This window comes from Castor canadensis, chromosome 6 (genome assembly GCF_047511655.1).
Source record: "Castor canadensis chromosome 6, mCasCan1.hap1v2, whole genome shotgun sequence".
Classification (NCBI taxonomy): domain Eukaryota; kingdom Metazoa; phylum Chordata; class Mammalia; order Rodentia; family Castoridae; genus Castor; species Castor canadensis.
This window is the reverse complement of record NC_133391.1, coordinates 59,425,890-60,579,322: the sequence shown is the minus strand read 5'-3', so window position 1 is coordinate 60,579,322 and position 1,153,433 is coordinate 59,425,890. Positions and strand designations below refer to the sequence as shown.

At 37.9% G+C, this 1,153,433-nt stretch overlaps 9 protein-coding genes, 3 long non-coding RNA genes and 3 pseudogenes across 19 annotated transcripts; 5 read left to right on the top strand and 10 right to left on the bottom strand.

Annotated features, from left to right (window-relative positions):
* Positions 1–30,388: 30,388 nt before the first annotated feature.
* Positions 30,389–175,820, bottom strand: Sncaip (synuclein alpha interacting protein). 4 transcript variants are annotated; one of them, XM_074076562.1, is made up of 12 exons: positions 175,335–175,820; positions 104,084–104,186; positions 90,916–90,988; positions 74,332–75,200; positions 72,537–72,716; positions 68,744–68,857; positions 52,563–52,688; positions 48,517–48,686; positions 43,787–43,879; positions 42,087–43,155; positions 40,716–40,786; positions 30,391–32,217 (listed from the first exon to the last, which is right to left on the bottom strand). In XM_074076562.1, exons 2-12 carry the CDS (start codon positions 104,138–104,140, stop codon positions 32,133–32,135), a joined length of 2,907 nt encoding a protein of 968 aa, XP_073932663.1. In that variant the 5' UTR covers positions 104,141–104,186; positions 175,335–175,820; the 3' UTR covers positions 30,391–32,132. The 4 variants fall into 4 exon arrangements, with proteins under 4 accessions (XP_020019507.2, XP_073932663.1, XP_073932662.1 ...); XM_074076561.1 differs by lacking the exon at positions 175,335–175,820 and adding an exon at positions 174,730–174,849; XM_020163909.2 differs by lacking the exon at positions 175,335–175,820 and adding an exon at positions 122,670–122,939 and having other exon boundaries at positions 30,392–32,217.
* On the bottom strand, positions 113,664–120,579 carry LOC141424115 (uncharacterized). Its single transcript, XM_074076560.1, has one exon. It carries the CDS (start codon positions 115,198–115,200, stop codon positions 114,229–114,231), a length of 972 nt encoding a protein of 323 aa, XP_073932661.1. The 5' UTR covers positions 115,201–120,579; the 3' UTR covers positions 113,664–114,228.
* Positions 175,821–232,667: 56,847 nt separating the features above from the next.
* LOC141423886 (glycerol kinase-like) lies at positions 232,668–234,329 on the bottom strand. The gene has a single exon (XM_074075327.1). The coding sequence runs from the start codon at positions 234,327–234,329 to the stop codon at positions 232,668–232,670; it is 1,662 nt and encodes a 553-aa protein (XP_073931428.1).
* A 21,943-nt stretch (positions 234,330–256,272) lies between these two features.
* On the bottom strand, positions 256,273–259,263 carry Znf475 (zinc finger protein 475). The gene is made up of 2 exons (XM_020163961.2): positions 258,984–259,263; positions 256,273–256,424 (listed from the first exon to the last, which is right to left on the bottom strand). Exons 1-2 carry the CDS (start codon positions 259,156–259,158, stop codon positions 256,273–256,275), a joined length of 327 nt encoding a protein of 108 aa, XP_020019550.2. The 5' UTR covers positions 259,159–259,263.
* LOC141423885 (uncharacterized) lies at positions 257,665–304,960 on the top strand. The gene is made up of 3 exons (XR_012448646.1): positions 257,665–257,952; positions 284,605–284,686; positions 304,185–304,960. It is a non-coding gene; the product is annotated as an uncharacterized lncRNA (long non-coding RNA).
* Znf474 (zinc finger protein 474) lies at positions 281,369–283,021 on the bottom strand. Its single transcript, XM_020163949.2, has one exon. It carries the CDS (start codon positions 282,867–282,869, stop codon positions 281,844–281,846), a length of 1,026 nt encoding a protein of 341 aa, XP_020019538.1. The 5' UTR covers positions 282,870–283,021; the 3' UTR covers positions 281,369–281,843.
* Positions 304,961–373,928: 68,968 nt separating the features above from the next.
* Positions 373,929–388,928, top strand: Lox (lysyl oxidase). Of its 2 annotated transcripts, XM_020163929.2 has the most exons (7): positions 373,931–374,883; positions 375,300–375,408; positions 376,707–376,844; positions 378,192–378,348; positions 381,896–381,991; positions 382,354–382,469; positions 385,424–388,928. In XM_020163929.2, the coding sequence occupies exons 1-7, from the start codon at positions 374,256–374,258 to the stop codon at positions 385,428–385,430; spliced, it is 1,251 nt and encodes a 416-aa protein (XP_020019518.1). In that variant the 5' UTR covers positions 373,931–374,255; the 3' UTR covers positions 385,431–388,928. The 2 variants fall into 2 exon arrangements, with proteins under 2 accessions (XP_020019526.1, XP_020019518.1); XM_020163937.2 differs by lacking the exon at positions 385,424–388,928 and having other exon boundaries at positions 373,929–374,883; positions 382,354–382,473.
* Positions 388,929–409,083: 20,155 nt separating this feature from the next.
* Positions 409,084–464,440, bottom strand: Srfbp1 (serum response factor binding protein 1). Its single transcript, XM_074076558.1, has 8 exons — positions 464,261–464,440; positions 456,062–456,150; positions 455,024–455,096; positions 437,509–437,580; positions 431,495–431,576; positions 429,799–430,489; positions 428,439–428,476; positions 409,084–427,993 (listed from the first exon to the last, which is right to left on the bottom strand). Exons 1-8 carry the CDS (start codon positions 464,294–464,296, stop codon positions 427,818–427,820), a joined length of 1,257 nt encoding a protein of 418 aa, XP_073932659.1. The 5' UTR covers positions 464,297–464,440; the 3' UTR covers positions 409,084–427,817.
* A 62-nt stretch (positions 464,441–464,502) lies between these two features.
* Positions 464,503–830,480, top strand: LOC141424113 (uncharacterized). 4 transcript variants are annotated; one of them, XR_012448978.1, is made up of 7 exons: positions 464,503–464,644; positions 465,555–465,632; positions 788,414–788,549; positions 793,199–793,340; positions 815,517–816,475; positions 824,021–824,054; positions 828,610–830,480. It is a non-coding gene; the product is annotated as an uncharacterized lncRNA (long non-coding RNA). The 4 variants fall into 4 exon arrangements; XR_012448980.1 differs by lacking the exons at positions 824,021–824,054; positions 828,610–830,480 and adding an exon at positions 793,917–794,094 and having other exon boundaries at positions 815,517–817,351; XR_012448977.1 differs by lacking the exons at positions 824,021–824,054; positions 828,610–830,480 and having other exon boundaries at positions 815,517–817,351.
* Positions 510,883–512,087, bottom strand: LOC109702401 (ras-related protein Rab-23 pseudogene; annotated as a pseudogene).
* LOC109702399 (heat shock protein HSP 90-beta-like) lies at positions 545,737–547,730 on the bottom strand (annotated as a pseudogene).
* On the bottom strand, positions 579,863–580,955 carry Ftmt (ferritin mitochondrial). Its single transcript, XM_020187751.2, has one exon. The coding sequence runs from the start codon at positions 580,953–580,955 to the stop codon at positions 580,230–580,232; it is 726 nt and encodes a 241-aa protein (XP_020043340.1). The 3' UTR covers positions 579,863–580,229.
* Positions 705,541–708,619, bottom strand: LOC109703428 (RNA-binding protein EWS pseudogene; annotated as a pseudogene).
* A 13,484-nt stretch (positions 830,481–843,964) lies between the features above and the next one.
* On the top strand, positions 843,965–889,693 carry LOC141424289 (NADH-ubiquinone oxidoreductase chain 5-like). Its single transcript, XM_074077858.1, has 2 exons — positions 843,965–844,268; positions 889,179–889,693. The coding sequence occupies exons 1-2, from the start codon at positions 843,965–843,967 to the stop codon at positions 889,691–889,693; spliced, it is 819 nt and encodes a 272-aa protein (XP_073933959.1).
* Positions 889,694–956,009: 66,316 nt separating this feature from the next.
* On the top strand, positions 956,010–1,152,971 carry LOC141424114 (uncharacterized). Its single transcript, XR_012448981.1, has 4 exons — positions 956,010–956,480; positions 961,811–962,009; positions 1,034,300–1,034,430; positions 1,152,307–1,152,971. It is a non-coding gene; the product is annotated as an uncharacterized lncRNA (long non-coding RNA).
* The last annotated feature ends 462 nt before the right edge of the window (positions 1,152,972–1,153,433 follow it).

The window sequence follows — 1,153,433 nt, the reverse complement described above, 5'->3', positions numbered from 1 at the left end:
GAGACTTCTCAACAGAAACATTAAAAGCAAGAAGAGCTTGGGGTGAGATCTGGGCACTGAATGAAAATAACTTCAACCCTAGGCTACTCTAATAAAAGTCTTCCATGATAAGCAGAAACTAAAACAATTATGTGACCACAAAGCCACCACTACAAAAGATTCTTCAAGGGATTCTGCACACAGAAAATGAAACCCAACATAACCATGAAAGGGCAGGCAGCAAAAAGCTACAGGAAAAGAAAAAGCAAGAAAGTAGAGAGTAACCTCAACTTAGGTACACACAATCAAACCTTCAAACAACTAAGACAACTAAATGACAGGAATTACCACACACCTATCAGTACTAACACTTAATGTTAATGGACTTAATTCCCCCATCAAAAGGCATTGTTTGATGAACTGGATTAAAAAGGAAGATCCAACAATTTGTTGTTTACAAGAGACCCATCTCACTGACAGAAATAAGCATAGGCTTAGGATGAAAGGTTGGAAGAAGATTTACCAAGCCAGTGGCCCCCGAAAACAGGCAGGAGTAACAATACTTATCTCTGACAAAGTAGACTTCAAACCTACATTGATCAAATGAGATAAAGAAGGACATTCCATACCAATAAAAGGGGAAATAGACCAAAAGGAAATAATAATTATCAACCTATATGCACCCAATGTCAATGCACCCAATTTCATCAAACATACCCTGAAGGACCTAAAAGCATATATTAACTCCAACACAATGGTTGTGGGAGACTTTAACACCCCATTACCATCAATAGATAGGTCATCCAAACAAAAAATAAAGAAATCCTAGATCTAAAATATATAATAGATCAAATTGACCTATTTGATGTCTACAGAACATTTCATCCAACTTCTACACAATATACATTCTTCTCAGCAGCCCATGAAACCTTCTACAAAATAGATCATATCCTAGGGCACAAAGCAAGCCTCAGCAAATATAAAAAAAAAAGAAATTATATCATGCATTCTATCTGATCACAATGCAATAAAACTAGAAGTCAACAACAAAAGTAAAGACAAAAAACATGCAAACAGCTGGAAACTGAATAACTCATTGCTTAATGAACAATGGGTCATTGGTGAAATAAAAGAGGAAATTAAAAAGTTCCTGGAACATAATGAAAATGAAAACACAACCTACCAGAACATATGGGACACAGTAAAGGCAGTCCTGAGAGGAAAGTTTATAGCCATGAGTACATATATTAAAAAGACTGAAAGATCCCAAATCAATGACCTAATGATACATCTCAAACTCCTAGAAAAAACAAGAACAAGCAAATCCCAAAACAAATAGAGGAGAGAAATAATAAAAATTAGAGCTGAAATAGAAATAGAAACCAAAAAAACCATACAAACAATTAATGAAACAAAAAGTTTGTTCTTTGAAAAAATAAACAAGATTGACAGACCCCTGGCAATCCTGACTAAAATGAGGAGAGAAAAAAAAAACCAAATTAGTAGAATCAGGAATGCAAAAGGGGAGATAACAACAAACACCATGGAAGTCCAGGAAATCATCAGAGACTATTTTGAGAACCTATATTCAAATAAATTTGAAAATCATAAAGAAATGGACAGATTTCTAGATACATAGGATCATCCAAAACTGAACCTAGAGGAAATTAATCACCTGAATAGATCTATAACACAAAATGAAATTGAAGCAGCAATCAAGAATCTCCCCAAAAAGAAAAGTCCAGGACTTGATGGATCTTCTGCTGAATTCTATCAGACCTTTAAAGAAGAACTGAAACCAACCCTCCTTAAATTGTTCCATGAAATAGAAAGGGAAGGAAAACTGCCAAACACATTTTATGAAGCCAGTATTACACTTATCCCAAAACCAGGCAAAGACACCTTCAAAAAGGAGAACAATAGGCCAATCTCATTAATGAACATTGATGCAAAAATCCTCAATAAAATAATGGCAAACCGAATTCAACAACACATAAGAAAGATCATTCACCATGACCAAGTAGGCTTCATCCCAGAAATGCAGGGATGGTTCAACATACGAAAATCAATAAATGTAATAAACCACATTAACAGAAGAAAAGACAAAAACCACTTGATCATCTCAATAGATGCAGAAAAAGCCTTTGATAAGATCCAACACCATTTCATGACAAAAGCTCTAAGAAACTAGGAATAGAAGGAAAGTGCCTCAACATTATAAAAGCTATATATGACAAACATACAGTCAGCATTATACTTAATGGTGAAAAACTGAAACCATTCCCTCTAAAATCAGGAACCAGACAAGGATGCCCACTATCTCCACTCCTATTCAACATAGTACTGAAAATCCTAGCCAGAGCAATTAGGCAAGAATAAGGAATAAAAGGAATACAAATAGGTAAAGAAACTGTCAAAATATCCCTATTTGCAGATGACATGATCCTATACCTTAAAGACCCAAAAAATTCTTCTCAAAAACTCCTAGATACCATCAACAGCTATAGCAAGGTAGCAGGATATAAAATCAACATAGAAAAATCATTAGCATTTCTATACACTAATAATGAACAAACTGAGAAACAATATATGAAAACAATTCCATTTACAATAGCCTCAAAAAAAATCAAATACCTAGGTGTAAACCTAACAAAGGATGTGAAAGTCCTCTACAAGGAAAACTATAAACTTCTGAAGAAAGAGATTGAGAAAGACTATAGAAAGTGGAGAGATCTCCCATTCTCATGGATTGGTAGAATCAACATAGTAAAAATGTCTATACTCCCAAAAGTAATCTGCATGTTTAATGCAATTCCCATCAAAATCCCAATGACATTCATTAAAGAGATTGAAAAATCTACCATTAAATTTATATGGAAACACAAGAGGCCACGAATAGCCAAGGCAATACTCAGTCAAAAGAACAATGCTGGAGGTATCACGATACCTGACTTCAAATTATATTACAAAGCAATAATGATAAAAACACCATGGTACTGGCACAAAAACAGACATGAAGACCAGTGGAACAGAATAGAGGATCCATATATGAAGCCACACAACTATAACCAACTTGTCTTTGACAAAGGTGCTAAAAATATACGATGGAGAAAAGACAGCCTCTTCAACAAAAACTACTGGGAAAACTGGTTAGCAGTCTGCAAAAAACTGAAACTAGATCCATGTTTATCACGCTATACCAATATTAACTCAAAATGGATCAAGGATCTTAATCTCAGACCCCAAACTCTAAAGTTGGTACTGGAAAGAGTAGGAAATATTCTGGAATTAATAGATATAGGCAAGAACTTTCTCTCTCTCTTTTTTCTTTTTTTGCATTAAAATATATTTTTAAAAATTTTATTATTCATATGTGCATACAAGGCTTGGTTCATTTCTCCCCCCTGCCCCCACCCTCTCCCTTACCACCCACTCCACCCCCCTCTCTCTCTCCCCAACCCCCTCAATACCCAGCAGAAACTATTTTGTCCTTATTTCTAATTTTGTTGAAGAGAGAGTATAAGCAATAATAGGAAGGAACAAGAGTTTTTGCTGGTTGAGATAAGGATAGCTATACAGGGCATTGACTCACATTGATTTCCTGTGGGTGGGTGTTACCTTCTAGGTTAATTCTTTTTGATCTAACCTTTTCTCTAGTGCCTGGTCCCCTTTTCCTATTGGCCTCAGTTGCTTTTAAGGTATCTGCTTTAGTTTCTCTGCGTTAAGGGCAACAAATTCTAGCTAGTTTTTTAGGTGTCTTACCTATCCTCACCCCTCCCTTGTGTGCTCTCGCTTTTATCATGTGCTCATAGTCCAATCCCATTGTTGTGTTTGCCCTTGATCTAATGTCCACATATGAGGGAGAACATACGATTTTTGGTCTTTTGGGCCAGGCTAACCTCACTCAGCATGATGTTCCCCAATTCCATCCATTTACCAGCGAATGATAACATTTTGTTCTTCTTCATGGCTGCATAAAATTCCATTGTATATAGATACCACATTTTCTTAATCCAGTCGTCAGTGGTGGGGAATCTTGGCTGTTTCCATAACTTGGCTATTGTGAATAGTGCCGCAATAAACATGGGTGTGCAGGTGCCTCTGGATTAACCTGTGTCACAGTCTTTTGGGTATATCCCCAAGAGTGGTATTGCTGGATCAAATGGTAGATCAATGTTTAGATTTTTAAGTAGCCTCCAAATTTTTTTCCAGAGTGGTTGTACTAGTTTACATTCCCACCAGCAGTGTAAGAGGGTTCCTTTTTCCCCGAATCCTCACCAACACCTGTTGTTAATGGTGTTGCTAATGATGGCTGTTCTAACGGGGGTGAGGTGGAATCTCAGCGTGGTTTTAATTTGCATTTCCTTTATTGCTAGAGATGGTGAGCATTTTTTCTTGTGTTTTTTGGCCATTTGAATTTCTTCTTTTGAGAAAGTTCTGTTTAGTTCACTTGCCCATTTCTTTATTGGTTCATTAATTTTGGGAGAATTTAGTTTTTTAAGTTCCCTATATATTCTGGTTATCAGTCCTTTGTCTGATGTATAGTTGGCCAATATTTTCTCTCACTCTGTGGGTGTTCTCTTCAGTTTAGAGACCATTTCTTTTGAGGAACAGAAGCTTTTTAGTTTTATGAGGTCCCATTTATCTATGCTATCTCTTAGTTGCTGTGCTGCTGGGGTTTTGTTAAGAAAGTTCTTACCTATACCTACTAATTCCAGAGTATTTCCTACTCTTTCCTGTATCAACTTTAGAGTTTATGGTCCTTTGTAGTTGTGGCTTTGTGGTCATATATTGTTTTAGTTTCTGCTTATCATGGAAGACTTTTATTGCTCCATCTATTTTGAATAATAGTTTTGCTGGGTAGAGTATCCTGGGGTTGAAGTTATTTTCATTCAGTGCCTGGAAGATCTCACTCCATGCTCTTCTTGCTTTTAATGTTTCTGTTGAGAAGTCTCCTGTGATTCTGATGGGTTTACCTTTGTATGTTACTTGTTTTTTCTCTCTTACAGCCTTCAATATTCTTTCCTCAGTTTCTGAACTTGTTGTTTTAATGATGATATGTCATGGGGTAGTTCTATTTTGATCTGGTCTTTTTGGTGTCCTGGAGGCCTCTTGCATCTGTATGGGAATATCTTTCTCTAGATTTGGGAAATTTTCTGTTATTATTTTGTTGAATATATTACGCATTCCCTTTGCTTGCACCTCTTCTCCTTCTTCAATGCCCATGATTCTCAAGTTTGGTCTTTTGATGGAGTTGGTGAGTTCTTGCATTTTCTTTTCACAGGTCTTGAGTTGTTTAATTAATAGTTCTTCGGTTTTTCCTTTAATCACCATTTCATTTTCAAGTTCTGAGATTCTGTCTTCTGTTTGTTTTATTCTGCTGGATTGGCCTTCCGTTTTGTTTTGCAGTTCTGTTTCATTCTTTTTTCTGAGGTTTTCCATACTCTGGCTGTTTTCCTCTTTTATGTTGTCTATTTTTGTCCTGAGTTCATTTATCTGTTTATTCATCATGCTCTCTCTTTCACTTTGGTGTTTATACAGTGCTTCTATGGTTTCTTTTATTCTTCTTTTGTTTTTTCAAATTCTCTATTTTTGTTGTCTTGGAATTTCTTGAGTGTCTCCTGTACATTTTGTTTGACCTTATCCAGTATCATCTCTATAAAATTCTCATTGAGTACCTGTAGTATGTTTTCTTTTAAAAGCCTTGTATGCACATATGAATAATAAAATTTAAAAAAATAAAATAAAAAATCACTAATCAAAAAAAATAAGTAAATGAAAGAAAAATCTATTTATAAAAATGTATTAAAATAAAATGAAAAAATAGAAAATTAAAAAAACCCAAAAAACCAAAAAACCTCCAAGTTCAAATGCAGTGAAGTCACAGTCTCCATTCCTGGAGATGGTGCCTCAGATGTTGTTCTGTAGTTGTCTCATCAAAGGGGACACATAAAGAAGAACAAAACTACATACACACACACAAAAATAACCTCACCAAGTGTCCCAAGTTCAAATGCAATACAGTTTCAGTAAGTTTTTCAGCTTGCAGGTGTAATTCGGTTGTTCTCTCATCAAAGGTAGGGAGACAAAGAAAAAAAAAAAAGAGTCTGGAGACAGTTCTAAGAATGGTTTCTGCAACTGTGGCTTGCTTGCCCACTGCTGTCAGTCTGCTGTTGCTGGAGGCGTTATTTATTCTGATCTCTGGGGTCAGCTTAGCACTCACCTGGACCCGCAGGCTTTGTTGCTCAGATTTCTCCTGTGTGTGAGCCTCTGCTACAAGCTTTCCCCTTTCCAAGCACTGGGAAAGGTGACACTGCATCTGTGTTCTCAGGCCTGTGTGTTTATTTACAGTTCATTTGGGAGGTGGGTCCTCCCCCCTCTCCTGTGCAGTTCACCTCCCATCGCCACTTTCACAAGCTTTCCCGCTCCTGGTTACTGGGCAGTGCTGCTGCTCCTGCCAGCCGCCATGTTTGTTTATAGTTCATGTGGGAAGTGGGTCTTCCCTCCTCTCCTGTAGAGTTTTCCTCCCTCCGCCACTCTCACCAGCTTTCCCCCTCCTGTTTGCTGGGCACACGCCCCTGCTCCCACCAGAGGCTCTCCTGCCCGCCCAGCTTGTTTATTTACAGTCCCGGGAAGGACTCCCTTTCCCCAATCTATGGTGCTCAGGGCACCCCACCCTCTTTCCTGCATGTCTTATTTGTTTTTATTGCTTATTACTCAGTTTCTCTTTTTTTCCTGGGGTAGAGGTCAGTCTGTTCAGGGGGCTGTGCTTCTCTGGCCCAGGCTTGTCTGTGGGAGTACCACAGTACTGCGAAGCTCACCTGGTCCATGTCTTCCCAAGCCGTCTGGGCATCGGCGACTGGTGGCCCGGGGGCTCTCCTCGTTTCTCCATTTAATGTGAAGTGGAGATTCTCTGCACTGGCAGGAGGTGTGGAGGGGTCAAAGTTATGCCTTTTCTCAGTGACTATGCCTGCAAAGTGTGTCTCCGGCATCTCTCCAAGATTTCACTATAGGAGGCTCGCTTTCTGCTTCCTCCCTCTAGCTGCCATCTTGGAATTCTCTCACATGAACTTTCTCAATGGAACCCCAGCAACGTGGCAACTAAGAGACAGCATAGATAAATGGGACTTCATAAAACTAAAATGCTTCTGCTCAACAAAAGAAATGGTCTCTAAACTGAAGAGACTACCCATAGAGTGAGAGAAAATATTTGCCAGATACACATCAGACAAAGGACTGATAGCCAGAATATATAGGGAATTTAAAAAACTAAATTCTCCCAAAATTAATGAACCAATAAAGAAATGGGCAAGTGAACTAAACAGAACTTTCTCAAAAGAAGAAATTCAAATGGCCAAAAAACACAAGAAAAAATGCTCACCATCTCTAGCAATAAAGGAAATGCAAATTAAAACCACGCTGAGATTCCACCTCACCCCCGTTAGAACAGCCATCATTAGCAACACCATTAACAACAGGTGTTGGCGAGGATTCGGGGGAAAAAGGAACTCTCTTACACTGCTGGTGGGAATATAAACTAGTACAACCACTCTGGAAAAAAATTTGGAGGGTACTTAGCAATCTAAACATAGATCTACCATATGATCCAGCAATACCACTCTTGGGATTATACCCAAAAGAATGACTCAGGTTACTGCAGAGGCACCTACACAACCATGTTTATTGCAGCACTATTCACAATAGCCAAGTTATGGAAACAGCCAAGATGCCCCACCACTCACAAATGGATGAAGAAAATGTGATATTTGTACACAATGGAAATTTATGCAGCCATGAAGAAGAACGAAATGTTATCATTCGCTGGTAAATGGATGGAATTGGAGAACATCATTCTGAGTGAGGTTAGTTTTGCCCAAAAGACCAAAAATCGTATGTTCTTCCTCATATGTGGACATTAGTCAAGGGCAAACACAACAAGGGGATTGGACTTTGATCACATGATAAAGCGAGAGCACACAAGGGAGGTGTAAAGATAGGTAAGACACCCAAAAAACTAGATAGCATTTGTTGCCCTCAACACAGAGAAACTAAAGCAGATACTTTAAAGCAACTGAGGCCAATAGGAAAAGGGGATCAGGAACTAGAGAAAAGATTAGATCAAGAAGAATTAACCTAGAAGGTAACACACATGCACAGGAAATCAATGCGAGTCAACTCCCTGTATAGCTATCTTTATCTCAACTAGCAAAATCCCTTGGTCCTTCCTATTACTGCTAATACTCTCTCTTCAACAAAATTAGAGATAAGGGCAAAATAGTTTCTGCTGGATAGCAAGGGGGTAAGGGGGTAAGAGGAAGGGGTGGGGGGGGTAAGGGACGGGGTGGGGAAAGGGGGAAGAAGTGACCCAAACATTGTATGTACATATGAATAAATAAAAATTAAAAAAAAAAGACCCTATCTCGAAACACCCTTCACAAAAATAGGGCTGGTGGAGTGGCTCAAGGTATAGGACCTGAGTTCAAGCCCCAGTAGTGCCAAAAATAATCTCTGGGGTTTGAACTCAGGGCCTCATGCTTGCTAGGCAGGTGCTCTACCACTTGAGTCATTCCATCAGCTAAAAGGAAGCTTATTTGAGAAACAGCAACATGACAGAATACTTCATAGGTCACCACACAGTGGAAGAGGTGGTAACTATATTTTGGCAAGTATGAAAGCTGCACTGTGACAGTCACGTGGGTTTAGGTTGTGAGCAGGCAGACCATCGTGACAAAGAAGTAAAAAGACAATGTCTAGACCCTTGTCTCTATGGATCTTTGTGGTTTGTATTCTGTGCATGCAGATTTATACCTGTGGTCATCTGAAATACCGTGACAGAGAGCCTAAGATTTCTGAGTAGATGGATCAAATCTGAGACGCATCTCAGCTGAAAGTGCTGTTGCCCAGGGAGCTGAGATTACCATGCATGGCTCAGTCCAAGTCCAGGACCAAGAAGACTAGGGTGGAACTCAGTCTGCCAACAAAAGCCCAAGGACTAGGGGGCCACTGGTGTAAGCTGTAGAGCTCAAAGGCATTGAGCTGATGCTCAATGCAGCAGAAGAAAACTTCTCAGCACACAGAGATCAATGCATCTTGCACATTCAGTTGGGTGGTGCCTGCCCACGTGGCGGACGTCTTTGCCCCTGGTCCACTCTGACTCACACACCGATATCCTCTGGATACACTACGCTCACAGCCAGAACAACACTGTGCCAGCTTCCCAGCCACTCATTCCACCAACAGATGCTCCTATCCTGAGTCGCCCCAAATGTGCTAATTCCATACCAGAATTTGGCTTTCTAGCCCTCTTCCATATCCCCCCCGCCAACTTTTTCCTAATGAGTATTGCAGTTTTGGGGATTTTGGCTTTTAGGTTTCCAGCATTTGGGGTATTGGTCTTCATGATGGTGATTTGGGGAATTTTAGACTTCAGGGATTTGTAGGTTATGATCGGCACTGAACTTACATACAGCAAAGTTCACCTTGTTTAGGTGAACTTTGTGACTTTTTTTTTTTGACAGTGTGACTTTTTTTGTTTTTGGCAGTGTGCTAGGGTTTGAACTAAAAGACTTATGCTTGCTAGGCAAGTGCTTTCTATCACTTATGCCGTGCCTCCAGCCCTTTTTTCCTTTAGTTATTTTTCAGTGAGACAGGGTCTCACTATTTTTTGCCCAGCCTGGACTGAAAACACTATCCTCTTGATCTCCACCTCTTGAATAGCTGGGATTTACAGGTATGTATTACCATACCCAGCACCCTGTGACTTTTGATAAACACATCTAGTGACACAAATCTGGTGCTGTGTTGACATTGGAAGTGAACTACAGTGATCATCTCAAATCTAGGTTCACTGATGGCCTCAAATTATTCTTCCCACTTCTTCAGTCATTTCAGCCCGTATTAATGTGACAGGAATTGGGAGTACAAAGCGCAGGCTCGGCCCCTGCCTTCAAAGAGATTGCTGTTTTGTAGAAGAGACGGGCACCTAAGAATGGAACTGCAGTAAGGTACCTCTGCACGTGTCCCTCCCACTTGCTCACCTAACTAATATGATGGGATCCAGCCCCCAGTACGAGGCTCCTCTCCGTATTCAGAGTGAGCTGTGCACAGGGTGTTCCCAGCAAGCCCACAGGCACAGGTCTCACACAAGCCCCCAGCCTGTGGGGGAACAGGGAGCTGGTAAAGCAGTGAGATGTGGGTGAGGGGCTCCTGCAAGGGAAGGACAGATCGTTGGAGCCCCATGGGAGGAGCACACAGTGTCCACTGGGGGCTGGACAAACTCCATCTTAAACTGAAGCCGAGGCAAGGCATGCCCAGGAAGGCACCAAGGCTCTTGTGAATTCCCTATTCTCTTCTGGCTGAGCCCATCTCTGGAAGGGATTGAAGCAAACTTCCCAGAGGGTAATGAGGTGGCTTAGTGAATTGATTGATGACTGGTGGTGATGGAGAAAAATGTGAGAAAGCATTTACTATGATCCAAGAAGCTTCTGTTTTTCCTGCTTCAAGCAGGCAGAGAAAAATGGGTGTTCTTCCGACAGGGCGTCTGTGCTGCCACTGATCCATGGGGCGGCAGCGCCAAGAAGGCCATTTATTAGCAAGGAGGACAGAGAACAGGCCTGGGTGTCTGGTACCAGCCTCCCCGCCTGGCCCCACTGGCCCAGCTCCAGGTGCTGACAGCCAGAGGCTGGCGGGGGATGAAGGAGATGTCGGCAGGCCTAACCCCTGGCCAGTCATGGTGCTGAGATAAGAGGCCCGATGGCTGCCTAGGCTCCCCATCAATGTCAAGGCAGGCAGTCGATAGTCAGAGATGGCCAGAGCAAGACGATCCCTGGACTGGACGCCTGGTTTTGTCCAGATCCAGCAGGCTGGTCCTCTGTGTCCTTGGGCCATCGGGGCGTTGGGTTGAGCTCATGAAGGGGATGGCTAATTGAAAGGATTGGAGATGTGTTGGCTCACACCCCTTCCCTGTTTCCTCCCTCTCCCTCCATGACAAATGGATGGACGTCCCCATCTCAGGCCAGGGTGCTTTGCAGTCCACTTTCACCCCAGTCACCCCCCACCACCTCATCTGTCTCCACACGTCATAGACATGAAGTTGGCCTTGGGATCAGGGACGGGATTCTTAGCCCTGGCACCAGTGAGATTTTAGCCAGGATAAGCTGACTTGTGGGGCTTCGTGTGCATTGTAGGGTAGTTAGCAGCACCTCTAACCTTGACCCGCTAGGACTCCATCTGGTTATAGTCCCCAAATGCTGCAGACTTTACTAAATGTCCCCGAGGGGGCAAAAGTGGCCCTTGTTGAGAGTTGCTGAGAAGATCTGGGTTCTAATTCTGACGGCTATCTGTGGCTGATCTCCTGTGTCCAGAAGTACCTTCTGTGGGTGCCATAAAAATTAGAAAAAAGTAAAGGTGGTTAATGCCTAGCAGCTGGCAGACCAAACGCAGCTATTATCATTTCAGCATGCTGTGAATTTTTCCAGATCACGTTTGTTTTCTGTAATTCCAGGTTTCTGGTGACAAAATAGTTGCAGGGGCTGCAGAATGACGGGAACTTGCTTGGCTTGGTAGCCTGCCTTGGAAGGGAGTTTGGCTTGGAATACATGACTTACAAGTATAGTTGGGGTCTCTGCCCAGGCAGCTGGGCTCTCAACGTTCTTGCAGAATGAGCATCCATCCCAGCGTGGAGAGACCTCTGCCCCTCTGCCCGCTACTGCGGCAATGGGGCTCGAACTGTCTGACTTCCGTCACGAGCAGAAGGTCATTTGGAACTTGGAACAGAGCCAGACTGATGGAGCAGGAGGGCTTTAAAGAGGGAGTCCTTTCTTGAGGAGCTGTAATTTTGAGAGACAAAGAGAAAGGCGGTTTGGGGTTGCTGATTGGGGTTTGAAGAATGTCTTCTCCTTCCAATGTGCATGCATCCTCTTTCTCATTTGGAAAACAGACACACTGTCACACACCGAAAAGCTGTCATCGAGCAATCAGTGTCATCTTTGGGTTGGTTTGTAAGAATGAGAAGAGGAAGGCCTCAGAAAGGCAAGCACATGGCACAGGCATCGGAGGTATGAGTGGCACGCCCTGCTGCTCCTCCCTGCTGTCCTCCTCCTCCCTCCCTCGGGACTCCCGCCCTCTTTCTCCTGTTTGCACTAGGACCTGCCATTCACACAATAACCAGAAATGAATAAGCATGGGAAAATTAACTTTTCCATTTTACTAAAGTGAACCACATGGTAAATATACATACACACTTTTTATTTAGTTAGTTATTTAGAGACAGGGTCTCCATATGTAGCTCAGGCTGACTTTGAACTTGCAATCCTCCTGCCTCAACCTTCCAAGTATTGGGATTACAGGCACGCGTCACCACACCCAGCAAAATTACTTTTCTTTGTTTCTTTTCTTCAGGTGCTGGGGATTGAACCCAGGGCCTTGCACATACAAGGCAAGCACTCTACTACTGAGCTACATCCTCTGGCTCTTTGTACGCCTTAGTTGAACAAAACATTTGGTTAAAGTTGTACTTGTTTGATAGAATAAGAGTGTTAAGTGCCTAGGATCCGAAGGGGAGTAAAGCAGTCTCTATGCCCAGATCTAAAGAGAGAGAACAAAGAACAGAGTTGTCATGAAGATTGAATTAGAAAATTGACTGAAATTAGATTGAGCTAGGAACTGGTTAGAGCAGTGCTCACACAGAGTATGGGGTCAATGCACTTCAAGAAAAGAAGTGGAAGAAAGGAATAAGGAAGAAAGGACTCCATAGGATAGTATATACTAAATTAAAACTCAGAAGAAAAGGCCTGGAGTGGTGGATCAGGCCTGTAATTCCAGCTACTGGGGAGGCCAGCTTGGGCAAAAAGTGAAAGCCTGTCTCAACAAAGAAGTTGGGTGTGGTGATGCATGCCTGTGATCTCAGCTATGTGGGGGTGCATAGGTAGGAGGATTGCAGTTAGGCCAGCTCCCCCTCCCCCCAGCAAAAATGTAAGATCCTATCTGAAAAATAACTAGAGGAAAAAGGGTTGGGGATGTGACTCAAGTGGAACACACCTGCAAGCATGAGGCCCTGAGTACTTCAAGCCTCCAGCAGAGAGAGAGAGAGAGAGAGAGAGAGAGAAAGAAGGGAAATGAGAGGGAGAGAGAGAGAAGACAGTTCTTTAGGGCATGGTTAAGTCAGAGAAAACTCGAGGTAAACAGAGAGAGACATGTGACACGTCTACTTGAGGAGAACAGGCCCAGGTTTAGCCAATAATTTAAATTCTTCTAAGAGACAGACATCAGACAACAGTCCACCAAACACAAACTCTTGAATTGCTAGAACTTTTTTTCTGAGTTCCTGAAACTATCAAAATAACACAGGCAAAGAAAACTCATTGCTCCTTACGTGGCATGCAAGATGAAAATGTAATATTGAAACCATGGTTTTGTGCCATTAATAAAAAGGCTCTGCTTGCTTCCTAGTGTTCTATACCAAGCATATTTGGGTGTGGAAGCATAGACTCGCACAGGTAGTGGGCATTCTGCATGTCTACCACATCTAGGAAAGATAGAGCTGTCTTCCCTAAAGGCAGCCAGAGCGAGCCCAGGACACTCCCTTATTGGCCCACTAAGCCTGTGACCGTGGCTCTCAAAGGGGGGCTGAGTAGTGAGGACATGAGAATTTTTACACTGCCTCTACAAGGTGCCTCTTGTGGACTCTCAGCGTCAAGGGTTCCATTTCCCACATAAGGAAAAGAATATCCAGCTCCATGTCTTTCATTTATCTCTTGGCCAGCACGATCAGTTTTTGTACAAATGTGGACTTAGGATTGTCTGGGATTGGGTCTTTGCTTCCACCAAGGGCAGGAGACTTCTGGGTCCCGGTTCATATGAAAAGTGAGCTCACTGAAGGTCTGGACCCAGAAATGGGAGGCCCGTGCAAGATGGATAACTTGGTATTCCTTCAAGCTGATACATTTTTTGTATATTTGTTTAACAATTCTTTTGTACAGGTGAGGGATGTTGATTTTTTTTTGTTAGTAAAGGCTGTATACCTTTTAACTAATGCTCAAAACTAAGTATTACATGTAAAATATGAAATTCCTTTGTCTTTCTTTGTACTTCTTTGTAGTTGTCTAGAAATTTTCCTTCTCCGGACTAATTTCTTGGCACCCTAGTAAAATGTCTACAGATAACAAAACAATCACGAATTCTCAGTACATATTTCTCTGCCAGGTTTTTTGCACAAAAACTAAGTGGCCTTGGAGGGACACCTTTCACAGTTCCCCTGGAATTGTGCACTTGGTTACACTTCAGCAGTGCAGTCTGTGATCTGTGGTCTGGATAGAACCCAGGGCAGCAGGTGCTATGTTTCTAAGTTATTTGGCCCAAATGTCCAGCCACCAGATTAACTCTGGGTGGCTAACCTGGCCTCTCGATCTGCAGGGCCCAGTGCCATTCACCTGGGAATTCCTTGAGGACTCACAGTATGGGAATTATTCATGAGTGACTAGACTTCCAGAAGCTCCTCATTACAGATCTATAAAACTAACATTGACTAGAAAGACATTTAGCAGGACAAAGATCATTCTATTTGGGCTCCATCACATCTTCCATGGCTCAAAAACATTCCAGTTAAGTCTCCCAACATGTAGCTTTCATTTCAAAGTTTTATTAGTCATCCAATTCCTTTTCAGAATTACCATCCCTCTCTCATCTGCTCTTATTTTGTGGTCTACTTCATAATGCATGACAACTGAGCCTACGCGACACCACAGGGGTAGACTTCAACTATAGGAGCTTGAGGTTGCTTGAAGTTTCTCCTTCTGTGGAGTGTGTGGAGGGTGGGGCGCATCACGTCTCCATCCTTGGACTATTACTCAAGTGTCTTCTACGTTCCCTTCCAGCTCTCTTCTCTCCACCATTTGTCCTGCTTGTCTCTGACTTCACCTCCTGTCACTCTGCCTCATTTATTCCACATTGGTACATTGGGTTTGTTGTTCTTCCTTAAACATGACAAATTCATAACTACTTCTGGGTTTTTGCATTTGTTCTTTATTTGGGCGGGGGTGTCTAGAAAACAATCTGCAGATATCCACCTGGTTTATACTCTCCCTTCATTTGGAAGTGTTTTCTAACCACTCTATCTGCATAAGTCACCAATCCGCCATCTTTCTCTAGTACCTCATTTAACTTATTAAAATTTCTTATCACTCTTTGATGTTATAGTACTTATTTATATATTTATTAATCACTTTCTCACTTAGAATATAAGCTTACCTGGGGTAGGATTTTAACCTGTTTTATATACTACTATATTTCTAGTATTGTATTTCTAGAGTCCAAAAGAAGTAAATTTAGAAAAAAAATGAGGAATTACTATTTATATACAAGTAGTAGCTTAGCGAACTGACGGCCCCCCACTGAGGAAAATTCATGGAAACCAGCTTCAAGTAGGAAAACAGGAAGACAGGCATTTAAGGTCATGTCTCTAGTTCTTTCTGATTCCTCACACATAGTAAGGGCCTTAGCAGTATGTAATTTTGCATACTACTGATAAAATACTTCAAATGAGAAGTTGGGACTAGACAATTTCTAATGTCAAGTTCAAAAATTTGGAATCTTTAAGAGCCCTAGAGATGTCCTCCATCCAGTAAAGCAGGAAGGCATCCCATTAGAAGCTCTGAAACCCAAGACTGGAAGTCTATAACTATCATATCGACAAGAGGGAATGTTTGGGGAAGTAATGAGCTTGTCATCGTTTTTTCTTTTTTGCTGAAGAGAATCCAGAAGACAGAAAAAGAATCACTAGTGGCAACTGGCCTGAATCGTGGCAGACGTGCTCTCTTCTTTCCAAAGTAGCCTTGTTGGCAAAACTGAGAGATGTCTGAGAGTTAACAGCTGTCACCAGGGCCCAGCGAGGCTGCGGAGAAGGTCAAGCTTGCATGCTGCATTCCAAACCACCCGTTCCTTCAGTCGACTTTTCAGCCCACTCACTGCACGGGTGTTTTGCATTTCCTCACTGCCATCCACCTTCCAACCCCTCTCCTCTCCTGACGGCTTTACTGATCCTCACTGAGCTGGCGCTCCAGCCCATGAGTTCTCACCAACTGCTCTGGACCCGACTGATCAAAACACTTATATTAAAGGGTGAATGAGGCCTAAAGAAAATCTGCAGTTAGAAAACGCAGTGCAATGTCTTCCCTGGTCTTCTAGGACCTGCAGTTGATAGCATCAGGATGGCCGCCTCACACACATGCAAGTCCACCCAGTAAGCCAGAGGGCGCTAGACCAAGTCTCGCTTTGGAGGAGCTCATGGTGAACAGCACAGGCTGCTCATGCCGAATGCATCCTGAGTTCATGAATCTTTGACATTTTCCTAATCATTCCAAACTAGTAAATAATAGTTTTCAGACAAAGGGATTTCCTAACCACCACAGTTTTGATGGTCTTGTGACACAGACTACAGAAAAATGTACTGTGAGATTTAACAAAACAGTAAAGCAGTAAGAATTCCTTAGTAATCTGGACACAGAACCAAAGCAGGAGCCCTCTTTCTCCCTTTTCCATGAAAGGATTCGTCCTTAATCCTGGGCCTCAGAAGAAGGTCTGAGCTCCCACTCCCTGATGTGCAGTGGCAATGATTGGGACTAATTCTTGCACAGACACATCTTCCCTAGAGATTCCTCGGGTTACTAAGGGGAGAGAACCCTAGAAAAAAAGATGATTTGCTGTTTGCTTAGAGCCCTCATAATTTGGTGTATAAATGAAAATAGTGACATCATTTGTCTCCTGAGCTGCTTGAATTTGAAAAAAGTAGTTATTAAAAAAAAAGCACAGCCAATGGTTCTCCAGACAAGGGAGAACTGAGTTTTGGGAAAAAGCCTTGCAGCACGGATTCCAAATCTAGCACAGCTGGGTGAGCAATGAACACAGGACTGTGCCCTTTGCTTTGGATTTCAAGTAGAACTAAGGTCAGAATTCCAGGGTGGGGGCTTAGGGATCTGTATTTTCAGTGTGTACTCTGGTGACTGTGGTGTGCAGGCAAGATCTGAGCTCTCTGCCTGTAAGCACTTCTTTCGGTGGAGCAGACAGGGCTGGGGGATGTGGGTGCTGATCTCTAGGAGCAGGAACGCCTATACAGGTGAGGATTTTAGAAGCAAGAGGCCTTGCACAGCCTTGGGGCAGAAGTAGGGCAGGCTTCAGAGAATGTTTTAAGAAATAAACTTTATGGATGAATAATTTACATGTAATACCTTGCCTCCTAAGATAGACAGTTTGATGAATTAACTATATGTACATATACACATCTGAATAATAGTCACTCCAGTTCATGATATAGAACACTTCCACACACAGAAAAGGATCCTATCTCCTACCTGGTGATTAGTCCCCCTATCAATCTGGTCCATACACTGCACGAGCACTGACTAGTTCTTGTTTCTATCAGTATAGATAAGCCTTGTCTGTTCTTGACTTTGCAGAAAGGACTCACACAGTATATATCCTTTTGTGTCGGACTACTTTTACTCAAAGTAATCCTTCTGAGATTAATCTATGTTGCATATATCACTAATTTGTTTCTTTTTCTTGCTGAAAAGTATCCATTGAATGAATGCACAAAGACTTGTCTAACGATTCACCTATTAGTGGCTATTTGGACATTTCCTACTTTTGTGATCCTATTAGCAGTGAGAATTCCTTAGTCATCTGGACATATGAACACTTTGCATATGCTTTTTGTGGGTATGTCTCCCCTTCTCTTGAGTAAGTACTTAAAAGTAGAAGAGCTGGAGCACGTGGTAGATATATGTTTAATGTTGTAAGAAACTGACAAATGATTTTCTAAGAAGCTGTTCCATTTCACATTCTCCTAAGCAATGTGCGTGAGTTCCACATGACAGAAGTCCTGGGCAGCCTTTCTAATTTTAAGCCTTCTAGTGACTACATAGTGGTGTCTCATTTTGCTTTAATTTGCACGAATGATAGTGTTTTTCAAGTGCATATTTGCAAGTGAAGTGTTGGTTCAAAGATTTTGCTCATATTTTGGAGGGAGGTTGTTTGTCTTCTTATATTGATGGGTTCTCTATATGTCCAGACTATAAAACCCCTTACCCCAAGTATGTATCGCAGACCCCTTATGCTCTCTGTGTTTTGCTTATCAGTTTCTTACTAGTTTCTTATGAAGAAAGAGCAAATGTTTTTTGCTTTGCTTAAATTCAACTTACCATTTTTCTTTTTTATTATTGGGCCTTTTTGCATCCTGTCTACAAAAATCTCTGCTTTCAATCCAAACCCACAAGTATTTTTTCTCATGTTTCATTCTAGAAGCTTCATATGTTTGGCTTGCACGTGTCAGCCTATGCTCCACTTTGAGTTGATTTTTAGTGTGATCTGACAGTCAAGGTCCACTTGAGCTACACCTCCAGCCACACTCAAGCTTTCGGGCTTTCCAGAGAAACAGGTTGTGTGCATAAATTTGTTTGTGAAAAGAGTGGGGTGGGGAGGGAGAGTTTGAGACTTATTTCAAGGACTGCTTCATGCAATGTGATGGTCCAAGATCTGATAGGGTAAGCTGGCAAGCTGTAGATGCGGGGAGAGTGGTGATTTCAGTCCATGGGCCATCTACTGACATAACTCCTTTGTGCTCAGGGGAGAGCACTCTGACTTATACTAAGGCCTTCAACTGATGAGATGAGGACCACTCACATTATGGAGGGCTGTTTGCTTTACTCAAAGTTCAACAACTGAGTGTTAATCTCATTCCCCAAAACATACTCACAGAAGCATCTAGAAAAACGTTTGACCAAGTATCTGTGCATGGAGGTTTAGCCGAGTTGTCATATCGGACTAATCATCACCTATCAAACCAATAACAAGTCCAAGATTTCTGTGGTTTTATAGCAAATCTCAAACTCAAAGGGTGTCAATCCTTCAAATTTGTTTTTCTCTTCCAAAGTTATTTTGGCCTTTCTGTGTTCTTTGTATTTCTACGCACATTTTAGAAGCAGTACACATTTCTTAAAACATAAAATCCTATCAAGAATTTGATTGGGATTGTATTAAAGCTATAGATCAATTTGGGGTCAACTGACTTTTTGTTGTTGTTGTTGATAATGGGGTTTGAACTTGTGCTTGCTAGACAAGAGCTTGCCACTCGAGCCATGTCTGCAACCCTCATTTTTAACAATCAAATTTTTCAATTCATAAACACAGTTCATTTCTCTGTTGTTTAAGCCTTCTTCAATTTCAGAAATGTTTTGAGTTTCCAATGTATAAATCTTACTTTTTTTGGTTAAATTTGCTTCTAAGTTGTTTTTAGATGAAATTGTAAAACGTTTTTAAATTTTCACTTTCCAGTTATTTTTGCTAACATACAGAGTAATTTTTTTTTTATTCATTTTGTGTACTGAGAACTTGCAAAACTCACGATTATTTCTAGTAGCTTTTTTTTCGTGTGTGTGGTACTGGGGTTTGAACTCAGGGCCTCATGCTTGCTAGTCAGGCACTCTGCCACTTGAACTACTCTGCCAGCTCTTTTTTCTTGGGTATTTTTGAGATAGAGTCTTGGAAACTTTTTGCTCGGGCAGTACTCGAACCCAAGATCCTCTTGATACCTACCTCCTGAATAGCTAGGATTATAGGCATGAGCCACTGATGGCCGGCTATCTACTAGCTTATTTTGTAGATTCCTAAGGATTATCTGTGTACACAATCATGCCATCTGTGAGAAAGACAGTCTTGCTGCTTTTCTAATTTGGAGGCCTTTTATTGCCTTTCCTTGCTTTACTCTACTGACCAGGACTTTCATTACGATTTGAATTGCAGTGGTGAGTGTGAACGTCTTTGCCTTGTTCCAAATCTTATCTTAGGGAGCACACCATGTCTTTCACTATCATAAAGGATATTGTCATGCTAAGAATAGCTCCTCTTCTCTTAGTTGACTGAAAATTTTTATTCATGAATGGGTATGAGTTTTGTTTAGAGTTTGTTTAGATTTAATATAATCATATGATTTTCTCTTTTATGTTCATTGATTGTTTTACCAGTGGTAAAATCAGCCTTGCATTCCTGGAATGAACCCCACATGGTCACAATGAGTTATTCTTTATATACATTGCTAGCCGTTCTTTGCTAGTTTTGTTAAAGGTTTTTGGCTTCTATTTTCACAAGAAGTACTTACAGTTTTCCTTCCTTTTAATGTATATGTCTGGTTTTGATATCAGGATAATAAAATAAGTTAGAAAATATTCCCTACGCTCTATTTTCTGAGTCTGTGTGGGACTGGTATTTTTCTACTTAATGTTTGGTAGAGTTCATGAGAGAAGTCACCATGACCTGAGATTTTCTTGGAGGGAAATTTTTCATTCTTAAAAATATCATACTTTTGATCTGTTTATTAGATGCAACAAGTCTCTGTGTTTGACCAAATATTTTCAGGGCTATCTAGATTTTCTGTTTGTGTCAGTTTTGTAAATCACCTTCTTTTCAGTTATCATTTCTGTCACGGAATTGTTCATTATGTCTTCATCATCTTTATAGTGACTGTACGTTTTGCAGTGATGATGATCACCTCGTTCTTCATATTGAAGTTGTGTGCCTTTCCTGTTTTTTTCTTGATCATTCCAAGTTTACTACTCTGATAGATTGTTTCAAATAAGTAGCCTTTATTTCCATTGATTTTTCCTTATTGTTTGCTTTAGTTTTCATTGATTTCAGCTCTTATGTCATTATATCTTTTACTCTACTTTGGGTTTAATTTGTCTTTTTAAAAGATTTTCTTAATGTGGAAATTTATGTAATTTAAAGCTTTTCTCTTATAAGCAGTAAAATGGAAAAGTTTACTACTTAGCAATATTTCAGCTTCATCTTATAAGTCATATGTATATATATACAGTTTCCATCATTGTGCACTTCTTATTTCTTTTGTAGCTTCTTCTTCACCTAAAGATGCAAAGATATAACATGTAAGAAAATAGAAGCATGTTTTTTACATTTGTAACCTATATTTTACTTAATAATATCAAGAACATCTACTAATTTTCTGCATCATTTTTAATGAATGTATGTTTTTGTACATTATATATATATATCATACAAAAATTTATTTAAATCAAGCTTCTATTGTTACATAACTTGGTTACTTCTAGTTTTTAATTACATATTGCTGTAATATATATCATACATATTGGTTTTGTGTAATTAAGTGCTTCTATGTAATTTTCTGCAAGTGCAATGGTTGGATAAAGGTATATTCTTTCAAGGTAGTTTTCCTTTTCATACAATTTTTTCTTGGCCTGAGCCTACATTTTTTTTCCATGTGGTTAATTGAATTCACTTATTTGGCAAAATTACCACTTGTTTGAGTCCCTCTAAGTCTTTTAATTTGTTGGTGATGGTTTTTGTAGAAAATTCTACTGAATAGTCATATGGAATACCATAAAGGAACCAAGTATTAGTATATTCTACCAATTGTTTCTTGAAGGCTTAACTTTTTCCAGAGGTGATGTGGCCTGTGAGCGGATAAACCCATAGGCATGGCTATGTGGCTTTTGCAAGTGACAAAGATATTAAGCTGTCAATGTGTGAAACTGAGGGGGGCGGTTAATCAGACGTGGTGCTTTGACTTTTACGTGATCTGGGAAAGTTAACCATCTGGCTGCATGGCCAGCATTCCTTTGTGATAAGAGGAGTGGGAAAGACCGCTCTTCCTAGTCGATTTTGCCTCTGTGCTCACTCATCCCGTGTCACATCCTGGCTCTTCTAGGCATTTTTATTCACAACCCCTGCTTTTTTTAGGACAGAACTTATTAAAGACTGATGCTAGTCAGGTGTAGGCAATCTTGAACTCACCATGCCAAACCATGTGGTAATGGTCTCTACATACAGGCAGGAGAAATTTCCAGTTTCATGACTGCATTCCATCACAGCTCCTTTCCTTTCCATCTCCGGGGAATTCTAGACCTTCGTTCGGTAACCTACCACATTTTATCCTTCCAAAAGGAAACTTGACTCTTGAGATACACAACAGAGATCTTCTCTGTGCTTTGTTAGCATAAGTTTTTATAATCAAACATTATGCCTAGAACTACGCAAACAGCATCTATCCACGTCTCAGATTGTTTGTGCCTCCATTTGAATGGTACATTGAATTTAGCTCTTACCAACTAATAGTTTTTATTGGTTGTTTTTCACCGAACCATTAACTCTATATATCTATCTATTTATCTCTATCATCTATCTATCATCAATTTGTCTATCATCTCTCTGTCTCTCTTGCTCATCTATCTAATCAAACCATGAATGTGGGGTGTCTGCATCTATTCCCCTACTCTACCCAGCCAAAGAGAGTTCTCTAATTACCAGATCAATTTCCTGATTCTTTTTCTTCCTATAAATAGGGGTTCTTTTCTAATAGGAGAGAGGTCAAATCGACATAAAAAATGATACAGAAAAGAGAGGGTGAGGAAGGGCCTAGAATGGGAAATTGTGAATTCTGGGGTTCTGTACTGGTAGCTAGTGTGAGAGCAAAGTGCAGACAGTGAAACAGTTTTAATAAATACCGTTATTGTTTTTGGGATATTATAGTTCTTAAGACTTCCAGCTACTTTGAAGGCACCTTTGGCTATGGGGAGCTGGCTCTTGACTGCAAACTGCTGAGACTGTACAGTGCTGCCCCAGGTTGTGAAGGTCATGGGTGCTTAGGAATAGTTTTTCCTGTTCAGGTCCTGCTTGGGTTGTGCTGTGATTATACTCACTTGCTGTTCATGAGATAGCAAGTTCAGGACACCTGTTTAAACAGATTCAAGGTTGTTCCTCTGACCTAGGCTTTTGGTTTGTATTCTCTTTAAAAAAAAATGCAAGACAGGCATTTCTGTTCTGCTTTTCTGTTTATATTTCTCATTTTATGGTTTCTGAGGTGGGGAGTCCATGGTAAAGGTCATGCTGCTTCTGGCTCCAGGATTTGATTTCTTAAACACATCTCAGGTCACCCAGCGTGCTAGAGTTTATTACTTTTCAAAAACCAAACCCCTGCCAAGTGAAAGGAGAGAAGGACATGTTTAGATGAAAGTGCTTGATGTTCAAATCCTGTCTTTTGTTGACATTTTATTGCTCAGTGCAGTTTCTCCTGCCCTTCAGGGCATTTTGTTTCATGGTTTCCCAAGAACATTACGATGAGGCTTCAAAGCAAGCCCAGGTTTTAGCGACAATGCTCTTATTTCAGTTTACATGAGTCACACGTTCCAAAGCCTGTATAAGTCTGAAGTTTTCCCCATAAACATTTATGCCCAGAAAATATGGTAAGCTATGTTAACAAGTCATATTAGATATCATATATTCATATGGACGTATACCGGGTAGCCCCATGTCATAGGTCTTCGTGGGCTGGAGGGGGGAGGGGTGAACCTGAATCAGATTTTAGACGTGCAACACTGCATTCACTCAAAGACATCTGTCCCTAGCTGCTGATGTTGCTGCTGTTGGGTATGAATTTGTCACTAAGCACTGGCTGTGTTGGTGTGATACTTTAAAATATTGCATGAGTCCACAGTTACCAAAAGGATGATATATAACCTCAAGAAGTTTGTTTTTTATGATTACTTATCCTATGGGTCAAGGGAAATATGAGCTATTTATTACCTTATAGTGGTTTTCACCTTATTGAACCAATACATACCAATAAAACATGGTTTTATGAAGGAATATATATTAGTTATTTTTATGGTTAAAAAAATGAAATTCCAGCCCTTACATTTGAAGAGTTATTCAATCCTTCTCTTATTGTTCTCTGCATCTAGATTTGACACCCCTCCCCTGCCTCTATAGTTGTCCTGGATTGGGTACTTGTCATGACCAAGTGAGTCAGTCCAAATAGGAACATTTCTGGGAATGCAGGCCCACAAAAATGATCAAGCCTGGAGGAAGAACTGCCTGGAATTAATGGTTATAACATCCCAAAGGAGTTATGGAGAAGTATAGTAGAACCTCATTATCTGAAGTTTAATAAACAAAGTGCATTTTCCTCTGTCTGGAGTCATGTGTCTGAACTACTTTCAGAAGGTATTGTTTGATGACCTCTCAATGCTCTGCCCACTACACATGCTTTCTTTTTCCATGTGTTTATTACCAAAGAGCAGAAGAGGGGCTCTCTGGATCTTACAATCAAATCAGAAGGTATAAAGCAAGCAAAGTTGGTAGAATAACTTCTTGCTAATGGTTTCTCACAGGGTAATCTTTTAGAAACTAACATCAACCAAACCTTCAAAGTTTAGGGAATTGTAAGATACAAACTTATGTTTGAGAAATTGTTAATACTTATTGAAACTTCATCTGATGGCCATGCTGCTATGCTCATTGCACAACTGAGGAAATTTTCAAGTCTGATTTTTAATTTTCTTTTCTCTTGTGGGCTTGGGGACAGACCTCAATGTTATTTTAATTTGGTTTCCTCCAGGCAAGGAGGTTTACTTAATTGGGTATCCAATCAAGAAACTCTGTTACTGAACATTTTGCAGTGTACAGGCCACGTGTTCCTTATGACTTGTGGTGCATCTGGAAAACAAAAGAAGTATGGGAGAGGAAACCCAGCCTTTTAAGGTGTCTGGAAGGAGGCTGAATGGGAGTCAAATAAAACAGCAATTTTTGTGTCCATTGGGCCAAAGTAAATTCCATCAAAATGGTCCTAAAGTCAGAGGTGTGATTTTTCCTGCTTCTCAGAGTTTAAGTCAGGAAAGGCAGCACAGCTAGGCATGCACCTGAAATGCTGTGATTCTACATACAGGGAGATAGATGCACTTCCCATCCACCTCTTACACCGTTAAGGCTCAATGACAGATTATTTTCTGTTGGGGGCTTCGCAATCTGGCAATATGGGGGAATGTGACATCACAGGATTTTCCTCTCACAGATGTGTGTGCAGATCCAGCTAGACATGGCAGTTTGCAACCAAGATTCCAGGAATTTAGCCTACAAATAGAAGGCTCCCTTCTTGAAGTATTTACAGATTTTGGAAATTGCTACAACAGAAATTCTTGCAAAAAAGGCAACCACCATCAATAACATAATAACTAGAAACTTCTCAGTCTGACTTTATATTTACTCCTTGTTTCTGCTATTTACTGCTGGTAACAAGTATGTATTTAGGTGAGGCTGGGGTTTGAACTCATGACTTTGTGCTTGCAAATCAGGTACTCTACTGCTTGAGCCATACCTGCATTTTGCTCTGGTTGTTTTGGAGATGGGGGTCTCCTGAACTATTTGCCAGGGCTGGCCTTGAACTGTGATCCTCCTGAACTCAGTCTTCCAAGTAGCTAGGATTACAGGTGTGAGCCACGGACTCCCAGCTAAATACAATTATTTTAAAAAGTATGTCTACCTCAACATAGATTAATGTAAGGGAAATAAATACGACAAACAACAAAGATAATAATTTTAGTAATTTGCTTAGGTATTCTCTATACTAAATTAATGTGATATGGAGACTGATGATATAAAGGAGAAACAATGTAACAAAAGGGAAGAAGTATGAGTTATTCATTTATGATTAGAAAAAATTTTTGAGTTAAGGGACAATGGCTATGAGAGGCAGTGAGAGGAAGGAAGAGAGAAAGAGAGACAGAGAGACTACTTTAAAGGGAATATTATCTTCTCCCTTGTATTGAACTTTTTATTCTCTGAACTCAGAAAAACATACTTGCCTTGTTGGGGGTGAGTTTTCTCAGTCATATTCCATGTCTCCCACCCCTATCCTCTTTTTCTCCCATTAAGTTCACATCTGGTCCCTTCAGCCTGGAATTTTTGGGGATGAGGGAACATAATATGGCTTTTTGTAATGTAACTCAAGTTGAGGAAGGAAATAAAACTGTTTTAACCAAAGTTGCAGGGGCTATACATGGTATATCCCCTTTGCTATGAGGAGAGAAGGCTGTGCCCCTACCCTTTTCTACAAGCAGAATCCTAAGCACCATCTCCCACCTACCACCACACCTAGCAGGGGAAGGAGAGAAAAGAAGAGAGAAGAACCCAGCCTGAATTCTTAACCCAAAGGGAGGCTGACATGGAGAAGAGGGTGGGAGAGAACAAAAAAGTGCACACGGAAGATCCATGCAGTGTGTCAGTGTGGGTCATTGGCTAAACAGTCATAAAATGGGATTCTATGTGCAAGAGGTTTATTGGGATCCATGCTTGAGAAGGGTAAAGGGAAGGGAGCAGAGTAGGTAAAGACAGCCCCCAGAAGCAAGGCATATCTGGCCTGTGAGAGGAGTTGGGAGGACAATGGGTAAGAAGACCCTAAGACTGCATCATAATTTGGAGAAAGTTTTGGCCAGGTCATAGGGAGTCCCAGGCCACAGTTGTCCCACAGAAAAGTAACTGGGCAGGGGGTGGCCTTGTGTGTTCTCCATGGCAGGGTCTTTGAAGAGAGCCCGAGTGGGGTAATTCACAGCCACCACAAGGATGAATGCATTGTGTCAACCAAGAGTTACAATGATGACCTTCAAGGTTAGGACTTGCTGAGTCACATCAAGGAGACAAACCAAATAACACAGAGACCTCATTTCTGAATCTCTGCCACCTGTCTGTGGGTTGGAAAATACTGTTGATTAAAGAAAGGGCTGACTGAACATTTTGCCAGGATCTCTGATTTTGACAAGCTACCGGTGCTGCTGTTTGGCTATAGACATACAGTATACTGTGTTTGTGTCTGTGACCATCATTTTGATGCTTAATCATAGTACATGAGGCTATGGGTAGCCAACCACTGTATCTGAGTTTGCCTCTATTAAATGTCAACCTTACGAGGCATCTGCCCGATCTCAGCCAAATCTAAAGTGATTTCTCCATGTTCCTAACAAAATTGCCCCCGTGGTCCCCTCACCCACTTACTTTACATATGTGTGCATGAGATTTCACCCATCCTTGGCAAACAACAAGCAATTCGAAGGCAACGTTTGTCTTATATTTTGAATCAGCATTGCCTTGCACACAGTTAGTGTGGGTTTCAACGTGAGTTAAATAAAATGAATAAGCAGGATTTGGCAGGTAGGGGGTAGGCTAGGAAAAAACAAAAAGAAAACATGGAAACATTTACATTTATTTCAGCCAACATATTTTCAGTTCTAGAGATGGCTTATAACAGAAAACACAGGTATATTTCAACCATTAAAAAAGGATCAAAAAGTAAGAACAAAGGAAAGAGGTAGGGTGGAGAGGTAGGGATTCTAAGAAAAACCTAGACTAAGGATTGCTACTGTGATTGAATGCAAACTTTACTTTTGACCTTTTCTTGGCAGGCAAGACAAAAAGGAAAACACAAGTTGTATAAGGTTCTTATTAGCTAATAAAAAGAAGCATGCCAGTTTTCTACAGAGGCAGTTTTCCTCCCAGCACTAACTCTAAGAGGAATTTATTTTATAATCCCTTATAGAGTCATTAGCCTTTTAAACATGGGATGGCTTTAATGCATTTTATAAAAATATATGGAAACTTTTTTCTACTTAGCTATTTCTTATATTGATCTTTGATAAATGCCAAAGTGCAGAGATGATGTTTCTATGGAGACCTGGAGTATAGTTCAACATCAGCAATGAAGAGCTTGATGGATTGCATCTGGACCCATAGCCTACGGAAAGACCCTGGTAATGGTACGTTTCAATAACAATGACCACAGGCTACTATATTAAGTATCAACTTGATATCATTAGCAAACAAATGAAATTCCATTCAAATAGAATATAAAGTTGCCTGCATTCCTTTAAAGTTTGCCTAAATAGCTTCTACTCAAGCATACATACTGGACCTTCATGATGGTAGAATGGTTTAAATTCCATACATGTATTAAAAGTGATTCCAACATGCCTCAATAATATTAAGAGGAAACCACTGTGGGGAATGTGAAAAGTGTTCTTAAAGAAAAGTCCTCTGATGTACAAGTAAATTAAGCACCAAACACAACCAAGCAAGTTTCTTTTCTGGGACTTCAAGACTTGAACATGCTAATATGCTGTCAAAGATAGGATTCACTGTTTAAATAGACTCTGACTTTGAGATTGGTGTATAGAGTGCAGCTGGCTCTTGGGATCAACACATATGGTAGGGAAGGAAGCAGAATAGCAAAGGAAGAAGTTGGGCTGAATCTATTATTTGCTTTGGAGTTGAAATGGCTTTTTGGAGTTGTCCAGAGTTGGGTGAGGGGCTTAGACTGTGTATCTCCACATTGTTTAGTCACTGGATACAGGATGCCCAGGGAAGGGGTATGCCCTTGGGCAAGGCAGCTCTCTTCAGCCAAGGGCAATTCCTGGAGAAGCCAAGTGGCTGGGGAATATGTCCTTTGTTTCTGAAGGTGGTGCTTTTCAGAGTTTTATAGGATTTTGTATGTACTGTGACTAAACTAACTAGCAAAACACACTTCAATCCTAAATCCCAGTCAATGTCCCCAAAACCTGGTGAAAATAAAATTTAATGAAATGTTGCTCTTTACTCCATTGACCTGAATGCGTACTCTATTCTGTCAACTGAGTACATCACTTAGTCTCTATATTTGACTGGTCCTACAGGAATTTGGTCAATTACCAGTGATTTGGTCAATTAAGAGAGCTCATTTTACTCAACAAATCATGTAGGGTATAGTTCAGAACTTGAGCAGCTGCTCGAGGAATCAGATTCCTTTCTCTGTCTTGCTTTCCATTTTTTGGCATGATACTTTTTGATGTAACAGCTAAAGAGATTGTGCTGTACCCCAGAGAGGAAGAAGAATTATGTTCAAGGGGAAAAGTTGAGGGCCAAGTTTTCCTCTATCAGATTTCCTAAAGCCCTGATCTACCTCTCATTGGCCAGACTGAGTCACATGATCATCCTTAATTTCAAGGGCATCTGGCAAGGTTGATCTAACTTCTGGGATCTGAAATGTTGACAGTACCTTCTGGGCACCAGCACAGGGCCTCATTCTTAGGAGGTACTCAGTTTGTGATTTCATCAGTGTATGGAAAGATGTTTCTACTTACATAGACAGCAGGAAGATACAGCTGACTTACTTTTCATGGTAAACTTGGTCCAGCACATTTTTACTTCTTGTAATTTCTTTGCCAGGCACCTTTCAAAGAAGATCCTACCTATAGGGTTTTGAGATCTTTTGATTAGAGGGCAGAGAAAAATTAAAAAAAAAAGGAGGGAAGATGATAGCAAAAAAGGGGGAAGAGAGAATAAAGGAGGGAAGGAAAGTAGGAGAAAGAAACAGAAAGGAGGGTGAAGAAGGAATGGAAGAAAAAGATTGAGGAAGAGATAAGAAGAAGAAAAGCAAGATGGATATAGGGGGTTGAAAAAATGTTAGTAGATATTTACTAACCACCATCTATGAGAGGTGACACAGAGATTATGTTGAGATCAACAAATTTGTAGTCTCTTTAGGAAATAGGAATCAAGTGCTTATCTTGCATATGAAACAAAGCAATAAAGAAGGAAGGGAATAATACAGTGATAACACAGGATATAAAGGGAGGCCCATCAGCAAAGAGTTATGAGCAATAGATAGAGTGAACTTTATTTTTATGGGAGGAAATGGTACCCACTGTTGCAATGAATTCCTTTTTCTTATTTAGCTTTATCAACTCAACATCAGTCTTACAGATAAGACTAAAAGACTGTATCAGTCTTTTAGAAAATTAGGTATTTGTTTTACAGTTGTTTTCTTTACCCTGTATCATGTTGTTTGTTACTATTCACCTTGAGAAAAAAATTCTCCTGTCTTATTTGATATTGTTTGAGTCTCATACCCACTCCACACGCCGTGATGCACATCCAGAATTTTCTTGCTAGTGTTGGAATCTTGGTACTAATTTTTAATAGGAATAAACAATGGGAAGTCAATCCATTCACAGTGGTGATGGTCTGGTATTTTGTTATTTTTTCTAGGAAACATTCTTAATTTGATGTGTTCAACTTTGGCAATACAAGTCCCTTTAGAGGCATAAAAGAAGCCAATCTTTACAAGATGCTGACAGATGTTGTGATTGTTTTTTTTTACAATGGAGCCTAGTTTCATAGTCTGCTGCATGTAATTAGGCACACAGAGCTTTACCCATTTTACTAGCCCAATGGGAAGCAGACTTTAGAAAGTTCTGCTTTCTAAAAGGAAACACTCTTTCTTTACCATGTAAACGTGTCTGAATTCCTACAGAAAAATAAAAGCGCTGTTATTTTCATGAGAAAAATGCTGCACAAAAACCAAGTTTGTAAGGAAAACATCATCTCTACTAATTTCAAGCAACCCCAATTTATTGATCTCATGAAGAACTTGGACACTAAAGACATGCAATGTTAGTTAGTTATGTTAAACATGCAAGGCACAGTCCATAGCCTGCCTGTCCTAAACTGCTCAGCTTTTCTCTTTAGTCTATTTCATTCTTTGCTCTTCTGTACTTAGTACTGCAGGATTTCAGATGCCACCGGCACTGAACAGTGAACAGACAGAGTTTGGGGAAGGTAATAGCCTTCTTTCGAATGCTTGAAATTTTCTTCATGATGTTTAATTGGTTTCCCTGTCTTGCTTAAAAGATTTCTTTGGAATACCCAGACCCTGCATCTTTCACATTTAAAAACATAGTTTCAGAACAAAATTGGGACTTCTGAGGAACAGAGGACTCTTTGGGCTTGCTTTCTTTTATAAGCCAAATTTTGGGTCAAGTCACAAAGGTTACCTCAATGTGTGACTTATGTCACCTCCTTTGCACCAGGCAGAAAACACAGGAATGTTTACTTCATATGTGCCTGCCATATGTTCTTTATTAGACTCTCATGAAATTGGGCAGGACAGTACAATGTGAGGAAGCAATCAAAGATGATAGAGGAGGCCAACATGCCCAGATCAGACCCAGGGCACCTCATGTAAGGACACGGCATTTGAGACATGGAACTGCACATGGTGCCAGGCTCAACAGCACCAATTCACGAGACCCAGACAAGGACAGAGGAAACTAGCTGCAATTCACAGATATGTTACTTTATAAGAGCTGGAAGGAATCTACTTCCCAGATGTGTACACAGACCAATCTCGCACTGTTCCAGATTCTCAAGGAGGCATTGTCCCCTACCTGCACAAGGCCAAAGGGCTAGCCAGAAGTAGAGTCAACCAGGACATAGGATGGTTCATGGGAAAGTGCAGGAACCTTGCTAGTAATGCTAACAGCGTACAGAGCTCCCTCCTACTGCTAAGAATACATGCTACTTTCAAACTAAAACTCGACAGGCCTCTTGTAGGCCATGCCAACACGTTGAAAACAAAACTCTTAAGCGTTTCAACATGATAAGATAAAACCTTCTGGAACTTACTGCGTACATGGATAGAAAGAGTTGCACAAACAATAGGCTGTTATGAACTTGGGCTCCACACTGTCTCCTAAACGGATTAGACAGCCTCATAATGTGTTAGAGGCAGAAAAAGTGTCCCGAGAAGGGACTAAATCCTTAGTTGTCATTGGTATTTTCCCATGTCAACACTGAGATTTGAGAAGGCAGAGGATTGGCTTACTTACTTTATACACTTGTCTGACCCATTAGTACTTAATGAAATACAGAATGTTTTATATGACCCCATGGGAAAATAGCTAAACAGGGCAGTTTATCCTTGAAATCAAATATCAACAACCAAAATACTTTCAAAGCTCTTTAGAAATCAGAACATCACAGATTTATTAGAAAGTAGGTGCTGCAAAGCTTATGGGTGGCTGTTAACATTGTTTTATTTCCTTTATAAAAAAGTAGAAATGACAGAAAAAAACACTCCTGACAGAAAACAATAGCATTGACCTGGCTTCATCCAGGAGCTGAGCCAAAGCTGCCTGTGTTGTGGGGCAAGGGAAGTTCAACCAACATTAGCAAATACTCATGCAACTGATGACGTACAAATGGTGTCATGGCTAGATGAGTGGCCTGGGAGGAGGGTGAACCAATCCAATGTTAACAAACGTAATTTGCCTGATCGTGCTCTTAACAGCATCTTTTTAAAAAACAAGTGATATATACAGATATCACCTCCAAAAATGTATCTTACATAGTCTTATATATAAAGTTAAGGCATCCTAACACAGTTCTTCTGCTGGTGAGGCTTTGTTCTTATGGTTCTGTTTCCACAGTGGGTAGTCCAGTAATTTCCAATAGTGTCCAGCGGGCACTGTGAGAGTGACAAGAGTAATTTACAGGAAGAGTTCCTTTGACTCTGGCTCAGCGATGTGCTTTCTGCTGTAGGATTTCTTCATTTTTCTATTGATGTCATTATGCCTAAGGAGGAGAGGAACCACAGGTCAAAGTTAGGTACATCTATGGTCAGGTTACAAGCAATGTCACCAAAGAGCTCACCAAAAATGGAAATGACCCACCCCCAAACCACACTGAGTACTTTGTCCCAAAGGCAAATTGTTCTCTTTTCATATAAACCACTCTTTAAATGGGAAAAGCAATAGTCGTGTAATAACACACGCTTAACTGAACACATTTGAATTTGGCTTCAGAAGCAATTTCTCAACCACACTGATTGAAGTCCAGACATTCATAGTCAGAGGAACTTATCACAGTCAAATAAGATGGATGCATCCTAGTGCTGGCTGAATGGGAGCAAGAGGTTTTTATTTACACAGGATGACTGGTGACACTTTTTGTTCTCCAGTAAGCTTGAATCTTAAACGTTTGACGAGACTGCTTTTTGTCTGGTGTGTGATCATTGAGCAGAGTGTTAAAATACCACAAGTAGGTGAAGCTGTGGGAAAAAACGAGGGAACAGCAATGCTTCTCACCTCAGCCTCTCGCAATGCTGGATTACAGGTGTGTGCCACCACACCGAGTTAGCTTTTTTTTGCGTGGGGGGGGGGGCACTCTGCCAGCCCTGTCTTGTGTTCATTTTATTTTCAAGCTAGGGCCTCATGAACTATTTGCCTGAGCAGGCTTTGAACCATGATCCTCCTGATCTCTGCCTCCCAAGTAGCTACGGTTATAGGTGTGAGCCTCCTTGCCTGGAACAGCTTTGCTCTTGTAAGAAAATTTTCCTTTGGGTAATATGTGCTCCTTTTCAAGATGTTAGTTTCATGCTAGGTTTAAAAGCTTCCAGAGAGAAGCCTCCACCCAAGGGTGTGCAAATATAGCTAAGTTCCTTCTTCATACACAGAACAAAATCTAACTGCCTCTGGTTCTAACATGAGACCACACTTGGATGCAGCTCCCAATATCTTCACCTTAAATTTATGCCTGCTTACTGCAATAGACTGAATATGATTTGAGTGCACCACCCAAGGATTCACGTGTGACATGTAATCTCTATTGAGTTATTAAGAGGGTGGAAACTTAGTGCAACTAGGGTACTTAGAGGGGCTTTTGGAGGTGATTAGGACTTGATTGTTAATACAGAGCCCCTGTGAGTGAGTCCTGGTGGCTCTGTAAGAAGAGAGGACACAATACACGAGAACTCCCTGTTTCTCAGCATATGATGACTGCACTGCCCTGGGACTCTACCAGCAAGAAGGTCCCCATCTATTGCCAAAGGTGAGCTCTAGACCTTGGCCATCTGGATAGTTGTGAGCCAAAGTAAACTTTATTCTTCAGTACCGAGGACTGAACTCAGGGCCTCAAACATGCCAGACAAGTGCTCTACCACTTGGGCCACACCCTCAGCCTTTTTGTATTTAGTTTTTGAGGTAGGGTCTCCCCACCTCTTCCTGCACTGTTCTCACACTCATGACCCTCTTTCCTCTGCCTTCCAAATACCTGGGATTAAGGACGTGTACCACCATGCCCAATCTAAACCTCTTTTCTTTATAAAGCTACCCAACTTCAAGTATTTTGTTATAGTAATGCAAAACATTAATATACTCAAAAACCATGCAGTGTTCTAATAAACATTTGATCATCTTCCTTGAAAATTAGAATTCTTTTTTTTAACTAGTGTACAGTAATAGTAAAAGGGAGTTTTGCTGTGATAATGTAATAGATGTATACAGTGTGCTTTGAACAAGGTCATCCCCCAGTTATATTCCCATAATCCCCCACCCTATAATCTTATTTCTGTTCATTCCTCCAGATAAAATTTTAGAGAGGTGTCAAAGGAAGGGAAAGGGAAGAAGTCCTAAGGAAAACCAAGTTGGCTACAGATGTTCTACGGACTTCCAGTTACATGTGAGTACTGGATACACACACATCTTCTGGCTTATAAAATAACACAAATGAAAGTAATAAAATTTAGAAGGACTATGTCAATATCAAGAAGACAAATTGGTAAGGAGATTACAGACAGAACACCATTAACATTTCAGAAATGGGAAGGTAGATGGACATCTGGAGTTGATTTAACAGAGCAGACACTGGGCTATCGTCAGGTGACCCAGCACTCTGATGTGCACTGCTGGATGTAGGAAATAGGTGTGCCATGCTTCCCAGAAGATGACAGCACCATGAGAGAGTGAAGAAACTCTCTTTAGACTAACACATAGAGACCTCAGCATGTTAGGACTGTGTAGTATGTGAGCTTTAGTGTAAAAAAGAGGGTCAGGGTGTGGCTCAAGTGGTAGAGCCCCTGCCTAGGAAGCATGAGGCCCTGAGTCTCCCCCAAAAAAAATTTAAAAAGAAAAAGAAAATTTAAAAATGCTTGTGTTTGATTACTAAAGTTTAAATAAGATTTCTATATATAGTGCTATAAAAGAAAGAACCAAGAAAAAACCAATAAAGTGCTACTATGATTTCAAAATAAAAGTTAATATAAAATTGGAAGGTATGTTTCAGAAATATCCTAGAAAGCAGAGCTAGAAAAATCAAAAATATACATAAAGAGGGAGTATTAAGAAAATCTGAGGATCAGTCTGGTGTTCCCAACATTAGAACAACAGGGTTTCCAGAAAGAATGAAAAGAGAAATTGGAGGAGAAAAAGTTTTCAAAGAAATTATATAAGGCTCTTCCCACAATTGAGACTCACAGGGTTCCAGAATGGAAAAGCTGTGGTGCCCACAGCCCAGCAAGAAAACAGACCCACATCATAGCAAAGCATCAAGAAATCACAAGAGTGGGATAAAGAGATCATCAGAGAAGTTTCCAAGGGATCAGTGATCAGTGAGACATGGAGCTTCACAACAGAGACAGTGGAGGGGAAGGAAAATGAAGCAATGTGTTCAAGGATCCACAGAAAAAATTTCTCAATATACACCAAATCCAGTAAATTGAACACATTTTCAGATATGTGAGAGCTCAAAAAATTTAGCACTTACTTTTGTTGGGTAGGAAGGTGTGTTGACTAAGCCACAAAAGTCAATCATGAAAAAAAAAAAAGGGAAAAGGCAAATCTACAAAGAAAAGAAGCCAACGAATTTCTGAGATGATACAGGTGGGAGACTGCAGGGCAAAGCCATGCTGCAGGGCCCGAGGACAGCACAGGTAAAGGACAGAGGTAAAGGAGGTCTCTCCAGACAGAGAGAATGGGAGACACTGAAGCTGTCTCAGTGCAATGAAAGGTGGATTTTGTCTTAAGCAGAGTGAATAGAAATAAGTTGCAAACTAAGAAATCAAAATAATTATTTCCAGGGAAAACATAAAGTTGTATGAGAAAGAACATGACATGGATTTGTTGTGATTAATATTTAAAAGCCCATAATAATAAACACTGAATCCTGATTTAACTTCCAAGAGTGATTTAACCCGAGAGTTGGATGCTAAACTAGAACTAGACATGTGGTTCACTATTAAGAATATGGTGTTTGGAGCCACACTGGAAAAATTCAAACCCTGGCTCCACAATTTATAACCACCATTACTGTGTAATCTCTGGCAAGATACATCATCATCTATGCTTGTTGCCAGTGCAAAATTTGGATGATAACAGTATCTACTACATGTGTCATTGTGAAGATTAAAACAGTAAATCTGTACAAAGCAGCTGGAGTATTCTCTGCTTTTTGTAAATGCTTTTATTATTTTTATCTTCTATAGCAGGATGCCAACGGATGAGGGGGATCATACCTGGAACTGAAAATCTGTGAGCCTGTTATCTTGATATAAAGAACACAGAGAAAATATGTGAAGGAAAAGCAAGTGGTTAATTTAGAGACAGGTAATGGAGCACAGGAGAGTGCCAGTTTTTGTTATAATGTTAGTATTGCTCTTATATGTATTGTATTATCTTGATGAAATTCTATTAAAAATAGAAAGGCATAAAGAAAGCTTAAATTGTAGTCTAAAGATAATATTGTTCAGACTTTGATGGGCTATTTCTGCTTTAATACAGAGGGCTCTGTGTTCAAAACCCCCGAAAGAATACTCAAATCCCAGCTTAAAGAGCTAAGTCTAAACAAAGTCAAATGTTAACTTGCGACATTTATCTGAATAGTAATAGAATTCAATCCTCCCAGAACCCTTCAATTACCTAGTTCCCAATTACCAGTATTCAAAAGAACGAAGATAATTTGCTGTTCCTGGATTTCATTTTTGGATATGAAATGACATTTTGAGTGACCAAAATTGAAAAGAAGAAAAAATGTTTAAGTTTAAATAACAGTTTTTCAAGTAATCTTGTAAGATTTCTTCTTAGATTGCCGAGTTGCCTAGGCACAGAGTGTGCATCTCCGCAGCGCGTGACAACCGGGCTCCGTGCGCACGGCCCTCAGCATGCGGCACGTTCCCTCGTTAGCCCGAGACGGGGGTTCTTGCCCTGTCCCTTAGGTCTCATTCAAAGTGCAGCTACGCATCTCATCTTCTACAAAGGGGATCTGCTTCACAGTACGGAAGCTTGCACTGCGCTGCCCCAGTGGAGCTCACTGTAGGAAGGTGGCCTCCTGACCCAAAAGGATTGATGCAGAGCACAGCACGTTTTCTGTGGGAAGATTGGCTCAGGGTTTCTTCCTGTTATTTTTTTCTTCTCTTTTCTTTCACCCTTTCCTCTCTATTTCTCTTTGAGTATTTCTGAAGTTCTTCCCCTGTGCCAGGTACCTAGCTGGACACTGGGAGTACAAATGGGGGAACAGAGGTGCTAGAGGGTCACTGCTCTCATGAGGCTCTCAGACCCTTCATGGAACTTTCCATGTTTTAATTTTGTCCTTTCTCTCTTGATTATGACCTCCTTGAGCTCAGGGACAATTCCTTATGTTGGCACAGCCAAATGTGTGACTTAGTGATAAAGATGCTGAAAGGAATGTCCTGGCCATGCAGGGACATGGTTCTGGAAGGTCACATGCCTGAGCTGACCTCAGTGTAGCAGGGAAAAGGTCAATTGACTGGACTTGAGGCTTGGTGAAGGCACTGGAAGGTATTCGGGTAATGTCTCTATTTCGTGTTTTCAAACTACCATTAATCTATTGCTTTTAAAAAACATTTTTTTTGAGGTGCTGGAGATTGAGCTCAGGGCCTCACACATGCTAGGCAAGGGCGCTACCACTTGAGCCACACCCTCAGCCTTTTGTTTTTGAGATGGGTTCTCCCTAACTTTTCCCAGGCTAGCCTTGAACTCATGATCCTTAGGCTCTTCTCTTTTAATGAAAATAAAGTCCCTAGTGGTAGCAGATATACGATGTGACTATGACAATTTGGAGCATGTCTCCCCTTTGGGGTTACACAATTGGCAAGTAGACTTTTGGGTAGTGAGGAAAGAAGGATGGAGATGGAGAAATGGGCTGTTCATTCTTAGGTTTTCTCACTCTGCAAAACCAGGATCAGCATGCTGAAAGAATGTGTTCTGGCAGGATAATTTTGGTTTTCAAGGGCATTCTCTCTCTCCCACTTCTATGGGGCATATAGATGACCACAGCCATAGCAGACATCGGTCACACCACCGTGGGATAACCAGACCACTCTCTTTGAAGTAGCTTTTGAACATCTTTGAAATCTATGAAAACTATTTGATTTTGGCTCTGGGTATATAATTCCAGTGTGGCTAAGTCATTCACAGTAAAGTCCATATTAATGATGTTTATTGCTTAATTTTTTTTAAGGAGTCTCTTCTAATGCTTGTGCTGGGATCAGGGCTGTACCTGATACTAACCCCTCCGGCAATAGTGCCATTTAGTCAGAGAGGGTGTTACTGGTGGTAACTTTTGGAATCTGGAATCAACGCTGTCTTCCTGTGTTGATAAGATCTGTGTTACAGATCTCAGATGCACTTAAATTCTGGATCATGAATGTTTAATTGACATTTTAAGACTGGTAATTGAAAACATTTCCTTGGCATTGTAATAACTCAAAACCAACTTATCCTTTGTAAGAAAAAGTTATAAAGCAAGTCATCCTCTGCAGCCGAAAGACACTGGGAAAGCTGTTCAAAGTAATAAGGCTGAATCTAATTTTAAGAGCATTGAAAAGAAATTTAGATTCTTCACTATTGAGATGTGACCAATTTAGAAACATAAATAGCAAAGAGAACCCCTCACAGAGCTGACATTCTTTAAAATGTTTTTTTTTATTGTCCTTATTTTTCCTTTACCAGGAAAAATAAAACTTTCTTAGAAACTAAAATGTGATTATAGTGTATCTCCAGAACTGAGACCTGCTGAGGCACTCATTTTCCCAGGACCCTTCTTACAGGGCCGTTCAGTAGCAGTGACTTTTGCCACCACCACCCACCCACAGATGGGGTAATTCCTGCTACCTGAGAGGAGCCACCTGGTGAAAATTGAATGTTTGGGTTTCTTTCTTTTCTCCTGTGGGGCCTCATAGGCAAAATGAGGCAGGCACCAGAGCCAACTAGATATTTTCATGCCAACATTTCATTCCAGTCTTAATTTGTCCATGAACTCTTCATTTCATGTACAGAGATTCATCTTTGATTTATCTGAGGAGTGGACCAGGCTGGTTCTCCCTGCCTGTGTGTGAGTCTGAGTGACAGACACTTTTCTTCAATATGAAAAAAATGAAAAATCTAGAGTTCCTACTTTTTATGGAATATACATGCCAAACCACAACTGTGATAAAATATAGGTTAATGTATAGGGTAGTTAGGGGAAAAGTGTATTATCTAATACACTGATTTTTTTTTTTAAATTTGGGAGTTTCTAAGTGTTTTGTGCTGAAATCAAATTCTATTAATACATAAAGCCAGTGCATCTGGTAGGTTTGGAACTGAGTCTTTGGAGGGACTATTCCGTAAGCTGAGAGGGAAAGGGCTAACATTGTGTCAGATAGCCTAGGAGCCTACAGCCTCCTTCTGTGGTCTGATTTTTATAATTCTAGTAAATTGTTTAGCTTTGAGCCCTTGCTGGTAAACAGGATATATTTCTTGTAGGAGATGCTATGATGACACTGTCTTGCTCCCAGTTGCTGAAACAGCCTGGAAGAAGTGAGAGGTAATTCTTCCCACTCCCAAGATTTTGCAAGTCTTTGTGATTCCTTGCCTTAGGGCGTTGCTGTGACTGATGTTTAAGGACAAAAGCAGAGTTTTTCCATGTACCAGAGGACACATCCAACCAAAGATGGGGATAGAAAAGGGTACAGAAGTGGGAAGCCTAGGTTGAAGTGGGGAAGTACCAGTGTCTGGGGGACATAGCATTTATTCCTATTCCTTTCCTACCTCAGGATTGGGCTCTCCACACTGGCCAAGACTTTCTGCCCCATGATGGCTAGAGCTGTCCAGATGCCTGCCTTCAGGCCAGGTAAGCTATATACCCAAGCAGAACACTGGTGCTCAGTGGTAACCAATAAATGTTGAAACTTCAAGGTTCTTCCTTCAGTGTACTAATGAGACCCCTTAGATATTCCCTAACATGGCTACGGTGGTTTAATTTCCCTTCAGCTTGAGTACAGCCCTAAAGCATATTAAATTTGATTCTGAGGGGGGGAAAAAGGACAGCCACTTTCTTGTACCTCAGTATTGTGAACTAAAATTCAAATGTGTAAAACACACACACACACACACACACACACACACACACACACACACACACACTCTTCAGAGGATTTTGAGAGTCCTGAATAGCATGTCATGATTTTTCAATTGTTTAAAAGATTTAAAAGCAATAGTTTTCTTTTAAAATGAGTTGAGGTTTAACTCTTCTCAAATAAACCTGTCAAGACACACTGACCACATTAACTCTTGTTGGACTATTCTCTTGCTACTCCTCCCACTTCCTGCCTGGTCAGGAAACTGCATATTCCCAGTGAGGGGTGAACCCTAGTCTGCAGGACTCTGCTCATGGAGGTGCTCCAGGCCCTGGGGACATCCTCTCCTGTGCATACACAGTCCATGCATTTTTGAGTTGTAAACATTTTGTGTGAGAAAGACCCTTGTTTTGTTGGTGGGCATTCATAAGATTGGCTTCTAGACTGGAATTGTGTTCATAATTTTAAGCTATGCAGGTTTCAGCAGGGTGAGGCCTCGCTTCTCCTGAGATCAGAAGAATGGCAATGAAAGGAACTTTCAGTCTGAAATGAGCACTGAAATAAAGCTCCAGCTCTGCTTCAAAGTTCAGATTCTGATTGGAGGCTGACTCCTTCCACCCATGACAAGAAATTTAATTTCAATACTTATTTGGTACTTCATTCCATTAAAACAAAGAGTAAAAGCCAAAGTCAACTAAGAAACACAGCAGGTCTGTGAACTGAGCAGATTCCTCTGACGGATGCTGGAATACAACCCCTCCAATGGATGCTAGCTACCTTCCTAAGACATAGTTACTGGCTGCACATGCTTCAATTTGGGGAAGACTGCACTTTTCTTCTTCTTTGTTGAGAGGTGCTACAGGCCCATAATTGAAAAGCTCATGCAATTCAAAGCAAAGGCACGACAGTGCTGCGTAATGCATCCCCAGGTACCACGTACCGTGCAGAGTTATGCAGATGCTCTTCAATCAGCATGTTAGAGGACAGATTGATGCAGCTGCTGAACATCTCCTAGAGAGGTGTAATTAAAAACCATCTGAAAACATGCAACAAGCTTGGCACATGCACAAGCCCCAGAAACATGAGGCATGCTAGAGACAGGTTAGAGGATGGAGACCTAGGATGTGCTCGAAGGAGCATGGGAAACTGAGATGATTCTTTTTACTACTGATCCACAGAATTATAAGTTACTAGGAAAAGTTTTATGTTGAGCAATTTTAAGTTTTGGTATATTTAACCCAAAGGTCTGGTGTCTCAGCCACAAGGAGGGCTTTTCTAGATGAAATAAATACGTGCTGGAATCCTTTAAACAAGGGCAATTTTCAGGGGAAATTCATATATTATTTAAAATTGATATTTGTTCAATTAAGGAGATACTAATTAAAATTTGATTTGATACCAAAGAAAGAACCAGTCACTTCTTACATTTCACTGTAATAAGATTTTTAACATTGTAGAGAATAGTAGGCTGTGCAGATTCTGATACTCCAGTGAATAGTTTATCTAGGTGGAATGGTGGATGATCTGTGTCATTCCTTTCCACAGAGTTTTGTATTTTGACTGCTATACTGTTTTTGATAGTATGGCAAGCACAGAACATGTAGAAAATACCACCTAAAAAGACATATATATCTCTTATTCAGTGGGTGCAGATCACAGATTATAGCAAATGGGTTTCCGATAAATGCAACCATAAAATGTAGGCAATGGCACCTCTGCCGTCACCTGGGTACCGACAAGCCCTTCACTTTCCTTTAGGCTCCAATCAACACTTAATGGCTTGGATTGTAAAATGCCAATGTAGAAAGCCCTGTGGTATGTTTATTTCAAAGGTCACTCCAAAGTTGAGTAATGAAAACTCTTTAGAAATGGAGTTTCTATTTATGTGCTTTTAAATTGAGTTTGAGCACAAAATATCGGTCACAGGAAGAGAACAAATTCTTCCTCAGGCAGAAATCAGTGCCAGTGAAGGGCCTGATTTTGTATTGGCTGGTGGTTTCAGCTTTAGAAATGCCTTCCAGCCTAGGACCTTTAACACCCACAGACCAATCCATTTGGGTAAATTGAAGGACCAGAATGTAACCTCCTGTGATTTTCTTTTTCTGTCTCTTTTAGGGTATTTTCCAAAGGAAGAGCTAGGAGTATGTACTCTAACGTGACATGTTTTAGTAGAAACATATGAATTTGGCTTTCCAGGCACCCTTTCAGAATTATTTTGGGGATTCCTGAAGATAGCACAGGCCAACACTCTGTGGTGCTGGCAATGACACAATCGAGGGTTGTGAAAGGATATTCCCCAAACAGCACTCACGGCCTTATTCTTTCCCTTGCTAGCAGAGCTTGAAGGGTTTCCCTTGGCATCTGTTGTCTTTCTTCCAAGAGAGGTTAAGGGCAGTGTAGAGGTCTTCAGCTGGCTGGCAGCCTGATAGTTATTATTATTGTTCTGGTTGCCACTTAATGTCTCCATGATGGATCGGAAGGTTCCAAAAGGCCTTTTCAACTGTTCCCCTGACTCGCTGCCCACGGAGGCCCGCTGGAGGGTCCTGCTCCTATCCTTTTCTTTTTCTCCATTTAGTTCAAGGCTACTTTGCTCCATCTGCACCACAGGCTCCTCAAAAGTGACTCTGAGTTTCAAGTTCTGAGATGTGCGGCGTTTGGATGAAGGAGACTTGAGGGCACTCTTGGGACTTGTGGCGATTTTCTGAGCAGTTGTGCTGTCGGGGCTGTACTGAGTGGGTTCTCTGGAGAGCTGGCCTGGAGGAGTGTTCCCTAAGCCTGGATACTGGGATTCCAAGTCAGGTTCACTGCCCTCTGAGGTGGGAGACGGGCTGTGGCCATCCCCGGATTTAGAAGCCTTGATACTGAAAGGAAACCTGCGTGCCGATGCCAAGGAATGTTTCTTTATCATTAAGTGTAAGCTTTCTGCGCTGTCTACGCTCTCCATGCTTTCCACAATGGGCTGCGGCCTGGGCCTGTCAGCCTTTCTCCCAGGTGTGTTCTTGGGGTCCTCAGAGTTGCTGGAGTCTGCATCTGACTCACTCAGTGACCTCTGCATCATCTGCCTCAGCCTGGCTAACTTCAGTTCCCTCTTCTCTAGAGGGATCTTTCTCGAATTTCTAGAGGATGCCTGAGCATCCTGGAATTCCAAAGACAGCTTCTCCTGGGTGCAGACATTGTCTGAGATTTCCTTCCCCAGTAACTGGCGCAGGATTTTATCAGAATCCTCGTCTTTTGCTTTGGACCTCGCCCGGCTGGATGCTGACAGGCTTCCAAGAACCTGAATCCCCTCTTGGACTCCTGGTTTGCTTTTGATTGTAGACTCATTGTCTGCTTCTGGAGCTTTCCATTGGGACTTTCTGGAAGCTGGTGAGGAGGGTGAACTGAAAGGATGAAAGAAATATGAGCTGATTTCCCACTGCACTAACATGACTTAGCCACAACCCTGCACGGACTTTAATATTACTACTGGCTCACAAATAAGTAAGAATTGAATTGAGAATAATCACATAATGACTTCAAAGCAATTTGCAAACACTCTACTGTAGTCAAAGTATAGCCTCGTACCTCGTAACTACTAAATTTTTCTGTTTTAAGACAGCATCTCACTGTGCAGCTCAGGCTGGACTCCAACTTTTAGTCCTCCTGCCTCAGCTTCCCAAGTGCTGGGATTGCAGGCATGCCCCACATCAATTTTACATCAGTTTTCTCAATCAGTTCCTTTTCTACAATCTTATCAACACTTACATCTCTACTCCATTTCATAGGTCAAGAAATGAAGAAGAAAGAGCACGTGACTAGGTTATAGTTCTGCAACAAAAAATAGTTGAGTCAGAGATTGAGCCAGGTCTTCTGACCCTATGTCTTTTGATGTTTTTACTGTGTTATTTTACTTTTATTCCTCAAGAGAATAAAATCATTGTCATTTTCTTAAAAGATATTAAAAGGATATCTAGAAGAAGGTTCAAAGATGTAAGACTTAAGAACTCTGCACACCAATGTGCCTGGTGTTACCTGGGTGAAGAAGGGAGTGACCTGCCCTCCGATTTCTGGGCTTCTAGAAGCTGTTGGAGTTGGCTCTGCAGTGTGACACGCTCCACTGTTTGTCTGCAGAAAACAACCAAAACGTATGTTCTCTGATACATGCAGTAAGTTGCAATAAATTCAAAAGCCTTAAAGTGTGCATATTCTTTATCCTCATAGTTCAGGAATTTTTCTAAGGCAAAAAATAACCAAAAGGATGCTTGCTGTTCATGTTGGTGAACAATAATTTGCACCTCAATAAGACCAAGTAAACAGGTTATAGTTATTTTAATAATGGCAGTAATTAAAATAATATATTTGAATACCTGTGAACATACAAAATATTTGTCTTATATATATATTAGATAATATATATATATATATATACCAGATTTTATATATATATATAATATATATTGTATTTATTGCCTTAAATAAAAAAGGACAAAATACTGTGTATAGTATAATTTTAAAGAAAACTTTCTTACTCCTTATCTTTCTATTTATTTCTCACCCCATATCAGTAGAAAAAAATGGAAGGATGTACTTTAAAATGTTGCTTACTCTTTCTAAATTGCTTGAATTTTGAAAGTAATTATATCAATTTATGGATTTAAAAAAACCTACACAAAACAAGCAAACTGTTTCCACTTGAGGTAATTAACTTGGTATTTTCTTATATAAGGGGAAAGCAATATATGCTGACATTCCATTTTCTCTGGACACCAGAGTATCATAAATCAGAATATGCTTTAAAGTTAAGAAAATGCTACAGGTTACAGGAAGTAAAATATATGTTAAAGACAAATACTAATTATTTCAGAAGTTTAAATAAGTAAATCAGACTGAGTCTTCTTTTACAGGAATGAGCAGTATTTACTGAACTCTGTAGTATTAGTGTGGTACCCATAAAGATGTCCATCCATATCCTAATTCCCAGAAAATGTGGCTATCATACCTCACATGAAAAAAGGGAGGTAAGGCTGAATATCAACTGATGCTGAAATAGAAAGTCTTAATCTGGATTACTGGGGTGGTTCCAATCTAATCTTTATAGTGGAAGAGGAGGTTGAAGAGTAGGTAAGAGAGATTAGCAGTATGGGAAGAACTCACTCTCCCTGTTGCTTGTATTGTAGATGGAGAAAGGGGGCCATGAGCCATGGAATGCAGCTGGGAACGACCCCATCTGATAGGTAGTAGGAAAGTAGGAACCTTGGTCCCCAACTGCAAGGAACTGATTCTGCCAGCAACCTGAATGAGCAGAACACACTTATTCCAGAGCCTCCAGAGGAACACAGCCTTCCAACACTGATTTTAGTCTGGCAAGAACCCCACTGGCCTTTTGACCTACAAAAGTGCATAAAATAATCTGTGCTATTTTAAGTCACTAATGGCTTAAAATGGTAGATAGAAAATTGTTACAAAAATAGGAAACTAATACAATCAGCATAAAAAATGGTAGCAGCTCTCAAGAGCCAGGGCTTAAAACTAAATGAATGAGTTTTAAGTGTTCTGAAAACACTTAAGATACTGGCTAGAGGAAGCCCTGCATTCTCCTTGCAGAATATTCCCATGTCTGCCTGAGTGTAATTCTGTGAAGTCATTCTGATAGTATCTTCCATAAACCCCAAGTACTCTCTTTTTCTCAGAAGCGGTTTTATTCCTAACATTTCATCCCTAAGTCTACAATCTCATTTCATCTTATTTATTCTTCCAAACCCTACTGAAAACTTTGTTGTCTAAAGCAGGATACAGCAAACATTTTAGGAGAGTAAACATTTTAGGTTGTGAATCACATAGCTTCTATCACAACTTTTTTACCCTACCTTTGTAGCCTACTCCTGGCTTACATAGTACATAAATGAATGTGTGTGGATGTATGCCAATGAAACTTCCCTTACAAAAACAGGTGGTGGGCTGGGTTTGGCCCAGTGAATAGCAATGCATGCACATGTGAATAAATGAATAATAAAAAAAAGTCACAATATACCCCCAGTACAATAATATAAAAAAATTAAAAATTAAAAAAAAATAATAGTAATTTAAAAAAAGAATAAGCCCCCTCCAAAAAAACTGAGCATTCTATTATCCTTGGTAATCCACGTCAAGTTTTTGAGAAAAAAGAGTGTGGGGGGATAAAATAGTTGAAGAAAGATTGTATTCTACTTTTAAAAGATTTATTAGGTGTTTTAAATGAATTATGGTGCAGTAAAAAAGCTTTTGAGGACAGTTGGGTTGACTGTGGGCTGGGATCTCAGGTATGAAGGAAGGCAACTCTATAACCCAGATTCAAAAGAAGCCCTCAGAAAGGACTCATCAACTTTATTATAGGAAGAAAATATATGAGCATATGCCTATTATATAAGTGTTTTGGGGCTGTTGTAATAGAGTACCATGAACAGGGTAGCTTAAACAACAGAAATACATTGTCTAACAGTTTTGGAGGCCTGAGAAGTCAGAGGTGAAGGGATTGGCCAGGCTGGTTCCTTCTGAGGGCTGACAAGAGTCTGTTTCATGCTTCTCTCACTCCTAGCTTCTGGTAGGTTGCTGGCAATTTCTGGTGTTCCTTGTTTTGTAGATGCAATCACTGTGATTTCTGCCTCCATGTTCACACTAGCTCTCCTTGTGTGTATGTTTGTCTCAGGGTCTAAATTTCCCATCAATCATTGGTCTAGGGCCCACTGACATGACCTCATTTCAATTTGATTACTTATGTGAAGGTCCTACCTCCAAATGAGGCCACATTCTAGGGTCTAGGACTCTCACATATCTTTTTTGGTGGGGGCAGAATTCAATCCAAAATACCTAGGTTGTGAATTGGGACTTCAATAGAGCTGGAGGTTGCCATTTCTAAATAGCAGCTATATTTATTAATTATGGAGTTGGTAAAAAGTATTATAGTAGGAATAAGCACATTTGCCCTCACAACGACTGGATTGAAACGACTAATCTCTTCCATTCTTGGAAAACATTTCCATTCCTACACCTTTGTGTGCTGTGGCTGTTGCCATAGGGCAAAGGACACATTATATGTACTGTGGTTATACTAAGTGGATTTCTCTGTTTATTTCTGTTTTTGCCAACTTCTCTGATGTACGCAGTACATGAAAGACTAGGGTCTATAAGATAGCCTCTCATTTTTTATCTTGTCATTCATCCATCTACATCTGTCTAGAACATTTAGTTCTGGAGACAACAGGACTGTTGTCTGATGCATACATGTACAGTTTATCCCAGGACCATCAACAGAGAGCAGCAAGACCCTGAATTGACACAATTCACCAACAAAACAGATAGGTAGCTCAGGAGGGTTCTCAGACTCCATAGTATAAAGGCTGAGGAGAATGTTTTACTGATCTTTGGTTTTGAATATGAACTTTTGGAAAAAAAAATAGTGGATCATTTTTAAGTTCCTTTTCATGGTTACCTCCATACACCACTAGACACCACTAGAGGGAGAGGACATTGGTATAGCATTTTTGGAACGACATTAGCAACATCTACTCACATTTTAAATATGTGTGCCTTCTGTTCTAGCAATTCCCTCAGCAAGGACTTACTTTTAGGAATACCAATACAGGTAAATAGAGACATATGTAAAAGTATATTCACGGTGGAAAATATTAATTTATGTACATTTTCCCTTCAGTTACATTGAGATCTTTAAGCCCACCTCACTTACTTGTCCTGAGTTTAGCTAGATAAAGGATGCTTGGAGATAACTCTTTACTTTTTAAGTTTCAAATTTTATTTTATTTTCTAGGAAAAGTCTATACTCATTAAAGAGATTAAGTAATGGCAGGGGAGGTGCACAGTGGGGCAGCTCTAAAACTTATCACAAATTAAGGTATCACACCCACCCTGGCATATCACTATACTATATCTTACTACTGTATATGTGTATGCATATACAGCTTAAAAGTAAGGCTTTATATTTTCCCTCTAGAATTTAATTTTTAAAGTTTTTCCTCTTAATCTGATAATCTTTCTTTGAATACTGATTCCAAGTTCTGGTAAACTTTCTCCCAATATGACACTGTAATTTGACCCAGGGCTGTCAGGTGGGCATTAATTCCTTAATCCTTCTACTTGCTAGAAACCTACTTGATGGGATCCCCCCCAGCCACCCATTTCTTCAAACATTTCATGGCAATCTCTCAGAAACACTTCTCTGACACCCAGATGTGTAATGTGTGCCAGTGAACACTTTTATATTCTGAGGGTTCATTAATCATCTGCTTATTTTGTACATAATTTGCTGGTGATGTGTACAAAATTACTTATATGTAATTTACAAAACATACAGGAAAGAAAAACTTTTTGAGAAACCTGAGAAACTGGACCATCTCCAGCCTTTCTCTTTCTTATACCCTTAATGATGTCCTAGACTATTAAGGACAGAAGGTCAGAGACAATGCCTGTGTGTGCTACCAACGTCCTGCTATGCAATCTGGCCCCGAGAAGTGAACACAGACAGAGGCTCTCTCTCCTTATCCACTCTGGCTTGCTCTGCACTGTGTGGTTTAAATACCATTTTGCCTCTGCAGAGATGGTATGTGCAGCATGAATACTGCTGTGAGCACTTAGGACAGAGGAGGAAAAGAAGACAAAGAGCATGCTAGGCATTCCCCTGCAACTGAAACCAAGGGAGCTCAGCCGGCTGAAATCTAAGCACAACAATGGCAAGTCGGACGTTCACATGGAACCAATGGGCCACTTACTCCTTCAGCTGCTTGGTTAACTTTACCACCTGCGAGGCCAGGGACATGCATGTTTCCACCACCACCAGGTACCGGGAGCACAGTGTGTGCCCATGCCGCTCAGCACTCTGGGACGGCTTTTCCCCTGCATGGTTCTGCATGGTGACATTTGCTCCATATTCAACCAGCGTCTGTCAGAAAATGCACACACGTGATTTATCAGGGCCCTCCTCTAAACATTATTTTTAAATGACTATAACAGAACATTGAATAGGACTCCTTGTTATTCCAAAACCAGTGCCCTACCCCCATGGCATTGGGGGGAAGGGAGTGCCAGTATACACAAAAGAGAGCTGCTAGCCACCATCCAGTGGCTGATGTCAGACGCCTTCCTTCAGAGTCTACAAAGATGGAGCTGACCAATCCTACCATTACCAATCCCACCTACAGCCTCAGTTGAATTGAGGGTGGGGGGGGTGGGTGTTAGAAAGGGGAGGAGGTTGCTGTTATCCAAAACATCCTTTCCATTCTGAGATGTACAGTGCACGTTAGTGCAGTGTTTGTGGTGAGGCATTTTGTTCATTTTGATGGTTGGGCTCCAAAAGAATCACACATAAAGTCAGAGATGCCTGTAGATGGCATCTCTGTAGATGCTTCTGCTGTGCTCACTGGTTTTGGAATAACACTTGTTGATCTCTTGTTAAGTCAACCTGATCAGGAATAAAAACGAACTGGAGAGAAACGGTATGGAAGACAGTGGGAAGGCTGGGAAGCAGCCCTAACTTCCACAATGTGCTATGGCAAGGATATGTTTGCAAATCGAGCAGACTCTGTGGAGGGGAGCTTCATGTTTCCACCCTGCCTTGCCTCAAAAAAGAGAGGGCTTTCTAGAAGCAGTCAGCAGTGAGGTGCACCATAGGTTGAAGGCATTGTATGGGGGCAGGGGGACCAAAGTTGTAGCCAAATTTCCCCTGTGAGGTACCAGTGGGAAGCCCCAGAGGTTCCTCTGAAGACCCTGGCCATACAATTCACCACAGAGTGTACATCTGAATGTTGCCACAGAGTGTGTCACTGATCACAGTCGGTCGAAGAAGCAGTTTGACGTACAGGCAGACCGTGGCCTTTCCCAGTTAAGCAGAGACATTTGACCTTTTCTTTCCATACCTTCCCTTTGTCTCTTTTTGTGCAGCCCAGAGGAGAGAGGGAAGTAGGAGCTAATGTGGAGTGTTAAAGACCAATTAGGGCTCATTCTTCATTCCAAGGCTCTTATCTGGGCTTGGGGTGAGTGGGGACAATGCAGTGAATTCGAAATTAAGAGTGAAGTTTTAAGCTGGCTTGAAGTAAGTTTTAATAGTTAAAGGCAAGTGGAAAGTCATGGAATCTGGCCAAGGTATCAGTAGGGGAGAGGCAGACTTGATAGAGCATGGCAGAAATCATCAATTTTAAAACACCTAAACTGTTTTCATTTATCCTGCAGTGTCATTAGATTCACAAAAAAGCTCTTACATCAGTATTAATTAACTAACACGATCTGATATATTCTCTGGCAATATTATAATGAGATTGCAAAGCTCTAGATTTGTTTTGGTAGTAATGATTTTTTCCTACAAACAATACTTGTGTTTAAATTCTTAGACTACTTTCACTCAGAAGTAATAAAGGAGTTTCATTTTCCTTTGGGTTGATGATCACTCACTGTGAAAGGCCAATTTGCCATAAAGCCATTGCCATCTACACAGGGGTATCTCAGGGACCACATCAGCAGAGCTCCTGAGGAGACTCAACATAAACACACACTGTTATTGCTCCCCTTGACTCTGACCTCTGTGGTTTTCTTTCCACTGTTCTCCTTACCTAGTCCCCTCTCACCTCACAAGTCCTTTGCTCCTCAGTCTCTTTAATTTTTTTTTAAAAATCTCACACCAAATGGATAGACCCTCTCCCAAGACTATCGAAATTTCCACACCTATGTTATCTAGTGCCAAAAACATCATTTGTGTTAAGAGGAGTGATGGATGCTTTGGAAGGACAGACAGCCTCTCTTCATATATTAAAAGGAAAAATAGTTAAGATCTTAAATAGAATTAGTGACACCACCTGGTTTTCTTTAGCTTTCAGTCAGTTATTAGCTGATAAAAAGTTTATTTCAGGACTATTAAATGTTTTGTTAAATGGAAAAGTATAATGTTCAGTCTTCATTGAATTATCTTTTTGCCACAAAAAAATGCTATGCCTTTAATCTTTCTATAGATTCTGGTCTGAATTTAAATCTCTCTTTTCTGTACTTTCCAATTCTTATCCCTCCTTTTAAAAACTGGTGCATTAAATTAGAAGATGCCTGCTTTGCCAACAGTAATGGGAAACCATTCAGATCTTGAGCTAGCACTCCAAACAGCAGTTTCATGTGAGTAGATTCTCTAGAGTGCTTTCTGCTGTTATCTCTGCTTTTAGTTTTTATTACTCTCATCTTTTATATTTATGGTTTTGCTATGTATTTTCCTGAGTCCTCTCTTCCTTCCTGAGCAACTGGTTCTCACTGCCCAGTTTTTGGCTCAGATAGTTTGCCATGCACACAGTAGGACCTCCAGAGTTACCAGCTGAATAAATGAGCACCTGTGTTTACAAAAAGAAAAAAAATCCATGCATACATACATCAAAAACAGTGCTGCTTTTTAGAGGTGGGAAATGTGTCACATGCTATACATGCTATACACATAACATTTGAACTGTATGATATTGTTGAGGTAGAAGTATTTTCTCTAATCTTAGCCTTCAGCCATATGCTGTCAGCTTCCTTTTTCCTGAAATGTGGGAACACATACATAAAGGTTGGGGTATTTTTCAATGATAAGAATGGTTTGATTGTTCTGGCTCTGGTAATTACAATTTGTGGTCAAAACCCGAAATCCCAGGGCCTGGGATGTAGCTTGATGGTAAAGTGCTTGCCTGGCATGTGCAAGGAAGGCCTGGGTTTGATCCCCAGCACTGCAAAAACTAAAAATAAATCATTAAATAAATCAATAAATAATTCCAGGCCGAACCTAAACTTCAACTCTGTTCACATTTCCCATTTAGTCTCTTCTTTTGCTGCCTGCTCTGCCTCCTTCTTCTTCGGCCATTCTCGCTCTTCACTCTGTCCCTGATGGCTTCAGCATTTTCACCGTGAAAGGGTCTATCTGGCTTTTATGTTCACATACACTCCAAACTTCTGGCAGCCCTCTTAGGCTTTCCTGCCGTGTCCCGTTCTGACACAGTGCCTGGTTTGGCTGGGGTTTCTGCAGTTCTGTATTTGGCAGGGGGATGAGCTACCACCTCCTTTTCCTGCAGAAACCCCTGCTCTTAGGGTGCCTCCTGTGGCTCTCTGATCCCCAATCTTTTGACAACATTGCAGCAGAAGATGTGAATATTTTGGAATCAACAAAGATGGGAATTTTTGTTGAGCTTGAAGCGTAAGGCTCCTTGAGGCTGTGGGTGGAATGACTGGCCAACCATAGTCCTGCCTTGTCTGCCCAAAGCCTGAAAGGATCAATATCTAACTTCTCTAATTCTGGGCCTTTTTAAGTGCATGTGAGAAACTCAGCTCTACTACAGAGAAAGGAAGAAACCGTAGCACTCTCTAGCCTACTATGAAGACACTTTTTAACCCATTCTTGGAAAGTCTGTCCTTTTTTTCATATACCTAAGAGGACACATATGCTAATAAGGATGAGGATGATCTACCATTTGACAGATCAAGAGATGTGTCTGGGAACAGTTTTTTCCCTGTCTTGAGACTATGGGTACACTTAATACCTACTGTCCTCAAAACTGGGGTTTTGGAGTAATGTCAAGAGAGCAGGGAAAGTCCCTTTCAACACCTCTGACACTTAGGGAGAAACTCTTAGGGTTATTTATGGCTATATTTGTGTGGATTTTTGGAAACAAATATAACCTTATAATTTCTTAGCATCTATCACAACATGAAAGCTGATTTTATCCACACATTCTTCCAGTGAATAAAGATTTTCACTTTTTGTTTTATCACTTTACACTCTCATTTCTATCTGCAAAGCAGCAGGGATGTGTACCTGTATGCACCCGAGGTAGCCATGCTGTGAGGCAACGTGAACAGCGCTGTTGCCATCCTGGTCCACTTCATCCAGTGAGATGCCTTGTTCCTGCATGAACTGAAGAAGCCACAGGAGAATCTTTTCCTATAAACACAAGAACTCTTGGAATTAATGGAAGTCAAATAGGAAGACAGAGGAAAGAAATACTTTTAACTCCTGAAGAGTACATAAAACCTAGCTTACTGCATTAAAGGAAAATTCCCACTCAGCATGAGCTAAAAATCCATGAATGCAGGAAAGATGACCACATGGAGGATTTAAGAGCAGGAACTGACCTTGGAAAGGTTCCTGTTTTACTTACATATTTTCCATATGGGACAACAGATTCAAAGAAAGCTTCAGTCGTTACTTCCTCAAAGTCAAAGACCAACCAGATCTTTGGATTACAATGCTCCCAAAATAGTGCTTTTATTATTGTGATAAAAGTCTATGGGTTTCAAGTATATTATCCAAAACCTTGGACTGTTGAGCTAACTAGCTTCTCCTTTGAAATGTGTAAGTCTTGATTCATGCCTCTCATAACCATACCTACCCCATAATCCCTGCAAACAACAGACTTAACACAAAAAGAACACTTTAAATTGTCCAAGCACAAAATAATCTCAGTAAAATAAAACCAGGAACCTCTTTTTTTCTGAGCAAATTTTGGTGGGGTTTAAGGTAACTTATTTTTCTTCTTTCCTGTTAAAGGGCGAGGGCCAAAAGTCCTGAATGCAAACTTTCAAAAGCCAAGTCACAGAGCAGTCAGTATGTTCCATCGTAATCTGCTTGCATTTTGCCCACTGAGTGTTTTGTGGTATTTTCATATTATGTTTGGCCTTTGGAGAGAGCAGGGGGATGGGATTTCACCATTTTAAAATAGAAGAATTAAATACAAAGTTAAAAAAATATGAGAGTGGTAAAAACAACAGCATGGAGTTTAGTGGGTGGAATGTGGCATTTAAAAAGATGGCTGCGTGTTTGAAATGGCCTTGAACACCTTTCTTCTTCGCCTTTTAAAGGATTTTTTTCTCCCAGTTATTTGCTCAGACTGGTCATGAACTTTTATACTTTTCTGGATTAAATTTGCCTTCATTTTCTGAACCTGCCAACTAATCTGCTAAAGGAATGTTAGATAAAAACAGCCAACTCCCCTTCTGCTGGGGAGCAGGGCACTGTTTATAAGGTATCTGAGACATGAGGGGCAGACGGAACATTTGCACCACACTTTTTCCACAAGAGCACGCAAGCAGTAAGACCTTAAAGAGCAAGAGGGGAAAAAATGTACTCAATGCCTACAACCTCCCAAGAATGCACTCTGGGAGAACAAAATCAGACAGACATTGTAGAGAATAAAACCCTCCAGGTCCCCAGAGAATGAGCTACAGCAGTGTTTGGAGCTGGATAAGGATATTCTAACATGCTCTGTTATCTTCTTGATAGGCCAATCTGGAGAAAATTGGAGCTGATATTTGGACCAGAGCAGGTAATGTTTTCACATGCTTGAGGTAAAACCACTTCCTTTACTTTTCCTAGTCGAGTAGAGGGAAAATACCAGACTTTACTTTCATATGGAAGCATGATTGTACCATGTACTCTTAACTCCTTAAAATCATAATGAGTGAAAGCATCTCAGCACAAAGACCAACTGGTTTGTAGTCAATGGCTGAGACATGGAAACTGCAAGGGGGTAGGCTGCCATGTCTCTACTTGTGAGAAAGATGCCCACACCATATGCAAAACAAGTCTTCTTCAATGACTCATTTTCAAGCTTGGGTTGACTTGGTTTGCTTCATGATATTAAACCATGGACTCTTAAAACTGCAGACTGAAAAAGATTTTAGGGAATCATCCAATTTGAACAGCTTTATTTTATAAACCAGAAAACAGAAAGGACAACTGTCTGCTCTCTGATTTCTACTAGCTTCTTTCTTTAGCAAGTAAAGCTCAGAGGACTTCAAGATATTTTGAAATATTTTATCTGTACCTTCTAGTCATATAAATTTTCATATTTTTCAGACTGAATTAAATTTCATTTTTTTATTTTCTTGGTAGTACTGGGGTTTGAACCTTGTGTTTGCTAGGCAAGGTGCTCTACTACTTGAGCCAGCCTCTGATTAAATATCACAGTGGATATGTCTATTCTATCCGCACCAAAAGTGCCATTTACCAAAAATCATAGTGTTTTGGATCTTAGTAATGAGGTAGTGAAATGTTGCTTTTCATAAAATTAGGAATTTTCCTATTGTAGAGATATGGGAAGAATCTAGGGCCCTTCACGAGGGCCTGGTGATCTGGGAGAATAAGATACCCAAGGTCTATGTGAGTCAAGAAAGAGTCACCTTGGCTCCCAAGGGCTCTCAAGTCAGCAGTGATTTTATTAGAGAACTTACCCAATATGCAAGAATTACATAAAGGAGGAACCATTTTTAATTGTTCAGAATGAGGTAGATGCCTACCCAGAACCTCAATTTTCGTTTTGTATTTTTTGTAGAATAATTTACTTTCATAAGATGATGTCCACTGAGATATTATATGGAAATAAAAAAAATCTTCTCTGTCATATGTGAGAGGAGTACTTCCAAAAGGAATTGTCTGACTATATGATTGGTCCTCTAATAACCCACATGGAGGATTTCTGGGATGGATGTGAATATGGCTAATAAAAACATACTTAGCATCTACTCTCAGAGAAAATGTCCACATAGCTACAGTCCTACAATGAAAACAGTGACTTATCTGATAAACACCTCACAAGGAGGATGGAATATGCATGGCTACTTTCTCCAACTAGGAAGGCCTGTACTAATGCATATGTGTTATGTATGATGGTATTCCCTCCCTCCTAGACCTTTAGTGCATTCAGATCTCTCTCTCTCAAGGGAGTGAATGTTAAAGGAAGAAAGTAATATGTAACTTCAGATTTTCATTTCATTTCTCCATAAGTATTGCTTTTAGAGAACATCCGAGTCACATGGATGGAGTTCATGTATTATTATTCTGTATTATTTAATTTCACAGAAATTAAATAATTCAATTCCAACTTAAATCTCACCCATCCACCCACACTCCCATCTACCCATTCACCTTGCATGTACTAGTGAGAATTTCCTTCATGTACTAATTGCCTTTGCTGGGGATTTTCTGATCTTTTGGTAACCTATTTTAATGCTGTATTTTATTTGTTCCCAAAGGCAATGAGGGCTATTTAAAGAGGCAATTAATATATGTAATTTATGAGATTTGCTGGACAAAGTGTAATAAAAATGTAATTGGAGAGCATGTTACCATTTATTGCTAACATCAATAAAATAGTGTTTGTGGTGCAATCCTAAATTCTGAAGGAGTCAGCTTTGTTTGCAATCATAAATCATCTAACCTATTACTACACCCTCAATTTTAAGATTCATTCCAGTTTTTGCGATATTAAAAGGTAAAAAAAAAAAAAAAACACCAGCAATAAATTCATAACGCCATCTTTTGGAAGATAAGTGTAGAATCCAGCGGTAGCAGGATGTGAAGGAAAAGTGCATGTAAGAACTGATTAAACAGTTGAGGCCTACATAATTCTTTGGTGACTTTCTCTTATACTTTACTTATGGTGAAATAAGTAAATAAATAATACTGGTAACAATAAAAACAACAAATTGGAAGACATCCAATAGTAAAAATAGCTGATATTTATCCAGTGCCTACTAGGTGCCAGGGCAACGTATTTTTTCTTGTGTAGTTCTCAGAACAGTCCTGAGGAAGGTTTTGTTATCCTCATCAGGCAGATAAGGAAACTAAGTCCAGATGTGACTGAAGTGGTACTTGGCAGGCTAGGATGAAACCCCAAACACCCTGAGCTCTTCATGACTCTGTTTTCTGTCTTCTGAGGATGGACATCCACAACTCCTCATTCCCTCATGGCCCGACTCTACAGGACACAGTCCCTTTGTGCCCCCAAGTCAAAGAAATCACAGTGCACTGTCTGTCCATTTGTGGAGTTGTGGTGCTCTGGATCAGCTGTGCCTTTTTAACAGTGGAGACTAAGCAGTGTAGGAAAGGTGCCTTTAGTTAGTAGATACCCAGTGTGATGAGGTAAGTTGCATTTGTAGAAGACTGTTTTGACCAAACATCTAGTGGATGGTTCAGAAACAAGAGGAATCATAGGTTCACTACTGAACCTCACACATGGCTCACTGGACCAAGGACCAATGGTAGCAGGCCAAAGCCCCATGCAGCTTGAGGAGCGAGCTCTGCTGGGAGAGCCTGGCCCAAGAAGCTGAATGAAACAGCTCCAGCCCTCAGGCAGTGGCTCAGAGTCAACATGGCTGTGTTCCAATTGTTTTTCCAGCAGCATCCCTCTCCAGTGATGGCAAATCAGCTCTATACAAGACACCCTAGCTTGTTCGGCCCCCCACAAAGTCCCTGAGGCTTTCGCCTTCTCACTCCCCGTGGTGAGTTCTGCGAGGCACAATCCAGCAATGAAGTAATTGCACCCTCTGAGATTTCAAGTGTCAAGATGAGGAAAATCAATTCCTATCACTTAAGGAGACTACCAAAAACTGCCTGCTACCCTGTGGTACTTGAGTCTTTAAAGGTAATTTTTACATGAAAAAAGACACAAATTGGGAGCCAAATGAAGCCCATTCTTCAGGAATCCATAGGAGGGGCAGAGGGCAACTAAAATAAATGTAGAGGAATTTTCCTCTTAGTATCCTTTCTGGAGATATTTACTGAAGAAACAGAACCAGAGCACACTCAAGTACCTGCTTGATGTAGGAAAACTTGTGTGTGCTAAATCCATTAGAAAACTGTTCAATAACAGTTTTCCTTGTGAAAATATTAGCCTTGTAATGGCTCCAAGTCCAGCATCTCTGCAGGTTATCTGTTACAGAAGTGGTGGTGGTGGATGTAGGGTGGCTGGACAGAATTCACAGATCTAACGGGCTCTGACATTTTCCACTTGGGCAGGAATGCTCTCCTAAGGTGCTGCTGAACTGGACTCTTCAGAACTGAATTTTAGGTCACAAAAACGCTTATCAGGTTGAAATAACAACCTTAAGATTGATACTAGCATAAAGCAAATGTTTGACACCCCTCTTCAAATAAGTCTCCAATTTCCCTCTAGCTCAGCCAAGTTAGCTACCCCATCTCCCAGCCAGTCCCACAAAAGGCACTTTCTTTTGTTCTATCCCAGCAGCTTAGAAACTGCTGTGAGAGCTGAATAAACAGACTGACATATACAAGTGACATCTCCCCAGACAAAGAACGCTGAATCTCAGAACAGGACCTCAAATTCTTCCCTTCTTGCTCTGGCCAGCACGGCTACAGGTGCAGGTAGCTTTTCCACTCATATCCAAGAATCCTTATTAGGCTTTAAACAAGCAAATGAAATCAGGGCAATGAAATCATTATTCACACAATTTAATAAAATTGTTTTATGCTGAAAATGATTTGTGAAGATTAGTGCTGATTCTTGTGATCATTTGAGATTTCTATTCTCCCCTTTGCCAGCATAAGCCAAAAAGAGCATTCTGAGCAAATGCTTATGAATTATTACTGGTTGCTTTAGGACACTGTGGATAGGGACTAGTACATACATTGCATTAAAAAAAGTATAGTATTTCAAGGATAGTGGCTTTCACAGATTTTAAATATTTTTCCTGTTCCTTTCCTCATTTCAAAAATGTGTGTTATTGTTCACGTCAACAAATCACAATGTATTGCTGGATAAAATTATTAAAAAGTTTTCTTCAACTGTATCAATGTCACTGCAGCAATATGTACACATTATCTATACAGATAGGAATAGAACAGAGCCTGACCCTGATGTGAGAGGACCTGAGGTGAAATCTTGTCTTCACTCTTATTAGTCATTAGACCTTGTGTAAGTCATGTGACTTTCTTTCCTCAGTCTTCTCAGCTATAAACTAGGGATAAAAACAAGCTCTAGTCAAGTTGTTTTGAAGATTGGATGGTGCATATAAAACCCAATGTCATGGAGCATGGTACACACAGGAAACATTATAAATGTGTGCATATATGTAATCTATTAGATAGTTTATTTATGTTCTTTAAATATATTTATATATTATATTCACATAAATATATTTACATACTACATATTTATATATATATGTATAGAGAAAGAGAGAGAGAGAGAAGTTACTTTGGCACAAAATAGTCAACCAGTATGAGTCCCACTAAAGAAACACTGTGGTAATATTCTTTAGTCTATTTTTTGAATGTGAGATTGAGAAAGCATAATCTCATGTTGACAAATCACAATTTACTGTTAGTGGCAGAGTTTATGAAGCCAAAGGGGATATGGTTATATGCATAAGAAGCAATTTTCTTTGCCACAACAAGTATGATTAAATCTATTTTAATACTCTGCTGACTTTAGTATTTTTTTAAAACTGAGACTGGCATTTTGTGGTTCCAATGTTTCTAAAAGATAATTTATTATCACTCCTCTCAAAGAGAAGTAGGGACCTAATGCACTGGACTGTGATCTGTGTATATCAATTAATAGTGTTGGGATTTTATGATGCAGAGATTGGTTGTAGAGCCATAGAGTCAGTATGCTTGCTCTGCTTTACCCCAGTGAGACTTCCTTGATTGACACCTCATCTCTTTTTTTCCAGGGGTGAATACCAGTGGGAGAGGGGAGGGCATAAGGAAAGGGTGAATGAGGGTGTACATGGTAGATATATTCTGTATTCTGTATGAAAATAGAAGAATGAAACCTGATGAAATTGTTCTAAGAAATCAGACTGCGGGGGCAGTGAGAGGGAGGAGGGAGAACAATGAAGGGTGTAAATCTAACTAAGATATATTGTACACACATATGTAAATATCACAATGTATCCTCTGTATGACTATTATGTGCTAATAAAAAATAAATAAAGAAGAATAAAAGAAACTTGCTTAACTTGAAAACAAAGAAAAAGATTTTCTTTTTACCTTTGAGTTCCATAAAATGTCATTTTTCTTTTTCATAAATGTTAAAAATATTTAGTATAAGAAATTTAAAAAGTACAAAAAGCCACTTGTAATCCCATAAATGGAAACAACTATACACATGCTGTGTCATAGTTTTTGTAGTCTCATTTTCTGTTTCTCTATCTCTTCAAAATTCAAAGTTGACACCAAATTACAGAAATTATTCTGTATCATATATTTTAATTAATATTACATAATGAACATTTCCTCATAAAATTTCATTGCATGTATATGGCTTCATTATTTATTCAATATCTCATTGGGATATTTAGATTTAAAACTTCATTTAAAAATGGGACAGTACCAAAGGAATGTAAGTCAGGATGCAATAGAGACACCTGTACACTGATGTTCATTGCAGCACTATTCACAGTAGCCAAGCTATGGAAACAACCCAAGTGCCATGAAACTGATGAATGGATCAAGAAAATGTGGTATATATACACAATGGAGTTGTGTTACTCAGTCATAAGGAATAATAACATACGGTTTGAAGATAAATGGAAGCAATTGGAGGACATCATGTTAAGTGAAATAACCCAGGCTCAGAAAGACAAAGGCGAAATGTTTTCTCTCATACATGGAAGATAGATCCAAAGATAAATGCATACACAAAAACAAGCAAGATCATATACAAACTCATATGTAGAACTCATATGGATCTCAGGGAAAGAGAGAAAGGAAAAGAAAATGATAGAGCAGGGAGGATCCAAGATGGTGACTAGGGTGCAGAAGCAACCAGCGTGAGCGCCATAAATCAAAAACCTTGCTGAGACACTGGAGCCACAGTTGGCAGAAATAAAGCACCAAAAAGAACCAAAACTTCAACACCCTGAACCCCTAGCCTGTGGAAACTTCTCCACACCACGTTACACTGAGAGAACAGGAGGGCTCCCACCACTGCCGGCTCCAAACCTGCTTGGGAGACATTCAGCAAACCAACAGGTGAGCGCCAAGCATCACATGGTATTCCTCCAGCCACCCCCAGGATAAACCGGCCTTGCCCTCTGGGCAGACTGACCCCCTGGCAAAAAACAAAACAAAACAAAACAAAAAGCTGAATAAACAAGGAACTGAAAACTAACACACAGCAGAGGGGCCGGGGTGCTGAAAGCGCACTGGAGAAGAGGGGAAGAGCAAGGAGCTGATCTCTGTGTAGATGTTCAGTAAACAAATGGCTGGAAAGGCAGAAGGGCCAAGAATGGGTGGGTGATAAGCTGCTGCCTGAAATAGAGCAGGTAGCAGTCCACAAAGCTCATCTCCTGAGCCAGAGGGCAACATCCAAAGTCAAATGACACTGCAAAATTGAAAAACAATCAGCAAACCAGAATAACATGCTGACAGCAGGGGGCCAGGTGATGGATCACTGACCTTGCCCCAGAGAAAGACAGTGAGGCAAAGAAACAAGCCACAAATAAACCAACACAGCAAAAACCCAACTCCAAAGCAGGATGGGTACTGGGCCACAAAGCTGATCTCTGGAACCTGAGAACAAGCCACACCTCACTGAGGGAGGAGCTGACTAAGCACCTGCAGCTGAAAGTAGAAAAACTGGTGAGACTCTCCAAACACCTGGCGAGACTAAGACAGAGCTTCTGCTTAAATACCAACACCAGGACTGGAGGCTGAAGGACTAACACCAGAACTACTAAGACCAAAATTCTATTGTTCCTGAACCTGGAAGTTTTTTTTGTGTTTGCTTGTTTGTTTTGTTTCTTGTTTGTTTGCTCATCCCTCCCTGTTGATTCTTTGGTTTTTTTCTTTGTTTGTTTTGTTAGTTTTAGTATTGTGAGTTAGTTAATACTAGTTAAATTACACCTAGACCAGGGACAGAAATAGCATACATACACCAAGCTAAAAATCCAATACTCCCACAAAACAAAATTTAACCAAGGGAAAGAAAACAGGGGACTGAAACCACCAATAGCCTATCAAGAACACAGTTGCACAGTACCAACTGGAGTGATGGGAAGAGGAAAAGGGGATGGAAATGATTTCCCCCCCAAAATAATTTAATACAGGATTCAGAGGGAAATGAAGAAAATGGATACCCTGCTCCAGACTCCAACAAAACAAAGATAAACAACATCAAGGAACCCAATGATGCCCACAAGAACATCCTCAAAGAAGAAATCCTGCAAGTAATCACTGAGAATTTCATGGAGATGTTACTAGACATGGTCAACCAAAATGTACAAGAGACACTCAAGAAATTTCAAGACATCAAAAATAAAGAATATGAGAAGACACAGAAACAAATAAATGAACTCATAGGAGCCCTAGATAAACACCAAAGTAAAACAGAGAACACTATAAATAGATAAATGAATTAAAGATGAAAATTGACCATATTAAAGAGGAAGTGACCCATGATATGGAAAACCTTAGAAAAAAGAATAAAACAGAAATACAAAACACAGTAGAAGCTCACTCCAGCAGACCAGAACAAGCAGAAGACAGAATCTCAGAACTTGAAGATAAAATGGAAATTAAAGGAAAAACTGAAGAGCTATTAGTCAAACAACTCAAGACCTGTGAAAGGAATATGCAAGAACTCACAGATTCCATCAAAAGACAAACCTGAGAATCATGGGCATTGAAAAAGGAAAATAGGTGCAAGCAAAAGGGATTTGAAATATAGTCAACAAAATAATAACAGAAAATTTCCCAAATCTAGAGAAAGCTATGCCCATTCAGGTACAGGAAGCCTCCAGGACACCAAACAGACTTGACCAAAAAGAACTACCCCACAACAAGCACAGAGAATAGAGACAGAATATTGAAGGCTGTAATAGAGAAAAAACAAATAACATACAAAGGTAAACCCATCAAAATCACAGCAGATTGCTCAACGGAAACCTTAAAAGCAAGAAGGGCATGGAGTGAGGTATTCTGGGCACTGAATGAAAATAACTTCAGCCCTAGAATACTCTACCCAGCAAAACTATCATTCAAAATAGATGGAGCAATAAAAGTCTTCCACGATGAGCAGAAACTAAAACAATATATGACCACCAAGACACCACTACAAAAGATTCTTCAAGGAATTCTGCACACAGAAAATGAAAGCAAACAAAACCATGGGAGGACAGGAATCACCAAACCACAGGAGAAGAAAAGACAAGGAATTATAGAGTAAATGACAGGAATCACCACATACGTATCAATACTAACACTGAATATTAATGGACTTAACTCCCCCATCGAAAGACACCATTTGGCAAACTGGATTAAAAAGGAAGATCCAATAATCTGTTGTTTATAGGAGACCCATCTCATTGACAGAAACAAGCACTGGCTTAGGGTGAAAGGCTGGAAGAAGATTTACCAAGCCAATGGCCTCCGAAAACAGGTAGGAGTAGCAATACTTATCTCAGACAAAGTAGACTTCAAATTTACATTGATCAAATGAGATAAAGAAGGACACTCCATACTAATAAAAGGTGAAATACACCAAAAGGAAATAACAATTTTCAACCTATGTACACCCAACGTCAGTGCACCCAATTTCATCAAACATACTCTGAAGGACCTAAAAGCATATATAGACTCCAACACAGTGGTAGTGGGAGACTTTAATCCTCCCTATCACCAATAGATAGGTCATCCAAACAAAAAAATCAATAAAGAAATTCTAGAACTAAATCACACCATAGATCAAATGGACCTCACTGATGTCTACAGAATATGTCACCCAACTGCTGCACAGTATACATTCTTTTCAGCAGCCCATGGAACTTTCTCCAAAACTGATCATATCTTAGGGCACAAAGGAAGCCTCAGCAAAGAAATAATCCCATGCATTCTAACTGATCACAATGCATTAAAACTAGAACTCAACAACAAAAACAACAGTGGAAAACATGCAAACAACTGGAAGCTGAACAACACATTGCTCAATGATCAATGGGTCATTGATGAAGTAAAAGAGGAAATTTAAAGGTTCCTGGAAGTTAATGAAAATGAAAACACCACCTACTGGAACCTATGGGACACAGCAAAGGCAGTTCTAAAGGAAAGTTTATATGTGCATATTTTAAAAGACAGAAAGATCTCAAATAAATGACCTTATGCTACATCTCAAACTCTTAGAAAAACAAGAACAAGCAAATCCCAAAACAAACAGAAGGAGAGAAATAATAAAAATAAGGGCCAAAATCATGAAATAGAAAAAAAAAATACAAAGAATCAACAACACAAAAACCTGGTTCTTTGAAAAAATGAACAATATTGACAGACCCCTGGCGAACCTGACTGAAGTGAGGAGAGAAAAAACCCAAATCAGTAAAATCAGAAATGCAAAAGGGAAGATAACAACAAACACCATGGAAATCCAGGAAATCATCAGAGACTACTTTGAGAACCTATATTCAAATAAATTTGAAAATCTTGAAGAAATGGACAAATTTCTAGATACTTATGACCATCCAAAATTGAACCAAGAGGATATCAATCACTAGAAAGATCTATAACACAAAATGAAATTGAAGCAGCTTTAAAGACTCTCCCGATAAAGAAAAGTCCGGGACCTGATGGATTCTCTGCTGAACTCTATCAGACCTTTAAAGAAGAATGGATACCAACTCTCCTGAAACTTTTCCACAAAATAGAAAGGGAAGGAACACTGCCTAACTAACTTTATGAAGCCAGTATTACTCTCATCCCCAAACCAGAAAAAGACACCTCCAAAAAGGAGAACTATAGGCCAATCTCCTTAATGACCATCGATGCAAAAATCCTCAATAAAATAATGGCAAACCGAATCCAACAACACATCAGAAAGATCATCCACCAAGACCAAGTTGACTTCATCCCAGGGATGCAAGGGTGGTTCAACATACGCAAATCTATAAATGTAATAGAGCACATTAATAGAAGCAAAGACAAAAGCCACTTGATCATCTCAATAGATGCAGAAAAAGCCTTTGACAAGATCCAACACCACTTCATGATAAAAGCTCTAAGAATACTAGAAATAGAAGGAATGTACCTCAACACTGTAAAGGCTATATATGACAAACCTACAGCCAACATCATACTTAATGGAGAAAAACTGAAACCGTTTCCTCTAAAATCAGGAACAAGACAAGGGTGCCCATTCTCCCCACTCCTTTTCAACATAGTACTGGAATTCCTAGGCAGAGCCATTAGGCAAGAAGAAAAAAAAAAGGAATACAAATAGGTAAAGAAACTGTCAAAATATCCCTATTTGCAGACAACATGATCCTATAATTTAAAGACCCAAAAAATTCTACCCAAAAACTCCTAGACACCACAAACAGCTACAGCAAGGTGGCAGGATACAAAACCAACTTACAAAAATCATTAGCTTTTCTACACACCAACAATGAACAAACTGAGAAGGAATATATGGAAACAATTCCATTTACAATAGCCTCAAAAAAAAATCAAATACCTAGGAGTAAACTTAACAAAAGATGGAAATGACCTCTATCAGGAGAACTACAAACCCCTGAAGAAAGAGATCAAGGAAGACTACAGAAGATGGAAAGCTCTTCCGTGCTCATGGTAGAATCAATATAGGAAAAATGGCTATGCTTCCAAAAGCAATCTACATGTTCAACACAATTCCCATCAAAATCCCAATGACTTTCATCACAGAGATTGAAAAATCTACACTAAAGTTCATTTGGAAACACAAGAGACCATGAATAACCAAGGCAATACTCAGGAAAAATAGCAATGCTGGAAGTATCACAATACCTGACTTCAAACTATATTACAAAGCAATAGCAATAAAAATAGCATGGTACTGGCACAAAAACAGACATGAAGACCAGTGGAACAGAATAGAGGACCCGGATATGAATCCACACAGCTATGCCCACCTTATTTTTGACAAAATATACAATGGAGAAAAGACAGCCTCTTCAACAAATGTTGCTGGAAAAGTGGTTATTTGTCTGCAAAAACTGAAAGTAGATCCATGTTTATCACCCTGTACTAGTATCAACTCAAAATGGATCAAGGACCTTAATATCAGACCTGAAACTCTAAAGTTGGTACAGAAAAGAGTAGAAAACACTTTGGAAGAAACAGGTATAGGCAAAAACTTCCTCAATAGAACCCCAGAAGCTCAGCAACTAAGAGAAAGGATGGACAAATGGGACTACATAAAATTAAAAAGCTTCTGCACAACAAAAGAAATGGTCTCTAAACTGAAGAGACAACCCACAGAGTGGGAGAAAACATTTGCCAGCTATACATCAGACAAAGGACTGATAACCAGAATATACAGGGAACTCAAAAAACTAAACTCTCCCAAAAATCTATGAGCCAAAAAAGAAATGGGCAACTGAACTAAACAGAACTTTCTCAAAAGAAGAAATTCAAATGGCCAAAAAACACATGAAAAAATGCTCACCATCTCTAACAATAAAGGAAATGCAAATTAAAACCACGCTAAGATTCCACCTCACCCCTATTATAACAGCTACCATCAAGAACACAAATGACAACAAATGTTGGTGAGGATGTGGTGGGAATGCAAGCTAGTGCAACCACTCTGGAAAACAATATGTAGACTTCTTAAAAATCTAAACATAGATCTGACATATGATCCAGCAATACCACTCTTGGGTATATACCCAAAGGAATGCAACACAGGTTACTCCAGAGGTACCCGTACACCCATGTTTATTGCGGCACTATTCACAATAGCCAAGTTATGGAAACAACCAAGATGCCCCACGACTGACAAATGGATTAGTAAAATGTGGTATTTATACACAATGGAATTTTACTCAGCCATGAAGAAGAATGAAATCTTATCATTCGCAAGTAAATGGATGGAACTGGAAAACAACACCCTGAGCGAGGTTAGCCAGGCTCAGAAGACCAAAAATCATATGTTCTCCCTCATATGTGGACTTTAGATCTAGGGAAAATGCAGCAATGCTGTTGGATTTGGGTCACACGCTAAGGGGAGAGCACATATGGGAGGTATGGGGATAGGTAGGAAACCCAAAACTTGAAAGTGTCTGATGTCCCCACTGCAAAGGAGCTAATACAGTAATCTTAAAATGACAGAAGTCACTATGGGAAGGTGACCGGGAAGTAGTGAAGAGGTCTGGTAGAGATGAATCAATTCAGGTTGTAATACACTTGTGCATGGAAGCAATTTTAAGAATCTCTCATATAGCTATCCTTATCTCAACTAGCAAAAACGCTACACCTTTCTTATTATTGCTTATGTCTACTCCTCAAGAAAATTGGAGAAGAGGGAAGAACAGGTTCTGCCTGGAAGCGAGGGGATAGAGAGGGAGAGGGAGGGGGCAGGGGGAGAGGAAGGGTGTGGCAGGCAGGGGGGAGAAATGGCCCAAACAATGTATGTACATATGCATAAATGAACAATAAAAAAAAGAAAATGTAGGGTGTCAGAAATATTGTAAAACATTACATCTGTGAAGGTAGAGGATATAAGGAAGTATATTGAAAGCTGCTGAAAAAGGGGGAGTGGGAGGTGAAGGGGTAAGGGAGAATAATGAAAGGGGTTATGGGCCAAAATAAAGTATACTCCCAATGTCCCTTTGAACATCAACTTAAATATTAATAATGAAAGACAGGACTGTAAAATAGGTACAGTGTGTGTGGGGGGTACTAGTGGGAGGGGGCAGGGTGAGTGAAGAATATTAAGGTGAGGACATACGGTTGATAAACTTCATATACTTCTATGAAACACAACAAAGGAACCTCTTGCAATTGCTTTAAGTGGGACGGGGAGGGGGTTGAGAGGGAGAGACAATGGGGGCAATGTAACTAATGTACAAAATAAGCCTAATCGGAACTGTCACTATGAATCCCCCACATAACAAATATATCCTAATAAAACTTTTTATAGTAACAAAAAAATGGTATGGTGAATATCGCTGCTTATAAATCTTTGGTTATCTTAAAAAACTAAATTCTCCCAAAACTAATGAACCAATAAAGAAATGGGCAAGTGAACTAAACAGAACTTTCTCAAAAGAAGAAATTCAAATGACCAGAAAACACATGAAAAAATGCTCACCATCTCTAGCAATAAAGGAAATACAAATTAAAACCACACTAAGATTCCACCTCACCCCTGTTAGAACAGCCATCATCAGCAACACCACCAACAACAGGTGTTGGCGAGGATGCGGGAAAAAGGAACCCTCTTACACTGTTGGTGGGAATGTAAACTAGTACAACCACTCTGGAAAAAAATTTGGAGGCTACTTAAAAAGCTGGACATCGATCTACCATTTGATCCAGCAATACCACTCTTGGGGATATACCCAAAAGACTGTGACACAGGTTACTCCAGAGGCACCTGCACACCCATGTTTATCGTGGCACTATTCACAATAGCCAAGTTATGGAAACAGCCAAGATGCCCCACTACTGACGCATGGATCAAGAAAATGTGGTATTTATACACAATGGAATTTTATGCAGCCATGAAGAAGAACGAAATGCTATCATTCGCTGGTAAATGGATGGAATTGGAGAGCATCATTCTGAGTGAGGTTAGCCTGGCCCAAAAGACCAAAAATCGTATGTTCTCCCTCATATGTGGACATTAGAGCAAGGGCAAACACAACAAGGGGATTGGACTATGAGCACATGATAAAAGCTAGAGCACACAAGGAAGGGGTGAGGATAGGTAAGACACCTAAAAAACTAGCTAGCATTTGTTGCCTTTAACGCAGAGAAACTAAAGCAGATACCTTAAAAGCAACTGAGGCCAATAGGAAAAGGGGAACAGGTACTAGAGAAAAGGTTAGATCAAAAAGAATTAACCTAGAAGGTAACACCCACACACAGGAAATCAATGTGAGTCAACTCCCTGTATAGCTATCCTTATCTCAACCAGCAAAAACCCTTGTTCCTTCCTATTATGGCTTATACGCTCTCTAAAACAAAATTAGAAATAAGGGCAAAATAGTTTCTGCTGGGTATTGGGGGGGGAGAGGGAGGGGGTGGAGTGGGTGGTAAGGGAGGGGGTGGGGGCAGGGGGGAGAAATGAACCAAGCCTTGTATGCACATATGAATAATAAAAGAAAAAGGAAAAAAAATAAATCTTTGGTTATCTATTTGATGGTTTCTTATGTTAAGACTAATAATAAAAAAATAAGTAGATTATACAGCACACAAAGGGAAGATACTTAAAAACTGCATACCTGGCCATAGCAACCTGCATAATGAATAAGGCTTGGAAAATCCTTCGAACAACTCAATTCTGCAATGGCTTCTGTTTCACTCACCATCCAACGTACACATTCCAAATGACCATTCTAGAATGAGAGAGAGACGGGAAGAGACAGAGAAATTCAAGGTGATTCAGGTTTAAAAATATCTTAAAGATGGTAATTTTATCAAGGGAAGACATGTATGAATTTTAGCTGATCTAATTCTTTTTTTACAATATAAATGTTGCTCATAATATGTGGTTTTGGCTTTAAATCAGTTGCAGAATCTTTTACTCCAATACATTTTTATGATATTAATCAGTTATTTAAAAATCACTGTATTGTGCTGGGGGTGTAGCTTAGTGGTAGAGTGCTAGCCCAGCATAGGGTCCTGTGTTCAATTCCTAGCACTATAAAAATAAATTAAATAAATAACTCTCTCAATTGAGGTTTAATTTGCATTCTATAAAATGCAGCATTTGTTAAGTGTGCACTTTGATGAGCTCTGACAAACATGTGTATGTACATACGTATGTATATACACATGAATATATGTACACACACATATATATGTATAACACTCTTGTAACTATAAATCAAATTAAGACAGAGAACATTTTTCATCACCCTTGGCTCTAATCCCTCTCACCTTTGCCTCAATCAACCAGTGATAGGATTTCTGTCAGAGTAGATTACTGTATGACTCAAAAGTGTCCTGAACTCCCAAAGCATCCACTCTGGGATCCCCCAGAAAGCACTTAAGAAATTTTGCATGCAACTGGCACAACTTGTTGTGTTCCACTTAAGGAGTTCCACTTGAGTGGGGGAGAGCTGTCATAAGCATTGGGACTTTCAGGTTCCTTTCTTAGGTAATTTTTTAATTTGATACCTTATCTTTAACTCTGCTTATTGTCAGTCAAGTCATACTATCCAAAAAACTTCTGCCTGTTTGTACCAAGTGTGTATGTCTTTAATAATAGCAGGGCTCTCAGAACTGTTTCATAAGGTGAAACACCATTAATTAGTGTTCGAAACAAGGTCCTAAGACAGAAGAATGATGGCTTCTTAGGACCCCCTCCCAACTTTATCAATGTCCATCAAAGTACACAGAGCACAGTAAGGCAGGACACGGATCAGGACACATTTCTAAAGGGGGTGGCACCTGTTATAAAATATTTGTACTTCTTGCTCTTACAAATTCTAGATTAAATAATGGAACAGAAGAACACTTTCATTTTTCAAATCATTGTCCAGAGGCAAAGTCTGAGAAGCCTGAGACTCTGAATCAGTAAGAACTTTTGAGTCTTATGGGTTTCATGTGTTTCATTCAAAGAAATGAAAAGCACCCAAATACTGTTATTTAAGTTTGCAGACTGCTTGTACGATGGCGATCTGTGCTGACTGAGAGAGCCTAGGAGCAAATTGACACCCCATATGTGCGTATTGTAGGAGTTTATGCTGAGGGTTGACTTAACAGCCGCCAAGTTTCTCATGTACATTCCTGTTCAGACATTTGTAATCTATTAAAGCAAGCACTAGGGTGTATAAATTAACAAAAATGTTTGTATCCAACTATATAGTTAGGGAATATTCAATAGTCTACTGTTAGTCAGGAAAACTAACGAGAACTCTATTTTATAAACACCAAACCAGTAAGGCAAATGTAAATGCTCACTGGCCTTGTAAGCATATTTGTAGGAATGCCCGTCTATGACTATGCCCAATCCTGTGGTCACATGAGACTTTGTCACAGGACTAGATCCTGAATCTACCATCCTGCCTGGTATTGCTGATAACTAATGTGCCTTACCCACCAGGCTAGCGGTTCCATACAGCAGGTGCTACTTCTTCTCTTACGCAAATTTGCATTGTCCAGCACTCACACAGCATCTGGTGGACTCAGTACACACATTGTGGAACTAACTACTGGACCTGACTTTTCCTTCACGATGACTGCTGTAGCTCAGCTGTTTTTGTTTGGGTTTTTTTGGTGACACTGGCGTTTGAACTCAGGGCCTCATGCTTGCTAGGCAGGTGCTCTACCACTTGAGCCACTCCTCCAGCTGTAGCTCAGCTCTTGATCTGACATGGCACCATTTACCACAAAAGGAGTATGGTATCTGCTGAAGTCATGTATTTCTTAGTATAAAATTATTTTCTTTGTTAATTTTTGTAGTCACATTTAGGATTGAGCAAAAAATTTTAATATATAAAATGTTACAGACTGGTAAGTAAAATAAAGTTACAAAAACTCAGCTTTGTATAGACAATATATTAGTGGCAGGGCAGCAATTAATTGGGTTTTTTGGGGATGTAATGTGTTTTCTTTCTTTCTTTTTTGGTGGTACTGAGGTTTGAATGTAGGGTTTCATGCTTGTTAGGCAGACGTTCCCTTGACTTGAGTCATGCCTTCAGCCCTTTTTGCTCTGTTTATTTTGAAGATAATGTCTTGCTTTTTGCCCATACTGGCCTGGACTATAATCCTATTTTATGCTTTCTGCTGTCACAGGGATCACAGGCATGTGCCACCTCCCCTGGCTTGTTTCTGTTGAGATGAGGTTGCAACTTTTTTGCCCAGGTTGGCCTGGAATTTACATCCTCCTGATCTCAGCCTTGTGCATGACTGGTATGACAGAAATGTACTATCATGCCCAGCCACTGGCTGAGATGGGGTCTCATTTACATTTTGCCCAGATTGGCCTCAAACTTGATCCTCTCAATCTTAGCCTCCCATGTAACTAGGATTTCAGGTGTGAGTCTCAGGTGCCTGATAGGTTTTTTTTTTTTTTAATGAGGGTTTTATATGTACTAGCTTAGGTTGATCTGGAACTTGCTATGTAGTCCAGGCTGGCCCCCCAAGAGCTGGGATTGCAGACATACCTCACCATGCCTGGCTAATATGTCCTTTAGTGAATTCAAAAGTAGGTTTCTTTAGCTAGCAAGTTCTTCTAGTCAATATCAATATAATTCCATTTATATAAAAATTATGACTTTTCAGCTCTTAGAAGACACAGCTATTATATAAAGCAAAGTACATATACAGAAGTGCAAGTTGTATTTCTCTGAACTTCACTCCTGGTTTTTTAATAAATATGACTTAATTCCACATTTATTTGCCAAAGGTCTTATTAGTGTAGTAACGATGTGTTTGATCCCACAGAGGCTTCACTACCATGCATGTTTTCTTCTATTATGGTTTCTAAGTTTTAACTCAATCCCAGTTGGCATTAATTTGTATAGTTTTGACAGACAGCATATCGTTCTCTGCAAGAGCTAAATGCAAAATCCACACTGATATTCTAAACAACTCTTGATACTAAGGACATTTAAACTTCAGGTCTGATCCACTGAAGCCCACTTTATGATCTGAAATACTCCCAAGTACTGTCATCCCTTAAAACACGCTTTTCCTCATTGGTCTTGCTCATTACTCTCACATTACAGGAAAAAACAACACAGCCAGGTGTGGTTCTGAAACTGAACTGCAGTCACCATGAGTAACAAAAGTTCTCAGGACTGCACAAGATCATTCTCCTTCCTCTTTCTGGCTGATTCGAAGTTTACCCTCATTGGGCAGAAAGTTGCAACACAGTCTCAAAAGGCTCAACGTGGTTAGTGATGGAAATGACTACTACCTTACATCTCAACATGTTCATTTGCTCTTTGCTTGATAATCCCTCTCTTCTCTCTCCCTTCCAACACTTTAGCTCACAAGGAATCTTAAAATACCAGAAATCCCACTTGGAGCTGTGGGGGCCCCCCCCGCACCAACACGGTCAGTCACCTTGATGGCCAGGCCTGCGGGAGTCAACCTGTGAGTGTTGCGCTCGCTGAGGCAGTCCTCGCCCATCAGAGAGGTGAGGTGCTGCAAGCACTCCACGTGCCCCTGAGATGCAGCGATGTGCAGCAGGTTGTTTCCATTCTCATCGTGAATTTTGTCCAGATTGTCTGCCGCTAGGTGTGGCTGTACAAATAGGAAGAGTAGAAAACTGAAGTCAGTACATCAGAACAAGACACCATGGGGATTTTGCTCTGGGCTCTGGGAAGAAGAGATGAGTTTACAGAAGCTTTGGTGGCAGCAAGGGGATCTAGAAAGTCAGTGTCCCTTGCTATTTATTACTCTTTGTTGTGACAACTTCTGAACATGAGTTCTCAAGAGACAGATCTTTGTGTGAGGCAGGGCAACAGTGCCAGGGCTGATGAACTGTGGCGGCTTCAAGCTGGCTTTCTTAAAACTGCAGTGACATTTATGGAAACTAGCAGGTTCCCTGTCTGTTGCCTCACTTGACTACTAAGTCCTTGAGGGCTGGAGCTATGTTTTATTCCCTGATGTAGGTTTGTCAAGTAGCAAACTCCTTGTTTCAACCACTTGCTTTCCTTTGGATTGTCCAGAACTGGCTGTGACTGCAAACTACATGGACATTGCTGCTACTAGGGCTCACATGGTTGCCTCTAGATGTTGTCACCCTGGTGACCCCTAGGGGCACTTGGAGGTGACTTGGCCTTTGGGTTTTTTGCCTCTAGTGAAATTGAGCCCCAAGTATGAAGTGGTTGACAGAGACTGTTGGCTGACTGAGTGGTGTTGAGCATTTGGGAAATATGCAAACACGGGATGCAAAAAAAAAGAAAGGACTAAACCAAAGAGAGTTAGAGGGAAGAGCCAGGAATTGTTCTATTTTGGAAAAGATATTTTTAGGAGAAGAAAAATGACTATATTGTTTGGTAAAATTGTTCAATCATATTGTCATGTTATAACAACATTTGTGTAATAGACCAAACACATTGTATTTTATCTATGTATGACTTCACACTAAGTAAAATCACATTGACAAGATGCAGCAATGTTCTTGAATGAGACTTTAATGAGTATCATGGTATAAGCCCTGGCTTGCTACTGTGTGATCCATGTCTGGAAGCCAGAAAAGAACAATGCCGGCAGATGGAGTGCTATGTCAGTTGTGCTCTCTCTCTGAGCCTGAACAGAACAGACATTAGTCTGTGTCTGTAGTCTTTGGAAATGCTTCTTCAAGCTCCCTAGACATGCAGAGCTGGACCTAAGTAAAAAGTCCATGTGGGTCACAGGGCAAGCAAGCTCTAGGGTAAACTTCTATCTGCAAATGCTTTTCAAAATTCCTGGTCCAACTCTTCTGAGTAATGACCAGGATAAAACAGAAGACTCTCTGTTCACAGATCTGGCAGGTCTGCCATCAGCAGACCTGCCCAAATAAGTGAGAGCATCGGGAACCATTTGAAAAGCAGAAAGAAAGACGTTAAGATTCAAGTTTTTTAAAAGTGCTGGGCTCTCTTTGTTTTGTTTTTGTTTTAGATTAAATATCTTTGCTCCAGTTGAATTTGTACAAAGTTAAAATGAAATAACACTCCTTCTATAGATATTTTTTCTTTGTATTAACCTCTCAAACTTTTATTTTAAAGCTCAAAAGGTCATATCTCCAAAGTAAAGCTGTAAGATTAAGCAAAAAGTGAAACAAATGTGTTCTTGTTTTGTTATAAATGGAGCTGGTAAGAGAGTGGCCTCTAGATTATTCAGACAGATAGATTTTGAACTAGAGTACACTCACCAGGAGAGATATCTGTCCTTCCTTAACGATGTTCAAGATGCTTTTTACTTTCTGTAGATACTCACTCCTTTCTTCTGGGCCTTGGGAGTTGGGCCAGTTCATGCCATTGACCTGCTCTTCTAGTTTGGGTTCTGTCACTGAGGATGGCAGGTGGAAGGCTCTGAGCTGGCAGTCTGGCATTGTCTTCTCAAGTTTTCGACTCTGTGGGTCACTAAAGGCCTTATTTAAGAAGTCTTTACTCTGGCTTTCTGGCTCATATGTAGAGCCACATTTAATCAGAGGAGGTGAGCTCTCTGAGCCTTCAGTGGAGAGCTTGTTCTGGTCCAAGAGGACAGCTGATGCTTTTCTCAAGTGAGGGCTTTTCACAGGAGAAAGAACACAAAATGGTGTCATAGTGGATGGTGAGTTCTCAGTGCTTCCTGTAGAGCAGGTTTTGCCAGAAAGGCCATTGATGGTTGTGCATAAACCTAAAATTCTCTTTTCTGCAGTCACCTGGGTAAAGGTGGCCAGCTGCTGACTGGATTTAATATAAGGCACGTCCAGAATCTCATCCATGTCAAGGTCATAATGTTCCAGCTCGCCCAGTGCGCTGGTGGGCTCGAAGCTCTTACCTGGCACGCCTCCGACTCCATCTTCAGGGCCAAGCTCCTCAGGCTGGGTTCCCTGGCCAGAATCATCCCCTTTCGGGTACTCCACTTTATGATTCTTTTGGTCATCACTTTCATTGTTCTCCAGAGTCTCTGGCTGATGTTTCAGTGGGGAAACCCGCTTCACTGGGCGGAACTTGCTGTAGACATCAGCAATTCCTGTGGGCTTTTGTGTGTTTGTAATGAGAGTTGAGACGCCACAATTCCAGTTAGAGCTAGAAACTATTTTTTAAAAAATTAAAAGAGGAGACTATTAAATTGGAATGCTGAACACATCTTGGCCATGCAGTGAGACATGGTCCATTCAAATTATGCTCAAATTAAGGCCCTATGTAAGGACTAAAATCAAGAGGACAAACGATTCATACTTACTACTGGAAAAGAGTGGGTGATAAAAGAAAATTATGACATGCTAACTCAAAATTAATTGAAGTAGTAATAATGGTAAGAACAGAAAGTTAAAGGAAAACAAATGTAGGCAGATATTTAGGGTTCTTCATTGGACAGACCTATGTACCTGACTGAATTTAAACATTTGCTACCACCTTGAAAAACAGGGTTAGAGGATTATCTCTGTTAAATAAATTTCCAAAATAAGGGGGAAAGGATATATATGCACACATGTACACACATACACACCTCTAATGCTTCAGATGCCCAAGTAAAGAAAGGGCAAGCTATCCAATACTGCACAACACATGTGACCTACAAGGTGACTAACTGGTTTCCATTAGGTGGTTAGGGAAAGAACAAAAACAATGAGGTGGTCAGGAATTGGCTGAACCACGGGAGCCAAGCCATGGCAGAATTACCCCCACTCTAGACTAAGTATCCTATTCAGTCTTCAGGCAGCAGCATCTTAAGATATTTTCCAGCAGACACCACACAGCGTAATGTACTTACACTTCACCACAGAGCATGCTCTTTAAAACTTAATGCTACCCTCCACTGTTGGAAAGACTGGAAACAAGTGGGGGAAGAGAAAGTTGTAAATGGGGTGGACAGTCTAGTTCTTTTCTCATTTCTGTGCAAGGTTTGAATGAAGTTTGTCTGCTGCTGTGCATTTGACTGTCTGGAGGAGATGGAGGGGAAAACAATACAGCCAGACACATTTGGAGGTAGAAGGTAAGAACCACTCCCTCTCCCAGTTAGCCTCAACACAAAGCCACCTGCTCTGTCTTCTTGGAGCAGGCAGATGACGCAGCAAGTGTCCTCATCTGTGATGGTGCTGTCTCCTCTCTGAGACATTCCTCTGATAAATGACAGATGAGCCAGCACCTTTGAAAGCTTCCCAGCCACTGATATCCAGGCTCCTACTCTTCTCATCCTTAGCTTCTACTGTCCTTTACCAAAGAGACAAGGTTTCATGGCATCTCCTGCAACTAGGGCCCTCCCATCTACCTCTCTTCTTGGGAAAACTGCAGGTGGGAAGGATGAAGCAGTGACACACATGGTCTGTACTGCTGGGCACAGCCGAAGAGTGCAAGAATCTGAGACTGCAGCTTCTGCAACGGGCCCTGGCTAGGACTGATTCCTGGGGTGAAAGGGCTTGTTATTAAAGTTCCCTAAATTTAGGCTACAAATCATTCTTCTTCCTGTTGGAATGTGTTCTAAAATGATTCAGAGACGTTCTGGAACCACGCTAAGGGGATGAGAGTGAATGCTATGTAACTGCGAGTTCTGTCCCCAAAGTGGACAGCAATTTGGCAGTTTCAGGAGGGTCTGCACTATGCAGACCACTGGAGGCCTTTCTGGCCCTGGCACCTTAGAACCTAAGGAGAGAGTACTATGATCTGTGGGGAAAGGGCTGGTTTCACTCCAACATGTAACATGTAACAGAGAATCCAGAAGGGAAGGAAGGTATCTAGATGGCTTCAAACTGCTGCTTCTCTTCCCTTTTCTTGGCTGGAGCTCTTAGTTGTACACAGTGCTTGGCTCAGAACAGACAATTAACAAATACAAGAATGTGAATTTGAATCTCACTTTGTACAACTCATTAAATCTTTTAAAACACACAAAGTGAATCCTTCTGAGGGATTTATAGTTTAATTTCACAGGGGAAAAAAGTCCTGTTAATAAACTCAGAGGAGTGATAATCACCAGGAAAAAAACTAGATTTCCTAAAGTTATTTATGAAATGTAAATCTGCAAAGGCAAAGACTAATTCCAGTTGGTCCCTTCTAAATTTAAGTTTTAAAAAATCTTTTATATGTCCTTTTCTCTCTAAAAATGTGAAGTTATGAAAAATTAAAGTCTGTCAGAAGTTTCTGCCAAGGCATTTTCTCTTCCTTAAGAACACATGGTTATTTACTTACATAAACAGCACAGTGGACATAGATTTATAAGGTGTAAACATGCCTTTAATTTTATTCAACTTTCTAAAAAGCTTTAAATATGGTGGGAAAATACATATTCATAGACATTTCTGAGACACATACTTGTTATAATATTTTATTTATTTGGAATTCTAAACAATGTACATCTTAGAATGTATTAGGAATTCTAAAGCCACATGACATGGGTCAATACAACGAGTGTATTGTACTGATATATTTATGTATTGTAGAAAGTCATGGGTTCAAAAGGGCTACTCTTTTATGTTGGCTTTATTTACATATGAAATTTTTTCCAAGTGATACAGGGAAATGGATACCATATGTTTCCCAGCTGTTTTGTTCTGACAAGAGCCATTAAGAATGCTCTATGGAAATGAATTCTGTCTGAGTCTTATGAAAACACTTCTTTCTACAGAAGGGTCTCGAAACTGAAGGAGGAGTGTCAACATTTAGGCTTGTTGTCCTTCCCCTACTTCAAACCTATAACTCTTTTAGGCTCAGGGTGAGATCCATGCCTTCTAGTCTGAGTCTTGACTGCCAAGAAAAAAAAAACAGTCATGAATTATTTAGTGGGTTTTCGTGAGAATGCTGCAATTTATTGCATTAAATACTTGGATGAGAGGAAGTTTTGTACTATAGACAAAGGAAAAAAATTAATTAATTTCTCCTAAGTTAGACAAACACACAAGAAAAAATGGCTATTAATGACTGGCAAGATTTTCATTTCCAATTCTTTAATATACCAAAAAATTTACTTATACTGCTCTTCTGTTCTCATACTATGATGTTTCTTAGCATCCATGGAAACAAAGTTCAGACTAACCATGGCTATTTGGTAGGTTTTTGAGGCTAGATTTTCTTTCTAGAAATCATGAATAAATTTTATAGCAACAAAATTTAAATTCCTCAAAATTTTTATCTATCTGAGATCTTCACAAGCACCATGAGAAAAGGATCTGTGACTAATTCATCTCTCTGTCCCTCACAGCATCCAGAAAATCGCCTTATCTAAGTAGATTCTTAATGACTTTTTGGTTTTAAATGGGTTCATTTTTAACATCTTATGAAAGTAAGCTTGACTAAAATGCCTTAAACCTATCTGCATGATTGTGTCACAAATTTTGTAAGATGGTCACTAGATAAATGGACATAGCTGATACTGATTTACAGGACACACCAATGTCTTCTAATCTAGCTTTCATATGGAATGCCTCCAAGTGTCAACAAGGAGTCTTCAGTTGCCTGCTAGTCATACACATCCAGCCAAGCTTCCAGCAAGCATTAATGCAGACACAGAATGTGCAAGGATTTGTGATGGGCAGCGTGTTCCAACCAGGGGTCTATCTCTCCTCCTCTCTGCCTGCTTCCTTCCCTTCCCTTCCTTACCCAACACACACTACCCTTTCCCCAGGATGCCTCTGATGCCCTCTGTCAGGTGATTCATCTCCAAGGCATTGCTGATCTTCTGTTTCCTTGGTCCCTGCTGCACACCCCTCAGGCACCATCTTATGGCTTCATCCTAAAGCTCTCTTAAGGCCAGACCCTTGTCTGCATCATCAATGCCCCTACGGGACCACACTGGGACCCTCTCCCACAACCTCTGCAAGGGTTTCCCTGCTTCCGTTGGTCTCCCTTTCCAGCCCTGAGTTATCCCTCATCAACTAAGAGATCTTGCCACTCAAAACCAGTACGAAAACCTCAGGTGGTCCTGTACTTCCTAAACAGTATTTCCCACATGTGGGATGCATGTCCCTGCTGTGTTTAACGATGGCACACAGGAACCATGCTGGATACCCTGACTTATAGAGTAAGAGTGCTATCTACCTTGCAATCCTCTTCCTTCCTCCTAATTATTTTAAGGAGTCTTAAAATTCCTCCCCAAAACTTATAGTCTCCCTTTATTTATTTGTTTTTAAATTTTTTATTGTTGTGGTATTGAGGGTACATTGTGACATTTACCAAAGTTTCTTACAATATATCATAGTTAAATTTATCTCCTCCATCCTCTTTTCTTTATCCCCTCCTCCCATTTCTGGAATAGTTCCAACAGGTCTCATTTTTCCATTTCATACATGAATATTTCCACCACATTCACCCTTTTACATCCTTTCCTTGTATCCTCCCCACTTCTACTGGTGCCAACCCCCAGACAGGACCTGTTTTACCTTCCTGTTCTCCATTCTTGAAAAAAAATCAAAAAACAAAACAAACCCAGTCTTCCTTTAGAAAATGAGGCTGCAGTCCTCAGGCTCAAAGGCCTTCATAAACAAATAATTAACAATGATGTTTTATGTTCATTTTGTTTTTATTTTTGGTGGTCCTGGGATTTTAACTCATAGCCTCCTGCTTGCTGTGCACATACCCCACCACTTGAACCACACCGCCAGCCCTTTTTTCTAGTTATTTTTTAGCTATTATCTCATGTTTTTGCTGGGAGCTGGCCTCAGATAGTGATCCTCCTTCCTATACTTCCCATGTAGCTGAGATTATAGGTGCATATCATACATACCACCACGCCCAGATTATTGGTTGAGATGGAGTCTCACTAACTTGTTTTGGGGGGCTGGGGGCTGGTCTGGCCTTAAGCCTTGATCTTCCCCACTTCTGCCTTCTGGTAGCTGAGATTACAGGCATGAGCCACTGCCCCTGGCCCTTATCACATTTTAATGATGACCCTGAATTTATTGGAAGTAGCACTGGTTTTCTACCTAAAACAGTGAAATGCGTTTTAAAAAATGTGTTTAAAAATAAAGTGCCTTAGAAAAAGATGTTAAATGAACAAAAGGTAGTGTAGAGATGAAACTTAAGGTATAAGGTTTCAAGTTAATACCTAAGTTCTGTAGCAGTTCTTTCATTCTTACTCCAATTTACTTTCTTATCTCAGTGCTCATGATTCCGAAATTGCTACTTTTCCCTGCCCCTCTGTGGCTAAGTTCATATTCCTGGATATGCCTTGCTCTTCCTTTGGTGCTCCTGCCTTTGGACTTGTTCTCCTGCACAAGATTCCATCCAGAGCTCCCCATGGGTGCACTTCCGCTGACTCGACCCAGAACAGCTGCTGCTTGCTTCTCAGAGCCCTGGAAGCAACCTGCCTTACCTGAGCAGGGCAGCTCTGAAGGTGATGTGGCACTCTTGCCTCTCTCCTACAGCTCCTCATGGGCAAAGGTCACTCAAGAACTGAATAACCAGCCCTTTGTCTAGCACAGTACCATAAAGATCTTGGGTCTCAGTGGCCAAATCTTTCAATGAATGAATGAAGGGAGAGAGAAAGAAGGAAAGGAATATGACAGACCAAAGATGCTAAATACAGTGGCTAAAGATGAGTTTTATCACAATGAGTCAGTGTGTCACCCGTGGACATGCTGCTGACTGTTTTGACATGGTGCTAGTAAGCTCTTGAATATGTTCAGACATTCAGAAGATATGTGCATAATGAAGTGCACAAGAAGTTCTAAGGCTCAGTTTCCTCATCTGTAAAATGAAGAGGGTAGACTGTGATTGCTAAGATTTGATCTACCCTTAAATTTCATGTATGGAATGTCTACAAATAACAGGGCTCTTTATTCTGACTGACTCACTATGAAACACTATAATTCTTCTGGATCCATGTCTTTTACCAGATCCTCACAAATTTATAATTATAAGGCTAAGCTGATTGCTGACACAGAACAACTCTTTGGCTCTTGGTTCTGATAAATTAGTATTTTCTTAAGAAGATAATGTACAGTTTGCTGTTGCAATGGTAGATCCAACTTTTAAGACTAAACATCCATGCTGGCTCCTAAAATGCCTATTTATTTTACTTCCAAACATGGAGTTATGTGTTCATATTAGAAAATGTGCTTAAGACATCAAGAAAAGAAAGAAAAGGGCAAGTAAAATGAATTCTATTTTTCATGAGAAACAAAACGGTCACCTTTAGCTGGAATTGCTTTACAGTGCAGATATATACTACACATCCACAGTCACTGGACGTGGCTGCTTGAAGGGCACATCTTCCATGTTTCACTGCATTTCCTTTCACTTGTGCACAGAGCCAGTGTGGTGACAGACAGGTGTATCCATGCTTAGAGCCACAAGTTTCCTTTGTCCCTGAAAACTGAACCCTGAAGTGGACCCGCCTGCTGCAAACACTTCAGCCTCTGTAAGAAGTGATAACAGGTGGCTTCTACCACCTCGTGGTGACAACAGGAAGATGGGATGGTCTGAGTGAGGGCTGCTTGCTGGTTGTTCTTCTGCACTTCCCTTAGAGAACAGAGATGGCTGAGTGAACTCTGGACTTGAGAATTCATCAGGGCATTGTGCTAGGCAGGGTGAACGTGCATGAGAGGAATGCATGCTTCTGGAATGTTCCCAGGTGGTTGTTGCTCATTCATTTCATTGACATCACAGACCCTTACTGAGAGTATCTTGAAGTTGAAGGGGAAGTACAGAGGACTATTTATTCTTATAGAAATGCTAGTTACTGATCTATTCACATTAGGATGTTCGAATGTTGTGGAAAAAGTTTCAATGATTTGGCTTCTAAACTTCTTATCTCTAAGGGGCTATCGATATGAAGCAGCTGTTGTCACTGTGTCAGATTCATGCTTTGTTACTCTCAGTTCTGCCCAGAACCATGCAGACCTACTCAGATAACTCTGTAACCCTTCTATGAAAACTCATTGGAACAGTGAAGTCCTCTAACCCTGGATAGAAAAAAGATACTTCTTTATCAAAAAGTATATTCTATCATGGAATGAGACTCAATATTTTGACAATTTAAATCTTTAGGCTTCAAAAGTACAGTTCCCAGAGAATGTCAATTGGTGGTTCTGAAGAAAGTATATGCTAGCATTATGCTGTCATCTAGAAAGTATGCTGACCTTCACTTCGACATCAGCAGAATTTAGTGAGTAGATTAGGTTTTGTATTCATTCCAGGCCTGTTTACCAGGCTTCCTTTCTTTCTTTCACTCCCTGTCTGTGTGGAATTGTAGATAGTGAAAAAAGACTCATCAAGCAGAGAAGACTGGAGCAAGACAGTTTGTGAGTGGGTTGTGGTTTTGGGCCAGCAGACACACTTACCAGTTTTAACTGAAGGTGGCGATGTTTTACAGAGCTGATCTCTACCCACAAGGACAAAGCACCAAGTCACTGCTGCTCCTTGGTAAGAAGCAGCCGAGGCAGCTGGAACAGACAGGTGTAGGGCTGGAAAATCCCTACTTTTTGCTTCCTATCTTCCTACTGATGGCACTTTATTTCACTTCTCAATATGGAAGGTGTGTCCATGTTAAAAAAAATCAGCTTTGGACACCAAAAAAACAAAGAAAAGCAGGCATGTCTTCATGGAACAAGAGTTGTCTGCTTTTTTCCTTTATTACTTTTTCTATTTTCCATGAGAAACAAGGTGGTAAGGCTATGAAACCTGGACTTATTATGACAGAGATGCACTTTAAGGTCTCAAGAGGAGGAGAGATGGAAGAGCTAGTGCTGGCCTGCAGTCTGCTGGTCTCCTGGCAGGCCCTGGTGTCCACCCACGCAAGCTCCTGTTTCAGCTGTAGAGAGAACAGGCAGGTGGAGTGGAACAAAGCAAAGTTGGAGGAAGAGCAGACAGTGGCTCTTCCTGGACGAATGAGGAAGAGGGCTCAGGTTGCATGTGTCTAACATGCAGGTCACCGGCCTTTTTATCAACAATGAAATGAAAATGCAAATGCAAACATGTTTTCAGAATTCCACAAAATGGCATGTCTTGATTGTAATTTTCCTGAAATGGCCTCTATTTAACACTTTAAAATACCAATATGGTACATTCATATATGGCTTTCTATATTTCTGAGTATAAAGCAAGTGTGACTTGTGGGATTTTCACAAGTCAAGAGCCTGGATGGGTAATTCTTATGTATTCTAGCTTGAAAATAAATGAGAACCTGGGGAATTTTAAGCATTATGTAGAAAATTCCACAGCCTGTTGACTTCTTAACCAGGACTAAGATTCCCTGACTCCAACTTTCCATAACACCAGAGGACCACTTTATCAAAATTAAAACTATTCCCTAAACATGCAATTCATAATTTCTCTATGTGGGTCACATGCAGGTCACAGAATCCCAGCAACCAGTGGTGAACCTGGTCATGCTCCTTTCAGATTCACTTTAACCTAAATCCCAAACTGTGCTCTCGGCCTAATTTTGGCAACCATTTACTATCAAGCTTAGTGGGGAGCAAAGTTGGGTAAGTAGCTTTTAATAACAACTTCCCTTAAAAACAGTTGAGCAACTTTCAACAGTTCAGTGGACTTTCTTGACTGCTTGTCTTTAGTAGCATTCGCCTCACTTTAGATTTATCTTATCACAGAGAATTTATTCTCCCAGCTGGCTAAGGCTGGTGATCTCTTTTTAAAGTAATGGAGATTCAGGATTACAATAAAACATGTTCATATGTGTTAAAGTACTGGTATTTGGCAGAATTTACAGGGCTCGTTCACTCAACAAGCATTTGTTGAACGTCTTCTGTGTACATGGTTCTAGGAGTGCAGAGTTGAATGAGATAGATATAACCCTGTCCAGGTGATAATGCTAGTATACAGACGGATAAAAAAAATTGCAAAATGTGAAGTGATATCCAGGTTAAGTAAAATATATTATGAAATTAACCTATCTGTTTAATGATGATTATTTAATGTGACTACTAGAGAATTTTAAGTTATATATGTGGCTCATATTATATTTCTATTGGATGGTATTTGTCTGGGGAGTCAGGTAAGTCTCCCAAGGAGGAGAACTGGAAGTGAAATGAGAAAGGAAGGACCTTGCCTGTAAAGGAGCAGCACATTGAATGACTGAAGGAGGCTCCTATGTGACAGCAAGGGAAAGGTAAATGGAAATGACAGGCAAGCACACTTGCTCATCCCTCCTGGGGAAGGTCACTCTGGGCCTTGATAGCCACATAAATCATCACCTGGTTTTGAGCAGGGAGAGTCATACTCAGATTTGCATTTTTGAGAAGACAGCTTTGCCTTATCAAGGACAATGGGTTAGAGTTTAGGTGGCTTAGGTCAGTGTTTCACAAACTTGCATGTGAATAAACCATAATCAATGGGGCTGGAGCTAAAGGGACAGGAGAGCCTGCACAGGCTCCTAGTGGGGCTGATTGTGTTGTGCTTGTCCTGGAGCACACTGCAGGTGCAAGTGCTTAGGTGAGCAAGTGCCTCAGAATGACCTGGACTCCTGTAGATGACTCCTGTCTCTGAGAGGACCCTTAAAGTATGAGAGTCTAGAGTTCTATTTTTATTACCTGAGTTTTTCTAGGGCTTTTTTATTTTATTTTGAGGGAAGAATCAGAGCAAAGAAGATATATAGGCAAAGAGATGTCATTTGAAATTAAAAGAAGGAACCCATTTCATATTGAAAGACAAAAGAAGGACATGCCTTCAGTAAGAAGTGGGGTGCTGTCAGATGCTTGGAAGCTCCCAAATTAGAACACCTCTCATTACACACCTATACTTTTGCTTTGGATTGGAAAGGTGGGACAGGGAAAATGTCTTCTCAATACGACAGCAGTCAGACTCCTGAAAAGGAAGACACTGCAAGGCCACACAGGTTAGAGGCACATTGCTTCTATATCGGGATATCCTGTATCTGAGCTCCAGTTCTCCCCTTCCCTTCCTGAACCAGGCTTCCCTCTACACTTCCAGTTTGTCCTCCTGCCTTGCTGTAGGTTTCCCTGCACTCGGTTTTACCAGGAAGAGGTTTCTCTGGTTTCAAGGGTAGGAGATATGTTTCTTAGGGTCTAATAAAAATAAAACAAGGCATGGAACAGAGACTGAATCTCTTCCTCTAAGTTTTCTTTTCCTCACAATCTTTCTTAATTGTGACTTCCTTAACTCCACTGCCTATAAAAAAAACCAGGTTGCTGTGTTGATTACATCTATGGTTAAGCAAAGAGAAGAAATGTCCAAATAAAGACACAATGCACTTGAGCTCTGCCACCACCAGTCCTTTACTTTATCCTTATTTTGATACCATCAGAGTTTTAATTTTTCCTTCTTCCTCCTCCCCTTCTTTTTTCAGACATAGTCTCCCTATGTATCCTAAACTGGACTTGAACTCTCAATCTTCCTGCCTTAGCCTCCTGAGTGCTGGGATTAGAGGTGTGTGCCACCACACCCAGCTTTACTGTAACTTTTCTATCACCTCCCAGCCCCATTTTTACTCAAACTGATTTATATCCTTTCTCTCAGAAATGTAAACAAAGTATTGATGGGCTAAAGGTAGAGATGGTTTTTCTCCCTTGAGACAGTGGAGGCAGCTCTACTTTCAAAGTTCTATGGTCCTTTCATAAATGGCGGCCGTGTGCACTCTGAAGCAACAGAAAAAAAGCAGTTGATGAAATTTCCCTTATGTCATGATTACCACTAAATAAAAAAATATGACTCAAAAAAGAAAACTAAAAAAAATAGTAATTTAGTTTCAGTGGCAATGTTAATTGTAGTTTAACTTTCTATTTTAAAATAATGGATTACATCACCTTTATAATTATAATTTTGTTAAAGAAAATAAAAATAATTGCTTCACGTAATGGATATCCTCATCTAGATGTTTTACCACTTGTAAACTTTCACTGCTGTTGAAGAAACTGAGGTCGTTGTCATAAATGTGAAATTCTTTGCTGCATCGTATTGAAGTATTCATTTTCTTGAATGAGATCTTACAAAATGCATTTCCCTATTCTTTTGCCAGTTTATATTACATAATGTGAAATGGATTAATCAGCAGACTTTTCAATTTAAATTGCCAAGTCAACTTTCACTTTCATGCTTTTAGCATTAAACCTTAATACAAATTGAAAACAGGTTTATATACTTAACATCAGCCAGTACAGCAATGTCTACAGGATAAATTTCATGCCAATTTACTACTTTAAGTGATGGCTAAAATCCTTGAAAATCTTAAAATACCATGTAAGTGTTTGTTGTCATGGGTTCAGGGTTTGTCACAAAATCAGCATGTATGTCTTGCATGTCTAAAAGTATAACAAATTTGCAAAGCTTTAAAATATACATCCAAAATAACTTTTATAAGATACCAAATTTTAAAAACATGTCATTTTTACTCATTATCATACAAGTGATATATGGTTCAAGTATTAAAATTCTTTTAGAATATATTTTCAAAGGTATCACAGGATCATTTATTACAGTTACATAACTGGATTTTCTAACCTCAGCACATCTAAGTTCTTAGATGCAAAACTGCATTAATATTTATTTGCCCTGTTTCATAAGAAGATTGTACAATGAGTTTAGCAGGTACATATTTTGAAAGAATCACAAGACATTTAAAGCATCATGAACTGAAACAAATGTGTTTGAATATCTAATTAACTTTGAAAACTCTAAGTCAATGAAATTGGATGTGTTTTGGTTTGAATATCATATGTTGCCATCAAGCATTTACATCCTCCTTTGGAGAAAACCTTCAGGCAGAGTTAACGACCAATCCTTGTGCTGTCCTCTTACATGAGTACAAGATATTAGGCAGAGAATTTGTGCAAACATTTCACAAATAATTTCCTTCATTAGATGCAAATTTTTCACACGACTCCCTTTTCTGCCAATCTTTGCCTCATTCTACTTCCTACACTTGGTTCACTGGACTCAAGTATTCCCCAGTTGACTCAAATTCATAGTCTCTGGAGACAGCAGAACTGATGTCAGATTCGCTTGCTAGTGCCAATGAAATTATTCACCGTGAGCCTCAGTTTCATCAGTAAAGTGGGCAGTCTAATGGTACTCAGAGAACTAGTTACCGAGAACAGCATTAAGCTTAAGAGGTCACTAAGAAACCTCGGTAGCACTGTGTTCTCAGGCTTCCCACTCCTTTGTCCTTCTTTTCTACAGTTACAAGGAAAAACTAGGGTTGATGGGAGGAAATTTAAGGGACACTGATTTTGCCTGAATAGCAAAATGAATCTTTATGGATGGCTGAGCCATGAGGCTGTGCACCCTTGTCACTGAAGTGATGAAGTCTAGGCTGGACGGCCCAGGGGTGCAATGGCAAGATTCACCTTCACGTGATCTTGCTCAAAAGGCTGAGAAGCCACTTAGAATCACTTTCAAAGATATGGTTGGCTTTGCACTACTTGTTTTTGGTTGTTGTTATTGTTGTTGTTTATCATCTAGAAAATGTTTTATTTGTAAATAATTTAAAAATTTTCATTACAAATAAATTAACATGGTCATTGCAAAACTAAAAATAGCACCCAAACCAGCTGTAGACCCTTCACCCACATTCATCAGCTGCCTACATTTTACTCATTTACCTTAGTTTCTCACTTGGTCTTCCAGACTAGATGATTTTTAAAGTCCCTTATCTTACTGGAATTATGATTCTACATGCCGAGGCTTCTTTCTATGTATAGGTTAAGCATCCTTAATCCCCAAACCCAAAATCTGAGATACTTTGGGCCCTGACAGCATTTATGCTCATGAAGCTTCTGATTTCAGAGCATTTCATGTTTTGGATATTTGTATTTAGGATGTTAAACCAGTTGAGTCTATGCAAAAATTCCCTAATCCAAAAAACTCCCAAATGTGAAGTACATCTGGTTCCAGGCATTTTGGATAAGGCTTGCAAACCCTGTGTTAGGATTTTAGAAAAAGTGGATCCCTGCTGTAGCACTCACTATTCTTTCCTGTACCTGGCAGAGTCTGCTACCTATCTGCCTGGCTTTACCTCTGGCCCTGCTCATTTTGATCTCCAAGCAGAAGCTATGCTGTTTGATTTTCTTATACTTTCTAAGCTCATTCCTGGCTCAGGGACTTTGCACTTGCTTGTTCAGTCCTCTTCACTGCCCTTCACCTGGGTGGGTGGTCAAACATTCCCTTGCCCTCATAAGCCCTTCCTCACTCCTGCCCCAACTCCTACAAGTTATGCTACCACATTTGCTCAGGTGGCCTCTTATCACTCTCTTCTATGCTGTTTGCTTGCCTTTGACTGTCATCCCCACTCAAACATAAGCTCCATTAGCACCAGGCCTTGCCTGTCTTCTTTGCTGTCACTGCTTGGTTAGAGAACACTCAGCAAATATGTGTTGTGTGAATAAATAAAGAACAAATGAGAACTTCTTGTCAAAGACTTGTTAACAGAAGGACATTAGGATTTGACAACTTGCCCTAAAAGAAAGTGCTTAAAGTACTTTAGGAAGGTAAAGACATATTCTAAGGCTTAGTGAACCCTAGTAAAGAACCGTCAGTAAATGGAGGATTCTCCATCCTAAAGGTGATGTGGACTTTTCTCAGAGACCAAAATGTCTTCTGCTGCCATCAATTTGAAAACACAGAAATTTGCTAGACCTCCAGAAGCAGTACTTTTTTAGGTGGTTGATACAAGAAAGTCAGGGAGTGGAGAGAAATGACTGAGAATGTCTCAGTTCTTTTAGAAATGGGCTCTGAAAACTTTATCACACTGAGATTTCTCTCGATGTCACAGACAATTCTTTCACAGGTGAATTTCCCATGTGTTCCTTTTCCTAGGATTACCCTTCATCTATTAGAATATGGTTGGCTTCCCAGCCTCCAAATGGTCTTTCAAATTGGAGTTGTATATATATCATTCCTTGATCAAGAGCTCTGAGTCTTACATCAATTTCCTGCCAAATTTAATGACTGTTCACTATCTTAAACATTGGGTCTCTACAATGGATGAAGTTTAAAAGTTTCTGAACTTGAAATTGACCTCCTCCACCACCACAGAAGAAAAGGCTAACATGACTTATTGTAGAAGTGGAAAGACCTGAAGAGAATGGAATAAACCAGATGCAGGAAAAATGATTGTTAAGTTTCTGTTTGTTCCCTTTACTTGGTAGGAGTAGTGACTTAACAGTACTAAGTCCAGCTGTCTGAGATGCAGTATGTACAATGCAGAGGAGAAGAGACCCTAGGAACAGACTTGCGGGAGTCTGAGTTCCAGCTCTGGAACTTAATCACTGCACGACTCTGGAAAGATAGTTAACTGCTGTTTCTCAGCCTGCTCATCTATAATACAAACATGCTGGTATTACTTAACTCACAGGGATGTTAGGATTCACTGAGTTAATGTAAGGCTCTCACATTTGCAATACGTACTTTAGTACTAATGAAATATTTGGTGCTGTTTTGTCTCTCTTACTCCCCATCCCCAATTAAAGAAGAAAGAAAATCTTGTATGTGGAAGTGCCTTTACATACAGTACCTAACAATAGCTGGATGTCATTGGTAGAAGAAGTTTCTTCTTTACTTTACAGACAATTAGTCACAGGCTCAAAGTCACGTTGCTGATGAATAGCTGAATTCTAACTTGAACCCAGGTGAGGCACTGAGGCTGCTGGCCTCTCTGCTGCAGGCTGCAGCCTGTGCTACTGAGCACAGCCACTACTTCATCATTGAAAAAATGCTGCCCTAAGGAGACACATCCTGAAAAGGCTTACAGCCCAAAGCCTCAGTTAAACTACAGAAACTTCAGTGTTTTTGAAATATAAAGTGAGTAAAAAACTAAGGGTAAAGGAAAAGTTTTGAGCTTAAAACTATCTTCTGTGATATTTCTGACCCAAACATTGATGCAGTACTTCCACTTACACACATGCACACAAAAACAGGGAGATAAACAAACCTAGAAAGACTAATTATTTTCCCTGTCTCATCTAAGCAAAATGTCAAAAGAAAACAAACAGTCCAGGGAAAAGTAAGTTAGCTGTGCAAAATCCTTTCAGTTAGAAACCTAGAATTCTAGTAGCTATATAGGTAAAATACATCTATTTATTTTTAAACATGATACACATAATTTGAGGATTATCACCAGCTATGGTGCTTAGAACTCTCATTATTATCATAAGAGCTCCAGTTTTGGCAAGGTTAATGGTGATGCCTTAGTGTAATTACTTGGAAAAACTAATATTTCATAGTTTAATACCATGCTACAATTCCCATCAATATCCTTTTTTATTTTCATTTTTGCCCATCATAGAGAGAAAAGCAGAGGTTTAATTTGATTTACAGAGGGGAAAACAACCCTAAATGTACTTTTTTTTTTTGGTCAGGGGAGAGGGTGCAAGGAGAAAGGTCGACCAGCTGGTTTCCATCTATATGCCAAGATTCTGTTTAGTTTACACTATTAAACTCCAGAGCTGGGCTTTAGTCTTAACGGTTACAGTATGCCTTACTGCAGATTCTCTCACATCCCATCCCCAACAGGGCTTCTAGACTTTGGGGAAGCACCATCCCCAGGCTGGTTGTTGCTATGTGGGTAGTAAATGCATCCAACATTTTTTCATTGGCGCCTGCATCATTATGTTTTGTCACCAATGGTTTCTTGGGTTTTCAGTAAATTGCTGCATATGCTGTGGTTCGGAGATGCCAAGACAATCTACATTCATCCATAATCAGCCAGATCTTCATTAGGACCTCTCTGTCCTGTTACCCTTTTGTGGATGACCTAACATCTGTTGAGAGTAGTGGGGAGGGCTTGTGAGTGAAGAAACCAAAAAAGGAAAAGAAAACACTGGGCAACCAGTGCAAGGGAAAAACACTTTCCAGGAGGCTTCACACTAAGTCAGGAAGGTGGAGAGGTGAAGAGTGAAACCTACCTGATCTGTCTTCGTTTTGTGAGTCACATCTTCGGCACAGCTCTGGGATGGTCTTGAGTGATGTAACTGAATACTGAATGGGAAGCCAGAAAAGAAAAGGTGTAAAACAGCAATTGAAACTGAGAGCATTCAATCAAATTATCCAGAAAAAGAAAGAATATAAGAGGTGATATTTGAGTACAGCACGCATTTTCAGGAAGTCTAACTCACTGTACCCCAGATGGGTGCCTGGTGGTCTGGCATCCTATACTCTTCCTAGAAGCATCTAAGCAGATAAAGACTTAAAAGAGGCTGGCAGACCTTCTTCAACTAACAAGATAGGGAGTATCCAGCAAATATTCTCTCTCCCATCACTTCTACTTGTAGAACATGGAAGAAAAATCTGACCTTGAGAGTTTCTAGGAAATGGTCATTATATGTGCACTCTGAATCCTAAGAGCCAGTTAAAAGCCAGGTGGAGCAGCACCGAGCTTCCTGCAACATCCAGGACAGGCAGGAGGCCTTGTCTGTGCTGATGCTGACTGGACTATGCTAGAGAGCCTACTGTTGCAACCAGCTGCCAGTTTTACTGCTGAGCATCTGTAATCTCCATGGAAATACCAGGGTAACATCATAAGGAGCAAGAAGAGCATGGTTCTCTGTTTGAAAGCTCATCTGTTTCACGTATAGATTAGTCTGAATGGAAAGAAACCATATTTCAGTCTCTGTCCCAGTACCAACTCAGGGGCTGACTATCAAGATAACAAATTATGACACCAGGTGGCACAAAATCAGAGGAGCTAAAACAAATGTAAAATCAATAGCTATGATTTATGGGAACATTTGATACCAATCAATCTTTCTTTAGAGAAGGGTGTTTTAAAACAAAATAAATAGGATGAACTCTTTCTGTAATAAAAGATAAATCAGGGATTGTCTTCAATTGTACTCATACTTTAATTTGTAAAACGCAGCTTGCTAAAAATATTTTGCTCTATATCTCTAACAGCAATGCTTACATAAATGAGCATGTATCAGGGATTACTGCTCCATTACAAAATTTGGAGGAATTGAGAAAAAGCATTTAATCTAAAAGAAAAATGATCAGGGAAAACTCATTAGGATTATTCTGTGCTCAGGAGTGAGGAATGTGTAATTAGAACACATTTTTCAATACAAATGTACTCTAGTTTGTGTGATGTGGATAGATAAAGCAAAGCCTCTGACATGGAGACCCCCCAGTGCTTTCCACAGGATGTCAGCACAGCAAGACAGAGGGAGGAGGCACTAGTAGCTATTGTCAGTTTGCCAACTGCACTTCACAAACAAATTTCCAGTATTTTTCAAGTGAAAAATGAACTCTCCAATGGCTAATTAGAGAAATTACTCTTACCTGTCTGATGCAATAACATCCTGTTTATGTGGGCATTCCTCAGAGGCTGCAGGTGCTTTAGGAAATTCACTACAGATGCAGAGGGAGGAATGACTGCCTCTTAATTCAAAAATGAATCCCAAGCTACTTTTTCCTTCTACATTATGTTCTTTGGGGGTCAGGAATAATGCAGGTAGAGAAGATGATTTTCCTGGAACTAAGAGGGTACCTTATGTTTCTGGCCAAATACAAACTCTCTAAGGAATCTGGTAGGTCCTGAGACCAGCTGGTACAGGTTAAATAATTACACAGCCCATAATTCAGTTAAAATTGGGCCTTTTCATTTGGTTGCTGCACACCCCATGAAACACCCTTTGGCAAAGTCTAACCCCTTCTCCTTTTTTTTTTCTTTCACTTTTCTTCTGAGACAGAATTTTAGAAAAGGTGAAAGTTAAGACAGATTATGTTTAAATAGAGTTAATGATAAATTCAATACAGTTTGCTCACTGGGCCTAATGACATACATCTGATTAAAATGGGTAACCTGCTACCTGCACCTGCAGGCACATGCATCCTAATTCCCATCCCTAAGTCAGACATACTAGAATATCTGATTTATTAGATGTAGTTTCAGCAATTACCATTTGACCACAAAGGTCTGCAGTGGACAGTAAATTTTAATTTGATGAGGTTTAAATTTGAACAGCACTCCCTGGCAGGTGTGGGGACCCACTCACAGCAACGCCCGCTGCCTCAGTCTTCCTCATATGCTGCAGTTTTGCCCCTCCACCCACAGTTGCGGTGAAGGCAAACATTTGAACTCTTCACATCACAACTTAACCACTTGAGGAATGATGACCTTGAAGAAAAGTTATGTGCTGCTCCTGGGAATGGAAATAATGTATGCTGAAAATTTAAGTTTTGGATAAATTTAAAGTGTATGGAATAATTCAGCAGTGGCCCAATCTATGCTGTGAGCAAATCTATCATTCTTTATAAAGGCACAAGAGAAAAGAAACTTGTGGATTTGTTTCAGTAAGTACAAACACTGCAGTTGGATAGAAGTCAAAGCTTATGAAAATGCTATAAAGACATTTGTGATGTGAGTACCTGCAAAAAACCAACCTGCAGACACATTTTCTTATTTGCAAATGTGGGAGCACATGATCAGGAAGCCTCCCTTGCAAGGGTTGTGCTACCATCTGGGGGCTGAAATGGAAGGTTTCGCAGACCTTCATCCCAATTCACAGGACAGATGGCCTTTTATAAGGAGCTGTCAGATCCCAACCTACCTCATTCTGAGGACAATGGCCAGCAGTAACAACTATCACTTTGCCCCTCTCAGAACCAAAGCCCCAGGCATCTGTCCTGCCTCATGTCCTGCAGGCCCAAGTTTTGTAGCCAGTCCCCTTGATTCCTTTTATCCTCGGGGTGATAAGGAGAGAAGACTTGCAGTAACTTGAAAAGCCTTCTATTTCCTTTCACTATGTTACCCTACTTAATCCTTCTCTAGAATGCTTCCAGAGGTTACTGCCAGTGGAAATGGTCTTTTTGACCCAATCCTCTTTTCCACTTCCCCACCATGTCTCAACAACTGTTCCAGCTTCTCCAATGTCTCTGTACATCCCAAGTCTCACTCTCCTTTTATTCCTTTTCTCCTGGTCCCCCTGGTCTGCAATGTGTTCCTCTATCTGCACAAATACCACTGTTCCATAAGTCAGCTTATGTTCTGCCTCCTCCGTGAGTCCTGGCTGATTGTGTCAGTCCTTCCTGACCTTTCTCTTTGGCTTTGGTTGTGCTTGCTTGCTTTCTCTGTGTAAGTGTGGGCTCCCATGAGCAATTAAGGGAAAGGATATCTTTGACTCCTATATAAGCAATGCACATAGGGACTGATTAATGGTTTGACTGAAATACCAAGAGGTACATACATCTTACTAAACCATGGGCATAATATTATAGATGTTCAAAGGAGCTTTCCCATGCTTATGTGTTAAGAGGGAATTTCCTCCAAGCCTTCGTCGTATTGGTATTAGAAATTAATTAGGTTTCCAGAATGCAAATTTGACATAAGTATATCTCTGTTTCAAATCCTTTAGTGGCTCTGCACAGTCCATAAAACAGAGACCATGTGTCATCTGGAAGGAGTTCAGCCTCACCCCTCACTTTTGTGCACCTCTCTTTGATTGTGGCAATTACACTGTTTTAGTTGCCTCTGCCTTTAATGTATGCTAATCTATCTACATAGAATGCCATTCTACCCACTTCACTAGACAAACTTAATTCTTCAAACTTTGCCTGGGCATCATTTCTGCATTTTCCCTGACTCTCCCAGATGGAAGTAACACCAGCTTTCAAGCTGTGGTCTCTGGACCAGTGGTATCAACATCATCCAAGAATTTGTTAGGAATTCAAATTCTTGGGAGCCAACCCAGAGCTAATAAGTCAGGAACTCTGAGTGTGGGGCCCAGCAATCCATTTTTTTTACACAAGCCATCCAGGGGATTCTGACGCTCATATGTCCACTACAAAATCTATCACATTCCATTTCATCTATATATTTATATAAATACTTCTCTGATTCCTGTGGGAGTGGACAGTATTTTATCAAGGAAACTAGGCACTTATTAAACTGAATAAAATGAATTCACTAAAGCGCATGACTTTAGTGGCAGCAGTAATAACAGTACTAATCTTAGAAAATCTTAGAAAAACCATAATTATAAATCTAGTAATGAATAATGGAATATTTAAAAGAAAGAAGCCACTCCTAATATATTAATAATATCAGGTCTAGGGATGCACAGTCTTTTGTGTTTTGGGTAGTACTCAAGTTTGACCTCAGGGCTTCACATCTGCTAGGCAGGCCCTGTACCACTTGAACCACTCTGCCAGTGGCTCCAGCCTTTTGTCTAAAGGAAACGGATATGGAGCCACAAGATCTGAATTCAAGTTATAGCTCTGACACTAACTGTGATCCTGGACAAGTAAATCATTTCGTATCTCTGGGGCTCAGTTTCCTTATCTGTAAAACACAGATAATTATACGAGATAATGAAGGTGAAGTCACTGTGCAAATGTTAAGTGCTGTGGGCATTTTTGTCTCTTTTCTCTACCCTGTTTTCTGTGTATCTTACAGCCTGCACCTCCCATCTTCATTCCTGACAGGATTCTAAGCCAGTAGAACAAAACTTTAGGGGCTGAGCTGGGACTGGAAATGAACAACAAAGGTGGCTTGGCCTATCCCAGCACATTATTTGGCTTAATCTTTGTTCTTTCTTCACCCAGGAGAGTTTGTGGCTGATAGCCACTGAAAATTCAGCTTCACGAGATACATAGTTGATGGGACACAAGAAAACCCTACACATCCCAGTCCGCACCAGTTTTGTCATTCAGCCATGCAAAACAGTGAACACGCAAAGGATTCCCAATGACAGGGCGATTTTTACATTTGTCTGTGGGGATCTCTGACCCCTAGATATTGTTCAGGACTGAAAAACTTTGGTGCTCACTTCTGAAAACTGGAGCCAGTTGGGTGAACTTAAGCAGACATGACTTAAATGGTAATGAGCCACAGAAAATGAAAGAACAACATCCCAAGTACCTTTTCAAGCTAGAGACTTTTAAGTAACAAAGGTCCCATTAAGATTCTGAAAGAAACAAGTGAACCATCCACTCAACAACTACCATTAAATTCATGATTTTTCATACAGCTTTCTAAATTTCAGGTTGGTATCTTAACAATCACCCAATAAAACAATGAAAATAAAGAGTGTAAGAAAAGCAGGCAGTGAAAGCAGATGCATAGCTAAAGTGAGATTTTCAGAGCACAATTTTTTCTAAAACTTTTTCCTTCTCTTCAGAAGACTGCACATCCAAGTCAGAAAGGATGTCCTGACTTGAGGTACCTCTGAAGATGTGGCACCAACAGTCCACTCCTGCATCAACAGCTGTTGGTGTGTGCTGTTTCTCTTCTCCTGTCACCTCAGAACTCTCCACTACACCATCCCCTTCCCTCCTTCTTCTCAGCCTCTCTCTCAATACTGGTTCTCTCCAGGGATCCTGTAAAAATAAACAAGCACCCCTGCCACCTAGGGATGCTCTGCCTTCCTGACTGACCATGGGCTTTCCTGCTAATGTTCATCAGCCATCTCTTTAAAAAGATCTGCCTTTGTTCTTCTCTGTTCCCTGTCTCTGCATTGCCTCCTCAACATCCAGGGTTCTACCCATAGACACTGTGTTTAGTATGGCCACTGGAAAACCCAGTGGACTTTTCAACCCTGACTTTCATAATGACCTATTTGCCATTATTGACCAGTCCCTTCTTAAATTCCTTAAATTCTGCTCCCTTTTTTGACTCCTTTAGGTTTTATCTTTTATCTCTGAAAACCTCTTTCCAGTATCTTTGGTTGAAGCCTCTTTTTGCCTCCCACCACATGGATTATACTTCTGTACAGTCTCTTTCCACATTTCTCTTTTTCATAGGTGACTTAACTGTTCTCATTGTCTCCACTACCATAGAACCGAAGCAGATGATCCACACTGTAATGTATTTATCCCATGATGCTTTGATTATACTTCTTTTCACTAATTAGGATCCACTAATGAAAACTATTGTAATAAATCCTATTATCAAATGCATTTGATTTTTGTCCTGGTTTCTTATTTTTGTCATATCTTCCAAGATGATTTAAAAAAATAATAACAAAACTCTTTTATGCTAGATATTATTGTGGTTAGTATTTGAGAAAACTCAGTAACTCTTTGTTTGATTATTTTTAGAGTACACCAGAACTACTATATATGATACTGATGTAATTAACATAATGTGTACTCAGGCAATAGGAGAGGGTCCACATTGGCAAAGGAGGTGAGAGCACAGTACTGAGTGACTTCCTTCTACTGTGATAATTAGACATGGTTCATCTAAACCAGATCTAGTGAACTGGGAGGAAAAGGGCAACCAAGTGGTCCAGCAGAAGCTATTTTTACCGCAATGATTATACACACGTCTTCTGGAGCCAGAATGCCTACATTATATCCTGGATTAAGCATTTTACATCTAATCTTAATTGTGTAATTTGATTGATTAAGACAAGATAATAACTGCACTTACATCAGAGTGCAGCTGTGAAGATTATGAGCTAGTAATGTAAAACATGAGGATTTATGTCTGATACATAGTAAGTGTTTAACGGATGTTTGCCATTACTACTATTTACATTTATTTTTTATTTTATGATATTAGGGGTTAAACCCATGTGCTTTTGCATATGCTAGGCAAGTGCTCTACTGATGAACTGAGTCCCGGTTCTATCATATACATTTTAAAGTATCAAAATAAGCACTAAAAAGTGAAGCCAAAGTAAATGAAATTTTATTTATAAGTTATGAAAGAATTAAAAGAAAAATTCATCCATAAATTATGTTCAATACCACTGGTGGTCTAGTTTTAATTGTGAGCCAATAAACAATCACTACCAAAATATAAAGACTGGCAAGAAAAGAGCTTGCTACTGAAGAAAATTTTAAGGAACCAGGAGAAAGTACACATTTAAGGGGTGAGTGGGAATTTCTCAGGAGAGAGGTGCATCCTTGGTATTGAAGTTAAATGTGACCTACCATGAGGGATATACTCAGTTGTTATCACAGCATTATCTAAATGCTAGGAGATTATAAACCAAGTCTGAGTTATTGCTCCAAACCTAGAACTCTGCTTGGTACACTGTTAATATTTAATAAATGTTTGATGAGTAGACTGGCGTAAAAGCCTATAGTGGAAAAAAGGCAAATCAATTATGTAAATAACCTATACAGTCTATTTAATAAATCCAACAAGTGTCAGGCAAGGTAAGAACTTCTAGGGTTGCCTCAGGGTGAGGGAGGCAAATTAAAAAAATCTAGCTGTTACTCATTCTTTTTGGAAATCACTCATCAGTGAGCTTACACTCTACCTTCTCTAGCAGAGTTGGCTGGTACAAGATTTGCAGTCCAGGGAACTTGGTTCCAGTCCTAGGGTCTAACATTGGCTATGGGACATCAACAATAAAATTCATATTTTCTGGATTAAATGACTTCTAATTCATTTCCTGGGAGCTACTTAGAAAAGAGGGTGTGTGTTAGAACAAGGTGCGAGGGTTCTGATAATGTAGGGTAGAGAAGAGTAATGAAAGGCAACTTGGACTCAAGTCACTGCAGAAAAACACTATAAAAAGGTAGGATATTCTGAATAGTTGCAGAAGCTCGATCATATTGAGAGCAATGTTTTAACATAGACAAAAGCAGGGTGACTGTTAGGAAGGGCAGAGCTGATAGGTACAGTGAAGAAGGAACTGGGACAGTCAGAGACCTCATTGAAGTCTTGGTCATCTTCTAGGAACAGTAGAAGAATGTTCAGTAGGATCCATTTTTCTGAGTGGAAGAGCAAGCCAGGTGTGTGTGTGTGTGTGTGTGTGTGTGTGTGTGTGTGTGTGTTAACAATTAACAATACTGGGGGTTGAACTTGGGGCCTCATGCATGCTAGGTAAGTGTTCTACTAAGCTACATCCCCAACCCTTTTTATTTATTTATTATTATTATTTTTTTGGTGGTACTGGGGTTTGAACTCAGGACCTCACCCTTGCTAGGCAGGTGCTTTACCACTTGAGCCACGGCCAACACCCAGCCCTTTGTAAAATTTTTATTTTGAGATAGGGTCTCATTATAGAGCAAACTTGCAATCCTCCTGCTTCAGCTTCCCAATAGCTGGGATTACAGATGTACACCACCATGCCCAGCTAAGCCAGGTTCTTTGTACAGTGGATATCTTCATACTTTTTTCCAAACCTAAGTTCAGGGAAAGGCTGTCCCTGGTAAACTCTTCATTCCTTTTCGCATGGTCTCCCACTGCTGTGAAATGGGTCTTTGTTGAAATGGGACACAATCTGGGGAAGTGTTAGAGACCAAATTGAGTAAAAAATGGCACACACAAAACAGAGAGAGGGGGCAAGGTATTTTAGTGAAAATGATGTCTACTTGCAAGGAATCATGTTTCATATAGGATATGAAAACTCACTAAAGGTGAGGTTAGATCAGCATAAGAATTTATTTTTTCTACCAGAGAGTTCAAGCACCTCAGAAAAATGAAGCCACATCATTTTTTTTTTAATCCAGGTTGCAAGGATTTGGATCAAAGGGACAGCAAATAGGAAGGGTACTTACTCATCTTGATCTCACTTGTCCTGCATAAAACCAACTTGCAGCTGACAAAGAACATCAACTTTTATCAAGTTGTAGTCAGAGTGATACATAAAGGCAACTAAAATTTCCATGCAGGGACACAGAATGTACCACTCACTTCTATTTGTGTATGTGTGTGCATACTCATGTGCACATGCATATATGTATATGAGTTGTGTTTACATAATACAAATATACAAAGTTTCATGTTTTCCATATAAAATCCAAGGCAGTAAATAAAGATGATTACAGTTGACCCTTGGTGTCCATGAGTAGGTGGTTCCAAGAAGACTGCCATTGAGAAGAACCCACGCCTGCTCAGGATGCAGACCTCAGCACTGTGCTGTGGACGCTGGATTCATTTTTCTTATAATACTGCACGACTTCCGCTACACACATGCCACATCTCCTTTTCAACAATTACACATTTTCACTTTGTCACTTAAATTAAGCACATCAACTTTTTACCTTGCATTTGGGACACCATCTGCTTTGGGGAAGGCAGATTTTCACAAATTAAGGTCAGGGAAACAGCAAAAGACATAATTTAAACACAACTGACAACACAGGAATGACAACGCTTCTCTGCACCAACTAAGCTACATAATATGTGTGGGAACTTAAAACTTTCGTTTTTGAAATTTTATTTATTTATTTATTTTTACTGTGCCTGGTTAAAACCCCATGTAATAAATCTGGGAATAAGGCAGGTTTACTATATTAACATTTTGCAGAAGGTGAACTTGAGGTATAGTAAAATTGAGAGATTTACTTAAGTTCTCTTTAGCTGGTTTTATTTATTTATCATGAATACCAAGTCTGTTGCTGCCACAAAACAATTTGTAGTCACTTCAGTGCCAAATGGGGCTGGTGGCGGTCTGGAGATACTCTACTGCACCATGCTGCTCCAAAGGGAAGAAGAATATGGTGAAAGAGTTCTGTATTTAAGTCCTAACCCTGCCGCTTCCCTTTTGCAGGGTTTACCACTCTGCAAACCTCAATCTTCTTATCTGTAGAACAGGATGAGAACAGAATCTGTCTCCCAGAGTTGATGGGAAGCTTGAACAAGATAATGGTTAAACAGCTCAGTCCAGCATGTGGCATGATCAACTTACAATGATGGATGGTGGCTGTGAGTGAAGCTTTTCGGTAAATCTATAGTTCAGCCTCTGCTTTATTTATTCAGTCCTGCGTATGATGCTATTTTTGAGAACAGAAATTGGCCTTTCTTAATAAAACAAATGCACTAACATCTTAAGAATTCCAGAGGGTTTTTGGTTTTGTCTTAATGGGAGAGGGATCTGGCTCCCACAGGAACAAAGGGAGAAATGTGTAAACCCACTTGCAATGATAGAAAAGCCCTGTTTTGAGCCTTTGTGCTGTGTGTCGTCATCTCCCTACACCCTGCCCCCTGCACAGGCTTGCAGATATCACACAATGCTCTCTCTTTTAAATGGCAGGGTTACAAGAATGTACAGTTTAAAATCTGCATTTTGCAAAGGATGCACATTACTTTCAAGTCTGGGAACCTTCAAAATAATTTGGTTGCCTTCTGTGTTTTGTCTCATTAGGTAAAGACAAAAAAGTTCTAGTTGCTTTTTTAAACCAATATACAGCTTGTGTTTTAATTAAAACAAGAACCAGGCTCATGACCAGAGGGGAAAAAACCATGAAATACAAAGTCTAAACTACATAATAGGGCTAAGGTTGGAGAGTAAGAAGAGGACTTTTGAACTCCAGCATGGTTTTTGTAAACATCTTTTTCAAATGCAATGTGTGCTTTCCTACCCATTCCTGCCACTCAACCAGGAAAGAGGCAAAAGGGCTGTCCAAGAAAGAGGTTTACAGAATCCTAAAAATGAAAGCATGTTCATGGGAGACTACTTTTCTTTTTATACCCGCGAGTTAACACACTAAAAACATGCTCAAGTTCAGTTCCAGCATTTAAACAATCCCCATTTAGTCCTTAAGGCAGCTGTAACATTCACTGCTCCTACTTTGCCTAAATCGCTGAGAACAATCAGTTCACTCTTTATGAGGTTATTTTCACTTCTTCTCCATGAAATCATTAAACAAGAACAGTATGTTTAAGGTATTAAACTTGAATCATGCTGAACTATGATAAAGTCATCTATTAATAATGCTGGAGAGGATGCCAAAGTACAGCTTCCTCAGTTTCTAGGGGATTTCTCATCCTCAGTACCACCAACATTTGGGGCTGAATATTTCTTGGTTGTAGGGGACTGTCCTGTGCATTGTAGGGTCTTAGCAGCATCTCTGGGCTCTACTCACTACAGACTACTAGCACCTCCCAGGACAACAAGGAAAAATGTCTCAAGGTATTGCCAAATGTTCGGTGAGGGTGGGGGGACAAGTAACATCACTGCAATGTGAACTGCAGCAATAAACTACTTTCATCTGGAAGAGGCAGCCAACTTGACACTTTATATAGGAAATTTGTATCTTCAGCTTCAGTTTCATCATCTGTGAAATGAAGATGATAACAGTGCCTTCTTCAGAAGATTTTTATGAGTATTAAACAGATAATGCCCATGCCACAGTAAATGCTCAGTAAGTGTTAAGCCATTGTTATTGTTTTAATCCCGATTAATGTTTAAATGCAGGTTAAAGATCCAAATAATAGTGTGGTGACACTATTACAGATGGACATCTTTATTTATGTTTCAGAATGGTCAAGTTATAGAAGCTCAGCTATTGCATAATTCTGTAGCCTAATTTGCTAAACAGCTTTAGTTATTGTTTAACATATTTTATCTTTCAAGTAGAGCTTCCTAATTCATCAAAATTATGGGCTGCTGCCAGCTGATTCTTCTGTAAATACAACTGCTCTGTTGTACTTAAAAAAAAAAAATCTTGACATCATGCCTGGTCTTTTCCCTGGAGTTCTTTCTTCATCATTGGTCATATAAATATTATTATATTATTCATTGAAATAATAACAAAAGCTACCATTTTACGGAGTAACTTACTATGTGCCAAGCTAAGTGTTTCACATGTATTATTTCACTCAACCCTCAAAACAATCTTAAAAAGCTAGTTATCTCAGAAAGGTAAAGTGAATATGCTACAAATCATCCAGCCAGCAAAAGTCAGAGCAAGGAAAGAGCCCAGGCCAGCTGCCTTCAAAGCCTGTGTTCTTAAAATCCAACCTTATTATGAAACCTCAGAGATACCACCCAACTCCGAATCATAACACAAAGCTCCTTTTCTACAGCACCTTCCATCCTTTCCACACACCCCACACTATCATTCACTCTCTTGGCTTCTCCCCACTCAATTCAAAACACTTTGAGGGGAGTGATCATAAAAGAATCACACTCTGAACAATTTCTCAAGTCAAACATAGTGATTGAGAGACAGACAGATGGACTGACAGATAGACATCATGGGAAGGAGGAAACTCACTTCACCTTAGTCTGAATGAGGACTAATAAAAATTGTCTGGAAAATGCAATAAGGGAAGGTTGAATTCACATTTCTCCAAGCACAAAAAAAAGGAGTCATACAAGATTATACAAAATAGGAAATTCGTCAAACTCATCCCAGTAACCTCATTCTCATGTACAGTATACATATTTTACTGAAGGAACAAAGCAGAGAAATAAAGCTTCTGCCAGATGCATATTATAGTAAGCTCTTTTCTGTGAGAAATTTCCAGTGGTGGCCCAAACTCCAGGCCCTGAGAGATCAACAGAAGATGAGCTCCCAATAGGAAAGTTATGTGGCTACTTCAGAAACGGCATCTCATTCCATGCTGAGATGCCAAGGTGGCTGGAGCTCTACAGGCCAACTATGTGGCTCTGGATAAACTGCACTCGGCTCTAAGCAGGATGCAGGTAGAGATTCACCTAGAGCAGCCTTGAGTGAACCTGGAAGAAACAGGACATGTGCGCACTATGGGAGCAAAGAGACTCATCAGCCCACAGCATTTCAAAGTCAAGGAGGGGTCTCAGAGGTCAGTCCCCTATTGAATTTCTCAGTATTCCCAACAAGTGTCCAATCTGTGCATTGATACTTCCAATGGTTGGAAAATTCCCTTTATTTTTCGTTAATAAATAAGTATCAACTTGGCTTCAGTTTGTGTTCCTGCAAACTCTGGAGACTACTGGCTGTGAAAAGGCAGCTATGTAAGGAAACTGGAAATTAAAATTCTTAGGGTTAATATGTGCATATAACGGAATTTTAAAATCTACTCAGTCAATAATTTTGATGACATTGGAACAGATTAGGAATGGGGAGCTGGCAGAGTGGCAGAGCTCCTTCCTAGCAAGCGCAAGGACCCAAAGACCTGAGTTTAAATCCCAGTGACACCAAATAAATAAATAAATAAATAAAAATAAAAATGGAGTGAGAGGCTCAGGGAGATCAAGAGTGCCCTCCCCAGATCACACATAGTTAGGCGGCATTCACAACTTGGCCCAAAGGCCTCCAAACCACACTGTGTCTGTCACACTAGGTTTCTGTTTTCAATTCATAAATGTACTTGGAAGAACTGCGGATATATGAACTATCACAGAGAGTGGCCCGTGAGGTTGATAGCAGAATATCCTGAAAGTGTTGGCTGTGAGCAGTAATACTTACAGATATATCATCACTAAAGTCAATTTCATCCAAATCAAGGTATTCAGGGGCTTCCATTATTCTTCTTTGCACATTTTGAGTATGTTTAAATACTTATAATTTCCTGGACAAGATAGAAGCAGAAAAGAAAGGCAAAAAAGTTAGTTACTTAGCATTAAAAATGTAAACAAACAAAATAAGAAAGAAAGTTTAACCGGGGACTGGTGTTGCCTTGGAGCATTTTCTCTCTCCAAAGTTCCCAGCTTTCTTTCTGGAGCAGGAGGCACAGACTTGTCATGACAGTTTCCCCACTGAGCACCCACAATCCTTTGTTTTACTTAATTTGTGCCTGCTTGTCTTTGCCAGAGTAGTAACTGGGGTCAGAATTTTCCCTTGTGATAAATATTAGGATTCACTGCAGTCCACACTTGGTTCTCACCACACCCTGGGTGAAAGGGAACCAACCTGAAAATTTTAGGGAGATCATATTCAAATATTTCCTATGAGCATATCCTTGAACATTGTGCATGGAACAATGATCTCTCCTCAGTAATCATACAAATATAAGATAGATACTAACTAATCAAGGTAATGGATATGTAAGAATTTGTAGTATAACCTCCAATGCAACAAGAAACACACACACACACACAGACTCACAGTCCAATTTCAGATTTGAATTGCAGTTATTACATTGTCCTCTGCCTTAAACAGTTCTCACTGTGGCAGTGACCTGACACAGGATCCAGAAGGTCCTCTGTCAGCACTTGCCTCAGGGCTGCCTGTGATGATCTTTTAAACCTGTTGAGGTAAGATAGATCACCTCCTACTTCATTTCCTCATCACTCATCATCATCACCATCAGCGGTGACAGTGGCACCTACAGATGTCAAGAACAGAAATATAGATTTCTAGCCAGTGTCGTGGTGTGCAATTATCTTCTGCCACCTCTCAGATATTGAAAGAAGATTTCATTTCCCACAACTTGTTTTTCTTATTATAAAAACTGTCTTATGTACCCAGACTTGAGTATTTGAAATGATTCATTTTGTCCTCCTGGTTCTCTAGTCAAGGTGTGCCTTGCTGATCTGCAAAGAGACATTACTAGAAGACAAAGGTTCATCTAGGCTGATGAAAATGGGTTTCCCTATTTAAGATCAAGAGTGTAAAAAGCCCTATTTAAAAAAAAATGAAACATTTTAAATGCATTGCTTTCTTATTTTGAGCTGTTCTTTTTTAAGGTACAAAATATCATAATTATGATAAACAGAAAAATCATATTACCAAATTTAATTTTCCATGTTTCCTGTCCTTCCCATCCCATGGCATGTATCACTTTTACATAGTTTTAATTACAGTAGATACAGCCCATCCAAGAAAGGCTTAGGGTGCTCCTCCATGCTTAAATGAGATTAGCCATTTAGGATATATGGATAAAGTTCTGAAATCACTGTAAGTTTTAAAAGGAAAAGAAATCAACTTGTACTTATAAAAAAATTTAAACCAGAAATTTTATTATTCATAAAAATCTAAAAATAGGTTTTCAAGCAAATTCCTTTTTATAAAAATGCATTGCTTTTTTCCCTCTAATCCTCACAGAGCTTCCAGAGGGAAACACACACATTCATACTTGCAAATTACTCAAAACAACTTTCTCCCATTCAGATGGACTCTGAGATAATCCAGACTGCTTGGATTCTAGCTCATCAACTAACAGCCTTTCTTCCAGTCCAATTTCTTTACATTAAGTCGGTCCTCCACAATGGATCATTTGGATGGTTGATCCACAGACTATCTCATGGTCTTGGTGAACAACACAAAGATGATGCTGGGAGTTAGGATATGGTACAAACACAGTGTGGAAGCAGCACCCTAGTCCTTTCTTGGATAGACTGTCTACTATAAGTATAACTATACAAAAATGATACATGGCAGTGGAAAGGGAAGGACAGGAAACATGGAAAATTAAAAATAAATTAGGTGATGCATTTCAGGTATGATTGTTTTCTGTTTATTATAATTATATCATGTTTGTAACATGATAAATGTCTGTAAAATGATAAATAAGGAACAGCTCAAAATGAGAAAGCAATGTATTCAGAATCTCAACATGGAAATATGAGGCAACAAAGCATAAAAACAAGTATCAGGGCTGGGGACCAAGTGGACCTTTTAACACAGAGAGATACAAAGACAAATTCAAAATGCAGATGAAGATTCCTTAACTAACCAAATTAACAATTAATCATCAAATTAATTAATTTGAGGTGCTCTGACAAAAGAGAAGATGATGTCTTCTTAAGTGTAGTCATTCCAACAGAATGTAACTGTAGGTAATATAAATCATGACATCAAAACAGAAAATCTTTGTATTTGCCCTTGGAGGATGGCAGTGACATTCTTTATAAGTCAGAAGACAAAAGACATAGCCCACAGCTTATGTCTGTCTGGGTGGATGACCCAGCAAGCTCTGTGGCATCTGGAGCCTTCCTTTACTTCTTAAGCAGGCCTCCACAAACAGCCACCTTCTTTAAGATGTCTTACTCTGTCTTTTTTCCAAGGTGCCACTTTGAGAGTATTTATATAGTCGCAATGAGCAGAAACCCCCATGGTTCACCAATCCTGGCCACATTTCCAGCTTCTTTGTAATCAAAGATGAGTCCACAGTTGTCCTATAGGTCATTACTGTGTCTTCCCCTTTCTCATATGCCCTTCCACTAAGCATGTGCCACCTTCAGGCACTCTCTTCTGAGGGAGTAGGGTTGAAAGGGGAGGGAACGAGGTCAGGCTAGGGCAGCTGCTACAAATGATGCAATAGGATGAGGAAGCTGAGTGGACTTAGGTCAATTTTCTTTTCTTGCTCCTCTGCCACCTCCCACTAATCTGTAATATAAGTCAACGATCCCCTTTTCCAACTGATAACACATGTGCACTAACAGAAAGTCCAGCTACATGGGACACACATCAGAGACCCATGAGCAGAGTCTGGCCCACAGATGTGATTTGTTTGGCCTCAGGAGTGCTTTAAAAATCAAATCAGTTGCCAACTTGTAGACCTTGGGTGATTTCTTACAAAATTCTGGGTTTTTGGCTTTGGTTTAAAAAAATACATGAAGCTCTGACGACACAAGTCTGCATTCTCCATGACAACAACTGGCAAGGACTGAGCGGCAGCTGCTCCTACCTGCCTAGGAGGCTCCCCAGCCCACCAGAGCCCCTCCTGGACTGCTCTACTCCTGGGCTGCCTGGCCTGGGGGTGCATTTGAGTGTTTGACAAGTACCACTGCCACTACTCTCCTGTTTAATTGATGTCTCCTGCCAAAATGTTGACTTCATTTGTAGCTTAAGAGTGAATTTGTATTAAGGTCATTTTTAATTTTCATACCACAACGGCAAAAAAATTAATTTTTTTACAAATAAGCTACTGACATGTCACAGTTTGTGCTTTCACAGAGTCTCCATTTTAAATTAGTACTAGAAAAGAAAACCTTCACAAACATAATAAAATGTTACGAGGTAAGGATTATGTTTCCTTCACTTTCCTACCGGTGGATGAGGAAGGAGGGACCTTGCTTTGTTGTGACTGGTGTGGGTTTACATGGTGTCACTTCACTGCTGTGAGTAGAAGGGGAGTGAAGAAGTCAGCCAAGTGCAAGCCGAGAAGACCCAAGGCCATCCAGCACCAAGGCAAGGGGGCTCCCCTTTCTCAGGCTGACAAGCATGGGTTTATGCCTGAGTAAACAATATTTTTCAGGCTCTCCAGAAAGGGTACTTCAGCTTGAATCCTTTGAGTGACACTTCTATTGCCATGCATCAGAGTTGGCCATAGGCCCCTTTGGGATCTCAGGACCTCATCATTTGTAAGTTCGTACTGTACCCTGTACCTGCACACCATCAGCACAGATCCTACAAGCTTTGGCCACCATCTTAGGTTCTCTGAGGTCTCCTAAGGGCTTTTGTTTGTATTGAAGACTATGTTGACTGATTGAAATCATCCTATTTCGATCTCAACTGGGCTTTTAGTTTCTCTTGATGACATTGACAATTTTTAATTTATTACTCACTTAGGTTAGGCAGGGGATGGAAGAGAAGAGAAAGGTAAAGGAAATGTTTTTCAATAGCTTAGCTGTCCTAATTTGGGTAGAAAAGTTGACAGATAGGGAAAGAAGAAAATATTAGAATGTGGGGCACAGAGCCAGATGGCTGGGACCTGTGTGCTGTGCAGAAGTTGCGGTAACATCTTGGTCTCTTCCTATGGATGAGCCAAGTCACCCGAGGAAACCTTACCCAAACTCCAGGCTGATGGTTGGCTTGAGGAGATAAAGAATGAAGTAAAAAGCATCAACCATGTACAACGCTCGTCCAACTCATGAGGAAAACTTTCATAAACTGTCAAGAGCAGAAGTCCCTCTGGTGCCTGTTAAAGTGTGTGTGTGTGTGTGTGTGTGTGTGTGTGTGTGTGTGTGTGTGTGTGTGATGGTGGCAGGGGGAACATGTCCCTAATGGGTCTGTCAACACCATGTCACCTTCTCATGAATGACCTCAAACATGGCCCAACTATGTCCTTCAAATGAAGATTCAGTTAGGAAACAGCTCAGAGCAATGAAGACTCAAGCATGATAATAAAAAGCAGCCAAGTTTTTAAAAATAACCTTCCTCTACCTCTGTATTACTATTTTCAGGTGATTTAAAATTTCTTTGTTGTTGTGACTTGAAAAAACTGACTCTGAAAAATCATCCCAAATGAAAACTTCCAAAAATCTGGTGGGTAATGGCAACATCACTGGAAAAAGCTTACAATGGCCAACAGAATTCTCTGAGAAACTCAGAGAGAACCCTCATCTCAATGTACACACTCTGGTGTGCTTGGCTCAAAGAGACTCACTGACTTGTTACTACAGTCACATATCACATGAACTGCCCCACTGAAATTCTTTTGAAAATGTATTGCCTCACTCCATTTATAAGGAGTCAGTATGGACTCATTCTGAAGGCTCCGGTTACACACATTTCTCCTTTCCTGCCAAAGTCACTATTCCTAGTTACCAGTATACTATGCGGCCTGGTAATTAAAAATAAGCTGGGCTTGTCAAAATAAATGAGCAGAGTATATTTAGTGATGAGGTAACTTCAAATTGATTTGCCTTACAACTTATTTCTTTACTCTTTAATCCATCAACACTTGGGAAAATTCAGTCACTCCCCCTCACCCCCACACACCCGTGCCAAATTTATACTGGAATAAATTTTCAATCTGAAAGCCTGCGTATAGATGCTGGGTTTAATTTCTTCAATATAAGAGCTCAAAAGAAATTACAAAGTAAGAACTGGAAGGCCTGGGTGGAAATGTTGTCCCCAGTTGGCTCAGTAGCTTGGCTGGCAAGGAAGCAACTCATTCCAAATGTTGGATTCAGTTTCTTTCGCTCTTTGATTCAACAGTGGCCAGAAGCATGGCAGTTGCTAAATGCCTAGTCTTGAAGCAGAAAAATGAGAGAGGCAAAAAATTTCTACTGAGAGAGGCAACTGCAGGAGAGCCAAGAAGCATGCATAAGGGAAGGAGGAAAAGCATAGCCCTGCAGAGCTCATCTGCTGCCTCACTTACAGAATAGTCTGGGTGTACATACTGCATAAAAACCACATATGCTCCATGCCAGCAGAGACACCCAGAACAAGGGGCAAGCAATAAGAGAACAGTTCATTACAGTACAATGAGATACTTGATAAGGCAAATACATATGAGCCCGAGACACCCAGTCTAGACCTTGGAGATGAGGGAAGTCAGCCCAGTGTAGGTGAAAGGTGTAGGATGAGGACAGGAAGAAGTGCTCTAGGAGTGGTTACTGCATGGGCAAAGACCTGAGGTGAGAATCTGAAGGACATTTTCCAGAGAGATGACTGACTTAGCACCTATTGCTGTATTTTTGCTTCTAAAAAGGGATTTTGAATGGTGAGGACCGGTGTGGGGGGGAGGGTGACCGATAAGGGCAGTCAGGGGAGTATTTCCAAAGCCAGCATGTAAACAGAGCACATCTTGGAGTATGAAGTTTTCCAGCATGTTTGGAAAAACATAAGTGATATCTGACATGAATGTACTGTAGTAACCCTGCTACAGCTCCTGGGGAAGGGATACTACATTTCCTCCTGGCTATCCTAGGGAGAACACTCAGAAAAATCTGTGAAGGATCTACGACTGGGTACTTTTCCATATACTTTCCCACTCACTGTCTCACAAAGACCCTGGGAGACAAACCTCTTTATAATCTCCATGATGGAGGGAAGGAAGCCAAGGCTCAAGGAGGTTATATAATGCCGCACAGACACACACATCCAGCGCTTGTGATTTTAAGCCTGGCACTTTTCTCTGTTACTTCAAGTTGCCAAGCTGCAAGGGTCAAGTGACCCTGCATCTGTGTTAAATGTTTTCTTTTTTTTCAAATCACCTTCAATATATTTAATCTGACTTTATGTATCACAGCTTCGTAAGGGAGGCAGAAGGTTTACACATGAATTTATAAATTCACAATTTGCATTTATATCCTTACTATGATAAAGATGGCAAAACTCAGCAACACTGTGGTCCCGGTTATGTACTATTAACTGGAGGCAAGGCCAGCGAACACAAATCACCTCCTGCTAACAGGTCTAGGGCTCTTCTGATCTGCCTCGAACTGCTCTGAAGATGGATGTCCTTCAACCATGCAGGTCAGAATCCCAAGGATACTCATCCCTAAGTTATATTGCACTGAGTATTCACAAACTATAACCCCAAACAAATTCTCTTCTTTCTATCAGAATCTAAGCAGAAATTGTAAACATGATCATCATTAAGGAAAAATGCATAGACATTTGTGTTCCCAACTGCCTTACCCTTATGAATCCCTGCACCAACACATAAAATACTTTATATTCCATAGCTAGTTGGTTTACTGTTTCATCTTTAATATTAAGTTAGATTATGACCATCCTTCCTTATGTCTTGTTAAAAAGGCAATTAAGAAAGTACTCTACTAGAAAACTTCATGTCAGAGATCAGGATTTCTCTGACAAACCCCTATAAGGGTTGGTCTTTATAGTTACGAGTTCTGCAAATGGTCTGGGGGTCATTTCTTACTTTCTGATGCCAGAATGAACTTAAACTATAGCTTTAGAGCTTTAAAACTCTTAGGTTTTAATTCTGTGGTAGATATACGTATTTATATGCTTTCAAACCTGTACTTGTGTCTGTGTGTGAATAAAAACTAGTTTAACATTTAAATTCTTTTTGGAAGAAGGAAAGAATCCATACTCACAGCAGCTGTGCAAGAGAAAATAAAAGAATGTACAGCAGAAAAAATAGACACAAACACACACAACAACAAAAGAAAAAAATATATTGTGTTCATTTCTGGGTGCTACTTCAAGGCTACAACTCCAGGCCAACTGGAATGTACCAAGACAGAGCAAGGAGCCAAGACAGCCAGCAACTGGGAAACTCTTGTCTCATGTACCACAGCTAAGAAAATACCAAACTAGGAGAAAGGGGAAAAAAACCAACAACTCTGATTTTTCTCCTAAGAATCGAAATACCCAGCATGTCAGGATTGAACTTCAACTTCAAGGGTAGATCTTTCAACTTCAGAGATGCCAGTCTCAGGAAAAGACTTCCTCATAATGACATTATGAACAGGATGCTTTGCAAGATCAAAACAACCCCAGGAGATACTGCTCAGATAGAAGTTTGGAGGTGTCCTCTGAGTACGGTCAGAATCCTGCATTGGACTTCAAACTCAATGATTCTGTGTAGTTATCAGAACAGTCCTGACCCACTTTGCCCACTTCAGGGTGTTATCATGACAATCTCTGTTGAAGCTCCCTTATCCTCACTCATCTGCTGTTCTGATTCTGCCAGAAAAGGGAATGAAATATAGAGGTTAAGGGAGAAGAAAAGGGAGCCAGCAAGAGTTAAACTGGAAATAATTGAGTTAAACTGGAAATAATTTTAAAAAGAGAACTGGAATGTTGTTCATTCAGTGAGAGTATGATTCTCTGTCATAGGTGAAATTTACCGATTCTGCAAGGACAAAACTATGATCTAATGAGGCCCAACAAAAAAGAGAATATCTGGGAAGAAAAAGAAAACTTTTCTAGCATTAGGAAGTTGAGCAGGGGTGTAAGCCAACCGTGTCTTGAACTGGCTTCTGGAAAGAAACTATGGAACAATCTAGGAACTGATCCTTAGTTATGTACGGGATACTGTCCAAATTCAAGTTCCAAATTTTTGATGCACCTGAAGTGGTCATGCTTTATTCTTGATTTTGCAAAAATTACCTAATTTCTACAGTGGATTTCTTTGTTTGGCAATTACTGTTGAGAACGTCTGGAACACAGATGGTAATTCTGAATGCCATCTTAAAGAGAATTAGACACAGCAGAAATACGCATGGCGAGCACTGGAGGCGACATCTTGAGTCACTTATCTTGGCTTTATTCTGATCACTTGTGGGGATTAAACTTTGGAGCAACCCTAGAATAGTGGTTCTCAAACTTCAACATGCATGAGAATCACCCAGGAGACTCATTAAAACAGATTGCTGGGTTCAACTCAGAGCTTCTGAATCAATAGGTCTCCAGTAGGGTACAAGAACCAGCATCTCTAACAAGTTCTGGTCTCAGAACCACATTTAACAACCACTACCTAAGATCAATGGCTGTCCCAGCTCTGGCTACACATGCATTTAATTAAAAGATGGTGACCTCTTCCCCACATCCTCCATCTCCCCAGATGTTCGCGTCATTATACAGGATCCATGCCTAGTGCCCTTCTGATTAAGCTGCCTCAATGGATGTGGCTAGGCTTTTCCCATGAAGACCACCCAGAAATTTCTGAAGGTCTTAAGTCTGTTTTATTTTTTTTAATTCCCTGTGCTATACAGGGGCAGTTATTGGCCCATACAACCATACACAATTTCAGCTTTGGTTATTTTAAAATTTCCTCTCTCTGCAGCACTTTGTGGCAACAAAGATATTCTAAATCTCTTCTGTAAACAGGATCCAGATTTATAATTTTTGACACAGTTTTTTCAGAGCAGAGGGATGTTAATTTCAAGATACCCATTCACTGGAACCGTAGTACAGGAAACCCAGGGTCTATTACTACAGAAGGAAAATGGAAAAATATAAGGATATACTAAGAATTAGCTTAAAATGCAATGTTTATAATTTATGTAACATTAAGTGTAGTATATTTAGTATACATACATATTTAAAATAATTACTTACTATATCCAAAGCAGTCTGAATGGTTACACTGGCTACCTGTGAAAAATAAAAATCTGGCCATGTATTTTTAATTAGAATTACAATGTGCTTTTAAAAAATTAAATCCAAATCCAGAAACAAAGTTAGTATGAGAATTTCTTATAGTTTGTGAATGTACCAATTTAAGGATCAAAAGAGTAAATAAATTATCTATAAAATAAATGCCCTTTTCCTGAAGAGAAGATGTAGTTTGCTATTTTAGGTGTTTAAGCAAGGATAGTGAGCTCCATGTTTGTAGTAACCAAATATCTATATATATATTATATATATATATATATATATATGCAGAGTATGACTTAGCAAGTACAAATTCTTTATTCCAACGCTTTTATCTAGTCCTAATTTACTGAAGACACTTACAGTGAATAAAGTGAGAAAATTTCATGTCAGCTCACTTGAGGCACTATTACTAAAATAGAAAAACTGAACACTGTACACCTGTCAAATGCACTTTCAGTAACTGTGGAGGCATTTCAAGAGAAACAGCAGATGAACACATAGGGTAACTCTGGGGGAGCTTTAGGTATTCAGCTAGGAAGTGCAGTCCTTGGTTTCAAGAATATGTTGTTTTTCATGCAAACATCGCACAGAGAAAATACTTAATACAGCATTTATGTTGAGTTCATTTCCATACCTACTGTGCTAATTACTGAGTTACTTTAGGATTTCTACATTGAAAACCTTGGTATTATTCTAAAGAACAAATGTGTGATAACTATTTTTCTTCAATTTACAATAACTTAAGCGTTCTTATGTCTTCTTCCACATCTACTTCCAAAGTCAATTTTCTAACTGTTGAACGAAAACCTCTGCCACACCCTCCTGCAACAGCGCCTGTTTTCCAGGGATTAAAATCCAGCTCTTTGCCATTATGCATATGGAGAAAGAATAACATTTGCAGGCTGTGGTGTGGATTTTTCCTCTTTAGCACCACAAAGGGACACCAGCTTCATCTTGTAATTAACCAACATGAGCAGGAAAGGACTGAGAGCAGAGAAGCCTGAAGAAAGGGCTGTGAGAACAGCTGGGATGAAGACCTGTGCTGCCAAGTCTTTGAAGAAATAGACTAAGATAAAGTGAGAAATCCAAAGTGGGGTGATCAGGAACATTAACAAAACACTGAACTTGGCCCCTCTAAGGATTTCAGTTTCTGAATCATCATCTCCAATCCAGATGTCGCCATATGTCATCTTCTTTTTCTCTGTGAGGAGGAAAGACATCCAGAAACAGACAAAGACTAAGATGGCTAAAGGGAGACTATCAATCAGAACTAAAAATATTTTCCCATAGTAAAATTCTACCTGCTTGTCTCCAAAGTCAATTAAGCAATCCACGTAAATCCTGTTAGTAGGCAAGGAGTCTGTATCATTTCCTGCATTCAGGTATTCTGGCTTTCTAGTATAAATTAAAACTGGGATGTACACAGCCACACCAGCACCCCAAAGTGCAGAAATCCCCATCAAGGGATGTTTTTGTTGGTCCAGGTTTGCAGCCTCACTCAAGGTGTAGACAATTCGGTAAAGCTTCCGATGGTAAAGCAATGCAAAGTGTAACATGAACCAGATGGCCAGTGAAGTTGTCAGGGCTGCTGTGAAGCGCAAAACTTTGCAGCCAGCTGTATCCAACATGATACCAGAAGAATAAACAATTTTCATGACGTTCACTACCAAGTTTTTAATAAGGTGGACAAGTATAAGACTGAAAATTAGAAGAAATGATGTTTGTAAACGCCCAGTGATACACTTCCTCGTAGAATAAAATAAACACATGTTTCCCACAAAGCTCACAAGGATTAGAATGACACAAGCGGTGATCTCAAGCACGTCTGCAGAGTACTTCATGGTAAACACCAAATCACTAGCTCCAGTATCTTCTTCTCTTCAGTTTAAGTCATCAGGCTTTCAGAAAATTTTTAAGAGGCCTTTGTTTTTGTTAATCCACTACACTGACAAAAGTATCCACTGGAAGCAAACGAACAGTTCAAGAGGGTCTGTAACAGAATTCTGCTCGTTCTAGGGATGAGCTGCTGAAAACAGAACTGCTTCTCAAAGGAATTCTATTCGATCATCTCTAGGGACTGTTATGATGACAGAGTTCTAGGTATCATCACCTAATTAAAAGTTCTCAGAAATGTATTTATAGTACTGTAATGCAATTTCTTCAGTACAATCTGATACAGTTTTCAACACCCACAAGGGGGAAAATAAAATTAAATTTATGCCAGCAAAGGAAAGGTGGCCAGAGGTTGAAATCATCTCACTCTATTCATGGAAAAAAAAAATTCAGAAGTGCGGTGTCTGAATAGCAATCAAGATTTCAAAATAGTAAAATGAGAAAATAAGGATGAGGGTAATAAAATGAGAGATTTATGCATAAGAAATGTTTTTCTAGTTTCTCCACCAGTTTTGCAAAGCAGGAACACTACTAACGGTTCTGATTACCTCACAGGATTGTTAGGAAAACAAAAAGAAGATGATAGAAAATAGCTGTGAAGAAAGTAGGGAAGGGAATGAAGAAGGGAGAGAGAAGAGAGAAGGGAAGAAGGGAAAAAGGAAAAAATAACACCCTTTTATAGATATGGGCATTTCGTTCATGACCAAATCCCTAAACTTTTAGTTAAAGAGATACTTAACAACTGGGAAGTGGTTAGGGAGACTTTTTCTCCTGGAGCACAAGATGCTAGAAAGAGGCTTCTAAGTGTGACTGGAGAGTGCAGAACAAGAGCAAAGAGGACACTGAAATCCAGGCTCACGTGTCTGGCATTAACTCACTGTTTGGATGAATCCTACTTGCCAAGTATATCATAATGACCCGTTTTGGGGATAAACTACAGTCATGCACTGGTTAACAGGATATATTATGATAAGAAAAGCTTCATGAGGTGATTTTGTCATTGTGTGAACATAGAGTGTATCTGCACAAAAAAAGACAGCTATGACACCACTTGGTTGTACAATCTTTGGGACCACCAACACATATGTGATCAATCATTGACCAAAAATGTCATTATGGGTCTGTTACTGGACTTTCCCTCTATACATTTCCTTGAAAGTTTTGTTGTCAGTCATTATATCTTATACTGTCAAAACGTGTTTTAGTCTGAGCCAGCAGTATAATAGAGCTAGCTTGCACCAATTTGAGAAGTGGTGCTCATTTTTCCCAAAATCTATATTCAATGACTTCATGTTGACAGCTTGCAATTGACCATACTAGGAATAGTTACACTATGGAAAATGGCAAATACTACAAATCAGGGCTTTGGGGGGAAGAAAACTTTTCTAAGCACAACATTGGTTTAACCAAAAAGTACAGATTATAGTGATACAAAACTAGCTGAAATTTTATCTACATGAGAAGATCAATACCCATTCAGTAGAGTGCAGAAAGCTAGAGTGCACATGATAAGAAGCTTGTGACAGTATAAGCAGATAGAAATCTGGACCCCACAGTCCTAGTGGGGGAGGGAGATGAGGATTGAGAGAAGACACTTGCTATCAATTCCCTTTTCCCTAATTGGATACTAAGATAGCTATCCAGCTTAAGAGTCCAAACACATCAGAGTTTTCTTTCCCTTAGAAATACCCAGTCAGTGTTACTCACAATTAGTCAAGTAAGCACTCCACATCTAGATTGATAATAATAACAGATAGTAAAAACACAATAATAATGCTCATATTGGTTATAACTCATTTAGCACCAACTTGACCCAGACATTGGGTTGGTGTATTTATTACAAGTTTAATAACAACTTAATCTATAGGGAGTAAAGTGCTCAAAAACAACAACTAATGAGAGAGGGATCACAGCCAGGTATGAATGATTCTCAAACAGTGGGTCACTGCCTCTTTGCACATGTAGTCAGACTACAGATTTTCTGTTGACTATTCTCAGTCTCTTCCTGATGATCAGTAATTGTTCATCTAACAGATAGAGCCTGACTATAAATACTTTGTTTTGAGAAGAGTTTTCTTGAGTTTATAATATACAAGTAATGCAGATTTTTGAATGAGTAATGCAATTAGTCATTTCCCTTCTCTTTCAATAATAATAAATAATGGGTGTTTACACTTCTGTACTACATAAAGATCTTCAAAAGCACTCTATAGAATTCTACCAATTTTTGATTCCTTACTGAAATGAAGAAAGGATGTATCCAGCAGTAGTGAGCTTCCCCATAGTGGTAATGTCTTAACAGAGGCATAATGGCTATCTGAGGTAAATTTGTAGAGCAGTGAAGAACAACCTTAAATGAAAGGCAACATATAACCACTGTATTAGTCCATTTTATGTTGCTATAACAAAATACTGGGCACTGGTTAATGTATAAAGAAAAGAGATTTATTTACCTCACAGCTTAGGGAGCTAAAAGTCAAGATCAGGCATACTTATTGTTTGGCCTTTCCTAAGGGTTCCCCTGGCCATGTTACATGGGGGATTGCATTAAGGCAGAAGTGTATGTGAGAGGGAGACACCACATGGTAAAACAGCAAGCTAGAGAGAGTGGGGAAGGGTCAGTTCTGCTCTTTTATAACGACTCCCTCTTAAGAACTAACCAAGGTCCTCATAATTCTTTCTAAGGTCAGCACCCAATGACCCAATCTTCCTCTTGCCTCTTCCTATTAAAGGTTCTACCACTTTCCAACATCATCATACTGAGGACCAAGCTTCCAATACCTCAACTCTTGGAGGCCACACTTAGACACATCCAAACCATAGCATCTGTCCCAGGCCCTCAAGGTCTGTGTGTGTCTTACAATGCAAAATTTATTCATTCCATCATGAGTAGTCCCAAAGTCTTAATGCATTCCAGCATCACTCAAAATCCAAGTTCAAAGTCTCATTTGAGACTCAAGACAATCTGATACCAGGTGTGAGCCTATAAAATAAAAAGCAAGCTACAAAGTTTCAAGGTGAAATGGCCAAACAGGCAAAAAGCACACATAGGCCTAAAGAAAGGGGTCACAGGTCTCCAGCAAGAGCAAAATCCACAGGATGGACATCAAATCTTAAAGCTACCAGTTTGGCATCTTGTGCACACTGCAGGGAGTAGGCATCAGAGGCCTTGGGGGGTGTTACACACTGCTGGTTGCTCTACCTTTCTGAGGTCCCCATTCCCACAGTTCCACTAGGCATTTTCCTAGTGAAGAGTCTCTGCACTGGTTCCACCTCTGTAGTAGACCTCTGCCTAGCCGCTCATTGAAATCTCAGTGGAAGCTGCCATGATCCTACAATGCCTGCATTCTGTGCACCTGTAGACCAGTAACACACACACACACACACAAACACACACATACCACCAGGGGCACTGCCAGCACGAGCTACACTCAACCTACAGCTACAGCCATGAAGTGCTCCAGCAGGGTCTCATGGACCTGGGCAGCAAGCCCCAGAATCCCCCAAAATCTGTGTACATAGGTCTCTGGGCCTATAATGGGAAGATTTCTGAGATACTCTTAAAGCCTTTCTCAATTACCCTGCCAACTAGCACATGACTCCCTTCTGTCCATGCAAATCTCTTTATTAAGCTTGGCTATGCTCTGATTTTTGTTTTCCCAAACATGCTTTTCCGTTCTCCCTCTGGCCAGGCTGTGAATTTTCCTTTTGCTCTCAGTCTCACTGTAAATCTGACTAAAGGGTGCCAACAGGGCTCATGTCGTAGCATGAATGCTTTGCTGTTCAGCAAGTCTTCCATCAGATATGACAGATCACCACTCTTAAGTCTGACTTTCCAAAAGGCTCCAGGAGCTGGGCAGAATGTAGCCAAGTTCTTTCCATAGCATCCTGTAGGGTCCTTATGCCCATTTGAGACAAGTTCTCTAGTCTCCTTGTCTTCTGAGCCCTCATCAGAAATCCCCCTAACATTTTGCACACAACACTCCATGCTTTTACTCCGGGCTCCTCCAAACTCTTCCAACCTCTGTTAGTTCCAAAATCACTTCTAATTTTCAGGCACAGTTATAGCAATGACCCCACTCTTTGGTACCAATTTTATGCCTTAGTACATTTTCCATTGTTATAACAAAATACCTGAGGATAGGTACTGCTTAAAGAAAAGGTATATTTAGCTCACAGTTTGGAGGTTCGGGGCATAGGCATGGTTCCAGCCTCTGCTCCAACCTCTGGTGAGGTCCTCACGGCACATGGTATCACAATGGCAGGAGCATATGTGGAATGGAGAGACTACATACTCTCACTAGGCTCAAGCTCTTAAAGATTCCATCACCTCCCTACATCACTGCACTAAGGTATAAGCTTCCAACATATGATCCCTCAGGGGACACACTCAAACCATGTCAAACCACAGCATCCATCTTAATTTGAGATTTAATTTTCAGATCATGAATTAAGAAATTGTTTTCGTGATGCTGTTTCTCAAATATGACCAAATAGTAACAACTATGGCAAAAAAATTGGACCTTCACATGTATGGTATGAGGCTAATTATAAAACCAATGTTTTGCAAGACCATTAAAAAAATTACATAAGCCATTTATTTTTCAAAAGATTTGCATTGCATTATGGCAAACATACAAAAATCTGTGCCATGGTTTTCCTTCAGAGTTATCTCTATACTAAATGAACAGCACACATTAAAATATATTGGAAATAAAATTAAAGTTTTAAGTTTTGCGAATATGTACTCAACCAATGAATACTTTGCTAACTAGAGACACTAGAATGAAGAGTTTTTATTGAGAGTTTATTTTGTCTGAGCATGGCCTGGACTCAAGTATGATACACAAGAATGTATGCCACTGTCCCTACCTTCTAGAGACATATGGTCTTGTCAAAGGTATATGTTATATGAATTTATTCCATGTATGTAAACAATACAATGCAATATAAGATATGTTTACATTTAATATTTATTAATCAAAAAAGTGAACAATTCAATGCAATAAGCCATATGATTATGAGTACAAGAACAAAATATTTAAAGAGCAGAGAGCTCTGTGGGCAGCACTGTTTTTTTGCAAGAAGTTTAATTTTATATCATATTATTTTATTTTATGCCATGATATTATTTATAAAAAGGGGTTCCACAGTGACATTTCCACACAAGCATATGTTCATTGGTCATATTCACCCTTCTATTCATCTTATCTCTATCTCCACCTTTTTTTTACAGTTTTTGTGAATTTCAATATGCTGTTTTCATACATGTATATGATATATGCACTTTGATCACATTCATCGTCCTATCACCCTCTCTTTTCTCCTTCATTCCCCCCCCCGTACTTGTTTCCCCCAAAACAGCCTCCCTTTACTTTCATGACATATATAAATATGCATAAATATCCACATATGAGGGAAAACATGCAACATATGTCTTTCTGGGTCTGGCTTATTTTGCTTAACAAAATGATCTCCAGTTCTATCCATTTTCATGCAAATGACATAATTTCATTCTTCTTAGTGGCTGAATAATATTCTATTGTACATAAGGACCACGTTTTCTTTATCCATCCATCTGCTGATGGACACCTAGGCTGATTCCACAGCTTGGCCATTGTGAACTGTGCTGCAGTAAACATGGGCGTGCAGGTATCCCTATTGCAGGCTGACTTACATCCCTTTGGATATAGGGCAGTAAGAGTTTTAATTTCCAGTTCAGAGATAAGGAAACTGAAGTCTGGAACAGTTAAGCCACTTACCCTAACCAGCAGGAGGAGGAGGCACTGAACTCTAGACCTCTTAATTTCAAGGGGTCTTTTTGAGAGGAAAAAAGAATCAGGAAAGCAAAGCTGAGCTGTGATGTACAGTGCAGAAACCCTGAATGCCAACCCCAAGCTCAAGGTGAGCTCCTTGAACAGAAAGCCCACTGCTCAGAGGCACCAACATGCCCTGATCCACAGGGGCCCAGAAAGCAAAACTGCATCTTCCTGAGGGGAAACAACTGATGTGGACACTTGTAAGGGGAATGAAAAAAAATCTCTCTTTGAAAACCAAACATTGGTGCTGCCAATCCATCTTCACTGAGGTCACTTGAGAACTGAGGAGTTCAGAGGTTCTCTACAGCTTCCATTTACTTTGGCAAAAGATTTAACGGAAAGAGAACTAAAGGAGAATTTATATGGCTCAGGCTGTTTTCCAAATCTCAAACTGCTAACAGCTATCTAGAATTTACTTTAACTCACAATCACATGGAAAGTGGTTCAGATATAAATGCTTTCCGTGTGCCTTCATGCCATCTAGGTTTCCTCAAATGTACATATGAATTTAGAATATTAAAGACTCCAATTGGAAATCTCAGAACCCTGGCTCCTGCTGATAGAGACTGCTGTTCCTTCATGTGACGTCGGGTCGGGAGGAGGTGAAGTAACTGCCTTCACGTGGGCATATGATCATCTCACAATAGTGCTAAGAAAAACTTCACGTGCTGAGGGAAGGGCATTTACGCCTTTAGATTGAGTATGTAATATAAGTGTCTTCTAAGAAGAGAAATCTGAAACTTGATTCTAAGTGTAATTCATGTGAGGGTACTGATTTACTTTCATGAAGATCACAGGGAGAGCTCAATTCTCCAGAGCAGAGCTGGTATAACCAAGCAGGATAATTCACTAACTCCCAGAGGGATGGTGCTCAAAACGTCTGATTTCCGCTGGCCAGCAAATTAATATTTACACTTTTATATAGGGCTAAATGGAAGAGATTACCAAATCTTTCACCATTTAATCAATGGCTGCCTGCAGTTATTTTTAGTTCTCTCTGAGGCAGTCATTTTGTGACTAGCCAGGGTAAGACTAAAACCCTTAGCCCCAAATTAGAAGTGAGCAGCAAACTTCAGGCTGGCTGGGGCCAGAGCAATTAAATGGCAATTGCCTTTTGGATATACTAATGTTGCTAATTCTATGCTGTGCTAAGCACTGGGAAATGTGGATAAGAGCTCCAGGCCACTCTGGTGGGAGAAGGAAGGGAAGATTTATTAAGCCTGGCACTGAGCTAGATCTTTCACATACGTTATCTCCTGAAATCCCTATAGTAACCCTATGAGGTATTATTACATGCAATAAGGCTGAGAAACTTGATCAGTTCCAGTTGGTTCGGGACTGAGTCAGGAGTCCCATTAGATTTGTATGGCTCCAAAAAGCAGTGAGTTGGCAAGGCCTTAAAAATAGAAAGAAACTTCTGGATACACTAGATTCAATAACTACAAGAAACTGGTAGCAGAGAAAGATGGGAGAATTTGAAATGCCGCCATAATGAAAACCCTTGCAGGTATGAGGACCCCAGAAGCACCTTTCCTTGTGTGTGGAAAGGAGGAGTCCCACAGGAAAGTTTTGGGGAAGAATCTAGGGCAGCCTCTTACCAGCATATAGGAGCTGCGAGCAGAGCTTTGCCATAAGCAGACTCATCCTCTGGTGCTCAGGGAAACCACCTCCTGCCTTGGACCCTGCAGGGCCCCCAGACTGAACGAGGTGGGAAGGAGGGGAGGGGAGCAGGCAGTGTCTGGTCACCTGGCACTTTCTAGCCCAATCAACCGAACAACAGTCTGTTAAAAATAACCCTAGGGATATGAACTCAGAAGACCCTGGGTAAATCATGAATGGATTGTGGAAGATTTAACCAGTCCTGTCTGCTTCGTCTCTCAGTTTCTCAGAGACACTGAAACTTAAATATACACACACAGAGATACAAGTTGATCATGGAGTTCACACAAAACTTGGAACCCAGTCTGAGTGATGCAGAGCACTACACAAACACTGGTTTTTGCTAATTTATCTGCTACATCATACAGTGATGGATGCTTTCTGATCGCAGGGGGAAGGAGCTCCATGGACAAAAATCTTGGTACATGTTTCAGTCAACCACTGACCCCTGTGTGTACAGATGCCATCTGCTCCTGGACATCACCACCTGACCTCCCACAGGCTTTCCAACTCAAATTTAACCTGACTTGCTTACCATGGTCTGCTCAGCTCAGGTGAGAGACTCGGGTTTTACCACTGAGCGCTTTCTTCCTTGCCTGCACATCTAGTCATTTTGTCACTTAAAATTTTATTCTTTTCATCCTGATTATTTTACTGCTGCTTTTCATTGCTGCTTGAATGAATTTGAGAACAAGACAAAAGGCAAGAAACTAGTAGATTTTAACTTCTTCAAAATCTTCTCTGAGTTTACACAACTGCTAAAATGACCTGAAGTACAAATGTGGCCCAGCCACTGTCTCACTGAAAGCACTTCAGTGTCTCCCACTGCCTACAGGGCAGGTGGGCAGCTCCTCCGTAATTGCCATGGAACTCCCACACCAGGGGGTCTGCCTCCTTTTTAGCTCCTACCCATCTCTAGAACTTCAACCACACTGACTGAGATTCTCTGCCTATTCCATGCTTTGTCTGCTGTTATCTTTAGGTGGATACCTCCTCTTATGACTACAACAAGTCCTCCAACCCCCAGCCTTTGTCTTTTCACTTGCCAATGGGTGCAATCATTTGCCTTTATACTTTCAAATCCATTCTGTTGGGAAACTATATTTTCTAAGCTCCTTTGCCAACTGAATGACTTTCAGGTAGGTCTGGCTAACAGAAGGCTTGGGCAGATCAGAAGGACTGGAGGGCATAGTGTTAAGGAACTTAGTCTCTCCCCCTATGTCTCTGCCTGTCTCTTTCACTCACTTGTCCCATCATAGGCTGTGTCTTCCACATGCCCTCTGCTCTGCTCAGACAGCTGTAACACCATGCTAGCTTTGCTGGAAGGCCCTGACTTGTGGGTAATAACAAGTCCTTTCGGTCCTGCGTGTGGCAGTGGCTTCCCTGCTTTTGCTAATCTCAAGATCACCTTGTCTCGCTTTGTTTTGTGTCTGCTCTTTCAGCTTTGGAGTAACTATTTCTCCATTTGAATTTCCTTCTGTTGAAATATTTAGAGTAGTTTCTGTTTATTATGACTTTAACCTGACTAACTCACTTGTTTATTCTTTAAACTCATTCTTCAAAGACTCAGCTTAGGTGTCTGCTTAGGAAGTAACAACTAAGAAAGGTTTTAAGTTCACATTTAATATCAATTGGTATAATACTGGGTATTGGTTTGTTGTATATAGGCTTTTTTTTTTATATACATTTTTTAATAGGAAACATTCACTACACGGGGGTGGGGATTTGCAGTGACAGTTCCAATAAGACTTACACTGTACACTATCCACCTTTCCCCCATCGTCTCTCCCCCCCAGCCCCCTTCCCCACCCCGCCCAAAGCAATTGCAAGAGATTATTCAGCTCTGCCTCATATAGATATTTGAAGTCCATCAACCATATACAGTCTCCTTAATCTCCTTCCTTCACCCTCCCCCCCCCGCAACCCCCCTCCCCCGCTGCACACACAGTGCCTACTTTTCAGTCCTGATTTTCGTTATTAACATTTAAGTTGACATTCAAATGGGTGTCTCAATGCATGCCCCTGTAGGTGAGCCCCACTTTGGTTTGTTCAATCCCTTTGAATACTCTCCCATACCCCTTTACATCCCTCTCCTCATTTTTCAAGTTTTCAATACACATCCTTATATCCTCTTCCTTCACGTCGTATGGTATGCAATATTACTGATGTTCTATCATTCCCTTTTCCTTTCCCTCTCTCTCTGAGTTCTGTCCAGTAGTTCCACTGTTACAAACATGTTCTACATTTGGGTTTGAATATGATCATGCTTGTTTTTGTGTATATGTTTATCTTTGGATCTATCTTCCCCGTATGAAGGAAAACACGCATCTTTTGTATTTCTGATCCTGGCTAACTTCAATTAGCATGATGTCCTCCAACTGCAACCATTTACCTTCAAACCCTTGTCATTATTCCTTATGCCTGAGTAATACCCCATTACGTATATGATATACAGACTTCATTATGTTGAAGTAGGATCCTTCTCTTCCTAGTTTCTTCAGGATTTTTACCAAGACTGGATTTTGAATTTTGTAAAATGCTTTTTCTACATCTATTAAAATGATCATGTTATTTCTGGTTGGTTGGTTCTATTTGTGTGCTGTAATGGATGGATGCATAAAGAAAATGTGGCATATATACCCAATGGAGTTTTAGTCAGTCATAAAGAAGAATGAAATTAAGTTGTTTGCAGGAACACAGATGGAACTGGAGATCATCATCTTAAGCAAAATAAGCCAAACTCAGAAAGACAAGCATCCCATATTTTCTTATATGTAGAATTTAATGGGAGAGAAGGGAGATGAAAGTAAAGGGGGTTATTAGAGATGGGGTAGGAGATAAGGGGAAAGGAGGGAGAGAACACAGAGTAACTGAGAAAGTAAATATGAACAAAATATCTTATGTGCATGTACTAAAATGTCACAATGAAACCTATTACTTAGTACAGTTAATATACACTGAAAAAGGCATGGCGGTACAAATAATATAAAATGCTTTGAATATAAAGAATATAATTTTTTGAATATTATCTACAATCCTGCTATCTATGTCAAATATATCTGAACAATGAGTTGAATATAAATGCTTATTTTTTCAGATACATTATATGTGGTATGTTTGTGATATTTCCAAGTTTCAAACCACTCTTGAATCAATTGAGACTTTTTTTTTTAACTCCTTAATAGTTTCTAACACTGTTCCAGATGCTGTGGAAAGCAGGGATTCAACCTTCTTTCTTTCTCCTTGATAGCTAGTCTTTTTTTCTTTTTTTATTATTGTTGTACTGGGTATACACTGTGACATTTACAAAAGTACTTACAATATATCATAGTTGCATTCATTGCCTCCATCACTCTCCTTTATCCCCCTTTCTTATTCCTGGAATAGTTTCAGTAGGTCTCATTTCTCCATGTACATACATAATATTTCCACCATATGATATTTCCACAATACTCTTTCCTTATATTCTCCCCCTTCCCACTGGTATCAACCTGCAGAGAGGACCTGTTTTTATCTTCTTATTCTCCATTTTTAGAAAAATAGACATTTTTGTTTGTTTAAGATAGCTATACAGGAAGTTTCATTGTGACATTTCCATGTATATATGTATTATAATACAAATTGGTTTATCCTTTCAATAGTTCCTCTTTTCTACCTTAGTCCTCCTTTCTTATGGTGCTTTCAACAGGTTTAGATCCACAGATTATACATGCATGTTTACTTCTAGTTATGCCCTTTTGGGTATAACTTCCAGGTGAGATGTGGTAAAGATAGCCAGCCTCAATCACCAGAGCCCTTGTCAATTCCAGCTACCATACACAGGGCCTCAAGAGAGGGTGCTCTGCCACTTCTAAATCAAGTCTGTTACTTGCAGAGAGCAATGCCAACTGGTAGAACAGGCAAGACAATATGCAGATGTAACTACTTGAGTTGTTTTTATTGAGTACAACCAAGTAACTCAACAAGAGCAACAACAGAAGCCATGGTACCTGAAACCTCGATTTCATGTTTTAAGCATTGATTTTTCCCTCCTGACCACATGTTTTGTATGGAGCTTGAACCCTTATCAAACTTTTCAAACAAGATTAGATGCATTCAGAGTGGTATGGCCACAGACACTCATAGAACTTTTCAAAACTCCATTCCCCAAGGGGAAGCATGCCCAGCACATGTTGCTGCATGATTTAATTCATTTGCATGTGTTTGTTATCATCATACTGTTATGAAGGAGAAGACTGCCAAGGCCATTGAGTGTGGTTCATGCTTAGTTCAGACTGGCCACTCTACTTCATTTCATCAAACTCTACCTGAGTTCTTACTTCATACATTTCTTATCTAGTGAAATGCACACATTCTCCAACTCCCTCCTCTCCTGATGGATCTGACTCTGAACTTGGTAACTAGTATACATTCCTTTGAATTCTTGGACTTCAAACATTCCATTTCTACCAATAAGCCTTAAATTTCCCCTTCTAATCCACTACAATTCTCTTCAATATTGTAGTTCCCCTGAATATCTCTGACAGAGGAACAATATGGCCCTTCATTAATATTCTTTCCATGTGCTCCATTCTTGGGATCAAAAACCAATCAGGTTGCTAAATCACCTATGTACTCCATGTGGTGAGCCATAGTGATAATCTCTGATTTCTAATTCTTTGTGCCTCAAATCGACAATATCCGTATTTACTTTGCTCTCCTGCAAGATTTCCACTCCATCACCCATTGTCCACAGGGGTGTCCACCATTCAAGTGATGAGACTCAAAGTCCTTATGTATGAAATAAGCATTTTGAGGGTACTGTGAAGGTACTTTGAGGGTATCATAAAGATTAAATGAAATAATGTAGACAAAGTCCTTAGATAGTGACTGGAACAAGTGCTTAATTAATGTTATTGTTACATTATTATTCTCATTTGATTCCACTGATTAGATAAGCAGAATCACTATGTGTCAGGTCAGTGATGATGAGGAAATTAGGACTCTGCAGCTGGAATTTACAGCACTCACACATTCTTTTGTCCCTTTCTTATTGCCCTCTAAAGAAATCTATTCTCCAGAAGAAGAAAATTACCAGCATCAAATTTGGTCAAAGTACATTATATGCATGTATGGAAATGCCACAGTGAAAACCCTTTGTACAATTAATACACACTAATAAAAAAGAAAATTTTACCAGGATCATTTCTCATAGGTTTTTTCAATTTATTTTTTTAATTAAATTCATTTGGCCAATTTTATAGATGGTTTAAAATTGATCACGCTGCTACAGGGCCTGAGCCACCCTTCTGCCTTTTTCTGGTTCTATCTGTGAACTAGGAACTGATGATGCAGAAGCAGGGGATCAAACAATGCTGATAAAAAAGCTATTCTGGGATGCCCAGGGGATAGGCTGAACAAACACACTGAAACCTTCTCTCACGCTGGGGACCTTCATGACGTGGTGTAGCTCTTCATCAAGGGATGAAGATAATTCTGAACTGGGAGCCCTGGCTATCCAACTTCCCACAGTCTGAAGTCATCATAATATGAAAATATTCATGAATTGGCTCCTCCCATCCCTGCTTAGAAATAGCTTATCTCTGCATCCATTAAATCAACATCTTTGGAATCTCACAGATAGGGCAGATTTCAAACCCTTCTTTGATGCAATGCAAGTAAAATGTAAGGAGGTTGGAAGTGAAATTGCAAAGCTTGAAAAAGATGCACAATTCACAAAGTCAGGGAACGTGATGCTGAATAACTGAAATACACACTAGGCCAAAAGGAAAGCTGAAACAGTTCATTTTGGAAAGACATCAACAGGATAATGGTGTGATAAATGCTTCACAAGAGATGATTTGACTATTAAAGGAAAAAGAGAGAACACTTTTTTGCAAAATTGACTCTCTCACATACTGTGAAGTCAAACAAAATGAAGGATATCATGCAATATCACTACATAATTCTGTTAAAAGAACTGTTTACCAATTCATTACAAAGATCTAACATAAATTTTATTAAATATAGGCATTAATAGACTTATTTTCATAATTTCAGTTTGGTTTCTCAAGACAAATTACAATCAGGTGATTTACTTATCTTTACTTGTGTTTTACTTTTTATGATGAAAACATGGTTCCAAGTTTTATTGGCTTCATTGTTGAAGTGGTCTTCTTTTTCCTATCCTGATTACTCATAGATAATGAGAACCTTCGGTACATATAATCATACTTTTTCTCATGGAGTATACTTAGAGACACTACAAAATAACACTTAAGTGCTAAGTGAATGCAGGCCAAAAAAACAGAGTTGTTCTCTTTTCCAACTAGAGCTCCAGCTAGTGATTTTCATGAAGCTAAAGAGTCATTCCTGCTTTTGATAGCTACCACACGCCAAGCAACTTATGTGCCTGACCTCTAAAACTCACAACAACTCTGCAAATTTGGTATGCCCCATTTTAGACATAGGAAAAAGGTGACACAGGTAAAGTAACATTCATTAAATCTGAGAGTAAATGACTGGTGGAGAAAGGATTGCAATCCACATCAGAGAAGAGCCTAATAAGACAGTGCATGTGGTCCTGGACATTGGTGTTGGTGGGAACTGGTAGTTTTGGCTCAGTTGCTAATACAACCCTATTCATTGTCAGCCTCCCCCAGAAAGCCACTGAGAGGCAGGCTGTGGAGCTTGTCAGAAAGACAGAAGGTCCCCAGCAGCAACATGGCTGTAGGCATTCTGTTCAGCTGGTGCAGCCTCTGAATCGCGGGTGAGCATTCTTGGCATTTGCTTGTTGTGGGTTAGTCTCTCAGTGGAAGGGCTGGCCTCGTTATTAAACGTTTAGGTCTCAATGAGCCAGAAGCAATTCTGACATCAAAATGTGCGCAAAATCCAAAAAAGAATGGTGAAAAGTGTTTTCAGGTGCTCTCTGGAACAAGGTTTTCTCACTTCTGCATGAAAAAGCCCGTCGCCAACTGGACTCTGCTGTAGTGTGCTCTGTGCACATGAATTCTCGCAGCATGAGATCCTTCTTTGGAGAGCTGAGGAATTATTACTTGTGGTTAGCAATGCATGTTAGAAAACAAAATCTTTATCTCTAAGTACAGATTTATGGACTGGCTATCACTCAGTTTTTAAGGACAAGTTACAACTCACCTTTCCTGATTAAAAATAAACTAATTCATTTGTCCACTATTAGTTATTATATTTCTCTCATAATGTCTTATAAAATAAAAGTGCTCACCAATTCACTAAACTTTCTGGAGAAAGGCATAGTTGATGCAAATTACTCCTATTTTATTCAAGTTCTAAAAATCTCATGTTTCTTAGGCCAATATGCACCTACTCAAAAATTTAAATGCTTTGACATTATTTTGTTAGTTCAAATCTAACAAATTTCTAGAATCTATACTTCAGGACACAATTCAATGAATTACTTGGGGCTTAAATTATTTATCTGTCTTAAAAGTGATAAGTTATTGTTTTTGAAACTATTATTTGAAAATAATTTTCATATCTACCTTATGGAATGATTTTTTTATCTTGACAGTCAGACATGAAGAATTGTTCTTTAAAAACCTCATACAAAGTAGATTTAAAGCTCCCAGATAATTTTGTTTTTGTTCTTTGGTGTTTTTTTAAACATAAATGAAACATGAACTAGATAATTTTTAAAACATTAAATTATAAGAAACCATTAAAAAGACAAGAATCAAATTTACTTTTTTAATCTACGTGACTTGTTTCTGGGAAGACAGAAATTCTGAGCCTTAGATTGCTTACATATTATTACATAGGTCCAGAAGTTTCTCTGAGTTCAAAAGTTCACAGTAACAATTTATAAGGGTATTAGCTCCAAAGCAAGCCAGGGGGAGAGTGGTGCTTTTAATCAACACTCCAGGAGATCCTCAGGCAGCCGCAGATCTCACCAACCCCACGTGATATAGGGTGCTTCAAGTTCATATACCGTCAAGACACTTTTACAAAGGGCTTTTCACCAAACAAATTCAGAAAAATAGCACAAATAACTCACAGGCGAAGGCAATCCATATTTCTAATTTTGGGGAACTGAAGCCTTAGTGTGTGTTAGCAAAAAAGGGTGTGAGTACTCTGTAGAGATAAAGGGAGGACTGTGGCTTATCATGCTAAATAGAGATTGGAGAAAATCGGCCTTTCTGCTGGAAGTGACATCAAGACTATTTGAAGTCCCCAAAGGGAGTCTCTAAGGAGACAAGGTGACAGATCACATTAGACAGGATTCCCTTAATAATGTCCTCCCTTACATAGTTATAAGCAGATTTTTAGTTCCTTTAATCCTGAGATTTAAGTCTACTTAAGGATATGGAAGGATTGAAGACAAATATTAAAGCAATTAAGGCAATTCTTCCTGAATTCAAGGCTCTTTTCCTTTCTCTCACTCTTTCCCATATTTATTGAGCAGCCCATGTCACACAGGGCCACTGGACTTCCAGCACTGAACAAGCTAAACAGGCCTCTGCCCTCAGGGAACTCTTCTTAGTTAATGCAGCCCTGCTCAGCAGAGCTTTCTGGCTTATGGGAATGTTTTACACCTATGCTGTCCAATAGGAGCAATTAGCCACATGTAACTACTGAGAATTTGGAAGGTGGGTCAGTGCAATCAAAGCACTGAACTTTAAGTTTTAGTTTACTTTAATTCCTTAAATTTAAGTAGCCACATGTGGCTAGTGACTGCCATACTGGACACACAGTTATTCTGGATTAATCAAGCAATAAAAAGGTAAATAGTAAATAAAATCTTTTTAGGCTTGGATTAAGTACAACAAGAAACAAAAGGCTTGGAGAGAGAAAGGGGAAGGTGAGGTTCTTTTAAACATGAAAGGTCAAGAAAAGCATTTTTAAGGAAGTGGATTAGAGCAGAGACCCAATTAACAAAAGTGAGGTCAAGCCATGTAAAAGTATGGGGAAGAAGAGTCAAGGCGAGAGCACTTCAAAGGCTAAGCTTGTGAGCTTGGCAGAGTGAGGAGGTCCCAGTGTAGGAGAATGGGAGAGTTTCAGGGAAAAAGCCAGAAGGATACTGCATGAGTCCAGGCTTGATGCTCCAATGGCTTGTGCAGAGCACTACCAGTGGTCAGAAGCAGAATGAATTACGAGGGTAGAGTCAACAGGCCTTGGTGACGACGAGCATGCGGTGGTGAGTATACATGTGTATGTGAGAAACAAAAGAGAACAGTTGAGGATGAGTCCAAGGTTATCGCCAACTCCACCACCATCAATCAGACATTGGGGAGAGACTGACTTGAGCCAAGAGAAAGAAGGTACTCAAATTCCCAGAAGCAGTCAAACCAGAAGGGGCCTTATAAATATATTAGGAAGCAAGTCAGAATGTGTGTGGGTGGGTGTATGTGGGCGTATGTGTCTGTATAAACAAAATTTTAAGTAAAATGTGCCAAATTATTTCAATCTTATCAAAAAGAATTTAACTTTAGGCTTACTAACTATGTAATGGCCCTTTAAAAAGGGAGTCAACTCTTGCAGTCCTAACTGTTGCCAAGCTATACTTCAGCATCATATTAAACACGATCTACATGCATTTTAATGGTATCTACCTTCAAAAACAATTACTCTAAGCCATAATCAAACATATCTAATAGGAGAGTCGGGGTAAAGACCACATGATGCTCTCATTACAAGTGTTGTTTCAAGTTCTGAACCCTAGTGTTCACAGCGTATTTCCTGACATGTTCACTGGCAGAAAAGCTCTTTAGAAGCTTCACAGGTGTAATAGTGTCGTTTAACTTAAATTCAACTGTATGGCAAGAATGAGGTTGAAGGGAAAATAAGTGACATAGTGTTAGAAATTCTACTTGCCATTCCCTCAGTGAATCTAAGCCTGATAAAGAACACAGGAAATGAGACAGAAAATTAGCTGACTCCTTTGTTGATTTGTTGATTTGATTTGGTTCCCATTTATTTCATGGTATGGGGATCTTACCATGCTGAGGTCTTTTCCAGTGTTTAAATAAATGTATTTGCTCCTACAGTGTGGCTCTGCCTCCTCTGATGCTTGAAGACACAGTGATGTTTCCAACATTACAGGAAAACCTGGCAGTGCTGAGTTTATGGGAAGGTGGATTTTATGGACAATTTAATAGGCTTTCAAAGGTCATGTTGACTAGACATAATTTTTGCCTTACATACTTAGCTTATAACCTAATTGTCTTTTAAGATGAAGATTCACTATGTACCATTATTGGCACAGCTACTTCAGCTTTATTCAGAAGAAAAATCACAAAAGATCTTATATTACTATATTTCAGCTTGAAGAAACTTGAAAATCAAGCTACTTCTTAAGACTTTGTGGGTAAAGTGAGACACACATGAAAGATATTAACACAAGAAAAAGTATATTCGAGTTTCCAGGAGTCTTACCTATTTTATTCATGTCCTCTGAAACACAGCTTTTTTATCTAAGTTGAGTTTGTTAGGTCTTTGTTTATATAACCTGTGGACAAGACGTAGGAAAGTCTTTGCATGGAATTTGCTAGAAATGTTTATTGTATGAAGCTAAGCTCTTCAAGGAACACATGCAGCCTCTCACACATGAACTTTTCTACTAAAGATTATATGATCTCAAAGCCTAAACATTCTTTTGGAACTTAAAACCAGAATTTATATCCTGGCACTTGAAGATTTGGGAGTGATGCCTAGAGAAACAAACATGTTTTCTTTAATTAGTCCTAAAGGACAAGAAATACAACTGGAAGTTAATAATGTTGGTTTACAGATGCAATAGAAAGCCTGGTCCATACATGCTAAAGAAAATCTGAATTTGGACTATGCTTTAATCTGAATAAAACATATAAAAATATTTAAAGGCCAGTTGAGCTACTTTAAAAAGGATGTTTCACTTACTGTTTTTGATTAGTTTATGCTTTTTGCTCATGTTTAAACTCTTGCTAGGCTGATCATTGAAAATATCTTGTAACTCGAGTCACATAATATTAACTTGATTACTTCACTATATATCTGCTCCAAGACAATCAGCTCAGTCAGGGCAACTTTCCTTTCAATTGCCTTTGTTGAAAAGTTGCATAAACATCTCAGGCCAGTTAATTCTTTCTGTGGGCTTCAAGCCTCATTGACATGCAGATGAGGGCCTGATCAAATGACAAGCCTGGGAGCCAAGTGGTGTGAATGAATCTGCCTGCCCCAAAACTCTGGGCACTCCAGCCAGCAGGCTCTGAGGAGTACTCCAAGAATAATCTCTGCCCACACCACAGCCTCCCTCAAAGACCAGGTCTCTTATAATGCATATCATACTATACTCAATCCTCAAAACATTCTTCCTTGAACACAATGAAACATGCAACAAGTAGAAGAAAGGAAACTTCAGTCTGCACCTTAATAAAATGAAATATTTGGTTGTCTGAAATAGGAAGACTAATGCAAATCCAGGAAGTGCAACCTCAAATGTCTACTGGGGACAGATAGCTCATATAAATCCGTCAGTTGAAAGCCCTGATCTCTAAACTGTGAACTCAAGGTCTGTCACCCAATATATTCTGGTGTACTGAACCAAGTCTGGAACAAGGTATGTGCTCAATACACATGCATTACACAAGTTATTAAACGGAGTCACCGAGTAGCTGAGCTGGAGGAGCTCTGCATTCCTCAGCTCTGGTTATGGTAGGTCTGTGGTTTTTATAGTATCAGCCCTACCCCAGACCCATTTTGGGCCCTTCTTACAAGCCTTGCTTTAACTACAGCAGCTGTTTTATTCCCCCCTCCCCCGCCAAGTATATCATAACTGTTACTATTTTAAGCATTTTGTTGAAAAGTATAGAAATCCTAATTGTACAGCTTAATGATCTTTTACAAACTGAAGCCATCTCCTTCCTGTTCCACTGTATGGATGCAGTCTATCATCCCTCTCTGAATGGTGCACAGGTAACTGCCACCACAATCCCAACAGAACAGACTGGTCTGCTCTGTTAAGCAGATGTAAGTGGAGCTGCAAAGGATGTACTCTTCCGCTTTCTTATTTTTTCTTCTCTTCAGCGTAATGCTTGGAAGACTCATCCATGGTGCTGTGTATAATTGTTTATTCCTTCCTGCTCTAACATTCTACTGATGCTAATTACTAACTCAATAAATAAGAAAAAATACTTTTGAAAACATCCAAGGTTGTATGATTTGTCATAGTAATAAGGAGAACCAAAGGCAGGTAGACCTGGGCAAGATCCTCTCTGTGTATCTCAGTAATAAAGGATGTTCTGTGCAGACAGAGCTCCATACCCACCGATGATGAGTTAACTAGAAGCTGGTAGTGATTCCAGACTGTTCTAGCTAAGGTTCCCAAGAATTCATGGTTCCAAGGAAGTGTTTGGTTAGAACCATGGTATTTGAGAACAAGTGAAAACTTTTCTGTGAAAAAAGGGGATTTCAAATAGCCTATAACTCATTTTCATGAAGGTAACCAATATATATATATAATGAATGGACTAATACAAGGACCCCAAAGTTATCTTCTGATATTGTCATTTGCCCACACAATTAATGATTTTTTTTTCTTGCCTAATAATGGTGAGGATTAAAAAGCCTAATTCTTTTTACAAGGTTCATAACAGGTAGGAAAAAAATCTAAAATTTTAAATAGGTTAAAAACAAACAGCTGGGCACCATGGCTCACACCTGTATTCTTAGCTACTTGGGAGGCTGAGATCAAGAGGATCACTGCTCAAGGCCAACCCCAGGAAACTGTTCCAGAGACCCCCATTTCCAAAACAACCATAGCAAAGCAGACTAGAAGCATGGCTCAAGCAGTAGAGTACCTACTTTGCAAGCATGAAGCCCTCAACCACCAAAACCAACAAACAACAGAACTTTTTTTTAAAGAACCTTATTTGTTATGGGAAAGTATTTTTCTATTCCTAAATAAAACCATGAAAAAATGATTCTCATGAAGAATTCTGATATCAGAATCAGAATCATACAAATAAAAAAAAAATCACTGGAATTCCACATATGCAATTTATTCTTCAGCAAGAGAAGTAGAAAACTCAGCAACCAGAGAAGATAACTTAGCCAAAGAAGTGAGTTTTAACCCTATTAATAAGAATCCAATCGAAACTCCAATAATATGCTTGAAGCTGTTAAATTTACAGACATTTTTTAAAAGAAGGCTTAATTAAAGACAGTTTTTAAAAATCACTGGAAACGTTGTAAAAGTGTTATGCAAACAGTGTCTCCTTTGATGACAATGTAGAATTGATAACAAAAGGAACTCATTTTCTGGAAAGGTGGCTGAAATCTGATAAAAGGATCAGAGACAAAAAAGATAAGTGACTTTCACTGAAAATATCACATTTACCAATTCAATTCATTTATGAAAACATCATTTACAAACACTGAGTATCAAAGACTTTGAAAATTGCACTTGGCTGATCCTCTGCAGGCCTTGGTGCTTTCAATACAGCCATGAGATGAATCAGACAAGTCCTGCCTCCTAGAGGCTGTCTGTGGGTGAGCTCAGAGCACCCTGCTTTTGGAAGACAAGTGGTCATCACCATTAATGAACCTCTCCTTCTGAGCAAGGCCATCATCTGCTCTTCTGGTATACAGCTGACACACTGTAAACAAATTCATTTGGTTTAGGTTAGAGTTGGCTGAACTTGCTGCATAGCCAGCCATCCCCAATGAGGTCAGCACAAACATCCCCAGTTACAGCTGGAAGCAGACACAGACAGAAGATGTTGCATGCTGTTGATTAGTGTCCTTTGTTGAGGCCTGTCTAGGTTTTCATGAGATTAGATGCAAAACACAAAGAAGCTGCTCACTGGCTATGCTAAGTATACAACCACTACAGAAGAAAAATCATGTCTTTAATCAGTTCATATTCTTAATTTTCTTCTGCAATCAAATAAGCACATCTTTTAATGAAGGAAAGAAGACATGAAATGAGGAGAGAAGACGCTATAAAACAGAATTTAGACAGGGCAGAAAGAGCCTAAAAAGGGATAACAGGTTTATTTGCAAGTGAACATAAACTAAATGTGCTGAATCAGTAGAAAAATGTTGCCAGTATAGTAGAGAAAGAATAAAGTGTGACCTGGGCTACAGTGACTGATATGCTAGATACATTTAATGTTTGTAACAATGGCCTTCGTGATTAAGAAAGTCAGCAGCACTCTAGACTATTAACAAGAATAAATCCTGATGTCTTCTTAGCTAGTACATGGTCTCTGGTATTCCAACTTCTGTTAAGCCTCCTTCTGGACTGGTGGAATGGTTCAAACGGTAGAGCACCTGCTTAGCGAGCATGAAGCCCTGAGTTCAAGCCCCAGTACCACCAGAAACAAACAAACAAAAAACAAGAACCAAAAAAAGAGCCTCCTTCTAATGAAAGCCATAGTGCCACCCCTGTCAATTCTCCTCACTTCATCATGAAAAAGCACCCTAGTTTCATTCCTTCTCTTCTTTCAGATTTAGAGACCTGTCTTAGGATCTGACCATACATTCTGTGACCTTCAGGTTTTGCTACATATTTAAGCACAAAAAAAAAGCTAAAATATGGTTATCTCCAAAACCTTGCCAGTAATATTGCCAGCAATGAGCTCTGAACCAGAGTCTGACCTAAATATCAGAGAAGCAATTTATAAGACCTTCCTAGTAATCAGCATTGATTTTTGAAAAACTCTCTGTTCTAAACCCTTTATGAGGCATTATTTGTGCATAAAAATATTATGCACTATGCACAAATATTGTCTCCTTAGTATGTATTGTAATAAAATAATAAAATTATGTCATCCCAATCAAAACTGTTTAATACTTAAAACATTTTGGGAGACTGAATTAAGAAAGAAGCAATTATCTTCTATATTTGGATGGAACTTAAACAGTTATCTCTGATGCCTCTTTCCTCTGAACACAAAGATCAGCAATCTTGTTTACATATCTATAAATCATTTCAGCTTGGACTGGATAGACTCTTAAATTTAGATGTTAACATGCTTAACTTATTCCAAACATAGAAATGTGACATGACCAGGAAAATGCAATTCTTGAAATAAATCTGCATAGAATGAACTTTTATTGTATTTAAATAAAACTTGCAGCCTCTTTCCACCATTACCCTCCTTTCCACTATTTCCTAACTTATTAACAATGTACTAAGTATTTACCTAATCTGAGCAAGTTACAACATGTATAAAATACACAATGTATGTAACACAGCTGCTCATCCCAAAGACCAGTAAGCTGGTATGAGAGCCAAGCTGGTGGGTGTACAAGTCCAGAGAGAGCCTTGTGACTGGCCATGGGGACTGTGTGTTAGGTACATGAGTAGGGCAGCAAAGGGCAAAGAAGAGCTCTGTCCGAAGCATTTTGTCCTAATGCAGCATCATTTACTTAGGAAGCAAAGGGTATGTTTGTGTGACTAGGGTAAGATGTGTAATGGATGGAGCAACAGACTAGATGAGAAGTGTGAGATGTCACAAGTGTGAAGAAGTCCTTCCCAGCAGGTCCTCAACCTTGCAGAAATATAAACAGCACTATGATGCTTTCACTAAAGTTAACAAATAATTTTAAAAAATTTTATGTTAAGAAATACTTAGTTCAAAATACAGAAATGAGTGATCTTGGTTAAGAATTTTTTCCTTTCTTGTCAATAAAGATAATGTGCTGTTGTTATTCTTTAAGTTGATTCATATAACAGAAAACTTGAGAAGTTTCCAACTTACTAAAACAGTATAGGTACAGTGCAAAGCAAATCCCCCCTCATTTCTTTGATGGAAAAGCTAAATGCTGGAGTAGAATATCATGGAAAGCATTAGAAGGCAGCTTATTTCTGGCTGCACTTCCCCAGAGATTCTGACTTAATTGTGCTAGTGCACCAGTATTTTTAAAGACTCCTCAGGTAATTTTAATGTGACCAAAATTGAGGATCTCTATGCTAAATAAATATTCTGAAAAGACACAAATAATTTACAGTTAAAATGGAGGGAACAAGTGAGGCACATTATATTCATCATCAATGGTGACGGACATTCCGAGTGGTGGCTCTGTTCCAAAGAGCTTTACTATTAGAGGATAACTGGTAACAAAAAGGGTCAATATGATTTTTCTTGAAATAGTGAGAAAGATCACACTGGGGTATTAACTTAATAAATATATTAAACATTATGGTATGAAAAACAGAGTTTAAACTATAATTGCAGTTATAAATGGATGTAAAGACTGAATCAAGCGTTGAATTTTTCAGAACATGATTATTTTGTACAAAATTGTATAACAAGTCAATTGAGACCAGAGCTATAATTGCAAAAATACTTAAAAGGTCATCAGTTTTCCCGAGAGCTTTTTCAATCCTGTGATTCTGATAATTTTCATATGAAACATCTACTTAGGAGCTCATCCATTTTTGTCCTCTCATTTTCAATTGTTCATTGGTCTAATTCTGCTGATTCCTCATTTATCAATGGACTTACATGTGATTCAGGCAGATTTTCAGCATCAATTTCTTTGAATTGAATTTTTTCAATCAATTTGCTTTGTTACATGAATTATATGTGCATTATCTATTTAACATTGCATTTTTCACATTGTTATTGTAAACGTCTTATAAGCATGCCAAACTGATGAACAGAAACAGCAACTTGATGGCGTTTTAGAATATAACTATTTTTATGACTAGTTGTTTCATCAGTGAATATTTATATTCCCTGAATCCTTGTAACTGAACTGTGGTGTGGGCAGGGTGCCTGATACCACACCACCTATTCAAGAACAGCAACAACAGTAACAATAATGACTGCGAGACCATAATGTCCCACTGGTTTATCTACCTTCTTTTCTTTTAATGAGCAAAGATATCAAATATGAAGAAATAAATTTTATAAAGTTGTTTCTGCAGTTCTTATTTCTTGAAGCAATATATAAAATACTTGGGCGTTAACAATTTTCAAGTTGTATCTTAACTGTCAAAATATTGTTAATGAAAGATAAACAACCTTTAAAATCTGAACTAATGAAGGAGGAAATGCCAGTAACTTGAACAAACTTTAAGTATAATCAATACTTGTAGCTCTTTTTAGACACTGAAAGCCACTACAGAGTAAAAAGATAAAATACCTATAGCACAGTTTGCTCATAAAATTCTTGGTAATGATTAATATACAAAGGCTGAGAGAAATGGGAAATAGAAAAAGAAACACTTTTACTTCTGATTTATTTTAGCCAAAAATGTTACCAGAAGGAAAAATCAGGATGCTTCCCAAATTCAAATTCAACTCTGCCCTCCCTTGAGAAACTTCAAAGACACTTCTTTGTTTCACAACATTCTATAAAGACACAAGATAGAACTGTTTGAATAAGGTGCTCATTATTTGAATGTACCATGTTGATTGCATTATTTCAGTTAAAACTGTAAAGAATTTCTAGAAATTGAAAACCTAATTAGGAGTGCTACAAAGGAAGTGCCAATGATTTTCAAATCACCTGGAAAAACAGAACATATTCTTGCATGGCTACACTTAGGGTTTTAGCATGCCTTACACACATGAACACAAACATACATACAAACACAAATACACACACACACACACACACACACTTTTGTTATCTTCGCAGGCTGGCCTCATGCACAGAAGCCTGTCAAGAGGAAAAAAATCGCTTCTTAAAGCACTCCCACACCAGTCAAAGAAAGCAGAGCTGGTAAGCAGATGTTCTTTGTGGTAACGATGTTATGTTGGCCACTTTATCCCAGCAAGCTTTGAAAAGTACTTCTCACACAGTCTTCCAGAAAGCTGTAACATATTATGGATGACAAAGAATTCATAGGCTATCATTTCAAATAGTGTGTGGATAAAATGAAGAAAGGCAAGTAACATTGGTTTCTTGATGATTCTACTGAAGTATGTGCTTTTTACTCTAGCTGCATTAAAACACAGTTATCGCTAATGTAATGATAAAAAAATTAGCTCACATCTGGGAATCATTCCTGCAAAACTTGCCTCAAACTCTGTTTTAATTATTTGGTAATATAGTTAATGTGATTGAAAAAAGCCCTACAGAATCTAGTAACAACTGCTTTCATTATATCCATAATTATATCCATATAGTTACTGTCTCATAACCTCACAGTTCAAATATCTCAGTAGTCTAAATTATTACTTTTATGTGGCTACTAAAAGGCTTTAAAATTGACTTCTTTGCTTTATACTACTGTGAACTAGAAATGTCAAAAGACTTGCAAATAGATCATTTGAACCCAATGTTCATTTACCCAAATTCCAATAAGTTGTTAGAATGAATGTGACAGTCCTATTATTTAGTGATTAGAAGAGAGATGTGTATTAAGTGTCCACTGATTTAGGTTCTACTGATTCAGCTGTCTGGATCATCTCTAATTTTATAGATCTGAAACTCTATTAGCCCATGAATCTACGCTTTGCATTAGATATGATCTAATTGCTTTTATTGGTCAAACTGCCTTCCATGTGAAGGGGCTGTTCCCTCCCCTCTTTTAACCTCATTTAGTGATGTCAATGTACTTAGAAAATAGAAAGCCATGAAGAGCAAATCATGGAATAAGTGAAATACATTCTTGAGTTAAAAAAAAAATCCCTAAGAGGATGAATTCTAAAGAGCAATAAAAATAAAAATACTATTAACTAAACCATTCAATGCAAGGATTCTATTGGGTGTCAAAAAGCCAGAGAAGCATGATTTCATTGAATTTCTAACACTTCCAGGAAGATCTGTGGCTCTGGGCTGCACTGACCACCTGGAGGAATGAAACCATCAGGGGGCACGCTTTCCTGGATTGCAGGCCAAGACATATTCATCTTCATATGCTTCATATCACCTACTGGACTGTTTTGCGCTTAATGGAAACTTAACATGTCTATTGATTAGACAAAGAATTTCAGGAAATAAGGAAAGCCCTCTTCTCTTTTCCCTCTTTGTTCTCTACCATCTGTACTCACCAGTCATCATTATAAAAACCCCTCACTATAGGTGTGGAGCTATGTTAGGATGTAGGAGGGAGAAGATACTGTCATATGTACCATAAATGGAGCTACGACAACAGAGATCATGGGGACAGAATTTCAGCAGATATCTGTCACTAATGCCTTCTTAGGATGGGGGAGCTGATTCCTTTCCAAGAGACAGCCAATAAGAATGAGTTAGAATATATTTATATATATATGTATATATATGTATTTATATATATACATATATATATATTTATTTATATATATACATATATGTATATTTATTTATATATATACATATATATGTATATATATTTAGCCCAGGAACCAGTTAGGGGAAAGGGAAACAAACAAATCCAGTATTATTTCTCATTTTGACCCTATGCTTGAAAATTGGAGACATTAAGTTCTTTGTCCCCTCTTTTTTTGTTAAATACAGAGTTCACTATATAAACATTAGGTGCTTTTTGAAAAGAGGTAGATGGACATTACAATTAAGAAACATATGAGGACCTCTATTCAACCAAGAAGAACAGATTTGATATTAGCATTTTTTGAAACATAAATCACCACAGCCCTTTTGCTGACGATAAATTCTAGCATCTGTCTGTGGTTAGACTGGTTATTCTTTTCATTTTTTAATTTTTTTTATTTTATTTTTGAGACTGGGTCTTGCTGCTTAAGGACCTGGAACTCACTATGTAGCACAGGCTACCTATGTGGCCTTGAACTCATGATCCTCCTGCTGCAGCCTCCCACGTCCTGGCATTAACACTAAACCTGGCCTGGTCATTTTTGTCATATAAAATTTCAACAGTGTTCAGTACCTAGCTGAGGACACTGCCTTCTCTACCAGCACATATGTCAAAAATTCTTTTTATTTTTTGGGGGGAGGTACTGGGGTTTGAACCCAGGGCCTCACACTTAATAGGTAGGAACTTGAGCCACTCTGCCCACCCAAATTCTTCAAGGCAAAAACACCTTTGGTGGAACATAAATCTTTACTATTTACTAAACTTACAGCATTTTAGCTCAGCCATTTCCAGGCCTTAGAACTAAGCCAAAGACTTTTTATGTTCCATTTTTATGATGAAGTGTAGATTTCCTAGGAAAGGCATCTATTTCAATGCAAAAGGTAAGTGTGAAGATATGTTCAAATATTTGTAATTGGTTAAATTTGGGGAGCTAAAAAATAAGTACAAAAGTGGAAAAGTTTTTAAAATATAGAATAAATTCTTTAAACTCTAAATGCGTACACTGTTTAAGATTCACAATTCTCAGTTTTCTGGTTCTAAAGCTCAAAAAAGCTTTCTAAGGAGTAAGTGCTTGCTCTTCCATAGCTTCCGGTGAGCCTGGCTAGCCTCTTCTGCTTGCCAATACATTTGCAGTGACTAACCGTGTAAGAATGCTGATGTCTTCCTACCGCTTTCTCATTCATGCATCATCTGGGCTTCCATGCCTCATCCTTACAGCTCAAAGCTCTCTCTTCTCTGAAGACAGTTTGCTTGACATGAAAAATAGACTCCGGAAAAACTAATTACATAAAATGAAGGGAAAACCTGAATCTCAATTATTGAATAATTAATTATAAAACCATTAGTAGAAGGCCACACTTGAAACTATGCTTCTTCAGGAAAAATTCTCTCCACCATTTGTTTTCAGCTACATTTGAAATCTTTAATATCCTTGCTCTCTGTCTTTTTATAGCAAATACCAGTAAATAATTGACTCGTTTAGTCAACAATTACTTCTGGATTGCAAATTAGGTGTGGGCATTGATTGATCTATGCTCTGAGGTTATAGCAGTGAAAAAAATAAAAATGTCTTGCTTTCATGAAGCTTGCCTTTTATTGGAGGGCAAAGACATTAAACAATTAAATATGTAATTTCTGGAGGAGATGGAGGCTGGGTGGACATGGTACAGGAGGAATGAGGGCCGTAGTCACAGGGTTGCACTTATCTTGAATAGATTGGTCATGGAAAGTCTGAGACGATGGTAGGTGGGCAGAAGTATCTAAAAAGAAAAGGAAAAGAAACCATCTTGGCCTTAGATCATAGCCACATTAGCTACGTCACCAACAGAGGTGATATTCTGATGTCTATTTGTGGTTTCTCATCTGGCTGAGACCCACAGAACAATGGTTCTCAACCTGGAGTGACTTTGCCTTCAAAGGACATTGGGCAAGATTTGAAGACATTTTTAATTGTCATTTCTGTAGGGAGGTTGCTATTCTCAATGGGTAGAAGCCAGAGATACTATTATATACTCTACAAGGCACAGGGACAGACCCTCCCCTCTACATCAATAAATGATCCAATCCAAAGGCTCAGTATGAGTAAGGCTGAGAAATCCTGCCACAGAGATAGATTAACGCATGACTGGCTATTCCTAAACCCTCTATACCTAAGAGAAAACACAGACAGCAGAATGTCATCTGTTTAGCATCTGGAAGAGTAGTAATGGCTTATTTACAAAACATTCTTAGTGATCCATTACAGCAAGATATGATTACTAATATTTCATTAATTCAGTTTAAAAATCTGTTTACATCTAAAAGCCATAAATGCTATTGTTTCAAATATTCAGTAACTAAAGTTTGCTCCAATTTCTACAGTCTCCAAATTAATGAATTTTAAAACATGTGTCCCAACTTGGATGATATGTTCCTGTTTGAATAAAAGACTTCAGACAGTAAGGATTATTAGGAAAATGTGAGGAGGAGCATGGGGAAACTACTTGCCAGGCAAGGGCTCAGTTCCATAAGCAAACATTTAACTATCCACAACTAAGAAGAGGTGAGAGGTAAGAAAAACAGCTGGTTGACTTCGTTTGCGAGCTAAGCATCTAAGTTTCAACATTAAGATGTTGTTTTTATTGTGTCATTGAAAAATCTGCTGGGTATGAGAACTCCTACAATTTTAACTCATGAACATATTTGCTAGAACTATTTTAAGATACCATCTGCCCTGGCATCTCTTCCAATACAAGTGTAATCACATGTTGAAAAGAAAAGACATTCTATTTTGTTTCTTACTTAAAGTAAATGTGGAGAGTGGCTCATATGCAATTGCAGAGATCCCTCACAAGCCATCTCTAAGATAAATGATGTATCTTAAACATTCAGCCACCAGAAAAAGAGCAATGCCTGCCTATCACAGTCACCATGAAAACAAGCACCAGGTAAAGGAAGCTAACACTGTGCAATGCACCATACCTTCTGTGAGTGAGGCACGGGACTTACCTCTGTGTTAAGGACATGGGCTATGAAGCTAGTGTTGAGTCCTTTCCTCAGAGTTCACCTGAAGTATAACCAAGGACAATTTCTTAACCTCTCTATAAAGCCATGTCTTCATTTGTAAGTTAGGGATGATGGTATCCAAGTCCAGCCCCAGGGATGTCATGAGGATTAAATGAGGCAATGTCTGAAAGTACTCCCTCTTCACAGGGTACCTCATGAGGATTCAGGCATGACTGACAGCTATCAGAAACTGTGTTGTGTATGGACTGAAATGATCCTGTGGGTAAGAGTTGCTGATGGGCAAACAGCTAAAATCCAAAACAGCCTATACATCACCACCTTTAAAGCATTAGTTTCACTCTTCTAGAGAGGAAGGCACTTGAAGAAAGGCGTATTTTACTTAAGTTTGCCATGGAAACTACATTTACAAGTTCTGTTTTCACCTTCCAGCATGGGTACTGTCATTCTAGATAACTGCCTCCACCACCTCCATACACCACAAGCCATGCTCACCTAAGACGTCAGGGTGCTTAAGGAGGAGCTGAGCAAGAGCACATAGTGCAGGGTGATGCTGGAAGTCTCAGTGCCAGCCAAGAATAGCAAGAGGACCGCACCATGTAAAGGAAACTCTTATGGTGAAACTCACTCAGAAGTGAAGCGCTCCTGTGGGTCACAACGCACAATCTGAAAAAGCTCTCCTTGCCAAGATTTCTAGTTTCTGGGTTTACTTGACTCCCCACCCACATCCATGTTACTCTGTACCAGTTGTTCCTTTTCCTTATTTCCTCCTTCTTCTATTCAAAGTCAACAGAGAACCAATAGAGTGGACTCTGGAGACCCACTTTCTGGGTTCTACAGCAGTCCCTACTGTTTCCTACCTGTGAACCTTCAGGCAAGGAACTTAACCACTCTGTGCCTTAGTTCATCATCTGGGGTTTTCCAATGTTATTAAATAACATTTCCAAGTATTAAATAAACACAGTGGTTAATTTTTTTTTTATTTAGAGAATACTTTATTAGTTTCTGTAATCAAACCCACGTAGATAAGACCTTACATATTTAATACAGTGCGTTACCCCTGTACAAATGGAAAAAAAAAATTAAGTTTAACGTTTCTAGACCAATATGGCTATTAATTTCTGTACAATGCCAACTCAACACAGTAAACCGGGATACTTTTTTCCAAAGTTGACAGCACAGCTAAAGTTTCCAAAAATTCAAATTATATATATATGTATATATATATATATATATATATATATATTTATATTTATATAAAAAGACCAATAATAGCAGTATGTTATGCATCAATAGCAGCAACAGCTTTTCCAGGTTCTGCAGTCATCTGAACAAAATTATAGAGACATCTAGCACACTCCATTAAAACAACAAAAAAACCAAACCAAACCAAACCAAAACAACAACAAAAAAAGTGAAAAAGTAAAAAAAACAAAACCCCAGAAAACAGCAATTTTCTGTTACTGTTGTGGTACCTGGCACCATTTTTTTTATTAGCTTCTCAATCATCATTTAGAAAGAAAACATTCTAGAGTAACATCATTAAAAACAGCTCTGATAAAGCACAGTCACTACTATGTATCATAAAGCAGGTGCAAGATACTTTACATTCACAGAGGTATGATACAGTACTGTCCTACATCTATAATACTAGAGGATACAATTAAAAAGGCATTATTTGAGACTTGATTCTACTTTTCCAGCAGAGGGCCCAAAGGATGGTATGACACAGCTCTTTAAAGAAATGCACTTTCTTAGACAGTATTTCCTTTCATTGGTGGCAGTTCTAAGTACTCTCTTAATGAACATCAGCTAAAAAACCGTTTAAAAAAAAAAAAAAGCCAGGGGAGAGAGGGTAACCCCAACCCCCCAACCACTGGAGTCATACAAAGATGACCAAATGAAGGCAAGCAAGACTCAACCTAACTAGGACTTTACCAAATCTGTCCTGTTTGAATAGCAAGAACTCCACGGAAGGATGCTAAGCAGCACTTCAAAGCTTTAATTTTTTTAAAAAACAGAAACTGTATTTACATTGCTTTAACTTACGATTCTATGGCATAATCAAGAGCACATTTATAAGAGACAAAGGATTTTGGAAGAAACTAAATTCAAGATGGGGTGTTGTTTATTTAATTTCTAGCTATTCCCAGCACACCCTCAGTACCTTCTCCTATCCAATCAGTATTTCCAAGACATTACGGTGGATTTCACATGGTTGGCGAATGCCCAAAGACAATACAGTTCCTACGGAACCTGGGAGATGAAAGCCCTGGTGCTCTTCCGAGGAAACACTGGGGGGGTCGCCATTATATATATCCGTCTGTCTGTCTGTCTATCTATCTATGGTGCTGGGGGTTGAACTCAGGGCCTTGTTCTTTATGGGCAAGTGCTTTACCACTTGAGCCACACCCCCAATCCTTCTGCTTTTACTTTGTCCCACTTTTGCCTAGGTCAGCCGTGAACCTTGATCCTCTTATTTCCATCTCCTGAGTAGCTGAGATTATAGCATGTGCCACCACACCTGGCTCAAGGGCCACAGTTTTGAACAATGACTTAGAGGCATGGAGGACTGTATCAATTTCTAAGTAAGAGCAAAATAAGCAGGAAGCTTACTGCTTATTTAGTCTGCATGTAAGCACAGTTCATTTAAAACCGAGGATTGGGTTAATTTCCAAAGGATTAAACCTAAGTCTTTAAATGGGTTTGTCTTCTAAAATTTAAAAATGGTTGATAGACTTACCAAATAGGGAAACAAACTGTTTCCTTTAGTAAAAAGTAACATAAACCCTAAAAAATGAACATTGCTATGAGTGATGTTGGTTTTTTATATTTCAAAGTATGCACTTCTGATTTTTACGTATTCGCTTAAAAATACTAATGACTAAAGTAAGCAATTCATTCAATTGACCACAGTGCTTTACCCTGACAACTGAAAACAACCAAGGCCAGGGAATTGAGATTGCTCAAACTGTGAGTTTTGTATACTTCTCTTTCAACACTCTGAAAATGTTCCCTGTCAGTTTTAAGAGAGACAAGGTGCTGAGTATCCTCATTGGTTAGCCAAGACATAAAGTAGAAATTTCTGGCATAGAGAGTCTAACTTTAAATACGTCTTTCCTTATGGTAAAGCAGGCTCTTGAGGTTGAAAGCAAGAGAGGGGTGGAGCTCCAGAAATGCATTAAGAAACATTTTTCTTCCTTCTTGGTCTGTGACCACTTCGTTCAATTTTTTTATTATAAATTTTTTATTAGGATATATTCGTTATACAGGGGTGGATTCATAGTGACAATTCCGATTAGGCTTATATTGTACATTAATTACATTGCACTTGCTGAAATTTATAGATGCCTAGTCCCTGTTTCAGCTTAAATTCTAGGGCACTAAAGCTAATTTATGAAAGTTTTCATATAAGCAGCCTGAAAATCAGCTTAATAAACAGGTATTACTCACCATCAGCTAGTGCCTAATAAATTTGTCTAGACACAGGTGATGAAGAAGTAAAATTTTCCTTAAATTTTCCACAGAGTTGTTGTAGAACTATGTTCTTCTTCTGAATAACTAAATATAAATGCTCACATATTTTAACAAAAGGGTCAGTGAAATAACTTTTCACTGTTATTGACTCCACTTGTGTGGAGGTCAAAGCAATAGGAAATACTAGAGATACTGACTAAGCCGATTGCTTTAAGGTCAGATTGACTTTCTAAGTTCTTTTCATGGCTGCTGTAAATATTTTGAAAACATTTGCTTGCTTTGAGGTGTTGACAGTTTCTAAGGACTTCTACCTGGAGATTCCTAGTATTGTTGGTGAAAGGGAAATTAAAGCTTTCCTGGTGAGGGAACAGAGGTTTATGTTGGAAGAAACTGGAATATAAAATTCCCATCTACCACTCAATAATTCTTACCAAGTAACTTAGTATAAATAGAAAACATGATGGCTCTCTGTGTTCACATATACAGGAGGGGCTAGTACTACAGAGGGTTATTTACATTTGGATCCTTGGTATTTAAAATAATTCAATTCCACCTTGACCCCTCCTCATCCACATGTTCAAGAAGTAGAGCAACGTCTCCATGTTCTCTGTTGAACAACCAAAATGAAAATCAACACATGGAAAAAATACCTCAGGAGCAACAGGGAGAAAGAAACTTTTTACACTTTCCAACTTAGGTAGGTTTCCTACAGTGCCTTTTTCTAAACTGCTTGTAAGAGCAATTTATGAGCTCTTGATTACTATAACACATTGTGCTCTTAGAAAGAAAAAAGTAATGATAGTTTGGCTTCTTACTGGTATTCCATTTTTTATAGATTATTATATTGTCTTCAAGCTGAGTTGAATCTGAAATTAATAAAATTAACTCCTTGCTCAGCTATTCTCATCTATTTTCCATTCTCATTCATCTTTTCACTCTGTCCCTGAAGACAGACTTGGAAAGGAAGGAAATCTGTGTTCAGTGGTCTCACATTCACTGTAGTTCCCAGACTTCTGTTCTAGAAGCCAGTATCAGTTGAATGTGAAAACAACTTGAGAAACCACAAGAGACCCTTCACGGCTGAACAGCTTGTGTTCTACAAACAGCACTTACATTTTCTGTTAAAAATGTTATAAAAACATATCAAGGATATCAGACAAACAAATGATCAGATAACAACTGACCACAAAGGTCTGAACCAAGGCAGGAAATATCATACTAAGATATAACCGGGAAAGAGGAAATTCAGTATCCAGTTTAGGACCAATCAATCATAAAAGACAGCAATATCCCAACCACTCTCCCTCTTTTTTCGATAAATAATGTATGTGTACAGCTTAAATTAGAAAACTAGAGTCACTGTATTTTTCACATTTAAAGATGAAAACGTAAATCTATTCAAAATTGGGTTTGATTCTATTTTGAAGATTCTGTATAGATAATTAGTTTCCCACTCAAAACATATAGACATCCCATGTATGTAAAATGGAAGATGATTCAGGACTCTGTAAGCTCGCTGACTTAGGTAGGAATGTGAACACTGGAGGTAGTGGGCAACATGTAGCCACAAAAAGGACTGATTTGGCCCACTCCAGTTTCTAGAAATTTGGGATTTTCACCAAAACAGCCATATTTTTTGTCTTCTATTGAAAACCAGGAGATGCAGAGAAACTAAGTTCCAAGTGACCCAAGCCCAGGTGTCTCCGTCCTACAGCAATCATTTGCCAGTCTCCACCATTCCTCACCATGTGATACTCAAGTCTTCCTCCAGGTACCCAACTACCTCCCCAGCCTCTGTATGCATCACTGCCTGAGAAGCAAAGGTAGGGGGTGTGAGTGTGTAGGAGTGTGTGTGTATGTGTGAGAGAGACCACACTCGAGTCCTGGCATAAACTGTAGCATTTAGATCATTTGGAAGTTTTAGGAAATGAGCACTCATTCAAGACTTCGGTCAATGGACTCGAATGACAGACAAAACTTCCTTCAAATACTATGGGGGATTTAAAACTAAATGAAACCTGTAAGTCTTTATTAAATCCCTATGAATTCTCAAGATATTATATTAGTACTTGATTTCTGATTTTACAGAGAGAACTCAAAGGCAGTTTTAACTTGGTTTTTGCTCATAAACCTTTATAAATTGTCAGTATGAGCATATGTGTGTAAATATGCAGAGATATTATCATAGTTCTGTGACCATTTTCATACTCAGACCAATAAAAAAATTCTTAGTCTTTACAGAACTAGTAGTGAGAACTGAGTTTATACTTTTTAGAGTAACACTGATAAATTGTGAATGTGTATTTTAAAGTTGACTACCATGGTAGTTAAGGAACATGCATGGAAGCACATGTGTTCGTGATGCATTAAAATTCTTATATCTGTACAGAAATAAACCCCTTTTTCTGTATTACAAAAGGCAAACATATTATCATCTGTTTTTAATACTAAAGTCCCAAATAATTTATAATGCAAAGTTATACAATATATATGGGACACTGCATCAATCATGCAGAAATATCTGGTCTTTCCAAATGTACTCCAAATCCTCCATTAAGTTAAGAGTTGAGCTGAAACAAAGAGGTCTGAAGAAAGCAATAGTTGCTTGAGAAAGGACAAAATACATCTCAGATTAAGATTACTTGTCATTTGCTTTTTTATGCCAAAGGCTTTATGATGGAAACTCTTACAACTTTCTTCATTCCATTTTTAATTATAGAAGGTGAAAAAGCTGACAAATGTCTTAGTCCTCTTGAAGTATCTGACACAAGCAGTACCCTATTAAAAAATAAAATTTGTTTAAATGAACAAAAGAACCTTGTCTACTTTAATGGTACCATCAACAACAAGCCAACAAGCCAGAAGAACCCGGGTACCACACAGCAATGGAAGTGTTGTGTCATATGTAACAAGATTCATCTGTGGGGATCACAGTCCAGAAAAACACACATATCCCAGGCATTCTGGTGAAATGGGATGCCTTAGGGAGTTAAGTCAAATTTAAATGAGTTTAAATTCATTTAAGTCACATATTTAAAGTTATGTATGCTTACATTTTTCTTAATGGCCAAATGATTGCTTTCTACTGGTTCCAAGATATCCTCATCATAAATTAAAGAATTATAATATAGGCACATTGAAAGGTTGATTTGCTCCAGTACTTATAATACTTGTATGTATGTATGTTTTTCCTTTCCCCATGTTAATCCCCTTGGAGAGGGAATCAAGCATGGGATTTAGAATCAGTAGGCCATGCTCACCTTTCACTTCTTCCATATATGTGTCACAGATTTCCTTTAGAGGGTCATTCATCCATAAACACCCCTGCAGAAGTACAGGGCAGAAGCCATATCAGAATGACCCAGACAGCTTCTCCCTACATAACCCAGGACCACCTCAAGTTCATGATCCTCCTGCCTCAGCCTCCTGAGTGTTGGGATCACAGATGCATAACACCACACCCAGCATCCAGAATGGCCTACTTTTATAAAATTATAGGGACATTGTCATCAGCACTATAGTCCTGCTAAAGCAAGATAAAAATAATAAAATACTTCCTTTTTTCCAACAGAGGTTATGGCAATGGTCAAAAAAAAAAACAAAACGAATAAATGAAGCATAAATACTTAAATAAAAAAAAAAGAAAAGAAAGCATTGGTATAACTGAGCCAAAAGTTACCTTTGAAGCAGAAAATTTTTTTTTTTTGGCAATGAAAATCTCATGAATTTTATTTCATTTTTTTTTCATTTTTCTTTTATTATTCATATGTGCATACAAGGCTTGGTTCATTTCTCCCCCCTGCCCCCACCCCCTCCCTTACCACCCACTCTGCCCCCTCCCTCTCCCCCCCTCAATACACAGCAGAAACTATTTTGCCCTTATCTCTAATTTTGTTGTAGAGAGAGTATAAGCAATAATAGGAAGGAACAAGGGTTTTTGCTGGTTGAGATAAGGATAGCTATACAGGGCATTGACTCACATTGATTTCCTGTGCGTGGGTGTTACCTTCTAGGTTAATTCTTTTTGATCTAACCTTTTCTCTAGTTCCTGTTCCCCTTTTCCTATTGGCCTCAGTTGCTTTAAGGTATCTGCTTTAGTTTCTCTGCGTTAAGGGCAACAAATGCTAGCTAGTTTTTTAGGTGTCTTACCTATCCTCACCCCTCCCTTGTGTGCTCTCGCTTTTATCATGTGCTCATAGTCCAATCCCCTTGTTGTGTTTGCCCTTGATCTAATGTCCACATATGAGGGAGAACATACGATTTTTGGTCTTTTGGGCCAGGCTAACCTCACTCAGAATGATGTTCTCCAATTCCATCCATTTACCAGCGAATGATAACATTTCGTTCTTCTTCATGGCTGCATAAAATTCCATTGTGTATAGATACCACATTTTCTTAATCCATTCGTCAGTGCTGGGGCATCTTGGCTGTTTCCATAACTTGGCTATTGTGAATAGTGCCGCAATAAACATGGATGTGCAGGTGCCTCTGGAGTAACAGTCTTTTGGGTATATCCCCAAGAGTGGTATTGCTGGATCAAATGGTAGATCGATGTCCAGCTTTTTAAGTAGCCTCCAAATTCTTTTCCAGAGTGGTTGTACTAGTCTACATTCCCACCAACAGTGTAAGAGGGTTCCTTTTTCCCTGCATCCTCGCCAACACCTGTTGTTGGTGGTGTTGCTGATGATGGCTATTCTAACAGGGGTGAGGTGGAATCTTAGCGTGGTTTTAATTTGCATTTCCTTTATTGTGAAGCAGAAAATTTCTGGCTAACATTCAAGGTCCAGAACAATAGAGGATATGACCAAGAAAAAAGGCTTTGATTTCGGCAGATAGAGCCCAGAGTCATGATTATACCCTAACTGACTGATCTCAGACAGGTCTCTTAACCACTCTGATTGCTTACTTAGCACCTTTCTTGCAAGAAAGTTATAAACATTAAATGTACAACATGTTAAGTGATTAAGACCAAAACTAGTTCACCCAATTTATCTGTCACTCACACATGTGCGTACACACACAAACACACACACATTCTCTTGATAACTAGTATGTAGCTAAATATATTACTTCTCAGCCAGGCACCAGTGGGCTCATGCTTAATTCTAGCTACTTGGGAGGCTGAGATCTGAAGGGCTGAGGTTCGAGGACAGCCCAGGAAAATAATTTGTGAGACCCACCCCCATATCTCCAAACTAACCAGAGCAAAATGGACTAGAGGTATGGCTCAAGTGGTAAAGCACCTGCATTGTGAGTATCTGCTTTGCAAGTGTGAAGCCCTGAGCTCCAACCCCCATTACACACACACACACACACACACACACACACACATATATGTACATATGTATACATACATATATGTCTATGTATTATTGCTTCTCTTTTTCTATGCAAAAAACATCCTTATTTGAATAGTAAAATTTCCCTTAAGATTTATTTCTTCATCTATAAAATGCTTCTGTGACAACACTACACATAACTTAAATGTTAACAATAAAATATAGATACTATTTTTATTATTTCCAATCTGTCTTAAAATTGAAAAAAATATTTTGCTCAGTTACTATAGAGGACACTGTTGTGTGATGTTCCAATTTCCTGTTTAAAAATGAAGGATTTATTTCCCCAGCTGCTGGGCAGGGTGTTGCCTGCCCTTGGTTGCCAGCTTTCTGTAGGACTGCCCCTAGACCAGAGGGAGCCCCCTTCCAGGGCAGCCTTGTCCATTGACTGGACGGCACACAGTGGCACAGGCCAGGCCTCTCAGTATGATACTAAAGGCCCCCTAGCCTCAAGGATGTCCATGAGTTGGCTGAGACCTCAGTGAGACTACATCAGAGCTCATCTTCTTCCTGCCTGTCTCCTACAGGTGTTCCATAATGCACTTCCCACACAGGTTCTGCTTCCTGGAGAACTTGACATGCTATAGTGACAAGTCAGAGAAACTGCCTGTTAAAACCTGTGCTTTCAAAGTTATGACCATCAGCCTCCTACACCATGGAGACACCTTTTACTTTTCGTAAGAGTAGGTGTCTCTGCTTGCTACACTACTACAGATGGATAATCTTAGTGAAGGAAGATGAGAGAAAAAAGTAAAAACAGTTTAACTTAATCAAATGATTACTATGACTTATCTTGATCACTGAATTGGGTGGTTATTTCAACTGTGCAGCTATTTTGACACTGTGGTGAGAAAAGCTCAGATGTGGCCCATAAAGAAACCTAATCTCTCAGGACCATGGCAATTATTCTTTTCAGACTTCTCTTAAGAAACTGTTCCTCCTAACAGCTATATTCTACTGAAGATGAATGCTAAAATGTTAAGTTGTGTCTTTCTTTAAAATAAGATTCTATAAACCAGGCTCTCGTGGCTCATGCCTGTAATCCCAGATACTTGCAAGGCTAAATCAGGAAGATCATGGATGGAGGCCAGCGTGGGCAAACAGACTGCAAGACCCCATCTCCAAAATAACCACAGCAAAATGGACTGGAGGTGTGGCTCAAGACTGAGCCACTCTGTCAGCCCTTTTGTGTTGACTATTTTTGATAGGGTCTCGTTTAATGCCCAGGTTGACCAGGATGGCCATCTATCCATTTGTACTTCTCCATGTAAGCTGGGGTAACAGGCATGCACCACCACATTCAGCTACTGATTGAGATGGAGCATTGCAAACCATCCTCCCGCTCTGTTTCCCAAGTGGCTAGGATTACAGGCTTGAGCCACTGCCCGACTTCAATTTATTCTTTTATGTTATAAACAGCTAAACTCTTAAAAATCCACATCTGGAAAAAGCAATTCAGTACAATCATCAAAAGAATGGACCTGCATCTCAAGTTCCCAGGGTTCGAATCTCAGCTGGGTCTCTTGTTAGGCGTGTAACTTGGGCAAGTCAACTTAACACTTCCCATACTTCATATTCCCATACAGTGGGAACCAGGCTGTTGCAAAGAGTAAGTAAGGGGCAGTATGGAACAGTGCCTGCACATGGTAATATTGCTATAGAAGCTTGCTGTTGTTGCTTTGTCACTCCATTTTTATTTTGAGCATCTGTGGCTTAATTACGTTAGCATCTAAAATGTAATTTACTAACTTTGATAGTAGATTGAAATTTATAGCCTTCAAGCACACAAAATATAGGATGGCTCTGCTGTGCAACCCATGCTGCTTCTTTAGTAGGTTATATAGTAAGCCGTACCTTGGCTCAATCTAACAAAATAGCCACAGGGTCCATGTCTCTACCAAATAGAAAGTTTTCACCACTTTAGTTCACCAAATTCATCATGATAGCTTCAGTGCTCAAGGAAAAAGGCAGAACAATTAGAATATAAGATGTAGTTTCAATTCCATATGAACTTGAATTTTAAAGAGCCCCTGGCTTTTCTGTAAATGAGGTATGATCTCTGTCAACAGAGTGCCTTTATTTCTACTTCTAACGCCATCAGCAACAATAACAGCTCTGGTTTGAGGTTCTGTGATTCTTCAGGTTCTGTAAAGCCCCACTTTCACAACAGCTGGTGCGCATTGGGTATGCAAAGCTGGCAGTAAAAACCTAGTGAGAGTCAATGAACGGAGTGCACAGAACTCGGAAAACACCTCACCAACAAATAGGCTCTGTGATAATGTGACATTTTTATAGTCCCATTTTTTAACCATAACAGCACTTGAATGGTATGCATTATAGTATTTCAATTTAGTCATTTATCTAAAAATGAGTTTTATCTTGGCTCATAAATAAACAGTGACATTTCAGCAATTTGAAAAGCTCAGCTTCACCTTTGCTGTGAAGCTCATTTTACAATTACAGAAACACATGCCCTTTCATGCCATGTTGCTTAGTCTTTGATTTATGGTTCCTACCTTTGTGCTAACCTCGTTCTGTAAACTACACAAAGTTTATACAAGCTCAGCTATTTCATTCTTATTTCTAATCTTAATGGGTTATTTTTTCTATAGTGGCCATGTCTATTTTTTCTGTAGTGCCCAAATAAAATTAGGGAGAAAGTATTCACCCTTTCAGCTCAGTGAGTACTATTAGTGTCTTAGTGTGCTGAGTCTGAAATAAGTACCACCTAGCTAGCTCTTCCAGAAAGCCCTGGCTTTTCTGCCCTGTTTCCCATTGCTAAATCTAATGTGTCTCAAAGCCAAGCCCTTAAAGGAAATTGCTGCCTGCTGTCCTCCTTTCCCCACTTCACTTTCAGCAGGCTTGCTCAGTCAGACATTAGGGAATGAAGATGAAAATGGTGCATCAGAGTGGCTTCTCTTCCAGTTTCACCTCACCTGCTCCAGTTTCTCCCACAGTCTTGACACATCAATCAGGGACACAGGTGATGTCTTTTATGGCAGTGCACTTAATTTGGGGGAAGTCTGTGTCTTGCTCAAGGTACAAGAAGATAAGTGTAGGTTCTTATATCCTCCCTCACCTGTATCCAGACATTACAGACTTGGCAGGTGTGCTGCAAGGTTTGTGCTCTGGGGTTGTTGGCAATGACTTATTTCACTACAAATGTGGATTTTCCTTTCTGTGTTTCATTATTTCTGCTATTTTGGAAAGTGGGGAGAAATGTACATTTAATCCACTATTTAAAAATAGAAGTCATTACAAAAAATTTTGTAAAAATAAAAAACCATAATGAAAATTGAATACTGAGTAAAAAATGCAGTATATAAAAATATATCTAGGATTATGCATAATTATGATATCAAATATATGAAAGAAAAAAACATACCAAAATGTTAAACCATTCTCTTAAGTGTTGGAGAAAATTCCCAAAACTTCTCAGAGAAAATTCTTAAAATTTCAGTTGATACATCTTTATATTTTCTAAAGTTTTATTTCGTGTTTTCAGTGAACAAGTATTACAACAGTCAGCAAAAATGTTTACAAAAGCACACTCAGCACAACCTGTTTAAGATGCTTTACTAAGCACTGGCTTCTATCTGTACACTTATTCATTCAACAAATGGTTGCTGAATTTCTGCTGTGGTCCATGTACTGTGCTAAGTTTCATGAGTACAGCACTGAATAAAGGAACATCTTGCACTTGTTAGCTCATGTTGTGGTGGGGGAAATGTATAACAAACAAAGAAACATAGGCTTTATCATGCTTGGAGTTAGAGCTGTGACAGGAAAGCAATGCAAGATACAGGTGAAGACAATGGCAGGAGTTGAGTCTGGATCTATCACAGAAACTAAGGAAGGCAAGCTAAAAAAAAAAGTAGAAGAGTATCAGTAGGTCACTACGAGAATGCTTGTCATTCATTATTTGTCAGGCAGTAGTGTGTGGCCTGAAGGTTGGCCCCTTAAAATTCGTATGTTGAAGCCTAATCACCAGTGTGATGGGGTTTAGAGATGGGGGCCCTTGGGAAGTGATTCAGTGATGAGGGATTAGTGTCTTTAGAGGCTCCAGCTCTCTTGTCCCTTTCTATCATATGAGGACACAGAGAGACTGTGCCATCTGTAAACCAGAAAGTGGGTCCTCACTAGACACAATCTGCTGTGCTTGACTATGGACTCTCCAGCCTCTGGATGCATAAGAAATAAATTTGTTTTTTATAAACTATGAGTTTGTGGTATTTGGTTGTAGCAGCCTGGACAAACTAAGTCAAGCACTCTGGTTCCACGCTCACACATTTAGTCACTACCTCTACTAACAACTGACTGACAAATCACTAAGCCAGTGAGTATTCCATGGGAACCTTCATTTTTAATTAAAAGAATTCTAAGTGTATGACATACTGTCATACTTATTTCAATACTTATTTTTTGAATCTAATTTAGCAATTTTACATGTACCTTTATAAATTTAATTATCTGTGTTTATAAGCGGTCATTTTATTCTCTCATGATGTATTTGCTTTTTCCCTTTCAGACGGCAGTAGCCACACAGCTGCCTCTGTTCTTGCACTGTTGGATGTTCCCCTGATCCTAATAAGCCTATTGCACCCAAATCACTAAGATTCATAAGTTAAATTAAGTAGACTCCTCCTCAGTGAGTTCTAAGAAATTCATGCATACATCCATCCATCTATCCACTCACTCATCCATCACTAGGAATCACTTTAAAAAATTCTCCCCATGAATCACTTTAAAAAATTCTCCCCATTTCATTTCTATTTCCTGTGCCCTGGTATATATCTCTTTCAAATTCTTACTTGTTTTGCTAAAATATTGACTAGACTCCCTACAACAAATTTCATGTTCAATCTTCAATCTTTTCCCCACATCACCTTACAAAAGCATACTGTGCTTGTGCTTTTCCCCTTTAAAGGAGATAATATATGTAAATAAATTAGCACTTCATCCGGATTATAATGAGTGATTAGTAAACACTACTATTTTTAATAGCTATGTGCCAGACATGAAGCTAAGTGTGAGGGATATAGCAGATATTAATGAAACATGATATCTGGCACTAAGAAGCCTAGGGCCTAGTGGAGATAAAGAAAAAGTAAATAATCCATCAGCACACAGACTGACTGGGGGGAGGCAGGGGTCAGAGGAAATGAGAGGCCGGAGCAAGAAAACTGGGAACAAGAAGAGGAAAATAAGAAGTCTGTTAGGAGACGAACAGACTGAAAATTTCAGGGAACTTCAAGTCATTCAGTAAGTGTGGTGAAGGTTAAGACACTGACTGTGGGTCCTATGAAGCTTGACAGGTGGAAAGAGCCAAAATAATAAAGGCTTATGACATGCTAAGAATTTTGGATTTTATCCTAAAGCCATTGTGATTAAATCAATTTTAGAAGTGGTGAAGGAAAAAACCAGAAGGGAGTGGACCTGAGTTAAGTGGCTGCCGCAGTAATCAAGGGGAAATGATGATGATCTTAATAAAGACATCAGGAATGGAAATGGAAAGGAGACAATAATGTTGAGAAAAACTTAACTTGAGTCTCCTGATGCTGGGAGACAGAGGAGGGAGGGTAGATATGACAAGGGGATATTTTGGATAATTTTCTTGAAAGCTGGGGCCTTTCGCTAAAGTAGGAAACTGGGACAGAGCCAAGATTTTGAAGGAAAGGTGATGAATTTACTTTGAGGTTGCAGAGCATGTGAGAGCTGATGAACCAGTAAAATGCAGAAGGCCAGAAGACAAAGAGAATCTCTAGCCCAGTACTAGAAATAAAAATTTGGAAATCACCAACAGAGGTGATAGGATAAGCCTTAAGAATGGATGACACACTCTATGTAGGATTATTTATTAATACCATTCATTGAAAAAGATATATGAACTCCTTTCTTCCACAGTGGGAAAAAGATCAAGATTTGGCTCCAATCATCCTTTTAACTTTATCTCCTGCCACTCCACACCATATGTCTTACTGTGAAATCACATCAAAATATGATTTCCAAGTTCTGTCAGACCCTAATGTTCTCCCCCTAAATTTCCTGCCTGGTGAACACTCACTTGGTCCTTAACTCTAAAGCAAATGTCACTTTTTCTGGAAAGCCTTTGATAATCTGACCATCCTGCTCTTCAGTCTAGGGAGAGTGCATTGCTCCCTCCCTCCTTCATACTATAGCACTTGGTTCATGCTCCTACTGTGATAGACATTTTTCTTCCCCTCTAGACAGAGAGTTCTTAGAAGAAGGCTGCATCCATACCAGGAAAGGTACCAAAGCATGTTTACAGAATGAGTGCATAAAGAATGTGTCCTCATCTGCAAATATCAATTTCTCTACTTGTTAGAGCCCATGACTACTGTTTGGTAGGCATCCATTGAAGGTTCTTGGGTACAATGAAATGTTTTCAGTATGAGCCACTACGAACTTTATTTTATTCCCATACACTGGTACTGTATCAACACAACTGATGTGAAAGCAATGTAAGCACTCAAAATAACAACTGCTGTGAATACACCAGGTTCTGCTCAGTGAAGACATGACTGTATTTCATTCCGGCAAACATTAAGAAGAGGTGAAATTTAAACAAAAGTAGAGGATCAAAGGAAGCACTACTAAGTTTCAGCAGGGTGGACTGGGAGATCATTATGGCTTTGAAGTAAGGTCTCCTCAAGAAAGGATAATCTGGGATGAGTGTGTGGCTCAGTGGTACAGCACTTACTGAGCATGTGCAAGACCCCAGGTTTGAGCCCCACCACTGAAAAACAAAAAGGATTAATTCAAAGACAACAAATAAATAACCAGCTGAGAAAGTTTATTTGTTCAATTCTCAGTACATGAAAGTATATTCTTTATAAAGACAGAAAGAAGGACCCCTACCTTGGGGTTGATCTTAAAGAAAATGCTAGCTTAAAAAAAAAGAGAAACAAGAAATCCAAATGTTTAAATGATAATAATTCCTTTTAGAAGTATCAGGTCATCTGGCAGTAGGATACTTGTTTTTGCCTACTCAGCTCCTTTCTCAGAAGGGGCAATCCATATATCTTTATTTGAGCTGACATCAAAAGACCTTTCCAATTGCTATTTCTCCCCTGACTCTACTTAATTGTACAAAAAAGACATTTATGAAATTTCTATTTTTTCTATATTGTGAGAAAATACATGGAAAGTTTTTCCAAGATGCTAAAAGACACATTCATATGGTCTGAAATTTGAATGACTATGGCACATTTATTATTAAATGGAAAGAAATTGTGCTATGTTTTGCTTTTCAAACTGGCTACTACTTTAGAAATTTTTTATTTCATTTTTGACTATTTAATGAGTATACTACAAGGTAGGGTGAGATAACACTAAATATCACAGACTAACCTATTTTATGTGGCTCCAGAATGAGAACTATTAAGATAGAAGTCAGCAAAATGTCTATGAGTAAAAAATGTACTACATGAGCATACGAATGCTGGTCTACCGTTCAGTGCTGATTATAAATAAACAGATCCACCCCCAGGAGCTTGTAAGAAATTCAGCCCTGTGGATCATGTATCTTGAAACTACCAAGAGGATGAAAATGCGAAATTAATTAATTAATTACTCCCATTCCTTAGGGTAATTAAGTTGAAGATGGGAAGATGTTTATAACTCAGCCCCATGATTATTTAGTGGTCACAAACAGGGTTTGTTACTTTTGGCAAAATCAATTATCCCAAGTAGGTTAAGTAGGTTATGTTTTAATTTACTAAATACTTTGAAGTTGCAACTTTCTTTTCCAGACATGTTGACTGCACCCTGTGCTATGAAACAAGATTGATTATCCTTATTTCACATTTTAGTTCTGCCACTGTATGACCTTAGTCCTTGACGTCTCTTATTTTACTTTTCCAATTTTTAACATTTTCAAGATAATAGTTGTGTTCCTCTATCCTTGAAAATTTTTAAACAATACAACAACAGTATTGCAAACACAATACTCTGCCAAAGAAAAATAAAAGCTGGGCTGGGAAGTGTAGCTCAGTGGTAGAGAGGATGCTTGGGTGAATGAGGCCCTGGGTTCCATCCCCAGCCACACACACATACAAACACTAGCTACTGAAGATAATAACATAGTCATAGGCACATGACCATGATCCAATAAGTGATGGCACAACAGTGGTCCTGTAAGACTAGACTGCCTAACTGGCCATCTTAATTCAAGTACACTCTGTGATGCTCACACAAGGACAAAATTCCTGAACAGTGCATTCTGCAGTATGAGTCCCATCATTAAATGATGTAGACAACTCAGCTTTGTTTAGAGCCAATCATTTTACTAAATTTTATCCAAATAATGTCTTTCATACAGTGACTTGTGAGACAGGTAATCACTTGTGTCAGTCAGGTTCTCGACAGGAAACAGGTGGCACATTCGTGCAATTTGAGGATAGTTTAACGAAAAGACCAGTTGCAAAGGTATGTGCAGCAGGGTTTGGAGAAACAAGAGATAGTGCAGTTATCAGCCTAAAGTCACAGGTACCCAAACCTGGAGGAAGAGCAGCCTTAGAGAGTTCATTGACATTAGCAACTGCAGCCTACAATAGGAGGAGGTGGTTTGGTAGGGGGCATCCAAGGAATAAAGAGCTGTAACTCTCACTCCTGCTGATGCTTCCATTGGCCAAAACCCAACCATAAAGTAGGGAACAAAGGAGCCTGTCAACTCATCCTGTGAGCCCAGCACAGGATGTTAATTCCAAGAGAGGCCATGGGCACACAAGTTTGAGAGCAGTCATGCCTCTGCCCTCACAACCCTTTCCCTGATTCTATCCAGCTTTACTGTAGGCTAAAATCCTGTAATAAGCACAAGTCATGCCAGCTCTGTTCCTTGAGTCAATCAAGTATTCTGCTAGTTTTTCATCTCTTAGGGAGTTCTCCTGCTTTGAAATACCACTCTCTTTGTACAGGGGCTTGCCTCAAATAGATCAAATAGGAATTTGTCCCTGTGGGTTTTTTCCTCAGTTTTGCTTTCGAGCTTGGGGAGAGCACTTTTTCATGCCTGATCTTGACTGAAATAGCACATAGCAATCTCGTATTTCTCTGGGACAAGGCAATGAGCTGGCAGAGCTCCTCCTTCTCATGCTGTGCAAGCATCAGCTTTGCATTTAAAAAAAAATCTATTGTACAATGTATTGTGCAAGGAGGTTTGCCAAAGTGGGGAGAAAAGAAAGAAAGGCAGAGTTGGTTTCCTACATGCAAGTTTTAACGACTTTGGAAAATTGTCAAACTGGATTAAATTTCTGTACTAATTTGACATTTTCCTGCCAATGGCAAGAATGAAAATCCATTAATTACCTCATGATAACTAGATTTCAAAGAGTAATCTACTTTCTTATTAATTCTAACAAATACTTCATGATACTCATTTCACGCAGGAGCTGTGGGTAAAATCACTCTTTCAAATATCCTCTGTGCGCTTAGGCATGCATACCTGTGCGTCCATTTTAAATGAAAACTTTGATTGAACAGGACTTCTGCTGCATGAAATACATTTACAAACATTACGAAAGAGAAAAGCAATGGTCGAGTCCCTTACTGGGAGAAGCTTAAGTCCCCCTTCTTACCAAATCAATCTGTAACTTTGGAAGAGCTCTGCTATATTTCCTAGCAACATGAGTAAACATTGTACTACATCCAATGCCCAAGATTTGTAACCATGTTAATCTGTGAATACTCAACTTAATTAAAGATTAGGCTTTTCAATTGCATTTTTAGCGCACAAAGTACTCCTAAATTATGATTATCAGTGGCTAAGAGTGCTTACGTCTGCAGAACTTGGGAAATGAAAATGAATCATTTATTTCTTCTCGAAATGACTGCTCTTCTCAGAGGCGCTGTTCTGAGTTCATGTGCCTTGGAGTTCATTGGAATTCTATGGTTAAAACACAGCTTGGAGACCTCATTTATGAAAATTCCTTTAAACCTTTCACCACTTTGACAAATCCAGTCCAAGTTCACTGAGCCAATTCAAAAGTAGCTCTCAGCCTTTTTATAGGTTTTCAATTACACCAACACAGCACACCAGAGCTGTCATGTTTGAAGAAGTATATTTTAGTTGCAGAGAAACATGAGTTCTTTTTTAAGAGACCAAAATGAAAGCAGTATTCCCAAAACTGGAGCCAACAGATGCAAGTTGCCTAAACATGGTTAATGTTGTTATTTACTATATGATATTTGGTATTTTTCTGGCTTTTAAGAATTTACTTTGCAAAAATATTGGCAAATGCCTCACCCTCAAATTGTTCCAGATAATTTTTTGAGGACTTGTTCAAAACATTTTCTAACTTCACTCACCCTCCTAATATGTACATAGCATGTGACAGCAGATGTAATTTTCCTATATGCAGTCAGGAACAAAAGCCCAAGCAGATCAATGAGCGCTCCAGGTTGAAAGTGGTAATCAATGGTAAAACTGAGGTTAGCCTAATTCTATGTTCCATTTCAATGCCCTCTTTAAGTGGGCCTGAGGTAATCATACTCTTTTCCCTTTTTAAAATGTTTATATGACTTAACAGATCAAACACTAATATTTTCTTCCATTTTCAAACTTTGTATTCATTTCAATGTGGTTAGTATGGTTTTATGGGAGTACCAATCTTTTAGACTTGGTTATTTGAATTATTTTAAGTGACATTTATCATTGGGATAGAATAGAAAAGCAAAACGTGCACACTAGTTGTTTAGAAGCATTTGTAAAAGTTTAAATACTGTACAGTATGTGCAAAAGCAAATTTAGTCAGGATATATATAAATCTGTTTTCTCAGGGGGGCAGAGTTTACTCTGAAACGCCTGGAAACTGGGAGCTCATCATGATGACTCTAACAGCTCCCTGCAGTGCCTATTCCTTCTCGCTCAGCTAATGTTCTGCAGGTCAGCCAGCCTTTTGGTAATCTCAGTAGGAGGCTTGCTCAGCAGATGACTTCTTGTGTTTGGTCTGTCCTGTTGTTTGGTTTTTTACATCCTGTTAAATAAAACTATCATGATTTAACATACTAGACTGCTTATAAGTTTCTGAGTATTTGATATTAAAGAGGTGAAACCAAAAGTTACACAAGATATGTATAGGTTCAGTATAATCCCAGGGTAGAAGCCAGGTTTGTGACTGCAGAGACCTTCGGTCCACTCAGTCTGACCCAAGTGTGGTTCTGTGGCTCTGGACAGAGCCATGAGGTGGAAATGGGAGGCTCTGAGACCAAGGGGTGGGGGTTAGGGTGCCAAGGCTGGAGAGGTGAGCCTGTGCATACCAACACTTTGGCTCCTGGGGTTACAAATAACTCTCCATTCTTTAATGCATTTGCCACAGATCTACCAATTGTGGACCTATCAAACACTGAACTTTACACAGGGGATGACAGAAAGATGACAAAGATGCATTTCCTACCCTCGGTCCCAGGTTGGAAAACAAAGAGAGTCGTGAGTGTGTCCTGGAGGGCCAACAGAGGTCTGATCTATGTGCTGAGGGAGACAGAAGAGAGGGTCACTGAGTTTGATTGAGGACTCAGAGTCCACGCATGTACTCCACGATGGGCCACTAGCCACATGTGGCTGCTAAGTATTGGAATGTGGCCAGTCTGAGTTAAGTAAAAACACACATCAAATTTCAGAGACTTAGTATGAAAAGAAAAGAATGTAGGTATCTGGCTGGCTAATGATTTCTTTATACACACTGGTAAGATTTTGGCTATTTGGAGTTAAGTAAAACATATTATTAAAATTAATGTCACCTATTTTCTTTTACGTATATATAATATGCCTACTAGAAAATGTGAAATTATAATGTTATATGGCTAACATATAATGTAAGAGTTCATGGACTCTTACATTTCTATCGGTCAGTGCTGTGTTTGACATCACAAGATAACACTTAAGGAAAAAAATCTAGTGATGCTCCCACAGAGGCTACCTCAGGGGCAGGTGGGCCAACAGGGAGAAGTGACTATGGAATAAGGAAGGGAACACAGGGGAACACATCGGGGGCTACAGAAGGGGAGCAGAGACTGGTCATGTCTTTACTTTCTGAGTAGGGTTTGTCTGCTGAATTCATTTGCAGCCATGGGAGCTCAGAACATAAAGACTAGGATAATAACATCTCAAGCAAATCAGAAACAGCTTGTGGCTTATAGTGAGCAGTACTCTACTAGGGACCAAATCAACTAGCCCTTGTCTGGGTCCCACCCGTGGCTGTCCTTTAGTCACTCTTGCCTTTTCATCCGCAAAGGGGAGACTGAGATTAAATGCTCTGCTGTGTGTTCCCTGATTCTTTCAACTAAGTCTCTGGAAAGGAAATCTGAAGCACCCTAAATATCCTGGAGAGGAAACAGGCTAGAGAAGTAGAAAATGGCTTGTAACTAGAGTTATGAAGCTGCAAAGAACAGAGAAACTTGAATGGAATCATTTTGTTTTTCTTTTTTTTCCAAAGTTCCCTGGTTCAGGTCTTATCCTCACTTGGTGGGGAGAGTGACTAGAAGTAGCAGTGATATACATCTGCTTCTGCATTTAATTCCATTTCCCCATTTGCCAGTTGGAGACTCTGAGTATCCTCTCTTAATCTTGTTCTCCATAGATTAAACAGGGTGCATGGTAAATGTCTTAAAGGGTTGGCTATAACATTATTTTCCGAAAGGGCTGGCAATTAGCAAATACTCAATGTTTATGTGGAGCACCTAGTATCACACTCAGCAATGACTCTTATGTTTCTTGTGGATCATGGCTTTTACATTTACTTTTTGGGGAAGAGGAGGCAGTACTGGGGTTTGAACTCAGGGTTTCACACTTGCTATGCAGGTGCTCTACCACTTGAGCCACTCTGTCAGCCCAGGGTCATGGCTTTAAAACAGATTTTTTTTTAACTTGGGAGTGCAGAGAGTTCCAGGAAATATAAAAATGGGATCAAATAGGTTCTGGAAACCCATGACATTAAATCTAAAGTGGTAGATGTTTGTGTGTCTGTGCACATCTTTCTTCTCCAAGGAAAGAATCCATAGGTTTCATCAGAACCTCAAAAGGCTCTCAGCCTGAAAGGAGGTTAAGAACCTCCAAGCTTCTGAGGTTCCCAAAGTGTTTGGCTCCTTGTATGAATCTACACAATTCCTTTGAATGACTCTCAGAGCCAAGCCTTTCCCATGTCTGCTCAAGAGGCTTGTGTTTTACACACAGCAGGACAACCTCCTTGCGTGGGCACCTCTTATTTGGAAACAGCAGGATCAGAAGAATGTGACTAGAATTTCTAAGGTAGAAATGCATCTTAATATCAAGTAGAGGGATAAAAAGTATATACATACCCTCTTCTTATATATATATGTATATATATATATATAAAATATATGTACCTACATACATATATGTGTGTGTATATATATATGTATATATATATTCATACATACACACACATATAAAGACAGCCCAATGAATCCCATCAAACACTGCTTGAAAAGGGGAGCAGGAGGAGGGGAAATTGGAATATAATGGAGGCGATAAACTTGTGTAAGGTACACTGTACACATGCATGGAATTATCACAGTGAAACTTCCTTGCATTATTCATGTATGCTAATTCAAAAATAAAATAAAAGTTAAAACTATATCAGATAGAGTCCTGTCTTCCTTATCTCTTTATAGCTTTTCCATCATTTTTTGACATAATTTTGATGACCAAGAGAGGCTACAAGAATGTTTTTAAGAGTAGTCACTTCATCTTAGAACAACAACAAAAATCATCCTAGGGCTGGGGACATGGCTTAAATGATAAGAGTACTTGCCTAGCATGCGTGAGGCCCTGGATTCCATCTGTAGTATCACTGAAAAAAAATCATCCTAGGTGAACTAGGTGAGCCCATTAGAAGCTTGCTTCTACTCCTCAGCAACCCAGACCAGTGTCTGAGTGTCCAAGCAGCTTGTCAGTCTCCAGGGAGAGGGAGTTTCTTGTCAAGCAAATAGCCTCCACTCTCCAAATCTTTGTTTCCTTATGAAAAAAAAAAAGATGATAGATAACAACACCTCCTTCCTAGGCCTGCTGTGAGAATTAAATGAGAGAGTAATTGTAAGGTGTCTGCTAAGCACCCAGAACAGATGACCTCATAAATATTAACCATCAAATATCCTCTTTCATAGAAGGAAGAAAAACAATTCCTCATCTGGTCTCCAAACCATACATTTTACCCCAGAGATTTACTTTGGGTCACTGGTATTTTTCAGTCTCTTTCTCAAGGTAGTTATTAGTGACCACGTAAAAAACAAAATGATAAAACAGGTGGGAAAACCATTGAAAAAGTGTCTGAGCAGCAACTTCAAAGAGAACCTGTCTTTAGGTCCAATATTATGGTATGCAAATATGAGAATCATGATAAAGGAAACAGTCAACCTGAAAGAAAATCACTTGGAAAAACTAAAAATGAGTAATTCAGCCCGTACTTTTCATTCATTCAAACATTACTGAGCACGTATGGTGTGAGAAGTCCCATTGGCAGCAGAGGGAGATACAAAGACTAGAAAGTACAGCTCTGATCTTTGGCCATTTACCCAATAGGGGAGGCCACTATGTAGACCCAAGGCAGACCCTCAGGTAAAGTGTGATGCAAGAGGTGGGCAGGAGAGGTTGTTTAGCAAAAGCTTCTTGAAAGAACAAACACTGGGGTTGAATCTGGAAGAGAGGTGCAGTGGGTCAAGAAAGCAGCAAGGACATCCCAGCAAGCCAACAGCACGTGCAGAAGTATACAGAAAAGAGAAAGAGTCACTGGGAGCTCCAAAGTTATACAGTCAGCCAGCATGGGGATAAGGTGGGCAGGTAGCAGAGGCCTTTGCTGAATACACCCATTTCTCACACCCTCAGAACAGGGCAAAGCTCACATCATGGAGAACCTTGGGGTTCAGGCTCAGCAACTTGGAGCTTTTCCCAGGGCTATGGCAAGGTTTTGAAAGGTCCTTAGCAGGGAGCTGCAGGATGTAATTGTATCTACTTGTCCTTTAGAAAGAGCTCCTGGCAGTGGTGAAGATGGACTGACAGGAAGGTGAGACTGGAGGCAGTATTTTTAGAGATGGCTTGTGAGAACTGAAACATGGATGTTCTCAACTAGAGGAAGAGAAGATTAAAAGGTGTAGCAGGAGGCCTTCGTGCATGACTGATGAGGCGGAGGAGGAAAGGGAGGTCAGATCAAGATAAATGCCAGGTTCTGGTTTGGGGAAGACAGAACAGTAGGTAGATACCTGCTTGGACAGCACACTCTCTCTCCTTTTCAGTATTTGTTTTTTGTTTGTTTGGCAGTACTGGAGTTTGAACTCAGGGCCTAATGCTTGCTAGGCAGGTGCTCTACCAATTGAGACACACATCCGGCCCTTTTTGCTTTGTTTATTTTTCAGATAGGGTCTTGTGCTTTTTGCCCATGGCGGGCCTGAGACCACGACCACCCCACTTATGACTCCCAATGTAGCTGGAATCACAGCCACATGCCACCACATACTTGGCCTGTTTGTGGAGATGGGGGTCTCATCAACTTGTTGCCTGGGCTGGCCTTGAACCACAGTCCTTCTGATCTCTGCTTCCCAAGAAGCTAGGACTACAGGCATGAGTCTCTGCACCTAGCCTCAATAGTTCCTTTTTAAAAAACATCCCTTCCCTGTTCTTAGGTCATCCAGTTACTGAGAGTTTGTCAACCATCCTCCTATACACCTCTTCTATCTCCAGTCTTCCCCCTTCTCCAGGCACAACACCCTCCCCTTCCACAAGGCCCCAGGACTGGGCACATAACCACAGCCAAGCCAACTGGCATGGCCCAAATCCTTGGCTATAGGGACTGGGTTAGGCATGCATGTAAGAGCACAGCAGTCTAACTGGAATTAATGCTGAAGTCTTGTCTTACAGGGCATAAGCCTGAAGCTACCGAGGACCTCTTTGCTACCATGAACAGGACGGATCAGAACTGGACCTTCCTGAACTTTTCCTTTACATTAACCAGGATCTACCCCTTCCCCCTTAAGTACAGACAGTTTCTGTCATTTTCAACCAAGAGTGAGTCCTGACAAACTGTGTTTCAAACAAGAAAAATAAGTTTATCTTTATTAGTGAATTAAAAAAAAAAGCCTACAGTACTGTGACAAGAGTGCTTAAAACATTTAAATCTACAAAAGGCACTTAGGGATTTTATTGCAAACTCTACCCTGAATAATGAAAAGCCAGACCAGACTGTTTCAGAAAATGTTTCTGCACCAGATAATGGCATGTTCACTCATTCAATTAACGTTTGCAAGGTTCTTAGGCTTGTGCAATAAAAACTATCAAAGTGTATGCTCAGGTTGGAGCCAGTCCATCCCAGGCTCCATAAAGAGCAGCTGTGTGTGCCGTGCAGACTAATTGTGTGCAGAGAGGCCAGGTGTTTCTGTCTGGCCCAAGAGCTGCACCGGGTGGTAAGGACACCACCTGAATTTCAGTCTCCCGTCTATAAAGTGATGCTGGTGAAGCAGTAACTCCAACGAGCCCTTAAGTGAAACAGAACAGAATGTGTTTAGAATTCCTCTCCCTCTACTAAAATGTCCACTAACATTTATGGAGGAATCTGGAGAAAGCACTGTGCAAAGTCATCTCTTTATTTTCCTTGAGAAAGCACAACCACTACATGGGTTTTGTTGTTGTTTTTGGTTATTGTTGGGGCTTTTTGTTTTTGTTTGTTCCTGAGGCAGGGTCTCACTATGTAATCCAGGCTGGCCTCAAACTTGCCATTCTCCTGTTTCAGCCTCCCAAATGCTAGGATTATAGGCACCTGTATCACCATGTTCGGCTCTGCATGGCTTTAACTTTTATTAATGCACCTACATCACAGCATAAATATGCATAGCTTGTTGCCGCCTGCACTCTTTACTTCTCTGTGGCTAGGCCTAAATAGATCTTCCAGTGTGCATATGCTTGGTTCTGCCACTATGTGACCATCCCCACTTCTGAACACAGTGCTCCAATGTCCTTTGAGGAAGCACCAACCACCTTCCTGCGGGGTGCCGCATTGGTGGGGCTGTCAAGCAAGGCTTCTGGCTCAGGAGTGTGCATGCCACTCAAAGCAGGCCAAAGGGGTCCTCTCACCTGGCAGATATGCTGAGTCCAAGGGCAGAGTAGTCCAAGGCAGGCCTCAGAGCATGCTTCAGGAGGAAGAGAAGAGAACTGGCTCTCCTTCCCAGACCCCAGACAGTTTCCAGGCTAAGGATGGTTCTTCTGATGTCCCTGTGATATCTTACAGTAGCCCCGAGTGCCACATTTTGTCTTCTGCTGCTTTGCAACTAAAGAAACTTAACTACACACAAAAATCCACTGAATTTAAACACTGAACAACAGCTAACACTCATACCATACTCTGCAGCCTTCAATTTATCTCTTTTAATCAACCTTTCTGGAGTCTTCTCCTCCTCCAAATAAAACATTTACTGATTTTTCTATTTCTCAGAATAGCACAACCATTCTGTCAGTCACTTAGGCTTTTTGAAATCGCAGAATGATTCTGACCCTGTACTTTCACTAGCCGGTATCATAAGTCACCAAATACTATGCCTGGGTTCTCTGGATCAGTCCCTACCTCCACCTTGGTCAGAGCCTCTCCTCCTTCCAACCACGCTCCACTAACCCTGCCACCAGTCTACTTTCTGCATCGCGATGCTGCTGTCACAAAGATATGGCTATACTTCTATTATCACTGTACCTCTCCTGTTCTACCTGTGGTTACAGGACAAAGATTACAGCTAACAGTACACTGGGCAACTCCTGAACCTAAATTCTGGGCTCTCCATGAGCAACTCTACTCCTCTGCATTCCACCACTCCTCAGCAGAATGCACCTGCAGAAGTTTCCTCAAAGGTGTAACAGATTTAAAAAATGCTATTATTTTTTGCAGCTCCCTCTCATCTTAGGTGGAGTCTCCCCGCATTCCTTGAATCTGGGGTGACCTCCACTTTGATGCTAATTGAAGAACAGGTAATGTAATACAAGCAGAGGCTTGAAGTCAGTGGTGGTGTTCTTCTGCTGCTCTTTGAGTACTCTGCTCTTTGAACTTGCTGCACTTTGGCTGCTGTGTGAAGGCCAGGCTAATCTGCTAAGAAGGGAGGTACATGCCCCATTCACCCATGTACTTACTTGGCCATCGGCCTGACAACTGCCAAGTAGGAGAGCACACCATCCAGGATCATCCTACCTGCATGCTGAGGATGCACGTGTGAGGATCCTCAGCTAGGATTAGCAGAAGAATCACCTTGTTGAATCCAGACCAAATTGTTGACCAACCAAATCATGAGCTAATGGAACTAAGTTTTGGGGTGACTTAATAACTGATCCATGCATAACTGCTGAAACATCTAGGCAGATATGGTTTCTTTCTTCTCCAAATTCCTTTTCAATTGCTATTGAGTTGAGTTTCCTGAGCACTCAACTATAAAATGTCTTCTTTCAGGTTTTATAGCATTATTTGATTTTTCACATTTCCTATTTCTCCCCCTCTGTATTCCTTGTGAAGAGATTATGCATTTAACATTTTTATACCTCACATATGCACAAAGTGAACACACAATAATACAGCTAATACTTTTCTAGGGCCCAGTCATCAATCATATCAATTAACAATCACCATTTTGGTCATTAATTTTAAAAGCTTAAAAAAAGAGCTATGATGCAAACCATAAAATATAAAATCTAGTTATCTGACTGAAAAAAGTGCATAGTATATATTTAAGCAATCGAATTATGAATTCATATTCAGTAAATTTTGCCCTCCAAGTGAATTTGCATACCAAAGGGCAAAAGGAAACAAGTATGTCAAGATATTTGTTTCACAGAAGCAACTATTTAATTTTCACCAAACATTATTTTTCTCCCAAGACACATATTTCTCCTATGTGGTTTGCAACATAACCTGAAAGATTGCCAAACTAGGCTTTTATCCTAAGAGTGTCCTGGATTCTCTTGTTGCTCTTCAATTAGAGTTTGCATTTAAAATAGAAAGCCCCTTGTGTCTCTTATAATGGTGCACCTGCTCCTTGGGAAAGAGATTTCCTCTTTTGACAAGAAATGCCTTAAATCTGGCAAGAAACATGGCTTCAGGCTTTCTCTGATAATATCAAAGATCATTTGTCTGTATTAGATGATTGTGTAAGTTTCCCTCCTCTTAAGAACAGTGAAGTCCTGCTGCAATTCCTTCAAAAATAACAGCACACATAAAGTTCCGTGGCCTCTGTTCTGCATTTTCACTGTGCACCTGCACCGGAACAACTGCCTGGACTCAGCAATGCTGTGACGTGGGAGACAGACACTCATTTGCTTCAGTGACTTCCTTTCTAACATCAACAAACATAAATGTCACATTAATGAAGGCAGCATCATTTCAAATCCACTATCTTGCAAACTTCCTTCATGTGTGCCATAGAACAATGAAGTTTATATCCAAAACTATAGCCAGCCCTTCTTTTAAAACCCCCCTTTGACTTTTATTTCTAACTGAAATGTTCAAAGACCCCTCAGGAAAGCATCATCTTTTTCTTTCTGATTTTAGACCTGGGTAGTCAAGCATAATCCTGTAATACTCTCCTTCTAGTGAGACTTCTGTGTTCAGCACCAAAGTGTCAAGCCTTTTCCTAATAGTTCAAAGGACACAGTAAATCAGACTGGAAAAGTCAATAGACATTCTCTCTCAGTTGTGTACACATTAGCATACTGCTTTCCTACACCTCGTTCTCTTTTTAAAATTTCAATACATACAAATGAAATATAGATTTGAACCTATTCCCAACTGAGATGTCAGCTCCATAATAAGAGAAATAGGTTTTTGCCTTCCTGCAGAATCAGCAATGAGAGTGGTGCCTGAAAATTACGTGTTTAGAGTGACACCTTGCAGTACGCACCGTCTGCACCCAGGCAATTCCCTAAACCTCCCAGACAGTCCTTCGTTCATTTCCCAAGTGCACCCTGGCGGGGTTCCACCGCACGTGCTGTGTCCAGACTGTCCTCTGTGGTTCTCTCCTCCTGGGGCTCTTGCACGGGCACTTGTCATCAAAGAAGATGGAGTCCAGCCTCCAGCAAGTGAAAAAGGGGTCCCGACAGCAACACTTCCTTAATGAACTTTCCCAAAGAAAGCAACGTTCCCACAGGAGAAAAAAAAGCCGTTTCCACCCTCCCAGCGGTCCATTGAAAATGAGCAACAATGCTGTTGCCTTTTTGTTTCCTAAAGACTTTCTTCGCTACGAGCAGTAGCGTGTTCCTCAAAGAATGCTAGTATTTCCTGTGGAAACTGTATGGCTGCCAGGAATGGCTCATAATTTTCCCTTTTCTTTTCGTAAAAATGAAATAAACAAAACGTGGCATTTGACAAAAGCCAAAATTGGGTTCAGTCCACTTACCACCTGCAGATGAAAGTCATCAGCACCGAGGAGGCCAAGAAACCTTCCTGGCGAGATGGACTAGGACGAGCCGGGACACCGGACAGCGCCGGAAGGCGACAGAACCGGGCCGGACGGGGCAGCCGGGGAGCCGGGGCGAGGGGCGAGGGCTCCCCTTGGGCGGAGCAAGCCCTGCGCCCCTCTTCTTCCTTAAGTGTTATTGTTATTCCTGTGGCTACTACTGTCACTTCCCTCCCTGGCTCAGCCCCGAGGAGCCCCCGCGCTGCCCATCCTCGCCTCCAATACCACCCGAGGTGGCAGCACGAATAATAAGCGCACGGCGGGCGCGGGCGAATTCACAGAACAATCCTCCGGCCCGGTTCCCGGAGCGGCTCGGCCGCCGCCGCCTCGGTTACTATAGAGACCCCCGCCCCCTGCCTCCCGCGGCGGCTCCCGGAGCTGCGGGACTCGCGGCACAAAGGGGGCCCAGGCTGGGGGGAGCGGAGGCGACACCCAGGGGTCGCCCGGTGCAAACTTGCAAAGGCTCTGCCCCCCGCGCCACTGCCCTTCGCCTCCCCGCGGCGCCCGCTGGGGACCTGGACTCACCGGGAGCGCTGGGCGCGCGGGAGGCTCGGGAGCGCGGAGAGGCTGACGGACAGACGGACGGACGGCAGCAGGCGCAGGAACAGGCACGGCGGGAGCGGGCGGGCGGCGGGGGCGCTGCCGCGGCCCGCTACGTCACAATGCGGCCGGGCCGCGGGCGCCGCTCCCCAGCCCCCTAACGGGCGCGCGGGCGGGGGTAGCCCCGGGGCGGCCGAGGGACGCGGCGCGGGTGCGGCGCACGGTTCGGGCCCGGGGTCCCCGCGCGGCCACTGCCGTGCCGACGCTGTGGAGCCGCCGCGCCCTCCGGCTGCCGTGCGCCCCGCGCGCTCCCCGGCCGGCGAGCCCGGCTCGGCTGAGCGACAGCGACCTCCCGGCCGCCCTGCAGCGCGCCCCTCCCCGCCGCGCCCCTGGCCGCCTCCCCACCCGACCCCGCGGGCCCCGAGCGCCGACCTGCGGCTCCGGCCTCACCTTTCGCTCTCGCGCCTCCTGCGTCTCGGCCTCCCCGGCTGGCCTCGCCTCCTCCCGCCCACTTTGGCCCCCGCTTCCCGCGTTCTCCCCCTCCCCATTTGCTTCGCGGCCTCTCCCCCTGAAATGAAATCGCCCCTCACCGCCATCCACGCGTCAACCGCCGCCACCTCACTGGTCTCCAAACCATTCCGGGGTTCCAGCATAAACCGGGGAGAGAGCCTGGGGAGAAGCAGAAGGTGGGCACCGTCCCGAGAAACTGGTGTCCGGGGGGCGCTGGGCAGAGTGTTCTGCTGTGGCACCGAGGCTTCGCGCGCTGTCCTCCCCAGGCGCGCCGCCCTCCAGGACTTCGCAGGGCGAGGGGAGGGGGCTTTGCCGAATGTTCTGCGCCCAAGTGCGGGGGGAGGGGGCTGCCGCCGAGATGTCGGTCTGAAGTAAAGGCTTGTTAATTCGACTGCGTTTTAATGTACCCGCGGCCCTGCAGTCACAGTCACTTTACTTTCAGCGTCTCAGGGGGCGAGGAGGCTGCTGGACCAGGCGTGAGCAACGCCTGCAGTGGTGACTGCGTCTTTCCTTCCTGATTTCCGAGATGAAGTCGGGGGAGTGAAAGCATTTATGGCAACTCTGGCTCACCACCGTCTCGCTGTTGCCCTTTGGAAAGCTTTAAATGGTTTGTAAGAAATCCCTTTCCCAGGCGAGATGACTTGGACACCTCCACCCAGCACAGCCATTGAGGACCACACTCTTGCTCCAGGGTATGGCTGCTTGCCTGAGGCTGTCCCAGAGAAAGGTGTGATGAATTAAGTCCTGCTCAGTTAGGGGCATCCAGTTAGTTCCCTTGCCAGTTGCCGAGGACACACGAGTGGTGCCAAGAGTCAGGGAAAGCCAGCACTACTACCTGAGGAGTGCCAATTGGGATGTGGTGTGAAAATATATTGCCAATAAAAAGGAAGGCCTGGTTGTTTAAAATCTGGGGCTCCCTGGGTGTTTAGCATACTTACTGTATGTAGTTCCCATGAACTCCACAGGAAAGAGGCAATTGTTGGTACACTAAGAATGACCAAAGCGCCACTGTTGCCCTGGACTAATTGGACTAGTGCTGTGGTCACTCTGTGACCGCTATCTTGAGTCCCAGCTGAAGACACTCACATTTTTTATTCCACTTCCTACCAAAAAACTGAATTTTCCCCCCAGCTTTTGTCTAAACAGCCAACAGCATGTCCTGCAGTGTTGTCATTTGTTTATTGTAACTTATCATGTATAAGATTTTAAGTACATACATGGAAAGTGGCTTCATAATTTTTAAAATACACATTATCCCTCGGTAGAAAATATAAAATCAGATGACATCATATGGCACTAAAAATACTTGAAAATATTGGGTTTAATTTGCTCACATCTGGTTAAAATAAAACTTTTTTTCCTAGTGTAAACTCTGAAAAGAGCACATCTTGCTTCTATCCAGTAGATACAAATGGAATTGGTGTTTCCTTTGACATGATATATAGAGAACATACTTCCATTACCATCCTCTTAAATGTTTTGACAGTGCCTTTTTTGAAAATCAGATTGTAATTTATTGAAGGATTCATTTATTGAATTATAAATGGGCACTCCCTTCCAACTGTCCTAAACTTCCTAAAACTCTCACAATGAGCCAGGTATTCATTCAGTACTCAACAACTGGACAAGAAGGGAGCCTGATAGTCTTGTATGTCCAGAAATTGGATTGGTCCAGAGTTTTCTGTCTTAGCATGGCCAAAGGAATAGCTTGCCATGGTGTAAAACAGCCATCTTTGTGAGGTTCTTTCAAATAATTTCCCTATTTTTATAGTTCTTTTGTTACTTTCTGTTCCTAACATGTTTTTGATTACATACTTGCCATTGTTTCCATGTGATTATTTTTACACTGTGATTTAAATCTATGCTTGTATACACTTTCCCACATAGGCTGTGAGTTTGCTTTTGTTTGCTTCTCCTGTGCAAACTCTTGCCAAATGAAACCACAAATTGATAGAGCAGTGTGGAAGTAGTGAAGTCGTTGGCTTCAAACAGAGTTGCTAGATTTAAGATTAGATGGCAAGAACGCTAGCTTCCTCTGCATAATGTTGACTTTTTTTTTTTTAAACTAAACTAACAACTGCTTCTGCCCAGGCTTTCAGGCGTTTCTTGCTGACAACCAGTCTCTGATACTCAAGTTTTCTAGTCAAGTAGCTAGCTGCCTCTACTGGCTATGTAGCACCGATGGAATGGCTTGGAACCACAGCCACGTATCAATTTTTCTCCCCTTCAAACCCTCCACCCGGGTATACCACAGCATGGGTGTGCTCTTCTTAGAGCACTTAACGTCCTCCTGCCTCTTGTCCCTTTCTTATCCCCTGCCACTCAATCATCAGTTCCCATGACGATGACAGGGAGCTCATATTACTCATGTTTGGATCCTCAGCACTGAGCACATTTTTATACTCAGAGCTAGCTACTGAAAATAATTAGTGCAGAAGAGCGTATTTCACTGCATATCATCTGCCAAAGAGCTGCCATGTAATTGTTCATTCAATTATTACAATTAAACATCTGCCTTCTCTATCCTTTTGCCCAATTTCCATAATATATCTTTATTATGCTATAAATATTGAACGAAACTACCATAATACTGCTAGCGATCAAACAGAAAAGTATCTTCTATTTTCTTCCTATTTTTAAGTGCAGATTTTTTACTTGATAAAACATACAACTTTGTAGTGACGTCTCAGATTTTTGTTGAGTGAGTTGGAGTTATTAAAGAGAGCCCTGTTTAAGATCTTCTCAGGTTTCTGCTTGGAAGCTATAATTTGTTTGGGTTAGGCTACCTTTTTAAATTCTAGAGCCAAGTTTGCTTGGCTTTCACCATATATAAGTGATAATAAGATTTCTGCATCAAGAAGCAGACCTTACATACTATGCAAATATGATTGTATCAATCAGTATAGGTTAGACTGTGCTATGGCAACAATCATGCCAGTCTTTACCCAAAACTTCCATACGTTAAGAAACAGCTGTTTCCCTGCTCTCACTATACCACAATTTCTGATCAGCTGTATCTTTGCTTTATGTCCTCCTTACTTTAAGCCTCCCGCCTACTGGAGCAATATTGCTGGCCACTCTAGTGAGAGAAAGAAATGTCTAGAGTGACCTACACCAGGAACTAAGTACTTCAACTCAGACACTCTGCTCACAGCTCATTGGCCAGAACTAGTGGTGTGGCTCTACTCAATCACAAGAAGATAAGGACGTGCAATCCTACAATATATCCAGAATAGTTGGTAAATAACAATGCAAGGACGTAGCTTAAAGACATGAGAAAATTCTCTCTGTATTTTACATAAAAGCCATAAAGTTTATACTTAAGTATGAAAATTGATGCTTTAACAAAGGGGGGGACGTCTACAGCCATGTCAATTTCTGAAATAGCCAGAGAAACAAGAGTAAGGAAATGTGATTTTGGCAAAGGATAGTTAGACGCTCAGTGTTTGAGCATTTTTGAGGTTTTTCAGAGACAGGATGGTAGACAAATGGCATTATCCAGTTTTCCAGCAGGTTGTAGGACAGTCTCACATTTTCTCCCAACCTCCCTTTCCACATACATAACCTCCCTTATCCTTTTCTTCTTTAGCCTAGTGTTTCTGTGTGCCTGAGGCTAGCAAGAATAGCAGTTTAGCATTTCTTACCTGACTTGTTTTCTATCGGTCATTTCTTCACTAAAGCTTTTTTTTCCCTTCCCTTCAGTATTTCTTCTTTTCAAATTTTAGCTTTTTGATTAATCTTGGTGCCTCTAATAAGGTTGTAATTGGGAAAGGAGGTGGAATCCAAATCTGGCGACTTGGCTACTAATAAAAGCTGTGATAGAAGATTTGGTATAGAAGATTTAGGGATTATTAACATGATTCGGCAGGATTATCTTGGGATTCCAATTAATCCTATTGCTATGCTTTATCCAGTCTTACATATCATTAAAGTCTTGTTGGTAATTTTATTCTTTATTGCTGGTACAGAGGCTTGAACTCAGGGCCTTGTGCTTGCTAGGCAGATGCTTTGCCACTTTTGCCACACCTCTAGTACTGTTCATATTCTTAAATGGAAACAATTAGTCAATATGCAAAAACAAAATCAGATGAACCCATGTCTTCCCATTCGTTATGAGGTGACCTGGGGCAAAAAATACAGAGACTATCCATCCATATGAGAGAAAGTTTATCTTTGTAAGTCAGCTGATTTGGGAGTTGTAATCTTTTCCCTGTGCTCATCTTCCTTAGTGAGTTATCAGTAGAGAACACAGTGAATCTCAAGGAATACAGAGAGTAACAATGGATTCTAAACTCTATAGAGCCATTGTGTAGGCTCATGACTACATTTAACTGTTCTTGCTTTAATCCAATAGCTGGATTTTTGCAAGTTAGCACTAAGTGCACTTGGGTTCACTCTTCACCTTGGACTTGAGAGACTCGTTGGCCTTTCTGATTAAGCTCCATCCTTAAACCTCCAGTTTTGGTTTAAAAGTAGTAGTTTTGCATCTCCCTGAGATCCCTGAGGCCCAGTTGATGTGTGTCTTTTTCCAGGGAGTCTACCAATATCGTCTTTAACAGGTTGTTTTTTCCTGGATACTTTTCCCGGAAAGCCCTTTGCCTCTCAGGCAGTTTGTTGTCTTTAGGTCTAATTGAATGACTGTCCTTGGGACATATCACTATGCTTTATCTACTCACTGATGGGTAGTCTGAATCAGTTGCAATTGACGATGGTAAAATCTACCTGAGCCTTGTGTGCCCAGAAAAGAGGAGCACCTCCTTACATTACAGGGAATGGTTCACAACAATGGCCACCTTGACTTATATAGAACGGGCCTATATGACTTAGAACTCTCAGCCCATTCTTTTCTCATGACTTCATGAGATTCACAGATAGCTCCCTGTTGACCTAAGACAAGGCTAAATCTTTCCCTTTTTGCCAGAATGTGTTGATGAGACAAGACACAGACCTTCCAACTTCCCATTCTTTGTCTCATGAATGATTAGCTGAGATTAGAAATGTTTGTTCCACTGAAACTTGTAAGACATAGAGATAAGCTTTTCCTTTTCAGCTAATTGACCTAGACTTCCCCTGAATACAAAAATTATACCAATTTCAAATTGTCCCACTGTAGCTTGTCTGTTCCTGTTTATAACAGTTTAAGGGAAAATCAACACAGACACACTCCAACAATCAGATGAACCTGAATAAGATCAGTTCTAATAGTTTTTGCCTTTGATATCACCCTTTTTCTCTTTGGGTTCTGCTGACTCTTTTCCTAGATTAGTCACTGTTGTGTTTTGATAACACAGATCTCATATTTAACCATCAAATTTTTATTTCTAAGGAAACTTTTACAACTAACATTTTTATCTGGAAGGGAAGTCCCTAACATTCTACAATAACTGAGGCATGTTTAAACCCTTCAATTTGTGCAACTTTTTTTTTTCAATTTTTTCTTCCTCTTTTTCTACTGGTGAAATAAATAGCCCTCCTACATTAGAGTATTCAACTTAAGGATAAATGGAAATGCTGTACACTTGAAATGGTCACTGCATTTGCTTTCACAGCATGATGTGTACTTAACAATGTATTAGTTATTAAATTCTCAGGTAGATCCTCTTGCTACACTATGGGATTAAGAACATTTTCCAAAACTTCCGAAGTGGTAACTTGTCTGCTGGGACACACTACTTTCCAACTTGGGCCAATAGAACAAATATTTTCTGGGATGATTTCATAATCTGTGAGCTATACATTGATGGCATATTCATATTCATTTTATCAATGCATATGTCACAAATTAAGAGGAAGAAGGAGAGAGGGACAGGAGAAGAAAGAGACAGAGACAGAGATTCACAGAGATCCTTAGGCAAGGGCATCTGTCACTTCCTAATCAGAACAATCCCCTGATTAAACCCGAATGTGCACAAAATCTCACATTCTCCAGGACAGCCTCACCCTGACTGGGGATTTCCATTTGCAGGGCGAAGAAAGTGGGAAAGTTCATTGAATACTTGAAAATGTGGGGTTGGAAAGTCTTACGAAATTCACATTCTGTAAATGTGGAACACTCTTAGGGAAGGACATGGTTAGACACTAGAGATTTCACATGTCTGCATAAACACAGATTAAATTTTGAACTGGAGGCTTTGGAATTTCAAACTAAGTTTTGATTAGTTTTTCTCTCTTTTTTTCTTTTTTAAAGAATGCAGGTCATCTGAATGTGGTTAAAAGATTTGAAGAGGAATGGAGGTCAACCATGCCACGTTCACGTGGCTCTGCCATGGTTGCAGAGTATGAGACTCGTGAGAATGCATTTCATTGGTTACTTCTCAGTTGAAACCAAATATACTTAATTGCGTCTAGTTTTGTAGGCACCTGTGAAGTCTTTCTTCATTTTTTGTAATAATTTTATTATAGTTTATAATTTGTACCTTGTATATTATATGTCCTCCTAGTTGGAGTCAGAGTATCTGCTGTCTTTACATACAGCTCACCTTTTTTTTTCTCTCACCTATTGTACCTTGAGGCTAAGTAGGCTCATCTGGAAATAATGAGATAGGCTATGAAATGACAAGGAGGATTTAGATCCTGAGGGGATTAAAGCTATAACTGACTTTGCTCTCTGGCTTTATCTTTAAGCAGCTTTTAGTAGGTTAACAAAAAAGAAACTTTTTCTCCTTGAATAAGCCACACAGAGTTGGTACCTCTAAGCAGTGGCAGAAATATGCCAGCAATTGGAATACTAAAGTAATTATAATCTCCACTGTTCCAAATCCAGAATAAATATTACTTCCAAATAGTTTTAGGGAAGAAAGACTAGTTCTGAAAATGAAGTAAAATTTCAATCTTCTTACATATCACTATCTTGTGAGTTTTACTTCCTTCCTAGGGTTTATAACTTCTAGAATCCAATTCCCCAAAAGAGGATATGTGATCCTCTTTAAAGGAAAACAAGGAGAGAAACACTAAATACATTCTGAACTGAATGAAACCCATAATGGCGGACGTAAAAAAGTTGTATGTAAATCATGGGAATGTTTTACAAAGGTGGCTGTGGAAATAGAGGAAGATGTAGTTGTCGGAGTAAATATTTTTAAATTCGGAGTCCAAGGCAGTCCTGTGGTTTAAAGGTTTAAGTACACTAACCTGAGTCAAACTGCCTGGGTTCAAACCTCAGCTTTGCTTTTCACTCTCTTCAAAATTGTTAAATGTGACCAGGCCTTACTTCTCTTAACTTAAAACAGGATGCTAATAGTCCTGAATTTAAAAGATTGTTGTAAGAGTTAAATAAGGTAATATTTTGAAATAATTGAAAAATTGAACACATAAAGAGAATTACTAAGTATTTGCTAAGTGGATAAGGTTTTTGGTTCCTGGTTGAATCCACTGCAACGTGGACTGGAGCTGAGGGCTGGCTGCAAAGGTCTATTTCTCTGCATGTATCTCAGCATTCATTGGAGTCAGGATTCTTTGTTCCGTGTATCACAATAACAGCACATCTTGCATTCTTATGTGGTATGCATATAGTGTCCAAAACTCTCCTTTTATTATAACCACTTACATCATGTGAAATGTTATCTGGAAAATCTTTGAGTTTATGTTCAAATGTTGCTATTAACTCTCTGGCAGTTTAGGATTTTAAAAGTTTAGATCCTCTCATTTGATACTTCACTTTGGTTTGTAAACAGCATTTAACATTCTGCCCAGATCTGTGGTAGTGATTTGACCAGCAATTCAGGAACAAAGGGAAAGGAAGAATTTCAAAAGCAAAATATCTCTAACGAGAGTATTGTCATTAGCGTGTTTAACTTAGGGCTGGGTACAGTATGATCCTGATATGTTTGTCATTAACGTGAGATGAGAAATACAAAGCACTTTGTTATGCATTTATTCAACGAAGATTTCTGAGACCTTGCTATGAACTGAGTGCTGTGCTCATCATTTGGATATACCAAGGTGAACAGAGCAGGCACAACAGACTGCCCTAGCACAGTGAATAAACAACCACATGCCAGTGTTGCTGGGAGTGATGAAGAGAAGCAGATAGCTGGTAGAAAACAAAGGGGGGATTTAATACAACATTGGGTGGGCGGGGAAGGCCTCTGATGTTTGAAGAATTAAAAGAGGCCAACAAACGTGAATAGTGAGAGCATTCGAGGTAGAGGAACAGCTTGCAGTGTTGAGTGTCCAGCCACCAACCACTCAAAAGACAAAAACATGTTCAGAGCAGCTCTCAAATGGCTCAGTGATATAAGGAAGTGAAACCTTCCTCTTGGACGGGTACACACACATAACAAAAACAAAACAATAATTCACCCCACCACCATTAACCATCGATGCAGGAAGCTTGAGTGCTTGCACAGCTCCTGGGCAGCCCGTGTCATGTCAGTGGCTTTGGAGAAAGTAGGAACTCCCACAGTATCCTCCCAGGTGTAAGGACCAAGAAGTGATACTTCAAATGTGTAGCCAAAGGTAGAGAGAAGAGTAATTGTCCCAAAACCTTGGAGACTTGAGACTAGAACACAAAATAAATTTCGGAGCAAGTCAGGTAGGAGAAAATTATGAAGATGATGAAAAAGTCTATGAGAATCATAAATAATCAGGTAGATACTTGAAAAAATGTGTGTTCTAATATAGAATTGAACTTAGGAAATACGACCTAATTTGGAGTGCTTCTCTTTGCCTTTAATTCTCTACATTTTCTGAGAACTGTCTTGCCTTGGATGTGGCTTTTAATAGCTATCTTGACTGGAGGGAAAGAACTTGGACTATTAGTACAGATTTGAGGAAACAGGAGTTTTTAATAAGTCAAGTGCTGGTGGCTCAGTCTGTAACCTGAGCTACTTGGGAGGATTAGCTCTAGAGGATGGTGACTTGAGGCCAACCTGGGCAAAAAAGTTTGTAAGACCCCATTTCAACCAATATCTGGGATCAGTGGCACACACCTGTCCTCCAAGCTACACTGGAGTCTGAGATTTGGAGGATAACGGTTTCAGCTCAACCCCAGGCAAAAGAGTTTGGGACACCCCATCTCAATGGGGAAAAAAAAATGGGCATGGTGGAGTGCACCTGTCACACCAAGAAGGATCACCATCCAGGCTGATCTGGGCAAAAAGTGAGGCCATGTCTCTAAAATAACCAGAGTAAAAAGGAATCGAGGTGTGGCTCAAGTGGTAGAGCCCTAGCCTTATAAGTGTGAAGTCCTGAGTTCAAACCCCAGTATTGCCAGAACCAAATTGTTTTAAAAAATAAAACCAATTCTATATCCATAGCATCTTAAACTACTTAGAAGTGTGCAGTAATATATAAAAGCATCCAAGTCCACAGCAATACTTTCAGTACACCTCCAGGGTCTTTCTAAGGCTGCACTGTTCAATATGGTAGCCCCTGGTCATGTCATGTAGTTCTTGAGCAGATGAAAGTCCAAATTGAGATGGTCTACAAATGTACGATGTACACCAGATTTCAAAGTCTCCATGTGGAAAATGAATGCAGACTATCTCACCAATAATTGCATATGTTTGGATATATTGGATTCAGTAAAATATTTAAAACTAATTTTAACTGTTATTTTATTTTTAAGTCCAGCTACTGAAAACCTTAAAATCACATATTTCAGTTGAATTGCATTTCTACTGGGCAGCTCTGTTCTAAAGGAATGTGAAAAATTGTCCCTATCATCCCTGCTCCCTAGTCATTCATCCAGAGCCGTTCTGTTGAAATGGATAATGTGGTTGGTTGTCCAAGTGGGGGAACAGGTGGCTAACCAACTACAGGTTTGTAGGGAGGGTAACAGATGGACATGACCCTTACGCAGTACTGAAAAAAATGGATGTTTGATAGAAAACTCATTGATTAATGTCAAAAGGAAATTCCTGATGTGTTCTATAGATTTCCAAAGAAGGAAAGTGGGAGTATTGAAAGCAAAGCAACACAAAGCAAAGCTCAAGTTCACCTTCTAGAAGCTCAGTGACCGAGGTGCTACATAAGAGGCCTGTTGTGCATTTTCAAACGGAAGGAGGACATGCACGTTCTCCAAACCTGTACCCATCTTCCTCTCCCTCTCCTCCACCTCGTCCCTCCACAACAAATAATTAGAAAATAAGTGTCGATAGTCTCTGGGTTCAGCACTCAGTGTGCATTGCTCAATTTCATCAAAATAGCCTCACCCCAAGTAGACTATGAAACAGATGTTGTTAATACCTTTTTTTTTGTTGTTTTTGGTGGCACTGGAGTTTGAATTCAAGGACTCATGCTTGCTAGGCAGGTTCTCTACAGTTTTAGCCACCCCTTAGCCCACAGATGTTCATAAGACAGAAAAACTATCATGTCTTCTAAATTGGCTGAAGGAGAATTTTTTTCCCTTTAAAGAGATGTGTAAATGCATGCCTTTCTCAAGCTGATATGTCAGACTTCAAAGTGACTAGACTGTACACTTACTGTTTGACTAATCCCCTGGCTTCCCCTGCTTTGAGATGGTTATAGAAAAGTTCATTTTGGAATATTTTCCCTTTGGCTTTAACACTTGGCAGAGGAGTTCAGTGTCCTCTCCTCTTCCTTGAGTTAGTTGTAAAGCTGTTTGTCATCTCTAGTATCCGGAACACCTGCTTTTTAAAGGACTGCTGGCTCAGGAAAAAGAACATAAGTTATTTTTATGCAATAACTCACCAGCTCAAGGCTTTTTAAAACCCTATCTAAAACAGTGTATTTTTTTCCCTCAATCAAAAAAAGATATTTTAAAAATCAGAAATTTTCATTGTACCAGAATTTCCTTTGGAGATAAATCAGTAAAAGGCAAATGACAGGACAATTGGACAAACCAGAGTAAAAAGAAGGCTTTAGCTCAAACAGGAAATTCTGGGAAACACAAGCAACTTTGTCTTACGATCCAATGAGAAATTTTTATTAAAGAAATTACAGAAACCTAAGGCAGGGAAACCTTCAAAACTTTGGGAAGACCAAGAAGATGACAGGGGTTCTGTTCAATCTTCATATGGAATTTAACACATTTAAAATTCCACATTCAGTGTGTGGCTGCTTTTTCTTTCTTGCAGCAGTTGTCTTTTTCTTCTGGGTACTTCTCTTTCCCTCCCACTGATAGATTGTTGACTAATTTGCTTGCCTCCCTCATGATATGAGATGAGCACATGACCACGAATGGCCAGTCTTCCTGGCCACTGAAATTGCACAGGGACCGGAGATTGGTTGGAGCTATGGAAGAAGAGGTATTGTTTCATATTCTCTTAGATTTGTGAGCTCATGGGGTGAAGAGAGTCTAAGGCAGCTGTAGGTTCCATCGCTACCCAGAGGGGACACTGGTTTAGAATGAAACCAATATAGAGAAAAGTAGCAGTGAGAAGTGGAAAAAGAAAGACAATCTTGACGAAAGAGTTTTAAGCTCCTGGATTTCTTACTTATACAATCACAAAATTTCCACTCAGCTTCCCTTTTGGACATAAGCTAGTTTGTGTTGGGTTTCTTCCTCTTTTAATCAAAAGATTCATGATTAATACATGATCTTTGATTGCAAAGAAAAAACTGTGTAAAAGGAGAAAGGAAGGAGGAGGGAAAGAAGAAAAGTGGAAATAATTTGACTTCTCTTCCTTTCTATCGATGTGTTAGCAGAAACTACAGTGTTACCCAGATTTCCTCTCTCTCTCTCTCTCAGAATTTCTAAAGCAAAAACATCAATTTTAACTTAGCCACTAGAATGGAACATAAACCAAGCAACTGTAATGAAATTAGCCACTCCAAACAATGCAAGTGATCTGTACATAAAAGCACAAACGTTTGAGGAATACCTCTCAGCTCTTTATACTTGCGTTTTCTATTTTGTTTCTTTGCTTTTATATTAATAATCTATTTAAAAAACAATAGATATGTGTTCATTAAAAATTTAAGTAGCAGTCTATTCAGTAAAAATTAAAAATCTCAGTTCTCCTTTAGTTGATTCCTCAAGTGCATTGTTGATATACTCTTTCAGAGCCTTTTCCTTATATACATAAAAGACATTTTTTTTGGTGGCACTGGGATTTGAACTCAGGGCTTCACATTTGTTAGGCAAGCGCACTGACACTTGAGTGATGTCTCCAGCCTGAAAAATTATTCCTTTTTCTTTTTTTAACAAAAAATGAAATCAAAGTATACATTTTCTTTCTGATTTAATTCTTTTAAAAATTAATTTAATGCATTTTATGTACATTTTTCATGTGAAAACTTACAGATTCACCTCTTTCATTTAGTAGCTGGCAAATATTTCAATGTATTATTAGACACTCAGTTTGTCTCTAGTTTCTCACTTTCTTTTGTGCTTGCTGTTAGAACCAATGCTTTAACTATCAATCTTCACTATATGCTGCCTTTAATGGCAGTGCTAGGGGATGAACCCATTGTGCATCCTAGGCAAGTCTTCTACTGCTGAGCAATGTCCCCAGCCCTAATATACTCATACACTCTTCCTTTTTTAAGAGGATTAATTAAGAATCATGATTATTGTAGGAGAGTGAATATGGTGGAAATAATTATGTATGAAAATGGAAAAATGGGACATGTTGAAAATATTCCAGGAATGGGGGGAGGAGAGATAAAGCAGAATGATGGAGGGGGTGAATTAAATTATATATTATATGAACTTTGGTAAATGTTACAATGTACCTCAGTACAATAATAATATGATAATTTTTTAAAAGGACAGAAGAAGACAGAATCATGATTACTTGTATTACTATAACAGCAGTTTCCTAATTGTGAACTATGCCGTAATGATTAGTACAAGAGCCAATGAAAACCCTCATTTTGCTCATGTCCTTTTGTAAACTGGGTCTGATGAAACAGGAAGCAGCCACTGAGGCCCAATTTGAACTGTGACACAAGAGAAGTATCTGCATAAATGATCTGACCCAGGATTGGTGAGGTCACACCCAGCTCCACACATGCACCGTCACCTTCCCTTATGGTCGTATACAACATTCAAATCACGCTCAGGGCTTACACATCTTGCGGAGAACTGACCTATTCCTCTACATCTCTGCCATTTTCATTGTCAATTGCTGTCCATCACCCCACGAGACAGTTTGTAAAAACAGTTCTTCACCTTCAGGCAGATGTCTGCCATCCATTTGTCTAGATCATGAGGCTTACAAGCATTTCTGATTCTGAATTCTGTTGGGGCATTGGAGTCCTGGCAGGACTGACAATTCAATTGCTGCTTTTTAATCTGTCCAGCAGACAGGAATCATTTATTTTACCTTCTTCTTTGAATTCCTTTCCAAGGGAGTTTCTAGAATTCTACACCTGTGCAGTTCTTTCTTATTTGCTTTTGTATCATTGTTATGCCAGTAGACCGTAAAGAAGAGTCACCTCTTCTTTATGTAGAGGCATATGACACTTAAGGTTACTGAAGCCTGACCTTTAATATTTTCCTCAACCTTCCTCAGGCAAGGAAACTTGAGAAAACACTCCCTTCTTGTGGTGGTTTGTTACCAGAATTAATTCTCTTTATACTGGCATTTTTATGCCTGATAGCAGTAAGATGTGCTGAATGATACATGGCTCTTGTTCCCTTTCCTAGTCTCTACAGGGTGTGCAGGTGACTTGTCCATGACCCCAGAGAGACAGCAGAGCCTATATTCATTTTTGTTTTGTTTTCTTTCGTTCTACTGAAAATAAGAAGATAACATGAAATAGTGTTGCAATGGAATCTCCAATAGGTTTTTTGGCCAACACCTATTAACCAATGACATCAGCAAGCCCCACCCTGGTGACAAGGAAGATACACTAACAGCAGATCCCTGCTCATGATGAAATTCAGGAGAGTCTGAAGCCCAAGTCAGCCAGATTTCTGTGACGTGTATTTTTCTCTGTTTGACAGTCATAAATGAACCATTGACCAGCTGCCACCAAAGCAGAGTCATTTCTCGACTTAAGACCAGGAATTATCTGCAAAATTGTGAGGTAGGCAAAGTTTATGTTGGGTGCCACCCACCTTTCTTTCCTTGTCAACTGCCCTCCACTCCCCAAAATAGTCCCTAATTTCCTTCATATCTAGAAACCCATTATTCTCACCCTGAGCTGGCGTGCCTGGGGCACCACTTTATTGGCTTTATTCTTAGATCTGGGCTGAGTACCATATCTCAGGCTTTCTGTCTCTACCCAACACTTGCCACCAAAATATACTTGGCTTTTCTCCCAGTCCCTCTGGATCCTAATAGGATGTGGAATCAAGCTGATAAATCTATGCAGGTTAAGGTCACCAATGGGCGTGTCCCTTGGGTAATTGTAGCTAAGAGGCTCCTCTTGACACTGGGTAGGATTTTCCTTATACTAAAGAAATGAATACTGTGATGAAAATTTCAAGAACTTTCTAAGGGAAGTCTTTGGTGACAGAGGTACTTTTAGAAACCCCTCAAAGCACATTAGAGGCCCTACCTCACCGACTTAGTCCTGGCTTTCTGCCATTCTGACAGGAAACTTCATGGGATATCATAAGAGCTGCAACCATAGCCCAGCAGCCCTCTTGGCCTCCTCCCCACAGCAGGGGAGATGTTGGTCTCCAACATCTCTAACATGAGGCAGCCTCTTGATGCTCAAGAGAGAGGCAGTGAACGATCTTGTTTGAAATGTTCAGATTTCAGTGGTTACTTTTTTCACACTACTTATATCCCACTTCCTCCATGGCTAACCTGCCCTTGTCTGTCCCAGAGCACACGAGTGTTGAGTTATGATCATTGCTTCATAATGGGTATCCCTTAAATGCATACCACATGGCCCTCAACAAGGGAGCCCAAAAGAGACGCATGTTGGGTCAAACTAGGATAAAGAAGACAGTATTGCTTCAACTGATTCCATGATCACTTTTGTCTCTTGTCTTTTTCACCGCAGCTTCATACTTTCTGATGCCTCTTGAACAATTTTTTAAGCAGTATACATTCTATGTAGCATTTCAATCATATATTCCAAGCAGCTAATGAAACTGTAGTATGCATGTAATTTTTAATTAAGATAATAGGAAGAAAAGTTAGCTCACGATTCCAATAAAGGAGGTTGTCTATTTCTGTATATTTCTTAAATACAAATAAAATTTCATTTCACAGAGCGCAATAAATAAAATCCTCTAAGTATCTCCCTAAATTCAATCAACAATTAGGTCATTGGTCAATCTCTCTAGTTGTGTTTGTGTTCCTTTATAAGGCAGGTTGGAATATCTGACCTGTATCCTATTGCTAGAACTAGATTTTCCTAGCTACTTAACTATTTTGGATGCAGGTGTCTAAGCTTAGTGCTTTCTGATTTTTCCATCAGTTAAGATTGTTGTTCAATTTGCTCAGCTTTAGTGTTACATAAACAGAATTTATAGGTACATTTGTTAATCTTGTATTCAGCAAATGATTCGAAGGATTAATGAATAATTGAAGACTGTGATTTTGATTGCATTCCTCTCATAAATTGTTATACAAGGAAATTTTACTTACTTTTCACTCAATTAAATGTGTATTTACCAATTATGTTCGAGAAAGAGGAATGACACTATGCAGGAAAACTTCACATTTTAGGAAAAATAGTAAAAATGAAATTGCAGTTATAAATCCCTAATCAGGGGATCTTAATGTTGGTGACAGTACATTAGGAACAAGCTAATTGGCAATGCAAGAAAGACTGGGAATAGGGAGATTCTCAAATCAATAGAGAAAATAACTGGCTGACATTGAACAGATAACAGAGACTTGTTTCTGTACATCTGTAAAAGCTGTATTTCCCCCGGCTCTCGGTCTGGGAGAGGCTGGACATACAATGTGAGATGGCAAATGGGCATGAGCCCAGGATTTTACGATAGTTTGAAATCATCCATAAGGTCCCATCTCAATCTTCCCTCATTTCTCCTCAAATGCTATGAGAATACAGTAAAAACTCTGGCATTTTAGCATTTTGAGATTTTGAGGCAAAGGTTTATGAAGCAGGTGGAATTCTTTTTGGGATTTTTTTGAAGAGAATACCTAATGGTTTGGGACTATTGGGCCTTGAAAGTTGGCCTCTTCCCTTCCCCCACCAGGTGTAAAAAAGTATCCCCACCTGTCATGTAATTATCCTTATTAGCCACAGTGCCTTCTATGGACTTCTATCAAGAGCATCAGCCTTGAGTTAATAGTACTTTTTTGCAAGTAAAAAAGAAAAAAATGAGTCTGTTTTGGTTTTCTCTCAGTATTGGGGATTGAACTCAGGGTCTCATGCAAGTGCTCTACCACTTGTAAAAGGGACCCTCAGTCCCTTTTTGTTTTTCATTTTTTCTAAAGGAATTTTTATTAGCATATATTAGTTGTACAGGGAGATTTATGTTTACAATGTTCCTTAATTACATTCATCCCTTCCATCATTCTCCCTCCCCCGCTCTCCCCAACTTAAAATAATCTCAGTAAGTTACATTTTTCTATTTTCATACAAGTATTTAAAGTACTTATTCCCCCTCCTTCATCCTCTCCATTTACCTTCCCTCCTCCTACTAATATCCACTCCCCCACCCCCAACAGGACCTGTTTTTCATTCCAGCCTTTCATTTTTCAAGTGTATATTCCTTGTCAAAGGGGTTTTCTGTGGTATTTCACCCATGAATATATTGTACTTGAATCAGATTAACCCCTATACTATTCTCCCTTACCCTTCCTCCCAACCCCTTTAAATCAATCAACAGCTTTCAGTGTGTTTCCTTGTGCCATCTTCCTACATGGATGAAATGTATGCCAGTATTATTCATTTTCAGTGATTCTCTTTTTCTCTCCTTTCTCTCCCTAGTCCCCTCAAAGAGTCCTCCCCCACCACACACGCGCACACACACACACACACACACACACACACACACACTAGTTTGTTTTCTAGGTAGGGTCTCTAACTAACTTTTGCCTCAGCTCAACTGGAACCATGATCCTCCTGTCTCTACCTAGGGAGTAGCTGGGATTACAGACGTGAACCACTATAGCTGGCCCTAGAAAAAGATTTTTTGAAGCTGCCACATTACTCAGCTTCCAGACATCATTTTCTCCTAGCTATGCCCCAAAAGATTTTGCACATGTAGACTATAGATTCAAGGCTTGCTCCCTAGCATTGTGCAATGAAATTCTTTTCCATGCTGTCTAGCAGAACAGGGTAGTGTGGAAGGAGGGAAGCTGGGTAGCCATAGGAATTCAGGCAAAGAGGCAAGTGAGAAAACAAAGCCCTCTGGGAAATCTGAAAATATGAGCAAGGACATTGGGACTGAAGTAGTGATCATTTTATTTAGATCTTAAAGAAAACAGCCCCAGAAGGCTCCAGGGCCACATATCAAATATGTCTTCACAAAGACACAAACTTTCTGGATTTCTGTAAAACGGGTGGGACTTGTGATTAGCCCAGCAAGAGGGGATCCAGCCTTCCTGGGCAGAGAGAGGGAAATTGGGAAGCTGTGGGAAAGTGGTTAACAATGAATCCCTCTTCCATTACTCCTTCCTGCCTCTCATGAATGTTAGCACGGAAAGCTGGACTTGGTTTTGCTACCCAAGAGCACAAGCCAGAAGTGAACACTGCACGGAATTAATTCAGATATGTATGCAATGAATTTTAGTTAAATGTCTCCATTCTTAGAAACTTACCGAGGAATTAAGGGAAGAATCAGTTTCAGATATTTAGATTTTAGTTTTATAAAAGCATTGTTTTTTTTTTTCTTTCTAGCACAATTTTTCAGGAACACTTTTTTTTCCTTTGTTTTCCACATATAAAACTGCCTAGACTCTGGAAGCATAAAATAATCAGAAAGAAAAATCATCAAACAATGAACTGAGATTAAAAGTTTTGATCCTTTTTGCCCTACCCCTCCCTAGTTCAAAAAAAGAAAACAAGTCTTTTTTATTTTAACTTAAAAGATTGGAATTAGGGTACTCTAAGCTTGTGTGTATCTGGTTTTTAAATATTTTGCATGTAAAAGAGCTAAGTTAGCTGCAAGAATCATGTGACACCTAAAAAGCAGGCACTTCAGAGGGGGGAGGTTTTGCTATTGAGGCAAATGAGAAGCAGCTGGGGCTCCACATCCTCCTCACCCCAGACCCCAGAACAGAACTGAAATGCCAGCTTGATTGTATGCCGCAAGAGCTTATCTTTAAATAGTCTTCTTCTTAAATTCATCTTTCATCTATTAATAGGAACCCTTCCCCAAGTCCCTAAGCACAAAAAGGGGGCCTAAGACTCAGTGACAAAAGGAATGGGGGAGAGTCTTTAATCTTTTGTGTTTTAACATTCCAGGATATATATAAATCACCATGAAATATAGATCCATAAACTAAAATTACAAATCTGCCATAATATTGGATAAGAAACTCTACAGTTCAAAATCAACTATCTTTGAAACAGGCAATGCACCTGGAGAAGGGATTGTACTACAAGCCAAGCAATCTAGAAAATTCCATCAGGAGTTTGTCTCCAAAGTACCAGCATATAATTGAAAGCCTAAGTGTGTTTTCAGAATAAGGAGAGCTTGGGGATCCAAGAAAATAGGAAGGTGCTTTTAGGTGCGGTCACCTTTGATCCTGCTGCCATTGGCACAGCATAGGTGTATCCTCTGGTTGTCGATGCTCTGTACATTCTGTCCAGGGCTTAAATGGAAGTAGTAGGGAGACACAAGACTTGGGGTTAGGTGCTCAAACTCAAGCAAGGACTGTATTTTCATCCACTCTTGGTTTTTGCACAGCAGCAGCAACACAGCAGTATCAATCACGTGACAGCCAATTGTTTTTGGGATTCCTAAAATGTTCCATCTGGCCTGGCTACCCTCTGCAACAGGAGGATAGTTTGCATATGTGTGTAAACAAAGTCTGAATCTGTGTGAGTTATGCTAGGCAGACTTAAAGGACCTGGGGACTTGTCTATTTACATTGACTGAGTGCTCCTGCCTGTCAGGAGTAGAAGTGTCATCTACTTCCCCTCCCTCATCTTGCTCCCAGTGGCTACATGGCTAGACCAATTGCATTGAACCATCCTGCATAACAGAATAGATGGCCACCAGGGAATCCTACAGTGAGGAAGTAAGCATGGTCAGCCTGACTCTCAACGGGCCTCTTCCCACTTTTCAAGGCAACCATGATCCTGTAGACTGTTCTGCCAGCGCTGGAGAACATCTGAGTTACACTGCATTCACAGACCCATGCAGGGTCAAGTGCAGAAGGACAGGGTCTACAGATGCCATCTGCACTTGGCTACGGGGAACCACCCCAGATGCCTGCTCGTTTGGGGACTGCTCTGCTGCTGGGAACTCCTGACATTACCCCAGTGATGTACGGTCTGGGTCATGAGTGTACCTGACCAAAACACATTTTGCTAAGCCAAATATTTTTGTAAGTACAAAACAAACCTGCTTGCCAAAAGCTACAAACCCACAATTGCAATCTGTTAACACTTGGAAAAGATAGAGATACTTTCAGAACAGTTTCCTTGAATTCTTTCATCTCTTGTGTTACCTTTACTATTGTTTTTAAATATATTTTAAGTCCCATGTGGACATTGTCACAAGTATAGATTTTAGGAGTAAACATAAACACCTGCGTAAAGAGTTACCAGTCTGATCTCAGACAGCAAATGTCAGGCTTCTTGTTGTGAGGTGGAGTGATTTGTCCAATGTAAGCAAGTCATAAGTTGGAACTGATGCTTTAAAATATCGTACTTAACAATATTCAAATAGCTCTGTGTGGTTTAAAATATGTGTGACTACAGCTATTCAAAGAAACATAGGCCTCACCTGTTTCTACATTATGTGTTTTTTAAGGAGAAAAATTCTGATCTCATAGTGTAATGTAAATCAGAGGCCAGTTTATTCAGGTGAGTGAACTACACCTTCACATGAGGGAGAAATCTCTTATTAGATAGTTTTGAATGGTATCTGGTATTTGGCATTACCACATCAGCCTATAAACTTATTTTCTTTGGGGATTATATGTCTTGGGGCTGACTACAGCCATTTTTTGAGCTGAAGAGTTTACACAGTTTGTTTATAAGGCTGATGTGAAATTCACATGTCAGAGAAATGTAGTAATAAACTTCCCTGTGAAGATGTGGATTCTTAGATGGAGTATCTCTCAAGTTCAGTTCAAACCTGCAATCTTGTGATTAGAAGAGTTTGCTTTGTGATCAAGAAATGAGTAGGGGTGTGTATGTGTAAGCAAATGACTGTTAGGTCTCCTATCTGCGTGGATGTTAGAAATACAGTTCATCAGCTAAATTAAAAACATGGTTGATCTGAATGTTTCTTTTTTTGAAATGTGCTAAGGCAAACAGTCTGGATATAAAGTTACAATGCCTCTTAGGAATTAGAGAAGAGGAGAGGCAGGGATGGATATGAAGGTCCTTTCTGTTCCTATTTCAAGACCTTACATATGCGTTATTGTTTGTATTAGGTCAAAGTAGAGATGGGCACGACAAAGAGAAAATAGTTTAACACAAAAAGTTTTCAAGATCAAACCTGAGGTTTCAAGAATTAATTGAAACTGAAATTATGCTTGAGACTTTGGCAGCACTCACAAACCAAACAGCATTTCAGAATTGCACACTCACTACATGTGACATTCTTACTGCTTTACCAAGCTGAAAATCACTTTCCAGCTAATAAAAGTGGTCTTAGAGTCTCAAGGAAATTTAAGATTAGTTTTTCAATGGTTCATATGTGATGCAAATACTTTTCTTTATTTACTCCTTCTTCCCCCTCATCTCCAAAACACACAGGCACACACGCATGCACACACATGCAAACATACCACAGTGTCTAGTTTCTGGGAGACAGGGAAATAGAAAGATCAGATTGGTGAGCAGACACTTTGCCTGATACTTACACTCTACTGAGTGTCTAATATGAAATGTGGATGAATACACAAAAAAGGATGTCCCAAATTGATTAATCCTGGTACTTTTCTTAAGCTCTTTAGAGGAATAGAGGTAAGTGAACATAAGAACTTAAGTTATTTACCAGCCTGAGCTTCCCCAGGCATAATGACCACAAATGGGGAGAAATCCACATCTGGCACGTCCTCACAATGATGTTGGAAAAGACCAGCTCTTTCTTGCATTGCCCCATGATGATCAGTATCAGTTTTTCTTTGAACGCCATTACTGAGTCCCGAGCTTTCCTTGTACTTCAGTGCTGCAATCTTTACACCAAAATGCCAGAAAATTCATCCTTGTGATTTCCTATTTGACTGCTGTGTCAACTTTCTTTTATTCTATCTTCATTGTCAATGAAAATCATAATATTCATTTAGATAGTTTAGATATTTGTAGCTGTTTGATTTCCATAAAGTGTACTTTATTATAAAAAAGAAAAAAGGCAGAGGAAAGCGGGGGAAAAGAGGACTTGAAACTTGAATGCACTGGCTCTGCCTGCAATCCTAGCTACTCAGGGCAAAGATCAGGAGGACAGCAGTTCAAGGCCAGCCCAGGCAAAATACTTATAAGACCCCATCTCAGCTAAGAAATTTACTGAGGGCTAAAGATCTCCTTTAAAAGTAATCAGTTGCTTGTCACTGCAAATCCCAGCCAGTTTGACCAATCAAGGTGAACAACAGAGTAAAGGACAGTCTTTATCAGCCTGAGTGACCTCAGACTTCCCCTGATACTCCACAGGGCCTTTCCCCAGTTTCTAAAGGTCAGAAAGGCACTTCCTCTGAATGCTGACTGCGCTTGGCTTGTATGGACTGTATTGTAGGGCACTGAAAGGTTTCTCTTGTATATTATTGATGTTTCTGGTTGTATGCTACTTTGAAGCCTATTTAAAGATAGAGCCTTACTTACTTTTCTGCTGTACTTCATATAATTTTATGAAATTATCATGTCCTTAATAAATGTTAGTTAAATAAATTAACGAAAAAATAAGTGAATTGATGGGTAACAGAATACAAAATGGTATGTTATCTATGGTATCAAGGTTCATAATGGTGAAAGGATAAGAAAGGTTCTGTGGCCTCAGCATCTAACCTTAGACTTTAGTTACTAGCTTGCACTTTCACAATTATTTTCTCTGCACAGAAATAATGAGGTTTTTCACTTTACATTTTGGAATTAACCTAATCACCAATAGTCCACATAAACTGTTTTAATAAATGTGCTATCATTAGAGAATAAAACTCATTTAGAAGCTTGAGCAGCGATGACAGAAGAAACACGGCTTAAATTCATAATTTGAATGAGACTATCATAGATATGACACTTTGTTAATATTTTGGCTGGAGAAATTGAGATAGTATTCTCATTCAATATATTTTTGGTTTTTCATACATTACATTGTTCAATACAAGATCTGAGGAAGCAATGCCACATTCTATTTGGCTTCCAATATTCCACAAAGGTTTTCATGTTTATAATATACATCATTAATATGAGAAGTATTAGTCAGTAATTTATAAAATGGATCAATAATTCCTTATTGCATTTCCATGGGATTACATGTAATTTGACTTCTTTGTCTATTTTTGGTATTGACAAAATTTTATCAAGTAAGTAGAAAAAAGAATACAACTGATGATTTTTAGTTAAACTTCTAATTTCGGATAATTAGAGGTTCACACAGTTTTAAGAAGTAGTAGAGATCCTATAGACCCTTACGTTGGTATTTCATTGATGTGACAAAATATCTGAGCAAAACAGCTTAAAGAGGGGATCGATTTATTTTGACTCACACGTTCAAAGTTTTAGTCCATCATGACAAGGAGGGTGTGGTGGAGGCAGAGCCGCTTACCTCATGATAGCCAAGAAACAGATTGAGAGAGAGAGAGCGAGCGAGCGAGAGAGAGAGAGAGAGAGAGAGAGAGAGAATATGCCTGCACTAGCTTTCTCCTTTGCTTCTTTCATTCCATCTGTGTCCCCAGCTTATGGCATGGTGTGACCCATTCAGGTTGGGTCTTCTCCCCTTCCTTAGTCCTTTCTGGAAACACGTCAAAGACATACTCAGGGGAGTGCTTTACTAATCTTCTAGTCACTTCTTAATCCAATCAGGTTGACAATCAAGATTATCCACCACACCTTTTACCTAGTCTCCCTCAGTAATGTGACAACCAGGATATCACCATTTTTAAAAGCAAGATACAACAATTTCACATCACGAAGATCCTTCTGTGTCCCTTTTATAGCTATCCCCACTTGTCCAGATCCTGTCACAATGACAACCAGTAATCTGTTCTATAATTTTGTCATTTTAAGATTTCTATGTAAATCAAACAATATAGTCTTCTATGATTGGCTTTTTTCACTCATCATAATACCCCAGAGATTCATCCAAGTCGTCATAACTGTCCTTTGCACCACTGAGCCATGTTTTAGGATATGGGTGTACCAGTTTGTTTAACCATTCCTCTGAGGAAGGGCATGTAAATTGTTTTCAGTTTGAGGCTACTATAATTAAAATATCTCTTATAATTTTTGTGTGCACATTAAGTTTTCATTTTTCTAGAATTTCTCAAGTGCGCCATTACTATATCATATGGTAGTTGCATGATTAATTTTATAAGATAACACCAAACTGTTTTCTGTAGTGTCAATACCACTTTTGTTCCCACCAATAATGCATGAGTGATTTAGTTTCTTGGTTTTCCTGCCAGCATTTGGTGGAGGTGTTATTTTTTATGCTAGTCATTCTAATAGGCTGTAGTGATAGCTTATTATGGTTATAATTTGTATTTCCTAATGGCTGATATCTTTTCATGTATTTATTTATCAACTATATGTCTGTTTTTGGTTAAAGATCTATTCACAGAGCTGAGGGTGGCATGTGGCTCAGTGGTAGAGTGCTTGCCTAGCCTGTGTGAGCCCCTAGGTTTGATCTCCTGCTCTGCAAAACAAAATCAAACAGATAAAAACCAAAAAGTCTGGTGGAGTGACTTAAGTGGTAGAGCATCTACCTAGCAAGCAGGAGGCCCTGAGTTCAATCCCCAGTACCACCAAAACAAAACAAAAACTCAAACAAAAACTCAAACAACAACAACAAAACCCTGTTTATATCTTTTTCTTATTTGGATTATTTGTTTATTCTTGGGTGTGAATGTTCTTAATATTTTGTATATACTGATCCTTTGTTAGACCATTTGAATATATTTTTTCCTAAGCTACTACTTGTTTTTTCATCATTTTTAAGGATCTTTCACTGAGCAAAAATTTTAAATGTGATAAGGTCAATTTATTAATTTAAACATTTTATAAATTGTGACTTTGATGTCAAGTCTAAGAACTTTAACTGACACTAAATCTCAGGGACTTTCTCTTTTTTTCTTAAAAGTTTCATGTTGTACATTTAAGTCTGTGACTCATTTTGAGTTGATTTTTGTATAAAGTTTAAGAGATCGGTTAAGGTTCATTTTTCTCCCCATGTTCTCCCTCTCCAGAATTGAAAGGGCCAGATTTCCTTCATTGAATTAATTTTGCATCTCTGTCAAGTATCAGTTGTTCATATTTTATATGAGTCACTTATAGGTTCTCTCTACTATCCCATTGACCCTTAGGCCTGTCTTTGCTTCAATTTCACTCTGTCCTCATTTCACTGTTATCTATATAGTAAGCCTGGATTTGGGTAGAGTGATTCCTTTTACCTTATAACTTTTTCAAAATTGCTTCATCTATGTTAGGGCTTATGCCTTTCCATATATGTGTTAGAATATGTTTGTCTTCTTTCTTCTTGCAAAAAGACTCACTGGAACTTTGATAGAAACCCACTGATTAAACTAGGGAGAATTGACATCTTTTTTATGTTGTATTTCTCATTTGCAAATGTGCTTGTTCAGGTCTTTGACCTCTTTCATCATCATTTTGTAACTCTCAACAGATGATGTACATGTTTTATTAAATTTAGACCTAATATTTCATTTTCCTTGGAAAAACTATTAATGGTATTGTAATTTTAATTTTGGTTTCCTTCTCTGAATATGGAAATACGTTGGATTTTTTTGTGTTGATCTTGTATTCTTCAGCTTTGCTGAACTTTCTGATTGTTTATAAGCATTTTCTGTAGATTCCTTAGGGCTTTCAACAGATAATCATGTCATCTACAAGTAGGAATAGCTTTACTTATTCCAGTTTAATATGAATGTATTTAACATCTTCCTTTTCTGTCTACTGACACAGCTAAAACTTCAAATACTATGTTGAATAAGAATGGTAAGAATGGACATCCTTGTCTTTAGAGTTTACCATTGAACATGACATTAGCTGTAGGTATTTTGTAGATAAATTTTTATTAAATTGAAAGATTCCCCTTTATTCCTAACTGGCTAAGGGTTTTCATTATGATTGACTGTTGGATTTCATAATTGCTTTTTTGGCATCAATTGATATGATCATTTTTTTCTTTGGCTCGAGGATATGGTAGATTACATTATTGATTATTCATATGTTGACCCAGCCTTCCATATGTGGAATAAATATCACTTTGTTGTGGTATATGTGTTAGTCAGATGCCCATCACTATGGCAAAATGCCTGGGATAAATCAACTTAAAAGAGAAAAGGTTTATTATGGCTCATGATTTCAGAGGGTTCAAACCGTATTTGGTTGGCTCGATTGCTTTTGGGCCAGGGGTGAGACAGAACATCACGTTAGGAATGTGTGGTAGAGCAAAGCTGTTTACCTCATGGCAGCTGAGGAGCAAAAAGAGAGAGGAGGAGCCAGGGTCCTAATATGTCCTGCAAAGGTGCACCCCCCCATGACCTATACTTCCTTACACAAGGCTTTATCTCCTAATGGTTCCACCTCCCAAGAACACCACAGGATGAGGACCAAATCTTTAACACAGGGTGTTTGAGGGACAATCAAGATTAAAACTATAGCAGTATATAATTATTTTTATACACTGCTGGCTTCAATTTATTAATATTTTGTGGATATTTTCATCCAAGTTCATGAGAGATGTCAATCTATAGTCTTTTTTTTCCTATATTGTCTGATTTTAACATCAGGTTAGTATTACCTAAATGAGAGTGGAAGTCTTTTCTAGTTTCTGGAAGATGTTGTACAAAATTTAATTCTTTAAATGTTTGGTAGAATTCACTAATGAATCTGTGCTTAGAAATTTTTTTCTCAGGAGCTTTACAATTTTTAATTCAACTTGTATTTGTGGGACTGTTTAGTTTGCCTGTTGCATCTTGGTTGATTTTGAGCAGCTCATTAGCTCAAGTCCATGTCTTCTGAGTTGTCAAATTTATGAATACAACAGTTTTATTTCCTTATTATCTTTTTGATGTCTTCAGGCTCTGGGGTGATAGCCTCTGTTTCAGCTGATATTAGGGAGTTGTGCTTTTTTCCCTTTCTCTTGTCAGTCTTGCTAGAAATTTATTAATTTTATTGAGTTTTCAAAGAACCAACTTTCTGTTCCATTGATCTTCACCTGTTGTTTTCCTGTTTCCAATTTTACTGATTAAAGCTCTTATTTTCACTCTTTCTTTTTTTGGGCTATCTAGTGTTAACAGATTGTTTTCTTAATACATTTTCATTTTAAAAGCTGATGGTTTCTGAATTGAATGATAGTCAATCCAAAAATATAATTTCAGTTTGTGTTAAAAACTGAATAGTACTTGAATACATAGTAATGTTTAGTTTTTAACTGTATGTGGTAACAAGAAAGTTTAGATAGAAAATGAGAATTGGTTAATTGACTCATAATAAATTAAAAGTCCTACTTAAGTTTTCATGTAAAGAAATTCTATTTATTTATTATTCATTCTCAATCAAAAAAAGCCTTATCTGAGAAAAATTTCCAACACATCTCTAAATCACTATGCTCAGATATGCTGAGAGCTGAGAACGTTTTATAAGAAGTCTTTCTTCCAAGGAGAGACAGGGAAACTGCAGAGCAGAAAATAAACTGGAGAGAAATGAATTACCCACACAGGAAAGAAGGGATATTTTAACTGAAATATAGTTGGAAAATTTAGGTAGAGGTCATACACGAGAGAGGGCGAAAGGCAGAAATGTCTGAGTTAGAGAAAGATCATTCCCTGAAGACAAGTAAGCTGCCAAAAAGAGCCGGGGTTTGCAACTGAGCTACATAGAGAATAAATGTAAAGAGAAAAGGTCTTTTTTAAAAAAATATACATAAGGTTTTAAAGAAGTAAAGAGCAAGATTAGAAGTAAAAATATGAATTAATTCATCTTTAGTTTATTAATTCAATTTACAGTCCCTGACCTCTTAAGGCTTCCAGTCTAGCCAACTGGTTTTATTTCGTTGATTTTCTTTAAAGTGTATTACACTTAAAAGTTGATGTTCTTATTAATTTACATTTAATTTGCTAAAATGTGATAGTGATTTTTTATAATTATGTTAGCCAGTAATATCTGTCTTAACAATTAGTTCCATTGAGCTACAGTGAGTTGGGATTTCGAAAGACTAAAAATTGAATAAGAAGCTAGTGGCTCATTGTTTATGTCTGCTGGACTCTGAAAACAACCAATAGTAATTCTATCCCATTTTTAAAGTTAGCTCTGGATATTATTTTCTTCCAAGTCTCTGATGATACACTGTCTACTTTTATTATGATTTTTCTTCTTTCCTCAGTTCCCTAAACTTAAGCCTTCCTCAATGTTTTGTCTTCAGGCTGTTCCTCTTCTAGTCTTAAATTCCGCTACAGCTCAGCCTAGATTGTCTGAATTTCTCCCAAAACCTCCTTAACTCCTATGGGTACTTTCAAGCCCAGCTCCAAAGTCACCTCCTCTGAGTGGTCATCCTTCCCTCCAAAAGTCTTACATCCCTGTGTAAACCGTCTGCTAACATGGATCAAGCCACACTGTGCTTTCTTCATGGCCTTCCTAACTAGACTTGATGGCAGAAGTTGGGTTTTATGACTGTAGTGTTCCAAGTCTCTAGCATAGAGGAAGTGCTCAATAACAAATGGTGTTAGATGAATGTGAGGCAGGCTAAAGTAGGGAAAGTTCAGGACTCATAGAAAAAAAATAGTACATCTTAGATTAACCATGCTTTGTTTCAGGAACCACCCTCACCTGGCCTGGAACGGCCCATGCTCCTCCCCACTCACGAATTATTGGATGGGAATCTCCTGGTTCTCCCCTTCCCATGGGTTATTGTAGGTTTTAAAAGCACCTGAAGAGCAGACACACACGCTCTTGGCTTCTGGCTTCCACCTGGGCCTCACCATGCTTCCCTTTGTATTTCTCTTTCCTAACTTTTAATAAACTCCCATGTGTCCTGCCATGGTTTCTTCTCCGTGGGACAAAGAATTTGGAAGACTTCTGATCAGACTCCACCAGCACCGTTAAAGAATGGATCGTCATATACACAAGCAAAACATGGCTCTTGCATAACTTTTCATTCAAATAGTTTCAGTAGTCACAGAATTACTCAACATTTTCAGATACTTTCCTCTTCTTAAGTAATAAAAAGGAAGTTTCAAAGATTTAAGAATAATCTATATATTTCCGTGACATAGGTTCACTGCTAGCAGAAAGAATAAAACACAAGAAAGAAATGATGCCTTTTGCTTTAAAAAGTTATCAACAAGAGATTGAGAAGACTAGTTGCAATCTGGGAGAGATATTTTCATAAAAAATGACTGATAAAGGACTGTCACACAATCTCTGAAAACTCCATAGTAAGATGAACGATTAAAGATATGATTGAAGAGTGGGCAAAAGAGCTGATCGTGAGGGCCGTAGCTCAGCTAATCTGTTGATGACTCTGTAGCTAAATGGACTATTAGGAGGAAGTAGATCACTGGGGGGTAGTGGGGGAAGGCTGTTTTTGAAGGTGTATCTTGTCCCTGTTCTTTCTCTTCTATTAGATGAGCAGCCTCCACCACATGTGCTCTCACTGCCATGATATTCTGCCTCAGTTTAGGTCCCAAAACAATGGATCCAGTTGAACTTGAACTAAAACTGTGAGCCAAAGTAAACTTAATCCTTTAAGTTGTTTTCCTCCAAATTTTGTCACAGTAAGGAAAAGCACTGGGCAACAATTGAAGCTGTGGGTTTCTAGTTATACAACAAATGTGTTGGCTAGGTCAGAGGTCTTCACAGGTGGCCCCTGGCACTGAAAATGTGAGCATCACATCACGGGGACCTGTTGGAAACCATGAGCTTGGTTTTAACAAGCCCTGCAGGGGCTTCTAACTCAAGCTAAATTCGAGAACCACCAGATGATCTCTGAAGTCTTCTTCAATGTGAGTATTCTTTGTTTAGAAAAATTCAAATGTTACATGTCTTGAAAATAGTATTTTCTTGAAGTTGAATATTTACTTTAAATAGTTAACTGTCATCCTTTCCATTCTCAGATTTTGTCTCTAAAAAATATTTCCTATATTTTTCAAAATATAAATTTCAATTTATACACAAATATGTAAATATTTACATGAATATATAAACTTCTATTGAATTCTTCAAGTAACAAAAGCAGATTCCTTGGACACAAAGGGAACGAATGATTTGAAAAACATCTCTCAAAGAACCTCTGAGCTTGTACCCATTAAGAGATGAAGACTTTAATCTGACATAATAGCTTTCATCCTCTCTTTTGTAATTAGCAAACCACACACATTTAAGTACTAGGGTGACTGGCCTGGGTCATTTTCATTGTCATATTTCCCACTGAGAGCTAAGGATGAGTCTTTCATTCAATGAGAAAATATGGAGAAAGCAGACAATGTAAACTTTAATTTGGGTTAATCACAGGCAGGAATGCCAAGGGACATCCATGAAATTGTGGATCGTGAGGCAGCTGATAGGAGTCAGAAAGAAAAAAATGAAGGGGATAATTTCTTGTCTGGCTCAAGGAGTATGAGAGAATTTGCTTTCATTTGAAATTCTGTCAAGAACAATAGAGATAAGCAATATTTTTAACCCCTACTTTTGTTGTTAGAGAATTCACATGGTTGGAATTAAACAGAAGTTTGAATGGTATGGTGTGTGTGGGGGCGGGGGCAGCTGGTACAAAATCCAATAACTCAATCTGCATTATCAGATTGTTATTGTTATTATTGTGGGTGAAAGTGTCTACAAACCACCATCAAGAAGGCATGAGGCCATGTCTGCATTCCATGTAGAAAGCATCCACCAACATAGCTCCCCACGGCTTCCCCCCCTTTATTCCTACTGTTAACTATTTCTAAATATAATATAACAGTAGTGGGAGATGTGGTATTTATATGGCTTAAATATAATTTACTTTAACTATTTTATTTCTGTTACATAGCCCTGGTAACCCATTAGTGCTATCAGTTGCTGGCAGTGACTTTTTTTTTTTTTTTGCTTGTTTGTTTTGCGCCTAAAGATGTCCATTTTCTTGGTCTTTTGAATTTTGATAAATTCCACCAATATTCCTGGCTAGAGTTTCAAAGGAACAGTGTCTGTGTTTTGGTTTGGTTTTGTTTTTTTTTTAGAGCAAATTGGCTTTGTATATCTTATTTTGCAGAAAACAATTTACTGGCTTTAAGCATAAATCAAAGAAGCACCCTAAAAATAGGAGGTTCTGAAAAAAGAAACTAAATTCTGGCCTAATGCTACATCAGCAGGATTTGATTTCCTGTAAAGTATCTGTCTCTCTAACATTCTGCCTACTAAAAGGCAATGATGTGTTTGCGTTCCAAAGGATCAGTTTGGGCCAAGAATGAGGTGCATGGTGTGGAAAAGGTGACACCAAGGTGAGCTGCTGACATGGGCTCTGCAGAGAATCCATCCCAAAGAATCCCAAAAGACTACCCCAGGCAGATAAGAGAGGAGAATTAGACAGAATGAGCATTAAGATAAAAGAAGGGGAGGAGGGACTGGAGAAAATGGATGAAGAAATAGAGAAAAAGAGGAAGGGAACAAGAGAAAAAATAAAAGGGAGTGAGAGGAAGGAAACTAAGATAGATAGAGGAAGTATAAAAGGGAAAGGGCAGGTTTGGGGAAGGTTCTGAGGGGCGGGGCCCTAAAAACCTCATCTAATCAGGGTGTGGTGGCTGCCTGTTTGACAGCCCGAAAACTTTCTGCCTCCAGCATTTATCATGAACACATCACTGCCACAGATGAAATTAGCTGAAAACCAGGGTGAGTCTCCAGAGATACATTGTTTTCCTGAACTAGAAAAAGTCACAAGGTGTAGTCATTGGAAAGGATTAAGTGCCTTCAGAAGGAGGGTCCAGCACAGGCTGTCACACCCCGATTCACCTAGAAGAAAGCCTGCTGCTGTGTAACTTTTCCTCATTAGTCTTCTTATAATGGATTTCCAGTGACTGCTGGATGTGCATTAAGCTGTCCCTTGGTCAGGATTTACAGGAGTCCCGGTGTTGCAATGTGAAGCTATCTATCTGTCTCAGCCTTGTTTATACCTTTAAGACTTAAAAAATTGTTAAACTTTAAAAAGTGTTAAACATGTAATTGATGAATGAAGGTGTGACATGAATATACGGTGTTTAATGGCATCACAACCAGCTTTATGTTTTCTGTAAGATATAAATGAATTGTATTTTTCTTTTTAAAAAATTTTTTATTACGATATATTCATTATACAGAGGGGGAATTCATAGTGACAATTCTGATTAGACTTATATTATACATTATTTACATTGCCCCCATCGTCTCTCCCCCTCAGTCCCCTCCCCACCCCACTTACAGCAATTGCAAGAGGTTTCTTTGTTCTATTTCATATAAGTATATGAAGTACATCTGTCCTATAACCTCGCCTTAATTGCCCTCACTCCCCCTCCCCCTCCCCTTCCCACTAGTACCCCCCAAAATTGTATTTTTCTAATATTTATTTGTAGAACATGGCTTAGTAGGGAATTTTGAGAAAGAAGTCCAAATGTTGTCTTTTTCCTATAGTGTAATAAATTGAATTTACTTCTGTTCAACCTGTAAAATTTGTCATATTTATTAATTTCCTTGTTATGTTTGAGCTACATTTAAGTTTACTGAAAACAATGGGGCTTGTAACTCATAACTTCATGATATTACCAAATTTCTTACCCAAGTTATTTCATGCTATTTACTCTAAGAGAAAGTCTGTTATTATAGTGTGGTAAGTATTGCCTCATGTAGTTAGGGTTAAATATTCTACCAATAAAAATATACTTTATTACTTTCTGTTTTTAACTGCCTTACAAACTCTAACTTAGTATTATTTATTACTTTTTAATAATTTAATATTCCATTATGTTAAACTTTGTTTTCAGAATATGAAATGCTAGGAAAGAAATTGCTTACAATAAAACATTAGTTAAATTAGTCCTCAAAAGTCTTTGTTTGATTTTTGTTAAATAAAACTGCTTAGACAATTTGGAATGTGTTTAACTCAAGTGTGAATCATCAGTATGAAATTCTTCAGAATATGTTGAAAGAATGCTTTGCAGAGGAAAAGTACCTTTAAACAATTTTGTAGTATCTGGCTCACACCTGGAAAAGTAAACTTTCCAGTTTAGCATTGTGATCATTTTGGAAACCTAATGTGAACTGTCCCTGGAATTTATATTTTCTTATTTCAGACTATTTTTATGTACCAAATCAATCTGAGTATTTTGTGTACAACTAAATGCATCAAGTGCGAAGTTGCAGAGAGGAGGGTAATCACATTTTACTGTGGCATTCTCTCAGATACTAGCCAGAGCTGGTGGCCGTGAATGTGCCCACGTGTGCTATTGTGATGTTCAAAAGTGTGTAATCTTCAGCCTCTTTAGCCTTAAAGTCTGTAGAGTGAAAGCACGACCACATCCATGGCCAAAGTTCCTAAGTAGAGTCTACATGTGCAGAGAGGAAGTGTGTGGGGTGCTTTCTAACTAATGCAAAAATGCTACTGAAAGGCCTGTGTAACATGGCTTTTTCTCTTTACTTCTTCCTTCTTTCCTTTTTTTTTTTTTTTGTGTCTTCATGGTGTCTGCATGTGATTCTAATTCATTTCTTCCTAAGTATCAATCAAGGTATACAGAAAGGCATCCATAGTCTTATTTTTTTAATTTGCATTTCCCTTTTGGCTCACCAGTTCTTATGTTTTATGCATATAGTACTTTTTGTGAGAAAGGGTCTCATATTGTAGCTTAGGCTAGCCTCGAACTCAGGATCCTCTGCCTCAACCTCCTGAGTGCTTGGATTTCATGTGTGCCCCACCTGCGGTCCCTAGCTTGTGCACATATATACTTTTAAAGTAAAAATGTCTATAAAGCAGCTAATTTCCCCCAAATGTTGTTGTACAAACTTGTATGTCTAATTTTTATATTATTGTAACAAGGGCTTCTTTAAAATTGGGGATTTACAGAAACACATAGTCATTGTCCTGACTGACTCAATCTTGTTTCCTTCCCAGGCCCACCAACTGCCTCCTGAGCCCTGATACTAGTGAGCCCACAGAACTGGACCCACAATATATACACGTGTACCTCCTGCTTGCAGGACCCAATTCCGCACTGTCTGCCTGATCTGGCTGTTAGCCATCAGCTGGGTGGGCCCTTTTTTGGGTGGGGCTCAGATGGAAATCCCCAATCAGCAAGGAGTAGCCCTTCTAGTGTGGAAAGATCTGGTCCCCAGAGTGCCAAAGGCTATGGGCTGGGCTGGCACCCTCCGAGGCTCATTGCTCTGGGCCTTGATTGGCAGCCTTGTGTAATCCTTGGTCTTAGCAGCAGCTGACAGTAGCAGCAGTAAGCCCCAACTAGTGTTGAAGCCCTCAAGCCTTCAGTGTTGGGACCCTGGAATCCCGACAGTGGCTAGTGTTACAGCTCTCAGAACTGAGGTGCTGGAATCCTTGGCCTTTCAGGCTTGACAGCTTTCTGGAACTCTTCCAGCTACTGGGGCTGCACTCTCTGGTTCTCTGGCTCTTCCTAGTCCTTCCACCTCCTACAGTCTTGGCTCTCCACCTTGTCCATACTTCCACCATCCATCATCTCAGCTGCCTCTGCTCCCTGCAGTTTCTGTCCCCAGTTGCTTTCTGGAACTCTTTAGTTGACCTGTTGCTGCTACTGCTGTTAAGGCTGCTGCTACTACCACACCACTGTCACTGTGGCTGCCACCATTACCACTGCTGCTACTGTGGCTGTCACCACCTCTCTGTGACCAGCATGAGTACTCATGATAAAAACAAACAAAAACAGAAACTTAGTAGGCAAGACAAAACCATCCTAGAGAAGCATTTTATTAGGCTTAATGTTGTAACATCAGGGAGAAGCATTGGCTGACTCACAAAGTGTGGAGAGTAACTTGGTTATACTCCAAACCAGAAGAGGTAGTGGCACAGGTGGCCACGCAAATATGGAGTTGTAATTTGCACCAATCACAGCACAGCTTTCAGTTCCACCAATCACAAGCCTCCCACAAGCTTCCACCAATCATAAGCTTTTTGTGGGGTCATTTAAGGAAATATTCTCCCCTGGCCTGAGTGAAAATAGCTGTAGGGTGAGCAAGGTCGTCTAGAGTTCACGGAGCAGAGAGAGATCTTGGGAAGCTGTGCAGGCTGTCTGGAGCAGCTGTGACTGGAGCAAGGCCTCCTGGAGCAGTTTTGGCCCCAGCAGCAGAGGAGGCAGTACTTCTTACAGCTGAGTGTAGTTTCCTCCAGTCCTCAGGAAGTGTTCCAAGTAGCAACTGCCATAATGACGGTCTGGCTGGTTGCCAAAAGCAGGGCTGCTCAGTAGACTACTCCCTACTCTAAGCAGACAGGCATCAGGGAAGAATCTAACAACTGTCAATCAAAGAGTCAAATGGTCCTGGCCCTTAACAGCATAGCTTATTTGAAAGGAAAATAAACATAAAGACGTATAATTAACAATAACATTCTTAACGGTATTTTTTAATGTTGGTGGATCTATGATTGCTTTTTATTTTTTATTTTACTGTCTGTACACTTACTCACATGTGTACACATTGTTTGGGTCACCTCCCCCCCTACCCCCATTCCTAACAATATTGAACAGTGCTTAACTCCTGGCAGAATACCCTTCAGAAGATTGGGTCATTCTGTCTGTCTCATGGCCAAACTGAAAATGTGTAACATTCTTGCTCCACCACCACGTGTTTCTGTCTGACTGGATTCCTGAGGTAGGGGGAGCCAAATGTGGTCGACTGAGACCCTCCAGAGTGAGGCCTCTGGGGTTGAGCCCTGGTAGTTATCTTGTCAGTATGTCTCTCCTTTCTAAACCCCCAACTTTTGTTTGTCCTGTCTGCTCAGAACTTCTCTGGTGCTTGCTCATGTGATCTTACAAACAGGTTCACATGGGTACGTTGCTTGAACACACCCGCTCAGGTATTTTGGCCCAGCTTCAGACATGTCTTCCTTTTCAGTCGTTTTTTTTCTTGATAGTTTTGGCCCCTGTTCTACCACTTAATGGCTGCAGTCAAGCTAGGTGATAAAGTGAAGTTTGGATCAAATATTTCCCTGTCTTTCTTTGTCTCCTATTTCTCCTCCACCTTGCTTAATCTGTGCTCTCCTGTTGTACTTCAGGCTGTCTCTTCCCAGCTTTGTCTACCTATGCACGGACAGATTAGAGACAGCAGCTCCTATTTCTTTTACAAGTTATTTTTATAGGATTTATTAATTTTAGAGAAATGTCATGTCTTTACAATGGACACTCTATTTTCAAGTGATGTAATTGTAATTTATTTTAAATTAGAACATTATTTTGTTGTCACTGAGTTATGGATATTAGTTCTGGAATGCCCTATTTTTTCTACTTAAAATTTTGCTTTTATGTGGAAATCAGTTTATATAAATAGTGTTTTAGTAGTATTAATTAATTATATTTTGCCACCTGGACAACTTGCAAGACTTTGGTACTATTCTAATTCTCACTTCATTTTCTTAGCTGTAAAGCTAAAATATAGTCAATTATAGTTTTAGTCGTTTCAAAATTTTTAGCTAATCTATTTTATAGCCTATTTGTAACTCTGTATGAAAACAAATAAATCTGCCAGTGGAACAGAACAGAGAGCCCAGAAACATTAAAGGTTAAGTAATTTTTAGCAAGGACACCAAGAAAACACAATGGGGAAAAGATAATCTCTTCAATAAATGCAGTTGGAGCCAACCATGGTGGTGCTCTCCTATAATCCCAGCACTTGGCACTTGGGTGACTAAGGCAGGAAGATCTTGAGTTCAAGGCCAGCCTGAGCAACATAGAGAGATCCTGTCTCAAAAAAAAAAAAATGCTTTTAGGAAAACTGGATAGCCACAAAGTAAAGAATGAAATTGGATCCCTATTACACTCAAAAATCAACTCAAAAATGATTAAATATCTAAACATGAGACCTGAAAGCACAAAAGTAAAAGATAACCTAGAGGAAAAGGTCTTTGACAATAATTCTTTGTATGCCACACCAAAAACACAGGAAGGAAAAGCAAAAAAAAAAAAAAAAAATGCACGTCACACCAAAGAACTTTTGAGCAGCAAACTTCAACAAAATGGAAAGGCCTTCTACAAACTGGGAGAAAATTCTTCGCAATAAAGGCTTAATTTCTAAAATATGTAAGGAACTCATACATTTATGGTGGAAGGATGTTTCAAAACAATTAAAATTGGGCAAAGGATCTGAGTAGACACTTCTCAGAAGAAGATGTACAATGGCTAACGGAAGTCTGAAAAGATGCTGAACAACACGGGTCATCAGGAAATGAGATCAGAACCACCCTGAGGTTCCACCTCATGCCTGTCGGGAGGGCCAGGATCATCAAAAAGACAAGATATGGCAAATATTGGTGACACTGTAGGGAAAGAGAATCTTTGTATAATACTGGTGCAAATACAAACTGGTATGGCCATTATGGAAAATAGTATAATATTCCTCAAAAAATTCAAAATAGAACTACCATTTTACTCGGCCACACCTATTCTGGTTCTATAATTAGCACCTGGTTGGAGATGTCTACACTCATGCTTATTTATTGCAGTATTATTCACAATAGCCAAGATACAGAAACAACGTGAGTGTCCATCAGCAGATGTATGGGTGAAGAAATTGTGGTTTGGATACATACAATGGAATAGTATTCAGCCTTAAGAAAGAAATACCATGGATGAACCTGGAGGACACTATGCTAAGAGAAATAAGCCAAATGCAGAAAGAAAACGACTGCATAATCTCCCTTACATGTGGGATCTAAAAAATAGATGCGTGGAAACAAAGCAGGGCAGCTGCCAGAGGCATCTCCCACGTGCCCATCTTCCTTGGTCCTCCAGTCCTCAAGGTTTGCACCCCAGGGCCTCCAGTGACAGATGACAAGGGCAGTAATGAATTAATTATAGAACTATGCCCTGTCAATGTGAGTGAGATTTCCCCAGCTCTGTGCCTCGTGTTCTCTAAGGTTCATTTCATGTGTTACTTCACTTAAAATTTGGAATAAATTATTTAATGTTCATGAAAGTCATTTAATGGTCACAAAAGTAAGTCATAACTGTAGCTCTCAGTGGATTTCTACACAGCAGCACGCCTGTTAATGCTGGGTTGTTCCGGAAGCAGAGCATGGCCTGGGCCCCCAGAATTCCAGCTCGTGTCCCCTGTGGCCACTCCTCCTCTTCTACCCCACAGGTGGCCACAGTCCTGACACTGGTACATATGCTGGCTCACGCACATTGGAACTTTCTGGAGCAGAATGTGCGTTTTGTGTTTGACTTTCTTCACATCATATCTCATTTTATTTATCACTTGTGTGGTTCATTCATGGCACTGCTGAGCAATGGCATTACATTTTGTTGTGTAAATAGATCATAATGTATCTATGCATTTTACCATTGATGAACCACTTGACTGTTTCTCATTGGGGATGATTACAAATAACGCTGCTATGAACATGTTTGTCTCTGTGTTTACATGCACAAGTGGATGCATTTCTGTAGGCTATATATTTAGGAATAAAATATTTAGCTCATATTATAAGAATTTTTCTGGTTTAAAATATATGGTTTGTAAGTGCTCCAAAGTAATTCCAATTTACATTTGCTCCATTAACGTGTGAGAGTTCTGCATCCTTGCACCCACTGAATATTGATAATCGATGTTAAATGAAAGCCACTGTGGCGAATGTGCCCTTGTATCTTGTGGTTTGACTTGCATTTTTCTTGTGACCAATAAAGGCTAGCAGGCCTTCATGCCCAGGCTGTCTGTTTGGACATGCTCTTTATGAACTTTTTGCTCAAATTTCTTGCCCATTTTTCTGCCATGCTATCTTTTTTCTTGCTGTTTGTAGGAGTTCTTTGTATATTCTGAATATAAATCCTCCCAAGATATACATAACGCAGTTACCTTCTGCCTTCTTCACTTCTTACCCTTTCACTCTGCTATGACCTCATTTGATAAGCAACTTATTTTTGACGCAGTCTAATTTATCAATCCTATAAGGCCAGTGCTTTTTTATTCTTTTTAAAAAATATCTTTTGAATCCTCAGAGTTAGAAAGGTATGTTTCCTCACTATTTTCTAGAAACACTGGCACCTTGCCTTTCATATTTGATCTGGAATTGATGCTGGGGTATGAGGCAAGGAGGACAAGAGGAGTTTACTGGCTTCCACTGCAGCCATCCCGCCAGCTCACCCCATTTACTGAAGACTGCTTTTTCCACTTCTGAGCAATGTCATTTCTGCCATAAATCAAAAGTCCATTTGGGTGTGGGCCTGTTCTTTGAATTCTCTTACAAGGCCCTCTTGATTTGTTTCTCCTTTTTTCAAATGCCATATTGGTGCAATGTTGTGGATTTATGGTGTGTCTTGATGTCTACAAGTATAAATCTTTCAACTTCGTTTTTCTGCAATCTTGTCAGGACTATTCTCGGCTTTTGGCATTTTCATATACATTTTACACTTAGCTTCTTCATTTATAAACACACACACACAGTTGAATTTTTCATTGAGATTCAAAATATTCTGATAAAAATATTACAATAGTGATGTTTTGGGAACATCGATTCAAAATTGTAAAATACAATTTGACAAACCACTATACAAATCCAGCAGATTTTTGTTTAAAAATGTGGTCTCTGACTGACCCTCACATTCCCGGGCAAGTTCTTTAATGTTTTTCTGTCTGTAGTCTGCGTTTTGTAATCTTCCCTTGCTATTGTTTGTGAGGTTCAGATGAGACAGTGACGTAAGTGCTTGTGAGAGTGTCATGTCAGAGGCCAGTAACACTGGATGTTGTCGCTGGGCCTCTATCACAACATGCTCTCATTTAGCCTCCTGCTAGAATTCATGATTTATATGTCTATTTCCTTTGCCATTCTCTGCCTGGCCAGGTCACCAGGGGTCCTTGACCCTTACAGGATCCCTGCTTAGTGATGGAGCACATATGTCACAGATACCACGGTGCTACATTTGTTAAAGAGTACATGGGTGCTGGCACACGGGAGCCTCAGCCTGACAGCCATTCAGATCCTTTGTTCACATCTCTGCTCCTGTGTCCTCTAAGCAAGATGATTGCACCTGAGTGTCATGCTGGGCACTCGCCAATCCCGTGAGAAGCAAATGCTCCTCTGAAGGGAAGGGAGATCCGTCAGGTGAGGCACATGGGGAAGAGAAGAAACAAAATTTTTAACTGTCAGATTCTTCTTCTATATGGCACATGAGCAATAATGAAGGCAGTAAACAGAGCTCTGCACAGCACAGAACAATTTCTCCACCATGGCGCCAAAAGCCTTGTTTTGGGCTGCACTAAGATTTGAATTAAGGACCTCCTGCTTGCTAGGCAGGAGCTCTGCCACTTGAGTCACTCCCCTACTCTTTTGCCTGGGGCCTGCCTCAGTCTGCCATCCTCCTGCCTATGCCTCCTGTGTAGCTGGGATTGCAGTTAGACACCACCACACTGAGCTTATTGTTTGAGATGAAGTCTTGCTAACTTTTTCCTTGGGCTGGCAGTGCTCCTGATCTCTCTCCTGAGTGGCTGGGATTACAGGCATGAGCCGCCATACCTGGGTTTTCTTGTTCTTTCTTTTCTTTGTGTTACTAATTTGTGGTTCTAGAGTTTGGATATTCACAATTGCCCACAATCGTTGAAGCATACCTTGAAATATTAAACAATTCATACACTGTACGTAGGTCTACACATAATGTACAGAGAGCGGGTTTTAGTCATTACATTGGCAATGAAAAAGATAATGCTAGAAATGCAAAATACTCTATAAAAATACTTAGTGACATGTCATTGTTTTCAAAACTTAAATATTTTCAGCTTCACTTAAGTAATTTTGCCTTTAAAAGTCAAATTTAGAGTTGTAAAATATTTAGAATGCAGTATGTGGTCTTACCATCACACTCTTGGCAGGCCCTAAAGTCACGGAGGTCCCAGTCACCCTGCTAGCCACACATAAATGCCAAGAAAAAGTGACCTTCTAAATGCTCATGTAAGTAATCACCCTTGCTGAGGGAACTGGTGGTGGCCATGGGGCACTTCGGAGTTGGTAAGGCCGTTGTCACCCTGACCTGTTCGCTCAAATGTAGTGTCATCCAGTCTCCTAGCCCAGCCCAGCCTTGAGAGGGCCTGCCAAGAAGCGCCATTCTTCCTCCTCCTGCTTCCTGCCCCAGGTCCCCTGAGACTATCACATTCAACCCAGCAGGACAACTGGCAGAAAGGTTAAAATGACTGAATCCAAGTCTTGGAATGGCTTAAATTCAAGGGTTTCGTTGCTAATTTTAGTCCTGGGCTAGGCTATTCAAAAAGTAGACTATGCCTCTGTTTAAATAATCTTCCCTAATGATGATGTAAAGGAAAATGAATTAGTTAAAAAACTGTCCTGGAGACAGATGAGATTTTTCTTTAGCTTTTTGGTTTGTGCTTATGCCCACTCAGACTGGGTATAGATGAACACAGACATATAACATTGCCAGTTTAGGAAAAAAGACCAACAGAATTTTGGATTTATTACAAAATGTAAAAAACATGATATAGGCCTCCCACTGAGTTGCTCTGAATCAATTTAACCAATTTTGGCTTAACCATTGTGGTGCCACTCCTCCTGTGACTGTTTCTGCCTCATCCTACCCCTCAGTCCTCCACCCCCCAAAATTTAAAAGTGTGATGTAGTAATTTGATGCTAAGTATCTTAGTGTTTTGCTCTGTGTTACCCCATGTTCCTTGTTCAGGTTCATTGCATGACACTGCATTCAATTTAGGATTGTTTTCCTTATTTAGTGAAATGCTTTCATGCACAGGACTCTAAATGTGACACTTTCTTTTCTGAAGGAATTGCAAATGCTCTCTGCAGGGCTCTGACTCTCAGAACAGCTGTAATGGCCTTTCTGGGTTTCAGAATGTACCTTGTACCAAGAAGATGTGTTTTAGAGGCCAAAAAGTAAGTAAGAGAAGTGACTGCTCCGTGTTTATCAGCCGGACTCCCTCAATCTTGTTTTCATCATGCATTTTGCCACTTAAGGCAAAGTCAAGGCCTTGCAGCTTGCTTGTATTTATCTGTCGCCTGCCAAATGGTCATAGGCTCCACTCCTCCACAAACCAGCACCACTTCTTATTTGATGACTTTATTTGGTTCTCTTGTAGTTCCAAAGCTTACTTTTCATCCATAGATTACACATAGAAGTGAGAGTCATCTTTGTTTTTAGAATTGAGCCCTCGTTTAATTAAATTGATTTCACTGGCAGGACGTACAGGCACACCTCCTGCCTGTTCTCACCATCCTCTGTGGTTCCCAGGGTCATTATTGTGATGGCAGTTTGTGCTCTCCTGATGTTTTTAAAGTACATGTCCCTTACTGTCCCTTGGAAAGTGGCCATAGTTAAAATGGAGGCTCTTCCATACTTCCAAGTTCATGTTTCCCAGATGCTCTGGAGTAAATGATTATTCAAAACACATTTGGGTTCTCTTTCTTTTCTCCCATAGCTTAAGTTTTTTATTCCTAAATCAGTGAGTTTAAAACACAATTTTCTTCTTATACATGTGAAAAATAATCCCATGTATATGTAGACTCTTTTTTTTCTGTACATAGATAAGGCAACAGCATTAACTACAGAACCAGTAGGGCCTGGTGCTGATGAGGAGCTGCTGTGTCCCCGAGGTGTCTGAGGCCACCAGATAAGAGTGAGGAGAGTAACAGGGTTCTCTTTTCCTGTCACTAATGTGGCAAAGTTAGCAGCTATACTTACAACTTCAGGATTTTTTATTATCTTCACCAATGATCAAGTCAACATTCAACATTAAACAAATGCCATTATTTTACAGTAAAAAGGAGATGTTTTGGTTACCAAAACATCCATGTCTCTGGCAAAATGCACTGCAGGCTATCCTGATACTTTCCTTCATCAACCGTTTTGTTTTCATAAATGTTTCTGTTATGGTAAAATGCTCTGTGTTCCTTAAAAGTGCCAGTAATTTTCAAAGAGGTCTAGTCAAAGAAGTAAGGGCATGAAAAATACCAGCCACTGGGCCCCAAGAGGAGCCAGAGAGGTAGTAGGTGGTTGTAGGTCCAGTTAAGTAAGCTCCCAAGAGAAGGTGACTGAGCTGTAGTAAGTAGCCTAGCAAGGAGGTTAGAGGGAGTTAACAGCACGGCTCCCAGCAGGTATGCAGAATTCAAAACATAGAAAGGGTGGTAGAGCACTTGCTCAGCAGCACAAGGCCTTGAGTTCAAGTCCCAGTATGTTGGTTCCTAATGCAAATTGAAAGAAAAGCACCCAAACCCATGGGGGCAAGGAGGAATGTGCTTCAAGCACACATGCCTGTGTGCGCACACACACACACACACGCACATGCACACACACACACGCGCACACGCACACATGCACACACATACACACACAATCCCTTTCTCTCTCTCTCTCTCCCTCCTCTTGAACAAAGCAAATGCTCACTTATAACCTTGCTTTCAAAATTCCATTCTTCTGAGCAGAGCCAAGTGGGACTGGCAGAGGGCCTGGAGATGGAGAGGGCATTGATACGCTTAGAAACAACAACAAAAAAATCATTAAAAACGTTTGTAACCCAAAGTGAATTCATATGCAGCCACACATACACAAATGGCCTTTGACAGGTTAATTGGCCAGGACCTTCAGACGTGGTGGACAGGGCCATGCTGTGTCTGCTGCCTGAGCTCGCACAGCCCACAAGGGCGAGGAAGAGTTACCATGTTGACAGGTGGGATCTGAACTCTGACACATTTTCTCTAAGAAAGGGTCTTAGCACCTTGCTCTTTCTGCTCTACAGTCCTACTGGTTGACAACAACAAAGCAAAATCCTATGGCTCTTGAGTTTGCCCTTAACAGGCACATGATCAAAATCTCAAACAGTAAAGGATTATCCCAGAATCCCAGTGTAATTCAAAGTTGAACTAAGCAATCTTTGGCTCCAGAACAAGAAAAATAGCATTTAAGACAGGAAAGAAGTATTTTTCCTTATGGAATAATGAACAAGCAGATTTGGAATTTTATATTAGATTGTAGGGAAGAGAAAACTGAAATTTCTTTTTGTGAAGAGATGCTATAGAATCAAATTTTATTGGTTTTGCTTATTTAATACTAAGTAGAAATATATTAGCATTTAAAAACAAATGTGGAGTATTTGAAAATATATTTTAATATGTTTCTAATTTAATTTAAAAATCAATAGCATATGGCTGGTTTAATAGATAGGAATATGCTATCTGAATCTTCGCTTTTCAAAGTGTGGTTCATGGATTCAAAACGTTGACATCACCTAGGAGCTTGTGAGAAATGAACCTTGGGCCCAATATGGACAGAGTGGATCAGAATCTGCATTTTAACAAATCCTTAGGAACTCACGTGCAGGCGAAGGTTTTCTAGGCGCACATCTAAATGAACCATTCACCAAAGGCGACATCAAGTAGGCTTTGGAAACCACCCTTCTCTCCAGAGACCGCATAAAAAATTCGCATCTAAGCACAAATTATGTGTGCAATGTAAATAGAACTTCAAGCCCAGTCTCCCAAAAGTCTTTCAAGCACTATGTTTGAAATTCTCCCTCCACCTCCTCCTGGTCCTTCTCTCTCTCTCTCTCTTCCTCCCTCTTACTCCCTCCCTCTCTCTGTCTCTCTCTCTCCCTCTCCCTATTCCCTTCACAAAGTTCTAAATGACAAGTTAGCAAAGATAATTTAACAATACTTTAAAGGAATCACACAGCATACAACATAGCCAACTGGAATTAGCACTAAGAATGTATCTAATTCAATATTGGAAATCCATCAGATTTTGTTCAAAATTAGTCAAATCACAGAGATGGTAAAAGGTATTTGGTTAAATTCAGAACCTATTCTTAATTTTGAAAATCCAACCTAAAGAGCATCAAATTAAATTATGCATTGAATTAATGAAAATACAAATCAAGTTTGTAGTTACAAAAATCTCAATATTGTGAAACTTTTCATCCATTCATTTCCCTCAGAACAAGGTTTGTCTAGGAAATGATAAATCGTTCTGAAATTAGTTTTAAGCATAAATCAATGAAAAAGCCAAAAATACTTGTAAGAATTCTTTAAAAAGGAACCATAAGCGTACTTGTCCTACTAGATAGTAAAACATACAAACTACAGTTTCTAAAATAAAACTGCCATGGGAATAGGAACAGCTTGAATGAAGGAGTGAAGTGGTTACAAGTGGACCCAAAAATATGCAGTAGTTAAGTCTCTGACAGAGGTGGCATTTTATATTGCTGAGAAGACAAGTTGAATTTCCAATAAGTAACATTGGGACTACTGACTAAACATTTGGGGGAAAGGAAACTTGAATCCTTTACAGGAAAATAACTTCCAGATGAATCAGCAATTTAAATGTGTAGGAAGGGAAAAAAAAAAAGGAAGGAACTACAGAAGAAGTTATAAAATACCAGAAGGATGAATAACTTTGTAATCTTTGCTCCCCCATGAGGTATTGGGGTTTGAACTCAGGGCCTTGAGTTTGCTAGGCAGACACCACCATTTGAGCCATGCCTCCAGGCCTCTTTAACACCTTATATGCTTTAGTTATTTTTCAGGGTCTCACATGCTTGCCAGTGGCTGACCTTGCACTGAGATCTTTCCATGTAGTTCGGATTACAGTCCTGATATGCCACATCTAGCTGGTTGGTGAAGATGTGGTCTCACTAGCTTTTTGTCCCAGCTGCCTTCAAACTGTGAACTTCCTGATCTCTGCTTCCTGAGTAGCTGGGATTACAGGCCTGAGTCACCACACCAATGCACTTTATAATCTTAAAATATGAAAGTCTTTCTAAGGCAGTGTAAGAACTCAGGATCCACAACAAAATATTGACTAGCTTTGTTACATAATAATATGAAATTACTAATTATGAAGTTATTTTTTTAATCTAAATCCAAAACAAAATATGAAGTGGGATATGTACAAAAAGTTAATGCACTTAATATATAAAAGTTCTAGCACATCAAAAAGACAAGTCAACTACTCCAGTAGAAAAATGAGTAAAGAAAATAACAGGTAAATCAAAAAAAAAGGAAAAATAAAATGGTCTGCATGCCGTATAAAAGATGGTTACCTTCACTAATACAGCAATGGGTCATTTTTCACTCGTGAGATTACCAAATGTGTATGTGACTCTAGGAATCACAAGACTTGCATGTATTTGTAATTCTATCGAAGTTTCTGGAGGGCAGTGTGGAGTGTGTATAAAATCCTAATTAGCAACTAAGCACCAGTGGCTCATGCCTGTAATCCTAGATACTTGGGAAGCTGAAAGCGGGAGAATCACAGTTCAAGGCCAGCCTGGGCAAATAGCGGTTGAGATGCCATCTCCCAAATAATCAGATTAAATGGACTGGAGGTATAGCTCAAGTGGTAGAGCACTTGCGTTGTGAGCCCAAGGACCTGAGTTCAAAAACTCAGTGCTACCCCCCCAAAAAAACTTAATTAGCTACCTTTTGAGCTAACATTTCCACTTCTAAAAATTTGACCAGAGGAGGTAATGATAGAAATGAATATATGTGTGAGAACTTCCTTCAGGGTAGTTAAATAATCTACAGGTATTCCTCAGTATGGAGGTGTTTGAGAAATTACAGCACAAATTACAGAACGTCATGTTCCAGCAAAATAACCATCCAGATTTGAATATACTTACTCAAAAAGATATTCTTGAGATACTGTGTGTGTATGTGTGTGTGTCTGGTACTGGGGTTTGAACTCAGGGCTTCCCACTTGCAAAGCAGGTGCTCTACCTCTCGAGCCACACTTGCCCATACTTTTTGCAATCAATTTTATTGTGGATGTTTAAGGTATAATGTTGTAAGACACATGTATTAATACAAAAGTTACTATAATGAAGTGAATTAGTACATCCACCATCTCACATAGCTCCCCTGGTTTTTTTTCTTAGTTTTTATGCTGAGATCAGCTAAAGTCTCCTCATTTACCACAAATCTGCAATGTCATTGCCTGAGGCACTCCTCTTAGGTTTTGCATTTCTGGATTTGTTCACTCTGTGTACCTGCTGCTTAGTGCTTCTTATCACACCTTTCCATTCCCTCTGCCCTTGTAACTATCTCTGTATGTGCTGGGTTTTTTTAGATTCCACAGGTAGGTGAGATATGCAATATTTTTCTTTCTGCATGGTTTATTTTACTCAGGATAATGTGCTCCAGTCTCACCCATGTCACAGTAAGTGGCAAGGTCTTGCTCTTCTTAAGGATTGAATAATAGTGTGTTGTATATGTAAGTCTCACACAGTTCCTTTATCCATTGTTCACTGTCAGACACTTCATTTCTTTTCAGATCTTGGCTACTGGGAAGAATGCTGCAATGAACACAGGACTGTACATATCTTAAGAAAGTGTTTTGTTTTGCTTTTTCCATTTTCTTTGGGCATATGCCCAGAGGAGGGCATATAGTTTTAATTTCTTTGGAAACCCCAATACTGTTTACCATAATGGTTGTACCAATTTACATTTCTATAAACAGTGCAACAGTGCACAAGAATTCACTTTTCTCTATGCCCTGGCTAAGAGTTTTATCTTTTGATGTTTTGGTAATAGCAATCTTCACCATCGTGATGTGATCATCTCATCTGCATATACTGGGTTTCAACTCGAGACTACTCCAGCCCCGTTTGCATTTTTCAGATAGGGCCTTGGACGGTGATCATCTTACTCATGCCTATACAGCAGTTAGAATTATAGGCTTGCACTGCTATGCCCACCCAGGAATTATTTCATTAAATAAGCTTTCTGAGGGTTTTTTTTTTTTCTCTCTTCTACTTTTAAAGCTCTCAGAATGCAAATATTTGCATGGATACCAATGAGTGACAGCCCTGAGCATGTAGACTGTCCTCACAATTTTTCTTTTTCTTTTTTTATCTGACTAAATAAATTCAAAAGTTCTGTCTCAAGTTCACAGGTAATTTCTTCTGCCTGGTCTAGTCTGCTATTGGAACTCTATCGTATTTTTTATTTCATTGACTGAATACCTCAGTCCTCATATTTCTGTTTGGTCCTCTTCTTAATATCTATCTCTGTTGAATTTCTATTTTAGGTCATGAATTATTTTCTGGATTTCATTGCATTGTCTATTTTATTCTCTTGAGTCTCACCAAGCTTCCTTCAGACCACATTTTGAATTCCTTTTCCGGCAGTTTGTAAGTTTCTGTATGTCTGGGGTCTTCTGTAGAGCCCTGCAGCCTCTGTGCTGCCATGCCCAGGCTTCCTCCTGTTTCGCGCGTTCCTCTGGTGATGTCTGTAGCAGCTCTGCTCAGGGATGGCGGGGCAGCACAAGTCATGGAGGGAGGGTGACAGGGCACAGTGTGGTCACATAGCACATGGACTACGGAGAGCTCCCTCAGCTGAGCCAGAGCCTGTGGTCCTGTCACTTCCCTTTCCCCGGGTCTTTCCTGCTCTGAGCTGATGAGCGAGGAGGGCGGCAAGGTTTCCACGCCTCCCCACTGTGGCCCTCCTGGTTTGCACTGCTGTCCTCAGGATTCTCCTTTAGTTGTTTTGATTGAAATGTAGTTGTTTGTTGCTTTTCACAACTTTTTCTTTTTTCTTTTCTGGTGGGAGGAGCGCTAGGAGCTTCTAACTGGCTATTTTGCTGATGCCCACTATGGTGGTTCTTCTTTTTTTTTATTTTTTATTTTTGCAAACCTGGGGTTTGAACTCAGGGCCTCACCCTTGCTAGGCAGGCACTCTACCACTTGAGCCACTCTGTTTTGTGTTGAGTATTTTTGAGATAAGGTCTTGAGAACTATTTTCCCTGGCTGGCTTCAAACTGCAAGCCTAATCTCTGCCTCCCGAGTAGCTAGGCTTGCAGGTGTGAGCCAGCCAGTGTCCAGTGTCCCCTTGTGGTTCTTATGTAGCAATTTTGATTTAAGATCTAGTTCTTTCTATTCAGTATGAAAAGGTAAGAAGTAAATGTTAATTTTATTTTCTTAACCAAGACTTAATACTTGATTTTAGTTTCTTACTTTGGTGTCCCTTGTTTTAATCCTAGGAAGATTAAGGCACTTGTTGTTTTGCTATTTGGGGGGACTGTACTCCTAAGTTGGTGGTCCAGGGAAGCATGTATTACAGTGCCAAAGATGTAGGACCAGCAACTCATAAGTTTTCAGCTTTTTGTTCAAGGCCAAAAAGCTGAAAACTTAAAATTCTATTTCCTTATCCTGACTGACTACAGAGAGACTTTAAAACTGAAAAGTGTTCAAATGAAAGGGTCATTTTGCCTCATACTTTTCACTATTATATTGTATTATACTTATATTCTATTTTATTATGTATTAGCTTTTAATCCCCTTTCTCATTAAGATGTGAAAGAGGAACTTAGTGTGGTGAGGCTAGCTCCTGTACAAACAACAGGAGGATGAAGCACCACACCACTTTAACGTAGAAACCTAGCTGATATTAAGCAGTTATCTCACTTGATTCTTTCCTTAATTCTTGAATGATCATGTTCCTTATGATGTTGTATTAAAAATTAGCCCTTGACAAGGGAATAAGGGAGGAGAATGAGCATTTCCCACCCACCCAAATTGTGGCGGACAAACAGACAATACCAAATGAGCCAGCATGTCACACTGGCTTCCACTCCTGACTAGTCTCCAAGCACCAGAATGAATTAGGAGAATCTGACCACTTTCTCTACAGGTTTGCCTTTGTGATCTTGCGTGTGTGCACACATTCATGTGTGATGTGTTTACACCCATGTATGTACTCTAATATCCACTGTGCACAGAAATTGCTGGCAATGGGTTCTTTACATCCCTCCTCCAACATATAATCATCATTCCCACTGTCTTACCCTGAAGTTTGCAAGATGAGTCTCTGTTGTCCCAGGCCTGTCTTCATTAGCCAAAGCCTCAGGATCAGGAGAGTAGAGCTCTGTCAAGGGAGCTCTAAGGGTGGTGTGGCAGAGGTTTGCCTGGCAACAGAGTGAATTGGGAACAATGCACTGGTTTTTCTCTCTGCCTTGGAAACTGAAAGGGTTGTTTTTCTTTATTTTTTTTTCTGTTCCTGTTAAATTTTATTAACAATATATAAAGTATTAGAACTCTTTTGGCTCTGATTATGATTTTGGACCAGAAAATGTGTAATCCCCAATGAAGAATGTATTAGAGGAGCCAACCTCTTTCCAAAACTGCATTAATCAGATGCTAGTCTATGCATAGCTTTAGGCTTGGCTAAGAATCTTACTCTTTACCCCATCTTTTTTTACATAAGCTATACACTTTAAGAGTCATTTGTCTGCTTTTCAGTCAGGGTCCTTGCACAAAACAGATGGCACACTCAAACTGAATAATTTGAGATTTTCTTTTTTAAAGAGAACATTTGCAAAAGTGTGGACAGCATAGAGAGAAACACAACGGATGGTGGGGCACTCGGGGCAAGTAAGAGCGTGGAACCACCCCACCCCAGGCCTGAGAGGTCAGGGGAGGAAACTGTTCCTGAAACTGGGAAAGAGGGTGCTCCGTGAAGGCACCAGGCCATCCTGTAGGAAACAGTGCAGAGGAAATGAAAGGAAGAAATGCTTAGACCGCACTCTCTTCCTTCTCCCACTTTCTTCCTGGTGCTCAGCAGTACCAAATCTCACAGGCAGGAGAGCCCAATGCTTCTGTGTTAAGTCAGCCTGCTGATGTGCTGAGCATGGTGGAAAGAGTGAATAGGGTGGCCAGAAAGATCTAGCGCAGTCCTAGAAAATCAATCAACTACCTTTGAGGAAGTCCTTGTCTCCAAAATTTCATTATATATGTGAATTAGAACCCAGGAAAAATTTCTCCATAGACCTTGAGTCTCTGGATTGGAAGAAACTACAACGAAGACTTGTGAATAACTTGAAAGTTGCTGCATAGGCTGTGTACTATAAGATGAATGAGTCACTTCTGATCCCTGGTACTCAGTGGTGTCTATCAGAACAGTGGTGATAAGTCATACTATTTTTTAGTTTGGTCATAGATTATTCTCTTATAAAATTATCCAGTGTATATGAAAATACTATGTGAACTGTAATAAACTTTCATTTTAATTTGTCATGTCTCTGAAGCCGTGACATTTTCAATTTCTTTACAAGTCAAACTTTCTCCCTTGAAAAGGAAACACTATTGTCAAAATCCTTTGGTCATTTAAGAGTTTACAAATCTGTATCTTATGGAAGATACAGATACAGATCTTATGGAAACAAACACTCAGAGTGTGTGCTAAAACTCTCCTCACAGAATTTCCAATTTCCTCCATCATCTTGCAAATAATGTTATGTATAGCAACTGCTTTGGTCCTTAATTACATGCATTACCTCCAGAGAGAGGGCTTGGCAAGCATAAGGCCCTGAGTTCAATCCCTAGTACTGCCCCTACCCCAGCAAATGCAAGCAGTCAAAAACCAAGTATGATCATACATGGGTGATGAAAACAGTGAAATGCTTGAAAAAACAGGTGTACACTTACAAAAAGAACATTCTCTCAAAATACATTCATTCACAATAGTAGATCACATTTCAGCTAAAAAAAAACAAAATCCCCAGAAACGATAATGTGATGTTTTTGAACCAAAATGTAATAAAAAAAGAATTTAAAAACTCCTAAAGGAAAGATAAAAAGAAATCAAGAAAATCAACTAACTCAAAAATTTAAAAGCACACAAAATTATAATAATAAACACTAGACCTAAAAGTGTTTAATAAAAATAAAAATTGAAATAAATGAGCTATGACAAATCCACAACCAAAGTCATACTAAATGAGCAAAACCTGAAATCATTTCCTTTAAACTCAGGAATGAGGCAAGGGTGCCCACTCTCCCCACTCTTACTCAATATAGTACTGGAATTCCTAGCCAGAGCAAAAAGGTGAGAGAAGGAAATAAAAGGGATTCAAATAGGAAAGCAAGAATTTGAATTATCCCTAATTCAGATGATATGATTCTATACTTAAAGAGCACTAAAAATTCTACCAAAAAACTGTTAGATCTTATATATATCTTTGGCACTGTAGCAAGATGTAAAATAAACATACAAAAATCAGTAACTTTTTTTATATACCAACAATGAACAGAAAAAACAATTCTATTCACATAACCTCAAAAAAAAAAAAACCCAAAAAACAACACACACACACCAAGGTATAAACTTAACTAAGGAGATCAAAGATTTCTATAATGAAAACTACAAAATGTTGGAGAAATTGAAGAAAGCACCAAGATACAGCCCATGTTCATGAATTAGAAGAATTAATGTTGTGAAAATGGCAATCTACAGATTCAATACAATGCCCATCAAAATTCCAATGTCATTCTTCATAGAAATATCAATCCTCAAATTTACATGGAAGCATAAAAGACCCCAAATAACAATATAATTCTGAGGACAAAAAAGGTTGGAGGTATCACAATACTGGACTACAAAGTATACTACAGAGTTACAGTAACAAAAACAGCATGGTACTGAAACAAAAAGAAACATGAAGACTAATGGAACAGAAGACTTGGAAACAAGACCACACAGCTACAGCTGTCTGATCTTTGATAAAGGAACCAAAAACATACGTTGGAGAAAAGACAGCCTCTTCAATAAATGGTGCTGGGAAAACTGGGTATCTACATGCAAAAGACTGAAACTAGACCCCCACCTCTCACCCTGTACAAAAGTCCACTCCAAATGAATCAAAAGATCTTAATAAAAGACCTGAATCTTTGAAACCAGTACAGGGAAAACTCTGGAAGATTTAGGAATAAGCAATTATTTTCTGAATAGGACTCCAATCAAGAATTGACACTAAAAGTGAAATCAAAATATTTTACAACCTAAAAATTATATGACATTTAAATTTCAGTGTTCATAAGCAAATTTTATTAGAATAGAATCCCACTCATTTGTTTACATATTATCTCAATGGCAGAACTGAAGAATTCCTATAGAGACCTTATAGCTTGCAAAGACAAAAATATTTAGTGTCCCTTTACAGAGAAAGTTTACCAGCCTTGGCCCTATAAGGAGTCATGATCTGGCTCCTGCCTGCTTCTTCATACCCCTCTTCTTCTATTTTACCCATTTTGCTCCCTCTGAATTTTCTGTTTTGCAAACTTACCAAGCTATTTCTACCAAGTTCATTCCTACTCTCACTCTAGCATATTACCTTACTCAATGTTATTTCTAGTGTTTTTCACTATCTACAATTGTATTATTTATTTGGTAGTTTATTAGCTTACCAAAGAATATATGTGTTCTGTGGCTTGTCTGGTTTTTTTTTTCACCAATGACTCCAAAGCATATTGTAGGCATTCAAAAAATTTGTGTGAAGTGAGCATTTCATCTTCCCTGTAAGTTCTTCATGGAGGATACTGTGACCGCCTCACTTTTGCATCCCTCACAGTGGCCAAAACATAGTGCCTTGTATAGAATAAGAGTTCTAAAAAATAACTATTGAATGAATGAAATATCATTGTCTTCCCCCTCCTTTTGAGACAAAATGAAAAAACACCTGCTTCCAGCTGGACCTCAATAAACAAAAATGTGTACCAAAAAAAAAAAAAAAAAGAATTGACAAATGGGACTGCATCAAATGAAAAATTTCTTCACATCAAAAGAAACAGTTACTAGAATCAAGAAAATGAACAGAATGGGAGAAAATCTTCGACAGCTATTCTGAGAAACGGGATTAATATCGAGAATACACAAAGAGCTCAAAAAGTTAAACTTCAAAAGAACAAACAATCCAATTAATAAATGGGTAAATGAATTGAACATACAGTTCTCAGAAGTTCATGTGATTATTAAATACATTAAGAAATGCTCAGCATCCTGAGCTCTAAAGGAAGTGCAAATCAAAAACCACACTGAGATTCCATCTTATCCCAGTCAGAATGGCTATTATCAAGAAAACAACAAATTCTGGCGAACATGCAGGGAAAAGGAACCTCCATACACTGTTGGAGCAATGTAAACCAGTGCAACTGGTATGGAAATCAATGTGGAGGCTCCTCAAAAAATGAAAAACTGACTTACCTTATGATCCTGCCGTACCACTCTTGGGCATCCGAAGGAGGATAAATCAACTTACAAGAGATCTAGATAACCTGCAGACTTGTGTTTATTGCAGCTCTTTTCACAACAGCCAAACTGTGGAATCAGATGAAGTGTTCAGCAGTTGACACATATGGTACATGTACACCACAGATATTATTCCACCATAAAGAAGAATGAAATCATGTCAGTTACAGGAAAATGAATGAATAGAGATCATTGTGCTGAGTGAGAAAAGCTCAAAGAGCCAGATATCACCATGTTCTTTCTCATTTGTGGAACCTAGACCTAAAATGATGGTGATGAAGATGACTGATGATGATAATAATGGTACGTGAATGTATATGGGGACTGTCTTAGGGGGACCAGTGGAAGATGAGAGGGGACACTGAGGGGTGAAGAGGATCGAAATATGCTACATATAAGTGTATAAAGACATCATAATGAAACCCCCCAATTACTGTTTAAAAGAGGGAGGAGCAGAGATGAGAAGATGGGAATATAATTCAGGGGTGGATTTGTTTAAGGAACACTGTATGGACTCATCACAATGAAATCCCTTGTATGGTAAATTAAAAACAAAAAGTAAAATTAAAAAAAAAAACATTTAAAATCAGTAAAGAAATTATAAGTCTGGGAAAATGGTGTAAGAGCAATTGACTAACCATTAAAAAGTTAAATTTATTCTTCATACAATATTTTTAAAAATCTCATTGTATCATAACAGGAACAGTTGAGGTCTACAATCTTAATTTTTATTTGGTTTTGGCAGTACTTGGGTTTGAACCCAGGACCTCATGTTTGCTGGGAAGGAGCTCTATCACTTGAACCACACCTCCAGCCCTTTTTGCTGTTGTTATTTTTTTAGGAAGGGTCTTATGCTTTTTGCCTAGGACCAGCCTTAGACAGTGATCCTCATACCAACACCTCCTGAGTAGCTGGGATAACAGACGTGTGCTACCACTCTAGGCCTGGTTTTTTTAGATGGATTATTGCTAAATTTTTGCCTAGGCTGATCTTGGATTGTAACCCTCATGATCACTGCCTACTAAGTAACTGGGATTACAGGCTCCGTTAGAATTTTTAAGCATACAGTGCTGTATAGTCACTATGGTGCAATGTTATTTGAAGATCTCTAGAACTTACTCATCTTATTAAAACTTGCTGCACAATATAGTTACTCCCCACCTCGTGCTCTCCACCAAGTCCCTGCACACTTTTAATTTGACTTTTTTGGTAACCTCGTAAGTGGAATCACACAGTAGTTGTTTTTCCTGTGACTGTCATTTTACATAGCATAATGTCCTCAAGGTTCATCCTTGTTATTGCATATTGCAGAACTTCCATCCTTTTAAAGACCAACTAATCTTCTATTGTATGCATCCACCATGTTTCTTCATCCACTCATCTGTCCAAAGGCACTTAGATTGTTTATATAACTTGTTTGTTGTGAATAATGTTAAGGTAGCATGGGAATGCTGATATCTCTTTGAGAAACTTATTTCAATCTTTTGGATAATGCTCAAAAATACAAATCTTGAATTGTAGTTTTGGAGTAATCGCTATAATGTTTGCTATGACATCTATACCGTTTGGCTGTTCCACCCAGCAGTGTGCAAGGGTTATGATTCCACCACATCCTCATTAACACTTGTCTTTTGTTACATAATAGTCATCCTGACAGGTGCGAGGTTTTATATGGAGTTTTAATTTACATTTCCCTGATGATTAGTGGCGCTGAGAGGCATTTTTAAGTGCCTCTTAGCTGTTCTTACATCTTCTTTGAAGCAATGACTACATGGATCCTTTGGCTGATTTTCCCCAGTCCTTTTTGCTTTAGTTATTTTCTGAATAGGGTCTTGCATTTTTGCCCATGGCAGGCCTCCAACCATGATTCTCCTACCTATTCCTCCTGGGCAGCTGGGATTACAGCTATTACTGTAACTTTGAAATGTACTTTGAAATTACGAAGCATGACGCTTCCAGGGTTCTTTTGTTTTGTGATTCCATATAGACTATAGAATGTGTTTTCTATTTCTATTAAAAAATCATTGCAATTTGATGGGAAATAGCATTGAATATTTAGATCACTTCATGTAGTACAAATATTTTAACAACATTAATTATTCTAATTCATGAACAGGGGGTGTCTTTCCATTTGTTTGTGTCTTCTTTCTTTTGTCAATGTTTACCACAATCAAAAAATATTAAATTAAATCCAAGGGGGCGGGGGGAAAGGAAGGGGGTGGGGGGAAGGGGGGAGAAATGACCCAAACATTGTATGCACATATGAATAAAAGAAATTTTTAAAAAATCCAGGCACTAGTGGCTTACACCTATAATCCTATCTACTTGGGAGGCTGAGATTTGAAGGCTCACAGTCCACTTTGGCTTGGCTTAAAAGTGAGACCCTATTCCCAAAATAACCAGAGCAAAAAGGACTGAGGACATGGCTCAAGGAATAGAGCATCTGAGTTCAAACCCCAGTACCACCAAAACAAAAAAAATTTTTTTAATAAATTTTATTTGAAAAAAATAAGTAAAACAAACAAAACAAAGAGCTTCGAAGTGCTAAATGAAACAAAATAGAATACATAGACAGTAATCCTCCCTCATCCACCCAAGGATGTCTGAAGCCACAAGCAGCATTGAACTCTATATATACTGTGTTTTCCTTCACAAACATACCTATACAAAACATGCCTATACAAAAATTCAACTTATTTCAATTTATAAGTTAGGCAAAATATGAGCTTAATGATAAGTAATAATAAATAGAACAATTGTATCAATATACAGCATTGCTGCTCTTGCCTGCGGGGTCATTAGTAAGTAAAGTGAGGGTCTAAGAAGATTGCAACATCTGCTAGCAGAGGTGGTGCTAGGTGACTAATGGATGTGTAGTGAACATAGGGCTAATACACTGCTCAAAGGCATGACCCACTGGGCTCCAGCCTAGATCTTTTCTCTATTGTTTCTCCACTTATTTCCTGAGTGATCTCATTCAGCTCTTGGCTTCCTAATTTCTTCTCTTTTTGAAGTCAGAATAAAGTGCACTTTCTTTTACTGACATAGAACGTACTTAAACTTCAAATACTGGTTCTCTAAGAAAAATTTCTTCTGATAAATAATATGCATAACCATGAACCAAAAATGTATACAGCTGCCTTTACCAAAATATTTATACACATAATATCCATTTAAGACCAGCTGTTATAACCTACTGAATGCGGTGTGCTCTTACAAATGGTCGACCCTCAGCATATAAAATATATGGACATGTATGTTATCCATAAAGTAAAAAATACAAAAAGAAGAGATGGCAAACAATAAAAAGAAAGTATCCTTCCCTAAAAGATCCAGACAGAGTCAGGGTGCTGGTGGCTCACACCTGTAATCATAGCTACTTGGGATCATGGTTTGAGGCCAGCCTGGGCAAATAGATGCCATCTCTAAAAATAATCAGAGCAAAATGGACTAGAGGCATGTCTCAAGTGGCAGAGCACCTGCCAAAACTGATAATTACTAAGACCATATAAAATGTTTGAAGAATTTCAGTTTTGGCATATACTTTTTAGAAAACTATGCAAGTTATGAGATTACTAAATTGCCATCTTAATTAATAGACGTAAACATTAGGTGAATATGTTATCTTCTGATATGTAGAAAAGAAGACTTTTTTGGGGTCTGTTAACAAATAAAAATGTCACTCATTTTTAGCATGTTAGTAACAACTCCTTATTCGGGCATGTGTTGTACAGAGAACCAAACCCTGGTCCACTGGCATCTAAATATGCTGGTGGAAGACTCCAGTGGACAGGATATGAATTGTCCCTACAGCTTACAGGGAATGAGGCGGGACGTAATGACAATGGAAGGGTTTACACCCAAAGGCAGCGGACCCTGTTAAAAAAGCACACTGAATGTGTCTGTAGCATTCTTTCTGCTGCACTTTATTTCAAGTCACAGGTCTACTTGGAGGATCATGCAGCAAGGGGCATATAAATAGTATCAGAATCTATGAACAGTGTCATCACATTAGGAGACAGAGCCGCGGGATTCTCTCTTAGGCTAAAGGAGTGTCAGATGGCACCACTCAGGGGATGCCAGAGATATACCTTGCTCCAATCAACATCACCATGCTGCTCACTATAAAAAAGCCCAAGGGCAGACTACAGAAGACACTCGGATCACCTCTTTCTGGAGAATGAGTTGTAACCCAGCCCATTGACCTCATCACAGCTTTCTTCCATGTAGAATAGCGAATTTCACTTTCCTCAGCCTTGATCTGAGGTTCGAACCGCTCCATGAGGACGGCTGACAAATCCTTGGGTTCCAAACTCCACACACCAACTCCTTCTGCGGCCCCAGCTGCCATGGCAGCTCCCAGGGCAGTTGTCTCAGGCATGGAAGGCTTCACCACGGGAATGCACAGAATGTCTGCCTGCAGCTGCATAAGAAGCCTGTTGCCAGTCATTCCTCCATCCACCTGCAAATGACTGAGTGGAATCCCACAGTCACGATTCATGGCATCCAGAATCTCTCGAGTTTGGAAACAAACAGCTTCTAAGGCAGCAAAGGCGATGTGGCTCTTATTGGTGAACTGAGTGAGACCACAGATTATCCCTCTGGCACTGGAATCCCAATAAGGTGCATATAACCCTGAAAATGCTGGGACGAAGTAGCAGTCATAGGAAGTACCTGCTTCTTTAGCAAGCTTTTCAATTTCCTCTGACCTCTTAATAATTCCAAGATTGTCTCTGAGCCAACGAACAACCTCACCAGCTATAGCTACAGAACCTTCCAGTGCATAACACACCGGTTTGTCCCTGCCAAGTTTGTAGGCCACTGTGGTCAGAAGACCATGTTCAGAGAAGACACACTTATGGCCCGTGTTACACAATAAGAAACATCCTGTTCCATATGTATTTTTAGCTTGTCCATCCTGGAAGCACATTTGTCCCACTAAAGCTGCAGACTGGTCCCCCAAACATCCGGATAGTGGCACACCTTCCAAGGCCCCAGTTTTCATTAGGCCATATATCTCCGAAGAACTCCGGATATTGGGAAGAATTTCCACTGGGATTCCAAAAAATTCGCAGAGCTCTTTATCCCATTTCAAGGAATGAATGTTGAAAAGCATCGTCCGACTGGCGTTTGTCACATCCGTGCAGTGGACGCCTCCCTCCACCCCTCCTGTCAAACTCCAGAGAAGCCACGAGTCAATCGTCCCAAAAAGAGCCCTCTTCTCTTCAACGGCCTTTTGAACTTTTTGCACATTAGCAAGGAGCCAACGAAGCTTGACTGCGCTGAAGTAGGTGCTGATTGGAAGGCCAGTCTTGGCCTTGACGAAGTTGTTTCTTACTGGGATGCATTTACGGAGGTCCTCCACGGTGGACTGGGTTCTGAGGTCAAGCCACACCACCGCATTGTAGAGAGGCTCTCCGGTCAGCTTGTCCCACACCACTGTGGTCTCCCTCTGGTTGCTGACACCAATGGCCTTTATGTTGGAGATGTCCACGTTGAGTTGTCTCAGCTTCTCACACGTTTTCTCTATACACTCGTGGACAGACTGCAGAATCTCCATCGGGTCTTGTTCCACCCATCCTTCTTTGGGGAACTGCTGTGTTATTTCCACTTGATGATGACTAAGTAGTTCCGCTGTTTTGGAATTGAAAACCAAAAAACGCGTCGAGCTCGTACCCTGGTCCACTGCCCCTACCAACGGCCCTACAACTGCTTTCTTGGTGGCTGCCATGAACCCACCGTCAGGTTGGCAGTGACCGCGTCAGGTTTCCCAGGTGACCACGCATGCGCGTGCGTCGTGCGCGTGCGTGCGTGCGTGCGTGCCTGCGTGCAGGAGAGGGGCGCGCGGGAGAGGCAGAGGGGCGGGCGCGGAGGCCTGAGTGCGCGGCAGTGCGCATCGTGGACCCTCCTGGCCTCCTCACGTGCAAGCGCAACCAGGCCCTCCACTGAGCTGCAGGTTCATACACCCAGCCTTGGATGTAAGTCAGGCATCTTAAACTTAATTTATCCAAAGCTCACTTTTGACCTTCTCCCAGCTCACCTCTGTGCTCTTAACTCAGTAAAGAACCCGGGCGCCCAAGCTAACATCGTAGGTAGGTTTTTTTTGTTTCTTCTCTCAAAACTCACATCCCACCCGTCAGTAAGTCCAGCCAGCCCTGTAGCTGCAATATCTGTTCAAAATGACCACTGCTTGCCACTTTCACTACCATCAACTTGGTCCAAGCCATGGGCAACTTTCTGTGTAACCACCTGCTCTTGTACTCTTCTTTCTTTAAAGTCTACATTCAAACAGAAGGGAGAAAGATTCCTTTAAATGAACGATCACATGCCTTCCTTCTTCAAAATCCTCCGATTGCTTCCTGCTCTTTCCATGAAAATTCAAAGTGTTTACCATAGTTTGCAAGGTACTAATAATCAGGGTTCCTGGTCACATCTTCCGTTTCATTTCTTCCTTCTAGAAGCTTACTCCTTTTTAGACCTGGTCATCTCGTGGTTCCTCAGTCAGGCCACACCTGTTCCAGTCTTAGGCATTGGCAGCTGCTGCTCTGTGGTTCAAACTCTCCTCTCCCCAGGGCTAGGAATGGCCCTACTCTCTTCTTTAAATTGAACTCTCAACATTCCCATTGCTTTTATTCCCGAATCTTGTTTTGTTTGTGTTCATAAATATTTATTTTTATTCTGTGGTTTCATCCCTACAACGAGACCCCCAAAAGTTAGGAATTTTGTGTTTTCCATTTACTGCTGTATTCCCAGTGTCTAGACAGTGTCTGGAACATGGTAGGTACTCAACAAATACTTGTTTTTTGTACGTTTAAGACCAGCACTATTTATTTTCGAAAGAGAATTATGTGGTGTGATCTCTCATTCTTCAATATTTGATATCCTTTCCTGTGGGCGAATTACACGTTTGCTCATGGAGTTCAGGCACGGCTGTGTGACTCTCTCTATGCAAAGGCTTTAAGAACCTGTGTGTGGTTTACCATGCCTTCTCTGCGCCTCTGCCACAGTAACCAGCAGTGTTCTAGACAGAAGCTGCTCTGTCAGCCTGGACCCCAGAGAAAATGCTGTGGGGCAAAGCCACAGTGCATCATAGCATGTGTAATAAATAAACATTGTGTATCAAGCCATTGAGATCTGGGAACTGTTTCCACACTTATAACCTAATTTATCCTGACTGGTATAGACAGCTAGGCAACCATGGGCCAAGGCCAGTCCTGAGAACACCTATGACATTTTGAAATATTACATAGGATTGCCTGAGCTAGTTCTTCCTAACAATCTAGTTCTTTACTGCCTCAACATTTTATTTGAAAAAGCTGAAATTTTAAAAAAAAGGACACTAGAATATTTATTTTATTATTAACTTATTTCCTCATGTTTTCATGCAAAAGCATTGTGGGAAAAAGTAACTCAAGTATCTTATGGATTTAAAAACTGTTTACTAAACATGACATACCTGAAAATCAAATGGTAAACTTGCAAATAACACTGATTCCAAAGCTGTGCCTCAGACTGTGCCTGACTGGATCTCTGGGACTCATGTTTTCAAGTTTGTATTATGTTTGAAGTTCCCCAGCTGACTGATATAGCTGGTCCAAAGCCAGAGCTCCAGGTAAATGTTCCTTTTTTAAGACTCTAGGAAACAGAGTGCTGCTTGGACCCTCAAGAACTGCTACTCTACCCCACTTCAAATACATCCAAAAATAGAGCTTCTTGCATTGGTTCATAACATTTCAAATTTGTCAGTGGAAAATTTTGCCTATGCAAGATAATTCTCCAAAAATAAGATATTTGCTTTACTTTCACCTGCCATTAAATGCAAATAGCTTACTCTGTACAAAATTCTCAAGGCAGTATGACTTAGATCCACTCCTGTAGAAATAGAGGAGACTAAGAATGTCATAATGCTACACAGTTGCTCTCTGTTTAGACAATGGTGAAGCTGACCTGGACCCAGCAGGAGAATTTCCTTCATTAATACAATATGAGGCAGTTGCTTACATTATTTCACAAGAAGTAATTCAGATAAGCAGTCATCGAGAATCCCACAGGAGACATCAGGATTTTATTGTTAGGTGCCAGAAACAACCTGTGTTGGATGTGAGGAAAAAAATTGAACATGATGTATTTCCAAATGCAGGTAATATAATTAATAAAATCTTGCTTCTTGCCCCCCAAATCCTTTTAACCCCATCTATACTGTGCTCAAGGCTGTCTCTCTTATGGGATAGAGAAATGGAAGAAAAGATTGTAGCCCTTTGGGTATTTCATTTGACCTTGATGCTAGCATTGAAGGTCTCATAAGGTTAAAATGTCAAAGGAGAGAAGAGTTAGTTAGAGAAACACACTCATCTAACAGTGCTCTGAGAGGAAACCAGAAATCTTATACTTATTTATAATGTATTTACTTTTAAGAGGAAGAAACAACCATATTGAAGAATCTTTGTCCAGAATGCACAATGAACTAAGTAAGGGTCACCAAGCCAGAAGCAATAGCTGGGAGCAGTGTGGTTTGCTGGATAGCAAGGATCAGCTCTGTGTGCCTTGGCAGAAAGCCTCAGCCTCATCCAGACAGGCATGCAGCATTTAAGGAGAAGCAGAGATAAACATCTACCATTGCTGACAGATGAAGAGAACTGGTCTACCACATCTTGGCTTCTTTGCCTTCATTTTTAGTAATGCAAACACAAATAAGATTTTTCTTTCCCATGAAGTAACTAATTACTAGGTAAGTTATTTTAAGTCCTAGCATTACTACAAAGAAAAATAAATTTCTTTCTGGCACCATCTTAAAAGAATTTCAATTGGATTAGGTTCCTTTAATCTAGATGAATTTAATAATACCTTTAAAAAAATCTTTGTCACATCCCTCCCTATTTCATTCTTTCTTCACTCCCACTTAAAGATACTGTTTATTGAGTTGGCCATGGTGGTTCACAACTGTAATCCTAGCTACTTAGGAGGTGGAGGTAGGAGGATCATGGTCTGAGGCCAGCCCCTGAGTCAAAGTGTGAGACCCTATCTGAAAAATAAAGCAAAAGAAGGGCTGAGGATGTGCCTCAAGTAAGTGGTAGAGTGCTTGCCCAGCAAGTGTGAGGCCTTGAGTTCAAACCCCAGTACTGCCAAAAAAAACCCACCAGCCTTTATTGCTCAAATTTTATGATGAATTCCTGCTAAAAATAGGCAAAAGTATAGATTTTGGTTAATTATGTGCATAGTTTGGAAAAATCCAAACATGAACAACTGAATTATTTAGAAAACTGGGGATAAACACACACCAGTTCTCATGCATACAGAAGAGAGGGAGAGAGAGAGAGAGAGAGAGAGAGAGAGAGAGAGAGAGAGAAATTCAAGACTCTTCCCTATGCTCCAGGACATTGACTGATTGTCTTTTGTAATTTTTCTGCTCAAATTGCACCTGTGAATTCAATGAAGCTTAAAGTGTCTAGAAAATTTCATGAGTTTCTGCATTTCTGAAATTTTTGTTTAGCATGTTTTAACCAAATGCTATTTCACATGTTCTTTCTTTCACTGTTCCCATAGCTTGTTTTAATACTTAGCAGGTTAAGTGCAGCAGTGTGACTGCTGCAGCACAGTCACAGAGAGAGGTGAGAACATTCTTTCAGGTCATAAATTTCCTTTGCTGTTTGGAGAAATGGAGTATGCATCTTCTTTTTCCCAGAATTCCCCAGGTAACTAACTTCTCATGGATTGTCAGCAGAGCAATGTTTTCCTTCTCTAGAGACAGCTTCATGAAACCTTCCACAAATCCACTCTCCTTGGAGGAAATGCTACTTTAGTTAGGTAAATTTATGAAGAACAAAATTTTACTTCTGATTTCTTGTTTACCTGTTACATCCAACCCCCTCCCCCCCCATGCAAAAGAAAGGAAAAAGCTTTGTAATGCTGACATGACTTGTAATTTTCTTTCTTTCTTTCTTTTTTTTTTTTTTTTTTTTGTGGTACTGGGTTTGAACTCAGTGCCTCAAGCTTGCTAGGCAGGCACTATTACCGCTTGAGCCACTCTACCAGTGATGGGTATTTTTGAGATAGGGTCTCATGAACTATTTCCCCGGGCTGGCTTCAAACTTTGATCCTCCTGATCTCTGCCTCCTGAGTAGCTAGGATTACACGTGTGAGCCACCAGCACATGGCTGTTAAGTAATTTTTATGTAATAGTTTTTAATATTTCCTTCCCATTAGTGGGCCAGTTCCCTAAAAGCAGGAGCTATGCCTGGCTTATTCACACCCATAAAAATATTTTTTAAATTAATACATAAATTGTTTTGAATAAATGAATGAGTCAGAATGGCTGTCCAGTCTTTACAGTGGGGAAAACAAACACCTTTCCTGTTCTTGCTAAACAAAAATTGTCCTAGCCATTTATAGGGGTTTAGTTCTTAGTGCAAGGTTACATTTAGAAAATGTTTTAAAGGTTGAAAGTTTTTTTGCCAGCTTTAAAGAAGGTTCCAAAAATAAGGGTTCAAGAGGAATGCAAGTTGAGTTTTAGACACTCATACCAGGATGCATTTCTGAGAATTTAAGACAGCAGTGTGACATGCTGAGCATTTTGGTAGACATCACACTGGACAACACATTAAGACTGCTTATCAGAACTTTTGTCCCTTAGCAGATATTTGGGGGTTTTAAATTTGGAACTATGTATCAAGAACTGGGAAAAGATTTTAATTTATATACAAATAAGTTAGAGTGTTACAGTTTCCTGGCAACTGGAAGAAGTCAAAATTCCTAATCAGAGAGGTAAACAATTTATTCCACACAGCATTGACGACATTTCTGTTTTGGTCCCTGTGCTCCAGGTCCTCCAGGTCAACTTAAGGAGAGCCGTCATACACCTGCACTCACAGTGAGTGATTAAAGGGCAGGAATTCCAAGCTCAGGGAGTTTCCGAGCATTTATAAAAGAGTGAGCATGCCTGCCTTTGCTCCAGAAGTAGACACCATATCTTCTAAGGCTCTTCCCTGTGTGAACATCCTTAAAAATATGACCTGAATAATGGACAGTCTGGATCTTTGCAAGTTGTGCAGAAACAGGAGACACATGAAGAATTGTCCCTCAACTCCTTGTCTCTGGGAAATTTATCCTCTAGGGACTTTATTGAGTTAGTTGATTCACAAAAATGTACAGAAAGATACACTCAAAATATTCCATTTGGTCACACTTTGTCAGGAGGGTGGAATAAGGTAAGTGAAGAGGTCCGAAGCCAAGTAACCAGCTGAGAAAGAGGGCAGGACTGAATACCTCTTCCATCAACTGGAGTTACTGTGTTTGATGGGAGGTTAGGATTGATGCAGAAAATAGGATGAGTACAACCCTAACTATGCTGTTCTTCTCTTCTGCCAGACTATATTTGGAGCAAGCTAAATCACTTCTCTTTATTTTCATTTATTCTTTTTTTTTTTCTTAGTGGCACTGGGGTTTGAACTCAGGGCCTCATGCTTGCTAGGCAGGTACTCTTACTGCTTGAGCCACTCCACCAGCCCTTATTTTCATTTATTCTTATTTGAAACTTATGGAAGCCAAAATAACCCTTCCAAAAGCTGCTTAGTCTCTGCTACTTTGTTATCCTGAAAGGCCAGAGAAGAGTCAAGAGCAAGGATTCAGATATGTCAGGGGTTGCCAGGGCAAAGGAAAAAGAAAAAAAGCCATTTGTCATTTGTTGTGCAAGGACTCAGCAGGGCTGACACAATGTCCTGTGAACCTGGCTCTCTGCTGCTCTTGCTAATGCATTTATGCTAAAAGCAAACAGCAGTGTTAAGGCTTGGGATAGAGAGCCTTGGTCATGCAGGACAATTAGGCCTGTTTTTTAAAAGAAATCATCACCTGCCTTTGTTATTTACAGTGAAGACCCTTCACATACAATAGGCCCTGGAGTACACAGATAGGAAGCATAAAGGATTTTCTTTTAAGGAATGATAAAAAACTCTTGAGGATTTATAAACTGTTTTGCCTGTCAGAAACTATTGCAGGCTTGGCAAGTAGTCTGAATTATTCTTATTAAGCAAAAATGAGAATATTGCTTAAGTCTCACCAGAAGGTACCTGCAGTCTATCAAACACTAAGATAGTCTATGAGCTATAAACTTAAGAGGAATGAAATTGCATGTCAGTGAGGATGTCTGCAGAGAGATGGACCCCTCCAGAGAAAAGGTGTCCCAGCGTAGATCCTCATGCTGTTTGTGCTGAGTCATTTTCCATTCTATCCCCTGAGAAACTTAGAGGGGTGTATTTTCAAGGACTACATCCCCAGGACAGGTGCCCCTTTACTTTGTCCAGTGAAATCCCTCTCTGTGGTCACATAGCACTTGGAAATATATTCTAGGACTTGTGTAGACAGTCAGGCTTTATGTACTGACTGTACATATACATATGTATATGTATAGCACTGCACATGAATTACTTCATTGGTTTCTAACATCAGTTCCACAAGGTACTATTGCTAACCTCATTGTGTAGATGTAGAAATGGAGGAGTGGAGAGATGATAGAACAGGCAAAGTTGCATAGGTGTAGTGATAGATGTGGGATGTGAACTCAGGGATGGAGGATTTTTAGCTATTCGGTATAGGCTTATTGTGCTTCTGCTCCCGGAAGTCATGGGACCACCTCATCTACCTGATGGCTCCTGGGACTTCCAAGGAAGTTTCTCTGAGCAGCCATTTCTCATAGTGGTCACTTAGTCCAGACTCATTGTGCCAGTTTGTCCAATTTCAAGTTTTAGTCCTTTCTCCTATTTGGCTCTTCTCCCTTTTCTCTCATCTGGATTCAGAAAGCCTTATGAGTTCTAATTCCTCATATGTTTGCCACAGGGACTTCCTTGCAGTTCTTGACACAAGGCTGAGGTTTAAGAGATATTTGTTGACTGAGTGTAGAAGGCAGATAATTCCCATCTCCCTGGGCTTGCTATTGTCAAAAGCATTCATTGCACAATCCTGCCCTAGGATGTTCCACCTCTGTTCTTTCCTTGGAATAAATAAATCTCCTCACTTACACATTGTAATGTCTCTTCCCCCAGCCTGGCATCACCAGTGTAGCAGACTAAGCTTTCCTGAACTAACAGACCATTCTAAAAACATTAGGAAGATTCAACTTTCCAAATTTTTATTTCAGTTTTTACTTAATACTTGTAGAACTGTTCCAGTTAGCAATCATTTTTTCAAGACCCTGTTATCAGTATTTATTCGATTTGCATTTTGTTTTTCTCACATGAACATCATTATATACCAATTGGCAAGTAAGACGTGATGTCCTGGTACTCCTAAGGTCATCAGAGCCATCTCTAAGACAATAGATAAGACATCAGAAGAAAGTTGGGAAGAGTAAATGTCTTCTTAGTATTAATCCTAAGTGTTATGTAAATTGTATCTGGAAAAGCTACTGCAGTATTCTCCACAGTTCCTCATGTCTACATAGCATCTCTCTCTCTCTCTCTCTCTCTCTCTCTCTCTCTCTCTCTGTCTAGTCTTGTGGCTGGTTTTAAATTGTTCTATCATTGAATGCCAAGACCTGACTAGTAAGAATGAGACAGACATGGCCTGCTCTTCCTATAGGTTGAGGTCTTCCTTTCAGTTGCTTGTTCCTTCACAGTTCCAATGCTGTATTGTAATAGGTCACAAAATGCTGAGAAATAGTCTTCACAAAACCTAGAGTTCACCCTTAACCCTGTCTACTCAAAATCATCTCCAGTCAAATGATCCTATTTGTAATGGCGCAGAGGAAGGAATTCCACTTCCTTTTATTCATTACACTTGTAGCTCAGTCATAAGTGGACTTTTGAGTTGATGCGTTCCAGGCAAACATTCTGGGGTCTAGACGGTGGAACTGCACTGACGTGCTCCAGACATCTGATGGAATTTTTGAAAGAAATTCTGCTTCTCCAAATGTAAGACTGTTGCTTCCACCTCCTCTCCATTCCTAGGTCCAATTCTTCCTAGACTGTCACTCCCCGCTTCACTAGTGATTTCCCAGAGACTCTATACTGTTTCCGACTCTAAGTCTAAGGTTTTCCTGGCTCTGGTGACCCTCCATAGTTTGTGTGAGCAGATTGAGGTGGAGAATTGCATGCAGAAGGTACTGAGCCTACTTTGGGAATCATCACCTGTGGGTTGGCCAAAGAGATGTTAAGAGTGTGGCAGACACAATAGTGTCTCCTAATGTTCCCACAAAGAGCCCTGGAGCCAAGATTGCCCTGCAGGACAGTCTCTTCATTTATGCAAGGGGGCTCAGCCTTCCTATATTTGTATCAGTCCATCATTGGACATGGTTGCCCATAGAACAGGGATGAGACCTTGGCCCAGGAGTCTCGCTTAAGCTCTCTTCATTCCAGAAATGGCTGTCAGCCAAGAGACTCCAGCAGTAAGAGTCCCAGCAGCTGAGGTGATGAGTGTTTTAGTCCTGAAAGAGGGCTTTTGGTGACATACCATGGCATCCACCACCCAGTTATTTTTTCTCCTCCCCAACATGTCTTTCCTTAAGCTGGACTCTGAACACTCCTATTCTCATGTTCAGAGCATTGAGTGTTTATTGCAGCGATTTCATTAGCCTCACCACCCAGCCTACTAACCTGGTCTCTTCCTAGCTCAGACCTAGTGAGGTGATGTCCTTTCTCCGTCTCCCACTTGTTTTGCAGCCCTTTCTGAACACTCTTGTCATCTTAATGTGCTTTTGATCTGTGGCATATAGTATTTCTCAGTTGAAGCAGAAATGCCATGGCTTTGTATGTTTGAAGTAAGAGTGAGTAGAAGAGAGAGGAGCACTTCTCCTTTTTGGATTATATACTCCTTGAGGGCAAAGACCATGGGTTTTAATTTCTTACTTATTTTAAATGTGTGCAGGTGCTGTGTGAATTGAAAATGCACAGTACCTTCACAAAAAATGTGTTGAAACATTTACTTTGTGCCAACAACTATTCTTGGTAGATTTCAAAGTAAATAAAGGTCCTAATCCCAAAAGAGATTTCATTGTCACTGTTAAGAACTAGGAGTGGGCTGGGGGTGTGGCTCAAGTGGTACAGTACTTGCCCATCAAGTTTGAGGCTCTGAGTTCAATCCTCAGTATCACAAAAACAAAAAATAACAAAAGAACTAGAAGTTAGTCTGTTATTTATTTCACATTAGTATTTTATTATTCATCACCTAGAAATAATACTTCCCAGGAACTCAAATAGTTAAATCTCACACAGTGAAACTATGTTGTGGTTAAAAAAAGTAGCCCTGAAATCTCAGTGATATAACACAACAAAACCCTGTCACTCATCATACCCGGAAGAGCTCTGCTCCATCTCGGAGACATACCATTTGAAACAGGTGGTGTCCGGGTTCTCTTCATCAAGGAGAGAGCTTAGGATACACTGGCTCTTAACTCAGTCCTTGGCTTTCTTCATCTGCTGTAATTGGGCATACGGCCTTAAACTAACTTAAGGGAGCCTGGGGAATGTAAAGAAGAAAAAAAAATAAGCAGTGATCACTATCTTTGCCATAATACCCATGTTTGTTGAGTACTTATTTTTATGTGACAATGCTATTATAAGTGCTTTACACTTATTACAACTGTGAGGGGTTCCATTTTATAAGCCAAGAGACTGAGGCACAAAAAGAACAAGTCATTTGCTCAAGATAGCATGGTTATAATTGGTGAGGGAGGGATTTAGTCTCAAACTCTAGGCTGCAGTCTATTCTGTTTCCATTAGATATACTTTCAAAATTCAACAAAATGAAACCCCTAAGAGAAATATCTATCTCCTTTTAGGATAAATCACTGAGAAATATCCTATAGGATAATCTTTTACTTTGGTTTGAACTGGAAACACTAATCTGACCTATAATAGAAGTTTCCCTCTTACAAATCTTCTTTGTAACATCTCAGTTCTCTCAGCTCTCCAAGAAAATACTTGAGATTTACATTTTTTTCCACTTTTTATAACAGTGATTAATAGTTGGAAGGATTTCAGTGAGCTCCTTTTGAACAATAAGCCACACCAAACAGTCTATCCAGAGCCTTACCATTAATCTGAAAGCTATTTTTGATTAAAATTGTAATGTATTCCCCTCCCCAACTAAAAAAATCCTTCTAATTGCTGACATGTACAGAGGCCACTAAAAGATACCAGTTCCTTATGGATAGAAATCTTCAGTGCCCTGGGAGAGCAAGGTCCTCAAGGGCTCAGATTTTATGTGTAAACTTTCATCCTTCTGACTCCACCTGGGTCACTCCTATCATTCTTTTGATGAGAACAAGGGGACCATAGAAAATTTAAATTATCTGTGCCTTAATGATGGATTAGGAAGCTGGTAACCTAAAAGCCTGGGTGTGGAGGGAAGAGGAGATCCTCTATTGCCACCTGCTGGGCTCCATGTTTCCATCAGACTATCTAGTCTATCATCTCTGATTCCAGATTTCTGCCTCTTGCTTCTTTGGCAGTTAACTTGAATCCTCTGATATTTGTCAATGGTTTGGTTTCACTTTGGATGGAAAAATACTGATGAAAAAGAAATTTAAAAGCTTAGCCTTCAGCATCAACTACTCTTTAAACTCATGCTAATTTATAAACAAGGATAATAACTAACCACTTCTCCCCAGCACTCAGTTGCCTCCAAGTGTTTTTCATTAAAAGCTAAGTGAAAACACTTTCCAGGATGCAATTTTCAGGGAACACTGTACTATTAATCATATGCCTTGATTAGCCTAAGACAGTGAATAAGTGAACTGACTTAAAAAATGTCTTATATTTTTAGAGTATCCTTATTTTACAAAACGGGTATTGCTGAAGATTTTAGCAAAAAAAAAAAAATTATCTCTGTGGAGTGCTTTTCTAACTGTAAATCATTTAAAATGATATCTGGTGTTTAATTTCACATGGCTTTATATTTTAATTAATGTTATAGAGAAGATATATTTTATATCTTCTTTATATATTATATATATTATAGAGAAGATATATATTATAGAGAAGATATATTTTAATTATGTTATAGAGAAGAAAGTAAATAATTCAATTTAACAACATAAATTTAAGAAATAAACATAAGCTTCTAGTATTCCAGGTTTTACTATCCTCAAACCCTCAATTCCTTGTGTACATAGCTGTGAATAGGGAGATACCTGCCAACAGTTCCACAAAAAGCAGAAACTGCAAAAATATTGAGTTATTGATAAAATCAAACAAATTAGCATGGATGGGTAAACAAACTCACAATTGAAGATTATTTAAAACATAACTGCATATGGAAGGGTCCATACTGTAAGATTGCCAATTATTCCTAAAATAATTTATCAATTTGATTCAATACCAATCAATATCCTAGCAGAATTATTTATTTTATTTGACAGAATTTGTCTAGAACATGAAATGAGTCAGAATAGCCAAGAAAAAAGTTTTAAAAAGAGCTTGGACTTTGCCACTCAATATCAAAATATACTCTAAAGATAAAGATCATGCTTTGTGACAATTTTGCAGACATACAAAATAGATCAATAGTATAGAATGCAGCATCCAAAATGGACACATTATATATAGGATAAAGTAATTAACAAGTGGTACTGGAAAACTTCATTGGGAAAAGAGTTAGATCCCTACTGTGTACCATAAATGAAAATTCCAGGTGGATTAATATCTAAATAATAAAGCAAAAATAGAGGAAACTTAAGAGATTACAGTTGGGGAGTGGGGAGAAAGGGAGGGAGGGAGGGAGGCTGAAAAGGCTCTTTAAGGCAGACATCATGCTCTGGGAACAGAAGACAAAAATCCAACATGTTACTTCATTGAAATGTTTAACTGGCTATATGACTTCTGATAAGACTACCTCTCTCCACATAAAGTGTGTTCACAGTGGGATTTAGAGGGGCTCAGAAAGCTCCCTTTCACTTTGCACCCCCACTTTACACTGTAGTGCACGAAGGAAGTGAGTGAACACCAAGTGCCCTTGAGCCCAAGTGAGACTCACATGCTCCAGGCTGGGCTTCCTCACACGGCATGAAGTGCTCCCTGAACATGGCCTCTCTCCCACATCCCTCTCCTCACACCTCCACCTATCCTAGAAGGAAATTATCATTAGGACTGATGAATCATTATGCTCTATAAGGCCGCCAGTACAAATCTCACTGGGAATCACACCTTGTATATTTTAAACGCACTCAGAAATTCTTGAAGCATCACAGTCACTCAAACACAAATCTGTACATTTTCTAGTTTTACATTTCCTACACTTCTACATATTCCTCACCTATGGCCACATAATTGCAGAGCCTACTGTAAAAGGAAGATATGGAGATCCTCGTTCAAAAGTTATTAAGAATTTCATGATGGTGTCACAGCAAAACTTTAAACCATGCATGGGTTCTGTGATTACTGAGCTTATATACTAACAAAGCAGCTTCCTACCCCTGACCCTTTTGTGCATTGTGTAATGTTTTGTGCTCTGCTATCTGCAAAGTCCCCTGTATTCGCAGTTTCTTCTCTAGCTGTTCAAAAGGCTTTTTTGGTTTTTTTTTTTGTTTTTTTGAGGCAAAGTTTCACTACATAGCCTAGGCTGGCCTGGAATTCATGCTCTTCCTGCCTCTGCCTGTGAAGTGCTGGGATTATAGATGTGTACCACCATGCCTGGTTTAAAAGAGTTGTTCTTAAGTAAAACCTAGCTGTCCCCTGAGGATCCCTAGTGCCTAAGGAATGGAGCAGGTGTTCTCTTTATTCCTTATTGCTTTCCCATTTTAGAGCATTCTCTTCCTTCTTCAAATATAGTTTCTTTCAAGCCTACAGCATTCACCTATACCACCCAGAATCTGTCTTCGTTGCAGTCATCTACATATCTCCCAATTGTTTAGCCTGTACATAGCACTTAGTAGGTGCTCAATAAACATCTGTTAGGAGTAAGAAATGACTTGTGCAATTTTTTGGCTGGGAGGAGTACTGAGGTTTGAACTTGGGGCCTCTTACTTGCTAGGCAAGCGCTTTACCACTTGAGCCACTCTGCCAGCCCTTTTGTGTGTGGGTGTTGAGTATTTTTGAGATAGGATCTCACAAATTATTTACCTGGGCTGGCTTCAAACTATGATCCTCTTGATCTCTGCCTCCTGAGTAACTAGGATTATTGGCTTGTGCAATTTTTGTAATTGGGTAGAATACTCATTCTACCTGCACAACTTCAAGAAAACAGGTGAACTTCAAGAAAAGGTTTTTGCCAGGATCACTATATACTTTCTCCTCACAGTATCCAGATATTTGCATTCTAAATTTTGTATACATTTGGTTAGAAAACTGGCCAAAACATGGCCTGTTATGAAGCCAAGTTGAAATCTATATCCTAAATATTTATGCATATTCCTTCAAAAAGTTGGCACAGAGGGGAGAGCTGGATATGACTTTAGGAGTAAATATGTGTTCCTTTTATGGTTTGCTAGTATAGTAAACAGAAAAAAGAGAATCTAGTTTCAGCCTGGTAATGCTTGTTCATTTCTGTTCATTGCTTCCAAATATTGCCCTCTTCTGGCTGGAAAGTGTTAGAGTGCTTATTAATAGAGCTGTGTGAGAGCGTGCTTATGAAAAGAGAAATGGAATAGAGCAACAATGATGTTGTGGGAGAATGGACTGGATATGCAGATTTATATCCCTCCGACCTTTATGCTCACTCACCCACATTTTTCCTGCACATGTCCTCTTGTCCAATGTCCTCTTTAGCAGAAGCAGGCAAGCCATACAGCCTGTCTGAATGTATTAGTACCTACAGAAAGCCAGGGGCTTGGAAGCAAGGAAGCTCCAACTGATTTTTTCATTGGCAACAAACCTCTCCTTCTTTGCGCACAAATCCTGCCCTACCCTTCATCCTTGCCCCAGCCTCGCCTCTGATTTGCTGTCCCTTGTTACTCTTCTGGATCGCCTCTACAGACATGTCTACTCTTAGCTATTCCAGAGCCTTCCTTGATTACCCAGCTATGTATGGGATTTCTTTGCTTATTACTAGAAGGGACTATAGAATTGCTTTTCTGTCTTCTGGATTCAGATACTTTAACTTTCTGGAAAAGACCACAATGGTGATAGAAGTTGGAAAGGAATGGTGTAAAGAGCACAGGAAGAGCCATAGTAACTTGAACCAAAGCAAATAATGGAAACATGAACTTTGATGACTTCTTTTAAGTTGATCCTACAGTCTAGCCATGTCTTACCCTTCCCCCCATTGTCCCTGACCCACATATAGGCTACGGAGCTTCCCAACGTGTTCCCTTTACAGTACATCTAGAAAGTGCTGACATTGGGCCTGCACACAAGTGTTAACCAAGGAGCTGCTTCTAACAGAGGTGACTGCCCCAGGCCTTGGAAGACAGCCGGAGGGCTGAAGGGATTAATGTATGAGCACACCATTACACAGAAACTGTGGTCTAGAGAATACAACAGAGTAAGGTAATGCAACATGCCTTATCAAATTATCAGGAAATCCTGTGGACAAGTCCCAGGGAGTAACACAGAAAAACAGGCCAATCAGTGTGGAAACAAAACACACCCAACTCTACAACCCTTGGAGTGGGCCTTCTAAGGATTTCAGTACTCCTGTGTGGCTTACAGGATTTAGAGCTTGTGCGACACTACTTGGCACAATTACACTCAGTCTTGCGTTGCTCCCTGATGTTTTATTTTACATTTTTTTTGGCGGGACTGGGGTTTGAACTCAGGGCCTCATGCTTGCTAGGCAGGCATTCTTACCACTTGAGCCACTCCACCAGCCCCTCTTGATGTTTTATTTGAGCAAGTTTAACTATATGCCTATGTTCTCTGGCCTTCTAGTTGCATGCCCCTTTGCTAGCCAAAAAAAAAAAAAAATCAAGTTCTAAATTCCCATTAGATGCTGTCTGAAAGCCCAGGCTGCTTCTCCAATGATTCTGAGAATTACTGTATATAGAGTATTGCACCTGCTGAGGCTGTTGCTTACTACCTTTTTCTTTTTCTTCTTTTTTTTTTTTTTTTCCTTTTGGTGGGACTGGGGTTTGAATTCAGGGCTTTATACTTGCAAAGCAGACACTTTACTGCTTGAGCCACACCTCCAGTCCATTTTGCTCTGTTTATTTTGGAGATGGGGGTCTCCAGAACTATTTGCCCTGGCTTTCCTCAAACCTCAGTCCTCCAGATCTTGGCCTCCCATGTAGCTAAGATTACAGGCATGAGTCACCAACACCCAGCTGCTTGCTCTATCTTGTTGCTACTTTGCATGTTCTTGAAGTTTTAGCTGCTTTCTTGTCTATTTGTTCTTGTGTAGATCTTAGCTCCTCTCTTACTTCACAAGTCCTTTCCATACCCTACCATGAATAGTAGACCAAAGTGAATAATAAATTTTACTGAAAGCTTGAAGATAATATGTAAAATTAGAAGCAGGAAGCAGGAAATGAACATTTAGAACTTGGTGGCAATACCAGTGCTCTCAAGTCCCCCAGTTTTATCCCAACGTAAGGAACCCTTCCTGCTGTCCCTCTCCTCAGACTGTCTTGCTAACATGTTGCTGTGGCTCCATTCCCTTATTGTATAGGTGGGGGCTCCTCTGGATCTAGAACTGACACCAAAATTCTAATTTTTTTGGTCAGCTGCTTGCCAAAGTATAAAAAATCAGTTTAGCCCATAACAATTGCCAAAAATTGGGGCTCTGCCCATTATAAAAGTGGCCATATACATTCTTCTACAGAAAGGTTTCTCAACTTTTTGCCTCAACCATCCTTAGGAGACTAACTCAGGGCTAAACTTTGTATATCAAAAACATCCTAAAAGGAATCATTAGGGAACAGGAAGGGAGTCAGGGAGAGGGGATGAGAGAGGGCAAAGGAGGGTGAAGATGACCAAAGTATGTTATACCACAAGGCGCTCCATTGTTCTATACAATTAATGTACGCTAATAAAAATAGAAAACCCTTAAATGTGTTTCTTTAAACAAAGTTTCTTTCATCTAAAAACTGAATAACTCCGATACTGCAGTCCTAATATGTGAAAATGGTTACAAATTTTAAAATTCCAACTTTCTACCTCCTAATTTACCAAATTTATCTGCCTTTATGGCAAGACAATTAATCTTGTCTTCATGGATTTGTGCCCAAATGTTGTTGATTTTCCACAAGGGAGAATGATTCTCTAAGATGAACCAGGTAGATGTTTGTTTGAGCTGCATGACAGAGACTATGAATCCACGTTCACCTCCTCTTCCTGCTACTACAGTAGGAGCATAATACCAGGCTCCCTTGCTCTTAGCTATAGCCATGTGACGGAGGTTTTGCTAATGAATGTGAGTGAGATGATGAGCATATCTTCTGGTTGTGGACTGTACAAACCTGCCACATGTTCTTTTCTCCTTCGGGCTGAACTGAAAGAAGATTGTTCTTCTCCAGGGTACTTAGGAGAGCAATGTGTTCAATGTTGAAAATGACAGGACTTCCTCATCCCAGAGCTCTGAAGATGCCATGAAGGAGACACATTTCTGGTCTCAGCTAACTGCTGACTTGCTGAGAGTTCTTTTTAGGACAAGAAATAAACTTCTGTCTTATTTAAGCCATTATTCTGTTTTAGGTCTAGGTGTTGCAGCAGCTAGCTTACCTCAACCCAAGCTGTCAGAAGGCCCCCTACTCAGATGTGGTTAATAGAGAAAGGGGCACTAATGGTTAAGGAGAGCCCCACTTCCCATGTTTTCATGACATCCATTTCAATACTTGTCTAAAATTTGGCTACATGGATCTCATTGTTTTGGATAAAGACATACTTGTTGGAATCTTCTTTTTGAGTAACTCTGTTACCTGAAAGTGTGTCATTCATGCATTCAACCATGATCGTCAGTGAACTCCTTAGCAAAGATGAAAGTCTCAGAGTTGTTTCCATTGAAGTATCTTGTGAAAAGTTAAGAGGGGGACATGGGCAGTAAAATGTGGAAGGGCAGATTAGGGGAGATGGTGGGACATTGAGAGATGGTGGAAGATTTTGCTCCAACAGGAAAAAAGTCTGGGCAGTGGTGGGTACAAGTGGAAGTGGGGATAGAAGGAGACACTTTGAAGGGGGTGCAGAGGGCATGGTTTCAAAGGGGAGATGGAAGCACTGAGGTAAACCAGGGACCACGCTTTTCCTATACTTGAACTGCTCAGGAAAGCCCTGGCAAAAATCATAAGATAACTTTTGGGGTTTTTAAAACAAATCTGCACTTTCAGAGTGTGGATGTTTTGGTCATTTTTTTTGTCCCGTATTGAGAAGTATAATAACCGTCTACCATTTCAGATTACATTCTTTTCCTTCTGCAGCTCATGGAAAGGAATATGACTTCCAGCATAGGCAGATGAGCAGAGCAAGACCATTGGGCTACTGATGCCAAAAGTCAATTACCAAATGTATTCATCCTTTTAATATTTATAAAATAAGTACATACATATGACAAAATCAATTTTATGGTTAAGAGCATCAAGGACAGTACTTTTCTTAATAAAACATGAAAAATAATCTGCACCTAGAATTCATATATATATATATATATATATGTATGTATACATATATATATGAATGTATATGTATATATATTGCAAAAGAGATGTGTGTTCACCGGGAGAAGAGATTGGATAGTTTTAAGATCTCTACCCCAATAAGGATGTGTCTAGTTGCCTTTCACTAAAGCAAGCAGGGGAGGGAGCCAGTGTCCTTTACGTATGTGAAAGCTCCTCCTCTCTGATCAACAGATGCCTTTTGTTCTACCCATGTCATGTGGATGTTTTGTGCTAAGTTGTCTGTTTTAACATCACAAATTACCACAAACATAGTGACTTAGGGACACAGATATTCTTGTAGTTCTGTAGTATTAGCAGCTCAAGCTCAGACTCACCTGGTAAGAGAGTGTAGCTAGGGCTGCATTCCAGTTGGAGGCTTGGGCAGAGGATCCATTTCCTTGCACATTCGTATTGTTGGAAGGATTCAGGTCCATGTGGAAGTAGGACTGAGGCTTCAGTGTCTTTGCTAGTTATCAGCTGGGGGCCACCCTGAGAACCCACAGGCGTCTCTTGACTCTTGCACCTGGCTCCCCTCATTTCAGAGCTAGTAATGTGGTATTAAACTCTTTCTTATGCTGTTGTCTCTGTCACCCATCCCCTTAATTCTTTCTTTCTTTTCTATTTTTAGGGACTCATGTAATTAAATTGGTCCCATCAGTATAGTATTTCCTTCTTATGGTCCATAGACTTAATCACACCTGCAAAGTCTCTGTCACCATCTAAGCAAACATATTGGTAGGTTTTGGAGAGTAGGGTATCAGTATTATTGGGGACCATTATTTTGAGTAACCATTTTCAGCTAACTAAGAGACATCTGAAATAGGACATCTTGTCCTATAGGGTGATCAGTGTGAATCAGTGATAGAACCTGGCTCTATGAAGCCTTGGCCTGTTCTCTATCACTTGCAGTTTAACTTATATTCATGCTAGCTTAATCTCCTGATTCCATAAAAGGGTTTGTCAGAGACACAGTAGGATCTTGGGCTTTCAGTACCTCTCCCTGACAAATCCATTTTCCTTTCAATCCAAAAGAATAAAAACTGGAATTTAAGTCATTCAAATGTAACCTTAGTGCAGTGTCAAGAACTAAGTCTACCTGAATGTGGAGGACAAGACGCTTCATTTTTCATTTCTCTTTAAGTGTATCTATTTGAATATTTTTGTAGCACAATTTTAAAAGAACTAATAAAGGTTTACCATCCTGATAATTTAGCAGTGTTTTTCCTGGTGTATGTTCGCTATACACCACCCAATTTGGCCTCTGCTGGAAACTTTACTGCTTTTCATTTGTGCTGTTTCTTCCAAGTGCAGGAAAACCTCATTTTTACCTCGTGCCATAAAGAGTGGGCAGGGCCAGTAGAAATGAGTACAGCCATTTGTGTGGGCCAGCCAGAGAATCAGTATAAGTCAGCAGTGATAAGGGAAGGTGGAGCATTGCCAGAAAAGCGAAGGGACCTCTCAGGAGTGGGGAAGGAAAGGGCTGAGCTTCCTGCCCCGACATGATAAGGGATTCAAGCTGTACACGTTGGTTTTAGACAGGAGTTTACAGAAGAAATGCAGATAATGTCAATGCAGGCAAATACAGAAAGACCAGGGGCTGTTTTCAGATTTTCAGAGGGTGAGGACTTGGGATATCTGTTCTCTGTCTCTTGTTTACAAATAACTCGGATTGTCAACAGCACCTTTTTCAATAAAGGGATTCAGAGCAGTTTTATCTCAACCAAAGCAATTGTAACAGGATGTTATCCTTAAGACGTCCCTTGTTATACTTGGGATAAAAATGCTATGATGAAACTGTCCAAAGAGCCTCCTAACGGATCGGAAAGATTTAATGCATATTAAATATGTCCTCCACTACATATCCTCATTAGAATGTGCTTAATCAGTGCCCTTTGGGTAGGATATATCCTGAAACTTTGATTGAATTCAATGTGCAAATGAGCATGAAGAAACCCTGGAAGTCTTCCCATAACCTCAGCTAGAGGAGAATTCAACTGAGGTTTGTATGGCACTAGGTAACAGAGTAGAGAGGGAGTTGCATCGTTGTTGTGTTTATAACATTACATCCCAAATATAATGTTATAATGAAATTATACAAATCAGCACAGATGTGAACTCATTGAGGGGAGGGCAGTGGGCAGATCACAGGTAGCTCATTCCTATTAATGGTGAGACTTTGATGACTTGCTTTTGATAGTGGACCAGAACTCTTGGGTCGATGTCATTACAACAGACTTTGTCCAACATTTAATTACATGAAACTGAGGGACAGTTGAGGTGGAGCTGTTGATGGATTTCAAACCATTCACATGTGATGATTCCTGGGAAAGCCTGTCTTTTTCGACCACTTTATGAACTCACAGACTCAATACATACAAAGTCTCTGTTGCTGTTGTTTTGTCACACCCATGAATCTCTTCATGGCTTCCAGTGTCAACTCATTTCAAAGTCAAGGCCAGAACTTTTGCTATATCTCCCTGGTAGCTTATTTTGGAACATTAAAAACTGGAGAAGTATCTTTTGAAACCCCAAATACATGCAGTTCAAATTTTTGTTTTTCACCTCAGTCTAAGATAAATCCAACGCAGCAGCAGAATCATAAGCATGCTAGACATTGTGTAAGAATTTTCATAGTTGTTTGATCATTTATTTTAGTATGACAAATTTTATTAATGATGTTATCTATCATAAACAGCAACAGATATGATTGTGGGCTTGAAAGCCCAACAGTTCTGAGTTGGCTTCCCTACTCTGTCCCTCAAATCAAGCTTAGGGTCATCTTTAGCTGTATGTTTAATTTGAGTGTCAATTTCCTGATCTGTAACATAAGGATAGTTATATCTACTTATAGGGTAAGTGTGAGATGTATATAGACTGATGCATAAAGCACTTCGCACAGAGTCTGCCCCACATACATACACTCAATATCTGTAGATGCTGCCATCATTTTGGTTAACAAGATAAAAGAACTAAGCCATCTACTATGATTCATTAAATGCCTTGTCTTTCATAAGATTCTTTTTGAGGGTATCTGCAGACTTTTAAAAAAGTTCATCTCTTCCTGTGGAGCAGGCAGGAAAAACAGAATGACTAGCACAATTATCCTAACCCAACCCTGGATAATAAGTAGATGTATGACCAAAATATTAGGTTGAATGAATTTGCCTGTATAATTTTGAGCTGACTCTGCTGTTAAGGTCATGGGTATAAGGCTTGCAGTAATCCAGTGGATCTAGCATGGCCCTGAAATTCAGCCAAAAAATGAACAAAGATCTCAAGCAAGCCATGCTGCCTGGGGGAGCAGAATTTCCTGGGCAGGGCACCTCCCTGGCCCTGGCCTCCTCCCAGGAGAGCCCCACCTAGATGAATACACATTCAGAGAACTTTCACAAGCCACTTACTGTGCCTGGGCCTTGGGTGGGGAAGCACAGAACTTGCTGGCAGGCTTTTAGACCTCAACGATCACCTATAAACCAATATGAGGGCAAGAACTCCCCATGTAGGTGTCTCCTGTAGGAGACACCTGATAAGTGAAGCAGTCTCTTGACACATGGGGCTGGCACTGGCTAGGAACAGAAAGGGAGTATGAGTTAGATATGGTTCCAGTACTTTAAGTCCTCAGCTTTTTAAAAAAATGTCTTTTTTGATCTTACAGAAGATAGAAACTTCTCAATCAATCAGTAAGTCAGAAAGCACCCTAGCTAGGAAGAACTCCAGTTCTCCCTAGGACTGAAGAGTGCCTCATGTTGCTCCCAAGGCTTCTGTTCACTGAAAAATAGTCCTAATTGTGAGGTGGAAAGTCTTGTTTAAGAAAGGAGAATGGAAGAAAATTGGCAACAATTGGCTCAGAAATTTCCTTTAGACAAAAATTCCAGCTCTGATAAGAAGCAGCCACTTGTAATCCTGCCTGACAAATGTGTGAAAAAGTCCCAGGTATGCCTATGAACATGCAGCTGCTTATTAACACCTGGGCATGTGCCCTCCATAATGGTGGCAAACATTCCCACCACCAAAGCACTGAACTGGCCTTCCAAGCCAGGCCAGCTCTCAGTCAATTCCAGTTTTCCTCATTCTGCCCCCCACCTCCTTTTGCTCCTTCCCACTGCATCCCAATCTCTTTCAAAGAGATTCATTCCTGTAACACTGCAGTGGAGAGAAAAGGGCTTTACTTGGCGGCCTTAGGTTTACAAGATCGCTGGTGAACAATCAGTCTGTCTGGCAGGAAGGTACGCCCACAAATACTGCAGGGAACCAGCTGGCTCTGGGCACTTGTCCAAGCAGCTTCATTTAAGGCATCCAGATCATAGAACCCTTTGGCTGGAGAGTTAAAAAAAAAAAAAGGAGAGAGAGAGAGAGACAGAGGGGAAAAAAGAAGGAAAATAAGAATAGATTAGTTTTCATTCTGGAGAGCCATAATCTACTTTTCTTGGAAAATATTTTCAGGAAATACCTGTTGACTGAAGTTTTTAAATAAATCATGACTTTTGCCAAAAGTAAATAAATAAATGAATAAAAAGAGCTCCTGACTCTTAAGAGTGGAGTCAACTATGGAATCAGAGGCTTTTTACTTTTTGAACTTTAAAAAGGAAAGACATTGTTTTATGTGTTATGATATGCACTCTTCACCAATTATTAATACCTTTGCTTACACATTATTATCTTTCAAATATAACTTTTGGCTTTCTTTCAGTTGACTCTAAATATAAGCTTACAATAGGGAATGAATGTATTTGTATTTTCCTCTTCTGCAATCCTTCAGTGAAATGTGTGTAGAGGCCAGAACTGACAGTTGAGAGCAAATTTAAGATGAATTATCTCCTAAAAATTTATCATCTCTTCATGGCTACAGACATGGAGATTCTTTAAGTAATTAAAGTGAAGAATGCAAACAAAATAGTTAATCTGATGAAAAGAAGAGTCCTTAAGAAAACAAAACAGACAGCTGAGAAGTGTGTAATCTTCATTGGCCGAGCATAGGGAAAAAAGCCATATGGCTTTATTTTAGAGAAACAATGTGGAATTTAGCTTTAATAAGCCTCATTTAAAAGAATGACTTTAGTACATTAAATTGACTATGTCTTAGAATGGTCCAAAATAGGCCCCTGAAAATGTCAGGAGGCACTCAAAACTGTATTGCTTAGTTTTTATCATTGGCACAGTGTATATCACTTCATTGAAGCCTAAACGATCCTCATATGATTTCTATCTAATGCTTCACAAAACCATAACAAACCTCAGATTCTTAACATGCCTGCTTTTAAAGTTCTTTTCTTTTCTCTTCATGGGAATTTAAAGCCCTGCACAACCTAGTATTTCTCCTTTGGATACAGCAAATATCACTTTTTACAGGTTATGAACATGTGTTTTAAGTGCTTTGAAAGCGTGGTTGGAAAAAGAATGGCACTGACTTTATCATTACTCAGATGAGTTCTAATACAGATTCAAAAGTTCTCTGGGAGTCACTAATTCTCACATGAAGGTGATTCATTACACTTCTAAATGTTTTTGCATAAGGCTTTGCTTTGAGCTCAATGACTATACCGACTCCAAAGAAAGGGAGTGGTGATGTGGATTCTGTCTACCCAGAGAAGGAAGGTACCTTCAGAGAGAAGCATAGCGTGAGACCAAGAAAGAAACTGTAGGGCAGTGCAGTTACAGGATCCACCTTTTGTGCTTGAGCCCACCAGGCCTTTGAAATCAGTCATTTCTCTCACTTCTAGCCTTGGGATAATTATGGCCAAAGAGAAAAAGTGGCAAAAGGTCAGGAGGAAAGAAGACAGATTTGGAGCGCCAACTGAGAATGCAATGAGGCAAGCACTCTCTCTGTGTACCCTAACCTCAATAGGTGAGTTCTTTTCCCACCTGCATGCAAAGTCCTCCTGTAAATATTTAGGTTCTAACAGCATCTAGAATATTATTATGACAATCTGAATTCTGCATCTGTTGTAAGCTCACCTTGTTCCCATCTTTAGGAAGAATGCTTTGGACTAATTTATATTAAATGACCTGCATGGTAACTATGGTTACATAAGGAGAATGGATGAGCTGAAAGATACTCCTCTTAAAATAAAAAATCACCTTGGAAATGGGGAGGAAATCAACTGAGAAATGTCAATGATAGAAGTTTAAGTGAATCTGAGCTTGCCTGGCAAAAATATTCTCTTAACTATTTTTGCACTCTAAATGAGTAAGCATAAGACACTGTGACAAAGTCCTATGTGACAAACCTAGTTCCTTCCAGTTCCATTTGATTTGCACAGTGTTTTATTGATTGAAAATTTTCTTAAATATGTACATTTCATACAGATGTCTAGATTTCCACTTTCATTTTCTATTATTGAAAGATGTACTTGCTAAATTTCTTAATAATAACACCTGCTAGTACTAACATGCAGCCATCTCCTTTATGGGAGCTGGTGCTTTCCAGCTCACCAGTCCCTATCTTCCTTTTTCTTTCATACATGGACCAATTTATTCAATTTTGTAGCCTGGCTAGTGGACCCTGTAAGCATTTGAGTTTGATACTCCTGCCCTGGGAACATCAAGACACATTCATAGTTGAAAACAAGACTCTGGATGTCCTCAAAGGTTTTTTTTTAAGTTTCACATTTCTTAAAGCATTATGCTTGATAATATATGAAAGTAATTTTGGAAAATGCAGCCAATTCCAGTCGGTCCTTCTCAGGCACACTGTTGCCAGTACATAATGTCTTACGTCTCAGCTTCTGAAGGCAACACTGAACAGGCATTCATTCCAGAATAGTTTTTCCTATTTGGCTGTAGTCAAGGCAGTAAATGTTGCTGATTTCAGTTGTTTGAACAACTCACAAGTTATTAGAAAAGTCTTCTCTCGTGTACTCAAGTCTAGTAACTTACCAGTAATGGTCCTGACTTCTGGCTTTTTGGGTTCTGGTCTCCTTAGCTCTTTAGGCAACAAGTTGTTTTCATTGTGCCATTTTTTCAGACACTGTGGTTCATGGATGCTAATAGATTTTGTTCCATATTCACGGCCACAGATGTAACAAACCACCATTGGTGGACGCCTTATCATTGTTGGCTGCGAACAATATAAAATATCTGTTAAGGTTTAAATCTGGGTATTTATTTTTAAATTATAGTAATTCAAATCAACTGGAAAACCAATATGATTTTTAAAAATTCCAACCAATTTAGCCTTTTTGGCAATTAAGAGACCAAATTATGTTATCTGAGTGGATATTGATTTGGAAGGAAGTACAGAAGACCCAAACAGAATTCTTACTGAATAAAATGTACCTGCCCATTTAATGAATATTGATTAATTGCCTTCTAATAGTCTTGCCCACAGGCAAGACTGATAGTCACACACAGATGAGAGTTGGGTGACAGCCAGCTTCTTCACCAAGGCTGACTCAGTTTCCAGAAGTCCCAAGAGAGACAGCTGTTCATCACACACACTGTATAGACTTCCTTCTCTTCCATTCCCTCCTATTCCTTTCCTGAGGTATCCTGGGTCACTGCTCAAATAAACTACTTAAACTGTTAGTTTTCTTGTTTTCTGAGAGGGGGTCAAATCTAAGAGACAATTAAGTACAATATGCAAGAAACAATTTTTTACTTCTGTCTTGCAGATAAAGGGACACAAAAACAATGACCCTACCTAAACAATGAGAAGCAGTCAGCCTACAGAATCATAATTTTAAAGCCCATTTGGCCTCAAAGTTGTGAGGTAAACTAGTGAACTAAAGGCTTGCCTAGGTTTGAAGAGAATTAGCATAACCAAATAAACTTCCTCAACTCCAAACTTTATGTGAGTGTGACATGACAGCTGTCTGTCTCAGGGACACGTGTGTGCAGCTAGGTATGGACCCTTCCAAAGAGTAAGCATGCAGGGGCTGCCTATGTACAGTTCTCCACTCACCAGGTCTTGCACCTAGTTACAGGAGGTGACAGTGGAACCCTGAGGAAAGGTAGGAGTAGTGAAAAACCTCCACCAACTCATGAAGACTGGCCTACCTAAGTCTGAGGGTAGAACTGGAGAACTAGGCTGGGTACTGTGTACCAGATAATAGCAGTGTAATGATAGAGCATTGGGAGAAGCATTAAGGAAGACTCCCTCGGTGTTTTGGGTATGCAGTGTCTACAGAAGTCTAAGAATGCAACAGGAGAATGGAGAGGATCCCTTAGATCCAGCTCCTACACTAAGTATGAGGCAGGCAGTTTACCACTAGAACAATTTAAAGCCTTTCTGTAGTGTGTCAAACAAAACTAAAGCAAAGATGAGGTCCCAAACCTGCTAAATTAGAGACAAAATTGAAGTAGCCATTTATAGTGACAGCCTGGCAGAAGAGGCAAATGTCCATTTTTGAGCATATTACCTCAGCATCTACTGTTCTCTTACACTCATCAAGCATTCAGTCAAAATTACAAAGCAGGGCTGGCAGAGTAGCTCAAGTGGTAGAGCACCTGCCTAGCAAATGTGAGACTCTGAGCTCAAGCCCCGGTTCTACAAAAAAAAAAAAAAAAAATTACAAGATGTACCCATAAATACAGAAAATAGGACCTGCAGATACAATTAAAATATTACCAGAGTCAGAGAGTGCCTAGATTTTGATATTATCATGGTTTTACAATATTTACTTTAATTAAAACCTAAAATAATTATTTAAAAATAATTATACTAAATATGTTAAAAGATCTAGAAGGAAAGTTAGATAGCATGTGTGAATATACAGGAAGTTCCAGCTTCCTGAGAAGAGAGAAAAGAGTTCTCTCTTCTCTCTCTAGTGAAGAGAGAAGCCAGGAGTGGTGGCTCATGCTTGCAATCCTAGCTGTTCTGAAGGTAGAGATTTAAAGAATCGCAGTAACCCAGCCCAGGCAAAAGTTCACAAGACCCCATCTCAACCAATAAAAAGACAAGTGTGTTGACATGCACCTGTCATCCTAGCTACATGGGGAGCGTAAGAGGGGATCACGGTTGAGGCTGGCTCATGCACAAATGCAAGTTCTATTTAAAGAAAAACGACTAAAGCAGATAGGGCTGGGAATGTGGCTCAAGTGGTAAAGCACCTGCCTAGGAAGTGCATACCTCTGAGTTTAACCTCCAGTATAGCAAAAGTAAATAAATACATAAATAAGTAAATAAACATATTCTTAATTTTTATATATGTAAATATGACTGTATATTTTATACTTTGGGACTTGTAAAGAAAAATAATAACAAATGACATAGTTATGATACATATGTATAAAGCAAATAGTGGTCAACAAAAGCACAAAGATTGGGAAGTAAAAATTGAAAATAGATATTCATAGATTTTTTTTTTACATTTTTCTCGAGATAGTTTTTTGAATTTGAATATGATGGGTGAAAGATGCACAGATATGCAAAGAGACAACTGAAAATCAATAGGGGAAAGAAAGTACTAGAAAAACTATAATGAATTAACCAACTCCCAAAGTAGGAAAGGAGAAACAAAGGATTGCCCCCCCAAAAGTAAGGTGGGAGTGGTGAATAGAATTAAGACTCCAAGGTGGTATACTTAAGTTCAAACATATAGACAATTGCAGTAACTATAATTGGGCTAAATAACACAATTAAAGTATATAGATTACCAACCTAGATTTTAAAAAAAATCTAAGACTTAACTATGTGCTATTTACAAGAAACACATTTTGTGAACATGAAGAGGCAGATAGGTTTCAAGTGAAAGTATAGCAAAAAAGCATTCCATACAAATATGAAGTGAAATAAAGCTGATGTGCTGAGGCAAGCAAATTATTACAGAAATTTAGATGTTAGAAAGGTTTTCATCAGTTGTGAAGATCAGGGAGAGGCTTAAGAAGGTAACATTTGAAGAATGCAGAATTTAAAGGACTGAAAGGGGTGAAGGAACAGAAAATGAAGAAACATCAGAACAGAATCAGACAGATAGGGTGCAGTCATATCATGAACAATCACAAATGCCATGTTAAGTTCTGTATTTTATTTTGTAAATGATAGGAAACTATTAATCGGGAGAAAAAATAACTGCTTTAAGAAAGTTAGTCTGGCAATATGGGACCAACTGTGCAGCACTTATGAAAGCCTGAGAACCCATGACTTTGGTGGTAAAAAAATCATGGACCCAAGAAAATGCCACCAATTTTCTTCTAGTGATGAGGAAGATCATGATGTCATTAATAGACAAGGAGACATCAGGAAAGACAAGTTGGAGAAGGAGAAAAACACTGTTTCTGTTCTGGATCTGTGTGGTTTGACATAATAATAGAATTTTTTGTTGTTGTTTTGAGGTACTAGGGTTTGAACACAGGGCCTTCACCTTGAGCCACTCCACCAGCCCTTTTTTTTTGTGTTGGCTTTTTCAAGATAAGGTCTCATGAACTATTTGCCTGACTGGCTTCAAACTACGATCCTTCTGATCTCTGCCCCTGAGTACTTAGGATTACAGGTGTGAGCCACCCATGCCCAGCTGTTTTTTTATAGTAGTAGAATTTAATGTGAGTACCTATATCCAGCAAAAACAGCAAATTCAAGGGTCAATTTAGGATTAATGATTTCTGGAACTATTCACACAGGAAAAGATGTTTAAAACAGGAAAATCTAAAAGAAGGTAGTATCGAGAGAGGGCATTAGGGAAAAATTCTTTGTAGAATATCCATAATAAGGCTATTGGATAAGAAAGATTGCAGATAGAAAACACATAGAAAGTTTCAGTTAAAGAAACAGGACATGAAAAAAAGAGATTTTATTCAGAATTCTAGAAAGACTTCATTCTGGTTCCCAGAAAGATGGTGTGATACACTCTGTCAAGTGCTACAAGAAGTATTGGGTGATAGAGGGAAGATTTAGTTACCAGTAGATTACACACCAGTGACTTTTGAGAGTTATTTCCAGTGAAGTGGTAAGGGCAAAGATGAAATTGTTAGGAGTTAAAAATTAGGTAAAGGAAAAGAGCAAGGCTTTCAAACAGCTTGCAGAAAGGAAATTTGAGGTGTAAGCAGAGTCAAAGAAAGATTTGTTGTTTAAAGGATAGGGTGTCTTAGTAAGAGGGTGGGAGAATGTAGGCCTAAGGTAAAACAGAATAGTCTTCAGAGGAAGGTCTCAGATGAGGAAGTGGGAGAGCGTCAAGGAGTTAGCCTCTGAGGAAAAGGAAGAAAGAGGAAACAGATGAACTTAGAGAAACATGGTTTTTCTCTAAAGTGAAGTGAGTAGTAATCTCTTCTTGGCCTTTTGGCTAAGATCAAGTATAAAAAAGTGAGGAATTGATGAGGTTCACATAGGTGACTTTAGTTTTCTCATGTGAGTGATATTCAAAGGATGTAGATATTTGGATTCTGAGAAAAGAACAGTGAAAAATGATGGATTGCAAATGTGGGAATGTTATACAGATTCAATTAAAGAAAAATACTAATTAATGCAGAAGACATAGTTACAGAGTGTGGCAAGAAATTTCAGTAGAGTTAAGTGACCTTGCCATTGTGCTCTTTAGTAGTACCAGGAGGCCGGAAAACAGAAACAAATTGTTGATGGATTGTGTGGTCACCTTTCGGAGAATAAAATATGATAAAATGTGTATGTTTTAGAATCAACCTACTCTTAACTATGACTATTGAAAATTATTCTGGAACTGGACAAAGCAGAGAGCAAGATCATGATCAGAAGAATACACATTTGTGATTTCTCCCTACCAGAAATAAAAGCAGATTCCAGGTGAATAAATCCACACACTTTATTTTGCCATGTAGTAGAATCTAGCAACCAGAAAAGTGACCTTAGAACTATTTCCAGAATTCAAAACCTGTGAGGACATACATGGCATAAGCAATAATTTTTAAGACTCCCAAACAGCTACCTACTATTTTTGTGTGTTTATTTACTTGAATGGTTAATTAAATACAGACTTGAAGTTGAAAAATAAAAAGTTATTGTTTTACTCTGAGAATAGTGGATTTATTAAAATTCCATATGGAAAGTAAGAGCTAAATCCAGTATTTAACTGAAAGCATATAAGCAAAATGAATGGCCTGGGCCATAAATGAAGACATTTACATCAAATTGTCAGAAGATTTCCTCTGCAAGGGATCTAGAAGCATGCAGCAGGCACAGAGGCTAGGATGCACACATAGAATGACTGAAAGCGATGTGAGGGAAAATCAGTACCATAAAAACGCTAAGATGGTCTATATTATATTTTCCACAGCTTCCCATATGCTCTGTATTTGTGGTTGAACTTCAGCTGAACCTGAAACATACTCCATGTTCTAAGGTTTTGAGCATCTTCTAAAGCCTGACTCTAGGGAAGTATAAGCAGCCCAGCTGTACTGGCTTCAGCTGCAGCTGAAGAGAAAACCGCACCCCCTTGGGTCTGAACAGAGATAACATAACCAATTTTATTTGTCATTAACTTCACAATGTTAGGTTGAAACTCAAGGGAAAGCTGAGCGATCTCCAGCTGGTGGTTATCACCACAACCCCATCTGCCAAGGGTTCACTATTCAGGTTCTTTAATGTTTTCAGACAGAGTGGGGATGGGGGAGTTGGAGAGGGTAGGGAACCAGCAGGGAGCCCCCTCGTACCTCCTGTGCAGTCAGATAGCTTTCACTGACATGGCAGAAGAAGGTTGGCTTCCGGGTTATGTGAAGACAGGGAGATCTGTCCTCATGGAGCCCATCAGGAAAGTGTAATCAAAGGAGTGCAAGGAGGAAGTCGACAGTTCTGCAGAGCAAAGGATTACATCTACACTTTTCATGTCCACAGTTTTAGATAATATTGTAGCATTACTTTTTAATACCAAGGTAAAATACTCTTTTTTAAAGAGTAAACTAAACTACATAAGCACTATTTTAGATGTCAACCATTCTATGGGAGGCAGGGAGATATGCTATACTCACACATCTGTAGGGCTTATCACAGTTTTGTTTATGTCCTTTTAGCTTCTTGGGAAAGTCAACTTAGCACTTGAACACTTTAAGGAAAGCTTTCACATGTGTGTAGCTCTTTTAACTTGAGTCTGCTAACTTTCATGTGTTTTCAGTCGTCTTGCTGGGCACTATTGGAATTATCATTTTTTTTTATAAAGCATCTTTTTCTTTTTGTTGATGTCTTTTCTCTGTGAAAAACACTTCACATTTAGTGCCACGTCTGGTTAACACAAAGTGAAAGGAACAGTTAACAAGTTTTTTTCCTATTCAGTGTATGTATGACCTGCCTGCCATCCATCTATTCATTTTTATAGTTTAAAATTAGTGTAACAGCATCATAAAAACAAGAGGGAAAGAATAAGAACCAAGAAAAGAGGTTGGTTTTTTAAAGAACCTTAAGAGAGATATTGATAGAAGGGGAATGGACAGTGTTTCAGAAAACCTGGACTTCAAATATCTTCAAACATTTCTTGATGAGCTCCGTAATAGCTCAACCTAAAAGGAACCATGGTGAAATACACAACTTAATACCTAAGAGAGCGTCTAGAAGTAAGAGTGACTATTGACCAGAAGGAAACACTAACACAAATATTATTGTATAATAGCATGAATCTTAATGAAAGAGATATTGCAAACTAAAATGGAAGTCATTTCTAGTAGTTTTACAAAAGATCAGAACACTCCATCATTTGTTAATTTCTTATATTCGCTCAACAATAAATGCAAAGTGAATTTATAGTGTGAAAGTATAGTTGTGTGGTATTATAGGAGATTTAAGAAAACATGATCCAAGTACATGGTTTGGGGGAGATTTTTTATGAAGAGAAATTAGTAAGCAATATTTGTGGGATAACAGGCCTTCTGAAAACTGATAAATATTATTGACCATTTCTGCAGAAAATGAACATGAATACAGAATCATGACAGTGATTTCAGTTGCCTAATGGACTGCCTAAAATCCCTGGAAGTAAACTACTGAACCCTTTAGATAGTGCCAAATATTTCCTTCAAATAGATGCTTCTTTGTTTAAGGAGCTATTTGGCACTCTTCAAATGCCTCAGAAAGTGCTGAATTGAAGCACACAAGAAGCTAGGAATATGTACTTCTTGCTGCAGGGTGATCCCAAGCACTGGTTTGTCTAGCATAGTCCTTATTATACTTTTCTTAACTAAATATTTATAGCTTCTTCTTTTGCTCTCTAAAGTGTCGCTGTGTAGTCAATAAATTATAGTCACCCTAGCCCTGATTCTAAAATTTTTTTTTCACCCTTTCCATTTACTTTCCTCCCTCCCACTGATACCTGCCCCCGATAGGACCTGTTTTACCTTCCTGTCCTTCATTTCTTTAAGTGCATATTACTGCTGGGGGCCTTGGTATTTCACACATGTATATATTGTACTTTAATCAGATCAACCCACCCTATTACTTACTCTTTCTCTGTCTCCCTGACCCTCTATTATTCAATAGTTTGCTGTGCATTTCATTATAAAATATAAGGAAAGGATAAACCAACAACAATAAAAAAAGCTCAAAGAATAGAAGATGTGACTAAGAGACTAGTAATTAATCCATTTAAACACAAAAGTAAACAAAATAAGTATAGTAATTGAAGTTACAAAAAGGAATATAAAAGGAGGATACCTTGACAAAAATACTTCAAGTATCAAAATTAGTAGGGGGAGAGGCACAAAGAAGTTAGCAATACCAAATTCTTCTCTTTTTGTATCAATTAAAGCAATGTAAACATGGAGATAAGTTTTTGAATTTAATAGTGTTCATGTGTCATTTTTATAATAATGAGGTAATAAAGAATATCAGTTCCAGACACAAAACTTACACAGGGAATTAGGTGATAAAATCAGTCATAAAGATAAAATCGAGTACAGCCTAGATTATTTTCTGAAACTTAAGTAACTCGGAAGACATAGAGATATTGAAAGATTGCATGTGTCATAAAATCAAGTGTTAGAATGAATTCATTGTTGGAATTAGAATCAATAAGAAGAATTAATATGGCGTTGTATGGAATAAAAGTAGCTCAGTGGGGATGGGGATGGGCTGGGGAAGTAGCTCAGTGGTAGAGCAATCACCCAGCATGCATGAGGCCCTGGGTTTGATCCCCAGGACAGCAAAAGAAAAAAAAAGTACAATACTGTGATACAGTAACATATCTCATCTCTGCTCCTAGTTCCCGAAACAGAGCTCCCCAAACCTTTGTAATTTCTTGAGTGACAGAGGTGATAGATTTTTGTTGTTGTTGTTCTATTCAGTCTTAGTTCTAGGCTCCCAACATAAGAGCTTCTAAGATCCTTGGAATTACAAATCTTTTTGTATGCCTATGAGATGACTGGTGGCTGAGCTTGTTGCAAGACAGACCAAGACTTGGTTCATGAAAACTAAGAGAGTTGAAACTTTTAGCCTTACTTCCTGACCTATGAGGAGAGGACAGGGGCTAGGGATTGAGTTAATCACAAATGGCCAATGACTAAATCAGTCATTCCATAAAAACCCTAATGAAAGTGCTCAGATTGCTTCCAAGTTGGCAAACATGCTGCAGTCCTGAGAAGGTGGTACACACAGCAGAACATGGAAGTGCCATATTTCTATGCACTTCTCCCTCTGGCTGTTCACCTGTTATCTTGATCATCCATCAGTAGAGGAGTAGAGATTTGACAGATGACACAAGACCTGCAGCACCCAAATTAAAGCATTGCATTGTTGTGCAAGGCAGAGAGAAGAAAATGATGGTGTGTAATGAGAAGTATTGTGTTAAGACTCAAATGCAATGTTGAAGACTTTGATACAGAATCAAATTAAGCAATGGGCTAGTTGGAGCAATTTATATTTGTTACCTTGTATTGGACAATGCAAAGTGATTCTGCCTTCATTAAAATAGACAGAAGTCTCAAGTCATAATAGAAACACTAAAGCAACTGGAAATATCCATGAATGGATCAACATAGTGGAATCCAGCTGTCTAATGGATTACTGGTCAGCAGTAGAGAAAAGAACTATCACTACCTGCACCAGCAAAGGGGCATCTCAGAAACACCGTGCTGAAAAACACACGCAAAAGGGTTCCCAGTGTATCATCTTCTTCATTTCTATAAGATTTGAGCTAATCTGTAGTGGTTGAAAGTCAAATTAGTGGTTTCCTGGAGGATGGAGGGAGAGATTGGGACAAAGGACAATAAGGGACTTTGAGATATGGTGAAAATATTCTGTTTGATTATGTTGGTGATATCACAGGTGTATAAAATCATCAAAGCTCATTGATTTGCATGTTTATGGATGCAGTTTATTGTAGTAAGTTATTTCTCAAAAAAGGTGATTAAAAGCATTCATGCAGGCAGAGTTTATGGGAATTTTCCATTGTTATGCTCATGTCAGGTGGTAGACTCAAGGGCAGCCTCGGACAAGGTTGATGTGTTAATGTGTTTTGGAGTTATTTTGCCAGGAATTAAGAGTATTTATAATGATGGAGGGTCTCAACTCTAATTTGTCTTCCAGAAAGTTCTCTAGTTCAACATACTCAAACAAAACTCACATAACACACCTGGAAAAAAAAAAAAGGACCTAAAGAAAATTAGAAACTGTTTCATTGAGTTTTTTAGGACATTAAGAGCTTTTTTTTTTTGACAGAGAAAGAAGTCTAGTAACAAACTCCATTCAAACATAATTTCACCACGTCCAATTCAGTGTCAGAACCTGAGCCTTGCAGTCAGACATGAATTACATGAACTGCAAACTAACTGACTAGTTTCTCATCTCTCGTCATGAGGAACTTCAAGGTCCATTAGTATACAAGTGTGTGTGTGTGTGTGTGTGTGTGTGTGTGTGTGTGCACCAACAAAAGCATAAGGTCAGTTACTATGTTCAGTTGACTTTAGGGATACTGAAAAGGCCCCCTTACCTCACACTACTCACCCTTTACCTTTCCCTTGATTTTGTCTGTGTCCTCCTTTTATCTACAGTACATTCTTCAGGGCCAATTGGGAAGAAAGATAATGTTGAGAACTCTGGCTCTAGGAAGTCACAGCAATAACTAGCCATCTGCTACCGAGGAATAGAGGAAGCCTCCCACATTCACATATTGGAAGACAGGAGTTTGCTGGATTTATTTCTTGTCATTAAAGGCACTGACTTGTCCTTTCTGTTAAGACTATTGTAGTGGGACTGTGCCAAAGAAACCATATCAAAATATAAATGATATTCTTTATTACTAAATATATATGCAAATTAAATGAAATACCTGGTTCCTTGCTTTAAATAACATACTTGGCATGTTACTTGAAAATATTTTCTAAAACGTACAAGTTTAATGTTTTGTTTTTTCTTTTGAGATTGCATCATAAAATCCCTGCATCAAAACAATCACATTCCATGTGTTTATTTGAGGTCATGCATTAACTCAAGAGTTAAAGACAAAACTCGGGAACCCAGAGGTGAAAGAGCATCCTAAATGGGAAACAGCCTGTTAGCCTGACCACAACTTTCATCAAGTTAGAAAAAGGCACACCTACTTTCAGATATCTTCCAACCATATGGATGTAATCATTAATCTGTAATGATACAAGTCACAACATGTTAAAAAAAAAAAAGTGACTATGGGAAAGGTAGACATGACAACTCTTACCCTGTCTCATAAGCAGGCCTAGCACTGACCCCCATAAGTCAATGCATATTTTTCTCTCAGATGGAGCATAACTGGGAACCAGAATGGCTAGTCTATGACTGTCTGGGTTTAATTTAAAATTTTTCAATTTCACAAAGGCCCATACAACAATGGGATTCTAAATATTGATGGTGCTGCTACATTGTAAGGAGAAGTAAAGTAGAGAGTAGAGTTGAGACTGATTCAGATGAGCCCTGCACAGAGTGGACGCATCGGGAGCAAAGACTGAGCCAACTGGTGACTCCACGGCAGTCCAGATGCTGTGCTCTGGAAGTACATTCTGCTTCCAGGCCGTGTGCCAGGCATGGTGCTAAGTACAGACCTGAGAACTGGCCTAACACTGGGAATGACCATACTCAACTCACCTCCTTATCTGGGAAATACTTTTTAAGCTCTGTCTTTGGGGAAATATCAGAGTTCTGACAGATCTCTATATTTGGATTTCGTTTTTTGTTTTTTGGTAGCACTGGGGTTTTGAACGCAGAGCCTCATGCTTACTGCTTGTGCCACTCCTCCAGCCCTTAGAGCTCTATATTTAGGATGCACAGAGCCTGTTCTGCATGAAATCAGTGAAGAACTGGGGGTGGGGGATAGGGAGGAGGATGAGAAGGGGCCTGCTGAGTGGAGGATGCTTTTCCTTGACGTCTCTGCCCATGACGTGTTTGAACTCAGGCTGGTAAATTTTGATAAAAATTCTCCAGACCAGGAACCTTCCCAGGATGCTGAACTTTTTGTGATCCTTTCAACCTCTTAGAAGATTTGGTGCCCAGATGTCTGACCACGAGACTCTCACAGGTGATCCAGATGGTGGCTGGCAGCAGAGTGCACCTCCTATACCTGGGCATGAAGTGTACGCCCCTGCTCTCTCATACAATCATGCAACACTGTGACAGCTGTGCATCCACAGCATCCACAGCTGGCTTCTTAGGACCCAGGCCTCCCATCTCACCTCAAACTCCCCTGCAGTACAGCCTCCCTCAGCTTCATGCTCTGAATCTCAGATGGCAAGTTGATGGAGCAACAGCCATTTCAGCTTGCAGCATGCTTTATTTTGCCAGCCAATGTTCCCAAAATATTTCCATGGGGATGCCCGTAGGTGGGACTTACTCTCCAGGATACCACTGGCTCTATTTCTCCCATTGTTCTTTGTGCAGCCTGCTCTGCCCCCGGTGCATTTCAGCCTGTGACTCTGAACAGCCTATTTTCTCAATCTCTCCAGTGCAAGGTATTTGCCCTACTTCTCAGTTCTAAGAAATGGGCTATTGTTTTTGTGTGCCAATGGCTATAATGGGTTTGTTACCTGCACTTTTTCTGGAATCTTCTATAAAGTCAGTGCTTTAATTCAAAGGACTAAATCTCTGACTATGGAATTAAAACAACAACAACAACAACAAAATTTGCCAGGTAGGAGGGAAGGTGCCTTAGAGCAAAAGTAGCTCAGGATTGATTAGAGGTCATCACACTGGAGAGCCTTCTCTGAATTTAAGTGTAGTTTCAGTTACAGCAGAACAGGGCAAGAGGTCTGAAGTCTACCCTTAGGCAAAAGGAGCTGCTACAGGAGGGGATATGACATGGATTTCCAAGACCATATGCACACAGTAACCGTGGGTGATTCTCACATCATTTATTTGCTGGGGAACTCCCCCCACAAACCCCGGGCTGGATGTTAAAAATGGCACATCTTGCCAGGGACTGAGGGAATGGTGTGATAGTGCAGCAGTTTGAATGGGTGTCATTCTATCAATGAGAGTTTCTCTTTTTGCAGGATCTTAGCTACTATCTTAGATTTTCCACACTCCTGATCCCTTCCGTTAGGTCAAATAATTGGGACGTCCATGGTGAGTGCACGGGCATACCATAGCATGCAGAAAGTTAAGATGAGCAAAATGAGAGGGAGAGTTCTTCCCTGCTCTGTGAGGGAGAAAAAGAATAAAATCTCTTGTATAAATGCTTGTATTCATTGCAATATTGAAAATGTCTGGCCAAGAAACATAAAATAGTTAACAATTACCCAGCATTTACTCTATAACTGGCCCTGCACTCTGCATGTTATCTCATTTATTCTCATAACAATCCTCTGAACAAAACTCACATTTTACAAGCCAGGAAACGGAGGCACCTGCTTGTTGGTTTTACCCCAGTCCTCTGACTCTCTTTGTCACCCCACTACCACTGTGGAGGGGAGCGAGGGAACTGATGCCTTGCCAGGCACTATCCCTGTCCTTCTCACATGTGGACCTGTCATTTAGGGAGACAGAGGCTTGGGAAGTTCAGTAATGTGCTCAAAGAGGTGTGATTTTGTTGTGTACCTAGGATCTAAATCCAATTTTGTCTGATTCCAGCTGCTTCTAGACACATAGGAATATGATCACCAGAGGTCAGTAGAGTAACAAATTCTGCCTCACATGTCTGCTGAGTGAGTCTTGGATTCAAGAGAATCCAGCAAAGCTCCCAGCTCTGCTCCTAGTTCCTCTCCCAGTGACCTAAACAGTTTCATCCTGTGTGTTAAAGGGGATCTCCTGGATCCCTTTCCAGGATGCAGATAGTCTTATGAGAGACATTTTCCTATGAAGCAGTTTACTAGGTTCTTCTCTCAACCCCCTCCTAACAATATCAAGGGGTGGAGTTGGCCAGTGCTGAAAGGAAAAGGAGGTTAGAGTATAAGGCCAAGTCACCAAGATGTCTTCCGGTGTCAGCATTTTGCCTGCAGCCATTTAAAACACTTTCCACCAACTTGACTGAGGCTCATGTGTGCAGTGAGGTTGCCATTCCCTCAGGCATGGTCTATCCATGAAGACAAAATATTAACAGCATTTTAAAATATAGCAGTTACTGCATAATTCAGTCTCAAACCTCAACAAGTATAGAATTTGATTGTCTAGAAACCACTGGTATTTGACATTCGCTTCTGGTGTGTTCAAACAAATCTACCAAATGTCACATCTGGAAGGATCGTTGTTTGAAATTAATTGCTTTTGGAAATCACTAGATGCCACGTAAAGGAATTTTCCAGTCCAGTCTGTCTATTAGCCAACTATAAGAGAGTCTGTGACTTCTGATTTAGAGTTTTATTTTACTCCTTTTAACATTGCTTATTCATTTGAAATACTGTTAACATTAAAGTACCTTCACCTACCTGATTTTTAAAGAAGAATCCTTGGTATTTTATGTATATATTTCACATTTTAGTTATTTGTTTATCCTGAGATACAAAGTCGAAAAATATAGGTCAAAGAATTAATTCCAAATTTGAGCCTATATTCCTGAAAGGAATAGAATTTCTTAGTTGAAGATTTTCTTTTCCATTTGAGGTAAAACTGTTTTTTTTTTTCCTTATACCTTAACAGACATTAATTAAATTTCTTGCCAAATCCTTGCCAGAAATGACTTTCCTTGAAGAAGAAAATGGGTAGAGGATGCCCTTGTGTGGGGGCATCAGGTCTGACCCTCATGGTCAGATGACTTCTAAGTCACAGAATGAAATGAAGCAACAAAGGAGCCATCTGGGAAAGACAGGAAAACCCATAAACTCACACAGTTACTAATTTGTCCAGCGTCCATAATTAGATAAAAGGGAAGCCTAGACTGTCAGAGCTGAAGTTAGAACTTAGGTTATTTTCAGCACCTGACTTGTTTACAAGCTTACATTTGAAAGTGCCTCCAGCTGAGGGGCGATGGACAACACAACAGAGGAAGTTTCCCATGAAAAGAAGAAGGCTACCACCTCAGAGGGCCAGAAGGAAGTCTAATTCTGAGACAGTTTTTTTCTTTTCCAATCATGGCGGCTGATCATGACCCCTTAACCCTTGCTCTCTACCCTGTGCCTCTGTTCTGAAGTTTAAGATGGGACCATGGAGACCTTTATGTTTTCACCTTCTCTGCGTGAGGCAGCCTGGAAGGTATCTGATGCTAGGATCATGGCATCAAGACACATTTTGGAGCAGGAAAGTTGGAAACTTACTGAGTTCCTGGGTTTATTAGGCTCTTCTACAATTTGTAGGACTTTTTTTTATATATAAGACAACCTGAGAAAAGTAAAAGCTAGAAAGAGATAAATGATTTGAGGAGAAGCAATATACAACAACGAGTAAGGCAAGAGAAGTCCTAAAATTTTCTGTGTACTATTCATAAACTGGCACTCATGCAGGTTAGCAGTGACCCTTCTGTTCACTGGTCAGTAGCCTCCGTTTCAATAAGGAGTCCATCCAGGTTGTGTCGAACTGCCTTCAAAGGATTTCTAAGAACTTGGGGAGAGATTTTAGTGTTGACATTGGAATTTGGATTGCTAAAATCCATGCATATATCCATTCAGTCATCACCTCTCACTAGGAAATGTGGACACGTGTATTTGGTCCTGGAAGCAGGCAGATGAGGGTGATGGGGAGAACCAGGCTTATGAAGACATAAAATCATCCAAGCTAGATTAATTTTCTAAGACCACACTGTAGTTTTGTTGATTGTAGGCCTGGATGATAGTATTTGGTTTATAAAGTATGATCCTGTTTGTTCACAGAAGTTACAATTAACATTTTTCTTTCTAGAGAAGCAGAAATCCACCTATGGGAGCCCAGTATAGACACCCCACAGTTTTTCCGAGCTCTGGGAGAGGCAGCAGCATCTATCATAGCCTCTCTACTCACTGATACATAATATATAAACATAAATTGAGACAGAATTTAAGAATAATTGTTAGATTATCATTTGTGTGGATGTTACCTTCAAATTCACATGAGAGAGTTGTACACTTTCTCATTTCACTGTTCACGCTGCTGCTCTAAAACTTATAACTCTTTCCCATCACCCACCTGCTCCGCCCATTCTGTTCTATGCCCGGATTCCCCCAAATCAGTCCTTAGAAACAATATTGTGGAAGAGAACTCCCCCTATTACCTTATTGTTGAGCTTAGTACACCTGAGAGCCACGGGATCTTAGAATGCTGGCCTGATATGCAGGCATGGTTGGCCCCAAGGAAAGATGAAGAAATGGCACGTGTAGTTGGACATTAGCCCAGCTAACAGCATCATCAAAGGGCACTTTGTGAGGTCAATGCTGGTTTTCGTGACATCAGAACAGCTGAGCAGGTAAAGTAGGACCACTGAAAGGGTCAGAACCTCAGGCAGGATCCCACCAGATGTTTTATCTACTACCTCCAAAGACTTCCAAGTCATTCCTGGGCTTAGAGTTGTAGAAGCAAATCATATGAGGAAACTTGATCTTGTTTTCAGTAACTCACTTTAACAGAAGACTTGAAACAAAGGACTAAAAAGGTCTCTTAAAATTAACCTTTTCCGTTTGCTTTCTTATCTAAGTTTGGTAAGCTTGCCTGATATTCCACTGAGAAAATATACAAACTTACAGATTGCAGCTCTTCCATCATCCCTCTGCTAGCCTACAACTTGCCTTCATCTGCATTCAGCATCCTCCTGAAATGCAGAAGCACCCCTCACAGCAAGGTCCTCCCTGTACACACTGGGATCCATTCCATACCCCTGGTGCCTATTTTCCCTGCAGAGTTATTTTTTCTGACACCTCTCCTGTTTCTTCAACCTTTTTTTCTCTACTAGATTATTATCCTTCTCATTCAAATATAGTCGGAAAGCTTCCATCATTCAAAGAAACCTCTCTTAACCCAATCTGTCCATTGCTAAGGTCACTACTTCTCTCCTAGGTCTTTGGTAAACTTCTCACCACATTCTCTGTCTTTATCACCCAGCCGTCTGCAGCTCCTACCACCACCCTGAATGTGTTCTTTCACAAATAGGCTTTTTTTTTTTTTGGTCCCCATTCTACTCCACCTCTCAGTATGCTGCACTGTTTCTCACATCCTTATTCCTGTCATTTCCTCTGATTTCAGCTTCTACAGCTGCATACACTCTCCAGGCATTTCTTCTGTGTTTCCAGACATTTATTCTCCAGCTCCTTCTGGGCTCAGTCCTGGGTCTATTTTTCTAACCTAGTACTAAATCTGATTTATTTAAATATATGTTAATGATTCACGAATGGACATCCCAATCCAGTCCTCTCTGCTGAGTTCCAGACTCATGTATCAAGTCTAACAAATATCTCACAAGCATTTTAAGTTTGGTATGTCTAGAATGAAACTTTTGATCCTAATCCCCCAAAGCCTACTCTGTTCCTTAAGTCTTCAACATCTTAGCACAACTAGTGCTGTTGCTCAAGCTGGAAATCTGAGACTCATCCTTGGCCTCTTTCCTTACTCTTTCACATCCTGACAGTCACTTCATCTTCATCTCTGCTACCGACAACTTAGGCCAAGCCATCATCAGTTTTCATTTGGGCTCCTGAAATACCAAACAACTGGTGTCCTGCTCTGTGGAGAGCAGCCTGAGTAAATAATGTGACACTTACATCTTCTCGCGTGCTTGTCCCTCATGAAATATCATAAGATCTCTCATCTGAGGCCTTCACACATGTGGCCTTGGCCTGAATGTTTCCTAATTTCCTTCCCCTATGCCTTTGATCAAAGTAACATTTTTTACACCTTTCATGATTCAATTGAAGTGTCCCCCTTCTGGTAGTTTTCTCTAGCCAAGATCCTGAATGTCTACCTCCCACCAAAACACACAGTTAAATCACAATTTGAAAGTGAATGGATAGATTTCATATTTCCTCCAGGGACTAAAAACTCCATGATGCCAAGAGCTATATCTATTATGGCTGGAAGCATGGCTCAAGCCCTAGAGCACCTGCCTAGCAAGCACAAAGCTCTGAGTTCAAACCAAAAAAAAACAAAAAAGAACTGTCTTTACTTTCTATGACTATATATTTAGAACTTAGGTCAATGCCTAATGATAAATACTGGTGAGTAAACAAACTTCTCTTGTCCTATCCAATCCTCAAGAGTAACAGGGTAGCCATGTCCCCCACTTTTTTGGGGGTGCAGGAATTGTACTCAAAGTCTTACACCTACAGGTGCTCTACCACTAAACTATATCCTCATCCCTCTACAACCTTTTTTGTATACCTCTCTCACAGTACCAAAAGCAGATGTAAGTCTTTAGAATTAGACAGACCTGGCTCTGATACCCACTTGTGAAAACACTGTGTCACTGAACAAGTTGCTTAACCTCAGTCTTCCTACCTGGAAGTTAGGGAAAATAGTATGTATCTTACAGTAATATTATGAAGATTAAAATTTGATTATACATATGTGTGCTGATCACAAAGGGCTATAGTTTGAATGATGGCAGTCCTGGCAAAAGTCACACTGACTCTTAAACCCCAATGCAACAAGTGTGACCTTTGGGAGATGTTTAAGTCATGAGCACTCTTTAGTGGTAAATGACATTAGCACCCTGCAAAAGAGCTCAAGATTGAAGAGAGCACTCCCTTGTCATTCCATCCATTCTACCATGTGAGAACACAGACAGTTCCTTCCCTCTAGAGGACGCAGCAGCAAAGTACCATCTTGGAAACAGTGAGCAGCCCTCCCCAGGTACTAGTCCTGTTGGCACCTTGATCCGGGACTTTCTACCCTCCAGAATCATGAGAAATAAATCTCTGTTCTTCATAAATTACCCTGTCTCAGGATTTTGGTTATAGCAGCACAAAAAGACTAAGACATAAAATAAAAATTAGTTCCCTTTCGAATGCGACTTAGGTTACTCCAGAGGCACCTGCACACCCATGTTTATTGCAGTGCTATTCACAATTGCCAAGTTGTGGAAACAACCAAGATGCTCCACTACTGAAGAATAGATTAAGAAAATGTGGTATTTATATACAATGGAATTTTATGCAGCCATGAAAAAGAATGAAATCTTATCATTTGCAAGTAAATGGATGGAACTTGCATCCATTGAATGGAGAACATCATCTTAAGCGAAGTTAGCCAGGCTCAGAAAGCCAAAACTCATATATTCTCCCTTATATTCAGACTTTAGATCTAAAACAAATGCAGTAATAGTGTTAGACTTGGGTCACACACTAAGGGGATGACACATACAAGAGGAATAGGGAAAGGTAGGAAACTCAAAACTTGAAAGTCTATGATGTCCCCACTGCAGAGGAGCTAATACAGTAATATTAAAACAACAGAGGTCAATATGGGAAGGTGACCAGGAAGTAGCGAAGAGGTCTGGCAGAGATGAATCAGTTTGGGTTGTAATACACTTGTGCACAGAAGCAATGTTAGGAATCTCTCTGTATAGTTATCCTTATCTCAACTAGCAAAACGCTATGCCTTTCTTATTATTGCTTATGTCTACTCTTCAACAAAATTGGATAAAGGGCAGAACAGGTTCTGCCTGGAAGTGAGGAGAGTGGGAGGGAGAAGAAGGAGGTGGGGGGCTGAAGGGAGAAATGGTCCAAATGATCTATGCACATATGAATAAATGAATAAAGAAAAAAATTAGTTCCCTTTCTTCTATTCCTCTCTTAAACTCTAAATATTTTTGGTTAACAGACATGTGAAGTGTGAAAATATCCACCCTGCCCTCTGAATCTTTCTGGTTGTGACAATTCCACTGAGAACTTTGCTTTTAGAGAATGAGATACTTCACTAGGAAATGGCATTTCTAACTTTAAATTGAATCTATAACTACCCCTAAGTAACTGGTGTTTGAATTGCAAGGATACCTTCTCAAATGTATTTGGAGGTGAAATGAAGAGGAAGACAGTAATGTATAGTGTAGGAGACACTGCGCTAAAAGGAAACACCAGATGGCAGCACCACATGCTAGAGAGGTGGGTGAGGAACTCCTCGTTCACCCTGCACATGGGTGATGCTGAAAGTAGCTTGAAGCTACTTACAGAGAGGCGTCATCTGTAGAAAAGACAGTGCCCCCCAAGAACAACAATGTCTACTTTTCAATGTCTATGTAGGACAGGATTTTTATGCACAGAGCTTCATAATTCACTAGCAAAATCCTCAGCAAATAACCACAAGCATTACTTAAATGATAAAAGGTTGTTAGGCAAAGGATCTGTTTTGGTTTATAGTTATATTTCTTTCACAGTCAACAAGAACCACAATTAGCCAGACAGATATAAAGCTAGAATGAATTACTACCAGCTTCTAGAAAGGATCAAATATGAAAGCAAACAGTAAAGTGTATATATTCACCTTAAAATAAGAAACAATACTGAACTCTATTATATTCCTCTGCATAGAATAGAAAATTACTAAATGAGCATAAAATAATCTCATCAAGTAGATGCTGTATTAAAATTTTAAATAATGGTCTGTCCTATGGTATGTATCATGCATCAGAATTTCATTTGGAATTAATAACACTTTGTAAATCTTGCTAAATTGCATAGTTCTCATCCAGGCTTTTCTTCTTTTGAGGAACAGTCCTAGGACAGCCACAGCCTTTAAGCAAAATTCCACATTAGGGTTCACTCCTCTTAAATTCCGCTAGCATCCTTCCCAACTTTCCTGTGAGGCCAGAAGAATAAATCTGGCCCTGTATTTTAGGTGATAAGCAATGGGACAATAGAATAGAGTAGTTAGAGGACTAAGCAAAACACCCCTGAGGTCTTGGAGGAAAGCTTGTCTTACTGGGGTTTGTTTTTAGGTTTGATTGAGAGATAACAGGGGCATCTGGGTCATAAGGGATGGGAGCCAGTCTTTGTTGGAGGAACATTCTGGCAAAGGGCAATGTGCTTTGCCAGCAAAACAGTCCTTGTCACCCAACTGGAGCAAATTGCTTTCAAGTACTGCAACCCTGACTCTAAACATACTTCCCTCACCTGAATTCAGGTCGAGCCCCTTGGGAACATCAGGCAAGAGAGCTCACTCTCATTTGAAGTCAGATTGAGGATTCTAGAGGAAAACTGCTGTCACCAACAAGAGAAGAAATGAAGCAGACATCTTAGTTGTAAAAAGGAATGCATGTGTGCCACAGTCAGCCAAAAGTCAGCTGTCACGGGCAGATGCAATTCTGAAATCTCATCGTGTATAGGGCAGAGATCTTTATGGAGAACGAGGGATTCAGTGCACTGCATTTTATGGTATGAAGAGGTGAAACTTGGACAGACAAGATCAAATCTCAGCTAAAAGGAATACTGTACTAGGAAGGAAAGATTTCTTCTAACAGCACTGTGGCAACATCTGAAGCCCACTGCTTCAAAACATCTTTTGTTTTTCTGAAGCTGAGCCATTTCTCCATTTAATTAACCTGGGCTTGTTTGAAATCTGACATCTAAAGGGATTCTCTGTTGGATGACCTTTCCATGCCCTCACTGACGCCTGGATGGTCCCCAGCGGGGCCGGCACGCATCTGAGAGTGGTAGGTGCCAATTCCCCACTGATCCGTGGGCGTTAAGGCCTGGGAGCAGGGTTGGGTGCACTCTGACACAGCTGTGTCCTCTGGACGGCCTCCCCCGACTCTCTCTAAGTGCAGAAGTCATTGAGGGGCTATCATTGGCCTCCTCTGAGATTGTCCCCTCCAGACAACCCCGGGTGAGTCAGGAAGGTGTCTTTGTGTGATGCTGTGGGCCGGGCCAGCCTTTTAGCTGTGCCTGAGAACATGCTGTGCTGAGCCTGTTGGCTCCGGTCTTGGAGCACACAGTATGTTACAGCAACAGGCACAGGAACCCCGACCACACTCCTCCTGTCTCTAGATCTGTAATGAGAACCTGTGAGATAAATGCATACAATCAAGAACAGGCTGCACACTGGAATGCAAAGGGAGTTTCTGATTCGTGGCCCTGAAACACAGGTCCTTTTACTCTGATTCCAGACCCCACACATTTTGGGAGAAGAGCAACAGCAAGAAGATGGGAAAAACAGATCACAGTTATGATGCCAGCTTGAAGCCTATGCCACACTTAAGAGTTTGGGTTTTCATTAGGCAAAGAAATGAGCTGGGGTTTTTTTGTTTTGTTTTTTTTTTCCCCAGTGTTCATTGGAAAACTCTCCCAGCATCTGTTAATCTGACTCTCTCAGCTTTGAAACCATTGTCTTGGAATCTTCTAAACCCTGTGTCCATAATTTTCTCATTCTAAGCAGGGGACTCAGGAATGAGGCCTAGACAACCCCTACCCCAAAATAGTAAACTAAAATAAGAAAACTGGATTAAAAGTAAAGAGTGTTATAATCTTTCACAATAGCTTGAGTAAACTTTGTTTCCCTAGAACAGTCAATTTAAGGATTCTTTACTGGTCTGAAGACTGCCGGCTCCACTGCTGCAAAGATGCTGTGGTTTGGAGGTTTCCAGCATGCTAGAAGTTCAAGCAGCCTGCTATGGAGAAAAGGCCTCCTTGCCTCCTTGTTCTCATGAGCTGTCATTCTGTAAGGTGTGACACAGGTCAGTCATCTGCTCCCTGGCTTCAGGGCAGGCTGACCAGCATGGACCTTACCCTGTCTTGCAGGTTGCCACCCTCATAAGCATCCCTCCCCAGTCCGGGCTGATGGCGAGACCTCAGGTAGAAGTGCAACAACTCTCCATCATACTGGTGGGACACTAAGGTCGTGCTTATTTAGAATGACCCAAATCGGGGGTCTGGACTTTGTGAAGAACCCCAAAACAAGGTATAGAGCAACATGATGCACCTCCCAGGACCATGAATGTGCTCCTGGTTGCTTCAGTGTCTATGCAGGAGCCAATCTCCACTTACTGAAATCACATTAAAAGAAAGCATGCTGTATTTGCAAAGTGCATACATTTCTGCACACGCTCAGTGTTTAATTATTGTTAAAGTCATTTGGGGTTTTTGACACAGGTTCTATTTTAGTAAGATAAACTCAGTATAACTCAACGTTGCCAAAAGTGAATTCCTAAGGTGGATGACTAAAATAAACCAGCAATAAATATTGCCTGTTGGAATGGGAATTGTATCCCTGTAATGCAGACAGCATTAATGAGTCATTTCCAAATCACAGTCTCTCCCAGGGATCATTGGTATGCGGAGTCAAGAAAGAAAGCAGTCCATCTCTCTTTCAGGCAGCAGAAGTGAAGAGGAATAAGAGGCAAGGTTGTTCTTATATCTGCTTTGCCCAGACAGACACAGCCCCTGGACTCCAATAAGGGGTCATCTTGGACAAGCCGCATTGAGGCAGAAGGGAGGCACGAAAGAAACCATGCTAGGGGCGAAGGATGATTCTGGGCACAGTTCTCTCATTTCCCTGGAGACACAATGCACTCCCAGGCGCACCTCCTGCATCTCCCATGGTATGAATTACCTTATCAGTTAGAGCGGGTGCTGCATGTTCCTCCGCTGCTTGGAAGTAGTGGGTGCATTTAGGCCACCTTTACTTCCTGAGGTCAAGTTTGGGACTTTTGGTCCACTAGGTTGAGCTTTACAGCTTCTCTGGTGCACCAGAAGGCGAGCTGGGGCAAAGGTCCGGTTACAATTTGGGCAGGGCACAAACTGAGCTGGACTTGTCCCCTCTTGGCTGGGCTGCCCAGTTGGAAGGGGCTGAGGCTTCTGTGGCAGTGGCCGGCGGAGATCCTTAGGGAGCCGGTCATTTTCTATTTTCCACTTTTCTAGGCATTTGGGCTCATGAAGAGGGAGGGACAGGGTGCCAAATTCCCTATCACAAATGTAGCACATGAGAGCCCTCGGTCGGGCTGGGATGCCGCTCGTGGCTTTCTTGAGGCCAGGAAGATCACGAGAAGAGTTGAGGCGTGGCGCTTGGGGGACCTGACCCTTTGACCTGCAGCTTCTCTGGTGCACAAGGAGCCGATCTGGCAGGAACGTGCGGCCGCAGTACTCACAGGGAAGCAGCTGAGCCTGGGCACGCTGAAGGGCCGCCTGGTTAGCAGCCTGCACACCAAAGGACCCCCTGGCCTCCGGAGGCTGTGGTTTGGAGGGCTCTGGCCTCTGCAGGTGCTTGGGCAACTTGCTGTTTTCAATCCGCCACTTCTCTAGGCACTGGGGCTCATGGATGGCGATAGACTGGGATCCAAATTCTCGGCCACAGATGTAGCATACACGGGATCCTGGCCTTCGGGACACGATCACAGGGGGGCTGGGCTGGCTTCCCGACATCATTTTCCTACTGGGCCGTTTTGATAGAATCACTGTTCCAGGTCTATACCTCTGAGCACTTGTCTTTATTCTTTCACTGAAATTGACACACGCTGTTTCTGGCAAAAGGGTGGAATGGCAGTCACTAGGTAGGATGGCTTGGTGGATAAGAAAGGTAGGTTCTTTAGAGTGATGGAAAGTTTGCTGCAAGTTGTTGGAGAGCCTTCTTGCCTTTTCTCTTTCCATGAACAGAGAAGGCTTTCTCTACTGCTCACTCTGATTTCAAGCCAAACTCATTCTGGGCTTCTGCTTACAGCGAAGGTTAGTGAGGTTGGCTGTCCAGGGGCCCATATTGTTGCCAGTACCTTAGTCTCACAGTCCATGACTCAGAGCTTCACTTCAGGGCCATGGTCTGGAATGTTGGAAAGTTTCCATGAAACCTCAGCTGTCTCCAAGATCTGTGGGAGGATGGAGACATAAATCAAGAAGTTATTACACACACACACACACACACACACACACACACTCCTTAGATAATAAGCTGAAAAGGGCAAATTATCTAACTGGCCCCTTTGGCTAGTGTAGTAACCAGCACAAACAATGTGTTCAATAAACATTAAATATTTAAAAGATCCATTTATGAATTTCACTGTTACTCTATTGAAAGTAGTGCTCTGCCCAAAGAAAGACTAATGATTACAGCAAATCATAAACACAGGTGGTGCAAACCAAGAGACAGAGTCCGGGTGTTGAGACCACAGATGAGAAAACAGAGAACTGTGAAAATTAATGAAATCAGCAGCTAGCTCATGTGAAAAGACCTCCTGAAGCCCACAGAAACCTCCTGCCTCAGCAACTATTGAACCTTTAGTGCCGTGGAGCACCTTGACAGCTCTGTGAAGCCTACAGACCTTTGTTGAAATGTGTCAAATATTGGTAGCTGTGCTCGGTGTTTTAACTGAGATATAGTGGACCACAGAGTTCTTGTGCACAAACCTTACATGAAGAACTCTGATGAGAAATCTACACATGTCCTAAGGGATGAAAATGCTCTGGTTCTGCTTGATGTGCTCTCTTTTAGGTATCATATTTACTTTCTTGTTTTACATATGTATGTCTTCCAAATACTTTCTATAAATTATGTGGCCACTGCTTTGCCCAAACAATCTAGAAGACAGGGCTGACAGTATGATAAAATCTCGTTATGGGCAGAAGCCCCAAGATTTTATCTTGGGGAAAGTCACAAGTAATTTTAACCACAGGCCAACATCCACCTCCAGGAAAGATTGCATTCACAAGTTTTGGGACTGTGTTTATTTCCTGGGTGATCCAGATCAAGGATGGAGATGCTAAAGCATCTGTTTGGGTGGCAGTGGGAGTGGCCCCCATCTGAGTCTGTGAACTCAGGCAGGGCAGGCCGCAGTGCTGGGAATATGGAAACGCCCAGCACTGGGTTTATGAGGGACAAAAAGAGCTGTGAGTCTGAGCCCAGCTCCTGTGTGCTTGTGCCAAAAAAGGTCTGAATCTTTGCAGTTACAAGTATCAAATCAGGTCTGGCACAGAGAAGGAAGTTATTCTTCATTTTGACAGATCTTAAGATTGTGACATTAACATGTGGTAAAAGAATGTGTTGGCCCAAAACAGAGAGGCCAGCACAGAAAATGAGTGTCAGAGAAATTTATCACTCGATCAGCATTGTCCAGGAGAAAAAGTGGATTGAGGGAACGTAAGGAATAGGGGAAAAATAGTTTGATAGGTTTTTATCAGCACACAGGTAAAATTATCCCTAAACCACTTTGCTTCTTTGGCTCTGGTTTCTTATTCACAGTGACTTGCTGTCCTGTTTTTTCTGCAGGAAATTATAGACACTAAAAGTAGAAGAAGACAGATCCAAAATATCAATATGATAAAGTAACTCTCCTTCCCCTAAAGTCCCTATCCATCTCATTCCCTCACTCTCTCTCTCTCTTCTCACACACAGAGTGATTCTGTTTCCCAAAGAAGACAGTACCGAGAAAGCCACATGACTTTCCCAGCAACTCCTCTATTTCCTTTCTAGCAAGGTAAGAGAGTAATATTCATTAACTGTCAGATATTGCACTGATTTTTTAATATTTATAATTTTAGTTAATTCTCAATGATGATGAGGCAGGTGTGATTATTTCAATTTTATAAACAAACTGACTCAGAAAAGACCAGTAACTTGCCCAAGACAGCTTCTAAAAGACAGAACTGGGATCTGTCCCAGGTCTCTTTGGCTCTGGCCTAAGTCTCTTTCCGTTATTCATGCTGCTTAAATTCCACCCACAGAGCTTCTTTTCTTTAGTTCTCAGCCCTGTTTTAATGCACTGGTGATATGCTGCATGGGAAGGAAGCTAGTTCTTAACTGACTAGAAGAATGAGGCAGAGGGGAAGAGGGAAGCGAGGGCCCAGATGGGAAAAGCAGAAGAGGGACACTGAGGCTCCTGAGGACAAGGTCTTTCCTGAGGCAGCAGGGATCATTTTGTTTTGTTATGTATATGGTTTTCTAGAAGGCTCTTTTCTGAGTGAAGTGCAATTCAGATCCTTTCCCTGACCTTACCAACCTCTTAAGAAAACAACTACACAACAGCCTGGCAGGGGATCGAGGAGGGGGAATGGGTGTTTCAGAAATGACATGTTGATGTGATGCACAGTGACAACCCAAGGCTGGCCAAAGAGGCCAGGTACTGTTCAGTTTATGGCCACCTCACCATTTTGATTAGGGCAGATGGTTACATAAGCGTTGGTTCTCTGCAGGACACTTTTCCCATTTGAATCTTCAACTTGTCTTTTTCTACTATTCCTTCCCTCCTGAAATGTCTCAAATTATCAAATACAATAGATGAGGTAGCTAGAAGCAAGTGAAATTTTGGGGAGCTGAAGTGCCTAACAAAGAACTATGTTATGTTCCTGCCAGTGACTCTGCTAAAGCCATGTGCCATAGTTTGGGCAGTTCCTCTTTCCTATAAATTCGTTCTCAAAGCAAAAGTGCTGGAAAATACTAAATACATAGACTGAAATCACTTAAGAAATTGGCCTATCACCCTGACACGTCATAAAGCAATGCTATTAGTTTATGAAGAGAACCACTTCGCAAAGCCAGCCAGGTTCACCCCAAGCATCTGTGGAGCAATGTTCACTCCATTGACCTGATTTGTCCATTTGACTATATTTGCACATTGGCCATTTAAAGAATGTCTTGGAAGGCTCACATTTTACCAATATGATGCCATTTTTCCATTTGCTTTAGGGCTCATGGGAAGGGAGAAACAAACTCACAAAGTAAAATGTAGTAACTGTGGAAATCCAAAACCCATTTTGACATTAGGAAGTGTTTCTCTAGGAGAGGTGAAAGAATACAACCAACGTGTGACCAAACCTTTAATAAAAATAATTCAGTCCTTTGAAATAAAATAAATATAATTAGTACATGACATGGTCCCTCTTCTGATGGTATAGAATCCAAATTCTTTAAATGGACAAAACTGTAAGAGTGAGCTGAGGTTTACACTGACTCTGAGTAAACTTCTAAAATAGAAAATGTTCAATATCCTTTGTTTGTTCCATTCATCAGCTTCCACTTCCCCAGCCCTGTGTCCTCACATACGCTCTGGTCTTTCTTACCTCTCAAGTCTTCCTTTCAAAAGTTGCTGATAGACTCACTGACACCCAGGCTTATGACTGGTGAGGTAACACCCTTCCCAGAGTCTGGCAGAGACTTACCAATGGCCATGCTACCTAATTCTCTGAAATTAATACGGCCCTGATTCTAGCTGGGCACATTTCCCAGCTAGAAGCTTATGAGTGCCTTTAGAGCTAGTGGGAATGTTGGTGGGACTTGTAAGATAGTCTTGAAAAGTCTTGAAAAGTCGGGGCACAACATACTTAATTCCCTTCTTTTCCTTTGTACTGATGCTTAGAGGATAGATGTGATATCTGGATCTCTAGCAGTCATCTTAGACCATATTAAATCCAAGTAATACTTGACATGACAGAGCCAAGGGCTGGATGGACTTGGATCTTGGATAAATGTTGAAGTCACCATATGACCTCTAGTGTATTTTGTCAGACTTCATCAACAGAAGAATTTTAGCTATTTTTAGAGGTTGCTTACTCATACGAAAACCTGCTGGTAACTGAGATTAATCTATATTTTAAAATGGTCTTTGCCCTAACATAGATTAATTCTAATAGAGATATTTCAAATTTCAAGATCTTTTTTATGAGAATTATTTTTTGAGGGGGGCATATGTTTGAGGATAAAATTGACCTATTAAAATATATACTTTTTCCCTGAAAATCAGAAATTAACTATTCAAAAACATAAATATACTAAATCAATGTTTTTTTAAAAAAAATAATTGACTCACAACACTTCCTTTCCTAGAGATATTTTAAGAAAAAATTTAATGGTATATCTTTCTTTAAGAAACTAAAAACATTTTTGATGAGCTTTTTAAGGAGCTCGAAAGTGCCAGTTGTTAACTCATTGCATCCATGCCCCAGTCTATTCTCCTGCCTGTGGCCTTCCGAGGTGACACTAGTCTATACAGCCCTCTCTGCTTTGCCAGCCAGGTCCATGCTGGCTGTCCCCAGAGGGGCACTGGCAGGAGAATGTCAGACTGCAGGAGGAAGTGGGGCCTCACTCCTTTTTGCAGGCTTCCTGTCTGCCTGTGGCTGCTGTGAGCATCACCCCAGCAGCCCTTCCCATCCCCCAAGCCGCCTTCTGTCCTGCAGCAGCAGCCAGTCCAGTTTCTAGCCTTCCCACCACTTGTAAAACCAGACTCACTGACCTCCCTGCCACACACCATCACCAGTCAGTCTGCGCTTCCTCTTGGAAGATCTGACTGTCAACTCCATGAGGCACCTTTTAGATGTTTCTAAGATTATTTCATGATTTGAGCCTCTTCCCTTTGATGTCAGCCCTAGGAGAGGTAGCTCTTCCCTCCGTTATCATGTTCTTTTTCTACTTTTAGTTACTTAGGAAATGATTCATCGCTAGTTAACAGCACTGTATATTAAAGTCTCTCTGCTTAAATAACTGATATGGTATCTGTCTCCTGACAGATACAACCACAATCAGAATATAAAAGTGATAAAAATCGGTGCAATTCAAGCTGCATATTGCTTTCCTATTACAATAAATGTAAACACAAAGAAATACTTTCAAAGAATCCTAGAAAATATGATGCTTGCCTTTGAATGTTAAAATTCATTCAGAACACAGAAAACCTCTTTTTATAATTTCTACATCATCGCCATGTGTTAAGAACTTGAGCATGCCATTCTTCCATTGCCAATAATCAAACTAAATCATAAAGGGAAACTGGCCATTCTAAGCATTGTTACATTTTCCTTAATTTTATATGACATCTTTCCTTGCCGATCAACCACTGCTGCCACAGAAGAGGTCAAAGCAAAAAGTCCTCCTCATAGACCAGACCTTCCCAGGAGGGCTGAAGGCACTGGTTGGGTTCCCTCTGGCTGCTTCTCCACACTCCCTCCTGGGCAGCACCAGTGCCACTTTTGCCCGTAGTCCTCAGTAATCTGACATGAGTGGACATAAGCCACATGAGATCAACTGGGAGCTGGGAAGAGTATGCATTGAGAAATAGACGAACAGTGTTTGAAAGGTAAGAAACAGAAACATTTTCAAGGACCTAATTTAGCTTGAGGCATGGCTTTAGGGAATATCGGCATTTCCAGGCTGAGTTTAAATCACTATGAAAAAGTTTTTCTTTTCCTTGTCTTTCCCTCACTGTGATGCAATCGAACCAACAAAAGCTCTTTCACTTTCATTTAATTGTCAGGTGTGGACATCATCTGTGGTGTTAGAAAACGGTATGCAAGCAAAAAAAAAAAAGGGAGAAATACACTCTTTATACTTCTAAATAGAGTCTTCTGCAGGACATTTTGCATCATTCAGGCTCCTAATAGCACCCTACGAAAGCTACTGTTAGAGCAAGGCTATACTTTTCACTCTATATCGAGTATCCAAATCACAGAGTAATGTCACAAATGCCACACAGGTATGACCACGTCATTGTAATGCTGACATTTGGATTGATGGAGATCTGGTTCTGGAAGCATCAGTTAGAGGTCTGGAATGTATAGAAATCCAAAGGACAGCTCCCCCCAAAATAGCTGGGGGTCAGGCATGGCAGGAATCAGGTTGTCCAATAATTAGTAAGTCTTCAAAGGAACTTCTCACATTTAGGATAATTCTATACAAGCACTGGCTCATAGGACAAATGTGACCCATAGATAAATGCTTTTAAGTTTGCAGAGTTAAAAGTGTGTGCTGTCATTGTTTTAAAATCCATAAAATAAAGAGTTTTGTTTTTTTCCCCAAAAAAGTAGATCTGTTCAAAAAGAGCCCACCTTCCTATGGGACAACATCCAATAAAAGCTATCCTTGTAGGCCCGGGACTCTCCCAAAGTCTTTCGCCAGCCCGCCTCATTAATCCATAGTCCTCAGAGGCATCTGAATTTGTGACTCTTGCATGAAACTGTCCTTCTCCCACATTTTTCTTCTTAATTAAATATTCGAAAATCATTTCAAGTTGCTGGGAATCCCAGTCCTTCAGAAACTGAGGATACAATTGAAGAGATCCTATTTTTTCTGGAAGCTATTATTACTAAAAACACAATACACTTATTAGCAAAAATTTAGAAGGAACTCTTCCTGATGAAAATAGATTAAGGCTGAAATGCACAGTTTAAGGAGGTAAAGTCTGAGGAGAAAAGAAGCTGTGGCCTGGGAAAGAATGTTGGTAAGTTACTGGAGTTATAAGAGAGGCTGCAGAGAATTCCAGACGGAAAACAAACAAAAATACAAGCAGCCAATGTTTAGGATATCCATAGAAGAGACGAAAGAGGTAAAATAAAACACTAGCAGACAAAAATGTGTTTTGTGGATCATCTGAACATTTTGAAGTCATTGCCATAATTATTTAAATATCAATTGATATAATAAAATTTACTCTTCTAGGTAAGCCAGTGGGCCTTGCTTTATTACTCAGTGGCTCTCCAGATGAATATGTCATCTATTATTAGTCTAAAGAATCACTCAATGAAAAAGAACCATGCTTGTCATGGTGGCACACATCTGTAATTCCAAGCAGAGACAGGAAGATTGCCAGTTAAAGGCTATACCAGGTAGAATTAGTGAGATCTTGTCTCAGAAACAAAAGGGCTGGAGGTATAGCTCAAGTGGTAGAGCACTTTTCCAGAAAACACAAGGGCCTGGGTTCAATCCCCAGTACTGAAAAATAAGAATAGAAGGAGAAAGAGGAGAAAAAAATTAAAAATTAAAAAGAACAAGCAAGCTGTTAACAATATCAGCTATTGTTGGATTTTTGCAATTTGGTTTGAAAACTCTTCATTAGCGAATAATGCCTCCTTGTGGGGATTACAGAATTTTGTGCACTATTCATTTTGGTCAAGCTGACCATTTTGTCAAAAAAAAAAAAAAAAAGAAAGAAAAGAAAACCTATAAACTAGTTTGAACAGCACAACAATTCTTTTTCAACCTAGAATGAGATTGTAAGTCTGTCAAGAATCTAAAATTGCTGTATTATAATTTTAAAAATTAGGGGAAAAATATTCATGTTTTAGTATTCAAATTCAAAAAGAATTGCAAATAGATAAACTGTGCGTGAGCCCTAGTGTGAGATATGCTGGCACAGTACCCCTGTCTTCACTCTCTGGATTTACCATCACCCAGTGCAACACTTTTAGCACAGACAGCATCTCAAGTGCAGTCACTGGACTTGTGTCCAGGTGCAGATAAACACACTGAAGAATACAGCTTCCCTTGAAGGTTGCTGCTTGGCTAGGACAAAGTGATGAAAGAAAGATGGATGTCACTTTGTCCTAGAGGAACCTTACCCACATTCCCCAATGACCCTACAATGGGCTCAAAGTTGTGCCTTTGCTCTATCCACCTCCAGGAGGTCAGTGCCTCCTGGAGCCTGGCTAACTCTTAAATTGATCGTGACTAGCACTTATTACAAGCATCAACACCCTTTGTTAATAATGCTCTCTTTACCCAAGGCTGTATCTGAGGAAAGTCCCTGGGCAGGAAGTCAACAGCAGAGGAGGGACCACAAGGCAGCCTGCGTTCCTGCAGTGCACATCCATGAAAGAGCCTCTCTCTTCTCATGTGCTCACCAGACTCTAGACACTTGGTAGTTTACATATGCCCACAAGCTGAGCATTGCTTCTCAACATGGGCCTTTTGTTACTGTTGTCCCTCTCATCCTCCTGTGTAAATAAGCCATCGAAATGCTATTGTCATTCCATTTGACCTCACCAATTCTTGTAAACAAGGCACTGTCTCATGGGCCATATGGTTAGAGCTCATTGATGACTCAGAATCCTCCACACCACATCTTTTCCTGTCTTAGGAATGCTTACACAGGATATCCCCTGGTGGAGAGAACCATGAGAATGATTCTCCCTGTGTCTAGCAGGAAATGGTTCATTCTATATCCCAGGAGCCCAAGCGAGGCATGAATGTGGTGACAGCTCTTCATATGAAAACTCCTGTAGCTTATAGTTTAAATTTTTTGTGGTTTAAAATTTACTGAAAGCCTCCTTCTGTTCCATGTCCAATTACTATCAAATAGCAGGGGAGTCAGTGAGAATATCAACTGCCTTGTTCTGTTTTCCCATAGTAAACAAAAGGAAGACCTATGTGTACATTAAGTTACACAGAAGATTGGAAAGACTAGATATTTGATTGGAAGAATTCAATTACAACTCAGTTGCATGAGTGTGGACTTTTCTGTCTTTTTCATGTTTTCGCCTTGTGTGTTCTATGTCACTGTTTCATAATTTCACTACCTTCTCCACTGTAAGTCTAGGACAGTCCAACACAATAAGGACAAAAGAATGAAGACTGAAGCATCCCAAGGTTGACTCTATTGTTAATTTGCTCTAGATATTCCAGTTGGCTGACAAGATAAAGGCAATGATAACCATCTCAAAACTGAAATGTGAGGCTTCTATTTTACATCCATTCTATTCTGGAGAAAGCATTCATAATATATTGCAGGCAGAAAGGAGCAGCAGCATAAGAAACGTAAAGCATATAGGCAGCCTCAGGAACCGCTGCTGACCTTAACGGGGAGGGAAGGTGCTGCAAACCATGACATGTGGGTTCCAGAAGCTGGGAGAAGCCAGAAAGCAGGTTCTCCCCAGGGCCTTCACAAGGGATACAGCCTTGCTTTCACCTTGATTTGTGCCCAAAAAGACCTTTACTGCACTTCTAACTTACAGAATTTAAGACAATGAATTTGCGCTGCTCTAAGAAACCAATTCTATGGAAGTTTGCTATACTGGTAATAAAAAACTGAATCCTCTGAAGAGAAAGAAATCAGCTTTGTTAATGTAGCCTTCTGTAAAATGATTGCACTTACGACCTTAACAGTCAGAGAACCCAGCCTGTCTCTGTAGAAAACACCACAGTGAGGACTCCGTCTCCTGAACTGTGCTGAGGTGCTCCACTGAGTACTCCAGAATGAGGGTTACAGCACAACACACTCTGTAGTAACAGGAACGCAGAGACTCCTAGGACAGGCTCCACTGGGCCAGTGTCACTCACTAGCTGGTCTTTCAGATTTTGCTTTCTCCCCAGTGTGGTCAGCATGCCTTTCCTCTTCGCACTTAGAGCTTGTTCTCCCTTTCCGCCTTTGACTACATTCTTTGTTTTGTATCTTCATATTTACCTCAGAGAGCTTTATTAACTGTTTTCTTCAGAAACTTAAATGCGTACTGTGTCTGTCCCACTGATTACTGTTCTTGTTAATGAGAATACTGTATGTAAAAAAAAGTTCCATTCTTCCTTCCACTGTCCTCTCAGGATGGCAATCAGCCTTCTCTAACAATCGACCACTTGTTTTAAACCTTTTGGGTAGAAGTGTCCCTTTCAGTTTGATTTGAAGTTGAAAACACCTTCCCTTTTGTAGAATCGTGTCCTATATGGAAGGCAGCCATCCCTGCCACTATACCACCAGCACCTCCATCATTTCCTATGTGAAGTTCTGCATAAAGTGTGTCCTCCAACCTGCTGGGCCACCACACATCCAGCTCATACTCAACACAGATGAGCAAAGCAAAGATAACATTTCTAATGTATTGCACAGAGTATAGAGATGTTGCCTGTGGTGCTCAGAAAAAAAGAAGTGTATTTACTTTTAATCCAGGGAGAGGTTATTGTTCCTACATCATATTTGGTACAAGAGGGTCGCAGAGGGGAGAATTACTGGCATAACATGATGTAGCCACTCTCTTGCTGTTTTCCTGCTTATGCACTCCTTCATGAAGAAAAACATACACAGTGGTTCAGCCTCCAAGTTTGTTGGTCTCTGTTCTTCACTGTGTCCCAGAGCTCTTTTGTGGTCGTGTGGTTTGCTGCTGAGCCAAGTCTCTCTCTGTGTGCACTAACAGACTCCACTATTTGGACCTGCTTGCATGAGTTTACACTTTCCTAGGTGCATTTCATCCTACTTCATTTTTATCACATCATGGTCCTTTAAAGCCTATTTTTCTATCCAGATATTAAGAATTAATGCTAATGTTTAGGTCCGATGGTGATATTTTAATTGTAGTTTTTATTGAGAAAATTATAGATTCAAAGGCAAGTGAAATCAGTAAGTGTTCAAGATCTCATACACACTTGCCCAGATTCCCAATAGTAACATTTTGCAAAATTGTAGTGTAATATTTCAACCAGGAAACTGGCATTGATGTGTGTGTGTGTGTGTGTGTGTGTGTGTGTGTGTGTGTGTATGAGAGGTGCGGATGAAGTGAGAGGAGGAAAATGGTGACTGATTTAAGTAACTGGGAAGGTATATTGGATTTAAATAATGAAAAGCCTTATGGTTAACCTCAGGAATCATGATTTTCCCCCGGGAAACGAAAGTGTTCAGATCTTCTTATAACATATCACATAAGACTGAAAACAGACCATGGCTTACGAAAGCTGGAGAACTCCAGCATTTAAGTCTAATGCTCAGCTAAAGCAAGTTTGTGTTTCCTAGAAGGACGTATTTCAGTTTCCTTTAAAAGCAGACTATCAGTAGGAAATACATTGTTTTGATTTAAAAAACTGCAGCTTATACCATCTAACTTGTAAGACTAGATGTACCCCATGAAGCTAGACTTGCATGTTCCTTTCAACGCTGAAATTTTGTTAACATTCATTCACATGCTTCTCTCCATGTGTCACCTGTAGTACTAGTAGGTGACCTAAGTCTAAATATTTTTGTTAAAACCTTGACAAATACCTTTAGATTATTCTACGTAATTTTTCTGCATTTACACAGAGATTAAATAATGAAAGAATTTATTTTCAACAGTATCTTCCCTTTGGATAACAAGCCAATTCTCTACTTACCTTTCTGTGATATGGGCTCAGTTCTAGAAATAACAAAGTACTCAGCATACAAGCCAGTGTTAAGTATGGTATCATAATTGCTATTATAGTTTTAGAAACCCATATTCTTCTACATACACATTTTCATACATAATGCAGTAGAGTGAACATGGAATTAGTAATTAACTCTAGATTTTTAAATTATTTTCTTTTATTAAAGTATTCTGAGTTCTAAAGTTTTCACTCTCTAACTCAAACCACATTTTATTTAGATTTAATTAATAGACATTTGAGCCATATTCCTAAAAAAAAAGAAGAAATACTGAAAAGTTGTGAGAAATATGAGTGGATTTGCTAAACTTACCAGATCAGTATGAAATATTTTAATCTTGCTGCTTGCCATAATCATTTTCCTTGCTAAGGACACGTTCTAGTGGGATGGCTTTAAGTGATCACATTCTACAGCAGAGAGTTACCTAGCACACAGTCACCTGCCCAGCTCCAGTTGGAGCTGACTGAAGAGAGCTGGGCATGGGACAAAGGCTGGTTCCCAGAGCCTGACTATGAACAGTCCTTTTCCAAGCCCCTCCTACCACAGGGCCCAGGGTGAGTCTCTAGTTCTGTTTAGATTTTTTTCTTTTTCTTTTTCTTTTTTGGTGGGACTGGAGTTTGAACTCAGGGGCATTGCATTTGCAAAGTAGGTGCCCTACCTCTCTGTTCACTTTTAAAGTAGTTCAAGCAAGAGACCTTACAAGGATAGGGCTGAAAAACCAATGGGAATAATGCCTGGGTACTGACATTCTATTCAGCATAAATAAAAAACTTGGCTGAGAAGCTCCTTTGACTTTCCCTGTAATGTTCTAAAACTTTTACGAGAAATGCCTTATTCATTGTTTTGGTGTCTGGACTATAGCTTAGAGTCTGTCTACTCAACTAAGCTAGGAAGTCCCCTAGAGTAGGTAGTGTGTGTGCTTCTTAAAGCCCGGTTGTTAGGTTATCCTGTGTTTCCCTGCGTTTATGTCCTTATAATAAGTGCCCAAGGACACTTGAGGACACTTGAGACAGGTAAGAAGGGCCTTTCTGGAACTGGGTTTATGCAAGAGCTAATTTCATTCAGGATACTGCCTCTAGTAGTGGAGCCCAGTGCAGATATTTGGTACAAAACTTTTGTGTTCCTATCTAGCAACGTGAGTTAGCAGGCTAATTATTACAATAAGCTCACCTTGAGTTTGCGCCTGTGAGGATTGTGTGTCACTACAAATAAAATCCTACTCCAGTCACTTAGAAAAATAGGAGTGGATCTTTTTCATCAAAGTAAAAGGACTGGAGGAAATCGGGGCCCAAAAATATGACTGCCAAGGCCAAGGCCTTTCCACTGGGCTGCAAATATTGCAATACGACCATGACATTTAAATTATGTCATTCTATGCTCTTTATACAGAGCAGATAGGCCAGGCTTAGGATCTTCAATCCTAGTGTTTTGTGCAGCTCTTTACCTGAGAGTTCTCTAGGATAATTTGTGTTCATCTTAGTTTCAGGTGAATTTTCAGAGAACTGTATCTGTGTAAATTCAGGGGACATCGACAATACACCACATGAATTCCTTTCTTCTATTCTCCTTTTTTTACCTTTCCTGACCACTCGTGCCCAGAAATCATATTAACAAGGCTACCCCACGAAAAGACAAAGGGGCAAATAACTCCTAAGCTGCTTTGATCTTGAAAAATAATTCCAAGAGCTGCCATCCCAAAATGTAGATGAGTTGCACTTAGGCAAACTCTTATTTGCTTTCCATAGGCTTTGACATTTCTCAATATTTTACTTTTTTCCCATCACTATTCTTTCCTCCAGTTGTTTACTTTAACTTTCTTTTAAATGAGATGAGCTGGTTTTCATTTACTTGCTCACATCCTCACGTTCCTAGTGTTGAATTTTCTAAATATAGGGAGTTTATAATTGCATAACAATATGGCAAAAATACATAGGATAGGGCAACCTAGTTCAAGACATTCTGGAATCAATATTTTGAAAATGCACACATTTGGAATCTGTCATATGAAAGAATGACACAATTTTAGACCACACATCTTGATACTCCTTAGTTGTAAAGCTCTAGTTGCAAAATTAATAATAAAATTAATTCAGTCACATTAAATATTACTAAATTGTAAGTGAATCACAATGAAACCTATTATATTTAGTCAAGGAGTACATAGTATTCATTTAAGCAATTACAATTAAAACAGAACTTGTTACATATTTCTATGCTCTCCTGGGAATCTCTGTGGAAAGCTTTATTTGGGAATTTCTTATCACCCATAAATGCTACCACAGTTAGGATAATTAAATTTTACTTGATATCATTTTTTCATAGGAAATAGGCTAACTGAGGAGGAAAATGTGGTTTTAATTCTTGTTTATTGAATGTCATGTGTTTCATATATAAGATGGTTCAGTTGGAAATAAACAGATGAAGCAATCCAAGATTTATCTGATTTTAATATTGCACAATTACCTCATAGTTTTTGAGAGAAAAATGCCATGAAATTATTCAAGTAATGTAAACATTAACTTTTATTATTTATAATAGTTTTAACTATATATATATATACATATGTATTTATACCCTTTAATGAATATATGCATATTTTTGACTAGTAATAAACTGAAATTTTATTAGTTATATTTATTATCATCTTACTGAGTACTGTCTTCAATTGCTCACAGACACAAGTACACATTACATGCATGAATACACATGCACACACACATCTACTCCTCCCTCTCCATGTTCCTTCTAGGTGAAGGGAATGTATTGAAAACCATCATCATCTTCAGTTAGCAATTAATCCATGCCAGGATAACCCATTTTTCTAACACTCATTTGGTCATGATATGCTGGATTGTAACTAGGTCAGATGGTATTAATAAGGACAATTGTTGGCTGAAAATTTAATTCGAAGTCTTTTTTCAGTTGTTTATTTCTTCTGCCTCCAAGCCCCACTAGCTCCCATTTTCTGTTCATTTCATGGTACTTTTACTGAACTGTCCTTTTGACTATAAGTTTTAACTTGGGAGAAGTCGCACTGGTGGTGAGGAAAGACTGAGAGGATAATTGGGACCTTTTCCTTTGTTCTGACTCTACAAATGCATTCTCAGTTTTACATGGGTTTGCATCTGAGATGTAGGGTCAGAAGAAAAGCGCAGGAAAAGAGAAGAAAGTCACAGACACAGTCTAAAAACATTTACCATGCTTTCATTTCTATGTGATTGCCTACCGGTAATTTAGCAACAAAGAGAGCATCTTAACTGACTCCAGTTAACTTCTCGTACTTTTCTCTGCTCCCTTTCTCATTTCCTGTTGTAAACTTCAATGTATTTCCCTTCCTATTTACCATTCTACCCATCTGATATTGGATAACCTGTTATGATATTGCATTAACTCATACAGAAACATTTCCACAGCTAACACTGACATGGTCAATTATTCTTTTTGTGTTTGCCTATGCTTCTAAATCTACTGCCAGGCAGGTGTCCTTACACTTTGTGTGCTATATCAGCCATGGTAGGTGAACCCACTTCTACCTTCCACCTCTGTGGGTATGCTTTTCAGAGCAATTACATTCAACTCTATAAATAAATTACAGTCACCATCTAAGCTTCCCCCAACTGGATGTTCTGCTATTTTCCCATTCCCTTCCAAGTAAAACCCAAACTCTTTTTTTTTTCTTTCATTTTTCTTTTATTATTCATATGTGCATACAAGGATTGGTTCATTTCTCCCCCCTGCCCCCACCCCCTCCCTTACCACCCACTCCACCCCCTCCCGCTCCCCCCCCTCAATACCCAGCAGAAACTATTTTGCCCTTATCTCTAATTTTGTTGTAGAGAGAGTATAAGCAATAATAGGAAGGAACAAGGGGTTTTGCTGGTTGAGATAAGGATAACTATACAGGGCATTGACTCACATTGATTTCCTGTGCGTGGGTGTTACCTTCTAGGTTATTTCTTTTTGATCTAACCTTTTCTCTAGTTCCTGGTCCCCTTTTCCTATTGGCCTCAGTTGCTTTAAGGTATCTGCTTTAGTTTCTCTGCATTAAGGGCAACAAATGCTAGCTAGTTTTTTAGGTGTCTTACCTATCCTCACCCCTCCCTTGTGTGCTCTCGCTTTTATCATGTGCTCATAGTCCAATCCCCTTGTTGTGTTTGCCCTTGATCTAATGTCCACATATGAGGGAGAACATACAATTTTTGGTCTTTTGGGCCAGGCTAACCTCACTCAGAATGATGTTCTCCAATTCCATCCATTTACCAGCGAATGATAACATTTCGTTCTTCTTCATGGCTGCATAAAATTCCATTGTGTATAGATACCACATTTTCTTAATCCATTCGTCAGTGCTGGGGCATCTTGGCTGTTTCCATAACTTGGCTATTGTAAATAGTGCCACAATAAACATGGATGTGCAGGTGCCTCTGGAGTAACAGTCTTTTGGGTATATCCCCAAGAGTGGTATTGCTGGATCAAATGGTAGATCAATGTCCAGCTTTTTAAGTAGCCTCCAAATTTTTTTCCAGAGTGGTTGTACTAGTCTACATTCCCACCAACAGTGTAAGAGGGTTCCTTTTTCCCCGCATCCTCGCCAACACCTGTTGTTGGTGGTGTTGCTGATGATGGCTATTCTAACAGGGGTGAGGTGGAATCTTAGTGTGGTTTTAATTTGCATTTCCTTTATTGCTAGAGATGGTGAGCATTTTTTCATGTGTTTTCTGGCCATTTGAATTTCTTCTTTTGAGAAAGTTCTGTTTAGTTCACGTGCCCATTTCTTTATTGGTTCCTTAGTTTTGGGAGAATTTAGTTTTTTAAGTTCCCTGTATATTCTGGTTATCAGTCCTTTGTCTGATGTATAATTGGCAAATATTTTCTCCCACTCTGTGGGTGTTCTCTTCAGTTTAGAGACAATTTCTTTTGATGAACAGAAGCTTTTTAGTTTTATGAGGTCCCATTTATCTATGCTATCTCTTAGTTGCTGTGCTGCTGGGGTTTCATTGAGAAAGTTCTTACCTATACCTACTAACTCCAGAGTATTTCCTACTCTTTCTTGTATCAACTTAAGAGTTTGGGGTCTGATATTAAGATCCTTGATCCATTTTGAGTTAATCTTGGTATAGAAAACCCAAACTCTTAACCATGAAGGTCCCTGAGGTCTCTGCTTTGGTTGCCTTTCACTCTTTCACAGTGTGCAACATCTGTTTCCCCTCCCAGACAAGTCAAACTCTTTCTCATCTGGGATGGACTGGGGGAGACCAGAAAGCAGCTTTGCATGTGATTCCCTATTGTCTGGCATATTCACTGGTTCTTCACTAGACTTTTTTTATCTCATTCTTCAGGTCCCCATTTAAATATCATAAACTCAGAGAGGCCTTTCCTGACTTCCCTTTCTCTCAGACACACACAAACACTCGTGTGCAGACACACGCGCACATGCAGACATACTGCCATCACCACCAGTGATATCACTGCTTATTTTCTTCACTGCACTTATCATGTATTTTTAAAAAATTTGTACATGTGGCATTTGTCGTGTCAGATGCAAACTCCCAGACATTATAGGGAATTGCTTGCTCTCTACATAGTTATATCCCCATCACCCAGCCTATTGCCAGGCACCTTGTTGGTGCTAACAAAACACAATGAATGTTGAACGATATTGGCTTGTCCTTATATTAAATTTCCAACAGTGTGCACATTCTTCACCATTTGTGACTAATTTCTAGAATGGCACATATTCTTGAAAGTGTATTGTTCACCAGAGTTTGAGGAAATGATCTGACATAACATTACATATTCATTTAAATTACAAAGAGTCAAAGAAGAGACAGCCCTATGAAGATCTAGTTTGTAAACAAATTTCTCTTAAAAACAACACATAAGTTTCAAATTCTACCATCAGCTTGAAAATGAAACTGATAGAAATGATAGGTCACATTTTCAGGCCCAAAAGAAATGGATATTTTATAAGCAATGATAGTAAAATTAGAAACAGGTGGGAAATATTTTTACCTGGAAACATTTGAATGTTGGTGATTTTCTCTTAATTCACAAGAATATGTGAAGACATTTAGCCTAAGGTTTATTTTAATAGGTTTATATTTTTCTCTGTAACTGTGAGAAATGCATGATTAAATAACAACAGGTAGCTATTATAAATGTTTCCTTGCAAAAATTTTGAACCAAGGAATATTCTCTTCCTCTTCCCCCTATATAGCACAGTGTCTGAAATAAGTCAATTATTGAACAAATAAATACTAAGTTTAAGCCATTCCATCTAGGTGGATTTGAAAAACATACTTTTTCTGGGATTATCATTCTTTAATAAATTCATAACCATACTATGAGATTTTACTTAATATAGAATTGCTTTAAATAAAATCACTGCCTGGGGAAATATCTGGGCAACAGGCGAGGAAGAATGACCAACCTGATTCAAATTTTGTGCATGGTTCAATGGCAAGCAGTCATGAAGTGACCCAGGTTCCATATTTGCTTTTAGTACTTGCTCTACTGTGTATAATCCAGGTTATGTTAGCTTGTTGAAATTAATGGTGCCAATAAGGTTAGACCAGTAGATCCATGTAACAGAGTCCAGAAATAGATGGTCAAATCACATATGTGATCAATTCATTTTTTTTGACAAAAATGCCAAATAATTCAAAGGAGAAAGGGAAATATTTTTAACAAATGACAGCAAAACAATAGGATACATAGAAAGGGAAAATTAATATCAACTCCCTACTTTCACCACAAAAAACAACTCAAGATGGATCACCGAGCTAGTCACAAAGGCTGAAACTGCAAAGCCTCTACAAAAAACTACAGAAGTCCTTTGCAACCTTGATATCTGCAGAGTTCTCAGACAAAACACAAAATGCACTAAATATAAAAATATAATAAATTATATGTATCCTATATTAAAAATGCCATTAAGAAAATAAAAAGGCAAGCCATAAAATGGAAAGAAATGTTCTAACATTTATATCTAAAAATGGAATATATGTTTTATATATACATTATATGTATGTAAAATAAGACAAACAATCCAAGTTTTTAAAATGAGCAAAATTTGAATAGATTCCTGACAAAAATTTTACAGTCAATAACCTCATGAATAATAGTCAACATTACTAGTTGTTAGTCATCAGAAAACACTCAAAAACCACAGAAATACTACTATATATGCAATATATAGTAATATATATAGAATATATATGTACATATATGTATATATTTATACATATACTATATAAAGCTAAAGTTAAAAAGATTACCAATACAAGTGTTAATGAGGACATGGGAAAACTGGAGCTGTCATACATCTCCGGTGAGAAAGTGAGATGTTACAACCACTCTGAAGAACATTTGGTAGTTTCTCATAAAGTTACAGCTCCCCAGTGGTAAGGATATTCTAAATAATTACCTATGAGAAATGACAGCATCTGTCCCCTCAAAAGTCAATACAAATGTTTATGGTAGCTTTACTACTAATAATGAAAATTGGAAACAGCATAAATACACATCAGCAGGTAAATGGATAAAAATTATGGCATATTTATACATTGAGCATTGGTATACAATAAAAATGAACAAAATAACCAGCACACGCAACACAGATTCTCTTAAAAATGTAGTCCTGAAAATGTCCGATTCAAAAGAGTATGAACTAAGATAGAAAGGAGAAAAATGGAGGGGACGATCCAATTCAGAAACAATACATATATACATGGAAATGGCATAATGAAACTCCCTGTATATCTATCTTAAACAAAAATGTCCTTCTTAAAAATGAAGGACAGGAATGTAAAACAGGTCCCATCTGGAGGTTGGTACCAGTGGGAGGAGGAAGGATATAAGGAAAGGATAAAGGAGGGTGAATGAAAATGGTAAAATGGACCTTTTGAAACTAACTCTAAGGAGAGACGGAGGATAAAGGAGAATGATGGAGGGGATGAATCTAAGCACTTTTGTAAATGTCACTGTGTATCCCCAGTACCATAATAATATGCTTCCATGTATATGAAACTCTAAAATGGGTACCACTAATCTGTGGTGACAGGCAGTTGACCAATGATTGGTGTATAGGTAGAAAATTGTCTGCAGAGATAATCTGGTCATGTTCTGACATTGACATCTGGTGATTACAGCAGAGGTAGCCATTTGTCTAACTCATTAATTTGCGCACTTAACATGGGTCCATTTTGTTGTATGTAAATTATAAATCAATATAGGTGATATAAAATAAGAAAAACCTTAAAAATGGGCCAAGGTGCAAACAGGTAATTAAAAAGAGATACAGATCTCTTAAATCCATGTAGAAGTGCTCAGCCTCATTAGCCATCAGCAAATGCGAATTATTACCATATCGATGTATCGTTTCATACTCACTAGAGTTAAGCACTTATCTACCCTATAACCTGTCTTTTTCACTGCAAGATCTGAACCCAGGATAAGTAAAAACATGCAGCCATCAAAAGACTGTGCACGCTTTGTTAGACTCCACCCAGAGGGGAAGTGATATGGTGTTTGTTTTTCTGCGTCTGGCTTATTTCCACCATTTGGTTGTCACACCCCGCAGACTTACTTTTTAGAACTAACTAGTATTCCATTATATGTCCACATATGTTACAATTCTTTATCACTCATCTGCTAATGGATACCTTGGTTGGTTCCATATCTTGGCTTTTGAGCAATGCTGTACTAAACATGGTAGCACAACGTAGTGATTTCATTTCCTTTGGATACATACAGAGGTAGTAAAGCTGGATCAGATGGTAGTTTTATTTATTTTAAAATCTTATTTTATCATTTTTACACATTTACTTACATCTGTATACATTATTTGGGCCACATTCTTCCCCCTACCTCCGGGCATGGTAGTTTTCTTAATGTCCACATTTTCCACAATGGTTGTACTAATTTCAATTCCCCTGGGCAGTGCCCAAGGGTTCTCTCCCCTCTACACTCACACCAGCACTTGCTGTCCCCCTTGATTCTCATGATAGCCATTCTAACAGACATGTGGTAATACCTCATTGTGGTTTTGATTTGCATTGCCTTGATGTTTAGTGACACTGAGCATCTTTTCATGTATCTGTCAATCATTTGAGTAGAATGGTGACCACCAGGGGCTGGGGACTGGAAGTAAGGGAAAATGGCAGCAATCAGATAAATAAATTACTGGGAACCTAATGTACAGATAATGACTATAATCAAAAACAATGTATTGTATACTGGAATTTGCTGATAGAAAGAAAAAGGAAAAAGGTAACTGAAAAAGAAAAAAGGTAGCTATGTATCTCATTGCATTTCCTAAATATATGCGTTTTTTGCCAATTAAACCTCAAGAAAGCTGGAAAAAAATTAAAAATGAAATTGGGAGGGGGAAAAAAAAGATTTGTGCTTATTGCTGATTAGTTCTAGGAGGCCCACACTGGGAAAAACAGCAAATACCATCATTAAGATAGATGAATAAATGTGAAATAATCATACAATGTAATTATGCTCCCCCATAAATGGAGTTGAACCACTAACATGAAAAACAACTTGGTACATCCTCAAAAGCATCCTTCTGAGCCAAAAAAGTTAGAGAGAAGAACTTACACTTTACAGTTTTATTTGCATGAATTATTCTTTGTTGATGGGAATCCAAACAGTGGGGGAAGGAGGTGAGGAAGATTCTGGGAAGAGAAAAATTCCCCAGTCTTAACTGAGGCAATGCTTACATGTTGTTTGTATGTATCAAATTCATTTTTTTTAATTTGAATTTAAGAGCTCAAGTTTGGATATTTCACTTCGTGTAAATTTTTATCTGAATTAATTTTTAAAAGTCAGCCAATTCAACTGAGTAACTATAACCTTAACACCCCTTTTCTTTTACGGATAATCTGGCCAAAAAACCTATGATACTGGAGCAATGTTAAAAACATACTTTACTTTGAAGAAAATTATTTAACATATCATCCCTTTAAATATAATTTGACTAATCTTTTTGGCAGGATTAAATCAATAATTTATCCATCATTGCCAGCATATCTGATGAAATAAGTACTCAAAACTTTTTACTAAAATACTAATTATTTTTATTTGGATTTCTTTTCCATAGGGAGGACATATTTACTGCACATAATGGGAAAGAAGTAGAAGAAAAGAAGGATATCTAAATTAAGCAGTCGTTAGTCAAAAGGAAAAGTTTGAGAGTTAGAAGCTATCAGATAGCAGAGTGAAGCACCTGCTCAGAGCCTTACCTTGCAGTATTTGTTCTTTATCAGTGTATTTCGACCTTCAATATGGCATGCCAGGTCCTCTGAGGACTGAGGGAGAAGGCTGGTGGACACTGGAGCAGAACAGCTGGGAACTCCAACATTCACATCTCATCTTGTAGGGGTTTGTATTAGTATTGAGGCTGCCAAGTAACAGGAGCCCCAACTTCTGTTGCCTGAATGTATCCTGGCAACCTGTCAACAAAAGGGACAGCACTGAGGTCTCTAGTAACTGATCAGAAAAAAATGCAAAACAAGAAGTGAATGAATTAGAAACAGACAGAAAGATAGCTATGGACCTCAGCTTTCTTTCAGGTTGACTCCAGGAACTTTGTCAATGGTCTGAGCACACAGCCAGGAGATGAATTTAAGTCATAGGTTCATCTGGGTGTGAGGACTATTTTTTCCTAAAAAAAGAAAAAAAAACCCTCAACATTTACTGAGTATAGAATTGGTCTTCTTTTCTAGGTACTTTAAAAAGTATTCTCTAAAACTAAAGCAGATACCTTAAAGCAACTGAGGCCAATAGGAAAAGGGGAACAGGTACTAGAGAAAAGGTTAGATCAAAAAGAATTAACCTAGAAGGTAACACCCACGCACAGGAAATCAATGTGAGTCAATGCCCTGTATAGCTATCCTTATCTCAACCAGCAAAACCCCTTGTTCCTTCCTATTATTGCTTATACTCTCTCTACAACAAAATTAGAAATAAGGGCAAAATAGTTTCTGCTGGGTATTGAGGGGGGGAGAGGGAGGGGGCGGAGTGGGTGGTAAGGGAGGGGGTGGGGGCAGGGGGGAGAAATGAACCAATCCTTGTATGCACATATGAATAATAAAAGAAAAAAAAAAGTATTCTCTATATATAGTGCCCCATCTCACTAGAACAGGAGCATGGATATTCTGTATGGCTCTCAAAGGAGGTTCTGTTTTGATCTAAAATGCAAAGAACTTCCAGATATAGAAATTATTCTCAGTGTGTCTTTCTAGCATGTCCTAAGACACAGAAAAGTATTTTTTAAAACCAAGTTCAATCTGAATATCTATTTGAAATAATTGTTTTTTAAATTTTTATATTTAAAAATATTCCAAGATGTTAGGATCATTGTGGTACAACCCCAACCAAAGCAAGCTCTAAAACTCATAAGGCGAAACAGTTTATTAATATAGGGAAAAATTCACAAAATATATGCTGAAGAAAAGCTACAAAACATAGCAAATAGCATGGTCTCATTAACACTGTGTGTATGTGCCTGGTGTGTGTGTGTGTGTGTGTGTGTGTGTGTGTGTGTGTGTGTGTGTGTGTGTGACAACGGTGTGTGTGTGTGTTTCTTAGGGTTAGGGTTTAGGAAGAAAAAAAACCTTAATCTCTAATACTCTGAAATCCTCCCCACTCCTAGATCATTGAATTGGGGCATGCAGGTAATCCGTAGGACTATTATTTCTGTTGGAGTGATTTCAGACCAACAGTCTAAAGACTTCAATAGGTTTTTCCTTAGTATAATGCTGTAAAACTGAATATAAATGTCCTCTACAAAGATTTAAAGATAACTTGAGTATATCATCACGTAAGGCATTTCTCCATTTGGATGTTGTTCTTCTGTAACCATTATAAGACACCATCTAAAACTGATAATACATGCTTAAAATGACATGGAGTTGCTGTGATATTAGTGACTAAATATTGAGATGGGGCAAGAAAAATTAGTTTCACGTTTGGCATTTTGCTAATCTTTGGGTCCCTAGGTAGCATATTTCTCATGATACACAAACCGAATGGTTTATCAGCTCTAGTAGGAGCTAAATGTGATATTTCTCTAAGAAATTGCCTAAAAAACAAATAAACACCTTTCCAAATGCACACAAAATACTCAGCCAATGGCTGTTGGGCCAGATGGCAGAAGGACAAGAAAGATAGCCCAGGACAGGAGGACAACTCCGGGAAACACCACAAGAGAAGGTATTTCCATGCTAGAATAGGGCAGTGAGTTCTTTATTCCCACTTCCAGAGGCCTAGGAGTAGGCACTCAGGCTGCACGCAGTGCTCTTCTCTGGTGTGATCTTCCGTGGTGTGATTACCCAGTTGACAGTTACTTCATGCATTCATCAGGGCTGCTTTTGACACTGGCTGGAGAGGAGCCTTTGTTATTACCCATATTCTGGACACACTTGAAACTCATGGGTTTGCAGTTCAGCCTGAACTGAACATCTTGGTATCTACATTTATTTCATCCTGGCAAGACAGGCCTTCCTAGGGTCTCACCCCTACTCTCTCCCCGCTTTTCTCTCTTTTTCTCTTTGGTCTTTTAAAGGGACACAGGCTTTTAAGTGCTTATATTTAGGGGGAAAATCAAGCAAACTCAGAATGCAACTTGGACATCAAATAGCTCTTCAGCGCGTAACCTTTCGATTATTTGAGTGTGAATGAAGCAAGAACATATGGATTCTATTTCCCATAAATCACATACGGTTCTAAACAATCAAGGGAGCATGTGCTCTGCATGATGGGTTCTGTTTGGTTGAACCCCAAACATCTGAAGAATATTTGGAGACCGATGAATCCAAAATATTTACCCATCCCTATTTATAACTTTGGGGGAAAAGCCCTTGATTTATGATGACAGCTAAACTGCTCCCATGTGTTGAGTGGGCAACCAGCAACCAGCGTGATCTTCAAGATAACTGTATTCCTTCTTCTGTCCCAGCTCCAAACACAGCCCCAGATCAAAGTCACTGAAGCCCTTACTTACACAGAGCGGTCTGGTTTGCTAGCACTTGGTATTTTCTCACCTCAAAGATTTGTAAATTATCTCAAGTTATATGACACTCAGTCAGGTTTATGGCAATGAGGGATGATGGCAACCTCCACCAATAATCCAGATCTGACGGAAATCTGGCTTATTTCGCCTTCACAAAGCACAGCTGTTGTGCCTGCACGAGGCTCTGGCTTTTTCATTAAGTGAATAAATTCTGGTGACTTTTATGGAGCAGAAGAAATGTTTCTCTCCTTGCTGGTAATTCCCAACCATCCTCATGTCTTTTCATTGATGCAAAGCCTGAATCTTACTCCAAAAGCTACTGGTAATTCTTTTGTTCATTTAAATTTAGCATGGCCTACATTCTCTGTGCAAGGATTTATTCTTTTTTAATGGTAGCATCAGGAATGCAAACAGGATGCTTGTGAAATCTGGTCAAACAGTTTCACTAGGTGCTTGTTCTGTTTTACCAGTTACTATTTTCTTCATCCATATCACATAACTCAGAAACAGCAAGGGCCAGCCACCTAAAATTGCCTATGTTACCTCAAACCCAGTAACAGCCAACAGGTTAGGCTTCGGAATCCTTGCTTGACTGATAAGGAAACTGGGCTCCAGGACATTGATGACTTGCCACTGATTGCCAGACTAATCCAAAGCAAATCTAGGATGGAAAGTCTGTCTTTCCTGTGCCCGGTGACTTTCCTTCCACTGTCCACCCCCTGCAAGATCTTGCTGCCAGATCGCCATGCAGAAAACTCTGACCTCACAACAAAACATTGTTTTCAAAAAGGCCTCTTATCAGAATGGCCTTTGCATAAATTGTGTTTTATATACTTCATTAAATTTGAAAAGGTCTAAATTTAAAACATTGCTCCCAAAAATGTCCTATGGTAGATTAGAAAGAATGGTAGAATGATAAACAACTTCTGGGAAAAAAATTGTTGTGCTGGAGGTGTGGCTCAAGCGATAGAGCACCTGCTTTGTAAGCATGAAGCCCTGAGTTCAAACCCCAGTCCCACCAAAAAAAAAAAAAAAAAGAAAGAAAAATGAAAAAAATTGTCGTACTTGGAGCATCAGTCCAGTCCTAAGCCCCTTCGGTGGAGGACTCCTTGCCCTCAGGCAGTGTTTCTCAACCTTGCTTTTGATCATTGTCCCCACCCCTGCCAAGATTTTTTTCCCTAATCTTCCTGCTCCCTTTGTGAAATTTTAATATCACAGATACACCTTATGTATGTACTACGGCCTTTTGGTGGTCCAAAAACCAATGTACTATCTAAGTTTATGTCACCCTCTCCCAAACCAGTTTTCACTGCTCCCAAGGGGAATTCACATCAAGGTACATGTTTATAAAGAACTGACAATAATGACCTCAGATAATCTCGTGGTCAAGGTGATATACACGAGAAGTGACCAAGAGGACCTGAAACCACAGTAACCCTTCACAACTCCCCCAAATGACAGTAACAGAAATGTACAACACAATTTCTCTTCATTGTGTTCAAGAGAAAAATGGAGTAGCTTGAAAGGGGTGCACTTTGGAGCAGTTTTATCTTAGAGATAAAACTCTTGGAGCCACACTGGGCTTTGAAATAGCTGCTACTTTAGCTAACTGTCTGCAGGCAAAAAGAAGTGGTTTGCCTTTTTTTAACTGATGAGGCATCTAAGCAAAGGACATTAAATTATTTGTTTTTGTGGCTCAGATTTAAATTCGTACTCCCATAAGAAAAACATTGTCAAAGAACTATCTGGCTTTATCCTTAACAAAACAAAAACATTTCCAGGGCACATAGAAGGATTTCTTTCTTTTCCTTCCTATGGTCAATGGGCTAATTATTCTACGTATAGTTTCACCGAACATAAAATACTTTTCATATCCTATGTTATAAAATCTCGTGTTTCAAGGACCCAACATTCCAGGTTTTAAATATTTGATGTGAGTTTGAAAGACTCAACAATTCTGACTTACTAAGCCACCCTGGCAGTTTTCCACCCAACTCCTCCACCTCTTTTCCCAACACCCCAAAACCTGGACCAAACACAGCATTTGTACACAGTAGGTACTTGGTTAATATTTGCCCTCTAAGCTGAACACACACTTTTCTTTTTTTTGCTAAAAAAAGATGACCAGTTTGTTGAAAATGACCAAAGTTACAGAATGTTAAGGCCAAATTGCACTTAAAGTTTTCTGCTTAACATAAAATAAACATTTTGAAACAATTTTGCCTTTCTTTAGAGATTTGGCATATCCAAAGCTTCATGGCATCTGAAAAATAAATGTTTAATAAATACTTAGTCACTATTTATTGCCCAAAGATTTCTAAAGCTGGTTTAAATTAGAGTGCTCATGGCTGATAGCTAATATTTTTCGTTTACATGAGCATTTTGGGAAGGACATGTTGACCTTTCAACTGAAGACAGTGAGTGATAAGGGAGTTCCTGCTTGTGCTCATTGACCACTTTTCTCAGAGAAAGGGATGCTTTTTCTCTCTGGCAGTTTTCTTCTGCAGCTAACCCCTTCTTTCTTGCACCTTTAATTTCTCCTATTCCACTGGGGTCTTCCTCTTTACCAGACTCAGGTGTTTTCTCTTTTTTTTTTTTTTAAATCTGCATTTACTATGTACCCTCACTGTTTTCTTAAGGAAGAATGGACTCAGCAGCTGACTCCACTCTCCTCGAGTCTCCCTTCATTTTAAACCAGTTTTCTCCCTCATTATCCAGTTTCTAGCCCATTGTCTCACTGAAGCATCTTCTTAGAACCTCATCAGTGACCTCCCAGTCAGCTCATCCAAGAGTTCTTCCTAGCTTCCATCCTACAGTGGTAATGGTACAATTATACTTTTGTTCTCTTACCCGCCAGAAATAAGTAAACACCCCACGGGTAGGGGGAAGAAGGAGTAGAACCTCAGACTGGATTCAAGATGTGATAAATGTGTGTATGAGCCACTCAAGAAGTAAGGAGTCCAACATCGAAGTCACAGCTGAGGTTCCTGATGTGGAGGATGCTTGTCACACTTGAAGAGTGGGGGAGAGAGTTTGGCCCCTGGTCAGTTGGAGCACAGTATTCTGAGACCTCGAGAGAAAGAAAAGAGGCTTTCCTTGCTGTATGCTAGGTCTTGTGCCAGGAAACGTGCTTATGGGATCTTCCTTTGCTATCACAGGATAGATCTCTTCACTTCTTGCTTTGCTAAGATAGAAACTGGGTTAGTGTGGTAACATGTGAAGGTTTTACCAGAGAGAAGGTCAATATCAGCAAGAATACATGTGTCTGTCTTATGGAGGCTGCCCTTGAACTCTCAGTCTCAAGCTGATGTGTGGATACCTGCACTTTGTTCCCCCTGTCCCAGCCAAGCCAGATGGAGGGTATGTGGTAAGGAGTGAGGATGCCAGAAAAACACAATATTGTCCAGACACCCACCCTAATCACACTGTGTATGAGCCAAAATAAAACTTTACCGGAAAATCATCCTCTGGATCAGACCTCAGACGATGCTGGCTCTTCCACCTCTGGGACATCTGGCAATGTCTAGATGCTTTGATTATTGCACAGAAGGGAGTGCCCTCATGGGTAGAAGCTGGGATGCTGCTCATCTTAAAAAGCACAACCCTGAACAAAAGATTTTCCTGCTTTAAAATGCCAGTAGTGCCAAGGTTGAGCTTTGTGTACTGGACTCTGAAACAGTGTGTGAGTGAGAGTGGTTTCCTTCTGGAAAAGAATGAGACAATGCACTCTTTCCTGGTGCACAGCTAAGAGATTCCATTACAAATGAAGCAGCAGGCAGACTCTAAATAGCTTGCTCATATTTTTTAAGGTGATTCAATCACATGGACAACTTAATTTTTTGAGTCATATATATTAGCATATATAATTTTTACAAAGGAGTTTCATTGTAACACTTCCACACATGCAGACCCTGTACCTCGATCAAGTTCACCCCCTTTATCCCTCTCTCTGGCTCCCTGTCCCCCCTTCTTAAAACAACTTCAACAGGTTTCATAGTTCTATTTGCATCCAGGAGTGGGTACCAGTGGAAGGGGGAGGGCTTACTCATATTTCTGCAGCCAGTTGAAAGGACACCTTTGATATGTGAAGAGGATCCAGCTTGGCTCACTTAACGATCCATGTTCTTTTTAACAGCACCTGCCTCAAGCAACTGAGCTGCAGACATCGAGTTTTGGGGGGGGGGGGGGCGTAAAATCACCTTTGCCATGCAAAAGTCAGCTAGAGGAAGTGTAGGTCAGAGAACTGAGGCCTAGACTTCCCCAGGATAACTGTAGTGGGATTGTTGTGAGCAGGAATCAAGCTAGAGATTGTCTGATGTGTGAGGCCAGAACCAAGTAGTAGGAAAATGGGAAGACGAGGTCATCTGGGCCAGGCAGAGGCAGCTGTACCCAAGTCCTTTGGCACCTACATAAAGCAGACTGGCAAAGGCTTTTATATAGTAATGGCCCAGCCAGGTGAACCTGCTTTACCATATTTTATCCTTGGAAATGGCCTAGAATAACCCAGCTCTCCTGTCCTCCATGACTCCCATCCCAACGAACTTCTCTCATCTCCATCTCCTTCTCTAATGCTCAGAGCATCTGTCCAATAAACAGTCATTGGATTTTTAACTTTATGTTAGTGAGACACTGTTATTATTAATAATACATTATCTCTCCAACACCAGACTCGGAACAAAAATTTTTCTTTCTATTATTGTAGAGTTATTGCTTTAAGAAATATTAGCTATTTTTCCCTCTATCCTGCCTTATTTTAGAAAAGAGGCCACTGAAATCCAGAACAAAAAAGTGACCTGCCTACTTGAAAAAAAGTAGAGCCAATGAAAATATGGGTTTTCTCTTGGTCTCTGTCTTTGGTTGTTTATTTTCTTGATGACCTATCTATCTACATACACACTCATGCACTAAAAAAAAGAGGAAAAATGAGTTCTCTTTTCACAATAACTCATCAAGTTCCATTGTAAAACCTTATCCCACCAGCAACTTCTATTATGTATGTCCCATGAATTCTTCCAGAAAAACCTATGCATTTATGGATGTGTACCTAAGTATGGGTCTTGCTCCCTGACCTGCAGGCCAGGGCTCTTCCCCTCCCTCTTTGTGGCCACCACAGTTTCTATTACTCAGGACGAGACATGACAAAACAGATGACACATTTGTGTTGTTGAAGGAAAACTCAGTGACTCAGATAGACATAAATTGTTCCATGCACCTTTCATCCTCATTAGCAGGTACCTGTGCCAAGGTCAAGTGGTGACATTTTGATTTATCACTAAAATAAATGGATACAATGAGAATCTGAAATATAAATCTTGAAAAGAAAAAAGACTATTTAACATTTCTAGTTTCTTAATCAAATTGCTTTTCTGCTTTGTTGAAAATATTATTTTCTTTTTAGTTCAATCTGTCTGAAAAAGCAAAAACAGGAATCCTCCTAAATCACCAAATCTTTAAATTTAAGGTCAAATTTCACCAAAGTTCCATAATCTCAGATAGGTAGGGCCAAGGAGCCTTATTGTTTTCACTGGCGAAATTAGGCTGAGCCCAATCCAGGCTCCAGGTATGAAATGCAAATTTGGCTCAATGTGGCTTTGCCATTTATAAGAACCAGTATTTGAATAAATCAGGGACACATTTCTCTTGGCTTGTATAGAGCCTTTTAAATAGTGACTCCAGCACTCCTAAGGTTTATGTCCAGGTTGCCTGAAAGTGGACAATTTTCACAAGTTTTCTTTGGCACTCATGCCATGGACGTTTATTGAAAGTCGCAGTTGTTTTAGTGAGCAACACAGTCTGCCAGCAGATCTCTGTAGGGACCTCCCGCTATGTACTCCATGAGTACTATGTGTGTCTAAAACATGCCAAGTGCTGTAAGGGGTGTCCTGCCCCACTTTCTTTGCTCTGCGTGTGACCACTGTATCTCTACTTTCAATTTAAGGGCACGCTGTTGAGTGTGTCAGAAGTATTTCCAATGTCAAACACTATGTCTATACTGAAGACTCTTCTTTGTTCCCCTTGCACATGTCAGTGTCTCCTGGGCTTCATTCATTCAGTAAGGCAAAGCTGACATTGTCATCAATGAGAATTCTGATCAGAAAATACCTGTTCTTGTGCTCTGGTATGGACAAATCCAAGCAGAACATGTGGAAGTAGGAAAGGAGTTACAAAATGGTGGGCCAGGTGGAAGGGAGAGGCTGGAAGCAGAGAGAGACTTCTCTTTGTTTCAAGGCATTTTTAAACCATGATAACCTGTGAAAGGGGAAAGGCCTGGGAAGCATTTGATCACCAGTTTGGTGACTGGGGAGGAGTTTGGATAGTCCCTGGGCTACAGTGATGAGTCACTCTGTGCATATTTGCAAATGAAAAGGAGCCCTGGTGGCTGTTAAAATTTTGGAATTGAAAGAAGTTCAGAGAGAGAGAAAAAAAGTATTGAATCTGGAGTGCAATATGTTAAGTCCTATGTATTTAAGAGTCTCAGTCTTTCCCTCTTTAAGCCTGCCTCATTATTGCATGAAACCGGCCAGGCAAAAATGAGATAGATTCATTGGGAACATCTATTTGCCAGGGATGAAACAATTTGAGGGTTTGGTTGGGGAAAGGTGAGACTACAGCCTGTCATTGGCTTATCAAAATGCTCTAGTAGGCCTGGGGACTCAGTCGGAGGGTCCTGCATAAATGTGTGCTCTGTATTTACACCACCACAAACACATCATCACATCAGGATCACAGTGCAAGTTTGGCTTACATCGGGGTTCATAAGCTCCTTGACCCAAAACTAAATGTCCTCCATTTTTCCTTTATTTATTTTTTCTCTATGCCATTTTACTGCTGTATTTTATTACTTTGTGTTGGCAATAATGGCGCCGATAGGTTTCAGTTCTCACTGCACTCTTAAGCTTCTGTTTTCCAGCCTCAAGTCTAGCTTGAATCCTCCTTCTGCCCCAACCTCCAATCAGCATGAACCATAATATCCTAACCAATCAGATCATGCTGAGTCTCACTGGGGGGTATTTAAGCCCCTGCCCCTCTCTCCCTCTCTCTCTTGGCTCTCTCCCTCTCCCACCCAGCAGTAAAGAATCTCTTGGCCAGGTCACTCCTCTCCACATGGTCATTTTGGGGCCTACATTTCCAACATTTTGGTGCCATGACTCAGATGGAGGCTCCCCACTAGTCCTGGTGGAACCCCCATTCCAACTCACCCCACGACCACCCTGAGGACGTGACTGGCCAGAACTCATCCTCCCGATCGCCCTCACTCACATCCAACACTGGACATTCTTTGGTGAGTCCACCTACCCTTCTTGGGCTCCCTTTGCAGTCTCTCTCTTCGGTGTCTCTGGGTTTTAGAACAGTTCCCCTGCTTTGGGCTATCTCTGGGCGGCTCAGACAATAGAGGGATCCCCTTCTCCACAGGGTTTGGATTTTACGGGGTCTGGGACCCTACAAAACCTAGGCCTAGGTAATCCAAGCTGCCAGCCTTTGGCCTGCAAACCACCTGAACTCAGTGACGGCTGATTCTTGTGCACTTTGCATTTTCTCAGATATTTGTGCTGCGTGAGGATGCTCCACAGTACATAATATCCTCCTCTCCCATTCCAGGACTGGGTCCCTCATAATGGTTGCCTCTACATCTTCTCTGCCATCTGACTCCCCATTGAGATGCTTCCTCAATAATTTGGACACCTTGGGTTTGACCCCAGACATAAAACCAAAAAACTTGATCTGCTTTTGCACCCAAATTTGGTCCACTTATCCTTTAGACAACCAAAGTCACTGGCCCCTTTTCGGGTCCTTAGATCCCAACCTCCTATGGGACCTATATAATTACTGTGAGTGATTGGGACGATGGGGAGAGATTCCATATGTTCAAGCCTTTTCCTACCTCCGTCTCAATCCGGCTCTCTGCACCACTTGCAAACCTAAACATGTACTTCTTGCTCTAAAGCCCTCCACCACAACCCCTCTAAAGCCCTCAGCCCCGACCTCTGCTCCCCTTTTGGACTTCAACCCAGCCAATGAACCCCCTACATAATGCCGACAGGCTTCACTTGATCCTCCTCTTCCGCATCCTGCTACCCCACCATATTTCAGCCCACCTCCACTTCCTGCTCCTTCATCCCCTTCTGCGCCGCCATTCTTCCCTCCCACTTTGCCTTCCACTCCATCTCCTCCCTCCTCCCCCACCTTCAGTCCTCCCACTACTAGGTCATGCACACTTGCTGCCCAGCCTCCCCCTCCTTGCCTTTTAGCACCCCTCCAGGAGGTAGCCAGATCCGAAGGCATTATCAGGGTTCACATCCCCTTCTCCATGCTCGATCTCTCCCAAATTGAAGCCTGCCTGGGCTCCTATACAACTAACCCCTCAGCCTACATCAAACAATTCCAATATTTACTCCAGTCTTTCAGCCTGACCTACCATGATATCTATATCATTCTCTCTAACGCCCTCTTGCCTGAGGAATGTAGAAGGGTTTGGGAACAGGCTCACACATATGCTGATGAGGTCCACCAGACTACTCCCGCTCACCCTACAGGTGCCCTGCGGTGCCTGACCATGATCCTAATTGGGACTACAACACCCAGGCTGGTCTCACCCTCTGGAACCAATTTGCCACCTGTCTCCTGGCAGGATTAAAATGGGCCTCACAAAAGGCCACTAATTTTGAAAAACTCCAGGAAATCATCCAGGATAAAACAGAAAACCCCTCTACCTTCCTAGATAGATTAACCAGGGCTCTCCAACAATACACCAACATTGACCCAGAATCCACAGACGGTAGGCAGCTCCTTATGACTTATTTTTTCTCCCAAAGTTACCCCAACATTAGGGCTAAACTAAAGAAACTTGATAGAGGCCCCCTCACTCCTCAGACCGAGGTGCTGGCCACCACCTTCAAGGTGTTCCACTCCCAGGATGAAAAGGCTAAATGCCAAAAATTCCAAATGCTGGCTCAGGCCATGCGGGGGCCAGGAGATGGCCCCACACAGGGTTCTCAACGCCTGTTGGCAGGACATCCTCTGGGCTCCTGTTACCGCTGCAGAGGGGAAGGGCATTGGGCCAAAGCCTGTCCCAACCCCAAGCTGCCACCATGGCCATGTCCTAGATGCCATGCCCCTGGACATTGGGCAATTGATTGCCCTGGCTCCTGGCGGGGGTTTGGGTCGGCCTCGCATTCCAGTCCAGACCTCATAGGGCTGGCAACAGACGATTGAAGGGGCCTTAGGACTCCTCTTCCAGCGACTACCATCTCATTTCTGGAGCCCAAGGTAAGCCTTTTAGTTGATGGCTGCCCCATATGCCTTCTCCTGGACACCAGTGCCACTTTCTCGGTGCTGACAGAGTTCCAGGGGGCCACCTGCCCATCACAAACCCCTATTGTCAGGGTAGGGGTTTCCCAAAAAGACCTCCATACTTTCATGCTCCTTTTTGGGTCACCCTTTTGCTCACCAATTTCTGGTTATGCCCCAATGTCCTACCCCTTTGCTGGAAAGGGACATTTTAACCAAATTCCAGGCCTCCATCTCATTTAACCCCCATTCCCTTCCTTGCCCTTATGACTATGGATGGTCCCTCTGATTTTACCAGCCAAACCCTCCCTTCACTGGTGGATCCTAGAGTATGGGACACGGACACTCCTTCCCTGGCAACTTGTCCTCCCATCAAGATCCTCTTACAGGACCCTCATCACTTTCCATGCCAGCCTCAGTACCCCCTCCCTACTTCCAGTTTGTTGGGGCTACAACCAATTATTACCGATTTACTCCCCAAGGGCCTTCTCAGGCCTACTCATTCCCAATACAACTCCCCCATCCTAGCTGTGAAAAAGTCAAATGGCACCTACTGCCTTGTCCAGGATCTTAGACTCATTAATAATGCTGTTGAACCCATACACCCCCCTCGTCCCTAACCCTTACACCATTCTCTCTTCTATTCCTGCCTCCTCCACTCCTCTGTCCTCAATCTCAAGGATGCTTTCTTTACCATCCCCCTCTCCCCCAACTCACAGGACATTTTTGCTTTTACCTGGACAGACCCACACACACACCACTCCCAACAGCTCACCTGGACGGTCCTCCCTCAGGGGTTCAGGGATAGCCCCCATCTGTTTGGCCAGGCACTTGCCAATGATCTCAGGAACCTCCATCTCTCTGGGTCCACCCTTCTCCAATACGTACATGATTTACTCTTGTGTAGCCCCTCTCTAAACATCTCTCAAACTAACACTACTTTACTCTTAAACTTCCTGGCAGACAAGGGATACTGGGCTTCTCTCCATAAGGCCCAACTTTCTCAACTGACAGTCACATACTTGGGAGTTCTGCTGTCCCATGACTCCAAAGCAATCACTCTGGACAGGAAACAGCTCATTTGGGAAATGCTAGCTCCCAAGACAAAGGAGGAAATTCTTTCCTTCCTGAGGCTGGCCCACTACTTCCGTGCCTGGATCCCCAACTATTCTCTCTTGGCAGCCCCCCCTATATAATGCCACCAAGGGAGACTCCTCTGAACCTTTACTTACCCCTATTGACACCCTTTTTCGGTGCCTTCAATAGGCACTTCTCCAGGCCCCGGCCCTCCACCTGCCGGATACCCAAAAACCATTCACCCTTTATGTCCATGAAAATAAAGGCTTAGCCTTGGGAGTTCTAGGTCAGGACAAGGGTCCAACATTTGCCCTGGTAGCATATCTATCAAAAAAACTTGACCCCACAGTCTGGGGATGGGCCTCCTGTCTATGGGCCTTGTCCACAGCCTATGTTCTAGTTAAGGAAGCAAAAAAACTAACTTTCGGGGGGTCAATCACAATCATCTCCCCCCATCACCTGGCAGAACTCCTCACCTATAAGGGCCTAAGGACACTTCCCACCTGCCGGATCTTGTCGCTTCTTGTCTCCTTCCTCCATGACTCTTCCATTACCCTCCGTGCTTGCTCCTCCTTAAACCCCGCCACCCTCCTGCCCACCTCTACCGCCATGCCTACGCACTACTGTGTCGAGACCCTGGAGGCCCTTCTCCCCTGCCCTTCACCCATCCAGGAGGGGCCCCTGCAGGGCTCCACCTACACCTGGTTCACTGATGGCAGCTCATATGTAGAGGGGGTGTACAGAGAGCAGGTTATGCTATGGTGTCCTTAACCCAGACCACTGAGGTGCAACCTCTCCCTCCCAATACCACCAATCAACAGGCTGAACTGTTTGCAGTCACAAGGGCTCTTGAGCTGGCAGCTGACCATTCCCTTACTCTATACACTGATTCTAAATATGTCTTCCATATCCTCCTCTCCCACTCAGCTATCTGAAAAGAAAGGGGATTATTTGCCATGAGAGGAACCTCTGTCACCAACTCCACTTTCATTACCAACCTACTCCGGGCCTCTCTCCTTCCCTCTAAGATTGGGATTGCCCACTGCCAGTCCCACCAAATGGATTCATCACCTATAACTATGGGCAACTCTAAGGCAGATCAGGCTGCCTGACAGATGGCAAGGGAGAATTACTACTCTCTGGCTCTTGCAAAGCCTCAGGACCAGACTCCTGAACCGGCCCATAAGACACCTCTAGACATATTCTCCTTTTGTATTTACACTCCATCTTCCACAGTAGCACTCAAAATCTCAAACTTTTCTTAAATTCATTCTTCCCCCTTACCCGGAGGACTCCCAATATCTACACCATCTCACCTCCACATGTCCCACTTGTCAAAGGACTAACCCACACACCCCTCTAAGGCCTGGCCCATTCCCTACCCACCAGGCCAGGGGACGCATCCCAGGGGCAGACTGGCAGCTAGATTTCACTAACATGCCCAAGGTAAAAAAACCACAATTACCTTTTGGTTCTGGTGGATACTTTCTTGGGGTGGGTAGAGGCCTTTTATACCTCTAATAAGAGGGCTTCAACTGTGGCATCTATTATTGTAACCCACATCATTCCTAGGTTTGGGATACCTACCTCCTTCCAATCAGATAATGGCCCAGAGTTCACCTCCCAGGTAACACAAACACTTATCAAGGCCCTTAATATCCTATGGCGTTTCCATATCCCTTACCATCCCCCCCCTCATTGGGAAAGGTGGAACACTCCAACAGTACGCTAAAGGAGATTCTCACCAAACTCACTCTGGAACTACACCTAGATTGAGTTCAATTCCTTCCAATAGCCCTCTTCCGCCTACAGGTGCTCCCATGGAAACCCATGCAAATATCCCCTTTTGAGTTAATGTTTGGTTGCCAGGCTCTACCTCTGGGAATCATCTCTGCCATGGGCCCCTCCTGGGACACCTTGCTTCCCCCCTTCTCTCCTTCCTTCAAACCCAACTGTGGCAACACCATGACACCTTATCTCCGGACCCTTCACGCACTCATCTCTCTTTCCCTTTAAACCCAGGGGACTGGGTCTACTTCTCTCTCCCTTTCCCCAAGAGGAAACCCCTTACCCCAAAGTGGAAGGGCCCCTAAAAATCATCCTCTGCACTCCTACCACAGCCCAATTAAAAGAAACTCCAGGAAAACTAACATCTTGGATTCCTATTTCCAGGCTGAAGCCAGCCTGGCCTTCTGGAGACAACTGGCAGAAAAATCCCAGTGACTCTTCACTTTCACCCCCCGCTTTTGTTTGCACCCCTTCCCCTGGGAACCCCTTGAAACTTCACATCTCTCGGTTCCTGTTCCCCCAGCCCCCAAGGATGTGCCTTAACTCTCTGTGCCTTAACTCTTTTTATTCTCTGACCTCACCCTCCTCTCCATGAATGGGCAGGCTAATGCCAGAGGGTATTTTTGGAGGTTTAAGATACGGGAGACCTACACTGTCTCAGAAACCTCTGTCACCAGTCTGGTGGGCACTGGAACTGCTCTCCTAAGGGGTGCCAGACCTCTATCTCAATCCCCTTCACACCCAGGCATGGTGGCCCCATTGGATACCACTGCCCTTTCTTCACCCAAACTAAGGAGTACTGCAAGAAGGGAGCCAAATGGACCCAAGAATATGGGGGATGCCCCTATTGGTCCTGTCGGTCCTACTGGGTATTAGGATCAAATGGTGCAAACAACGAATTTCACCTTTATAGGGGACAGAATGAGACCATCGTGGTCCACATCCCTGACCCATGGGACAACAGATGGGTCCAGGGTGAAATGATAGCCCTTTATGCTGGGTGCACTGCCTCCAAGCCCTCGGCTCATATTATGATATCCAGGGAACTAACCCTCCCGGTTCCTACTCAAAAGGAGGTGACTACTAAGGTTTTACCATCCGAACAGACCTTACAAAGGTCCCTTCACCAGCCCTCCACCCTCCCAACCTGGCTCCAATTGCTCCAGGCCTGACTACGACTCCTAAACCTGACAATGGCCATTAATGTCGCTGACTGCTTTCTGTGTGCCTCTCTCCAGTGCCCTTTACTGGCTGCAGTTCCCATTAATGTCTCTTCTCCTGTCATAGCTTCCCCTACCTTGCGAAACTCCTCATGCGCCCCACCCTTGTCATTGGTGCCTCTATGGGCACCTGACCCTACACAAGGTCCTTCTCCTATGCACATCTGTTATACCCCGCTCTTGGCGTTCTCGGTCCAAACTTTCTCTCTCCTGCCATACTAATCTCACCATTACGGAACAACTGACATCCCCCTCGAGGCTATGTTTCTGGTGCCACAATACCCTACACTCCTGCATAGCTCAGGTTACTCCCAGGCCCTGCATACTGGTGATCATAGCTCCCCAACTCACTCTTTACGGGGAAGCTGAATTCTCCCTCCTATTCAGCGCTCAGCCAAAGCATGCTGCATTCTTGCCCATCATGGTGGGTATAAGTTTGGTAACCTCTGTTGCCCCCGCAGGCCTTGCAGGGGGAGCTCTTGGCCATAGTGTTATTTCAGCAAGGGACTTCGAGGAGCGCTTACAGATCACCCTCAAATCCACCTCAGCCTCACTGGCCTCCCTTCAATGCCAGCTCACTTCTCTAGCTCAGGAAGCCCTCCAAAACCGTAGGGCCCTAGACCTCTTGACAGCTGAAAAGGGGGGTACCTGTTTCTTCCTCTGGGAGGAATGTTGCTACTATGTCAATGAATCTGGGATTGTCAAACAGAACATAAACAAATTAACAGACTTGGCCGAAGACCTCCTGAAGAGACCCACTAAAGACACCTTTACTGACCTGCTGAGCTCTCCTCTCGTCACCTGGCTCCTGCCTTTCTTGGGTCCTTTGCTTATGCTTGTTACTCTCTGCACCCTCCTACCCTGTTTACTATAGTTTCTCAGATCTCAGGTGAACAGAATCTCTAACCAAACTTTCAACCAGCTTCTCCTTCAGGGATATCACCCCCTTATAGCCCAGCCTGGGGACGCCTGCGATGGACCCTATCAGGACAACGGGGTATGAGCCTCATCAATCCCTCACAGAGTGCCTACTTCAGTTCCCTGATTCCCTATGCGAAGACAGCTGGCTGATACCTGCCATTCACAGCTCAGAGGATTGGCTCCAGGCCATTTACGATCTATGGCTTCAAGGAACCTTCATCAACTTCAGGGAGGAGGAAATTTTCACCTTTGGAGCCTGGGTGTATGCCATTATGAGACTCACTACCCCAATGCCATTTGCCAACTAACCCTCCCTTTCCCTACGCCGCTCCTTGCCAGCTCGAAGAAGCCAGAGCGAACACAACACCCCCCTTCCTTACCAAACAAAAAAAGGGAGGAATGTTGGCAATAATGGCACCGATAGGTTTCTGTTCTCACTGCACCCTTAAGCTTCTGTTTTCCAGGGTCACGGTCCTGCCTCAAGTCTGGCTTGAATCCTCCTTCTGCCCCAACCTCCAATCAGCATGGACCATAAGATCCTAACCAATCAGATCATATTGAGTCCCACTGAGGGGTATTTAAGCCCCTGCCCTTCTCTCCCTCTCTCTCTTGGCTCTCTCCCTCTCCCATCATTTTGGGGCCTACATTTCCAACACTTTGTATGATTAGAAAGCTTGTCACCATTTTCCTTTATGAAGCACCTAAGACTTAATTTATTAATGGCTGAACCTTGAAACAATACAATTCTCATTTTTAGAATTAATCTAAATAGCCATTAATCCAGTTATTTCATATTTTTAAACAGCCTTCTCAGTAAATTTTTTAATGAAGCCAGAAAGCTAATTCATGGTGGAGGAAAAAAATGTACACAGGAGTAAATTTTATTAGCTGTCCTAGTGAAAAAAAAAAATTTCATATCAACCTGAAGTAAACAGAAACCTTTTTTTTTTTTTTATAATCTTCACCTTCCCTTCAATTATGCTAGTTTTTATGTTTTTCTTTTGAGTTCCCCTGGGTCAGACCGTGCAGCTAAACCTCAAGATGATGAAAACTAGTACCCTTTCTGAAGTCCGTGGGGAAAGTCTCATCCTGCTGTTAAAAACACCGGTCACATGGCCACTTCGCCTCTGGCAGCTTTCATGGGCTGCACGAGGGAGTCCAGAGTGGGTGACACCGCAGAAGCAGGGGTTCGGTCCCACTCCTGGGACCATGGCAGACTTGGGAACTGCCTATCAACAGCCGTTCTCTACCTCATTTGCCCTGGCTGTTTCAAACCTTCCAGTGTATAGGAATCACCCGGAGATGTTGTTAAAATGCAGAATTGGAATCAGTAATGAGACGGGCCTTGGGACATTGCTTTTTAATAAGTTTCCGGGTGATGGAGCATTCAGCTATCTGAAGATCGTAATTTGAGTAGCTAAGTGTTAAAGGTCTTCCCAAAAGGATCCTCCTTGATTTGGACAGAGGGGTACAAAGAGAGGCTGCTTCCTGTCTTCCTGCCCCTCCAGCTGCCTGCTGTAAATAGGACTGAAAAAGGACATGAGTGTGGGCCTGTATCAGCCTCTTGTACCTGAAAAGGATGGAAACCAGTGTGCTAAGGAATAGCAGAGAAGAAGAGAAAGTATCTACGTCTTTGGTGATGTCACTATGTCACTGAGGTTGTCCTCGTGGACCTCTTACCTTTAGACTTTTTCTTTTAATGGGATATTAATTAGCATTGGTGATTAAGTCACCACTTACTTTCTAATATATGCAACCAAACAGTTCTTATCTATTACACAGACTAAGCTGATCCATTCAAACTTGTAATTAATTAACCTGTGAGCAAATACCTACCCCTTGCCTACAGAGTCACTTGGCCTGGAGACTAGTAATTCTATAGCTTCAGCTCTTCTAGAAACACAGAACATTCACTCACAGGCTGCTGGAAAAAAACATATTCTTAGGATTGTGGCAATGTATTTTTAAACCTCTAGCGCAAAAGTGGAGAAAAGGGAAATGGAGGGAGATGAAACATTTTGAAGTGTTTCTTCCATTTTCTTTTAATTAAATATTCTAAGGAATGAGAGAGCAAATGACTTCCCACGGTTGAACTTATAAAGTGAAGCTAGCTGTTGAAATTTACTGGCATCCAAAGACATCTCTTGATGTTTGGTATGAGGATATGGGTTGAAGAATTCCATTACATTACTAATGTGTATTGTTTTGGACAAGGATAGTGTTTGTTTCTAAGTTGTGTGCAACTTCGTTAACAATGAATTTTTAATTCTTTGCTTTATCTTAAGTATCTTTTACCTGCAAAGAATGCTTCTGTTCACTGAGGCCAATAGGAAAAGGGGACCAGGAACTAGAGAAAAGATCAGATCAAAAAGAATTAACCTAGAAGGTAACACACTCACAGGAAATTAATGTGAGTCAACTCCCTGTATAGCTATCCTTATCTCAACTAGCAAAAACCCTTGTTCCTTCCTATTATTGCTTATACTCTCTCTTCAACAAAATTAGAGATAAGGGCAAAACAGTTTCTGCCGGGTATTGGTGGGGGGGGGGGTGGGTGGTAGGGATGGGGTGGGGTGGGATGGGGGTAGGGGGGAGAAATGACCCAAGCCTTGCATGTATGTACATATGAGTAATAAAACAATAAAAAAAAAGAATGCTTCTGTCCCTATCTTTGGTAGTTTTCTTTCAACCCTCTCAAGTTTCTCATTGTACTAATTAGGTTATGACCTTATTTACTATGGTAAACAGCTAATAATAGCTTAAATTAGTTGGAAATTTATGCTTCATAACAATTTATTTACATCTGATTCATAGTCTGAGCCCAAGACAAATATGCAGCTTTGTAGTATCAAGGACTTAAGCTTTCTGTATTTTGTATCTTATTGCTCCACCACCATGTGACTTCTTTCTTATGATTCATGGTGGCTGCACAAGCATCCACATTTTAACATGTTCCAACCATCCAGAAGAGAAAAAGAAGAAAAGGAAGGAGTGTCCTACCACTAAGCATCATGTTAACCGTTTGCATCATGTATTTGTTAGTAGTAAATAGTGAAGAGAAGAGTGCACCATGGGAAACACATAGTCTCTGCCACATTCATTAACCACCTGGCTCTGAGGGATTGTGATTATAGCTATTCTTGCATAATAGTGATTTTTATCTTTTTTTCTTATTTTTTTTCTTTTATTCATATGTGCATACAACGTTTGGGTCATTTCTCCCTCCTTCTTCCCCCTTCCCTTATCTCCCTCTCCCTCCCCCCCACCCCCTCGATACCCGGCAGAAACTATTTTTCCCTTATTTCTAATTTTGTTGAAGAGAGAGTATAAGCAATAATAGGAAGGACCAAGGATTTTTGCTAGTTGAGATAAGGACAGCTATACAGGGAGTTGACTCGCATTGCTTTCCTGTGTTACCTTCTAAATTAATTCTTCTTGAACTAAACTTTTCTCTAGTTTCTGGTTCCCTTCTCTTCACAATAGTGATTTTAAAAAACAATTATTACCTTTTTGAAAGAACTTGCAGGTGTTCACTTTCCATTAGGGTATTATTTCTCCTTCTTCTAGTTATATGATTCTACCCCACAAAACGTAGTTTCGTGAAGAAATTCTACAGTGACTCTACATTGTAATTATTTCCTTTTCTTCTATTTCACTCTAATTCAATTCTGTTTGGTTTGATACCTTCTTAGACTCTGATGTACAAAAGTCTGGTCTGTACAATAAAAAAAAACTTCAGCATTCTTCCAAAAATTTATAGGGGAGTACCCAGCTGGGGCCTAACTAATGATCAACTTAAGATACTGAGGAGTCTGAAGAAATGTTTTTCTGAGTCCATTAAGTTTCTGTGTGCAGGAGAGTCTAAAGAGACATTTTCTATTGTTGTACTGGGGCACATTGTGACATTTACAAAAGTTCTTACAATATATAATAGTTGAATTCACCCCTCTGAAGAGACTTTTAGCAGAGAAGTAATCTCTGGGAAGAAGGAATCTTCTAGATGTATTGGTTTATTTGGAGGGGTGGAAGATAGGGTGATTCTGAATGTAGTCCCATTTCTCTTTGTCACTTTGTTGTAGTCACCGTGAGCTCTTATTTAAGTTAAAAAACAAGAAGTAGTACAATGAAAAAATGAATTAAAACAAAAATAAGACTTTTGAGATTATATAACTATTACATCAGTGCTGAAAGCTCCCATGGTAACATGAGAGGACTTTCGCATCTTGGTAGAACTTTGGGTCTACGTATTGTCACCCTTGGCATATGGTATCTGGTGGCATATACTTGTGATTTTTAAATCTAACTAATATACATTATGAATGGCAAAATAAGAGTGTGCTTAACCATTGTGATAGAAAGTTTAAAAGGTAAAGATGCTAAGAGCAGAGATTCGCATTGACTTGAGATCAAAGCTGAAATTTTATTTAGTATGATAAAATAACAGGAAATAAATTGCTAGCCCAATAACCAATATTCCTTTTGCCCAACAGAATACAGACAGCTGCATTGTCTCACAAGCAGGAGAAAGACACACCTGAAAGGTGGTAATGCAGGAAATGCATGAATGTGTAAATATGTAAATGTAAATGCTAAGGCTTTGTGTGAAACGCCTAAATGATTGGGTGCCAAAGACAGAAGAAATGTAAAGGGGGAACCAATAAATAGCTACACAAAGGAGTATTTCAGAAAGGAAATAAGTGTCAGAGCTGGGCTTAAGGAAAACAGACTTCTTTTCGTCAAGGGAAGTGTTCAGGCATCTATTAAATGCATATTCTATCATAAAAATAAAACCCATCTGTTTAAGATTAACATTCACAATAAACATTTTAGAGAAAGGAATGTAGAAGGCAAATATATATTGTAAATCAAAATCTAGGCTTTTGGGAAAAGTAAAACTTGCTTTGAGAGAATGCTAGGATGCTGCAGGAAGGACCCCACAATAACAAGGCACATTCTGGAAGGTAAACAACTGAAAACCAAGGCTATGGTCCCACAGGATGAAATGCTAAACTTCTTGAAAACATCAGATTGAAACAAGAGTGTTGGACCCCAGTCCCAAACTCGTGGGTTTCCATGTGTCAGGTTTGGTCACTAGCCCCTATCCACCAAATAAAGAGATGTGGGGATGGGCAGAGAAAGGAGATTGATTGCAGAACCTGACTCCTGCTGAGGAAGAGGCAGAGCAAGCCCTCAGCCCATCTTCAGCCATCTTCAGGGTACAGACATGAGCTTCAGCTTTAAATAGACAAAGAATTAGTTAAACAATCCCAGTTACAGGTGTGGCCCGGTTGTACATGACCTCAGTTCTACTTCTGGGGGGGGCATGTTCTGGAGAGATTAGTACTGTCATCACTTGAGGAAAGCAATCTGGTTCCCAAGACATTACTGTTACTCTAGGGAGGAGACTCATCATTGTAGGTAATTGTCCTCATTTGGAGTGGTGGTCTGTCCTGCAAGGCTCTGCTGTTCTTTAGGGGTAGTTTCAATCCTTTGTCATGAAGATGTTATCCATCATTCCTGTCCTTCCTTGATTCCAAGATGGGTACAGGAGAGAATGGCTCAGAGCAAAGGACAACAGGCACAAAATGGAGACTGGGATGCCAAGCTTTTCTCTTTCCTTTCAGTTAATTCGTGGGCCCAAGTAAGGAGTCAATGCTTTTCAGCAAAAGCAATTTAAGCATCTCTTACAATATAGCTGGTGTGCATCTTAAAATTTAGTGACAAGGATTAAATCACATTTAGATAGACTAAATTATTTGAACTTATTTGTCAGGTACTTCAAGAGAGTTGAGATGCACTAATTTATACTTGGATGCTGACATTTAATGAGTACATAAGCATATGCTTAAAAATGTACTTAAGAAAGCAAGGCTGGGGTAATAGAACATTAATGTCTAAGTTAAGCATTGGTTTTGATGGTTAAGATTCATATACAGAGACACAGAACATATTAGACATAACCAAATAGGAATTTAAAAACCTGCTAGGGAAAAAAATACCAGCACCTGTATTAATAAACACACTTTAATAGATCTATCCTGCTTGAAAGAAGCTGCCTCTCAGTCAACATGGAATGGTATCAAGCTGTGCTACCCAGTATAATAAGCCTGAGCCATATGCAGCATTTGTGGTACAGATGAAAACTTTTTAAAATTAATGTGGCATATGATTCATTTCATGTGCTCAATTGCCACATGTGACTAGTGGCTTCCATATTTTGTAGTGCAGAGTATAGGATATTTCCTTCACCACAGTGAGTTCTCTTGGATCTATTGGTCTGGGGCGAATTTAGGAGATAGAGACAGTAAAATAATCTCGAACTTGGGAGTAGTAAAACCGTAAAGTGGCAAGGAGAAGGCAACATACAGCAAGAGTTACAGTGTGAGGAGGAGCTAGATCTTCATTGGAAAACATGATCTGTTGGAACAGAATGATGAGTGGAGATTAGAAGTCCAGCAGAAGAATTAAGAATCACAGGTAACCAGGAAAAAAATAAATAAGACAGCCACCCCAACCAGTCTCATTCCCTGATCATACCCACAAGGAGGAATCTCAGAAAGGTGTCTGAGGAAAATTTTATTTAGAGTAATCAAAGGAGGCCCCAATTGACTGCAGAATTATCTCAATATTCCAGTTGACATAGGTTTCATGTATGTAAAAATACTATAAATTACTTTTCCTTTCTCTTTGTTTCCTGAGACAATAAACATTGTCCTAGACACTAAGGAGAATAAAGCAGAGAGCCAGATGCTTTCTCCCTGTTTGTCCAGCTTAGAAGAGGCCTACAGTTAAGAGATCCAAGGAAATTTTTTATGAGGTGGGAATTTCTTTGTTGCCAATGAGAGATTGATTGTGAAACTGTCTCTTGCCTTATTTTAACTCTGTTCTTTGCTGCCACTTTCCAAAATGTTGGTAATAGAAAGGGCCTCTCCACAGGGTTTACATTTTGACATACATGTACCAACTCAGGATAAAGTTTATGTCTCCACGTTTTTGAGTGGCCGGATGCTGAATGTCCTGGGTGGGTGCAAGAATGACTGACTGCTTTGTTTTTCAAAGACCAATCACATCCACCATATTAAACAGGAATGTGGTGTTTATTTGTGGATTTTAAAAAAGCCTTTTGGTCAGCTCTGCAAATAATAAAGACTCCCAAAATTAAAGGAATACCAAAATTACTCTGGCATTTCCTCAGTTGAACATAATGATTTCTGCAGATCAGATTCACTGAATAAACACTGAACATGTTCTTTCCCTCCAGTAACATCTGTGAACAAGTTCACTACTTGGGAAAATGAGGCACCAGTAACTACGTCTGGCCTAGGGGAGGGCACAGGTGTTTGGACAGTTCCATAAACACATTACACTTCCAGCAAGTGGGCTATTTCTGACTGACTCCTTGCCTGGGAGAGGGCAACCCACTGGCAAGGGAGTCCACATAACCGTCTGCAGGGACTGACTTTACTGGCAGAGTGCATTCTCTGAACATATTGACTTGGCCCATGATTTATTAAAAGCAATTGTGTGTCTCCTAGGTCTAGCCAAACATTTGGTGCAGTTACCCAACTCTCCAAGACCAAGTTTAAGTCCTACTCCTTTGAAGAAAAGCCTTTTCCCACCAGCCCAAATTATGATGAACTCAATAACCCACAGCACTCATTTTCTGGAATGTTCACTGGACACTTAGTTGGTCATTGCCTGTGAGAGTTACCTCTTCCACCTGTAATGCACAGTTATTTAAGCATTTCATTTTGTTTAACGTTTCTCTTTAAATGTTTTTTGTCTTTTACCACTGTTTCACACTCTTTGGTAGCAAAGATGCTTTTTATATTTGTTTCCCTAATAATGCAAAGGATAATAGTTTACACCAAACAGGCCTTCATGTTAAACATGAGATATTGAAACGTATTTAAAAAGACTGTTACTCCAGAGGCACCTGCACATCCATGTTTATTGCAGCACTATTCACAATAGCCAAGTTATGGAAACAGCCAAGATGCCCCAGCACAGACGAATGGATTAAGAAAATGTGGTATCTATACACAATGGAATTCTATGCAGCCATGAAGAAGAACGAAATGTTATCATTCGCTGGTAAATGGATGGAACTGGAGAACATCATTCTGAGTGAGGTTAGCCTGGCCCAAAAGACCAAAAATCGTATGTTCTCCCTCATATGTGGACGTTAGATCAAGGGCAAACACAACAAGGGGATTGGACTATGAGCACATGATAAACGCGAGAGCACACAAGGGAGGGGTGAGGATAGGTAAGACACCTAAAAAACTAGCTAGCATTTGTTGCCCTTAATGCAGAGAAACTAAAGCAGATACCTTAAAAGCAACTGAGGCCAATAGGAAAAGGGGAACAGGTACTAGAGAAAAGGTTAGATCAAAAAGAATTAACCTAGAAGGTAACACCCACGCACAGGAAATCAATGTGAGTCAATGCCCTGTATAGCTATCCTTATCTCAACCAGCAAAACTCCTTGTTCCTTCCTATTAATGCTTATACTGTCTCTACAACAAAATTAGAGATAAGGGGAAAATAGTTTCTGCTGGGTATTGAGGGGGGGGGAGCGGGAGGGGGTGGAGTGGGTGGTAAGGGAGGGGGTGGGGGCAGGGGGGAGAAATGAACCAAGCCTTGTATGCACATATGAATAATAAAAGAAAAAAAAAAAAAAAGAAAACACATTGATTATACTGCTACATACTGCTAAAAAGTGTTCTGCCTCATAAAAGGATTTGGAGCAGCATTTGTTGCCATCTAAATTGTGTATTGTACATTTGATAGCTACATACTGAAACTGAACAGCTTTTCCTATCTAACCCCAAAGACACTATAATAAAACAATTCTGAAGCTTTTTCTGAAAAAAAAATAAAATAAAATAAAATTGCAATTTAGAAATAAGCACGAACTGTTTTAGGTAGCAAAATACCATCTGTCTAGCATTCCAGTAGTATGAGAAAAGAGAGAGTAATTCTGTTTCTACAGAAATTGGGGTTTGGGTAGGTGTGTGAAGAAAGAAGGCAGGACAATTGGTGTGTCTGATGGTTCAGGTTATCACACCAGGCACTAACTGAAGAGTCTACTGAATCCATAAAGTATTTGAGAACATATTGCCTAGCCTTTTCATCATCAAGCTCAAGATCATACCTTCATCTCTGCTCCCTGACACCTCCTGTTTGGAGGTGAGTGATTGTATAATGGTGATATTGCTCTGGTTTGACGCATAGTGTCTGGGTTTTTCCATAAGTGGCTCTCACTATCTTCATGTATTGGATACATCAGCTAAGACAGTTCAGTATTTCAGAAGTCAGTGGCTTTTGAGTTCTACATTTGCAAACAAACTCTTCTTCAAATGACACCTTACTTAGAAGACCTAGAAGTTAGGAGGAAGTGATATACTTAAATGCTCTAAAGAGAAGGCTGGCACCTGGAATTATTCTGCCTGTTCAGTAGACAGAATGATGTAAGAAGGAACTAGTGTTCTCCATTTTACCAAAAGACTGAATATCAGGGAATGCATAAATAAAATATCCTTAATACACGTATAGTGAGAGGGGATTTTCTTTCCCTCATGCCTAAGGATGGGTAGTGTGGGTATTTTCAGTAAACCAGAGTCAAGAGGCAAAGTTTGTTATCATCAGACACACATACACACAAACACATCACTTCTCTTGCCCCCTCAACCTAAATGCACAATCCCCAGACAACTGTGGTCAACCACTGACACTAGAGAGTCATTTGCATTTTCTAGAATTAATGATTGGAACCGCACAGTGTGTACTTCCTGTAGTTTTGCTTCTTTCATTCAGCAAAATGGTTTTGTTTCATGCATGTTGTTGTGTTCATGAATAGTTCAATTCTTTTCATTGCTAAGTAATATGCCATTGTGTGGATACACCAAACTATGCTACTCCATTCACATACCGATGGGTTTTTGGATTGTTTCCAGCTTTTCAATGTTACTGATAAAGCAGCTATGGATATATGTGTGTATATCTTTAGATGGATATATGCTTTCATTTTTCTTTGCTAATATCTAGAGTGAAAGGGCTGGTAGACCTTTTTAAGATGCTCCAAAATTGCTTTTCAAAGTACTTGGATCACTTTACATTGTCACCAGCACTACTCACTTGAAAGGCGGCTCTCCTCCAGACCCTTGAGGCAGCTGCTTCTTCAGCTCCAGCCACTCTAATACATGTTTAGTAGTTTTACTTGGGTTTCCCTAATGACTAATGATTTAAACATCTGTTCAGGGGTTTGTTTGCTACTAGATATCTTTGGTGATCAATCTGTTTAAATCTTATTCCCATGTAAAACAATTTGATTGAATTTTGAGAGTTCTTTACAGATTTTGGATACAACTCTCTATTAGGTAGATGATTTGCAAGTATTTTTTCCCAGACTTTGATTTTCCTTCTTTCTCTTAAAGGGTCTTTTGAAGAATGGATATTTTTAACTTTTATGGAGTACAATTTATTAATTTTTTGTGTGGAACTTGCTGTTTTGGTGTCGTAGCTAAAATATCTTTACTGAAACCAAAGTTAAAATGATTTTCCCTGTGTTTTCTTTTGGGCATTTTATAGTTCTTGGGTTTTTTTGTTTATTTGTTTGTTTGTGGTGTTGGAGATCAAACCCAGGGCCTTGCACATGCTAGGCAAGTGTTCTGCCGTTGAGCTTCATCCCAAGCCCCAAGCCTTGGCATCTGAGAAAGGGATTGATATAATTGTTTCATCTGGATATCTATCTTTTCCAGCACCTTTGATTGAAAACAATATCCTTTCCCTACTGAGGAGTCACTGAATCTCATGGCCAATGAGTGAACCACCATCTAAGTGTGTTTCTAAACTCTACTCAATTTGTCTGTCTTTCAACCATATTATATTACTTTCAAATTAGGTGGTGTTAATTTTCTGACTTTGTTCTTTTTTAGAATTATAGCTATTTTAGCTCTTTTTAACTTCCATATAGAAACGTCAGTGGGGAATGTCAATTCTATAAATCAGCAGGTTATGATCTTGTTTGTGATTGAGTGTAATCTGTAGATTAACTATGAACAGATAACAACTAACATCTTAACAGCATTTTAGAAACTCAGTGTATTCTGACCATTAATAAATTCCTCCCCGTTTATTCAATTCTTTTTAAATTTCTCTCCACAGTGTTGTATAGCATTCAATTTAAAGATTTTTTTTTTTTTTTGCAGTACTGGGATTTAAATTCAGGACCTACACCTTGCACCACTCCACCAACCTTTTTTGTGGTGGGGTTTTTCAAGATAGGGTCTCATGAACTATTTGCACAGGCTGGCTTCAAACCAGGATCCTCCTGATCGCTGCTTCCTGAGTAGCTAAGATTACAGGCGTGAGCCACTGGCACCCAGTTCTACAGATCTTTTATATCTGTTGTTGGATCTGTCCCTAAGACTTTCATCTTATTTAAATATTTTGTAAATTATATTGCTTTTTATTTTCAATTCCTGATTGATTACTGCTCGTGTATAGAAATACAATTGATTTCTTATATTGACTCAATATCCTGCAATCTTGTTAAACTCATAAAATAGTTCTACCAACTTTTTAAAAATAGATCTCGGCACATTTTCTACAAAGGCAGCCATGCTGTTTGTGAGTGAACACAGCTTCGTTTCTTCCCACCCATGCTGGAGGCCTCTTTGAACTAGATAGACTTTAAAGTACAATGGTGAATAAAACTGGTGAAAGCAGACATCTTCATCCTGTGCAGACCTTCGGGGAACATTCAGTGTCTCGCCATTAAGCGAGATCTTCGCTGTGTATCTTTTCTTATGCATCCCTTTATCAAGACGAAGACTTTTCCTTCTATAGTTGATTGGTTCTTTTGTTTTGTTTTTAATCAGGAATGTGTTCTAGATCTTACAAATTCTTTTCCAAGTTGGCCATGTATTGCTTGTTTTGTAGAAATACAATTTTTGTTATTTTTCTTTCTCTGTCTTTAGAATTTAGTGTTTTATGCTTCCATGTCTTGCTTTTGTTTATGAACTGCAACTTTAATTTTTATAATTTTACTGGTTTCTTTAAGGTTTATACGTTATACCTTTTGCTTATCACAGTCTACTGTCAAGTTATATTGTGGTATAGCTTAATCACCTTATAAATGTGTGTGTCATCTCTTCCCCTAACACTTTGTTATTGTTTTCACATATTTTTATTTTAAGTTTCATAGTACATTGCCATTATTTTGCTTAAACAGTTGCCTTTTGAGTACATTAAGATAATTTTTAAAATTTTAATTTAAAGCTTAATGTGAATTTGCAGTTGTATTTTGTGGTGCTCTGCTTTGGGGAATATCTCCATTTCCACTGCAATTATTTTTCTTCTTTCTGAAGAACTTTTGCATTTCAGATAGTTTGTATCTGCAGATGATGAATTCTTTCAACTTTTTTGACATAGAAAGTCTTCATTTCACCTTCATTATGTGTGGGTATGGGACTAAGGTTTGAACTCAGGGCTTTGCTTTTGCAAAGCAGGTGCTGTACCGCTTGAGCCACACCTACAGTCTACTTTTCTGTGGTTATATTGAAGATAGGGTCTTAAAAACCATTTGCCTGGAGCTGGTCTTAAAATATAGCCCTCCCAATCTCAGCCTCAAAGGAGCTAAGATACTGGCATGAGCCACTGGCACCCAGCTCACTTTGATTTTTTGAAAACTATTTTGACTAGACATAAAATTCTTAATTGATAGGTGGTTTTTTTTCTTTTAGTACTTCAAAATGTTTTTCCACTCTTGTTATCTGAATTTTTGTTTGAGAAATCTGATGCAAATTTTATCTTTATACCTTTATAAGTAGTATTTCTTTCTTTTTAAAACTTTTATTTTTATCATAGGTTTTATGCAATTTGATTATGATGAACCTTTGCGTGTTTTCCTTCATGTTTCTTCTGGTTGGAACCATTACATTTCTTAGACTACAAATTTATAATTATCTGCAAATTTGGGAAATTGTGACCATTATTTTTTCAAAGTTTTTTTCTGTTCCCTCTCAGGGGATATAATTATGCATACATGAGGCTGCTTAAATTTTTCTCATAGCCGTTTTATTTTCACTTTATATGTTTACAACTTTTTTTCTCTGTGGGTTTTTAAAAACTATTTCTATTTCTGTGTCTTCAAGTTCAATAATCTTTTCTGCTGCTCTGTTTAATCTGCACTCCTTCTAACTCCTTTCTGGAAGATCTTTGACAAATCATCAATAGGCTCTATTAATTCAGTGTTTTTTCAGTCCTCAGAATATAGCATCTGTAGAATGAAGACTTTTCCTAGTTGGTGTTTACTACTTTATAGAACCTAACTTCTGTGCTACTAATGGGAAAACCATATGTCCTATCTTGATTGGAACATTTCTGGTTGACACCAGTTGTATTGAACTAACTATTAATATATTCCTTTTCACTCTTAAAAATATTCCAAGTTGAAAATAAAGTGTATAGACATCTACACTATCATTCTAAGAAAATTCAAGATCTTTATTTTATTAACAATCCTTTTAATATTTGCAATTTAATTCTCATATAAATATGAGAATATGATATTTGAATTATTATTAGCACATTATAGTTGTACAGGGGGGTAAATTGTAACATTTCCATAAGTGCTTATAATATATCTATATTAGATTGACCCCCTTCATCTTTCTCCTTCATTCCCTCCCCCTCTTAGAACAATTTCAACAGGCCTTATTGTTCTATTTTCATACATGAATACATACTTCCACCAGATTTATTCTCCTTAATCTTATTCTTATGCTTTCCTGCCCCTGGATAGGACCTGTTTTACCTTCCTGTCTTTCATTTATTAAAAAACCCATTTTTGTTGGTTTATCATAGTAATCCAGGGGATTTCCCTGTGACGTTTCCATATATATTTGTACTACCCATTCCCTCCATTATTCTCTTGTGCACCTCATTCCCCTTCTTATGGTGACTTCAACAGGTTTCAATGTTCCATATTCACACATGTATAGAAAGCACATCAAACACATTCACCCCCTTTACTTTCTTCATTTACTTTCCCCCTCCCACTAGTGTTGATTTACAGTCTTAATAAATTAAGTTGTGATGTTCTTCAGACATAGCTGAGAACTATGAAAATCATAACTATAAAACTGGAAGTGAAAATGAACTTTGACAAGCAAAGAATACAGATTGTCAATTTTGCTAAGGAGGGAGATAAGACACCATGACTTGATACATGTTGAACAAATACTGTTTTAAGAACTTGATAAACAAAAGCCTTTAAGTAAATTTTGCTCTCTATGGTACTCTAAGACAGATCACTAAATTCTTAGAAATCTCCCTATTCACTTAATATTCCTGCTAAAGAAGAGTCAGCTGAAATGAGAGCATTGCTCAAATGAGCTGGGATTGATGTCACCACAAAAGAGGGGTGGGCACTTTCACTTTCACGAGAGCCATAGATCTTATATGCTCTCAAATCCCCGCTGATGCCAGATAAAAGAGAAAGGCTTTAGAAATTCCATGTAGTTGGTTTTTTACTTCTCACTATTTTTCCTAAAATAAAGATTCATTTTACAGACTTTACATTCAGTCACATATTCAAATGCCAACATACAAGAAAACCTTCTTGCCCCTTATTTTAAACATCATCTTTAAGAGCAAATTATAGGGCCCTGGCAGAATTCAAAACCATAAAGCAATGAACAGGGAAACAAAAAGAAATGAAATTGTTTTTGAAAGACATGACTATTAGTGTCAGGAAATATGTAAGGAAGTCCCTCATCATTGTGCTCACTTTGTGGTATCTGCAGTGAGGGAATGCTGGCCATCAGTCCTTCTGCCAACTTCTCTTTGGAAAAGATCCAATATTATTCTTTTACAGTGAGGAAACACCACCTGTGGGACTGTTTTATTTGTTCATACTTTAATGGCAAAGAAGACATGGAAGACATTCTTAAAGCTACTTGGAGTTTGACATGTGAGAAAGACGTATGTGATTGGAAAAGGGACATGTTTTTTTTTTTTTTCTGGTTTTCTAAATTATTTTATGACTCCTTTTTTTTTTCATTTTTCTTTTATTATTCATATGTGCATACAAGGCTTGGTTCATTTCTCCCCCCTGCCCCCACCCCCTCCCTTACCACCCACTCCGCCCCCTCCCTCTCCCCCCCCCCAATACCCAGCAGAAACTATTTTGGGAAAAGGGACATGTTGAGAATCAGAAGCCATGTTCCCCTGACTTCTCAACCTTAGAACAAGAGGACTTGTATGAATGGTATCTCTTTTGGAATCCACCAGCCATATCAAACACTGGCTAGACCCCACCTTGCTATGTTTTATTACTTTCATGTTTTATTAATCACCTGCTTTCCCAGGGACTTTTCACAAGAAGGCACATCAGTGGATAGGTTGATATCTAGGTAGAAACAACAAGGCTGGAAGGCAATAGGGTCAATGTTTCACTGGGATAGGATATAGCTAGTGGGAAGTTTAGTTCTCAATGTGTTTTCCCCCACAGTTGCCCAGCTTTTCCCTTTATTCTATTGCCCTTTAGTAATTAAAGCTAGATCCAAAGTTCTACTGTTGTAGGGAAAAATTAATGGATAGATACTCCCTAGATCAAAAATGTTATTGTTCATGTTTGAGTCTAAGACCAGATGTTTTTAATCCTTTGTTGAATAACAGCATTAAAATACAGAGATTGTTGAAGTAAAGCATTTTTAAACATAAAATTCTAAACTTATTTTTATATATGAAGAATAAAGCATGAGAGTCTAAAAACAAATAATTATTATAAGACACAATAAAGGGATGAAGACACAGTGTAAGAGAAGAATCCATCCAACATAAATATTTTCCAACTGCCATGAGCAAAGCCAAGAGAGAGTGATAATTAGGCAAATGGTCATATGCAAGTATCCTTGCTTCATCAGGAAGACCACATCCTTTAGCAAAGACCCATGCCTAGTGTGGTGTTGGAACAATAGGCCTCCCACGAGGAGAAGGAAAGTCATTGAGGGGGGTCCTCACACTGTCACAGAATCCTGCACTCTGGCAGGTGTGGAGAAAGCAGGTAAAGGTTCTGGAACTTCTCAGAAAGAGTCTGAGGTAAAGGAGTAGCAGACCAAGTCATTGGCCACAGAGGCAATGGTTAAGTCCAAAGTCAGTGTCTGTGAATTCCAGCATCCATCCAGACAGCAGCACAACTGTCCCAGTAAGAGAGGAAGAAAGATGAAGGCATTCCAGCAAAGGTTATTGAAGACCAGGGAGCTGTGAAGAAAAGGCTACCCTCCTCAAATACCCTCAAGATGCACTGCCTTTTCTTTGTATTAAGATGTAAATTTGGGCAGAAAGAAAGGGAATATAAATCCTGAAAAGTGAAAATTAATTAAGCTTATTTAAAAAAAAATAAACTTAAAGAGAGTAAGTTATCTACAGGTAATACAGAGATAATGCAATTATCTTCTCTACTATCAGCAGGAATAGAGCTTCCAAGGTAAAATGAGGTCACTTTTAGGGAATAAAGAAACTGCATTTAATTACAGACTTGAATTGTAGTGTGTACTTTTCCATTCCTCTCGCCCCTGCACTACGCATCCCTATGTTGGCAGTCATCCTTTATGCAGAACTCTCCAGGGAGAGCCCTGTCCCTCAGGATCCTACAAATGCCTCCAATCTCTCTAAGTCATAGCCTACAGCACCACATGAGTCCCTTTTCTGAGCTAATGACTCTGCTGCCTTGAGCACAGCAGGAGTCTTGGAGACAGCAAAATGCAGATAATCATGCTGATGCTTGCTGGTCCAGCTCACCTACGTCTCACTCTGTCTTTCACATCTATGTGAACAATTAGACATTGTTCTGACAGAAAACATGAGGAAGGTTTTTGCAAGTCTCTTATTCCATTTGGTTAGTCTTACGGTTTATACAATATTTACTAAAATAAAAAAATACTTAACTTTTAACTTCAGGTTGGTTGTAATAATTACATGTAGAGGAAGATCCAAGATGGTGGTTAGGGTAGGGAATCAGAAATCCTAAGCTCCATGATTCCAGAAACCACCTTGAGATGTCAGAGCTACACTTGGCAAAAGACAGAGCATCAATCAGAATCAAACTCTGCAACATCCTGGACCCCTAGCCCATGGAAAGCCTCCTTATGCCACACCGCACTGAGAAAAAGTGGCACCATTTCCCCCCAACTGCTGGCTCCAAAGCTGCTTACACGAATCTGCAACACAAACAGGTGAGCATCATACACCATGCATGACTCCCCTCCCTCCTCCCCCAGGGAACATAATCCAGCACAGCTCCTGGGCAGACTGAACCTCCCTCCAACAAAACTGAATAACATAAACAGCAAACTGTAATCTAACACTAACAGCAGAGGTGGGGGTGGAACACTGAACATGCCCTGGAGAATGGGGGTGGGGCAAGATGCCAAACTCTCAGTGAACAAACACTGGTCAAGTAACAAAGGCTAGAGTACAGGTGGAGCAACAAGCCAACTGCACAGAGGAAGTGAACTAGCACCTAGCAGAGGTTGGGAGAGGCACAAAGGCCGAGAGTAGGGGCAGGGAAGTGGTGGATCCTGGAGATGATTTTGTGGGATAAAGAGCAGAATTCAAAACTGAATCCTGACCTTGCTGGGAAGGAGCTAACCAGAGTTGCAGCTGAAGGGCAATGCAGCTGCCACCTGGTGAAAAGAACAGCTCTGACAACCCTGCATGAGCTGGCAGACTTACCTCACCTCCCAATTGCAACTAACCTTGTGAACAGAAGGAACAAAATACTACTCACAAGCCAGTCACCTGTGAGACCACATTAGAGCTCCCACTTGTACACCAATACCAGGTTTGGAGCCTAAGGAATAACTCCAAGACTTTTACTAAAAAACTGAACGTTTTGTTGTTTCTGTACCAAGTACACACAACCCCATCCCCCTGCAATCCCTGACACAAGCACCCTCCACTACAATAGAAATACACCTGAACATACACAAAGGCCACAAAACCCAGCAGCCCCCTTTCCTCTTCCCCCATCCACCCACCCCTTTTCCTGTCCCCCCTTTTAGTGCCACTTTCACCAATTTCCCAAATTTCTATATCTAGACTAATAATCATTATCCCCCAACTCCCACTGTTTATAGATATTATCACCAAAAGGCTTTCTATATGATACGTAAACAACTAATCTAGCATTGAACCTGTGCATTTGTTATTGCTAAATTACACCTCCAGGACAGGGACAGAAAGAGCACAGCAACCTAGCTAACAACCAAGTCAGTTACAACACAAAAATTAAATCAGGGAAAGAAAACAAGCAATCAAAACCATATCAAGAACATAGTTGCACAGCACCAACTGGAGTGAAGGGAAGAAGAGCTGGAAACCACTCTCTTCAAAAAAAATAATTCAATAGAGGATTCAGTGGGAAATGAAGAAAATAGATATCCAGTTCCTGACCTCAACACAATGATAAATACCACTGTGGAGCCCAATGATGCCCACAAAAAACCCTCAAAGAAGAAATATTGGAAGAAATCACTGAGAAATTCATGGAGAAGATACTAGATATGGTTAACCAGAATGTACAAAATGCACTCAAGAAATGTCAAGACACCAAAAATAAAGAACATGAAAAGACAAAAAAAAAATGAACTCAGAGAGGACTTTAACAAACACCAAAGTGAAACAAAGGACACTATTAAAAGAGAGATATATAAATTAAAGGTGACAACACAAAATATAAAAGAGGAGTTGAACAAAGGTATGGAAAACCTCAGAAAAAAAGAATCAAACAGAAATCCTGGAAATAAAAGTCCCTTTAGTCAAACAAAACACACAGTGGAAAGCCATTCCAGCAGACTAGAACAAGTGGAAGACAAACTCTCAGAGCTTGAAGATAAAATAGAAATTAAAGAAAAAACAGAAGAAATCTTAGTCAAACAACTCAGGAGTTGTGAAAGGAATATGCAAGAACTCAGTGATTCCATCAAAAGAGCAAACCTGAGAATCATGGGCATTGAAGAAGAAGTGCAAGTCAAAGGGATATGTACCATATTTCATAAAATATAACAGAAAATTGCCCAAATCTCAAGAAAGTTTTTCCCATTCAGGTACAGGAAGCCTCTGGAACACCAAGCAGACTTGACCAAAAATAGAACCTCCGTATGGTATATTATCATTAAAACAACAAGCACAGAAAGAATATTGAAGGCTGTAAGAGAGAAAAACAAATAATGTGTAAAGGTAAAACCATCAAAATAACAGCAGAATTCTCAACAGAAACCTTAAAAGCAAGAAGGGCATGGAGTGAGGTATTTCAGGCACTGAATGAAAATAACTTCATCCCTAGGATACTCTACCCAGCAAAACTATCATTCAAAATTGATGGAACAATAAAAATCTTCCATGACAAACAGAAACTAAAGCAATATGTGACCACCAAGCCACCACTACAGAAGATTCTATAAGGAATTCTGCACACAGAAGATGAAAACAAACAAAATCACAAGAGGTTAGGATGTATCAAACCAGAAGAGAAGAAAAGACAAATAATCACAGAGTAGCATTGACACGGCTGCACACAATCAAATCCTTAACAAAAAACAACTAAATGGCAGAATCACTACATACCTATCAATATTAACACTGAATGTCAATACACTCAGCTCCCCCTTCAAAAGACACCATTTAGCAAACTGAACTAAAAAGGAAGATCCAAAAATCTTTGTTTACAAGAGAGCTGTCTTATTGACAGAAATAAACATTGACTTAAGATGAAAGGCTGGAAGAAGATTTACCAAGGCAGTAGACCCAGAAAACAGGCAGGAGTTGCAATACTCATATCACACAAAGTAGACTTCAAACTTACATTGGTCAAACGAGATAAAGAAGGACACTTCATACTAATAAAAGGGGCAAAACATCAAAAGGAAATAACAATTATCAACCTATATGCACCCAATGTCAGTGCACCCAAATTCATCAAACATACACTAAAGGACTTAAAAGCACAAATAGACCCCAACACAGTAGTAGTGGGAGACTTTAACGCCCCTCTATCACCAATAGATAGGCCATCCAAACAAAAAAAACAACAAAGAACTCCTAGAACTAAATGGCACCATAAATCAAATGGGCCTAACTGATGTCTACAGAACATTTCATCTGGCAACAGAACAATATACATTCTTCTCAGCAGCCCATGGAACGTTCTCCAAAATAGATCATATCTTAGGGCACAAAGCAAGACTCAGCAATTATAAGAAAACAGAAGTAACTCCCTGCATTCTATCTGATCACAATGTATTAAAACTGAAACTCAACAACAAAAACAACAGCAGAAAATTTGCAAATAATTGGAGGCTGAATAACACATTGCTCAATGATCAGGGGGTCATAGAAGAAATAAGAGAGGAAACCAAAAGGTTTCTGGAAGTTAATGAAAATGAAAACACGAACTACCAGAATCTATGGGCCACAGCAAAGGCAGTCGTAAGAGGAAAGTTTATATGTGCATATATTAAAAGACAGAAAGATCTCAAATCAATGACCTAATGATACATCTCAAACTCCTAGAAAAACAAGAACAAGCAAAACCCAAAACAAGCAGAAGGAGAGAAATAATAAAAATAAGAGCCAAAGTAATGAAATAGGGACCAAAAAAAGAATGCAAAGAATCAACAACAGAAAAAGCTGGTTCTTTGAAAAAATAAACAAAATTAACAAACCCCTGGCAAATATGACTAAAATGAGGAGGGAACAGACCTAAATTAGTAAAGTCAGAAATTAAAAAGGGGAGGTAACAACAAACACCAAGGAAATCCAGGGAATCATCAGAGACTACTTTGAGAATCTATATCCTAATAAATTAGAAAATCTTGAAGAAATGGACAAATTTCTAGATACCTATGACCATTCAAAACAGAACCAAGAAGGTATTAACCACCTAAACAGACCTATAACACATAATGAAATTGAACCAGCAATAAAAAGTCTCCCAAAAAAGAAAAGTCCAGCACCTGATGGATTCTCAGCTGAATTCTGCCAGACCTTCAAAGAAGAACTAATACCAACTCTCCTTAAACTTTTCCTTGATCATCTCAATAGATGCAGAAAAACCTTCGACAAGATCCATCACCACTTCATGATAAAAGTGCTAAGAAAATGAGGAATAGAAGGAAAGTACCTCAACATTGTAAAGGCTATATATGACAAACCTATAGCCAACATTATACTTAATGGTGAAAAACTGAAACTATTTCACCTAAAGTCAGGAACCAGACATGGATGCCCATTATCTCCACTCCTATTCAACACAGTGCTAGAATTCCTAGCCAGAGCAATAAGGGAAGAAGAAGAAATAAAAGAAATACAAATAGGTAAAGAAATAGCCAAAGTATCTCTATTTGCAGATGACATGATCCTATACCTCAAAAACTCCAAAACTCCTAGACATCATAAACAGCTTCAGCAATGTAGCAGGATACAAAATCAACTTACAAAAATCATTAGCTTTTCTGTACATCAACAATGAACAAATTGAGAAAGAATATAGGAAAACAACTCCATTTACAATAGACTCAAAAAAAAATAAAATACCTAGGAATAAACTTAACAAAGCATGTATATGACCTCTACAAGGAGAACTACAAACCATGAAGAAAGAGATTGAGGAAGACTACAGAAAGTGGAGAGATCTCCCATGCTTATGGATTGGTAGAATCAACATAGTAAAAATGGCTATACTCCCAAAAGCAATCTACATGTTCAATGCAATTTCCATCAAAATTCCAATGACATTCATTAAAGAGATTGAAAAATCTACCCTAAAGTTCATTTGGAAACACAAAAGACCACAAATACCCAAGACAATGCTGAGCAAAAAGAGCAATGTTGGAGGTATCACAATACCTGACTTCAAACTATACTACAGAGCCATAACAATAAAAACAGCATGGTACTGGCATAAAAACAGACATGAAGACCAGTGGAACAGAATAGAGGACCTGGATATGAATTCACACAGCTATGCCCATCTAATTTCTGATAAAGGCACCAAAAGCATACAATGGAGAATAGATAGCCTCTTCAACAAATGTTTCTGGGAAAAGTGGTTATCTGCCTGCAGAAAACTGAAACTAGATCCATGCCTGTCACCCTGTACTAGTATCAACTCAAAGTGGATTTTGGACTTTAATATCAGACCCTAAACTTTCCAGTTAGTACAGGAAAGAGCAGGGAATACTCTGGAAGCAATAGGTATAGGCAAGGACTTCCTCAATAGAACCCCAGCAGCCCAGCAACTAAGAGAAAGGATGGACAAATGGGATTTCATAAAACTAAAAAGCTTCTGCACAACAAATGAAATGGTATCTAAACTGAAGAGACAACCCACAGAATGGGAAAAAATATTCCTAGCTATATATCAGACAAAGGACTGATAACCAGAATATACAGGGAGCTCAAAAACTAAACTCCCCAAAAATTAATGAACCAATAAAGAAATGGGCAACTGAAATAAACAGAACTTTTTCAATGGAAGAAGTCCAAATGGCCAAAAAACACATGAAAAAATGCTCACCATCCCTAGCCATAAAGAAAATGCAAATCAAACCACACTAAGATTCCACCTTACCCCTGTTAGAATAGCTATCACCAAAAATACCAACAACAACAAATGTTGGCAAGGATGTGGGGAAAAAGGAACCCTCACACACTGCTGGTGGGAATGTAAACTAGTATAACCACTCTGGAAAACAATATGGAGGCTTCTTAAAAAACTAAACATAGATCTGCCATATGATCCAGCAATCCCACTCCTGGGGATATACCCAAAGGAATGACTCAGGTTACTCCAGAGGCACCTGCACACCCATGTTTATTGCAGCACTATTCACAATAGCCAAGCTATGGAAACAGCCAAGATGCCCCACTACTGACGAATGGATCAAGAAAATGTGGTATTTATACAAAATGTGATTTTACTCAGCCACAAAGAAGAATGAAATTTTGTCATTTGCAAGTAAATGGATGGAGCTGGAGAACATTATCTTAAGCAAAGTTAGGTTCAGAAGGCCAAAAATCTCATGTTCTGCCTCATGTGGATTATACACCTAAAACAAATGCAGTAATATTATTGGACATGGGTTACACACTAAGGGGAGAATGTGCCATGGGTCAAACACTAAGGGAAGGAAACATCAAACTTGAATGTGGTTGATGTGCTCACTGTAGAGGAGTGAATAAAGTAATCTTAAACTGGCAGAAGCCACTATGGGAAAGGGACTAGGAAGTAGAGAACAGGTGTGGTAGAGATGAACCAATGTGGGTTGCAGTACAGGTGTGCATGGAAGCAACACTAGGAATCTCTCTGTGCAGCTACCTTTATCTCAAGCTAGCAAAAACGCTTTCTTTCTTATTATCTCTTATGTTTTCTCTTCAACAAAATCTTCTTCCCACCTGGTCTTTTAGTTTTGAGATACTGAGTAAGTTTTGTTTCTTAAAAAGAAATATAGGGAACTGTAAGCCAGGCTGTGAAGTTAGTTTTATCTTTCTTTTTTGGAACTAGTTCTTATTTTCCCGCCAGTGTTCTGTCCCATCTTTTATCTATTTCTTCTTTCAATTTTCTACCAGGTTTGGAACTTCAGCAGTTTTTCAAAATTGTTTCAAAATCAGGTATTTTAGTGGTTAATTTTATGTGTCAACTTGACTGGGCCTTGGGATACACAGATATTTAGTTCTACATAATTTCTGGGTGTGTTTGTGAGAATGCTTCTAGATAAAATTAGTATTTGGATTAGCCTGAGTATAGTAGATTACCCTGCCCAGTGTGAGTGGGCTTCGTCTGATCTGTTGGAGGCCTGAATAGAACAAAAAATGGAGTAAGAGAGAATTCTCTCAGGTTTTTTTTTTTTTTTTTCTTTTTCAGTTGGGACACTGCTCTTCCCTTGCACTCAGACTGGAGCTTACACTGTTGGTTCTTCTGACTCTTAGGCCTTTGGTCTGAAACTATCCACTGGCTCTCTGGGGTCCCCAGTTTTTAGAGCACAGATTGTGAGACTTCTCACCCTCCATAACTGTACAAACTAACTCCTTATACTAAATGCTCTCTCTCTCTCCTGTGGGTTCTGTTTCTTTGGTGATCTTAATGTATATCTGCATCTATCAATTAGACTAGAGGCTGCTAATATAGAAATAGGTCATTCAAGCCTTCTGCTGGGGTATTTTTAACCTTTTGGTGGCCTTAGAATGGAGAGACCCTGGTGGCTTCAGCAGCAGGAACACAGCTGTAAGACTTAGAACGTTAGCTATTTATCTACACATTTCTCAATATTTTAGCAAACATACCTGTGTGTGCTGACTGAATGTATGCCAACAACCTGTAGAATTTTCTCATTATTCTAAGCATTTACAGTGTGTGTAGATGCAGGCACACACATATGCCTACATAACTCCCCAAATAAGTCATACCATCAGCAGTTGTAAAATATAAACCAATATAACTATTTTAGTACAGAAAAATAATTCGGTTTAGATTTTCCATCACTGGAAGTTAAGTATTAATAATCCCACTGTGAAAGTGGTAGTAACTGGGAAATATTCTTACTTATGATGGATTTAAAAAAATTGTTATTCATTTATTCACATGTCCATACATTGTTTGGGCTATTTCTCCCCGCCGCCCCCCCACCCTCTCCTTCTTCCCCCTACCCCCTCACTTCCAGGCAGAACCTGTTCTGCCCTTTTCTCCAATTTTGTTGAAGAGTAGACATAAGCAATAATAAGAAAGACATAGCGTTTTTGTTAGTCGAGATAAGAATAGCTATTCAGAGAAATTTCTAGCATTGCTTCCATGCACAAGTGTATTACAACCTGAATTGATTCATCTCTACCAGACCTCTTCGCTACTTCCCGGTCACCTTCCCATATTGACTTCTGTCGCTTTAAGGTTACTATATTAGCTCCTCTGCAGTGGGCACATCAAACACTTTCATGTTTTGGGTTTCCTACCTATCCTCATTCCTCCCGTATGTGCTCTCCCCTTGTCATGTGCCCCAAGTCCAACCACATTGCTGCATTTGTCCTAGATCTAAAGTCCGCATATGAGGGAGAACAAACGATTTTGGTCTTCTGAGCCTGGCTGACCTCACTCAGAATGATGTTCTCCTGTTCCACTTATGATGGATTTTTAAAGGTAAAATAATTCTGTTTCCATTAATAGCCTAGATCCTGTTAAATCATCAATAACTTTCTAAATTCAGTGATATAAATTCAAAGCAAAAGAGAGAAAGGAATGTTTTAATATTGCTTTGTAGAACTGAGGTTAAAGTTGACTATAACAAAGGGACAAACAAACTTGGTAGCATGAAATGTCATTTCTAGTCATGCTCCATCTGACTGGAAATCTTAAGCCCATGAAAACTATCCTTTGTATAATTTTTTTCATTCAAACTGCTTATTATTCAAATGTTTATAGATAAATTTACATGGTGTTATGGATTTTGTTACAAAAGAATCTGATGGAGGGTTGAGGGAGTAGAAAGGATAAATGAATGAGCTAAGCCATGCTTGACCTTTGTTGAGGCTGGTGTTGAGCTCAATATACATTGAGTATTTGCTGTGTTTTTATAGATGCTTGACCCTTCCTAGAATAGAATTCTTTTCTCTATTTTTTTTCTTTAGGTATAATTGTACTGATGTTTCTAACTCAATTTTTGAAATAGAAATTAAAACATCACTCATCACCAGGACAGTATATTTCCAATGAAAATAAAATCAATCTTAAATAATGGCCTTTTTCTTAACTGTTCTAGGCATTATTGATCAATTATTCATAGAGGTCACCTTTATGATAATTGAAAAAGTTACTTTGAGCTCGCCTTCACAGAATTAAAGTTTTCTGTTCATCAATTCATTTAATAAATATTAATTGAGCACCTCCTGTATATAAGGAACAATGTAATAAGTACTAGAATGCTGAGCGAGTTCTCTACCTCCTAATCAATTCTTAGTGAGGGAAACAGACAATTATCAAATCTGCACTAGATTTAAGCTATTTTCTTGTTTGCAGGATCAAAGCATACAACATCTCTTATGAAAATGTTGTTGAATTTTACTTTCTGACAAGAAACATACTATTTATGTGAACAACATATTTTCATATTCTGAATATTTCCTAAATCTATTCATTTCTATAGCTGGCCTATCATCAAAGTGAGATAGATCAATAAGATAAATTAATTAGTTTCGGGGCTGCCAGAATGGCTCAAGCAGTAAGAACACCTGCCTAGCAAGCACTGAGGCCCTGAGTTCTAACCCTAGAGCTGCCAAAAAAAATTAGTTTTTGAAGTATGCCTAATATCTCACATATATAGAAGGTTAAAAAGAGAAATGATAGAATAGCAGAGTGAGAAGATACACCTTAGTGGGAGGCAATTGTCAGTCTAGGTTTTGATTATGCCTTACTTAGAGACTGGTTAGGTTAGCTTGTTAGAGCTGAAGACACAGGCACTGGTCTTAACTTCTCCTGGCACAGGGAGCACCCGAGAACCAGCAGTCTCATTGGCTCCCCCTGTCCCCAGGTCTGATTGGCATGGCTCTGTTCAGATGATTTTGATACACCTGTGGCTTGCATCAGTGCCTCAGAGCACTCAACTTGGGGAATCCCAACTTTTATAACAAACGGTGAGCAAGCCTGTTTTGTTGTTTTTCTTTTGTTTGTTTGTGTAGGGAAATACACTTACTTCATCGCTTAGAACAGATTGAAAGTTCACATACACACTACACTAAAAATTGGGCTAGAAGACACAGTCACTCTCAACAGCGCTATGTTCTGTGATCTGCAATTGTGTTTTCCTATTGAAGCCATTTGGTATGAGTCTCTAATTCAATCATAGTGACTTTTTTATTGTTTTTTGGTGGTACTGGGGTTTGAACTCAGGGCCACAAGCTTGAGGTAGGTGCTCTACTGCTTGAGCCACTCCCTCATCTTTACTTTGGCTTTAGTTATCTTTTAGGTAAAGTCTCGTGTTTCTCCCCAGGTTGGCCTCGGGCTGCACGCTTCCTACTCCCACCTCCGTATAGCTGGGAGCACAGGCTCAGGCCATCACACCCCACTTATTAATTGAGATAGGGGACTCACTGAGTTTTTCCTGGGCTGGGCTCAAACATTGATCCTTCTAATTGCCTCTGTAATAGCTGGGATTACAGGCATAAGCCACCATGTCTGGCCACAATCTAGTTTTTAAAGAAGTATATCAAGATAATTTTTCAGTAATAAGTCAGATCGAGTTTCTGGTTTTGGAAACTCCCATTCTACCTGGTGCTCAAAAATTACAGTAAAATGAAAAATTCAGTGATGTGACAGATATTTTAGGTTTAATACTCAGTCCCATTGGGTGCCCATTGCCTGGGCTGTGATGCTGCTGTGGTGTGCTTTGGTTGGAAACAGAAGGAATGTTTACTTCCAGGTCTGCTCAGGTTCAAGGTAGCCTTCCTGTTCCATATGTCACTTCATCATGCAAACAGGCCATACACCGGACTCCCTGGATTGATGGTGAAGTCAAGAAGAACAAGAAGAGTTCTCAGTTAGCAAAGTGCTGCCCGCCACACAGGACTAAGCAAATATTGCTGTTGGTCAGCAGGGCCAGAATAAGGAAGGTCCAAGTCTTATAACATTAAATCCCTCTTACCTTCAGATTTTCTCCCCTGCTGTGTGAAGTCCAGCATGGAGGGTGTGCAGTTACATGTTTCATGGTCAAGCAGAATCTAGAAATATGTAAGTTACTAAACATTACTCCCAATGACCAGAAGAGGGCACTTACCACAAATGAATGAGGAAATTCAGCCAACACCAGGCTTTATTAAAAGAATGCTTTTTGACTCCCTGCACTTTACAAACCAACTAATTTTATGTGTCCACTGCAAACTCTTTCTCATATAAGAGAAACTGCAATCACACATTCTTCTTGATGACAGTTCCCTAATATCCCAGGTGGCTTAGATATTGATTTCCCTATACAGGAAAGAGGACAGGCCATATGAATATCAAATAATTACAGAGGGAACAACTTATTTTTGTAGGCAGTTCCCAAAAATTGACCATTGAGAGGAATTAAATGTTTTTACACAATCTTTCAAAAGAGGGAAAACTCATAACTATATTGAATATTTTCCTCTTGTAAGGAAAAACTTCTAATGGCTCTCTTTTCCTTCCTGTCTTATATGTGTCTGTGGTTTGGTTCTGATTGTAACCAAGCTCAGAGAATTCACCTTTAAATACCACCAAATAAAAGGGAGGATATTATACCATCATAAAGCAAAAGGGAACACTATATTTCCCAGGAGGAAAAAAACAAAACAAAACTTAAGTTCTATGTATTTCCTTTCAGGCCTAACACAAACAGACATAAATAACAATAAATTGACCAACCATTTTCTTCAAGCATATAATTTTCTTTCTTCCTAAAGTGGACACTTCCTGGGAAAATACAAATAACTGCTAATTTCAAAGCCCTTCAACACAAAAAGAAAGTAGGCCACAAAATAATCTTTTCCGAGAGGACTTGAATGAGGACCTCATTATCTAAGGGAAAAATACACACCAAGAGGTTTTACTACTTTATTTTGTTTCATTTTCAAATCCTTTTTATAAGGATGGAAAAATATTGATGAATTGATTTTTCCAAAACAGAGTCATCATGTCTTTTAATTTTACTCTGGAAGTGGTTCCCACCACCAGTATTTTAGAAATAATAAAACTGTGGCAGAAAGAGGCTGAAGGTCTTGCTTGAAGGGCATCTAAAATTTTTAACTTTGGGGGTAATATTTCTACTCTTGAGGCACTGATTTTCTACTGTAACATCAGCTACACATTCTAATCTTTCTGTCCTACCAGATAGGAAGAAATTCCTACCCTCCAGATTATGGTTTAATTTACATTGTAGCAATTGAATCAGCTTTAGTACAAGAATCTAATTACTTCCTCTTCAAAGGAAACTGCATTTTGCCCTTGGCTGACAAATCACATCCCCTGTCATGAATAACCAATAACTATTGACTGCTGTGTACTATTCTCCTCTTTACTGTCACAGTAGCTGTTTTTCTACTTTTCCACTTTTTAAATTTGGGGCAGAAAGAGGTTCGTACAAAGCAAATTAAAATTTTAGTACCTCTAATCAGAATCCAGAAAATATTATGAATCCAAGGCATACTTGGATGACAAGACTGAGTGCACAGTACAACATAAATATTCTACAGGACCTAAACTATTAGGACATTTTTCTGTTCACGTGCATATTTTATTTTAAACCCAAGTAAAAACCTTATTGATCAAATAATCAAATAATGATCAAACAATTGAGTTCTCGAGATAGAAACATACATTTATCTGTGATAAAATGCAGATTTCAGGGAGTTTAAATAGATTATCTCTAAAAATCTATGTGCTATACTTACCATCCCATACAATTTTTAAAACTTTTTCCTGCATTTTATCAAACAAGGTGACATCACATACTTGAGAGTTTGTTTTTTTAAAAAGATTGATTATCAAAGACCTCATATATAATTTTTTTGAACGATTGCCAACTTCTTGGGAGCCATCAGTGTCAAAATCACAGACAAGGTTTTCCATGTGGTCACCGGCTGCCTGAGTCACTCCTTGGCAGGAGTGCTGAAGACCAACTGAACCTTGAGGAAAACACCCAGTAGGCGAACAGGACACAGATCCTGGGGGTTCCGAGCCATCTCAGACTGGCCACTGTCTCTGGCTTCTTCCTGCTCCAGGTTGTAGCACAGTCACCAGCCTGATCTTGTGTTTGAAGGAATCTTTGTAAGGGGGGAGCTATATGGTTAGAGTGCCAGTGTCCCCAGGCAGATGCAGAGCCAGTCATTCCTTAGGTGTAGTCTCACCTCCTTGTGGACCTGAATGAAGTCCTGGTCCCATGACCGCTCAGCGGGTGGAAAGGTTGGGATCTTGCATCCCTCTCACCAGTCCTCTCACCAGTCCTCTCACCAGTCCCTCCGATTGTTTTCAAGTGACTACTCCCGATCCTTCAAGAGGTAATCCACCACACCTTGGCCTGCCTCACCCCACCCAGCATTGGTCCTCTGTGCTGGGGTTGTCCCCAACTGGAAGCAAAGGAGAACTGGTTGTAGAGAGGTGTGTGCCCTAGACTCCAGGTCACCAAAGTGGCAGACTGCCCAAGTCCTCTCATCCTGCTGTTCCCAGCCTGCTCAGCAATGAGGCCCCCCAGCCTCCATCCTTCACCCTTTCTACCCAGCAGCATAGTAAAGCTGTTTCAGCCCCACTTCAGCATTTCCTGGTGGTGTGACATTGCAAATCACTTCACCTCTCACCGAGTTTCCTCATTTATAGAAGAAGAACAGCAGTCCTGCCTCTTTGCGCCCATGGGAGTCTTAGATGATGTACTGCATGCGTGGCACTTTGTATAGTGCTTGGCCAAAATCATTTCTCAGTCATCAGTTTAAATCTGCAGTCTAATGACATCCTATTATTTCCTATTTCATTTTCCTAAATGCCTACGTTTGTTTTCACGGTCTTCACCTGGTCACAGTGTTTACGCTAGATTGATACTTAAGTTTTGACAAAAACAACAACAACAACAAAAGAACCAACAAGCACTTCAACCTGCAGGAAGAATTTCTAAGCAGTATACACATATAGGTAAACTTGGTGATTCTGATTAGTTAGAAAATTTGGTTTCATAAACTGCCCATGGATAGTTGTTGATCACCTATTAAAAATGGAAACACACAGCCATATGTTTACCAATTTAAAAATACTTTTAGACTACTATTTTTAGGGATGCTGTAGCCAGGGCTCAGGTCTCCATGGCTTCACTAAAAATGTCAATGTGACTTTTTTATTTTTATTTTTTGGTCTATATTAAATTGTAAGGGGTTTTATCATGACAATTCCGTACTTACACTCCTATTATAAAGTGGACTAATCCAAATTAAAAAATTAAGAGTTATTAAAAGAATATCTTATTGTTAGCTCCCTCCAGAAATAAAAAAGCTATTTTTAATTGACTTCAGCTGAATTATAGTAGCGTAATACCGTCTTAGTCTGTTTTGTGTTGTTATAACAAAGTATACTGTAGCTGGGAAACTCATGCAGTGAAGAGATTTATTCGGCTCAAGATTCTGGTGGTAGCAGCTTGGGGACCAGGGTGCGGGACAGCATGGCAGAGAAGTAGGAAAGGAACGTGGTGCCTGCTGAGTGGCCCTGTGATGGGACAGCACTCACCTGTTCACAAACAGGGCGACCCCTGACCGAATGGTTTCACAGGCTCCACTTCTCACACGGGGGACCAAGCTCCCAGCACCGTGGAGGACGGCACAGCAAGCACCGTGGAGGACGGCACAGCAAGTACTGCTGCTAACACCATGGAGTAGGCAGCGATGCGCACGGCACTCAGGGTGCCTGGCCTCACCCGCAAGCCGCCACTAAGTCGTGGTGACAAGGTGGGCGACAAGGTGGGTCTCCTGGACCTTCCTGCTCCTGCATGCCATGTAGCAGTGCTCAGCTACGAGCAGGGAAGAAGAAGGGCGGCTTCGCCCCTGGGAAGGAGAAGCTGGAAAGGCCTGGACAGAACCGCCCAGATGGCACCTCTGAGGATCTTGTGAAGATCAACACATCGCCTGCTCAGGAGAACCCAGGGCTGGGAGATCTGAAAGGAGAAGCAAGAGGAATCTCCATCTTGCCCTTTCCCCAGGACAATGTCAGGCTTTAACACAGTGGCGAAGGATGCAAGAACAGTGAAAAGAAACCAAGGGAGAATATTTTTGCACTTCAAAATAGAAAAGGATTTAACAACTAAAGCTGGTAAGGGCATGGGAAAAAAGGAACACCGTTAGGGGGAAGTCAGTATGGCATTTCCTCAAAAAGCTAAAAAATAGAAGTACCAAGTGATGAAGTTGTACCATGCTACTTGGTATATACCTGAAGGAATCAGAGTCAGCATAGAATAGTGACATCTGCGCACACATGCTTGTCATCACCTTATTCACAATAGCAAGGTTGTGGAATCTGCCCAGCTGTCCCCCAACTGATGAATGGATAAAGAAAATGTGGTGTAGATTTACAATGGAGTATTATTCAGCCGTAAAGAAAAATGTAATTATGTCATTTGCAGGAAAATGAATGGAACTAGAGATCACCATGTTAAGCAAAGTAAGCCAGACTCAGAAAGTCAAACATCATGGTTCCTCTCATATGCAGAATATAGATTAAGAAAAAAACATTTGAAAATAAAAAAGGGATTATTTGGAAAGAGAAAGGGGACTGTGGGGAGGGGACAGGAGAAGGTATTGAGGGTGAATATAATCAAAGGATATTATTTACATGTATGAAAATGTCATAATGAAACCTATTATTTTGTACTATTAATACACACTAAAAGAGAAAGAGAAATAGAAAAGCTTTCTTAAGCTTGTCAGAAAGGTAAAGGATTATTTAATAATTAAAATAAAAGATAATCACTCATAAAAGTTAAATAAAGTTTAATTTCTATCTAGAATAAAACTACTATAAGCAACTAAGAGCAATATTTCAACACATAAGATGCTCAAAAACTTATTCCTTTAATACATAATTAACTACAATAAATCAAATTGAAAGTACTAACAGTCCAGGGGATAAAGGATATGAACACTTAAAATGGAAAGATGAATTACTTTTATACTTAATGACAGATCCTCAAAATTAGCCATAAGAAAGTCCCATTTATCAGGTTGACGAACACTGAAACATCCAGCAACCCCTTGAGTCAAGGATGGTTTAGAAAACAGGTGCTCTCCTACACTATTGATATGAGTATAGACTGAAATAATCCTTTGGGAAAGCAATTTCAAAGTAACCAGCAAATCAAAAACATGCATATCTTTTTATTTAAAAATTGTATTTTTAAGAATTTAATCTGCATGTATGAGTACAAGCTCAAAGCTTTATAAACAAGGTTATCCCTAGCAAAAGACTGGAAAGAAATTAATGTGTAGCAAGGGTAGTTACACAGATAAAGGCTAATGTAGAAAATGAACACTGTAGAATGAGTAAAAACAACAGGCCACTCTACTCATATTAATATGTAATGATCACCAAGACAGGTAGATGGATGTAGAAAAAAGCCATAAAATACAGTGTTACGGTACTACCTTTCTGTGTTTTTATAACCCCTTATTGTGCCCTTTGAATTTTATGTCATGTGTGTGATTTACTACTTACTACTGTTTTTCTAAAGAATAGAGGCTTTGCAACCAAACAGTTCTGTCTTAAGTCCCATCTCTATGACTCTAGACAGATTATTTTTAATCTGTCATCTTTAGGATGAGGAGAATGACCTAAGTAGAAGGTATTTACCATTTTTAAGGGCAAGTCTTACTCGTGGTACATTTTCAGGCATTGTGATGGAACATGGGACATTGGAGGCAACAGTTTCCTAAATGGCAAGACAGCTGTTGTTTTGTCCCCTAGCATTCCTTTCCCTTCTTCAGGCAATCATACTCAGATATTCCTTTGGAGAACTACCATCTCCCCAATTCTCAAACCATACTGCGTGGACATGGAGCTAAGATCTCACCAGTCAGTTTTGCATTCTCCGGTCATAGTAGGTAGAAAGCATTTTGTCTTCAATGTGTCATCATAGGCTACTCCCAATTGCAGCTTCTCCTGCTCATAGCCATACATACATTGCTTACTGGTTAAGAGTACCTTTCGTCTCTCCACAGGGAGTTGACTTCTACTGTGGAGAGCCAAGTAGGAGAAGCCTATGAGCACATAAGTGCAGTTGTACTCAATGTTCTGCAGGCTGAGATTTGGCACAGCCCCAGCTGCAGAATAGGGAAAGAATAAGATGCAGAGCAGCTGCTTTTCCTAAGATGTTTATGTTAAATAATCTGCAGACTGAGATTTGGCCAAGCCCCAGCTGCAGAAGAGAGCAAGAAAGCAAGATGCAGCTCAGCTGCTTTTCCTAAGTTGTTTACTTTCAGAGAAGCAGGAACCCAGGTTTCTCATGTTACAGTATCATGTCCCACCTGGAGAACTGCTGCTCCACCTCCTCATTTACCACTGGATATAAAAGACTCTCTGAAGGAGGACTTGGGGCTTTTTGATGGGTGGTTTTTTGACTGAAAGGAGCTTGCTGAAGGGAGGATTACTGAAGGGAAAATAATTGCTGAAGGAGAATTGCTGAAGGGGAATTGCCAAAGTGGAATTGCTAAAGAGGGGTAGATAAAACTGGTTGGCAACTTGTGAGGGAACAGCCGCTGTTGATTGTTTGCAAGTCTGAGAGCTGAGACGTTAAGAAAACTAAAGAGAGAATATGGGACAGTGCAAGTCTAAGAACCGAGACTTAAAGAAAAGCAAAGAGAAAACATGGGACAGAGTGAGTCTAAGGAAAGGGACTTTAAAGAATAGAAAAGAAGACTTTAGGAGCAAGGTTTTAAAGAATTGTAAAGGAGTAAGACCTTAAAGAAGAGAGAAAAGAAGCAAAGTAAATGAAGAGAATAACAGAGAAGAGAAGCAATGAGGCTATTGTGTGTCTCTATCCAAGCACCCAGCACACCTGGCCCCAATTTTCTGTCTGTCTGTCTATCCTTTGTCCTTTCTGCATCTCCCATCACCCCCAGCTAGGTTCAGTAATAACCAGGAGGGAGAGAAAGCTCACTCCATTCTACCAGCATCATAAGTGTCTTCTGTGAGACCAACTACTTCTGTGCAATAAGATTTGTGGTAAGACCTACAGATCCTATGAGTCAACACTTTTCTTTACTTCCTTTGTAAAATACTCAGTGTTTTCAAGGGTAAGATATTTTCTGTCAGGTGTGGTTTCACAGTTGTGATCCTCTGGCATCTTGGGATCAGATTGTACCTGAGGAAGTGATGTGAATAGCATGGTAGAAAGGTGAACTAGCATCTCAGGTAAGGCAGCCACTTCAGCAAAGATCGCTACAAGTTTTTAAAGTCAAAAAATGAGGTTTTTTTTTTTTTTTCAGATGTCTTAAGATTTTATTAATTAGACAAATAACATATAAATGGATTTTTATTTCTCTTAGTGGCTTTTTTGTATTCCTTAAAATAAGAAGTGTCTCACTTTTGTTTAATGAAATGCTACCAATGGTTAGCCCCTAATTTAACATAAACACATTGGTTGATTGTTTAAAATACTGAAATACACAAGATAATTGAAGTTTCTAAAATTGGCAATATTACAAACCCACAAAAACATTTAAAAAGAGGAGTTTCATCACATGGGGTGGAAGAGACGACATCTGCTGACATGTCAGGCCAGCGAGTTAGTTTGGGGATAAGTAAAACTTTCCCATATCCTCCAATTCTTGGAGACCTATTCTTTCCTCAGCAATGCATTTTCATATAAGAAATCCACAAGTCTTTGAATTCAACCTATGTTGTAATTCAACAAGCCATGGGGTCAGACTCTGTGATTGATTTTTGGCTACGTCAACCCAGCAGCCACAAGAAAGAAGATTCTTTCAAGGCTAAAGTTTCCCTGGTTCTGTAACCACACTGAGTGGGTAATTTAAAGCCCTGATGTTTTCGTTTCTTTTTAAATCTCTCCAGTGCAGTTTGCAGCCTCTGATTTATTCCTATTCACCCGTCCTCCTACTGCGCTGTGCCCTTTTCCGTAGTCTGTTTTCCATGGCACTTCATTCCAGGTGCATAGAGGTAACAAGCTGCTGCATACCAGCTGTAAAGATTGCCGTTACCCCATCTTTATTGGGAAGTAGATCCTCATTCCTTCAAAGTTAATTAGGCTAAATATCAAACTGTTGTTTCAAACATTGTAATCAACCTGAATTCAGTTAGCAACAACAGAAAACACTATTTTAAACACAAAAATATTTAAGCCAGGGTATTAGTAAATTACTGAAAGACATGGAGAACTGTCTCCAGAAGTAATTGCAGAAAGACTGAAACTAGCCTGCTGAGGAAGCTGCTGTCTTGACCTTAGTGAGGGAGGTTGAGAATTTGGGGCTGTTTGTTTCTGAAGCCGTTGCCCTGTAACAGTGCTTTCAGTGCTTATGCTGTGATCCAGGACCCTGGAAGATGCAGCTGGGAGCTCCAGAGTCATTCTGCACTTCTTTGGCTCTGTGCCACCTGCTGGACCCACAAAGCTACTTAGCGTGCTCTTTGACCTCTTCTCCACTGAAATCCCAGTTCCTCCACAGATGTGCTTAGCAACATCTGAAGTTCAGTGGGAGCTTTCATCATCCCATATGATTACAGAAACCCCGGCTTCAGGGGGGTCTAAGAGGTGTAGATTTGAACTTTCCCACCTCTGCAGCTCAGGAAGGCATGTGGGGGAGAGGGGAAGAGCACATCCTGCCTAAAGAGTCACAGAAAATTTCTTTCTTTTTTTTTTTTTAGAAATTTTCTAACAAGCTTGAGACAGAGAACCTCACTCTTTGTGGTTTGTGGATGATTCATATTTACAAAATGTTAATAAGTTAAATTTTGAGTTGAATTTTAAATGCTGTTGATGTAACAGAGAAACCATCTGCTTGAGCAATTTTTGTTTTGTTTTCTGTTTGTTCATTAAATGAACTGGTCTTTTTATTCACACTAACTGACAAAGGAGTGTAATTACATCCTTGATTAGGTGCAGTGACTTTCCAAAATAGTGACTATTGAAGTTACTCAGTGTGTGCAAGGGTAGAATACAGTGGACGAGGTTCCTGACAGGCATGGAAGTTCCTGTACAGGTGCTGGCCACCGCAAATGGACCAACATGCCAGAAATGTCAGATGAGATCTGTAGAACCGTTTTATTTAGTGAGTTTCTAATGAAGGAGGGAAAAAAAACTGTACAGTTTTGAGTTGAAAAAAACAAGTGAATTGAGCACATAAATGTTCAATAGATTGGAGTGAAAGGAGGAGAAAACTAAAGCTAGTGAATTCACATTTAGAACTAAAAAATGAGCAGTTGTGGAAATTTAATTAAAATTTCTTCTTTTTTTTCTCTGCATTTGGGCACATTCACACTTTTAGAGATGAACCAACCCATTCACAAGTGAATTTTTACAACTTAACTTTTGCATTTAGATTATCTACCTTGCAAAAAAATAGCATATTTGACTTTCAATTTATTTGTTTATATTTATAGTCTACATTTCCACAAATTGGTTCTACACATTGTCACTTGGGAAAGAACAACAAAGAGTTCAATTTCAACTGGAATTCAATGAAAGAAGATTGTTGAAGCCCAGATCTTGGCACTGTGGTTCAGGACTGTGCCTGCCATGTTGCTGGCTTCAGCCATTGTCCTGTGGTCCCTAAATTTGCCTCAGTTCCCCACAGCTTTGTGGTTGTTTCCAGTACAAGTGTGTTTTAAATAACCAACAGCCCCTCTTCTTCATATGACTTGAGTGTGGTCTTTGCACTTACATATCCAAATGTTTAATAAATGTTTGTTACCTAGTATGAAGACAGATGAAAAAGAATAGGAAAAGGAGAGAAAATAGAGAGGAGAAAAGGAGAATGAACAGCAAAGGTTATGAAACTCAATGTTCAATTGAGCACAACACACCCTGTGTTTCTTGGATCGGCCGAGTGAATATATCGATAAATCTCTTCGAGCATATGGGCTTGAACTGCCTCACCAACTTTCCGCAGACTTGTGTCTCCACCCAAATACTCGTTCCAGAGTTACATTTATTGAGTCAAATGCTTTGGCCATTGTAAGAAATTCCACAAGTAACAATTACTATACTTGGCAGAAAGCCTGGTAATACCAAGCTAGAACTGTATTTTTTATTGACTTAAAAATACATTTCTAAGATATTTTTCAGATTTATTGCTACTTAGGATAGTGTATTATCAAAATATAAAGTGAAGAAAGAGCTAAAAGAAGTAATTCAGGCTAATAAATAATGATATTCCAAAGCAATATGCTATGTAATTGTAATGTAAATATAATTGAATCTCTGCCCCCAAATGGCCCATTCTCAAATAGTAAACAAAAGCATTTGGCATCTTTACTAGGTCTCTTGGTAGGGGAAAATGCCTGAAAATAGACAGTGTACTGTTAATATAAGCCACATGACTATTTTCTTTTTTGCATAGTTTTCTTATTTCTCATCTCTTTATAACTCAGCTCTTTAAAATGGTCTTTTCTCTGTCATCCTTTCTCCTCCATCTTCCTGCTTCTTGAATTGTTCTTTCACCAAGACCACCCCTTACCAACAGTTCTTACAGTAGCAGTTTACAGTGCCTTTCTCTGCTGTGTGCAACCCTTTGTCAAGTTCACTCTCCTCTTCAGCTTTGATTGTTTTTTTCTCATAAGAATTGCTCCATCATTCAATTTCTGCATAGAAAATGAGATCAGCCAGTAAGAAGTCTTGAATTGGAAGAAACAAAGAGATGAAAAAGACTGTGGATGTTTTCAAGTAGCACTATAGTCTCCATTCCCTTCCCCTATATGCTTTTTGTGTACCTTTATCAAGGGAATGACATAAGTTTGTACAACCTACCCACCACTCATTGCACTCCAAACTTTGCTTCTTCTTCTCCTGAGTTAGGCAGATTTCTTACTGGGTATCTGGGAAGTACACCCTGCCTGTGTTTGTCTAAGTTTCTCCTAGAAAATCTGAAAGGCAGTGCATCAGAATTGGAAGTTTAACCCCACCTAGGATCCTTATTTCCATAACACAAGGATAAGTATGATTTCTTCCAGGTCTTTCTACTGCATGGGCAGTTGACCACTAGAGGATGTACACCAACACTACATGGCATTGTGGTCCACGCCCTGGCATTAAAGTGTGGAGGACTCTGTAGTGACCCAGAAAAAGTCTTCCACCTGTCCTATGCATTACAAAATGTAGGATATTGAGCAGTCAAAAAATTTTGCTGGAGTTAATATGGGTGCATACTCAGCATAAGCCCCTGGAGAAAGGAGGAGAGATCTCACTGTAGAGCATCCCACTTCAAGAGCCTGAGTCAGCCTTGCCTCACGACTTACGCAGATCTGGGGGTTTAGGTCATTCTTCCTCTGTAGGCAGCTATCCACCTTGTGACTCCCCTCCAGCCTGTTTAGCTTTACTATAAAAACTCACATTGATTCTGGAGAGCTATAATAAAGTGGTAGGCTGCTTAATGTTTTCTCAAGTCCAAGACTGCTCAATAATTCCTCATGATCATTCCTTCCCAGGAACTTGATGAGGCAGTTCTAAAGCTGAGTCACTCTATTGCCCCCTGCAGGATGACTCATTTTAGTGGTTTTCTTGTAGGAATACAAGAGCAGAGCTTTTACCCATTCATAGTTATGAACTTGACGTATGAATTCCAGCAACTCTTTATCCAGCTATACACTCATTCTAGAGAACTGAGGAAGCCCACTATGAAAAGGAAAGTATTTTGTTGCATTGATTCTACTAAACCTACAAGGACCATTTTCTGTCTGCAAGGAAGTCTTTTAACACAGTTTAAGTTATTCTCCAACCACACCTGAATTCCATTTCTTGGGTTCCTGGTGAGGCAAATCCTTTGCCATTTGAGGTGTCATCGCTCAAGGTTTAGGAAGGAGCCTGAATCAGTAAATCCAAAAATGATGTGATTTCAAGTCTCTCATTGAAAACCATGAACTGGAGACATTTTTGGAAGGGGAGCAGAGATGTTAGACTTGTAAGAGCAGATCTATTATGGTCTTCTTTTCCCCCAGGAATTATGATGAGAAATTGAAAAAAAAAGTCTAAGAAATCAGAAGTCTTGAGAATAGATTAAAAGCCAGGTTCCGAGTTCAACATCACCAGTGAATTTTTAAGACTACTTTAATGGACAATTCCACACAATGCTGCATAACGCTGACTCTACATGTCTGGCATTCTGTACTAAGTTGATGTTTTGCTTCAGGGCATCTCCACAACACTTCATTGGCTTTGGGTATTATTCCAAACACTGTTGCTTCTTGTGTGAGGACCATTCCCTTAAAAGAAACTTTTTTTTTGAGATACTAAGGTTTGAATTCAGGGTCTCACACTTGTTAAGTGGGTGCTCTACCACTTGAGCCACTCCTCCAGCCCTTTTTTACTTCAGGCATTTTTTAGGTAAATGTTCAGATTTTTGCTTGGAGCTGCCTCAGACTGTGATTCTCTTACTTATGGCCTCCCTTGTTAATGGGAAATTAAGTTAGGGTGCCACTAAGGAAAGCATATCTTTTGGAAAAAAGATGATTTTATATAACATCTTATTGAAGTATTTTATTTAATGGTTCCTTAGTATCACCAGGATATATTGTTTATTTCCCAAAATGATCAACTTGATAATATCCACTACTGATAAGGAAATGAGTGAATTGTGTCAATGTTGTTTTCACAAATCACTTTTTACATAATTGATTAATATATAGGTTACAACATAGTAAAAATGTTGATAAACAAAGTGGTAATTTTCTATTTATGTTTATTCTTTGTTCCTCCTACTACTTTGGGGAGATTTTTTAATCCTTTACTGAGTGTACTAAGAAGAAAAAGAGGCTACGTGAGTGTGTGCACAATTGTCAACATAAACAAAGTCTGCTATAGTAATTTGTGGATTTCCTTTGTGGTTTGCTCGAAAGATCACTAAATGATCACATAGCACTTTACATATAAAAATATCACCATTTGGGTCTCAGCTGGTGCTCTTGGCTGGCTCTGCTATGTCCCGGAAGGAGTCACAGCATGTTAAGAGCCCTGTCTCAATGCTCGTGAATGCCTTCTATCTCACAAACCTTCATTCACAATTCACCACACAGTCCTTGTTGGTACACCAGAGTAATACAGTTGATACAGTAACGAGGATCCTAAGGAGATGTGAAGCTCTCTCAGTTGTAAGAGTGATTCAATTTACAAATGACATTTAAGTGCTGTAACCTTTAATCTACTTACTACACAACTTCATTTACAATTAACTTACCTTTACCTTTTTTAACCTAAGAAGCATGTAGATTTTAGGAACATGTAAATGTGAGCACATGACTAAAGCCAGATTGGTGTGGTCAAGCATTGCACAAGACTACCCATTCACTTCTGCCAAGACCCTGTCATGTTAGTGAGATTAAGACTCCAATTGCTTCAGCCTGAGACCTCTCTGGAACAGACACTCTCTCTGCTATTCTGGTTAAATTATGCCTGTTTCTCTAGCAAGTGATTAAATACTTGTTCCCATATGGAGACAGCTCAAGTGACTTTTCATTTGGCACACTGATCTTGACAGTGTAATACTGCTTGTTGAAACCATGCTGGGCTGTGACAAAGATTTGTATGATTACTACTTATTAACATGTATTAAGAACAGATATTGTACTTGGTCCATCCACACAATACATAAAGGAAGTCATAATTCCTGCAGATGGAAATAAGTTGCCTGGGTGAATCTATTATTGATGAAGTTTATGTGCTCACGGAAATTGCAGTTTAGTTGGGAGGACAGACTTTGAACACATAATTACAGATGAGGCCAGTACTCTGTGTGAGTGCAAAAGAGAAGTTGACCTTGTCTTGGGGTTAAGGGAAAGTCTCCAGGAAGAAATGACATTTAAACTGAGACTTGAAAAATGAGACAAAGCTGGCTTAGCAGAAGAGCAGAAGAGAGAGTGGCTTGTACAAAGGGGATGCAAAAGTTAGGCCCTGAGGGAGAGAGAGGGCATGACAGCTTCATCTGGCAGAGTAGGGCACAGTTGCTGAGGCTGTGGGGAGATGAGCATGGCAGTGGTATTGAACCTGCAAAAATAGGCAAACAGGGCCTGTTAGACCATAGTACGGGTTTGTTTTCATTTACCATAAGGGCAGTGGGATTCCCCTAAATTGTCTTGATGCGATGGACAAATTTAGTTTACAATAAGATCACCTTGGCTGAGGCATGTGAATGGTGGTTGGGAGACGATGGCCTGCAACAGAGATGGTCGGGGACCTGGAGAAGGGTAGGTGAAGTGGAATGGGAAGGAGTAGGAATGACCCATAAATACAGAAGAGAAGTAATGGACCAGATTTGGAGATGTGTTTGTGGGATGTTTGGGTAAGGTACAGAATAACCTGAGGGACAAATATCAGGTTTCTGAAACAGTCATCTGGGATTACAGCTACTTAGATGAAGACCAATAAAGGAGAATTTGGGGATATTTTATATTATGTAATTAGAATACATGAATGTATTATAACATTTTATTTTAAAATAATACCTCTTATCTATGAGCAAATGAAGAATTCTTTCATATGTAAAACATTATTTCTGCCTTCTATGAACCTCGGTTATTGATCATGTGACAGGTTAAAATTATTTAAAAAGTAAATAAATATTTTATATTTTCTATCTTTTAATTTTTTATGACTTTCCATAGGTGAAGTATGGCTTCTCCATAGGAGAAGCATTACTTTTTTTTATTAAATAGCAAGTGAATATTTTGGGAAGAATGGTTATTTTAATATTCTGAATACATGAAGGGAATTATTCGTAGTCTACTCAATAAATTTTTGTGGTTAAAATTATTTTCCCCAGTAAGCTGATCCACTAGTAGATGGAATAAAATAGGTTTTGTATATATTTCTGCAACAAAGATGTAGCTGAGTGTGTCTGCATGAGTGAGCCTAGCTGACAATAGCTGAAGAACTGCTCAGTTCACCACAGGACTGTGAAATAATGGTATGTGTATCATCGTAAGGCGCTGAATTAGGGGATGGGTTGTATGCAGCAGCAGGTAACTGATGTGGTACTGCTTTCCTTTTCAGTCTTTCTAGAATTCCTCATGTGGACTGGTCCCATGCATCTCCCTATCCTTTTTTGTGACATTGGGGTTTAAACTCAGGGCCTCTTTGCTCAGCAGGTGTTCTACCACTTGAGTTACTCCCCCAGTCCTCCACTGCCTCTGTTTTGCAAGTACTTGTTATTCCTTTTCTCAAACCTCAATGAAGGAAAGTTCTTAAGAGGGTATAAAATCACCCCCGGCACTAGTGGCTACACCTGTAATCCTAGGAGGATTTCTATTTGAAGCCAGCCAGGGGCAAATAGATCAAGAGACCCTGACTCCAAAATACCCAACATAATACTCTGGTTTCTTCAGATTGTATAAATCTTTTGCCTTTTACAAAAGACCCAACACAAAAAAGAGCTGGCAGAGTGGCTCAAGTGGTAGAGCATCTGCTTAGCAAGCATGAGGTCCTGAGTTCAAACCCCAGTACCACCAAAAAAAAGAGGATATAAAATCAGCATATAAAATCAATTGTGTTTCTATAAACTAGTAACAGTAAGAAAATTAATTTAAACATTTTCATTTATAATAACCTTCAATCTCGTAAATAGTTAGGAGTAATTTTAACAAAAGAAATTCAAGCTTTCTGTACTGAGCAATACTGAATAAGCAGAGTGACATAAGTTCATTGACTGGAATATTCATATTGTTAAAAATGCAAATTTTCCACATTAACTTATGGATTAAATGCAGTCTCGGTCAGAATACTAGTAGTTTTTTTTTTTAATAGAAATTGAGAGGTTATTTCTAAAATGTGTATGGAAATATAAAGGACCTAAAACAGAACTTTTGGCAAAAGTTTAAAGTTGGAGGATTTTCACTACCTGATTTCAAGACTTACTGAACAAGGACAATAATCAAGGCAGTGAGGGATTAGCATAAGAACAGATAAACAACTTAGTGAACAGAATAGAAAGTCCAGAAGTAGACCTGCATATATAAGGTAAGTTGATTTTTGACAAAGTGTAAGGGGCATTTAGAAAAAAAGTAATCTTTTCAACACTGTTGAATCAACTGGTTATTCATGTAGCAAGAAAGGTAAGGGCTAGAGGTGTGGCTCCAGTGGTAGAGCATCTGCCTGGCAAGCACAAGGGCCTGAGTTTATACCCTAGGACAGCAAAAAAAAAAAAGAGTGATTGTTATTCCTTTCACCGCTACCTCTTGTCATACACAAAAATTTTTTGAAATGGGTTATAGACCTAAATAAAGCTAAACTTAGAAAGATACTAGAAGAAAACATGGAAGGCAATGTTTGTAAGTTTGGGCCAGAGTAAAGTTTCTTAGAATTCCAGAAATACTAACCATAAAAGAAAGTAAATTGACAATTGGATTTTATCAAAATTACAAACTTCTGATCTTCAAAAGACATCATTAAAAAATGAAATAGTAGCTGGGCCCTGGTGGCTCATGCCTGTAATCCTAGCTACTTAGCTACTTAGGAGGTTGAGATCAGGAGGATTGAGGTTTGAGGCTATTCCAGACAAATAGTTTCAGAGATTCCATCTTCAAAAATAACCAGAGCAAAATGGCTCAAGTAATCGAGCACCTGCTTTGCAAGTGGGAAGCCCTGAGTTCAAACCCCAGTCCCACACATACACACACACAAATGAAGTTCACAGACTGGAAAATTATAGTCATAGTTCTTATGTCTAGTATAAGTTTGGTAGCCAGAGTACATTACAAAAGAAATAAAATTGGTTAAAAAATTTGAACAGATACAGCACATGAAAAATAGTTTATAAAAAATATTCAAAATCATGAGTCATTAAGTGATAAATCATTAACTTGCATTAACTTACACTGTGTATGTGGTAGGTGCAAATGCAAAATAAGACAAATACTTATAAAAAGCTTGGACAGCTTCTTATAAAACTAAGTACATACACACTCTGAAGATGCAATAATTTTACATTATTTACCAAACGTGTAGATTAGTAGTGAATGCTCATTGCAGCTTTACTCACAGTAGCACCAAAACCAAAAAACAAACGTGCAAATAAACAAGTTATGATTCATAGCATGAAATACTAGTCATCAAGAAAAAACAAGCGAAGTCAAGTGGCAGTGGCTCTCATCTGTATTCCTAGCTTCTTGAGAGGCTGAGATTGATTGGAGGCCAGACTGGGGAAAAAAAAAAAAAGGGTGGGGTAGTGGCAGGAAGACCCTATCTCCAAAATAACCAGAGCAAAAAAAGGCTGGAGATGTGGTTCTAGTGTTAGAGTGCCTGCCTAGCAAGTGCAAATCCCTAAGTTCAAACCCCAGTACTACCAAAAAGAAAAGAAAATCACTGACCACTGATTGAACAATAACACGAATGAATCTTACAGGCATTATCTTGAACAAAAGCACAGACACAAAGGAGGATCTGGTATAGAATTTCAACTTTGAAGTCTCAAGTAGATAAACAAAGCCAGGTAAAAAAAATCACAAAGGGAAGGGTGGAATAATCACAAGAGGACTTGGTGGAATTATAGAGTAACCTATTGTTGATTGTGGTGCTGGTTACAATGATGCGCACATTTGCTGAAATTCATCAAGCTGTCTGCTTGAAAGTTGTACATCTTACTTTATGTGAACTGCATGTCAATAATGTTGATTTATTTTGTAAATCTGAGGACACTTTACAAAATAAAGAACACCCCCTTTTCCCATGTTTCTAGAAAACGCCTTTCTGCATGATTGCATGTAGACAAATAGTCTCTGTCTACACTTAAATTCTAACATCCGAATAAGAATTAGTAATAATTACCATTACTCAGTGACATATATATATATATAGTCTCTGCCATATAATTACAAACATAGGTAGGTCTTATTATATTTTTTTGGTGGAGAAATTCATGTTTCAGAATAGTTAAGTAATATGTTCACTGTTACAAGTAGTAGAAGGAACAGTTAGCCAGGACTGTTTCTATCACCTGTGTTCTGTCTCCTATTTGTCACTTTCCCAGCTAACTTATATGTCACACTTATCTCAAAGCCATTTGCCCATTGGCAATTAGGGTAACAGTCACCGCTAGTCTAATTTAATTGGCCTGGCCACAATCTCCTTTGTATAATTTCTAGTGGGTCACTCAGCTTACTTCCAACAATTAAACAAAGAAAGAACATGGAAGAAACAACTCCTTACCTTCTTTCTACTTCATGTGGTGAGAGTTTAATATGTTAGTTTCTAACAGCATAGGCCTGGGCTCAAGACCCTGCTCCTCCAATTTTAACTAGGTACATTGCTTAATCTTTCTAACCTTCATTGTGTTGCCCATAAAATGAAAGTATCAACAACCACCTTGTTGTAATGATGTAATACCTTGAAGCACTTTGCACAGTGCCAGGAATATAGTAAATGACAAGAAATAGAAATGAGCTGGAGGTGTGGCCCAAATGATAGAGCTCCTGGAGTGAAGCCCTGAGTTCAATTCCCCACCCCACCCCCCAAATAGAAATGAGTATTGTTAATGAGGGGACAGGTATTGTTCGACAAGTGAGAGTAATTAAGTTGCTTATTTTTCTTCTTATTATTTTCTTCTTCTATCAGGGATACATTTAGCAAATTTGAAAAAGGTTTTCAACTCAATTATTTAGGCATTGGAGATTTCTTAGCCACAGATCATTTTGAGGTTGTTTAAATTCATTTAAATTTTCATTTGATAATCATTTAATATTCTCATTTGGTCAATGTACTTACTACTTTCCAATATGTCATTGTGTTTTAAGCCCTTGTATCATTAACTGAAAACGTTTATAGAAACCATTGAAAAGAAAGCATAAAAGATATGTCACTAGCAGATAAGCCTGTCTCATTACAATAAGTGGCCTAGACTGATTGGCAAACTGTCCATTGCTACCATGTGACTTATAGGAGACAGAGGTCACACAGATTTTGTGACAACTTTTCTGTTTCTGCACCTTCTGGAAGAGATGATGACGATCCATGAGACAATTAAAATGTAAGAGGAGAAAACAGGTAGAAGTAGAGCAGCCTGTGGAGTTATGGAGCAATCATGAACTGGGCTTCCTCTAAAGTCTCTCACAGAGCTGGAGGAGAGCTCGGCAGTAAAGTGCATGCTTAGTGTGTGCAAGGCCATGGGTTCAATCCCCAGTACATGTGTGTGCATGCACACACAAGGCTCTCATTTTTTATGTGCCATTAGCAATGTGCCACTCTTTGCTTAAAGTGCTATATAATCCAGAGGAAATAAGATGTCAAAATCAGTAGCGTTCTCCTCATAGTGAAAAGAACTATGATTCTCAAAGTTGACCTCAAGCACAATTAGGAAACAGTTTTCCACTTTCACAGCCCCATTAGAATCTTCCTCCCACTCTGTCTCCACTTCAAACACATATAATGCTTTCAAATGTTCTGACACCCATCATTTCATAGGAAAAAAAATCAAACTCCATCTCATCCCCACTAGGGTGCTAGTCGTTTGTCATCTTGTTTTTCTTGGGCCTTAAGAGAAGGCAGTGCACGGTAAAAGTAAGGAAAGCAGAGGGTAACGGGGAGATTGCATGTGACCAGCAGACGAGGAGATACTGAGTGAAGCACAAATGCCCTACTGACATCTCCCCCATCCCAGAGGATCATGCCTGGGTTGTGGCAGGGTGTGGGGACAGTGAAGCTGGGTGTAGGACTGGAGAGCTGAACAAGCTGCACATGGACCTGGCAGCACATCTTCTCCTCCCAGGTGGTAAGAGAAGTGACCCTGGGATGCTCCACAGCACCAAGAACTGTTGCCCCTTTGTCATCAGACTGTTCAACACAGGCACTAGCAAATTTCTTGAGCTTTACTTACAAGCATTTTTGCCAACTGGCTGATCTTTTATGTCTATGGCCAAATTATTTTGACTGGTTTCCTTTTTTTCAAAGACCCAGTCTCCTATCATAGATCATTTTTCCATTTTGTTAGCTTTTTTACTTAATCACATATGAATATGCACTAAAGACATCAAAATAAAATACTTCCCATTCCTGGAGTTAAATTCCATTTTTCCATTACTTACCTATTAACAAGGAAATAGGTAACTCAACCATTATTTCTGGAATACTTCTACCTAGTTTGTTTACAGATTTCTTTTTCAGTTCAGCCTTTACACACAGACAAGTGTGTACCAACCGTCTACATTTTATATTTGGGTGAATACCTGGAAGTGGTATGTGGCAGAAGACAGGGATAAGTGGCAGAAACACAGACATGCAGCCAACTTTAAGGCAAACTCATTCCTCTCCTTCATTCTACTCCAGTTTAAAAAGGAAATTCTGGTTCTTTCTTTCACTCTGTTACTCTTTTAAATTACTTTTAAGAGTGTGCTCAATGTCTTCTTTCAACTCTGAATTCAGTCCTTCTTCTACTATACTAACTGTTTTCTCATCCATTTTCCCTTAAACTTCTCCAGCTTTCCACTTCTTTATTTTATGCTGTGATGTTTTAAAACCACACAGTGAATGGAATGTGTTGGGGCATGCTTGTAACTCCAGCTCTCAGGAGGCAGGAGGATCAAGAGTTGGAGGCCAGAATGGAGGTGTGGCTCAAGTGGTAGAGCACCACATGCTTTGCAAGTTCAAACCCCGGTCCTACCTGACTCTAAGAGCTGGAGGCCAACCTGGGCCTAGGCTACATAGCAAGACCCTGACTCAGAAATAAGTAAATAAACAATAAATAAAAGCCTGCATGGTGGCACCAAAGCACATACATTAGTCTTTACCAAAGAACAGTATTTATATGTGCTTGCAGAGCCCCAAACAAAAGAATTTATGTGCTTCTGATCAAACTCCAGTCCTTTGACTATCCCATTACCATTCTGGCTTTGATAATTCAGAGTCCTGCTTTATTTGGGCTTTCTGGATAACTCTGTTGTTTAGTTTTATGAACTATATTACAAATATAAATTCATTTAACAAACCCTGGGAACACAGCCTGTATTTGATTGGTCAGACGTGGCAGTTTAAAACCATGATGTTGATGAACTCATAAAAAGGAATAAACGAATTGTGTGTATGCACACACGCACGTGCACATGCATGCCCTGGGGAGGGAACCCGTAGCCTTGCACACGCTAAGGAGCTCTTCCCCAGCCCCATGAGGGTGTTTTAAAGGAAGTCCAGTTAATGATAGAGCGACTAGGAAACAGGTTTTCACTTTCACAGCCCCACTCTCTCTCCACTCCAGACACTTACGGTGCCTCCTGCTGAATCGTCCACAAAAAGCAAGTGTTGTCATCAAAAGTGGAATCAGCTGTGACTCTTACCGGCGTTAAAAGCTGGAGGTGTCTGATGTAGCTACAGTTGTGGTAATCACTGCTACTGCTATTATTACTTTTCATTAATTTCAGCATTGAGTGGGAAGAAAGTGGTTTCTCTAGTTTTATAAACAATAGTTTTGCATTGAACAGAGAGCACAATGTGTGGCTGCGAACACTTTCTATTGTCCCCAATGTGGTAGCCACATGTTTGTTTTCCAGCTGGCTAAGTCTTAAACCAGAGAGTTTAGAGGAAATGAAAGAGAGAGAAAATGAGCGAAGCTTTCATTAGGGTAGATGACAATGGGTTATGTGCCCCTCCCAAGCTGCGTACAAGTGAGCTTGTTTGCGTTTAAAAGAAATAAAGTGTGCACACCATTACTGCTCCAGCCAATTATTTATATTCTGATAAAACATTTTTAAATATGTTGGAGCAAATTTGGAAAAGATGGTCAGCATCGTTCAGCTTTAAATTTTTAGTGCTCATGGGTGCAAATTACCAATACAGTATACTTCAGGGAATAAGTGTGCTCAAGAAATGTTTGCACAAAAATGTCTTTTTGTTTTGTTCAAAAATGGAGAAGAAGAATGCAAAACAGGTCCTGTCTGGGAGGATTGGTGCCAGTGGGAGGGGGAGGGTGTAAGGAAAGGTGAAGGAGGGTGAATGTGGTGGAAATATGTATTTGCATGTGAAAATGGAAAATGAGATCTGTTGAAACTATTCCAAGAATGGGGGAGGGGGTGTAAAGGAGAATGATGGAGAGAGTGAATTCAATTATCATGTATTGTAAGAACTTTTATAAATGTCACAATGTACCCCCAGTACAACAATAATGTGATAATAAAAAAGACTAAAAAAAAGAAGAAAAAAGAAATGTTTATAAAACAAACAAATGTATATAGAAGGTCACTAATGGAAAATATGTAAAAAAGAGGAAATTATAGTCTGCAGGCTCTAACTCATACACAAAAAAATGCACCCAATGCTTTAAGGTTCACCTAAAGGAATTATTTGGTTAAATCTTACTAGTCACAATAAAGCATAATGACTATCTTGAAAGTAGTGTAAATAACTTGGATATTCACAAAAATCAGAGATTTTAAAACTATGAAAAATATTTTAGAAAGGATTTGGGTTAATCCTTGAATCCTACAGATAACTGATGAATCAGCTCTATAAAGAGGCCCAGCATTTTCCCCCCTTTCTTTCTTTAAGGAGAAAACCAGAACTGGAAACCAAGGTATTTTATCTGGGACCCAGTACAAGGTTTCTGCTCTCCCATCAGGGGTCACTTTGGTCTGTCTCTGTAACAGAATGACCTTCACAGCACAAGTCTTTCCTCAGAAACCCGTGGACAAGTAATAGCAGTTTGGGGTTTTTCCTCTTCTGGAGAATAAGCTGTTCACAGCAAGTGCAGAGTCTTTTTCAGATGAGAGATAATTACACTCTATCCCTTCCTGCTTTTCCTATAATTTCATCTGTCCATCCAAATTATATACACCTGTTTCTTCTTTTTGGTGGTCCTGGGGTTTGAACTCAAGGCCTTGTGCTTGCTAGGCAGGCACTCTTCCACTTGAGCCATTCCCCTCCTCCCCTCCTTGTTTTCCCCTTTTTACTCCATCTCCCTTAGTAGATTTGGAGAAATGGAATAGTTTAACTTCAAGCATGGCAGCCAGTCTGGAAAAGGACAGCTAGGGAAATCTCTGACTTTTGTCAGAAAGAATTCACTGCTGACTTGCCATTGGTAAGTTTGCACTTGAACTTTTATGTTCCCATAATAAGTAAATAGATTTCCCAATTCCTTGGCAAGCTTCCATCTAATATCCCTTTGTGACCACGGGTGCTGTGTGACCATGAACAGAACAAATCTAGCCTGACTCAAAAAGAGCCAAACTTATCACCCTGGGCTCACATCACATGATTTAATTGACTGAGAAAACAGCCTCCAAACCTTCAGTGTCACTCAAGGTTCTTAGGTGACAAACAACAGAAATTCGCCCTGACAAAGTAACCTGTTGGAAAAATGAAAGGAAAAGCTGACCTGGCCTGAAATAGCTCAGGGGCATCTGCTTAGAGAGACCTAATAGCCACTTTCTCTGGTAATGGGAAGAGAAATATTTTTGACCATATGTTCTCAAGATTCACATTCTAGGATTCAGTTCTGTTAGCCAAAGAAGGCTCTCAAGACCACTGCCTGGGAAGTCTCATGAATGCTCAGTCAGTCCTACCATGCTGCTGGGAAGGAGAAATTGCCCAAAGAACATATAGGTGTTCTTGACAGCAAGGAAAGGGAAATAACATCCAAATAACAGATGTCTACCACACCGCCAAATGTGGTGATGGATGATGGAAAGCCAGAGACTAACAGGTGAATATTAAAGTACACCTAAGCAGCACAATGATGAGACCAATAAAATGGATATTAAAATCTGGCTTTGAGTAGAAATTTTAAGTTGGACCATTTAGTAGCAATTTTTCTTTGAAATTCTTCCCACATTACCCAAACTCTGAGTGTTATGTGAATAACTGACCCATTATGCGTCTCTTTCCAGTAAGTATAATTTATCCTCCTACCCATTCTCCTTCTGGCCATCCCATTCCCTTCTTTTTACCAAACTCTGAACTCAAAGGCTGTTCTTTTGCAATCTCTTTGTTTAGATGGGAAGATGAATCAAACACCAGGGGATACTTCACTGGATTTCAGTATTTATCAATCTTGATTTAAATTTTCATAATCCCCAATCCAAACTTCCTTGTTAGATGTAGAAGAGAAAAAGGAAAAAGTCAGATGCAATGTTTCCTTGAAGATAATCAAAAGGCGTCGTGGAGTAAGTGCTCTCTTAAGCAGACTTGGTCTAGCTTCCTGGTACACAGTGGAATACTTCATTTTCACTCAAAGTACAAATCAGGCCGGTATTTTGAAAAAGGGACCGATATATTCATCGCTTTAGCTTTAGCAAGCTTTGTTCCCTGTAAAATTTCACTTTTGGTTATTAAACTATTCACTGTAGGAAACAGATTTGTAACCCATTTCTCATATTACCTACACTCAGAAAAACAAAATTTGATATCTTGGGGTTTATTTGCTGAGGGCGCTTCCCATAAAAGTGGGTGAGTGTGTACTGGGAAATGTGACTGCTTAACTGCTTTATGGATAAGCCTTAGTCACCACCGTCGCCCCCATCCCCAACACACACACTTTCGCCCCCATCACCCTCCCCACCTCCTGACTTCCCGCCTCTCCAGGGCTGGTGACCTAATAGCATTTTTCTGCATGCATATTTTGGCTTAGCCCCATGGCCTGGCTGCCTTCGCCTGTCTGAGTCTTTTGAAATTCCTGCATGTTCGCCCTAGATTAAGCCGAGCGTGTCTCAGGATGTGTGTTCCGTTTTGCTTTTTCCCCTGAACCCTCCCTGTGCAACGTGTCTGGGGGGGGGGTAGGGAGGGGGAGGGCGGGGAGAGAGGGAGGGGCAGAATCGAGGAGCTGTCCGCCTTGCACGTTTCCAATCGCATTACGTGAACAAATAGCGGAGGGGCAGCCGGGCCAGAACGGCTTGTGTAACTTTGCAAACGTGCCAGAAAGTTTAAATTCTCTCCTCCTTCCTTCTCTCCAGACACTGCCCGCTGTCGGGGACCGCCGCGCCGCTCCTGGTCGCCTTGCAGAAGGACCGGGAACCGCGAGAAAGACGCGAGCCACGTCGAGCAGCCGCCCTGACCCGGGAAGGGGCTGCCGCCAGCCCTCGGCCCTGCTCGGTGGGGACCGAGCCACCCGCGCTGCGCCCTCCCGCCCGCCCCCCTCCTCGCGCGATCGAGCCCCGACCTCCCGCGGCGGGGACGAGCCGGGGAAGGGAGCGATGCGCCTCGCCTGGACGGTGCTCCTGCTGGGGCCGCTGCAGCTCTGCCCGCTCCTGCGCTGCGCCCCGCAGGCCACCGGTCCGCAGCAGCCCCCTCGCGAGCCGCCCGCCGCCCCGGGCGCCTGGCGCCACCAGATCCAATGGGAGAACAACGGGCAGGTGTTCAGCCTGCTGAGCCTGGGCGCGCAGTACCGGCCGCAGCGCCGCCGGGACCCGAGCGCCGCCGCCGCGGGTGCCCAGGGCGCCCCGGTCCCGCAGTCGCAACCGCAGCCGCGCACGCCGATCCTGCTGCTGCGCGACAACCGCACGGCCGCTGCGCGGGCGCGGGTCGCCGGCCCCTTCGGGGTCGCCACCGGCCGCCCCAGGCCCGCTGCCCGACACTGGTTCCAGGCTGGCTACTCGCCCTCTGGGGCTCGCGACGCGCCTAACCGGACGGCATCGGGACAGCTCCCCGAGCTCAGCAACCTGCGGCCGCCCAGCCACGTGGACGGCATGGTGGGCGACGACCCGTACAACCCCTACAAGTACTCCGACGACAACCCTTATTACAACTACTACGACACGTACGAGAGGCCCCGGTCGGGTAGCAGGTACCGGCCGGGATACGGCACCGGCTACTTCCAGTACGGTAAGCGCCCCCAAGTCCGTGGGAAGCGCCCGGTCCCCAACTCTGTGGCTCCTCGACGTGGCCGCCTGGGCGCGGCGGCCGCGGGTCCCCGCCGATCCGATCCGACCCCTCCCCTCCCTCTCCTCCCATCGCATCCCCTACCCTCCCCTCCCGTCCCCTCCCGTCCCCTCCTCTCCCCTCCCACTGAGCCTGCAGAGCCAGCTCTGGAATCTGGATCTGGTGCAAACCGCGAGCCTGGCTCCTTCTGCTTCCTTTCCGCTTGGCCTGGCAGCCCGGCGTCCCCAGTTCTCCAGCACCCCCCAGCCCCATCTTGCAGCTGTGGTGGGCAAAGGGGGACAAGTAAGGGACGTGAGGTGGAGTGAGAAGGGGGACGCCAGGTTGTGTCACCGCCGCGTAGATTGACCGTTGATATTTAGGTCTCCCAGACCTGGTGCCCGACCCCTACTACATCCAGGCGTCCACCTACGTGCAGAAGATGTCTATGTATAACCTGAGGTGTGCCGCGGAAGAAAACTGTCTGGCCAGGTATGCCCCGCTCCCCTGCTTGGGTTCTGGGGTCACCATGGTGCCCGATTCTAACTGCTTCTCTTTGGGACATGGGCTGGGAAGTGGGACGTGACCTCCTGGAAGTGCTGATCTGGATGGAGAGTTGAAATTTGGAAGTTTTCTATAAGTTTTGGCTCACAGTGCTGCGCAAATCAGGGAAGTGGGGCAAACCATTATTCTAAGGCAGAGTCTTTTTTCCCCCAGCATTCTTAAACCCTGGAGCCAGCTATTTCCATTAACTTTCTGTAAAACAACTGTACAGTAACCTAGAAAAATATTATAATGGAAGAGCTTGTTAATATTCTCTTAAAAGACTCGGGGCAAATTTGCCGCGGTGGCGCCCTCATGGGTAAAAAGCCAAGTTTCTCTCTTTTGCTTCAGGCCATGATTAACTGGGTTGTTTTGGTGTTAACTTCAGCCAGAATCAGATCGTGAGCAAGAGTTTTGTTTTTCCATCAGTCCTAAAATAAAATAGCTCTTCTGGAATTGGGGTTCTCTGAGTTTGCTGCTAGGAAGCCAGCAGAGGGAGCAAAAGTTGTTTTGGTAAATTCCACAGTATGTCAACATGTCACAAGTCGCTAACGGTGTTCCAGAGTACATTGCACTTAATATACCAGGAGGAACACGGTGGTGTCTTTTTGTGCATTTCTTCCATGTTGACCTTTGTATTGCCAGGTGAGGGGAAGAGAAGAAATCCAAGGTCATTTTCATTCTTGAGTCTTTTATCACACACACCATTGAACTCCTTATGATGTCATTACAGTAGTACCCTTGCTACGAAGATAGTGAAGTTTTTATGAAAGTATTTATCTAAATCTGGGTGTGTTCCTTTTCCCACATCTTCCCATATCTTTGTTATCTATTTAAGAAGAAATATTTTGTTAAATTCAAGGTTCTTAGTAAGAACCTTGAAGTATGTATGGGTCATTTTTTATTTGTGATGATTTCTGCCTTGGTTTCATTCATTCATATAGTTAACCCTGAAAGCTTCTTACATGTAGATTTGTAGTGTGTGTCCTACTATATTTTTACTTTTAAGATCTGGGGATTTCATTGTCATTCATTCATTCCTTCAGCAGATGTTCATTGAGTTCTGACTTTTCTAAGTGCTTGGGACTCAGCAGTTAGCAAAAGAAACAAAGTGCCCTGGCCTCTTGGAACTGATAGGCTAGGTGGGAAGTGGGAGAAGTCACCACTATATAATGCGTAGTTTGTAGTTTTCGTGTGTAGTTTTGTCTTTAGTTAATATGATAATGTTTCTTTTTCCCAAATCACAGTTCAGCATATAGGGCAGATGTCAGAGATTATGATCACAGGGTGTTGCTAAGATTTCCCCAAAGAGTGAAAAATCAAGGAACATCTGACTTCTTACCAAGCCGCCCGAGATATTCCTGGGAATGGCACAGTTGTCACCAGTAAGTGCGTGGGCCTCCTGAGTACTTCAATTTACATGGTCATCTGACAAACACAAGGCTTAGTCCTAACCCAAAGAAAGACATTTGCTGTTATTTGTATTTAGAATTTTCTCTATTTAATTTGACATAATCAAAGGAGTCTGTTTTTAAAATAATCCCTCAACTGCTAGATCCCATTATTTTTTGAATTGGTTCATTAAAACTATTGAGAGGACACAGCAGTTGACTTCAAGAAGAGGTACTCCATTACACTGCAGGTAGGATTTTTTAAAATGTCTGTTATAGTCAAGATCATCTGCAGTCACTCAGCATTAAATAGCATTTAATAAAGACCAATTTCATTATCAAAGGGTTTCAAAGGCCATTAGACACAAAGGCCTGTGTCAACCCAGAGTAGCTGCCTGATCCATTCTAGATTTCAGGATTTTAAACTTAAATTACATAAGGAATGCTATCATTTGCCTTGGAAACTTGCTCAGGGATTTATTGCCACGAAATCCTGATATGTGGCCTAAACTTTCTGAAACTCGTGCCCTTTCTTACTGTTTTTTCCTCATGTGAGAACATATCAGTTCCTTCTATTTAATGAAATTAATAGAGTAGATATGAGTTGCCCCATGCAGATAAAATAGAAATATTTTATTTCTGTGTAAAATCTTATACTGCTGGGTGCCAGTGGCTCACTCCTATAATCAGGAGGCAGAGATCAGGAGGATCAAGGTTCAAAGTCAGCCCAGGTAAACAGTTCTTGGGACCTTATCTTGAAAAAACTCAACACAAAAAAGGGCTTGTGGAGTGGCTCAAGTGGTAGAGCACTTGCCTAACAAGAGTGAGGCTCTGAATCCAAACCTCAGTGGCACCAAAAAATAATAATAATAATAAGCTTATACTAACTAAATAATAGTGATGCATAAAATACACCATTGTTTCCTCTTTACCTTTTCATAAAAATTTTAAATATGTGAGAACTCCATTTTTCAAATATATGAGAACTCACAGAAACCTCCCAAGAGTAATATGCACCTCTGGTATCCAAGAAAAAATACATGAGAGAATACATGGCAGCTTTCATTGACGCAGACACTTTACTCCCATTTATATTTAGTATTCAAGATGTAAAGGAAATGCAAAATACTTGTCTTTTTCTCATAGTCGCAAAGTTCAAAGCTTACAATTTTGAGACATTTCCATGTGTGTGCTGTAAGGGTTGGGGAGGAATCTAGCATGAATCTCTTTAAGAAGATAACCTTGACCTCAATTCTGCAAGGAAACAGGGAAGTCACTTAGTATCTCCACGTTTTCTCTATGTGTAACTGGCCACCACTGCTTTGTTGTGTGGGACATTAGACATTACCACAGCATGGATGAATTCAGCCACTATGACCTGCTGGACGCCAGCACACAGAGGAGAGTGGCTGAAGGCCACAAAGCAAGTTTCTGTCTTGAGGACACCACCTGTGACTATGGGTACCACAGGCGATTTGCGTGTACTGCGCACACACAGGTAAGTTGATACCCAGAAGTCAGAGTCCATAGGCCTCATAGAGAAAACTAAGTCGCCTGCTGTTTTCTTTTTTTTTAAATAAATGGTTTCATTTTGAGGTCTTCTTGTCAAGATGGAAAATAATCGGGAAAGGCAAATGATGACTTGATGATCCAAAGTACTTTGAAAGTGTTTCCAGTTAGGCATGTAGCTCTACTCAGGACCACAGAAGGTCACCATGGACCCTTATTTGGTCCACAGTGAAAAGCAGTTTATTCTCTGAAATAAATGGTTTTCAACATCTGCATCCATTCTGTATTCTTTAACTGGCTGTAATTGTTGGAATTATGCCTCTCTCTGTTTTCTCACCTGCAAAACCATTTTTACTTTCCACTTAATATGTTTGAAGTTAGCAGAAGAGGAAATAGTTTTTTAAGAAACACTTTAAACATTGTCTCTTTTAATAATGAAAATAAGAACAGAACACATTTCTTTCTCTACACACATATATATTTAAAACTACAGTATAATTGATATCAGATGTAGTTTGGATGAATTTTTTTAAATAGTGCTGAACCAAGCAGTTTTAGTGTCTTATAATTGGAAAATGTGTGTCAGTTAAAAGCCATGTCAGTGTTTCCATATGAAACCCTAATTTGTAAAAGGACATTATAATTTTACTCCAGCCCAAATCCTGGCAAGGAGTCATGAACATACATAATCCAGGGAACAGAGGGATCAGCAGCTGGCATCCTGGGAAGCAAATTCCAGGCTGTGGCAGGAAGCTTTTTGGTGACCTAAATGTTACCATTCCTTTTTTCTCTGAGTTTAGACCATCATGGCGATTGAAGGGAGGAAAGGTTAAATTTGACACATGTGGGGCAGGATTTACTCTTTAAGGAGGAGGAGATGGAACCTACTCGAATATCATGCATGTGTCCATCTGGGGAGCTTCTTCTTACTCTGTGACCTGTGCATCCTGTGACCTGGAGTTTTTTCTCACCATTTAGAAAAAGATGACTCTGGACATCTCACTCTAGAGTGAACCCCCTGAATCTGTGTTGTAGGTATTTATAGTATCTCCACTTCCCTATTCCTTGAGGGAGCCCACTTCTTTCTTTGTGATAGTTTTCTTGTTACTCACCCTCCTATCAGCCATTAGATATTTTGTTATAAGCAGTTTGTGATTTTTTCCATTAGACCAGTGGCTCTTAAGGAAAAAAATTCTCATAAACTCCTTTTATTACAATGTTGTTTAAGTGTATTCAATCTTTAATGGTAGGTATAGCTTCTGTATATTTGTACTATTATCTAACTCTTGTGTTCTTAGACCATAATCTTATATATATTGACTATAAACAAAACTGAAAATAGTCACATTAATATCATTAACATAATGTAGCAAACAGTTGTATTTTGCTAAAACCACAAATTTAGCTAACTTAGACAGTCTGGGCTAAGGTTCTACTGTTAATCTGTTTTTATATTTTGACTTTGAAGTGTCTGCTTGCTTCATAGTGTTAGTAATTCCAGTTTTTTCTTTGCCAGTTCAAATAATCAGTGCTCATATTCAACTTAAATTCTGTAAGCTAGTAATCTTAGTGTGCCAGTTTCAGCATTTACTTACCTATTTATTTATTCAACACAGGGCCTCTCTATATAGTTCAGATGGTCTCAAACTCTGGGACTCAGGTGACCTTACTGCCTCAGCCTCCTAAGTGGCTGGGATTACAGATGTGAGCCACCGTGCCTAGCCAGTTTCAGGATTTTTAAAAGCACTTTTGCTCACTTGAAAGTAGCATTATTTATCCCTGTCTTCAATGGATAATGGAAGCAGTGGATTCCTTTACACTGTCATGAGTGCTGTAGTACAGTGCTGGCAGCAGCAGCAGCAGCTAACACATACTAAGTGTGTATCATGCAGCAGAATCAGAATTTGGTGTTGAAACTGAAGCTACAGTTCTTCATGGTGTGTTTACCACACCATACGCATGGCCCAGCAGAGGATCCAGGCAGTCGCAGCGGAATGTGGTTCTCACCACTGTGGCTCGAGGACTTTTGAGCTTGACCTGTCTGTGCTGTCACATGCTATGTGTCATGATGGCACAATTCCCCTTTTATTCTTCCCACTCGCAGCTGCAGCCAAACCCGAATCTTTAAAGCGTGAGATGATTTTGTGTGCTCTTAGAGACCGAGATGATCTTAAGTACCAAAACAGTTATGGGTGCTGAAATTAAATGACAGCATTGAATTAAAATTATTGTAGCATATACTTTCTGATTTGCTTTAGATTTCAATTAGAGTAAAAACACAACAGCTATAACTTCCTGTGAAGAGCTGATGAAAATAAGAACACACCTACAGACTCTGATTGGTGGGAACTTTCCCAGACTCTAACTTTGTTGAGAGTAGAGACCATATCTTACCGCTATTTTCTCCTCCTAGCGTGCACAAGACAATTATTGACATGAACATCTTGGCAGTGGGAGTGATATGTAGCATTCACTAACTTAGGCACACACCTGTACCTTTCATTCTGCCAAATACTCCCGTGATTTCGTGAGCGTGTACAGTGTGGTAGCTATTAACGTGTGCTATGGACTCTGATCACCTAAACTCAAAGCCCGCTCAGCCATTCACTACCTGTGTACCCTGAGTAAATTAAGTTTAGCATGCCTCAGTTTCCTCATCTATAAGATGGGGTAATAATGGCATCTGCTTCATGTAGTTGTGATAAATGAATTTATATATGCAAAGTGTTTAAAATAGTTTATGGCACATAACACTTAGTAAGTATGAGCTATTCGAGGATGCAACACAGATCTACACTCAGAGAGTTTGTAAGGTCTAGTTAGATATGTTCTACAATTATATGTGGAACAGAAACAGGTAACCACTGTGAAAGCTATCATGACAAAAATACCACGGGAATTAAGATTTCAAGAAGGAGCTGGGTGCTGGTGGCTCATGCCTGTAATCCTGGCTACTCAGGAGGCAGAGATCAGGAGGATCTCGGTTCAAGCCAACCCTGGCAAATAGTTCGTGAGACCCTAGCTCAAAAAACCCTTCACAAAAATAGGGCTGGTGTAGTGGTTCAAGGTGAAGACCCTGAGTTCAAGGCCCAGTACTGCAAAAAAAAAAAAAAAAAAAAAAAAAAAAAGCAAAGAATTTAAGAAGGTAATTTCTAATAGTAGAAAAAATTGAGGGGAGTTTCACTAATAGGACATTGAGCTAAGTTAATACTAAGTGACTTTTATTCTTGAACTGGTAATATTCTAGAATTTTGGTGGAGGCCTATTTTAACTATTTTGTAGTTAATGCTGGCAATTGATCACACTTAGGAAGTGAGTGTGAAGTAAGTAACTATTACTGTAGTCTGTATCTGTGTCAACTGGACATGTTTTAGGCTGAGTAATGTATATTTTCAAGGCAGATGACATGTTAGTATAGTTGTATGTCAAATTCTTGTAAGTAGTAACTTAAAATTTAATCTGTAAATAAAATCATATTCTTTAACATAGTCTAACTATATACCATCATTTTAATTTTTCTATTTTGTTTGCTTTAGGGGCTGAGCCCTGGCTGCTATGATACTTATGGGGCAGACATAGACTGCCAGTGGATTGATATTACAGATGTACAGCCTGGAAACTACATTCTAAAGGTAGAAACCTTTGAAAATATGTAGTTTATTTAATTAAAAATCAATAGGCCCCATTGTCTGATTTAAAATGTTAAGTAATCATGACTTGGAAGTTATTGTACATCCTTTACAATGATTTCTAAATTATCTAGGTATATGAAAATATTTCTTACTTTAAAGAACTTCAAAGGAAACTTCCTCTATAAAAGGAGACTTCTGTAACATCTCCAGAGTTTAGCCACTTGCTGATGTTAAACTCTCCGCTTGATTTAGCTAAATCCCCTGTCAATAATTCCCTTGTAGTGACTGTGGAGAGAGAGAGAAGATAATGAGGGTGTAACGATGGTGAAATCCCTAACAGAAATGCTGCTGGTGTCTCCTAGGTCAGTGTAAACCCCAGCTATCTGGTGCCTGAATCAGACTACACCAACAACGTTGTGCGCTGTGACATTCGCTACACAGGACACCATGCCTATGCCTCAGGCTGCTCAATTTCACCGTAAGTCTTATTTGCCTAAGCAATTTTCTTTACAAAGAATTTTAGTTTATTGGCAGGCATTATACACAACATGTATCTGTTTCTACTACTGTAGCTGCCTTGTAAATAAACTAAAAATTTAAAAATTGCTGTATAGAATCTGCTCTATCACAAAATTAGTGTTTCTCTTTTTTTTTTTATAATGCAAGAGAAGAAGGGAGTATTAAGGTTTTTAATCATCCTAAGGCTTAGCTATCAAGATAAGATATACACAGAGAACACGGTGTTTACCCAGAAAACTTGTGTGGAAGCATAGTATGTCAATTTGCTCAATATGCAGTGTGGGTGAGCTGGTCGGAAGGAGCCCCTGCAGTTTCCTGACCCTTCCCCCTACTTCTTGAAGGAGTTCTGAAGAAATTCCTAGAATTCTTCAAAGTACATTTTGAAAGTCACTAATGTAAAGCATGATGACCTGGGCTGTGGAAATCCAGATTTTACATATCTGATGTCCAGAACCACAGGTACCAAGGGACACGTTACGAAAAAGAGGGTGAGTGTGCAGACCCTGAAGCCTTTCTTTCAATGAAATCCTAGAGGGAATTCCAGCACATAAATACTAACCAGAAGGATCTCTGGTGACAATAATTAATGACAATTGGATAAGTTTGCCTACCCATGTACAGGCTCTTCCATGTTTGTGGCACTGATGCTCAGAGATAGACACTCCTGATCTATTATACCTTCCCAATCACCAGAAGACCATCAGAAAGATAGTGAACATGCATCAACTTTGCATTGCTTTTGGGGAGGCACTGGTGCCTCTGGGTCATGCAGAAAGGTATAGCGGAGCTAAAGGAAGAAACTCACAGTTACTAGAAATTTCTTTTTTATACAGAAACTGAAACAGTGCCTTGCAGCACATGAGCCTGGGGGTTGGGGCTTTCCCATGTCCACCTAAATCTGGTTGTGCAGGTGGCCCTTGTAGATTGTTGCAATAATTCCAGTTTATTACTTATGAAACTCTTTGCCTAATGCTGTTTCCTGCCCCACTCCATGACAGCTGGGATCTAATCACTCACCCATTGCCAGGTACAGACCCTGCTTGTGCTATCTCCCACTCAACAATTCATACATGAATTACATACAATTCATGTATGTAATTTCTGTGTCTCAAGGAATTTAGAATTGAATAGAGGAAGTGAGATAGTCACACATAAATGTAATAGAGATGCAATATGAAAAGTTCCATGAGGTTAAATTAAAATGCAATGGGACCAGAAGGATTTCTGCTGTAAGTTTGGTGACCCTCAACTATGACTTCTGACTTCCCACTAGGAACAGGCTCTGAGAGGGGACTCTACATAAGATGTGTCTGCTTTCATCAGTAGAATCCATTAAGTTGGACATTTCCTGAAATTTAGAACAAATAAAAATTGTTCTATTGCTCCAGCACTATTGTGATTCCACAAGAGGGGTTCCTGCTGAGACCATCTGCATCGAGAGGATTATTTTTAATTTGCCAGTTATCACTGATTGCAACTAAATGGCAAAAATGGTTGAGATGGAACTTTAATAAGCAATATTGATCAGAGGAAAATGTGAAGACTGAAGTTATCCATAGTTAGCTATTCATAATAAAATACAAGATCATACTTACTCTATAAGTGGGCAATAATAAGAAAAGTGCAGAACCCTTGACTTGAGAAAACAAAATCTGTCACCTTCAAGAGAATGATGCTGATATTTTGACTTTCTCCTCAGGCTTCCTTGCTAGGGATCAGAATTACAAAAGAGAGTTAGTTCTCCAGGCTGAGATTCCGAGGTGACTTTAGGACAGCATTTGAGCCCGGCTTTGAAGGCTAAATTCTGCACTCCAGAGAGATAGAGGAGCATGCTGGGGAGGAGTCATCCTTATGGGCTCTGCACGGCAGGAGGGAACTGCCGGGCGGGCATCTTTGCAAAAGCAGGTCTTCTAGTTTGGCTAAACATAACTTCATGGAGTTAAGAGTTGGACAAAAGGCTGGAAATGTCCATTGGGACCTGATCAAAGGGAGAATTAAGGAGCAAGCTAAAGAGTTTGATTCATTCTGGAGGTCACAGGGAGTCTGTGGTCAGTCTGGTGGCTGTGTGTATGTGTGTGTGTGTGTGTGTGTGTGTGAGAGAGAGAGAGAGAGAGAGAGAGAGAGAGAGTGATTCCCATGCTAACATCATTGCATTAAAAAAAAAAAACTCTGACACATCATGCTGGGGACTGTCTGTTTTTCATGGCAGTCAGGTATTTGAGAGCATTCTGTTGGTATGTGAAAACCACTCTGTAAATAGATACGGTTCATTAACGTACACTCGCTCACTCATTTTCCTCATTGTGAACAAAACATGTGGGCCAGGTGACTGTGAGGCCTCTTTCAGTTCTAAGATACTATGGTTAAAGTTCTCCTGTCCTCACAGAATTTGCCGTTTGGAAATTGATAGTTTATGGTTTGGATTTCAGTCATGGAATCTGTGATCATCATTTAAATACAATATTTTGTTGACTGTTTTTTGGCACCCATCTCTGCCTATTAATGTATCTTCCTTCCAAAGCCATGCTGGAGAGGGGTGAATGTAAGGAGGCACAAAGGCCATGACTGCTTTTTGGTGGAAGCAACCACTCTTTTTCCATAGAATGAACTCACCTGGGCAGGGGCTGGTCCATCAGTCTGCTTCACTTCTGATCATTTCAGAGGCTGTTTCTTTGACTTTAAACATCAAGACTGTGGGCACTAGGCACATGCTTTCTGTTGCTGACATAGTTGCTTTCATTAAATCATTGTTAAAATAATGTATTGCTGTTAATTTCATAGGGTGTCTGTTCCTGAGGTGGAGGGAAATTGCTACATACCGTTTTTCTAAAGGTTGACTTAAAATTTATCTATTGTATGCATTCATAATGTTATCAGATTAATAACTTCTTCTGTTTTGTTTTCTTAATCTAGGTATTAGAAAGCAAGCCAAATCCCCAGTGGATTAATCAGTGCCTGGTGTTCTGAAGTGGGAAAAAATAGATTAGCATCAGTAGGATTTACGTATTTCAAAAAGAGGACAGAAAACAACAAAGGAATTTTTGTTTGGACTGTTTTACAACAAAGCACATAACTGGATTTTGAACATTGAAATCAGCATTACTTGGGAATTCTTAAATTCTTACATTACTTTGTGAAGTAACACAGTGTTTCAATTCTGTTGTTGCATACTTAGTTCTTTCAAAGAAATCTAAATTTCTTATGCTTCCTTTGAGATGATAGTGCCAAAGAGAAAATAATATTTTAATGAATGAAGAAAATTACATTGAAGTGACTATTTTCTAAAGTGCTGAAACTTCAGTGAAACATACTGGGCTTACCTATGCCTTCGTGCAGATTAACTTAACAATGAGGTTCCTACTGGTTAAATAGATATGGACCTATTTGGTGCTGAGGAAGGAACGAATACATTACCATTGGTGTCAGAGATATTCCTATATAGCAGAGAATGGCAACATATGTATTCAAATAGTTACATCCCTGTATAAAACTATGTTTACATTTTTAAATTAGTAGATAACTTTCTTTCTGCCAAGTGCACAATTTCATTCCAACTTGAGTCAACTTGTGTTTTGGAATGAATTAGGTAACTGAGCTGCCCAATTCCTGTCTGATATTTGTCAACGCTCCCCTCTACTCTTAGTTTTTCTATGGGCAGAGATGTTTAAAGTGGCAATCTTTAAATTACCATTGTGGGGACTAATAATACATAGGACAACTGTGTAACTGGAAAGTCATTCTGAGGGCAGACATGGTACGTCCAGAGACAATATGAATCTAAGCATATTATAATTTTAGCTGTGCTAACATAAAAATTATTCAACCAAGTCTCTAAAACCACAATTGTCTTTCAAATATTTTTAAAAAATGATTTATGATTTTCAGTTCTACATTTTTTAATGTTCAGGTATTAAAAAGAGGAATGCTAAAATATTTAAATCATCCAGAATACATGACACAGTATTGTGCAATACAGGAACATCATACTAGGTTCTACATGTTTTGTGTGTGTCTGAAATATAGTCTGAATTAGCAAAGCACATAGCATTACTACTTGAGGGGTTACTGAATAAGGAGAAAGTACTTTCTGCAAAACCAAGGACTGTGCCCCATAACGAGACAGCTGTGATTTTATTTTAAACTGTGAAACTATGTGCGACAAACGAATTTGGAGAATCTGTCTTTTTCAGAAATTCAAAAGGTGCAGAAAGAAATCAGACTTCTAAGTTGGTGGTACTTAAGCAGAAGTTTTCCTGCACATTGATCAATATTAAAATCTCAAGTAAGGCATTTCCTGTGCCAGAACATGGTAGGTAGAATTTCAAAAGTGAGTTGGCATCCTGTGTTAAATGTCATAGAGTTGTAAAGTCAACACCAATTACTAATAGTCACACTGCACTCACTGGGTGCATAGTGCCAGAGGAGGGGCGGACAGAGTGGTCCCCATGGTCCTTGTCCGCTAGAGTACACATTTACCAAAAAAAAGCGAATACAGACAGAACTTTTGTTGGGCTAGGATCTGAGCTCTGGGATAGCTTCTTTGATGTACCTCTTTGCCTTAAATTGCTTTTTAGTTTTAAGATTGTAGAATGATCTTTCAAATTGTAATCTTTTCTAACAGAGATATTTTAATATACTTGCTTTCTAAAATAAAACAAAACTACTGTCAGTATTATTACTGAGCCAGCCTGGCATCTACAGACTTAACATCTGTTGTTTCGTAAGATTCTCACCTCTGTAAGGACCAGCCGATATCATGGCCTTTGGATACACAGGAAAAAACACATTGCAGTCCTTCTATCTGTCCATCCCATCATCATTTGAGGGCCTAAGATAAGCCAGGCCCTCATGCTAGGCTTTGAGACATGAAAAAGATATCCCTAAACTTAACAAATATGAAAAAAGTCATTATTACCCATTACGTTCATTTTATTTCATTTTTAACAACTAAAAGTACAAGTCTATAAAAATTTTTTAAGCACTATCATTTTTCATAGCCATATTTTGTTTTTTTAAAAATATGTTAAAAGTTAAAAATTAAATGCATGTATATATTTCTAATAATTAATAATATGTTATAAACCCCTGATAAGTTTTAGATATAACATGTACTATTGGTTGATTTTTAAAATATTTTTTTCAATTAGGAAGCTAAAGTTCCTTGTTTATTCATTCTGTGAACATTCCTCCCTTTTCCAGCGTCACTTAACACTTAAAAATCACTTATAGGTATTGATTTAGCACTCAATATTTTTGAACCGCAAGGGTCTTTTCTCTGAATAACCAACAGTCATAGATAATGAACTGCTGGTGAAGGTTTTTGATAAAATAAAGAACATGATCCAGTCTTACTGAACCCTAAATAAAATATTTTAAAAATGGAAAATAGAGATGAATATTGTGTACTGAGAAGAGACTTAACTGTACACTGATACAGGCTGTGAAAAAATGGAAGATAATTTAGTGAGTCTACTATCTGCCATCTAAGTGATCTCAAAATTATTAAGACCACAGTCTGGCTTAACGAAGTTTTGGCCTTCCTAACAGTACTGCAACACATATGAACACACATCTGCCTATTTCCAGAAAATCCTTATATTTTTATATAATAATGTTATTTTAACATTATTTTAAAAAACATTATTTTTAAAAACAATTTCTTGCTCTGAAATCTCATGGTAGTCACATTCATGATCATTCCCAACACTCACATTTGAGAGGAAATATATTTCACTAAAGTGGTCCTAGCATTGAGAGTTAATTTTTAGCAGACTGCATGAAAATATTGAATTCCTGATCAGGAAATGTTTTGTTTTAAAAATAACTTGTTTTAGGGCTAGAGGTGTGGCTCAAGTGGTAGAGCACCTGCCTTTTAGTGAACCCCTGAGGTTAAACCCCAGTACCACCAAAACAAAAACAAACAAAAAACTTGTTTTGACACTAATAATATTTTAGCTGATATAAAATATCCCTCTTCTATTATTTTTTATTTTTGAATTCAGATACATAATCGATATAGTCAATTGACAAACTTCATTTCCAGTTACTGAAAGTCTTGGGCCACTTTTGAACACAAAGAATTTCATTTATCCTTCAAGTTAAAATGGTGCTGAATTACTTCAACTTGAATGTAAAATGCATTACGTCTTAGCTCACAGGATATAAACATTTAATTAATATATAACTGCTTGCTGCAAACTAAGTGACATACCATTTGAAATTATAATGTTTATAATGAAGTTTTAGTTTTTCCCAACGTTTTCAGGAATCCTATTTGTAAAACATTTGTAAGTTTTTTGAAGAGCTGTTATTTTAAATGCCCGGACACTGGCTTTGTATTCTTCTTTGCGTTCTCATATTCTCTTAGTATATGCCTATGCTGTAATTGCAAGATTACATAAAATATCTTGAATAATGATTTCAAGTGTCCATAGTGCTCATTTGTTGTTACATATAATAGATGATTTGAATTTCATTTTTGGTTAAAGTGTTAAGGTCATGTATATGGTTGGTGGTCTTGCCTAATCACCTTTTGTATTAACAAACTGCTTAATAATATTACATGACTGGAAGCATGTCTAGGGTGAGTAAAAATGTAGCTGGTGTTTTAAAGGAGGTCCCCTCATACACGAATTCATACATTGCACAGGTGAATGTGTCCTAACTTCTATCATCTTTAGCAGCTTTTTCTGATAAACACAAAGCAGGCATTGCAAGAACAATCACATTCTGCTTTTTTTCTTTTACAAGGAATGAATACACATTCACTTAAGGAACACACTTCTTAAATTCTTCAAATTTATAATTTATACAATTACTTATATAAAGAGAAATGTTATCATAGTAATCCTTACTTAAATTTGCACCAGATTAACCTGGAAGCTTGTGATGAGAGAGCAAATGGGTCCCACCTGCAGGAATAATTCCCCAAATGAATCCACAAAAACAATTCATCTGTGAGAAGCTCTTACGGGTAAAACAGATGTAGACTGGCTGTAGAACGTTAGTGATACTTGAAACCACTGCTCCTCATTTCCTGCTTCCTTCTCTCACCTGCTTCAAGGCAGAGCATCAGAATATGCTTTTCTTACAAATGCAAAGGATAAAATTTCCTTTGAACAGTGTTCCATGTTTCCTGCAGCCTTGAAACAAGGCTAAAGACAAGGTGGGTGGATCTTTCCTTTTTGTCAGAACACTTGCCTGCCTTGGGGTTAGTCATTTATCTACCTTTCTAATCCTTGCTACAGATATTAGTATGGAAGTAACATGTGGGTTGAATTAATCACTTTCACCATAGTAATTTGCATCTAAACTTAAATAAAACTCTTGCACCATACTCCTGTTTATTTTGAATGAGAAAAACAGCATTTATATAGAATTGGGAAAATACTGATTTTGTAAAGCACATAGTCAGTCATCTCTTGGTATCTGTACTGTTTCAGAACTCCCTCCCATGCATACCAAATGCACGCATACTGTGGATGCCCAAATCCTTCATGTAAAATGCCTTGGTATTTGCATAATAACTTGTTTGCAACAGCCTGTACACTTAAGTCAGCTCTAGATATCCATGTGGGCAGACATACCTTGTTTATTATGCTTTTATTTCATTGCACGTCACAGATACTGTGGGTTTTTTTTTTACATGTTTATTACAAATATTATGGCAACCCTGAAAATCTATCAGTGTTATTTTTCCAATAATGTGTTTGCTTTCTCTCTCTGGGTCACATTCTTGCAGTATGTCAAACTTTTTTTTTCAGTATTATTTTATCTGTCATGGAACTATGAGATCAGCAATCTTTGATATACTATTGTTTAGAGATGCCATGAACCACACCCACGTAAGACAGCGAGTTTGACCAGGAATGCTGTGACTGTCCTCACTGCTGTACCAGCCAGTCACTGCCTCACCTCTTTCCCTCTTTTTGGGCCTCACTATTCCCTGAGGCACAATAATAGTGAATCTAGGCTAACAAATAACCCTATTATGGCCCCTAAATATTCAAATGAAAGGAAAATCTCATGTCTCTCACTTGAAATAAAAAAACCCCAGGAGTGATTAAGCTTAAAGAAAGGCACATGCAAAGCAGAGAGAGACTGAGAGGTAGACCCTTTTTTTGCCAAATAGCCAAGTTGTGGATGCAAAGGAAAAGTTCTTAAAGGAAATGGAAGGTACTACACGTGGGTGACAAGAAATTGAAACTTTTATTGCTGATCTGGAGAAAGTTTTACTTCTCTAGAGAGAAGATCAAACCAGCCACAACATGCTGTTAAGCCAAAGCCTATCCAAAATAAGGCCCTAGCTCTTTAATTCTATGAAGGGTAAGAGAGGTGAGAAGGCCACACAAGGAAAAGTTTGAAGCTAGTAGAGGTTTTTAAAAACATTTCTGTAACTTAAAAGTGCAAGGTGCAGCAACTTACATAGAAGATCTAGCCAAGGTCATTGATGAAGTTGCTACAATAATCAAGAGATTTTCCATATAGGCAAAATAGCCTTACACTGTGAAAAGATGCCACCAAGGATTTTCAGAGCCAGAAAAGGTAAAGTCAATGCCTGGTTTAAAAGCTTGGAAGCAGAAAACTATCGGGATTCCAAGATGGTGGCTAGAGGGAGGAAGCAGAAAGCGTGCCTCCTACAGTGAAATCTTGGAGAAATGCTGGAGACACACCTTGCAGGCAAGGCCACTGAGAAGAGGCAAAACTTTGACCCCTCCACACCTCCAGCCTGCACAGAGAATCTCCACTTCACGTTAAACGGAGAAACCAGGAGAGCACCTGGGCTGCCAGACGCTGGTGCCCAGATGGCTTGGGAAGATGCAGACAAGGTGAGCTAAGCAGTATGTGGTACTCCCACAGACAACCCTGGGCCAGATCAGCATAGTCCCCTGGACAGACAAACTCCCACCCAGGGAAAAAAGAAAAACAGTAATAAGCAATAAGAACAATAAAGACACGTAACAAAGAAGGTGGGACACCCTGAGCTCCCAAGAGTGGGGGAGGAGAATCCTTCCCGGAATTATAAATAAACAAGCTGGGCCTGGCCAGAGAGGGCAGGAGTACCAAGCAACCAGGAGCAGGAAAGCTTGTAAAAGCGCCGGGGGGAGGAAAACTCCACAGGAGAGGGGGACGACCCACTTCCCACATGAACTGTAAATAAACACACAGGCCTGAGAAAGCCGGTGCAGTGTCACCTCCCCCAGTGTGCTTGGAAAGGGGAAAGCCTGTAGCAGCGGCTCACGCACAGGAGAACTCTGAGTAAACAAAGCCTGCGGGGCAAGGTGAGTGCTAAGCTCACCCCAGAGATCTGCATAAATAACGCTGCTAGCAACAGCAGGCTGACAGCAGCGGGCAGGTGAGCCACAGCTGCAGATAGCCATTCACAGAACTGTCTGCAGACTCTTTTTTTTCTCTCTCCTTACCTTTGATGAGACAACAACCTAACTACACCTGCATGCTGAAAAACTTACTGAAACTGTATTGCATTTGAACTTGGGACACTTGGTGGGTTTTTTTTGTTTGTTTTTTTGGGGTTTTTTTGTGCAGTTTTGTTCTACTTTATGTCTCCCCTTTGATGAGAAAACTAAAGAACAACATCTGAGGTACCATCTCCAGGATTGGAGGTTGAGGGATGAACACCAAAATTATTAAGACTGAAACATCATTGCATTTGAACTTGGAGGTTTTTTTTTTTAACTTTTTATTTTTTATTTTGTTTTATTTTATTTTATTTTACTTACATATGTTTTTTCTTTCATTTACATATTTTTTATTTTTATTCTTATCTTTACTCTTTTAATTTTTTATTTTCAATCCTCTGTCTCTCTAATGCATTTTCAGCTTACTGTTGATTAGTACACTCTCTCCCTGTTTACATCTTTGAAACTTTTTTGTTTGTTTCTTTGTTTTGTTTTCTACTTATTTGTTTTTCCCTTTTCCTTTAACTTCTTTGCTTTCCATCCCCTCTCACCCTTCCATTCTAAATATCACTAGTGCTATTACAAGCCAGAAAATACTTAATTGCACACAGTACAGGGAAAATAACAACACCAAGGGCAATGATGGGAAGACAGAAAAAACAGGGAAACCAGTTTCCCCACAGCAAAAAAATTAGTACAGGAACCAGAGGGAAATGAAGAAAACAGATACTCACATCCAGAATTCAACAAGATGAAGATAAACTATGCCAAAGAACCCAATGAAGCCCACAAGAACAATCTAAAAGAGGAAATACTACAGGTAATCAATGAGAATTTTATAGAGATGATACTGGATATGGTCAACCAAAATGGACAGGAGACACTCAAGAAATTCCAAGACAACAAAAATAGAGAATTTGAAAAAGCAACAGACGAAATAAAGGAAACCATAGAAACACTGTATAAACACCAAAGTGAAACAGAGAACACAATTAATAAACAGATAAGTGAACTCAGGACAAAAATAGGCAACATTAAAGAGGAAATGACCCAGGATATGGAAAACCTCAGAAAAAAAGAATGAAACAGAACTGAAGAACAAAATGGAAGGCCAATCCAGCAGAATAGAACAAACAGAAGACAGAAGAATCTCAGAACTCAAAGATGAAATGGTAATTAAAGGAAAAACCAAAGAACTATTAATTAAACAACTCAAGACCTATGAAAAGGAACAGCAAGAACTCACTGACTCCATCAAAAGACCAAACTTGAGAATCTTGGGCATTGAAGAAGGAGAAGAGGTGCAAGCAAAGGGAATGCGTAATATATTCAACAAAATAATAACAGAAAATTTCCCAAATCTAGAGAAAGAAATTCCCATACCGATGCAAGAGGCCTCCAGGACACCAAACAGACCAGATCAAAATAGAACTACCCCACGACATATCATCATTAAAACAAGTTCAGAAACTAGGGAAAGAATATTGTAGTCTATAAGAGAGAAAAAACAAATAACACACAAAGATAAACCCATCAAAATCACAGCAGACTTCTCAACAGAAACATTAAAAGCAAGAAGAGCATGGAATGAGATCTTCCGGGCACTGAATGAAAATAACTGCAATCCTAGGATACTCTACCCAGCAAAATTATCATTCAGAATAGATGGAGCAACACAAAACAGAAGCAAGACAAAAACCACTTGATCATGTCAATAGATGCAGAAAAAGCCTTTAATAAGATCCAACACCATTTCATGATAAAAGCACTAAGAAAACTAGGAATAGAAGGAAAGTACCTCAACAGTATAAAAGCTATATATGACAAACCTACAGCCAGCATTATACTTAATGGAGAAAAACTGAAACCATTCCCTCTAAAATCAGGAACCAGACAAGGATGCCCACTATCTCCACTCCTATTCAACATAGTCCTGGAATTCCTAGCCAGAGCAATTAGGCAAGAAGAAGGAATAAAAGGAATACAAATAGGTAAAGAAACTGTCAAAATATCCCTATTTGCAGACGACATGATCAAATACCTAGGTGTAAACTTAACAAATGATGTGAACAACCTCTACAAGGAAAAGTATAAACTTCTGAAGAAAGAGACTGAGGAAGACTATAGAACGTGGAGAGATCTCCCATGCTCATGGATTAGTAGAATCAACATAGTAAAAATGTCTATACTCCCAAAAGTAATCTACATGTTTAATGCAATTCCCATCAAAATTCCGATGACATTCATTAAAGAGATTGAAAAATCTACCGTGAAATTTATATGGAAACACAAGAGGCCATGAATAGCCAAGGCAATACTCAGTCAAAAGAACAATGCTGGAGGTATCACAATACCTGACTTCAAACTATATTACAAAGTAATAACAATAAAAACAGTGTGGTACTGGCACAAAAACAGACATGAAGACCAGTGGAACAGAATAGAGGACCCAGATATGAAACCATACAACTATAACCAACTTGTCTTTGACAAAGGAGCTAAAAATATACGATGGAGGAAAAGCACACTCAACAAACTACAGTATGGAATAAATATAACTTTTATATGTATTAGGAAACCAAAACATTTGAATAACTTGCTTAGAATGATACTTGCTTTATCATAGTGGTCTTGAACAAGCAGCAGTGTATATGAGGTATACCAATGTAAACACTATGCAAATAGTATTTAGTTATACTATATTACTTAGGGAATAATGACAAGAAAAAGAAGTTTCTACAAACTCAGTACACAGACCTATTTTTCCCAAATATTTTCCATCTGTGGTTGAACCTGGGATTGGAAAACATGTAAAGAGGGAGACCTAACTGTACCAAGAATTTTAATTTCACAAGGTGCTCTACTGAAAGAGTCCCATAGAAAAGTATGGAAATGTTATCTCTACAGTGGAGATTTCCAATGTTTCTCAGATTTGTTTTGCTACAAGTCTTTTTAATATCACCTACTATTCTTTTAAACTTTTTAATGTAAGATTCTGGGATATGACATGTTAAGTAATTTATAATTCACAAAATGAGATCATTTATAAATTACTAAAAACAGAATTTGAGCTATAGGACCCATGGATCCTGAATATCACCCATTTCTGCTTGTTTTGATTCCTAAAAACTGCATGGGTAAATAGGACCCTTTCAGTGGAAAAGATTCAGGTCTCTGAACCACCTTCTGTCTTAGGAAATATAGACCACTTCTTTTTATTGGATAACTTGAATAATTTAAGGTAACCCTTACCTTCTTTTCAAATTTTAGTTGTTTATAACACTCAGGGGAACCATGGTCCATTCCTTTTGTACACTCAAAATTATTTTGTGATACATAATTGCATAATTTAAGTAAGTTTCAGGTAAAGCTAGTACTTCTCATGGGAGACAAGGAAAAACAGAATTGAAATGAATGTCTTGCATATACATCCCCAGTTTTACTTGCTGTGACTTCAGTTACTTGTGGTCAACCATGGTCCAAAAATATTAAATGGAAAATTCCAGAGTTAAACAATTCATATGTTTTAAATTGTACCATGATGGAATCTCATGCATTCCTGCCTCATCCTGCCCTGAACGTGAATTATCCCTTTACCTGGAGTACCCAGGCTGCGCATGCTGTTTGCTCACTGGTCACTTAGTAACCATCTTAGTTATCAGATTGACTGTCATAGTATTATAGTAATTGTGTGCACGTAACCCTTATTTTACTTAAAAGTGGCTCTAAGAGTAGTGATATGCAAGAGCAAAGAGGCTGGAAATATGGATAAGCCAAAAAAAAAAAAAGCCATAAAGTGCTTCTTTTAAGTGAAAAAATGCAAGTAATGTTTTGATATTGTTATATGTTGTTAGAGTTGATGTTATTAATCTCTTGCTATGTTTACCTTTTAAATTAAGCATTATCATAGATTTGTATGTATACCTAGGGTTCAGTATTATCCAATGTTTCAGGCATCCCCTGTCTGGGAACATATCTCCTGAAGCTGGGGAGACTAGTGTACTTGTAGTTAACTGTTAGTAATTTGTTCATGGTTTAACTACGGTATCATAAACAGGCCCTTTTACTGAAGGCATATTCACTCTATTTGCATGGAATCAAGAATAACTTTCTCAGTGTTGGAAGGCCAGAGCTCCTGAGTGCCAGAGGTTTACCGCCAGCCTTCAAACCCAGAGGCTTACAGCTCTAAACCTTGAGAACTACAATGTATGGCTCCAAGCTTTCAAAGCCAGAGATGAATAGCTTTAGGTGCTCAGATCAGAGGCTTACTGCTCTGGGCTTTGGGTGCCAGCAGCCCTGCCTCCAGCAGCTTCTGTTACAGTCCTTGAGCATTTGGTGTCAGGACCCTCAGCTTTTAACCCTTGGCAGTTCTCTGGAACTCTTCCAGTGACTGGGCTCACAGTGTCTGCTTTTTGCTGTCTCTTGCCTGTGGCTCTTCGTGGCTTCTCAACTTCTGCTGTGTCAGCTTCCAGGCTCCTCTCTGGAAGTCTTCAGCCACCTCTTTGCTGCTGCTATTGGTGCCACACTATCATCCCAGCCTGCTTTTGTCATTAGGAAGAAGCCTTTATTGTGACCTAATGTTGCAACATTGAGGAATAGTACATAGTAGAGAAGTCTCATGATTGAACCGAAAACAGTCCAAAACAGATTGCTTATACAAGCAGAAGATGGGCACAGCTTCCAGTTTCACTAATCACAGTCTTATGTGTGAATGGCTTCTAGTTCCACCAATCGCAATCCTCATGTTTGCACCAATCAATCACAAGCTCTTTGCTGAGTCGCTGGGAGATGCACCCCCTTCCGTCCCAAGTGAGAATAGCTGCAGAATGTGTGGGGTTACCTAGAGTCACTGAGGCTTGTCAAGGCCAAAGCTAGAGTGAAGTCTCCCAGAGCTGCTGGAAGTTGTCTGGAGTGGTCCTGACTGCTGCAAAGGCTCTTGAAGCAGAAGTCACAGCTTCAGCAACAGCCATGGTTGTGGTGTTCCTTACAGCTGGAATGACTGTGGAGTGTTCAAAGTTCAACTGGTTGCCAAAGTTGCTGCTTCGCTGACAACTGCCACTTTAGGCAACCAGGCACAAGGGAGGGGTCTGTCAGTTGTCAATCATGCAGCCATCTGTTCTGACCCTGACAGGTTTGCACCTTTGAAATATCAAAAGGTGATGACAAAGAACTAATGTGAAAGTGACATTCTCAACAGCACTTAGTCTCTAGTCAAATGCCCTCAGGAAGAGGGCATTTGACACCAACATTGGAGAAAAAAAATAGAGCCACAAAAATAAGAGAACTGTCAGTATGACCCCAAACCTGTATCTCTGTTAGAAACACAATTGCAGATTCCCAATTTTGTTACATCCCAAATCAGAGTTCGTGACACAACTGTATATAACTGTACAAAATAACTGTCCATGACAAAAGACAAATAAAATGATAGAGCCAGGTAAGAGGTAAATCCTTTTTAAAAATGAATCATGGGCTGGTGGTGACTCATGGGGCAGAGTACCTAACTAGCAAGTGGGAGGCCCTGAGTTCAAACCCTCAGGTACTGCCAAAAAGAAAAGGAAGTAAAAATGAGAAAGAAAAGGAAATTAAAAATGAATCAAATAATGTGTTTTTATTTTACATATTGTTACCAAACTTAATTTGAACTTGCCAAAGTAGGAGCCAGTATTACCCATCAGTCTTTGCAAATCAGTGAGTTACAACACAATTACTATGTAGCAAACCTTAGAGTCTATCATTTTGAAGGGCAGACCGAGGGAGGTCAAGGAGACACTTCTCCTCCCTAGGAAACGCCTGTTTGCATCTGAAAGGCATCTCTGCCCTCAGGCAATGCAAAAAAAGGCTATAAAAACCCACTCCCCACCCTGAACCACAGGATCACTGGTTTCCAGGTCCCCCTGCATTCCTCAATATGCAGTCTTTCTCTTCTCTTTCTCCAACTAAATTCTCTACAAATAAAATCTTTCTGACCTCTGCTGTTAGAGTCTGTCTGTGCTTTCATTCTCAGAGCAGTCTCAAGAACCCTGAGCACCTGAAATTCCTGCGCATGTCATCCATGCATCATATTTGGTGACACACAAAGGGACCAGCCATCACCTGAGGCTGGTGTAGGTTGTGCCAAACTGGGAAAGGCTGCCTAGGAATGTGACTGTGAGTGTCCAGCACTCTGGTGGAGTCTATTTTCCAGGAGAGACCCCCCCACCACCACGGCCTAGCTACGGTGGAACTCTCAGATTGACCTTTTCTCCCTCTCTATCTTGTTAAGGAGGGTTTCTTCCTTGGGAAACTGAGGAAAAGCTCCGCGCCCACTACAGCTGTAAGGCAGGCAATCTGAGGAAACTCGGATGCCAGGTGGGGGATTATGCCACACTTCCAATGCTACGTGGGCAGAACTTGACTTCAGTGCACTGAGGCTTTTTCTTTTTTCCTCTCCTTAAACTCTGTCTCTTTCAAGATCTGACCAGCTTAAGGGGAGGTCCAAAAACAGCTGGTGGAAAGGAAAGTTTGTCTTCAAGCCAGAAAATGTCTTCTGGCTGGGGCACTCCCCAGTGTCACCCAAAGGCTGGAGATGCAACTTCCTGACCTGCCCTGAGGCCCCAAAAGTGGCTAAGTCTCGGACCCCTCCAGCCATGTCCGAAGCAAACGGACATTCAGATCTCTTAGGCTTCCTTCATGGATTCTGTGGCCTAAGAGTGGAGGTCACCTCTTGCTTCCAGTGCTCCAGTACTGCCTTTGGGCAGGATCGACTTGGACAGCAGGGATGATCAATAATCCCTCATGCGTTGAGCCTGGAAACTCTCTTTTTCCCCAACCCTCAGCCTCTCCTTCCCCTTTCCCAGGCAGTTCAGGATGAGTGTCCCCCTCTCTGCCTTTGCTGTAAATAGCAGTGAGCTCCTTTCTTCAGGGAGTTTGGGGAAAATCCTTACAGGCACCAGTAAGTGATGGTCTCCAATTTAGGCTTAACTGTCTTTGTCAAGCATCAGGTTAACTGGTTAAACAGGTTCTGCAGCCTGCCCTCAGGGAAAGAAAAAAAAAACAGTTAAAAGGCAAAAACCTCAGGTCTCTGGTTTTGCCCCTTACCAGAGCAAAAGCCTCCAGATGCTCTTGCTCTCTCTCTTTTCATAGAAAGCATGTATGCCTCACAGAATATATAGGGGGACAAAAGTCCACTTCATCAGGAGTCCCCACCCATGCCTCTAAAGGGGTCCTCCTTCTGGCCATGCAAGCCCTCTTGGTTACCTTGATAGAGTTATTTTTTAATTACAAGCGTTCAGCTGGTAGAGGAGAACTAGGCCTACCTGGGTTGCAGGGCAAACAGGCAAATCAAAATAGATGAGAGATTGGTCAAAGATCATCTCAGGGGGTTGGGTGCAACTGAGATATCTGTCTGTAAATCCTCCACAGCTTTACCCACAAGCAGCAGTGGAAGGAGCAAGGGAGAGCTGGATGCCCTCTCCCACTACAGTTTCTCCTCATCTGGGGACACTTAGATAAAAGGAGAAACCTCTGTTAAGGTGAGAAATGTTCCCTTGTTTCCCTTTTTAGATGGGAAATCAAGCCTCAAGGATCCAGGAAGGATCCCCCCCTTGCCTGCTTATTAAAACATTGGAAAGATCTTGATCCAGAAAGCCTTCAGCAAAAGCGACTCAAGTTTTACTGCATCCAGGCTTGGCCACAGTATCCTCTGGGAGATGAGGAAAGATGGCCAGAAGGAGGGAGCATTAAGTACAATACCATTCTTCAATTAGATATGTTCTGTAAAAAGGAGGGAAAGTGGACCAAAGTTCCATACATTCAACTGTTCCTTTTCCTAACAGACCACCCAGAATGGCTAAATACCCAGACCATGGTAACCCTTTGCAAAAAGCCCCTAAACTCCCTTGAACCAAAAAACCCATCTAATGTTCCATCAGCTCCCCCTCTCCCTCCTTACCCAGCTACCTCACACACTGGACGCTGTCCCACAGGACTCTATCCCCTCCAGTTAATTCCTGGAGGGGACAGAGCTCATGTTCCTTTTAGAGTGAGTGAACTTAAAGAAATAAAAAAGGATTTAGGAAATTACACAGAAAAACCAGATCAGTACATCCAGGCATTTAGAGAAATCAGCCAAAACGTTGAACAGAGCTGGAAAGATGTAATGCTATTGCTATCTCAGACCCTCACTTCTCTGGAGAATCAGCGGGTTCTAGATCAGGCAGTCACAGCTAGAGACAATTATCACTTAGATAAAAGCGGCCCTACATCCCAGTCTCTGGAAGAGGAGGGGGAGGGAGAAGAAAGACAAAGACATTGGATACCTAAAAGGGAACCTCAATTCCCAATTCCAACAGGGGATCAGACAGTGCCTAGGTATGACCCTAAGTGGGACCCTGAAAATGACAAGGATGAATGGAGTCATAACCATTTCATCCACTGCATTCTTGAGGGTCTAAGGAGAGCCAAGATAAAACCTCTTAATTACTCCCAAGTCACAGCTGTGCTGCAAGGCCCCTTAGAAACTCCAGTAGCTTTCCTATAGAGACTTAAGGACGCTTTACAAAAGCATACCAACATTATACCAAAGTCACAGGAAGAGAAAATCGTCCTAAAAGATAAATTCCTAACACAGTCAGCACCAGATATCCATAAAAAGCTTCAGAAATTGGTGGCTGAAGGGAGCAGAGATCTAGACCAATTCGTCCATATAGCCATGTTTGTATACTATAACAGGGACTTAGAAAAAGAAAGGAAGGACTTGTAAAAGGAAAAGAGAAAGGATAAGTTGCAGGAGGCTCTGATTGAAGCACTCAGAGAGGCTCCCCTGGGGCAAAGTCCAAACTCGAGGACATGCTTTCAATGTGGACAGGCAAGCCATTTTAGGAGGGAGTGCCCCCAGAGAAAGCTACTTCCAGGACCCTGCCCAATTTGTTGGGGAAAACATTGGAAGGCACACTGTCCCTAGTTCCCCTGGGAACTGAGACCAGACCCCCCCACCCAATGGCAGGTCCCTGGGCCTCCCATCCAGGGACCACTGTAAAAGCAGAAGAGCCACAAATTAAGCACAAGGTCAGCTTCCTTATGAATACCAGAGCCAGGATCTCAGCTATTCCTTTCTCTCCTGGACCCAGGTCCTCCAAGAAAATTACTGTGTGAGGCATATCAGGCCAGCCTCTAGAACGTTATTTCACTCAGCCTTTAGCCTGCTCCTGGGGAGATTTCCATTTCTGTCACTCCTTTTTAATTGTCCCAGAAATCCCAACTTCTCTGCTAGGGCAAGACCTTCTATCCAAATTGGGGGTACAGCTACTTTTACCCCCAGGAGAGTACTTTTGCTTGCCCCTAATAGAGGAACAAGTAGACCCCACAGTGTGGATGATGGACACACTGTGGGATGGGCATGAAGAGCTGTCCCAGTCCTAATTCATCTCAAGGACCCCTCCTGGTTTCCCCACCAAAAACAATATCCTTTAAAGCCAGAAGTTAAGGAGGGGTTAATTCCCATAATCAAAGACTTAAAGAGACAGGGACTGCTAATAGAATGCTCCAGCCCATATTATACTCCTATTCTCAGTGTCAAGAAGGGACCTAACAAATGGAGACTAGTCCAGGATCTCCACCTGATCAATGAAGCAGTAGTGCCTCTCCACCCTGTAGTTCCAAATCCCTATATGTTTTTAGCCCAAATACCTCCCGGTACTGCTTACTACTCTGTCCTGGATTTAAAAGATGCCTTCTTTTGCATTCCCTTACACCCTAAAAGTCAACCTATCTTTGCCTTTGAGGACCCCACAAGAAAGTCTGGACAGGTCACTTGGACTGTCCTCCCCCAGGGATTCAGAGACAGCCCCCACCTCTTTGAGTTCGCTCTAACCCGAGTCTTGGCAGAATGGCAATATCCACAAGCTACTCTGCTACAATATGTAGATGACCTCCTTCTCTGTGGACCTAGTGAACCTGTCATTTTATGAGCCACTGAGTCCTTACTAAACTTCTTAGCAGATACAGGTTATAAAATCTCTCAAGAAAAAGCCCAATTGTGTCAGTCAAGGGTTACATATTTAGATCTTGTCCTGGAGAAAGAAATGAGGTCTCTAGGAGAAGATAGAATCCGTCCAATCCTGACGTTTCCTCTACCTAAAACTCTAAAGCAATTGAGGTTCTTTTGCGGGGGTTCACTGGATACTGTAGAATTTGGATCCTGGGATATGCAGACCTAGCCAGGCCCTTATATCAAATCCTTAAGGAAGCATGGAAGGATACTCAGTCCTTTATTGAATGGGATGACAAGTTAGAAAATGCATTCCACAGGTTAAAGAAGGCTCTTATGACAGGTCCCATCCTGGGTTTCCCAGTACAAGACAAGTTTCAATTATATGTCTATGAAAAGGGAGGACTGGCCTTGGACATGTGACTCAGCTCCAGGGCATCACTCCCCAGCCAGTAGGTTACTTAAGCAAAGAGTTAGATCAGTTAGCCAAGGGATGGGCAAGATGCCTCAGAGCAATGGCTGCAGTAAGCCTTTAGTGCCTGAAGCTCAGAAACTCACCTTAAACCACCACCTAACAGTTTATACCCCACACAACCTAGGGAGAATTTTAAACTCAAAAGGAGAACTTTGGCTATCTGACAGCCGTCTACTTAAATACCAGTCCCAGATTCTGGGAGGGACAGAAATAACTTTAAGGACCTGTCAAAGCCTAAATTCTGCATCCCTTCTACCAGAGGCAGAGGGAAATCCTGAGCACTCATGTGAGGAGGTACTTATAGAAAATTAGGCTGCCTGACCTGGCTTAACTGTTCAGCCCTTAAAAAACCCAGATCTAGAATTATACACTGATGGCAGTTTCTTTGTCAAGAACAGTGTCAGACATTCAGGGTTTGCAGTTGTGACAGAATTTGGCTTCCTCAAATCAGGTCCTCTTCCTCCTAATACAAGTGCTCAATTGGCAGAATTAGTGACCCTGACAGAAGCCCTAAGACTGTCAAAAGAACAGAGAGTTAACATCTATACAGATTCTAAGTATGCCTTCCTGATCCTGCATGCTCATGCAGCCATTTGGAAGAAAAGAGGAATGCTAACGAATAGGAACAGCTTCCCATAGAAATAAGAGAGGTTACTTTAGTAGTTTTAGGGATAACAGCATTAGTTGCAGCCCTTGCTGGAATCAGCTATGGGGTAATTGGCAATCATGTAACTGCAAAAAACCTAACCAAATTGGTAGAGGACACCTCAGACTAGGCAGGCCTTGCCATTAAGGACATGCAAAGGTCTTTTTCATCTCTTGCCTGTATGGTAATGGACCACCGCCTGGCCCTAGATTTTCTTTTGGCCAAACAAGGGGGTATGTGCCATCACCAATACCTCCTGTTGCACATATATATAAACACTTCAGGCATTGTACAGGAACGTGCAGATTACATTCTCCAACAGGCTAAAATGGCTCCGGGAACAATCTCTTGAGACTCAGGTTTCTACACAGATGTGGGACCAAATAAAATCCTGGCTCCCCTTCAGGACTTGGTTCCTACTCTTTCTGGGGCTTATAGTTGCCATTATTCTCTTGCTTGTGTTTGGGCCTTGCATTTTAAACTTACTTGTCAAGTTCATTTCTTCTAGCCTAGAATCCATCAAACTACAAACGCCTCTGGTGGAGATGAAAACAACCTACTACGGCGGTCTCCTTGACAACCCCTCTCATGGTCAGCCTTCACGCTGCGGGCCCCTTCATCGCCCCCTGTCAGCAGGAAGCAGTTACTGAACAGACTTTGTCGTCCCTATCCCTAACAGCAGTTAGGGTGATCACTGAGAGGGGGGAACGAAGGACTGAAGGACAGACTGCAGGAGGTCCCAAAAGGTGATAAGTGGTCAAGGAGACACTTCTCCTCCCTAGGAAATGCCTGTTTGCATCTGAAAGGCATCTTCCCCTCAGGCAATGCAAAAATAGGCTATAAATCCTACTCCCCACCCTGACCCATGGGATCACTGGTTTCCAGGTCCCCCTGCATTCTCCAGTATGCAGTCTTTCTCTCTTCTTCTCTACAAATAAAATCTTTCTGACCTCTGCTATTGGAGTCCACCTGTGCTTTCATCCTCAGAGCCGCCTCAAGAACCCTCAGCACCTGAAATTCCTGCGCATGTCATCCATGCATCAAAACCATGCGAGTTTTGATCACTTCCCTTTTGTTTTAGGACTCTTTCATTTCTGGTGACAGGAATATATGTTAAGTTTGCTTATTCAAAAGAGGAATTTACAGACTCATGTGTCCATCAGACAAAGGGGGTTTGTTGCAGGATCAGATGGAACCAGAAAATCAAACACTCTCAAGACCATGTTCTCATAACCTTTTCTTTGTGTATTTACCTTATTCTCTTGGTTTTGTTTATGAATAGGATAGAACACTTGTTGCCTAAAGATCTGGTACACACCTACATACACAGCTTGTTAACCAGAAAGAAAATGGCATTAACTTGTAGGTCCATTTTATAAAGACCAGGGAAGGCATTTTGTAGGTTTAGTCTGTCATGTGCAAACCTTTGACTCAATCTTTGTGGATTCTATGACTGGTCCAGAGAGAGTCAAGGGATCTTCCTAATTTGACCACCATACTAAAGAAAGTGAGGTTAAGTAAGAGGATGGTGGCTCCCATTCAAATCATATGGCTGCAAGGTAAGGGTGGCAGAAGGAAAATCACTCAGAAAGATCACCCAGAGGAGGGGAATTACTATGGATACTGTTAATGGGAAGATTCTTAGGGACTTGGGAGCCATCTCATTTATATTTAGAAAAAAGTTAATGAAATTTGCATTTATATAAGTCAACTCAAAACATTTTCTTCCAAGCTGCTGGTGCACTTGGTTTTTGTTATGAGAGCCCCTATGTTCTTAGTATCTGAGGACTGAGTTTTCCACCAGAAAGAAGTGAAGACACTTTCCTCTCTACATGACTTTCTTCTCCTACTGGCAGGTCTTAACAGTCTGCTCACTCTTACCCCATCTTTTGTGTTACAAAAGTCTTCTTAGTAGGGGATCTCAGAAAGGAAACCCACCCTTACTTACAAGTGAGAGAAAAATCCCAGTTCCTTCTTATATAACCAGTCACATTGGAGTTCCAAAAATAAGGGTCAATCCAAAGTGGAGGAGGAGGAGGAGGAGGGGGAGGAGGAAGGGGAGAAGAAGAGATTCTTTCAAGTTTTTGTTTCTATTCCCACAGACCACTGACTGCCTGTAACATCTTTCTTTCCTGTTGTTTCTTTGACTGTTAGAGACTCGTTCTGGAAGGAGAACATTAGAATACTTCTGCTAATTACAGTGCATTCTTAACATATTCACAGATCCTATAGAGAGGATAGAGTTCAATGGTGGGATAGGGGAGGAAAGGAATGCTTCAGAGAAAAGCACAGCAAGATACCAGTGTTCTGGAGAAACTGTGGGGGAATGGTAGGCTTGGACTAGAGTATCAGGTAGTCAGCAACAACAGCCCTGTTCCCAAAATTCTCTGATGAGATTCTCGCCATTTATTCAGGGTACAGGGCTGTGATGGGGTGAGACAGGAGGGGCACCAGGTATGACAATGCATCTTGAAGGTTCCTGAACCTGAGTGCAAGAATATCAGTAACTACATTACATTTGCTTTGCAGATCACAGACCTGAGGGGATGAGGTCAGATGGATGGAATGGAAGACACACAAATGGTATGGCTGCTTCACTAATTTAGGCAACCTGATCTCTAAAAAATGACCAACCCGGCCAAGATTTTCTCCAAGGGCCCCACTAACCACAGAGGCCGTTTAATCCACAGGAAGTTACCCTGTTATTCTTTCAGAGTTTAAGAAAGTTTATCAGGAGACAGGCCTACATAGCCTAATTCTCTCTTCTCGCCCACCATCTCCTCAGGGGAATACTTCTGAATAATAGCGACATGGAAAAAGTACATACTTTCCTTTTTTCTCTCCTCACATACAGAGTTGCACAACTTAACTACAGGGGGTCTTCCAGGATTCTGTCTTTCTCAATGTCCTGGCTACAAGTGGCCAGTGGGAGTGTTTTCACCTCAAACACTCCTCACATTTGAATTTGCTAGGAAAATCTAAGAGTTGAGTTTTCCCCCAAGAGAATGTGTGGATCATCTCTCAGTCAGTAGCTCCATCCAGCTTCACTGAAATCTCTGCAGATGGCTGTCATCAACAAATCATCCTTGCCTCACTGGGGTGACCATTCTACCTATGTTCCTTACAGTCAGTTCAGTGAACTACACGACTGTTCTGAGGTTAATTTAAAAACATTAAGTCAAGTGTTCCTACAAAATGAGAGGCCTGCTTTCTACAAATGCAGTCTCATATAAGACAGCAATGGTGAACGATCTGAGCATATTGTGAAGGGGAGTGTTAGCTTTCATGAAGGAGCTCAGGTGTATAACTGATAGGTATTAAATATTTGATGTGTCCTTAGTATATTCTAGACATAGGATTATGCATTACTTCATTGTCTTTTCAGGGAGTCAGCAACAATTGTCTTTTCACTGTCTACAAAGAAAGAATTTTTTTTCTCATTTTATAGACAACTGAGAAACTCTTGAGAGGCTAAGTCACTGCCCAAGTTACAAGTTTCAAAGACAGCACAAGAAAACCAAATTTCTTTGAATTAATATAAAACCAATTAACTGGGTACAAAATATCAAATATTTTTCTATGCTAGTAATAATGAGTTAGAAGCTATACTTTTGCTCTTCTATCTGGGCTGCCGTGGTAGCTGTGTATGCTGAAGGACATCTGCTGCGGAATTTGTGACTTTGGCAAAGGTTGAGATGGTGGCAGGCCCAGAAAAGTGCCCAGTTCCAGTTCACTGGTATTAAAAAGTATTTCAACTCTTACACTCTCACAGGTAGAATGAATTGTGTTCTGACTACTTATGGAGGCACTGCTTTGATGATCTTATACTTCAAATTAAGGTCTAAAAAACCTCCAGCTCTGAAAGCAACATAAATGGATTCTAAAATGACTGATCTCATCTCTTAAGTATCCATAGTTGGAGTAGCTAATGTCAATTCATCACCTAATACTCAATTTCTGCAATAAATTATAAACCTGGGAAAAAAGGAAACTATACTTTCAAAAGACTTTATTTATGAGAGACCTAGGAATAATCTTGACACAGGGCTCATATGAAGAAAATTCAAAATATTTTTTGAATAGAAAATCACACTCATTATTCTGTGTGAAGACTGGGCATTGTAAATAAACAATTATTTAAATAACATTATCTTTTAATGCTATCAAGGAAGTAAGAAACTAGTGGGTTTTTTCTCAACGTATGACATTTTTATATTTGTCTTCTCTCTGTATGTGCGTGGTAAGGGAATGAGACACGTCTGGTACGCATCACACACAGTGAGCTCTAGGTCCTATGGAAGGCACACAGGTACACTAGTGAAAGGAAACATGGGGTGTGGCTGGTCAAATCCTGGCTTGCCCTTGCTAGCTCTAAGTCTGGACAATCACTTCCTTTCTGAGCCTTTTCTCATTTCATAAAAATGAGACTATCACCTGTCACAAAGGGCAGGGAGGATTCAGTGAAAAATGCCACGAACAGGGTCCTGTGCATAACAGATGCTCAATAAATAAATGATGGTGCCCAAGGAACTAGTATTTTAATAAACTTTTGAAAATAAATTGATGTCATCTTTTAGGAAAATAATTTGACAATATGTATCAAGAATCTTAAATAATTCCTCTGGGCATAATTACACTTTGAGGAGTCCATCTTAAGGAAGTAATAAAATACATGGGTATTTATGAAGCATAATCGAAGCAGTTTAATCATTAATCTATGAGTAATTATTAAATTTTCATCCTACTGTAAGATTATGGGGCATCCTTTAAAGATTGTTTTAGTTTGGTGGTGTGAGAAGATGGTCTGCTATTAATTATATAAAGATAGTGAAGTTATTCTAAATGTTTCTGCATGCGTCTGTTGAAGGCATTTGCCTTGAAAAAAGAGATTCAACATGCAACAAAGTTTTAGTATTTGGCTTAGTAGCATTTCTGAGGGCTTGGGAAATAAAAGGCTTTATTTTCTTCCTTGTATTTTTTATTGCATATTCTGAATTTTCTCCAGTGACAACCTTCATTATTTTCTAATGAAAAATTCCAGACAATTAGAGAGCCATCTGATGACTATCAGTATCAATAGTTATCAGCACAGAACATTGTTTCTTTTAGTCCTCTACTTGCTACTTCACAAACCTCTTGCTCACCATTATTTTAAGGCAAATCTAGGATATAATATTTATCTAAATTTTTCAATGGGTGTTTCTAAAAAGTTAGGAATCTTTCTAACAAATCCAACACGTAATTTTACGTAAAGAATGAACACTTCTCTAATATTGTCAAACATCTAGTTGGTATTTAAATTCCAACCTTATTTTTCCCCCTTTTAAAAAATCTTTGTGCAAATCATGATCAGACAGGGTCCATACACAGAGTTTATTTTATTATATATTTTAAGTCTCTAAAATACATGTCTCCCTTTACCATTTCTTCTGCTATTACTATGTGGGAAAAATAGATTTTATCTTTTAGAATTTCCCATATCCTGGCTTTTGATGGTTTAATCCTGTGCTGTATCTCCTTGTTCCTTGTATTTATTATAAAAACAAACAAACAAACAAAACAAACCAGTCCCTCATAGAGGGCACAGGTGAGGATTTCAAGCAAGAAGACTCAGATATTGGTGGTGTTTACCAAATGCATGTATCAGGCTGTCTTATATTTTTGTGACCTTAACAATGATCAGTGGTTTACTGTTGTCTATAAATCAACTATAAAACTATGAACGTCCACATTACTCATTTTAACAGCCATTAATGATCACTGGTAGATCCACTATCAAAAATCAGTGATTTTTTTAAAGAACTGAGAATATTGCATAATGGCATTAATTTTTTTCATTTAAATTGAACTATTTGTTTCTTTCATTAATGTACTATATTAAACAACCTTTAACATGAAAACCTGGTAACAGGCCTTGTTTTGTTTTTCTTTCCTTTTAGTAATTTGAGTTTTGGAATCTCATGAAAGACCTTCAAGGTGCTGTGCTCTTGTGTGTGTGTGTGTGTGTGTGTGTGTGTGTGTGTGTGTGGTGTGTGTGTGTGTGTGTGTGGGGGGGGGGTGTGTGTGTGTGTGTGTGTGTGTGTGTGTGTGTGTATTTTCTCCCATTATGGTCAAGTGTAATTTTAACCTTACACAAATGATCTGTTGATTTGAAATATCCTGGGAAAATTTTGACCTAGAACATTTTCAAAGAGGTTGGTTACTGGAAAGACAAGAAAGCTAAGGACACTTAGCGAGGTGGTTCTATTACATGCGTTACATAACATTCTTCTTCCTCAAATTTTTTTGATTTTTAAATTTGGTTTCTCAATTTCCTGTAAGATGAATTTCAAGTACCTTGTAACTCAAGAGCTCCCTACTGTGCATTTCGCTGGCTTCATGTCTACTGCTTTTTGTGCAAGATTGCCATCAGTTATCCTAACTAAACGACTGGCCATTTCTCTGAGGTCCACTGTCTCCCTAAGAGTAAAGCACTTACCCCTTGAACACATTTTACCCCTCTATCTCTAAAAGCACTTGTTTCTTTTGTTATAGATTTATATGTATACATATTCTATTAGATTCCAGTAGACAGTTAATGTTTTTTGGTAATACCTTGTCTTCCTATTTTTGAAAAAATACCTTAATACCCCACATGTAATTGTGACTCACCGTGTCTAGCACCAAGCAAGATAGCTTCAGGTCCAAAGCTAGAAAACTTGAATGATGCTTTTTAAAATTTTAATTATAGATGGATAATAGTTAGAGATGAGTAATTAGGAGTTAGCCAGATGAGTTTCTCAGGAATAGCTAGTACTTCCTGAATCCTAATAGTTCCTTCTGTTTTGTGTATAGGATCCTGGTTGTAAACATGGCAGGGCTAGGTCTAGTACTTGTTTTGTTGCTTTCCACTCATTTCCCATCCTTCTTTTTCACTTATGGCCAACTGGTCACTTTTCTACCCTTAGTTCATTAAAAAAATATAGATTTAAAACAAACCCTTATCCTGAATTTGTCAAACAGTCCCTGTACCTGTAGGCACACTTATAAAGCTGTGTTCCCCGCCCCCTTCAAAATGACAAATATAACTAGATATGGAAAAAAGATCAAGGGTGGGAAGGAAGGGCATTAGGAAGGAGGAAGGGAGGGAGAGAGAAAGAGAGGGAGGAAGGGAAAGGGAGGGAGTGAGGGAGAGAGGGAGAGAGAGAGAGAGAGAGAAAGAGGTTAGATTAGATTGGGGAATGGAAAGAAAGAGGAAGGGCAAGATATTTCAGAGGTTCTGAGTTTTCACTTGTGAATAGCTTGCTATTTAATCGCTCTCGTAACCTATGAGTCTACCTGAAGAAAGAGGTAAGGGAGCTTGGACACCTTCTATGAAGATGAAGGCATGAACAAATCTCAAAAACCTTCATACCTTGATTTTACTGGAATTGAATAAAATCAGTGGGAAATTTCCTTACAAAGTATGAGGCCATAGTGGACTCAATGTTAATTTTGTTTCTTCTTTTCTTGGGATCCATACTTATATATTTCTTTTACTTCTAACAGCACCGGCTTCAACCTTCAGAACATTAATGGGAAATGGTAATTGCGGCTATTCCATTCATATTTTTAACTTTCAGTATTTCTCTAATGAGTATGTGCTATTAGTCTCAGATACCTGTTTTCATGTTGAGATACAAGCCTCTTTTCCTAGATTTTTAAAGTACTTTGTTAAGAAATAGACTTTGATAAATGTTTCTTAGTCAAATTCACTTCTTAAAGTTTAACCATGATAAAGCTGACATCTTTTACTAGTGTATAGAGTTTGGTTTGCTGTACTGTCATATTCACATCTACATTCATAAATGATTAGGCTTCTCCTGTTCCCATAATCTTTGCTAGGTTTTAGTATCAGGATTATCCTGGTTTCATAAAAATAAAACTACTGTGGTCTGAATGTGCTTCCCCTGTTCATATGTTGAAATCCTAGTCTTTAAGATGTAGTATTAAGAGGCAGGGCTTTTGGGAGGTGATTAGATCATGAGCATGGGCCTCCCACCAATGAGATTAGTTCTCTTACAAAAAAGGGCAAAATGAGTTTGTTTGTCCCTTCCATCACATGAGGACTTCACATGAGGAATGAGCTCTTAACAAACTTTGAATCTGCTGTGCACCTTGATATTGAACTTTCCAGCCTCCAGAAGTCTTAGAAGTATGCGTCCTTACATCCTGTCTACCTTGTTATAGTAGCCTGAAAAGGCTAAAACAATGGCAGTATGACATAGCTGTTAATAGCTATGTTATCCTAGCTTTACCATTTATCAGCTGCATGACCTTTTAGAAGTCACTTGACCCACATGGTGATAGAACAGAATGTAAATCATACAAGCCTTCATAGGGTAGAAATGACATAATTAACAGATTCTGGGAAGAGAAGGAAAAGGAAAGGCAAGTTTGCTATTTGTTCATATTTCTATAGCTGGGTCAAAGTATGTAATTTAAAGCATATAAATATATCTACCTGTCTATATGCAGATTGTTCATTATAAAGATAAAATTCTAAGAAAGATAATATTCCAGCTAATATTCAGTATCGCAGGCATGGAAGCTAAGAGGAAGACCCGTATTGAGTCATTACTCTGGAAAGGCATCAGGCCTTCCACCTTTTTCTGTAGATGAAGTTTATTAAAACACAACCGCATTCACTTTTTTCACATATTACCTGTGTGTGCTTTTGAGTAGCTGCCACCAAGGCTTTCTGGCTGGCAAAGTCTACAGTATTTCCTAGCTCACCTCTTAAAGAAATTTTCTGAGTCTTATTTCAAAAACAATGGGCTATTAATAAGTGTCATATAAAAACTATAATTATAAAGACAGCCTTTAAGTAAAATATGTCATACTATGAAAGAACCACTGAGAGACAAAAAGTGACTACAAACAATGACAATGTGATTGAGAGCAGCCTTTTCAATAGAAATAAAGAAGTCAGAAAACACTGAAATATTTTCATAGTAATGGAGGAAAATAATCATTAGCTAAGATTAGTTACCCTACAAAACTATCACTTAAGAATGAGACTAAAATACAGGTATTGTTTAGACAAGACCTAAAAGGGCTTATCACTAACAGATTGTTACTATATTGTTTAAAAATGTGTGTATCAGAAAACAGGAACAAAATTGCAAGAAGTAGGAGACAAAGAGAAATTAATGAAAAAAAGCAAACTGGTAAATATGTGAGTAAAGCTGAATAAACACTGGTTGTATAAAGCATTAATGATAAAGTTAAATTTGAAGATAAAATTAAAAGCACAGCTGGGTGCTGGTGGCTCATGCCCGTAATCCTAGTTACTCAGGAGGCAGAGATCAGGAAGATGGTGGTTTGAAGCTAGCCCAGGGAAATAGTTCACAAGACCCTAGAAAAGAAATGAACACAAAAGAGGACTGGTTGAGTAGTTCAAGTGATAGACTTGCCTGAGTTCAAGACCCAGTACCACCAAAACAAAAGACAAAACAAAAACCAAAAACATAATTAAAATATTATGCATACAAGGTTTAAAAAAAAAAGTGGGGCAAATGTATGTTTGGGATATATGTAGATTAACTGAGATTTTAGAGTTTAAGAAAATATGAACTTTAAAATTAAAGGGAAATAACTAGATAGCAGAAAAGGAAAATTGGAAAAAACATTTGAAGTGCAATTGAAAAAAGGCAGGACAAGGGCTGGGAGTATGGCCTAATTGGTAGAGAGCCTACCATACTGAATTCAAACCCCATACTGTTTCCTCTTCAGAAAAGATGAAAAGACAGGCCAAGAGAAAAGACTTTGAGAAGCTTAGGAATCAGTGTAGCACAATCTATGGGACATGGCTAGAAGAGCACACAACTAAAAATGTATACCTCACTTAAGCTAATTGTTAGAAAAATATAAAGCATGGTTATATAAAACATGACGTTTATTTGAGGCTATTGTGAATGGAATTATTTCCATATATTCCTTCTCAGTTTTGTTCACTGTTGGTGTATAGAAAAGCTAATAATTTTTGTAAGTTGATTTTGTATCCTGCCACGTTGTTGCTCTTTATGGTGTCTAGGAGTTTTTGGGTCTTTAAGATATAGGATCATGTCATCTGCAAATAAGGATATTTTGACAGTTTCTTTACCTATTTGTATTCCTTTTACTTCTTCTTGCCTAATTGCTCTAGCTAGAAATTCCAGTACAATGTTGAATAGGAGTGGGGATAGTGGGCATCCTTGTGTCTCATTCCTGATTTTAGGGGGAATGGTTTCAGTTTTTCACTGCTAAGTATGATATTGGCTGTAGGTTTGTCATATATAGCCTTTACAATGCTGAGGTACATTCATTCTATTCCTAGTTTTCTTCATGAGTTTTTATCATGAAGTGGTGTTGGATCTTGTTGAAGGCTTTTTCTCCATCTACTGAGATGATCAAGTGGTTTTTGTCTTTGCTTCTATTGATGTGCTGTATTACATTTATAGATTTGTGTAGGTTGAACCATCCCTGCATCCCTGGGATGAAGCCTACTTGGTCATGGTGTATGATCTTTCTGATGTGTTGTTGGATTTGGTTTGCCATTATTTTACTAAGGATTTTTGCACTGATATTCATTAAGCAAATCGCCTGTAGTTCTCCTTTTTTGGAGGTGTCTTTGTCTGGTTTTGGGATGAGAGTAATATTGGCTTCATAAAATGAGTTAGGCAGTGTTCCTTCCCTTTCTATTTTGTGGAACAGTTTAAGGAGGGTTGGTATTAGTTCTTCTTTAAATGTCTGATAGAATTCAAATATCTAGGAGTACATTTAACAAAGGATGTGAATGACCTCTACAAGGAGAATTACAAACTCCTGAAGAAAGAAATCAAGGAAGACCACAGAAGATGGAAAGATCTCCTGTGCTCATGGATTGGTAGAATCAACATAGTAAAAATGACTATACTACCGAAAGCAGTCTATATGCTTAATGCAACTCCCATCAAAATCCCAATGACTTTCATCACAGAGATTGAAAAATCTACCCTAACGTTCATTTGGAAACACAAGAGACCGTAAATAGCCAAGGCAATACTCAGCAAAAAGAACAATGCTGGAGGTATCACAATACCTGACTTCAAACTATATTACAAAGAATACAATAAAAACAGCATGGTACTGGCACAAAAACAGACATGAAGACCAGTGGAACAAAACAGAGGACCTGGATATGAATCCACACAACTATATCCACCTTATTTTTTACAAAGGTGCCAAAAATATATGATGGAGAAAAGACAGCCTCTTCAACAAATGTTGCTGGGAAAAGTGGTTACCCGTCTGCCAGAAACTGAAACTAGATCCATGTCTATCACCTTGTACTAGTATCAACTCAAAATGGATCAAGGACCTAAATATCAGACCTGAAACTCTGAAGTTACTACAGGAAGGAGCAGGAAACACTCTGGAACTAATAGGTATAGGCAAAGACTTCCTCAATAGAACCCCAGCAGCCGAGCAACTAAGAGAAAGGATGGACAAATTGGACTTCATAAACTTAAAAAGCTTCTGCACAACAAAAGAAATGGTCTCTAAACTGAACAGATCACCCACAGAGTGGGAGAAAATATTTGCCAGCTATACATCAGACAAGGGACTGATAACCAGAATATACAGGGAACTTAAGAAACTAAACTCTCCTAAAATCAATGAACTAATTAAGATATGGGCAACTGAACTAAATAGAACCTTCCCAAAAGAAGATATTCAAATGGCCAAAAAACACATGAAAAAATGCTCACCATCTCTAGCTATAAAGGAAATGCAAATCAAAACCACACTAAGATTCCACCTCATCCATTATAACAGCCATCATAAAAAACACCACCAATATGTGTTGGTGAGGATGTGGGGCAAAAGGAACCCTGGTACACTGCTGGTGGGAATGCAAGCTGGTACAACCACTCTGGAAAAAAATTTGGAGGCTTCTTAAAAATCTAACATAGAACTGCCATATGATCCAGCAATCCCACATAAACCCAAAGGAATGCAACATAAGTTTCTCGAGGCACCTGCACACCCATGTTTATTGCAGTACTATTCACAATAGCCAAGTTATGGAAACAGCCAAGGTGCCCCACTACTGATGAATGGATTAAGAAAATGTGGTACTTGTATACAATGGAATTTTACTCAGCCATGAAGAATGAAATCTTATCATTTGCAGGTAAATAGATGGAACTGCAGATTATCATTGTGAGTGAGGTTAGCCAAGCTCAGAAGACCAAAAATTGTATGTTCTCCCTCATATGTGGAATTTAGATCTAGGGCAAATGCAGCAATGCTGTTGGACTTGGATCACATGACAAGGGGAGAGCACATATGGTAGATATAGGAATAGGTAGAAAATCCAAAACATCAAAGTGTTTAATGTCCCCACTCCAGAGGAACTAATACAGAAACCTTAAAGTGACAAAGGTTAACATGAGAAGGGGATCAGGAACCAGTGTAAAGATCAGTTAGAGATGAATCAACTTGGGTTGTAACACATTTGTACATGAAAGCAATGCTAGGAATTTCTCTATATAGCTACCCTTAATTCAACTAGCAGAAACGCTTTGTCTTCCTTATTATGCTTATGTCTTCTCTTCATCAAAATTAGAGATAAGGGCAAAACAGGTTCTGCCTGGAAGTGAGGGGGGGCGGGGAGAGGGTGGGGAAGGGAGGCAGGGGAGAAGAAATGACCCAAATAATGTATGCACATGTGAATAAATGAATAATTAAAAAAAATAAAAAAGTTTCATGAAAAAAATTACATTTAATAAAACATGGCACCCAGCCTTGATTTTCCAAAAAACATACATCAGTAAGAATAGAGCAGACTAGCTTAAACATATCTATCTAAAGCTAAAAGTCAATTTTTGCCTAAGTGGAAGCATTTAAAAACATTCTCATTAAAGTCAGAAACAGAAAGAAGTCCACTTTCATGCAATTATTTTATATTTCACTGAACACGCTGGCCTTTTGAGTCAGGAAAAGGAGTTAAAAAAAACTAGAAAGGAGCAGGTAAAATATTTATATTTTAGATGATATAATTCTGAACATGGAAAAATGCAAGAGCAACAGAGTAAATATTAAAAAGAGCGTGGGTCAGAAAATTATCAGTTTACACAGCTTCATAGCCTTTATACACACCACTAATAGAGTCAAGTGGTAAAGGATCAGACCCCATTCATAACATGACAAAATCAACATTGTTTGGAAAAACAAGTCAAGCAAAGTCAAAAGACAAATGACAAAATGGAAATTCTTTGAAAATCATGGTAGGCAATGGGCTAATTCTTTTAAAATACAAACAATAACTATGAAGCAATAACAAAAAGTATCAAGAGCCCAAAATACAGTAAACACAAAAAAGCAGGTGAGGGAAACTAAAACACAAGTGGCTGTATTGAGTGCTCCTGCATTAACGACAGTAAACTTCAAATGACCTCCTGATGTGGATCAGTAATCACAATACTTATTTCCATTAATCTACTATGCTTTTCCTAGAGTATTAATTCAGACTTTTTCCTCTATAGTCAACCATCTATCACTTTTTCTCCTTTTCTCATTCTTCACTACTACTGCCGAAGTCCTAGCCACCCTATTTCTCACCTGCTTTATGCTAACAGTCCCCTAACTCATAGCCACAGGTATTCAGCCATGTGAGTCATTGATAAACTGAAAACACTTGTATATATCCATGATTACTTATTAAAATATTTATAGAATACTGTAAAAAAAGCAAACATTTGACAGGGACACAGCAGAAGTAAACAAAACCCTTGCACTCACAAAGTATATATTCTGGATGAAGAGATGACAACTATATGAGCTTATATATGTCAGATGATGAAAGTCATAGAAGAAGAGTAAAATGACATGAAGAATCAATTGATATTTTAGCAGAGACCTGAGAGATTGCGAAAAAGAGCCTTGTAGTTATCAAAGTGGAGAACATAAATTTGAGCACTCAAGAAAGCAATCCTAGGCCTATTAATAAAGCAATTATAGTGCTCACAAATCTTGAAAGACTTAATAATGTCTGACAATCTCTCCTTCATCACAGATGATGCCTGTGACAAAAAATAATTCAGAACTAATTCACATGTATTTCAGACATGAGCTAAATTGGCTGTTGGTAGCATATATGAAGGTTGTGAACTTCTGTTTATGATAGGGCTAAACTGACTGAGTATTCATACCAGTTTAGTTTAAAAATAAACACAAATAAAACCCTCTTCCTTTCATTGACCCTCTAAGTTTTGGCTGTCTTTACTGAAAAACATCCTTTTAATTTTATCCTGAAAACAACATGGAGAATGACTTTCTTTCAAAACAAGCTTTCCCTTGAAGAGAAACACATGTTCAAAGTACAAACAACATTCCAGTATCCAACTTAAGACTACTTAATTTCTGCAGGGTAATATCATACTTCAGCTACTGAATATGTTGCTCTACATATTTGTTCCACAATGCTATAATTTAGGCCCCAAATCCATTTTTTATGCAACCAATTTAGAAAGAACTTTTCTAATACAGTGACTTCCCATGTTGTAATTTCTAAGAGTAATTAAGCATCATATCCCATGGGGGGAAGATATAACGAAGTATGAAGGAGGATGAATGTAGTAGATATGTTATGTACTAATGTATGAAAATGGAAAATGAAACATGTTGAAACTATTCCAGGAATGTGGGGAGGGGGCGGGAAAAGGAGGATGGAATGGGTTAACCTAACTATGATACACTATAAGAACTTCTGGAAATATCAAAATGAACCTCCAGGACAACAATAATAAAAGTCCTATCCTAATTTTAAAAATAAAATTTGATAAGTAGATTTCAGATTTTATTTGTAAAAGAGGCATGAGAACAGACAAGACAATTTGTGGGAGAAAAGGACTCATGAGTAAGCCAGGATACTGGTTTTCTAAATAAAATATGAAGCCATGATAACTTAAATGAAATACTGGATGATATAAAAAGGTAAAGAAAAATAGTGTCTAGGAACAGTCTCATCATTATATGGAGACATTTCAAATTAGTAAATGACCTGACTACTCAACAGTAGCATTAGAACAATATCCATTTTCTGGAAAAAAAAACATTCCAACTATGTATCATACATATACTGGAATAAACCTAAAAACAGTAACAACTAAACCTTGTAACTCTCAGCAACTTAACCAAACACTTCTTGTTCATGTCAACAGGTTGCTGGGTAGGGTTGAGAGGACCTGCTCCATGCAATTATTTAGGGACCCTTGTAAATATAAACTTTATCATCTTCAAACTCTATATTGCAAGACGGAGCAAGATAGCATATTTAACTGAGAACAAGGAAGGTTGCCTGGAAGTTCTCTGATCTGGAAGTGAGGACATTTACTTGATTTGAAAGGAACTACTTGTTCCTTGTTCTCCACAGTGCTGGATCCATTCTCTTGGAGTTTTTCTTTTGTTCATTATCACCTAAGTTATTTGAAATAAATAATGGGGAATGAACCTCTCCTGGGGGCCTTTACAGTTTTTTGTACCCCGCTTCTTCCTTGAGCAAGTTTGGGAGCCAACACTTTTGATGGAAAATTCAAAGGCTGTTGAAGTTAATCTTTCAATCTTTGGCATTACAAATAAGCAGATTATTGTTTTTTGAAAGAAAGGTATCTAGTCAGTTATATCTGCTAGTTCTATCTCCCAAGGTTCTCTCCTAAGTTCAGTTCTCAAGCCTGCCTTAATTTTTATTCCTTTGCCTCCATACCAAAAGTCTATCATCTTTAGAAGGAAATTCATACACTCTTCTCATATCCATGCTGAGCTAGAAGTCTTAATGAATTTTGTGCACAGTATCTTTTCACTTGGGGCTAAAAGCAGTGGGTTTTCATTCTTTTGCTTTTTATTTTTGTTTCAGTGGCAAAGTAGCCAATAATGACCATAGCCAACTCTGTTGTTCTATCTCTTTGATAAATGCAGAAATTAACAAACAACACTCACCAAGAGCATTTTAATTTCCAATCTTTTCCCCTAGAGATATGGAGTCAGTAGGCATATGGTACACTTTCCAAATGACCCCTTTAACAATTGTTTTATTATCCTATGACACAAATCTCCACTTTTCCAACCCAGTATAGTAATTTTCATCCTGACTGTGCTAGATACATATTTTGGCTTCCCTAGCCCTCTTCTCCCTACAACATCCTTCTTCCAGTACCAATTTCTGCATTAGAATGATGCTTCTTGTGCAATTTTTTTTTAAAAAAAAGCCTTTTCACTCAATTAATACAAGAGGTTTGTCTGATGATCACTTAAGGGCAAATAGCTTAAGTGGAGGAAAATTCCTTTAGGCTGATAGTTGTTTCTTCATCTTAAAGGTGGGGAGAGGGCCTCCAATGCTTTGGTGGGAGTTGGCATCCATGGGTTGGATCTAGAAGTGCTTTACATAGCTTTCTCTGATATTCCATTTAAGATTTATTCAAATCTTTCACATGACCTAAACCCAATGTGAAAACAGGTTGGGAAATATAGGTTAGCTGAGCACTAATTGGTTTAAGTAGTTTGCCAATATCTGCCAGAATGCAGAGGTAAATTCCAGATGGGTTAAACAGCTACATTCAAACATGACCACATTAAAATGCTTGAAGAAAATATAGAAGAATTTGTCAGATGCCATAAACTTTACAGGCATGACAGTTTTCATGGCTGGACATACACATGAGATCCCGAGTCAGAGACAAGGAATTTTATTACATGCAGCAAAACCAAATCTCCCAGTATGAATATGATGCTTGTGCCAGCTCCCCAATGAACTGGATGATGATTCACAAGAAAGACTCATAGGATTCAGAAAATGCTAGTATTGTAGTATGGTATACGAAAGGATACAGTGAAAGGACACAAATTAATGTAACACAGGGAATGGAGCATGGACTGAAGGCCAGGAGATAACAGTTGTAAGTTTTCATGTGTCCTCTCCCAGTGGAGCCATATGCACACATGTCTAGCAATGATGTGCCATGCATGAGAAATGATGCCAATCTGGGAAGCTCACTGTATGCTGGTGCCCAGGTTTTTCACAGGGGTCAGTCATATAGGTGGAGGTGCTAACATGACAGACCTCAGCTACTCATACTTCATCCTGGCAGAGATAATAACTATAAAGCATATTGTGAGCATTATCTCTCTGATCAAATTGGCACCCTATGGCCCAAGGGCTCAGACATCATCAACTCCCAGGAACTGGCCAAGAGCTGCTTCTGAAGATACACCTTTTTCAGAATGCTTAATTCTCTCAGCAATGATGCAACATAATCTGTGTGAAGTGTCACCAGCCAGGGATGCACACCTAGATGATGCTCATCCAGGGTACTGGGGTTAATTCCTGCATGACTGAACTTAGTTACTCAGTTTCCATTTTTCCAGAGCATAGACAGATATTCATCATAGTTACATAAACTATGTGATCAAGATTACACATACAAAAAAATTCCTATCAGGCAGAACTGTTAGTTCAGGGCCTGTCTACCAAAAGTTGACCAAGGACCAGTTCTAAAGAGAGACAACTCTTTTGAAATGTACAGTTCCAGTAACACAGGCTTGCTGGGTTAACCCTTTCTATAAACACATATTCACTAAAGTCCTAGAAGGGAAACACAAAGGACCATCACTGGGTACCTGCAATGTACTGTAGGAGAGGAACACTGAGTTTGGCTGATATTTGGCCTAGGGAGGTGTTACTCATCCCTCAAGGTTGGTCAGTACAAATACAACCCTGAATCATGAACCTGTGAAGAGTTAACAGGGCTTTGCATTCTTGCCATACTTAGTAAGAATGGAAGGGATACACAAGGCTTATGGTTTTCTTAAGTAAGGCATAAGACACAGGTGGCAAGATTGAAGTGATTTATGAATATGATTACATAAAATACTTCTATAGCATAAAGGATATGATAAAAATGACACTGGTACACAGAATATAGGAAGCTGGGAATATCATTATTCTCACTTTAAAAATTCTAGTTGGATAAACTGAATCCATCAGAGAAACGAGGCAGGTAAGGGAAAAGGAGTCAGGGATCTAGTGAAGTATAGATACCTCCCAGCAATGACAAGATGTGAGTACTGGGATACCAGCGACAGAGCACAGAAGGAAGATGGGTTACTGTAGAAGTAAGGCGTAGTAAGCTAAACATTTTGATGAACTGATATAGCTGATTGCAAGCTAACTTGAGACTGTAAAGTTTTGGGTGCTTCACATAAAGGGAGTTTGCATCCAGTACTAGGCTCAAGGAGATGGGCCTACACTGGACACTAAGAGGAAAGATCGGATACAGAGCAGAGATAAAGGAAAACAGATCAATTGGAGAATTTGTCTCTCAGATGTATTCTACTGAAGATCTTGTCCCTGAATAGCTATACTTTAAAAAATACCAAACCAAGAGTCAAAGCATCATATTTGTCCTGATTTATCTAAGCAGTAAAAGGGAATTGAAAGCATTATCTCCAAATAGATCACACCATATAAATCCAACCAAGCATGAGCTAACATCACAAAAAACTCCTCTCATAGTCTTGACCTTTGTTTTGTATTTGTTTCAATAAGACTTGATATTTTAGCTATGCATGACAAAAGGTGACACAAAATGAAGGTTGGGATAGTTATGGTTAACCTGAGCACGTTGGATACCAAGGAGAGGCTGAATGTTACATAGCAGTCTATGAATTGTGGTGTGGTAGAACCAGACTAAACCACACATTGCTGAAGAGGCCACAAAACTTGGTAGTATCTACCATACCAAAACCCTAGAATTTGATACATAGGCATGAATTATTTAATCCAAGAAAATTTCCCATGATGGTGTAGGCCTGGAAGAGGAGGGGCTGCTGCTGCAGGAAGATACAAATTCCCACCAGTACCCTTCTAGCCTACTGAAAAAAAAAAAGAAAGTCTTTTGCCTCCAGAAGTACATCAATCACAGTCACCCAGGACACAGGTGAAAACTCACTGTGGCTTGGGGAAGGGCAAAACAAACAAAACAAAATGACAACAAAAAACCCTTGTATTCCTGGGAAGGGGCAGGAAGACATCCTATGCCCAGAGCATTAGGTAGATCTCCTAACTCAGAGAAGTCAAGAAACTCTCCCAAAAAAGATTCACGAAGCGTTCAGCTGTCACAAAGAAGAAGGGTAAGGTCAACAGAGGAAACCACAACCCAAGATCCAGCTACAATCCCCTAAGTATCAAATCTACAGGAAAAACATATCTAAAAGAACCTTTAAAAGGTTTTCTAAAACATCAACAGCTCAAAAAATTCTTTCAATGAGTTATTTTTTGGGAATCTGTTAGAAAAATGAACTTTAACCAAGCAATTAGTTACTGGGGAAACTTTAGAAATTTAGCATTTAATACATGCATTTGTAAATCTAAGATTAAAATGAAGATGGGGACAGGGTAGAATAATACTGTATGATAATGCTGACGTACTCTATGTTTTAAAGAAGCAAAAATAATGCAGTTTACAAATAGGAGAAAAGAAGAAAGCAGAATAAACCCATTAACATTTAAGAAATAAATGAAAAAATCACTAAAGATGGATAAAATGGTATAAATTAAAAACTAGGGAAACTAAAGACATGAAAAAAGGTATGAGCCAAAAATAAACTTCCTAAATATCAAATTTTAGATTTTTTAAAAAAAGAGTTCACACCAAACATATTAGGAAAAGCAGCAGAATGAATACAATAACTATAATCCCAGCATGAGATAATCTAGCAGGGATGAGAGCAAACATATTCATGTTATCAGTAAATATGAAAGTGCTTAATTTACTTAAGTGGAAAAGATTTCCTACTTGGCTCAACTGTATGCTCTAAAGACACACCTGAATAAAGAATGACTTGGAAAGGCTAAAAATAAAGGTATTCCAGGCAAATGGAAAGAATTGAGATTTTTCTAACTATTATGCTCAATCCATTTGTAAAAATGAAATATTACATGCAATAAATGGCAGAAAAGTCAACATGGTAGGAAAATAACACAAAACCAAAAGACAACTGATAAACTGGGAAAAACATTTACAATATATTTAACAGAAAAAGAACTAGTATCCCTGATACATAAAGAAACTAAAAATTGGAGGAAAAAGACCAAGGAGCAGGGGATGGTATGCCAAACAAAAAAAAGCAAAAGATATGGGGAAAAAACAATTCACAAAAAAATGGATGTGAAAGTGTTCCTTAAGAGCATTCACATCCACCCATAATAAGAAATGTAGTCAAAGGTTACTTTATACTGAGGTAATATTTAGCACCCATTCAACAGCCCAGAATCAAAATATAGAGCATCACACTCTATTGCAAAGGCTGTAGAGAAACAGGTCTCTTTAATGTATTGTCAGTGGAAGTACAAATTGCCACAACATTCATGGAGGGAATTTGGCTAACTTTCACAAAACTGTATGTGTATTAACCTTCTGACATAGTATCTCCACTTCTAGGAATGTATCCAAAGACATACCTCCAACAATAAGAAAATACATACTGCTTTTTTAACATTGTTTGGATGGCAAATCATGGAAAATTATCTATCCATACTTAGAGGAATGTTAATAAATTCTGACACATTTACTCAATGGAGAGCTATAATTTTTCTTAATGAGGATGGTCTCTATGAACAAATTTATAGTGATTGCCAAGATATAATTTTAAATGAAAATAAAATTCATAAAAGCATATAGAAAGTGCTACTTCATGTAAGGGAGCAAGGGAAATGAAAACATAGGCATCTAGCTGTTCACCTGTACAAATAGAAACACAGGAAGGATTTACCAGGGATTATTCACAGGGAATGTATGGGTATTGTGGAAAAGGACAGAGATGGATGAGGGGAGCTGCCACTTCATTGATTATGGCCGTTTCACACAGCACTGACCTACGGAACATTTTTAATGTTACATAAAAAGAAATTAACAGAACTATCAAGGATGGAGGGAAAAAGTCATTAAAATACCTCAGAAACAGAACCACACTGTACTTCAAATGAAGAGGGCAGGGAGAAAAAGCAGTAAACTAAGTACCCAGTATTTAAAAAAAATCGAGATACAATGCAGCATTATATACTAGTGACTTTTAGGTGCACAATTCACTGGTTTTGTATATTCACAAGGTTGTACACTTAATACTATTATTTGATTCCAAAACGCATCATCTTCCCAAGAGGAAATGCCAGACCAATTTGTAGACTCTACTCCTGCTTTCCCCAGCTCCTTGCAATCACTCGTCTATTTTTAGTCTCCATGGATTTACTTATTTGGGCATTTCATGTAGTAGAATCATAACTGTTTGGCTTCTCAGTTAGCATGAAGTTTTCAAAACACATCCATGAGGTAGTGTGTATCAACACTCCACTCCTTTTGATGGCATGTATATACCATGCTTTGCTTATCCATGTGGACATTTGGGTTTTTTCTTTTTAGCTATCATTTGTACTATGAACAGTCACATGTTTTGATATCAGCATGCCTCCAAACTGTTTTGAATGTACTTTTATGAATGGAAATTCTGGGACACATGAGAATCCATTATGCCTGTTTGTACATTTGATGGAATCCTGCAGCTCTGTGAGTCTGCTAATTCTTTTTTATGTTCCTCAAACTGGATAATACCAACTGATCCATCAAGTTCACCAAGTATTTCTTTTACCTGCTTAATGTACTGTTGTGCCTTTCTGTCCAATTTTTTTCAGTAATTATAGCTTTTAACTTTAGTTTTTGGCTTCTAATTCTGAACTCATTATCCTCTATTTCTATTACTAGTTGGTTCTTTGGACATATTTCAAATAGGTTCTTTGTTTTTGTAGAGTAAGTCGTGTGAGTCTGCACTTCCTCACGGAATTTGTATTTTCTGCTTTTTTATGGCAGTGCAGGGACCTAATTTGTTTTTGCATGTCTCCCATTTTCACAATTTTTTTTTCTTTTTTGAAAACTGGATATGTGAAGTACTATAATATTGCAAGTTTAAATTAGATCCTCCCCCTTCCCCACTGTCCAGGGCTTATGGACGTTTCTGATTTTCCTTGATGATTATGTGAAGTCTATACTCTCTGCTCTGTATGTCTACTGAAGTCTGTTTCATTCAGCTTAGTAGTTTGCTAATAATAATTAACAGTGATTTTCTTAAATGCCTGAAATGAATACTTCTCTCTGTTGAGGACCTGGGTGTAGGAGCACATCTTCATCACTTACTGGGAAGATGACAATTCTCCCTCACCCTTGGTACTGTGGTTTGGGCAGCGTCTCACTCAGCCAGTGATCAATGTAGGTTCTTTTCAGCTGTCTCCTGAGCATACACATAGCTTTATGCATGTGCATTATCTATTTGATTTCAAGAAATACGTTTGAACTCTTTAATGAACCAATGATTATTACATTAACCTTTGAGGATTTCCTTTTCAGCTTTTTTGGTTAACTTACTGTTTACCTCAACTGTTATCCACTGCCTCAAGCAGCCTCGATGTTGAACAACTGCCTCTAATTGTTTTCTGAAAGCTATCTGAGGGAAAAGTGTTATCAAACTAAGCAATCTCTGACTCATAACAAATAAAGTCAGTCTTGCAAGTGGGGGGGGGTCTTTCAGTGAATGACCAACAGGCCAAATGATTAATTTCTATGGGAATGTGTCTCTGAAGAAGTTCCAATCATGTTTCGTCCCCTCCAGTGGCTGTCAGACTGCTGGTTTTTATGGTGACTGTAGGCTGTGGGTTTTCAAGGCCACCGGGAATAAAGCAGATTAAAATATGACAACAATCATTGTTCTCATCAAGATTCAGACATTTTTCTGAAATAAATATTCCCTAGATTGCTGCAACCTAGGACTAACTCTTGAGTTAGTTGATTCTAACAATTTGAAGTTTTCTTACTACTTTTACAAAGAGAGGAATTTTCAGATGGTCTTAAAGTGCCATTTTTGCTTATCATTATCCTAGGTTACTTTCAAACAGGTTAAAGACCATAAGCCCTCAAGTTAAAGAAAAAAGAACTCTAAACTAATACTGAACTTTGGCTAATTGACTTCTCTGGTGGAGGGTCATATAGCAAGTCTGAGATGAACTTCTGTGCATTTTGAGGTACTGTGGAGAGCGGAAGCTAGGTTTCACACTGTTAGAGAAAACCTACATGGAAAAGGACACTGGAACAACCTGGTAAGTGTTATGGTTTGGAAATGAAGTGCCCCACCTCGACCCCCCGCCCCAGACACAAAAAAACCTCAGGTACTGGACTGGAGGCTTGATCCCCAGTTGTGGTGCTCTTCAAGTGGAGAGAAGAAACCTAAGAGGTGCCCCAAGTTGAGAATCATTGCCTTAGACCGACAGTTGATCAACTAAGGCTGATTCTCACAAAACACATGCCTCAAAAGGGCAAATCTGATCCTAAGTAACTTCACTGTATCCAAGCCCAACAGCACTTTCCATGTAGCAAAACCTAACAGTGGCAGATGTAAAACTCTTCCATCTGACCTTTTAGTTGTTGGCCTCTACTTGCTAACTTCCTCCAGGGTGAACACTGGGTAGGTACAGATAAATTTTTCTTTCCTTTGTTTTTTATCAATCTGAAATTATGTCAAAATAAACATTTAAAAAAATGTTTTCGTGCTCAATACAGAAAAATGATTTTGTTTCTGCATTGCCTTTTGAGTTCCATTGCTCTGGTTATCTAAATTCTTAAACTCTTAAAATAGAAAGAAATTACTCTCAAGAACCTGTGTGTTCAGGCAGACTACACAATGTTCTCTTCCGTTAACATAACATGCAGGAAACATGGAATTTAGTTAGCTTATTTAGTTAATGAAAAACCCTTTCATTTTTCTTCTAGTGGCAAAAAAGTGAGATGTTTGAAGGGATTTTTAAAATCTCCCTCTTCCTTTAAATAACATACTGTAATACATAAAGCTGCACTTTCTCAGCAGTCACCTCACGACTTCTCTGCTCAGCCTTTAGAGGAGATAATCTCTCAATCAATCCCCCCTCCTTCTAGAACTTGTTCTCTTGAATAGCAATCTATGATTTTTCAAAAACAATTTCAACACCAGGTGTGGTGGGCACACCTGTAACCCCAGCTCTTGGGAGACTGAGGCAGAATGACTGCAAATTGAAGCCAACCTGGGCAACACAGTAAGACCCTGTTCTCAAATAAAAACCAAAACAAAAGTTTTTATAAGAGCATGTGGTCAAATAAGTAGACATTACATATTCTTGATTTAATGGAAATATTTACATAATTACTGTTTTATGGTTGCTTAAATAACTGAAACATATTTAAGGAACTCAAATTTTTCTGGAAAACTCTTTTAGAACAGTGAAAAGCACAACATCACAAGTCATTACAACTATGAAGTTTAGTATTTACTTATATAATACCTATGCACCCATGATAAAAGCTGCTACTTTTATTTTGCTAACTGGAGTACTTCTATCAAAGGTGTAAGTGACTATGATTTCCTCATTATTTAAAAAAATTTTTGACATTTCTTTTCCAGGATAAAAACGAAAGTTGAAACCCCTAAATACACTCCATAAGCACACATGAGAAACCTAAAACCTCCAAGTCCCTCCATGGAAGGAATAACTTGGGGGTACTATTAAAAATGAACTTGCATGTGTACTTGATTTGTTGGGGGCATTATGCAAACAACCTGAACTCACTTGAAAAAGAAGTTCAAGGAGACTTATTCAAAATGAAGTTTAAATTAATAGGCTAATGGAAAAAAGGAAGAAAGACACTAAGTTTTAGATAGATAGCTCACAAAAGAGGTGGCAATCAATCATCAAATGTAATTTTTTTCCCCTGAAACACCGTGATTTTGGACTGCTGTTCTTTCCGCCTCCTGCTCGCCTCCCACGAGGGATGGAGAGGCAAATGCAGCTGCTGCTTTGTGTTTTCAAGTCCTCTCTGTGCATGCTTTTTAAACAGATTCTTGATCTGAAGTTCATTTTCTGGGAAGAGAAAACAAAAACAATAAAAACTATATCTAAATGGCATAAAAAATAGATGTCATCTTATCTAAATGAACTATTAAAGGAAGAAATTTTGTTTTACTGGAAGACAATACCTCACAATTTAAACTGAAGTCCAACAGGGATCTGTTGAAGCTGAATTTTACACCTGAGAAGTTAATCTGGGGACACACTTGCTCACCCCCGAAAGTGAAAGTTTATTGAGTGCCTTTTCATATATATAGCACAATGACATGGAGAATGGGAACACAGTGCTGCTAACATGGAAGGCCAAAACAAACAATAAGACAATAAAAACTTACACAATTACATTGATAATTATAAGATATTGTTTCCAATTATTAAGCAATTACACTTGTTCATCCTTCGATCTGGTGAGGTACTGGTTATTTGCATATGGAAGTCAGCAACCATTAATACATACCTGAGATTTTACTTTTTGGCGCTTGTTCCCGATAATCCCTAAAAGAAGAAAAACACCATTATGACATTTAAAAGATAATTGATCTTTTAAAGATTTTAAGAACATGGCACGATGAAATAGATGATAAAACTCATTCATGACGGGACTATCATACATTCAATAAATGAACTCAGGTTTTAGCTACGTCAAATGTCTGTTTAATTCCAATATAACTTTGGACTTATTATTAAGGAGTTTTCCTGTCTCCAACCTCACAGGGACTTCTGTTTATAACTTAAAAGTAATCTGCCAGGCACAGTGGCTCACATAAGTAGGTACTGGATTACAGAATCCCAGCTACTCAGAACATATAAATCTGGAGGATAGGGATTTAAGGTCAACCTGTGGAAAGTTAGTGAGATACCCATCTCAACAAACAAGCCAGGCATGGTGGTTCACACTTAGAATCCTAACTACCCAGGGGGCACAGAGAGGGCACCGAGGTCTGAGGTTGCCAGGCCTAAAGCATGAGACCCTTCCTGAATAAGAATACCTAAAAACAAAAAGGGTCAGGGGGTATGACATCAAGTGGTAGAGTGCTGGCCTAGCAACTGTAAAGCCCTGAGTTCAAACTCTAGTAATCTATTGTGTTTGTCTCTGTTCTTGGGGACTACTTGCTATATAAAGAATTTCAAGTCTTCTCTCAGGAAGCGTGAATCACATATAACACAAATTAAGACTTATATTTGGTGGGAGAGATAGTGTTGTGATTTATAAATGAAGAAAAATTTATAACGGAGTGCCAGTGGCTCGATCCTGTAATCCTAGCTACTGGGAGGCTAAGATTGGGAGAGTTGCGGTTCAAGGCCAGTCAGAACAAATAGCTCACAAGCTCCCATCTCCAAAATAACCAGAACAAAACAGACTGCCGGCATGGCTCAAGCAGGAGCCTGCCTATCAAGCAGGAGGTTCTAAGTTCAAATCCCAGAGCCACCAAACCAAAACAAAACAAAATGAAACAAAACCGCTCACCATATCCGTTTCAGAAAGTTGTTATGTAAAAAAATTTCAAAGTTTTTCATCAAAAAAGAATTCAGTTTTAAGTCTGGTAACTAAAGGAATAAAAACAAATTAACTAGGCACGCTATTTGGCTCCAATGTCTCATTTCATGAAGCTGCACAGAGGTGGCATCACCATATGCACATTTATATATGTCACCCACTGTAAAGTTAAGAGGGCCTAGTAGAGCAACAGGATGGGCTGTATAAACTGGAATTATGCATGGAGATATTTTCTTCCCTTATGGCTAGGATATGTAGATATTTCATATCTTTAAAAAAATTAAGAATAATTATTTCAGAATAAAAAAAGTATCATTACCTTCTACAACTTTTAGAGCCAGATAAAGAGTGGAAAAACACTGATTCTAACTTCCTGGCTTCTGCAAGTGGCTTACTTTTCTCATTTCTCACATCCCAGTGGTCTTCATATGCATCTTCTGTGGGTAACATGTTTTGGAAGGGTTTTTGTTCCTTAGCTGAAGAATGGGAACTACTTTCCTTCTTTCGTGTCTGCTTGACTTTCCCAATGAAGAAGTCGTCACCACTGTCACTATCCTCGGACATGGACGATTGTTTATAGAACCTTTCTTCTGTGCTGTCATCAAAGTACTCCTTTTCCTCTTCAGAGAATTCTTCCTCACTTTCACTGTTACCAAGAGAGCTATCAGACCCCTTCTTTTTTGTGGTTTGACTTAATGTTTTAATTTCTGGGTTAGCAAGTGTCTTCTGATTTCCTGAAAGCTTTGATGGAGCATTTGGAATGTCCACTGCTTTGGCTCCATGTTGCATCTTGCACGTTTTTTCTTTTGTATCACTTAGTGGTTTCTTTGCCAGTATTTTGGCATCTTTCCATTTTTGCTCACTGATAACAGTTCTCCCACGCTGCTGTAATTCACTTGCATTGTCATTTGAACACGAAGTGTCCTGAGAATGATTTTCTTCTGAAGTATTCTTTGATGACTCAATGTCAGGAGCATTTTGTCTTGCATCTTTAAAGGCTTGGACAGCAGCTGCAAGAAAAATAGTGCATGACTTCTTTCAGCATTGAAACATAAAAACATCACTATTTCAATACAGCATTTCTTAAATTATTTGAAAAGATTTAGGAGGACAATTGGAATTTTTATTAAATATATAAAATGGGTTTGAATTCACAGAGAAATATTTTGACTTCCCAAAAACCAAACTAATGGGATGTGCTCAGATATAACCATTTTAAACTGCCAAATGAAAAGAAAAATCACCCTTTCTTCATGTCTTTGAATTATAAAGAACAGTTAAAAAGTCAGTGAATGCAAATAAATAAAATAAAACAGCAACTACCTTCTGTGGTAATAATGCATGGAATTACTTTGTTTCCAGACATTAAAAATAAACACTAATCTGTGACAAAAATGTTTCATTCTATAAGTATTTTATAATATATACACAAAATCATGGCAGAGGCAAGATCAAAAGCAATGATCTTTATCAATGTTTAGAATGACTATATTCAACTCAATTATGTGTATATTAGGCATAAAATATGGCTTATATAATTTTTTCTGATACTGGGGTTTGAACCCAGGGTCACACGCTTAGTAGGCAGGCGGCGCTTTACCACTTGAGCCCCTCCACCAGCCCTTTTTTGTGAAGTGTTTTTTCCTAGACATGGTTTCACAATCTGTTTGCCTGGGCTGGCTTTGAACCACAATCCTTCTATCTCTGCCTCCTGAGTAGCTAGGATTATAGGCATGAGCCACCAGTGCCTAGCTATAAAATACATATTGTATATATTATACATGATACATGATAATATTTAAGGAAATGTACAAATTCAGTGTTTTCCAAATATCACTCTCCGTATCTGTAGGATACTCCCCATATTTGTAAATATTTGAAATAAATTTATGTTTATGATAGCAAATATTCTCAAGAGTGGAAAGGACAATTCTTGAAACAAATGAATAGCCATTTATCCAAAGTCACATATGCCAATACATTAGGCACACTGGCTTGAGTCATTTCATTCATACCTTTCAGCACATCTATTTTCTTCTTCAGAAGAGGGTGCACTGCTAGTCTGGCAATTGCTCTTTCAGTCGCAGTAGAATCTGGCTGCAAATTGAAAAAAATATATAGGGCTAAAAATAACTTGGCACTACTGGAAGTGAATGAAACGAAAGATACCAATCTTTTAAAATTAGAGTTAGGGAAAGACTTACTAATATTCTCAAGTTATCTGTACAATCTATGCTAAAGAAAAAGATAAAATTGGCAAAAATATTACTGCTTCTGAGCAATTCAAAAAATCATATAATCAATTAATAAAAATTCTTTAATATTTAATGTTTCCAGAATTGTACTAGACACCATATGTGATAAACTTGGAAAAAAAATATGACTTCTGTTTTCAAATAGCTTAAGTGATCTAATGAAGACTACTTTAATATGGAAGAATCAAATAAACATATTAGTGCTAATTTGGGTGATACAGAGAAGTTATGATGATTGGAATAGTTGAAGTCCTATTTAATGCAAACCTAGACCTGGGAATGATCTAATGCTATATGTTCATATTTTGAATGTCTACTATCACTGCTGCATTCTCAGAACTTAACACAGTACCTGGCTCATACCCAACAGGTTATAAATATTTGATGATGACTGAATGGGAACAGATTAATATGCAATATTTAATGTAATTGTAAATTAGAAAAGACATGACATAGGCTAATTACTCCAATTATTCTATGTGGCTACAATTTCCAAATTTCTGCCTTCAGCTCCAATTTGGGCCTAAGAATGATATCCAGAAACATAACTGACATATATTTGACATGTCCAAAATGGTGAAGGAGGTCACCATTTTAAGGAAACATGGCAGACAAAGGAATACCAAGGAATAGAAGGAATGGGGGGATGGGGGATGCATCAGAGCTGCTGCGGGGCCCAGATGGAATGCAGAAATAAAATCTAAGCTTGCAGAGATGTTCTCAGCATGAAATTCAAACCATGAATGAGGAAGAGACAACCAATCAGTATTGTCCATAGGAAGGGAGACAGCCAATCAAAAATGGCTTAACCTAAGGTATAAAACTTACTCTTGGTAATGCTCCTTTGCATAGCCACCCACCATTCTATCCCCTTTCAATGGCATGCTAATAAATCTTTTTTTTTCCTCTTCTCCATCTTGGTAAATTTAAATTCTTTTCCCAACCCGTAGTTTCCCAAATCCAAGACAAACAGAACTGATTTTCCTCTCAAACCTGCCTCTCCCCTAGTCTTTCCTATCTTACTGTATGTTTTCTTCTGGTTACTCAAGCCTAAAACTTGAAGGATACTTTCACCATATTTCTCCTTCTTAATAAATTCCTCAGCAAATCCTGTGGTTCTATCAGTAAAATTCACTCAGAACCAGTTACTTCTCACCGTTTCTATGCTTCCTACCTTTGATCAAATTACCAACACTTCTCACCTGGACCAACACAAGCTCATTTCTGATTGTATAAGAGGTGCTTAAACTGCTTTTGCTGAAAAGCACTAACTCCTTACTTGGGTTCATGAATTAAGTAGTAACAAGAGGAAAGTTTGGCATCTCAGTCTCCATTTTGTATCTGTTGTCCTTTGCTTTGAGCCACACTCTACGAAATATGTACATACATAAAATTGAGCAATTATTTAAAATTATGTATACAATAGTTTTAGATTGCGTAATTATATGCAATTTGTTTTTAAAGACAACAATAATACCTGCAAATAAAAATAATATACTATTCTATTAATAAGTACTTTGTTAAAAGGGTAGTTATTTTAAGGAAGATATGAAACATTCTGATGCTTTATGCTTCTTAGTTCAGCTGCTAATATTTGATGAAAATGTGGTTTATTCAGGAAAAGGATGAGGTGTGGACATTTGGCTTCCTGTAATGACTCTACATCAGAGAACACATTTTGTGCCTCTGGGCAAGTTTTGAATAGCTATAAATACAAAACAGAGTTTATACTGTGGGGCAGTACTCATGCTCTTAACAGTGGCTAAAATAATATTTTTTCATAGGTAGAAATATAATCCTGTTTCACAAACAACAGGTTGAAAATTAATAGCTTTTTAAGTTCTTATTTATCTACCTGGGGATTTTTTTTTTTTTTGTGGCTGTGCTAAATAGGATCAAGCCCAGGGTCTTGCATGCGTTAGGCAAGTGCTCTACTACTGAGCCACATCCAGGGGAATATGTTTAACAAAAATGTTGTCTTGAAGGTATGTGTTCTATCTCCTTTGTAGTATAATGGTATTTGGGTATAGATACCTCAAAAGTTCTTACTGTTTCTAACTTTATAAACTAGAAATCTGAAAAAGTGAGCCAACAATATACCATGGCCAAACATTTTAAGACAATGAACTACTCCTGGTATACTTAAAGTAAAAAATGTCAGTTAAGATTACTTAAGAAAACACCAAAAAATAATACAATACAGACAGAGCATAAAAATCTTGCTAATTGGGAGAGGGTACATAAAACACCTATTTTTTTGGTAACATAACACTGAAGAGATGAGCCCTATCATTTTCATCCAATGCAATAATGACTTTGAAGGTTGACTAAAATGGCTCACCAGAATGTCTGATCTGTAAGGGCTCATTACATAAATGAGAAAAAATATGAGCTAGAGATAGTAGATAACCTGTCTGAAGTCACAAAGCTAGTGACAAGGCAACTCTAGTTAAAATGCAAACTTCAAAAATTTAAGCCTTTTCCTTTGCAGAATCTTTGCAGTGGGTCAACAACCAAAAATAAGAATACTATGGATGACTTTCTGAAGCATATCTAAATTGTCAGCCTAGAAGGAAAAGCTGAAGTTATACTCAAGTACTTTTATTATAGCAAGTTATAATAATGAGAATGAAAGTTTTATTGAATTGAAAATTATTTCATCAAGGCTCCATAAACATCAGAACACACTGTAGAAGTTATATGCATATAAATCTTTTAGATACAGGTGGCTCTTCAAATTCCTTATTTATCTAGCTGCTAGCTAGTTTTAGAAATTCATCTTTATTTTTGATGGCCTGTTAACTGGTTCCCAAATTTGAGTTGCTTGTAATTTTGAGGTAGGAAAATACTCTAATGGGCAAAAATACTGTCAGTAGAAAAACTTATTGATATACACATCAGTTATATGCTTTGTAAGTACTAATTAAAGATTTTACTAAACTATGGCAATTACTTCAATAAAGTTTTAAAATCTTCCTATGTAAAAAAGGTAAAATTTAACATTTTAAGCCTTCTTTAATTTTATTCTTAAGCTCAATTTTAATTTTAAACCTTTCTTTAATTTTATTCTTAAAAGTTTTATTCTTAGAAAATACTTAAAATTTTTTTTTATTATTATTTTTCTTTAATTTTTATTTTATTCATATGTGCATAAAATGTTTGGGTCATTTCTCCCCTGTTCCCCACCCCCCCCTTTCCCCCTACCCCCTCGCTACGGCAGAAATTATTTTGCCCTTATCTCTAATTTTGTTGAAAAGAGAGTATAAGCAATATAGGGTTTTTGCTAGTTGAGATAAGGATAGCTATATAGGGAGTTAACTCGCATTGATTTCCTGTGCATGTGTGTTGTTACCTTCTAAGTTAATTCTTCTTGAACTAACCTTTTCTCTAGTTTCTGGTCCCCTTCTCCTATTGGCCTCAGTTGCTTTAAAGTATCTGCTTAGAAAATGCTTTAAGTTTTAAACATTAATAAGAACTAATGGGAAAATAAGCCAAAGACCTTTCCAAGTCTAGACTTAACTTCAAGATTACCTAGACAGTTAGGAACAAGTGGGAACTCAAAATCAAGTTTCTGAATTCAGTGCAATATTCCCAACAAGCTTTTTTTAAGCCATTTAAGGTAACTTTCTTTCATTTGTGACTCAATTCCAAATGCAAAATTTTTACACTAAAATTATAGAAAGCCCACTTCAAATCTTTTTTGGAAAGAAGTCATATATAAACATTTAAAAAAGAAAAAAGCATGTGAAGCAAATTGGTTTCTCCTTTTGACTGTTTTGGGTCTTTGCTGCATTGAAATAATGTCTGCATGTTGCTCAGCAGCAGTGGGTGAAGTACCGGAACTTGGAACTGAGTAGGGCAGTCCTCCTAAGACAGACTTCATTCCTTTCCCTCCTCATTGCCCTCATGCTCTTTCAAAGTACCACCTCTCTATAGTTAATGAGCCCTTATATGTGAAACTATCTTTTTACACATGACAATGTAAAGATCATCTTTTTTTTTCTTTTTGGTGGTACTGGGTTTGAACTCAAGGTCTTATGCTTGCTAGGCAGGTGCTCTTACCACTCCACTGCCCAAGACCATCTTGAAGGTTACAATGTGGCTCTAATTTAAAAAGTTAAAGGTTAAGATAAATGTATAAATGACTAACCCAAGGCACAATGTGATGAATTTCACCTGAGAGACTGAAAATGTTATGGAGATATATAAGAGGAACACAAATACTTAAATTTAACTACTAAGTAGTTAGTATGAACAGTTTTTACACCTGTATGAAGAGACTTCATATTAGGAGGTATGAAGGAATCCACAGCTTTCCCTATTTAAAACTGACACAATGTTTGCCATGGAAAATTCCCAGGAAACTGTGGTTTTTCACACACCTCCAGTTTCTTTCACTTCAAATAAATTAAATTAAAAAAAAAAGTGGAAAATACCCCATCTTTTAATGGAAAAACTTTATTTTGCCATGAGTATTTATTGCGAACACAAAAGGATTTGGTGTTCAATTTTGAAAAGAATTCTGCAAATGTACCTATGAGACAACAATCTAAAAATACTGAAGCTCTTTTCTGTACCATATTAATTCTTTGAAATGAAACTACCTCTAAATGAAATAAGAAAGAATGCTAGCAGCCATACATGAAATTAATTGGGCTTAATTTTAATTCTAAAGTTTATCTAAAGATATAAATCAACAAAGTAACATTTATATTTATTAAAAACATTTAGCAAGACAACTAGAAACAGTCCATTTGGCTGGATCAGAAGAATTTTGGCAAGCTATGTGTGGATATTTTGGAGGTAAAACATTTTCAAGTCTTAATTATATTATAAATAAACAACTAAGATTTATAAATTAAATGCTGAAAACAGATAAATGAAGTATTTTCCATTGGAAGGAAAAGGTATGATACTGTCCTATATTCTGTCTACTGAATGTTCCATATTAGACAAAATTTTAAAAACTACTGAGAATTGGGTATATATGAATATAGTTTTATTTAGAAATAAAGTAAGATTTATCATAAACTTATTTGGGACATGTATTATTTGAGGCAAGGTAAATTCACATTAATGGCAGACCAGTCATTTAAATGTCTATGGAAATGTATCAACTGGAGAAAGTACCAGCTTCATGTATGGATGTTTTAGCTACTGTTTTCTTTCTGAAGACAGAGGAACTCATCAGTGCTCTATTTCCCCTTAAGCCATCAGGACTGCTTTTAGAAGTGGTAGTCTTCAGTAAAATTTACAGTAAGTTCTAATTACACCTCCCCTGGATCCTGTTTTCAGAAGTGGACTGATCTCTAAGTTTATTGGTCCTACAACACAGAATGTACATGTCCTATACATAGCCAAAATATATTCTTTTCTTGGTGGAGAATGATCATAGAAAGACAAAATAAAGAAAATATAAACTTATAATGAATTCTAAGAAAGCAGAGGGCAAGATGAATCTTCTTCTAATAAGAAAAGCAGTTAAAAAGAATCCACCCTTTAATATTGCAAAGCCATAGGGAGATAATAATAAACCTGTCAGGAAGAGATGAATGTTGAAGAAAACCAAAAATAGAAAGTAATAGAGAAAAAACTCCCAATTTTCCTAGTGATGGGTGTTTGGATATTGTAATTTGGTATTGGTGATGGTGTCTGCTGGAAGGGTGGAGTGGGAGAAGAGTTTTAGAGCTGAATGCCAGGAAAGAACTGTAGAAGAACTGAAGAGGCAGGACAGGGTGCTTCACACTGACACCTGGTCTCTGCCAGAGACATACCTTTTTACAGACTTTTTCAAAGTCAATATCATCACCAAGAGCAGATTTAGTTACTACATCAGGTTTCAATTCCTGTAAAAGAAGAAAATATAATAATTTGAGTTAAACTGCCACTATTATGAATTAAATACTTTTCATGCCTTGCTTTAAGAAATTTGATGATATTTAAAATCTCTCTTTTGTGGGGCTGGCAGAGTGGCTCAAACGGTAAAGTGCCTGCCTAGCAAGAGCGAGGCCCTGAGTTCAAACCACAGTGCTGCCAAAAAAAGAAAAAACTTAAAATCCTAATGTTTGGAAAAGAACAACTTGCAATTGGAAAAAAGAGGAGTCAGAGGAAGGAAGAGTATCGTTAACTGTTGTATAAATTAGGTAACTAGGGAAGAGCCAAGAGGCCATTTAAAATGAACAGACTAGACAATAAAAGATTATACAAGAAAAAAGGAAAGTTGAGGGCACTATAAGAGATATAAATATACAACAACAACCATGCAACAAAAATGCAACTTTTCTAAATATCAAAAGAATTTTTTGAAAATCACAGAAAAGGTACATCAGGTGGAGAAATAAACAGTAAATCCAACATAAAATAGTCATTAGAAAATGAAATATGACAGAGTTTAGGACAGACAGTAAGAATACAGCTAAATATGAATAAGCTTACTGGACTTATTAGAAGAAAAAGACCCTCAGACTGGAGCACAATGCAAAACCTGACTTTATGCTGTGCAGTATAAAATACAGAAACAGAGAACATCAAAACTTAAAGGTTAAAAATGAAGGGATGGACAAACATAGATGAGGTAAATAGAAAGCATATGTTGAGAAGTTGTATAAGAAAAAGAATTCAGGCAAAGAAGAAAAAAATTAAACAAGACCAAGATAATATCTGTGAATCTATACTAGCTATGGGTCAAATACAACACAGCAACTACTTGTATAAAAAAGAAACTCCAGGAAATGAGGAAAGAGGAACAATAAATACTACAGAAGACTTTGACACATGAATCCCAGTTCAAGGAAGTTCAAAATTCAGAGAAAAAAACAAAGGGAGGAAAGGAGGGAGGGAAAACAAAAGACCCAAAGACTGACAGTACACAGTTCTGTGCCATATAATGATGTTTCAGTCAGTGATGGACTGCACATGTGATAGAGGTCCTAAAACATCATATTGCTAAGTGATGTCATGGCCATCCTAGTTTTATACAAGTACGTTGTGAGATGTTCCTCAAATGGCAAAATTTCCTAATGATAAATCCCTCAATTAATAAGGTAACATGCCTTTTAAGGTAGAGCTGTCCTATGAATATGTTCATAATATACCCCAATGATATAAATTATATCTTCTTCTCAAGTATATATGTAATGTCCACAAAAACTATCAGGAAGAGAAAAGAGCTGTGGACAGTAGCTCTAATAGTTTGACAAGCAAACATGAACTAGGTTTGCCATGACCTCTACTTCTAGAGCACAAGCAGCTCTATGCTTGGCTGAACTTCTTCCCCAGGTCGCCCAGGCCTTCATCTTCAGAGCCCATGAGTGTGCTATCTTTCATGGTAAAAGGGATTTTTTGCTGATGTAATTAAATTGAGGACCTTGAAGTGAGATTACCCAGGCAAGCCCAATAAAGTCACTAGTTCCTTACAAAAGGAGAGGAAAGGGTCAGAGTTAAAGATATGAAAACAGAAGTGGAAGTCAGAAAAGAAAGGGAGAGGAGGGGAGAAGAAAGAGATATCTGAAAGATGGTATGCTGTGGGCCCTAAAGAGGGAGAGAGCCATGAGTCAGGAAACACAGATGGCCTCTAGAAGCTCAAGAAAGGAGACAGATTCCCCCCTAGAGCCCATGGGAGTACAGTCCATGGACAATTGATGCTAAGACTTCTTATCTCGAAATCTGCATTGTTCAAAGCCACTGCACTTGTGGTAATTTGCTTCAGCAACAGCACTAGGAAACTAATGTACTCTCCATCTCCTACCAATCTTCAGACTATAAAATATTAGTTATAGCATATTTCTGATAAACACTATAATACCATAAACAATGCCAAAAAATTGAATTATTTACTTTAAAACCAAAAAAATCTAGACATCTTTGGATGAATTAAACTGTCCTCATTACATAACCTATGCTTCAGTTTGGGTGAACACCATTATATGTAAAACTAAAAAGGGAAGCTATTTGCTAAAAGATACTTCATACAAAATTTAAGAACTGAGTTTTGATGTGTATGGATAGGAATCTTGTTCCATAACTGGAACTTCTGTCATCACTAATGTAAGTAGACTTTTTAGACAATGCAAAAACTACAACTAATCTACCATGATGTTATTCTCACTATACTTATTATTTTTTTATGGCACTGGGGTTTGAACTCGGCCTCACATGGCTAGTCAGATGCTCTACCACTTGAGCCCCTCCACCGGCCCTTTTTTTGTATGGATTTTTTTTTTTGAGATAGAATTTCAGTACTATTTGCCTGGGGTTGGCTTTAAACTGCAATCCTCCTGATCTCTGTCTTTTGAATAGCTAGGATTACAGGTGCAAGCCACTGGTGCCTGGCTCTCCCTCCTTTTATTAAAAAGAGATCAGATCTCACCTCTTAGAATAAGGTACTTTTGGATGTGTTATCAAAAATGGACAGAAAGCATCTATGTTATTTTTTTTCTTCAAAAATCTAAGTGAAAATTTCATATGCAGTTGTCCCGAATCCTCTTAATTCTGCTATGGAGTCTACTTGGGAAGCTCATGCTAAATTCCAAGGACTTACAAATTGTTTCTTTTACTGAAACCTAGATTTGTGTACATTCTCACTGACAATATATAATACATATTTAAAGGGAAAAGTCTTAAGTATTTTATTCTTAGGATCAATTTTTTTTAACATCTGAAGCAATTTTCAATTTTAAAAGAATACTTGGGCTGATGAACAATTTGTCATGATTTGAGGCTATTTTTTACTCAACAATATCAATTTTTTTCATTACAAATATATGACTAGTGATTCTGAGTGGACCAGGAACTCCCGATCCACTTGTTTTATGCAAAAGAAAATCATGAGTGCAGAAAGTTTAAAAGACTCATTCAAAGTATCACAAAAGAACTAGGACTAGAATGCTTACTTTTAGCTTTTTGCTACTAATGATAAATTAGAAATTGTTTTTTCTCTTCCAGTGCTGTTCTTTTTTTTTTTTTTGAGACAGGGTCTCACTATGTAGCCCAGGCTGGTCTCAAACTCAAAATCCTCCTTCCACAGCATTCTGAGTGCTGGGATGAGAAATTGTTTTTAATTCCTTCCTAAACTAACATTATTCAAGCTTCCTTCATTAGAGACTGTCATTCACTAACAACCAGATGCATCAGAGAATTTCAACTCCCTAGCTGAAAGACAGGATAATGAAGTTCTCTTTAGATACTGAGTGTCACATTTTGTCACACTGAATATCTCCGTTATCTCAACACTGGGTCTACCATAAATCAAACCTGAGAAGAAACAGTGCTCCTGTTTAGGAACTGTCAGAAAATACATTTAACAACTACATCTTTCATTCAAGTTTCTTAATTTAAATCACTATCACATCGATACAGACTTTACATATGAAAACTACTAAAATAATCTGAAGACTTTGTATCATTTAATTCTATAGCTACTTTTTTACAGCTTTAGAGAGAAACTGAAACTCAAACCCCATAACACACATTGAAGTATATATCACCCTGCAAAAGATCAAGTTCCATTTGCCTTTTAAGACTCAGCTTCCTGCTTACAAGAAGACACATTCAAATCCTCAAACCACTCAATGCTACATACTCTCCCTCTGAGGTATTTACCAGGGTTTTTGTATTTTCAAATACACCATACTCAATGATTTCTATTCCTGTGTCTCTCTCATTAGACTACAAACTTTTCAAGGGTAGGCCTCATATTAATTTCTATTATTTCTACATAAACTAGTGCAGAATACATGGCACACAAAGTACAGACTGAATATACCTGGGACTTGAAGCACAGTGCTCTGATCAGGAAGATGGCTCTAAGATGACATAAAATTGTGTGATCTTTTTCCAGCAAGTTCAGGATTAAGTAACAGGTAAAACCTTTACTTTTTAATTTTTTTTGGGGGGTGGTGGTACTGGGTTTGAACTTAGGGCCTCATGCTTGCTAGGCTTGTTATACAGGAGCTCTACCACTTGAGCCACTCCACCAGCCCCATTTTTGTGTTGGGGTTTTTCAAGACAGGGTCTCCCAAACTATTTGCTTGGGCTGGTTTTGAACCATGATCCTCCTATCCTGATCTCTGCCTCCCAAGCAGGCAGGATTATAAGTGTGAGCCACTGATGCCCAGCTATTACTTTTTGATTCCTACAGTATTAACAAATAATAATAACTATTTCAGCATCTGTCTAAAGTCACAATGCAACCTAGACAGTGATAATGACCAGTGAAACATGGCAAATTTCCAAAAGAACTCTGCTCTAGATCTCGACACCAAGTAGCACAACTTTTCAATGACATTTCAAAATGGTATTGAAGTAGTGGCCATCTTAATATTTTATCTATATCATTTAAATGGAGTAAAAGAAATTCAAATTCTTAAGGAATTTATTTGAAGTGTTTTGTACTAGCAACACAGGTATTAAACAATTTGTTTAATCATCATAGTAAATAAGCCAAGGACACAAAACTAGTTAATGGTACAAAAGCAGTATCAGTAAACCTAGTTTAAAAACTTCAGGAAATGTGACCTGTCTTTGTTCTTTGCTTTTGTAATAACATTTTTCTGTATCATAAAAGTTGTTAACATACTACTGCTCATTTTAATTCAATAAACTGATATGTGAAACTTAAATCCTTAAACACGGAGTAAAAAATTAGCTAATAGCAAGTCTTAAGCTATTTCTTAAGACTTTTCTTATTTCTTAGAGAATAAGAAAAAGAAACTAAAAATTCACAAGTGAGTTTCACAGATTTATGTTAACTTTGATCAGATTAAAAGGCAATTTGCTATAAACTCTTTAAAATCTATTTATGTGTATAATATTCATATTTGAAACTTGTTACTAAGATCTTTCTAAGTATAGAACACAAGACAACCAAAACAAGTGGCGTTTAATTTTTGAAATAACCTGACATGGTAACAACGAAAGATATGTTAGTAACAAACTGTTAAAAATGGATTACCAAAGTAATGTACATATGGATTAAGTAGGATAATTTCTGTTTAGTGTGGTAGTTCTCAATGGTGGGAATCTGTAACGACATTCAATTTACTAAAGGAGCTCTGTCAAAATGCACAAAACTCCCATCAATTATGATATAGGACCCTAGGCATGAATCTTCGGGTGTGTATATTCCACATCTTATAACAAAACCATCATTTTAGAGGCTGGTGAAATCTGTGACGATGATTCACTCTGGTTTTGCAATAGGATGTGTTAGTTGGTGGTAAATGCTGCCTTAATATCAGATAAAACTACAGAAACATACAAAGAATGCACAAAATATGCGTAGGGGATATAATGCTGACTGTAGTATGTGGATGGAAATGAGGATGAGAGATAAAAGGGTCACTGATGAAAAGGCTTTATGACTCATAAAGAATTAGACCCAGTCTGGCAAACAAAAGCAAATTTAGGTTCTTGAACAGGAGAGTGATATAATAAAACAAAGTAAGTTTACTACTAGGAAATTTTACTGGTGTCAGGTTTTTGCTGGCAGCCAGTTAAAGAATTACTAAATGTCTACAAATAGCACTGTCTCATTTTACTTCCAAGTTGAATTTCATGTCAAAAGTTGAATCTTCATATTCCAAAAACTAAATACCTTTTCAAGTATAATTTACTTTCATCAATTTATGAAAATTATTATTTTGCCCCCCAAAATAGGGAGAAAAAATTTGTATAATTCAATAGTCCAAAGATCTGCACCTCAATTAAAATGGGAATTAATTAAACATAAATACAATAAGTAATTCAAATGAAGCTCCAATCCTTTTTCAGAAATATTAACTATTTCTTTTTTACTCTATGTAGTTCTTTCTCTTACAGCAGAAATACTTTTAGAAAATAGGGCAAAATAGCTTGCTTAAGAAGCCAAGGGATTGAACATAATCACATATTTTATGACAAAAACATATAACATTGTTCTTGGCACATTAAAAAATAACTCTTCTATGGCCACGTTAAAAAGTTAGGCAGAGACAATGAGACCTAGGGCAAATATCCAACAAAGACCACTTGCATTCTAAGGAGTAAGTCATACCAGACAGGTTGTTTTCATTTTGGACATTCCTTTCTAACAAAATGGCTGATGGTGGGGAGAACAGTTTACTGCTTTTGCTATAGAATACAAATATTAGTTTTAACAGGGTGCATTCTGTGGCAAACTTATAGAGTAAATAAAATACTTAAAACCACTTTGTTTTTGTATGTCTTCTTGGGATGGCCATGTTAAGAATAAAAATAGAGGCCCTGCTCAGTTCAACCTCAGTACTGACAAAATAAATAAATAAAAAATAAAAATAATTAAGGGAGTGAGAAGTATGTACGTATTTTTTGTCACTATGTAGTATATATTAAGATAAAAAAGGTAAAATTACAGCTTGGTAAGAACTTATATCAGCCTTTCTACTCCTAAAAGCTTTTATCTTTATAGTTCAAAGTTCAGTTTTCCTTGCCCAACTTCAGAGTTTAAAAAAAAAAGGAAATGGCAAAAACTCAATCTTGCTAACAATTATATAAACCTGCAGCACATTTTCCTCTCCTCAAGGAATCACCTACAATCTTACCAACAGTAACATCTGCAACTTTCTTAATTACATTCTCATGTTAATAGTTTAAGGAACCTAAATCTATTAATTTAGCAACACATTACATTTAAACTTGTTTAAAATATAGGGCCAAATTTGGCAAAGAATGTTTTTTTGAAGAATGACTTTTCTGTAGTCTAAACCCCTATTGCTAATTCTTGATCCCAAAGGGATTTATTTTAATATTGAGCTTTCAGGTATTATTTTTACATATTAAATGCACACAGAAAATCCTTGTTAATCAGGTACTCTATGTCTTTAGAAAGGCCCAGCTATTCTAATGACACCAAACTATAAGCAAATCTTATGTTTTTTTCAGGAGGAAATGATGACTCATTATTTCATTATTATTTTCAATTTGAACTAGGTGATCATTAAAACTATAGGGCAAAAAGCACACCAGTGTCTTTACAATCCCTAATTGTTCCTTATAGAAATGTGTGCTTAATATGTAAGAGACGTTAGGTTATGGTGGTAGAAAATAACGCTATAGAATTAGGCTTTGTCCTTCTCTTATAGGATGATTTTAGGCATAAAGCAATGAACCCTTTGAAATCTCCAGTTTCCACTTTAGTAAAATAGGGCTAAATAGTTACCAGCAAGACTGAGATAACATGCACAGGTTCTACGAAAGTACCGGAAGAAAAGAGGCTCAGTAACTGGTAACTAAAATTTTATTACATCATTTAAGAGCAGAGCTCCTATGTATGATCTTGAGCATCCTAGTCTAATACAGATTTGGACTCTGTTACATAAAACAGTATCCAGACTATCAAACAAGAATTTGATTACAGAATATCAAAAAGTTGTATTAACTTGGTTGCAGTAACATTACTGTTTGTGGTTAAAATGGCCACGTTTTCCATGAGACCTTCCCCGATTACTACCAGAGCACTGCCTGCTTTTTTTTTTTTTTTTTTTTCTTTTTTTGAAGCAGTACTGGGGTTTCAACTTAGGACCTTGTGCTTGCTAGGTAGATGCTCTGCTACTTGAGTCACTTCCCCAGTCCTTTCAAAACTTTTAAAGCATCCATTACAATGCCTTTGTTTTTAAAGTTTTATAAAACCAGCTCCTTTCTACATTGTAGGATGGATCTACAAGCCATTGTCTCTAGTTACCTCACTTTCAATCTATTTTCCTTCTAATCAGTCCTCTACTCTGCCTTCATCTTTGTCTTTCTAGAAAATTCATGATTACTCAAAACTCATCTATGTAGTAGCATAAAGGTCATTACTTTAACCTTACTTTTCCATTCATTCCATATTCCAGTTATGACAGTAACTCACTGAAGAAATACATACACAGTGTCTGCTTTAGGCTACAAGTACAACAGTAAGCACTGAACTAGAAAGACAATATCCTATTCTGAAAAAAGGTATACCATTCAATGTGCTAATTACTGCAACAGCATTACCAAGTACTTAGCAAGCTCTTCCAAGTCCCTCCATGTTCTTACAGACCTGTGTGCTTTGTCTATGGTGCATTCCATTCACTAAGAATTCCAGTCTTATGCAGTTCACAGTTTGTTTTCAAGTCCTAACTTAGTGGCCTCCTACACTGTGAAGTCTTCCAAAAGTCATTTAAGAAATTAATTAATCTTTTCCCTAGATTCCAATAACTTTAAAAAATACCAGTATAGTATATACCATAGAAAGACTCAGATGTGTTGCTTCCAACAGAAAAGTACATTCTTTGAAAGCAGGAATAGAAATTATTCATTTACATATATGGTATGTTTAAATTAAGATGTATTGAATCTAAGTAATAATATGGAAATTGTAACAGCTGTTCTGGATACTCTTGAGCTCTTTCATTTGTACTTTTAATTTTTCTTTCATGGTTGCAGTTTTTATGACTAAACAGAAGACAAATGATCATTAATATAGTGGGGTGCTATTTCAAAAGGTGATGACAACAACTGTTACAAAACCTGCAAACTCTAGAGTTTCAACACAAACCAGGAATTTAAAAGGTCAGGCTTTTTCTCCCCACCCTACCCATATATAAAACTGATATACCACATAGAAAGTCTGGTTGCCTTTACAGAGGAAAAGGGTGAAATAAAACAGAAATACACAATTTCATTGGAAATTGCTAAGAAGTAGTATTAATTGGAGTCATCCTCCACTTTGGAATTATTTTTGTTTCATAATTTAGTGAGAAGTAGGGAATAAAGTTGATCATATTCAAGAAAAAACAGGTCATTTGAAAATATTAATTCTTTGAGAAGCCAAAACATTGACCTTGGTTGTAACATATAGAAAAAACAAAAATTCATGGTTTTCATTATAATAAAAACAGTGTAAGATGTGTTCAAGTTAATGAGTGTAAATATTTGAAAATAATTTGTCTTTACTTAACCCAAAATTGAGGTGTTATCCAGCTTGAAAAAAAAATAAAAAGAATATCCCATTTTGTAAGACTTGATCTTAAAGCTGCTTTTTTCTGGGGCCTTTATTTTCTCATGTGTTTCCAACAAAATATGTTGTAATATTTACCTCTTTTCTTGAACACCACATTATTTCATACCGGAGTTATGATAGTAGTATTGGCTGCCCAAAATTTTTGAATTAATTGTTGACAAGTGCCTTGGATACTTTCAGTTATTAGGAAATGTACTGCCAAGGTTGAAAGTTCAAATTTCAGAATTACAAACTTAAAATATCAAAACAAAATAAACAAAAACATTAAAAAAAAAAACCCACCCAACAGCATATGACACTGAGTCTTCCTACTCCTAAATCTTGTTTATATACTCAGTAGCCTTTAAAGTAGGCTTATCCAGATGAAGCAATTCTAGAACCATTTCTTTATTTAAAACTAGGTGAGTGTGATAACTCAGTAAACAGTCGTAGCAATCTCATCACTTTTGCCAACAACTGTTTCTTTGTCTTCAACTTGACATTTGTTTTCACATGGAAGCAGGAAGGTTCAAAAACAAAGGATGGATATGACTTGTATTTGCCACATCTGCTCTGATTTAAAAAGAAGAATATCTTAAGGCCATCTTAGCCTTGAGACAATATTTGTATCAGCGTCACATACAATTGAACTTATGACCCTTACATATTAAAAATGCAGTGCAGTTGAGGGTTCAGGAATATGACCTATTCGAAATGCTGATTAAAGCAGAGAAGCCACATGCCAGGAAACAAAATGGGATTTCAATGTGATGATCTATTCTTAAATCTTGGTGCATGAGTGTGAGGAGAGCAGTATATACTGATCTTTTTAAAAGACCACTAAGATTTACTGTTTATCCTTTCAAAAGTCAAGAGTCAGAAGGCTATTAAATCAGGGCATCTTGTTCCACTTTTAGAAGCAAGAAAAGGTCTGCTTTTCAAAAAATTAAATTAGTAGTTGCATGGCCTTAGGGCACTGGCTAAAGTGACTGTATGAAAAGCCTTTTTATTCTTATTTCTGATACTTAATATTAAAATTAACAAACAACAAAATTGTAGACAGGCATGGTAGTACAGTCCTGTAATCCCAGCATTTGGGAGGTGAAGGCAGCAGGATCCTAAGTTTAAAGCCAGCTTGGGCTGTGTAGCAAGTTCCAGGCAAGCAGGAGTTATATACATCCTGTCTTAAAACAAACAAGCATGCATAAACTCCGGTAACATACTCTTCTTAGTAACACTTCAGTGGCATTCTACTTTTGTCTAAAGATTCAGAACCAGCTTCAACATCTAAACATGCCAATCTGTGTAAAAAGATTTGCATAAAAGTAACCCAGACGCCAGGAGTGAGTAGCTCATGCCTGCAATGCTTACTAGTTTGGGAGGATGAGATTGGTAGGATGGCAGTTCCAGGTCAGCACAGGCAAAACAGTTTGCTTGGCATGGTGGCATATACCTATCATTCCAGCTACAGTAGGAAGTGTAAAATAGGAATATTGTGGTCCAGGCTGATCTGGGCAAAAAGCAAGCCTCTATCTCCAAAAATAACCAGAGCAAAAAGGCTGGCAGTATGGCTGAAGTGGCAGAATACCTGTCTAGCAAGTGTGTAAGCCTTGAGTTCAAACTCCAGTACGGCTTAAAAAAAAAGGTCACTCAGCCAACTATCCAGGCAGTATCTTCTATGTACCAGAAAAACTGCTAGGTGCGGGGACAATGAATTGAATAAAACCATTATCTTTAGGAGAGTTCTCTAGTAATTGTGGCATGAAAGCAGACAGCTATACAATATGCTAGAAGAAATCTAATAGGGTGAGTGGGCGGTCAGTAATTCTTCTGGGGTCCCAGTGGAAGTGCCAAGGAAAGTTTCCTAGAGCTAGAAATGTAAGAATTAGGTGTTGAAGAAGATTAAATTTTTATTCAGGCCAGGCATCAGTGGCTGTAATCCTAGCTACTTGGGAGGCCGAGATCAGGAGAACTGTGGTTCAAGGTCAGCCTGGGCAAATAGTTCTTGAGATCCTATCTCCAAAATAACCAGAGCAAAATAGACTGGAGGTGTGTGTGGCTAAAGGAGTAGAGCATTCAAACCCCAGTCCCTCAAAACAAACAAACTTTATTTACGTGGAGGATGTATTATGTTTTAAAAGCCTGATCATAGGTCAAGAGGCATGAAATTGACTGGTGTATTTGGGCTTCAGTATCCCTGGTGTAAGAAATACAGAGTAGGCAGAAATACCGAAGTACTATAGAGGCAGCTATAGGACAGACCACTAAGGGTCTTAAATGTCAGGAAGGGAGAATCTCCAGTTAGATTTTAGGAGGGTTACTAGTTTTTTGGGTAGAACATGACTTGAACATGGGATCAGGGGCAGGATGTTCAAGTGATAAATAGTAAGAACCTAAACTAAGAAGACTTTTGTAGAATATTTTATTAAATTATAAATGCTCAGCCAGTAATTTTAACCTATGGTGATAAGGGTCTACTTCAAAAAAGAGTGTCCCTTTTAATGCCTATGCGCCCCCATGCTCTCATTCAACAGTTATTCAGTGCTCAGTCTTCCAGATTGTCAATGATATGTTACCTATTTAATAAAGTATCCACCAGAAAAGATATTACCAGGATATTCCTTACTATAGGTAAGGAAAAAGTAAACAAAAGAAGAAAAGTAAAGTAAGAGAAAATGTGATGGGATAAAAAGAGACAGAAGAAATTAAACAGCCATTGAGAGGGCTGCTCTCATGGGAACCTACATTGTCTATTCTCTTTTGGAGAAGGGCATTATTTGTCAACTCAGTGATAATGCTGCTTGACTTCAAAGTGTTAACCAGAGATCTTCAAAGTTGCCTATAGGGTTCAAGAAATTCTTTTTTACTTGGCTTCCATAATGCATTAGAGAAAAATAATCTTAAGTGTAAGGACAGAATTATGAAAGGGATTTAAGAGATAATAGAACTGGCTACTGCACATTCTGTAGTTAAGAAAGGCCACAAAATGGTTACAGTATGGGAGGTATGGAAGCAGGTAAACACTATGCCTCTTCCATACTTGGACCAGTTTGTAATCTGGTTATACACCTGAAGGAAGAAAATACAATTCTGGAAATGGTTTCAGAAATGAACAAGTCATTTTGGTTATATAATCATAGTTAAAGCAGCCTAACCACAGAGAAACTGTAATTTGACAAGCTTACCAATAGCCATGATATAATGAGTTTTTATTTGTAATAAAACAATATTGTTAATTTTGAAAACAATACCTAGTCCATTACTCCTTTCTTGATATAGTTTCTTACTTGGTTTCCTTTCTTAGTTTCTTTTAGTTATATTTCTTCATTCCCCAAAGATTGAAATTTTAGATTTAGTCTCTCAGACTTAGAGACTAACTTAGAGACTCTTCAACCCTAAAAATAAGCATAAAACCTGGACATACTGCAAAGTCTTATCTGAAGGTAACAGAGGCTAACAAAAGCAGACTCTCATGGGAGTCCAAACTAATTTGGCTTGAAGCAGATAGGAAGCTATATCAGGAAAGTCACCATCTCTTCGAGCTTAGCGTAAGGCTAACTGCAATCTCTATGGTTCAGAAGCAGTGGCAGAGGTAACCTTGGAAATGGAATCCTGGATACCTTGTCTACTCAGACATCAGGGAAGACCCAGCAAAGACAGAGAGAAGGGGCCCCTAGACCTGAAGCACTCACATAACAAACACATTTGAAATTGCTTACCGAAAGACAAAAGAGCTACACTAAGACTGGAGCTGTTGTCTAAGAAACAGTTTGAAGTTAAAGCTTAGCCAAGAAACTTAACTGCTAAAACCATCATTTGTTGGAGGAAAATAACCAAATTCAAAGTCTCTACAACTTCCTCTTCATAGTGTTGATGGATAGTCCAAAATTATATGAAGAATAAATAAAATAGAACATTTTCTTCTCTACAGGTAAAAATAGCTATTACTTTCCTCACTGGTGTTTATTTATTTACATCTTTTTTTTTAATGTATTTTTGGTGAGACGGGTGTTTGAACTCAGAAAGCACTAAAGGAGCAGGCACTCTACCGCTTGAGCCACATCTCCAGTCCATTTTACTCTGGTTGTTTTGGAGATGGGGGTCAAACAAATGAATTGCTCAGGCTGGCCTTGAACTGTCATCCTTTCAATCTCAGCCTTCCAAGTAGCTAGGATAACAGGCACCTTGCTCAATGGTGTTTTTTCAAAAAGAAAATTCCTCTCACATGAATGAAAAAAGCCTTATCAGAAAACCTTATCATATGCCTGCAATTCCAGCTACAGGAAAGGAGGAGATTGGGAAGATGGAGGTTGAAGGCCAGCTCTAGAAAAAAAAGTTAGCAAGATTCCTTCTCAACAAACTAGGCATAGGTGGTGCACCTATGCAGAAGGCATGGTAGGAAGAAGGATCTCGATCCTAGGCTGGCCTAAGAGAAATGTGAGACCCTCTCTGAAAAACAGCTAAAGCAAAGAAAGGGCTAGGGACATGGCTTAAGTAGCAAAGTACCTGCCTAACATGCATGAGGCCCCAAGTTCAAACTCAAGTATCTCTAATCAAAGAAATAATTACAGCAGAGAGACAGAAAACACTAAAATGTTTCAACTAATACAACTATAGCATCAATCACTGGATTTTGAGACTACAGGCTTTTCATATAATCTCAAAGTATAAGTTTCATAAATTATGTTAATTACAAACTGAAAAGGTTACCTTTTCAACAGCAAAATCTAGCAGAGAACACTTAAATTATATGAGTGGAAACCAGCAGTGCCAGTAAAAGGACAAGAAGCGCATGATATAATGTATTATTACTTTCATACTCTGTATTCCAATTTTCCTGTTATTTTGAAATACCAAAATCAGTCCCTTTCTGCTATGGAGGTAGTAACTAGACTCACTCATGGAGACTCTGGACCAAAGCACCTCTGGTGTGGAAAAGAAAGGCCTGTGGGATTGCGTGTAGTCCAGATGACTCCTGGCACCACCTGTGCCATCTGATTGCCTACATCCTTGAAACTAGCAGTGGAGTTGGACAGTAGGTAAGATCAACAACATGCCAGTCTGATTTGATAATAAGACTCTTTCTACTGGCTCACAAATAAAAGATGAAACTGTGAAAATAATTATAGCTTACAATTAATAATACTTTTAATGACTACTTTCATAGCATATTTTTTGTATTTGTGATATACTTATGATAGCTCCTTAGAAACAGTCTATGAAGAAAGCATGACACACTGTGATCTTAACAGTTTATGCAAGCCAAAGGATGATACAATCTGAGCATGTGAAAGTAAGGGAAGAGTAAGAAAAAAAAAAAAAGAGGGAGACTTTAAAATAGACCAGTAAAGTAAGCAGACAGAATAAGGTCTCACAGAAGAATATGCAAGTTCTCATAGTATCAGAATACTTGGCACAGGGAAAAGTAATGGCCTCAGAGAGAGAGAGAAGTAAAAGAGAACACAGACTTGGGTAACTGTGTATACTCAGCTATGAGGAATAAGAGTCTGAAACATGGTGCACCTGTCTGAACTTTTTTTTCTAGAGGGTATCATGTTATGGAATCATTTCATCCAATCTTCAAGAGAGTGAGTCTAGTTATTTTTCAGGAAGTTCTCATCTAATTAAGGTGTCTTACAGACATGGCTAACATCATAAGCTTTATAGTCAGTTCTGGGTTACACCACTTAACACTCATTTGACCTTAGGCAAGTTACTTAATTTTCTAAGCTTCATTTGGTTACTCTGTAAGTCTCTACTTTATCAAATACTGAAGACAGAACACGATAAAGTGCCTACACATAATAAATGCTCAGTAAAGGTCAGTTATCATCCTTTATTTAGGAAGGGTTTTCTTTTACATTTTGAGTAAGTCAATGTATGCTACAACTTTATTTAAGGATCTGTACGTGTTGATAAGGTCCTTTCACTCCCAAAGAAAAAAAACTGTTACTGAGGCCAGTACTTACACTAGTATCAAAAAGTATGAATACTATTAGAAAAGACATCAAAGACTTAGGATTCATCATACATGATAGCTTATAAAATTAGAACCTATGATTTTAAAGTATCATAAAGATCAGGCCATTTTTTCCTACTGGCTTGAAAAAACAACTCCCATTTCTAAAAATATCTCAGGTTTTCTTCATGAGGATGTCATCTTGCAACAAAATACCCTATTATCATAGAAAGCAAGTATAGGACGGTATGTCATGAATAAGACTATAAAAAAATCTAGTGGTATATGAGCCAAATTAAAATTCCTCTGGAAAAATGAGTAAGTAGAGGTTTTCCTCCAAATTTAACTGAGACTGTGGATCCACTGTTTTGCCACTATTTCTTTGATACACCCATACATATGAAAACACTTCCTTAGAAAATTACAAATGGCCTTTCAACTAAGAAAAATGCTAAATGTACTTGTATCTTCTAGAAAAAAGTTCAAATTTGTAAAAGCACCAGAAGTGAGAAATGAAATTTGAACCTTTGGGAAAGTAAACAGTCTTTCTAACAGTTCTTATTCTGGTTTTTAGATTTAAATGTAATCTAGTGTTTAAAAGACATTACAAAAGAAGCTAAAATGAGACTAGCCAACCCAGATTACTCTACCCCATGCCACAAATTCAAGGAACACAACAGTACAAAATGTATGAATGCAAGGAATATACAGGCTATGAATTTTGGCTTACTATGGTGCAACAATTCCACAGTGGTCGTGTATAATAACAGAGAAAAAAAGAGAAATAAACTATGACAGTGACATAGCAAACTTGTAACTATATGAACTTTATTATTGAGTCTGATTTTCCTCTGCTGATGAGATATTAAGAATAATGGGACTACATATAGGTTAAATAGAACTTCCCTTTCTAATTAACTAAATCAAATTATTGAGTTACAAAAGACAAGTATTCTAAAGATCAATGAGTATGTCTTATTCTTGAACCCTCCATACATTATATATGTTTATTGTATACACTGCATTCTTTCTACAATAAGATAAAAGCAGCAATTATTAAGTGGCTCAAAGCCTACAAATAATTCAGTGCTACAAAGGTGACAATTCAGAAGAAATTACAGGGAAAAATTTAGGTAGGCAATGTCAGTATGGACTTTGGTTAAGAGAATGTGAACGAGATCAATCATAACTGCTATCTTCATTACTGCCATCCTCAAATCATTATTGCTATCCTTAAAGGAAAAGTCTCTAAAGATTTTTTTGTTGAGTATCGTAAAATAAAAAGCTATATGAAAAAGCCTAATAACCAAAGGGACACACATAATATTTAAGAATCAAATACAGAGCACTTCCTTCTTCTGAAAAATTAGATGAAAAGGGGAATGCAACTTTGAGAAAAAAAACATAGATCAAATAGATTCCATGAGTTTTGCAGACCTATGGGGAAGGGAAGGACAAATACAAGAAATAAATATACTTCCTAGCAAAGAATCATTTCCTAGACTAAGCTTTATTCAGATTAACTGGGATAACTTCATCCTGTCTAACACTTTACCATTTTTTCAGAAGGAAAAGAGGGTGAAAAGCTCTGATAATCTGAGTCAATTAAAATATGGTGAGAGTTTTCTTGCTCTTTTATCTAATGCAAAACCTGGAAGCTATACTGAATTATAATAGTCAAACAGACATGTAAAATCACCCAGCAATTAAGATAAGTGCCAGTACCAAATGCTGTTTTTAAGTTCTGCAATAAAACCGTCTCCCAGACATTTAATGGTATGTCATTTGGTAAATGAAAGTTTCTACAAAGTAAAAGCAGCAAGAAGGCCTAACAATTGTGCTAGTGAAGAGTCTGGCTGAAAGAGAGAAGAGTATGGGTCATGTTGGTCCAACACTGACTTTATTTTAAGTTACTACAGGACTGTATAAATGCTGACACCACCACATAAAAATTTATTGAGTTGGCAATAAGCAAAGCATGATGTCAGCCACCAATACCATCATCCACATTCCCAAATAGCAAAACCTCTTTAGTTCTTGAATTTAACTTAGACTATGTGTCTAAAGTTAGAGTAAAGATAAAAACCTTAGGCATGAAGCATTATTAAACAAAGATGAGTTTGGGTTGGCGGTTTTGACTCAAATTAGTCTAGCACTTTAATAAACTCAGTTAAAAAACATGGAAAAATGCAAGCTTAAACATATTATAATTTTCTAAATATGTCATATTCTTCACCAAACAAACAAATAATTCTTAAGTAACCCTCAGGATTTTTCAAGTAAGTACCACACATTCACAAAATGCAGGCTGACAGGCAATGGAGAAACACACACACTCACACGGTCTCACCTTCATGGCATGGATTTCTTCAAGCAGTCGTTGTGCCCTTCTTTGGTTTTTTAACAGTGCCTCTTCGGTACCCCTGCAAATAATAGTTAAAGCATTAATTTTACAGCAATATCATAATGAAAGTTTTTCGTTTCTTCCAGAACAGGCTAAATGACAAGCCACTCCATGTTCTACTGTGCTTTTGTCATGCCATACCAACACACACCCAAATTTCCAACAAACCCAAGTGTTTGAAACTGATAAATTAAGTATTATCCTAGTGTCCAATGACTGATTAGTAGTTTTGCTCTAGTACCTTATTGGTAATGTTAATAGTACTCAACAATTAGCAGTACATTTTATTTAATGTAATATAAGTTTCAAAAGTTACAACTAAACATTGGATATACTTTTATTAAATGATTTTATTAAATTTCTTCTCTGGAATTAAAGAAAAATATAAATATGTAAAATATCTGATTATACTGGAGAAGAGGGCTATCCTCTGGAATATTTATAACCAAATAAATTAATCAGGAACAAAACACATTTGAAGGCTTTATAAATATTCATGCTTAAACCTTAAGAAGTGTAAATAAAATACTTATGATAGATGCTGAAAATACAAAATAATCTTTTTTCAAAAATTACATGGCAAACAATGCTTAAAAATTCAAGAAGAAAGGGGGTGGAGGGCAAAAAAAATTCAAGAAAAAGATGATACAGTCTTTATAACTGATTCAGGTATTGTTAGACTTGTTTACCTTAAGATAACTTCCAATAACTTAAAACACATAAGTAATCCCAAGGCAATTTCATTCTGAAAAGGCCCAAAGGAGAGTTTTTTAAAAATAGCAGAAGAATTTATGCTGTGTTTTAAGCAAAGATGGTGCAAACCATCGATGGTCATGCTGACATGGCACATTCTATCCCACTCAGATCATCCCTGCATATAACAGAGCTGAATGAGCAAGGCATTCAATGATTCCTCTAGACCTTACCCTCAAAACTTGTATGTATTAAGTAAAAACAATTTGGGGGATTTTATTAGTCACTAACTTTTTTGACTTCAATCTGCTCAGACTCCTGACAAGTTTTCGGATAACCAAAACTCGGATTCGTTTCACTTCTTTTCTCATCTTCACAACCTTTGAGGAATAAAAACAAAATTAAAAAGACACTTAACTCAGAAACAAACACACTTTAAGTCTTAATATTACCACTTTAAACAAAATTTTTAAGTATATTCATTGTTTGATGAAATCAAGCTTCTTCCATAAACTGTCTAAAAATAGTTGTCTAAAAATATGTTGAAGAGTTAAAGAGAAACAAGTTATGATTTTTTAACATGTCACAGCATTCTTAGTAATTAGTATTTTAGTATTACACTTACATCTCATTGAGCTTGGAACACAATAAACTATGAGTTCCCTGAGATCAGAGACTTGCCATACTCATCATCTTTGAATTCTTGTGGCTTAAAACATAACCGTAGGAATTTATTGTTTGGATTCACAAAAGCAAATGTATGAAAGCAATTTAGCTTAGTTCCTAACTAGTTTCTGTATACCCATCTTGCCTTCTCAATCATTTGAGAAGTAGTCAATATAGTCACAATAAAACTTTCTGACACATAGATATGGTGTTACACCTTTAACTCTTCAGTAGTTTCAATCCTTTTAGGAGGACCATGATGCCCTTCTTTCCAGTTTTTTGTTTTCATCATGCTCTTATCTACCACAAAGCCTTTACTTCTGCTCTTCCCTCAGATGGGAAAGTTCTGTGTTCCCATATTGGCTTGTTAACATCTATTCGTCCTGATTGGCTCATTTCTAAGGAAATGAGCTTTCTGGCTTTCCTGAGTTACAAATTCTCTATGATAAGCACTTAAAAAGCACCCAGTCCTCTAGAACGTATCATTTTACTTTTAATCTGATTATGTTTAATGTGTCTTTCTCCAGAAGGTTACAAATTCCACAAAAGTATCTGGTTTTATTCAACACTGCATTTCAGCATCTAAAACAGTGAACAACATACAGTAGTGTTCCTAGAGATTTGTTAAATAAATGACCAGAAATGTAGCAATACTCGTTTGTTCACAAGCGCAAATCATAATATAGTAAAAGAACATAGAATTAACCAGTTTCTTTTTCACTAGATATATAAAATCTTTGGAAATTTTTTTTTTTGCAAAGTTAGATTTAGGAGGAAAAAAACAAACTTTGCATAAACACAAAGTCTTTTAGACGAAGTTTAAGTGAAAAAAGAACTGCTCCATTTCATAAGCAGAATTATAATGGGTTTGATGTCTTTATTAGTCAGGCAATGTAATATGTTAACGAATGTTTCTAATTGCTAAACTTTTGCACAGGTATGAGATGATGTTCCCTAACTACTGCTAACAACTTGACTAATGAACTGCAGTGGGCAAAGTTGGCCCTTGGTTATATTCCAATCACAGGAATCCTAGTCTCCAATTTTACACTGTTTTACAACAATTTAAGATGTACTATGTTTGTCATTACTAGGAATGCTTCATCTACTTAGTTTTATGCCAATGCCAAAAAAACAAACCAAACCAAAGGCTTTTCTAGCTTAACTTTTCCATTATGATTTTATATAGGCAGCAGCTAATTTGAAAAGGTTAGTGTATAAAAAGGAAATTACAGTCATTTTGTGTAAAATGGAATTAAAATTTGTTTTTCTCACAACTGCCCACTCCACAAACTCAGTTTTAATTTTGAAAAATTGATGAATAGTGGCCTTTAATTAGGCCTTTAAAGGATGCCAATTCATTTGTGATTCAGAAATGAATGAAGCTAGTTTACAGACAGTCAGAAGTCAACAGACAGGCCTAAAAGCACAATATAGCCAGGAGGCCGATGTACTGCTTAAGGACAAAAAACACTTTGGAAAATTTTCTAATGAAAAGTCAGCAGAATTATGAAAAGAATACATTATTTAGAAGGGAAAGAAAGAAGGAATAAAGTGAGCAAGGAGAAAATAGAGACATAATAGTGGGAATGAAATATGCTGACAGAGAAAAAAACAAAATGAAAGAGAAGTAGAAGTTTGTAGTGTTTGAAAACTAAGTAGGGTTTGAAGAGAGAAACTGAAGGAACTATCTGGAGGCCACAATGACTAAGATGGACAAACCAAGCTAAGGGATTCCAAGCAGCAAAATAATGTATTTAAAACAATCTGAAAGATCAGAAGAAAAAGGCTTGTAACTTACACCACAGAGAGTACATGTGCTGACAGTGAGGAGTCTGTCACCTGGAAACAAGGCATACAGTTGCCTCCAGAATTAATCTTGTAATAGCTGAACACAATCAGGGCAACCCACATCACTTCTTGGGTAAATAATACAAAAATATGACCACAAATGAAGTGGAAACTTAACATGCCTGTTAGGAGAGGGCCATGTGATTAGAGTCAACTGAAACACAGGAAAGGGAACCACAACCAGACAAAAGCTGGCAGAATGCAATGCAAGGAAATTCCACAGGAAGAGTTCTCTAGTTTGAAGACTTAAAAAATTCAATGTGTCCTGGAATAACTCAATTATGAGCACAGATTCATCTCAGCCGAATACTGAATTATGCACTAAAATCCCTTTCTGTGGTTCAACATTCCAACGAGCTGATGAAGATCAGTAGACAGGAAGAGTGTTTTACAATGCAAGCATTACTATCTACTTAAGATATATCTGCTAATAAGCTATTTTCTCATTTACACAGTATTCTAAGCTCACACTTAATGTTTATTCACTTTTGAGAGCTATAAGTTTGGGGTGACAAGATAACAAGTTTCTGATATACAAAGCTGGCAACAGACTCATCCACTGACATAACTAAGTGCTTTGACGTGAATCTTGAATGGCTATCTGCCAGTTTCTGTTGGCAGTGCACTGGCTTTGCCATGAATTTAGATTAACCTATAACAAAAACTTACAGTTATTAGGAAAGTCTGCGTATATGTGTGTTTTTTAAAAATACATTAACCTGGGGAAGAAGAAAAAAAAAAACATTAACCTATCACAGTGGCAAATACAAAAAAAAAAAAGTGACATCACATTCTGTTCATGAAGCTGTAAGGAAAAAAGCACTCTTAAACACTGCTGGTAGAAATGCAAATTTTACACCCTTCTGGAGGAAAATTTGGCAATATCTAACAAAACTCCAAGTCGGAAGTCCAGAAGACACACTCCCAGCAATAGAAAATACAAGACTTTTCACTGCAGTATTCTTTAAAATAGTTTCACAAGAGATAATATATAAAGCATCAACAATGTAGTATTTAAATGAATGCAGGATAGCTGCATGTATTATCGTGGATAGACACTAAAAATGATGTTTGGTGAAAAAAGTAACATAAAATGATATATATATATATTATATTTATGCAACATAGTATCACGTAAACAAAGTTTAAAATATGCAACAAAATACTGTACATCTAGTATAGAAACAAATATAATACAGAATTATAAAACTCATAGATGAGAAAAATGTAAACCTCAGAATAAACCTGAGATAGAAAAAAGGATGGGTAGGATTAAGTAGTATGATACAACAAAATATTGATAGCTGCTAAGTATTAAGAAGTGGATAAGGCTGCTATTTGTTATATTATTTTCCATATATTTAAGGTATTTCATAGCTAATAAAATTAATTATGATTTTATAGAATTCTAGTTTGGCCATTAGGATTAGGATAACTTTTTTGCTGAATTATACTTTTTATAAAAATTTAGAATGCTTAGTAATTACCTGTTACTTGACCAATTTTGAGCATATACTGCCACCTAGCAAAACTTACCAGAATAGTAAAAACTATTTTCTTATGAATGGACCCTCACTATTTTAGAGTACATTATTAAAAAGTACTACCCACCCCACCCACTCCTATGCTGTGACACAGGAGTTTCCTAACTTCACAAATACCTACAAACATGGTTGCTGACATCGTTATCTTTCACAACGCATGGGGGAAAGTAATTTTATTCTTTGGCATTTTCACTTCTTCGTTTACAGCAGTTCCCTCTCATGCAAGGGTTGGAGGTTCCAAGAGCTGCAGTGGATGCCTGATACTGCCGATAGTACGAAACCCTGCATGTACCATGCTTATCTATATATATCCACCTATAAAAAATTTGCATTACTTTGATTTGTAAATTCGACACAAGAGATTAACAAAACAGAATAATTACAACATACCATAGTAATTATGGCATTACTAAGCAAAATAAGAGTTACTTGAAAACAAGTTCTGTGATACTATGGAAGTCATTCTGATGACCGGGAGGGCCTACTGTCCAATGGGTGGTAGCATGAACAAAGTAGATACCCTAGACAAAGAGATAATTCACAACCTGGGCAGGACAGCACAAAATTTCATTATGGATTCATAACAGCATGAGATTTAAAACTTACTGTTTATTTCTCAAATTTTCCATTTATATTTTCAGACTATAGTTGATTTCAGGTAACTGAAACCAGAGAGTAAAAGTGTAGATTAGGTAATTAAAGTACTATAGAATTAAAGCACTCTGTGTAATTGTTTTACCTCCTAATTCTGATTTTACATATCAATTGCAGACAAAGAAACAGGTCAGTAGAATAAATGCATCCAAAGTTGCAAATTCTTTACTCTCTAAATGCTGCAAGTGCAGTTTTTTCAATGTGCATCCTTCCTTATCTAGTTCTAATGAAAAGGGGAAAAAAAAAGCCAACATTTAAGAGATTTTTTTTTTTCCTCTGATTTGAACATTACACAGTTGTGCTAAGGATATCTTCACCTTCCCAGTACATACATATATACTTACTACCTGTAGACAAAGACCTATGCTAAAGGTGAGGGAAGTGACTACAACAAAGTAACTATGTATCCTTTCTTTGAAATCCACGTAAAGTACAGAGGAACATAAAACAGGCAGTATATAAGCACAGAAGAGGTTAAAAATCAAAACAAAACAAAAACAATGGCTCAAAAAAAATTAAAGGTAAAAGCTTATTTTATTTCACAAGAATAAATGTATTTTAAGAACCTGGAGTTTGGGAGTGTCTTTGTCCTTGGAAAATTTTTTTTATAAGAACAGCATTATTTAAGAGCATAAGATATTAGAAGTTACAACTTCACAAGTACCTCTGTAGGGAGATTTAAATTTTCACAAGACATTCTGGAAAGTTGCTATAGTAAAATTATGACACAAGGATTCTTATCAAATAAACCAAAGCCATGATTAGCAATCTCTCAAAGACAATACCACATTTATACATCTCTACAATTTGATGAAACCTATGTACTCTTTTCCTTACACTGACAACATGTTATAGAACCTCTGAGATACATCCCTGAACCCAGTTATGAAGAGCTAATCTTTTAAGGATCATTCAGCAAATAGGTATTGAGAATATGATGATAAGCCAAAAGTTAGAGCCAGGTGGAAGGGATATGAAATCTCTCATCCACATACGCTCACACACACACAATAAACTACCATGTGTCCCCTGCTCCCCCAAAAAAGAGCTTGTAAAAGGGATAAATGAACACTAAGAATGGTTTCCCTAAGAAAGTGACAAATGAAGGACTAATGAGAAGAAAAGCTTCAGAAACAGCATGTGCAAAGTACCTGTAGACAGCTACGAAGATTGAGAGGGATGTAACAGAAGGTGAAGAAACTATCTTTGTTTGGATTAGTTTTAACCAAAAGCAACCAAAAGTGGGTTTTAAGCAAGCGAGTGACACGATCAGATATGTGTTGAAGAAAGCACTCCAGCTGCAGCAGTATGGAGATCAACTCTGAGAAGAGTCAATGTGGGTAGCTGGGAGGGCAGTACTGTAGTTATGGATGGAGATATAATTTGAACCAGAATAGCAGCTGTTATGGAAAAGTGGTGGAAAGATCTGAAACAGGGAATCCAAACTCTTTTTCAGGCATATTTCCTCTTGGGAGAAGCTTTTGATCCATTTCTCCCATCCATTTTCTATGAGACAAGTTTTTCTTAATTTACACAAGCTACTTTACAGTAATGACATTAATCCTTTATTTGTCATATTTTCTGTTTTTTTTCTAGTTAGTGTCCTTTATCTTTCTGTAGTATGTTTTTACATTTTTATGTAAATATACTTATACAGTGCTACATACCAAAGTTTTGATGGGCCATATACATGACGGTGGTCCCGTAAGACTGTATCACCTAGTGATAATGACTTTGTAGTTTAGTTTGTGTGATTCTTATGACATTCACACAAGGACATCACCTAAGGACACATTTTCTACAACACGTTCCTATCATTATGCAATACATGACTACATTTGTAGTTGTTCTCATTAATTTTAGAAACCATCATCTTCACTTTTATCTCTCCCCTTCATGTTAGAAATATTAATTTTCAGCGTGAGATAATGTACACTTTCTGAGTTGATAAATTCATTCAGTCACCCAGCAAACATTTATCAAGCATATGTTACAGAAGATAGATACATAAACAAGGGAAATGGAAACAGGTGTTTGTAGCATAGACAGTATTCTGGTTGCACAAGAAATAAACACCTCACCTAGACTAAGTAAGCAACTATTTTGAAGAGAAGTGGAAATTAGTGGAGTGAAAAAAAGAGAGCCTTACATGACTGGTTCCCTGTCATTACCACTATCAAAATCACAATTGAACATGGAGCTAACTAGTGTTTCCTATGAATTCCCGAGGGCATTTTTCTGATTTAACATGTTTTATATCTCATAGGTACCCTAATGGGAAATAGCCCACCAGTAGTTTTCTGGCACAAAGCACAAGTTTAGTATAGGTTTATAAATAAATTATAAATGCCTTCATTTTTTTCTTTTCAATATAGCCTATAATTCACGGCCTCCTGAAATCCAGACTTAATGTGTAGTAAGGCAGTTCAGTTTTATTTTCTACTTCATCCCACAAGGTTTTACCAGTGAGGACTTTTCAACATCTCTCTATCATCCAAAGGGTTTCGTACTGTCACCCCTCCCTTGCTTATACAGGCTCCTCTGCCTGGAACACTTTCCTCCCCTTTACTGAATCATTGCCTGCAATGCCTGTGTAAGATCCTCAGAGCCATATGCTGGTAGCTCACAACTGTAATCCTACCTACTCAGGAGGCAGAAACCAGGAGGATCACCGTTGGAATCCACCCCGTTCAAATAGTTCGCGAGATCCTATCTCGAAAAAATTCATCACAAAAAAAGGGCTGGTGAAGTGGCTCAAGGTGTAAGTCCTGAGTTCAAACCCCAGCACTGCAAAAAAAGATCCTCCAAGACCAAGGACGAATACCACTATTTGTGACTTTGCCTTCTTTAAACTTTTCTGCCCGACTAGTTTTTTTCTGGTGTGTGGGGGAGCATTCTGTATCATGGGTGGGTGCTTCTTAAGATTCCCCTGCCTGACTGAAGGTTACTAGAAAATACAAAGTATATCTTACACGGCTGTGTAATCTGAACCGTGAATTGCTCCTAACAGACACTTAAGATATCCAGCAGAAAGGGGATAAAGAACTTCCTTTGCCGCATGGAGCTGGGAGATCCTCCTTTGATCCTTGCTTTTTTGAGCTTTAAGACTTCAGATAATTTACTACTTTTTTGAATAGAAAGGCTTAAGTAACAAACATGGCAGACTAGTTATAGTAGAAGTAGTGGTAAGGTCAAATGTCAGACGAGACTGGGTTTAAGAAGGAACCAGAGAAAGAGTTCGGGGATAGCAAGTATAAACAGCGCGTTCTTGAAGTTTTGCCGTAAATGCAAGCAGACAAATGGGAACAGTAAATGCAGAAAATGAGGCACGAGACGTACACAGTCTCATTCAAGTTCAGTAACTTGACGCGACAAGCTACAGCTTTTAATTCCTCCCCATCATATTCGACAACCACTTATAAGCAGGCAGTGTGCACCGAGAGGTTATTAAGACTCGGGCACTGTGCAAACACTTAATTCAATTCTCACAGTCACTTTACGAGGAAGGTACATTCATTAGCTTCATTTTACAGAGAACGCTGTAAAACGACCACTGATTAAATGACCTTCCAAAAACACCCGATGAAGTTGGCGGAGTCTGAGGACCAGAGATGTGTCTGTTTCAGTCACCTCAAACCCGCGGAGTACCGGCTCCTAAACTCCGAGTTCCTGGAAACCCGCATGGGCGCATCAAGAACTAGCCGCATCGCGGGAATCACGCACGCATCGGAAAGACGCAGAGGAGCTGGGTGCGAGGGCCCGAAAATCAGCTCACCTCATTATTAAGGTTCAAGGTTCCCTGCTGAGCCATGGTACACTCAGGAAAAGGGTCCGCCACAACCCGCACGTGAAGTGTGCCCAGCCACAGCTCGGATGCGTCGCCACGCCCCTCAATGGCAGCCTCTTCCGCCCAAAACTCATGCGCCGTCTGCGCGAGCTGACGCCAGATAGACGGGACGCCGGGGCAGGGAGGAGAAAACCGGAACTAAGATACGTAACTTCCGGCGCAGAGGTTGTCGCAGCCGGAAATGCGAGTTCCGCTGGAAACCCGGATAGAGTCGGGAACCCAGAGGTGGTTGTATTGGCTGATGTTAGTGGAAACAGTTAGGTCTCGCCATGTTCGTTTTACTGTATCTCGTTGGAGACTCAGCGTGGCGTTGTAAGGGCTTTGAGTTTTGTCTTCTAATGGGGGATAGTGAAAGCGTTTGTGAACGAGTCAAGTACTCGTGTGGGCGATTTTTTCCGAGATTTTTAACCTAGCGTTTGTGGAGATGTCTGCATTTAGAACAAGCAAATCTTGTTAGACCCTCACAGGTTTTTTGTTCCCGTGCAGACGAGGTCTGGGTATTTTTTCCTGCGCATTGTAGAAAGAAAGATTAAGTTTAGGTATATTGAACATTTGAAGCAAAAAGACAAGGTGCACATTTGCTACTGCCCGTAAGAATGGTAATTTTGAAGTATTGGTCTGCATACAGCAGACAATTGAGTCTTACTTTGAATTAGCTAACATGTAATTATTAATGAACACATTCCAGTATTGACCGGAAAACTTAGTCAGGTGTGTTAGGTCTCAGTCCGTGAGGGCGGTGTGCAGGGTATGAAATAATTTCTCAGAAAAAACAAGAATTGAAACAGAAGCAAAGTTTTATTCATTCTCTTAAGAGAGGAAAGGGGCTGATATTAAGAGGTATCGGTCCAGAATGAACTTCGGGATGGGGTTTATAAGCATTTAAGATGTAGACGGAATATACTGCCGACTTCTTGTTTTTTGGTTCAGCGAGCTGTTCCAGGAAGCGACCGGGAAGGTCATTTTCTCAGTGCTTTGCCAGAATGGCTGTTAGTTGCGCAGACCTTCCTATGGCATCAGGTGATTGTAGTGTGTTGTCAACTCAAGGGGTTCTTATTGAATTCAGAAAAACAATTTTCCTGTCAGACAAAAAATGGAGTCCTTTATAAAGGCTAATTTGAGTTGGGGCTTTACAAAGTGCTGGGTCACATGTTTTGCACAATTATCCCCAAAATGGTTGCAGAAATCCAATGAGATAGAAACTGGTGTTCTTATTTTACAGATGAAAACTGACTTCAGAGAGGTCAAGTGCCTTGCTCAGACTCTCATAGCTGGTCTCTCTACAGCTACATGACCTCAGGTACGCCACAAAATTTGCAGTGTTCAGTGCAAAACGAAAATGCAGGATCCCTCATTCAAGAAGCAGGAAAATATTCCACTGTCTCAACTTGACCTGGTGGTGGTCTTTATTTTATTTTTTAAAACTGGTTAATGAGGCACTATCAAGGATAGGTACCAGCGCAGACCCTGGAAGGTGCCTGAGTCCCTGTGCAAGACTCAGGTAGGAGTGCATGTGTTGGACAGTTTGTAGCAGTTGCTGGCTGGGGAAATGGGAGCGGGAAGCCAGAGAAGTCACCTGGAGAGGTTGCCCTGGCAGAACAGCACATGGCCTGAGACTGCAAACCCTTGGCACATGTTCAGTTGTCCCTCTGGAGTTCACGTACAACATTCAAATTTGAAGACTAAATTACTAATTATTAATTTAAAAACTGTGACCAAAGTATATTAAGTGAAAGCCCACTTGTAAGCATTTGTTCAAAAAATAAAGCCCTGTCCAGAGCCCATGTTCCTAACTGCTTAGAATATCTCAGACCGATTTGGATTTTTTTTTTTTTAGTTTGATGTGTGATTTGGGCACAAATGGATTAACTGCTGAATTACTAGATCACACATTAAATTATAAACTGTAAAGCTGAGCTCTTGGAGAGCAGGAGTCTTCTTAGCTCCACGTGAGAAGCAGAAACATAGGAAAATGAATACATAGGAAAATGTCAGATAATAAAGTTAAATGTAGAATGTTAAGGAAATTTGTCTTCTAATTTGGGAGAAGATGTTATGGTGCATTATTGCTTCAGAAGATAGCTTATTAAAAAGAATTTCTTGTCTGCCTTTTATCTTTTATTTTTTTTTCTTGGCCACCTTAGCACCTTATCTAACCACTACAGCCTCCTCAGCCTCAGTATTATTTTTGGAGGGTGGCACAGTGGGGCTGGAGTTTGAACTCAGGGCTCTGAACTTGCAAAGTAGAGGCTATACCGCTTTGAGCCACACCTCCAGTCCATTTTGATCTGTTTTGGAGATGGGGGTCTAAGGAACTATTTGCCTGGGCTGCCTTGAGCCTTGATCCTTCTGGTTCTAGCTTCCCAAGTACCTAGGATTACAGGCATGAACCACCTGTCCAACACAGCATTTTTTTGTTTGTTTTTGTCTTTTCCTTAGCTCATACTCTCTCCTTTACCTGTGATATCCTCCCTGTACCATCTCATAAAGCAGTACTATTTGAGACCAGGTCAGGTTCTACCCATCCCTTCTAGGAATTATTTCCATTTCCATAATGCTCAGTTTTTTGAAGATCCTTTTAGATTGCCTCAAATTATCTTTTCCTCATCTAACATGCGTGTTACTTCCAGTTCTGTCATTTTTCACTTTTCTTAAGGTGTAGTCATATGTTACCAGATCACAACTAAATTTAGCATGTAATGCAAAAACTAAGACTTCTAGAAGACAATAGGTCAAAAGTTTTGTGACCTTGAATTAGTTAAAGGTTTCTTGGAAAAAAGAATCCATATAAAAGTATATTGGCAAATTGTACTGAATCAACAATAAAACTTCTGTTCTTCAAAAGGCAGTACTAGAGTAAAAAGAGAACCATACATGGAGAAAAAAATTTTGCAAATTGCATATTTTATTATAGATTTAGAATATATATAAAGCCTCCAAATTCAATAAATAATTCAATAAAATAGGCAAAAAATCTGAGCAGATACTTGATTTAAAAAGATCTGTGGATAGGAAATAAGTGCATGAAAATATGTTCTGCACCGTTAGTCTTCTGGGAAATGCACCCCAATGTGATATCATTGTTTACCTAGGAGAGTGGCTAAAATCAGTGCAAGCTAGGCTATGAAGCAACTGAACTCTTCAGCATCACTGGTAGTAATGTAAAATGGTAAAACCATTTTTGAAACAGTCAGTTTCGTAAGTTTACATTCACAAGCCATGTGATAAAGGATTTCTCCTAAATAGAGTACGTATTCATATAAAGACTTGTGTATGAGTGTTTAGAGTGGTTTTAACAGCCAAAATATAAAAACAATCCAAAATTCCATTCAACAGGAATATACTGCGTTGCACACACATGCAACACACAACAAAACTCCTCTCAGCAGCAAAAAGGAGTGAAAGTTCTTTATGTAAAGGCGAGTCACACACCCAGGAAACACATGCGGCTTCTTCTGACTTTGCCTAGCCACTCGCCTAGATGGTGCCAGGTTCATAGAGTGAACGCAGAACATGATTGTCGACTCGAGAGTATACACAAGAATACGATGTACAGAGACACGAATTTTAATAAAAGTAAAATTCAGAGATAAAAAGGGTTGATAAATACTACAACAAGGATGAAGTTTAGAATAATTATGCTGAGGGAGAGAATCCAGACAAAAAGAGTAATATTCTAGGTAATAGTAATGTATATTGATAAAACCAGATCAGTGGTTACTCAGGGAAGTAGAGGGGATGGATGTAAGGATGGGAGGGAGAAATGACAGAGGGTCTTTTGGGGTGATTGATGTTTTCATCATCTTGATCACAGTATATGCATATATTAAAATATCAATTTTGTATGCCTTATATGTCAATAAAGCTATTAAATAAGTATTATTACTATTGAGGTAGCCATTTGACTTCTAGAAAAAATATGCTATAGTTATACTGGTACAAATTAAAATGATGCATTTAGAAAGGTATTCATTACCTGAGTGTTTGTAAAAGATTATAGGGGGTTGTTCTCACTGTAGAGAGTCCCACTTTCAATCTATTGAAAGTGTATTCCTTTGTTAATAAACTTTATGGTCTAAACAGCGACAAAAGTTGATGGGGAACCTGTCAATCAATATATAACCAATTAATTAAAGACCTATTAAAAATCTCTTTTTTAATGGAGTTGAAGACTTTCATGATATATTTTACAATGAATAAGTAGCACTGTCCTATAGAGTGTTTTTGTTTGTGTTTATAGGGAGGATATTTGTTACATACACATACCACATTTATTTGTTTGTATAGTATCTTTGTTCTGTAGAGGGAAAAAATAAATGGCTGGGTACATGTGTAAAGCCTTTATTCATTGTGTTCTTTTAAATTTTGTGTCAGGTGTTAGTATTAACTTTTAAATCAAATTTGAATCATTCTCATGATTTTTGTTGCAGTTTTTATAGGATGTGTTCTCTCATTTCTACTTTAGTTATTGTCACTATAGACACAAATGTGAATATTTTGGCATATTTGTTACCACTTTTTCAAGTACTTTTTTGGGGTGGAAGTTATTTTCTAAATATGCAATTATATTACCAGGAAAAATAATTACCTCTCTGTTCAGTCTTTTATAAACATTTTAATCTATTGCTATTTTTGCTAGAACTTCCAAAACAATGTTAGTAATGTCAGTATGTCCCTACCTTGTTCTTGATTTTAGTGTGGATAGATTGTACATTGAAGTGATAGTTAATATTTGTTATTATGAATAGTCAAATTCAGGTAGCTTTATTCTCCTAGAAGTTCTTTTTTGGAGGTAGGTTAGAAGTGGTTGTTGAGTTTTCTCATTTACCTCTTCAATTTCGATTGCTTTTATCATATTTTTCTATTTAATGCATTTTTTCCCACCTATGTTCTAATTCTGTCATGGCTGTTTGAAAAATATGGACCTTTACCAAGAAGGTGGTTGTAAATCGACACCTTTCTTTCTTTTCTTTTTTTTTTTTACCTGAGTGAATGAGTCAAAGAGAATCTTGTCACTTTTCTTAAGCTTGGCCTTTACAGCCTTTGGTAATTGTTAGTAATTCAACACAATGGTAGAACTTAGTGTTTCATTCACAATTCAAAATTAGTGAAATGAATTTTTCATTCTGACTATGCATTTTCAGTCCTCAATCTCTGGGTGGCAGTATTGTTCTCTGAATTTCACACTGCACCTAACACAAAGTTGAAGAAAGCAACACAAATGCATAGGACAGCATCTAAATTAGAAGGAGAACTGATAGATCTTCCTGCTTTTATAGGTCTTTAATGCTTAAAGTTTCAAATTTTAATATTAAGTGTTTGAGATATAAAACAAAAACCTTCTTAAGTGAAACACTACTAGATTTATTTAAAATTCAGTATTTCTTTAAATGTGTAATATACTGAAGAATACAACTAGCTGCTTTAAAGAAGACAAGTAATTGGCAAATCACTAAGCTAATATCATTATAAATCAATTATCCAACAGTTTTTTCTACTAAGTATTATTTGAATTTTTGTGTAATGTTTTCATTAAATTTATTATATTATGCCTCTAGGAAATCTGAAAATAGAATTTTATTTTAGAAATTTTAGATCTTATTATTTTGAAATAGCTAGTTAATGTTTTACAGTATTTAAAGTGAGAGAGCTAACATTTATTTATCAATTTAGTATTTTAGCTAAGGGCTTTGGCTCTGGCATCAGACTCTTTGATACCAAATTCCAGTTGTGCCTTTTTTTTTGGTGAGACTGGGGTTTGAACTCAGGGCTTCATGCTTACAAAGCAGGCACTCTACCACTTGAGCTATACCTTCTGTCCATTTTGCTTTTGTTGTTATTGAGATGGGGTCTCTCAAACTATTTGCCCAGGCTGTCCTTGAACTGTGGGCCTCTCAATCTCTGCCTCCCATGTAGCTAGGAATACAGGCATGAGCCACCAGTGCCTGACTTCCAGTTGTGCCTCTTAATAGTTAACATGCCCTTAAGAAAATCATATACACTTTCCATAACAATACTTTTCATTCGTAAAAATGATTATCATGCTGTGATAATTAGATGAGAACAGTTACCTCTCAATAGTTTAAACTGTTGTTTTCATTGTTACATTTAATCTTCACAGTAAGTTCATGAGACAGGAATGGTACATATTATGGATTCATGTCTTATGTATAACAAATATACCTAAGGCTGCAGAGGTCACTAAGTGCAGGTAAGTCTCTTTACATAAAATCATTGGTGGCAGTTTTATAGCAGCTCTGTGATATGAATGTGTAGATTACATTATTAATTTGGGAGCACCATACCATTTGCCTAATTATTGATTATTCAACAATTAATGATGTGATACTCTTTATAAACTATAAATCCTAAATATGATTTATTTCTTTTATTACCAATTAGCCCAATATAGGCTCATGATTATTGCCACAAAGACTGTAATAAGAACAATGCTAAATTCAGGAAACATTTAAACCCAGTTCAGATTCATTTTCAACATAGTGATTGGCTTATTTAACAAACATTTTTCGACATCTGTTTTGCAAAACATTGTACTAGGTTTAGTAGGAACTACAAAAATGACAATGGGATTGTTCAAAAATCTAAAAACAAGGTAGACTATACTAAGTGCTAGAGTAGTATGAAGTACTAATAGTATTATAGGGGAGTTAGAGAACAGTTTGACTAGAAGTTTTCCTAAAGGAAGTTGGATTTGAGTCTGGTTTTGAAGGAAGGATAGCACTTCAATAGGAAACTTCAACAAGGGGAAGATTCCAAGCAGAGAAAATTAGTTAAATACAAGCAGGCAGTAAGAGACACTCTAGGGCTAGCTGTGGAGGTAGGAGGATTATGGTCTGAGGCTAGGCTGGGCAAAAAGCATCAGATCCTATCTGAAAAATAACTAAAGCAAAAAAGTCTGGTGCGTGGCTCAAGTGGAGAGGATTTGCAAGTGTGAAGCCCCAAGTTCAAAACCACAGTATTAGACTAGGTACAGTGGCTCATGTCTGTAATCCCAGCTACTTGGGAGGCACAAGTAGGAAGATCCTGGTCCATTCTGGCCCCAGGGGGTTAAAACACAAGATAATACCTGAATAATAACTAAAGCAAAAATGGACTGGAGGCATGGCTGAAGTGATAAAACATCTGCCTTGCAAGCAGGAGACCTGAGTTCAAACTATAATACTGTCAAAATCAACCAAACAATCCCCCCAAACCAAGATCAAAAGCCTAGTACCACCAAAAAATTCGTACTGCACAAATAGAATATGTAATCTCAAAGGTTTTTCACAAAGGTTCCTCAAAACATTCTTAGGCATAGAAATTAAATTTCTTAAATATCCTTCTCACACTTTTACTTAAGTTTATGAAATCATAAAGATGGAAATTTGGAGAGACCACAGTGATGGTATAAAAACCTGTGAAGAGAAAACATTTTTAATTTGGACATGATGGTCAGAGAGCAAGGATTTTGTTCTAAATCTGTTGAATCACTTGCCCATCAAAACCAAGAAACGTGGATGGATAGCCTAGGGAGTTAAAATTAGCAGGTCACTTAGCTTCTCCTTGAGGGAATTCAGTGTTGTGAGGACTAGAGTTAAAGAAGGTATGATGGTGGTTGTTTGGTTTGGTTTGAATTTTTGTCCAGTTCTTAGACATTATGTCTATATCACTTCCAAGTATTCATCAATGACAATTTGATAACTTTCCATGTTAACCCTACTGAAACTGTGCTTGTTGAGGGCACTTTTGACTTTTTAGGCTCTAAACTGGATTTTAGAGTTCTCTGGGTATGAGATTATCATCTGAGTTCTTTGCTAAGATTGTGTCATATAAAAGTATTGACTGAGTCAGTGTCCTCCTTCCTGTCCTGTCTCCCCACATGTATCATTGTCTAATTCAGAAGTCTTTCCAGATAGTGGGGTGCTTTATTATAGATGTTTTCTTACCCAGCCCTAGCCACATGGTCATTAGTGATTCATTCTACAAAGAATTATCCAATTCAGATTGTCAGTAGTGTTGAGATTGAGGGGGGAGGATATAAGGAAAGAGTGTAAGAGGGTGAATATGTTGGAAATACTATGTACACTTGTATGCAAATGGAAAAATGAGACCTGTTGAAACTATTTCAGGAATGGGGGGTGTATAAAGGAGAACGATGGAGGGAGTGAATTCAACTATGATATATTGTAAGAACTTTTATAACTGTTATAATACCTGCAGTACAACAATAATAAAAAAATGAAAATAGTGTTGAGGTTGAAAACCCCTGATTTATGATCATTTCTGTATAGTGCAGTGATGAAACAAGAACTGGGTTGTAGGTGAGGCTACTTCTGGTATGAGGAATAAGGATGGGTAAAGGCTTCTATACAGAATTTTAAAAACCAATAATAATCATGACTAAAAGCCAATCTATTTTTATAACTGCCATATATTAAAAATTCTGAAGGAATATCATTGATAAAATTCTCCTTCTGCAAACGTTTTGCAGTTTAAGTTTTAAACAATTTAGTTATACTGCTAAGTTTTAGCAATATACACGTTTTCTTTAAAATAATATTCTCGCCTTTAATAAATATCATATTCTAGAGAACTGCCAATTATTTAGTCAACCCCTGACTGTATATAAGAATAGTATGTTTGTCATTATTTGAAATTGAACTCAATTCATTCCCAACCCCTGTGATAGGACATAATCCTACATTCCTCGATTCTTGACTAAAAATAAAAAAAAATTATTGTTGTATGTAATTTCTTTTAATTACATTTTGTTTCTGAGTATGAAGTTTTAGATGCTGTTATTTAGACACAGAATTATTTAAAAGTAGGTTGTATCATTCTTGAATATTGTATAGTGAAATATCAAGCCTTAAGATTATCTGTTGATGTTGGGCAGATAGAAAATGAGGAGAAGCCTATCAAGTGTGCATACCACAGCCAAAAGTAAGAAATATGTATTTAAATAGACAAAATAATCAAATTTCAAAGAAAACCAGGAGAAAGAACAGAAGATTTGGGCAATTTATTGCCATAAAAGTTCTAAAGAGCAATATTTCATTGTCTCAGTTGCTTTCACTAAGAATGGACACAGTCTAAAGCAATGGATGAAGTTATGTTCATTGTGCTATCACTCAGCCAACCCCTCATCTTTCTCTCTTTCTCTCCTTGCCAAAGAACATAATTTTTCTCTTGTGTAACCAGTAATATAGACATTCATGATTAATTTTGCAGTGAGAATATTTCAGTGGAAATATTTTTGATATTTTGATAGAGTCATTCAAAATCACTAATATAAATCCTGAAGAAACAGTGACATGAATAGAATTACAATTTTTGGAATTTATTGTGAATGAGTTTATGAACCTTTGTCAGATTATGTCTGATAGGTTATCTCATGTGAAAGAAGCATCAACATTAAAATTAAAAGTGACCTTTTCTTTTGAAGATACTGGGCCTTGCACTTCTAGGCAAATATTCTACCACTTAAGCCACTTTCCCCAGACCTTAAAAGTGGCTTTGAATCAATTATAAGTAAATATGCATGTAGGAAGAATATTTTTAACAAATTTCAAGAAATTTTGAGTTTGATTAGTAACTTATTAAACTTGTCAATTAATACATTCTGTATGGATCCTTGAAAATGATGTTTTAAGAGTTTATATTAATGGAAAGCAGATGATTTTATAAAACTTACAAGTAAGTACAGGAACCTTAAACTCATAGCATACATATGTTTCAACATTTAAATAGAAATTAATTTTTTCAAAGTAATTTTCTAGTACATTCATCTGAACTCCCAAACTGAATTTTCAAAAGTACTTCAAGATTACATTGCCCAATATTAAGTCCATCACCATGCAGTGTCCTAAAGCCACCAAAGACCACCAGAAGCACAGCTGTAGTTGAGCATGTTGGGTTTTTTATGTGTTTCTGTGAGAAGGTGCACACCATAGGGGAACATCATCTCCCAGGAAGAATGTGTTAGAAAGATCTTACAGGATTTAAGTTTTGTTAGAGTAGTTTTGGGGAGAATCTCAAGCAGAGGCTAGATCTAAGTTGATTGCTTTCAGAAACCAATGAAATGCCTTTTTGATTCATTTCTCCTCCTCGATTTCATTACTTATAGTCCTCATATCTTGCCTGAACTGTTAAAATTGCCAGCAAACTGATGATTTCCTTAGGTTGCTTTACACACAGACTTGCTATTCTCTCATTATTATCAAATCTTTCTTCCCAAAACATACATAGGGTTATGTTGTTTCTCCATTTTCTAACATTTAGTCTTTCACTTTACATGTGTTATTGTACATGGTCTAATATTCTAGCCTACTCTTCAAGACTCTTCATTCAGTGAATCTTAACATGACTATCTGACTTCCTACTAGTTCTATTGGGCTAATGATGTATTTGTTAAAAGTCTTTATTGTTTGCTTTCATTAGACCACATCATTTTCCTTAATTAAGTTTTATGTGGCATTAGTATGCTTGTTAACTGTCACGCCACTAAATTCAAAGTTCAATGTCAGTAGGAACCATGTCTGATTTTGCTCACCATTTTATTACCAACATTTAGCAGAATATCCAATCTGTTAACATAGATTACTCTGTGAATTTTGCTTCCTAAAGATATGTTAACAGGTGCAGGATGGGATTGAGTACCTGCTAAATTGAGAGTATTATGAATAGGAAATAGTAAAGTCAGACTTTCTTAATATTCATGACTATTAATAGAAGGTGAATAAAAGCTACATCACTATGAGCATCGAGGGAGGTTTAGCAATAGAGCAAATGAATCCTCATAAAAATTCGTAATTTAGGTAATTATAAAATGACTTGTAAAAACTGGCTTTTTGATTCAATGGTACACAGATCCTAAAATAATAACTCTAAATTGATGTAACATCTTCCCAAAATTGAAGATGCGAAAATTTGAGGAATAGCTTGATGTTGCCAAGAGAATTGTTTAACAAGGTTTAAGAACCAGGGACTATGAATTGGAATGCTTCTATATAGAGCACAAATATTAACTGTTATTAGCTCCGTGTCTCTGGGAAAGTCACTTCATCTTCTTAAGCCTCAGAATTGTCACTTGTGATAGACTATCACAAAGACTATCGTATTTCCACAGCTCCTTCCATTCCCAAATATACTTCAGATTTCTTCTTGACAAAGTGATGATGGTAGGTAGCAGGGTCCCACTTGCCATCATTATGTTCCATTTGATATAAGAGAATATTGGTCAAGGAGGGTTGATAGTGTTCTCTACTTTCCATTTCTGCTTCCTGTTTAAAAGACCAGATCTAGCCTAATGAAATACCACTGTAGATCCTTGAGAGTTCAGCATGCATTAAATTAGTTCTTGGGCCACCAAGCTCTTTACTTAATATTGTCTTCCTTCACATCTGATTTCTAGTCATTTTCATTGTTTTAAATCTTCGGAAATATTGATCATAGAACTTTGTAGTTTCAGCTTCCCTTTATTTCCTGATAATTCTGTAACAACTCGACAGCAATTGATAGCTTCTTTTATTACTTGTTCTTATGTGACATCTTAAGAGAATCATTGATTTTTTTTAAAAAAGCTGAGAGCTAAAAGTATATTCAACTGCCCAGAATAAAGAATAGTTTAACCTGCTATACAGATAGGTTGGCTTCTTTACTAATTTCAGACTTTTAAAAAGGATAAGCATGAAGTGGTAGCTAAACATATGAAGTAAAAATGCCTCCTGCTCTTCTTCCTTATTGCTGGCAGCAATGTTGATACAATGGTAGTAACCTCAGCAATATTTAATACTGACAGATAAAGGCCATATATAGAAGTGGTAAAGTCAAAATTTGTAAGAAATCTGAATCTGTGGTTAATTCTTTGAACTGTCGTACTACATCTCCCAAGTCTGGGTTTTCCCTTGAGTAAAACAATAGCAACAATAATGACAAGAAAAATATCAAAGCAAACCCAAAATGTGTGATTAAGCCATTGTTAATTTTGATATCAGTAACAACCACATGAACCTAATTTTTTTTCTGATTATAATGATAATGGTAACCATAGTTTAAAAAAATGTTTCTACTGATTTACCTACCCACCTTCTGACTTTCCTTCTTAAACAGTTTTTTTATCCACTCAAAAAACTAATGAAATTTGGTGGTACAACATAATAAAACACCAAGCTTATTTAATATAAAAATATAAATGATATCTGCCTCTTTTCCTCATTCTATGTAATACTTTCACCCAGACCCTGAGTGTCTCTTCCCCTCACCAGACAAAAAGGCAAAAATCGATCAGGGTAGAGCAGAGATAAAGGTTACAGAAAGTACTGAGAATACATGCACACACACAAAAGAGGGAAGAAAAAAGTAACCACCGGCAAAAGCAGAATTCACAAGTCTCAGTACACTCTGCACTGTTAATTTTCTTGCTTCGATTAACTTGGTAACATGCACAGGAGAGGAAAGAATGGACTGTAAGCACTGCAGGGCAAATGAGAATACACTTCAGCCAAAGTGTGGGAAAACTGTTTCTTGATGGCCAAAGTCAGTGTCTGTCTACAAGCATTAGGTTTTAGTTAGAACTTGACAAAGTCAACACCCTCTGACAGACCAGGACATCTGTATGCCTCCACAAAGGGACAGGGAGGGGCTTGGACACTGATTTGATTTTTAATGTGAAGGAAAACCTTGCACATATTCAAGGTAGGATGAATAGAAAGTTTGAAATCACACAGAGTGATATTCTATATTTACAAATATAAAAATGCTTGAACGTTAGAAAATAGGCAAAAGGAAAAGAAAGATAGGTAAGATATTTTGCTGCCATCTGCTGGCATAAGGTCACAGTAACTCCAGAAATCTCACATGATAATGAAGGTGAAAGTTGCCTCCTCAAGCTGGTCACAGCTTCAGTCCTGATAAGGGTGAATACATAAACAAGGCACTGTTTTCCAGGAAATATATCCCAAACTTCTCACCATCAGTGTCATGCAATCCCAGCTACTTCATGTGCTTAATTTTCTACGAGTATATAAACATACAAGTGGTTTTCATATTTTATTTTGTATCGTGCAACTTTGTTGAATTCATTTACTTGATTTAGCGGATTTCTTTTTTGGACTTTCTATGTATGAGATCATGTCAGCTGCAAGTAGAGAGAATTCTACTTCCTCCTTTCCAGTTTGAAGGTCCTTTATTTTTTTCCTTGTTTAATTACTCTAAGACTGAGCGGTGTGCTGATAAGTAGTAAGAGTGGACATGTTACCTTGTTGCAGGTCACACAGCAAACTCACATTTTCATCTTTGAATGAATTTTGCATTCATATTCATATTCATTCATATTCATATTTAAAGTTGACTTTAAATTTTTTGTTATTATAATTAATGGGTTTCACTGTGAAATTTCCACTCATACACATATCATTCTTTGGCCATATCTGCCCTCTCAACTTCTCTCCCTTACTCTCCCCTCTCACCCACCTCTCCTAGGGCCCTTACTCCTCCACAGAAGTCCTTCTACTACTTTCATGGTCATCAGTTTTTTTATTCTACCTTCCGAATATGACAACAAATATGTATCTGTGTCTGATTTCTTTCAATTTACATGATATATGACAACAAATACGTATCTGTGTCTGATTTCTTTCAATTTACATGATGACCTCTAGTTCCATCTGTCCTGCAAGTGACATGATTTTATCCTTCTTTATGACTGAATAATACTCCATGGTGTTTATATACACCATACTTTCTTTATTCATTTGTCTGGTGAGGAGCACATTGGATGATTACATAACTTGGCTATTATTAATAGTGCTGTGGATATGCAGCTTTCTCTTATATATGTCAATTTTGTTTCTTTTGGGTATATGCCAAGGTATAGCTGGATTATATGGTAGCTCTATTTTTAGTTTGATGAGGAATATCCACACTGTTTTCCTTATGGGTGCACTATTTTACGTTCCCATCAGCAATTTATAACAGTTCCTTTCCCCTCACATCCTCACCTGCACTTGTTATTTTTTGGCTTTTTGAATATAGCCATTGTGACTGGGTGAGATGGAGTATCATTTTTCATATATTTATTGGCCATGTGCAATTTTGGGAAGTGTCTTTCAAGATCATTTACACATTACTTGAATAGAATATTTGTTCTTTTGCTGGTTTTTTTTTTTTTGCATTCTTTAGATATTCTGGTTAATAGTTCCTGTCAGATAATGGCTAGAAAAGATTTTCTCCCATTTTGTCTACAGAAAGAACTGTCTACAAACAGTTGGTTCTTTCTTTCGATGACTGTGTCTTGGACTGTGCAGAAGCTTCTTTATACCAGTTTTTGCTCACAGCAGAATCCCGAGTTAATGGAGTCCTGTTCAGGAAGTCATTGCCTCTGCCGACATCTGGAAATGTGTCCTGGTGTTCTCCATCCATTTCAAAGTTGGGGTGTGGCTCACTTTGAGTTGGTGCATGCTCAGGGTAGCATGTGTGGGCTTAGTATTAATATTCTGCATTCTGCATTCTGAAATCCAGCTTCTCAGCACCACTTGCTGAAGAAGCCGGTTCTCTGATGTATGCGTTTGGCATCTTTGCTGACCATCAACCAGGTGTACCTGTGTGGATTCAGTTCTGGGCCATCTGTTCTATGCCCTTGGTCTGCAAGTCTGTTTTAGCCACAACCATGCCATTTGTGTCCTTGTAGTATATCTTGACGTTGGGGATGCTGGTGCCTCCAGACTTGCTCTTTCTGCTCAGAATGGCGTTGGCCATACAGGGTCTGTTTTATCCAGTTCTGTGAAGGAGGTCATTGGTATTTTGAAGGGGATTGCATTGAATCTGTAGATAGCTTTTGGTAGTATGGCCATATTTAACACTGTTGGTTCTCCCTGTTCATAAACATGGGATGTCTTTCCATCTTTAGGGTATTTTTCAGTTTCCTTCTTCAGTGTTTTCTAACTTTCATTGTAGACGTCTTCCACCTCCTTTTTTAGGCCTAGTCTAGGTATTTATTTTTTTGTGGCTATTGTGACTGGGGCAGTTTTCTGATTTCTCAGCGAGCTCATTACTGGCATGTAGGAAAGCTAGGATTATTTATTTCGGTGGCGCTGGGTTTGAACTCAGGGCCTTGTGCTTGCTAGGTGAGTGCTCTGCTCTTGAGCCATGCCCCAGACCTTTTTTGCTGTAAGTAATTTTTTAGATAGGGTCTTACTGTTTTCCCAGGCTGGTCTCAGACTCCAGTCCTTCTACCTATACCCTCTGTGTAGCAGGGATTATAGATACATTCCACCACACCTGGCTTGTATGTTGAGATGGAGTCTTGCCAACTGTTTGCCTAGGCTGCCCTCAAACTGTGATCCTCCTAATCTCTACCTCTGAGTAGTTGGGATTACAGGTATAAACCACTGTACCTGACTTATTTTTTTAAGGTATTGATTTTTGTATGTTTATTTTGTAGCTTGTACTTTGCTGAATTTATCAGTTCTAAGAGTCAGTGGACTCTTTGGAATTTCATAGATATAGTTTCAAATCATCTATAAACAGGGATAATTTGGCTTTAACCTAATCACATCCCTTTCATTCTTTCTCTTGTGTGATTGCTCTGTTAAAATTTCAAGTACTATATTGGATAAGAAGTGTGAGAGTGGGCATCTGTGTTTTGTACTTGATTTTAGAGGAAATGCTTTCAGGTTTCCCCATTCAATATGATTTTGGCTATGGGTTTGTCATAGATAGGCTTTATTATGTTGAGGTATGATCCACCTATATCTAGTTTATTTAAGGTTTTTATTGTTATCATATGTTGAATTTTAATGTGTTGAGATCATTATGTGACTCTTACTCTTGATTCTATTTATGCACTGCATTGTATTTACTTGCATCTACTGGACCTTTATTGTAACTCTGGAATGAAAGCAAATTGATCATGGTGAGTGATATTTGTAATGTATTGTTGAGTCCATTTTGCAAGTATTTTACTGATGATTTTTGCACTGGTGTTCATCAATGATATTGATTGTGTGTGTCCTTCTCAGGATCAGAGTACTACTGGCTTCATCAAATGAGCTTCAGGACACTCAGTCCTTTTCCATTTCATGGAGTACATTGAGACACTTGGTGAGAGTTCTGCCACTCACTCCATTAGCCTATACTTTTCTTTTTATGTGATATGCTTGACTTTACAGTCAAGGTGGTGGTGGCCTCAAGAAAAAGTTTGTGGGGATTGGATTTTAGGTCTCACACCTGCTAGACAAGTGCTCTACCACTTGAGCTATGCCACCAGTCTAGGAATTTTGTAAAAGAACTTGTAGGTTGGATAAAAAACATAATTTAAGCATCAAATTTCAGTATTTCACTTCATCTCAGTGGGTGGTAGACCAGAATAGGCTGTGTGATTAGGAAACATAATCTTATTTTGGTTCATTTTCTGGATCTTTCTGAATACTAGTAATAACTTAGAACTCTAATCTGAGTTCTACATGATGTTTGACCTTCCATATGTTACTCTAAGTTGATTTTTTTTCTCTTAAGTCCAGAGTTTTTTGTGAAAAAAATTCTCTGGTGTATTAGTTAATTTTCTGTTACTGTAATGAAATACCTGAAGCTGGATTATTTAGAAAGTAAACAGGATTAATTAACTTGTAGTTTTGGAGGTCCAAAGGCATAGTATCAGCATTCCTTTGTTCTGGTGAAGACCACAAGGCAGGGGCATCATGGTGGCTGTACTTGTGAGAGCAAGAGATCATGAGGTGAGGCACACAGCCAAGAAATAATTTCGCTCTCCTACTTCTTTATTCCATCCAGGCCTCAAATAACCTTATACTGGAGCCCCACTTCTCAAGGGGTTCTCATCACCTCTTAGTGTCATGATACTTGGGGTCAGGTTTCTAAAAAATGAAGATTTGGGGACCCGACTTAAATCATATGTATACCATAGCATGTGACATCAGTTTTAATGTCTCCTCTTCCATTTTTTATTTATTTGACTTATCTTTCTTTTTCTTAGTGTAGCTAAGGGTTTGTCAGTTTTGTTTACTCTTAAACAAACAATTCTTAGTTTTGTTGTCCGCCCCCTCCAATGATTTTCCTACTTATTATTTCATTTATTTTGGCTCTAATCTTTGTCAACAACTTCCTTCTCCTTCCTGTTATAAAAATTTTAAGTTTTTAAATTACTTTATTGTATTCATCCCCCTATTTTAAACACTAAAATCAACCAAAATACCATAGTATTACTTAATTTGTCCCTTAACTCTTGTATTTTTTGTGGTTCAGTACTTTGGTTTAGGGGCTAAGTCAGATTCTGACTTTTTAAAACAAAAATAATGCTTTGGTTAGGTAAATGGATAGAATCATGTTAAGTGAAGTGAGTCAGGCTCAAAAAGTCAGAGGTCATATGTTTTCCCTAATATGTGGAAACTAGACCTGTAAGTTAAATGTATATATAAATATCTTATATGATCATTGTATTAATGGTCTGTCTGAGGGGACTGTGGGAGATAGGAGAAGGAATGAAATGTCATTGAATGAAAAATATTGAAACAACCCATTTATCTATAATATAATATAATGTCATGTAGTATTATATCATATATCATTGTAAACTGTTAAATATTAGGGGGGCACAGTGATAGAGAAAGAGTAAGTAATGGTGGTTAATTTGATTAAAGCATAATATAGAAAGGCCTAAAGGACCAAGGTGAAACCCTCTTGGACTAATTATACACGTTCAAAAGAACTGAAGGACAGAAGGGTAAAATAGGTCTTTTCTGGGGGTGGATACCTATAGGGGTGGGATAAGGAAAGGGTGAATGAGGGTAAATATGGTGGATGTATTTTGTATCCATATATGAAACTAGTATGATGAAATTTGTTGAAATTGTTCTAGGAGAGGGGAAGGGGAAAGGAGAACTATGGAGGGGGGTGAATCTAAGATATATTGTAAGCACATCTGTAAATATCGTAATGCATTCCTTGTATAACCACTGTATGCTAATCACATAAAAATGCATTAGTTATATTTATATATGTCTACAAAAAGACAGGAACCTGTAACTTTTTATTACTTTTGTGAAGTCAGTATCTATTCATGATCATTGATTAAATCCATTTAATTTTTATTTGCTACAAGAGGTAATATTTTAATTTCATCATGTCTTCTTCATTTGGGAGTTTTCCTAATTTTGTAAACAGAAACTGTCGCTTTCTAACTACTTGGTATCCTTAGGATATAATTCACAGGAGAATCAAGATACATGCTTGATAGTCTTTTCAGTTTTAAGAGAAAGTTGGCTTTCCTAGCATGTTCCAAAGTTGACTAATGAATTTTCTAGTTTTTTTTATATGACTGTTTTAGAAAACAAGTATCAATATTCTAGAAGTACTCAGGTACTAATTTGGAAAAAAATGTACCTTAGTGAGGTCTCAAATTCTATTCAGTTGATCAGTCACTCAAAAAATAATAAAAAGGTCATGTGTCTTGCAGCTATCAGAAGTTACTCAACTACTGCCTTCCTCTTTTTTCCTAGATTCTTTGCTGACAAGTGGAAATATTAGTACACCTTAATGATTTTATCTTTTCTAGGAGAAAAAAAGGATAGGAAGCAGACTTTTAAGGGATAAAAGGTGTAGACAAAGAAGTGTGGATTATCTGCTAACCAATCTTGAGGTGGAGAATCACAAATCAATCAGAATGGTGCCAAGTTGTTGAGGGAGGCTCTGGTAAGGTCCAGGTGGGTCAGGTGTATTGATTTTTCCAGAAGGAATCAGTGTAGAATGAGTCATGTTTCCAGGTGTTTTGTTAATTTCATGAAGTGATGGCTGAGTTGGAAATGAGCAAAGGGAAAAATAGTATAACATTACATAAGCCATTGAATGAAGGGAAGATGAAGGGCCTAAGATAATTGTTTTAAAAGGTTGGCAAACCCATGGGTTATTTTTGTTGAGTCATTTAATAAGGCTGGAACAAAAAGAAGACTTTCAAGGAAGAAATTTTAAAATGCGTAGTTTTCTCTTCTTAATTTATTCCTGGGCTGACTTAATTCATTTCAGATTTTGGAGAGGTGTTTGATTATGTGTGTTTGATTACATACTGATTCAAATGTTCTATGTATTGCTATTGGAATAGAAATCAGTTTTAAGTGGAATTGCTATGGTTTTTTGCTACTTGGATGATACAAGAGATTATTAATTTTACTAGTGCTTAAACTAAACAACTATGAATTTCTTGTCAGAAATCTTGGAAGAACAATTGCTTGATAGCAACATGAGCCTCTTATGTTACTGAGTACCTTCCTTATCTCAGGCGAGTGACCTAACCACAGTATACAATGTAAGGCCATCCAGAATTGTCACAATGAATTCCCCCTGTACAATGAATATATGCTAATAAAAATGAGAAAAAAGGTACAGCAGCAGTAATGCTGGATTACAATTGGAGTAAGAGCAAAAAATGCTGCTAGAATTCTATCTTATGATTGCCTCTGTTTTCTTATCTTATATGTAAATAAAATACTTAGCATACAACCAGCCACTAATATGAAAAACACAAATAATTAACAAAAGTAAAATAAAACCCTTGCAAATTCTTTATGGGCCAAAGGGCAATAGGATAAATAAGCATTCTCTCAGTGAAGATAGATCAACTAGGTCAAGCAGAAACATGAAAATGCTTTATAAGAAGTGATTTATGTGAGGTTGCAGTCACATCAATCATGCTATTCCAGATAGTGTGTCAAATACATATACTGGCACAAGTTGTTTAACAAATACATTTTGATTATAGATTTCACAATCAGCATTAACTGATTTTTGTCTGTCTGGTCTAGATTTCTGTAGCTAAACAAAAATGGGACAAAATGGAGTCCAGAAATCAGATGTAAAGCAATTTTAATAACAGTGTTGTTGTGTGATTACATATACCTCTTCATTTTTTTTGGAAGACGTGGCTGAGAGAGGATCTATCTAGGTGACCCGAGATGATCTAGAACCCAGTATGTAGCCGAGGCTAGCCTGTAACATGCAATCTTCCTGGCCCAGCCTTTCAAGTGTTGGGATTACAGCTGTATACCACCATACCTGCTGGCATGTGAAAAATGATCTCTACATGGGTTCACTAATAAGAGAAGTTTTATGACTTCAGAATATTGAGATACAATACCATATATAGAAATGCACTTATGAAGTAATTCTTAATTTAACAAATAAGTACTTTCCCATGATTATGAATATTTAAAATATTCTCTAGGGTTTTAGTCCATTGATCAAGGCTTCGGGATTGAGCTTTTCAAGATGGCTTAGCTACTGGCATTAGATACAATGAAGCAAGGTTATCATTGCTGGTGGAAAAGAGGAGCTATGTGACTATCTAGGTTGATGGATGCAAAATGCAAAGATATTAGAAAAATTACAAGATTTGTTTGATACACCTCTGCAGCTATTCTAAGAAAGTAAAGATTGTACTTCTAGTTTTGTTTATGCTATGAATTACTGGGCTATACTATAATAATTGGTTTGCAATTATAATGTTACAGCTCTTGAAAATATCACTAAGTCAAAAATATTGCAATAATAATCAAAACTCAACTTTTATAGCTATTCATGTCTTTTATCCAGATTGAATACTCCTTTTTTCAAGTAAGAATATATCATAATGTATGTGTCCTATAAATCTTTCTTGATTTCCATGTTTCTCTTCTGCTGATTTGCAGGCTTTTAATGTAATATCTGGGCTAAATAAGCAGGGAGTGATTAGATTTTCGTTCAATATTTAAAACTGCTAAAAGGTATTTCATAATTTACAGTCACACCCCAATTCTTCACCCAAATGATTGATAGACAAGTGCACACCGGTATTTTTCGTCATGTCGTAAAAGCGATATATGCGACTTCTGTTCTGAGCCCTCTTGTTCACATTATTCCCATAGCAACTGACTTGGAGATAATCCTACAGCTGTGGTAATGTCATGAATTTTCCCATTTTTTCCTTTTGCAAAAATTGTTGAAGCCTGTTGGTCCTTTTTCTTAAATCTCTTCAGGCCTCCCCATCCCCACTGTCACATTTTTTATCTGAGGCATTAATCATCTCTTACTTGTCCTTGGAATAGGTCTCTTGGCTGACCTTTCTGCTTCTAGAATGACATCATCCAGTCCAAGTTCCATACTGTGGCCACAGTAATCTTTGTGGCAAGGATACACAGTCATATCACTTCCCTCCCAAAAGTTCATCAGTTATTCCCCATTCCTTACAAGATGAAAACTAAGGCCTTTGCCATAAAACACAGCACCCTGCCTCTTTCTGCAGTACTATCTGTTCCTGCCGTTGCATTTTATTTTAAGTTATTTTAACTGATTCATAGAAACTTAAATGAAAGTACAAATTAATAAGGCACCATATGATGTTTGATACATATATTGCACAATGGTTAAATCAGCTTAAACATATTTATTCCTTAAACATTTATTATTTCTGTATGGTGAAAACTTTCAAAATTCTTCTAGTTTTTCAAAATGTACAGTACTTTATTGTTATCTATAGTCATCATACTTTGTAATAGCACATCAGAGTTTCTTGCTCCTGTGTAACTATAACTTAATATTCATTGATCAACCTGTCTTCATCCCTCCCATCCTTGTGTTTTGTATACCAGAAATGCTTAACTACTTGTAATCCCTAGACTACCCTACTGTCAAAAGCCTCTGAGGCTGTTTATACCACTTGGAAAGCCCTTTCCCTGTATGCTAAATAAAATGTACTCTTTTAGCATGCTTCTGGCAACACACTTACAACCTCCTCTTTCCTTCTATCATTCCAACCACAGTTGGCCTCTGAGACCACCAAGAATGTTCTCATGAATCTTTCATTTCAGGTTATATCGTTCTTCACAGAAAGTCCAGTATGCTCCTACTTACATGGCTTTTATATAACCTTACCTTGCTCCATTTCTCACCCTTATGCCCAGTTTAATTCACTAAACTCTTCTAGTATACTCTCTAGAACTTTGTTCTTAATCTCCTATATCTTTGGTCTTTTCATTAAACATTTCCTTTACCTTCATTCTCTACCCCAAACTTGTGTATATCCTCACCACACTGTTTTTTAATGCAGCTTTCTCATGGAGTATTTTTTCTTGCCACATGTTACTGCCATGTGTTACTGAGCCTGGCAGTGAGGTAAGTGCCCTTTTGTTTCTCTGTTGTGTCCACCACACTTTCCTTCCCATCTCCCAAAAAGTCTCCTGCATGAAGCTTCTGCGACTAGGTTTTGTCACTTCCTATCATTGTTTCTTTTAGTTACACACTAGTCATTGTCCCTCAAATTCTTGAATATTTAGGTGCCACTCACTATTACTATCTCTAGTACAACAAATATAATAACTTGATGTATTGAATACTCATGTAGGCTCAGGTAAATGAACCTTATACTTTCCTGCTCTGTTTTCTCAATTTCTTGACTTTTCTCCATTTATTTTATTTTTCAGTCTCAAACAGCCCTATTTTTGCTTCCTTTCTATCATTTTATTTTTAACCGTTTTAAAACACATATAAAAACATATATAAATGTTTATATATAAACACATATAAAAACTTATATAAATGTTTATATATAAACATATAAAAACATAAATGTTTATATATAAACATATAAAAACATATATAAATGTTTATATATAAACATACATAAAAACATATATAAATGTTTATATATAAACATATATAAAAACATATATAAATGTTTATATATAAACATATATAAAACATATAAATGTTTATATATAAACATATATAAAAGTTGAAAGAAATTTTGTAGTTAGGTGTATGTACCCAGGCTCCAGTGGCTCATGCCTATAATCCTAGCTACTTGGGAGCCTGAGGTTGGGAGGGTTACAGTTCAAGACCAGCCCAGGCAAATAGTTTGTGAGACCCTATCTCCAAAATAACCACAGCAAAATGGGCTGGAGGTGTGGCTCAAGTGGTAGAATGCCTGCTTTGCAAGTGCATATCCCTGAGTTCAAACCCTAGTCCCACCAAAAAGACCCAAAAGTTTGTGTATACCTGGAGGGAGCTTTTGTTTTCTGGCTCCCTACTTTGTTGGAGCGAGCTTTCTCTCTTGCTCCTGGTTATTACTGAACCTAACTGGGCTTAACTGGGGGTGACTGGAGATTCAGAAAAGACACAGGATAGACAGACAGACAGAAAGTGGGGTCAGGTGCATCTCCACCCGAGCGCCCAACCTTCATGGCTTTTTTCTGTCTTTATTCTTTAAGGCTTTATTCCTTGTAGTTCTTTAAAACCTTGCTTCTAAAGTCTTCTTTAAAACCTTGCTTCAAACCTCTTTCCTGAGACTTGCACTGTTCCATGGTTTCTCTTAGTTTATCTTTAGCCTAATCGCTCTTAAAGTCTTTTGCCCCCAGGCTTGCAGCTTTTCTTTAGCATTCTCTCTTTAGCTTTCTTAAAGCCTTGGTGCTCAGACTTGCAAAGTCTCAGTCCTCTATCTTGCATTGTCCCATGTTCTCTTTGGCTTTTCTTTAGCTTTTAATGCCTATGTTAAAGTTCTTTCTTTGGCTTAGCTTTCTAAGGCCTATGTTAAAGTTCTCGGTGCAGACTTTCTATCAACCCCTCTTTAGCCACTCCTTCCCCTTCAGCAATTTCCCTTCAGTAATTCTTTTTCCTTCAGTAATTCTTTTCCCTTCCAAAAGCTTCCCACAACAAAAAGCCCAAAGCAAAACAACCAAGCCAAAGCCCCAACCACCCCCAAAGCAAAAGCAAAAGCAAAAGGCAAAAGAAAACCCCCCCAGCCCTCCTTCGTCAGGCCTTTTATAAACAGCAGCAAAAGGTGCAGCAGAGGCTCTGGGGGAGGGGTGTTACATTGTAGCGGAGAAAACCTGCCTTCCTGCTTCTCTGAAAGCAAGTTTAGGAGACACAGCTGTTCTGCTCTTTTCTGTTTCATGGCTGGGGCTGTGCCTATCTTGGCCTACAGGTGAAAGCACTTAAGTCGAATCTCGCCTTGCTTGTGTTCAGTTCTCATAGGCTTTTTATAATCTGCTCTCCACATACACCCACCATGTGGATTGTGTCATTAGCATTTTATTATATTTGGTTTATGACATTATCTATCCATATCTTCTATCCCTCTTTTCCTTTCTCTATCATCATTTTGGTGCATTTCAAAGTAATTTTCAGGTGTCAGTAAACTTCCCCCTTTATACTTCAGAATAATTATCATAAACTACAGCTTAATGCTTATAATAATAGAAATTCTCTCTTGTATATGAGTCATTTGTATAACCATATTTTATATTATTATACCATGAAAACCTTAATTATATGCAATATTTGTATACTGCATATGCAATATATAACTCTCTCTGTGGTAAATATGTGTACACACATATATACACACATATGTATATGTACATATATATATATATATATATATATATAAAATTATTTGCATGCCCACTTTACTACTGGTCTATGATTCCCTTGAGGGCATGTACAATGCTCCACTTACATTTGTATCTCCAGTGGATAACCCAGGAGCATTTGTAGGTGGTAAACAAATACTAATTGAATGGATGAGAGGATCTTGCAGTAACACTAATCTAGTCAATTCAGATAACAGGATCATTTCCACTGGACAACTCAAATCCACAAGGTAAATTTATGTCCACAAATCAGGGAATAGTACCAGGATGTTAAGACACTTAAGCTGAGTTTATAGACAAAGCAGGGTTTTTTTTTTCCTGAGTACTTTTCTTCCATTTCATTGCATCCTAAAAACAATGAAAATTTTTGAAATTTTATAAATGAGCAAAAAGGCTTGCGCCTGTATTGGTTGTTTGCTTGCTTACTTCAGAAGAGCATATCTATTTTAGAAGCCACGTTTAGTTCTGTTATGATTAAGTAAAGGCAAACATTATTATTAGTTTAAGTTTCAGAGAATGAGCTTGGTTATAAGTCAGTGCAGAATTATTTCTAGCTTGTGTTATACTTTTGAGGTCACTTAAACAAGTCTGTATTGCATATTGCAGAAAGATACCACCAAGGAATAAAATGTTCACATCAAATCTTGTTTATATTATGGGTTAGATATTTAATAAAGTGGATACAATCCAACTTGGCTTTTAGACATCTGTGTTGATTTTCCATGGTTGCCTATAGTACCAGTTGAACTGATACTTTCATGCTAATGAGTAGGACTACATAAATTGCCATCTTCCAATAATGTAATTGGATAATTTATCCCTCCTCTTGAGAGAAGCAGTCAGCACACTTACTGAACAGATACAAAGAAAGAACACATGTAAGATGCTATGGCAGAATAACTCCATCTGCTGTGCTATACAAGAAGCATGTTTCATAAATGTGAACCTTATATAATAGAATAACACCTTTAAAACCACAAATGTGATCCTAAAACCATCTGCTTCATAATTAGTTTGCAAAGTACATCTGGTATTGCTGTATTGGGTCTCTAAATTGTTCCTGAATGCATTTTAAAACATAAGGTTAATATGGACACACTATGGGTTGAGAGACTAAATGTCCATATGGCTTCCTTTAGTAACTATACTAATTTCATCATTGTATTTCTTAACTTAGCTTTGTGAGTAAGCAGATAACTGTTACTATGAAAAATACATATTAATTAAATGAGTGTTTGAAGAACTCAACTAAGTGGTAGTTTTCAAAGTTGACTATAATTTCTTCTTAATTCTCCTTTCTATTGATAGAAAATGCAGGATCACTAGAATCCTTACTTTAATTGTGATATGTACTATATACTATTTTGTGATAAAATAGCAACACTTAAACTGGTAAACTAATGTAGAACAGTCAGTAGGTTCTTGCAGATAAAAAAATGAGTCTATACTGAGAAGATCTCCTTAATTTTTATTATTACTGACATCAGATAATTTACTATTATACCTTCAGAAGATTAATAACTGAGCTAGATATTATTTTCTGATTTATCACAGTTTTTCTTTTCAGTGTGGACAAGTTCCTCTTTAGTTAGAGAAAAATTACAATTAGTTAATGCATATTAGGGTACTTATTATGTGGACTACACTTTGCATTATAACTTTTCCCGTGAGAGTTTACACTCTTTCCTTAGGATTTACTTACATTTGCGTGTATGTCTTCTCTCTTGTCACCATTTTATAATTCTGTCCCTTTTTGCTGTTCTGAAGAGAGAAGGACTGTTTCCATTGAAATGTTTTAATAATACTTAAAATCACTTAAGAAGTATTTATTGTCTTACCCAGTGTTAGTGGCAATATGGGCAGAAGTCTAGGACTCTTGATAGGTGTGTAATTATCTAATATTCTAATAAGCTTTACAGAAATTTGGTGTTGTACAAAAATGTGAATTTTTCCTCATTTTTATTAGGATATATTTGTTACATAGGAGGCATTCATTGTGACAATTCTGAATAAGCTTACATGTACACTGGTTAGGTTGCCCTTACCATCTCTGCCCCTTGGCTCCCTCCCCACCCTATTTAAAACAATTGGAAAGGGTTTTATTGTTCTATTTTTATATGTATATGAACACATCAGCCATATTCCCTCACTTCATCTCCTCCATTCAATCTTCTCCTTCCTACAAGTACCCCCCACATGCTATACCTATTTTACAGTTCTACCTTTCGTTATGAATTCCAAAGTCAATGTTCAGAGGGGTTTATCGATGTGAGTATACTTTACTTTGGTCAGTTTGACCCCTTTCATTACTCTCCCTTACCCCTTCCATCCCACCCGCCATTATTCCACAGCTTTTAATATATATCGTTTTATCCTGTACCTGCACAGATGTTATGTATTTCAATATTGTTAATTCTCTATTATTCTCTTTTCCTTTCTGTCTTCCCCAAGTTCCATAGAGTAGTTCCACTGTTATAAACATGTTTTACCTACAAGTTTGTATGTAATCATGTTTGTTTTTATGTATATGTTTACCCTTTGGATCCATCTTCCACATATGAGAGAAAGCACATGGCCTTTGTCTTTCTGAACCTGGTCTATTTCATTTAACACGATATCCTCCAATTGCATTCATTTACCTTCAAACCACATGGTCTAATTTTTCTTATGACTGAATAAAACTCCAATACATATATCACCATAAATATATATATATATATATATATATATATATATATGTCACTAGATATATCACAAAAATGTGAAATGTTATGCCTTTTGTTTCAGCAATTTTGTTTAAAAGACAATTTTGTTACTAGGTACACTTTATTCAAATATATTCATGGTAATTCATTGTCCTCTATTCTTGTTTGCAAATTTTGAAAAATTAGAAATGAGAAAATTATTACCCAGAATGGACAAGTTAGAAAATTATGTCTCATTCATGCTTCTCTTCTTATTGAAAGATTATTAAACTATTAAATCCTTATAAATTCTTATACATAAAATGTTCAATTATATTGGGACATTTTAATAGCCATCCCTTAGAGAGGATGGGTTACATAGTTTAAAATTAATATGATCATTGAAAAATACAACCTCAAATATTAGCTTATAAGAGAATTATATACATTTTCTATTCCTCAAATATAGAATGCACATTTCATTTAAACACACAAAAATACATTTGAGATTGTTTATTAAGACCTTGGACTAAGTCTTAACAAATAGCAAAAAATTGTTTTCCTGGAGGAAGCCACATTACCTGATCACAATGTGATTTTGTATCAATAGTCTAAAAAGGTATGTAACTAGAAAAATGTATCACTAAATAATTTTGGGGGTTTAAGACGAAATACACGTGGTAAATAAACTATAATTTGAACAGTACTTGCATTATTCATCAAAACTTATGGTTGTGGCTAAAGCAGTTTACTCAAAGTTTATAATTTAAGTACATTACAAAACAAGAAGTATTGAAAGCAAATGAAACACTAAAAATAAAAGTGGACAAAATATACCTCTATTCAACTGGGAAGGGACTTATTACTGAAATCAATAGAAAGAAAGCAGAAATATATATAAATGATTTCATGAGTGAATCTAATATTATCTCTTTGAAAATAATTTAAAAAACCCTGATAAATATCAAGAAGAAAGCAGAAGCCACAAATAACTTCTTCAAGCAGTATAGATGTAAAGATGATTAAATAACTTAAGATGGTATAGAGAAAAATGTGGTTAAAAACTTTATGGAAATAAATAACAACATATAGAGGATGGCAAACTCCTAGGATCATATAAATGACCAAAATTACTCAACTATTAAAATGAGTAGATTAATGAACTGTTAGTATGTAGTTCATGACAATGGAAATATGTAGTAAGTTTGTTATACAAAAATTACTTTCCTTTACCTCCAAAATAATTATTAAAGTATTGAGTGGAAAATGACATGAAAGTATAAGTTTAACAATGAGATGCTATATGTAGGCACTTCCCAATTGAAAAAACAATGTCCTTTTAAGGCTGCTATGTAAATATATGAGAACATATAATAAAAAAACTTCTTGAATGATTTCATGCCACACTAAACAGCATTATCTATGGAACAGGGGAAGAGACCAGGATTGTGGGTGATGTTTACATTTTAAGCATATCAGATACAACTGTAAGTAGTCTATTATGTAAGATAGAAGTGGAAGTTGTATCTGCAAAACATTTTTACCATAGGTTGTCTTCTTTTATTACTTTTGCAATAGATATTAAATTAAAAGTAAAGACATAAAAGAAAAATATTAAAAATGAATGACTGTGTATTGAAATGTTTTATTAGGCGATTATAATGAAATGCTGAATCCTGCATCCCAGCTTGGCTGTAGCACAGAGTGTGGATTTTCCTACTATAAATTGGGGTAGTCCGAGTCAAACTGGAATGTATGGCTGCTATAATTTTATGAATACAGAGCTCCAACTCCCAGTAGGTCATTCTAGCAGAGTTTGGTATGTATAATTTATATTTCACATAATCTAAACAAATATCTTTCACCTGCAGAACAATAAAAAGGTTTTGGAGGAAGAGAGTCACAATCATGTATCCTACATTTTTAAGATCAATTCTGTACTCTGGTTTTGCTCTCAAAAGTTAAAGGGAGTGGGGTGGGGAGGAGAAATGGCCCAAACAATGTATGCACATGTGAATAAATGAATACAAATATTAAAAAAGTTAAAGGTTCAAGTTGAGAACTCCAACTAAGTAATCAAAACTTTCCTTTTTATTATTATTATATATTGGGCTCCTCTGATATTAGAGCTTTGATTTACTTTTTGGGGAGTGGGAGGGAGTGTATTTGAGACAGGAGGTCATGTAATTTAGGCTGGCCTGAAACTTATGATCTTCCTGTCTTTGCCTCCCAAGTGCTGTGATTACATGCACCACCATTGCTGGCCTTGATTTACTTTTGATATGGTCTGTTTGATTATATTCAGTACAGTAGTATCTTTATGAATGACCCCACCCCTGATCTCACATCTAAACTCACAATCCAGTTTTAAATTATTCATTAAAAATTGAGTTCCTACTGTGTTCAAGTCAGTTTTAGAAATTTTTATGGGAGACATTGCCACTACCTTCAAGGAACTAGAAAATATAAATTCTTTAATGGTGTTAAAAGGATCAATTGGGCAGATGACATGTGATTGGATAAGGATGTACAAGATTTTTGACAGAGGAGATTCAAAATGTAGAATGCACATAAAGACACGAAAGTGAGATTTTAAGAGAGGCAAAACAGGAAAGGATATAAGTATTAATTGAGGTCTTTTGCCAAGCACTATGCTAGGCACTGTTCATATATATTTTTTAAACATCACAGCAGCTATATAAAATATGTTAGCTCAGTCCAAATGTTTTTCAATTGCATGCTCTTGTTTATTCTCCTGATTCTAAATTCAAGTTCCTTTTTGGGATTTGCATGTAGTATAGTTAGCCTGTAAGAGTCCTTAGAGCAAACAAATTGGAGAAAGGATTAAACATCTTTGTTGCAACTGGTTTTTGATTATTTTTTAATTATATTATTGTTGCACTGGGGGTACACCGTGACATCTGCAAATTTATATATGTATTATATATATTATACATATACACAATGCAGTATTATTCAGCCATAAATAAGAATGAAATTATGTCATTTGCAGGTAAATGGATGTATCATTATATTAAGTAAAGTAAGCCAGGTTTAGAAAGACAAGGTTACATTTTCTCTCATATATGGAAGATAGATCCAAGGATAAATGTATATACAAATGCAAGCATGAAAAAAATATATGTATGTATATAAAGTTTATAATAGTCAAATGGTCTGAGGAAACTAGGAGTAGAAGAGGAAAAGAAAATAATAGAGTATGAATAATATTGAAGAAGGAAGAAGGCACAGTACACTGAAAACTGTTGAATAATAGAGGTAAGGGAGAAAAGATAAGGAAGAGTAATAGAGGGGATTACACTGATTAAAGTACAGCATACTCACAGGTGAAATACAAGGGAACCCCCCTTTGAACAATCAATATTCACTTAAACTATGAAGGATAGAAGTGTAAAACTGGTCTTGTTAAGGGAGTGTACTAGTGGAAGAGGCAAGTGGAGAGGGTAAACAAAGGTGAGTACGTTTGATGAGCCTTGTGTGTGTATGAAGACACAACATTGCAGCTGTGGTGTTTATTGTATGCAGAGGGGATGGCAAGGGGGCAGAGTGATTATGGGACGAGACTCCAAAGCACATGGTAAGTATATGTGGAAAGCTCATAGTGAGACCCTCTGTACAGCCAACACATGCTAGTAGAAGTGTTTTCAAAAGAAATGTAATTAAAAACGAGAAAATACAAAAAGAAGAATAAAGGACAGTATTGAATTGCATGGGAGATAATTTGACACTCTTCTTTTATGAGAGGTTAACTGTATGCTTTATTTATTAATTATGTGTCTATTTTCAAAAGTGAAGGGATTTTAGTTTAATATAGGATCCAAGGGTTGAGAGTTAGAAAGAATAAATTATTTCATAATCAGCAAGTTGTATGTTTAAACCATAGCAATAAAAACCTCAAAATTTTAATGTATTTATCTCCTTGGAATAATGAAAATGGGGAAGAGTAAAAGAGTGAAGATTATAATAGTAGTAAAGAATTACTAGTAATGACTGACACAATGGTAGTGCAAATGCCACATATCACTCTAAGTATATATTTTAAAGTTTATTTTATCCTTAAATTGACCATTTAAGGGAGGTACCATTATTATCCCATAGAAAAAAGTAGTCCCAATGTTTAGAAACTGAAGCACAAGGAGTTGAAGTAACTTATCAAAACTTGTCACAGTGAATAAATATTGGAATCACAGGAACAGGCTGTCTCAAGCTGCACTCTTAAACCACTGTGTTCTACTGTTCCCAAGGAATTTCAACACAAATATACAAGAGGATGTAAGAAGTTGCTTAATTCTGATTCTCTGTGTTACTTAGAGAATGAAAGATGATGATAATTAAGGTATATTTTGAATAGCTGAGTTTTGGGGGCATAAAATCATGGACATTTGTATTTTTGATCTATTTTTCCACTTGCAAACATAAAAAAAGAAAAAGATGTTAATTTAGTTTATCTAGTCATGATCAGTGAAAATTTCCAATATCTCTTACTTGACTGAACAAAGAGGAAGAATGCTTATTTCTAACCTCAAGGAGAGATTGGCTTTAGCAATCTCCATTCTTGAGAGACAATTATTCAAGTCAGCCAACCAAAAGTAATGTTCATCTGTGGGTCTTAATTGTGTAGTGTGATTTTTATTCAAGGTGAGGTATTAAGGTAAATAAGTTGTTGAGTTTTTTCTTTTTGCCTTTTTATTTGTTCATGAATTGCTGGACACTTTTTACAAAATGTTTTGATCTGTTTCTACCTGAGTTCTGTTTTCCACTTACCTAACAAAAGTTACCTGGGAAAGAAAATCAGAATTAAAGTTACCAGATGGCTTTCAGAATTCCTTTTTGGGTGTGAATTTTCTATTTACTATTTCTTCAGCTGTCTTTTGCTGTGGTTTTATTTTTGCTTTTCATATCATTAATCGCATAATTCTATAATCAGATTTCTGTTGTATAACAGTAAGAGCAAATATCAATTTAACATAAAGACTGTAAAACCAAACAACCCATGTATTCTCATTTAATCCTTTTTCATCATGGAGAAAGTGTCTTTAATCACAGTCATAATTTTTTCTATTTATTATCATAGATAGGATTGCTTCTATGAAGCTACATGTTTGCCAAATACTTGATTATGATCTAAGAGGATACATCAAGGCTTAAATGTGAGAGATAATTTGTTTTCACATGTTATGTTGTCACACTTAAAAAATCAAGAGAAACTACTGTTAGGATAAATGAGATTTCCTAAAGTCATGAGAATGCTACATGAATATCAGTACATCCTCTATAACAGCAAGTATCACATAGACTAGAAAACATCATTACACAGTATGAGAATTAATGTAGTGAAACAAATTTAAAATCTGATTCAATTTTATAAACTCTATTAAAGAATATGAAATCTGTGCAAAAAGACCTTTAGCATTAGAAATTAGTATGAAAGGATAGATTGCTATAGGAAAGTAAACAGGAAATATGGACAAAGTATATGAAGAAAAATTGAGTGGATTCCTACTTCACACTATTACAAAAATAAACTTTTAAATGAATTAGTGTTCAAAATATGAAATGTAAAGCCATGATGTTACTGTAATGAAACTTCAGGGAATATTTTGAGATTGGAAAATAATTTCTTAATCAAGACTAATGCAAAACCATAATTATTTGCAATATAATTAAATTTTTGTTCATTTGAGGCAAAAGTTAATAGGCATGCAGAAGGTCATATAAAAGTTACTGTTCAGCAAGGATTAATATATAGAATATACATGGAATCTTTCTGTCAGTATGATGTCAGTTAAAAATAAAGTCAATTAAAAATGAGCAAGGGATATAAGCACACAATTTTATAAGGGAAAAATTAAATGGCTAATGAAGATTTCACTACTAGTAATGATCAGAAAATCCAAATTACAAAACAGTACTTCATCAGTATACTTCTGTCTGATCAGTTAAAAAGTCAAATAAAGTCAAGGACTGGTTGGAAAGCAGGAAAATGGAATTTTTTTGCTTAACTAGTTGGAGTGTAAATTCATACAGTTATTTGTGAGAGTGAAAGTGTGATGGCATGAAGTAGAGAGAATAAAAATGGGCATATTCATCAACTTCTCATCAATAGATCATCCAGAAAACCAACAAAGGTACTTCAGAGTTAAACTGCACTGTAGATAAAGTGGACTTAACAAGTATCTACATAGTATTCCACTTAACATCTGTAAATGTTTTGTATAGGTGCCTATACAAAAATCAGGCAGATCTCAAATAAATTTAATGATGCATCACTCACTATGATTATATATGGATCTTTTTGTTTCTTTATGTCCAGTAGTGTTTGTTTTGTGAAATAGTGTACACTGATGAAAGCAAGAACTGGCAAATTGTATTCCATCAAGTTAAAAAAGCTTTTACATAGTAAAGAAAAAAAAATACCAGAATGATGACACATTCAACAGAATGAGAGGATATCTTTGCCAGCTATTTATCTGAGAAGGGATTAATATCTAGAATATATAAAGAGCTTGAAAAGTTAAATCCCAGAAGAATATCAATTCAATTAATGGGCAAATGAATTGAACAGATATTTCTCATAATAAATAAATAAATAAATGAGGAAATGTTCAGTGTCTTTAGTCATAAAGGAAATGAAAATCGAAACAACATTGAGATTTCATCTCACCTCATTCAAAATGGCTATCATGAAGGAAACAACAACAAATGTTGGTGAGGATGCAGGGCAAAAGGAACCCTTATACACTGTTGGTCAGAATGTGAATTAGTGCTGCCACAATGGAAATCAGTATGGAAATTCTTCAAAAAACTAAAAATAGAATTACCATGTGATCCTGCTGTATCACTCCAGGGCATATATCTGAAGAGATGTAAATCAATGTACAGTAGAGAGACCTGCACACCCAGGTTTATTGCAGCAAGGTATGCAATCAGCCTAAGTGTCCATCAACTAATGAATGGATAAAGAAAGTATATACAGTGGAGTATTATTCAACCATAAAAAAGAATGAAATTATATTGTTTCATGAAATAAACCAGCCGCAGAAAGATGAATATCACATTGTCTTTCATATGTGGTATGTAGATCTAAAAAAAATGATATGAATATAAAAGGGGGATTGTTTGGGAGTCAGTGGAAGGGAGGAGGGTGAATATGTCAGGTATGAAAATGGAAAATGAAACCTATTAAAATTGTTTAAAAAAGGGTGAGGAGGGAGTGGGGATAAGAGAGTAATAGAAGGAGAACTGCAAACCACTGAAGAAAGAGATCAAAGAAGACTATAGAAGGTTGAAGAGCTCTTATCCTCATGGATTGGCAGAATCAACACAGTAAAAATGGTTAGACTCCTAAAAGCAATCTAAATGTTCAATGCAATTTCCATCAAAATCCCAATGACATTCATCACAGAGATTGAAAAATCAAAAAATCCCAATGACATTCATCACAGAGATTGAAAAATCAATACTGAAGTTCATTTAGAAATACAAAAAACTGTGAATAGCCCAAGGCAATACTGAGCAAAAAGAGCAATGGGGAGTATCACAATACCTGACTTCAAAGTATACTACAAAGTAATAGCAATAAAAACAGCATGGTACTTGCACAAAAATAGATATGAAGACCAGTGGAACAGAATAGAGGTCCCAGTTATGAATCCACATGGCTATGCCCGCTTTATTTTTGACAAAGGTGCAAAAAACATATGATGGAGAAAAGACAGGCTCTTCAACAAATGTTGCTGGGAAAAGTGATTATCTGCCTGCAGAAAACTGAAACTAGATCCATGCCTATCACCCTGTACTAGTATCAACTCAAAGTGGATCAAGGACCTTAATATCAGATCAGAACCCTTGCAGTTAGTACAGGAAAGAGCAGGGAATACTCTGGAAGCAATAGGTATAGACAAGGAATTGCTCAATAGAACCCCAGCAGCCTAGCAACTAAGAGAAAGGATGGACAATGGGACTACATAAAATTAAAAAGCTTCTGTACAGCAAAAGAAATGGTCTCTAAATTGAAGAGACCACCCACAGAGCGGGAGAAAAATCTTTGCTAGCTATACCTCAAAGTGCTGATAACCAAAATTTACAGGGAGCTCACAAAACTAAACTGCCCAAAAATAACTGAACCAACAAAGATGTGGGCAACTGAACTAAAAAGAACTTTTTCAAAGGAAGAAGTCCAAATGGCAAAAAAAAAAAAAAATCCACATGAAAAACTGTTTACCATCCCTGACCATAAAAGAAATGCACATCAAAACCACACTAAGGATGTGGGGAAAAAGCAACCTTCATACACTGTTGGTGGGAACGTAAGCTAGTTCAACCACTTTGGAAAACAATATGGAGGCTTCTTAAAAAACTTAACTTAGATCTGCCGTATGATCCAGCAATACCACTCCTAGGGATATACCCAAAGGAATGTGACTCAGGTTATTCGAAAGGCACCTGCACCCCCATGTTTATTGCAGCACTATTCACAATAGTCAAGTTATGGAAACAGCCAAGATGCCCCACTACGGATGAATGGATTAAGAAAATGTGGCATTTATACACAATGGAATTTTATTCAGCCATAAAGAAGAATGAATTTTGTCATTTGGAAGTAAATTGATGGAACTGGTGAGCATCATCTTGAGGGAAGTTAGCCAGGCTCAGAAGGCCAAAAATCGCATGTTCTCCCTCATACACGGATTATAGACCTAAAAAAATGTAGCAATATTGTACACACTAAGGGAAGAATGTACATGGGAAGAGTAGGGAAAGGGAAGGAAACCTAAAACTTGAATATGGTTGATGTGCTCACTGTAGAGGAGTGAATATAGTAATCTTAAACTGGTCAAAGCCACTTATGGGAAGGTGACCAGGAAATAGTGAAGAGGTCTGGTAGAGATGAATCAGTGTGGGTTGCAGTACACATGTGCATGGAAGCTATGCTAGGAATCTCTCTGTATATCTATCTATATATCAAATTAGCAAAAACATTATGTCTTATTATCTCTTATGTTTTCTCTTCAACAAAATTGGAGAAACAAGAGGACAGAACAGGTTCTGCCTGGAAAGGGGAGGTGGCCAAAACAATGTATACACATGTAAGTAAATGTAAAAACAATAAAATTTTAAAAAGAAGAGTAATAGAGGGGATGAACACATTATATATGGAAAATTACAAATTGTACATCCCTTCATACAGTTAATACATGCTAATAAAAAAGAGAAAATAGGGCTGGAGTCTTGGCTGAAGTGGTAGAGTGCCTACTTTGTAAGCATGAAAGCATGAAGCCCTGAGTTCAAACCCCAGTCCCAACAAAAAAAAAAAAAAGAAAGAAAAAGTGTTAAAAGTGAGTAGTCAGTCCACTTTTTTATTCCAAAATAAGCAGGCTTTTTTCTTTTTTTCAGTTCTTCTCATCCCTTCCTGTAGGTGGATAGTGGAGAGGAATTTTCAGAAAATGGAGTTTTCATTATAACTCTGTGTGCACATGTGTATGTATCTCTAGCAATGATGCGTAGTGACTTTGCCAGTCCTTTTACCCAACTGAATCTGTGTATATTGTAGTTTCATTAGACAGGGATTTGATTTCTTACAAGTTGACTGGAATGCCTGAACTGAAATTTACCCCCAGCTACTCTGTATCACAATTTTTATGATAAAACTTTACAAAAGTATAATTTGGTATCTTTTGGATTACTTCCATGGTTAATTTTCATTCATTACTCATCATTAGCAGGAGTCAGATCATTTTGTAATTCTACATTAGTTTTACTACATAGGTCTTCCTAGTCCCCCCCAACTTGGTTTTGCTTACTGAGGTATCATGTACATATAGTAAATATACAGCTTATAAGTATAGAATTATGCATGTGTCATATGCTTTTGAATTATGATACTATTAATCTTTGGTATAGAACCACATTTGTCAGACTATTCTAATTTGTATAATTTGTATTTATAGTACTTATGCTTGAGCATCTTTGTGAAAATAATAGCTCAAAGTAGAAGGCTATGTTCAAATTATAAACAAAATAAACATTTCACCATTTATTTAAAGAAGTGTTTTCATCCCCATCCCAGTTATCAAAAGCCATATATTCACAAGATTTCAGGGTGCTATGTGTGGACAGTGTTCGACACTTCCTATCATTTGAGTAGTGGAAATTCTACCAGGTTCCCTTGGCACTCGATAAATGGAACCAGCTTTTCCACATATTCCTATGCAGTATTTGGAATAGAATCAACTTTCAGTTTTTCTTTATTTTACATAGTTATTAATATTTCTGGCTACAATAAATTTCCAGAAAGGCTTTTAAGGAATCACTTTCCAATTTTTTCAAGCCTTTAATTTTATTGTCCTTGTAGAAAGCACATATTTGAGCAGGGGCAAAAATCTATATTATGCATTATTTAAAATGCAGCACATTTTACTTTTTAGCTCAGTTTGCAAAAGTTAGTGCTCATAATGTCACACTTAATAAAACCTTAGCTTCAAGATATTGACTAAATATTATGATTTTATTATAGAACCAAATTATCCCTTTTCCTCATTAGCAATAGATATAAATTTGGTACAGTTATGTAGGTTGGCTTAATTTTGATTCTTCTTTTGAGACTATCATTAAATTTTAATTATTTAAAATTTATATTGCTTTTTTCAATCCTCAATATTCTTGTAGAATTTTCTTGTTTCCTTGATTATGTATCACCCTTCCCATTATTTGTTCAGTGTTTTGAACTTGACTTCCTTGATAAAAACACAGCAAAACAAATAATGTTTTAGCCTTATCTAAATAGTAGTAGTAGTTTTGATATATCAGTAATACTTTTTTTTGTGTGTGTAACAAAGATCTCTTTAGTTCTTATTAAAAAGAAAGGATAAAACCAAGTGCATAAAATTACATTACAAATATTAAGGGTACTACAACCATCAGAGATTACATTCTTCATAGAAAAGTAATACACTTTTACCCACACACAATTAATATGAAACAGAAGTATAACACATTATGTAGTGAATGGCTTTTCTAATAAAGACCATTAAATTATTTGCCATAAAATACATTTTGTGCAAAAATTAAAGAGACTGTATTTTAAGACAGTAAAAACTATGAATCACCATCAGGAACCGAGTCTTTTCCTAACTCTTATCCCACTGGCAGCAATGGGAGTAGGGACAGCTGGTGACACAAAAATAACATCATTACTCTGAAAAAAATAATGCAGATTATGTCGATACTTTGAGAAGAAAACTTTCAGTGTTGAGCACGTAGCATGGACACACCCCAGGAAATGCAATTAGTCTGGGCAGGGGGACAGCATAGCAGATGGGAGACTTAAAAATAAAACATCCAAGAGAAATATGAAAACATTTTTGTATTTTAGCACAAATAATGAAAATGACTTGATGACACATTTTCAAAGAAAATTATTTTTTACATATTTTGAAATCCTGTAAAAAACAGGTACAGTGAAAGAAGTTATATCAAAAAAACAAAACCACTAAAAAAATGATAACTAAGTTTTACCAGTTCATGCAGTTATCTCTGTTTGGAAGGCTATATGTGGTGATGGCAGAGCTCTTGAAAAAGTGCTCTACAAATCAAAGGCTATAGGAATTTTTAAGTGATAATGTTAAAACACTATACAAAAATGTATAAATTGAAGGATGCTGATACAGTTGCGAGGCATTACAAAATCCATACACTGGACTAGGACTGAAATTCTTCTTTTGTGCACTTTTAAAAATGGTTAAGTGTAATCTTAAAAGTTCAAAGCTGGGTTCTCAACTGGCAGAGAAAGGTGTCAGATGCACAAACATACTGGACAGCCTCCAGAGTGCCCTAGGACCGGGCTAAGCTGAGGACAGCAGGGCTCACTGCGCCTACATGGACACACAAAGGTGCGGTGCAGGACATCTCACACAGGAGACACTGCTCTGGCACTAGCATGTTTGTATCCCTCTTCTATCTGCCCTGTTGCAGAGGAAACTGCTTTTAAAAGACTATACACTATACAAATTCTGATAGCAGAGGACTGTGAAAATTAGGGATGATACTTTGGTCACAAAGCACTTTTTTTTTTTTCATTTTTCTTTTATTATTCATATGTGCATACAAGGATTGGTAAATTTCTCCCCACTGCCCCCACCCCCTCCCTTACCACCCACTCTGCCCCCTCCCTCCCCCCCCAATACCCAGCAGAAACTATTTTGCCCTTATTTCTAATTTTGTTGTAGAGAGAGTATAAGCAATAATAGGAAGGAACAAGAGTTTTTGCTGGTTGAGATAAGGATAGCTATACAGGGCATTGACTCACATTGATTTCCTGTGCGTGGGTGTTACCTTCTAGGTTAATTCTTTTTGATCTAACCTTTTCTCTAGTACCTGTTCCCCTTTTCCTATTGGCCTCAGTTGCTTTAAGGTATCTGCTTTAGTTTCTCTGTGTTAAGGGCAACAGATGCTAGCTAGCTTTTTAGGTGTCTTACCTATCCTCATCCCTCCCTTGTGTGCTCTCGCTTTTATCATGTGCTCATAGTCCAATCCCCTTGTTGTGTTTGCCCTTGATCTAGTGTCCACATATGAGGGAGAACATACGATTTTTGGTTTTTTGAGCCAGGCTAACCTCACTCAGAATGATGTTCTCCAATTCCATCCATTTACCAGCGAATGATAACATTTCGTTCTTCTTCATGGCTGCATAAAATTCCATTGTGTATAGGTACCACATTTTCTTAATCCATTCGTCAGTGGTGGGACATCTTGGCTGTTTCCATAACTTGGCTATTGTGAATAGTGCCGCAATAAACATGGATGTGCAGGTGCCTCTGGAGTAACAGTCTTTTGGGTATATCCCCAAGAGTGGTATTGCTGGATCAAATGGTAGATCGATGTCCAGCTTTTTAAGTAGCCTCCAAATTTTTTTCCAGAGTGGTTGTACTAGTCTACATTCCCACCAACAGTGTAAGAGGGTTCCTTTTTCCCCGCATCCTCGCCAACACCTGTTGTTGGTGGTGTTGCTGATGATGGCTATTCTAACAGGGGTGAGGTGGAATCTTAGCGTGGTTTTAATTTGCATTTCCTTTATTGCTAGAGATAGTGAGCGTTTTTTCATGTGTTTTTTGGCCATTTGAATTTCTTCTTTTGAGAAAGTTCTGTTTAGTTCACATGCCCATTTCTTTATTGGTTCATTAGTTTTGGGAGAATTTAGTTTTTTAAGTTCCCTATATATTCTGGTTATCAGTCCTTTGTCTGATGTATAGTTGGCAAATATTTTCTCCCACTCTGTGGGTGTTCTCTTCAGTTTAGAGACCATTTCTTTTGATGAACAGAAGCTTTTTAGTTTTTTGAGGTCCCATTTATCTATGCTATCTCTTAGTTGCTGTGCTGCTGGGGTTTCATTGAGAAAGTTCTTACCTATACCTACTAATTCCAGAGTATTTCCTACTCTTTCTTGTATCAACTTAAGAGTTTGTGGTCTGATATTAAGATCCTTGATCCATTTTGAGTTAATCTTGGTATAGGGTGATATACATGGATCTAGTTTCAGTTTTTTGCAGACTGCTAACCAGTTTTCCCAGCAGTTTTTGTTGAAGAGGCTGCTATTTCTCCATCGTATATTTTTAGCTCCTTTGTCAAAGATAAGTTGCTTATAGTTGTGTGGCTTCATATCTGGATCTTCTATTCTGTTCCACTGGTCTTCATGTCTGTTTTTGTGCCAGTACCATGCTGTTTTTATTGTTACTGCTTTGTAATATAGTTTGAAGTCAGGTATTGTGATACCTCCTGCATAGTTCTTTTGACTGAGTATTGCCTTGGCTATTCGTGGCCTCTTGTGTTTCCATATAAATTTAATGGTAGATTTTTCAATCTCTTTAATGAATGTCATTGGAATTTTGATGGGAATTACATTAAACATGTAGATTACTTTGGGGAGTATCGACATTTTTACTATGTTGATTCTACCAATCCATGAGCATGGGAGATCTCTCCACTTTCTATAGTCTTCCTCAATCTCTTTCTTCAGAAGTGTATAGTTTTCCTTGTAGAGGTCTTTCACATCTTTTGTTAGGTTTACACCTAGGTATTTGATTTTGTTTGAGGCTATTGTAAATGGAATTGTTTTCATACATTCTTTTTCAGTTTGTTCATTATTAGTGTATAGAAATGCTAATGATTTTTCTATGTTGATTTTATATCCTGCTACCTTGCTATAACTATTGATGATGTCTAGAAGCTTCTGAGTAGAGTTTTTTGGGTCTTTAAGGTATAGGATCATGTCGTCTGCAAATAGGGATATTTTGACAGTTTCTTTACCTATTTGTATTCCTTTTATTCCTTCTTCTTGCCTAATTGCTCTGGCTAGGAATTCCAGTACTATGTTGAATAGGAGTGGAGATAGTGGGCATCCTTGTCTGGTTCCTGATTTTAGAGGGAATGGTTTTAATTTTTCTCCGTTAAGTATAATGCTGGCTGTAGGTTTGTCATATATAGCTTTTATAATGTTGAGGAACTTTCCTTCTATTCCTAGTTTTCTTAGAGCTTTTATCATGAAATGATGTTGGATCTTATCAAAGGCTTTTTCTGCATCTATTGAGATGATCAAGTGGTTTTTGTCTTTGCTTCTGTTAATGTGGTTTATTACATTTATTGATTTTTGTATGTTGAACAACCCCTGCATCCCTGGGATGAAGCCTACTTGGTCGTGGTGAATAATCTTTTTGATGTGTAGCTGAATTCGGTTTGCCATTGTTTTGTTGAGGATTTTTGCATCAATGTTCATTAAGGAGATTGGCCTATAGTTCTCCTTTTTGGAGGTGTCTTTGCCTGGTTTTGGGATAAGTGTAATACTGGCTTCATAAAATGTGTTTGGCAGTTTTCCTTCCCTTTCTATTTCATGGAACAGTTTAAGGAGGGTTGGTATCAGTTCTTCTTTGAAGGTCTGATAGAATTCAGCAGAGAATCCATCAGGTCCTGGACTTTTCTTTTTGGGGAGACTCTTGATTGCTGCTTCAATTTCATTTTGTGTTATAGGTCTATTCAGGTGATTAATTTCCTCTTGGTTCTGTTTTGGATGATCATATGTATCTAGAAATCTGTCCATTTCTTTAAGATTTTCAATTTTATTTGAATATAGGTTCTCAAAGTAGTCTCTGATGATTTCCTGGACTTCCATGGTGTTTGTTGTTATCTCCCCTTTTGCATTCCTAATTCTACTAATTTGGGTTTTTTCTCTCCTCATTTTAGTCAGGTTTGCCAGGGGTCTATCGATCTTGTTTATTTTTTCAAAGAACCAACTTTTTGTTTCATTAATTCTTTGTATGGTTTTTTTGGTTTCTATTTCGTTGATTTCAGCTCTTATTTTTATTATTTCTCTCCTTCTATTTGTTTTGGGATTTGCTTGTTCTTGTTTTTCTAGGAGTTTGAGATGTATCATTAGGTCATTGATTTGGGATCTTTCAATCTTTTTAATATATGCACTCATGGCTATAAACTTTCCTCTCAAGACTGCCTTTGCTGTGTCCCATAGGTTCCGGTAGGTTGTGTTTTCATTTTCATTGACTTCCAGGAACTTTTTAATTTCCTGTTTTATTGCATCGATGATCCACTCTTCATTAAGTAATGAGTTATTTAGTTTCCAGCTGTTTGCATGTTTTTAGTCTTTACTTTTGTTGTTGAGTTCTACTTTTACTGCATTGTGGTCAGATAGTATGCACGGTATTATTTCTATTTTCTTATATTTGCTGAGGCTTGCTTTGTGCCCTAGGATATGATCTATTTTCGAGAAGGTTCCATGGGCTGCTGAGAAGAATGTATATTGTGTAGAGGTTGGATGAAATGTTCTGTAGACATCTACTAGGTCCACTTGATCTATTGCATATTTTAGATCTTGGATTTGTTTATTGAGTTTTTGTTTGGATGACCTATCTATTGATGATAATGGAGTGTTAAAGTCTCCCACAACCACTGTGTTGGCGTTTATATATGCTTTTAGGTCATTCAGGGTATGTTTGATGAAATTGGGTGCGTTGACGTTGGGTGCATACAGATTGATGATTATTATTTCCTTTTGGTCTATTTCCCCTTTTATTAATATGGAATGTCCTTCTTTATCTCGTTTGATCAATGTAGGTTTGAAGTCTACTTTGTCAGAGATAAGTATTGCTACTCCTGCTTGTTTTCGGGGGCCATTGGCTTGGTAAATCTTCCAGCCTTTCATCCTAAGCATATGCTTATTTCTGTCGGTGAGATGAGTCTCCTGTAAGCAACAAATTGTTGGATATTCTTTTTTAATCCATTTTGTCAAACGGTGTCTTTTGATGGGTGAATTAAGTCCATTAACATTAAGTGTTAGTATTGATAGGTATGTGGTGATTCCTGCCATTTAGTTGTCTTAGTTATTTGAAGGTTTGATTGTGTGTACCTAACTTGATGTTACTCTCTACTGTCTTGCTTTTTCTTATCCTGTGGTTTGGTGCTGCCTGCCTTTTCATGGTTAAGTTGGGTGTCACTTTCTGTGTGCAGGATCCCTTGCAGAATCTTTTGTAATGGTGGCTTGTGGTCACATATTGTTTTAGTTTCTGCTTATCATGGAAGACTTTTATTGCTCCATCTATTTTGAATGATAGCTTTGCTGGGTAGAGTATCCTGGGGTTGAAGTTATTTTCATTCAGTGCCCGGAAGATCTCACCCCACGCTCTTCTTGCTTTTAATGTTTCTGTTGAGAAGTCTGCTGTGATTTTGATGGGTTTACCTTTGTATGTTACTTGTTTTTTCTCTCTTACAGCCTTCAATATTCTTTCCTTAGTTTCTGAACTTGTTGTTTTAATGATGATATGTTGTGGGGTAGTTCTTTTTTGATCTGGTCTGTTTGGTGTCCTGGAGGCCTCTTGCATATGTATGGGAATATCTTTCTCTAGATTTGGGAAGTTTTCTGTTATTATTTTGTTGAATATATTACGCACTCCCTTCGCTTGCACCTCTTCTCCTTCTTTGATGCCCATGATTCTCAAGTTTGGTCTTTTGATGGAGTCAGTGAGTTCTTGCATTTTCTTTTCACAGGTCTTGAGTTGTTTAATTAATAGTTCTTCGGTTTTTCCTTTAATTACCATTTCATCTTCAAGTTCTGAGATTCTGTCTTCTGATTGTTCTATTCTGCTGGATTGGTCTTCCATTTTGTTTTGCAGTTCTGTTTCGTTCTTTTTTCTGAGGTTTTCCATATCCTGGCAGTTTTCTTCTTTATTGTTGTCTATTTTTGTCCTGAGTTCATTTATCCATTTATTCATTGTGTTCTCTCTTTCACTTTGGTGTTTATACAGTGCTTCTATGGTTTCCTTTATTTCTTCTTTTGATTTTTCAAATTCTCTATTTTTATTGTCTTGGAATTTCTTGAGTGTCTCCTGTACATTTTGGTTGACCCTATCCAGTATCATCTCTATAAAATTCTCATTGAGTACTTGTAGTATGTCGTCTTTTAAATTATTCTTGTGGGCTTCATTGGGTCCTTTGGCATAGTTTATCTTCATTTTGTTGGAGTCTGGATCTGAGTTTCTGTTCTCTTCATTTCTCTCTGGTTCCTGTACTAATTTTTTGCTGTGGGGAAACTGGTTTCCCTGTTTTTTCTGTCTTCCCGTCATTGTCCTTGGTGTTGTTACTGTCCCTGTACTGTGTGTAATTAAGTATTTTCTAGCTGATAATAATAACAATGGTAATATTTAGAATGGAAGAGTGAGCTGAGATGGAAAGCAAGAAGCTAAAGAAAAGGGGAAAACAAATATACAGACAAGAGGGAGAAAGCAGAACAAGGTATCAGACAAGAGAGTTTCAAAGGTATAAACAGGGAGTGTTAGTGTACTAATTGACAGTAAGCTGAACAGACATTAGAGAGACAGAGAGAGGATTGAAAATCAAAGATAAAAAAATAAATAAGTAAATGGAAGTAATATCTATATATAAAAATGAATTAAAATAAAATGGAAAATAGAAAATTAAAAAAAAAAAAACCCAAAAAACTTCCAAGTTTATATGCAATGCAGTTTCAGTCTTAATAATTTGGGTGTCTGTCTCAATCTCCAGTCCTGTAGTTGGTGCCTCAGATGTTGTTCTGTAGTTGTCTCATCAAAGGGTGTGCATAAAGTAGAACAAAACTACACACTCACACACACAAAAAGCCCCACCAAGTGTCCCCAGTTCAAATGCAATACAGTTTCAGTAAGTTTTTCGGCTTGCAGGTGTAATTCGGTTGTTCTCTCATCAAAGGTAGGGAGAAAAAGAAAAAAAAAAAAGCGTCTGGAGACAGTTCTGAGAGTGGTATCTGCAACTGTGGCTTGCCTGCCTGCTGCTCTCAGCCTGTAGCTGGTGGCGTTATTTATGCAGATCTCTGGGGTGAGCTAGCACTCACCTGGTCCCACAGGCTTTGTTTGCTCAGAGTTCTCCTGTGTGGGAGCCTCTGCTACAGGCTTTCCCCTTTCCAAGCACTGGGAAAGGTGACACTGCCCCGCGTTGTCAGGCCTGCGTGTTTATTTACAGTTCATGTGGGAGCCCCTCTCCTCTGAAGTTTTCCTCCCACTGCCACTTTCAGCAGCTTTCCTGCTCCTGCTTACTGGGCGGTGCTGCTGCTCCTGCCGGCCGCCATGTTTGTTTACAGTTCACGTGGGAAGTGGGTCTTCCCTCCTCTCACAAGCTTCCCCGCTCCTGGTTGCTTGGCGCACGCCCCACTCCCGCCAGAGGCTCTCCGGCCCGCCCGGCTTGTTTATTTACAGTCCCAGGAAGGATTCCCTTCCCCCAATCTTCAGTGCTCAGGGCGCCCCACCCTCTTTCCAGCGTGTCTTAACTGTTCTTATTGCTCATTACTCAGTTTCTCTTTTTTTCCCGGGTGGAGGTCAGTCTGTCCAGGGGGCTATGCTGCTCTGGCCCAGGCTTGTCTGTGGGGCTACCGTGGTACCGCGAAGCTCACCTGGTCTGCGTCTTCCCAAGCCGTATGGGCGCCGGCCACTGGCGGCCCCAGGGGCCCTCCTTGTTTCTCCGTTTAACGTGAAGTGGAGATTCTCTGCAACGGCTGGAGATGTGGAGGTGTCAAAGTTATGCCTTTTCTCAGTGATTATGCCTGCAAAGTGTGTCTCCAGTGTCTCTCCAAGATTTCACTATAGGAGGGTCGCTTTCTGCTTGCTACCTCTAGCCGCCATCTTGGAATCCTCACAAAGCACTTTCTAAATCCAAGTTCATTTCAAAACATATGTCTAGAATTTCTCATTTGAAACTAAGAACATATACATGATGTGTAAATGGTTTCATGAATGAATGAATTCAAATCTATAATTGCTCAAAAACCACACAGAACTGCAGTTTACTCCTGCACCAGATGTCTGCATGCACACCCCCACACTGTACTTTACAGACACCACACAAGCAACGTTGCCAGAATCACACTGATGCAGTCTGGCATGATTTAGGGTTTGCCTCTCAGTACTGTTTTGTTCTAACTGAACACTACTTTTCAGAAAAGCTGCATAACCAATTTCATAATGCTCGCTGTCCTTGGTCCTTGGCATTAAAACCTGTATCGATATATTTAGGCATTTCATTTATGTTTTCTAGCACTTAAAATTCAGCAAAACCTGTTTTTGACATTCTTTATAGCATTCTTTCAAAAACAGAAGCTTCGTCTAACATAGAAAATTAAAATGAGTCTGTAGGGCAGTAATTTTTCCACCAGAGGTCTCACTCTACGTTCTAAAAAGCACTGCAGAGTAGTATTGAAATCTGTCAGCTTTCAGAGAGCATTAGGTGCAAAGTCTGCTAGACACCTATAAAATACCATGACAGCTGGATGTGTTTCTTAGTGAATTGCACACTATAATTCAACTTTTCTCCTACCTAAAGATTTTAGGGTATACTACAGCTACTAAAAGGATTTCTATTTTTCTTGGTCCTTTGTTTGTTAGGTCTAAGATTGATGACGTCTCCACCATTAAGAGTACTTGAATTCTGACCCGAGTGACTTCCACCAGATGTATTAAAGACACCAATCTTGCTACTAGAGCGCACAGCTTCTGAGTCCCCAGCTATTTGCTGTTTGTGTTTTTGAAGACACTTCTCAGCCAGATACTTAAAAACTTCATTCTCATTTAGGTCTTCTTTCACTGAGGTTCTGTAGAATCTTAACTTTAACCGTTTTGCCAGTGCTTCAGCCTCCTCATTTTTTATACAAGAGTCATCCAAGAGGTCAATCTTGTTTTGTACGAGCACAGCTGGAATGTCTCCAACTTCAGCTGCTACTTTTTCTCTCCAGCTGGAAACTGCTTCAAAAGACTCCCTGTCTGTAGTAGAAAAGACAAGCACACAGGCCTGGGCTCCTCGATAGTATGCCTTGGTTATTGTGTCAAACTCCTTTTGGCCTGCCGTGTCCCATAGCATCAGTCTGACATCTTCATTGTTAACTTGGATCTGTCGCTCCAAAAAATCAACCCCAATGGTTTTCTTGTAGTCTTTCGTAAAAAGACTGAGTCATGCTTGATTTTCCAACTGCTCCATTCTCTACAACTACCATCTTGATGGCCACTTCCGTGTCTTCCTCCAACATTTTCCAAGTAGAAATGGTCTGTCTACCAACTCTAATTCCAGATGGATCAGATCTTCTCTCTCAATTCGTCCGGCTGCGGCGCAACCGCCAACGCCACTGCCCCACGCGCCCAGCACCCGGGGGACCGCCTGGCTGGTTCGCAGGGCTTTTGCTCCGCTAAGAAGGATTATGATTTCCTAACGAACTTTACCAGTATCCAGGGCTCAAACCCAGCAGCTCAGCAGCGGCTCCAATGGGCAGGGCCGGGCGCGGAGAGGGACACGGTCCCCTCATCTGCGAAGCGACGGGCTGTGGCGCATGCGCTGGGCTCTGCCCAGTAATACGTTTTGATACTTATTTAATGAAGTTACTGCCACTGAAGTTGAAAAAGGTTATTGGTGCACCAACTAAACATATTAAGTACTCTTAAAACAATGTCTTTATTTTTAATTGGCACATAGTAATTATACATATTTATGGGGCACAATGTGATATTTCAATATATGTAAAAAAGTTGTGGTCAGATCAGGGTAATCAGCATATCCTTATACAACTTTCGTTTGTGTGTGTGTTGGGAACATTCAGAGTCCTCTGTGTTAGCTATTTTGCAGCATGTCAAACATAGTTATCCTACTGTGTTATGAAACATTAGAAGACATTCCTCCTTCCCCCTTGCCCATTGTCTCTCCATTTTCTCTCTCCCCACACCCATCCCATGCTCTGGTGGTCACTGTTATTCTGTTTCTTTTTTTTTTCTTTTATTCATATGTGCATACAATGTTTGGGTCATTTCTCCCCCCTCCCCCCTGCCCCTTCCCTTACCTATCCTGCTCCCTTATTCTCTGTTTCAATGAGATCAACCTTTTAGTGTCCATATGTATGTGAGAACGTGCAGCATTTGTATTTCTGTGCCTGACTTAGTTCAGTAAACATACCGTCCTTCAGATTCATCCAGGTTGCTGTAAATGACATAATTGTATTCTTTTTTTATGGCTGAATCAAACCTGATCAATACAGAAAACCACCAAGTCACAAAAATGAAGAAGATAGGAAGAAAGAGGCAAAGAACATACAAAATGACTAAGGAAAATTAAAAGAACAATAGGTATATGTTTTTATTCATCAATAACAACCTTGAATACAAATAGTTTGGCTTCTCTAATTAAAAGATATGTACTGGCTCAATGGACAAAAACAAAGGGAAACAGCCAAGAAACTCACTTTATCAGCAAAGACATATATACACTAAAAGAAATGGGATGGAAAAATAATATAACACACAAACAAACCAAATGAGCCGGAGTAATGATACTTAAATAGATTTAAAGTCTAAAAAATTGTAAAAGGTCACTATGTAATGACCAAGGGACCAATTCAAAAAGTAAAAGTACCAATAGTGAATATTTATTCATTCAACACTGGCATGCCCAATTATATAAAACAAACATTGCTATATCCATAGGAGAGATAGACTGTACTGCAAAAGCAGTTGGAAAATTTCATACCTCACTTTCATCAATGGACAGTTAATTCTGACAAAAAATCAACAAAGAACCAAATGAATCTAACAGACACTTATGGAACATTTCATCCAACAGTTACAGACACGTGTCTTCTTATCAGCACATGGACTATCCTCTGTATATGTTAGGCTACAAAACAAGTCTCAACAAATTCAAAAGAACCAAAATCATAGTATGTATGTTCTGTGACCACAGTTGAATAAAATGTAAATCAACAATAAGGAATTTTATAAATTACATGTTTATATAAGATAATAAGTCATATAAATAATGAAAATGAAATGACAGTCTCTCAAATAACTGATAAGCCAGTGAAGAAATCAAAAGGGAAGGTTTTTAAATTTCTTGAAACAAATGAAAATGAAAGCAAATCATACCAAAACCTATGGCATTCAGCACAAGCAATACTAAGGAAAGTTTAGAGTAGTACTGTCTACATAAAAATAGTTATTCCAAATAAATTATCTAACACTGCAACCCAAGGTAGTAGAATATTAAGGAAGTGCTCTAGTTTCTGTAATTTATCAATATCATTTGGTAATTGTTCACAGGAAGTAAAATGAACCTTTTATTTTTGAATCCATGCTATGAATTTCTTTAGGTGACAACCCAATGACATTGACTTGCTCTAGTCAATTAAATTGTGCTATAAAGTGATGACTCTGTTTCTTCACTTGTTTTTTTTTCTTCTTTTTTTGCATAATATGTACGACCATATTTTCAGCCTTTTAACTATCCTCAAATTTATAGTTGCCCTGGGCTTTCCCAAATCTTAAAAGTAAATTATATTTGATTTTTTTAAATCCACTCATTTTACTGATAAATTTAAAGCAGACATAAGACAGTAAAAATGAATAACAGGAATCTGTATAGTATATAAGGCAAAAGAATAGAGAGCATTTAAAGGATTTTATTACATATTTCCTTTTAGAGGTTTTCCAAATGGTAGCAGGTATATTATTATTCGGCTGCTCCAGAGAAACTGTCATGAATATCAAAAACTTTCTGGTTGTGTATAGTCCCATTTTTTTTCCTTATGTGTTGAGCTTGGGGAATCTATAAAGTTCTAAATCTGTCTTTTAGAGCAGAGCTCATAATATTAGTGACTGCTTTGATAAAGAAGAACTAATTTAGCTACTCAAATTTTCAACTCTTCTTTTTGCTTCTATTTGTAGCTATCGTCAAAACCAAAATCATATCATCTCAACACACTCATGGTTTCCAGATGTATGCATCTTTGAGATGTTGGAAATAGTGAGTTTCAGGCCTAGACCATCATAGTTGCTGTGCTTTTTACCTCTCCTCAAATTGATTAAATATGATCTTCCAATTCTAAAAAAACATACATAGAGATAATGAAAAGAGACCGACATCAGTGTGAATGGTATATTTTGTTTATTTGTTATGATGCAAAGTTCCAACTAGTTGCAAATATTTAAAACCTTCCTGGTAAGTGCCTCCTTTTTAAGCTTCAAAAATATATTTCTGATTTTATAGTACAGCTCAAAATACTAAAGGACAGAACATAATTCTATTAAAATGTATTGTAAAACTGAAGTTCAGTGATAATTGGGCACTGGTGGCTCACATCTGTAATGGTAGGAACTCAGGAGGCAGAGATCAGGAGGATCGTGGTTTGAAGCCAGCTGGGCAGATAGTTCATGAGACCCTATCTGAAAATACCCAACACAAAAAAGTAGTGGCACAAGATGTAGGCCCTGAGTTCAAACTCCAGTACCACAAAAATAAATAAATAAATAATGTTCAGTGATATGTTAATATTGATTTTTTTCTGTTACATAATATTCAACACCATTTTTAGCAATAAAACAATGGAAATTAATAAATATACAATGTGTCTGATAAACTTCTCTTAAACTATCCTCTTGTATATTGTTCATTCATTATTCAAAACTCAATTTTAACTGCTGTGATGGTAATGATGCTCATTTTTTCCTGTAATTTCTGCAGTCATTAAAAGAGAGTAGTAACAGTGAATTGATTACAAATCACATAATAATGCTTTTATAAACACCTGCATTGTAATTAAACTAATCTAGTACAGACTACAAAAACAATAGATCCTACCTATAGTCCTATTTTATCAGGGATTCAGTTAGATTTTCTCCTTCATTTACATTTTTACAAGTTTTAATGAAACAAGCCATTAATCTAGCAAATAATAAAAAAACAGTATTATTCATTATTTCACTCATCCATTAATTCATTTTTGAGCTCCAAATATTCATAGGTATTGTATAAGTGATGAATTTAGTGCTAGAATTGAGACAGAGTCTATACTCTTAAGCATTCTTAATCAAAGATTGGAGACAGATCAACAAAGCAGTGATGATACAATGTGATACTTGTGCAGGATGCAGAGCACAGTGAGGGGTTGCAGAGCAGTTAAGAGCCCTCCAGGAAGAAGTACTGATTAAATGATGGCTAATAAAAGTAAGTTATCCCACCAATCATCTGGAGGCAAGAACATTCACAGCATGTACAAAAGTATGAAGGCATGACATGAAATATGAAGAGCTTGATATGTTCAAAGAAAAAAGATGAATGGATAGGCATAGCAGATGAGGTTCAGAGAGATTAAATAACTTGACTAAAGTCATAAAGCTAGTTAATGGCAGAGAAGGAACTAGAACAAAGGTTTTTTTCTTTTTTAATTTAATACCTCAGGACAGGGAATCTGTACTTTAATTTCCATTTGTGGATTTCAAATTCCTTAGCAACAAATATAGCGCTATCACTAAGGTTAGAATTGCAGTATGCTTTCACATCTTGCCTCAGTTTTTAGGGTCACTTCTTTTGTGACTCTTTTCACCTACATCTATAATATACATAAGATCAAGCCACTCTGCTGTGTGGTCAAAAAATGGCCCAACTGGATTGGAAAGGTAGGATAGGGATGGAGTGGGGAGATGTAAAGTAAGGCTAGCTGGTCCTCTATGCTGTGTGACAGAACTAGCTAGGTCACAGATGAACATGGTTAAGTGTTCCTGTTTATTGTATGCTTCTGCAAAAGAAGACATAAATTAACCATAAAGATGTCGACAGTGCCAATGCTCCTGACAGCCATTGCTTCCGCTTCCTCAACAGATGGTACAGACAACTGGAATAACTGGTACTGCTCTATGACATGTTGCTTTAAGGAAGAGATTTTGTAAGCAATATGGATAGTCTGATAAAAGTTTGAGTAGAAAAAAAATATGTATGCAGTCGTGAAGTGTGTAAAAACTTCAAATTCAACTCATGTTCATTACATCATGAAATTTGTAGATTGATAGATCTAATCTTGGCATAGATTAATTTACTAAATAGTGATTGAGTGACAGCTATTTACCAGACATTTTTATGTTCTAGAGACACAAGACTAGAAGCATTTTCTAATTTAAAGTAACTTACTGTGGAGTGAAGGATGGATGATCATGGTAATAATACTAAAACCATTATCCTATAGCTGGAAAGCTTACCGGTACCTGTTTTATTAACTCTATGAAATTTTAAAATTGTTTGCTTATTGACATACTGTTATGACTATGAACCTTTGAGCTGAAACTTTTCAGTTCAAAGAAAATTTATTGACTGATTATTATGAGCACCAAGTGTTCTGTAAGGTGTGAAAGATACCACCAGAATAAGCATTACTTCTTGCTTTCAGAATATGATTAGTCAGGTGTGATATTGTATACAGCCAAATGCCAGTTTTTAGAACATATTAATAAACAGATCAAGCCAGGCATCATGGTACATACCTGTAAATCTAGCAGTAGGGAGACCGAGCAGAAGAATCATGAGTCTGAGGTCAGTCGGCTACATAGAAAGACCCTATCTCAAAAACAATCAAGCAAATAAATAAATAACAACAAAACTTCAATGTACTAATGAACCCAAAACTTATAAACCGGTCAGAGAAAGGAAGAAAATGGTATTCAGTCTTGCTTTTGTCTTCCTTATTTTTTTTTGTAAGCACTTGGATTTTTTAAAAATTTTATTTGAATTTTATGTAGGATTTGGGTTCTCTTTTGGGGGTAATCAATGCATTGGATAGGATTCTTGGTGGTAATCAACAGAAACTGATTTTGATTAGCTTAAGCAAAAAAGGTGGGGGAATTTATATTCATAATATAAAATGATAGAATAAACAAGGATTCAGGAAAGAACAGAAATCCACTGTTGATCCAGGGATCTCAGTACTGAGAACTTACATTTTCATAGAAAAGGAGCCAGTTCCATTTCTCCATTACCTTTTTTGCCTCTCCATTCAATATTTACATTCTTGGGAGAGAGTATCTGACTACTCAAATCTGAGTGTGGTTATACCTTTGAAAGGGCAAGCAGCAGCAACATGATTTATATTTCTGGTAGAAACACATGGAATGTAGGAGTGGTTTTTCAAGAGAAGAGTGGGATGCTAATACCAAAATACAGGAGAAAACAGTGGACAAACAGAAATATATGACAAAATGATCATGCGCCTCCTCAATGTAGTTGTAAATTATTTTTGTTATATTTTAGAATGGTGAAGTGTTTTATGCTTATTAATATGCTACTTTTTGTAATAAAAATTGACTAATTTTTGTTTCCTTGATCAAAACAGTATGAAAAATTACATCCAATAGTACAGTAGAACTGTTCTCTATTTTCTGCCCAGTGGTCCTGTCAATTGGAAGCTGGGGATAGGATGTAGCTCTTCATAATTTCTGCCACCTGTATTACCTTCAGAATAATTTTACAAATAAAATATAACCAAAACTAAAAGAGAACATAAGATTTTATTTTAAAACATTGCTTTACTGTGACAGATGATGTTGTTTGCTGAAACTGAATCATTGCTCAAAATATAAATATGGTTTTTTTGGTTACTATTTCATTGATTTCAGCTCTTCTTTTTATTATTTCTCTCCTTCTATTTGTTTTGGGATTTGCTTATTCTTGTTTTTCTAGGAGTTTGAGGTGTATCATTAGGTCATTGATTTGGGATCTTTCCGTCTTTTGAATATATGCATTCATGGCTATAAACTTTCCTCTCAGGACTGCCTTTGCTGTGTCCCATAGGTTCCAGTAGGTTGTGTTTTCATTTTCATTGACTTCCAGGAACTTTTTAATTTCCTCTTTTATTTCATCAATGATCCATTGTTCATTAAGTAATGAGTTAGTTTCCAGCTGTTTGCATGTTTTTTGTCTTTACTTTTGTTGTTGAGTTCTACTTTTACTGCATTGTGATCAGATAGTATGCACGGTATAATTTCTATTTTCTTATATTTGTTGAGGCTTGCTTTGTGCCCTAGGATACGATCTATTTTGGAGAAGGTTCCATGGGCTGCTGAGAAGAATGTATATTGTGTAGAAGTTGGATGAAATGTTCTGTAGACATCAAGTAGGTCCATTTTATCTATTGTATATTTTAGATCTTGAATTTCTTTATTGATTTTTTGTTTGGATGACCTATCTATTGATGATAATGGGGTGTTAAAGTCTCCCACGACCACTGTGTTGGAGTTAATATATGCTTTTAGGTCCTTCAGGGTATGTTTGATGAAATTGGGTGCGTTGACATTGGGTGCATATAGGTTAATTATTATTTCCTTTTGGTCTATTTTCCTTTTATTATTATGGAATGTCCTTTTTTATCTCATTTGATCAATGTAAGTTTGTAATCTACTTTATCAGATATAAGTATTGCTACTCTTGCTTTTTTTGGGGGGCCATTGGCTAGGTAAATTTTCTTCCAGCCTTTCATCCTAAGCCTATGCTTATTTCTGTCAGTGAGATGCGTCTCCTGTAAGCAACAAATTGTTGGATCTTCCTTTTTAATCCATTTCGTCAAGCGGTGCCTTTTGATGGGTGAATTAATTCCATTCACATTAAGTGTTAGTACTGATAGGTATGTGGTGATTCCTGTCATTTAATTGTCTTCGTTGTTTGAAGGTTTGATTGTGTGTACCTAAGTTGAGGTTACTCTCTACTGTCTTGCTTTTTCTTTTCCTGTGGTTTGGTTCTGCCTATCTTTTCATGGTTAAATTGGGTTTCACTTTCTGTGTGCAGAATCCCTTGAAGAGTCTTTTGTAGTGGTGGCTTTGTGGTCACATATTGTTTTAGTTTCTGCTTATCATGGAAGACTTTTATTGCTCCATCTTTTTCAGTGATAGTTTTGCTGGGTAGAGTATCCTGGGGTTGAAGTTATTTTCATTCAGTGCCCGGAAGATCTCACCCCATGCTCGTCTTGCTTTTAATGTTTCTGTTGAGAAGTCTGCTGTGATTTTGATGGGTTTACCTTTGTATGTTACTTGTATTTTTTCTCTTACAGCCTTCAGTATTCTGTCCCTAGTTTCTGAACTTGTTTTAATGATGATATGTTGTGGGGTAGTTCTATTTTGATCTGGTCTGTTTGGTGTCCTGGAGGCCTCTTGCATCTGTATGGGAATATCTGTCTCTAGATTTGGGAAATTTTCTGTTATTATTTTGTTGAATATATTACACATTCCCTTTGCTTGCACTTCTCCTTCTTCGATGCCCATGATTCTCAAGTTTGGTCTTTTGATGGAGTCGGTCAGTTCTTGCATTTTCTTTTCACAGGTCTTGAGTTGTTTAATTAATAGTTCTTCAGTTTTTCCTTTCATTACCATTTCATCTTCAATGTCTTAGATTCTGTCTTCTGATTGTTCTATTCTGCTGGATTGGCCTTCCGTTTTGTTTTTCAGTTCTGTTTCGTTCTTTTTTTCTGAGGTTTTCCATATCCTGGGTGGTTTCTACTTTTATGTTGTCTGTTTCTGTCCTGAGTTCATTTATCTGTTTATTAATCGTGTTCTCTGTTTCACTTTGTTGTTTATACAGTGCTTCTATGCTTTCCTTTATTTCTTCTTTTGCTTTTCAAATTCTCTATTTTTGTTGTCTTGTAATTTCTTGATTGTCTCCTGTACATTTTGTTGACCATATCCAGTATCATCTCTATAAAATTCTCATTGAATACCTGTAGTATGTCTTCTTTTAAATTATTCTTGTGGGCTTCATTAGGTTCTTTGGCATAGTTTATCTTCATTTTCTTGGAGTCTGGATCTTAGTATCTGTTTTCTTCATTTCCCTCCGGTTCCTGTACTAATTTTTTGCTGTGGGGAAACCAGTTTCCCTGTTTTTTCTGTTTTCCTATTATTGCCCTTGGTGTTGTTACTTTTCCTGTACTATGTGCAATTAAGTATTTTCTAGCTTGTAATAATAACAATGGTGATATTTAGAATGGAAGGGTGAGAGGAGATGGAAAGCAAATAAGTTAAAGAAAAAGGGAAAAACAAATAAACAGACAAGTAGGAAAAAACAAAACAAAGAATCAAAGAAAAAACTTTCAAAGATATAAACAGGAGCATTAGTGTACTAATCGACAGTAAGCTGAACACGCATGAGAGAGACAGAGAGAGGATTGAAAATAAAAAATAAAAAGAATAAAGATAAGAATAAAAATAAAAAATAAGTAAATGAAAGAAATATTTATATATATATATAATTAAAATAAAACAAAATGAAAAATTAAAAAAAAAACCCTCCAAGTTCAAATGCAATGAAGTTTCAGTCTTAATAATTTTGGTGTCCGTCTCAGCCTCCAGTCCTGGAGATGGTGCCTCAGATGTTCTGTAGTTTTCTTATCAAAGGGGATGCATAAAGTAGAACAAAACTGCACATACACACACAAAAAAACCCCACAAAGTCCCAAGTTCAAATGCAATATAGTTTCAGTAAGTTTTTCAGCATGCAGGTGTAGTTCGGTTGTTTTCTCATCAAAGGTAGGGAGAGAGAAAAAAGAGTCTGGAGAGTGTTCTGTGAATGGCTATCTGTGGCTGGGGCTTGCCTGCCCGCTGGTGTCAGGCTGCTGTTGCTGGAGGCGTTATTTACGCAGATCTCTGGGGTGAGCTTAATACACACCTGGCCCTGTAGGCTTTGTTTACTCAGAGTTCTCCTGTGCACGAGCCTCTGCTACAAGCTTTCCCCTTTCCAAGCACACTGGGTAGGGGACACAGCACCCGCTTTCTCTGGTCTGTGTGTTTATTTACAGCTCAAGTGGGAAGTGGGTCTTCCCACCTCTACTGTGGAGTTTTCCTCCCATCACCGCTTTTACAAGCTTTTCCGCTCCTGATTGCTGGGCGGTGCTGCTGCTCCTGCTGGCCTCTGTGTTTGTTTACAGCTCACGTGGGGTGTGGGTCTTCCCCTTCTCCTGTGCTGTTTTCCTCCTTCCGCCACTCTCACAAGCTTTCCAGCTCCTGGTTGCTGGGCATGCACTCCTGCTCCTGCCGGAGCCTCTCTGTCCAGGCCCGGCCTGTTTATTTACAGTTCCAGGAAGGATTTCCCTCCCCCCTTCAGCACTCTGTGCCCCACCCTCTTTGCAACGTGTCTTTATTGTTCTTATTGCTTATTACTCAGGTTCTCCTTTTTCCCCATGTGGAGGTCAGTCTGTCCAGGGGGCTATGCCGTTTTGGCCCAGGGTTGTCTGTGGGAGTACCGCATACCACTAAGCTCACCTTGTCCGCATCTTCCCAAGCCGTCTGGGCGCGGGCAACTGTTGGCATGGTGGCCCTCCTGGTTTCTCCGTTTAATGTGAAGTGGAGATTCTCTGCGCCAGCTGGAGGTGTGGAGGGGTCAAACTTTTGCCTATTCTCTGTGGTTTTGCTGCAAGGTGTGTCTCCAGCATCTCTCCAAGATTTCACTATAGGAGGCATGCTTTCTGCTTCCTCCCTCTAGCCGCCATCTTGGAATTCTCCAAAACCTTCTCAACTAAAGGTTATTTGATGCATTACCAATCCAGAGTATTCCTATATTTTGCCCTGGATTTTTCTAGGACTCAAAAACATAGGACGCAAAAACAGCTGAACAAAACCCCAGAACTGTTATGGACAAACTAGCTATTGTAGAGCTAAAGAAGAGAGTGTGGCTCGTTTTCTTTTTTGAGAGTATGAATTCAACAATATTTCAAGTTTTTTTTGTTTAAAACTTAACAGCCTCTTAGAGGCAGGAACTATGTTCAATTCTTGAAAAAGGGTACAAATTGTCCTTATAACTTGCCTATAGTCACAAACTAGAATGATAAAGTTGTCATTTAACCTCAAATTGGTGAGACCATGCTTTTTTTGTGGTACTGGGGCTTGAACTCTGGGCCTTCACCTTGAGCCACTCCACCAGCCCCCGATCCCCCCCTTTTTTTCCAGATAGGCTCTTGAGAACTGTTTGCTGAGACTGGCTTCTAACTGCAATCCTTTTGATCTCTGCCTACTGAGAAGCTAGGAATACAGGCACGAGCCACTGGTGCCTGGTGAGACCATGTTTTTTATTAGTGGTATTGCTCAGAGCTCTTCACTTTCATTTTCTGCATCTCCTGACCTGGAGGGATGAACTTAATACTGAGATTCTCCTGTCCTGCAAAATATCTCCCTCTGATTATACAGTTAGCAACTGACTTTCAGTTTCCTCCCCAAAGTCAATGACACTTTTGGATCTGGTTCAGCACTTATTCTTTGCAAATTTTACTATTATTTTGATTGATTTCAGTGTTGTGTGCATAATCCATCCAATTTCCTCACTTCAGATACTGCCCTTAGCTCCTCAGCATTAGTAACTTTTATGTTCTCTACACTTTAGCAAACTAATACTGTCAGGAAACTGTCATCTCAGAAATATTAAATACTGATAGAACATGACAAAGGATGCTACATTTCTAGACCTTTTCTTCCTTCACCTGTGGATACAACTATGATTCTTAGTAAGCATGTGATTCAACTTCCATTTTCTAGCCTCCATTGTAGCTGGTCTTTTTTAAAAAATGTTTTTATTAGAATATGATAGCTACAGGGGGCTTCATTCTGGCATTTCCATGAATACATATATTGTGCTCGGGTTTGGTACATCCCTTCATTATTCTCCCTCTTCTAGTCCGCTTTTCAAAATGACTTCCATAGGTTTCAATGTTTCATATTCATATGTGTAATACAATGTCCCTTAACCATTTTCAGCTTTCTTTACCCTCTTTATTTACCTTCCCCTTCCCGCTATTACTTTCCCTTTGACATGACCTGTTTTACATTCCTGTCCTTCATATTTAAGTGTCTTTTTATTGTTTTGTGGGGGTTTTGCCTACAATGCCAGCCTCTCTTTGACTTCTTTGGGAAATCTTACCCATCTCTGATTACATCTTTCTGTAATAAAGGCAGATTAGCTCAGGCTGGGATTCAACAGGATTCCTTAACTGAACAACTTGTCTTTCTGGTCTAGGACACCTAGTTAGTTTCATGATCAGCCTTCCCAATCTTTAAAATTTATTTTCCTGGTTTTTAAAAATAATCTTCAGCTAGGTGTTTGGCATTTCTAAATAGCCTGGGAGTCTAATTAATGCTAATGTATATATATTACATATATTATGTATGTATATTATAGATTTTTGGAAGGATGTTAGCAGTACTATGAGAATGTTGAAGTGTTTTCAAATATGGTGTTCAGCATTTGCAGTTAAATCTGACAGAATTTTTGCCCCTTTATCTATAAGAAATTGGCATATTTCCTATGGCCTAATGAAATAACTTCCAACATCAAAGATGCATATTCCCATTTACTTCAGTTTTGTTGTTTATAATGTCATTTCTATCTACTTGGAAAGAAAAATGTTTTAATTTAATTTTGTATAACACTAAAATATACAGCATAGATTACTGAAAGTCAGGTTCTTATTAAAGTATTTTGTTATTCAATATTTATGAAACCTCTGGTCTAAAAAGCTATGGAATAAGACTGGGGCCGATTCATTGCAAACTGTGTTAAAATTTCAACAGCTTTGCTGTGGATGCTACTATTGAAAATAAGGAGCTTATCAGCAAATGGTATAAATAATGAAATTCAACCTGGATTTTCAAGTTATTTATAAAATCTTTGGAAATGTTGGCAACAATTAAATTTCTGAGACTTTTAATCAAACCTATTAAGTAGTAGACTTAGTCTCATATTTTAAATTTTCAATTATTAATATAGTTTTCCACTATCAGAGTTTGGTAATAGCTGGCTAAACCTAGCAAAGACCATATAAGATTCTCTTGATGAGATGTTTATTTCACTTACTGCTAGTCATGATTAGGACAGTATATTAAATACCTAGAGTGTTAGCATTCAACAAAAAGTAGTTCACATCACACTTTTACAGGTGAAAATTTTGTAGGCAGCAGGAGGCTAGTGAGTTCTTTTAAGTCATATTTATTGCTGGTGCCAAAGCTGGCCTTGAATCCAGATCTTCTTGTTTCCTTGTGGCCATAAGCTTGCTCTTTCCTGTTACCACATTGACCAAAGTCCTTTCAAAGAAGATGAAGCATCTCTGTTAGTGAGTATTGACAGGATGACCATAAAAAGCAGGAAACATTTAGAAAAACTGATAATTTATCAAGGCCAATAAAAGTACAAATTTTATACTTATAAAAATTGTCATGTTTGCTTAAAATAATTTTACAGTCTATTTTTCTAGTCATATTTACTGAAGTATTTAGGATAGTTTTGGGTTACAGAAGATAGTGTAGAATCTCATACTGTTAGTATCTTGCATCAGAATGGAATGTTTGTCACAATTAATGAACCAATTTTGATACATTATTACTAATCAAAGTCTTTACTTTTCACCTAATGTCCTTTTGCTGATTCAGGGTAGCATTCAGGACCACATTACATTGTCGTCCTGTTTCTTTAGGCTCTTTTTTTAAAAAGCATTTTTAATTGACAGGTAATCTTTGTACATCTTTGTGGGCTACAACATGATTACTCAGTACATTTATGTGATATGTAATGATCCACTCAGGATATTTATGTCATTCATCATCTCGCCATCTTTGTGATGGGACCATTCACTCTCTTCTAGCTGTTTTGAATCATATGATATAAAATTGTTGACTTTAATTACTGTTCTGTGTAATAGTATACCACAACTTACTTCTTCTATCTGTCTTTGACTTTGTACAGATTACCTAGTCCTTCTCCACCTCTATTGCCTTCTCCAGCCTCTGGGAACAACTGTTCTACTGTTTTTGAGATTCCACATGTATAAAATCATGTAGTATTTAATTTTCTATGCCTTATTTCCCTTTACATTGTGATCTCCAGATCCATCCATGTTGCCACAAATGACATGATTCCATCCATTTTCATGACCAAATAGTATTCCTCATTTTCTTTCTTTATCTGTTGTCGGACACTTGGGTTGATTCTGTATTGGCTATTGTGAATGGTGTTAGAATAGAAATGAATACAGATTACATTTTTTGGATATATACCTGGTAGTGCAATTGTTCAATCATATGGCAATTCTATTTGTACTTTTTTGAGAAACCTCTATGCTATTTTTCATAGTAACTATACTAATTTACACTCCTACCAACAATATATAATAGTTCCCCTTTCTCCATATCCTTTCCAGTATTTGGTCCTTTGTCATTTCACAATAGCCATTCTCACTGAATGAGGTAATATCTTTTTATAATTTTAATTTGCATCACCTTGATGGTTAGTGATGTTGAACTTGTATGTCTTCTTTTGAGAGGTGTCAGTTCCTTTGCCCGTTTTAACTGGACTGTTACTATTGTTACTATTATTACTAATAGTAGCATTGATTTGCTTTTGAGTTATTTTAATTCCTTATATATCCTGAATATTAGCTCCTTGTCAGATTTTTGTTTTGGTTTTTCTATTTTCATTTTATCTATCTATCTATCTATCACCTATCTAATCTAGCTATGTATGTATATATCTCTGTCTAGCTATTTAGAGACAGAGTCTCACTATGCATCCCAGGTTGTCCTCAAACTCTTGGTTGTCCTTCCTCAGCCTCCTGAGTGCTGGGATTTCAGACATGCACCACCACATCCATCAGTAACACATTTTACTTTTTGTAATCTAATTTGTCTGTTTTTTTCTTTTGTTGCTTGTGCTTTTAAATTCTTGCCCCAAAACTCCTTGCCTGGACCAATGTTACAGAGTGCTTTCCCTATGTTTTCTTCTAGTCTAAGAAATATTTGCCAAAATTGTGTTCAAAGAAAACCATCAGATATTTCAGGCTATGGTTGAAAATACTCATTTTGATCTGGTTTAATAGCTGCTCATTAAAAATATATTTTGATGCTATTTAAATAAATACATTTGATATTTAATGATTAAGTAAACATTAGATATTAATTCAGTGAAATAATTTAACCTAGAATAAATGATAAAATTATCCCTTTTCTTTATCTTCATCATCCCATGAACTTGTTATATACCTAGTACCTTTACAAAATACATGAAAGAAAAAAATATATCAGCATATCATAAAAATTTAATCAGATCCTTTGCAGGAACATTTAGAGACAATTGCTATATGCTGTGATCACTTCCTTCAGTCCTGGACCTTGAGGTGGGTGTGAGGTAACATTATTAATGCTCTTTGTCTTTTGGGAGGTACCGGTAATTATTCTGTGCCTCATCTGTCTACGACTTTTTGCTCAGCACTTTAATGAGAACTGCCCTTGCCTTGTCTGCACAGTGCACTAAAATAGAGTCACATTCCCTTTCTGAACTTCAGGGACTCATTCCTTGCCATGTATTATTCATTTTAAGTAAGTTACTATCATTGGGAAACAGAGTTTCATGCTTGTATGATAAAGATTTTAAGTGAGGTGCAGTTAATTACTTATTGCTCATGCTCTGTTGTGGTTTTCCATGTGGACTTTTTTGGTATTTGAGTGACAAGAAGTCAGCAGGGCAAAGTCATAAGCAGAACTTTTTACATTAAAACTTTAATGTATTAGTGCCCTGGGCACTAGCTAATTCAAGTTTTCTAGTTATGGAACCTGAGTGAATAATTTTGCACCTAGTGCTTCTCAATGTGCCTTTTTTAGTTGAACTTCTGTCTCTTAAATCAAATACAGAATTATCTCCCAAGTGCTTCAACTGCATGTGTCAGTGCCTGTGAAAAGAAAGGCTTATTTGCTGAACTCCTGTGTTCTCAGGGGAAATACAGCAAAACTTTAAACCATGATCATGAGTCCAGTCTTGCAATGATGAAAATAAAAATGTGTATAGTGGAAAAAACATTGTAACATTTCTCTTAGTCATCTTGGATTATGGAAAATAAAATGGTCCTGTACTTTTTCTAATTAAGAAGTTATGCTTTAAAATGCTTTTTGATTGGCAAACAATTATTTTGGGACAAGTCTTGTAATTATATCTGAAGACTATTGGAATTAAGAAGAAAGAAAGTGAGCAGCTTGGTTCCAGAATGTCCACATCAGAGAAGGCTGGGGTAGCAGTCGTGTGGGTGGGTGTCCTGGAAGCTGTGCATGCATACTAGCCCACCATTCTGACCTCATTGGTGTGCTCATTTGCATGTACTTGTCAGTGCTCCTGGAAATTTGGTCCAAGTCTTACCTCATACTACCACTGGGTATGCTCCACTTTCTATTAAAATGTGGGAAATTGAAAGACTTCAAAATGATTTTGAGAAATAACATATAGTTGATAAAGCTGAGGCCTAGAAGTGAGAGTGGTTTAATAAAGATTATCATTCAGCTTTTTTGCTTTATGGGTTAATATATCTCCTTATTTTAAAGTAAATTATTTGTTAATTTGTACTTATATCATTTGTTCATTATTCCTAAATAAGTATTAAAAGCAAAATCAAACCAAAATTTTTCTTTGTCAAAATTCAGAAATGCTATCTCCTTTCACTGGCTGTTAGAATATGATTTCCAAGGAAGCCAGTAAAAACATAATGCTAAGTTAATAAACTAGAATCTGATGTAATTTAAACATAAATGTGAGATGTTTTTGGTTTCATAATTTTCATAGTATGTATTAGTGAAGTTGATTTACTATTCAGGAGGGAATTTGTGCTTGAAAAAAGAATTCATCAAGATTACACTTGTTATTTAGTCTTACATTTTTATGATGGTTAATAATAATATCTTAAATGAAAAGAAGATAAACTAAAATCTCATTTGCCTCACACTGCAGTCATAATTTTATCAAAAATGATATTTTTCACATTGTCATTATGGAATGAAATGTTTGGCAGAAGGTAGAGGAGGGAAAGAAAATTTAGTATATTAGTAGTGAAATAAAAACACTTGCCAAGAAATCAAGGCCAAGTTCAACTTAGTAGTGATTAAATAGAAATTATAACTTCAGAGCTATTAAGATAGTGGTGTAAAGGATTTGGTTCTGTTGCAGTCCCAAGCAGGGACAAATGTGCTTTGTGTCAGCAGGTACAGTCATTCTGCTGAACGATGTTCTGTGGTAAGAATCAGGGGAGCTGAGTCTGTGTTCCAGCTTCACCAGTAATTTTACAGAGCTCTCACTTCACATAAAAAATTCTTTATCTGTGATAATATTGCAATTTTTGTCTTTTTCTTATAGAGAAGTTATGATGGTCTATGAATTCTACAAAAAAATTCAATAAATTTGGAAGTTTATGTTTTGTATGTATTTAATGCATTTGTTCAAAATATAGTCAAAAACTGAAAAATGTCATTAGCAGATGCTATCACAGTTCAGTAGTTTGGCATACTCAGGATTATAAGTATTAAAATGACTGTTTTTTCAGGACTAAAAACTTATTTTAGCACATACACACATGTTTTTTCTTGTTCTGCTACTCTTTTTCATGTTTTCCCTGTGCAAACTTTTCTTTCCATATTCCTCGCTATCACTGAATGCTTGATATTGCAAAAACTTCCCTGCAGACTAACCTCTCTGCTAAGCTGTAAGGTCGAAGTTCCAAGCTCCAGTCTCCATTTCTGTCTGCCAACTGGATCTTCCCAATGAATATCCCACAAGCATTTCAAGCACAATCTTCAAACCAGTCCTATTATCTTTCTCCTTATTATTCATTCTAGGAACATCAGAATTGTTTTTATATATCTTCCATTTGCACATAGCCCTTGGTTAAAACATGGTTAAGTCCCAGAACTTAAATGTGTTTGGAAGTGAACATCCCTCTTAATCTATACTGCCAACACCCTTGTTCAGGAGGGAGGTAAGTGACTGGAAAGAAGGTGTTGGCACCTGGGGACCTGGATGTTTGAATACTCAGCTGTGCTTCATATTAGCTGTTCTTGCCTGGGTAGCCCTGTTAGACTTAGGAGGGTTTTTTGTTGTTATTATTTTTCTTTATAGTACTGGGGTTTGAAGTTAGAGAGCCATGCCTTCAGCCCCTTTCTATTCTTGTTTAATTTGGAGGTGGGGTCTTGCCTTTTGCCCAGACTGGCCTGGACCCTACCTGGCTGCGATGACAGTTTTGCACCATGCCTGCCTTTCCAGGTTTTTATTCCAATGAGATGAGATCTCCCTCACCTCTCTGTCCCAACTGACTGGAACAGTGATCCTCCTGAAATCAGACTCCTAAGTAACTAGGATTATAGTTGTGAGCATGGTTCTGGGTTCTCTCTTCCCACCACTGCTGGAAGACAGGTCTACTCTTTATTGGTTTTGTTTGTTCTGCTTTTTCTGTCCACATTGCCCTTGATCTTTTTTGTTCTCCTTAGTCTTATTTGTCCCTTGCTCTTCTTTGTTCAGCTTTTCCTGCCTGAATTGCCTTGTTTCCTTCATAACAAAACTTTAGACCTAACTGTTAACTCAGCTTTGAAGCCTTCCCTGACTGCCGTATCATTTCACACTCTTCTGGCAATCTTTTATTGTTTGAACAGACAACTAATCTTTTGTTCATTTTTATCTTACATATGTTTTTCATATGTGAACTTATATATACTACATAGAAAGATACTATTATTACCTGCTTTTTCAGATGAGAAACTCAGCTACATAGTGGTTAAAGACTTTTGTTTAAGGCCAAAACTAGTTGATGGTGGAGTCAGGCTTTCAGCCAGTCATTCTGGTTTCTGTGGCTATGCAGTTGCCTACCTCCTTATTTCCTCCCAATAGTATTTAATGCTGGATGGACCACTGTGCTCCAGTTGCATCTTTGACATTAAGGGTAGACCACAGCCCATATTGTACATGCACATTAGTTTTGGCATTACAAGTTCAATTCAGGACAATTAGGATGTGAGCCCTTTAGTATTATACAAGTGGTCATTGTTTGCAAATAATTTTCATTGTTGAAGTGCTTCTGAAGGGATGATTATTATAAAACTGTACAATCAAGTTACATTACTTAGGAAGGGATAGTCCATTTTTGCTTTTTTGTTACTTGCTGACTTCATGCTTGCTCCATTATCCCCATCCTTTGCTATTCCTCTGGTCATTAGCATGCCCAATAGAAGAAAGAGAGGATGAAGTCTAATTATTGACTTTTTCCTTCTTGCTGACTGCTAGAGTAGGGAAAGGTGTACTTATTGGGCAGCATAATACCTGGGATTGTAAGGTGAAATTTTAGACATATATCCTTATTTGCCATCATCGGTAACTAAAATTCTTTCAAAATTTAAAAGCCATGTGTTGTGTTAGGTCCTGGTCCATGAAGCTGGAGCATGGGGTGTGGAACATTTCACAGAAAAACAGGAATTGAAGTGGAAGCACAATTTTATTCACTTTCCAAGAGAAAAAAGGAGCTGGACATGAAGAGAGAAGTATGGGCCCAGAATGAGGTTAGGTCTGGGGTTAATAAATATTTGTGATGTAGAAGGAATGTACTGCTGACATTTTGTTATTTTAGTTCAGCTAGCTGTCCAGGAAGTGACTGTATGGTCAGTTTTTCAAAGTTTTGGCCAAGATGGCTGTTTGTTAGCTTGTGCAATCTTTTCTATGATATCATGTGATCAGAATATGTTATGAACAAGATGCAAATTGGGTTTTACTTGAATTCAGAGAAACAGTTTCTGCAAAACAAAGTAAAACAGCTTGCCTGCTATACAAAATGGAGTCCTTCACAAAATGGAGTAGATTAGGCTAATTTTACTTGGAATCTTACATTCCAAATACTTTGTGCTATGCCTTGTGGGCTATATTAGTTGCTTTTTTAAGAGCCAGGAAAAGTAAATATTCAACTTGAAAAAAATCTCATGAAGTAACTTTTGACAATGTATGTTAATTAATTTAGCAATGTGTATAAGTGCACTGTATAAAAATTCTGGGTTTAGGAAACTTTGCCTCATTTCTCATTGGCTAAATGTATCTAAAACCCTCATAGCCTTCCTCTGTTTTATTTCTGCTTTACATTTCAATTGCAGGTCCCAAAGCCTCCTTTGGCCACACTAAAGCAACATCCAAAAACATAATATGCCTGTGTTCTGGAGCCTGAGCCTCTATCCTGTCTGTGTACCCTGTACCCCTTGTTCTGTTTCAAGTTTTCTTTTGCCTTTAAGTCCCAACCAGGCATCAGTATCTCAAGAAGAGCCTTTAGAGAGTGGTACTTGCTCTTTGTAGAATGATTGCCTGTCTACTGTGAGTTCCTGCATCGTTTGCTGCTTCTTTTGCTGACACTTAGTCCTTATTCATTGTACTTTATCTCCTATTTTGCCTGCCCTGTCTCACTTATATACCAGTGGTAATGCAAACTACCATTTCTTGAGCATTTAAAAAAAAGTCTGAGTTTTATCTCATTGGTTTGCAACAACCTTAGAAGGTAGATGCCTAAAAGAAAGTAACAAGGTTCAGAGAGGTTAAGACAATTGCTCTAAATCATGTGTGGATAGCCAAACCATCCTTGAAGGATGGGTACAGGAGTGAAGAGAAGTGGAAACATCAAGTCTATACTTCTTTATTTAAAACGTATTTTAAAAATATCGTTCTAATTTCATAATACCTAAGTAGCCAATTTCTTGGTGATCAATCCATTATAATATTTTGTAAATTGTTGATAACTATATAATGATAAGCAGGAATAGCACATTTTCTAACAATAGGGAGTCACCTAGATTGTAACTTTATTTCAGAAAACTTAATAGTTTTTAAATTTTTTTTATTTTTAGTTGGCATATAATAATAATATATTTGTGGAGTACAGTGTGATATTTCAGTACATGTATGCAACATGTAATGATTATGTTTGAGGAATTAACATATCTATCACCTCAAACATTTATCATTTCTTTATGGTAAGAGCATTCAAAATCTTCTCTCCTAGCTATTTCAAAATATACAACATATTACTAAGTACAGTCATTTTACTGTTCAATAGAACAGCAGAAATTACTACCTGTAACTTTGTATGTACTGTACAAACTCCCCATCTCTATGTCATCAACTTGATTATGTTAGTTTAGTACCCATTTTTTTACATCATCAATAAGCCAATCTATAATGCATTTTTTCCCCTTTGCCTTTCAGGTTTTCACAATGTTTATCTTAAAATGGGTGTTATTGCTGACTTCCTACCTTTCATTAACATCTTTAACAATCCACAATGTCTCAATTAATGGGGAATAACTCATAAAACCTTGGCAATTACTTAAATACTGTTTCTGAATTTAAACATTGTATCTTTACTTAGATTCCATTACATATTTATTGCTCTTCTGGATTATTTAGTTGATATTATTCAGTTTTTAGAGTAGAGAATGGCAACTGTAGGAATAAAATTTCATTATTATATCCAGGCTTAAATGCTGAATTTAAAGGTGTCTACTGAAATAATGTTTTTCTTTCCAGTAGCATAATGATTTATGTCATCTTTTGTTTCTTTAGCAGACAGCCTAGAACATTTTCAGTTTGTCTAACATACCCTAATAAAAACCGACTTATGTGTCTGTGGGTAGCACAGTGCAGTCTGAGATGGTGCTGAGTGTTGGCAGTACTTCTTCTGTTAATAAACTCAGATCATAGATGCTGGCTTCTTGTTTGTTTTGAAATATACGAAGCCAATTTTTTGAGTGTACACTTTAACTTTTGTTAAAAAGTTAAATACTTAGTTATCGTAATGTGAATTTTTTGGGGATACACTTTAAATTTTGTTAAAAAGTTAGATACTTAGTTATCTTAATGTGAATTACAAGCCATCTTTTCATTTGGGAACATTTTTTTGTGTGGTTATTACTAAATTTAAACCCTATCAATCTTGTGTATTTGGTCTTGAGATGTTTCTTTACAACGATTTTATGCTTAAAAATTTATCTTTTGTTAATCAAGTATAAAAATGCAAGTCAACTTCATGGATTTAAAAAATTTATTCATATGTGCATACATTGGGCCATTTCTTACCCATGCCCCCCATGCATGGTCCCCCCGTCCCCACCTCCTTCTCTTCCAGTCAGAACCTGTTCTGCCCTCTTCTCCAATTTTGTGGAAGAGAAGACATAAGCAATAATAAGAAAGCCATAGTGTCTTTTCTAGTTTGAGATAAGGATAGCTATACAGCTATCCTATACAGATATACAGCTATACTATACAGCAATTCCTAGCTTTGCTTCCATACACAAGTGTATTACAACCTGAACTGATTTATCTCTACCAGACCTCTTCACTACTTCCTGATCACCTTCCCATATTGACCTCTGTCGTTTTAAGGTTACTATATTAGCTCCTCTGCAGTGGGCACATCAAACACTTTCAAGTTTTGGGTTTCCTACCTTTCCCTATTCCTCATGTATGTGTTCTCCCCTTAGCATATGACTCATGGATATTTTTTGAGGGAAATTGTTTTTAAATGATAATTATCTTACACGACCTTTTATTTAAAGTTTTAAATAGGCTGTATTTCAGTTTGGCTTTAGGTTTTTCAGTGAGTTGAGTTGCATGTCATCAATGATTTATGTTTTCAGTGTCATCTTCACTTACTCAGAAGTCCCCTCCAGAAAAGAGTTGGGCTGTTAACACAGGTTTTCCTTTTCACTGGTTGCACCTTGTTAATTTGATTTTTATGGCCTTTCAAAATCCTAGATTCTGGATCTTTGCCTTCTCCAAATCAGAAATCTTAGAAGTCTATTCACTCTCAGCAAATCCCACTCCACAGTTGAAACTTGTCTAAAATGGCTCAACTTAAAAGATGTTGGTGTCTTTAAAATCTTGGCCTTTTAAAATTTAATTTCTGCCACAGAATCTGTTCTTGTCCTTTCCTTTGCCATGAGTTGTTTTAGTACCCTACTATTCTTTGAGTGTTTCGTATTTGAAGGTTTTGTCTGTCTCTCTAATCAACCAAGACTTTTGTAGTCACTATACCGTGTTCTCTGACATTTAGTACCTTTTGGTATTCTAAATCCATCATCACTCTATACCCAGGAGGCATCCAAGTAAATGATTTGCTTGTGCTTGCATTCCAGTATTATTTTGTAGTACAAAGTCACCTTACTGGATAAATTATCTTTAGCACAAATCTCTAATTTTCCCAACTGGAAAAGGAATAGAGACTCAGAAATATATGACTGTAAATATACTTCAGGAATGGATAAGGTTTTCTACTTGATAGGCTTTGTGGGGAATGAATGAAAATGTAGCTGAGAAGGTGAGTAAGATCTATGTTATATAAGTATCTAAAAAGTTTAAACTCCCTGTGTGGGTAATGAGAGGCAGTGAGAGTATTCAAGTGGATGGATGATACTTTTAGAGCTGCATTTTTAGAAAGAAAATATCACAACAGGATGGAAAATGTTTGACACATGAAGAGTAATTGAAAGCTCAGACTGGTGAGGAGCTGGTTGAGGTTGTACAGTCATAAGGCAATGTGATCTAAATGGGCAGTGGAAATAGTAGTGAAGAACTGATTCTCCATTACTGTGTTCTTCAGTGAACTAGTGTCTTGAAAATGTTCATAAAGGTCTGTCTCACTGTAGGAGACCTTCAGAGAAATGTCTGGGTTCTTTAATAACATGACATATCAATTCATCTTCTCAAGGGAAGAAAACAAATTAGCTAAACTAGTTTTTCTAGGTAAAGTTTGTTGTGCATCTGCTTTAGTGTGTTTTCTGTTGCTATAAGAGAATTACCTGGGACTGGGTAATTTATAAAGAAGAGAATTTTCTTTGCGCACATGGTTTTAGAAATCCAAGCGCATGGCTCCAGCAACTTCTTGGCCTCTGGTGTGAGGCTTAATGGCAGAAGGGCAGCAGGTACTTACAAAAGAGAGGGCAAAGAGGCCCATACACTCTGTGGCAACTTGCTCTCATGATAACTAACCCACTGCCTTGCGTGTACAGCACTCCCTTCACGAAGGCCAAGCCCCTGTTATCCCGCCATCTCTTGATAGTATTTATTACATTGCAACTAAGTTTCAACATGAGGATTGGCAGAGGCAAACCACTGCCAAACCACAGCACTGCCTTTCAACACATGGAATTTTGTATACATACACATATTATGTTGTATAGTAATGTAATATATATTAAAAACATTGCTGTGTGCCCTTTTATTATGTATATGTATTAGTATATGTAGCAAACACAATGTATAACATGTTTATAAAATGTCTTTGGAAAATGCTGCTTTTCATAGAAATTATGCCTGTTTTTTGCTTCATTTCAGTCAGAGAACTGAGTTGGTCTAGAGCTCAGTGCTCTGGATGACATGAGACTGTTGAACTTGCCTAACATGAGGTAAGAAGGGTGAATTGAATTGTGATCAAGATCATAAATCTGTGTCCAGGAGGTCATAAAATCGTTTGGAAATATTTCCTACTTTTAAAGCAGCCATCAAGCTTGACCATGGCTCCTGGTTCAGGATTGTTGGCAAACCTGTACTGCTGCCCTTCTGGCCCAGTGAGCCAGGTGAGTTGAGGGTTCTAGATAATTATAGTTGAGACCTCACAGCTTTGGAGCAAAGAGAGGTGACCATTGTGTGGCATTGTCTTGAGTAGTGAACAAAGGCAGACCATAAATTCTTTCGGGCTTTCTCCTTTCTGTTTTTTCATACTTTGAAGTTTCTAAATAATTGTAAAAAATATTTTTAGGCTGAAGGGAAAATATATTTCCAATTTTGTTAGACACTGTAACATTTCTTATGGCTAAGTGTTTTTTTCCCCTAATTTAAGGTGACTTTTGCTTGCACTAGTAGACTAGAAGTAGCTAGATTTTCCAATTCTAACACTTTGTCTTGAAAAAGAACAATGCATCAAAATTATATCGAATATTTTGCAAATTCCTTGCTACATATTTTTAGTTTTATATTTTTCTCTTATTTCAGTGAAATTTTAGGTGGATAAGTCAAGTTTTGTGCTTAGCCAGCCATAGTGCAGCAGAAATGCAATTGTTAATCTTTAGTAAATAGTGTGTAGATTTGACATTTACTAATTTAGCTTTCACTAATTAGAATGGAATTGACATTTCACATAAAAATGTATGACTTACTGTAATTGTCTTTTTCTACATATTAAGATTTATATATACTTGCTATATTCTTTCCAATCTAAGACAGTGCCTATTTTTGAAGGGCAGAAACTATTTCTCATCTTTGGACCAGTGCAGCATTAATGTCTGTCTCATTTAACAGATTTGTGTGAAATGTACTCAGTAGTGCCATTGTTAGCCCAGTGGAAAACCATTTTTATTAAAATCTATGTCACTTGAAGTTATAACAACATGGTCATATAAATATTGACAGAATATCTTTTTTTTTGTTCTCTCTCCTTTTTCTTATTTTATTCATATGTGCATACAGTGTTTGGGTCATTTCTCCCCCCCTTACCCCTGCTCCCTCCCTTACCCCCCCAGTCCCTCCCTCTCCCCCCTATCCCCTCGCTTCCAGGCAGAAACTATTTTGCCCTTATCTCTAATTTTGTTGAAGAGAGAGTATAAGCAGTAATAGGAAGGACCACAGGTTTTTGCTAGTTGAGTAAGGATAGCTATACAAGGAGCTGATTTGCATTGCTTTCCTATACTTGTGTGTTACCTTCTAAATTAATTCTTCTCAAACTAACCTTTTCTCTAGTTCCTGGTCCTCTTCTCCTATTGGCCTCAGTCACTTTAAAATATCTGCATTTGTTTCTCTGCATTGAGGGCAACAAATGCTATCTAGTTTTTTGGGTGCCATACCTATTCTCATACCTCCCTTGTGTGCTCTCGCTTTAGCATGTGATGAAAGTCCAATCCCCTTATTATGTTTGCACTTGATCTAATGTCCTCATATGAGGGAGAACATACGATTTTTGGTCTTTTGGGCCAGGCTAACCTCACTCAGAATGATATTCTCCAATTCCATCCATATACCTGCAAATGATAACATTTCGTTCTTCATGGCTGCATAAAATTCCATTGTGTATAAATACTATATTTTCTTAATCCATTCGTTGGTAATGGGGCATCTTGGCTGTTTCCATAACTTGGCTATTGTGAATAGTGCTGCAATAAACATGGGTGTGCAGGTGCCTCTGGAGTAACCAGTGTCACATTCTTTTGGGTATATTCCCAAGAGTGGTATTGCTGGATCAAATGGTAGATTAATGTCTAGCTTTTTAAGTAGCCTCCAAATTTTTTTCCAGAGTGGTTGTACTAGTTTACATTCCCACCAGCAGTGTAAGAGGGTTCCTTTTTCCCCACATCCTCGCCAACACCTGTTGTTAGTGGTGTTGCTAATGATGGCTTCTAACAGGGGTGAGGTGGAATCTTAGTGTGGTTTTAATTTGCATTTCCTTTATTGCTAGGGATGGTAAGCATTTTTTCATGTTCTTTTTGGCCATTTGAATTTCTGCTTCTGAGAAAGTTCTGTTTAGTTCCCTTGCCAATTTCTTTATTGGTTCATTAATTTTTGGGAGAATTTAGTTTTTTGAGTTCCCTATATATTCTGGTTATCAGTCCTTTGTCTGATGTGTAGCTGGCAAATATTTTCTCCCACTCTTGTGGGTGGTCTCTTCAGTTTAGAGACCATTTCTTTTGTTGAGCAGAATCTTTTTAGTTTTATGAGGTCCCATTTATCTGTGCTATCTCTTAGTTGCTGAGCTGCTGGGGTTTCGTTGAGAAAGTTCATGCCTATACCTATTAATTCCAGAGTTTTTCCTACTCTTTTTGTACCAGCTTTAGAGTTGGGGTCTGATATTAAGATCCTTGATCCATTTTGAGTTAATATTGGTAAAGGGTGATAAACATGGATCTAGTTTCAGTTTTTTGCAGATTGTTAACCAGTTTTCCTTGCAGTTTTTGTTGAAGAGGCTGTCTTTTCTCCATTGTATATTTTTAGCACCTTTGTCAAAGATAAGTTGGTTATAGTTGTGGGCTTCATATCTGGGTCCTCTATTCTGTTCCACTGGTCTTCATGTCTGTTTTTGTGCCAGAACCATGCTGTTTTTATTGTTATTGCTTTGCAAAATAGTTTGAGGTTGGGTATCGTGATATCTGTAGCATTGTTCTTTTGACTGAGTTTTGCCTTGACTATTCATGGCCTCTTGTGTTTCCATATAAATTTAATGGTAGATTTTTCAATTTCTTTGATGAGTGTCATTGGGACTTTGATGGGAATTGCATTAAACATGTAGATTACTTTTGGGAGTATAGACATTTTTACTATGTTGATTCTACCAATCCATGAGCATGGGAGATCTCTCCACTTTCTATAGTCTTCCTCAATCTCTTCAGAAGTGTATAGTTTTCCTTGTAGAGGACATTCACATTCTTTGTTAAGTTTACACCTAGGTATTTAATTTTTTTTGAGGCTATTGTAAATGGAATTGTTTTCATATATTCTTTCACAGTTTGTTCATTATTAGTGTATAGAAATGCTAATGATTTTTCTATGTTGATTTTATATCCTGCTACCTTGTATAGCTATTGATGGTGTCTAGGAGCTTTTGAGTAGAGTTTTCTGTCTTCCCATCATTGCCCTTGCTATTGTTACTCTCCCTGTACTGTGTGTAATTAAGTATTTTCTAGCTTGTAATAATAACAGTGGTGATATCTAGAATGGGAGGGTGAGAGAAGAAAGCAAAGAAGGGAAAGATAAAGGGAAAAACAAACAAACAACTAAAAAATACCCAAAACTAACAAACAACAACAAAAAAACCAGTGCCAAAGAAATAAACAGGGAGAGATAGTGTACTAATCAACAGTAAGCTAAACAGTCATTAGAGAGACAGACAGAGGATTAAAAAAAATCCCCAAGTTCAAATGCAATAGAGTTTCAGTCTTAGTAATTTTGGTGTTAGTCTCTCAGCCTCCAATCCTGGAGATGGTGTCTCAGAAGTAGTTCTGTTGCTGTCTCATCAAAGGGGAAAACAAAACAAAACAAAACAAAATATCCCAAGTTCAAATGCAATTCAGTTTCAGTTAGACGTTCAGCATGCAGTTCTAGTTTAGTCGTTGTCTTATCAAAGGAAGAGAAAAGAAAAGGGTCTGGAGACAGTTCTGTGAATGTCTATCTGACCTGCCCGCTGCTGTCAGCCAGATGTTGCTGGAGGCATTATTTATGCAGGCTTTGTTTACTTAGAGTTCTCCTGTGGGTGACAGCTACTGCTACAAGGTTTCCCCTTTCCAAGCACACTGGGGGAGGTGGTGCTACACCTGCCTTCTCTGGCCAGCAAGTTTATTTACAGATCACGTGGGAAGTGTCCCTTCCCTGCTCTCCAGTGGAGCTTTCCTTACACAGCCACTGTTAAAAGCTTTCCCGCTCCTGGTTGCTGGGCGGGTGCTGCCACTCCTGCCTTCTCTGGCCGGCTTGTTTATTTACAGTTCTGTGAGGGATTTGCCCTTCCCCCCCCTTTGGCACTCAGGGCACCCTGCCCTCTTTGCCACATGTCTTTTTTTGCTCTTGTTGTTTATTATTCAGTTTGGTTTTTTTCTCTTTTTTTTCCTGGGTGGGGGTCCGTCTGTCCAGGGGGCTACACTGATCTGGCCCAGGGTTGTTTGTGGGAGTACCATGTGCCACTTAGCTCACCTGGTGTTCTGCTTCTCTCAAGCTGGTAGGAGCCTGTATCTCCTCCTGGTTTCTACGTTTAACATGGAGTGGGGATGCTATGTGCAGACTGGGGGTGTGGAGGAGTCGGAGTTTTGCCTTTTCGCACTTTTCCACTTTGCACTTTCCTGTAAAGTGTTTCTCCAGCATCTCTCCAAGATTTTACTTTAGGAAGCATGACGTCTGCTTTTTCCCTCTAGTCGCCATCTTGGAATTGACAGAATATCTTTTAAATTTCATTTTATTCTACAACACTTCACTGGATACTGGCATCACAACTTTTTTGTTAAAGACAGAAAATACAAAGAAAGGGTGAAATCCTAATTGTCAGGTAGGTACAATACTTAATTGAAAATTGAATTGACAATTCATTTTAATTTTTCTTAAAAAAGGTTCTTTGAATTTTTCCTTTGACTAACTCCATTTTGTGTGACACTAGACACTCTGTAGTAGGCCTTATGATGGTAGAAATACATTATTTTGTTCTCATGTTGTGTGTTGTGTGTCAAATAAGGTGGTTTATCAGTTGAGCAGAGAGAAAGAATGAGTACTGATAGTTTTCCATATTCCATGACTATCACTCCACAGTACACACACACTCACATATATACACACATTCGTGCACATGCATGTACACATACACACACAGACTTGGGATTTCTTTCTTTTTTAAGGCTGAATGATATTTCATTGTATGCATAAACTACATTTTCTTCGAAAAACATTTTATTAGTATATGATAGTCATATAGGGGGTTCATTGTGGTATTTCCATATATACATGTATTATATCCATCTTAGTTCATTTCTTCCATTATTCTCCCTCCTACTTCACTCCCCTTCTTAAAATAACTTTGACAGATTTTAATGTCCATATTCATACGTTAAGTACCTCAACCATGTTCACCCTCCTTCACCGTCTTCATTTTATCATCCTCTTTCCAGTATAACATGGTCCCTTACATGATTCTAATAAGTGGCTCCTTTAACTTTACCTGGACTTTTACCTTGTATTTTACTTATAAATATATTGTACTTTTAGTCAAACCCCCTCTATTACTCTTCCTTCCCCTTCCCCATACCTGTATTGTTCAACAGTTTTCAATGTGTTTTGTTGTGTCTTGTTCCTATACAGATGTGATGTATTCCAATATTTTTCACAGTCATCCTTTTCTTCTTTTCTCCTTAGTCTCCTCTCATTTTTTAACCATGATATATATATATATATCATGATATATATATAGAAATATATAGAAATAAGTATATATATATGTGTACATATATATATCTGTTGATGAACATTTGGGTTTCCATGTTTTGGCAGTGTAGTTACCTCTTCAAGATCCTGATTTCATTTCTTTTGGACCTATATCCAGAAGTGATGTTGACAGATTATAATTCTGCTTTTAAATTTTTTTTATTGTTTTATTATTCACATGTGCATACAAGGCTTGGGTCAATTCTCCCCCCTGCTCCCATCCCCTCAATACCCGGCAGAAACTAGTTTGCCCTTATCTCTAATTTTGTTGAAGAGAGAGTATAAGCAATAATAGGAAGGAACAAGGGTTTTTGCTGGTTGAGATAAGGATAGCTATACAGGGAGTTGACTCACATTAATTTCCTGTGTGTGTGTGTTACCTTCTAGGTTAATTCTTTTTGATCTAACCTTTTCTCTAGTTCCCGGTCCCCTTTTCCTATTGGCCTCAGTTGCTTTTAAGGTATCTGCTTTAGTTTCTATGCGTTGAGGGCAACAAATGCTAGCTAATTTTTTAGGTGTCTTACCTATCCTCACCCCTCCCTTGTGTGCTCTCACTTTTATCGTGTGCTCAAAGTCCAATCCCCTTGTTGTGTTTGCCCTTGATCTAATGTCCACATATGAGGGAGAACATACGATTTTTGATCTTTTGTGCCAGGCTAACCTCACTCAGAATGATGTTCTCCAATTCCATCCATTTACCAGCGAATGATAACATTTCGTTCTTCTTCATGGCTGCATAAAATTCCATTGTGTATAGATACCACATTTTCTTAATCCATTCGTCAGTGGTGGGGCATCTTGGCTGTTTCCATAACTTGGCTATTGTGAATAGTGCTGCAATAAACATGGGTGTGCAGGTGCCTCTGGAGTAACCTGTGTCACAGTCTTTTGGGTATATCCCCAAGAGTGGTATTGCTGGATCAAATGGTAGATCAATGTTTAGCTTTTTAAGTAGCCTCCAAATTTTTTTTCAGAGTGGTTGTACTAGTTTACATTCCCATCAACAGTGTAAGAGGGTTCCTTTTTCCCCGCATCCTCGCCAACACCTGTTGTTGGTGGTGTTGCTCATGATGGCTATTCTAACAGGGGTGAGGTGGAATCTTAGTGTGGTTTTAATTTGCATTTCCTTTATTGCTAGAGATGGTGAGTATTTTTTCATGTGTTTTTTGGCCATTTGAATTTCTTCTTTTGAGAAAGTTCTGTTTAGTTCACTTGCCCATTTCTTTATTGGTTCATTAGTTTTTGGAGAATTTAGTTTTTTAAGTTCCCTATATATTCTGGTTATCAGTCCTTTGTCTGATGTGTAGCTGGCAAATATTTTCTCCCACTCTGTGGGTATTCTCTTCAGTTTAGAGACCATTTCTTTTGATGGACAGAAGCTTTTTATTTTTATGAGGTCCCATTTATCTATGTTATCTCTTAGTTGCTGTGCTGCTGGAGTTTCATTGAGAAAGTTCTTACCTATACCTACTAACTCCAGAGTATTTCCTACTCTTTCCTGTATCAGCGTTAGAGTTTGTGGTCTGATATTAAGATCCTTGATCCATTTTGATTTACTATTGGTATAGGGTGACATACATGGATCTAGTTTCAGTTTTTTGCAGACTGCTAACTTCCTTGCAGTTTTTGTTGAAGAGGCTGCTATTTCTCCATCGTATATTTTTAGCTCCTTTGTCAAAGACAAGTTGGTTATGTTGTGTGTCTTCATATCTGGGTCCTCTATTCTGTTCCACTGGTCTTCATGTCTGTTTTTGTGCCAGTACCATGCTGTTTTTATCGTTATTTCTTTGTAATATAGTTTGAAGTCAGGTATCGTGATACCTCCAGCATTATTCTTGTGACTGAGTATTGCCTTGGCTATTCGTGGCCTTTTGTGTTTCCATATAAATTTAACGGTAGATTTTTCAATCTCTTTAATGAATATCATTGGAATTTTGATGGGAATTGCATTAAACATGTAGATTACTTTTGGGAGTATAGACATTTTTACTATGTTGATTCTAGCAATCCATGAACATGGGAGATCTCTCCACTTTCTATAGTCTTCCTAATCTCTTTCTTCAGAAGTTTATAGTTTTCCATGTAGAGGTCATTCACATCTTTTCTTAGGTTTAAACCTAGGTATTTGATTGTTTTTGAGGCTATTGTAGATGGAATTGTTTTCATATATTCTTTTTCAGTTTGCTCATTGTTAGTGTACAGAAATGCTAATGATTTTTCTATGTTGATTTTATATCCTGCTACCTTGCTGTAGCTATTGATGATGTCTAGAGACTTCTGAGTAGAGTTTTTTGGTGTTTAAGGTATAGGATCATGTCGTCTGCACAAAGGGATATTTTGACTGTTTCTTTACCTATTTATATTCCTTTTATTCCTTCTTCTTGCCTAATTGCTCTGGCTAGGAATTCCAGGACTATGTTGAATAGGAGTGGAGATAGTGGGCATCCTTGTCTGGTTCCTGATTTTAGAGGGAATGGTTTCAGTTTTTCTCCATTAAGTATAATGCTGGCTGTAGGTTTGTCATATGTAGCTTTTATAATGTTGAGGTACTTTCCATCTGTTTCTAGTTTTCTTCGAGCTTTTATCATGAAATGATGTTGGATCTTATCAAAGGCTTTTTCTGCATCTATTGAGATGATTAAGTGGTTTTTGTCTTTTCTTCTGTTAATGTGGTTTATTACGTTTATTGATTTTCATATGTTGAACCACCCCTGCATTCCTGGGGTGAAGCCTACTTGGTTGTGGTGAATAATCTTTTTGATGTGTTGTTGAATTCGGTTTGCCATTATTTTGTTGAGGATTTTTGTATCAGTGTTCATTAAGGAGATTGGCCTATAGTTCTCCTTTTTGGAGGTGTCTTTGCCTGGTTTTGAGATAAGTGTAATACTAGCTTCATAAAATGTGTTAGGCAGTTTTCCTTCCCTTTCTATTTCTTGGAACATTTTAAGGAGTGTTGGTATCAGTTCTTCTTTAAAGGTCTCATAGACTTCAGCAGAGAATCCATGAGTTCCTGGACTTTTCTTTTTGGGGAGACTCTTGATTGTTGCTTCAATTCATTTTGTGTTCAGGTGATTAATTTCCTCTTAGTCCAGTTTTGGATGATCATATGTATCTAGTAATCTGTCCATTTCTTTAAGATTTTCAAATTTATTTGAATATAGGTTCTCAACGTAGTCTTTGATGATTTCCTGGACTTCCATGGTGTTTGTTGTTATCTCCCCCTTTGCATTCCTGATTTTACTAATTTGAGTTTTTTCTGTCCTCATTTTAGTCAGGTTTGCCAGGGGTCTGTCGATCTTGTTTATTCTTTCAAAGAACCAACTTTTTGTTTCATTAATTCTTTGTATGGTTTTTTTGGTTTCTATTTCATTGATTTCAGCTCTTCATTTTATTATTTCTCTTCTTCTATTTGTTTTGAAATTTGCTTGTTCTTGTTTTTCTAGAAGTTTGAGATGTATCATTAGGTCATTGATTTGGGATCTTTCAGTCTTTTGAATATATGCACTTATGGCTATAAACTTACTTCTCAGGACTGCCTTTGCTGTGTCCCATAGGTTCCGGTAGGTTGTGTTTTCATTTTCATTGACTTCCAAGAACTTTTTAATTTCCTCTTTTATTTCATCGATGATCCATTGTTCATTAAGTAATGAGTTAGTTTCCAGCTGTTTGCATGTTTTTTGTCTTTACTTTTGTTGTTGAGTTCTACTTTTAGTGCACTGTGATCAGATAGTATACACGGTATAATTTCTATTTTCTTATATTTGCTGAGGCTTGCTTTGTGCCCTAGAATATGATCTATTTTGGAGAAGGTTCTATGGCCTGCTGAGAAGAATGTATATTGTGTAGAAGTTGAATGAAATATTCTGTGGTCATCAAATAGGTACATGTGATCGATTGTATATTTTAGATCTTGGATTTCTTTATTGAATTTTTGTTTGGATGACCTATCTATTGATGATAATGGGGTGTTAAAGTCTCCCACAACCACTGTGTTGGAGTTAATATGTGCTTTTAGGTCATTCAGGGTTTGTTTGATGAAATTCGGTGTGTTGACATTGGGTGCATACAGGTTGATGATTATTATTTCCTTTTGGTCTATTTTCCCTTTTATTAGTATGGAATGTCCTTCTTTATCTCATTTGATCAATGTAGGTTTGAAGTCTACTTTGTCAGAGATAAGTATTGCTACTCCTGCCTGTTTTTCGGGGACCATTGGCTTGGTAACTCTTCTTCTAGCTTTTCATCCTAAGCCTATGCTTATTTCTGTTGGTGAGATGGGTCTCCTGTAAGCAACAAATTGTTGGATCTTCCTTTGGAGTGGGTCTGGTGGTCCTCAAGGGAAAAGCAGGAAGAGAGCAGCACAGTGTCAAACAGGAGCACCACCAGGTCCTGTACAGCCTTGTCATTTTTGTCTGCCTCAGCCATCTGCTGCAGCATCTCCACATGGGGTGGTAGGTTTAATCTCCAGGTGCTTTTTGTCCATTGTGTAGCCCATTGTAGAGTTGTTTCAAAGTGCCTGGGCCTTCATGATGTACTCCATGTTAGCTGTCCAACTATAGATGCAATGGGGAAGACACAAGCTTTTGAAATTCATCACTTTCTTATCCAAGATTTCTTTCATGAACTTGGAAATGTTCTAGAACTTGGCCTTGCTCTCCTCCATCTTCTTCTCCTCCTCATGCCTAGGCAGCTCCAGGTCCTCTTTGGTCACAGAGACCAACTCCATGAGTGGCCACATGCAATACTTGTCAATAGGTTTCATCATTTACACCAACTTAAAGCCCCACTTCAGCACCCACTCTACAAAGACTTAGTCACCTGATCTTTTCTCTCACTAGTGATGTAGTAGCTAGACTTCTGAGTCTCATTCATGTGAGATACATACTCTGACAGTCTGAGGCCAGACTCAGAGGTGTGATAGCACAGCAGCTCAGAAAGATGTCACCAATAAGTGCAGTCCTCATGAATTCTAATCTTTAGACTCTTAGAGAATGCCTCATAGAATTTCTTGTAGTTCTCCTTGTCTTCTGCCAGTTTGAAAATAGCTCAAGGCACTTTCTCACAATATTTTTAGAGGGGCAGGTCCTCAGAGTCAATCACAACATGAATAAAGTTGAGATACTGTAGTATCAATTCATCATACCTATCTATGATGAACACACGATGGACATAAAGTTTGATGTTCTTCTTGTTCTCAAAAAGGTCAAAGTGAGCCTGCCAGGGACTGAAGAGCAATGCCCTGAATTCCAACTGACCTTTTACAGAGAAGTGTTTCACTTTCCAGTCATTAGTGAGGCTCTTGTAGAATTCTCCATATTCTTCTTGAGTGATGTCATCAGGGTTTCTGGTCCAAATGGGCTTGGTCTTGATCAGTTCTTCCTGATCAATATATTTCTCTTCAATCTTCTTGTTTTCTTTTTCTTATCCTTACAACTGTCATCTTCTTCATCTGAGGCCACATCTTCAGTCTGAGGCTTCTCCTAGTCATCCTTACCTTCTTCTTTTTCACCTTTCTCTTCCTCTGCCTCATCATCACTGATCTCCTTCTCCCATCCCTTTTCCAAATAGAGGGTGATGGTATAGCCTATGAGCTGTGAGTGTTTCTTCACCACTTCCTTGACCTGCTTCTCCTCTGAAGTATTCTGACTGATCTTTGAGGTGGATGATCACTTTGGTACCCCAGCCAATAGGCTCACTATGGTTGGGATGAACAGTGAATGATCCCCCACCAGAAGACTCCCAGGTATACTGTTCATCATCATTGTGCTTTGTGATCACCACCATATTCTGTGCCACCAGATAGGTAGAATAACATCCAACATCAACTTGCCCTATCATGGAGACATCTGAACCAGCCTGGAGAACCTCCATAAATGCTTTAATACCAGACTTGACAGTGGTTCCCAAGGTATTTATCAGGTCAGTCTTGGTCATATATCCCTGTCCACCAAAGTCAGGGTGCATTCCTGGGGGTTCAGGATGATGGCAATTTTCAGCTCTTTATCACTATCCAACTTGGAAGTGACTGTCACGCTCTCATAGAGAATCTTGGCCATGGCATCAGAAGCATTGGAGATCAACTCCTGAAGGAAAGTTTCCTTGTGGGAATAGAAGGTATTGATGATGAGAGACAGTTTCTGCCCAAAAGGCTAAAGTCCCCACCACCTTCTCTCCATGGTGTACTTCCTCAGGCATTGGAAAAAAAGGGCTCACAATTCTACACAGCAGGGTGGGCCTTGACTGTGCTGAATTGCACTTGTCACATAGGTTATGCTGGGATGACTCAAGAGCCCCACTGTGTATTCTTGACACTATTATCTAAAATTAGTTATCTATAATATGTGGGTTTATTTCTGGGCCCATTATTCTTTCCAATTGGCATATGTATCTGTTTTTATGCCAGTCCCATAATCTTTTGATTACTTTAATTTTGAAATCAGATAGTGTAAAGTGTCCAGTTTTGTTTTTCTGGTTCAAAATTGTTTTAGCTTTTTAGTGTAGCAGGCTCATTTGTAAGATTGCTTGTAGGTTACAGATGTCAGTTCCTTCACAGCTATTGGTATATTAAAGGAGTTAGAACTGATTATCTGTTACAGTACCAAGTGACACTAAAATGAGGGCACTCATTAATCATGTATCAATGATACGATATTACATTCTTTCTTTCTTTTTTCCCAAGGGTTCTCCAACTTTAATATTATTAATTATTATTATTAAAATGTGACAAGAACAAGGACAATGACTTAAATACTGAAGAAGAAATATTTCTCCAAAGAGTATAACAGAATAATTACTTGATAATTTTTTGTTCATTTAGTTAACTTTTAATAATCACTGATTTCTAACTCTAACCTTCCACACACACCTACTTTATTACTTTCCCTTCTTCAAAATGCTATTTATTTTGAGGCTTTTAGCTGTCAAATCTTAGGCACATTGCTAAAGCTACATAGGGCTATGAACACACAGAGTATTTTTAGGACAAGACTCATTCAGAAACCTATGGGAAAATAAGCGAGTGGCAAGAGAGCTCTAAATGTAACCCTTATAATTTCAATTCTCTGTTCTGCTCACCCTGTACTAGGGCCTATTTTCACTAGAAGCCATCTTGGAGTGAAATTTTAGTAAGAATTTTATTGAACATTACATACAATTAAAAGAGAAAGCACTCTGAATACTTTAGATTTACAATTGTGTGTGTGTGCGTGCACGTGTGCATATACATGCGCGCGCGCACGCGTGTGTGTGTGTGTGTGTGTGTGTGTGTGTGTGTGTGTGTGATGAACCCACACAAGAGATGCTTGGGATTATTTCCTCAAATCTATAGTCAGTATCTCACTTCATAAAGAGATTTCTTGATTCACAAAACCATGGAAATTGTAATTTTTTGCTCTTTGTTAATCTGCATAGTCAGTGGGTATGGGCAGCTCATTAAAACCTTTTTAGATAGGTTGTGAACTAGGTAGTGGGATAAAGAATTTTTTCTTTTGCGCTTTTCCCAAGATGGCAGATTGTGGTAAATCCCAGAACACCAAGCTCTCATAAGCCTGAAAGATAACCCTAGGTTCATGGCAGTAAGGGTAGGTGGTCTGACTAGTTTGGTAAATAAGAGGTTGCCAATGCATAGTCCATATCTACAATCAACCTCTAAATAAGCCTTTTAAAGTACAAAACAGCCCCAGGTTGCCTGGGCACCACCAGTAACATGCTGTGCCACCATGTGCCAGTTTTTTTTTTCTTTTCTTTTCTTTGGCTGAACCAGAGTAGCCTTTAGTCCATGAAAGACCATCTGAAGTGCTAAAAATTGACATCCAGGGCTGTGATTCCTGTGAGAACCTGGGGACTTCTAGAATGCATAGAAATGTCCCTGCTATGTGCTCTCAGCTACCTGCTGACCTTAGTCCCTCTGATACTGGAAAGAAATGCTTACAGTCCATTCAGGTGAACTTGTTGCTTTCAGTCCTGGAGGATACTGCATAGTTCAGCTCAGCTTGAGGACATCTTATTGTACTCCTCTAGGAGAAAACTTTTGACCCAATAAACTGGTGAAATCTCCCACCCTACCTGGTAGGGGAGGTGCACCATGACTCCTGATTCAGTCATTGCTCATCACTATACAAAGAAAGAAGCAGGGATACTGGCTAGGTAAGCATGAGCCAAGCCTGTGGGAAATAATAACTCATTCAACCACCTCTGAGAGGCCTAGTAGTGTAAGCTGAAACTGACTGCCTTCTCAGAGAGGAGCTTTTAATCATATAGCCTGAGCTATAGCTCCCAGACTTGTCCAGTGGAAGAGGTTGGCCACTGCTGTCTGCTTAGCCCCTCTTGACCACCTCAGAGAACCTACCTAGGCAAGCAGGATCCCCCTTAAGAGGAATCTGTGGCTAAACATCCTAAGAGGAGTCCCCAAACCAGACTGAGGGGGATGAGTACCACCAATTGCCAGTCAGCCAGCATATCTATCCTAAGGAGAGGCAGAGACTCAGATGAAACCCCTGTCTAAAGGGACATAGGCTCGCATGGTGGACAACACCTAGAGGGGACATGTGAGAACTTCAGACTAATACCTGAGAACCAGATATTAGACATTGGAGGGGAGCAGCCAGTGTACTTATTGAACACAGAGGAAACCTAATCCTCTCCACAAAGAAGAAATTTGGACTTAAAAAATTATTTTTATCCTATCTGTTTTACTTTTCCATTTTGTTAAGGTTTCCGTTTGTTTATCTTGCTTTTATTCCTAATCTTTTTTCTTTTTCCTTTCCTCCTTATCTTCTCTTTCTCCTCTTCCTTTACCCCCCACTCTTCTTATCTCTTCTGTATCACTCACTCAACTAGTAGTTAACTCTACTACTTTCTTATATTACTCTCATCCTCTCTATTATTCTGTAATCCCTGACAATAGCAACCTTCCCCACAAAAACTGAATTATACTTCTTCACACATGAAGATCTTAAAGCCCTGTAGCTACCTATGCCTCAAACCTCTTCTCTCCTTTCCCCCATCCTCCGTCTTCCTTATCTCCTCTTTCACCCCCATTATTGTTACTACCTGAATTTTAATCTCTGCGCAAACAACTTTTATTTCCTAAACACCACTCGTTTATAAATGACACAGGCAAGGGTTTTATATTTCACTTAAATAACTGGTTTGGCATTGAACTTGTGAATTTGTTATTGTGAAGTTATACCCCCAGATCAGTGAACAGAAATAGTACCCAAAAATTCAGTCAAGGGAAAGATTTCAGACATCTAAAACTTCCAATTCACTAATCGACAACACATGAACAAATCTCAAAATAGAAGCATGGAGAATAGAAGGCAGGGGAATATCCTCAAAAGATCAACAACCACACAATAGAGGATCTGATAGATGATCCTCTATAGTGGAGGAGATGAAACCTCAGTTTCTGAGTTTAAAAGTATGATGATAAGAATGTTTAAGGGGCTGGTGGAATGGCTGAAGTGATAGAGCTCCTCCTGCCTAGCAAGCATGATGTCCTGAGTTCAAATCCCAGTACCACCAAAAAGAGGATACAACATTTGAATGAAATCAAGGAAGATACAAAAAACAGAGATAAAATAAAGAAGACAATATAAGAAGTGAAGGGCAAGCTTAATAAAGATAAGAAAGTCTCAAAACAATAAAAAATGGAAACCCTGGAAATGAAAAGCTTCTTAAGTCAAAAAATACAGCTGAAAATCAGTTCTACAGACTGCAACAAGTACAAGACAATTTCAAGACTTGACAAAATAGATACCATGGAAGAAACAGATGAATACATAGAGAAAAGAATGAAGAATTATGAAAGGAATATGTAAGAACTTTGTGACCAAATTCAGCAACACATCAAAATGATCATATACCATGATCAGGTCAATTTCATTTTGGGGATGCAGAGATGGTTCAAATTAATATGTGTAATACAGCATATAGATGGGAGCAAGTGCAAAAACATCTCAGTAGATGCAGAAAAAGCTTTTGACAAAATACAACATCATTTCTTTTTTTTATTTAAATAATGACAGAGCTTTGTTAGAAAAGGTGATGATTACAAAGCACTTAGGAATCAATGCTGAAGTAAGATGAGATCCAAAACAAACAATTACTTAGACTGGAATCAATGTACCTGTTAGCATATTTCATTCACAATTAGGAACAACATCCTTTCTTGACAAAAGTTCTCATGAACTAGAGATAGATGGAATGTACCTCGATGTAATAAAGGCTATATACAATAAAACTATAATCAACATCATACTAAATGGGGAAAAACTGAAACCATTTCCCCTGAAGTCAGTAATAAGACAAGGGTGTACACTCTCTCCACTCTTACTCAACATAGTTTTGGAATTCCTAGGCAGAGCAATAAGACAGGAAGAAGAAATAAAAGGAATTGAAATGAGAAAGGAAGAAGTCAAATTATCCCTACTTGCAGATGACATGACCTTATACCTAAAAGCCCTAAAAGCTCTACCACAAAAGTAGACAACATAAACACCCTCAGCCAAGTAGGAGGATACAAAACCCATATACAAAAATCAGTAACTTTTCTATATACCAACAATGAACAAAATGAGAAAGAATTTAGGAAAATAATTTCATTTACAACAGCCTCAAAGAAAGACCTAGGAAATGTAAAAAAAGAAATGAAAGAACTCTACAATGAAAACTATAACCATTGAAGTAATAAATCAAAGAAGACTACAGAAGATGGAAAGCTCTCTCAAGCTCATGGATTGGCAGAATTAATATTGTAAAAATGGCTATACTACCAAAAGTAATCTATATGTTCAATGTAATTCCCATCAAAATCCAATGATATTCATCACAGAGATTGAAAAATCATCCATAAAGTTCATGTGGAAGCACAAAGACCACAAACAGCCAAGAAAATGCTGAGCAAAAAGAGCAATGATGGAGATACCACAATATCACCTTCAAACTATACTACAGAGCCACAGCAATAAAAACAGCATGGTGCAGACACAAAAACATGTGAAGTCCAGTGTAATAGAGTAGAAGACCCCGACATAAATCCAAACAGCTACAGCCACCTGACTTTTTACAATGGCACCAAAAATATATGATAGAGAAAAGATAGTCTCTTCAATGAATGTTACTGGGAAAACTAGATACCTGCATGTAGAAAACTGAAACTAGATCCTTGCCTTTCACTCTACAAATTTCAATTCAAAGTAGATCAAAGGCCTTAATTTAAGGCCTAAAACTTTGAAACTAGTACAGGAAAGAGTAGGGAATACAGTGGAACATAGAGGCATAGGCATAACTTCCTGAAAAAGAACTCCAATGGCTCAGCAGCTAAGAGAAAGGATTGACAAATGAAAGTACATGAAAGCAAAAAGCTTCTGCACAGCAAAGAAAATGGTCACCAGACTGAAGAGGTAACCAACAGAATGGGAGAAAATCTTTGCCAGTATACATCTGATAAGGGATTCACAACCAGAATTTATAGAGTGGCTATAAAACTAAACTCCCAAAGAACCAATGACCCAATGAACAGAGCTTTTTGAAGGAAGAAGTACAAATGGCAAAACAACAACAACAGCAACAACAACAAAAAAAACATGAAATGCTCAACATTCCTGGCCATACAGGAAATGGAAATCAAAACCACATTAAGATTCCACCTCACTTCTGTTAGAATAGCTAACATCAAGAACACAAACAACAACAGATACTGGAGAGGATCTGGGGAAAAAGGAATCCTCATATGCTTTTGGTGGAAATGTAAATTACTACAACCCACTATGGAAAGCAATATGGAAGCTCCTCAAAAAAATAAAAATAGAATTGCCGTATGATTCAGCAATACCACTCCTAGGAATGGTGTCAAAGGAATGTCAATTTACAATAAAGACACTTGCATACCCATGTTTATTGCAGCATTATTCACAAAAGTCAAGGTATGAAAACAGCCCAGATGCCCTACAACTGATGAATGGATTAATGAGATGTAGTATTTATATGTAATGGAATTTTATTCAACCACAAAGAAATATGAAATTTTGCCATTCACAAATAAATATATGGAACTGGAGAACATCACCTTAAGTGAAGTTAACCAGGTTTAGAAAGCCGAAGGCCACATGTTTTCACTCATATGTGGGAAATAGACTCAATACAAATACAACCATAACCAAAAATGCATATAAATTTATACAGAACATGTTTCCAAAAGCGGGACTGTTAAAGGAGACTAAGGGAGGAGGAAGATAAGAAAAGAATGATAGAGAGTGAAATACATCACATCTGTGTAGGAACAAAACACAGGAAACACACTGAAAACTGTTAAGTAATACAGAGTATGGGGGAAAGGGAGAGGAAGAGCAGTGGAAGAGGTTAAATTTATTTAAACACAATATAGTTACAGGTAAATTGACACAGCAAAATCCCCACTGAACAACAAATAAACACTTAAACAACGAAGCACAGGAATGTAAAACAGGTTACGTTAAGGGGAGAGCCCAAGTGGGAGGAGGAGAGTAAGTGAAGAGGGTAAAGAGCGTGGATATGATTGGTGTGCTTTCTATACATGTATGAATATGAAGCACTGAAATAAAAGGAATCATTGATGGTTCAACACAAAATATTAAAGCACCATAGAATATTTATGCTTATATTTCATGGGGAAATATAAAGGTAGATCATTTTATAATTTTTGCTATCAAACTTATTAGCATGTGTATTTTGAAATTGTAATTTTTATCCTGAACTTTCATTCTGAATTTGAAATTAAGTTTATTCTCTATATAGGACACATTAAGAAGCAATTCAGATAAGAAGTGTTCAAGATAGGTCTGATGGGATTAGTGAAATATTTTTGGGTTGAATATGTTTATGAAGTTAGAAAATATAGCAAACTACTTGGATCTATTAAATTGCAAGTAGTGGGAAAAAAAGAAATTTTGTGCCATTTTCTTGTGCGCCCAAATCAATTTACTTTTTGATTATTAACTTCTCAAAGACAGAGCCCCTGTTGTATTTGTCTTCGAACCTGCACATTATACTACATCTGCTCTGGACCATAAGAGATGCCCAGCACTGTTTCTTTGTTTGAATTAATAAAAAAAATAGTTGAATTAGAAATAATAAACAGAAGTAAGAGAATCTATTTTTTGCTTTTATTATTTTTATTTTCTTTTTGAGTATTTGTGCACAGTTAAAGATTTCACTGAAATATATAAGTGAAAAAAAGAGAATTGTTTACTCTGAGCACAATAATTCTGTACATTCCAAATATTCAATTGTGTTTTTAAAATAAGGTTTTAATGATAATTTGCTGTTTCTGTAATCTCACATAACAGCTCAAACAAAGAAATAATTATAACTAGTACTGAGAGCTTGTCAAGTGCTAAATATTGTTCTGTGCTCTCCTCATAAAACCTCATTTAGCCATCAAAAAGATATTAGGACATTATTGTTATCTCTATTGTACAAATGAGCGTCTGGGCTATAGGGGGAGAGATAACTTCTTTACAATCACATTACTAATTTACAGGGGAATCAGAAGTCAAATGAAACCTTCTTGATTCTAGGCCAGCTTGTTAGAGAAGGGTAAAGATTATCCACAATTTTTGGCAGCTGGTCAAAAGATGTTGAAAAGGAACTCAAACTTATGGAGAGAAACTGCAATTTATTTTGACACTTAGGTTTTTGATGCAGTAAACAAAATTTTGGCTTTAGAGGTATTCTTGTTTCTTTATTCTCTTTAGTCGTTTACTTCCCAGGGATTCTGACTGGAGCACATTAAACCAATAGTGAAGAAATATGCACATTGAATGTGACCTGAGATCGAAAATCATGAGAATTATGGCACTTAACGTGTGATCAGTAATTGCTTTTTCACTTTTAAATTTTTAATTGACCCATAACAATTGTACATATTTACGCATATAGTATGCTATTTCAATAAATGTATACTGTGTGCACTGATAAGATTAGGGATATCCATCACCTCAAGCCTGTATCATTTCTTTGTATTGAGAACAGAACAGGAAGGCAGAACAGGTCCTGCCCTGGGGGGTTGTATCAGTGGGAGCAGGGAGGATGTGGGCAGAGAGTATAGGAAGATGAATATGGTGCCAATATTAGGCACTCATGCATGAAAATGGAAAAATGAGAATTGTTGAAACTGTTCCAGGAATGTGGGAAGAGGGGGATAAAGAAGAATGATGGAGGAGTGAATTCAATTATGATATATTGTAAGAACTTTTATAAATGCCACAGTGTACCCCCAGCACAACAAAAAAGGGGTAAAAATAAAAATAAATTACATTTTAAAATCATCTCTGATAGCTGTAGTGAAATATGTAATTAATTGTTGTCAACCAAAGTTACCCCACTGTGCTAGAGAACATAGGAAGTTATTCCTCCTATTCAACTGCACCCCTGTACCTTTTAAGCAGCCTCTCTCCATCCTCCACTCCCTCCACCCTTCCTAGCCACTGGTAACCAATATTAAATGTGGGTTTTTTTTTTTTTTTTTTTTTTGGTAAACTGAAGCTAGTATTAGAGTTTTTAACCATTATATCATTTAGACTACTATAAAATTCTAGTTTACAAACTTTCTCATGACACTGTCCCTTTGTGGGAGTGTACATCCTGGTCTTAGATTGTAGCACAGCACGGAGTCTGTAGTAAGTATTACATTTCTTTTGTATTGTAGTGGATTAAGTGATAAGCAAATATTTTCTGATGGTGATTCAATCTAGAGGCATTCTACAAATATATACATACTGTCACATTTTTGGAGTAAATTAAAAAAAAATTAGGTCCAGAATCAGAAATCCAAGGACCTGGTGGGAATTTTATAACATTACATAGGGACATAAACGTCTTCAAAATTATAGCTCTTACTAGGGTTCTTTGGGTTTAAATTTTTGTGTCTGATAGAGCTCAGATATTTTTCCAAAACAGAATCCTGTTTTAAAGTTGCTTTTAGAATTTCAACTAAATATCTTAATAAAAGAAATGGGTCATTCAGGGGACCACTAATAGCCACTAAATTGTACTAAAATAAAATGTGATAGCAGTTGGTATTTCCCTTAGCTGGAGTTCCCAATTTATATACCATCACCATTGTGGATCAGATGACTATTGTGGAGATCTGTCCTTTGCAGTGTAGGATGCTTCTCAGAATCCCTGTCTCCTACCTACTAGACACATGTACCCCCTCCTCCCAACTGTGGCAATCAGAATGTCTTCCAGTGTTGTGAAGTGTCCTCTGGAGACCAAGATTGTCCTGAGGGAGAATAAATCCAGTCCATTGGTGTCAAAGAAAGTGTTTAAACTGAATAGAGGAAAAACTTAATAAATAAATGATGCATTTCAGATCAGCTAAGTGCCAAATAACAACATAGCGCACTGCATAGTTGAAGATTTTCTTACAATTTTAATAGAGAAAAGTCTTGGAACATTTGGCTCATTAGTTGTCAAAAGATAGTATAAACATTCTGAACTAAGATAATAAACCTACACTGAAGCAATTATGGTGTGTTTGCATTTAGTTACAGTATAATAACATCTCTATCACACTAAACTAATGTTGCTAATTTGAATTGTATTGCTTTTATAATTCTGTTGTATATACTGCTAAATATTTTTGGTATTAGAATTAAAGCACCAAGCATAAGGAGTTTATAGTTTTATGTTTATACATATTTTACAAGCATAATGATAAAAATAATTTGTTAACACCAGAAAGCCTCAAAGAGTACTTTTATCCATCGAACAGATTCAGTATATTTCTGAAATTTAAGAAAGACTGAATTTGGAGTATCTGAGGCTAAATAGGAGAGTCACAGATCAATGGGAGGAGAACTTAAGAAACTTGGAGAAAAAAGACTGCAGACTTACAACAATGTAAGAAATAAAACTCAATTTCTCTTTTCATGATTAGCTCTCACAATGACAGTGACTCCTAACTGGGTTATTTTGACAAAAATTTTTATAACCACAATTTTGCCTCCATAAGGCTGCCATGAGGAAAGTACGATTATTAAAACAAGATAAAAAGCTTTTTTATATTGATCCCAATGGAAAAACAAATAGGAATCAGGGATAGAATTAGGTAAGTTTTTGGATAATTTAGACAATCATGTCATTTTGTCACTTTGTACAAAAAAAATAGATGATCTCCTGTGATTTTTATAGGAATTGGAATATCTTAGCAGAACAGACTCCCATTACTTTTTAGCCCCATGCTCGCTCTTATTTTTTCAACAAGTCCTGGGGACTCTACTTCCCTATTCACCAAAGGAGTTAGAAGACCTTCTGTTCCAACCATGATCTTTAGCTTCTTTATCCTCTAATTCTTTCTTCTGGTGGGTGGTATTGAATGGTGGGAAATAAAAATAAGAGTGAGATTGCTCATATCTGTCATGGCTTCAATGGGCAAGTGGAAACTTCCTGCTGATCACATTTCTCTCCGTCCCCAGAATAGAGTCCTAGAATGACTAATTCCCCAGCTCCAGGATGGGTAGACTATCCTTTGCCTGGGCTGCAGGGCAAGGAAAGCCAGAAAAAGGTGATTAGGAATTTGAGAGCATTGTCTAGCTTTCTGAGAGAAATAAGTAGCTTCTCTGTATCCCCCACTTATCCATCGATGGACTGAATATCTACAGTACCATAGAGATAGTTAAACTAAAGTCTCTTTTTAATCCGTGTGCTAATGAAGTGACATTGGTTTTGGAGACAAAGATTATAGAAGAGAAAGAAGGGGTTTTGTGAGGAGAAAGTTTTAGAGAACATTTTCAGGTCATTGAAAATCTGATTCCTTTTTATCCTTTAAATGAAAGTGAGATTTTCAGTTATTTCATATGTTTCCATAGAGTGTAGGATGTTTGGAAATTTAAAGTCATTTTACATTTCTTAAAAGATGCAATGAGAATCCAAGCAAAAAGTTAAGCCAAAATATCAATGCATCATTAGGATGACCCTCTGCTAATTAAGACCATTTCTTTCTTTAAAAAGGATAGGTGATGTGGGTTACCTTTTAGAAATCAAACTTTTATAAAGAAGCATTCCTTGGTACTTCATCTGATGTAATTAATACAATGTGTCAGTGAAAAGAAGGCAGTTTATGCAGGAAGACTTTTTATCTGTCAGTACTCAAGGTCTAAGGATCTAATATCTGAAAAAGAAAATTCTTCAGATTTCAATGATTGTGAAATCAAGTCTCTCACTCTTATAAATGAACTAGTAGAATTGTTTGATAGAAAAATTAAAGTCACCGTATTATAGTGTCAAACTCCAGGAGAGTAAGTGGAAATGTAGGTCTAGCTTCTAAACTGCCAATGGGTACCCATTTAATTCTGAGATTACTAAAGATACAGGAAGAATCCCCAAAGAAATGGGATTACAAACTTAACACGAAAGCTCACAAGCCCACTGAAAACAATGTTTGAACAATATTCCTGGTTATCTTTGTAAAAGGGATCCTTTTTTTTTTTCCACAAAGGGCACCATTCCAGGAGACACACCAATGTAGTTTACACAGAGACATTTCAGAACTCCAAATTGTTGAACCAAGTTTATCTGAAATGTGAAGAAACAAATACTCCCTTGAATATTTTGTCTATTGAACTTGTGAATATAGTTTGAGGAAACAGGCCATTATGCTTATTTTAAAATTACGTTCTTTGATTCACTTACATTGGGGGTAAATCTGGTTCTAAATGGATAAAAAATAAAAATTTAGATAATGCAAAAATCATTATTTTCAAGATTATTTTTTATTTTTAGTAAAGACAATTTCTAAATGATCCCAGCTGCATGCATCACTAGTTCCCTATTATTCTTTATCATTGAAGAAGAAGAATGCTTTCCTTAGAAGATAATGCAGATGATAATTTAAAGCATATTTTTCAATAAAGAGACATCTTAAAGAAACAGGGAAAGTCTTTCCTTCATTGACTGCAGAGAAACCTCCATTGCTGGTTCAGAATGCTTAAGTGCTTTCTCCCTTCCATTGCAACTAATGTTCTTGCTATGCATGTTTTCTAATTAAAAAGTAAAGTTCTATGTTTTTATACTGTATTTATACACCAGAGAGGAGTACCTAAGGAATCTGGAAAGGTATTCCTGTAGTTGAATTTTAAGACCTATGCTTCCTTTCTTCCCTACTCCTCTGCATTTTTTTCACTTCCCATTTGGGTGAAATTTCTTCTCCATTAGTAACAAAGTAAATTTTGTACATAAAAGAAGACACATGGTTTCTCAAATAATAATGCAGTTTAATTTCCAGCAGGACCATTTTTTCATGAATACTTAAAACATTAAAGAGAGGTGTAAGCCATTCAGCCAGAGAATGTGCTACATCTGACATGAACTTGGCATCCATTGAACAACGATGTATTGTATTCCTACAATATGAGGGCACAATGTACACAACTGTACATTAACTAGAAATAATCCATGCCTTCATGTAGGAAGAATGATTAAACTAGAATTATATAGAAACATCATAAATACTACTTATATAACGAAGAATTCTCACTAGAAGATAGACAGCATTTAAGCTGTAAGATATAAAAAACAAACAAAAACATCTTGCCACAGGAAGAATAATGAAATGGACATTCCAAGGAAGGACATAAATGTGTTCAAAGCAGAGAGATAATATCTTCAGGAAATATCAAGAAATATAGTAGGTTGGATATTTTGGCTTTTTCTAAGGGCATTTTTGCCCAGCTCTTAGTTCCTGACTAGAGTAAACACTTTATTAGTGACATTGGTCTCAGCAACAGAGAGTCTGGAATCAGTTCAGTTAACCTCCATCCAGCATTAGTCCTTGTACTGAACATCAGCCCATGGGATAGCTAATATTTTCCCATGTCTTCCTTTGGTAGGGACCATGCTCCCAGCCTCATTGTCCTTGCCTAATCTACTGTTTTGAAAGAATTCATGGGTATATAAAGACAACACAATTGCTTATATGAAAATGTAGCTACTATGCACACATAACTGTAAGCCAAGTCCCTAGCAAATCCCAGTAGCCCATCTTCAACTCCCAGACTATGACACTCAAACCTCTCCCCAGGTAATTATTCTGGCAATGTTTGGTCATGCTTTGATAAAACTCAAGAAATGGCGATTTTGTGGGAAGTAAAGGGAGTTGTGCTGAATTGAATAGTATCCCCCCAAAACTCATGTCCATCTAGAACCTTGGAATGTGATCTTATTTGGAAATAGGCTCATTGTAGAAGCAAGTATTTAAGATACTAGATTAGGGTTGGGTTTAGTTTCTTGAGGAACCTCCCTACTGATTTCCATAGTGGCTGGAGTAATTTACATTCTACCAGCAGTGTATAAGTCTTCCTTTTTCCCCTGCATCCTCACCAATATTTGTTGTTGTGTTCGTGATGATAGTAATTTTGACTGGGATAGATGGAATTTTTGAGGCTAAGGATATTGAATATTTCTTCATGCATTCAGTAGCTATTCTTCTTCTTTTGAGACTGTTCAATTTGTATGCCTGTTTATTAATTGCTTTATTCTTTTTGTGTTTAATTTTTTGAGCTGTTCATGTATCTGGATATTAGTCCTTTATCTGATGAATAGCTTGCAAAGATTTGCTCCCATTCTGTTGATTGTCTCTTGATTCTGGAAATTGCTTCTTTTGGTGTGCAGAACATTTTTAATTTGATATAACCCCATTTGTTAATTCTTGCTTATATATCCTAAGCAATAGGAATCTGATTTAGTAAGTAATTGCCTATGCTCATATTTTTAAGTATTTTTCCTATGTTTCCCTATAGCTGTTTCAAAGTTACATTAAAATCTTTGATCCATTTTGAATTAATTTTTGTACAGGGTGAGAGTTAGGAATAGAATTTCAGTCTTCTACATGTAGATATGGAGTTTTCCCAACATTTTTTGCTGAAGGTACTGTCTTTTCTTAACATATGTTTTGGCTCCTTTGTTATTTTTGGATCTTCTCTTCTATTCCATTGCTCTGTGTGACTATTTTTTTCATTTCCATGCTGGTTTTGTTACTATAAGTCTAAACATTTTGACTAGGTTAAAATTAATTACAGTAGTCCCCCTACCCTTTCTACTGTTTTCTGTGGTTTCAGTTGTCCATAGTGAACCATATCAAATCTTGTGTATTCAGTACAAGATATCTTGACAGAGAGAGGAAATGAAAGCGAGAGGGAGAGAGAGAGAGAGAGGCTATACTCACATAACATTTATTATAGTCAATTGTTATAGTTCTATTTTGTTATTAATTCTTATTGTTAATCTCATACTGTGGTTAATTTATAAATTAAACTTTATCATAAATATGCATGAGCCAGAATAACACATCATATTGACAGGGCTTTGGTAGTAGTCATGGTTTGACACACTAGGGTTCTTGGAATGTATCCCCCTTGAATAAGGATCTACTGTATAATTACTTCTGGTCATGTGTCCTGTAGCCTAAAATTGAAGAGAGTAATTTTGTCACCAGTGATGGTATCAGAAGGCCCTGATTGAGAAGATCTCAAATCCTTGCATCTCAGAACAAAGCATTGGACAGAGACACAGATTGCAAAGTAGTAGTAATGTTTTATTGAAAGGAAAGGAAAATTTAGACACTGCAAAAAAAAGAGCAATGGGCTTTTGCCAGATGGTACAGAAGTCCCAATCTTTGTTCAAAGGGCCATTTATAGGTTGTAAGGGCAAATTGCAGAAAAAAAATCTGTGTGCTCTTTGCAGGAGGGGCTAGTGTGATTGATAGGTTTGATTGACAAGGTCTTATTGTGTAACAAGGGACATTTTGTGCATCACTTAGGCTGATTCCCAGGTGTTTGTGTCTATGATATGTGACCAACATTTATAAAATCTCAAGTAGAAGGCTGTGCTAAGAGGTCAAATTGAGGACAGATTTCCCTTTACTGGCATGTGCCATTTTCTGGGCTGTGCTGGCCAATGAACTCCCTTGTTTTTTGAGGAACTTGAAACTGTAGAGGAATTTATAATTGAAAAGGAATTTACAACTGAGGGGATGTCCAGAGGTGGTGCTGAGTGAGAAGGAAGATTTCAGCATAGGGGCAGGGAGTGCGGGAGTGGGAGGGTGTTGGGGGGGTGGGGAACCTTTTGCTAAGGAAGGTAGAGTCCCATGCAGGTTTTTTCTTTTTTTGTTACTAGCCTGCCTCACTTTTAATTCAGGTTGCACCTGTGCCTGTTGTAACTTAGTATTTTTGTAACCGTAACTTATTTAATTAGTAAAATTTTATGTATTGTTTATTTAAGAATTTAATGACAACTTAAAATTTCCATTTCTTAAATAGTAATATTGTAACATTTCAAATGTATAAAGTCCTTATTAGAAAAGATTTTTCTTTCCTTTTTCTTTTATTATTCATATGTGCATACAAGGCTTGGTTCATTTCTCCCCCCTGCCCCCACCCCCTCCCTTACCACACACTCCACCCCCTCCCTCTCCCCCCCCAAATACCCAGCAGAAACTATTTTGCCCTTATTTCTAATTTTGTTGTAGAGAGAGTATAAGCAATAACAGGAAGGGACAAGGGTTTTTGCTGGTTGAGATAAGGATAGCTATACAGGGCATTGACTCACATTGATTTCCTGTGCGTGGGTGTTACCTTCTAGGTTAATTCTTTAGAAAAGATATTTCTAATACTTGTCCTGAATTAGTTGACATTCTTTTTAGCCTTATCATTTATCTATTTTTTGTTTTCACTTGAGAAAAGCATGAGTGGTTCACATAGCAGGACAAGATAATATTTGAAAACCTTTTCAGTTAAAATGGTCAATGGGAAAGTCAACACTGCTATATACCTTAGCTCTTGCAAGAGAAGAATTCAGACAAAACTAAAAAGTGTAGTGAAAGTAATAGTGAAGTTTCTTAGTAAAAAATTAATTATAGACAGCTATTGCTTTTGTTTAAATCAACTGTGATGCCAAGTAGTAGAAATGACTGATTTTAATGTCATGTGAACCAGGCATTTTTGCAGAAATCATCTTTCTCTTTATATTATTCTCCCAGTACATATTCCTTTTCAACGTTTGTGGATTCTAATGTATGTTTCCTGTCATAGAGAACAATGACTAGCAAGTAGGGTGAGCAATTTAGCATAGCCTATAATGAGGACTATAGAAAAATCAGCTTAGCATCGCTTTTTCTCACCTCTAATGATAGCCTCAATCTAAAGATTGTCTTAGCTGTTGGACTGTCATGCAAATGTGACATGATAGAATTGTCAGGTTTAAAAAACCTAGATCAAAAAGGGAAAAACAAAACAAAAACAATCTCAAAATCATTTTAAATTTCTGTCTCTTCTTGTAGCTACTGTTTGTAGAAATAACAAACTGTTGCTCCTACCTAGACTTCAACTTCCTCTGCAATAAATTTCAGAACTATAGCATGAGTTGTCTTGGGTTAAAGGACAGTAAACACATTGTTTTAGGAAGGTGGGAGGTAAAAAGGCCATTGACATTAAACATAACAAGTTTTAAAACTAGACTTCTTCAGAAGGAATGAAGAAGTTTAGCTCCGCTGATTTCGATGAAGAATTCTTAACATAATTTCACTGAATCAATCTGTATTCAATTGAAAGCAATACTGTAATATGTGGAACATTTCCCTCAAATCTTTGTTATCAGTGAAACAGTTCATAATAGAATGCACTGTTGATTTCTATAAAAAAAGTTTATTAAGTAGTGTGATAAAAGTATAAGATAAACATAATTGTTCGAAAAATATTAATGTAACAAAGCAGCAAAAAATGGTAAATTTAGGAATTATTGCAAGATATACACTAAGAAGTACGTCAAAAACTCATGACTTTTTGACAGGGGTCGAAATATGTTATCATAGGAAGAAAGAAATTTAGGATTGGGAAGAAAGAAATTTAGGATTGGCAAGAAAACAATAGATTCATGGAAATTCCTTAAGAAATTAATAAAAGGTCCATATTAAGTGTCTACTGAATAGGCAGGTTAGCCAGGACAAAGGGTCCTCTGGAAAATTCCGATGTAACCTGCACTGCCAAAAATATGCAGAAGTCGATGCAATCCCTGCTTGCTTATTTTGTAAAACATCTTTACTACAGAGAAACACCACTTCCCTAGTGACTTCCCTATGACCCTGAAGGGCAGGAAAAGGGAAAGATCACTGGATTAGATAAAATTCAAACCCCAATGGCTAAAAGGGCACAACTAATCAGAATGTTACAGATACAAGCAATGGATATGTTGCTTCCCACACACCTAATTATCATAAAGATAGGGCAACACACAGGAGTAGATAGATTAAAAATCCCTAGACCCTGCTACTTCTCCAGCTACTTTCTGTCAGTACCCCTCTTGCCCAGGGAGAACTTGTTTCTCTTCTTCTCGCTTAAATAAACTTCCTACCTTTACACTCACCCTTTGTTGTCCATGGCTTTCATTCTTTGAGTTCCTGAGACAAGAACCTGAGAAAAATCTATGGATACCTGCTGCAGAGCTAAAAGAGCTGTGACCCTAACAGGCAGGCATGGCCATCAGCGCCATGGAAAACAAAGATACTTCTCACCACTTGTATAGCTTACAGTTGTGGTAACATGCTAGGAATAGTGATTTTTAAAGGAAAAGTAGAGGTGGGGAAGTAGCAAAAATATCATAGCTTTTTCAAATTGCTCCTCGGGAGTATATCAGTACCTGAGAGTAAGTGACACCAATAATGATGCCCAAACAATTACTACCTCACCTCACCCACTTGTTGTTTTGAAAACTTTGAAGTTTCTGACCTGGATCAACTTCCAAGGGATAGGAAGAGGTAATATTTTTAGAAGAGTTAGATTAAGGGGCTAAATGCAAGATCCAACTTAAAAGTAACATGTGATTCTTTATACACTCTTCCTAATGACACAGTCAACCTCTATAAATAAAATTGCAAAAATGAGAGCCACCCAATAAACTTTACCCACCTAAAGAAGGGATACACAGGTTGAGAGGGCAAATTTAGACAATAGTACCAACCCTGAACCAGCCAGCTGGCACTTGTCTGAATTCAGTCCTGATAGCTGAATTTCTGAAAATGATTGGTAAGTGGAGAAATAGAGTTTACTGGAAACAAGTATTTTCTTTTGTCTAAAGTTTTCATATGCCTCCCAAGAGATTTCTTACTTAAAATATTGCATAACAAAACTCTATCAAGAGCAGAAACTAAAAACCCTTGGTCCTTCCTATTATTGCTTATACTCTCTCTTCAACAAAATTAGAGATAAGGGCAAAATAGTTTCTGCTGGGTATTGAGGGGGTGGGGGGAGAGGGAGGAGGCAGAGTGGGGGTGGAGGCAGGGGTGAGAAATGACCCAAGCCTTGTATGCACATATGAATAATAAAACAATAAAAAAAAGAAAAAAGAAACGAAAGAGAGGACATCTCTAAACATCTCATTGACATTGAAAGAACAATAAAGAAATATTATGGGAAAAAAAAAGAGTAAACACTAAAGACATGTTTGAGGTATTTGGTTGACATGAGTGCTAGAAAAAAATTACACATGTTTTGGAAGAGAACTTGGAACTATCACCCTCTATCATTTTGTTGGTGATAGGGATTGAATCCAAGGCCTTGTGTATGCTTAGTAGTCCAGTCTTCAGTCCTTTGGATGCAAGTAACCTGATTGAGTTATGATTGATGAGAAAATTGTGAAATGAAAGGCAATCCAAACATGTTTAAAGATTGTACGTGTAAAAAAATCATTAAGCTTGAATATAACAAAAGAGGTTTATACTTTATGGACAGAAACGATCAAGTTTCTTTTAAGGTAAATACTAACTTCGTATGTAAAGGCTATGGATTTGATGAAATCGTAGGCTTTTAGCCTACTTCGGGTGCCTTGACTTGCCCTGATCTATAGATGTGATTATAATCAAGTATAAGATGGCCACGCATAGTTAGCACATGTGATGATGAAGAGGGAGGCAGGGACATGTGCCAAACAGAAATGAAACTTACAGAAAGTGAATTAGGAAAGAAAGAAAATGAGTGAGGTGGAAGGAATGCTGAGTTGTATTTTTTGGGACTTTATTTGTATTTGGAAAATGCTTTTGTTTCAGTTAACTGGATTTTGAGTGCAATAAATTCTACATGTGACTCGTATGTGTGACTGAGACAAATGAACTCATAGTTCCTAAATAATCAGTTGATATTTTACCTCTCAACATATTACACAGTAAGAAGAGAGAGTGTAAAGGGTATTATATTTTATTTTCCAGGTCCTTCAACAAGACATCTGGTTACTGTTACGAAGTAGTTGATAGTCTGCCAACCATTGACTTACTGCATTAATCAAAGGAGCCTCAGATCCATACAAGGAAGGCAAATCACCTTTTTAAGTCAAATATTCTCATAAATTATCTTCATTATAGTTTAATTATCTGTGAAGATTCAAATATTTTGGAAAATTGAATATATTACAGTGTGTCTACTAAGGTGTAGCTGGGACATTACAAGATATTTTAAAGTTTAGGCATTTAGAGGAAATCAATTCAGACTCCATTAAAGTATTATTTAAATTTTTTCTGGCCAGATATTTTATGGGCATCAATGCAGAACAGTATTATTTCTTTTACAAATATTATGAGTTCTGAATATTTCATGCTCTGATTTATTATCAGGTTTTGGAAGAGGTCAAATTAAATAACATCCATTTATAATAGTTCTAATCTATATTTTTTCTGCCATACACCATTTGCCATACCTCAATCTCTATCATAAATACCTTATACACTTTAATTTAGCACTGTTTAGAATCTTGTGAGAAAATGAGAAGTCCAAAGCAAAGAAAGCTCAAAAAGTTACCCAAAGTAATTCAGCTGATAAGTGAGGAAATCAGAATTCAAACTCGACTTATTTGATCAAAACCTGCATCTTTAATCCCTCACCTATTAACTGGATATAATTACCTTCCCCAACACACCTGGCTGATATGTTAGCCAAGATGGTTTACTGAAAGTGACAACTAATAAAGAAAAGCATGTTAGAAGGATGTAGGGAGGATCGCAGAATTAGTAAAAAGAGCTAAGGAAACATAACTATTTTAGAGGGTAGGGATTAGAACAAGGAGGGGCATAAAGTCAGACCTATTCTTCAAAATTCCTGTATTATGGTATACCTCCAAAATGTATCACTCTATTTTACATCTGCAAAGACTCTGTGTCAGCTGCCATTATTTGTTTTTGACGACTGTGATGTAGCTAAGATGTGGAAGTGAGCTGAATTGCCTGAGGTTGCAGAGGCGGGCTGGCGCTCAGCCCTCTGAGACACAGATACTGCGTGCCTTGCTGATGCTCGGGCTTTATGGAGCCATGTTGCTTTTCAACAAACAAGCAGGTGAAAAGACTGGGGTTTGAACTCAGGTCTTCAGAGATACAAAGCAGGCACTCTAGCACTTGAGCCACACCTCCAGTTGTTAATATTTTTTTCTTTTTTGACAGTACTGGGGTTTGAACTCAGGGCCTCGTACTCGCTAGTCAGGCACTCTCCCACTTGAACTATTCTACCAGCCTCGTTAACACTTTTTTAAAAACAAAATCAAGTTGATATTTGACATTCTCATATGGCTCAGATGTTCTTATGAATATCAACATATGAGACTCAAGAAGAACACATGCGCACTAGACATAGCAGCACATGCAATTACCTTTATTTTCAGAGATTTCATTGGTTCTTTGAGAGAAAAGATTTAATAGAAGTGCTTTCCTAACAGATACCTGGTTTGGGATACAACATACAGTCTATAGCAGAGCACAATAGGAAAAGGCTTTTTTAAATAACAATTATTCAGTCTTCTTTCCTTAACCTTAACTTGATGTGAACATGCTAATGTACTAAGGGTGAAGCTATTGATTAAGTTTGGTGATACTGAGAAGATATTTTAACTTTTTTCTATGTAAAGAATATCAAATAGACAGGTTTACAAATTAGATGCCTTTTCCACAAGATGGTGTCCTAACATTAACAACCAATGGGTTGAGCTTGCAAATGGAATTTCTACTTGGCAAAAACTGTTTTACAAGCTGAAAATGCCAAGTGACCATGCATAAAAATAATTACTCTTTGGCCTGTGGTTTTGTGCAAAATGTACTTGGAAAAATGAGTTGTTCAACTCAAATTGATTAACTCTCTTTGTTATAGATTTGGATTTATTTACATTAAGGCAATGGTGGAATACTTGGTTCATTAACTTCTAATTTAGCTAAAACAGAGAGGAAACTATTTTTCTTGCAAATCACAAAAAATTTTTAATAGCACAATAACTGAACTTCATGTGACATAGATTTTACTGAAACATAATAAATAATGGAAGATTTTTGTCATGTTTTAAAATTTTTCTGTAATGATATACTGTCGAAAACTCGGGAATGGTAACAAGCTAATTAATCTTGCACTGCACCTGATTATTTATAAAACCTGAATATGGCAAGTGACATGTTATTTTCTTAATGAACTTCATTGTTTTCTGCTTTCAAAAAACATGATTTGTCCCAAGATCCTGAGAAATCTCTAGCTCTCAGAATTCTTACTGGTTATTGATGACTATTGAACACATGTAAAGACTTCATAATATCCAACTGTAGGGGAAAAGAGGTTGGAGGCCTTCTGTTGCTTTTAAGAAAGTCAATAAAAAAGGAAGTAATTTTAGATAATATTAAATAGATCAGTTATCATCTGTGACTTAAAGGGATTTTCCATTTTTGTGTTATCTCCACTTCAACCATCCCATGAGTTGTTTAAGAGAAATGAGTTTTTTTTAAAGTGTGACTTTTTCATTGTTACTTTTCCTTTACTTATTTAGTCATTTATAACTAACAAATATTGTATCTATTTGTGACATACAACATGATATTTTAATATGCTTATAAATTATGAAATGACTAAAACTAAGCTAATTAACATATCCGTTGCCTCAAATAATAATTTTTTTGCAGTGAGAACTCTAAAAATCTACTCTCTTAGCAATTTTCAAGAACATAATACACTGTTATGGACTGTAGATACCATGTTGTACAATTTGATTACTCATGCTTCCTCCTCCTAACTGAAACCTTATGGCTTTGGACCATCATCCCCTCACTTAGTCTCCTGACAGCCCCAGGTAACCTCCATTCTACGCTCTGCTGCTATGAGTTTGGCTTCTTTAGATTCCAAGTGTGAGATCATGCAGTTGTTTGTCCTTCTGTACCTGACCTATTTCACTTAACAAAATCTTCTAGCTTTAACCATGTTGTCACAAATGACAGAATTCCCTTTCAAAAGCTGAATGCTATTCCATTGTGTATGTGTACATATACATGTGTTACATGTATACATGCATGTGTACATATAGATTGTATATATATGCATATGTGTTTTTAAATTCAGTCATTTGCTGATGAACATTTAAGTTAATTCCATGCTTTGACTGGTGGAAAAAAATGTCATATGACTTTGAGAGTGCAGATATCTCTTTAACATACTGATATCATTTCCTTTGGATATATACCCAGATAATCATAAAGACCTCTTTGGGTTAGATCTCCCTGTATAGTCATTCCAAACTTGGTGGAAAGGTACCTTTTTGCTATACTCTCATACAGAGAGTTACATAGATCCTTATACAGGGAGCCTTCCCCTCCAGCTCTTCATTGACTAGTGTTTGGGTATGGACTGTCCCCAGAAAGGAGGTGGAAAGTTGTAACTGTAGCTGTCTTCCACTGAGGGTTCCCTCAGAAGGGAGAATTTTAACAGTAAGTCATTAACTGTCAATATTTCCAGCAGCTGAAATAATCCTTTTAGTCCTGAAAGGGATTATAGAAATCTAGGGCCATGGTAGCATCCTCTAAAGAACTAAGTGAAGGGTCATGTGGTTGTAATGGTTAAGAGAGGAAGAGTTAACCATATAAGAAAGGAATAAAATAATATTAATAAAGCCATTTATACAAGTGGCAAATGTGCATCAGTACTGCAAGCACATCCAGGCATAGCGATATAGGCCTATAATCCCAGCACTCAGGAGGCTGAGACAGGAGAATCTTGAATCTGATGCCAACCTGGGCCACATAGTGAGTTCCAGGTCAGCCTGGAGCATATAGTGAGATGCTACTCAAAAACACGACTACCACAACTACCAACAAAAGCCCAGCAAATGCTGTGGGAGTAGAAGTACTATGAAAAATTCATAACATTTTACTTGGAAAGACCTCCTGAAACCTTTCTTGACATGGTTTTCTGGGTCATTCCTACTTTTTCAATGTAACATATTTTCTTTGAGAATACTATAGAGATAAAATGCTCAATAAAGAAGAAAGTTCCTTATTTCTGAACTTAAAAATTTTATTTTCGAAGGACTAAATGTCTGAAGAAGGCATTATTCTGTATACTTTTTGCAGTATTTTGGAGAAGGGCAACTGTATTCACACTAGATGCTGCATTTGGAGAAAAACGTGTTTTGGGTAAATAGGTAAGTGTGTTGATAGTATACTGTGTCTGAATGCATAGTAGAATGGCACTGAAGTCCTTTTGCTAGACAATAGATACAGCTTTGTGGTTTCATTCATTTATTGAATGGGTCTAATGTAATAGATAGTTTATTAGCCCCAGAGGGCTCTAGAAACTAAAGACAGTGATTCAGAGGCTTAATGGATAGATGGACACTTAAACAGGCAGCCAGACTAATAAGGGCTATGATATAGAGAGATAAGGACAATGGAGTTCAAATGCCCACCCAACACAAACCCGAATGTGGCAAGTTGTGGACCCTCAAGACTTTTAGGAAGAGAATTTTCTGAATTGTGGGATGGATTTGGGAGTGAATAATAAGGTAGAACATCTGAAGTAATAAGAGCACATTCAGGGAGCTGAAAGTAGTGTAGAGTACTGCAGTCGAGACTATAAACTGTGTGAATTAGGATGAGGGCAAGAATGTTAGGAGATCACATTGAAGAATGAGCCAGAGGCAAGATCACAATCAGGGTTCTGACAGGAAACACATGGCACAAAGTGAAAGAAGATAACTTGAAGCAGGTATAATAAAGAAGCTATTTACAAAGATGGGGTAGGGAGCAAGAGGTGGACATCTGCACCCCAGGCTAATGCAGGAAGGATTAGGGGGCTCTAGACACAGTGGGGCTAAGTGGCAGGAGCTTCCTTACAGGAGAGGTCTCTTACATGCAGGGATGGGGCAGACCTGTAGTGACACTGAGGAAGGGAGCTGTGAGAATAAGTGTGTTGATGGGATCAGAGCAGGGGAGCTCCATGATGTGTTCTTATGGACAGCATCTTGAAGCCTGGGTAAAGGTGGAGGAGAGGGGTGACTGGGTCTGAAAAGCAGACTGGAGCAGAGGGGATACCGGAAGACAACCCAGGAGACTGGCAGTGGCCGGGGTCTGGGAGAGCAACCATGGTGGCTGTGTGAGTGTGCTAGTGGAGGGGACACAGAAATGGGCACAATCTATAGTAGGAGGAAAAAATGAGCTGATCTTGTTGACAGATAAGAAGTTGAGGGGGAGAGAATTTTGAATTATGATTATTATTTTACTTACTGTACCAGAGGCATTTTGTGAAAAACATTTCTTTGTCTTTTCTTGAGAATTGAACTCTTCCTTGTATTCTCAGTAACTCTTCCCTCAAATTCTGAGATACTGCAAAGACCTTTTCTTCTATGCTTGACCAATTCTCCTGCATTGCATAGTGAACTCCTTGCCTCTTCTTATTTACTAAATTATTTTGTTTTCACAGATCTCCATTCATGAGTTTCCTCTCACACAGCACTTGCTTCTTCCTAACTCCCCTTCCTCTGGTATAGTCTAATAATGGATGAGATGTACCAGTGAGGAGTTTCATGTCATCAATATTCCTTCAAGATGGTGGCAAGCAAATTTCCAGTTCTAGTTACCATTTATATCTATCTTGCTCATGTTACTTTTTTTTTTTTTTTTAGCTTTGAGATGGAGACTCACAGTGTAGCCCAGGCTGATCTGGAACTTGTGATCTTCCTTCCTCAGCCTACTTAATGCTGGGATTATAGGAATGTACCACCATGCCCAGTCTTATATTACTTTCTTCAGAAATACCTCTTGGGTTAACAAAGAAACTTACGTCATTTGCCCTTTCAAGATTACAAAGATGTATTGTCTTAAGTATTTAAAAATACAGAGAGTCCAGCAATAATGCAGTTCATCCTAAATCTGTTAGTTCCTCGAACATGCTATGTGCTTATGCATAAAGAAAAAATTGAAACATTTATCAAATATTTTTCAGCTTCAGTGATGGATAGACTTTTCTGAATTCATGCCCAAAGAGTATAAACTGAAAAAACCTTCAATTGTGTATAAGTGCTATTCAATTAAAGGATATTTTTATATGACTGTGAATCTAGAAGAGTGTATACTTCACATGTGACAACAGAACACTAACAATTAAGACACTGAAATCAGGCACTGCTGACATTTGTAATATTTCCAGCATCAGTATGATTGGAAATACATCTAATAATTGAGAGTTTGATATAATTTTATTTCATTAATTGCTACAATTGGATTCATGAGTCATATTCTTAAGATAAATTCTATAATTGGATTCATAGATCACATTCTTAAGCATACAGTTCACATTCTCAGGTAAAGAAGAAATGTGGTGTATTTAATTCCTGAGATGAGGAAGGCTACACGGATTTTGTCTTGAACCCTTCCCTGGGAAAGTAAAATGACATAGTAGAAATCCCTGGAACCTGAAATTGAAACCCTGGGATCTGAGTCAAGCTGAAACACTTGCTAATAGTGTATGTGATGACTTCTGAGTCTTAAGTTTTCTTGTCAGTGAGAAGAAGTAACACCTAAGTAATAGGCCTATTGTGGGAAATAAATAAGTTAATGCATTAAAGTTATTTCATAAATTGCACAGGACAATGCAATTCTAAATTATTATTATACTTTAAACAGGAACACTGTCCGTATTTCTAGTTTCCTTGCATTCACATAAATTGCTTCCTGTATTACTACCTTAATACTCAGAAACTTATTTAAATTGGAGAAAGACCTGGCAAAGATCAGAAAACAATCTTTAGAATGATATCCTTAACATAGAAATCAGTTTTTTTACTTTGATGAATGTATAGGTAATCCTTGTTTTGTGTATTAGTGCAGGACCATAAAAATGACCTTGCAAGCTCAAACTGTGCAAAGTTTCTCAGTAATGAAAGGGAAAAATTATAGTTGTTTTGTAACCTCTAAAAATCTATGTCAAAATATTCAACACTCACTGTTGAGTATAAATGTAAAGCAGAATGAAAAAGAGTGAAGTTGTTTAGTGCACTGAAATTGAAACATTTGAAATACTGAAAATTAGTATTCTGTTTACTTGAAAAAATATTGAGAAATTTGAATAGTGCTTGCGTTTTTAGCTTCATTATAATTTAACATATGAAACAATATCTTTTTAAATGCTTTAGTGAATGGTAATATTTTATAAATTTAGCTCTGTTCACAAAATTTTATCCTTTGTATTTTCAATGCTGTGATATGTCTAAGTTTTCTTAATGTGATTTTTTTTAGTGGGGGGATGGCATCATTTCTCTGGGATATCTTCTTCCTTTTGATAAGAATTGCTCACTTATATAAAAAAATTGCTTAATTATGTGATAAGTTCTAAGAATGTCAAATCTCACTCCAGCATTTTTGCTTCTCATTTCTTTTCTGTATTTTCACTAGTTCAGTCTTTTCATTATCTATTTTTATAAAATGCTACCTGAGTTCATTACTGGGAAACAAGGAGATGACACAACTACATCACTTCCTAATGGGATGAACTGAATAACAGATGCATGATGACCAATCACCAGATGACCCTGAAAGAAGTGGCACTATGCTCACTGCAGTTGCTCTGTATGCAGTGACTTGTAGGCCAAAGGGCTAGCAACAAATGTTTTCTCTTTTGCAATTTACAGTAAGTACACTGTGGCAATTTCAATTCTAACCATTTGGCTAGGGTATTACAGTTATTAAACTAAACTATATATTAACTGAAGTTACTTGTTTTGTGTTGGAATAGCATAAAGCAAGGACTGACTGTATAATCAATGTGAGAAAAGAGAAAAAAATAATGTTGGGAAATTCCTTAGGCTGGATAAAAAGGAAATATGAATCTTTTTCTATTTAGTCTTCCAATTTAGTGGCTGAATTGCTTCTTCATTTAATGTGCGAACATATAAAAGTGCAGTGCAGTATCTGTGCACTGTTTAAAAGTGAGTAAAATTAATAATAGCTGTTTTATTTGCTATATTTGTATTTTAATAGTTTTTTGAATAGGTGAATGTTCAAGTGGTTAAAAATTCAACAGTTACAAAAGGCTGGATAATGAAAAATCTTACTGTTGCCCTTTTTCCAAAATACCAGACTCTTTGTTGAGGGCAACTAACATCATCCTCCCCAAGATAGTCTGTGCATATTCCAACAAAAATGTTCACAGACACAATGCAGCCAGAATATTTACACCATGTGTTTTCCTTTAAAAACACAAATGCTAAGCAGCTAACATTTGAGCACTCACTACAGACTGGACAGTATTCTGCTCTTCATTTAATCCTTACAAGAAATCGAGGTACGTAATTGCAGTGGAGGAAATTGATCTTGAAGGTTAATGTTTTCCTCCAAATAACACTCAGTATGTGGTGAAACAACTGCTGTAGACCTGACACCCCCAACCTATGGTTCTGAGGAAAAGCGCCACACAGGCTCAGGACGCAGAGTTCAGTGCTGTGCTGCGGATGCTGGATTCATTTTCCCGAGAATGCTGCCCAACTTCTGCAAGAGACATGTGGCCTTTCAACAAACATCAGATTTTCACTTCAGCAGTTAAATTAAGCACATTCACTTTTAACTTGCTTTTGGGGTACCGTCTGCTTTTTGGAAGGCAAATTTTCACAAAATTAAAGGCAAGAGATCACACAATGATTTAAACACAGCTGAGGGTAACACAGACTGAATGAGAAATTCCCCACATTGACTTGGCTATGGAATGTGCAGGAATTTTTTTGATTTTTTTTTTTTTTTTTTGTGGTACTGGAGTTGAAATTCAGGACCTTGCACTTGCCAGGCAAGTATATACCACTTGTGCCACTCCCCCTTGATTTTTAAAAATGTATTATCTTTTTACTATGTGCTTGGTCAAAACTTTATTTACAAATCTGTGAATAAGGGCATTTTACTATATTTTTATCTAGGTCTTCAGTCTTCCCAAGGGCAGGCTCTTACTGTGCTACACTACAGAATCTGTGTATAGGTCATGCAATTGCTTTTAAGTAGTCTGACAGTCCTTTTATGGTGTGGAAATTCTTTTTGCTCTTTCTGCCTATGAAAATGTGAACCGACAGTGCAGGTATTAGCTATTTCTCTCAGGAGAATGTTCGGCCACTGTGTACCAGGAAATTGGCAAGCTTGCTTGGAAAGAGCCCGGCCCTGAGTGCTTGCTGTGATTTGTTCTTTGGCGTTGCTCCTCACAGGGCATTAGAATTCCATCTGTACGTATGTGCTTGTGTCTGTGTGCATGTACACACCCACCCGCACACCCATACACCACATTCATTCACTTATTCATCAACAAATATATTTACTAAGTGTCATAAATATGATGTTTAGAAAACTAACAATACTCCCAGAACCTGTCCACACTTTTGATTTCATAAACTGAATGCTGCTAGAAAGTTTCTGCTTAACAGTTTGTTGTAAGGAGAGAGAATTAACTTGCCAATTCTGATTAGCAACTTTGTCTGTTTTCTGGATGCACACAGTGAATCTTATGGTGCAATCTTGGAAAGAGTGGAGCAAGAGTGTCTTATGATACCGAGCATTCTCTTATTTGATTTGTTACAATGAAAGTGCTGAGTGTTTTTTCATCAGCTTGATACTGATGTTCAGACTTTTAAAGTTAAATCCCATATACTCTTATACTCACTCTTACACAGTCGATCTTTGTTCTGGGAGGTTTTGGTATACAGACCAAGTGTTTCTCCAAGGACCCTCTGCCCTTCTAACTGAACTGCTCAAAACCCAACTCACAGTTCAATATAAACGATGATGATTTTCAGATGCTACTAGTGTAAGGGACCTATGCTATGTATTTTCCTGCAAGGCTTGGATTTTTGCATGGATGGGTATTTCTCTTCCAAAGTAATATACTCTATTATCATACTCAGGGTTTAGAATCGTTTCTTTCTGAGTATTGGGCTTTTGTTTAGAAATCTGCCATCAGTTTGGTTCAATTTCTAGTGCATGTTTTTTTTTTTAGTGGTTCTGGGATTTGAACTCAGGGACTTACACTTGGTAGGCGGCACTCTACCACTTGAGCTACTCCAACCAGCCCTGTTTTGTGTTGGGTATTTTCGAGATACACAACTATTTACCCAGGCTGGCTTGTGGACTATTTGCCCAGGCTGGCTTTTAACCATGACCTTCCTGATCCCTGCTTCCTGATTACAAGTGTGAGCCACTGGTAAACAGCAGAAGTACATGTATTTTAAATTGTGAAAGCTCTAGTGTTTGCTTTAAATATTAGATATAGCCTTATTTCCCCTTCTGTAAAATAACTTATATTTGCTTACTTTTTGCAATAATATCTATAAAATTTATTAAAATATTTTTGTGTAGTGATAGCCATGTCTCAGTGAATGATCCCATTTGTTACTTTATTTAGAAATTTGAGCTCAGTTAATGTCAAAACCCTCCATTTGCCCTCCTCTCATTTTAGTGTAGGCTGTTTCTTCCCTGTTTTTGCTTACTGGTTTGTGAGGACAGATCCTTCCAGGTCCTACCTGAACTCTTTATCTTGTGCTGCATTCTCTCCTGGAAACTTATTTTAATCACTTGTGTCTCAAGTGTTTCCTTTTTGCTGGCTTCTTTCCTTGGTAAACAATTTGTACAACCATCCTCTACCTTTTGTGTCTTTGATTACCTAAAAAGAAAAAACTTCCTGAAAGGGAATTTTATGTTCTCCACCTCATTTGCCTTAAATCTCTTTGGCATTCTGTCTCTGAAGATTCTGAAGTAACCACTGACTTGCCAATGACTAGCTCTGATGGCCTTTCAGTCCACAACTCAGTGAACTCTACAGCATCTCATGGAAACTTTCTCTCAAGGCTTGAAGACCAGTGTTTTATTTATTTTTTAAATTAGTTTTGTCTTGATACTTTTATGTTCCTTTTCTGATTCTTTTTGAGGGTTCTTTTTATATAATCTCCTCTAAATCTAGAACTTCTCCAATTTTCTAAGTTCCTATTTTTGGGCCCATCTCTGTCTCTTTTGTCACCTGCTTGTTTTGTAAGTTCAATTTCATATATCTCTACATGGGTAACTTCCAGATTCACTTTTCTGACACTGACTTTTTGAAAAGTCCAGGTCAAGCATATTCAGTTAGTTTAGGATATTTTAAAATTGTTCTTATACTTATTCATTCGTTTACTTTGCAGACCTATAAGGGGACAGGTACTGCTCGAGAGCCATGAAACAGTTGTGAGCAAAACACCCTGGCCCACAGAGCTTAAGTTCTTCTGAGAGAAGCAGTATAAGCAAACAAACAACAAAAAAATGTGTCAGATGGTGGTAAGTGCTATGGAGAAAAGTAAATCAAGTAATAGGAAAAAGGTGATGGGAAATGTAACTTACACTGGAAAATTGTAAAGTCTCTATATACAATGACTGACAATAAGAAATCTGAAGGAAGTGAGAGAGTCAACTATGTTCATGTTTGAGGCAAAATGTTCCTCACAGAGGGAGCAGGCCCTGAGGTACAGGGGGCAAATGGGACTAGAGTCACAAAAGACGCTTCCTCGTTTTCCACTTCCTCCTTTTTTCTCGTTCTCATTATAGAGATAACAAATGCTCTCAAAACTGATAGTGATACCTTCTGAGCCTTGTGTGTGTGTGTGTGTGTGTGTGTTGTGTGTGTGTGTGTGTTGTGTGTGTGTGTGTGTGTGTGTGTTAGAAGGAGAGAGAGAGATCGGTGGTAAGACTGTAACATTGTGTGTGATATACACACAGAGTACATAAAGTCAAAATATATCAGGAGCTCAGATCCTGATAACCTTGTGAGGCATAGTTAAGATCTTACTCTTTTCTTTTTCTCCAAACTAGAGGAGAAACTGCGAAAGAGTTTTGAAGTTTAAATGACTCTCCTTGCTTCTTCCAGCTTCTTTCCCATTTTCTCTCAGAGGCCTTTTAGTTTCCCCTCTACACTTAATCCCATTTTGGCGTCTGTGTCTCAGAGATCCAAAATAACCATAGATGTTTGGATTGTTTTCAGATTATTATTCAGTAAAACCAGATTAAGCTTCTGATTGCTCAGTTTTTAACACATTTTTCTTCTGTTGGGAACCCTTGAAGGCCGTGCCTTTGCTCCTTCTTCCCAGCTTGTCTTTCCAACCATCACACACTCTATTCCAACTCAATGCTTGTTTGTCAGCTACTCTCCTACTCATCTCTTCCCCTCCAAAAAAGCATCTCCTAGGTAAGATACTTCCTGTTAGGGTGAACATAGGGGCTGCCATGTTAGGAACATTTGCCCTCCCCCTCCTCCTCTCAGACAGTTCACTGGAAACACCCTACCACTTATTGGAAAGATCACACCTGGCCTCAAAGAATGATAGAAATCCACCTGACCTAATCACCACTTATGTCTCTTAACTACCCCTAGCAACAAGCCAACCATAAAAATTTTCTTGGTCTAATGGGTTTCCCAGCACTTTCCCTTTATTCTCCTATATCCACCCGCAATGTGATAGGGGCAGTGGGCTCCAGGGTCTTGCTGGATAGACCCTCCACAGGCTCTCGTTCTTGAATAAAGCCTGTGCTGACACAATGACCCATCTACTACACATGCCCTCATTAAGATGTTTCTTGACTTTTTCCACTCCACTGTTCCCATGCTTTTCATTCTAACGCGGCTTTATGCAGTGTTTTCACTCTCTTGGGGTAAGTTAAAAGGGAGGCTATGTAGCCCAGTGGTGAAGTGTGTGAAGTATGGAACCAAACAGCCTGCTTTGTTCTATTATCATTATTTTCTTTAAAAAGGCAAACAAAAAACAAAAACAAAACAATCAGTGATTTCATATGATTGGGAAACACTGAAACAAAAACCAGAACAATTCAAGTTTTTTTCCTTCTGTTTTTCTGTTTTTAACTGCAAGACTTCTCACAGCCCTTACAATTTGAATATACACTGTGACTTTCCAAGGCTAACATTAACACTGATACTGGATGTATCCCAAATTTGATGATGAAATCTTTTAAAATGCAGATCTGTAGCATTACTATTTCTTGGAATGCACTGGGAAAAGGTAAACATCACAGAATGGTACATGTGTGATTTTTATGGTACACTATATGTTCTTTGTCTTTTAGGTTCATGGTAAGGAGTAGTGTTTAGTACCTGGACAAAGTTTGCTGCAACTACTTTCAGTACATTTTCTGCAGTCCTTTTCGTATCATAGTATCCCTGGCTATGTTTTAGGCTCGGAAAAAGTATCTTGATGCTGGCAGAATGCTTTTGTTAACATGGGCATAAGTATTTTCTCTACAAATCACTGTTGGAAGAGCAGTATAATAGAAGGAGAATTTAAAGATGAAGGTGAATTTTAAGGGCAAGAAAGTAGGAGATAGCTGATTTCAGGTCTTGGGACCCACAGGACTATGGGAAGGACAGCTTAGTTCTGCTTGTTTTCATTTCCAAGTGTATGTTTGTCAAAAAGGTACTCTGCTAGGCCAGAATCCGGGGCCCCCAGGGCAACTAAATTGTGCACGTGGTCACCTAGTTCCTTGATAGACTTCACCTGCTCATTCAGATAGTGGGTTTCCAGAAAGTCGCACAAATGGGGATCACCTTTGTCTGAGGCCAGAGTGTGCAAATCCAGCAAGGCCTGGTTCACATTCTTTTCCAGGAGCAGAGCGCACTTCATGGCATGCAGCCCACTTTTCCAGTCATCCTTGTCCGGCTTCTTGATGTCCTGTAGGCAGATCCGGCCTCCTCGCTGGTTCTGCAGCCTCATCAGCTTCTCGGCATGCTCGCGCTCTTCCAGGGACTGGCGAAGGAAATACCTGGAGAAGCTGTTGAGGGCTACGTCATCTCGGGAGAAGTAGTAGGCCATGGACAAGTACACGTAGGACGCGTGGAGCTCGAGGTTGATCTGGCGGTTGACCGCGGCCTCGGAGTCCGGGTGGAAGTTCTGGCGCACCCGGGCAGGCCCAGCGCGGTCCCCGGAGGCGGCAGCCGCGGCCAGCGGGCGTCGGGGGAAGGGTGGCCAGGGACCCCAGGGACCCCAGGGGCCGGGGGCGGCCCTGCGCTCCGGGGGCGCGAGGCTGCGTGGAGCGGTGCCCAGGGACAGCAGCGAAGGGCCCACGTGCTTGGAGAGGAACCTGAAACAGGACAGCATGCTCGTCCTGACGGAAGTGGGGAAACTGAGGCGAGGCGAGCTCAGCGCGGTCTTGTGCGGGCGCGACAGGTGTGAATCAGAACGCGGGCTTAGGCGACCGCGACCGCGTCACACGCCCTTCTCTCCACACCGAGTTCCACGGCGGGGCGGGCGGCAGAGACATCCTCAGTGCGAGATGTCTGCTCTTGGGAGTTTGTGATTGATTTACCTGTGAACAATGCTGTCCCGAGAGTGGACCCTGCGACTGCAGAAGAAGGACTGAGCTGTCCTTGCCTCCCTTGCCTGTCTTTCCTGTTCAAGGACCAAGGAGTGGCAGAGGGAGGAGGTCAGTGAAAGGGGTGAAACAAAGTCATTAGTAATGTATCCGTGAGAGCCAAGGTCCACATCAAAACACTTCCTGGTTATTTTAATTCCCGGTATAGTGGACGACTTTTCAAGTGTGTGTGACAAGGCAGTGCTCTCTTTTAAAACACGTATTTTTTTAAACATAAAATTACCTTTATTGGAAAGAACCGCTATTGTAGAAAAGTAGGAAGAAATACAAACTGTTAACTTAATTTTACTTTCCATCTCTTGTTAATGCATAGATACATATTTTAAGGAACCTTAAATATTAAATTCTAAAGAACATTTAGTCTTAAAGGAGGATATAAACTTGTAGAATGTTAAGAAAATGATGATCTCATGGAAGAAAATTCAAATTGGTTTCAATTCCTTTTCTACCCAGAGATAATCATTGTTTAAATGTTTTTAATTCTCACTTACTAAAAAGTAGTGAAGAATGTATATCGCAGACATGTAAAAGTACACACACATTTAAGCGGCTATACAAAGGAATACTTGACATAATAAACTGCAGATACTTGTCCCAACTTGATAGTTGACTGTATACACCTGAGAAACTATCGCCTAAATGCAGATGACATATTCAACACCCAGTCTCCTTTGCAATCCCTGTCTGCCTCTCCCTGCCTCATCCCATTCCTGACAAAAACTGATCCTGATCCTCTCTGCCTCACTGTATACTTCTAGAACTGCACACATTGTGATCTGCATTCTTCCTCATGCACAAGTTTATCCTTTTTAGACTTCCATGTACTGTAATTAGAATAAGCAGTGAGTACTCCTTTAGGTCTAGTTCCCTTCACTCAGAATAATGGGAGATCGATTTGTTACAGCTGTATCAATGGTTACTTCCTTTTATTGTTGAGTAGTATAACATGTAAATTTAACACAATTTGTCCTTTTTCCTGCAGATGTACATTTTGGTTGGTTATGCTTTTGGCTATAAAAATAAAGCTGTGACAGACATTCCTGTATTTGTCTTTGTGAGTTCACGTGCTCTCATTTCTCTTGGGTAAATACCTTGTAGTGGAATAGCTGGATTGAATGGTAAGAATATGCTTAACTTTTTAACAACTGTTTTTTAAAGTGTTTAGACCATTTTACATTTGTTGTTTCTCTTAAAATTTATTAGCATATAATAGTTGTACATAAGGATACATTGTGATATTTACATATGTGTTTATAATATATCTTAGATTTACCCCCTTCATTTTTCTCCCTCTTCTGCCCTCCCCTCCTTTTAGAACAATTTGAATAGGTTTCATTTTTCTATTTTCACATATGAATACAAAATACCTTCACCATTTTCACCCTCTTTCACCCTTTTCTTATACCCAACCCTGTTCCTCTGGTACTAACCCCAGAAAAGACCTATTTTTAAATTTTATTTCATTAATTAATTTATCTTTTGCAGTAACTGGGGCTTGAACTCAGGGCCTTCACCTTGAGCCACTCCACCAGCCCTGTTTTTTTGTCTGAAGGGTTTTTCAAGATAGGGTCTCTGAACTCTTTGCCTGAGCTGGCTTCTAATAGCGATCCTCCTGAGAAACTAGGATTACAGTCAAGAGCCACTGGCCCCTGGCGAAAAGACTTATGTTACCCTCCTGCCATTCATTTTTTTTAAAGTGTATACTAAAAAATTAGCTAGCATTTGTTGCCCTCAACGCAGAGAAACTAAAGCAGATACCTTAAAAGCAACTGAGGCCAATAGGAAAAGGGGACCAGGAACTAGAGAAAAGGTGAGATCAAAAAGAATTAACCTAGAAGGTAACACACACACACACACACACACACACACGAAATTAATGTGAGTCAACTCCCTGTATAGTTATCCTTATCTCAACCAGCAAAAACCCTTGTTCCTTCCTATTATTGCTTATACTCTCTCTTCAACAAAATTAGAGATAAGGGCAAAATAGTTTCCGCTGGGTATTGAGGGGGGCAGGGGAGAGGGAGGGGGCAGAGTGGGTGGTAAGGGAGGGGGTAGGGGCAGGGGGGAGAAATGACCCAAGCCTTGTATGCACATATGAATAATAAAGCAATTAAAAAAAAAGAAAAAAAGTGTATACTGATAGTCCAAGGGAGTTTCACCTGTATATATCATGCTTTAATCAAATTAGTGACTCCCTGTCCCCTATTACTTACTCATTCACTATCACCATACTCTCCTAATATTCAACAGCTTATAGGTATACTAGTATTTCTTTGTGTTTTTCATTTGTATTCCCATAATAATTAAATGATACTCAGTGCTTTAAATGGGTTTCATGTTTTTTTTTCCAGCAGTGCATCTTTGATGAAATATATGTTGAAATATTTTGCCGTTTCCATTCTGAGACATTTGTTTTTCTTATGGTGGTTTTTTATTGCTAATATCTGAGGCATATTGGTATGCCTTCTACCTAGGTCTTCTTTATATTATCTGTGTATTACCTTCTCCATATCAATTTTCTTTATTTCCTGGATCAGATCAGATTACTTTTCTCCAAAAAAGTGATCTCAGTTATTAATTTAGGGTATTATTTACCTCCCATAGGTGGCGTGTAGCTTACAATAAACACTTAAATGTATTATATGATTGCTATCATGTATAAATATAGAGGCAGAATATATTTTGTTATGTGTAGTAAGCACCCTGCTCCCAAAGGAGGTTCCTAAAGTATGCCATAAGTAAAAGTTGATCCTTGAAGTCAGTGCATTTAAACTCTGGAAGCAGCATATGTTAGCTATTCACCAGGCAATTTCTCACTAATTTTCACCTTATCCATTTTACTTTTATTTTCACCAAAATTTTGCTATTCCTAAAATGTAGTTCCCTAAAGAGAAGTTATGAAAATGATTGTTTAGAGCATTGTTAAATGCTGACTGCTGCTGCTAGTGTTTTAGGAAAATTTGTGCTCTTCACATAAGTAAACACATTATTATTATTATTATTATTCCCAAAGTAATAAAATGCTTAGTTATAAAAACAAATGCAATACCTGAAATGTGATGAGAAACAATGCTCTAAAACACAATGCATATTTAAATATCCATGTTAATTCTTCAAAACCATCTCTTCTCTCCATTAGGAAGTTTGTCATGTAATTTGGCAGGCTTTGAAAATGTAAGAATGTGGTAGGTGTTGTGTTTATCTTATGGGCATTTGATTTTTAGTATTCACAGTAAAATAATGTTCTAACAGAATATAAACCTGGACTGCTACCTACAGCTACTCTCAGCACATTTGTTCTCAGCTTTAATGGCCTCTTCTCTCTTTGAGAACCCATTCAGCTTCTCTGGGGCTCCCTTTGCCTCTGCCATGTGAAACCCTTCTTCCCAGCATTCTTTTATTCCTTAATGAAATCCTTCTCATCTTTTATAGTCCCATTGAATATATTAGCTTCTCTCTAAGGTCTTATATAATATCACTCAGAATTTCTGACTACTTTTTTTTGGTGTCAAAGTAGTTTGTTTATATCAACAGTATATTGTATTAAGTTGTAATCCTGTATACATATGTGTGTGTAAATGTGGATATGTGTATGATCTTAGGAGCAGAGCCTAATATTTCATTCCCCAAACCTAGCATAGTACTTGACACATTAAGAAATAAACATAAATGTTTTTTCAAATGCCCAAATGAATTAGAATAGAAACTCTTACTTCATGTAACATACCAGATTACCTTAGTACATTTCCATAAAGTATATTAGGAGATAGCTTCACTTTAAATTACTTGAAGCTATACAGTCTCCAAAGTGGTGGTTTCAGTCTCCAAAGGAATGACAATATTTGCTCTTTTCTTCTTTATACATATATGTGAAATGCTTTGTCATTGGGAAATTAAATAGCTATATGGAAGTGGATTGTTTTGACCCATGCTTTGGTTTCTACAATAAATAAGATCAAATTTATTATATTAGGTTCTTTACAGTATTTGATTTTAAATATTAAACATTTTTATAATTTTTTACATACCTTGGGAAATACTTGAACTCTTACCTTTTAAATTAATCTATGGAACTGTTCACAAATTATGAGAAGAAGAAAAAAATGTAAAGTGTCTCTATTCCTTTATATTTGCATTTGCATTGAAGATTTTTTTTCTTCTTTTATCACTTCTTTCCATTTCTTGTTTTACATAATAAGGTCAGTCACATTCATTTTCATTATTGATCCTGGTATCTTCTAATATTATTTGTTGTCAGTAGCCTTTATACAGTAAAGATAGGATGGTGATAAATCCACTGACTGCTATGGATTATGTACTTGCTGTCAATGAAGTATTTGAGAGTTTTGAATAGCGAATAATAGTGGGTTTTGTCTGGGGAAAAAGTATATATTGTAGGCATTGCTATTCTGATTATTATCACTAGGCCATGTCTCAGAGTCCTAAAGGGAGTTGACCTCAGCTATGGAGTGCTTTTTTTTTTTTTTTCTGCTTTATTTTGGGATCCACTCAAAATTGAGATATATTTTAGATCACCTATAAAAGGAGAAACAAACTCTCAAGCATAATGCATCCTTCCTCTAAAACTGGAAGAGGTCTAGCACACTCTTATTTTGTTCATTCTGTTCATCTAGCACTGAAAGTGCAAGGTGAGTAACTCCTTTTCCTTGGAAGAAATGTCGCCATGTCTTAAACCACTAGACTCCCTAAAACTACAGCATTATTCAAGCCACTGGTTATTTCTGCTACCCTTAACTGACTATGCAAAATACTTTTACACTCCTTGGGTCTATTAACTTTGTGTTATCATTCTAACATGATACTCTGTGAAATGTTCAGATGAGCCAGGTGTCTTTGGATTTATTGTGACAGAATGGGAGTCAGCATATCTCTGAGTGAATATATACTGCTGGGCAATGGAAACTGCTTCAGATGCTTCTTCCTTATGGGTATTGAAAATAATATATGCATCCAGATCAAAATCCATATACCATCAGCTATAAGCTTAAGGCCAGACTTCTTTTGTCACATGATTCCCACATTTCCTTATGGTAATAATGGGGCCATGGTAGTGCCCTAGGTATCTGGATACTGGGATCAATGAGACTTTGTATCCAACAGACCTCAAACATGTCGGTATTTTTCTTTCTCCAGTATATGACTACTCAAGCAAATGTCTGCAAGTTCTTGTGTTAATCAGACTTTTCTGTCACAAATACGTGAATAAAACAACTTAAGGGAGGCAGGATTTATTTAGGCTGTAGTTTCAGTCCATTATTGTGAGAAGTGCATGGTGGAGCAGAGCAGCTCACATCATGGCAGCCAGGAAGCTGTGTGAGGAAGAATGCTTGTGGTAGCTGGCTTTTTCCTTCATTCCACCTGGGTCCCAGCCTACGGGATGCTGCTGCCCACAAACAGGACAGGTAATTCCTCCTTAGTTAATCCTGTGTGAAACAACCTTACAGACATACCCAGAGGTATGCTTTATTAATCTCCTAGGTAATTCCCAGTCAAATGAAGTTAATAACTAAGAATAACCACCTCAGTCCCTGTGCTAAAGAAAAGAGGGAATTGAAATTGTATCTATTTGCTGAGGAGTTGCAGGATCCTTCTTCAATGAGGCAAATTTCTCCTTCAATTGATGGGCCTGGGTGTAAAAACTGGATTATGTGAGGAAACTGAACAACTGGTTATAACTTTCCACTGGGTCAACTAACATCACCCACTATGGGTCTCTTGTTTGTTATATTCTTCGTACTAAAATGTCTGTTCATTTGTCTTTCCTCTAATAACACCATGGTCAATAGACATTATCTTTAGTCTCTGTAAATCAACGACCATAGTTGTCAATTTGATCTTTCTGCTTTTATAGTAAGCTCTCCTTGCCTCTTGTGGTTTCATGCTGTTGACAAGGTTTTGTTATACTGATCTTGTCATATCTATTTATACTAGGGAACTCAGTTTTATATCTATACCAACATCTTTTATTTATTTTATTTTATTTTTATTAGCATATTATTGTTGTACTGGGGGTACATTGCGACATTTACAAAAGTGCTTACAATATATCTTAGTTAAATTCACCCCCACCATCATTCTACTTTATCCCTTCCACCCATTCTTAGAATAGTTTCAACAGGTCTTATTTCTCCATTTTCACACATGAGCACATAATATTTCCATCATATTCACCCTCCTCCACCTTTATCATATGTCTGCCTTCCTCCCACTGGTACCAACCCCTAGACAGAACCTGTTTTTCTTTCCTGTCCATTTTTTTGGAAAAAAAAAACCACTTTTGTTTCTTTAAGATAACTATATGGGGAGTTTTATTTTGACATTTCCATGTATATATGTATTATATCCTGAATTGGTTCATCTCCATTTTTCTCCTTTCTACCTTAGTTCCCCTTCTTACGGTGATTGCAATAGGTTTAAATATTCTACATTCATTCTTATATAGAAAGTACATCAACCATATTAACCTTCTTTACTTCCTTCTTTTACCCTACCTGTTCTGTTAGTGCCTTTTCTTCAGTGTGACTTGTTTTTCATTCTTGTCCTTCATTATTTATGTGTCTGTTTGTTGCTCAGTGGGATTTTTGTCTTGGCTCTACACCTGTACATGCAAAGTGCTTAAGTCAATGTAACCTCCTCCACTGCACTTCCTCATCCTTCTCTCCCTATCCTGTGAGCTACACCTTTTAAAGTCAGTATTGCCTTTCATTATAGCTCTTCTAAATAATGTTGTGACTGTTCCATAGTCCCATTCTTTTTTTTGTCTTGAGTAAATAATGTCCTCCATTCTTCCCAATGATTATGGTCAGGTGGCAGATTCTGTAGTCACATATCCATTCTACCATTGTAGTATGTACACTTTCTGAGCATTTCCTCACTTTAGAACTGAGGAAGTGATCAGGCTTATTTTCTGTACAGGAAAATTTGCTATTTCTTCCTCATTATCATGGAGTATCAGTTTTTTTTTTGTTTTTAAATTCAAAAGATCCATCCTCAGTAGTGTTTCAATATTGGCTGTAGGGTACCTTGTCAGAGCGTTAAATATTGAGTCATTGGGAAAGTGTCCCATTATCAATAAAACCCTACCCTTCCTAGTCCCATATTCTAATCCCTTTGCAATTATTGTAGTGCACTACCCTCAGGACATACCAGTATATAGTAAACAAGTTTTATAGCTCCTTCTACATATAACCACTCTGTTTCTTAGCAAGGCCAGAATTTCCCTAGTTAGTCTGTTCTAAGATTTGAGCTTAATTACTGATATTGGTATATGATGAGTTGACTAATATCCACGAAAATTCATGCTTACCCAGAATTAGTGAATATGCCCTTATTTGGAAATAGGACCATTGCAGATGTAATTGACATAAAATGAGATTATACTTAATTAGGTTGTGTACTAATTCAATGCGTGGTACTCTCATGAGAAGAAGAAAATCTGAATAGACACATGAATACACAGAAGGCCATGTGAAGTTAGGGGCAGAGGTTGGAATGATACATGTATGGACCAAAGAACATCATGTATTGCTAACAACCACCAGAGGCTAGAAGAGGCAAGAAAAGATTCCTCCCTATAGTTATTGGAGGAAATATGGCCTACTGATGAATTGATTTTGAACTTGTAGCATCTAGAATTGTGAAAAAATAATTTTTTATTGATTTGAGCCACCCAGTTTATGATACTTTGTTACGAGAACCCTGGAAAGCTAACACAAGAAGCCAAAAGGGGAGATGTAGGTCAATTTTAAGGAAGCCAGTATTGTCTTGTAAGCTACCTGCCTCTACATAGTCCCTTGAAAAAGTGAGGAAGAGGTCTGTTCTTCCCTTTTAGTAAGAAAAAGCCAGGGATCCTGGAAAACCCGGAAGTTAAATGATGTCTTCATTTCTCAGTCTTAGACCTTCTCTATCAGGGCTCTGATTTCGGTAAGAGCTATAAATTCAGGTTTTGCTGAAATCCTCCTACTTTTTACAATCAAGTCCTGGGTCTTGTTTCCTACTGAGGACACTCTCAGAGTGTAGGACAGGAATTTGTAAACTTTTGGGGGATAGATAATATTTTAGGCTTTGCAGGTCATACTGTTTTTGTTGCAACAATTCAGTTCTGCTGTTGTGATGTGAAAGCAGCCATCTATGAAGTACATGTAAATGAATAAGCATGGTTGTATTCTAATGAAACTTTACTTACAAAAAAAATTAGATGAATTGGTTCAACATCTGTAGTTTGCTGACTCATGCTCTCAGAGATAAGGGCCTCTTTAAATGCTGCCAAGGAGTACTGCTGATGTTTATACCATTAAGCTAGTAATTAACTCCTTTCCTTTTTTGTTTTTGATTTCTGTGGGTTTTTTGTTTTAGCAGTACCAGGGTTTGAACTCAGGAACTCTCATTTGCCAGGCAGGCACTCAACTGCTTGAGCCACTCTGCCAGCCCTTTTTTCTGTGGGTATTTTTGAGATAGGGTCTCACAAACCATTTGCCCAGGGCTAGCTTCAAACCACAATCCTCCTTATCTCTGCTTTCTGAGTAGCTAGAATTACAGGTGTGAGCCACCAGCATCCATCTTCCTTTTCTCTTTTGAACACATCAGTTATACCAAGCACAGCTCAATCAATTCCACATTTCCATCATGACCCTCAACGAAGAGAGGTGCTGCACAGGCTAGGACAGCACCTTTTTGTGTCTGTTCCAATTACATAGCTGCAAATCTCAACAATTGCCACACAACAGCATTCCAGGAGCTGTCACACTCCACTCATCATCAGAGCTGTGGGGGTGGGGAAGGGTTTCTAATTATTTAACACATGATTCAGATCTGGATCTCATCTTAGATTTGGGTCTTAGGAAAACGTCCAATGCATTCTATTTCAGGTTGGATTCCTAAGCCAGCCTTGACAAAAAGATTCATTTGCAAGTGACTTATAAAGGAAATGTTGCCTGCAGAAGTCAATAAAAATTTAACCAAAGCAGGAAAAGGGGAAACAATAAAAGGGTGTGATTTATACAAAATCCAATATGGACAAGGCCAACTTGTGCAACCTGTGTAATTGCGCAGGGACTATACTCAGAAGAGCCCTGAACTTGGTTTCACATTCTGTTCCTAATGTCTTGATAGTCTTAATAAGTTTATCTTTGAATTTATATTTTCTAAGTGAAGTTTTATGGGACAATGGTGAATGCGCAGGAGCAAAGGAAATGTACCCTTTGGGTATTTGTCATTCTTTGCCTCCCCATTCATTAGTAGCATCGTAAATGCCTGTGATCACAGAATGTCTGTAGACCAAAATTCAGAGCCAAGTACAAAGCCAGTGTGTTGACTTGAGTATGTGGGTTGCCAGTGGGCTGGGAGGCAAAGCTTTTCCTTCAAAACAGAACTTGCTTAGAATGCAGGAAGAAGTTAGTGGCATTCTAAGACATGCAAATAACTAAGAACACATATTTGTCTTTTGTTACTAGTGTTGCTTCCCTGTTTAGTTAACCACTTAAGCTAAAAATGATGACATGGAAAGGGGGAATTAAAGCAACCCGTAGTTCATTTTCCTTTCAGTACTTATTTACTTAGCAGTAAGTCAAAGGCAGTGTTGTAAAATGTGCACATATTGAAAAATGAAGTAAAGCACTTCAGTTGCTTTGTGTTACTGAAGTGTTTCTGCTACTATAGTAAGAATGAAATATTTGTGCCCTTATAAGTTATAAACCAAGAATTGTGTAATTTTAGTGATTCTGCATATAAATTAATTGATTTTATATTTGTATTTAAAGTAGGCATTTCATGATCTAAAGCTAAAAGATAAAATCCATGCTTATAATTTAAGTTTTTATTTTTAAACAGAATGACATTAAATATCAAATCAACCATGATGACCAGTTAAGAAAGACTAAAGAAAAAAGGAAAATATTTTATCTTTAAAAACTTTAATAGCATTTTCCCTCGGTCTTCTGAGGAAAGTGGCCACACTTTTTACTTTTGTAAAGTTATGCTCCACGTGTAGCATAACTTCAGCTGATTCCACAAGGTAAATCAGGATCATAGCTGTTCCTTCGAAATTGTCCTGAACTGGAGCAAGTGCACTGGACTTTCATATTCATATGCACCAGCCAGTCATTGTCCAAGGGCCATTCTAGGGAGATGAAGACATCCCTGCTCTGTGTTTGTCTGTCTTTGCCAATGCAGCTCCAGGAGCCTGAGGACTGCCTTCCTAATAGAGTTAAAAGTTTTCTTGTTAGAAGTAGCACACAGAGAAGAGGAGGGAGGTGCATACAAATGGTAAAAAGTTTCCAAAGGAACTAATATAACTAACTTATTTCCTAGCCTCTTGTCTTATTGTGGTTACTGTAGTAAGACCCAATAGAAAACAAATGACCCAGTTAAATTAGAATAATTCTAGAAAGATTTAATAAAATGACTGTATACAAATGTAGGAGAAGGGAAGGCAGAAAAGACAGGTCAGCACCCTGCAGCTAGTCTCAGAGGGAGGAGTAGTTACCAGAACCTAGCTCAGGGCAAGCTCTTCAGAGAGAAACGAGAAAAACAGGGGTACCTGATCGAGGGATAGAGCCAACTTTGGGATACCTTGTAGAGATGAATACAGGGGAATAAATATTCCATTTTCTTCCTTTCCTTGGATATTTTACAAGGGCTACCCTTGGTTTGAGCATAATAGGAATCTAGAAGGTAGGGAACCCATGGTTATAGGTATAGTCAGACCAACCCATGAAGAACACAGCAGGTGAGGAAGACTAGAGAGTTCATCTGTGAGGTAGACCATAAGATGTCCAGGTTCTCTGATGCTTTTCCAATTTACTCTCCATAGAGTGGCCAGAGAGAACTTCCTAAAATGTTGATATGATTAAATCATCCCTTTAATAGTTTAAACCCATAGTAAATTGCAAATTTTATTCTTTGCTTCTCTATAGATATTCTTTTGCTAATTCTGGTATCCTTTACTTTCCCCCAAACGCCAACATGCTGCAGTCATTACAAACTTTTTTTTTTTTGGCAGTACTGGCATTTGAACTCAGGGCCTCGTCCTTTGCTAGGTTGGTGCTCTACCACTTAAACCTTGCCCCCCAGCCCTACAGGCTTTCATTTAGATGCTAAAATGTGTCATTCGGTTTTTGATACCCTGTGTCTGCTCTGTGGAGCACTGAACTAATCACAGGGTTATTTCCTACCTGCTTTCCCATTGCTCCTGCTTTTTCACAGCTCTGTAACTGGGTCTTTCCTTTTGCATCTTTGTCTGCTGGCTAATTTCCAGCATTTAAAAAATCGTATCTTAGATGGTTATTTTAGATGTCTTCATTTCCCTACAGGGTATCTTATCTGTTTACTTATGTACTTTACTGAATTGAAAGATGCTATTGTCAGGGAAATTTTGACCTTTTTCACTCTTGTCTTTATTGCATTTCAAGTGGTACCTGACACAATCCAGTCCACAATACTGTTAATGAAATGAATTGTGGACTAACATTCCCTGAAGCCCCTAATATTTCATGCTTTAGGAATAGAGTTGAAGGGAGTTATAGTTTGATGATTTAGCTATGACTTATTAATAGCTTTTTTGTTTTGGTCTCACTCCCTTTCTAGTGTGCATCAATGACCATAGATTAATTGTGCACCTTACATACTTAAAGGTTGAACATTCTTAGTTCAATTCAGGTCAATTTATTTTAATTCCAAAAAGATGTCTTCAGTGCCTTTTTCTATAAGAGGTAGATGCAAATGATAGATACCATGAAAGGGCAAAAGAAACATGGATGTTAGGGCCTCTGTGGATTCTTGACGATGTGGCAGAACCACATTTAGTCCCTGAAACTTAGCTGATTAACATCTCAAACCAAATATAGGAGAAGAATTAGTGACTGCCTTGTAGAGATGGTTGCGTTTGACTATGGTCTTAAAAGAGATTGGGGGATGAGGATTCTGTGGAGAATAAAAAGCAACTTGGGAATGTCCAAAGGTGAAAGGGTGAACTTACATATTGTGGGGAGCCAGCAGATGTATTGAATAAGCTGCGTGTTTGAGTTTGGCACAGCCCCAAACCTCAGAAAGGAGCAAGTACAGTTATGCCCAGTAAAATTGCGTGCTTGATTGGCACAGCCTCTGCTGCAGAAGTGGGCAAGATGCAGTACAGCTGTTTTTTCCTTTAATGTTTACATTCGGAGAGAAGCTGTCACAGTGTCACACTCCCCTCTCCCCCCAAGAAATGCCTCTCTGCCTCGGGTTTCTACTGTATATAATAAATGCACTGGAGGGGGGGGATGGGCTGTTGTGTCTCCATCAGTGCGCACAAGCCCCAGCTTTATGCGTGTTTTGTCTGATGTCTATTGTCTTTTCTACATATCTCATGGCTCTCAGTTAGGTTTCTAGGACAAGCTTGTTAGGGATGCAAGAACATTTGGAGTAAAAAGATTGTACAGATGAAACTTCTATTGTGCTTAGATCCCATATGGATAATAAACACATTGTACCTTAGAAAAGAATAGATTTGAAGTTGGGTGAGAGTTTTAAGTTGTCTTCATAGCTCTAAAGGACTTAATAGTATACATTTTTTGCTTACTGTAATATGTTGTAGTTTGAAATTTATGATGTAAGAAAATTCACCATAAGCTCCAAACCTTTTCCAGTGATCACAATGAAGAAAGGTGTTAGTCACAGAGTGCCAATGTGTGTAAAGCACTATGGCAAGACTAATTTAGAGCATTCTCTCACTGAATCCTCATGACAACACTGTACGGTAGGACTCAGAGACTGATTTTTACTCTTTACAGGTTATAGAGCATATCAATATCCACAACTATCTCTAGTTTTATGCAGTCTGAATGGATCTAGCAAAATGTTTCTAATAATTCTATTTTCATTCAAAGCAGGGGGAATGTTTTTAATGTTGAATAACATGGCAATGCTATAATTATGACAAGAATTATAATCAAGAATTTTAGAACCATAAAGGACCACTGAGTTTGTCTATTTCATTTCTTATTTTACTAATGAAGAAAGCTGTGTGTTAGAGAGTGCTGGCATGATTATGTATTTTGATAGCAAGAGAGGTGTCATAGGATAGTATTCTTTCAATATATTATACTTATGAAATACATTATTTAAGTTTCTCCAATAATGACTGGTGTGTTATTATAGAGTAAAAGCAACATTAGTGCTTTTTCAGTGACAAAGGAAGGATGTTATTCATTTGTATCAGAATTAAACAGAATAAAAGCCTGCTTTTTAATAAGGAGTTGCCTATCACTGGAGCCTCTGAGTGAAACCTAAGATCACTATATAGCTATAGAAAAAGTAAAAGGGTCAATTTTATTTGTTCGTGGTGTTTACAAAATTTGGCTCTATTTTTAGAATAATCAACTACTCAATTAACGAGGGCCTGCTTGCACAATTTTAATGAAATACTATGTAAGTACTATGATACTGAATCCTATTTTCAAGAATCTCATAAAAACTTATTAGCAATCTCACCTTGAGAAAGTTATCATTTAGAAAAAATGCAGTACAGAAAGAGCTCATAAGCATGTCATGTTAACTTCATTGCAGTGTTGTATATAAAAATAAAAAAAGTGAAGCATTGTCAATGGGTCATTGATAAATTATAGAAGATCCATACAATGGAATGTCATACAGCACTTTAATAGGATAAGTTGTCCTCTTTGTGTCAATCTCAGGAAATATCTATAAGATACTCTCAATGGAAAAATCAGTAAGTACACATACCAGTGTGATATCCCATACTTTAGGGGAACAGAGGGTGAATAAATAAGTGTATATGCACACGCATATGTGAAAGAAAGACAACTGAATAAAAACAGTAAAACATCAGAAAAGATTAGCGCTGACCTATTGACTATGGCAACCTCTGACCGTCTAAATTACATGGATTGGGAGAGAGAAGGATGTGAATTTTTTTTATACTATAACTTTTTATACATTTTTGATATAATTATGAGTGATTTTACTTAATTCCTTTTCAGTTATTTAAAAAATATAGAAAGAGACTTTTTAAGAGACCAGAACATCACAGATTGGGGAAAAGAAACCTCTAAACACCAGTTAGTGATTTTAGTCCTCTCTCTGCTGTGAATAGTTGAAGTGTTGGGCAGTAGGGGCGTGTGGGATGATGGTAACCAAGAGCAATTTGCAGAGGTTAAGGGGCAAATGGAGATGGCAATGTGAGTGAAGAAATATCAGGGGAGAGTTAAAGGTAGACTATGTGCAGCACTGCCCACTGGACAGGGATGACATTTGTGCTAAACTGAATCTCTGGTAGAATTCAGGGTTGATGCCTGCTCACAGGTTTGGCAGTGACTTTGATGTCAAAATTTTAAAATGTTCATATTTTATCAACACATACTACCAACAGAATTTTAGCCACTTTATTATTAACTTAGTCTACCTAGATATGATTTGTAAAATAGTGAAGAAAATACAGATTTTACTTTCATTTACATTTTTCCTAGGATAAAACTAATACAAGTTTCAGTTGAATAATATTTGTAATAATTTCTTGCTGCCTTTGAGCATGAATAAATTTCTGCCTAAAAATATGCAATGAATTTTAATAAATGAGAATTTTGTGGCTCATTTAATTATAAGCCCAAAGCTAAACTGTGAGTGGAGCTTTGTGATACAGGAAATGGTGTTATCAAACTTCTCAGTCACCAAATTGATGACATGCACTCATGCATGCCTACTGGAAAAACACTAACGTAAATGAAATATGGCAAAATTTTAGGATAGTATGTGCAGGGCATTTTTGAGATTTATTACCCAAGAACTGTTTCTATAGCTATAGAAATCAGTCAGTTTCACCCAACTAATTTTTAAAAATCAAACTTATTTTCCTCTTCTGCAGAAAACAGGATTTTATTGCTTTGCCTTTAGTAAGTACCCATAAGGTACATGCCATTTACAGCTCAGGTCCCTATCCATAGAACATTTGTAATCCAAACCCAAAACAGATAGCTAGAATGAGCATGTTACAAATGAGTGAGCATATTATAAAGATAGTTTACATCTCCTGCTTTCTCTAACAGATAAAATATTTCTCTGGGACAAAACCAATCACAAAGATTTCTAGAATGTTACTGTTATAGAATTTATAATTAGTGATATTTTTGGCCTTGAGATTTTCTGGAATATTCTCCCTGATTTCTAGATTTCTCATTGAAATCTAGACCTTAATTTTCTCAAGTTAACGATTTGGATTAAAGGGGTTTGTCTTGGCCTCTTTTGTGCTGCTGTAACAGAATATTACAAACTGAGTAACTATAATGAACAGATATTTATTGACTCACCGTTCTGGACTCTGAGAAGAAGTCCAATGTCAAGTTACCTACATCTGGCAATAGCCTTGCTGCTGCGTGGCAGAAAGCATCACATAGCAGAAGGGGAAAGATGGAGTGAGAGAGAGCAAGAGGGGCCAAACTCACTCCCACGAAAATGGAATTAGTTCGTTCAAGACAGCAGATATCTCCATGACTTAACAGTTTCTTAAAAGTCCCACCTGCTAATACCATCACAATGGCAATGAAATTTCAGCAATAGTTTAGGAGAGAGCAAACATTGAAATCATAACACCATGTCTTTGGATACCAGCATTCACATACCTCTCACATATAAAGTACATTTGTTCTTTCCTAATAAACCAAGAAAGTTTTAAGTCTTTCTCACATCAACTGAAAGGTCAAAGTTCAGAGTCTCATTTAAGTCAGTTATGGATCAGACTCTTGGCATGATTCATCCTGAGGCAAATTTCCCTCTAGCTATGAACCTGTGAAATCAAAGCAATTTATCTTCTGTCAAAATACAATGGTGTGAGAGGCATAAGACATACATTCCCACTCCCAAAGAGAAAAACAGTCATGGAAAAATGGGCAACTGGTCCCAACTAAACTGAAACCCAACAGGAAAAATTTCATTAAATCTTGAGACTCCGGAACACTCTTCACTCCATGTTCTACCCCTCAGACTCAATAAGGCAGGGTTTGGGCCACCTAGGCCCCAGAAAGTCTCATTCCTATGGCTTTGCTGAGTTCAGCTTTCATAGGTTGGAGTTCTATGCCTGGAGCTCTCTCAGGCTGGCACTGTAGCTTTGCAGTTCTCGGGTCTCAGGTAGCCCTGCCACCATGGCTCTGCTGTACTTAGTAGGGACTCTGTTGGTCCATACCCAACGGCAGACTGACTGAGGCAGTCTTTGAAATCTAGGTGAAGGTAGCCATGGTTTCACTGTTTGCAAATGCTGTGCACTTGCAGAATTAGTGCCACATGAATGCCACCAAGTTTTACTGTCTGTTCCTTTTGGACCAGCAGCTCAGTTGGCCACAGAGTACTGCACTAGAATGTAAGGAGTGGAGGCATGGGTGACCCACAAGACCGTACATTACTTCAGAGTTCTCTGATATGTCTTCAAGGTTGTTGTGGTTTGGGTCCCAATGCAACAATGTTCAGAGGTGGGGATTTGGGAAAATGATTAGATCACAAGGGCTCTCACATCAACAGTGGATTAATCATTGATGGGTTCATAATTTGATGGGCTATTAGTAAGTGATGGGAATTTAAAGGTGGGACTTAGTTGAAAGGAGTAGATACTTGGGGTATTCCCTAGGGGACTATATCTTATTCATGGATCCTTCTTCTCTCCCTCTCTCTTTCTCTCTCTACTTACTGACCACCACAAAGTGAGCAGCTTTGCTTTACCACATTTTTTTCACCATGATGTTCTGCTCAATACAAACCCACAGCAACAAGGCCAATCAATCATGGGCTGAGAGTTCTGAGGATGACTGAAATAAATCTCTTCTCCTTTAAGTTGGTTTTCCCAGGCATTTTGTCACAGCAATAGAAAACTGACTAATACAAGGATCATTTCCTCATTGTCTTGATGAATAGCTGCTGGCGTAGCTGCTGGCGTCTACCTATTATTAATCTTTTTATCAAACGGTTGCTTGGCAATACCCTACATGCTTTTTCATTCTTTACATGGATAGGCTGAGGATTTTTCAAATCCTAAGTATATTTCCCCTTTGGTTACAAATTCTGTTTTAAAAATAATTTCTCTTTTGTATTTTATAGTTAAAAGAAACCACATAGCACTCTGATTGCTTTGCTGTTTAGACATGTCTCCTATCAGAAACTCTAGTTCATTACTCTTAAGTTCTGCCTTCCACAAAACTCTTGGGCGTGGATACAATTCAGCCGAGCTTGTGGACATTTTATTATAGTAAAAGTCTTTACTCCAGTTTCTAATGCTTTGTTCCTCACTGCTGCCTAAGACTTCATCAGAATTTTCCTTTACCACTTATATTTCTACCAACATTCTGATCATGACCACTTAAGTAAAATTTACTAAGTTTCAGACATTATAATTGTTACCATCTTTGTGTCCTCACCAGAATCACTCTTAGTGCTTTGTACACAGCAATATAGACTTTTTCTGGCATTCAAATCAAAACTGTACCTATTACCCACTTCTAAAGAGAATGATTTGCTATTTGTTACAGAAACAGACTCATTCCTGGGATCAGTTTCTGTCTTAGTCTGTTTTATACTGCTATAACAGAATAGCTGAGACTAAGTAACTTAAAATGAATAGAAATGTATTGGTCTATAGTCCCTGTGTTCTAGGAAATTTAATATCAAAGTACAAGCATTTGATGATGGCTTTCTTGCTCTATTGTAACATAGCACAAAGCATCACATGGCCAAAGGACAAAAAGAGAGTGAGAGACAAAGAGTGAACAAAGCCATCCCCACAGTAATGCCAGAACCCTCACTACCCAAATTCCTCTTAGAGGTCTCATCTCCCAGCACCATCACAATGAGAGCTAAATGTCAACGTCAGTTTTGGAGGGGCAGACAGTCCAACAATAGCAGGTTCGCATTGTGTTGGAGTGTTTGATGACTTCATGTTCCTCTCCAAGCATTCTAGGTTTCATCAGTTGAAGCTCGACTGCCATGGATAGTTGCATAATCTGTATTCTTCACACAAGTTAGTACAACAGAGAGGTCTACAGGTGGCAGAAATCCTGCCTGAGTTTCCTGATTACTCTAGCAACCGAGTAAGACAATATCCGTAATATAGCAGTACTGCTTGAGTGACAGTCTGGAAACAGAGGGGTTGCCATTTTTTAATTTGCATAAAGTCACTGCATAGCCTACCAGCAGTGCTTTTAAATATTACAGTCTTTTTAAAAAACAAGGTCTCGTTGCCAGGGCAGACTATCTTCTGTGTTTATAAAGGTCTCGAATAGGACTTTGTTTTCACATTAAGAAAACACCTCCAGACAAAAGACCAGCCATATTGCTTAAAATTTAGAGCCTCTTGAATTCATGTGATGATTAAAGAACAAATAGGAATTAGAATATGAATTTATGTTTCTTGGTGGGTAATTAGACATTTTTTGATGCATGGAATGAGCTGATTTTTAATGAAACTGACTTTTAGCACTCATTATTTCCCTGTTAAATTGTTTAACTTATAAATCTTAGCAGGTTGATAAATATGCACTCATACACGTGCCTTTTATGCTTTAGCAAAAGCATATTTCAGCATTACCTTAGATGAAAACAGTTTCATTATTCTTCACAGCATGTGTGAGCCAAAAAGTACAAGGTGTGTGTACAAGCATTTTGTGAACAATTCTTATGAAAACTTGTATTGTCATTTATGAATAATCTGTTTTTTTTTTTTTTTGGCAGTACTGGGTCTTAAACTTAGGGCCTTCACCTTGAGCCACTCCACCAGCCCTTTTTGTGAAGGGTTTTTTGAGATAGGGTCTCACAAACTTTTTGTCTGGGCTGGCTTCAAACTGTGATCTTCTTGATCTCTGTCTCCTGAGTTGAAAAGATTACAGGTGTGAGCCGCCGGCACCTGACATGAATAACCTCTTAAATTGACTTTGGGAAATAATGAATTGAATATCAGCTATGGGTGCAGCTAAAATGCAAGTACAAGTGTTATACCTATTTCTGATTGACACTCTTTTTTTCTCCTTTATATATTAAAAACTGAGTAAATGATAGATTTACAATGAATCAAGTTTTCCATGTTTTTTACATTTTTGTCTGTTTCTATTCAGACATTTAAGTTTTTTTCTGCTGAACCAGAAGAGTATTGTTGGCAAACTAAAACAGAATTAGACTGTAGAGTTAGTGTTTCTTTAAATTTGAATAATACTGTACCAGAGGATTTCACAATCTCATCTCTAAACAATATAATAGCATTTAACAATTACTTTATTAGAAATTATGTTGAAGGTCATTTAAACTAGAAAGATCAAATTAGTTTCCTTCAATGTCAAAAATGACTCACTTTGGAAGAGAGGACTCATTTAATAAATTATATTTAAAAGTGCTTATTGGAACCATTAGTCTACCAGGTACAAACAACTGAATTAGCTAGCTATCACACTGAGACAGACTATTTAAATTAAGTACCAATGATCGCAAAGAATGGCCACCTAAAAGATATATTCTAAAAGAGTCTCGATACAACAGGACAAGTGGCTCCAGTGGCTTCCCTGCAGACCCCTATCTGCTAGTATTCATGCCTTGAGCAATCCCCTTTCCTGGAAAATGAGCTGATTTACTGACTTCCTAAAAGATAGAAAAAGGCAAATGTTTTGAAATGTCACTTATAGGCTAAGTGCAAAAACACTTCAGCTTCATTTTTGGTCTTGCTACTTCTTAGATAATGTACTCTTGTGGTGGGGTTGCTGTGTTGTGAGGCAGACCTGTGGAGAGGCCTAAGTGAGTGAACTTGGATTCAGGTCTTCAGAGGCCTGCCAGTTACCACAGGATTCACCTTGAAAGTGCATCCTTCCCTGTCCAGTCTTAAGAGAACAGAGCTAGCTCTAGGTAATAGTTTGAATGAAATTTCGTGAAAGACTGAGCCAGAACCACTAAGTTAAGCTACACCTGAAGTCCTAATGTACAGAAGCTAGGAAGTAATAAAAATTTTCAGCTGTCAGTTTCCTTAAGCAGTGTTGTATGACTAGCATCCCACGTTTATCAGTTCATTAACTAGTATTAGCTCTTTAAACTGCCACCTGCTGTTTTCTTATTTGAATGCATGAAATTTTAAAATGCTTTCTTTTAAAGGATAAAATGAATTAGAAAGTGCACATCTTCTCCATGACATTTGAATTTACTTATTTTATATGTTATTATTTTAGGAAGAAGTTATATGTTTTAAAAGGGTAGAAAATTTTTATTTTTAATAAAGTATACTTGATTGCTAAATTTCAGACAATGTTTATATTCAGGATGAGAAAGATGAAAACTTTAGAAATAGAAATTATAAATGATAAATCCATTTAGTTTATATTTGAAAATTATTATTATTTTGGTGGGACTGGGGTTTGAATTTAGGAATTTATACATGCAACACAGGCTCTTTACTGCTTGGACTACACCTCCAGTCCATTTTGCTCTGGTTATTTTGGAGATGGGGTCTTGTGAACTATTTCCCTGGGCTAGCCTCAAACCACAATCCTCCCCAGCTCAGCCTCCCAAGTAGCTAGGATTACAGGTGTGAGCCACTGGTGCCTAGCTACATTTATTTTAGAAGACTATTCTATGATCTTTGAATATCTCCCTATTTAAAAATAATTTTGTTAGTTATTTAGAACATAAGGGTTGGTTGCCTGTGTCTTTTCTATGCTAAATGGGTTTTTTTGTTTTTTTGTTTTTGGTCATTGCAACTTGCTTCAGTGAATCCCATGCCTTTATTTCTAAAGATAAAAATATAAGAAAGAGATACATTTCCAGGCATATTTCACCAGGGGCTTAGGTTACAGATAAATAAGAATTTTATGCAGGATCATTCTGTCCTTTAACAAATTTTAGAATAATTCAAATCAAGCATTCACAATACTTTTGTGTAAAAATTAGCATACAAAATCGTGGCAAAAATAATAGTTTCCACAGGTTACCTCAAAGCATTTTTCAGAGTAAAATTCTCATTTATGATATTCTTCTTAAATTGGGCAACAAGTTTTATCTTTATGAAAATACACCCAAATTTTAAAACTTCTACCCATAAGACAAAGAAGTTTAGCACAATGTGAGAAAAATATAGTGACATATGCAAAGGACTTACTACCCTTCCTCAACTTTCAGAAAAAAGCCAAGATAGATCATAATTTATTTAAATAAATTTAATTATTATTTAATGAATTTAAATAAATTTATTTAATCAATATTAAATAATTAAATCTAATAATTTAACAATCTATCAATTAATTAAATTTAATAAATAATTAATTAATAATTTATTCAATTATTGTTTTATTTAATTATTTATTGATTATTTTATTTGTTAATTAATAATTTAATAATTTAATCTAATAATTGAATAAATATATTTAACTTATTTAAATAAATTTATTTATTTAAATTATCATCATTTATTTGGATTCAACCACCCTACCCCTAGAATATCATTGCTCTTTCTCAGTGACTGTCAGCACTCCTTAGGTTGCTATTTCAAAAAGTAAAGCAGATAGTTAATTTTCTAGAAATGAAGGTCAAATCTAAATATAAAGAATTTGGATTGATAACCCAGGCAAGATGGTGGATTGTTGACACCTCTGTACTCCAGCAGTGTCCAACCACCATGAAAAAGGAATATCAGAGGACCCCAAAAGGCACACATGTGGTCCCATAACCAGCAAGAAGCAAAGCCCTCTCTGAATCCACAAACAGAAACAACTAACCATGGGAAGAATGGGAAGAAGGATGTGCAGTTCAACACTTCCCTGCCCCTGAAGTTGCTGCATGGCTCCAGGTTCCATTACTCAGCAGGAAGTCCCTCTCGCGGGCACACACAGGAACTTGGATTAAACTAAACTCCCCTCCCCTCTAATACACGACCTACTACCTTCACCCTGAAATGCCAGAGAAACCCACTGCTCCACGGTAACAGAAGGCACTCCCTGAAGCCCATGCAGGAAATAGGGCCCCAGAACTTCTGCTGCCCACAGGCTTTGCTCTTCTGAGTTAGCAGCAGAGCCATGGAACTGTGCTCCCAGAGGCCCATGTGGGAAATAAGGTCCTGGAACTCCCACTACCTACAGGCTTTGTTCTCCTGAGCCGACAGAGTGCCAGCAGAAGTTCTCCTTGAAGCCAATATAGGAAAACAGGCCCCAGAACTCCTGCTTCCCACAGGCTTTACTCTTCTGAATGAGCAGCAGAGCCACAGAACTGTGCTCCCTGAGGCCCATAGGGGAAATCTGGCCCCAGAACTCCTGCTACCTGCAGGCTTTGTTTTCCCATTCCTGCAGCAGCTGCTGTGACTCCTGGAAGCCCACTCTGCAATGCAAGAGTCTGCAATGCCAGGGCCTCTGCTGCCTTGTGGGCACCAGATAATTCAAGTCCTCTTGTCTTGCTGCTCCCCATGGATACCCTCAACTTGCCAGGACCCTACCACCAAACACCCAAGTGAACCCCAGGCTTAATTAGTTGCTGTTCTGCTGGCACCAGGAGGCTTCACAGAGGCCCAGCCCTCTCCACTGTCCCTGACAAGAGAGCCCTTGCTCCCCCATCAAAGAGCAAGAACCCCAGATTCCCCACTGAGGGCAAGAAAGCTATAACCTGCTACTCTGCAGGTGGCACCAGAAGCCCTGCTCCCCCAAGGTATACAGAAGCCTGGCACTTCACACTGCACCTCCCTGAGTCACGTCTCTCCTGTCAAAGATCTGGAGTCCCAATTCCTCCACTGAGTGGTAATCAGCTACTGTGCTGGTACAAGAACACTGAATGAAGAAAGAATTCTGAAAGCTACAAAAGAGAAAAGACAAGTCACATATAAAGGCAAACCCATTAGAATAAAAGCAGATTTCACAACTCAAACTGTAAATGCAAGAATGTCATAGAAAGACATAATTCAGGCTATGACCAAAAAACCTAAAAAACTGTCATCCTAGACAAGTCTACCCAGCAAAAGTATCCTTCCTAATTGAAGGAGAAACTATAACCTTCCACAACAAGAAAAAACTAAAGGAATTTGCAAACACCAAGGCACTGCTACAGAAGATACTTAAAGGCCTTTTACATTTAGAAAAAGAAAATAAATGAGATAAGTAGACTCAATTAAAAACAAGCCCTTTTGAGCAAGCAGACCAATAAGTAAAAAATAGGTAAAACTAAACAATAGGAAACAAAATGACTGGAAAAAACAGGCACCTCTTAATTTTAACACTGAATATAAATGGCCTCAATGCCCCAATCAAGAGTCATAGAACAGGAAGTTGGAGTAAAAAACAAGACCCAACCATATGTTGCTTACAAGAGACTCATCTAACTGAAAAAAAAAAAAAAGAAAAAAAGAAAAACCACTGGCTTAGAGTCAAAGGTGGAAAAAAGTTTTCCAAGAAATTGGACCCTGCAAAGAAGCAGGAGTAACTATACTCATACCTGACAAAGTAGATTTCAGACTAAAATCAATCAGAAGAGACTGTGAAGGTCACTTCATATTGATGAAAGGAACAATTCATCAAGAGGAAATATCAATCATTAACATATATGCACCAAACACAGGAGTACCCATTTACATTACATTAAAAAAAAATCTAATGGCACTAAAAGCACAGATAGATGCTAACACAGTGATAGTGGGAGACCTAAATACCCCACTGTCATCAATAGACAGGTCATCCAGACAAAACATCAGCAAAGAAACTTCAGAGCTACTCCACACATTAGACCAAATAGACATGGTTGATACCTACAGAGTATTTCACCCAACAACTAGGCAATAACATTCTTTTCTGCAGCCCATGGAACTTTCTCTGAAATAGAAAGTCTCAATAAATTCAACAAAATCAAAATAACCCCCTACAACATATCAGATCACAATGAAATAAAACTGGACCTCAACAACAAAAGAAACCCCAGAAAATATTCAAACAAATGGAAAATGAACAACACACTGCTAAAAACCTAATGGATGATCGAAGTAATAAGGGAAGAAATCAAAAAGTTCCTAGAATGCAGTGAAAATACAACCTACCAGAATCTGTGAGACACAACAAAGGCCATGCTAAGGGGAAAGTTTATAGCTATAAGTGCTTCTCAAATAAATAATGATGTACCTTAAGCTCCAAGAAAAACAAGAACAAACCAAACTCCAAACCAAGAGAGGGAGAGAAATAATAAAGATCAGAGCAGAGATTAATGAAATCAAAACCAAACAAACTATACAAAGAATCAATGGAACAAAAAGTTGGTTATTTGAAAAGATTAACAAGATTGACAAACGCTTAGCCAACATGACAAAACAGAGGAGGGAGAAGATCCAAATTAATAAAATTAGAGATGAAAATGGGGACATAACCACAAATACCATTGGAATCCAGAGAATCATTAGAGAGTACTTTGAAACTTATATGCAAGTAAACTAGAAAATCTAAATGAAGTGGATAAATTCCTAGATGCATATAACCAACAGAAATTGAACTAAGAAGATAACTGCATAAATAGTCCCATTACGTTCAATGAAACTGAAGCAGTAATAGTCTCCATACAAAAAAAGCCTAGGACCTGATGGCTTTACAGCCGAATTTTACCAAACCTTTAAAGAAGAGCTAACACAAATACTCCTCAAACTTCTTCAGGAAATAGAAAGGGAAGGAACACTACAAAACTAATTCTATAAAGCCAGCATCATACTCCTTCAGAAACCCAATGAAGACATAACCAGAAAAGAGAATTATAGACGAATATCTTTAATGAGTATAGATTTAATTTAATGAATATAGTCAAATTATCCCTATTTGCAGATGACATGATCCTATACCTAAGAGACCCCAAAAACTCTACCAATAAACTACTAGAAATCATAAACTCTTTCAACAAAGTAGCAGGATACAAAATTAACATTCAGAAATCAGCAGCTTTTCTATGTACCAACAATGCACAGACTTGAAAAGAAATCAGGAAAACAATCCCATTTATAATAATCTCAAAAACAATAAAATTCCTTGGAATAAATTTAATAAAAGAATCCAAAGACCTTTTTAATAAAAAATATAAACCACTGAAGAGAGAAATTGAAGAACACATCAGAAGATGGAAAGAACCTCCATGCTCGTGGATCATTAGAATCAACATTGTAAAAATGACTATACTACTAAAAGCAATCTACAGTTCAATGCAATCCCTATCAAAATTCTGATGACATTCTGCACAGAAATAGGAAAAACAGTTATGGAATACATATGGAAACACAAAAGACCTCAAATAGCCAAAGCAATTCTGAGCAAAAGTCCAATGCTGGAGGCATCATAATACCCAACTTCAAACTATACTACAGAGCCATAACAATGAAAACAGCGTGGTATTGGCATAAAAACAGACAGGAAGATCCAGACATAAATCCACACATCGATAGCCAACTGATCTTCAACAAAAAGCCCAAAACACATGGAGAAAAGATCACCTCTTCAACAAATGCTGCTGGGAAAACTGGATATCCACATGCAGAAGACTGAAATTAGATCCCTGTCTTTCACCCTGTATCAAAATCAACTCAAAGGGAATCAAAGACCTTAATGTAAGACCTGAAACTTTGAAACAACTCCGTGAATCAGTAGCAAATACATGGGAACATATAGGTACAGAGAACAACTTCTTAAACAGAAATCAAAAGACTCAACATCTAAGAGAAATAATGAACAAAGAAGAATGTAACAAACTACAGAGCTTCTACACAGCAAAGGAAACAGTCAACAGACTCAAGAGACAGCCCACAGAAAGGGAGAAAATCTTTGCCACCTACTCATCCAATAAGGGACAAATATCCAAAATCTATAGGGAACTCAAAAAACTCAGCCCCCAAAAAATCAACACCCCAATGAAGAAATGGGCAATGAATTAAACAAGGAATTCTTAAAGGAAGAGACACAAATGGCCAATATATACATGAAGAAGTGTTCAACTTCCCTGGTTATAAAAGAGATAACAAATCAAAACAGCACTTAGATTTAGTCTCACCCCAGTTAGAATGGCCAAGCTCTGGAAAAAACCCAGATGCCCAGATCCACGAATGGATCATGAAATTGTGGTGTATATACGCACAATAGAGTATTACTCAGCCACAGGGAATAATGACATGGGGTTTGATGGTAAATAGATGAAATTGGAGGACATAATGTTAAGTGAAGTTAGCCAGGATGAGAAATACAAAAGATGCATGTTTTCTCTAATACATGGAAGATAGAGCCAAAGATAACCATATATACAAAAACAAGGATGATCATCTAGAATCAGTTGTGGAACATGTTTGTAACAGTGGAACTACTCTATGGAACTTGAGGAAAGAGAGAAAGGAAAAGAGAATGACAGAGCATCAGTAATATCATATACCATAAGATGTGAAGGAAGAGGACATAAGGATGTATATTGAAAGCTGTTGAAAAGTGGGGGGTGGGAGATAAAAGGGTAAGGGAGAGTATTCGAAGGGACTGGGCAAACCAAAGTAAAGCACACCCACAGTGGGCATGCCTTGAGACACCCCTTTGAACATCAACTCAAATATTAATAATGAAAACCAGGACTATAAAACAGGCACAATGTGTATGAGGTTGGGGGAGGGAATAGTGAGAGGGGGCAGGGGGAAGTAGAGTGAGCTTTTTCTCGCTCCTTTGTTACTACTGAACCCAACTGAGCCTAACTGAGGGTGACGAGAGATGCAGAAAGGACACAGGATAGACCGACAGAAAGTGGGATCAGGTGTGCTGGGCACTCGGGTGGAGACACACAGCAGCCTTATTGCATCTTTTCTCTGTTAATCTCTTCTCTTTACTCTGCTTCTTTTCTCTATCTTTTCTTTAAGGCCTTACTCCTTTATAATTCTTTAAAACCTTGCTTCTAAAAGCCTTCTTTTCTGTTCTTTAAAATCCCTTTCCTTAGACTCACTCTGTCCATGTTTTTTCTTAGCTTTTCTTTAGCATAAGCTCACTGAAAGTCTTTGCCCTCAGACTTGCACTATCCTATCAGACTTTCACTGTCCCATGTTCTCTTTAGCTTTTCTTTAGCTTAGCTTTTCTAAAGCCTATGTATAAAGTTCTCAGTGCAGACTTGCACTGTCCCATGTTCTCTCTTTAGCTTTAGCAATTCCCCTTTAGCAGTCCCCTTCAGCAATTCTCCCTTCATCCAAAAAGCCCCCCTTCATCCAAAAGCCCCCCTTCATTCAAAATCCTCCCATCATAAAAAGCCTTGCATTCTCCTTCAGCGAGTCTTTTATACCCAGTGGTAAATAAGGAGGTGGAGCAGCAGTTCTTGGGAGGGGCATAACAAGAGGAACCTGCATTCCTGCTTTTAAACAACTTAGGAAAAGCAGCTGAGCTGCATCTCATCTTCTCAATCTCTTCTGTAGCTGGGGCTGTGCCAAATCTCTGCCTACAGATTATTTGACATAACCATCTTAGGAAAAGCAGCTGCTCTGCATCCTACAACTGTGCTTATGTCCTCATAGGCTTCTCTTATTCCACTCCCCACAGTGAAGGAAGGAGATTAAGGTGATGGTATGGTATATGGTTGATGGACTTCACATACCTATATGAAACAGAACTAAAAAACCTCTTGCAATTGCTTCAAGTGCGGTGGGGAGGGAGGTTGAGGGAGAGAGACTATGGCGGCAATGTAAATGACATGCAATATAAGACTAATCGGAAATGTCACTGCACATTCCCTGCTGTGTAATGAATATATCCTAATAAAATAATTTATAATAATGAAAAAGAATTTGGGTCATTTTGGTACAGGGGATAAGAAACCAAATATCCTTGACTTTCATTCATTGCAGAGACTGGTATACATACATCAACAACTCTGTCTCTTCCTTTCCCTTTCTTTTTTTTGCAGCATGTACTGTGCATTAGGTAAAATTTCATACCCTCAAGTCCAGTGCTATCATGAGTTTTTAGTTTGCCACAAAGCATTGAGTTGAAATGTCAGGCCTAATGAGAAAGGGAAAGCATGGAGCAGTGTGAGTACTTTCACTCCTCTGGAAACATCTTTCTAATCAGGTTGGCAGTGTCACCAGAGAATGTTCACCTGTTGTACTATAGGAAGTTGGGAGAATATGGAATGTATTCTTATTCTACCTCTCCTAGCACACTGAATGAGTGTAAAAGGTGAGAGGAAGCTGTCTTGAAGTCAAAACTAAATAAGCCATTAACTGCCTTTGTACAACATGAAATAAAATGTAACACTTACAATACTCTGTTTCACTTTTGCTTTTTTCCATGACTATTAGGTGGTTTCTTCCCTCTCATTTCACTGGATAATACGCATTTTTCTGGAACAGAACAGTCAGGTGCTTGAAGGCATGTTTTTGGGAGACGTAGTAAGGCAGAGCTTTGGCACTGTTCAACAATGCTGTCTAAAATCTGTCATATTTTGTCATTCTATTAAGACATAAATTTGAATGGTGTTCAGGGGTGTCAGATACAGGGAATGAATCACCTAGATTTTAAGTAAGCTTTGCCTAGTTTTAATATCTGCAGTTCAAGGAAACTACTTTGGCATTTGCTACACTTTAGTATTGCTTTTGAAGTGCTACAGTATTATGTAATAATTTAGCGGAAGCACAAAGCTCTTCAGATTAATTCCTTAAGAACTTCAAAGTCTACTGCTAAGAGTTTGGGTTGTCAGCAGTCCCCCAAGACCAACAGAACCATCTTCCAGGAATTTCTATGAAATTCCATTGATAGATTAGGACTTTATTTATTGGTTTACAATTATATCTTCAATTAGTGAAGGGCATGTAAACTTAACAATGATAATACTGATTTCTTGAAGATCTACAAAGAGTAAGATTTCATAACTCTGGTTACATTATTATTTGAGTGTTGATAGCCAGAGAGAAGAAAGTGATCAGAGCATTGTTGGTCAATGGGATTGGACTATGAGCACATGATAAAAGCAAGAGCACACAAGGAAGGGGTGAGGATAGGTAAGACACCTAAAAAATTAGCTAGCATTTGTTGCCCTTAATGCAGAGAAACTAAAGCAGATACCTTAAAAGCAACTGAGGCCAATAGGAAAAGGGGAACAGGAACTACAGAAAAGGTTAGATCAAAAAGAATTAACCTAGAAGGTAACACCCATGCACAGGAAATCAATGTGAGTCAATGCCCTGTATAGCTATCCTTATCTCAACCAGCAAAAACCCTTGTTCCTTCCTATTATTGCTTATACTCTCTCTTCAACAAAATTAGAAATAAGGGAAAAATAGTTTCTGCTGGGTATTGAGGGGGTGGGGGGGGAGAGGGAGGGGGTGGAGTGGGTGGTAAGGGAGGGGGTGGGGGCAGGGGGGAGAAATGAACCAAGCCTTGTATGCACATATGAATAATAAAAGAAAAAAAAACAGAGCATTGTTGGTGGCTACAACTTTATAGAAAATGTAAAATTTTGTAGGTGTGAGTTAGTACACAGCTATAATCCCAGCCACTTAGTAGATACAGATGGGAGTGGGGATCATGATTCTAGACTAGTCTGAGCCAAAAGATAGTGAGATCCCCATCTCAACTGACATGCCAGGTATGGTGGTTCTGTTCTGTAATCCAAGCCATGTAGGAGGTGTGGGTAGGAGGATTGTGGTCTGAGGCCAACTCTGGAGAAGAATGTGAGACCCTATCTGAAAAATAACTAAAGCAAAAAAGGGATGGGTGTGTGGCTCAAGTGGTAGAGCACCAACCTAGCAAGTGTAAGGCTCTGAGTTCAAACTCCAGTACTGCCAAAAATATACAGAATTCTATGGTCTTATTTTACACCTTAAGGTCTTCTAGTAGCACATTTTCTAGCACTGACATAGCCCCTGAAAATCGTGATATAATTGTCTCTTGGTATCCTCAGGAGATTGGTTCCAGGATCCCCTTTTGACACCAAAATCTATAGATACTTACTTATAATATCTAATACAGTATAATTGCCATGTAAATGGTAGTTATGCCACCTTGTTCAAGGAATAATGACAAGCAATGTCTGCACCTAGACACAGTGTTTTGTCTAGACTATTTCAATCCACAATTGGTTGAATCTGCAGGTGTGGAACACACAGATTCAGAGGGCTCTTGGATATTGCTTTCAATAAATATTCAGTGGAATCCATTTTCATCTTAAAATTTTTCAGAACATATTCTTTTTGGCAATACTGGGATTTGAATTCTGAGACCCAGGCTTGCTAGGCAGGTGCTCTACCACTTGAACTATTTCACCAGCCCCAGAACATATGCTTCAAGCTAACTTTTGGTGGTTTCCTAGGAGATAGGAACAGTGACTATCTGTGGAAATTACACCATGACTGTTAAAGTGCTAATGCTTAGAGCAGATATTCTTAAAGAAAAGATAAGCAAAGACTAGTACTAAATCTTGTTATTGCACTTGATGCTCCGAGAAAACATTGACCTCCTTTGTAGATGCCTTGGCCTGTTCTTTATTTTTCATTTTAGATCTATACAAGCCAAATAAGGCAAAAAGAGAAAGAAAGAATTTAAGAATAACACTTAGCAGTGATAAGATTCTGAAAACTACATATGATAATGGAAGACCACAAATGGAAAAAATAGGACTTCCTGTCCTGGGTAATTGTAAAATCATGAGTCTGCTACTAAAAGGACAGAGTGCTAAAAAAAAAATGTGGTAAATTAGTATCACATCTTCAAGTTATTGGCTAAAAAGTATACTTTTTGTGAATATTGGTTGTGCAGCACTTGCCTCCTGTGTTTTTCCTCCATCAAACATTGGAAATTATGTCTTCTTTACAAGAAAAATGTCTATATGTAAGCAGAGAAAGTTATAACTCTCTGACTTACTCTCTGAAGCAAGACAAGTTGACTAGAATTGTGATAACATTTGATGTTCATAGATGATGAGTCATGCGCTTCCTTACTCAGCCATTTTAAAAAATTTGTTGCATAGGAATTGTATGAGAGATGCCACCTTTATTGCAAACCAGGGTGTATCTGCTTTTTGCAAGGAAGTCCATGCTCCTAATCTGTGTCTGGCACTGCAAGATACATGTTTCTTGGAGCTCATGAGACACCAAGAGCCACAGAGAGCAAAGAATAGGCCCTGTTCTTTGCTGTTAATGTTCTTCGTGAGGTGCATCATGTCTGTCTCTGTGGTTCCTTTTTCCTTAGTGACAACTTGGTTATGGTTAAGTGTACATATCACCGTCTAAGAAAGGAAACATAAATCAAATTGACATAATTCCAATCCAAAATCATGTATCAATTGGACAAAAGTTGAATTTAAAAATGTACAGGTGATCTGAGATAGATTGTGATTCTTTCAAACTGTTTAAATAGAAAGGTTGGGTGTCTACACATTGGGGAAGGTTTTAGAGAAAGTTGAGAGATATGCCAAAAGCTCAGCTGGGTCTCCAGAAAACTTAACTACCATCAAAGTAACCATCTACAGCAACTTTTCCCTTTTAAAATTCCTCATGGCAGCAGTTGTAGTAACTTGTTCATACATTTGCTTCCAGGCATGTATTCAGGATATTATATGTCATCAGAAATTCTATTCACTTTATTTTAAACACTTTTATTGACCTTACAAAGTATCCTTATTTTGTCAGTGCCTTCTTATTTTTTCATGTCATATTTTACTTCATACATAATTATTGCCCAGGCAGAGAAGATAACATTTCAAATGTAAGATTTTAATCTCTCAAATCTTACTATGCTTTCTGAGTAGTAAATCTCTTTGTCTCAACAGAATCTCATAGAGTCATGTTGTTATATTAGAAGACATAATTTTTGACTGTTATTAAATATAGTTCTGGGAATGTTGCTCTCCTCTAAGTGATTAAATACTGTGTTAATATTGATTTTTTTTAAAAAGCTCTTTAGGTCATTTCTAGAAACCCATGGTGAAGTTGGGTTTAGTAGAATCTTGTTCCTCTGCTATGTGCTAACATGTTGGGAGGATTACTATACGTGACTATATTAGATAATTTAGCCTCAGTCTTTATTACTACAGTGGGGAAATCCAGTTTTATTCACATATTATATGCTGTTTACTTTTATGTGCATATAGACCACAGTAGCAATATTCTGTGAAAATTGTTGCATTACTTTGCAAAAGAGTAGAAGCTATGAAGATTAAGAAAAGATGTGTTCTTGGGGAAACATGTATATGCATTTATTTTAGAAACAGAGTCCTTCTCATGCTGCATGTGTTTTGACATTACTTGTAAATTCTCTTTCAAGGAGCTTCTTATTCCCTATCTGGGTACAAATAGTCATTTCCCCTTTGTTTTCCTTTGTTTCTCTCTCTCTCTCTCTCTCTCTCTCTCTCTCTCTCTCTCTCTCACTCGCTCTCTCTCCTTTGTAGAGTGAAAGCCAGATTAGTGAAGAAGTATGTGGTATAAACAGAAGGTTGTATTAAATGTTAGGAGACTAATTCCCACAGTGAAACTGAAACTTTGCATAAACAGTTTAGCTCCTGTCAATTCCACTTGTCTCATGTAATATGGCGGCTGAAATACTGAGTGCTAACATATTGTGAATATATGAATTAAGTGTAAGAGCTATATAGTACCCTCTATCAACCATAGCTCCACAGTCAATTTCTTTCAAAATGATCTTTGAGCACCATTTGTATTTCTTTCCATCTCACTCACAGCTCAGTGATCTGCTCAATAAGATCTGACACTGTGTCCCACCCACCTAAGCTTTCTACTTTTCTCTGTCTTATATCCCTATAAGCCTTACTATGCTTCCTCAATAGCTTCCAAAATAAACTCCTATCTAAATCCTTATCTTTAGCTCTGTATTGGTGAGGGGTGGGGGTGGGGTGAGGGAACTTGTTGCCTATTGTATGCTTCCCCTTTACTTCTGGGACAATACTACTGGTTTGCTTTTGTAAGTCATCACAATCTAGTATGTCAACCAGCATCCACTTTTCCTTTCCTGAAGTTTGTTAACACTGAGTGCAGGATATCTATACAGTTGGTACCAGTTCAGGAGACAATATTTCTCCATGAGAATAGAGATGATAGATAACTAGCTAGATGATAGATAAATAGGTTGAAAGACAGATTTAGAGGGGGAGGGAAAGCAAGTGAGGGAGAGAGAGAGAGAGAGAGAGAGAGAGAGAGAGAGAGAGAGAGAGAGAGAGAGAAACTGTATTGTGACCTAACCACTGACCCATGTCTTTGAGAGATCACACAGCATCCCTTCTTCTCAATCTTTATGTTAGAAGTTTTCCTTTGAGTGATTCATCAGGCCACTCCTTGTTCAAGAGGAAGGAAATTAGGCTCTATCTTATGATGGGGAGAGTATGAAAGAATTTGCAAACATGTTTTAAAACAACCATTCTTATTGTGTTAATTAAATTCTTGGAGAAAGTGAGGTGGCTCCCCTAGTCTTTTAGAGTGCTTGCAAAAAAGAAAAATAGAGCTATGCTTTTTAATGAATTCTTCCTTGTTGTTTCCTCGTCAAAGATATAGTCCTATAGGGTATCTTTTTCCTTCATGACGTACCCCATGATGCACAAAGTCAATGTCTTGTTGTGACATGGTCTTGGCCTACCTCTCTCAATCTCATTTAGCTGCTACATGAGAGTGTTTTCTCTATGTTTATCTTCTTTTCTCCAACTGTTGTATACCTTTCTTACTGCCATTATTCCTTGCTCAGGTTTTATTGCTACCTTGAAGTGCTTTTCCTATCTCTTCTGCCTATGTGTCCAGTTTACATAAAGACTTAAAGTTCACAAATTATTTTTGAGTATTACTTTGCTTTTTTCTTTTTTGGTAGTACTGGGGCTTGAACTCAGGGTTTTACACTTGCTAGGCAAGCACTCTACCATGTGAGTTATGCCTCCAGCCAGCTTTAAATTTCAGCTAGTAATCTTAGGCTCTCTGGAATGAAAAAATCTGCTTTTGTGTAGCACATTGGGCTCAAACAAGAACTTATACTAAATTGACAAAGTTCAGCCCATAGAGAACCATAACGTAACACTGACAGCAGAGTTGGGAGTGGAACCCTGAACCTGCCCCCTGAGAATGAGGGTGGGGCAAGGAGCCAAACTCTCAGTGATCTAATGTGGGTAAAGAAGCAAAGGCTGAGAGCAAGGGCAGGGTGAAAAGCCAACCTCCCAGAGGAGCTGCTAGCACCTTGCAGAGGTTGGGAGAGGCACAAAGGCTGAGAGTGGGTACAGAGAGACAAGCCAATCTCCCAAAGTAGGGCAAGTGGTGGATCCTGGTGCTGATCATGTGGGATAAAGAACAGCATTCAAAACTGAATCCTGACCTTGTTGGGGGAGGAGCTGACCAAACAGATTTGCAGCTGAAGGGCAATGCAGCTGCCACCTGGTGAAAACAACAGTTCTGACCACCCTGCATGAACTGGCAGACTTACCTCACCTCTCAATTGCATCTAACCTTGTGGACAGAAGGAACCAAATATTACTCACAAGCCAGTCACCTGATGAAACCACATCAGAGCTCCCGCTTATACGCCAATACCAGGATTGGATGCCTAAGAATAACTCCAGAACTTTTACTAAAACACTGGACTTTTTGTTGTTCCTGTACCTGGTAGTTTTTGTCATGTGTTTTTCTTTTGCATATTTTCCTTTTCTACATAATTAACTTCACCATCACTATTTTCTTATCCCTATTCTTACCCCCTACACCTTCACTACTTTTCCTGTGCTACAAACCATTGTTCTCCCTCCCAACTACTCTTCCTACTCCTTCTTGTCCACTCTCTCCCCACCTTCACCTCCACCTACTATCACCTGTCACCACACTACCCCTCTCTCTTATATGCTCACCACCCACTGACTAGTCTACCATACCATCTGTACACAACCCCAGCCCCCTGCAATTCCTGACACAAGCACCCACCACTACAATGACAGAAATATACCCAAACATGCACAAGGGACACAAAACCCAGCAGCCCCATGCCTCTTCCCCCACCCACCCACCCCTTTTCCCACATCCTTTTAGTGCCACACTTACCAGTTTCCCAGATTTCTATAACTAGACTAATAACCATTACCCTCCCAACTCCCATGGTTTATAGATATTATCCCAAGGGGTTTTCTATATAATGTATAAACCTGCAAAATTTGTTAATGCTAATTACACTTCCAGGCCAGGGACAGAAATAGCACATTAACCTAGCTAACAACCAAGTCAGTCACAACACAAAAATTAAATCAAGGGAAAGAAAACAGGCAATTAAAACCACCGATCAGCCTATCAAGATCATAGTTGCAAAACACCAAGTTGAGTGATGGGAAGAAGGGATGGATTCCCCTCTCCTCAAAAAAATAATTCAGATACAAGATTTAGTGGGAAATGAAGAAAATGGATACCCAGTCCCCGACCCCATCAATAAGGAGCCCAGTGATGGCCATAAAGAAACACTCAGAGAAAATCTTGGAAGAAATCACTGAGAAATTCATGGAGAAGATACTAGACATGGCTAACCAGAATGTAAAAAAAAAATGCACTCAAGAAATTTCAAGACACCAAAAATCAAGAACATGAGAAGACACAGAAGCAATAAATGAACTCAGAGAGGACTTCAACAAACACCAAGTGAAAGAAAGGACACTATAAAAAGAGAGATATATGAATTAAAGATGACAACACAAAATATAAAAGAGTTGAACAAAGATATAGAAAACCTCAGAAAAAAGAATCAAACAGAAATCCTGGAAATAAAAAGTCCCTTTAGTCAAATAAAAAACACAGTGGAAGGCCACTCCAGCAAAGTAGAACAAGTGGAAGACAGACTCTCAGAGCTCGAATATAAAATAGAAATTAAAGAAAAAACAGAAGAAATTTTAGTCAAACAACTCAAGAGTTGTGAAAGGAATATGCAAGAACTCAGTGATTCCATCAAAAGAGCAAACCTGAGAATCATGGGCATTGAAGAAGAAGAGGTGCAAAGTGCAAGCTGAAGGGATATGTAATATAATCAATAAAATAATAACAGAAAATTTTCCACATCTCTAGAAAGTTTTGCCACAAGAAGGTGGGAAGTATCAAACTGCAGGAGAAGAAAAGAGAAGTAATCAGAGAGTAGCATTGATTTGGTTGCACACAATCAAATCCTTAAATGACAAAAACAAGTAAAGGGCAGAATCACCACATACCTATCAATATTAACACTGAATGTCAATGGACTAAACTCCCCCATCAAAAGACACCATTTGGCAAACTGGATTAAAAAGGAAGATCTGACATTCTGTTGTTTACAAGAGACCCACCTTATTGACAGAAATAAACACTAGCTTAGGGTGAAAGGCTGGAAGAAGACTTACCAAGCCAATGGCCCCTCAAAACAGGCAGGAGTAGCAATACTGTTGCAGGAACAATGAGGGAAACAAAGTCACTGAGACCATTTTTACAGGAAGCAGGGAGTTTATTGCATTAGTGGACTCAGGGAGATAATTTCTCAAAGCCCTGAGCCCCAATCTGTCTCAGGGGCTTGGTTAAATACTTACAGAGTTTGCTCTTTCTCTCCCCTTACTTCCCCACCCTTTTAGTATGTGGTTACATTTGCCAGAAACTTTGCAAGGCTAGCAGGTGGCTACAATGTTGCAGAACTAGCAGAAAGCTGCTTGTAGACTCAGAGTGGGGAAACCAAGGTTAATACCAGGCACAGCAAATCCCAGGAAAATAGCCAAGCTGGCCCCAACAGTCCTCCCTTTGATGCTTTAACATTTTATTAGTCAAAATTCATCATCTCTTTCTTTTTTAAGGATGGGATTTACTCCTTAGTAACTTTGTAATAGATATAATTGTATGGTCATTTTTCGTTCCAGTATGGCTTATTATCAGGGTTGATATGGACTGCATGACCAGTGGCAGCAAGCATGGGTATATAAGACAGCCCAACACCGTAATTAATACAGCCCAAAACATTATTTTAATTCCTCCTATTGTAGAGAATTATCCTCTCAGTAAATTATCAGGATTTTACCTTTTTTCAAGTCTGAACTGGAACATGAGCAATTTTTAAAATTTTATCTGTGATCTCTTTAATTATCTTTTTCATATAATGGCATTTTTAGTCTGAGTAGTACATAAGCACAACTCACAGGATAAGGGGTTCAGGTTTGCAAGAAGAACCCAGAATAGAAGCAACCAAAAACAATATCACATCCTGTTAGCAGGAAAAAAAAAAAAGAAAACTGCCAGAGAAAGCCTTTTGATCTGGCTTTATCCCTCTGGGGCACTTACTGCTGCTATTCCTGTTGACCAAAGCAAAGCAAGGTTACAATACCAAGAATAAAGATAGGCAAAGGACGGCAGAACTTAAGTATCCCTACTTAATATAATAAGTATAAGAAATAAGTATAAGAATATAACAATAAGAAACAATAGTCTGTTAATTGTCTGTTTAATTGATTGCTCAGGCTTCCACTGTGTGTAGTCTAGTCAGCTTCCAGATTGTGACTAGGGCAAGGCTGAAGGTCCCCTCCTCAGGGCCAGTTTGAGTGGATCACTGGAGTCCAGTTGACTCTTCCACCCAGGAGCTGCTTTCTTTATTCAGGTGCCATCCATGGGGTGATCTACACAACCTTGATTGCTGTGGGGAAGTCAGGATCACCGAATAGGGCCCTCTCCACTGAGGCTGGAGAGGCTGAAGATTACACTCCTTTATCTAAACCTGGTCACCTGACTTAAAGGAATGTACATCAGTGGTTAAGCTAATAGGGAGTCTTTCTTGAACATGGTGGTGTAGGTCTTTGAACACTTCTCCCAAACCATGCATCTGTTGGAGAAAGGTTAGATTTCCTATCTCTTAAATCTCCCTTAATGAGTGGGGGTGACCTTCCATAGAGAATCTCATAGGGCGAGAACCCAGTCTGTTTTGTGGGGCTACTCCTGACCCTAAGTAAAACTAATGGCAACACCTGTTCCCAAGTCAAGTTTGTCTCCTGCTAGGGTTTACTCATCTGAGTTTTTAGCGTCCAATTCATTCTCTCAACTTTGCCAGAGCTCTGAGGCCAGTATGCTGTGTGAAGTTTTCTGAAGGGAGCACTGTTTCTCATTCTCCCTCCCTTGCTGGAGCAAGGTTTGCTCTCTCTCTCCTTGGTTATTACTGGACCTAACTGGGCTTAACTGGGGGTGACTAGAGATTTTAGAAAAGACACAGGATAGACAGACAGACAGACAGAAAGTTGAGGTCAGGTTTATTGGGCATTTGGGTGGAGACACCCAACCCTAACTGCTTCTTTTCCTTATCTTGATTCTTTAAGACCTTACTGCTTGCAATTCTTTAAAATCTTGCTTCTAAAGTCTTCTTTAAAAGCTTTCTTAAAACCCCTTTCCTTAGGCTCGCACTGTCCCATGTTTGCTCTTAGCTTATTTTTACCTCAATTGCTCTTAAATTCCTTTGTCCCCAGGCTTGCACTGTCTCATCTCTCTTTAGCTCTCTTAAAGCCTCCATGCTACAAACTTGCAAACAGCTATGCCTACAACGTGCATAGTATAACTCTTAAAGTCTTGGTCCTTAGCACTGTGCACCATCCTGTGTTCTCTTTGGCTTTTCTTTAGCTTTAGCTTTCCTAAGGCTATGTATGAAGTTCTTTCTCAGCTTTGTTTTCTGAAGCCTATGTTAAAGTTTTCAGTGCAGACTTTCTATCAACCCCTCTTTAACAATTCTTTTCCCTTCAGCATTTGCCCTTTTTCCTTTAGCATTTTCCCTTCAACAATTCTTTTCCCTTCAGCAATTTTTCCCTTCAATAATTCTTTTCTCTTCCAAAAGCTTCCCACACCAAAAGGCCCAAAGTAAAAGCTTCTTCCCAATATTCAAAGGCAAAAGCCTCCCAAAGCAAAAAGCCAAGCAAAAAGTCCCAAAGGCCAAAAGCCCAAAATAAAGCCCCAAAAGGCAAAAGCAAAAGCCCCCAGCCCTCCTTCAGTGGGCCTTTTATAAACAGCAGCAAACAGGGTGGAGCAGAGGCTCTTGGGGAGAGGTGTGACATTGTAGCAGGAGAAACCTGTGTTTCTGCTTCTCTGAATGTGAATTTAGGGGACTGCTTTTTTCTCTTTCATGCTGGGGCTGTGCCTATCTCAGCCTACAGGTAAAAGCAATTAACTGCATCTCTCCTTGCTTGTGTCCAGTTCTCACAGGCTTTAATCTGTTCCCCACAGGTTTCAGGTTATTTTTAGCCCCTTTGTCAATTGTTTAATGACTTCTGCCACAAAAGCTGGTCCATTGTCTGATCCAATGGAGATGGGGATCCCATACCTGGGGGTTATTTCCTTTAGTGAGGCATGGATCACTTCTTGGGCCTTCTTTGTTCAGGTGGGGAAAACCTCTACTCACCCAGAAAAGGTACAATCACCAGAAGGTATTTATAGCCCCTGGTTTGAGGGGCTATTTCCAAGTCTTCAAGAGGAAACTACCCACATACTGGACTCCCAGTTTAGGGAGTGGCTCCTGTCTGGGATTATTTTTGGCACATGTTTTACATTGCTGGCTAGGCTGGTGAGGTGGGGGAAATAGAAATGTTGGCTCAGCAGCTGCTCAAAGGCTGACTTTCCCACATGAGAGTCCTAATGAGCATTCTTTACAAAGGTAGGGACTCTGGAATCACTATTTGTCCATCTGCAAGCTGATACCATCCCCCTTTGCAATATTTTTCTTCTCTTGGGTAAACCACTCACATTCATGACTGGAGTAATGTGGAACACATTCTGCCAGTGGAGTTGGAAGGAGTGCAACAGTTAGAGCCACATGCAGGGTGGGCGATGCCTGGAGAGCTGCTGTATAAGCTTCCCGATCTGCTCTCCAGTTTCCCAATGCCACCACAGACTTGTCCTTCTGATGCCCTGGACAATGCATAGCAGTGACATTTTGGGAGCCCCATACTGCCTCCAGGAGCTCAAGAATCTCCAACCCATACTTCATATCTTTTCCTCCTGAGATAATCACCCCTCTTTCTTTGTTTATAGCTCCATGTACATGAAGAGTGGTAAAAGCATATTTAGAGTCTGTGTATATGGTAACAGTCTTCTCGGCTGCCAGTTGGAGGACTCGCATCAGTTTAATGAGCTCTGCCTTTTGCGCTGATGTACCCAGAACCAGTGCCTTAGCTTCTAAGATTGAGTCTAGAGTTACTATTGCATAACCAGCATATCTTGTTCCTTCTTTAAGGAAACTGCTCCTGTCTGTGAACAGCTTGAGGCCAGGCTAAGCTAGGGGTTGGTCACTGAGGTCAGGGTGGCTTGAGAAGACCTCATTAATCACTTCTGGCTTCATGTGTGGATTTTCACAGAGCATACTCTGGTACCTGACCATCATGGCATTTGTCAGCCAATACTGTCCCTTGTATTCCATTAGTCACAACATAATGTGGGACTCAGACAGTAATTTCCCCTCCCATTGTTAGCTTTTCTGCCTCTGATACCAGCAAGGCTTTGGCTTCAAGAGCTTGCAAGCAGGGAGGCCATCCCTTTGCCACTGTATCCAATTGCTTGGAGAGATAAGCCACCATTCAATGCCATGAGCCCAGGTATTGGTCTGGACTCCAGTTGCCATGCTGCTTCTGTCATGCACGTAGAGGAAAAAAGGCTTTCTCACATCTGGGAGTCCCTGAGCAGCATGCCTGTTGTTGTTCAGACTCCCAGATTAGGGGCTCCCTTTCACCCCCCTTTGTGGCTTTATACCAAGGTTTTGCTAATAATGAGAAATTAGGTATCTAAATCCAGCAGTACCCAGTTTCTTCTAAGAACTCACATATCTGTCTTCTTATAGTCAGAGTTGAGATCAAGCAGACAGCTTGTTTTCTTTCTGCACTGAGGTTCCACAGGCCTTGGAGATGTGGAACCCCAAATATTTGACTTGGTCTTGGCAGATCTGAGCCTTCTTTCAGGATACTTTGTACCCAGCTTCCCATAAAAGAAAGAGTAAGAGCTCTGTCCTCGGTGGTTAGCTGCCGCAAGGGGGTCATCCACATATTGTAAGAGAGTGCAGCCAGCTTCCTCTGCTGGGTATGCCTCCAAATCTGATGTCAGGGAAGTTCCAAAGATGGTTGGGGAGTTTTGAAGCCCTGTGAGAGAAGAGTCCAGGTTAATTAATGTTGTCCCCCTGACTGGGGTCCTCCTATTGGAAAGCAAAGATGGGATGGCTCACAGATGCCAATTGGATGCAGAAGAATGCATCTTTTAAGTCCAAACATGAGAGGCATGTTGCTTCTGCTGGTATCAGGGTCAACAAAGGGTACAGGTTGGAACCACTGGGTGCAAAGTCACTGTTGTTTGATTGACTGCTCAGAGATCATGCATTGGGTCGTAATTATCGGTGCCTGGCTTCTGGACTGGCAGTAAGGGGGTATTCTGGGCAGATTGGCAAAGTCTTAAGATTCCATAGTTTAAGAGCCTCTTTTTTTTTCCTTTTAACTGCACCAGTAGGCATTGTTTTAGCCATTGGAATCTTACAATTGTCCTCAAAGCACCTTTTAAGCTAGGATGAGCTACCAATGACTGCCTATGTCTATGTAGGGGAACTGGTCAGAATGACCTGGCATCCCTGTCACTGCCTGATAGACCTTATGAATGGTTTCTTGATCCAGAAATCCCTCAGAAGGCCATCCAACCTTAAAGGACACCCAATCTATTTGACAGAATTTCCAAAGGTTTTGGGGTGAGTTCCACTTCATAATCATCTGTGTACCCTCTCTTGAAGTTATCAAGCATACATTGTAAAGGAGTCTTTTTACTTGGCTCCCACCCATATTGAGACAAGGTACAAGAGGATCATGAGTTTGGAAATGAAGTACATTGTCCTCAATTTCTGACATAAAGGGCAGACAACTTTTGCTTCATCCATCTTTGCAGAGATATTTCAGATGTCCATGTAAACACTGGACGAGTGCCCCAAAAGGTGTCACACTAGACCAAGTGAGAACATCTCTGGCTTCTGGAAACAAACTCGACACACTTCGTAGTGACCAAAGTCACACTCTTTTCATGCTTTCAGTTGCACATCACACGTTCATCCAACCCAACAATCCTAGCCTGGAAGGTATTGCAGCTTCCTCCTGAATAATCGCAAATACCAAAGAACCAAATTCAGGAGTACTGGTGCACACCTAGGGGGTGATCAAGCCCGTCTTCCCTCCTCTTATGGGCCTATTCTGTTTGACCTGGGTCCTACCTGTTCCAGTCGGGCACTGCTCCAAATTCTCCTGGTTCCTGAGGTCTCTACCCAGGTTCTGTTGGCATGTACAGACCTGAGGCCTCAGTCTCTGTGGGAGGCTTCCCTAGCCATCTGGACTAAGTGTCTGGTGGTGCCTCATCTGGGTTGCGTCCCCAGGAGTTGGGCCACAGCCCAACAGCCAGGGAGGCAAAAATGCCAACTTTGGTCTCTCCATTCCCAGCCAATGCACCAGAAATGTTTCAAGAACAATGAGGAAACAAAGTCACCGAGACCTAGAGGACTCGGGGACATAATTTCTCAAAGCCCTGAGCCCCTATCTGTGTTAGGGGCTTTGTTAAATACTTGTAAAGTTAGCCCTTTATACCCACTTACTATCCCCCCATTTAGAATGTGGTTACAGTTGCCAGAAACTTTGCAAGGCTTGCAAGTGGCTGCAGCGTAGACTCAGGGTGGGGAAACTAAGGTGAATACCAGACACAGTAAATCCCAGGAAAATAGCCAAGCTGGCCCCAACAATACTTGTATCAGACAAAGTGCACTTCAAACTTACACTGGTCAAACAAGAAAAAGAAGGACACTTCCTACTAATAAAACATGCAATACATCAAAAGGAAATAACAATTATCAACCTATATGCACCCAATGTCTCTGCACCCAATTTCATCAAACATATACTAAAGGACTTAATAGCACATATAGAGTCCTACACAGTGGTAGTGGGAGACTTTAGTACCCCTCTATCACCAATAGATAGGTTATCCAAACAAAAAAATCAGTAAAGAAATCCTAGAACTAAATGACACCATAGAGTAAATGGACCTAACTGATGTCTACAGAATCCAACATTGTCATAATATACATTCTTCTCTGAAGCCTAGTCTTCTCTATCTCCATATAGATCATACCTTAGGGCACAAAGCAAGCCTCAGCAATATAAGAAAATAGAAATAACCCCCTACATTCTATCTGATCACAATGCATTAAAACTAGAACTCAACAACAAAACCAACATCAGAAAACATGCAAATGATTGGAGGATGAATAATACATTGCTCAACCATTAATGGGTCATAGAAGAAATAAGATTGGATATCAAAAGTTTCCTGGAAGCTAAAGAAAATGAGAACACTACCTACCAGAAACTATGGGAGACAGCAAAGGCTGGGGAAAGTTTATAGCCATGAGTGCATATATTAAAAGGACAGAAAGATCTCAAATAAATGACCTAATGCTACATTTCAAACTCCTAGAAAAACAAGAATGAGCAAAAAACCAAAACAAGCAGAAGGAGAGAAATAATAAAAATAAGGGCTGAAATTAATGAAAAGAGACAAAAAAAATTACAAAGAATCAACGAAACAAAAAGCTGTTTCTTTGAAAAGATAATCAAGGTTGACAAGCCCCTGGCAAATCTGACTAAAATGAGGAGGGAAAAGACCCAAATCAGTAAAATCAGAAATTAAAAAGGGAAGATAACAATAAACACCATGGAAAGCCAGGGAATCATGAGAGACTACTCTGAGAACCTATATTCAATGAAGCCAGCATTTCATTCCTCCCAAAACCAGACAAGGGCACATCCAAAAAGGAGAACTACAGGCCAATCTCCTTAATGAACAGTGATGTAAAAATCCTCAATAAAATATCAGAAGGATCAGTCACCAGGACCAAGTGGGCTTCATCCCAGGGATGCAGGGACAGTTCAATATACACAAACCAAAAAATGTAATACAGCACATTAATGGAAGCAAAGACAAAAAACACTTTATCATCTCAAGAGATGCATAAATAGCCTTTGATAAGATTCAACACCACTTCATAATAAAAGATCTAAGAAAATGAGTAATAGAAGGAATGTACCTCAAAATTATCAAGGCTATGCATGACAAACCTATAACCAACATCATACTTAATGGGGAAAAACTGAAACTGTTTCCCCTAAAGTCAGGAATGAGATAAGGCTGCCTACTTTCCCCACTCCTACTCTACATAGTCCTGGAATTTCTAGCCAGAGCAATAATGCAAGAAGAAGAAATAAAAGGAATGCAAATAGGTAAAGAAATAGTCAAAGTATGTCATTTGCAGACTACGTGATCCTATACCTCAAAGACCCAAAAAATTCCTAGACACCATAAACAGCTTCAGCAATTTAGCAGGATACAAAATCAACTTACAAAAATCAGAAGCCTTTCTATACACCAATAGTGAACAAGTTGAGAAGGATTATAGGAAAACAATTCCATTTACCACAGCCTCAAAAAAAAAATCAAACACCTAGGAATAAACTTAACAAAGATGTAAAAGACTTCTACAAGGAGAATTACAAACCACTGAAGAAAGAGATCAAGGAAGACCACAAAAGGTGGAAAGATCTCCCATGCTCATGGCTTGGCAGAATCAACATAGTAAAAATGGCTACACTACCAAAAGCAATCTACACATTCAATGCAATTCCCATCAAAATCCCAATGACATTCATCACAGAGAATGAGAAATCTACCCTAAAATTCATTTGGAAACACAAAAGACCATGAATAGCCAAGGCAATACTGAGCAAAAAGAGCAATGCTGGAGGTATCACAATACCTGACTTCAAGCTATACTACAGAGCCATAGCAATAAAAACAGAATGGTACTGGCACAAAAATAGATATTAAGACTAGTGGAATAGAATAGAGGACCCAGATATGAATCCACACAGCTATGCCACCTTATTTTGGACAAAGGCGCAAAAACATATGATGAAGAAAATACAGCCTCTTCAACAAATGTTGCTGGGAAAAGTGGTTATCTGCCTGAAAAAAAACTGAAACTAGATCCATGCCTGTCACCCTGTGCTAGTATCAGCTCAAAGTCGTTTAAGGACCTTAATATCACACCTGAAGCCTTGCAGTTAGTATAAGAAAGAGCAGGGAATACTATGGAAGTCATAGGTATAGGCAAGGACTTCCTCAATAGAACCCCAGCAGCTCAACAACTAAGAGAAAGGATGGAAAAATGAGAGTACATGATATTAAAAAGATTCTGCACAACAAAAGAAGTAGTCTCTAAATTGAAGAAACCACTCACAGAGTGGGAGAAAATATTTGCTAGCTAGTCCATCAGACAATGGACTGATAACCAGAATATACAGAGTTCAAAAAACTAAACTCCCCAAAAATCAATGAACTAATAAAGAAGTGGGAAACTGAATTAAACAGAACTTTTTCAAAGGAAGAAATCCAAATGGATAAAAAACACATGAAAAAATACTCACCATCCCTGGCCATAAAGGAAATGCAAATCAAAACCACGTTAAGATTCCACCTCACCCCTGTTAGAATAGCCATCATCAAGAACACCAAGAACAGCAAATGTTTGGCAAGAATGTGGGGGAAAGGAACCTTCATATAGTGCTGTGGGAATGTAAGCTAGTACAACTACTTTAGAAAATAATATGGAGGATTCTTTAAAAATTAAACATAGATCTTCCATATGATCCAACACACCTAGGGATATACCTGAAGGAATGCAACTCAGTTTATTACAAAGGCACTTGCAATGTTTATTGCAGCAGTATTCAGGATAGCCAAGCTATGGAAACAGCCAAGATGCCCCAGGACCAATGAATGGATTAAGAAAATGTGGGCACAATGGATTTTCATTCAGCCACAAAGAAGAATGAAATTTTGTCATTTGCATGTAAATGGATGGAACTAGAGAACATCAGCTTAAGTGAAGTTAAGCCAAAAATTGCATGTTCTCCTCACATGCGGATTATAGAACTAAAACAAATGCAATAGTATTATTGGACACGGGTCACACACTAAGGGGAGAACACATGGGAGGAGAAGGGAAAAGGAGGGAAACCTAAAACTTGAATGTGGTTGATGTGCCCACTGCAGAGGAGTGAATATAGTAATCTTAAACTGGCAGAGGGCACTATGGGAAGGGAAGTAGTGAAGAGGTCTGGTAGAGATGAACCATCATGGGTTGCAATACACTTGTGCATGGAAGCAGTGCTAGGGATCTCTTTGTATGGCTTTCTTTATCTCAAATTAGCAAAAATATTATGTCTTTCTTATTGTCTCTTATGCTTGCTCTTCATCAAAATCGGAGAACAAGAGGGCGGAACAGGTTCTGCCTGGAAGGGGGTGTGGGTGGACATAGCTAAAAAGTGTATACACATGTGAGTAAATATAAAAAGATAAAATAAAAATGTATATTAATGTATGTTTATTATAATAATTGTTATTAAATGCTTATAATAAATTATAATTTTTTAGTACATTAAAACATGAAAAACAATAAAGCAGAATAGAAAAAAAATATCTTATTTTAGGTTCATGTTTCTGTATCTGAGGTTAAATATTTTTTCCAGTTTGAATGCTGTGGCATACGAAGGCCTACCTGTGTTCTGCAAAGACAAAACTTCATTAGTGGTCATAGGACATTGCAAATACATAAAGTGGTGAAAAGCCACATTACTTGGTTTGCTTTTGCCAGAGGCTCAGGAGCCAATAAAAAGAACTTAAAAGCCATCTGCATTTGGGTTTGATACAGTTATATCTGATGGACTGGGGTTTAAGAATGAAGAAAATTAGAATTTAGGGATTGAGAAATTGTCAACTAGGCTCCTGGGAGAAATGAGAAATTGACATTCAGAGCTAGTCTTGCCTGTCACAAGGGCTGGCAGTATATCCAGTTTATATAATGAACTGCTGAATCTGAACACTTTCTGAATTGGTTCTCTGGTGTCACCTCCACCCTGTATGAAAGAAAAAAGCTGTGTGTGTGTGTGTGTGTGTGTGTGTGTGTGTGTGTGTGACAGAAAGAGAGAGAGAGAGAGAGAGAGAGAGAGAGAGGAGTTTGCCTGTGTGTAAATGATGGTAGGGATGAAAATCCACATTATTAGTGTCTAACCAAGTCATTTTGCTTTAAAAAGCTATAAAAAGCTAGGTAGTGAAGCTATACAAATAACAGGGCCTCAGGCAAGTGTACCATAGGAACCTTCTTTAAAAAATGTTACTAGTTGGGAAAAATACTTTTTTGTTGGCCAAAAACTAAGTAAGACTGTGATCTAGAAGTAGATAGAAAGAGAACTCTATGGAAGGAGGCAAATACCTCAAGGGACACTGGAGATTGACATAGGGCCCTGCCTATGAGCAGAGTGGAAGTCAGCAGTTCAGAAATAATCGACATGAGTGTGGCCAAAGGCCAGGCCTTTGCAATTTTTCTAATCATATAACTTGTACCATAATAAATGCATCAATATTTTTTATTTAAGGAGGGTGGGAAAAGAAGGGAAAGTGGATACACAAAGAAAGTAATGGTTTCATCCTTAAAATCCATCAAAACAGCTACTCAAGAGGGTGAGATTGGGAGGATAGTGGTTCTTGGCCAGACGGGGCAAAATATTGCATGAAACTAACTCAAAGGGAAAATAAGCTGACCATGGTGGCTCACGCCTATAATTCTTGCTATGATTGGGAAGCATAAAATAAGAGGATGGTGTTCCAGGCCAGCCTGGGCAAAACACAAGTCCTTATTACCAAAATAACCAAAGCAAAACATGCTGGAGGTGAGGCAGTAGAGTACCTACCTAGCAAATGCAAAGTTCTGAGTTCAAACACCAGATCTGCCCCCATCCTCCGCAAAAATATCCAGCAAAGCAAGGAATTCTAAGCAAACATGAACAAGAACAATACTACTTGCTAATGTAAATTTCTTGTTTGTTTTTGATCCCTACAGACTTTATTGCCAAATACCTGTTCTTATACCTGTCTTCTTATTCATGTCTTCTCTTCCATTCCTAGCTGTAAATCTCGTTTTGTAAGGTCTTTGTCTCTACTCACACCTAGTGCGTCACAGCATATTCTAGAGTTTCTTGCATAGTGCTGGAGTTCATAAATTCTCCTGGTAGGTTAATTCATATTAGCAGTTTTATTGTTACATGACCCATGTAACAATACACTATTCCTCTTTGAGTTATTCCATTATCACTTAAATCCTCTTATGGCCTAATAAGTTCTGAAACCATTGTTTTTAGTGTTGTTAGAAATTGTGTCTTTTGCTTTTCTTGTTCCCTAACTCCTTCTGCTTGGCATATAAACATAACCATTCAAGGCACTGATTTTCTACTTTGAAAGTAACATAATGGAATTTTTGTAAAGCTTGATAGCAAATGTTTATAGAGCACCTAATATGTTTGAGGCACTATGTTAGCCTTTATCCAACTTCCATCTGAAAAGACTGACTACAGGCTTTTTTTGAAGTATACTTTTACTGCAAAGGAAATAGTGTACCTCCCTTAGATTATGATCTCTGTGAAAACAGCAGCTGTATTGACCTAAATTCTAAACCACAAAGTGGTGAATACAGTGCTATTCCCTACATAGATGCCCAATAACTGCTGAAAATGGTAGTGTAGACAAGGGCCTTAGCACTATTTAAGACTGGGATTCCAACTTCCCTTTGTTTTTCTCCTGTTTTCCCCCGAATCTGATTTTCAAGGGTCTCTGCATAGAAGTTAAATTGGGAAAATCAGTTCTTTTATAATATATAAAATTTTACATATAGATTATTTTTATACAGAAATATCTAGATTTATGGTTTTGAAAATGTTTATATAAATAAAACTCAGTTAAACTTTTTATTTAACCTTGAGGGTTTCTTTTAAAATTGTTACTATGATGACTACACTTCGTAGTATGTGCTACAAAATTGATTGAAAATCAATTGAAAATTGATTTAATTGATTGTGCTTTCAAATGGGTGTTAAAATCAGTATAGCTGTATTAGATGCATTATCATAGAAATATGCATGAAAACTATAGGTGTGTTGTCTTCTGGTGTATCTATCCCTGGAAATTGGCACACAGTAGATACTTAGTGACTATTCTTGGAATAAATGAATATGTTAAAAGTAATTCTGGAAAATGATGAATACTAAAGGTAGTATTTTAAAAATGCAAACTAGTAGATACTATTGCTTAGATAAGCGTTTCTTTTTTGACTGGTCAATAAAGTTCTGCAGATAAAAAAAATGAACAACTTATCTCAAGTTAAGTGCAGAAATTTCATTTATTTAATAATAGATTATCATATAAAGCATACTGTTTTAAAATATGTATACATTGTGGAATGGCTACATTAAGATAACATATTTATTACCTCACTTATTTATATCTTGCTCTTTTAACTAAATTAACTGGTTCCTAAAACAACAAAAAATACACACTTAGTATAAATTACAGGAAAAAAAGATATTAAATAATCCCACCCACATGTTTGAAACAATTTTCCTAATAGAACGATTTGGTTCTATTGTTTTCAGAAAAGACTAGGGACTTCACATTTGTATTTTTACTTTTGTACTGTTGGAACTAGTTTCTAAAATAGCCCAAGAATAGTCCGTTTCTTTCGTGGCAAAACAATCATTGCTTTGGAAGTGTGTGAAATGAGTCCCCAAAGAACACACGGTTGCCATAAGGTGGGTTTCTCACAACTTATGCACATCAGAATCAGCTGCAGTGCTGAGGAAATCTCAGGCTGCTGGACCCTTCTTCTGTGGCTTCTGAGTCTGCAAGTCAGGGATGAGCCAGAGGATTTCTGTCTCTGTAAGTGCTCAGGTGATGCAGGTGGCCTTCTCAAGGCCACACGTTAGACTTACTACCATCTGCTTTCTCTGAGTACCACTTCTAAGGTGATTTTTATATGGCATTATAAACTGCTGCATCCCAAAAAACTTCAAAAAGAAAATGTCTGGAAACCTGAGTCCATTATCAAGTGAATGTAATATCTGAAGATAAGTTGTGGTGAGTTGTTCATTTTATTACCTGCAGAAATTTTTTTGAACAATCAAAAAAAGAAACTCTTGACTGAATAATAATATATACTAATTTACATTTTAAAAATACTGCATTTAGTATTCAACATCTTCTAAATTACCTTTAATATATTCGTTTATTCTAAGAATATTCATCGAGTGCTTTCTGTGTGCTACTTTGCAGAGATAGGTTCACTAGAATGCTGCAAACACACAGAGCTTACTATGTATTTCTTTGATAATGCATCTGACATAGTGATACTGATTTTAACAACTATTTGAAAGCACAACAGGCTTAACATAAGGGTTGTATTTGAGTTCATCCATTGTGTAAAATACTATGACTACATTGTATTTAAATATTTGAGGAAGTAAAAGTCTTAGTAAAATTTTTTCTGGTTCTGAAAACTGATTACCACATGGAAGGTCTTTGCAGGAGATTGGTTAATTTTTATTTTAAGTTGTTGGTTTTTGTCTCTTCTCAGAGTAGTTCATGTGGAACCATCAATTTTTCCTAGCCACTTACTATCTATATATTGATACACTCGACTTACATAACAGTCACTACATGTTTAGTGACTTATCTATATTTTTAAAAATTATTTTTTCTTTTTCCATTATTATTGTTATTTTTCCTTTGGTGAGAAAACAACAAACCTACTACTCAAATGTCAATACCAGGACATGCTGAAGGAGTAACACCAGCACTATTAAGACTGAAACTTTATTGCATCTGATCCTGGGATTTTTTTTCTCCCTTCTTTTTTCTTTCTTCTCTTTCTCTCTAATGCTTGTTTAGTTCACTGTTGATTAGTACACTATCTCTCCCTGTTAATTTCTTCAGTTCTCTATTTTTTTCTTTTTTTTGCTTTTCTGTCTCTGCTTTCTTTTTCCTCTTACTCTTCCATTCTAGATATCATTATTATTACTATTACAAGTTAGATAATACTAAATTACACACAGTACAGGGACAGTAACAATACCAAGGGCAATTATGGGAAGATGGAAAAAGGATGGAAACCATTTTCCCCCCAATAACAAATTAGAATAGGAACCAGAGAGAAATGAAGAAAATGGATACCCAGATTCAGACTCCAACAAAATAAAGAGAAACTATTCCAAGGAACCCAATGAAGCCCACAAGAACACTTTGAAGGAAGAAATCCTGCAAGTAATCAATGAGAATTTTATAGAGATGATACTGTATATGGTCAACCAAAATGTACAGGAGATGCTTAAGAAATTTCAAGACAACAAAAATAGAGAAAAATAGAGAAACTATAGAAGCCCTGAATAAAAACCAAAGTGAAACAAAGAACACCTTAAATAGAGAGATAAATAAACTCAGGATGAAAAATGACAATATTAAAGAGCAAGTGACTTATGATATGGAAAACCTCAGAAAAAAAGAATGAAACAGAATTGCAAAACAAAATGGAAGTCCACTCCAGCAGACTAGAACAAGCAGAAGACAGAATCTCAGAACTCGAAGATGAAATGGTAATTAAAGGAAAAAACCAAAGAACTATTAGTTAAACAACTCAAGACCTGTGAAAAGACAATGCAAGAACTTACTGACTCCATCAAAAGACCAAACCTGAGAATCATGGGCATTGAAAAAAGAGAAGAGGTGCAAGCAAAAAGAATGAGTAATATATTCAACAAAATAATAACAGAAACTTTCCCAAATCTAAAGAAAACTGTGCCCATTCAGATACAGGAAGCCTCCAGGACACCAAACAGACCTGACCAAAATAGAACTAACCCACAATAGATTATCATTAAAACAACAAGCACAGAGTATAGAGAAAGAATGTTGAAGGCTGTAAGAGAGAAAAAACAAATAAAAAACAAAGGTAAACCCATCAAAATCACATCAGACTTCTCAACAGAAACCTTAAAAGCAAGAAGGGCATGGAGTGAGGTCTTCCGGCCACTGAATGAAAATAACTTCAAACCTAGGATACTCTACCCAGCAAAACTATCATTCAAAATAGATGGAGCAATAAAAGTCTTCCATGATAAGTAGAAACTAAAACAATGGATGACCATAAAGCCACCACTACAAAAGATTCTTCAAGGAATTCTGCACACAGAAAGTGAAAGCAAACAAAACCATGAAAGGACAGGCAGTACCAAACGACAGGAGAAGAAAAGGCAAGAAAGTAGAGAGTAACTTTGATTTATCTACACACAATCAAACCCTTAAACAACTAAGACAACTAAATGACAGGAATCACCACATACCTATCAATACTAACATTGAATGTTTACGGACTTAATTCCCCCATCAAAAGACACTGTTTGACAAACTGGATTAAAAAGGAAGATCCAACAATTTGTTGCTTACAGGAGACCCATCTCATAGATAGAAACAAGCATAGGCTTAGGGTGAAAGGCTGGAAGAAGATTTATCAAGCCAATGGTCTCTGAAAACAGGCAGGAGTAGCAATACTTATCTTGGACAAAGTAGACTTCAAACCTACATTGATCAAATGAGATAAAGAATGACATTCCATACTAATAAAAGGGGAAATACACCAAAGGGAAATAACAATTATCAACCTATATGCACCCAATGTCAGTGCACCCAATTTCATCAAACATACTCTGAAGGACCTAAAAGCATATATAGACTCCAACACATTGGTAGTGAGAGACTTTAATACCCCCTATCACCAATAGATAGGTCATCCAAACAAAAAATCAATAAAGAAATTCTAGAACTAAATCACACCATAGATCAAATGGACCTAGCCGATGTCTACAGAGTATTTCATCCAACTTCCGCACAATATGCATTCTTCTCAGCAGCCCATGGAACCTTCTCAAAAACTGATCACATCCTAGGGCACAAAGCAAGCCTCAGAAAATATAAGAAAACAGAAATAATACCATGCATTCTGTCTGATCATAATGCATTAAAAGTAGAACTCAACAACAAAAATAATAGCAAAAAACATGCAAACTGTTGGAAACTGAACAACACATTGTTCAATGATAATTGATGAAATAAAAGAGGAAATTAAAAGGTTCCTGGAGGTTAATGAAAATGAGAACATGACCTACTGGAACCTATGGGACACAGCAAAGGCAGTCCTGAGAGGAAAGTTTATAGCCATGAGTGCATATATTAAAAGAACAGAAAGATCTCAAATCAATGACCTAATGATACATCTCAAACTCCTAGAAAAAGAAGAACAAGCAAATCCCCAAAAAACAGAAGGAGAGAAATAATAAAAATAAGAGCTGAAGTCAATGAAACAGAAACAACAACAACAAAAAAAACATACAAAGAATTAATGAAACAAAAAGTTGGTTCTTTGAAAAAATAAACAAGATTGACAGAACCCTGGCAAACCCGACTAAAATGAGGAGAGAAAAAAACCCAAATCAGTAAAATTGGGAATGCAAAAGGGGAGACAATAACAAATACCACAGAAATCCAGGAAATCATCAGAGACTACATTGAGAACCTATAATCTAATAAAGTTGAAAATCTTGAAGAAAAGGACAGATTTCTAGATATTTATGATCAACCAAAATTGAAGCAAGAGGACATTAATCACCAGAATAGATCTATAACATAAGAAGAAATCAAAGCAGCAATCAAGAGTCTTCCAAAAAAATAAAGTCCAAAACGTGATGGATTCTCTGCTGAATTCTATCAGACATTTAAAGAACTAATAGCAACTCTCCTTAAACTGGTCCACAAAATAGAAAGGGAAGGAAAACTGCCTAACTCATTTTACGAAACTGGTATTACACTCATCCTAAAACCAGGCAAAGACACCTCCAAAAAGGAGAACTATAGGCCAATCTCCTTAATGAACATCGATGCAAAAATAATAAAATAATGGCAAACTGAATTCAACAACACATCAAAAAGATCATTCACCACAACCAAGTCAGCTTCATCCCAGGAATGCAGGGGTGATTCAACATATGCAAATATGTTGAATAGATGCAGAAAAAGCCTTTGACAAGATCCAATACCACTTCATGACAAAAGCTCTAAGAAAACTAGGAATAGAAGGAAAGTACCTCAGCATTATAAAAGCTATATATGACAAACCTGCAGCCAACATCATATTTAATGGTGAAAAACTGAAACCATTTCCCCTAAAATCAGGAATGAGACAAGGATGCCCACTCTCCCCACTCCTATTCAACATAGTACTGGAATTCCTAGCCAGAGCAACTAGGCAAGAATAAGGAATAAAAGGAATACAAATAGGTTAAAAAACTGTTGAAATAGCCCTATTTGCAGATGACATGATCCTATACCTTAAAGACCGAAAAACCTCTACCCAAAATCTCCTAGACACCATAAACAGCTATATCAAGGTGGCAGAATACAAAATCATATTACAAAAATCATTAGCTTTTCTATACACCAATAATGACCAAACTGAGAAAAAATATATGGAAACAATTCCATTTAGAAGAGTCTCAAAAAAAATCAAATACCTAGGAGTAAAATTAACAAAGGATGTGAATGACTTCTACAAGGAGAACTACAGACCCCTGAAGAAAGAGATTGAGGAGGACTATAGAAGGTGGAGAGATCGCCCATGCTCATGGATTGGTAGAATTAACATAGTAAAAATGGCTATACTACCAAAAGCAATCTACATGTTTAATGCAATTCCCATCAAAATCCCAATGACATTATCAAAGAGATTGAAAACCCTACCCTAAAATTCATTTGGAAACACAAGAGACTGCAAATAGCCAAGGCAATACTCGGCAAAAAGAGCAATGCTCGAGGTATCACAATATACTTCAAACTATATTACAAAGCAATAGCAATAAAAACGCACAGTACTGGCACAAAAACAGATATGAAGGCCAGTGGAACAGAATAGAGGGCCCAGATATGAATCCACACAACTATACCCACCTTATTTTTGACAAAGGCACTAAAAATATACAATGGAGAAAAGAGAGCCTCTTCAACAAAAGTTGTTGGGAAAAGTGGTTAGCCATCTGCAAGAAACTGAAACTAGATCCATGTTTATCACCCTATACTAGTATCAACTCAAAATGGATCAAGGACCTTAATATCAGACCTGAAACTCTGAAGTTATTACAGGAAGGAGCAGGAAACACTCTGGAAGTAATAGGTATAGACAAGGAAGTCCTTGTTCTATTGAGGAAGTCAATAGAACCCCAGCAGCTCAGCAACTAAGAGAAAATGTAGACAAATGGGACTTCGTAAAACTAAAAATCTTCCGCTCAACAAAAGAAATGGTCTCTAAACTGAAGAGACCACCCACAGAGTGGGAGAAAATATTTGCCAGCCATATATCAGACAAAGGACTGATAACCAGAACATATAGGGAGCTCAAAAAACTAAACTCTCCCAAAATTAATGAACCAATAACGAAATGGGCAAGTGAACTAAACAGAACTTTCTCAAAAGAGGAAATTCAAATGGCCAAAAAATACATGAAAAAATGCTCACCATCTTTAGTCATAAAGGAAATGCAAATCATAACCACACTAAGATTCCACCTCATCCTGTTAGAATAGCCATCACTAGAAACACCACCACTAACAGGTGTTGGCAATGATGTGGGGAAAAAGGAACCCTTGTACACTGCTGGTGAGAATGCAAACTAGTACAACTACTCTGGAAAAAAATTTGGGTGCTTCTTAAAAATCTAAACATAGATGTACCATATGATCCAGCAATACCACTCTTGGGGATATACCCAAAGGAATGTGACACAGGTTACTCCAGAGGCAGTTGCACACCCATGTTTATTACAGTGCTATTCACAATAGCCAAGTAATGGAAACAGTCAAGATGCCTCACCACTGACAAATGGATTAATAAAATATGGTATTTATACACAATGGAATTCTACTCAGCCATGAAGAAGAATGAAATCTTATCATTCGCAAGTAAATGGATGGAACTGGAGAACATCATCCTGAGCAAGGTTAGCCAGGCTCAGAAGACCAATAATCATATGTTTTCCCTCATATGTGGACTTTAGATCTAGGGCAAATACAGCAAGGTGATTGTACTTTAGTCACATGATAAGGCAAGAGCACACAAGGGAGGTATGAGGATAGGTAAGAAACTCAAAAAACATGATAGTAGTTGATGCCCTTTAATGCAAAGGAACTAATGCAGAAACTTTAAAGCAACAGAGGCCAGTAGGAGAAAGGGATCAGGAACTAGAGAAAAGATCAGTTTGAGGAGAATCAACTTAGAATGTGACACATATGTACATGGAAGGAATGCGAGGAAACTCCCTGTATAGCTCTTCTAATCTCAACTAGCAAAAACACTTTGTCCTTCTTATTATTGTTTATATGCTCTCTTCAACAAAATTAGAGATAAGTGCAGAACAGTTTCTGCCTAGAAGTGAGGGGGTAGGGAGGGAGAGGGAGGGGGTGGGGGGAAAGGGAAGGGGTGGGGGGAAAGGGAAGGGGTGGAGGGAAAGGAAAGGGGCGGGGAGGGGGTAGGGGGGAGAAATGACACAAACATTGTATGCACATATGAATAAACAAACAAACAAACAAAAGAACATGGTAAGCCAATTTCCTTCATTTTCAGCTACAATTTACTGCCCCATTCATATTCAATGTTGTATAATCTTGGTTACTTAATAGCAATATACTGGCTTCTAGGTGCCTATTTATGTACTGGTTTACTTGTCTGTGTAAAAAAAATACCCTAGAAACATTTATGTAACTCATTATTCTGTGGACCTTCTATTTGGGCTGGGCTCAGTGGTGATGTTTCTGTTATGAGGTGGCTTGGCTTATTTTATTTGACTAGCCAATCATCTGCCATTAGTTGGCAAAGCTGACTGGGGATGCCTGTTTCAGGATGATGTTACAAACTTGGTGGTTGGCTGGTTGATATGTAGAGAGAATAAGTAACAATCATGTGTTTCTCATCCTCTGTCAGGTTAGCTCAGGGTTATTCATATTATGAGAGTGACAAGGGATCCCAAGAGTAGAAAATGGGTAAGTCCCAATGTGCAAATGCTTTTCACATTTTTATAGTGCCCTGATTTCCTAATATCCCATGGGTCAAACAAATTCACGTAGATCATCTATATATAGTAAAAGGTTTGGGAGAGATCCTGTCCCTTAAGGGAAGAAATGGAGAATTATAGTTACTGGAACTATTCTCTATAATTACAGTCCAGTGTCTACAGTCTAATATTTTTAGCACCTAAAAATTGAAATTCACAATAAAAGTGGAACTTGTCTCTCACATTTTTGATGATGGAAATGTTAATTCAATTTATTGTAAGTGTGAGTAATATACATTCTGAATACAAAAATAATAAGCAGATATTCAATTGAACTTTTAAGGTTTACTGTGCTATTGATACCTAATACATAATCTCTTTAGATATTATTGAACAGTTCTCTTTGATTGCTATTCTAAACATTTGCAAAAAAAAACCAAGAAAAGCAAATATATAACAAATATTGTTAAAAAATACTATCTTACTCACTTCACAACAGGTCAACTTTTCATAAACAGTATGTAGGCTTAAGGAATATTCATTCTTAACCACTTCTGATGTACTTTGCTGAATAATCGAGGCTGAAATGCTAAGATTAAATTTCCCAAACTCCTTGCAACTCATGTTCTTCATGTTGTCTAAAGTCTAACAGGCAGATTTATTATTGAGTTTTGGAAGGTAGAAGTCAATTTCCATGTATGTGGCTGAATGAAGAGAGGGAGCATCTTATAGAGAAGATTTTTTATTTTTCTAGTATGGCCATAATATGGTTTTGATACATCTAAGTTTCAACTGGAGACAAGGGCTATATTGCCTATTTGCAAAGAACTAACTGTAAGCATCTGGCTATATGTATCTAGGAGTCCTCAGTAAATATAGCAAGAATTCCAGCTAGCAGCAACAGAGATGTCCAGTAACTATCCCAAAGGAGTGGGAAATGGGTAAGTTTAGTGGAGTCAAGATGGAGAGAGAGCCGGGCACCAGTGGTTCATGCCTGTAATCCTAACTCCTTACAAGGCAGAGATCAGGAGGATTATGGTTCAAAGCTAGCCTAGACAAATAATTCGTGAGACCCTACCTTGAAAAAAATCCATCACAAGAAAGGTCTTATGGAGTGGCTCAAGACATAGGCCCTGAGTTCAATCCCCAGTACTGCAAATAAATAAATAAGATGGAGAAAGAGTACAAGGCACATTACCTGAGGAAGAATCAGCCAGCCTGAGATAACTTGAGAGACCTAATTGAACAAATCCCACTATCTTTGTATTTTCTAATCTTCTCCAGTATATCATTGCTCTGACCAAAGAAAGACCATATGGGTCAATAACGTATTAATGGAATTGGGTGACCAGCCTTATGGGACAGAGAAGAGTGAAAAATGGTATAGAGTTGAACTGGAAGCGTAAATGGCAGATACCACATTCAGGTTCCTAACAGCTGTCATGTGCTCCATTCCCAGTGTAAGAGGTGCCACACAGCATCCACAATGGAGGTTTTACTAGAACAGAGCCAAAGTCCTATTCAGAGTACAATTTTTCTGATTTTCTAGCACCCAAATTTGATACTTTTGCTAAGATAGAATTTCTTTGACCACCCTCATGCCCTTCACACATTCTCTTCTGCTCATAAGGAATTCTATTGTTGGAAACAAGCAAAAATATTTACAGCAGATGTGTGACAACAAGCTCTTAAGGAAATGTAAGAATTTGAGAAAAGAAAAAAATCACTACCAGATGTAAGAGAACATTGTTTAGTGATTAACCTTTAAACATTACTAAAAATGTTTTCCTGGAGATTGGTTACCTAGTAGAATAACAGAAGTCCACACTTATGTAGTTAGCTTCAGGTTTAAACTGCAATATCCAAATCAATATTGAGTCACCGACTCCTTTTGAAATTCATTGCGAGATAGGCGTCCTAGAAAAACAAAAATGTCCTATCAAATGTCAGTTTATGAACTTCTTAAAGGGTATCTGTGAACATGACGTTAACAATCCTTGTTTTAGAGAACTATGAACAAATAAGATAACTAGAGACATAAGAAGATTTGTGGTTATCACATATTGAAAGCTAATATCCATTGCTATGTGATCTTAAGGTGATCCCAAAGAGGCACCTAGTTCCTCTAATATTAGAACACTTGATAGATTTTGCCTAAAGAGAAAGTACCTTAATCTAGAGTCAGAATTGCTCTTCGACATATATTAAAACAATTTGCCAACAAAGTCTGAGATACATATAAACTTACAAGATTGCAGAACTTATCATTTCCTTCTGAGTTTATAACAGTTTAAGAAGTGTATGATTTTGAATCAGAAAACATAATTTGCTTTTATTTAAGTTCTTTAGCTGCAAAAAGGCACTCATTTTCTGGAGTCTGTTTGAAACAAGACATCAAAAGCTGGCACAAATCATACAATATTGGGAAACCACATTGCATGTGAGCCATTGAATTTACATTAAATTGTCCTACATTTAAAAACTGTGGGCAGTAGAAAGCAAACAAATGCAGTAAGTGGATGTAAGCATAATGGCATATTATAAATGAATTTTGAACATTCTTTTTGTCATTTATAAATCAGACTTAGCAACATGCCTTCAATGATAAAAGTGCAAAATATCTATTTTAAATAATCTTGAGGCACATTACAGCATGTGAGGTAATTATCTACTGTTCTTCCTCATGCCCCTACAAGTTCACCATCTGGACTCATGTAGTTTTCAGGTGGTTGATTAGGCTTTTGTTCTACTTCTTTTCTATTTTATCCTTAGTAGTTTGCTGAGAATGAAGATGAAGATAAAAATGAAAAATACAGGATTGTGCATCCAGAAGAGATGTTTTCCAGACTAGAAATTTAAAAGGGAAATTGCAGAAATAAGGGAATATATGAGGAAAGTAATCATTTGAGAGTTAGGTGATAATGGAGGCTCCTACTTTGTTAACCAAAGACACTTAGGTCCTTTTTAATTGAAAAGATAATGTGCCAGTACAGCCTGTGTAGACTGTCATGTTTAGTTTAGTCTAAAAAGAGATGGAATTTTATCATAAGTTTTTTGAATTGTTTAATTGTCTACTTGACCTGTGGCAGCACTCATCTGATTACATTGTAACTCAGTGTTTTGGGAAATCAAGCCAGTTTTCATTAACAAATGACTCCTTTTATAGGAATGTTTTTGAAAATGTAAATTAAAATCATTTTATATGAGGAAGAAAAATTAAAGTTTTTAAAATTAAAACTTTCATCATTATCAGCATGTATTTGAGTGACTGCATAGGCAAATGAATAATGGCTAGCTCATATTTGTAAATAGGACTCTGACCCATAGTCTGCAGTAGGCAGTCAAGACGTCAACTAGCAACACCGTGGCATTCAGTCCAAAACAGCTTGTTCTGATTAATAACTGACAGCTTTCCTAGTTTCTGTCTTTATTTCCAATTTAGGGTTAGTTGTAGAAAGCCAAGTAAGCTTTTCTCCTCAATCACAAGGGCTACATACTTCCAGTTGATTGTCATCAGCCTCCAATCAGGGCATATGGGAAGCTTGCTCCTGCCCCCGAAGCATTCGGCTTTGAGCTCTGTCAAACACCAAGGATACTGGCTGACTTCCTTTCTGCAGTCAGCTTTGCTAAAAAGACTTTGCTTGTTATTATTTGGTGGTCTTCTTTTATTTCCATGTGTTTATCAAGGTCTTTCTCACTAAGCACTCTGAGATCACATGTGTATTGGGTTTTGTCATTATAGACAAAATTAGCTTGTTTGTTTATCTGCCATCTCCATGAGACTGAGATTCCTTGAAAGAAATGTCTGTCATATGGTAGGTTCTCAGAAAGACTTGTCCATTTGACTGTTGAATGGATGGCCTCTATTCTTCCGACTATGTTAACCTAATGGTGGAACACCAAATGGTATAATACATGGCCTCTAATCTGAAAATACAATTTCTTATTACTTTTCCAGGTAAAACTTACCTCTGCAATTTTCCATTATGCCCACAGATAACTGGATAGCTTCTGAAAATAAGGTAACATCCTTTGGGGTTCAGGGACAACTATTTATTTATATCATGTTTCCTGCTTTCATATAAACAATAGATGAGAAAGGCAAGCATTTTTAATTATTAGCATACAATAGTTGTACAGAGGATACAATGTGACATTTATGTGTACTTATAATATATCTTAATTAGATTTTCCCCCTTCATTTTTCTCCCTAATCCACCCTCCACCTTTAGAACAATTTCAAAAGGTTTCATTGTTCTATTTTCATACATGAATACAAAATACATCCATCATATTCACCCTCCTTTACTCTTTTCTTATGCCCTCCCCCTCCCATGGTAACCACCCCCAGACAGGATCTGTTTTACCTTTCTATAATTATATTATACTTTAATCAGTCTAAACCCCTATATTACTCTTCCTTACTCTTTTCCCCCCGACCCTGTATTGTTCAACAGTTTACAGTGTGTTTCGTTTTAGCTTGTTCCTACACAGATGCAATGTATTTAAATATTATTCATTTTCTATTATTCTTTTCTTCTTTTTTTCCTCCCTTAGTCTCTAACAGTCTCACTTTTGGAAACATGTTTTGTATATATTTACATGTATATATGATAATGCTTGCATTTGTATCAGATCTGTCTTCCACAGATGAGTGAAAACATACAATCTCTGTCTTTCTGAACCTGGCTAACTTCACTTATGATAATGTTCTCCAGTTCCATCTATTGACCTGCAAATGACAAAATTTTATTATTCTTTATGGACTGAATAATATTCCATTTTATTTAAATTCCACATTTTCTTAATCCATCTATCAACTGTAGGGCATGTGAGCTGTTTCCAAAGCGTGGCTGTTGTGAATAGTGCTGTAATTAACACGGGCAAAAGCAAGCATTTTCTGAGGTGTAGGATTATATCTATCTTATTACTCACTGTGCCTAATATCTAGTACACTGAATACGCAAAGCTATTTGAAGAATGACAGGAAGGGAAGGAGAGTAGGGAAGAAAGAAAAGGGAATAAATTGTATTTGTAATGGATGAGGAAACAGGAGAAAAACCTTTTCATCAGAGGAAGAGAATGAACATAGCCAAAGAAAATGCTTGCAAGTTTTAGGTTGTAAACTTGCTCAACTGGAAGTTTATAATTGGATTATAACTGTATTGTTTGCAGGGAGGCAGACTTCCTTAGGTATTCAGTGACTCCTAAATTGCTTAGTGTCACCATTTCAACAACATCCTAACAATTACTTAGAATTTTAGTCTCATAGATGGGTTAGTTCAGAGAAGGAAAGTTCATGAAGATTAAGGAGCCCAGGCTACATAGCAAGACTGTCTTTAAAAAGTGAAGACAGAGGAGGAAGGGAGGGAGGGAAGGAGGGAAGGCAGGAAGAGAGGGAGGGAGAAAGAGACAGAGAGAGAAAGAGAAGCCTTCTAACAGAACTGTTGAAAAATGAAGTGGACAGCCTGATGAATTTCCCATCACAGAAAGAGTTCAGGAAGACTGATTGAATACATGATCACCTGTCTCAGATTTATAGAAAGAATTATCATTTTAATTAATTGCACACTTTCTCTTCCATTAGTCCTCTTTATTGCTTTTTGATCAAAGAGTGTATTCAAATATACCCCAAAAATGTAATAACTGGTGCTCAGAAGGCTTCTTGAATTTTTCCTTTGAGGTATTTAAGACTAGGTAATGAATACCTTCATCTAGGTAAAGCTACTTGCACAGAAATGAGTTAAGGATCAGTGAGAATCGTGATTCTGAGACCCGTTTGAAATCTTTATTTGTATTGAGGGTGCTACATATCTTAGCAGTGGAAATAACAGTATTGAGCTGAATCTTGTGTTTACTTGCATATTTTATGAGTTATTTAATTTTAAAGATAGATTTAATAAAAATCTTCCTATGTAAAGCTTTCTCCGAAAATTCTATTTGGCCTTCTACACAATTTAGGAAAATCAAGATTGGTTTGAGAATGATTTGTGTTTTTTGGTGGTGGGGCACATGAGATTCAAAACCTCCCAGATCATGAAGAAGAAATGTGATTTGCTTAGGTACAATGCTGAAGCCAACCTTTTGCCTGGATCTTTAAATGACGCAGTTGAATATAGGTGCATTATGTAGTCTTTGGATTGTACTGTCTGCAGGTTTCTTGAAGTTTCTCCATCAGTAGAGCAATCATTGCCAGTGTATTCTGCAAAGTGTAGTGCCTGCATCGGGAGTATTAGCACCACACGGACATATGTACAAACTCACAGCAATTACCTCGACACTCCTCAAACAGAATGTCTGACACTGGGAACCAGAAACAGTTTCAACAATTTCTCAAGGAAATTTTGATTGCATTAAAGTTTGAAAACCACTGGAATAATTGAAATAAGATGGTCTTTGGGGTCACACAAATATGTACTTTCATCCTGGTTTCTGTATTTACTAATTCAATAAGTTATGGAACCTATTCGTGCAATTGTTTCCTTGTCTATACTGTCGGGATAATGATCAAAATTTTTAGGATTGTTAGATCATTAGTGATAATGTGTAAAAAGTAACTGAATGTACCCAGAATATAATGGGGTATACAGTAAACAGCAGTTTTTGATATTTGGGTAATGAGATGCATGATTATTTGAGTACTGGTTGGGCCTGTATGGCTGCTTTAAATGCATTAGCTTCAGTGTGCATTATTTTACCCATTTTATGGAGGAAGAAACTGAGGTACAGGAGAGTTAATTTTCTGCTGCATGAACTACAAATGCTGAAGTACTGAAGAAAATTTGATGGTACTGTCTTCGTGTTTGCAAAGCATTATTTCTGGTAATGGTATTTGACCTTGTAATGTAAATTCTCAAAATACAGCAAAATATCATCTGCTATTGAGTGATGATCCCCAAATTAATGTTATATCTCACTGTGTCATCTACCCATTGGTTTATTCAATGGTTTACTAATAACTAACTTGATCTTTTTATCAGTTTTAAACCTCTGTTGATGATATTCTGAGTTAAAATATCAGAAGTGTTAGTAGTATACATTTTATCATTTTTAATATTTGCAATTTGAATAGAACTTCTTTAGTAATGACCTTTTTGTGGCATGTGAATTGAACCTAGGGTTAATTACAGATATTAGGCTTAACTTAAATTCAGGATACCCCAACTTAAAAGGCTCCTAGACTGTTCAGTTCTTTATTGTCACGTTAAAATGCTAATATATTTTCTTAAGAAAGATGTCCTGAAATCATGAGTTTCTTTCATGGAAAAGAAGCTGAATTGAGTTCAGGGTAAGTAACATGTAAAATATTCTTTTTGGGCCAGGTCAAGCACTTTTCAAATGACATGCTTGCATAGTAATGCTGTGAATTGGAAATCTGTGCCCCTGCCCTGACAGGTTCTGATGGCACTCAGCACTTTTAATCAGCAATGCCACACACTCACAGCAAGTTGAGACTCCGCTGTTAGGAATTGCTGTTTGACATTAATGCTGTTTCCTCTCACCTCTGTTATTGTTATTGTTATTGTTGTTGTTATTATTATGAACTTTATGGGGGGATAAACATCACAGTCTCAAAACTTCTTGCCAAAAAATGAGAGGTTCTGATCATTTAAGTTAAAGAGATTTTGGACTAAGCGATTTTTGGAATCAACTAAGAGCTGGGTGAACAGATACATTTTACATATTCTCTTGAATTAAGTAACAATGAAATGGAAGCAAATACTTAGAGAAAGCCGCTTCATAATATGATGCTTAAAATTAGCAAATTTATTTTCTTCCCTTCTTGGCTGAAGTAGCTAGTAGAAATAGACTCCACTGTTTCAGTGGAGGTAACATCCGTTCTGTTTTAAAACCTGAGTAACATTAATTCTTGTCAAGTATCATTTTACTTTATTTGCATAACCTTTAAGAATAATCTGTCTCCATATGCAGTTTCAATTTTCATTATGAGGACAATATTTACTCTTAGTTGTTTATCCAATATATTAATTGCTTTTATTTATAAATTAAGGGTGTTTTTCATTGTTGGGTTTTGCTTTTTAATATTCAACTCTTCTAAGAACAATGATTGTGGTGGCTCTTCCAGGTAGGGCTGTTTCGCTATGATAATTAGGTTCTTGCTCATGTTTTCCTAGTCTTGTTTTTATCATTTATGCTTGAAATAGGAATATTTTGTGCAGATGTTTTTGGCAGGGGACTATTTTAATTGCTATAACAGGTGGCTGTTTATAAATGGACAACTGCAATCAGGAATGGGAATAGGTAAAAAGGAGGGGCAAGTGGAGAGAATAGTGATGAATAGAAAATCATAACACGCATAAGCGTGAGTGAAGATTGTTGAAGCACATCTTCAGTGGTGAACTTGTGCCCTGACATTAATCTAATCAAAGAAACGATTTCCCTCCATTACTGCTGTCAGTTTCAAGTAACAGAGGCTTTTAGAATATGAATCACTAAATTCTCCTTGCTTCTCATTTCCTAGGATAGACTCACTGCCTCTAAAGAATCGTTTTCTTTGTATTAGAAACTATGGCTAAGATTTTCATTTCCACAAAGTAAATATATGGCAAAATATATTTATCCAAAATACTCATATAATCAGGCTTTTCTATATTATTTATAGTTTGGCTCTTTAAATGAATGTCCAGACGTCCTGTTGTTTACCTGGGTGGGATGGTACACACCTCTAATCCTGCTATTTGGGAGGCTGACACAGGAGGGTCAAGAATTGCAGGTCAGTCCAGGGGCAATCTAGGGAGACCCAATCTCAAAAACAAATTTTTTTTAAAGGCTGAAGATGTAGCTCACTGGTAGAGCTCTCTCCCAGCATATAAGAAGCTCTGGGTTCAATCCTCAGCATTAAAAAAAAAAAAGTGCTTGATGTTTGTTTAGTTATAACAAGTTAACTACTACAAAATCAGTTTTAGTTTATTGTTTTAAAGAATAACTGTTAGCACTAATTTTATTTCTTCAGTTTCCATATAAATGTTTAATTTCTTATTTCTACATTATAAGGCAGTCTCAAGAAAAGTAAATTGATGCTTACCCTCTAATGATCTTATTTTTTACTTGTTTGTTAACTGACTTATAACATAGACTTTGAAATTGTCATAGGATGGCATTGGTTTTTCCTTTTTTTGGCAGTACTAGGGTTTGAACTCAGAGCTTCATGCTTTCTAGGCAGGAGCTCTACCATTTGAGCCACTCACTAGTCCTTTTTTGTATTGAGTATTTTCAAGATAGGGTCTCATGAACTACTTGCCTGGTCTGGCTCTGAACTATGATCCTCCTGATCTCTGCCTCCTGAGTAGCTAGGATTACAGGCATGAGCCACCGACACCTAGAGTTTTGCCTTTTATAGCTGCTTTATACTGATAATGCATGTTTGAGAAAATATATGTAATTTTGGACAGTCTAGAGTATTACATTATGAATGAATGTTTTAAAAGCAATGAAAGATAAGAATATCATCGGGTGACTAGCCCCATTCTAGAGGCCTACCAAAGGATTTCCTCAATAGGACAAAAGACATTCCTGTCACCTGTATCACTCAGGAAACAACAAGGAATTTAGGAGTTGTGTCAGAAACTGGGGACCAAGATCAGAGATTTAACTACACATTCCGTGACCAAAAATATTCGGAGAGAGGTAAGTCTCATATATGCCAATTAATCCAGAATGTACCTAGTGTCCTATGCATTCTGGATGAATTAGTATATTTTTATTCAATTAATCACAAAAGTTTCAACCAAGTTTCTAGCCTTTACTCAAGCTAAGTCCTTTCTTGTCCCTTCTCAATAACCCATTTTTAGCAGGTTGAAAATACAAGTCACCCTTTATCTTTTTGTTACATGCTATTTAACACATTGCCTTGCATAGAGTGTATTCCCAGAATGTTTTGAATGGACTCTTTAAAATAAGAACCAGAGCAGCTTAATGTTTTAATATCTTTTCACATTAATAAACATTTACAATTAAAACAACAATAACAACAAAAACTTCCAAAAATTAGACACCACGTTTAAAGCAAGCACTATGCCACTTTCTTTATCTGCCTCCTTTCTAATTCTTGCAATATTTCAAGATATGTCTGACTGTTTCCATTTTATACATGCAACTCAAACAGCTTAATTGACTTCCCATAGCTACACAGCTGAGAACAAAATATAGAACTATCTGTAATACTCTGTTCCTCATGCTAGAAAGTTTTGAATGCTCCCTATACAAATTGAAAGAATTTTTACAAAATGAAATGGAATTGGTAAATTTACAGAGACAATTTTATACCCTGTTTGTTAGTTTCTCAAAATTTTCAAATTTTGTCCCCACATGCCTACCCCATGGACTTTATATTTCTTCTTCTGCCTTATTTTTATCAGTTATAGTATTGGTAATGATGAAGGAAAATGAAGTCAGATTTGTCTTACATGGTATTACATTGGAAATCTTACAATAATGACTTACTTTTCCTTAAAATTTAAGAAGACAATAACATTTCACCACATGTACTCCTTCATGTTTGATCAGTTTTGTTAGATTTTTTTGAGGGGGGGCGGTACTGCGGATTGAATTTAGGGCCTTATGCTGCAGCAAGTATTCTACCACTTGAGCCACACCACTAGCTCAAACAAACATTGAGTTAATCCTACATGAGAACACATTCTTGTACAATGAGGACTCTTTTTTTCCCCAGCAGTACTGGGGCTTAAACTTAGGGCCTCACACTTGGTAGGCAAGTGCTCTGTCACTTAAGCCAATTCTGTAGCCCCTGTCAAAATTTTAACACCAAACATTCTATTGATTGGTGATCATAGCTGTTTTGATAAGAGGTATAAGCAGTGATATTAACAAAATTTCAAATACTGCAGTCTGAGTTGCAAATACTCTGCATACAAATGAAAAAAAAATCACAGTCTGAAAAATTCTGAGTTGTCTTGCTTGCATAGATCTGGTGGAATTAAATAGCTCTTTCTATTCAAGTGAGAAATCTGTATTCAGAATTCATCTAATACTAAATTTTTTCCCAGTTTAATCCTATGAAAAACTGGCACAAATGATTTTGTATTTTTATTGTCCTTTTGAAAATTTGATGTAGAAATAATATTCATAAAGCCAGAATTTCATCATGTAATTAAAAGATGACCGTTTGAAGTGGCATAAGTTTAACAAAAATGCAGAATTTTGCAAATTAAAGAAGATTAAACATGTTTCATTATTCAATTTATTCAGCCTACTCTTGGCAGAAATTCTATCCCTCTAGCTTTCCTGTTCCTTTGTGGAATACTTTATCATGTTGCATATGACTTCAGAATATTTCACAAGTTTTGTGTGATAGTGTGTGATGTAAAAGGAAAAGAAAGAAATGATCATTCTGTAGTATGTCCCCACATTTACTCCTTTCTGAAAAAGAATTTTGATTCCCATCCACTTCTTTGTAATTTGCTACGCCTACCATGTAGGGTAAAGATTTCTGCACCATCAACACTAAATTTTGGTCAGTGACATGTGGCAGAAGTTTACAAAAATCCAGGCTGAAATCTTTAACAGTCTTTGTGACTGTTCCCACCAACTCTGTCTTGTTATTTTTACCCCCTGCTAGTGAGAATATGTCCCAGGTGCCTACTCTTCAGCCTGGAGCCTTGCTCACTCTTGCAGGTGAGCCAGAGACCCCAGCCCCCCCGACTCCGTGAACATCAGTGAGAAGTAAACCTCTGTGTTGTAAGCTGTTGAAATGTATGAGTTGTTAATTACCATAATACAGCTGTGTAATGCAAATAACTGTATTTTCATAAATGGAATAGGTTTATTTCAGTAATAAAGGCAAGAAAATGGTTAGTTCTTTTAGTTAGAGAAGTGGGATTAATTTAATAGTAGAACTATTTTAAACATTAATTCAAGAGTTATAAAAAGTAATGCTTTTGATTTATGAATATGTAGACATAATGGCTTGTTATTTAGAATGTTATTATGCTGTAATAAGAAAAATGAGTTAGTGCTTTTTCAATGATAATTGTTTTCGAGTCCAAATGCAAACACTTTCAAGTCTCGTTCTTTTTGTAGAGGACTTTTTATGGGTCTCGATAGGCTCATACTCAGGATTCTATCAGTAGCCATTCAGTGAATATCCCATCACTTCTCACTAGCCCATTCTTATTTTCTTACCTGCCAGTTCAAGCTTGGAACTTTTTCAGGTAATTGACAGGCTAAACACCTCCCACCTCTGCATTATCCTTTTCCTATTGCCTTGAGTTGTCAATTTCCTATCTAATTTGTCTGCCATTGCACCCTTGTGTATATTCTGTCCTCTGTTTTCCTTCATCAATGGCATATTTTCTATTTCCAGAGTTGCTACATTTTATTATATACAATTATTATTATTATTGTCATTTCACTGTGATTTTTGAGGCAATAAAGGAAAATGATTTAAATTCATCATCTTGAACTGCACGGTTCCTTACAGACTTTTAATAAAAGAGAACTAATATAATTTTTGGTGAATGTGATTCAATCATGCTTAAATGACGTATTTACTTCCCCATCTGTTGTACTGCTCATTAGTTGGTTATTCGTTCAATACGTATTGAGCTTTCTCATATGTAAGGTGCTGTTGAAAGCAGTATAGTGAGAACAGAGAGCAAGACACAGTGCTGCACGTCGTAATCCCAGCACTGGAGGAAGTGAATTTTGAATGATGACAGTACTTAATAGGAAACGTAGTTTAATCTGGAAGTGAGGGGAGATTTCTTAGAAAGTAAAATTTGAGTTCCATTTTAAAGAGTAATAGGTAGAAATTTCAAAGGAAGGAATGCAGGGAAAAATATTTTATCCCAAGAAAACAGCATCAAATGAAGTTCCTGTTGTCCCCGGGACTCAGTGAACTCTTATCTTCTTTACCTGGCAAAACTAAGGCCATACGATTTCCTGTGTACTTGGATATATAACTGTGTACTCAGTGAATTAATTCAGGGAAGCAGGAGAAAGGATGCTAACATCTGCTGTGCTACTAACCAAATCCTATATTCTGGGAAAGGGATCTTCTTTCTTAATGATCTAATGTTCTATGAAAATGACTCAGTTTATAATTAATGTAAGATTTTTAGAGAACAAATGTAAAGAGATAATAACTATAATCAGGAAATGGAAATGCCCATATGTTTGACTTAAACATCCTGCTATGGTATTTAACTCTGTAGATATAATTCAACAGCATAAATCTCAGCCAAATGTTCTTTACAATGTTGTATGAAATAGTAAAAACCGCAGAAAGAGCTTTAATTATAATGACAAAAAGAATGATTAGGTAAATTATGCTATACCAACTTGATGAAAAAATATTCAGCTATTAAAACAAGTAGCCATGAAAACCATTTAGAAGCATGAGAAACTATATTCTAAAATTAACATAAAGCAGATTACAAATTTGTTTCTAACGAAGGTGATACCTATGCAACATATTTTCTATTTTGCAAAGGCATAAATGAAATTTTTTTTTTTTTTCATTTTTCTTTTATTATTCATATGTGCATACAAGGCTTGGTTCATTTCTCCCCCCTGCCCCCACCCCCTCCCTTACCACCCACTCCACCCCCTCCCGCTCCCCCCCTCAATACCCAGCAGAAACTATTTTGCCCTTATCTCTAATTTTGTTGTAGAGAGAGTATAAGCAATAATAGGAAGGAACAAGGGGTTTTGCTGGTTGAGATAAGGATAGCTATACAGGGCATTGACTCACATTGATTTCCTGTGTGTGGGTGTTACCTTCTAGGTTAATTCTTTTTGATCTAACCTTTTCTCTAGTTCCTGGTCCCCTTTTCCTATTGGCCTCAGTTGCTTTAAGGTATCTGCTTTAGTTTCTCTGCGTTAAGGGCAACAAATGCTAGCTAGTTTTTTAGGTGTCTTACCTATCCTCACCCCTCCCTTGTGTGCTCTCGCTTTTATCATGTGCTCATAGTCCAATCCCCTTGTTGTGTTTGCCCTTGATCTAATGACCACATATGAGGGAGAACATACGATTTTTGGTCTTTTGAGCCAGGCTAACCTCACTCAGAATGATGTTCTCCAATTCCATCCATTTACCAGCGAATGATAACATTTCGTTCTTCTTCATGGCTGCATAAAATTCCATTGTGTATAGATACCACATTTTCTTAATCCATTCGTCAGTGCTGGGACATCTTGGCTGTTTCCATAACTTGGCTATTGTGAATAGTGCCGCAATAAACATGGATGTGCAGGTGCCTCTGGAGTAACAGTCTTTTGGGTATATCCCCAAGAGTGGTATTGCTGGATCAAATGGTAGATCGATGTCCAGCTTTTTAAGTAGCCTCCAAATTTTTTTCCAGAGTGGTTGTACTAGTCTACATTCCCACCAACAGTGTAAAAGGGTTCCTTTTTCCCCGCATCCTCGCCAACACCTGTTGTTGGTGGTGTTGCTGATGATGGCTATTCTAACAGGGGTGAGGTGGAATCTTAGTGTGGTTTTAATTTGCATTTCCTTTATTGCTAGAGATGGTGAGCATTTTTTCATGTGTTTTCTGGCCATTTGAATTTCTTCTTTTGAGAAAGTTCTGTTTAGTTCACATGCCCATTTCTTTATTGGTTCATTAGTTTTGGGAGAATTTAGTTTTTTAAGTTCCCTGTATATTCTGGTTATCAGTCCTTTGTCTGATGTATAATTGGCAAATATTTTCTCCCACTCTGTGGTTGTTCTCTTCAGTTTAGAGACCATTTCTTTTGATGAACAGAAGCTTTTTAGTTTTATGAGGTCCCATTTATCTATGCTATCTCTTAGTTGCTGTGCTGCTGGGGTTTCATTGAGAAAGTTCTTACCTATACCTACTAACTCCAGAGTATTTCCTACTCTTTCTTGTATCAACTTAAGAGTTTGGGGTCTGATATTAAGATCCTTGATCCATTTTGAGTTAATCTTGGTATAGGGTGATATACATGGATCTAGTTTCAGTTTTTTGCAGACTGCTAACCAGTTTTCCCAGCAGTTTCTGTTGAAGAGGCTGCTATTTCTCCATCGTATATTTTTAGCTCCTTTGTCAAAGATAAGTTGCTCATAGTTGTGTGGCTTCATATCTGGATCCTCTATTCTGTTCCACTGGTCTTCATGTCTGTTTTTGTGCCAGTACCATGCTGTTTTTATTGTTATTGCTTTGTAATATAGTTTGAAGTCAGGTATTGTGATACCTCCTGCATTGTTCTTTTGACTGAGTATTGCCTTGGCTATTCGTGGCCTCTTGTGTTTCCATATAAATTTCACAGTAGATTTTTCAATCTCTTTAATGAATGTCATTGGAATTTTGATGGGAATTGCATTAAACATGTAGATTACTTTGGGGAGTATCGACATTTTTACTATGTTGATTCTACCAATCCATGAGCATGGGAGATCTCTCCACTTTCTATAGTCTTCCTCAATCTCTTTCTTCAGAAGTGTATAGTTTTCCTTGTAGAGGTCTTTCACATCTTTTGTTAGGTTTACACCTAGGTATTTGATTTTTTTTGAGGCTATTGTAAATGGAATTGTTTTCATACATTCTTTTTCCGTTTGCTCATTGTTAGTGTATAGAAATGCTAATGATTTTTCTATGTTGATTTTATATCCTGCTACTTTGCTATAGCTATTGATGCTGTCTAGAAGCTTCTGAGTAGAGTTTTTTGGGTCTTTAAGGTATAGGATCATGTCGTCTGCAAATAGGGATATTTTGACAGTTTCTTTACCTATTTGTATTCCTTTTATTCCTTCTTCTTGCCTAATTGCTCTGGCTAGGAATTCCAGTACTATGTTGAATAGGAGTGGAGATAGTGGGCATCCTTGTCTGGTTCCTGATTTTAGAGGGAACGGTTTTAATTTTTCTCCGTTAAGTATAATGCTGGCTGTAGGTTTGTCATATATAGCTTTTATAATGTTGAGGAACTTTCCTTCTATTCCTAGTTTTCTTAGAGCTTTTATCATGAAATGATGTTGGATCTTATCAAAGGCTTTTTCTGCATCTATTGAGATGATCAAGTGGTTTTTGTCTTTGCTTCTGTTAATGTGGTTTATTACGTTTATTGATTTTCGTATGTTGAACCACCCCTGCATCCCTGGGATGAAGCCTACCTGGTCGTGGTGGATAATCTTTTTGATGTGTTGCTGAATTCGGTTTGCCATTATTTTGTTGAGGATTTTTGCATCAATGTTCATTAAGGAGATTGGCCTATAGTTCTCCTTTTTGGAGGTGTCTTTGCCTGGTTTTGGGATAAGTGTAATACTGGCTTCATAAAATGTGTTTGGCAGTTTTCCTTCCCTTTCTATTTCATGGAACAGTTTAAGGAGGGTTGGTATCAGTTCTTCTTTAAAGGTCTGATAGAATTCAGCAGAGAATCCATCAGGTCCTGGACTTTTCTTTTTGGGGAGACTCTTGATTGCTGCTTCAATTTCATTTTGTGTTATAGGTCTATTCAGGTGATTAATTTCCTCTTGGTTCTGTTTTGGATGATCATATGTATCTAGAAATCTGTCCATTTCTTTTAGATTTTCAAATTTATTTGAATATAGGTTCTCAAAGTAGTCTCTGATGATTTCCTGGATTTCCATGGTGTTTGTTGTTATCTCCCCTTTTGCATTCCTGATTCTACTAATTTGGGTTTTTTCTCTCCTCATTTTAGTCAGGTTTGCCAGGGGTCTATCGATCTTGTTTATTTTTTCAAAGAACCAACTTTTTGTTTCATTAATTCTTTGTATGGTTTTTTTGGTTTCTATTTCGTTGATTTCAGCTCTTATTTTTATTATTTCTCTCCTTCTATTTGTTTTGGGATTTGCTTGTTCTTGTTTTTCTAGGAGTTTGAGATGTATCATTAGGTCATTGATTTGGGATCTTTCAATCTTTTTAATATATGCACTCATGGCTATAAACTTTCCTCTCAAGACTGCCTTAGCTGTGTCCCATAGGTTCCGGTAGGTTGTGTTTTCATTTTCATTGACTTCTAGGAACTTTTTAATTTCCTCTTTTATTGCATCGATGATCCATTCTTCATTAAGTAATGAGTTATTTAGTTTCCAGCTGTTTGCATGGTTTTTGTCTTTACTTTTGTTGTTGAGTTCTACTTTTACTGCATTGTGGTCAGATAGTATGCACGGTATTATTTCTATTTTCTTATATTTGCTGAGGCTTGCTTTGTGCCCTAGGATATGATCTATTTTGGAGAAGGTTCCATGGGCTGCTGAGAAGAATGTATATTGTGTAGAGGTTGGATGAAATGTTCTATAGACATCTACTAGGTCCACTTGATCTATTGCATATTTTAGATCTTGGATTTCTTTATTGAGTTTTTGTTTGGATGACCTATCTATTGATGATAATGGAGTGTTAAAGTCTCCCACAACCACTGTGTTGGCGTTTATATATGCTTTTAGGTCTTTCAGGGTATGTTTGATGAAATTGGGTGCGTTGACATTGGGTGCGTACAGATTGATGATTATTATTTCCTTTTGGTCTATTTCCCCTTTTATTAGTATGGAATGTCCTTCTTTGTCTCGTTTGATCAATGTAGGTTTGAAGTCTACTTTGTCAGAGATAAGTATTGCTACTCCTGCTTGTTTTCGGGGGCCATTAGCTTGGTAAATCTTCTTCCAGCCTTTCATCCTAAGCATATGCTTATTTCTGTCGGTGAGATGAGTCTCCTGTAAGCAACAAATTGTTGGATCTTCTTTTTTAATCCATTTTGTCAAACGGTGTCTTTTGATGGGTGAATTAAGTCCATTGACATTAAGTGTTAGTACTGATAGGTATGTGGTGATTCCTGCCATTTAGTTATCTTAGTTGTTTGAAGGTTTGATTGTGTGTACCTAACTTGATGTTACTCTCTACTGTCTTGCTTTTTCTTATCCTGTGGTTTGGTGCTGCCTGCCTTTTCATGGTTAAGTTGGGTGTCACTTTCTGTGTGCAGGATCCCTTGCAGAATCTTTTGTAATGGTGGCTTTGTGGTCACATATTGTTTTAGTTTCTGCTTATCATGGAAGACTTTTATTGCTCCATCTATTTTGAATGATAGCTTTGCTGGGTAGAGTATCCTGGGGTTGAAGTTATTTTCATTCAGTGCCCGGAAGATCTCACCCCACGCTCTTCTTGCTTTTAATGTTTCTGTTGAGAAGTCTGCTGTGATTTTGATGGGTTTACCTTTGTATGTTACTTGTTTTTTCTCTCTTGCAGCCTTCAATATTCTTTCCTTAGTTTCTGAACTTGTTGTTTTAATGATGATATGTCGTGGAGTAGTTCTATTTTGATCTGGTCTGTTTGGTGTCCTGGAGGCCTCTTGCATTTGTATGGGAATATCTTTCTCTAGATTTGGGAAATTTTCCATTATTATTTTGTTGAATATATTACGCATTCCCTTCGCTTGCACCTCTTCTCCTTCTTCGATGCCCATGACTCTCAAGTTTGGTCTTTTGATGGAGTCGGTGAGTTCTTGCATTTTCTTTTCACAGGTCTTGAGTTGTTTAATTAATAGTTCTTCGGTTTTTCCTTTAATTACCATTTCATCTTCAAGTTCTGAGATTCTGTCTTCTGTTTGTTCTATTCTGCTGGATTGGCTTTCCGTTTTGTTTTGCAGTTCTGTTTCATTCTTTTTTCTGAGGTTTTCCATATCCTGGCTGTTTTCTTCTTTATTGTTGTCTATTTTTGTCCTGAGTTCATTTATCCATTTATTCATTGTGTTCTCTCTTTCACTTTGGTGTTTATACAATGCTTCTATGGTTTCCTTTATTTCTTCTTTTGCTTTTTCAAATTCTCTATTTTTATTGTCTTGGAATTTCTTGAGTGTCTCCTGTACATTTTGGTTGACCCTATCCAGTATCATCTCTATAAAATTCTCATTGAGTACTTGTAGTATGTCTTCTTTTAAATTATTCTTGTAGGCTTCATTGGGTCCTTTGGCATAGTTTATCTTCATTTTGTTGGAGTCTGGCTCTGAGTTTCTATTCTCTTCATTCCCCTCTGGTTCCTGTACTAATTTTTTGCTGTGGGGAAACTGGTTTCCTTGTTTTTTCTGTCTTCCTGTCATTGTCCTTGGTGTTGTTACTGTCCCTGTACTGTGTGTACTTAAGTATTTTCTAGCTTGTAATAATAACAATGGTAATATTGAGAACGGAAGAGTGAGCTGAGATGGAAAGCAAGAAGTTAAAGAAAAGGGGAAAACAAATATACAGACAAGAGGGAGAAAGCAGAACAAGGTATCAGACAAGAGAGTTTCAAAGGTATAAACAGGGAGTGTTAGTGTACTAATCGACAGTAAGCTGAACAGACAATAGAGAGACAGAGAGAGGATTGAAAATCAAAGATAAAAAAATAAAAAATAAGTATATGAAAGTAATATCTATTTATAAAAATGAATTAAAATAAAATGGAAAATAGGAAATTTAAAAAAAAAAAAAAAACCAAAAAACTTCCAAGTTTATATGCAATGCAATTTCAGTCTTAATAATTTGGATGTCCGTCTTAATCTCCAGTCCTGGAGTTGGTGCCTCAGATGTTGTTCTGTAGTTGTCTCATCAAAGGGGATGCATAAAGTAGAACAAAACTACACTCACACACACACAGAAGAAAAAATATAAAAAAAAAGCCCCACCAAGTGTCCCCAGTTCAAATGCAATAGTTTCAGTAAGTTTTTCGGCTTGCAGGTGTAATTCGGTTGTTCTCTCATCAAAGGTAGGGAGAAAAAGAAAAAAAAAGCGTCTGGAGGCAGTTCTGAGAGTGGTATCTGCAACTGTGGCTTGCCTGCCTGCTGCTCTCAGCCTGTAGCTGGCGGCGTTATTTATGCAGATCTCCTGGGTGAGCTTAGCACTCACCTGGTCCCACAGGCTTTGTTTGCTCAGAGTTCTCCTGTGCGGGGGAGGGGGGCCTCTGCTACAGGCTTTTCCCTTTCCAAGCACTGGGAAAGGCGACACTGCCCCGCGTTGTCAGGCCTGCGTGTTTGTTTACAGTTCACGTGGGAAGTGGGTCTTCCCTCCTCTCACAAGCTCCCCGCTCCTGGTTGCTGGCGCGCCCCGCTCCCGCCAGAGGCTCTCCGGCCCGCCCGGCTCGTTTATTTACAGTCCCGGGAAGGATTCCCTTCCCCCAATCTTCAGCGCTCAGGGCGCCCCACCCTCTTTCCAGCGTGTCTTAGCTGTTCTTATTGCTTAGTACTCAGTTTCTCTTTTTTTTTTCCCGGGTGGAGGTCAGTCTGTCCAGGGGGCTATGCTGCTCTGGCCCAGGCTTGTCTGTGGGGGAACCGCGGTACCGCGAAGCTCACCTGGTCCGCGTCTTCCCAAGCCGTATGGGCGCCGGCCACTGGCGGCCCGGGGGCCTCCTCGGTTCTCCGTTTAACGTGAAGTGGAGATTCTCTGCGCCAGCTGGAGATGTGGAGGGGTCAAAGTTATGCCTTTTCTCGGTGATTATGCCTGCAAAGTGTGTCTCCAGCGTCTTTCCAAGATTTCACTATAGGAGGCTCGCTTTCTGCTTCCTACCTCTAGCCGCCATCTTGGAATCTCTCATAAATGAAATTTGAAAACGTGGAATTCTGGGAATCGCAAGCTGAGATATGAGACACTGAGACAATTTAGCCGGAAGCAACGTTTTATTGTGCCAGCACAGGCCCAGTGGACTCGTGTCCAAAGGCTAAGCCCTGAGAACAAAGGGGTCTCACCTTATATACCCTTGCAAGCAGGTTACAGACTCAAAAAGCAAGGTCTAATTTATATATGGTTATATTAATTCTATAGGCTACTTTACCTAGTGTTATGTAACTTTTCCCCCTCCCCAGTGTTATGTGAACTTCCTTACCTTCAGATTTCTCAGATTTTATCTCTCTGCTATGCTATCCCTACCTCCCTGCTACTTTATCAGGACTCAGGCCTAGTCTACTTTCTTTTGATCTTCCTCCCTGCTACATTCTTCCCCCTTTTGAGACTCAGATCAACCTAGGGTCAAAGAGCATCATCTTGATTTAGGAGTTTGTATTTCCATAACATCATTACATGTGTGGCTGTTTTTCTTTTTATAAGGCCTCCATAATAGTCTTGATAGACTGCAGCACCAGAGGAACCAGGCAGGGCAGTATTAAGCATGCTCTTAGGATTAGGCCTATTGCCCCTATCAGGGTTTTGAATCCACCAAAGGCAGAAAACCACCCTCCAAACAGGTCATTGGGATCCCATCCTCTCCAAGTCTGGATGGGGACATGGGTAAGCTTCCTCATTCTGTCTGTGATCTCTTTTATCATCAACCTATAAGCAGCAGTTGCTCAGGTTAAATTTTCCGCAAAATCCTCCCTCAGAAGCAATCAGACAGTCTAAAGCCAAGTGGTTCTGATAGATGGCATTGCGCATCTTAGTGCTTTGTTTGCCAGCAAATTGAGAGCCCTTGCAATTTCATTAGTTATAATTTCAACAACAGCCTGCAGTCTGATGATATGGTTGAGCATACGTATAGGGGTGTGGTAGCCCCAGGACCTGTCTTCTGCCCAGGTGGCAGGGCCATAGTACTGGATGATTCGCTCAGGAAGCCATTCATCATCTTTCCAATTGCCAATTTGTAAGGCACCCCACTTTTTTCTACTTAATCTTTCTTCATACATGGGGACTCCCAGTTTTTTACCTTGTCTGAGGGGAAGCAAGAAGGATGGTCTGGTTGAGCCTAGCACACAAGACCCAAACCAGCTTCTAAGTAGCGCTGTATAAGCTTATTTCCCACAGATCCAATATAGCCTCCTGGGTGCCTACCAATGTATGTTTGCAGTAAGATCATTCCGTGCTCTCTGGAGATTAGGAAAGTTGGCTAGTGGGTGGGGCTGGGGTTTTGTGTGGTTTGGAGTGCCCCACCATTGGGTCTCTTGGGCAGTGTCATAGTAAAACTTATGTCCTAAACAAGTCAAATCCCCCACTGAGGTGGAGAATTGGCCTTCTGGGTGGGAGATAAATAATTTCCAATGATGGAAGTTTGTAGGAGCCAGATGCCTTTCCTGTGTTTTGGGAAAGTGGTATGATTAAAAGGCTCCCATGGATCCAGATCCCTTGCTTCCCAATGCCAATAGTCTACCATGTTGGTCCCTCCAAAAACATAGCATGATGTCGCATTCAGTGTCTGGGCTATAGACTCAGCCAGTGAGATGAACAAGTTTTTAGCTTTGGCAGAGATGGATAATTCACTCCTCATCTCTTCATAAAAAGAGTGAAAAACTTGGTATGAGGAACTCTCATGGGTAACAGTCACCAATTTGAGATGTATCAGACTCCCAAGGTCAAGCCCTTCCCAACTATCCTCATGCTAATTACATGTCCTGCTGTCCAATCAGATGGCTTAATAAGTACAGTGAAATTTACAGGGTTACAAGTGCCACGGGTACAGTCAGGGGCAGCTTTATCCTTGTGAAGGAGGGCTGCATATTTAGCCCTCTGCCGTGTGGCCCTGGAAACACACCTCATCACATTGCCAAGAGTTGTCTCCTCAGCACACATACTTATCATTTGACGTATAGGCTCTCTCGCAAACTAGAATCCCACAGCCACAGCCTGTACCTCCCCATCGAACTTTGTCTATGGCCACACATGCATCAAAGAACATGGTTTATCAGGGTTAAACACCCTGGGTGCATCTGACGAGGTTCCCAGGGTTGCAGATGCTCCTGCTCTCTAACCATTGCTCCCAAGGGCAGTAAGCGTGGTTGAAGCAGATATGCTGATTACCATGGGAACACATTAGATAGGTGATATGGTTGTGAGTGCATGACTCAATGACAGAGCCTGCACAGGAATAGTAGTATGCAAAAGCAAAGTCCTAGTAATGACACTTCCTGCTGGAGTAGTATGCGAACATAGGTCACAGGAGGAGGGCTCTGGGGCCTGGAAGGGAAACCAGATCAGTAACAATAAGCAGTAATTATGCATCCTGCCCAAAAGAGGTAGAAGAGAGCTAATAAAACCTTTCACTGTGAGTCCAGTCAGCAGGGGCAGCTTCTGCCAAGCCTACGGTGAAGACTAGGGAGAACTACAGCACCAGATATAGACAAGGGGTGACAATGCATTACAGTGAAATAAATTCTGTGAAAAACAGTCCGTTTGTTCCATTGAAGAGTCAACTCCTCAAGCTTCTGCCATGCGTGGACCAGTCAGCTTCCAGGAGTGACTAGAGCAGGGCTGTTGTCCCTGTCATCCTTGGTCCTCTGTTGTTTCCTGGGAAGTGGAGTCCTGGTGAGGGAGGGCACTCAGGTTCTGCAGGGTGACCCTACACAGTGAAGCTGGATCAGGGATGCACTCCCACTCAAGAGAAGCTGGCTTGAGTTGACTGTGGTGGATCAAAGGAGCAATCTCTGCTACTTTAACTGTGGTGGGAGTAGACAAAATAACAACAAAGGGCCTCTCCAATGAGGCTTTAATGGCTGGACATTCCATTCCTTTACCCAGATGGCATCCTCTAGCCTGTATGGGTGTGTGGGAGTTGTTAGGCTAACAGGAAGTCTCTCCCTGACCCAGTCATTAATCTTTGAAAGAGTTAACCCGAGAGCCTACATCTGCTGCCTCAGGGTGAGGTCACCTATTTCCTTAAGGTACCCCCAATATGCCCTTGATCAAAGGGGTTGGGCATCCATAAAGAACTTCAAGTGGTGAGAGCCCCGTCAGTTTTGTGGGGATAGATCTAATCCTTAGTAATGCTATGGGCAGTAATTGGTCCCACTGCAGATGGGTCTCCTGACACAGTTTTCCCAACTGTGATTTTAGGGTTCTGTTCATATGCTCCACCTTTACTGAACTCTGGGAGTGGTAGGCTGTGTGCAGCTTTCAGGTCATTCCTAAGCCCTGGGCCATTAGCTGTACCACCTCAGTTACAAAGGCTGGCCCATTATCTGACCCAATAGACATAGGCATTCCAAACCAAGGGATGATTTCCTTTAACAGACATTTGGTCACCTCCCAGTCCTCTGGGAGGCTTCCACCCATCCTGCGAAGGTACAAACAAACACTAACAGGTATTTGTATCCTCAAACTCGTGGCATTTCACTAAAATCCATGATCAAGTCTTCAAGAGGAGTTCCACCAACAATGGGCACGAGGGGGCACTCTTGTCCCTTGTCTGGGGTTGTTTTAGCATATAATGCACATCTGTCACATACTGTCTTAGTTATGCCGGAGAGCTGGGGGACATAAAAATACTGGGCCAGGCCAGGATGATCTCAAGGGCTGTTCTCCCTGAATGAGTTCCTTTATGGAACTGCTTGATAAATGCAGGGGCCAAAAGTTCAGGGATAGCAATACAATTATCAGTAAATTTCCCTTCTCAGTCTCAAACCATGCCCGTTCTTGCTGTGTGTACCGAGGATCCTATTCCGCTAATGGGGCATGGGAACAATGCAGCTGTTAGAACAGTTGCGGCTGGTCCCCTTGTGAGGGCTGCTTGTTTGGCTTCCCTGTCAGTTTTCCAGTTTTCCCAAGCAATTGTTGCATCTCCATTCTGGTGCCCTCAGCAGTGCATAATTGCCACCTGTTTAGGAGCCCACACAGCATCTAGCAGTTCAAGGATTTCCTGCCCATACTTAATACTTTTTCCTCCCGAGTTAATGAACCCCCTCTCTTTATATAAGGCCCAGTGAACATGAATGGTTGTGAAAGCATATTTAGAGTCAGTATATATGTTCACCTGTACTCCTGAAGTGAGCTGGTGTGCCCGCATGAGGCCAAGAAGTTCAGCCTTTTGTGCAGAAGTCCCTACAGGCAGCAGATGAGCCTCAATTACTGAGTCCAAAGTCACCACCGCATACCCTGCAAATTGTGTGCTGTCCCAGACAAAGCTGATGCTATCTGTGAAATACTCAACATCCATAACCTCTAAGCAGTCATGCCCAAGGGGACCCAAGTCAATCAGTAATAGATTGGATTTGCTCACTGGGCCCACCTGGCTGTCCAGCAAGGACTGCTGCAAGGAGGTCCATTTTTCTTTTCATCTTCCTGTCAGCCTCCCGCTTAGCATCCTGATCTTGACTGATAAAAACCTTTGTGGCACCTCTAGGACCTTGCTAGCATTCATTCCAGCAAATCCCTCTACCTTCTGTAACTTTTGCCTCATGTCTCCCTGGGCCTGGCCAACAAAAGTGGCATTAATCATCCTCTGGTTTTCAGTGGCTTCTGGGTCAAAGGGGGTGTAAAGTGGAAGGCCTCACACAAGTGCTCATAGAACTGGCTAGGACTCTCATCTGGCCCTTGGAGGACCTCTGATGTTTCCTTATTTTCATGGCCTTTCTCCCTCCTTCCTTCATGCCTCCCAATAATGCCTCCTGATACCATTCAAGTCGTTGGTACTCTTGGCTATCATTGGAGTCCCAGTGGGGATCTTGTTCTGGGAAATAGGCCAGAGCATGTGCTTGGGCATTTAGGGTGCCTTCAGGAGCATGATCCTCTAACCACTTCAGAGCTGCCAACATTATATGGCACCACTCTTAAGTATTGAATAGAGTCAGGAGAAGCTGTCAACAGTCTGTCCGGGTGGGTTTGTGAGTCTGCATGATAAGCTGCATCAGATCAATCAGAGCCTGAGGCTTTTCCATGAAGGAGGGGGTGTAATGTTCCAGTTGAGGAGGTCTGTGATGGTAAAGGGCTGATAGACAAATACCCATCCTCCTCCTTGTACTTGGCCTTCCTGGTCATAATAATTGGGGCTCTGGGCTTCCCTCAGGGGCATGTGCAGGGCATCAGGAGTCTGAGGAGAGGAGGGGTCCTCACAGTGACTGGTCAGATGCTTTCAATCGAGTGGGAAATGTGGGGTGAGCACTGGTGGGCTCGGAGTGAATATAGAGTCCATAGGACTCAGGAAGTTCAGGAGAGTTTAAGCCCCCAAAGCCTCCAAACCAGATTTTACAGGTGTGGCTGTCCCTTGAGTTTCCCCATCTAGTGTCAGAGGTGGGGGTGCAGAACTGGGCACTGGTGGCAGAGGTGGAGAGAGTGGTGCATAGGGTGGTGGTACCTCCTCAGGTTCCTCAGCCAGTTTAGGCTCCTTTGCTTTTTCTCTACACCTGGAAGCTGTGGCCACCCTAGCTACCATAGTCCTTCAGGCCTCTTCCAGGTAAGGCCTTAGTCATGTGGGCCGGCTGAGAACAGTATCCTGACAGCAATCAGTATAGGGAAATTGTTCTGGGTGTCCAGGCTTTTCTACACTTACTCTACAAACTTCATTAACCACAGTTTTATCTAATGACGCTTTTAGGGGCCACCCTATGATAAGAGCAGGCCAATCTACTCCTCAAAAAACTTAAGCTTGTTAGGCGTTAACTCCATAGTCTCCATTAAATCCCTTTTTAAAATTTTTAATCATACACTCCAAGGGAGTGTTTTTATTCTGCTTTCCACCCATCTCCTCCTGTTACCAGACTGCCAGACAGACACAGAAGGGGAGGGTTTTGGAAGAGCACTTGCTTCATTCATCTTTTGCCGGTCTCCTCATGGGGATTTAGGTGTCTCTTTGGCCCTAGTGATTCCGTATAAATCCCAGACTGGAGGCCCTGTTAGGGCTCACCCTTGACCTTGTAAATTCGCCATGGAACCACAGATTGGGACTCCTCACTCACTTTGCGGGAAGCAACGTTTTATTGTACCAGCACAGGCCCAGTGGACTCGTGTCCAAAGGCTGAGCCCTGAGAACAAAGTGGTCTCACCTTATATACCCTTGCAAGCAGGTCACAGAAAAAAAGCAAAGTCTAATCCATTTAGAGTTATGTTAATTCTATAGGCTACTTTACCTAGTGCTATGTAACTTTTCCCCCTCCCCAGTGTTACATGACCTTCCTCATGTTCAGATTTCTCAGGTTTTATCTCTCTGCTATGCCATCCCTACCTCCCTGCTATTTTATCAGGACTCAGGCCTAGTCTGCTTTCTTTTGATCCTCCTCCCTGCTACAAAACTAGTAGTGTTCACACAGTGGCTCCTAGAGTTACTTCCTTTTCCTCAAAAGATTCCATAATGCTATTATAAAAATTCACAGGCAAAAAAATGTCAGTATAGTCATAAAATACGTGCCTCTTCTGCTCTGCCTTTTAAGGTTTCATCAAGCAAAATTTGTCAAGATCTTCGAACCAGATACAGAAATTTTGAGATCTTCATGGATAACATAACTCTCATTGCTCCTAATGTACAAGATGACACGAAGTGAGACAAAGAGATTAAATACCCCTCTGCATGTGTTAAATTCAGTCATATGAAAATCATTCCTTTGGGCCTTAAACCTATTTGTCTTTAATAGATTTCTACTAAAATAGAAATGATTCTGGGAAGGGCAACTCCTCAAGACATTATTGACTAGCATCTTTGCTGAACATTGGCTGAATCCGTAATTGTATGACAAAAAGAAATGAGAGACTTAGAACTGGAAAGGAAGAGCAAGAAGGCAGGAAGGGGGATCTGACAGAAAGCCCAAGAGCTTTTTTCCCAGTTAGCAGTTATGTCCCAGAGTCAGTGCCACGTTTGCACTTCAAATTTGCTTGCAACTGAGATGATAACTATGCAACATGTTTTCTACATGCAAGTATCCATCTGTCTGTCCAAGATTTAAAAAGAAGTCTAAGCAGTGAATTGGAATCAGAGAAAATACCTATTAGTAGAAAATCAAAATCCTATGGTGGGGGGGATCCCCACAAATATGCTACTGATACAGAGGCTATCAAAGATTTCACAGTTGATCTTTAAATTAGCTCTAAGTTTTTTGAAGTGCAAAAAAACCTGAATACCTGGCTTATTAGATATTTCTGGTTATAAAAACAATGAAGAGGAAGCATGTTAGTTTGACTAGAAAAAAAGCATGTGATTCAGTTTAGTAATAAAATATTTCTTCATGCTGGGAAATTTTTCTCTGGTCACTTTTGTTTTCACACAAAGTGAATGACTAAGTGCAATGCAGAAGTTTATACAATAGCAGTATTTTCCATCAATACAGTCTCCCAAGTCACCTCTGGGTGAGGGTAGTACAACTGCTGTCCATTTTTGATTTGTATCTGCAAACCACGCTAAATCATCTCTGAACCAGCTCAAACTTTTCTCCTTCAATTAGCTGCTTGTAAGAGATTCCCCCACCTTGAGGCAGGATAGATAAAGCAGTAGGAACACTGAAAATTATAACCATTAAAAGGCCAGTTTCAAATTAACACCAGGAAGTTAAACTGAAAAACCAGAGCAGCAACCTCCCTTCTCACCTCTTCCCTTTAGATTAAGTTACAGGATTAAAGAAGGGCTATCTATACCTGCATTCTCCTTTGAGATGTTAACAAGCTGCAGACTCTAAATGGATAGAGAGAAAATTGGTGGGCATGCCTGGCAAAGGAAAGTCCTCTTGTCCCCATGTTTTGGGATTGGCCTTGATCACAACTCCATGTTTTAGATTAATAGACAGCATCCATCTTGGGCAACCCCAAAGCATCGTCTCTATTGATTAGGGGTTGCTACACAATGTGAGTCCCCCAAAGACCCCTGTTAAGAACCACCATTTTGAGTCTTACTCCTATTTCCTGTGTGGGAAGCAAGAAATGTCTTTCTCGCCATTTTTTTTTCTCCCTACTTTATCCTCTTTCACTGTTTGAGCCCTTGCTCAACTTCTACCTTGTGAGACTCACCTTTTTGTGAGACCCCTTGAAATGCTTTGCATTGCTGATCATAAGCTCCTGTGATTTACATGGAAGCTGGAAACCTGAGGGAAGCCCCTTGTCCATTACCCTCTGCTGGTGACAGCATGACAATAGGTTCTGGCTGAGGGAGAGTTACTGGTGCTGTTATTGGATGGGTGGTCTGTGGAAACTGGTCAGAAGATTTATCTCAAGGAAAAATCCAGGCAGGACCCAAAAATGTAGTGAGAATGATAATAAAACTCATTAAAGGTGTGGCAAAGGTACTGCAAAAACCAACAATAGTCCCTGTTAGGTGGGATAGAAGAAGGTAAAGAAGGGCCAGTCTTTGTTTCAAAGAGCTTTTATAATTCTCAAGGTTAAACAGTGGTAAAGATGAAAGAGGATGATTGACAGGTTTGGTTGATGAGGTTTTGTCATACAACATGGGGCACTCAGCGCATGCACTTAGGCTAACAGGCATTTTAATGACACGTATGTGATATGTTTTCAACATGGCTACCTATCTTACAGCTGCAGGGGATTTACAATTGAAAAGGGCTCTGCAACTGCTAAGATTTTACAATGGAGAATAAATTTATGACTGTAAGGGGTGAGGGGGCTCTAACCTGAAATGCACTGGGAAACATCACATAGGCCTGAAAGTTCCACGGCTTCTTTTTCTATTTTCTAGCCTGCCCCAGTGCAACAATTGCAGGGAGATCTGGGTCACCTGCTCATGCAGTTTGTTTATCTCTGTTTCTGGTTGTGCTAGACCCTGGTTCACCATTGCCATCTTGTGACAGATTTTTGTTGGTCCACCTATTCATATGACTTTGTGGGCTGGGAAGCTGAAACTCAGGATGTGCAGATGCAGCCAGATGATCATTTCTTTCTTTCAGCCCCTGGCCAGGAGGTATTTTCAAAAGCTATATATTTCCAACTACAGATTGCCTGGCTTTGCTGGAGACGTTGAGTCATTTGTTTGCATTAGGATTCTCTATTGCAGTTTTTCATAAGTTCCATGTCATATCTTTTCCACTACAAAACATTATATACTGTAGTCTGTCAGGTCATTTGTCCAAGCAACTGAGTTGCTAACTTTGCAGCTTGATTGTTGAGTGGGGCCCTTTCTGCTCTAACTTTCATACAAAGATTTCTAGGGTCTCATTCTTTCACAAATAGTGCTTCTCCCCCACCCTCCCCTGCTGTACTGGGTTTGAACTCAGGGCCCCACACTAGATAGACAGGTGCTGTACCACTTAAGCCATACCCCCAGCCCTCTCTCCCCACTTCTTTTTTTTTGCTTTAGTTATTTTCTGGATAGGTCTCCCATTTTTTCCAGGGGCAGGCCTCAGACCGTGATCCTTCTGATCTCCTCCTCTCAAGTAGCTGATGTTATAGGCGTGAGCCACCATGGCACTGGCCCCCCAGAACTCCTATCTTGACATACAGAATTCTTCCTTAGAATTAGATACTCTATCAAGTCTCAAATCTTAGATCTGGTCCTTATCTTTCTCTTCTCTGTGCAGGAGATTAGTGGCTGTTTGAAATATCTGGGGGCCCCTTCTGCTTTGCCTTTGAACTATCAATCGGTTCTAAAGGCTCTCAGCTTTCCTTTGTCTTGTCTGAGAAAATCCACTGTTCTTAGTAATAACCACCTAATTGCATTATCTTTACAGTTACATATTTGCCCTTTCTTTCCTTGATGCTTTCCATGATGTATCACTAATTCATTTTCTTTTAGTTGCATGCCATCCCAGTTTACTGCTGATGAGAGTCTGAACAGTTGGATTCCCTCGTGTCAGATGCTGCAGTGTTGTTTGCTATCAGCAATGGAGGTCTTATTGCCAGTGTGTAGCAAGGGATCCAGTTCTAAACATCCATTTGGATGGTTTTTTCTTGGACCACTTCCTCTACCAATGTCCTAGGTGCTTCTCTGAGATGAACTCTGAGAACCCTAGGTTGGCTTATGCTTCCTCCCTCATTTGTGTATTACATCTTACTGATTTTAACTTCACAGGTTTTGCTGTGACTATATTAACCATAGGGAACGCCCCTGTTATAGAGCTGAAATGCCAGGAAAATCTTTAAAGCATTACAATGAAAACTAATTAGTTTATTAATTGAAAGAACATACTGTGTTAGTACAAATTGGTACATAAATACTTTCCCAAGCATAGAATGCCAGAAATATTTACCTGAATATGACTGCAAAATTTATGGTAATTAGAAGTATAAATACAGGCTTCCATCATGGTGATTTCTGCAAGCTTTTGAAACTCTGAAACTCTGGTATCATTGTGCCCACTGGGCTTTATTATGGACTCTGTCCAGATACAGGCAGTGTGGTGGAGGCTTAGGTTTATTTAGTTTAGGCAAATGACTGAATATTTGAGTGGGCACCTCGGGTGCTGAGCTTCACAGAAGAGAAATAGACTTTTATGCTTACTCATTTCTCTGCTATTAATTATAATAATACTCATAAACTATTTGGAACTTTTAATGCCAAATAGAATGTCTTACTAGTAAAAATTTTATTTTTCTTAACTTTGTGCCCCAAGTCTAAGCTAATAGTGTTTTAGACTGTTTCAGAAAATTTTTTAAAAATTGTGTCCTTGCCAGGATTTATTCTTTTACTGATTAAATCAATTTCTTATTTTAAGAACTTGCCTCTTAAATTAGTTCAAGATTAAAACACTCTATAATATTAGAAATCGAAACCTTGGACTGCAAAATAATTTTGGTAACAAATCAATAATTAAAAAGTGGTTATTTAATCAAAAGTTGAAAAATGCATTCTATAGATATTTTCTGCAGAGCTGATACTGGTGAATTTAGACATAATCCAGAATGAATACTGAAAATATAAAAACAGTTACTCAGAGCAGACCATGTTAGGGTCAAAATAACCATTTGACAGAGGCAGTTTGCCTTGGATAATTCCAGGCCCTTTGTGAGTAGTTGATTCTTCCATCACTAGCTTTTTTCTTTTCAGGCTACTACAGTCCTTAGGTGGTTTAATATTATACATGAACATACTTGAGGGCAAAAAATAATAACGGTAACCATCCTAAATCAGCTTCATGCTTTCCTTTGTTCTGCAGAGATGATAGAATAGTAATTCTGCCAGTGTTGGTGGTTTTAGGATCTCCCATTTAAGTCCCTGCTGTCTATATTCTGATTTTTCTGGGAGACATAACTGACACCCCTGGATCAATGTACTCTCCCCTGTATGCTCATGACCCCTACTAACTCTCTGTACTCTCTGTATTAACATTCTTACTACTTTAGCAATCTGTCTATCTAGTTGCATCACTGGCACTTAGATTTCTAAATACATAAAACTGGATTAATTTATTTATCACACAACATTTTATTCTATTTCCTTTCCTCCCTCCCTCCCTTCTTTCCTTGCTGTCCTGTCTTTCCCCCACCTCCTTTCTTCATCAGAAAACTTTGCTATCCTTGATCTATATAAACATCACCTCCTAAAAATTTTGTGAAATTCATGCTCTTTATCCCAACTCTATGACCTTAGCAGATTTTCATTTTCTTACCTATATCACTATGCATAGGAATTCATAAATGGAAAAACTAAAGGAAGGAATGTGGTAGAACCTAGACGGAGGAGATAGCATTGGAGAAGGAGGGAGGAAAGAACTAGGGAAGAAGCAGGATCTGGTGGTATTGTAACACCTTAGTCTGGTGTCTTCAAAGGACTTTTTGGTTATATTGCTAGCAATTTCATGAGACAAGGTCCTTTTGTAACTGGTGTGAGGATGAAGAGTGTGATGGTATCACCATCTTCAGATAAAAGACAGATATTATGTTGGAGTATGACAATTAAAGACAGTTTTTATTCTATAGTGCTACCTTTTTAGTGAGTGAAGGCAGGGAACTTTCAGAAGGTGGGGATGGTGTAGTAAAAAAGCAATGAATGTTTTTGTGGCATTTATAAGGGCAAAAGATGTATTCTGTCACATATGTAAGATAAGGACATTGAGGGACATGGATGTGTGTGTGTCATGGCTACAACTGATCAGAGACAAACACATCCTTCGATACTATATAAATTAACTAATTTACTTAACAAATAGTACTCTTATTATTACAGTGTGACAACCACCTGTCTAGGTTCTATGGAAACAGTTATGAACAAGATCAGGTCACAGTCATTCTGGAGTTTACCTTATGATGGTAGAGACTGATAATGAGCTAGTATTTTCCCCTGAGAATTTAATTTTGGATAGTGGAAGGTGCTATGAAAAAAAAAGCAGGTAAAGTGTGATGGAGAGAAGACTATTTTGTATTGGTCAGTGGAGGTATTTTACATTGAAAAGGTGACATTTGAACAGAGACATGAACCAAGTGAAGAGCAAAGCCATGCAACAGTCTAGGTGAAACAGGTTTCATATACCCTGGTTCTGTTGTCAAGTCTGGGTGCTATCTGAAAGAGTGGAAAAAATAGCAGTTACAAGATACCTGAATTTTCCCTGCCTTTCTGAGAGAAGAATTAATGCAGAAGACAGAGACCACGTGTGCAGTAATTGTGCATGTGCAGTTTTCCATTACTGTTTCAGGTGCCATATGCATTCTCATGTTACTGCCTTTCACAGTATGTCAAATACACACTTCCTTATTGACATGGTTGAAGCAACATCTCCGGAAAGACTTCCAAAGGCCTTCAACCATGCTCCCATCACTCACTGAGCACTGTTTTTTCACAAACATCGTCCCACCCCAGTGCAATGGTCTAATGACTGCTATGTCCTCTCCACCTTCCCCCAGCCCTAATACCACCAAGACTGTGATCTCCTTGAGAGTAAAGAATACCCCTACTAATGTTTAATATTTCCTTCATTCTGAATGCGCACATATACACACAACAGACTCAATATATTTCACAAAAATGACACACTTTTTCCATATCATATTCTAGTTATCACAGATTCCATAGAACATCATTGAGTTCATTTGACCACTTTAAATTATGGTAATTACTAGACTTAACTACACAATTACTTAACGCATTAAAAGTAAGCAAATTATTATAAATTTGAGTTTATGTTTGATATGTGCCTTTCAAAATAATGGGTTTCTTTTGCTAGCCTATACATTTACTTTACTGTAAATAATTATCCTGAGACTGGGCAAAGGTGTCTATGGTGCAAGAACATAAGTATTTTTGTTTTAAACTGAATTGGTTTATATGGATAATGGTCTGAATGAAGCAGATAAGTTCTTTTTCTTTTCCCTGGCACTGTCTCTAGGTGATAATTACCACCACATTCTGATTTGTTCCAGGGCCAGGCCATTTGTCTCAGCAGGGATGTAAGTGTTTTGTTGTTTATTTGACATCTAAACCTGACGCCTCAGAGTTTATCCAAGATTGACTTCCTTATCCTCTCCTCCCAAATATGTTCCTGCCCCTTCATACCCATGGAGCAACCTTCAGCTGCTTGTTCAAACTGGAAATCTAGTAGTCATCCTTGATTTCTCCCTTCTGTTACCCAAACATCAAATCCATGAGAAGGCCCTCTCAGTTCTTCCCTCAACTTGAATTTGCCCACTATCTCCCTCTCTGTAGTTCTCATGCTAATCCAACCTACCATCAAACCTTCTGTCTAGAAGATTTCCATGATTCCACATGATGTCCTAGTTTCCACTTATGCCCTTCCAACCATTCATCACATACCAGGCAGAGCGGTCTGTTGAAACACAAGTTGTATCATACTTCAAAACCCCAGCACATCAAAAACAAAACAAAACAAAACAAGTTGTATCATAGTGTCCCTTTAAGCCCTTCAGTGTCTTTCATTGCATTTAGAATAAGATCTAAATCCCTTTTGTTGCTTCTGAGCAGTTCATTCTCTGCCTGTGTAACCACTTCATTTTGTAGCAATACTTGTCTGTGTTTTTCATCTTTCCTTTCTCCAACTTGCTTTGCCCAGGAGGCCTTTACAGACTACATTAGTGTTTTCCTTGCCCATTGGCTCCCTGTGTTGACTGACAGGGTACCTTTGTAGGAGACCTGCCTCTTCCCTGTATGGTCACCTCTGCTGACTATCCATTGAGAGATGAGGGTCTCCTGAAGATGGTCTAATGCACACATCTCTTTTCTTTTGAATTCTGTAACCACTGCTCAAAGCCATCCTATTGGCTGAGAGGTGGGAATAGCTCCACTATTGTTCAACCCAGGATGCTGTGTTCCCTGCCAATAGTTCATTAATCTCCTGAAATTGATGTGATGTGAATGTGCCACTTTTACCTGCTAGACTTTGGCTCTCTGAACTTAGCTATTTCAAAGCATTTTCACAGCCTGTTCCTTTATCTAGAGTGTGACATTCCATTTTCTTCACATAGTTGGCACCTATTTGTTCTTTAAATATCAGTTGAAATCTCTTCTCCTGGGAGGTCTTAACTAACCTTGATATAGTGCAGCTCCTAGTCTAGGTTCAGTGACAGCACACTTTTTCCATCATAGCATTTACACTTGTGTTTGTTCTTCCATTTGTTTATGTCTTTCTGCACTGGTAGCTTCCTAGGTCAGAAAGCTTGTTTCTCTCATGCACGGTTGTATGCCTCCCCAGTAACAAGCACAGCACTTAGCACACGAAAATGATGATGTAAACATCTAAAGTCCCTGGGCATCACTCCATGCTCAGATTCATACTTAAGCTGTAAGTTTGTTGTAATACCTTAATATGTATGTGTGTGTGATTATTATTAAAATTTACTGCTTTATTTGTGAGAACTCAAATGCAGAAACGTTAACTACTATGTTCTTGAGAGTGACAAGTAAAGACATAATATACAAAGATACATTTTGCTTATCTGAATAACAGCCTGTGTTTTGTAGAATTATCTAAAGAAATGCATACCTAACCACTAAAAACAATGCATACCTAAACACTAAATGTGAAAACAAACTTTGTTAGCTTAGGGGATCTTTTGTACGTTTACCAAATTTTTATTTGTCAGAGGTGGGGATTGGCTTTTCAATGTCCGAGTCTCATTTGATGGCTTTGAGTTATTTTACAAGAATCAGTAATCTGTATTGGATTGTACTTTCCCAAATAAGCCTTTATTCTAAATAATACTGTGACCAAAACACAATTTCATAGCCTAAAATTCTCCATTCCTCTTAGCTGTTCTTTTTATAGTGAGATATGAATTAAAGGGCCCAGGAGGGCTTTTCATATTGGCCTATAGAAACTGTTGGGCAAAATGTAAGTCTTAGTTGGAAGAATTTTCCATTAATTAGTTTCCATCAATTTGAAGAGCATATTGCATTTCTACACAGGTAGAGCAAAGATTTCTCATCTGGTATGATGTTGGAAGAATACAGCATAGATCATATCCCATGATCTTTTAACATACAACACCCTAAGAAGGAAAAGGTTTTAGTTCAGCATATGGGATTTGCCTGTTATAGAATTATTTATTTCATGAATAAACAAAATAATATGAACTAAAGCATATTTTGCACGATAATAATATCAAAGGATAGAAGTTCAGTTCAGTAGTTTCCTGATCAAAGAAAATGTGAAACTCTGCACAGTGCATTGGCTTTTAAATTCACTAAATGTTTGAGCACATCACATGTTTTGAAAAGTCTTGAAGTAAAAAAAAAATAATCTGTTAATCTGATAATTTCAAACAAGATTCTTTTTTTTTTGTTTGGAACAACTATCAACACATCACAGAAAAGTTCCATAGAATATGCCTAGGAAAATACTGTTATAGGCTTTCAAAAGTCTATATTTATTTCCTGGCGTGAGTAAACTATTGTATTGTAATGTTAGTGTGCAAGTAGAAGTTGACCTTAAAGTAACCTGTGATAAGTCTGAAGGAATTTCCCTTACCATTGTAAGAAGGGAAACTGTATTTACCTACAATTTTATTATTCATATTCTCCCTGTGGTAACTATGAACTCTGGTTCCGGAGACAGATGATGGCCGTCCTTAATACATTTCACATACATCATAGAAGTGTTCTATGTAAACTGTGAACGTAGATTGATTACTTGTGGTAAAGATGACAGTTTCATTCCTATGTATTATAAGCTAAGAGACTTTGTTTTAAATTGCTAACAAAAGTAATCTCTATTGATAAAGTACTTTGGTTTCCTTCATTTATCATTTGAAAGAACTTTGAGGAAAAGGAAGCAGAGAAGAGAAAGCTACCACTATGAGTTATGGAACATTAAAATGCCATGTAAATTATGAATTAAGAAGTAAAAGGATTTTTTAAAATGTGAGCCTTAAAGACAGCATCAGAGGAATGATAATTCTCTCTACATAGTAGTGCTGGTACCTATTAACATTCCCCATTCTAGTCAGTTACTTTCTTCTTAATTGGCTTCTATACTTCTTGTATTTCATTATTCTCAACTCTTTCTCTTGCACAGATTATTTAAATAACTATTGCATTATCTTCACATTACCTTTATATTTCTTTTCCACACTCTAAAAATAAATACCTCTTGAGGCTCTATTCTGAATGGCATGTGTAAATGACTGTCTTTCTTATTATAGACAGGCCAAAGGAGGTTTGTCCTTTGAGCTGTCCTCATTCCTGTCTATCTTGTTAGTTCTCAGTACCTTTACCTGTCCCTGGTGGATATCACTTTCAGAAAGCATAAACTCAAAGGTGATTATACTTCTTTATGTGTTTGTTTTCTATTCATAATACTGAGAGCCTCTAAGTGACTTTTTTCTGCATATGAAAATCCTGCTTATGTTAAGTTGGCTTTAGGTGATTAGCTTGATGATTTGAATAAAGGTAAATTGGTGACATTCAGTTGTTGGAAAATAGTGGAGCCTTCTAAGGCAAGGCAAGTGACTTGTCCTTTTCACTTTAAGTTGTGTTTCCTGCAATGAAACATCTTTGATTCTTGAGCTGGTGAGCGCATTCCTTGTTGAGGCACAAAATCATCACTGAGAGATTTTACTCTGGCACGATTTTAGTAGAATGATGAAATCCTAAATAAATTCAGTAGTATGGAAGTGAAGAATAAATATTTTCATATTTTAGGGTCTTATGGCATGGAATAAACTTATTATCCTAATAGAGCAGAAAGTTGCTGATAAGTTACTGCATGTAGAAAAAGTTACTGTCATCTGGTATGGTGGTGCATGCCTATAATCCCAGCCCTGGGAGGCTGAGGCAAGAAGATTGTGAGGTTGAGGCCAGATTGGATTACAAAGTAAGCACTTGTCTCAGAAAATAATAATTATTGTCTATTTAAAATATTTTAAACAAATCTATTTCAAGTTTGGGGTAGATTATAAAATTACCATTTAGGCAAGACTCTTAAGAAGCAACATTTGTTGTTAATGCTAAGTTTTATAAATGAGTTCTCTAAGTTTTGTATTACTACTACAACTGCCCCAAAGTTATTTTTTGAGAGCAGATAATGATGTCCGAATTCTGAAGGTAGGATGAATCACAGTAGTGTCTAGTTCAGATGAATATTTCTGCCATCTCAAACTCTGTTCATGAATTATTGTGTGTGTTCCTTATCCTCATGGATGCCAGTCAGTCCTTCCAGTTTTCCAAAGAAATCATACCACGCAGGTGTCACAGTTAGTGACAGTGTGTCTTTTTAATAAGAATTAAAGGCTAGATAATGAGGTATATATAAGACATCCTCCAGTAAAATACTGAAACAAACCTCCTGCTCTTTTCTACTATGTCATCTCTGACAGCTTGTGTAACCCATTTTGGCTTGCTCCCATCTTTTCTCTAAGATTTTCCACCTAGCATCTTCTATCCTTTTTCCATCATAAATCTCAGTTCCATAAGATGGATCCACTTTTATTTTCCTAGTTTTCTCCACACCACTCAGCCAAACTGATGCTAAGTTGCTATACCTATTAGTCATCAAAGAGGAGAAACAAACTTAGCCTGTTTTTTTGGATAAAGCAGGACAGAGCTCAAGGAAGAGGTTGAAACCAGAGAGCTTTTTAAAGTTAACAGTTATATTTCAAAAGAATAGGATTAAATGAAATCACAAAGGGAGGTACGGAAGGCTGAGAGCTGAGTCCTTGGGAGGGTCAAAGATACAGTTGTAGAAGAGTATGATGTCTAGAAAGTCATTTGAAGAAACTATTTCAAGAAGAAAAGATAAGTAACTGCGTAAAAAGCACTGAGGAAAATGGGGCACAGATAAATAATCATAGATTTGACAGCATAAAGATCAGTGGTGAACTTCAGTGAATTTTGTAAGTGATTTTAGGGAAGTGATGATGACAAAGACCTACTGAGACAAGGAGAGGAAAATAAATATAAAATATTAATCTTTAGAAAAATTTTGCTGTTCACAGAGGAAGAGAAATGAAGAAGGAGAATAAACAGTCAAGAATGTTTACTTGTTTTTTTAGGTGAACAATTCTACCATGTTCGTATGATACTCATATCAAAAGGAAAAGTTGGTGTTGCAGGAGATGGTGATCAGTTTGCAGAAGTGCAGTACCTAAAAAGGCAGGGGTGGGACCCATTGATAAAGTAAAGGAATTATCTTCCAACCACTGTGAAACAAGTATATGAGTACAGTTTTGGAAAGGTTGGGAATGTTATAGAGTTGGAAGGATATAGCGGTTCTCTTCTAATTGTTTATAGTTTTTTGTTGAAATATTAACTGGTGTTACCTGCTTAGAGAGAGGAGGATTTGGAGGTATATGAAGTAGGAAAAGGTAGAAAATGATCCATTTTGAGAGAGGCTGTATGAATGAACTGGGGAAATATAGTAGGGTAGCAGGGAACTATTAAGCGCTTATTGACATCTGTTGTCACTCATTTACAGTCAGCCTGGTTAGGAGGCTTGGGACTGGCCTTATTCACCTTTCCAGGAACAGGTTCAAAACAATCAGACAGATTTAATCTTAACTGGAGTTTATCTAGGTGAATTTGAAATATGAAAGAGGGCTAGTGAAGCTGAGGGTAAATGAGAGTGGGGATAGACTGTCTGATCACAGAAACCTACTTGGGTACAGTGAGAACACGGTTGAGAAGAAAAGTTAAAAGCTGATAGGATAAATGACATCTTTAAACATTTAGAGGAAATGCATTTTCTATTTTGGGCTTAATTTTTCTGAATCACTTTTCTATACTGTTTTTCTCTGTTTTGGTTGATAAGCAGTGATGCAGATTTTTTGTGAAGCAAGAAATCTGAGCTCATCCTAATTATATTGGTATCCTCAACTACTCAGTTAATTAAAATTGTAAAGATGTTATTTATACTTTAATGAAATTTAATGTTCTCCTACACCTTTCTTCTCCCTCACTCTTTCTCTTTTCTCTCTCTGTTTCTCTCATTACTAGCAGGTATATCTGTGATTGATTAGGCCAAAGTGATGTAACAAAGATACTCAAAATTACAATGGCTCAAGTAAGATGGAAGTTTGTTTTCTCACACAAAGCAATCTCAGGGGCAAATAATTCAGGCTTGTGAGAGATCCTTGTTTTTTATTAGTGATATGCTAAAAATCTTTTTTATTTACTGGAAAGGGACAAAGAAAAGCCATTCATTCAGACAGTTGCACACTCAAGCCTTAAAAGAAGAATCAAAAGTTTGACATTTTCTGAGTTCATTTGAAGGCTGTTTTAATATTAGTGCTCCATATAATTTTTAGTATATGAAATATATCATATTTATATTTTTGAGCATGACATTACATTACTATATTGTATATTTTAATTTTTAGGTTTTTAAAGATTGCGGGAGCTTCTGCCGTTAGACATGCTTTTGTTAAATGTTTTTAAATGATATACTTAAGTTTACTGATGCCATGTAAACAATTGTTGTTTAAGAACAACAACAATAAAATCTGATACGTAAGGTGGTAGGTGGTTGAGGGAGAGAAACATAATAAAATGGTGACACATGGGGTCAGAGAGTAGTACAAAATGAAGACTCTTGAATTATCACTCAGTGTTCAATAGTACTTTTTATTTGAGCATGCCAATTGTTAGTTATCTTTCGGTGTGTAAGACTTGATTGTGTATAATTTGTGTTTCTCTAGTACATTATTATTTTATGAACTCTTACTTTCTTTCCGTCTGTGTTGTATCCTCTGAAAAAAAAATAATTATGAGTCCCATTAGCAAATAGTGAGTGTCAAAAGTCAACTCAACAGCCTGCTCTCTGGTAGACCCAGCATTCCACCGCACACTGACAAGGTCACTTGGATTACCTTATTCAATAGAGCAGAAGAATAATGGAGATGCTTTATGCAACTAAATTGTTTTAGAAGCTACTTGGTGTAATATTTTCAGGGTAAAAATACGTTTTAATTTTTTTTTTAAATCTTGATTCAGTAGGCCAACTTGAGAATATGGAAGAAGCTACCAGCTCAAAGAGACCAATCCTTTGGGTTTGTGGTGTCGCAACTAACTAGGGTGTTATTTCCTGGAACTTGATTTTCTTTGATGAAGCAAAGAATGCTCCTTCTAGGTAGAACTCAGGGCTGAAAGCACTACATCTGGAGAGCAGTAAGGAAAAATAAAAACAGTGGGGTTTTGGACAAAAGGATGTTTGAGAATCTGGAAAACCACACAAAAGCTTTGTGCTTCAGTTGAGTGTTCATGAGGGAGGCTGTGTGTGTGTGTCTATGCTCAACGTGGGACTGCAGAGCTCTATACATAGGGTTTCCAAATCTCATAACAGATTGGTGTGTTTTGTAATGTAAATTGATTAAATATTTTTTATTTCTTTAAAGAAAGAACTAACTGCTGTGCTCTTTTATAATTATACAAGAATAATTATGTTTTGTTCTTTTACTTATTTGGAAAAATCTGGTAATATGTTAGACTGTTTAACTAACGGCTTAGAAATAGGACAGGGGCAAGTACTAAGTGTTTGATCGTTTAGTTGAAATAATTGTCTATTCTAATGACCTTTCTTTTTAAAGAGTGATTTTTATCAAATTGTTAGTACAAAAATGAAGGATCTTAAACCCACCTAGAATTAAAAATAGATAACTAACGTAAGCAGTTTAAAGTATTTTATAATGGAATCACTTATTGAGCTTTAACAGCAACCATAAAGTAGCTGTTGAGTCCACTGTGATGCTTAATCATTAAAGACAATCAAGGACAATCAAGGACAACCATCCTCAGAACAGAAAATAATAGTTACTTCATGAGTTACTCAAGTGGAAAAGTTTTCAACCTGGGAGCCCCTGAAATTGTGTAATTGCATATATATATATATTATATAATTGTATAATTATATGACTTTGTACACGTGTGTATTTTCAGGAGAGAAAAACTAAAGCTTTCATCAGATTCTCAAAGAAGCCCTTGACTTCCTTAAATTATTTGTAATTAATTTAGTTTTAAAACTAAGAAATTATTTCCTTGGGGGGTATTTGGATCTATGAAAGATATTATTTTGAGAGAAATCTACACTACTGGTGCATAAGAGACATTCAGTGTTAGCTTTATATACCCTGGCAGGGCTAAGGCGAAGGCTGCGGAAGATCACTGTTCCAGGAGGAAATATCAATAAACCAAGAAAGAAGAAGATATTCAATAGATGAGATGAGAGGCAAAGCCAATGGTACACCTGCTGAAGGGAGTGATACTTTCCTTATGTTCCCTCCTGTGGAACTTAGGCAAATGTCTGCTTTTATGGCATTCTCAAGGTGGTCTGGACCTCATGACCAATGGAAAAAACTTATTAATCATGATTATTGTTACAGGTCAATGTAATATTTTAAATAAGACATCAAATAGAAAACAATTACTTCTCCCAAATCACTTTTAAATCCTGTCTATTTCCAATACTTGAAACAATACTGTCTCCTGAAATCCAATATTTCAACTAAATCATTTATATATATTGGTGGATTTATAGTCTTCCAATTTAATATTTACAGTTGTGATAATGGGCAGCTTTTAAAAAAATATGCCAATTAGACATGTAGGTTGATTCTCATGAAAAAAAAAACCCACATATATTACAAGTATAGTGGGAAAAAAGAATGGATTTCCAATAAAAAGTAGACTTATTCATGTTTCATACCACACATAAAAATCAATTCTAGAAGGACTGTGATCTAAATGTAAGAATTAAATTACAAAATATTAAAAAATAGTCAGGAGAACATCTTCATGATCCATTATAGACAAAGATTTCTTAAACTAAACAAAAAAAGTTTACCATAGAATTAAAAATGTATTAATTGAAATCAAATTGTATAGTGAAATCAAAGAACTTCTATTCATAAAAATACAGCATTAAGGGAGTAAAGGAGTTTAGGGGATGTCATCCCAAAATGCACCATGTTGATAAACTTAATCCAAACTGAGTGCACTTGGGGTGCTGCAGATTCACGGAGACTCTTTCTATGGGCTCACCTTCCCTGGCTTTCTTCCTTTTCCTCTTTTATCCCATCTCAGCCTGGCCTATGGGATGGTGCCATTCACATGGAGGGTGGTTCTTCCCTGCTTAGTTAACCCTCTCTAGAAATGCCCTCACAGACACTCCCAGAGCTGTGCTTTATTATTTCTGAGGCACTTCTCAATCCAATCAAGATTAACCATCACAACCGTCTTCTAGATCTAACTGGGTTTTTGAATATTCACTTTCCTTTCTTGTCGTCTTCTTGTGAGTATACTAATAGACTTGTATGCCTTTTTTCCTGCTGATATGCCTGTTAGCAGCTTATTCTATAGACCTAGGCATTGAAACCTCTGGGAGTAGTAATAGAGTCTTCCCTCCCACATAGTAGTGAAAAAGAAACCCTAAGAGTGAGAGAAGATACTTGTAATACATTTCTCTACAAAGTATTTATATTATAATTTAATAAGAACTCTTTTAATTAAATAGAATGAGGTTTTTCTTTTTATGGATTTCTAGTTTTATTTTATCATTGTCAGAAATGATAATAGTATTTCAACTTCTTTATTAGCATATAATAGTTGTACAGGGAGATACATTGTGCCATTTACATATGTGTTTATGTAAATGTCTTAAAATTAATTGTGACTTGTTTTATATCTATGAAGATGATATGGTCTATCCTGGAGAATGGTCTATGTGCTGATGAGAAAAGTGCGTATTCTGTAGCTGTTGGATGGAATGCTTTGACCCAGTAGAAAAACAGATGACATACTTGAACAAAAAATCCCAACTTAGTCATTAAGGAAACACTAATTAAACTACAATTTCATACCATTACACAGCCACCAGGATATCTACAATGAAAGACATATATTGCTGTGATGTAAAGCAATGAACATTCAAATACTGTTGTTGGTTCAACTAATTTGTAAAACTGGTTTTGTTCCCAAAATAGGATTGTACACATGCAGCATGGCCCACAAATTCCACTCAAAGACAAGTGTCCAATAGAAATACTCATTTATTGTTACCAAAACATAGATAAGGATTCTTCTCAAAGCATGATTTGTGATGATGCCGAACTTGAAACTACCCAAATGTTCATAAAGAGTATGATGAACCAAGTACGATGTATACTCACAAAGTAAACTATTGTGTAGAATGAGAATGAGTGATCTACAGCAGTTCCATGTGGAGGAATCTGAAAAATATAATATTGAATGAAAGAAGTCAGACACAGAAGTGTATATGCTATGTGTTTTATTTGTGTAAAATCCAAGTATAGTAAATTAGTTGATGGTGATGGAAGTGAGAATGCTGGTGAGTTTAGAGGTAGTGACTAAAGGGAGCACAAAGGCACAAGGGCATCTTCTGGAGTGATGGTGACAATCTGCTTCTTGACTTGCTATTGGTGGCATGAATGTATGCAATTTGTGAGAATTTATAGATGTATACTTTAAAAATATGTTTATCCACATTCATTAAAAGTAATAAACGATATCACCTGCAAACATTTTTGAATCCTGTATTAAAGAATGTAAATGCTTTGCTGGATTGCAGAGCTTGATTATTTGTGCAGAACTGCAGCACTGGACAGAGTGTAAATGTGCCTTATTATGACCTTTCTTTGCACAGTGGAATAAGAGGTGACAATCTATCAGAAGAGAAGTTTCCCAGGAAAGACTTCAATAATGATGTGTGCTTCTGAATACATATTATTTGCTGAAATAAACACTTCAACTGCTCTGAGGATTTGGAGAAACTGTTCATTAAACTGCAAGGGAATGACACAAGACTGCACTGAAGAGAAAACAAATAGCCCTGCTATGTAGCATTTCTTTCTCAGATAGATAACTTGGAGATTAATGAGATTAGATTGGTGAAAATTGCTCTGTTCTTCCCACCCCAAAGCAACTATAAACAAGCTAATTGAAAAACATATCATATCTGATGTGTTCCAAAGACTTTTTGTTCTAGAAGGAAAGTGAGTTTATAGTCCTTTCAAAATGTATGCTACTTAGGAAAACTAGTTGGTGATAAAGTGAGTGGGTATACCGCTCCCAGAGATGAATCACTGGATTTATTAATGGATAAATTTGCATTTAGCCATTTCTAGAAAATGAACAGTCAATGTGGTTCTTTGGCCCTTTCCCAGAAACAGCTTTTTCCATGTTCCTTTTTCCATTTGGGTGCTTTTGTTGGTGTGGCTCTTTCCATAGCCACTGGGTTTACACCTAAATTGCTTTATATGGATCCTCCTGTGTAACCTAGTTTAATATCTTCACTTTCTATTTCCCTGAATGTTAATTGCTGAGGTTTATACCACTATTAAAGGGGAAAAAGGAACATAGTCAACATTCAAGCAGTAAAAGGAGCCAATGTATGAGAGAAGATCAAAATAGAAGTTGTAGATTACTGTTATTCAGGATAAGATACAGAGTTGTCCATTCCCAGGAGTTACAGGTAAGGAATTTTGAAAGATAAAATCAGGTCTGAGTATAAGAGATCAGTTACTGGAAAATCTATAGAAGTAGTATTTGGAAATTTTCTTTAAGAAACTGGCAAGTTCTCCATTTTGATTTTAGAAGTCCTATGAATTGTTACATATAAAACACTAAACTACTGATTTTCTGAAACTTTTCTCTAAGAAACCTGAGGGCTGTTCCCTTTGACTTTTTCGAATGTCATTAGACAAAAAGCCACTGAAAATAACAATTTCTGCTATTTGGTACAAAAACAGACTGAACAAAGAATGAGCAGAAATAAAGAAGTGAGCCATAGAATAGAAATATGACTGGAAATGAAAAGAGGCTGTCACAGCTACTCTTGGACTCTAACCATAAGAAGAGCCTTGGTCCAAGGGAACCAAGAGACCAAGCACTGGAAGGGTCTTCATCACTAGCTGCCCTGCCAATTGTGAAGTCTTAGGCAATCTATTAATTTCCAAAACTGCTGTAAGAAATTACCTGAAATGGGAAGCAATTTATTCTTTTATAGTTCTGGAGGCTAGAGTTTAAATCAAGGTTTGTATTTCCTCTTGAGAGTCTTGGAGAGAAAACATTGCTTGCATCTTTTATCTTCTGATTGTTACGGGGGTCAGCCATCAGAACTCTTGACTGAAGTCAATTCAGCCTCTGCCTCTGTGGTCATATTGCCTCTTCCTATTTCCTGGGTCTTCTTTGAGTTTCAAAATACCCCCTGGCTCTCTATGTGATTGCATTTAGGGCACAGCTGGATAGTCCAAGCAAGTTCCTTAAGTTAATCCATCTATCTAGTACTCTTTTCCAAATAAGATAACATACAGATTCCAAGTATTAGTATATGGAAATATTTTGAGGGGCCACCGATAAGCCCAGTATACTATCCAACACTTCTTAAAAGAATAGCTGCAAATTTAGAAATCAATGCGGGAAATACCTATTTATTTGAATTTGTATTATTAAACTTTTTATAGTGTTTGATATTTGGGAATAATCAGTCATAGGTTTGTAGACTTGGAAAGGGACTTGGAGGTGAAGTTAACTTGCCTATCTGTCATCTGTCAGAAGAGGAAGCCATCAGCCAGAGATGCTTGATCAGCAGCCCAGGACTATATCTGTTGTCATTTTTACTTTATCAGATTGAATAGTTTAATAGTTTTAAGTGAGTATTTTTTTTTTTTAGTGGTACTATAGTCCAGGCCACATGCTCTGCCACTGATCTGCATAATCAGTCCTTGGGTAACTCATTCTTGAAAATGTTCATAAAGTTTTATTTTTATTTTGTCATTAAAACTAACTTAAATATGGCATTTTTAGGATTAAGATAAGTTGATAATAAAATTCCAGTAATGTTTAAATATGAAAGTAACATTTATGTATTATAATAATTAATAAAATTATAAATGAAATTATGACACAGTAATGAAACATATACCAAACAAAGTTTTTAAAGGTGCTTCTGTGTTTGTCACTTTTCATCTTGAATTTCCTTATCCATCCATGCATTCACAGTATAACTTCAAATGCTGTCATTGCTTTGAGGAAATGAAGAAATACTTCATTGTTTTTACTCTTTGCAATTTCTATTACTAGCCCAAAAATAGTACCGGTGTGAAATATATTTATCAGAGCGGCATTGCTCAGAGAAACCATAAATATCTAACACTGCATACATTTTCATATTAAATTATGCCATTGATTTTCAGAATTATAGGAATGCGTGACTCTATATGAAAGCATGTGGTGATTATTTCCTCATTATGAATAACTCCTTTGAAAATGGACATAAAAGAAATGGAAGTCAAAGTGAATCCTATCTACCTATGGGAGGATTCTTATATTTACAAAATAAAAACAGGGAATCCAATTAGAAAAATGAGACAATATATCAGGGAGGGAAGGAAGAAGTAAAACACACACACACATACACAGGGATTGGAAAAGCACTTATATATTTAGAAACTCAGAGAGAAAGTTGTTTAAGAAGTACTTTAATGAACATTTTAATGTTTATTACCCATTATGTTTTGTATAATACTTTTGTAATTTGACTTCATTTGGAGAATACTGTTGTAGACTTGGGACTATCCTTCACCCTTTCTATCCCATCCTCAACAAACCCAGAAGAACTTTGAGATGAAAGAAGTACATTCGTCTTCTAGTTGAAAATTTAATAAACAACAAAGATGTTAGGAAAATACTAGAAAAAAATTTACATGTCTTTTAAGCTGCAAGATCTGACATTATCCATCCTAACTGACACAGATAGAATGTAACAATCTGAAGTGGTTTTAGAGAGAACAGAGCTAGATATATCTAGCAAGAGACAAAAAAAAAAAGAAGAGGCAAGAGACAAATATTTTTGGCCTTCATATTAGCATGGTCCAAGAAAATGACTTGTTCCACAAACTTGAATATTTCAAATCTATTGTTTAGTAAATGCACAAATTTATTTTTACTGAGGGGGAAGAGGAAATATAGTCTTTAAAAGATTCACTGGTTGGATTTTTCTCTTGAAACTATATTGCTGAGCATCTATCTATCTAACAATGGATAGATAGATAGATGATAGATAGATGACAACCAAAGATTTTACTTATACTGGTAATTTGATAACAAGTAATGTATCAGAGTGTCTTATAGATAAGTGCTCAATCTCAGGTTCCACCCATCCCATACCTTTTTAAATTGGTTGCATGGGAAGGCGAGGGTATGACCTCTTTTTGGTGATGAGGGGGAGACAAAACTTCAGATTTATATAGCATCTTCTGGAGTCTTTCTGATCTCTGTTGGCTGTGGCTGACCAGGTTGCACTGACTAATGACATCTGGTCTCTTCCTAGGTAGTGTCAAGGTATTTCTCAGGTCTTTCCCAGCTGTCCGAACTCCTGGTGGCACAGTAAGCTCCCCAGTGTGAATCGTTAGCAGTCTTACTCATGCCCTGCGTTTTCTTCTTTTTGCAACATAATGCTCCTGGTGAGGCAGGCTATGATAGGGAAAGTTCAGGACTCTTAAAACATATATGACTTAACATTGTATTTTGGATTGAACATTTTTCTCTTTCTCTGAGCCTTTTTTTCAATTGCAAATATGTGCAGATTATTCATGCCCTATCCTGGGGACAACTCAAACCACCACCACCCTGGCCTGAGAACACCAAGCTCCTCCCCACTTACAGATTATTGGTGATCAAAAATTACCAAGGTTTTTCCACTCCTATAGGTGAGCGTGGGTTTAAAAGCACATGGAAACAGGAATAGCCTTCTTTTTCCTGTTTCTGCCTCATACCTGATCCATCATGGCTGTTTGTAACTTTTTCCCCAACCTTTAATAAATGCCATTACCTCCCTTACTACATCTCCATGTCCTGCCTGGATGCCTCCATATGGGATGCAAAGAATTTGAGAATCTTTTGATCAGAGACTACAGGAGCCTACAACTGTGGGGCATCCATAGACTCTCAACTCAGCTTTTAGCTGTTCTCTGTGTCCAGGCAGGTGGGAGCCTGTATGCTTCTGTTTGGCATGCCACATGGGAGCCAAAGAAGGCTTGGTCTTTATATCACTCAGATTACTTTGATATGCCTGTTTCTAGGTCTGTTTTGGAGTAGTCTACAAAGTAATTTACTTGTAGAATTCCCAATTTTCCTCAAATTTTCCAGCATAACTTTGCTTTCTGGGATTTGGGCAATGAAAAAGGATGTAAGGGCATGCATTTGGGTATCTGCTTCTGTCTGTACTGAAACTTTCCCACCTTCTGCTTCCTATTTGGCCATGTCTCTGTAAAATAAAATTCTTATCAAAGCTATTATTAAATGGGCATCCCAATTCCAAAATGTTAGCTAAGTAAATTTATAACATTGTTTTTCTCAAACAAAGCTAGGCTTTCAAACCTAATGTCTTATTTCAGAGAAGTGTGTTATCTCTTTTTTCTCTTTATATTCTTGCTGTAACAAGCTGTTAATCTTCTCTGTGTCCCTCATTTAGGTAGACAGAAGCCTTAGGCTAAGTAGAAGGAGTGTCACATAAGCAGAGATGTAAAAGAAAAAGGGACATTCAAATAGCATTACCCTCCTTACTATGATTGAGGACACCCCACTGAGATAATTTTAGCAGACTATTAAAGGGTCAGGAATGACTGGTGCTATCAGAGACAAGCAAGGGAGAGAGAATCTCAGCCACATTTTTTTTGTCCTTGATATAGCTTATATATAATTTCAGTATGAGTTTTATTTCTTCTAATAATGTCAAAGAGCTTGGTATACCTCTCCTTAGAAGTATTTTAAAAGCTGAAAGTATTTCTAGACATGCAGTTGAGTTCCCCTTGCACAGCCTGCCTCATCCTGTGGAAAAAGGAGTTGAGGTGCCAGGCGCCAGTGGCTCACACCTGTAATCCTAGCTACTCAGGAGGCAGAGATCAGGAGGACTGCAGTTCAAAATCAGCCCAGGCAACTAGTTCCTTGAGACCCTATCTCAAAAAAAAAAAAAAAAAAAAAAACTTCACAAAAAAGAGCTGGTGGAGTAGCTCAAAGTGTAGGCCCTGAGTTCAAGCCCCAGTACTGCAAAAAAAAAAATGGAGTTGAGATAATGGGGGAGCACTTTTATGTCATGTTTTCTTTTTCTTCCTCTTTTCTAAACATTAAGCCCCTTATAATATTTCAGATCATAATCAGTCTATAGGAAACATGACTCTCAGCATGAGTTACCTAATTTAGTGTCTGCAACTGTTCCTGTACTTCCTGCCTCCATATGGCACTCTATTTTTTTCTCCCCCAAAGGTAATCAAGTTGCCATGGACAACAGGTTGACGAAGCCTGTCAAATTCTCAGTGTGGTTTTTATTGTCATTTGTAATTTGAGAATAAGCATAAGTACTCAGCTAAGGGTCTTTCTGGGGGGGTGGATAGTACTGGAGTTTGAACTTGGGCCTTGCACTGTCTAGACAGGAGCTCTACCACTTGAGTCAAACTTATGTTTTTGCATCATTCTTGAGTTTGGCAGCCTGAAAATTTTGTTCTAATGGATTCCAAAGAAAGAGGGGAAGAGAAGCATGATCACTAGGCCTTGGCATAGTCTCCTTATGTTTTACAGATTCTCCAAGTCAAGGAATTGGATTTAAGTGTGACTTCCCCCAAGTCATTGCATCCCCTCACCTGTTTTATCACTTCTGTCATCCACACTGGCCTCATTGGATTCTTTGGTGCTTTTGCCCCTCAGCCTTCTCTGCTAGGAAGGTAGCTTCCTGGGTTTTGGTATGATTTGTTCAGATCAAAATGTCATCTCTTCACAGGTATCCTTAGGCTTCTCCAAATAATCTGTGCCACTCCCAACCCTCCCCAGCCCTGGCCCCTTCTTTCCACCAATTATACTTTATCACATTGCTTTTTATTTCTGCATGACATAGCGATAGCTAGAGCTGCAGTAACAAAGCTCCATAGACCAGGTGGCTTAAACAACAGACATGTTTCTCACTGTAGTGGAGGCTAGAAGTCTAAGATTAAAGGATTGACAGTGTTGGTTTCTTCTGAGGCCTCGCTCATTGGCCTGTGGTTGATCATCTTCTTCTTGGGTCTTCATATGGTCTTTCTTCTGTCTAATTGCTTCTTATAAGGATACCAGTCATATTGGATTAAATACCCCTAAGGAATTCATTTTGATGTAACTACCTCTTAAAGAACTTGCCTCCAAATGTTCACATTCTGAGGCTTCCACACAAGAATTTTAGAGGGATGTAATTCAGTGTATAAAATTATCTATAAAAATATTTTCCTCTTATTTCTTTTTCTTTTTATCTTTCTTCTCCACTGGAAATAAACCATTGTGAAGTCAGGGCTTCATACACACTCAAGATGCCACCTACACTAGTACTTGGATTAGACTATAGGTCAATGACTTTATTTTTAAACTAGATTTCTTAATAGAGATTTAATATATAATTTTTCACAAATTTCAAAACTACTCTTCTTTGGCATTATGAAAATTCTCCCTCTGCATCCTTCACTTTGCAAACAGAAAAGATAACAAAATGATACCAAGTTTAAAAAATTCTTGTTCTAAACTCATAACCTGAAATAAGAGGATGATGTTAGGGCAACAACTCCTTGTCCTCTTTCTTCTCTGTTTCTGTGTGATTTGACATTTGTATAAGTTTCTGCAAGCCAGCTTAGCTTTTCCTGCTGTATCAGCATGATACACGTTTATTTTCCCTTATCTTAACAGAACATTTCCATGCTGGAAGTCTCTTTCATATTCACTGGCTTTGAAACACAATCCTTTATGCTAAAACATTATTACTACTACTTTATCATGTTTAGGTCTTCCCCAGATGAATTCAGTTTCTCCCACATTCTTCATTATATTCCTCAGGATGTGCGGCACGACACTACCTAAGTGATTGGTCATTGTTGTGGTTTTTTGTGATCTGACATTATTGAATTTTACCCGAGCTCCCTATTCCTGGAATGTGGTGGGGATTAAGAAATACTCCCATCATTTTATGCTCTGAGAAATGGCTTAATGCAAAGAATCATCCTCCTTGTGTGACCTAGCTAAGACTCAGGGATGCCCCTGTTTAATCTGTGACAAGACCAGAAAACGATCTTAGAACTATTTGTCTCCACTGGTCACTTGGAACACACTGTTTCTTAATAAAACTTTAGTTTCTTTCCTTTCCCAAACTTTGGTCCACCACCAGCCTGGCCAGCAGAAAGCCCCTGTTTAACTGCTTCCTTCTGAGAGCAGGCTGGACACAGGGTACTTTCTGGTCTACTGTCAGGTCAGGTCCTCCACCCTCCTTCAGCTTCCTCATGCCTGGCTCTCTCTAGGCTTCTTTCTTCTTTCTGCTTAAGTTTTGAGATGCTCGCAGATCTTAGGCCACTCTTCCTACTGTACTTGTCTCTCTCCACTTAACTGCAACAAGCCTTTTGAATAAGGTCTCTTAAGTCTGGGTTTGTTTTTTATTTTACAAGCCTGTAGTGGCAAATTCATTTTTATATTGCTTGAAGGCAAGAAAATGCAGCATGTGGACTTAATTTCCTATAATCTTTCTTGACTTTTTGTGTGAAACAAAAAGTAAGAAAAGAAAGGTCACTCACAGTACAGATTCACTTCATTCTGTTTTTAATGACCCCAAATCTTGGTAGATGCTGCTGGTCACTGAGGAGACTGCATTTGCATTTTAGAACATTTACTAATGCATATTCTTGTTGGTTGTTCCAATAAATATTTTACACTGGAAATATTCCTAACCAAGTACTTGTGGGAGTAAGGAAAATACATTGACTTCATATTATTTACTGATGTTATTGTTCCAGGAATTGAAATTTGCTAAATAAAATTAAAACTATTATTGAAGACTTGTTAACAAATTAGAAAAGATTGTGAATGCTTAAAAGTTTTAAATATATTTATTAGCTTAAATATGACCATTTTTGTCTATTTGAATTTTTAAGTCTCAAAAATGGCCTAGGCAGGCTGGGTGCAGTGACTTATGCCTGTGAACTCAGCTGTGTGGGAGGCATAAGTAGGAAGGACTGAAATCCAGACTGACCTGGACAAAAATGCAAGATCCTGTCTGAAAAATAACCAAAGGAAATGGCTCGGAGTTTGGCTTAGGTTGTAGAGCACCTGCCTAGCAAGTGGAAGGTCCTTAGTTCAAACCCCAGAGCCACCACAACAAAAAGACAAAAGGACAGACAGACACTGAAAACTTAAGTTTCAGTTCCAGTAAGGTTTTAGGTTTACTGGGCAAAAGAGTTATTATACTTATGCTTACAGTTTATTACCATAAAGAACACATTAAAATCAGCAAAGGCCGAGTGTGTGTGTGTGGCAGAGTCCAGGAGAAACCAAGCCCAGCACCAGATGCCTCCTCCAGAGGAGGTGTGTAGATAGCACATGCTTCTGCCAGCAGCCATGTGACAGCATGTACAAGGTACCGTGAGCCCATGAGACTACCCAAGCCTTGGTCTCCAGAGTTCTATTGAGGGACGTCCCTGACCCTCCATGGGTCAAACTGGCCGCATGACTGCCTGGCCTACCTCACCACCCAGATAAGCAAAGCCCTCTTCCCAGGCAGGATGTCCCCGGGCCTCTGAGGTTATTCCTGGCAGCCTGTCACAGGCCAGACAAGCTTTGGAATGTGCGGGGTGTAACACCAACATCCACTGAGTCACTCTTCATTCTGTGAGGGGCCAGGAAGCAAATGTTTTTGCCTTTGCAAGCTATGTGGTCTCAGTCACAACTGCTGGGTTCTGCCATTTTTGTTCAGAAGGAATCATAGACAATACATAAATGAATGTACGTGACTGTGCTCCAACAACCTTTTATTTACAAAGGCAGGTAGAGGACCAGCTTTGGCCAGCAGGTCTAGTCGACCAACTCCTGGCCTAGAGTACACAGCATTAAGTTAGATGCTGGGATTTGGGGATTACATTCTATCCCTTGCATGGTCTTGCTTTATATTCAATCTTTGTGTGGAGACTAAAGACAAAATTTGCAAGGAATTGCTTCTAATACAGGAAAGAGATGAAAAACAATTTAATATCCTGATAAATTTGAAACTCTCTCTCTGTTACATGAATTCTAAATTACAACTCTTCTTGTACTTGTATAAATGAATTTTCCTCTTTAAAAATATGAAATCAATCTAAAATTAGGTTAAAAGGAAATTATAGCATTCCTTGATGACTATTTGTAGTAAAAGAGGAAAGTTGGGCTTTAATTAATTTGGCAATACTGATGAATATGTCTTATTGCCTATTTACTTACTTTAGGGAATCCTTGTTTTAGTTTTCTTTCATGAGTTCATCATAGTTTCAGGCCCAGCATAACATCCAAAGCTGCAAATAGCAAAGTTTTTTGTTATGGTTTAGTTGAGGTTTTCAGATAACAAACTACCAGAGAAAACCATTTCACTTCTCTTTATGTTCTAAACAGAACCGAAGTCACTCAACTGTTTCTCCAACACAGCAGAAGCAACTCTGAGATGAGAATCTGTGTCAGATAGAAACAGTGGCATGAAGCCTTTGAAATTCCAGTTTGGGGAAGATGGCCAGGGATGGAATCCCAGCTTCCCCTCTTGTAGCATTGGACCTACATAATATTTCTTTCCTGTTTGAACTTCAGTTTTTTCACCTGTAACACGCAATATTTTTCTTCCAAATTTTGTTAAATGTCTTCTTTAAATCAGGTATCATATTTAAAAGTGCTTGGCATGTAATAAAAACAGCAATTATGGCTGGGCGCAGTGGTGCACACCTGTAATCTGAGCAATTTGGGAGGTGGAGATCTGAAGGATCTAGGTTGGAGGCCAGCCTGTGAAAAAAATTTGTGAGACCCCCATCTGAATGAATAAAATCTGGGTGTGGCGGTGTGCACTTGTCATCTCAGCTTTGTGGAAAATGTGAATAGGAGGGTTGCAGTATAAGTCTTTCTGGGTATAAATAAGAAACCCTATCTCAAAAATAACCAAAGCAGCTGAGCGCTAGTGGCTCTCACTTGTAATTCTAGCTACTTAGAAGGCAGAGATCAGGAGGATCAAAGTTCAGAGACAGTCTGGGCAAGTAGTTTGTGAGCCCCTATCTCAAAAAAGCCAGTCAAATAAAAAGGGGTGTTGGGGTGACTTAAGGTGTAGGCCCTGAGTTCAAGCCCAAGTACCAATAATAATAATAATAACAAAAGCAAAAGGGGCTGGGGGTGTGGCTCAAGTAGCAGAATACCTGCCTGGTGAGTGGAGGCCCTGAGGTCAGACTTTAGTACTGCCAAGACAAAACCAACCAACCAGCTATTATGATTGAGATTTGCAGTGTATTTGTTACCGTTAGGCACATGCATTCTCATTGAATTCTCTGACAGTCCAATGAGGCAGGTGCTACTGTAATTTCCATTTGACAGAAAAGAAAACAAGTTTTGTCCCCTTAGGAACTGAGCCCAAGATTGAGTTATTGGCCTAGTGTTCACGCTTCTAAGCCCCTTTCCCAGGCTGACCCGTGACTGTAGGGCTTGCTTTCTCTTCTTTTTTCTTCTTCCCTAAAGTCTTCTACAGCTCCCAGAAGCTTCAGAGGTTTGAAATTTCTGTGTTTATTTACATACACTGAGCCTTCTCCTGTGTGCCTGGCTGTGACCAGCTGGAGCTAAATGGCAGGCCTCCATTAGTATTTGGTTTTTAAATTTTTGATGAAGTAAACTTTATGCTTGTTTTGTCAAAAGAGCGGGTAATATTACATTACCTGTTTATTATTACCAACTTGCCAATGCTTCTGGCTGATTTTTGAAAGCACATGTTCAAAGACAAATCTTGTTTAGAATATCTCAGCAGCCTCTGTGTTTTGAGATACTATTGACTACTCAGGACACTGGAGAAAATGAGAAAAAAAATATTGATTTTTAACTTGCATGTCTATTACCTTGAAAAACAGAGTGGAAATAAACTGAATTTTTATATGTACATCAAAACAGCAATTTTTATTTTCTAGAAAATAGCCTGTTCTTTTTCAGCTGTACAGGAAAATGAGCTTAAACATGAAGAAGTGCTGTGAGCTATAACACTATAATCTACAATGGTGTCGCAGCCCATACTTCTCAAAACTAGCTCAGTATTTCCCAAATATTTTTGTCACTGGGGAATCCTTTAATTACTTTTACTTTTAACTTATAAGTTTATCTTTGGAAAAGCTTTGACAACAAAGTCCTTATCGAATAGTAGTTGCTTTTCTCGTTTTTAATCAATGGTATATAAAACTGAGAACAGGACCTGGCATTGTCATGACACGATTGGTCGTGACAAAATTTAATTGTGGCAGATATAGTTAAAACCCATGAAATACGCATGCTCATTTAGCTTACCTAAATGTGGCTGCAGACAAATGTCACATTTTGGGGAGAAGGGGTGTTTGTCCCAACACTCCATGTACTGAGAGATGTCTTAATGGTGTCCCAGTCCTGGCAGATGACTTGTCTCATTTTGTGTTTTAGCTTCTCTGTGAGCAGGAGGGTTTGCACATCCATAGGTTATTTGGTATTCTTTATCTCTGATGCATGGTCTGGGTTTTGCCTGTATACTGTAATTGTAACTGAGGATTGTGGGGTTTGAAAGATGTGCCTAATTAAGGATGGCCCTAGGATGAGGACAGAGGGGATAACCGTCGAGAGTGGGCAGGTGCTTACCAATATTTTGTACGTAATATAATCTTCTAAACCAGGCACTTACCAGACTGCACCATGGCGTCCCTTGTGCACTCCTTTCTCTTACTGCCCATCTCAAGTTGATTCCTGTAACTGTTGATATCCTCATTTTCTTGAAAGGTTTAGGTCTAATACACTCTCCTCTGGTTACTCATTTTGTCAGTTTTCCATTATTTGAAAATTTGTTATAGAATTATTAACATTAGTGAATAAAAATGTTTCTTCCCACATGAGGATGAAAAGTACTATATGGACAGGATTTTTTTCCTGGTGGTACTGGGTTTGAATTTTGTGCCTCACACTTGGTGGGCCCACACTCTACCACTTAAAACACACCCCTGGCCCTTTTGGCTGTAGTTGTTTTTCAGGTACGATCTTGTGCTTTTGCTTGGGGCCAGCCTCAGACTGTGATGCTCCTACGTATGTGTCCCATATAGCTGGAATTACAGAAACAAACCACTACACTTGATTTACATGTTGAGATGGGGTCTTGCTAACTTTTTGCCAATGCTGGCCTCAAACCATGATCCTCCTTATCTCCATCTCCCAGATGATATACATGGCCACCATGCCAGGACTTTATTATAAATACATATGTATTGTTATTATATTCTTTTACATTTTTATTGTGCATTATATCTTTTAAATTTTCTAGTATTATTCTTATTTTAAAATTAATATATCCCAAATTGTGTTTTTAAATATCAAGTTGACTTTAAAGAATTCAGGTTTCTCTTAGTTATCTACCTGAATAACTTTTGCAGCACTAAAAAAACTTGGCCACCCCTCTTTCTGTTTCTCTTTCCTTTTCTAGTTGGATTAGATTTCTTTATTTGCTTTATCTTCTTTTTAATCTTGCTGCTAAAGTATTACATACTCCTTTGTTTTCCTTCCCTGACTTTATTTTCTAATAACTGCTTTAGTGTTTTTCTCTCCCTCTTTAATATTAGGAGGGTTGATTTCAATTCCTTACTTTGATATTTCTCAACCTGGACATTTTGCACTGCTGTCTTTTTGGCTGGTTGTCTATAAATGATAGACGTTCAGTTTGTTTTCATAGTACAAGGTATTTTTAAATCATCCATTAATTAAATGGTGTGGTGGAGACTAGTGGGAGGCTTTCTGACATCCATTGTCCCCTTTTTCCCAGCCATAAGATGCCCACGGTTCAGTAGAAGCAGATAAATACCAGAATAAAAGGCACATTTTCCTGTCTTCATTGCAGCCATGACTAACTCTAGTCAAGCAAATCCAAGTGTGCAGCAGCTTCTGGGACTCCTAATGTGCAGTGGCCTACCTTGACTTCATTTTTAAAATCATTCCCCTGTTCCTCTGATATAGAACTGACCCCTGGAGCGCTAACTCCCATGTTTACAACCATAAAGACAAAGACTATACCCACAGATGCTGAAGCCAGGGGCTGCAAGGAATCTTGGTTCCTAAAGAGTCAGTGAAGAGCCACCTCCTCCCTGTGGACTGCTAAGAAATAAAATCCAATTTGCTCTAACCATGATATTAGACTCCATTATACTCAGGTGATTCTAATTCTAAGTAGTCTGCACAGTATTACATATGTTAATATAGACATGCCTGGATTCTGACACTAGGCCCTTAATTATAGTGTCTAAGGTGGTTCATTTACTTAAAGGAATTGTAATCTCATCTGTGCTTACTCAAATTTCATAGAGAATTGTTTGTTCATCATAAAAAAACCTGAAATCTCTGGTCTGTAAAAATCCAAATATGGCACAGCGTGACAGATGCTTATAATCACGGCTGTCTTTTGCAACCCTAAGCAATGCTTTTGAATCTCCTGGGTCCCTCTTTACAACCTGCACATTTTAATTAATCCTTCAGTTACTTGAGTTGACTTGCATAATTCTTAAACTGCATGGGTGAAAACAATGACTTGACATAGATGACTTGGCAGTTTTATAAACTGGTAATTGGAAATCAATGTGCTCTAAGCTTCAGGCAGAAAACATAATGAGTAGGTCAGTCCACAGGGATGAAAGATTATATGTTAATCCTATAAAAAGGTCAGCACTGTGCTAATTAAATTAAACCTGAGAGGCATTCCTGGTGCCATACGAATTACAACCTTCCTTCAGCAAATATAGGGTTGACACGGGATAGTTATATTGCACTGATTCACTTATCGCCCGTGTTTAATTTATATTTTGCATATATTTAAGTATAATGTGGACTCAACAGTGCCTTTCTCTTTTGAAAAATAAGCAAATACAACTAATGGAAATTAAATGTTTGTTAGAACTGTTAGACAAAAGACACTGGTTGTTAAAAATAGTTCTCAGATTGATTAAGATATTTTAATAAGTACAGTACCCACTTATATTTTAGGTCAAGACTCAGATGTCAGGAATGCTTTCTGCTGTTGGAGCTTCATGGCTCTTTCCATTTACCTGTGCTTTAAGTCCTCACCTATGTTATTATAGTTAGTTGTTTTTATTTCTCTCTTCTGATTTGTTTTTTCCATACTGTGGCTTGAACTCCGGGCCTACACCTTGAGCCGCTCCACTAGTCCTTTTTTTTTTTTAAATAGATTTAAACATCAATCTTGTCTCAACAGTAACGTTTATACCAGGTGGTCTTGAGAAGGCTATTCATAAACCTAACACCTCCCTTTCCTCTCCTAGTACATGAAATCAGTAACAGTACTATCTCATAACTTTTGCAGTGAATTAAAACGTATGTACTGTGCTTTTCACTGCACTTAGTGAATGATAAACTTTAGTACATATTAGCTATAATAACTTTATTCTCATGTCAGAGCTTTTAGATTTTAAAGCCAATGAATCTTTACTATCAAATCAATTCCTGACTTTGTTTTTCTCTCAGGGTGGCCAGATATCTAAGAAGCAAGTAACTTCATATGGAGAATTACTAGGAAAGGGGAATTCGACTTTTTCAAAAATAAGTTGGAAAATGTCTGTGAGACATGAGCCTTCGTTAAAAGAGTTTTGGAGAAATGCAATAGAAGTTGAGAAACTCTGACGTTTAGATTTGGCCAATTCGAAGACCTAACATGAGTTTTGTTGCATTTCAAAATCAAAACTATGCTACCCCAGGCTGTGTATGTGTACTTACATCAGGTATGGAGTAAGCAGCTGGAAGCTGGCTAGGTAATCTATCATTGCCTTGTAGTCAATTTAAAAAGTGCAGGCAGAGCGATCTCCTTGACCTTCACCTAAGAGACTGACATTCCAAATCAAATTTGATGAATGAGTCTTCTGAGTGCATACAGCTGGGCATTTGCATTAAAGTCTGATTGGTTTGCATATTTTAGTAGATTCCAAAGACGAATACCCTCTAAGAAAATTTTTACATCCAAACCTGTTTTCAAATATCTGAAATAGTGTTCTGTACAGAATGAGACAGATAAATATGTATTTCCACCAAAATGTACTAGTAGGAAATATGGTTGATTACATTTTGTCTTTCACTTACTGAAATGTGATCATTATTTAGACTATATAGCAATATGGAAAAATTGCAATATTAAAAAGTTAAAAAGCTGAGTAAAGCAGTGACAATAAATGTTGACTGCAACTACATAAAATACATGCACAAACACTAGAAGGTAGCAGGGCACAGTGGTGCACAGCTATAATCCCAGCACTTGAGAGGTTGAGGCCAGTCTGAACTATGTAGTGAAACCCTGTCTCAGAAAACAAAATCAAGAGATTCCAAGATGGTGACTAGAGGGAGGAAGCAGAAACTGTGCCTCCTAAAGTAAAATCTTGGAGAGATGCTTGAGATACACCTTGCAGGAAAAACCACCAAGAAGAGGTAAAACTCCAACACCTCCACATCCCCAGCCCACACATAGCATCCCCACTCCATGGTAAATGGAGAAACCAGGAGGGCTCCCACACCACCAGACTCCAGCTCTTACTGGCTCAAGAGAAGCAGACCACCAGGTGAGCTAAGTGACACGCGGTACTCCCACAACTAAGAGATAGCATAGATAAATGGGACTTCATAAAAATAAAAAGCTTCTGCTCAACAAAAGAAATGGTCTCTAAACTGAAGAGACTACCCACAAGAGTGGGAGAAAATATTTGCCAGCTACACATCAGACAAAGGACTGATAACCAGAATATATAGGGAACTTAAAAAATTAAATTCTCCCAAAACTAATGAACCAATAAAGAAATGGGCAAGTAAACTAAACAGAACTTTCTCAAAAGCAGAAATTTAAATGGCCAAAAAACACATGAAAAACTGCTCACCATCTCTAGCAATAAAGGAAATGCAAATTAAAACCACATTAAGATTCCACCTCACCCCTGTTAGAATAGCCATCATTAGCAACACCACCAACAACAGGTGTTGGCGAGGATGCAGGGAAAAAGGAACCCTCTTACACTGCTGGTGGGAATGTAAACTAGTACAACCACTCTGGAAAAAAATTTGGAGGGTACTTAAAAAGCTAAACATTGATCTACCATTTGATCCAGCAATACCACTTTTGGGGATATACCCAAAAGACTGCGACACAGGTTACTCCAGAGGCACCTGCACACCCATGTTTATTGCAGCACTATTCACAATAGCCAAGTTGTGGAAACAGCCAAGATGCCCTACCACTGATGAATGGATTAAGAAAATGTGGTATTTATAAACAATGAAATTTTATGCAGCCATGAAGAAGAATGAAATGTTATCATTCACAGGTAAACGGATGGAACCTCACTGGAGTGAGGTTAGCCTGGCCCAAAAGACTAAAAATTGTGTGTTCTCCCTCATATGCAGACATTAGATCAAGGGCAAACACAACAAGGGGATTGGACTTTGATCACATGGTAAGACGAGAGCACACAAGGGAGGGGTGAGGATAGGTAAGACACCTAAAAAACTAGATAGCATTTGTTGCCCTCAACGTAGAGAAACTAAAGCAGATACTTTAAAGCAACTGAGGCCAATAGGAGAAGGGGACCAGGAACTAGAGAAAAGGTTAGTTCGAGAAGAATTAACTTAGAAGGTAACACACATGCACAGGAAATCAATGTGAGACAACTCCTTGTATAGCTATCCTTATCTCAACTAGCAAAAACCCTTGGTCCTTCCTATTATTGCTTATACTCTCTCTTCAACAAAATTAGAGATAAGGGCAAAATAGTTTCTGCCTGGAAGTGAGGGGGTGGGGGGAAAAGGGAGGGTGTGGGGTGGTTAAGGGAGGTGATGGCAGGAAGCAGGGAGAAATGACCCAAACATTGTAAGTACATATGAGTAAAATAAAAAAAAAAAATTGAATGAATACAAACCAAAAAACCACTAGAAGGAAATCTATAATCTTAGTGTAGGTATAGTGTTAAGGTAGCAGGATGTGTAATACAGCTCTTCTGTCAAATGTTAAAAACAAAGACAGTGACACTGTTACTTGATCATTTTTATTTTACTTAAAAATTACAAAATAGAAAGACATGTGTGTGACCCCAAAACTTCCTGTTATAAAAATTTGCTATTTAATGAATACAACTAAATTTTTTGTAGGATAAAAACATGTAAATTTTGATTCCCAAATGTTTATGTATACCTTGTTTAGTACCTACTGTGCACCAGGAACTGAAATAAATGTTGAAGATACCAAAATAAAATTATATCACTTTTACTTTTAAAGGACTAACTGCCTGTTTTCCTGAAAGGAGTGCATCTCTAATAGCAAACGGAAGGCTATTTGATCACCTGGCCTTTGTGGCCCTGGGTTCCTAGTTGAATTAATTGTCAGGCAATTCTTTGGACTTTTAGGTTCTGATGCCCGCTTTCTGAAATCAATATTCTGGCCCATTCAGATATTCACACCTCGAACCAAATGGCAATATGGTTATAGAATATTGGAATGCAATGACTTCTGTAATTGCATAAATACACATTTTTCAAGAGAAGTTATTACTGAGCATTACTTTGGGCTAAATAGCCAGAAACTGAAAATACTTATGGAGAAATATGAATTTATAGGCCCCTACTTACTGAATACCTTAGTCAGGAGTCTTCAGTGTGTATCATTAGGACACACACACATAATGAGAAGGGCTTTTTTTGTGGTGGTGGTTCTGGGGTTTGACCTCAGGGCCTTTCACTTGCTAGGCAAGTGTTCTACCACTTGAATCACTCCATCAGTCCTACGGTAAGAGTTTTATTAAGAAGTTGGCTCCTGCGATTATGAAGGCAGAGAAGTGTCACAGTATGTCATTTGAAAGCTAGAGAACCAGGAAAGCTGGTGAGATAATTTAGTCTGAGGCTGACAGCCCAGAGCACCAACTTGCAAGCATGGAAGATGGATGTCCCAGTGTGGGGTGGTGGTTGAGATAGAGAATGAATTTGTGCTTCCTCTGACTTTGTGTTCTGTTTGGTCCTGAATAAACTGCACGAAGTCCGCCCACTTTGGGGAAGGCAGATTTGTAGCCAGTGCACTGATTCAAATGTTAATCTCTTTTGGAGACATTTGATAGTTATACCCGGAAGCAATGTTACCAGCTCTCTGGGCATGCCTTTGCCTACTCAAGTTGATGTACAAAATTAGCATTCTCCATTGTACTCACCATAACTGAAAGACAACACTTTCCCTTGAAATTCAAAACCTTTTGCTAACTATTCAAATAATTGCTTATTTTAGAAAACAGATTGTTCTAGTCACATCCTAGAACTTGGATGAGTTAAACTTTGGATGTCACCTGAGTTTATTGAAAATGATATTCTTAATATTAGGACTAGGTGCTAGTTCCCGCAGGAGAAGGCAAGAATATTTATAATAAATGGCACCCTATGTATATTTATTTGGTATTTTGGCACAGGGTCTTGCTATGTAGCTCAGGCCTCAATTCATAATCATCCTGCTATACCTCCTGACTGTTGGGATTACAGGCATAGATATCCAGGCCTGAATTGTTTTTTTTTTTTAGAAGTATGAGAGTTTGAACTCAGAGATTCATGCTTGCTGCTTGCCCTGTACCTCCAGCCCTTTTGCTTGGGTAATTTTGGAGCTATGATCCCACTTTTTGCACAGGCTGGCCCAGACTACAGTCCTATTTTATGCTTCCTGCACTATCTGGGATGACATGCACACACCACCATGCCCAGCTTTTTTTTTTTCCCATTGCGATGAGATCTCACAAAATTTTTTTGCCTGGGCTGGGCTCGAGCTCTGATCCTCCCGATCTCAGCCTCCCATGTAGCTTGGGATGGTAGGTATGTGCCCAGCTATGGGTTGAGATGGGGTATCACTGACTGTTTTTCCAGGCTGGCCTGGAATGGCTATTCTAATCTCAGCCTCCCACATAGCTAGTATTATAGGCATGACCCCCTGTGCCCAACTATTTGTGATATTTTTAAAGGCCCTAAATAGTTGTCACTACACTCATACCATTGTAGCCATGGGAGAGAGGATCTGAGACCCTCTGAGGATACCAAAATTCAAGGATGCTCCAGTCATATAAAATATTTTGGTATTGCATATAATCTGTGCACATCCTCTTGAATACTTTAAATCACCTCTAGATTACTAGCAATACCTAACACAATGTAAATGGTATGCAAATAGATGTTATGCTGCATTGCTTAGGTACATGTTCAGTACTGATGCAGCATTTTGTCGGAAGGGGATATTTTCAATCCAGAGTTGGTTGAATCCTAAATCCACAAATACAGAAACTAGATGCAGAGGGCTGACTTTAATAATTTCTATTACTTGTGATATTATTACATATATATAACTTAAGTAAAAACTTTTAGGAAAATTTATAAACGAATACTAATAGGCACTTCAGGGAAATTATAATTTAGAAATACATATTATAATGGGAAACAATATTGTTATTTTTGAGCATTATTTGAATCACAAGCATTAAGAATGTAAGTACAAATGTAATGCAAATGGACTGAAGTGAACTATAACTGTTGGAGGGGATTTTTGGATCATTTCAACTTAAAATGTGTATCTTTTCCCATTGTGCAGTCCCAGTGACTTTGAGAATGAGTTTCTTTTAGTGTCTATATGTCCTGGTCTGAGGGTTCACTAATGATTGTTTGATGTAGCTGTTCATGAGGAATTTTTAGACTTGGACACATAAGTGGCTTTCCCTATTGACAACTTTCTGACTCCTTTTTAAGAAGAAAGATAAGGTAAGGAACAAAGTAGATCCCTCTTATTCCCTAATCTCCCATATTTGACTGTGAACTTTCCCAAGAGTGTCAGTGAATATTTTTGACAAGGCCAACATTGCAGTTGTATTAAAAATATTTCTCACAGCTTCATATAAACTCCTTTTTGGACACAGAAATCTGTAAATTCTCTTGGCGTGGGCATTCTGGGGTTGTGGAGCTGCCACTTCATGTCAACATAAAATCCAGAGCTACCAGAGCTATTGTGGTTCCATTCCAGTCCTTTCTTCTCAGTGATGGGCCTTATCCTGGAAGGGAGCCTTTTCTGGTTAGTTTTCTCTCAACAGGACTGCATCAGCTCCTTTCCTTTTATACAGTGAATCTCTTGCATTACCCACTGCTGAGTAGGTAAGTCCCAGTTCAGAACAATTGGTTGCAAGGCTTTCCTGTGAGAATATCTGTTGACTATCCCACCAGACTCCTCACTGCTTCTTTGTGTGTTTCCCCTGAAAACGCTAATACCGTGAGCTCTTGCAGGTGTTGATGAATTTTCTGAGCACTATTGAATACTGAAGGAGATAAGGCTAGCTTGTCACCTGATTTTATTATAAATGCTTTTTATGAGTTTTTAATTTTGTATTTCATGTCTCTGAGCTTGTGTGTTTGTAATTCAGAGACTAAAAGACTGCGCCCCCATCATCTCCCCCTTATGGTCTTCTTTTCCTCTCCTTTGAAAGAGAAGTAAATGGTGATGGGAGAGTGACTGTGCCATAGCTCACACCTTCCTGTCCTGTTCTAATGTCTTTGTCCTGAGGTTGATGTTTGGGATTTTCATTCTCCAACTTTTCATTCTTACTAGATATGCATATGCATAGAATGGATTGCAGGCACCTGTAGTCCGAAGCCAGTGGGAATGACATGGCCACACAATAACCTTTGCTGTCACCTGAAAGTAACCTTGAAAAATGTACTGTGGTTATTACCTTTACTTTTGCACCTTAAAGAGTAAGCACAAAACCAGATTTTCTAGAGAAGGTCACAGGGACCCACAAGGATACAAAACTCTCTTGTGAATCCTCTTGAGAATTCTTAAATTGCTAATGGTATTCTCATCCCACTCAAGAGATTTCTCAGTGACTTGAAGGAGAGGTTCCCCTCCTGGGAAGAGCACAGCTGAGCTGATGATTTTACAGCATCTCTCAAGATGTGAGTTCTTTTATCTTTTATTCTATTAAAGGGAGTGTGTCCTTTGCTTGTGTTTGTGGTATATTTCTGTCAATCACCTTACTTCTTTGATACATACAAAATATCTATCTATAAAAATATATATTACTATTTTATGTTTCCAAATTTTTCATTAATGGAAGCACATTTTCTTTTGCAACTTGCCTCATTGCCTCAGCATTACGTTTTCAAAATTTATTCATTTTGATGAAAATCTAGCTCACTCAATTTATTTAGTGTACAGAATGTATCTTATCCATTTTTGTGTTAATGGATGTTTTCACATATAGACTATGTTCACCACCTAATGACAGACCCAAGAATTTCTCCAAGGCATGCAGCTACAATTAGGCTATGCACCTAATCAAGTTCATTAGATCTCACTTTCCATACAGGTTTCCTGATTTTAAACTCCCTTAATAAGAATTTTTTGTTTACCCAAATTTCTAAATTTGATTCAAGTTATGAGTTACCACTCTAATAAGTTTGAAATTATATTCTGTTGTTTTAATTAGTGTAATCCTGTTTAATAGTGAGATTGACTATCTTTTGTACATGTTTATTGAAATCTGTGTTTCCTTTTTTGTGAATTATATGTTTATAATGTTTGCACATTTTGCTGTGGAATTGTGTGTTTAATTTTAAAGGGTCTTAGGAGATTTTGTTCATATGCAAGAGTTCTTACATGTTCTGAATATTAAACTTTTATTAGTATGTTTCAATGTAAGCTGCACACATCAAAACACTTGATTTCATAACATTTTAATAATAACTAGATTTAGACATTTACTGTTCCTGTATTTTGGTAAAATTCAGGTACGATGAAATGAAAAATTTAAGTATACCATTTGATGAGTTTTAACAAATCCACACCCCTGTGCAACACAGACATCTATTGAGACATAGAGCAGTACCATTATTCTGGAGGTTCCCCGTAATCCTCCACACTCACAGGAATAATTGTTTTTAATTGTTCTCATCATGAATTATTTTGTATATTTTGGAACTTCATGTAAATGGAATCATGTAATATGTACTCTTGTGAAAGATTTTTTTCTCTTCTCGGCGCATTTTGAGATTTATTCACATGGTTATGCGTGTTGGTAGTAACATAACTTTTTATTATCAAGTGCTAATCTTTTCTATGGATATATCACAACATTTTCTGGTGATGGAGACCTCTTGTGCTGGCTAGGAAGTGCTCTACCACTTGATTCACATCCCCTATCCCTGTTTCCAGCTTTTGGTTGCTATGATTCAAGCTTTTTTTTTTTTTAAACCATTTAACTTGTTATACTGTTTTTTCACAAATGGTGGAAGTACTAAAATATAGACAAGGAATGATCATTATATGTGCTACAGGGCTGGTCCTGTCAGAGTGAACTCTGCTGCCCGTAGCTACTGCTCCATTGGCTACATTGATTTGGAACCTGGCTGTAGGATCCAGTCTTGGGGGGACAGGTAACTAGTGAGAGGCTGCTGCCATAGCTGCTTTGTTGACCATAGCTACTCTGCTGTTCATAGCTGCTCTATAGCTCCTAGGTGTTCTGCTGAGAGCAACGGCTGTGGTTGTGACTAGTCAGCTGTGAAGAGGAATAACTGTCGGAGGATATGATGGAGGTGCGGTAACTAGTTGCATGGGGTAGTTCCCAGGAACCTGGGAATAACTGCAGTTATTCTGTCCATATCCTAGGTGGGGCTGGTTATAACCCCCTGTGCTGTCTTGTTACCATCTTGCTGTCTTGTTACCATCTTGCTGTCTTGTTACCATCTTGCTGTCTTGCAAGTACAGTGGCTGTTGGTTGCTGCCCATAGGCTGGATAAGCATGTTGAGTGCCATAAACAAACTGAGCTGCATAGGTGGCTTGGGTGGTGATGACCATAACCATGGTGATGTCATATGCACCAGTGCCATACCCATGGACAGGTTGGCTGTGTGCCTGGGGGGGCGAATGGAGTAGATAACCAGTGGGATGCTGTTCATAAGAAGTTGCATGTGTGGTCTGCCTACAGGTGGCAGTGGTCTGAGTCTGGGTGTAGCTGAGATCAGTAGGCTGTCCATAGTTCCATAGCTTTGTTGTTCATATGCCTGCGTGGTCTATGCACATCCTTGAGCTGCCTAGGCAGCATAAACTCTGTGGCTCTGCAGTGCTGCAGCTTGCCTGTAGTATTATAATCCCGGGATGCATTTTCTCTCTTTCCTACCGGTTCTCTCAATGTCAGTCTCCCTCTTGCTTTCCCTCTCTGATGCAAGCTTTTAAAAACATTTTACATGGCATTTTTGTGACCATATAGTCTCATATCTTGGGGTTGACCTTAGAAGTGAATTCCATGGGACATCAGATAATGTGTGTTTTGTCATGTAAAAGCTGTCACATATTTTCTCAAAATGTCTGTCACTTTACATCCATTGACAGTGAGGAAAGGTCCAGTTTGTTTATACCCTTGCAAACATTTGTATTGTTAGTTTTCAAGTTTTAGTTATGGTTGCACATTGTAGTTTACATCTTGAATCTCTGGTGCCTAATAATATTAAATAATTCTTCACATGCTTATTGGATAGCCATAAATCTTTGTCACTGTTCAAATATTTCTCCTTTTATTTGTTGGCTTCTTGGACTTTTTATTAATGAATAGTAGAAATTCTTTATTTGATCTGGATGCCAGTACTTTGTTTTGGAAATGTTTTCTTTCAGTTTGTGGCTTGCCTATTCTTTTTCTCTATAGTGCCTTTTGATGAGCAGGGGTTTTCAATTTTGATGAAGATTATCTTTTATTCTTTTATGTTAGTACTTTTCACATTGAAGATATATTTCTATTTCCATGTTTACTTCTAAAAGATTTATGGCTGTACATTTTGCATTGAAATTTATAATACATTTTGAATTAATTTTGGAGCAAGGTAAGACACAGGACTCAAGGTGAGTTTTTCCCATAAAACTAACTAGTTGTTCCAACACTGTTTACTCAAATGACATTCATTTCCACCATGGGAAATTAATTACAGCTTAGATTGTGATTCTCTCTTTTTGTAAATGAACCTTTAATTCTGAAACTCTGTTAAATAGTTGAATATTGCTTTGTAAATTATTTAGAATTAGCTACATAAATCTGCCATCTGCAAATAAGAAAAGTTCTTGTTTTGGCAACTTTGTGAAAAATCAAATATTAATGTAAAATGGGCCTATTTTTGTGCTCTCTATGTCTTTCCATTAGTCAATTTCTCTGTCTTCATGTCAATATCAGACTATTGTGGTTAATTGTAGTTCTTGATATCAGTGATAGAAGTCATTCAGCTTTTCTTCTTGTTTTTGAAGATTAATATGTGTATTTTAGGTCCTTTGCATTCTTGGATAAATTTTATTTTATTTTATTTATTTTTTTTATTATTCATATGTGCATACAATGCTTGGGTCATTGGGTCATTCCCCCCCACCCCTTACAACCCACCCCGCCCCCTCCCTCTCCCCCCCACCCCCTCAATACCCTGCAGAAACTATTTTGCCCTTATTATCTCTAATTTTGTTGAAGAGAGAGTTTAAGCAATAATAGGAAGGAACAAGGGTTTTTGCTAGTAGAGATAAGGATAGCTATACAGGGAGTTGACTCACATTAATTTCCTGTGCATGTGTGTTATCTTCTAGGTAACCTTTTCTCTAGTTCCTGGTCCCCTTCTCCTATTGGCCTCAGTTGCTTTTAAGGTATCTGCTTTAGTTTCTCTGCATTGAGTGCAACAAATGCTATCTAATTTTTTAGGATAAATTTTAAAATAAGCTGACGAAGCCTTATAAGAAAGTTCTGTGGGACCATGACTGGGATTGTGTTGAATATTTGGATCAATGTGGAACAAAGACATTGTAGCAATATTGAACTTCCAATTCAAAAACATGGCATAGCTTTCCATTTAATTATTTCCTTTTACTACTTCTCTCAGCAATCTTGTATAATTTTTAGAATAGAGGTCATATCTTTGCTTAGGTTTACTTCTGGGTTTTGCTTTTTAACATGGGATATTTGAAATTGCTTTTTTATATTTATTCCCAATTATTTGTCTGTAATAAAAAATCTGATTCATTTTTGTAAGTGAACCTTTAATTAAAACCTGTTAAATGCTAATATTTGAATACTTTGTATATTATTTATGTAAATAATAAATTTACATAAATAATAAATCTACATAAATAATAAATAAATGTGTCATCTGCAAATAATAGTTTTTTTACTTTTTCTTTCTGATTTTTGTGTTATTGATTCTTTTTTCCCTGCTTTAGTTACTAAGTAGGACTTTACACAGTGTTGAGTAGCAGCACTGAGAGTAGGCATCCTTACTTTTTAGAGGGAAAGTGTTCGATACTTTGCCATCAGGTATGATGTCACTGTACATACCTTCTTATCGGGTCCAGGAGGGTCTTGTCTATTCCAAGTTTGCAGGGATTTTTGTTTGTTTTCCATGAAGGGGTTTTGAATTTTGTCAAATGTTTTTCATGCATCTTTGGAAATTGTCATTTTCTCTTAATTCAGTTAACATACTGAATTACAGCCACTGACTTTAAAATGTTTATCTGTAATCCTAGGATGTACACTTACCATAATTACCATATTGTATTGTATCTTACACATTGCTAAACTTGGCTGGCTAAGATTTTGTTGAGTTTTTTTCTCTATGGACATGAGGAATAATAATTTTTAATTTTCCTTTTTTGCTTGCTTGTTTACCTACTTCTATTTCTACATGTTTGTATGGTTTTGGTATTAGGCTAAACTAACATCATTAAAAGTGCTGGGAGGAGTTCCTTCCCACTTAATGCAGCAGTACTGCTGTGAGTAATTATGGTTCCTCCTCCACAATTGTTTGGTAGAATTCACCAGAGAAACTACCTGAACATTAGAGGTTTGTGGTTTTTAAAATAACAAATTCCATTTCTTTAATGGAGGGCTTCTCAGAATTTGTTTTATCTTCTTTCCATTTAGTACATTTTTATTCTTCAAGGAACATGTCCATTTTATTTAGATCATTGAATTTCTGGACGTAAGATTGCTCATAATATTCAGGAGTTTTGTCTGGGTTTCTGCTACTGATAGTAGCTGAGAATTATTTTCTTATCAAGGTAGGTCATAAAGTTCTCATTTAGCAGAGTTGATAAACCCCTTTCAAAGGTAATTTTTCCTTGTATATCTTCTCTTATTTTTAGTCCAGCCACGCTGTCATTAGTAGACACACAACTTAAAATGATTGTACTATTATTCCAGATGAAGAATTTAGTATTTTCAAAGACCTTAAATAATATATAGTCCAGGAATAAGACATATTGTTGGTGTGTACAGGGCCAAATCTGGACTTGAGAAGAAGGGAGAGTAAGCACTTGAGTGTCAGATTTAGGTAAGTTTGGACTTTAACTTGCAGGTTTTCTGGAGGATATTACATGTTCCTCACAGAGAAAAAACAGCAGCAAGGCTTTGTTGAGAATAATCACACTGGTAGTAGAACAGAGAATGACAGGGAAGTTCAGCTAGACACTGAGAAAGAACAACTAGTTCTGAGAATCTAACACCTGATATTTTACTTTCCCTTACTGCAAATGGTGTACACAATTTTCTGCTTAACACTCAATTACCCATACCTACCATAGTAATCATTGCACAATAATCATTTAGAGTAGCATTATCATTTTTAAGTCTTATGGGAACTTTTGGTGTCTTATTTAAGAATAATAGCTTAGAGCTAGTAGAGTAGCTCAAATGGTAGAGTGTCTGCCTTGCAAGCAAGAGGCCCTGAGTTCAAACCCCAGTACAGCCCAAAAAATAATACTTTGCTTAATTAAAGGCTGCCATTTTTTCTCCTAATTTTTCAAGTAGCTGTTTATATGTAGATGATATATTTTAGGTATGTTTTGGTTCTGTATTTAACCATATGGCTCTTGTCCATTTTGAGCTAATTTTTGGAGATGGTACAAGGGAAGGATAAAAGTCTGTTTGGTTTCAGTAAAGATGTCCAGTGGTTCAGCCCCATTTGTTGAACAGAATAACCTTTCTCCTTTGAACTGTGTATTTGTTGAAAATCAATTGGTAATGTGTATAAGGCTCTATTTCTGGAGTCTATATTGTGTTCCATGGATCTACATATCCATTTATTTTTCCTGTGCCATACTGTATTGATTACTGTTGCTTTGTGGTAAGTCTTGAAATCAAGTGGTTTAAGTTCTCTTCCTTTGTTTTTCTTCTTCAAAATGGTTTTAGTTCTTCTTCTTTTGTGTTTCCACATAATTTTCAAATTATCTTATTAATTTATATAAAAATGGTGTTGAGACTTTAATGGTAATTATTAAATCCAGAAGAGTTTTTAAGATAATAATGTTTAAACAACATTAAGACTTGCAATCTATGAACACAGCGTATGTCCTTATACTGTTTCTTTAGCACTTCCATTAGTGTTTTCTAGTTTTCCCTGTGTATCTTGCACATATTTTGTTAGATTTATCAGTAAATATTTAATGTTTTAAGAACTTTTAAATTCTAGTTTCCAGTTATTCATTTCTATCATTTCTCCAATTTATTTTTATATTGACCTTGTAAACTGCAAACATCCTAATCTTCAGAATTAATTTTACTGAAATCTTTTGTAGACTGAGATTTTCTAGGGAAACAACCATGTAGAACATGGGTGGTAACACTTTTTTTTTCCTGTGTATCTTCTGTTTTCTTCTTCATTGCACTGGTGAGTACCTCTAGTATAAAACTATAAAGGAATGATGAGAATGGATATATTGGGGAGAAAGCATGCAGCCTGTCAGTATTAAGTAATCTGTTGGCAATACAATTTTGAAGAAACTTCTATTCTTAGTTTCCTAAAAAATTTAACATGAATGCAACTTGAGTTTTGTCAAATATTTTTCTATATGTATTAAGATGTTTATATTGCTTTTCCCTTTAGTCTGCTTTTCTCTTTTCTTTAGTCTGTTAATTATACAGACTGATGTATGAGTGCAGAACCAGTCCTCTTCCTGCTAGAATGTAAGCTCTAGAGGGCAGGCAGGATTGTGCTGGAGTAGGCTTCCACTGACTTGTAAGAGCTGATAATATTATGGAATTTTGTGGATTAAATTATTAAAATTAATTTAACAATTGTCAAGCCCCTGGCAGATAGGAATCAGCTATAGTGGGAATATTCATCCTACAGAGAGTCAGTCAGAGGCTGTGCCATTTTAAACAGTCTCACAACATCTCTTCAAAGGAGGCCCTAACTCTTCTATCAAGAAGAGCAGTATCACTTTGCAAGAAGACATGTGTGACAGGATATACATGTGCAGCAATGTTTAGAAAATAGTTTTCACCGTTCCCTCCACTAGTATATCCTAAGTGTCTATATTGGTACCTTGCACACAGTTTGCTGAATAAATATTTATGCAAATAAATGAATGAACCATTTATTAATTCTGCCCTGCTGACACTGAATGGAACTGAATGTGTCATTCTGCCTAGAAAGAGCCTTGGTCTCACTCTCTGGTATCCCAAGTTGGGAATTTGCAGTAGCCTAGGCAATCAGCCTTGGAGAATGCTCATTCTCCTTGCTACTACCACAGAGTGTTGGTCACACTCAGAGATGAAAAGACAAGGGAGTAAAAGTACATTATTTTTCCTTTTTTATTTCTGAAACATTTTTATGAATACATGACAGTTATACAGGGGGTTTTGTTGTGACATTTCCATATATACATGTATTATACCCCAGTTTGATTCATCCTCTCCATTATTCCAACTCTATTCCCCTTCTTTTCTTTATTGTTGTGTGGGTGGGGGTACATTGTGGCATTTACAAAGGTCCTTACAATGCATCAAATATATCATACTTGAATTCAACCTCTCCACCACTTTATCCCGCCGCCCCTGATTCCTGGGACAGTTTCAATAGGTATCATTTTTGCATTCACATACATGTGTACACATTATTTGCACCGTATTCGTCCTCCTATCCCCTGCCACCTCCCTGCTCCCACTGGTGCCAAGCCCTTCACCACACCCCCCGCAGGACCTGTTTCGCCCTCCTCTTCTCTGATTTTGTAGAAGAAAAAAGATAAAAGATAAATGATGTTTTTGCTAGTTTGAGATGAAGATAGCTGCATGGGGAGTTTCCTCGTGATATTTCCATGTATATATGTATCATATATAACTGGTTCATCTCCTCTAATCCTCTTCATTCCTCCCTAGTCTTCCCATGGTGGCCCCAGCCAGTTTAAGATTTCTATAATTTTTCCTAAAAAATACTCTTAGGTTAAATAAAATAACTTTTCAGTAAAACACAATAACGTCAACTATTTCACAACATTTGTATCTAGTTTTAGTCAATGGAAGTTTTTCATTCATATAATCATCTCTGCTTTAAAAATGCAAGTTATAAATGTTCAGTTGGAAATGTCTCAGGCTTCTGTATGGCACACGGTACACATGGAGCATTGGAGGCATGCACTACTGTTGGGATTTGGTCATTCCACAGAGTAACGTTTGTGAACTAATGCATCATGATTTCTGTTTGGATCTGTTAGGTGATAATTTTGACTTCTATCTCTCATGTTTTAACTTTCTGTGTCTCTGTGTCTGCAACAGTTAAGTTGGGATCATCATAGTAGTTACTTAGTATTGCTGTTGTGAAGGTTAAATTGCTTAATGAAGGAAACAAGTACAATACCTGCATAAAGTTAAGTGCTTAATTTGGCATTTATTCTTACAATATTCTGCCCTAATGAGTGGTGGTACCACCCATTTGTCACCAGAGCAAGAATCCTGGGGAGCATTTTCGGATTGCCCTTTTATTTCTCCACAAATCACTAAATGTCCAGATGTCACCAATTATTACAGTATTCCATGTACTCAATGAGTTTTCTTCAATCCAATTTTGCTCCCTAGCCATGTGATAGCCACAGAGCAATCAGAATAAATTTTTTTTGGCGGTACTGGGCCTCACATTTGCTAGGTGATTATTTTACAGCCACTCTACCAGCCCCAATCAGAATAATTTTTATAATGCATGCTATAGTTTGAAGGTAGTCTGCCACCCAGAGGTCCTTATATTGGAAGTTTGGTTCCCAGAGTGGCAGTGTTGGAAAGTGTTATATAGAACCTAAAGGAGTTGTAGATTTCTGCATAGTAATTGAGTCACGGGGGTCATTGCCCTCAGGAGCATTTGATGCAATTCTTGTGGCTCCTGGTTAGTTCTCTTGAGTGGGTATTGTAAAAGAGCTATCCTTTTCTGTCCCTGGCCTCCTATCTGACCTTGTGATGGGCTTTTCTCAAATGCAGACTGACCACACTGCTGTCAAGCCATGGTGTGATGTAGCCAGGGTGCTCATGCAACAGCCAGCACCATGCTGTTGGAACTGTCAGCCTCCAGAACTGAGAGCTAAATAAACTTTGAGTATGGGATATTTTACTTGGATATTTTATTACAGCAATGGAAAGTGGACCAATACACTGCAGAATTATAGTACACCATTTTCCTGCATAAAATCCTCCACTGACTCCTCATCTTTGGTATGGTTGGTTGTACCAGACCCTCCGAAATTTGGCTTCTGCTTAGTTAATTACTTAGCCTCATTTCTTGCTGTACAAACTTTCATAAAGCTCCATAAGAGGTTGAGTTTTTCCTCTCTTCTCTTATTTTGGTCTTGAAATTTCTATTTATTCTCCAAAGCTCAGCTCAGGTAGTATGCCTCCAGATATGACTGGCCCACTTAAGTGAGGGTGGGGGTCTGCTCAATGCTTCTCCAAGTGACCTATGGATATTTCTCTTGGAGTCTTGAAAACTTCTGAGCACGTCTTGTGCATGGTTGGTCTCTTCTGATAGAATGTAAACTTTTTCTGGAATTAAAAAAATTGTCTCAGGCACCTTTATGTATGGCATATATTATCTATTATCTGCTCAATGCCAGTTGAGTGAAAAAATGAATGAACATATACAAAACTGTGGTGTTGTTTGATAAATCACACAACATTTTTGGTATTATGTTTTTTACTTTCAAAAATAAATATCTTGGTATTTCTTCCTTCAGATTTAAAGGTTTTTTCCAAAATGAACTTAAAAAAATAGGGGTCTCAATTTAGAAGACCCTTGTGATGAAATCAATTCTTATTAAATTTGTAGTTGCTTAGAGATAAGGACAGAAGAGAGCATAAAAAGTTAATTAAGGAAATAAGAATTCATGGAAATGTTTTGTCATCCCTGAAATTGCAAATGGAATTGAAAATACACTATTTCTAATGGCTTCTTGTTATATGTTCTTTTCGCTGCATATACTATTCCATTAAACTGTCGTCCCTCATCCCAGGGCCATATTTCCATGCAAGAGCTGGGACAGCTTTATTGGAACATCAGCCAGATGAATGCCAAGACTGAGAGCCCCTCATACTTTTATCCGACAGCAATAAGAACTCAAAATTATGGGTTGTAATTACATATTGATGCTGGATGACTTAGAATGTAAAATGAGTGCTTGTTTTGGTGAAAATTACATCATTTAAATCATTTGGGGATCTTAATAAAAATTAACTTTGTGTCATTTTGAGAATATATTCTCATTACAGAAATAATTGTTTTATTGGAAATTGAGAGCATTTGCTCTTTAAGATGGCTGTCAGTAAGGTCATCCAAGTCATATGGGGCTATGAGGACTTGAAATGTGTGGGAAATTCCAACTGATCTTGTCAGTGTAAAATACATAAAAGATTTCATAGACTTAGTTAAGAAAAGAATATAAATTATCTGAATTATTATTTCTTGAAATAATATTGGAATGTTGGGTCAAATAAAATATACTACTAAAATTAAAAACAAGAAAATCAAGATACTAGGAAATATTAAGCTATATATGTGGCTTGCATTATATTTCTATTGAACACTTTGCATTCATGTGGCTCCCACTTTGTCACTTCCATGTGCATGGGTTCCTGAGAAAATCTGGTTAAGTACTATTAACGAAGCTAATGCAGCCTCTTTATATCAAGATATGTAATAATTCATGCATAGAGCAGGTAAATGTATGCAAATACTTTTTTGTGTAATAGTATTTAAATATGGAATGCCTGACCTAATTTTGTGAATAGGTGTAATAGTTTATATCTTGGATCAGAGATTTTATGTTCTTTTACATTTTGAAATTAAATTATGCTTCTGGATCTTTAATGGAATTCTTACTTGTTTCTCTTATTTTCTCTAAAATCTCTGAAAGGAGTTGGGGAATTGGAGCTTGACTGCAGTAGTACTTGGTCATCACTTTCTGATTCCCTCTCAATCTCTATAGCAGTGAATCAGACTTGGGGATGCATATCAAGGAACTTTGGGGGAGAAGATCTCCCCTGGTGTGGGCACTGTGTGAAACAAGGCAGTCCTGGAAGTGGACCAAGTATGGGGAAGCTGAAGCCAAAGCACAAGCAGGCTGTTAGTACAGAGTGACAGATTTTGCATAGGTTGCAACAGTTGGGCTCTGTGGCAACCAGACCAGAGTGAGAGTAAACAAGGGTGGCAGGCAGTGGTAGAAATTCCCTTGAGCTGCAGGACCAGTGGCAGATGGTGTTTTTATGGGACATTAGTGGCACTGGGCTAAGTGCAGGGGTCTTTGGGATACCAGCTCATGTTAGACAACAATTATAATTTGTGCAAGTTTGACCATATTGTAAAATAAAATTTCTATTTTATGTAGAAATTAGTGAATGCAATTTGTGAATTGTGCCAAGCAATTATACTGTGCTACAAAACTGAACAGAACTTTACACCGTAAAAAAGCTGAAATCATGCCCCACATATGGAAGAAATCAGATGTGATCATTTGGCTCAAAATTCTTAACTAAGCTCTCTTGTATCTGCTTTTTATTTTAGCACCATTGTCAAACGTCAGACCTCTGTATTCTTTTAAACTTGATACATGGTTTTCAAAAATAGTTCAAAATTCAAAGATAGTAACAACTATCTTCAGTGTATCTTCCACAGCCACATACACACACAACAAAACAATAACAAGTTTTTTGTTTGTGTTTTGCTAACATGATAACAATTTTAATTTTACTTAAATATACTCTTCTTAGCATAGTTTTATTATGATCTATTTGTGTGTGCTAATAGTTTTATGTATCAATCAGCTTCTTGGTAACTATTCTAAGAATAATGCCATTAAATTTTCTGAATAATCTCTCAAGGGATAAAATAATTCAAAGCAAACACATTATAGGAAAAAAAAAGGGGTATGACTTAGGAAGAGCTGTGTTGAGAAGAGGAAGTCAGAAGGCCTGGAGCTGAATCTGTGGAATTCCAAGAGAGCCTTCCTGGTTGCAAAGTTTCTTTTTCTGTTGATACTGAATTTTTTTTTTTTTTTTTTTACTTTCTAAGTCTCCTGTTTTCTCACCCTAACATCTTTAAACTCTTAGTGCTGAATACACAGACAGGTACAATATAGTGACCCAACTCAAGTCTGACCACAATTGCTTTCTATCCACTTTCTGGAGCTGTAGTCTATGACAACATATAGGGGGTTAGCTGACTGATAAAATACAGACTCTAGAATAAAGTAGCAATTTGGTAAGACTATGAACTTCAGTAATCCCTAGTTGGATTACTTAACTTTTTAATGTTTGTCTTTCATGAAAATTGAGTTTAAAATAGTGGCTGCCTTATGGGCTGCTAAGCAAATTGCATGAGATTTTAAGTGATAAGTGTTTAGCCAGTTTCTTGCATACAGTAAGCACTCAAAAATGTTGGTTATTCTTGTAATTGAGAACAAAGACTATCTCAATTCACTGTCATGTCTTTTTTAGCCCCTTTTTGAATAACTCCCCATATGTATAGGATTATAGAAAAAGTTGGATTTTGTAGAAGATATTGGCAGGAGACAGTTGATAGACAAACATAACTCAAGACACTTTTAGGGAAATCCTATGTCTATCTTACCAATAGTTTCCATAACAACAAGAGCCTGATGACCATCATCAAGTTTTGTATATGCAGAAACATCATGGAATCCAATTATTTTTAATGAAGTTCTGACTTTTCAAAACATAAATCATGAACAAACGTTAAAAAATTAAGGTTGCCCTGAAGACTGTCAGAATGTTACTCTATACTGACTCAGATTTATCAATTATGTTTATTACATTTTTTCTCTTTTAATTAAAAGGTGGTAGATAGTCATGCTATGAATTGTATACTCTGTCACTTCTATCAAAACATTTCATATGAGACACAGAAACAGTCTCCTGATTGGAGATTTTTTTTATGTGCTGATACCATTCCCATTTATCAAGGTAGTATTATGAAAAGAAAGAGGCTATTTGGTGGATTCAATGACTCTTAAAATTTGATACATCATAGCATATCAGAAAATGAAATCTGAGGAATAACAAGATAATCGATGACAGAAGAATACCAAATGAGAGAAACAAATGAAAAGGCACCATTTGTTAAATACATATAAGAGAAAGTACTAGCATACTTTGTGTTACCAAGATTATAGATAGCTCAAAATGGAGGATGTATGAATTTTACATATCTGATAAAATTTTATATTGTCATTAAAAATTTTTGGCCAATTAGCTCCAGAGACTTTCCACTTTAATTGATTACTTGAGATGTAAAGAGGGGTAACTGTTTTCATTTGTTCACCATCTTTAGGAATATGTGCCAGATGCTCCATAGAAATAGGATAAGGTTTGGAGGAAGCAGTGGACAAGATGGCACAGTGGATTAAAACAAGCTTTTTATGCAGAAAAATTGGGAATAGAGAAAGTTTACTAACCTTGGGTCTTCACATTTGTCATCTGTAAAATGGGTTTTATAACAGAATGTACCTCGTGGGAATTTTGTGAGATTTTAATAAATCACTGTAAAGTTCTTAGAAAACTTTGTCACAGAATAAGCACTACAATGATTAATATCATTTTAGCAGTATGTTGCTCTCATTATTTTTATCACTTCACTTAATTAAGCTCTAATTTTTCATTTAAAATTTATTCTAGAATAAATTTAGAAACTGTGTTTTTAAAATAATGAGATAAGGATGTGATTAAATAGAGGTTTCTCTTTATAATCATGTAAATCAACATTAAAATTCAATCTGTATTAATTTTAGAAAAAGATTTATTCCCCTTACATCATTTGAATAGGTGGCTATTGTTAGTTATGTTTTGGGCTGATCCTGTGGGACTGATGTTGCTTCGTCCTGCACTGTGTGGATCATTGCAGTTTATGTACTGGATGCACTGGACAATTGGAAGACACGCCCAAGAGGCAATGCTTTCAGTTGCTGTCTGCACACTTTCCAACAATTCCTTATGTCTTAGCTTCTTTATTGAGAATTTATAAAGTGACTTTCAAGCCCCAAATTCCAAATGTAATGATGGAATGAGAGTAGGGATAATTCATAGTAAGAATTAATATTTTATAATTAACATCAAGCCAAACTTAGTAAAAAGTATAGTCTTTAATTATATCTAGAGAAGTAAGATAAAATACAGTTTATTTTGTTTATGATAAAATAATGTAAAACATAAATTTTTAAAGAAGTTCTATACTAAGAGTTTGAATTCTCCCTCCACATATGATGCACAGAGAAAGGAGGCTATTATAAAAATATCCTCTCTACTTAATTCCTAAGTATATGTTCTATTTCCACAGTTATTTTTTACATGCCTCAAAATCATGAACCTCAACATTGTGCAATCATTTGGAAAAGTAGAATACATACTTTAAAAATTTAGTAGATGTGTTATATTTGATAAGTGGCTAATACTCTAAACTTTGCAAATTCTTCAGCATTTATTTCTCAAGTTAGACACCTTTAGTGGAAGGAAGTATACATTCCAGGCCATGGAAGTGGTGCTCTAAGGCTTGATAGTAGGCATATATGTGGCTTGTGTAGGAATCATGTGTAGACTAATTTAGATGGAACAGAGGGTTTGGGGGAGTGGACAGAGGCCTTCAAAGTAGGATGGAGAATACATCGTCAGTACTCAGTAAATATATATAACAGAATTCTGTAGAAAAGTTATAATCATTACAAGGTTTTGAGAAAGAGCATGACATATGTAAAGCAATATTTTCTGAGATTATCTGGCTGCAGTACAGGATAAGCTGAATGTGAGAGTGTAGACAAGGAAGCTAGCTAAGATTGGATTAGTAGCACTATGAATAGAGAAAGGTTTGAGTTTCTGAAGTGCAGCTGGGATCCTGTTATTTTCACACCCTAAGTACACAGCATACAGCGGATGCTTAATAATTTGTTGCTATAAAAACTTAACTATTGATTGTTAGATGTATGAGCGGGACAAATGAAAAGAATATCAAAATTTCAAGCCTGGCAGATTAAAAAATAATAATGGCATAAATAGATTTATCTGTAGGATAAACTAATTTGGGGAAAAACAGCAATTTGGTTTTTATATATTTTGAAATTTAGCTAAATAGAGGTCAGGTCAGTGACTAATTTATCCTGAATTAAACAAAAAATACATCAAAATACCTCCTCAAACAATGGAGGAAGATTTTGAAAAAAGACTTGTCACACTAGGTTCTGTAGTTTAGAACTGAAATGAAAATGTCAGCTAGGGGAAAAATAACAAAAACCATTTACTTCAAGTGGCAGCAGTCACTGACCATGCATCAATAGCACAATGATTGCTTTGGTTTGATAACTATTCATTTGTACTTAATTTCTTTCAGTGATAATGATCAAAGATGCCCATATTATTACACATTTGATGAGATCTGGGAATTTAAAGGTATTAGAGGACAGGAGTACTTTATTAACCATAAAAGTAAGATGCTGGCGAGGAGCTCAGGAGACAGGGGTTGAGCAGTTAAACGTGACTGACATATTTCTAAATAAGCGAACGTGAACAGAACACATGGCTTGAACAACCACACTATGTGTGGGAATGTACCTTAACGATTGTCTATCACCCATCATGGTTAAGCACCTGTTTATGACAGGTGCTGTGACAGGCAGAGAGGGTGACTAAGAGTCGTTGGGTAGATGAGAGAGGCATTCTTGTGGAAGAGCTCTCTTAGGGCCTCATGAACAGAGAGTCATCCAGTTATCTTCCTTAATAAGTTATTCACAACACCCTGTAGTTATTTCCCTGTTTCTCCAAAACATCAATATCAATATAATTTTCAGGATTTCAGGTGGGCTGAATTGACTTGAAATGAAAGTCAACAAGTTTAAAGCAATATTTTTGTGCTGGTGCATCAGCAGGTTTTCAGAGCTCTCTAATTTTCTGATGTGGGTGCTCATGACTATAAACTGCCTTCTGAATACTCCCTTCACTGTGCCCCACAGGTTGGTAAGTTGTGTTTTCATTTTCATTTGCATCTAGGAATTTCTTAATTTCTTTGCTAATTCCTTCAATGACCCATTAATTGTTCAAAAGTGTGTTGTTCAATCTCCTTGAGTTTGAATGGATTTGTAGTTTTCCTTGTCTTGATTTAGAATTTTATTCCATTGTAGTGTGTTAGGATATAAGAGATTATTTGATTGTCTTTGTATTTAAAGAGGTTTGATATATGACCTAGGATGTTATATATTTTGGATAAAGTTCCATGAGCTTCTGAAAAAGTGTGTAATCTGCTGCTGTAGGATAGAATACTCTGTAGTCCATTTCATCCATGATATTGCTTAGTTCTTAGGTTACCAACTTACAAAAATCGTTAGCTTTTCTATTCACCAACAATGAACAACCTGAGAAGGAATACATGGGAACAATTGCATTCACAATAACCTAAAAAAATCAAATACCTAGGAGTAAACTTAACAAAGGATGTTAATAACTTCTACAAGGAGAACTACAGACCTTTGAAGAAAGAAATCAAGGAAGACTACAGAGGATGGGAAGATCTCCCATGTTCATGGATTGGTAGAATGAAAATAATAAAAATGGCTATACTACCAAAAGCAGTCTACATGCTTAATGCAATTCCCATCAAAATCCCAATGACTTTCATCACAGAGATTGAAAAATCTACCCTAAAGTTCATTTGGAAACACAAGAGACCATGAATGGCCAAGGCAATAGTCAGCAAAAAGAGCAATGCTGGAGGTATCACAATACCTGACTTCAAACTATATTACAAAGCAATAGCAATAAAAACAGCATGGTACTGGAACAAAAACAGACAGGAAGACCAGCGGAACAGAATAGAGGACCCGGATATGAAACCACACAACTACACTCACCTTATTTTTGACAAAGGTGCCAAAAATATATGATGGAAAAAAGACAGCCTCTTCAACAAATGTTACTGGGAAAAGTGGTTATCCGTCTGCAAGAAACTGAAACTAGATCAATGTTTATCACCCTGTACTAGTATCAACTCAAAATGGATCAAGGACCTTAATATCAGACCCAAAACTCTGAAATTAGTACAGGAAGGAGCAGGAAACACTCTGGAACTAATAGGTATAGGCAAGGACTTCTTCAATACAACCCAGCAGCTCAGCAACTAAGAGAAAGAATGGACAAATGGGACTTCATAAAATTAAAAAGCTTCTGCACAACAAAAGAAATGGTCTCTAAACTGAAGAGACCACCCACAGAATGGGAGAAAGTATTTGCCAACTATACATCAAAGGACTGATAATCAGAATATACAGGGAACTCAAAAAATTAAACTCTCCCAAAATCAATGAGCCCATAAAGAAATGGGCAATTAAACTAAACAGAGCTTTCTCAAAAGAAGAAATTCAAATGGCCAAAAAACACATGAAAAAATGCTCTCCATCTCTGGCCATAAAGGAAATGCAAATCAAACCCACACTAAAATTCCGCCTCACCCCTGTTAGAATAGCCACTATCAAAAAACGCCACCACCAACAGGTGTTAGCGAGGATGTGGGAGAAAGGAACCCTAATCCACTGCTGGTGGGAATGCAAACTAGTACAACCACTGTGGAAAAAATTTGGAGGCTTCTTAAAAATCTAAACATTGATCTACCATATGATCCAGCAATACCACTCTTGGGGATATACCCAAAAGAATGTGACACAGGTTACTCCAGAGGCACCTGTACACCCATGTTTATTGCAGCACTATTCACAATAGCCAAGTTATGGAAACAACCAAGATGCCCCACTACTGACAAATGGAACAAGAAAATGTGGTATTTATACACAATGGAATTTTACTCAGCCATGAAGAAGAATAAAATCTTATAATTTGCAGGTAAATGGATGGAACTGGAGAACATCATTCTAAGCGAGGTTAGTCAGGCTCAGAAGACCAATATTCTTATGATGGATTTAAAAACATTTTTTTATTCATTTATTCATATTGTTTGGGCTATTTCTCCCCACTTCCCCCTGCCTCCTTCCTCTTCCCCTCAACCCCACTTGCTTCCAAACAGAACCCTTTTCTCCAATTTTGTTGAAGAGTATACATAAGCAATAATAAGAAAGACATTGCTAGTTGAGATAAGGACAGCTATACAGAGAGATTCTTAGCATTTCTTCCATGCACAAGTGTATTACAACCCGAACTGATTCATCTCTACCTGACCTCTTTGCTAATTTCCGGTCACCTTCCCATATTGACTTCTGTCATTTTAAGGTCTCTGTATTAGCTCCTCTCCAGTGGGGACATCAAACACATACAAATTTTGGGTTTCCTGCCTATCCCCATTCCTCCCGTATCTGCTCTCCCCTTAGCGTGTGACCCAAGTCCAACAACACTACTGCATTTGCCCTAGATCTAAAGTCTGCAAATGAGGGAGACATACAAGTTTTGGTTTTCTGAGTCTGGATAACCTCACTCAATATGATGTTCTCCAGTTCTATCCATTTACTTGCAAGTGATAAGATTTCATTCTTCATGGCTGAGTAAAATTCCATTGTGTATAGATACCACATTTTCTTAATCCATTCATCAGTAGTGGGGCATCTTGGTTGTTTCCATAACTTGGCTTTGGTGAATAGTGCTGCAATAAACATGGATGTGCAGGTGCTTCTGGAGTAACTTGAGTCACATTCCTTTGGGTATATCCCTAGGAGTGGGATTGCTGGATCATATGGCAGATCTAAGTTCAGTTTTTTAAGAAGCCTGCACATTATTTTCCTGAGTGGTTGCACTAGCTTGTATTCCCACCAGCAGTGTACAAGGGGTCCATTTCCCCCACATCCTAATCAACACCTGTTGTTGGTGGTGTTTTTGAGGATAGCTATTCTAACAGGGGTGAGGTGGAATCTTAGCGTGGTTTTGATTTGCATTTCCTTTATGGCCAGAGATGGTGAGCATTTTTCATGTGTTTTTTGGCCATTTGAATTTCTTCTTTTGAGAAAGTTCTGTTTAGTTCAATTGCCCATTTCTTTATGGGTTCATTTATTTGGGGAGAATTTAGTTTTTTGAGCTCCCTGTATATTCTGGTTATCAGTCCTTTGTCTAATGTATAGCTGGCAAATATTTCTCCTACTGTGTGGGTGGTCTCTTCAGGTTAGAGACCATTTCTTTTATTGTACAGAAGTTTTTAATTTTATGAAATCCCATTTGACAATCCTTTCTCTTAGTTGCTGGGCTGCTGGGGTTCTATTGAGGAAGTCTTTGCCTATACTTATTACTTCCAGAGTATTCCCTGCTCTTTCCTGTACTAATTTCAGTTTGGGGTCTGATATTAAGGTCCTTGATCCATTTTGAGTTGATACTAGTACAGGGTGATAATCAGTATTTCTGAAAAGTAATCATTGTATCTTGGGACATTTTAGTGATGTCCCAGGGATCTTCTTGGTAGAGAGGCTGCATGGATTTGGTACCCACAGACAACAGAGGAGGCCTACCGTGAGTGTCTGGATTCCTCCCCGAGGCCAGCCATGCTGTCTTCTTAACTGTTCTCTTCCTGTGCTCCTCTTTAGAAAGAGAATTTTGTCTTATACACTGAAAAAGAAATGATTTTATATATTCTTTCACTGAGTATTGTCACCATAGAGGAATATGGAATATATATATATATATGTACATATATATATACATATATATATATATATATGTACATATATATATATGTACATATATATATACATATATATATATATATGTACATATATATATATATATACACACATGTGTGTAAATATACGAGGTGTATATAAATTTATAGATACATGTATATATACTTATGTGCCCTATAGGATTGAGAATAAAATTCCTGGTCTCTAGAAATTAATAATTTGTAGTTACTAAAATTATCCAAAATGTCTCAAGTTCATATTTCAAATAAATGAGATAATCTGTTCCTAATGATAACATAATCCATAGAGAAAGACAGTCTAGTATAAGGTAATGTGGGCTGGAGGCATGGCTGAAGAGGTAAAGTGCGTTACTAGCAAGTGTGAACCCCTGAGTTCCAACCCCAGGACTGCCAAAAACAAAACAAAACAAAAACTAATGTTTATTTTAGGAGAAAATTTTAAGGGCTGATTTAAAAAAAAAAAAAGAAAACAATACAAACACTCTTTCAGTTTGGTTATCTTAAACTTTGCAATTTTTTTTCTCTTCTTAGTTAAAAAATAGTATATACATTTCTAAACAATTAAAAATTATCCAGTATAATCTAAATGCCATCTCTACCCTCAGATCCCTAATCTTGATAATCAAAAGTATCTTATGTGTCTTTGCATAAATATTCTCTTTTTTTATATACCTTTGTTCAAAGATGTGCGAACAGACGTTAGACAAATTTCATAGGGAAATGTTTAGGGTTGGGGAGTGTTTAAGCCAGGGAAGGTTAGGTTCCTTTGCAGTAACTTGTAGTTCAAAGATCTGAGAGATGTAAAACAGCAAAGCTAACCCTGGCTCCTGCTACTTGCCACCCACGCCCAGATGAGCTCTCTGCATGGCTCAGATTCATGAAGCAGCCAGTAGCTGGAAAATTGCTCCTCGAGATTAAAGTATGGAGTTGATCTTCATTCTTTGTGGATTCTGCTTGCATGAGTCACCCACCCACTCAAGCTTTTTGTGATGCCCAAAATACTTCCAGTACTTTCCAGTCATTTTAGATGCCCAGCAGTGCACATTTCCATCTGAGGTCAAACACGGTGACACTCTGCCTTCTTTCATCTCTCATCTGTAGACATCTGTCCTTTCTATAGTCTATTTACTTTTCACATTTTGTGGATTTTTTTTGGAGATTTGCTACTTAAAAATAGTTCAAAGTGCTACATAGCACAGAGGCTGTGACATTCCACACAGAGAAAATACATGCATTAGATAAGCTTTGTGCAGGTGCAAATTATGGTGCTCTTGACCAGGAGTTCAATGTGAATGGATTAATAATACAGTATATCTGGAAAAGTAAATGGAGGAAATTTGGCAATCTATATATGCAGTTGCTTCAAAAAGTGCTAATGTAAGCTGGGCATGGTGGCTCACACCTATAATTCCATCTACTTGGGAGGTGGAGATTGGGAGGATGTGATCCAAAGCCACCTCAGGTAAAACGTTAGCGAGACCTCATCTCAAGAGGAAGCTAGGCTGCACATTTGAAAAGTAACTAAAGCAAAAAGGCATGGCTTGGGAGGTAGAACAGCTGCCTGGCAAGTGTGAGGCCCTGTGTCTAAATCCCAGTGCTGCTCAAAAAAGAAAAAAAAATTCTGTAAGGTAACATCTATAGTGCTTGGATTCAAGTTTTGTAGTAATATCCAAAATCTACGCAAAATAACTAAATGTGTGGATTCACTAGATGATGTCAAATAAATAGACTAGCAGGCAGCATTGTTGTCAGCCTAAAATCCAAAGAAATTCACAGATATGTTGCCCTAGTGTCTGGGACATGCTAAGTCCTTGTTGACCACTGTTTTTTTTTTATAAAGAAATACTGAATGCAATGAAATGTTATATTAGTTAATTAATTATAATTATAATTACTATAATAGTTATTAATTCAGTATTTATAAAATGTACATATATATCTATCTGTACATATTTATTTATATTCAGCAAGGTGTCTTTAAAGAGAAATACATGTGAAACAAGTGCTATTGGCTATATAACTGGCTGGTGAACATGCTGTAACTAGAGGGTCACAGAAACCTAACCCTGTGTTTCCCCCAGGAGCAATGACTATATTTCCTACCTCATTGTTCATGATGACTTTATAGAACACAACTACTGCAAATAACGAGCTTTCATTATAACTGTCTTTTGTCTTTATCGTACAGAGATAACAAACCTCATTTCTTTTCATGTCTCATTGTCCAAAGCAAGTCCCATGTTCATTGCTGGTTTGGGGGAATAAGAAAGGATAACTCCAACAGGAGACAGAACTGCAGATTGGTAAATTACAATGCAGCTACCAAAAGGGGTGTAGAAGAGTCAGTTCCTCCAATGTTTTATCCTAACGCTTTTTGGAAGTGCCTGTTTCCCTACACACTCACATACTGACTCTGGTAATGGATCAAAAGTAGGTCAAACATAGCCTATCTCATAGACTGAAGAATATATATATTTTTTAACTATATCTCAGAAGAACTAACATCTCATTTCAAGATGTATGGTACTTGGCTCCTGCCCTATAGTTTACAGCTTTTGGGCCCTCAGCCAAAACCAACGTGGGAAGACCATTTAAACTCCTGCTATCCTAGGAGCTTGAGAATGTACTGGCATCACTAGATGTTTTATAGGATTACACTTGTGTTGGAAACCAAAAGCCACAGTCTGACAAGGTCATTGTGGCTTTGCAGCATTCCGACAAGGTCGGAATCTGCAGGTGCACCGTGCCTCTATAACAATGGGAAGGAATGCTAAATGGTTTCCCTTGACTAAAAAAAAGTTTATACTTACTCAAGGACACCGGCAGTAAGAATGCAGGGTGGAAAACACAGAAAGGTTGTAACTAGGTCAGAGTGGTTTTGATGTTTAAGTCTCTTCCTCTTTTGTATAAAGCTGGCTGAGAAAAATAACATTTTGCCAGTTGGTCATCAGCCTGCTGGCCCTCTTGATATGTGTTTTGTCATTCCCTTCCTGAGTGAGTGAGTCCTTTCATGTGTCCTGTCTTGTTCATTCCTGCCCTGAGCCCTTTTGGGTCAAGGACCTCTGCAATCCCAGCACACTTGAAACTTAAGACATCTACATTTCCTTTATATGATTTGTGTAGATTGAGACTATGACATGTTTTATAAATGGTGTGAGAACCAAGCAAATCTGATTTCATTAATATTACAACTGAGAGTTCAAGACCATCCTGAAGATTATGTGAATAGAATGAGTTTCAGATTTGTTGAAATTCAGCTAAAACATCAGAACTGCAGTTTGAAAGAGGCTGTAGATGACAAGACTCTTTCCTAAATCCTATTACTGAAAATATATTTTCTTACAAATTAACTATGCCTGGCTAAAGGGCATATACATTGATCTAATGATAATTTAAATGTGATGGATGTCTCATCTTTTTTATATGCTAGTAAGAATACCTTTTTGATGGGCATGTTGTTTCATGCCTGTAATTTCAGGGAGGCTGAGATTGGGAGGGTCAAGTTTCAAGGTCAGCCAGAACAAAAAGTTAGTCCTAGTTCAACAAACAAACTGTGCATGGTGGCTGTAATCCCAACTATTGGGAGGTGTAATTTGGTGGACTGCTGTCCAAGTGGGCCTGGGGAAAAAACGAGAACCTATTCAAAAAATAACTAACGTAAAAAGGTCTGAGGGTGTGGCTCAAGTGGTAGAGTACATGCATAGCAAGTGTGAAGTCCTGATGCTAAAACACCAGTACTGCCACAAAAATGAAATTAAGAAAGATTATATTTTCATACAGAATTTAAACTACTAGAATGCAGACACATTTTCAATGGCTTATGTCTCTCTCTCTTACATGTATCCACATAGATCTGAAATAGAATATGTTGTGATAGACGAAATGCCCTTCTTATACCTTTAAGATTCTTTTGACCGATTTGCTAAAGATTGTGGGTTAGTTATTAATCACATTAATATTTAAATCATAGGTAGAGACAAATTTAGTGATTAGTTAAGGTAAAAGGAAATCTCTTGATCTTGTAATGGAGCCAACTAATTATGCAATATTATATGGGGACAATGTTTCTGTATAATAATTCAAATAAAATTTGAGTTGTTTGCTTTTACTTACTTAAGAATTCCTAGCAGTTACAAAATCCTGTTCACTTTGCTGGCATTCTGTTAGTGTCAGTGACTTGAAACTGGGCAGAAGAGTGGTTCCTGCACTGTTAGTGGGATTTCTGCATGGCCTGAATGCCCACTGCTGTCAGCTGACTTTTTCATCTTCTGCTCTCACAGAGGGTAAACTTTGCAAAAAGATTTCCTAATACATGAAAACTGAAGTGGTTTTGCTTTACCTACCAAACTTTCAATGACCCTGTATGTGTTCTCCATTTTTAGCAATCATTGTCACTTTTAATGGCTTATCATAGCCCTAGGGAATGAGTTCATAAAATCCTTTTCGATGTGAAAACTTTTAGCTAAGTAGATGGAAGGCAACTTGCAAACAGGATATTGGGGTTTATGGATTTTTCTCTTTCTAATATATATCAGCTTGGCTGGAGTAAAGAAGGATACTTCCCAAATTCATGCCTAGTCTCAAAATGTGTGACAGGAAGAGTGAGGCAGCCTTTCTGACACAAAGTTTAAATTAACATTTATTATTTTTATCTCTGCTACATGGATGGGTGGAGAAAGCTGTGAGGACTTTAAGGCTTTTTTTTTTTTTTTTTTAGTAAGGTCACATAAAAATGTTATTTGTTTCACATGTTCCCTAACATCATTCTTATATAATACTGGGTCATGTATCTTTCAGCATTGCCTTAGAAAATGTTGGTGAACGCTTTTTACTAATGCACATTTCCAAGAAGTATCTTAGAGTATAATTAGCATTCATGAAGAAGCATTTCTTTTTCATTTATAAAGGATACATAAGGGGCCGATCATGGTAGCACACACCTGCAATCCCAGTCCTAGGGAGTCTGAGGGACGAGGATTTCCAGTTTGAGAGTTTGAGAAGAGCTTGGGCTACCACAGTCTTTCTCAAGCACAAAAAACCTTTGAGATCACTGATCATCTTATTTCCTTATTAAACTGATAAGGAAATTGCTACTCCGAAATAGCTAGATGATTTGTTCAAGTTCACAGATCTAATATGCAAGACATTTTGATACCTAATGTTTTATATTTTTAAATTATTATTATTCCTGCCACTTTTGGGTTTGAATTTCTTCCTTCTGTCAACATTGTGTTAATTCTTAGCAAGAAAAATGTAAGTCTTATAAAACAAAAGAAATATTAATATCTATGCTGACACTAGTTTTGTGTTTGAATTTCAGCTCTTACATTTACTGTCTGAGGCTTCTGGACTGATCAGGATTCTTAGGAATAAGGTTACCAACTTGAAAAATAAAGATAGTTTAATCCTGAAGTTGGACATTTGTTATTTTATTAGAGAGAATGTATACATAGTGCCCACCCTATAGTAGACTCAATAAATAGTGTATAGTTTCATCAATATCTACTTATATCCTTTATGTTTTTGTTCTGAGCTTCAGGTAAGCTGACAGTTGGGATAGAAGGGACAGTTGACAGAAGGGACTCCTATCAGCAACATGAGTGAAAAAGAATGCATAGGGCAGAAGTATAGCCATGGATGCAATCCAACTTCAGAGAGGCAGTTTTGAAGAGTAGGGGAGTCTAGTAAACTTTATCAGAAAGTTTTTGTGCATTCTAATGAAGCAGGTTTGAGTATGGAGAAGATGGAGAATCAGACTCATGTATCATGTAGATAGAGGAGAAGTTCAGAGAGGGACAACTCTTTGTCACCAATTAAGTTATGATCCTGGTAACCAGCTCCTTCACACTATCTCCAGCAAAGTAGCTGCAAATACTAGGGTTCTGTGCATAGCTCTATCCCCCTTAGGAAGGAAGGATAGTAGGAAGGACCAAGGAAGAACTCAAGTTTCCTCAAATGGCTCAACATGTAATGAGAGAAGAAATATTGAAATACAGGGAGACAGCCCTCAGTACTCATTCCTGGTACACCATCTATCATTGCATCTGTTGGGTGCTTAGAATGCTGTTCTAATTAGAACCCCGCAAGGATCTGCCCAGGAGCTGAATGGGCAGAGCCTGCAGGTGCCATACTGTCCAGTCAGCCTGTGAGGGTTTGAGAAGGACAGGGGGACAGGAGGGAGGGGTCTGAGATAGAAGCATGTTTAGTGTCACTGCTTTTTGTGGAAGCCAGTTAGATAAACAATTAGTAGTGGTAGACTCTCTGTCTCTCTCTCTCTTTCTCTCCCTCTGTATTTGCACCCTCTGGATCTGAGCAGCTTTTCCTTATTCACAGTTGACAGAAGGGACTCCTGGGTAACTACTCCAAAGCTATAGAGACTCTATGTGCACTGTGTTAGTTTGCACATGCGTGTGTGTGTTCTCGCTCAGGAAGGGGCGGGGGAGGGGAGAATGGGACAAAAATGTTATTTCTCCAGCTGCATAATCTACATCTGCTTTTATCAGAGTACTTGATTCTCATGTTACTAAATTTAGACTGCATATATATACAGGTCTCTATCTGCCTGTCATCTATCTATGAACTCCACTGAAGTGTAAAGAAAAGATAGCAAGGCTTTAAGTACTACAGTGCATGGTGAAAAAGAACAGGAAGACTTTCATGGGGAGGTGGTCAATGTGGTTAGGCCATCTGTGTTTGCTAACTGATGCTTATGGAAATTAGCGCCTACTGTCACACTAAGACCAGGAGATAAAGGCAAGGTCCTCTGTCTTGGTGATCATATTTCAAAAGAGATTCCCAGGTTCTTGAGACCCACATCTCTGGGTTAAAAACTGGCCAGAGGCTGAGGGAAGGTGTACGTTTCATAGTGGCAGAGAGAATATATAATTGTAAGACTTCTAAAGTAAATGGTATAATTAAAAGGCAGTCAGGGACTTGGAGTTGGGAGTGCATCTGCCTACATTTAGAAAAGCTGAGGCGAATGTTAGAAACTCTTGGTAAATATATGCAGTACATTTTGTACTGAAACAAGTTTTGTGCTTGTTTCAAGTGACTTGGTGAACCTCAAACATTACTAAAATATGACTATTCTAATTTTCTTAGTGAACTATCAACACTTAAATATATTTCTGTTATCCCACTTTAAAAATAAGCATTGCTTAAATAAAAAATAAAACAGGAAAAAGAGTAAGAAAGACTTTACTCAAGAACACATAAACTTATCACTTGACTAATGGTGGTAAAAAATGCAGTTTCTGAGACAGCATTGAATCCTTTCCCTATGAGCCACCAGTACTTCCAAGCCTCACACCATTAATATCGACTAATGCACATGAGTATGCAAAAGCAGCACTGTCAGAAATCTTGCACCAGAACTAAAACTTAAGAAAATGTAAAAGGATATTCTCCTTGATAGACAAAAAAATAACATCTAATGTACCAAGAAAAAGAAAACCTATACTTTAAAATCTTGTGGCAGAGTTTAAGAATACTGAAACACAAATGGGATTATATTTTTTAGCCTTAATTTAGGTTTTCATGTTCTAAGTTTTTTTTGTACTTACTGCAGTGCCATCTGCATTTAGTAAATATTTGTGGATAGAAAGAAATGGTAAGAATAAAAGAAGGAAGGAAAGAGGCACAAGGAGAAAAGGAGAAAGGAAGGAAATGTTTGAGGAATAAATAATTCCGTATCAATACAGAAGACAGAAAGAACACAATTTGATATTGAGTACAGTCTGATTTCTATCCATATACAGTACCACATAAGTAACTACAAAACTGGGACAGAACTTCACATAAACACATAATAGAGTAGAACAGCAACTGAAGCTTATCTCCTTAAGAGACAAGAGAGCCCACTCTGTGACTGAGACTTTCACTTTCATCTCAGAGGTAGAATAGTTTAAAGTTCTAGTGATCAGTGAGCCTTGACTCTTGTAATGAAAACCAAAGGTTAGCCTTTTATAGGGCCTCTCTTGTTTTCAAAAAGATGCTAAAGAGAGGAGGGTGGGGAACTAAGCTCCTTTTTCCTTTTTGTTAAACAGAGAAAGTTTGATCTTTGTTTTCTGTCAAGAAAGAGGGAGAGGAGAAGAGAGAGGGTGACATAGGAGGAGGGAGACCAATGGACAAAGGGTGCAGTGATGAAAAAGCTGGGTTATGTCCAGCAGCAAATTTCATAGCCTTCCATTACTTGAGGTAGGGCTTCAAGAAAAGGCAAACACAAATTAGCCCCAGAGATTCGGGATCTATTGCTCTCCTGACCAAACCTGAGAGAAAGAAGTAGTTTTTGTGAAAAGTCTGGTTTCCTATGGAGACTGATTCTCCCTTTTCCTGAGCAAGCAATTGGGACTAAAACACCTCAAAGTTTTGGCAAGCAGAGGGAAATAGTTTGCCTCCCCAGTGGGCCTCTGTTTCTTACCTAAAGCTCATTCCTTCTTCCTACCCATGATTGAGCCTTTGTGAATGTTCCTAATCCCAGTCTCACGAGGAAGATGATAAAGAGCTGTGTGGCTGGAGTCTACCAGTGGAACATGCAGGGCGTGCTCACCTCCCACCATACACCATTTCCCTCACACCCTGAGTTGAGGAGTTTGGGCGTGCTGTCACTCAGGGGTTTGCAGTCTCCTGAGATGGGTGTAGAGGAAACACCTTTCCCCATGATTAGTAGGAGTGAGATGACATCTACAAATACCCAGCATCATGTCAGATTTAATTTTAACAGTTGTGGTTATTAGTATTAATTTGCTAAAAACAAAACAAACAAAAACCTCAGATACCTCATTTGTTGCAAAAGAGAAAGGGCTAGGATTGGAACAATTTAGTCATCAAGTTCTTTTTTGTTATTACATTGTGAATGTCAAGATCCAAGGAATTGTTTCCAAAAATATTTCAATTATGACTTATAGAAAAAATTCTTTCATATCAAAACTAGAAGTATTTGTTATTTACTATATTATACTCTTTCCTCTAGAGCCTATTTTAGTGTTCACTAGTTCAAAAGGAACAGATTATATTTTAAACATTATATGCAATTTAGAAGATTTATTTAAATTTATCTGTTCATTTTCCATAATTAAAATTTACTTTACCATTAATAAACTTATCTTCTGTTGGAAGTGAAATAATATTTATGGAATATAAGATTCTGCTTTCAGAAACCCAATTTCCTATCCTACAGAGACTCAGAAATTCTATTTTTTATCTGTCATAACCACCTGGTCCTTGAAATTTCTGTTTGCTCAACTGCCAATGTCATTCATCAAGGTAGCTATACCATAGGCATCTTTAATTTAACATTTCCACAAACGCTTTTAAACTAGGCCAATTTTTGAAGTAAAATAAATCCTCAAACTCAAACACAAATGAAGTTTCTCAATCAGTCCCTCCTGTTTAGTAACCCTTTACTTGTCCACTGAGTCGGGTGATAAAATACTTCTGTGCTTTAGTTTCCCTCCAACATTTGCACAGGACAGTCAAGTTGGGTTCAGTCAGTGTCCATTAAATTTCAGTGCTTTTGTTTTGGTGTTTATATATATATATATATTCACTCATACCTATTTCCAATAAAGACGTTTATCGGTATGTACATTTCCTATATACAGGGAAGACACCCAAAGAGTGGTAGTCCTCAGAGAGTTGGCTTTAAATTCTGCTTATACAGCATCTTCAACTAAGAGCAGTACATTTTTAGAGAATTGACAAGATAAGTTTTAAATCTGTAAGAGCAGAAATGTGGAAGGCCAGTCAATGGCTAATAAAGGCTATTTAGTATAGCTTTTTAATGTACAGTCCTCTGATGCCTAGGTACCATAAGACCCATAAGGGTCTAATCTTTGTTGTCCTGGGAGAAGGAGGATTATGAGAAAAACAACACACAAACAAACAAAAACATACACCTACAATTGAAATTAGAGAAAATAGAATCATATCTGTAAAACACTGGTTGTTCAGGAATTTGTTTCAGGAAACAAAGACCCCTTGTCTCAGAGATAAGAGTATCTCTCCCTCTGTATACTCTTCCTTTTCTTCAAGTGAGCAGCTCTGGTTGGCTTTTCTTTTTTATTTTCTTTATTCATTTATTCGTACATGCATACATTGTTTGGGTCATTTCTCACCCCACCCCCTGCCTCCCCTCTCCCTTTCTCTCCCCCCTACCCCCCTTGCTTCCAGGCAGAATCTGTTCTGCCCTTTCCTCCAATTTTGTTGAAGAGTAGACATAAGCAATAATAAGAAAGACATTGCTAGTTGAGATAAGTATAGCCATACAGAGAGATTCCTAGCATTGCTTGCATACATGTGTGTATTACAACTGGAATTGATTCATCTCTACCTGAACTCTTTGCTACTTCCCAATCACCTTCCCATACTGACCTCTGTCATTTTAAGGTTTCTGTATTAGCTCCTCTGCAGTGGGCACATCAAACACATACAAGTTTTGGATTTCCTACCTATCCCCATTCCTCCCGTATGTACTCTCCCCTTAGCGTATGACGCAAGTCCAACAACATTACTACCTTTGCCCTAGATCATATGAGGGAGAACATATGATTTTTGGTCTTCTGAGTCTGGATAACCTCACTCAACATGATGTTCTCCAGTTCCATCCATTTACTTGCAAGTGATAAGATTTCATTCTTCTGTATGGCTGAGTAAAATTCCATTGTGTATAAATACATTTTCTTAATCCATTGTCAGTAGTGGGGCATCTTGGCTCTTTCCATAACTTGTCTATTGTGAATAGTGCTGCAATAAACATGGGTGTGCAGGTGTCACATTCCTTTGTGTATATCCCTAAGAGTGGGATTGCTGGATTATATGGCAGATCTATGTTTAGTTTCCTGAGAAGCCTCCATATTGTTTTCCAAAGTGGTTGTACTAGCTTGCATTCCTACCAGCAGTGTAAGAATCATTTTCTCCTCATCCTCGCCAACACCTGTTGTTGGTGGTGTTTTTGAGGATAGCTATTCTAACAGGGGTGAGGTGGAATCTTAGTGTGGTTTTGATTTGCATTTCCTTTATGACCAGAGATGGTGAGCATTTTTTCATGTGTTTTTTGGCCATTTGAATTTCTTCTTTTGAAAAAGTTCTGTTTAGTTCAATTGCCCATTTCTTTATGGGTTCATTGATTTTGGGGGAGTTTAGTTTTTTGAGCTCCCTGTATATTCTGGTTCTCAGTCCTTTGTCTGATGTACTGCTGGCAAATATTTTCTCCCACTCTGTGGGTGGTCTCTTCAATTTAGAAACCATTTCTTTTGTTGTCCAGAAGCTTTTCAATTTTATGTAGTCCCATTTGTCCATCCTTTCTCTTAATTGCTGAGCTGCTGGGGCTCTATTGGGGAAGTTCTTGCCTATACCTATTCCTTCCAGAGTAGTCCCTGCTCTTTCCTGTACTAACTTCAGAGTTTTGGGTCTGATATTAAGGTCTTTGATACATTTTGAGTTGATACTAGTACAGGATGATAACAATGGATCTAGTTTCAGTTTTCTGCAGGCAGATAACCACTTTTCCCAGCAACATTTGTTGAAGAAGCTGCCTTTTCTTATTGTATGTTTTTGGCACCTTTTTCAAAAATAAGGTGGGTATACCTGGGTGGATTCATATCCAGGTCTTCTATTTTGTTCCACTGGTCTTCATGTATGTTTTTGTGCCAGTACCATGCTGTTTTTGTTGCTATTGCTTTGTAATATAGTTTGAAGTCAGGTATTGTGATACCTCCAGCATTGCTCTTTTTGCTGACTATTGCCTTGGCTATTCGTGGTCTTTTGTGTTTCCAAATGAACTTTAGGGTAGATTTTTCCATCTCTGTGATGAATGCCATTGGGATTTTGGTGGTTTTATGTTGAACATGTAGTTGTTTGGGTAGTATAGCCATTTTTACTATGTTGATTCTACCAATCCATGAGCATGGGAGAATGGGAGATCTTTCCACCTCAATCTCTTTCTTCAGGGGTTTGTAGTCTCCTTGTAGTTGTCATTCACATCCTTTTTTAAGTTTACTTCTAGGTACTTGATTTTTTTTTTTCAGGTTATTGTAAATTGAATTGTTTCCATATATTCATTCTCAATTTGTTTGTTGTTGGTGTATAGAAAAGCTAATGATTTTTGTAAGTTGATTTTGTATCCTGCTACCTTGCTGAAGCTATTTTTGGTGTCTTAAAATTTCTTGAGTGCCTGTTGTGTTTTGGTTAACTATGTCTAGTATCATCTCCATGAAATTCTTTGTGATTACTTGCAAGATTTCTTCTTTGAGATTGTTCTTGTGGACATAATTGGGTTTCTTGGTGTCATTTATCTTTGTTTTGTTGTAGTCCAGAACTGAGCATCCATTTTCTTCATTTCCTTCTGAATCTTGTATTAAATATTTTGGGGGGGAGAATGATATCCCTCCCTTTTTCTTCTTCCCATCACTCCACTTGTACTGTGCAACTATGTTCTTGATAGGCTAGTTGGTAGTTTCAGTCATCTTTTTATTTCCCTTGATTTAATTTTTGTTTTGTGGCTGTCTTGAGTTTTTAGATAAGGTGGTGAGCTATTTCTGTCCCTGATCTGGGTGTAATTTAGTATTAACTAATTCACAAGTTTAATACCCAACCAGTAGTTTGTGTATTATATAGAAGATCCCCTGTTGGTAATATCTATAAGCAGTGAGAGTTGGGGGTGGGTAATGTTTGTAACGCTAGCTATAGAAATTTGAGGAGTTGGATAGGGTGGTACTAAAGGTAGAGATGGGAAGTGGTGTGGGTGAGTGGGGAAAGGAGTGTGGGGGCTGCTGTTTTTGTGGTTCTTGTGTGTGGTTGAGTATATTTCTGTTGTTGTAGAAGAGGGTGTTTGTGTTAGGGATGCAGGGGTTTGGGGTTGTGTAAAGTTGGTATAATTGGTTGTTCCATGGGTGATGAGTGTGAAGGAGGGAGGGGTAGTCTGGTGACAGGTTAGGGGAGACTGGGAGGGGAACGTGAGGGCTCGGGGTAGAGAGTGGGTGAGAGGGGGCAGAATAAGTTGTGGGATAGGGGAGTAATGGGTTTTAGCACAGGAGAAGCATGGAGAGTGAAGGGGGTGAGAGTAGGGATGAGGGATGATGATAATTAAATTGATAGTATAGAAAAAGAAAAGAAAAAGAGAAAAAAAAAGGATGATAGGTTAAAAATAAAAACAGAAAACCCACAATAAGAAAACTACCACCACAACAACAGCAACAAAAGCCCTAAGAAATCAATGGGAAGAGATGAACAAACAAACAAGAGACAAAATAAAACAAACAAACAAACAAAAAAACTCCAGGTTCAAGAACAACAGAATTTCAGTCTTAGTTTAAGTTCTGATGTTACTCCTCCAACATCCAGTCCTGGTGTTGGCATTTAAGCAGAAACTCTGTCATAGTCTTGCCAGCTGGTTGACTTGTGAGTAGTGTTTTTTTCTTCTGTCTTTCAGCAGCAGCTGCTTGGTCAGCTCCTCTCTCAGTGAGGTGTGGCAGTTTAAGTTTTTATGTTGTCCTCAGGTTTTGTAATCAGCTCTGTAGCTCACCAGACATCCTGCTTTGGAGATGGGTTTTTGCTGTGCTTGTTTACTGGAGGCTTGTTTCTTTGCCTTGCTCTCTTTGTCTGGGGCAGGGTCAGTGATCCATTAGCTAGCCTCCTGCTGTTAGTGTGTTGTGATGGTTTGCTGTTTGTTTTTCAATTTTTCAGAGCCATTTGACTTTGGGTGTTGCTCACTGGCTCAGGAGATGAACTTTGTTGTTTGCCACCTGCCCTACTTCAGGCAGTAGCTTATCACCCACCTGCTGTTGGCCTTTCTGCCTTTCCAGTCTTTGTTTACTGGAAGTTCAAGTGGAGATCACTATCCATGTGAGGATTCTTGACAAAGGACTCATGAGATCAGATAAGTCATTCATTATAGATAAACCACACAGCAATGTTTCAGTGGACATTATTTACAAATATTGAGTTCATTGGTTCATATTTCCAGTTTTATAAGTACAGTTCTATAATTGACAATCTCAGAACTTAAAATCCACCAGAACACTAACCTACTTTGTATAGTGAAGATAATTAAATAACTGCAGTAAAACATAAGTTCCACCAGCAGCTGGAAGGCAAGATTTATTTGGCCTGCTTTTTCTGCTCTTCATCTGTGATTATAAGCTTAATTAGTTTGTAAAGGATAATGGCTCCCACACCACTACTACAGGTTCTTTCAAGCTCTCCCTTTAGTTTTAAATTGTAATTATTTAGCAAGCCAAAATATTGATTTCAGTCTGAAAAAGAACTAGTAATGATTAATTTCTGAATCTTTTACATAAATCATGTATAATTAGATCATTTTCCTTCACAGAAAAATCATTGCTTATGAGATAATTTATATTGTAGCATTCATTAGCCATGAAATAGTGATTTTAAAAGGATACATAAAGATGACCACCTTAAGAAAAACTAACCAGGAGCAAAGGGAAATGTTTTACTTTAATAGAAAAAGAATAATATTCAGGAAGAAATCATTTAAACATTAGCTATCTTTTAAAAGTCACTGGTATGACATGGGCTTGAGAACAAATGACCCTGTCTCTCCTAGAACTGCCTCCATGGTAACGTAAGTTTTGAAAAATAACAATCAATGTGAGTTCCTTCTTCTAGATGTTTTCTTTATGCATATTTTTTAAAAAATAAAAGTTTATTTTATCATATTTAGGTTAAAACTATGCCCCATATGATGAGAAATCACAGCTCCTAGGTAACTTGCACTGAAAATAAAATTAAAACAAACATCATGAATTAATTATAAAGGCTAGCTTCAGGTTAGTGCATGGAACGAATGCATATAGAGATGCTTCTCCCTCTGCTTTTTGCCTAATAAAATGCTGAACTCATTCAGTTGGCTGGTATTGGTTGAAATTTAGTTTTGTTTTTCTTTGCTTTGTTAAGAAATATCTATTTATTTAATATCTGGATTCCATTATTAATAAAAAACAATCAAAAGGAGATGCAATTAGATATTGCTTTTGATGGTTCAAGCTCAGCCACCAAATCAAAACTAATAGACATTAAGCCAGGTATGGTGGAGTTGAACTCTCCCAGCACATGGAAGACTGAGGCAGGAGGATCTGGAGTTCACCACCAGCCTGGGATACATAGAAAAATTGTGTCTTAAAATACACACACACACACACACACACACAAACACACACACAAACACCCCCCCCCAACCAATGGCCATTGGATTCCTTTATTATTATTATTTTAAAATTTGAGCTATTAATTACCTTAAATTTATTTTCTCTTTTTAACTAGCTGTTCCTGTGCAAAATGCTATAGAATAGAAATAAGATTGCTTCTGGGAAAAAAGTTATCCTGTATCAGCTTCAGTTACAATGACAATGAAATTCTGATCTTGAAGGCTTTATTAGCACATGAAGTCATTCTTAGTAATATTTCCCCAAATGGACTTGAGTCCACTGACTTGAGTTATTGTTGCACTTACCTGAGAACAATTAAAAGGGAGGTTGCTGCCCTCCTTTTTCTTTTCTCCGTGCCTCATTGAGGCCTCTTAGCTTCACCCACATTGTTTTCTTGTCACCATCAGTTCAGGGGATAGAAAAAGACTACTATGTGGAGTTATCTCCATTTCTCACTTACTTCACTTGTTCCTTTCTTACCTTTCCTTTTAAGACTAATTTATGTGAACTACGGTGAGATGAAACAAAACCCTTCAGCTTCCCCTTTCCGTTCACTCTCCTTCTCCTTGATGTATTACACAATAAAATTTACTCCTATTGATTTTCTCTCTTTCTTCTAAAGCACATCTTACTATCAGGCATGTCCATGAAATATATAAATAATAAGTAACAGCACACTTTATTACCTAGACAAAACATGATTTCAGAGTGCTTTTTAATGACTTCTCAATGATTGAAAATGGCAGATACAAAGAAACCTATCTGGCATTTTATTTCCTGAAGTAGTTAGTTTCATATTGGCTACATGCAAATAAACAAAGGCTATCACAAAATGAGTTATGCTTGACTGCATTACTGATCAGACAATTGTTTGGATTAGGAGTGCCTTTTTGGTTTTGCACAGCCTTGATGTAGAATTGTGGCTGTAGTCCCAGGATGGGCCTAAAATCTTATTTATGAAATCATTTATTCAGAGTCTTCAGGAAATACATGGCACCATTTCTATGGGAAAATATATTTTAAACTTTGGTCCTGGTCTCCAGAAATAAGTCTCTTTATAATTCATTTCCTTCTTCCTTTCTTGGGCTATCTTGATTCCTTTGGATTTTTTAATAATCATGTATTTTTAGATAAGGGAGTTGCTCCCTGGGTGTCAGCTTTTTATATGCTCTTTTCCTTTCAGAGTCTATAAAGTAAATTTTACACCTTCACAGTTAAAAATATAGGTTATCAGGCTTCACTGCATAGTGAAGGTGTGGTGAGTATAAACGTAATTTGAGGTGCAAGTAAGTTATAGTTTCAGGTATTTAAAATATGCTGTTGTTCACAAAATACCGGTAATTTTTAGTCAGTCATATAATATTAGGTACAAGGATTTCTTTGAACAGCCTCACCAGAGTATACACAAGGCCATTTGTGTGAGCTTAAAAAGGCCAATGAAGGTCAAGCGTCCTGTGAACACCTGTAAATTCAGGTTACGTGCTATGTGCTCATAACCTGAAGTAAAGGAATGAATTAGAGTTCTCTAGTAGGAAGTTGACAATAAGCAAAATGTGTGCCTAAAGCTGTGGAGTCACCCTAAGCCGACTCCTTTTCCTGACCAACAGCAGCCTCATGCAAACTCTGCTTATATTTGGAGCTCCATTTTTTCAACACATTCAGGTGAGAGCTTTTGAAGGAGAGGTATCACCTTGATTGGGGAAGGCTAACATTTTCTTATCTTTAAAAAATGTGATTCATTGCTAGATCTGTTTCACCTGCAATTTCAACTGGTTACTTTGACTCCAGTCTCTCAGGGGATGCTGAAGTTATCAAGTATGAACTACTTATGTAACTTGATCTTCACCCTGTAACACCAAGAGAGGCACATCTATACTTGATGCTTCAAAGGATGTGTGCACCTCTTTAGATTCTAGGTCATATTCATGTCATGTTTATTCCTTGTCTCTCTCTCCCTTTCTTTTTTTTTTATTTTTATTTTTTGATGTACTGGGGCTTGAACTCAGGGTCTTCACCTTGAGACACTCCACCAACCCTATTTTTGTGAAGGGTTTTTCAAGATAGGGGTCTTGCGAGATAGGGCTTCGAACCACGATCCTCCTGATCTCCACCTCCTCAATAGCTAGGATTACAGGCATGAGCTGCTGGCACCCAGCTATTCCTTCTCTTTTTAGCAGCTTCAACTTCTACTTTCCACAGGCTTCTCCACTCATGCTTTGAAAACATACAAAGAATATGCTCAAGATCCTAGGTTGGATCCCTGGCATAGCATGCATGCATATTCACATATAAAAACTCTTCCATCAGAATTTTTTTGTAACACCATAAAACTTATCTTCAGATTCCACCTACTAATTTATGCTTTGCTCTTGTAGTTGTTTTATATCCTGTAAACAAATTCTTCTCAACATTTATCCTTTCTTTTGTAGAGTTTGGCACTACTGAATACCCTTTTGCTTATTTTGAGTATGCTCTTTTTTTGATTTTTGCTGTTTATCCATTTTGCTTCCCCTTAAATTAACCTAAGTTTCTTCTGCTATTTCTTCTTCCCAAATCTAAATGTAAACATCTTTCAAGACTCCACCTCTGATCTTTTCAACTTGCTGTATGGTTATCATTGTTTGAGCCACTGTTTCTATGACTCCCAAAAATGCCTCTTCAGATGTGATCTCTGACTTTTTGCTCTAGTTCCTTATTTCAAGTTGTCTTTCTTAACTACTTTGTGGGCATTTTCTTTCTATTAATTTAAATATCTTAAATATCTGAATGCAAATTAGGTCATACTAGCAGTAACAACTCGAATTTCAATGGCTGTCACCCCCCCACCACCACCACACACACACACAAATTGTGCACTGCTCAGGACACCAAATTCCTCCCAGCTGTTTCAGGGCTCCCTGGGTATCTGCCATGTACTCACAAACTGTTCTTTCCTGTTCTCCTGTATTGTCTCTTGTACATGTTCAATGTCCACAAGACACTTGAAGGAATCTGCCACTGATCCAGGTGCTCTATTGATAACACGGTTCTCTTCTAGGTGCTGTCTCTTGACTGTCCAACTCTCCCACATTCTATTTTCCTACTCTGTTTTAGTTTTGTTCATAGCTTTTATCGTTATCAGATATTATATTTTTTTCTTTAAATATTCTTATTATCTAACTTTCAGTAGCTGAGACTTTATCCTTATCACTAAGTATCCTCAGTGACTATAAGAATGCCTGACATGCCTGGGAGACTCAATAGCACTTGTTGAATGAAGACGTGAATGAGTCAATAATCTTGGATGCCAACCTATAATTTCAGTGTGGTGCCACTTACTATCATTCTCACTTCTGTCATTACCCTCTAATTTAAATATATAATTTGCTGTATTGTTCCTTTCAGCACTTTTTATCACACTTGTGACCTAGGCATCAAATGTGTTCTATGCCCCAGGCTTTCAGAGTTCTACCTGCCAGCAAGGGCTAACCTTGCAGGCCTTCCTTTCTAAGAATAGCCATCTTGGATCCACAATGTGATCATAAAAACAAAAGCTAATAAGGGAAACCTTAATAGATGTATTTAAATGCAAATGTTATACTGAAGTATGTCCAAATCAATATGGTTATAGTCCTTGTTTACACTTGAATGCATGATGTCTAGTCCCTCAGAAAGTTTTCCAAAGTCCAGGATTGCAGAGGTTTTCCCAGGTATTCTTCATGTTCCCCACCTCAGTCCTGAAAGTCACCCCCATGTCTATAAGACCTGGACCAATACTCTGTTACTCTCAGTGGTCATCCCTCTCTCCCTTTCTGGTTACTTGCTACCATCTCAAGATGAATTACTCTCAACCTGCTACTCCTCTTCCCTGAAAGTAACATCATTACTCTCATGTTCCCTCATTTAGTCACAGAGAAAGAAGAGATTCCCCAGAATACATACAGACTGCATACAATGTGAGGGACGTCTGGTACAAATGTACTGAATGTGACAGACACCAGCAGCTATACTCCAATCTGCAGAGCTCACCCAGAATACTCTTTGGCCCAGTTTATCAACTTGAAAAAAGCAACTTTATCCCACAATAATATTTTAACATCTCTACTCAAAACTGCCCCCAGCACCCTAAGAGACAAATCAATTTCTTTGGCATTTCCAATGAAGGTCCTTGAATAATTTTCATTTTCATTTTGTCATTAAAACTCAGAACATTCACTCTCTTTATTTGGTTTTATGCTGCCAGAATAGTAATCCGAAGTCTGAGTTATTCAGTCTTAAGTACAAGCACATGGGAGGTGTGACCAGTGCAGAACCTCACAGTCCTGAGGAGAAGGGCAGGCTAGTAAGGCCTTTCTTCTGGTCTTTTGTGTCTCTGCTTCCAATTTGGGAAATCCCCTATAAGTAACTTCTTGTCGAGAATACATAATGATTTTCTCAGATCTGCTCCTACCCCAGAAAAATTCTTCTTTTATCACTTGTATCTTTCCCATATAAATGAAAAATTAAATTTTCACTTGCAAAACAGTGGTTCTAAAATTGCATGGCTTTGTTATTTCTTTAAAATATGATATCTATCCTTCCAAGTGGAAAGAGAAAAACTGTTTTTCTGTTATACATAATTATGGCCTAACATAGTATTTAAAATTAATTGTCATGACATAACTCTAGTTAGGGTTTGTTTTCTTGATTTACAAATCATGAATGAGGAATACGTCTGCCAGAGAACTCTAAGAGATACTACAAATGTACTGTTTCAAGTTTCATTTTATCTAACAAAATTAAGCCAACTAGGTTATTTTTAAAGTCATATTAAATAAAACATGTATATATATACATTATATATATAATAAACATATGTATATATATATAGAGAGAGAGAGAGAGAGAGAGGCTTTCAGCTATTTTTAGCAAAGTTGTATCATAATGTCTGGAGTTTCAGGTTAGCATCACAGTCTTCTTGATAATTTGGAAGTTGCTACAAAGGGGAAATAAGTATTTGTAAAACAATACCAATTATGAAGTAAGAAATTCCTGTCAGAGAATGTAATTTTGAGTACATTTTATAAGGAAGAGAGCACTTTCCTAACTCATTACATTCCACTGATTTAATGTTGGGATGTAAAATAAGGAATATTTCAGATCTCAAATTCTGATATTCAAGTAAGAACAGGTACAAAGACAGTAAGTTTGCTAAAAAGCACCAGCTCCTCACTTGGGCCCACCAAGTTAACTAAAAGCAGAATAAAAACCTGGTGTCTGTCCCTGCCTTCATTTTGCATCTGCCTCCTTTGTCTTTAAACTTTGCATCAGACTCCTGCTCACCTCTGCATGGAGGCATCTTAATCACTCAAGGACTGTCTGTCTAAAAACCAGTGGTACCCAACCTATCCCATAAATTCAAGGTTATAGGTACAAAGAAAGATTAACTGAGGCATCTCACTGTCAGCTTTTACAATGTCTTGTCCCTGACCCCAAAAGGGTGCCTGAAAGTCTCCAGACCATGTCCTAAACCTATAGTCACTTTGGATCTAGGAATAGTAGAGCCTTACTCAAGGAGTGAACTGTTATTTCCCCAGCAGGAGAAATCACCTCATGGAAACCAGATTGTCCCCTTAAGCAGAAAGAACTTTCTGTGTCACTTCACAGTACCAGAACTGAGGTAGTGATAAACCAGGCCACACTTTCTTTAAGACTGCTTCATTATGCATACCCCTTGCCTCCTGCTCCAATTCTCAACTCTCAATTCTCAACTATGCTGATGAAAATCCTTTCCTGCCTTTTCACTTTTACCTGTTTGCTTTCTATTGGTGAATGGCTGGACTTGACATGTTGACACTCCCCCTCCCCCCAAGTTGGGCTCTGGCCTAAGACATAGGTTATAAAGTCTTGCTTCCTTCTTAACCTTACAGAAACTTTGCCAACACATTGGATATGCTTGCAAAAATCTTTAAGGAGTGTCTAAAGAAATTCAAAGCAAAGAAATAGAAAGCATTCTAAAAGACAACTTTGCCCAGAGGGCCAAGGTTAACTCATTTTGGAATGCATGCTGACAGGATTGAATTTCTGGAGATCTTTTATATAAAAATTTGTTGGGTTTATGCTGCCAGGTTAAAAGTTTAGTGCACTGATAATTTATCATTACTTTCTAATTAGGTCCCTGAAGAAAATTTGGTACTCAATGATCATTTAAGCATTTAATGAATTTTGGTTGGGAATTTCTGACATAAATGCAAAGAGATAATGTGTATTGCTGTATCACTCTTGAAAAGAATAGCTCTTAATGGTATCATCAAATTCAAAGTAAATATGTAAAAAGGCCTCCCAGCTGTTTATTATTCTAACTCTTGATTATGAGCTGTAACTCTAAGATAAGTGAAAAGTAGTGTGCCTAAAGAAACTTCAAAACAAAGAGTTAAAAAAGACTAGTTTTAGAAAGACAGTTTGGCATTCTCTTAAAAGCGGCATTCTGACAGCGGCTTGAGGTTTAATTGCAGAGGCCAGACATGTAGGCCAGGAAAACTGGGACTCTGAGACTTGGATTCATTAAAAGTAAGCATAACAATTCCTGGAAGTTGAAATAGGATGTGGGTCAAAAAGATTTTAAAAAATGCTGGTCAATTGACCCTCAAAAAAGAATTCACTCATCTTGACGTAAACGGAAACATTTAAATGAAACTTTCATGGAATATAACACCATACTCGAGCCACAACCTGCAAGTATGCCCAATTCTGTTTGCCCTGGAGATCCTGGAAAATGAATGGAAATAGCTATTGAATAATTTTTTCAGAACATGAAGGATTTTCTAAGTTCATGATCACCATGAAACTTAGCCATAATAGTATATTAGGAGCTTTTAATTATTTTCTTTCTTTATTATCACCAATGGTTTTGAGTGTTGAGGAAAGATCCCCTCAAAGCAAGGGGGTTCTCAACTTGGCTCTTTAGTTTCTTGGCAAAAAAATCTACAAGAATTTTCAGGCAGAGACACAGAGCAAGAGATGAACAGAGATTCATGAAGAACTGATGTACCTCATTGGGAAGATACAGGTGTACAGCAAAGGACATTACACACCCACACCAGGGTGTGCACTTGAGAAGAGGTACACCAAGCATTCTAATTCTAGAGGAACTTAGACTATGTAAAACAGAGCAGGGCTTGATAGGTATGTAATTAAGCAGTCCCAGGTCAAGTGTGGCCCACTTGATCGTGATTTCATTTCTAGTTCTAGAGAAGTTACCACTGTCATTGCTTAAAGGGAGTAATCTGGTCCCAGGAGATGATTTTTGTTGCTTTAATGTGCAGCCTCATCAAATAGGTAATTGTCCTCATTTGGGAGGTCATCTGTCCTGCAAGGCTCTGCTCTTCATTTGGGGTAGTTTCAGTCCCTTATAAACATTTTATAGATCAGTCCTGTCCTTACAAGTATCCAGGGTGACTGTAGGAGAGAGACTCGGGGCAAAAGACACAGGCTCAAAATGGGGGTAGAGATGTCAGATTTTTATTTTACTTTTGGTTAGCTTGTGGGCCTAAGGTAGATTCAGTGACTTTTAGCAAAAATAATTTTTAAAGGGCTAAGTGTGGGACTGGAGGCATGTCTCAAGTACAAGGTACTGAATTCAAACCCTAGAATTGGCAATCAGTCAATCAATCAATAAATAAAAATAGTACCTCTACATTCCTACTAATTATTTTGTGACCAGAAAATTATTATATACTCACTTGTAGTGAATTAAGGAAATAAAGAAACAAGGAAGAAAATGTAAATCATTCAGAATTTTTTCACCAAAAAAGTAATTGCTGATTATTTTGCTACATTTTCTTAAATTTTTCCAATGGCTCTCTTTAAGGGTATGAAGATTTTCATTCTAATGCTATTAATCTATTGAATGTTGAATTGTTGGACAATTGGACAAAAATTACTCCTATTTTAAATGTAATGTGTGATCTCCCTTGCCCTGGACTGTGTTCCTTATTCTTTAGAGGTTTTTAATTTCTGGAACACTTTTCTTTACTCCAGTGTCACTGTTCTTGGTGATTAAATACCCAGTGTCCCAGCTTTTCAAGCCTTTGGCTCTCAGTTCTTTACCTTCTTGCTTACGCTAACCTTGCCCTGGCCCTTCATCAACTGCCTTGTCCTGTGGTCTCCCTCTTGTCTCTGCCAAGCACCACGCCTCTGATCGCACACCATTATTCCCAGCTCACATCTTGTCATCCTCAAATATTAGTCCATTGAGTGGAGGCCTGAGCAAGCCTCAAAGTCTTGTGCTCAAATGCCTGTACTGCCTTCCCCAAATCAGAATTGTCAAATGGCCCTTCAACACCATCAATATCTACTTCTACAGGTGTCCTTTCTATCTCCATGTTCTTTTTCCCTAAATTGTACTTTGTTAAACTCATGGGCCTTCATTTGAATCCCACTGTTTGCATACACTCTCAATTCCCTTGCCCCTATATTGCTTCATCATACTCACTTAGCAAAACCACAATTCTAGCTAATCCAAATTCGCTAACAACTGAGAAAGTTGTGGTAAAACAAAGGATATATAGGCTGGCCAAGCATGGTAGCTCACAGCTGTAATCCCAGCTACTCAGGAGGAGACGATCAGGAGGATTATGGTTCAAGGCCAGCCCAGGCAAAACGTCTGTAGACCCCATCACAACCAACAAAAACCTGGGTGTGGTGGAACATACCTATTATCCCAATTACTTAGGAAGCATAAAAAGAAAGAGTGTAGTCCAGGTCAGCCTGGGCACAAATACAAAACTCTACTAAAAAAGATACTGAAAGCAGGTTCAAGCAGTAGCTCACCTGCCTAGCAAGGGTGAGGCCCTGAGTTCAAACCCCAGGACTGTCAGAAAAAAAAACTCTAAAGCAAAAAGAGCTAGAAATGTGGCTCAAGTAGTACAGTGTCTGCCTTTCAAGTGTGAGGCCCTGAGTTCAAACTCAGTGCTGCTTAGAAAAGAAAAACAGGAAAGGAAGAATATGTAAGTTGGCTGATCATATGTTTAATTAAGAGTCACTGCCCTCATGTTGGCCTTTGCTGTGACCAAGATGGCTTCTGCTCTACAAAACCTTATGAAAGTTTCTTCCTGATTGTGTTGCAGTTGCTGAGAACTCTGATCAGAGGATTTTCAGTTCCTGGGCTCTGACCTGGAAGAATCTATGCAGAACACATGGATGTAGTAAGGGAAACAACAGAGTTTATGATAGGTAAAATAGAAGGAGATTACAGGTATGGTCTCTGCCAAGTGGAATGGAGCTGCCTCCTGCAGGAAAAAGAGAGAGATTTTTGTTTTAAGATGTTTTTTATATCATCCTTAACTTGGAGGTGGGGAGAAACCTATGTTACTCTCCATCTACAATAGCCTTCAAGCCAGGGGAGGAACTGGGCAGACTGGCACATACACTTAGGCTAATTTTCAGGTAACCTAAGTTCATGCGGGAGAAAATTTCTACTCTTTCTAGCTTAACAAAGGATTTACAATTGAAGAGGAACCCTCTAGACTCAGAGGGAGTGAGTGAGAGAGGGGTCTAACCTGAGGTGTTCTAAATTAAGCTATGCAGCTTTAAAAGTCCCAAACTTTTCCTAATTTTTATCTGACTCAAAAGCAAGCCCTGACTTTTTTCTTTGAATATTTATGTTAGACAATTTTCAGTTGTAAATTATTTCTCTGCCCTTTGAAATACACATCTTTTCCCATACTCTTGCCAGTTTCAAACTGTCACAGGCACAAGATGTCATGGGGGAATCCATGGACACATTAAAGGGTTCTTGCTCTCAGAACACTCAAGAATGAGAGGCTGGAGCACCAGAGTTACAGGCAGGAAAGAAACCTTATTGATAGAGAAAGGCTGAGTGGAGAGATGCACAGCAGGGTCCAGAAACTGGGTGCCCTCTGAGTGTTGGAGTGGGGGAGATATATAGATCTACATGGCTTCCGCCCCAACCTAAAGAACAATTCATAGCGGAATCCTATAGGTCCATTCTTGGTGCTCATGGGGGCCTCCTGTACTCCTGTACCTCCTGGTCCTCTGGTGAAGGCGGCTCCTCTGCTTCTCCCAGGTCACAGGGGCTTCCGCATTCCTAAGGTGTCACTGTGCTGATTTATATTATGGGACTGCTACAAATCCCCACTGTGGGTTGGAGCCCCTAACTGCCATTAGGGAGATGGGACATCAAGATCCAGTCTTTAACTACTTCCTGCTGAGAGGAGGTGAAGAAGGGCACTGGCAGGAGTCAGGCATCCAAATTCAAAGGGGCGTCCAAAGGTTCACAGTAGTAAGAGCGGGTGTGGAGTAACATTTGGAATTTGATGAGTCTAGGCAAGAAGAAATGAAACACATGAGAAGGTTAAGGAGGCCTGGACCAAAGCACAGGACAGCTCCTATGACAGCAATGGGTCCCAGGAGAGGGAAAAGCCATGAGAACCAGCTGCTAAGCCAATTGTTAGGTTTCCACCCATCCCAAGTTTGTACGGGGATGTGGGCGATTTTGCTGATGTTTGTGGCAATGTTTGTTACTGTTTGTCCATTACCACAAATTTGATGGCAACAGTCTGAATGATTGAATTTGACACATACATCCCTTCCTCAGCTAGAAAATAGTGTAAGGCCAGGTGGTTTTGATATATAGAGGCATGTATCTGTTGTCTGGTCAGTAATTCCAAGGCATAAGCAGTCTGGTTGGTGATAATTTCTCCCACCACTTGTAACCTAATGATTCAATTGAGCATGTAAATGGGAGTCTGGTAACCCCAATTCCTATCTTGTGCCTACGTGGTTGGTCCATAGGTCTCAATAATCCTCTGTGAAGGCCATTTATCTTCTCCCCATCTCTGCTTTCCCCCTACACTGAGACTTCTCTTTGACTGGTCCCCAGGGTTTCAAAGAGAGGAACTCCCAGTTGTTCTCCTTGGGAATTGGGCAAAAGGGAAAAACAAGGCTGGACAATCCCTATAGTACAAACTTCCTGTCCAAGTGGAAGGTAGTCTGGAGTAGGCCTGTTTTCCACATATCCAGATTTAGCCATCTGGCATTTTCCACCACCCTGGGGCAGTGCTGGTGAGGTTATCCCAGTATTTGCCAATCTCAGGGATACCTCGAAATGGATTTTATCTGAAATGGATTTGCCTTGTTAGTAGTAGAGCAATTTAAGAGGCTGTGGTTGGTTAGATATTTGTAGCATTGGGAGCCACTGTTGGGTGAGGATGATCCCCAATACCAGGTAGGCTTTTTGGGCCACCAGGTTAGATTTGTCTCATTGTAAGACAGTACCCATTTACAAGGGGTCTCTCCCACCCATTTTTCTTAAGTGGGCCCAGCTCTTTTGAGACATTCCTCCCTGATCACTTCTGATGTGAGAATCCAGGATTGGAGACAGTCACTGTCCTTGATAATTATAGAGTGATTCCATAATAGAAGTCAGTAAGAATTTGAACTAGACCCTTTCTAAGGCCACTCCTAACTCCTGAGGGCACCTCTGCATATCCAACAATTTGAGACATTTAGTTCTGTGGCAATTTTCTCTGACAGGTCTACGAAGAGATTCTTTCCTATTGCTAGGTGCTCTAACCCTCTCCCTGTCTCACCCCTGAGTTCATTGTATAAACTGGGGCCTTGAGTGGCCATTGGCTTTGGTTGGGGTGAGAGTTTTTTTATTGTCTCCTTAACAAGGAGTTCTCAGGCTAAGTCCTGGACTCCTCCACTGTCTGGCACTCCCCAGTGTCCCAGATAAGTCCAACAGACCCATTCTTCTAACCTCCCACTGCAAATATAGCTTGCTTTGTTTTCCAAACTCCAGGACTTCCTGGACCGCTTACCAGAGTGTATGCAAACCTGAGGGGTACATTTATCCAAGTAACATCCACTCATTTGGTGGGTGTGGTATGTAAAAGAAGAATGTCTGGAGCCCCCAATGTGGGTGGTTTTAAAACATTCAGTACATGGGGGTGGCTGGGTGAGGGCCATACTGAGAAGTTCAAATGTGTAGAAGAGAGTCATGGTGAGCCTGATGGTTATCTATCTCAAGAATGTGAGGCCCCAGAGGAGAAGGCAGACATGGTCACTTATCCTGAGGGGCCTTCTTGAAGAGGAGTTGGAAGTCTTCTAGAGGTTAACAGGAGTACTGTGCTTTGTCTGAGTCCGAGTCTTGAGAAGATTTTTTTGAGGGGTTCCAGTGCTTGGCTCTGGAGAGAGTCCAAGATTCCTGTTCAGCCACTCAGACTCCTGTTGGGGTGGAAAGAAGCACAGGGTATGGCCCCTCTCACAGGGGCTCTGAAGGCTCTCTGGATATGTGAGGAATTTTAATGAGCACCAAATCACTGGGACAGAAGGGTGGAGGAGAAAAAGAGAGGGCATGAGAGATGACTTGGTGTAACTCAGTTAGGATTTGTTGGAACTTAGCTAGCTGGGTGATATGGGAGGTAAGTCTGTCTGCTTTGCTATCCAGAATGAGGTCATTAGTGAGAAATGGATAGCCATAAAGAGACTCAAAGAGGGTAATACCTAACATGCCCAGGTGTTTCTAAAGTGGAGGAGAGCCAAGGACAGAAGTTTGGACCAGTGAAGATGTGTTTCCTGGGCCAGTTTGGCTAGGTGGTGCTTGAGTAACCTATTTGCCCTTTCCACCTTCTCCAAGGACTGGAGCCTCCAGGCACAGTGGAGGTGATCTTTTAGGTGAACCCACACAGGAGGGGCTGTCCTTGCCCTCCCAATGTTTGAGCCATCCATCCAGACTGACAGGTTCACTTGTTCCTCAATTAGGGGCATGCAGAAATACTCTTGGTTGGGGGAAGGGGAGTAGTATTTGGACTTAAGTTTGGATAGGAAGTCCCTTCCCAACAAGGGGATAGGGGTCTCAGGGACTAGTAGAACCAAATGGCAGAAGTGGAATTTCCCCCAAGAGCACACCAAAGACTGGGTAAAATTTTGTTCTAGGGTCTGGACCAATATACCCCAAACACTGACTTTGTTGTTAGACCTGGGACCTAGAGAGAAAGGAATGACAAAGAAGTGGGATCCACTATCCAAAAGGAAGATGACCTTTTGCTTCTCAACCATCAGGACTACCCGGAGCTCCTCTGACTAGATGTTGAGAACCAGAGCCTGGACAGGAGACCCAGAAACCCATCACTCAAGGGAGCCATCTGGCCTCTTCTCCAAATGGAGACAAGGACAGTGAATTCCAGTGGTTACCCTTACAGAGAGGGTAGGGTCCTGGAGGGGGGCCAGGGCTGTCTCCTGGGCTACTCACATCATGGACACTCCCATTTGAAGTGTCCCTCCTGTGCACAATGGTAGCAAGTCCTGATATTTGGTCCCTTTCTAGAGGGGAATTCTCTAAGAGCCAGCACTTGGCCATGGTGCCTTCTGTCTTTTTTTCTCTTTCTAGTAAGGTCTTAACTATAGTATACAGAAGTAGCCATCTGTACCAGCTGGCCACCAGCTTTTGAAGTTTTCTGTCAATGTCTGGGGCCAATTGGGTAAGGAATTTCTCTTAGGAGATCCTCCTCAACCTGTGACTCAGGATCCATTGTGGTGTGTTTTGTAATGGACTCTTGTACATGTTGTAAGAAGGCCATGGGGGATTCATTGGGTCCTTGTTGGACAGCAGTAACCTGGGAGTAATTAAGGGGTTGACTCTAGCCCTTTTTAAACCTTCAATGGTGAGGTGAGTGAAATGGTGTCTAGCTTATTTGTTAGCCTCACTTCAGGGATCCCATCTGGGATCCATCCTGGGAACCACTTGGGCCCCAGTTGGGACTCTGAGATCCTCAGCTTCCCTTTCTAAGGGTGTGGGGTTAATAGAGGACTTTTGTAGGTGATAATCATTGCCTGCTTGAGTGGCCTGATCAAGGACTCTTTGCTGCTCCAGGAAAGTGAGGGTTTGATCTAGGTGCAGCATGACATCTTTCCAAGCCAGTTTAAAAGTTTGGATAACAGTAATAAAGGCTTGAATGTACTGGTATGGGTCATCAGTAAAGCTGTCCAAGTCCTGTTTAATTTCTTTTAGGTGTGAAGGGGACATGATTCTTTCCAGGTGGCTGCCCCTCCCTCTGGGAACTGGCTGGAGGGGGTAGCAGCCTATGACCACTGAGTCAGGAACCAAGGGAGCTGTGGGGGTTGGGCAGTCACTGTCCTCACTCCTCTTGGGCAGAGGGGTGGGGAGTGGCTTTCTTAGGGGCAACTGGGGGTGTCTTAGAGGTATCCCCTTCTTTAGGTATGTTTTTACAAACCATGGTCAGGGTTTGAGTATCTCCCTTACACTGTTTCACCCATTGGGGATGTTCTTTAAGGAAAAAGAACAATTGCACATGGGGGATTTCTATCCATTTGCCCTCCCTCTTGCAAAACAAGTCTAAATGGAGGATAGTATTGTAGTTAAGAGTCCCACCCTCAGGCCATTTTCCTGATCTCCAAGGGGATATTGGGACCAGGCCTGAGTGCAAAAGAAAATCAAAGCCTGTTTGTGAAGATTGTCAAGATTGTCAGGATCAATGTTCTTCCAACGTTTTAGCAGGCAGGCAAGGGGAGACCCCTCTGGAACTGGAGAGGAGGAAGTTTGCATCTGGAAAAAGAACATGTGGTCTACAATGGAGGGAGTATTCCTATTTATTGGCATCCTGATAAGGAAATCCCCCACTGGGGAGAGCATCCTCTCTCCTCCATTTTGTCCCTTCTGTCATCTGTGACTAAGACTGAGGAAAAAGCTGAAAAGGCCGTCTGGGTTACAGTCATCCTACTGGCATGGCCTTGACCACATGTAACCCTGCCAGTCTTAAATCCCAAGTACTTACAATGTCTCCAGTTAGTGAAGGTGTCCAGTTCAAAGAGAATGCACTGGAGGAAGGGCTCAATGAGAGACATAAGGGCACAGAAGGCCAGGGAGATGTTGGGTAGCCTTGGGTCAGTCGTGTCTTCTGGAGAAGACTGTGAGGAAACACAGTGTTTTTAGAAAATATGATCTCTCTGCACTCTGGGGGCATCATGGGAGAAAACCCAAGTGCCTTGTGCCATAACAACAGTATAAATACATTCCCTGGGGCAGTTCTGAAGGATAAAGATGAGGCAGCAGGGGTGTAAGGGAGGACAGTACTTGGGAGGTGTCATAAAAGCCCCCAAAATTGGCACTCAGTCAGAGGGGGCATATGTCATCCAAGGAAAAGGGCAAATGAAAAGGGCAAGGAACCTCCTGAGGGCAAAGAGACTTTATTATCTCCCTACTAAATGAAGGTGTGATGTTCTCCCTTATGTCCCTGAAGAAGGTCACCCAGTGTTGTGGGAGTCTAAAGGGCTGTTGGGTCATAGTGCAGAAATGAGAGAGAGAGAGAGACAAAGCCTGGCAGTTAGAGGGATTCAGATTTATCCACGTGGCAGTAGGGAAGTCCTGTATAAACCCTGGACAGGCTCAGCGCATTGTACTCTGAGGAGGGATGTGCTGGATTCTGCCAAAAGTCTTAGTGGGCTTGAGGAGAAACCTTCCTACTGACAGAAGGAGAAGGTGGCCTGAGAGTTCAGCTTTTGGCTACTCCACAGCAGGGGGGCTCTCCCAGCAGACAGAATCCATATGAATGCCTGATTATAATGGTCACTTCCCAGGCAGACTGTCTCTAGTTAGGCACAGCCGATACTGACCTTTCATCTTGGAGAGAAGAGGGTCCTATCTGGGTTGCCAAGATGTCACAGGCATGAGATGTCATGGGGGAATCCACTGATATGCTAAAGGGTTCTTGCTCTCAGAGCATTCTCAATAATAAGAGGCTGGAGCACCAGAATTACATGCAGGAAAGAAACTTTATTGATAGAGAAAGGCTGAGTAGAGAGATACATAGTATGGTCTGGAAACCAGGTGCTCCCTGAGTGCTGGAATAGGTTAATTATGGCTAACCTATGAATTCAAGCATAGGAACTGAGGAAAAAGGCTAAGTTAATAAAGACTGATGGAGAGTAATGTGAGAATATGGTGATGATAAAGAATAGTTTGTAATGGAATCCTATAGGTCCATTTTTGGCATGCAGCCCTCCTGTATCTTCTGATCCTCTGCTTGAGCTTGTTCCTCCACTACTTCCAGGTTTTGGGGGCTTCTACATTCCTAAGATGTCATGGGCTGATTTATGTTATGGGACTGCTACAGAACTTCAAGAATACCTTAATCACTTGGGGCTATCCATCTGAAATGTTATAATCAAGAAAGATTGTTGTCTCCTGGTCTCGGTGGGAGTAGAACTTTGACAAATGCCAATTAGTAAACAAGGATGGTCTAATCACTTTGATTACACAGCCTACCCACACACTGTTTCTCCATCTTTACACTTAGCTACCTATTCGCAGAGGAAATTGAAGCAATCAGAGGTGGACTTTAACATAAAAAAACGCCAAAAAAAAGGAAGTGATAATTACCCTGATTTGATCAGTATAGGCCATGTGCATATGTTGAAATATCACATTATCCCACAGACATGTACCTTATTACATATTAATCAAAACACTTATAAAGATAAAGAAAAAAGTGAATTTTTATCATCACCATATTCTCACATTACTCTCCATCAGTCTTTATAAACTTAGCCTTTTTCCTCAGTTCCTATGCATGAATTCATATGCTAGCTTCCTACTGTCACATTCTCTCTCAAATGCAAAGACATTGCTCTAGAATTCCTCTGCCATTCCTTTGCATAATCATTACTCCATATCCCCACAACAGTCTCTCTTCAGCAAACAAACATGCTTTTATATGTCTTATCTGAAAAAGAAAACCAAAAACCATTGTGTTTTCACTCTAATCATGACTCAAATATATTTCTTTTTGCAACATAAAAAATTATCTGCAAATAAAAAAGCTGTGAACCCAGGTGGTGAGCATGGTAGTAAGCATCTGTAGGTCAAGTTACTTGGGAAGCTTGAGACTGGGAGTTGGAGGCATAGTGAGACTCTATCTCAAACAATAAAAAATAAAAATAAATTATGTTTTCTCATTTCTAATCTCCCTTTCTTGAACCTACCTATCCTCATTTGAACTCAATCTTTAAGTTTCTAATTTCAATAACTGAAGTTCAGACTTCATTCTTTCTGATCTACATGTTAACATTTGTCAATCATTCCTTTGTCCTTGAAATAGTGTCTCATGTGGACATCATACTACCCCATGTCTCTTCTTGATTTTTTCATTACTTTCTTGTCTCCTTTATGTTAGGGCAAACATAAGGACTGCCATGTTAGGACCATACTCCCTCCCACTTGTGGGCAGCTTACTGGTAACACCCCGCCACTTGCTGCAAAAATCACGTCTAGCCCCAAAGATTGTCATCAGGGGCAAGAGTTGGTTGAGCAACTGACAGACCTAATAACCACTTTTCTCCCTTAGCTACCTCTAGCAACAAGCCAATCACAAAATTTTTCTTGTCCTAACTGGTTTCCTGGCACTTTCCCACTATCCTCCTGTAGCTACCCCTACTCTGTAAGCTAAAGCAATAGTGGGCTCCAGCATTTTCTGGAGACCTTTACAGGCTCCTTCTCCCAAATAAAACCTGTGCTGATGTCTCCTGCCTATCCTTCCATGTCTTTTTTCAGTGTAACACTTTACTGATTGATTCTTCCCTAACTCTCTTCCCTCTTAAGTGCCCCAAAATACAGTTCTTTGCTTCTCTGCTTTTCTCTACACATTCCCTCCTTTGGTAATCTTATGTCTATACAAGCCACATGTATAATTACATCATATCTCACTTTCTATCTCTATACCTGACTTTTCAATTATCTCCTGTTGGGTGTCTGATGGTGATGTCTATCTAACTTGACATTTTAAAGATTAAGCTGATGATCTCTCCTCCTTTACCACCACCCACAAAACCCTACTGTGGAGGAGGCCCTCATTTTAAAGAAAAATGGCAAAGAAATACCAAGAAACAGATAGAAGATGTGGGGGTGGATCTAGCTCCTGGGGAGGCTCAGATGAAACAGATGTTCCTGTGCATGAGAAACTCAAACTACGATCTCAGGAAGAGACAACCAATCAATAAGGTCCACAAAAGTGGAGCTGGCCATTCAAAAGTGGCCAAATATGAGGTATAGAACTTACTCTAAACCCTGTCTTGGTATGCTATTGTCCATGATAAACTGTTTTACAAACCTGCCACTGCCCCAAATCCACAATATGTACCCATCCAAAATGGTCATTTCTTCTCCCATTTGCTTTGGCTAAAACATTTGGAATTATCCCATTCTCTTTTCACTCTGTCATAGCTCATATCCTATCCATCAGCAAAATCTGTTACTGTGGCCTCAAAATGTATCTCAAATCTGACTGTCTCACAAGCTGTATTGCTAATGTCTTGCTGTGACCTACTATTACCTCTTCTAGATCATGTCAGTTAAATCCACATGGTGGCTTACCATTACCTAAGTCTAAAGAATTATTCCCATAAACCACAGACAAGGCTCCACACAACATTTCATCTTTGCTTCATATTACTCTTTGACCTAACCTCCTCCACATTTCTCACTTTTCCCAACCTACAGCCTTCCTACTCTTTCCCAGTTGTTTCAGGCAGAGTCCAAACTTTGCATTTTTCCATCAATGTCTGAAACACTGACCTCCACACATTTATGTAAATTTCTCCTGCACCTTCTTGAGTCTTTAGTCAAATGTCACCTGAGTGATACTGATCCTAGTCAATAAAAATTATACATACCCTGAAATTCATATCTCTCCTGTTTTAGTTTTCTTCACAGCATACATCACTTTCTAATACATGTTGCATTAATTATTTATCTCACCTATTATCTTTGTCTCCAAAAAATAAGCTTTTAAGGATGGATGTTTGCTTTCCTTTGTTTCTTATTGTAATGCCTTTTCCTATAACAGGGACTGTCTCATGATAGAGACTAACTAAATTTGCTGAATGGATGATCAAAAGACACTACCAAGTCTTTGGCAGAATATAATTTGATCTAGTTCTTACCTTAGGCTTAACTCCTTTAGAGAAATTTCTGATACAGTATAAGCAAAGGAAATACACAGGAAATCTTGAACACTCTATAACAGAAGAGTTAGGCCACTCTTGGAACTCAAATTGGAGAATCTGACAGTAGAAATATGTGACCAGAGCTAAGTAAGAGTAAACAGCACTAAATATTCATCATGTATGAATCAAGATATTCACAATAATTTACTATAAGATATTCCCTTTTATTTACTCATAGAAAAGAGTATCTAAGGACAGGTCTTTTCATATAAATAGTAACAATTCAAATCTCAAATGGACAATGATCATTTTAATATTTTGTCTACTTAATTTCTCATGATATAAGTCACTCAGATTTGCAGATTCCTTGTATAGGATGACTGATCATGTTATGGTGCTTAGCATGTAATTAAGATCTTAGGAGACTGCCTCGCCCACTTTAGGAAACACCAGGGGGAAGTCTTTCTCTGATCCTAGTTTGAATCTACAAGAAAAGTCTGCTTAGGTAACTATGATATAGTATGTAGTAAAGTAGTAGGAACTAGGGCCTTGGAAAAGGAAAAACACCAAAGACTGAGACATTAGAAAGGATATATAGAAAACATCCAAAAGGTTTCAAAAAGTTTTCAGAGACTAAAAAGTATTTACAGTCTAGAATTTCCAAGAAAAAATTAACCTTAGAAATGAAGTTATATATTTCAATTACATACAAATGGTATGAACATATTGTGATACATCTAAATAATGTATATCTATAGAGAATTCTCTGGCAATATATTATTAAAGTAAGACATAGACAAATCAGATGGAGCAATACATAAAGCCAAGAAGTAATAACTGTAATGGTTGTCTGAAAGAAGAAGGTCAAAATTTAGCTAAATCTTTAAAAAATTATATAAGAATAATTTAAAGGGTATTAAAACCATGTTTGGAACAAAACAGACAATATACATCATTTGTTTATGAAAAATTGGACATGTAGCAATGATATGGGGAAAGGAAAAAGTATTCTAACATTATATTGTTATAGACAGTGATTTTAAATTTAAAAAGTATAAAATGACCATGCTTAAAACAGATCTGATGTCTAGGATAAGCAAAAGAAGTTATTCTGATTGTGTGGGAGAGCAAAGTCTACTTAGAAAAGAAAGTATAACTATAATGACGGAGGGATATTTTTGTCTAAGTTCAAACTTTTCACTATGGCAAAACTTAGAAGAGAAAGACTAATAAAGTGTAGAATGTCATTTTGAGCTGTCTTATTTTCTTCCTGTGCCTTTCACTCTTAGGTGAATAACATCTAATATAAGTCTAAGTTGTTTCAAAGCTAAGCCCATCCAGATGACATTTTTAATGTTTATTTTTAGGAAAGATTACTTCCCACAAAGTTACTATTTCACACATCAAACAATTTCAGCAATAGTTATGAAACCATATCTACTTCAGGTCAATGTTATTATTTTTGTGAGCAAGCGAGATTTCCTTTCCATATGAACTTTGAGCTCTAGAGTAAGGGTGATATACCTTTCAACAGTGGTATGGAAGTGAGGACAACAGCTATGAATACATTCCAGGATGCTCCCTAGGATGACAGGTATCTTTTCAGACTGCACAAACTTGAAGATTCTTGTGTTTTCCAGGGAAAGATTTAAGAAGAGGGGCCCAAAGCATGTGAATGACACTTTCTGCCTTTATGGAGTGTGAGTTCTGGAGGTAATACTAATTTCAGTGGCAAGGAATCTGAGATGTGAATTAGCTTGTCCTCTAAACTGAAAAGCTATTAATAATATTAACATTTATAGTTGGATATTTGTCATATTTTCCTTTCTCTTCCAAAGTCTTATAATAGTGAATGAAGAAATCAATTATTACTTATGCTCCAAAATTCTCATTTCTTACTCAGACAGGAAAAAAATCATCTATCTTTAATCAGAATATATGTGTTATTTTCATATGATTTCAAAATTTTTAAATGTGGTAATTCTAAATTATATGTTGAATGAATGAAGTAAGGGCAGAAAATTTTCCATTAACTGTGTATGTCCCAGTATCACTTAGTTTTAAGAGATAGTTTGTTTTGTAAAGCTTTAGAAGTTTTAAAATTTACTCATTAAATTCTTCATGATTTTCTTGTTCTCGTGGAAACTTTCAAAATGGAAAACAGTTCTTATCTGTATACTTATAGTTATTATTATAAAAGATAAAGTATTTTGTATATATAGTTTGGTTTAGTGATTTGGAAATTCTTGGAAGATAATTGCTGTCCTGAGATAGTGTGCAAAATTGAAGTCAGAACAGGCCTGGTGGCCATACCTGTAAATCCTAGCTACTTGGGAAGCTCAGATCAGGAGGATCATGGTGCGAAGCCAGCCAGGGAAAAATGGCTTGCAAGAACCCATCACCAAAATAAGCAGAGCAAAGTGGACTGGAGAAGTGGCTTAAGTGGTACAGTGCCAGCTTTGTAAGCATGAAATCCCAATTTCAAACCCCATTCCCAACCAAAAAACAAAACAAAACATGAAGTCAGGATTTACCTCCTACTTTTTAAATTATTCCTATTGTACTGGAGGTACAATGTGACATTTATAAAACTTCTTATAGTTGAATTCCCCCCTCCATCATTCTCCCTTATGCCCCCATAACATTCCATTCCCGGAATAGTTTCAATAGGTCTCATTTTTCCAATGTATACATATTTCCACTATATTCATCCTCCTATACCCTTTCTTTCCTTATGTCCTCCTCCTACTACTGGTACCAACCCCAAACAGGACTGTTGTGCCCTCCTGTTCTTCATTTTTATATAAAAAATGAAACTCTTATTTGGTTAATGTAGCTATACTGGGTGTTTCATTGTGACATATATATATATATAAAATACCCAGAATTGATTCATCCCCTCAATTTTTCTCTTTTCTTTCCTAGTCCCCTTCTTATGGTTTCTTCAACAGGTTTAAAAATTCTATATTCATTCTTGTATAGAGAGTACATCAACCATATTCACCTTCTTAACTTCCTTCTTTTACCCTCCCTCTATTGTGTATGACCTCCCCTTAGCATGACCTTTTTTCATACTATCGCTTGTATTTGTATTGGGCCTATATTCCACATATGAGGGAAAATATGTGGCCTTTGACTTTCTGAATCTGGCTAACTTCACTTAAGATGATGCTCTCCAGTTCTATCCATTTACTGCAGATGACGAAATTTCATTCTCCTTTGTGGCTGAGTAAAATTCCATCTCATATAGATACCATATTTTCTCAATCCATTCATCAATAGTGGGAGTATCTTGGCTGTTCCCATAGCTTAGCTATTGTGAATAATGCTGCAATAAACATGGGTGTGGAGTTGATTTTATTGTAACCTGGCTTACATTCCTTTGGGTATATCCCTAGGAGTGGAATTGCTGGATCATATGGCAGTTCTATTTTTATTTTTTGGAGGAGCCTCCATACTGTTTTCAAAAGTGGCTATACTAATTTACATTCCCATCAACAGTGTGAGAGGGTTCCTTTTTCCCCAAATCCTCACCAACATTTATTGTTATTTGTGTTCTTGATGGTAGTTATTCTAACAGGAGTGAGGTGGAATCTTAACATGGTTTTGATTTGCATTTCCTTTATGGCCAGGAATGTTGAGCATTTCTTCCTGTGTTTTTTGCCATTTGGACTTTTTCCTTTGAAAAAACTGTTCATTTGCCATTTCTTCATTGGGTCATTGATTTTTTGGGAGCTTAGTCTTTTGAGTTCCTTGTATATTCTGGTTATTAACCACTTGTCAACTGATTATTTAGCTGGCAAAGATTTTCTCCCATTCTGTGGGCTGCCTCTTCAATCTGGTGACCATTTCTTTTGTTATGCAGAAGCTTTTTAATTTCATGTAGTCCCTTTTATCAATCCTTTGTCTTGGTTGCTGAGCCATTTGTGTTCTATTTAGGAATCCATTGCCTATGCCTATAAATTTTGGTTTATTCCTTACTTTTACCTGCACTAGTTCAAAGTTTCAGTTCTTATCTTAAGTCCTTAATCCATTTTGAGTTGATACTTGTACAGGGTGAAAGACATGGCTCTAGCTTTAGTTTTCTGCATGTAAATATCCAGTTTTCCCAAAAATGTTTGTTGAAGAGACTATCTTTTCTCCTTTGTATATTTTGGGCACCTTTGTCCAAAAGGGTGAGCATAGCTGCATGAATTTATATCTGAGTCTTCTATTTGGTTCCACTGGTCTTCATATCTGTTTTTGTGCTAGGGATACTGATTTTTTTAAAATTTACTTTGTAACCTGCTACATTGCTGAAGGTATTTATGATGTCTAGGAGTTTGTTGGTGCAGTTTTTTTTGGGTCTTTTAGGTACAAGATCGTGTCATGATAGTTTGACTTCTTGCTTTCCTATTTGAATTCTTTGTATTTCTTCTTCCTGTCTTATAACTGTGGCTGGGCATTCCAAGACTATGTTGAATAAGAGTGGAGTGAACACCCTTGTCTCATTCCTTACTTTTGAGGAAATGGTTTCAGTTTTTCCCCATTTGGTATAATGTTTGCTATAGGTTTGTCATATACAGCCTTTATTATGTTGAGGTAGATTTCTTCTATTCCTATTTTCATCTGAGCTTATATCATGAAAGGATTTTGAATTTTGTTGAAGGCTTTCTCTGTATCTATTGAGATGATCATGTGATTTTTTTCTTTGCTTCTATTAATATGCTGTATTACTACATTTAATGATTCATGAATGTTGAACCATCCCTGCATCCCTTGGATGAAACCATCTTGGTTGTGGTGTATGATCTTTTTGATATGTTGTTGATTTTCATTTTCTTGAGGATTTTTGTATCTAAGTTCATTAAAGAAACTAGCCTGTAATTCTTTTTTTTTATTGTGAGCATCTTTGGTTTTTGGCAGTGTTCCTTCCATTTGTATTTCATGGAAAAGTTTGAAGAGTATTTAAACTTTAGTTCTTTAAAGGTCTGGTAGAATTCAGCAGAGAATCTGTCAGATCCTGGATTTTTCTTTTTTGGGAGATTCTATTGCTGTTTCAATTTCATAGCTTGTTATAGCTCTATTTAGATGATTTATATCCTCTTGGTTCAATTTTGGATGGTAATATTTGTCTAGAAATTTTCCCTTTTCTTCTAGATTTTCCAGTTTATTTTCATATAGTTTTCAGAGAAGTCCCTGATGATTCCCTGGATTTCCTTGGTGTCATCTCTCCTTTGTTGTTTCTAATTTTATTAATTTATGTCTTCTCCCTCCTCATTTTAGTCAGATTTCAGAAGAGTTTGTCAGTCTTATTTATCTTTTGAAAGAAGCAACTTTTGTTTTGTTGATTCTTTGTATGGCTTTTTTTTGGTTTCTCTTTCATTGATTTTGGCCCTTATTTTTATTATTTCTCTCCTTTTCCTAAATTTGGATTTAGCTTGTTTTTGTTTTCTAGGAGCTTGAGATACATTAGGTCATTTATTTGAGTCTTTCTGTGCTTTTAATATATGTATCCATGGCTATAAATGTTTGCTTTGCTGTGTCTATAGGTTCTGGTAGGTTGTGTTTCATGTGTTTCACTGAAAACGTTTCATTAAATTCCAAGAATTTTAAAATTCCTTCCCTGATGACTTTGAAAACCAATGGTCATATAGCAACATGTTGTTGAGTCTCCAGGTGTTTGAGTATTTTTTGCTGTTTTTGTTGTTATTGAATTCTAGTTTTATTGTGTTTGGTCAGACAGTATATAGGGGGTTATTTCAGTTTTTTTATGTTTGTAAAGACTGACCTTGTGTCCTAAAATATAGTCTATTTTGGAGAACATTCCATAGGTTACTGAGAAGAATGCATATTGTGTTGTTCCAGGATGGAATACTGTGTAGATGTCTGTAAGGTCCAGTTGATCTGTTGTGTCATTCAATTCTAGGGTTTCTTTATTGATTTTTTTGTCTGGATGACCTATCTTTTAGTGGTAGAGGAGTATTGAAGTCTCCCACTATCATTGTATTAGGGTCTATCTGAATGTTTAAGGCCAGTAGTATGTTTAATGAAGTCGGGTGAACTGATATTGTGTGTATAGGTTAACAATTGTTATTTCCTTTTATTAGTATGAGGTGACCTTATTTGTCTCTTCTGACTAACTTAGATTTTTTTGAGGTACTGGAGTTTGAACTCTGGGCCTCATACTTACTAGGTAGGTTGTCTTAACACTTGAGCTACTCCACCAGTCCCTAACTTAGGCTTGAAGTCTACTTTATCTGATATAAGTGTAGCTACTCCTGCCTGTTTTTGGGGGCTGTTAGCTTGGTAAATCTTTTTCTACCCTTTCACTCTAAACCAATGTTTGTTTCTATCTTTTAGGTGGGTTTCTTATAAACAGCAAATTGTTGGGTCTTCTCATGAGACCTCAGAGATCCAGGGTCTTTCAGCTTTCTGCCATCTTCCTCTCCTCTAGTCATTATTGCTGATGGAGTGGTTCAAGTTATAGAACACTTGCCTAGCAAGCTCAAAGTCCTGAGCTCAAACCCCAGTACTGCTAAAAAGAAAAAAGAAAAGAAAGGAAGAAAAGCAGAACTAAGTTTCTTTCTGATGCTCATGTGTGCTCTTCTAAGATACACATTTTTTTTTTTTTTTGGCAGCACTGGGGTTTGAACTCTGGGTCTCATACTTGCTGGGCGGGTGCTCTACCACTTGAGCCACTCTGCCAGCCCTAAGATACACATTTTTAAGGATAATAAAAATTATAAACCATTTGAAGAGTAAGATGGTTAGCAAACTGAAGAATGCAAGGGTGTCAATCAAAATTTAGTCAGCACTTATAGCGTGATTAATTGTTGCTATGGGTATTCTTCATCTTGTAAACCAAGGAGTAGGATAAAAGATAAGTATGAGAACCTTCCTCTGCTAAGAATTTTCTCTTCATTTAGGAACTGATAGAAGCCATGGCAGTTGTTCAGAGACATTATAATTTTTTTAGCTTAAAAATGAATCAAAAGTTATGTTGTCAACTGGGTCCAAACAAAAAATATTCTAACCTTTAATTTTATTGACTATTTAGATTTTATTAAGCTTAGGTAAAAAATAGTAATTGATTAGGAATTAGCCTATGTAAAGAACCAGAATGAGGCAAAATGGTAAGCCCACAATGAAGCTACACCATTGCCTTTGCAGTCTCCATTGAGGATAAAAATCAAGACCCAACTGTATTTCTGTGGCTTTCTCCAAAGGGAGAAACTGAGAAGACAGCCCACTGAGAGCTGTTAACATGGCATGTTTTCTAATCTACGTGCACAAACTTTTATCTTAATTCTTCCTTAGAACACAGGTTAGCTGTCATCATCTGACAAAAATCAGCTAAGTCAGGTAATAATTCACAAATTTACATGAATGTGCCTGAATGTGACACTCTAGTTTTTTTTTTCCTTAGATTTTAATAGGGACAAATTAATAGCAACAATTTCTTAGACATCCAACTGGATATAACTGACACCTTTCTTATTTTACATATTGTATCACATTTCAATCTGGCCTTCCATTTTTCTGTTTTAAAAAATGTAGCACACAAAGTGTAAGTGCTTGTTCACACATCCTTTGTTACTGTATGTGAGAGAACTGTTGTAAGTTTGAGGCTGGTGTCACTCTATGCACCTTTTTATCTCTGTGGATTTTGCTTTGTATCCTTTCACTGTCATGAATAACAGCTGTGAGTATGACTTAATTCTGAGTCTGTGAGTTGATCTAAAGCATCACTGACTATGTATGATTGGTCCCATGATACATGTGGGCTTACTGTTCTGCCTTATTCTGGTTCTTTACATTAGAACCCATTTCTTATTGGTGCTTGCCTCCTAGGCTGTTCCACATGAGCAGGATCTTATGTCACATTATTTTCTCCTAGGATCTGAAGAAAGATACATTTACAATTTTATTGGCTAGTTAATCAATTGTTATTTCTTACATAAACTTAATAATACATGGGACTGTTACATGGGGGTTAATAAGTTTGCAAATACTTGACATGAGGTCAGCTCTAAGGGTTGTGAGGAAGAATCTATCTCAGGACTTCTTGAAAAGAGGGTTATTTCAAAGCTACAGGGTAATGAAGAACAAGAAGTTGTAATCATTGCCTATCTTTTCACCACTAATTATTCTGGAACTGAGTGTACCCAGAATTAAGCTATGCAGTAGACAGAAAACAAAATGATGGCATGTTTTGGTGACTTTCTTTTTGTCAAATACCCAGGAGAAAGGCTCTGATTGTCCAGTTTCTCACTCTCATGACAGACCACACCTAATGGGCAGAATTTAGGCCAGGCTGTCTCAAGGACCATCCTTTTTATTTCAAGCCTGGGCTATTTTGCCCTTGAGTTGGACACTTGCTAATCATTTGTGGCAGATGTATGATTTATATGTCACAAAGATAGCAGACCTAGGAAGAATGAGTTTTTGAGTTCCTGTTTCACTCTCAAGGGCTTTACATATGACAGACACTTACACATTACTAGACTCATAACCAGTACAGACAGGAAATGTTGTGGTAAGAATGCACAGTTGTTTTCTCATTATGCTGAAGTCAGGCATGGGAAATGGAATCAATTGAAAATAAATTAGGGAATGGATACCTATTATGGTCTAAATAAAAATTTCTTGATTTTCCTAAGGGCAATGAAGCAGAGAAGTATAGAGTAGTCTAAATTCTATGACAGAAATTACATAGTATCTATTTCAAACTTCCAGAGAAAAATATACTATTACATTTTTGTACATTCTGTCACATTTTGTATGAGTTGAATCGTCTAGTTAGTCTTTCATGTTTCTATAACCTACAGTACTAGCAATTTTTCCTAGTTCCCTAAATAAATACCTTCATGTATGTCATGTTCTGGCACTAGAGACTCACAACCAGATTAAAAATTTCAACTCCTGATGATGAAGTATTTAAATTAAACTACTAAAGACAAGTCTGAAAAGTAACTAGATTCACAATGATGAAAAAAATAAGTTTCAGAAAAGGATGAAATGTGACCATAAAAATAATTTGCTGTTTTGTCATTTCTGTTTACAAGGAACACCTGAGTATTCTTGGTCTTTCTAAGCAGAAAGACATTTCCTTTTACATATATTTATAGTTGAGGACTTGAAGTGATAAAACTAATACCACTTCTGGAGAAAGACCATATAATCAGCCAAGATTACTGGAAAAAATGAAAATAGAAGGGATTACAGGGACTTAAACTTTAATGACATTTTGTGTTGAAAATAGTAATACATTTTGCTGATTATTGATGTCCCTTCTGCTTGGCAATTTGTTAAGCCTTTCTTAACACTGATTACTGGGTTTGCAGAACCCTTTATTTATGTAAAGGGAAAATTTCTGCTCAAAATGACTCTGATCAGTGAAAGAACTCATCTGAAAACAAACTGAAAAGTTAATTAATGAACAAGAGACCCTGTAATTATAAAGACCAAATGGTTACTATGGAAAGAATATCATGAGGAAGAGATGCAAATATGTGGGAATTCTAACTTTACTGTTGCCTTAATAAAACCCAACTGAGGCTATAGACATAATGGAGCAAAGACAAGACATTGTCATTGTGGTCATACAAAGTGGCTGTTGTTTTACAAACTAAGTTTGTTTGCTTGCTGCGCAGCAATAAATAGCTGGAGCACTAGATTAGTCTCTTCTCCCTTAGTTTCTGCAATCCTTATAACTCTCCTACCTCAGTAATCCTGTCATATGATCCAAACTTTCATTCACATCGCACAGTTAACAAATGATCCACCAGTTCTTACTCTTAGCCCACGAGAAAGGTGGAAACTTACCTTTAATCTTGAAGGCATACTTTAAAGCCGTAGCTTCCCCATGGGGGAAAGATGTGTGGTGCAATCTGCTAATTCTGTCTTTAGACTTGAGAAATAACAACAGAACCGCCAAGGGATGGTGAACAGCAAGGTGGAACCTGTCTGGATATACTGCCACCACCCCCTGTTTACCAAGATTTCTGATTACAGCAAAATTGCAGGCCGAGCAGCTTTTTATAGAGGAATAGACAGTTATACTGAGCAAGACAGGAGCCACCTGAGGTTTTACAAAAACCTCTTGTGTACCGCCAAGAAGATTTGTTTCCAGGGGAAGCCCATTAACAAATTTCACTCCAGCCAGTTCACCAACTACTATGATAGTGATAACACCAATTGCTAATTATTTATTTGCTCATGTAGTTAGTTCTGTGCCTCTATCCTCTCCAATAAAAAGAATTCAATTATTTAAACCCACATCTAACATTCATTAAGTACTTTCTGGGTCTGGCTCTATCTCTGGCCTTGTGTAGCTTCTGTTCTTAAAGGGGATTCAGAAGGGTCAGACCAGTACTATGGTCAAAAGGCTCTCCTGCCTACTTCTCAATCCCTCCTATATATTGTCAATACCTCTCATTAATTCTAACCCTCTACTAGCATCTGCTTCCCAGAGGATTGAGATTACACGAATGCCCTTCTGAACCTTGTATATCTAATAATTTTTATTCATAATAAGTATTAAAGAGGGAAGAACCAAGAAGCAGATTTTTGATAATATAGTCTTGGTAGTTCTATTGCTACAACAGAAAATTGACTAAGACAGCCTCTTTCAATGACGTTGGACTGAATAGATGATGATGGACTGAAAAGACTGGCCAGACAAAAGTTACCATCACTTCTGGGACCATGAACACCTCTCAGAAAAGGTACCATTATTTCTACCTATTCTTTAAGGCTGGAAACCTGAACTTGGAAACATTCTTCTGTGTGTGTTGCAACCCAAGGTTACATACTTGATTTACTATTTCAGTTTTTTATTTAATTTCCAGTGACTGCTAGTCTACTGCTTCCTTGAGGCTAAGAAAGGGGCTTGGACTTTTTCTCTATTGCTATCACTTATTATTATGAGTGGCACATACCATGTCCCTGACATGTAAACAAAGCAAAGGATTTCATTATTTGACTTCTTAGAGTATAAATTTTCTTTTTGCTGAGTTCAGTTTTCCTTAGGGAATGTCTTTGTTGTCATAGATATTTAATTTAATATTTATGTTAAGAAAATAAAAAGAAGAAATACAACAGCAAAAATGCATTATATTATTGTAATGCAATACTTAAGGCAATGCATTGCTAAATGATTTCTGTGGTAATATAGTGTCATTGTCTCTATATTGTATTGAGAACAAATAAGTGTGAACAAAGGTGATATTTACATTTTTGAACATTATTTACTAGCAATAACTCTTGAATTATTGAAAATTATTATAAACAACTCTGCCAATACAGTGTGAAAACATATTTTTCCTATTAACTGCAGAAAAGCCTACTCTTGACATTCAGAAACACTAATAATACTGTTATCATTTTAAAGACAGACATTTGAAAGAAGAAAGCAACATTTCAAGCTTATTGACTTTTCCAAAGGGCAGAATTCTTGAATATGTAGTTATTTTGGTATATACATTTATAGTTGATACATATAACATCATTTACCTATTAGCTATACACTATTCCTTTTCTAGAGGAAGTGAATGCTAAATTCTTGAAATATAAGATGCTGAATAGAAAGCTAAATAACAGTTTTATCTAGGGATGAGTAAAAGTTAAATCACTTTTCTTTTGTTTCCTTAGCATTGATATATACTCAAGGTTGTGATCTGCACATGGAAGAATTCCATGGGAAATGCAAGGGGAGGGCCCATGATAAAGACTGAGACCATGTGTCTTGGGGATGTAGCATCTTTAAGCTGGGCCCTGCTAGAAACAGGCTTAACTGTGTGACCTAATGCAGCTATAGAAGCCTCACAATGAAGATTTTTAAAAACCCTTTACTCAATTCTGTGTATTAGGATAAAAGCAAGATACAATTTGCTTTTTTCATCTTAATTCCTTGTCATAAATATATTCCTACATTTTGAGTGTCTATGAATTGTTTCTGTTCCCAATGATGAATTATCAATGATTGATGTTGCCACAACCACCTAAGGACACATCATTTATGTCATGGTTGGGCAGGAATTTGGGGCAGAGTAGGATAAGAGAGTAGAGTTTCTTACTCCCCAACACCATCAGTTCTGTAATATACAATACACAAAAACCCAAGTACTCAAGTACATAATGTTTTTACCAGAATATCTGGAGATTTTATTTATTTCAATATATCTAATGGTCTTTCTAGAAGGTGAGACAGTTGCAGGTGATATCATCTGGGAATAAGTAGCCTCATATACATAATGAAGAAATGTGTGCAGCACCTCCGATCCATTGTAAAGGCTAGGCTTGGGTAGGGACAGGTTGAGCACCAACAGCAGGGCACTTCCAGGATACTGAGGTCTCTTAAAGTTTTTCATATCTTTCAGGTTATGTGGATTCAAGGTGCAAATTTACCTGAGAGCCAACTTGATGTCACAAATCCTTAAGGGGGATTTTTTCCCCATAGTTCCTGACTTTGTGTTTCCAAGACTTTCTTACTCTGATCTTTTGGATTGGGGCTCTCCTAAGAGACTCTACAGTTGAGGTGGGATCTGGACTTTTCTCCTTACCTTGAGGCCCTAGGAGGTTGGGAAAAATCAACTCGTGAGCATTAAACTGGGAAACTCTTCTGAAGGAGAACACCAAACCTGGTGTTCTGCTTATCTTCCAGGTTCCATGGGGCAGGAGATAGCAATCTTTCTTTCTGTCAAGAGCCATGTAATAGAAGATTCAAGATGGCGACTAGGGTACAGAACCAGACAGCGTGAGCTCTGTGACTCCAAAATATTGCTGAGATGCTGGAGCTACACTTGGCAGAAATAAAGCACCAAGCAGAATCAAAACGTCAACACCCTGAACCCTTAGCCCTTAGAAAGCTTCTCTAAGCCACATTACACTGAGAAAACAGGTAGGCTGCTGCTGACGCTGCCGCAACCTGCTCCAAACCTGCCTGTGAGACATTCGGCAAACCAAACAGTGAGTGCCAAGCATCACATGGTATTCCCCCAGCCACCCCTTTGATAAACCAGCATAGCCCCCTGGGCAGACTAACCCTCCCCTCCAGCAAAAAAAAAAAAAAACAACAAAGCAACTGAACAATAAACAATGAACTGAAAACTAGCACATAGCAGAAAAGGTGGGATTGCAATAAGAGCACCGAAGAAGTGGGGAAGGCAAAGAGCTAATCTCCAAGAACTATCAGTAAACAACACTGGAAAAGCAAGAAGGCCAACAGTGGGCAGGTAATAAGCCATTGCCTGATGCAGAGCAGGTAGCAGATCACAAAACTCATCTCCTGAGCAAGTGAGCAATACCCAACCTGGAGGTTTTTTGTTTGTTTGTTTTATTTTGTTTCTTGTTTGTTTGTTCATCTCTCCCCATTGATTTCTTTGGGCTTTTGTTGCTGTTGTTGTGGTGGTGGTTAATTTTATTGTTGTGGGTTTTTTGTTTTTATTTTTAACCTATCATCCTTTTTTTTTCTCTTTTTCTTTTCTTTTTCTATACTATCAATTTAATTATCATCACCCCTCATCCCTACTCTCACCCCCTTCACTCTCCATGCTTCTCCTGTGCTAAAACCCATTACTCCCCTATCCCACAACTTATTCTGCCCCCTCTCACCCACTCTCTACCCCCAGCCCTCACCTTCCCCTCCCAGTCTCCCCTAACCTGTCACCAGACTACCCCTCCCTCCTTCACACTCATCACCCATGGAACAACCAATTATACCAACTTTACACAACCCCAAGCCCCTGCATCCCTAACACAAACACCCTCTTCTACAACAACAGAAATATACTCAACCACACACAAGAACCACAAAAACAGCAGCCCCCACACTGCTTTCCCCACTCACCCACACCACTTTCCATCTCCACCTTTAGTACCACCCTATCCAACTCCCCAAATTTCTATAGCTAGCATTACAAACATTAATCCCCCCCAACTCCCACTGCTTATACATAGATATTACCACCAGGGGATCTTTTATATAAACATAAACTATTGGTTGGGTATTAAACCTGTGAATTAGTTAATACTAAGTTACACCCAGACCAGGGACAGAAATAGCTCACCACCTTAGCTAAAAACCCAAGACAGCCACAAAAAAATTAAATCAATGGAAAGAAAAAGATGACTGAAACCACCAACTAGCCTATGAAGAAATAGTTGCACAGTAGCAAGTGGAGTGATGGGAAGAAGAAAAAGGGAGGGATATCATTCACCCCCCCTCACCAAAATAATTTAATACAGGATTCAGAGGGAAATGAAGAAAATGGATGCTCAGTTCTGGATTCCAACAAAACAGAGATAAATGACTCCAAGGAACCCAATTATGTCCACAAGAACAATCTCAAAGAAGAAATCCTGCAAGTAATCATGAAGAATTTCATGGAGATGATACTAGACACAGTTAACCAAAACATGATAGGCACTCAAGAAATTTTAAGACACCAAAAATAGCTTCAGCAATGTAGCAGGGTACAAAATCAACTTACAAAAATCATTAGCTTTTCTATACACCAACAACAAACAAATTGAGAATGAATATATGGAAACAATTCAATTTACAATAGCCTGAAAAAAAAAAAATACCTAGAAGTAAACTTAAAAAAGGATGTGAATGACAACTACAAGGAGACTACAAACCCCTGAAGAAAGAGATTGAGGAAGACTACAGAAAGTGGAAAGATCTCCCATTCTCCCATGCTCATGGATTGGTAGAATCAACATAGTAAAAATGGCTATACTACCCAAACAACTACATGTTCAACATAAAACCACCAAAATCCCAATGGCATTCATCACAGAGATGGAAAAATCTACCCTAAAGTTCATTTGGAAACACAAAAGACCACGAATAGCCAAGGCAATAGTCAGCAAAAAGAGCAATGCTGGAGGTATCACAATACCTGACTTCAAACTATATTACAAAGCAATAGCAACAAAAACAGCATGGTACTGGCACAAAAACATACATGAAGACCAGTGGAACAAAATAGAGGACCTGGATATGAATCCACCCATGTATACCCAACTTATTTTTGAAAAAGGTGCCAAAAACATACAGTAAGGAAAAGACAGCCTCTTCAACAAATGTTGCTGGGAAAAGTGGTTATCTGCCTGCAGAAAACTGAAACTAGATTGTTATCATCCTGTACTAGTATCAACTCAAAATGTATCAAAGACCTTAATATCAGACCCAAAACTCTGAAGTTAGTACAGGTATAGGCAAGAACTTCCTCAATACAGCCCCAGAAGCTCAGCAACTAAGAGAAAGGATGGACAAATGGGACTACATAAAATTGAAAAGCTTCTGGACAACAAAAGAAATGGTCTCTAAATTGAAGAGACCACCCACAGAGTGGGAGAAAATATTTGCCAGCTGTACATCAGAAAAAGGATTGATAACCAGAATATATAGGGAACTTAAGAAACTAGACTCTCCCAAAATCAATCCACCCATAAAGAAATGGGCAACTGAACTAAACAGAACTTTTTGAAAAAAGAAATTCAAATGGCCAAAAAATACATGAACAAATGCTTGCCCTCTCTGGCCATAAAGGAAATGCAAATCAAAACTACACTAAGATTCCACCTCACCCTTGTTAGAATAGCTATCCTCAAAAACACCACCAACAACAGGTGTTGGTGAGGATGTGGGGAAAAAGGACCCCTTGTACACTGCTGGTGGGAATGCAAGCTAGTGCAACCACTCTGGAAAATAATATGGAGGCTTCTTAAAAAACTAAACATAGATCTGCCATATGATCCAGCAATCCCACTCCTAAGGATATACCTGAAGGAATATGACACAGATTACTCCAGAGGCACCTGCACACCCATGTTTATTGCAGTGCTATTCACAATAGCCAAGTTATGGAAACAACCAAGATGCCCCCCAGTATTGATGAATGGATTAAGAAAATGTGGTATTTATACACAGTGGAATTTTACTCAACCATGAAGAAGAATGAAATCTTATCATTCTGAAGTAAATGGATGGAACTGGAGAACATCATCTTAAATGAAGTTACCCAGGCTCAGAAGGCCAAAAATTCATATTTTCCCTGTCATATGTGGACCTCAGATTAAAAACCAATGCAGTTATATTATTAGACATGGGTCACACGCTAAGGGCAGAGCACATACGGGAGGAATGGGGATAGGTAGGAAACCGAAACATGAAAGTGTTTGATGTCCCCACTGTAGAGGAGCTAATACAGTAACCTTAAAACGACAGAGGTCACTATGGGAAGGTGACCGGGAAGTAGTGAAGAGGCCTGGTAGAGATGAATCAATTCAGGTTGTAATACACTTGTGCATGGAAACAATGCTAGGAATCTCTCTGTACAGCTATCCTTATCTCAACTAGCAAAAATGCTTTGTCTTTGTTATTATTGCTTATGTCTTCTCTTCAACAAAATGGAGGAAAGGGCGGGACAGGTTCTGCCTGGAAGCAAGGGGGGTAAGGGTATAGGGAGAGGGTGGGGGGCAGGGAGGATAAATGACCCAAACATTGTATGCACATAGGAATAAAGAAAAATAAAAGAGCCATGTAATAAATACTTTAGGAGTTTTTTGACCACATGCCGGCAGAGCACATGTTTTCTGTTGCATATTCTCCCCCCTTCTTCTCCCCTTCCTCCCTGTCCTTCTTCAAAATGCAGTCTATGGTTTTGACTGGGCCCACTGCCCCCAGTTTTCCTCTCAAGAATCTTGATTTTCCTTTTACTCATTTTTTTGGCCTCTGAGATCCTTTGCATTTCATTAATGTACATGCAAAGTCTATAAAATATATTTTTCCTGGCATTTTATAGTTTTCACTTGGAGTATCAGGATATCTAGTATTTCTGAGAACAGCAGCTTTATTTTTATGTTAAGCAGACTATATTTATTTAGAGTAAGGCTTGCTTTTGCCATTTTCTATTCTTATCATGATTTTCTTCTCAGACCTTCTTTCTGGCATAACCTTACTTCTCTTTTAAATATATCCTTTGGCTGTTCTGTTGTTGGTCAAATTCATGCAATATGCATTCCTTTTTAAACATTGTCCCATTACATATGTAATTCTATGTTAATTTTTATTCTTCTCAACAGTTTGATGATACTGTGGGCTTTGTTTTAACTGGACTAAAATTCTCCCACTTCTGCCTCCAGTGTAGCTGGGATTACAGATGTGAATCACCACTCCCTGCTTATTTGTCTTGGTGGTGTCTCATTAGTTGCTTATGTTACTGGGTTTTTTTCCAGTTATATCTTTACAAGCATTAACCTCGCTGGATTTCATAGCTTGTGTCTGATAATGATGGCACTAGCAGTTTGAAGGCTTACATGCTATTGGTTTTTTCACTGTACTTGATGGATCTTTGTTTCCTCTTCTTTATTTGGTGGGTTGCAAGTGTTTTGGGGATATTCTGTGTAGTGATTCAATGAGGCTAGAGTGAGAAGGTCAGGACCTGGCTGCTTACTCAATCCAGGACAGCTGGTTTAAATTAATTAGTTAATTTGAAGTTTTAAAACCATGTGGGTAGTAAAGATCTAATTGTCATGCCTGCATGTGGTCTTACTTTCAGATACAGGTTTCTTAAGGGGAGAACTTTTTGTATCACACAACTCATAACCAATGTTGTTGACAGAGATAACAAATGCTCTAGCCCTCTCCCTGTTTCAGTGAGGGTGATGCTCAAAAGCCATCCCTGTTCACTTTCCATTAGCTCTTTGTAATAAAGCTCCTTGTCACTACAGATGCCTAGGTGCCCCTTCTGCAGTGACCTCTGGTCTCCTGAGAGTGCCCTCTTTCTTCTTTCTCTCTAGGTAAACTTCTAAAATGGATATCTTCCATATCTTCTCCATCATATATAGGTGTTTAGGAGAATGAAAATCTTTAAGATTTGAAAAATCTTGTTAGGTATCTTCAATATTTTTTCCACCACAGAATATACAATACCTAAGGATATAGATTGTCCATTTTTACTGTAGTCAGTTCCTGAGCTCCTATTAGGGGAATCCTTTTGTTTTATCAGATAAATTTGGATCCTAAAAATATCAATGTCATGTTATTGTGGGTTCGTCTATGTGAGGCAGGGCAGTGGGTGTGAACAGACTTCTCAGAACCATCAGACTGTATAACCATGAGGGGTTTTATCATAACCACCATTGCTAGCATGCCTCAATCAGTTTCTCTACAACAGATTTAGAACTACTGCTAACTTCTAATCACAAATTTCAAATGCTTCAGCAAAAGGAAAATTTTCCTCTGCTGGCCTTATGAGAATCAGTGCCCTGTTTGGAAAGCCAAAAGGAATAGGATCATTTTACTTCAGGCTGAGTCTCTTGATTACATAAATTTACAACATTTGTGACAAGGAGAGTTGGACTTGCCGCCTCCAAAGAGCAAAGGCAAAATTGCAAAGCATTTTGAATCTGATTTCAACTTCACATACATTTGAAAAGTTTCTGTTTATCTACTTTTAGAAAGGTATTTTAAACATTTAGCCTCCTGAAACCAATAGAAATAGATAGCACTATCCACCAGGTCCTTTCTAAGCATTTGATAATGTTAACTTACTTAAACTTGCAAGTAAGCCTGTGTATCTGTCTTCTAAAGAATGTGCTGTAAATAACTTTCACCAAGTCATTTAGCTAACAGGAACAGGAGATGCAGACAAATTTGAACAAGTTCTGGGATCCTTCTCTTAATCACTGTATCTCTTCTCACCAAGTCTTTTGAGAACTAACTTGTATTTTATGCTCATATTGATGAAGTACTTGTCGCTTTCCTAATTTGTGAATAATAATCGATCTTAAAAATATTTGGATTTTAAAAGATTGCTTGGTAGCTTAAGTGAATTTTTATTGATGTAACATCAGTAATGATAATGAAGGAAAATTGAGAATAAGAGGCAACTTAAACAGGAAGACACTTTTGTACATGGGGATAATCGGGAGCATGTTCTTACAAAGAATTTGATTTGGTTTTTGATGGCACTGGGGTTTGAACTCAGGACCTTGCACTTGCTAGACAAGCGCTCTACCACTTAAGCCACACCCCAGTCCCAGCATCAAGGTTCTAAATCAGATGTCTCTTAAGATAGATTCACCAAAACAACCTTCCTTATGAGTCTCCTCTGCTCCACTAAATTTTAGACAAAATTCTTGACTATTGGCTTCTAACTTCCTTTTTCCTAGAGCATTTACTTAAGAAAGCTTTCCATCATAAATTCTTTCTCTGCCTCTCTGAGATGTAAATCTCCCAGCTTCTTGCTAGGATTTACAGGTCTGGAGTACATTTCTGTGGAACCTGGGAGCCTTTCCTTTTACATGAAATCATCAGGAATATAGCAAGCCCCTGTTTTTCAGTCTGTGGGAGGAGGAGCCAATTAGCAAATACAGATAGCTTCATCACCTTGACAAACCTTCCATCCTCATGTCTTCTGGGAGTTTTCTGCAAGCTCACCACAGCATTTTAAAACCTGCCTGCCTTTTATTTCACTGGAGTTGAGTTCAAACTCTGTATTGCAATTGTCTTTTTTTTTTTTTAAGAATCATTTAAATTTGTTAGATTGATGAGGAAAAAAAATACTGAAATTATACCTGTACATAAAACAAATGGCTTCTTAATGAAGAGCCAAATTTAAATTCATACAAGCAAAATGATATTTTTAGAAGAAGAACGTGAAGGAGACCATCTCCCTGATCACGCAATGGGAAAAGATAGCCAAAATTTTCTTTTCTGGGGTGTGTGTTCTGTTTTCATTTCTGTGGTTTTGTGCAGCAAACCCAGGGAGTCAGCCTTGGGAAGCACTTACCCTTCCCTCTTGCTACCACTGCAGACCCAGACACTTAACACAGGTTCTCCCTTTCAGGCGCTGTCTCTCATACTGCATTTGGAAATACTGATGTCGTGTTCTTTATCAGGACATTGATCTCCGTGCCTTGGCCTAAAACCAAGGCAGCCAGTTCCCGAGATACTGATCTGTGATTCTGTGACTTCCTCTCTGCTCAGTCCTGCAATTATCATTTCACCTGTACTAGCAAAGGGCATGGGTGTTCAATCTTCAGGAACCAAAACATTTGTGGTAATTATCCAAAACAATCATTAAAAGTTTGTTGCTAGCATCTCTTAAAATAGTATTGGAGGCTTTCTCAAAAGAAGAAGTTCAAATGGCCAAAAAACACATGAAAAAATGCTTACCATCTCTAGCAATAAAGGAAATGCTAATTAAAACCACACTAAGATTCCACCTCACCCCTGTTAGAATAGCCATCATCAGCAACACCACGAACAACAGGTGTTGGCGAGGATGCAGGGATAAAGGAACCCTTTTATACTGCTGGTGGGAATGCAAACTGGTACAACCACTCTGGAAAAAAATTTGGAGGCTTCTTAAAAATCTAAACATCGATCTACCGTATGATCCAGCAATACCACTCTTGGGGATATACCCAAAAGAATGTGACTCAGGTTACTCCAGAGGCACCTGCACACCCATGTTTATTGCAACACTATTCAAATAGCCAAGTTATGGAAACAGCCAAGATGCCCCACTACTGACAAATGGATTAAGAAAATGTGGTATCTATACACAATGGAATTTTATGCAGCCATGAAGAGGATGAAATGTTATCATTAGCAAGTAAATGGATGGAACTGAAGAACATAATTCTGAGTGAGGTTAGCCTGGCCCAAAAGACCAAAAATCGTATGTTCTCCCTCATACGTGGACATTAGATCAAGGGTAAATACAGCAAGGAGACTGAACTTTGGTCACATGATAAGGTGAAAGCACACAAGGGAGGTATGAGGATAGGTAAGAAACCCAAAAACATGATAGTAGTTGATGTCCTCAATGCAAAGGAACTAATGCAGAAACTTTAAAGTGACAGAGGCCAATATGAGAAGGGGACCAAGAACAAGAGAAAAGGTCAGTTTGAGAAGAATCAACGTAGAATGTAACACATTTGTACATGAAAGCAATGCGAAGAATCTCCCTATACAGCTATCCTTATCTCAACTAGCAAAAACCCCTGGTCCTTCTTATTATTGTTTATTCTCTCTCTTCAACAAAATTAGAGATAAGGGCAAAACAGTTTCTGCCTAGAAGGTGGGGCGGGTGGGGGGAGAAATGACCCAAACATTGTATGCACATATGAATAAACAAACAAACAAACAAACAAACAAAGAAACCTGGCTGCAAAATATCTTCATCCTGTACACATACCTGCTTTGAATTAAATACCTTTGGAAATCTAAAAAAAAGAAGAAGAAAAGAAAAGCAAGAATTGAAGCAAAGATTTAGTCACTTTCCAACAAGGAAAGGAGCTGATCATATCCACCCAGAATGAGGTTAGGGAGGGATTTTTAAACATTTAAGATGTAGAAGGAATATACTGCTGATGTCTTTTTTTTTTTTTTTTTGGTTTAGCTAGCTGTTTTAGGAAGGCTGGGTTGGTCAGTTTTTCGATGTTTTGCCAAGGTGGTTTTGTTTGTTACCTTTACAATCTTTTGTGTAAGGTCATGAGATCAAATATGCTGTCAACAAGATGAAAGTGGGGTTCTGCTTGAGTTCAGAAAAACAGTTTCTGCAAAACAAAGTAAAAGAACCTTCTTGCTAGACAAGATGGAGTCCTTTACAAAATGGAGTAGATTAGGCTAATTTAGGTTGGGACCTTACATTCACTATCTGCATTGTATTTTTCTGGCTTACTGTGGAATACCTAATTCATCTAAATGCTATTGTATTTTCAAACTGAATAAAGTCATTTTGTCAAGTCACTAATGGTATTTATTTCTATTTCCATCCTAAAACATTTATGCTCATTTATATTATGAATATGTTACAAACTAAGAAAAAGACACTCATATTTTTGTGCATGTACAAAAATATGCACATTTTTAGATAACGTTCCAGAGAATTCATTTCAGTGACCTGACAGAAATGTCAGTGTACTTTAAAACCTGTACTAACTGGTTGTAGCATCTCTGTAGTGGTTTAGGAGTTTTATTTTTGGCTGTGTGTTGTTTGTGTCTTTGTGGCCCTGGGGATTGAACCCAGGTCTTGTGCTGCTGGTCAAGTACTCCACCACTTGAGCCACATCCCCAGCATGCTTTATGAGTATTAATTAATGAGACAGGAAAGTCTGAAATGAATCGTTTTTCAGGAAGATAACCTACATCTAGGTGAAGTTCCTTGCAAAACAACTTTGTTCTTCTGTAAGCTTTAAATTAAATCTTGTTATCCACGTGAAAATTAGAGACTATTGATGTTCTTAGCCACTACTTCACCCAAGGCCTCATCTTAGTCTCTATAGCAGTTAGCTGTTTTAATTTACTTCTCAAAGCTAAGGACAATTGGCTTTATTTGCCCTCTCTCTGAGCAAATCAACAGAGTAATTTTCTCTAATCAGGTACTATTGTATTACAAAGAAATCCTGGCTTAAACAAACAACAAATAAAAAAATCTCCTAAAAAATCATTATTTTTGTTTCGCATGAAAATGAAACCATTGCTTTGTACACCATGATGCATGCCATCAGCCATCTAACTTTTTTGTCTGACTGTGTGTGTCACTAGCAGCCATAGTTAAAAAGTTGAAATGCATCAGGTTGCCATCATGTCTAAATATTGAATTTAATTGGGGTTAAAATCAACTTCTATGACAAGGAAAACTCAACCTTTACTCACATATATAAATCTAAATCCCTTGTTGAGATTTCAACATTTATTCTTTCTTGAATTTTGGAGATTGAACCTCTTGTTTTTCTTTATCTTGCCTCATTACCTGGAAAACACACACACACACACACACACACACACACACACACACACTCCTTTTTTGCTATACATGCACTTTGCATTTTGATTGGAATAGATCAACAATTTAAAAAGAATATGATAAAACAGGGAAATCTAAGCAAGGGATGTTGCTAAGAAGTTGTTACTAATTTTTAGGTGTGATTATGATGCTGTGTTTCCACATATGCTTTTTTTTTTTTTTTTTGTAGTACTGGGCTTTGAACTCAGGGCTTCCTGCTTGCTAGGAAGGCACTCTGCCACTTGAGCCAAGCCTCCAGACCTTATAATGTTTTTAACTTTTATCCCCAATGTGATACGTATCAGCCTACCTACAGTGAGGCTTCTTTGTAATAAGTACAATAGTTACTGAGACAGGAAAGATAGATGAGGCAACAAGGAATTAGTGCAATAAATATTAAAAGAGCAGACTCAGAAATTAACAACAGATAGTAAAAACTGAAAAATAAAATCAGAGCACCAAGTTCCCCTCCCTTCACCTCCCTTTAGATGTTAAGTTGTAAGACTAAGGAGACATACAGGGACTACCTCTTTCTTTTACTTTGAGATGTTAAGTGCCAACTTTTTAAATGACTAGAGAGAGAAAGAGAGACAGGAAAAATTGGAGCGCATATGCCTGGCAAATGAAAGTCCTACAAATCCCTTCTTGTCCTGTCCCTGTGTTTTGTGTTAACATAAATCACGTCTCTGTTTTAGATTAATAGACAGCACCCATTGTGGTCATGTTCTGGGTAATAGGCCCACCTGGAACCCGTTGTCTCTAATACTTAGGGGATGCTAGACAGTATGTCCTCACGTGTTCCCCCAGCTCAGAAAACATAAACCCATAAAAAGCCCATCATTTTCAGCTTACCTCTCACCTCTGCATTTCAAGCATGAGGTACTCCCCCACTTTTTTCTATCTCTCCCAATTTTATCCCGTTTCACTAAAATAAAGCCTTGATAAACTTCTACCTTGAGAGACTCTTCTTTTTATGAGACCCCTTGAAATGCCTTGCATTGTGGATCTCAAGTTCCTGTGATTTACATGGAAACTGGAAAGCTGGGGGAATCCCTCATCATTCCCCTTCTCCCATAACATTATCATTGGAAATGACAATGAAGAAATCTTTCATATCCAAGCAATATTTATTTAATTCATAAAATACATTCATGTTCATATTATCTTGCTTAACCTATGAAGTACATTGATGTTAGTGGGAAAGTAATATTTTTTTCCTAGAATGTCATTTAATTAGATGTCCAAATAGTGCCTCAAGCCTAACATTGACAAAATTAACCTCATTTCTTTTCTCACCCACTGATTCCTATTACAGAAATCTGAGGTGGACCCTCTGCCAACTTCTCTTCCTTTCACTTGATCAGTTAGGACGTCCTCTTGTTTGATACAGATGCCTATTGATTCTCCTCCTACAACAGCTGCTTTTGCTGAAAATACCGACTTCTTACTTGGGCCACAAATGAATTGAAAGCAGAGTAAAAGTCTGGCATTCTTGCTTCCATATTTTATTTGTCTGCTTTACTCTTGAGTCTGTCTCTGCCTTGTAATTACCTTGAGTTCCAGCAAGGACAGGACTAACTGATAATATCTTTACAATGGGAACTATCCACAAGGAGAGGAACAGCAGAGTCTACAACGGACAGACCATCTGCCAGGTAGCAATGATCAATTGTGAGACAATAAGCAGCTAGCCCACCTGTGACCTCCACTTCTGACCCCTGGCACACACCTGTGACTGGGACTGTTTAATAGTTATGCATACCTCCCTCTTCCTTGCCTCCAATGCTTCCTCTGTTTAAGCCTAAAGTGCATGTCTGTATGAGGAAGATGGAATGAAGTGCACATTTGGCCCTTCCTGTGTCATGCTTATGTTGCATTAATTAGTCTTCTTTCTCTGACCTTTACCAGTAATAGTTTCCTTATTCATTGTATTGGAGAAAATGGCTAGACTTGACATGTGGAACACCTGGTGTGGGGCTTGTGACTAAAATTCCAGTTTCATTTCTTCTCTTCATCCACATCCCTTCCCCATTTTTGACTTCATCCTTCTTTACGCAGTTAATTCATTCCAACAACTTTCAGATGTTCTTCTTGAACCTAGAATGTTCTTTCTTTTACTGCACACTTAAACCAAGTCATCAGCTTAGTCAAACAATTTCAATAGTAAGGCAGGCTCAAAGAAAATTGCTGTTTACTTTTTCACTTTATTTTGTGTACACCTCAACTCCTGTTGGGTGTCTAAGAGTTTCATATTCTGACTCCATCTTATATTCCTCATTTTTTGTCTTTTACTGTCTTCTAGTATGGGCTTTCCCTTCACTTTGGTAAACTTGCTTCTTAGTATTGTTCTAAGGGACTCTAAATTTGACATGTCCTCATTTACAATGCCAATGATAGTTTGAATCTGAACGGTTTCCCCAATGCAGCACTGCTTAGAGGTGGGATTTGGGGAAGTAATGGTGTCAGAAGGGCTCTGACATCATCCGTGGATGGGCTCATGATTTATTATGCTATGGGAGTGAGGGAAATAAGAAGTGGGGCCTGGTTGAAAGGAGTATGTCTTTGGGTATGATCTTGCTCCTTCTTTCCTTCCATCCTCTCTCTCTTCCTCGTGGCTCTCTGCTTCTATGAGTTCTGGGCATCTTTGCTTCATCATATACTCTCTGCCATGATGTCCTGCCACAGCACAAGCCCAGAAGTAATGCAGTCAACTAACTCTGGATGGAAACCTCTGAAACTGTAGGCCAAAATAAACCTTTAAGACTTGAAGCTGATTTTCTCAGGTATTTTGTCACAGCAACAGAAAGTGACTAATACACTGACTCACTTATTTGATAAAGTGTCCCCTTTTCTTTTTTCCTATCTTTATCTATACCTTAAAAGTTGGTGTCTCATCCCACTTTCTCAGATCCTTTTTGCCTATTATGGAATGAATGTCCCCAAAATTCACACATTGTAACTCAATCACCAATGTGCTAGTATTACAAGATAAAGTTTCTGAAGTCATGTGGGTGGAGCTCATTAAGGGTCTGAAGGGAACTAGCCACCATCTCCTGTTCTGTCTTCTGCTATGTGAGGACACAGCAACAAGACAGCCCATTGAGAGTAGAGACAGGGCCTTGACCAGACTTGCCACCTTCTTGAACTGTGAGAAAACAAATTTCTAGTCTCTGTAAATCAGCCAGGCTTAGAAATTTTGTTACAGTAGCACAAGTGAAAGTAGGACATGTTCAAACTTAACTCATTTCCCAAACATTAATTTTTGAGCTATAGAGGTCAGCACTTTGTTTTTCTTCATTGTCTTATTACCTTCACATAGAGACCATATTTAAGCACTATTCTTTCCCGGGCAGTGTGAACTATCTGAATGAAACATTTTTAAAAACTAGATAGTATGTTTTATGAGGCATCAGAGAAAAGTTTTCCCTCTTCCCTTTCTTCCTCTTACCTGAATTTCTATTGCTGGTTAAGCTTTAATCTGTTATGTAGAAACTCATTCCTACATCAGATGGCGAGAGCTTTGTAGTAAGTTGTTTTTCATGATAGACCATGGTGAATAGACTCTTTTGCTCAGACTACCAATTTACCTCAAACTCTAAAATATGCATCCTGGCAGGTTGAAGTCTAGCAAGACATCTTTTCCAGCACAAATTGATTTACATGAAGTGACTAGTATGTCTGCAAGTATCAATGAAATAGATTTTTTTCTTCAGACGAGGTCTTACTATGTAGCCCAGTCTGGCCTCAAACCTGCCATCCTGAGTCCTTGTATTACAGGTGTGAGCCACCACACCTGGCTTGTTTTTCTTTATTAAATAAATAGCAATTTTGCAATGAGTATGGTGTACACATTTTCTTTTTTTGAAAGGATAACTGAAGATCTCATTGACTTAGACTGACACTGTCATTCATAAGATTACTGTCTAAGTCACAAAACCAAAGTAGTAGCACATTGTGGGCACTACCATTTTCAACCCTCTTTTAAAAGTAATTTGAGAATATAAATTCATACAAACATGGAGAACAGTATGGAGTTTCTTCAAAAAAGTAAAACTAGGTCTATGATATGGTCCAGCTCCCCACTTCTGGACATATATCCAAAGGAAATGAAACCAGTATACCAATGTGTGGTAAACACATAAGATTGTTGTTGTATTGATGGATTGTATTGTGTTAAAGTATGGAAAATTGTTGAAATAAGAAGCATTAGCTAGTGTGTTTTGGGACTTAGAAGTCAGCTGGAGTGTGACAGGCTGATGTGCTAATAAGCCAACCCTAAGGTGGCAGTGTGGATAACAGAAATGGTGAGATCACCACAGTGTATATAAACTCAGGCCAGAACCCAAAGCCTTGCTCGCCTCCTTGCCATTGGAGACCATGCTGTCAGAGTCCACCCAAGACCCTGACATAGAGGCAGCCACTGCTTGTGAGCATGCCCCTTCTCCTGATGACCACTGGGTGTCACCAGTGAACCATGAACTGGACCTGCACTGAAGGTGGCTGTGAGGATCCCCTGAGGTGCAGCTACGCCCCCCTCATCGGCTGAGAAGACGGTGGCACTGAGCGAGACTTGGGGGAAGGTCTGAGTAACTCCTGGCTGGCTAGGGTAGCAGAGACAGGCATTAGGATCTGTAGGAAAGTGCCATGTGAATTTGTTTGAATAAAAACCTGTTCTCTGAAATAAGAGTCTCCTGAGTTCTGTCTCTCTGTACTCAATTGAACCAATAGACACTCATGACAATGCTATATATATGTATAGAAATATCACACTAGACCTCTTTAATTTATATAATTACTATGTTACTTTTAAAAGTAGCTTAAAGGAACTGATAGTTTTCAACAATCCAAAGCACCTACTCTTTTCTAAATGAATAAATTAAAATGGAAGTTGTATTAATGACAAGTGTGACAAAGCATCACAAAACTAACATGACTTGCCTTATTCAAAGCACCTGATTTGGAGGCTGAAGGAACACTGAGAACGGAGAACCTAGAGAATATGAAGAGCAGCATAGTAAGCTTTCAAGGTAGAAAAGCTTACTGCCTGTTTAGCAAGTGACATAGATTCAAAGAAAAATGGGATTCTTTTGATGGACGTTATTTTCATTTGAAGACAACTACTTTCTTCAATTATATTCCTCTTCCTAATACTTTTTTGTGGTACATGTAACATAAAATTTATCATTTTAACCATTTTAAAGTGTGTAATTTTGTGGCATTCAGTAAATTTACAGTGTGCAATTATCACCATTGTCAAGTTTCAGAACATTTTCATCACCCCAAGAAAGCCATGTACCCATTCAGCAGTCATTCCTAGTTTTTCTTCCACCTGTAACCTAGCACTTTTAGGTCCATTGATTCACAGAATCTGGCTGTTTCATATACAGGAAATCATAAGATATGTGGCCTTTTGTGTCTAGCTTATTTCCCTTAGAAAAGAGGTACAAAGACTCATTCTTGTGTAATATGTTCTAGTACTTCATTCTTTTTACAGATGGATGTATTCCATTGTTTGGCTATATCAAATTTTGTTTGTCCATTTATCAGTTGAACATTTCATTTGTTTTCTCTTTTTGGCTTTTGTGAATAGCACTGCTGTGAACATTTATTGTCAAGTATTGTTTAGACACCTGTTCTTCATACTTTTGTATGTATCCAGGAGGAAATTGTGTAGTTGGGTATTGGGGACCTGAAAAGACAATCTCAGGATTTAATAATACCATTTTATGTTCAGATTCCCACCCTCATTTTTCTGCCCTGTTAGTTTTCATATCTTTACCATTTTAGCTACAATGTATTTATGGAGACTGATATTCTATCCAGAAAGGCAAGACAAACTGCTTCTTAAACAATGCCTCTTCTTCCTATGACTTCAATGATCTCTGTAGAGGCTTTTCTCCTTCACACAACTTGCAGCAAATTAGGCAGAGCCTGAGAAATTTGTCTGTCTCCCTGCCAGATTATTTGACCCAAATTTGGTGAGCCAGAGCTAGAGAGAGAGGGAGTCCCAACTTTGGAATGGCCTTTGAAGTGTGTGGTAGGGAATGAGGGCTCTGGAAGCTATGAGGGCATTGCCTCAACCACATGGATGTCCTCTAGGATTCTCCAGAGATGAAAAGGGAACAACTGGATTCTGAATTTACTACCTTCTTTAGCCTGTTTTTGGTTTTAACCCTGACTTTGATATGTTGCATAAAAGTGTACACCATTTTCAAAAGAAAAAATAAATGTGATGAATGTTACAAAATAAAGTTCAAGTGGATTGTCCCTAAAGATTTACCATTGTGCTCTTATGACCCCAGAAGACCATGATACTAGAGTTGACTTATCATGAATCATGGTGTATGCTTACTGAGTGTAATACACTTGCACTCCTCAAGAGATGAAACAAATTTCATTTGTGATACCTGAAATTTCTAATTGTACAGAAAAGTCCTATAGATCATCACTTCAGTTAGTTAACTGTGGATGTAATAGGCTGCTGAGAAGAGCAATTAGCCACTTCACTGCCATACTGAGAAAGAACAGACAAAGTAAAAACAATGTAGAGTGCTGTCACTGTAATTATTCAAGGTTGTTATAGAAAATGTTTGTCTATATTGGGCATTTTGGATGACCCTAAATCAACACAGGCAAGTTAAGATTGCTGTTTTGGTACTTTAACAAACTACCACTTTTGGTTTATTCAACCAAAATTTTAAAACTCTGAGGCAATCTTAGTAATGTTAGGCAAACCTAAAAATGGTAAGCAACATTCTAGGACATTAAAAACATTGAAAAATATTGTAGTGTTCATTAGGGCTGCTTTCGGACAGTATGAATTTAGGGAACTTCACTTTCCAGTTTATTATATGGAGAAAAAATGAAAAATAATATACACAACAAATATTTACAAGTTACCTATAATTAAATTAATTTTAGAAAACATGTTGGCAAACAGACCAGTATTTTGCTGCTAATCCAGTTCAAACTTCTGCTTTTCATTGGCCATAGAAACAATTCATCAAGGAAGAAATCCCAGATGGGGATTAACTCTGACAGACAGTAATACACTCAAGTTAAAATTTACTGTTTCTATGGCTAGAAAAGTTGCTTTTAGAATTATTTTCTAAACTGCTAGGGACTCACAACTGAAAGGAAATGGCACATTATGGCAGAGTTCATTAAAGGAACGAAAGACAACACAACTGATTATTTTTGGCATATGATACCCTATAGATGATCTCCAAACAAAAGAACTATGTATACTGTGAAGGAAGGCTATTAAAACACAGGCAGTTAATACAGGTCACAGAGTCTTGTCTTATAATCATGTCACCAGGACAATCAATCAAATTTCTGTATCACCTTTCAGCAGTTTCCCAGGGTGCTTCTGAGAGCCAGTGTGCTGAAGACCCACTTCTCCAATGAAGGACCAAGAAAGACAAGAATAGTGATGAGCTGAAAGGCTTTTGCTGAAAGGTGTGTGGCGTGTTCCTTACAGTGACAAGGTTTGTGCAGCTTTAATTATTTCTATTTCTTAGTGAACCATGGAATGCAAATAAAATAGTGCTTTTTAAGAGGTGGAATTAAAAGACAGTATGAATGAAATAGGCTTGTCAGTGTTGCCCATTTGTTCTGTTGAAATTGTCAACATTTCAATTTGTCAATTTATTCAATTGATAAAGTGAGAGCACACAGGGAGGTATGAGGATAGGTAAGACACCCAAAAAACTAGATAGCACTTGTTGCCCTCAACACAGAGAAACTAAAGCAGATACTTTAAAGCAACTGAGGCCAATAGGAAAAGGGTACCAGAAACTAGAGAAAAGGTTAGTTCAAGAAGAATTAACTTAGAAGGTAACAGACATGGAAATCAATGCGAGTCAACTCCCTGTATAGCTATCCTTATCTAAACTAGCCAAAACCCTAGTTCCTTCCTATTATTGCTTAAACTCTCTCTTCAACAAAATTAGAGATAGTTTCTGCCGGGTAGCGATGGGGTAGGGGGAAGGGGGGAGAAATGACCCAAACATTGTATGCACGTATGAATAAAATAAAAATTAAAAAAAATTGATGGTTTTCAACACTGATGTTGAGTGAGGAAGGCTGTTAGAAGTTAATAAGACATGGTACTTCCTCAAGGAGCTCACAATACAGGAAAGTGATGGAACCTAACAGGTGCATCAGTATATAGGAGTACATCTATGAGAAGGAGTGACCAAGGCTGGAACAAGAAGATACTTCTTCATTCATTCAACACTACTTATAGCTTGAAGGTATTGTAACAAACAAGGAAAAAAAATCGTTGTTCTAGAGAAGTTCATATCATTTTGAAACGGGTAGCTATCACCAGCAGATAAGAAAGACAAAAGCATTTTCCAAGTAGAAGTGCAGATTTCTAGGGAGATAATGTTTTGATTTTCAGTACAGAGAAAGATGTTGGCTTTTGAGTGGAGGATTAAATGCTTTGAGGAAATTAACACATGATCTGCATTGAGTTAGAGGATGTAGTACAGAATGTTCAGTGTGGACCCTGGATCTGAGAAGACTTGGTATAGAGGTATGGATGGTGAGTGTACGGTTCTGTGTCCAGATGAGCTTACAGAGAAATCACATCAAGAAAATGAGAAGAATGGATCAGACTTTGGGAGTCAGACATTACAGACAGGTATTAATATGCCTGTAATTATGAATTTCGTGGCATGAGTTGTACTGATAACCCATATATGAGCTATCTAGATCTTTAGCACAATAATCTCCTTCCATTTTGGGTTCTCAATGTTGCAGCAAGGCTAGAAAATAGTATAAGAAGAAAAGGCACAGTAAAAAAGGCTGATCAAAAACCAGGGCCCTAATATGGATAGATTTTTGGCTCTGTAATCAGGAATTTGGCTAAATAGTGTGAACAATGGAAATCATTGCTGGCATGGGAGTACCATGACTAGATTATATTACATGAATTATATTGCGTTATATGAAGATCACTTGGGTGCTGCACAGAGACAGATCAAGCTCTCTTAGGAGCCCATGGAACTATCATAGTAAGGGACATACAGAATTCACAATAAGATAGAAAGTATGAGAACAGAAGTTAAGATACTGGTTTTAAGATGTGTCAGTGTTGTGGAATTTATATGACTTGGACAATAACTTCTTTTCTAAAAAAGAAATGACCAATGAATACCAATGCTGCACCAATGAAGGAAATCCTGAAAGCAGGCTATGTTTGAAGGAAAAAGAAATAGTGGTCACAATAATGGGAGGCTTGTGGTGCTGCTTCAATTAGGATTGAGTCTAGAAAGAAAGTACAGTATCTCTAGCAGGAAAATAGTTAATGTAAGGAATCTTAGATTTACATAACAGCAATCTAGAGAGAATAAAAGTCAAAGTAACCATTTCTGGGATTCAGAGAACCAGGAAGAACAGTATTATCCTGAGAGACTTCAGATGCACATCGTCACATCTGCTGAAGCTGTTGATTCACCTGTGCCACTTCCAGTCTTCCTCACTCATCACATACAGCATATCACAAGACATGAGTTAAACAAGCATAGATTATGGTCACTCCACCAACACTTGTCTGTTCATAAACTTTTGTGTTTAAAAATCACTTGCATCCATAGGCTTTGAGAAAGGTTCCCCAAGCTTTACAGAACAGGCTAAGAATATTGTACACAAAGGTTCTTTACGATCTTCATTAAATCCTAAAAACATAGCACATAGCAAATACGCAGAACAGATTACAAATGAGAAGCTGGATATCATTAAAATGGAGCTAGGTGTTAAAACACTAGAAGACCTGACTTCATGGCAGCCAGATAGAAGAGCTGCTTCTTCAAAGTGAAAATGAACTAGGTCTGGCAAAAAACCAAAACTAAAAACCAAAATCAAAAATGATGCAATGGACACCATGGGGAACCATTGTTGGAAGAGCTTCCTGCCAATCTGAGGAAATGTCCAATGCAACCATCATTAAATGTCTTTGTTGGGCTGACAGGAAACTTATATAGCTGTTGTGTTACATCAAAATCATGTCCACATTATAAACACCTTATAATCAAGAGCACTGATGTAGTACATATTTAGAAGACTTGTTAAAATTAGTGATTATGGCAATAGGTCTTGTGAATCAGTTTTTGATTTGCACAGTATTTATTGAGATTATTTTAAAAGTGGTATTTCTTTAAACAGAAAGTTTGTTAATTAGAAAAATTCCAACAGACCTTGAATGCAGAGGCCATAATTGAAAGTATTTGATGTCCCCACTGCAGAGGAGCTAATATAGTAACCTAAAATGCAGAGGTCACTATGGGAAGGTGATGTGAAAGTAGTGAAGAGGTCTGGTAGAGATGAGTCAGTTCAGGTTGTAATACACAGGTACATGGAAGCAATGCTAGGAATCTCTCTGTATAGCTATCCTTAACTAGCAAAAATGCTTTGTCTTTCTTATTATACTTATGTCTTTTCTTCAACAAAATCAGTGATAAGGGCAGAACAGGACCATCCTGGAACTGAGGGGGGAGGGGGGAAGGGTGGGGGAGGAGGGCAGGGTGAAGAAATGATCCAAACAATGTATGCACATGTGAATAAATGAACAAAAAAAAAACAGAAAGAAAGGTGAAATACATTACTTAATTTCTTTTTATTGTCCTGGATTAAAAAAAGGACAGAGGAACTTCATTATTATTATTATTATTATTATACCAATAAATTTATTGGTCACTGGGAGTTAAGATGGTTATTCTATTGTGAGGAAAATGGCAAAAATGGTTTGTGATGAAATTTTAAATTGTGGCTAACCTCCTTGTCTATGATCTTAGGTATAAAGTAAAATTTAAATATTTAATTGTATGCTATCAAATCCATCATAAATTTCATTTTGTTTTAGACTGAAAAATTAAAAATGGCTTGCAGCTTGAACAATGGAAAGTTGGTGTTCTTTGACCAACATTTCATTCCCCTCTTCTCACCTCTGGAAACCACCACCATTCTATTCTTTGCTTCCACAAGTTTGACTATTTTAGATTCCACATATAGCTGAGATCATGCAGTATTTGTCTTTCTATGTCTGGCTTATTTCAAACACCAGCATTTCATTCTTTTTAAAGGCAAATTGATGTTCTATGACATGTAATGCAATTTCATTGATTAGTTCATCCATTAGTAGACATTGAGGTATTCCTATATCTCGACTCTTTTCAGTAATACTGCAGTGAAGTCAAAGGGGGAGATTATCTCTTCGAGATCCAGATTTTATTTCCTTTGTATATATACCTAGAAGAGGGTTATGGATCATATGACATTTCTTTTTTTACTCTTTGGGGAGGAATCTTCATGTTGCTTTCCATAAAAGCCAAACCAATTCACATTCCCATCAGCAATGTTTAGCCTTTACTTTTTCTCCACATCCTCATCAGCACTGGTTATCTTTTGTCTTTTTTTATACTAATCACTGTACTGTTATGCAAGATTCATGAATTCTAATGTACAATTAATATTGCACTGGATACTTGAAATTTGCTAAGAAGACAAATCTTAAGTGTTTTCACCACACACATAAAAACAAAGGCAAGAAAAGTAGAAGTATCTGAGGTGATGAATATGTTAACTAGCTTCATTATGGTAATCATTTCACAATGCATACATCATATATCAAAACATCAGGTTGGACACTTTCAATATTTACAGTTGCTGTTTGTAAAAAAAAAAAAAATCTGGCATTTGGATATCACACATGAAATTCCCCAAACCTTCTATCTTCTTGATATACCTGATGGGGACATGCAAAGTACAATTCCAGTCTCTGTGCTAAGTGTAACAAAATGCAATGCAAATTTTTGATATGATTTCATAAGGGTAATATCCATTTTCCAAAATTAGATAACTGACATGTTAAATGTCCCTCAAAATGACGTGCAAATTTAATGAAGAGCAGAATTCAACATGGGGAAGGAAGCAGAGAAATACAAGTGAATAATGAACACTTCCTAAGATAATTGTTATTAAGTTATGCCTCTGCATATTAATTTTGTCCTTTTACAAATTGTAATAGCTGTCATTTGGAAACTCTATCTGAGCAGTTTAACAAATTTATATGTGTTTTAAAAATTGTCCTACTAATCATCATTTGAAATACTTTTTAATATCCATTTTACAGGTGGAAAAACTCAGGCACGTAGAATTTAAATACCTTGCTCCTGGTCATAGGAAATATCTACACTGAGACACGCGGTGAACAGATAATCCATAGTTGTCCGTGAGAGTCACCTAGCTCTTGCGCTGTTTCTTTCATGCCCTGGGTAAGTTTCCTGGTGAATTTGTGGGCTGGGCAACAATGGGAAAAATCAAGGTTGGAGAAAAGAAGTTTCCATGTGGAAATACAGATTCAGGAGCAGAGAGTTAAGTGGTGATATTGTTCTCCTCTGTGGCAACAACTACTGCACCTTAGTATTAGCCTAACCAGTACCTGAGAGGAGCAAGCTGTGGGGCTGGGTGTACCTCATGTGTCATGTAGGGTGGGTTGAGAGGTTGAGAGAGACACTTGGTGTAAGGGGCATTGGAAATGTTTATTTTGAGAGTAAGATCATAGGACATGGTCTTGAAACTTGCTTTTTGATTAATGGAGCAAATAAGACCAGTTTTCTCTAGTTGCAAGTAGAAGAAAAGTTACTTTTTATAAAATACTGAACAGAGCATGTCTTAAATCGTTAATCTCATGACATTCTAGGAAATCTTTGTAAATGCCATCTCTTAGCTTGTTCTTTAAATGTAAAGGTTAGAAGCGTTTCATGAAGCACAGTCACATGTTTTAAATAATTCTTTCTTTTATTTAAGCTGCTACAAATTTATATATAAAATTCATTGTTTTTTATTAGGGAGTAATACTAACTGAAGAAAATCTTGTTTGGATATGAAGTTTCCTCTAAAAGGCTCAATATATTGAGGGAGTGATCCCCAGGGAATCGAGTCACTGAGAAGTGACTGGATCCTGAGTGTTCTGACCTAAACAATGGATTAATCCCTGGATGGATTCATTGTATGATGGCATTATTGGTAGGTAGTGGAGACGGTTAGAAGAAGCAAGTCATTGAGCACATGTTCTTGGGGGGACCATATCTCTCCTGGGCCCCTTCTACTCCCTTTCTTTCTGCCTCCTTGATGCTTTGAGATGAGCATTTTCCTCCACCACATGCTGCCGCCACCATCATGCTCCCTCACCTCAGCCCCAAAGCTGTGGATCCAGCAGAGCTCACAGCTCTGAAACTGTGAGCCAAAATAAGTCTTTCTTCCTTTAAATTGTTTCTCTCCGGAATTTGTCACAGTGACAAAATGGCTGAAGCAATGACAGATTTAAAAAGAGATCCAACATTGGAGAGCAGGCAAGAATGCAGACACAGTGTGGCACGTTTTGAGGCAGAATGTTGCTTCATACTTAGGCAGTTTGTTACGGGCACAGCATGGGTAACCTAGTCTTGTGCTACTCGACACTCCATTTAAATAGACATGATTGGCTGTTTGGGTTTAAAATAACTAAAATTAAATACAATTTAAATTGTAGGGTGTTTTTTGTTTTACTAGGGATCAAACAACAAAAAATAGAATTAAAAAGCTATAACAGGTATGCACTCTACGGTGTCAAAGACCATTACTTAATCAGCCGTGCCTTTCATATTAGAATATCAAATGTCTTTGAGATAAAATTCTTTTATATTAATTTATTTTAATTATTTCTTCAACAAATGTGTCTGTCTGTATTGCTTTTTCTCTTCTTGTTTTGCCTAATCAAAACACTGAACAGTGTCAGAACTAAGAACCTCTGTTTACCCATCTAATACATCTTATCCATCCATTTGTCTATTATCTATGCTGCTAGAATTTTTTTAGTTTGTTAAATGTATGAAAAACAAAGACAGCATGGTAATGGCTGTATTCTATACACTATTTAAATATTTTGAGTTGAAAAGTATCCGCAGCTACATTATAGAAGAATTCAAATAAGCTATGAAGTTAACTATACAAAAATATTCCTTCTGCATTATCAAAAGGTCTCTATTATATATATATAAATTCATCTTGACATATACACATAAACATAAGTGTACATTTGTGTGTATGAAAGAGGAAGAGAATGTAAAATTATTTAATTTTTAAAGAAAAAGTAACATTAACTGAGAGATGCCTAGATCCTGGATCCTTTCAACTGATGCAAGAATTAAAAATTATTGACTGCAATATAAACCCATAACTTAAGTTCCCCAAGGCAAGATAATTTTTTTAAATTTTATTATTCATATGTGCATACAAGGCTTGGGTCATTTCTCCCCCCTGCCCCCACCCCCTCCCTTACCACCTACTCCGCCCCTTCCCTCTGCCCCCTACCCCCTCAATACCCAGCAGAAACTATTTTGCCCTTATTTCTAATTTTGTTGTAGAGGGAGTATAACCCATAATAGGAAGGAACAAGGGTTTTTACTGGTTGAGATAAGGATAGCTAGACAGGGAGTTGACTCACATTAATTTCCTGTGCGTGTGTGTTACCTTCTAGGTTAATTCTTTTTGATCTCACCTTTTCTCTAGTTCCTGGTCCCCTTTTCCTATTGGCCTTAGTTGCTTTTAAGGTATCTGCTTTAGTTTCTCTGCATTAAGGGCAACAAATGCTAGCTAATTTTTTAAATGTCTTACCTATCCTCACCCCTCCCTTGTGTGCTCTCGCTTTATCATGTGCTCAAAGTCCAATCCCATTGTTGTGTTTACCCTTGATCTAATGTCCACATATGAGGGAGAACATACGATTTTTGGTCTTTTGGGCCAGGCTAACCTCACTCAGAATGATGTTCTCCAATTCCATCCATTTACCAGCGAATGATAACATTTCGTTCTTCTTCATGGCTGCATAAAATTCCATTGTGTATAGATACCACATTTTCTTAATCCATTTGTCAGTGCTGGGGCATCTTGGCTGTTTCCATAACTTGGCTATTTGAATAGTGCCGCAATAAGCATGGATGTGCAGGAAGGCAAGATAATTTGTCTTAATACTTTTATACCTGGGTATTGTGCCATTCTGTCTATTAATCTTATCAATACCTGTTAAAATAAGATCCTATGTTAGTTCTGTTCATGTTCGCTCATTGATTCCCATTCTCCTTTTAAAATAATCTATAATTGTATTCAATTTAATCTCACATAGTCGCTCAAACAACTGAATGTCTGCATAAATTAAAATAGATTTTATTAAAATAGAGAATGTAAAATTTATTAGTTATACAAATAAAAGATTCATCAGTTTGTAGGATGAATTACAGAATAAATTTGTCTAATAGTTTTAGTCAATTTGCTAATATTTAGTCAATTCACTAATAATTTAAGTATTGGTACAAGTATCTACTTCAATTTCTCAATATTTTATAATCATTATTTCTGTAACAATTGTATATTTGTTTGATTTTCTATTTTTCCCTCCTTTTAATACCTTTGAAATGATGCAAGCATTTTGGTACCAGTTAAAATAATTATATATTTCCCCAAAGCAAACAAAGTTGACTTTTGAAATATTGAAATTGCCAGATACTACAGAAATTAAATTTTGACTTTATAAAATATCATAATTCCTTTAACAAAGAGGCAAATCTTGCAAACTTTATGTACCTCACATTATAATTGCTACTTAATTTCTCATTATGAAAATGAGAAATTTATTATTTGAGGTTGAGAATCTTCCTGAATTGTTTCTTACCCAAAGATCATGTGTAAGAAATAGAACACAAAGACTGTTCCATTTTCAGGCCACACAAATGCAGTATAACACATAATAATTTTCAGGTGATTAATCTTAGTGAGTATTAACACTAGCATTGCTAAGCATGTACTTTCATCTTTGACTCACTAGAAAAGGTAGTTGCTGGCATTCTTGTTTAGACTTCTTTTCATTTTGTCTGTTAGATTCATGGATTGAAGAAGGCCCACAGAAGCTATGCTTTTATGGGGTCATTGCAGTCATCTAACCATAGAAACCGAAATTGTTCTTCTGACTCAAGCAAGTCCAGTTAGTGAGAAAGAGGAGAGACAGGGAGGATGAGAGGGAGAGACAGTGTTAATATTTTTGTATAACTATAACTGTGATAATCTCAGGAGTTTTAACCAGAGTTGTGTACAGCGTGGATGTTGTGCAGGAGAAGCCAGACTACACGAAGAAACAGAATAAAAAGCGATGTGCAGAGTCAAGAGTCTGCTTCTGTCTCTCCAGCAGTATGCACATCCATCTTTGTGCATTTCTGTGGCTTAGCCACTTCCCCTTCCACTCCTCAGAGTGTTTAGGTTCAGAGAGGCAGCTCTCTGTCCTTTAGACTTCTCCTTTTTGCATCGTCTTCCTCAACATAAAACCAGAAACTTCCAGCTAATACTTCTGGGAGGAACAAGATCAGAAGAGGAATACCTAGTTGTTTTTAAGAGGCTTTATCTGTTTACCAGTTACAGAATTTTGGTTGCAAAATCAAATGAAATGTATTTTGAGTCAATAGAGAAAGGCTTTATGTGTTTGTCTTTTCATGACATTTGAACATGTTGGAGTTCTGTTGAATAATATTGTCATGAAAAACACTTGGAATGGGCCACAAAGACACCATTGAGATCTTTGCTCTTTAAGAATGCAGTGAAACCCATGGCAGTATCTTCTGTTGCTAGAACCTCATCAGCCACTGTGGTGAGGTGACTTGTTGCTTACTTCCTATAAATGTGGAGGTAGCATTTTAGAGATTTTACCACAACAGGAAACTAATTCATTCATTAATGTTTATTGTCTATAGACAGGCATGTGAAATATTCCCTGACCAAAATTATTAAGAAATTAAGACATTAATAAGAAAGGACCAGGCGTGGTGGCTCATGTGCAGATTCCTAACTATTTAGGAGATAGATGGAGCTTGAGAGGATCACAGTTCCAGGCCAGCCTGGGGCAAAACCAAAAACCAAAAAACAAACCAAAAAACAAACAAAAAAAACCCATTCCCTCGACCTCATCTCAACCAACTGCTGGGGGCAGTGGTACATGCCCGTCTTCCTAGCTACTCAGGGAGAAACAAATAAGGTTGTGGCTCTGGTTGACCTGCACATAAAGTGAGACCTTATCTCAAAAATAACCAGTGCAAAAGAGGGCTGGCAGAATGGCTCAAGTGGTAGAACACCTGCCTGACATGTATGAGGCTCTGAGTTCAACCATCAGTGCCTCCAAAAAGAAAAAAAAAATGTGGATGGGGTCATATATGTTTGTGAGTAAATTTCTAGGTTTTTTGTTGGTGGTGGTGGTACTGGATTTTGAACTCAGGATCTCACACTTGCTAGGTATGTGCTTTCACACCCAGCTTATTGTTTGAGATGGGGTATCACTCCCTTTTACCCTGGCTGGCCTCAACTACAGTCTTCCCAATCTTTGCTGGCCAAGTAGCTGGGATCACAGGCATGGCCTCTTTGTGAATAAACTTCTGATAATACCCACAAAATGTGTTGCTTTACTTTGCATTTTAGCTGTATAAATTTCACATTATCTATATTGAATAACAAGATACTTTCCGTTACCTAACCTTAAAAATGCCAATTTCATTAAAATTCACTTAGATCTACTTAGGAGAGACTAGAAAGCAGATTTTGGGAATGAGAAAAAGTTGTCCTGTCTTTCAGGGATTGTATAATGTGAATTTAATGTTTAGCTCAATTATAGTTTTTAGTTATGCTTCCCTGCTCTAGCCCTTTCACCCTAAATATACCACAACTTATGCATATACATGAGCAATCTGTTTTCATTTGTGTTTACAAATGAATCTGTGCTTTTCAGCCAAATGATGGGCAGAAAATTCAGTTCAATTCTACTTGTTGAGCACATGCTATGTATTTGACACTGGGTGTATGGAATCAAAGAAGCCCCACAACTGCAAGGGAGGGGTAGACATGTAGACTGGTAATTACAACAGCTGTAAGAGCATCACTGAAGCACAGAGAATCCTAAGAGTACAAAGGAGAGAAATTTAACCTAGGCTGAGGGTTTGTGTATGACTTTCTGGATTAGGAAGAATTATGGGAGAATAGAAAGGGCCATTTTATAAATTCCAAACCACACGTGAAAGGAAAATTTACAAAAGAGTGTATTTCTGGAACTGCGAGCAGTTTATGTGTTTAGATGACAGGGTGTCTCTATCTCAAGGTAAGAATAAGAAGACAACTTGCAGAGCCATGGGAAGTCCAGACTTGTGTATGTTGAAGCATCATGTATCCCTGGAATGAAAGTACCTTGATCATGGGCTATGATCCTTTTAGTGTGTTGTTAATTTGGTTTACAAGTATCTTATTGAGGACTTTTACATGTATGTTTATCAAGGATATTGGTGTATAGTTTTTGTTGTTGTTTTTGTGTCCTTATCTGGTTTTGGTATTAGAATAATACTGACTTCACAGAATGAATCTGACAGCCTTCCTTTCCTTTCTGCTTATGGAGTCATTTGAAGAACACTCTTCAAATGGCTCTTCCTTAAAAGTCTGGTGATAAAGTGTTTTCATCATTCCTTGACTTAGTTTAGCAGCAAGACTTTATTAAAGTTTTAATCTCATTGCTGGTTATTGATATATTTAAAATTTTTATAACCTCTCGAATCAATTTTGATAGGTCATATTTGCTAGAAATTTGTGCATTTCTTACAGATTTTTCAACTTACTGGCATACAATTTTCCAGGTATTCCTTAATTATCCTAGGGATTTCAGTAGTATCTGTTCTGATATCTCCTTTTACATCTCTAACTTTATTAATTTGGGTCTTCTCTTTCTTTGGTTAGTTTGGTCAGGGGTTGGCCAACTTTGTTTTAGCTCGTTGTTTTCATTGATCTTTTTTTTTTTCTGAGATGTGGAGGGCATCATGAAGTTATTTATTTGAGATCTCTCCATTTTTTATTGTAAGCACTCAGAGCTATAAATGTCCTTCTTAGAGCTGCTTTCATTGTGCACCAGTTTCTGGTACGTTGTGTTTCTATTTTCATTTTATTCTAGAAAATTTTAATTTTCTCCCTGATGTCTTTAAAGACCCACTGTTCATTCAAAAGTAAATTGTTCAGTCGCCATCGTTTAGATGTTTTCTGTAGTTTCTCTTGTTCTGATTTCTAGTTTCATTCCAATTTGGTCTGATAAGATCTAAGAATTTTTTTCAGTTTTTTGTAATTGTTAGGATTTGCTTTATGGTCTAAAATCTGACCTATCCTGGAAAGTGTAGTGATTACAACATGCATTCTGCTGCTGCTGGAAAGAATATTCTGTGAATGTCTAATGTCACTTGGTTTTTGTTTTTTGTGTTTTTTTGTCTGGATGATTTATCTGTTGGTGAAAATGGGGTATTTAATTTATCCACTGTTATTTTAGTGGGTCGATTTCTCCTTTTATGTCTAGCAGTATATAGTTTATGAAATTAGGCGCTTTGATGTTCTTAAAATTGTCATGTCTTTTTTATGAGGAATAGGGATTTAAACTCAGGAATTCACACTTGCAAGGTGCTCCACTGCTTGAGCCATGCCTCCAACCCTGTTAAATCTTCTCGATGGATTATTTCCTTTATCAACGTGTAATTACCTTCTTTATCTCTTTTGACCAATTTTTGCTTGAAATATTTTTTTCCAGATAGGAATATAGCTACTCATACTTGCTTTATAATTCTATTGCTTAAAACATGATTTTCCATCCTTTTACTTTCAGTCAGTGCATGTTGTTGCCAGTGAGGTGAGTTTTTAATCCAGTTACTAAGGCTGCCTCTTCTAATTGGAGAATGGAGACCCTTTACATTCAGGGTTTTTAAGGAAATGCAGGTAGTAGCTCTGTCATTTTGTTGCCTTCCTTTTGGTTGTTTTGAATAATGTATGTTCATTTCTTTCTCCCTATTTATATTAGAATCTTTATGGTTTACTGAATTAATCATGTTTGATTCCTTCCTAAGTCTCACTCTTTTATCTACTTATGTAGTGAGAGTTATTTTTCCCTTGCTCTTGTGATTATGTATATCTGGCTTCTTCTGTGTGTAGGATTCCTCTAAGTATCCCTTGTAATGCTGATTTAGTGGGCATGGATTTCTTTACTTTTAGCTTTCACAGTAGGACAAATTTACTGGTTAGTAATGTAGGCTGACAGTTATTTTCTTTCAGTACTTGAAGAATACCATTCTGTGCCCCTCCTGGAGTCAGAGTTTCTGCTGAGAAATCTGATATTATTTGGATGAGTTCGCATTTGTGACTTGATGTTTCCTGAAGCTTTCTATATTCTTTCTTTTTTTTTTTTTATTATTCATATGTGCATACAAGGCTTGGGTCATTTCTCCCCCCTGCCCCCACCCCCTCCCTTACCACCCACTCCACCCCCTCCCTCTCCTCCCTACCCCCTCAATACCAGCAGAAACTATTTTGCCCTTATTTCTAATTTTGTTGTAGAGAGAGTATAAGCCATAATAGGAAGGAACAAGGGTTTTTGCTGTTTGAGATAAGGATAGCTAGACAGGGAGTTGACTCACATTAATTTCCTGTGCGTGTGTGTTACCTTCTAGGTTAATTCTTTTTGATCTCACCTTTTCTCTAGTTCCTGGTCCCCTTTTCCTATTGGCCTCAGTTGCTTTTAAGGTATCTGTTTCTTTATTCTGTATTTTGGCGGTTTAGCTATAATATGATGTGTAGAAGTTTTTTACGGTCATATCTATTTGGGATTATAAATGTCCCTGACTTGGATATGCATATTTTTTGCATAATTTGGGAAGTTTTCTGCTGTCGTTTCACTGAGTAGGTTTTCTATGCCTTCCAATGCCTGTGCCTTTTCTCCTTCCTCCATATTGATAATTCATATTTTGGTCTTTTAATTGTGTCCCATAGGACTTATATGTTCTGTTCATAATTTCTTATTTTTTATTACTGTCTGAATGTGATCATTTCACCAATCTTGCATACAAACCTGATATTACTATTATTAGTATCAGTATTTGACTTGTTGGGCTCTTCATTTCCAAGGTTTCTGTTTGGTTCCTTTACAGAATCTCTATCTCATTGTTGAAATGCTGTTAATATTCTATCTTATTTTCTTTAATTCATACAGCTGTTTATTTGTATCCTCTTTGAAGTCATTAGTCTTTTTAAAAATAAGTTTCTTGAATTCCTTGGCATTTCTTCCACTTTGATATCTTTGGATTCAGTTGCTAGAGAGTTATGCACATTTGGAGGAGTTGCTTTGTTTTTCATATTTTTTGTGTTTTATGTTGAGGTTTATGCATCATTAGAATAGATATCTCTTCAGCTTTTTAATCTTTTAATAATTAGCATATGTTAGTTGTACAAATAGGTTTTATTGTAATATTTCCATACATGTTTATAATGTATTTTGATCATACTCACTCCCTCTATTACTCTTTCTTATCCCCTTTAATTTCATCATAGGCTTTGTCTGGACCTCTTGAGATGATCATGTGACTTTTGTCATTTATTCTATTTATGTGCATTATTATTATGTTTATTGATTTGCCTTGCATTTACCTTATAGGCCTAGAATGAAACTAACTTTAATCATGGTATATGATCTTTGAAATCTGTTGTTGATTTCAGTTTTTGAGAATTTTTATATCTATGTTCATCAAAGAAATTGGTCTTTACTTTTTTATTGTGGTACTGAAGTTTGAACTCAGGGCCTCGTGCTTGCTAAGCAAGTGCTCTACCATTTGAGGCACACTCCCAGCTAGGTTTCTTTTTTGTTGTGTCCTTATCCAGTTTGGGTATCAGGATAATACTGGTTTCATAGAATGAGTTTGGTAGCATTTTTGGTAATTGTTAATCTACCAAAGTTTTAACTGCATAACACTTCAAAAACTTTTCTTTCTCAGTTGTATTATATTATTTTGTTTTCAGCTTTATCATTTTCTTCCTTTTTTCCTTTTTCCTTTGCTCATTTTTAAATTATTGTGTCAAATGTTCAAATTACTGCTTAAGTATTTCTATTTTGACATATAAATGAAATGCTATATATTTCCCTGGAAGTGTAGCAGTAGCTATGTTGTACAAATTTTGACATGTCTTATTTTCAACATCATTCAGTTAAAATATTTTGTAATTTCCATTGCAATTTCTTATTTCAGTAATGACTTCAGGAGTACATTACTTAATAGTTAATTTAGATGACTCATGGAGACATTTTACTCCTGTTGCTTTTGACCTTTAGCTTAATTCCACCATAGTAAGAGAACATGTTATATAAATTTTCTTATGTGTGATATTTGTTGAGACTTGTTTTATGGCTTATAATTCTTGACATAATGATTCTCTCAGACTTCCCTCATCATTTTTTTCCTCTTTCGTCTCTCTAGTCACTTTAAAGTAGGTCTATACTCCATTCCAATCGAGCAAGCTTCTAACATGGTACCATTTTTATGTACTTCATGATATATACTAAAATTTATAAATGTCTGCGAACGTATGTATACTTAGTCTGTGACTTCAGGGACCATGTCTGCTTTTTTTTTCTTTATCAGTACTGCTTCATGTGCCTGTCATGGGTCTTTGAATATAGATAGGTACTGAAGCAATATTAGATTAATTAATGAATCTATATACTAGTGGTGGTTTAATTTCTGGCTATAGGTGCAATGGAAAAAGGAAGTATGTAGCATGCATGGAGCTAACCAGAGATAGAAGTTCAAAGAACAGGCAGTCAGAACATGAAGATGTAGTATAGAGGCATGACAAGGAATGATTTGAGGAATAAAAGTAATATTAAGGCAGTACCATGCTAGATATATTAAAGGAGAAGAAAATGTCACAAGGCAGCAAGCAACAACCAACTTTCTTATGTTGCAAGAAGGTCAAGAAGGATAAGATCACAGTCTTGTGTGTTGGATTTAGGAAGGAAGATACTAATAAACAGGGTAAAAAATAGGTTACGTGATGCAGAAACTTGCCTTCAGCAAATTTAAATTAGATGTGCTAAAGTTTATTGAGTTACTTTCTAAATAAACTTGTATTATCAATAATAGAATCTTCTCATTTCATTCCATTTACCATATATGGTTGTTTTAAAATTTGACATCTAGAAAGATCTTAGTCTCATTTTCTTTCTGATAGAAATAAGAACTAAGACCTGAAGGTTTGGGATCAAAACAGAATCCACATGCTTTATTGTCATTCATTACTTTTTCCTCTTACAGCACTGGTTATGTGTAATTCACTCACTCTCAGAAGGAAAGTAAGATGAGAATGGCAAGGTTATCCTCACAAGAAGAGGAGTTTGCTGTAGGGCATCATTTACTCTGATGGATAGTGTGGTATTTGAATTTTCTTATATTACTTCTGCTCTTACAGGGGCCATCTTAATGATATATGAATTTTCAGAGTTCATGATTTACTGATAGAGTTTGGTTTATCAAAATGACAGTTATTGATAAAATATGGTGGACAATTAAGAAAAAAGCATACAAGTTGAATGAGGAGGTAAAATACTTAAGGTATGATCAAATCCCAGGTAATAAAGCAAAATATAAATCAATACAATTCCCAGGTGATACGCAAAGTTTCTGAGCTCCTGAGAATGAAGCAGAAGCTAATGGGGAGAGAGAGAAAATCATGTTCAGTGAGCACCTATTCTTTTAGGCACTTGAAAGCTATGAAGCAATGTAATCCTTACAACAAGTCTGAAAGCAGATATTAGTATTATTATTACCTTTATTTCCAAGATATTAAGAAGTCATAGTGACTTCCCTAAGACCTCACCTGAATAAATAACATTTCAATACCTTAAAATTGGTGTGTCTGTCTCTCAGGACTGCCTCTTATCTAGTACATCATATGACAAATGAGGAAACTGAAGCTCAGAAAGAATTTTACTACCCAAACATGTAGAGCTACAAGATGAACCTATGTCTGTGCCCAGGTTTGTCTCACTTAGTAGCCTTTTGCACAGACTCCTTTACCTTCATGGAGAAACTGCACGTGTACCCTCTCATTTTCAGGGGTTCATACTTCAAACTCGTATATTGAAAGCTTTAAGAAGTTTTATAAGGAAAATTATTCAATTTCACTTAATGCAACTGTCTTAGTGTGTCTCACATTTATTTGGCCATCTCCTGTCTATTTTTCTTGTAGAACCTATTCCTTTCACCTGATTTTGTACTTTAAGAAGCACACTGGGAACTCAAAACTCACACTAGAGGGTGTTGCAGTTGACCAAAAGGTTTTTAATGAACCAACAATGACACAGTTCACCTAGCTTTCCTGTGATGGCTTTACTGATGTTTTAATATGCATCTCTGATATTGTTCCAGGAGGAGGGTTGTTCTGAGGTATTCTCCACCTTGCTTTCTTAAAGTCATCTAGCCCTCATGGCAAACAGAATAATTACAATTCTATCATTTAAAAAGATTTTTAAGAAGACTAGAAGAGGGAGCCTATGAAACTAATTTTCCATCTGAAACTCATACATGTATGGCCTAAGGCAGAGCTATGACTAGCATTCCAACCTTGATCCTGGTTGAGTGCATAGTCTTTAACAATAAATCACACTTTGTTAAAAATTTCACACTGCGGATGAAATGGATTTAACTTAGAAAACAGATGAACAAGGAACCTCACTTAAGGAGGGAAGGTGTTATTCCCAGAACCCCTGCAAATAATTAGTTCTTTGAATTACCTAAAGAGAATTTAAATCCAATCAGATGACATGATGAAGGAAGTGTGTGGTGAGCTGTGGCTAACTCCTGCTTACATCCAATTGAACTTTGAGTGTGATCTGTATAAAGGATTTGCAGCTTAATGAAATGTTGTGACAAGGAGAGAGAAATATTCTTATATAATTTTGCACCTGATATCATTTACCCATTATCTTTTTTGTGACTTTTTCCCACTTCTTGTGTTTTCAATACTCTATTATTCCTTCCCTCACAAAAATAAACACAATGTGGATAATGTGTTTAATTTCAAGAGTGGGAGTAAGAGAAAGAATCAAAATTATGTTTTAAAAAGGGAAAACAATAAGAGTATGTTATATAGGTTAGCATAACCAATAAACATTTGAAGTTTATAGTGACTGGTTTAAGTAACACAGTAAAGTTTTAAGTATAATTGTAAAATCCCAATTGGGTACTAAGAATATGGACTTTGTCCAAGTATGGCAAAATTTGATAAAAATATTTTGCTTAAGTACAATTAACCATTTTTTCTCTTTGTGTACATGTTTTTGTTTTTCTATTTATAAGTGTTAAAAATCATTACATGGTCAGTTTTAAGGTGCCAAAACTTCAATAATAACATTTTATAAGGGGAAAGGAAAACTTTGTGTTATCATTCTTAAAGAAAATACTCCCAAAGGTAAAATGTACTGCATAGAAAAACAAGGAAGAAAATTGTTTTTATTATGGTTATTAAGATTTAGTGTAGACTTTCTATGGTTATCAAGGCAAAGATTTATTTTTCAAGGTAAGAATTCATAAAGTAGCAAACAAAGAAAATGATCAGAATTTTAAAAGGATTATTTTTCTGGAGAGTATTATGGAATGCTGGAAACTGCAATAGGAAGAATTTCTTGTGAACAAGGTTGATATGGGATTCGACAAAGTAAGATTATTTGGAGCAAGTTTTGAGATTTGGAGTTGAAGTTTTCGTAGCTGAACAGAGAGTGAGTAAAGAAGGGTGAAGTACTCCTCTTGTCTGTCCCTTGTCTCTCATCCATTTGGTGACAGCATGTAGCCCATCGATGATGAGTGCAGTGAAATGAGGACAGTGAGTGTGTATATATAAACACATGCTCCCCTGTGCACAGGTGTTACAGGTGACGTTCCCTCTATTGATAACTTTGATGCCATTATTAAGGGAATAATCAGGAATTCTCAAGGAATTATTATTTATGTTTAAATTCAAAGGTAGAACAAGGACATAAACTACTCAAATAGATAGAAGAGAACTTTTCATGTAGCTTTTAATATGAAGCAGTGTTTGCGGTGCTATTGCAGCCTTTTTCAACTTTTCAGGGTATTGTAATTCCTGTTTGTGCATAAATGAATTATAGCATTACTCTTTGGTAGTAAGGCAACTTGCCGAAAGATTTGAGCATGACTTAGCATCTGTGTGGCTCATTACACTCTAGAAATGGAAGCAAAACATTATTTTATGTATATTGCAGTATAATAAAAATAACAATATAATACAATATACATTTGGGGAAACTATTGATGCATTCATTGACACAAGTGTGTGGAATAAAATTTTTTTCAATATGTCAATCAATAGAATTATATTTGGAAGTAAGTTAGCCATAAACCACTAAAATTTTCTATCTTATTGTCTTACCTTTTTCATCTTCACTCAAATTTTATGCCCTCATGAGTGATTATAGTAATCATTAAGCCAGTATCTTTGTCTCTGCCCTCTCTTGAAAAAATGACATGCATTGAATTCTTCATTAATAAATAAATTATAAAATACAATCAAATTATAGCACTAGCTTTTGACCGTGTACCAAATTACAGCTTCTGATACTGTGCCAAGATCTAAAATTCATTTCACATACTCTCTTTGATAAACCTCATAAAAATCTCTGTCAGAAGGAAATGTACCATTTTTTTTATAAATAAGAAAACATAAACATAGAAAGTCTGATAATATTCCCCCAAATCTGAAAGAGTAATTATCAGAACTGGATTTCTAATTGAGCTCTGACAGACTGTCAGTGCTGTGACAGTTTTGCCTCACCAGTGGGACCAGTCAGATAATCCATGGCCATCATACTAAATATATAGCAAATCATTCTGTAAAGCTAATGCTTTTAATTGCACAGCTTTCTTGGTGACTTTAAAGTATAGGAAGTTTTCCAGATGAGATAAATGTTACTTATTCTGCTGTCCTTGACGTTATGCAATGAACTCTATATCGAAGCACAGCTGAAGACTAAGGAATGCTAACATCAACAAGGCAATCAACAAGGCAATGTGGAGATGTTGCTTCTGCCTCTGCATTATCACAGACCACGTATGTTTATCAGCTCCACTGTTTTAATCTTACATATTGGCAGTCTAGTTACACTGACTGCTTATTTTCTTATTTAAGAACTCTTCAATTACCTAGAACTTTTTAAAACTGAACTTCTCCTTGGTTGGATTCCAAGTTCTCTGCTAGGTATTAGATGGATGAAACTAGCATTGCCTATCATATTGGAGATTACTCTTTACAGGGAAGCACAGACATTAAATAAATGAAGTTTATATGTGTATCTAAGCATCTATCGACTTATGTATAAATATGCATACACAGTTGTGTACACACACACACATATATGCTCACCTTCAAAGGGGTGAAGGAAGACCAGTATGTCTACAGCATAGTGAGCAGGTCAGAGGAGAATCATATGAGATTGGAGAGAGTAGTTGATCCATATTTTGCAATCACCTCATCTCCTTCAAATAATTTGACTAAGTTCTAAGTAAAGTAGAATGGCATAGAAGATGAGGCTTTTGGTAGGGAATCTGCTTGCCTCATGAAAGAATACTCTGGCTGCTGTACAGGACATGGGTCACAGGGAACCCAGGTGGGAGACTATTGCATTGAGTAGGCTAAAAATGCTATTGCCCTCAACCAAGTAGGCACTGATGGGTGGTGGTAGATAGATTCAAGACACCTTAGATAGAGGACATGAGCCAACAATGAATCCTAAGTTTCTGAGTTGACCAACTGATAATTGCAAATGTCATTTGAGTGTGTTTGGTATTCCTGTAGAGGAGAGACAACTTTTTTTTAAATTGTTTTATTATTCATATGTGCATACAGGGCTTGGGTCATTTCTCCCCTCTGCCCCCACCCCCTCCCTTACCACCCACTCTGCCCCTCCCTCTCCCCCCCCCTCAATACCGGCAGAAACTATTTTGCCCTTATTTGAGGAGAGACAACTTAAAGACAAGTGTTACTTAGTCCTGTTTGGACTTTTTCAGTTTAGGATTCCCATGGAATATAAGAGTGGATATCTCAATGAGGCATTTAAAAATATATATCCAGAATTCAGAGATCAAGTCTGTACTAGAGAATTACATTTGGAGGTAATCAGCTTGTAGATGCTATCAAAAGTAAAGAAAAATATGGAGGAAGAATAGGACAAAAGAAAAGAAGCCCAACATCTAAGCTCTTAGGAACTCCAATAAGTTTTAGTGATTGCACATGGGAGATTCTAAGTGCGTTCAGTATTGAAAAGATTTTAAAATGAGACTTGTTTTACAGGAACCAAATATTACAACGAGGGAGAAATAAGTTACTTGTCAAAGCTTTTGTAAGTTCTAGTGAGGACTAGAACTGAAGTATACCTAGGATTTGACAGCATAAAGTTCATTGTCTGCAGGCAACATAAAATCAAATGTAAGTTTCTTTAAAAGTACAGGAATTTATTTGCCTACATAACAAGAAGAGCAGCCTGAACTGTTCTACAGTTGGTTAAGACAATGGCACAACCAAGTAATCATTTTTCCTCTCTGCAGTCCTCACCATATTGAAATTGTCTTTGTCTTCAGGCCAGATTCCAGACTGCAACACATATTTAGATGAGAGAGAGAGAGAGAGACCATCTCTGATTGCATGAGAATGCTTTACTCAGGCTACTTTAGTAGTCTTAATACTTAGATTGCATTGGCCAGAGTGGTTTAGACCAATTGTCACAGGTGCTACAGTCACTGAGATTGGTTTATAAAATGTATGGCCTACTCCCCAGGACTGAAGATTGTTCTAGACTTTTCAGAAATGTCATGTAGATAGTATGCACGTGAACAAAACCATGGCTTTGAAAGGATGAAGAGCGAGAACAAATGTACACATAGAGGTGACGTAGGAATACCTAAAGTAAACCATCCTTATGATAGGCTTAGAAGATCCCATCTTGTCTGATTATTCTTAGATTTCAAAAGTATCATATTTCCCTTTCAGGCTATGTTTGAAACTTAGGACCTATACTTAATACTATTCAGACAAAATGAGAAGAAAAAGTAGAAGTAGGAGAAGGAGAAGGAGAATTAGAGAAACCGTGGTAGAAATTTTAAGACCTAAGACAGAATGATGGTAAAAATATTTTGGGCAGTGGATTTCTTCTAGTCTTCTGCAAATTTCCACAAGCTATTTTGTTTAAAACCATGCCTTTTCAATCTAGCAAAGCTTACTCTTAACTCACAACAAGCTTTGTTTATTCTTACTCACAAGGAATAATTGCCTCATGATTATGAAATCAGCGAGTCCTGATAAAGTGAAGTGGTTTGCTAAGGTTAACTAGTTATTCAGATATCAAGTGTAGTGCTCTCCCCTTGGTAAGTGTTCAGGCACTATGACTGGAGAATGTAGATGTACATGCACAACTGTTCCTGCGCTTTCACTCATTGCTTCTTTTGTCACAGTGAGCACAGGCTGAGTTCTTGTTGATGTGATGTGCTCATGTCTCTGCTTGATTTACAGGGTACTAAGCACATCCTTTTTTTTGTCAATGCTCACTCAGAGAGTTCTCTAGTTCTCGTTCACTGTATCAATTGACGGGTCATGAAAAATACACACTGTATTTAAGTGAACTGTTCTTTTTCTGAGACACACTGATTAGAAATTGTGGAATTTTTTTTAGCATTGACCTGTTAAATCACGTTTCTGCATTCTAATAGAAGGATGACTTTTTTTTAATGTTATCTGAAGACATTCAAGCTGTGTATGTTGAATAAATAAGACTTTGTTTAAGGCTGTCTCATGATAGATTCTGTGTAGTACACTAACCTGTAGGTCATCTTGACCATATGGATCAGCCATGTTTTTACTTCCAAAGTTATCTGAAACATGTTTGTGATCCTTCCCTGAGTTCAGTCACCAGTACACACACACACACACACACACACACACACACACACACACACAAACACACACACACACACACACACACACACACAACGATGATATCTGGAGGCTTTCCAGGTTGATGAACACATCAGAGGGCTGGGAGGGTACAACTGACGAGGGCATGGAAACTGCACCCTCTCCTGCTTGCCTACCTTGACCTACACATCTCTTCCACTTGACTGGCCCTGATTTCTGTCTGTGCCATGAGCTGTAATTTGAAAAATCACACTTTTTTTTTTGAGTTTTGGGCCATTTTAGTAAATTTTGAACCTGAATGGCATTGTGGAGAACCCCAGACTTGTAGTCAACTGAGCAGAAGTGGCTGCTCACATATGGCATTTGCACTAGCATCTAAGGAAAACATGGTGGGGCCATTTCCTTGACTTTGGGAGTTGTCTGTAACTCAGTGGTATCAGAATTGAATTGTGGGACACATATATAGTGTCTGAGAATTGGTTATTGATGTTGGAAAACACCCTGAAGACAGTCACACAGTTGGAATGTATGTGAAATATGCTTACTGCTCTCACTGACAGAGAACTGTGCCTCTCCCCATGATGAGAAGATCTTAGATTTCCTGATACCAAGGTGCTGTATAGATGATGCCTCCATACAGGACATAAAGTATGACCAATAAGTCCCAGCTGTGAGAGGACAGAAGCTTGCACCTGTGACCTTGGACACCTTTCAATAAAGCTCTTCCCTGAGTTTAAACTATCTTAGAGCTGTGAATCTTTCCAGCAGTTGAATACTCAGGGTGATTGATGAATAATTAATGCAGATCATACAATCCCTACTCATATTCTTAGTCATTTTAGTAGACCAATAGAGGTTGGGATAATTCAAGAATTCAGAAATCTATCCTGTCAAGTGTTTTTTGGTTTTCTTGTTTTGTAGTGCTAGAGATCAAACTCAGAGCCTTGCACATGCTAGGCAAGCACTCCACCACTGAGCAGCACCCCTGGCCACCATCCCATCAAGAAAACAACTTCAGTATATGCTGTGTGTTAATTAGGATTTATTTACCCATGTTTCCAAAAGTAGGAAGAAATCAGCTTGCAATGAGGATTTCCTAAAATAATGGAGTTCTTTTATTAAATGTGAAATGTATAAAAGGCATGGGGAATAAAAAACTTAGTATAGATCGTGGCAACTCAGCACACTAAGAATTTCCAACTAGTTACTTCTATTAATCTTTGTGAAAACTCTTTAACAGGGACATAGGAGAAAGAGTTTTCATTACTAACTATGTTTTTCATTTCACATACTATTTGAATCACAAAGAAAATTTAAGTAGTCCTATAAATTCTGCATGACTTTTAGTTAGATAATTAACCACATTCTTTCATCTCTCTATATAAGTATAAAATTTGCACTTGATTAATTATTTCAGAATTTTTGTGAATACATGCAACTTTACTACTATGATTATCAGTTAGCATGACTAGACAGTTTTTTATCAATAACACCTGCATGCATAAATGACTCAGGAAGTAGCAACATATTAAACATGCTACAGTAAAGTACAAATGCAGTATTATGAAATTTAAAACTAGTAGCACAATGAATAATAAGTATTTTATTTACTAGCAAAAAATAATTTTGAATATAAGCAATATTAAACAATCAGAGATTAATTTTCATGTACCTACTTTTAAGAATTAGAAAAATTCATCTAATACAGTTAATTGACAAAGTCTTGTTTCTAGTACTGTATTTCAACACAGTTACCTCATTCATGTTTCCATGACTATCAGCCAGGTAATCTGTGTGGCAGACAAATCCAAGCAATCACTTTGCAACAAGCAGTGTGATATTTTCAGACTTTCCAGGGCATCTTTTACATTTGACAGACAGCTGTCCTCCCCCATAACCACCCACACAGAGGAAAAGTAAAATGCAGCACTAGGTCTTCTTATTAAAGCTGCAACAGGGGTTCCAGAAAAACACAAATCCCAAAGAAAAAATAGAGGAAAAAAGTCACATAGCATTTGCGTTCCATTGTGTTCCTTCCCATGGTGGCTATTATTTATCTAATCTTAGTTTCCAAAATAGCACCATTGGATATGACTTTCTGAGTCATAGATTGCCTAGGAAATAGGGTTGCAAAGTCTCCTTGTAGAAGGTAGAATTCCTATTTTCTTCCTTTGTAACTTACCAATAGAAACCCATAAAATACTTTCTTGATATATAACACTTGTGGCAGCACACACAGACTGGATTATGGACCCAGAATCATCAATGTAAATGTTTTTCTTTTCTCTCGAGGATGCACTGACTGTTAGGTCCCTGGCATTCTTGGGGCAGGCGGAAGGACCCGAGGCTAGCACCTTAAAACCAGACCCCCTGATTTATGACTGCTTGTTTCTCCCTGCATGATTGTCTCTAGGCTTGCAAAACAACTCAGGAACTTCCAGTTACTCAACTAGCCAGGCATGTCAACCTGTTCCATCTGGTGATCGCAGATAATTAGAGACCAGAGACTCTTTCCCGCCCCCATGGCTCTGCCCCTCTTATAAAGCCCACTACCCACTTTCAGCCAAGCTGCCTCACTCTGAACCCGAAAAGAGTGATGGCCCTGCGGTCTGGGCCAATAAACCTTTCCTTTCCACATGTGGCTTGTGGCGTGGTCTTTTTTCGGCAGTACCTTACACTGACCATAGGAGAATTCAAAATAATTGTAGTATTTGTCAACCAGCTGGTTAGAAACAGGAGGCATTACTAGGAAGTTGAGTACTGAATTTCCTTTGCGTTTGTACTTGATGGCTTAGGTTAGAAAAATGCTTCCACCCACCTTACCTGGATGCCCTGAGCTCTGTTGCCCTCTTTTGAAAGTGGGATTAATAGTCACCTCCCTTCTATCATCTTCTAAGGTAATTGTGTGGATTAAAATATCCAAGGACAATTATTCAGAAGCCATTTCTCCCCAGTTCCAGGGTTTGGAACTAAGAGCCTCACGCTTGCAGGCAAGAGCTCACTTGACCACTTGAGCCACACCCCATCCTTTGGCATTAGCTAGTCTCAGACCACAATCCTTCTATTTAGGACTTTCTGCAGAGCTGTGATTACAGGTTTCTGCCACCATACTCAGTTTATTTGTTGAAATGGAGGTCTCACTAACTTTTTACCTGGGCACACTTCAGCCTCAATCCACTAATCTCCACTGCCCAAGTAGCTGGGATTACAGGTGTGAATCATCACTCATGACTCATGAAGCCATTCTTTATGATCTTGGCATTGCTTTCCTTGCACTTACCATGGAAGACCTTATCTCCTGTTTTAGTTGTGGTTATTTGTACAGTTGATTTATCCCAGAGCCAGTACTGAATATGGAAAGTACATATTGCTAATGTAAATGTTTTCAACACCAACAGAGTTTGTCTTGTCCAACAGTGACAGCAAATATTTTATGCATAACTTTGGAAGTATATTTGCATTCACTCGCTGATTTATTGGAAGGAAACTCTCTCTCTCTCTCTCTCTCTCACACACACACACACACACACACACACATCTCTCTGAGATTAAAATGTTGAGCTCTAACTTTCGTATGCTAAATCTTCAGGAAAATTGAAGGCTGAATTTCTTCTCCATCCTCAAGTATGTGTTGCCAAAGTGTGTGGCTACCAAGAGCGACAATGGCGCCTACAGTGACTTAGATAGTTACACTTTAAAAAAAAAAAAAATGAAAGAAAGTCTTAATAAAGTTTGTTAGGAAAGAAATACACTTTTTTAACAGATTGAAAGCAGGTTGACTCTAGGGTAAGAAGAACTGACAGTTGCTTTTTATTGCTTCATGCCTGGTTTGACTAAACGTTTGCATGGGATGTGTGTGTGGGTTTCCCGGTTTGTGGAAGAGCAGCAGAATGCACTAATATAAGGAGTTCAACCCCTCCCCCCACTGCCACTTTTGGTAGTGTAAAGATAATGGTCATGGACAGAGGAGCTGTGAATCATTTGAATTAACTCTCACGCACTCCATCTTATGCCCTCCTCTGCTGTACTGTACTTGTACTCTTACTTTGGAAACCGTGAGTGGAATGGTTTCTTATTCCATGGAAGGAAAAGCTGTAGTAGTCTGCAATCAATATTTAAAAGGTTTTGAGATCTAGGTTTTCTTTCACCAGGGATGTGGCATCTGCAATGTCAGTCACATATATTCCCAGTGCACAATTTTGTAATTACAAAAAGCCACACCTTTCACTAAACAGATGTAGAACTGAGCTTCCAATGCATTAAAACATAAGCTGGAGCATCACAAAAGATTTTTTTAAACATTGGAAACTTGATGCTTTTAAAGATAGGGAAGCAAAGGTAATCATATTTGTTGACCTCCAGGTGGTGTAATGTGGCCTTGCTAATTTTCTTCCCATAGACATCCATTTCTTCTACAGTATTTTATTTAAAATATTTGTTAGGAAGTAACTGAGATGTAAAGCTGGAAAAGAATTTTTTAGTTAAACTGACATAAAATATGTTTAAAAAACTATATTCCATCAGATTTCTACTCTCTAGGGCTTTAGAAATTCTTAGAATTCCCCACATTCTTTGTAGAGTTTGACTTCCTTTTCTTTTCATTGCAGCAGTGGATTCCAGCAGAGCTAGTTTGTCAATATAAGAAAATTGCTCCCAAATGGTGCTGGGAAGACTGGATTCCCACTTGCAGAAGACTGATACTAGATCCCAGTCTCTCACCTTGTACCAGCATCAATTCAAAGTGAATTAAAAGATATTAGTGTAGGATCTGAAGCAGTGAAGTTAATCCAGGAAAAAATAAGGAACACCCTGGACCACACAGACATAGAAAATAACCTCATGAATAGAATTTGAATAGTCAGCACCTAAGAAAAAGGATTGATTGATGCAACTGCATGAAACTAAAAAGCTTCTGCACAGCAAAAGAAACAGTCACCAGACTGAAGAGGCAGCCTACAAAATGGAAGAAAATTTTAGCCAGCTGTACATCTGACAAGAAATTAATAACCAGAATATACAAGGATCTCAAAAGACTAATCTCTCCAAGAATCAACAGCCCACTGAATAAATGGGTAAATGAACTGAACAGACGATTCCCCAAAGAAGTACAAATCACAAATAAACATAAGAAGAAATGCTCAACATTCTTGGCCATAAAGGAAATGCAAATGAAAAAGACATTGAGATTCCACCTCACCCCTGTCAAAATGGCTATCATCAATAACACAACAACAATTGCTGATGGGGATGTGGGGAAAAGGAACCCTTCTACACTGTTGGTGGGAATGTAAGTTGGAAAGCAATATGGAGGTCCCTCAAAAAAACGAAACTAGAACTACCATACGGTCCAGCCATACTGTTCCCAGGCATATATCTGAAAGAATGTTTTCCAGGATACAATAAAACCACCTGCATGCCCATGTTTATTGCAGCAGTATTCACAATAGGCAAGCTCTGGAAACACCCAGATGCCCCATAACTGATGAATGGATTAAGAAAATGTGGCATATATATACAATGGAGTTTTATTCAGCCATAAAGAAGAATGAAATTATGTTGTTTGCAGGTAAATGGATGGAACTGGAGAACACAATGTTAAGTGAAGTGAGCCAGGCTCAAAAAGTCAAAAGTTGCATGTTTTCCCTCAAATATGGAAGGCAGATGTAGGCCCCAAAAGTGACCACGTGGAGAGGAGTGATCTGGCCAAGAGATTCTTTATTGCCGGGTGGCAGAGGGAGAGAGCCAAGAGAGAGAGAAGCAGGAAGGGCAGGGGCTTAAATACCCCTCAGTGAGGCTCGGCATGATCTGATTGGTTAGGATCTTATGGTTCTTGCTGATTGGAGGTTGGAGCAGAAGGATTCAAGCTAGACTTGAGGCAGGACCATGACCCTGGAAAACAGAAGCTTAAGGGTGCAGTAAGAACTGAAACCTATCAGCGCCATTATTGCCAAAAAGACCTATAAGTTAAACGTATATATACATACATATATGGTCACACACACACACACACACACACAGAGTGAGAGTGTTGGGTCTTGGAGACCTAAGGCAGATGAGTGAGTATCCCCCTCCTCCCCATGGAGAACCATATCATTCCTGCATCCTGAGGAGTTAGAGGCCTGCATTCCTGCACCCTGACAGGGAGTTGTAAACTGCATGTCTACATCCTAAAGAAAGATACAGGGTCTGATAGGCCTTGGGCTGCTGAGCAAAATGCTCTCAAGATTGTTTCCCCTCCCCCAATAAAGGTGCAAACCGAACCAGTTCACCTGAGAAAGCCTGTAAATCCATGGCCAATGAGAAAAACCCACCTAACCCAGAGTTAAAACGTCCATAAAAGCCCCAGCCTTCACCTGTGCAGCGAGCCACCAGCCTCCGGGCTCCACTGCAGTAACTCAGCTGTAGCCTTTCCTTTCTCTCTAATAAATCCCACTTTATATGCTGGCTTTGGCTCATTATTCAGTGCCTCACAAGCCAGATCCCTGGCCTGTGAAGGCAAGGACCCTCGACACCAGCCTGCAACACTTCAAACCACCACATAACAAGAGAACAAAATTGTATTAGTGGGCTGTCTGAGGGGATGCCAGGAGAGAGATAGGTGAATTAAATATTAGAGAATGAAAACCATTGCAACAACCCATCTGTATATGGATGTAATGCACTGTGCTGTAAGCTGTTGGATGTTAGGGGAGCATGGTGATAGAGAATGAGTAAATGATGGGGGTGGAGGAGTTCGTTTGATTAAAGCACTGGATACACAGGCCTGAGGTACCAAGGTGAAACTCCCTTGGACTATCAATATGCACTTTAAAAAAATGAAGGGCAGGAGGGTAAAATAGGTCTTTTCCAGGGGTGGGCACCAGTGGGAGGAGGGTGGGCACCAGTGGGAGGAGGGTGGGCACAAGGACAGGGGGAATGAGGTGAATATGGTGAATGCATTTTGTATCCATATATGAAAATAGAAGAATGAAACCTGTTGAAATTGTTCTAAGAAGCAGGGAGAAGGAAAGAGGGAGAATGATGGAGGGGTAAATCTAACTAAGAGACATTATAAGCACATATGTAAATATCACAATGTGTCCATCCCACTGTGCAACTACAATATGCTAATAAAATCATAAAAGTATTATACATAAAATTATTTTGGACCTGTGCTTGAAACATTTATACAGTGATGGAATTGCAACAAGCCTTACTGCTGGAGCTATGCGTGTTAGTGCTGGTAATATGTAGCTAAGGAAACATTTCTGTAGCTCTCTCTCCTCATCTACCTTTCTGTTGGTCATGCCTTCTCTTTTGTGTGTGTAGGGCTGTTCCAGAGATTGACTGAGTTTTTAGAGGGGAAGGAGGAGACTTCTGTTTTTCTGAATACATTGCCCCCAATTTTTTCTCACTAAGTATCTTCCCTGTGGCCTTAACTTAATTTAAGCCATAGGACTGTTTTGCTTGTTACTACTGCTGTTCTAATTCTGTGTGAATGAGCATTCATACTGTGTCATAACTATATACCTTTTGATGTTTATTACTTGAAAACGCACTCACAGTAGTTGTTTTTGTGCCAAATATATGTAACAACCACAGCATTTCCCAGAAACAAGATGTCAGTTCAAAGAAGTTTGTATTAAATTTAGAAAAATATTATTTCATGCATGTACCAGAAAATGACTCTCATGAGTTTAAAAGGAAGGAAGTGGTTGCAATAACTCGAAGTAGTGTAGTATTTTTAAGGATATGTAGTTATTTTATCTGATTTAAAATTATTCATTTCTTTACAAACATTCACTATTTCCCATTAGTTTTAAAGATGCTATTTCAATTAAATTGTTGTTGTGCCAGAGTTAGCATCACAGTGTTGAATAGCTTTGTCACTAAACTGTGCTGTATAAAGCCACATTCTATTGTCTATTTTTATGATGCATGAAAATCTTAAAAAGTAATCTGCATCTATCTTCTTGAATCCTCCATAACAGATAACTTTTGATATGTACTTCTGTTTAAAATTTTATTTTTGAGTGAGAAGGATCTTCTTAGGCAATGCAACATGAGAAAATACAGATCATATAAAAATAACTGATTAATTTTAAAATTTATTTTCCAAACTAATATTTTTTTGTTTATAGACATAATCTTATGTGTTTATCAGAAATTATAGCCAGGGGTGGTGGCTCTCACTTGTAATCCCAGCACTAGGGAGGATTAGGTAGAATGAGCCCAGGCATAGGCTGAGGATGTAGCTCAGCAGTAAGGCACTTGCCTAGTGTGCACACAGCCCTGGATTCAATCCCCAGCAGTACAAAAAAAAATTACACATGCACATTGAATAATAGATAGGTTTTGCATTCTACAGTTTAGGATTTTTAACCTTTGTTGGTAAATGATCATGGCATGTTACCTTCTATCAAAGTCATTTCATGGTGAGTAAATATTTACTATGATTCTACTTCATACACTTGTTCTAACTGAGAATAATTTTTTCACTTCAGCGAAGAATAGTATTCTTAACTCACTGTCCACTCAAAACCAAGCAAAAACAACAATAAAAGGTAGAAAAGATTTTAAAGTATTCCTTTATGAAAACTTAACATTAAAGAGACATTATCTAGGAAGAAACTGACAGGTGCTGGGTTTATAAGCTTGGGATGCTTATAAACCATCCATACCATGTTGAAAAATAAAAATCTCTCTGGATTGAAAGACAGAAAAAACAAAGTCGGACTGTAAAAGAGGAAAGCAGCAGTAAAAATAGGCTAAGAGCACAGACACAGACACAGCCAGATTCATTAGCAGGAAACTGTTTTTCCTGAAGGCAAGTTGTATTGCAGCTAGAGAAGCCAAAAGGATGCCCTTTTTGAGTGATTGCTATCTTATTATCCCAGATGCTACCAGACCTTCTTTTCTTTACCCATCTATTCCTACAGATACTCAATTGCCAACTGCTCCCAGCACATGGGTACTCAAACCCTAATTTATTCCACATAACCTAATCTCAACCGAGAAACCTCAAACAATCCAAAATGGACTTGTTCTTCCCTTAGATTCTTCCCTGGGTTATTCAGAAAGAACTGTAGACATATGGGCTCCCTTCTCTCTGGTCAAGTAGAATCCCACTGTGGCTCTGGAGTGCTGTCCACAGTGCCCAGTTCAGTACCCTACATGGATTTTTCTGGATGGTCTGCAGGGCCAGTTACAGATATATGTTCATGTGTCTAGGAGTGCATCAACATGAATGCATATTGAAAAACTCTTAAACACAATCAATAACTTAGCAATTTATGTAATAATCATTTACTATCTAGTAGAGTACTCTCCATACCAGGTGACAGAATGGTATGTTAGTACACAGAAAATGAGTCTTACATAATTGTAACTTCTGTCATTGGATCACTGTTGAAATGCATACCTCTATCTACCTTTCACAGAAAATGTAGGCAAGTGAAATACCCTGTTGGTTATTTAAGGACATAAAAGTTTTAAATTTACAATGTTCACATAATTATTTTATTAGAATGCTTTTATAGCATTAGTAATTTTAGGTTTAATATACAACCTAAATCAAATTAAAAGAAACATAAACTTGATGGTTTTGAATATGTATGTTGTGGTTTTAAATAGTGTGTGTGTGTGTGTGTGTGTGTGTGTGTATCAAATGCTTCTTTTACCATATTTTTCAGGAATAATTTGTTTTTTTCACTTTTGTTTTATTTTTTTTCCTTCCTCAAATAAGATTGATCCTTTCCTCCATTGGTAATTATGTCCATAGACTCAATAATGGCCTATGGATTTTTTTTTTTGCATTTATAAGCATTTTAGATACTGAGTTTCAATGTATTCCCCATATAAAAAGCAAAAATTAAATATTAAAATGCAATTTATCTTTGAAAGGCTACTTGTTTCATTTAATTATGATGATAAATACATGGTATAATTATTTTGAATGTGACAGAATTGTCATTCATGCAGGAAGGCTTGATATAATAATTATTGATTATTGAAGTTTATTTTTGCTTCGATGACACTGGTTAGCTAGGTGTGTTAATTTTTTTTGTGTCACTGTGACCAAAATACCTGAGAAAACTTAAAGGGGTGGATTATTTATTTTGTTTTGACTCACAGTTTCAGAAGTGTCAGTCCATCATGGTGGGGAGGGCATTGCCAGACAGCCCAGTTCACACCATCGCAGATAGGAAGCAGAGAAAAAGGAATATAAGAAGGGATTAGGGAGACAATGACACACCCCAAGTGACCTCCTTCCCCCAACTAGGTTCCACTTGCTACCTTTCACCACTTTCATATCATGAATCCAGCAGCAGCTCATCCTTTCACGCAGGTGTTGACACTTCTGTTGCTTTCTTGTCTCAGCTAGAAGCCACTCAGATGTCAGATCAGAAAACAAAACTCCTGTTATGATTACAGATAAATACCTAAGTGTATATTAGTTTTGTACTGAGACCTCTTGAAACCATGTAGCAAAATAAGTCTTTCCTTCTTTAAGTAGTTTTTCTCAGGTATTTGTTTCAGCAACAAAAAACTAACATTTGGTATGGTCAGGTTTTTTTTTTAACATATCAGTCATTCTAAAAAAATACATATTGTCACCTCATTATGGCTTTAACTGACATTCTCCTAATTACTAATGACATTGAGCATCTGCTTCTATGGCTGTTTGTGATTTGCTATTTACTTTGGTGAGGACATGGTTAAATGTGTTGCCCATTTAAAATTTTTAGCATAATAAACAGTGCTTTGAGAGTTTTTAAAATGTATTAATGTCAGATACATGACTTGAAAATGTTTTCTCTAGTTTATATTGTGTTTTTCATGCTTGCAGAAGTGGTTTTTGAAGAGCAGAAGATTGATGAAGTTGAGTTTTAAATTGGGCTGGTTTTGCTTGCTTAATTTTTTTCTCATAAATGATCCCTATTTTGCTGCTTCCTGGCATGAATGGTAATTTCATATTTTGATGCCAGACTTTGTGGGGTTTACCTTCTTAGGTGCCAGACATGTTAGTGTTGCTAAAAGCTGGGTTAGGGTTTTATTGCAGATGCAGTTAAAAAATAGTTGGGTTATTTGGAGTCTTGATTTTAATTTTTGCTAGGTAGAGACAAGGCAATATTTTATCTAGAGATAACTTTACCCCAGTCTAAGACAAAACACTACTGAGTGCTCTACTTGATAACCTTTGAATCATGAGTTCTTCCATATTGACTAGGTGAACTGTACTTATAATACTTCAATAGTTTTCTCCTGGGTACTTTTCTAGATTTCTAGAGTACTTTATACTGCAGCCCTATCCTTTTTGGTACTTGGCCCAGTGACTTTAGCTACCTTGGTCTCTCTAGTCTTCCAGATCCACCTGTTCAACTGAGGGAGATTATGGGGCTCTGCCTGTGTTCCTCTTGATGATACTGCAGTGAGAACATGGGATTTCTCTATTACTTATTTCTCTGGATCTCTGCTGAGCTGCTATATCTTTTTTTTTTGGCCATCCTGGGGTTTGAACCTAGGGCCTCTACCACTTGAGCCCTTTATTGTGTTGGGTTTTTAGATGGGGTTTCATGAACTATTTACCTGGGCTGGCCTCCAGAGTGGCTAGGATTACACACATAAGCCACTGGCACCCAGCCTCAGGGCCTATATCTTGAAAAACCTACATACATGGAGAAAAAGAAAACACACACACCATTTCCTTTCATTGTTTCAGATAAAAAATCTGGTCACTTACTCTTTGTGTTCCAAAGCAGAGCACCTTTCCAACTTCTAATATTAAAAATAAAAGGAATTATATAGGTACTTTCAAATTATATCTGATTTCATGATATTAGTTACATGGTATCTTGTTAGGCAGGTGCTCTACCACTTGAGCCTGGTATCTTATTTGATTTTTTTCTTTCTTTTTTTTGTTGTGCTGGCTGGGGGTACATTGTGGCATTTGCAAATGTTCTTACAATGTATCAAATATATCATAGTTGAATTCATACCCTCCATCATTCTCATTTATCTCCCCTCCCATTCCTGGAACAGTTTCAACAGGTATTATTTTTCCATTTACATACATGTGTGCACAGTATTTGCACTATTTTTTAACCATTTTATAAAAGATATACAGTGATAGCAGTTTTTTTATACAAAATACCTAGATTAAAATTGCTGTGGTAATTATACTAATTTATTACAGGACTTAACCATGGTTACAACACATTACACATGTGATAGGAAAAATGTAACGTTAAATTAGAGCATTTTTGTACACATAGTACATTTCTAGGAATATAATTCTTTGTGTATATGACATCCCTTGGAAGCAATGCTACCATATGGATCACACTATTGGGGAACACTTGAAAAAACAAATCTACTTATTCTAAAATGTTGCTTATGGAACATTCAGTATTCTTTCAGAATCAATTTCCTTGCACTGGATGAACACAAAAGTCTTCTAGCACAGAGCTTCCCAGAGTCAGAACACACAGTTTCTGTGCTACAAGGAAGTGATGGAGATGGCTGATATTTTGATCCCTGCAGCTCTTGATATGGTCTGGTAGGGTCTGAGGAGGCTGGAATTTATAGAACTCCCCTTAGCCCTAATATTTCTCAACTTATTGCAGTGTGCCTTATAAATATTATCTTTTCCTTTGTGTGCTCTTATCTGGAAAAGGTCAGGACACACTGCTGTAGTTACATGTTTTCCTGCTATTTGTTTTATCTCTATAATGCCATGCTCAGTTTATAAATTTATCTTGCTTTTTTTACTTCAGGGAATGGCTGACTTGCTTAGAAAAGAAATTCAATCAATAAGAAAGAGAAGAATGAGCTTTCTGTAACTGTGTGTGTTTCTGAACTGTATTGCCTGAGGGAGGATTTTATTGTTGCAATGAAAATTCTATGTTTGCACCTCGACTAATACATAATGTTTACAGTGATTAGAATGAAAGTATGTTAACAGTGCAAATCAATGCTGCATATACTTTATTAAAAAGTGAATCTTATCTTTTAAAATAAACTTCCTGGGGGGAAGTGGAGACTGAATTCTGCAGATTACCTGTCTTGGTGCTCTAGCCACTCTTTAGAAATCTATTCATAAAAGGTACTTTCATTTTTTCTTTACTTTCAGTGAAGAAGAAGGCTACAGTCATGATTCTTAGGAGGTGAGTGGAATTTGCTGGCCAGTTCGGGTATATTTGTGAAGTTCATGTCTTGTGGGATAGACATCCCATGCCACGCTTCACAAGCTGCTTCCTGTTCTCAGGGGTGGACTGCTGCCTTTCAAGAGGTCAACTTTACCTTTTTTACTATTTTGCATTAGAATTTGAATTTTGTAGGAGACAGAAGTTTTGCTTAACATTCATGCATTATCTTACCTGTGAAGGCAGAAGGAAAGTAAGTGGACAAACTAGCATAACCACTGAAAAAGGAGCATTTTCTACAAGGCTCTCCTCATTGCCATAGAACCAGAAGGCTTCTTACTTCTACAATGTGGATTCCACACATTTGAGACATTTACAGTTTGTGCTAGAAACAAGTGTATTATAAATATTCATGTGTAAGTCTCTGCATGAAGATATTCTTTCATTTATTTTTAGTTATATATTCAGAAATACAATGTTTGGATTTATGCCAGGTATGTGTTTAACCTAAGGAAAGATGTCAAACTCTTTCCCAAAATGTTTGTACCAACTTAATCCCCAGTCGGCAGTCATCTGAATCCTTATAGCCCTTAGCAAAGGTGTACAGTGGTATCTCCATGTGATTTTAATTTACATTTCACTGATGACTAATGATGCTGAACATCTTGTCATGTGGGTGTTTGTGACTATTTATTTTGGTAAAGCATATGTCAAATTACTCGTCTATTTTATTAGGTTGTTTTATGTTTGTATTTTGAGGTTTTTTTTAATATAGTCTGTATATAAGTACTTTTTCAGATATGTGACTTACGACTATATTTTCCTAGTCTGGGTTATCTTTTCATTTTGTTAATAGTGTCTTTCAAAAAGTAGTTGTTTTTAATTTTGATAAAGTATCATCATTTAAAAAAATAAATCTTGCTAAGCTGGGCATGGTGGTTTACACCTGTAATCCCAGCACTCAGGAGGCTGAGACAGGAGGATCTCAAGTTAAAGGCAAGCCTAGGCTTCATCATGAGTTCTCAGCCAATATGGGTTACAAACAATATGTTTCCACAAACAAAACAAAAAATGGACACTCTTGCTGCCATATTTAAGAAATGCTTACCTAATCCAAAGTCTCAAACAGTCTATGCTGTCTTCCAGGAGTTTTATAATTTAAGCTTTTATATTTAGGGAACGGTTCATTTTGGGTTAATTATTGTATATGATGGTAGATGTATGTACATACATACACTTACAAATACTAATATGTATAAGTAATGCAGATGTGCATGTATGTTTGGGGGGTATTGGGGTTTGAGCTCAGGGTCTTGTGCTGTTAGGTAGGTACTCTATCACTTGAACCATGTCTCCATCTCTTAATGTGAATATCTAATTGTTCCAATATTTTTTAAAAGACTCTTTTCTCACTAAATTGCTTTGCAATTTTGGAAATCAGTTATAGATTTGTCAGTCTTTTTTGAATTCTATTTTCTGTTTGTGTGTCTTCATGCCAATATCACACTGTATTGTTGTTTAAAAATAATTCTTAAAATCAAGTAGTGTAAATCCACCAATTTTGTTCCCCTTTTCCACTTTTTAAAATTTACAAATTGTTTCATTTTTTTATACAAAATTTAATGTCATTTTGTCAGTTTCTACTAAAAAGTCTCCTTGGATGTTGATTAGGATTGCACTAACTCTCAAGATCCGTTTGGGACAATCGACGTCTTAACATTATTGAGTCAACCAGTCTAGAAGCACAGTACAACTCTCAAATTTAAGTCTTCCCCAGTTTGCCTCAGCGATGTTTTGTGGCTTGAAATGCATAGGTCTTCCCCATCTTTGATAAGCTTTGTTTAAGCATGCAAGTTAATAATATTTTATAAAATAAACTGTTGGAATGGAATTTTAAATAGTCGTGCTACATTTGCACATGCACACAATGGACAAACAAAACTTCAGACTGAATTTCCCCTGCACTGACACGTGAGCAGCCTTTTGTCTGGCCTTGTTATGCTTTGGAACATAAACCCTTTAAAACATTTCCAGTCACAATGAAACACCTGTATTGCTATCTTAAACAAACAAAAATACCACTTTTTTTTTGCATAAAAAAAGAACAGGAAGGCAAAACAGGTCCTATCTGGGGTTGGCACCAGGGGGAGGAGGGGAGGATATAAGGACAGGGGTTGGAGGGTGAATATGGTGGAGATATTATGTATTCATGTATGAAAATGGAAAAATGAGACCCGTGGAAACTATTCCAGGAATGAGGGCAGGGGGAGATAAAGCAGAATAATGGAGGGGAGAATTTACTTGATAAATTGTGAGAACTTTTATAAATGTCACAATGTACTCCAGAGTAACAATAATAAAAATAAAATATTAAAAAATTTTTTTAAAAACCCATTTTCTGGCAGGTGTTGACAGCCTTTCATTTCTTTTAAAGAAGAGCTGTATTTATTTTCTATTTCCAGCTTCTTAAAAGACTTCTCATCCTTTGAACTTTCTTGTTTCATAATTTTCTCAAGTTGTCTCTTCCTATTTTATAAAAATTTAAAAATACAGTATGTAAGATGCTACTTATTATTGGAACTCATAATAGTTTTGAAGTGTCTCTTTCCTCCCAAACTATATTTTGCATACAACTTTTAAGTCTTAAAAGTCTTACATTTTAAGACAGTTTATGACTTTGTATTTTTTAAAATCAGAAAGTTATTTACATATAATCAAACACATTTTTTTTTTTTTTTGTGGTGCTGAGGTTTAAATTCAGGTTTTTCACCTTAAGCCACTCCACCAGCTCTGTTTTTGTGAAGGGTTTTTCAAGATAGGGTCTCAGGAACGATTTGCCTGTACTGGCTTGGAACTGCAATCCTCCTGATGTCTGCCTCCTGAGTTACTAGGATCACAGGCGTGAGCCACCGGTGCCTGGCTCCATTTAATTTTTTTAAAAAATTATAAAACACTGCATCTTCTTCAGAATAGTTTATCTTCTATGCTTTGAAGAGACTTTGCCATTTAAATGGAATTTGATTCATTGTATAATTTAACTTTTAATCCATTCAAATAGAATAAAGGTTTTTAAATAGATTTCTAAAGTGACTTCTCTCATGAAAAATCGAGACAAGGCAAGAAACACATTCTTTCATAAAGATTTGTGACAAATGTCTCACACAGAGTAAATGCATTTTAGTTTTTAGTTTCTATCAAGATTAATTTATAATTTATTTTAATTGACTTAACACTTAAGAAAATCATGTATGTTTGCCAGTTACCTAGTTTACATTATCCTTTACCAAGTTTAACGCCCTGTTATATATGAAATTACTAGCATTTGTCATTTTCAATTTTCATACATTTGAGTGTGGAAACTCCATTTTGCATTTTGGATTAGTGTGAGACCCTTCTTTCATTTGCTCTGACCAGAAACCATACTGATTCTCATAAGGAATCAGTAAGCACCATGATACATACTACATTTCTGCTTTTCTTTTTTTATACTTTTCTTTAATTAGTGTAAAACCAAAGAAAAGTTAAGAAATACACACAAGGAATAAGTAAAAAAGCAAAATTTATTTCATAAAGGTCTATACGCAGCATCGTGTAAAGGAAAGGCATGGCTTCTGGTGAAACAAAGCAATTTCTGTCCCTCCCACTGACTGATCACCTTTGAAGAGTTATATGCCTGCCACAAGCTTCAGATCCCAACTTTCTAAATTGGGGATAACAATACCTATTTCATATAATTGACTTAAAAGTTAACTTTTAAGTAGTCAGATGACCTCGTGTAATAACTGTTACCACCTATATCCTTCCTCTATTCTAGTTTATTCAGCATAATTCAAAGTGCTTTTTGTATACAAAAGTATAAATATATTCCCTTCTCTAGTTACTGGTTTATTTCATAGAAATATTGACAACATGTTGATGGAATGACTCAAGTGATAGAACACCTAGTGTGAGGCCCTGAGTTCAAACACCTGTACTGCCAAAAAAAAAAAAAAGGAAGAAGTATGGGCAACATAACTGTGTTATTAACATTACAGAAATGTATAGCAATTAAGTAATGAGATACAGAATATGAATACATTGGATGAATATAAATAACTTTCAAGGGTAGAACAAGCCATGCTGACTTCTTTAAATGTTCTTAGAAGATTCAAGTATGGTATAGTCGCAAAAAATTACAGCACCTTCTCCCAATCAGTTATGATTCTATTTAAAATAAAATTTGAATTCTTTATTTATTAATCACTAATTACTCTAGATGTGAAGAATAATCTATGAATTATAAATCTGAATAGTAATTAGAAATAACAAAACTTGGATGTAAGAAGTGGAGAATACAGACTCACTGAAAACACTCAATCACCTAATTAAGATCTCAGGATTCTAAAGTAAAGAATCTAGATGGTTTTTTCCATCTGCAGTAGTAGGAAAACATTGAGGCTTCATTTTAAAACTTTTATATTGGAATGATCTGTGTCAGTAATATGAAAGGTCAATTGAAATAGGCCAGAAGAGAAAGTAAAAACTCAAATAAATACCATTATACTAGTGTTAAAATACTGGTTTCCACTGCCAACAGGTACAAAATTCTTTGAAGAGAAACAATTTCAGCCTGAAAAGCTGTTTTTCCACCTGACTCTTCCTTCCAGTGAAGGCCTTCAGAAGACCAGGCGATTGTTACCTTTGTAAATGCTGAGATACTATAACAACCCAGAGAAGACACCTAACTGGACGAGATTGTGTTAGCCTTCCATTTTGATAAGCTAGCTATTGGAACAATACAGAGGCCATTGGGTTCCAGTTGTCTTTAATTGATATCAGTATTACAGGAAGATATTCTTTGAGGAAATTGGTGCATTGTCAGATTTCTTTTATCAAGCACAACATTTATACAGTTTTCCTAAACTTATCCCTGTTTTTGACTGTAATTTAGTTCTGTTTCTGTTTTGATATACATTTTCTTTTGATTCTTTTTATCTTGAAAGTGATACTACTTCAGCATCGAGTTGTTTATAAAAAAAAGCACACACATTAAGTAGGCAAAGTCCTTTATGTGAGCAACATCAGATACTTGCTTTTATTTCGTATAAAAATGAAAATTCTAATCACATTGTCTTCTGGAAGTTCATTCCATCTATTTTTATAGAGAATATTTAAACTGTCACATGGAACACTGGCAAATGCTGCAGGAAGCTAATGAAGTAAGCTTGAGTGTATTGATTTATCTTTCATTTTATTCCATTCTATTGCATAGAATAATTGGCTTTAAGCTATACATAAAATGAGTTCTAGTCACACTGTAATTTTATTTTGTGACAAAATAGTGAATCTTGATTAGGTAAATGTGAAAAATGGTTTAAAAATTTTTAGTCAACATCAAAAGATGTGTCTTAGAAAATGAATTAATTATCACAGATCTTCCAACAATTTTATTCATTTAAGATTCACCAGGTTTATATAGATTTCATATTAAAATGTGTAGAAATACTAATGAATTTAAAAAATAATCACCATTTGATAACCATCACACTAATAGTTGTTTTGGGTAATATCAGCAATATGTATTAAAAATAGTGGGTAAAATTTAATTAGAAGTAGTAGAGTTACATCGTTTCAAAGTATTTTCCCATAAGACACTTATTAAATATTTAATTTTTCACTTTATGGTGAAAAATACCTGTACATTCTACCTAACATCACAAGTGAGGGAGTAGCGCGCCCTTGGACAGCTCAGCTGGTAGAGCGGAGGATGCAGGCTGCACACACAGTAAGGGAGTAAAACATATTGTTTGTCTTCTAATGCAATGCTTAAAAGAGCACATCATGTCAGTATATCCTTTATGAACATTTGCAATGTGAATCTATTCATGAGGAAATGGCAAGCTAACCCAATTTGAGAGACCATCAAATGACTAAAATTTCAAAAATATCAAGGCCATGAAAAATAGGAGAAACTAAGATTTGTCATAACAAAAGCCATTCCTCTGTACAGTACACTAATAGAATTATTTGATAATTATTATCATTTATAGATTCATAGTTAGATTTGGCTTTCTTATTACATATTTCGATCCCTGCCTTTTAGTAGACTTTTGGCTATTTATTTATCATGTTATAGTCTCTGTTTGGGCTTAAATTTACCATCTTCTAACTATTGGCTGTTATTCCCATTTATAATTTACATTTCTCCTTTTCTTGTCTGTCTGTTTTGGTTGATTCATTTGTGTCTCTACTACTGATTAACTGTGTAGCTTGCTTTTCTATGTTGAGTTGACCCGAAGTTTACGATTACATCATTAAAAGTTACCAGAGTCCACCTATAAAAATGTTATATTGCTTCACATGTAATGTAAGAACATAATGTATACTGTCATTTTCTTTTTCTATTCCTTTCATATATTTTACTATGTTATATGTTATAAATTCCACATTTTGGACACTTGATTTCCTAATAAACCAAGGCAATGGATTTTTTGTTTCCTTGCATTTTACCTTTCTCACTTAACAAGTTCTTGTGGAATGTGCATCGCCACGTGGTACCATGGTGTGCCTCGTGAAGGAGTCCTTTCATATTTACTGTATTGTAAGTGTTTGCTTGTCTATGGACAAGCACTTCTTTCAAGATTTTTTTCTGAAAAATTTTATTTTAGTTTTAGATTTATTTTAAACTGTATATCTGAGTTTTTTTAAAAAGTATTTTTGTAATTGTTGCAGATTTACAGAAAAATTAGGATATACAGTGCTCTGATACATCCTGTACCCATCTCCCCCAATTATTGTTTCTTTAGCATCATTTCAGACAATTAATTCACCAATATTGTTATTAACAAAAGTCTATATTTTATTCTGATTTCCTTAGTTTTACCTAATGTCATTTTTTCTGATCCGGACTCTGATCTGGGATACCACACTTCATTTGTCAGTCGGGCTTCATAGGCCCATCTAGGCTATGAGACTCTCAGACTTCCGTTATTACTGATGCCCTTGATAGTTTAAAGGAGGTCTGGGAGATACTTTGGGAATGTTTCTTTATCAGAATTGTGTTTTTCTCATTATTTGACTAGAGTTATGGGTTTGGAGAGGACACCAAGTGCCATTTTCACTATATCAGGTTAAGAGTACATATTATCAGCATGATATTTCACTGGGGATATTGATCTTAATCACCTGGCTGAGATAACATTTGTCAGGCTTTTCCACTATAATTTTGCTCTCTTCCCTCCATTTTTTATATTGTATTCTTTCGAAGAAAGTACCATATGTAGCCCAGGAGTGAGAAATTAGTTCCTAATCCTTGAGGGCAGATTATCTATATTAACTGCTCAGAATTCTTCTGCACAGGAAATTTGTCTTTTCTCTCTCCATTCATTATTGAATCATTCGTTTTAGCCAGTATCGACTTACCAATATTTATTTTACAATTTGAGCTATAACCTAATAATATATTTTCCTTTGCCTAAGTATTTCCGGGTTGGGCTATTGGAAGCTCTTTTAATTGACTCCTGCACCTCTTTGATATGACCATTAGTTGTGTGCATGGGCACATCCATGCATGTATGAATGCACACACATGTGTGTCTCAACATCTTCTTACTTTCTGGCACAATAAGAGATTTTCAGTTCATCTTCTATATTTTCTGCCCAAATCTTAAGATGATATTTATACAAGGAACCTCAGTTCTTTTTTTTAAATTGGAGAATTATATTAGAAAATAAGAGCTAGCCACCAACTCTGCTCATTATTTCTTGGTGGAATTGATTTTGGCCCACTCATCTGACAAAGAAGGAAATGCAGGCATCTAATAACCCACATACAGACATCCGTGAATATTGCTTCATATATCCATCTATGTTGACAATAAGTTAAGCATGAGTTCACATTGCTGTTCCCAACTGTAATTCATTATTAAGTCAAACCAGCCTTTTCCTTTGACTTATCTATAAATTTTCATTCCACCATTGAGGAACCTGTTTTTCACAGTTTGCTTCTACTTACTTAACTGTTCATGATATCCATGAATTGCAGTATCAGACTTGTTAATGTCAAACTCCACATGAGATCATTTTATCAACTCCAGTACAATGTTTATTCACTCTATAAATGCTTATGACACTTATTCACTCTTCTCTTTATATTCACTCCTTTGGTGAATTTGTTTCATACATTTTTAATGCAGTTAGATTCACTTTTCATAGCCTGCATTCCTTTCTGAAATCCCTTCAACTTGCAAGTAACTTTTTCATTTGCTAACATTGAAGTTCGCTCTTTGTGCTTGAAGTTTCATAACCAGTGTTGGTTACCATATGGCTAAAAGTTCCATGGAATCTTTAAGCCAAGTGTACACAAATGCTACATTTCAAGCTGCAGTCGCATGTGGAGAGGGGACAGGTCCCACTACAGACTTACAGAGTGCGTTTTGTTTAGTTGGATGTTGATGAGAAATGGGGTACGGACCAGACAAGTACAGTGAGGGCAGGAAGTCTATCAGAAAGCTCTGGGAATCTAACTTGCATTTTATAAAGTTTCACAAAGAGACTTTAGAACAGCCTCTCTTTTGAAACTTACCTTTGACATGTTAGCATGTAGTACATTAAAATTTAGCAATTGTCTAGGACCATGAGGGAGCATAGCTAAGCAGATTGGTTGACAATGACAGGCTGGACAGAATCGAAGGTCTGTGGCTCTTCAATGAAAATATCCAACCACAGTGTTCATTAACTCCCAGTGCTCTCCTACTCTAGATTTCTGGTTATGTGAGAGCGTGAATTCTCTTATTGGGTAAGCCCCTTGGAGTTGGGTTGACTGGAAATTGCAACCACAAACTTTACATCAACCTCATAATAAAAAATTATGATCCTATAGATGACGACAAGCTCTTGGAAGAAAGTGATGGTCTATCATGTGAAGAAGACTGATGGTAAAGAGAGCAAAGTGGCTGAAATCCCTGTGGACAGAGTTCACATGTAAAAGGCACAAAGACTAATAATAGCAGCAGTAAACCTGACAAAATTCGTATTTCAGAATAACTATTCTACTAATTAGTTTCAGAGTAGGCTACGGAAGAGGAATTTAGATATTTAAGAAGAATGTGTAGTTATATAGATTTTGAGTCCCTGTGACATGCTACCAAAACAATTTCCAAAATATCTAGTCTAAGAAGTTGTACTTTTTAGATATCTTGAGTAAAATTCTGAGACCAGAGAATAGACTACTATATCTACTCCTGTCCAGTCATACATATTTTCTTTTAAAAATTGGCCTATTTCACACACCATATAATAAATAAAGAGTACAATGGTGCTTACCAGGACCCGGGAGGAGGGAAGTTTGTGAAGTTGTTGGCAAAAGAATACAAAATTTTAGTTAGGCAAGAGAGATTAGATCAAGAGCATGGTGACTATACTTAATAACAATGCATTATATTCTTGAACACTGCTAAGAGAGCAGATTTTAAGTTTTCTCACCACATGATATATGATGTATTCCAAGTTAATTAGCTCTACTTAGCCATTCCACAGTGTACACATACTTCAAAGCAGCACGTTGCACATGATACATACTTACATATAAGTTTTATTTGTTGATTTAAGAGGTAGTTCATAGTTGAGTAAAAAGATGTTCTTTACTCTGTAGAATACAAGGTCCCCGTTCTTTAGTAACTCATAGTCTGGATGGCCAGAGAGACATTTAAATATATACTTTCTATTTACTTAATATGTGAATGGCTTAAAGAGGTCAATTACCAAGTTTTATGGAAGTCTAGATGAAAAAGTGGCTGATTCTGCTTGGAGCAGTATAGAGCTAATTGCTTACTGGAAAGCTTTGAATGCTGAATTTATTTCTGCCCTAAGCTCGGCAATGCAAGTTAGCATAGCACTACTCTTTCTGCTTACACATATTTAGCCAAGCATAGCTTATGTTTCTTGGCTGTTGTTAAGTTGGCATAACTGTATTCACCATCAATTATGCTTCAAAAACTGCATATCTCAGACTCTTAAAGTGATTTTTCTTAAATTGGAAAAAAATCAGAGAAGAAACTCTAAAGCAACTAAATAGGAAGACTACATTGTAGTTCCATTGAACTACACACACACACACACAAAACAAAACAAGATTCAGACCCAAACATTTTGGCTTCTGTCTAGCTTTTACCAAACATGGTGTTGTTAAGGCACAGAAGGTAAGCCAGAGTGCCTGGATACCAGGCGAGAGGAGGAGAGGAGATGAAGTTAGAATAAGATGCAGCCTTTCAGACCCTAAGAAGTTGAGATTTATTAAAGAGTAATGGGAAATAACAGGTGGCTTTTAAGTAGACTAGAGATAAAATATAACTGCTGTGTGACAAATTAATTATATAGAGTAAGAGAACCTTTGCAGTAGTTCCTGTAAGAAGTGATAATGCCTGAGACAAGGGAGCAGTGTTTTTAAAAAAAAAAAAAAGATGAGAAATTACTGGATTTGCTTACATGTTGAAGAGCAGGACTTTCCTGTATTTCCAGCACTCAGGAGGCTGAGATCAGACAATCACTTGAGCCCATGAGACGTTCCAGAATGGACCGGGCAGCATAATTTTCAAAACAAAGCAAAGCAAAATAAAAATATTGTACACTGAAGAAGGAGCCAATAATGTTTTCTGTTGGACTGGATAGTAGCTAGGCAGTAAAGGACAGAATCAAGAACAATAAATCTTTAAGCAGAAAGGGTGGGTGATGATGCAATTATAGAAATGGTAAAAACTGTGGGGAGAACAGGTCAGGGATAAAATTGATGGCTCTGTTTTGAAGATAACTTTAAGAAATCTAGTATCAATATGTAATTAGAAATATCTGCATCAGGAGTATTTCAAAGGAATCAAGCCTATGGGTATGATTAGGGTGTAGTTAGCTTTAAGAAGAAAGTTTAAGCCACTAAGTTAATAAGATTATTTGCAAAGAGAGATCCAAGATAGAAGGCTGAGCCAAGATAATTTAAGCAGAGATAAAGCAACTGTCCAAAATGTCTGGGAAAAGGCATCAGAAAAAACAGGAAAGGTAGGAGAGTTGCACATGGAAGTAAGACTTTCATGGAGGAGAGAATAGTTATATCTATTGAGTGCTACTGATTTGTCAATTAAAACAAAGGATAGCTGTAACCATTAGGTGTGGCATCAAAGAAGACATTCTGACAACATAATACATATTCTTTCAACAAATTTCTTGAGATAAATTGTACCTGCAACCAACAACCTCTCACTGGCTATCAAATAAGCTTTGAGGTCATGTCTACCATCCCCCGGAGTTTTCATGTTACATTTTGTAATCTTCCCCTCCTTTCCTTTCCTGTTTCCCAATTTTCTCCAGCCATCCGCTCATATGTGTTTTGTCACTATATATGAGTTTGATTTCATGGAATTTTATATAAATGAAAGCCTGCAATATGAACTTCTTTTTCCCCGACTTCTTTCATTCAATATAATTTGAGATTCACCCATGTGTTGTCCATAAATATATAACTTGTATTTATTGCTTAGTAATAATCTATTGTATAAATCTTCTATAACTTTTTCTCTACTCATTTGTCAAAGGATAGATGGTTTGCTTCTAATTTTTGGTATTAAGATCAAAGCTTCCATAAATATTTTTAAAGAAGTCTGGATAGATATCTATGAATCAAGGTATATTGAAAATGCTGGATTCATAGCATAAACTGGAAGTATTTTTCTTAGCTTTTCTCTAAGAATTTGTCCAGAAGTGGTATTATTTCTTCTTTAAGTATTTGGTAAAATTTATCAGTAAAGTCATCCATATCAGGTTGTTTTTTTTGAGGGGTAGAGATTAGAGGTGAGTGTGAGGAGACAGTTTTAACTAGTTATTTGTTTACTCATGATTCAACTTTGCTAACTTGTATTCTAGAAATTGGCCAATTTTATCTAAATTGTTAAACTTATTGGCATATACATGTTCAAAAATTCCACATTGCTCTTTTAATATCTGTAGCATCTGTGAAGGATGACCATGTCATGGATCTAGCTAATTTCATTTGCTTCTGTCTCTAGCTTGTTTATTCCTTCTGAATTTTTCTGCCTCTTTCTACCCTATAGTCATTTTGACTCCTGGGAACAACAGGCCTGGTTGATGAACATTTTAAGACAAAGGACCAAACTGTCCCCTAAGCAACAGTGAACTTGACACCAAAAAGCCCCACACACATTGCCTATCCTGAGATAATGGCCAGAGGTACTGACCAATCAGACCACAGCCATATGAAGAGAACCTGGATTACTACCCTGGGAACCCCAATCCTTACCTTTGTTTCTCTTTTGCATATAACACTCTGACTGTTGTAAGCACTTTAAGACTGATCCTAGGACAGCAGACCTCTGCTCTTCCCTGCAAGATCACGCTAATAAAGCTTCTTTCCTGCCATCACCACTACTTGTCTCAATTGGCTTTCCAGGCTGGGTGGCCAAACCTATTCCACTCAGATTCCCAAACCAGGGCCTTTTGCACTAACTCTGGTAACATTTGTCATGATGCCACCTTTCTCATTTTTATATTAGTAATCTGTCACTCTTTATTTTTCCTGGTAAATCTGCTTAGTGTTTTTTTTTTTTAACTTCTGAAAGAGTCAACTTTTGGATTTATTGATATTTCTCTACTGTTTTTCTGTTTTGTATTGATTCCATTAACTTACCTCTGTGTATTTTACTTCTTTTCTTCTAATTCAGTTTGATTTATTCTTTTTAGATTCATATGATGAATAAGATAATGAATTTGAGAACTCTCTCTTTTGTTTCTAACAGGCAATTAAAACCATATTCTTTCTTCTAAGTACTGGTTTAGTGACATCATCCATATTTTTAATATGTTGTGTTACCATTTTCATTTAGGTAAAATATATTGTAATTTTCCTTTCAAGATGAGATATTTAGATGTATAGTAACTTGTTACATATCTTCTACAATGTTTCAGGTATCTTTCTGTAATTCCTCATGTAGTCCTATTGCAGTCAGAAAACATTTCAAATGACTTGAATACTTTTAAATACATTGATATGTGTTTTATTGTGAGGGTGGAGCCCTTATGATGGGATTAGTATTCTTAGAAGCATAGGAAGAGAGCTAGCCCTCTGTCTCTGCTGTTATATGATGAAATAATAACATGACTATCTGCAAACCTGGAAGCAGGCCCTCACCAGATGCTAGACCTGCTGGCACATCGATCTTGCACTTCCTGGCCTCTCTAAAACTGTGAGACGTAAATGTCTATTGTTTAAGTCACCTCGTCTATGGTAACTTGTCATAGCTACTTGAACTAAGACTTTATGTGTTAAATATATACATTTTTCGAAAGTTTGTGACAATGAACTCTGAGGTCCTATTTTACAGTGAAGGAAAGAATTCAAGCACTATGAGATCCTCGTGTTTCTAGTGTAACAATTTGCTTATGTATGTGTAATAATACATAATTTAAGGAGATTATATATGTACATAAAATATATATAGTGATATTCATATTCTGACAAAAATCAGATAATAATCGGAGATAATCGGTTCTGAATTAAGTTGAAGCTACTTTTAATCACGTGATTACTTCATGAGTGTTCTTGCGTACGTTGTAGATTTTACGACTCAGTGTCTTTTAAAAGGGAGATATTTCAGGTTGTTATATTTCTGATAATTTTTTAATAATTGGTATTGCAATGATTGAAAATTTATTAAATTGGTAGGACAACTTTAATTTTTTTATGCTTTAAAGTATAAAAATTGCTTGTAGCCCCAAAACTCTTTTTGTTGAGTGTCAGAGTAGAGAAATAATTCTTTGATTATTTTAAGATTTTATATCCATGACAATTTCACTTACCAATATTTAACAGATATTTCTGGTGAGTTTTCTGGCCTGATCAATTTTCTTCCTTTTTATTGTTAATGCAGTGACTAGAAATAGGTGGCTATTGGGTGAGGAGTCTGATTTGAAAGAACCTATCATAATTTTCTCATAAAACATGTAACCCCAGGGTACTTCTCAGTGCTCATTTATTTCATTCCACCAAATTTTACACTGCCTTTACATTTCAAGATTAAAATTTATTCTCCTAGCCTCGTTCTTCCCAAGGCTATAGTGGATTTCTAGGATTTACTGCTTCTGAATGGACACAAGAAGAGAAATAATGCTAGAGTGTGAAAAGGGAGAGTCAATGACATGATCTGAAAAGACAGAGTCCATGAAAAGAAATAGTGACTTTTTTTTGTAATAGTAAGCTGAGAAAATGTCAACATCCCCAGAATACATAACATGTATAAGTGTTCTAATATTTACTGTCTATAACTCAAAGGTTCTGAGAGAGTTGTAATTATTTTTCAAAATGTCCTGTCTGCATCTATATTAAATTCTCATCAGGAAGGGTTCAGCATAGGGTAGAACTAATTTAATGAACATACTTTCTAGTGCTATTACTATTTTGCATCTTTTTCTTCTACATTTTTATATGTATTTCAGTGACAGATTTAGGCAATGACAAAATACCAGTCTTAAACTGTGGTGTCAATATTTCTTTTTGCTATTAGTTTCAATTTTTATTTCAAGAAAATTTTATTGAATTCCAAATTTTAAGATTTCTTTTTAATACATGTATATTTTTATATGATTATTTTAATTGTATAAATTTATGTGTTATAGTGTGACAGTTTTATACATGTATACAGTATGTAATGATCAGATCACAGTAGTTGGCATTTCTATTTCCTTAAACTTAGAAGCTTGTTTTTGTTAACATGTATTAATAGTACATATTGATGAGGTATGATGCAATGTGTCAGTGTGTATATATGATGTGCACTGATTACATCAGAGTGGATAGCATTTCTTTCTCCTTATCATTCCTGTGTCTTGAAGATTTTGAGCTCTTTCCTTAGGCTTTTGTGAGTCACGCCCTCTGTACCCGTTCCATAGAATACTGGAATTTATACTTGTATCTGTGTTTGGTTACCCATTACCTAACCTCCTATTATCCTTCCTATCCCTCAATCCTCTCAGCTTCTAACAACCATTAAGTTTTTCAATTGACTTTTCTGAAACATCCATGCGTGAGAGAGAACATGCAACATTTTTCTTTCTGCATCGTACTTATTTCATTTAACAGATGCCCTATAGTTTAGTAACAGCATTTCTATTTTTTATCGTATTTGATTATTTTGGGAGGTTTCAAATATACTCTAGAATGAGGATTATACTTAGTATCAAAATAGTAAAGCATTTTTGTCAAACTTTTAGCAAACATGAAGATTTAATGAAGAATTTGAAATTCTAAAGATTCTGAAATTTATGCTTGGGCTGGTGGAATGGTTCAGATGGTACAGTGGTTCAGGTGGTGAGGACCCAAACCAGGAATAATTACTGAAAATATAAAAAATTGTTTTCTTCCTGGACAATAAGACCGTGATTATATTAATATGAATTCCTTTGACTTTTAGTTTGAAACAAAAGATCTGAGAAGTAGAGTTATGCTAATGGCTTATTATATATTACATGGTTAGTTAAAACACATCTGGATCTGAGTACAGCACATCCAATGCATTCTGTCTTACTCCAGTTCGTACTGCTATATGGATTACCACAGTTACCAAAGTTACCGTCTCATGGTTCCAGAGGCTTGGAAGAGGCAGGCCTCTGGCAAAGCCCTTCTTGCCTATGGGCAAAGGGCAAAGAAACCAAGGGTGTCAAACAAAAGCTGTTGTAACCAGCTACCCCTTGATGGTAGACCAATCCACACAAGAACAGTGTCTCCATCTCCCAATAGCCCCCATTAGGCCTCATCTCCACTCCACCACATTGGGGACTGTTTCTAGCACATGAACTGGGAAGAGATACTCATAGGATAGCATATCCACATTCAGCTTGCTTAACCACCCTTTCCTTCACAGACAGTCCTGGTCGTCCTAGATTATGACTTTATTATGCTGACAGTATACTGCTTGGCACTTAAAAGAGGCAGGCTTTCTTTTCTTAGACATTTTTATAAGCATATGTTAGTTATTCGGGGGAAGGGTTTCATTGTGACATTTCCATATATGTTTATAATGTGCCTTAGTTACGTTCATCCTCACCATTTTCTCCTTCATCACCTCCCCACCCTACTTAAAATGATTTTAGCAGGTTCCAATATGTATTTTCATTCTAGTATATAAAGTACATTGACCATATTCTCCCTCCTTCACCATCTCTATCCCTCACACACCCTCCTACCCCCTTACCCAGCCCTGCCAACTCAGACCCCTCTCTAACAGGACCTGCTTTATATTCTCGTCCTTCATTATTTAAGTGTATATTTATTGTTCAAAGGGGTTTCTCCATGTGAATATATTGTATTTTAATCAGTCTAATCTCCTCTATTACTCTCCCTTACCCTCTCCCCACCCCCATTATTCAACACATCTCAGTGCGTTTTGTTACGCCTTTTTCCTAACAGATGCAATGGATTTCAATATTAGTCACTCTATCATTCTTCTTCTCTCCCTCCTCCCCATAGTCCTCTCAAACAGTTCCACTCTTTGCATTTGTATATATGCACATAGAAGTGAAAGCATGAACTTTGCCTTTTTGAACCTGGATTATTTTTTTTAACATGATGATCTCCAGTTCAGCAAACAACATAACTCTATTCTGATTTATAGCTGAATAATATATATCACATGTTTTTGGAGTCAGACACACTGCCATTGTGCCACAAGGTATTCCTACCACACTTTTTAAATTCATTCATCAGTTTTAGTACATCTGAGCTGTTTCTATAGCTTAGCTATTGTGAATAGTGCTGCAGTAGACATGGGTGTGCAGTTGTCTTTGTTGTAACCTGATTTACATTTCTTCGGGTATACCTGTAGGAGTGGCATTGCTGATCATATGGCAGTTCTATTTTTAGTTTTTTGAGGAGCCTCCATATTGTTTTCCATAGTGGTTGTAGTAATGTACATTTCCACCGGCAGTATGAGGGTTTGTTTTCTCCACATCCTAGCCAACGTTTGTTGTTATTTGCGTTCTGGATGATAGCCATTCTGACTAGAGTGAGGTGGAATCTTACTGTGGTTTCAATTTGCATTTCCTTTATGGCCAAAGATGTTGAGCATTTCTTCCTGTGCTTTTTGGCCATTTGTATTTCTTTCTTTGAATAATTTCTATTCTGTTCAGTTCATTGCCCATTTCTTCATTGGGTCATTGAGTGTAGTTTTTGAGCTCCCTGTATATCCTGGTTATTAGTCCCTTATCAGATGTACAGCGGGCAAAGATTTTTTTTCCCACTCAATTGGCTATTTCTTCAGCCTGGTGACTGTATCTTTTGCTGTGCAGAAACTTTTAGTATCATGTAGTCCTATTTGTCAGTCCTTTCTCTTAGTGGCTGAGTTATTGGAGCTCTTTTCAGGAAGTTACTGCCTATGCCTATGTGTTCCAGTGTTTCCCTATTCTTTACTGCACTCATTTCAAAGTATCGGATCTAACATTAAGGTCTTTGATCTACTTTGAGTTGATGCTAGTATAGAGTGAAAGACATACACTTAGTTTCAGTCTTCTATATGTAGCTAAACAATTTTCCCAGCAACATTTGTTGAAAAAGCTCTCTTTTCTCCAATGTCTGTTTTGGGATCCTTTGTCAAAAGCCAGATGATTTGTGTCTGTAGCCATGTAGATTTGTGTCTGAATCTTCTATTCTGTCCCATTGGTCTTCATGTCTGTTTTTTGTGCCAGTATCACACTGTTTTTACTGCTATGACTAGGTAGTACAGTTTGAAGTCAGGTATTGTGAAATCTCTGGTGTTGTTCTTTTTGCTTAGTATTATCTTGGCTATTTGAGGTCTTTTGTATTTCTATATGAACTTGAGGATTAATTTTCCTATCCCTGTGAAGTATGTAATTGAAATTTTGGGGGATATTGCATTGAACATATAGGTTGCTTTGGGCGTTACAGCCATTTTCATGATATGAATTCTGACAATCCATGAGCATGGGAAATCTTTCCATCTTCTGAAGTCTTCTTCATTTCTTTATTCAGTGATTAGTTTTTGTTGTAGAAGTCTATTACTTCCTTAGTTAAATTTACTCCTAAGTATTTTTTTGGTGATATATTGTCATTTTTTCACTGAGATAACTGTTTTCTTATTTGTCATAAAAGACAAAAATAGAAAACCAACCAAGGATTCATAGTTCTTGGTCTGAAAGAGTCAGTCAGTTCTGTGATAAAAGAGACCAATAACAAGGAAGCCTGCATCTGAAGAACTTCTGAGCTATTTTCCTGCATGTTTTAATCTTTAAACTCAACCAAACTGAGGATATCCTCTAGGCATCTTCACTGGAAACTAAAAAGAAACAAAATCTAATAAATAAATTGTAAGTGCAACCAGAACATCTTGGTTTGTGATTTGGTTTAATCCCTGTATGTCTGAATTCCTTTGTAGACATTCCAGAATGCTGCCAGAAATACTCCTGAGATGAATAGCTCCAACTACACAATTATCCAGTATATAAACACAAGTCTCATTAAATGAAAAAAGTCCTAAGAAGCATTCTTTTTATTATGCTGCATTTTTTCTGAGCATTCATTCCCTGCATACTGATCAAATTCCCCAAGATAGTAGCGTTTATAAGCCAAAATCTGGTTTTCCCTCTTGCTGACTGTGTTCTGAGAGTGGAGCTCAGCCTGGGCCATTCTGACTCTGTGATTCTAAGCTTATGTTGGTCAGACTTCAAAACTGTTCATTTCTTGGGAATAGTAAATGATAAACCAAACAGATGGGCTAATATCTAAACAGATATGCACTCACAAAAACATTAGCAGGCACACTCAGATATAAACCAAGGATGCTTCAACCACTGGCAGCTCTTGAGAGCCTGAGGCCAACTCTGTGTTACCTAGGCATAGCTTGATCTGTGCAGTTCCAAGTTTTTGATTCAGGCACTGGCACAGTGGATCACGTGTAAGAAACCTAACCATATTATTTTCAGGTACCTATGGAGCAAGACCGTTGACTTACACTGGCTTCAAAGTAGATGTAGGCAAATAAACAAGGCTTTTAGACAAAAACGATAGCTGTCTGAAGACTTGTGTTTTGAAGGATATAAGGAAAGTGGCCCTCTATATTTCTTTTCATGCTGATTATTACTTATTAAATGTCTGAAATTCATGGTTTAAAAAGTTATTTTCTAAACCTCCACTAACTGATTTTAAACATTAGGACATAACTGAGCCTTAGTTTATCCGTTTTCTGAAGGGGATTGCCACATCTTTTGAGAACTGTGTAAAAAAGAGATACAAGCTCTTTCAGTTCTGTTGCCAACAATGTTGTTTTGGTTGTCACTGTAATTATTGTTATCCCCATCATCACCATATCACCACCAAAATCACAAGCTTTCACAGTTCCTAATGTCATTGAAGGTGCTCAGTCAGCAGAGCAAGCAGCCATGATCGTTAGCACATCAAATCAATTCACAACTGTCACCTGGAGAATGTGCTTTTCTTATGTTTGTATATACATAAGCATGCATATGTATACATCTAATATTATTTAGACATTTATGTACTTTTTTTCAAATTGATCAATACATACCAACATGTACAGTACAATGGCACCACGTTCTGTCTAGCTTTCTCCATGTTTGTTTTTTTCTTTTAGCTTCCTTCATATTTAGGACTGACCTTTTCTGCACTTAGCATCTATTATCTTTATGTATTTATTTATAGGTCACTAAAGCACCACCCCTGCTCTGTGCCCAAATCTTCCTCTGCCCACTTTGAAACCTTGCCCCTAATTCCTCTGCCTGCACGTGGATGATGTTCACAACTGGCCGAGGCTTTGAGACCTTGTATAGAGCTAGTGCTCGGCTCCCATCTCCGACTTTGTTGTCCCTCATGGGACCACACACCGCGTGTTCAGCAATAGAGTGTTCATCCATTTCATCCTGTCATGAATGTCTCCTCCCCTGCTCAGACTCCAGCAGTCCATGCTGAATGGGTTTCTTCCTTCCCTGCTTGGACTGAGAACCCCATGCTGAGCTCTATCCCTACAGTGATCGTGTCCTCAGCCTGTTCCGTATCTGACACCATGAGCCACCCTACCACCACCCAGGAATACCTGTGTTCTTTACCCCACTCAAGCCATGACACCCCACACTGGAAAGCCCTCCCATGTGAATGTCCTGCTCGCCCCTCGCAGGTTCTCATGGCCCACTTGGCAGTCATGTGCAGAGACCCTCCTCACCCTGCTGGCAGTCTGTTCCCATTATGGCTTCTTCTAATGCATTCATGTTTGCCTTCTTGGATTAATATTCTCCTTTCTAGTTTTTCTTAAGATTTACATTTTAAATATTTTTTATTTGATAGAAGAATAATATTTTAGTCATTAAATGATCTTTCAAAAGACGTAAAGTGCCCTCCTAGCAACTGCAAAGCCCTGAGTGCAAACTCAAGTACAGCCAGAAAAAAAAGTGACCAAGCCTTTCTTCATTCTAGGTTTTATATTACTAAATGAAAAATAACTTTTATTTATTTTTAAAAACTTTTGTTTCTGCAAAGCCAATCAAGAAGTATTAGAAGGAAAAAGTGTAAAATTTTTCTTGAGTATTTGAGAACTTGAGCAAGCACTTAGTTTGAGAAAATGAGGACTTAAAACTTTGACACAAAGGCGGTACCCTGCAACTTGAATTTTAAACCAAAGGTGATCTCTCTTAAGCAACAATCCTTTTATCCCTAATAGCTACAATATGATACGGTATGTAATACTCACTGGAAAGTGCTAGAATCAGAGGTAAAGAATGCCATGAGCCATCCCACTTGCATTGTCTACCGTACAATGCTTGTGGACACTGGACAAATAAGCAGCTTGTACTTTGGGTTCTAAGATCCTCGTCCCTGAAGTTCCTCTGTTGTGACAGCTGACTCTTACTTTTTTTTTTAAATAACCATTGTATTTTGTCCTTATATTCTTTTAAGATTGTAAATTGTTAGGTGTTTGTGTTTCTTCTGGCACTCTGTTTTTGTTAACTGTATTGTATTTAGTTTTTTATTCTCTTTTGTCTGGCTTTCAGTCCCTTACAAGGGGTCAGTGGGTATAGGAAACCACTGCTTACTGAAGTGGTCCAGAGGTTTGCAGTCTTACAAGTAGGCCACATGAAAGTATTCTTTTTTCTTTCTTTTGGTAGTACTGGGGTTTGAACTCACGGTTTAGCACTTACTAGGTAGGTGTTTTACTGCATGAGCCATGCCTTTAGCCCTTTTTACTCTAGTTATTTTGGAGATAGGATATCACTTTTGGCCAGGCCTGGACCACAGTCTTTCTATTTCAGGCTTCTCTAGGTGGGATGACAGGGGCTGGCCACCATGCCCAGCTATTGGTTTAAATGGGGCCTTGTGAACTTTTGTCTTGAGATGGCCTTGAACTCCTGTCCTCAGCTTCCCAAGTGCTAGGAATACAGGCCTGAGACACAGGGCTCCTTTCTTGTGACCCAGTGTTGTAGCATATCAGCCCCCAGGCCTCTGCTGAGGGAACACGAATACAATCCCCAGCATCCCTGAAGGGTAAAAAAGAGAGAGAGACTTAGAAAACCTCAAGGGGAGAATGAGCAATGAGTAGTTGAGCAGAATCAAGTAGTGGAGCGCTGAGGAGAAGAGCCCTGGGGTAGTGAAGTAGGGGCCAGAACTAAAGACTACAAGGTGAGTGGAAAGCCAAGCACTACAGCACACACATTTAATGTCGGACCCTCCTCAATGAGCGTGAAGATAAGCCATTAGTGTCTGTAACTTTTTCTTTTTCTTCATTTTCATTTGTTTTATTATAGAACTGTTTCGCACATTCCTGAGAATTTTGTATATGTTGAATTAGTTTCTAAAATTTAGATGAAATAAATGTCATTTTGAATTTGTTTAGATTCCTGGGAAATTACTTAAGATAGTTGCAAAGATGTTCTGTCCTGTGACAGCCTCTGGAAGTCGCTTTTGTCTGGGAGAGCAGGAGACAAAGCAGCCTGGTCAGGACCAAAGCACCCTCCCTGCTGGCCTGCTCCTTCCTGCCTCCCACAGGCGATGAAGACCTGCTCATCTTTCCTGGGATTTGTTACCGGTCTCCAGGATACCTTGCTAGGTTTGTGACTGTCCCATTGGCCATTTATCCTCTTGAAGTTTATTCCTAGCTTGATGAAATGTTTTTTTTCCAGGGGGAGGTCTGTACTATTCTGGAATTTATCTTCACAAATTTTATTGGTTAGATGATTTTACAAAAGTATTCAAAGATATGGGGTCAGGAAAGATTTTTATTTTAACTTTTTTCACTTATAAAGAGGCATTTTTTCCCTTTAAGAAGACAGACCAGAGGCCCACACACTGGTGATATTTTTCCACTACAATGATATATGATATGAGATTGTTGTTTACTAAAGAACTTCTTTTGAATTAAAAGTAATACTCTCAGTAACGTGTTTAAAAAGATGCCAAATAATTTTTTTCTTTACTGAAAGGTAAAATTTTTATTGTTTAATTATAATATTTATTTTAAAAATTATTTTTACCCTAAAATTTAGAAGTCTTATTTGATCAGGATCAATTCCTTGGCAACCACAGCCTGGCAGAAAATTACTGCAGCATAAATTTGAAATTTCCTATTCCAAAATTTGTCTAATTATTGCACAAGCTCCTTTAACCATATGGCATTGAGCCTCCTGGTTACTTCCAAGTGTTCTCAATATAACTGATAAAAGCAACAAAACAATTTTAATCAGTTCTTGAGAACATGGTCAGTTAGTAAGCAGTGTATTTAAAAATACTTCACAGGTTTCTCTCTTTAGACATTCCTCAGATAATACATTAAAGAGGAAATTCTTGTGGTTATTACAAAGACATGAGGAAGTTTTAGTAAAATTAAGTAATACCTTCTCTACTGCTCTGTGCTTAGAATTAATAGCAGATATGTTAATAACTTTCCCCTTTCCTACAGTTTTTCAGTGTTCATACAAATGCAAGCTGTTGTGCACAGTGAACTCAGATACACTCACCGCCGACCTAATGTTTTCTCCTAAAATCATTGTGCAATGAGATGTCTAAGAGGAGATAGATACCAGAAACTACTTGTTATTTCACCTAGTTTTCTGTTTGCTGTCAGAGCTCTCAGCGTGTCAAAAGATTATTTGAAATCTTTTGGGGTTGAGAGATGATGATATCTGCAGTCTTGAAAGGAACCAGTGGCTGAGAAAATGGGTTGTTAGCACTCTGTAATGTCAGCACAGAATGCCAGCCCAGTGGTCTGATGGCTTTCTCCATGGTGGAATTGCACAAGTCCTACTGTCTTTCCTTTGGGCTTAAGTGCCCACTGCTCCCATCTCACCTGTGTCATGTATGAGTTCAAACATCCCTACTGATAAAAGAACACTGTGGAGCTGCATTCAACAGTATAAAATTAATTTGGGATTGTAAAACTCATGACTTTGAGATCTGTGTTGTTTGACAGAACTCACCTGAGATAGGGAGTTTTCTTTGTGTGAATTATTTTAGTTGTGGATTCACTTTCTTTAATAGCTATAGTGCTGTGTCTAACTTCTGTTTCTTCTTTTATAGGTATTGGTAGGCTGCATTTTTCTAGAAATGTGTTCATTTTATCTTTATTTTTAGAAAACATTACCGTAAATATGAATACAGTATCCTCATGATTTTTCCAATCCTACAAAACCTGTAGTCTTAGCACATTTTTTTTATGGTACTATGACCTTATCCCATTTTTATTCATCATTTTTATTTGTGCTTTTTATTTCTGTTTTTTGATTAATCACATTCCCATTTATGATTTTTATTAGTTTTTCAAAGAGGCCATTTTAGAGCTTGATAATCTTTTCTGGGGTTTGAACTCAGGACCACATACTTGCTGGGCAGGCACTCTACCACTTGAGCCACTCTGCCAGCCCTTGATAATCTCTTCAATTGTATTTTTCCTTTCAAGGACAATATGCTTTGCTTTTGTCTTTATTTCTTAAATTTTGAGTTTCTTTTTACTTCTTCAGATGGATAGTTAGTGTGTCAATTTGATTCTTTCTTCATTTCTAATATTTGCATTTCTTTCAAGTGCAGTTTTAATTTCATCCTACATATCTTCATATGCAGATTTTTCATTGACTTCAAATTATTTTCTACCTTGTATGTGCCATAGTCCTTGACCCCTGGTTTCTTAGAAAGTGTGTTTCTTACTTTCCAAATGCATGGAAATTCAAGGAAAGTCTCCTTTACCTCATTTATCTTCCCATTTGGAAGCAGACTAAAATTTGTAAAACTCATGTTGTTATAAAACTTGCATCCCCTACAGATGGGGCTCTTCCTTCTCCGTGGTGACAAATATCACTGGCAGTACCTTCTCCTTCAGCAGACATACTGTGCACAGTGCATATCTTGCATTTCAGGGAGGAGAAAGAAAACGTTCCATGTTTATTCCAGATAAATCCTCATTATTTCTAGAATAAGAGGAACATATAGTGGATATATGGTCATGTTTTAAATAGTGTGCATCTGTTAGTCACAGTAGAAATATTTCCATTTTCTCTGGGAAAACTTTGAAGATCCACCCGTGTCATTTTGACTTTTGCTTAGGCCTGCTTCTGATTATCAACTGTCAGCCATTTTCCTCTCTACACTTTCATTTCCACCTGGTGATTTCAGTGCCTTCATGGAAGTATGTAGGTTTTATTGTTAAAAAACAGCCAATAAAACAATAACTAACATACATTAGAAGCCTTGCATTTTCACTACACTGCTGTGTACTGTTGATTTTCAGAGAATAGATTAAAATATATTCTAAAAGACAGAACTTCCACTTATATTCAAGCTAGGACAAAACATGTGAGCATGTAATTAATGAGGAAAAACTCTACTCTCTGAAGTCTACACAGGATGAGGGGAGTATTAAAATGTTAAGCCAACTACAGAATTCCAGCCTGACTACAGCTGGCATTTGGTGAATGCATGCATATTCTCCCACATTACAGCTATTCTATGTGACAATTCTGACCTCAGATTTCTTTTATTTCACCAAACTATAAAAGGGATTCCTTAGAACTCCTTAAAAGAGTTCTAAGCAGAACAAAAAGAAGCAAGTGTAAAACAGCAGAAGAATCTGTAATTAGTTTCTATGGTTTCATTTATTTGTACTTCATGCTGTGCCAAAATGCCCCTCCAACTAGAAAAATAAACACCAGTGACTAGCACCCTGTCTACCCCAGGAGCCCCCATCTACAGCAATAGTAATGTCTTACAGCCACACAGACTCATTACTGGAAGTATTAGATGAGAAGTAGCAATAAAACAACCACGGTATTATTAATACCATTCTGATGGGTTTTATTAGAGAAAGACTCTTGAATCTTATATCAAAGCAGGATTTTCAAAAGTAAAATTATGATCATGAAGAGTCACGAATTCTCATAATATTCTGGGTATAAAATATCTCAACTTTTTTTATGTTAATGCTGGAGAAAAACAAATTTTGATATAATTTAACAATTTACTTGCCTTCCTATTATATGAGTGGTTAATGGGTAAATGAGTTAATTTTCTATATAAAATCATCTAAATGGTCACTTTATAGATTTTATTATTTCTCCCCAAACCAGGATATATGCAAGGTGTTGTGAATGTGTAACATATATAGCAAAAGCTATGTCCAGATAATTTTTGGTCAGCTGAATCAGCAAGATCAAGAAAATCAAACTAGGTCGAGTTTATGTTTGGGGCATGGTCTTATGTCTTCGTGAGTGTCATCACCTGTTTTTCTTTTGTATGTGCTTTTATTTTAGCACACTTTATTAAACTTATTTGACTGAAGTACTCACTTCATGTTTAGAAAGACCTACTATTTTCTTTGCACTTTACCATTTCTTTTGTACTTTGTCATTTTTTTACATTTTATGATCTAAAATTTTGCCTCCCTCAGACTTTGTATTCCATTTGTTGACTTCTTCAATGTGGGTTCAGTTCACAGTTGAGAGGATGCATTTAATTATTCATTAAAATATTATTGAATTAATGTGTTCCTTTATTAATTTAGTCTTTATTGAGCACTTACTGCTTGTCAGTTTCATAAATACGATTGGGTTGAAAAAGTTTTCACCATATTATAAATGAATGAAAGCTTTCTTTGTTTTCTGAATCTAGAATTATGAAATTAAACAAAACAGATTTTTAATTAGTAATGAAACTCTTTCCTCCAATATGTGGGGAGAATTTTTAAAGAAGAGAGTGTCACTGCTATTTCTTACCAGTTTTTATCAACTCCAAATACCACTCTCTTTTTGAACAATTTCTCTTCAATTTCCACAGTACTAGAAACACGTCAGCAGACCTCTTTCACTTAGTGTAATGTCTTCAGTGTTCCTCTTGAGGTAGCACTTACTAGTATTATTGCCAAGGAATATTCTATCGTGGGTGTATTTTTCATCTGTTTACCAGTTGATGGACAGTTGGACTATTTTTAATTTTATGTATTATAAATAATGCTACTATGAACATTCTCATGTACAAATTTTTGTGTGGATATATGATTTCATTTCTTGTGCTATATCCCTGGAAATGAAATTGGTGGGTTATAGGGTAACTGTGCTTAATGCTTTGACAACTGTAAAACCTGATTTACAAGGTGGCTGCATCATTTTACATTCTCATCAGCAATGTCAAAGTGTCCAAATTCTGAACATCCTTACCACTTCTCTCTCACTCTCTCTCTCTGTCTCTTTGTCTCAGTACTGTCGATTGAACTCAGGGCCTCCTGCATGCTAGGAAGGAGCTCTACCACTTGAGCCATACTCCCAGCTTTTTTCTGTTTGTATTTTTGTTTTTGAGATAGGGTCTCATTAACTTTGCCGGTGCTGACCTCAGACTCATGATCCTCCTGCCTCCCTTCTGCTTCTCAAGTATCTCAAGTAGCTGATTACCGACATGACTGGTTTTGTTTTTTGATTTTTGACATCTTTGTAAGCATAATGTCTTTTTTTGTTGTTTCTATCAGCAATTTTTCTGTTAAAATACATAGTTTTTATATTAGCATGAAATTCCAGCTTTCTTTTATTTAGTGCCTTTAAGCCACAACATTTTATATCCTTTATTTTAAGCTTATTTGTGTCTTTACTTCCTACACATCTCTTGTAGACAGCGTCTGTTTCTGTTTAATCAATTCTGACAATCTCTATCATTGATGATTTTGTTTATCCATTTACATTTAATGTCATTACTGATAACATAGGATTTGTATGTGATATTTTACAATTTGCTTTTATATGTGACATGTCTTTTTTGTTCATCTACTCATTGAGTTTTGCTTTATTTGAGTTAAGTATATATTTTCTAGAATGTGTGTTAATTTCCTTGTTACTTTTTTTGCTACAGGTTTTAAAATTACTTCTTATTGATCTTCCTGGGAATTATGATGAACATTTAAATTTTTAAAAATTTACCTCTGATTAATTCTAATTAATATTAGCAGTATACAAAATTTTTGCCTCAATATATACTTACTGTTTCACACTCTCTTTATAATATTTGTAAGAATTACATCTTTACTTATCTTTATTGGTGCTTTTTATGTCATAGGGACTCAAGTTATTATCCTAAATCTTTTCTTCTTTTGCCTGAAAAATTTCACTTAGTATTTTTTTTTATGATGCAGTTCTGCTAGTCATGGTTTATCTTGAAATATCTGAAATTCTATTTTGTGTTTAAAGAAAAGTTCCACTGGATATGGAATTCTTGGTTTAGAGCCATTTTCTTTCATTTCTTTCGAGGAATCCTTTCACTGTCTTCTGGCCTCTGTTGCTTCTGATGGGAAATCAGCTATTAATCTTATTGACGATTCCTTGTATATGACCAATCTTTTTTCCTGGAGCTTTTTGAGCTCTGGAATCAACTCATGTAATTGGGAGGTTTTACATCATCATTTCTTCAAATATGTTTGCCACATATGCTCTGATCTTCCTTTGGGACCTCCGTTATGCAATGCTTGGCATACTTGAGGGTGTAACAGAGGTCTTTGAAGCTCTGTTCTTTTTTATTTCCTCTGTTTTCTTTCTCCTCCTGAGACTGTGTAATTTTACTGACATATCTTCAAGTACATGGATTATTTTTTCTACCAGCCAATCTGTTGTGCAGTCTTGGTATTGGATTTATTTCAACTCTTTTAAGTTTTAAATCCAGAACTTTTTTTTATGTAGTTGGAATTTCATTATTGATATTTCTGTTTGATGAGACATCATTGTTACACTTTCCTCTTATTCTTTAGATATGTTTCCTCAGTTCTTTCAAACTATTTGCAATATCTTATTGAAAATCTTTGTCACACATACATGTGGCACACTCCTTGTAATCTCAGCTACTTAGAAGACTGAGGTGGGAGGATTGACAGCCCAAGGCCAACCTGGGCAACATATAAATATAAAATGAGACCCCATCTCAAAAATAAATAAATAAATAAATAAAATCATTGTCTATTAAACTGTAATTAAATACCCTTATGGCAATTTATAATAATTACTTTTTTCCTCCCTTTGAATGTGCTGTACTGTCCTATGTCTTTGCATGTTCCATTTTTTGTTGAAAACTGGACATTTTATATAATGTGTTTGTTATGGTTTGGATCTTAAATATCTTACAAAAGCTCTTGTGTTAATGGATTAGTACCCAATCCAGTGGTGCTTAGAAGTATGTCCTTTGGGAGGTAATTAGATAATAGGGGTTCTGACCTCATCAATAGATTAATCCAAGTATGGTTTCACAGTTTAATCGGTTATTGGAAGCTGGTGGACATAAGGAGGTGGGCCTGGTTAGAGGATGTAGGTCATTAGTGACATGTCCTTGAATGTCGTATGTTGTCTCTAGTCCCCTTCCAAATCTCTATTGTACTGCTGGCTTTCAGATTCTTTGCCACTAAGCTGAGAGGGAATGGGGATGGAAAGACTTCACAAATCTTGCTATTTTTACCAAAGTTCAGTAGTGTTTTGGGATAAATAATTTCCTTTAATAGTTAATTGCTGGAGTACTAAAATGCTTGATTTTACTTGTTTCATTAGTATTTTAGTTGTTTTAGAGGGAGAACAAGTTCACTAAAGTCCTTCCTCCACCGTCTCGGACACTGAATTTCCTGAGGAGGAGTAGCAGTGACCTTTAGCAAAGGACAGTGTTTTGTAGAGTCAACTCTTTGGGAAAAGAGTTGAGGGGATAAATCTCTGAACTTGCTTTATCTTCTATCCTTCTAGACTTCTCCTTTGGTTAGAAGTCAGAAGATATAGGACTCTCATTCATCATCTGTGCAAACTTGCCTCCAAAGAGATAGAAAAGAAAACTATGTGCATAACACTTCAGGCAATTTTGAAAGTTGGTGACATTACTTTTCCTATTAATGAAGTTAGAAATCAAGATGATATTCCAATAATATCAATAATAATAATTCCAATAATTCTTTTTTGTGTTATTGCAAACCAAGGTATTAGGGAAAAATCAAGATAATAGCTGGGTAAGATATGAGATGAGTAATTTAACCATAAAAATAGTGGTTAGAGACATGCCTTTTTTGAATTTTTTCTTTAATTTACCTCACTGATGCATTCATACATTCAGAAACATTGAAGATCTGGTATTATATAGTCCTGTGCTATGCAGCATTCTTATGAGACAGCATTTTCAATTCTGCGTTTGAATTAAAGCACTGTGCAGTCAAAAATTCATGAGCTAACTGGAGAAAGGTGAGTGATGATTTAGAGGGAAAGGATTAAAGAACCTTGAGAATTGACTGATATGGCAATATGAAAAGTGCTTAGTATGTACACTCTTTCAAGGAAGAAATGAGGAACAAGATAAATGCTTTTAGACACTAATCAGAGGTATAAATGGGGAAAGAGCTGAAAATGTGCTAAATAATGTAGTAAAGAATGATGGATATAAATTAAATAAATAAAAAATACATTAAATAAGTAATAAATAAATTAAAGCATGGGTTAGTCTTAGGGACATGTCCTCTTGCTACCTTCAATAGCCATGGCTACTGAAAGAGACTATCAGACAAAAGTGTGATTCCAGTACACCTGATGAGTGGACAATGTGGAGATACAGAAAACTCATCAATCAAACATTCTCTAATATATTAAGTTTTAACATTCTTAACACTTATTTGCTGGGACTTCAGACTAATTTTATCATTTTCTGAGTTTATTAATTTTCACACAATAAAATTGAAAATCTGTAGAAATATCTAGGGGAAAATAAGGATAAGAAAAATACTAAGAATATGCAAAAGTCTTCACAATTATGTTTATCCATCTTATGAAAAAAAAAGAACATTAAAAAATTCAAGGATTAAGAAAAAATCTATAAATCAATTTAAGTATATGTACACTATAATGATTACTTCTTTATCAAACCCCAGAATGCATGCTAGAATTTCAGAAAATAATTTAAAACTGAAAATACTACATATTGGAATTACTAATTGCACAACACAAATGTGGTTCCTACTACTTGAGGTTATGAGGCTTTTGGTATACAAGAGTAAACAAGGTACAGCCTAATCCTCAAAGAATTCAGATCACAGTGAGGAGAACAAATAGTAAAATGTGCAATGACACAAAAAATTCAGAGTCCTTATAAAGATATTAAAGGTATTTATACACAGTCCTGTCACTCAACCAATGATAGAAGCCTGTCTAAAAGACATCTGTGAATGTGACTTTAATTTAAATGAGGCTGATTTCCAATAAGTAGTATAGAGAAAACAAAGTTTTAACGGAAAAGCTGTGAAAAGACCCTTACAGCTTCCACTTCAGTGTGCAGGGTCCAAGCAGAGAGAGACTCACTACAATCATGGGCCATTTATAATAGAAAATGAAGAATGACTTTTTTTGTGGAATCAAGAGGTCCGAAAGACCTACATTATTCCACAACCTCCTCCCTGTTTCAGTGACAGTGTTGGTTGTGTTTCTGTTCTTCCTGCCTCATTGGAAGTTGGGTGAGTGGGGAAAATTACTCACAAATTTTCAAATGGAAAGAAATGCATCCACTTAGATAACCACACCTGAGAAACTCACTAACCCCTGTACTGACATATCTGATCATATCTTGGACTTCAAGCCTGAAACTACAATTTTAAGAGCTTTTGGAAGTCTTTGTTTTTCATGTGAAAAGGATATGCTTTATTTAGCAACAGAGAATATTGTAATGGTTAGACTTCAAGGTTGCCTCCAAGAGAACTTTACTTCTTGATATTTAAGCCCAAATATAGGCCTTTCCATATTGAATCTGGGTTACTCTTGTAATCTGGAATGTGGCAAAAGTGGTAATTCTGAAATATCTAGGTTGGGTTATAAGAAGCGTTATGTTTCCCACCTTAGTTTTTTGGTCACTTGCTTTGGAAGTCTGTGCATAGGTGAGGATGGCATGTGAAAGCTTAACCCAGGCCCGCAGGGAAGTCATGCACAGAGAGATGGTCATCAGCCCCATCTTCCAGGCAACCTGACTGAACTGCAGGAGTGGGAGAAAATGGGCCATCAAGTTTTAAAATAACATCAACCCATTTCTCTACGAGTTACAAAATTTATGAGCGATGGCTAAGGAGTGAGAACTGTCAGGGGACCTAGTCAAACTATAGCACTTCACAGACAGTACTGCCTGCTGCTTGGGTACATGGTGTTGTAAAGTTTATCAGGTAGAAACAGATAACCAAATATTATAGAGCTTTTGTATTTCCATTTGTACTTTAGAAACAATCTATCACTTCAAACATTTGTAAGAATTCATTGAACTTTAGAGCAATTTAACTATAATGCGTTTGAGGGTTTTTTTAACCCATGAAAAATACACTTCTCTCTTTATATTTATCTCAGAAATATTTTAGAATTATAATTTTTGAGGTCTTTCATGCACTTTGGTTAATTTAATCTCAAACATGTTGTATTTTATTATCTGCTTTATGTTTTAATTTTTATTTTCCAATTCTTTATGGCTTGATGCAGAGCTACAATTCATTTCTAAAATTACTAAACTTCCAACCGTGCTAACTTCATGTATTAGTCTCAGTTGATTATTTTCTTTTTAGTTCTGTTAGGTTTTTACAAACTCCTTAGTAGTTTTCTATATAACCATGTCATCTAAGAACAAATTATTTAGTTCCTTGCAATTTTTGTGCATTTTGTTTTTTTATACTTTATTGTATGAAGACAGTGAAATGTAAAAAACTTTTTAAAGGTGTAATTGAAGGCAGGCTGCCTAGTAAAGGGAGTCAGTCAGTCACTGAGCTGTAACTGCAGTTGTGAGCGTGTTTAGGAGTCTGTTCCCATTACTAACTCACATACATATTGTAAGTGGTGGTGTAATCACCTACCACTTATTTCCCTGCTTTTTAAAAAATCTTAGTAGAGGCAGCTATAAACTAAATCTTAGAAAGATAGAACATTAATTGGCTTCTTTCCAAGTAAGTGGAAACTTGAGTTAATGTAAAATGTTTACCACTATTTCCAACTGTCTGTCTTATAACTTTATATAAAGTTTTTTTTTTTTTGAGACATGGTTTTGCTATGTGGCCTAGACTGGCCTTGAACTTGTGATCCTCCTACCTCAGCCTTTCATGTAATTCTTCTGAGATTACAAGAATATACCACCCTGCCTCGCTAAAGTCTTGAAATTAATTTCAACCTATAGGTATATTATACCCAATATTCTAAGTATCTTTTAAAATGATTTCTGCCAGTGGAATGTAAGCTCACGAAGGATGACACTATTGCTTTGGTTCATGTAACCTGGCACCTATTGGATGCTTGTTATATATTTGTTAAAGAAATAGATAATATATATTCATTTTTATTTTGAGTAAAAGATCAGTTTCACCAATATGACACCTGAAGTATGAATTTAATGATAAAAAAATAGAACTTTAGGAGATTAAAGTTATTTTTATATAGGTATATATTTAACATGATGATTAGGCTATACTGTTCATTCATATTTCAAATATAAGTGCCACTTCACATGCCTACCTAGAGAATTCAAGTTTACCAAAACAACTTACTGTTTGTTGCAGGTGGACCTGAAAATAGGACCCCTGTCTACCAGCCTGTGTGGGGTGACAGGTGCTAAACTTTGGTAAATCCCTGCTACCAAACCAAGATGGGCTTCACATGGATACTCCCATTTCTAGCTTTTTGAAATTTTTCATTTTGATGCTATTAAGCCCCCTCACCTTTCTTTCTATTCCCTCATTCTCCTCTAAAACAAAACTCAGTCAGCTCTGTACACATTGATGTTCAGTTCACACTGGACTCTTCCCTACTTGATAGTGTGTTAGTGATATTAATGTGTCCTAACCACTCTAACTAGAGCCTAGCTTTGTTTATCTTCGACAGCCAACCACCCAGAGGTATATTTGCTATTCACTTTCATTTGTCTGCATCAATAAATATATTTGATTCACACAGAGAGATAATATTTCTTAGAAGAAATCGTCATGAAAATAGATTTATATTTTCACATCTCTAAGAAATCTTGGAAGAAAAACTATTTCCTACTCTTGCCCAGAGAGGGAAAAAAATCTATTTTAATAATATTTTGTTAGTGATTTTAGGTAATAAAATGGTACATACTATCTGGTTAATAATTGCCAACTAGTTCAAATATTAGAATGAGCTTAATAAATTATCTGAATCATTTATTAATTTTGATTTTTAAAAACCTAAAATATTAATAGTACTCCAGAGCCTTCTAGTATTTCCAAAGGCATACAAATGTCAGCCTTTTAAATGCATTTTGATACTCCCGAGGCCCTTAGGTGTGCTTTGTGACAAGGCCAATGTCATCATGTCAGTATAATGGGACATAAGTCGAGTTTGCCTTTTAATCCTTTCTTCGGATAAGCTGCTTTGCAAATGTAGTTTTAACAAAAAGTGATTTCTAAGCTTCTTATTAGTTCCTCCGTGTAGCAGGTTATTTATACAGCTATAGCAGCTTAAATTACTTCTAGATAATTTATTAGTGAGCTGCGAGACTTCAAAGCCTTACAAATTTGTTACATGATCAAAATCTTGTTTTAGTAGGAAATTTTGGCTTATTGACTAAATAATATCAGATCCAATTGCCCTTATCTATTGTTGAAATGTTCTTAGAGAGCTTCCCTAGGATTCTACTGAGGTTTTTCCATGATTAATTAATTTTTAAATGTCAGAGAAAAATTGCATATATTTATCATGTGCAACATGTTGCTTTGGAAGACGGGCACATATATGAAGTGCTAAAAGGATGATATATAACGTATATTATCTCTCATACTACTTTTTGTACTGAAAACACTTTAAAAAACAGCTCTCTTAGTAGATATCAAGAATGAAACAATAACGGATGCACACTTTATCCAGCATAGGCCTAGCCATCACTTTCTTTCTGTTTCTGTGAGTTTTAGATTCTACATGTAAGAGACATCATGTGATATCTGCCTCTCTGTGCCTGACTTGTTTCACTTCATGTGATGTATTTTAGGGTCATTTATCATGTTGAGTGACAGGATATCTTTTTAAGCCTGAATAGTGCTCCATTGTGTGTATGCACCACATTTTCTTTATCCATTAGTCTCCATATCTTGGTCATTGGAGATAATGCCATAGTGAATACGGGAGTACAGATATCTAGTCGCCGCAGTGATTATGAAACACTAGTGAGATTCCTGGATCATATGATACTTCTGTTTTTAATTTTTGAGGCAAATCCATATTACTTTCCGTATGACTGTTCTAATTTACTGTCCTACTTACAGAGTGCAGGAGTTCCTTTCACTCCACATCCTCTCCAACATTTTTTTATTCTCTATCTTTTTGATAATAGTCATTCTAACTGGTGCTAAGTGATACTTCATTTTGGTTTTAATTTAAATTTCTCTGGTGACTAAAGATGTTGGGTAATTTTTTATGTACCTATTAGCCAATTGTATATCTTTTGAGAAATGTCTATTCAGATCCTTTGCCCAATTTTTAATTGGGTTGTTAAATTTCTTACTAGTGGGTTGTTTGAGCTCCTTTATTTCAAATATGAATCACTCATCAGATTTATTGTTAGCAAACATTTTCTCCCGTTTCATATGTTGTCTCTTCATTCTACACTTCCCTTGGCTGCACAGAAATTTTTGGTTTATGTAATTTCATTTGTCTAATTTGGCTTATTTTTTAAAATGTGTTTTGGATTCATGTCCAAAAAGTCATTGTCTAGAACAATGTCATGAAATCTTTCTTCTATGTTTTCTTCAGGTAGTTTTAGTTTCAGTCAATGTATTTTGGGTTACATTTTTGTATATGGTATAAGTTAACGGTCTGATTTCATTCTTCTGAATGAAGTATCTAGTTGTCCCAAAGTTAATTGAAGACACTGTCCTTTCACCATTGTGTGGTTTGGGCACCTTTCTTGAAAAGCATTTCACAGTAAATGTGTGCAGTTATTTTGGTACTCTATTGTTTTCTATTGATTGTATGTCTGTTTTATGCCAGGACCCTGCTATAGCTTAATAGTATGTTTTGAAGTCAAGTAATATGATGCCTCCACATTTTTTTCTTTTTGCTCAAGATGTTTTGTGGTTACATATGAATTGTAGTTTTTATTTTCTGATTCTGTTTATTTTCTGATTCTGTTGCTTGATTAAATTTATTACTGAGTATTTTTTGGAATGGGTAGCTATTATAACTAGGATTGCTCTCTTGATTTCTTTTTCAAGTAGTTTGTTGTCAGTGTGTAGAAATGCTACTGATTTTTGCATGTTGATTTCTTTCCAATGATGACAGTTAGTCTGCTCAGGCTGCAACAGCAAAGTTTCGTAGGTAGAGTGACTCAAGCAACAGAAATGCATTTTTCATAGTTCTGGAGGCTGGAAGTCCAAGATCAAAATGTAAGCAGGGTTTAAAATGAAACTCTAGCAACATGCTTCACTTCTGTTGTCTTTTTGATACTTATAAAAGTGTATTAGGTTTCAGTGTATTGTGCTTATCAAAGCCATAACTATTTTTATTTTAGAATTAGTGTACATTAAAAGGAGGAGGGTGTTCATTGTGATAATTCTATACACAAGCACAGTGTACCTTGAACAAGTTCACTCTATCCTTTACATTTCCATTCCCTCCCCCGCTCCCCCTCTACAAATAGTGTTTGGCGTATGTTGATTATTTTATCTTGCAATTTTACTGGATTCATTTACGAGTTCTAGCTGGTTTTTAATAGTCTTTATAAAGAGTTTTTCTATATATAAAATCATCTGAAAAGAGTGACAATTTAAATTCTTCTTTTTTGATTTGGATGCCTTTATTTCTTTCTCTTGCCTAATTGCTCTGCAGTAGTTTTAATATGATCTTAAATAAAAGTGACAAGCATGGACATCTTTGTCTTATTCCTGGTATTAAAGGAAAAACTTTCAGCTTTCCACTGTTGAGTACAATGCTACTTGCAGGATTTTCACACATGTCTTTATTATGTGAGGTACTGTCTTAGTTTTTTGTTAGCATAGCAAAATACCCAAGACTGGGTAAGTTATTAAAAACAAGGTTTCTTTTGGCTCATTGTTTGATCTTTGATGACCAGGGGATAACTGGGTGGTCACATCTGTTGAGGGACTCATGCTGAGAAATAACCCACAGATGACATCATAAGTAGAGGTGCATGAGAAAGACAGAGAGAGGTCATGGTAAGAGAGGAAGCTAGAGAGCTAGCCAAGACATATAACTTCCTTTTGAACAACTTACTTTTAAGACAACCAATCTAATCCTGAGGGACCTCACCTTCTCACACATGAGTATTAATCCTTTCTGAAGGTGTTGTCTGCAATGAGCTAATCATCTCCATCTAGGTTCCACCTCTTAAAGGTTCCAGCTCCTATCAGCATCATCACTTTGGATACCACAATTCTAGAACATGAAATTTGACAACAAACAATATCCAAACTATAGCAGGTACAAATTTCCTTTAACATATGTAAGTTGTTGAGAATTTTCATGTGCAAATATGTTGACTAGTGTTTGATGCTTTTTTCTGCACCTAATGAGATGATCATGTGGTTTATGTTTCTTTCTGTTAATGTGACATATCACCTTTATAGATTCGTATATGTTGAACTGTCCTTACATTCCTGGGATAAATGCCACTTGATCATTATTCATAATTTTTTCAAATGTGCAGTTAAATTTAGTTTACAAATATTTTGTTGAGGGTATATGCATCTATGTTCATCAAAGATATTAGACATTACTTTTGTTTTTTAATAGTATCTTTTTTTGGCTTTGGTATCATGGTAATGCTGACTTTGTTTAGTATTCCCCCTTCTTCAACTTTTTGGAAAAGTTTGAGAAGAATTAGTATTCAGCTTTACATGTTTGCTAGAATTTAGCAGTAATGAGACCAAGTCCTGGCCTTTTATTTGGTGGTAGACTTTTATTACTAATTCACTTTCCTTACTTATGTTGGTTTGCTCAGATTTTCCAGTTCTTTGTGATTAAGTCTTGGTAAGTAATATATGTCTAGGAATTTATTCATTTATTTTATGTTATCCATTTTCTTATAATTATTAACAGTGATCTCTTATGATCCTTTGCATTTCTTGGTAAGAGCTATAATGTCATTTCTTTCAATAATGATTTTATTAACTTGAATGTTTTCCTTCTTTCTTAGCTAAGATTTGTTGATTTTGTTTACCTTTTTAAAAAATCAACTATCTAATTTCATTTTGCTCTAGTCTCTATGTCATTTGTTTCTATTCTGATTTTTACTGTTCCCTTTCTTCTCCTAACTTTGGGCTTAATTTGTCTCTTAACTAGTTCCTTCAGGTCCATCATTAGGTTTCTGAAGATTTTCTTTTTTATGTATGTGTTTATTGTTATAAACACTTTCCTTCTTAGAACTGCTTTTGCTGTATCATAAGGTTTTTTTTTTTCACTTTTGTTTGACTTAAGATATTTGGTAATTTCAAAATTCTTAATTGGACTGTTTGTTGTTCAGAATCACATTGGTCAATTTCCACATATTTGTGAATTTCCATTACTCTTGTTATTGATCTTCAGTTTCATAAAATTTTGATCAGAAAAGGCACTTGATATAATTTCAGTCATTTTAAATTTGTTAAGATTTGTCTTGTGACAAAGATGACCTGTTCTGCTGGGCGCCAGTGGCTCATGCTTGTAATCCTAAATTACATGGGAAGCTGAGATCTGGAGGATTGCAGTTTCAGGCCAGCAAGGGCAAATAGTTTGTGAGACACATCACAAACCAAAAAAAAAAAAAAAATGGATTGGAGGTGGGCTAAAGCAGTAAAGTGTCTGCTTTGCAAGTTCAAAGCCCTGAATTCAAATGACAGTCTCCCCCTCCCCCTCCAAAAAAGATGACCTGTTCTGAAGAATGTTCAGTGTGTGCTCAAGAAGAATGTGTACTCTTGCTGCTGTTGGATGAAATGTTCTGTATAGGTGCTCCTTGACTTATGATGGGTTCATGCCTGGATAAACTTGTCATAATTTGAAAGCTTTGTAAGCTAAAAATGCTTTTAACACACAAACGCTACCAAATATCACATCTTAGCAATGTTGGCTGAATATTGAATATTGGTTGTTCAGTCTTCTGATGGCATAGCTGACTGGGAGTTGTAGCATCACAAGACAGTGTCACTCACTTATCAGTAGACTGAGCAAAGATCAAAACTCACAATTAGAATAGTTTTTACTGAAGGCATATCATTTGATACCACCATAAAATCTTTCATCAAATCATCAAAGTTTTGCGATTGTTTGTACATGTCTGTTAGATTGTTTCCTCCATTGTTCCAGCTCATAATTACCTTATCTGTCTTCTGACCACATGATTGTGTATTGCTGAAAATGGCGTATTGAAATCCTCCATGATTATTGTATTGAAATCTATTTCTCCCCTCAGTTTTATTAATATTTGCTTTATGTTTAGGTGATCCAGTGTTGGATATGTATATATATGTATGTGTGTGTTTATATATATATTTGTATACTCTTGATTAATTGACCATTTTATTATTGCATAATTACCATCCTTGCTTCTTTCTACAGTTTTTCACTTCAAGTCTATTTTATTGAACGTACATATACCTATTGATGCTGTCTATTGGTTTCCATTTTTTGGGATCTAATTTCATTCTACCACTTTTGGTCTATGTGTGCCCTTACAGGTGAAGCTTGTCTTTTTAAGGATGCAGTTAGTTGTGTCTTTTCTTTTAATAAATTCAGCCACTCCATGTCTTTTGATTGGACTATTTAATCCACTTATATTCAAGGTAATTACTACTAGATAGGGACTACTACTGTTATTTTATTTATTCTTTGTAGATCCGTTGTTTCTTTCTTGCTTGCTTTCTATCTTCTTTTTTATTCAAGTGATTTCCTCTACTTGTACAGTTTAATTCCTTACTTTTTATCTTGTCCATATGTATTATAGATTTTTTGCTCTGTGGTGACCATACAGCTTACCAAAAAAAAAAAAATCCTAGGGATGTTAAGTATGCTTTAAGCTAGTAAAACATTGATTGCTTTAAAATCTCTATATTTTAGTCCACTACCACCATACTATCTAAATTTTTCATATAATTTACACTTATATTGTGCATCTGTTAACAAATTGTTGTAACTATTATTTTTAAAATTTTTGTCTTTTAACCTTCATATTAAAGATAGAAATAATCCCATATCAACATTGCACATTATTTTGAATTTACGTACTTTTACCAATGATTTTTGTAATTTGTGTTTATTTTAATTAAATAGCAGGCTTTTCTTTTAGCTTGGAGGAATCTATTTATCATTTCTTAGGACAGGTCTGGAGGTGATAAATTCCCTCAGCTAGGATTTGCCTGGGAAAGTCTTTAGCTCATAATTTCTGAAGGACATCTTTGCTGGCTGTAGTATTCATGGTTGATGTGGTTTTTTCTTTCAGCATTCTGGATAAATTATACCACTCTCTCCTGGCCTTGAAGGAAGTCTCTGCTGAAATAAAACCAGGCATATTGAAACTCCCTTGCTTCTTTTCAGGATTCTCTTTTTGTCTTTTCATTTTCTCAGTTGGATCATATGTCTTTATGTTATCTTATTTGGACTGGATCTGATTCTTGTGTCTGGGTAATTATATCTTTCTTCATGTCTATAAGCTTTTCTGCTATTACTTCTTTGTATAGTCTTTCTACTCCTTCATGAACTACAGTAACTCAAACATTTGTTCTTTTATTGTTGTCCATAAACCCATTATCTTCCTTCATTCCTTTTCATTCTTTTTTTCTCCTCTGTTTATTTTCAAATAACCTGACTTTTAAGTTCCCAGATTCTTTCTTACGATATATCAATCCTGATGTTGATACTCTCTATTGCATTTTAATTTTCTTTTAGTCTGTTTTTACCTCTAGTACTTTTTCATGGTTTTTAAATATAATTTAAACCTCTATCACATTACTTATCTTGTCCATATTGTTTTCTTGATATCGTTAAATTGGTTCTCTGTATATTTTTGAAGTTTGCTGGGCTTTCTTAAAACATTTGTCTTGAATTTGTTGCTAGCCATTTTGTGAACCTCTATTTCTTTGATGTCAGCTACTGTGAAATTTTTTTTTTTTTTTTTTTGGTGGTATTATGTCTTCTTCGTCTGTGCATTTTAAGAAGTAAGGTCTTATTCTAGTCTTTGCAGACTGTCTTTCTGGAAAGTTCTTTACCATTATCTAGAAATTTTGGACAGGCTTGCAGCTGGAGTCCTTAGGATTTGTCTGGTCCCTGAGTTAGCATGTAGGTGATTCCAATACCTTGTACCATAGAACTGACATGACATTTGATGAGTCTTGATTCTGAACTTGAAGTGTTTGTCCCAACACAAGGCTAGGAATGGAATCTTCATCCATGCAGGCTGTCCTGGAACTTGGGTCTGCAATCATAGACATGGAGCTAGAGGGTCTGTCCTGGTAACCATATTTCCTGAGATGGGCCTAAACTTGTATTTGTCAGAGCGCACCTAGATCTGGAGTCCTCTGGAGACTGAAGCCAGGCAGATACTAAGGCTGGGATAGAACCTGTATCTACAGAAGCAACTCTGGGGGCTAAGATTATGAATACTGTCCTAATGCCTAGAGTCACATGGACTGACCTGGAACCTGGAGCTGTGTGGACTAGCCTGGAACCTGTATCCTTTGATGACAGCCCAGAGGGTAGGTATATAGGTGTTAGCCATGAATCTAACCAAGAAACTGATTACTCAGTGGTGTCTCTGAAGCTGAGTGCATGGTGGCCAGTCCAGCACTGGGGTTTGTAAGAACAGGCCTGGACCTTGGGTCTGTTGGACTAGGTCTGGATCCTGAATCTCCTAGAAAGTGAGTCTGCGTTTGGAAAGGCATTTAGTCTGCATCCATACTGTCTACCTGATGCTGAGGTTGATGTGAAACCTGGGCCCACAAGAACTGGATTTATACAGGGTAGGCTAGGATCTTATATCCATAATAATGGCCTACAGGCTAGGTGCATTGGTGCCTACCTGACAACTAGAGCTAGGGGTGGTGTAAGCCCTAGAACTCTGGAAACCAGGCTGGTGCTGCAGAATCTGGCCTGGTGCTGGAGCAGCCTAGAGTCTTAGTTTGGTTTTTGGAGCTCCTCAGGCCTGCTCGGTACTGGGGTTTACTGAGGCAGGCAGAGTTTTTGCATACATGTCAAAGCCAGACTTCACTTCCTTCTCCTTCCTGACACTAGCTTCCATAGCTTTTTTATGCTAAATCAGCATGTATGCTTCTAATATGTTTTCTTTCTGTTTAGATAATAGAAGTTTTATTATAATGTACATAAGCAGAGATTGATCAAACTTACTCCAATCTGAGGTCTTGGAATCCTTTTGCATTTATAATGTGCATTTACCAAATTTGAGTTTTCATACATTATTTATGCAAATAGTTTTCTGCTCCACATTCTTCCTCCTTGCCCTTTCAGACTCTAATGTCATAAACTCTAGAGCAAATATTAATATCCCACAATTCCTGAAGCTCTGCTCACATTTTTCAACATTTTCCCTCTTGTTTACTTTGAATACTTTCAGTTTTCATGTTCATCAGCTCTCCTCTGTTCTCTCCAGTTTGTGATTCATTCCACCCAATGAAAATTTTGCTTTAGTTATTGAATTTTTCAGTACAAAAAATTTCATTAGTTTCTTTTCAAATTTCCTATTTTTTGTTGGTTTCTTTTCTATTTAAGTAAGGGTTTAAAACTTATTTGTGTATTTTTATGGCAGTCATTTTAGTAGCTTTATCAGATAACTTCTCTGTGTTGTTTTGGTGTGAATATATTTTGCTTCGGTATGTCTTTGTATGCCAAGTAACTGTGGTTTTTAACTTGGTTATTTTTAGTTTTATAATATAAAACTATGGCTAATGTATGATGTTAAGCACTAATCAACCTGGTTGAGTTCCAGGCTATGGTTTCTGACATACCTTATGTGGATTCCAGACAGGATTACTTTTAATTCAATTTTTTCAATGTATTTTGGATTGTCCAGATTGTGTCATGCAAAAAATCATTTTTGGACCTGAGTGTTTTTCTACTTATTGACTCAATTCTCAAAGTTTTTGATATGTTAATAACAAATATATACCTATAGAATGTTGGATGTTACTTGTTGTTCTGTACTGTTTGAAATTTTTACTATGGGTATGTACATACATATATATGCATATGCATTTCCTTTTTGTTTTCTCTTTTTAAACATTTCTATTAGCAAATATTAGTTGTGGAGGGGGGGTCATTGTGAAATATACATATGTATTTATAATGTATCTTGATTAGATTTGCCTCTTCCTTCATTTTCCCTCTTCTTAAAACAAGTTCAACAAGTTTTATTGTTCTATTTTGTATACGTATACAAAGTACATCAACTATATTGGTCCTCCTTCATCCTCTCCGCCTACCCTCCCCCCTCCCACTCATACCCACCGCCAGAGCTATAGCCACATGTTATTTTCACATGTAAACACTGTGGAATGCTGTGTGCAAAATGGCTCTGACTATTTTTCTTGTATTTATGTCCATTTCCAATTTATTCATGGGTAGACATTGATATTAAGATGTAGACCTTATTAACCTGTCACTTGAACTTTCAGCCTTCTGAATTTCTTGAATGCAGAAGTGACAGTGTGACAGTCTTAGCCTAGGCCTAAAGACAGCCAGCAAGCTCGGGCCCTTTGTCATCCTGCTTCCTGCTAAATGTCCATGAACAAGTCTAGATTACCTAATCGCTGACTTAAGAAGTAGATGCAATTAAATTATTGTGCTTTTAAGTCTAAAAAGTAGAGTTGTAAAGCAATAGAGAAATAAAAATAATATATACCTATATTAGTGATTCTGAAAATTTTTAATTATTTAGATTTGACACCTTCCCCCATCAACTAGATGATATAATTTGATTAAAATAATTGGGTGTTTAAGGATTTTGTGTAAATTGGATAAATATTTTGTCAACTATTTACATCAATAAAAACACTATGACATCTAAGTATTTCCATGTCTTTAATCCTATGCTATCTATTTCAACAAGAAATATATATATGTGTGTGTGTGCATATAAATATGTATATTTATGTTGTGCTCCCCTAGGCTCAAATTGGAAGATAAACCAAATGTAACTAAATAAGGAATAAAACTTACTCCCTTTAATGTGATCAGTTTGGTTATGCTGTCTTGCTTTCCTGCTCAGTTTACTGGAATCACCAATTAACATGACAAGCGTGAGCAGAGGGGTTTTGTGGTGAGGAGAGGTCAATTTGCTGCCTGAAAGCTGGAGGAAAATGAATGCAGAGATTTACTGAGAAGTAACTTTAAAGAACTCATCTTCACATGGAAGTGTGCTCTGAGACTTTATTTACTTATTGCTTTAAATTAAATTTCAATTAAATTCAAAGAGTCACCTTTTGTGGATTTGTATCCCTCTGGGGCATGTGAGGCTTGAAAGGATAGATTTTCCTTTTTTAGAGCAGATGTTACAATTAATGAAAGTTGTCTTCATTTTCAAGATTTCTGAGCACATTAATTAGATTATTTATATCCAGCAAGACTTTGACCTAATTCTACTGGCAGAACATAACTGGAGCTTAGGGAAACCATTATTCATAATACCTTTCTAATGATAGCAAAGGAAAGATAACCTTTGGATTAAGAATGACAGTCAAAGAAAGCTGGACTGTTTCTTCTCCTCTTCTTGACCATGCAGGAATAGGATCTGTTGCTGAGATTGCCCTCATCAAGCAATGTTTGTAAGCGTCTCAGAAAAGTTCCTCCCTGTACATATTGGCAGTTTGGAAAAATCAATCCCCTTCAAACATTAATGTTCTAGATGTTCTCATCCTCCCATTATATTCAAACAGTGGACATAGGGTGCAAGTTTAGAGCACACGTTATCATATCACTGGTAATGTCAATTAATAGCTTAAAATTTGGCAAATTCTTTAATTCATGTATTTAATATAAATTAGTCACTGAGAATAAATTGAAGATTATTTTCATTATGGTAATTTATTCTGTACATGCATTTATCAAAAATATGTAATTCCACTTCTAGCTTTATACATCTTTGAACTGTCACACTCAAAAATTTTAAATGTTATTAACATCAAGTAATTTCTGGTACTAAACTGCCATTTATTTTATGGAAAATCTGTTTTTAGGATCTTTATCATTGTATTCAAATGTGACACTTATTTTGTTTTGTTTTCTAATCTCTTTTGAATATAAAAATTATGGTGGCTTCCTAAAGCAAATCTAGAAGATGTATTTCTGTCATATGAAATAATGTTAATGTCCCTGACATTATTATTGATGTAAGCAGTAGATAGAATTCATCTCTGAGCTCACTCGTGCTAGTGCTTTTCAATTTTGCATCTTTTATCACTCTTTCATAAGATAAGTAAATTTTTTTCACTTATCATAAGATAAGTAAATTTTTTCACTTATCTGGGATAATTTATGTAATTTTTATTTTTCTTGGATATAATAAATTTCAAAAATATGTGCTTCCATACATGCAGACATAATAGTGTTCTTATAACTACTCTACTTTTTAACCTAATTAGTTCTTATTTTTAGTATACAGATATGCTTTGAAAATAGTGAATTGTTACGCAAATGTAAATGGCTGTGGAATTTGGAGACTATTAATCTCAGATACACTTAAAAAATGCTATTCTGATCCTGAAGAACACTGCAGGAAACTAGATTTCTCAACTACCTCCCAAATATCTTATACTTTGCAATTGTATTTATGTTTTAGTTTTAGGAACTTGTTACCAGCAAAGGACATAGGTTTAGAAGCAAACATTGCATTACAACTTTAAAGTAATTATAACTAGTCAGTTGGCATATATTATGTATTATGATGTGTTTCTTAGCAGGCCTCAGTATGGTTACCAAGGTTACAGTCATTTCCTGCTTGAAGCACAGAGCTTGAGAGATTTTTACAGTGAGGAGGCCTAACTACTTGGAATTTATTTCTCACAAATTTGGGTGACCTGAGTTAGAGATGGTACAGGGGCAATAAAGAGAATTCATTATGACAAGGTATTTTATCCATCAAGAAATCCATCATTTTCCATCATGTCCCATATGACCATGATGAAGGAAGATGCTGAGTATACTGTGGCTAAAATTTTACTGACCTTCAGCACCTACTGCAGAAGAAAAGGTAACACTTTTGTATGAATGTACAGAGTACTTTTTTCCTTCTGTAGTTTGTTTTTTTTTTAAAAAAAGTCATGTCTAGAAAAGCATACATATGGTGGCTAACACAAAGATGTTTTCCCCAAATATGCAGATACTTTATTAAAAAATGATAGCAAGTAAAATATAGGAAGCCAATCTTTTAAAGACTTATTGAATATCCCACCTCAAGATCAAAGGAAATTAATATGACTGTAGTCACGTAAAAAAGATTTCAGGTTTGTGTAGTAGATAAGGTATTCATTCCAGAAGTGGATAAAGGTCCAACCACTGATTACTTACAGGAAAAAAGAAACACAACTGCACAGTGTGACCTGTGGCAGGACAGGGCTAGATGACATTTTGTCTTCAGCTAGTTTCTTGCTTTCATTCTCTTTTCATTGCTTTGTTTCTGTAGACCACAGGCCACTATCACTTTACATTTCTGTGATGATTCCTTTGACAGAAGTTCTTTCTTGTCTCTAAAACATTAGCAATGCTTGTCAGTCATGGATTTAAAATGTCAAGCTTTCACCTAGAAAGTGTTAGTGGAATAAAAAGGTTTATTTTTTTGAAAAAAAAATTCATAGGAAGCTATGTGAATAATTAATGAGGTAAGGACTCTAAATATTTGAGGAAACATACAGTTTCAGTGATATTAATTGGAAAGACACCTAAGAGTCAATTGTGAATCGTCTGCATTTATGAGTTTCCTCTCAGGGTGTGATGTCCAGTAATCCAGAGCTCACCAATTAATTCTCTCTTATTTTTTTTTTACAGACATGAACTTAATTTCTCACTAAAATGCTTTGTGTATATAGTAGTATAGTAATGAATTATTGTCCTTGGCATATTAAGAGCTGTGAAATCTCCAAGGGATGTTCATTTCCCATGTACTCATCCTAGAAACAAACCTTCAAAAAACTTTTCTTTCCCTTTATCATTGTCATGGTGGTATCAGGGCATTATATGTTAGACCAAATTTTGGAAAACAGATGTCACCATCTTAGAATTTCTCTTTCTCTTACTCTCTCTGCCTTTCTAATTCCTTAGTTAACACTCTCAAGGTCTAAATGTTTTTATTCTTTTTTGGTAATATGCTTTATGAATTTAGTTAACTGTCCAAATGTGTTATTATTCTCAAATTCTTTTTAGTTGTTTTTATAAGCTATTTTCGTATTTTAGTTAAATTTAGCCATGTAATAGTTCACTAAAACTGATTCTTGTCTAGATCTAGATGTGACTTTTCTGTTTGTTTTAAACATCTATACTGCCAAAGACTAAGTGGAGTGACAGATAACTATGAAGCACCGATTTAGCTCTCGCCATTGATCTGGTGACTGTATTATACTAAGATACAATCAATGCCTAGCAAATTTTCACCAGAAATAGAGATGAGGACCATGTCATTGTGCTGAATAAGTAACTGGTTAATTTGGCTAATTCAGTGTTATATAGTCAATTTTTATATCAATCATGGTGGTTCTGGCAACTTGAAAAATTTTGTGAATTCTGGTATAGTTAATAATCTATCACCTTTGCACATCTTCTAATTTTCTTCTTCATATTTTTTAAACTATATAATTATCTGCCCTTTTCCAATGTGACAAGGTAAATAGTTCTCCTGTGTTCAATTCAGCAATATTTTTGAGTACCTGATACATGCTGGACTGTACTAAATTCTGGGGATGGGGTAATGTACATTTACTTGATTAGTTGATAGGGAGTCATCACAACCCACTATTGAGCTGCAGGTAAAGTGACATAACAGATCATATGACCTGGCTGGGGTAGGAGTAGGGTGGATAAGATTTCCTGTGGATATGTTTGAGAAGGCTTGATGGGAGGAGGACAGTTAACTCATTAAAGTTTGGGAGGTGTTATATTTTATGGCTTGGAAAAAGAATACTCTGGCTCTGAAATTATAGACTTAACCACTAAAGCAATCTATAATGCAAGAAGTGATGAGAGATGAGTTTAAGGTTAGTGATAATATTCCTGATGTACCTAGGACAGCCCCAACTTCAGACTGTGTCTTAGAATATTTGGCTTTAGGTATTTATCTTTTTAAGTTGACAAACATAGTATGATTTTATCTTGTACAATCTGCTGTTTTGAAGTATGTACACATTGTGTAATGTTTAGGTCTAGCTACCTACCACGTGCATTACTTCACATAGTCATCATTTGACACCCCTTTTCTCCCTCAAAACTATCCTAGTTTCCTAGTTTGAACATTGTTATTCTATGTTAGGGGATAAGAGTATTGTGCTTTGAACACTGAGAATATATTTAGATGAGATTGAACACACTCAGAATGGTATGGATGTAGACGGAAGACATATTTAGAATTACCTAGAGGACTGTAAGGCATCTCTCAGTCCCACGGTGCCGTATCTTTGTTCTGACCTTTAGTTTACCCTTAATGGTTGATTATCGTACCTGTCTCAATTCTAACCTGTACTTCCTTGGGATTCGATTGTGGACTGTCCCATATATTTCTGGTAGTTCACCACGATCCTCCCCACCATTTCATATTTTATCACTTCTATTTTCTTATTGCACTTCAAGAACTAGAGCAGGACAGAAGTCTTATTCCATGCTATAAAGACAAACTTAGAAAAATTGGCCAGGTGTAGGTAAACTTATGAAAAGATATGTCAATCTTTGAGAAGGTATTAATGGCATATATTTGCTGTCTAATCATTGTGCGTGATATGTTTACAAATTCTTCAATTGTAGATTTTAAAAGAATAAGGACTAACATGTTTGGTGCCAATTCTTTTTTTTTAAATTTCCTTTATTCATATGTGCATACTGATTGGGTCATTACTCCCCCTTTTCCCCCACCCCCTCCCTCATGCCCCCACCCCCTCGCTTCAAAGCAGGATGGTGCCAATTCTTAACCTTGAGAAATTAATAAACAAACTATAATTAAAATGAGCAATATCAATACTGACTTTGCTACTTTTCCCAAGTTATCCTTACAGATTCGAAGATATGAAAGCATCAGTGTGGTAGATTCTATTATTGTTTATTTAAGCAACTTCACGTAATTTTCCAAGATGGGAAAGCAGTCTACATGGGAAGAACAACCAAAGAATTATGATACACATAACCATGCAGTCCATAAATGTAAGAATTTAGATTACTCAGCAGGCACACATTCTTAAGCTGATTGAGGACAGGGCATTGATTGTGGGAGACAGGTGCCTTTTAGTAGGAAAAGCCTCTTAAAGGAAGATAAATGTGTGCAAACTAATATACTAGCTTACCTTAGTCTAGAAGAAGGAAAGAGATGTTTGCAAATGGTAAGACCCAGGCTACTGCTGTCAATAAACAGCCCCAGCATGAAACATACTGGTATCCTATTAGAGAAAAAAATGAATGCTGAGATTCTTGGTGTGACATTGATTTCAAATCTGTGTTATGATTTCAAAGTCTGTGTTATGGAATTTATCTTGTCTCTGCCCTGAAGCAGGAAGCACAGAATACTGGCTGTGCTTGAGTCTTTAGCAGATGGAGTTAGGACAAAATGAGGTAAAGCATGGAGGACCATGTAAGATGAAATGAAAGAAGCTTAGAATTATCATCTTTGTGTGTGTATAGATAAAAATGTGTTTGAAGATCAGAGAGAGTTGGCTGGCAATTAAAACATCACAAGAGAACTTAAAAATATTTCACACACAGCTAAAAGTACAAGGATCAGAAACATCCTATTAACTTACACTTTACTTAGATTTCTAAAAAATTCTTATGCGGAAATAGATTTCACAAAGGCCTCTCAGTGGGGGGTATGGGGACAGTGGCTTTCAGAGGCACACATTCCACTGAGTTGGAAGGATTATGGCCAATCCTTGTTCCCAAAGTCTAGTAAGACATGAAGCACTGCTCAGAAAGAGGTTATATTTGTGAACAAAAATTATGGGATTACAGAAAAAATTGTGATGTTTTTATGTTTACCTTTGCCATGTCAAATCACCCATTTAATAATGGTGGCAAATCTAATTTTTCCCATGTCTGTATCTATCTTATATCCTGAGATATTGCGGATATCTCAGAAGAGATATCTCAGAAACTGAGAAGTTTCTTAACTTCTTGTATGGAAATCAGAGAAGTCTGACATTCTTGTTGAATCCATAATCAAACCTGCCAAGCACTGAGGAATATGTCAGAGCTGCTAAAAAGTACAAAGGTGTGTCCCAAATTGGTGTGCTGCCATGTAACAAGGTATTCGTTTTCCTGTGTACAGAAGGCACCATGAACCTTCAATCTAAATTCAGACACCTGCCAGCAATTGTAGCCAGTTCCCTCCCCAGAAGATGAACCAGGCTCTGACAATACTCATTTATTCCCAGTTGACAAATGTGATAATTTAAAGAATAATGGAGAATATGATGAATAATGTTATCAAGTACAGAGATCAATAGTTTCTCATATAAAGCCAAATGAGTTAAGTTCCAAAAGAATTGCTTTCAAACACAGGGGCCTTCAAGCAACATGGGTATTTGTCTTTTATACTAGTTTGGTAACTGTGCTTCTGGAATGTGGGTGAAGAGAATCAGTTCCCCAAAGTTAGTGAGGGTGGATTCCAACCATGTATGCATGCAGGGATGCTTCAAGATTGAGGCAACAACCTTGAAGGCATGGTTATTGTATGTAATGAGAAAACAATGTTCACCAGCAAACTGCAGTATAAATATATCACCAGATGAAGTTCTAAACAGTGGCTAAGCTTGTAATGGAACATTGCTGCCAAAGCAAACTGCTCTGGAATGACCTACCATTAGTGAGATGTGTCATGACATCTCTGAGAATCCCACACCCTCCCTCTGAACTAGAGTAATTAAAAACGTCATACCAATGGGGTTGGCATAGGGGGATGACAGCATAATATAACCACTTTCAGTCATGTAAGAAGACATCTATATTTTTCCTTCTTTACCTTCAAAACCCCTCTCCCTGCCATAACAAACCACAAAAGTTACACTCTGTGGGAAGGGCTAAATATAAGGAAAGCTTTACATAAAATTTGAGATTAAAATTTTTAAATGAATGGGATTATGGTCTAGGAAGTACAATGAAATTGTAGTAATTCAAAACTAATAAGAAAATTATGGAATTGTATTGAGAGTTCAGTAAATAAGTTACTTTCAAAAGGGAATCTGTGTAGCAGGTAAGACAATTAGGAATAAACAAAATTTTATTTTTCCTCAAATGATTTAAAGTCCCTCAATAACCCAATTAGTTTGAATGCATGGCTGAGTAATGGGGTACAAATTTAGCTAAAAGAGAAAATTGGTTCTATGGAGTCATCTAAGCTGGGGACAGAACACATTAACCTGGATATTAGTAGAACAAAAGTTATAAGGATTAGGAATTTCTCTTTCATAGAATAGCTTTTAGGGATTTTTATTTTTAAGCTACATAATAAGAAGATGAGTCATCCTCAGAAGATTTCCACACAGAATTTGTCATTCATGAAATTTCCATAGCCTCTACCACCACGGGACCAGACAGGACTTTCTACTTACAATTTCCTCTCTACAATTTTGCCTTGCTCTGCTTTTGAATTTTTCAGATTTCAAGTACTAGGTACTCTTGCAGGCAAAGCAGAGCTAGTGGTTTCTGGCACATCTATCACTCCTGTGGTGAGATCATTTCTCCAATGCCTATAATTCATTGCTAGTTGGTTGCTTTTTTCTTTACTCCATATGTCCAGCAAGCTGGACTTGTAAAGCATAGTCAATTACCATCGACCTAAGAAGAAACAGGGGCCATACCAAGAGTCTCTCCCCCGTTTCACAATGTCCATACTTGATAAAACAATACCTGGTTCACTAGGGACAGTGATAGAAGGTTAAACACATCTCTTTCCTACCTTCCCTGCCATTTAACTTATGTTAATGAACATAAGTGCTAAGAAAATTTATTTGCATATAAATTAAGAAATAATAGTAATTTTGTTATTGAGTTAATACTGAATTTTTGAATTTCTTTTTACTTAAATGCTAAAAACCACCTAGAGATCCATAACAACAAAAGAGTTTTAGTAATTTATCAGTTGAAAATTCATGTTGTTCCTTCTTCAGTTTTGTTGAAGAGAAAAAAATCTAGATATACCTAACCACTAAAGTGAGTGTCATCCTGGAATTACTATCATACATTTTATCAAATTTGAAGAAACAAATCAATACTTAGCAAATAATATTTTCTTAGAGTGTCTTTACTTATTTCCAAACTTCATATTAAGTCCAAAATACTCAGAAATGATTGGGAACACTGAAATACTACTAATTTGAAAATATTTTAGAGCAGTACTCTTTTGAGTCTATAAAACTCAAGTATTATCATACTTATTTAGTGTCTTTTAGTTAAAACTTTAAGATACATATTAAGATTCAATTTTTTTTTTTTTTTTGGTCCATGCTGGGGTTTGAACTCAGGGTGTCATTGAGGCAGGATAGTAACAGAGAATGAAAAAAAGCTGCTGTGCGACTTGATCCTCCTCAGCAAAGAGTCACTCCATGCTGAATTGCTCTCTGTTCTCTTCCAGTACCATCCTCAGACATCCCCTCAGTTGTAAATTTCTCTGCAGTCCTCAGTTCCCCAAAAGACAAGGGCATCTTATGGCTAATTCAGACCAGAAAGTGGCACCTGCTCAGTACAGGAAAATCTGTCCTCAATCTGACCTCTCAGGTAAAGCCCTCTACATAAGACCTTATGAATATCTGTCACATCTCATATATACAATTAAAAACCAGAGAATCAGACTAAGTGCATGTGCAGAATAATAAGACCTTGTCAATCAAATCTGTCAATCACCCTGGTCCCTCCTGCAAAGACCACCCAGATTTCTTTCTGCCATTTGCCCTTAAAACCTATAAAATGACCTTTGAACAAAGATTGGGTTTCTGTACTATCTGGCCAGAGCCAACTGCTTTTTCTTTTGTGGTGCCTATACTTTGCTTTCAATAAAACTTTACTACTGCTTTGCAATCTGTGTCTTTGTAGTTATTTGTCCAGGAGGCACAAAAACCTAGACCAGGGTCTTCGAGGCCACCCCTGGTAACATCATGGTTGCTAGGCAGGTACTGTACCACCGGAGCCATATTTCCCAGCCCTTTGGCTTTATTTTTCATAGAGGGACTTTCACATTTATGTCCAGGACAGCCTGGACTACAATCCTCCTGTTTACACTTTCCACATAATTGGGGTGAGGGGCGCGTGCCTCACGCCCAGCTTTTATCAGTTGGAAGTGGGATCTTACTGAATTTTGCTGTGGCTGATCCTCTTGACAGCTAGAATTACAAACTGAGTCACTGCACACAGCTAGCTTGTTCATTCTTGATGAGAAATATGCATATGTAACAAAATGCCTACTTAATAAAGACTATTCTTACCAAAATAATACAAAACATCAACCCACCAAGGTAACAAAGCAGTAAAATCAGGTCACATGCAGGACTATAAGATAAATAATCACAAATTTAAATCAGACATAACAATTTCTCTGACAAACGAGAAATTAGGAACTAATAACATTAACTTATCTAGGAAAATTAAATGTTCCAAACTTAAGTGTAATGTTTCATAAAGCACACGTGTTAAAGGAAGATCAGAAAAACATTTAGTTTTAATGGTAAGTATGTCACATGAATGAAAATACGCCTAACCAAACCAACAGTTACAAGCAGCTGCTAAAGAATTGTTTAGATACATTTAAAACACTGAATGCTCACAATAAGAAAGAAACAAAATAAAAATAAATGATAGACAACATTAATAGTCAAAAGGTGATTTATAGAAAAGGATCAATAAAGCTGATAAAATTGGCTAGCTGGTGAAGAAAAAACTTTTGAAAGACAACAGCAATGAGGAATGAAAAAGGGGTTATCAGTACACATCTTACCAACGTTAGTAGGATAATAATGAGAATAGTACAAACTAAATTGCACCAATCCAAATTAGATGAAACGCCCAAATTATTAAAGGCACAGACTCCGAAAGCTCATTGGAGAAGAAGCAAATGACTTGAGTAGCTGTTCTGCATTACTAAAGAAATTGAATTTCTAGTTTAATGACATGGGCTGAATTGTGTGCATTCTCCATTCCTGTGTTGAAGTCCTAAACTTTAAAACCTGACACTGTGACTGCATTTGTGGATAAAATCTTTAGAGAGATCATTAAGTCTAAATGAGGCCAACTGTGTAAGCCCTAATTCAATCTGATTGGTGTGGTTGTAAGAGGAGGAAACAAGGATCCACAAGGAGACACAAGGGAGATAAGCTTGAACAAGAGCAAAGACTGCCTGCGGACAGAGAGACAGGGACAGAGGCTTCAGGGGACACAAAACTTGCCAAAAACCTTTCCGGAGCAGCGAGGAAAGAAATTACTGATGTTGAAGCTACACGGTCTGTGGTATTTTATTATATCAGCATAAGAAACTAACACAAGAACTTCCCACAGAGGCAAGTAAAAGGCCAGGTGATTTAACTGGTAAATTACGCAAAACATTTGACGGAGAAATATCTCCCATCTGACACAAACTATTCCAGAAATTAGTAGGAAAAGAACACTTCTATTAAGCTTCACTATCTACCAAAGGTAGATAAAGCATTATGAAGCCAGCATGGATTCAAAAGTTTGTAATAAATATTAGCAAATCAGACCAAGTAATGCATAAGAAGGATACATATCTTGGCCAAGTGAGTTTATCCCAAGAATGGATGATTAATTTAACATTTGAAAGTCAATCAATATATCTCGGGAATAAAGGAGAATATCATATGTACTTTTCAATACACTTAGAAAAGCCATTTGAAAAACAGCCAATCCTCATTCATTACAAAGATCAGCAAACTAGAATAGAAAAGTAACTTTATAAACTTACAAAGTATCTAGGCCAAGGTTCTGGATAGACTATTCTCAAGAGATGCTCAAAAAGTCTAAATGTACGAGATGGTGCTCAATATCACGGATCATCAAAGAGATGCAAACGAAATCTGCAGAGCGACTACCACACACCTGTCACTATACACGTGTAAGACTGGGTATCCAATACCAACACAGCTGAGCAGTGCTGTCCTAACAGCACATGAAAGGGAGTTGGATGTGTTGTTTACAGAGCGCCTTTCAGGGAACACCAGTTTTACTCAGTGACCCACCACCAGGGCGTCTCTCCTATGGGAAGCATTTCCATACTGTGCTCTTGTCTGCATTATGTCCAGTGTATACCCTTTTTCCCTTTGCTGTAGCCCTAGCAGCCCCACCTTATAGTCTCCTTGGCATCCCAGAGAAAAGCCCAGCCTGGAGCAGCCCTAATTCTTTAGGTGGCAGGTGAAAATTCCGTGCATTACAATGGAAATGAAGATGCTTGCTCCCTGCTACTGGGCAAGGAGGTCATAATGAGTTTGCATTTTATCATGTGGAATTCTCAAAGCAGGAATAAAAAGTCAGCAGAGAAAGAAGAGTGTGGCAGGTAGGATATGTAAAGGGCAGGGTTACTTTAAGTTTGTGGCTAATGACTACATGGTCTGTTTGAAGAGGTGATGGGGCCAAGCATGGAGGCTCACAATTGTAATTCCAGCCGCTTGGAAGCCAGAGATCAGGAGGATCATGGTTCAAGGCCAGCCCGGGCAAAAGGTACTTAGGCCCCATTTGGCTTCATAAACTACCAGTAAAAAGAAAAAATAAGTGACGTGGAAAGCAGGGAAACCAGTCTGCAAGGTGGAAGCGGTTCCTGCTTCTTGTATGAGAAAGTTACACTTGTATTCAAAATGAATGCTGAGGCATTACAATTATGTTTGTAAAAATATAAGATACAGCTATAAAAATATAAAATTATAATTTTATATACTGTAGCCTGGCTCACTATTGGTGGGAATGTAAATTGCTACAGCCATGATGGAAAGGCGTCAAATAGTTCACAAAAAAATTTGAAGTAGAGCTATCGTAGGATCTAGCAGTCTCTCTAATGGGCGTATGTTCAAAGGAAAGGAAGTCAGTGTGTGTAAGAGGTATTTCCAGTCCCGTGTTCTTTGGAGCTTTGTACACGCTAACCATGATATGGAACCATTCTAAAGGGCCCCCAACAGATGAATGAATAAAGAAAATCTGGCATTTACAAACAATGGAATGCTATTTAGCCTTAAATGAGGAGGAAATGCTATAATTAGCAGCAACACTGTTCAGGGAAATAAGCCAGACTCGGAAAGACAAATACTGCATGACCTCATTAAAGGTCAAAATAAAAGTGGAAAGTCTAAGGCTGGAGGAATGGATGGGGAGATAATAAAGTAAAAAAACTTTTAGTTAAATGGAAGCAATAAGTTCTAGATATCTATGGTTTGTATGGTGGTTGTAATTAAGAATAATGTGTGGAATATTTAAGTTACAGAGTACATTTAGAATTTTCTCATTAAAAATGGTAACGATGTGAGTGATGGATGTGTAAATTAGCTTGATTTCACCATTACACAATATGCACACAGTTAAAACATGTCGCAACATAAATATTTATTATTTGTTAATTAAAAAATAAAAGATTATAAGCAACCCGCAGCTTACCTTACCTTTACTGTTGAAGTACTGAATGCATCATGCATAAAACAGAGACCAAGGAAAGATGTCTTCCTCCATCACTTTTGTGCATGAAGGTTTTAGCTTTTACAATGCAATGACAAAGAAAAGACATGAAGCTTAGGAATAAACAAATAAAACTTTCACTTCTTACAGGTGGCATGAAGCAACCACAGTAAAAACAAAAACAGAAACAAATCTCTACCAGAAAAAAGAAGCAAATTTAGAAATTTTCATGATGCAATATTAATATAAAGACCAATTTTGTTTTTCTAAACTAACAGTTATAATTGAAGATTTATTTTTAACAGAACAATCCTTTAGTGTGGCACACAAAAAAATCATAAACTATCTAGGTATATTTTTAACAAGAGATATGCAGAAACACCTAAACTGAAAACTATAGCACATTTTTGAACGACATTAAAGACCTTTCTTGAATCAGAAACCTGATGTTAAGAAGCCAATTCTTTGAAAACTGATAGTCAACGTAATGAAAATAAATATGCACAATATTTTCCTGAAGATTTGACAAGTTGATTCTAAAATTTATGTGAAACATGAAAACTAATCAAAGTAATATCTTTTTTTAAAAAGCCAAATTGGAAGTTGCATACTTCCTTCAAGACTCATGAAGTCGAATTGATCAAGGACATGTTGTTTTGGTAAAATGCTGAACACGAAGATGAGTTGAGCAGACTGGAGTCCAGAAGCAGGAAGATGCACCCAAAAATGTGGTCAAATAACTTCTAACAAGGTACCAATGCAATTCAAGGGAAAAATAATGTATTTTCAGCAAATTGTGCCCAGAAAAAATGGATATCTGTATAGGAAAAAAAAAAAATCCTTACTTCACATAAACATAACATTAACTTGAAATAGATCATAGACCTTAATATAAAAGTTAAAATTACAAAATTAGGAGAAAACACAGTAGGAAATTTCACTTTGCTATAACTAATACTTTCTTGGTTAGAACATATAAACCAAAAACAGAAAGAAAATTATACATTATAATAATAAAAATGGACAAAATATTTGAGTAGTGACTTCACATTATAAAATAGTTCATTGAGCATAGAAAAATGACATTCATAGTTACAACTACTTTGAGAAATACAGATTAAATCTACACTGCACACACCACTAGAATGGCTAAAATGAAAAACACTGATAAGGCAAAGTTTGGGAGAGAATACAATCAACTACAACCGTTGTGATGGGGCTGTAAATGCCTAAAAACTTTGTGAAACCATCTGGCAGTTTCCTAAGAAGTTATATGTGCAACAAGCACATAAACCCAATCATTCTATGCTAAGTGCTTGCTCAAGGGAATTGTTACCATATGCACCCCAAAGATATGTGCGTAAGTGCTCAGAGCAGCGCTGTCTAAAATAGTTCAAAACTTGGGAAAAAGTTTGCACCTGCAGTGAACAGATAAACAATCTTTAATACATTCGTTCAATGGAAACTGATTCTCGGCAGTGCAATGCTGGAAATTGTGGCAATGCACATTCATCCTAAAATCATTACACTGTGGAAATGACACCAGAGGTACAACAATGTGTTATGGATCATTCCAATTATATAAATCCAGATCAAATGAAAGTGACAAAAAGAAAATCAGAGAGCACAGAGACTCTGGAAATCTGTTGATGTGACTGGAGTATTCATGTTTCCATGAGTGGTGTCCATAGCTGTCAAAAGACATGAAATTACACAATTTAAATAGATTGTATATGAATCATTTCTCAGTGAATTTGATAATGGACAAAATAAGGATTTGTTCTTATTTAGTAAGATACATAGTTAAATATTCATTTACACTAATTAAATGATGGAAGGTATGGTAGGAACTGACCAGATGCTTATCAGTCTGTTTCCTTTCTCCCAACTGAAAAGAAACTAATTCTCAGCTCTGTAAATTTGCTTGGCATCTTGTGACTCATTTTGTGCTTAAGGAATGGAGGTAGCAGTAGTGTCTTACCTACAGCACCCTAGGGAATCCTGAAATTATAAAGGAAGTATTTTCCTTTAATTATTGATTTCTTTGTTATGTCAAAAGATTAGAGATGATCATTGTCTCTCCTGTGACATTTTGTGGTGGTGGAAGCAAAACTGATAAAACCAAACAAATAGATGCCAGGGATCTCATAAAAATATTATCTAAAATTTACATATGTAGACTATAGCCTAGGACAATGCAAATTAATATTCAGAGTATCTACTGAAAATTTTAATAACTAGCAGTAAGTGAGTTGTTTTTAGTATGTGCCAGATTCTATTCTAAATATGTCATATCACCTTCCAAAAGCAAATGTATGAACTAAGTACATATTTTATGGAGTATACTGAGGTACAAAAAGCTTTAAGGAAGTAGGCTAAAGTCCCATAGAATGTGGAAGACTCATGAGAAAAAAATTAAGCATATCTAACTACTATTCCAGCCTGCATCATAAAAATATAAAGAAATTGGTACATTTTTATCATTTGTCAGAAAGAGTTGGTCAAATAACTCCACTTCCTAAAGGAAATTATACCATTAGTTGGCAGCTCCATGGTAAAAATTGTAGAGTAGTGGGCATATCCTCCCCAGTCCAGCTCAAGGGAAATGGGCTCCAAAAACCATCTTCCCTAAGTCCTGATAAGGCTGTCCCTTGTGAAAAACTTGCACAAATTATTGTTCTATGAACATTTCCCAGGGATGTCTAAGCAAAGTTGAGAGCGTTCTTCACATTGCTAAGTGTTCCTTCTGGTGGTCGGAGTTTATCAATATTGAAGTCACTTTGACATATTTCTTCCAGAACTTTAATTTGTATGCAAGTAAATCATTTGATTTTTAAAGATGCTTTTAAAGTAAATGATTTCATATCATGATTGCTATTTCTGTCAGGAAAGTTTTTTAAAGGATACCAGAAGTAAATTAAATTCTCCAAAGGAATTCATTGTTGTTTCTTTGTCTGTCACAGAATAAAAATATCAAAGAAAAGATAATAAGGAAACAAATTGCTTAAGATGGTATATTTGGCACGATGGAACTTTGAGGTTTTATCTGCACAAACAGATGAAATTAAAATTGAGCTTAACATTCTGGTTTAACTTCTGCCTGCCCTGTCTGGGGACAGACTGATGTGGACTCTAATACTTGATGGTGCCTGGCTTTTTTTTTTTTTTTTGCTTTGTCTCCAAGGCAGAATCAATAATGTTCCTTTAGGTGCTGTCTGGCTCTCAAAACAAAATCCATCAACCTGGTTTTTTGCTGTATTTATGCCTAACTTGAAAAAATAAATAAATAAAAAAGAAAGAAAAGAAAAAACTTCAGACACATAAAATGTTACTACCACTTATTTCCCCAGACACTTAGTGTACCAGAAGTAAGGTTTTTTTCTCCCCATTGAATGTGCAGTCAGCTCACCTGAGGAGCAAGGAGGAGTATTCCTTATTTGAAATTATAGCAGTATAGGTATTATGCACAAATTGGGGAGAATGGTTTACATTCTCTCACAAAATTTATATTACTTTTTAAAAGGAAAACAATTATTTAAAAACCATTAATCGAGTTTAATTGATATCTTTAATTGAAATTTGTATGCCTGTCAAGTGTGTATGATGAATAATTTTATACATGTTATCCATGCCTTAAAGCAAAAACAAAAAATCTCATGATTTAAAATACCAAGAATTGCTTCTGGGAGTCAAGAATATTGATATAGCACCAAGTACCTACAAATCTATTGACATGTGAAGATTTTTAAAAGACAAAAAATAATTCCTGTTCTTACATGTGATGAAAAGCATCTTTATCATACTCAATTTCCTCCAATTTATAGTATCTCAATGAAAACACTGAGCATTTTACTAATAAAAAAGAGAGAAAAAAATAACCCTGACTATTGGAACAGTAGAGAAAGAGGACTGGGTCATGTACACTATGGTTCCTGGGAACAAGGAGTAAAGATGAAAGTAAAACTTCTATAATCCTCCAGGCCTTCCTCTGGATGTACATTGGATGATGCACTGGGATGGCTGTTGATGCTTCCTCTTGGAGAAGGATGGGCGGGCTCTAAGGAGATTGCAGATGGTCTTCTGTGAATGGCCATATTAGTTTGTTAAGGCTGCCATAACAAAGTACTGCAGACTGTGGCTTAATAACAAAAATTTATTTCACACAGTTTTGGAGGATAGAAATCTGCAATCAAGATGTTGACATTGTTCTTGATCTCTGTTCATGGTCTGTAGCTGACCATCTCTCTGTGTCTTTCTTATATACATGCATATACATGCCTGGATCCTAATTTCCTCTTCTTATAAAGACACCAGCCATATTGGATTTGAGGTCCACCTCAATGACCTCATTTTAAATTAATTACCTCTTCAATGACCTTATCTCCAAATTCCGTCATCTGAGGTAGTAGGTGGGGGTGAGAATTTCAGCATATGAATTTTGAGAAGGACAAACTCAGCCCATCACAATCATCCTGTGACTTATTAGGAACAGTCTCCACACACCAGCTGTTTTCTGGCAAGGACTGCAAACCTTCATGAGCTCCACTGGCTGTGATTCTTACTCCTTCAAATTGTGATGCCTCTTCTCTCTGATTTAAGGTCAAATTGAGCTACTCTGGGTCACTCTTCTGCAGTCTTCAGCTGACACTCAAGAGAGTATGTGGATTTTCTTTCTCGTGATAATGATGCCACTCTAAGAATGCAAATACAGAATTCCCAGTGAAGCTGTTCTCTGTCAGGGAAAGAAAGCATCCATAGCAAGGGCGAACAAAAGCACGTATGAGAATGTGAGCAGAAACACAGGCAGGGGAAGAGCCCTGACAGCTTTCCAGCCCCTAGAGAAGTGCCACCCTTGCTTTTTGTTTGTGTTCTTTTTAAGAGCAAATGAATTTTGTTTGCAAATTTGTTTATTTTGGGTTAATACACAGTAATATCCATTAAGAAGCAAGCAAATTGCAATCTAATGGACTCTAACATTTTCTCTTTTTCAGTATACTGTAAGGATGTATTGTATTTAGTAATAATCTCTTGCACTGACAATAAAAAATAGGCAGGCCAGTGATGATAGTTGGCACATGTACAGGTTTGAAGTCATGGGTTTCAAGTGCTCCAGGACCCTTTAAGGTTACCTCCAAGAAGAGAGCATCTATCTTGGTTCTCAATCAAAAATGTGTAAATTTCTGCACAGAAAATATTATGTACCCATCACAATCACAATCCATAAAATAGCTGCTTAATTTTGGTTTGAAGGAGTGTAGTAACCTAACTTATAAGAAAAAAATCCATCTGCGAAATGTGAAATTTCCCTCAAACATTATAGTCACTTAATGTGTATTTAACATCAACTGGAGATTTTTCTTTAATTTTGTGACTTATTTACCCAGCACAGCGAGAAACAGGCTCGATTTGTGAAATCTGCTTGGAGCCTGGACCTGCCATAGATCCCCCATTATCTTTTTAGCTGATAGATATAAATAGCTATCATATAACTGATAAGTAGAGATATCTATCATATGTAGAGTTCTTGTGTGTCTCTCTGTGTATGTACAGTGTGTGTGTGTATGTATGGTATGTGTGGTGTGTATGTGTGAGTGTGTGTGTGTGGTGTGGTGTGTGTGGTGTGTGTGTGTGTGTGTGTGGTGTGGGGTGTGTGTGTGGTGTGTGTGTGTGTGTGTGTGTGTGGTGTGGGGTGTGGTGTGTGGTGTGTGTGTGTGTATGTGTGGGTGTGGTAAATACCAGATGCTCTCAGCAGAATCACTGTTAACATTCTGAGCTGGATAATTCTTGCTCTGTGCATTAGAAGATGCTGAGCAGTGTTCTTGCCTTCACCAACTACGAGTTCATAGCAACTTATCTCCTCCCTTGTTTATGGTACCATGAATATCTCCAGACATTACCAGATGTCCCTGGGGGACAAGTCTCCCAAGTTGAGAATATAAAGTTATATAAATGTATATATAATTACTTATTGAAATGTCATTTATAAACATCTATTACATTTTAAAACCAAATATTTCAAACCCATGCAGTTCCACTTTTGCCACTTCTTAAAGAAGCATGTTAAAACCTGCCATTCAGTTTCTTTCACTATTTTGGTCTGTTTGGGCTGTATATTTTGGAGATTTTAATAGACATATATGTTTGTAATTGCTCTGTCTTCTTGAGGAATTTTTTATGTTTGGGGATGAATGTTAATTGAATATTAGTGTCAATATCTCCTTTTTGATACATATTTATGTAGACTTATAGTAACTTATGCATTTTGAAAATTTTCTATAGGAGCTATTTTTTATTATTTTAGTGTGCATATACATTTATATGCAAATGTATAGACTGATACACACATATGTATATATGTACATGATAGGTAAACAAGCAGAAAGATAGCAATCTGTATTTCCTTGATTAAAGTTACCTATTTCTTTTGACTTCCTTGGGGCCATATTTGTCCCTTTTGCTTCATTCAACAAAAACAACAAAGATGTCTATGATCCAGCAGCAAACACATAGGAAATTCTTGTCTGGAGATGAAAGGTAAAGAAGGAAGAAAACAAATTGTAAATACTTTATTTTTTTTCTATATAATATTCTCCACCTTTAATTTGGAAATCTGATCTGATAAGTTTGTGTTTCAGCATCATTAACTCAGAAGAGATATAGAAAGACAATGTACTCAGAATAATAGAGAAGCTAATAAAAATCCTTACCTGGCAAGCAACAGAATCGGATGATTTCCTATGACAGTAGCATTGTAGTGTGGGCCATGAACTGGTGCCGAGGGACCACACAAACTTGGTGTCAATCCCTATTTGATTTGTCAAGACCATAAAAGCTTACACAAGTGAATTGGCGTTCGGCCACCTATTGTTATAGAATAAAATACCTGAGCCTTAATGGATTTATACAGCATTTTATGAGTTAGAAATTGGAGGTGACTTGTATAGCACTTATTTTCTGATCCACATGGCACCTGCTAGAGTGCACAGGGATGGGGAATCTGTTTCCAAGTTTGGTCTTTTTTTTTTTAGGATCAGGCAAATTAGGTAGAAAAATAAAAAGTTTAAGCCAACTTCACTTTATGAATATCAATGAAAAGTCCTAAATGGTTGTATATATAATAACATACATTCTGAAATTAACTGTAAATTGAGAATTAATGTATTTTGCCTCAGGAATATAAAGGATTCACACAATGATCTCTAGCTATTTTAGTGTTATTGACAACACAAGAGTAAGGAAGAGTCAATATGATCCTCTTGATAGATACACAAAAACGAGTGGAGAAAATTTTATATAAAGTAAGCAAAAATATCAGCAGTTTAAGGACAAAGCTATTTGTTTAGTTAGTAAAGGATATTAACCAAAGGTCACATTAAATAATGCCGAATAAAAGAATATGTGACAGAAGTTTATATGAATAAACTTCAGCATTATCAACAGGATGTCCACATCACTACTACGAATTTTAGCCATTGAGGTTTTACCAAGTACCTCCAACCTCACCTATCCTCACTATCCTCAGCTTTGGTCTTACTGTGGTGTTACAGTAGTCTACAACTTACTGGATTTTTGCTATGTATGTCTTGCTCTCTCTTCTGCGGACTTATTTGGAATTACTTTTCTTTTTAGACTAGTGGCCTTTGAATCCCCTTTCTCCTGCTTAGCACAAACTTACATTACTGAAAAGCTCTCCTTGACTCCCCCAGTCAGTAAGCTCATTCTCTCTGACCCTTTTGTGTTTTTCTTGAAATTGAATTGTAATTACATTTTTAATGTCAGTTTTTTCCCTATAGAATAAGTGCTCTTTGAGGGCAAGGACAAAACTGCAACCTATCAGTGATTGGTGAATTGGAGAGCCTAAAAGCAATTGTGTTTCTTATATTAGATGTACTCTAAGGTTATATATTTTCTACTGTGTGATAATAGGAAGACTATTGTCATTCTTCTGGAACTCTATTATATATGCTCTTATCTCCTATATCATTTCAAATATATTAGTTTTGCATGATGGTTCTGAAAAAACCCAACTGGAAAGAAATGAAAGTTACCTATAAGGGTGTCATGTGCAGATAACACCATACATGACAGAAGACATTTGGCACAGGATAGTTTTCAAAATTGGTTTGACAGAACATTCTAGGCAAAGAGGTAGATAGATTGATTCAGCTATAGTTCATTCTATAGATATACAGAATATATATATCTATAGAATATCCCTAACAGATTTTACAAAAACAAAAACTATCCTGAATACACCAAAACCTCAGTCAAGCTAGCATTCATCACTAGCATAATCCCCATAATCATATTTCTCACCTAGATAACGAAACCATGGTATCCAATTGACACTGGCTCACCATCCATACCACAAAACTCTCACTCAGCCTCAAACTAGACTATTTTTCATTACTATTCGTGCCAGTAGCCCTATTTGTAACATGATCAATCATAGAATTCTCCCTATGATACATACACTCCGGCCCCAACATCAACCAATTCCTTAAATACCTACTATTTTTCCTTATCACCATACTAATCCTAGTCACAGCAAATAACCTATTCCAACCTTCATTGGGTGGGAAGGAGTAGGCATCATATCATTTCTCCTCATCGGATGATGATACGGACGCACTGACGCCAACACCTCTGCACTACAAGCAATCCTATACAACCGAATCAGAGACATTGGATTCATCCTATCAATAGCATGATTTTTAATTTACTCCAACTCATGAGAGCTAAAACAGCTATTTATAGACCCTAAAATAACAACAATCCCCCTAAGAGGCCTACTACTAGCTGCTACTGGAAAATCAGCCCAATTCGGACTCCACCCATGACTCCCCTCAGCCATAGAAGGTCCTACACCAGTATCAGCCCTACTCCACTCAAGCACAATGGTCGTAGCAGGAATCTTCCTCCTAATCCGATTTCACCCCCTCCTAGAATCCAACCAACTAATTATATCAACTATACTATGCCTGGGAGCTACCACAACCCTCTTCACAGCAATCTGTGCTCTAACACAGAATGACATCAAAAAAATCATCACATTCTCAACTTCCAGTCAACTAGGTCTAATGATAGTTACCCTCGGAATTAACCAACCATACTTATCATTCCTCCACATCTGCAATCATGCATTCTTCAAAGCAATACTATTCATATGCTCAGGATCCATCATCCATAGCCTCAATGACGAACAAGACATCTGCAAAATAGGTGGATTAGCCAAAGCCATACCATTCACAACTTCCTCTCTAACAGTAGGAAGCCTAGCACTCACAGGCATACCCTTCCTAACAGGATTTTACTCCAAAGACCTTATCATTGAATCCGCCAACACGTCGTACACCAATGCTTGAGCCCTACTAATCACACTCATTGCAACTTCCCTTTCAGCTGTATATAGCACACAAATCATCTTCTTTGCCCTCCTAGGACAGCCCTGATTCTACCCACTCATCAACATCAATGAAAACAGCCCACAACTTATAAATTCTATTAAACGATTACTCATAGGAAGCATTTTCGCTGGGTTTATTATCTCAAATAACATCACCCCTATAAATAACCCCACACTCACTATACCATTATACCTAAAACTAATAGCCTTAGGAGTCACTATTTTAGGTGTTTCTATCGCAATAGAACTCAACAACATAACCTACAACCTAAAACTAAACCTAAACTCCAACACCAAATCATTTTCTACAATACTTGGATTCTTCCCAACTATTATACACTGCACTTCACCCAAAAACACACTAATACTCAGCCAAAAAGCAGCATCAACCCTCCTAGACATAATCTGAATAGAAAAAACCACACCCAAACTAATAGCCAACATACAAATTAAAGCCTCTATCACCGTATCCAACCAAAAAAGAATAATTAATTTATACTTCCTATCCTTCCTACTATCAATAGCCTTAGCACTAACAATTATTATCTAATTACCATGAGTAATCTCAAGAACAATAAAAATACTTACAAAGACCAACCAGCCAACACCATTAATCAACTTCCATAACTATAAACAGCTGCAACACCCATAACATCTTTATTAACATACACCACCCCCTCACCACTATAAATAACCCAATCACTTGTATTATAAACATCCCCCAACACATCCACCTCATCATTCTTCACCAATAAAACCAAAAAAATCAACTCAACAAACAAACCAAACACCAAAGCACCTCAAATAACCACATTAGAACCCCATGTCTCAGGATAATCTTCACTAGCCATCACTGTAGTATAACCAAACACCACTATCATCTCACCTAAATAAACTAAGAACACCATTAAACCCAAAAAGAACGACCAAAACTTAAAATCAACCCACAATCAACCCCACCACTAACAACCAACCCGAAACCACCATAAATAGAAGGCTTAGAAGAAAATCCTACAAAGCCCAATATAAACATAACACTCAATAAATACATAGAATAAATCATAATTTCTACATGGACTCAAACCAAGACTAATGACATGAAAAATCATTGTTGTAATTCAATTACAGAAACTCTTAATGACAAACATCCAAAAAACACACCCATTAATAAAAATTATTAACCACTCATTCATTGACCTCCCAATGCCATCCAATATCTCAGCATGATGAAACTTCGGTTCCCTGCTAGGAATTTGCTTAATCCTACAAATCGCAATAGGATTATTTCTAGCAATACACTACACATCAGACACCACAACAGCATTCTCTTCAGTTGCACATATCTGCCGAGACGTAAACTACAGTTGAATTATCTGATATCTCCATGCCAACGGAGCTTCCATATTCTTTATTTGCCTATTCATACACGTAGGGTGAGGAATTTACTATGGATCATATGCCTTCATAGAAACCTGAAACATCAGTATTATCTTACTATTCACAGTCATAGCTATCGCCTTCATAGGATATGTTCTCCCATGAGGACAAATATCATTCCGAGGAGCCACAGTAATCACCAACCTACTCTCAGCAATCCCGTACATTGGATCCAATCTAGTAGAATGAATTTGAGGTGGATTCTCTGTAGACAAAGCCACCCTAACCTGATTCTTCACATTCCACTTTATCCTACCCTTTATTATCACAGCACTAGCAATAGCCCACCTCCTATTCCTACATGAAACAGGATCAAACAACCCATCAGGAATCAATTCAGACTCTGACAAAATCCCATTCCACCCATCCTTTGGATTTCTACTTTTATTTGCCCTTCTCTTGGTCCTAGTACTATTCTCACCAGACCTATTAGGAGACCCAGACAACTACATACCAGCCAACCCCCTAAACACACCACCACACATTAAACCAGAATGATATTTCCTATTCGCATATGAAATCCTACAATCCATCCCCAAAAAACTCGGCAGAGTTGTAGCCATAGTATCATCAATCCTAATCTTAGCAGCCTTCCCTCTCCTTCATACATCAAAACAACGAAGCCTAATATTCCTCCCAATCAGCCAATGCCTATTCTGAACACTAACTGCAGACCTCCTCACGCTAACATGAATCGGCAGACAACCTATTGAACCCCCATTTATCATCATCGGTCAAATAGCATCGATCCTATACTTTCTCATCATTCTTGTTCTCATACCCACCACTAGCCTAATTGAAAACAAAATACTTAAATGAAGAGTCTGCATAGTATAAACTATTACTTTGGTCTTGTAAACCAACAATGGGGAAATTATCCCCTTAGGACATCAGGGAGGAAACAAAGTCCCACCATCAGCACCCAAAGCTGATATTCTTACAATTAAACTACCCCTTGCATTCAATTTTATATCACCTAACCCCAAATAATACATTAATATGTACTCATTACAATAACCTATGTATATCGTGCATTCGGTTACATACCACATTAATAATGCTCGAGTACTTGAAATGTTAATCGTACATAGTACATAACTGTATAACTGTACATAAAATCCTTTACCACAGGCAAATAAGCATGCACATAAATGACACTCGAACTGTAGCACATAAGATATTAAGGTACATAAACCTATTCAATGGCATGAATATTCATGTCCAGAAAACACCTATCGGCAAGACATAATACGTTACTCTATTGGTCATACATTAGTGCATTAAGTCAAATGTAATCCTTGTCAAAATGGATATCCCCTACCATAATGTAGTCTCTTAATCTACCATCCTCTGTGAAACCAGCAACCCACTTGGGAAGTGTCCCCTCTTCTCTCTCTGGGCCCATTAAACTTGGGGGTTTCTATACTGAAACTATACCTGGCATCTGGTTCTTACTTCAGGGCCATGTAACTAAGATCGCCCACACATTCCCCTTAAATAAGACATCTTGATGGACTAATGACTAGACTGGCCCATGATCAACATAACTGTTCTGTCATACATTTGGTATTTTTTAAATTTTAGGATGCTGTGACTCAGCTGTCAAGGCATGGTCTCAGTCAATTCCATTGTAGCTGGACTTTTAAGTCAGTATTCTTTACCCGCATAATAAAAATCAAGGTGTGTTAGAACTCCATGCTTGATGGACATAAGGAAAAAACAATACACACTTACACATACACGTATACATGTATACACATATACACGTATACACATATACATGTATACACATATACACGTATCTATGGGCAACCCCCTCCACCCCCCCAACATGACTAACTCTTGCCAAACCCCAAAAACAAGAAACATGTTCCACTAACAAACTTTTATATGCACATCCACCCATAAAACCCATATTTTTATCCTTTATTTTATATGTTCAATTTATTAATGTGCCATCTAAGTATCTCGTAAATTAAATCACACAACACACAAATCCAGCTACCACATGATCCAACTCCATACTCCCTCCCTACATACTAGTAAGATACCTAAAATAACTAACCACATAAAAGAAGAAAATAACCTCAAATACAAAAGTTAATGTAGCTTATATATCAAAGCAAGGCATGAAAATGCCTAGATGGATTGCATAATCCCATAAACAAATAAAGGTTTGGTCCTAGCCTTTTTATTAGTTTTCAGTGAAATTACACATGCAAATCTCTGTGCCCCAGTGAATATGCCCTCTAAGTCTAACAGACCAAAAGGAGCAAGCATCAAGCACACAAAATTTGTAGCTAAAGACGCTTTGCTTCACCACACCCCCACGGGACACAGCAGTGATAAAAATTAAGCAATAAACGAAAGTTTGACTAAGTTACACTGACTATAAGGGTTGGTAAATCTTGTGCCAGCCACCGCAGTCATACGATAGACCCAAACTAATAAACCCTGGCGTAAAGCGTGTTTAAGAATTTCTGATCCTCAATAAGAATAGACTTTACCTAGGCCATAAAAAGCTACAGCTAAAGAAAAAATAACTTGTGAATGAAAGTAATCTTAACAAATCTGATAACACGACAGGTAAGACCCAAACTGGGATTAGATACCCCACTATGCTTAGCCGTAAACCTAAATATGCAAACCCAACAAACATATTTGCCAGAGAACTACTAGCAACAGCTTAAAACTCAAAGGACTTGATGGTGCTTTATATCCATCTAGAGGAGACTGTTCTATAATCGATAAACCCTGATTCACCTCACCATCTCTTGCTAAGTCAGCCTATATGCAGCCATCTTCAGCAAACCCTACTTAAGGCACTTAAAGTAAGCTAAAACATACAAACATAAAAACGTTAGGTCAAGGTGTAGCCAATGAGATGGGAAGAAATGGGCTACATTTTCTTACCCTAAGAAAATCAACGGAAACTCTTATGAAACTGAAGAGGATAAGGAGGATTTAGCAGTAAATTGAATTTAGAAAGCTCAATTGAACCGAGCAATGAAGCACGCACACACCGCCTGTCACCCTCCTCAACATTTTTATTACAAGACTTACATAAACTACTGCCACAAAAATTAAGAGGAGATAAGTCGTAACAAGGTAAGCACACTGGAAAGTGTGCTTGGAACATCAAAATGTAGCTTAACTTTAAAGCATCTGGCTTATACCAGAAGATTTCACACAATGAACATTTTGAGCTAATTCTAGCCCAAAAACCAACAACCACAACTACATAAAACCCGTAAAATAAAACATTCACCAATCCGTAAAGTATAGGTGATAGAAATACGTACCAGGAGCTATAGAGCCAGTACCACAAGGGAAAGACGAAAGACTAATTCAAAGCACTAAAAAGCAAAGATTACACCTCGTACCTTTTGCATAATGATTTAACTAGCAAAAGCTTAACACAGAGAACTTCGCTAAGCACCCCGAAATCAGACGAGCTACCTAAAGACAGTTATCCATGAACACACTCATCTATGTAGCAAAATAGTGAGAAGATCTCTAGGTAGAGGTGAAAAGCCTACCGAGCCTGATGATAGCTGGTTACTCAGAACTGAATTTCAGTTCCACTTAAAATTTACCACAAGAAATAATACTCCAACATGTAAATTTTAATGTTAGCCTAAAGAGGGACAGCCCTTTAGATACGGATACAACCTTATATAGAGAGTAAAATCACCTACACAGCCATAGTTGGCCTAAAAGCAGACACCAATTAAGAAAGCGTTCAAGCTCAACCACATCAACCCCTAAATTACAAGAACCAACATGACCTCCTATAATACAAACTGAGTTAATCTATTTCCCAATAGATGAGCTAATGTTAATATTAGTAGCAAGAAAAAGTTCTCTGAGCACAAACTTATATCAGACCGAATGAATCACTGATAGTTAACATATATATAGAAAAAAACAAACACAAGCCTAACCTATAAAACAAAATGTTAACCCAACACAGGAGTGCTGTAAGGAAAGATTAAAAAAAGTAAAAGGAACTCGGCAAACAAAAACCCCGCCTGTTTACCAAAAACATCACCTCTAGCTTTACAACTATTAGAGGCACCGCCTGCCCAGTGACAATTGTTAAACGGTCGCGGTATTCTGACCTTGCAAAGGTAGCATAATCATTTGTTCCCTAAATAGGGACTTGTACGAATGGCTTGACGAGGGTTTATCTGTCTCTTACTTTTGATCAGTGAAATTGACCTTCCCATGAAGAGGTGGGAATAAACCAATAAGACGAGAAGACCCTATGGAGCTTTAATTTTTCAACCACAATTATATAAAACACACTCACCCCTAATTGGCCTAACCTTATAATTTCTGGTTTGATAATTTTGGTTGGGGTGACCTCGGAGCACAAAACAACCTCCAAATGATTTAAATCTAGATTAACAAGTCAAAATACAGAAAAAAAAATCATAAATTGACCCATCACTTGAGCAACGAACCAAGTTACCCTAGGGATAACAGCGCAATCCTATTCTAGAGTCCATATCGACAATAGGGTTTACGACCTCGATGTTGGATCAGGACATCCTAATGGTGCAACTGCTATTAAAGGTTCATTTGTTCAACGATTAAAGTCCTACGTGATCTCAGTTCAGACCGGAGTAATCCAGGTCAGTTTCTATCTATTTACAAGTTTCTCCCAGTATGAAAGGACAAGAGAAACAAGGCCAACTCCCCATCAGAGCCTTAAATCCAATAGATACATTAACATTAATCTAGTAAATTATCTACTTACCTACCCTAGAACAGGGTTAGTTAAGGTGGCAGAGCCTGGTAATTGCATAACACTTAAAACTTTACACTCAGAGGTTCAACTCCTCTCCTTAACACTCCATGTTCATTATAAATGTCCTTACCCTAACTATCCCCATTCTACTTGCAATAGCATTCTTAGCCCTTGTAGAATGAAAACTCCTAGGGTATATACAATTACGAAAAGGCCCAAATGTAGTAGGCCCCTACGGCATCCTTCAACCATTCGCCGATGCACTATAACTATTCATTAAAGAACCAATACGACCACTAGCCTCCTCCCCACTACTATTCTCTATCGCCCCGACCCTAGCCCTAACCCTAGCCCTTATCATATGAATCCCATTTCCAATACCACAACCCTTAATCAACATAAACTTTGGCATCCTATTTATTCTAGCAACCTCTAGCCTATCCGTCTACGCCATCCTATGTTATGCTCTAATTGGAGCACTCCGAGCAGTCGCACAGACAATCTCATATGAAGTATCCCTTGCCATCACCATTTTATCAGTAATTCTATATATCTATAGAATAAACTATTTACAAAATATATCATACATATGGTAAAATATATATTTATATTCTATAGTACAAATGATATGGCATACACTTACTTATGTTACTTGAAACAAAATTGATTTTTTTCTTTTGAAAATGCAATATTCTTATTAAGCATTTTAAATAAGAACGGTTTCCAAAAAACACATCAGTGATTTGATGTTTGGGTAATTAAATTGGTCCAAACCAATTAAAATTATCCTTTTAAATTTAAAAATTATCCTTTTAAAAGGATAAGACTAATTAGCTTTAAAAGGCAAACATATTAAGCAACAAATTTTCAGCCACAGTAATTCCCATAATAAACATACAAAGTACCAATGAATAGTTCACAAGGCATCTTTCCAAACATGATTTTGAAATTGTTCTCATTTATTAACTGCAACTTATTCTCTGCTGTTACTAATTGCAGGTTAAGAAGATTTCTGGGGCATCAGAAAATAGCATCCAGACCTTTTCAAATGCCAAAAGATTTCCCTTCCAAAGACTTTAAGTTGTTTTTTTTCCTGCAATATAGGTTTTCTATGTACTTGCTTCTTTTCCTCCCTAGATTTCAATAATGCCTGTGAGATTTGAAAACACGATTGTGCTGACAGCTCTTCCGCATCAACCGGGTGGCCCAGTGCACATATGGGAATTGAAAATTTTTGCATTTAAACTTTCTTTTGATTTTTAAAGTTTATTTTTTGACAAGGCTTGGTCAAAAATGTCACATAATAAACCTGTGAATAAGGCAGGCTTGCTGTATGTATGACAGTTCAGAGATGAAAGTTTATTGATTTGAAGTGCCATGTAACAAATGCATAATTACTTTTCAATCCCCCTCATGGTAAATATGTGTTGATAACTTCTATGGCTGTCACTAACTCACTAGTATGATGGTTGTATGATGCTAAGAATTATAGCATGTGTGTATTACTTACCCTTAGGGCTTGTGGGTGCCATTCCAACTGAGAAAACAAATAATCCAAGCATGAGAACATTACACTGAAAGCTAAACAAGACTTCCACAAACGGGCAACTTTTCATCTTTAATTTGGACAAATGAGTGCTTTCTTTAAGTATCTATTTTTTTTTCTTTTTTCCTTTTCTGTGAACCATTGTGTCTCATGTAAGATAAGACTCAGGGGAATCAAAGAATAGCATGGCTGGTAAAGACTAAAATGATTTTAAAGACCTAATAGCTTTTCTAGATTTCATTTGAAGGAACATAGGAGTCTGACTCAGTCCCATGGAAGTTCCATCCATTCGGGACCCCAACAGCACATGGTATAAAAACACCCAAAAAAGTGACTTTCCTGTCAGATGCACACATATCAATGCAAGGGTACAGGATCACAAAGGATTAGGCCAGCATGACATCACCAAAGAAAGTCATAAAAGCCCAGTCTCCAACGCTAATGAGATGGAGATCTGCGAACTGCTGGACAAGAAATTGAAGCAATTACTTTAAAGAGGTTCAGTGGGCTACAAGGGAATACAAACAAACAAGTAACAATACATGAACAAAATGAGAAAATCATGAATAAATAGATGCTATGAAGAACAAAACAAATTTTGGAGCTGAAGGATATAATATCTGAACTCAAATTTGAATACAGTAAGTAGCAGATTTGATCAAGTAGAAGGGGACCAGCAAACTTGAAGACAAATTAGACTCACTTAAATTCTGAAGGGATCTGGTATTCTGTCTTGCAGAGAAGCTTTAAGAATTGTTCCATGGAGCTGGATGCTAGTGCTCACTCCTATAATCCTAGCTGCTTTAGAGACTGAATTCTTGAGGATGGTGGTTCAAGGACACCCAGGCAAAAAAAGCTTGTGAGACCTCATCTCAGTGGAAAAAAACTGGGTGTGTTGTCACATGTCTGTCATCCCCAGCTATGGGAAAGGGAAATACAGGTCCCTGTGCCTCAGTGGTGAGACTGTCAGCCCTCTGTCCTTCCCCTAGCACAGGGGCTTCTCATACCCGATTTAGAGTATATGTAGGATATGCAGAGGTTATATGCAAATGCTGTATTTTGTATAGGGGACTTGAGCATCCACAGATTTTATTACTATGGGGGTCCAGGAATCTGTTCCACACAGATACCAGTGGATGACTGCAAATATATTTGGTTTTGGAATAATTAGGGGATTCTTTTCTGATAGTTTTATGACCTCAGTAAACCATAGGTGAGTCATTATTCAAGGTTTATTTTCTTTTAAAAATACTAATGCTGCTAAAAAATCTTATTAATATTTCTAAGGATTTTATAAGGGTTAAGAACTAGTTTTGCATATATTGGTCAGAAATTAGGTAACTTTTAGGAATATTTTCAGAAAGATCATGAAATGAGAATAAAATAGTTCACAGTTTAATTCTAAATTTCATTGTTTATTCTCTAAACACCAATGTGTCACTCTAAGATGGCAGTCAGTATGCATGGATCGGATAATAAAACACTTAGGGCCAGGTGCCACTGGCTCACACCTGTAATCCTAGCTACTCAGGAGACAGAGATCAGGAGGATCACGATTCGAATCCAGCCCAGGCAAATAGTTCGGGAGACCCTATCTCAAAAAACCCTTCACAAAAATAGGGCTGGTGGAGTGGCTCAAGGTGAAGACCCTGAGTTCAAGCCCCAGTACCGGAAAAAACAAACAAAAAAACACTTAGAAAAATATCTGGCACACAAGAAATGATTACTATTCACAGTAATACTTTTACGTCTGGGCACAGTGGCTCAAACCTGTAATCCTAATGTGAGACTCCCATGGCAACCAGTAAAAACCTGGGTGTGGGTGTGCACGGCTGTTATCCCAGATATGCAGGGAATAATGCAAATGCAGGGAAGCACAAATAAGAGGATTGCCCAGGCTGACTGGGACATGTCTCAAAAATAACCAAATCCAAAAGATCTGGATTTGGCAGCATGGCTCAAGTGGTAGTGTATCTGCCTACCAAGCACAAGACCCTGAGCTCAACCTCCAATACCACCAAAAAGTACTTATATATATTTATGCTATATATATAAGCTAAGTACCTTTGGGTAATATAGTTACTTGTAAATGTGTGAAATTATATTTTTATATTTCCCACTATTATTGTTTGTAAGATTGTCTGAGCAGAGTTCCTAAATGCTGAGATTTCAGACAATAGGTGTTTTTCCTATAGAACTGCAATTATGAATTATTATCAGTTATTGCTACCTAACAAAAAGTTTCAGTGAGTTAATGTAACTAATGCTGACTTTCTTCTTTCTGGGCTTATGGGTTAGCTGTGTCAGCAGAATTTAGCTGGAAAAGAAAATGCTGGTTCCAGGTCACAGGCTGGCATGAGGCCAGCTCTACTGGAGTCCATCTTCTCCCTGATGTGTACCTCCTCAGGACACTCTGTTCAGACTACATTTCACTAGTGCCGGAGGACAAAATGAACAGGTTGAAAACATCTCTACAAATGTCTTATTTATAATATCTAATTGGCCAATCTAAGTCAGAAGACCCTACTTAACATCGGTGGTGTGCGAAGCAATGTAAGATTACAAGGTGGGGATCTGCAGTGTCTCAGAACTAAAAAAGGGGGGAGGAATTAAGAAAGGCAATCCAATTTAAATGCATCAATCTGAACTATCTGTAGATCCATAATGCCCAAATTGAAAATTCACTTTAAGAAAATCAGTTTTTCAAGTTGCAAAATGGAAGAATGACAGGACTTGAGATTTTGGGCTTCTAAGTGTGGGACTCCAGTGTGACGTAGCATAGATTCTTTGAACTCTGTAGTCCTCGGTTTTCTCATAATTAAACTAGAAGTAATGATATGGTGCCTCTGCTGTTGTTTCTTTCATTTTTTTTTTCTTATTTTCAGACTTGCATCCTGTGCCTGGAGGAATTTAAAACATTTTAAGTACTTTACTTTTCATATGCTTTTAAAACAATTGCCTTGGAGAAGAAAGAAAACTAAAAGGCATTTGTTCCTAATCCATAGAGCTAAGACATTTATTTGACTCCTACTTCTAGAAGAAGTGTTATTTGGGCTTGAAATGTCCTCTGTGGGAAATGTCACTGGTCACACACTTACACTAGGGATAAAAGATGACCACAGATGTAATGTGATGAAGCCAACTTTTGTCAACCACAATATCACCTTCATTACCCCTGGCTATTTGTTGAAAATCTTACATTTCTTCTTTTTATGTTAGCATTTTCAAAAGAATCAGAAAATGGAAGTATTTAATAGTTGGAACAACCTATTAGGTTATTATTAATTGCAGACATTTTATTGAGTACTGCTTCATTAAATTAACTCTTTCTGAGTATTTAGGGAAGAAATAGGACAGGTTTAATTTGAGACAGATTGGAAGAGAGAAGCACAGGGAATTTAGCAAGTGGTTACTGATTGAAGAATGCAGTATTATAGTAAAACACACGATTTTAGGAAAGATGCCCAGGAATCCTGAGCTTCCAAAGACAGTAAAAGTTTAGCACACTTTTATAATGTCAGTTTACAAATATTTAATTTCTGGCAGAAGTTGAACTGTATTAAATATTCTAAATGAACCTACAGCATATAAGGCTAGGCACTGGCTCACCATGGCCCGTTTATAGCCAAATCCCTTGGTGCTGTCTCCGTTCCTTCCTTGGGACAGGAAGGCTTGCTTTTGCTCTGTTCCTCTGAAGCTCTTTATCTGGCTCACTCCCACTCATTCTGTAAGCCTAAAAGTGCCTTCATCCCAAAAATCTAAATTTGTTTCTCTCTGACTGGACTTTTGCTTTTTGTCAAACTATATTAGCAGTTTAGAAATATGTATAGGGGCTTAGGGCCAGGGAGGGGAGTGAGTGGGGCATATAATAGCTCAATGGTAGAACATGGCATGGATTCAATCCAAGACCAAATAACAAATTGTGTATGTGTGTGTTCCAAAGACTAATATATATATATATATATATATATATATATATATATATATATATATATATATATATCATTATATCTAAGACTTATCTACTGAGTTTGCCTTCATATAATCATTATAATGCTTGTTCAGTAAACATACAATCAGTATTTGTTGAATCAGTGCATGAATGAATATATTTAGTGGGGCATCTTATGTGAAAACATTTAATAGGAATTAAAGACCCATAACTGTAACATTTACACTCCACCCTGGTGGTGAATTCTGAGTGATAAGGGAAGGGGCATAGGGAAAGGTGACCTGGTCCCGACAAGGCCAAATTTTTGCTTCATATTTACCAAAGTTATAAAATTGACTAAAACAACTTAACTCAAAATGTCAGTGAAATATTTCCATTTATATCATTCTCATGACAATAATTTGACTGATATTTTAAGCTCACCACAGAAATTACTGACATGATGATATACATAAAGAAATATCTGCACCTAAATATAAAAGATGTAAGTTCTGAGCCAATGTTGGGCATTCTGACTCCCTATGTCTTTCCCAATGGACATACATCTGAGTCAAATGTGAATAAAAGTACCTCATTACACTAACTTGCTCTTGACTTTCTCAAATGGCCTTGAATTTGCTCTCTGAAAAACACAAACCAGGCCAGAATAAAGGACAAGCAATACAAAATATCTTTGAAGCAAAGAAAGCAAGGCTCAAAAATTTTGAGATTATTCTTTTGCTAGTCTTAATTAGTCTTTTTTTCTGCCTAAAATTCTAGGCCTATTATTAACGGATTATAGAAATTCTACACCAGTTATTCTCTATTTGATTATAGTTATTATTATTTTAACTACATTCTATTAAATTTTGTAATTATTTGTGGTATGGTTCCTTAAACTTAGTAAGGTTTTGATTTTTAGTAAAGGTGGTATATCTTTGCATGCAAGATATGCAAACAATGCACACATTCCCCCAAGGTGGCCGTATTGCAGAATCATGCTGGAGTAGACAAGATTGGAAGCCATGGGCAGTGCTCTAGCAGAGGGATGTGTTCTCATTATTGTCTACATTTATAGGAGAATTAGGACCCTGTGTAACAAGGGGTGTTTCCTTTGGCTGACAAATGGCCTTTTGTAAGAGGAGTGGCCAGATCTGGAGAAGAGGAGTTTACTTAACAACACATCTTCTATCAGCAAGAGATCATTCTTCTGTGGAGCTGATCAGTTAAGCTACCTGGGGACAGTAAGTAAGGAGAAAAGTGATTAGGGAGAAGAAAGCATCCCTCCCTCCATCTACAAACCAAAATTAGAAAATTTTGTAATTCCATAGAGACAGTAAATTTTATAGACATCTGAATAATGCCAGGAAAGGTAGTGTCACTAAATCCATCCCTTATTACATAACCAAATGACTAAAAAGGAAACGACAATGAGAGCTTGTTACACACCACATAATTCTGTGTTGCAAAGAAAATACAGGGATGGGGGAAAGAGATGAAGTGAGAAGAGATTGAAAGGCTTGCTATACCCACCAGTTAATAGAGAAACTGATGATGTATTCAGCCAGTATATGTTACAAATCTATGTGACACCTCACAAGACCATACCCCTAGTGGTTGTATAATGTCATGCGTGATACAAAGAGAAGTGGTACAAAGATCTGAAGTGGGGATTTTCAAGGATTTCCCCAAGTTACGTCGGCAAGTGGAAGAACTGGACAGACATGTGTCCATGTGTTCTTGATTTAGTTTGTTAAGTTTGCAGATGATAATCTTTTATTTGTAGAACTAAGTTATCAGTCTGTCTCATGGTTTGTGCTAGACATGATTTACTTGCACACACAAGGTGCAGACTCATTCTGCCTCAGCATTTGCACTCAACATGCAGCAAAGTGCTGCTTTATAAAATGGAGTCGCTCAGGACCAGGCCTGGCCTGAGAGCTGCTGCTGTGTGCAGTATACAGCAACTTAGAGCAGGGCACACCTGGTCTGCAGAACATGACAGGATATGGATGTGTGTAGACCATTAACAGGACCAAACTCTTCCTATTTTAGTGACAGATTCATTGATACAGGCAAACTTTAATAAATCAGTAAAGATATGCATGAATTTATTATTTGTAGTTTAGAAAACACAGCTAAATGCATTCACCTGCAGAGAATGGTGAGAGAGGATGAACACACCTGTGTCTTAAACTGTTTTGTGCTCTAGTGCATTTTTTCCCCAGCTTAGCCTGCTTTTAGAATTTTGACAATGGTATTCTATCTCCTTCCCCTCATCAGACATTTTGGTAGAAATACAAGCTTTTGAATTCTGACTGGAGAGGAGAGGCCCACTGCTACTTATCGAGGTATTTGTTAGAGCTAGCAGTTTGCCTTTAATGTGTTAGAAGATTGTGACTCTCAGGAAATGCCGCTGAGAGCCTGCAGTGACGATTTAAAGGTCTGTAATGTAGTGAAGCATTTCCTACATTTTTCATGTGCAAGTTATAGAGCATGTTTCAACTTGAGAGTATGTTTGCTTAGTGTGCAAGGCTTGTGAAGCAGCCTGGTCCTTGCTATGTGCGGGCTTGAGCTTGGGTGTGCCCCTTAAAGTCCCTTTCTCCCAATCCTCTCTTCCTTATCCAACTTTCTGTCACATGCTATGGAAATTAGCTAGTGTATCTGAGATTACAGAAAAGGCAAAAAGAAGGAAATGACAGAAGGAAGAGTAGGAAAGAAACAGATAGAAAGGCAGAGACAGACTGAGGGATATACAAAGGGGCTGACATAGGAAAGTGAGAAAGACAGAGGCTCTTGCAAAGCCTCTTTACTTCCTCTCGGTTGGGTTGCTGCTTAAATCCCTGATGGGGGCCTACTGTGGACTGATGTTCTCCTGAAATCTGTATGTTGAGGCCCTCAGCCCCCAGAATGGCAGTATGTACAAACAGAGCCTACGAAGGGGTAACTGGTGTTAGATGAGACCAAAAGGATGCTGTCCCAGTAAGGTTCTTATCCTAATGAGAACTCACACCAAAGGGCACCAGCTCTCTCTTGCTCTGCTGTGTAAGACACAGCAACAAGGTGACCACCTGCAAGTAGGGAGAATTCTTGCCAGGAACAGAATCAGTTGGTACCTTGACCTAGGACTGGGCTTCAGAGCTGAGGAGAAAAAGAAAAATGTCTGTGTTTAAGCTGCCCAGTCTTTGGGAACACAAGTAGACTAATGCTGACCCCCTGGTTAGTTAGATCTCATAGGGGAGAGCAATCAAAGGCTAATCCCAGTGGAGCAGGACGTGTGGGCCATGTTTGTGCTGGGGAAAGGTGGGGAATCTAGAGATGTTTTGCCACTCATTATTATGACTTCCTCATATTTCTATTTTCATTCAGAAATAAAAAAAATTAGGAAACAGTTTTAAAGAACAAATTATATACTGGGCAACTTAGTATAACCAGAGTTGTAGTCCCACATGTCAGGTCTGGCTACTTGCCCCAATATGCGAAATACAGAGATGAATAGTGGAGAAGGCAGAGAAAGATTTATTTACTTAGCACCAGCATACCACAGAAAGAGGCAAACTAAGCACCTCGATCCATCTTCAGAGTACAAGCATGAGATTTAGGTTTAAATAGAAAAAGAACTGGGCCAAGCACTGTAGCTCACACCTATAATCTCAACTATTTAGGAGGTAGAGATTGGGAGGATTGTGGTTCAAAGCCAGCCAGGATAAAAAGCCAGTGAGGCTCCATCTCAATCAATAAGCTGAGCGTGATGGCTCACTCCTGTGGTCCCAGCTACCCAGGAGGCCAAAGGTCTTAGGACCCACCCCAGGCAAAAATACTAGAATCTACCTGAAAAATAACTAAAGACAAAAAAAGGGCTGGGGCATGGCTCAAGTAGTACAGCCTGCCTAACAGACTCTGAGTTCAAATCCCAGTACCACAATAAATAAATAACTAAATAGATCAGAGAAGGAAAGAAGGAAGGAAGGAGGAAAGGACTGAGGAGGGGAGGGAGGGAGAGAGGGAAAGAAGAGAGAAAGAAGGAGGGAGGAAAGGAAGGAAGGAATGGAGAGAGAGAGAGAGGGGGAGGGAAGGAGGAAGGAAGGAAGCAAGGAAGGAAAGAAAAGAAAAAAGGAAAGAAGGAAAGAAAGAATGAATTGACACAGGGAGCAAGGTTTGCACAGTTAAACAGTCCCAGTCACAGGGGGCCTGGTTGATCATGATCTCAGCCCTGGTTCTGCTAGGGGCTGGAGAAGCTACCATTATCATCACGTGAGGGGAGCAATTTGGTTCCCATGAGATGATTACTCCTGCCCCAGGGTGCAGCCTCATCTTTACAGTCATTGTCCTCATTTGGGTGGAGATCTGTCCTGCCAGTACTGGTGGTGGTTTCAGCTCTTTTCATAAAGATTTTATAACTTAGCCCTGTTTTTCCTGGATTCCAAAGTGGCTGCAAGGTGACTGCAGAGAGAATGGCTCAGAGCAAAGACAAATATAAAATGGAGACAGAGATGACAAGCTTTTCTCCTGCTTTTAGTTAATTCATTGGCTCAAGTAAGGAGTCAGAACTTTTTAGTAAAAACAGTTTCTAAGCACCTGTTACAATAACTATGTAATCATTCACTTTCTAACAATTTGCTCCAATTGTTTTTGTTTGTACCACCTCAAGAAGACTTCTCGTTATTTATGACCGTATACAATGGACTAATTTTAGTTACTTTAAGTGTATATAAATGTTAAAGATTTCATTGTATATTAGATATTTAAGATCAGCTTAGAAAAGACACAATTGGTTTTTTATAAATATTTTTGTCATATTTAGCAGTCACACTGTCTGGAATGTTCTTCAGTTTTCCTTGGATTTAATTATTTTCTATCTTCTGTAATGCTCAGGAAATTTACGGTTCCTATCTTTAAGGTTTCTTCTTTCTTTTCTCTTCAGTTTTCTCACATAGACTTGTGTTGATGACTGTTTGGCTAATGTCTACCCAGAATAATAAAATAACTGTTCTGGAAAGTCATTTTTGTCTTTCAGGTATAGCAGAAACTTATGAAGCAATTTTCTTAACAACTGCATTAGTCTCTGGGACCCTAAAATTGTTTACTCATTTGAGAGAAATGAAATAAAAATATAGACAAATAGATTTTTATTGCATTTTATGCATTTTTATTGCATATAATTTTTTGAATTAATTAATTGATCAATTAGTGAATCGATCGGCCTTTAACCAAGGAATTGAAATGTATGGTTCACCACATTTCTATTATTTTTTACTTCCTGAGGAATGTGTGGTCTAAACTCAGCTGTGGCACATTTCCACCTTTCCATCCTACTGTGCTCTGCCATTGGCCAGTGACACTGCTCTTCACTATGACTTCTTGAGTGAGACAGTTTACTTAAATTTTTGGATTAATAAGATTGTGGTTGTGTCCCCACAATTTTGTGTTGGAAGTTTAGTCTCTGAAGTCATAGGTTAGTGGTATTTGGAGGTTGGATTGGGAAGTAATTAGGATTACCTGAAGTCATGAGGATGAGCTCCCATGATTCCATTAATGATTTTATAAGAAAAGGAAGAGAGATGCCAGCAAGCACATTTGCTCTGTCTTGCCATGCAGTGGATCCCTGCTCCATGTCATGACTCAACATGAAGGGCCTCACCAGACATGGATATCTGTGCCCCACCCTTCTTCCAGCCTTCCAAGATGTGAGCTAAATAAACTGAATTTCTCAAGAAATTACCCAATTATAGCCACAGAACATGGACTGAGGCAAGCTAGTTTGAACAAAGTCAGGAATATCATACTAACCTAACTGGGAACTACAGAGGCTAACATGACTTAATGTGTGACAAAGAGAGAGAGAGAGAGAGAGAGAGAGAGAGAGAGAGAGAAAGAGAGAGAGAGAGAGAGATTCTTATGTATGGTTAAAGAAAATGGGTGTTAACCAGTTTAAGCATACATTGTTCTAATAGCTCACGGACTAAGAGAATGGCTCTCTCTAAATATCATGACTCCTGTCATGACTGCCTGTAGCAGGGGAGGGGCTGGGCCCAGTGCTATGAAAAGACATGCCTCCTAGAAGAGGTGGTGCTATGAAGGGGTAATTTCCAGGTGAATACATGCTCATTGTGTTAGATTACAGGCAAAGAATCACTGGGAAAGCAAACCAGTAGATGTCTATTTTTGCTGCTAAAATTGGTACTAAGTATAAATGTCTGGATTTGTGTGATATCTTCATTTAATAGCACATCTTATTGAAATGAGAAAAAGTTATAATCTCCTTTTTTTGCTTAAAATTAGAATGACTGAAGAGTTGCCATTGTGCTAATGAAGCTGAAAAGAAAGCAATTAAAAATTCAAATGTCTGAAAAATGACATCCATTAAACTTCCATTATATTGCTATTAACTAAGGCATCTTATTATGTCATACAATAGATGTTTGTGATCATCAGCTCAGAAAAGATAAAACTGCATATTTACATATATTTATTTTTGTCATAGTTACCATAACTATGTTTCTTAAAGTTTTATAAAGCACATTGGTCACAAATACTCAATTTTGTTGTAAGAACTAAGCATATTTATTATAAAGAAATATAGATTTAAGTATTAAAAATTTACTAGCCTTTTATTGACAGTGATTTATATAGTTATGTCTTAATTTCTTCATTCTCTTTTATGCTTAAATTTAATGCTACTGTTCTAACTTCCCTTAGTTGAACTAGAATTTAGCACAAGTGTGGAAACTTTATTTTCTTTTATTTACTTATCTATTTAGTTTTGTGCCAGGAATCAACTCAGGGCTCACGGGTGGTAGCCAAGCACTATACCACTGAGCTACAAAATACCGGGTTTCATTATTACATTTTCATACATAAATAAAATGTACTTTGATCATGCTTATCCCTTCCATTACCCTCTCTGGCCCCACCTGCCACCTCCCAGTCATTCCCTTCCTCTTCCGAAATAGCTGCACATCTCTTTATTTTTTAAATTTAGATTCCGCATATGAGAGAAAACATACTTGTCTTTTCTGAGTCAGGATTGTTTAGTTCAACATGATGATCTTCAATTCCATTCATTTTCATGCAAACAATATAATTTTCTTCTTTACAATATAATAATTTTCTTATGTATAATTTTCTGCTTGACGGCATACATACCACCTTTTCTTTATCAGTGCATGTATCAATGGCACCCCAGCTGATTCCACAGCTTGGCTGTTATGAATAGTGCCACAATACATAGATGTGCTTGTATCTCTATGTACGTTGACATAGATTCCTTTGGATATATACCTGAGTGGTATATTATAGGTTTATTTTTAGTTTTTACTCCATAGTGACTGGACGAGATGTGGAAAATTTAAAAGACTACCAATATCAATACCTATCTTCCCCTGTTACAATAGCTATCCTCAAAAACACCACCAATAACAGGTGTTGGCGAGGATGTAGGTAAAAAGGAGCCCTCGTATACTGCTGGTGGGAATGCAAGCTAGTGCAACAACTCTAGAAAACAATATGGAGACTTCTTAAAAAAACTAAACATAGATCTGCTATATGATCCAGCAATCCCACTCCTAGGGATATACCCGAAGGAATGTGACTCAGGTTACTCCACAGGCACCTATACACCCATGTTTATTGCAGCACTCTTCAAAATAGCCAAGTTAAGGAAACAGTCAAGATGCCCCACTACTGACGAATGGATTAAGAAAATGTAGTATTTATACACAATGAAATTTTACTCAGCCATGTAGAAGGATGAAATCTTGTCACTTGCAAGTAAATGGATGGAACTGGAGAGCAATATCTTAAGCGAAGTTAGTCAGTCTCAGAAGACCAAAAATCGTATATTCTCCCTCATATGTGGATTATAGACCTAAAACAAATGCAGTAATATTATTGGACATGGGTCACATGCTAAAGGGAGAACACACACAGGAGGAATAGGGAAAGGTAGGAAACCCAAAACTTGAAAGTGTTTGATGTGTCCACTGTGACAGCTAATACAGTAACCTTAAAATGACAGAGGTCACTATGGGAAGATGACCAGGAAGTAGTGAAAAGGTCTGGTAGAGATGAATCAATTCAGGTTGTAATACACACATGCATGGAAGCAGTGCTAGGGATCTCTCTGTATAGCTATCCTTATCTCAACTAGCAAAGATGCTATGTTTTTCCTGTTATTGCTTATATCTACTCTTCAACAAAATCGGAGAAGAGGGCAGAACAGGTTCTGATTGGAAGCCAGGTGGGTAGGGGATGTGGGAAGGGGTAGGGGACATGGGGGAGAAATGGCCCAAACAATGTATGCACATATGAATAAATGAATTTAAAAAATACCTATCTTCAAAGAAAATAAGATAATTTAGTGAAAATATCATTGCTATGGCTTAATATGGTTTAAGGGTGTCTTTCAAGGATTCAAGTGTTAGAAGCTTGGTCCTTGGAGTAACAATGTTGGAAGGTAGGGACCCAGTCTCTCTTTGGCTTTCTGTTTTCAGATGTGATCTCTTCTTCTCACCCATGTTTGCATCATTATGTCACCATCCACTATCTGCCATCAGGACCTTACCAGAACCAAGCTAATGCTGGACCTTTGCATTGGAATCTCCAAGACTATGAGTTAAATAAACTTCTTTTCTTTATAAAGTTAACCTTTCTCCTATACTTCATTAGAGTAATGAAAACCAGACAGATAGAGTCAAGTACACTACAAGGAGACTATTACCTATGAAGCTACATGGTACCAAAATTTAAACTCCAGAAACGGTTGGAAGCAGAAGCACATGGTTAATTCTTTAGTATATTGAAAGAAACAAAATATTTGGCTATTAAACTGAAAGTTGTAAGGACACAATGATATACAATGGTGAAATATATTACTATTTCATTTGTCTCTACCTTGAAGGAGGATATATTTTTTAGGTCAACTGCTTGATTTAGATTTCCATGTTATTTATTATGTTACATCCACCTAACTCTGCCTTTTCCTTAGTTGGTGTATTTCCCTTTAGACTTTTGCTAACCATTGCCCATGATTTTTTGCTATATCTGCAGCAGGTGATGTGTAATGTTAGTATAAGGGTCCATGACCATTTAAAGAAAACCTGAAAGGAAGATGGCTGGCCTCCCTTAGTAAAGCTAATTATTTTGATAATTCCAAACTGCCGAATCTTAGAACTACAGCAGCACCTTGACATTTTATGAGGATATGTCTTGATTAATAATCTGCCACATGTTGAAAATATTACAAACACTATAGCTTAGCAGCACCACGCACTATGGAGGGCAGGTTGTGTACCCTGGCAATCATGTGGGTTACCGGGAGCCGCAGCAGCTGCCACTGCCCAATATCACAAAGCTATAGCAGCAGGTGCTACTATCCAGGGAGAGGATCCAAAGTCTCCTTCTGCTTGTTGCTTCCACACCACTGTAAAGTCCAACCATTGCAAGTCAGAGACATTCATAGGTCAGGGACCACTTTTACAACATAGCTGTTTCTCTCCACTCAGAATCAAATGCAAAAATGAAGGGCATTAGCTTTGAAGTCACGTAGACCTGTAGCTTAAAATGAGTAAATCATACTCTATTTTCACATGTAAATGACTATTACATTAGTACAATTAAGACATCATAGAATAAGTGCTCAATAATTACGTTTACCTTCATAGCAATTGTCCTTCCATGGATAGGAAATGCTCAACTTCTAGAGGTACCAGTGGAAAATGCATATGTGAGGATCTTTAGCCCCTTTGCCTAAAGTTAAAAAAAGAAGCTTTGATAAGTAGAGTTAATATCCAGGATACCCGAGACCAGTTTAGAAAGATCTAATTTATTAGCGTATAATACCAATTATGTGGAAATGATTTAATAACCATTTATTCCTTCTACTTTTCTGTCAAGATTTGTTGCTCAGAACTTAACATGATCATTGTGTTAGATTTTGTCACTGTGATGAAATACCTGAAATAAAAACCTTAGGAGGGGAAAGATTCGTTTTGGCTCATGGTTTCAGAAGTTTCCGTCTATGGTTTGCTGCATCCATTGCTTTGGACCTGGATCATTATGATGACAGAACATCATGGTGGCAGGGCATGTGGTGGGGGAGGCTACTCACCTTGGCAACCTGGAAGAAGAGAGGGAAAGAGTCAATGAGGAAAGAAGAAGAAGAGGAAGAGGAAGAGGAAGAATAAGACAACCCCAGTGGCCTATTTCCTCCAACTAAAACCCCCAACTCCAAAAGTACCATCACTTCCTGATTATACCATCAAATTATTAATCCTTTCTTCCATACCACTCCTGGGAATATATCCAAAGGAATTTTAAGTCACCATTCAATATAGATACCTGCATATCCAGCAGCACTATTCACAGCCTAGTTGCCCATGAACAGATGAATGGATAAAGAAAATGTTATATGCATACACAATGGACTTTTACTTAGCCATAGAGAACAAAATTCTGTCATTTAAGGAAAATGGATGAAACTGGAAGTCATATCATGTTAAGCAAAATAAGCCAGAATCAAAAAGACAAATACCCCCTTTTCTTTCATATATGGAATCTAGATCTTAAGAAAAAAAATAGATGTGAAGGTGAATTGGGGACTACTAGGGGGACAGGAAAACCAGCGGGAGGTAGAAAGGGTGAAAAGAAGACAAGGAGGGAAAATATGAGGAGAGTGCATGATATGTGTGTATAAAAAGTCATAATGAAACCCATTAAAAAATTTTCAAGAAAAAAGGGAGGTAGAGGTTGATAGAACAATAATGTCACCATTTTGTGAATCAGCCAAAATGGCAGCCCTGCCCTTAAACAAATTCCCCTGCTCTAAGACAGCCCCACCCCTACCAGAGACTACTGCACATGCCCTAACCTCCTCACCCTCCCTCTTCTATAAAAGCCACTGCTTGCCCAGGCTCTGGGCTGCGCCATCTTTTCCCCAGCCAGCCTGGTAGTTTGGGCCTGCCATTAAACCTTGCTCTATGGACGTGAGACTTTTCTCATGAGCTTTTTTTGAGAGCGGCGTTTTTCCTAACAAAGGTGAGGATAAGAAAGAGTAATAGAGGGGGTAAATGATCAAAATTTTATATGCATATATGGAAATATCACAATAAAACTCCCTACATTGTATAATTATTATGTGCTAATAAAATATGTGTGTGGGGAAAAGAACATGAGGTGGAAAGGGGACTATTTGGGAAGAGAAAGGGGACCAGTAGCAGGGAGAAGAGGGAAAAAAAAGGGTAATGGGGGGTGAGTATGATCAAAGTACATTATATGCATGTACAAAAATGTCATGATGACCCCATTAAAATGTACAACAGTTATAAATCTATGGGTGGAATTAATGAATTCCATAATTATGTCAGAGGCCTCACGATCCACTCACCTGTCACGATTGGATCCAGTGGCTCAGGACTAAGTCATGGGTCTTCTGAGGGACACTCTAGGCATCCAAAGCCTAGCAATCCCTCTATGGAGAAATGGTGCTACTCAGCTTGTCTACCCTCAGTCCTTTTTATGGGTGCTATATTTGCTTTCCAGATCTCTATGCACTGCTTAGGGACTAACTCTAAGGAAACATAGGACCCAAGCGTACAATGGAGGTACACAACAGTGTACATTTTTCATTCTAATAGGAAATTCTGTCAGTTTTCCCTGACCAGCTTCCTTCCCTACCCACCCACGCAGGTTTACTTACACGTGGGTTATATCCGTGTACTATTTTGAGTCTTTTAGTATCTGGCTACCCTGATTGAAATCTTCTCTCTCTTATTACCACATTAGGTTTTATAGTTGTGTCTTCTGGCTTGCTCTAAACTAGATATTTGCCTGAATCCAATTATCCCCACATTTGTTCCAAAATTCATGCTACGAAAAAAGAACAGAAAATAAGCATAACATACCTCTAGAGAAACTAGATGATAAAGAAAAATGTAAACCTCAATTTAAGTTTAAGGGGAAAAATAATCTACAACCAGCAGAATCAGGGCCAGGGGCATATGAGTCTTAGATGCACAGCAGGGTAGAGGGTGCAGCAAGGTCTAATGTCTGAGTTTCTTCAGGCTGTTAAAATAGAATATCATTGAACACATAGCTTATAAACAACAGAAATTTATTCTTCACAGTTCTGAAGGCTAAGTCCAAGATCAAGTTGCTGGTCGATTTCATGTCTGGGGAGGGATTATCTACTGATTTATAGATGCTGTCTTCTCACTGTGTCCTCACATGGCAGAAAGGACAGGGGAGCTCTTTGGGGTCTCTTTTATTGGGTCCCATTCTGAAATATCTACTCTCATGTCCTAATCACTTCACAAAGGCCCTATAATATCATCTCCTGTGGGATTATGTTCTCAAAATTTGATTTTTAGTGTGATTCAGACATTTAGTTCATAATACCTAAGTCATAGGAAAACCAAAATAACTTCAACAAAGATTGACTTCCAGAAGAAAGCCACATCTGGGGTGGGAACCCCTGTGCTGACTCAGAAAGCATGATTTGGAGCCCTTGCATGGAAGGACTGAAAATGCTCAGTGCAGTGGCTTCCTTGGCAGCAGCTGCTGGTATTAAAGGAGCCGAAGGAAACAGCTAAGACTAAGGGACTTGTAGAACTAAATAGAGAAAGTTAAACACAACAAAAAGTGCAGCAAATGAATGAACTTCCAGTTGCTGTAGGAACAGAAAAAAGTTCTTTAAGGAAATAGAAAGCCAGGTAAAACTTTGGAGCCTCCACCCCTCTTTCTTACAGTAGTTCAGAAAATACATTCCAATTTCAATAAGGAAAATAAAAGTACACCAAAAGTTGGAGCAAGATTCAGAAAAACATGTTAGCTTTTCTACTAGTTGCTGAATTTCAGACAGCACAGGGCTATACACAACCAAGAGACAAGCTGCTAAGACACTTAAAAATGTAAAATTCTGTTTCTAGGAATTTTGGAATAACACCTCCAGAATTACCATTCTATTATAAGTAACTTGAAGACAGCACAAAGTGTGTAAAATAACCTTTTCAGCATGGAAAAAGTGAGGCAGCTCTGGATTTTTGCTGGCAGGCAATTTTAGGGCCAGAAGCGAGAAAGGGAACCCAAATTATACCTAACAAACTTGCGTTTGGTGAAACTAGGGTGGCTGGAATTTGGGGATTAAGACTGATGAAGTGATAATGTGGAGGAAGAGTTTGTGAAATGTGTGTAAAATTCCCTCTGGCCTCCATCTGAATACTAGTGTGCACATTCATATGGTAAAACTCAAGTCCAGGGAAACAATAACTTCAAGATAGAGATCTCTGACCCAGACAGTTACCAGAGTTCTCACTAATTGTTTGCGATCCTTCCAGTCTGGGTGAGAGAGGTCACAGGACATTCAATAACAACCTCAGAAGGTTACAGATTAGTAACTCAGTTAAACTAAAACACTGAGTAAGGATCTTCGGGGTCTCAAAAAAAAAAAAAAAGTCTGAAACCAAGACTCAAAAACTTAAACTAATTTATAAATTACTTGCCAAACAAAGTATGACAACAAAATCCAGACACTGAATAATGACCAGCATATAATAAAAAAAAAAATCACTGGACTTGAAGAAATAAGAAAATCTGAACCATGAGGAAAATCACTCAGCGGAAGCAGAAGTGATAATGACAAGATATGTGGGACTCTGCAGGCATGAACTTCAAAACAGTGATTTTACAGATGCTTAATGTCTTAGTCCATTTCACATTATCACATGAAATACTTCAGGCAGACTCTTTTATTAATGGGTCATAGTCTAGAGGCCAACAATGAGGGGCCCCATCTGGTCACAGCTTTCTGACTGGGATTCTTCAGGCAGTTCAGGGAATCACATGTTAAGCAACAGGAAGCACTGTATATACGTGGTCTCTCTCCCTATTACAAAGCTACAGAAATTCAATCATGAGCTTCCACCCTGAGGACCTTCCCTAATGAGTCACTTCCCAAAGACCCCACCTCTGAATGCCATAGCCAGATTAAGTTTCCATCCTCCCACTAGCTCACTATGGGGATAAAATTTCAACATGTGAGCCCTTGGGGAGCACATTACATCATATATGTAAATCATAGCACTTCATATGCTCAAATAGAAGAAAGGAGAAGATATAGGGAAAATCAGATGGAAATTCTAGACAAGGAATATTCAATATTCAAAATGAAATTTTTACTAGATGACATTAGCAATGAGTAAGTATAGTAGAAGACAAGATTAATGAATGTGAAGACACAGAAAGAGAGACAATCAAAACTGAAACAGGGAAAACTGTGAACAAACCCTCAGTGACTTGTGCAATTAAGTAGCTGTCTAAGATATGTGTAATGGAACATCCAAAATGCTTTGTAAGGGGGAGCAGGGGAAAGAAACAATATTTGAAGAAATACTGGCTGAATGCTTCCCATATTTTATAAAAAAAATAAACCCAGAGGTCAAAGATTCTCAATGAACTCCAAGTAGAATAACACAAATAAAAACATACCAAGCCAAATATCAATCAAATTTTAATGTGAGTGATAAGAAAATTCTTTAAAACATGGAGGAGGAAAGTGAGGCAGGCTTGAATTAGGGAAAGTTCAGGACACATAGAAAATATATGGCTTAAGATTGCATTTCCATATTGACCATGCTCTGGCTCAGGGTCCACCCTCACCTGGCCCAGAACCATTCATGCCCCTCCCCACTCATTGATTATTGGATGGGAATCACTTGGTTTTTCCTTTCCCATAGTTTAGCATAGGTTTAAAAAAGCACCTGGAGATAGAAGCAGGCTCTCTCTGCTTCCTGGCTTCCACCTGTATTTCCCATCCCTAACTTTTAATAAGCTCCATTTACATCCACATGTCCTGCTGTGGATTCTTCCACACAGGACACAAAGACTTTGGAACTATTCTGACTGCAGAATGTACCATGCGCTGTTAACAAAAGTACACTAGAAACAGAAGAACACAGATTAGAGTTAGAACAAACTTCTTATTTCTACCTATGAAAGCCAAAAGACAACAGACTTATATGTTTTAAGTACAAACCATTTTCTATTTTAGAAAAAATTGTCTCTCAATGTCAATGGGAAATACTTTTTTTCAGACCAAACAAAGCAGAGAAAATTTGTTGCTAATAGTTTTAATTTATGAGAAGTTAAGAAAAGTTCAAGTAAAAACAAGTTAACCTCATATAGGACTTAGATCTACAAAAAAGAAAAAATAGTTCTAGAAATGACAGATATGTGGGAGCATACTATTACACTTAAATGATTTATGCAACTATCCAAATCATGATTTACTGTGTAAAACAAGGGTAAACAATAACTTTTTTATAGAGTATGACATGCAAGAATAAAATTTATACAATAGACTGGGAGGAAGAAAATTAACATGTACTGTATACTTTTTGTATCACATCTAAGCTTTGATTTGGAGATAGACTGTAATAAAGAAGGATAAAGATATATACTTATATATATGTTTAAATATCATGGTGGAAAAGAAATGCCATATAAACACTATTAAGTAGAAAGTTAGTATGACTATGTTAATTCCAATCAGAGTCAATTTTGAGTCAAATTGCATAAGTAAGAGTAAAGATGGACATTTAATATGAAAAATGTATCAACACATCAAGAAAACATATAGTCTTTAAAGGTTTTGCACATAATTACATATCTTCAAATAATTTGAGCAAAAACTGAACAGACTCAAAGGGACAAATCCACAATCATGATTGGAGAGTTTGATACTGCTTTCTTAGTGATCAATAGAACAAATTTTAAAAATCCATTAGGATATGGGGTCACATGAAAAATACTAATAAACCAAATTGATCCAATAGATATTTATAGAACATTATTCCAACAACGGGAAACATATAGTCTTTCCAAGGACAGATAGAGCATCAACAAAAATCCATGATTCCAACGTGTCACACTGACAAATAATACTGGTAAATAAATGAAGAGATTTAACTATACAATATCTATTACTGGGCAATGAGTAGCTTGAAGGTAAATTTCTTTTTGTTCTCTCTCTCTCTCTCCAAATATATATATATATATATATATATATATATATATAAACATATATATGTATTTATATACTTCACAATTTTTTGCAACTTGAATTAGAAACCCAAGTATTGAGCATCAGTGACAACTGATGGTTCAGAAAGGCACCCAGCTGATACCTTGTGCTCTTGCTGCAAAATGTTCTTCAGGTAGTCTTTGGTAATTGTTTAAATTGTATCCCTGAAAATGATTTTCAAGTCTTAATCCCTCCTATCTGTGAGTGTGACCTTATTTGGAAATAGGGTCTTTGTAAAGGTACTTAAAATGTAAGTTCATGTGAGAACATACTGGGTTACAGTGAACCCTAAATGTAATCCTTGTCCTTGTAGAAGAGGATGGATGAGCAGAAATACAGAGGAGATACATGGGGGAAGGTCATGTGACCACAGAGGCAGAGATCGGGGTGATGAGAGCATAAGCCAAGAAGCAAGAAGTCCTGCCAGCAATTACCAGAAGCTAGAAAGAACAAGGGCAGCTTCTTCCCTGCGGCTCCCAAAAGGAATTAACCCAGCAAATATTTTGGTTTTGGACTTCTGGCTTCCTGAAGTGTGAGAAAATAAATTTCCAGTGTTTTGATTTACCCAGTTTGTTGTCATTTGTTATGGCAGCCCTAGGAAGGCAATATCTCTTTTAAAAAATAAAACTGAATTCAATTAAGCCTTTACTATCAATTTATATATGGAAATTTAGAGAACAGAGGCAGGTGCTGAATGCAGGAATGTAATCAGCAAAATTCAGTCCCTTCAAAAATAAATAATTGAGAGAGAAAAACAATCATAAGAAACTTATTAACAGGGAAAGTAGAACTCTAGTTTTTAATGATACACCTTAGGTTAGGAAACTGTAAAGAAAAGTAAAGAAGTAACCACCATAAAATAAGTAATAGAGAGTTGGAGAGACTATTTTAGGGTGGGTGTGTGGAGGGGTGGGTGCCTGGCAGTATTCTGACATTGGTTGTGGGTACAACCTGAGCACTGTATAGCAAATTGTTGATCTGTATGCTTGTCTAATGGGGACTTATGAGCATCTGTAACATTTAAAATACAAAAAATGAAATGTCCTAGAGATATTAGTCAGTGATCAAGTGCACAACAATTTGTAATGAGGTGAAAGCATACAGCTGGACCACGGAAAAGAATTAATGAAAAAAGCTAAATTCAGTAGGGGAGCAAACTGTATTTGCAAAATTAATTTGAAATCCATCAACTGTGTATTTGTTATCTGTCATTTGTCTTCATATATATACATGCTATCAGTTAGAAGACATAATGGAAGAGATGGACTCTTTTTCAGGATAAAAACATGAAAAACAACAAAACGACAATTGGTAACATTAAACTTTTATGGAAGCAGTACAAGGTAGGTCCTGAGAAAGAGCAGTATGTATGAGCTGGAGCTGCTGGTGACATCTGCTAACAATTCCACCAGGTAGAGGAACACCAGCTGAAGCCTCTGTAATGAAGTCACCGTGGTGACACAGGTATATGAACAGATCAGTAGAAGAAGACATAAAACCAAGATAGGAAACAGTACACCTGGAAATCTAGTGTTCATCAGAGGTGACATTTCAAATCAAAGGGAACAAAGGGGACTTTTCAACAAAGGATGTTGGGGTAACTGGGCAGCTATTTGTAAATGTTACTTCATCATTGTATTGTATTTTAGGATCATTTCCATATAGGTCATAGATTAAGTACATAAATTTGAACAATGTAAAAAATTATTTCAGTTCTTTTTGTAACCTTATAGTAGAGAAAACATCTTAAATTTTGGTTCACATTCAAGAATCAAGACACTGATGATTCTGTTTATAAAATCCAAGTAAAGTCAAAAGCCAAAAAACCAAGAAAACAATTGCTATTTTATGACAGAAAGAAAAGAGCATATTACTGATATAAAGCTAGCAAATGACATGAAAAAGCCACTGGTATAGAAATGTCAGTAGCTCTTACACATGTGAAAACAATGCTCAGATTCATATTTGAACAGAAAAAAATCAAGTTAAAACAATGTAAGTTGTCTCAAATCAGAAGGTTTAACAACAAATGTATGAGAAAAGAAACCTTTTTTCATCCCTCTGTGGGAAAAATTTGGTGAAAACTTATTTCCTCACTTCAACACGAGCATTTTTTTACATCTCTAAAATCAGGTTGTATCTTGCATATGATGTCATCCTTCTGTTAGGTAGTGTGTTGGTCAGGTACTCATTGCCTATATGTGTCAACCTGTGTCATTCTGGACGTGAGGGTATCTGTCAGTTGACAATGTACCTGTGGTGTTGCACAAGCAAAGCAAGAGAAGGCAAAAGGCACTGCCGAGTTGCTAGTACAGCTGAAGGCTCTGAAAGCAGTGATGGACTGCATGCTATAACTACTGGGTGACATGTCAATGTCGAATCTGGTGGCTGATATTGTCAGGTTACTTGCCGCTGAAAGTGGAAACCAACTGCATTGAGAGTTATGAATGTCACTACTTGAGGTCAGAGATTGACCTCAGCATCACTAATCATGGGGAAACAAAACATCAGACTTCCCAATGGGAGACAACCCAAGATACACAGCACTAGGTTTTAAGTAATCTTGCCCAAATTATTTTAACCTGAACAGGTAACAAAAGGTGACTGTAAAGTCAAATGCCACTATGAGAAAACAATCAGATCACTGCAGAGGGCAGAAAAACATCTACAAGACAGCTTGAGGCCAGCCTGGGCAAATGCTAGCAAGATCCCATGTCGAAATAAGCCAGGTATGGTGGGTCATGTCTATAATCCCAGGTATGTGGGAGGTGTAGGTAGAAGGATCATGGTCTGATGCTGGTTCTGGGAAAAATCACGAGATCTCACCTGAAGAATAACTAAAGCAAAAAACGGCAGGGGCATGGTTTAAATGGCAGAGTACATGCCTAGTTGTGCAAGGCCCTGAGTTCAAACCCTAGTGCTGCAGACAGAGTGCATGCATGAGAGAGAAATGAATAAAATAAAAAGTCACAAAACCATACAACAGAAAATGGAATAAATTATTTTATACTTTTAAATGTCTCTATTATTACAAGGACTATTATTAGAAAAAAAATTAAAAATACTAGAAAGCACTACTGGAACTTATTCTTCTAAAATAAATACTGAGAAAACAAGGTTTTATTAAGGGAACTGTAGGAATCACAAAATCCATGACTATCATAAAAATAAAATTGAATTTATTATTCACCAAAGCAAATTTAAATCTAATGAGCTCAGAAGTATAATGTTTATGGAACTAAAAGAATAACTTTTAGTTATCTATTGCATATCGGATATCTTCTAGATGTTATATTTTCATAAATTAAAAATGATTTTAATAAAATTTTAACTGTAAATTAGGCAACTTATAACATTGGGATAACTGACTGGCAGCATATCTTACCTAAACTTAGATACACACCTCTTACTGCATATAAAAAATTGTATCCACGATGACAAAGGCACAAAACTTGACACACGTGCTCACACTGAACTAAAAAGCTTCTGAACAGCAAAGGAATCTTTCAACAGTGAAGAGAAACTGTCCAGAATGGGAGAAAACATTTGCTCCTTCTCTTCTGACAAGGGACTCATACCCAGATTATATAAGGAACACAACCACCAATTCTAGACACAAAAATAAATAAATAATCCAGTCAAAACCAGGTAAATGACCTGAATGGGTCCTGAGCATGTAGCTAAAGGAACTGACATCAGTGTGTCAGAGATAGCTGCACTCATGTAATATTTCAGTACCATCAGCAGTAGCCAAGATTTGGAATCTACCTGGAGTCACCAATGGACTAATGGGTGAGGGATGTGACTCATATGTGCAGTAGAATATTACTCAGCCACAAAAAGAAAGAAATTCTGTTCTTTGCTGTGTTGTGGGTAGAACAGGAGGACATAATATTAAGTCAATAAAATCAGGCACAGAAGGGACAATACCACCTGCTCTCACTTACATGGGGAAGCTAAAAGGCTGCTCTCACAGAATTGGAGAAGTCAAATACTGACCAAAGCCTGACACGGATGCTGGAAAGAAGAGTGAGAAAGATGGGTAATGTGTAGAGTGGTGGAATAACTTCCAACGTTCTATTGCACAGCAGGATGATTACAGTTAACCACCATTAATCAAAAATTCAAAACAGTTGATAGGATTATAAATGTTGCCTGGACATCACTTGATATTTCTAGGGCGACAGCTATGCCGATTATCCTGATCTGACCATTATACATTGAATATATATATTGAATTGTTGCACTGTGCCTTTAAATATACACATCGGACTGACACTTAACACTTGCTAATTAAAAGTCAAAATACAACCAGGCAGTGGCCTATGCCTGTAGTACCAGCTACTTGGGAGGCAGGGGTAGGAGGATCACAGTTTAAAGCCAGTCCATACAAAAATGTCAATGAGATCCTATTTCAGAGAACAAGCTGGGTATCGTGTTGCACAAATGTGATCTCAGCTCCTTAGGAGGCAGCAGTAAGAGGATTGTAGTTCACACCTGCCCTCCAGAGCAGAGCTCGAGAACCTATGTATACTAAACAAAACAAAAAAACAACAGCAGATAAGACTTGGGGGATGGCTCAAGTGGTAGCTTAGCAAGAGTGAGGTCCTGAATTCAAACCCCAGTACTGCCAGAAATAAATTAAAAAATAAAAGTAAAGATGCATTAGAAAACAATAATAAAGCCAGTGTCTAGAAAGAGGCACTATTTGAATGCAAAAAATTCATGATGAAGTTTATTTTATTGTGTGGACTATAAAGCTTCTTTGTTATATTATATAGCCTATAAGAAATGAAAAAAATATGGGAAGGAAATGATTATCGACTGGCTCAGAGTGCAGCCTCTCTCTTTATTAGAGGTTTGTCCCCAGAGAGGGAAGGAGAAGAGCCCAGATAAATCCTGAAACTGTGCTAACAGCAGACTTCCTGGCAAATACACTAATGCTATTCCCATGAATCAGTCTTTAACTTTGGGATCCTTTTAACTGTGTAATAGGTCTGTCTGGAATATTTATAGCAAACAAATCTGGAGCTGTATATTTATAATTCATGAAAAATGGAAAATAATTTATACCAAGAGAGTACAAAACAGATGTGCTTTGGTTAAGATAGCTCCTTTCTGTGTGAACTCTGTGATCACATAAATTGGAGAACACAGATTAATTAATCTGGCCCCGAGAGCATATTAATGTGACAAGAAAGGACCCGAGGCTGTGTTGGGAACTTCATGTACTTCCCACTCTGCCTGAGGCCTATGTTTTCCTACATTCTCAAAATGCTTGGTAAAATTTGATGTTGTGTAAAGCCTTTAACTTATGTTTGTCAGTTTTGATGACTTAGTCCTTACCCTTGGCAGCTCTGGTCTAAGGGGTAGTGCACAGTGTGGCTAAGTTCCCCCATGGTCAGTTAATTCCCTCTTGCACAAAAATGATGCTCTAGTCAGTCATGTCTGAATTTTTTCTTCCCAAAGATCTTTCCACTATCTTGTTAGCTGTGGTTCACTTGGGAAGATTTCTTTCACATGTAACCTAGTGTTTTTAGGTTTCTTCATCCATAAAATCTGGAAGAATCTTCACACCCACCATTCCCCCAACGCAGAGTCTTAGGCATGCAAAAGTCCACCTGCTTCTCTGACTCAAGACAAATCGCCACTCCTCCAGCATGGCTGCCATCATCCTGAGCACCAGTGCTCTTTACTGCCGCTCACGGCTGTGCCTTACTCACAGACAAAGGAGCACTGCCCAGGGTCTGCCAAAGTCAGAGCTAAAAATGAAATGGATCTGTCAACTCTCACTCTTCACTGCTGTCAGCCAGGAGCAGTGTGAGTGGCTGGGGAGATGAACATTAGAGATCCAAATAAAATGCAGCAGAAAAAACCTCTCAGGAATGCCCAGGCCTGGAGTGAAGTTCGGAATCATTGTCATGGTCACAGAGAAAATTAGACTCAAATCAAAAGAAATAGGAATACTTTAATTTGGGACATTCTGCAACTATTTTTCTTTATGTGATGGTGGATATTTTTAATATCTGCACATTAGCTTCCATCGATGATGTAGTTATGAAAATAAAATGTACTGTGCAAAAATGATCTAAAATGCCCTGCTTACATCTCTGCAGGTTCAAATAGGCAATCAGTTCTAGCGGATAAGCTTACATTACTAAACAATTCCTATCAGTCCACCATTAATTACCATGTGCCTTACCTGGTGTGAGTGTTTCACAATCACTGCCTCCAGGTAAACTGTGTATCTGTTACCTTCATTATATTTTCCTTAAGGATTTGGGGTTTTGTTGTTCATTTGTTTTGTTTTTAGTAGTTTGAATCTTTTGAAAATAAGATTTATGTAATATTAGTCTACTTCAAAACCTAAATCTTAGAATGAGGGGAGAGAGATCCAACCAGATGGAAATGACAGTGATCATGAGTTGTCATGACCCATGTGGGCGTGAGCTGTGTAGATGCTGTTCCTGTTCTTATAAGAGTAACTTTTTGCTTTGTTTTCCCAAGAATGTGAACCGCCTCGAATACTGCACTTCAATAAACCCCCTACCACAGTGTGCTTATTACACCAAGTTCTCTTATAAATGTCCACAGCTCAACGTGGAGCCCAGTGTGAGATGCATAGGGAATTTTATGATTGAAAGTGAGCGTGGCTCTAAGCTCTAAGTGTAACTAAGTAGAACTCTCCCACATTCTCTGCTCCAGCCCATCAGCCTCTTTTGTGCCTTTAGGTGCTCTTTATGGTCTTCAGGACTCCTCTCCCTGGAGAAAAGCCAGCTTGTTTAATGATTGGGCTATCCTGGCAACAAGCTACCATGGGAAGAAAACTTTCCCTTTCTGGAGTGGCTGCACTTGAACTCTGTTTCCCACAGCGCTAGGGGCCCAGGCAGCTGGACTGATAGCATTCTCCAGTGTTCCACTGCACCGCTATACTAGCAGACTGCATGCTCCAGCAGTTTAGTTTTCCTTCAGAAGTGAGCGACTCTCATGTCAACACCATAACATGGAAGCACGGTGAGCAGCAAGCTCCTCCCCTAAAGCCACATACACCATCAATATCCTTCTGCCATTCTGAAAACTCCAGAAAAAACAGGTGACTGTGCATCAACAGGTCCTTCTGGCCCGTGTCATCCATGCCAGGTGATAGCGCTGGTGTTTGACCCAAGACCTTTGTACGATATGCTGCAAAGCAGAATTTACACTCACATTTTCTTGACCCATGGCCAGTACTCAGTTCAAATGCTGCCTCTTCAGAAGAGGCTTCCTAGTGTCCTGAGCTCTTGTCATACGCTGTTCATGCTTTCATGGAGCTCCAGGCAGGCTTTGTTCCTGTGTTTTCACATGGTACTCATTACACTCTGGACATGGATATCTATGTAAATTTGTGATTAATGTCAGTTTCTCTCATGGGAAGTAACATTCTTGAAAGCCAGAACAGGAGCTGTTTTGCTCACATTGCACAACTGGAGCGTGGAAAATATTATGCCAACTACATAGCTGTTAACTGAATGATAATGAAATGATGATTAAAGAAAGCATAGATATTACATAAATATGTGTTGCTTATAGGATAAGGCCTAGAGTTACTATTATTTTCAAAATTTCAATTACTATAGGTTTAATAAACCACACACTTAAGAACTGACTATTATTTGTGTATTCACTTACTGTCTCCTGTGTGCCCGGGCTGGCCCCAGCGAGGCATGGTTCTTGATTTAGCTTATATCAACACAGAATTAAAGCAATCAGCACCTTATGTAGCTAATATCAACTGCGTACATGGTATGTGGATATCCAGGGCTCTAAGTGTAATATATGGAAAGATGACAGCTCAGGTACAGACTGGTGAATTCATAAAGATTGAGCCCTGAGGAGTGAGGCTGAGGTATTCCAACAAAGCTGTCAGTGTCAGGGGAATGTAGGGGAGAGTGTTTTGGGACTATGGATTAAGAACTTGTCAAAATCAGTGTTCTACTAAAGCAATTTTTGTCTTCATGTAGGATGCTTTGAGATACGCTATTTTAGGTTTAGTAACAACTTTATTAGAGATAGTCACAGTCAACCAAGGAACCTGAGCAACACTAGAATTGGCTTTTAATTACTCATATATAAAATACACAAAATGGGAATTTAATTGATGTTTTTTTATTTTCCAGATTTACTGATGACTTCTAATGGTAAGATCTTCACTTTTTAAGATGTCAGTGAATAAGTCATGCAGACAGCTAATAGTCATTCAGTTGCATTGTGGTTCTTGTTTTCCCAGACAATTTAGATTTTGTGGAAAGAACGCTCAGCTGTCCTGGTTACTGTGGGCTAATGAGCAGACAGAATGTATTCCTAGCTAAGCATAATGAAGTAAGTGCTCCTATTTCTGTCATAAGAAGTAACTATTTTAATACTTCCAACTCAACTAATATATTGTGGCAGAATGATGGCAGGCAATTGTGCATGGGAATGAGAACAGCAGTTAAGAAACAAACACAAGGGTGCAATGAGTCAGGTCTATGGAAATGTTTGTAACAAAGAGAACAATGTATAAACATAAAAATGGAAAACATCATTTCTTTTTCCAAATAAGAATAGAAAAATTCCATCTTTCTGTGTCATTTCAAATGCTTCATTCTAATATTTGGCACACGAGGTAACAGTGAATAAACACATTCAAGATGTATTCCCAAACGTGGGGGATGAACTCATTGAGGAGGAAGGGCACAGGCACTGGTAGGAAGTCCTGAATAACTGAGGCTAATGTGAAAGTGAAAGTAGGCATGCCTACCACAGTGCCATTGATCTGTACCTTGGCTACATTTGAAGAAAGTGACACATCTTTGTTGTGCGTACTGTGTCTGCTACTCTTGTCTCCCTGAAGGACTGAAGCTTGTAGTCCCTAGCTGATGGAAAGGCTTTCGATTCACAGTTCCCCGTGTTCAACCCTCCAGACAAGTTGACTCTACAGACCCGAGCTACCTTGTTAAAGGTCAAGACCCCCTTTCAGAGACAGCCTGAATGCTGGCATCCTGCCCCTTGTCATCGTGGCTTGCTTTCCTTCCAGGATTGACCTGAGAGGGGAAGAGGCAATCTTCCTAGCCAGTTGTGCAAAACAGTGAAAGAGTCTGCGTATGTTTTCAGCGAAGAGCATTTGTACTTGTCATTTTCCTCTTCCATTAGAAATAGAAGGACCATGTAAGATTAATAACTGCCAGCCAGGTATGGTGTACATGTCTGTAATCCTAGCTATTTGAGAGGTGGAGGAGGAGGAATAAGAGTTCAAGGCCAACCTGAGCAAAATGAGAACCCATCTCAGAAACAAAATACAAGGCATGGGGTTGGGGTAGGGCGCTGGGGAGGCAACTCAAGAGATAGAGCTTGCTTAGCATGTGGGAGGCCCAGGATTCAACCACCAGTGCTGCAGGGGGAAAACTGAGCACACAAGTTACAATGAAATAGAGATGACAGCTGGAGTTCATCAACCTTTTTCTAAGAAACACAGACAGAAAGCTATTCTCAACTTGTTCAGCACTTTCCTGGAGATATACCGTTGTTATCACATAATTTATTTTCCTTTTGAAAAGATATCTAATCTGAACAGGTGGTAGGAATTGTCTCGGTTTAAAAGGATTCTATTAAAAAATGAGGTCAAATAAGCAAGGTAATGTCTGCATCAATCAAAACTCTATTGTTTGCCCTGTCCAATTTTCTCTTAGGCTGGAAGAAAAAAATAACTCCAAGATTGATAGATACTTCTGATGACCCCAATCTCTTCCAACATTTATTCCTGCTGCTTAAAATATCATACTATAACATTGCAACCATGAGATTCCATAAAATACAATTAATTTAGCAGACTTAGTAGAGGGTTCTACAGATTCTGTAATTCATGTCCAGTTCTCCTTCATTTGACATGGACCAATTATGCATGATTACCACTTTTGCGTTCACCAATTTGAAGCATGCAGTCTCCCCAAATTTCCTCTTTTTTAATTATTATTTTAGAGCCACCACACATTTTGGACTCTAATTCCTAACATGGGTCTTTTCTTAGATTTGTCTTACCTTCAAAAACTTAGAGACTGCCATTCCATGAGGTAATCTATCTATATCTCTCGTTGACTTCCCCACTCACAGGGAAGTTGTTTGTTGAGATGCCAGAGCACTCTATTGATGTTGATGCTATATTGCCTGTATCAAAGAAGTGAAGAGCCCTGTGTTGGGGTCAAGAGATAAAAGCCATGTGTAGTGAGTAATACATATAACAGACAAGGAGATGGGTAGGAACACAGGAACAAAGGTCTACTAAGTTCTCCAATGAATGAAGGAATTCAAGTTAGCATGGATAGCATGGAAACTGTCCCTAGACACACTTGTGCACATTGTTCTCTCACATGCCTGGTCTAATATACCAAATGGAAATCCTTCATATAATGTAAAATACTATGCTGTGAAGAACCTTAGCTGTTGGCAGCCTAACAAATACTAAATAAACATTCTTCTTGCAATTAGCAATTTTCTCTCAAGGTTAATATCTTCCTCTGAATACGAAAATATGTTGTCCTCCTCTGACTTCTGGAATCATAGAATACATATTGTGCTTGTTCTCCTTATATCTGCAACTTCTTTTGAAACTTTCTGACCTGAGTGCTGTCTGCTTGCTGCTGTGTATGCATTTGCAGAAGCATGGCTGTCTTCTGAGCCAGCAGTGTGCATAGCCCTCAGTCTACTCTCATGTAGCTGCAGAAACAGAAAATCACCTTTGATTATGCTTGCAAATTATAATCCCCAATTAACAAGGAGTTCATTATTCCCAAAGAGTTTTATTTCGTGGTCAGATTTTGAAAATAGTAAATTTCCTCACTTTAAATCACTGTCCTTTACCATGACATTTCCACATGTGCCTTACTTGACGCCATCTCAGTAGCTCTGGCTAAGTGAGGGACAACAGTTTGTACCACCTGTAAGTCATCCCTCCTGCTCCACTGGTGAGCTGTGGTCTCCCAAATGTCCTGACTGAAGCATCTGTTTGTTTTAGTCTCTTCTGCAGCACTGTGTCAGGGCACACTTCCCAGGACACAGCAGTCACCTCTGGCTCCACTTCATTCTGTCACTTTCCTGTCATTGCATAGCACTATGTGGCTGTAGAGACTTCATCCACAGTAGCACCTGTGACTTCTGCATAGGGCACTTTTTTCTGTCACTATTTTTTCCGGATTTATCCATCCTTATGCTTCACATGCTTCTGTTAGAAACAATGTATTATTTTATTTTTTAAAAGTTTTATTCCAATTGCTGTCTTTTCCAGTAGGAATGAGTCTATATAAATTATATCACACATTTCACATTTCTACATGTACCACTCACTCTATATTTACTCTCTCATTTCATACAATTTTTGGATATAGTTTATTTTACCTATTTGATTTTCCCTCCTCCATAATATTTTTGAAGTGATAAAACACATTTCCTCTCTTCCTTTCTTACCCTAGAGATTATGGTATGAGCATTTAATTTGCTAAACTTTAACATATTTATCTTGTCCTTCCATCCTTTTTGACTTTCTTTATTATTGCCAGGCATTTTAATTTTATTTCTAATTTTATTCCTATTGTATACTATTATGTTTTCAAATAATCCATGTCTAAAGATATTTACTACCAGTTTATTGCTTACTTTGCCCCTCTGCCTTTCTTGTCTCTTAAAACCTTTCAGTTAAGATGCAAATATAGCCATTAAAAATCTTGTACTAAGCCAGACAATGTGGCTCACACTTATAATTCCAGCTGTTCAGGAGGTTGAGTTAGGGAGGATCATGGTTCCAGGCCAGCTCAGGAAAAAGGATCCTGAGACCCCATCTCATCCAGTTTTTACTAGATGTGGTATGGTGGCACTTGCCTGTCATTCCAGATACATGGGAAGCATAAATAGGAGGATCCAGGCTGGTGTGTGTTTGTGTGTTGGGGGTGGGGGTGGCTGTCTCAAAAATACCCAGATCGAAAAGATCTGGACCTGTGGCTCAAGTGGTAGAGTGCCTGCTCAGCAACCCCCAGAACACCTTAAAAAAAGAGCTCTAAAATTTACGCTGTGGTTTTGAAAAGGAGCTTTATTTGGTTCAAATTCTTGAAATGCAGTTTTTTTTCAGGAATGAAATTTTGGTTGGTAGTGATTTGTTAAGCGCAGAAGAAAAGACCATTTCTCTTTCACTGGGAAACCAGCTCTCAGTTTTTTGTTTCTAAAAGGCAATCTGCTTCCAAGGTGATTGGTTTTGTCTTTTGTGGTTTGAAGCGGTACTCTAATTTGTCTGGGTGTGGACTTCCTTGTACTTTATGCTAGGGATACATATACATGTATACACATATAACATATATATACACACATGCATGCACATATATGGACAGAGGATATACATGCATGTATGCTTATATATTGTGTATATATATTTATACATATACACATACAATGTGTGTGGATTGATGTTTTTCATCAGGTCCAAAAATTTCTCAGCTAAGTTCTTAGCTAATAACTGCTTTTCTACAACTTCTTATTTCTTACTTCTCTTTCTGGAACTTTGATAAGGCACAAGTTATATATATGTACTGGAGTGGAAGAGAAAAGAAAAAGTTATATATTATTTCTCCCAGTTCTGGATCTGGAAAGTTCAGGAAAAATATACCAGCAGATCCAGTGTGTGTTTAGAGTTTATTTCCTGGATTATAAACAGATCCTTGTACATTCATTTGGGGGTGGGGATAAAGGGAGGGAGAGAGAAAGAGAGAAAGAAATAGATAGACAGACATAGAATGATGGAGTGTTTCTTCTTATCATCCCATCATGAAAGCTCAACCCATAACCTAATAACCTCCTGAAGGCTCTTTCCTTGATACCATTAGTAGATGAATTTTGAGGGGTACAAATATTTAGTATAATATATTTGGTTATTTAAATATTATTTTATAATATTTCATATAGTTTAACCTAGAATTATTTGTCTGATATAGTACAGCTTTATCAAGGAATTTGCTTTCAACTCATTCCCCTTATGTGATACTAAAGTTACTACATAATTTCCCACTTGAAGGAAGAAAAATCAATTTGGTCATTAGTTAACTTGACCTTGTACAGAAAAAGATTTATTTTTCTTAACTTGTTTTCCCATTAAGTTGAAAAGATAGAGTACTCATTCTTAGAGCAATCTAATTAATCTTGCATAAATTTTTATAAGTAGTTAGCCATGCTAGTTACTATTAAACAAAATATTTCCCATTAGAGATGATTTTAGGTTTGGGGTGTAGCTCAAGTGATAGAGCACTTACTTAGCTAACGCAAGGTCCTGAGTTCAATCTCAGTATTGATAAAACAAAAGGTAATTTTAAAGATATTTTGTGGCAAGTGCATTTATGCACATTCACTGCTATTTATGTTAGTGATGGTGAGTATAGCTACATTTTAAGCCCATTTTTTTAAGGCAAAAAAGAAAAATAAAATGTCCAATTTCTTAACCTAACTCAGTATAAATTAAAACTACATAAAGGAAACTATTTATAAATGTATTATAATGGCCCATGCTTTAAAACTAGATATATCATAAACAAAACATTTAAGAGTTTTCATTGATTCTGAGCACATTTTACTGTCTCTGCAATTACACTCAACCTTATGATCTCCACGAACTTGTAATCTTGTCTTCTTCTAATATATTGTTAGATATATACTGTTTCTATAACAGAAGGAAAGCTAAAATTGAGAATACAAAATGATATTGTACCTATGAAGTCTCTGCTTAACTAAAAGAAGATGCTGACATCAAAGTGTTAGGCTTTACTTTTTAGTCTGAGTATTTTGAGGCCCCCAGATCATGTAGGATAAATGACATAGCTGCATCAGGGGATGCGTGGGATGCTGTTCCTCTTTCATAGACTCTAAGATGAAATGAAGTTATTGGTGCATATGATTTACTAGGACTTTTTATTTTCAGAAATTTTGTCAAGCATCAATTTAAAGAACATTTTTTCTACAGTGGCAACATCAGCTATTTCACCTAATTAACAGTAATTTCTTTAGGAATATACTGTTATTCTATTCATTTTTAATGAATTCATTCATTCTTATTGTTTAATTGTGCAAGGAACCTAAGTGCCACACAATTATGGAGGATCACAAGATGCTGGAACTTCATTGAAAATTAACATTGCAAATGGAAAATACAACAGTAAAGCTGTGATGACTGTTCAAGAAATTTTGGAAGTAAGAATCATTAATGCCTCAATAAAGAGTTCTTTAAATGGTACACAGAGCACAAAGACATTCTCATTCTCTAATGAGATTATGACTTTTTAAGAATGATCTTAATGATCTTCTGGAATTAATTTTCAGTAAGAGCAATATTGAGATCCTCAATTCCCAATTCTTGCTTTGATCCAGTCTGCTTGGCAAAGCTTGAGCTAAGTTGCTGAAAGCCCACACTGTTTCCAAAGCTTGTAAGCCGTGCTTTTAGATGATTAAAAATAGATAGCATGGTGAAATATTGATAGGAACTTTGGGCTCACAAGTAGAATTATTTTCCCCATGTGCACTCTTCTACTTTCTTATGGAAGATTTTCCAGTTATCAAGTTTCCTCAGAGAAAGTAGATTTGTGAAAGAGAACGATTGGAGAATGCTTTTCATCTACACGTATCTTTCACTGGTGAAATTAATTGATCCTCAAACCATGTGCTAAGTTTTTTTTTAATCAAAATATTGCTGTAGTTCTCTATATTGGAAGTGTACTTCTGTTGTATAAGTTAAAAATCATGCTTATTGGATGGGAAATTAGCAAAGTAGATTTGTTAAAGTTTCTCATTTTTCCAAGTTTTGATAACCATCTTCAAGTCAGCAAAAAGCATTTCCAGCAAGATTGCTGTCAGGAGGCCCAGGATGCCCCATGGCTTTTGGAGTTGATGCTTCCAGAGCAACCTTTCTCCAGCTGTGTGTTGAGTTCACTTGGGAATTTAGGAGGGAAGTTTGGACAGAACCTGGCCCCAAACTTTCTTTTCCTTATTGAGGTTTGTTCTTCCATATCATTGTAACTCTAGTTGTTCCACTTTGATCTGTGCTAATGTGAGGCTCTCAAATAGCATTTCATGTGAAAATGTTTAAAAGTGAGAGTGTAGGATAAGACTATACTTTCAGGGATATTTCTATAGTTTGTGAATGTGTAGGATGAATATTGTCACCTGGTACAGGTGACATAGGCAGCAGAAATTTGTTATTGACATCATTAGATAATGAATTTTGTCAATAATTAGTGCAAATTTTTTTCAAAATAAAATTCACACAGTGTGCACCATTATATTCTTAATGCTAAATTGTGTGAGAGAATCAAGTTTTATGATCCAGCAAGTCAAACTGCAGACCAAAATATGACAGGGCCATGAGAAGTTCTGGTTTGATGTGGTTGTGACTTTCCTAATGCACAGCTTTATCACTGTAGAATTAGTGAAGATAACCAAGGTATTAGCTGTTTGATTTAACTATGCTAGTAGTTAAGATGTTTAGTATTCATATGAAATATTGATATTAACTGTTATTTATACAGTTTCTTAAACATAAATTAGGTATATTGGATTAGTATCAGATAATTTTTTTCTCATTTCCTCTTTGTTTTCCTTCCATCAGTCATTTGACAAACATGCATGAAATTCCTTTTTATCTGTTTATGTAGGTGATACCTAGCATATAACTTAAAAAAAACATACTAGGTATCAATTCAAAGTTTAAAACATAAATTACATATAATGTATGAGTAGATTAATTGACACATAAACAGAAGCAAAAATACAATCTTTTTGGGGAATTCCCTAACTTAATGTTATGTTACTTCATTTCTGAACCATAAGGGTCTAAGAATTACAGAAAAAATCATACTGCTGTCATTGCAGCTAACTTTAATTGACTGCTGTTACTAGGAAGTGAGTTAAGAAGTTTACATGCATGTCCTCATTCAATGTTCACAACAACTCCGTGGGACACATATGTAACAGTCCTTACTTCACCAATGAAGAAATGGGAGTAAAGATAGTTATATACCTTCTCTTACAAGGCTGACTGTATCTGACACTTTTCTTTATTCAGTTTATGGACATTTAGGCTGTTTCTACATCTTGTGAACAAAACTGTATTGAATGTGGTTTGCAGACATCTCTTCGAGATCCTGATCCATTAAATACACCCAGAGGTGGAATTGCTGGGTTGTATGGTGATTTTTAAGGAAATTACACACTATTTTCTACAGCAGCTGCATCATTTTGGTTCCCACCTTCAGGTCACAGGGCTCCAAGTTCTCCACATCCTTGCTAATGGTTTGTATTTATTAATTTGATAATAAGCATCCTAGCAGTAGTGAAGTGAAATCTCACATGGTTTTGATTTGCATTTCCCTGGTGTTTGGCGATGTTAAGCATCTCTTTAGACACCTTTAACTGGAGTCCTAGGCTTGAGGCCCTATTTCAGGAGTTCCAACATGTTAGTTCCGGCCACTGGCCCCAATATGCCAATTAAAGAGATGAATATGCCGGGTGCTGGTGGCTCACACCTGTAATCCTAGCTACAAGGGAAGTCAGGATTGGGAGGCCCACAGTTCCAGGCCAGCCCAGGCAAAAAATGTGCAAGACCCCATTTCAGTGGAAAAAAGCTGGGTGTGGTGGTGGCATGTGCCTGTCATCCAGCTCTGGTGGGAAGTATAAAATAAGAGGGTTGAGGTCAAGGCCCACCTGGGCAAAAAGCAAGAACCCCCATCTCCAAAATAACCAGGGCAAAATGGGTTGGGGGCATGGCTCATACAATAGAGTACTTCCTAGCAAGTGTGAAGTCCTGAGTTCAAACCCCAGTCCTGGAGAGAGAGAGAGAGAGAGAGAGAGAGAGAGAGAATATTGATAACCTTGACTTACTTTATTTTCTACATTATGTAAGGGAGTAGTGACTACTAGAATCTAGAATATGAGTAGTCTGAGACCAGGGTCTCTACTCTTAAGACTGAATAATGTTGCTTCATGTTTTGGTTAATATAGAAACTTCTTTCTCATACATTTATTTAAGTACCTTTCAGTGTCTGTGAATTATTTCTTTGATGCTCTGCTACGCTTATTTTTAGTAGAAATATGTTTTACATATGTTTAACATGATAATTGCTGCATGGTCCTTTTGTCATAAAACTTGTTCAAAAGTCTCTGCCACTTCATCTGTAAGATTTCACGTTGAAGTCAAATACTGAGCTCTGACCAAAGTTGGTTATTACAGCACAGTTTTTTTTAAAGGTTAACATTTTTAAAATTACTTTGGTAATCCTAATTTTCATTATGTTCAGAACATCTCATCCTGACTAGAGACCAACTTTTTCTTTTCAACAAAGGAAGACAAATTTTTAACAAAAGGCCTTAGAATTGCTTATTATATTTCTGAAGTGTATATGTTTTTTGGCTTTCTTTTTCCTTCCTGGATTGTTGATTCTTACAGCTTTTGGATTTTGCATGGGAATTTCTTTCTTATCATACTGCGCTCTTTCCTAGGTTCTCATACCCTCTCCTTTTGATGTTCTCTTAGGAAATAGTTCTTGATATAATATTAATCGCAAGTCTTTCTTTACTTATTGCTGGACAACCCTGGGAACCATGAGTGCTGTTTCCCTCCCCAAACTCCTTTGGAAAAGTCATTCTGATTTATTTCTCTATACTCAGTGTTAAATGAACTCTGCTTCTTTGCAGCTCTGGGACATTTGTGTCCAATCATTTTACTCTTCAGTCCTAAAATAGTGTCTCAATGCTAAATGTTTTTACAGGAAGATTTACTCGTGTAGTCTCTTTATTATTACTTTGAACATTTTAAATGCATAGCAAACACATTCACTAGAGTGAGTATTTATATGAGAAAATGGTGCAAAACTTTGATGTAGTCTGGTAAGTTAGTCTGCTTCTTTAGGTAGCTTCAGTCCTACATGCATTGCCCAGGTCCTCAGATTTCACCTCTCCACATTCATTTCTCTTTGGGCTAACATTAGTGGGGTGGCTAAAATGACATTAGCAGTGCAGAGGAGACAAAGTAGGAGATTTCCCAATTTTTCAGAATGGTTCTGAACCCTTCCTCAATTCTGATGTTGATGGTATGACTTACTAATTGGACTGGTGCCTCTATGGTACCAAACCCTGGGCAAGGTTTGCAGAGTGAGACTGGAAGTCCTACCATCACCCCAGGTGACTTGACCCCTCTCTTAGTCACTTTCACTTCACAATATGGATGCCATTGAACAAACATGCCAGCCTGTTGCCTTCTCCTTGGGAAAAAGTTAGACACTGTGGAGGCTAATTTTTTCCCAGAAGTGAAATATGAACCAAGACCATCTGCCCTTTATAAGTGCCTTCCAAATGTATGAGCAACTTTTAAAAATCATTATTTTTATGATAAGAACTGTATTTCAGCAAACTTGATTTTCTTAAATGTTTCTGAAGGACCATTATTTTGGGTAACTGACTAAATGGTTTAAGATTTATAAATAAATGTGGCCACAAAGGTCAAGTGAATTAGAGAACAAGGAAAATTATACTACTGGACAATTAAGGTTAAGGACCCTAATTGGGAAAATCCAGGTTCTTCTTTTTGTAGGGTCATATCAATACTGGAAAGCAATAGGATGTAGTGACTCTGAACCCTAAGCATTCTTGAATTAAATCCTGACTGTCTCATTTAGTAGCTGTGAGAATGTTATTTAAACTCTCCAATCTCAGCTTCTGGCCAAAAAAGGGCATCTGCCTATAGGGTGATTCAGGAGAGAGGAAAAAAGAAAAAGTAAAGAAAAGAAAGATAATATCCTACCTTAGTAATTGGTGCTTAAAAATTATCCTGTGAACTCTCCTGTTACTGAAACGCAGGATTGAAGGCTTTGTTTCTATCTTCAAAATCCACTTATGATTAAAATCTATGATAAGCTGTTACCATTAAATCCTATTATTTTATTAATATTTTTTCATACCATTCTTTCATCAGATGGAGATTATTATCAGAGCTAGGCTTGATGGTGCACACCTATAATTCTAGTACTCAGAAGGCTGAGATAGGAAGATTGTGAGTTCAAGGCCAGCCTAAGATACATAGTAAATTCCAGGCCAATGTGGGCTGGAACGACAACAACAATAAAAATAAATAAATAAATAAAATAAGACCAAACCAAAAAAAAGTTAGTGCAAACATCACATAAATCTCTGAAAGTATTTTATGTCAATATAGACATTCTCTCTCATGTATACCCATGAAAAATAATGTCTTCTTTTAGTTCAAGCCTTGCCACAATCCCAAAGTATACAAGAAGGAAATGAAAGAATGGGTTTTGAACATGTTTACTTCCTCTGTGTTCATCACCACAGTCACTGAACTGTCCACGACGGTCCCCCTTGCTGGTGCTAGTGCCATTGCTTTCAAAGTCACCTGTGTTTGTCCATTCCACCGCTCTTTAAAGTGTGCTGCGCCTGTCAGTCATGGATTAGTTTAGAACATCACATAGGTCTGTGTTTGTTCTCTTCTTTGAAACTTCATGCAGCTACAGATTGCCTTGAATGAAGAAAAGACCTCTTACTGAGCTTGCATTAGTCCTGCACGGCAGGGACTCTGTCATCCCTTCAACCTCATCACGCATTCTCGTTTGTAGCCTCACTGCTCTGTCAGCCCTGCACTGTTGCAGGACCATTTCCTGGCATGGGTATTTTACAATAGCTCTTCCCTTGTTTATTATTTTTTCTTTTTCCTCTTCCTTCATCTTTTTACCGTCCCTTTACTCTAATCTATCCTTTGGTTATCAGCCCAAATATCATTTCAGAATGACTTTATCCTGTGACCCACACAGCTGGATCAATGCTGCTTCCACTGGCTCTATTGACCTATTATTTTGGGCATTTCATACAAGTATAATTTTCATTTTCTTGGTAATCCCTTGATAACCATCTCTTATTTATTTATTTAGAAAAATTTTTAAATTGTTATGTGGGTGGAGATACATTGTAGCATTTACAAAAGTTCTTACAATGTATCAAGTATATCATACTTGAATTCACCCCCTCCACTGCTCTCCTTCACCTCCCTCCCCTGATTCCTGGAATAGTTTCAACAGGTATAATTTTTGCATTTACATACATGTGTATACATTGTTTGTACTGTATTCATTCATCCTCCTACCCCTTCTCCTGCCACCTCCCACCTGTGCCCACCCCCTACCCCCACAGAACTTGTTCTGTCCTTCTGTTATCCGATTTTGTAGAAGAAAAAACAGGAAAGATAAAAAGAGAATGCTTTTGGTAGTTTGACTGAAGATAGCCATACAGGAGTTTCCTTGTGTTATTTCCATCCACATGTGTATTACAACTCCAACTGGTTCATCTTTACCAGACCTCATCACTCCTCCCTAGTCTCCTTACCATGGAGGCCCCGGCCAGTTAAGATTTCTACATTCATTCCTGTACAGTGAGCACATCAACAACATTCAAGTTTTTCCTTTCCTTGCCTTGCCCTATCCCTCCTGTGCATGGATTCCCCTTAGTGTGAGCCATGTCGCATAAAATTGCTGTATTTGTTTTAGGTCTACAATCTGAATATGAAGGAGAACATGCGATTTTTGGCCTTCTGAGCCTGACTAACTTCATTTAAGATAATGTTCTCCAGTTCCATCCATTTACTTGCAAATGACAAAATTTCATTCTTTGTGGCTGAATAAAATTCCATTGTGTATAAATACCACATTTTATTAATCCATTCATCAGTAGTGGGGCATCTTGGCTATTTCCAGAGCTTAGCTATTATGAATAGTGCTGCAATAAACATGGGTGTGCAGGTGCCTTTGTAATAACCTGAGTCACATTCCTTCAGGTATATCCTCAGGAGTGGGATTGCCGAATTGTATGGCAGATCTATTTTTAGTTTTTTAAGGAGCTTCCATACTATTTTCCAAAATGGTTGTACTAGCCTGCGTTCACACCAGCAGTGTATGAGGGTTCCTTTTCCCCTGAATCCTCACCAACATTTGTTTTTCTAACAGGAGTGAGGTGGAATCTTAGTGTGGTTTTGATTTGCTTTTCCTTTATGACCAGAGACGGTGAGCATTTTTTCATGTGTTTTTTAGTCATTTGGACATAGTCCTTTGAAAAATTTCTGTTCAGTTCAGTTGCCCATTTCTTTATTGGGTCATTGATTTTTTGGGGGAGTTTAGTTTTTTGAGCTCCCTGTATATTCTGGTTTTTAATCCCTTGTCAGATGTATAGCTGGCAAATATTTTAACCCATTTTGAGGGCTGCCTCTTCAGTCTGGTGATTTGCTTTGTTGTGCATAAGCTTTTCAATTTCATGTAGTCCCATTTGTGATCCTTTCTCCTAGTTGTTGAGCTGCTTGAGTTCTACTGAGGAATGATTGTCTTTTGATTCTCACCTGGATTATGAGCTGCTTAAAAGTACAATCCATGTCTCCTCATCATTTCCATTTTAAACCCTGTGCCTGGCAAGACAGCAAACCACAGTCAATGGCCAGTTAGTAGCCCTCACCTTGCTAAATTCTTCATAGTATTTGACACCATCTTCTTCAAAGGATGACCCTGTATTCCAGACCAAACATTCTTCTCAGACTCACTGTTAAATTTTCCTTCCCCAAATTCTAAAATTTAAACCTCTAAAATTCAGTATTCACCCAATTCTTTTCTTTACAGTCACAACTTTAAGATCTTTATCATTTTAAAGGCTTTAAAGATAATGTACACATAGTAATAACACTCAGGGCATCACCCCATCTCCTTCCTCAACAATGAATTTGGTACCCCATTACCTTTTCCTCAACTCCTCATATACGTGTCAAAATTCACAAACCTAAACTCCAGATTTTCCAAAACTTCTGCCCCACCCTCAGTTTCACAAACCGTTCTTAAAATTTTTGGCTCCTCCCCTCTTTAAGCACATTTCCCACACAGCCATCAGCCTCCAAGAACCATATGCCAGGTCTGACCCTCTCATTCCTTTCACCTGCACCACTCATAGCTAAGTCCTCTCTTCTTAGTAACCTAAGAAATATCTTCTTTTTCCCCTTTGATTCCATCATCAAAAAATAGCTGAAGAAACATAGTTTAAACATGAAACCACATCAGGTCTCTTCTAACAGCCTTCTCAACCATTTAGAAAACCATGCTGTCATTGCTATGATATAAATGGCCCTATGGCTCCACCTTCAAAACCTGTCTTGGTGGTTTTGTTCCACCAAACTGTTTTTTTTTTTTTTTGCTGACAGCAGAATAAACATACAGATTCCAACTTTTATGGTTTTTGTACTTTCTCTTCCCTCTGTGTAAAATTATCTTCCCTCAAACACCTTAGTACCTTCTTCATTCAGGTTGCTCTTACCCACTACTTCCACAAAGAAAGCTCCTGTAACTATCCACTTAAATGCACTTTTCATGCCTTACTAATCTTGTTTTTTTTTTCTTTTTGGCCATGCTGTGGTTTGAACTCAGGACCTCATGCTTGCTAGGCAGCTTGGACCACACCCTTTGTGCTCTCATTATTTTATAGATAGAGTCTCGTATTTATGCTCAGGCCAGCCTGGGACCATGATTTTCCTACTTTCATCTCCCAAGTAGCTTGGATTATTGAGATAAAGTCTCACTAACATTTTTTTGCCTGGACTGGACTGGCCTTAAACTGTGATCCCCCTGTTTTTGCTGCCTGACCCCCTGGGATTGCAGGCATGAGCCATCATACCCAGGCCTCATGTCTTATTCTTGTAATCTCCTTTCGCTTTCATTACAGCAGGTTATGTACCTATAATAAATTATATTACATGTCTATGTATATGCATATTTTCTGTTCATTTCCCCCTTCATTAAATGTAAATTTTATTCAGATCAGGCCAATCATTATTTAACTGATATCGTCAGTGCTTTGAAAGGTAACAGGAACATAAGTACTTAGTAAATATATACTGAATAAGTAAATTAATATATCAAAGAGTACATGCCTTCTGTTTCCAGAGATGTTGGCTGGGTTGTATCATTTTCTTATTTGCATGCTTGGAAAATCTAGACAAAATTCAATAGATGTCACCTGAAGGTGTAGAAGAAATACCAAAACACTGAAAACAGTGGGCTAAGAATCAAGAAAGAATTAAAGTATAAACTGAGTACAATATTCTGGGAAGGTTTTTCACCTGGAGGAAAAACAATCTCTCAGCTAAAGAATCCAGGTCTAGAAGCCATGTAGCTGGAACTTTCTGAGGCAGAAGCCCAGAGGAAAAGAGCAGAGAAGCAGAGAAGCCAGGTGGAAACTGCTGACTGAGCTATTGAAAGCTGAGCAGAGTGGGAGACAGTTTTGTGGGATGAGAAATAAAAAGCATCAAAGGGCAAATGGCTCTGGAAATGCCCGCACTGTCAAATGAGACCCACGAAGGGCTGTGTATGAGACTGACTACTCCCCAGCAACTGCCTAGTGGGACAAGTGCTAAATCCATGATCAAAACAGCATAGTGCTAACTGTATCAAATGATCTACTTCTACTCCCAGTGAATTCAGTGAGCAAAAGGAAATTCTCTCTGAAGGTGATATTATGTATAATTTCAAATTATCTATAGTTTTTATAACGTCTGACATTAAACAAAAATTGAGGCTACTGACCAAGTAACAGATAAGTGAATTAAAACCACAGGAAATGCAGTCATTTTAAGTTTTAAAAACATATTTAAATATGTTCATAAAAAATAAAACCGAGATTGCTAAAGAGAGTTTTAATCTATCAAACTTAAGTGAAGAAACTGACTAAAAAGCTAACAAAATTTCAAAACCCAAAAGATGAATTTCACAGCAGATTAAATCTTTCTGAAAACAAGCAATTATACTGGAACACCACTCAGTAGAAAAGTTTTGTGTTTCATTTCAGAGACAAAGCAATGTTAAATCACAGAAGGTTAAAGGGCTTAGCATGCGTGCAATTGTAATAAGAACAAGAAATGGCACAGATAAAGGGATAAATAAAAATTAAAGAAATACTACAATTATTCCAAAACTGCAGATCTATATCAAGCCACCATTTTGGGAAATGCTATGCATCCAAGTTGGGTAAATACAAGGTAGTTAAGTTATGTGTAACCACACCTATAAGACAATGGATTACTACATACAACAAATATAAACAACTGAATATTCAGTAGAAATAATGCGTGTCTATTTGGGATTCTATACCTACCAACATATAAAATCTTAAGCTAAAAGCTCATCACTAGATAATCTGACTTGGTAAAAGTCTAGTTTATCTTTAAGCAGAATGAAAACTATCACAGATTATAGCCCAGAGTGCAGGAAGAAATGAAATTTAAAAGAGAGATCTAATTGAATATTGATCAAAGCAATACAATACTCAGTTTAAATATATCTGTGTGTGTATATATGTACATATATATTTGTACATATCTATCAGTAAAGTGCATGGAACCACAGTAAAAACAATAGGCAATAGAGAGTTCAAGTGTCAGTGCTGTAAAATATTTCAATTATTCTAGGTCTATTAAATCATGGATAGAAATTACAATCCCCAGGCTAAGCCATACACAAATACTTAAGAAATGTATCAAAATAACTCTGCCACCCTCAAAGTAGCAGCAGAAAGTTTGCGCCTGGTGGCCCAGCTACTTGGGAAGTGGAAATAAGAGGATCATGGTCCAGAATGACCCAGGCATAAATGTGAGACCATGGCCGAAGAATAATTAAAGCAGAAAAGATTGAGTGAATGGCTCAAATGTTAGAGCACCAGCCTACCACTTGGATAAGTCTTTTGTTGGATATGTATTTTGAAATATTTTCTCCCAAGTATGTGACTTACCTTTTAATTCTCTTGATACTGTTTTTCACAGAGTAGAAGTTTTTTCAAAATTTATTAAAGTTTATCTTATCAATTCTTTCCTTCATACATCATACCTTCATATATCTAAAAAGTCAATGCTAAACTCAAGGTCACCTAGATTTTCTTTAGCTTATCTAATGGAAGTTTTTAGTTTTTCCATTTTCCATTTAGATCTGTGATTCATTTTGGATTTATTTTTTGTGAGGGGTGTAAGGTATGTGTCTAGGTTTATTGTGGCTCTAGTATAATTATTTTTTTGTCTATTTTTTAAGACACTTAGACAAAGATAGTTGACATCAGTTATCTGGATCTATTTGGGAGCTCTATATCTGTTGCATTGATCAGTTTGTCTGTTTTTTTCACTAATATCACATGGTTTCAGTACCATGCTTCATATCAAGTCTGGAAGTCAGGCAGTGTCAGTCCTCTGCCTTTCTTCTCCTTCATTATTGTCTGGGATAGTCCCTTTCACTTGTCCATACAACCTATTGAAGAATTTATTTGATATCCAGAAAATAACTCTGTAGAATTTTTACTGTGATTGTTTCAATCTATAAAGCAAGTTGGGAAGAACTGACATCTTGCCAACATCAATTCTTCCTGTTAACACACATGAAATATCACTCCATTTGTGTAACTATTCGTTGAGTTCCTCCATCAACATTTTGTGGTTTTGCTCATATAGACCTTGCACATATTTTAGTAGGTTAACATCTAAGTATTTCATTTTGGGGAGTATAAGCTAGAACTTTTATACACTATTAGAAAGCATTCGTCAAAAGGGACATTGGTGCTTTGTTTCTTTCTAATGTTAGTGGAAAAACTTTGAGTTTCGCTTTGTTAAGTACATTGTTAGGCATAGGTGTTTTATAGATATTCTTTATCAAGCTGAGGAAATTCTCCTGTATTCCTACTTTACTATACTTTTTATCATAAATGGGAGTTGGATTTTGTCAAATGTTTATCCTATGTCTATTGATGGGATGTCATTTTTTCTTTTTTAGTCTGCTGCTGCAGTATATCACATTAATGGATTTTTAGATGCTGAGCCTGTTTGCATATCTGGGATAAGTCCCACTGATCATGATGTACAATTCTTTTTATGCATTATTGAATTCAATTTGCTTATATTTTGTTAAAAACCTATTTTTGTGAGCGATATTTGTCTGTAGTTTTTGTGTAATGTCTTTACCTGATTTTGGATAAAACTGTCATCATAAAACGAGTTAAGAGGCATTCCTCTGCTTCTACCTTCTGAAAGAGCTTGTAGATAGTGTGTATAATCTCTTTTTTAAATTGTTGTGTGTGGGGGTGCATTAGGATTTACAAATGTTCTTACAATGTATCAAGTATATCATACTTGAGTTCACCTCCTCCACTGCTCTTCTTCATCCTCACTCCCATGATTCCTGCAACAGTTTCAACAGGTATCATTTTTTAATTACATACATGTTTATGCATTGTTTGCACCATATTCATTTCATCCTCCTATTCCCTTTCCCTGCCTCCTCCCCCTTCCCACTGGTGCCAAACCCCTACCCCCTGCAGAACCTGTTCTTCCCTCCTGCTCTCCAATTCGGTAGAAGAAAACACATAAAAGAAAAAAAGAGAAACATGGTACTTATGCTAGTTTCAGATAAAGATAGCTACACAGGGAGTTTCCTTTCACATATGGATTACAACTCCAGTTGGTCCATCTCTACCATTTCTCTTCACTACTCCTTAGTCCCCTTCCCATGCTGGCCCCAGACAGTGTAAAAGACTTTGATATTCATTCCTGTACCTTGAGCAGCACATCAACCACTTTCAAGTTTTTACTTTCCTTCCCTTGCCCTATTCCTCCTGTAGGCAGATTCCCCTTAGCGTGTCACCCATGTCCCATAATAATACTGCATGTGTTTTAGATCTATAATCTGCATATGAGGGAGAACATGCGGCTTTTGTTCTTCTGAGCCTGGCTACTCTTAAGATGATGTTCTCCAGTTCCATCCATTTGTCTGTGAATGACAAAATTTCATTCTGCCTTGTGGCTGAGTAAAATTCCACTGTGTATAAATACCACATTTTCTTAATCCATTTGTCAGTAGTGAGATATTTAGGCTGTTTCCATAGTTTACCTATTGTGAATATTCTGTGCAAAAAAATACAAGAAAAAAAGAGAAACATGGCATTTTTGCTAGTTTGAGATAAAAATAGCTACACAGGGAGTTTCCTTGTGTAGCTGCAATAAACATGGGTGTGTAGGTGCTTTCGTTGTAACCTGACTCATATTCCTTTGGGTATGTCCCCAGGAGTGATATTGCTGGATCATATGGCAGATTTATGTTTAGTTTGTAAGGAGCCTTCAAACTGTTTTCCACAGTGGTTGTACTAGCTTACATTCCCACCAGCAGTGTATGAGGGTTCTTTTTTTCTCTGCCAACATTTGTTGTCATTTGTGTTCTTGACAATAGGAGTGAGGTGGAATCTTTGTGTGGTTTTGATTGGCATTTCATTTATGGCCAGGGATAGTGAGCATTATTTTCATGTGTTTTATAGCCATTTGGACTTTTTCCTTTGAAAAAGTTCAGTTCAGTTGCCCATTTCTTTATTGGTTTATTGATTTTGGGGGAATTTAGTTTTTTGAGCTCCCTGTATATTCTGGTTATCAGTCCTTTGTCTGATGTATAGCTGGCAAAGATTTTCTCCCATTCTGTGGACATTCTCTTCAATTTAGAGACCATTTCTTTTGTTGTGCAGAAGCTTTTTAATTTCATATAGTTCCATTTGTCCATCTTTTCTCTTAGTTGCTGAACTGCTGGAGTTTTACTGAGGAAGTCCTTGCCTATATGTATTGCTTCCAGTGTATTACCTGATCATTCCTGTACTAGCTTCAAGGTTTCAGGTCTGCTATTAAGGTTCTTAATCCACTTTGAGTTGATGCTTGTACAGGGTGATAAACATGGATCTAGTTTCAGTTTTCTGCAGGCACATAACCACTTTTCCCAGCAACATTTGTTAAAGAGGCTGTCTTTTCTCCACCATGTGTTTTGGCACCTTTGTCAAAAATTATGTCGGCATAGCTGTATGGATTCATATCCAGGTTCTCTATTCTGTTCCACTGGTCTTCATATCTGTTTTTTTTTTTTGAATTTTATTATTCATACGTACATAGAAGGCTTGGGTCATTTCTCCCCCCTGCTCCCACCCCCTCCCTTACCTCCCACTCTGCCTCCTCCCTCTCCTCCCCACCCCTTCAATACCCAGCAGAAACTATTTTGCCCTTATTTCTAATTTTGTTGAAGAGAGAGTATAAACAATAATAGGAAGGAACAAGGGTTTTTGCTGGTTGAGATAAGGATAGCTATACAGGGAGATGACTCACATTAATTTCCTGTGCATGTGTGTTACCTTCTAGGTTAATTCTTTTTGATCTACCCTTTTCTCTAGTTCCTGGTCCCCTTTTCCTATTGGCCTCAGTTGCTTTTAAGGTATCTGCTTTAGTTTCTCTGCGTTAAGGGCAACAAATGCCAGCTAATTTTTTAGGTGTCTTACCTATCCTCACCCCTCCCTTGTATGCTCTCGCTTTTATCATGTGCTCAAAGTTCAATCCCCTTGTTGTGTTTGCCCTTGATCTAATGTCCACACATGAGGGAGAACATACGATTTTTGGTCTTTTGGGCCAGGCTAACCTCACTCAGAATGATGTTCTCCAATTCCATCCATTTACCAGCAAATGATAACATTTCGTTCTTCTTCATGGCTGCATAAAATTCCATTGTGTATAGATACCACATTTTCTTAATCCATTCGTCAGTGGTGGGCATCTTGGTTGTTTCCATAACTTGGCTATTGTGAATAGTGCCGCAATAAACATGGGTGTGCAGGTGCCTCTGGAGTAACCTGTGTCACATTCTTTTGGGTATATCCCCAAGAGTGGTATTGCTGCATCAAATGGTAGATCAATATTTAGCTCTTTAAGTAGCCTACAATTTTTTTTCCAGAGTGGTTGTACTAGTCTACATTCCCACCAACAGTGTAAGAGGGTTCCTTTTTCCCCCGCATCCTCGCCAACACCTGTTGTTGGTGGTGTTGCTAATGATGGCTATTCTAACAGGGGTGAGGTGGAATCTTAATGTGGTTTTAATTTGCATTTCCTTTATTGCTAGAGATGGTGAGCATTTTTTCATGTGTTTTTCAGCCATTTGAATTTCTTCTTTTGAGAAAGTTCTGTTTAGTTCACTTGCCCATTTCTTTATTGGTTCATTAGTTTTGGGAGAATTTAGTTTTTAAGTTCCCTATATATTCTGGTTATCAGTCCTTTGTCTGATGTGTAGCTGGCAAATATTTTCACCCACTCTGTGGGTGTTCTCTTCAGTTTAGAGACCATTTCTTTTGACGAACAGAAGCTTTTTAGTTTTATGAGGTCCCATTTATCTATGCTATCTCTTAGTTGCTGTGCTGCTGGGATTTCATTGAGAAAGTTCTTACCTATACCTACTAACTCCAGAGTATTTCCTACTCTTTCCTGTATCAACTTTAGAGATTGTGGCCTGATATTAAGATCCTTGATCCATTTTGAGTTAATATTGGTATAGGGTGATATACATGGATCTAGTTTCAGTTTTTTCCAGACTGTTAACCAGTTTTCCCAGCAGTTTTTGTTGAAGAGGCTGCAATTTCTCCATCATATATTTTTAGCTCCTTTGTCAAAGACAAGTTGGTTATGGTTGTCTGGCTTCATATGTGGGTCCTCTATTCTGTTCCACTGGTCTTCATGTCTGTTTTTGTGCCAGTACCATGCTGTTTTTATTGTTATTGCTTTGCAATATAGTTTGAAGTCAGGTATCGTGATACCCCCAGTTCTATTTTGATCTATTTTGATCTGGTCTGTTTGGTGTCCTGGAGGCCTCTTGCATCTGTATGGGAATATCTTTCTCTAGATTTGGGAAATTTTCCGTTATTATTTTCTTGAATATATTACGCATTCCCTTCGCTTGCACCTCTTCTCCTTCTTTGATGCCCATGATTCTCAAGTTTGGTCTTTTGATGGAGTCGGTGAGTTCTTGCATTTTCTTTTCACAGGTCTTGAGTTGTTTAATTAATAGTTCTTTGGTTTTTCCTTTCATTACCCTTTCATCTTCAAGTTCTGAGATTCTGTCTTCTGTTTGTTCTATTCTGCTGGATTGGCCTTCCGTTTTGTTTTGCAGTTCTGTTTCGTTCTTTTTTCTCAGGTTTTCCATATCCTGTGTGGTTTCCTCTTTAATGTTGTCTATTTTTGTCCTGAGTTCACTTATCTGTTTGTTCATCATGTTCTCTCTTTCACTTTGGTGTTTATACAGTGCTTCTATGTTTTCCTTTATTTCTTCTTTTGCTCTTTCAAATTCTCTATTTTTGTTGTCTTGGAATTTCTTGAGTGTCTCCTGTACATGTTGGTTGACCCTATCCAGTATCATCTCTATAAAATTCTCATTGAGTACCTGTCATATGTCTTCATTTAAATTATTCTTGTTGGCTTCATTGGGTCCTTTGGCATAGTTTATCTTCATTTTGTTGGAGTCTGGATCTATGTTTCTGTTGTCTTCATTCCCCTCTGGTTCCTGTACTAATTTTTTTGCTGTGGGGAAACTGGTTTCCCTGTTTTTTCTGTCTTCCCGTCATTGTCTTTGGTGTTGTTACTGTCCCTGTACTGTGTGCAATTAAGTATTTTCTAGCTTGTAATAATAACAATGGTAATATTTAGAATGGAAGGGTGAGTGGAGATGGAAAGCAAGAAGTTAAAGAAAAGGGAAAAACAAATAAACAGACAAGAAGGAGAAAACAGAACAAGGTTTCAGACAAGAAAGTTTCAAAGGTATAAACAGGGAGTGTTAGTGTACTAATCGACAGTAAGCTGAACAGGCATTAGAGTGACAGAGAGAGGATTAAAAATAAAAACTAAAAAAATAAAAATAAAAATAAAAAATAGGTAAATGAAAGAAATATCTATATATAAAAATAAAATAAAATAAAATAAAATAAAATGAAAAATAGAAAATTTTTTAAAAAAACCAAGACCTCCAAGTTCAAATGCAATGAAGTTTCAGTCTTAATAATTTGGGTGTCCATCTCAGTCTCCAATCCTGGAGATGGTGCCTCAGATGATGTTCTGTAGTTGTCTCATCAAAGGGGACGCATAAAGTAGAACAGAACTACACACACACACACACACACACACACACACACACACACACACAAAACCCACCAAGTGTCCCAAGTTCAAATGCAATACAGTTTCAGTATGTTTTTCAGCATGCAGGTGAAATTCAGTTGTTCTCTCATCAAATGTAGGGAGAAAAAGAGAAAAAAAAAAGAGTCTGGAACAGTTCTGAGAATGGTATCTGCAGCTGTGGCTTGCCTGCCCACTGCTGTCAGCCTGTTGTTGCTGGAGGCATTATTTATGCAGATCTCTGGCGTGAGCTTAGCACTCACCTGGCCTTGCAGGCTTTGTTTACTCAGAGTTCTCCTGTGTGTGAGCCTCTGCTACAAGCTTTCCCCTTTCCAAGCACACTGGAAAAGGTGACACTGCACCCACGTTCTCAGTCCTGCGTGTTTATTTACAGTTCATGTGGGAAGTGGGTCTTCCCCCCTCTCCTGTGCAGTTTTCCTCCCACCGCCACTTTCACAAGCTTTCCTGCTCTTGATTACTGGGCGGTGCCGCTGCTCCTGCCAGTCGCCATGTTTGTTTACAGTTCACTTGGGAAGTGGGTCTTCCCTCCTCTCCTGTGGAGTTTTCCTCCCTCCGCCACTCTCACAAGCTTTCCCACTCCTGGTTGCTGGGCTCACGCTCCTGCTCCCACCGGAGCCTCTCCTATCCTCTGGCTTGTTTATTTGCAGTCCTGGGAAGGATTCCCTTCCCCCAATCTTTGGCGCTCAGTGCACCCCACCCTCTTTCCTGTGTGTCTTTATTGTTTTTATTGCTTACTAGTCAGTTTCTCTTTTTTCCCCAGGTGGAGGTCAGTCTGTCCAGGGGGCTATGTTGCTCTGGCCCAGGGTTGTCTGTGGGAGTACCGTAGCACTGCAAAGCTCACCTTGTCTGTGTCTTCCCAAGCCATCTGGGCATGGGCAACTGGCAGCCTGGGGACCCTCCTTGTTTCTCCGTTTAACATGAAGTGGAGATTCTCTGTGCCAGCCGGAGGTGTGGAGGGGTCAGTGATTTTTGCCTGCAAAGTGTGTCTCCACCGTCTCTCTAAGATTTCACTATAGGAGGCTCACTTTCTGCTTCCTCCCTCTAGACGCCATCTTGGAATCTCCTTCATATCTGTTTTTATGCCAGTACTATACTATTTTTATTGCTATGACTCTGTAGTATAGTTTGAATTCAGGTATTGTGATAACTCCAGCATTGCTCTTTTTGCTCAGTATTGCCTTGGCTACTTGTGGTATTTTGTTTCCAAGTGAACTTTAGGGTAGATTTTTCGATCTCTGTGATGAATGTCATTGGGGTTTTGATGGGAATTGCATTGAGCATGTAGATTGCTTTTGGTAGTATAGTCATTTTCACTATGTTGATTCTTCCAGTCCGTGAAATGGGAGATTTTTCCATGTTCTGTAGTCTTCTTTGATTTCTTTCTTCAGTGATTTGTAGTTTTCCTCAAGGTCCTAGAGGTCATTCACACATCCTTTGTTAAGTTTATTCCTAGGTATTTGATTTTTTTTGTATAATTTCTGTCTTAAATATTGATAGAATTCACCAGTGAACCCACTTTTGTGTGATTCTTTTGGATTTGGAAGAATATTTATCATTGATTTTAGTTTCTTTAAGAGATATTGGCTTTTTCAGATTTTCTATTTCTTTTTGTGTAAATTATAAGAGTCTGTGTCTTTCAAGGAATTGGTTATTTTTATTTTATTCACTCTATTTAATTAGTTTAATAACTAGCTAAATAAATACTGTTTAGTTTACTACTTATTTGTTTATTGAGTTAGTTTATTAAATTTATTTATTGAGTTATTAGTTAACTAATAACTAATAAACCAATAACTCAATAAATAAATACTATGTATTATGTTTTTTACTACTATTAAATACTATTTATTTAGTTAGTTTTCTAAGGCAGAAGCTTAGATTAGTGATGCTGATTTCAAAAAAATTTAAATACATTTAAGTTTTAAGTGTATTAATTAAAATCAAAGCTAAATATTTTAAGATGTCAATTATTATTCAAGTTGATTGATAGATTAAATATAAGGTCAATAATGATTCTACCATAGGAATTAGAGTAATACAAAAATTAGAAGACTTAAAAAATCTAATTTCATAACTTATTAAGGATAGACCCGTAATTTTATGGAAAGTTTCCTTTCAAAAATGTGTGTGGAAAGAAATGTGTTTCCCCAAATGGTGCTAGAATTATTGGGTAACATATGGAAAGTTATGAATGTCCACTGCTGCTACCACGATATTCATGAGCTGATAAAGACAGGTCACACATGAAAACTTGAAGATTCCTTAGGACACAAAAAGCACTAGTAATCAAAGAAATGTGGATAAATTAGATTTCATTAATCTAAAACAACTTTTAATAATAAGATAGCTTTAAGAAAATCAAGTTGGATGTAAGCTTGTACAACCACTTTGGAAAACAGTATGGAGGCTCCTTCAAAAAATAAACATAGAATTGCCATATGATCCAGCAATCCCACTCCTAGGGATAAACCTGGAGGAATGTGGCTCAGGTTATTACAAAGGCACTGCACACCCATGTTTACTGCAGCACTATTCACAATAGCCAAGCTATGTAAATAGCCAAGATGCCCCACTACTGACAAATGGATTAATAAAATGTGGTATTTATACACAATGGAATTTTATTCAGCCACAAAAAAAATAAAATTTTGTCATTCACAGGTAAATGGGTGGAACTGGAGAACATCATATTAAAAGTGAAGTTATTCAGGCTCAGAAGGCCAAAAATCACGTGTTCTCCCTCATATGAGGATTATAGACCTAAAACAAATGCAATATACCTAAAAATGTTTTGTAGACCTAAAACAAGTGCAAAACCCATGTCTAATAGTGTTTGGACACATTAAGGGGAGACACATTAAGGGAAGAGTAGGGAAAGGGAAGGAAACCTAAAAATTGAATGTGATTGATGTGCTCACTGTAGAGGAGTGACTATAGTAATCTTAAACTGGCAGAGACCAAGAAGTAGCTAAGAGGTCTGGTAGAGATGAGCTAATGTGGGTTGCAATTCCCAAGTGCATGAAAGCAACACTAGGAATCTCTCTGTGCAGCTATCTTTATCTCAAACTAGCAAAATGCTATGTCTTTCTTATTATCTCTTATGTTTTCTCTTCAACAAAATCAGAGAACAAGAGGGTGGAACAGCTTATGCCCAGAAGCGGGGTGGGGCCTGGGGGGGCAGTGGCCCAAACAATGTATGCGCATGTGAATAAATGTGAAAACTATAAAACAAAATCAAGTTGGAACTAAGAAAGAAAGGCATGAGATCACCTTGGAGGCACTTTCACGTAGTTCAATGTAGTTAGGCACGTGCACACACAGATCCTCAGCAACCCCATCTTGGAATGGGTCCTGAGGAAACTTGTGCAAGGAAGCATGGAGACTTGTGCAACGATATTATAGCAGACTTAACCTGAATAGGTAGCAAAAAATAGTGATATTTTCAAACTAAACTATCTCAAAAATATTTTGCAGTTTTTATAGTTTTTTAGGGCTGTGATACTGAGGTTTTGAACTCAGGGTCTTGCAATTTCTGTGCAGCACTCTACCAATTGAGACATGCTCCCAATCCCTTTTGGTTTAGTTACTTCTCAGATAGGGCCTCCTGCTTTTGTTGGGCCAGCCTGGTATTTGATCCTCCAACCTCTGCCTCCTGATTAGGTAAGATTGTAGGTGTCAGTTACCATACCCTGCCTGGTTTTTGAGATGAATGTTTTCTTTAGCTGAAGTTTCAGTGAAGATGTTTTGAACTTATTTTTTTGCTTTCCCCTTATCCTTCAGGAACTCCGACTCAGTCTCTTTTCCAGTCTTCTGTCTTTCCTCAACCACTTAGCATCTGTCAATTATTATTTCCCCTTCATCTTCTCCTATTCTCCTCATTAGTAATGGCTAATCTCCTGCATACATAGATACCTAACACCTGTGTACTTTTAATTGCAAGAGCTGTACCTCTAATATAGATTTCTACAGCTTCAGCTCCTTTTCTCTTAATGAATCATTCAAAGCAGGTCTTGGGGAGTGTGAGAAAGGGAGTGGAAAAATAACTCCAGCTGTCCCAGGCAAACAGAGACCCATATCATCCTACTTACATCAAACTACCTTTTGATATTTCTGTTTTAAGTCCAGGAGCAGTATGAAAGTCACATGTCCTTTGCTAAATTTATCATCTCTTGACTCAAGCCAGTTTTCTGCCATTCAGAGCGATTCATACATTAAGCTGCTTCATTCTCACAACTTAGAAGACAGCAATCGTCTCAACTTCATCTCCCTTGTTTTCCACATTGAATCAGTTGCTGAGTGCTAATTTAATTTTAAGGACTCATCTGAATATCTCTGTTCTTTCCCATCACTAAACCTCTATTTTAATGAATTCTAATATTTCTTTCCTCTTTTGTTCTATTATAACCAACCATGAAACTTTCTCTCTCTTAACCTTGTATGCCAAGCCTATCTCCATATTGTAGCTAGAAATAACTTGTTATAACATTTAGACTTAAGAGACAAAGAAACAGGAAGAAAACAAATGCCCAATACTGTCCTTGCATTTGGGGTAGATCAATAGACATCTGAGATGTTAGGATAAAAGGAAAGATACTAGTTTAAATATGGCCAATTAAGATTGGTCATGGTGGTTTGGTGGTGAATCTAAAGAAAAGATTGTCTGAGATTAAAGTGTGTGGCCAGGAAACTCCCACTAAAATGAAGGCAACGTTGGAGTGATTAAAGTGAAGGAGTGCTAGAAATGAGTGTAATAAAAACTGGAGTAAAAATGCATGGAAAGTAATTTTCAAGGGCTCTGACACTCTGCATTTTAATGTGCTCTTCTTTTTTTGGGGTGGGGAGAGGTACAGGAGTTTGAATTCAGGGCCCTGTGCTTGCAAGGCAGGCACTCTACCACTTGCAGCACGGCCCCAAACCCCACTTTTTTTATTTTTAGTGGAGATAAATTCAATAAGAAAATTCAGACATGGAAAAATACATGCTTATTAATTAGTTTAATTAAGCTTTATTGTGGCAAATTTTTCGTTTAAAATTTACTGATTAAGTGTACAATTCAACTAATTTTGACAAATGTATATTTACATGTATTTGCTACCACAATCAACACATAGCGAAGAAGGTAGAGCCTTTCATCATCCAACAACTTCCTCTTCCACCTTCAAAGGCCCATGTAACCCCTGATAATTACATTGTTTGCCTTTTCTGTTAGTTCATATTCACATAATCACGTGCACATTTTTATAGCTGACTTTTTTCATTTAGACTAATGTTTTTGAAATTCATTTATGTTGTGTATATCACTGGATTGTTCCTTTTATCACTGAATATTAGGTAGTTGTATGGATAAATCAGTTTACCATTTTATTGCTTCATCCATTTAATGTTTGATTTTTGGGATGGTTTGATTTTATTTTTTAATTAAATTTATTTCTAGTTGATATACAAAAACAGGTTTGACTCTCAGCACCAAAAAAGAAAAGAAAAACCCCATAAAACTGCACATATGATAGGAGTACCACGTGATGTTTTGATATATGTATACGTGTAATTACATTAAACTTATCTATTTCTTCAAGTATTTTTCACTTCTTTATGGTGACAGCATTCAAACTCCTTTCTTCATGGGCTTTCAGAGTGGCTCCATAGACTGGATTGGTGTTAGGTTTTGGCCATTGTGAATGAACTGTCTGTAAAGATTGAGAATACTCTTTCCCCAAAAAAGATGTTTCCTCCTTGCATAAATATGCAGATATATTTACTGCTGGATTGCTGCTTGGCATGGTCATCGTAGTGTTAACTTAGCAATAGCATGTCAAATTGATTTTTAATTGATTGTACTCTGCAATTTTACATTCTCACCAGTAATGCTTGAGTCTGCTCTGTTTCACATCATCACCAATACTCAGAATTCTTAGGCTGCCACTATTAATAACATAGAGGTTAGTGTGTTAATATAAAAAATTGTGTAGTTGGTATCTTATTGTGGCTTTCACTTGCAATTTACTAAGCTTTTTGGTGTCGAACATATTTTTGCATTCTTACCTGATATTGCCAATACTACAACTTCTCTGGTAAAGCACCACTTGTGCTGGACCTCATTGGGCTATGTGTCCTCATACTGAATTGCAAAGCTTTTTGTATATTCTGAATGCATCATATCAACTAATTTTCTCCCAGTCTGGCTCCTGATTCCTACTTTATTATGGGTATCTTTAAAAAAAGATTTTGATTTTGCATGAATGCAATTCATGTAATTTTATTTTAGATCTTATGTTTCTTCTCCTCTACCTACGAAATATTTGCACAGTTCATAAGGAGTCACATACATATTCTGTTTTAGAAGGCCTATAGCATGGTTTTTCCATTTTAATCTAATTTTATGTATAGTTTAATCTAATTTCAAGTTTTAATTTATAGATATTCTATTTTTTCTGTTCTAATTATTGAAAGGATTAACCTCTCTCCATTGTCTTGTTTGGGCATTTTTGTTGAAAATCAAGCTTTTGCATGTAAGTCTGTACTGGATTTTCTCTCCTCAGTTAATTCTACAGCATTTCTTTCAGTGTGGCTTTAGACATTGTGGAATAACGAAACCTCAAGATTTCATTGTTCATGGTCAAGAACTTCTGCCCATTTTATGTTATATGAATTTCTGTATAAATATTAGAATTAGCTTGTCAATTCCAACAGAACCCTGCTCTACTTTTGAATAGGATTGCATTAAGGCTACAAATCAGTTTGGAAAAATTGACTTCTCTCAATTTTAAGTTTTCAGATACACGGACATTGCATGTCTTGCTATTTAATAATGTGTTCTATCATTTCTTTTACAGTTTTTGTACACTTCAGCGTATTTTTTGTTGAGTATGTTTGTAAGAACATTATGTTTTTATGCTACTATAAATTGCATTTTCAAAGTTCACTTCTTTATTGCTCCTTGCTGGAACAAAGAAAGATTTTTTTTTCTAATATTGATCTTAAGATCCTATGACCTTCCTAAGTTTTCTTATTCCAGTAGGTTTATTTGGCTGGATTCTATAGGATTTTTGGCTTAAGTAACATGTAATTTGTTAGTGAAAATAGATTTATTTCCTTCTTTCAAATCTTTCTTTTTCCTGCCTTACTGAGATGGTTTGGATCTCAGGGCAATGTTAAAAAAAATTGAGTTAGAGGAAACATCTTTTCCTTTTCTTCCAATTTTAAGGGAGGAAAATACTACCATTTGCCCTTAAGTATGATAGTAGTTATAGTTATGAATACAGAAATAGTTGTAAAGTGTTCTTGTCTCTTTAATTCTCTGACGATGTTTCTGGAAGTTGTTTCATTTCTTCCTTGAATGTTTAAAATAACTCACCAGTCAAGCTTTCTGATCCATCTTGGTTTTCTGGTCCTGAAATTTTTTTTTTTTAGTGTAACTGTTATAATTCCACATTTAATTACTTTATTAGATGAGGGGTATTCAGTTAGTTTATCTCTCTTTGTATTTTTTTATTTCAAAGAATTTATACATTTCATCTAAAGTGTCAAAAATTGTACAAAGTTAACCTCCTTATTCTCCTTCTCTTTTAGTGTCTGAACTATCTATATTTAGGTCCATTTTCCTCCTTATTTTCAGTACTGAAGTAACCTGGCTAAGTAGTTATCAATGTAAAGTGCCAACCTTTGCACTTGTTCGACTTTCTGCAGTTAGCAGTTGGAAAGCTTTGTCACCTAACGTCGCTCACATCGACGTGGTTCATGCTTAACCCCACTGCAAATTGCCTTCTGCACAGAGCATGCTGCAGAAAGGTTCCTGAGCTCACCAAGCTCCACCAGGGAGCACAGCATGGCCCTGCTCACCCCTGGAAATCTATGTCTGCTGTTGCTGTTCTGAGAAGCGTGTGCTTTGAGATGGGCCTGTTTGCTGATTAGTTAAAGGTATGCTTTTCTCTTCATTTCTTTTATTGTTTGGATTAATTTTTTAAAAAGAGGATGTTATATCCAAGGCTTTGTTTCATCTACTTGCTGTCAACTTATACAGTGCTTTATTTTAATTTATTTTTGGCTCAGATTTATTTCACACTTTGAGTTTGAGCTCTTATCTTCAACTGTGATAACTTATAAGTAGAAGTGTAACTGCCAGATGAATTGAGTCCATTAATTTATGATTACGATATATTAATTTATTTATTCAGCTTTTCACACATGACAGATGCATTATGGATCATTCTCATTTTGATGTTTAATGTGTTACATTTTTCATTGAATAATAAATGTTGGGTAATCACACTTGTTATTAATTATCTACAACTGTTTAATTTATTTCTTCTGAGCAATTGAGAGAGTGTAAAACAGAAACTCATTATTCAGAGTAATAGTGCATAGTCATGAAGTTCATTATTAATTTCTTTCTCATCTCTTTGGAGGTGGTACTGGGTTTGAATTCATTGTCTAATGCTTGCTGGGCAAGTGCTCTACCACTTGAGCCAGGCCTGCAGCCCTTTTTTTGCTTTAGTTATTTTTCAGATTGTATCTTATATTTTTATCAGCAGCCAGTTTCAGACTGTGACACTCCTACCTCTGCCTCTCATTTAGCTGGGATGACAGGCATGAATAATCATGCTCTATTTGTTGAGACGGGGTATTGCTAACTTTTTGTCTGGGCTGGCCTCAACATGCAATCTTTTTGATATCTGTAGCTGGGATTACAGATAAGATACACTGTACCCAGCTTTTTCTTTTTTCCTTAACAGATACCATTTTTAGTGAGAAATCTAAAGCCTATGAACATCTTGTAGTTTCATATTGATTTAAGTTCTCACATACAGTTTGATCACATTCCTATGTGTGTTTGATCATCTGTTTCAACATGCAGAAACAGTATGCTTTTATTTATGAACAGAATTTAATGTGACTCCTAGGTTATAAAATCTTTTGTATGTCTTTATTATCTATAAACATGAGCAGAGTTTTAGCAATTTTGGGCCAGGGAACCCCTCAATAGTGAATTCTGGCCAATTTCAGTTATAGGGAAAACAATGTTTCATCTGTATTGTTGTAGTAATTACAACAGTAACAGCTGGTCTCAAGTGTTAGTAGATAAAACAGAATAATCAGGAGACACCAAAAAGAAATGACTTCAATGAGTATTAAAGACAGAGAACAAGGAGAAACAGCCTTGAAAAAGTAAATCATACTCAGGATTGTAAGACCAGAAATGAATGAAAACTAGTAACTTTACTGTGAATGAAGCATAAAAATTAGCTAAAGATATAATTTAATGACAATGATTTGCACAACCATGACCCAGGGTCTTTACTAATATCTTTTTCCTACCTTAAAATATCTTTCACCTATACTTCCTGGTTCTCAGTCTGAGCTCTGTCATTCCTACAAGTCTATCGAAAACTTTATCCTTTAAAAATACTTTCTGGAACTTAGTGATTACTCCTTTCCCTTTAAAAATCCTCAGTGTATTGACTTTTTCATGTTTAGTCTTCTGAACTGTAGTTCAAGGCCATTTATTGGCAAGTCCATAAATTCACTGGGTCCTTCATAGAGTAAGCACTAACTGGTTTTTATTAAACTTCTATTACATGCCAGGAAATAGTGAAAAAATTAATTGATTATTATTAATGAATAATGTGAAAGGGAATTTATTTTCTAAAATGGACAATAAAAATTAAACACTTGGATAGCTTCCAGGAATTGCTAGTTACATTTACATGGATACATCAGGCATGTTTATGCAAACTAACAGACCAACTGGAGTCAATGGGGAAATATTGTCCCCACTCCTTTGCTGCCATCCTGGCTGTGTCAGCTGGCTCACACAGTAGACAGCCACTACATATTCATATCTACAGCTGCTTGTCATCCACCAGCCCTTGGGTCCAAAAAGTTAAACTCCATGCATCACAGCACAGAACCTATGGTTTAATTAAAACAGGTTGGCTTCCCTTAGTTTGAGCTTCACCATCCCCTTTTCTGTAATTGAGGAATCTCTACCATCTCTGGCACACATATGCCAACAGCTTTCACTAAGGAGAAATGTGCACAGCCCTTTTGCAGGAAAGAGACTCTGATGATTTTGTCTTCCAGCATGCATGCGTGTGCAAGGAATTTACCTTTTCTTACCTGACAGCCATGCTTAGACTTCCAGACATAAACGTGAAACACATCTAAAGATGACGTGAAGGTGACCAAGGGATAAGCCGAGGCTTGTATTCTTCCAGGTCTGAGGTCACATGTTGTACATGAGCCTGTGGAAGACACTGGATTCTGAGGAGTCCTTGCTCATTGATGTCCACTTATATCAGACAGATAACAAAATCTGGAGAATCAATAGGAACTGTTACTTCCTTAACTAAGCTCGGTTGTATTGCCCACAGAAGCTGCTTAGCTCACATCACTGCTGTGAAGCAAAGCTGCCTTTTACCCATGCTGCACCATTGTTGGATTCCACCATTCTCACTCCTGGAAAGGATTGGGCAACTGTGGCATATTTGTCTAGACTGTTTCCTCATCCTCAGAGCAGTCCCAGAAACATCCGGCACAGACAAGGCAAATACAGAAAGTAGGAAACATTACTTTCACTTAACATCTTGTTGGTATAGATAAGCTTTGCTGTGTGATAACATACCCAACTGCAAGCAAGAATTCTACATTACTTATTCATTTGCCTTGTTTCATAGAAGTAATGGATTGAATACAAGGGATTACATTGAAAATAAATAATCTATGAGCACCTCTTTCATATCAAATACAACTATAATTACTAGAGAAAAAAGATTAATAAAAGATAATCCATGTACTGAAGAAATGTACAGTACAATGGAGACAGATACACAAGCATGGTGACAAATAACATCTTACTGATAGACATATACTGGGTTAAAAGATAGAAAGGAATAAATGTTAAATATAACATCAAATATGAAGCATTTAAATATTCTGCATATTTGGGTAGTTCTGTGTATTTTAATAGAAAAAATAGTGTGCAGATATGACTTTGTGTCTGAAATTATTTTGATGAGCTCTTGCCTAGCAGGCACAAGGCCCTGAGTTTAAACCCCAGCAATGCCTACCCCTGCCCCCCAAACTTAAAGAATCAATGTTCACCTATTTAGATTTTTCTGTTAGCAATTAAGCCAGGTGACTTTTTCAAATATTGTGATCAAATGTAATTGTAGGAAAATTTAACTCTTTTAATAATTTAACTTTAAATAATTATTTATGATTTTATAATTAATGATATTTTCTTTCTGAAACCTATTTATTAGTTGGTTTAATGAATTTATAATATTAAATAAATGCATCTGATACAAAGAATGCTCATTTTATAATGCATCCAGCTACTAATACATGTTATTGAGTTATAACAATTAATAATTCAACTTCTGAATTACATGTAGTGTTGAGTAGTTTAATATTATATCTCATTTCTTTAACAGTGAAGCTGGAAAATTATATTAATAAACAATGGAGCATTATCCCAGAATATTGCAGAAATGACACTGATTAGAATATCACCATGTTCTGCCTGGAAAGGAGGGGGTGGGGGGAGAGGCTGGAGGGGCAGGAGGGAGAAATGACCCAAACAATGTATGCACATGTGAATAAATGAATATAAAAAAAATGAATATCACCATGGTGCTTTGAAAACTAAAGCTTAAACCAAATTGTACAACTGCCCATTTACAGTTGCCTGTAGCTTTCAAACACTGAGTTCTTTCATGGGTGGAACCCCTTTTGTAACATTATATGGTCAAACTTGCCTATTCTGAAAGATAAATGCAGAATAGTTGGGAAATACATTCACTTTCACTGTATTGAAGTTGCAGATTGATTGTGAAAACTGCATGTAATTTTGACATGTAAATTCTTTCTTTCTTTCTTTCTTTCTTTCTTTTTTGAGGTACTGGAACTTGAACTCCAGGTCTTTACCTTGAGTCACTCCTATTTAGCCAGCCCTATTTTTGTGAAGAGTTTTTTGAGATAGGGTCTTATGGAACTATTTGCCAGGGACTGGCTTAGAACCGCGATCCTCCTGATCTCTGCCTCCTGAGTAGCCAGGATTACAGGCATGAGGACAAGCCCCTGGCCTAAGTTATTTCTAAACTGCATACAATTACTCTGTCCTAAACTTCCCCATCTTGGTGAGTGCAAATCCTGTCCCTATAGTGTTAATGTTTTCAAGTTTCTTTTATTTTCCTTCTTATAGAAATCCTCTTTCATTCCCTCAGGTATGAATCATTGCCTGGTTCTCTTACCACAGACACCAGTCAGGTGTCAAAAGCCAAGCACACCACTGTTTCTCCATCTTCTCACTCTCTTTCCACATTCTAATGTTGCGGGAAGAATGTCGGACAGTGAGAACAAGACTCAAACCCAGGTGTTTGGAGGAAAGGAAGATTAATTACACTAGTGGGCCAGAACCTGGATCTCTCCGAAAATGGCACCAACCTATAGCTCAGGGCTGAGGTGTTTTTATTTCTCAGAATGCAGAAGCAAGCAAGCAGGAAGGAGAAAAGCAAAGTGGCAGTTAGCCTCTCACTGGGAGGTTACAACATATTATACTAGCACAAGGTTACAGCATACCACACTAGCATGACTGTGAAACCGGGCCAGGCCAGGGGAGAGAGCTTGCCTTCAGATCTTTCCCCAGGGTTTCTTTATCATCAATACAAGAGTTCCTCTAATTCAGCAAATCTTAAAAAGTGTTGTTTCTGTGATAAATAAGAAAAACAAAGACTTGAAAGACCACTTTAAAAACACATCTCTTATATTCTGAAAATTTAAGAAAAAAAATTGAAACTTATTTATTTCTGTCTTCATTCATTCATGTTAGTCAATGTCGAATTTAAGTGTATTTAATAGGCTACAGTTAAAATCTCAGCCTCAACACTTATTGTCCTGTGCTAATGAATGTAGCAAGTTCATTGAGTTTTGTAAGGATTAAATTGATGAATAAATGAACATTTTATAGAACTATGCCTGAACAGAGAAGTGCTATATGCATTTTTGGCAGTACTGGGGTTTGAACTCAGAGCCTTGAACTTGCTAGGCAAGCACTCTACCCGTTGGACCATGCCTCCAGCCTATGCATTTACTGTTAGTGCTTGTGTAGCGTAAGTAAACACACATCCATTATTGCCAACTATCTCCTTAGACCTGTGTTTAAAAATGAGCCTATAAAGAGGCATGGCCTTTATCTGCAAGAATGAAAGAAAAAAACATTTTACTTTTTCTCTATCTGTGTCTTCCAGACAGTCCTTATGGGCCATCCTTGGACTGTACTCCATTTATTAAGAATATCTGTCCTACATTTGTAACTCCTAGTGGATGGTCTCCTTCCCTAATCGTATACAGACCTTGGCACTAAATTCAACATACCAACCTGCGTTCAGAATTCACTGGAGGACTTCCTGGGACAGCAGAAATCCTTTCCTCTGTACGGAATCAGATGTAAGTTCATATTCTTGAAAACTCAGTCAATGCCTGAACCTGTCTTTTATTTATGTGGCAGCAGTGATGTTCCAGTTCCATATTTTAATCATAATAATACTAGATATTACCCTATCATTTTACTTGCTCAATTTAACACATTTGATACTATCCCATATTTAAGATTTATCAATCTCAGATTCTGTCAAATAAGTAAATAAATAATTTAATATTCAACAATGGATATGACTAAAACATCTTTTAGATGCACATAAAGTGTAATATTTCGCACTAATGCATGCACAGTATGTAAATCTGAACAAATTTTTAAAAAATGAAATTATAAAATGTATGCTCTCAAATCACAAAGGAATAAAGCTAGAAATATAAACAACAAAAGAAACTTCAGGAACTACTCCACATTCATGGATGCTTAGCAACATGTTACAGAATAAACAATAGATCACTGAAAAACAAATTTAAAAAGAAACTATAATTTTCCTTTGAAGCAAACTAAAATGAAAACATGATATACCAAAACGTATAAGATGCAGAAAAAACTGTTCTAAAGGGAAGTTCATAGCAATAAACACCTATATAAAAATAGAGCACCATCAAATAGCTGGGCACAGTGGTGTCTGTCTATAGTCCCATCACCTTGGGAGGATCATGAGTTTTAAGGTTAGCCTTCTCAACATAGTTAAGTCCTATCTTAACAAAATACAAAAAAAAAAAAAAGATTGCAAATAAGTAACCTAATATTGCCTCCCAAGGACTTAGTAAAATAAGAGTAAACCAAACCCCAAACTAGAAGAATTAGTAGAAGGAAGAAATAACACTGATCTGTGCAGAAATAAATAAAATTTATAATACAAAATATCAATAAAACAGAGTTTTTATTTTTCCTTTCTCCCTTCCTTCCTTCCTCTCTGTCTCTCTGTCTCTTTCTCTCTCTCTTTGCCAAGGAAGTCCTTAATGGGATAATACTACAGAGTCAGCTATGTGAATACCTGCCAGATGAATATTTCACAGAGAGATGACAACAAAGAAAAAAAATTCCTTGGTTAGAAATGGACTTTAAAATTTTGCAGAGCAGAATTGATCTCCAGCCCTTGATTTTTCAATGTAGAGACTATGGAGATATAAAATATCTCAATAAGTGCCTGAAGCATGGTATGCAATGCTTATTAGAAGTCTAAGTCTAAAACAAATTTAGTGAAATCAATTACCTACTTCTTTTTTATAAAAAAAACAAACTTTAGTTATTTCCACACTCAAAAGGAGAAAAAAAAATCTAACATGTAGAGCACTCCACAGTAACATAAAAGGCAAAATTCTAGCACTGCATAAAGAATGCGATAAAAATGAAACAAAAGGAAAAGCCTGTAAAGTCTGTCCTCATTACTGTTGTGCATTAATTCTTTTGTTCAATTATATTGGCAAAAGAGACTTCCAAAAACAAGCTGATTAATGATTCTAAAAATGTAAGCTCTTTTATCTTCACACCACAGAATTGCTGTCTGTTCTGCCTCCATCTGGTCTCACTGCTTTATATCTTATTTGTCATTATGCATTCAGCTTTCAGTTATTTCCGTGAGAAGCAATTCTTTAGGAAAGAATTTGTATTGCCAGCTCAATGAAGAGAGCAATGCACTGTGGTCCAATTGAACCTCTGAGATTTGCTGTCACTTATATGTGTGCATTTGCAAGGGGAGTCTCAGCTCTGCCTCAAGTGACTTGGTTTTGACCCTCCTCCCAGCATCATCCTGTTCATCCAACAAAGTACTTTCTGTTTTAACTTAAACATATCCAAGTTAATAAAGCTTCAGGATAATCAACTCTGCCTTGAGCTGACTTAATATGTTTGAGTTCATTCACAGCTATTTTTAGTTTCAAACATCGAGTTTTGTTTTTCTCATTCTATAGACTATGGTATTTATGTATTTTTAACTAACAGATAAATTAACCTCATGTTTTAAAAAAATTTTATTAGCATGTTATAGTTGTACAGGGGGATGCATTGTGATATTTATACATGTGCTTACAATATATCTTAGTTAGATTTACCGTTTCCATCATTCTCCCTCTTCCTCCCTCCTCGCTTTCTCAGAACAATTTCAACAGGTTTCATTCTTCTATTTTCATAGTAGAAGGTATGGATGATTACAATGGAAACTTAATTTTATGACAGTCACATGCGTTCCCATTAAGATCATGCCCTGACACTATTAATAGAGCTCTGAATTAGTCTGTTTTTTCACTAACCTAATTTTACAGCATTTGTTCACAAATTGGTCATTTGTATGGTGTCACTTCAGCTTGCAAACAAACAAGACCATACAGATCCTGTTCAGTAGGAAGCTTCTGCAACATTTTATATCTCACCAGGAATTAGATTAAACATTCACTGATAAATGGTGGCCCCTGGTTTATATCTTCATTCTTGAAATGTCTATACTTTTTATCAACCCTGTAAGTAGTTATTGACAATCTTCTATGTATGTGGCTCCATGCAGTTCCAGAGATACAAAGATGAGCAAGACAAGCTTTGTTCCTTTCATTTGAGCCATTCCCTGCCCCTCCTCTCTTAAGAACCTTCAGTCTTAAAGCTGGCATGGACAAGCAAAGAGGTTCTTACAAAATAGCATGAATAAAGATAAAATTTGAGTAAATGCTTTGTACACAAGACAGATAATCAATCCAGTTTAGGAATAAATTATGACTTAAAATGAGCTGGAAGGAAAAGTCACAGGTAGGCAAAGCAGGATCAATTTCCTGACTATATTTCCGTTTTAAATTGAGGCCCACAAATTATATAACTGACTCTTCCCAAGACATATTACAAATGCAGAATCCAAGACCAGAATCTCTGTTTCCAAAACTGAAGTCAGGAAACCTCAGCGATTAGCCCTGCACGGCGGCCCAGAACAAATCTTGTAAGCAGGAAGTGAGAGTGTGAGCTGGGGATTTTGACTCAAGCCAAGAGCTTATGAATCTGCTTTATTTCTGACTTTGTGTACAGATGAAACTGCTAGGTTGTCTGGACTTGGCTATCACGACAAAGATCCTGTCTTCACAGAAAGTAGTTGAGGAAGCTGGGTAAGGGAGGTGCTCCACGGTGACTGCCCAAGCATCTGAACCAGGAGCACATCCCTGTGGTGACAACCCTCCATCAGCTTCTTTAAAGCTGTGCTGTCCAGCAAGGTGTGGCACACATTGTAAATCAGCAGACTGAGATCTACAACTGTCTCTTTCCTCTTATATTAAAGATTTTGAGGTGCAACTCCAAAAGTAACTGAATTTTGCTGGTTTTTTAGATCCTTCTGTGGATAGATGTCTCAAAGTCAGACACCATATCACCTGTGAACAGGTTAATTAGCCATTGTAGTAATTAATCAGAAGTAACTGTAAATGAAATCTATTTGTACCCCTGAGTTTAGGAAATCTCTTTGGATATATACTGAATATCTTAGGTCTTTTGTGCAAGTTTTTTTTTTTTTTTTGCCATTAACAAATTCTCATTTTCCAGTTCTTTCCTTTGAGTAACAGAATTTTTGGTGATGTTTTCTAATTTAGTGGTTTGTTCTACAGAATCTAATATTATGTTTAAATTTCCACACATTTTAGAAGTATTTAACTATATTTTTTGATAAATGATTTTTCAATTTCCTTGTCATGATGTTCCAGATAAATAACAAATGATCAGTTTCTAAAATATCTTTGAAAATATTAATTATCTGTTTTTGAAAATGTTCACCCTGTACCTTATAACAATTACCACAAAAAAGAAGCATTTTTAGTCCTCTGATTCGTCTTTTTAAAATATATTGGGAATTTTGCACTTCCTCACTGTTATAAAACTAACTCTGTGTTTGCCTGGGATTATCATTTTAGATGGGTTCGCAAAGATCCTGACATCTGTGTGTATCTAGTGTCTTGTAGATACAAGTGGAAAAGAGAAGTCAGAGTAATTTTACTTTATTGCATCAAAGTCCCAGGTGCCAGCGAAAAGGAAAGGGAAGGCAAAACTACCCCAGCCAGGCTTTTCCCCTGCTGTTGAGGTTCTCTCCTTGCAGGAGTTGGGATTCAGTGAGTGCCCACCTCCACCAATTTGCCCACCTCCATATCAACATGTTTTGACCAGGGCACTCCTGGAGTGCTAGCCAAGGAGTGAGCCAGGTCAAGGCCCCACATTCTTGGTTGCCAGCAAGAAATGTGTCTGGGAGGCACGAGTGGGGCAGTAACTCCAATGTACCCACTGCGTTTGCCCTGTTTCCATTCTCAGCCCCAGACACTGGTGAAGAACATTTCTGCTGTCCACTTATTTCAAAGGTGGGCTTTTCCTCCTCAGAAAGTAACCATGTGTCCATGTCCTCTATTACTTTCTTCAAGTTGTCTTTCTCATGGTGCGTCAACTCTTGACATTCCCTGAAGCTCCTCACATGCAAACAACCTTTTCGTTTCAGCACTGATTCCCACTTTCCATTATTCTGGCTTATCTTTCTTAATTCTTTGAGCAGCTAAGGGTGCCCAGTATTATAAGCCAGACTTGTAACCAGTTCTTTCTTTCTTTTTTTAATTGCCATTGCTGTGTTTGATTTGTGAAGTTTTACAAGAATACACTAAGGTTCACTGAATTTCATGGAAAGCCTGACTAACTTGATATTGAATATTACTTAGTAAATTAATATGGATATTCCAAATTTTTAAAAACAAATATACATGATGAATATCAATTTCATTCATAACTAAAGATGTGAATGACATCTAAGTAAAAGCAGGAACTTGAAAATGAATAAATTGTTTTCATATCAACATATTTAGTGGATATATTTTATCTCATCTTAAATGTGTCTAAGTAAATGACACAGTGGAAACAATGGATGCCTCCAGTTATATGGTAATGCTTTCGTAAGACATTCTAGTAAAGCTAGTGACTGCATTACAAGGTAGTGAACAAGCATGTGTCCTTTACATATAGAAAAAAATTACATTTTCAACTTTCACTAAAGATTAAAAATAGATGTTTATACTCCTCAGTATAAGCTGCATTTGTTGTCCTAATTGACTTAATTCAAAGTGCTTTTCAAATTCTTTTTTCTGTTTTGGAAAAAATGTTGAGTCTAAATCAATTTTGTCTTGATTTTTCTTTTATTTTTTATTTATGAAAACACTGCAAGTTTTTGGATAATTGTACAAAATTAGAGCTTTTTTGAAATACTACCTCAAATAAATTTTGTCACTTTTCAAGAAAACCTTATCAAATACAAATATGTTAAACTATAAGTAAAGTAAACTGTAAGTACCGTTGCCAGGGAAATTCAAAGTAAAATTGTAAGATGCCACTTCATACCCACTGAAATGGTTGCAATTAAAAAAGGACAAAAACAAATATAACCAAAGATACAGAAAAATTAAAACCCTCTTACGTTGCTGGTAGAATTGCAAAATGGTACAGTCACTTGGGAAAGCAATCCTTCTTAAAAATGATTCATAACCAGAATACTCTTTCTCTATGCATCAACATTCATATTTTCATAAATTTTTGGATATACAGTATTTAAATATTCTTTTATATTGGTTTATTAGAGCAAATATATTCTAAATATTTATGTAATAATGTACTATTTTTATGCAGAAAGCTAATCTTTTTGTGTCTTATGAGGTCATCCTGGAAAGTTACACCAAAGAACAGGAATTTTGCTCATAGTAACAATTTTAAATATGAGGATAAACTTATCATGACACAAAACAAATTACTCTGTATAATTGTTTTATAGCTTATTTGTTTATTGAATTCCTATGATTAAGAAATTGTCCATGTTACTCAAATGGAAATAGAATTTAAACATAATCCAACATGAGAACTGAAATCCAATTTCATTGAAGTTTCTTTTTGATTGTTTTTACTTTAGTTTGTTTTGCTTTAGTTTTGAGAGAAATATTTTGATCTTTGAGTAAACCATTTTACAAAAATATATATAAAAAGAAGCTAGCATTTTTATTGTAAAAAACTAAATTCAGCACAACTGAGAAAGTCATTATTTAAATGTATACATAGAAATACATGTGTACTCATAACATGCTTAAATATGTCTCATTATGAAGATCACTTAGTTTACATTGCATATTTAGTGTCACACATTTTAAAAATGTGTTTCTAAGTTGTATTTTCAAAGGAAAAAGAACAAGTCACTCTTTCAAGAACTGGCTGACTGAATTTCTGGATAGAAAATGTACAAAGAAAATTAGAAAATTCAGTCAAAGCAGAAAGCAAGGAAGCAATGGTGGATTATCAAGTTAGGGCCAAAAGGAAGGAAGTGTCAGTATGAAGAGATCGCATTGTTCACTTTTAGAGAATTTGAGCATCAGAAAAATTCATGAGAGCAGTGTACTGGAAATTCACTAAATGAGAACAATGAGTTAATAGTTACTAAAAATAATGTGAAGCATCTTTACAGGATAAGAAATCAACTTTATATTCAGAAATTTACCACGTTACTGTGTCCAGGTTTTTGCTGAAATTTTGAGTTGTCTTTTACATGTTGTTTGCATTAAGATTTAAATTTCTGTATTAGATCACTTCGTTATCTTCATTCTATGGGCTTTGTGTCAGTGATCTAGTGACTAATGCTCTTTGTCTTCTACTGTTCCAGAAAATATTTTCTAACTAAAAGTTGCACTTGAATGATTATTTTGAGATATTGTAAGACTTAGGATGATGATGCTATTTTCCTTCAAAGATGAGTCTCACTTGCTTTCCAGGCTTTTCTATGTACCCTAGAAATGAAATAATCAGCTTAATTCAGTTTGAGCAAATGAAAGACTCAGCTTCTATGAATGCTACCACTGATTTTGCCTCTACTTTGTCATTATTTTCATTATTATTCTGAGATTCTCTTCTGGCTAACACTGCCAGAGGAAAGCCACTTTTGAACTCTGTGCTCACCACTCCTGAGTTCTACTTCCTCTGACAGGCATTTCCATAATTGTGTTCACCTCTCCTCCTTTTCTCTTTTATTTTATTTTATCATTTTTACATTTACTTACGTGTGTATCGTTATTGCCCCGCCCTTCCCAGCAGAACCTGTTCTGCCCTCTTGTTCTCCACTTTTGTTGAAGAGAAAACAAGGGATAATAAGAAAGACACAGCATTTTTGTTAATTTGAGATAGAGATAGCTATACAGAGAGATTCCTAGCATTGCTTCCATGCACAAGTGTATTACAACCTGATTCATCTCTACCAGACCTCTTCACCACTTCCCGGTCACCTTCCCATAGTGGCCTCTGCCAGTTTAAGATTACTTTGTTCACTCCTCTACAGTGAGCACATCAACCACATTCAAGTTTTAGGTTTCCTTCCCTTTCTCTATTCCTCCCATGCACATTCTCCCCTTAGTGTGTGACCCATGTCCCATAATATTACTGCATTTATTTTAGGTCTATAATCTGCAGATGAGGAGAACATGCAAGTTTTGGCCTTCTGAGCCTGGCTAACTTCACTTAAGATCATGTTCTCTAGTTCTATACATTTACTTGTGAATGACAAAATTTCATTCTTCTTTGTGGCTGAATAAAATTCCATTGTGTATAAATACCACATTTTCTTAATCCATTTGTTTGTAGTGGGGCATCTTGGCTGTTTCATAGCTTGGCTATTGTGAATAGTGTTGCAATAAACATGGGTGTGCAGGTGCCTTTGTAATAACCTGAGTTGCATTCCTTCGTTACCTCTCCTGTTTTTCTATACAACATTTGTTTCCACTAACAGTATTTTATACTTCACCTGCTTTATGTACTTAATATAAACTGAACCATAACATATTTTCCAACTGCGACTTGCTTTTTATTCAAATGTATATTTTTAAAGATTAATCCATCTGTTATCAATAGATTAGTTATTTTCCCTGTTATATTACTTTAAAAAATAAAATTCCCAAGTATTCACAAAAATAATTTAGTTGTAAGTATCAGAGCAGCAAATTAATAAGCAGTTAAACATTTTAGAGTCAAATAATTTTGTGGCTAAAGGGTAATTTTACAAGACATAGAAACAACCACAGAAGTCTGATATAGAATTCCTTTCTTGGATGTAATATTTGCAAAGATATGGAATAATGGCCAGTTTGTACAACTACAGGAAAAGAGAGAATACTGTATTTTCTTATCTTGCTGAGATTTTTCTTATTAGAATTTAGAAAATTTTAGTTTTAAGACTAAGTGCAGGAATTCTACTAATTAGAATGAAGATGAAAATAATCATATTTTTAAGACACAAAACAGGGAGAGTGTTTGCCTATCATGATCAGGGTCCTGGGTCCAATCTCCAATACCACACACACACACACACACACACACACACACACACACAGACAAAACCCAAAGCGTATGAAACAAAACACTGTGTGGTAAGGAAAACGGAAGACTAGGATTATTGGCATTTGTAATATAGGACATTTACTGTTTTGTATCTTTAATTCATAGGAATAAAGTAGAATAATAATAATGCATAATGACTGCAAAATTTCAAATTCCTTTCCAAAGCAGTTGTGCCGATTTAAATTTATACTAGAAGTGGATAGGTGTTTCCATTTCATCCACATCCGGACAATATTTTGTCTTGTGTTCTAAAAACATTTTTGACTCCCTTGATTATTAGTTAAATTGAGTTTTATGGCTAAACTTATTTAACTGTTTAAAATATCTGCTCATATATTTCCTACAAGTTTTTATTAGGCTTTTCTTATCATTTTGTTATCAATGCATAGGAGATAACTACTTTAAAATAATTGTCATTGGACCTGAGTGAAATAAAGGATTTTTTAAAGTAGACACCTAAGGGAAAATTGGCCTTGAGATCAGATTTCTGAGATCAGAAATTATCCTTGTTGTTCAGTTAGAAAGGAACTTTTTGGACCTAGAGTTGAATAAGAGAGCTAGAAAATGTAGGGTGTAAAAATCAGAGATGCAGCAGGGGCACACCCATGTGTGGCTTGAGGGACTATAGTTTGGTGGTTTAATTTCATTTGAGATAGATAGGAAGCACCTGAATGGAAAGTAACATGACATGAAAGATATTTTTTAGAGATCCCTTAGAATATTTGAAATATATATTCTGGAGGGCAAGAATAGAAATTGAGGGTTCACTAAAAAACCATTGCAGGAGTGCAGAAGATATGATGAATCCTAATTTTTTAAAAATGCAAATGCTGAATAGACATTTTATCATATGGAACATAGACATGCAAATTAGGATCTGAAAACATGTTCAACATTATTCACTACTAGGGAACTACAAGTACAAATCACAGCCAGACTCTGTATTCCTTCACTAGAGCAGCTGAAGTAAAAGATATTCACCTTGTCATATACTGGGGGGGATGCAGAGCAGCTGGAGTCCCAATGCAGCGAGCTAATGGTGCTCTGGAAAAGAGTTTGGACATTTCTTCTAAAATTATACATGAACTTGCTCTATGACTCAACAGTGCAATTCCTAGTTATTATCCAGAAAGAATGGAGAATTTATATTTATCCAAAATCATGCATAGTATTTATAGAGGATCTATTCACAGTGGTCCAAAACAGAAAACTGTGATGTTCTTTAGTATGAGAAGAAAAACCAGGGTACAGATACAGGGGAATGCTTCACAGTGATAAGAAATGGACTGCTGGTGCCCGTGTCAACTGGATGAGCCTGGAGGCATCAAGCTGGAAGAAGGCACTGACATATTAGAATGTAGCAGATTGTATAATTCCATGCATGTAACACTTTTGAAAAGACAAATAAATATATAATGACGGAGAAAAGAGGTTGCCAAGGTTTATGGGTGAATATGTGACTGTAACGAGCAGGTGGCAGATACCTGTAGTAATGGGACATTTCCTTATCCTACTGTGGTGTTGATTACACAAAGGTTAACATTCCTAGAAACTTCCCTCAAAATGTAAATTTTATTTTTTATAATTTAAAAAGTAAAATAAAAAACCAAAAATAATTTGTCTTAAATGTACCATTTCGTTATTTGTGTTCCATTTACTTCATACTCTGTTTCTTTTTAAAGCTCTTTCCTGCCTTATTTTTTGACTGAGAAGTTTTTTTGTGTTGGAATTTTTTGTGATCTAGGATGGCCAAGAGAAGCAAGTTTTAGATACCTATTGTACAGCATGGTGATTATAGTTAATAATAATGTATATTTCAAATTTGCTAAAAGAGTAGATTTTAAATATATTGTCATTCTAATTTCCCTTTTTAATTTATTACGATCTTTGTTTTATTACCTTAACAGTTGGAATAGGAACTATTAAAGAATTATAATTTCTTATAATTATTACTCATGTTAAATATAAATTGATGGATTTCCAAGTCTGACATTTCCACACATTCATACATCATGCTTTCACCACACCCCCTCTCCCTACCCATTCTCTGCTCTTCCCCCATCAATGGCAAAACTGCAGACCTGCAGTTTCCCTTCACATAGTCACTAAGTCTTCAGCAGACTTGTGTCAAAGTCATTCTCGCAAGTGGGTCCTGGAGACAGTATAGTGCAGGGGCTTCTGATTCCAGGAGCCATAAACCGAGGGCACAGGACCCTTCCTCACTCAGGGGGCTCCAGTTAGGGCCCCCTGTTTACACGGGATGCTTGCACCGTGCGGGAGCTGGGCTCGTGGGGACTGTAGGGGCTCTCTTTGGCCTGTGCCCCTGCTGAGGGGCACCTCTCTCCCGTGGGGCCTCCAAATGCTTGGTGCTCAGGCCTCTCTCCTCTTTCTCGCCTGGCATCCAACAGTATGCATCTTGCCTGCTCATTTCTGGTCATTCCTCTCCTGTTACAGCGCCCCACGCCTTTGTACTGGTTAGGTCTTCTGGCAAAACAGGTGAGCATGCTTCAAGTGCTGAGTGCCTCTAATCTGCCATCTGTGCATTTAAAGAATATCTTTTAATTTATCACAGCCTACTGTTAGGGTGAACAAAAAAGAAGCTATGTTAGGATTGGATCCCCACCCTTGTAGACAATTTACTGGCAACACCCCACCACTCATTGAAAGGACCACCTAGCCTCAAGGGAATGACGAACTCTCACCTTGCTCAGGTCGGATGCTGATCTGCGCATCCATCATCTCTTCTAGCTTTCCAGAAAAAAAAGTCTCCCCGCCCAGCTAAACTGCCCCTCTAGCACCTCCCTATCTCTGCTCCAAGGCTGTAACGGTAGTGGAAACTCCCCTCCACACGGCTTCTTCCCCAATAAACCCTGTGCTGGTGTCTATCTACTCAGTGCCTCTTTCAGTCTAACACCTGCCTTTAATCTTTACACAGATTTTTTTAAATATACTTTGATATTAACTTTTCCACCAGCAGCTCAGTACCTTCTATTGGAGCCTGGCTTTTTTCAACATTTCTTGTAGTTCAGACATATTAGCAGTAAATGATCTTAATCCATGATATTCTGAAGGTATCTATTTTGTCTGCATTGCAAAATGTATTTTCAGTGAGTTTCTGTCTTGTTTAATGGTTTTTCCTCTTTAATCCCTTTAAAGAAGGCATCCCATAGTGTGCATATTTTCCAGTAAGACTGTGTTCATCCTCTGTACATAATTTTTGTTTGGCTTGTTTGCAAGTTTTTCTCTTTATTGCTGATTGCCACAATTTCGCTGAAGATGTTAGCACTAGGTGTAGCAGCTGCTCTTCAGGAAGAGTTCCTGTATCAACAGCTTCAAATACCCTTTGTTTTCAGCTAAAGCTTTTCGGGGAAAAAGAAGCTGAACAAGCCCAGAAGTATTCTGACCCACCATCTTTACGATGCAATCTGAAAGCACAGAAGAGTTCCTGTCTGCCATTTTAACCTTTGGACAAGTGACCCATGACCTTGGGTTCAGCATGTCCAGAAATGTGGGTGCCATTTTTCCTCCTTGAAACAAGACCCTAAACTGAGCATACTCAGGAATGTGAGTCCCAAAGTGTTTTTTTTGTGGCTATATATCATATTATATTTTACCCCTATGCTTCCTTTGAAGAGGCACTGCTTTTGAAATAACTCCAGTGCTCTCCTTACCTACTTCAGGTAACAAATCCTTCTCCATTCTTCTACCTTAGGTTGTGTTTATAGACTTTATGCTCACCAAGAGAACCCATTGTTTGGTTACAATGTGGTTGTTTGTGTGTTTATGTGCATTTATTTTGCTTGGATTTTTTTTAAAGCTTGTTGGATCTATGGCTATTTATCAAATTTAGATTTTAAGCTATTTCCTTGTATAACTTTTTTCTGCCTTCCCTCTTTTATGCTCCCTTTCAAGGACAAATACTACATATATTTTGAACTTCTTGATATACTGCCTCAGTTCACCTGGGCATTGTTCTCTTTTTTTTATTTGAAACTCTTTTTCTTTGTGAATTATTTTCATAGTTTTTATTACAACACAAATAAATTCTCTTATATTTTCTTATGATTCTAATCTGTTGTTAATCCTATCCAGTGTATTTTTTCAGACTTTATATTTTTTATTTTGTACAAATTCCATTTAGATCTTTCAAAACAAATTCCATTTCTCTCTTAATCATATTTCATATTTAAGTTTTTATTTATATCCTTAAGCATATTTATAGGCTTTTTAACAGCATTTAAGCATCATTGTCTAATTATTCAGTCATCTCTGCTATTTCTGGGTTTGGTCTTACTGAGTCATTTTCTCCTTATTATTGCTCTTATTTCCCTGTCATTTTGCAGGACTAGTAAATTTTCCTTGTCAATTTCTTTTTACTTTTTGGTGGGGAGGAGGGTGGGATGCTAGATGATATTACTTTAAAGAAAATTGGATATTGTTCTGATAGGAATGCAAGAAAATTGTGAATTAATTTGGTCCATTTAAAGTCTTGCTTTTGAGCTTTCCTACGGTAGGCCCAGACAATCTTTATGTTGGAACTAATTTAGCACCACTGTGAAGACTTGACCCTTCCGAGGAACCTCCCCACTACTGTATCCAGTATGAGGCCTCTTCTGCAAGGCTGGTGGGAACAGGCCATGCCTGGCCCGCTGTGAAACACGACTTGTTCAGCCTGCCAGTTTCTAGTGATTGCGCACCATCCCACCATGCGCTACCCCAGCATGAGTTTTCTCTGACAAGACCCAGATCAGTATTCAGTCCATTGCTTTGTGGCTCACTGGTATTCCCACTCACAAACTCATGGCTTCCTGAAACCCTGTACTACCAAGTTTGTCTCCTCAACCAGTGAGAACTTTCAGTTTCATCTCCCCGGGATGTGGCCTGCACACTGCTTCCTCGCATTGGCCTGCTGCAGTCTTTTTCTGTGGGATCTCAGTTTCATGGGGCTTAAAATATTGTTTCATACTTTTTTCTACGTTATTGTTGATTGCTGAGAGAGGGCAGTTTGTATAGGAGTAGGGTGTGTTTTATTTATTTATTTATTTGCAGTACTGGGTGTGAACTCGGGGGCCTATACCTTGAGTCACTCCACTAACCCTTTTTCGTGATGGGTTTTCTTGAGATTGGGAACTATGTGCCTTGGCTGGCTTTGAATTTCCATCCTCCTGATCTCTGCCTCCTGAGTAGTCAGGATTACAGGCATGATCCATGGCACCCTGGCTGTGTTGTTTATTTTAAACTAAATGTATATTGAACTGTTAAATTCTTACACAGAGTGACATGAAGCTCTTTGGGAAACTGGTATTATGAGTGACTCAAAATTGATTATAATGTTATATGGATGTGTGCAAATATTGGAGATATATGCATACATGAACATGGATTATGAATAACTCTAGAAGAAGGGAATTATTTCTGGTGACTTCTCACCATGACAGTGAAGTGTGTGTTTCTACTCTTACGATGTCAATATGATTACGCTTTAGCTGACTAGAGAATATTTAATCTTGATGTGCTTCTTTTAACACTGACATGGCAAAAAATGCACTGATTTTCTATCTGCTGTATGGACAGTCTACTGGTAGGAATAACCACAGACTGAATTCTGGTGAACACAAAGCCATGCTTACAAAACCACTCATTGTTTTGATTATGTAGAATACTCTCAATATTATATTGATAGATGCTTTCTATCAAAGTTTGTGAATGATAGGGTAAGCAAATATGAAATTACAAAATTATCAAAACATAATCTTCTGAGCAGCAGCCTTTGCTTCATTTATCAATCTCTGAAGGTGATGGATGGAGAGATACATGAAGGAGGCAGGAAGAGTCTTGACTGTTCTCTATGATAAAGAAGTAACTGCTACCAGGAGTAGGGTTTGTAGAGAGGAATAGAAGAGAAAGGTGTTGGTTTCATGTGTTGTAGAATTGAAGCATGATATTGCTAAAGAGCATTTTGACAGAGTTGTGGGATGAGTTCTGTTCTCCCTCCTCCATGTCTACAGCACATTTTCACTAAAGACCTCACTGTTTTTTCAATGTTTTCAGTAAGACTTTTTTCTTCTTTCTTCATGCTGAGATAAAATTCAAATTAAAATTTCATCTCAAGAAAGCCCAGCTTCACGTGGGTTATACAACAGTAAACTGTGGGATAGAAGCTTATAACAAATGAATGTACATTGTAAGTTTACAGAAGAGGGATTTACTATGCAACCTGTCTCAATTTATTCAAAGACAAAACCTTTCTCCACAAGAATTCTGGGAAACATTTGGCAAAGAATCAGAATGGCAAATAAAGGCTTCAAAACTTGTACTCATGTAGTTAAAACCTAAATAAATCAAAATCTTAATGCATTTTACTACCCAACTTGGGCTGCCATAGCAAATACCATAGACTGTGTGGCTTAAACAACAGGAATTTATTTCCCACAGTCTGGAGACTAAAATCTCTGATCTGTGTGCCAGCAAGGTCAGGGTCTGGTAAGGCCTTGCTTCTTGACTTGCAGAGTTGCCTTCTCTTGTGCACTCACATGACCTTACCTCAGTGTGTGCTGAAGGTTATCTTACCCTTACTGTAAGGCAAATAGTCCTATTGGATTAAGACCTTATCTTTAAGCCAAATTACCTTATTACTTCCTAATTGCCCTATCTACAAATATAGTCACATTGGTGGTTAGATTGTGGGAAGGAGGCAAAATTCAGTTTATAACATGTGTCATGAGAAGCACAATTTATAAAAATATAAACACTATTTATAGCTTTTACTTTTATACTAAAATTCAGTTAAGATGTGTTACTTTTATCAGATTCTAATTATTTTAAATTTTTTATGTTCTAGTATTTTTTTACGGAGAAACTTTTAAAGTAAACCAACACAAGTGGTATTTTTAACAGGAAGTCACAAAAGAAAGCAAATAGAGAAAAGTTAGAAAGCAAACTAGAAGAGGAAAAGTTTTATTAATATTTCATAGCCTATTGGGGCATAGGCAATGAGATCTCACTAAAAGAACAGAAATATTAAAATTATTGTAGTGGACTAGTTTCTTACAAATGCTAGTAGTAAAAGTGAAAGGAAACCCATCAAAACATCAAATCATCTTATAAGGTATAATTGACATTAAGGTATTTTCTTCCTTATGTACATTCACATATGTGGTAATCCAGTCTATACTTGAATCTGGTAAAATGCAAAATAGAAAATTGTATGGATAGTTTCTGGAAGAAACTTCATAATCAAAATTAATAGTCCTACACATAATTCTTTAATTTTTTTTATTTATCATGCATTAATAATGCAAAGGGATTTCATTGTGATAATTCCACACATGCATAGAGTGTACTGTGAACCTCTTCACCCCACCATTACATCCTGTTCCTCCTCTCCATTTCTCTCTCTTTCAAACAGTCTTTGGTAGGTTTCATTAAGCCTTATGTGTACTTACAGTATACATATAATTTTTAATGGCACAGAAAAAAATCTTGCCAGCCAATTTAGATTTTTACACAGTTTAAAAAAGTAAGTGTTATAGGACTAATTTGTTTAAAATAACTATGTCAACTTAAACTCTACCTCTCAAAATATTCAGGTGAACTGTAAATATTAACACCTTCTTATATTTTTATCATGTGTTAAAGCATTTTAAGGACTTAATTTTATGTAGGAAAAATAATTTTCAGAGATTATTTCAAGTGTAAGTAATGAACATCTAAAATGTTATAGGATACCTTCCATTTTATTTAGAATGGACACATTGGGCTTTGAAAGCTCAAGTATAAGATGTACAAATATGAAATTGTTAGAGGCCATTGTGACAAAAACCAGCCAGTTTGGGAAACAAAAAATTCCTAAATTTGAGAAAAGAAAATTGCTCATTATGAATATAAAAAAAAAATATTTATGAGCTAGGTTGCAAAAAAATAATTTATTTATACATTACTTATGTATCATAGGACATGAAACCATGTTTGTTATTAGAATTTCATTTATATATTTGACAAATTACCTGAAATCTTTGTAAATTTTAATTTATAGCATTATGAAGCAACCATTTTTGGTTAATAGGAAAGGAATGATATAGATATTATACTTTAATCCATTATTAGTTGAATTCCTCCATTGTGATAGCTTACTTACAAAGAAGGCTGTGGTGTCCACATCCTGTGGCCTACTCCTTTTCTTAAATTTGACTTTCCTGCTCCTCCCACCAAGTGCAGAGTCCACTTTTACACCCTTGAATCTGGGCTAGCCTGTTGCATGCAGTGATATATTAAATACAGCAAGCAGGAAGGTCTGTGCTTTTCAAGCCTACAGCTAATAGACCATTTACCTTCACTCTCTAAGTATGTGGTACTTACATGTGAGAAAGCTTAAGCTCCTCCATGATGGAACACCACGTGAAGAGAGAAGCCAGCCAACAGGCAGTAGACCCAGGGGCAAGGCCACTTTGGAAATATAGACAGATTTGAGAGCAGATGACCTTTTCCTCATGAATAAGCAGCCTTAATGGATGCCTCATTAGATTGAGTGAATAATCATTTTAAGATAACAACTACATTTTGGGACAGTCTGCTAGGCGACAATCACTAAATGACTTAGAAATTGGTTTCCAGCAGTAAAACAAAGCACAAAATATGTGGCATTATAATTGGGAGCAGGTGATAGGGAAAGGCGGGGACCGAGGTGAGGGCAGAAGGTTGAATAAATGTCTAAGTGAGACAAAGAAGTTGGAAAAGGACAAATGAAAGTTATTGTTGGTCTGTTTAAAAAAAGACAAACTGAGCTACACAGTGTTGGAAATTGTTCCAGAAACCTCACTTGAGAGATGCTGGACATCAGAAAACTTAACTAATGCACTTTTTGATCTAGACAAGAAGATATTTGGAAAGTTAAAAGTGCCAGTTGATTAAGTCCAGCTGAGTGTTGATAAGATACTAAAAGAGAGAAATAAGAGTGTTTGAGACTGCAGATTTCTCATCTCCAGTTTCTCTAGCCTTCAAAAATTTTCTCAAGGAAATGGCAGTAAAGTTAAAATAAGGCTTTGGTTATAAGAAAATTTGTTAAGATATCAGAATGGTTTAGTATAGTTCTCACAGACTCTTACTTAAGCAAAAATGCTTGGAAGAGTCTTAGAAGTCTTGTCCTACACAGTAGACTACCATACTTAAAGTAGATAGCAGAGAGAGATGAATCTGAGAAAGAATTGTGAATGTCCCTTTTGGCCATAGAAAAATAATAATATTTTCAAAAGAATCAACCATACCAAAGCACCACCAGCTTGTTCCTTCTGGATCTGACACTGTTCAAAATGCAAAGTAGGCTCTGAGCTGCCAACTTCTACAGTCAGGAAACAGGCAAAGAAGGATGCCCAGCCTGAATGTGGGCTCTTTCTTAATGAAAAGAAAGAGGATCTCAGAGGGCTTGCCAAGAAATGAAGTGACAATGGATTAAGGGAAACTTCCAGGTACCATAACTGAGCCATCCTCACAGAGCATTCCATGTCTTTGAAGTAGGGCCATTTAACACATGCCCAAGATGGTACTGAGTAGTGCTATGAGATAGTTAAGGTGATGAAGATCAGGGAACCATGGACTTCAATGCAATTACACATGAGGGAGTACTCTTCATAAAAGGAGCCTAAGAGTGATCGAGGGAGGCAAGATAGGGAAAGAGAAGGAGCTAAGCACAGGTATAGTCATGAGTGACCTTGTCCAGCATTAGTCTCTAGAGCGTAAATTGCATCACAGGATTTCCACATCTCGAGAAAAGGTCACCCGTTAAAAGCTAGCTCACAGGCCAAATGCAAAATGGGTTCCTCTTCCTAAAAAAACAGGATCTGAGCAAGGCACAGTTCCTTTACATGGTGTTTATAATTTGGACCACAACATTGGTCATATGTCTAATGTGTGTTAAAAACTACTATGTTGAGAATAAAAAGCAGGGTTACAGTCTCAGACCCCAGTCCCAAAGCTCACTGCTTAATCCCAGAGACTGAATTGGAAACACATTTGCAAAAGCAAAGCAGAGTTCATATTGATAGGAAATTGGGCGAGCAAAAGTATTATTGATGGTAATATCAGTATATTCAATCAAACCCATTAGACTTACAAAAAAAATTTACCAAACACATGACAATGTGCAAATCGGAAAGCTCTAGGATTGTGTTTGCATGATATGCCATGAAATCATCTTACTAGTAGGAATCAATTATACTCAAACAAAGTTCAGTGATGTTTGCTGCATATCAATGATCAGGGCAAATGCTAGTGTCCAGCATGCAGTGAACATGTGTGGATAAGATGTTTAATAAATATGCTGCTTGTACTTGGACTTCAGTGTCACTTTGAAGAAATGGAAATAGTGGAATTAGATATGAGCTAGAGTCATGGATGTAGTAGATGCTTAACCCCACCCCGTGGTTTATCTTTTTCCATTCAACAAAGAGTGTATAAAGAAGGTCCTCAGTGGAGATGAATTTCCATTATAATCAGAGGAGAACACATGTCCACGACAGGATGACAAGATCAAAGGCAAGGTGGTGCTTCAAGACAGGATCTGGGCTGGGATACAGTTCACACCAACAGGAAATGTGGCAGAAAATGGATGAGGCAGGTGAGATAAAATATGTAGAGGTGACATCATTTTGGCACAAGTAGAAATAATAAGATACCTTAGGATCACTGTGTGTGTTACAAGAGTACTGAATAATTGTAGTAGGTTTATTGATAGAGGCTCAAGTGGTTCAATAGAAAATCCTCATTACAAAAGCAATAATTCCATAGATTACTATAATGTAGTCCATAGATTTTATAACACCATTATAAAATTAATTGTGTTAAATATGACCACACCCTAAATTTATTTGGGAATGGTGAAAGAACAAAGAGGATGCAGTATTTTGAGACATTTTCTGCTACCTTCTACTTTCTCCAAAACATTTTTAAAAATTTCAGGAAAAGCAATAAATCTGTCTCAGCATTTTCTATCTTTACTAGACGCAAATCCTGAAGTAAGCTCATAATGTACCTCATCACAGCAAAGGCATGCTCATCAGAGACAAAGGACAGTTAATAGAGGACTAGAAATAATGTAGTCACAGACAGAATGAATCTCCTTATGAACATTAAAGAACAAATATCATAATGTCTGCTTTTTTAGAAAGGTATGTATTTATCTCTTACTTTGGGAAATATTTATGTATAAGATTGCTGTGAACTTATGAGTACAGAAAAGAAAATTGAGATGACATAGAGAAGAGGCAAGAATAATGGGAAAATATTGTCAATGAAAACACAGTAAGATGAAGAATTGAGGGAAATGAGCAAATAAATAGATAAGCACACCATAATTTATATTCAAATTTTAGCAAAGCTTTATGACTCAAGTTTTGATCTACAGTCTCCTCAGTTTTTACAGTAAAGGAATAAACAGGAAACTGGTATTCTTTCCAATCTTGAAATCACACCAACAAGCTACTATACTGATGTACAAAGCCAGGTCTGTACTTAAACAATTCTCAGCATTGGTATCAATATTTCCAGATCCTAAGAAATTTATTTCTATTGTTTTTGACCAGCATGGAGATTTGCCTTACATTTTCAAACATGAATCTGAAGGAATAAAAAATAAGCTTTGACCCTGATACAGGATTTCACCTGCATTCCTGGAGGATCATTCTTGGCTGAGACTCCACATACACAGGAATTTGGACACAAAAGAATTGCTTTTGTGTCTGCTACATTGTTATGTGCCCAGTGATGGCTACTCAGTGCTATTGTCCTCTGATCTATTAATTTTTATCAAATTAGGATTAAAGACCAAATATCTGTCTATAGTAAACATCAGAATTAAGATAATTTTTAAACTATATACCAAACATAAAAGATTGCAAGAACAGAAAGGATTCTTCTGCAAGTTTTTGAGGCTCAAGATTCCTTGTGCAATGTTGGAAATCATGAAATGCTTGGTTTACACCAGATGTGCTAAAAGCTTTAGTTGGAGAACATAATGTGAAGTAGTCAGAGGAAACAGAAATTTACAATCTAAGTTTGGGTCAAATCCTAACCTTCTGTGCTGGTTATAGTGGGGCATGCTTGTAATCCCAATACTTAGGAGGCAGCGGCAGGAGTACTGGGAGTTCAAAGTCAGCCTAGGCTTCATAGTGAGATTCTGGCACAAAAAAACAAAGACTGGGGATGGAGCTCGGTGGTGAAGTGCTTGCCTAGCATGTGCAAGGTTTGATTCCTAATACCACACACACACAAAAAGTACTAATCTCTCAAATAGATGCTGGTAGACTAATAAACACGAGATAAATAGAAGTTTGTAGAAATGAAAGGAGTAAACAAGTAAAATGGACATATTACTTTTCCATGGAAAAACACTTAACTCTTAAAATAGCTTATCAAACTCTATAGCTGACTAATGAAATTTTACTCTCTTAAGACTGGAAATAAAACCCACCTATTAATGCCAAGTTTATTTAAGACATAAATATTTCACATTGTACAATTCATCAAAATAATTTGTTTCCAAACACCAGTGAAAAATAAACTAGCATTAATAATGTGACCACAAATAAATAGACACCCATTTAAGTCTAAATAAAATGTTCAAGCAGAACTGATCTCTCATGGCTCCATTCCCATGTAAAGGAGAGAGAGAGAGAAAGGAAGGAGTTTGGTTAAACGTATCTTTTATGGCCCCATGATTTTTCCTTTCCTTAAACATTTTTAAAAGTAGAAAGATCATTTCATTGCAGTTCCCCTATTCTTATTCTTAAAGGAACAGTAAATCACAAGAGCTACAAATGGTATGTATCGAACAAAAGTTCAATTTTGAGCTAAAGATCATGAAACCCACTGAAAAGAAGGCTGTATGGATGTGGTATTCAGGTCTGTCCTCTTTGCACCTCGAGCCCCACAGGGCGGAGCACAGTCACTCGGATGGACACTGCACTTGCTGGAAGTTTGCATTAGGGTTTGCATTAGTCACTGCCTGGTCCTCATGGTCTGAATGGTATCAGATATGATAACACTGATAAACACTGGGACACTGCTGGTGACAAACACAACACTGAGAACTTACCGAGAGCCAGGTTCTACATAAATGCTTCATATTGCTTGTTTCATGAAATTTTCACAACAGTGAGCTTTAGAAACTTGCTCTTCTCAGAGGCGATGATGGGAGTTCAGCAGAGAGGGCTTCATGCACTGAAGTCCACAGAGCATGAATCCCACAAGCACAATTTCAGAGCTCGTATTTGCAATCACTGTGCTAAAGTACATTGTTTCATGAAGTTACTTCTAATCAGGCTACTTTGAGAAACTCTTGATCAAATTTCTCTTCCAAACCTTAACTAACCTTGCAGGTAATGTTCTGCTTTGGTCTGAATGCACATGTCCTTCTACTATTCATGAGTTGAAAGCTAATGCCCAATGCAACAGCATTAAGAAGTTGGACTGGTGAAAGCTGAGCCAGCTTCCAAATCAGAGGCTCCAAAGTCAGTGTTTATCAGGAGGCAAGGAGGCATTCTGAAAATAGGGAAAGTGAAATGCTTACATTTACATTCTTCTCTTTTAAAAATTTAGCTGAAAAAACATTTTAGTAAGCACACACTTTCTGAAGTACATTTGAAGACTTTCTCATAGAAGTTTAAATGGCCCTTGAGAAAATCCCTACAGATGTGAAGTTTACAATGATATGTACTTGCAGTGAGACCCACCAGCAAGTCCTGCAGATTGTCACAGAGGGTCCCATCAGCTTTTGTTTCACCATGCAAGTTGGTACAAACCAATCTACAGGTGAAGTGAAGTATAAGTAATAAAGACATTTTCATACATTCAAGATTTTTAAACCTGGTTTTTCTCAAAAACACCTGAAGAATTTTATTCCACTAAAACAAAGGAGTAAACCAAGAAAAAGGAAGAACTACGATCTCTCAAGTAGAGTTTTCAAAACAACAGCACATCAAAAGTATATCCCAAGAGAGTACTTGTGCAGAGCCCACAGTAAACAACCATTCCAGGTTGTTTCACAAAGACACAGTACTGTAGGTGTGCTACTTCAAAGGAAAAAATAAAAATGATAGATACGAGATGGCCTGATGCATTTGAACAAGCAGAAAGTCACACTTGGAGAGGTTTTATAGAACCACTGAATAATTAGCTAAGAATAATTGAACTAGTAAATGGGAAGGCAGAATGCCAGAAAAAACAGAGGTTTAAGCAGAAAGAGTATAATCACAATAATTACATGGATTTTTATGGAAGAACAATGCCAGAGCCACAGACTAAGCCTCCAAAAGATGAGAGAATGTAAGTTCTCAAGAATGAAAGGGAGAGTAATCTGTGCATTTGTCCAGACAAAGGAAGATACAAATTGTGTATGTAATATTGTGATGGATTGGGAAGACAGTAAATCCTCATCTTCTAGAGCATAAAATCAAAATCAAAAGATAATCCAACAATTAATAAAGAAATGCAAAACCATATTGTCTAGACTGTTTATGTCATAAAAGCTAAAATGTTAGAAAATAATTTTGTATTTAAGTATAAATCTTAAGGTTATTTTCATAGTTTCAAATAATAATTTGGATTTCTATGACTTTGAATTAAAATAAAATTTGTAGTAACAATGGTAAGTAACAGTTCCCAGATGACCCTCTGGCTTAAAACCATTTTTTTTAATGTCCCAAATTAGAATAGTCAAAATCTCTAAGCATGTCTTACCTGTCAATTTCACAGGTCAATTATAAAGACATATTAAGTAATTTATTAACTAAGAAATTGTTTGCTCAATGAATAAATTACACTATTTGATTCTTGCAAAGAATCACAATTATCTCTAGTCCTCTTGGTATTCAACTTTGTTTGTAAGATTGGTTGTGTATAAAGACAATTTTTAAAAAGGCAACGTTTAAGAAATAACAGCACACAGAGCATCAGACAGTGAAACTAATGATTCTCAACAGATAGGAATTAAAAGAAGTAAGCCCTAAAACTGCTCCATCCTCCTGCTTGAAGAAAGCTTCAGGCAGGTGAAGGGAAGGAAAACCCAAGAAGAGCTCCTCTGAGTTGAGGAGACAGAGTTGGGAATACAAGGAATCCAATTAACCTGGGATTTGGAAGGCATGGCAACAAGAAAAGTGTTATGTACACTCTAAATCTAGATATGTGTAGAAGGTCCCCCTCAAACATTCAATGAAAACTAGTAAGAGTTTGGAGAAATTAACCAAGGCTGGGGGGAAATAAAGTCCTCAAAGAAATAGCAAGAATAATGTCTGTAGTTCACAAGAACTGCGAAAAATGACTGTGCCTGATTGCCTGAGTGGAAAACTCATAAACTAATAGAGAAAAATGGTACCACAAGTAGAATCATTTCTGTAACAACACCTGATAATGTAGTTTAGAACCTTTTGGAACTGGTTTGTGTTATTAATTGGGAAGAGTTTGACGAAGCAGGCTAGAAACATCTTGGATGCTGTAAGCAGACCTTGATGGGTGATTCAGATGAGAGCTCAGAAGTCCATAATGCTGATAGGAAAGCAGAGAGAAAAGACTGTGGTCGTGAGGTTTCAGATGGGGATCGGGACTCTACTGGCCATTCATCTTGTATCTGGCAAGGACCATGTCAACAATTTGTTCATCCCCCAAGACTTTGTGTGAGTCTGAGTTTAAAGGTGACCATGCAATTAATCCAATGAAAGAAATTTCAAGGCAGCACAGTATTCAGTTTGTGGTATCTGTATTGCTGCTGGATTCTTGGAGCCAGCTTTATAGAGAAAATTAGGAGTAAAAGCAAAGCAGAAAGAGTTGAAAATTTTGCAATTTGGCCAGAAAGAAGCATGTGTAAAGTTGTAACCAAGGAGGGTATGGTTGATGAAGCAAATAACATCATAAAAAAGAAAACAAGTACTTTTTGTTGGAGTAAGAGGAATGGTGTCTTGAAAGCATCTCAGGATTTGGCTGGGCCCCATTTTTACCAAGCTCAAGGATGTAAAGGTACAAACTCATTTGAAATACTATGATTTTAGAACTGGCATCCTGCTCACACAGGCTGCCTAGGGAATTGTTTCCCTATGTTCAGCCATTCAGGGTCTCTGCGGCTGCTGCTGCCATGGTCCAAGGCTCCAAGTTTCTGCTAGAGTTGTAGTCATCCCCATGATGCTGATTTTGTAGGCATACATAATACAAAGGTTACAGGTCATGGCTGCTTCTTTCAAGATTCCAAAGGAAGGCCTGCAAGTCAGGCAATGTGTGGCAGGTAAGAACTCCTGTGAGTAGTGCCTGAGCAGACAGGGTGTGAGGCTGTGAGAGCGAAGCCAAAGCTGCAATGGAGACCCCAAGAACTTAGAGATGCCAGAGACAAAAAATATCCCCCAAGGAAAGCTGCAGGCAGTGACCTGAGCCAGCCCAAGAGAGAAGTCACGTGGGCCATAGCCAGTGAAACCATGGAGGAAGGACTGCCCAAGCTCTTTGGAGAACTATCAGTCCACCATGTGCCCTGGATGCTGCATGCCGCAGTTACAGGATTTAATGTTTGCCTTGGTGGGTTTTTATATTCCCTTGGTCCAATCCTTCCTTCTTTTCTCCTGTTCCTCACTGTTGAAAAGGGATCATTTACCTGTGCCATTATAAATTGGAAGTATGGACTTGTTTTTTACTTGTACAAAGGCTCACTGCTAAGAGTTGCCTTGAATATCAGAGGAGACCATGAGTTTAAACTTTTTCTTAATCATGTTAGGACTATTAAGACTGTGGGAACTTTTAGAGATAGATGAAATACATTCTGTACTGCAGGATGCACCAAGAGCAGAGTTTTGCAGTTTGCCTATGAAGCTCCCCTTACCCCAAAGGCTCCTGCTAAAACTACTTTACCATCAGGAGTAGTAAACCCATAGTGAGGCTTGATTGAACTTCTCTTCCAACAAACAAGAAGAAACCAGTGAAACCGAACATCAGGTCACAAGTGAGTAGAAAACCACATCTCAGGAGTTAACTAACATTGGTCAGATTTTAACCCGGAAAATCTGCCTGATCCAATTTTGGAAAGAATTAGTGCTTCTGCTGGAATGTGTCAATTAAGGAAATGACTGAAATGGTCAAAAATAGTTATTTTTATTTTAGAACATTAAACATTTTTGCATAAAGCCAAAGTTTACAAAAATGATTAATTAAGCAATTGCAGTGGTTGTTGAAAGAGAAAAAAATTGTGAGGAGAAAAACCAAAAGATATATTCTCCACATCGCAACAAGGTAATATTGACATGATGTCCAATTAAAAATCAAGCATTCATTTAGGGAAAAGAAAATGGCTATCCAGGATGCACTTTTTTAAAAAAAAGGGACAGAAAAAGATAAAATAAAAATGTTCAGAAGAACTACATTTTCAAATGTGTGGTATTGCTATAACTATTTTTTTTAAAAAGAATCTATATGCTTCACATTAAATTCATTAGTCAGTTTGAAGTTACAATAGAAAAAAATTCCATTTGTAATACCTAAAAAAATATATATCTAAGCCAGATATTTGTGCATGCCTGCAATCCCAGCTACTTAGGAGGCACAGGCAGGAAGATCACAATTTGAGGACAGCCCAAAGTTAGGGAGACTTTATCCCAAAAATCAACTAAAAACAAACAAAAAGGGGCTGGGGCTGGGGTGTGGTTCAAGTGGTAGAATAATAAGCACAAACAAGGACTTGTGTTCAAACCACAGTATCATACACACATACACACACACACACACACATGCACACACAAAAAGCAGAGAAAAAATATAAACTTAATAATAAGAAATGTATGTATAACCTTTAGGGTATATAACTTTTAACATATTCTTAAAAGACTCAAACTAGACATAATGAAATGACAAAACACTGTATGACAGATATGATTTCACAAAACCACAAGCTCTCTCTCAGATAAAACACAAATTTAAGGTAATGCCTAAACAAATGCCAATAAATCTTTTGTTTTTGTTTGCTTTTTTGGTTTTCTTGGAGATAAACAAGTTGACTTTCCAGTATACTTGGAAATATTAACGAGCAGCAGTAGCCAAGAAATCCTTGGGGGAACAGAGGGCCCAAGAGACAGGTGTAAATGTAGACATTTCAAAGCCTGGATATTTAAGGCAGTGTTGAACAGACACACAGAGCAGCAGAAATGGAGAGAACAAAATGTCAACATACTGAAGCAGAAAACCTAGAATTATACCAAAGCACACATAGAGCTTAAATTATGAAAAAGACAGCAAATCACTGAGGAAAAGATGGAAATTAAGGAACAGGAGAACCATTTGGAAAAAAAGGTAAAATTGGAACAGTATCTTAGATCATCACCTGCATAATGTTACAAAAGTAATGAAGGCTGCTGTGAAGCTAAGTCTGTGGCTCGTGTCTGTAATCCCACCTGATCATGCAGTGAGATGGGAGGCTCGTGGGAAAAGAGTTAGCAAAATCCCACCTCAACAGCAACAACCACAAAACTGGGTGTGTTGGGGCATTTCCATAATCCAGTTATGTTGGAACTCCCTTAGGTAAGAAGACCCTGGACCATTCCAAGCTGGCCTCAGGCAAAAATAAGTAAATAAACAAACAAAAACTTCCATAAGACCCTGTCAGAAAAATAACTAAAGCAAAAACAGCTGGAGGCATGACCTCAAGTAGTACAGCACCTGCCTACCAAGTGCAAAGCCCTGAGTTCAAACTCCAGTATAACCAGAAAAGAAAAGAGAAAGCAGCTCTGGAAAGATCCATTATTTTACAGTCGAGATGCACAGAATCTTTCTAATTTTCATGACTCAAAATCAAGAAGCAATAAATAAAAAGTCATACAGTCAGCTTTGTAAACTGTAAATTTCTATCTAGAATAAAATAACCATAAGGTCAAGAGGCAAACAAGTTGGAAAATAACCTGAGTCAAAATTGGGCAAAAGATACACTCAGTTCACAAAAAAGCAAATGCAGACCACTACCAGTGGCTCTCACGCCCACTATTCTTAACTATTTGGGAGACTGAGATCAAGAAGATCTCAGTTCCTGGCCAGTCAGGCAAATAGTTCAAGAGACCCCATCTCTAAAACAACCTTGAGCAAAATGGACTGCAGGTACAGTTCGCAACCCCTGTCCTGGGGGTGGGGATGGCAAATGCTAATAGCCCTGAAACATATGAAAGTGTATTCTATCCCACTAACAGTAAAATTAATTGAAACTATATATCTAGATCTAGATATATAGATATAATTCTCACAAAGATAGTTGGCAAAAACCTAAATGTTTGACAATGAACTCTGTTGCTAAGACTAGAAAAAATACAGAATGTCACAGATTCTGAAGAGGGTAAATCACCATATCAAATAAAATTAGAGAACTAGTCATGTATTTGATCTTCCAGGACAGTAATCTAACAATATGCATTCATGAATGTGAGGTAACAGATGAGAGCATTATCTGCATTATTATTAATAGATGAGTGGAGCAACTTTGATAATTGGCCTCTGTCTGCCAAAAGCAAGTAAAATCACTCACAATGTTGAATGGATTTCAGACCTAACTGGAAGACAGAGAGATTTGCAGCCCTTTATTCTAAACCCCTACTCAGACCTGTCTACCCCTGCATGAGAGAACCGTTATAGTCCTGGTCCCTTCCATGCCCGTGTGGGTAATTAAATCATGCCTTCATCTTCAAAGTGAGAGCCTGAGAGAAGCCGGGATGATGCTCTATTGATATGAGAATGCTTTCTTGACAACAAGAAAATGCCAGTAATTAAAAATTATAATCTACCTTTAACTTCAAAAAGATTTTAATTTTTACCCTTTTTGTTTGTTGCGTCAAGGCCTCACTGTGCAGTCCTAGTGTTAGCAGCAATGATGCAGTCTCTGATCAGATTTCCAAATTCTTTGTGTCCCATGTGGAAGAATCCATGGCAGGACACATGGGTGTAAATGGAGTTTAAGTTAGGGAAGGGAATTACAAAAGGGGGTGTGGTGGGACCAGGTGGAAGCTACAAGCTGAGAGCGTCCTTCTCTTTTCTGGATACTTTCAAAACTTAGGTTAACCTATGGGAAGGAAGAACCTGGTGATTCTTGAGCAATAATTCATGACTGGGGAGGGACATAGGTGGTCCCTGGGCAGGTGAAGCTGGTTGCAGTTGTCCCTGATCCAGGGTATGAATAGCCTACACACACTTGGAACTGAAGTGCTTGGTGTTTGGTTTGGTTTTGGCTGTACTAGACTTTGAACTCAGGGCCTCATGCTTGCTAGGCAAACAATCTACTGCTTGAGCCACTCTACCAGTTACACTTGCAACTGAAAAGAAGGCTCGGAAAAAAAAGGAATGTCCAACCTGAAATACAATATCAAGTCATATATGTTCTAAGCTTCCCAAACTTTCCCTAATTCCAGGTACCTGTGTAACTCAGGCTGGTCTTGAACTCATAATCTTCCTCCCTCAGTCTTGCAAGGGTTGCACTGTTGCAATGACAGAGTATTTCTGTATCCTTATTCCAATAGTGGGTGTACAAATCTATGCATGTGATAAAATGCAACTTCTTCTGTGTCTATGATTATTACAAAATTACAACTTTTTTTTTTCAAAGCCCAGCAAATCTCAAAGAAGAGTAACTAAAAGTAAAAAATAAAAATTATGCTCAGGCATATCATAATCAAACTGTTGAAATCAAAGGTAAAACATCTCAAAGTTAGAGATGAATGAATACAGATGAGTAACCATGTTTACCAAACACAGTGTTAGGTGCTTTTACCTATGTCTTCTTACCCTCACAAATACTATCATTTTAAGTACTGTCATTTCAACTTTCAAGACAAGAGAGCTAATGCAGCAAGAGCCCAAGGGGCTTAAAGGCTTAAATCCATCCCTTACTGTAGGGAATCCAGGCATTTTATTTTTACATCAGAGCATTCTTACTGCATCATCCCAAACAATCAAAGACATATCGTATCCACTGAAATGTATTCTTTTCCAGTATAAAGTCTGTGAGCTATGATTTGCTACTCTACTACAGAATTTATCATTTCTATTTAAATAAAGAAATCACCTTGTTAAATCTAATTTGCAACAATTAAGGCATATTAGGTAACAAACAACAACTGACTCAGGCTAATTGAAGTAAAACAAAACTTTATTGAACATTTAGTGGGGATGTTTTGTTAATTAAGGTAACAGTTGAAACAATCGGGAATTTCCAAAAAGAAGAATTGAAACAAGACCAGCCTCTGAGGTTCATAGACCTTAGAATTGAACTCACACTAACTCCCACTACCTCTATCTCTTCTAACTTTCCAAGCTTTCAGTATAGATGTACCCAGGATGCCTGAATGTTTACCCCCAAGTCAAGGATAAAAATCCAATTAAGCATGGATCTCACTTATCTGGTCTGACTCACTTTTCCCCACAGATGGGTAAGAAGGTGGGACTTTTATCAGAGAAGGAAAGAAAAAGTACTTCACCGATAAAAACAAAAGCAAGTACTACCCACTTCTTGGCTCCTATGAGCTGTGTGCACACAGGTGCACATGCCCCTCTTACACAGAGGTATCCACAGAGTAGGATAGAATATGTAATAATTAAATATGTTCCAAGATAAATATAGGTATATGTAGGAGTCCCAATATCATCATGCAGTTTCAAGCTTTAGTGATTTTAGAAGTTATAAAAACTACATTTTACAGAGAACATCATTTGAAAGTTTAACTTTCGATTTCCCTTCTCCTACATAATACTTTTTAAATTTTCATTTTCTTGTCACTTTGAGCAGAGCAAACAGAAATTAAGATTTATCTTTGAAAATATACAAAATTAAGTGTAATTGATATGTAAATAATTAAACATGCAAATGATATTTTCCAAAAATGGTCTTTTTTATACTTCTAAAGTTATTAAGCTTAAAACTGCATGTGGTTTGGGGAATACCTGTATATACAAATATTTATCTCAGATGATTCATTTATTACATGTTCTATCTTTCCCAGTGTGCCTGTGTGAGAGCAATCTGTGCATCTACATGTGCAGAGTCTCAGAGAAGCCAAGGGGTGGGTTTTAGTTATTTTTATTTTCATCCATGCAGTACTTTTTTCATTTCTCAATAATAAGCCTGTCTTCCAACCAAATAATATACAGATAACTATATTAAGATATGGGGAAAAGTCTGCATTCATTTATAGAAAAAGATGTATAAAAATATATTAAACTGTTAGTGAAGAATGCACTGAGGGAAATGAGTGGGGTATGCAGAGGAGAAGGCACATTACAATCTGTGTGATTTAAATTCCATATTGTTTACATTTTTGCATCAAGCCTGCATTCATGAATTTTATATGTGGGAAGCAATAAAATTGAATAAAGTACAGGGCAATCTTTGGGCCCTTATCTGGGTAACATTATGAGGCAGATGTTCAAGCCTACAATAAGTTGAAGATAGAGACTTGAGAAGATGGAAATAGTACTCAAAGTGAGATGTGAAATTGGAGTATCCTTGTAAGTTCTTTGTTATCAGTATTCTACTCCCCAAAATTCCTGCTACGGCACTGTCCATCTCTTGTCCTACTGGTGACATCTTTAGGAATGAAAAGTTTGTTTCCTATAGGACCAAGTTCCTTCTACCTATACTGGTCCATTCTTTAAAGGCAGTCATATAGGTACCTTAGTGTGTCCTGATAACCTAAAACTCTTAATTGTAACAAGAAAGTCTTTCCACAGAACTCCGAAGAGTGGGAAGCAATAAAATTGAATAAAGTACAGGGCAATCTTCGGGCCCTTATCTGGGTAACATTATGAGGCAGGTGTTCAAGCCTACAATAAATTGGCTCTTGTGGAAACTTTCTTCAGAGCCAGGCACCACATTTTTCCTGGGTGTTAGGAGCAGCAACAAAGTGTGTATTATGGCAGGTTGGGGAAATTCAAGTTCTTCTATGGAGTCTGGTCTGATTCTCTCTTTTAGTGGCTAAAAATGCTTATGTTGATAGGGATTTGCTCATGTCACAGAGCTTTTCCTTCATAGATCTATATTTCTTTGACTTTATGTTCATCTTCTTCCTCCTCTTCCTCTTTGCTTTCTTTTTCTTGTCCTTGAGGCAGGCCAAGGCCTCATGGAAAGCATGGCAGCTAAATCCCTCCTTGATCCCATGCTCCACATGATACTGAAGGGTCTCTAAGTTGGGGAAGACCCGGCAGCAGGCCATGCACCTGTAGCCATGGTCCAGTGCCACCAACCATTCAGGTGTTTTGGCCCTGGAACTCTCCTCAAAAACCATAGGGTCTGTGGGGTTGTGAGCCTCCTCCTTTTCCTCTTGGGTTTCACTGTTCAAGCTGAATTCACTGTCACTTAGGAGTTCATTTGTCAGCACATCAGAGGGGTGGACTTCTGTGTAGATCTTCTCAGGAAACATTATATTTTTTAACTTCATTTTTTTTTGTGGGGGAGCAAATCCTTCTGTATCTGGTAAGACAGCTACACCCCTTTTCATGCGGACATACATGTAGTAAACTTTCATGATCCTTTCCTTTTCCACAGGTGCTGAGGATGTAGACAGTTTATTATCTAAATAGGCTGGAAAATAATCAAGTGGAAATGGTGAGGAAGACTCTAGGTCCTTCAAATTTTGTCTTAAAGGCATCTCATGGGATTCAAGAAATGGAGCACATGGATGTAGTTTATGACATTCTAGGAAAGAAAAATGTGAAGAACATCATTTTGTGTGGGCATGTAGGTACAGCAACAAGAAAGTGAATTTGTGGTGTGCCTTGTGGAGTTATACATGTGTTCTCATACATACTGGGTGAATGTTTCTGGTGCTGGTGAAAGGGGATAGTGATGACTGTGTGTGTGTATGTGTCTTATATGTTATGATAACACATATGGCAGGTGTATAGAGGACTTACGTGTCAGAGCAAGTGTGTATTGGTTATGAAGGGCTGAAGTCATGAATGATGAAAGGACAAGTGGGTGAGAAGGTCTGTATGTGAAAGTGCTTTCTTTATGGGACATCTGAATTTTCTACAGTTCTGCCTAGTGTTGGGGAGTTTCAACACACTATCTGTGTGAGGGGATGTTTTTATGGGATTATGTGAAAAGCAGTGAATCAGTGAATTGCCATATGCAGGAATAAGGGTTGTATGCAGGTGGAAGGCTGTGCCTATGTAATGTCAATAGAGGACAGTAAAGATAGACGGAGAAAGAAGACATGTTTGTCTGAGAGAATAAGCAAAAGGAAGGAGTAATGGGACCTGTGAAGGAGTACAACATGAGAATGTGGGAGCTTGAGGTTGTGTCAATCTGATCACTTCCCCTAACCCTTCTCAGCACTATCTACTGCTGCACCCTCAGCTGTCCCACTGTTCTCATGGAACTGTGAGACGAGGAACTGTATCTTGTTCTTTAAGGTGAGTTCCCACTATATCCTTTTGTAGAGACCTCACTCTTACTTAGTCCCTCAGCCCCAACACCCTTTCCCATATTTGAGGGGAAGTGAAGTGAGTGGGGGATGGGTGATCAGATCAGCTGACCCTCCTGCCCAAACTTAAAGCCCATCTTTTATTTGCCTTACCATCCTTCTCAATAGGAGTGAGCTTGTTTGCAGAAGAGACGCAAGAGAAATAGACTGAGGCAGAGGAATTCTCTTCTGCCTCTGGATTCCATGCTGGGACCATAATAGGTTTCTTAGGAGTTGTCTCGTGAGGCATGTGGCATTCTGGAGAATAAAACCACAACAACAATAACGGAAGAATAGAGACATGCATAATCTGGGTCTGTGTCATTCAAAAGCAGACATACTGAGTGGGTATTTTGTTTGAGCCATTGTCATCACTCATGGGCTTTCCTGTCACACAAATTGAGGTGACTTTTCCATTCAAAACTCCAAAATAAAAGTAAACAACACTTATTAATATCCAGGATGTAGTGGTTCACACCTGTAATCTCAGCTTCTTGGGGGGTAGACACAGGAGGATCATGAGATGGATGTAACCCAGACAATGTTAGTGAGACCCTATCTCAAAAACAAAAGGACTAGGGTATAGCTAAGTGATAGAGTGCTTATATGTTATGATAACACATAGAGTGTTATACATAACATAGAGTGTTATATGTTATGATAACACATATGGCAGGTGTATAGAGGACTTACGTGTCAGAGCAAGTGTGTATTGGTTATGAAGGGCTGAAGTCATGAATGATGAAAGGACAAGTGGGTGAGAAGTTCTGTATATGAAAGTGCTTTCTTTATGGGACATCTGAATTTTCTACAGTTCTGCCTAGTGTTGGGGAGTTTCAACACACTATCTGTGTGAGGGGATGTTTTTATGGGATTATGTAAAAAGCAGTGAATCAGTGAATTGCCATATGCAGGAATAAGGGTTGTATGCAGGTGGAAGGCTGTGCCTATGTAATGTCAATAGAGGACAGTAAAGATAGACGGAGAAAGAAGACATGTTTGTCTGAGAGAATAAGCAAAAGGAAGGAGTAATGGGACCTGTGAAGGAGTACAACATGAGAATGTGGGAGCTTGAGGTTGTGTCAATCTGATCACTCCCCCTAACCCTTCTCAGCACTATCTACTGCTGCACCCTCAGCTGTCCCATTGTTCTCATGGAACTGTGAGACGAGGAACTGTATCTTGTTCTTTAAGGTGAGTTCCCACTATATCCTTTTGTAGAGACCTCACTCTTACTTAGTCCCTCAGCCCCAACACCCTTTCCCATATTTGAGGGGAAGTGAAGTGAGTGGGGGATGGGTGATCAGATCAGCTGACCCTCCTGCCCAAACTTAAAGCCCATCTTTTATTTGCCTTACCATCCTTCTCAATAGGAGTGAGCTTGTTTGCAGAGGAGACGCAAGAGAAATAGACTGAGGCAGAGGAATTCTCTTCTGCCTCTGGATTCCATGCTGGGACCATAATAGGTTTCTTAGGAGTTGTCTTGTGAGGCATGTGGCATTCTGGAGAATAAAACCACAACAACAATAACGGAAGAATAGAGACATGCATAATCTGGGTCTGTGTCATTCAAAAGCAGACATACTGAGTGGGTATTTTGTTTGAGCCATTGTCATCATTCATGGGCTTTCCTGTCACACAAATTGAGGTGACTTTTCCATTCAAAACTCCAAAATAAAAGTAAACAACACTTATTAATATCCAGGATGTAGTGGTTCACACCTGTAATCTCAGCTTCTTGGGGGGTAGACACAGGAGGATCATGAGATGGATGTAACCCAGACAATGTTAGTGAGACCCTATCTCAAAAACAAAAGGACTGGGGTATAGCTAAGTGATAGAGTGCTTCCTTAACATGCACAAGACCTGGGTTCAATCCCCATATGACATGCACAAAAAAGATGTTAGATTTGTGGATGTGGTGAACGTCAGTGGGATAGGTATGTTGTACATGCTGATTTTGAAGATATATACACAAAATTAAAAACTGAACCCTACTTAAAAATATAATATGTAGTCACTATTATAAATTTAAGTTCATGAGAAATTGTGCAAATAAGGGATATGGAGTGCAAGTTTTATGAAGAATTATTTTGTATTGATATATTTATTTTTTTGTACACACACAGAGAAGTGTAGATGGAAATATGAGCAGATGATATCTAACCAGCCAGATAAACAGATATAAAGATAAAAATAAGGAACCGGGCATGATACTGTTAGGTGTTCCTATGAAGACTTCACAGACTGACCCAGATTCCTCTTCTGGAATTGTGCCTCCAAGTTTTTCTTGGATTTTTTTAACCTTCCTCTCCACATCCTTTAGGAGCCTTTTCCTAAGTGCATCTAGTGCACTTTGAGAAACAGATTCTAGAGCAAAGGGGTTGTTTGTGTTGGTTGCTGAGTAAAGGAGCTTGGTTCCAATTCTAGGCTGTCATTCTGTCTCAACTTTGCACCTAATTCCTCCTCAGCCCCATCTCTCCCCGACCCCATACCTTTATGAATGTGCTTGTCCATGGAAATGCATTCTGAGCTCCCTGTTGTCTGTCCACAGCCTTGGGCCAACCCTGAGGGTCCACATGGTGGAGGGCATCCCTCTAAGATTATTGGAAAAGAGAAAGAAAATCAGATATGTGATTTTTTTTGCATCCAACAAATGCCATTACAATAATACTAATGACATTTGTCCTCATAAAAATTATATTCTTAACTGCTGTTCAAAGTTCCAAAATCTAGGTATACAAAAATATTTCTTAGTGATGTTTCTGGGTAAGTCACCTGAAAGTGGCATGTATTGTTTTTTGCAGTATATGAAGGTGACCATATCATTTGTCATGGCTATTTTTGTTGACCTGAAGAATAATTTGGTCTATGCATGTAGCAAAGTGCTTTGATTTGTTGCCTGTAGATTGGCATAGGACAGTCCAGTGCACTCTCAAAGTCAGAATTTGTTAGCTAGAGTTCTCTCACTTCCATTCCTTGCCAATACTATTCTCTTCCAAAGCTGTGATCCTGTGGCTTCCATGGCCAGGGCCCTGCAACACTGGAGCTTTATGAGAAGTGATCAGTTCTAGGCCTGGGTGGGAGATCCCACAGGGATCTCTGTGATTTGCTTCAGACAGCACTGTCCATTCTGGTCACAGCTTCCTTCTGGGTGCTTACCTAACACAGCTGACGCTTGGTCCTAAGTTTTTCATCTCTGCTCATCATACTTACAACTGGTCTTGCAACTTCTTAATTTGCATTTGAAATAATTGCTTTTTCATAGCATAATTTGGGTCTTTTTTATTTTTTTCTCTTTTATTTATTATTTATTTATTTATTTTTATTATTTTTTAAAATTTTATTATTCATATGTGCATACAAGGCTTGGGTCATTTCTCCCCCCTGCCCCCACCCCCTCCCTTACCACCCACTCCCCGCCCCCTCCCTCTCCCCCCAACCCCCTCAATACCCAGCAGAAACTATTTTGCCCTTATTTCTAATTTTGTTGTAGAGAGCGTATAAGCAATAATAGGAAGGAACAAGGGTTTTTGCTGGTTGAGATAAGGATAGCTATACAGGGCATTGACTCACATTGATTTCCTGTGCGTGTGTGTTACCTTCTAGGTTAATTCTTTTTGATCTAACCTTTTCTCTAGTTCCTGGTCCTCTTTTCCTATTGGCCTCAGGTGCTTTTAAAGTATCTGCTTTAGTTTCTCTGCATTGAGGGCAACAAATTGCCATAGATTTAAATGTATCATGAAAATCCCAAGTTAGTTTTTCTTACTTTTTTTAAATCTTTGTTTCCAATGGGAAGAATCATATCTTTGAATTCACAAGAATGGTAAAATTCTAGTTCTTTATACAAATTAATTGATAAACACATTTGATCTTTCCCTTTGTTTGAAATCTTAGTTCAACAACCATACTTCTACATCTCAAAATACATTTAACTTGTTTTTGGGCCACTGAAGTATGTCTGGTATGTGATTTTTGTATGATGTTGAAATTGAGTGCATATGGTATAATTTTTACAGAGTATATCTTGTTTGTTGAATGTAGTCTGATGCATATACATATCTGTGTATATCTATAAACTTTCTGACATATTTTTAGTGAGTGTAGAGGTGAGATTGTCATTTTCTGTGATGATGATGTGAGTGTGTTGCCTGGGTGACATTATAGCATAGTTTTAAATATGTATAGGTTCTTCTTCTTCTATATATTATGTGATCTTTGTGTCATATAGAGTGAGGCTTCAGTACCTATATAAAAGCTACTTGGCTGACATGAAACAAAAGATTTTAGTAATTTTGTAAGACCTGCAGAGACAAAGTGTTAGAAACTGATTGTGTGACAGATAAGATGGAGATGATGTGGGCTTCTAGACTGTGGGATTACATGAAGGCACTAAGAAAATGAGAACAGAGAGGAGTTTGAGAAGGGATTAAGTGATTGCAATAGCTTTGTGCATTGTTAATTCAAGTAGCGGTCTATAAAAATGAACTGATTTGTGAGTTCAGAGCATTCCCTCACTCTCCATATGAAAGTAACCCAAATGTCCAGCAAACGTCTCCACGCATATGAAGTTACTTTCATTCATGCATTAACAAGAAAGAATGGACCATTCTTCTGTGTGATATGGATGAATTGCACAAGTGTAATGATGAATGAAAGAAATCTGACCGTATATTTTTCACTCAAATATGCAGTGAAAACCAGCAGCATTACTGACTCTAGGATCATTTAGAAGTCAGTATAGTTATTGCTGTTTGTATGTGAGGGATGAAAACTGAGTAAAGAAAATTCAAATGGAAGAGAGGATTATGAGGAAATGAAAGGTGAGTAAAGGGAGGGTCTTTGGGCAGCTGGGTCTTTGGGCAGGGGGTAAATGTCAGCATACTGGCAGTGAAGGCATGGATATAATGTGTTCTTGGTCTGAGAGTCTGTAATGTATCTCAAACCCAGCTGGGCTTTCACAGCTTCCCCACCTAATATGATCTTTCTTGACTCATACATATTGCTCCTATGTGTCTCTGGTAATACAGGAGTCATTTGGTATCTGTGTGTTTGTGGTTCCAAGGAGACCACCACTAAGGAAAACCACTCATGTTCAGGATACATAGACTTCATTGCTGTGCTGTAGATGCCTGATTCATTTTTCCCAAATGTTGTCGAACTTCCACCTAAAAACATGCATCTTTCAACAAATCTAAATTTCACTTGATCAATTAAGCACATACACTTTCACCTTGCTTTGTGGGCCCCATTTGCTTTTGAGGAGGCAGATTTTCACAAAATTAAGAACAAGAAAGCTCTCAGCAGTTCACACAACAATTTCAACACAACTGACAATCATGTGGGACTGACTGAGAGCTTCTCCTCACCCACCTGGCTGCGAGATGCATGGAAGAATTTAAATTTTTTTGGTTTTGAAATTTCTTTTGAGTTTTTTGACATTTATTTTTTACTGCATTTGGTCAAAACCATATTGTAATACATCTGTGATAAGGCGGGCTTGCTGTATCTTATCCCTGCAATCTCTCTCCCTCCATTTCCTAAACAGAACCTAGTCCTTCTTCACTTGATCCACATGCATTTTTCCTTGTGAATTCACTGCTTCCACTACTGATGTTATCTAAAAAAAATATGTGGAGGAATGTTTTGAGTTTCTTTTTGGACCGGGCAGCCTAGCATCAATGGACAGAAAGACCAACTCATCTCTGGGATGTGCCTAGACCTCAGTGTCCCTTTTCCTGTTCACTAGTCCTGCCATACCTGAACTGATGAACTTCTCATATGAGAAGCAGGAATAGTTGAGTGAGGAAGAAGTATCTTGTTCTTTCTGATCTCCAGTTGGGGCTCGTATCATTTGTGTATACTGCAGAATATTCTCTTGTAGATTGAAACTTCCTGATAAAGTAAGTAAAAGTAAGAGATATAGTTGTTATTGGGTGTCTATGTGCAATTTGTATATTCTTTTTTTTTTTTTTGCAGTACTGGGGCTTGAACTCAGGGCTTACACCTTGAGCCACTCCACCAGCCTTTTTTTTAATGTTAGGTATTTTCAAGACAGGGTCTCAGGGTCTCAAAGCCAGGACTGGCTTTGAACAGTGATTCTCCTGATCTCTGCCTCCTGAGTAGCTAGGTGTGTATTATTCTTAAAAAAAAATGGTAAAAGTCTACTATGATATATTCGGCCACATACATTGCCTCCATCCTCATAAAGAACATAATCTGGTGCCCACTATTACCATTTTAAATGTTGAGTAACATTTTTTGTGTCAGTATATGTTATGAATGAATGTATTTGCACAATGAGCCATTTGTACTGGAGTAGAGATTGCTAGCTATCCTCTTTTGATCTGGACATATGACTATTGTATGTAGCAAGCTTCCTGATCATGTTATTAAGTTTTCTGCATGGAAAATGAGTGAAAGTAATATGCCAGGAAAGGCTATATGTACCTCTTCCTCCCCATGCTCTTTTTCAGCTGACTGGGCTATTAATAAGCAAGATCTCTTTGAAACCTGTGTACTAATGGTCACAAGATTTCCTTCAGTCCAAGTCCATAAGTTATCTCAAGGACACTTGCCTCATTGATCTGATGTATGCTCTAATTGTTACTAAACTGAGAAGTAGATTTATCAGTATTCATTTCTATAGCCTGGTCAACTCTAATAAAGTTGGGGTGTGATATGTTTTTAAGAGGCAAATAATCTTACCTGCTGTACAGTAAGTAGACAATTACATTAAATGTCAATATTTATCTTCCCCTAGCCTACTTAAGTGTTTTATATGTGAATAGGAGAAATTAGTGCTTTGGATGCCTCGTAGTTTATACTCGATAGAATCTTTGAATATGTTCTAATTTTACTTAAGGTGAATTGAAGACAATATTGTAGGCCCCTCTCCAAAGGGACCATCAGAAAATGCACAAGTCCCAAACTTTGATAGAAATATTAGGTTATCTTCAGAAACATGAGCCACTATCTGGAATGTTGGAGTTGGCTCCATTCTGTCCCCCTCCCACCTCTCAGCAATGGGCCAACCTCACAGGAGTTGCTTGTTTGCTATTAATCTCCATGGAAACTACAACTGCTACTTTTCCATGAGAGGCCAAATCTTATCTCCATAATTCAGCCACCATGATTAGATAATTGGTTGGTTTCATTTCACATAGGAGTCTCACATTTATATCTTCATTCTTAAAAAAAAGTTAGGTTTTACTCTGGAGTAAATGAATTTTTATTACTTTATGCTTATTCTCGTCTCTACACAGTTCTAAATGTTTTGAGTCTTTTCATCAATGTTTCTATAAACCACACTTCCCTTTCTTCCCAGGATGCTGCACTTGCTATGCAAGTGCTCTACCACTAGAGCCATACCCCCAGTGAACCACATTTTCTTCTTCATTAAAAGCAAAAAGTGCTATTAGAAAATTTATAAGAATATAATTTACTTCCTCTTGCCCTTAGGTAGAAGTCATATGAAAGGAAATGCTTTTAAAAAAAAAAAGTTTGAAGAAAAATTATTCTAGACTAACCACTACTGTGTCTATGACAGAGTAATTTAGAATAATTATGTGTAGACAGCCTAGGAACTAAGTCACAGAGATAAGACCTGGGTCATCTGAACCTTTTCTCTCAGACTACTAAGGCCCACAGGAAGACCAGTATATACACATTTGTCTCTGTCCCTTCTTCCTTTAGTCATTCCTCTTCTCTTTTAATCCTTCTCTCCTCCCCTCCTTCACCACAAACTATAAATCTTTTGTTTGTTAGGAGGCAGTTCCTGGGCACACTATGCCCAGAGAACATGCAGGCACATACCTCTTGGCTTCTTTGCTCTTTGTGGAGTTTGAGGAGAGGACCTCTTTTCCAGATGTTTCCTCTTTTGTTTCTGCTTCATGGTTCAACTGATTGGAGAGTTACTCAAGTCAGGTAATTGAAACTGTACTTTAAGAAAGGTAGTAAAAAACTTCAAATTATGAAATTTGGATAATCAAAGACAACAAATCACATGAGAAACTATCCCTTCACCCTGTCCTGACTAGTGCTCAGGACAAAATCAGCGTCATCATGCCTGCGGTTATCTCTAAGGCCTCAGCAGAGTTCTATGACTATTATGACATCACTACAGTCCATGGACCAGGCCAGTGCTCACAGCACTGCAGGGAGGAGGGGTAAAACCCTGCAGGGGTTGTGAAGCTAAGGGTTATCTCCTTTCAATAAATGGGAAAGTGATGAGGAAAAGAGACACAAGAAATCTTCTTTTATCCAAATGAAATTCTATTATTAACTTGAACTTTTATATCTCGTGCTTGATACCAAAACTAGAAAATAGATTGCATGCATTAAACAGAAGAAATTGTTTTATGAATCAAGGGATACCACAGCACTAAAATATCCCCAATAGTAAGGATGTGGTGGTACTCAGGAATAGTAGGCTTACAACCATGCTCGTAGAAGGTAATAGATGTTACATCTTATTAGCACTATTTACACTACGTAGAAACATGTGAGCTGCATTGTGTAATATAGGTGGAGATTTGAGAATATGTCATAAATCCATACAACTCTAGCCCTTATTAGATTCCCCCTGCTGCTGGAACAGTCCCATGTATGTTCAATACCAGATCTGTCTTTTTTCACTCTCCCTCATCACTTCCTCATGGTTGGGAGAAGAGATAACTCCTAGCTTCATAAAAGGACTTTGTCTGTTTTTGTCAAGCCTGAAGGCCTCACTCTCAGGGATTATGTTCCAGGTCCAGTCTGTCTTCAGGAAATATCTAGGCTCTAGACAGTTTGAACTCTGAGACTGTTTCATTATGCCTCCAACCCAATAGCGAATGCACTTCATTTTTTAGTGTTAATAGGTATTTACTTTCAACCTTAGTAATTATCATTATACCCAAGCCACAACCTAGCCCCCTAAAGTCTCCTTTACCCTCTATAGGGTCCTGCTTCTTAATATTCTCATTCACCATGACAGTTGCATAGTAGGCACACTTATCAAGGAATTCTCAGCTTTGTAAGGATTAGAAAAGTAAAATTAAGACAAAACAGATACTATCTTGTATACATCAATTGGTAAAGATAAGGGGGTCAAATTAGTCCAGTTGATTAAAAAGATATTGGTAAACTGAGGACTCTTCATGAGCTAAAATGAAGTACTGACTTATGGAGCTCTACTAGAGAACAATGAAACAACATCTTATAAAACAAAATAAGGAAATAGCCTATGGCTATAATTTCACTTTATAAAGGACATTTACTAGGATGATATTCATAGTTTTACTTATGCTTTTGAGAGCTGGAATTTCTAGTTTTTAACCCAAAAAGAATGGGTAAGCAAATTATGGTGGTACATATTACATATTTCATTTCCAAGGTCAGAGGTATCAGTGCTAATTGCTGCCAGGATTTGAGATTTTTAAAAGAAGCCATTTTATTATATTTTATATTTTTAAAATACTGTAGCAAATTAATATGTGTTTGTATAATTTAATATCTATATACCAATAATAAAGTTACAATCATAGTTTTGCTTATGCAAATAACTCTGAACCAAGGTGGTCTGACTATTCTACACAGCCACAATTTCCTCATATTTTTCCATTATTATATTCAATATATCTTGACGCTCATTTTCAAGCAAAAGTATAGAGCTGAATCAGTAAATTACATTTTGCAATAAACTCAGATTTGAATAAAGTGTGAAGTCTGAGTTCCACTCCAGTCTCACCGAAATGATAATAACGATGATTAAAAAAAGGTCACAAATCCATCACCACATGTAATTCCTACTTGACAGCGATTTTGGATTGCTGCTCTTTTACTTCCTGCTCCCCTCCCGTGAAGAAGGCAGACCACCCTCAGTTGCTATTTGGTACCCTAAGGCCCACTTTGTGCACTTGTGTTAAGTCTATTCCTGCTCTGAGATTCATTTTACTGAAAGCCTGGAGTCCTCCTTTTAAGTTTCTTCTTGCCTGGTGCCAGTGGCTCACACCTGTGATCCTAGCTACTCAGGAGGCAGAGATCAGGAGGATCCTGGTCCAAAGCCAGTCTGGGGAAATAGTTCAAGAGACCTTATCTGGAAAAAACCCACCACAAAAAAGGGCTGGTGGAGTGGTCCAAAGTGTAGGCCTTGAATTCAAGCCCCAGTACCACAAAAAACAAACAAATAAACGAACAAGTTTCTTCTTTATGTTCCTTCTAGAGTTTAGAGATCCAGATAAGAATGTACAGACACACTTTCTAACTTCTGTGTACTTTGTTCTTGTCATTTTTGAGTGACAACTTTCCTGTCACTCTCTTAGACTGGAAGACTGTAAAACCTTTCTTCCTTCGTGTCATCAAAATAGTCCTCTCCCTCTCTCTCTCTCTCTCTCTCTCTCTCTCTCTCTCTCTCTCTCTTTCTCAGCAGTTCTGGGGTTTGAACTCAGTACTTCCACTTGCTGGGCAAACACTTTACCTTTTGACCCATGTCCCCAGCTCTTTCACTTTATTTTCCAGATAGGGCCCATGGATTTTGCCTGGGCTGATCTCTGACCACAGTCTTCCTACCATGTCTCCTGCATAGCTGGGATGACAGAGGCATGTAACCATGTCCAGCACGTTCATTGAGATTGAGTCTTACTAACTCCCACCCCCTCCCCAGTGCTGGCCTCAAACTGCCATCCTCGCAATGTCCACTCTTGAACAACTGGGATTACATGTGTACTCTACCATTCTCAACCACTGCTTCTCTTCATGTAATTGCTGCTCATCATTGTGACCACCTAGTTGAACTGTTTCTTTTTCTCAGTGGGACATGTTTTATTTTGAGGTTAACAGGTTCTGCTGGGCTCAGGGAAAATGACAGACTCTTTTCCAAAGATTTTGGTGGAAAATTTGGAACATCCCCTGCTTTTAGTCCATATCCCATATTGGCCAGTTTCTCTTTTGAACTTCTTTTGCTTTTGAAGAAAAGGCTTAGTGGAAATATGTTTTGACAGTGAGTATATCATGTCTGTAGTGAGGTGTGATGAGTTGTAATTCACTCATTGAAATAACAGGCAAAAATCAGGACTTTAACCCAAAGAGAAGAAACATTTTTAAAGAAGTGTGTATAATTCACACTTCATATACAGTCCATGAAATGTTTAAATTCATGGAATTACCAGAGTTAAAAACTTAACTTTCAGGTAGAATTCTTACTGTCATCATTTCTGTATGAATACCACACTACAGACTTCAGATCCACTCAGACAAAACACTTTTTCCTAAGCCTTTAACCTGCATGGTAAGAAATTACTTTAATGGAGGGTGAATAAACACTTCATACACACATCACAGCTCATTAACACCTAGCATTGCTGAGTTTTTACAGGTACAGCCTGTCTTTCATGTGCTGTTTTTGCCTGCATCTTCTCTACCTATGTCTCCAAATACCTCACCCCATTCACTCGCTGAAGTGACTGGTCAACCCAATAGTAGGAAATGTCTTTAAAGAAGTATGACTTTTGACTTGTTTATTATTTGTTGCTTTCCTTGCCAATATTTTGACTGCAGATAGTGGTCCCTTCAGGCTTTTACTCACTCGCATCACTAGTCAAACACAAAACACCTTTGGAATGATTTTCTTCTGAACTAGTCTTTGATGGCTTTAGTAATATTCTGTCTTGTATTTATAGGCTTTGAGCAGTTATATCCATTTTATTTAGTTAGGCTTTTTTTTTTTTTACCAAATTCACTGAATTATGTTGAAGACAAAGCAAAACTTTGATTTTGTAATTCATAGACTTTCATAGATGGATGATATTGTGAAGATATGAATTCTACCTCCTTTGTTTACCAGATTATCAGAGTAAGAGAAAAACAAGATGAAAGAGGTGATTATTGCCATAGGAGAAGGAGACTCTCAGTCTCGTAAGATCCAGTGCTATTTCCACTGCATTGTGCTATGTCTTAAGACTTCTTCATATTAATGGAGTGTGTGTGGTATGTGTGTACCCGTCCTTGCATTTTGCACCCAGAAGTATGTATGTCTCTCACCTTCTCAGTCCTGTTCTTCACCAGTTGACTAAAAGTTCATCAAATGGTAGATAAACTAAAAAGCCCCTTTGTAGTAGTTGAATTTCAACAGTGGAAGAATCTTCTTCAATTTTGCCAGCCAATAACATCAACAACTGACACTGGCAATGTCTATCCAAGGAGTTATTCCTCTCTTGTTTCCCTCCACTATTTGTATTTCTTTGACATTGTTTTCAATATGCAGCTGTACTAAATTGGTCTCACCTCTTTTATTTAGGGATAAAGGACCTGAGACATTGGAACTATGCTACAGGCTACTCCTTCCTTAAACCCCACCCCCCAAACGGATGTATGGTCTAAGAATAGGGAAGATGAAGGGACAAGAAGAGTTTATGAAACGTTTCTCTCATTTTTTCACCCTCTATTTAACCATTAGCTGAGGAATTGTGGAGTATTAATTTAAGTTTCACCACTTACTGTATTGTGTATCACGTCCCAGGTTCTCTAGGACATAGTCAACCACTCTGTAGGGTGCTGCATGCCCAGCTTTACCGTGGATGAGGGAAAGAAAAAGAGGATTTGTGGCAGTGTCCTCTTTAGAGAGTGCATGTAGCAATGCCAACCCACAGGTTGACCAAGGTAGCCTTAAGTTTCCCCTTAGCCTGATTAAATATATGTGGCTTTCTTCCCAACTACAAAACCATCCTCCCTTGTTTTAAAACATTTGCTTTAGAAAATTTTCCACGGTAAATTACTTTTCTATTCCTCAGAGATGAGGAGTTTCTTTCTAGATTTACAACCCCAGAATGTTTTTCTCAAGGAACCAGGAGCCTGCCTTTGATGTGTAATCATAATATACTGTCTGCTATGGACTAAATTATGCACCCCTGAATTTATATGCTTCACCTCTTAACCCTCGTGTGACTGCACTGGAGATAAGGCCTTGAGGAGGTGATTAAAGTTAAATGAGTCATAAGATTAGAGCCCTGAACCAATAGCACTGTGTCCTTATAAAAGAGGAAGACACACCAGAGACCTGGCTCCCTTTGCCACGTGAAAATACAGGGAGAAAGCAGCCATGTGCAAGCCAGGAAGTGAGAGCTTGCTAGAAACTGATGCTGCTGGCATCTTGATCTTGGGCTCCTCAGTCTATAGAGACAGAAATAGTGCCCCTCTATTTCTGTGGACGTTGCGAACAAAGATACCTAATCACACTGACCACCTTCCCATATAATGTCCTCCACCTTGTCCTGGGAGCTCACCCTAGCAGCTTAAGTCAGTTCAGTGAAACTTCTTCACAAGTTTCACTGCTAATTTGTTTATTCTTTGCAATGTCTTTGCTGTGGACTGTTTTAAAAGCCAAAAGCATGAGTTAAAAATTATTTATTTTTATAGTTTTTCAGAGGCAGGATTTTCCTATGTTGACCAGGTTGGTCTCAAACCCCTGGGCACAAGTGTTCTTCCGACCACAACCACCCAAGTGCTGGGGTTACAGGTGCATGCCCCCATGCCTAGTTAAACATGACTGTTTTAAATACCTATGAAATATTGCTAATAAATATTGAGATAATACAGTATTTTTGCCTGTAAACCTTTATAATATTTCTGTAAAGATTATTTACTTCTTAAGTACAACATTTTTGACACTTTTGTTGAATCCTTCTCTTTTATACATTCTTCCTTCTTTGATGTTCTGGTTGCTTTATTGTGTATGACAATTGGAGGTAACTATATCCACATAGGAATTCAGTAAGACAGGATGTTTTCTGCTCTTCAGTAAAATACCTGTTAATTAAAAGAATCATTTCTCTAAATAAATGATGTGGCCAAAAGTCTGTTTGCCCAGGATGAATTTTTCTAGACATAAAAGTTCAGAGTCCTTGGGAACTCAGACATAGGCAAATTGGTTTATTAGATCTGCCTTTTTCTTTTGGCTTTCTCTAAGACTAGCTATCCCCCAAGCTTAATGTAACTGTCTGCAGATGATCAATATACTCTCCATAGGGCTGACAAAACTGCAAAAGGTGATAGTGAAGGAATAAGAGAAAAAAATGAAAGAGATACTGGAAGAAAAAAGAATAAAGACAAGGACAGAGCACTTTCCTAAGCCTACTACCATGAGGGGAACTCTAACTATTAAGAGTTTTATTTACAATTAATAAGTACATTTATACAGCTATTGTGTTTGTTTTTATGTTTACGAATGATCACACTGAAATATATTTTCAAGTTCACATTTTCCCCATTGAATGCAAAGATGCACTCATATTATGTGAGTGATACCAGTGTGTTTTAGAACAAAGATAAGTGCTCAGCATATTCACTCTGCACAAAAAATAAATGAAAGGCACATTAGTAGTGGAAACAATCACTGAACAGTCCTGCAAATGTGGAAAGTATTTGAGTATGCTTCTGTGAGTAGCACTAACTTCTAAATGCATAAGGAAAAATACTATACTTAAGGAAAAATTTTAGAAAGAAGCTATTCCCCAAGCCCAGTTGTTATGCAGCTATCATACTAATAAAAATTTCATGTGACCCAAAGACACACACATGGACACCACAAAATTTGAAATTCCTCGTCAGTGTTTCTGTAAAGGTGTACTTTTGATTTGCATAAATTTATGTTCTTCTATTTATAAAAGGAAAGAAGACAATGTTAATAACATGCAGAAATATAACAAACAAACACAGAGGCTCCAGCATACCAACTAGGTTTCCAGCACAGGGATGGGCATGGAGAGTAAAAAGAGTGAGTGGAAACTGGGTCTACACAGAGCATGAAACCTGGTGAAGCCCAATGTGCAAATCTGTATTTGCTCACTAGTCATTGTATGACCAGTGAGATCATACAGTGCTTATAAATAAGCTGTTTCCGTGTGTGTGTGTGTGTATGTGTGTGTGTGTGTGTGTGTGGTACTAGGGTTTGAACTCTGGGCTTCACCCTTGCTAGGTAGGCTGCATGAGCCACATCTCCAGCATTTTTTGATCTGGTTATATTAAAGGTAAGAGCTTGCTTTTTGCCCAGACTGGCCTGGACCACATTCTTCTTATACTTCCACTTTAGCTAGGGTGACAGGTGGGCTCTACCAGACCTAGCTTTTTTTCACTGAAAGAGAGGCTTGCAAACTTTTTTTGCCCAGGCTGGCAAGTAGCCTCCCAAGTAGCTAGGATTGCATATGTGAGCCACCAGCATCTGGCGACCTTTTTCCCTGTCTTTTCATATTTTTTTTCTTGGAGGGAGAGTGGGAAATTTGTATAAGACAGTGAAAATTGTTCCAGTCTAGCTGCCACCATGGGTACAGCCAGGGAAGAGGTCTTCACTGGCAAAAATTGTTGTTAACCCAGAACAATTATTGTTATTTTTAAATAACCCTTTCTCCTCTTCACTCTGGGAAATTCTTCATTTTAGTATTTAAACTACATTTGCATTTGAAAAAAGAATCTTTAAAAACCCTGAAAGTTACAGAAAGAAAAGTTGTTGAAATTCATGATACTGCTGTTTTCTGTTTTCTTCTTGCCAAAAACAGTTTAACTTTAGATTCTGTTAGACTATTTGGTTAGATTTGTAATTTTAATGGAAAATCTGTTTTTGAAAAGGAGAGTGCAGAGAAATTTTGCACTTTGCAATTGTAAAAGCTAAGAAATATACTGTTACAAAGCTGAAATAGTAAAATTAGAAAGATAAATAATGACGACAATAGACAGGACTGGTATCCCTGAACCCAGAAGGCAGTACTTAACAATATCCTGTAAGCCTCCTGTCTGTAACAAGCTTGTGAGATTTCTGTCTTGAGATTAGTTTTAAATTCTTAAATGTAAAATTATTTTATAGCCAATCATCATTTTTGGAATTTTAGTGAAAATTTTCTTTGGTGAGTAGAGTTAAAACGAACTGTTGGTGTTAAAAGAAAAATTGAGAAACTAGAATCCTTATTTTCATTTCTATTTTAGAACTTGAGGTGTTTTTTCTAAACTTGTACAGGGAAATGCACAATCAAGAGAACTGCAATCATGATCAAAATGAAAATGGGTAACGTATAAATTTAAGAGTTTTGATATAAAAATTTTCTAAATGTCTCGGTTCTTTTTCCAACCTGCAGAATACACTTACATGCCTTACAGAAACTTCACGAATGGGTGGGTTAATCCATGCATACTGCTAGTCTACAGATGTAAACTTTCACCATGACGGTTCATCAAATTCATTGTATTTTTCGAGTATGAAAGAGAGAAACCTCCCAAACAGGTGTCCTTACCTAGTGTCTCATAACACTGTCATAAAACAGGTAAATTTAAGAAAACTGAGTCCCTCCCTCACCACACTGGATCTTATTACACCTGTGGAATACCTCCAATTGAAGAGACTTCATGCTCTGAATAAAATAGCCCTGAGAGTGAGGAAATCATTTTGTAAAGTATTCAGTTGGGAAATGATAAAATCCTGATAGAACAGAATTCCAAAATGTCATTAATCTCTGCTGTAATCAATTTGTGGGCTGGGCTCAGGAGAGAACAGCCATCATGGCTTCAGCAAGTACTCCCATTTCACTTAAAATTTCCTGCTAACATTCTGTAAGCTCTCTTTTACTACATTTTGGTGTGATTTTTAACAAGATAAAAAGTGGGGCAAAGGATTAATGCAGTAAATTAGTACTGAGGAAACAGGCCACTGAACTTCCCGAGTTAAGTGCTGCTTGGTTGTGCTCTGGTGTTAATGTTGATCCTGGTGGGTTCCTGGTGGGTTCCCATGGGAAACTTCTCTGACAGCTTTCCAGCCTTCTGTAGAACATCCACTCCGGCTTTCCCATTTCTCTGAACCTTTTACTTGTTTTCTCTTTCCAATAGCCCCTTTCATTCTGCCATTTCTATACCACTTAGCATGATTTACCAGTTTTCCATACTCCTAGGAGCCATTGTAGAAGCAAGGTCCCAACATCTTCTCGGGGCTTTGCCAAAGTATTTATTATTCATCTACCCCAGGAAAGTGCTTGAAAATAAATGAACCCAGAGTACAATCGACTCATCCTGTACCTTCATTTTTTTCCCCAAAGCATCAGGTGGATGTGGGTATCCTCCATAAGAGGGTTTTCCTACTCTAGAAAGTTTATTTGTGTTAAATAACTCCTCTCTGGACAGTTGCATTTGGATTCTACCTTTTTCTCCATCAGGGCCCCAACTTTAGTACAGAAGGCATTCGGAGCTATCAATTCCTTCTACAATATTGTTTACTTCCCATGTAATCAAACTCTGGACATGGTTTTAGCATAGTCTTCTGTCCTGCTGATAAGAATTCTGATAAGAATGTCTTTAAATATTACCACAAATGTCTTCTGGTTTTCACAGTATGCTCTGAGGCTATTTTTATCTTTCTTTGAAATCTTGAGATTAGTTGAAAGAAGCAATCTGAGTGCATATTCTTTATAATCACTATTATTAATGCATTTTTCAATTGCTAGAGATACTGTAAAATGCTGTGGTCTGAATTTTTGTATCTTCTCCAAACTCGTATGTTGAAATCCTAACCCACAAGGTGATTGCACTAGGCAGTGAGACCTCTGGGATGTGATTGCATCATGAAGACAGAGTTTGTTCCAAATGCCCTCTAAAGCTGCTTTGCAGTCTCCCATGTGACCTATCTTAATGCAGTTTTTAGAAGTACTTTATTCTAACATGAGTTTTGGAAGAAAAATCCTTTTCATTAAAATCCAATTTACATATTTCAAAACATAGTATCAAAGATAATATGCAATGAGTAACAAACTGATTGATTTTTGACAATTCTAATGGAAGTTTCATAGAATTGAATAAAGAATAAAATCTAAATGATAGTGTATCAGGGAGAGATAATGAGTCTATGTGGGGAGTTGGGGAAGGGAAACATTAACTGGTATCACTATTTTCCAGTGTTAAGCTACAAGACATTCTTTTTCCTGAAACTTCAGTTGCTTTTCAAAATTAAAGGAAAAGTGAATGAAAGGATTCCAAGATTAGTGAGTAAGCAAACATTAGGAAAAGATTAGTCCTATCAGTGAAATATAAATACCTTCTTTTTATAAGAATATAATATTAAATTTATCTTTAAATCATAATGATAATTTTTCTTTATAATAATTTGATCAGGAAAATGCATTTTAAAGAATGAATCAATATTACAATCAAATGACATTTTGAGTAAGTGTGGACTAGGGAACCAATGCACTTTACTATTACCCTCTTTTCAGCATGTTCTTTCCTTTTTGATGAAAAAAGTATGATTACCTCTACCAAATGAGTTTACTTAAAAGGAAGTCCTTCATTATAAATAATAAAAGTGGCCTGCTTATATAGCCTGGATCTTTATAAAACAAGCTGGAAACATTCAGAATTAAGAACTTATCTGCCATCTTATTTCATAAACAGCTTAAGAATGCAAATGAAATGGAGTAATACATAGTTAAAAATTTAGACACAGGGAAATTCATAAGAGCTTAATAAAAATAAAAATTCTTCTTTCTAGAAATATGACTTTCTGTGACATAATCTCCACACATTTATTCCATCACTTTCTGCTGTTTCTTTGTTTTTATTTATTTCTACAGAAGCAGTACGAGTATCTCAACTAAGTTCCGTGCTTCACGTTTGCTCTTGCTCTGCTCACTTGTCCATCTGGATAAAATGGTGTTTTCCTAAAACTTTAGTGAAAAGCTAAATGGACACTTTAAAAATTTTCATCTTATTTTTAATCAACAAATAACAATTGTATACATTTATGGGATACAAGGTGAGGTTTCAGTGTGTGTATACATTGTGGAATAATCTGATCAGGATAATTATCATACACATGACGTCCAATATATACCACTTCTTTGTTGTAGGAACACTTAACATTCTCTCTTAGAGTTGTTTTGAAATCTACAGTCCATTATAATTAAATACTGTCATCTCACTGTGCAGCAGAACATCAGAATTTCTTCTAACTACAGCTATGGGGAATGATTTTGATCGACAACTCCCCTGTCCTTGTTCCCATTTGCTTTTTTAAACTTCTCCAGATACCCCACATTTCCCGTGACTTAGTGAGTCTCCACTCAAAGGAAAAACTTTTCTGCTCAAAGGAAAAGAAACAATGAATCGTAGTTGACTCACGCTATCTATAAAAATTCCTACATTTAATGACAATTTATGAGGGGTTGTGAAATATCTAGAAATGTAAACCTCCCTTCTCACTAAGCGAAGATGGTATCAGAAGACTGCTTGTGTAGGTGCTTACTGTATGGAAATGTAATTAGCAGAGATAAGAACAACTGTGACTGGAATTTTACATGGTCTGAATGATGCTCAGTTCTGTTCTTGGTATGAAGACTTGAAGCTGTGTTCTCATGACAAATTATGACTGTTGATGTTGAAGAATGTGAAGGGCACTGTTTTACAATGTTTTTAAAAAAGGTTTCAGGTTACATTTGCTTTTTATAACTGATTTACTTTTTTAATAACTGATTTCATTCCTTAAAATGTGCGTTATTTAAGCAGCAGGCACAGTGACTCACTCCTATAATACCAGCTACTTGGGAGACAGAGATCAGAAGGATGATGCCTGGAGGCCAGCCACTATGTATATAGAATTATCGGAAGACTTTTCATGCCTTTGAATCTCAAAAGCCTCTATTATGTTGAGCACAATTAATTCATTTCTCTCAAAAAGTTAAGAATCTATGAGACATGTTTTAAAAGGGAATTCTGCCAGATAACATGGAAATGCCTAAAATGACGTGATGGCCTCTGTCTAACCCTTAACACCACAAGTGGAAGGAGAACAGGCAAATTTCTGCCAAGAAACAATCTTGGCTACTTAACATTTGTGAGCACTTCTCTGCTCTTCTTGGCACAACTCACTTCCATAAATAAATGAGAAAACTGGGATTGCCAAAATAATCAGAACATTTTAAGATTGTGACAGTATAACCTTATTTTATCATCAACCATGTAACTGGCTCTCAAATATCAATATCATAGTTATTTAATATCAGTTTATCTCCTTAGTTATTTAATTTAATTTTAAGAAATTCAGGTAAAAAAGTAACTATGGAAGATACTCAAGAAATTTTAGTAAGCACTTTTGTAAATGTCACAATGTACCCCAGTACAACAATATGATAATAAAATAAAATAAAGTTTTAAAACTTAAAATACAAAAGGCTTTTAAAAATAAATTTTAAATATGCTTTTTTAAATAGTTAACTGGCCCCCTCAAACACCTCAATTTATTTGAATGGAGTAAAATAATATAATATTTTGTAATTAATAGACACCCTCAAAGAGAAATACAGTTTTAATTAGAGTATTGTGTGCTTTTATTAGTGATTTTGAGGTTTACTTTGGCTATGATGTTGGAGGTAATATGTGCTTGTTTATATACATTTGTTTTTTATATAAAATGTAGATCTTACAGAGGAATAATTGTATTCATAAATTGCTAAAAGATGACTTTACGAGTAGCTATGTAAAATTTCTAAAACAGTGTGACAAACCCTGGAGTGTATGCCGACGTATGTAAATAAGCCACTGCAAGACAGCATACATTAAATTGGACCACTGGAGTTATTCAAAGATTTACAGAAGAAAAGTTAGTTAGTGCTTTTCATAAAAAGTTCTCTGTCGTAGGTTTTGAAGTAAATAGAAATCTGTCACTTTTTAGAGAAGAATGCAAAAACCAGTATGATTTTTAAGTGTAAATGCAAAAGTTCAAAGAACTTTTACTTTTGATATAGATCACTTCCGACCCAGAGCAAACCCTGTGGCTTTTACCTTGGTTCTGTTCTGAAGGTGCTTAGGGAAGCTTAGCTCTAAGCTAAATGGACAGTGCTGTGCTAGAGTGGTATAATTAATGTTGCCATAATTCCTGTTCCCTCTCCTCTCTCTTCCCCTCCTCTTCTCTCCTCTCTTCTCCTCTCCTCTCTTCCTCTCTTTTCCCTTCCCCTCCCCCTCTCTTTTTCTCTCTCTCTCACACACACACACACACACACACACACTCACACACAGAAAAACAAAAAACAAAAAGGCCTAAGAAATAGGAGAGACCACAAAAAGGAAGATGAAATTGAATTCACTCATTTATTCATTCTCCAAGTGCATAGGTATTGAAAGTTTCCATGTGTTCTGGGATCTGCCAATTAACAAAACAATTGCAGCCTAATTTCATGGAGTTTACACTTATACTGTGGCATAAATATACCAGAAGACAAAGGCAGTGAGATACAACTTCAGAACAAAACTGTATAACCTGGGAAGAACAATGAGCATGGCCGTCACCGCGAGGACTCTCTTAAGTCATTGCTATCAGAATTTGGTTTCAAGACTCCCCTTTGCTTGGATGTGTGCAAACACAGACTCAGCTACAGCTAGCACCTGAGCATTTCTGAGGAAAGCACCCAGTAGACTGTAAATCAAACCCACAGGCTATAAGCAATGATGTCCTAGGAAGTGGTTCACAATCAGATTTCTGCAGGTGTAAATCTACAGATATGGGAACACACATAAATACATTGTAACTTTACTAATACATGAAAGGTGTGTGCCACGTAATTTACAAATCAAAGTAAGATATACAATGCTCATGCTCACCAATCCCGTAGACCAGCTGATGCTCCTAGAAATGCTTTAGCTGATTTTTGCCAACCTCTTAGAATGTTGCCAACTTACAGTTGCCATTTGTAAAAAAGTACAATGTGAAAGTCTCTTGATGGTTTTGCTTACTTAATGAGGAAGTGAAGTACAACAATGAAACCATGTTTGGTGTGTCACTCATTTCTCAGTGACGGGTAATAATCACTTTAGATACTGAAGAATATTTCCACATTTTTGTTCTGTTCACAATGTAATAGATGTAAACACCAAACATTTGGAATCTCATCTGCATTAACATTTCCTCCCAGCGTTTTCTAGACAAACAAGAAGATGCTTCTTATTTCAAACTAAAAGCTAATCTCACTGCGTGCAGAGCTGGGAAGACATGGGCACCAGCACACCATTGTACAGTGTTTCTACCACACAGCTCGACACAATATACCTAAGAACTCCAAAAGCAGGGATCAGCGAAGGTAGCCTAAAGCAAAAAGATTGGGGACTGGGAGTGACTCAAGTGGTAGAGCCCCTTCCCAGCAAGTGCCAACCCCTGAGTTCAAACCCCAAAACTGCACAACAACCACAACAAAAAAAACCAGTGGAATCATACTGTAGGATAAAAAGGCAAGGTTTTTTTTTCATTTTTTATTTTTTTATTTTTTCCCTATTGCAGTTTTTATATAATTTTTTTTACATTTTTCTTTTATTATTCATATGTGCATACAAGGCTTGGCTCATTTCTCCCCCCTGCCCCCACCCCCTCCCTTACCACCCACTCCACCCCCTCCTGCTTCCCCCCCTCAATACCCAGCAGAAACTATTTTGCCCTTATCTCTAATTTTGTTGTAGAGAGAGTATAAGCAATAATAGGAAGGAACAAGGGGTTTTGCTGGTTGAGATAAGGATAGCTATACAGGGCATTGACTCACATTGATTTCCTGTGCGTGGGTGTTACCTTCTAGGTTAATTCTTTTTGATCTAACCTTTTCTCTAGTTCCTGGTCCCCTTTTCCTATTGGCCTCAGTTGCTTTAAGGTATCTGCTTTAGTTTCTCTGCATTAAGGGCAACAAATGCTAGCTAGTTTTTTAGGTGTCTTACCTATCCTCACCCCTCCCTTATGTGCTCTCGCTTTTATCATGTGCTCATAGTCCAATCCCCTTGTTGTGTTTGCCCTTGATCTAATGTCCACATATGAGGGAGAACATACGATTTTTGGTCTTTTGGGCCAGGCTAACCTCACTCAGAATGATGTTCTCCAATTCCATCCATTTACCAGCGAATGATAACATTTCGTTCTTCTTCATGGCTGCATAAAATTCCATTGTATATAAATACCACATTTTCTTAATCCATTCGTCAGTGCTGGGGCATCTTGGCTGTTTCCATAACTTGGCTATTGTGAATAGTGCCGCAATAAACATGGATGTGCAGGTGCCTCTGGAGTAACAGTCTTTTGGGTATATCCCCAAGAGTGGTATTGCTGGATCAAATGGTAGATCGATGTCCAGCTTTTTAAGTAGCCTCCAAATTTTTTTCCAGAGTGGTTGTACTAGTCTACATTCCCACCAACAGTATAAGAGGGTTCCTTTTTCCCGCATCCTCGCCAACACCTGTTGTTGGTGGTGTTGCTGATGATGGCTATTCTAACAGGGGTGAGGTGGAATCTTAGCGTGGTTTTAATTTGCATTTCCTTTATTGCTAGAGATGGTGAGCATTTTTTCATCTGTTTTCTGGCCATTTGAATTTCTTCTTTTGAGAAAGTTCTGTTTAGTTCACATGCCCATTTCTTTATTGGTTCATTAGTTTTGGGAGAATTTAGTTTTTTAAGTTCCCTGTATATTCTGGTTATCAGTCCTTTGTCTGATGTATAATTGGCAAATATTTTCTCCCACTCTGTGGGTGTTCTCTTCAGTTTAGAGACCATTTCTTTTGATGAACAGAAGCTTTTTAGTTTTATGAGGTCCCATTTATCTATGCTATCTCTTAGTTGCTGTGCTGCTGGGGTTTCATTGAGAAAGTTCTTACCTATACCTACTAATTCCAGAGTATTTCCTACTCTTTCTTGTATCAACTTAAGAGTTTGGGGTCTGATATTAAGATCCTTGATCCATTTTGAGTTAATCTTGGTATAGGGTGATAAACATGGATCTAGTTTCAGTTTTTTGCAGACTGCTAACCAGTTTTCCCAGCAGTTTTTGTTGAAGAGGCTGCTATTTCTCCATCGTATATTTTTAGCTCCTTTGTCAAAGATAAGTTGCTCATAGTTGTGTGGCTTCATATCTGGATCCTCTATTCTGTTCCACTGGTCTTCATGTCTGTTTTTGTGAAAAGGCAAGGTTTTAAAGTACCCACAAAGCACAGATCATAAATGAGGCAACTGGGAAATATGACTATAATAAAATTAAGAACAATGAAGACAGTGAAACTACAAGTTATGAATGTAAGAAGATATTTGCAAGTATGCACAATTTCTTAATATCCATTGTGTTCACTCTTATTTTGTCTCTAATTATTTAAAATTTTCAGAAAAGCCAATAAACTTTTACATCACAAAAGTCAATAAATACAAGGAACCAACCTAGTAGGCTGGTTTATTTACTTTGTGGGTCTCTTATCTTCTATTGTGGAAGGAAGGCAGGGAGGAGGAAGAGATATTAATGAGTGCTACAGTGAAACAAAGGAAAACCTGAGTTGGGGAATGTTATCTTGAGGCCAGAAAAGGGTCACCTTGTCACAGAGGTTAAAGTGGCCAGTGAAATAACATATGACCATGTATGGGATAAGCTGTAGGCCCCCCATTTCTGGAACCCATTCTAAATGGTATATAAGGAAAGCCCGTTTGTTCTTGGGGCTCAGCCTTTGAACTCAAGCCCACTGAGTCGCTGCCAGCCTGCTTAATAAACTTGCTTCCCAAAACCTTTGGTGCTCTCTCGGTCTCTGTCTGAGCTCTCCTGCAACACTGTCACCAAATCCCTAAAAAATGTTTACATTAAAAATTATCAAAAATAATATATATTTGCATGTGAATATGGGTATAGATGTATCTATTGCTTATATTAAAAATTTATTTTTTTGGTGGTACTGGGTTTGCACTCAGGGCCTTATGCTTGCTAAGTAGGTGTTCTGCTGCTTCAGCCACACCTACAGTTACTTTTGCTTGGGTTATTTTGGAACTATGGTCTCTCTTTGTACCCCGGCAAGCCTGAACCACGGTTCCAGGCCATCCTGAGGAAGAGTTTGCAAAGCCCATCTCAGCAGAAGAAAGCTGGATATGGTGCCATGCACCTGTTATGTGGCTACTATGAGAAGACATTTCAAATTCAAAGTGCTTCTGACCACCCCTAAACTTCCTCCTTCCAGTCTCCTTATCAAATAATAGGAAGAATATCTGTATCACTAGCCTGACATTTGGGTAAGAGGAAGGAAGGAATGAGGGGTGTTTGAAGTCAACAAAGAGGATGAACAGTTTGAAATGCTACCTGTATTAGGATTTACACTGGATCTGGAAAGTAAGTCTCTTAACTGGAAGGTGAACTGAAGGGTTTTGTACGTGGATGGGATATGCATTAGTTAGGTGTGAAAACAACCTTTCATCTGTTATGTTTCACGAGTGTGGAATTAAGCTCACCCAATCATTATATTTAAGTCGATTGGAGGTTTGAGATATTTCTCACTGTGACTGGAATATTGTTGAATACTGCCTGACAGAGCAGGTTCTGTGTGGGAAAGTCTTGGATTACAGGCAGTTTACTTACAACCTGTGAGTTAATTATTGATATATAACCGCAAGTGAATAAAAACAATTCAGTGTTTTTAACAATTCTTTAAGTAAGTGAATTTTCTTTGTTCTCACTTTCATTCTCTGGTCGCCTCACCCCTACTGAAAGATTTCCTAAAAGTAACAAAAGAAGGTGAGGAACAATTCTCAAGGGAGACAAGGATGCAAAATAAAATCTTATCACAAAAGCCTTAGGGATTTTTTCACTTTATAATTTTTATGACTTTGTCATTGGCACACAGGTAGAAGAAATCAGTGTCTTAAATATGTTTTGTGAACCCTAAACTTGAAGAGATTTAGTGACTTCATTTGCATACCACAAGTGACACAGTGGGAAAATAATGTCACCCTATTGTGACAAATCTAAGGACAGTTGCATTTCATAAGTGTCTGTTTTGGTACTTTAAGCATATAATAATCTGAACAATAGTATGAAATTATGTACATGATGTATTTTTGACAACACTATCAACCTTGACCTAATTCATTCACTCACAAAACAAACATGTTCTGTTGCAAACCTGCTGTGCACTGGTAGTAAAAGTGTGAGGGTGAGAGTAGCAGAGGAAATCATTACATGGAAGTCATGTAAACATAAACATGCCATTAAAAGGTGTAATGCTGCCAAAAAAGACATAGATTTCACAGGTAGACAAGTGGTGGGAGGCAGAGCACAACAGCATGGAACTGGCTCACCAGGAGTCAAGTAGGAGCAGCTGGAGTCAGAAGTGTGAAGACCTGTACCTGTGTGAAGATACCTTCATAGCCAGGGGAATTGTTCACTGTGACAAGAGTAGTCTGGTTTTTGTTTTGTTTTGTTTTGTTTTGTTTGACAGTGCTGGGGATTGATGCAGGGCCTTGTGCTTGCTAGGCAGGCACTGTAGCTAGAGTACTAAGGAATGGTGGATATTTAGTAAATTGTAAGGGAGTATTACAAATAAATCTGTTGCTTCTGTGTTTTCAGTATCAAAATTTTTATTATATGGTATAATAATTTTTAGTATGTAATGATAGTATCATGTAATAGTATTTTAAGTATGGACTATTAAACATATTTAATAAAAATATTAACTCCCTATAAAATATGGAATATTTTTAATATTCCATCCTTAGAATACTAGAATATTCTAGTATTCTAGTTTTGAATACTAGAATAGTGATAAGATTGCCACTTACTTTGTAAAGGTTAACACCTTATTTGACTCAGAGAATCAGCTAGAATCTTTGAATTAAAAGGGGTCTTCCATCTGCCACTTAGGATATGACACCATTTACCCCACTGTGTTTATAACTGCTGACTCATAAACAATTCAATAATATGACCACATGACTTTACTTTCTAATCAATTTTCATTTCATTAGCTCTATAAAAGAATATTTTAGGCCAAATTAAAAGATTTTCTTTAAACTTATTTTAACACTGGACAGTATTGAGGTTTTCAGTCTAATGGGGTGACTGAAATTATGGGATGTGATGGTTAAGGCAAAGCAACAATTGCATAATTTGGCTGAAACGTTTACAGCTTCCTGCTTCAATTGTGTTCTGGCAGAGGTTTCTTCTCTAACTACATTATCAACAGATTGTAGATAGGCTGAAGCCAATCGCAAGTCTCTTTTGTAGAACCAGTTAAGGCATTCTATTTCTTGGTTTGATTGCACTTGCCAGGAAGCACAAAAATTCCTGGAACTGTTTGTGAGGAAATATTTCAGTGAGATTCAGATGGACAGCATACAACACTATTAGGCTCCATCCCATTATTTTTTTCAAAGAAATTTATCATGATATATCCTCGTTGGGTATTTTATGTTGGGCTAACTTTTCTTTAGGTTGTCACAGGACCACTGCAGGGCAAGTGGCTTGAAGATTAATGATATGTTCTCAGAAGTGTTGCTACCTAAGCCTAAATCCTACCTTGTCTATTTGCTTGTGCAATTAACTTGAAAAATTCTTTTAACCTAGTGTGCCTCTGTTTTACTTCTTATAATGTTGAAGTTAATAATATTCTGGGTCTGTTATGGACATTAAAAGAGTAAATATTTTTTAGGATTCTTAGAATGGTGTCTGACACGTACACAAGTTGCATTTATTACCTATTCTGTGTAACAATATGAAGAGAATAAAGTGCCTTAAAACAATATCCATTTATACTCTTGTGGTTTGGTGGGTCAGAAATCTGGGCCCAATTCAGCAAGCTTCTTTCCAGGGGTATAGTCATAGTCACATCACCTATCCGTGTGGCTTCATCTCAGCGTCTGGCTGGGGAAAGCTCTTCTCCACAGCTCACAGGGCTATCAGCAGAATTCATGATTTGTGTGATCTGTTGGTTCCAGGGCCTGTTAGCCCAGTGTCACCCTCAGTTTTTTGTTATGTGGGACTATCTAACATGACTTCTTGCTTTAACTAAGACGAAAAAGAGAAGTCTCCTAGGAAAGTGAGTATTACAATTTTATGTAACAAAATCTTGGAAGGGTCTTCTGGTCACTTTTGCTGTATTCTATTTGTTGAAGGAGAACCAGTCCTGCCTAAACTCAGAGGGAAAGATTCAACAAAGGTGTGAACATCAAGAGACAAGGATGATTTGGTTCCAATTCAGAGACACATAGTGTTTGTTTAAAAGAATGCTTCTTATAGAGTTATTTATTTAAAAAGACATGCTAAATAATTACTCTCTCCAGACATTCAGGAAGTTTAAGTTACACACCAGAGATGTGCTGGAGCCTGCTTATACCTGCTCATTAGGGCTAACTATGTTTTCTTCGTTCAACTCCACATTCAGTGACTTCATACTGGTAGATTGATTTCCAGCCATAGTGGGTGCATGCAAACTGGAGCTGTATTTTCTTTAGATGACCATTTGTTAGACAGGTACCATCACAAAATTTTCACATTTTGTAGATCTGCCTCAACATCAATTTTTGGGATTATATAACTACATGTAATCAGAGGTACTTTAATAAAATCTCAAACAATGATCCAGAAAAAACTTAGATTTTTTTCTAGTGGTAAGCACCATGGTTGTCAAACCACTCACCTTAAATAACATTTTATTTAAAACAAGAAAGACTCAAATATGGTCCATTCACATGTTCAAAACCATAAATAGTGATGACTTGTATATAACAGGTTATTCATCTGTTAGAGACTTTTAAGACTCCAGTCACCTTTTTTTTAACATCTGTTAGAGTATGTTCCTCAAAATAGTATTTATCAAAACACTGTGTTACAGAAGGTATAGGCATGCTTTATGTTCAATGATTCTATTCTTAATGGATATAAATCCTCAGTGAGAAAGCTCAGATAGTATACATTTTATGGCAGACGATACGTCTGTCAAGATTTTGATATTAGATAGCAGAAAATATACACATATCCATATGTAAACTCAACAAAAGATGCAATCCTTATTGACGGTGTTAATTCTCAGGTCAACTCAGTGTTGACTGCAGCATAATAGCAGTAACTATATTCATGATGAATCAATATCATTAGCTTTATTATTGTTGCTTGTTTTCAGTTGTTTTCCACTATTTCATACTCTATGCCATCATTACAAGAAAATTTCTTCTGAACCCAGGGCAGTGTAAGAATTAGAAGTTATCTTCTAATGCCCATTTATAACTGTGATACTCAAAAAAAGGACTTTCCATACTTTTTGTTGCCCTGTTATGAAATGTCAATTGAATACTTTTCTAAAATCTGTGAGCATATAAAACTTTTCTCCAGGCAGAGGAGGGGAGAATAGTGATCTTGACTAGAAATAGGCACTCTGGTGTCCTGACTCCACACGGAAGCTCAGTAATCCCATCTGGCATGAATTCAAGACCAGATCTTAAACTGTCACAACAAATTGAAAGGTTTTCCTCCTTTACATTTGGCACCTAACACTTAAGGAACTGTCTTTAATAAACAATACAGAATATTGTCACAGACCGAAATTGTGAATTTGGCCATGAATTGCTATAATCTAGCATTTTCTGAAAGTTCAATTGAAACTTTTTATCTTAGAGAGTAATATAGAGACAGGGAATCTTATATAGTATTTCCAAATGTGACTGTGATCAGAAATAATGAGAGAGCTTAATAAATATATGACTAGACTAGACATTTACCATCAAAATCAAGAGAAGAGAGAAAAATTCATCTAAAATGTCTTATATGAGATTGAGAAAGGTATAAATGTGGAGAAAACTTATTTTTGGAAGCATATCTGCAAATCGTAAAATTTGTTCAGTTAAATGAAAAGGAAACAAAATACTGCAATTCTTTATTCTTTCATCCCTATGAAAAATTCCCTAAATTAAAATGTAAATTTATGTCCTTAGAAATGTATGAAGTGTCTACTTGAAGAATGTTTTTGCATCTTTTCTGCTACACAATGTCTCTTGACAGATTTCTTTGATAGTTTAGTATTAAGGAAAAGTTTTTATCTCTCCAAGTGAATTTAATGACTTCTCTTGTGATATCTTCTGTTGTGTTATCTTTCAAGAAACATTAATCTAAAAACAACTGTGATAACCAATATCTCAGAAGTTGTGTGCAATACTTTCTCTGGTATTTCCTTGCTTTTGAGTTTGATTCTTTTAGTTATTACATATTATAAATGTTGTAATACATGAGTTCCTTATTTTCATTTTTAATAATTGGCAAAATACAATGAATAAATGAATGACAAATTATGGACTATTAAACATTTACAGGGCCACAATTATCAGAGTACATTTGACAAGCAGTAGAGCACGTGCAACAAAACTGAGAGGAAATCAAGTTCTTCAAACCTGATCCAAACATACTCTTTTAAAAATGCTCACTCCCATGAAAAGTTCCAGGCAGTCTTTAGAAATACTATTAGAATGCTCGTGGAACAATGTATACATCTCTCCACAGTAAAATATCAGTACTAGTTTAGGTGCCAGTCAAAGAGTTCTCATGGTCTGGGCAAGGTGGCTCGTGCCTGTTTATCCAGGGACTCCTCAGGGTCGTAGTCCAAGGCTGCCCAGACAAAAAAGCGAGACCCTACATGAAAATAACTAAAGCAAACAGGGCTTGGGGGTATGGCTCAAATGGTAGAGCACATACTTAGCAAGTATAAGGCCTTGAATTCAAAACCCAGTACTGCCCCCCAAAAATTACTAGCAGCAACTATCTTAATCCACAATACATAACCATTCTTGTCTGTTCTACCGGTGTTTTATTTTTGCTTGAATTCGATTCTATTTATCTTCTTTGTGGTTGATACCATTGTTTAGAATCATTCAATGATAAACCCTAAAATGTGTAAACAGATGGAAAGAGCACATCCCTTAAAATCATCCACAACAAGGTTCAAAATATGGCCAAGATATTTCATTTCTACTGTGTAAGAAACTTTGACAATACATATGAATGATGTGACAAGGCTTGAGGTACAGTAGCTTATCAACATATTCTTATAGAAGTCTTAATATTACATGAATTCAGTTGACAATAACAAGTGCACTGGTTGATCAACTTCTCGGTTGCACATGGAGTCAGTGAGCACTATTCTTGCAGAATCCGCCACTTGGGCAATGTCCTTGCTGTCTGTGGAATCAGTGGGGTTCCTCAATGCTCATTATTGACCTGAGCCTGGAGGGGCACTTTTTCAGGCCTTTTTAAATCACCATAATCCCAAGCATTCCTTCAGAAAATATTTTGCTATTATCTGATATAATAAATCATAAACCACAAAAATTAAAAGTCAAAATGTACTCAGTGTACATTCTAACTTTTCTGGAATGGTATAATATTTTAACAATTTCTATAAAACTACCCTCTGATTGATATAATTCTGTTACTATTATACCTTAATGCACTTATAAAAGTAGAGCTAAGCATAGTCTTTGTACAAGTAGACATTTGTACACAGTACCAATAGTGAGGGATATGCCTGTTGAAATGTTATTACATTATTCATAAATATTGCCCTAGCCATGTGTTTCAACTTCATGACCTGCAGTGACATACAAAGAAGGCTGCATATTATCAGAGATTCAATATGTAGCAATACGTGTAGCATGTTTAGGCAGAATGTGAACATGTTCTGCAGCAACGAGGAAAATCCTCTACAGCAGAAAATCAGTGGTAGGACCCAGAATTCTTTTTCCCCCCATATTCTTGCATTTTATTGAATTTGTTAATGTTACAGAGGTCTTGCACTGCCAAACTGTGCCTGAGAATTGCAAGAAAGAAATGATACAAAGGAGAGCCTCATCCACCCATCATATAATACATTAAAACTTGATTCTTGTGCATTTTGATAATTTCACAAGCTTTTTAAAAATTACTCTAAAAGTTAGAGTTTAAATCTGCTGCAGGTTTTCAGATTTTCAGTGCAGTCAGCCATTAAATAAACTCCTTCATATTTGTCTCAGTTCATTTCTCAGTAACGTAACCCTCTGCAAAATTTTGTGGAAAAAAATGCATACTTAAGGAAAGTATGTGGCTCAAGGTCCAAGAGGTTACCTGTTAAGGTGCTTGGTTCCCAAATGAAGTATTTGGTTTGACCAATAATCTCTTATTTCTTGTCTAACCATCCAACCCGCCACTGGCTGACTTAGCTACATCACACCCAAGTATACCAGAAGGCAGGCATTGTAACTGCCACCAAGTGGCTGCACGTCTTCAGGAGCACTATTCCTGCACTGGCACACTCCTCATGACTGAACTCTTGCGGTAGCATGAGGAAAGTTTTACTCACCCATTCGCTTCATTCTTTCCTGTAGTAAGCCTGTAACTCCTGCATTTGGTAAAGGGATTCCAGAGAAACCCAGACTGTGCAAAGTGGTCACATACCACTATGGTCTATTTCTATTGAACCAAAGACACAAATCTAGGAAACTGCCAGACTATCTCATTGGATAGCAAGGCACTTCAGTAATCCAGGGGAGCTTTCCTCAAGTCTCTTTCAGGGACTCAGTACAACAGAGTGGTTTACGCTGTAACTATCAGAACATAAGTGACACATCACTGTCTGTCATGCCCCACCTTTCCAAATGAACCCTGTGAAGACACCAAAGGCTGACAACAGAGCTAGTCGGGACTATCACTATTCCAATACCTTAAACATTTAGGCACCAATATATAAGTAACTTTCATCAAAGACCATGCAGGATCCACGATCCAAGATCATTGGTTGCTAAGGTGAGGTTTCACTCCAGGTGCTGTCAATCTTTAAGGACAGGTCAGTGAATCTCTTTGCTTGAGCAGACACCACTCCTTCCACAGCAGTCCACTACACAATTTAGACCTGATTAGAGAAGGCTCTAGCAGCACCTGCAGTAGAGCCTCTGCCTTCTGCTGCCCTTTATATCAAAGGCTATTTGGTTCCACTCCAGGGATTGGCAAATTCGCAAGAGAGCTCACAATTCTAATGCATATTTCAGGTTTCTTACTTAACAGGACCCAGAATTTTTTAGTTATAATTGAGAAGGAATTTTCATGAATTTTTCAAATTATACTGCTGTAACATCTGCTTCCAAGTGTGTAGAACTGAGATGTGCTCTCAGAATGAAAATATGAAAAATTCAAAAGAAAATACCATGAAACAACAACCCCCCCCCCTTTAATTAGCATGAGATGCACCTAGAAAGAATGGCTTCTGTGAGACCTTTTTTATATGAAGCACTGGAGATTGAAGTAAGAATTTTTAAATTTAAGTTAGTAATTTTTGAGGTTATTATATTTAAATAGGTAGCATAGACATGTAACATTAAGAAAACAGGCCATTAATGTGGCTTGGACGTAGCTAGAATATTTGATCTTTCCAAATGTCATTAAGCCATATTCTGCAAGCAATCAAAACATGGAATGAGCAGGATTAATTGTTGTTGAAGTTAACTATCTGTTTTACAAACAGTTCTGAATTACTGTGCAATGTGTTAGACACACACGGTACCTGAACTTCAGTGACTCCTGCTGAACCCTGAGAACAAGCTAGACAATAAATGAACCTGTGCAAGCCAGAGCTACTGGCAATGTCCAGGAGGAATATAATTTTGTCCAAGTTTTTCAGGAATACCTCATTAAGCCATAATCACTAATACTCAAAGAGAAAATGGGAACATTATTTCCCAAATAACCCAAGTATAAATGATTAGTTCTCCATCTAAAAACCTTTCTACTTCTATTCTTCCTTAAGTTTAGTTTTAACACTTGCCATGTAGCTAATTATTTCCTGAAGTCTGTGTGTGGTGTTTAGCTGTACTGAGTTCAGCATGTAGAATCAGGATCCCAGAGTGACAATCTTACCATTTCATAGTCATCGTGGCTGACCATAGCTGTGGCCAAGAGAGCTCAAGGCACAAACAAAAGTGGAGACAAAACATGTTTTGCCTTCCATGCCTTTCAAAATTGAATTATAATATTATGCTTGGAAATTTAAAAGCAAATATTGTAGCAGCTTAAGTTTTCCTTGCTTATTACACTAAAGATCTACTTCTATGTCCTTAGTAGGACCCTCTGCTACAAGTTCAGAAGGGCTGGTCTTAGCAGAAGAGAGCCTTAACAATAGGAAAAGGGGACCAGGAACTAGAGAAAAGGTTAGATCATAAAGAATTAACCTAGAAGGTAACACCCACGCACAGGAAATCAATGTGAGTCAATGCCCTGTATAGCTATCCTTATCTCAACCAGCAAAACCCCTTGTTCCTTCCTATTATTGCTTATACTCTCTCTACAACAAAATTAGAGATAAGGGCAAAATAGTTTCTGCTGGGTATTGAGGGGGGGGAGTGGGAGGGGGTGGAGTGGGTGGTAAGGGAGTGGGTGGGGGCAGGGGGGAGAAATGAACCAAGCCTTGTATGCACATATGAATAATAAAAGAAAAATGGAAAAAAAAATAAAAAAAAATAAAAAGGAAGGAAAGGAAAGAAAAAGAAAAAAAAAAAAAAACTAAATTGGAATTCATTAACAACCTAAAACATAAAGGCAGTTAGTACCAAGTCTCTATTTGTACAGGTAGAAGTGTGTACACAATGCTATCTGTATACACTGGGAAACTTGCTGCTCCTGAGGGATCTGCTTTTTGAGATGATTTTCTGAGCCCTTTGTTGTCATCTTATCACCCTTGACTAAAATGCAGAGGCAGCTGGCTGATATTAGTGCCAATAGAACACTCACGAGAGGCAGGGTGAAGGTGTGTTCAAGTGGGAGAGCACCTGCAAGGCCCTGAGTTCAAACCTCAGTATGCACTGAACGCTGTTGTGTAATAGAGGATAAGGGAGGATAAAGGAGAGTAATAGTGGGGGATTAATCTAACTAAAGTACTGTACATTCACAGCTGAGATACCTAGAGAAACCCCTTTGAACAAAGAATATACACTAAAGATGAAGGACAAGTTTGTAAAACAGGTCCTGTGAGGGGTGGGTACTCCTGGAAGGCAGAGGGTGAATAGCGATAGTAAAGGAGGGTGAACACTGTCAATGTACTTTATATACTTGTATGAAAATAGAACACTGAAACCTGTTGGAATTGTTTTAGGTAGGGGGGATGAGGGAGAGTGATGGTGGGGGTAAACCTAACCAAGGTAGATTGTAAGCATATGTGGAAATGTCACAATGCAACCCCTCTGTACAACTAATATATCCTAATAAAAATGTTGATTTTTTAAAAAAAAGAAAACTCACTCATTTCCCACCTGTTAGATAAGTACAAAAAGTCTCTATAGGCAGTGACATTGTCATCAAAGAACCTGGGACTTCTGGGAAGGAGTAGACTTACTGGGGTAACCCAATCAACAATATCTTAGTCATATACTGCTACTGGACAAAGTCTTATGGTGATGAGACTTTGCTCTATTCACTTAATAGAAATGCATGACTTAGTGCAATATGCAGACCTGGCTCCAGACCTACATTCAACTTTCCGAAGCAGGGAAGACTGGAGAAGAGCCCAGCTTTTCAGGGTAAGGCTGCCCTGCTGCCTTTGAGAACAGCCGGTCTTTTCCCCAGGATCTTATTTCTCAGCCCACGCTTCCTCCTGTGTTGTTAGTTTTGCAGTTGATTCTAATTTGAAAGTTATCAGTGTCCAAAGCTGCAGCCTTAAAGTCTTACAGGAGTCCTCTCCATCACCCTAAGTACTCCCCGGGCAAGCCTGCTCATGCTGTGGCCTGACCTCAATCTGCTTCTGTGCAAGTCGTCCAGTCCCATACGGGGGCAGTTGCGTAATGGACAGCGGGGGACCATCAGCATGGAGCACAGAGGCAGGATTAATCTTCATCTCCATTGCAAGTCAGATGGTCTGGTAGGTAGAATAATTCTCTGTGCATTAAGGTTTCCATGTCTGAATCCTGCAAAGCTAGAAAAATGTGATTGTAATTAATTAAAGAGCTTGAGAGGTAGAGATCATCTTTGATTTTCCAGGGTAAACTTCTTGTGATTATGTTTTATAAGAGAGAGAAAGAGTTAGGAGTGTCAGAAAGAGACTTAAAGGGTTATGCTATTGGCTTTGAAGATGGAAAGGGCCCCAAATGGAGGACTGTTAAGACATTCCTAGGTGGAAAAGGCAAGAAAGAAGGTTTTCCTCAACCAGCTAGTGACCAGTATCAAAACCTATTCCAAAGATTGTTTTTAGTCAACATTAAATATTGAAGTATTTTAATTAAAGTCAAGAATCAGAAAAGAATGATGTTTTTCCATTCCAGGGTGAGAAACCACCCTCTGTTATCTAGTTAATTTTATCAATTCCAGTAATCAGCATGTGTGACTTAATCTCTATCTCTACTAACAAGATGACACGACTGTGGGTTAGTTCTTTTCTCCTGTGATCCAGTGTCCCCTTTGTTTGGTGGTACTGGGGCTTGAATCAGGGTTGTGAATTTTCTAGGCAGGCACTCCATCACTTGAGCCAAACCATCTGTCCTTTTTGCTATAGATATTTTCAAAGAGGGTCTTACATTTATGCCAGGGCTGGCCTGAACCTTGATTCTACTATCTACACTTCCCATATAATTAGGACGACAGACATGTCTCACCACACCCAGTTTTTTACTAGTTAGCATAGGATTTCATGAACTTTTTTGCCTGGGCTGGCCTCTAACCATGATCCTCCCAATCTCTGCCTCTGAAGAGTTAGGATTATAAGTGTAAGGCACTGTGCCAGGCATCCCTGTATAATTTTTTTCATCTTATTTTTCCCCTTTATTATTGTGCTGGGTAGGGGTACATTGTGGAATTTACAAAGGTTCTTATGATGTATCAAATATATCATACTTGGATTCACAAAAGAATATTTTGAGTAAGAGTTTCATAGAGGCATGACAATGAGTCTTAATGTTGTCTGGAATGTCACCACCCCAAATCACAAAGTTTAAGCCTCATTCCAAAGCAACCTTATGCTTCTCTTAATTGCCAGTGAACAAATGTGCAAAATTAAAACCCTGAAGTTTAATATTTGGTGATGGGGCTTTTTTGCTTTTTATTTTAAGAAAATTAAATGGCCGCATGTGTATAAATGCTTCTACATGATTAAACTTAGTTTAATTTTATTTTGCAGTATCAGTTTTCTTAAAACTGAGTCCAAAGGAAAGATAAATAACAGAAGGCTACATTATTCATTAGTGAGTATAGTTTTGATAATTACAAAAGTGCAAGAAATACAACACAAACAGAAGCCATTTAGAACAGATTCAAATTATAAAGTTGTGATATTCAGATTGTAATGCAAAGTGATTTAGTAGTGTTCTTCTGAATTTTATCTTTGTTAACATGTCTAGCTACAGCACTTGCTAGTGACCTCTGAGCTAGTTTTGAAACTCTTCTGCATGGTCTGTCTCCAAAGTACAAAGAAGTTTGATGGTGTAAGCCTTTGTAAAAATGTGGGGACTACCAGAGCTACATACACAGAAAACTAATTAAATCCTTGTGTGTTTGGTCAATTCTACCTTTTATACATTAACAGTTTGTACATATGCAAACTTAATACTGAATTTGCATGATGTAGGGTTCATTTGGTTTTCTCCTCTACAACAAATCAGCTTGCCATCCAACTGTTTCCCTCTCAGCCAATTCTTTAGTACAAGGAAAAAAAGCGAGAATTTGAAAATTTTTTTAACATGCTTTTCATGAAAGCACTTTTAAGAAAAGTAATGTGTCATAGATTCATAGATAAATTCTCTCTTACACTCATTTCCTAAGACTTGGGATGACTTTTGTTCCTCAGCTATATGTAAAATTTTGCACCGTGACTGTGGATACTTTTGTAGCACACAATATTCCTCATGTGTTCACTGATTGGATTCACCAACAATTTCACAGATCTCCATGAGTCAGTGAAGACAACCAGGATTGGTCAGGTCCCTTCATGACTTTTGTGCATCCTAAGTGTTTTTTACTTCTTTGGGCCCTTCTTCCAGCAGCACGTACACACACACACACACACATACACACACACACACACACACACCCCACATATATTGCATATGTGTTCCACAGAGATTTTGTGATCTTTTTCTAGTTTTCTGAAGAATATCATTGGGATTTTTTTTTATACGGATGAAATTGAATCTGCAGATTTCTTTGGATAATATGGACATTTTACCAATATTGACTCTTCTAATCAATGAACAAAGGATTTCTTTAAACTTTTTAGGATGTCTTCAGTTTCATCAATGTTTCATAGTTTGCATTGTAAATATCTTCTACTACTGTTAAATTTATTCTTAGGTATTTTTCATATCTCTTATCATTGCCATTGCTTTTCTTACATTGTTTCAGATAATTCACTATGGGCATATAGCAAGACTACCGATTTTTGTATGCTGACTTTGTATCCTCCAAATTTGATGTATTTGTTTATTCTAATAGTTTTTTGTGAAGTCTTTGGAGTTTTCTATGCACAAGATTATGTTCTTCCACACAGTGAAAATTTGTCTTCTTTTTCTAGATTAGATGCCCTATATTTCTTTCTCTTGCCTGATTGCTTTGTCTAAGAATTCAAGTACTCTTCTACCTCAAAAAAATTTGCTATAGTTAACAAGTAAAAATGATGAACTTTGTGATCCATCAAAATGAACCTTAAATCATTCTGTTTGGTCTACTCTGCCTTTTTCCAATGATGAATTCTTAAACATTTTATGAGTGACCAATGCATGAGTGGAAAAGCCATATGGAACCAAATTCTCATTCTTTGGGGAAAAATCAAATTTCTGTAAATAATAAAAGAAAATGAAAATATAGGTTAAAGCAATAAAATGGGACTAAGCCTGAAGGTACAAAATCAGCATATAAAAGAGTTACCTGCACACCCATTTTTATCACAGCACTATTTGTAAAAGTCAAGCTATAGAATCAGCCTAGGTACCTATCAATGGGTGAATGGGCAAAGACAAAGTGATACACTGATACACACACACACACACACACACACTCACACAATGGAATATTATTCAGCCATAAAGAGGAGCAAATTATGTCATTTGCAGGACATAAACTGGAAACAATCATGTTAAGTGAAATAATAGAGAAGGACAAAGACAAGTATCACATGTTTTCTCTCATGTGCAGAATCTAGGGAAAAAAAAGATGGCTGGAAAGTAGAAGAAGGACTATTTTGGAAGAGAAAAGCAATCTAAAGAAGTAGAGAGACAAGGGGCAAAGGAATCTCATGGGTTAAAATATGAATCAAAGTATGAATAGTTTGTGTTTAATACGACAAACTAGAGAAGATCATGTTATAGAAATAAGTATCAGCACTGGGGTATGTAACACTGTCAGAATCCACAGACCTTATTCGGAGTTCACATTTTCATCACTCGTGTGTGTAAGTCTTTGCAGTGTTATCACATCTGTATTCATGTAACTATCTCCACAGTTAACGTTCAGAACAATTTCACCCTCGTGAAGACCCTCCTGCTTTGATGGCTCACTCACCTCCCATAGAATTTCTCCCACCCTCCCATCCCATACTAACCCCTGAGAACCACTAATTTATTACTTGCATAATTTCATCACTCCAAGCACATTGCATAAATATCACTGTGTGACAGGTAACTTTTAAGATTTCTATCTTTTACTCGGCATAATTTTCTTGAGATTTGTCCAAGCTCTTTCATGGTCAAGTTTTTTCCTCTTATTTACCTGCAGCATTTCTACTGCAGTGTTTGCTTCAGAATCCATGCATGGAAGGACATTTGAATCGCTCCCAGTGCTGTGTTACGATGAACATTTATGTACAAGACTTTGTGTGATCTTTGAGCAGGACTGCAAAGCATATGGTAAGTGGTGTTTCTTCTTGATCTTCCAGAACCTGTACAGCTGTGTTATGGAGTAGCTGTATCACTTCATATCCTACTATCAGTGCATCAGTGATTCTATTTCTTTACGTCATTACTGGAATTTGGCGTTTTCACAGTTTTTTTTTTTTTAATCTTAGCTATTTTGATAGAGACCATATTGTGCTTTAATATTTTGCTGATAGTGTTGGACAGTATTTCATGTGCTTCCTGCCATGCTCTTTCTTTTTCAGTGGCTAATGTCTATTTTCGTCATGGATGGTTCATTTTCCTTGTTGTGTTTCGAATGTGTTTTATATAATGTAGATACAAATTGTTTTGTCTGATAAGTATTTTGTCATCAGCACTTAGTAATTGTCAGCATATAGGTAATGTACATATGGCTAAATGTTTTGTTTTAGAACAATTATAAATGATATTATATTTTAAGTTCTGTTTCCTCAAGTTCATTATTAGTATAGGCAAGTTGATTCATTTTTTGATCTTGCATACTGTGACTTTATTATTTCTTGGAGTAGGGGTTGTTAGGTCTTTTTTTTTAGCTTCTTTGGGATTTTCTATATTGGTTGTCATACTGCCTACAAATAGATACTACTAATTTTATTTCTTTTTTACATACATGCCTTAAGTTTCCTTCACTAGATTCTATGTTGGTAGACCTTCTAGGACTATGCTGAATAAAGTGATGGTAGCAGACTTTCCTTACCAGCCTTAAGGAAAAGCAAAAAGCATCCAGTCTCTCTATTAGGAGTAACTTTTTTATAAATTCAGATTTTTGTAGTTTTCTTTATCAACTTAAGATCATGCCCTGCTATTCAGGAATGGGATTCCAACTTCAAAGCCAGTTAATAAAACCATACTTTTCCCCCTTGGTTGATAATGGTAGATTACACTGATGAATTTTTGAATACTGAACCAATATTACACAACTGGAAAAACTACAACGTGGCCATGGTATGTAATTCTTCTTTAAACATTGCTAGGTTCAATTTGCTAATATTTTGTTGAGGATTTTTGTGTCTAAGGTCATGAGACATTGGTCTGTCTTTTCTTTTTTTGTACTGATTTGTGCAGTTTTAGTATGAGGGTACTGATGGCTTCACATGATCTGTGTGAACACACTTTAATTTAGACATTATAAGGATGATGGACAGTTGGAAGTCCATTGATGACATTTGACAATTTTTCATTGTTACCAAAAAAGTTGGTAATTATTTTTTTTGTAATGGGGATTAAACACTTGCTAGGTAAGTACTCTGTTACTTGAGCTGTGTCCTCAGCCCTTTTGTTTCTATTTTGTTTTTGAGATGGGGTCTAACTTTGCCAAGGCTGGCCTCAATTATGTTCCTCCTGTCTCCAACTCTCAAGTACCTAGGATTGCAGGCATGTGTCTTCATGCCCAATTTAGCTGCTATATTCTCCAATGAAAATGTAAACGTGTTTCTATTGGAAATAATTCTCCGAGTAAAATTGACAGGTCATAGGTAATGATCACCTTTATCTGTAATATATATTGTCAAGCAATTAACAAAGTGGTGTGCTGTAAAAGAAAATAACAAACACTTGTAATATCTTTTTCAGTTCTTGATATTTGTAGCATTTGTTATTTGTCTTTCCAATGCTGGCCATTCTGCTGGAAATTTAGTATACGTTATGGATTGGAAAATTATGCATCCTCTCACACACACATAGACACACTATAAATGAGTCTTTTGTCAACTTCACTGACTGTAAAGCTTCCCTTCCCCATATGAATTTCATGTTTTTCGGTCTACAAATGGTATATTTGATGTACATTTTCTTAAAATCCAATTTATAAATGTTTATTATAAATTGTTTTTGGGTAAGTTTAAGATCATAGCTCTTCTATTAATTTTTTCTCAGATGCTTTATAATTTTTCACCAATTCCTTTTATAAAATATTTTCCCCCAGAAGGAACAGTTTGAGAACAGTCACTTAAATTTCTGAGCTCTTTCTGTCCAGTGTGTGTTCATCATAGCTTTACTAACCCTTCATGACAGACAGAATTATTACAATTTTTTTCAGATGTGTATAATAGTACACAAATGATCTTCTCGCTAGTTAAGCAATATCTATGCAGACAATAACCCCACAACTGGAAAATGGTCCCAATTTAATATCTTAGTTCTATGTGAATTTTGTTTGAGTATAGACTACATGCTGGACTTGCTTCTTGTAACATTCAGGAAAAAAATCTTAGTTTGCCTCCTGTCACTTTGGCCTAGGTTGAGAATGTATTCTTAGATGAAAGTGGACACAGCACACCAACGTGCCCAAAGCTGTGAGACGCAGCTGACATCACCCCTAGTGCCTCTTGCCTGGGTATCCAGCTGCTGGTTGCAGGCCTCCTTTGGCTTTCCCTTCTTTCCACTACCATTCAGTACAACCAATTACCATGGTAGAGTGCAATGATTGCTGGGGTGCTGCTTCTTACTAATGACACTAATTTGGAGGGTATATGGAAGGAAAGATGCATATAATATTAAAATAAGTAGGAAACAATGCATGTATATTTTATTGGCTGGACTTAATATATACAAAATCGGTGAATGTACTTTGTAAAAAAGAAAGAAAGAAAGAAAAATAAAGAAATCAGTTACCTGGAGGTGTGGCTCACATGGTAGAGAACCTTCCTAGCAAGTACAAGGTCTTGAGGTCAAACTCCAGTACTGCCGATTTAAAAAGAAAGAAGGTTACCACCATACATGCGAACCCCTGATCTTAAAAGAGTCAATTGTTCAATGTGTCTTATGAAAGGTATTTTTATTTCATAGTTGCAGTTTTGGCACAATGTTAGGTACATTTTGAGAATGTACTTTTCACAACTGCATTCTGTGAAAGAAATAAAACACGAAATTAAAACATTGAGAGAAACAAACTATAGCTGTTAGTATCATTTAACTATTGCTTGAAACAAATGCTTGAAAACAATAAGGCTAAGCATATTATAATCACTTTTACATGTAAATTAATGTGTATAAAATAGACGCTAGTTATAATATTGACTGTACCAAACTTTTAGTCTTAATTAGCTTTGTGATGAACAGTAACTATTTTGGGAGTTAAAGCACAATGCATATTTGCTATGTGTTTGCTATTTGCAAACTTGATGCTACAAGTTTCTTAGTTTGAAGAGTCACACACTGATGTTTCTTTAATTATTGAAAAATAAAATCATGTGACATCAACTTCAATCCATGGAATGGAAATAATTGCAAGGTTATATAGTCCTTTAATGTCAAATATTTTTATTAAACACCCACATACTTAGCTGAACAATTTCCTCCTGCTGAGATTAATGCTATGATTTTTTTCTTAATAAATAATGATTTATTATTTTTAAACATAACTGTTTCTCTTGTAATTGTTATTGGTAATGTTTTGACAATATTTCAATTTGTTTAGAATCAGTTCACATCAAACATATAAAACCTGGTGTATACAGTACAAGATTTAGAAAAAAATTTAACTGCTTAGTATAAAGTTTAATTTAATTAAGACATTAAATTCTGTATTGAATTAGAGGATGAGCAAAACAAAGTAAAACCTTATTTTGGTAAAGTGTTTGACATGGGTACCATTTTAAATCCTAGATTCTGTTCCTTCCATACCGACCACTGCGTCACGGAGGCTGGCATTTGCAAATGCCTTTAAAAGGCACCAAGGGAGGTTTTCCTGCGCTTTTTGGTTACTCTGTCCACCTTGCACAGGAAAAATATCTATGTATCCCTTAATTGGGCTCTCCAGCTATAGAACAGAATAGATGAACAGAAATGATCCTTATGATGACCTGATTGTTTCAGAAATTATTGTAAAATTTGCATAAATCAGTCTCCATAACTCTCAAAGAGATCTTCTGAGACAAAGAACATTTCCTATCTTGTTTGTTTCACTTAATGAAGTGTTTGAAATATTCTTCTTTTCTTCTCTCTCCTTTTCCATTCCCTGAACACCTTCACCAATTACTTCTAAAAATCTACTCAGAAATACTGACTTAGACTCATGCTTTCCACATAATTGTCCTTTCACAGGGGTAGAGATCACATCTGGAGGCAGCCAGTTATCATAATAAATATACCTTAGAAAGAAAACTAAAATCTGGAAAAGAATGGTAGTAAAGAAGCCTGGCAATGGGTGTATTTATGACTGGCTTCAAAGCCACATTTCAGTGATTATTTAAAAACAAAGAGGATGCATTTTCTTGAGAAGAATATTATTATTTGCGTCTTTGGACTGTAGTTCAGTTAAGTGCTACAAGTAGATATTGTTACTAGTATATTTTATTAATTTAGGAAAAAGCCTAATTCTTTATTATTTTTAAAAGCTAAAAAGTTGTTTTATCTAAAAGTTGTTTTATACTTACACAGATGGTTCAAGAAGAATGTCAAGTTGTCTTCTAAGAAGAGTGCTTAATCTTGAATTATTGAGAAAACTTTTAATTATTTAAACATTTGCCTTGCCTCCTGCTAAACTTCTGGTTGTTCTAGTTCCTTAGCATAGATAAAATGACAATGCACTTATTTAGCTACTGTAGATTCTCTAGATACTCCATAAATACTGAGTTTTGAAAATAATTTTGTGTGATTGAGTAAAATTACACAACCACATACTATCAATTTTACAGCTTGTGTTAAGAGAAATAGACACATTAAACAAAATGAGGTAAACTTAGATGCAAGAGTTTTGATTGGAAACTTAAGAAACATAGGAAAACATTTGGAAGAAGTTCAGTAAGAATAAGTTTTTTGAGAAACCGTGATCTGTTGAACATTTTGAAAATCCTGGGCAGTGTAGAGGCAGAGTCATCTCTACAGATGCCCTGAGGACAGGGGACCTAACTTTCACTGAAGGCAGTGAAGAGGACATCACTATATTTCTTTGGAATATCAGAAAAGAAATGAACTTTAGACACAATACATGAAATTTAACAAAACAGAATTTAGAGCTAAAAGTTGGAGATGAAAAATGCAGTGAAATGTTTCCAGTGTCTCAGAAAAATGGAAAACATTGTGACTCATAAAAAAGAAACACAAAGAGAAAAACTTACTCAAAGCAAACCAAATATTTACCTTCCTTGATTGACAGAAATTGCCGTATTGCTATATTAGATGGGAAGAAAAATAAAAGAACACATTTCATTTCTTATGAGCAAAAGAAAACATGTGAATTTTTGACTCCCAAACTTCCTGACCCTCAAAAAGCATTTGGCTTCCTTCTTTGAATTTTGATATCCCTATAATCTTACCCTAGCCCAAGACAAATATTTTTATGCTTTTAAAATGATGAAGCTCTTTGGAAGCACTAGCCAATTTCTTACAGAGTCAACTCTACTGTCTCAAGATTATAATGACTTGTATTTTTAACTTTGATTAAAATTGAATTCCCTCTTAATAAAATCAGATACTTTTGCTATGTTTTTCTTGTGCTGATTTTAAAAGTTAGATCTTGTTGATTTTATCTACACCCATCGTGTTTTTACTGTTCTTGTACAGACCCATTGAATCCTTCTTACACATGGTTCCATTTTATATGGAGTTTATGGGTCCTTGTTTCTTCAGCTTGATGTTGGCTCCTGGTCACTATTTTCCTATCATTTGATTCATCCAACCAATTTTTAAAGCATCAAATTTATTTACATAGGCAGAAAACTGTAGAATAGTGCAAATATAGAAATAACATGCAGATAAAACTCAAGTTCTGTTTCAGTGGTCACAGACATTTCACTTAAAGTAATATCCTTTTGGCAATGAACTATTATTTCCATAATTTTCATAGGAAAAACAAAATATTTAACTTTCTAATGTTTTCAGTGGACCTGAATTCATTATAGTGATACATTTAAATTTATACAATTGCCATTTTTTTAAATTTTGTCATTTTTATGCTTACATACATTGTTTGGGCCCCCCCCACACCCACTGTATTTTCTTTATTCACTTCAAAATTAGGCTATCTCTAACCCTTTTTGTGTCTGTCTAAGTTGTCATGTCTATATTCTCTTACAATATTTTTTTGGGTGTATTGGTAACTCTGCTACAATCTTCACAACAAAGGTATAAGGTTAATGACTTATTTTATTATTTTTTGGTTTTATATTTGTTTTAAAACAGGGTCACTAGGTAGCCAAGATTGGCCTGGAACTTGCTCTGCAGCCCAGGCTGGCGTTGAACTCTTGATTCTTCTGTCTCTGCTGCCTCAATGCTGGGATTAGGGGTGTGTACCACTATGCCTGGCAATTCTTTTGATTTTAAAATGATAAAATTAAAGCTGGGAAATTTTAACTGTCTGAATAAGTTCATGTAGCTTGAATCTGCAATCTAATTGCTCTGACTCTGTTTCTCACAGCCTGGGGCTGCTTTTTTCTGGTCTCTATTCTCTTTTTCTTCTTCCTTTTTTTCTAGTTAGATACATCCTCAAAACAACACTGACACTACAGTCATAATGATTTTTCTCATGTCACTGAGCCAATGATTTGGGCTAACGATAAATTATTCTGTCTACAATCAGCACTAGAATTCTTTTGTAAGAGGCAACTCTGAAGAGCGTGCCTAATACAGAAAACACCAAATTCAATACTAAGTGTGACGCTTTGCACAACATACTTAGGTAAATATATTTCCCAAGTTTTTCTCTCAGAGTTCTTCTGCTCTGATTTTCACAAATTATGGCATTAATAAAAAAGAGTAAGCTGTTGCCTATCTCATTTCTAATTTACTTTTAAATCCATATTTATTTGTCTTTCACCTTGACGCCTTTATAATCAAAAGTAAAGAGAAACATTTTTCTTAAATATGTTATACATAACCCATGGGTTAATTTTTACCCAGTAAAAGATGAATAAAGCTCACAGATGCTTTTAAAATATTGGCCACATATTTGGAGATAGAGAGGTGTGAGCACATTTCCAATGACCAGAATCATAAAGAATATTTTCTCTAACTTCAATGATTTTGGGTAAGAAATCAATAACAAAATTATAACATAAAAATACCCAAATATTAGCAAATGAAGAAACACACTTCTAAACAAACCATGACATTTTTCTTTCTTTTTTTTCTGGCACTATTGTAGCTTAAGCTCAGAGTCTTGTGATTGGTAGGCGTGTGGTCCACCACTAGAGTCCGGCCCTTTTTTGCTTTAGGTGTTTTTTCAAATAGGTCTGACATTTTTGCCTAGTTTGCCCTGGACTTCCATTCTTCATTTTGCTTGCTGAATAGCTGAGATGACAGGCATGCACCACCACACCTGGTTTGTTATTTGAGAGGCTCTCACTAACTTTTTGCTAGGACTGATATTGAACTGCTGTCCTCCCAAATACTACCTCCTGAGTAGTTGGGATTTCAGATATGAGCCACTATGCTCAGCCAACCCATGATTTTTTAATATCACAAAAAAACCCAGGAACTATTTTCAACTAAGTGTCAATAAAATTGTGACACATATTTACTTGTAAAAGTTAACTAAAACAGTACCTAGAGCCAAATGTATATTCGTTAGACATATATCATTTAAAAGGCTGACAATCCATTCTTTAATCATTGATTTTAAGGATGAGGTATTAAATAGTAAATTAAACTTAAAGAAAATAGGAATGAATCAGACTAGGAACAGAGATCAGTGATTTAGAAAGCAAATGCAGAGCAGAGAAAAATCAATAAAGCCAAACATTGGTTCATGAAGTTTAAGAAATTTCATGAGCCAACAGCAAAGTGCACCAAGAAAAAATGGAAATCACAATTTCAAGTATCAAATGAAATGGTTACTTGAGTAGAAGCTCTACAGATATGAACAATTTCTCTTTCCTCTGTTTTCTTTTCTTGGAATTGAGACATGCACATGCTAAGAGCTTCTAGACGTGAACAGTTCCTCCTGTGACATTCTGCCAACACACTGAAAATGTTGGTAAGAGTGACAGACACAATGGAAGCCAAAGCTTTCCAATCTGCCCCAAGAGAAAAAGGATTATATGAATAAACTCTATGTATAGTGAGGAAGTTGCAATTATAATTTAAAATCTTCACAAAAGACAGATTTAGCAGTATCTTCTTCTCTCATGACACTAACACAAATCTTACAAATAATCTCTCAGGTTATGGTAGAGGACATACTTCTAGCTGTGTTTCATACCAACATAATCTTGATACCAAACTCTAGCAAGGGCTAAGAACAACTATAAATGTATATGCAAAAATTCTGAAAAACAGCATTCGAATTCCTCAGTAATGTACGCAAAGAGGTGTAGGTCAAGTCTAAGTTTTATTTCCAGAATTCAAGATTGTCTTAATACTCAAAAAACAAATATACATTATGCACTGCACTAATAAAAGAGAGAGAATAAGCTCCTTAAATAGAGGCAACAAAAGGATTTAAACATTTAAATATCTACTCAGGATTTTAAAAACATTAACAAATTAGACATAAAAGGAAAATTTTAAGTTTACAATATGGTATCACTAATATAATATAAGCAGTATGCTGCTTATATAACTGAAACTTCACACCCTTTAAGTAAAAGTTTCCCATTTCTACCTCCTCCCACTTCCCAGCAATCACTATTATTCTCTGCTTCTGCACGTTTGACTATTTCAGGTTCAAAGCCAGCCCTGGCAAATAGTTTGCAAGACTCTATCTCAAAAAACCCTTCACAAACAAGGGCTGGTGCAGTGGCTCAAGGTGAAAGCCCTGAGTTCAAACCCCAGTACCACAAATGAAAACAAATAATCCTCATATAAATGGGATCCTATAGAGTTTGCCCTTCTGTGTCTATTTCATTTCATTTATCACCATGTCCTCCAGTGTCACCCATGTTGTCATAGGAAATTAGTCTTACTTTCATCTTGATAAAATAAAAGTATAAAAATAACTCAGGTAACTTTGAAAATGAATTACAAAGAAGTATGAAGTAGACCATAAAATTTCAGTAAAGTACTTCAAAAAGTGACAAACAATAAATGGATTTAAGAGAGAGTTTAGACAGATTCACACTACAGAATTATTATGGAGTCCATATGGATTATAGAAGGTAGTATTTTAAAAGCTGGCTTTTGTGTGTGTGTGGTACTGGAGTTTGAATTCAGGGTCTCCTGCTTGCCAGGCAGGTGCTCTACCACTTGAGTCATGCCCCTAGCCCTTTGTTGCTTTGGTTGTTTTTCAGGTAGGGTCTTGGTTTTTGTCCAGGGCCTCTTTGAGCTCCTTAGTAGCTGGGGTTACAGACTGTGCCAAGCCAAAATTGACTTCTTATATAGAGAAAAAGACATTTTCCATCATTCATTTACTCAATCTATAAATATTTTCTGGCTACTTTATAAATGCTGTATCACGGAGACTGGAAATACATCTATGAATTAAAGTCATTCAGAAATGAAAGAAACAGCGGTTGATATGTTAGATGGTAGCAGGCACAGTTAAGAGGAAGTTGGTAGTGAGGGCAGATAGCTTTGGTAGTGATAATGGCTGTGGTGATGGTGGAGGGCAGGGTTGGTGCTGAGGTGATGGTGATCGATGACTATGAAGTGATGGTGATGATGACAGTGGTGGTTGTGGTCATGGAGATAATGATGCTTCTGCTTGCTTGGTTGCTGTGCTCTTCTGGGAAGATTCAATGATAGGTGTCTGAGCAGAGAACTGAAAGAGGTGAGGAGTTGAGCAAGAAAGAGAGTATGATAGGTGTAGAACCATAAAGTTGAATTGTGTTTAATATGCTTTGGGACAGGAAGGAAGCTAGTGTCCTTAGACTGGAGAGGACATGGGATGCACACGTACACAATTGTCATGCATATTGCTATTTCAATTTGTACCAAATCTTCGGGACACTGTTAGTGCTCAACTATTAATCTTCCATTTCTAATGTCTTTATATCAAGACAAAGATTATAGAGTATACACTTGTACAAGTGTATTGTCTTTTAGTGCCCAACCTTAGTTTCAATACCCTAGCTAAATTCAAAATCATTAAATTATGTCAAATCTTAGTAATCCTTTAAGTAAAATGATGCATTTCTTGGTACTGTCATTCAGTATTCACTTCATATTCAATAAATCCAGAGAAGGCTGGCAAAAGTTCATAGGTCAATAACTGGCTTAAGCTACATGTCTTATTTATGTGGAATAAGCCGGATTTACATAAGAAAGTCTAAATTTCGAGCTTAGTATTGTGTTATATTAAAAGGAACACTGCATATTGAAATGAGAAATTTTTCAATAGGGTTTTTGGCAAATCTACTATGACTCTGTCATTAACTTTTACTCTATCAATCCATGAAAGCAGAGATAGTTTGGTTTGGTTTTGACTTGTTTTCATTCATCTTCAACTTAGTCCCATTGAAAACCACGAGAAGAGACAACAATTTGAATGTTCTTAGACTGAAAACTACATTGATGAGGGTGTTAATAGGCTCATGTTATTCTCCATCCCTTTATCGGATGTTAGGTCATCTATGAAGTAAGATGTAAGATCATGATCCATATTCCTGGCAGATAGACTTTGGTTAACTTTTTGCTATCTGGTACAGGTTATGGGGTAAATGTCATTAACAACAGACATAAGATAGAATCCTGAAAACAGAGGTGACACTTTTATACATTCTCATTCTAAACTTTAGAAAAAGGAAATAGAACATAGATTCCTTGAGCTGTACTAATTTTCCAAGTCCCTACCAATCCTAACCCATGTGATCAGTCTTTATATTTCCAGACCTTATTCTGTGCATTCCACAGTTGTTTTGGTGAATTAAGGCCAAACGTACATCATTGGGGAAAATTCGATTGACCCGATAGCTCAATATGGATTGACACTCTACTGAAGCAGAACTTTCTTCCCCAATGGCAAAGCCTGCAAGTGTGCCAAACTCATCCCTGGCACATTAAATATCCTGCTTATAGTATCCCTGTTATTATTGCTTCTATTTTGAGTCGTAATCGTTTTTGTATTATCTTAGATTAGGATAATATTTAGGTAAGTCTTACTTAGGACCTGGATTTGCTATTCTATTCCACTGTATCAATTATCTGAAGGGCCATTTGGAAAACCAAAAACTTCCAAAATTAAATATGGCACTAATTTAATCAACTTACATCTGCAAGGTGATTGGTATAATATGCTTTTCTATTTGCATTTGAGTATGTAACTTTTTTCATTCTTGGCAACTCTCACATGCCAAAATGAAATTATGTAGAGATTTAATCACAGTATGTTCAACCTTGGAAATTCACTTTTTCACTTTTCTACCTTGATCTAATCTTCATCACAAGCCACTATCCATAATCAGTTTTTCTTATGTGTAAAGCTACATTAGTATTCAATCACTGTTGACATCTACACCCCAGACTTGGGCAAAGACAGAATTCTTTGCTTTTGAGCCACAGGACACTCTGGTGCCATTCAACAGAGGCTCTTTAATGGCTATAAGCAGCATTCAATCTGCCATCAATGCATTGAAGTTTAATAAATTATTTGGATTAGATCACATGAACCAAGTGTGAGAATTTCTTGTATAGGAGTCTGGACAAGCTACAGAGACTCCTACTCTTGCTCTTGACGTCTTTCAAAGCTGTCAGCCTTTTAGTTATCCAAGGAATTACGTCAAAACACACAGTCAAGATCGTGGCTATTTCCTATGAAGTACAAAAGCCAATATGTGATTTCTTTCTGAAATCAAGTTCTCTTTTAGTTCAATCCCAGAGTCCTATTGCCCAGGAGTTCAATAACTTAATGAGCCCCTTCATTCTTTGAGATTTTCTCCTTATTATGGATACTTGACAATTTTTTCTCTCTAATTTTTATTAGTGTGTCAGAGTGATCCTATCTAAAGATTCTAGACAGTTGAATGTTCCAAAATTGAAAAATAACCATTAAGTTTCCTTTTGTCTCTCTTCTTCATCATTTTAATTTACCTTTATTCTCCTGCCAAACTTATCCTGTCCAGAAAGAAAATAATGTTCCCATAAGGGCAAATTCACAAGTGATATTGATGTTTTAAGTATTACTTTTTACACAGAGATTTCTTTGACTTAGAATGTTCTTCCCACAGTTATCAGCAGCTTCTAATTTGCACTCTGACATTACAAGTTCACCTTGTTCAAGAGACCTCTGCCATATTATGTAGACAGCACTAATCTTTGTCCTGCAATCTTCTACCTACTAGGAGCAATGCTGGCTTTATGCACAGTGTTGGCTCTGTTGGAGAACATGTGTGGAACATGCTTTAATCTTTCCTAATGTTTTTAATGTCATTTTAGATCATGTTTTATTAGAAATATCTCATATTTACAAAGGAATGCATACCTATAATGTATTAACAAAGTATTATAAATAATTTTGATTAACAGCAACTTACATGTAAATTAATTGAGCAAAGTAAATTGCACTTAAGTACTGACCTCTTAGCTAAGAAGGAGTATCTTTATAAAAATTCTTGATGTTCATAATATATTCTGTATATTCCAACTTAACATTTCTGACTTATCTTTCCTTGTTCAAGAGCATCACCAGTTAAGAAATCTTTTTTGTGTGTTTTATTGTTATTTTTTGAGGCAGTGTCTTGCTATATAGTTCAGACTGGCCCTGAAGTCATGATCTTCCTTTCTCAGCCTCCCAAGTGTTTGGCGTTGCAGGCCTCTGCCACCATGACTGGCTTAGAACTAAATAGGTTTATATCGCAATTTGTTTAGCTGCATGGACATTATTGACTTTCAAGTAGAAAATCTCTTTACTATCTTAAAGAATACTGAAATGAATATTCTTATACATGTCTGACAGTAAAGTAGAAAAGAGAATATGCATCTATGCATTATGCCTGAGTTTTTATATTTTATAATATAAAAGTGGTATATATAATGCATTAATACATTATATATTATTGTAGAAAAAATAAAATTCTTGTAGAAAAATAAATTCTTGTAGAAAAATTTTTCCAAGGTAACACCAAAAAGGACTTTATTTAGGCTTCTTTTAAATTTGACATTTCTTTGTTGTTTTTAGTAAATTCTTGTCATATATACAAATTTTTTTATTCCTGCTTTGCAATGATGTTTTAATGGTTGCTTTTTTGATTAAGCACTTTTTCTCCATATGAGGAAAGATGATTTATTATTTTCCTTTCCTCCTTTTATTTGTTAATATAATAAAACACATGTTACTGGGGTGGTGGCTGTGGTGACATCAGCACTGTCCTGGGACCATTTTTCTCCTCGACTGACCTAAATCTAGTTTTGCACATACACTGACTTTGAAACTATTGGACAACGTACTCAGGTGCTCTTTCACCTGCATAGCCAGGGAGAATGCTGCTGTCAGAGATCTGATAACCTTACTTTCCTGTATCAAAACTAAGTTGGTCATCACGATGTATAATTTGTCAGAAATTACTTATGATTTATGTCAATAAGTGATATTTGTCTATAACTTTCCTTTTTCGTCTGCCTTTTTCTGACTTTAGTATCAAAGTACAATTAAAGGAGTTAATAGATATTCTTTTTTTTATTTCTGACAACTTTATGTAAGATTAGAATTGCATACTATTTTAACATCTGGTAGAATTTTACCTATACAACTATTTAAATATGATTTTTATGTGAAGATTTTTCAACTACTATGATCTTACCTTTCTAGCTACAGAGTTGTTGTTTTATTATTTCTTCTTCAATTGCTTAGTCATAGTTGTGCAACTGAATTTTCAAACATATTGGCAGAATAATTTTAAATATGTGTAAAAATATTTTATTATATATACAATGTATATATAACAGCATAATTTCATGGTACGTATACTCATACATAATTACTTTAGCCACTTTACATACACAGCAATATTGAGCAGAAGCTTTGGATGTTTCCTATGTCCTGGAAATCCTCTCTTCCCACATGGGCACAGCCCATTCTCAACATTTTCCCATCACACTGGTACATTTTTTTTTTTTTTAACAATTAATGAACCTTCACTGTCACATCATTTATACTCAAAGTCCATAATTTACATTAAGGTTTACTTTTGGTTCACTATGTGGGTTTGGACAAATGAACAATGATGTATACCCACCACTGTAATGTCATACAGAGTAGTTTCACTTCCCTAAAATACTCTGGGCTCTGCCTACTCAGCTTCCCTACCTATCAGCCCGAGCAACCACTCTTCTTTTTACTGATCCACAGTTTTTCCTTTTCCAGGATGCAGACTATCTGTTGCAAGCCTACAGTGTGGATATTTTCAAAACTCTGCTCCATTTGCATTCATGTTCTTCTTAGTTACAAATTTTTAATATTATCTGTGCACTCCATTCTTTCTCCCACCCCCGCCTCTGCCAGTGTTACTAAAGGCTCACTTGTCCATCACAAGTCTTTTGGTATGTTCTGGCTTTATGTGTTTCATCATTTGTGGAAAATTCTTAGAAATTATCTTGTTAAATATTTTCTCTGATTTGTTTTACCTCCCTTTCATTTCTGAGGCTTCAATTGCTGACATGTAGACTAGTATTTTTCATGGATCCCTGCTCTTCTGTTCTTTTAAATTTTTTCCCTAATTCCTCTATCTTTTGCTTTCAGTTGTCATTATTTCTGTTGACCTACTGCATGCTCATTATTGCTTTTTCAGAGGTTTCAAGTCTACTTACCACAGAATCTCTCTCTCTCTGTCTCTCTCTCTCTCTCTCTCTCTTCCTCACTCATCCCTCTCTCTCTCCACAGCCCCACCCTCCCCAAGCAGCAGCAGTATAGTTCTTGGCCTCCATGCCAGGCTCATAGAGAACATGAGAGGCTGTTCTGTTCCAGCCTGTGTGTACTTGATACACAGGGTGCGGCTTTTCCAGCATCCTTTCATCTTTTGGCCACCTTTACAAGACAGCCAATCTCTGCTTCATATTGTTTGTGTACTGGTAGGCAGAGCTTATTCTCCCTGTCCTAGAAAAAGGCATATTCTTCTATCAGCATAGGGTTTTAAATCAAAGATAGTTACCTGCCTTGATCCATGTATAGATAATTTTCATTCTTTCACGGTTCTCCAGCTTTTGCTGCCCTTTCCACAATGGCTTAAGGATTTTGGTTTATAGAAGAAAACAGTTTGGGGAAGGAGGGGAAGGAGAAGAAGTAGATAGGACCCTGTGCATTTCTCCCGTCCCATACAAACCACCTTCTGCATACTAGCCTCTCAGTGGTGCTAATACTTTCCTGGCCTGATCCCAGTCCTCCTCATGAGTAAACATAGAAGTTTGTAGGAAACAGCTTCTGAATGAGCAAAACCTTCTCTTTTGTCAGTTGATACATAAAATCGACACCTAGTCCATTATTTGGCCATTGGCAGTTCTTTAACATTTTAGCTGATTTTTTTCCTACATCCAACATGGTGCTTCTTTCATCCATTTTTCATCACAGGTGAGACAGTTTGTATGTCTGTCACTTTTTTTAGGGTCTTGTCTTTCTGGAATTTAGATGACTTTAGTACTTGCCAACTCAATTCTCTAATGGATTCAAGAAGAATTTTGCATTTTCTCTTTTTCTTTTTCTTAGTGTCATCGTGAAGGCGACATTCTTTTCAGTGTTCTACATCCTAAGCAAAAACTGAAACCTTTTATGATATCTTAATACATGAAATAAAATAGATGGGGGAGTGGGAGCCAATGGCTTGCACCTGCAATCCTAGCTACTTGAGAGGCTGAGATGGGGAGGATCATGGTTCAAGTTCAGTGGACAAATAGTTCATGAGATCCCAGGTGCAAACTAACCAGAGCAAAATGAACTGACAAAGTGAGGCTCAAGTGGTAGAGTGCCTGCTTTGCAAGTGTGAAGCTCTGAGTTAAAATCCCAGCCCCATAAAAAAAATAAAGAAAACACCTGGGAGATAATTGTACGAGGCAGGTAATTGGCAAACATATATTAACCTGTGATGAATCTAGCATTCAAATGGTGCTTTTTCCTAACAAGGGGAGGAGAATGCCAGGACGAAAAAACAACAGAAGAGTACTTCAGCTGCACTCACATACTGTATTAAGCTTACTAGTAGGTCCAGCTCTGTCATCAGTATTATTCTCACTATCGTTTTTATCATAAAAATTTATATATCTTTAAATAAATAGGAAGGAAAATTTTGTTCTAACTTAAAATAAGTGAAAAGGAAGAAAATGACTTCTATTTCCTAGTTAAGTGGTCATGTACTTAATCTAATTTTCTCTTAATTGGTTATTTTACATTGTTTTTTCATCATCTTAGATTATGAGCTAGAGGAAAACAAGTTTTGTGCATTGTTAATTATCACATCCTATAGCAGTGTCTTCAGGACACACTTTCACACATTAATAGACTGATAGCCTAGTGTATGTGGCATGTTTTTTAAACTTTTCTAGACAAGTCAATTTATTTTTAAATTTGAGCAACTAAGCTCTTTTTTTCAGAATTATGAAAAAACAAACATCTGCAGAAAACTTTCAATGCTCCTTCCATTAAAATATATTAAGAATTATGATGTCAGTGATTAACTTATACATTTTGTCCCTATAAAATGTCAAGTTGCTACAGTTATACTGTAAATTATTATTTCCCGATGCCCTGGTGATCCTAAGGAATATGCTTTCAGAGCACTTAATACATGAAAGCCAAGATGGAAATACATAGGCTACTGGAAATGGTAAATTATTAAATGTCACCCTAGTTGTTCCAAGCTGTTAAATTCTTACTTTGTGTGAAAGCAATTTGCTATCAGGAACTAATTTATCATTCCTGGGATCATCCCCACCAATTGCTTTCCTGCCAGGTTTTAGAAATGTGTGAGGAAAATAAATATATTTAAAAGACTGACAATAAATGAAATTATTAGATATGAAATGAAAATTTGAAATACATGTTGAGTTGTTGGTGAAGAGAATTTTTTTTAACTTATTTTATTAGCATATAATAGCTGTACAAGGGAATACACTGTGAAATTTACATATGTGCTTACAATATATCTTGGTTAGGTTGACCTCCCCCATCATTCTCCCTTTCCCCTTTTTAGAACAATTTCAACAAGTTTCATTCTTCTGTTTTAATATATGAATGCAAAATAATTCCACCATATTCACCCTCATTCATTCTTTCCTTGTACCCTCACCCTCCCATTAGTTCTGACCTATCCCCCCATCCCCCGTCCTGATGAAGAGAATTTCTGTCTAAGATGAAGTATGATGGAGGAAATGCCAGTAAGTATTCATGTTTACATGGGTATTGATTAGTTTGCTACTAGTAGGGGAAAATATCCTTGAGAATAATATTATAACACTGTAGAAGTGAAGGCAGCAAACTCAGATACTTTAAATTTGGTTTGAGATTTCACATTTCCTTATCCACTTGAGCTCTTTACTCAATTTGTTTGAAACTGGTCCAGGTCCCAGTTGCTCAGCTGGACCCACAAGAGACTAACATTCAAACCAGCCTAAGAAACTAAAAAGAATATGAGGCAACTAGACTTGTGGATGACGGGGGAGTCCGAAAAGAATAGAACCAGAGGAAGGGTGCTCCAAATCCACTGTATAAAGTCTCACATGTCTGAGCTATCCAGGGTTGTCCATGAACAAGTGACTCAAAGTAGCCCAGCTCAAAGTAAGAGATGAGACTTGAGTGTTAAAATAACACCCAAATGCCAGAATCTACCATTTGAGCCTAGTTTAAGATCTGCTGAAACAAAGTCAAAACTCTTTAAAGAAGATAGCAGAGTCCAGAGTCTTCACAGCAAGACATTTTCATTTCATTTACAAATTTGTGAGGTTAGGATCCTATTTTAATCAGTTGACTAATCAATATATAGCCCATGTCAATTTATTTATATTTATCAATAAAGGAGGCTCATAAAACTTCTGCTTAAAGAAGATTTTTATTATTTAAAGAGAGAAGTTTGGAGGAGGAAGAAAAGGGACAATAAATTGGGGACTGACAAAGGGATTTTTTGTTTAATAATTACTTTCAACAACAATATAGAGTTATCTTTTGCTCATATGTAGATTTGGCCATCTTTATTTTTGAGAAAATGTGGGATGTACTTTTCCATAAATATGTATATCTTTTAACTTAATGGACTGGAATTACCTGGTGTTTTAATATCATTCTCTCCAATTTGACCTCTCATAAAGCACTATAGATTGTTTTCCTTTTGATTCTAATCTATATCTGTCATCTGTGGTTAAGAAACATTAATCCAACAGGAAAATTTGCCAAGTAGAGATCTTTTGCAATGCTGTGAAAGATTATCTTCCCTCAATTCTTTCTGACACAGTCTTAATAGCTATAACTAATTCTAAAGAAGAAAACACTGTTAATGACAAGTTCTTTGTGGAAGAAAACAATACAGTCACTTAGAGCTATTTCCTTTGGTTAGGACATTCCAGAGGGAAAACATGTTACTTTTCTTGATGTTAGAATTCAAACACATTGAGCAATAATTAAAAATTAAATATAATTTTGAATGTAGTCATATGTTAAAATTAGTGTCAACTTTGCAAATAAAATTTAAAAGAAATAATATCAAACTCACTGAAGTATGTTGGGTAGTGGGGAAAAGCTAAGGTTAAAAAAATGAGCAAGAAAAGCATTCAGAGTATTTCTGACATAAAATAGCCAAAATAGCTGAAGGGGACCAAACTTAAATCATGAGTAACCATTACAGTCAATATGGACAAAAAATTATGAATTACTGAAGAAAAGTGAGAAGAATCAGGAAATAAATCCATTTCTTAAATACCATAACTAATAGTTCAATAATAGAGTTTATTACTCTGGTTTCAAAGAGAACTAAAATGTCAATAAATTTCTTAATGACTTTATGGGGATATAGACATATTACTTCAGTATGGCACATGAAAGTTCAATTTATAAGTTTTTTTATCCACCAAGTCATTAATGAGTTCCTCCTACTGTCAAATTAGGCGTGTGCTATGTGCTGGGATACAAAAGTGAACACACTGACCCATTCTGTCCATGCATTCGGTCATAGAAAAGCAGACAAATAATTCCATTAGTGAATGCACAACTTATGAAAAAAAAATACCATCGACAGGAGGTGAACTTGTGGCAAAGGAACATGACTTAGCCAGAGGGTCAGGGAAAGCTTTCTTCTGAAAATGACAGCCACTGAGACCCAGGGGATAGGGAGCAGTTAGCTAAGAAACAGGATGAAATGGCAGACAGTTAAAGGCCCCAGGACTCATCCCAAAAAGCACCACAATACCACAGTCACATGGAAACTCTCCCCCTTACTCTTTATAAAGTTAATAATTCCTTTAACTGTGCGACAGCTGACCCATTTCTGTTGTTTCAGTTTTCACAGTATAATATGACATTGGCAATATTTTTTAACACACTTAACTGTGAGTTTCTAGAAGTCTGAACCCACAGTGAGGAGAATTTTTTACAACTTTACAGAAACAGGAACTGCTTTTTAAAATTTTGTAAGAAATAAATGAGCAGTTTACTTCTGCTAATACTATGCTTTTTTTTTGCATCTCTTGACATTATTTATAAGCATTTATGTCTATTTTATGAAGAATAAAATGAAAAATAATAATCATTAAAATGTTCTCATGGATAAAAATATATTACACATGCAACACAACACAACACACACAAGCACATGCAACACAACACAACACTCCGCACACAAGTACACACATAGTCACGTGGACCTGGGTACCTTAATTACCAGAGTAAAACTTGAGCAACAGCAACCTCTGATATGTGAGTGCATGTTTATTAAATGTGAATAAATGTTAAGACAGGATCTAAGCCAATAGCATCCAAAAATTATTTTGTGATGTAGTTGATAGTGTTTAACAATTGAAAATAACAGAAGATATACAATCTTATAATTATAGTATATTTCCTGTGGTGACACTATGCTTCTCCTAAAACTTTAACTAAACAGTTAATTGAAGTGCTCACTTGAAGTGCATGATCTCACTTATGTGGAATTTAAGAGTTGAACTCATGAAAGTAGAGTAGAATGGTGGTTACCAGAGCTGGGAAAAGGTGTTGATCAAAGGTTACAAAGTGTCAGGTAAGCACATGCATGGACACACATACTGCTACCTTAATTACCAAAATAGTTTTTAAGTTTTAGAGAACTATTGCACAGAATGGTGTCTATAATGTAAAACAGTGCATTGTGCATTTCAAAATTGTTAAAAGTGTATTTTAAACTCTTTTTCTACAAGAAATGATAAGCTGTGAGGCAATGATTTATTAATTAGCCTAATTTAATCATTACACATTGTAAACATACCCAAAGCATTGCATCATAACTCACAAAGACATGCAATTACTTTTTCAATGAAAAATAAACTTTAAAAATAATAGAATAACCAAATAAGACCTAAAAATAACTGATAATAATATAAATATACATCACATATTCAACTTTAAATATGATTTTAAGTTTTCCTTAAAGTACAAATTTTAGAAATTAAATAATTTTCTTTCTTTAGATACTCAAGAATATGTTACTTTCTAAAAATGTAAAGTTCTTTTTTCTCTACTATAAAGTCAATAAAAATATCTCAAAAACATAAGCTGTCAATGTGATGTTAGAATTATATAGCTCTTGCTATCTGGAGATGAAATTTTTCCTTGTAACTGATTATGAACTGTTACTGTTTTTTAAAAGGATGCCTCAATTTTGAGTCTTATTGTCTATCCACTCAAAGTTAGAGGAATGGTAGAACAGAATCGCTCATTTCAAGTGTGTCCTGACCTCAATGAACTTCTTATCCCTGGATGTCCCAGAATTCATCTCCTAACTCCTGTGCTTTGTTTAAACTTATTCCCTTCATCTAGATATCTTAATTTTAGATGTCATCTGTATTATGACTCCTGAAAAATGTATAACTCTAGTGAAGGTTTTTGGTGGGTTGTAGACCCATGTATCTAAATGCCTACTCAAGATTTCCTCTTCTATATTGACTAGATACTTCAAGTTAACCTTTCTACAGCTTTCCCACTCTCAGCTGCTGCTGTCCCCACCCACTGTTTTGCTAACAACAGAACTTCTATTTTCTATCCTTTACCATTTTCTTTCTGACACTCACATCTAATGAGAGAGGACATATTATTGCTTTTGACCTCAAAATATTTTCACAATCTGAACAATTCTCTGAACACATTGACTGCTGCCATCTGGGTTTGAGACAAACTCTTTTCCTTCCTATCTGTCTTATGGCTCCCATTTCCCATTACAAACGATTCTCAAGAATAAATGCCAAACACTGCTTCTGTCCTTGTCTCTGGCCTTGGTCATGGCAACACTGTACATGTTGGTAAGGAAAACATAGAAGGCAAAGAAGTAAAATATTTGAACATTTTTTAAAATAATAAAATCAACAGTGATATTTCTCACTTATTCAGACCGTCTTCTTGTTTTTGCACTGAAAAATTAAAGAATACTCTAGAGATAGTGAAAATATTAGGAGGACTGACTTTATGCTCTGTTTGGAGAGCAATGTCCAATGGAACAGCAAAAAGCATTAATGCATTTCCATGGTTGCAAAAGTAAATAGAGTATGAAGTAGCATTCAGGTTGGTGGACATAAGAACACTCGTGATTAAGGACCAGCAAAAGGTCTGGGTCTGTGTTTGATTTAACATGACACATACCATGGTGGCAGAGTTTTAAATCATCAAGTTAATCCAATGTATGATATAATTTAATAAATGTTTCTTTTCACCATTTAAGTACCTTTAGTCCTCTGAGTTATAAGAATGCCCCTAAAATAAAGCTGTACCATTCAACATCCTAAAGGATTAGGCTCTGCATAATAATCCCAATAACATCATTTCACTGCAGTCATAAAACAAAGACCAAAGGATAGGTTGTGCTAGAAAAGAGCTTTGCATCTTACTTAACCGCATGTACAATGAACCCTGAAAAAGTACCTGTCAGAGAAAAGAAATGAGATATTGAAATCCACTAAGATAACATGGCTATCAATAAAATAATGTCCACAGAAAAATTGACTCCATAAAAAAGACAAGTTTACATTATGTGCCATACCAGTACTGACAAAATATTGAATACTGAATTGCTTTAAATCAGCGGGAGAGAAATTAGCACAAAAAAAATCCTGTCTATTGGAGGAGAGGCTGAGACTTTTCTACTTGCTCCCTTTCACTTTGTTCCATGTCATGATGAACATCTACCCCAATTGTTTAGGAAACTTTAAAAACTAACACAAAGACTTGTCTCTAATTCTATTTCAAACAAAGAGACCTCTATTTATTATCCCAATTTCTTAATTTAAGAGAGAGATTCCTAAATCTATTGATATGCTTGAACAAAATGGAAACAAATGTCATAGGTAATTTCACTTAGATGCTGGTCAAAATGTACAAATGAACAATGATGCAATGAGCTGTGAGCTGAGTTCAGCCTGCTCAAAGCACTCAGACTGCCTCTGAGTGCTGCTTCACTGAGGGAAACACGGAGAATTTCCAAGGAGAGAAGAGAAGAGAATGCAGGCCTCAACAGAAGGCACATGTCGTTTGCCTGCTGAGAGCAATCCATTCACTTCCTATCTCATTTAGAAAAGAATCTTCAGCCCTCTCTACATTAGAAGGCCTTACGTGGTGTCAATTCCAGCCATAGCTGATTTCTTGGGACCCTAAAAATTCAGTCCTTCCCTAGAAATTTATCCTTGCTCTTCCCCTGCCTGGAAGAATTTTCTCAGGTCCTTGTATGTCTCTCATTGCCTTTATGTACATACTAAAACATTGTTTACTCAGACAAGTCTTCTCTGGCTCTTCCTCTAGAATAACCTGCAACCTCTTTGTCACTTTCACCTACAGCTTGAGTCTAGGTGCTTTATCATTCCTTATTACTACATTCTACATACTGTTGTCTTTTGTCTGACCTTGACCTCAGTCAAATCTAGGACAGAAGTTCCAGTAGATGCCACACTCCAGGCATCAAGGACAGTGTTTGACACATAGTAGATATTTAATAATGTCTTCAAGTCAACTAATAATTTAGGAATATGTTGAAAAACCTAAGAGGACATTTGTGTCTTCATATACTCTCTACTTCTAAATAGAAGTAACCAATTTTGTGAGATTTGACTCTTTCTGGAATTTTCACTTGTGTACAACAAATAACTTAGAAACTATACAGAGCTATCAACTATTACTCCATTGCTGCCTTGCTCTGTAAATGATTTCTTGTTGAGAAATAAGTTCTAAATAAAAGGTACTATAATTTTTGAAACTGCTTTTTGATAGTTTTGTGAAATTGAAAAGGTAAGATGACAGGAGGAATAATCCTCATGCAAATGCAGGTGAAAAAAATCTAAACTGCAAATGATTTAGGGTGAAATGCAGCTTCTGGAGACAGTATCAAAGCAAACCATTTATTGGCAGCTGCTTCTTTATTAAAATCAACAAAGATTTACCCACCAGGTGTTTTTAGGCTTAGATCATATTGCTGTGCATTGTGCAAAAAACAAAGAAACTGAAGGACTTGTAATTTAAATGATGAAGTTAAGATATATATTAAGATCTTCTACAATACTACAGAAAATCACTGTGGACCAAGATTGGTAAAAGGAGATGGAATAAAACCATGGGTTGAAGATCACTTGTGACTTCAGGAGCTAGACAAAAGAAGAGTAATTCAGCAATGAGGACCACAGGTAGGGGAGTTTGTGCATAGTGGTGTGGACATCGGCAAGAATGCAAAGCTTAATGGGGGTTGGAGTGTGGCGCAAGTAGTAGAGACCCTGCCTAGCAAGCAGGAAGCCTTGAGTTCAAACCCCAGGTCCATCAAAAACAAACGAACAAAAAGCCCCAAAAATGATAATGAAAGGCAGTGTTTCTCTACCATAGAGGAATAAAGTTTTGGCTACATTGCTAAAATGAGGCCAGAGTTAGTTTAGGGATTTTTCAAAATGTTCACTTTTATGAAAATGTGTAATATTTTATTTTAGATTATAAAAAGCAAATTTCTTCATACTTATATTTGAATAATTTTCTTGTCATTTTAAATACGTACTTGTCACTTTTGAAAGAGCATCTGATTGTATTAATGATAATATTTAACTTCTCTAAAGAAAATATTTATGCTTTCCTTATAAAGTTTACAAATTTTAGGCAAAGTCAGTTTAACAAAACATCTAGATAAACTTCGTGAAATGGTATATTTTAATGACAAAATTGGAAAATATTTTGTAAATATCAATATGAATATAAAATATTTTTTCTAAAGCTAATGTGTCTTCAGTAAGGTATGCAAAAATATTCCCAGATACATACAATGTTCTTGGTATGACTTTTTAGTTGCAGGTTTGAGATTTACCATACTAAATCTCTGACGTCAAGCACAAAAGCATTAGAGGGGCAGAACTGTGTTGCCATTATTTCCAGCCCTAAAGTAAAATGTAAGTTCCTGATTGGTGACAAGACCAAGATTTGGCTACTTCCCTTAAAAGATTAAGTGTTTAGGTCTTGCACTCTGCTGGATTCATATAAGTAATTCATCAGATTGAGGCAAACCTCTAAAATCTTTGTGCAAATTTATATGACTTTAATAGTTTGAATTTTACAAATGAGGATGTGTTTTCTAATTCAGAATGTTAATAAACAGTCAACTATTATCCTACATGCAAAGAAAGATAATTTGACATTAGGAATACTAGTTAACAAGTTGTTGAGACTGCTGTTCCTGAGTAGAACAGCAGCTGACCTCCTGCAGTGTGTGCTTTCTTAATGAGAACTCGTGCTGTACCTGGACTAAACTTTAGGTTGTGTAACACACACTGTGTACAATATAAACGGTTGGCTGACAGATTTTAAGGTAAATTGTGGATGTCAGTATGGAAATTATATTTTCTAGAGTAAGCACTGTAGCCTGATTCAGGTATAGAATGACTATTACCAAGCATGTGCCCACCTAAGAGGTTAATAAAACCCCATGCTCTCTTTGAAAACTGATTATATCTTAGGGTAAAGGTTAAATGAGTTTATAAATGAGTATGTTACAAAGTCAGAGATTTGAGGGTTTAGAAATTAAAATGATGACTTCTATGTGGAATCAAAGAACAGATAGCATCATGAAGTAAGTTGTATTTAGAAGAGCGAGAAGGCAGAGGTGAGGAGTGATAAGGATATGCCTGTATTACACAGAATTGCTTTGGCAAACATATGAAGTGAGGAAACAGTTTGTCAAAGTAGGAGGAACTAGTAAATCAAGTATAGCACCCTAAATGCCAGGTTAAAATTGAAATTCAGGGAGGAGGATCATGAGTTTGAGGCCAGCTGGGCTATACAGTGAAACCTAGTCTTATAGGAAAACAACAAAAATCATACTAAGTAAGCAACTAGAGACCTCTGCTACTATTTTGGTAATAAAAGTGATCTGATTTGTGTTTTTGAAAGATTGACCTATAAGCAAAGTAGAGATCAGAAAGAAGAAAAGAATGGAATCAAGGAGAATAGATTGATCACTCACTTAGTCATTTAAATATTCCTGGGTATCCATGTGTTATGTCCAGACACAGTGATGAGAAGAAAGGAATACTTAAATGATCCTAAATCAATGGAGTTTATGGTGGAAAAAAGCAGTCAAAAGACAGCCAAAAATAAATTTACACATACAAGAATTATACTTTTTTTTGGTGGGATTGGAGTTTGAACTCAGAGTTTCTCGCTTGCAAACCAGGCATTCCACCACCTGAGCTACACCTCCAGACCATTTTGCTTTGGTGGTTTTGGAGACAGGATCTCTCAAACTATTTACCAGGGCTGGCCTCAAACTGTGATCCTCCAGATCTCAGCCTCCTCGGTATCTAGGAGTACAGATTTACATCACTACAAAAAAAAAAAAAAAAAAAAAAAACTCAAACGGTGAATAATCTGGGATTGAAGCTTCTTTTGAAATATCTGTTCATGCTGCTCCAAAAACATCATAGACTAAGTGCTATACAAACAAATGAAATTTATTTCTCACAGTTTGGGAGGCACGAGCAAGGCGCCAGCAGACTTGGTGTCTCATGAGTCATACTTTTGTTCACAGGCACCCGTCTTCTTCTGTAACCTCACATGGCAAAATTGGAGCCATGGTACAACAGCACTGAGCCCACTGATGAGGATTCTGTGTCCATTGCTAATGGCCTCTCTAAGGCCACAGTCGCTGGGGACCAGATTTCAATATATCAATTTTGAGGGAGCACACTTGTTCAGCATATGTTACATGGTGACAGTTAAAATGGGAATAAGAAGACAAATCAAGTGTTCGTGAAAAATTAAGTTTACCAAAACAGACTAATCAATTGGCTGGCATAGAAATTTGGTGGAAGCAAAGAAGACAAGTCATGAGTAAAAATTTTTAAAATATGAAGAAGATTTGGTGGTGTAGAAGCAATTGGTTTGTATAAGCACTGGTCACATTTCTTTTAAGGCATTCCTGAGCTATTTTAAAATTTGACCATGAAACTTCTTCAAGCCAAGGTGGAGTAACAGTGACCAGTTTTAACCTCCTAATGAAAGCAACAAAAATCTAGATAAAAAGATGAAAGAATGTCCTCAATTCGGCAGTGAGGACAAGAATCCATGAGAGAGACATGGTGGGAATGAGGGCAGAGGGGTGAGAGAAGATTTAAAACAAGGAGAGAAATTGTACAAAAAAGGAAGTATATCAATAAATAGTGGAATAATTTCAAGTAGCAAGCTACATATTTATAATTTGTGTATTATATGCACATAAAGAATTAAGCAGTTTTAAGTAATTGATAATAAGGTGACTTAATGTAATTATGTTTCTTGCACTTATGATTTCTTCAACTTGTAATTTTATCAAATTTGCATAGTTTTGTGTCTTATATTTTCAAATGTGATGGTCAACCTATCCTTTCACTTCTTCAGTGACTCTTTGAGTCAAAAGACGTCACGTCATGAGGCACTTCTTGGGAAGATCCTTCTCCAGCCAAATCAGCAAATAAAAGTACAGCCACAGCTGGCACCAATGTTCAGCACATGTTTATAATTGTTATAGCTTCTTGATGGATAGTTCCCTTTTTTGATAGATAGTTCCCCTCTATCTCTTCTGATTAATTTTGGCTTGAGGCCTGCTTTGTAAGATATGAGTGTAGTTATTCCTGCTTGCTTCTGGAGTCTATTTGCTTGGATTATCCTTTTCTACTCTTTCACTTTCTACTTGTACATGTATCTTAGCCACTGAGATGTGTTGCTAATAGACAAAAAACAGTGGATTTTTAAAAACTCCAGCTGACCAACCTGTCTTTTATATGGAGAATTAAAACCATTTACATTTAGGATTATTACCGAGAGGTATGTGCTAATTGCTTTAATTGTTCCTGGGTTTTTTCTTAGTTGTTTTGAGTACTGTTTCTTCTTTTCTCTCTCCCTTATTCATTTTAATAGTTTACTGTTTTGAAAATGTTTGACTCCTAATTCTCATTTGTTCATATATTCTTGAGTTTTATTCCTTCCAGAGTTCTCATGATTGTGACTTTCTTCCTCTTCTATGTTAGGATTCCTTTAAGTATCTTCTGCAATGCTGGCTTAGTGTTCAAGAATTGCATTAGCTCTGCGATTGTCTTGGAAGGGCTTTATTTCTTCATCAGTTTTAAAGGATAACTTTGTTGGTTGTGGTAGCATTAATTGGCATTTATTTACCTTCAGGACTTGAAATATTCCATGCTTTCCTAGCTTTTGGTGTTTCTCCTGAGAGTCTAATAGATTTCTCTTTGTAAGTAACTTCACATTTCTCTTGTAGCTTTTAATATTCTATCTTTTCTTCTATACTATTGGCATTTTAACAAAAATGTGATATGCAGGAAGGAGAAAATAGACTTATTGATCTAGAATTTTATATCCACTGAAAAATTTTTTAAAGGCTAAGCCAAAATTAAAAAGTATAAAAGATGAAATAAATCATCTCCAGCAGACCAGTATTGGAGGAAATGCTGAAGTCCTTGGAGGAGGGGGACTTGATGTTACCAGAAAACAAAGGAATGAGGAGAACCAGAAGAGGAAACTATTTGGGAAAACATGAAGACATTTTTCTCATTTAAAAAATCTCTTTAAAAGATAATAAACTGTTTAAAGTGAAATAATATTTTGTAAGATTTATTATGTAAATAGGTATAAATTATATAAAATCAATGATACGATCAAGGTAGGGGAGAAGAAACAGAAGAATATTATTACAAGCTTCTTATATTACAAGTGAAGTATCATAATACAACTTTGATGTTGACCATGATAGTTTTCAACATAAACCTAAAACAACCAGTACAATACACAAATACACATACATGCACACATGTACACATTTGTGTCTTCACACACAGAGACACACACGTTATTCAGCAAGTAGGTTGAAAGTGGTGTTAAAATAAAACTTTTTAAAACTTTGTTGGTAAATCAAAAATAAGTCAGAAAAGAAAGGAAAAGTGAACTGAGACCAAACAGAATAAATAGAAACACAAATAGTAAGAGATTAAAATTATACCAACTATGTCGGTAGCACATTAGATGTCTGAATAATCCAATGAAAAGACAGAAAATATTAATCATATAAAAAGTAAAGCTCAATTATATCATTTCTATGGGGAAATCATGTCAACATTATTAAACAATTATTATAACAACTTATATCAAAATCATACAATATACTTCAGAGTAAGACTGTTACAAAGAAAAAAGAAAGCAATTTAATTAAGGTATCAATTCTTAAAGAGAATGCAAAGATGTATGTTAGTAAATTTAATCCATAGTTACAATAAAAGAGCTCAACAGTATTTTCTCAATAATTGTTAGTGTAAAAGGTTAGAAAAACAACAAAAAGTCATCAAAAAGCATAAAAACTTTAGTGACATTGTGAAACAACTTTCTATAATTGGTAATTAAGGAATATTCTCCTCAACAATAGTGATATATACTCTTTTTATGTGGGCATAGACTGTTTACAAAGACATCACATTCTAGTCCATAAAAAGTCTCAATAAAATAAAGAGCCACTAGAATACAAAGCGTTTTGTATATAATGGAATTAAACTAGAAGTCAATAATGAACAGATAAATCTAAAAGTCTGAAATATTTGAAAATAAGCAATACACTTGTAAATAATCAGTGTGACAAAAAATATCTAAGGAGAAATTAGAATGTATTATAAGCTGAATAAAAAGTGGACACATCAAAATTGTGAATGCAACAGAAACAGTGCCTAGGTGACAATTTCTAGCAGCATATTGTAAAAGAAGGTCTAGGGTCTACTACCACAGTTTTTGTTTTAAGAAACTAGAAGATGAAATAATCCAAGGAAAACAGCCCAATTAAATAACAACAATAATAAATATAAAATTATAATGATAATCAACAATGACTTTATTAGTGAATTTTTCTAAATGCTTAAGTAAGAAATTATTCCACATGAACTGTCAGAAATTTAAGAGTAAACACTTCCAACTAATTATATGTGTCCAGCTTTACACACCATAGAAAACCAGACAAAGATATTAAAAGAAGAGCAAATGAAAGACCAATATCTTACAAAAATATGGAGGCTTGTTCAAAAAACTGAACAGTAATGTTGGTCAGTATAGCCTAACATTTGAAAATCAACCTTACTTGGTGTATTAACAAACTAAGAGTGTAAAACAATCATCTCAATAGAAGCATGAAGAGATAGATGCAACACACGGACTTAACCATCCATTTTAACCAAGCCCGGGATGGAGATGGGATTTTATCAACAAAGACTGGTCAGAACTTAAGACAGGAAAAAAAAATTAGATGAATTGAATTGAAGGAAGGCAGACGGATTTCTTAAACTACAAGATTGGACCATAGAGCTATTCATTTGCAAAGGGTAACTGCTATTGTTATTATTGCTGCTGTTGTTATTATTAATTACTACATTGTGCTGAGGTCCAAACCCAGGGCCTTGTGTGTGCTAAATCTGCACTCTGTCAGTGACCTAAACCACCAGCTCCAGTGAGCATTAGTCCTCAAAAAATGAGAATAAAGAACCCAAAAACAACTCAGAGCCACTGCTTAACTTTCTAATGTCCAGGTGCTTCCAAATAAAGCCTTGGGAGTGGGGGTGCCCTGATGAGCCTTGTGAATGGGACCACCCAGAACATGGGGGTCCCACACCTGTAAGAGGCACGGGGGGCGGGGGGCGGTGATAATCCTGACCCAATCTGTCCAGGGCAGGGCACTGCACCAAGGATATCAGTGACATCTCAAACCTTGAGATATCCTTGAATTTGCCTTGCTAAAGTTTGCTCTTGCTTAAGACCTGTTACCTTTCCTTCTTTACTCTTTCTTCAGTTTAGAATGGAAATGTCTGTCCTTAGGCTTGCCTACCTCTGAATTTCAGAAGCATAGAACTTGTCTGGTTTTATATGTTCACAGGTAGACAGGAATTTTGCCTTGAGAGAAATCATACTTCAAATCTTAGTCATGTCCATTTCAGAGGATCTTTTCCTAAGTCTTTGGCAAGATGGAAATCAAATTGCTTTCCAGTTTTCATGACCAAGAAATATAAATTGTGGCTATGAGAATGGTTTTAAATTATCTTCAAAGAACCAAATGCATACCAAAATTAACCTTATACACCTCCAGAGTGCATTTTCAGATTTCTTAGAGGCAATAATAGTTACTGTTTTTCAAATGAGTCAACTTTGTTAAGTCTCTACCATATACTGGTCTGACTTATTAAAAGTCAATTTCAATATATAATGAAATGTTGCAAGAGATTTATTGGGAGGTGAGAGCAGGAGAGATGCAGAGAGCCTTTGGTAGCGATGCAGGTCTGAAAAATGTGGAAAGAGAGAGAAGGGCAAATATCAGATAGGAAAAGTCCCTTACTGTGGTAAGGCAATTACAAGAAATGTCTGGCTGGTTCCATGAGCCTTGTTCCAGAAAACACATCTTGCCAGAATGCAGCTGCTTACCACACTCATGCTCAGCCACTGGTGGGAGCCACCTGAGGGAAGGCAGTGGTGGGTCCCCAAGGGTTACTTGGAGTCCAGCAAAATAAGATTCCCACATAGGAGAGCTGAGTGACAGATTTTTCTGGTCAACATAACGATGAAGATATTGTTTTTAAATGTTGAATACAATTTTCTAGGTCTTTTGTGAATATATTTGCTTTTTTACTTATCCTCTATAGCAGGGAAAATATTCTAAACAAAGTGTCTGATGAATGAAATAAATAAAAAGCTAAAACTCTTTATTTTCTTTTTCTCATATTTAGTTTCTTCAAATGTACAAACATAAAATGATAAACACTTCATTTCTCTTGAAATTTTTCTGCAATGTTACTGCAATTGTAATCAAAGGTGTGCCAAGATGTTTCCATGATAACAACCAGATTATTCTAAAATTTATCAGAAGAAAAATGTGCAAAATAGCTACGAAAATTATGGAAAAGATAGAAAATACAAAGACTGCAAAAATTTGTTATTAGGCATAAAAACACAGTAAAATAGTTAGTGACAAATATTGTATTATTACTAAGTATTAAATGCACCTCCCAATAAACACATGAAGAAGTGTTCAACTTCCCTGGCCATAAAAGAAAGGCAAATCAAAACTACTCTAAGAGAAGAAGAATAATGGAGGGGGTGAATTCAGGTATGATATTTTGTAAATGCCCCAAGGTATCCCCAACACAACAATGACAACAACAACAACAACAAAAACTTCGCTAAGATTTCATCTGGCCTCAGTTAGAATGGCCATCTTCAAGAGCAAAACCAACAATTACTGGTGAGGATGCAGTGAAACAGAAACCTTTATACACTGTTAGTGGGAATGTAAATTAGTACAACCATTATGGAAACAAGTATGAAGATTCTTTAAAAAACTAAAACCCCCTTATGATCCAATGATACCACTCCTGGGCATCTACTCAAATGAACGTTAAGTCAGGAAACAATAGGCACTTATACACCAAGTTTCAATGCAGCACTATTCACAATGGCCAAACCCAGATGCCCTACAACTGCAGAATGGATCAATAAAATGTGATATGTGTGTGTGTATGTGTGTGTGTTTTACTTAGCCATAAGGAGTAATGACATGAGGTTTGAAGATAAATGGATGCAACTGGAGGACATCATGTGAAGTGAAGTAAGTCAGATTCAGAAAGACAAAGGCTGCATGCTTTCTCTTTTATGTGAAAGATAGATCCAAAAGATAAACATATACACAAAAACAAACAGGACCATATACAAACATATATGTAGAACATGTTTGTCATAGTGGAACTATGCTTGTGGAGCTCAGGGAAGGAGAGATAGGAAAAGAGAACTATAGAGAGTCAAAAACATTGAAATGTATTACATCTGCCAAGGTATAGGATATAATGATATGTATTGAAAGCTGTTGAATAATGGGGGATGGGAGGGAAGGGGTAAGAGAGAGCAATGGAAGAGGTTGAAAGACTCAAGGATCACAGCAGGGATACACTGAGAAACCCCTTTGAACATTGACTTAGAAATTAATAACAAAACACAGGACTGTAAAATAGGTGCAGTGTGTGTGTTGGGGTGCTTGTGGGAGGAGGAAGGGTGAATGAAGAGATTAAGGTGAGGAAATAATGGTTGATGGACTTCGTAAATGAAATAGAAGCATAAAACCACTTACAATTGCTTTAAGTGGGGTGGGAAGGGGTTGAGGGAGAGAGATGGTGGGGGTGATCTAACCAATTTAACATGTGAGCCCATTTGGAATTGTCACAATGAATTCCTGCCCTGTACAACAAATTCATCCTAATAAAAGAAAATCATATACTTACCTGAATTCTTATTTTCAAGCAGATGTTTTCTTATTCTATATTATACTACATCCCAGAATTTAATAAATCACGGTGTAAAAATAAACAAGTTAATATAAAATTTAAAAGTATAAAATTTATACTTAGAAGTGGATATAACTAAAGTTAGCATTTCAAATTTGTATGTAAATGCTATGTGACATAGTGCTATTATATAACATTATTGATATATGTTTTTGCATCTAAAAGTAATCCATAACCAATTGGAACATTTGATAAAATTAACTCAAAATACATTGAAGAATAAAGATGCAGTATATAAATGAGTAGTTGTAAAAACTTCCTTGCATATGACATGTTAAAACAACAAACCCCTGACTTTTCCCATGACAAATATTACTACATCAAAACAAATAACTTATTCATAAAAATAAATGATGCTTTCTCTTCCTATGAGAGCATTAGTTATCTACCCTCCAGGACCTGCATCACCACTCTTCGCTATGGGAATAGCTACATCTCTGCTCATTGGTGTCAAGCTTAATCACATTATCAGCTTTAGTCATAGCGTAAGAGCAGCAGTGATACATGTCACATCTGAGCAGGAGTCACATGCAATGAGAGGAGATTTCACTTTTAGTCTAAATCCTGGAATAGAAAGCACGTGCACACACACACGCGCACACACACACACACACACACACACTCACACAGAGCACACATCTACCAGAACCACAGATGACCTAACCTGAGGCTATCCAATATTATGATAAAATATGTCTTTTTTTGCTTTGCAATCCATTTTATTGAAACCACTTATTTTGACTTTGTTTGTTCCACAGTACTGTGTGGCAAAATAATTCTGGGGCATATACTATGGAAGAGATTACTCCTACGCTTACAATTTCTCTAATAGAAACTATCTCTTCCACATCATATATCCTGGAATTATTTTCTCTCCATTAGGTAGCTGATAAAATGTCTGAAGGCAAAAATCTAAAGCAAAAACAAAATCTAACCTGATGATGTGTAACCTTCATGGCCTGGATTTTGAAGAAAATAATAGTGAGATGATAAGACAAGCACACTTAGCTCTGTTTTAAAAAGCATGATCGGTTTTCATGATATTTATCTGCTAATGAAAGGATCTACTTACGAACAATGCAAAGCAATTGTATTTTGAACTAATACATATCATGACACTGTTGTAATTTAGCACTTAGATAGAAGGCATATTGTTTGCACTGCTAAGTCTTTAGATCGCCTAGGCTGGAATACAATATTAAATTACAAGTTTACTTTTCAGAGTAGGTTATCCAAGCATGGCCCATATCAAATGTGTTGCAGGTGGTGAAATGATCTTGAGAGGTGCCACTCACAATACTCACCTCCTGAAAATTTAAGCATCCACTCTCGTAGCTAAAGATTTGATTGCCCTGAAAAATAAAGCATCTTGACTTGACGCACCACTTTTTAAGTTATTTATCTTGTAGTGCTTTTGAATCTTTAACCTCTGTCACCATCCTGCCGAAACAGTTTCCCATATCAGATTTCAGAATTGTGATATAACCAAATAAAATGAGGTCAAGTTAATTACCAAGAATTGGCTTCCCTGATTTAAGTATATTTTATATTTGGACAAAGATTAAATGTATGTTTTAATAATATCTTCTGGTAAAATTATAGTAGATACCAGTTTTGATATATTCCTGGTATTTTCTCTCTAAAGAAAACAACAACAATTATTTCTCTAACTTAATATTAGGATAAAATATTTCTTTGTGAATAGTACATTTCATTTTAAAATAATTAAAGTGTTTGTGTTAGCAATTAGAACAACCTGGCCAGTCTCAGTGGTTCATACCTGTAATCCAAGATATTTGGGAGACAGATATAGGAGGATCACTGTTAGAGGAAAAAGTTAGAAGACCCTAATCCAAAGAACAAGCTGAGTGTTGCATCTGTAATTGCAGCTATGCAGGAAGCAGAGGTAGGAGGATGGAGATCTGAGGCCAGTCTGGGCAAATGTGCAATACCCTACCTGAAAGATAACAAAAGTGAAAAGGACTGGTAGTGCAACTGAAGCAGCACAGTACCTGTTTAGCAAGCACAAGGCACTGAGTTCAAAACCTGGTACCTCAAAAAAAACCCAAAGAAAACTGAGAACCTAATTAAATGTGCTATTTAAATGTATTTCAGGCATTTTTGACAGCCATTTCTCTATTTTTTATTGGTTTGCCACTTAAAAAATATTTAATTTTGATAATATGTTAGTTTGAGTAGACTGGTTTACATCTATTAACCAAAGCAACCAATTAATACATTTAATCATGTATTTTCTAAATGATAACCATAACTTAGAATTGCATTTTTATATGTTCAATGAATTTTAGAGTATTATTGCATAAATTTGGAAACAAGTTGGGCTATGCTACCAACAGTGGTGAGCTCTAGCTATAAACGATGTTGCACATGACACCAAGTTGTGTTTTAGCCTCCATCAGCCTCCAAAGCACTGTCTGTGAAACTGGGACACAAGAGAAACCCACCTTGTGGAAACAAGGATGAAAGGCCATTGTGTAAGTGTCAGTTACTGCTGCTAATCCTTGTGGCGTTGTGGCTTCCCTCAGGACAGCAGGTGCTCAGGGGACAATCTCAGCCCTCCAGCTCCTTTCCTAGGTTTCTCTAAATTTGGAAATGTGCTTTTTACTTCCTCCCTTCCCCCCTATTCCAATGCGCACTCATGAACTGTCATGAAGAAACTAAGACATGGAATGAAAAGTCTTAATTTTCCTTTTTTAAAAACTTGACTTTTCCCACCGCTCTTCTTGTTGCTGACATTGTTAGAAGATGATTGGGGTTGCTCAATATATAAAAATAGCTGAACCACAAAGGCAATGCACTGTACAGATTTAGCAGTCACACCTTGGCTAATGTGAATTCAGGCAGCAACTGGCTCATGTGCTGAAAATACTGCATTCTTCAGGCTTTAGCTGACAGTCCAAGACACCTAACAGTGCCTCCCATTCATCTTCTTACCAGCCATTGCTTTCCCAGTCAGGGACTTTTTATAAGGGAAACTAACGCCTACTTTCTTTCTTTTCTATTGTTTTTCTGTTCACTTGGTAAAAGACACAGAATTCTCAGTCCTGGTTTTCTGGAAGGGATTTTCAAAAGGTACAAATCTTTAAACAACTTGCTGCAATGGCCTTCTTTGGAGAAAGAATGTAATCCAATACCCCTGTATCCAGCGCTTTCTAGAACCAATTACCTGTTTTCAAGGAGACATTTCTAGTTTGACTACATGGAAGTATAATGGGGCTTCAGGAAGTCACTGTTGATGTGTTCTCCTAACTGTTCTAACGAGCATCTGGCATATTTGGAAATGTTTTAGCTTCCTCCCCTATGAATGCTATTACTTACTGAGGTGAAAATCTTGCCAACATAATCTTCTTGGTGGTTTCTTTCCCTGTGAGACTGTTGATGAGGCTGCATGTGGCAGAGCCTGTGCTCTACTTAAAAAGGTGGGAGAGTTTATATGTCTGGGATGCATAACTCTCCTGAATGTATAAATTTTCTGTCTCTATGTGAGCAAGCCATGAAGACATGTCAGAAATTGTGTGAATTGGACCCAATGCTGCACTGTTGCTTTGCCATGCATAATATCATATAATTTATCTTGGCTGTCATATATTACAACAGAAGCAATATATTTAAGGGACATCTGGGGACACAGAAAGGAATTGGATTTATGTTTGCATGCATTTGGAGATACTGACAATTAAAAGTTAAAATGAGGAAAATAAAACAAAGCATGGGAATACTTTTAGAGGTGAACATGATCAATTTTTCCAATGTAGTTAAGCTAAGGCACACTTTTGTTGTTTAAAAATATACAACTGGAGGAAAACTACACTCACAATTAAAAAGACAAAAATTACCTATTAAATATGTAGTTTGGACAGAGCTCTTTCCAGGTGATATAGTAGGAGACATGAGGTAAGAGGATAAAACTATAATACAGAATGTGAGAAAAGTTTTATTCAAACATCAAGTATGGCTGGCCTAAAGAAGAGAGAAGAGTACAAATGTGCAAGGTCATTTTTTTCTAAATTTTTAGTAGTTTTTGAGAGTTACAGTAACAGGAGAAGGCAATCAATGCTTCCCAATCAGTGAATCGGGGCTCACTACTTCCCAGATATCATGTCAAACAGTGTCACAATCATGCTATGCAATTTTTGCAGCCACTCCTTCAAGAAGTTGTTGCTAGCCTTTTACAGGTGGGGAAGGTGATTCACTAGGATCAGATAGTAGTCTGTGAAACAGTACAAACAGAAGCCAGGTTTCTGGGATTTGAAATCCTCCTCACTATCATGCTCTTACCACAAATTTCTACTTAGGAAAAATAGAAAAATTGGAAGTTTTTTTCCCAAAGATTAAGTGGCAGTTTCTGTAAAAGGAGCAAACATTTAAAGTGAAGAAATTATCACATTTATAAGGAAATACAAATAAGCCAAAAGAAGCAATAGGGTACAAATGGTGTATTTGTGAAAGACAGTCTCAATTTTAAAAAGTGTGTGTGTGTGTTCCCTTCATGGGGACAAGAATTTCAAAAACTTTATTTTATTGACTACAAAATTCAAATTCCTAGACTAAAACATGATAATTTTGGGAGGTGAAATATCAGTTTGCCAAGGTGGGTGAGTACATGAGTCCATTCCTTCTTATCAGCTGCATAATAAATCTGCATTTTAATTATTTCTGAAAGTGGTGTGTAAGATTTTATGTAGTAAAACTGAAACTTACATGCTTATGTAAACTAAGTACTTTTGGGGAAGTATACCCAAATGATATACCTGGCAATAAAATGTTTCAGGCTGGCAGAATGGCTCAAATGGTAGAGCACCTATGAAGAATGAGGCCCTGAGTTCAAACCCTAGTACTGCCAAAAAAAAAAAAAGAAAGAAAGAAAAAAGAAAATGTTCTGGGTGTGTGCAATCAGATGGCATAAGTATTTAACAAGATTCTTGGGGGAGATTTTCCCCAAAGAGGAAAGAGACAGGCATAGCAAGCATAACGTACAGAGAGAGGAGTGCAAAGGCTTGGGGACATTCCATCCCCACACCACCAACTTCTCTCCATCAATATATAAACTGTTAGCTTCCAGCTCTGTAACACATAAAGTGCACATGCAACAAAACCTTAATTGTCTAAAATGATTTTTTACACAAAAAGTAAAGAACCAGGAAGCCGATTTACTCAGCAATATCACCTGAGTGGCTTGGTGTAGTATTACCAAGGATCCAGGGTAAGACTGCAGGGTGTGGCCCAACAGCTGCCAAGCAGCTTTGTAGAGACTGTGAAATCCAGCTGAGGCAGGAAGAGATCTCAGTGGCAGAGGGGAATAAAATATGTCATGTTATGAGATGGCTTCCCAAACTTGCATGTGAACACATGAAAGATAATTCAAGCATTCCCAGGAAGTATCGGCAAGAGAAAGTCCTACAGAGCTAAGAAATGGAATCTTGTTTGTAACTACTGGCTGATTAGGCATGGGGAAATTAGGAATCTAGGTTAAAAAAAAACAGAAGTATACATTATATATATATAAGATGTATATAGTATATGTCCTATCTACATAAGACATATAGCTGTATATACACATACATGTAAAAAAATCTTTCCTGTGTATACACATAACTTAAAATATGAATTATTAAATAATTATATTTGCCAATTTCTTACTTTTGTTGAAACTTTGGGGTTATGATGCTTTTTTTCATTTTAATTCTTGTTTTTCCAGAGAGCAATCTCCAAGAAGGAGCATATAAATGTAACCCTCTTTGCTCAGTAGACACTTGGAAACAAGGAAACAGTAAATTGTCATAGTTCCGTTACTGAGAAGATATGTTCTTCTATTGATCTGTATGTCTAGCCATGCATATTTCTCAAGCTTAATAATGTGAAAATGTCCAGAAAATTTCGTTCCCAACCTTTCTAGTTCTGACCCTTCTCTCAGTTTGACTTAAACTTTGTAGATAGTCACATTCCTGACTTTAGGTACCTCACCTATTTTTCTTAAGAGTATTTATTTTAAAAAGTTCTTGGTTGTAAATCCTTTCCCTAATTCTTTAAGATGTAAATCTTTTAGAGAGAGATTCCAAGATGGTGGCTAGAGGGAGGAAGCAGAAAGCGAGCCTCCTACAGGGAAATCTTAGAGAGACGCTGGAGACACACTTTGCAGGCATAATCAGTGAGAAGAGGCATAACTTTGACCCCTCCACACCTCCAGGCTGTGAAAGACAGACAGACAAACAGAAAGGTGGCCTATCACCTGTCCAACTTAGCTTTTAAAACCTCTCTAGCCCATTCTTTCCATCGAAGATAACCTCAAATAGTCTAGCCATCTACCCTACTGCAACCTAAAGTATCTGTCACCTACCTAACTGTCCATTGTAAAGTGCATTCTGACATTTGCTAAAACATTGATTCTATATCTTTTATATATATTTAAATTAGCACTCATAATCCTTTGAAATCATTAGGATTAAGTTCTATCTATGGTTTTCAAAACATTTGTTTCAATTGTCCAATTTCCTCTCTCCCTCTCCCTTTCTCTCTCTCTCTGTCTCTCTTTTTTTCTCTCTCCTCCCTCTTTTCATCCCCACCTCCTAAAAGATAATCGTGAGTAGATATTGCCAATTTTACAAATTGTTATAATTTCTTAGAAAAAGATTTGTTGTATGGAGAGGTGTTAAGAAAATAGATAAAAGATATTTTAAGGGATGGAGGTGTGGCTCATGTGCTCCAACACCTGCTTTGCAAGTGGGAAGCCCTGAGTTTAGAAAATAATCTAGCTGAGTGTGGTGGCACATGCCTGTAGGATTGTAAGTTTGAAGACATGTAGTGAGACCCTGTCTCAAAAAATATATAAATTAGAATTTTAATTTTCCATACTTTCTTTCCCTTCCAGCTACCAAGTAAATTTAAGTACCGCCTTGTTTCATAAGTGCTGAAGGGAAGTGCACTAAAAATGAATACAAATATCCAAAGACAAATTAAATGATGACAACCCCAAACTTAAAAACATTATTTCCTGAAGAGTCTATAAATAACTGAGAAATTCAATGACTGGTTCATTATGTCTACATGAAACACTTGTACTCCAAAGTAACAAAGAAAATGTATTTCTCTTCTCAAATAATTTTGAGAAATGTTAAATATTACAGTATCAACATGAAGATTCAAATTATTAGTTTATAAAACCTGAGTATTGTGCAAAATATATGAGAATGTTTTTAACTCAATAATTTCAATTTTAGTTTTCTAAGGAATGTTTAATTGACTTATTATGCTCTTTCCAAAACTCATTTAAGACACACACACACATATATATGTATATATATATATATACACACATACATACACATACATTGTATCAAGCAAATCTAGATTCTAGATGCTTTTTAATTTTTTTATTAATATGTAGTGGTTGTAAAAATAATGGGGTTCATTATGGTGCCTTCCTTCATGTGTAAAGCATACTTTGGTCATGTTCCCTTTCCTGTTATCCCCTCTTCCACACCCTCCCACTCACCCCCTCCTCTTCCCAAATTACTCACCTTCCACATTCATGTCTCTTAATCTAGTTTCTGCACATAAGGAAAACACGCGGTACTTGTCTTTTCAAGTCTGGCTTGTTTTGTTTAACATGATGATCTCTAGTTCCATCCATCTTCCTGCAAATAACATGATTTCATTCTTCTTTCTGCCTAAACATGTGTGTATACCACATTTTCTTCACCCATTCAGTCACTGATGGGCAGCTAGATGGATTCTAGACTGACTCTGTAACTTGGCTATTGTGAATACTGCCACGAAAAACATGGGTGTGCAGGTATCTCTATGTTACATTGACTTTGATTATTTTGAATGGATATCCAGATTCAGTATAGCTAAATAAAAAATTTTGTTATTATGAGCTTCAGTTCAGGTGCAAAAAAGTACTAACATTCATTCCACACTAAAACCTGGACTGTACACTGGAAGGCTAAATCAGACAAGAGTAGATCAAGGTCTATGTGAGAAGGTCAATAAAGCTTACAAAAATTCCTTTCGCCTTTCAGTTTTTAGAGCAGGAGTCAGCACTTTTCCACTATATTTGATGACTTTTACCAGCTCCCCATTTTTCCCAACACAAAACCCAATCACCATAAAATGATATTCAAAATCCTTCCTTTCTTCCCCATCCCTTAGCTACCAGCTACCCAATCCACTCATACTTCTCCAAAAGAAATTTCAAATTGCTTTGATTTTTTTCCCTTATTTAGTGTTGCAAACAGTGCTTCTTCTATCTGAGATGCCCTCCCAATCTCAACTACTGCAAATACTGTGCACACATGTATGTAAATGAAAAAATAAAACCTGTTGAAATTATTCCAGAAAAGGGTGAGAGAGGGGATAAAGGAGAATGGTGGGGAGGTGAATTCAAGTATGATATATTAGATACATTGTAAGAACTTTTGTAAATGCCACAATGTACCCATAACACAACAAAAAAAATTTTAATAAAATATATATGGAAATTCTGCATATCAATAAAAATTTTTGGTTCATTAAGACCCAGGGCAAAGTTGTACATATGATGAAATGGCGTTTGACAGTCATTTCAGTCCTTTTCTACTGGACAAGGCTTCTCCCCAGAGACTGGAAGAAAAATGTACTCTTTACATTGTTTTGCAACCTGGGGTCATGCCTAGAAGAGACTGGGATACCAGTCACACTCCAAATTCAGAAGCCAGAAGAAAGATACAGATTTTGTTTCTGCTGCTTTTTTCATGGGCAAACATCAGAAAGGCATTGTTTGTCTTAGGGAAAGAGAGGGAACATGTGTAGTGCTTAGTCATTAGTTTCAAAGCTGTCACAGATGTGGGACATTGGTTTGCTTTTAATGGAGCTGATGCCGGCTGCTGTCAACTGTCTCTCCTGATGGCAAAAGAGGTAACTTGGTTCCAGATCAGCAGCACTGCTGAAATGCCCCAGTTAGTCAGGAAGATTTCTTTTCATGGGCTAGAATACTATTCCTCAATGACTTCAGTCTGTAGTGTGGTTTGGGGAGCTTTCTGGGTGTGTTTCTCCAGTCCTCTTAAAGGTTTAGTGTGCAACTTAAAAAAAATAGTTATTGACCCCTTTCTGTTTTAACTAGTCAGAGTGGATTCTGTTCCCTGACCTTTGGAAGTGTCATATCTTCCATGAATTCTCTAATATCCTGGGCATCCAGCTGTTTCCTTATGCTGCTGCAGACACATTTATAGCATTTACTAATTTCTGTTTCTATACACATTCCCTGTGGTGAAATCTGTGATTGCCACTTCTTCCTTCTCCAAAAGCAAAGTCTTTTTTGTGTTATATCGTTTCTTTGTGAGATCTGCCTTCTGTTGAATTCAACCTACTGCAGTCTGATTCAGCTCTCCTGCTGCTTTAAAAAGTCATGCATTTAAGTTAGGCTTCTTTTCTTGTTAGTTTCTACATACTACGAAAAAGCATAAAATATTCTTGTTTTTATAATTAGAGCTATTTTCCAACTATGACCAGATAAATATTTTTAATATGCTAATTATACTCATTTTAATATTTTAGGTATATGTGTAATTAACCTGGAATTTAATATATAATGTGAGGAGAAAAAACATAAGATTTTGTTAAATAACATTTTCTCATTGATTTGAGAGTTGTTTTTTTGTCTTCTTGTAGTGATAGTGATCAAACCTATGCTAGGCAAGTCCTCTAGGCTGCAGATCCCTCATGGACTTGAGATGTGCCCTCCATTGTGCCCCACAAGTGAGAATCTGCTGGAAATTCTTTGCTCCAGTGAGTTTCTCCAGATATTACCATTTTAAAAATAATGCATTTAACGCCTGAGAGCCCATGTCCTCCCATCTTAATTCTTCTTTCAAAATGTCCCAGGCTAGTGTCCTGTTTTTCAGACAGAATATGTGATTCATTTTTAACAATAATCTCCTTGGAATTATATAAAATGCATTAAGTTGAAGTTCATACTTGTATTCATATCAGAAAATTAAGTCTTTCAGTATGGGAGCAAAGGATAACTCTTCTTTTTTCAGGTTTTCTAGTATAATTTTATGTTTTTTATTTACACGTTTTGAACCTATTGTTTTTCGATCTCTAAGCTATGTGTGGATGCTATTAAAAGTTTTTGTGGTATTTATTAAGATAATCAGTTATATATTACCTCTGACTGATTATTTTACCTTAATTTCAAATGTCATTTTGTCTTTGTGTCAACTAGATTCTTGAAAAGTTGTCCACTTCATTTATCTTCTCATGAAGAGCTCATGGATTTGCTTTTTTGTTATGTTATTCTTTGTTTTCTAATGAATTGAGTTAGACCTTTGTTTTTATTGTTTTCATTCTTTAAATTGTTTTCCTTTCTAGTTTCTAAAATCTTGGTGTTTCTTAACTGTTCCTCCCCACTAGAATTAGCATTAGAATTCTATTTTTAAAGCACACAAACAAAATGCAAGTTGGGTGCAAAGGTCCAGGGCCAATTTCTAACTTCATCAGCCTCAGATGTTTTTCATGTTACTCTAACATATTGCAGAGTTCAGATAATGTGGTTTCAATATTTCATATTAGCCATGTCAATTCTTATTTTTTTAGTGGTACTGGGGTTTGAACTCAGGGCCTCACAATTGCTAGGCAGGTGCTCTTATCACTTGAGCTACTCCACTGGCCCTTAAGTTCTTCATAGCTTCTTAATAGCTTCTCTTATTAATATAATATTATATCACTCCATGAATTTTGTCAGATATTATTTTTCTGTCATTAATTTATGTATCACTATTCTTTGAGCTTATTCATTTTCTACTATTAAGGCTTCATATTTTACGTAGCTTTATTCCTCTGGTTACTCTTAACAATTAAGTTATAGAGCACTATAATTATTATATAAAATACAACTTATATTTTAATTATTTATGAATTATGAAAGTTTTAATGGTGGTTGAATATACTTCTCTTACCTATAAATGTTAGCCTTAATTTGAAAGAAGTAAGATTACCTCCCTTTCGGTTGTAAAATTTTAAATTGCAGCTTAATTACAATCAATAATAATATAAAATATAGGTGTATATCTATAAAAATATAAAATTTTTCATGAAATTATATCAAATACAGAAAAATGATGAAAACTCTACCATTTTTTTAACATGAAATTCATCTTTCCTGCTCCCCCTAATGATTTGGACTACAACATTTGGTGAATTTTTTTTTTTAGCAGTTCTGGGGTTTGAACTCAGGGCTTTGTGCTTGCAAGGTGGGCGTTCTACCACTTGAGGCATGTCTCTCGCATGGACTATAGTATTTGGAACAATTAAATGTTATTAATTTATGTCAAAACACTTGAGCCTATTTTCTTTTAGTGTGAGCTAGAAGGAAACAAGTGCATCCTCTGCTAGCTAGCCACAAAAGACACAGAAACCAACAGGTTTTTATTCCCCTTCATTCTCCTTTCACCTTCCAGGATTTTTTGTTTGTTTGTTAAATGTAGGATTTTAAAATCATATTATCATTTTTTAAAGTTTTCACATTGATTAATGGTGAACCAAAATCAAGATGTCAATTTCAATTAGAGCAGTACTTACATGACCATTGTCATGAACTTTCCCACCACACAATTATTCTTGAAATTAATACCAACATTATACATCACCATTTTCATAGTATTGTGTTGGAATCCCCAAAGCAACCTGTGTATCTGCTTACAATAAATTTCCATAATTGCTAGCCCCAGGGGCAAAGAAAATTAAAGTACACCATTGCACACAAGCACTATCAAACAGACCACAAAATTCATCTACTATAAGTTTCTATTTATAGTCCACTGACTTCTTCATTTCTCTAGTTCACAAAGAATACATATTTTCTGTCTCTTCAGTACATTCACTGTGGAATCCAGGTCAGAATAATAGTACAGAAGTTATTTGAATGAATAAATGAGTTATAGTTAAGTTCACTAAGAACTACCTTCAACAACAATTAACAGTATTCTGATTGTGACTGCTACTTTACAGAGATGAGGATTTTATGAAGAGTGTGTGAGGATACTCTTGGAAGTGATGGACATGTTTGTGGCATAGGTCATGGTGATGGCTTCATAAGTATACACTTTGCCCCAACTCTTTAAGGTTTGTATAGTAAATATATACAGTCTTTTGTATTGTCAGTCATAGTTTAATAAATAAGCTTAATAAAATGAAAGAGAAGAATACATTTTGTAATTATAGAGGCACTGGCATCACAGTTTGGCATTAGAATGAAGAATGGTGAAAGGAGCTTAAACATCCTACTCTCTATGTGATTCTGTACTTTTCTTACTCTCTGGTGCTTCTGTGTCCTCTCAAAGTGGTTCAACCAGAGTAGGTTCCTTACAGAACTGCTGTGAAGAGGTGATGAGTTAATGAACGGGAAGCTGTTAGTGCAGTACCTTGGTTTACAGCACCACTCGATACATGTTAACTAGATACCTACTGTGGCATTTATCTTTTCAATCAGATATATTTTTGAATCTATGTATTATATGAAAATTCATATTGAAATATACAGACCAGTATCTAGAGATCTGTATATCTGTATCTGCACCTGAACAATCAGAAGAATCCACACACTTCATTTACTGATGTTCAGTTGCTAAATACATTACATATTAAATATGAAATTTAAAAGAAATTTAAAATTATATGCTGAGCATCATGCCTACATCACTTTGTAGTTAATCACTTTTCTTCAGTACACTTTTTTATTTAAATTTATTTCTTAAGTGACACATAGTCTATGGCCAGACCACCTAAATGGGGAACCATGGATATTTCAACACAGGTACACATTGCACAATGTTTTAAGCAGGGGAATTATATTACTGTATTCTCAAATAGTTCTCATTTCTTTATGGTGAAGACATTCAAAATCTTATTCTGTTGCTGTTTGAAATATACAGTATGTTATCATTTTCTGTAGTCACCCCCTGTGCACTAGTGCTCCAGAGCTTGTCGCTCCTTTATAACTGTGACTTAGTATCCATTGACTAGCCTCTCTCTAACCCTCTCTCCTTCCTCCCTACTCTCTCCAGACTTGGAAACTGCCATTCTACTCTCAATGTCACCGACATCAACTTTTTTAGATCACACATTTAAGAGAGATCATGCTGTACCTATCTTTCTGTGCAGGGTTTATTTCACTTAACATAGTGATTTCAAGTTCTGTCACAAATGTCACAAATGACAGCGTTTCATACTTTTTCTTGCTCTATAGTATTCCATTGTGTACTTGTGCCACATTTTCTCTAATACACTCATCAGTTGATGGACATTTTGGTTGTTTCTATTTCTTGGCTATGGTTAATACTGCTGCAGTGAACACGGGAGTGAGGAGGTCTCTTTGACATACCAATTTCATTTTCTTTTGATGTATATGCAGTAGTGGGATTGGTAGGTCATATTTAATTGTTTTGATTTCTTGACAAGTCTCCATACCGTTCTCCACTTTACATTCCCACCACGGTGTGCTAGGATTCCCGCTCTCCACATCCCTGCCCGCACTTGTTACCTTTAGTCTTTTTCATAATGACCATTCTTACGTGACAGAGGTGGTATTTCATCGGCTTCCCCTGCTGTTCCCCTGCTGATTGGTGACTTTGAGCACTTTTTTATGTAACTGTTCAACATTTCTATGTCTTCTTTTAAGAAATGTCTATTTAGGTGTACTGCCTGTTTTTATTTTTGGTAGTACTGGGATTTGAAATCTGGGTTTCACACTTGCTAGGCAGGGGCTCTACTGCTTGAACCATCCTCCATCCCTTTTGCTCTGGTTATTGTGGTTTTCTTTTTGTCCAGGCTGGCCTGAACTGTGACCCTCCTATTTAATGCTTCCTGCGGCAGCTGGGATGACAGGTGTGCCACTATACCCAGCTTTATTCCATTGAAAATGGGGGTAGGGAACTTTCTTGCCAGTGCTTGCCTCGAACCGTGATCTCCCGATCTCAGCCTCCTGCATAGCTTGGGATGGTAAGTAAGCACACCAGTGCTCCCAGATACGGGTTGAGATACAGTCTCACAGACTTTCTTCACCAGGCTGGCCTCAAACCGACATCCTCCTAATCTCAGCCTCTCTAATCTCAGCTAGGATTACATGCATGAGCCACTGGTTCCCAGATCATTAAATCACATTATTTGAGGGGTTTTGCCAAAGAATTTTGAGTTCCTTATATATTCTGTGTAGTTGTTCTTATATATTTTTGTTTTATTTCCTTATGCATTAAATATATACATGTAAAGAAACAATATTCTTTTGACTTCCTGAGGAAACAAAACATATAATCAGTTTGTGAAGAAATTATACTATATACAAGAGAAATAACACAGAAGTAATAGATTTAATAACATAAGCTACTTAATGTCATTTTTATAATATAAAAGTAATAACTAGAGGAGAGAATAAATTAACATAGTTTAAAAATTAGTTTTTAAGTTGAAATATAGAAATGAAGAAATTATAGTTTAAATTACAGAATACAGCAAAAAATCATGTAATTGTATATATTGAGAGCACACTCACACTGGAGAATAAACACCTACCTTCAGATTAATATTTCAAATTGCCTCATTATGTCAGTGTAATAAAAGAATTCAAGATCTAATGTCTGAACCTTGCTAACGTACCTCCACCAATGCTGGACTAAAGTGAGCAGCTGTAATTTATTGGGTGTCAGGTCTCGAGATGTCAACTGATTGTACAGTCTACAGTGATGGAAATCTTGAATAATCTTGTCACTTGATTTTCTTCCTGCAAATTAATATATTAGAATGTCATGTAAACATAACTTAATAAAAATGTATTTAAGTGACTTAAGTAATCTCTCAGCAGTTTCTTGTTTTATTTTAATAAACATTTTTTAAAAACAGGATCTATGTTAAAAAAGAAAAATGGGACTATTTGTCTTTTGATATTTGCTTTAAAAAAATCATAAAATTGTGTAAGGAATGATTCTTAAGTAGACAAAAGCTCTTCCAGAGTATTTTTTTGTTTTTTGGGGGTTTTATTTTGTTTTCTCATGCGAGGGATGGAGCCCAGGGTCTCACAAGTGCAGGGTATGATCGTTAATCTTGATTGGCAACTTGGTTGAATTGAGAAGCACCCAGGAGGTCAGTAAAGCACATCTGGGTGTATCCTGGAAGGCATTTCCAGAGAGGGTTATATAAGAGGTGAAGACCCACCTTTAATATGGATGTCACCATTCTCACAGGCTGGGGGTCCTGGAATAAAAGGGGAAAAAGAAGAAAGGCAGTCAGCGCTGGTAACAGGTATTCTCTCTTTACTTCCTGTCTGCCTGAAGGTGAAGAGCTTCTGCCAGATGCTCCTGCATGCCTCACCTGGAGCCCAGAGTCAATGAATCCAGAGACTATGGACTAAAACCTCTGGAAGTGTGAGGCCAAAACAAATCCTTCCTCCTTGAAGTTATTTATGTCAGGTATTTTTGTCATGAGGATGAAGAGTCTAACATACCAAATATTTTACCACCAAGCTACACCTCTAGCTCCCCATACGTTATTCTTAATTCATTTGAATTTAAGTGCAGTTTCTAAGTCAGCAAATACACCTCATGTATAAAAAAACAATAAATGAAGTTCAATAACTTAACAGGTCATTATGTATTACAAGTTTTTACTGCAGCAAATATGACACCTTTTGAAAAGGTGCCCAACCTGGCATATAGATTAACTCTGAATTCCACCTTATCTTCATTAATAAAATAAACAAAGCATTACAAATTAAAAACTGGGTCTACAAAGGAAAAAATCCACATCCTGCAGAAGAGTTATGCTGGGTATGATAGAAATGCTAATGATTACATAGGCTCAAAAATTCAGGAAAATATTGATGTGCATATGTAAAAGGAAGAATCACTGAAGATCATAAATGACATTGAAATTTTTCAGTCAGATATTTCAGCAACTTATTGCTTAAGATATGGATCAATAAAACTGACTGGCATAAGGAAAACAACATTATTAATACCAAGATGTTTGAAGAATGGATTGAGACAGAAGAGTCAACTAGTTACCTTGTTATTCACCTACTTCATTTATATATCTGGTTATGTAAGAGAAAGAAAAGAGGAAAAACATATGGAAGAGAGATTAGAATTTGCCGGATTTATTTTTATCATTTCTATGAGGTTTAAATTCCTTTTTTAAAACTGTAAGTTATTTTATTATTCCATGCCTACATCCTCAAAGCATTTTTTTAAAAAAGAAAACCTGCTATTTTTTTATCAGGCCCTCAGGGGGCAGAGGAATGAGTATTACAAGTTATGGGATACATGGTGTAACTCACTGTGACAAATGTCTGAGGAGGAAAATCTTAAGGAAGGACAGATTTATTCTGTTTCATGCTTCAGAGGTTTCAGTCCATGTTTGGCTAATTCTACCATGATGGTTCAGAGGTCCTACCTAACTATAGACACTCATATTGGATATTAGCTTTCAAAGTACAAATTTTGTAGGGCAAATTCTATAACATTTCCCTTAATTGGGAATTAGGTATTTTACTTTTTAATTCCTTGAAATAGTCCCCAGCCTTGGCCTAGTAGAATGAAATTAAGTTTACTTGAAAAGAGTTTTATCTTTCCAAGTCTTACTTTCAATGTTTGTTAAAGCAGCCTTCTAGCTATAGTCAATTTTGTCCAATTATTGAATAAATGCCCTTCTGAGTATGCCACCCTAAGTATTGGGAAAGTTTTCACTCTGCTTGATGAAAACATACATTATAACCAGCCTGTGTGAGCTTTGTTGGTAGTTTTATCACCTGCTTCTGGTGATTCTTTTTCTGCCTCATGTAGTTAAAATAGACCATTACTCTACTGCAGACACTAATGGGAACCTTTGTATCTCTCCAAAGCTCACTCTTTCTCTCTCTTTCCCCAGTTCTGGTACTTTGACTTTGTCCTGCCTTTTCTAACTGCCTGAAACCTCCTGATCTTCACCTCTGTGACCTGAGCTCAAGAAGCTTATTGCCAAGGACTGGGTGTTAGCTCACTAGAGGCTTAGCATGCTGGAAACCCTTAGTTCTGTCCTCCACACTCCTTACCTCCCAATAGCAGTCACTAGGCATTATTGTAGCAGGGAGGAGGGCCAAAAAAGAAGCAAGCAAGTCTGTGTTCTGATAATGTAGCAGGGAGGAAGGAATGACATAGCAGGAAGATAAAACAAAGAATCTAAATGTGAAGAAGGTCATGTAACACTGGAGGCAAAATAACCAATAGAGCTGCATACAACCATATATGGGGTAAATCTTGCTTTTTCCTTCTGTAACCTGCTTGCAAGGGTATATAAGGTAAGACCCCTTTGTTCTCCAGGCTCAGCCTTTGGACTCGAGTCTGCTGAGTCTGTGCCAGCACGATGAAATGTTGCTCCCTGCTGAACTGCCTCAGTGTCCCTTTCCCTGTTCTTGAGTATCCTGCAACACTATTGGAGTGCATTCACTCTGAGCCATCGCTGGACTTCTCTGCAGGAGACCTAAAGTGCCACATTAAAATGCATGCATTTTATTTTTACTCCAAGAATTTTCATTAATGTAAATATTTATTAAATAGTCAAAATTAACTAAATGACTCACCAAATTACAACTTAGGAGTAAACATTTACTTTAGATAACAAACAAAAGCAAGGGAGCTTTTGTGAAGAAAGTGAGCAGCTCTGATAATCCAGAAATAATGATACGGAAGCAACTTTCCCAGGTCTTCACTCACACACACAGCTGAAGGGTATATGCTTCAGGTGTGTTAAATTAGTCAGGGCGCTCCAGAGAAACAGAACCAGTGGAGAATGGGAGAGAGAGACAGAAAGAGGAAGAAAAAGACTGGTAGACAAAGATATAAACATAAATTATGTGTACATAGATATAAAGAGATTTAGTAGGAAGAACTGGCTTACATAACAGTGGAGGATGACACCCAAGAAAGCCGGTGTTGAATTTCCAGTTGGATTCTGAATGCTAGGGAGCCATTAGAGTCAATGATGCAAATCCCAGTCCAAGGATGAGGGATGACATAGATGATCCAATGCTAATCCATCTAGAAAAGCCCAGAACCCTCTGCTCACGTTTACTCTCATCAACACAAAATTAACCATCACAAGGTATATTTATTTTATTTTTCTCAATGGTGTTGTGGTGTGGAATTTTCTTGTCCTGTCCATCCTCTGTAACCCAAACCCTATTTTCCTTTGGTAAAGATTCAAGCTAGTTGGCTTGGACCAAGAGATTTGTATACATCTGTTTGTTGAAAAGGGGAATATACTGAAACAGGATTTAAAGCTGAAGATGTTTCTCTCTTGCCCTTATCAAAAAGTAGCTAATGGTACCTATTTAAAAAAAGAAAAACCACAAAAAACCTGAGATATTATCTCTTTGTGCATTTTCTGGAGTACTATTTAAATCAAAAGGGAGCTATAATGCACAGAATTATCACTGCAGTTATCATTTAGAAGCATTTCATCATCAACATTTCCAGTTGTTAAACTTGGTTCTAATTTTCAGTTATGCTGAAAAATAAAGGTAAATTCTCAAAAAAGTAAACTTACATATAGATGTAACTATCATTGTCTGGGTTCATAAGTGAATTCAGTTCTTCACCCATCTCTGAACTCATGTTCTCATTGTTTCTCTTATATGCTTCTCTATCTATAGAACATTAAAAAGAGCTTAGCTTTATCCTTATCTCTTCTAGGAATACTGATAAACTATTCTCGTAAGCTAAAATGCTAAAAGCAATAAATAAGGAATTGCTTTGTATTTTGCTTCTTTGGTCTCAATTCTGTAATTTCCTCAATTACAGAATGGGAGATAATCTTGTTTTTCCCTCAGGGTTAGATATAGCCAAGGTGCCCAAAAGCCGATAGATTTTCTGTTTCTAATTTTGTAATTTAGTATGTTTTTTAAAATATATATTGTCTTTATGCTTTTAATAACCAAACTTACAACTAGTGCTTTGAACAGACAAGAAACAAATAAAATAAAGAAGTAAGATTGATTAAGAAAGAAGGAAAAGCATAGAGAAACCACATATATTTGTTAAGCAAACTTTCACAAAGATGCATTTCCATTATGTGCTAAATACAGTATTAGGACGTTGCACATATATTTTTTCACTGAAACCCTGAAATGAGGTTTTAATATAGTTAAGGTAAAAACAAAAACCAAAAATAATTCCTTCCAGAACATCAGGAAAATATAGAAAGAGCATTGTTTTAATGGCTTAAGCAAAAACAAAGAGGGCATATCTTCTGACTCTTCTGTCTGAAGGAGACTCAGACTGCACCTCATCACCACCATCTTTTCTGCACTCTGTGGCAGTTCTGCACACCTGAGCAGTTCAGCCTGCTCTCTCCACCTCTCCGAAGTAGCCCACTCCTCCCAACCATCTCATGCTGACATGCAGGGGAGCAAGAGCTGCACAAAGGGGCCTAGGGTTTGCCTGTGATTGCTACGTTTGAGTCCATGTTGCCTAGAGTGGTATGTTTTCTATCCATCACAGCAGTACAGCACTTGGTGGAATCTCCACTTGTGTGTTTTGGTCGAAGGGTTTCCCCTTACTACGACAAAAGCTAGAGAGGCCACATATCTGCCACATACCCTGTCTCTCCACCCATATCCTGTTAGGAATCAGACAGGTATTAGACAAATCATGAGTAGTAGGGTGCTCTTTCCTGAGGCTTTGTAGAGTAACAAAGAGATGCACAAAGAGTTATTTGGAAATGTTCAAGATTCAAGTATTCACTTCTGTTTTCATGGGAACTTTTTTAACCAGACTGATCCTAAGGACTGACCGTGGTTATCAGTCTCACAGCTACTCTCTCTTACCTCCTGAACTTTTTTCTGACTTGGTTCTCTGTTCTTTTTGTGAATCATCAAATTTACTTCAAATAATGCCTGTTAACACTACAACACACTTTTTTTGTAGACAGGAGTGAAGGAGAGAAGTACAAAAGAGATGAGGAAGGCCAGAGAACATAGTGGTCATGATGAGTGTTTGACGACATATTAAAGTAAGGACTTCAGAGTTTACTTGGGAAGACAGTTAATCCGACTACCCAACAGTGAGTAATCTTAGATTACAAAAATGCTAACTTGTGTGGTATAGAGTGTAGCCAACATAGGTAGCAACCATTGGGAAAATACTTTAGCTTTTTTTCATTTCTGGATTCACTATGTATATATATATACATATATATACTCATATATATATATATGAGTATGTGTGTGTATATGCACAGATTTACATGTGTATTATATATGGATATAGTGCACAGAAATGTAATATTGAAAAGACATTTAGGTTAAAGCATAGGCCATCAATCTTAAAGAATAGCTAGTATTCAGTCCTGAACCGAGCATAAAAATTAAAAGTTGATTTATTTGGCATGCTTTCAGATCAGATTTATGTTAGATAATAAAAATAAGTTATGTTTGATATTGCATCAACAAAGTTGATTTTGCTCATCACTTTTCACAGAAACATTATGGTGTCACGAGAATCCAATTCTGGTTACCACATTCCCACTTGGAAGCATTTCAACATGCAGTTTCAAACACATTGACTGCAAAACTCATTTGCTGAATAAACAGCATCCCAGAATCATTCTGCTCTCTACTCAGCCAGGCTTGCTGAGGCTCCCAGACAGATGTGGGGGTGTTCCAACAAACTCCCCAAGAGAACAATGGGATCCTGGGCTAGAAACTTGTCTCATCCCTGCTTCAGTTACTCACTGGCTTGACACTGCACACAACTTACACTACAACTAGTAATTTAATACAGTACAACATTGGGAAATTACAGGACATTGTCTCTGATATGTATTAATAAGATGTGGATGCCCTGAGCTCTAAACAGGTGTGCATTTGTCACCTGTCCTTTTTTGAAGGCTAAAATTCAGTCCTTATTTAAGGGGAAACACAGGGGCATTGAGCAACCACCTGTTTTCAACACCTCTGCCTGGTTTCTGAGCTGAGGCCCATCCTAGCTGCATTTTGCTTCATTCTTTGCAGCAAAGTTTCCAGCATATTCCTAGATTAGATGATTTATGCAGCCTTTGAGAGAGTGGTCAGATTAAAAAACAGCAGTCTTATTTTACACTAATCTAATCCCAAAATTGATGGAGGTCTTTTTTTTTTTTTTTTGAGGTGCTGGGAATGTTGGAATTTTATTTTTTATTGTAGTGCTGGGAGTGCACTGTGTCATTTACAAAAATGCTTACAATATATCATAGTTGAATTCACCCCCTCCATCACTCTCCTTTACTCCCATCCTCCTATTTGGAATTTGTAAATAAGTCAATGCTTCTATTCTGGTAGCTATATAGGAAGAAATTTTTTCTCAAAGTATTGCCTCTAGAACTACTATATAGAATAAAAAATGGAAAAAGTGTTTGCCAACTTTAAGCAAAACTTCTTAGAATTCAATACAGCGTTAACCATGAAGGAAAAACAATGACATATTATGCTTCATCACAATTAAAGGCATGTACTTTTGAAAGAGACATTAAAACAAAAAGCCAAAACATACTAAGGAGTGTGTGTGTCACATACTTATGTGACAAAATACTTATATCCAGAAAATACCAAGAATGTTGATAATTCTATAATATGAAAGTAAAAAAATTCATTAAAAATTGTGATTAAACAGAGACTTCACAAAATTTATGTGAGGATGAATAAACACATGAAAAAGTGTTCAAAATCACTAGCCATACAAAAAGGCAAATCAAAACTGTAACGGAGTACTACAGCCCACTCCCTGAAAGATGAAGTGTTACAAATGATGCATTGTCAAGTGTTGACAGGGATGTGGGGCAACTGACCTCCACGGATCACTGTAAGAGTGCAACGCTGTGTGTTCACAAAGAAATCCAGTTTCTTATAAAGTGTGACATATATTCTCCAAATAGGCAAATTATTTCCTACTTATGTATCCAAGAATAATAAAAATGTATGAGCACACAAAGATTTATACACAATAGTTTTATTCATAATGCCCCAGAACTATATACAACCCCAAAATATGAACAAGTGATGTGCCAAGAATACACTTAGACTGACAAAAAATGATCCATGTGCATTATTTCATTTACACAAAACTCAGCGAGCATGTACACACACGTGTATGTGTGCGTGTGTGTGTTTTAACACACGTACTGCAGAACTGATTAGGTAAAACTGTGAGCAGTGTCTGTAAGCGCCTCAGCAACTCCTGTGTTTGGAGGTTTGGATGCAGAATTTAGTGTGCAGGGAAGCCAGGAAACTCCTGTTACAGAAATGTTTTCTGTGAGAAGGTGATTAAACAGGTGAGTACACTTGTCAGATTCATTCAACAGTACATTTCATATGCTGGCATTTTATTTCCTGTAACTTATACTTCAATAAAGTTAATGTTTAAAAATTAAAATAGCATATATTGAGAGTGTAGTTTTAAAATTATCCCAGGCAGCTCTCTGCCTCCAGATTCCACCTGCACCCACCATGCTCCCTTTTATAATTCCCTTCCCTAATTTTTAATAAACTCCATTTATACCCCCCAAAATCTAACAGTCCCAGACATTTTACTGTTCTCAGTCACGTGGCTAAGGCTGAGTAGCATTTTTGAAGGAGCACAATACTTCAGGGAACCACAGTATTCACAAAGGAAGAATGAGTCGCAAAAAGAATACTATTTCTTAGCTGAGGCGCGGCTCAAGTTGTAGAGTGCTTGCCTGGCAAGCATAAGACCCTGAGTTCAAACCCCAGCTGACAAGCAATAATTAAAAAAGTAATAATTCTTGCCAAAATATTAAATGGGAACATTTCATTTTGTTTAGTATAAATTAGTTTAATTAAAGCTTGTTTCATGTTAATTTTTAAAATACCAACTTTTAAAAATATTCAAATAAAAAAATTGAAGCCACATTCCAAGCCCTTGTTTTGCTTTAGTCATTTTTAGACAGGATCTTGCATTCATGCCTAGGGTTGACCTCAGATGGCTACAATCCTACCTAAGGCTCTAGGTAGCTTGGATTACAATAGCATACCGCTACACTCAGCTTGTTAGTTGAGACCTTGTCTCGATAATATTTCACCCTGGCTGGTCTCCAAATGGAAAACTCTAATGTCTGCCTATCGGATGGCTGGATTACAGACATGTACAACCATATCAGGCCCCTTAAAACACTTTCTTAGGGGTAAGTTTAAACCAGTGTAATTTAAAATGTTTTGTAGAAACAACAGGCATTTTATTTTATTTCAGTAGTTTTGAAATGATTTTACATTTCTAGGAGAGTTGCAAGAGTAGCACAGAGAATTCTTATGTAACATTTTATGTAACAGTGCAACAAATCAGCGATTCAATATTCAATTCTCCAGTCATCCTCTTTCTGTCCCAGGACTCAGCAAGGATGTCAGGTTGTGTGGTCTTCCTGTTTCCTTAGCCTCCTTTGATGCGAGAAGCTTCTGTCTTGTTTTTTACTGCCTAGACTTTTTTTTTTAAAGAGTTGTTTAGAATATTCATCCATCTGTAGAATTTCCACCAATTTTGGATTGTCTGTTCTATCCTGATTAAACTGAGGTTATAATTTTTTGGAAATAACATCAGAGAGCTAATGTACCCTTCTCATTCTATCACATCACAGGGTAAGTAATAGTGGCATGACTTACTGATGGTATCAACTTCTATTGCTTGATTAAGATGACACCTGACAAATTGCTCCTCTGTAAAGTGACTATTTTCCCCTCTTCCAAGTTTTATTAGTTAGCTTGATTGAGTGAGGACTATTTTATCTATATTGAAGGATTATGATCCACCTTCTGAAGGCAAGAGTAGCTAAGAATCTGTGGACATAAGCCTAAAGCACACACTGATTAACAAATATCTTGGGGGAGATACTTTCAGGTTGCCATTTTCCTCAAATTTCACCCACTGATTTTAGCAACAAATTTTAGCATTTATCATCTGGCTTAACTGGCATATTCCAATGGTGACTATTTGGCTATTCCTTTTACATACTTTTCGGGGAATATTATCTATTTGTATCAGTCTGGATTCTTAGATCTTTATTTCATTCTTTGGTTGTAATCCAATTTGGTATTTTCATTTTTGTGTTTGTTTTTGTTTTTTTGTGCTTAAGTGATTTTCAGCATGCCCATTGGAAGCCCTGTCAGACCTCCTCCAGCTCTATCCTTCTGTACTTCCGGACATTTTAGAGCTGCATCTCCCCCTGCCCCACCTCTCGAATCAGACACTTCTGCAAGGCCCTGGTCCCATCCTTGAAGTGAGATGTTTACAAACCCAGAGTGGGTGAGCTCATTGTTACTAGGATGACTATTGCTGCTTCTGGACTCTGAGAGAAAATAAAATGACTGTATCTTAACTTGTGAATACATATAGAGCTGTATCTGTATGTATTTATAAGTCTGTTTAAATAAATATGACTTCATAGTAACATCCAACTCTAATCCAACAGCAGAGTCATGGCAGCCTTCTGTTGGATTGTTTGTAATTTTTTTCTGTGATAGTGGGAACTTGGCTGCCATTAGCTACAATTTATTTGCTCATTCGTTCAACTCTAGTATGCATGTGGTTTCCAGATTGTTAAACACACCCTTGTGGAAAACAAATTTGCCAACTAAAGTACAGTGTTTATGCGCAGTCTTTTTGTGTCTAGCCTTACAGTACTGAGGCAAGGTGCTCCCCCCTCTAGCTCAGTCCTTTCGTCCATGAAATTATACCATGTATTTATGACACAAATGGTTGACACTCTACACTTCATCCTCCATTTTGTCCATATGCCTGTTGCTATACTCTTAAATAAACATTCATTAAGGTCATCTTTATGCTGCATCTTTCTTTTTGGGGGCTGATATCAGGGTCCCCTACTTGCTTGGCAGGCACTCTACTACCTGAGCCACATCCCAATCCTTTTTGCTTTAGATGTGTCTCAAATAGGGTGTCAAGTTTTTGCCCTGGTTGGGCTATACCATGATCCTCTTAGTTAGACCTCTCGTAAAGCTAGGATGACAGGTGTGCACCACAACACCCAATTTATTTGTTGAGATGGGGGCTCACTAACTTTTTGCTTGGGTTGGTCTCAAGTAGCAGACCTCCTGATCTCCACCTCCTGAGTGTGCTGTATCTGTGTATAAGTTTTAATAAATGCACCTTCATCATCCACCATCCCAATCCTTTATAGTACAGTCCATCCTTCTAAAATTCCCTGTGCAGCACTTTGTAGTCAGCATCTCATCTCAAACACATCACTGGCTACCACAGATATGTTTTCTAAACCTACAGCCTTGCATTTCCCCTTACCCCAGAATGTTATCAAACACTGTGTGTTCTGTGGGTTTGGTTTTGTGCACATAGCAAAATGCATTTGCTGCATTCATGTTGTACATCAATCAATAATTTGTTCCTATTGATGGATTGGCAGTATCCATTTAACCCATGTTCCGTGTTTTATTTATTTATTTCTATGCTGATGAACATAGATTATTTCTAGTTTGTCAAGAGTGGGAAAAAAAACTGCATCATAGTTTTCATGCAAACATAAAACCTTAACTTGCTTGGGTAAAGAGCTGGGATTTCTGCATCATAGGTTAAGGTACCTCTTATTTTATAAGAAAAAGACAAGATATTTTCCATAATGGCCAAACCATGCTGCATTCTGATCAATCAGTGAACATTGCAGGTAATATCCACTGCCCCAGATTTCTCCAGCTCTTTTCAAGAATTTGTTTTCTTTCTTTGCTTGCTTCAGCCACTTTTTGCAGGGATGTAGTGATAGTTTGATGTGTTTTAATTTAATTTCCTCAATGACTAATGATACTGAGCAGACTTTTCATCTGCTTATTACATCTACATATCTTCTTTGGGGAAGTATCTGTTCAGCTGTTTATACATTTTTTTAAAAAATTGGGATGTTTTTAATCTTAATACTAACCTTAATTTTTTCTTTCTACATTCTGGATCAAACACATTATCCGATATAAGATTTGAAAATACTTTCACCGAATCTCCATGGTCTGACTTCCTGTTCTCTTAACAGTGTCTGTCAAAAAACAAGAGTACATAATTTCATAGCATGAACTTTATCAATTTATTTTATGCATCACACTTTTTGGTATTACATGCAAAAACTCATCATCAAATACAAGGTCACAGAAATATTTCCCTAAGATATTTTATATATTAATTTTTTTGGTGGTACTGGGGGTTGAACTCAGGGCCTCATGTTTGCTAGGCAGGTGCTCTACCGTTTGAGCCACTCCTCCTTTGATATTGTAGAGTTTTACACTTTGTGTTTAAGTCTGTGGTGCATTGGCCTGTATCTACACGTGGAAAAGATTATTCTTTCTCTGTGAAAATGGCCTTAAAGCTCTGTCCAAAGAGCTTTGCTGTATGTGAGTGGCTTGTAAATGTTAATTCAGTGAAGATGGCTGATAGTGTTGTCTAGGTCATCTGTCTCTTCGCCCATTTACTATCTGCTTGCTCTGTCACTTTCCGAAGGAAAGCTATCAGTTTTGCCTTACATGACTTTGAAAGTGCATGCTCATTTAGAATTAAGGAAATTTTAAAAATTAATCCTCCATATGTTATGTCCCTCTTCGTAGGTTTGAAGTTCTTTGTTCTGATGTGCAGTTTGTCTGAAACCCATACAGATAATCTAGCTTCTTTCTCAACTAAATTGACTTGTACGTGATACATTAAAAACATACAAATTAATGGGGCACAGTATGTTTTGATAGATGTATGCACTGAGCAATGTTTAAATCAGGTCAAACATTTATCATGTCTTTGTGGTAAGAACACTGAAAATCCTTTCTTCTAGTTTTTGAAATGCACAGGACATTATCATTTGTTGTCACCCTACAGTGCACCAGCACCCCAGAACTTCTCACTCCTCTCCAGCCATAACCTAGTCCCCATCCACCAGCCATCCCCATCTTTCCCTCCTGCTTCTACTTTGCCCCTTGTAGCCAGGAAGATCCCACGAAAGAGACTGAGGCAAGGGACCCGGGGTTAGTAGCCAGGCAACAGGCATTCTTCTGCACTGTTTCTGCAGGTATAAATCAGGTTAAAATTATTATTTTAGCAAGATTGTAAAGCCAGACCCACAGGATTCCACCCTGTGAACATGTCATTTTCAAAGCACACTAAAATGGAAACTTAATTTTTGCCAGTGCATTGAACAAACAGGTGGAGCTAATGTGAATTTGATCTCACCAAAACTAACTAAAGCCCCATATGTAATCCTTCAAAAACTAAGCTGCTAAATGAAGAATTGTCCACTCATGCCCTTTTTCCCTGTTTTGCTCCTTTGATCAGGCTCTGAATGCTTCAGACATCACCTTCTTAGCTGCACCTCTGTCACAAGCACAGGCTCATGAGTTCCTCTTGCATTGTCCCTACTCTGTCAGCTGAAATCCCAGGTCCTGGGGTTTTTTGGTTTTCTTTTCTTCTTCTCCTTCCTTTTTTTTTTTTGACTTGTTTCCATGCTTTCTTTTTCTTTCTCTTTAATTCTAAGGTTCACTGCCCTGTATCCTCAATCTGTGTTACCATCAGTCCAGGTGATAGTTGTCTGAGAATTCTCAGAGGAGCCAGAGCAACAGTAAAAATTCACACATGTGTGTGCATTACTTGATAAGGAATAAACTATGAGGTCAATGTGATGAGACATTAGGGGATTTTGCAGGTTTCTGAGAAAGATTAGCACAGCTAAAGTAACATTTTAGGAGGAATAGTCTGGTATCAGAGTGTCCTAGAGGAGCAGAGGCTCTGCGTAGAGAAATCTGCCAGGTGGGTCCATGAATTCCAGTCCATGGCCAGTGGGGCAGCAGCACGTGATGAGGGAGAAAGCATGTGTGTGTACATGTGTATATGTGCACACGTATGTGCACCATGAGTGCATGTACATGTGTGTACATATGTGCGTGTTTGTGTATGTGTACGTGAGTGTGTGTACATGTGTGTGCATGCACGAGTGCATGTACACGTGTGTACATGTGTACGTGTGTGCGTGTTTGTGTATGCGTACATGTGTGTGTGTGCATGAGTGCATGTGCATGTGTGTATGCATGTGCACATTTGTGTATGTGTATGTGAGTGTGTGCACATGTGTGTACACATGGATGTATGTGTGTATAAATGTGTGTGCATGTGTGTGTGTGTGTGTGTGTGTATGCGTGTGTGTGTGTGTAGGCAGTGATGGTGGAGGCCAGAACTCCATGCTCTGAGCCGAGAATGGGAGCAGCTCAGGAGCAACTCAGGAGCCTGCATTTCCCCACCTCTGGGCTTTCCGTGGGCAGGAAGGATTGCCATCAGGACTGGGTGCTTCTTTTACAGTGACTTGGAGGAAGCATGATGGTGTTTAACATTTTAGAAGGATTTGAAGAGCAAATAATAGTTTTATATAGTGCACTACTTTGCTGTACTCCTGAGATTTAAAGCCTAATATAAATTTGTTAGACTGGGAATAAAATTCAACTTGAGGATATTAAGTATTGAGAGAAATTTATGAGCTATAAAGAAGCTTACTTGTACTAGTGGTACGTCACAGGTAATTAAAAGAGCTCATGGCTGGTAAGGCACATGGTGGCCAGATGCAAATATGGTTCTGTGAATTGTATGTTGTGACATTCACCAGGAATCCTGCACCCAAAATTAAATGTCAAAGCTAAGCTTTAGGCATTATCCAATTAAAGTATTTTAAATGTCATTTAAAAAAATAAGTTCCCAATACAAATGGAGAATTTTTTTCTTTTCTTTTTTTTTTTTCCAAGTTACTGGGGTTTGAACTCATGGCCTTAGAAAGTATTCTACCACTTGAGCCACATCTCAGTCTTTCCTGCTTTTAGTGATTTTTCAGATAGAGTCTCTCTCCTTTGCCTGGACTGCCCCCAGGTGATTCTCCTTTCTTCTCCTCCTAAGTAGCTAGGGTCACAAGCCTTCAGCATCCTGCCTGGCCCTAGGACAGATTTTTTTAAATTCTTATTTTAAGTTAGAAATATTTTTTAAAATCTCTAATATGCTTTAGTCTTTGAAATAGAAAAATACTGACGTCATTAATGATCTGTAACGCTTAAGAAACAAAAAATTAAAATAAAATAATGAAAGGGTCAATACACAGTTTTGTGATCAAATTCACCTACTCTTTCTTTCTTAAGCCCCCTCCCCTTTCCCCCTCCCTGCCCACAGTTCTTAGTGGGCCATGTTGTGCCATCTTCTTATTTGTTTTTCTGTGGCATTGCCCAGTCTTGTCTTGAACTCCTAAGCTCCAGTGATCCTTCTACCTCAGTCTCCCGAGTGCTGGGATTACAGGAGTGTCTCACCATGCTCAGCTTTTTGTGTTCTTTTCCATGTATAAATACATTTTTCTTTTTAACATTTAAATTACGATTACAAAAACAATCAATGGATTAGAAATATTTTTCATGATAGGTCAACATATAAATAAATATTATCTCTTTAGCATAGACAAATGGGACTTCATAAAACTAAAAAGTTTCTGCTCAACAAAAGAAATGGTCTCTAACCTGAAGAGAACACCCACAGAATGGGAGAAAATATTTGCCAGCTACACATCAGACAAAGGACTGATAACCAGAATATATAGGGAACTTAAAAAACTAATGCTCCCAAAATTAATAAACCAATAAAGAAATGGGCAAGTGAACTAAACAGAACTTTCTCAAAAGAAGAAATTCAAATGGTCAAAAAACACATGAAAAAATGCTCACCATCTCTAGCAATAAAGGAAATGCAAATTAAAACCACACTAAGATCCCACCTCACCCCTGTTAGAATAGCCATCATTAGCAACACCACCAACAACAGGTGTTGGCGAGGATGGGGGGAAAAAGGAACCCTAATACACTGCTGGTGGGAATGCAAGCTAGTATAACCACTCTGGAAAAAAATTTGGAGGCTACTTAAAAATCTAAACATAGACCTGCCATATGACCCAGCAATACCACTCTTGGGGATATACCCAAAAGAATATGACACAGGTTACTCCAAAGGCACTTGCACACCCATGTTTATTGCAGCACTATTCACAATAGCTGAGTTATGGAAACAGCCAAGATGCCTCACTATTTATGAATGGATTAAGAAAATGTGGTATTTATACACAATGGAATACTACTCAGCCATGAAGAAGAATGAAATCTTATCATTTGCTGGTAAATGGATGGAATTGGAGAATATCATCCTGAGCGAGGTTAGCCAGGCCCAGAAGACCAAAAATAGTATGTTCTCCCTCATATGCGGACTTTAGATCAAGGGCAAACACAACAAGGGGATTGGACTTTGATCACATGATGAGTCGAGAACATACAAGGGAGGTATGAGGATAGGCAAGAAACCCAAGAAGAATAAGATAGCATTTGATGTCCTCAATGCAAAGGAACTAATGCAGAAACTTTAAAGCAACAGAGGCAAATAGGAGAAGGGGACCAGGAACTAGAGAAAAGGTTAGTTCTAGAAGACTTAATTTAGAAGGTAACACACATGTACAGGAAAGCAACGCAGGTCAACTCCCTGTATAGCTATCCTTATCTCAACTAGCAAAAACCCTTGGTCCTTCCTATTATTGCTTATATTCTCTCTTCAACAAAATTAGAGATAAGGGCAAAATAGTTTCTGCCTGGTAGCCAGGGGGTAGAGGGGGAGAGGGAAGGAGTGGGGGAAAGGGGGAGAAATGACCCAAACATTGTATGCACATATGAATAAAAGAAATTAAAAAAAGATGCACTATAAACATGTATATAAATGTCACAGTGAACCTTCCCACATAATTACTATATGCTAATAAAAATGTAAAAAATAAAAAATTAAATTAAATTAAAGAAATATTGTCTTTAAACATATTTGAGGCAGGCTAGTAGTAGAAAAGTTTTGGGCTCATGCAGGTTGCCTGGGATGAGCCAGACCACCCTCACCTGGCTGGGAACCACCCATGCCCCTCCCCACTCTTTCATTATTGGGTGGGAATTCCTGGGCCCACCCTCTCATTAGTGTAGGATTTAAAGGTACCTGAAAAAGAAAAGCATGCTCTCTCTGCCTGGAGACTCCACCTGTGCCCACCATGCTCTCTTCTTCTCCTTCCCTATCCTCACCTGGCAGAATAGGTGACTTCCCCTTTTCTCAATAAAGCGATTCTACCTCATCCCATCCATGTGCTCTGCTTGGATTTTTCCATTTGAAGCACAAAAACCAGGATCTTCTGATCACAGACTGCACTAGTGTGTTAACAGTTTGATAGTACACTTTACATGTTATATGGTAAGTATATTATATAAAATGCATATACCTGTGCGTGAATATCGAACTACATTGGTAAATAAAAATGTATCTATTTTAAAAGAACCACATAGTGTGTAGCTCAGAAAAAGAAAATGGCCACAGTCCCAACAAAAAGCATGTTTTCTTTTGCACAGGTTGGAACCTGTGCTCTTAGTTGCTCATCTGTTCATAATTGCCCATCTCCGAGCAGCTATCTTTTATTGGTGGAACTTGAGTCTGACTTCTCCACTCTCCTCAGTCTGTAAACTTGAGCTTCCCTGAAGTCTGAGTAAACATTGAAAGCACATTGTCCTAACTGAGCTGGCCAGAGCAGGAAGTGTTTCCTGCAGAGCCCTTCTCCACTGTTGCTGTGTGCTCTGCTCACCCCTTGTTCTCCACCCTTTTTAAAAAAGTACCTTAGTCTGCCTGTGTCTTTTCTTTTAAAAGACAAAGATTGTTTGTTTTGTTTGAGGATCTGCAGATCTGAGATCAACCTGTTCTTCCTATCACAATGTTCTCTGGATCTGTAAGACTGATTTTTTTTATTGTTACTCTCAAGCATTTACTCTTACTTTTCAAAATCTGTTCCTATATGAACTATTTCTCATTGTGATTTTGGATAACTAGGGATTGTAAATAACCATAAACATTGTTCTTATGTTGCCGATTGCTCTGAATTTTAAAGTTGTGGTTACTTTAGCCTATGTTCTTGTCAAGCTACAGCTGATCCTTATGCTTATGCATCTTCCGCTCTTAGGACAACCAAGTAACGAGCCAACTTTAAATGTCACCATCTCCAAGGGCAGTCTTTAAAGCTGGATGCTGGGCACCCGTAGCTCATGCCTGTAATCCTATCAGAAGGCAGAGATCAGGAGGATTGCAGTTCAAAGCCAGCCCCAGACAAATAGTTCATGAGCCCCTATCTCAAAAAACCCATCATAAAAAAAGGCTGGAAGAATGGCTCAAGCAGTAGAGCACACTTGACTAGCAAGTGTAAGACCCTAAGTTCAAGCCCCAGTACTGGGAATGGTGTGGAAAAGTTCAGAGCATGTTCTAATACCCAAGGTTTTTGCGTGATTATTTTATTAGTAATTGTTTTCAGGATTAAAATGACAGCTACTCTCGTAGCTGTCATGGAAGAACTATTCTTTTCTCTGAGATTTGTTTGTTATGTTTGTATTCATTTTACTCAAATGAACATATTCTAGTCATTTGAATGTAGTATACAAATTGCGTGTGTCATGGGATGAAGATATACTCAAATGTGTAATACAATGACTGTCAACAAAAACTCCCAAAATAGTATATCTACTTAAATTTTAACTGTAGGAAGGACAGATACTTTCTAGAAGCATTGCAAAATCAATTTGGGACTCTCTACTCACACAGGTGCCCCTTCCCTGGCCACATGATTGCAAACTGAGGACAGAAATAGCTCAGAATTGGCCAGATGGACTATTCTAACTTTGATAGACTGAATCTGAAACAAATGAACAGAAATGTCTATGACTTATCTTTCACAAAATATGAATAGTCTTAGCCAGACTGCTGTTTATTCCTCCGCAGTTATCCAGTAGCTATCCACTGGAGATGTTCATGTATTGGTTGACATTGCTAGACTGTGTCACAGAATTAGTGATAAAGTTGAATGTCAAAGCATTCCACTCACCATAGTAAGAAGCCCTGTCAATGGACCCCATATAGTGACACTGAAGCCCAAACTCCCAACTTCATTATGGGGTAAGAAAAGTCTATCATTCCTCAAGTACTATTGCAATAGATGATATATCATTGATGTCTTAGAAGTAATTATTTGAAGCAAAATAATTATGTAAATCTATACAGTCAAATTTAACATAATTGTATACCAATTATGTTTAAATTACACATAGTTTATGTTCAATGAACACAAAGTAATATAAAATTCAAATCTAATCAGTAATTTAAAACTCACAGCTGCTCATATACAATAGTATGCAAATAATCATGTCTTACTTTTATAAAACCTAGCTATTTTATGATTTTCTATACAAATGATAACCATTTTGGTCAGTATTTATTGTAACATTGTATTCATAAAATAATTATGAATAGGTTTGATTTTAGGAAGCTGTGTTTTTAGTTATAACCAGTTATGGAATAACTAAATATGTCTCATAGGTTAAAGAATCTTGGGCTGGCAGAGTCACTCAGGTGGTAGAGCCCCTGCCTAGCAAGTGTGAGGCCCTGAGTTCAAACCACAGTGACCCCTGTAGAACAAAAAGAAGAAGAATGTCTCTCAAATGAGTCAATCTATTTATGCTGCATGTGTATTACAGTACTTGGCTGAGAATCATATTATATTTTAAAGAAAAATAAGCTAACATATTTAGTTTTTCAACATTCACTGAAATTATTTGACTTCAATTTTAGTTCTTTTAAGAGTTGAAGCAGTTCATGTCTCCTTATAATTTATCAAATTATATGTGTTGTCTGATAGACAAAGTGTTTCATAAAAATCTTTCAGTATGCAACCTTTATCTTAAATGACTTTCTTGTACTATACAGATAAAAATTATAAATGACTTTAAATTTATATGTGAATTATAGATAAGCTACATAGAGAGCATATAGTCAAAAATAGCTTGCTTGAATTCATACAATTTTTTACAGAGATAAACTTGGAGACAAATTTCTATAGACTACAATTTTTAGCATCAGTGACATGTTTTTCATTGTCATCATCATTTCTGTTTTTTCCAGGTAATTTGTATCTCATTGGTTTTGTAAGAATATTATGTACATTGAATTTAATTTTTTGGCAGTACTGGAGTTTGTACTCATGAGCTTTGTGCTCTCTATACAGGGGCTCAACCACTTGAGCCACACCTCCAGCCCTGTACATTGAATTGTAATACCAAATCAATCATTTAGCTTATAATATTGCTACTTAAAACACAGTGCTTGATTTGAATATAAAATATGTCAGTTTAAAGATGAATATTACCAGAGTATATTATGGTTTGATTGCTATTATTCATAACATTATCAATAACATCACCTTCAATTTCTATAAGAGCGTTGCATTTTTCCAATTGTATTTTCAACTTACTTTAAAATTCTGATAACAAAGAACAGTATAAATTGAAAAATGAACACATATGTTCCTATATTTTAATTTGGTAATTGGTAACATATTGCTTCTGTTCAGTGTTTATTTTTCATCTGTATATATTCTGGTTTTTTGCTGAAAAAATTTGAAAATAAATTTCAAATCTTGTGCTACTTCACACTTTTGAGTAGTACATATCTGGTGAAAATAAGGACAGTACCTCTCATAACTTAACCCACTGATTAGTGCTAGTTTTTAACAGTTATCCAAAGCATAGGCCATAGTCAAATCCCCACACTTGTTCCCAAATTATCTTTTACAGTTTTATTAGTTTTCACAGCTTTGTTATATGAACCAGAATCCAAATAAGACTCAAATATTAAATTAGATTATCATGTCTTTTTAGACCTGCCAGACATTTTATAATGACATAGTATTATGAGATTATATATAAAAATATATATTTGACATGATATATATATATATGACATATATATGGAAAAAAACAAACAGACCAATGTAGGAGAGCCAAAGAATGCTTGTATAATATTTTATTTATGATTGTAGTAGAACAGTGTGAAAAGTTTTGTTGTTTTTTACTGTCCTCAGTAAGTGATTCTGTGTCAACTGGAGAGTTACATGTGAAAAATGAATCATGACTGTAGCTCACACCACACATGAAAATCATTTCAAGACAGGTTGTAGATATAAATAGAACAGTGAACAGTAAAGCTTCTAGAATAGAATATTGGAAAAATTCTTCAGAAAGAACAAAATTGCATGCTACAGCCCCTGACACCATAATACAGCTATAAAAGTAAAGATGGATAACATTTATCACACTGTAACTAAGGGTATATTTATTGAAAGAATCTAAGAAGTGGGTAAAGTAAGCCACAGTGAGAATAGGTACAGGTTTGCAACACACATAGAGCGTGCTCTATATGTGCTAGTGTCAGCATTCACTTCACCAGGTGGCGAGTAGGGCCTTTAAAGTTGACACTATCCAACTCTGTCTCCCCTTCTGATCGTTGCCCTGGCTAAGACAACAGCCATGTCTCATGTTTTTCTGAGAGGAAGCAGGCCTCCAAATGACTTGGTACAGTGGCATGAAATCTTGACTTGCCAATGCTCTGTTGAGTCATTCAAGATTCAGAGGTCCTAAGGGACCAGCAGAGGCCAGTGCTGTGACTCTCTCACAGCCTACCCTCTGCCTCTCTTCAATCTTATTTCTTCTACTCCAACAGTTTAGGTCCTACAGCCACTCCACCACAAACTTCCTGCCTGCACGTCTGCACTCCACAGTCTGTTACCCAGGAAATCAGACTTGTGACAATGACAAATTACTCACAGAACTTGTAAAGACTTTCAAATCAATAAGAAGACAGACCACATTCTGGTAAGGTAAAGGGCAACTGATTTGAAAAGACACTTTATAAAAAGAGCTATCTAAATGGCCAAAGAAAACACCAGGCCTTTTTGCCATCAGAGAAATGTAAATCAAATGTAATGACATTGCTACGAATACAGCAACATAGCTAATGTAAAAAAGTCAGGAATTAGAGTGGGAGTTTGTGCAAGAAGTAGAGCCCACTCACTGAGGAAGAGAATGTGCAGTGGTAAGATCATGTTGGAAAACTATTTAGTAACCTCTTCCTAAGCTTTAATCGAGAAATTCTTCCTTTGGAATACACCCAACAGAACTATACGCACTGAAAGAAAGCGTTAAATGAAAAACGTCCCCAGCACCATTGCACACAATAGCAATCCCGATTATATACAGTAAGAGAAGAATGGGTAAATAACAGGAGACATTTTTATGAAATGGTATACTAGAGCCAATAAGAAATGAAATACTGCGATCTGAAATATGAATGGATTAAAACAAAAATATTACATTCTATGTGTCTATTCATATAAGATGTAAAGGGGGAGGCCTAATCTATAATGTTAGAAGTCAGTAGGCAAAATCTTCTCTGTTGGGGATGGTCTTGTAAACTATATATCCTCAGAGGAAATCAGCAGCACAGCTTCCAGAGAAGGCAGAATTAATCCAGAGCAGAGGACAAAGGCTGTGGCCACACTGTTAGCAGAGCAGCAAACTCCTCAAAAAAGGAATGGGAAAACATGCAACCCTGCCTGAGGCCACGGTCCCAATTGAGGCAAATGACATGCCATCTGTAAATCTAATGGGCTTCCAGGAAAGGAAAGATCCCATGCAGAGCTACAGGGACTCTGCTGAGAAAGAAATCATGGATGTGTGCCAGGAAGGTCTGAGAGACTGCAAAACAAGTTGAACTCACAGTGCACTCTCACCCACAGGAGGAACAGCTGAGATTCAGATCCTCATGGCTGCATGGAATGTAAACTCAACTTCTGCCAAACGATTGGCTGATCCCCAAATATGCAGACAAGGGCAACTCCTGAGAAGTCATGGAAACAATTACAGCACAAATTAAGAAATAAAGCACAGGCATCACCAACCATACTGTAAGGAAGAGAGACTGCAGAGAATAGGTTTAGGAATATAGTAGAAAATAAACAAACAAGCAAAAACTCAAAACACTGAATACAGGATTGCTATAAAGAGTTATTTAAAATGTGCAGTTTTAATTTTTTAAAAGATTGAATGCATAAAAGGCATTACCCATATTCCAAAAGTCTAAAGAACCCTCCTCTAATATAACAATGAATCAAGCTCAATTTCTCAAAAGTATGCTTGGACTGGTGAGTGACTCAGGTGGTAAAGTGCCTATCTACCAAGCATGAGGCCCTGAGTTCAAACCAAAAAAGTTAAAAAAACCAGAAAAGTATGCTCATTTAAAACCCATCAGAGAGTAGGGGCTGCAAACTAACCTAACAAATTAAATTTCAACACGCAATATCCCTTACAGTGGACAGCTGCTCTCCTCTTCGGTGGAGGAAACCACCACAAATGCAGAAAATCTGACAAGAGATGAGCTGTCCATGAACTTGCAAAGGTTGAGTGTGAGCTCCCTTGGTAGCTAAAAAAATCCCAGAAACAAAGTTTGCTCCCACTTGCCAACTCATCTTCATGGGCTTCCCTGAAGCTTCAAAAGTTGGAGTAAGAGAAAACAGAAAGGTTCCTCCTGAGGCACAGGAGGCCTTCATCTGAGGTGTGATGGAGTCTGAGGGTAGAACAGAAATGACAAGTGAGTATCTGGTTCTGAATCTTGGGAGGAAAACTCAGAGAATCCTCCCCTGAGATCCAGGCAGCAATGTCTGCTGAATGCCATGGGAGGACGCAGCAAGAACATTTCAACTCCACGCACCAGAATTACACTCAGTGTAAGGCAGGAGCGTCTGCAATGAGAAGGGCTTACCCATGTGTGACCTTAGGGTGACAACTGGCTAAGTCCCTTGCGACCCAGGGATGCTATAGCAAGGTTCTTCTCTTACATTTTCCCTGTCCCCTCCATCTTACGCTGACATCACATGTTAGATTAATAAACAGCTTTTAAGGCATGTGGTGACAGTTTTAAGAAGTTAAAGTCTCTTTAATGCAGCTCCTAAAAAAAAAGAGTTCAAATCCAGCCAACTGATTTTCATCTCATACAAGACGTAATCCCTCCCACATAAATGCATAAATACTTCCACTTCTGTGATCCTGTCTTGTCTCCATTATTCTATCATCACCAACCTCTATCAGGAGAGGGCCCTTCATTTCTGGGAGTCCCTGCTAAGGTAAATATTAATTCATTGTTTCATTCTGATGCTTGGTGGTTATTGTCATTAAGTATAGCCACCTAGGGTTTGGAGACTATTGGGGTGAGGAATTTTATAGGTCTCTTTAGGGGTGATCAAAACACCATCTCGAAAAATAAATAAATAAATAAATAAAAAAGAATAAAATGCTATCTTCATTGAAAAAAAGGCAAGAAAACTGAAAGTGGAGACTCAGGTACAGGCACATAGACATGCTAAAAGAGGCAGGTAGGTCAGAAGAGCTGAAACAAAACTTACAGCCTTTAGGACCCAAACCCTGAGTAAAGAAAGTTTGTGATCCTGTCCTCAAAAAACACTTGAAGTCTGTGTAAACTGAATGTAATTAAAGGAGCAGTGCAACCAAGACAAGCTAAATTACAGAATAGCTTGATTCGAATCTCCACTCTAACAGTCTAAAAGAGGACAAGGTGTATTGATTTGGGGCATAAGTATTATTTGTCTCCACCCCTACTGTTTCTCTTCACACAGTATCTAATATGTAATCATAAAGTTCAAGACATGAAAAAATAAAAACAAAAATGTGACTCACTGTTAGGAGAGAGTTTACTTTACTTTTCTACTAGATGGTAGAAATTTAGAATTATTACATCAAAGCTTTAATGTAACTAGGGAAAAAGTTGGACAATGTATATGAACAGTTGGGAGATGCAAGCAGAGCTAGAAATCATAAAAAGTGGAAATGCTAGATGTTATGATCTAGTGAAAAAAATTATTTCAGGGCTGCAAGTGTGGCTCAAATGGTAGAGTATCTGTCTTGCATAAAGCCTTAAGTCCCAGTACTGCCAAAAAAAAAAAAAATCATTGGGCTTATAAACAGAAGACATAAAAGAGAAAGTAAGTGAACTTTAGGATATGTCCTAGAAACCTTCCAAAGTGAAACATAATGAGGACAGAATCCTAAAAACTAAACAGAAAAGTGTCCACGATCTGAACGATAACACCAGTCTCACTTGAGTTAATGAAGTGACAAGATTTTAATTAAATAATGTGTGATTTTAGCTTTTGTCTACAGTTTCTAGATAGTTACCTTTAGGAGGTTGGTCTTAATTCGCTATCCTTTAATATAGATAGCCTTAGTAGGTCAATCTTAACTAACAGAGTTTGGAAGGCGGGAAATAATAACTTCACAGAGGAGCAATTAATCAGGCAAAAGAAGAAACACTTGAAGCAAAGATAAATTAATGAAAGATATTAACCCATATGTTCATGTGGAGCTCTCAACTGTCTAAGCAGGACACGTGTAGAGAAACCCATACATTCCCCACAAAATAAAACTGCTGGGGAAAAGAGTAAAAGTAAAATCCTTAAGGGCAGCCAGAAGGGGAAAGAAGATTATGGTTGATTCAGTAAAATAATCTTAAAAATTATGACTGAGACAAGAAGATAATAGAATTAAAGCTTCAAATTACTGAAAGAAAAATACTTTTAATCAAGAATTCTATGTTAACAAAAAAAAAAAAGCCCCCAAAATTGAAGACATTTCAAATTACATAAAGATATCAGAAAACTGAAAACACTTATACTACAAAAAGTGTTAAAATACTTCCTGTTGGATGGAGAAAATGTGAGTTAGAAACCAAGTTTTGTGGGAAGAAACGAAAAGCATCAAGATGGATAAATACACTGACAATTATGAAGGACTTTTAAACAATCTCCAGGCGCACCCTTGGATTTTTAAAACAAAAAAATTGACAATGTAATACAGGATTTATAATGTAGTGGAAATGGATTGTATCACAGCAATAGCCTGAAGGCATAGGGTGATGACTTAAGGGCAATTTCAAGCAACATGACCGGGCTGGGATGTAGCTCGGTGGTACAGTGCTTTCCTCGCATGCGTGAGGCCCTGGGTTCAATACCAGCACCAAAAAAAAAGAAGACAAAAAAAGAAAGCAACGTGACCTGCTGCACATCGGCACATCTGTAGGGCACTGCACACAAGATGAGCACACACGTGCGCCTCATACACGTGGCGCGTTTGGAGACTTCTTCATCTTCTGATTTGATGTTTAAATTTTTCTATTGAAAATATTCTAGTATTAAGGGTTGTTGGCCAGGCATTATTCTCCAGTAAGCAAGCAACATAGAGTGTTCTCCTCAGTATTTCACATTATCTTTGTTCCTGGGGGTGTTAATGGAGTTCTGACCCACTCTGCATCACTTATCATTCTGGAAGTCTTCCAATGTTCAAGATGATTACTCTTAGGAGAAGTTTTAAAGGGGCATAGGCACCCTTTAGCACACAGAACTGCAGAAACTTACGTGGTTCCTTCAGTGTACTGTATGAGAGGAATCTTCTTTGCTGGACAAACTAACTGAAAATGCCCAAAGAAACCACCTGGCATATTTTTTCCAAAGCCCATTTCCTTCCTCTTCCCCCAGGCGTCTTGCAAGGAAATTGGAAGATGCTGAGGTTAATTCTGCCTCAAAGTTATTACTTCTCGTCTCTTGTTCCGGTGTGTGCCCAACTGTTCTCTGTCAAGACTCGGGTAAGATCATGAATAGCACACAGTGTGGACTTCATTAGATCTTGATTTTAAGATAAAAAGTCGTTCTCTCTTTAAGATCTACCAACAAAATTCATAGAATAGCACACTAGAGAAGCTAGTGTGGTCAAGCTGATCAATTGTTTTTGATAATTTATAACTTCTGTTGTGAAAGGCAAGTACATATGGTTTTTCTTAAACTTGCAGGAATATGTGCAATACGCTTACAAACACAGTTTTCTGATACTCGTATGTTTTGTGCTTCAAGGCCTAACTTTACTTTCTGTTGCTTAGGTGAAAAATTATGCAGCCAACACCACACCATTCTCTATAGCTTAGATACTTCTTCCCTGCTCCCCTCCCCCACCTGCCCCGGGGTACTTGGATTTGAACTCAGGGCTTCACCCTGGTACTCCACCACTCAAGCCACTCAGCCAGCCCTCCTTATTCTTTGGAGAGGACTGCTGTCAGTGAGTGGAAAACAGAAGCAAAACTAAAACAGTGCACATAGGTAACTTGGGCACAGTGAACTGAAAGCAGCACTGTGAGTCCTGGGTGTCATTTGACCTTTCAGGTTCAGCAGTTTTAAATAATTTTGCATCATTCTTTAGGGTACTCATAATGACCGTAATCTCCAGTTTGCCATTTTAACCATAACAATATCATTGTACTTTGAACTTGACAATTTGAGCAGTCCTTCAGATCTCTTTTGAGGAGGATTAGTACTTTGTTCAGGTCGTCTGCCAAATACTCTAATGATCTAGTTCCCAAAGTAGTTGGGTTTGTGTACAAGTAGTGACATAAGGACTACATTTTAGTACATCGTTGAGACTGAGAATTTCACCTAGTACATCAAGGAATCACAGACTCAGAAAATGAAAGCAAAAAGCCCTAGATAGTTAGCCCATTAGAGATGCAATCACATAAAGCCTGCTACAGTATTGAGAAACACATTGCCACTGGCCACCAACAGTGCTGCATACATTGTGTGGCTGCCGAGAAGAAACCCGGAGAAGCGATACAGGCCTGGGATATCTGCACCCTAGGTTTTAACAGTCAGCAAATCTCAATTTTGTTCACTTCATCAAAAGACTAGCATATTACAAAAACACTTTTAAAAACAGAGCAGACCAGAGAAATTAGACTGAACCAAGCAACAAGAAACATTTTGTAAAGAAGTGAAGGTTTTACTTTAAAAAACAAATGACTACTATCTGAGTCTGAAACAAACACAAAAGCTATGAAATTCTGTTTGAAATGGTAAGCAGAACGCATTAAGTTGTGCCCACTAAAGCTATTGGCAGAAAGCTGGAAGAAAAGAAGGAACAATAAGGAAGATGATATTAACAAAGCAAAAGAATGAGCTACAAAGACTGGTGAGTATGGAATCCAGGGAGAAAATTGTAATATTATCATTGAAATTCACATTTACAGTTGCAGACAAACTTCTGTAATCCATCTAGTAGGCCTGAGTATAAGAGTAAATAAATTTTTAATGCAAAAATATAGTAGGTATGGAAAAAGAGATATACCCCATAAATCATCAGGACAACTAAAACAAGCAATGGACAAGTATGTTTTCAGAGTTGAGGAAAACCCTGGTTATGCAGAGAAAATGACTCACTGTGTTTGCTCTGCAGTACCTACTGTGTGTCAGGCAGATGGCTCTGAACTGTGCATTGTCTCTCTCCAAATGGGAAATGTAAACTGAATAAGGCAACATGGAAAAAAAAGTTAACAAATATTTAAACAGATTTTAATCATTAATTTAGACGCAGTACCTTGGAAAAAGGAAACCAAGAGACAAAGATAGAAGTGCGAAGATGCATGGACACTTGTCTTAAGATTGGTCATTCATGAAAGGTATCTGAGAAAGTGACATCTCAACTGACCCCTGAAGAATAAAATGATAATGAAGCAAAAAGAGTAGATGAGAGGATTGCAGGAAGAGCAGAAACACAGAGTTGCTCAGATGTTTGTTGCTTGGGACGCTAATAAAAGTTATTGTCTTAGTGTATCTATAACAAAAAACCATAGGCTATGTGGCTGTATAAATTTATTGCCACAGTTATAGAGCTGGGAAATTCAAGACCCACACTCCAGCAGATTCACTTCCTTAAGAGACAGCCATCTTGTCACTGTTTCATCATATAGTGGAAGGGGACAAGGGAGTTCCCTGTGGCCTTTTACAAGGACATTAATTTCATTCATGAAGCTACATCTATGTGATCTAATCACCTCTCACAAGACCCAACTCTAAATACCATTGCCTTAGGTTTAGATTAAAGCACTTGATCTTTGAGGGGACACATTCAGTGTACAGTGGTTGGCGTGAAAAGGCAGGAAGAATGATTCCAAATGAATTTGGAATGAAGAAAAAAACTCAGGATAGGCCAAGATAAGGAGGTGGAAACCCCTAGAGCATTTTGGAAATTATAGTGATATAAAGATATAGATAAGTTTATTAATATGTACATTTTTAAGTTTTGGAATGCAGACAAGAAATGGAGACTATCATTTCATCTTACTGACATTTCAAATTGACTGTTTGAAAGAGTCTGTCTTTGTCTCTCTCAGAAATACATGTACACACATTTGTTTATATATACATACGTTTTGTATTTATGGGCACGTCTGTGTACTTGTGGCTTATGGAATGGGATCCGAAGAAAGGAGAAGAAGACAGAAATGCTAGGAGTACTCCTATGTCAGCAGGACTGTGGTGGAACTAGGAAGCTTCACTTACATTTCTCTGACATGATTCCTACATTAAATAGTGGACCACCTACAATTTCTCCTTCAGCCCCTGAACTGTTTTTATTACCTGGATTTTAGTTCTCCCATCTGTTTATCCCTCCAGGAAACCTTCTTATTGATGGGACGGATATAAGAAAACTCCACGATAGCTCTTGATAGCACCTACCTGACTTGTGGCCCACTTAGATGCACTTTGGCCAGTGAAGGCCTTCTAAGCTGGAAAAGAAAAGTTTTGTGGCCTGGAGATGTTCTGTGTAGCTCAGGAGGAAATTTCAATATCTATTTATTCTGAGAATCATTGAATTACTTAAGGGTTTCCTTACAAAACCTGTGTCATACTTCATCATTTAATAATATATTCTTCTGTCCCAAATTACATGGGGAACCACGAAGACATTCCAAAATGCAATACATCTGGGTAACTAAAATAAATTTAAAGATTGTAGTATCCTCAAACTGGAGAAATGTCTGCAAGTTAATACCTCTATAAAAGAATTAAATGTAAAGTAAAAGATTTGAGGCAAAAAAGAGAAATAAATATACATCTTTCAGAGTACTTGCTATATTCTGAATTCTCATGCCCTCCCAAATTCATATGTTGAAATCTTAATACCTGAGATTATGATATTGAGAGGTGGGGCTTTGGAGAAAGTGATTAAATTATGAAGGCTGAATAGAATTAGTGTCTTTATAAAATAGCCCTTCCACCACGAGAGGACACAGTGAGAAGGAACTCTGAGGAAATGTTTCCGCACCTGGGTGCCAAACCCGGGACAACTTGCTCTTGCACATGCCAAGAATGATGATCTTGCACGTTCTCCAGAATGATGAGAAGTAAATTTGTAGTGTACAAGCCACCCAGTGAATGGCACTTTATTATAGCAACTCAAGCAGACCAACACAGAACTCGTAAGGAACTAATATCGACAGAAGAGATCCTAACATAAGAATGATGGTTGGGTAAAATTTTGTTGACTTAATGGTCATGGAAAGACTTCATCAATGAAAAGCAGCAGACTGAGATATTTGGTCGAGTTAATAAAAGTGTGGTCTTACAGCTCAACACTGGGTCACTAACAATTTTTTTCACTTTATTGATATGTTTTCCCCTATCAAGTTCTGCAAGTAGTGCTTGTTTATACACTTGACTCTGATCCATAATTGCAAACTGGTGGACTGTGTGATCCCAGCCTCTAAACAGGTCTTGTTTTTACCATTCCCTCACTCTGGATCCCAACCCGGCTGCCCGTGTTGCTCTTCAGTGTTTACATACACCTATGCTTCATATCTTCCATTCTCAACCACTACATCTGCTGCCACAGAGTTACATGATTTGATTACTCAAATTGCAGACATCTGCTTTGATACATTATCACTCTCACTTACTAAGTTCTGCTTTAAAAGCATGCATTGCCTTTCATTTTTCTACTTAGAATTATTAGATATTATGGAACAAGCCAAGGTAATAAATGTGAATGCTGTTTCCATATCTATAGCAAAGAGAAGTGAATTTATGTTCTGGAGACAGATTTGTAACCATCCCACCAAGGTCCCCTACAGCATGGGCGTAAAGCCCCTCACTAACAAAGGCTCTTGGCCATGTCAGGGACAGTCCAGGCAGCTCGGTTCAGATATTGGCCAGGCCCCTCCTGTCCACAGTGGACTCTCTTGGTTTGCTGGCTTTCCTAGACTTCAGATTGCAGTAGTTGTTTCTGCTGCCTATGCTTTTGGAATGTTTTCAAATACTTTTTAGCCTCTGAAACTTCAGTTTCTTACTCAGCTTTGGACTCTTTCCTCATTACTGTTTTTTTTTTTAACTCCAATTCCTTTCTTAGGTTCTGTTAAGTGGAAATTTGTGAGATAGGCTAGATAGGAAGAAAAAATTCAGAAATTATTACTTAGAATATCCTCCTTTTCTCTTTTTATTTTTTTATTATTCTATTTTTTTTTAATTTTTATTTTATTCATATGTATATACAATGCTTGGGTCATTTCCCACCCCCCACCCCCTCCCTCTCCAACCCACACCCTCAATACCCGGCAGAAACTAGTTTACCCTTATCTCTAATTTTGTTGAAGAGAGAGTATAAGCAATAATAGGAAGGAACAAGGGTTTTTGCTAGTTAAGATAAGGATAGCTATACAGGGAGTTGAGCATGTGTGCTACCTTCTAGGTTAATTCTTCTTGATCTAACCTTTTCTCTAGTTCCTGGTCCCCTTCTCCTATTGGCCTCAGTTGCTTTTAAGGTATCTGCTTTAGTTTCTTGCATTGAGGGCAACAAATGCCGTCTAGTTTCTTAGGTGTCACACCTATCCTCGTACCTCCCTTGTGTGCTCTCTCCTCAACATGGGATCAAAGTCCAATCCCCTTGCTGTGTTTGCCCTTGATGTAATGTCCACATATAAGGGAGGACATATGATTTTTGGTCTTTTGGGCCAGGCTAACCTCACTCAGAATGATGTTCTCCAATTCCATCCATTTACCAGCAAATGATTACATTTCGTTCTTCTTCATGGCTGCATAAAATTCCATTGTGTATAAATACCACATTTTCTTGATCCATGCGTCAGTAGTGGGGCATCTTGGCTGTTCCCATAACTTGGCTATTGTGAATAGTGCTGCAATAAACATGGGTGTGCAGGTGCCTCTGGAGTAACCTGAGACACATTCTTTAGGATATATCCCCAAGAGTGGTATTGCTGGATCATATGGTAGATCTATGTTTAGATTTTTAAGTAGGCTCCAAATTTTTTTCCAGAGTGGTTGTACTAATTTACATTCCTACCAGCAGTGTAAGAATGTTCCTTTATCCCAGCATCCTCGCCAACACCTGTTGTTTGTGGTGTTGCTGATGATGTCTATTCTAACAGGTGAGGTGGAATCTTAGTGTGGTTTTAATTTATATTTCCTTTATTGCTAGAGATAGCATTTTTCCATGTGTTTTTCAGCCATTTGAATTTTTTCTTTTGAGAAAGTTCTGTTCAGTTTACTTGCCCATTTCATTATTGGTTCATTAATTTTGGGAGAATTTAGTTTTTTAAGTTCCCTATATATTCTGGTTATCAGTCCTTTGTCTGATGTGTAGCTGGCAAATATTTTCTCCCACTCTGTGGGTGGTCTCTTCAGTTTAGAGACCTTTTCTTTTGTTGAGCAGAAGCTTTTTAGTTTTATGAAGTCCCATTTATCTATCCTATCTCTTAGTTGCTGTGCTGCTGGGGTTCCATTGAGAAAGTTCTTGCATATATCTATTAATTCCAGAGTATTTCCTACTCTTTCCTGTAACAACTTTAGAGTTTGTGGTCTGATATTAAGATGCTTATCCATTTTGAGTTAATATTGGTATAGGGTGATATAAATGGATATAGTTTCAGATTTTTGCAGACTGCTAACCAGTTTTCCCAGCAGTTTTTGTTGAAGAGGCTGTCTTTTCTCCATCATATATTTTTAGTGCCTTTGTCAAAGACAAGTTGGTTGTAGTTGTGTGGCTTCATATCTGGGTCCTCTATTCTGTTCCACTGGTCTTCATGTCTGTTTTTGTGCCAGTACCATGCTGTTTTTATTGTTATTGCTTTGTAATATAGTTTGAAGTCAGGTATTGTGATACCTCCAGCATTGTTCTTTTGACTGAGTATTGCCTTGGCTATTCGTGGCCTCTTGTGTTTTCATATAAATTTAACGGTGGATTTTTCAATGTCTTTAATGAATGTCATTGGAATTTTGATGGGAATTGCATTAAACACGTAGATTACTTTTGGGAGTATAGACATTTTTACTATGTTGATTCTACCAATCCACGAACATGGGAGATCTCTCCACTTTCTATAGTCTTCCTCAATCTCTTTCTTCAGAAGTGTATAGTTTTCCTTGTAGAGGTCTTTCACATCTTTTGTTAGGTTTACACCTAGGTATTTGATTTTTTTTTGAGGCTATTGTAAATGCAATTGTTTTCATATATTCTTTCTCTGTTTGTTCATTATTTGTGCATAGAAATGCTAATGATTTTTGTATGTTGATTTTATATCCTGCTACCTTGCTATAGCTGTTGATGGTGTCTAGGAGCTTTCGAGTAGTTTTTTTGGGTCTTTAAGGTATAGGATCATGTCATCTGCAAATAGGGATATTTTGACAGTTTCTTTACCTATTTGTATTCCTTTTATTCCTTCTTCTTGCCTAATTGCTCTGGCTAGGAATTCCAATACTATGTTGAATAGGAGTGGAGACTTTGGAGGGAATGGTTTCAGTTTTTCTCTGTTAAGTATAACGCTGGCTGTAGGTTTGTCATATATAGCTTTTATAATGTTGAGGTACTTTCCTTCTATTCCTAGTTTTCTTAGAGCTTTTCTCATGAAATGGTGTTGGATGTTATCAAAAGCTTTTTCTGCATCTATTGAGATGATTGAGTGGTTTTTGTCTTTGCTTCTGTTAATGTGGTTTATTACGTTTATTGATTTTCATATGTTGAACCACCCCTGCATTCCTGGGATGGAGCCTACTTGGTTGTGGTGAATGATCTTTTTCATGTGTTGTTGAATTTGGTTTGCCATTATTTTATTGAGAATTTCTGTATCAGTGTTCATTAAGGAGATTGGCCTATAGTTCTCCTTTTTGGAGGTGTCTTTGCCTGCTTTTGGGAAAGTGTAATACTGGCTTCATAAAGTATGTTAGGCAGTTTTCCTTCCCTTTCTATTTCATGAAACAGTTTAAGGAGGGTTGATATCAGTTCTTCTTTAAAGGTCTGATAGAATTCAGCAGAGACTCCATCAGGTCCTGGACTTTTCTTTTTGGGGAGACTCTTGATGCTTCAATTTCATTTTGTGTTATAGGTCTATTCAGGTGATTAATATACTCTTGGTTCAGTTTTGGATGATCATCTGTATCTAGAAATCTGTCCATTTCTTTAAGATTTTTGAATTTATTTGAATATAGGTTCTCGAAGTAGTCTCTGATGATTTCCTGGACTTCCATAGTGTTTGTTGTTATCTCCCCTTTTGCATTCCTGATTCTACTAATTCGGGTTTTTTCTCCTCATTTTAGTCAGATATGCCAGGGGTCTGTTGATCTTGTTTATTTCTTCAAATAACCAACTTTTTGTTTCATTAATTCTTTGTATGGTTTTTTTGGTTTCTATTTCATTCATTTCAGCTCTTATTTTTATTATTTATCTCCTTCCATTTGTTTTGGGATTTGCTTGTTCATGTTTTTCTAGGAGTTTGAGATGTATCATTACGTCATTGATTTTGGATCTTTCAGTCTTTTTAATGTATGCACTCATGGCTATAAACTTTCCTCTTAGGGCTGCCTTTGCTGTGTCCCACAGGTTCCAGTAGGTTGTGTTTTCATTTTCATTGACTTCCAGGACTTTTTAATTTCCTCTTTTATTTCATCAGTGACCCATTGTTCATTAAGCAATGAGTTATTCAGTTTCCAGCTGTTTGCATGTTTTTTGTCTTTATTTTTGTTGTTGAGTTCTAGTTTTATTGCATTGTGATCATATAGAATGAATGGTATAATTTCTATTTTCTTATATTTGCTGAGGCTTGCTTTGTACCCTAGGAGAAGGTTCTATCTATTTTGGAGAAGGTTCTGTGGGCTGCTGAGAAGAATGTCTATTGTATAGAAGTTGGATGAAGTGTTCTGTAGACATCAACTAGGTCCATTTGATCCATGGTATATTTTAGATCTAGGATTTATTTATTGATTTTTTGTTTGGATGACCTATCTATTGATGATAATGGGGTGTTAAAGTCTCCCATGACCACTATGTTGGAGTTAATATATGTTTTTAGGTCCTTCAGGGTATGTTTGATGAAATTGGGTGCGTTGACATTGGGTTCATATAGGTTGATAATTGATTTCCTTTTGGTCTATTTCACCTTTAATTAATATAGAATTAATCTTTATCTCATTTGATCAATGTAGGTTTGAAGTCTGCTTTGTCAGAGGTAAGTATTGCTACTCCTGCCTGTTTTGGGGGGTCATTGGCTTGGTAACTCTTCTTCCAGCCTTTCATCCTAAGCCTATGCTTATTTCTGTCAGTGAGATGGGTCTCCTGTAAGCAACAAATTGTTGGATCTTCCTTTTTAATCCAGTTCATCAAACAGTGCCTTTTGATAGGGGAATTAAGTCCATTAAGTGTTAGCACTGATAGGTATATGGTGATTCCTGTCATTTTGTCGTCTTAGTTGTTTGAAGGTTTGATTGTGTGTACCTAAACTGAGATTACTCTCTACTTTCTTTCTTTTTCTTTTCCTGTATTTTGGTGCTGCCTGCCTTTTCATGGTTATGTTGGGTTTCACTTTCTTTGTGCAGAATCCCTTGAAGAATCTTTTGTAGTGGTGGCTTTGTGGTCACATATTGTTTTAGTTTCTGCTTATCATGGTAGACATTTATTGCTCCATCTATTTTGAATGGTAGTTTTGCTGGGTAGAGTATCCTAGGGTTGAAGTTATTTTCATTCAGTGGCAGGAAGCTCTCACCCCATGCTCTTCTTGCTTTTAATGTTTCTGTTGAGAAGTCTGCTGTGATTTTGATGGGTTTACCTTTGTATGTTATTTGTTTTTTCTCTCTTATAGCCTTCAATATTCTTTCTCAGGTCTCTGTATCTGTTGTTTTAATGATAACATGCCATGGGGTAGATCTATTTTGGTCTGGTCAGTTTGGTGTTCTGGAGGCCTCTTGCATCTGTATGGGAATAGGTTTCTCTAGATTTGGGAAATTTTCTGTGATTACTTGTTGAATATATTATGTATTCCTTTTGCTTGCACCTCTTCTCCTTCTTCAATGCCCATGATTTTCAGGTTTGGTCTTTTGATGGAGTCAGTGGGTTCTTGCATTTTCTTTTCACAGGTCTTGAGTTGCTTAACTAATAGTTCTTTGGTTTTTCCTTTAATTCTGTTTTGTTCTTTCTTCTGAGGTTTTCCATATCCTGAGTCGTTTCATCATTAATGTTGCCTATTTTCACCCTGAGTTCATTTATCTCTTTATTAATCATGTTCTTTGTTTCACTTTGGTGTTTATACAGTGCTTTTATGGTTTCTTTTATTTCTTCTTGTGCTTTCTCAAATTCTTTATTTTTGTTGCCTTGGAATTTCTTGAGTGTCTCCTATACATTTTGTTTGACCATATCCAGTATCATATCTATGAAATTCTCATCGATTACTTGTAGTTTTTCTTCTTTTAGATTATTCTTTTGGGTTTCATTGGGTTCTTTGGCATAGTTTATCTTCATTTTGTTGGAGTCTGGATCTGAGTATCTGTTTTCTTCATTTCCCTCTGGTTCCTGTACTAATTTTTTGCTGTGGGGAAACTGTTTTCCCTGGTTTTTTTGTCTTCCCATCATTTTCCTTGGTGTTGCTATTGTCCCTGTACTGTGTGCAATTAAGTATTTTCTAACTTGTAATAATAACAATGGTGATATTTAGAATGGAAGGGTGAGAGGAGAGGGAAAGCAAAGAAGTAAAGAAAAGGGAAAAACAAATAAACAAACAAGTAAAACAAAACAATCAAAGATATAAATGGAGAAATTACTAATCAACAGTAAGCTGAACAGGCAGTAGAGAGACAGAGAGAGGATTGAAAAAATGAATAAATAAAATAAAATAAAAATAAAAAAATCTCCAAGTTCAAATGCAATAAAGTTTCAGTCCCCAATAATTTTGGTTTAGTCATTCAGCCTCCAATCCTGGAGAAGGTGTCTCAGAAGTAGTTCTGTCATTGTCTCATCAAAGGGGAAATAAAACAAAAAAAAAAACCACAAAGTGTCCCAAGTTCAAATGCAATACAGTTTCAGAAAGTTTTTCAGCATGCAGGTGTAGTTTGGTTATTGTCTCATCAAAGGAAGAGAGGAAAAAAAAGAGTCTGGAGACAGTTCTGTGAATGGCTAGCTGAGGTCGTGGCTCATCTGCCCACTGCTGTCAGCCTGCTGTTGCTGGAGGCTTTATTTATGCAGATCTCAGGAGTGAGCTTAACACTCACCTAGCCCTGCAGGCTTCATTTTCTTAGAGTTCTCCTGGGTGAGACAGCAACTGCTACAAACTTTCCCCTTTCCAAGCACACTGGGGGAGGTGACACTGCACCAGCTTTTTCAGGCTGGCATGTTTATTCACAGTTCACATGGGAAGTGGGTCTTTCCCCTTCTCCTGTGGAGTTTTCCTCCCTCTACCACTTTTACAAGCTTTCCTGCTCCTGGTTACTGGGCATGTGCTGCTGCTCCTGCCTTCTGAGGCTGGCTTGTTTATTTACAGTTCTGTGAGGGATTGCCCCTCCCCCCCTTCAGCACTCAGGGCACCCCGCCCTCTCTGCTACAAGTCTTTTTGTTGTTATTGATTATTATTCAGTTTTTTTTCTTTTTTCCCTGGGTGGGGGTTGGTCTGTCCAGGGGGCTATACTGATCTGGCCCAGGGTTGTCTGTGGCAGTACCACTGCCACTTTGCTCACCTGGTGTTCTGTATCTTCCCAAGCTGTCTGGGCAGTGGCATCTGGTGGCGACATGGGAGCCCTCCTGGTTTCTCCAGTTAACATGAAATGGGGATGCTATGCATGCACTGAGGGTGTGGAGGAGTCAAAGTTTTTCCTCCTCTTGGTGGTTTTTCCTGTAAGGTGTATCGCCAGTGTCTCTCCAAGATTTTACTTTAGGAACCATGCTTTCTGCTTCCTCCCTCTGGTCACCATCTTTGTAGAACCATACATATCTCTTTTTATAGTGTCATTTGTTTCACTTGGTTTTTGTTGAAGTCCTCTCTGAGTTCATTTATTGTTTCTGTGTCTTCTCATGTTCTTGATTTTTGGTGTCTTGAAATTTCTTGAGTGCATTTTTTTACATTCTGGTTGGCCATGTCTACTATCTTCTCCATGAATTTCTCAGTGATTTCTTCCAGGATTTCCTCTGAGTGGTTTTTTGAGGACATCACTGGGCTCCTTAGTGATGGGGTTGGGGACTGGGTATCCATTTTCTTCATTTCCCACTAAAACCTGTGTTTGAATTATTTTTTTTGAGGATAGGGGATTCCATCCCTTCTTCCCATCACTCAACTTGATGTTATGCAACTATGATCTTGATAGGCTGATCGGTGGTTTTAATTGCCTGTTTTCTTTCCCTTGATTTAATTTTTGTGTTGTGACTTACTTGGTTGTCAGCTAGGTTAATGTGCTATTTCTGTCCCTGGCCTGGAAGTGTAAATTAGCATTAACAAATTCGCAGGTTTATACATTATATAGAAAACCCCTTGGGATAATATCTATAAACCATGGGAGTTGGGTGGGTAATGGTTATTAGTCTAGTTATAGAATCTGGGAAACTGGTAAGTGTGGCACTAAAAGGATGTGGGAAAAGGGGTGGGTGGGTGGGGGAAGAGGCATGGGGCTGCTGGGTTTTGTGTCCCTTGTGCATGTTTGGGTATATTTCTGTCATTGTAGTGGAGGGTGCTTGTGTCAGGAATTGCAGGAGGCTGGGGTTGTGTACAGATGGTATGGTAGACTAGTCAGTGGGCGGTGAGCATGTAAGAGAGAGGGGTAGTGTGGTGACAGGTGACAGTAGGTGGAGGTGAAGGTGGGGAGAGAGTGGACGAGAAGGAGTAGGAAGAGTAGTTGGGAGGGAGAACAATGGTTTGTAGCACAGGAAAAGTAGTGAAGGTGTAGAGGGTAAGAATAGGGATAAGAGTGATCGTGAAGTTAATAATGTAGAAAAGGAAAATATGCAAAAGAAAAACACATGACAAAAACTACCCGGTACAGGAACAACAAAAAGTCCAGTGTTTTAGTAAAAGTTCTGGAGTTATTCTTAGGGATCCAGTCCTGGTATTGGCATATAAGCGGGAGCTCTGATGTGGTTTCACCAGGTGACTGGCTTGTGAGTAATATTTGGTTCCTTCTGTCCTGTCCACAGGGTTAGATGCAATTGAGAGGTGAGGAAAGTCTGCCAGTTCATGCAGGATGGTCAGAACTGTTGTTTTCACCAGGTGGCAGCTTCATTGCCCTTCAGCTGCAGCTCTGTTTGGTCAGTTCCTCCCCCAGCAAGGTCAGGATTCAGTTTTGAATGCTGTTCTTTATCCCACATGATCAGCACCAGGATCCACCACTTTCACTGCTTTGGGAGGTTGGCTTGTCTCTCTGCACCCACTCTCAGCCTTTGTGCTTCTCCCAACCTCTGCAAGGTGCTAGCAGCTCCTCTGGGAGGTTGGCTTTTCACCCTGCCCTTGCTCTCAGCCTTTGCTTCTTTACCCACGTTAGATCACTGAGAGTTTGGTTCCTTGCCCCACTCTCCTTCTGTGAGGCAGGTTCAGGGCTCCACTCCCAATTCTGCAGTCAGTGTCACATTATGGCTCTTTATGGGCCGAACTTTGTCAATTTAGTATAAGTTCTTGTTTGAGCCCTATTTGCTACACAAAAGCAGGTTTTTTCATCCAGAGAGCCTAAAATTACTAGCTGAAATTTAAAGCTGGTTGGAGGCATAACTCACATGGTGGAATGCTTGCCTAGCTAGTGTAAAACCCTGAGTTCAAGCCCCAGTACTACCAAAAAACAAAAAAGCAAAGTAATACTTAAAAATAATTTATGAAGTTTAAGTTTGGATGTACACTAGACACATAGGCAGAAAAGATAGGAAAAGCACTTCAAGGTAGCAATAAAACCTGAGCAAGGAATAATGGCAGTAAGAATGGCATGCAACAATGGGAGAAAAGAAGATAAGCTTAGAGAAAACACTCTCATGTAGCAGCTAAATGAGATTGAGAGAGGTAGGCCAAGACCATGTCACAACAAGACATTGACTTTGTGCATCATGGGGTACTTCATGAAGGAAAAAGATACCCTATAGGACTATATCTTTTATAGGAAACAACAAGGAAGAATTCATTAAAAAGCATAGCTCTATTTTTCTTTTTTGCAAGCACTCTAAAAGACTAGGAGAGCCGCCTCACTTTCTCCAAGAATTTAATTAACACAATAAGAATGATTGTTTTAAAATATGTTTGCAAATTCTTTGATACTCTCCCCATCATAAGATAGAGTCTAATTTCCTTCCTCTTGAACAAGGAGTGGCCTGATGAATCACTCAAAGGAAAACTTCTAACATAAAGATTGAGAAGAAGGGATGCTGTGTGATCTCTCAAAGACATGGGTCAGTGGTTAGGTCACAATACAGTTTCTCTCTTCTCTCTCTCTCTCTCTCCCTCACTTGCTTTCCGTCCCTCTCTAAATCTATCTTTCTACCTATTTATCTATCATCTAGCTAGTTATCTATCATCTCTATTCTCATGGAGAAATATTGTCTCTTGAACTGGTACCAGCTGTATAGATATCCTGCACTCAGTGTTAACAAACTTCAGGAAAGGAAAAGTGGGTGCTGGTTGACATACTAGATTGTGATGACTTACAAAAGCAAACCAGTAGTATTGTCCCAGAAGTAAAGGGGAAGCATACAATAGGCAACAAGTTCCCTCACCCCACCCCCACCCCTCACCACCAATACAGAGCCCAAGATAAGGATTTAGATACAAGGAGTTTATTTTGGAAGCTATTGAGGAAGCATAGTAAGGCTTATAGAGATAAAAGAGAGAGAAAAGTAGAAAGCTTAGGTGGGTGGGATACAGTGTCTGTCATAGCATCTTATTGAGCAGATCACTGAGCTGTGAGTGAGAAGTAAAGAAATGCATATGGTGCTCAAAGATCATTTTGAAGGAAATTGACTATGAAGCAAGGGGAAAGCTATGGTTGATAGAGGGTACTATATAGCTCTTACACTTAATTCATATATTCACAATATGTTAGCACTCAGTATCTCAACCGCCATATTACATGAGACAACTGGAACTGACAGGAGCTAAACTGCTTATGCAAAGTTTCAGTTTCACTGTGGGAATGAGTCTCCTAACATTTAATACAACCTTCTGTTTATACCACATACTTCTTCACTAATCTGGCTTTCACTCTACAAAGGACAGAGAGAGAGAGAGAGAGAGAGAGAGAGAGAGAGAGAGAGAGAAACAGAAACAAAGGAAAACAAAGGGGAAATGACTATTTGCACCCTGATAGGGAATAAGAAGCTCCTTGAAAGAGAATTTACAAGTAATGTCAAAACACATGCAGCATGAGAAGGACTCTGTTTCTAAAATAAATGCATACACATGTTTCCCCAAGAACAGATCTTTTCTTAATCTTCATAGCTTCTACTCTTTTGCAAAGTAATGCAAAAATTTTCACGGAATATTGCTACTGTGTTCTATATGTACATAAAAGTAAATAGCATATAATATGTGAATAAAACTGGATTTCTCCACTGTAGTAATAAAGACTGAGGCTAAATTATCTAATATAGGCATGTATAGTAATCCTCCCAACAAGTTAGCACATAGCAGAGGAACAAGATTCTACTAAACCCAGCTTCACCATGGGTTTCTAGAAATGACCTAAAGAGCTTTTTTAAAAAATCAATATTAACACAGTATTTAATCACTTAGAGAACAACAACATTCCCAGAACTATATTTAACAACAGTCAAAAATTATGTCTTCTAATATAACAACATGACTCTATGAGATTCTGTTGAGACAGAGAGATTTACTACTCAGAAAGCATAATAAGATTTGAGAGGTTAAAACCTTACATTTGAAATGTTATCTTCTCTACCTGGGAAATAATTATATATGAAGTAAAATATGACATGAAAAAATAAGAAGGCACTGACAAAATAAGGATACTTTGTGAGGTCAATAAAAGTGTTAAAATATAGTGAATAGAATTTCTGATGACATATAATATTCTGAATACATACCTGGAAGCAAATGTAGGAACAAGTTACTATAACTGCAGCCATGAAGAATTTTAAAAGGGAAAAGTTGCTGTAAAGGGTTACTTTGATGGTAGTTAAGTTTTCTAGAGATCCATCTGAGCTTTTGGCATATATCTCAACTTTCTCCAAAACCTTCCCCAAACAATGTGTAGACACCCAACCTTTCTATTTAAACAGTATCAAAGAATCACAATCTATCTCAGATCACCTGTACATTTTTAAATTCAACTTTTGTCCAATTGATATATGATTTTGGATTGGATTTATGTCAATTTGATTTATGTTTCTTTTCTTAGACAATGATATATACACTTAACCATAACCAAGTTGTCACTAAGAAAAAAGGAACCACAGAGACAGACATGATGTACCTCCTGAAGAACCATTAACAGGAGAGAACAGGGCCTATTCTTTCACTCTGTGGCTCTTGGTGTCTCATGAGCTCCAAGAAACATGTATCTTGCAGTGCCAGACACAGATTAGGAGCATGGACTTCCTTGCAAAAAGCAGATACACCCTGTTTTGCAATAAAGGTGGCATCTCTCATACAATTCCTATGCAACAAATTTTTAAAAATGGCTGAGTAAGGAAGCCACGCATGACTCATCATCTATGAACATTAAATGTTATCACAATTCTGGTCAACTTGTCTTGCTTCAGAGAGTAAGTCAGAGAGTTATAACTTTTTCTGCTTACATATAGACATTTTTCTTGTCCTAAGAAGACATAATTTCCAATGTTTGATGGAGGAAAAACACAGGAGGCAAGTGCTGCACAACCAATATTCACAAAAAATATACTTTTTAGCCAATAACTTGAAGATGTGATACTAATTTACCACATTTTTTTTTAGCACTCTGCCCTTTTAGTAGCAGACTCATGATTTTACAATTACCCAGGACAGGAAGTCTTATTTTCTCCATTTGTGGTCTTCCATTATCATACATAGTTTTCAGAATCTTATCACTGCTAAGTGTTATTCTTAAATTCTTTCTTTCTCTTTTTGCCTTATTTGGCTTGTATAGATCTAAAATGAAAAATAAAGAACAGGCCAAGGCATCTACAAAGGAGGTCAATGTTTTCTCGGAGCATCAAGTGCAATAACAAGATTTAGTACTAGTCTTTGCTTATCTTTTCTTTAAGAATATCTGCTCTAAGCATTAGCACTTTAACAGTCATGGTGTAATTTCCACAGATAGTCACTGTTCCTATCTCCTAGGAAACCACCAAAAGTTAGCTTGAAGCATATGTTCTGGGGCTGGTGAAATGGTTCAAGTGGTAGAGCACCTGCCTAGCAAGCCTGGGTCTCAGAATTCAAATCCCAGTACTGCCAAAAAGAATATGTTCTGAAAAATTTTAAGATGAAAATGGATTCCACTGAATATTTATTGAAAGCAATATCCAAGAGCCCTCTGAATCTGTGTGTTCCACACCTGCAGATTCAACCAATTGTGGATTGAAATAGTCTAGACAAAACACTGTGTCTAGGTGCAGACATTGCTTGTCATTATTCCTTGAACAAGGTGGCATAACTACCATTTGCATGGCAATTATACTGTATTAGGTATTATAAGTAAGTATCTATAGATTTTGGTGTCAAAAGGGGATCCTGGAACCAATCTCCTGAGGATACCAAGAGACAATTATATCACGACTTTCAGGGGCTATGTCAGTGCTAGAAAATGTGCTCTCTAGAAGACCTTAAGATGTAAAATAAGACCATAGAATTCTGTATATTTTTGGCAGTACTGGAGTTTGAACTCAGAGCCTTACACTTGCTAGGTTGGTGCTCTACCACTTGAGCCACACACCCATCCCTTTTTTGCTTTAGTTATTTTTCAGATAGGGTCTCACATTCTTCTCCAGAGTTGGCCTCAGACCACAATCCTCCTACCCACACCTCCTACATGGCTTGGATTACAGAACAGAACCACCATACCTGGCATGTCAGTTGAGATGGGGATCTCACTATCTTTTGGCCCAGACTAGTCTAGAATCATGATCCCCACTCCCATCTGTATCTACTAAGTGGCTGGGATTATAGCTGTGTACTAACACACACCTACAAAGTTTTACATTTTCTATAAAGTTGAAGCCACCAACAATGCTCTGTTTTTTTTTTCTTTTATTATTCATATGTGCATACAAGGCTTGGTTCATTTCTCCCCCCTGCCCCCACCCCCTCCCTTACCACCCACTCCACCCCCTCCCTCTCCCCCCCACCCCCTCAATACCCAGCAGAAACTATTTTTCCCTTATTTCTAATTTTGTTGAAGAGAGAATATAAGCAATAATAAGAAGGAACAAGGGTTTTTGCTGGTTGAGATAAGGATAGCTATACAGGGCATTGACTCACATTGATTTCCTGTGTGTGGGTGTTACCTTCTAGGTTAATTCTTTTTGATCTAACCTTTTCTGTAGTTTCTGTTCCCCTTTTCCTATTGGCCTCAGTTGCTTTTAAGGTATCTGCTTTAGTTTCTCTGCGTTAAGGGCAACAAATGCTAGCTAGTTTTTTAGGTGTCTTACCTATCCTCACCCCTTCCTTGTGTGCTCTTGCTTTTATCATGTGCTCATAGTCCAATCCCATTGACCAACAATGCTCTGATCACTTTCTTCTCTCTGGCTATCAACACTCAAATAATAATGTAACCAGAGTTATGAAATCTTACTCTTTGTAGATCTTCAAGAAATCAGTATTATCATTGTTAAGTATTGTCTTCACTAATTGATAATATGATTCTAAACCAATAAATAAAGTCCTAATCTGTCACTGGAATTTCATAGAAATTCCTGGAAGATGATTCTGTTGGTCTCGGGGGACCTCTGACAACCCAGACTCTTGGCAGTAGACTTTGAAGTTCTTAAGGAATTAATCTGAAGAGCTTTGTGCTTCCCCTAAATTATTATACAATACTGTAGCACTTCAAAAGCAATACTAAATTGTAGCAAATGCCAATGGAGCTTCCTTGAACTGCAGATATTAAAACTGGGCAAAGCTTGCTCAAAACCTAGGTGATTCATTCCCTGCATCTGACACCCCTGAACACCATTCAAATTTATGTCTTAATAGAATGACAAAATATGACAGATTTTAGACAGCATTGTTGAACAGTGCCAAAGCTCTGCCTTACTACGTCTCCCAAAAACATGCCTTCAAGCACCTGACTGTTCTGTTTCAGAAAAATGCATATTATCCAGTGAAATGAGAGGGAAGAAACCACCTAATAGTCATGGAAGAAAGCAAAAGTGAAACAGAGTATTGTAAGTGTTACATTTTATTTCATGTTGTACAAAGGCAGTTAATGGCTTATTTAGTTTTGACTTCAAGACAGCTTCCTCTCACCTTTTACACTCATTCAGTGTGCTAGGAGAGGTAGAATAAGAATACATTCCATATTCTCCCAACTTCCTATAGTACAACAGGTGAACATTCTCTGGTGACACTGCCAACCTGATTAGAAAGATGTTTCCAGAGGAGTGAAAGTACTCACACTGCTCCATGCTTTCCCTTTCTCATTAGGCCTGACATTTCAACTCAATGCTTTGTGGCAAACTAAAAACCCATGATAGCACTGGACTGGAGGGTATGAAATTTTACTTAATGCATAGAACATGCTGCAAAAAAAGAAAGGGAAAGGAAGAGACAGAGTTGTTGATGTATGTATACCAGTCTCTGCAATGAATGAAAGTCAAGGATATTTGGTTTCTTATCCCCTGTACCAAAATGACCCAAATTCTTTTTCATTATTATAAATTATTTTATTAGGATATATTCATTACACAGCAGGGAATGTGCAGTGACATTTCCAATTAGTCTTATATTGCATGTCTTTACATTGCCGCCATAGTCTCTCTCCCTCAACCTCCCTCCCCACCGCACTTGAAGCAATTGCAAGAGGTTTTTTAGTTCTGTTTCATATAGGTATGTGAAGTCCATCAACCATATACCATACCATCACCTTAATCTCCTTCCTTCACTGTGGGGAGTGGAATAAGAGAAGCCTATGAGGACATAAGCACAGTTGTAGGATGCAGAGCAGCTGCTTTTCCTAAGATGGTTATGTCAAATAATCTGTAGGCAGAGATTTGGCACAGCCCCAGCTGCAGAAGAGATTGAGAAGATGAGATGCAGCTCAGCTGCTTTTCCTAAGTTGTTTAAAAGCAGGAATGCAGGTTCCTCTTGTTATGCCCCTCCCCAAGAACTGCTGCTCCACCTCCTTATTTACCACTGGGTATAAAAAACTCGCTGAAGGAGAATGCAAGGCTTTTTATGATGGGAGGATTTTGAATGAAGGGGGGCTTTTGGATGAAGGGGGGCTTTTTGGATGAAGGGAGAATTGCTGAAGGGGAACTGCTAAAGGGGAATTGCTAAAGCTAAAGAGAGAACATGGAACAGTGCAAGTCTGCACTGAGAACTTTATACATAGGCTTTAGAAAAGCTAAGCTAAAGAAAAGCTAAAGAGAACATGGGACAGTGAAAGTCTGATAGGATAGTGCAAGTCTGAGGGCAAAGACTTTAAGTGAGCTTATGCTAAAGAAAAGCTAAGAAAAAACATGGACAGAGTGAGTCTAAGGAAAGGGATTTTAAAGAACAGAAAAGAAGGCTTTTAGAAGCAAGGTTTTAAAGAATTATAAAGGAGTAAGGCCTTAAAGAAAAGATAGAGAAAAGAAGCAGAGTAAAGAGAAGAGATTAACAGAGAAAAGATGCAATAAGGCTGCTGTGTGTCTCCACCTGAGTACCCAGCACACCTGATCCCACTTTCTGTCAGTCTATCCTGTGTCCTTTCTGCATCTCTCGTCACCCTCAGTTAGGCTCAGTAGGGTTCAGTAGTAACAAGGGAGCGAGGAAAAGCTCACTCTACTTCCCCCTGCCCCCTCTCACTATTCCCTCCCCCAACCTCATACACATTGTGCCTGTTTTATAGTCCTGGTTTTCATTATTAATATTTGAGTTGATGTTCAAAGGGGTGTCTCAAGGCATGCCCACTGTGGGTGTGCTTTACTTGGTTTGCCCAGTCCCTTTGAATACTCTCCCTTACCCTTTTATCTCCCACCCCCCACTTTTCAACAGCTTTCAATATACATCCTTATGTCCTCTTCCTTCATATCTTATGGTATATGATATTACTGATGCTCTGTCATTCTCTTTTCCTTTCTCTCTTTCCTCAAGTTCCATAGAGTAGTTCCACTGTTACAAACATGTTCCACAACTGATTCTAGATGATCATCCTTGTTTTTGTATATATGGTTATCTTTGGCTCTATCTTCCAAGTATTAGAGAAAACATGCATCTTTTGTATTTCTCATCCTGGCTAACTTCACTTAACATTATGTCCTCCAATTTCATCTATTTACCATCAAACCCCATGTCATTATTCCCTGTGGCTGAGTAATACTCTATTGTGCGTATATACACCACAATTTCATGATCCATTCGTGGATCTGGGCATCTGGGTTTTTTCCAGAGCTTGGCCATTCTAACTGGGGTGAGACTAAATCTAAGTGCTGTTGTGATTTGTTATCTCTTTTATAACCAGGGAAGTTGAACACTTCTTCATGTATATATTGGCCATTTGTGTCTCTTCCTTTAAGAATTCCTTGTTTAATTCATTGCCCATTTCTTCATTGGGGTGTTGATTTTTTGGGGGCTGAGTTTTTTGAGTTCCCTATAGATTTTGGATATTTGTCCCTTATTGGATGAGTAGGTGGCAAAGATTTTCTCCCTTTCTGCGGGCTGTCTCTTGAGTCTGTTGACTGTTTCCTTTGCTGTGTAGAAGCTCTGTAGTTTGTTACATTCTTGTTTGTTCATTATTTCTCTTAGATGTTGAGTCTTTTGATTTCTGTTTAAGAAGTTGTTCTCTGTACCTATCTGTTCCCATGTATTTGCTACTGATTCACGGAGTTGTTTCAAAGTTTCAGGTCTTACATTAAGGTCTTTGATTCCCTTTGAGTTGATTTTGATACAGGGTGAAAGACAGGGATCTAATTTCAGTCTTCTGCATGTGGATATCCAGTTTTTCCAGCAGCATTTGTTGAAGAGGTGATCTTTTCTCCATGTGTTTTGGGCTTTTTGTTGAAGATCAGTTGGCTATCGATGTGTGGATTTATGTCTGGATCTTCCTGTCTGTTTTTATGCCAATACCACGCTGTTTTCATTGTTATGGCTCTGTAGTATAGTTTGAAGTTGGGTATTATGATGCCTCCAGCATTGGACTTTTGCTCAGAATTGCTTTGGCTATTTGAGGTCTTTTGTGTTTCCATATGTATTCCATAACTGTTTTTCCTATTTCTGTGCAGAATGTCATCAGAATTTTGATAGGGATTGCGTTGAACTGTAGATTGCTTTTAGTAGTATAGTCATTTTTACAATGTTGATTCTAATGATCCACGAGCATGGAGGTTCTTTCCATCTTCTGATGTCTTCTTCAATTTCTCTCTTCAGTGGTTTATATTTTTTATTAAAAAGGTCTTTGGATTCTTTTATTAAATTTATTCCAAGGAATTTTATTGTTTTTGAGATTATTATAAATGGGATTGTTTTCCTGATTTCTTTTCAAGTTTGTGCATTGTTGGTACATAGAAAAGCTGCTGATTTCTGAATGTTAATTTTGTATCCTGCTACTTTGTTGAAAGAGTTTATGATTTCTAGTAGTGTATTGGTAGAGTTTTTGGGGTCTCTTAGGTATAGGATCATGTCATCTGCAAATAGGGATAATTTGACTATATTCATTAAATTAAAGCTATACTCTTTAAAGATATTCGTCTATAATTCTCTTTTCTGGTTATGTCTTTATTGGGTTTCTGAAGGAGTATGATGCTGGCTTTATAGAATTAGTTTTGTAGTGTTCCTTCCCTTTCTATTTCCTGAAGAAGTTTGAGGAGTATTTGTGTTAGCTCTTCTTTAAAGATTTGGTAAAATTCGGCTGTAAAGCCATCAGGTCCTAGGCTTTTTTTGTATGGAGACTATTACTGCTTCAGTTTCATTGAACGTAATGGGACTATTTATGCAGTTATCTTCTTAGTTCAATTTCTGTTTGTTATATGCATCTAGGAATTTATCCACTTCATTTAGATTTTCTAGTTTACTTGCATATAAGTTTCAAAGTACTCTCTAATGATTCTCTGGATTCCACTGGTATTTGTGGTTATGTCCCCATTTTCATCTCTAATTTTGTTAATTTGGATCTTCTCCCTCCTCTGTTTTGTCATGTTGGCTAAGCATTTGTCAATCTTGTTAATCTTTTCAAATAACCAACTTTTTGTTTCATTGATTCTTTGTATAGTTTGTTTGGTTTTGATTTCATTAATCTCTGCTCTGATCTTTATTATTTCTCTCCCTCTGTTGGTTTGGAGTTTGGTTTGTTCTTGTTTTTCTTGGAGCTTAAGGTATATCATTATTTATTTGAGAAGCACTTATAGCTATAAACTTTCCCCTTAGCATGGCCTTTGTTGTGTCTCACAGATTCTGGTAGGTTGTATTTTCACTGCATTCTAGGAACTTTTTGATTTCTTCCCTTATTACTTCGATCATCCATTAGGTTTTTTAGCAGTGTATTGTTCATTTTCCATTTGTTTGAATATTTTCTGGGGTTTCTTTTGTTGTTGAGGTCCAGTTTTATTTCATTGTGATCTGATATGTTGTAGGGGGTTATTTTGATTTTGTTGAATTTATTGAGACTTTTTATTTCAGAGAAAGTTCCATGGGCTGCAGAAAAGAATGTTATTGCATAGTTGTTGGGTGAAATACTCTGTAGGTATCAACCATGTCTATTTGGTCTAATGTGTGGAGTAGCTCTGAAGTTTCTTTGCTGATGTTTTGTCTGGATGACCTATCTATTGATGACAGTGGGGTATTCAGGTCTCCCACTATCACTGTGTTAGCATCTATCTGTGCTTTTAGTGCCATTAGATTTTTTTTTATTGTAATGTAAATGGGTACTCCTGTGTTTGGTGCATATATGTTAAGGATTGATATTTCCTCTTGATGAATTGTTCCTTTCATCAATATGAAGTGACCTTCACAGTCTCTTCTGATTGATTTTAGTCTGAAATCTACTTTGTCAGGTATGAGTATAGTTACTCCTGCTTCTTTGCAGGGTCCAATTTCTTGGAAAACTTTTTTCCAACCTTTGACTCTAAGCCAGTGGTTTTTCTTTTTTCTTTCTTTCTTTTTTTTTTTTCAGTTAGATGAGTCTCTTGTAAGCAACATATGGTTGGGTCTTGTTTTTTACTCCAACTTCCTGTTCTATGACTCTTGATCGGGGCATTGAGGCCATTTATATTCAGTGTTAAAATTAAGAGGTGCCTGTTTTTTCCAGTCATTTTGTTTCCCTATTGTTTAGTTTTACCTATTTTTTACTTATTGGTCTGCTTGCTCAAAAGGGCTTGTTTTTAATTGAGTCTACTTATCTCATTTATTTTCTTTTTCTAAATGTAAAAGGCCTTTAAGTATCTTCTGTAGCAGTGCCTTGGTGTTTGCAAATTCCTTTAGTTTTTTCTTGTTGTGGAAGGTTATAGTTTCTCCTTCAATTAGGAAGGATACTTTTGCTGGGTAGACTTGTCTAGGTTGACAGTTTTTTAGGTTTTTTGGTCATAGCCTGAATTATGTCTTTCCATGACATTTACAGTTTGAGTTGTGAAATCTGCTTTTATTCTAATGGGTTTGCCTTTATATGTGACTTGTCTTTTCTCTTTTGTAGCTTTCAGAATTCTTTCTTCATTCAGTGTTCTTGTACCAGCACAGTAGCTGATTACCACTCAGTGGAGGAATTGGGACTCCAGATCTTTGACAGGAGAGATGTGACTCAGGGAGGTGCAGTGTGAAGTGCCAGGCTTCTGTATACCTTGGGGGAGCAGGGCTTCTGGTGCCACCTGCAGAGTAGCAGGTTATAGCTTTCTTGCCCTCAGTGGGGAATCTGGGGTTCTTTCTCTTTGATGGGGGAGCAAGGGCTCTCTTGTCAGGGACAGTGGAGAGGGCTGGGCCTCTGTGAAGCCTCCTGGTGCCAGCAGAATAGCAACTAATTAAGCCTGGGGTTCACTTGGGTGTTTGGTGGTAGGGTCCTGGCAAGTTGAGGGTATCCATGGGGAGCAGCAAGACAAGAGGACTTGAATTATCTGGTGCCCACAAGGCAGCAGAGGCCCTGGCATTGCAGACTCTTGCATTGCAGAGTGGGCTTCCAGGAGTCACAGCAGCTGCTGCAGGAATGGGAAAACAAAGCCTGCAGGTAGCAGGAGTTCTGGGGCCAGATTTCCCCCATGGGCCTCAGGGAGCACAGTTCTGTGGCTCTGCTGCTCATTCAGAAGAGCAAAGCCTGTGGGAAGCAGGAGTTCTGGGGCCTGTTTTCCTATATTGGCTTCAAGGAGAACTTCTGCTGGCACTCTGTCGGCTCAGGAGAACAAAGCCTGTAGGTAGTGGGAGTTCCAGGACCTTATTTCCCACATGGGCCTCTGGGAGCACAGTTCCATGGCTCTGCTGCTAACTCAGAAGAGCAAAGCCTGTGGGCAGCAGAAGTTTTGGGGCCCTATTTCCTGCATGGGCTTCAGGGAGTGCCTTCTGTTAACGTGGAGCAGTGGGTTTCTCTGGCATTTCAGGGTGAAGGTAGTAGGTCGTGTATTAGAGGGGAGGGGAGTTTAGTTTAATCCAAGTTCCTGTGTGTGCCCAGGAGAGGGACTTCCTGCTGAGTAATGGAACCTGGAGCCATGCAGCAACTTTAGGGGCAGGGAAGTGTTGAACTGCACATCCTTCTTCCCATTCTTCCCATGGTTAGTTGTTTCTCTGTTTGTGGATTCAGAGAGGGCTTTGCTTCTTGCTGGTTATGGGACCACATGTGTGCCTTTTGGGGTCCTCTGATATTCCTTTTTCATGGTGGTTGGACACCGCTGGAGTACAGAGGTGTCAACAATCCACCGTCTTGCCTGGGTTATCAATCCAAATTCTTTATAACCAAACATATTGCTTTAAATTCCTGGATTTAGATTTGACCTTCATTTCTAGAAAATTAACTATCTGCTTTACTTTTTGAAATAGCAACCTAAGGAGTGCTGACAGTCACTGAGAAAGAGCAATGATATTCTAGGGGTAGGGTGGTTGAATCCAAATAAATGATGATAATTTAAATAAATAAATTTATTTAAGTAAGTTAAATAAATTTATTCAATTATTAGATTCAATTATTAAATTATTAATTAATAAATAAAATAATAATTGAATAAATTATTAATCAAACAATTATTAGATTTAATTATTTAATAAATTAACGAAATTTATTTAAATGAATTATGATCTATCTTGGCTTTTTTCTGGAAGTTGAGGAAGGGTAGGAAGTCATTTGCATATGTCCCTATATTTTTCTCACATTGTGCTAAACTTCTTTGTCTTATTGGTAGAGGTTTTTAAATTTGGGTGTATTTTTCATAAAGATAAAACTTGTTGCCCAATTTAAAAAGAAAATCATAAATGAGAATTTTACTCTGAAAAATGCTCTGAGGTAAACTGTGGAAACTTATTTTTACCATGATTTTTTACGCTAATTTTTACACAAAGGTATTGTGAATGCTTGATTTGAATTATTCTAAAATTTGTTTAAGGACAGAATGAGCCTGCATAAAATACTTATTTATCTGCAACCTAAGCCCCTGGTGAAATATGCCTGGAAATGTATCTGTTTCTTATATATTTATCTTTAGAAATAAAGGCATGGGATTCACTGAATCAAGTTGCATTGACCAAAAACAAACAAACAAAAAAACCACTTTGCATAGCAAAGACACAGGCAACCAACCCTTATGCTCTAAATAACTAACAAAATTATTTTTAAATAGGGAGATATTCAAAGATCATAGAATAGTCTTCTAAAATAAATGTAGCTAGGCACCAGTGGCTCACCAGTAGGTAGTAATCCTAGCTACTTGGGAGGCTGAGCTGGGGAGGATTGTGGTTTGAGGCCAGCCCAGGGAAATAGTTCACAAAACCCTGTCTCCAATATAACCAGAGCAAAATGGACTGGAGGTGTAGTCCAACCAGTGAAGAGCCTGTGTTGCATGTATAACGTCCTGAATTCAAATCTAAGTCCCACCAAAATAATAATAATTTTCAAATATAAACTAAATGGATTTGTCATTTAAAGTTTCTATTTCTAAAGTTTTCATCTTTCTCATCCTGAATATAAACATTGTCTGAAATTTAGGAATCAAGTTACTTCATTAAAAATAAAAATTTTCTACCCTTTTAAAACATATAACTTCTTCCTCAAATAACAACATATAAAATAAATAAATTCAAATGTCATGGAGAAGATGTGCACTTTCTAATTCATTTTATCCTTTAAAAGAAAGCATTTTAAAATTTCATGCATTCAAATAAGAAAACAGCTGGTGCAGTTTAAAGAGCTAATACTAGCTCTTTGTTTCACTTTGATGTTCACACAGTTCTTCTATGGTTTCTTTTATTTCTTCTTGTGCTTTTCAAATTCTCTATTTTTGTTGTCTTGGAATATCTTGAGTGTCTCCTGTACATTTTGGTTGACCATATCAAGTATCATGTCTATAAAATTCTCATTGATTACCTGTAGTATTTCTTCTTTTAAATTATTCTTGTGGGCTTCATTGGGTTCTTTGTCATAGTTTAGCTTCATTTTGTTGGAGTCTGGATCTGAGTATCTATTTTTTTCATTTCCCTCTGGTTCCTGTACTAATTTTTTGCTGTAGGGGAACTGTTTTCCCTGGCTTTTTTGTCTTACTGTCATTTTCCTTGGTGTTGTTATTGTCCCTGTACTGTGTGCAATTAAGTATTTTCTGGCTTGTAATAATAACAATGATTATGTTTAGAATGGAAGGGGGAGAGGAGAGGGAAAGCAAAGACATTAAAGAAAGAGGGAAAAACAAGTAAACATACGCAAAAAACCAAACCAAACAACCAAACAAAAAAGTTTCAAAGACATAAACAGGGAGAGATAGTGTACTGATCAACAGTAAGCTGAACAGGCATTAGAGAGACAGAGAGAGGATTGAGATAAATAAATAAATAAATAAATAAATAAATAAATAAATAAATAAAATTTAAAAAATCTCCAAGTTCAAATGCAATAAAGTTTCATCTTAATAATTTTGGTTTTCATCCCTCAGCCTCTAATCCTGGAGATGATGTCTCAGAAGTAGTTCTGTCATTGTCTCATCAAAGGGGAAAAAAACCAAACCAAATCAAATCAAACCAAACCAAACCAAACAAAACAAAACCTGCATACAACTTAGCTCACCTTGTGGTCCGTGTCTTCCCAATCCGTCTGGCCATGGGTATCTGGCGACTGCCCGGGGGCCCTCCTGGTTTCTCCGTTTAATGTGAAGTGGGGATGCTATGAGCAGGCTGGAGGTGTGGAGGGGTCAACGTTTTGTCTCTTCTCAGCGGTTTTTCCTGTAAGGTGTATCTCCAGCATCTCTCCAAGATTTTACTTTAGGAGGCACACTTTCTGCTTCCTACCTCTAGCTTCCCCTTTTCTCTTTTTAAAAGCTACCATGTGTAGTCCCTGCACACACACACACACGCACACACACACACACATTTGGTTAACATTTCTGTGCTGCCTCCTAAATGTTCTGCCAGTGGAGGTTGGAAGGCTGCCATGTAAAATTATGAGGTTGACAGCACCTTGTGCATGCTATGCAGGTAAGCACCCTAACACTGAAGCCACACCCATAGCCCTTTTGTTTGTATGTGCATAGGCTGGCCTCAAACTCATGATCCTCCTGCCTCAGCCTCCCTCCCCTATAGGTTGGATTACAGACATGAGCTGCCATGCTTGGCTGAGACTGCAAGTTTCTGTAGGATGGAAACTTCTTCATTTTTGCTCCCTCTACCATGTTATGTGCATAAGTAGTACAACGTACACATGGAATTGGAGACGAAGATGGCCTATTAGGAGAGTCTCTGCTCCCACTTCCTGCATGGAGAGCAGGAAATATTTCTCCCTTTTTTCCATTTATCCTTACTTTTATCCTTTACTAAATTCCTTTCTTAATAAACTTTATTATAAGAAAGAAAAAGTCTGGTCCTTTAGGGTGGATAGTAGAATCTGTTTTTAGAAAATATACTTCTCCACTCAGGGAGGTATACAGTGCCAAAAAACATAGCTGAATGAAGGATTCCAACAAAAAACCTACAACCTCATTCATTCATTCCTGGTATACACAGGGCACTATTTTGTAATTTGTGTATAAAAAATCTTGGGTCTATTCCTATTGATTCTACTCACTGGGAAATCTCCTCACTGAGAGGTGGGAGTTTTCTTTGCTGCTGTCAGTTTGAAAAGAACAAAAGAATATCGTCCAGAACATCTTACCATATGGCCCTCTTTCTAGCTCACCACACCTCAGTCTTCTACTGGGTGATCCACTCACATGACATATTCCATGCCTGCTCACACTGCAAACGGCTTACACAGGAGAGTCAGTAGTGAATTAACCGAACTAATTGTGGTCCCTGCTGCATGCTTGTGTGCCTCTAGGCACCTTGGTCCTCCCACATATACTATTGAATTACCCTTTTTCTTGCAAGGGCACTCCACCCACCTCAGGAAACCTGTCTTTTATTTCAGGTATTCCTGAAGTGCTATTTCTGTGCTTCACAACCCTATTGTAGTGCATATGGGTAATGCAGGCTTAGCTAACTGGAGTCTATTCCATAATTTTTGCATTGACTGTGGAAGGAAGGATTCCCATCCTCTTGGATCTTAGAGGTTAGAGATAGACTCCTGGTACTGCTGAGCACTGTGTCAGGCTCTGAGGCCCTGATCCCACTGTTTTACCCCTTTGGCTTTGTGGGCTGCTCCACTATTCTCTAGTATTCTTCTCAGCTACTAAGAAAAATAGATTTCCCCTTTGCTTCTCCTTTGAGTGATTTGAGTTGTGATTCTATCGCATGCATCAAAAGATAAACAACTATTACTGAGATAGTTGGTTGGTAATCACAGTCTTCATACTGTTTGCAGCTTGTGTTAATCTTGAAGAGTTCAGAAAATTAATCTTCTAAGTTTGGAGCAGTTAGATCATCTCACAAAATGGTGAAGACTTTCTAAACCTTTATAAGTATTTTTGTGGGAGTATAGCTGTTTTTCTAAATTAAACTTCCTTAAAGACAAAGATATTGTCCTTTTCTACTTTTTGTAAGATATTATGCTTAAAGTACCAGTTAGCAATGAAATTTACATCTCAATTTTAGTACTAAATCATCAAAAAGTCCCCATCCAACTTTGAGGCTTACTGGACTTGAAGCTAAAACTGCACAATAGCATATGCCTTCAGGCTCTCAACACTCTCCTATGTCCTTACATTCTTGGCATGTGGGTTCAAAAAAAATCTGTAGACTACATTTCCTTAATGTTTTTATGATTCTTAAGAAGCCTGTTAATTTTATCTTAATAGGAAATATTGTTTATTTTAAAAGGATGGTTTTCACTAATTTTTGTTTGAATCCTCCTTTAGTAAAAGAACATCTTGGTTCCTTTTGGTCCTGATCATGGTAGCCTATCAGCTGAGTTTCCTGCCAACTGAATTTCCTAACTAAGAGAAGGAAACCACTTGGTTCCCTTTCTACGAAGGGCCAGCATTCTACTCTCAGCAGCAAGAAGCAATAGAAAATAGACTTTTGACCCTCTAAGTCCCTTTTAACATTAAAAGGAACCAAAGTAATTAAGGGAGAAAGTGTGACAGAAAAGATGAGGAGACAAGAAAATTTTATTTAATGTTTTCAATAAGTATTAAAAGAGCCAGACATTAAAACAAGGAAGTAAAAACTGAAAAACCTGAGCAGTTAGCTCCCCTCCCATCTCCTTTTAGATTTTTAAGTTACAAGACTAGGAAGATACCAAGTGGCCAACTGTACCTGTCTTCCTCTCTGAATGCTAATGCAAAGGGCTCACCTGCATCTGCCTTCTTAAGAAATTGCACTTCTTCCACTAATGGAAAAAGAGACAAAAATCTGGCAAAGGGAAGTCCTGAAACTTCTGTGTTATTTCTGAGTTTAGAATAACATGTAGATCCCTACATCACATCTCCATGTTTATAATAAACTGCACTCATCTTAGCCACTCAGATCCATTGTCTAATGAGCCCTTATTGGGGGGGGGGGTTGCTAGAGGACATACCCAGTGTGTTGCCCAGCTCAGAAGTATAAGACTACAAATAAGAACCACCATTTTGAGTCTTTATTCCATTTCCTGTGTGAGGAGCAGAAAATTTCCCTCCCACACACATACTTCTCCTACTTATCCTGTTACACTAAAATAAATCCTTTCTAAAGCTTCAGAAAGAAAAGGAAAAAAACCTCTGGTTTCATAAAGTATATAGATAAGAAGACAATTTGAAAAATAGATTGTATAGGCTGAGAACAAAATACAAATATTTATTAATACCCAGCATGAGGTCAGTTTAAACCTTATTTTAACATGAGAAAATTGACTTTTTCTTAGAATAAGAAGTACACATGAAGGTGAATCTCACCCATACCTGAAGAGAAGTGTGTAAGAAAACCTGCGGGTCATTTAGGTCTGCATATACCAAGCAACAATCCAGTGTTTTACACCTGGCATCTGTTCTGCTTGGCTGATGCCTATAAATAGCAATTACTTAGGTTGTCAATGGTCTTGCAGGTAATTCCAGGATTTCAAGAATGACTAAAAAAATACTAGGAAGAAATAATTAAAATGAGGAATCTAAGATCTTAATTTTTATAACATTTTAATACCAAATCTTAATTTCTGTTATAAATGTTACTTGATTCTCCACAATAACAATAAAACCATTAAAATGGAGGAAGTTTTTTCTCCCCTTCTTATTATTTCTTTCCTTCCTTTATTCCTCTTTTTTCTTTCATTATCTTTTAATTTGCTGGGAGATCAGCTGTGAACTAAGCAGAAATTTGTTACTCAATGGATAATCCTAGTGTGAAAGAAACTCCAAAAGCTTGAAGAGGGGCTCAGCCACAGAGAAATGAGAAAGAAAAAATATGGACTTCAAAAAGGGATAGATTTTCCTGAAACATGTGTTGGTGTTGGGCCAATGTGGGCAGTGTGGCTTCTCCTGCTTGTTATTTCATGCACAAGAAAGGAAGTCCATAATTTACAGTAATTCTAAATTTCTACAAAGTGATTTTAATTTTCCCAACATTGATCTATGCTTTGAGATCCATATCCCAATAGTACTTAAAATGTTCAAGCAATATGCACTGGAATGACTTGGAAGACATTTCAGATCTTTTTCTCTTTTAAAAGGAAAAAATATGGCTTTGGTGTTATTGTAGATGGGCCTTTTATAAACTTATTTTCTTTTCAGAATCATTTGAAATTCTGAGAAAAAAGAGTCTATATAAAGCAATATGTGAGCATTTTTTTACTTTTTGTTAAGACTGTACTCAGGGGAAAAATGCTAGACAAAACTCATTTTCAAAAGCAGACTGGCTTGTAATTCTAGATTGAATGTAAATAAGTGAATTGATGGCTGGAGCTTTCTTTGATTTTATAGATAAAGATTTTTTTTTAAAAAAGTCATTCACTAGAGTACTTCACACTTGGCAATGAGGATGGCAGGTGAACATTCCAGCATCCTATGTTAGAAGTGGCTGCTATGAATACTTCCTAATATTTGTAGTTAAGGTGTGCTATTCATTTTACTTCAGCTCTAACCCTCCCAGACATCTAGAAAATAGAGTGCTCTACCTCATTTCATTACTGCACGGAAATGGCTCATTCTACTTGATGTCTATGTTTTTTTTTAAAGTTAGGAATATTAATTCCCTGCCAACACTCACAGTTCATGTTTGGATCATATGCTCTGATCTAAGAATAAATAAAGCTTGACATTTAAATAATCATGGCATCTAAAAAACATAACAAAATATTAACAAGGTAAACAACAAAAACACATCAAAACTTTAGTGTTTTAGTTTCAGTGCTATTTATTGTAATGTATATTGGACTTCTATTGGCTATTATATGATCAGATAATGATGCAATATGGGTAAACAAATCAATAAGACTCTAATCTTAAAAAATACTAATAGTTGAAGATTAATTGACTGGTTAAAAATGAAAAAAAAAATAATGTAAGCTAACTTCTTAAAGGCCCACCACCACACTCTAATCACATAGATGTTTGAGTTAACACAGCTAAACTATATCCAAACCATAGCGACATCCGTGGACCCACGGCCACACCATGGGACCCAAATCATGCCATGAGCTACACATCACCTTGGTTAGTGTGAGCACTCCTTTAGAAAATGAGCTGGGATTTTGTCTCCTTTGCTTTGTGAAAAGAAGAATTAGACTGTAAGAGAGAGATGTAGATAGGGAGTAGTCCTGTAATTAATAGTGTTGTATTGAGAAGGAGTTAAAAAACTTCTTTTATTAGACAAAAGGCAAAAGTTCAAAAGCTAAACTACACAGTTTTGTGTAAGGGCAAGCATTTGAGAAAAGAAGCCAAGAATCTCACACACTTTGACCCAAGAATTGTAGAAACAATGGGAGGAAGACTAGTGTGCAATTTTTTTTAATCTCCTTTTATTTTATATTTTTACATTTATTTACATGTGTATACATTATTTATACCACCCCCCCACCCCCACCCCCTCACTTAGGACCTGTTCCGTCCTCTTGTTCTAGGATTTTGTTGAAGAGAAAACATAACAGATAATAAGACAGATATGTTTTGCTAGTTTGACATAAATATATCTGTACAAAGAGATTCCTAGTGTTGCTTCCATGCACGTGTACTGCAACCCACATTGGTTCACCTCTACCACACTTCTTCTCTACTTCCCAGTCACCTTCCCATAGTGGCCTGCCAATTTAAGATTACTATATTCGCTCCTCTACAGTAAGCACATCAATCACATTTAAGTTTTAGGTTTCCTTTCCTTTCCCTATTTCTCCTATATATGTTCTCCCCTTAGTGTGTGACCCATGTTCAATAATATTACTGCATTTGTTTTAGGTCTATAATCTGCAGATGAGAGAGAACATGAGATTTTTGGCCTTCTGAGACTGGCTAACTTTGCTTAAGATAATGTTCTCTAGATCCATCATTTACTTGTGAATGACAAAATTTCATTCCTCTTTGTGGCTGAGTAAAATTTCATTGTGTATAAATGCCACATTTTCTTGATCTATTCATCAGTTGTGGGGCATCTTGGCTGTTTCCATAACTTGGCTATTGCAAAGAGTGCTGCAATAAACTATTTACAATGAGTGTGCAAGTGCCTTTGTAATAACTTGAGTCACATTCCTTTGGGTATATCCCTAGGAGCAGTATTGCTGGATCATACAGCAGATCTATGTTTAGTTTTTTAAGAAGCCTCCATATTGTTTTCCAAATGGTTGTACTAGCCTGCTTTTCCACCAGCAGCATATAAGGGTTCCTTTTTCCCACATCCTTACCAACACCTGTTGGTGGTGTTTTTGATGATAGCCATTCTAACAGGTGAGGTTGAATCTTAGTGTGGTTTTGATTTGTATTTTCTTTATGGCCAGGGATGGTGAGCACGTTTTCATGTGTTTTTTGGTAATTTGGGTTTTTTCCTTAGAAAAAGTTATGTTTAGTTCAGTTGCCCATTTCTTTATTGTTTTCTGTGGGGATTTCTTCAATTTAGATACCATTTCTTTTTTTGTACAGGAGCTTTTTAATTTCATGTACTTTTTAGTTTTTAATGTCATGTACATCTTTTTCCTTAGTTGCTAGGCTGCTGGAGTTCTACTCCGGAAGTCCTTGCCTATACCTATTGCTTCCAGAGTATTCCCTCCTCTTTCTTGTACTAACTTCAGAGTTTGGGGTCTAATGTTAAGGTCCTTGATCCATTTTGAGTTGATAATAGCACAAGGTGATAGACACGGACCTAGCTCCAGTTTTCTGTAGGCAGATAACCACTTTTCCCAGCAACATTTGTTGAAAAGGCTGTCCTTTCTCCATTGTATGTTTTTGGCACCTTTGTCAAAAATAAGGTGGGCATAGTTTTGTGGATTCATATCCAGGTCCTCTATTCTGTTCCACTCATCTTCATATTTGTTTTTCTGCCAGTACTATGTTGTTTTTATTGCTATGGCTCTGTAGTATAGTTTGAAGTTGGGTATTGTGATACCTCCAACATTGCTCTTTTTGATCAGTATTGTCTTGGATATTTGCAGTGTTTTGTGTTTCCAAATGAACTTTAGGGTAGATTTTTCAATCTCTGTGATGAATAGTATTGGGATTTTGATGGGAATTGCATTGAAAATGTAGATTTTTCCAATCCATGAACATGGGAGATCTTTCCATCTTCTGTAGTCTGCCTTGATCTCTTTTTTCAGTAGTTTGTAGTTCTCATTATAGAGGTCATTTGCATCCTTTGTTAAGTTTACTCCTAGGTATTTGATTATTTTTTGAGGCTATTGTAAATGAAATTGTTTTCCTATATTCTTTCTCAATTTGCTCATTGTTGGTGTACAGAAAGGCTACTGATTTATGAAAGTTGATTTTGTATCCTGCTATATTGCTGAAGCTGTTTATGGTGTCTAGAGTTTTTGGGTGGAGTTTTTTGGGTCTTTGAGGTATATGATCATGTTGTCTGCAAATAGAGATACTTTGACTATTTCTTTGCCTAGTTGTAGTCCTCTTTTTTCTTCTGGCCTTATTGCTCTTGCTATGAATTTCAGGACTATGTTGAACAGGAGTGGGGAGAGTGGGTATCCTTGTCTCATTCCTGACTTTAGGGGAAATGGTTTCAGTTTTTCCCCATTAGTTTAATGTTGGCTGTAGTTTTGTCATGTATAGCCTTTATAATGTTGAGGTACATTCCTTCTATTCCTAGATTTCTTAGAGCTTTTATCATGAAGTCGTGTTGAATCTTATCAAAGATTTCTTATGCATCTATTGAGATGATCAAGTGGTTTTTGTCTTTGCTTTTGTTAATACTCCATATTACATTTATTGATTTATGTACGTTGAAAAATCCCTGCATCCCTGGGATGAAGCTGACTTGTTTATGGTCAATATTCTTTCTTATATATTGTTGGATTTGGTTTACCATTATTTTATGAGGATTTTTGCAAGGATGTTCGCTAAGGAGATTGGCCTGCAGTTCTTGTTTTTGGATGTGTCCTTGTCTGATTTTGGGATGACTATAATGCTGACGTCATAAAATGGGTTAAGAAGTGTTCCTTCTACCATTTGATCCAGCAATACCACTCTTGGGGATATACCCAAAAGACCGTGACACAGGTTACTCCAGAGGCACCTGCACACCCATGTTTATTGCGGCACTATTCACAATAGCCAAGTTATGGAAACAGCCAAGATGCCCCACCACTGACGAATGGATTAAGAAAATGTGGTATCTATACACAATGGAATTTTATGCAGCCATGAAGAAGAACGAAATGTTATCATTTGCTGGTAAATGGATGGAATTGGAGAACATCATTCTGAGTGAGGTTAGCCTGGCCCAAAAGACCAAAAATTGTATGTTCTCCCTCATATGTGGACATTAGATCAAGGGCAAACACAACAATGGGATTGGACTTTGAGCACATGATAAAAGCGAGAGCACACAAGGGAGGTATGAGGATAGGTAAGACACATAAAAAATTAGCTAGCATTTGTTGCCCTTAACACAGAGAAACTAAAGCAGATACCTTAAAAGCAACTGAGGCCAATAGGAAAAGGGAACCAGGAACTAGAGAAAAGGTGAGATCAAAAAGAATTAACCTAGAAGGTAACACACACACACAGGAAATTAATGTGTGTCAATTCCCTGTATAGCTATCCTTATCTCAACCAGCAAAAACCCTTGTTCCTTCCTATTATTGCTTATACTCTTTCTACAACAAAATTAGAAATAAGGGCAAAATAGTTTCTGCTGGGTACTGAGGGGGTGGGGGGGAGAGGGAGGGGGCGGAGTGGGTGGTAAGGGAGGGGGTGGGGGCAGGGGGGAGAAATGACCCAAGCCTTGTATGCACATATGAATAATAAAAGAAAAATAAATAAATAATACATCATAGATTCCATCAAAAAAAAAAAGTGTTCCTTCCCTTTCTATTTTGTGGAAAATTTTAAGGAGTGTTGGCATTCTTCTTGAAGATCTGGTAGAATGCAGCTGTCCGTTAGGTCCTGGACATTTTTGAGGGGGAGACTCTTTATTGCTGCTTCAACTTTATTACCTGTTTTGGATCTATGTAGGTGGTTAATATCTTCTTGGTTCAGGTTTGGATGTTCATAAGTATCTAGAAGTTTTTCCATTTCTTCAAGATTTTCAAATTTATTGCAACATAGGTTCTCAAAGTAGTCCGTGATGACTCCAGGATTTCCTTGGTATTTGTTGTTATCTCCCCTTTTTTACTTTTGACTTTACTAATTTGGGTCTTTTCCTTCCTCATTTTAGCCAGATTTACCAAGGGCTTGTAAATCTTGTTTATTTTTTCAAAGAACCAACCCTTTCTTCATTGATTCTTTGTATGGTTTTTTGGGCACTATTTCATTAATTTTGGCCCTTATTTTTATTATTTCTCTTCTGTTCGTTTTGGGTTTTGCTTGTTCTTGTTTTTCTAGGAGTTTGAGATGTAGGATTAGGTTGTTTGAGATCTTTCTATCCTTTTAATATACACACTCATGGCTCTAAGATTTCCATAGCCTTTGCTGTGTCCCATAGGTTCTGTTAAGTGGTGTTTTCATTTTCATTAGCTTCCAGAAACCTTTTGATTTCCTCTCTTATTTATTCTATGACACACTGATGGTTGAGAAATGTGTTATTCAGCTACCAATTATTTATGTGTTTTCTGCTGTTATTTTTATTGCTGAGGTCTAGTTTAATGCATCTTGATCAGATAGAATGTAGGGGGTTAATTCAATTTTCTTATATTTGGTGGGGCTTGCTTTGTGCCATAAGATATTATCTATTTTGGAAAAAGTTCCATGGGCTGCTGAGAAAAATGTATGTTGTGTTGTTGGATGAAATATTCTGTAGACATCAGTTAGGTCCGTTTGATTTATGGTGCCATTTTCTTCTAGGATTTCTTTGTTGATTTTTTTGTTTGGATGACCTATCTATTGATGGTAGATGGGTATTAAAGTCTCCCGCTACCACCATGTTGGAGTCTATCTGTGCTTTTAAGTCCTTTAGTGTATGTTTGATGAAATTGGGTGCACTGATGTTGGGTGCATATAGGTTGATAATTGCTATTTCCTGTTGATGTATTTCCCTTTTCATTAGTATGAATTGTCCTTCTTTATTTTGTTTGACCAATGTAAATTTGAAGTCTACTTTGTCTGATATAAGTATTGCTACTCCTGCCTGTTTTCAGAGGCCATTGATTAGTAAATCTTCTTCTAGCCTTTCACACTAAACCAGTGTTTATTTCTGTCAATAAGATGAGTCTCTTATAAACCACAGATTGTTGGATCTTCCTTTTTAATCCAGTTTTCCAAACAGTGTCTTTTGATGGGGGATTGAGTCTGTTAACATTCAATGTTAATATTGATAGATACGTGGTGATTCCTGCCATTTAGTTGTTTTTGCTGTTTAAGGATTTGATCATATGCAGTCAAATTTATGCTACTCTCTCATTGTTTGTCTTTTCTTCTCCTGTGGTTTGATGCTTCCTGTCTTCTCATGATTTTGTTTGCTTTCATCTTCTGAGTGCAGAATTCCTTGCAGAATCTTCTGTAGTGGTGGCTTGGTAGTCATATACTGTTTTAGTTTCTATTTAACATGGAAGATTTTTATTGCTCTGTCAATTTTGAATGATAGTTTTGCTGGGTAGAGTATCCTAGGGTTGAAGTTATTTTTCATTCAGTGGCTGAAATATCTTACTCCATGCCCTTCTTGTTTTTAGGGTTTCCATTGAGAAATCTGCTGGTATTTTGATGGGTTTACCTTTATGTGTTATTTGTTTTTTCTCTCTTACAGCCTTCAATATTCTTTCTCTGTTCTCTATGCTTGTTGCTTAAATGATAATATGCTGTGGAAAGGTTCTATTTTGGTCAAGTCTGTTTGGTGTCCTGGAGCCTTCCTGTACTTCAATGGGTAAAACTTTCTCTAGATTTGGGAAATTTTCTATTATTATTTTATTGAATATGTTACATATCTCTTTAGGTTGCACCTCTTCTCCTTTTTCAATGCCCATGATTCTCAGGTTTGGTCTTTTGATGGAGTCTCTGAGTTCTTTCATATTCCTTTCACAACTCTTGAGTTGTTTGACTAAGATTTCTTCTGTTTTTTCTTTAATTTCTATTTTATCTTTGAGCTCTGAGAGTCTGTCTTCCACTTGTTCTACTTTGCTGGAGTGGCCTTCCACTGTGTTTTTTGTTTGACTCTAGGGGGTTTTTATTTCCAGGATTTCTGTTTGATTCTTCTGAGATTTTCCATATCTTGGTTCAACTCCTCTTCTTTAATTTGTGTTGTTCTTTTTAATTCATGTATCTCTCTTTTTATAGTGTCCTTTGTTTCACTTTGATATTTGTTGAAGTCTTGTTTGAGTTCCTTTATTTGTTTCTGTGTCATCTCATGTTCTTTATTTTTGGTGTCTTGAAATTTCTTGAGTGCATCTTGTACATTCTGGCTAACCATGTCTAATATCTTCTCCAGGGAATTTCTCAAAGATTTCTTCTTTGAGGGTTTTTTTGTGTGCATTACACACAAAACATTTATCATTGTTTTGTTGAGGTCAGAAACTGTGTATCCATTTTCTTCATTTCCCACTGAATCCTGTATTGAATTATCTTTTTGAGGTGAGTGGCTTCCATCCCTTCTTCTTCTTCCCATTGGCCCACTTAGAGCTGTGCAACTATATTTTTGGTAGGCTAGTTGGTGGATTTGATTGTCTGATTTATTTCCCTGATTTAATTTTTATGTTGTGGCTGACTTGGTTGTTAGCTAGGTTGATGTGCTCTATCTGACCCTGGTCTGGAGGGGTAATTTAGCAATAACAAGTTCACAGGTTCAATGCCAGACCAGTTGTCGATGTAGTATATAGAAGTTGGAATTGGTAGTGGGGGGTAATGGTTTTTAGGCTAGTTACAGACTTTGGAGATTGGTAAAGGTGGCACTAAGAAAGGGGACCAGGAAAAGGGGTGTTTGGGTTAAGAGGTATAGGAGCTGTTGGGTTTAGTGGTTCTTGTGTGTGTTTGGGTGTATTTCTGTTATTGTAGTGGAGGTGTTTGTGTCAGTGATTGCAGGGGGCTGGGGTTATGTACAGTTGAAACAGTAGGCTAGTCAGCAGGTGGTGAGTATGTAGGAGGGAGGGGTAGTGTGGTGACAGGTTCGGGGAGGATAGGAGGGGAAAGTGAAGACAGGGGAAAGAGTAGATGAGAAGGGGCAGAAAGAGTAGTTGGGAGGGAGAACAATGGATTTTATTAAGGAGAAGGAGGGAGAGTGAAGAGGGTTAGAATAGGTACAAGAGACTAGTGATGATGGGGTTAATAATACAGAAATAAAAAAGAAAAAGAAAGAAAGAAAAAAAGAAATGCAATAAAACTCACAAACTTTTGAACCACAAAAAGTTCAGTCTTTTGGTAAAAGTTCTGGAGTTATTCCTTATGTGTCCAATCCTGGTATTGGTGTTCAAGCAGAAGCTCTGATGTGGTCTCACCAGATGACTGTCTTGTGAGTGGACCTTCTGTCCACAAGGTTAGTTGGAGTTGTGAGGTGAGGTTAGGCTGCCTGCTCATACAGGGTGGTCAGAGTTGTTTTCTGCAGGTGGCAGCTGTGTTGCCCTTCAGCTGCATCTCTGTTTGGTCAGCTCCTCCCCCAGCAAGGTGGGGCAATTCAGTTGTGAATGCTGCCCTTTGTCCCAGAGATCAGCTCTGGGATCCACCCTTGCCTTGACTTGGAAGGTAGGCCTGTCTGCCTGCCCCCATTCTCAGCCTTCACTGCTTTATGGTGCATCACTGAGAGATCGGCATAGAGAGCTCCACTCCTAGCCCCACCCTTGACAGTTCTGCACTGAGAGATCAGCTCCTTGACCCACCCCTGAGCATTTAGCACTAAGAGTTCAGTTCTTTGCCCCACCCCTGTTCTCCAGAGCTGGTTCAGTCTTCCATTCCCATCTCTGATGTTGGTGTTAGATTACAGTTTATGGTTTTCTGTTTTGTTTAGGGGCTGTTCAGTAGGGTTGGATTGATGGGCATGGGAGCCATGTGTGGTGTATGATGCTCACCTGTTTCTTTTGCAGTTTCACACAGGCAGCTTTGGAGTAAGCTGGTGGGGAGAAATGGTGCTGCTGTTTTCAGTGCAGCATGGCACAGGGAGGCTTTCTGTGGGTTGAGGGGTCCAGGATGTTGCAGAGTTTGATTGTTTGGGAGAAGAAAGAAAAGAAAAAAAAAGAGAGAGAGAGAGAGAGAAGTGGCCAGGGGTTTTTTTCCTAGGGAAGGAGACTGGACATGCCTTCTTAGCTGTGCCAAGCAGGATTTTTGTGGCTGTTAGGTGCAATTATAGACTGGTTATTTGGCTAGGAACAATCATAATTACCTAAGTGTAGCTCCAGCATCTCAATGAGGTTTCTGGAGTCTCACCACTTAGGAGATCTGATTCCCTACCTTAGCTACCATTTCCTGTGCAAATTTTTAGATAATTTCTCACTGTAATTTCTCTTCTCAAGCCATTATCTTAAAAGAAAAAATTTCATAGACAAGCGAGAGTCATTAAGGCAGGAAGTAGCTTTTATACCTGGGTCTTTGCCGGAGATTACCTTATGTCTTCCTCATACAATCTTTGCGAGAAGCACTGGCAGTGTAAATGGTTGAAGTAAAAGATTTTGAAGTTGATCTGTCTCCCGAATTGCTTGTATTATGTAAAATATTCTCAGAAATAGTCTAGTAATTGTCTAAGAAGTGTGCCCGAGGAATTGCTAAGCTGAGGATAAACCAGCTGCATATCTAGTACTATAGATAGAGTACCACCAGAGCTAGAAGGGGAGTTGGAAGACAGTCAGGGAATGTATCCAATGCCTTGAGCCAAGAGCACTGGGAGGGTTGAACACAGGCGGAGTAGGGGTGGTGGGGGCAGTGAAGACCAGCTGTGAGCCAAACCAGATCAAATTCAGTCTCAAATGCTAAGAACCAGAGCAGAAACCAGAGCAACAAACAACATTTATATAGATCATAAAAGGCAGAAAAGAATTCCAACTTTTCCTGATTTTGCTATTAACATAAAATAGATCTCAGAGAAGGAAGAAATAGGGTGGTTTCCAAAGGGACTATTTTTATCCAAACAAACTAAAGCAATAACACAAATGAGTAATTTAAGTTTTCGAGTAAGATAAGCTTTAAGAGAGATTAGAACATTTTTGCACGTATTTTTTAAAAAATTTTTATTAGTGTGTTTTAATTGCACAAAACAATGGGTTTTATGACATTTTCATACATGTTATTTCATATGTTAATCATATTCATCCCCCCACCATTACCCTTTTGTTATTTTTCCCTCTAACTAGCTACCACACAAGTTTTGGAGAAAGTCAGTATTGACATAGCTAAAGAAATTTTATTTTCTCTATTCATCTTATTTAAAAGGAAGAGTGTGACCTTATTAAACATAACAAATATTGCATTGTTCCTTTTGCTTCCCCATAAGAAGCTATTTTAATGAGTAGGGAATAAAATGGATGAATTGGTGATTGATAACTGATAAATGGTGCTTCTGCCAAGATCAATGGGGAAACATTGAACTTTGTTCATCAGGAGTCAACATGGCTGTGGGATAGAAAAAAAATCAAATTTCCATTCCTTGTTTTCCTGAATTTACAGATAATGAGTTAGTTAGCAATACAATTCTTATATTTTCTATTATAATTTCCAATATACTTGGCCAAAAATAAAACTGAAGTGTGTGGTGTTTCCAACTCCAGAGTCCTGGATTTTGAGGTATTAATGTGACTTTGTCATTCCTAGTGTGTTCTATAGAGCTATTGCTCATAAAACAAAATCTAGTGAGTTTTGTACTTGTTTCCACCTTGCAAAAAGGAAAGACCCCTTTTTGAATGTTGGGAAACAGGAAAAACTCCTCCCTGAAAGAATTCAAATGAGCAAATGAAGCTACAATCTCATTTTTAAGGACATTTGGCCAGGAGTTTGGTTTGTAATCTTATTGTAAAAAAATCAAGTTCATTTTATGCATGACTAAACAATGAGAAGAATAAATTAATTAAAGTGAAAATACCATTTATAATGCTATGAGGAAAAAAAGATTAGACATCTAGGAATAACTCAGATGAAATGCAAATCTTTTTACAATAAAATTCTAAATCCTAATTACAACATATTAGAGAAGACCCTAAGAAAGCTGTTTGTTACACTCATTGGCAAATTTTAAGTGGGAGAAGATAGTCACAACTACAAAGGAATAGTATCAAGAGAAAATTTTAAATAATGACAAATTTGTAAGAAATACAGAAATAACCCAACTTAAAAATTATAACAAATATAAATGAAGAATTTTTACTTGAGAAGAAACAAAAATAGAATTATTACAAAATACCTTTGTTGATGCCAGGCATAATTGCTCCATTGCCTTTAATTATAGCTAATTTGGAGGCTAAGCTCTAAAGGATTGTGGCTCAAGTCAAGCCTGGGCAAATAATTCCTGAGATCCTATGTCACCTAATGACTGGGTGTGGTGGCACACAGCTGTCATCCCAGCTGTATGGGGAAGCATAAATAGGAGGATCATCCAGGCCAGCCCAGACATAGAGTGACACCTTATCTCATAAATAACCAGAGCTAAAAGGGCCAGTGACTTGTCTCAAGTGGTATGTACCTGTCTAGCAAAAGCGATACACTGAGTTAAATCCCCAGTATGAAAAAAAGGAAAGGAAAAACCCAAGTTTTTTGACAATACCAAATGTTAGAGGTGGTAAGACACACAGAATCTCTAATATGTAGGAGCATAGATAAATGCAAAAATTTTCAATAATTTATCACTGTCTTCTAAAGCCAAACATTGCATATCTGACTAGAGACTAATTCTGCTCCTAAATTTATACTCAAAATTAACTTTGTTCATGTACAATAGGAGACATACACAAGAATATTGAAGAAACATTGTTCAGAGTAGAAATAATACAGGAAACATTCCAGATGTTCATAATGTGAAAAATCTAAATAGGTTGTGGTATCTTTGTACATTGGAATACTATGAAATGTTCAAAATGAAAAGATTAAGAAAACATGCAGAATTGTGTTTAACAAAATAGTATTTACTCAAAAAAAATACAACCTCAGGACTATATAAAGTATAGGAACTTTTAATAAAGAAAAAATAACTAAAATTAGAAATACACTTTTTGGGGAATTGTTTACTACACAACATAAAGAGGAAAGGATGTGCACAATGGACAAAATGCACAATCTTGTCTTCTGAAAGATGAAATCAGGAAAGGAAGGCAGGTTAATGGGATGGAAAACACTGTGCATGAAGATGCATGTGAAATTATTGTCAGGTGGGTTCACGTGTACCTACTACAGAAATGAAAAGACTTACCTAAATATGTAACAAGGAAAAGCATACCATATTCAGGTCACCAATGAAAGGGAGCCACGTTTTGTGGGATTGTTCACAATTCCATGCTTGTGAGAAAATGGAGTTCAAAAGAATTTTAATTAATAGGTAGAGATGAAAAAATAGACAATACCCCCAAACCTGGCTTGATACAGAGAATGAATGACTAATGAGGAAGACAAGATCCATTCTTGTTCAATTAGCCCACTTTACCTAAAGGATGAGGTTATTATGGTAAGACTTTAGAAAGCTTTATGCATGCACGGTGCTATTTTGCAATTTGAAAATGGTTGCACACCATATTTAGCGCTCTGATTTTATTTTTGTTCCCTAGCAGAAACACCAAGGCACATCCTAGGTTTGGCCAATTGCCTCTATGGAGTCCAAAGTGCCCCCATCCTCCTGGGCAGCTTCCAACCACTCCAGTAAGGGTTTCTTCTACATTCAAGTTCTCTGAACAACGTACAGTAGACCCCGGTATCTGCAAGGATATGCTTCCAAAGACTGCAAGTTGAAGAAAAACTGCAAACTGTCAGGCTGCATACAATTTCAACATAACTGATGACAACACAGGAGCGACTGCGAGCCTCTCTGCATCCACTGAGAAGCACACATGGACTCGCTTTTTCATCTTGCTTTGTCAAAACCACCTGTCAAAGATCCGCAAATAGGAAACGCTTACCGTACATGTCATCTGCATGCCACTAAACTATCTAGGTTAAGTCCAGGGCTAATATTTGGAAACTGGATGGATATAACAAAAGGAGTACTTGACATTCCAGAATGTAGAACTTCTTTCCAAGGTCTCCTTCATTAAAATAAACTCCTGGGCAATTGGGATTGTAATAGATATATGCATGGAAACCACACAAATGATACTTACATACAAGGAACTCCAAGGAACTCCCTGTGTAGCTATCTTTATCTCCAACTAGCAAAAACACAATGTTTCTCTTTTTAATCTGTTATGTTTTTTCTTCTACAAAATCAGAGAGCAGGAGGGCGCAACAGGTTCTGCTGTGGGGGAGGGGTGGGAGGGTAGGATGTAGGGAATGGGGTAGGAGGATGAAATGAATACAGTGCAAATACTGTGTACACATGTATGTAAATGCAAAAATGAAACCTGTTGAAGCTGTTCCAAGAATCAGGGGCGGGGCTGGGGGAAGGGATGAAAGAGAGCAGTTGAGGGGGTGAATTCAAGTATGATATATTTAATACATTGTAAGAACCTTTATAAATGCCACAGTTCACCCTCACCCAGCACAATAATAAAAATAAATAAAATAAAGTCCTGGAATCATTTCAAGAATCAAATCAGTGATGCTTCATAGGGCACTCCATAAGAGGTTTATTTAAGGAATACAAAAATGAGTGATTATTGTCTTTATACTATATGATGTTATATTTCTTAATATATACCATAGATTGGTCAAAAGTTATAAAAATAACTTTTTGATGGAG

What these genes read in the sequence shown, in the direction of transcription:
- Ftmt (XM_020187751.2), bottom strand. Translation starts at nt 580,955, where the DNA reads ATGCTGTCCTGTTTCAGGTTCCTCTCCAAGCACGTGGGCCCTTCGCTG.
- Lox (XM_020163929.2), top strand. Translation starts at nt 374,256, where the DNA reads ATGCGCCTCGCCTGGACGGTGCTCCTGCTGGGGCCGCTGCAGCTCTGC. An exon ending in CGTGTACTGCGCACACACAG is followed by an intron (nt 378,349 to 381,895) that starts GTAAGTTGATAC and finishes TGTTTGCTTTAG; the next exon opens with GGGCTGAGCCCTGGCTGCTA. An exon ending in CTGGAAACTACATTCTAAAG is followed by an intron (nt 381,992 to 382,353) that starts GTAGAAACCTTT and finishes GGTGTCTCCTAG; the next exon opens with GTCAGTGTAAACCCCAGCTA.
- LOC141423886 (XM_074075327.1), bottom strand. Translation starts at nt 234,329, where the DNA reads ATGGCAGCCACCAAGAAAGCAGTTGTAGGGCCGTTGGTAGGGGCAGTG.
- Znf475 (XM_020163961.2), bottom strand. Translation starts at nt 259,158, where the DNA reads ATGATAAGGCGTCCACCAATGGTGGTTTGTTACATCTGTGGCCGTGAA. An exon ending in AGAAGTCAGGACCATTACTG is followed by an intron (nt 256,425 to 258,983) that starts GTAAGTTACTAG and finishes TTAACTCTCCAG; the next exon opens with CCAAAGGGTTCTATGATCTG.
- LOC141424289 (XM_074077858.1), top strand. Translation starts at nt 843,965, where the DNA reads ATGAATGTCTCCTCCCCTGCTCAGACTCCAGCAGTCCATGCTGAATGG. An exon ending in CCCTCCTCACCCTGCTGGCA is followed by an intron (nt 844,269 to 889,178) that starts GTCTGTTCCCAT and finishes GACTCCCCTCAG; the next exon opens with CCATAGAAGGTCCTACACCA.
- Srfbp1 (XM_074076558.1), bottom strand. Translation starts at nt 464,296, where the DNA reads ATGGCTCAGCAGGGAACCTTGAACCTTAATAATGAG. An exon ending in AAGAAATCCATGCCATGAAG is followed by an intron (nt 437,581 to 455,023) that starts GTGAGACCGTGT and finishes CTTCTTTTACAG; the next exon opens with GAATTGAAACCTGATGTAGT. An exon ending in TTGAAAAAGTCTGTAAAAAG is followed by an intron (nt 431,577 to 437,508) that starts GTATGTCTCTGG and finishes TTCAATTTGCAG; the next exon opens with CCAGATTCTACTGCGACTGA.
- Sncaip (XM_074076562.1), bottom strand. Translation starts at nt 104,140, where the DNA reads ATGGAAGCCCCTGAATACCTTGATTTGGATGAAATTGACTTTAGTGAT. An exon ending in TTAACCAAGCAGCTGAAGGA is followed by an intron (nt 43,880 to 48,516) that starts GTAAGTGGCCCA and finishes TGTTTTCTGCAG; the next exon opens with ACAAACAGTGGAGCGTGTCA. An exon ending in TCACTCCCTTCTTCACCCAG is followed by an intron (nt 43,156 to 43,786) that starts GTAACACCAGGC and finishes TCATCCTTTCAG; the next exon opens with TTCACCCTCCTCACCAGCTT.
- LOC141424115 (XM_074076560.1), bottom strand. Translation starts at nt 115,200, where the DNA reads ATGAAGTACTCTGCAGACGTGCTTGAGATCACCGCTTGTGTCATTCTA.
- Znf474 (XM_020163949.2), bottom strand. Translation starts at nt 282,869, where the DNA reads ATGGAAAGAGAAAAGGCAAGAAGGCTCTCCAACAACTTGCAGCAAACT.